The sequence below is a fragment of the Caretta caretta genome, chromosome 7 (genome assembly GCF_965140235.1).
Source record: "Caretta caretta isolate rCarCar2 chromosome 7, rCarCar1.hap1, whole genome shotgun sequence".
NCBI lineage: Eukaryota > Metazoa > Chordata > Testudines > Cheloniidae > Caretta > Caretta caretta.
The window spans coordinates 54136378-55289810 of NC_134212.1; the positions used below are offsets into that span (position 1 = coordinate 54136378).

At 47.4% G+C, this 1153433-nt stretch overlaps 14 protein-coding genes, 3 long non-coding RNA genes and 1 pseudogene across 69 annotated transcripts; 8 read left to right on the forward strand and 10 right to left on the reverse strand.

Moving 5' to 3' along the window:
• Positions 1–1946: 1946 nt before the first annotated feature.
• Positions 1947–4397, reverse strand: LOC142072885 (uncharacterized). The gene is made up of 2 exons (XR_012669485.1): positions 4185–4397; positions 1947–2518 (listed from the first exon to the last, which is right to left on the reverse strand). It is a non-coding gene; the product is annotated as an uncharacterized LOC142072885 (long non-coding RNA).
• A 4206-nt stretch (positions 4398–8603) lies between these two features.
• On the reverse strand, positions 8604–77200 carry SYNPO2L (synaptopodin 2 like). Its single transcript, XM_048858977.2, has 4 exons — positions 76878–77200; positions 45997–46148; positions 39919–40553; positions 8604–17371 (listed from the first exon to the last, which is right to left on the reverse strand). Exons 1-4 carry the CDS (start codon positions 76980–76982, stop codon positions 15045–15047), a joined length of 3219 nt encoding a protein of 1072 aa, XP_048714934.1. The 5' UTR covers positions 76983–77200; the 3' UTR covers positions 8604–15044.
• A 3099-nt stretch (positions 77201–80299) lies between these two features.
• SEC24C (SEC24 homolog C, COPII component) lies at positions 80300–143068 on the forward strand. Of its 3 annotated transcripts, XM_048858971.2 has the most exons (25): positions 80300–80418; positions 89333–89535; positions 92710–92796; positions 95140–95263; positions 97066–97241; positions 98780–99241; positions 103736–103866; positions 105563–105631; positions 107631–107742; positions 116050–116177; positions 120408–120546; positions 122595–122710; positions 124228–124352; positions 124768–124959; positions 126049–126142; positions 127166–127282; positions 127723–127893; positions 129201–129297; positions 129601–129746; positions 130710–130848; positions 131776–131894; positions 132660–132839; positions 133637–133828; positions 134992–135081; positions 140076–143068. In XM_048858971.2, the coding sequence occupies exons 2-25, from the start codon at positions 89361–89363 to the stop codon at positions 140214–140216; spliced, it is 3522 nt and encodes a 1173-aa protein (XP_048714928.2). In that variant the 5' UTR covers positions 80300–80418; positions 89333–89360; the 3' UTR covers positions 140217–143068. The 3 variants fall into 3 exon arrangements, with proteins under 3 accessions (XP_048714928.2, XP_048714929.2, XP_048714931.2); XM_048858972.2 differs by lacking the exon at positions 105563–105631; XM_048858974.2 differs by lacking the exon at positions 92710–92796.
• Positions 143069–158722: 15654 nt separating this feature from the next.
• POFUT4 (protein O-fucosyltransferase 4) lies at positions 158723–167077 on the forward strand. Its single transcript, XM_048858978.2, has 3 exons — positions 158723–159502; positions 160939–161564; positions 165797–167077. Exons 1-3 carry the CDS (start codon positions 158759–158761, stop codon positions 165942–165944), a joined length of 1518 nt encoding a protein of 505 aa, XP_048714935.2. The 5' UTR covers positions 158723–158758; the 3' UTR covers positions 165945–167077.
• A 24837-nt stretch (positions 167078–191914) lies between these two features.
• Positions 191915–201781, forward strand: CHCHD1 (coiled-coil-helix-coiled-coil-helix domain containing 1). Its single transcript, XM_048858980.2, has 3 exons — positions 191915–192087; positions 197730–197848; positions 201343–201781. The coding sequence occupies exons 1-3, from the start codon at positions 191955–191957 to the stop codon at positions 201454–201456; spliced, it is 366 nt and encodes a 121-aa protein (XP_048714937.1). The 5' UTR covers positions 191915–191954; the 3' UTR covers positions 201457–201781.
• A 13514-nt stretch (positions 201782–215295) lies between these two features.
• On the forward strand, positions 215296–249571 carry LOC125640273 (neurotrypsin-like). Of its 3 annotated transcripts, XM_048858679.2 has the most exons (16): positions 215296–215388; positions 217250–217478; positions 219772–219817; positions 221240–221476; positions 228454–228577; positions 230343–230518; positions 231110–231257; positions 232185–232363; positions 232762–232903; positions 233873–234075; positions 235280–235421; positions 235966–236171; positions 237961–238039; positions 243755–243877; positions 245273–245553; positions 246183–249571. In XM_048858679.2, exons 2-16 carry the CDS (start codon positions 217407–217409, stop codon positions 246488–246490), a joined length of 2466 nt encoding a protein of 821 aa, XP_048714636.2. In that variant the 5' UTR covers positions 215296–215388; positions 217250–217406; the 3' UTR covers positions 246491–249571. The 3 variants fall into 3 exon arrangements, with proteins under 3 accessions (XP_048714636.2, XP_048714637.2, XP_048714635.2); XM_048858678.2 differs by lacking the exon at positions 215296–215388 and having other exon boundaries at positions 216931–217478; XM_048858680.2 differs by lacking the exons at positions 215296–215388; positions 221240–221476 and having other exon boundaries at positions 216930–217478.
• Positions 249572–317228: 67657 nt separating this feature from the next.
• On the forward strand, positions 317229–460606 carry ZSWIM8 (zinc finger SWIM-type containing 8). Of its 4 annotated transcripts, XM_048856872.2 has the most exons (26): positions 317229–318677; positions 388507–388660; positions 391555–391649; positions 405805–405977; positions 412560–412667; positions 417500–417581; positions 418034–418154; positions 418592–418793; positions 419984–420159; positions 423015–424014; positions 425780–425911; positions 428420–428599; positions 429894–430077; positions 430658–430756; positions 431771–431895; positions 433609–433843; positions 437283–437435; positions 438319–438541; positions 438813–439102; positions 440332–440555; positions 440868–441350; positions 445113–445281; positions 449017–449190; positions 456171–456290; positions 457937–458115; positions 459582–460606. In XM_048856872.2, exons 1-26 carry the CDS (start codon positions 318500–318502, stop codon positions 459783–459785), a joined length of 5463 nt encoding a protein of 1820 aa, XP_048712829.1. In that variant the 5' UTR covers positions 317229–318499; the 3' UTR covers positions 459786–460606. The 4 variants fall into 4 exon arrangements, with proteins under 4 accessions (XP_048712829.1, XP_048712832.1, XP_048712833.1 ...); XM_048856875.2 differs by lacking the exon at positions 456171–456290; XM_048856876.2 differs by lacking the exon at positions 388507–388660 and having other exon boundaries at positions 318494–318677.
• Positions 460607–465993: 5387 nt separating this feature from the next.
• NDST2 (N-deacetylase and N-sulfotransferase 2) lies at positions 465994–700912 on the reverse strand. 9 transcript variants are annotated; one of them, XM_048856863.2, is made up of 19 exons: positions 700787–700912; positions 647652–647731; positions 604610–604693; positions 570462–570641; positions 568722–568831; positions 538802–538870; positions 496965–498367; positions 487719–487806; positions 487253–487407; positions 485525–485710; positions 484744–484872; positions 479417–479599; positions 478511–478607; positions 477682–477805; positions 475554–475728; positions 475126–475296; positions 471289–471398; positions 468466–468568; positions 465994–468266 (listed from the first exon to the last, which is right to left on the reverse strand). In XM_048856863.2, exons 7-19 carry the CDS (start codon positions 497955–497957, stop codon positions 468141–468143), a joined length of 2640 nt encoding a protein of 879 aa, XP_048712820.2. In that variant the 5' UTR covers positions 497958–498367; positions 538802–538870; positions 568722–568831; positions 570462–570641; positions 604610–604693; positions 647652–647731; positions 700787–700912; the 3' UTR covers positions 465994–468140. The 9 variants fall into 9 exon arrangements, with proteins under 9 accessions (XP_048712820.2, XP_048712821.2, XP_048712822.2 ...); XM_048856864.2 differs by lacking the exon at positions 570462–570641; XM_048856865.2 differs by lacking the exon at positions 538802–538870.
• Positions 700913–700975: 63 nt separating this feature from the next.
• Positions 700976–747856, forward strand: LOC142072763 (uncharacterized). The gene is made up of 3 exons (XR_012669321.1): positions 700976–702653; positions 731870–731949; positions 747376–747856. It is a non-coding gene; the product is annotated as an uncharacterized LOC142072763 (long non-coding RNA).
• A 2969-nt stretch (positions 747857–750825) lies between these two features.
• Positions 750826–927881, reverse strand: CAMK2G (calcium/calmodulin dependent protein kinase II gamma). 32 transcript variants are annotated; one of them, XM_048859058.2, is made up of 24 exons: positions 927646–927881; positions 925643–925737; positions 848974–849033; positions 828898–828952; positions 827764–827829; positions 824659–824731; positions 820345–820447; positions 819382–819465; positions 818391–818485; positions 815481–815603; positions 812880–812963; positions 812262–812304; positions 799809–799871; positions 796127–796167; positions 771512–771544; positions 767826–767894; positions 766316–766360; positions 765615–765663; positions 763239–763352; positions 761606–761731; positions 758823–758898; positions 758158–758252; positions 756752–756997; positions 750826–753187 (listed from the first exon to the last, which is right to left on the reverse strand). In XM_048859058.2, exons 1-23 carry the CDS (start codon positions 927708–927710, stop codon positions 756765–756767), a joined length of 1890 nt encoding a protein of 629 aa, XP_048715015.1. In that variant the 5' UTR covers positions 927711–927881; the 3' UTR covers positions 750826–753187; positions 756752–756764. The 32 variants fall into 32 exon arrangements, with proteins under 32 accessions (XP_048715015.1, XP_048715014.1, XP_048715013.1 ...); XM_048859057.2 differs by having other exon boundaries at positions 750826–753514; XM_048859056.2 differs by having other exon boundaries at positions 750826–753517.
• Positions 927882–949379: 21498 nt separating this feature from the next.
• LOC142072764 (uncharacterized) lies at positions 949380–955572 on the reverse strand. Its single transcript, XR_012669322.1, has 2 exons — positions 954706–955572; positions 949380–950858 (listed from the first exon to the last, which is right to left on the reverse strand). It is a non-coding gene; the product is annotated as an uncharacterized LOC142072764 (long non-coding RNA).
• A 20608-nt stretch (positions 955573–976180) lies between these two features.
• On the reverse strand, positions 976181–997139 carry LOC125639482 (acyl-CoA desaturase). 3 transcript variants are annotated; one of them, XM_048856669.2, is made up of 6 exons: positions 996770–997139; positions 989011–989290; positions 984645–984775; positions 982942–983147; positions 981371–981603; positions 976181–979337 (listed from the first exon to the last, which is right to left on the reverse strand). In XM_048856669.2, exons 1-6 carry the CDS (start codon positions 996842–996844, stop codon positions 979141–979143), a joined length of 1122 nt encoding a protein of 373 aa, XP_048712626.2. In that variant the 5' UTR covers positions 996845–997139; the 3' UTR covers positions 976181–979140. The 3 variants fall into 3 exon arrangements, with proteins under 3 accessions (XP_048712626.2, XP_048712625.2, XP_048712627.1); XM_048856668.2 differs by having other exon boundaries at positions 996761–997138; XM_048856670.2 differs by lacking the exon at positions 996770–997139 and adding an exon at positions 993903–994575.
• Positions 997140–1010906: 13767 nt separating this feature from the next.
• LOC125640026 (zona pellucida sperm-binding protein 4-like) lies at positions 1010907–1016329 on the reverse strand. The gene is made up of 11 exons (XM_048858072.2): positions 1016217–1016329; positions 1016033–1016135; positions 1015269–1015424; positions 1014627–1014814; positions 1014316–1014413; positions 1013792–1013922; positions 1013193–1013382; positions 1012956–1013103; positions 1012497–1012575; positions 1011912–1012025; positions 1010907–1011046 (listed from the first exon to the last, which is right to left on the reverse strand). Exons 2-11 carry the CDS (start codon positions 1016118–1016120, stop codon positions 1010907–1010909), a joined length of 1332 nt encoding a protein of 443 aa, XP_048714029.2. The 5' UTR covers positions 1016121–1016135; positions 1016217–1016329.
• Positions 1016330–1019515: 3186 nt separating this feature from the next.
• Positions 1019516–1024903, forward strand: LOC125639788 (zona pellucida sperm-binding protein 4-like; annotated as a pseudogene).
• Positions 1024904–1034990: 10087 nt separating this feature from the next.
• Positions 1034991–1041289, forward strand: LOC125639789 (zona pellucida sperm-binding protein 4-like). The gene is made up of 8 exons (XM_048857490.2): positions 1034991–1035074; positions 1035569–1035666; positions 1036917–1037047; positions 1037458–1037647; positions 1037749–1037896; positions 1039333–1039411; positions 1040015–1040131; positions 1041158–1041289. The coding sequence occupies exons 2-8, from the start codon at positions 1035569–1035571 to the stop codon at positions 1041250–1041252; spliced, it is 858 nt and encodes a 285-aa protein (XP_048713447.2). The 5' UTR covers positions 1034991–1035074; the 3' UTR covers positions 1041253–1041289.
• A 4826-nt stretch (positions 1041290–1046115) lies between these two features.
• Positions 1046116–1056809, reverse strand: BLOC1S2 (biogenesis of lysosomal organelles complex 1 subunit 2). Of its 2 annotated transcripts, none has more exons than XM_048857396.2 (5): positions 1056662–1056809; positions 1054737–1054853; positions 1051730–1051849; positions 1048310–1048414; positions 1046116–1047735 (listed from the first exon to the last, which is right to left on the reverse strand). In XM_048857396.2, the coding sequence occupies exons 1-5, from the start codon at positions 1056717–1056719 to the stop codon at positions 1047704–1047706; spliced, it is 432 nt and encodes a 143-aa protein (XP_048713353.1). In that variant the 5' UTR covers positions 1056720–1056809; the 3' UTR covers positions 1046116–1047703. The 2 variants fall into 2 exon arrangements, with proteins under 2 accessions (XP_048713353.1, XP_048713355.1); XM_048857398.2 differs by lacking the exon at positions 1056662–1056809 and adding an exon at positions 1055532–1055711.
• Positions 1056810–1057665: 856 nt separating this feature from the next.
• LOC125639750 (broad substrate specificity ATP-binding cassette transporter ABCG2) lies at positions 1057666–1082802 on the reverse strand. Of its 3 annotated transcripts, none has more exons than XM_048857389.2 (17): positions 1082668–1082802; positions 1080899–1080964; positions 1079631–1079915; positions 1079268–1079327; positions 1076044–1076158; positions 1074210–1074362; positions 1072648–1072805; positions 1071091–1071242; positions 1069415–1069540; positions 1068054–1068310; positions 1066880–1066962; positions 1066320–1066409; positions 1064055–1064179; positions 1063393–1063547; positions 1061926–1062015; positions 1060396–1060514; positions 1057666–1059372 (listed from the first exon to the last, which is right to left on the reverse strand). In XM_048857389.2, exons 3-17 carry the CDS (start codon positions 1079900–1079902, stop codon positions 1059225–1059227), a joined length of 2103 nt encoding a protein of 700 aa, XP_048713346.1. In that variant the 5' UTR covers positions 1079903–1079915; positions 1080899–1080964; positions 1082668–1082802; the 3' UTR covers positions 1057666–1059224. The 3 variants fall into 3 exon arrangements, 2 of the variants coding, with proteins under 2 accessions (XP_048713346.1, XP_048713347.1); XM_048857390.2 differs by having other exon boundaries at positions 1080891–1080964; XR_007357591.2 differs by lacking the exon at positions 1063393–1063547 and having other exon boundaries at positions 1059242–1059372.
• Positions 1082803–1093153: 10351 nt separating this feature from the next.
• PKD2L1 (polycystin 2 like 1, transient receptor potential cation channel) lies at positions 1093154–1146665 on the reverse strand. Of its 2 annotated transcripts, XM_075130701.1 has the most exons (16): positions 1146291–1146665; positions 1138268–1138381; positions 1134810–1134937; positions 1133448–1133701; positions 1131487–1131711; positions 1130087–1130315; positions 1129541–1129711; positions 1128084–1128265; positions 1125229–1125349; positions 1124091–1124189; positions 1122920–1123041; positions 1121216–1121333; positions 1120843–1120979; positions 1119831–1119978; positions 1119032–1119158; positions 1093154–1093239 (listed from the first exon to the last, which is right to left on the reverse strand). In XM_075130701.1, the coding sequence occupies exons 1-16, from the start codon at positions 1146583–1146585 to the stop codon at positions 1093220–1093222; spliced, it is 2490 nt and encodes an 829-aa protein (XP_074986802.1). In that variant the 5' UTR covers positions 1146586–1146665; the 3' UTR covers positions 1093154–1093219. The 2 variants fall into 2 exon arrangements, with proteins under 2 accessions (XP_074986802.1, XP_048714969.2); XM_048859012.2 differs by lacking the exon at positions 1093154–1093239 and having other exon boundaries at positions 1116576–1119158.
• Positions 1146666–1153433: the final 6768 nt, after the last annotated feature.

Here is a 1153433-nt window from a genome sequence, read left to right on the forward strand (position 1 = left end):
CCTGCCCCGCCCACCAGCACATGGCTTGTCTGTCTCTGACGCACCCAGCACAATGGGGCCCAGCCCCAGCTGGGGCCTTTGGGGCTACCATAGTATCACTAGTAATAACCCTAAGACCCTAATGTTTGTGCTGTTAAGACGACTCCAGGCCCTGACATGACAATGGAGTGGCACTGGTAATACATCTCAGGCCATGTCTACACTATGAAAGTACTCCAATTTTACAGAAGTTGATTTTTGGGAACAGATTGTATAAAGTTGAGTGTATGTGTCCACACTAAGCACATTAATTCGGCGGTGTGCGTCCACAGTACCGTGGCAAGCGTCGACATTCCGAGCATTGCACTGTGGATAGCTATCCCACAGTTCCCGCTGCCCATTGGAATTCTGGGCTGAGCTCCCAATGCCTGATGGGGCCAAAAATTTGTCGTGGGTGGTTATGGGTAAATGTTGTCAGTCAACCCTCCCTCCCTCCGTGAAAGCAACGGCAGACAATAATTTCGCGCCCTTTTCCCTGGATTGCCCGAGCAGACGCCATAGCACGGCCAGCATGGAGCCCGGTCAGCTCACCGCAGCAGTTATGACCATTGTAAACACCTTGCGCATTATCGTGCAGTTTATGCAGAACCAGCGCCTGAAAAACCAGGCAAGGAGGCGACGGCAGCGCGGTGATGAGAACATGAACACAGATTTCTCTAAAACCGTGGTCCCCGGCAATTTGGAGATCATGGTGTTAATGGGGCAGGCTCATGCTGTGGAAAGCTGACTCTGGGCCCGGGAAACAAGCACAGAATGATGGGACTGCACAGTGTTGCAGGTTTGGGATGATTCCCAGTAGCTCCAAAACTTTTGCATGCATAAGGGCACTTTCGTGGAACTTTGTGACTTGCTTTCCCCTGCCCTGAAGCGCAAGAATACCAAGATGAGAGCAGCCCGCATAGTTCACAAGTGAGTGGCAATAGCCCTCTGGAAGCTTGCAATGCCAGACAGCTACTGGTCAGTCGGGAATCAATTTGGAGTGGGCAAATCTACTGTGGGGGCTGCTGTGATGCAAGTAGCCAATGCAATCATTGAGCTGCTGCTATCAAAGGTGGTGACTCTGGGAAATGTGCAGGTCATAGTTGATGGCTTTGCTGCAATGGGATTCCCTAACTGTGGTGGGGCTATAGACAGAACGCATATCCCTATCTTGGGACCAGACCACCAGGGCAGCCAGTATGTAAACTGCAAGGGGTACTTTTCAGTGGTGCTGCAAGCACTGGTGGATCACAAGGGACATTTCACCAACATCAACGTGGGATGGCCGGGAAAGGTACATGACGCTCTCATCTTCAGGAACTCTGGTCTGTTTCAAAAGCTGCAGGAAGGGACTTTATTCCAGACCAGAAAATAACTGTTGGGGACGTTGAAATGCCTATAGTTATCCTTGGGGACCCAGCCTACCCCTTAATGCCATGGCTCATGAAGCCGTACACAGGCACCCTGGACAGGAGTAAGGAGCTGTTCAACTATAGGCTGAGCAAGTGCAGAATGGTGGTAGAGTGTGCATTTGGAAGTTTAAAGGGTCGCTGGCGCAGTTTACTGACTCGCTCAGACCTCAGCGAAACCAGTATTCCCACTGTTATTGCTGCTTGCTGTGTGCTCCACAATCTCTGTGAGAGTAAGGGGGAGACGTTTATGGTGGGGTGGGAGGTTGAGGCAAATCGTCTGGCTGCTAAATACACGCAGCCAGACACCAGGGTAGTTAGAAGAGCACAGCAGGAAGCGCTGCACATCAGAGAAGCTTTGAAAACCAGTTTCATGACTGGCCAGGGTACTGTGTGACACTTCTGTTTGTTTCTCCTTGATGAAAACCCACCCCCTTGGTTGCCTCTAAATTCCCTGTAAGCCACCCGCCCTCCCCCTTTGATCACAGCTTGCTTGCAAAGGAAATAAAGTCACTATCGTTTAAAAAACATGTATTCTTTATTAATTGATTATAAAAATAGGGAGATAACTCAAAAGGTAGCCCGGGTGGGGTGTGGGAGGAGGGGAGGAGGGAAGGAAAAGGCCACTTCAAAACTTGTTGAATGACAGCCTTCTGTTGCTTGGGCTGTCCACTGGGGTGGTGTGGTTGGGTGCCCGGAGCCTCCCCACCGTGTTTTTGGGCGTCTGGGTGAGGAGGCTATGGAACTTGGGGAGGAGGGATGGTGGTTAAACAGGGGCTGCAGCGGCAGTCTGTGATCCTGCTGCCGTTCCTGAACCTCCACCAGACGCCGGAGCATGTCCATTTGATTCCGCAGTAGCCCCAGCATTGCATCATGCCTCCTCTGATCTTCCTGCCGCCACCTTTCCTCATGTTCATTGGCTGCTTTCCTCTACTCTGCTATTGTGTCCCTCCACACATTCTGCTGAGCTCTGTCAGTGCCGGACGACTGCATGAGCTCAGAGAACATTTCATCGCATGTGCGTTTTTTTCGCCACCTTATCTGAGATAGCCTTTGGGACGGAGGAGGGAGGCTTGAATCATTTGCAGCTGCTGGAGGAAAAAAAAGGGAGTGAATATTTTGTGACAGGGTCAGGCCAGATGGCTACAGGAGAGTGATAGAAGGCAGATATATTAGCCCCAGGTTAAGTAGGTCCCTTTTCCCTGGGTAAGGTAACAGGGAAGGTTCCAGAGCAATCAGGAATTTTCTGGAAACAATTAAGGCAGACAGGCTGATTAGAACACCTTCAGCCAATCAAGAAGCTGCTAGACTCAATTAAGGCAGGCTAATACGGGCACCTGAGTTTAAAAAGGAGCTCACTTCAGTTTGTGGTGTGTGCAAGGAGCTGGGAGCAAGGGGTGCAAGAAGCTGAGAGTGAGAAGGCATACTACTGGAAGACTGATAAGTACAAGCATTATCAGACATCAGGAGGAAGGTCCTGTGGTGAGAATAAAGAAGATGTTGGGAGGAGACCATGGGGAAGTAGCCCAGGGAGTAGTTGCTGTCATGCACTGTAGACAGCTGCAATCCACAGGGCCCTGGGCTGGAACCCGGAGTAGAGGGCGGGCCCGGGTTCCCTCCATCCCTCCAACTCCCTACTTGATCCTGGAGGAGTTGACCTGGACCGTGGGTTCCACCAGAGGGGAAGGTCTCTGGGCTGTTCCCCAATCCACTAGGTGGATCAGCAGAGACTGCAGCCAAACTGAGGGCTGCTGTGAACCTCTGAGGCAAGCAAATCCGCCAATAAGCGAAGGACCCACCAAGGCAGAGGAGGAACTTTTTCACAATTTAAAAGCATACATTTTACAGAACAATGGCTATACTCTTACACGGTGAACAATACTATTCACATTAAAGGTCACATTTTGCATCTTATATTGAGTGTCTGTGGCTTTGGTGTTAGAGATCACACACGCAGTGCCGGGCAACAGAATTCGGCTTGCAGGTGGCCATGGTAAGCCATAGCCTTTTGGCTTCTGCAACCTTCATAACAGCAGCGCTCTCCTCTCCCATACCAAGCAAAGCACGTTGAGTTGGCCATTTAGTGCTGCAGTTTTCCTGTTAACGTGCAGCAGCAGAAACCAAACTAACCCGCCAGCATCCAGTTCTCTGAGATGATTGCTTTACCCCTCCCCACACCGTGTGGTTGGTGTCAGGGAAGATCCCTGCTAGCCAAACGCAAACAGCTCAGCGCCAATGCCCCTCACCTCCCACCGCGTGGCTAACTGCGGGGAGGATTTCTTTTCAGCCGCAGGCAAACAGCCCAGTAGAAACGGCCACCTCTGAATGTCTCCTTAATTAAATTCCCCTATTTCAAGCAGGTTACCATGAACGATATCACTCTCCTGAGGATAACACAGAGAGATAAAGAACGGATGTTGCTTGAATGCCAGCAAACACTGGGACCATACCCTGCCAGGCTTTGTCATGCAATGATACCAGATTACTTGCTACTAGTATGGCATGGTAAAGTATCCTACCCTGGAGGACGGAATAAGGCTGCTCTCCCCAGAAACCTTCTGCAAAGGCTTTTAGAGTACCTCCAGGAGAGCTTCATGGAAATGTCCCTGGAGAATTTCCGCTCCATCCCCAGACACGTTAACAGACTTTTCCAGTAGCTGTACTGGCCATGAATGCATCCCAAGTCCTCAGGGCTGATTAATCATTAAAAAATGCTTGCTTTTATAAAATGTATTATATTTTAAAAGGTACACTCACCAGAGGTCCCTTCTCTGGCTTCGTTGGATTGGGAGGGTATTTCAGTCAGGGTGATAAAAAGATCCTGGCTGTCGGGGAGAATGGTGTGCTGTGTGCTCTCCTCAAGCTCGTCCTCCTCATCTTCCCAGTCCACAAAATCCTCAGGCATGGCAGAGTGTAATCCATCTTCGGAGTCCACGGACAGGGGTGGGGCAGTGGTTGCAGCCCCCCCCCCCCAGAATTGCATGCAGCTCAGCATAGAAGCGGCATGTCTGAGGCTCTGTCCCGGAGCATCCGTTTGATTCTTTGGTTTTCTGATACACTTGTCTGAGCTCCTTAAGTTTCACGTGGCACTGTATTGTGTCCCTGCTGTAGCCTCTGTCCCTCATGGCCTCTGAGATTTTTTGAAATGTTTTGGCATTTAGTCTTGTGGAATGTAGTTCTGATAGCATGGATTCCTCTCCTCATACAGCGATCAGATCTAGTACCTCCCGTTCAGTCCATGCTGGAGCTCTTTTTTGATTCTGGGACTGCATGGTTACCTGTGCTGATGAGCTCGCCTGGCCAAACAGGAAATGCGATTCAAAAGTTCCCGGGGCTTTCACTGTACACCTGGCCAGTGCATCAGAGTTCAGAGTGCTGTCCAGAGCGGTCACAATGGTGTACTGTGGGATAGCTCCCGGAGGCCAATACCTTCGAATTGCGTCCACACTAACCCTAATTCGAAAGGGCAATGTCGATTTCAGCGCTAAACCCCTCGTTGGAAAGGAGTACAGAAATCGGTTTTAAGAGCCCTTTATATTGAAAAAAGTGGCTTCATTGCGTGGACGGGTGCAGGGTTAATTCAATTTAACCCTGCTAAATCGGACATAAACTTGTACTGTAGATCCTGAGGAGCAAGAAGTAACACAACAGAGTATGCAAGAAGCAGAGATTTGGGAATCCATGCCCGGGGGTGCAAAGGGAGGCCAGTGTTTTGGGAACTTGCCTGTTCCCTTGTATTAAAAAAGCCAGACATTTCAATATTACCTTTCCTTTTGGGACTTCTAAGGAGGCATTACAGCATAATTGGCACTGACAAAATACGAATTGTTAATACCAACATCATGTCTGTCCTCCTTTATGGAGCAGAGTCACAGAAATCTACCTCAGAAATTAATAAGATCAATTCATTCCAAAGTAAATGAAAGAGCCTAAGAGTCCATTGGAAAGAGGTTTTGCAACATCAGAAATTCTAAGTAGAGCAAACCAATCTAAACCATCAAATATAATAAGACAACAACAATGAACATTGTTAGGACGTAAGGATACCACGAATGCAACTGACACAGAAAGTGATAATATGGACAAGCCTTGGAGATAGAAGGAGAGCAACCTAAAGAAACATTACACAGAACAGTAGAGAAAGGAGCTAAATCCATCAACATGACACTCAGAAGCCTGAACACACAAGACCAGAATAAATTATGGAAACTGGTGGACGCCCTACACACCTGAGGGGGTGGGAAGATAAAGATAATGACGATTCCAGCCCTGCTGTGCTAGACATCCACTTTTATTATACAGCACCCAATCGCACCCTCCGCTCTTCATCATTCATTCTAATAGCAGCTGCTGAGTTCCCCTGCCCATTAAAACACCCACACAAGAGTTAATCTGTATGTGCAGTCATCACAAGGCATTGCTCTCAGGTGGCTGCCCAGGGTCATGGAGGCTACCACCATTAATAACAGGGGGAGTGATCTACAGGCATTCTGCTTCCCTGCGGAGGTGTGTCAGAAACGAACTCACCTCTGCTCTTTTGTCTGTGCATCTCCACTCTATGGGACAATAGGGCGAGGGACATGCTCAGTAACTCGCTGAAATGCTCATGAAAACCCCTTCAAAGGTTGCCTGAAAGGTGATCTGCAAAGAAAAATGAGTTCAGCTGCTTTTTGATTGCTTCTTTATGGCTGATTTAAGAAGAGGCTGAAAGAGGCGTATTAAAAAATAATCATCCTTGAGCACTAGAAATTCACATCCTAGTTAAGTGGAGAATTAGCAAAAGGGTGATATCAGAAGAGCCAAGAGAGAGGAAGCTGAGCAATTGAAAGGGGAAGTGATTTCTATCTGGACTGTTTGTTTTCACTAATATCCATCTAACTTCAATGCCTACGTAAGCTTTTTGAATGAAGAAAGCCTTTGTTAAAGACTTGACACCCACATATACAAGTGCACAAGCCCCATTTAAAAAACTCCATTGCAGGTCACCTTTAATATTGGAACAGGAGAAAAGAATGTATCCCACAACTGTACTATGGGGAGCAGCATGGACCAAGAGCTCAGCCAGAGAGTACATAGGAATTGCCAGAGCAGACCCAAAGGCCATCGAGCCCAGTGTCTGCTCTCTGACTGTAGCCACCACCAGAGCTGTTGGAGGAAGAGGCACAAAATCCCAGAGTGGGCACTTCTGGAATAATTTCCCTGTATCAACATGTTGCCTCATCCAGCATCAGATCCTGCCTCAGCCTCTGTTTCTCTCCTTGCCCAGGAAACCAAACCTCCATAACTGGCACTATTGTAGCCTTTTATTCTATTTAATGTTAATTGTATCTAAGTGGGTTCGGCTCTGGCGGCTACAGTCCCAAGTTCAACAGAGTTACCTCTGTTTGTTCTAAATTTAGAGTTCATAGGAACACATGAAACCATAGGCAAATAACACATACAATTACAAGAGCATCTGGGAACTTTTAGTAATTTTATTAAAGTTAACAACAAAGCTATAAGTGTCACAGCATATACAATTCCTATAGACACATACGGTGAACTAGTTATACCTACAGACATACTCACATCCTCCTAGATGGTGTTAGAGTCTGTTGGCCCTCTCATGGATTGACCATCAATATGGGAGTGGTTCCTGCTGGAGTTTCCCATAGGAAGCCCAATTTCCCTGCTCTGGGCACCCCTTTTTATACTATGAGTCTTTCTATACCTACATTCTGCACACGTACATGAAAGTGTCAACCCTTGCTTTCTTATTGGTTTGTGTCCCCTGGAAACACAAGGGACCCCAAATTCTATAGGCTGGGTAGGTTCTTGTCAACATTGACGTACCACCTTTGTCTTAGGTTAGGGCACATGTAAGAGACAATATTTGTTGTTACAGGATTTTATGATTTAATTTTAATCTTCCCTGCTATACTTTTGCAATATTACTGGTTAGTACCTCTTTCCCACCATCTTTTCAGTTATTTCTCAGTCATTGTCTTGAGACGTCATTTCTTGTCTCTAAGGCCTAAAATACCTAAGCTAGAGTCCTGCAGGCCTTGGCCTACAGGCTTTTGCATTTCAGCTTGTCTTAGTCATGTCTACTACATAGTTCCTCTAAACACTGATTAATCTTATACTTCTATAATCCTACAAATAAACTCTAATTAACATACAGTGAATATATGTAACATAACATTGATTAATCATAACATCACATGATAAATGGATACTAAACTAAAATCATTGGCTACACTATTGAAGTGCTCTCTCTTTCTGAGATGTGGTTTATTAGCCCAAAGTTAGCATTGCCTCGCCTTCTCTGGCTCAGCAGTCCTGCTTAAGGGTTTTGCCCCCTGCAGGTAGCTCCAGCCAGGCCTTTCCCTCAGGCTGCTAGTGATAACTTCTTCTCTGTTCCTCCCTGACACCGGAGCTCCTGCAGATGCCTCCCTGAAGATTTCTCTCTCCTCTTTATCCTCATATCAGAACATTAGGCCTCAGCACATGCTCTCTACACTTCTCTGATCTCACTGCCAGACCCACTCTGGGGCTCCCCATGCTTGTCTTAGTCTCTGGTGTCTCGCTTCACTCTCTGGGGGACCAGGTTCCCAGGAAGCCCCAGTTCAAGGCTCCCATCACATGAAGTCTGGCTGCCTGACCTAATCCCATCACCTAGATGGCAGAAGACTAGATACAAGTGGGACTGACTCCAAATCCTCCTAAAGTACAGCCCACACTGTGACATTGCCCGGTGGGGAAGTTTTTTTTCAACCCCCATCAGGCAGTGGTTGGTTTTAAAGCCTGAAGTATCAAGGTTATTTTTATTATTTTAAAATGTAAGTGTTAAATCCTATTATAACTCTGGATGTTCTCATCATCCACATACATCTCCAGCCCTTTTCTTGACTCCTGCTAATCTCTTGGCCTCAACAATATCTTGTGGCAATGAGTTCCACAGGCTAATTGTGGGTTCTGTCACCATAACATTTCCTTCCATCAGTTTTAAATGTGCTGCTTAGAGTATTAAGCAGGCATCTCTTGGACTTTTATAAATAAAAGGGAATAAAAAATATAATTTCATCTTCATTGTGTGGTTTTTCTGTACAGTGAGATCAAATGGAATATGCAGGGAAGGTAGGCGTGGTTTGGCAGCTGTAGTATCTGAACAAATCAAGTGACAAAGGCAATGAGTAAAGTGCATATCAGAAGTTTATTCCTCTGCACAAACAAGTGTAAAGTGACTGTAAGTCAAAAACACAAAAGAAAACTATTTCCATACATATAGAAGCCAAACTTGGTTCTCCTTCCAGGGTCACTACCCCTCAGTTCTTTCCCCTCTCTGAACACTGACAAATTTCTTCCCAGGAGCACAGGGGAATTGCTAGACCCTTCAGGAGGAGGGGAGCAAAATCTAGCTAGGGAACAATCCTTGGTTGTACCGGACTAGTGTGTGATAAACAAAGGGGAAAACAAAAGGGAGCATTCCTACAGGTGTCCCTAGTGCGGTGGTGCCTAGGCCAGGGGTGTGTGGAAGTGACAGGGAGATGACACTGCTTACCTTCAGGGCACAGCTAACAACATCTCAGTTGTTATCCATCAAGAGCAGCTACAAACCCCATTGCCACCCCCTCCCCAAACCCCTCTTCAGGGGGCTATGTCCTCCAGTTATCTAGTCCCAAATACTCCTGCTATGGAGAGAGAGGGGGCGCTGAATCCCACGGGAGAACAGACCTGCTCTGCTGCAGGCGATGGGTTATCTGTAGGGCCCTACCAAATTCACAGTCATGAAAAACGCGTCACAGACCATGAAATCTGGTCTTTTGTTTGCTTTTACCCAATACTATACAGATTTCACAGGGGAGACCAGTGTTTCTCAAATTGGGGGTCCTGCCCAAAAGGGAGTTGCATGGGGAGTCATAAGGTTATTTTATGGGGGTTGCAGTATTGCCACCCTTACTTCTGTGCTGCCTTCAGAGCTAGGCAGCCGGAGAGCAGCAGCTGTTGGCTGGGCATCCAGCTCTGAAGGCAGCCCCCACCCAGCAGCAGAGCAGAAGTAAGGGTGGCGATACCACACCAGGCCATCCTTATTTCTGTGCTGCTGCTGGTGGCGGCGCTGCCTTCACAGAGCTGGGCTCCTGGCCAGCAGCTGCCACTTTCCAGCTGCCCAGCTCTGAAGGCAGCGCCGCCAGCAGCAATGCAGAAGTAAGGGTAGCAGCACCGCAACCCCCCGACAACTCCTTTTTGGGTCAGGACCCCTAAAATTACAACACCATGACATTTCAGATTTAAATAATGGAAATAATGAAATTTATGATTTTTTAAATCCTATGACCGTGAAATTGACCACAATGGACCATGAATTTGGTAGGGCCCTAGTTATCTGTAGGCGGGAACCCCTGCATCCTTGTTTGGAAGCCTGTCCTCGGCCTATCCTCACTTTCCCACTGGCACACACAGCTGTTCCCTAGTCTTGTTCCCGCTCTCCTATCATCAAGACTCAGGGGAGGAGAATGGGGAGCAGCTGCGATGGCCAAAGGCAGTTGCTTCTTCTTACCAGACTCATATGTGACATCTCCACCTCAGCCAGCCCATTAGCTCACAGCTTCTGGTCAGAGCCACCAGCGCTAGGCATAAACAGACTAAGCAATTGCTTAGGGCCCAAAGCAGCTCAAGGGGGCTCCCTATTCCCTTTTTATTATGTGTTGGGGGGCACAAATATTCCTGCTTAGGGCCCCCAATGGGCTAGTACTATCTCTGCTGGTGGATGCTACAGTGGGCTCTCCTATCCCGAATACAGGAAGACCTAAATAGCTTTCCCATCTTGCAATCCCTGTAATTTTGTAACCTACAAACATGCTAGAGAGAGAAGGGGAAACCATGGGCATCTATAAAATGGACCCCCCACTTCGTATCCAAATGCTCAGTGAGGGTTGGGCCTGTCTCTTTAGCATGGTGGCAGCCTGGAACTTTACACAAACTTTCTGCCTAAATACCCAGCATCTCTAACAACTGGTGAATTTTACAATGAAGCTAGGCTCCAGGCAGAAGTCACAGGGACTGGCCCTCTGAGGGGTCAGGCACCAGCCTCCTACAACAAACTCCACTGAGGAGAATAAGCCAACCCAGATCCACCTAGGGCTGGTTAATGAGATGATTAGCTGGGTGTTATTAATTTATGAAGGGGGCACTCCTAACCCTTGCAGGCCTCGGTGTCTGGGTAGTAATTAACTACCACACAGCTACTCATCTCATAACCATCCCCAGGCAGATCTGGGTTGGCTTATTCTCCTTAGCAGAGCTTGTCACAGGAAGGCTGGTGCCTGGCCCTTCAGAGAGCCCCCCCACGTGACAGCAAGCTTCCCTGCTTTCGGCAAGTGGTCATGAGAGGGGTAACTGGCTTCCCCAGATTAGTTATGGGATGGAGCCATGAACCACTCCACCCCACTTCCTGTTCTAGTTGAGGGAGTTTTTTTTCCCTGCTCTGGTGTGAGGTAGTGAAATAACATCAGTAAGTTCCCAGCTGCAGTCCCGGGAGGAGACTCACTTCAGTTGCACTAAATCCCACCTCATGCTAAAAATGCACTTGTTGTATTCTGTCCTGTGACACACCTAGGTCTCTCCTGCATAGATGCTGGCAGTAGAGCAATGGTGCAGGCGGGCACTGTGTAGACTTCTTCCTGGCCCCAGGTACAGCTCAGCTGATGCATGTACCTCAGTCCTGATTCACACCTCCTGTCTATTACAGCCCTCAGTCTTGGCGGCAGATTCCCTTGTTGCTCCACTCCTGATCCTTGCCTTAATACAGGTGGACAATGGTGGGGTCATGGTGTGACGTTCACTGATATCAGCAAAACGCTAGGCTGAGAGCCATCTGAGACTCCTCTAACTTGGTTCTGAATACAGATTTGACTCCAGGTTGCTAGGGGTGAAAGTCCTAATCCAATGCACAACCCCCACCCTCCCTGTTCTCATCTCTTACTCTCACATTAGTACATTGCTCCATATTAGGTCTCCAGCTAGGTCAGATCAAGTCACCATTAATCCCAGTTTCAGATACTCCCTCTTCCTGAGACCCTTGCATGCCAAACTGAAGCTCCCAACACAGTCACTCCCTGAGAACATGCCTACTCTCCTCTGGGTAATTCTCTGACAGCCAGTGGTATTAGAGCAACCCCTTGCTTTTCTAAGGGTCTGTCTTCATGAGGGAGTTAACTCTAGCTTTTCACAGCTGTTGCCCCAATCTCATTCCTGTCCACACACAAAACACTGGCTGTTATCTGAGTTTAATGGTGCTTCCCACCAGGGCTAATTAACTCATTGTGAGTCTATAAACTAAAGCCCAGGTCAGGCTTTTACTTTGCAGTGTGGACTGAACCATTTGATTATTAATAGTCCTCCAGCACCTTCCCCCAGTTCCTCCTATGTGCCCAGAAGGAGAGAAAAGTTCTCCCTAAATGTTCTGGGAAAGAATCACACAGCAGCTCAGGTTACTGCCACACAGAAAGCCATGAGCTCTGGCCCTTGAAGTCCTAACAACACACATGGGAGAGTGCAGTACCACTGAGGACACTAACTCAGGTAAGGCCTCACAGCATGGCTGCTCACACCCAGCCTAGGCTAATACTGGGGGCTCTGACCCTGGTGCAAATCACCTGAGCTGCACCAGAGCTCATTAACGAAGGGTCCTTTGGGAAGTTCCCCTCCGCCCTGCTGGTGGCTGCTGGGCTGGTAAGTGAAGTCTGGTTGCCACTGCCTCAGAGCCCCCAGTGGAACGTGCACTACAAGCTCTGGGCCCGGGACACAGTGGCCCAGCTGGATAGGGGTGAATGTGAATGGAGCTGGCATGAGGATACATTTATTTTATTTTGATTTTGTTCCATCTATACCAATGATGGAGCTGCCTCTCATTGTGTTAGGTTCCCCCACTCTCTCTGTCCCAGCAGACCATTGGGATGAGGTACCAGAAAGCTCTAGAACCACGTACCAATGGGACATTCAGGAGCTCTAGTCTCTCATTGCAAAGGGGTCTACATCATCGTGCCTGGCCACACTGGGCTTGAGACCATGTGTAGAAAGCGAGTTTGGGTTTGGTTTTGGTTTAAGTGCTGTTCCAGCCAAACTGTTTTCAGACCCAGTTTGGTTGGCTGGTGGAAACAGGGCTGTTCTGTGCTCTCCTCTGAGCTTACTTCTCTGCCTGAACCGAACCCCGTTTTGCTGATCCCAAACTTTAGATCAGTCTCCCTTAATCTCGGATCAGAATTCAAAGGAAGGAGCATGTCTGCTGACTTGGAGACAGCTCACAGCCTGGGCTAGGCGTTCATAGCTTAGGCCTGGTCTACACTTAACACATATAAAAAGAAAAGGAGTACTTGTGGCACCTTAGAGACTAACCAATTTATTTGAGCATAAGCTTTCGTGAGCTACAGCATTCGATGAAGTGAGCCGTAGCTCACAAAAGCTTATGCTCAAATAAATTGGTTAGTCTCTAAGGTGCCACAAGTACTCCTTTTCTTTTTTGCGAATACAGACTAACACGGCTGTTACTCTGAAACTTAACACATATGTTAACATAGCTGAGCCACTCAGTGGTGTGAAAAATCCAGACCCCCTGAGCACCATAGCTATGCCAGCCTAACTTCTGGTAAAGGTGGAAGAATGCTTCTGTCAACCTAGCTATTGATGCCTGGGGAGGTTCCTACAGCAATAGAAAACCCTCTTCTGCTGCAGTAGTCTGCAGCACAGCTACAGCGCTGTAGCCAGGCCACTGTAGTGCAGTCATGGCCCTAGTCCTTGGAGGTCACTGGGGGCGTGTGGAGGGGGGTGGGTTTGTGAATTCAGTGGTGGTGACCCCACTCCCACTCCCTTAGCTTCAGCAGTATGCAGTGGGCGGTGCTTTCTCCTGTCTGCAGGTTCAGGCTAGGAAAGCAGCTGAAACAAGAGGGAGGGGGCAAGGTTGAAGAGCAGGAAGGTAGACTGCGGGAAATGTGCAACCCAGAGCTCAGCATGCACCCCCCACCCATGGCCCTTGCTGATACCCTGCATGGCTGCCCGGGGGAGTGGAGTGCTTCCTTGTCACTAGGGTGACCAGATGTCCCGATTTTATAGGGACAGTCCCGATATTTGGGACTTTTTCTTATATAGGTACCGATTATCCCCCATCCCCGTCCCGATTTTTCACATTTGCCATCTGGTTACCCTACTTGTCACATGCTCTTGGTGTAGGGAAGAGTCCATGCACTGTTCAGGTGGCTGAGGCTATCCTACCCTAAACCAAGCCATGAAAGGGATGACTAACCACGTGTCCCCAGTGCCAGCAGGGGAGAGCTGTGCAGGTGAGTGACTGATGCTTCCCAGGGGATTTTAGGCTATTCTGTAACTATCAAACCCTCTGGAGAAGCTCTAACTGGGTTAATGTGTCTCCTCATGCACTACTCCTCTTCTCCCCATTGCCTCCAGCTGGGCTGGGTCAGCCCACATGAGGGGCCGACCTTCCCAGCTGGGCAAAGAGTCCTCAGGGGAACTTCACATTGCTCATCGCCTCCACTCCAGCAGCCACAACTCCTGCCAGAGTGGAGACTGACCCAAAAAGCTGGTGTGTGAATCTAAAGTCAGCCCCGGCTCCACTACGAGCCAGCTCTGCACTTTCCCTCAGAACCATCTCTCCCACATACAGCGTCTGAACTAAACAGTCAGTAGCTGGGCCTTGCTTTGCTCTTCTGGCTTCCCAGGAAACCTCTCCTTCCCTCTCACATTCCTCCAGACTTACCACAGGCCCACATCGACCTTTCAGCCCCTCAAACTGCCCCCTGCTGCTTGGAGCCAGCTGGGATCATCTACCTGCGTGAAAGGCACCAGGAAGCTGAAAATCGCAGCAGGGGACCCTGCTGGCTTCTCAAACACAGCCCTGGCTGCTGGAAGAGCATGTGCACTCCATGGCTGTCCTGAGCAGGGCGAGCAGAAGGCTGTGAGTTTGAGCAGATGCCCACATCCCCTTCCCGTCCCAGTGTCCCCTGAAGCACCTGCTGCTCCCCTGCAGAGGCAGGCCTGGGGAACGTTGTCTCATTTCTCAATTCACTGGGGTAGGGGGCAACCCTGGGTTTCAGTCATGTCTCTGCCACTCACTTCCCATGTGAGCCTGGGTGGGACCCTTCTGTGCGCAGTGCCTTGTTGTCTGCAGCAATGGGATGGCTCCTGCCTTACTGGGGCACTGAAAGGGTTAACAGGGTCTTGTTTCTAAAGCCCACTGGAGTGCTACCCACCCCTTAGCATGACAGTCTGCCCCTCCCATTCCCCTGGCCCCAGAAACTGGGTTTCATTGCCCTGCAGCTGTGGGCAGAAGCAGGCTGGAGACTATTGCCCTGTCTCTTCTTTCCTCCTGAGTCCTCTGGTTCTAGCCACAGCTGGGAAAGCTCATAGTGATGCTGCCAGGCTGAAAACAAAGGGGGATGGGGGGCCAGGAAGGGAGTTCCCCCCCAACCCCCTCCCCCTTTCTGCCTTTTGCTTCACACACCCCAATTTATTGAGCTCACTTTAAAGAAAGGCCAAGGAAACTATCTCGGTTGGACACCCAGTTGCACCCGTGGGGGAAGGGATGCAGGGGGTGGGTGGGGGGGGAGGGGGACAGGTCCTGGTTCACTGGTGCCCAGAGCCTGGCCTCCACACATGCGCCTGCATCCCAGTTTTGGCTGCTGAGAACCTGGGTCTAGCTACCTGGAACCCGGAGGAGGAGGCTGGGCGTGGGGGAGTCCCTTGGCCCATCTGCCTGAGCTCTGGGGAGCTTTCATACAGCTTTGGGGTCTGGCTGGGACTGGCCTGGAAAGGGGCAGGGGTGGACGGTGCGGAGGAGGTCATGTCCGTCCTCCACACTGGCTCGTCCAGCGTGGTGGCAGAGCGGGGAGTGAGGACTGTGGGTGCCAGGCTGCTCAAAGTGGGCATGGGAGCAGGTGTGGAAAACCGCCGGATCTCATAGGTCCTGGCTGTTTTCACAGGCGCCTGCTTGGCTGGGGTGAAAGACAAGCTGGATTGCTGGGCTGGCTGGGGCAGAGGGTTTTGTGTGTTAGCGCTCGAGGGCTCCCCAAAACAGAACATGGCTGACTTTAGCTGGTAGGGTTGGTGGCGCATGAAATCAATGGCCTTGATCCCCGATTTCTGGCTGGGTGCCTTTTTCACTTTGCTCTCTGCTTTGCTAGCCTGAGACTTGCTTGCTGCCAGGGGGTAGAAGGGGGAATGCAAGGGGTTGTAAGCTATTGGGGGTGGGGCACGGATGTTGGAAGAATACTTCCAGGATGATGGTAGAGAAGGCGTGGGTGAGGGTGCCCTGGGCTTGGAGCCTGGCCTCGGTGCTGCCTCCACCACAAACTTGTCCATGCGGCTCTGTCGCTTGGCAAAAAGCTCTGCCCCTTTGCCCTTCAGCTGTGGCATGTCATGGGCACCATTTACTAGTCCAACAGAGGCACCTTGCTGCTGAGGCTTAGGAGCCACTGGAGGAGGGGCCTTGAACTTGCGGCCTGAGGACTGCATGAAGTTGCAGGCCTCAGCTCCTAGGCTGAGGAAGTCCTCCTCAGGCCCAGACTCAAAGCCTGCCCCTGGGTGGTCGCCTTTGGGTTTCTCATCCAGGTTCTGCACCAGAGACAGAAGCTCGGGGTTGGGTGAATTCTTCTTCTTCTCTTCTATGGTATTGAACATGGGCTTTTTGCTGCCCCGCCGGCGAGCTTCCTGCAAGATGCCAGTTCGGGGGGCTGGCACTGCAATCCGCTGCTCCCTGGATGTTAAGGGCTCAGAAGCAGGTTGTGGAGTAGCTGGGGAGACAATAGGATATGGCTGGCTTGGTAGCAGAGAGCCGCTCACCACGCTGGGTTGCTGTGGTGCTGGGCTGATATACAAGGAGGAAGAAGCTGTCCCTCGTGGTTGAGGTGTTGCTGCAGCCCCCGCTGGCTTAGAGGGAGTGGTTAGAACAATGGAAGCCGAGGAGGTCATGGCTGGGTTTGTGGGTGTCTTAGTCTCAGGAGCACTTCCGCCTGCGGCTGGCTGTGGTACCCCTGGTGGTGTTGGTCTGCCTGGTGCTGGAATATACAAAGACGTTGAGGAGCTTGCTGGACCATTGTGAGCCATCGCTGGTGCGGTGGGAGGTGGCACAGGAGTTACTGGTGAGAAAGGTGGAGCAGTGGTGCTCTGCTCCCCCAGACTGCCACCACTTTTCTTGGGAGCCAAAGGCCTGAAGATGACGGAGGAAGTCACAGGACGGTGCCCCGAAAAGCCAGGAGTGAAGGGCCGTGCCGATCTGTTGAAGAGGCCCTCTGTGCCTGGAGACGACTGGGCACCTCCTCCAATGCTGCCCGGTGGAGACTGGACCTGAGCAGAGGTAGATGACGGCAGCTTGCTGGATAATTGCACTGCTTCCACATGGATACTCAGTGGGGCCGTGTTGGCCTTCTGTGGAGTAGGCACTTCCCCGTTCACCATGCTCTGCTTTGGCACGACACCTGGTGGTGGCTGATGGCTCTCTGGCTTCTCAGCTGGAGTTTTCTCCACCGTATACTGACCAGCCCTCTCCCTCTGCTGCTCAAATAACCGTGCTCCTCTGCCAGAGGCTTCACTCAGACCCTGCTGCGTCTGCCCCAGCTGCTGCTCAGATTCCAGCTTGGGCTTTTCAATGTCCAGGTAAGTGTTGTCCCAGTCTGAGTGGTTGGTTAAGCTTCGGGCATCTGAGAAGCCTTCCTCATCAAACTCTGACTCGCTGGTTGGGAAGACACCATCCTCCTCCTCATAACAGCGGTCCTCGTCAACGCTCCCAAAGCTGACCAGGGTGTACTTCTTAGCCCTCTGCCTGCGCTTCTTGAACATCAGCACGCCCTTGGAGTGGGGGTTTGGCGCATCTGTCAGCAGGGACGCAATCGTCCTGCATTTGGTTTTGGCTTCTTTTACATTCTTCTCCTGTGTGCTCTCACTGCGGTGCAGCTCTGCAAAGGACAAAAGGAGGCAAGTTCAGGGCTCCGTAGAGGACTGGGCTTACAAAGCTTTGGCAACAACTGGACTGAGTGTTTCTGGTGTCCATACAATGAGAGTCACTCCCACCTCACCCTGACGAGAAAGTTAGGAAAAAATGACTTGAACATAATGAAAATGGCAGCCCTCTCTTTTTCCATGCACACACTGTGGGACGGGCTTCCCCACCTACTGCCAGGGACCCTCACCTTTCAGACAGACAGCCTGTGGCAGGGGTCAGAGATGGCTCAGTCCCTGTTACCTGCTCAGACCCAGAGCTTTCTCTCAGCAGAGATGGCCAAGGGTCTGACTGAATTTCCTGGGGGGTTGTGTTGTGGATATGTATCTGCAGAAAATTGTTCCTGGTACTCATCAGGACATTTCACACTGAGTCTAAATCCCCCACTTTGCAATTTGCACTGGGGTGGAACAGCCTGTGATCACCCCTGGGAAGCCCTGCTGGGAGGGCTGGTCAGAGACATGTCCCTCCCTTTTCAGAGCCCTGCTTCCTGGGGGAAGCGGGGATAAGCAGTCCCAGTGCTCCCCAGAATGCAGCAACCACTAGGGTGCGCAGGCCCCGCCCAGCTGTGCAAGGGCAGGAAAGCATCTTGCTCCCACCTCCCTAGCCCCTCGTGGGATGCTTGTGAACTGGGCTGGATAGTGTCAGTGCTGAGTGCTGTGGGCACATTCACTGCCCCCTGAAAGGTGTGATAAGGACAGCACAAAACCTGCAGCCGTGAGAGCAATGTTTCACGCTCTCGCATAACCTCTTGCCTGTGCCCAGCCAGGACAGAGTCACTGTGCACATGAGCAGGAATCCCAGCTGCCTGCCCTTCAGAACTGGTCAGCCAGGCCAGAAAGAATCCTTTTGCACAGGCTCTCCCATGGCCTTCGCTGCTGGAAAAGCCAACACCTGTCGCGGCCTTGGCTGAAAAACACAGGCTAATCATTTTCCACCGCCTCTGCCAGCCTGCTGACCGCAAACCCCATGGGATGGGACAGTGTGTTCTCTGCCCAGTGTGCAAGGTGAGGGGGGAGGTTTGAAAGAGTCAAGGGTGAACCCAAGGGCAGCTGTGAGAAGAGAGTTCACAGGCACGACTAGAGACTCGTACTCTGAAACCAACAGAAACCTGAAAGAAAAAATAATTCCCAAGTGATTTCTCATTCCTTTTTCTTGTTCCTGACCCTTTCCACTGGGGGAAAAGACCTTTCCCTGCTTCTTGTCTGCCCTGCATCCCTTTAACAGCAGCCTCTGCACTTCAAGCAGCACAGGAGACATGACAAAGATGCTCTCAGTAAGCTTCCACTCGCTCGTCAATAAACGGCATAGCGCTTTCCCCTGTCCTTCGAGCCCCAGCATTCCTGTGGCAGAGACACAACATGCAGCCCTGCTAAGGCGACCCCCACTTGATCTAGTGGGGGGTTGGGGGATGGGAATAGGAGAAAGCACCAATGTACTGCTGAGGAATGCTGCTAGTTCTCCCCAGGACCTGAGCTGTGCAGCCTCACAGATCTCACCTTGGGCCACTTTACCGCAGGGCATTGTTGCAACAGGGAAGAACAGTTGTGGCCAAGTTAGCCCACAATGGGGTGGGCAGCAGCAGCCACAGAGCTTACCTAACCATGATACCAATGAATCCTCTTGGGCCCTCTGAAACTCCCCTGGGGCCGTAGTTTCCCTCTCCCACTTCCCGCCCTCAGGCAGCCCATCTGCAAAGGTCACAAAGCTGTAGCATGTGTCATTTGGTCCCTGCGGCTCCAGGTCACCCCATTCAGGAATATCATCCACTCCCACCCCAGGCTTTTAAAACAGGCTCTGGAATGTCAGAGGGGTTGTGATGCTAGGAAGCTTTCAATAAATCCAATGAAAGACCCTTCACCAGGCTTTCCCTGGAGCCATTTCATAACAAACATCATGGCTCCAGGTTAGCTAAAGCAAGGCAGCTCCGGACAGAGATCCAACAAGGAAAAGGTCAGCTACTTCTCACTCCGTACACAAGAACCAGCCCTCTCTCCTTGCACCTAGAGGGCTGGAAATAATGAACAAAAATGCCAGTGTGCTAATGGGAAAAGAACGGGTGGCCCTTTTGCACTGGCATGTGCTGAGCTAGGAACCCCTCCCCACACTCTTACAGAGTGGGTCAGTTCGGCATCATTGAACCAAGACGCGTAGTTCACATCCTTTCAGTGCAACTTGGTGCTCCCCTGGCGTTGCCCTTCTGGATTCAGCTGTGGGGGAGCAGGGCCACAGGGCTACAGTCATAACTCAGTTTTGTCTCAGGAAATGAGTCCATCTCAAGCGCACATTAGGGGAGAGCAGTGAGATTTCCCTCACAGAGCAGACCCCCACTGGCTAGTCTCACTCACGCACCCTGTCAAAGGAACCCTGCCTGGCTCAAGTTCTGGTTCCAAACTTGTTGGGGTGAAAAGCAGTGCCCCAGAGATGAATCCAGCCTCATTGTCCAGAAACATTTGCCCTGGGGGCTGTGAGGGGGAGACTTCTGGCATTGGCAAGCCGTGGCTAAGGAGCAGTGCCTTCACATGCTAAGGTCTGTGTAGGCACAGGTGGCAGCAGAGCATCGGGAAGGATCTTAGCTCTGGAGTTTGAGACTTGCAGACCCCTACTAGAGGAGGCTTAAAGGCAGCCAGAGTGCGATTCCACCAGCACTGGGCCCTGGCCTCAGTAACAATACCCAGATGCAGCTCCCTACCAGTCACAAGTTTGCCCCCAGCATCTCGCATCGTTCCAAAATTCCAGCCTCCTCAGTGTTCATTAGAACTAGACTCCCTGTGCTTTGAGGTTCCCTGGCCCTTTACAGACAATTGCTAAGTCTCTTCCTGACACTCTGGCTTCCTGCCCATCCCCCAGTTCCTACTCCACAGCTCACCAATAGAAAGCACTTTATTCCTTGCACTTTAATTCCCTCCCCCCCCCTCCCCCAATGTTCAAAGTATTCAAGTCACAAAGGCCAACAGCAATTTGAGACAAATGGGAGAGGGAAATGCTCCTCTGGTGACGCGTTAAAGTTTGGCTAGGAGAGCAGAGGAAGGAAGGAAGTCTGTACCTGCATAGGGCTGATCCAAGCTCTTGAAAGCAGCGTCCAGGCCTGGAGACTTGGGCATGTCACAAAGTCCATTTAACTCACAGCTCTCCATAGAGAGAGAAGCAGAGTGGCTCTCGGCTGGAGCAGAACCAAAACTCTCAAGCGCCAAGCCCTTTGCTATCAGCTCTACAAGCCTTTTAAAGCCTCTCTTTTGTCTCTTAGGCATCTCTACTAAGAGCCGTGAGGTCATGTTCTCTATTTTTATCCTCTGTGCTTCATCACTGGGCAGTGTGATGGACATTGTCACCTGTCACTTAAACACTTTCCCCCTCCTGTCTCCTCCCGCTGTAGCCTGGGTTTAAAAATAAGAAAATATGCTGGCTACCAGCAATCTTTGTGCAGTGCAAGCGTCAGACAATAAACAGTTTTTCCAGCCCCTCATTGTAAAGCGTTTAGAGCAAAAGTACTTGTTTCTTTCCATACCCTTGGGTTGCTGATGTCTCCTGTCCCACTGTGGGGAGCAGGAGAAATGCACACAAAAGGAGGGGGTCCATTCAGCACAAACACTTAGGGACCACGCAGTTCTCAGATCAAGACAAGGAGGAAGAGATATGTGGAGGAGAGATTCTCTCTTCCTGTGTGTGTCACTTTTATTCTATGTTCTAGGAGACCCAATCCAGGACAGGGACTCAGGGCTGCATTGACAGAGGTGTGTTAGGGTTACTGAGTGCCGGTACATTCATGGTTGAGTTGAGTATGGGAGATCCACAACTGGACTGCAGAGGATGTTACCTACAGGGCTAAGGTTTGTTGGCACATCCATATGAAGGGCTGAGGAATGGTATTAGAAGGTGGGCACTGGATGCAAAGACTGGGGTGCATTGACAGCTCTGTGGATGCCTAGCACCAGAGAGAGGAGGGAGGAAGCAAGACAGAATTGTGTTTGAATGATGTGAGGACCTGGGGATGAGTAGTGGTGGTGGGCAGGGAGTGATTTGCAAGGCAGAGCTGGAGTTTGTTTTCAAACCTATGTGGTAGAGGCTTACACAGCATCTCTCTACACTGTGTCTAGCTGGGTTTGTACCAACAGCTCCTCTTGTCTGTGAGCAATAAAGTCACTCTCAATTAAACCCCACAACTTTTTAAAAGTGGCCTTGTCAGGTGATCCTCCCTTCATAGTAGCCAGAGATTTAGAAACACAGAGCCCCATGAATCAGGCAACTCCTCTCCAGGGTTAGCATATTTAGAGTAGAGGCTGGCCAGTGAAAGTCTGACATTGCCCCTAAAATCCAATAGTCACTGCCTTACTACAGTGAATGGGAGCTCGGCAGGTAATATCCCAGAAGAACAGATCTGCTCTTGCACACATGGGCTCTCAGAGTGTGATAAAACAAAAGAGTTTAGTCATCTTTCATTATGAATATTTATACATTCAAGAATAAAATACCTGAGGGAAAAGTCCTATAGAATCTAGTAGAACATGAAAAAAGAAAAGGAGTACTTGTGGCACCTTAGAGAGTAACAAATTTATTTGAGCATAAGCTTTCGAGAGCTACAAGCTGTAGCTCACGAAAGCTTATGCTCAAATAAATTTGTTAGTCTCTAAGGTGCCACAAGTACCCCTTTTCTTTTTGTGAATACAGACTAACACGGCTGCTACTCTGAAACCTAGTAGAACATAGTAAAATTATTTTAAACCAACCTATGGCTGTCTATAGCAGGGATATCACTCTATCACATTTAAACAAGCTGTTTAAAAATTCTACAGGAAGGATATAATTCCATTAAATTCTATAGGTTTTGAGGGTAATTTCTATAGAAACCTTTTAGTTAATTTCTATAGAATGCTGATTTGTCCCTATTACATTCTATAGAAATAATCCATAAGGGGTAACTTATGCAATTAGGCACTGATCCTAGAAAATCTCATGCACAGGCTTATCTTTACTAACATGTAATGAGTGGAACTACTTACTGTAGTAAAGTTAAGCATATGCAGAAATTATTGCAGGATCGGGACTTAAGACAAGAACAAAAACAAGTGGACACACAAAATAGCTGAGACACTCACATATCTAATACTGCGGACTCATTTGTTTGCTACAGACCAATTAGACTTAGTGGGAGCTTTTATTAATAAAGACCCAAGTCCTAAAAAGCTCTATGAAGCAATCTCCATAAAAGAAGGCATGTAACTGCTAAGATCAGAAATGAGAATCTATGCCTATGTGATTAAATAATTGTGGAATGCTGCTCTTTCATATGGTGTCACCTGGAATTCTATTTTTCCAGCTATTTCTGTTCCAGAAGGTCATTTTTCCATAGCTGATGTTGCAGATAACTCACTCGGTCAGTCATTAGAGATTATGGAAACTTCATGTTCTTTAGATTTGAGGTCCTTTCAAAATAAGATCTTGAATAGGTTCCACTGGACTCCAAGGCATTTCCCTATTCAAAGCCAGCTTATCAACCCACAACTAGTGTTGGAGTTGCAAACAATAAGTTTATAAATAATGAATATATTATTTTCTTTTAATTAATGGCATAACTCTTGGGACAAAAAAAGCTCTTTCCTCAATCCTAGGCATTGGAATACAACCATCACCTCTGAAAGGTGGTTTACTGATGTAAGCTCACATTCAGCAAAGAATTTAAACACATGCTTAACTTTATGCTTGTGCTTAGGTCCACCCTATTCAGGAAAGTACTTACTCCTACTGAAGTCATCCTTAAGCATATATTTAAAATTCAGTCTATACTTAAGTATTTTGCTGAATCAGGTCCTTAATATTGTCAGGGGCCAAGATTTTCAAAAGTGACTAGTGATTCTGGGAGCCCAACTTGAGACACCACCTTAAAGGGCCTTGATTTTCAGGGACAAGGTACTCAGCCCTTTCAGCAAATCAGGCTTCTTTCAAGTATAGCCCAAGTTATTACTTACTCTGGAAACTCTTGGCTATGAAGACTTAAGACATGGCTGACCTTCTACTGCGCCGATAGTTGAGAGTTCTTCCAAGGAGAGAGGGAGCGGAGGCATCTCCACTTTTTGCAAAGTCATGTGAGCCTTACTGTTTCCTCCTGGAGCCCTGAACAATCTGAGGGAGAGGCTGTTCCCTCAGGCAAGTTCCCTTCCATCAGTAAGTGCTCATCTGGATGGGTTGGATGGCAAAATGTTCCCCAGGCAGATGGACTCGGGAAAACTGCATGTGTAGTCAGTGTTGCCTCCCCAACACCTCATGCTAAGTGTCCCCTACGTAGCCTTCTGGGACAAGGCTACAACTGGGGAAACTTTCTTCTTGCAAGGTTCATAACTGCTTTGGCTCACTGGAGCAGCACAAAGCAGCCAGGGCATACCAGTGAGTCTGGCTTTTGCATTTTTTGTGATAGTACTCCATCACTGACTTATATTCTCATTGTTTGTGGTGTTGTTAGAGCCATGCTGGCCCCAGGATATTAGAGAGATAATGTGGGTGAGGGTAGTGATCAATGGCTCGATGTCTAGTTGGGAGCCGGTATCAAGCAGAGTGCCCCAGGGGTCGGTCCTGGGGCCGGTTTTGTTCAACATCTTCATTAATGATCTGGACGATGGGATGGATTGCACCCTCAGCAAGTTCATATATGACACTAAGCTGGGGGAAGAGGTAGATACGCTGGAGGGTAGGGATAGGGTCCAGAGTGACCTAGACGAATTGGAGGATTGGGCCAAAAGAAATCTGATGAGGTTCAACAAGGACAAGTGCAGAGTCCTGCACTTAGGAAGGAAGAATCCCATGCACTGCTAGAGACTAGGGACCGAGTGACTAACCAGCAGTTCTGCAGAAAAGGACCTGGGGATTACAGTGGATGAGAAGCTGGATATGAATCAATAGTGTGCCCTTGTTGCCAAGAAGGCTAATGGCATATTGGGCTGCATTAGTAGGAACATTACCAGCAGATCGAGGGAAGTGATTATTCCCCTCTATTCGGCACTGGTGAGGCCACATCTGGAGTATTGTGTCAAGTTTTGGGCCCCGCACTACAGAAAGGATGTGGACAAATTGGAGAGAGTCCAGCAGAGGGCAACGAAAATGATTAGGGGGCTGGGGCACATGACTTACGAGGAGAGGCTGAGGGAATTGGGTTTATTTAGTCTGCAGAAGAGAAGAGTGAGGGGGGATTTGATAGCAGCCTACAACTACCTGAAGGGGGGTTCCAAAGAGGATGGACCTTAGCTGTTCTCAGTGGTGGCAGATGACAGAACAGGGAGCAATGGTCTTAAGTTGCAGTGGGGGAGGTCTAGGTTGGATATTAGGAAACACTATTTCACTAGGAGGGTGGTGAAGCACTGGAATGGGTTACCTAGGGAGGTGGTGGAACCTCCATCCTTATAGGTTTTTAGGGCCCAGCTTGACAAAGCCGTGGCTGGGATGATTTAGTTGGGGTTGGTCCTGCTTTGAGCAGGGGGTTGGACTAGATCAGGGGTGGCCAACCTGTGTCTCCGGAGCCACATGCGACTCTTCAGAAGTTAATATGTGGTTCCTTGTATGGGCACCGACTCCGGGGCTGGAGCTACAGGCGCCAACTTTCCAATGTGCCAGGGAGTGCTCACTGCTCAACCCCTGGCTCCGCCCACCCCCACTCCACCCCTTCCCGCCCCCTCCCCTGAGCCTGCAATGCCCTTGCTCCCACCCCACCCTACCCCAGAACCTCCTGCACCCCATGAAACAGCTGATTGGAAAGTGGGGGGAGGGAGGAGGAGGCACTGATTGGCAGGATTGCCGGTGGGTGGGTGGGCGGGAGGTGCTGGGAGTGGGGGTGGGCGGAGCTGATCGAGGGCTGCTGACATAGTACTGTGGCTCTTTTGCAATGTACATTGGTAAATTTTGGCTCCTTCTCAGGCTCAGGTTGGCCACCCCTGGACTAGATGACCTCCTGAGGCCTCTTCTAACCCTAATCTTATATGATTCTATGAATAGCTCTCATTGGACCAACTTCTGTTGGTGAAAGAGACAAGCTTTCAAGACACAAAGCTGAAGGTCTGAAGAAGAGCTCCATGTAGCTCAAAAGCTTGTCTCTTTCACCAACAGAAATTGGTCCAGTAAAAGATATTACCTCACCCACCTTGTCTCTCTCATATTCTGGGTGTCATTCACTGTAACCCTCAGTACCTACTCTGTGGTACTATAGCCAGCTATACTCACTGTCTGTATCTGTGCATTTGATTAGTCCTGAATCTCTTTGCATTTGTCTTTGTCATTTGATTGACTTCAGCCCATTTCTCCCATCTATCAAGCTCCTACTACATTTAAATAGCCCATCCTCTGAAGAACCAACTGTGCAACTTCTTCCCTTCTTTATATCAGCTGCATATTGCTAAATGCACCATAATCTCCACTCTATCCTCCAAGCCATTTATTAAAATGAGTGTTAGTGTTATTGACTGTCCTTATTTGTTAACCACAATGAGCTCAGGACTGCAAAAGAAACAAATAAAACTAGCCCCTGCTCTGAGGAGATTGAAATGTCCACACTAGAGTTGGAGGTGTAACTTCCAGCATGGGTAGACATACCTGCGCTGGCTCTGATCGAGCTACTGTGCTAAAAATAGCAGCATAGCTGCCATTGCGCAGGCAGCATGAGGAGCCAGCCTCCCCAAGTACGATCCCTTCTGAAACCCTAGGTGCTTACTCAGGGTGGCTTTCCTGTCTTGCTGCCTGTGTAGACATGGCTAACCTGCTACTTTTAGTTTGCTAGCTAGATCAGAGCTAGCATGGGTATGTCTATGTGAGTTGTAAATTACACGTCCAGCTCCACCATAGACAGACCCACATAGGGCACGATATTCTGGGAGAAGAGGGGAAGTGCTGACTTTAAGTTCTGTTTGTTTGTTTCAAATCCTCCTCTCTTCTGCAGTCAGATAACATGGAGGTGGAGAGGGCATGCGATTGACATAGATTAATGTTTGCTGGCCACAAGGGAGACAAGGCAGAAGTAGCACTATTGGACCCAGAATGGACACTGGCAGAACTCCAGCCAAAATCTCCTCCCAGTGAGACATCACGAACCATTAATAACTATTCTCTCTATTCTATTCTTAGTCAATTGTGTAGCATTCTACAGTGGTTCCACCTAATATACATGGCGTTCATTGCCTTATGGGAATGTCATGGGGAACCATATCAAGTATCTTCCTGAAGTCAGCGTGTACTGTGTGCACTGTATTTCCTTCAGTGACTAAGCCTGTTATCTTGTCACATGGCTGTCTGACCTATTTGGTTGTGATTAATCTATGTTGTTTATTATTTATCACCTAATTTTCTGCTGGTGATTTCAAACTGACTGCCTCAGTGACTTTATTAGAGCTAAACATACTGGTCTGTAGTTCTCTGTGTCTCCGTGCCTCTTTCTTAAATATCGGCACTATGTTTGCTCTCTTCCTCGGAGACCTCTTCTGTCCTCCAGGAGCACTCAGAAATAATGTCTGACACATCTTCCCCTAGTTCCTCAGGTTAAACCTTGAGGGTGAATGTGACCAAGCCCTGCTCTTTTCAATATACTCAGTGTAACAAGTTATCTGTAATCTGCTCGCTCCGATCCTGTCTTGTGAATGCTCCCATTCCTTGCTCATTAAGGGCCAGATCCTGAGCTGATGTAAGTCAGCGTAACTCCATCAACTTCCATGGAGCTATGCCGATTACACTAGGGGAGGACCGGGCCTTTCTTGTTCTCCTGTTACTATTATCAGTTTTAATGGAGACTAAAGCGAAGTAGCTGTCAGCATATCAGCTTTCTCTTTGCCATCTGTTAGCTGCTCCCCTTCCCTGTTGAGCAGCAGCCCTCCCCTCCCCCATCATCCTCATACTTCCAGTGGATTTATATAAACCTTCTGCTGGTTCCTGTTTATGGCCTTTCTTAACAGCACCTCAGTTTGGACCCTCTCTTTGACTTTGTTCCTATGCCTCCTTATTATCTCCCTATAAGTTTCCCTTTCAGCCCTGATGAGACAACATGAGTCACTGATTGCGATTCCTATTTTCCATTTGTAGTGGGATTGCTTTCAACTGGGCCTTGGAGACCCTGGAGCCAAGAAACTATTCACTGCGAGGAGAAGGACTCAGAGGTGTATGTATGTGTTTATTTTAAGGTAATTATTGTTCCTGTCAACTTAAGACTTGAGCACATTACATACCTAAAAATAGACCATGGAATGTTGCCAGTAACTGGCAACAAGTCAATTTAATCACACTCATCTCCACCCTTCAACCATCAGCTAACCACATCGCCCCTTTGATACGTGTCCCAATCAGGGACTCGCTAAATTAATTACATTCACTTGGCAGTAATGCCCTGGAAACCACCACAGCTGCGTGCTGCAAGGACCATGGGGTTGATCCTCAAGGAGTGAAATCAGTGAAAGTTCTCCCACTGACATCAGGCAGCATATGAGTAACTGAGTTCCAGAGACAGAGTCCCTCCACTGAGTGGGTCCTACCTCCACACCAGGATTTCAACCCACAGGACTAGGCAGCAGGAACCCCTTGCCCAATCATAAATAGCACAATGGAGCATAGGAAGAAAAATGGTTCTGAAGGGGTTCGATCTCCAATAGCTTGAGTTGCACATGGAAGAGAATGGGAAGCTATTGCAAAGCACAGAGCTCTGCTATGATGAGATTACCTCAGTGGTCACTGTGGAGTAGGTGGCGGTATCCTGCACTGGGTGAAGTTTCTGAGTAATCTTTAAGGGTGATCCTAATAAGAGTGCATTATAGTACACCAGCCTGGAGGTGACAAAGGCATGGAGAACTCTAGCAATGCCTAAACCAAGTGATGATGAAAAAAGGCACTTCAGGCTATCATTAAAACCTGGGAGTTTGGGAGTAGTGGTGAATCCAGTAAGATCATAGAATCATAGAATATCAGGGTTGGAAGGGACCTCAGGAGGTCATCTAGTCCAACCCCCTGCCTAGAGTCTGAACCACTAAGATGAAGGATGAGCAGATCCCCTCAGTAAAGTGATCAAACACATCCCCCAACAACTCAAGAGGCTCACAGTACTTTCACCTCCATAAGAGCATCACCTTAAGTCAGCTCACTCACATCCAGATCCCTATCTTAGGTGATGATGGGAAAACATGTGGGATATGTGTCAGATGCAGAGCACAATATCATCAACATACTGACAGTGTGGCAGGCCAAATCACCTTGTACCACCTCATAAGAGCTGCACATACATGTTGAAAAAAAAGAATGCCAAGAAGGAAACATGTAGGATCTCACAGGTCAGAGCCCCAGAGCCAGATAAGCAATTGCCTGGAACAACTTCTGAGATTGCTCAGAAAAGAATGAACAGAGCCAATGTAGTGACCCCTTCCACTCCTGCCAGGTCTTCCAGGACTCAGAGAGTCAACAAAGCCTCATGAGCAAAGTCTGCAAAGCAGCTAATGAAATCAGCCTGGACACATAACCTCTGCCCAGGTAAAGATCATCAGCCACAGACATACATGCACTCTCTATGCCGTCCTCAAGCCTAGACTCTGACTGATAGAAATCCACACATAGCTGTAGTCATCTCACTGACATCTTCCCAATAGCCTCCTTCCAAAACATGGAGAGCCAAGACAAAGTGAAAACTGATGGCTAGGATTAAATGATGGTTTCTTACCCACAGCTTGCTTATAAATAGTAAATAGGGATTATGACTTGCCAAAGGGAACAGGAACAATCCCCCTGGGAGCCTGGGCCCTAGTGAGGTTGGGCCCCTCCACCATGATTAAATCATGGAGGTGGTTGGTTATCTCTTAGTAGTGGCCATCTGCACACTGACCAACATGGGCCAAAGGTCACTGCTCATCATTGACCCACATGGCAGGGAACAGACCTCAGCTGAGATCCACAGGACAGGGATTGGAACCATAGCTGGTTAACGCCTTCCACCCCCAAACTGCACACATTGGTCTTTCAGAACCCCAGTGAGTAGCAGCACTTCTCAGTCTTATGAGTGACCATATAAATATGGTCATCTAAGAGTCACAGCTGCCAAAGCTGGGGGTCAAGTAGCAAAGCACAGACCATGGTGCAAAAGATTCAGAGTTCAAAGTGCTGGTCAGATGGTCAATATTCATCATGACCCCCATTGCCTACACTCCAGCGGCAGTCAGATAGCACCTTTACTAGGCTCACCCTCACTGCAGAGAGGTGAGGCAGAAATTACCATCCAGATGGAATTTTACACACTCTCCACTGTATAAGTTATTTATTTATAAGCATCCCCTTACCCTGACTGGTGTGGCCTGTATATCCAAACGATGGCTTAAAATAAAAGGTTTCAGAGTAGCAGCCGTGTTAGTCTGTATCCGCAAAAAGAAAAGGAGTACTTGTGGCACCTTAGAGACTAACAAATTTATTTGAGGTGCCACAAGTACTCCTTTTCTTTTTAAAATAAAAGGGTTTCCTTTTCCAGTGCAGGGTGATGTAATTCTGGTGCATCCACTTAGGCAGCTGGGTCCATGTCAAGCAGAGGAGGAAATTCTCCCCACCCCCACCTTCCTCCGCACCATATATAGAAAGACTTGAGTTCCAGGAGCTAAAAATAGTCCAGCAGATATGTTTAAATTGAGATATTTTGAAGCACTTCTGCACTGACTTAAATTCCTACCACAAGATAACAAGCTGGGACCAGAGCTCTGAACTGGTTTATCTGTCTTCTGCCTGGGGTTGGCACCTCTGTGAGGAAGGGTGCGAAAGTTTGAACCTATTCCACATCTGAGTCCATCTATACTGTTGCTGAACATAAAAGAAACTGTTCTGATGAGATGACTGAGAGGAAACAAACCTGGTAAAAGATGGATTTCAGAACAGAATAGAATGGTGCAGAGGTTACCTATGGTCTGAGGACACCATATGTACCTACCATTAGAGCTGGGCGAATAACAATTTTTTCAGTTTGCTAGCAATTCTGAAAAAATAGAAAAAATATTAATTTCAGCTTAAATTGAAAATGGTTTTCAAATTTTTCAGCGCATCAGAAAGTTGATTATTTGTTTTCCATTTTCAGCATTTTAAAGGAAAATTTCAAAACAAAAAGTCATTTTCAATCAAAAAATTGTCAAAAACATTTATTTAGAAAATATCCATGTTTTGGGGTTTTTTTCCAGATTTTTTTTCTCTACAGTGAACAATTTGGCAAAATGACACATACTTGAAACATTTTGGTGTCACTGAATCTGCATTTTTTGTCAAAATATCTTTAGTTGAAAAGTTTCACCCAGTTCTGCCTATCAGACAGCTTTGGAAAGCCATGTAACCTTATAGATTGCTAGTGCCAGCAGCTGAAATCCTGTTCTCATTCTCTGCTCCTTATAGACCTCCCTTGCTTCTTAGTTCCACTTGATCCACTGACTCTGCTACCACTGCAATGCATTCATTGCCCAACCTTCCTCTCCCTATTGACTTCTCACCACAGAACAGGCCTGTGTGATGTTGCACTCCATATGTTTTATGGAAATATGTTTGTAAGTGTGAATATGATGTAACTGGAATATGCTTCATGCAAAGGTCTCTTGTAAGGTATCATTACAAAGCTTACGATCTACTAAGTGTGTTCATCCCATTTGTTTGCATGTATTATTTCTATGTCTGGGGTTAGGAGAATAAGCTATACACTTGTATTACTGATGTAAACATATGAAGTGGAAGCCATTAAGGGTGCGGCAGAATCAATGAAAACCTGTGAATGGGTCTGTTTACCTGCAAGCCTTCTTGTGTGCCTGTCTTCCAGCTACTAGGTAATGAAGAATGAGGTTTTACAGTGACATGTGACCATGTCACATTGTAGTGGGATGGCTGCCGCACTGCTGGAGAACAGGGGTTAAAAGCAGCCAAGCTAGGGTGATTGGGGAAGCAGCCACAGCTCTGGCCAGCTCAATCAGGGCCCATCTGGCCCTTTTACGAGGGCTGGGGGCAGGAGCTGGAGGAGTCCCACCCTAGCCCTGGAGTGGGAAGGGCTAGCTGCCTGGGAGCAAGGTACCTGAAGCGAAGCAGTGCTGGGGAAGGGCAAAGGGAGCTGGGGAGCTCCAGCCTGGTAAACCCCCAGGCTGCAGGCCTTGTTAAAGGCCCAAAAAGGTACTGGGGCTACAGAGGGGCAACCCAGGGAGAGGCAAAGGCAGTCTGCCCCAGTGAGCAGGGGCTAGATGATGACTGTCAGTAACCACTGAGGCAAGATGGGCTTAGAGGATTGGGAGTTCCCCTGGAGGGGAGACCTAGAGAGTGGGGGTACTGCTGGGGCAGAATCCCAAGGTAAAGGGGCACAGGGGTCTGGGAGGAACACGGGGCCAGCGGCAGGCAAGACACTGGCCTGCAGAGGGTGCTCCATATGCTGGAAAAGAGCTAATTCCCAGATGACTAGCAGGAGGTGCCATGCCAGTGAGTCTTGACCTTGCTTTGCTACACACATGATACTGGAATCCATCTTAAACCTGGTGCTTTTCCATTTAGAAGGAGGGGTGGGGACCCAGAGAGACAAAAGATTCCTGCCTTGGGCCAAAGCTCTAAAAGGGGGTAGAACAGAACAAAGGGGGCTGCAGTCATGAGAGAACCCCTAGTTACCACCTGAGCTGGAACTAACAAGGACTGTACCAGGGAAAAGGATTTGGCCCAGTCTAAGAAGGAGTCTAGTCTGTGAAAGAAGCTTATTGGAACATCTGAGGGTGAGATTTACCTGTATTCAGTTTCTTAAATGTATTAGGCTTAGACTTGCATGTTTTGTTTTATTTTGCTTGGTAACTTACTTTGTTCTGTCTGTTATTACTTGAAACCACTTAAATCCTACTTTTGTTTATTAATTAACCCAAAGTAAGTGATTAATACCTGGGGGAGCAAACAGCTGTGCAGATCTCTCTCAGTGTTATAGAGGGTAGACAATTTATGAGTTTACCCTCTACAAGCTTTAAACAGAGTAAAATGGATTTCTTTGGGGTTTCGATCCCATTGGGAGCTGGGTGTCTGGCTGCTGGAGACAGGAGCACTTGCTGAGCTTTTTTCAGTTAAGGCTGCAGCTTTGGGGGCGTGGTTCAGACCCTGGGTCTGTGTTGCAGCAGGCTAGTGTGTCTGGCTCAACAAGGCAGGGTTCTGGAATCCCAGGCTGACAAAGTAAATGGGCTCAGAGGTAGTTTCAGCACATCAGGTGACAGTCTCAAGGGGGTCTCTGTGACCGAACTGTCACAGCTTGATTCTCCACTGCCCTACAGCTAGATGTCAAGTCCTCCACTGATGTTAATGGGTGAAACTCCATTTGCTCCTTCTGCTGTGGTTTACACCTGTGCTGAGTGAGTGTAGAACAATACCACCTCTGAAAATGGTTGTACATTTTACATCCACTTTGCACAGGTGTAAAAGTAACCACAAGGTGCAATGTAACAGTGAATCAGACCAATGAACGTATACGTTGGATAAATACCAACTAGATGGAAATTACAAGAGTCTGGATTAGAAATTGGATGACAAGCAGACAGCAAAGATTACTCATTTAAGACCTCCAAGTGGGGCATCACATGGGTGAGTATTGGATCTCTATTTAATAGTGTCCTCAATGGTCTAGAGGAAGGTTTTAAATTCAACAGTGATCAAATTTGCTAACCCTACCAAAATTGGAGGGGTAGTAAACGTGGGGGTTGGAGTGGTGAATTGACCTGGAGTGGTTTGCATGCAATGAGATGAGTGGAGTGGCCAAGGATGTAAAGGGTTATGCATGCTCTGGGGAAAGGAAATAAACAGCACATCTACAAATCTGAGTCTGTGAAAGCCCAGGACAGATAGGAGATAGCAACCTTAATATAAGCCCTTCACAGTACAACACTCTTACAGAATATGCCAGTGTTATTCTTCCACTTGTGGATAAGGATTCTTCTAGTCCCCTGTTCTTGGACAGCGGTTTCACCTGGTCATTTAGGAAATCCATGGTATGCCCACATCTTGAATACCATGTGTAGATGTGATCACCCCATCTCAAAAAAGATATATTGGAAAAGAGCAACAAAAAGGATTAGGTGTATGGAATGGCTTCTGTGTGAGGAGAGATTAATAAGACTGGGACTTCTCAGCTTGGAAAAAAGACAGCTAAGGGGAGATATGGTTCAGGTCTATAAAATCATAACTGGTGTAGAGAAAGTAGATGAGGAAATATTGTTTACTATTTCTCATAACAAAAGAACTAGGGGTCACCAAATGAAACTAATAGGCAGCAGGTTTAAAACAAATAAAGGGAAGTATTTCTTCACACAATGCATAGTCAACCTGTGGAACTCCTTGCCAGAGGATGTTGTGAAGGCCAAGACCATAACAGGGTTCAAAAGAGAACTAGATAAATTCATGGAGGATAGATCCATCAGTGGCATTGGCCAGGATGGGCAGGAATGGTGTCCCTAACCTCTGTTTGCTAGAAGCTGGGAATGAGCAAGAGGGGATGGATCACTTGATGATTACCCGTTCTGTTCATTCCCTCTGGGGCACCTGACATTGGCCACTGTCGGTAGACAGGATACTGGGCTAGATGAAACTTTGGTCTGACCCAGTAGGGCCGTTCTTCTGTTCTTATGAACGTAACGGGGTCACTCTAAATAGCCCTGTTGCAACTATATCTGGAATTCTGTGCATCATTAGGTGTATCTGCAGTTTAAGAATGAGATGGAAAAATTAGGGAGAATACAAAGAAGGGCAACAAAACTGCTACAGCTTCAAAGGAGAGACGAGAGCTGAAGAAGTAGACTCGAAAAGAGAAGATTCAGAAGGACCTTCATCTCAGTGGAAAAAGGGGATGGGTTATTCACACACTGAAGGTGGCAGGGAAGGGATCCGTGGCCTGAGGCTAACGATGGAAGCACTTTGGGAAGGTAGATAGAGCTCTTCCCTGTAAGAGCAAGTGAGCAGTGGAGCAGACTCCCCCGGAGGTGGCAGCGGCTCATGACCGCCAAGATTCAAGGGCAGGTTAGATGTAGTGTTAGTGGGAATGAGGCAGGGTGATATTCTGCAAAAATCAGGGATTTGATTGGATGATCTAAATGGTCTTTAATGGTCTCATGGCCTATAAATCCAGCACTGTGCTCCCATTACTGACCCACTGAGTCATCCATTCCCTGCGCAGAATCAAGTCCACTTTTTAAAAGCAGCTGGTTTTGAACCACAATCTTGATTCACCCTTCTGGCTCAGGAAACTCTAGAGGGCACCCTCACCATCTCTGTGGGCATGGATCAGGGAGATCCTTCACCAGGAAAGGGCAGGTGGTGTTTGCTCAATCATAGAATCATAGAATATCAGGGTTGGAAGGGACCTCAGGAGGTCATCTAGTCCAACCCCCTGCTCAAAGCAGGACCAATCCCCAATTAAATCATCCCAGCCAGGGCTTTGTCAAGCCTGACCTTAAAAACTTCTAAGGAAGGAGATTCTGCCACCTCCCTAGGTAATGCATTCCAGTGTTTCACCACCCTCCTAGTGAAAAAGTTTTTCCTAATATCCAACCTAAACCTCCCCCACTGCAACTTGAGACCATTACTCCTTGTCCTGTCCTCTTCTACCACTGAGAATAGTCTAGAACCATCCTCTCTGGAACCACCTCTCAGGTAGTTGAAAGCAGCTATCAAATCCTCTCTCATTCTTCTCTTCTGCAGACTAAACAATCCCAGTTCCCTCAGCCTCTCCTCATAAGTCATGTGTTCCAGACCCCCTAATCATTTTTGTTGCCCTTTGCTGGACTCTCTCCAATTTATCCACATCCTTCTTGTAGTATGGGGCCCAAAACTGGACACAGTACTCCAGATGAGGCCTCACCAATGTCGAATAGAGGGGAACGATCACGTCCCTTGATCTGCTCGCTATGCCACTACTTATACATCCCAAAATGTCATTGGCCTTCTTGGCAACAAGGGCACACTGCTGACTCATATCCAGCTTCTCGTCCACTGTCACCCCTAGGTCCTTTTCCGCAGAACTGCTGCCTAGCCATTCGGTCCCTAGTCTGTAGCTGTGCATTGCGTTCTTCCGTCCTAAGTGCAGGATCCTGCACTTATCCTTATTGAACCTCATCAGATTTCTTTTGGCCCAATCCTCCAATTTGTCTAGGTCCCTCTGTATTCTATCCCTGCCCTCCAGCGTATCAACCACTCCTCCCAGTTTAGTATCATCCGCAAATTTGCTGAGAGTGCAATCCACACCATCCTCCAGATCATTTATGAAGATATTGAACAAAACCGGCCCCAGAGGAACCGGCCTTAAGAGGAACTACGGGACTTCTCAATGGGAGGGCAGCTTTAAATTGTGCATAGGCTCTACCAGAGCCAGCAGAGGCTGTGCTGAATCCAGGCCCAAGCACTATAGTAACACCCCTTTCCAAACCAGCACCACATCCCTAGTGCCCCTACAGCTGGGCTCCCATGGCAGCCAACATATCCCAGACTTCAGTCAAAGCCATGAAGTGCAGAATGGGTGTATTTATGTGCAGGAGTTTCTCTAGCTCTCTTCGCCATAGCATGGGAATGCCTTTGCTCCTCTTACCACTCCCCCCCCCCACCCATTTCTTTTCTGTTGTTCCTTGGTTTGTCACTGACCAGACCATTGTGCTATGGCCTGACCAGGGCAGAAAGGTTTGTCTCCACCCTCGCAGGCAGCAGAAAGTTGCAGTCTAGTAAAAGGCCATGTGAACCGCCATGGAGTGCCATCAGCCTGCGAATCGCTACTGGGGACTCTTCCACCAGGGCTCTTGCTGAGAGTAGCCTCGCCCAAAAGGGAGTATACCAGGAAAGGAAAGTACTAGCTCAGCCCACAATGGTGCTAGGAACCCCCCGTCTAGCTAGCAACATCCGTACGTCACCTCCAGCCATGGGAGATTATTCTGCCATCAGAAATGCTTTGACTGAAATATGTGGCTTTCCTGGGAGCCTTCTGTGCTGACTCGGTCCTTGGAAATAAGCCCTGATGTAAAGCGATTGCTCATCCAGTTCTAGGACTATCAGGTGGCAGAGAGCAGCTGGACATGCCTTTCTCAGCATTCATCTCATACTTGTACATTATTCAAAGGGGAAAAAATAGCTTCAGCCTAGGGGAGATGGAAATTGCTCTTTTTGCTGCTGTCCTAAGCGGGGGTGAATTCTAAACAGGCTGTGGGACAAACAGAACCAGCCAAGGCCTGGCCTTGCATCATCAGTACTGCCAAGCTGGGTCTGATAGCACCTGTGGGACTGAGTCTGCTTTGCGACATGGGGCAGAGCAATAGCTCACTGCCCTGCCATGAGGAAGGAGCTTAGCTTTGGAAGCAGTCTCCAAAGCTCCTTTGGGCAAGGAGAGAGAGTGGTATCCTCTCCGAGAGTGTAGCAGTGGCCTTACAACATTGACTCACAGATTCATAGGTCAGAAAGGACCATCGTGAATATCTAATCTGACCTCCTGCATGTCACAGGCCACAGAACCTCACCCACCCACTCCTGTAACAAACCCCATACCTGTGGCTGAGTTACTGAAATCCTCCAATCACAATTTAAAGACATCCAGTTAGAGAATCCACCATTCACTCTAGTTCAAGTGTGGGCACACAATGGCCTGCAGGCCACATCCGGTCCACCAGCCGATTTAATCTGGGCCTTGCCCTGTTCCCGCTCTCCAGCCGAGGAGCGGGCTCGGGGGCTGCTCCGCACACGCGTGCCATGGCTCCACGTGGCTCCCAGAAGCAACAGCAGCATGTCCCTTCTCCGGCTTCTATGTGTAGGGGCAGCCAGGGGGCTCCGCGTCGGAGCCAGAGGGAGGACCTGCTGCTTCTGCTTCCGGGAGCTGCTTAAGGGAAGCGCTGCCTGGAGCCTGCACCTCTGAGCCCCTCCCATGTCCCAGCCCTGATCCCCTCCTGCAATCCAAACTCCTCAATCCCAGCCCAGAGCACCCTCCTGCACCCCAAACCCCCCAGCCCCACCCCAGAGCCTGCACCCCCAGATAGAGCTCTCACCCCCCTCCTGCACTCCAGCCCCAATTTCGTGAGCATTCATGGCCCGCCATACAATTTCCATACCCAGATGTGGCCCTCAGGCCAAAAAGTTTGCCCACCCCTGCTCTAGTTCAAACCAGCAGGTGAACCAGGCCCCACGCTGCAGAGGAAGGCAAAAAACTCTAGATTATCTGCTAGGAGAAAATTCCTTCCCAACCTTAAATATGGCGATCACTTAGACCCTGAGCATGTGGGCAAGACCACCAGCCAGGCACCTGGGAAAGAATTTCTGTGTAGTAACTCAGAGCCTTCCCCTTCTCGTGTCCTATCTCCAGCCATTGGAAGTATTTGCTGATAGCAGGAGGCAAGTCTAGTGATTAGAGCAGGGGACTGGGAGTCGGGACTCCTGGGTTTTATTCCCAATTCGCTGTGTGACCACAGGCAAGTCTTTTAACTTCTCTGTGTATCAGTCCCCCCATTTGTAATATGTCACACTGCCGTAGTGTGCCCACCCCTGAACTAGAGACAGTGGTGGATTCTCTAACTTGACTTCTTTAAATTGTGATTGGAGGATTTCAGATAATATGGATGACCTACCTCACAGTGGGGCTGTAATCTGAATTGATTGTTTGTACAGCTGTTTATGGTCTTTGGATGACAGATACCATCGTACAACATATTGATAGAGCTGCACAGGTCACAACCCTAAAGAAAGGATGGCTCTTGCCCTGTCATCATGTAAGGCATTAAAATACTGCCTGGGTAGCAGGAGGCAGGTAAGATGCCCAAGACTAAGGGAGGTGGGACCCAGCTTTCTCCTTCCCCATAACATCTTGCTACAATTCTTGAGAGGAAATGATAGGTGAGGGGAATAGGCAGGGAAAGCTGGCCAAGAATGTAATACAAGGAGTAATGGTCTTAAGCTAACCATGAATAAAGGCAGGTTTATATTCGATATAAGGAAAAAATACCCTCGTGGTAAGAGCAATTAGCAGAGCAGCAATCAAAGGAGATCACAGAGGTGTTACCTATAGAAATGTTCAAAAACATTAAAGGAGGATGGAATAGCTGGCCCAAGAGGATTACATTTGGTTACTTCCAAGATGTCTTCCAGCCCTGATTTCCATGAACCCTAACAACTGCTCAGTTAAATCTACAAAGCAGGTGGAGGCTGAGTGGAAAGACACAGAATTATAGAACCACAGAAGTAAGAGATTCAATGGTCCTGTTAGGTCACTTCGGGTATATCTACACTGCATTGTAAACTCAGCTCTGTGGGACTCAGGCTTGGGGACGTCAAAGCCTGTGTTTGAGCATCCACACTGCATTGTAAACCTGGGTTTACAATTGCTGGACCTGGGTTTCCACAGCCATGCTAATGTGTCCACACTGCACTGCACAGACCTTCTGGCTAGGGTCTGCAGCTTGAGCTGTGTCCACACCGTAAACCAACAGGGCTTTGGTCCAAGTCACAGTAGAACTCCGGCTCTGACCCAGCAGAGTCCTCGATCCCGGTTCCTGAGTACTTGGTGACTTGATTCACACTGATTTGTGTGTGGACGGAAGGGGGCTTGGGCTCAAATATGAGTCAGAGTCAGGCTTTAGTGTGCAGTGTAGACATACTCCTCTAGTCCATCACCCAGAGGCCAGTGTAGGATTGTTCCCTAGAGTGTATTCTCTGGTGTTTTGTCCCAGTTTAAATATCTTAAGTGAGGGGGCTCCCACCACAGGGCATTGTCAGAGTTGACTGAGATATTTTCCCCCCTCGCTTCGCCTCACTGGCATGCCCATGCATGAAAAGCAATCTCCTCTACTGGAGCTAGCCGGCTAGTGCCACATGCAGACCCTGCTGATGCAAACAAGGCTGCAGCAAAATCACCTTCCAAAGGGGGAGGAAAGTGGACAGGCCCCCTTGATTTTGACAGGGTGGGAGGACCAGCCCTAAGGAGATGTAAGCCATTGGTAACAATATTTTGGGATGGCTCTGAGTGGAGACTGTCTCCATTTTCTGTTCTCAAACTGTCTCACAGCAATTCTCCTTCACCATGAGGGCTGGGTGTGACCCCTTTGGAGTCCATCCATATTGCTCCTTTGCTTGGACACAGCGGTGGCTATAGAGTGGATGGGGTTGCTTTGTCCCCAGGTGCTGTCCCCAGCCTAGGCAGTGAGAGACCAGGCTTAGGACTCTCACCCGAGTCACTTTTCTGGAGCGCAGGTGTTACCAGCACACTCTCGAACCCAGACAGTTCCAGTACCTGCCATCTCCCTCCTGTTCTCAACAGAAATCAGGGTGGGGATGAGTGGAGTCCTGCCACTTTTTGTGCTTGAATTCTAGACTCCCAACATATTCCCTGAGCGCCTGCCAGAAGAGACCCTGAATGACCTAAGCCACCAGCTCAGATCCCTGCAGGGCTGGCCTGGCCCTGCCTCCATCCACGTGAGAGAAGCTGGGTGAAGGCCCTTTCAGCCTGGGAAGGGGAGTTAGCACAGGCAGGTTGCAGCGGGGGTGTAGATAGGTGTGTCTGGGGGCACTTACTGGCTTGTTTGGCTTTCTCTGCATAGGTGGTGGTTAAATCTTCATCGACTGGGTGTTCTACTGGCCCCACCATGGGGATGAGGTGGCGCTCAGCTCGGATGGTCTTGGTGGCATGGGGCAGGAGCATGGCCTCTGGGGAGAGCTCCCTGCTCTCTGCTTGGGGTGGCTGCAGCAGCACCTCACTCTCCAAGAAAGAGGTGTCCGTGCGGCTGCCAGGCTGCTGCACGATGTCTTTCTTGGCCACGCCACTCATGTTCTCTCCGGCCTGTGCTGCTGCCTCTGGGGTGCTGTCATAGCCACTCAGCTCAGACAGGGACACCTCGTCCTGTGGCTCGCCTGGCTTGTTGTTGGAGCCCCCAGGTGGAGAGCGAGGGCTCTTCTTGCGGGCCCGCCGGTGCTTCTCCTGGGCAATGTTGTCGGCGTCGCTGTCCGTCTCGCCGTAGTACGCCTCACTGTCGGGGGGCGAGGTCAGGCTCTCCAGCTGCTGCTGCCGCCTGCGCTGCAGCTCCAGTGGGGTGGTAGCCGGGGGACCAGCTGGCTCTGGGCTGACTGGGGATGGTGGGGAGAGCACTCGCAGCTGCCCAGGGGAAAGCGAGTGCAGGGGCCGTGTGCCAGACCGGTCTCTGCCAGCCGCCCTGTGAAGAAAAGGAGGAGTGACTCAGTGAATTTCAGTCTGTGGACGAATTCCTAGGATGCAGGGGGTTTGGCCCTCAGCATAGGGGAGGGACAGGGTCCGTAAGTGTCTCGCCTATCCGGATGATACAGGCCAAATTCAAACCCACTGTTTGCAGGTGCGACTCGGATGGCTATATCAGGGCCAATTCATCACTGACATTTCTCTGCTTCCTAGCTTGGCTGTGCTGGAAAGGGTGTTGGCTGTACCTGCGACACAGGAATAGCAAGTTGCACCCCGTCTTTCCCTCCCCCAGACCTTGGGAGCTGCTATGCTTCTCAAAAGGCATATTGTCTCTGTTAGGATATAGATATTCAGGCCTGTCTGCAAAGGCCTGTACTTTAAGAATTTAAGTGTATTCTTATCACTTGGCTAATTCTAAAGGTATAAAAGAAAGAATCAAAATCACTGTCTACTGGTGTAAGGGCCTTCTCTTACTGTGACAGTTTGAGGCCCTGTGCTTAGGCTAAGGCCTTTGGCTAAGTAGCAGAGGCAGCCATAAGCTGGGAAGCGACAGGTCACATCCTCACATTCCAAACTAGTCACATTGAAATCAGGTGCTCTTGGGCTGTTAGGAATACAATCCTGTCCTGATAATGCCTATCTCCTCCAGAGAAAGGGAAGTGCCTAGAAGATGTAAAAGGAAACTTAGTTTGATAGCATCCTGTCTGGCAAGAACTCACTTATCAATACTGGGATGTGAAATCCTCACTTCTGTATTGTTTTGTCATTATAGTTCCCACTTTGCTATTGTTTGTCTGTATAATCTCTGTCTGGTTCTGTGATTGTTCCTGTCTGCTGTATAATTAATTTTGCTGGGTGTAAATTAATTCAGGTGGTGGGATATAATTGGTTACATAATCATGTTACAATATGTTAGGATTGGTTAGTTAAATTTCAGGAAAATGATTGGTTAAGGTATAGCAAAGCAGAACTCAAGTTTTACTATATAGCCTGCAGTCAGTCAGGAAGTGAGTGGGTGGGTGTGGGTGGGGGAGATGGGAATGGGGGTGAGGAAATTGGAATCATGTTTTGCTAAGGGCAGGAATGAGAATAAGGACACAGGTGTAAGGCTCTGTGGTGTCAGAGCTGGGAAGGAGGACACTAAGGAAGGAAACTGGAATGCTTGCTGGAAGTTCACCCCAATAAACATCGAATTGTTTGCACCTTTGGACTTCGGGTATTGTTGCTCTCTGTTCATGCGAGAAGGACCAGGGAAGGAAGCAGGTGAAGGAATAAGCCCCCTAACAGTCTCCAGGCCCCACAGCAGGGGAAAGGCACCTTCTCCTCCTGTGACCATCCCAGTTTGGCTGGTGAGAGCTGTAACTGAGCCCTGTACTCTGGTGTCTGACTGTATATCCCATGGGCTCAGTCCTGAGGGTTCTGGCCATGCAAAAATCAGTGGTACTTTTACTTGCAAAAGACTGAGTCAGGACTCCATGATTTGGCCCCTTGGGTTCTCACTGGGGCCGAATTCTGCCGTTCTTATTACCCAGAACCTGCTGTGTCAGAACTCCCACGAGGCTGTGTCTACACTTACAGCGGCACGCACAGTACAGGCACTACACATGTAGCTACACCCTGCAGCAGAAGCCAGGCTGTATCCACACTTGCTGCTATGGTGCATAGCTACATGCCGCAGTGCAAGGCTCTGGCAGCAGGGAGGTAGCGGGATGCTACACTGCTAAAAATAGCAGCATTAGATGTGGGAGGCCCAGCTTGGGCAAGTGGAGAGCCACGTAGGGTACATCTCCAGGGTTCAGGCGTGTAGGGCATTCTACTCACATAAACCGTGCCTCACTATCTCCACTGCTGTGTATACCTGTGCTAGCTCAGTGTGCAGAGTCTGTACACTACACGCCACTGTACGTGCAGCTGCGCCTTCAGTCAGGTACGTCCTGAGTCAGGACTTGGCAGTTTGGCACGTGGTCTGGGAAAAGGTGGTTCAGAAGCAGTTATGCTTCATCTTTCAAACCAGTAAAAGCTTGAGAAAGAAAAGCTCATATGGCATCAAGGGAAACTTTCACTGTGAGCCCTAAGGGAGGCGGGGACTGGGCATATGCTTGTACTGCAAGTGGTCAGAGCAGGCAGGTCTCTTTTAAATGTAAGGGTTCATGAAGGATAATTTGTTGCTTTGCTGTATAGTGTAAAAAAAAAAAAATTGGAATGACAGGCAACTACATCCTTGTTTTCAAAAGGGTTTGGAGTACTTAGGAGCCAAAATCCCATTGAAAGTCAATTGGATTTAGGCTCCTAAGTGCCTAAATCCCTTTGAAGATGTCAATTAACTTCTCAGTCAATTAACTGTTGCAATGCTGAGTGTAGCAACACCTACATACCATTAAAAATCTGGGTCTTAGGTGCTTTTGACAATTGTACCACTTGGCTTCCTCTCAATGACCGCGAAGGGGATAAAATGTGAGAGCAGTGTGCAAGGGGGCTGTGACAGTGTTCCATTTGGGCTATCGGGAAGGGAAGAAGTGGTAGCACCAAGTATTATTGTTATACAGTCTAATTAGGTCAGAGCAGTAGCACCATAGAGCTAACCTTCTACACTTTCCACAGTGTGCATCCGATGAAGTGAGCTGGAGCTCACGAAAGCTCATGCTCAAATAAATTGGTTAGTCTCTAAGGTGCCACAAGTACTCCTTTTCTTTTTGCGAATACAGACTAACACGGCTGTTACTCTGAAACCCGTCCAGGAACTCTGGCGCTCTCAGGGCCTGCAGCACCCCCATGATGCACTCTAGTGCCATCTGGCTAACTCACAAGGTAATTCCCATTGCCACAACTGCTTACCTTTGGGGGGGCACCATGCATGCAAATCATGCAAGAGAGAGCTCTGAATGAAAATGTGAACTGCTGAGGGTGCAAGGCAGTCTTGGAATTTGGTTCTGTTGGAAATGGTCTAGTTCGAGGCTTCTGAAACGTTGCAACGGTGAGGGCCACATGCACATCTTGACCGAGGGATGTCTCATTCACACACTCCTTCCCACTGCTGGTTATTAGGATGACCTCCGCTCTCACTCATAGCTGTGCAGGCCACCATCCCCTCCCTCACATGGCCTCCCAGACCAACTCTTTCAGCATCCCTGAATCCCTAAAATAAAAAGATGCCTGTCTCACTCCCTTCCTTCCCCCTGCTGCTTTTTTTTAAAATAACCGAGCATTACTCCTTGCTGTGGGAATCCGAGCTAGGAACAGTACTCTGGAGTCCTGGCTGTTAGGCCCCATCTCTCACTCGCACTCACTGGAATCAGCACGCTGACTCTCCCATTGGGAAGGAAATGAAGGCTGTGCTGCATGGGAACATGCATCTCTGCTCCCTGAGCCATATTTAACAGGCAGCAGCATTTGGCAAGCCCCATTGAAGAGTAAGGCCAGCTAGTTATGTTATCCCAAAGCCATCTAATGCTGGCCTCTGGACAGCTGATTCACACCCCCAGTGCGGAGACTGCCTATGTCACTTTGCTAATTCAAAGTGTGTTGATTTTTGTCCCAGTGGAATTTGTCCCAGCACCTGCTGCCTGCAGGCGGTCTCCAGTGTGGTGACATAAGGCCAGTGCTATTCTAGACACCTTCCACAGGCCTCTCTTGTCACACTTAAGCACTGGTAAGAGCCCAGAACCACAGGTGACCACAGCAGAATGTCTCAGTGCCCTGGCTCACTCCCGCTAGACCAGGAGTAGGCAAACTTTTTGGCCTGAGGGCCACATCTGGGTGGGGAAATTGTATGCAGGGCCATGAATGTAGGGCTGGGGCAGGAGGTTGGGGTGCGGGAAGGGGGTGTGATGTGCAGGAAAGGGCTCAGGGCAAAGGGTTGGGGTGCAGGAGGGGGCTCAGGACAGGGTATTGGGGGGCAGGAGGTGTGCAGCAGGAAGTTAGGGGGCTCAGGGCAGGGGTTTGGGGTACAGGAGGGGTTTGGGTTGGGTGCTCTGGCCCAGCGCTGCTTACCACGAGCAGCTCCGGGGTGGCAGCGGGGCTAAGGCAGGATCCCTCCCTGCCCTGGCCCTACACTGCTCCCAGAAGTTGCCAACATGTCTGGCAGTTGCTCCTGGGGGAGGGGTGGGGCAGGTGGCTCTGCTGCACACTGCCGTCACCTGTGGGTACCACCCCCAAAGCTCCCATTGGCCACGGTTCCCCACTCCCGGCCAATGGGAGCTGTGGGGGGCGGTGCCTGCAGGAGAGGGCAGCACACAGAGCTCTCCCCTAGGGGTTGTAGGGATGTGGTGCTGGCCACTTGCGGGAGGGGCACAGGGCCATGGCAGGCAGGGAGCCTGCCTTAGCCCCGCTGCGTCATGGGACTGGCAATCCCCTGGGCTGTAGTGAAAGCCCTGACAGGCTAGATCTGGCCCCTCCCCTGCACTAGATGGAGACCTGGTACTGATTCCTTGTGGGTGGGGTCATCCTGCCCTTTTCTTCCCTGCGTCAGCACAGCCACCCTCAGGCCCCACTCTGCAGAGACCATCAGCCAGTGTGTTTCTTTATCGCTGTGGAAGGGACATTCACTAGTGCTTTGTCCAGTCTTGGGTACAATAGGGGTGAATTCTGCACTCTCATGGAGAGGGAGGAGATGGGACTTCCCAGGGCTTTTCTATCTCTAACCTACAGGATTTACTCTTGACCTGGATTGGACCCTAATCCAGCAAACCCTAAAGCACTTGTTTAACTTCTCAGGAATAGTCCCACTGAAGCCTACTCATGTGCTTGAAGTTAGTCCCCTGCTTCAGTGCTTTGCTGGATCAGGACATTAGCCAGCTGGACCTCTTGCAGGCCAGAGGGGGGAACATGTCTGGATGTATGCTTCTGACTTATCTATGCCCCTGTTTCCATCCCATTATAGGCCTTACTATGGAATGCTGTCATTAATGCACCATGCCATGTTTCCTTTAATGTAACTGGCCCCTGTGTAATCAAACCCAGTTGTACAGAATACTCGTTTATCCAAAGTAAAGCAATGTCACTAATGTTACTTATGACTGTGATGAACTGTCTGGTTTGAAACACTGCCTGCTGCAGAATGGAATCATAATTGCTCATCTATGAGTCATATTCCCTACATTGCTAACATTGATTCCCTTAGCCAGAGCAATAGGAGCAGGAGGACCTAAGTTCTGTTCCCCACTATTGCCATGCAATCTAATGGGCCGTGGAGTATGGCATAGAGACAACCAGGAAGCCCTAAGAGGCCATACACTTGTTGAATGCAAATTCCTCCAGAGGCCTGTTTTTCTGACTTGTTTTCATGCCCCGGTGTACTAGGACAAGGCTGCCCTGCCTTGTGTTAGCTAAAGTGATACCCGCATCCAGCTGCATGACAGCTGCTGTGCAGAATGAAGCTGCGCTGCAGGGGGGCTGTATCCCTGCAGTTTGCTCCCTGCCTGGAGCCCGCACTTGGCTGTTACCGTTTCACACAGATGTGGAGCGTGTCGCTGGAGGAGTCGATGATGTGCATGGCGCTGGCGTGGGAAAGGCCAGTGCATGGCTTCCCGTTGATGGACACCAGTTCGTCGTTTTCCCACAGGCCCCCCCGGCAGGCTTTGCTTCTCTTGCGGATCTGGAAGAGGGAAAGCAGAGGGAGGCGGGGAGGGAGGGAAGGAAGTAGACTGTCTAACTCAATTGACTTTCAGCAACTGACTTATTCATTGCTCTGCAAACTGTCCCCAGATAAGCCACATGAGGGCAGGGGGTGCTGCTCACTCAGAGCAAAGCACCAGGGGCTACTAGGAGGGCCATGGAGTCCAATCCTAGCTGACCCATAAGACCTCAGTCAATCCTCATAAATCTCAGTGCCCGTGAAGGGGTCCTTCTGATCTGCTAGGCACAGAGCTGAGCTCTTCATTAGCCAGATTCCAGTCTCTTAGTGTGAATTAACACCTGGACGCTCCTCTTCCTGCCTCTCATTGCCCACCCCTCCCCCTGGTTTCGAAGGGTGTCTGTGCTTGCAGGGTGGGAGCAGGGGCACTTTCACAATTAGCCGTTAATCCAGCTGTGTCTCAGCTTCCCTGGCTGGGGTGGCTGAAGCCATCTCTCCAGTGGTCTTGCAAATAGAACGTGCACTGTGCATAAGTGGCTTTTCCTTTTCTCACCTCTAGACCCTTGGGATAGGGCCAGAATAAATGACACCTGCGTTGTAGGGAAGTGCTTTTCAAATGTGGCTGCATGCAGCCACCAGAGGCCTTTCTTGCTGCCACAGCCTCCTGGGTAGTGATGGTGGGGGGGAAAGCAGTGGCCCCTCCCACAGAGCTGCCAGCAGGGGCTGGGCCCTGCCCTCCTTTGCAGACACAAATGCCAGAGGAGCAGGCCGCTGGTGTGAGTTCCCGACCTTCACAGGGGTGGTGGGGCTTGGGCTTCCAGCTTCAGCCCTGGGGTGGCGGGTGCCAGGCTCCAGACGCAGGGCTTCAGGCGCCATCCACCAGCCAGGGGGTTTTGGGCTCCAGCCCCAGGCTTGCCCCCCCCCCCCATTCCCCTGGTCCCCACTGCTTCCCTATCCACCTCTCCGTCCATGGCTTTCCGAGGATGCATAAGTCTGCTGTGAAAAGCAATATTTGTATGTGTGTTAATATCACTTTTTACTGTCTCCCAGCTAGCTAGTAAGTCTGCTGTGAAAAGTGATATATACATAATCAGTTTTCACAGCAGCAGCCATACTAGCTAGCAAATCTTTAAAAAAAAAAAAAAGCAGCCAAAAAAGCAAAAGAAACAACAAAATAGACACGAATGTGCAAAGCACCTTATTTTGTTTCTATTTTGTTTAGGTCCAGTAAAGAATAGAGACAACTGTATGTTATTTTTATTACTGAGTCTGCACAAAAACCCTACATAAATAAATTACAATGATTTGGACATGTATATGTGCATATTTTTGTTTTTCCTAAAGTTAATTAAGTATTTAAGGGAAAAATTGTCAGAGCGGCCACCAGCAAGAGTTGGTGGCCTCACTCTGACGCCACCAAAAAATTTCTTGTGAGAACCCCTGCGAGGGGCACTTGTAATGCAGACTGGACAGGCACGGAGCAACGAATAGTAATTAGCATGGATTGGATGGTGGGTCACAACACCTTCGGAGAGCTCCATTCCTAGCCAGGGATGCCTGTGTCATGATGCCTGGGTGGCGAAGGAGAGTCTCACAGAAGTGTCCCTGAAATCTCTGCACCATAAGACACCCTGTTCTCCGCCCATTATGCCCCTGTGCCACATGCCCCAAGGGAAATGTCCATTTGGTAGGACCAAACATAGTGGTGGTACCGTGGTGGGGTAAGTTACACATTACTTCTTGTCAACTGTTGAGAATATCCCACTTCCACCTTAACTGAATTGGCTCGTTAGCACTGACCCCGCACTTGGTAAGGCAACTCCCATCTTTTCATATGCTGTGTATTTATACCTCCCTACTGTATGTTCCACTCCATGCATCTGATGAAGTGGGTTTTAGCCCACGAAAGCTTATGCCTAAATAAATTTGTTAGTCTCTACGGTGACACAAGAACTCCTAATTGTTTTTATTGGGGGCCTGGTTTTCACTTCCTTTTCACTAGCATGAGTCAGGAGTAACTCCCCTGCAGCCAAATGCTGAGAAAAGAGACCCAGGCCCTAGGAGCCAGCTGTTTAGCAAGCAGGTGTTGCTAGCAGGTGTCACCTGCACTGAGGTGGCATTCAGTGGTTATGCCAAATAAGTGAAGCTCTCATCGATCTAGGATCCTGTGGGACCAAATACAGCCCCTGGGGCAAGGGGACATAGCACGCATTGAAATCAGTGGGAGCTGCTCCTGCTTCTGCCAGGTTTGAATTGCCCCCAGTAGTGTTAGGGCTGGTACAGGCATGAATTAAAGTAGAAAGGGGCATGGCCTTCTGTGCTTCTGCTGGAGGCATTTCCTGCTCCACGCCCCAGCTTCTGCCTCCTCAGCATGTAACTTACACCCGTTGTGCCAGTCACGGAGGGCCCCACGTTGTGAGAAGCTATGTGCTTCCAGGAGAAGGCTCCAACACCACCCAGCATTGGGCTCTGAGGGCCACGTCTGGGCTAGTTACGTTACTTTATCACTTACATCCACTGAGATCTGCCTTGGGCCAAATGCTGCCTTGTTATGCTAATGCAAATCCGGAGTAACCCCTTAGCAGGCACTGGAGCTACCCTGGGTCTCCACTGATGTAACTGAGGCTGGTGTCTGGTTCCGAGGTTGCAGCAGAATGACAGCAGGGATGAATCTGGCTGCCTAAGGCTCTCTTACACCCAGTGGATAGTTTACCATCTTTTACATCACTTCTGAATTTGGCCCAGAGGCTTCCCTCCCTTGGGAGCTGCTGTGTCACAGAGTGAAAGGTTTCTCCTGTGGCTGTGGTGGCGTTCCTTCCTGTGTCGCTCCTACCTCTAGCAAGCCTTCTCCAACGCTGTAACTGTTACTAGGTAGCATGTTGCTTGTGGATTAGTGGGCAGTGTCAGTTACAAAGTCACAGGGGCCTGTGGCGATGTGTCATGGCCCCCCAGCCCAGAGGATGAGTGAGAGGCTGTAAGTCACTCTACACGCCATCTGGCAAGTGGGGCTGGGCAGACAAGCGCTACACCTTACTCCAGATACTGAGTACAAGCCTTGGACAGGGCCAGCTCTGGGAAGTGGAAGTCCGAGTCCTGATCATCGAGCACGTGCTTTCCCTGTGCCACTGGATGTTGCATTATTTAGATTATCACCTCTTCATTTAACACTATGAAGCTTCACTTGCATTGTAGACTGAAAAAGTGGCTCATTCTTTAAAGGCAGGGATGTAAGGTTAAATGGAAACTGCCGGGTAGTTCGGCCCGAAGTTAAAAACATAAAGGGACTGATTCTCATTTACAATAGGGCCCAATCACACTACAGTGGCAGTGGAAAGCGGCCCTATAGTTGTAGTAAATTACAATAATACCCATTTTAAAGCTACTTTATGCTGCCAGAGTGGTGTAAAGGGGCCTTAGTGTAAATGAGAATCAGGCCCTGAAAGCTTTTACAAAACCTATCTCTCATAGGCATTTTTCCATAAAATCAAAACAAAAAACCCAAATGAAAACAGCTTTATTTGTGTCTGAATTGTTCCATTCCCCCAAGCAAACAAAACACATACACAGCTGTTCCAAGAGGGTCCAAACCACTATTACCAGTAGGCTTAAGAGGAGAATTCTGGTCTGGTAGCACTGGAGACCCACATTGCATGCACTTAGCACAGGTGTGAATGATAAAACAAGATGCAGGGCAGTGGGGACTCAGGCCAGTGATTTTTAAGCTAATAGCCAACAGCTGAATTTGCAAATATTTCCCATGAATTTCTCTGGGTCCTGCAGTGGCGGGGAGCAAGAAATGAAGTCCATGCAGAGCATTTTATACCAGATCTAGTGCACCTTTGTGGTGGTGGGGGGAACCCCACAATGAGCCACAGGCCTGAGACATTTAATGTCACCCCCATCTCCACTGAAAAGATTCATTCTCCCACCTCTCCCAATGTGTCGTTGCTCATCAGCCAGACTCCCTAAGATTGGCGGTAGCCACACTCCTTAGAAAATGTGTTGGGGTTGCACAAGGTGCTCAGTTCCCATTTTGGGGGAGGCAGTTGTAGGGGCCCAGAGAAGGGGCTTCCACTGGAGGGCTTTGGGACTGGTTGATATGCAGACTCAGACCATCTGCAGGTCTAGTGGGTGCATTCCAAGGACTCCTGTCTGCCAGTCGGAGTTGGAGTGGGCCTGTGGTCGAGGAGGCACCAACCACCCACAGCAGCACCCCTGCAGCTGTCCCATCAGCAAAGCAGAGGGGTAGGAGGGGCAGCAGCTTTAGCGTGGGTTCCTGGCTTTAGCTGCACCACGGAAATTATGAACCAAGAGCACCAGACCTGAGCAGCCAGGTCACAACGCCCAGAACGGGGAGCTGGGCCCAGCCCCACAGGATGGGAGCCACTGTGGTGTGGTGAGTGCTGAGCAGCTCTCCAACCCCACCAGAGCCTCCTCTCCACACTGGGCAGGGATATTGGCTGGGGTGGAGGGTGCTGCTGTGGGTGGTCTGTGCCCCCCTCACCACAGGGACCCATTCAGTCGGGGGGCTGCGTCCACCCCAGGCTGGGAGTGAGAAAATGGTTTGTGCTGTGAGTTGTTTGTCTTTATTTTGCCACAGCCTCTGAGTCTCAGCCCTGTGCTTTGCCTGCAGGCTTAAACTAGGGGCTGGATCATCCAAGCTGTCAAATCCATCAGTCCAGCCTCCAATCTCTCCTCACCTTGGCTCTTCACCTCCTCATCCACCGCAGCCATGAAGAGATGAGGGGATGAGAACATGAGGGCCCAAAATAAACCCTGTCTGGAGAGAGAACAACTCCTCTGCTCTTATCAGAGCCCCGTCCCATCCCCCCTCCTGCTTCCAGGGGCAGCTGTTAGCCAGCCAGATGAAGAGACAATAAAAAATCTCCACACCTCCCAGCTGAGACACAAGATACATCAGAGACCAGACACAGGTGCAAGAAAGTCCCATGGACATTTAAGAACATAAGAATAGCCATACTGGGTCAGACCAAAGGTCCATCCAGTCCAGTATCCTGTCTACTGACAGTGGCCAATGCCAGGTGCCCCAGAAGGAGTGAACCTGTTGGTAATGATCAAGTGATGTCTCTCCTGCCATCCATCTTCACCCTCTGACAAACAGAGGCTAGGGACAGCATTCCTTACCCATCCTGGCTAATAGCCATTAATGGGCTTAACCTCCATGAATTTATCCTGTTCTCCTTTAAATCCTTTTATAGTCCTAACCTTCACAACCTCCTCAGGCAAGGAGTTCCACAGGTTGACTGTGTGCTGAGTGAAGAAGAACTTCCTTTTATTTGTTTTAAACCTCCTACCCATTAATTTCATTTGGTGGCCCCTAGTTCTTATATTATGGGAACAAGTAAATAACTTTTCCTTATTCACTTTCTCCAAACCACTCATGATTTTATAGACCTCTATCATATCCCCCCTTAGTCTCCTCTTTTCCAAGCTGAAAAGTCCTAGCCTCTTTAATCTCTCCTCTCTCCAAACCCCTAATCATTTTAGTTGCCCTTTTCTGAACCTTTTCTAATGCCAGTATATCTTTTTTGAGAGGAGGGGACCACATCTGTACACAGTATTCAAGATGTGGGCGTACCATGGATTTATATAAGGGCAATAAGATATTCTCTGTCTTATTCTCTATCCCTTTTTTGCTGCTGCACACTGCATGGATGTCTTCAGAGAACTATCCATGATGACTCCAAGATCTTTCTCCTGATTAGTTGTAGCTAAATTAGCCCCCATCATATTGTATGTATAGTTGGGGTTATTTTTTCCAATGTGCATTAGTTTACATTTATCCACATTAAATTTCATTTGCCATTTTGTTGCCCAATCACTTAGTTTTGTGAGATCTTTTTGAAGTTCTTCACAGTCTGCTTTGGTCTTAACTATCTTGAGCAGTTTAGTATCATCTGCAAACTTTGCCACCTCATTGTTTACCCCTTTCTCCAGATCATTTATGAATATGTTGAATAGGATTGGTCCTAGGACTGACCCTTGGGGAACACCACTAGTTACCCCTCTCCATTCTGAAAATTTACCATTTATTCCTACCCTTTGTCCCCTGTCTTTTAGCCAGTTCTTAATCCATGAAAGGATCTTCCCTCTTATTGCATGACAACTTAATTTACATAAGAGCCTTTGGTGAGGGACCTTGTCAAAGGCTTTCTGGAAATCTAAGTACATTATGTCCACTGGATCCCACTTGTCCACATGTTTTGTTGACCCCCTCAAAGAACTCTAATAGATTAGTAAAACACTATTTCCCTTTACAGAAACCATGTTGACTTTTGCACAACAATTTATGTTCTTCTATGTGTCTGACAATTTTATTCTTTCCTATTGTTTCAACTAATTTGCCCGGTACTGACATTAGACTTACCGGTCTGTAATTGCCAGGATCACCTCTAGAGCCCTTCTTAAATATTGGCGTTACATTAGCTATCTTCCAGTCATTGGGTACAGTAGCTGATTTAAAGGACAGGTTACAAACCATAGTTTATAGTTCCTCAATTTCACATTTGAGTTCTTTCAGAACTCTTGGGTGAATGCCATCTGGTCCCGGTGACTTGTTACTGTTCAGTTTCTCTATTAATTCCAAAACCTCCTCTAGTGACACTTCAATCTGTGATAATTCCTCAGATTTGTCACCTACAAAAGACGGCTCAGGTTTGGGAATCTCCCTAACATCCTCAGCCGTGAAGACTGAAGCAAAGAATTCATTTAGTTTCTCTGCGATGACTTTATCGTCTTTAAGTGCTCCTTTTGTATCTTGATCGTCCAGGAGCCCCATTGTTTAACAGGCTTCCTGCTTCTGATGTACTTAAAAACATTTTGTTATTACCTTTTGAGTTTTTGGCTAGCTGTTCTCAAACTCCTTTTTGGCTTTTCTTATTACATTTTTACATTTAATTTGGCAGTGTTTATGCTCCTTTCTATTTACCTCACTAGGATTTGACTTCCACTTTTTAAAAGATGCCTTTTTATCTCTCACTGCTTCTTTTACATGGTTGTTAAGCCATGGTGGCTCTTCTTTAGTTCTTTTACTGTGCTTTTTAATTTGGGGTATACATTTAAGTTGAGCCTCTATTATGGTGTCTTTGAAAAGCATCCATGCAGCTTGCAGGGATTTCACTCTAGTCACTGTACGTTTTAATTTCTGTTTAACTAACCTCCTCATTTTTGCATAGTTCCCCTTCTGAAATTAAATGCCACAGTGTTGGACTGTTGAGGTGTTCTTCCCACCACAGGAATGTTAAATGTTGTTATATTATGGTCACTATTTCCAAGCGGTCCTGTTATAGTTACGTCTTGGACCAGATCCTGCGCTCCACTCAGGACTAGATCGAGAGTTGCCTCTCCCTTTGTGGATTCCTGTACCAGCTGCTCCAAGAAGCAGTCATTTAAAGTATCGAGAAATTTTGTCTCTGCATTTCGTCCTGAGGTGACATGTACCCAGTCAATATGGGGATAATTGAAATCTCCCACTATTATTGAGTTCTTTATTTTGATAGCCTCTCTAATCTCCCTTAGCATTTCATTGTCACTATCACTGTCCTGGTCAGGTGTCAATAATAGATCCCTACTGTTATATTCTTATTAGAGCATGGAATTACTATCCATAGAGATTCTATGGAAAATGTGGATTCATTTAAGATTTTTATTTCATTTGATTCTACATTTTCTTTCACATATAGTGCCACTCACCTCCCCTTCCCCACACGACCTGTTCTGTCCTTCCGATATATTTTGTACCCCGGAATGATTGTGTCCCATTGATTGTCCTCACTCCACCAGGTTTCTGTGATGCCTATTATATCAATATCCTCCTTTAACACGAGGCACTCTAGTTCACCCATCTTATTATTTAGACTTCTAGCATGTGTACAAGCACTTTAAAAACTTGTCACTGTTTATTTGTCTGTACTTTTCTGATGTGTCAGATTCTTTATGTGCATGTTTCTCGTCTGATCTGGCCCATACTTTATCCTCTTCCGTCCTCTCCTCCTGACTAAAACCTAGAGAATCTCTATCTCTCTCTATCACTCTCATTAGAGAAATGCCACCCATTGCTCGGCACCAGGTGGGGGATAGCCCTCAGACTGAGTTGTTTCCAATGTTGGAGAGAGAGCATAGAGGTAAGGTTTGACAGCAGCATCAAAGAAGTCACTCTTCCCATCCCATTGTGCTCCTACAGGCCCGTTTGTGCCAGTTGGATGCAGAGATGGGGTGGAGACAGGCAGAACCAGTGAATTGATCTGTTGGCCTATTTAGGGTCCTACAGGGCCCTCACTCACTGTGCTGGCCAGGGTGCGTGAGCATGGATTCGGGTGCATTTCATGCTCTCAGTTTAGTCAGGTTTGGACTTGGGGGAGGCAGGACGGACAGCGAGATCTGCAACGAGCAGGCTGAGGGCCATGATTCAATAACAGGCTTCAGCTGTGCTTGGGAGGGACTTTCCACTCAGCCACCAGCACAGGATCCTGGAGACTATGGCCTGGGCTGCACACAGGCATGCACCAGAAAAACAGAAGAGACAGGTATTTCAGTGCTAGCCCGTGAAGGCCAGCAAGGGGACTCCAGCGCCTTCCCATCCTTCCTGGAAAAAGGAGCCAACTCCCAGCACAGGTGGAGAAATACAGAGCCAAAAAATAGGATGAAAGGCTTCCCAGCTATCAGCACTCCTGGGTCCAGCTGCACATGGGTGTATCAGTCACCTCTCAGAGCAGAGCTAGGAACAGTGTATTCACAGAGCAGCTGGATTCTTCTGGGAGTTCTGTGAGAGCACAGCCCAGGGCTGAAGACAGCAGAGGCTATTATGTGGAGAGGAGGAAATATGCACATGCTGCAGAAAGGATGGGGCTATTTGGCAGCCATGCCAGTGTGATGCACTATGCTATTGACATCCCTCTCTGGACAGGGAATGGCACAAACATGCTGACCACAGACTGGCCAAGTCACAGCCTGCGCGTCTCGCTCAGTGGGAGGTCAGTGGACATCACAGGCCAGGCATGCGGGACAGGCTGCCATACAGGCTGCAGGACCTATTCATCTTGTCAAAATAATACCCCCTGCTGGCCAGCCAGGAACCGCAACACCAGTAACTGGGAAGGAGTGTTTGCCTATGGTCCTGACTAGGAGAGAAAGGTGTTGGACAGCAGCTGGAAATGGGAAATGATGGGAAAAGTGGAATTTTAAAGGAACCTGAAGGAAATCCTCTCTGAACCCTCCACTGGCATTGTGGTGTGGGAGCCCCTTGCAACCTCTTTCTTGTCAATTTCAGAAGCCACTTTGGTGAGCTCTGAAGAGGGGGCCCAGGGATCATGGCCTCACTGCTGAGGACTCCTTGGTGCGCGGGCTTCTTTGGGGTGCCAATATGCTTGGCACCATGGTTCCTCCTTTTGGAGGAAAACAAACCCCGAACAATCTTCCCTTCCCACCAGTTCTCAGAGCATCATGTATCTTCCTGGCCTGCTGTTCTCCCCGCCCTGTTCACCTCACATTTTCGTTAGAACTGGGATCACCATCCAAAGGGCTAATTCAGCCCCCTCTGGCACCAGCAGCTAGCACTGTGAGGAGATTCCAAAACCAGATGACACCTGGAGATCCCCAGAGGGGAGCAGTTTTTCATTCCTCTCAGAGTCTCCATTTGGAGAACTCATTCGCTTCTGTGGGATGACACACATGCTTACATTGAGGCTTGTTTATGGCCTTTCCTAGATCAGGGCCTTGTTCATTTATGCAAATGAAAATACAAGAAATTCAAACATGACTAAAACAGGGATGTGTTTGATTCCCCCCCCCCCCATATGACTGTATTCCTCATAGATTGCAAACTCTTTGGGGAGCAAACTTGTTTGTTTGTGCAGCATCTAGCACAAAGAGAGGGGGCTGACACAGATTGGAACTTCTGGGTGCCCCTGTGATATAAATGTTTATTTTTATCACTATCTCCATTAGGTGCCTGTGAAACTAGGAAGTGGAGATTTAAAGTTGATCTTTGAACCTACTGACTCAAATGGAAGTTGGTTACATTTCTGACTGTTTTTTATAGCTCATGGTTTTCCTGCTGTTTACATTGATTTTTTTCTGTTTTATTTTCAATAGCGTGGATTAATTCTGATATGAGGGTGAAAATTGAAATCAATGTCACTGGCAGAATTTGGACTGATATTTCTAATCTAAATCAATGCTAATTAATGATAATGCCTTCTGTTGAAAAAAAACTTATACACAGTACTCACACCCTAACTGTATCCCCACCACTCTCTGTCTTAAGTACTTAGAGACCTTCATCACCACAGGATCTGAGTGACTCATCGTCTGTGATACAGTTATCCTCACAATACTACAGTGAGGCAGGGCAGTGCCATTATCCCCATATTGCAATGGGGGAACTGAGGCACAGAGGGACTAAATGACTTGGCCATGGTCACACAGAAAGTCTGTGGCAGAGCACGTCTCTAGAGCCTTAGATTAGCACTCTAACCACTGGACCATTCTCCTTCCACTATCTCCCCAGCTTCCATTTTTCCAGTCTACACATACATGTTCCTTTCCTATTTGCTCATCAGTAGGGCTATGATTTTCTCCCAGAGGTCAAGGAAATAATGAATTTCAATAAAGTCTGTGAACTCTTGGAAATGGCTGTAAAAACACACTTGATTAGGCCCCCAAACTGAGTAGCATTGTTACCTGACGCAAGGGTATAGTGAAAACCACATTGTTTAGTGACCTTTTTTTGGTGACTTATCTTTTTTTTCCCCTCACACCTCTGCCATGAAAGATATGAAAAATTTCCAAGCCAAAAATCGCAATCTTACTCATGGCCATCCCTCCAAATCTTTTGCTCTCTGAGGGCTCATTTGTCCATGGAGTTAAGGCAAATTAACTAAAGCTGTGAAGTTAATGCACATAAACTAAAGTGTGTTAAACCCAGTGTGGACACTCTCACACAGAAGCTCAAGTATTAGTTCCTGTACCTTGATCCTAGAACGCCACGAACTAAGCCCTGGTCTACACTAGGACTTTAGGTCGAATTTAGCAGCATTAAATCGATGTAAACCTGCACCCGTCCACACGATGAAGCCCTTTATTTCGACTTAAAGGGCTCTTAAAATCAATTTCCTTACTCCACCCCTGACAAGTGGATTAGCGCTTAAATCGGCCTTGCCGGCTTGAATTTGGGGTACTGTGGACCTCCGGGAGCTATCCCAGAGTGCTCCATTGTGACCGCTCTGGACAGCACTCTCAACTCAGATGCACGATTGTTTGCCATTGCTCTGACGCAGGGAGGGGCGACTGAGAACACGGCTTACAGGGTGGGCTTCAGGGAGCTAAAATCAGCAAAGGGGGTGGCTTTACATCAAGGACTATTTCAAGCAGGACTTCACGGAGGGTTCCAATAAGAAATGGTGCACCTAAGTTATTGTTCTTATTGGAACAAGGAGGTTAGCCTGGCCTCTGATTTACCTCGCTGCACCTTCTCTGTGAGTGACTGCAGTGTGACCTAGAGGAATGAGTCCCCTAGACGGGGGGAAGCAAATGAATACAAAACAAATCTGGTCTATTTCTTGTTTTGATCCACTCCATCTATCTTTTACATCTTTTGCTGGCAGCAGACGGTGCAGAAGGACTGCATGCCATCCACATCTCATGGCTGCTTGGCAGAAGATGGTACACTACGACTGCTAGCCATCCTCATCTCTTGCCTGCCCGGCAGAAGATGGTACAGTACGACTGCTAGCAATCCGTATCGCCTGCCTGCTCACCATAAGACGGTTCAATAGGACTGACTGCACGACTAAAGAGAATGACCTGGTCAAGTCACTCCAAATTTAGTTCCTGCGCCCATGTCTGCCCAGGCGCTCCCAGCCGACGTGGCCAGGAGCACCTCGGACACGACGAGAACGGCTACCAGTCGTACTGCACCGTCTGCTGCCAGAAGGCAATGGGTTGCTGCTACTGTGTAGCAATGCCGTACCGCGTCTGCCAGCACCCAGGAGACATAGGGTGACGGTTACCTGAGCGGGCTCCATGCTTGCCGTGGTATGGCGTCTGCACAGGTAACTCAGGAAAAAAGGCGCGAAACGATTGTCTGCCCTTGCTTTCACGGAGGGAGGAAGGGAAGGGGTGGCCTGACGATATGTACCCAGAACCACCCGCGACAATGTTTTAGCCCCATCAGGCACTGGGATCTCAACCCAGAATTCCAATGGGCAGCGGAGACTGCAGGAACTGTGGGATAGCTATCCACAGTGCAATGCTCCGGAAGTCGACTCTAGCCTCGGTACTGTGGAAGCACTCCGCCGAGTTAATGCACTTAATGCACTTAGAGCATTTTCTGTGGGGACACACACACTCGAATATATAAAACCGATTTCTAAAAAACTGACTTCTATAAATTCGACCTTATTCCGTAGTGTAGACATACCCTAAGGCCACTTCTGAATGAGTGCATCCATCCAGGGGTTTACTGTGCTTTAGCATATGTGCATTAATCTCACAGCTTTAGTTAATTTGTCTTCACTTTCCTAAATATCCCCATGTAGATAAGCCCTTAGTTGCTGCTCTCTGTGCTCCCTCTAGTTGTGATCATTAACATGAAAGGTAAAAGTGACCTCCCTTCTACCACAGCCCTAGGAATAAAAGAAAAGGAGTACTTGTGGCACCTTAGAGACTAACAAATTTATTTGAGCATAAGCTTTCATGAGCCACAGCTCACTTCATCGGATGCATGCAGTAGAAAATACAGTGGGGAGATTTTATATACACAGAGAACATGAAACAATGGGTGTTAACATACACACTGTAACGAGAGTGATCAGGTAAGGTGAGCTATTACCAGCAAGGCGGGGGGACGGACAGACACCTTTTGTAGTGATAATCAAGGTGGGCCATTTGTAGCAGTTGACAAGAATGTGTGAGGAACAGTGGGGGGGGGGGGGGAATAAACATGGGGAAATAGTTTTACTTTGTGTAATGCCACATTCACTCCCAGTCTTTATTTAAGCCTAAATTAATTGTGTCCAGTTTACAAATTAATTGCAATTCAGCAGTCTCTCCTTGGAGTCTATTTTTGAAGTTTTTTTGTTGAAGAATTGCAACTTTTAGGTCTGTAATTGAGTGACCAAAGAGATTGAAGTGTTCTCCGACTGGTTTTTGAATGTTATAATTCTTGTCCTCTGATTTCTGTCCATTTATTCTTTTACGTAGAGACTGTCCAGTTTGGCCAATGTATATGGCAGAGGGGCATTGCTGGCACATGATGGCATATATCACATTGGTAGATGTGCAGGTGAACAAGCCTCTGATAGTGTGGCTGATGTGATTAGGCCCTATGATGGTGTCCCCTGAAGAGATATGTGGACACAGTTGGCAACGGGCTTTGTTGCAAGGATAGATTCCTGGGTTAGTGTTTTTGTTGTGTGGGTGGCTGGTGAGTATTTGCTTCAGGTTGGGGGGCTGTGTGCTAGCAATGACTGGCCTGTCTCTCAAGATCTGTGAGAGTGATGGGTCATCCTTCAGGATAGGCTGTAGATCCTTGATGATGCGTTGGAGAGGTTTTAGTTGGGGGCTGAAGGTGATGGCTAGTGGTGTTCTGTTATTTTCTTTGTTGAGCCTGTCCTGTAGTGGGTGACTTCTGGGTACTCTTCTGGCTCTGTCAATCTGTTTCTTCACTTCAGCAGGTGGGTATTGTAGTTGTAAGAACGCTTGATAGAGATCTTGTAGGTGTTTGTCTCTGTCTGAGGGGTTGGAGCAAATGCGGTTGTATCTTAGAGCTTGGCTGTGGATGATGGATCGTGTGGTGTGGTCTGGATGAAAGCTGGAGGCATGTAAGTAAGCATAGCGGTCAGTAGGTTTCCGGTATAGGGTGGTTTTTATATGACCATCGCTTATTAGCATCGTAGTGTCCAGGAAGTGGATCTCTTGTGTGGACTGGTCCAGGCTGAGGTTGATGGTGGGATGGAAATTGTTGAAATCATGGTGGAATTCCTCAAGGGCTTCTTTTCCATGGGTCCAGATGATGAAGATGTCATCAATGTAGCGCAAGTAGAGTAGGGGCATTAGGGGACGAGAGCTAAGGAAGCGTTGTTCTAAGTCAGCCATAAAAATGTTGGCATACTGTGCGGCCATGCAGGTACCCATAGCAGTGCCACTGATTTGAAGGTATACATTGTCCCCAAATGTGAAATAGTTATGGGTAAGGACAAAGTCACAAAGTTCAGCCACCAGGTTAGCTGTGACATTATCGGGGATAGTGTTCTTGACGGCTTGTAGTCCATCTTTGTGTGGAATGTTGGTGTAGAGGGCTTCTACATCCATAGTGGCTAGGATGTTTTTTTCAGGAAGGTCACCGATGGATTGTAGTTTCCTCAGGAAGTCAGTGGTGTCTCGAAGACAGCTGGGAGTGCTGGTAGTTTGGGGCCTGAGGAGGGAGTCTACATAGCCAGACAATCCTGCTGTCAGGGTGCCAATGCCTGAGATGATGGGGCGTCTAGGATTTCCAGGTTTATGGATCTTGGGTAGCAGATAGAATACCCCTGGTCGGGGTTCTAGGGTTGTGTCTGTGCGGATTTGTTCTTGTGCTTTTTCAGGGAGTTTCTTGAGCAGATGGTGTAGTTTCTTTTGGTAACCTTCAGTGGTATCAGAGGATAATGGCTTGTAGAATGTGGTGTTGGAGAGCTGCTGAGCAGCCTCTTGTTCATATTCCGACCTATTCATGATGACAACAGCACCTCCTTTGTCGGCCTTTTTGATTATGATGTCAGAGTTGTTTGATTACGATGTCAGAGTTGTTTCTTGAATAAAGACTGGGAGTGGATGTGTCATTACACAAAGTAAAACTATTTCCCCATGTTTATTCCCCCCTCCCCACCCTCCACTGTTCCTCAGACGTTCCTGTCAACTGCTGGAAATGGCCACCTTGATTATCACAACAAAAGGTGTTCCCCCCCGCCCCCTGCTGGTAATAGCTCACCTTACCCGATCACTCTCGTTACAGTGTGTATGGTAACACCCATTGTTTCATATTCTCTGTGTATATAAAATTTCCCCACTGTATTTTCTACTCCATGCATCAGATGAAGTGAGCTGTAGCTCACGTAAGCTTATGCTCAAATAAATTTGTTAGTCTCTAAGGTGCCACAAGTCCTCCTTTTCTTTTTGCGGATACAGACTAATACGGCTGCTACTCTGAAAACAGCCCTAGGAATATACCCCATCTTTTCTTTCTTTCATTACGCTGCCCGTTCCTCTAATTTATCACATTTCATCAGCAGAGGGAGGGAGAGGAAAGCAGTTAAGAAGGAAGAGAAAGCAAGGGATGAAAGAAAAATTGGTGAAGGCAACAAGTGAGAAAGACAGGAGGAGAGAAGTGATTGAGCAGAGAAGGAGAGCATGGAGGTAGGGCAGGGAGGAGAATCAGGAGAATTTTCCTTTTACAGGCCCATGGAGATGAAAGGACCAAGTGACTGCTGGATGTGTCACTGTGGATTTCAGCAGGGCTTTGGGAACAGAATTCAAGTGGGGGGTAGGAGGGAGTCAGATGTGGATTGGCAGCATCTGTCCTTCAGTGTGAACTATATTTAGATAGCGGTATGTGTGGGGTGACACAAGCTGGAGCACTAATAATGGAGATGTCCTGATTAAAACGCAGCAGTTTCGTGTCTAATCTGATCACGGCCAAGGGACCTTCTCGAAGCCTTTCACCCAAGCTCCCTGCAACACTGCACCTCCAATCCAACACTGCACAGCCCTGGTTAAAAAGAGCTTGTGTCTAAGCCGTGGGTGGAGGAGAGCTGGAAAGCTAATTAAGCCATTAGGCAGAGCCTACAAAGAGGCACAGGAAGTTAGTAAGAGGGAGAGAGTAGGGTTGTTAACTTTGTAATATTTAAAAACCAGACACTCCAGCATAGGGTGACCATATTTCCCAAAGGGAAAACAGGACACTGCGTGGGGCTAGCCTGAGCCCCCCTGCAGGGCTGGCCTGAACCACTCGCCCGAGCCCTTTTCCTGGCCCAAGCCACACGCCTGAGCCTTCCCCACCCTCCACCTCACGCAGGACTGGCATCGCTGCTTGCTCAAGCCCTGCCTGCCCCCCGCACGAGGCTGGCATCACTGGTCCCCATCCTCCTGCACATTCCTCCACACCCCACTTTTTTGACAAAAGTGGCCATTTGTCCCGATTGCTCTTATGAACTGACCAAGTTAGCAAAAACAAATAAGACAAATGCCCACTTTTGCTCCCCCCCTCAAAAAAAATCGGGACAGGGCTTAAAAAAGGGACTGTCCCAGCCAAAACTGGATGTACGGTCACCCTACTCCATCAGGAGTGTTGGAATCTACCTGGCCCTGCCCCTGCCTCCCGAGGCCCTGCCCTACCTCTTCCTCCAAGGCTCCACCCTGCCTCGCCTCTTCCCCAAAGCCCCGCCCCCATTTGCTTCTCTTCACCCCAGCCCCCATTGCTTGCCACTTTCCCCCTCTACTCCCACCCATGCCTGGGTTGGAAGGGACTCACCTGTGGAGCTGGGCTGGGAGCTGGGGGCTAGTGTGGTTCATAACCTGGCACCTCCCCCTGCCCCGTGTTGACTGGACTTTGGGTGGCTGGCATAGGCACTGACTCCATGGGTGCTCCAGGGTTGGAGCACCCACGGAAAAAAATCAGCAGTGCTTAGCACCCACAGGTAGCCAGTTCCCTCTCTCCCACCCAGCACCTCCTACCCGCCAGTAGCCCCATCGATCAATTCCTCCCACTCCCTCCCAGCGCCTCCTGCCTGCCGTGATCAGCTGTTTTGCAGTGTGCAGAAGGCACTGGGGTGGGGAGGGGAGGAGGAGGAGTGGGGATGAGGCATGCCGGAAGGGGCAGAGCAAAGGCGGGGAGAGATGGGGTGGGGCTTCGGGGAAGGAGTGGAGTGGGGGTGGGACCTGGGGCTGAGCAGGGGTTGAGCACTCCCAGGAAAAAAGAGGAAGCAAGTGGTTGTGGTGTCCGGTCAGTAGATCTGGACACTTTCCAGTTGAAAACTGGGCATCTGGCAACCTTAGGACCTGCTGAGGGCTCCCTAAGACTGTAAGAATACGGCTGTATATTGTACAAGGATGATGTGAACCGACATTATAAATAAACTGCACCGGATGTTTTACCAGCACAAGGGTCTCTGAGCAGTTTGTGGACTTGAGCAGAGGCAGGAGCGAGTGGGTCCTGCCACAAGGTGGTTGTGTTAAATTTCAGTGAACATACGTTGGTTTAAATTGAAGTATTCCCCTACAGCACTGGAAACACAAATAGCCTTGTGTTAGAGCAGGCGAACCAGGGAGTGAAACTGACCAGCCTGCTTTCAGTAGCCAAGATGAGGGATAGCAAAAATTAAAACAAGGTGCATCAATGGTGAAAAGTGAACTACATTTGTAAAGTTATTTCCGAGTTAGTAATGGAAGGTCTTATTAGCGACATGAGCAAGGGAATTTTTGTGATATACAGGGCCTGATTCTGATCTCACATACACCCCTGATTTCTACTGGTTGGCAGCACGTTAGGAGAATCAGTCCCATTGTTTTTATTTAGTCTGACAGTCCGTTCAAACAGAAAGCAGCAGGCATAGGTCACTCTGAGAAGACAGTATGGATGGCTGAGATTACCAGAATCTCTGGTCTTCTAAGCCAAAAGCTCAGCTCAAGCCTGGAAGCTGAAAACAGATCTGTACACGGAGCTAACCTCAGAAGATCGAAAGAAAGCTCTGAAGATAAAGGTTTTCGATTACTTCATTGGGGAGAGAAGATGAGAACTGAGTGAGATACAGCAACGCTGCCAAGCAAGAATGCCATTTACACTAGAATAGCTACTGAAAGCATTAGATAAGTACTTGACCCGAAACAGAACGAAGCAGCAAGATATCAGGTTTTTATATGAAGGCTGGAGTCAAATGCATATGTCAGCAAGCTGAGAGCCCCAGCTTTTGCAATACAAACGATTCATTGAGCAGAAACCAGATCATGTGTGGCATTCCCAAGATCCACTTGCAGGCCAGATTCTGCTCCCATTGACATCAGTGGAGGCGGGATCAAACCCTCAGAGGACTATTGCTCAGAGAAGCAGATCTAGCCCCAGATAAATGCCTCTTCATAGGGAGCAGGACTTTGCTGCTGTGGAAAGAGAAGGTGAGGGAAACTTGAACCTGAGATGGACAGAGCACAGTGAGAACAGGAATATGAGAGATCTAGAATGCCATGAGAAGGGGTGGGGAAAATGCCCAATCGATGGGCAAGAAGTGTGGGACACAGAACCACTCTGAGTCAGTGCCACATTTACAGCAGGAAGACGAAAGCTGGAGGAACTCAATGGCTCGAGGGACTGGTAGCAGTTTCATATAACAGACTTTCACCTGTCAGTTGCTGGTTGGAATGCAGCTCTGGGGTCTGATTGCGCCTTGTGTTACTACAGTTTTTATGTCAGTATAACTGCACTGAACACATTGGAGTTACCGTGGTGTAAAAGTGGAGTAATAAGGCCCATGACAAGAGGGGCCAAAAGTTGTTGGCCTTTGATTGGTGACCTACATGGAAAGTGTCTGGTGGTTTCAGCCCAGGGCCTGAGGACTGCAGAAACAGGCACCACAATTGTCATTTATGATTCTTCTTTCTGGCAGCAGAGGGGCCAAAGCCGGAATGGTCATTAAGCTTAAATTACTCTCTGGGTGATTCCTCCGGGGGCACAGTGATAAAGCATTGTGAGACACATCACATTACCACATGCCACACGTATTCTGGGGATAAACTGGTAACCTCAGTCTCCAGAGCTGTCAATATGTAATGTTTTGCCAGCACTAAATTAACACAACATGTTATAAATAGCACAGGCTGGTGCAGTGCAGGGAAAGGCAGAAGAGCACAGGGTGGATTACACCAAACACAATAAAATCATGCCTGTGTGCCCAAAGCCAGCCCAGGGACCCAGACAATACCTGCACTTCCCAAGAATGCCAACTACTAGCTTGGTGCCCCAGTTTTTAATATAACACCAGGAACGACAAGGAGAGGAAAAACTAGTCTGCAGAAATGGCACCAAGTGCTGGTGCCACATAGTAAAAGCATTCTGCAGTAAATAGGTAAATGCAAGCTTAAAATCACAATCCTTGCAAACAAAATTGCTTTCAGCTGGCATCCACCAGCAACACAGGCAGCGGCACGGATCACAGTTTACCACCACAATACTTTTAGTCTGAGAGACAATGAGGGCCGAGAACAAAACATCTCTACCAATCATACTAGTAGAATATGAAGATGTGATCCCAGGAGATGAACACAGGTGTGGTAAAATCACCTTGCAAATTCACAGTGCTCTTGTGTGTACCACAAGGCTAACAAAATGCAGAGTACCACTGGCCCTAGTGGAGCACCTAAATAAAGAACCTGTTGAGAAGGGACATGGTTGCTTTGATTGGAGCACGCACTGTGTGGATCTGTAGCGCAGTGGTGGTGAGGAACCCATCAAAAACTCTTTACCAGATGCGGGCAATAAGGCAAAGGCAACATCCATCTCTAGTACTCAGGATGGCTCCTGGTACACAGAGCTGGCAGGAACCTTCAGGTGCCTCATGACCTTTTGGCTGGCAGCATTAGGTATGGATTCATGGAGGAAATCAGATCAGCCTTTGGGGGCTTCCACTACAATTGCTGACAGCCATCCACTAAAGGGACTTCTGGGCCTCCTAGGGGATAGTAGCATCTACCTGGCTGTGAGTGGACAGGCTATAAGGGATGGAGCCATCAGAGACTGCTTCAGCACAAAGCTGGGATAGTTCTTAGACAGTGGGCAAAAAACTAAGAAGTAACAGTCAGCATGGATCCTACAGGGAGGGGAACGGGATTCAAAATGGAAGAGTTTGAGAAAGAGACCTGGAAGTGGAATTATCCCTGAGGGCAAATTGTGAGGAGCTAACTAGGTGAATTAGTGGGAGTTACTGAGCAGCTGTATCATGACACTGAATACATATTTATATGATTTAAGAACTGGTCCTGATTTCACAGCAAAACTAATACAAAAAGCATGGAACAGTCTCTCTCCGATTTTGCATATCCTTGTCCAGCCATCCCTCTAATCTTTTTATTCCATTTTGAGATGGTGTGTCCATGTGCGTGCTCTTTCCTTGCCCTTAATCCTGAGCACTGGTGATGCCCAGGGAATCGAGAGCTGGACCATCAGTTGAGGTAAATTGGTTATGCAGATTTGCACCAGCTGTGGATCTGGTTCTCCGTGTACAGTTCACCTTCTGCCCTGGGCCTGACAATCCTAACTCTTCACCTCATCTGGGAGGAACGGAGCTATTCCAGGAGTCTCCTGCAAAGCCATTCTGTTCCTAAAGCTCAGCAGCAGGGCTGATCCTACCCAGTGTTACCCTCATGCTGGGTGCCTAGCTTGCAGTGCTCTCATGCTCAAGATGTCTGTGTGACCACACACCCTGCGTGGCTCTCTGAGCTTTCTGTAGATACACCATGAACTGAGTTCCACAAGCCTGCTTCCTAAATACCTTCTGAGTGGTGGCCACAGCACCTGCCTAACTGCTGAAAAGCCATAAAACAAGTTCAGGAGCACTCTGAAAGCTGGTAAGGGCAACTGGGCCCTTTCCACTGTGCAGCCTGGATGTATTGGACATGTCGAGGCCAGAGCTTCTGGCCTCTATCTATTATACTGCCAGCAACATTGTTTCTGTGCCACAGTGTGTTAGGGCAGCTCCCACTGGCTGCGGTTCACCACTCCAGGCCAATGGGAGCTGCGGGAAGGGCAGCCAGTACGTCCTTTGGCCCCCGCCGCCTCCTGCAGCCCCCATTGGCCTGGAGCGGCAAACTGCGACCAGTGGGAGCCGCGATCTGCTGAACCTGCGGACGCGGCAGGTAAACAAACCAGTCCGGCCCGGCAGGGGCTTTCCCTGAACAAGCGGCGGACCGGCTTTGAGAACCACTGTGTTAGGGCATCCATCTGTTTAGCTCATAAATAAAATCGGTTGCCTCTTTAGCTTGACTTTTGGTGCAGCTTTCCCAGCTGTATGTTAAAACATTTACCCTTTTCTACTGTGGGTTTCCCAGGCATTATTGAATTCCAACATGTTTCCTTTAACTCGCTCTTCATTTCTGCCACGTTTGAGAGTTGTGATGCTGCCCTTCCTCCATGCCAGGGCCATACCTTACGTATGGCTTTACCATACAGGCATTACAGCTGATTGCCTATGTGGAGCAAAATAGTCACTAAGTGTCTCTGTGCTTGGCTGTGAGCTGCTAGGCGCAGATATCTGCCAGTTAACCTATGGTACGAGTCAACCCTAAAGCTGGCCCTGTCACATTTTAATATTGGTGCTTCAGACCGGCTGATAGTACTAGGGTCACTGGATCCTGGGCACAGTTGAGTAGAGGAAGCCATGTTCATCTCCCTGATCCTGAGACCAGCCTGGTTGCCCCTTGGTATAGTTTAGAGCAGTCTCAGGGCTGCTTTAAATTACATCAGACTGCCTATGGTCCCCAGGGACTGATTGCCAGAGTGCAGCTCACTCTGAACATGTCCCTTAAACCAGCTGTGGAAGATGGGGTGGCATAGAAGCCAGCTATGCCAGTTCTGCATCAGCTAGGCCCAGCATGGGGAGCCAGCTGCTCTCTCCCACTTTGTGCTGCCTGGAGTGGGGCTCACAACTGAGCCCTTCATGTAGCCACGAGGTTTAAAACACCTACTCAAGCTATGTATTCTCCTTGTAAGACGACTTGGTCTCTGTATGGAGAAGCAGCTTCAAATCCCACTTTTAACCTGTTTCTTTATTCAGTTGAGGCAAACTCAGTGACTGCATGTTGGAAAGAACAGTTTACAACATGTGTACCCACTGATGAGTTCTAAATTAGTTGCAGCTTTAAAGAAAGTTCTTGGCATCACCGAGAACAGCTCAACAAAAATATTGGCTCAAGGTACAGCAGTGGTAGAACAAACAAACAAACAATAAAAAAAACAAATAAGATTGTATGATGTATTAGGAAAGGGACAGAGAATAATAAGAAAAGTATTCTAATGCCATTAATACATGTCTGATACAGCCTGCGTTCAGTTTTCTACATCTTGTCTCAAGTCACAGTAGATATGAAAAGGGTCCAGGGAACAGCAATAAAAATGATTAAACATATCAAGGGCTTCCATATGCAGAGGACATTAAAAAAAACTAGGACGTTTACTTGACAAAGCAGAAGATTAAGAGGAACTATGAGAATGGTGCTTTTATGATATAAAATAATGAGTAGTGCAGTGCAAGTCAGCCAGGCACACCAATTTACCTTGCCTTATAAAGCAAGAGCAGAGGGCTACTCAAGTTAAACAGGAACTGGCGACAAGGAAATACTACTCTGACAGGTTGAGGTCACAGAGACCCCCTTGGAACTGCCACCTGAGGTGCTGACACTACCTCTCAGCGCATCTTCCTGGCCAGCTTGGGACTTCAGTACCCTGTCTTGTTGAGCCAGACACGCTAGCCTGCTGCAACACAGACCCAGGTCTGAACCCTGTCCCGCAAAAGCTGCAGACTTAACTGAAAACAGCATAAGAAGTGCTCCTGTCTCTAGCACCCAGACACCCAGCTCCCCTTGGGATCCAAACCCCCAATAAATCCATTTTACTCTGTATAAAGCTTATACAGCGTAAACTCATAAATTGTCTTCCCTCTATAACATGGATAGAGATATGCACAGCTGTTTGCTCCTCCAGGTATTACTTACTTACTCTGGGTTAATTAATAAACAAAAGTGATTTTATTAAGTATAAAAAGTAGGATTTAAGTGGTTCCAAGTAATAACAGGCGGAACAAAGTAAGTTACCAAGCAAAATAAAAACCACACACAAGTCTATACAGTAGGAAACTAAATGCATTGTAATCTCACCCTCAGTGATGTTCCAATAAGCTTCTTTCACAGACTAGACTCCTTTCTAGGCCCAATCCTTTCCCCTGGTACAGTCCTTGTTCCAGCTCAGGTGGTAGCTAGGGGATTTCTCATGACCACAGCCCCCTTTGTTCTGTTCCACCCCCTTTTATAGCTTTGGCACAAGGTGGGAATCTTTTGTCTTTCTGGGTCTCCACTCCTCCTTCTAAATGGAAAAACACCAGGTTTAAGATGGATTCCAGTATCAGGTGACATCGTCACATGTCCTGTGAGACCCCCCCAAGCCATCATTTTTTCTGGCCTGACTCACAGGAAGGTTTGCAAGTAAACAGAGCCATCTACAATCAATTGTCCTGGTTAATGGGAACCATCAAGATTCCAAACCACCATTAACGGCCCACACTTTGCATAATTAGAATAGGACCTCAGAGTTATATTTCATATTTCTAGTTTCAGATACAAGAATGGTACATTCATACAAATAGGATGAACGCACTCAGTAGATTATAAGCGACATAATGTTACCTTACAAGAGACCTTTTCCATGAAGCATATTCCAGTTACATTATATTCACACTTATTAGCGTATTTTTATAAAATCATATGGAGTGCAACGTCACACCGTCCTCCTGAACTTACTGCCAGAGATGTGGACACTCTCCAGGGTGGAGGCAGTATACCTAAAATTCCTCTTTGGGCTCCCCTCTGGGGCAGACACTACTGTGTCCCCCAAAAGGGAAGGTGACTCTGATCCAGCTGTGGGCTCACAGCTACCAGCTTTGACAGACCCTTTAATGGCCAGCAAAATCCCGCCCCCACTTTCACTCAGGTTGGGCATACTTCCAGCTACAGAGTCCTTGTGGTCTGTTCCCACTGCAGCTGTCCCCAGGACCCCAACTTCCACCTCCAGGATACAGATCTCTGTGCACCTCCATGACAGCCTGTTCATGCGTCTGGGTCTCAATTTGTGCTTTTCTCTGGGCCTCAGTTGCTTTGTCTTTTAAGTCCAGGGTTTGCTGGTGGGTAGCCTTTTCTTTTTCCAGGGCAGCGTTTCCCCAGGCAAATTGCGCATCAATTTCCATTTGTCTTCCCTTGAGACTGTCACTTGATGGGCTGGGACTCCCTCAGAACCCCCTCCTGCCAGAACAGGCACCCCTCCACTCCTGTCTTGCTGAGTTAGACGCTCCAGTCAGCTTCAGCACAGACCCAGAGGTTGGGCCACACCCCACTGCAGTTCACTGAAACTGAGATCCATTCAGCTTAGGGGCTTCTTAGTTAACAGAGACTTTCCCAGTGCCCCGTGTTCAGCCTTTCCGGGCAATCTGCAACCTGTGCAGTTCTAGCACCTTCTGATCTTCACTTCTTACTTATTTTGCTTACTTTTTTGTCCCTATTTCCTGAAAATAAACTGAAAATAACAAACCGGTAACCTGTCTGTTCTCCAGCCAGCACACTTAAAACTCACTTAAAATCACTACCAGCATTTCAAAGCAATCAGCTGTGCACAGACCCTGCTCGCTGTGCCACTGTGACAGGTTGGGTCACAGAGACCCAGTGCTGAGACTGCCTCTGAGCCCATTTTCCTGGCCAGCTTGGGACTTCAGTACCCTGTCTTGTTGAGCCAGACACACTAGCCTGCTGCAAACACAGACCCAGGTCTGAACCACGTCCCCCAAAAGCTGCAGACTTAACTGAAAAGAGCGTAAGAAGTGCTCCTGTCTCTAGCACCCAGACACCCAGCTCCCAATGGGATCCAAGCCCCCAATAAATCTGTTTTACTCTGTATGAAGCTTATACAGGGTAAACTCATAAATTATCCGCCCTCTATAACACTGATAGAGAGATATGCACAGCTGTTTGCTCCCCCATATATTAATTACTTACTCTGGGTTAATTAATAAACAAAAGTGATTTTATTAAGTATAAAAAGTAGGATTTAAGTGGTTCCAAGTAATAACAGACAAAACACTGCTTTGGGTACCCTCATGGCCCCACAGTATGCCAACATTATTATGGCTGACTTAGAACAACGCTTCCTCAGCTTTTGTCCCCTAACACCCCTACTTTACTTGCGCTACATTGATGACATCTTCATCATCTGGACCCATGGGAAAGAGGCCCTTGAGGAATTCCACCATTTCAACAATTTCCATCCCAACATCAACCTCAGCCTGGACCCGTCCACATGTGAGATCCACTTCCTGGATACTACAGTGCAAACAAGCGATGGTCACATAAACACCACCCTATACCCTACTGACCGCTATACTTATCTACATGCCTCCAGCTTTCATCCAGACCACATCACACAATCCATTATCTACAGCCAAGCTCTAAGATACAACTGCATTTGCTCCAATCCCTCAGACAGAGACAAACAGGATCTCTATCAAGTGTTCTTAAAACTACAATACCCACCTGGTGCAGTGAAGAAACAGATTGACAGAGTCAGAAAGGTACCCAGAAGTCACCTACTACAGGACAGACCCAACAAAGAAAGTAATGGAACGCCACTAGCCGTCACCTTCAGTCCCCAACTAAAACCTCTCCAGCGCATCATCAAGAATCTACAACCTATCCTAAAGGACGATCCCTCATAGAATCATAGAATCATAGAATATAAGGGTTGGAAGGGACCCCAGAAGGTCATCTAGTCCAACCCCCTGCTCGAAGCAGGACCAATTCCCAGTTAAATCATCCCAGCCTCACTCTCATAGATCTTGGGACACAGGCCAGTCCTTGCGACACAGGCCAGTCCTTGCTTACAGACAGCCCCCCAACCTGAAGCAAATACTCACCAGCAACTACACACCACACAACAAAAACACTAACCCAGGAACCTATCCCTACAACAAACCCCATTGCCAACTCTGTCCACATATCTATTCAGAGGACACCATCATAGGACCTAACCACATCAGCCACACCATCAGGGGCTCATGCACCTGCACATCTACCAATGTGATATATGCCATCGTGTGCCAGCAATGCCCCTCTGCCATGTACACAAAAGAATAAATGGACACAAATCAGAGGTCAAGAATTATAACATTCAAAAACCAGAAGGAGGACATTTCAATCTCCCTAGACACTCAATAACAGATTTAAAAGTGGCAATTCTTCAACAAAAAACCTTCAAAAACAGACTCCAACAAGAAACTTTAGAACTGGAATTAATTTGCAAACTGGACACCATCAAATTAGGCCTAAATAAAGACTGGGAGTGGATGAGTCACTACAAAAACTAAAAATTAATTTCCCCATGCTAATTTCCCCCTACGTTACTCATACCTTCTTGTCAACTGTTTGAAATGGGCCACCCTGATTACCACTGCAAAAGTGATTTTTCCTCCTATTGATAATAGTATAAGCAGAGTCAGGATGACGCTGACATCTGGTGGTGAGTTGTGGTGGGTTGTGGAAAAGAACTTCAGGGGCTGATCTCATTTGCATAGGCACACCCACCCAGCCTAGATGGTCACTTTGGCTGCTGTGGGATCCCCAGTTTATCTGTTATTGGGGCAGGAAGAATAAAGTGTTATTATCCTAATTATGTGAATCAATATGTGTTATTATCCTAATTATGTGAATCAATTATGTGGACAGTGGAACTGTACTTGGCTTTTTGTTATGATGGAGGGACTCACCATCAACTAAGTAGCACTCGCTAGGCAAGGGACCTGGGTTCCAAAACTCAGTGACTAGAGAGAGGTTGGGGATAGGTCTTTATACTTTGTGGTATGGGTCCCTTCTGAGGGCCCTAAATGCTAACTGTACCTCCTTTCTCCACTGTGTAATAGCAGAGCTAATTTTGATTCTACTAGGAGTCTGGTTATAGATTGCAGAGCTGAATTCACTTTGGGCTAATGATACACCAGCACTGGGGTTTCTCTACTATGAGCTGAAATCACTGAGCACTGTGTTAAGTAGTAGGGGGCCTGAAGATATATTGGTGAGCAGCTTGCTTGATGGCTACTGGGGAGGAGCAGCTGGTGGAGAGGAGCGGCTGGTGGTGAAAGCTGTAGCAGAAACTCATGGAGAGGCGGGGCAGTCAGCTGTCAGAGCATGTAAGGCGCCCCTTTACTCCTCCCCCCCATTTCCACATAGACTGGTGGGGGCGGAGGGTTTAAAACTCTGCAGATGAACTTTTGAACTCTGGACTCACCAAGGACAGAGACTGAGACTTTTGGGTTGCTGGACTTTGGGGTTGTTGGACTTTTGGGACTTTGGGGGACTTTTGGGTTGCTGGACTCAAGAACCAAAGGGAAAGGACACGACTCAATTTGCTTAGGGTGGGTTTTTGTTCATGGGTTGTGTTATGAATCCTGTTGGTGGTGTTTCCCCAACATAAGGCCACATTGTTTCTCTCTGTTATTAAAAGGCTTTTGCTACACTCAGACTCTGTGCTTGAGAGGGGAAGTATTGCCTCTTAGAGGTGCACGGGGGGGAGTGGGTGATATATATTTGTCCCAGGTCACTGGATGGGGGCTCAAGCCGGTTTTGCATTGTGTTATTGGAACGGAACTGCTAGATACTGAACCTGGCCCTTGTTGCTGCCAACTCTGACAGGCAGAAGGGTTACAATAGCTTACTTCCACTTGAATTGTCTCGTTAGAACTGACCGCCCACTTGGTAAGGCATCTTTTCATGTACTGTGTATATATATTCTGCCTACTGTATTTTCCACTCCATGCATCTGATGAAGTGAGTTTTAGCCCATGAAGACTTATGCCCAAATACATTTGTTAGTCTCTAAGGTGCCACAAGTACTCCTTGTTGTTGTTTTTTAGACAGAAAAAAGTAAGTTATCAAGCAAAATAAAATAAAATACCCAAGTCTAAGCCTAATACAGTAGAAAACTGAATACAGACGAAATCTCACCCTCAGAGATGTTTCAATAAGCTTCTTTCACAGACTAGACTCCTTTCTAGTCTGGGCCCAATCCTTTCCCCTGGTACAGTCCTTGTTCCAGCTCAGGTGGTAGCTAGGGGATTTATCATGACTGCCACCTCCTTTGTTATGTTCCACCCCCTTATATACCTTTGGCATAAGGTGGGAATCTTTTGTCTTTCTGGGTCCCTACCCCTCCTTCTAAATGGAAAAGCACCAGGTTTAAGATGGATTCCAGCACCAGGTGATATGGTCACATGTCCTGTGAGACCCCCCCAAGCCTTCATTTTTTCTGGCCTGACTCACAGGAAGGCTTGCAAGAAAACAGAGCCATCTACAGTCAATTGTCCTGGTTAATGGGAGCCATCAAGATTCCAAACCACCGTTAATGGCCCACACTTTGCATAATTACAACAGGACCTCAGAATATTTGATATTTCTAGTTTCAGACACAAGAATGATACATTTGTACAAATAGGATGAATACGCTCAGTAGATTATAAGCTTTGTAATAAGAAAAGTAGTACTTGTGGCACCTTAGAGACTAACACATTTATTTTAGCATAAGCTTTCGTGAGCTACAGCTGTTAGTCTCTAAGGTGCCACAAGTACGCCTTTTCTTTTTGCGGATACAGACTAACACGGCTGCTACTCTGAAACTTTGTAATGATACCTTACAAGAGACCTTTTCCATGAAGCATATTCCAGTTACATTATATTCACACTTATTAGCATATTTTCATAAAATTATATGGAGTGCAACATCACAACTACTTATGCAATGTTTAATTAGTGTGTGGAACCTCTTGCTGCATGATATTAATGGGACAAATACTGTAACTAAATAAGGTTTTAGTCAGACAAGTAAAGAATTAGATGTTCACAATAATCAGTTGTTTATAGTTAAAAGGACTATCAATTCTCATACCTCAGGGCATAAGCTGATCACCAACTGAGATGAGAGAGTTTTTTTTCCATAGTACACTGTTAGATAATTAGATGTACTATGGCCATTTTAAACCTTCCTATAAAGCATCCAACATTGGCCACTGCAAGAAATTGGATATAAGACTGAACTGACCATCAGCCTGACCCGGTATGGCAATTCCTATGTGCCTGTGTAACCTCCATTCATTTATCATGCTTGGCTCATTTCCACTTATTAGGCCCAGATTTGTCTCTGACCTAGTTGCCACTTCATTACAAAGTGTGCTGGTATATAGAAGCAATCTGATACTATCTCCATGGGTATGAATCCTGCTGTAGGGTTCCTACAATGGTTTTCCTAATCAGTATCTGATCACTGAAATCCCCTATGATCACAGCACTGGACTTTTTTGTAGGCCTCCCCCTTTATCTGCACAAACATTTCCTAGTATCTACAGCACAGTCATATCCATAACATCTATAGCATCATCTCAAAGTTCCTGTTTCATTCCTGCTTTATCCTTCCTTTCCCCATCCAAACAGTCTCTGCTGTGTGAGCCACAACACTAATCATATTTTTTGTATGCTAATACAATGTTTTTCTATTTTCATCTTGGCACCCCACTTTCTCAGAGACCTCCTTTCTTTGTCAGCTCTGAGTTCACTGACAATTCCTTCCTATCTATCTATGTTTCTGTGCCACACTCATCACTGCACTATCTGAATGCCATACCATCCAACCTGGGGAGGCCTGACTTCAATGACAGCTCTCTTCCTGACTGCATGTGACAGGCCCAGCTGCATTGATAGTCCCTTCCCAAGTGCCATGCAATTTAGCAACAGAAATAACCCCAGACTCTGCATAGTTTATGGGGATGCCAAAAATCCTATTCTCACAGAACCTCTGGATAGCTAGGCCTACGGGTATTGGCTTTGTTTCTCCACAGCACACTGAGTTTGTGAGGAAGTTCTCTCTTTGGTGATCATCATCTTTCCCTATTTTAGAGACCTGTGCCTGGGGACCAAGCTAAGCTATTCTATGCCATTTGGCTGAACTTATACAGAATGTGCCCTTCTTCAATGCTCTTCCACAGGGACAGGCTTCCTAAGAAACCAGAAGCTGCTGGTTAGAGCACCTTCCTGCCCTTGCTGCTGGTGACACTGCCATGGCATCCTCAAATATCCTTGGGTCGAGGCTAAGGCAGCAGTTGTGAATTAATAAAGCAGAGGGATTTTTTTTTCTAGCTGTCATTCTTTAACACTGCTCAGTGATAACTTTGAACAGAGAAAAGAGAACTGCAGATCAGAAAGAATGCAATTCAAGGTTTGTCTTGATTCCTGTTTTATCCTCCCCCCTCCTACCCTCAGTTTCTTGGAAACTGAACCAATAGCTGCTGCTCACATTCAGCTTAGAAAGCAATTATATAGCTTTTGCCAATACAGGAGACCTCCAGTAATTTGCACTGATGGCTTTGAGACCCATTGTGATGGTAGAATTCTGCAGTTCAGTGGACAAATATAGCTAAAGAAAAAGCATGAACACTGCATCACAAAATGGCTTTTGTTCCTTTCATTTGATCATTGTCAAATAGTTGTAATGATTTTCACACTTCATAATGTGCCGCTGGATGTATTATACAAGTCATGAAGCCTCAGTAATATGAGCTCTCACTCCTGCACTGTTGCTCCTGTTATATCTTTGCTTACAAGTGAGGAGAATTGTGCAGATTATAAAGTGTCCGGATTATCAAGGTTCTGCTGTAGAGAGCAGTGATGGGCATCAGTGGAAGAAAGGAGATCCTCGCCTGCCAGTTGCCTGTCTATTTCCAGCTCAATAACACACATTTCAGAACCCTCACCCTTCCCTGGGCACTGCCAGACCATCCCACCCAAGATCTCCTTTCAGATCCACAATGTTAATAGAACATTCCTTAATGACAGTGGGAGATGCCTGACTCTCCTAGCATATCTGGGATCAACTGCATAGCCTTGCTCTGGACAATTAACATCCTCCAGTCCTACCTTTGACACCTGAAGGGGTCTTTTCTGCTCAGAGCCCCCCTGCAGCCTGAAGCCCCAGGGGGCCCCTCCAGATAGCGTGACCAGCACCTCCTCTTCAGCTCCCATGACTTCAGCACTTTTTGTTTCTTTCCTTCTCTGATAACCTCTTCCACTTTTCAAAGCAAAACCTCAGCTCTTATGGGGTGGTGGCTCCCCCTTCCATCTCCACAAATGGAATCCACCGCCTCTGGAGTCCCCCGAAAAGCCCTCTCCTCACTTTGTCTCTCAAGCTCAGACACACGAGAGGAAAGTTCAGACCGATAAGCCCAGCCCTCCCTGCTCTTCTGCACTCTCAGCTGCTGTGCTGCCTATGATTAGGTATTTGATTCTGCTTTTGGTAAGGGGCCAGAGTTGTCCCTCACATGTGTCACGTCAATCTCACCCTCTCTGCCCCTCCACATGTACCATGGGTCTCTCACCGTTGTGTGGCTGAAAATAGCTCACCTCCTGTCTGTCTCTAGAGCTTTGTCTCACGCCCTTAAAGCTGGAAGGATTTCATTTAAGCATTTCAGTTAAAATGAATATTTCTACCTCTCACTCCCACAAGAACTCCTGGGTTCACTCAGCACTCAGAAGTCATTAAAATGACAGCTGCAGGAAGAGATATGACACTAGATCAATTTCCTCACAGCAGGCTCAGTTGTAGCGCCTGGCTCAGGGAATTTGAATAAGATCACTTTTGGAGAAACACTTTCTCCTTATATCTGTGAACCCTGGCAGGATCTCCTCTTACTGTACATTCCACAACAGCCAGAGCGTTCTCCCCACAGCCAGCCATGCCTACTACTCCTGCTCTTAAATGGTATGACTACACTATATATAATTATCCACATATATGGGGTTCTAATTCTCCTCTCCGTGGCTTCTGGGGAATACCCTTGAGGTGGGGGGGGGGTTCCTGATTGGCATGGAGCTGACAGAATGGCTCTGTGACACCTTTCCTTGCAGCCTCCATTGTGGGGATATGACACCCATGGCTGGCTCATGAGAGCTGACTTGGGCTGTTTAATTGCAGTGCAGGTGTTAGGGCTTGGCCTCCCCCCTTGCAGGGTCCTAGAGCCCAGGCTGCAGAGCCCAAACAGTTACACTGCAACTAAACAGCCCCTTAGCCTGAGCCCTGTGAGCCCGTCAGCTGGCATGGGCCAGCTGTGAGTTTTTAATTGCAGTGTAGATCTATGCCCAGAGTCCCAATCGTAAATAAGAACAATGCTGAGGCTACTCTGACTTCCACCGGGGACCAAATGGGTCCCCAGACAGCTCCGGCATAAGCCTACAAGGGAGGCTGGGGCCTTCTGAAAACACAGGAAATGCAGAGTCCATATGGCGTTTTTTTCAGAATACAGAGGTTTATGAGCACACAACAGTTAGCAGCCCAATGGGGATGTTTTCTCTAAAGGGATTACTGAACCATTGATGCGGCTACAAGCACTTATGGAGTGTGATTTGGCAAGGTGTGAGCACCCTCAACTCCTAATTGGGATTTTTCTCCCATTCTTATAAAAGCTACCTCTTAATCTCATATCTACTTGCCAGAGCCTTCTGTTGCCGTTTTCCAGTCTCTCCCTCTCTTATACTTTACAGCTACACATAGCTATGAGAATGCAGGGGACCTGTGGCCGTTCTGAAAGGGACATCACTAGGATATTAAAAAGTGTGTGTGGAGGACAGCATGTTGCCTCCGTTTCTCCTTCCCCTCCCCACAAGTGTTTGCACCCATAAATCAGAATAAGGAGCCAAGTGCAGATGGGATCTTTGTTTTAACACATGCTGAAATCCTCCCTCTGGCCATAGGTTTCGGGTGGAGTGGAGAGTGCTGATATTTGGATTGACCGACAGAGTCGAGTAGGCTGAAAATGTGCATGTGTGCAGCTTTCCCAAACTACCAGCAGTATTAGAGAGATATGAAGAATGGGGAAGGAATGAAACGAAGGACGTGTCTGAGAGTGCCTGGGAAAACAAACAAGGAGAAATACAATCTATGTCTCTCTCTAGTACCATGTGAATCTCCCCCAGTCCTCCAGCAGGAACTTCTTAATTCTGCAAGATTCTTGGGGCAGAGACCTTGTCTCATCTGTATTCTGGACAGTACTGAGCACATTGTTAGCTCTCAATATATAATAAATAGTAACTGTTTTACAGTTCTGTATGATGGCATTTTGACATGATAGCTTCACATTGCATCACAGCGTGATGAGACTTTGCTAAAACTATCACTTTGTGTCACCTTTTGCTGTGATTTTGCCGTACTGTGTTGCTGTGTGCTGCAACAATGCCAAACTGTGCTGCCATGTAATGACTCTTGTTTGCAATGCAATTACATTTTGATGTGAAATTGGCACAGTGTGTTTTTGTGTGATATTTTAATGTGCCACCCACACATTATACTGCCAAAAAATCAGCACACCCTTTTTGTTGTTTTGGTGCAATGCCATGTTGTGTTGTGATCATATAATGGGATACACAACAGTTCTTTGGTAAGGTGTATCAGTGCAACAAAAACTTTCATATAATTGAGGCCATAAAAATGGCTGCCATGACTGTTTTCATGACCATCACAGCCACTTGAGATCATGGCTGCTGTCACTTCATTGGGTGAGCGGCACCCAGCTGCCCTTGGCCCCATTCAGCTAGCAGCTTATGGCCACCATGACCCCACTAGGACTTGTGTGGCCCATAAGGTAAGAGGCTGGTAACTCCATTGGGCTTGTTGTCCATTGTATGATCCATTGTATGACTGACTGGTGGTGACCACTGGGCTGTGGCCTATTAACCAGCTGGTGACCCCACCGAGTTAGTTCATGGCCAACTCAGTGAGAGGGTGGTGACCCCACCAGGCTTCTGACCCACTGGGCGAGTGAGGCCATTGGCTCTGGGGCTGGTGAACTCATTGAGCTTGTGGTGCAATGGATGAGTAGCTTGCAATTGGATGTGTGACTAACGACATGGTTCTTGTGGCAAATTGATTGAGTGACTGGTGACCCTAGTCAGCTTTTGTAGCCCATTTGGTGAATGACCCCATTGGACATGTGGCTAGGTGACCCCAATGGGTGAATGACTACCACTGGGCAAGTGACCCCATTGGCTGTGTGGCTGGTGACCCCATAGGTGCAGTCCAATGAGTGAGCAGCTTGTAGCACCCATGGGTCCCACCCCAGGAGTGGCTGTGTTTGGCTCCATTTCCCCATGACGTCATTGACATGGGCGTTCCCCCAGGAGGCAGTAGACGCAGAGGTGTGTAAACCGTGTGACGTCAATGTCAGTGAGAGGGACCCGGAAGCCGCCTGGACTCTCCCGGCCTTATGGCGCCTGCGCAACATCCGGGTTCTGCGAGGTTGGGCGTCGCGGCCGCCGTGGGTTGGCCGCGAGTGAGGACGTGGCAGAGAGCAGGTCGGGGAGGGGGCACTTCCGATGGGAGCGGCAGGCCCGGGAACCGGAAGCGGGGCCTGGCGGCGGAGCGCAGCCGGGGCAGCAGCGCCGGGAGGGTCGAGCAAGGAGCAGCCGGGTGAGTGGGGCGGGCTCGGGGCAGAGCCTGGCACGGGGTGGGGGGGGCCATGCCCGTGGGGCCAGCTGCGGGCAACTGGCCCTTCACCCTGTGGGGAACGGCCTGCCTGGGTGGGGGGCGCTGGGGCCTCGCTCCCTGCGCCTGGGCGGCCCCCATGAGTGCCTGGTGGGGCTGTGCCGACGGCTGACTGGCGCCGCGCCCCGGCAGTGGCTCACGTCGGGCCCCGCTTGCCAAGCCGCTTCCGTCGCTCCTCGCCCTTTCTTGAGCTCGCACCGGCTGGCCCCAGGCCCCGCTGGTGCTGCATAAAGGGGCGCCGCCCGCTCCCCGATCGGATGCGGGGCCCGGGCCCGATCCTATCAGCTCGGGCTGCTGCCTTGTTGTTACATTCTCACTGTCAAATGTCTCACCGGCCGCAAAGGCAAGAAGAGCTCAGACGGAAACACTTAATCGCCTGTAATCTTCACGTCTCTTGCTGCAGCACTTTGCATTTGCACCGTTCAGCTGCCGGGCCTTTTAGGGTTGTGAGGGGCAATTGACCCACGCAGGGACCTGACAATTCTTAAGTGTCTGATAACCAGTAGACCCCACTGTACTGTATAGTAGACCCCACTAGCTGTCCGGATCTGGGAATAGGATTTATTTGTTTGTTTTTTAGGCTCATTTTGGGAAAGCAGGGAGAAAAGGGCTAATACAAGTGTGAACCAAAACTAACGTGGTTTCTAAGGAGGAGATTCTGTCGAATGAAGAGAATCATCTTAAATGGGGCTTGGAATCTGGTTGCATTGTGTTGCTAAGATGCACTTGTCTTTCACTTCCTTGAAATTGGTTTCTGGGTCAGGGAAGTGGTTGCTGTGACTTGGTTTTGTCATGGGATCTTTCAGCCTTAAGGATGCTTTGTAAATATTTTTCAGCATCGGCACAGAAAAATTCTTACAAGTTTTCCCAAGTGTGTACAACTCCAGAAATCTTGTCTCCACTAGGAAAATTTTGCAAAAACATATCCCGTTCTTGCTAACATCAGTCAGGAGTCCAGTTTCCCTGGTGATAACCACATTGGAAGCCCTAATGTAGATGGGCTTCTTGTTGCTGCTGCTGTTTTAAACTTGCTCAGAGTATAAGTAATTGACATAGTGCTTGAAATATTGGTGGCTCATCTGCACCTGAGCTTTCAAAGTCACAAGACAAAAAGTATTTTTACCTGGAAAAGAGATTCTTTCCAGATCTACTGTTTTTGTTGTCGTCCAGGAGAGGATCTATTAGTTGAGCTCCAGTTTATGGGGACCCTAAAAAATGATGTGAGCTCTCCCAAGGATGTTCTGGTAGGTCTTCACTGCTCAGTAATTCAAAATTGTCCCATGTAGATCAGTCGTTCTCAAACTTTTGTACTTGTGACCCCTTTCACATAGCAAGCCTCTGAGTGTGCCCCCCCACCCCCCTGCCTTATAACTTAAAAACACTTTCTTGTATATTTAACACCATTATAAATGCTGGGGGCAAAGCAGGGCTTGGGGTGGAAGCTGACAGCTCATGACCCCCCGTGTAAAAACCTTGTGACCCACAGTTTGAGAACCCCTGATGTAGATAGTCAAATCCCAAGCTCCCAGAGTCTGTTTTCTTCAGGGGGAAGCGGTAGGTATTTTGATTGAAGGGTTGAGAGAGACCTCATACTGGGTAGGAACTCTGAATCACTGCTTTGGGAGGGGACTTTCCTTCATTCATCCATACACATTGGTGGCATAAGGGAAAACATGTCCTTTCTTACTAACTGTTCTGAAAATGCAAATGCACACATTCCATTCTGTACATCTTATTTTGTTTTGGGAAGGAGACGTAAGAAAGGAAGGAGCAGATTTATGTATTGACATGTCTGTTTAGAATTCATTGTAGCTGCAAGGACCTGTTTGTTGCTATGGCCAGAGTACTAGGATGGAATTGACTTGGAAGGGGGGTTGCCATTGGTGTGGTGGAGCTGGCATGGACTGCCAATTGCTTTTCACCATGTATGTGTTGTGTTCTGGGCACTAGTGGTAAGAAGGTGTCTGAAGGATTATTTTATTTCTTTCATGACCTCTGTGACATTAGTACTACTTGGTTATTTCCTGACTGAAGGACTGTTTTCTTTCTGTAGCATTCTTGTTGTTCGAAGGAAAGTCAGTAATCCTAGAGTTAGTTGATGGTAACTGAGAAAGGGTGGGGTACAAAGAATGACCAAAGTTGTCAGCCTCAAAACCTCCACAGAAAAGACAAGGAAAGAACTCGGTGTCTAGCTCCTTTAGAAGTGAGTTTATATGTTGAGAATTTATTTTTAAGGCTGATATCCTCATTGCTGAGCAAGTTTCAGAATAGTGACAGTCCCTGTTCTGAAGAGCTCACTGTCTAAAAGGCCACATGGAGAAGATGTGAAGCACTGGGAAGCCTAGAAGAATGATTAATTTGAAGTTTCCCATCTTGCAAAAGGTGATCATTTATTGTGTGTTTTATGGTAGTACTCAAAAAATGGTTGGTGTTGTGCCAAAATATAGGAAGGCATAGTCTGGGCGGGGAGGCCGGGGGGAGATACTGCATGAAGGATGAGCAAAGAGATACAACATACAAGCAGAATATTTAGAGGTATGGCTAGTATAATTTTAGTAAGTTGTGTATTTTGATTTTACATTTCTGTATCCATAACTACCCTTCAGCATGTCCTCTCTTCCTGACCCTACCCTCATCTACAAATCTTAAACCGTATTACAACTTTTTATCAACTGCACTAAAGTGTACAAAGTTCAGGGAACCAAGTCCAGATAATTACCTGGGCTGTAAGATGTGAGAATGACCTGTGAAGTAGTTATATATATAGTCAAGTTGCTGTGGAACCTTTCTGAGAAATAGTTGGGGTTCCATACATGTCTCTTGAGCCCTGCATTCCATAGATTAAGGGTATAAGTAGACCCCATTAGCAGTCCTTTAGTTCTCCTCCCTCCTCTGTCTTGATCAATCACAGAGCCATCCTCTTCCTTTTTCTGTTGCATTAAACAAAAATCTAATTGTAAATAGCAAAAATAGCTGTGTGGTTAAAGTTAGGTTTAGGCTGAGAAGTTAGTTTTATTTGAATGTTTCAACAGTTTTTGTCACATTACTGCAATTTGTAGGTGGTCTTGGGTCTTGCCCAAGTTAATGGATCAGTTGACCAAACCAGGGTTGGAGATGGCTTCACTTGCCATGTGGTGATCCCTGCTTTAGAAGGGCATGAATATGCCTTTTATGCCTCAGGGAAGAGCTCTTGGCTAAAGTCTATAATGTCTGCAAGGCCTTCTCAAAAACTGCATAAAAAGGTGGCAAAACTCTGCTCCAGAACCTAATGCATCAAGAATCTGGTGTACCTTGTCCCCTGCAAAAGTGTCAACATGAGTAGGGTACTTTCTACACCTTCCTTGGATCTGCAGTGTAAAGTCCCAGGTTGAAAGGGGTTGTGTCCTCTTATAAAGGTGCCTCTAAAGGAACAGGTAACAAGATCCATTGATTTTAGGGTCAGAATCTTTGGACAGAGAAAACACCATCTGTGATTCCAGCAATTCCAATAAGCTGCCCAATAAGAAAAAGAGATACTGCCACAAAGATGCAGCTGGTTGCTTGGATGGATCTGGGCTGGTCAAATCTGTATATGATCAAGACATATACAGGAGCCGACCCCCCCTCAAGGCTCTAGTGGAGGGGATTGTCAACTGACCTGGAACCTTCCTGGCTGTTAAGCCTAGAATTTCAGGATCTGTCGGATCTCTTCTTTCAAGATTTTCTTCAGAAAAGTTTTCTTTTCTGCAGATGAGCAATTGGCACCATGGAAACATCAGTTCTGAAGCAAACTTATGCTGTTATCAAATCTGTGAATTTCACTGTTTCTGTGGGATAAAGATTGGTATCATGGATTTCTCTGGTCTGAGGAGAACCAGTTCCTTAACTCTGTCACCTCTGTTCCTCTAGTGTGGTTTAGTGCAGGCATGCGTGAGCATTTTTGGATCCTCTGGTGCCACCTTAGACTTTAAATCATACCCAGATGGAGAACATTCTAGTCATGGTCTGCCTTGAGATATTTGGGCCTTATTGTCCTACACCTGCAATTTTTACAGCTAGAGGTGAATATAAGACACATACATCGTTTCCTCCAAAGAAAGTGAAGGTTCTTACATGGACTGCTTGATGTTTTCCTGGATCAGTAGTTATATGTGCAGTCAGATACTTACTGAGGAGCTAGTAGGATAGTCCTAGGAAGTGCCCATTCTACCTCATCCCTTGAAGAAGCTCTTAACTGCTTCATTTTCTCCTCTAATTGACACCAAGATTTTCCAGAACATAGCTCTGGAAGCATACAGACTGTAGCTCTGGCAATTACACTAATGGCTTTGACCAGGAAGTCCCATATTATTTGACAACTTGGCGCTGAAGGAGAAAGTAGTTCTGTCTGTCAGAGGGCTTGCTTAAACTGGCCAGAGAAGTCTGAAATCCTTCTGCCATTGCTGCTTCAGTTTCTAGGAAGCTTGATTCTATATATTGGGTCCTGAGAGAGGCATCTAAATAGTTTTTTCTAGCTTTCTAGCCCAAGCCTGCCTGATATTTTGATCGCAAGTGTTATATCTAATGCCTGAGTAAGTGTCAATCCAGCCCTGAAAACAAGGGGTCAAATTTGATATGGTTGACCAGAAGGCATAATCCTCTGTAGTCCTGATTCCTATGCAGTCTGAGAATCCTTTTTGGAGGGGGCAAACATTTCAGTGTTTTTTTTCAGCGACAAGTACTGCAGCACCAAAGCAGAGTGCCTGAGAATGTTCAAGAGACCCTCTGAATCAATCTCTGAAGATCCAGATCCTCACTCTTCTTCCTTTTGGAGAACACTGTGGTCCCAGTTTTTCAGACATTGGAAGCAATTTCTTTGGACCGCTGGGTCTTGAAGATTAAGTGGGAATACTCCCTTCAGTTCAAGGCCAGGCCAAAATACAGTCTTGGCTTCCCTTTCCCTTTTCAGGGATCCATCTCACAAGAAACTGCTGGAAGTAGAGGTCTTGTCCCTGTTGAAAATGGGAGCTATAGAAGTGGTGCCAGAAGGGCTTTTATTCCTGCTATTTCCTTTCCCTTCATCCCTTTCAGAAAGGTGATCAAGACTGGTGAGACCAAGTCTGTTTTCAGTTCTGAAAGGGAACTGACAATAGTTTTGTCTCCTCTGGACCAATACATAAACTTTTCAATAACCAGTGTAAGGGACTCATTGATGAAAACCGTTTCATACAGTTTACTATGTAGATTTTTCTTAGACGAGAACTTAAACTGAATTTCAGTCTGCTCTGTGCAGATGTTAAAGAATCCATGATCAATTGTAACAGAGAGGGATTTGAGCACCAAGTCACTCTACATTTCTCCTTCCTCTGCTGTTACACAGCAACATGATTGTATATTGTGCACTCTGGTTGTCTTCTGCCCCTGAATCCTATAGCCTTTACCAGTTCAATGCTGTATAAACTATAGGTTTGGGATGGAAGATACTAATGTGCACAAACTTATTATAGTGGACTCTGCTTAATTGGGGCATTTATTGGGATGTCTTACAAGAAACTGAAGTAGCCTAGTGACTGTCAGTAATGACCACTGTTTAGATGTGACAGTGTGAGCACGTTAGCATCAAAGCTATGTAATGGAATTCTGTGTAGCTAGTAGCGAGTAGTAAAATGATGTTTATCCTTGTTTAAGTGGTTTTGATACAGAAGTTGCTAGTGCAGATTTCCAGTGTACAAAAAACAAGTGCAGTTTTTTCCCTAAAAAAACCTTATAGGCTGCCTTCAAACATGAAGAATAATAAAAAAGCACATGCTAATTTTTTGCCTTTGTGGATTGTCTTTTTAGGGGGAGGGAAAGATTTATATAATGTTACAGTGAGAACTGAGTTTCTTTGATGGAAGGTGCATGACAGTAGTACTGTTTAAACTTCATATACAAACCAAATGCCTTCCAACTCCTATGCCAACTTCCTATTTAAATTGCTACCTAATGTTTTCATCATATCAAGCATTAAAATGGGAATGTTCATTCTCAGTGGTGGACTCCCAGCAGCCACAAATACATAAAATCTAGTACAGCATTGTGATCAGGCTAACTATACTGTGCACATGGCTTGACTGCAGATGTAATGTCCAGTTCTCCTTTGGATATGGTCTGTGTGGATCTTTAAGAATTTGTATCTATACAGATGCTCTAGTCAAAGAACTACAGTTAGTTCTCAGGAAATATTTTTGCATGTGGCATCTAAGCTCTCCCCAGTCACTTGGCTTCCTGGTTGAGTTTAGGGACCCTGGATTTAACATGTCAGCAAGCTGTGATAGCTGTCATAGGCCTTGTCTTCACTAGGATAATAGGTATTTAAACACATTACCCTATGATTTTGATATACGTTAGCTAATCAAAACAGTTGCAGTTACAACATGTTAGCTGATTTAGGTAATCCCTACGTTCCCCGTTAGAGTTTACCTCAACCAGCTAATGTGTTAAAATTACATCTGCCTCATCTGTCTAGATTTTTAACATGTTAGCTAAAATGTGTTTAAAATATCTCTTTTCCTAGTGTAGCCGTGACCACAGAGATAGTACTCCCTCACACAGGTAGGGCATGGGATGGCAAGGATATGAGGGGCAGAGCTAAAGCTCTTTGGTATACCCAAATCTACTTTCCACGGTTTTTATGTAAGTGTGATCTTATCTTTGAATTTTCTGGCTTTAAGGCACTTGTATTTTTTTCACAACAGCACACTAAGTCATTGTAACTTTAACTGTAAGGCTGTAAACAAGGTCCTGTAGCAAATATGGTATATCTAAGCAGGTAACACAACCAGTATATTAATGTAAAATAACAGTGGGGATCCTCTGCTGTCTGTTTGTGAACCAAGCACGAAATTGGGGATTAGGTCCTTCTTTGAGCAGGGGGTTGGACTAGATGACCTCCTGAGGTCCCTTCCAACCCTGATATTGTATGGTCCACCAGCTCTCTCTGGAGCAAGCTCTCACCAGCATGTCTGGCTCTGATTTGTGTATTGTGTCTGTCACCAGAGTATTGAAGTGCTGCCTACTTTGTATTTGTATTAAAGAAAGTTAGTGGATTTTTAATGTGCATGAAAGCGAGGAATGAAGAGTCCCTTCATTTTGCACGCTTCCTCTCACAATTCCATCATAGCACCGTGCTCTTATTCCGGTCATTCTCTGCCCTTCCTGTTCTGGCCTTCATGTAACTTTGTTCATGCACCTCTACTAGCTTGAGATTGATTCAGCTTCAGTCTCAGGTCTCCCTTGAGCATTTGTCATTTTAAATGTTATTTTCTTATTTAATTATGGAGATAATTAGGATTTAAATTACTGTCCAGTTTATTTTAAAATGTCATCTTGACCCTATTCTGGACTCTGAATCCTTTGTACTCTGAGGTAATTAGTGTACATCCATTTGTGTCAAGGAAGCAAGATCTAACCGACTGAGCACAGGGCTAGGAGCCAGGAACTCTTGAGTACTGATTCCATTTCTGCTATTGATTAGGATATTGATTGGGATGACACCTGTATTCCTTTAGTTTCTCTATCTGAAATGGGGGGATACCTATCTCTTCTTGTTGGTGATGTGAGGCTTAATTCTACAGTGCTACAGAAGTGCTAAGTATTGTTTTGAAGCAGGTTGTGGGTTGATGGTACTTATGTCCATTTTGAAGCATTTTCTTTATGTAGATAATAATTCTCTTCTCCCAGTAATTCCAAAGGCAATTTCTGGAAGGCAAGCAGGGTGGATTTGATTTAAATCAAATTGATTTAAATCACTAGTCAGGAAGACTAAATTTAATCATGGATTTCTACATAAAAGTGCATTCTTATTGGTTGTTATAACCTTAAGACATATTCTTCACAACTCCGAGATGTAGGTTTCATTTTTAGAAGGTACACACTATACATTTTTGAGTGATTTATTTTGAAAGCTTTTCAGATTAGTTTTACAGCTGTATCAGAAAATGAATGATTGTTTATTTCATTTACCAAAGGTAATTGAAGCAGATAGTTTACCTCCCAATGACTTCATAAATATCTCCAATTCAACAGGATATTAATATTTGGAGGATTTTCTTGCCATGCTGTATTAGGAGAACATCACCAGAGAGACATTTAAATTGTTTTATTTAACTAAAACGACGATGTTATGTATTCTGGATTTTTTTTCTTCAACAGAAAAGATAATATTTTAACAAAACAAGCATATGAATTTTTGAATTTAAACATTCAAGTTTTTTAAAACCAGGTTTGTTTTTGTTAAAATTGTTTTTAACTAAAATAGTTAAATGAAATATATTTTAAAAAAAATTTAAAAAAAACTAGCCATTTTTGCTGTTAACAAGCATATTTTCTCTGGAGACACAAATCCACAGTTTGAGGACTTCAAAACTAAGCCTCTCTGATGGTATCTTCTAGACTGAGCACTGAGTCCCATTGGGTAGATAGAAAGATTAATCTAAATAATCTATACAGAAGCCCCTGCAACCCCATAAGATTGGGTCCCTAATCTATGAACTATTGGAACTCATTTACAAAACTTTTCTTAAACATTACATGAATATATTATCTGATACTATCGAATTAAAATTTATAATCCCTATTCCATGATGAGATACATTATAGCTCAAAGATATCTTAATTAAAACTATCTTTAGGTTTTTTCATCGAAACATTTTATCTATCAAAAAAATCCAATTTAGATTAAAAAAAGCATTGATTTTTATCAACCCTGAAGGCAAGTGCATTTCCTTCTCTAGCATCTCACAGTTACTAGCAGGCCAGCTTCCGCGCGGCTGCTTTCATAGCAAGGGATGCTGTTTGGACTATTGGTTTCTAATTGTGTTCTTTTTTCCCCTCCTTGCAGGTGAGACCAGTTTGGGGATGTGAACACAATGAGTGTAAACCAGCAAGCTCACACAGGGCTTCCTTATGGGCAGCCTCAGTCTGGATATCAGGGATACCAACAATCCGGTTATGGAGGGCAGCAAATGCCTGGAGTTCATCATTCTCAGTATGGAGCTTATAATGGTCCGCTGCCAGGATATCAGCAGCCAGCCCCTTCACAAGGTACTCTTAATCAAGACTTCGCAACTTAATAGCCTGAGAGTTTGAATGCATTGGGAATGCTTTTCCAGAGCTGATGGCCTACTGTTAGCTAAATGAATATTTTATGGTATAACTTCTCTTTAATATGAACGATACTCTATTCTAACTCTTCAGAAGTCAAGGTAAAAAGTGGGTTTTGTTGTGGTGCAGCCTCAGTGTTGCTTATCATTTGGTTGCATAGAAGCCATTTGACCAGCTCACTAGGACTTAAACTTTTTTAGTAGCCCACAAATTAAGTGTTGAGAAGGCCCAATGGCAGCTTGTACCTTATAGTTCCCCGCTCATGTAGTCCAGGAGCAAGAATGCACAGGACAGTTTCCATGCTAAGGTTGGATTGAGGGTAGTAATAGGCTGATAACAGGCCATGTGATTGAGGCAGCTCCATATTCATCTGCAGAAAAGACCTGTGGCTCACTCTCACTCCTGAAAGATGAGGGCATGCGTTCTGTGGTAGTGTTGGTGAAATGACTGGTACTACTGTGGCCACCACGTGTCTAATAAATAGATATTACCAATTTAAATGGATACTGTCAGTGATCATCAAAATTAGATCTGCTTTTATTTTGCATCTATTTGCAAGGCAGATCTAATGTTTTTCTCCATCTTCAAAACAAATGCTGTTGTAACAAAATAATTCAGTGTCGGCAGGTAGGCAACTAAAGAGCAACTCTGCTATATAGTATGGTAGAGCAGAAGAAACTGAATAAGAAAAGAGGCTTAATTTTAATGTTTTTAATTTGCTTTTCATAAAACAATTTGAAAACATTACCTTTTAATGCCTGTAAAGAGTTGGACTCCTAGGGCTAAAATTCTGTCACTCTGGGCATAGGCACCTCATATGATATCAACCACTGACCACCTTCAGTCCTTCACCTTTTAATAGTGTAACACATGGTGTGCATGATTGAATCACTTCTACTAAGGTGAGAGTAGTTCAGATTTTCATTAGGGACCACTATGGAAAGTTTAATGTTTGTCTTTTTACTGTAATCAGTGTCTGGAAGTTAGTTCTCAGGTTGGGGGGAAGATAACATATTCTCTGTTCACTCCTTTTGATGTCTATGAAATGAAACTGCCAAGTGGCTTCCTGTTTGATACTATAAAAAGAAAAGGAGGATTTGTGGCACCTTAGAGACTAACCAATTTATTTGAGCATAAGCTTTCATGAGCTACAGCATCCGATGAAGTGAGCTGTAGCTCACGAAAGCTTATGCTCAAATAAATTGGTTAGTCTCTAAGGTGCCACAAATACTCCTTTTCTTTTTGTGAATACAGACTAACATGGCTGCTACTCTGAAACCTTTGATACTACAGTGATTGTAAGGCTTGAAAATACTTCTCTTTTCACGACCAGTGGCTGTTTATTTTTACCTCTTTCCTCTGAGTTCTGTTTTGGTTGCACTAGCAATAAAACACTGCTCAATTACAGATGTAGATGAAATATTATTCACAAAAATCTAAGATACTGAATGCCTTAGTAAATTGGTGGCAATGGGATATGAACCTTTCTGCCTCTAGATCACCAGAACAAAACCAGCTCAGGTCAATAGTGACTGAAAGGTGTCAATATCTGATGGTGGTTCATTGGTCTAAGTGCAATGAGTTTGGTCTGACCTGTTCCCAGTGGACAGAGGCCCACATCGCAAAATACCATTTTACAATAAAGATAAAACCAGTGATTAAATGGGGCATGAGGCCTACTTTCCATGTCATGCTTAGAGGTGGTTCACTCGGGTTATAGTGGAAGCATATTAGTGGGACGGTGTGGAGGATGCTTGTATTACCTGATCACGTGTACTGTACCACTTGTGCAGATAGTTCCAGGGGACCAAAGCCTTTAATCTATCAGTCCAGCACTTCTCACCAGAATGAAATTGACTAGCTCTTTTAAAAAGCTTGTATATGACTGGGGAGGAGGAGAAAAGAAATGTAGGATGCTCTGAGTATTAACATAACCGCCAGAAGTGGACATTTGTTCTTATGACTGCCAGATATGGGAGGGAAATGGAGGGAGACAAGCAACCCAGCATCAGGGGAGGACAGATGAAGTTATAGTGAATTTAAATTAGATGAACGGAGCCTTAGTCTGAGGGACATGAGACTACTGACATATATTCCTAAATTTCAGCTAAGGGTTAAGTACTTCATCAATTTTTTTTCTTGGTATTGTCTGATAAACATGCAGGGACTTGATAAATGTGCAGCCATATATATTACTTTAAATGCAGGCAACTTTAAAAGGATTCAGGAGGTGGGGTGGAGCAACTTCTCCCTTGCTCTGCTGCTTGCATCACCTTCTGGAGCTGGCCAACTTCCTTCTTTTGTTCTTCCTTTTTTCGGCCAGCTGTCTGGCCATCTCTTCTCCTCCCTACCACTTACAAAGGTGTATCTCACATAATGGTGGTAGGATTCATTTGCTCTGTATGATGTAGAGGCCATAGTTCAGACCAGAATCGTAAGGGGCTGGCAGAAATTTAGCACCATGTAACTTTAGAATTGCAGTTGGGACGACATTTAAAAAACAGTGGAGAGGGATCTAAAAAAGGTGGCTGCTATGCCATGCTTTTAGAGGAGAAATCCCATTTTCTGATCTGACTTTTATGGTAGCGATAGTCCCAGTTAGTAGCAGAGTAGAAGAGGTGCCATGCCATTAGTTTTCACTGTAAGTGGGATAAAGACATGACGTCACACTATTGACTGAGCAATAGCTAGTTCTTGTTAGTGAAATGTGGAATAAACCTGCCATGGGCTGAGCTTGTATGAATGTTTCATAGGATATAGTTGCTTTTCTGACAAGGTTTTTCGTGGGAAAAGCAGTCCTACAGAGTTCTCTGAATGCCATGTTGCTGCTGGAGTACTGGATGTTGACCAGGCTCAATACTTGTTAAGCTTGCACTATCTACAGTGGTTAGGTGTTGCCCATTGGTAGTACGTTTTCTAGACAATGGCATAGTAATATGGAGTAGCAAGCAGAGTATAGGGAATATTTCGGGATTTGTGGGGTATAACAAATGTAGCATGGCTCTGTCTCCATGGGTTTCTCTGCTCTAAAGCAAACTGACTTCAGCTGGCGTCTACTTTACCTCTGAGTACTGTCTCTCAGACTTTACTTGCTGCTGTGTTTTGTCTTTCCAGGTTACTTTTCTTCCTTGGGGTTCCCTTCGAAGGGCTCTCCTGTTTCTATCAACTCTGATACTCCTACTCTTGCACCTAACTTCATAGGTAAATAGTTTTCTGTGTGGGAGTGTTTGTGATGTTGCTGTCCTGCTGTCCATTCAGCAAAAAACAGTTTCTCTGCTAAGAGTCTTTGTGAAATCTGTTACATCCACATTTGATCTGATCCTTTTGTTTTGAGGAAGTGGTGAACGTGCACTTTGCTACCCAGTTGCAGGTTGATGGTATTGTCCCTGTTCTTCTCCCTGGCAGCCCTCCAGAAACACATACAGGGTATAAAGAAAGAATCTTAGTAGAAATTCCTGATGATTGCCTGATTTAAACCTAACTACAGCTATGTTCGATTGTCTGTCCTGTTAGTTTAGGGCACTATGAGGTCAAAATTTGGGTGAACCCACTAAAACAATTTCACTATGAAGAGAGATTGAGATTTTTGTCGCAGTATCTTTTATCTCAGGACAGTGCAGCTGGTAAATGAAATGCCCCAATGGGGTCTATGTTGCAAAAGGGAAATGTCTTCAGCTGAGGATAAAGGTGAACAGAGGGGCTTTAGCAGTGACACTAATATTTCCTGATAATACTGACCAACTACAATTTTAAAATGAATATTTCCAGTGATTTCTTGGAGCAATTGCAAGGAAACAAAGAAATGCATTCATAACTAGCATTGATGTATTTGCAAGAGTCTGAGTTCTGTCAACAAAGTTAAATCACATTTGAAAACTTCATTTCACGTGTTTATGCATTTTAAACTATGCTAACATTAAAACAGTCCCACTATCCCCTTCTAGGAATCAGTCTAGATATGCTTTTCAGATTCATGGGTTAGACCCACAGTAAGGTTGTATCCCACAATTCCTAACTGTTTTGCAAGGAGACTGTTTCATTATGGGAAGGAGACCCCAAAAATGCCTTAGTTTCTTAAATGAAATTAAGTGCAAATAGTCACCCATCTCAAAAAAAAGATATAGCAGAAATAGAAGGGGCTCAAATGAGCAACTCAGACGATTAGAGGCCTGGAGGGACTTCTGTACAGGAAGAAAAGATTAAAAAGTGTTAGGACTGTTTAGTTTAAAGAGGAGACAAATGAGATATGACTTACTGGAGGTATATTAAAAAACAAATGGTATAGAAAGATGTAAATGTCCCTTTGTTCTTGGTATTGAGGCAAGGCAAATAGGGCATTCAGTGAGATTTTGGCAACTCCTTTAAAACTTATAAAGGGAAAAACTTATTCACATAAGGCATAATTAGCTCATAGAACTTATTGCATGCTATCTCTGAGGCCAGGTGCATAGTAAATTAAAATAAGACTATGTTTACATAGGCAGAATAAAATGTATGAGTATAAGCCCCTCTCGATTGTGTGCAAAAACCAACTTCCTGGGATTGAGAAATAGCTTCCCCTATGGCAGTTTATTTCATAACTCCATTATGGGGATACTAGCAGCATACTATGAAATATCTGTTACTGGCCACTGTCAGGATACCACCAGTGGTCTGATCTGATCTAGTAATTTCAGTGTTTTAAGTCATCTGCATCTAGTCATATGTATAATACAAATGCATACACATTTTTTGTGGATAGTTGTCTTGATTGTGCTACTGAGTATCCATAAGTATGTTTGTCAACGTCATCATACTAAACCTATGCTTGTGTGTTCTATTTTGGAAGTAGACACTGCAAGCATGTCTTTGGCATTGCCCTGTGTGTTGAGGGACTGATAGGAAAGACAAACTTAAACTTACATTTGTTAGATCAAACTGCTTCAGTTGCAGTGTGGACATAATTCTGCAATGAAACTAAGTCTATTAACTACTAACATTCAGTTTGGACATGTTGTTCCTAGTTATATTACAGAAAATATAGTGCCAGGAAACAATTTTATAAATGGTTTCAGCAAATGCTTTTCATCTGCCAGTGTGTACAGGGAAAGTGACCCAATGTTGACATAAGGTCCCACCTGACCACTTCCCTTCCTTAGGTTTGAAAATAATTTATCCACTAGCATAAAGGTGGTCACGCCACTGTTACTGAAAGGATGATGGACATTTGGGCCTTGTCTTTAGTTGACTCTTTGGGCAATGCTACCATTGGTGAACTTCCACCGCTGAGACTTAACCAAATATCATCTAAACCTTTTCTGAGTTGGGGTAGACAACACTGTGGCGAAAAGTGCTGGCATCCTGTTCATGCTAGGTCTTTCACTGTTGCTATGAATGGAGCTGCACTGATGCTTCAGCAATGGTGAAAGGTCAGTGTAGATGCCACCTTTTGTTCACAAATCATTAATCTCCTCTTGTTTCCCTTAGTTTTGTGGGTACCTGGTCAGTGCTGGTAAATTTCTATGAGGTAATCTATGCAATTAATATTTCTCTGTGTATCCCTAGGTACATTAAGAGCGCCTCCACCAACCTCTGGAGCACCTGTTCCTGCTGGCCAGCCAGTGTATAGTCAGTTTGGGCAAGGAGATGTGCAGAATGGGATTGCAACTTCAGCAGTCCAGATGCAAAGGTACTTATGAGAAGAGGAAGTCATAGGAAAGGCTTCAGACACCTTAAATCTATCAAGCTACTAGAGCACCGTACTACTTTCCTACCCTCCCCCACACCTTTCCCTCACCCCCCACCCTCCAAAGAAGGGCAAAAATACTTATGGTCTCTTAACTTGTGCTTTAGGTAGCAAAGAGGTTTTGAAGTGGCTTCAGATTTTTTTTGTCTTACTGCCACTTGTGAAACAATGTAAAGGGAAAGGAATACAACCAAAACATCAGTGAAACTCAATGAGCAGACTTCTCAGAGGTTCTGAGCATTCCCAGTTTCTTTGGCATCAGTGTGGCCGGGGAGTTCTCAGCCACTTTGAAAATCAGGCTAGAAACCTTTTTTTAAAAAGAAAAATTTTTTTATTCCTATAGAATATCTCATGAGCTTGCAACTGTAATGTTACTTCCTGAAACATTCTGTTCTTGTTACCTATGTCAGGGTTGCTCATGAGTGCAGGGCTGTTGTCTTTGGGTTTTTTAGGTGAGAACATTGACACCTGGGTGCAGACCATATTTACAGAATTTCATATGCTTAAAATACAGGTGAGTAGGAAGGAGTCCAAACTTTGAACAAACCAAATTTGAGTCACTGAGCTTAGGGCGTAACTCCTCTTCTCTTCCCCCCAGCGCGCCCCCCCCCCCTTATTTTATTAAAACAGTAGTCTCCAACCTTTTTATGCCCAAGATCACTTTTTGAATTTAAGGGCAACCCAGGATCTACCCCGCCCCTTCCCTGAAGCCCTGCTCACTCCATTTCCTGCCCCCTCCCCCTCGCTCTCCTCCACCCATCCTCCCTCACTTTCACCGGGCTGGGGTAGAGGGAGGGGTGCAGGCTCTGGGCTGGGGCAGAGGGGTTTGCAGTGTGGGAGGGGGCTGCTGGCTCTGGGAGGGGGCTCAGGGCTGGGGCTTGGGGCACGCGGCACAGCAGGGGTTTGGGTGCTGGCTTCAGGAGGACGCTGGGGGTTGGGGTGTGGCCTCCTGCTGGGTGGCACTTATTATGGGTGGCTCCTGGTCTGTGGCGTAGCAAGGCTAAGGCAGGCTCCCTGCTTGTTGTGGCCCCATGCCGCTCCTGGAAGGAGACAATGTGCCCCTGTGGCCCCTGGGGGGGGCATGGTGCTCTATGCGATGCCCTTCTGGCTTCTTTGTGTTCCTTTGGAACTCTGAGGATTCTCCATCCAAGGGCCCCCCTGTCATGCCAGTAGGTTTTAGAGGATGGCTGGGCATAGATCATTTTTGGAGTCAGACAGCATTTCTTTTAATTGGCTGTAATAGTCTCCATTGATTGACACTTAAGCACTTCCTTTTCCCACTCGCTCTCCAAAATGGCTGACCCATCCTAGCTTGACAGCTCTTCCAGCCTCAAACTAACTGTGGGGTGAGACTGAGAAGTACAAGGTAGGTCTCCCACTTGGCAATGCAAAGCACTGCTACTATGCCAGTAGATTGCAGCAGTACTTCTAGGACAGTGCTGTGCCTAACATGGGAAAAAACAAAAGCACAGTGTTTGGTGAGGTGAATCTATAAGAGTATTTATATTGTAAGAAACACAGGATTTCTGATAGCAGAAGTGTTACAGAATATTGAAAGATGTGCAGAAACTGTGATTGTGTTTCAGACTTCATGTACTGCTTAATTCTTGGGTTTTGTGAGAACTTGAAACCAAGAAGGTGTGGTGGAACACTCAAGTGGTTTGTAAAGCATGGAAAACTGTAATTCCTCACATAACAGGGCACTCTTAATAACATTTGTATTCTTTCCTTCTCTCCCCTCACAGGCCCTCTGCATCTCAGCCATTCATACCAGGCACTGGACCCACAGCTGTTAGCCAACCAGCTACCTTCCAGCAATATGGCTCTCCCCCAACCAGCGCGCAGCAACTGACCAATCACATGGCAGGAATGCAGATAGGCAGTTCAGCCTCGGCTCCTCCCCCAGCTGGACTGGGCTATGGTGAGTTGTTATGGCACACAGGGTTGTGTATGTATAATTGCTTTCTTTCTGTGTTCGTATTTTGGTAGTGGAGCCATTTTCATATGGCAGTGACCCTCTTCCAGTAAGAGATAGTGTTTTCTGGACATTGTGTCATGGTAGTATACAGGTAGATCTTATAGTCATAGGCAGTTACTTGAGAAAGCTTAGCACTGAGCCTGTTACATATGGTGATCCTGGGAACAGATTGCAGGAACCGAGGAAGAAAAGTGTAACTGGTTCTACTGTTCAGCTGCACTAGCTGGATGTGAACTGCAGAAATAGACCATTTTCTCAGCCAGGTGTTGCAGATTCTACATACTTTGATGCTGGGCAGGAGCCTGGTCTAAAAAAGGAGGGGGGGAAAAGCCTGTTGGAGCTACCAAAGGGACAAAGTGCTGAACTTGTGTGAACAATAAGTGGATGAAAGACTGTATTGTCCTGCACTGAAGGGTTTCATGGGGCTTTGTAAACTAAATTGACATCAGAAGACTTCTACAGCAGAAAACGTTGAAGCCAGGCACTCTTTTTTCTGTTGTCATTCCTGTAGTTGGCAAGACATTGCCTTTATACAGAAGGTTGGAGATTGCAGTAAAACTAGGTCTTCTCTGCGTGTAAACATTTTTATTGCACTTGAATTGTTTTAGTTAACACACTTAATTTTGCTAAGCCTATTCTGTAATATAGCGTAATCACACTTCATATTGTTAGGAGAAAAACAAGTGGGATTTAAGTATACAAATTCTACTGTACACACTTAAGGAAATATCTTTCTCAAATTTCCCACTATAAATAGTATGGTGTAATTACCTTTAGATAGTAACATATTTTGGTACACAGAAAAAAGACAGGAAATTTGCATTAAGGCTATCGTCTGTCTTGCATTGTTAGGCTTCATGTACACTAGCACTTTTGTCGGTCAGGCTTTGAAAAAAACACTCCGCGACCGACATAAGTTTCACCAACAAAAGTACTGGTGTGGATAATACTGTGTCAGCAGGAGAGGCTCTCCTGCTGACATAGCTAACACCACTTGTTAGGAGTGGTTTAATTATGCTGGTAGGAGAGCTTTCTCCTGCTGGCAAAGAACGGCTACATGGGAGACTTTACAGCTGTAAGGCCCGTTATGTAAACATAGCCTTACAAGGAGAAGGATCAATGGTAGGAGATAAAGTTCACTGTAGCTTTTCAATCTGGCCTTGGCCACTGCATAATGGCCTTCACGTTAATGAAAAGACTCACAATGTTAAACAGCATGAAATGAATTACAAATGTTCCTGGAATCAAAGATCCTTTTCGGGGAGGGGGAGTGATCATGATTCAGGACCTCTTTAGGAACTTCATCTTCCTCAGCCTCTGCGACTCCAGTTTCAGAAGGGCTTTCATTGCGGGGTTTTGTCTGGATTTAAGGTAGAGATCAAGGTAGGTTAGAGGGCATGGATTTTGTTTGTGCTCTCTTAACTCAGGTGGTTTTTGTTTGTGTGAAAGCAAATAATGGCAATAACTTTTCTGCTCGTCAGGTCCCCCAACATCAGTTCCTCCAGCCTCAGGAAGCTTTACTGTGACAGGATCTGGTCTCTACACATCTTACTCTCCAAGCCAAGGACCCCCTCCTGTTACCATGACCCATGTATTACCTCCTACCAGCCTGTCTCAGGGTCTTTCCCTGGCACAACCTGCTTTTTCTGGTCCGCCACTGTCAGCCCAGCGCCTCCCTCAAGCCCCTGGTTTTGTCCCACCTCCCTGCTCCACAGGGATTGGACCTTCCAGTTACCCTCCTACCACTGGGGCCCCAAGACCTTCAACAATGCAAGGCTCACAGTTGCCTGGACATGCTCTAACTGGATTACCAACATCCCAGCCTAATCATGTGTCCTCACCACCACCTCATCCAGCCATGTCTGGGCCTGCAATGACGGGCCTCCAGGGACCACCTCCTCTCACACATCCTTCCCAGTCAGGATACCAAGTGCAGCAGAATGGTAAGTCATCCCGTTGCTCCTTCTGTACTTGATATAAGGTAATGTGCAGTCTGAGTGAACCAGTAGTATTGGTTACTGAGTCGCAGTCATCCAGGACTGTGGCAGTAATTGAAGATTCCAGTATTTCCCTGTCCTATTGAAGGAAGAGAATGTCTTTCTTCCAAATGCATTAGGTACACACAAGGCAGGATCTTTGGTGAGCTTAAACACAAAAAGGAAGCTTACAAGAAGTGGAAACTTGGACAGATGACTAGAGAGGAGTATAAAAATATTGCTTGAGCATGCAGGGGTATAATCAGGCAGGCCAAAGCACAATTGGCGTTGCAGCTAGCAAGGGATGTGAAGGGTAACAAGAAAGATTTCTACAGGTATGTTAGCAACAAGATGATCAGGGAAAGTGTGGAACCCTTACTGAATGGGGGAGGCAACCTAGTGACAGATAATGTGGAAAAAGCTGAAGTACTCAATGCTTTTTTTGCCTCAGTCTTCACAGACAAGGTCGGCTCTCAGACTGCTCCGCTGGGCAGCACAGTATGGGGAGAAAGTGAGCAGCTCTCAGTGGTGAAAGAACAGGTTAAGTACTATTTAGAAAAGCTAGACATGCACAAGTCCATGGGTCCAGATTAATGAATCCAAGGGTGCTGAGGGAGTTGGCTGATGTGATTGCAGAGCCATTGGCCATTATATTTGAAAACTCATGGCGACGGGGGGAGATCCCGCACAATTGGAAAAAGGCAAACATGGTGCCCATCTTTAAAAAAGAGAAGGAGAATCTGGGGATCTATAGACCGGTTAGTCTCACCTCAGTCCCTGGAAAAATCATGGAGCAGGTCCTCAAGGAATCCATTTTGAAGCACTCGGAGGAGAGGAAGGTAATCAGGACTAGTCAGCATGGATTCACCAAGGGCGAGTCATGCCTGACCAGCCTGATGGCCTTCTATAATGAGATGACCAGCTCTGTGGATATGGGGAAAGTGGTGGATGGGATATATCTTGACTTTAGCAAAGCTTTTGATATGGTCTCCCACCATATTCTTGCCAGCAAGTTAAAGAAGTATGGATTGGATGAATGGACTAGAAGGTGGATAGAAAGCTGTCTAGATTGTCGGGCTCAACGGGTAGTGATCAATGGCTCAATGTCTAGTTGGCAACCGGTATCAAGCGGAGTGCCTCAGGGGTCGGTCCTGGGGCCGGTTTTGTTCAACATCTTCATTAATGATCTGGACGATGGGATGGATTGCACCCTCAACAAGTTTGTGGATGACACTAAGCTGGAGGGAGAGGTAGATACGCTGGAGGGTATGGATAGGGTCCAGAGTGACCTAGACGAATTGGAGGATTGGGCCAAAAGAAATCTGATGAGGTTCAACAAGGACAAGTGCAGATTCCTGCTCTTAGGAAGGAAGAATCCCATGCACTGCTACAGGCTGGGGACCGAATGGCTAAGCGACAGTTCTGCAAAAAAGGACCGGGGGATTACAGTGGACGAGAGGCTGGATATGAGTCAACAGTGTGTCCTTGTTGCCAAGAAAGCTAATGGCATATTGGGCTGCATTAGGAGGAGCGTTGCCAGCAGATCGAGGGAAGTGATTATTCCCCTCTATTCGGCACTGGTGAGGCCATATCTGGAGTATTGTGTCCAGTTTTGGGCCCCTCAGAACTACAGAAAGGATGTGGACAAACTGGAGAGAGTCCAGCAGAGGGCAACAAAAATGATTAAGGGCTAGGGAATGTGACTTACCAGGAGAGGCTGAGGGAACTGGGCTTGTTTAGTCTGCAGAAGAGAAGAGTGTGGGGGGGATTTGATAGTACCCTTCAAGTACCTGAAGAGGGGTTCCAAAGAGGATGGAGTTCAGCTGTTCTCAGTGGTGGCAGATGACAGAACAGGGAGCAGTGGTCTCAAGTTGCAGTAGGGGAGGTGTAGGTTGGATATTAGGGGGCACTGTTTCGCTAGGAGGGTGGTGAAGCACTGGAATGGGTTACCTAGGGAGGTGGTGGAATCTCCATCCTTAGAGGGTTTTAAGGCCCTGCTTGACAGAGCTCTGGCTGGGATGATTTAATTGGTGTTGATCCTGCTTTGAGCAGGGGGTTAGACTGAATGACCTCCCGAGGTTTCTTCCAACCCTAATCTTCTATGATCTCTTTGCACTGCAGGAGAGTATGGACTTATAGTCTGAGTTAGGTGCAAGAGTGGTCTGGTTCCTGATTTGTGTCTGTGTGGTCTCTTGGCTGCATTTTTTTCACTAGTGTTCCCTTTAGCTTGTTCAGAGTTTAGAGGAGAGTTCTGAGATCACCTCTGGTGGATGTATCCCTAATGGAGATTTAGTGTTTACTCCATGCTTCTTGGTCAATGTAGATGCTAACTGAGTTAAGCTGAATTAGAAAAAAATTATTTTGGCTTGCATTGGTACAAAAGTATTTCTAACTGTTTAGCACCATATGTTTGCATTGTTCTTTACAAGAATAAAATATGGTCCCCTGCCCTGAAGAGTTTGCAATTCGAATTAAGTATGTTGAGCTTTGGTTGGTAAAGTTGACATTTGCTTTCTCCTATATTCAGAAGTAGAGGATTTACAAAAATTAAATATCGGTGCTTGGGGATTAAAATGTGCACACCCTGCATGTTTATGGAAGTATTGTAACATGTTGAGAATGGATTGCTACTCTCCCTCCTTCTGACGCTTCCTTCTTCCATCTCCTTATGCCTTGATTTGTCTGCCTTAGTGAACTAAAGAGCAGTAAATTTAGTACGTATGAATAGAAGTATTTAACATAAGATCTACAGTTCTCATCCTGTTATGTTGTCTGCTGTTGATCACTGCATTGTAGAGTGGTATAGTTGCTGATCAGGGGGTTTAGAGCGAGGCACACGTGAGTTCTAACCCTGACTGAAGTTCTCTTTTTGATCAGGTTACTTTATCCCTTTGAATTTTTCTCCCTTTGAAGGGGTGTTGAGGATGAATTAATATCTATTGACAGGTTTCAGAGTAACAGTCGTGTTAGTCTGTATTTGCAAAAAGAAAAGGAGTACTTGTGGCACCTTAGAGACTAACCAATTTATCATGCTCAAATAAATTGGTTAGTCTCTAAGGTGCCACAAGTACTCCTTTTCTTTTTGCGAATACAGACTAACACGGCTGTTACTCTGAAACCTGTCAATAGAAACAGCCGTGTTAGTTTGTATTCGCAAAAAGAAAAGGAGTACTTGTGGCACCTTAGAGACTAACCAATTTATTTGAGCATGATAAATTGGTTAGTCTCTAAGGTGCCACAAGTACTCCTTTTCTTTTTGTTAATATCTATTACATTTTCTGTTGAATGAAAGCGCTGAATGGTTGTGACCATTAATGTTGATAACTAGCTGCAAGGATCAGGAAGAAGTTCCCTGCAGCATTTTACAATTGGCTAGGTGAATTACCTACTTCTTAAAAGCTATCTGCCCAGTGTAGTTTTTGTTATTGGCCATGTCACTTAGGTTATGTCTACACTAGTGAGCTTACAGCGGGCACAGCTGTATTGATGCAGCTGTGCCGCCATAAGATCAGTTGTCTAGCACCTCTATGCTGACAGGAGAGAGCTCTGCCATCAGCATAATAAAACCACCCCCAACAAGCGGCAGTAGCTTTGTCAGCGGGTGAAGCTTGCCCACCAACATAGCGCTGTGCACACTACCGCTTATGCTGGTGAAACATGTCGTTCAAGGGGTTAGTTTTTTCAAGATTCCCAAGGGACCTAAATTTTGCCAATGGAAGTGGTAGTATAGACATGGCCTAAGTGTTTAAGACACTGCTGGGCAGAACTATCCATTTTGTAAGAGAACAGTAGCAGGTACTTAGCTATCTACCTATATACTGCCTTCTGTGTCTTTTGCAGCCGAAACAACCGTGTACCACCCCAGGAATTTCCATTAATGAAGTATAAAGCAAAATGAAATAAATATATGCAATTTAAAAACTAAACAAATTAGAATAGCAGAATTTTAATCTGTGCTAATCTCGGGCAACACAAAAGCTGTCTGACACGCTTCTATCAGTATTTCTTTATTTTGTTGGTGCAGTATGGGGTACTGGACTGCTTTGGTCATAGTTTATATTAGCCAGATCTGCAGCATAGCCTGTGTTTTCATAGAGGCTTTAATGCAGATCTAACCCATTGCCTACTGTCTTAAAGGACCAGTTCTTCCCATTTCTGAAACAGGTTCCAAAAATGGATTACTTAAATCACCATTAAATCTGGACTACTCTGATAGAGAGACAGGTTACAATTGAAGAATTTGGGTAAATCTCTTCAATCCTAATTACTTAAAGGGCAGGTAGCTGTCCATTTTTGGATTAAGGTGACTAGAATAACTGGTTAAGAAAGGAAGTGTTTAGTAGTATTTGTATTAAAGTAGCTCCAGGGAGCCCTAGTAATAGACCCAGGACCCCGTTGTGCAAGGCGCTGTACAAATACAGAACAATTAGTTATGCTTTCATTCTGTTGTCTCATTTTCAGGTTCCTTTGGACAGGTTAGGGGCCCACAATCAAACTATGGCGGTGCTTATCCAGGAACATCAAATTATGGGAGTCAACCTGCACCACCTCCCCCGCCAAAACGCTTGGATCCGGACTCCATTCCTAGCCCTGTAAGTTAATTCAGTTCTCACCAACGTGAACTTCCACATAAAACATCTTCTTATAAATCAAACTGACGGGTGCCAAAAACTGGTCCCAATGCTCTATCTGTTGGCTTTGTTCTTCATACTTCTGCCCATGAATGGAGGTTCTGGGAATATAACCTCTGATTTACCAGAAACAGTATTATCTAGTGATTAGAGCATGGAACTGGGTGTAGGCCATCTGAGTTCCCTTCCCAACTCTGTCATTGATTCCGTGTGTGGTCTTGAACACATTACTGAGCCTCTCTCTCCCTTTGTTTCTCTGTCTGTAAAAATGGGATACTTACCTGCCTCAGACCCAAAAGCAGAAGTATGGGGGTATTTCAAGTGCACATTGATTTATCAAAGTAGTGCATATTGTCACTCCCCCGGACAGAATTTGATCATTGTGTGCTGATGTTTGTTAGTTGCTTTTCGAAAGGGTCTACATCTGCTGGTTTAGGCACAACACATGACCTGCCTTAAAAATGATCAGATGTCCTGTGGGGATGGTCACCTGAATTTTGAAAACCTCCCACTTCACTGATAGGACAAAATAAGTTCTCTGTCTGAAACAGTTGACTGACTGACACAGGTCCCAAAACTGCATTAATTTTATCTGACATTGAGATTATCCAGCTTCTAAGAAGGATATAAACAATTGAGTTAGAAACCAATGAACGCTCAATTTGAGGAGGCCTGAAGAGCTTGTTTATAGTATGGTGGGCCATTCGTTATAGGTGTACTATTACTCAATCATGACAGGAACTGATTGAATATATAACACCATAGCAGTTAATCCAGCTCTGCTGATATTTTGTTTAACGTATGGGCCATAAATGTGTCGTCTTTCCTGTTCCGCTAGATGTAACTTCAAAGCAGCTAGTTAACTCTGTTGCCAAGAACGTTCTATGCAGAATCGTGGGAGACACTGGTAGTTGAAGGATGAGCTATTTCTCAAATTTTAATCCTCTGCAGAAGGGAGGTTCCAAAAAGCAGGCAGGGGAGTGCAGACAAGCAACAGTGTGAAATGACAGTCCCTCGTAATTCCTACCACTAGCCTCTTAGGCTCGTCCTCCACTCTTCCTGATTCTGCTGAGTTGGTGTTTCCAAAGACCACAATTGCTTCTGATGCTGACAAACTTTTTTAGGGCAGTGATTTTAGTCACTTCTTAAATTTTATACCTGGCTTTAATCCGGCTTTACCACCTGATCTAGCTAACGGTATTGAAGTCCTAGGCTTTTCTGGTTTTCGATTTGATGTTTGTGTGTGTTTTAGGACTTGCTTTTTGGAAGGAATGGGGGCATTTTAATACCTTTGCTTGCTTCTCTTTCACTAAATTAAATCTCAAGAAACAGAGATTGCATGCTCCATTGCAGCATGTTCTTAAAGCGCAAATCCCCAAATTCTAACAAAACAAGCATGTGAGCCATTATCTCTGCCAACATAATGCTCAGAACCCAAGAACAGTTCAATGGCAAGACAGATTCTGGGATTAATGTGTAGTATGGAAGCAGATGTGTTCTTTTCCTCTTGTTGCATGATTGTACAAATGTATATATCTAACTCCAGTGCTATAAATTCGGGCAGAGAGAAGTAACACTGTTACTTTTTGTTTTATTACTCTTTCTTTGTTTTTCTTTTTGTGGCACTCTGTTACTTTAAAAAAAAAAAAAAAAAAAGCATCTCAGTGAGCTGCCACCCCAGCAGAAACCCAGGCACAGAATAGACCCAGATGCAATTCCTAGCCCAGTAAGTGCGGTGTCTGTCTTCTATCATCTGTGTTGGTGACCACCTGTGCATGCTTGCGGCATAAGCTTCACCTTACTAACCCTTCAGTGTTAATCTTTTATCCTTCTTTCCCATCCCTTTCTGCTTACCTCATCAAAATGAATAAAATAAACACCACATGGGGACTGGTCATGAAATAAGGGGCAATAGAAAGTGGACAGCACTTTGGAAGCAGATTATGAAGAATGTCTCCCCTCCACATTGTCTGCCTGACCTTTAAAAGCAAAATACCTACCTACATGTAGCTCACGAAAGCTCATGCTCGAATAAATTGGTTAGTCTCTAAGGTGCCACAAGTACTCCTTTTCTTTTTGCGAATACAGACTAACACGGCTGTTACTCTGAAACAAAAAATGCAGTATGAGTAGTTACACATACTCTCTCTGCATACCATATGCATTACAAGTACACACAGTTTGTTCCTTAGTGGAAGTCTTTTCCACCTGTGTAAATTGAATTTGATTACTGTTTATTCTTGAGGTGCCAATACTGGGCTAATGTTTGATGTATTGTCTCACTTTTGAAGTAACCATTTTGTTTTGACATTAATTCCTTGTCTGAGTCCCTTAGCAGACTTTCTCTGAGGCATGGGGAGCTATAAACATTCTTTCATTATCTGTGATCCTACGCCACTGTTAAAAATTAAAATGTTACATTTGTAAATTAGAAATGTGCCTTGAGAATCTTTTTAAAATGAAAAGTATTTACCTTTGGATTGGAGGAAAATGGTGGATTAGATTTTCTATTACCCCAATATCATTTCTGTTTTACTGGTGATTGGCTAAAGTTGGTCACATGACTCGTATCTAATCAGTGATGACACCAACTTCAGTTAATCTGTAGAGTTTTGAGAAGAGATTTTTCCTGGAATGGTCACAGTCTGATTCTGTGGTTGAGCATTCCACTTGCACAGTTTAGAACATGTACTGTGTAAGGGTAACAAGAACTCTCCTGTGTAACACTCTGCATGTTAAAATAGGTTGCAAATTGGGGGATATAATTTGCGGGCATTGGATTGTTCAGTATGATCAGTGCTAGATTAATGCTTAAAATGGATTTGGCATTGGTACTGAAAAGGTAGTTAAAAGGGCTCAATTCTCTTTCTATAGTCTCCCATTCTGTGGCAGAATTCATTGGATACTTTTAATCCAAAAGTGCTGTTGAACTTCATAATGCATAATCTCTAATTAGATGTATTCTTTTAAACAAGTTTGTCCCGGTAATTAGTGGATTTAACACTGTTACCATCCTGTCGAGCTCAGCTTGAATGATCTGTAACAGTCTGAGTTGCAGACTGGCCTCGGTCCCAAAAGCTCAAAGTATGAACTAGTGAGAGCACTGTGTAGAAGTGATCAAATTCCTTCTGAGTTTTCATATTACTTTTGGTCACAGTCTAATCAGATATACAGTGGAATAGCTTCACTTTGTGAAAATACTGGGAACTTAACAGCTCAGAAAGAAAAGGCAGGCAAAAAAGGAAGTGCAAGCTGAAAGATATTTGGAAATTATAACAAAGCTGCCAGAGAGATCTGTCTGTGACTGTAGTTGCAACAGAGCATACTGGGGAGCAGTAAAGAGCAGAATACTGTTAGAAAGTATTTTCTTGGGCCAAATTTTGCTTTGTGAGTCCAGATCAGATCTTAAAATGTAAAACATGTCAATCTTCAAAATAATTAAAACAATAGAAAACTGGGAAGGGGGTTAAAATGTGGTGGCTTTTTTTTTTTTTTTTTGTGGTGGTGGTGGTTGTTGAAATAAACCCATCTCTTGTTTTATTCCCAATTCCGAAACCATAAGAGTTGACTGCTTGGTAAAGCTTAAACTAGGTCTAGGCTTCTCAATTCTTAGAGCTAGTAATGTTTGTCCCAATCCCTGTCTGATTGCTCTGTAACTCCAGATTCTGTGTTCCCCCTCCATGAAATGGAGCCTGCTGTGACTAACATGCTGCTTTCCATTCTAGATCCAAGTAATTGAAGATGACAGAAATAACCGCGGATCAGAGCCATTCATCACTGGAGTTAGAGGGCAGGTCCCACCCCTCGTTACTACCAATTTTCTGGTGAAAGATCAAGGTAAAATACTGTTCACTCCCTCCGTAAGTCCTCCTCTTACCTTCCCCTCCCCCCCGCACAAAAAAAAGCACATTACCAAAGATCCAATTACATTATTATCAGACATTCTTAATGGAGAAGTCTGAGGAGCATTCCCTTTATGGTGCAGGGGCACTAGCTTTTTACCAGTGGAGGCCTGAGTTCAAATTCTGTTTCAGGTCACAAGTGAAATGAGTAGAGCCCCAACTTGTACTCCAGTGGATGTTTTGGCCACCTAGAACTAATCAACAAGTAAAGACAATTGACACTTCCTTGGGGAAGGCATAAGAACCAACATAGCAAAGTGTGTTAAAAAGCCAGGAATAAACAGTTTTTCTTCAAGTGTTCGCTCATGTCAATTCCATTCTAGGTGTGCATGCGCACACGTGCACGGCTGTTGGAGATTTTTTGCCTTCGCAGTATCCGTAGGGTCAGCTGCGGTGCCCTCTTGAGTGCTGCGCTCATGCATCAGTTCCTTCTCACCTCCCATGGTGGTCAGTTAAAGCGCCTTTCCCTTGCATAGCAAGGATTAGTGGTTCTTCTACTCCAGTCTTCGAGCCTTAGGGCCTTGTAAATAGTTTGTAATTAGTAAGTAGTTGTTAAGTAGTCTAGTTATAGAGAGTCCCAGTGGGGACTTTGCCCCAAGCAGGGCATGCCTCAGTCTCAAGGTTTTAAGCCCTGCTCTGACAGTGACCCCCAAGCAGCTGCCTCAAAGGCTTGAGGGAATCACACATGTGAAGCATCTGTAAGTGTTGCATCTGTAAGAACTTTTGTCCCAGAACTGAGAGAGAGCGAGACATCTGTTTGAGGACCCTCCTCATCTAGGCTGCTCCCCACCCGGCATTCGAGCCTTCTTGTCTAGACTCTGCCCTGAGCACCTCAGCGCACCCCGGCACCGGGCTCCATCCGACACCACTGGTGTCTGAGAGGAGCTCAAAGAAGGGTGATGCCCCAGCACTGAGCAAGAAGGGCGAAGGACCCAATTTGGGCCGACAGCCCACACCGGAGCCACACAGGGACCTCCCTCCTCTCCCCTCCACCCCCAATGGGGCCCCCTCGCTCCCCAAGGCATCCGCCACTGACTCCAGAAAGTGCTAGGAGACCCAGATTGGTGACGGGGACTATGCCTTCACAGGCTTTCCCGGCGCCCAGAGAGCAGAGGCCTCTACCAGTGCTGCCAGCCCCACGTGTCGTAGGTCATGGCAAAGGCTTACAGTGAAGGCAAGCCAGTGGTAAAGACCCCTCTGAGGGTAGGCAAATGATGCTGGTCTCCGGAATAGAGACAGCGTTTTCCATCTCCACGCCCCAGGTCTCCATCTTCTACAGGATGTCCTAGATCACTGGCTTGTCTCACTCTTGTCGCAGTCTCTGCCCTCTCAACGTGGGTCACCTAGAGGAAGGCACCGATCATCCTTCCACTGGCTGTCTGCTCGGCACAGATCTCAGTTTCGTAGACCATGGGAGCGGTCTGCGTCATGGTACTGAGCTCCCTGTCCCTAATCCATCTACTCGAGGCACCGGTCTCCCGTGGCAATGGTTAGCCATCAGACGCAATCTTCTACGTCCTCTCTGTGGTCACCGGAAGGTGATTTCTCCAGTATGGAAAGGGAATTCAGCCCTTCACTGTGACAGCATTGGCGCAATTGGGCACCTGAGGCTGCGTCGACCTCCGTGATGCCATCATGGCAGCGAGGCTAGTGGCTGGCGCAGTAGCCCTATGGGGGCGCGTGGGGCGTGCCTGTGATGCCGATGCCTCCAATCCACTCCTCTGCCACCGCCTCAGAGCAGCAACCGGCAGCACCGAGCACAGTATGCGAGGTGCACTCGAAGGCCAGGGTAGAGGAGTAAGCGCCCACCCCGAAACCCTCTTCCCCCATGAGGAATGATTTCTTGGGGCCTCCCCTGGTAATTCAGTAGTCGTCCTCCTCCCCGGATCAGGCAGTGGTCTTGTATACGCACGCCATGGCTCATCAAGGGCAGATCTCAGGAACTGGTGCAGTGGAGCCTCGATCTGGTACGTTCCACCTGCCATGACCTGGGCCTGTTGGTAAACTAAAAATTTGACCTTATGGCTGGTGCAATGAATAGAGTTAATTGGGGCGGCTCTCGACTTCGCTCAAACCACAGCCTTCCTTCTGGAGGTGCATTTTCAGGAACCATCACGTAAATGTCAGGGAGCTTGAAGCGGTTTGCCTCGACTGAGAGATGTTCCTGTCCCACCTGAAGGGCATGGTGGTGCAGGTCCTGACAGACAATACCACCGCAATGTATTATATCAACAGGCAGGACCAAGCCAGGTTGTTGGCCCTTTACCAAGAAGTTTTCAGCCTTTGGGACTTGTGTGCAGCATGCCATCCACCTGGTAGCCACACATCTGCCTGGGGCGAGGAATGTGTTAGCAGATCACCTCAGCAGAATCTTCTCATCTTGCCACGAGTGGTCGCTCCATCCAGAGGCTGTCGGAGTAATCTTCCAGTGGTGGGGGACTCCCCAGGTGGACTTGTTCGCGTTCCGTCAGAACAGGAAATGCCATGCATTCTGTTCAATCCGGGGAATGGGTAGAAGATTGGAAGATTCAAGGACCACTCTCAGATCTTAATATTTATATACCTGCAACAAAACAAACAACAAGGCAGGTATTATACATTATAGCGTCCCAGACAGGCCCCATACACAGAGCAACTGAGACAATACGCTAACCAGAGACATAGGCAGAGACCGACCAGATGCAGATCAAACTCTTCCCAATCCACCACATCCCAACAATCAACATCTAAACAGCAGATTTGAAGGTTTTGTCCAGTGCTTGACAAACCTCCCACAACTTTTGCTGCCAACACCACTTCCAACCAATCATCCTTTTACTAACTGTCTAAAGCGTTCTATCCAACTTGGCAAACTATCACTTCTGACAGACAGGAATTGGAAATCATCAAAATCAGCTATGCCGTCCCTCTTCAGGGACCCCTCGTGAACCCCTCCTGAGACAGGAAGTAGAATATCATCTACACCTGTAGGTGCTAAAGCCAGTTTTGGTACATCAGAGGGAAGGGCTTCTATTCTCCCCCCCCTTTTTTTTTTAACCCAGAAGATATCTGGAGGATGGTGTCACCCATCCTTGATCTCAGAAAGCTAAACAAATTCGTCAGAACACACGATTCAGGATGGTTATGTTACCTACAATCATTCCAGCGCTGGAACAAGGGGATTGATTTGCAGCCCTTGACCTTCAAGACACACACTTTCACATTGCTATACGTCCAACGCACAGGAAATTTCTTCAATTCATACAGGGACAGAATCATTTCCAATATACGGTACTACCCTTTGGCCTTTCCACAGCCTCCTGGGTATTTTCCAATGTCCTTGCTGTGGCAGCAACCCTCCTTTGCAAGCATGGGGTCACAATATACCCCCTACTTAAACAATTGTCTGATCAAGACTCTCATTTAGGAAGAAGCCATCACAGTCGTGCAACAGACAATGTCACTCTTCACAAGTCTCAGTCTACTAATAAACTTCCAACAGTCCACACTAATGCCAGTCAGAAACTGGACTTAATCGGCGCCCATCTAAATTCTCTAGAAGCAACAGCATCATTACCTCCTCAGAGATTCGCCACTCTAATGAACCTCATCAATACCTTAGTGCACAGCCCACAGATATCCACCAGAGCCTGCCTCCAACTACAAGGTCACATGGTGTCGACCACATACGTGGTGAAACACACCAGGGTGCACATGCACTGCTTGCAGGGTTGGCTCAAGAAAGTGAACACCCCACAGAAATGCAGTTTGAACAAACTTCTAAGCATGCCAGTAAAGGTCAAGGCCTCACTACAATGGTGGAATCACCTGTGCAACATCTCCGTAGGCGTCCCTTTCCTACAGCTTCCTCCCGAAATGGTAACCACAACAGATGCCTCTACTGGGATGGCGTGCCCACTTAGGCAACCTTATAGTACAGGTAAGATGGTCTCTTTCCAAATCAACACTCCACATCAGTGTACTTGAACTGCTCGCAGTTTGCAATGCCTGTCCACATTTCATGCCTCTGATCAAAAACAGAAACCTACAGATTGTGACGTACAGTGTGGCCTAAATGTTCCACATAAGCAAACAGGGAGTGTGACCTCGGTTCCTCACTATGTAGGGAGGTCAAAGCTCTGGACATGGTGCATCCAACACAGCATCACCATATCCGCCATCTACCTGCTGAAGTCTCAGAAGGTCACAGCTGAGGCATTAAGTCCAAGGTTCTCTAACGATCACTAGTGGGAAATCAACACCTGTGTGATCCAGAGCATTTTTCAACTATGGGGGTTTCCCATGCTAGACTTATTCACCACAAAACAGAACAGCAAATGCCCAAATTTTTGCTCTGGAGTGGGTCTGGAGCCAAGATCCAGAGGTGGAGCATTTTTCATCCTATAGGATACACCCTTCCTGTATGCCATCACTCCCACCCCATTGCTGTCCAGCGTCTTGCATAAGATCAGGATCGATCAAGCCAAAGTCATTCTGATAGTACCTGCCTGGCCCAGGCAAACCTGGTACCCATACCTGCAATGGATGTCCTTATGCCTCCATGTCTTCTCCCACTTCTTCCAAATCTCCTTTCTCAGGAAGCAGGTCAGACTCTGCATCCAAACTTGGAGTCGCTCCATCTCAGAGCCTGGCTCCTCAGTGGTTCCAAGGCGAGGAGGTAACTTGTTCGGAGGACATTGAAGACATCTTGCTAAACGACAGGCGGCCCACTACACAAGTTATGTACCTCACAAATGAAAGAGATTCCACATGAGGTGCCTAAACAAACAAATTGAGGCCATCACCTCAACCATACCATTGGTCCTGGACTACATGCTTTACCTTAAGAAATCTGGCCTTTTAATGAGTTCAGTATGAGCACATCTGGCTGCCATTACAATATTCCATGACAAAGTGGACGGTGTTTCAGTCTTTGCTTACCCAATTACCAAAAGATTTCTCCAGGGAGTGCGCAACCTCTACCCAGATCCAGAACCCCAACGCCCCTGTGGGACCTCACTTTAGTGCTTTGATTCCTCACAACTGCCCTATTCAAACCTTTGGCTATGTGTTCTCTACTACACCTTTCCATGAAAGTGGCCTTTCTAGTTGCCATCAAGATGAGTAACCCTCTCCTAGATAAATGGAGTGTGATGCAGAACTTCCACAGTCAGATTGCCTTCTGATGTAGCGGGGAAGAACGTGCTCCACCCTGACAGTTGATGTAGTACATGGCAGTTGTATTGTCCATGAGAACCGAAACAGCCTTATCTGTAATGTGGGGCAGGAACATTTGGTGGGGTAGGCAGACTACCCCGAGTTTCCCTGATATTGATGGAAAGAGAGAGCTCTTCTTGGGACCATAGGCCTTGAGTCCTGAGGCACCCTAGGTGGGCTCTCCAACCCAGCGCTGAGGCATCGGAGACCAGGGACACCAACGGTTGGGGCCTTGAAAGATACTCCTGCACAGACAGTGCATTGGTTCCACCACCAAGTCAACAAATCAAGGCCCTAGTGGGGGACAGTGAGTACCATGTCCAGATGATATCACAAAGGTGAATATACAGTGGCCAGCCAGACCTGGAAAGGTCTGAGACATAGCCTCACGTGTTGCACCACATATGTGCATGATGCCATGTGGCCTAGCAGGCTCAAGCACATCTGGACTGTGGTGACCGGATGTGTCTGACAGGAACACGATCCTGCAGAAGTAAGGCCTTTCCCGTATGGAGTTGAGAACTACCCATATGAACTCTATCCTTTGTACAGGTATAAAGGTGGATTTCAGATAGTTCATTAGTAGACCTAAGGCCAAGTTTGAGGCCACCTGCTTTAAGAAGTCCTGGTGAGCCTTTTGGTCATCTTGAGGTAGGGAAACACGATAGCCACCACTGCCTCTTCTGGGGAAGAGAAGGAAGAGGCTAAGGCTTGTTGAAAGGACTCTGCCTTTCCGAGACCTGTGGGACCTCCTCTTCAGGTTTGGCCCTGAGCTCAGCACCGGAGTCTGGGGTCTCGCAGTGTGGTACTGGAGGTGCCCTACTTTCCGAGGTCACAGAATACGAACACCTCAAAATGGTGCCCTGGCCTGGGGGGGGACCCCCCATGGGTTCCAAAAAAGATCATTGCATGAGTGCCAGTCCCCATGGTCCTGGAGGCCAAGTGTTTGGGGGCACCCTAGCACCTGAGGTCACAGCAGAATAGGAATAGTGCAGGGAGTAGTGCGGGTGATCCTGACAGTGGGGAGAGTAGGGCCCCAATTTAGACTGATGGGGAAGACAGGCTGTGGTGGGGAGACCAAGGGAGTGCTGACCCTCTCAGTGCTGGCAAACGGTGTCACGGAGAAGTCTGAGCCAAGGTTCCCCTAGTGGTGCCACATGAAAGCTGGAGGATGGCTCTCTGCCGCTCATCGGTACCAGCGGTGCAGTCCTGAATCTCCAGGGACTCTGGGACTGGGAGAGTGAGCAGGTCTCTAGCAGCCGCAAATGCCTCTAGGGTTGACAAACAGGTACCACAAACGGACCAGTACAGTGTCTGCTGGAGGATAACACTTTCCGCGCTGGAATTAGTGGAGCTTGTGGGGGTACTGAGGCTGGCGGAGGTGGGTGCTGCGGTGCCGGAGAGGAAGAACAGCTTGACACAGGTCTCACTCTGTCGAGATCCCCTGACCTGCTTCCTTTCAGCACTGGGGAACAATTCTTCTCTGGGTGCTTACAGTGCTGCTCTGAGGTGCCAGGAAGGAGAATTGGTGCCAGGACTCTCAACTGGTGAGAAGAGCTCTCCGCACCAAAACTGAGGTGCTTGGTGCCAAGTCTGAGTGCGACTCCAGTGCTGGTCTTAAGGCTGTGTCCATGAGGAGGACCCTCAGCCTTGCCTCTTGGTCTTTCTTGGTGCAGGGTCTAATGTCCCTGCAGATCTGGCAGCAGTCTTTCTGATCTTCCCCTAAGCACTTGAGACAGCTCCACTACGGGTCACTTAAGGATATAGACTTGCCGCAGGAAGCGCAGGGCTTGAGGCCTGGTGGCTGAGGCATACCCTGGTACCGGTGCGTGGACAAGTCTCTCCAGCCAAGTGTGGAGGTGTCCAGAACTCATTAAGTAAACTACAATAACTATATGCACTAGAAAAGAAGAAAAAAACCACTGGGAGAAATTACCTGAGCAATATGGGAAGTTCTAGCAACCATCATAGGCGGTAAGAAGGAACTGAAGGGGCATGTGGTTGGCGGGACCTTTTATACCAGCACTATAAGCACATGGCACCAGAGAGCGCTGAAGCTGACCCAATGGGAATTACAAAGGGAAAAAATTCTGGCAACTGTACTTGGGGCACGCACAAGCCATGTTGGAACAGACATGTGGGAGCACTCGAATTATGTTTCATGGGTACAACTGAGAGGTGCACCCATACTGGAGTAGTAGGGGTGTTACACATCAGGAGTGAGGTGCATTGGGAACACAGAGGTCTAGGAATAGAAATACATTATGGTTAAGGCTACGTTTATGTCACAGAGGTCATGGAAGTCACGGAATCCGTGACTTCCAGAGACCTCCATGACATTCCCTGCTTCAGCCTCAGGGGCTGCAGGACTCTGGAGTTGACAGCCAGTGGGGCCCAGTGGGTTCCGGCGACAGCAGCAACAAGCGACAGGGCCCCCTGCATAGTTCCAGTGACAGGTGACAGACTCCTGAGGGGGCCCTCCTCAGGGTTCCAGCGACGGGAGGGGGACACCTCGGGCGAGCGGCTGGGGTGTCCCATTTTCTCTTTGGGAAATATGGTCACCCTGCAGCTGCCATGGGCAGAGGGGGAACCATGGAGCTACAGCAGCAAAAGTCACAGATAGGTCACTACTTCCATTAATTTTTGTTTTTTGCCTGTGACCTGTCCATGACTTTTACTAAAAATAACCATGACAAAATCTTAGCCTTAATTATGGTGTTTAATGTCATGAAAGAGAGGCATTGCTTGATCTGGGGGTTGGGTGAGGAGGGGAAAGATTTCCCTATATCTGTCTGCGTTACGTCTGACTATCACTCCCACATTTTCAAAAGTGTATAAATTTCCTTGTAAGCTATAGAATCCAATTCTGCAGTTGTCACTTTTTCTGTACTGCCGGACATAGAGGCTGTTTGCATTAAAAATGGAATTTCTACAAACCTTAGAGCCGGAAAGCCTGCATTATGACTTCACATGTTGCCCATGATACTTAAATTAATATAGAAATATAACCTTTGTTAAAGATCTGTATCTCTGTTCTCCCCTCCAGGTAACACAAGCCCCCGCTACATAAGATGCACATCTTACAATATTCCTTGCACCTCAGACATGGCCAAACAATCCCAGGTTCCCCTAGCTGCTGTCATAAAACCACTGGCTACGCTACCCACAGATGAGGTGAGAGCAACATCCTGGATCTGCAGTTAAGAGACTCTGAACTCCTGGCAGCATGTTTCTTCAGTATATATCTGTCTATGGGAACCAGATAATCTACATTTTTGTGAAAGGAGAGTTTAGAGGGTGAAGACTAAGCAAGCATCAGTTCTCAACAAATGTATAGTGTCAAGTAATTGTTAGGCATGAGTGGGCTATGCTATGTTCTATGAAAGAACTGAAGAATTTGACCACTGCAATAATATTTACTGCTGGGCAAATTCTGCATCACTGTGCATGCACAGAATTTATGTCCCCGGCGGATTTCTTTGCTTCCCTGCAGAAAAATGACTTTGTGATGGGGAAGGAAAAGGAAGCCACAAGACCGGTCATATGACCCTCCCCACCAGCATGTTTCGGGTGCCCAGAGCAGCTGGCAGAGAGATAAATCACTGTGGTGCAGGGGCCGGGGTCTCTCCCAGTCCTGCCTGGTGCCTCCTACCCTGCGCTGGGCACAGCTGCTAGTCCTGGCTAGGCTGGGGAGGGTACGACTTCCTCTTCCCCTCCACAGCATCCAGGGCTGTCAGCCCCACCCCCAGATTTCTCCCCTGGCTGTAGGAAGCTCTGCAAACTGCACTCCCTGTGCATGCTTCCTCCACACATTGCTCCTCAACTGCAGGGGGAAGGGATCACTGTACAGGGAGCTGCTCTCTCATCCTCCCAGCCCCCGTGCATCCGGACCCCCTCATACCCTGAGCCTCACCCCTCCCACACCCAGAACCCCCCATGACAAGCCCCACTCCCCCTGGACTACCCCAACGAGCCACCTCCACCTGGATCCTCACCCTACCGAGCCCCACACACAACCCTCTCAACCCACACCTGGTTTCCCCCCGCCCCTCACTAAGCCCCTCTGCACTTGGATCCTGCCTTGGTGAGCCTGCCTGTCCCACATCTGGTGCAGCTGGCATGGAGAGGCAGGGCCCTGCAGTGTTTCTGGGGCAGGCCCGGTCCTTGCGCTGTGACAGGGTTGGGTGCAGCCTCATTGCTGAGTCCATGTCCCAGGGAGGAGCTGCACAGTGTGCACAGTGATCTCCCACCTCTGTGCAGCCAGGAAATAACTTTTGCACTCTGCATCCTCGAGGAATGAGTCATGTGTGGTGTGCAATAGTGTATGTTGTGTGTGTTTTACAGCACTCAGAGCACTCCTTAGCTCTGTGGGGTGTGCTTTTTTTCTGGTAGTACACAGTCTGAGAAGAACCCAATTGCCCAGAAGCCTAAGACAGGACAAAGTGTTGTGTGCCCAAAGAAAACGCTGGATTTCTTGGCTGCTGGACAAGGCCACCAGAGGAAGCAGTGGGTGGGCTGAGTGATATCGGGACACAAGCAGTGTTGAACTTTCAGAAGGGAGGGTGGTTGGAGGGGCTGAATGGAAGTATAGCCTAGAGAACTATGTGGATATGGGGAGGAGAATGGGCTGAGTAAAGCAGTAGAACTGAGCTGTTCAAGGGGCTGAAGGGGGACGGGAAAGGGCAGAGTTCAGCCACCAGTCCAAGAGGGTATGCTGTCGGTTAAGGCTGTGATCCGTGATTGGAGAGAGGAGGTCTGACTTTTTCAGCTATAGTTGCATAATTTAAAGGCCAGAAAGTCAAGCAGTGGATACCTCTAGTTGTGAGATGCACTTTGAACTATGAATGCAGCCTGTAGCTTGCAAGTGTTCTCTTAATGAAATCAGACTGTCCCACTGTGGCTAAATTTGCTAATCTCTGAAAGTTGCTACACTGCCTACTCTGGCTTGGCTTTAAAAAAGATAGGATGCTTATCAATGTGTGTAATTCAAGAATGTTTTCTTTGCATATGAGCATCGAAAGCAGTGATTAAAAATTATCAGACTACAGCTTGAATTAAGAACATTCATAGAGATATGCAGATTTATGGGTGCATTATGAAATAGAATTGCTCACAAATACACTGTGACTGGAGTCCCTAACTTTTCTAGGATGGAATCTTACTGTTTGAGGTTTTGAAAAGCTGAAAAGCACTATGCAGGAACTCAAAGCAGTGAAGGACAATCCTGGCCCTTATGTCAGAAAACATATCCTTTGGAATAAGGTGGCACATTGTAATGGGTAAAAAATGTCTGTCTGTTTAAAGCCTCAGCTACAGAAAAATCACATCTGTGCTTGAAGTTGCTGTTGAGCATATGGATGTCAGATTCACGAGGCAACAGCAACCACTTATTGCATGGCTTCAGTGTTTTAAGTTCACACAGTAGTGTGATACAGTTTGCCTGTTATTACAATGTACAAACTGGCACTGTCTCTAGACCACTTTACACAGATAATGAATGAGGAGGAAAAGGAGAGAGCCATACATCAGTGGCTGTTTTTAGTATTACACTTAAATACTACTAAATCCATAAACAATGATGATGCACATACATGTTTAAGAAGGCTTGTCTACACTACGGGTGCTGCAGCTGTACAGCTCCAGTGCTGTGCTATGCTGCTATAGTGCCGTAGTGTAGATGCATCCTACAGGGATGAATGGCATTTTTCTGTTACTAGGTATCCCACCTCCCTGAACAGGGGTTCACCATTCTTCTGTCAACCTAGCCATGTCTACAGTGGGGATTAGGTCAGCATAGCCCTGGCACTCAGGGGCATAGGTGCTGACTTTTATTGTTGCCTGGGGGTGCTCAACCCCTGCTGTGCCCCAAGGCCCTGCTCTCACTCCACCCCCTTCCCCACAGCCGCCCGCTCTCTGCTTTCCGCCCTCCCTCAAACCCCTCGCAGTGCTGCCAAACAGCTATGGCTGGTGGGTGCTGAGCACCTACTATTTTTCCATGGGTGCTCCAGCCCTGAAACTCCCATGGAGTTGGTGCCTATGCTCAGGAGTTTGCATTTTTTACACTGCTGAGCAATGTTCCTGCGTCAATCTAAATTTAAAGTATAGACCAAGCCATAGACTTTTAACCACTAGACTACATGCCTTTTGGGATACGTTGCACTTAATCAAAGTAAGCCCATGCACCCATCTGCAGCGAGGCACGCTCCAGGATTTGATGCAGATATGAGTGAATGGCCCAAATGTAGATGTTTCCAGCCCCGTCAAGAAATTCTCTACTGGCTTGAAGAGAAACCAGGAACAAAAGATTTGTGGGCATAGCCACAGTGAGCATGCAGCAGTAGGGGAGGCCTTAACTAGTGCTATTCAGCATGACGGGACCTAGGTTTCAAACCAGATGGACGTCATCCCCGACATATACTGATTTAACTGTTTACTTGAAATGATCTCTGTGCGGACTCTCAGATTGGTGGTGGCAGTGGTATTTTAATTTTATATTAAAGGTGGGACAAAGCTGAGTATGTAATAGTCTCACGAAAAATAAGTGCATTTGGCCCAGTAGTCCAAAGCAGAATGCAGCGAAATATGTTAGACAATCACAGCAGCAACAATAGTTTAGTTTAATTTAGTTGAGATAATGAGACTACAGCCTGAAAATTAAGGCATCCATATTTTCTTGTCCTTGAGCAGCTAAATTCAAATTTGGTTGCTTGATGCACAATCAGAATTTTCCCCCAGTCTCTCGCAAAGAATTCAAGGGGTTAAATGTGCTTCATAAAGTGAAGTGGCTGATATTTACACCTTTGGGAGTGGAATTAATTCTAGCAGTTGTAAGCCTTTCTGTCTCTGGTAGTGGGTTTCCCTAGAGTTACTTTCTATGAGAAAATGGGAATAAGGCATTTGAGAGAGTCTCATGTAATTGATCTTACTGTTACTGGGGTGGTGTAGAAAGAGGCTTGTCATGTTACTGCTGTGGGCATTGGGGTAAAGTGCAGAGGGCAGGCTGTTAGATATCAGCACATGAGCTTGGGGGTGAGGAAAGAAGTTATCTTTGAATAGCACTGACCAAAGTCCAAACACTTACAAGTCAGCTAATCTGGGTATACAAAATGAATTCCCACAATTGCACAAAAGCATCTAAGGAAATGTTTCCTGCACTTAAACTTTCTCCACTTCTGCTATTCGCTGCATTCTTCTGACTGTTAACAACTGCAACCCACTGAAGAGCTCCTGCACTAGGAGCTTGAGACAATAAGGCATTTATAAAATGTATTCTGAACTCTTGGACTCCACAACTGTTAAAATGCTAAGGCCTGCATAGTCTACCAGAAGGACATTTCAAGCTCTGATGGCTATATACACTTCCCCTCCCACCACTGTGTGACCTGTCTTTTTTTTAATCCTCAGGTTCCTCCCTATTTGGTAGACCATGGAGAACCTGGTCCTATCCGGTGCAATCGGTGCAAGGCCTACATGTGTCCTTTTATGCAGTTCATTGAGGGTGGAAGGAGATTCCAGTGTTGCTTCTGCAGCTGTGTCACTGAGGGTAAGCCGCCTTTCTAGAATCTGAAAGACGTTTCAAGGAGGTGCAAAGAAATAATTTCATTAGAGGTGTCTTCATGGCACAGAAAACCATAGAGCACAGTTTGTTGGCTTCTGCGCTGCAATTCTTTACTCTTCAAAATATTCCATAAAAAGTACATTGAGGCACACAGTTAAGTACTCAAGTCTGAAATGCTAAAGTTAAGATTGCACAAGTAAATTGAACCATACCCTTTGTGTGTTTGCTTTGCAATACTGATCACCTACTATTTCTCAAACTAGAATATACATTTCTCATCATTGAACACACACATAGTATCTTATGTTTGTTAGTTTGTTTACTTACTCTGTTTCCATTGTCCAGAATGCTTTTGACAACCTGTGGAACTCTTTGCCAGATGACGTTGTAAAGGCCAAGACTATAACAGGTTTCAAAAAAGAATTGGATAAATTCAAGGAGGATAGGTCCATCAGTGGCTCTTAGCCAGGATTGACAGGGATGGTGTCCCTAGCCTCTGTTTGCCAGAAGCTGGGAATGGGCGACAGGATGGATCACTTGATGATTACTTGTTCTGTTCGTTCCGGGGCACCTGGCATTGGCCGCTATTGGAAGACAGGCTACATGGACCTTTGGTCTGACCAAGTATGGCCGTTCTTACATTCTTATGACTTACGCTTAAATAGATTAATGTTCTTCTCTCAACAATTTAGTCAACAGCATGTACTGTAGCTTCTTTTCAACCAACACTGCAGCCTACTTAAGTGCCATTCAGTGGCGAGGCAATTAACAGCTGTAAATGGCAATGGCCTATATAAGCTATTTAATCTTCACTGTTACTCTAAATTGATACCATTTAACCTGGAGTATATTGTGTATAATTTACTGTGTACTTCTCATATAAATGACTTAGATGAACTCTAGCATGCACAGAGTAGTGCATAGAACTACAAGATGCGACACATGTATTTAAGGCTGTAAAACAAATTGCATGTCTTATTATTTGAGAAATAGTGGTCATGCTTATGCTCAAAGGGGCAGAGTAAGGTTGCTTAGTCAGTCTTTGTAATTTTATTTCTGACAGTAGTGAACTGTCCTACATTAAAATTCTCAAAATACTCAATATAGTTTTTAAATAAAAATAGAAAAAAGAAATTCCATTATCTGCAGCCATTTGGCTAGGTACCTCTGTCCTGCATGCTGCACACACTGTCCTGGTCACCGTAGGAATAGTGCAGGGGAGTGTCTTACATGTGAATCTTAAGAAAAGAGAGCTTTCCACAATTCTGCAGCTAATGTCTGTTAGGAGAGACCTCTTCTCTTCTCATATGCCACCTCAAACACACATTAGGTACCTGCTCAACTGCTTCCAAAGTGCATTTGGGCACAGATGTGCATCTGAACTTTTTAATTTGCAGCTCAATTAGCCCTGCATGTATGTTGCAGCCTTTGTGGCACACTGTGAGTAGCAAAGGCTAGGCAGACTGCTTCACAAGCAGTGCTTTGCCCATAATGGTGCCGGCCCATCATAACAGCTGCCCTTCTCATGCTAGCAGCATTGCTGTAGCAGACTCTGCACTCTGAGGCTGTATGTGCAGCAAGGTGGGGCTGTCTCCCCTCTTATGGAGATGCATATGGTAAATGAACTCAGCCTGTTGGTGAGCCTTAACTGCTTCAGTGAGCACTAAACCTCTAACTTATCTCAAAGTCCTCTTTCAATCACTTGATGTCAGCACCCCTTTTACCTTTAACTCAATCTTTTATTTGGGGGAAATCCTCTGAAGTAACCCAGATTCTGTTACAAGGTGCTGTTTTGTAGTGACATTTCTGACTGAGCATAGCTCTTGAGTCTGTTAATGCTGCTCCTAGGCTGCCAGTAAAGATTCCCCAGTCATGGTCATGTGCACACTAGTGCAAAGCACTTGACCAGCTTTCCTTTGGTGTAGTTGAACACCGACTGCAGCTGTCACCATTTTTTCTGTCTCTTGACAATCAAAGTATTAACTGTTGTAGACAAATTGTGTGTCTGTAAAATTTGATGTCTTTGTCCCTAGTGCCTCCTCACTACTTCCAGCATTTGGATCATACCGGCAAGAGAGTGGATTTCTATGATCGACCTGAATTATCTTTGGGCTCCTATGAGTTTTTGGCAACAGTCAGCTACTGTAAGGTACAATAATGTACAGTTAGTGCAGTGCTATGATGTTAAATAAATCCCATCTCCTTTGAGAAACTAAGCGGAGGCTGAATCAGCTGGATTGACTTTCTAGCTGGTAAAGTCCATTGATGGCATTTCCTTATACATCTGAAGCAGGTTAGATTTTACATACTTGCTTTCCACTGTAAAGTAAGTCAGATCGCACATCCCATAATATCAGTAATTGTTACCAGTAACTAAAACCATATCTAGGAAAGTACAAGCAATCTCTCCACAGTGGCAGCTGCATGTTGCTTGCCATCTGCTAGAGAAGACAAGTTTCTGTTGCCTGATAGTCATCGGGAATTGAGCAGGTAGAGATGGGAACTAATGCGATAGAGCAAGCCCCTACAGCAGTTACTGGCAGTAATTGCACTTTGTAAAAAGGGTTTCAAAGAGACAAGTCCAGGAAATCTGATCACATATTTGAAACACTGGAATAGTCTGGAAAACTCACCTGCTTCAGATTCTACACATTTGTCAGTTTAAACAGTATCCTAATTTTTCAGACACTTTTTTTTGTATTAGAGTTCTATTTTAAAAATACTCATCTGTTTGCTGAAAAGGATAGGAAAATAGTTTTCTAAATGTTGCAGCTTTTTAGTGACCATGACCATATTTTTGATTTTACTGAGAGCTGGCAACACAGCCTTCAAACACATCTCCACATTTCAGACAAAACAGCTGACTGGGATTGTGGGGTAGAAGGCCTTCCCCACACTCTTTCCCAGCTTAATTCTATCCCATCCTCCTTGCATCTCTGTTCTCCATATTCCTCTCTGATTCTTGCCACCAGTTCTGCCACCCTCTTAAAGTCCTTTCTCTCTTTCTCCTTCTTCCCTTCCCTTCCCTTCCTCCCTGGAAGGAATCTGTGTCTCCATTCTCTTCTAATAGCTTAAAATTCCATTTATGCCAGTAGTGAGGCATTCACTACCCTGTTGCTTCAGTGATCCTTCTGTCCTGTGCTTCACTTTCCATTCTGATTGTAGACTGCAAAGAAAGGAAGTGCCTCTTCAAAGCAGAATCAGTGCTCTGAGAAATAAGGACTCCCAGCTCTGTGGGAGGAAGGTCTTCATTCCCAGTGCAAGACACTAGCTTCCAAAGCCTTCTAGAGCATGAGAGTTCTGGGAAATCCTGCCTGCCTGCTGCCCGCTCCATCAGGCCTGGTCCATGTAAATAGGAGCTTCCTTTATACCAATCCTGGTCTTTCTGCTCAGTTGCTCAGTGACGCTACATTCCTTCCAGGGCTTGACATTAGAGCTCTTCCATGCATGATTGTGATGTCAGATGCTAGAATTCAGACATACTTTAAATTAATTGGGTGGGAGTGGAGAAGCAAATTAAATGCCAGTATCTTAGTTTCTGCTCTTGACTGATTACTAAATAGAGGTCACTGTGGTTTTAAAGATGACAATTTGTCTGAGTAGCAGAGCCTTTGTATGATCTCCTCTTAAGCATGGTGTAATGTTTTTCTTTCCCTCTTCCCACAGAATAACAAGTTTCCCAACCCACCTGCTTTCATTTTCATGATTGATGTGTCTTACAATGCTGTAAAGAGTGGCTTGGTGAGGCTGATCTGTGAAGAGTTGAAGTCACTCCTGGATTACCTGCCCAGGTAACTAGCTCCTTTGTTCTGTACTGTTGCAGCCAGTAACCTCAGCAAAGCCGCCACCCCTCTATGCCTTTTCAGAGGGGACACTCCCTTTAGAATGCTTTTACTGCTGGTGAAAAGTGAAGGTTGACAGCATGCATGAGCCTGGCAAGTGGCATTGCAAGCCTCCGTATCCTGGCCCAGCAGTGTGACTCAGCCCTGTCCTGAAGGGATGGCATTGAGGGTGGTCGCCTTCAAGGCCATTCAGTCTGTGCCCAACAAAGGAGCCACTTAGTACCGGTTGTGGATACCTGTCCACTAGGAACGATGGTACAGTTATCCATTCTCTGGTCCTGGTTTGTTCTATTCGATTCAGAATATTGCAGCAGTTGTGTTTTCAATGACCCCTGTGATGCAGTAAGTGTCCTTTATTTTACAGGGAAGGCAACATGGAAGAGTCAGCCATTCGGGTGGGCTTTGTCACTTACAACAAAGTGTTGCACTTCTATAATGTGAAGAGCTCATTGGCACAGCCACAAATGATGGTTGTGTCGGACGTAGCTGATATGTTTGTGCCGCTGCTTGATGGCTTCCTGGTGAACGTGAACGAGTCCAGGACAGTTATTGTCAGGTAACAAGGACTGGGGTAGAAATGTGCAGTAAATGGCTTGTCAAATGGACCCATGCTGTGTTGAAATAGGATCCAACTCTGATAATGCCCAGTTGTACAATTCTTGGCTATAGTATTTCTGAATCATACATTTAATAGTGTTTAGGTATGACTTAATGTTAAGTATGCCCACAATGGAGCTGGCAAGAACAGGGAGGTGCACTGTGATTGGGGGTATCCTTACGTTGCCAGGATGCTGCAACTCTAATAGCCTCTACAAAGTTTTATATGCGCCAGTTTGTTAGAAAATGCTGAAAGACAATAATCAGCACATGATATACTGGCAACTGATGCACACCTTGGAATACAGCTGTACTTCACTTCATTTTCGGGGTTGTCTGAGCTTGCTCCGTTAGAACTGTGACTGAACTGGCAGGAGGCTGCAAAATGGGACCTTAAGAGAGGCTTCTTTAGAGAAAAATCTGTTAGACTGTGTCACTGAGAGCAGGCGATCATAACGGAGTTCACAAAGTCAGTTTATCTGAGGTTACTGCTTCGTAGCTGAGAGTTGAAGTGACTGTGCTGACTAAATTGATTCTGTGGGGAAAGATGAGTGAGTGGCTTACATAAAACTAATAAGCTTTGAGTACTTGATGGGCGCTGTTTGGCTGGACTGAGTGGGACAGGGACTTACTCTTATTACCCAGAAATTTAGAAAGCAGCACAGTGAAGCAACTGAAGGGGAATGAACAGAAGACCATAGAACCTTTAAGCTAGAAACTAGTTTGCTCACTGTCTTGCCTGTGATGTTCCTGAGGGACAAAGAAGAGGAAGCTCAGATCATAACTTTGAAGGAGAAGAGGAAGTTATTAGAAGAAGCATCAGTTGGGGCCATAGAATGTGCACTGAGGAGACAAATGCAGCCAGAGGAAGTGGATGGAGAGATGACTAAAGATCAATTTTTTAAAGAAACTCAATAGCATGCAGGTTAGAGAAGGATTAGTAATCACTATTTACAATGCACCTCAGGCCCAAAGGTCACTAGCTGCAGATTTAGAAGGTGAGCTTTGAATCCCTTTTGATGATCTCCTTTTCCCTCTTTCCTGGCAGTTTGCTGGACCAGATCCCGGAAATGTTTGCGGACACAAGAGAAACAGAAACTGTCTTTGCCCCAGTGATTCAGGCAGGAATGGAGGCACTGAAGGTTTGTTGACATGCTGTTGTGGGGAGTTGGTTCATTCTGTTAAGTTCTGTTTTTATAGGGGAAGCACCTCTGTTTAGAGAATATCAGAGCTGTTCGTAAACGAGGTTGTTGCTCCCCTCGGGTGTGTATTCAGTCGCTGGGGAATGCTTAACCCACCACTGAAAGGCAGGCACCTGTGTGGTTCAAGTTAGCAGCTCTTTAACCTGCTCAATTAATTGTTTAGGATAGAAAGTGAAGAATACCCTGTGCAACTGAAACTGCGCAGGACTAACTGTAGTTTAGAATAATTGCCTGAGATGACATTCAGTCAGGTCCCTGGGGTTGATATGCACATTGTTACAAAAAGTGCCATCAGAACTTGGAAGTGGTTTAGGACCTTGGTTTTCTGTCTCCTCTGAAAAATTGCTCTGGCAGTTGCTTTAGTTCTGATTCAGAGAGGACACCACCACTAACTTGCCAACATCACTTTTGCAAAGCACCTAGACCATTTCTGAAGATTTTCCATCCCAATACCTGACCCAGCTCAAACCTGTATGTGTTGATCCATTGGCTAATCATGTGAGAGTTCCCTAGAAAACACTGCTGATACCTGTTCGTGAGAATTGTGATCCATATTCACTTACACTGAGAGGAAAAGCAAAGATAAGCCATTCAGTATCCCGCTCATAGGGTATCTAAGGACTGGGGGATTTACCTGCTGGCAGTTTAACCATTAAAAAGATCTCAGGCATGGGATAGTGATTCAAAAATAATAAGCTGAGGAAGCTGTTTCCAAAATCCACTGCATTCCTTATGACTGTACTTCTGTTTCACCCACAAAACATGGGAGCTATTAATCTCAGACAGGTAGGCTCATGAACTGCTTGGTCACATCAGTGAAGGATTAAGTATCTAACTAGTATAGAGGAACTAGACAGTGATGATATAGGCATTTAATATAGTCCCAGAGATATTCTTCTTGAGAAACCCACTGTCCCTCATCAGCTCTTTCTCACCTAAGCAATTTCATCCCCTCCCCTGTAGGCGGCAGAGTGTGCTGGCAAGCTCTTCATCTTTCACACCTCACTGCCCATTGCAGAGGCCCCAGGGAAGCTGAAGAACAGAGATGACAGGAAGCTAATCAACACAGATAAGGAAAAGGTAACAATTGATGTGTTGCTTAGAAGAGAGTATGTATTGCTCTGTGGTAACCTAGAAGGAATCAAGAAGAGATGTAAAGTCTCCATAGCAGCTAACTGAAAATCTTCTATCTAATGGCTGCCCTGTTCCCCTTGGGTTGCCATATGGAACGGAGTATGTGTTAACTATAAGGACAGAAAATGCTTCTGTGTTGGAGACACAAGTGGGTAGTATTAGAATCCAGAACCCAAGGGGGGGGGATAATTGTATTACTAAGAAGCTCTGCACCGTCACTGTAGAAGGCTTACACCTAGTATCTATTTAATCCTAGGTGGGAAGGTGCCTCACATACCTTAATGCCCTGAAGAAATATGTATGTTGTCTGTAGCAGTTACATTGGTCTCTCATTCCTTTTTTTTCCCACTCCCTTTCAATCTCTGTACTCTGTCTGTCTTCCCTAGACTTTGTTTCAGCCTCAGACGAGCTTCTACAGCAACTTGGCCAAGGACTGTGTGGCCCAGGGCTGCTGTGTAGATCTGTTCCTTTTTCCAAACCAGTATTTGGATTTGGCAACACTGGGAGTGGTTCCTTACCAGACAGGTGGCTCCATTTATAAGTACGCCTATTTCCAGGTAAGTGCTTTCTTGGATCAGGCTAGCACATGTTCTGTACAGGTGAACAAAACCCATCACTTAGTTGTCTGTTTTCTTTCATGGGATATGGGCCATTAGTGAGGATCTTAACTTATACTTGAATCTCAAGATTATAATTTACGTTGTTTTGTTTGCTTTATATTTCTGACTTATTTGTACCAAGGGCAAAAATAAACCTGTGCTATATTGTTTCTTAACTATAAGAAAAGGCCAATAAAAAGTGAAGACCATTATCAGCCCTATAACAGTCATCCCAGTGTATTGCCTACAGGGCAGAACCTCCCAGCAGTGCTGGCTGCATAGAGACACTTACCTGAACTAGCACAAGTTGGAATGCTATCTTCCTTAAATTACCAGATGGAGAAAGCTTTGCTTTTAAGTTAAAACATCAGAATGCTCTGCAGTTTAAGATGAGCGTTGAAGTTTCTGCATTGTAAAAATGTATGTCTAAGGCTTACTGACGAGGCTAAATTAGGCTTCATTCATAATAGATGTTCATTCCAAATGGATGTAATGTTTGTGGGAGAGATGGGGAGAATCTGGAAGGAAAACGGCACAGGAGGAATAGGGAATGAGTTCATATTCTGGCAGCTCTCAAGGAAGAGGGAAACTTCAAAGGCTTTTGGCAAGTCTCCAAATAAACACTTAATGGCTTCTTTTGTCAAGATGAGCTGGATCAAGTGTTGTGCTCTGAAATGAGTGTTGTATACAGTGTCTCAGGCTTCACATCATGAAACTTGTCTGTAGTTGGGCCTAAATCTGTCATGTCCTGAAAATCTCATATTAAATAATACCAGGGATTCAGCACTTCAGAAATTGACTGTAATCCTCTATATGTGGGGTACAGTGGCCAGAGATTTCTGTTTCCATCACAGTGGATTGCAGGAACTCTTAGCCGGAGTTCTGCTCCTCTTACCTAGTGTATCCCCTGTGGCATTCTGTGGTAAAGGTTTTCTGAATCCCTCTCATTAACAGTCATTGGTGCGGTGGTCACCAGCAGTTTGTGTGGAGTGGGGTTCCCTACACACACTTTGAAATAATATGTATACAGACTAGGATTTTTAAAATCCTAGTCTGATATTTTTTACTCACTAGAAAGCTTTTGAAAGAAGTGGCCCCTAGGGCTTTTAGGGGAATGGGATGTTGAAATCTGTGAGAAGGCTCTTTGGGGGGAAAGGAAAGGGAAGGGAGGATTTGAGATACCTTTGGTCTATGTGCGTTGAAGCCTGTAGAGCAATTCAGATTTTTTTGGTGTGTCAGGCCTGACTTGGTGCTTTGTGTTCTAGCTGGAGACAGACCAAGAGCGGTTCCTGAATGACTTGCGCAAAGATGTCCAGAAGGAAGTGGGATTTGATGCTGTGATGAGGGTGCGCACAAGCACGGGTGGGTATTTGCATTGCCTAGACTTAATAAACTGGCTAGTAAACATGAAGGGAGTGGGAAGGGTCAGACACACACACAAAGCCTGGAACGTACCAAGGTTAGTCTGCGGACTCTGCCCTTTGCAAAGCTCTAAAATCCATGGGATTATGGCAAAACTGAATGAAAAGCTGTAGCAAGAGATCTCAAGGTAACTTAGTGTCCCTGATAGACAAGGTCTGCCGCACCTTCCCAAATGCTGCCTGCTAGACTACTCTGCTATAAAATGTGGCTTGTTCACCTTTGAGTGTCCTTTTTTTCTTTTAGGTATTCGAGCAACTGACTTCTTTGGCGCTTTCTACATGAGCAACACAACAGATGTGGAGCTGGCAGGACTGGACTGTGATAAAACCATCACAGTGGAATTCAGACATGATGACAAACTGAGTGAAGATAGTGGGGCGCTTCTTCAGGTGAGGCAGAAGACAGTCTGCAGGGAAGGGGTAGGGTGAGAACTTTCAAACTATAAAAAATGTGCTGGCATGCAACCAGACCTTCTCCAGATGGAGTTACAGGACCATTGATCTTTGGAGTGACAGCATCCCCCTGTGTAACTTGCTATAAGGTTCCCTCTTTTGGAATTAAAATAACTTTCTCAGCTGTTCATACACTGGCCTATAAGGCTGCATTGCTGAGGGGTTCTGCTAGATTCCGTACTTGATGGGTGCGCTCTCCAGTTTGAATGCTGATGGCGTATTGAAAGAACAAGTCTTCCATCCTCCCTCATTGGCTCATGGTGAAACTTTCACAAGCAGTTCCTTTCCTCTCTGCCCAAGCCACACAACCAGCTGTTTCCCTTGGGTCCTTCTCCCATTCCACCTCCTCTTCAAAGGCCTCCAGGCAATACATTTTTCAAGACTCTCTAAGCCAGTCTTCCCTACAGAGTCATTTTCCCCCATATGTGGAACTATAAAGAAGTTCAGTCTCTTTCTGTTTGTTGCCTTCTATCCCCTATTCTTTGTCCACGTGCTCTTGGCTTTGATCGTAAATCCTTTAAAACAGTATCATCTTAATTGTCTGTCCAGCTATCCTAGCTGTGTTTGGAATAGTGGAAGTTCACACATGGGAGGGACTCAATAGGTTAAGTGCCTTCTAGTGCACCACATGAAGGCTTTTATATAGGAAGGAAGAGGCATAGTATGTTGGTTGAAAAACCACTAGCTTTTCAACAAAAGGATTGATGGACGGTTAGCTCTAGGGTACAGCAGGCCAAACCCTAAATCACCTCCCCTTTCTGAGGCTCAGGTAGCTAAACTGAGGTTACACTCGGATTAAAGGGTTGGATGTTAACAAAATGGGATTTGCTGATTTGCTTACTGTAGTAGGACTGAGTTCTATTTAACTGTTCTGTCATTCTATACATGTCTCTTTTATAGTGTGCTCTGTTGTACACAAGCTGTGCAGGACAGCGACGACTCCGCATTCACAACCTCTCCCTGAACTGTTGCACGCAACTTGCTGACCTCTACCGGAATTGCGAGACAGACACACTCATCAATTACTTGGCTAAGTTTGGTAAGAAACTGTCTTGGAGAGAGAGCTAGTCTTCCTATTACATTATAGATCTCTTTCACAGCTAGTGGCATTTGTTTTTTACCTTCTTTCACCAAAGACTTGGCCAGGTGGTGGTCAGAGTTTTCAAATCCTTGTGCTCCTCCAGTCTTTTCTGTCCCATAGACAGTTGTGATCATAGTACTCTTTGTCTGGACAGGAGGGGGCAGACAGAAGGCACAGCCTTGCTGCCTGTTGAGTCAGATGCCAAGACTGGTCGGTGGACTGGCTGAACAAAAGGAGGCATGCATACGTGTGTAGCTATTGCCACCTGCATACATCCACTCCTGGTTCCAAAGTGCTTTTCCCCCCTTTAATGTTCCTGAGTTCTTCTGCTCCAGGCACGGAAAAACACAAAGTTGCTCCCAAATCCAGGCACAGTAGTTAAACCGATGAACATCCTCATAGTGCCAAACCAGTGTGTATTAAAAGTATACAAATTAAATAGGGTTTGAGGAACTGCAGAAGCCATCTGTGCTCTCCTCTCCAAGAGGAAGAGAGGGTCACTTGCGTTCCACAGTGACCCCTGCTGGCCCCTTAGGGAATGGCATTGCCAGGCTCTACAAGGAGTCTCGCCAGTTGTCCTTGCCCAGAAGTGTGGCTGGCTGTGCTGTAGGGCCTTGAAGGTGTGTGTGGGGTGGGGAGACGGAGAGTATGCATTCAAACAAGGTAAATGGGGATTGTTTGAGTTTCCAGTAGGAATGTGTACACTCTTTCCCACAAAGGAAAAAAATGAAGTGTAACTCATTCTATAATGTAAACCATCTGAGGTTGCGCTAGGTTTCTACGCATGGCTGCAGTAAAGATTTTAGACCACTTTATAAGTTAAATGTCATTAATAATGATTTAACTTCCCTACTGACTTTTTTTTTTTCATGCCTTCCTGTGCAGCATATCGTGGGGTTCTGAATAATCCAGTCAAGACAGTGCGAGACACGCTGATCAACCAGTGTGCACAGATTCTGGCATGTTACAGAAAAAACTGTGCTAGCCCCTCTTCTGCTGGCCAGGTGACTGCTCGTGCTTCGGTTTGGATGGCAGCTTTGGGAGGCTCAGCTTGAGGAGGGAACTCCTCCTGTCCCATTTTAATCTGGGTGGAGTGCTTTACTTAGCAGCTGGGGGCAGAAATATAACCAGATAGTTTGGAAGAGAAACTCTGTTCAGAGTGACTTCTCAGGTAGACTTCCCTGACATTGAGGCACACCAGTCACCACCTCCTCGGGAGAAACTTAGAATATCATGAGCCCTGTGATTCTTAGCAACCGGTAACTTATGTGATACTTGACCTCTTAAATAGAGGCCTCCATAGCAGGGAATCCCATTCCTTGGGTACTAGGTTTCTTTGAATGGCATAACACTTCAATATGTTCAAGTTTAATCATGGGTCTTTTAAATGTTTTGGGTGGAGCCTCTTCAGATTTATTCCAGTGTTGGGCAAGCTTCCTTTGTATGGCTCTGCTACTACAGTATTTCTCAAGCACTATTATGATGTAAGAGAACCACAGGGTGGGTGTCTGAATCTCAGCATCAGACACCTTAAAGAAGTAAGGATGCCATAATAATCCAAAGTGTGTTTCCTGTCTGTATGAACTACACACACGTCAAAACTAATAGGCCTCCAGAATTCTAAGGAATTGTAACTGTGATCCACTGTGATTTCCTTTCTAAGTTTGCCCCTCTTTTTTATTTTGTGGTCATTGAAATTACCTGCTGTCTCATTCAGTGAGATGGCTGATTAACTTCTGTCTCTTTATTCACCATCTTGCCATTTGTAGCTGATCCTCCCTGAATGCATGAAGCTGCTTCCTGTGTACTTGAACTGTGTGTTGAAGAGTGATGTCCTGCAGCCTGGGGCAGAAGTCACCACTGATGACCGGGCCTACATCCGCCAGTTAGTCAGCTCCATGGATGTAGCGGAAACAAATGTTTTCTTTTACCCCAGACTTCTGCCTCTGGTAAGTGCTTCTGTTCTGAGTACATTCGGGCCTTGTTACACACCACAAGTAGTCTTTATTCCAGAGACTCCACCTTCTCTCCTCCCCCCATGGGAGAGGAGTTGAGATGGGCCATCCAGTAGGTACCTTTTTAATACCATATATGTTGTGTTTACTACCACAAACTGTGGATTTGACAAGGTTTTTAATCCTTCTACCCTGTGGAAATGGGTGAGTAGGGTCCTATGTGCTCTTTTGCAGTCTGGAAAATCCTCTTGCTGCATTCTTGTAATCCTACATGACAGCCACAATCCTTCCAACCTAGGAGGACTGGATGGGATTTTTCTGACACTGCTCCTTAATTAAATGGGAAGACCCCTGGAGTTACACTAGCTACAGAATGCACTCCCACCCCAGGGGTCAGTATTGGGATTGCGGAGTATTGGTGCTAGGGACATGAGGCCCATCTGTTCTCATTAGCAGTAAATCGTATCTAATCTGTATATCACCATACTCAGCAGGAAGCATGTTATAGCCAATAGTGCAATTCGTTCCTAATTGGTGCAGCATTGCAGATTGGTACATGATTTAATGTCCTTTTTTTGAAGAAGGAAATGTATGAGCAGGTACCTTATGAGTCAGAGAAACTGAAAATCCCTTAAGGCAGGAATTGGTGTGGCTCGCAAGACTTAGGGGCATTCATGTAGTCCTAGCTCTGTAACATTTGTAATTCCCAGCGAAACATTACTAATTCCGAGCTAAACATTACTAAGTAAGAATGTCTAACAAGGGGCTCGATGCATTTAATATTTGAACAGACCAAAGTAGATGTTGACAGCGACACCTTACCAGCGGCAATCCGGAACTCTGAAGAGCGACTCTCTAAGGGTGACCTGTACCTCCTAGAGAATGGATTGAACATCTTCGTGTGGGTAGGAGTGAATGTGCAGCAGGGCCTGATCCAGAACCTCTTTGGAGTGTCATCCTTCAACCACATCAGCAGCACTCTGGTGAGCTGGATAGTGGGGAGCAGTCTAGGAGGAGGATGTGTGCAGGACTTCCAATAATTGGAGCAATGAGCATCCAGCTCAGAAGGTCGTCATCCTAAAATCTCATTGAGCACTTTCATTATAGCCTATAGGAAAGAACATTTTATCCATTTGATTTAGCTGGCATGAACATCAACTTCAGAACTCTACTTATATCCGTGTTCACGAAAGCAGGTCTGGGAAAGCTGGCCAAAGCCCAGCATAGGGCCACATGCATGAGACTGTGAGAGATGTTTTTTATTTAGAAATCTTAAGAGTCTTTTGCAGAGATTCTCCCACTGCATCGCTTGAGGAGTGTGGGAAGGGGCTTACTAACAGCAGGGCCTGTTCTCCCACCCTCCAATCTGGCAGATCCCAGGGCCATCTGTATATAATCTGTACTTGTGCTTTGGCCCTTGTCTCCTTAGCAGTGCAGTTCTAGTGCCTGGGGTTGTATTAGCTTTTCCTGGTAAGTTTGGGCCAGAGGAGGAACAATAACTAGCTTGCCCACTCCTTCCCTGGACTGCAGAGAGACCTCTGGAGTCTGGGGCAGACAGTGCCTCTGAGCTGGTTAGAGCTCCCTTTTAGCACAAATAGGTGGAGGTTGATCTGGACTCAGAGGAAGAACACATGCATGCGTGGTCACAATATGGCCAATAATGTGGTCATATGCTGTGTTCTAGGTGAGACCTCAAGCCCATTTCACTGTCTTTAAACCCAGGACCTTCCTTCTGGCTAGCGTGTTATTCTGTTGTTTTACCTAGCTGGTGACATTAAGGACAGTTAAGAGGCTAGCTATACCTAAACTATTCACTTTCAGAGTTCCTTCAGTCTGATTTCTAGCCACTTGCCTAGCTGGGCAAGTTATTTTTATAGCTTATCTGACCAAGCCATTCAGTGAGGAGAGCATTGCCAGTATGTGCCAGGCAAATAGGGTAATAGTTCTGTATTTCTATCCTCTGTTGAACAATCTCGTTTTAAAAATTGTCTTTCCAATGACTTCACCTATTCGTGGCTAGCAAGTAGCTAGACTGGCCTGGAAGCCTGGACTTGAATGTGTGTGTGATGAGGAAAGCAGCAAAACTGGTTATTGATACTACTGTAATTTTGTGTGTGTAATGGGGATCTGGTCTTTTGCATTCCAGAGTACCTTGCCAGTCTTGGAAAACCCCTTCTCTAAGAGAGTGCGATCCATCATTGACATGTTCCAGGCACAAAGATCCCGCTACATGAAGGTAAAGAACTTGGCTCCTAGTTGTGGCTCTTTAATCTCCTTCCACTGCCTTTCCTGGGCAGGTGACACCAGTCCTACTCTCATAATCTGTAATATCAAACCCGTTCTCAGCCTTCTATTACTTGAAATTAACGTGTCTGTATGATCATGCTGTTGGCAGTGAGGTTCTATGGCATAACAGCTGTTGTCTTGCTGGAACCTTACCTTGCATTTCCGGCTCACTGCATTTACTATGGACATTAGGCTGGGGCTCTACTTTCTTCCAGTGTCCCAATATATGTAAAGCCCTGTGCAGATAGAAAAATTTGCATCTGTATCCGATCCATGATCCGCATAAATTGTCCATGGATTTGAAAGGCCCTACTAACAGCTCCAAAGATCAGTGCACAAAAGTGATGCAGGGCTGTGCCAAACCCTCATCTGCGCGCCTCCCTACCCCTTTTCCCCCCAAGACTTCCCACCGCCTGCTCCGCCCTGTCATACTGCCTTCCCTGCTCTGGGCAGGAAGGCTACAATCTTGAGTCCTTGTGTGCAGCACCACCCTCCTAGTGGGGGACTTGGACACCCCTATGCAGCTGCACTTGGCTCACTGCGCAGGAGCACAGAGTCACGCTTCCTTCTGGGACTTGTAGCTTACTTCCTCTGTCCGCACAAGCTGGGAACTACAACTCCCAGAATGCCCAGTGGACTATTGCTGCTGCTGTGTGAATCAGAGAGCCGAGCTGGAGCCTGAGGGCTGAGTGACAGCCGCTCTTTCGGGCGAGTGTGTGCTGTAGAGCCTTGTGCAGATATAAAATTTGTATCTGAATCCAGACTGCAATCCACAAAAATCATCTGCGGATATCCACGGATTTTCAGGGCTCTGAATATAGGCACTGGACACTATTAGCCTGGACCGCCTTGGTGGTGATCTAGCGATACATGAACTCTCAAATGAACATGCCTGGGACCTCATCACCAAAACCATTATGCTTCATGGGTCAGATGGAGTAACTTATTTCGATTCCCATGGAAGTCACTAGGCCGTATTTGGTAGTGATGGTATAAGCCACCCATCAGTTACATGGAGGTGAAGCAATGATTTTCCTGTGAAGCTCTGCTGCTGGAGCAGTGGTATATCAAAGGCAGGACATCACTTCTACTTCCAGCTCAGCTGTGAAACTCGGAGCCCAGGGGCAGCTGGGCTGCTCTCAAAGTCTCAAGGAAAAGAATTAAGAGCTGTCCTAGAAATCCTGACCTATTTTCAAGATGAAAAGTTTGTAGATGCCCAGTCCAGGTAAGCTGGGAGGGGAGATGAAAATGGCAAGTTTAAACAGCCTCTCCCCATCAGTGAGACTGCCTGTGCCTTTACCAATGTTTGATTTCCAGTCTTGAGTCTGCTAAAATCTATATTCTGTACTATTGTAAAAACTGGGTGCTCAGTTTAGCTTTTGTAATAGAAAGGAAGACATGGAAGTAGCCATTGGGTCTCACAACGCTGCTGTATCATAGAATCATAGAATATCAGGGTTGGAGGGACCTCAGGAGGTCATCTAGTCCAACCCCCTGCTCAAAAGCAGGACCCATACCCAATTAAATCATCCCAGCCAGGGCTTTGTCAAGCCTGACCTTAAAAACTTCTAAGGAAGGAGATTCCACCACCTCCTTAGGCAACGCATTCCAGTGTTTCACCACCCTCCTAGTGAAAAAGTTTTTCCTAATATCCAACCTAAATCTCCCCCACTGCAACTTGAGACCATTACTCCTTGTCCTGTCCTGTTCCACCACTGAGAATAGTCTAGAACCATCCTCTCTGGAACTACCTCTCAGGTAGTTGAAAACAGTTATCAAATGCCCCCTCATTCTTCTCTTCTGCAGACTAAACAATCCCAGTTCCCTCAGCCTCTCCTCATAAGTCATGTGTTCCAGACCCCTAATCATTCTTGTTGCCCTTCGCTGGACTCTCTCCAATTTATCCACATCCTTCTTGTAGTGTGGGGCCCAAAACTGGACACAGTACTCCAGATGAGGCCTCACCAATGTCGAATAGAGGGGGACGATCACGTCCCTCGATCTGCTCGCTATGCCCCTACTTATACATCCCAAAATGCCATTGGCCTTCTTGGCAACAAGGGCACACTGCTGGCTCATATCCAGCTTCTCGTCCACTGTCACCCCTAGGTCCTAGGCTGTAAGGGTATCAGAACTCATGAGGAGCTGCAGAAGTGCCTGACTACTCCATGCAAGACATAAGGGGAAAATTAAATAATTCATTTTAAAAGGGGGTTTATAACCTTTCCATTTCAGTTTCTGCTCTGGCTCTGGTGGAGGCAAAACATATTGTATTACTAGAGTTCTGTGCAGATACTAATTTTATATCCGCGTTGATCTGCAAATATGGTCCATGGCTATCCGCTGAGTCACAGGGCTCGAGATATAAAATTTGGATCTGTATCCATCCAGGAGCCACAAACATGGTCTGCAGATAACCGCATCCATGGATGTGGATGTCCACAGATATAAAGGTTTCAGAGTAGCAGCTGTGTTAGTCTGTATTCACAAAAAGAAAAGGAGTACTTGTGGCACCTTAGCGACTAACCAATTTATTTGAGCATAAGCTTTCGTGAGCTACAGCTCACTTCATCGGATGCATTAAGTGGGGAGATTTATTACATAGAGAACATGAAACAATGGGTGTTACCATACACACTGTAACGAGAGCGATCACTTAAGGAGAGCTATCACCAGCAGGAGAGCTGGGGGACAAAAAACCTTTTGTAGTGATAATCAAGGTGGGCCATTTCCAGCAGTTGACAAGAACGTCTGAGGAATAGTGGAGGGTGCGGGGGGGAATAAACATGAGGAAATAGTTTTAGGTCTGTAATCGAGTGACCAAAGAGATTGAAGTGTTCTCTGACTGGTTTTTGAATGTTATAATTCTTGACCTCTGATTTGTGTCCATTTATTCTTTTACGTAGAGACTGTCCAGTTTGACCAGTGTACATGGCAGAGGGGCATTGCTGGCACATCATGGTATATATCACATTGGTGGGTGTGCAGGTGAACGAGCCTCTGATAGTGTGGCTGATGTTATTAGGCCCTATGATGGTGTCCCCTGAAGAGATATGTGGACACAGTTGGCAACAAGCTTTGTTGCAAGGATAGGTTCCTGAGTTAGTGGTTCTGTTGTGTGGTGTGTGGTTGCTGGTGATATTTGCTTCAGGTTGGGGGCTGTCTGTAAGCAAGGACTGGCCTGTCTCCCAAGATCTGTGAGAATGATGGGTCGTCCTTCAGGATAGGCTATAGATCCTTGATGATGCGTTGGAGAGGTTTTAGTTGGGGGCTGAAGGTGATGGCTAGTGGCGTTCTGTTATTTTCTTCGTTGGGCCTGTCCTGTAGTAGGTGACTTCTGGCTCTATCAATCTGTTTCTTCACTTCAGCAGGTGGGTATTGTAGTTGTAAGAATGCTTGATAGAGATCTTGTAGGTGTTTGTCTAAGGGGTTAGAGCAAATGCGGTTATATCGTAGAGGTTGGCTGTAGACAATGGATCGTGTGGTGTTGTCTGGATGAAAGCTGGAGGCATGTAGGTAGGAATGGCGGTCAGTAGGTTTCCGGTATAGGGTGGTGTTTATGTGACCATCGAAGAACACTTCAATCTCTTTGGTCACTCGATTACAGACCTAAAAGTTGCAATTCTTCAACAAAAAAAACTTCAAAAACAGACTCCAACGAGAGACTGCTGAATTGGAATTAATTCGCAAACTGGATACAGTTAACTTAAACTTGAATAAAGACTGGGAGTGGATGGGTCATTACACAAAGTAAAACTATTTCCCCATGTTTATTCCCTCCCGCACCCCACACTGTTCCTCAGATGTTCTTGTCAACTGCTGGAAATGGCCCACCTTGATTATCACTACAAAAGGTTTTTTTCCCTCCCGCTCTCCTGCTGGTAATAGCTCATCTTAAGTGATCACTCTCGTTACAGTATGTATGGTAACACCCATGTTCTCTATGTATATAAATCTCCCCACTGTATTTTCCACTGAATGCATCCGATGAAGTGAGCTGTAGCTCACGAAAGCTTATGCTCAAATAAATTGGTTAGTCTCTAAGGTGTGCCACAAGTCCTCCTTTTCTTTTCACAGATATAAAGCGGATATCCACAGACTTGCAGGGCTCTATGTATTACTGCTCCTCCCCTAGCAAACCTTTAAAAGGCTTTCTGAAACAAGAAATACAAAATTAGGAAGCCAAATGCTAGTAGCACAGCCGGTGTACATTGGGCTAGTCATGTACTTGTCAGGTGGCTCGAGGTGCTCTGCCCTCAGCCTTGCACCACACCTGACCATACGCACATAGTTGGCTAAAGGACCCCTGCTGTTGCTTGGTGTTGTGTTAGAAAGCCCTGATGCTCAGCCCATCTGGACAACTGACTGGCTTAACATTCCATGACCACAGAAAAGGGGTTTTTTAATATTACATTCCTCCTGTATTTTGGATATTTAGTCACTTGGGTATAGCCACACTTAAATTCCTTTTGTATTTTGATTATATAGTCCATTTCATCCACAGATCTCAAAATACTGTATGAAGTCATTAAACATCACTGTCCCCGTGTTCAGATGCGGAAACTGAAGACCAAATGTTAAGTTACTTCTTAAAGTAGCCAACCTGGAAATGGAACTCTGGTCTCCTGGCCTTCCAGTCCTGTGCTCTGTTCACTGGACCACTGCTTAAGAGTAGAATTCCTCTGCTTTGCTGGTCACCCAGCCAAAACTGGAATTTCTAGAACCCCTTTAATGTACAGGCAACCCTGGGCACTCTAGTACTTCTAAGCTTGCTTGAGGTTTAATCTTAGAAACAGAAATTAAGATGTTTTGAGTAGGTGGCTTCAGTGATTTCTTGTTCTGGAGTTCTTAGTTGCTCAACCTTCTTATCTCACTTCCATGTTTTCTTATGTACTAAGATCACTAGGTGATGCTTACTCACAAATCTTTTTTGTTTGCCTATAGCTAATAATTGTGAAGCAAGAAGATAAATTGGAGATGCTATTCAAACACTTTCTGGTGGAGGACAAGAGCATGAGTGGGGGGGCTTCATATGTGGACTTCCTCTGTCATATGCACAAGGAGATTCGGCAGCTACTGAGCTAGAGGAGGGAGTGGTGCTGGACTTCAGCAGTGACATTTCGGTCTCCGCTAACCACCTGATCCATGGGCCCAGCTCCCTCAAGAAGGACAACATAGAAACCTGTACAATTCCGTAATTTTTAATACACATTGCATAAACAAATATCCTTTCGACCTCTCCCAGCCCCATTTGAGAGAGATGCAAAATTTCCTGGCGAGGGCAGAGAAAAGGCCTTCGAACCCTGGTCTTTTACCTGTCTTTAAGTTATTTCCTGTACTTGGCAGGAATCTACCCCCCTATGCTCGCTAATCCTGTTGTAATGAATGTAGTTTCTCAGTTCACTGTACATGATTCAGCATTGGGTGAAAAAGCGATAACTCTTCAAAACTACTAGTCGTTGCTGTGTGTTTGTGTGCGCGCGTGCATGCTCCAGGAGTGAAGAGGAGCCAGGTGGGGGAGAACAGGAGGTAGGCCATCCACCCAGATGGTGGGATTGGAGCACCTAAGCATTTTTTACATCTCCTTCCTAGTTTAGGGGAAAATACAACATGCAGAGCACAAACTGCAACTTGTGGCCCTCTGGACCCAGGAGTCTTCATTTAAAAACAAACAAACTACTCATCAACTGAGCTGTGAGCCAGGGGCTAGCAGGACAAATCCTTCCCATATCTCCACATTTTATTGTGGTAAGAGTTGCAGTGCAGAACGGTAGTAGAATAAAATAATTTTAAACAGTGAGTGAGCAACAGTCAACAGCTGCTGAATGGGAGAGGGGTAGACTAAGAGCCTTCTGTTGGCATGAATGGCACCCCCACAACCACCTTCCCTTCCTTGGGAAAAACAACCTCCCCATCTTATTTTTCTGTGCAGCGTTGTCTTACGCCTTCCATGTTCTATGGCCTCATGTCACTCACTCCTTTTGTTAGAGCCTACCTATGCTGGTCTATTCATGGTGATCATACCCACTGCCTCCATGTTTCAGTTTAAATAGGAAATATTTTTAGCAAGGTGACACAGGGCTGTAGGGAACAGGATCTGAGTGGCAAGGTAGCTGTTTTCTGTTCAGGCTAGGCTGAATCACAGCAAATAAGCAAGGATCTGAGTTTTAGTGGTGCAAGATTGAGACTGCTTTGTACCCCAGAGTTCAAGGAAGGGGATGCAAAGGAACAAGAATAGAGTTTAAACTGCACTGCACAAGGTAATACCAAGTACTTGACTTGAGTTGTTGGGAAGGTGCCATAGTGGAAAGAATATTTTCAACACTGTATGTTTATACCCCCCCATTCCACCTACTGATCCATCTGCATAGAAAACTTTTATAAGCCTGTTTTGTTAACCTAAGGTACCTCAGACAGATTAGCCCATCCACTTTGTGGCTGGCCACTCTGCCTCTCCACTCTGTAAGGATGGAAGAGAGGACTCCTGCAAAAGGGAGTGATGAGTTTAAATCAGATTCAGAATTCTAAGGGCTTGTTCATTAATTTTTGAAAGGGGGGTAATTTACTTTAACACTGACAGAGCTCTTACAATACCCAGGATTTAGTGAGGGGACAGCAGCACTGAAGATGTGAGGGAAAAATGGGAGAATATGCAGAATAATGTGTGAACAGATTGGATGCAGTTAGAGGACATGTTTTAGTTGGCCTTGGCTTTTCAAAATAGGGTCCTTTTGCAGAAGACCTGTTTAGTTTTAAAACAAAAAACTTGGCGCCGTGGTTTTAGTCTCATGACCTGTAGTGTGTGTAAATCTGTTTTTCTTCTACTGCCTCTAGTTTGTCTTCCCTCGTATCACTACACACAAAGGGGAATATGAGAACGGTAATGAAGAAACTCCTTTAAAATACAGCAGACAATTCTTCAGCATTTTTTGTATGTATGTGGCTGACATTTTTTACCCCATACACTGCCTCCAACCAAAAATGTAGAGGGTTTTTTAAACCGATGGAGAGAGAGCTTCCCAAGAATACAATGCTTGGCAACCACAGACTTCCACAATACTACTTTCTAGAATTAATATAAGAGGGGGAAAATAAGATCATAAGTGAACCTTTCATTTTCTTCACTCTTGTTTTTTTTCCAATGCATCTTTTAATTTGTAAAGAAATAAAAAAAAATATTAAGATGTATTTTATGTCATTGTTAGTAAATAAACACTGCTGATTATTTTTCCAAACCCTGTATTTTGGGGGGGGGGGAGGAAGGGGAAGCCTGGGGTGTAGGTGAGTAATCGATTCAACCTGCTGCCAATCAAATTCTGTATTTTTAATATTTCCTGTTTGGATGTGTTTAACTTGCCACTCCTTCTGAGCCTTGGTTTTGCTAAGAACATTCCCTTTCCTCTGAGATGGCTTGGGTTAAATTACGACTGCTTTTTGGTCTATTTCCATAACCATTTCTAGTTGATATTTTGAGAGAGTACTATTATTAGCTACAATTAGAATCTCAAGGACCCCATTTTTCTTAGAGTACTCCATTAATATGGCAGAATAATTTCTGTTTTTCTTGGAATCCAAAAATAAAGTTCAAATTAAACACAGCAGTTGGCAACAGCACTCTTGCAAGTCTAGGCTAAACTTGTAATCTGTGCATTGCACTTTAATTTGAATCTCATTGTCTCCTCTATACACTTGACTGTAGCTTAAAACATAGATATTGTACATTTAACACTGATAAATAATCTTTTCAGCCATCTGTATATGAAAACACAAGCCAATCATTGCTAAATAACCATCATTATTTTCTGGAGAGATTCCAGTCTGTTACAGAGGGCATGTTCCTACATTTGTTATATCCAAAATCACTGCTGAACTGATACTTTGAGATAAGTGATGGGCTTTGTGCATTAATTATCTGGAATAAATTGTGCCTGCAGGAATGTTGTGAGATTACCCCTTTCAATGTTTATGGAAGTTACCTAGCTGAACCGACATTTACCACCTTGAATATACTTAGCTGGGATTGTTACATATCAGTGCAATGAGTGGATGGTTCCTGAGAGGGAAATGGCATAAGCACATAAGATTTACTCCAGTGGACTTCTGCTTCAAAGGAAGGCAAAAAAGAACCCACGGTGTTTTTAGCCTGTTATTCTCTGCTGTAGGTGTAAAAGACAATTTTTCTTGTCTTATGCAGGTGCTAAGTTTACATACTAAACTATGACATTGGATTTCTCATCACTACAAGTGTTCTGGTCAGTGTATCTACTCTTTCTTTAAAGTCAAGATGCTCTTTGGGGTAGGGACAGTCTCTACAGCACTTAGCACAGTGGGGCCATGGTCCATGACTGAGGCTCCGAGGCACAATGGTAATACAAATACTAAATACTAAAAGGCAGTTTGACATGAGGTCATACACCTCTGCAGTCTAAAGTTTCTTTTTTCAACCTTCCTTTGAATCTTACCCTCCCTTCCTAACTCAGTTGTGTTGGTTAAAAAGCAGAGAAGAGTTGTATCAATCTGACCCTATGACATCCTATATCATTTCAAGTTGGTATAAGGAAGCTGTATGGAAACGTCAACCATGCAGGTTGGCAAAAAAAATTTTTTAATCTTCATCACCTAAAGCAATAATTGTATGTTTTTTCCCATTTTGTGGATCATGTCAGAAGATAAAGATGATGTAGACACATTCCCCTCTGTCTTTCTCTGCAACACTTAGTGTATGGTCACAAAATAATATGAGGAGGGTAGCATGGCAAGAGGCTGAAAATGCATTTGCTTTCATGAGTACCGCTGCTCAGTTAGTTCTACCAATTCTGTATCTTTGCTGTTTTGTTTCCTCTTCATAAGCTTCGAACTCGGTTTATAGTACCAAATCTCTCCTTGGCTGTAGCTTCCCAATGCTTTGACAATTGCAGTTTGGATTTGTCCTCCTGTGTGTGCGCGCTACCCTACCACACTTGGTTATCCATAAATTTCATCGCTGTTGAATTGACACTAAAGAAACTTCAGGCACACATGTAGCAGCTGCATAATGGGCAGAAAGTGGGTTTCAGATATAGTGTTTTTCCTTAAAGCATGTGAAAATCCTAGAAGTCTAAGTCAAAGCTCCCTGACGACTGAAATATTTGACCATTATTTAGAAACAGCTCAGCAGATCACTCTGAGAATCATTGCCTTCGCACATCTGAAAGTGGACCTTAGAATGCAGAGCTGTAATTTCTGTTCTGTCTTTGCCTACCCCTTTCAGTTTGTTTGCCCTAATTCTCAATTAAGAGCTTGTCAACCCACACACTGGAACCAAAATAACATCTGTTTTAATTCATACTATTATTTTGGTGCAAGTCTGAGGGTGGACATTTGTTTTGGAATAATTATTTTAATTTAGGTCCATTTTTTGTACTGACTTAAGCTAAATCAAAATAGGTTCAGTCATACTCTGTGTCCACAGATGGGACTGCACAAAATAACTAATAGTGTGAATTAAACCAGATTTGTTGTTTTGGTTCCAGTTTGCGTGTAGGCAAGTCCTATAATCTCCCTATTCATGAGTTTCTCCTTTCTTTGTTCCCTTCCTTTCTTTTTACTCCTTGTCACTTCTTTGTATCAGGACATGAGTGGCTTAAGAAAACTATATGGTCTTTTCTTCTTCCTAACCTATTATGTATGTAGTGTAGTTGTATCCATGTCGGTCCCAGGTATTAGAGAGACTAGGTGCCTGAGGTAATATCTCTCACCAACAGAAGGTGGTCCAATCAAAGACCTTACCTCATCCACCTTGTCTCTCTAATAACCTATTATGTAAATCTTCCTACCATTGTTAAAAACTCCTTTGCCCTTGGCACTTTCTCTAACTTTTAAATCTACAGTTGGTACCTCCCTTCTTTAAAATTTCCTGGCTACTAATACTCTATCAAACCAATCTCTAACATTAGCAAAGCATTTGAGAAAGTGATGGACCTCTGACCACAGTATATTATTTGTTTTTTTCTTTGTTACAATGTAACAATTTGTTTTCCTCATTGTGTCAGACCCTCTAGCCCAGTGATACTCAGACCTCAGTGGTTTAGGAGCCAAATTAGCGTTCAGCATTACCCAAAAGAATTGTGTGAATTCATTGTTTCATTTACTATAGTACTATATATTCATATTTAAACAGTATGATGGGAAATATTTAGTTTGTATTTTATATATATAAATTATTCTCACAGCAAAATGGCCAAGTATTATTTTTTTATCTATAGTATGTTAACATAGTAAAAGCATCCTGATTGGTTAATAATTGATATAAATTATTATCCAATCTGTGTTTTTATGTTATGTGCTGCAAAGAGCTGCAGGAGACACATTAACGAGACTCTTACGGCTCGTGAGCCTCAGTCTGAGTATCACTGCTCTAACCCATTATCTTCTAACAGCAGCCAGTACCAGCTGCTTCAGAAGAAAGTGTAAGAAACAATTATGGAATCCACTGCTAGCAGATGAATTTTCTTATCCTGAGACAGGGGTTGATGTATACCCTGAAAAATGAGCATTACACCCTTTATACAATTTCAAGTGCTCCTATGTAAGTGTGGATGTTAATAAAAATGTCTAATCCTTAGTGAATCCCACTAAGCTTTTGGCCTCAGTGATAAGAGATGGCATTGTGGTTTTTTTTTAAATTGGTCGTAAATGTGTTGCCTTTAAATTAGAGAGACAAGGTGGGTGAGGTAATATCTTTCATTGGACCAACTTCTGGTGGTGGGAGAAACAAACGTTTGAGCTACATAGTGCTCTTTTTCAGGTCTGGGAAATGTATGTTACAGCTAAATACAAGGTGGAACAGATTGCTTAGCAGAAGTAGTTAACACATTTCAAGGGACCATTCAAGGTGAAATGTCCTGTCATAGGAGGGAAGGGGGAGAAAAAAGGGTTTAAGTGGGTTACAGATTGTTGTAATGAACCATCAGATTGTTCTTGTATTATCAGAGATCAAAAAAAGAGGATCTGATTGGCTGTTCTCTGTACCAGTCTTTTTATTTTAACCTTGGACATATCCCCTCATTTTATTAGTCTCCTTTCTAAACAGCCCATCTATTTTCAGAGACAAAGTATATGAGGTAATAAATTCATACACAAAAATAAGACAAACATTTTACCTGTAGGCAAACACTTTTCACAAAGTGATCACTTTATATCTGATCTTTCAATACTTGTCCTCAAAGGAACCCTGCACAATGCCTTCAAAAGACAAGACTGGGAACTTAAATTCATAGTGCTGTTAGATACTAAAAACCTTTGGCTATCCCTCGATGCGAGGATGATGTCTGCCAAGGGGGGCTCATTGGTGAGTTTTTAGGTGGCTGAGGAGCGCAGTTTATGCCCTGCAGATTTTCCCACAGAAGTGGCAGGTGTAATCTTGGAGGAGACATAATTGTTGGCTGGAGTGTTGTGCCCTTTCTTTCCTCTTTTGTGGCTTCTCTGTCTCATGCGCATGTCTGCTCTCCTCAAAGTGAGCTTTGGCTTGGTGTATGGTGTGGCGCCACTGTGTTCTGTTCCGTGCCAAGTCCTCCCAGTTTCTTGGGTTGATGCCTCCCTTTTTAAGGTGTATTTTCCATATGTTTTTGAAGTGCTTCTGCTGCCCTCCACAAGCCCTTCTTCCCTGACTTAACCGAGAAGATTATTTGCTTCGGAGGCGAGTGTCAGGCACACGTACATAGTGGCCAGCCCAGTGGAGTTGGTGTTTCATGACCTGCGCTTCTACACTGCTGAGGTTGTCTGCAGAGAGAACGCTGATGTTAGGGCATCGGTCTTCACAGCTGATCCTGAGAATCCTCCCGTGGCAGCACTACTGGAACCTCTCCAGCAGCTTGAAATGTCGTCTGTAGGTTACCCAGATCTCTCACCCATAAAGAAGATGGGGATGACAGCTGCCTTGTAAACCAAGATCTTGGTGCCTGTTTGCAAATCCCAATCATTGAAGACTCATTTGAGTAGTCTTCCAAAGGATGTGCTGGCACAGTGGATCCTGTATTCAATTTCTGTGTCAATGTTGGCTGTTTGGGAAAGATGGCTCCCAACGTATGGAAAATGGTCCACATTTTCCAGGGGTTCTCCGCTAATGGTGATTTGTGGAGTACGAAGAGTAGTTTGTGCAGGTGAAGGTTGGTAGAGTACCTTGGTTTTCCTGATGTTGAGAGGAAGAGCCAGGCTGGGATAGGCATATGCAAAAAGATTTAGGGTGCTTTGCAAGTCGGCCTCTGTGTGCGCAAGAATGACTGTCATCTGCATACTGAAGGTCAGTGATGCCAATTCTCGTGATCTTGGATTTTGTTTGGAGACTGAGATTGAGGAGTTGACCATCCATACGATACTCAATCCTGATTCTGTCAGGAAGGCGGTTGCGGAAGAGAATCAGGATCATGGCAAGGTAAATAGAGAAGAGGGTTGGAGCAGTGACACAGCCCTGCTTGACCTTGGTGCAAATGATGAATGGTTCAGTCTCTGAGCCATTGCACAGAGTGGTGGCAGTCATCCCATCATGGAGGAATCTGATGAATTTCTGTGAATAGCCAAACCTAGACAGCACCTTCCATAGGGTGTCAAGATTGATAGTCAGAGGCCTTGGTTAGGTCAATGAATGCCATGAACTGTTCCTAGTGTTGCTTTCTGTACTTCTGAATCTGTCATGCCACGAAGATCATGTCGGTTGTGCCTCGGGATGGCCTGAAGCCACACTGTGATTCGGGGAGGAGTTCCTTGGCAAGGGGAAGGAGATGGTTTAGTGGGATCTGGGGGCAAGGATCTCTCCTGTGATAGAAGGGCAATACCTTTGTAGTTCCCACACACAGATTTGCCCCTTTTCTTGAATATTGTAACAATATTGGCATTCTTAAAGTCAGGTGGAATTTCTTCGCAGGTCCAGATTTTGTTGAGAAGTTGAAAGAGTTTGTGCTGGAGTATTGTTCCACCAGCTTTAAAAACCACATCAGGGATGCTTTCTGGGCCTTGTGCCTTGTGATTTTTTTGTCTGGGTGATGGCATGCTGGACTTCCTCAGAAGATGGAGGATCAGCAAGGTGTTCCATTGCTGAACGTAGTGGAATAAACTGGATGGTGTCTTCAGAGACTGTGGATTCGCGGTTTAGTAGGCTCTCAAAGTGCTCCTTCCAGCATTGTTTAATGGCTGCATTGTTCTTGAGGGTGCAGCCATCCTGGGAATGTAAGAGGGTCGGGCCTTTGAAGCTTGGCCCATATATAGCTTTTGTTGTTTGAAAGAAGCTTCCCATGCCATCCTGGTCTACAAAACCCTGTGTAACAAAGTGGCCCTTGGCAGGACACTACTGAGTGAATAAAATCAGGACAAATTGCATAGAGCAGGGCAGTCACAGCCCAAGGCTGGGGTTCCTTCAATGCTAAGGCACACCAAACCAGCCAAACAGAAAGGACTTTGGTTTCACCCCACTGGCTAACCAGAAGTCAAAAAAGCAGTTCCTTCAGACACTCCAGTTTCCCAGTATCACCACTAGTGCCACTCCTTATGTGGATGAATGGTTATGAAAACCAATACCCCAGTAAAAGAAAAGCCCCAGAACCAGGTCAATATACCAGTCAGAGCTTACCCACAAATCATGCTGTTGCCAATCATTTAGAATCTAAAATCTAAAGGTTTATTCATAAAAAGAAAGAAATATAGATGAGAGTTAAAATTGGTCAAATGAAATCAAATACAACAATTGCAAAGTTCTTAGTTCAGGCTTGTATCAGGCTTGATGGGATTACTGATGATTTAAACCAATCAAGTCTCTGAAGTACAAACATCCCAGCTTGGATGGGTCGTTCAGTCCTTTGTTCAGAGCTTCAGTTTCAAGCACAGTTCCTCCAGAGGTCAGAAGCAGGATTGAAGACCAAATGGAAAAGATGCAGCTGCCTTTTGTAGTCTCTTGTCATGCGGCGTGTGCTTCCTGTTTCAAACACAAGCTGCCCAGCACATGGCTTGGAAGCCTTAGGGCAGGGGTGGGCAAACTTTTTGGCCTGAGGGCCACATCAGGGTGCAAAACTGTATGGGGGTAGGGAAGGCTGTGCCTCCCCAAACAGCCTGGCCCCCTCCCCCTATCCTCCCACTTCCTGCCCCCTGTCTGCCCCCCTCACACCCTCCCACCTATCCAAACCCCCCTGCTCCTTGTCCCCTGACTGCCCCCTCCTGGGACCCCCAGGACCCCACCCTCTATCTAACCTCCCCGCTCCCATCCCGACTGCCCCCCCAGAACCTCTGCCCTATCCAACCGCCTCCTGTTTCCCATCCCCTGACCGCCCCCCCCCCGTAACCACTTGCCCCTTATTGAACCCCCCGGCTCCCCTACCATGCCGCTCAGAGCAGCAAGTCTGGCTGCCGCGCCACCTGGCTGGAGCCAGACACACTGCCATGCTGCCCAGAATGAGCGCACAGCCCTGCTGCCCAGAATGCTGCCCGTGTGGCAGCAGGGGAGGGGCCAGGGGCTAGCCTCCCTGGCCAGGAGCTCAGGGGCTGAGTAAGATGGTCACGCGGGTCGTAGTTTCCCCACCTCTGCCTTAGGGCATGGCTACACTTGCAGATGTAGAGTGCTGTGAGTTAAACCAGCCCTCAGAGTGCAGTAGGGAAAGCGCTGCAGTATGTTCACACTATCAGCTGCAAGCGCACTGGCGTGTCCACATTTGCGGCACTTGCAGTGGTATTGGGAATGGTGCATTATGGGCAGCTAACCCACAGAGCACCTCTTCCCATTCTGGCGCTGTGGCTTGTGGGAAGGGGGCAGGGGAGTGCAGGACATTCTGGGTCCTGTCCCAACACCCCATGATGCATCGCTTCGCATCCCAGCAATCCCTGTGCTTCCGTCCACATTTGGCACCATCTTTCAATATTTTTTGAACTGTGCATGCTGTCTTCCCTTTCAGTCTGCGGGAATGGAGCCCAAACTGCTGAGGAATATGCTGATGGGTCTCGCCAGCACGTCACGAATGGTATTCGAGTTACTCCTTAAGCTACAAACTGTCAGTGAGGAGTCAGATGATGTTGACTAGCATAATGCTTACGACACAAGATTGCTTGTGGCATGCATGGACATGCTCACCGCAGTGGAACACCGCTTTTGGGCTCAGGAAACAAGCACTGAGTGGTGGGATCACATCATCATGCAAGTCTGGGATGACGAGCAGTGACTGCAGAACTTTCGCATGAGAAAAACCACCTTTATGGGACTGTGTGCTGAGCTTGCCCCCACCCTGCAGCGCAAGGACAAGAGGTTGAGAGCTGCTCTGCTGGTGGTGAAGCGGGTGGCGATTGCAATCTGGAAGCTGGCAACTCCAGACAGCTACCGATCGGTTGCTAACCAATTTGGAGTGGGAAAGTTGACTGTTGGAATCGTGTAGATGCAAGTTTGCAGGGAGCCTTGACAGCAGCAAGGAGCAGTTCAACAATAGGATGAATCGGTGCAGAATGACTGGAATGTGCTTTTGGCCGTTTAAAGGACTGCTGGCGCTGTCTATATGACAAGCTGGACCTAGCCGATGACAACATCCTCACAATTATATCTGCGTGCTGTACCCTCCATAACATTTGTGAAGGGAAGGGTGAAAGATTCACTCAGGCATGGATCTCTGAGGTTCAACACCTGGAGGCTGAATTTGAACAGCCTGAGAGCAGGGCTATTAGAGGGGTCCAGTGCGGGGCTGCAAGGATTAGGGATGTCTTGAGGGAGCAATTTGAGGCTGAAAGCTACCAGTAATGTTTGGTGCCCTGCACTGGAGTGAAGTGCAGTGGTTCCAATGTTAGTAGGAATCTGTGTGACGTGCAGTGCCTGTTGCTTTCCTGGGCTAAAGTATGTTTTACTTAATGCAATAATAAAGAATGTTTTCAAAGCCAAAAAATTCATTTATTGAACAGAAACACAACTGCTTGGGAAACAGAAAGGGCAAGGGGGTGGGGGGGGGGGGGAATGGTACAATCACATATTTGCATATGTCCTGTTATTATATTCAGCCTTCCTATCTGGAGTGCTGTGCAATGAGTGCTGCACTTCTGGATGGCTAAAATGCATGGTGATGGGGGTTGAGTGAAGAGGGTAAGTTTGCAGGTCTGGGTGGTGAAGATACAGGTGTTGGAGGCAGCTGGTGGTGATAAGAACCCGGATGTTGGGGAAAGTGGGTTGGTGGTGACATGGGGGCATAAGGGAAAGATGTCTGGGACAAGGGCTGTGGGATGGGGGTGGTAGTGCTCCGCCTGCATTGCTACGAGCGCCTGTATCAAGTCCGCTTGATGCTCAATGATACTTAGCAGCCACTCCATGGTTTGGTGCCGGTGATCCGCATTTCACTCTCCTGCCACTCTTGCGCTTTTTGATTTTCATTAGGGGCCTGCTGCATTACTTCATGCAGCAAGTCCTCTTTGCTTCTATGTGGCCACTGCCTGATTCTTTGGAGTCTTTTGGCCGTTGATAAGGATGGCTGGGATCTCAAGGTTGCATCTGTAAAGCCAAAGTGCAACACTTAACAGAGGCAGCATTGTTCACACCAGACAGAGCAATGATTTGGCTGTACTTAAAGTAGACAAGCACAGTCTACATAATAGCAGAAATTGCCCATCCCAAAGCGAGCGCACATAACCCACAGGAGCCCTAAAAGGGTGAGTAAGCACAGGGGCAAGGGGAACTGATTGTTTCATGGCTGTACTGTCCTCTGGGGTTCTGTGCCTTAGGGAGAGCCAACAACTGCAGGGGGCCCATATACTGAATACTGTCCCCACATTTTCCACAGGAGTTCATCCTGGAAGATATCTCGCTGCTGAGAGTGACCTGGGAAGCAAGGGAGGGTCTTCTCCTACAATATGGCTTCCACCCTGGCCCATATGCACCTTGCCTGTGTGCAGCAATGGTTCCCCTGCCTTTCACGGCACAGTGGCACGGATATGTTAGCCTTACTGGGACAAGGAGCATAGTAGCTCTGCCAAGGAACCTGTACAAGAAGATTGTCCATTTCTGCATCAGACCTTTGAAGAGATCACTGACGCCCATTACCATACTGTGAGAGAGCACATCAACGCTCTCTTCCGCATCTAGTCATGCATGCAGCCCTAACACTCCTCGCCCCAAGAGCCCACACCAAACAACTTCCTTCCCAAAATAAAAGCCACTTACTGGGCACCTCTTCTGGTGTTTGTCCTTCCCCAAGCACCGTCTGCTGCGACTGGCTACCTTCCACCTAGCTTGAGAACAGCTCTTGGCTGCATGCATCTAGGGATGCCAGGCTGTCCCCCTCCTTCTTAGCACTCTCACTCCCATTTTCCTCCTCCTCCTGCCTTGTTGAACTGGGCTCTGAAGTGTCCATAGTGTTTTTGGGAGTGGAGGTGGGATCGCCCCCAAGTATTGTGTCCAGCTCTTTGTAGAAACAGCAGGTCGTGGGGCTAGCATTGGAGTGGCGGTTTGCCTCGTGGGCTTTGTGGTAGGCATTCCGCAGCTCCTTCACTTTAACCCTGCACTGCAGTGCGTCCCGGTCATGGTCCCTTTCCATCATGTCCCTTGATATTTTCCCGAGGGTATCGTAATTCCTACATATGGAGTGCAGCTGGGACTGGACAGCTTCCTCCCCCAAAACACTGATGAGGTCCAGCATTTCGCTATTGTTCCATACTGGGGATCGCCTGGTGCATGGTCACCTGGAAAGATTGGCTGAGAGCACTCCACGCCTTGCTGAGCAAACAGGAAGGGGATTTTCAAAACTCCCAGATAATTTAAAGGGCAGGTCTGATGGTTGGTCACCTGAAGGCAGGGCAGCAGAGTTCAAAGGGATGACCAGAGTGGCTAGAACAGGCATTGTGGGACACTTCTGGAGGCTGATCAGAGCATCCACGCTGGTGGCACTCCAGCGCAGCAATCATTATGCTTCGTGTTGAGGTGGATTACCAGGAGGAGTCCAGGCGCTCTACATGCCTTGCCAGTGTGGACACATCATGAGTTAGGGCACCTGGGGCTGCTTTAATGCACTCTAACTCGCAAGTGTAGCCAAGCCATAAGAGTTCTCTCCAGGGCATGTTCCTGCATACCTTGCTGAGTCATAAGGTGTATCTGCCTTCTCTTAATGGGTCAATTGTATAGCTGATGGTCCTTAATAGGCCATCAAGCAGGCTCGGAAGTGCTAACGCCAAACTGTCTGGGGTGTCACCCAGAAGCATAGCACAAGTTTGAAATACAGACATACATACATATCTATGGGCATGGCTACACTTGCAGATGTAGAGCGCTGGGAGTTAAACCAGCCTTTGGAGACCGCAGCAGGGAAAATGTTGTTGTGTGTTTACACACATAGCTGGAAGTGCACTGGCGGGGCGACATTAGCAGCTTTTGCAATGCCACAAAGAGCAGTGGATTGTGGTAGCTATCCCAGCGTGCAAGTGGCTGCAACATGCTTTTCAAATGGGGGGGGGGGGAGTGTGACAGGAAGTGTGTTGTGTGTGTGTGGGGGGGGGAGAGAGAGTGGGTTTTGGGGAGGCTAAGAGCGTGTCAGCATGCTGTCTTGTAAATTGAGACAGCAGAAGACCTTCCTCCCCCCGCCTCTCTCTCTCTCACATACACAGCATTTCATAGTAATGGTTTGCTTTGTCCCAGAGCAGATAAGCAGCGGCTGTCAGAAATGGAGCTTTGAACCAGGATATCCGCATTCCTGCAGATTTCAAAACAATGAGAAGAGTGGCCACTTGACTTTGGAAGATTATGGGACGTTTCCGGAGGCCAATCACAGCGCAGTAATGCAACACCTCATTCAAACTGACGCCCGGGCGTTTCAACTGGGGCACAGCAAGCTTTATGCTTCTCGTGGAGGTGGATTACCAGGAGCACTCCAGCCGCAGAGTCCGGGCACTCTACATGCCTTGCCAGTGTGGACGTGTCAGGGATTAGGGCGCCCAGGGCTGCTTTAATGCGCTCTAACTTGTAAGTGTAGCCAAGCCCTATAACTCATAACACAAAGGCGATACAAACATATAAACAAGATTATCATATTTGGGAAATAACATTTTTCCAGATATCTTACATGGTATATCTGGCCGATTACTTTGTGGGCGTTACCCCATAAGCCAACATTTGAAACAGATATAGAGCCAATACATATAACTTGAAATACAAAAATGATACATACATACAGGTAGCATAATCATAACCAGCAAATCTTAACCTTTTCATAGACACCTTACTTGACCTCCTTCATACAAGATTTGGTGCAACTATAGGATGCTGGTTGCAACAATGATCTATGTGGTCACAGTTCATGTCAATAATGTCACACCCTGGATCTCAGAGGCCTTCTCTTGTCATCACTTGTTTTTGATGTCACATAGCCTTCTTTGGACTTCAGCTTTGAGCAGGTGCTAGGCCTTGTGTTTTCATTGAATAGAGGAATCATTTTGCCAGTGACAGAATGCATTTCTTTTCTGTTGAATTAATGCTAGGATTTTCTCATTGTTTTCATCAAATCAGTCTTGGTGCTGATGATTGGAGTATCCTATGGTTTCAGCACATGCACTGTGAATGGTATTTTTAAGTTGATGCCAGTGCTCTTGAATGTCAATGACAATGTCAGGCAAGTTGGAGAGTTTCTCAGACACGTGTTGCTGGAACGTCTCTTAGCTGGCTTGGTCTTGAAGTGCTTTGACATTGTACTGCTTTGGTTTATTCTGGGCGTGTGCGGTGTTGTGGAGCAAGCTGCAGGCTTCTGACTGGATGGCCAGATCCAGTGGGATCACTCAACTCCATGGCCAAAACAAGAGATAGAAGACAATGAATTTCGCCATCTGGAATATCCACACCCTTCTGGACTCTCAGCACAGTGAATGCCCAGAAAGAACTTCCATAATTACCAGAGAACTGGCAAGACTCACCATTGATATTTGCAGCCTTGAGTGAGACCCACTGGGCCAATGAGGGCCAATTAAAAGAGGATGGAGTTGGCTACACCGTCTTTAGAAAAGGAAGGCCACCTGAAGAGAGACTAATTCACAGGATTGACTTTGCCATCAAAAATAAGATTGCAAGTCAGCTTTTGGATCTTCCCATTGGTATCAGGAATATCTTATGACTCTTTGGCTCAAGCTCACCAACAACCACTATGCCAGGGTCATCAGTGCATATGCCCCAACTGTGGCGGGTTGGATCACAGAAACCCCCTTGGGTACTGCTAACTAATGTGCCAAGACTATTTCTGCCCCTGCTTTCCCTACCCTCCTAGCTTGGGACTTCAGTGCCCTGCCTGGTTTGAGCCAGAACCGCTAGCCTGCTGCAAACCTAGACCCAGGTCTGAACCACGTCCACTAACAGCTGTAGGCTTAAACTGAAATGAACTTAAGACATGTTCCTGTCTTTAACGCTCTGATGCCCAACTCCCAATGGGGTCCAAACCCCAAATAAATCCATTTTACCCTGTATAAGCTTTATACAGGGTAAACTCATAAATTGTTCTGCTCTATCAGTGTTATAGAGGGTGTATGCACAGCTGTTTGCCCCCCCCAGGTATTAATATATACTCTTGGTTAATTAGTAAAAAGTGATTTTATTAAATACAGACAGTAGGATTTAGTGGTTCCAAGTAATACAAGACAGAACAAAGTGAATTACCAAGCAAAATAAAATAGAACACGCAAGTCTAAGCCTAGTACAGTAATAAAACTGAATACAGATAAAATCTCACCTTCAGCGATGTTTCAATAAGTTTCTTTCACAGACTGGATGCCTTCCTAGTCTGGACACAATTTTTTCCCTTGGTACAGCCCTTGTTCCAGTTCATGACGGATGTCCCATTTGTTCTGTTCCACCCACTTATATATCTTCTGCATAAGGCAGGAATCCTTTGTCCCTCTGGGTTCCCACCCCTCCTTCTCAATGGAAAAGCACCAGGTTAAAGATGGATTCCAGTTCAGGTGCCATGATCACATGTCACTGTAAGACTTCATTACCCACTTGCCAGTCCACAGGTATACAAGAAGACTTACAAGTAAAACAGAGCCAGCTACAGTCAATTGTCCTGGTTAATGGGAACCATTAAGATTCCAAACCACCATTAATGGCCCACACTCTGCATAACTACAATAGGCCCTCAGAGTTATAGTTCATATTTCTAGTTTCAGTTATAAGAGTGATACATTTATACAAATAGGATGACCACACTCAGTAGATTGTAAGCTTTGTAATGATACCTTACAAAAGACCTTTTGCATGAAGCATATTCTGGTTACATTATATTCACACTCATTAGCATATTTTTATAAAATCATATAGAGCGCAATATCACACCAACAATCGATGATGATGATGACGACGACAAGGAGCAGCTTTATAGAGCTCTCAATGCAGTCCTTACAGCCCCACCTAAGGCAGACAAACTCATCCTCCTGGGAGATTTCAATGCCAGAATTAGACAGGACTTCCACCTCCGGAGCAGCACAGTAGGCAAAGAAGGGATGGGAGGGAAAAGTAAACCCCAAAGGTATTTTCCTCCTCAGCGACTATGTGGAGCATGACCTGCTCATCACAAATAACAACATCTTTAGGCAGAGTAACAAATTTAAGACCACTTGGAAACATCCTTGGGCCAAACACTGGAACTTCCTTGATTATGTTATAGTCAAAGCCTGAGATTACACTGATGTCTGTAAAACATGAGCCATGAGAAGTATGGATCATTGTTGAACAGACCATCAATTAGTAATTAAGGGGTCTGGGGTTGGCAGACCGTGATATACTAAAAACCACAGACTCAGGGCAACACTCGTTTCATGCCTCATTACAACAATTTGTAACACACACTTGCCTGCTAATGGCTCCTTTCAAGCCCCTTTTGCATAACAGTCTAACCTTCATTGTCCACTGCAGTGCTTAGTGACAACGCAACCTATACCAATGAAAGAGCTTCTCCGGTTGGTGTGGGTACTCTGCCTCCCTAAGAGGTGGTCGCTATGTTAACAGGAGAAGCCCCCCCGTCAACATAGTGCTATCTAAACTGGGAGTTAGGTTGGTATAACTGTGGTGCTCAGGGGTGTGGATTTTCCATACCACTGAGTGACATACTGACATAAATTTGTAGCATAGACCAGGGCTCAGATTTCCTTCCCCAAACCTGAAAAAGAGCTTGGTGTAGCTCCAATGCTTGTATCTAAAGATGATTACCTTGCCCATGATGTCTCTTTCATAGCCTGGGACCATCCCCGTATGTTCATGCAAGAGTCTCTCTGACACCAGTCAGTTTTGTCATGAACCACCTCAACTTCTGCTATACCCTTTTTCCCTATGGGGGTGGGTGGATGTGAGTGACAGAGGGACTATAATGGCCACACACTATGCAAATGCTACAGGGCCGTGTGCCCATAGGCTGGAGATCTTGATGATGGATGGCCTTGGCCAGACTACCACCTTTCCCTTGCCAGCGTGAGCCCTGCTGTCACCGCCTGGCATGGGATCCATTGAGCATGCAGGCTGGGTTGGGGCTAGCTGTCTGGCTTCCTAATGTCACAGCATTGGCATGGGCAATTTGTTCCTGGCTGCTGCTGAGCGAATGGCACCAGGATGCTGCCTGTGCTGGGCTATGAGGCGATCCTATTTCTCCTGTTGTATCTGGGGAGGAACCTACATCCAGCTTCTCATGGCCCAGCCAGGCTTAACCTGTGGGGGCAAGGGGCCATCCCTCAGCACTGGTGTGGGTTGCAGGCTGTGCAGGGAACGATGGCTCAGCTGATCTGCTGAACTTGGCATAGACAGGCCACACCTGGACAGGGAGCGAGTATGGACGGGAGGAGGGAGGGGCGGGCAGGCACCAAGGTGGGGCTGCCCCAAATGCCTGAGCAGGCACCACAGCTAAGGTTGCCAACCCTTCCAGTTTTGCTGGGAGTCTCACAATATGGATCTCTATCTCCCAGAGGTGACTGAAGCCAAACGGGGAGATTTTAGGCTGCTAAAAGTCCACCGGGGCTAACGCAGGCTCCCTGCCTGCCCTGGCCCCATACTGCTTCCGGAAGCAGCTAGCACATCCCTGTGGCCCCTGGGGAAGGGGAGGCGAGGCAGGGGGAGGGTCTCTGCATACTGCCCCCACCCTGAACGCCAGCTCCACAGCTCCTGGTAGCCAGGAACTGTGGCCAATGACAGCTGCGGGGGCACTGCCTGCAGGTAGAGGTAGTGTCCAGAGCCGCCCCAGTAGCCACAGAGACGGGCCAGCTACTTCTGGGAGCGGCTTGGGGCCAGGTCAGGCACAGGAGCCTGCCTTAGCCCTGCTGCGCCGCTGACTGGGAGTCGCCCCAGGTAAGCGCCGCCTGGCCGGAGCCTGAACCCCCAGCCCTGAACCCCCTCTTGGAGCCATCACGCCAAACCTCCTCCTGGAGCTTGCACCCTGCGCCCCTTCTCCGACCCCAGCCTGGCGAAACTGAGTGCGGGTGGAGCAAGAGCGAGCGCCGGAAGGAACGGGGCGCGGCCTTAGAGAAGGGGCGGGGCCAGGGAAAGGGTGTTTGGGTTTGTGATTGGACAGTTGGCAACCCTGGCCACAGCACAGTTGGGCTGGAGAGCCAGGGACTGACTGAGGGGGGGGCTAGCAGCGGGGGGAGGGGGGTTGGCAGGCGCCCGCGCGGAACCGCCAGCCATGGGCGTTCGGGGCGGCGGGCAGGGCCGGGCGTCCCGGCTGCGCTCTTGCCTTGCAGCGAGCTTGGTGCTGGCGGTGCTGGCCGCGGGGGCCGGGCCGCTCGCAGCCGGAGAGTGGGAGCCGGCGGAGGGGCCGCCCGAGCCCCGCGGCCGCTCCCCTTTCCAGCCCAGCACAGGCCTGCCCCCGGTGGAGTTCGGGGCGGTGGTCGCGGCCTCGTACCGGGGCCCTGGGAACGGCGACACCCGCCGCAACCGGGAGCTGCCCATCCTGCTGTGGTGGAGCCCGGGCCTCTTCCCGCACTTCCCGGGGGACACGGAGCGCATCGACTGCGCGCGCCGCTCCTGCCTGGTGACCCGGCGCCGGCGCGTGGCGCTGCACCGGCGCACCAAGGCCGTTATCTTCTACGGGACGGACTTCCGGGCCTACGAGGCCCCGCTGCCGCGCCTGCCCCACCAGACCTGGGCGCTGTTCCACGAGGAGTCCCCCATGAACAACTACCTGCTCTCCCACCGGCCCGGCATCCGCCTCTTCAACTACACCGCCACCTTCCGGAGGGAGTCGGACTATCCCCTGACCCTGCAGTGGCTGCCCAGCCTGGCCTACCTGCGCCGGGCCGCCCTGCCGCTGGCGGAAAAGGAGCGGTGGCGCCAGCAGGGCTATGCCCCGGTGCTGTACATGCAGTCCCACTGCGACGTCCCTTCCGACAGGGACAGATACGTGCGGGAGCTCATGAAACACATCCAGGTAACTGCTCGGGCTCCTGCGGGGCAGGCAGCGAGAGGAGTGGGGGAGACGCTCCATGCTTAATTTGTGCCAGGGCTGAGCCCCGGTACCGCTAGGCTTGGCCGTTCTTAGCCCTGGCACCTCTGGGCTTGCTGCATGAGTTACGAATGTGTAAAAATTGCTTGAGCTCCAGCACCTCTGTCATTACAAGTTAAACCCTGGAGACACAAGAGGGGCTGATAGCTATGATTGTCTGTGGGGACTGAGTAAACTTGAGTTAGTAACCTGGTTGACATGAGGGGGAGCAGTCTAGACCCTCAGGCTGAAGAAAAAATGCTGAGGTCTAGCCTACCTGGCATTGAGCATCCCATATCTGACCTCATACTGATGAAGTAATTGGGCTGTAATGGGAAGGGAAGCACACTGAGGACCAGCCTGAGGGTAAAACTAGTTGTCTTATTGTCAAAATCAGGGTCACCCTATGAGATTAAATAATGCATAAACATTCTTGCCAGCAATCATGTTATCTGAACACAGTTTAGCTGTACTTGTAAACAAGGAGAAATAATGTTCAGCACTTGTTCAATTATAGAATTACTAACCACTGTGTTTGGACAGGATTACATCTTGTATTGTAGGCCTAAGATCTGCTGTTAACTCAGTTTTTGAGACTGTATGCAGTGTTGTTGTAACTGTGTCTGTCCCAGGAGATCAGACACCAACTTCTGTTGATGAGATAGACAAGCTTTCGAGCTACACGGAGCTTTTCAAGTGTGGGAAAGGTACTCTGAGTGTCACAGACCCAGCTAAATACAAGGTGGAACAGATTGTTTAACATACCTAGTTAGCATATATTCTAAGGGACCTTTCGAGGTGGAGTGTCCCGTTAACTCCTCTGCAGTCATAGGATAAAAAAGGGGGGTTAGTGGGTTACAGATTGATATGGATTAATTGATGTCTATACAGCATTTGGGAAGTGCTGTGATAGTATTATATTAAGAAAAAAATTACAGGAAAAATGAGCCTCATCCCCTCCCTCACCAACTCCTGTTCTGCATTGCCCACTACATAAATGTACCGTTTTTTAACGTTTCTACTTCTCCAAGTTTTTCTGCATCTTGTGTCTGTTGGCTGTGGTTAAACATCTGAGGCACAGTTCTGCTGCAGGACACAAGGAGGTGCCATTGACTTTCGGAATTCCTCTTAACCTGTTGGGAAAGGAATTGAGTGCTTGGAAGAGGAAGGAGAGTTGAAATGTAAAAATATTCTCCAATGAATATTAGATATTTTAGAATTTTTTGGCTTACTCCACTTGTTGAGAAGGAACATGTTGGAATGAGAGGCCAAGCTCAGATTCTTAGGAACTGGTCAGAAGGAATCATATAAGGAAACTGTCCACTGAAAATAAGCTTAAAACAGAGAAATTACTTTTGTAAAGATGATTATTACTATTTTAGGTAGACTCCTATGGTAAATGCCTGAATAACCGAGAGCTTCCCAGTGAGAGGCTGAGGGACACTTCTACAGCCACAACAGAGGATTCTGAATTCATGACCTTTATCTCCAGGTACAAGTTTCATCTTGCCATGGAGAATGCCATATGCAATGACTACATGACCGAGAAGCTGTGGCGTCCAATGCATTTGGGTGCCATCCCTGTATACCGAGGCTCCCCATCTGTGCAGGACTGGATGCCTGATGACCTCTCCATCATCCTCGTGGATGATTTTGGAAGCCCCCAAGAACTAGCACAGTTCCTTGACTTCCTGGACAGGAATGGAGAGGAGTATTTGAAATATCTAGAGTATAAGAAGCCAGGAGGCATTACGAACCAGTTTCTGCTGGAGAACATGGAGAGACGTGAGTGGGGAGTGAATGACATGACTTTGCCCAATTACCTGAATGGCTTTGAGTGTTTCATCTGTGACAGGGAGAACATCCGAGTCGCTGGTGAGAGGGATCATAAGAAATCTCGTGGGAAAGTGCCAGCTCCTGAACCCCACATAGCTCAGTTCACACACATGGGATGTCCCATGCCAGCCCCTGGCTTTGGAAACATTGAGGATCTCTCTGCAGGAGACAGGTATTTTATGAATGTTGTTTTTACAAAATCATTTTTTTTAAAAGCCCAATTAATACAGGTTTGTATAATACTTTTTCACCCTGAAGGATCCCAAAATGCTTCTCAAACTACATATGTAGAGCAGCCCTGAAATGTATGACACCCCTGAGGTGGAAGCAAGAGTATTGTATGCTGTGTACAGCCATGTGGGGGGAATTCGTAAAGAGCATTGGTTAGTGATTAAAGCAAGGGATTGACCTATCAGAACAGGACGATTGGGCTCCGTCCCTGCTTTTGCACAATGCTGGTGAAAGGTACTGGACTGGCAGTCCTAAAGGCTGGAGACTTCTGTCCACAGGCCAGATTCAGCATGGGCAGAGGCAGTGTAAGCTTCCCTCCATTTTACCAGCAATGTAACTCAAATCTGTTCTGAAGCAACCACTGCTAGTTGTGAGAAACATTTAAATTTCCACAGTCCATTTAGTCCTTTGTGACAGGTTTCAGATTGGTAGCCGTGTTAGTCTGTATCGGCAAAAAAAACCAAAACCGAGTACTTGTGGCACCTTAGAGACTAACCAATTTATTTGGGCATGAGCTTTCGTGAGCTACAGCTCACTTCATCAGATGCATACCGTGGAAACTGCAGAAGACATTATATACACACAGAGACCATGAAACAATACCTCCTCCCACCCCACTGTCCTGCTGGTAATAGCTTATCTAAAGTAATCATCAAGTTGGACCATTTCCAGCACAAATCCAGGTTTTCTCACCCTCCGCCCCCCCCCCCCCCCCACACACACACACACAAACTCACTCTCCTGCTGGTAATAGCCCATCCAAAGTGACCACTCTCTTCACAATGTGTATGATAATCAAGGTGGGCTATTTCCTGCACAAATCCAGGTTATCATGCACATTGTAGGGAGAGTGGTCACTTTGGATAAGCTATTACCAGCAGGAGAGTGAGTTTGTGTGTGTGGTTTTTGGAGGGGGGTGAGGGAGTGAGAGAACCTGGATTTGTGCAGGAAATGGCCCACCTTGATTATCATACACATTGTGAAGAGAGTGGTCACTTTGGATGGGCTATTACCAGCAGGAGAGTGAGTTTGTGTGTGGGGGGGCGGAGGGTGAGAAAACCTGGATTTGTGCTGGAAATGGCCCAACTTGATGATTACTTTAGATAAGCTATTACCAGCAGGACAGTGGGGGGGAGGAGGTATTGTTTCATGGTCTCTGTGTGTATATAATGTCTTCTGCAGTTTCCACGGTATGCATCCGATGAAGTGAGCTGTAGCTCACGAAAGCTCATGCTCAAATAAATTGGTTAGTCTCTAAGGTGCCACAAGTACTCCTTTTCTTTTTGCGAATACAGACTAACACGGCTGTTACTCTGAAACCTATGATTATGTAACCAATTATATCCCACCGTCTTAATTAGTTTACACCCAGCAAAATTAATTATACAGCAGACAGAAACAATCACAGAACCAGAGAGAGATTATACAGACAAACAATAGCAAAGTGGGAACTATAATGACAAAACAATACAGAAGTGAGGATTTCACATCCCAGCTATTGATAAGTGAGTTCTTGCCAGACAGGATGCTATCAAACTAAGTTTCCTTCTAGGCACTTCCCTTTCTCTGGAGGTGATAGGAATACAATCCTGTCCTGATAGTGCCTAACAGCCCAATAGCACCTGATTTCAATGTGACTAGTTTGGAATGTGAGGATGTGACTGGTTGCTTCCCAGCTTATGGCTGCCTCTGTTGCTTAGCCAAAGATCTTAGCCTAAGCACAGGGCCTCAGACTGTCACAGTAAGAGAAGGACCTTACACAGGCAGACAGTGATTTTGATTCTTTCTTTTATACCCCTAACTAGCCAAGTGATAAGAATACACCTAAATTCTTAGAATATAGGCCTTTACAGACAGGTCTGAATATCTATATCCTAACAAGTGACATTACTGATAATGGGAAAACAAATTCTATTGGTCTAGAATGTACATACACATTTGAATGTTCACAAAGAATATTTCTCTGACCACACTGTACACTTCCTTTGGGACTTTTGTACTATATATGTGAAGATTGCTTCTGGGCAACACAGCCTTGAAGGTTTCTTCATCCTGTGATGAGTAGAATTGATGCCAGAAGTGCTGTACTGATTATCTTGGGGGGGGAAGACAAATGAATGTGGCATTGTGGATGAGCAGTAAGTACTGCGTAGCTGATATGGACAGGTTTGAAATGGCATCCCACTCAGTTTTTCTGGCCAGAATCTGTGGTAGTCTTGCTTGGCTGAGGAGGGAACATGTTCCATGAGAGGCTGAATGTTAGGGATCATCAAGAACAACCTGCCAGGTTTAGCTAGTCATGGAACGACCTCAGTGACAACTTACATGAAGCTTTGGCGTACTCTGTCACAGTATGAATGGGAGAGGAGGTGCTCCACATGACCATGAATGGGAAGGGAGCTGCCATACACACACTTTATGTTAAGATGTAGTCCATGCTATGACAAAGTTTGAGAACCTTAGTATACCCCCTCAACCGCCACCCCCCCCCCCCCAAAAAAAAAAACTGAGTAACTGGAAGGCTCAGGGGATTGATGGGATTCAAAGCCTTTCCTCTCTTGATTACTAATTCAAATACAGCCTAGGCTTCTTATGACCAAAAGCTGTTCCCATCTGATAGCTGTTTAGTGTTTGCTATGACTTGTGGTCTCACCCCATCTCCAGTTATCGCTATATGGGCCATAGAGAGCTACTTCGATGCTCCTAGAGGTGGTCATTCCAGGTTAGGATTATGTGCAAGGTTTTATTTTATTAGAGGACTACATTCTCCAAGGCTGTTGATGTTGTATCTTACCCTAACACTAAATTCACAAACACAAAATCTAAACAAGTTCCAAAGCCAGTAGTGAGGTGTTGTGGTTTCTGAAGGGAATTTACGTAGCAGATTTCTTAGGATACATTTAGAGCTGGGGTTCTCAAACGGGGTCACGAGGTTATTACATGGGGGTCACAAACACCTGCATGAAAGAGCAACTGCTATACAGTATATAATTTAAATCTAGCATTTTAGAAAATTACACACCCCTTTCTGTTGCAATGTACTGTATTTACTTCAGAAGTATTGTAAACATATAATGAAGTGATTGTTGTTCCTAAACAAAGTATATTTTTTTTTATCCCCACCGCTTTAAGGAAATGGAACTCTGGGGATTGTAGTATCATGTGCACAGATTTGTTGTTTTGAGACTAAAAGGTTGGTACTGAGACAACATTGGAGGGCTTGATTGTTCAGCAGCTGAAGAGCTGCATTAAACCGCAGACCAATCAGAACACTGAGATTGGCCCAAAAAAAAAAAAAAAGGGCGGTAATTTATAATTTAACAATCAGACACACTGGCAGGGGCAGTGCTGGGAGGGGTGGCTTGCAGGGGCTATAGCCACCCCAAAATTTGCTTTAGTCCCTGCCCCCCTTAGCCATGTCTCCAAGTGCAAAGGTCAAATGTGACACAGAAGTAAGGGTGGCATAGTGTGGCATTGCCACCCTTACTTCTGCAGTTCTGCGCTACTGGTGGCTGTGCTGCCTTCAGAGTTGGATGCCCGGCCAGCAGCTGCCGCTCTCCAGCCACCCAGCTCTGAAGGCAGCGCCTGCTGCCAGCAGCAGCACAGAAGTAAAGGTGGCAATCATAGAATCATAGAATAACAGGGTTGGAAGGGACCTCAGGAGGTCATCTAGTCCAAACCCCTGCTCAAAGCAGAACCAATCCCCAATTTTTGCCCCAGTTCCGTAAATGGCCCCCTCAAGGATTGAACTTACAACCCTGGGTTTAGCAGGCCAATGCTCAAACCACTAAGTCTGCTTTGACAAAGTTTCTTTGTGCTCATTCCCAGTATGAAACAGTAACTAGTTAAAAAAATAATTTATAAAAATAATTAAATAAAAATGTGTGATAAATTGAGCACTTAAAAATAGTTTGTTTTTAATTTATAGGATGGGGTTGCACTCAGAGGTTTGCTTTGTGAAAGGGGTCACCAATAGAAAGTGTTTGAGAATCACTGATTGAGAGAGAGAGCACAGTGGCTCAGTAATTCCAATATTTAATAGTGAACTTCCCCAACCTCTGTCCTTCATAGTCCTCTCTTAGGTGAGAGAGGAATTCAGTCTTATTGTTGGTTCAGCTTCAGACCCCCTCACTTTCTAATGGCTTGTTGCGCTTTCCCTCTTCTATGTTTCAGCTGGAAGGAGATGTGGCTACAGGATTATTGGCAGAGTCTTGATCAGGGTGAGGCTCTCACCACCATGATTCACCATAACGAATCTCATCAGGGAAGATTTTGGGATTATATGCATGAGATCTTCGTGAAGAGGACCAGACAGCAATGACCATCATCATGAGCACCTGGTTCAGTGTTACACAGAAGGCTGGGAGGGTAGGGACTTTTACCTGTCTCCGAAGACACTCTCTTGGAATGCAAGAGGAATTGCTCATATTGCTCATCTTGTATCTCATTCTAACTTTGGAGACCTTCCCTTCATGGGATCTGAAGACAGTCAGTCTCTGATCAGGCTTGAGTTCACCACACACACACACACACTACTTCAGCAGTGGATTCCCATCCCTGTTCTGGAGGCACCGTCTTCTGGGGTCAGAGAAGAATTCAGTCTCTTTGTGCTTTCAGTGTAATTTCCTCTGACCAAAAAAGTATTACACTTTGTGCCAAATGACTTGGAACATGGGCCTGTTGAGGCTGAACTGAGGTGTCCTAAGCTTGTTTCATTTCAGGAATTTAATTCCACATATTCAGTATTATTTTTGTAAAGGCTTTTTATTTCACTAGGCACTTATCCCTCCCGTTAAGATGGGTTTTTTTTTAAAATCAGGGATACTAGTAAATGCCCGGCTTTTATGAACAAGTAATTTTTCCAGTGCGGAAATTATGATAGATTATATCTGGGGAGAAGGGTTATGCCTTATGAAACTTCAGTGATAAAGCATTCCCTCTTCAAGTGAATATGCCTCAAACATAGTAAATTTCGGGAAGTTTTTTCCCTTCCCTTCCCCTCCCCTCCATCAAACAGAGTTCACTTCTGTTAAATGATGACAATCTTAGTGGTCTTGGCAAAAACATCATTTCAGATGTGGTATTTCTTACTCCTGTAAATCTCATAATGATCAGGATATGAAAAGAACGCTGCAATTTATACCCCCACACTGTGTGGGCATGAGCACATGTGCGATTTACATGCTGTGTGAGTCCAATTCACTATTTATCCTGTGTTCTGTGAACTAATGACAACTGATCTTAGATCAGCCCTCTAACCCAGTAGTTCTCAAACTTTTTTTTTTTTCACGGATCACTTGAAAATTGCTGAGAGTCTCCGCGGACCACTTAATGATCTTTCCAAATATTGTTTGTACCGTTAGCTAACTATTGTAAAGTGCTTTGGATAAAAATTCTATATAAAAAACAAACTTAATAAACTTTTTTTATTGTTCTACAGATAAAAACACACAACTCCTATTTTAATAGCATTAGTCTTACCTTTCTAATGTGATGATGTGCCCTCTCTCCCCTGCCACAGCAGCCCCTGAGTTGAGGCTGGGAAGGAGGGGGGGTCTCTCCCCTGCCGCAGCAGCCCTAGAGCTGGAAAAAGTCGCCTCTTTCTCTGGCCGCCGCAGCCCCTCTTCTCACCCCACTGCCCCCTTCCACTTATCCCCTATTCCTCCCAAGGCCACCACCTCACCTTACATGTGTGTCTTCTCCAGGGTCCAGGTACCTAATTAGTGGAGCCATGCCTGCGCGGCTCCACTAATTAGGTGTGTGGCCCTTCATTCTTTCATGTGCAGCAACCCAGGCACGCCCCTTAGAGGGAACTTTTCACGGACCACCTGAATGGAGCTCGCGGACGACTGGTGGTCCGCGGACCACAGTCTGAAAATCCCCCCTCAGTCTTTTCTCAGAGGCAACATATCCAGCTTCCTAAACCTCCTCTCAAAGGTCCCATTTTTAAAATAATGTAGTCTTCATGTCACTTTCTTCTGAACACTCTTGTTTGTCTTTTTTTAAAGGTATTTAGAATTGAACCATAGCCATAATCAGTGCGGATGAAAGTGGAATAATGTTTTACATTTATTACTGCTATTAATACAACCTCTTTTACAACAGCATTGTATTGTTGACTTGTTTAAATTATCATCCATTATGGTGACTAGATGCTGTCTTGTGCCTATATGCAGTGTATCTTTGCTCTGTTTTTGTGCAGTTGATTAATCCTTCATAGATGTGTTTCTCTGCCGTTATCTCGCTTGTTTAGCCCTTTTTTCAGTTTATCAATAGAGTATTTTAATTCCGTTCTCCAAACTATCTACACTCCTTCCTAGCTTCATATAATCAGAATTTATTTCGCTTGCTCTTGTTGCCATCTTCCAAGTCCCTAATGAAAGTATTAATAGTGCTGGACCTGGAACAGACCTCTAAGGAACATCAGACAGCATCTCTTCCTAACTTGACATTAAATCATTGATAATTGGTGATCAATTTTTTTCATCCAGTTCAGTCATTTTATGTAAATTCCATCTAATCTGTTTTTTAAGGGACTGCCACATGGAATCATATCAGACGCTTTACTAAAATGGAGATATGTTCTGTTTTTTTTATTTAGCAGCTAAACTTATTATCCAGTCACACACAAACTTAGCATGATTTGTGTAACGAACTCATGTTGCCTACCATTTTTCACCTTTTTTTTTCTTAGGTGTCTACAAATCCTCTGCCTCCTTAATTCTTCCAACAATTCAGCAGGGCCTTGCCTGCCTCCATAAGATCTCAAAAATAATAGCCACTTCTAATACCACTTCTGCCAGATACTAGAGTTGAGAATTTCCCTGGGCCCTGCTTATTGAATGTATTAAGTAATTCTGCCCTGTGGCCTTTCCCTTTCCTTTTAACTAGTACTGCATTAAATCTTCTGTGAGTGTTGTGGTTTTTTTTACTGAAGACTGAAGAATTTCTTTTTGTCCTCCCCTGCTTTAAGCGAGGGACCCAAACACACTCTTTAGCCATCCATTTGCTTCTTATCCAGCATACTTTTGCATCCTTTAGTAATAGCCTCTCATGTTATGTCTTTGGCTCCAATTTATCCCTGCATCTGCCTTACTGTCCCTGATCTTATCTCCTGTGATTTCTCACTCAAACTCATATATACTTGTTTTTAGGGAGAAAATCCACTTCTGTCTTCTGTTACAATGGAACAGACCTTGTAGCAGACCTACTATGGTTCTGCTGCATAGGCCATGGGGCAGATTTTGGGATGGGTGTCAGCTCTATTCATTGGATCTGCAACCACTGCACAGTGTGAACCCCATTCTCTGAGACTCCCTTTGCATCCCTATGCAGCAAGGTTTTGGGGTACGGAGGCAGAGGGGTAGGCATGGAAAGAAGCAAGACAGTTGCAGATCCACTATCCAATGTGGACCCACCAGTCATCACTCCATGTAGGGTAGGGATGTGGGAGCAGCAGCAGGATTAACTGCGGCCTTAAGGTTGCAGTAATGGCTGCATAGTGATTCAGCTTCTACTCAGCAGCTTGGTGAGATTGAATTCCTTCCATCTGCATGGGTCTGTCCCCAAGAAATGACTCCCTTCACAAAACCTGGGTATTCTGGTGCAGATTTGATTCAAGTCTATAATACAAATCCATGTGCACTAATTTTTTCCTTTTCACTTCGGTCTTGCAACTGTTAACTTTTTGTGGTTGTCTCTTAGCATTGAAAACATCCACTCCAGTCCCCTTGAGAAAACATTTTGCAGAAGAATTCTGCCACTCAGTAACCTAACTTGATGGGCATAGGCATCAAAGCATTACAAACCGTGCATTGCAGGAAGTCATAATTACCGACACATGTAAATGTATTTACAGTATTTGGTCAAGCAATTAGTTGACTAATTTGCTTTTGTAGATTCAGTTACATACTTTGATATGACCAGGCGTACTAAATTCCTGTTGCACAGCTCTCCTTTAGGCTTCAAATAATTTCTTCACTCTCATGTGTCAGGTGGTGATTCCCCTCCTCCCCCATTTTAATTTTGTATGTGCCTTAAGTGAAGTATCCAAATAATGAAATGAGGCAAAAAACAGCCCCTCGCATTAAATCATACAGGGAGTGGAATATGGGAGGGATCAGCAAGGAAAGCTACCTTATTGAGGTCAGAACATGTAGGGATGAAGTGAGACAGGCTAAAAGTCAAGTAGAGTTGGACCTTGCAAGGGAATTAAAACCAATAGTAAAAGGTTCTATAGCCATATAAATAAGAAAACAAAGAAAGAAGTGGGACCGCTAAACACTGAGGATGGAGTGGAGGTTAGGCTTTCTCTCCCAAATTTAAAGTCGATCAGATAAGGAGATGAATCTGTGGGGTAAGTCCTCTTTCCAAGCAGTCTGTTTCCAGGGGTGGGACTGCTCTACGTAAAGTGGGGGTAGAAGGACAGGGGGTGTAGTACACCAGTGCAGTCTGTGGGTGGGAGGAGCGAAATGCCCAGCATCAATGATTTGGAAAAGTTCCACAGGTCCTTTAACTGCTACCGGCCAAGGGTAGAACGAGTGTCTATTGAATGTCTCCCCTGATGTGCAGCACAGCAGTGTCTCCCCCGTCCCCACTCATCACTGCCTTGTCTGTTCTGACTCATCCATGAAGTACCAAGACCTGGCATAGGACAGGAGTACGTCATGGCCATAGACGGAAGGGCAATAACCATAAAGTACATCTTTATACATAGTACGTACGCCCCGACCTGGTTTGGCCCAGCCTAGCCCAGGCCCACTAAAACTGCCACGGCCTGGGGGGGGGGGGGGGGGGGGCCTCTCCCCTGGCCCTGAGTTTCTGCAGCGAGAGGGGACCGGGAGGAGTCGTCTCTACCTGCTGCAGCCCCTGGGCTGCCTGCAGTCTAACCCCCTCATTCCTGGTCCCACCCCAGAGCCCTCACACCCCCCGCCCTGCATCCCAAACCTCTGCCCTGAGCCCCCTCCCACACCCCGAACCCCCAGCCAGAGCCCTCACCCCAACACTCTGTCCTAGCCCTGAGCCCCCTCCCACACTCTGAACCCCTTTGCCCCACCCCCACCACACATCACCTCCATATTGTTGCACATAAAATTAATTCCGCACATGGATGTAAAAAAAAATTAGAGGGAACACTGGCAGCTGTCTCCCATTCACCAATTTGGTGCAGGTTTTTCTCTAGCCAGCTCCAATTTACTTCCCTTAATGGGAGCTGGCATGACAGAGGGCTGAGTCAGAGGGCTGAGTTCTTGTCCAGCAACCTGTCACAAGTCTGATATTACATTATTTTAATATAATTTAGATGGAATGTAAGGATGTGACTTTCTGCTTCTTGGCTCATGGGCCTAATGTGGCTGCAGAAAAAGGCCTCAGGCCTTACATTCTCAGCTATTGTCACTACGACGTGGCTTTTAAGCCTTGAAGTAATTTATCACAAAAAAATTACCTGGTTAAATTGCAGTTAAAGTTGCAATTCCAAACCACCACCACCCCCACACACACAAACTATACAGCGGATGATTGAACAGCAACAAACATTAAACATGTGGAAACCATATTAAGATTATATGTATATCCGACTGTCTGGTGTGGCTCACAAGCATGAGTGCTGACCTCAGGACAGACTATCATGAAGCAGGGCAAAAGCCCCAAACTGGTTGTATGTTCTATAATTAGATTTCATCAACCCAGTAAAAACTATGAACTCCTAAAGCACTGTAACAGTCTTACCATGGAGCCACAGACAGTCCCTTTGGGCATTCAAGTCTATCTTACCACCCAGGCAGTTTGACTATGTGATAGATGGTCCCTTACACCAAAAATCTCAGTAATATTCAGGTTACTCCCAGTCCCAGAGGACCAGTCACTTGTACCCCAGGGCAATTTATCTCCGATTTCAAACTAAACAACGCCTAGAGCCAGTCCTGTAATAAATTAACTAAAATTTATTAACTAAGAAATGTTATTTACAAGGTTAAAGCATACACAAGTGACTATCAGTCTTGAGTTTCAAAAGATAAGAGCAACTTCTATCATAAGCAGACTCTATATGTACTGTCGGGCTAACCGAGGCAAAACAGCTGGGGGTCTTTTGCTTATACTTAACAATTCTTGCCCCGTTAGAGACCAAGGAGCAAAAAGAACCAAGTTTCTCCTTGTCAGAGATTTTTATTCCCTTCACCCCAGAATCCAAGCTGATGGATTAGTTTATCTGCAGGTCTCCCCTTCCTGAGGGGTGGGGGAAAGGGGATAAGGAATGCAATCAACAAGGTCTCTGTCCTTTGATGCTTCACAATGGCTCATTTGCTTTCAATGGGCCTTCTTTTTTACATGATGAGCACTTTAATTCATAATTCTTTGATTAATTCTATTTAATTATTAGAATTAAATTATTCTAATAATTATTAGAATAATTATTTATTTAATTATTGTAAATTATTAGAGGTTTACAATGCAAATATTTGCTATTGCTCTGTAACATGGTGACAGGTTTCAGAGGGGTAGCCGTGTTAGTCTATATCAGCAAAAACAACGAGGAGTACTTGTGGCACCTTATAGACTAATAAATTTATTTGGGCATAAGCTTTCGTGGGCTATAACCCACTTCATCAGATGAAATCCCCAGATCAGACAGCCTGTCCCCACATGGGACCATAACCTGGTCCTCTCCAGGCTAATGGGGCCCACATTTGAACCATTGGCGACTTGCTCCCTTCTCTATCTGTTGTGGAAGGTAGCCTTCCTGGTCGCCATTACATCAGCAAGGAGGGTGTCTGAGTTAAAGGCTCTGACCTGAGATTCACCTTATACGGTTTTCCACAGGGATAAGATGCAACTCAGACTTCACCCGGCCTTTCTTCCTAAGGTTGTGTCACACTTCCACGCTAATCAGGACATTTTCCTACCGTTTTTTATCCTAAGCCTCATGCCAGTAGCTGTGAGCAGAGGCTGCACTCCCTGGATGTTCAGCGAGCAATAGCCTTTTACATTGAGCGCACTAAGCCATCCAGAAAGTCGAACCACTTGTTCATAGCGGTGGCAGACCAGATGAAAGGACTCCCGGTCTCATCTCAAAGAATATCTTCCTGGATCATGTCATGCATCTGCACATGCTATGAGCTCGCCAAAATACCAGCCCTGGCACTTATGACACACTCCATGAGAGGTCAGGTCTCATCAGCGGCGTTCCTGGCCTAGGTCCTGATACAAGAAATCTGCAGGGCAGCAACTTGGTCCTCAATACATACGTTCATCTCTCATTACGCCATTGTCCAGCACGCCAGAGATAATACAGCTTTTGGCAGAGCAGTGCCCAAATCAGCGATTCAATAACTCTGGCCCCACGCTTAGGTAAGGCTTGGGAGTCACCTAATTGAAATCGATATGAGCAACCACTCAAAGAAGAAAAAACGGTTACTCACCTTCTCATAACTGTTGTTGTTCGAGATGTGCTGCTCATATCCATTCTAAGCCCGCCCGCCTTCCCCTCTATCGGAGTAACCAGCAAGAAGGAACGAGGAGGCGCCGGGTCAGTAGGGTCATACAGTGAGCATCATGAAGGCACTACTCCAGGGGGCTCCACAACCAACCTGAAGGATTCGATTTTTATTTGTAAATATCAGTAAACATCAATTTACCCACACAAACTAAAGAAAAGGTATTGCTATTGGTAATAACTGACATTTACACATAGATAAAGTAAGAAAAATGCTCCTGGATAACTTATTAGAGTTTGATATAAGAATATTTACCTTGTATATTTTTGATATGTGATGCTGACAATTTTTGTTTTAATGGTTATAAAACTGTAACTTTTGGAATCTCAATGTTCGTTGTCATTAAATAATTTTTGTCTGACCTCACTCTATTGCCTGACACACACACATCCATAACTTCTTGTAACTGTGAAAATTTAATTTGATAAAACTGAAAAAATGCTTTAAAATAAATATTGATATTATCCATAGAAATTATATATTTAAAAAAATTAAATTGTGCTAAACCTACTAAAAATCCATTGATCTCTGCTGTGTCTAGGGGCTTCTTGGGATGATTGTACTTTTCTGAATGTGGCATAGTTCACTTAATGTGATTCCTGCAGGAGCAGAAGAAATTGGGCACCAATATTTCTAACAGGGCCTTTTTTCTCTTCCCCTTTGAACGAAACCACACACTCATTCAGCGGAGCTGGTAGGTCCATGACTGAAATAGAACAGTGGTAATGGACATGCATACATCCACACTTGCTGTCCCCATTTCTTCCATTCCACATGAAAGTGTTTGTTATCTTTAACATAGCTCTGTAATTTTAACACATTCAGTATGAGTGCTTCCTTTTGAAAACTTAGCTTTGAATGCTGTGCACCTTAAACCCTGTTTGTGTGGTGTTTATCTACACATCCGCTAAATACATTTTATGAGCTATTCCATAGATTCAGAAAGGAAGCCAGTGTAGTCTACAAGTTATAGCAGGGAACTGGCAGTGAGGAGATCAGGGTTCTGTTCCTAATTCTGCCACTAAATTGTTGATTCACCTTGCACAAGTTACTTAACCGCTCTGTTGCTCAGTTTCTCAATCCTAGAAGATTAAAGTAATAATACCTATATCTCTGTTTGACCCTCACATGAAAGGCACTGTGTAAATGCAAAGTATTGTAGCAACACAATATAGTCAGACTTCAGACCTACAAACATCTGTTGGTGGGAAGTTGCAGAGGTTTGGTTGCTACATACGTTTATTGTCCTCTTGTCTTTCTTTTTAACATACTTAAGGAGACATTCATTCATATTTTGGTACCTTCTTTGCAGCACATGAACAGATAAATAGCCCTTGAACTGAAACATAAACACTAGCTTAAGTCACTTCTTTAGTTACTCAGCCTGTCTCATGTGAGGCTCCTTTTTTTGAGCCAGCTTTTTGATTCTCTGTACGCTTTTCATATAAACGAAGCTGGATGGGTGGTCTGGATGGAAAATGTTGGTCTTGTTTTTATAACAAAGGTGAAAAATAAAAACCAGATAGCAACAGAATATACTTTAGATGTTTTGTCTTGTAATTTTAGTAGCTTTTTCAGAATTCATGCGATTATGTCCCAAGTCAGGGAAGGCAGGTAAATACATTTCTAGTACTTTGTTATTGCACTTTTAGCTACTTTTTAACTTATCAGGAGCAAATATGCAACAGTCCATGATATTGAGTCATCAAAATGATAATAGGAGGAAACACCAACCATAAGCATATATGTGGCATGGCATAGGTAGAGATCTATCTTAGTGATTTTTTTAGACCTCTGTTCTTTTAGAAGAGGTCTTTGGGTATGATGACTGTTGAAGATAGTGCCTTTCTGACTGCCATATCCCTCAGCATGAGGGTAGCTATTGTTGCTAGCATATAACTGCATATGGGCCATATACCATTAGCATTGAGTAACTTAGCTTGTATTTCTTTAATAGAACTAATAATAGAGTGTTTCCTTATGTGTATGCAGATTTATCATAAACGTTTTCCCTAACTCTTGTTCGAAGTTCTCTAAATGCAATTGTTTTGCTTTAAAAGCAGCTTTAATGAGCCTCTTTCAATAGATTCCCCCCCCCCCCGTATTTTGCATTCATTTTCAGTGCTGTAAGAATCATCCTCTTTTGTATTGCAGTCACATAGTGATGAACTTGCAAAAATTGAATGAAAGGAACTATATTTCCTGTTGCTTTACATGTTGTGACTTCTCTACTCCCTTACACTGTGGCATTCTCCAAAGTCTTGTTTTTGGCTCTCTAAGTCCTTTGTACACTTATCTACTTCCAAGCTACCCATAGCAGTAAAAGGAGAGACTGGATTAATGGTAACTGCCACAGTGTCTCTGGTCTAATACGGGTGTGGATTATCAACAGTGTGTTTGAGGTGTATCTGTCATGTGTAATAAGCAGTGCCTAAACTCTTCCCTTCAGTGCCTAGCCTGAGTAATATGGCTGGCTGCAAGGGAAACGCTGCAGATGGGAGGAGGCGAAAGAATTCTCCCTCCTAGGCTGAAGAGCTGTTGTCATTTCTGCTCCAGGCTAATAACTGTCGAGCCCCTGAGCTCCCCTTCACATAGTGCAGGACTAGAAGACCTTGAATAGCAGTGATTCTCCCATCAGAGCCCTGTTTCCAACCCCATCTGCCAATATGCAGCGGAGCCATGTGGGGCATGTGCATCCTCTGTATGACATCTCCAAATCATTCTGCCCCTTGTCCACACACCGGCATCAGTTGTGCTGTGAGAAAAGCCTTCACAGCAGCAGAGACAACTGCAGGATTTGTCTATTATAAACATAATCTGATTTATAGACATTGTGCCGGTTATAATTTATAACTAGTGTTTTCTGGATATCTGAATGCTAGAATGACTCTAATTCATTGGCTTTATATTCACTGCCTGGGAGGTGTCATACTTATTGTTTGTGACCTTGAATAATAATCTCAGGTTCCACCTCTTAGAGATAACTTTCTTATTCCCCCTCACACACACACTTTGTATCTGTTTAAGGCTTGTTCTGTGGGGATGAGCGATTTTAAGGACTTGGCTTTTTTCCTGAGGGCAAAATAAAATGGTGTATTATATACATTATATTGAATCTCATTTGAATGAATGGGCATCCAAAAGTTTCAAAGGCCACTGGGAACCTTAGCCAAAGGGAACTTAAAAAAAAAATCCCAATGGTCCCCTCCACTACTGCAAGTGGGCAAAGCGCCCCGAGATGAGGTCATGGCAGCAGAAGAGTGCTTCCCCCCTTGCATCATTACTCTGCAGTGTTCCCAACCCTGGTGATCTACAGTATTTGGGATCTGTGGGGGTTCAAGGTAGGAGTCAGAGGAGCTGTGGTCTGACTCTGCGGTATTCTTTTTTGCAGTGGCAGCAGCTATGGTGGCTGACAGGTAATATTTTCAAAAGTGCCCACATCTCATTTTCAAAACTGACTTGAGAGTCTCAGTTTCATTGAAAGTCAGTTGAACCTAGGCTTCTTTCTGAGTGACTTAGGTGCCTTTGAAAATGGGACTTAGGTTCCCAAAGTCATCTAAGCTTTTTGAAATTTTTACCCTGCACAGGTCAATGCTACTTGAAGCCTCTTTATCTTGAACTCTGTGGAGAAGGCAGTGTCCATCCAAGGGTTAAAGAAATTGCAAGACAATTGATGGTGTAAGGAAGACTAAAATAATTCTTGTCTCATGGAAGAAACAGTGATAGCAGGGGGAAGTTGGGTATTTTATCTCTTTAGCTGGTGATCAGTTTTGCCATCCTTCACAGAGGCCACTATTTCTAGGAAGGACATAACCACACTGAAAAATATGATTGGCTGACACAGTGACATCTATTTCCAGTACTGATCAAATGGGGGTGGCTTTCCCCCTTTGAAGTACTAAGTAGTGGATTAGTCATTCTCAAACTGATTGATGGGCCACCAAAGGTCTGTGGAGTCCTTCATGAGGGTAAATAGAATGAAACATTCTAAGCACCACCAATTAGGACATCAGGGGTGTGTGAGGTATTTTTCTGTGATGATCTCACACAAAGTGGTCCACCAAGTGAAACAGCAGGAGAATCACTGTCCAGATGCCCCTCCTCCCTCCCTGACAGAGAGCAGTCTTAATTGGATTGGGAAACATTAGTTACTGGGTGAACGAACAGTTGTCAAGGCGTTAGGACCTGGGTAGATAGAATTGGAATCCATTCCACAAGGATTTCACTGATTGAACCAGCTGTCTCCTATTAGACAAAAAGACACCTGCCTTTGCCACCTACTTACTTGTCCCAAGGCAGAGCCATTCCCCTAATGATTACCTGTCTTCTAATTCCTAAAGGCTGCTTTGACTGGAATGATTGATAGCTCCCTAGGCCCCCTTAGAAAATGTATTCATCAGAAGTGTACAAGGAGGCAGCTCCTCTCATTTTGCTCAGAGACCTCTACTGACCGGATGAAATTAATCAGACACAAAACCCTTTTAATTATGTGACCAGCTGAGCCAAGACGTGTCATGCCTTAACAAACTGCACTTCTCCTTCTATGACTCAGACGATGTCTTAGAGCTGGCACTTAGAATCATAGAATCATAGAATGCCAGGGTTGGAAGGGACCTCAGGAGGTCATCTAGTCCAACCCCCTGCTCAAAGCAGGACCAATCCCCAATTATATCTCTGATGATGTCTCTGGAACTATGCCAATTTATAATGTATACAGTGTGTACTTGAAGCACTGCAGGCTTCAGGGAAGGGGGTGAGACGAGCAGGGCTGCGGAATTCTTTTCCAAAGCCATGATGTGACTGGTATACTAATTTGTATGGTTACTCAGATTTCTGTCCACAAACTTTTCTCTACAACAGTATAAAAGCCTGTACTGGAGAGCGAGTAGGCTTGAGGTGGCTCAGGGCAGCTAGAGACTAATCTGGATATCTCAGAATAGATCAAACCAAATCATGATAACTTTGGCGAGTTCAGCTAAAAATGAGAGTGCATCAAGGATAGTGTAGAATAGTTTAGAGTAGATCAGCCTGGATAGAAATAGTTCTGAGCAGTTTAGGGTCAGGATCAGTTGGGATAGCCTGGAGCAGCTCAGAACAAATCAGGGGGGCTCAGGGTAGTACAGGGAGAATTACAGAGGTCTGGGATCTAATTGGGATTGCTAGAAAAAGATTGGGATAGGTAGTGGCAGCTCAGATTAGATTTCTATTCTATCACGGTGGGTATCCAAATGTCAATATGGCTCAAATGGAATAGCTTGGGCAGATGGGAGTAGTTCTGGGCTTGGCGGAATTGATTCTCTAAGCATCTTGGATTAGATCAACACAAACTGAGTTTACTGGGGAAAGTTAGGGCAGCTGTAGACAAACGGGGATAGCTTGGGGATATCTCATGATGAATCAGGAAGGGTCAGAGTAGAACAGCTAGAAACAAGTTGGATTCCTTGAGACGGATCAGGGCAGTTCAAAATGGATTTTGAAGTCTTAGAATGGGTTGGGTGGTCTTGAAGTAGGCTGGCTCAGAGCAGCTCAAGAGGTCTTGTGGTCTTCATGAATTTATTTGTTTGTGCCACATTCAAAATGCTGGCCTCAAAATGTTGAGCAAATGAGTCAGCCCTTATTCCTTTTGGAAAGTGCCCTAGGATTTTTAACTTCCTCATGGATGGATGCTCAAGACAGACAGAAGAAACCTTAGTGTAATTTCTCACCTGTTAAATAGGTAGATGACAACATGGTCTCATCTGAAGGGTGGATTTATTATAGTATGGTGCTAACATCACTGTAGTTGTGATGGAGGTGGTTCTTGCAATCTAAGCCTGTTTCAGGCACATATAATTTCCTGAAAACAAAATTATCTTTTGAGCTGAAATTTCTTATGCCTCTTTTCAAGCCCAATCGTTTTGCCCAGTTAGTCCATCATATCCTTGACTGTTTGAGACTTAGGCCAGCATCCAGCTCCTAACCATGTTTATTCAAATTTGTGGTCATTAGATTGCAAATGCAATTTGAATTTTGTATGCTCTTGGGTTGTGCAGCCAGGATTGACAGTGGTACTTGCAGCTGTGGTTCTTCAGAAAGGCTGCCAAATAGACCAGACCCCTTCTGAGTCCATCTGAAAAGTAGGAATTTCTCCTATCCCTTCCATTTGTAATTCTGTTATTACTGGGGTGGTGTACAGCCTGGAGCTCATCCTGAACGTTCTGACCCCTGAATGTTCCCCTCTGTTGTTCCACTGCATTCCTCAAAACTGAGTTCCTTTTCTTACTGCAAGCATGTCTCCATGGTGCATGCAGACACTGTCATGTATGTACTTCTATCTACTCATGAATTCCTCAGGCCAATGCTCAGCTCATCCCAGGCTCCATGCCAAGAAGAGAGTATAATGCAGACAACGTAACTGAGAGGAAGCTGTTAAAATTCTCTTTGTGGAGCTTTCTCCCTCCACTTTTCTTGGGATTGTTTAAAACTGAGATTAGATTTTGAAGATGAATGTGTCACCATTAGCTAATGGGGTTTGGAATAAGAGCTGCCCATTTACAGGGAGTATCATAGTCCATCATCCCCTCTGTTCTAACAGGCCATCTCTTCCTCTGCTCTCCCATGCAAGGCCAGGCAGTTACTGCAATGGATGAGGAAAACAGGCCACAAGGCAGGAAAACATCAGCAAATGAGCAAGTGAACTTCAAACACCTTGGAGTTCAGAGAGTTACTCCAAAGTTTGTGACTGACATTTGCAAAGCTGTCTAAGGGGTTTAGAATCCTATTAAAGGATGGACATCCAAATCATCTAGAATACTTTGAATATCTCAGCCTGTGCATGAAGCATCTTCAAAACATCTGACTCTTCTGAGTCTGCACAAACCTCACAGCCTTCTCACAAAATTTCCAGTACTCCCAGCCAGGCTAGAAACACTACTGGAACAGTCTCATTTATCTTCCCACTTCTGCTTCCTGTCCTAGTTGAAAAGCAGGAGCTCGAGTTAGCAATCGGTAGATTTAGGTAACACAGTAGTGAGACAAATGGGGCAGTTTGCCCTTCTTAGAGGTGTTATGTCAGGCCTTCTAGCTACAGAGTGATTTAGACAGCAAGGGATTGAGCCAGTCTGGAAGTAAGGTTGCCAGTTATGGTCGACAAGGAGTTATGGTTGGTTGTATTTGTTAGAGGGCTTTCCCTTCACACTCTCCCCGGTTCTTGTCACACAGACAGAAAGCAAAAGACCAGAAGTCCGAAGTGCAGGCAATGCGATGTTTATTGGGGTTAGTTCCAAACAAGCATATCCATAGCTCTACACTCCGGCAGAGTCTGTTTCCCAGTGTTCTGTTCCCAGCTCTGAAACCGCATTTACCCCATGTCCCCCTTCCCAGCTCTGACACCACAGAGCCTTGCCTGTGTCCCCGTTCCCCATTCCCCATTCTCATTTCCCATTCCCATCGCCTCCTCCTTAGCAGGCCCAAATATACCTGCAATGCACACCCACAGTCCCACCCCTTACAACTTAGGGTCATGTTCCATTTTGGGTCTTGGGTCTTCATCCCACCTCTTTCGGGGGGAGGGATAGCTCAGTGGTTTGAGCATTGGCCAGCTAAACCCAGGTTTGTGAGTTCAATCTTTGAGGGGGCCATTTAGGGATCTAGGGCAAAAATTGGGGATTGGTCCTGCTTTGAGCAGGGGGTTGGACTAGATGATCTCCTGACGTCCCTTCCAACCCTGTGATTCTATGATTCTTTTGTACCCCATGGGAAGGGTAAGGAGTGAGGTTGTGCTGCGGTCAGGGACAGGAATTTCTTTCATCTTTTAGTGTTTTATCCCCCCTACCGTGACTGGTTGCTTGACTTTGCCTTGAGATAGGGGTTGAGGCAATCTTAAAGTATTCTTTCAAGTCACACTTTAACTGCTCTTATCTGTTCCCATTGTACTAACAAATCCATCTGACTAGCCAGAAGCAACATCACAGTATCTTTGTCCTTTGTTTATACTGTCAAAGTTTGACTCAGACTCACAATTTATCAGACCACTCTGTTTTATTAGCAAAGCTGCTCTGCTAATACATTTAGAAGTGAGCCCCCCGAGTGGGGCTTGTGTCTCTTAATTTATAGTTTTTTGGAGAACAAGTTACAGAGAAGTTACAGACAAAAGAAGAAAAAGATTTTAGTCACCACCCTTCGAGATCCCTGAGACCAGTCACGTATCTTCAATTACCTGCCACCTGTAACAATCTCCTTTAACAGCTTCCAGTTAACTTAACTAATTGCCCTTCACACCTTCCATTCTGATGCCTGCTTCTTAGACGTGCTGGCTCTATCATAATTGCTTCTCCATTCAAAAGCTAACTGTCCCTATGTGTGCTCCCTCAGATACTTTGTAACATGTTTTGGCATGCCCTCTCATATACAATGTATCCAGCATGTCCCCTTATACAACGTTATACTTATACAATGTTATACTTCCACAATCCCCCCTTTTGGTCAAGGCTACGCCCATGACCAATGACTTACTGGATTCCATACATCAATCGTTCTTTTTCATTACTTTCACTGGTGACATTTAACAACATTAGATTAGCACTCTGGTTAGGGGTAACCTGATGGATGGTGTGTCTTGTGCAGTTTTGGATACAACAAGAAATCAATTGAAAACACACAAAGATTATTAGAATTCCAAACAGGATAGTCAGGATTCCTTGAAACAACCAGTTTCCCAGACTAGAGAAATTGAATAAGTTACTTATCCATTTCCACAAGGAACTTGGTTCTTCGTGGGGAAGGTATGCAATTTGCTCCAGATGGCTAGCACGATTTATTTCCTCATTAGTATTATCAGGGATGTATACACAGCATTCTGTTCCAATTAGAGCACACGTCCTCCTTTGGCTGCCAGTATTATATCTAATGCCCGACGGTTTTGGAGGGCCACTTGTCGGACCGCTCCTGCTTCTTTGGCTAGAGCTTTTAAGCTCTCTCCTGTTTCATTGGCCATGATCTCAACCACAGCTTGTAACCTTAAAAGCCTTTTTGCATGGTGGATTACTCCCCCTACTGGGACTAAAGAAATGCCAACAGCTTCTTCCCAAGTTAGGGGGCTTATGTTATCCACATACCATTTAGCATCTGGCAAGTCCCTCCTTTTTTGCCTGAAATTACAGAGGCGATTTCGTGGGAGGGATTGAAGCACCCGGAATTGTGGGTAGAGCTGAGCAGGATAACAGATACCTGACCAATTTGCTGGTAACACAGTGTAAGCATTTTCCCCACAAACCCAATGATGTCCCATTAAAGCTGGGAAGGGTTGACTGCAACCCTTTGACATGTAAGAATTTACGAAGGAGGAATAGTATCCCCCAAAGGGCACAGGATGATTTTCACTGGGAGAAGAGGTAGCATTCACATGACATTTGTAGATGGTGCTGTTTTTCTCAGGGAGGCTGTAGGGGGAGCAAGAGATTGAATCTTTGGTTTGATCCCAGGTTGAGAGGAAGTTTATCTTTCCATACCCGGTTCGCCATTCTCCAACCTTGTTTGAATAGTCCCATACACCATGGGACACGATGTATTGGAGACAGCTGTTCCTCCCTAGATTCAGCCCTATCCCATTACACACCCAGCACCAGTGGCCCTTTCCTTTCACAACACTTATAAGTTTAGGAACATATGTTTTTCCCAGCCCCCAAGTGTCATTTTCCTTCCATGTCCTTTTAAGTGGATAGGGTTCTCCAGCAAGCTCTGAGGAATTCAAAGGGATTGCCATGGTGGGGATACTAGCTTGTGAGTGAGCTGGGATGTGGCTGCAGACCCAGCAATTAGAAATATTCAGGATCTGGGCTATCTGCACCTGTTGTTGGATGAAAGAATTGTCACTGTCACTCTGGATTCCCCAGACCCTCAGGACACAGTAGCTGAGGATTAAGCTTCTCAAAGGACACATGTTGGAAGCAGGACCCTTTCTGGTTCCGACAACCCCTTTCGAGGGAACAGCAGTCACGGTTTTACGTCCACCAGGCAGCAGGCACTAGGCTCACTACTGCTTCTTGTTTGTTGGGTTCTGCTGTCTGCTTACCCTCTGCTTCTGGCAACCGTTACGAGAGCGCAGATTGTAAGGTATTGCAGGCTGTTCCTCTTTGTCTTCTGGGGTTGAAGCTGGTCCTGCGTGGTCTTGCAGAGCTGCTTGGTCCCCTTGAGGTGGCGCTGGCTTACACTGTGAGGTGTGGATCCATGCAGCAATGCCGGATAATTTCACTGCTGTCTGGGTGGTGAGCGGTACCTGGTATGGACCCTTCCACCGGGGTTCCAAGGCGTGCTTCCGAAGGTGGTGCTGCAGGTAGACCCAATCACCAGGCTCAAGAGTGTGACAGGCAGCAGAGGTGGGTTCCGTCGGCCAAGCTGCTCGCACCTGCGAATGGAAGGAGCTCACAGCTTGCATTAACCCTTTGCAGTATTGGAGGAGCGTGCTGTGAGTTAGGTTTAGGTCTGGGGCTGGGGTAATAGTAGCCATTGTTCGCATAGGGCATCCCATGATGATTTCAAATGGACTCAATTTGTGTCTCTGGGATGGGGATGACCGAATTTCCATAAGGGCCAGTGGTAAAGCAGCTGGCCAGTTTAACCCTGTGGAACTACAGATTTTTGCCAGCTTATTTTTAAGCACACCATTTCGCCTTTCAACTGCCCCTGCACTCTGTGGATGGTAAGGGCAGTGCAACAGGTGGGTGACATGTAATACCTGGTTTAGATGTTGAACAATTTTTCCAGTAAAATGTGTTCCCCAGTCACTAGACAAAGTGGCAGGAATTCCCTTGATAGGGATAATGTGGTTTAACAGACATTTTGCAATGGACAATGAATCAGCTTTTTGACAGGGAAAGGCTTCAATCCAACCCGAAAACAGACATATTATAACTAAAATGAATTCATATTTCTGACACTTTGGCATTTGTACAAAATCAAGTTGCCAGTGTAGGAAAGGTGCTTGAGGCAAACCCCGGAACCCTTGTGTTACTTTTACAGATTTGCCTACATTGTGGCTTTGACAAGTAACACAAGTGGCACAGTGGCGGGTTGCAAAGGAGCTGAAATGGGGAGACCACCACCCCGCCTTACTCATAGCAGAGACCATCCCCTCCTTGCCGACATGCAAAACACCATGTAGCAGGGCGGCTAGAGACGGGTAGAGTGAGAGGGGGGCTACAAAGGTACCGGTGGGCGATCGCCAAAGGGAATCAGAATGCAAAGAGCAACCCAAAGCACTCCAGGAGTCTTTCTCTGTTTCTGGGGCAGAATCCTGGAGCTGAGCGAGATGAGACAGGGATGGTGGCATTACAGAGACAGAGAGGGGACCAAGAAACGCTTCTGGTGAAGGTTTTATAGTGGCGGCATGTTTTGCAGCAGCATCAGCAAGTGCATTACCTTTTGCCACCTCGGTGTCTGCCGCTTAGTGGCCAGTACACTTAACAATTGCCAAGGCAGACGGTAGTAAAACTCCATACAGGAGGGCGGCAATGTAGGGGCCATTCTTGATAGGGGTACCGGTAGAGGTAAGAAAACCTTGAGCCTGCCAGAGGGTGCCAAAGTCATGCACAATCCCAAAGGCATACCGAGAATCAGTAAAAATAGTGGCAGAGAGCCCCTCAGCTAGAAAGCAGGCACGGGTTAGAGCAATCAGTTCAGCCACCTGGGCAGAGATCACAGAGGGTAAGGGCGCAGCTTCTATGGTCTCAGAGAGAGAGACCACAGCGTACCCTGCAAGAAGGTGGCCTTGGTCATTTCTATAACAGGACCCATCAGTGAATAATACCAGGTCAGAGTTAGGGAGAGGTACATCTGAAAGGTCGGGGTGCGGGACAGTGATAGCGGAGACAGTTGCAAGGCAGTCATGGGGTTCACCATCACTAGGCAAAGGAAGGAGGGTAGCAGGGTTTAACCGGGAGCAGCGCTTAATAGTGATATGTGAGGCTGAAAGCAGCAAAAGTTCATACCTAGTGAGGCGAGCAGAGGAGAGGTGAGCAGTGTTGCGTTGCAGAAGGAGAGTTTCCACAGAATGGGGAACCATGAGAGTGAGAGGAGAGCGGAGGACAAGGGACTCAGACATCTCGACCAGGCGTGCTGCAGCAGCTACAGCGCGTAGGCAAGGGGGTAAACCCTGGGCTACAGGGTCCAAGGTTGCAGAAAAATAAGCCACTGGGCGATTTCTGTCACCGTGCTCCTGAGTAAGAACCCCGAGGGCACAAGCAGATTGTTCGTGACAGAAAAGGGTAAAAGGCTTGTCATAGTTAGGTAACCCTAAGGCAGGGGCAGAGGCTAAATTCTGCTTAAGGGAGATGAAAGCAGCATTTGCTTCAAGTGGCCATGGCATGGGGTTAGGTACAGAGGATCGAGTGAGTTCTTGGAGTGGTTTAGCCAGAGAAGCATATTGGGGAATCCATTGCCTACAGAACCCTGTCATGCCTAAGAATTTTCTGACCTGGCGTGGAGAGCAAGGCTGGGGAAAGCTAAGGATGGCTTGTACCCAGGCTGGATAGACTGTACGGGAGCCCTGGGAGAGAAGGAAGCCTAGGTATGTGACAGAGGTTTGGCAGAGCTGCAATTTTGTGCGAGAAGCCTTATGACCCTTGTTTGCTAAAGCTGTGAGAAGTGTTAGTGAATCAGTTTCTGAGGCAGACAGAGAGGGGGAGCACAGGAGTAAGTCGTCCACATATTGGATCAGTGTGGATCCTGATGGGAAAACCAGATCAGCGAGATCCCTGGCTAGGGCTTGAGAAAAATAGGATGGACTCTCTGTATACCCCTGGGGAAGGGTAGTCCATGTATATTGCTGACCCTTGTAGGAGAAGGCAAAGAGATACTGGGATTCAGAGTGAACTGGGACAGAGAAGAAAGCAGAGCACAAATCTACAACAGTAAAGTGGGTTGCATTTGGAGGAATAGACGCTAGTATTGTAGCAGGGTTAGGAACCACTGGAAAAGAAGGTATGACAATACGGTTAATAGCTCGAAGGTCTTGAACAAATCGCCACGATTTGCCATCAGCCTTTTGAACTGGAAGGATAGGGGTGTTACAGGGGCTGGAACAAGGGACAATAATTCCTTGTTCTTTTAATGCAGATATAACTGGAGCAATCCCAGCCTCTGCCTCAGGATTCAAAGGATACTGAGACAGGCGAGGCAGAGGTTTGGAATTGTCTACAGTAATCCGAACTGGGTCAGTATTTAATCGGCCCACTTCAGATGGGTGAGATGGCCATAGGGAGAAAGGAACCTGAGAGATTAGGTGCTCTAGGGATGGAGTTAAGGGACAACAAGGGACCGGAGTGGAGAGGGAAGTTTCAGACAGCAGGGAGGCTACAGAATCACATAAGGAAGACTGAGGGATTTGCAGATAGACACCATCTGGGGAGCAGTAAATAGAACAGCCAAGTTTGCATAGCAAGTCCCGTCCCAGAAGGTTTGTGGGGTGGAATCAGAGAGGAGGAATGCATGCTCCTCAGAGAGGGGACCGACCTGAACAGACAAGGGTTTTGAGAGGGGAAAAGAGGTAGGGATACCTGTAATGCCAACAGCAGACACAGATTTTCCAGATCGGGGAACCTCAGGCAAGTCAGTGGTGCGGATTGTAGAAAGAGAAGCTCCAGTATCAACAAGGAAAGGGAGAGAGAGATCATTTACAGTCAGGACACATTCTCCAGTAGGGGACAGAGATAATAAGGGAGCTAAAACTTTGTGAGGTTCCCCAGCATCCCGTCATTGTTGGGGTGAAAAATAGGGTTGGGGATCAGCTGGAGGAACCAGCGGGGGGTTCACTTGATTTCCCATACAATTATTAGGTCATCTTGGACACCCTTTTTTTCCAGTGTCCAGGCTGTTTACAGTAGTTACAAACCCCAGTTAATCCAGCCCCCCGCCCCCTTCCGCAACCCCGTCCCTGTCCCCGGTGTGGTCTGCTTAGTCCTGAATAATGCTGTATCTGCAGAGCCATTAACTTTTGGGAGGACTGTTCCTCCTTTCCTTTTAAAGTGCGTTGGCAATGCTCTGCTACTGCCAGCAATTTGTCCATGGTTTCAGTCTCCCATCCCACACTTATTCATTTTAACATGCTGCCTGTGGCAGGGAGAAGACCATCAACAAATGCATGTGCCAAGGCCCCCTGCCCATTTACATCGGGCTCTTGTATTCCTGAATGTTGTAGGAAAATATCAGTTAGCCGGGACCTATAGTCGCCTGTCTTGCCCTTGCTTACAGCAACGTATTGCTGTCCAGTTTGTTTTAGGAGACCACACTTTGGGAATGGCTTGATGCAGGCGCTTCCAAAGAGCCATACACCGGTCTCTGTATGCCGAATCTGGGCCAGTACTTTTTATGGTTGAGTGGCGTGCCTCAGCTGGCCAGTCTGCGGCAGCCAACCATTTTTCATAATAACTGGCAGGAGCTAACAATTTACACAGTTGGAGGAGATCTGTCTCAGAGGGTTCATAGGTTTCACAGATTAACAGAAACTCCTCAGCAAATTTGACAGAGTTTTCCTGTGGTTTGGGAAAACTTTTAACTATAGATAAAAGTTCCGTACGAGTCCAGGGCTTATAATCCCATATGGACTCACTTTCTCCCATCTTAAGGACTTGTAAGGGTGCCACAACAGTTTGATCAGAGTCTCTCATTAACCTCCCATCAGGTTCTCTTTTCCAAGAAGAGATGTCAAGAGAATCTTTGCAGTCTGCTTTGGATTTCTTCTTCATAATATTTTGCAGATCTGCGAGGCCAATGAGGGTATCTTCTTCACTTTCATTATCTGTAGTCACTGAAGATTTTTCCTTTTCTGATTTCTTATTTGCGCAGGAGTATGGTGGGGGTGGGGTTTGATCCGGATCATTGCACAGGACTGGGCAAACGGGAGCGCTCGGACTAGTGGTGGGAGAGACTGCATCCAATTGAACTGTTAGTTTTTTGATAGAATTTTTAAGAGAGGTGAGTTTTGACTCAGTCCATCTACAATTTGCCTCTTCCCACCACTGCATGAAGCAGTCTACTTCTCCTCTCTCCAATTTGGTTTTTGGGAGGACGAGTTTGCTTTTTAAAGCGTCCACTCGATCCTTGTCCCAAGAACCTAACAGTGGCCACTGTAATTTGGGGTTCTCTAGAGCTAATTTGGACCATTTTTCAAGAAACCTACAAGAGTCCGGACCCCTCCTAAAATACATAAAATAAGCTGGAGCTCCCTTAGGGAACTCTTCTACCTTAGACTTCTGATTACCCATCCAGGAGGACTTCACACAGCACTCACACAAGAAGGAAATTCGGGCTCAGCAGAGCGGTACCCGGTGCAACACACAGAAAGGAGCCCACAGGCTACTGCCTCAGCTGCCCTTGCTTTCACACCAGGGGTTATACCCAAGGCGTGGTGCGGCTGCAGCTGTGCAGATTCCACTTATTCAGACTGTGGGGACGGGGACCCCTTGGTCAGCCAGTCTCCGGACAGAGATGGCTCCCAGATTCACACACACACCACGGGGAAGACGGATAGACACAAAGACAAGACAGTCCTCAAACCGGTTAAAGCACAAAATAATAATTACCTGAGACGTCTGATTCCAGAAGCTGGATCCAAAGACCCCTACCCGAACAGAGTGGGAACCAACAAGTTCAATGGCGTAGACTGCGCTGCTGCTGTGTACCTTTCTGTCTTGTGCAGGATCGCTTGGACTAAGCGTCCAGGTGCCAGCTGCCACGATCGTCCTGCAAGGCAGTCAGGGATCACACAGCCTCAGTGAAGCCGCTTGCCATCTCGGTGGGACCTCCAAATTGTCAAAGTTTGACTCAGACTCACAATTTATCAGACCACTCTGTTTTATTAGCAAAGCTGCTCTGCTAAGACACTTAGAAGTGAGCCCCCCAAGTGGAGCTTGTGTCTCTTAATTTATACAGTTTTTTGGAGAACAAGTTACAGAGAAGTTACAGACAAAAGAAGAAAAAGATTTTAGTCGCCACCTTTCGAGATCCCTGAGACCAGTCACATATCTTCAATTACCTGCCACCCTTAACAATCTCCTTTAACAGCTTCCAGTTAACTTAACTAATTGCCCTTCACACCTTCCATTCTGATGCCTGCTTCTTAGACGTGCTGGCTCTATCTTAATTGCTTCTCCATTCAAAAGCTAACTGTCCCTACGTGTGCTCCCTCAGATATTTTGTAACATGTTTTGGCATGCCCTCTCATATACAATGTATCCAGCATGTCCCCTTATACACCGTTATACTTATACAATGTTATATTTCCACAATACATATTAGTATAAGAGACTATCAAAAAGTCAAACCCAAAATTCTATCCCAGGCTAACAAACAGACCTATATAGTAACAGTATTCCTGGAGGCTTCATCACATGACATAATCTCTAATTAAAGATTAATCTTTAATTCTTGGAAACACCAAGACAATCCTGGAGGACTGGCAACCGTATTTGGAAGTTTTCTTCATAACCTGAAGAGTTATAAACTTAAATTCTCTTTTTAAAATAAAAATTGGGCTGGAATGATACAGCTGCCAGTACCAGCTTAATCTGACCCTGCTGGAAGGAGTAGGTTCTAGAAGCATGAGCTCTCCAATGAGCTATTCTGCCATGGTTGCAGAGATATTTCTCCCCAGGAACAAACATCAAGAACATCCTAGCAGTTCCTAACTGTGTTGACTAGTCTTAGCAAGGGAACCAAGATCTCAGAGATAACTCAGTCTCTGAGCATTTAGGACTTTATAGATCATAACCAATAGCTTGAATTTTATCCAAAGCAGTTTGCCTATCTTCACTGGCAAATAAAACCTCCCCCAATATATTCAGGGCAAGCTCAAGTGAAGGGTTCAGAAAACCGCAAACATGTTCCCCATGTGGAATAAACTGATTCCTTCTCCATCCTCTAAAGTGTAATACAGGGAAATTCCAATGCTGCCCCAAGAAAGCTTTTGGGTGAGGGGAGGTGACTAATGCTGACAATGAACTGTGTGTGACAGAGATGCATCTGAGAGTTGTATGTCCCCATCTCCTCTGCCTGCTCTACCATTTTCCACCTCTACCTTGTCCCTCCTCCAGTGCAGAGCCCAGTATATCTGTCTGGGGCCTCAATAACCTATCACAAAGGCACTACATACCTCCTGCATGAACTGCATTTTTAGGAGAGAACCTGCTGACCCACTGCAGATGCTCCAAAACCAGGCAAATGGGTCAGGGGTTCCAGTGATCTAAACTACCCACCAGGAGCCTGAGTTACTCCGAATAGATGGATTAATTCTCTGCTGAGCATATGGGGTGTACTGGCCTGAGTGTGAGAAGGACACCAGCTGCTGTGCTAATTGTGAGCAGCAAGCTGCAGGAATGGATTTTATTGGAAAGGACTGAGTAGCAGAGGGAATCAGGTAGAATAGGAGGGGGAGTGAGCACTGACCTCCAGCAGCAGCATGAAACGTGTTCACAGTGCTCTAGGCTGAATCATGGGAATGCATCTTTAAGGCCTTGTTTGCACTGGACAACTGAATCATTTGAAAGAGCACTGTTTTGCACCAGTTGAACCACAAATGCTTCCATTTAGCCAGACTTTGGGTCTGCTGTAGGAGATGAGATTGGATGTGAATTTCTAAAGCTACTAACATGCCACACAGTTATTTATCTTGTATGTACTTATGGTTTGGGAGGAGGGATGGGAGAGAGACAGAAAGACAGACATGCCCTGGAATGAATCAATTTTTGGTGTAACTTCAGCGGTTAGCTAGAGGATCAATTCAGTTTACTGACAGTTGCAGCCATGTTCTTCACAACTGCACATGTAATATCCTAGCCTCAAGGGCTGGCTCACACACTCCAACCTCCTCTATACATGCACTACAAGTTCCCATAGCCCTCATGGAAGCAGCATTTATTTGGTGAGATGTTAATGTGGCTCTGTAGCCCAGCATTGCCACAGCCTGGACACATGGTGGGTTTGACATGACATTACTACAGCTGTTCTGCTACCTGGTGGGGTCTGAAGGGATGTGGCTGTGCGACAGGATTAGCAATAGAACATGATGGGGTTTTGCAATGCAGGAAGACTTAGTGTGGCATTGTTGCAGCACTGAGGCATGATGCTGGTTGATGCACTGTTTCCATGAAACAGCACAGGTGTGGGGTGAGGTTTTCTGTGACCTTGCTCTGTGGCAATCTTTGCACATAGTGGGCTTTGTGTTACCGTCTGACATGGGAGTGGAGAGGGGTGGGATCACAACAGGGCAGCAAGAGAGGGGGAGGCGGGTGAGGAGGGCAGAAGAGGAAGGTGGCAGGCCACAGCAGGGCTGCAGTGGGTGGGTGTGCAGGTAAGGGAAATGAAGGGGGCTATGGAGTGGCAGGGCTGTGGGAGATGAGGGATGCAGGTGACGGGCATGGAAATGGGATGGGAGGGTACTCCATGAGGATGCAGGCGGGGGGCATAGAGGCAGGATGCACGTGGTGGGACATGGCAGGGAGGTGGGGGGATGCAGGTGGCACAGAGGCGGGGGGCACGTGGGGGGGAATGGCAGGGCTGCGGGGGACACGTGGGGGGCACGGCAGGGCTACGGGGGGTGCAGGCGGGGGGGCACAGAGGCAGAATGCACGTGGCAGGGCTGCGGGGGGTGCAGGCGGGAGGCAGGGAGCTCCTGGGGGCACCCGGCGAGGCCAGGCAGGGGGCGCTGCGGCGCGCCGAGGCGGGGGCGGGGCTTTGCGGCCGGAGCGAGGCCCGGCTGCCCGGTGGGGGGATGGGCGCGGGGCTGGGTCTGTCACTTCTCGCGAGTCGGAACGGGGGTCACGTGGGACCGGGCCTCTGTCACTTTACGGCCCGTCGCGAGGGCCATGGCGGCGCCCGTGTACCCGGCCTGGTTCAGGCGTTTGGCCGCCGGGCGGCAGAGGCGGGCCCCCGCCGTGCGCCCCACCCGCCCCCTGGTGCTGGCCAACCAGGTGGCGAACCGCCGCCTGCGCCTGGGGGGTGAGTGCGGGGCCGGGGAGCGCGGGCCGGGCGGGGCCGCAAGGCGCTGGAAAGTGGGTCACGGTCCGACGTGACGTAAACCTCGCTCCTCCGGGGACGGGTGACGGGTGACGGGCGGCCTTTCCCTGGAGAGCGGGTGTCTGCCCCAGGGCTTCCTGCGGGGCGTTTCTCTGGCCGGTGTCACGCAGCCCCGGGGGCGGGCTCGATGCGGCGCTCACGGGGCTCGTCTTTGGCCTGGAATCAGGGGATGCGGGGCGGGCAAGGGGCGCGGAGTGTTGTCTGTGAGCTGCTGCAAGCCTGCGCGCGCGCACACAACACACACACACACACACACACACACACGGGAGAGAGGCTGCTTGTTGATCCATTTACTATAACATAAGTTTTTAATGTACGGTGTCTGAAAATGTTTGGCTTTGAAGGAGTGGCTAGCATGAAAATGTGGAGAAACACCGGTTTGGGTGGTGATGCTCCCTCTTCCAGAGGCTGTTCGCTTTTAATCTTTCTGAAACCCCCTTTGGACGGAAGAGGTTGCTGCTGGTGCAGTGTAGTTGTCTCTGGGTAGAGAATAGGGGGTACTTTTATGTGAAGAACTTATGTAGGGCATGATCTATGCTGGGGCTCCATAAGAATGATCTGGTATCTTATGTTCTTAAATGCTGTCATGTAAAGAGAAGCATAATATAAAGACATGGCCACACTTGCAGATGTGGAGCCCTGTGAGTTAAACCAGCCCTTGGAGACCACAGCAGGGAAAGTGCTGCAGTGTGTTCACACTTTCAGCTGCAAGCGCACTGGCATGGCCACATTTGTGGCACTTGCAGTGGCACGGGGAGCAGTTCATTGTGGGCAGCTATCCCACGAGCACCTCTTCCCATTCTGGTGCTGTGGCTTGTGGGAAGGGGGTGGGTGCGGGGCATTCTAGGTCCTGTCCCAACGCCATGTGATGCATCGGTTCACATCCCAGCAATCCCTGTGCTTCCGTCCACGTTTGGTGCCATCTTTCAACGTTTTTTGTGCTGCATGCTCTGTCTTCCCTTTCGGTCTGCGGGAATGGAACCCGAACTGCTGAGGAGTATGCTGATGGGTCTCGCCAGCACGTCATAAATTGCAGTCAAGTTACTCCTTAAGCTGCAAACTGACAGTGAGGAGTCCAACGATGATGTCGACTCGCGTAATGCATTCTACATGAGAGGTCTGTGAATGCCACAAGCAATGTCACCACAGTGGAATGCCACTTTTGGGCTTGGGAAACAAGCACTGAGTGGTGGGATCACGTTGTCCTGCAAGTCTGGGATGATGAGCAGTGGCTGCAGAACTTTCGCATGAGAAAAGCCACCTTCATGGGACTATGTGCTGAGCTTGCCCCCACCCTGTAGCGCAAGGACATGAGATTGAGAGCTGCCCTGCTGGTGGAGAAGCAGGTGGCTATTGCTGTCTGGAGTTCCCAGCTTCCAGATTGCTACCGATCGGTCACTAACCAGTTTGGAGTGGGAAAGTTGACCATTGGAATCGTGTTGATGCAAGTTTGCAGGGCCATTAATCACACCCTGCTCAGAAGAACCATGACTCTGGGTAACATGCATGATATTGTGGCTGGCTTTGCACAAATGGGTTTCCCTAACTCTGAAGGGGCAACAGATGGGATGCATATTCCAATTCTGGCAACAGCCCACCTAGTCTCCGAGTACCTAAATCGGAAGGGCTATTTCTCTATGGTTCTCCAGGCGTTTGTGGATCACCATGGGCGTTTCATTGACATTAACGCAAGCTGATCTGGAAAGGTGCATGACGTACACATCTTTCAGAACACAGGCGTGTTCAGGAAGCTGCAAGCCAAGACTTTCTTCCCAGACTAGAAGATCGCTATAGGGGAAGTCAAAATGCCCATTGTGGTCCTTGGAGACCCCGCTTACCCTTTAATGCCGTAGCTCATGAAAACCCTACACAGGGAGCGTTGACAGCAGCAAGGAGCAGTTCAACAACAAACTGAGTCGGTGCAGAATGACTGTGGAGTGTGCGTTTGGCCATTTAAAGGGCCACTGGCGTTATCTGTATGGGAAGCTGGACCTGGCCAATGACAACATTCCCACGGTTATATCTGCGTGTTGTACCATCCATAACACTTGGGAAGGGTGAAAGATTCACTCAGGCATGGTCCTTGGAGGCTCAACACCTGGAGGCTGAATTTTAATAGCCCTGCTCTCTGGCTGTTCGAGGGGCCCAGGGCAGGGGCTGCAAGGATTAGGGATGCCTTGAGGGAGCAATTTGAGGCTGAAAGCCACCACTAATGTTTGGTTTCAGAGTAACAGCCGTGTTAGTCTGTATTCGCAAAAAGAAAAGGAGTACTTGTGGCACCTTAGAGACTAACCAATTTATCTGAGCATGAGCTTTCGTGAGCTACAGCTCACTTCATCGGATGCATACCGTGGAAACTGCAGAAGACATTATATACACACAGAGACCATGAAACAATACCTCCTCCCACCCCACTGTCCTGCTGGTAATAGCTTATCTAAAGTGATCATCAAGTTTGGCCATTTCCAGCACAAATCCAGGTTTTCTCACCCTCCGCTCCCCCCCACACAAACTCACTCTCCTGCTGGTAATAGCCCATCCAAAGTGACCACTCTCTTCACAATGTGTATGATAATCAAGGTGTGCCATTTCCTGCACAAATCCAGGTTCTCTCACTCCCTCACCCCCCTCCAAAAACCACACACACAAACTCACTCTCCTGCTGGTAATAGCTTATCCAAAGTGACCACTCTCCCTACAATGTGCATGATAATCAAGGTGGGCCATTTCCAGCACAAATCCAGGTTTTCTCATCCCCCCTCCCAGCCCCATACACACACAAACTCACTCTCCTGCTGGTAATAGCTTATCTAAAGTGATCATCAAGTTGGGCCATTTCCAGCACAAATCCAGGTTTTTGGAGGGGGGTGAGGGAGTGAGAGAACCTGGATTTGTGCAGGAAATGGCCCACCTTGATTATCATACACGTTGTGAAGAGAGTGGTCACTTTGGATGGGCTATTACCAGCAGGAGAGTGAGTTTGTGGTGGTGGGGGGGCGGAGGGTGAGGAAACCTGGATTTGTGCTGGAAATGGCCCAACTTGATGATCACTTTAGATAAGCTATTACCAGCAGGACAGTGGGGTGGGAGGAGGTATTGTTTCATGGTCTGTGTGTATATAATGTCTTCTGCAGTTTCCATGGTATGCATCCGATGAAGTGAGCTGTAGCTCAGGAAAGCTCATGCTCAAATAAATTGGTTAGTCTCTGAGGTGCCACAAGTACTCCTTTTCTTTTCACTAATGTTTGGTGCCTAGCACGGGAGTGAAGTGCAGTGGTTCCAATGTTAGTAGGAATCTGTATTTGCTATATATGATGCACTGACTTGTAGTGCCTGGGCTATGGTATCTTTTACTTAATGCAATAATAAAAAATGTTTTCAATAGATGAAATTTTTGCCTTTGAAAAGAAAATTCATTCTTTGAAAAGAAACACAACTGCTTGGGAAACAGAAAGGGCATGACACATCTGTGCTGTGTGGGATGAGAGAAGGGGATGGGGTGAGGAACGGGACAGTCACAGATTTGCGTATGTGCTGTTATCATACTCAGTCTTCCTGTCTGGAGTGCCATGCAATGAGTGCTGCACTTCAGGCTGGATAAAATGCATGGTGATGGGGGTTGAGTGCAGTGGGTAAGGGTCATAGTTTGCAGGGCTGGATGGTGAAACTACAGGTATTGGAGGCACCTGGCAGTGATAAGAACCTGGATGTTGGGGAAAGTGGGTTGGCGGTGACATGGGGGCACAAGGGAAAGAGTTTTGGGACAAGGGCTGCAATGGGAGGCGGGCGCGGAAGTGCTCCGCCTGCATTGCTACAAGCACCGATATTGAGTCCACTTGGCACTCCATGGTGCTTAGCAGCCGCTCCGTGCTTTGGTGCCGGCGATCCGCATTCTGCTGGCAGACCCTCATTTCACTCTCCCGCCACTCCTGCACTTTTTGATTTTCATTAAGGGACTGCTGCATTTACTTCATGCAGCATGTCCTCTTTGCTTCTTCGTGGACGCTTCCTGATTCTTTGGAGTTTTTCGGCCATTGATAAGGACGGCTGGGATCTCAAGGTTGCATCTGTAAAGCCAAAATGCAACATTTAACAGAGGCAGCATTGTTCACACCAGACAGAGCAATGATTCGGCCGTACTTAAAGACAAGTACAGTGTACACAATAGTAGAAGTTGCCCATACCAAGGCAAGCGTACATAACCCACAGGAGCCCTAAAATGGTGAGTAAGCACAGGGGCAAGGGAGACTGATGGTTGCACGGCCGTACTGTCCTCTGTGGTTCTGTGCCTTTGGGAGAGCCAACAGCTGCAGGTGGCCCCTATACTGAAAACTGTCCCCGTATTTTCCACAGAATGAGTTCGTCCTGGAAGATATCTCGCTGCTGAGGGTGACCTGGGAAGCAAGGGAGGGTCTTCTACTACAATGCAGCTTCCGCCGTGGCCCATATGCACCTTGCCTGTGTGCAGCAATGGTTCCCCCACCCCTCACGGCACAGTGGCGCAGACATGTTAGCCTTACTGGGACAAGGAGCACAGTAGCTCTGCCAAGGAACCTGCTCAAATGGATTGTCCAGCTTCTGCATGAGACCTTTGAAGAGATCACTGAGACTGATTACCACGATGTGAGAGCACATCAATGCTCTATTCCACATCTAATCCTACATGCAGCCCTAACCCTCCTCGGCCCAAGAGCCTGCACCAAACAACTTCCTGCCCAAAATAAAAGCTGCTTACCCAGCACCTCCTCTGGTGTGTGTGTTCTTCCCCAAGCATCGTCCGCTGCGACTGGCTACCTTCCTCCTAGCTTGAAAACTGCTCCTGGCTGCATGAATCTAGGAATGACGGGCTGTCCCCCTCCTGCTCAGCACCCTCGCTCCTGCTTTCCTCCTCCTGCCTTGTTGAACTGGGCTCTGAAGTGTCCATTGTGGTCTTTAGAGTGGAGGTGGGGTCACCCCCGCACACACCCCCCCCCCCCAAGTATTGCGTTCAGCTCTTTGTAGAAATGGCAGGTCTCAGGGGAAGCACCAGAGCAGCAGTTTGCCTCAGAGGGAGCAAATTCTTCACTTGGATCATTAAATACCCTAAGGTGCTCACTCAGTGTTTATAAAATATGCATAAGAAAAGTGTCTTTGAAACTTGGTAAGAACCCCCTTTTGGATAGATAGCAAAAGGCCAAACTGTTATTTCCTCAAATTATGGCCCTATTTTCGGGTAGCTTCTGGGGTATCCTGAAATGTGATGTGTGTTTGTAAAGTATGTTTTATGCACAAAACACTATGTAAATGCTAGACATCATTAAGACTGATTGGATATCCGATAACTGCAATGGCTCAGATCTTTGGACTAAAAGGGTGCATAACATCAAAGTGATGCTGAGATTTCTTCTCTCCTGTGTTTTTTTTTTTTTTTTTTGCTCTTCTTTTCTTTTTTGCTCTTTTTTTTTGCTCTCTCTCCACCTACTTGTTTTATCCCTCTCTCCTGAGAGTTATGCAACACAGAGGCTGTTAATATGAAATATTCCTGAGTAACTGAGATTTTTTACTGCAGTATCTCTTCCTTCCAGAGGCAACGTGTATTACAGAGATGTCATTACTGATGGCTTGCTGGAAGCAGAATGAGTTCAGCGATGCAGCTTGTGCCAAGGAGATCCAGACATTCTATGACTGTGTGGCAAAGACAGATGTAATTAAAGCCTCTTTGGTCATCTTAAATTAGTGGCAGGGAGGGAGGAAGCCCTCAATTATTCTTTTAGTAGTGCCAAGGACACTCAGTATGCAATTTAATTTGTATTGCACTGATCTGGGGGAGGGAGATGATCCACATTAGATCAGACACACGTTGCTTCTTGTGTGTCGGAGAGCATTTGGATGTGAATAGTTACGTGTTTACCAACCTCTGATCAGTACAGCAGGTGCACTTTCAAACTAAACAGAAGTTGAGTAAAATATAAAATGGGGGGTTAATGTCAGTTATAGTCTGATAACTATGGACTCTGCTGTGGTGGAGATGCAGAAAACATTGTTCCCCTCTACACCAAGAGAGAGTTTTGAATGAGGGGTGTAAACCTCTTGGTGCAAGAAGATCAAGTGATGTACAGTATTCTGTGCTATTAGTTCTGGGCTTGCCATTAGCCCTAATAAAGTGAGCTGCAGACTGATTAATCTGCTCTTTAAACTTGTGAGTTAATGTTGGTTCCTAAAGTTGGGTGCATGTCTGTGCAAGGCAGGGGCCAGATTGAGAAGGCAGTGGGACTGGACTCCAAGCTCTTCCCATGAATCCCAGAATAGCTGGATTTTTCTGCTTGACTGTCTTCATAGTAAACAACCCACTGGGATGCATAAGGCAGTTATGTCTATTAAAACCATTATGCCCAAATTGTCTTTAGATTCAGATAAACTATGGTGGAAGGTTTGTTATGTTTAGAAATTTTATTTTAAAAAAAGGTCAGATACTTCAGAAATACCGAGGAGTCCGGTGGCACCTTAAAGATTAACAGATTTATTTGGGCATAAGATTTTGTGGGTAAAAAAACCCCACTTCTTCAGATTCAGGCTTATGCCCAAATAAATCTGTTAGTCTTTAAGGTGCCACCGGACTCCTCGTTGTTTTTGTGGATACAGACTAATACGGCTTCCCCTCTGATACTTCAGAAATACCAGAGCTGATAGACAACTGGTGTTCGTAAGTGTACCAGACAGTACCTGCTCAATCTGACCCTGGGCTTCAGAAACATTCACTTACATGTTTAGTGGTGGGATAGGTGGTCTTAATCTGTCACTGGAGAGCAATGGAAATCCAAACCTTCTGGTATTGAAAATGGTAATGAAAATTCAGAAGTCTTATAGAGCCATCCTTGTGATCATGGGGAACAAGCCAAAAAGTACTTCGCAGGATGAAGACCCCATGGAGGTGAAAACAGACATTTGGAGAAAGAGGAGGATCCAAAAGTAGTAAAGCAAAGCATAGACACAGTAAGACTGTGTTCCTACTTAAAGGAACACATTAATACTGACTAGATTTCAAATTTAAAAAACCCTCCTAAAAATAGTTTCATGTACTACATTTGCCTTTGTCATTCTATTCCACTGTGTGAAAGACTTGCATAAACAGGAAACTGACTAGATATGAAGCATTGTCAAATTACAAAGTAAACAAATTGCAAAAACAAAGAACAGTATTTTTAACTCCACACTAGTACTGTTTCAGTAAACCTAGAAGTTACTTGTAACAGCAGTAAACTAAAAAACTGAAAGATGTTTGGGTTTTTTTTAAGTTGACAGTGCCCTTTAACTTCATAATCTCAAATGAGAGAGGAGGTGGGTGAGGTAATGTTTTATTTGACCAACTTCTATTCGGGGGAGAGACGCTTTCAAGCCACACAGAGCTCTTCTTCAGGTGTGGAAAAAGTACTCTGTGTCACAGCTAAATGCAAGATGGAGAAGATTGTTTAGCATAAGTAATTAGCACATATTCTGAGGAACCATTCAAGGTAGACAGGTTTCAGAGTGGTAGCCGTGTTAGTCTGTATCAGCAAAAAGAAAAGGAGTACTTGTGGCACTTCAGAGACTAACCAATTTATTTGAGCATAAGCTTTCGTGGGCTAAAGCCCACTTCATCGGATGCATGCAGTGGAAAATACAGTAGGAAGATATATACGCACACAGAGAACATGAAAAAATGGGGGTTGCCATACCAACTCTAACGAGAGTAATCGATTAAAGTGGGCTATTAGCAGCAGGAGGAAAAAAACCCAAAACTTTTGTAGTGATAATCAGGATGGCCCATTTTTCACTACAAAAGTTTTGGTTTTATTTCTCTCCTGCTGATAATAGCCCACCTTAATCGATTACTCTCGTTAGAGTTGGTATGGCAACCCCCATTTTTTCATGTTCTCTGTGTGCGTATATATCTTCCTACTGTATTTTCCACTGCATGCATCCGATGAAGTGGGCTTTAGCCCACGAAAGCTTATGCTCAAATAAATTGGTTAGTCTCTAAAGTGCCACAAGTACTTCTCATCCTTTTTTGCATTCAAGGTAGAGTGGCCCATTAACACGTCTGCAGTCATAGGATTAAAAGGGGGGTTAGTGGGTTACAGATTGTTGTAAACCAGCATTTCTCAAATTGGGGTCCACGAGGGTACTCCAGGGGGTCCTCAGGCCCCCACTGTTTAACTGTTCCCCTGCCCCCCCCCCATCTTCTCCCCCTCCCTCCCACTGCCTCCTGCACACTGTTCCCTGGTGTGCAGGAGGTGCTGAAAAGGAGTGGGGAGGGGGCAGAAAGAGGTGGGAAAGGGCCTTGGGGGAAGGGGTGGAGTGGGGGCAGGGTCTGGGGCTGAGCTGGGGCTTTGGGGGTCCCTGAAAATTTTTTTGATCAAAATAGGCATCCTCGGGTTACTAAAGTTTGAGAACTGCTGTTATAAACCATAAATCCAGTGTGTCTTTTCAATCTATGACTTTTAGTGTCTAGCAATTATGAATTTAAGCTCCCAGGCTCGTCTTTTGAAAGTGTTTGTGCAGGTTTCCTTTGAGGGTGAGGACTCGCTGGTCAGATATAGAGTGATTGCTTTATGGAAGGTGTTCACTCACAGGTGATGGGGTGCTTTTGTCTTTTATCATTTTCCTATGTGACTTCATTCGAGAGTGTAGTGATTCTCTGGTTTCACCCACATAGGTCTTATTTGGGGCATTTAGTGCACTGGATGAGGTACACCACATGTTGTGTTTGGCATGTGTAGGATCCATGGATCTTGAAAGGTGCATGTGGGGGGTGCTGATCATTGAATCAACCTTGAATGGTCCCTTAGATTATATGCTAACTATTTACACTAAACAGACTGTTCCATCTTGCATTTAGCTGTGATGCTCAGAGTACTTTTCCCCACACCTGAAAAACAGTTCTGTGGCAGTTTTGGTCCAATAAAAGCTATTTCCTCACCCACCTTGTCTCTCTAAGATCCTGGGACCAACACAACTTCAGCTATGCTGCATTTCAAATAGGCAGCAGTCACTGGCTTCTGAAAGCAATCCTTAGGAGTATACAGGCAATTGGTACCATAACTCTCACTCAGTGGGCAGATGGTATGCTTTTGAAATGACTGTATCATTAGAAGTATTGCTGGGGTATGTGCACGAATCACTTCAGCAAATAAAAGAGGTTAATTCTTTGTGTTTCAGGTGGAGCACAAGAAAAGACTTAAACAGGAGGCCCTGGGCCAGATGGGAAACTTATCTCCAAAGACAGTGAACAAATTACTGAGAAGGTTCCCTAATATCACAGATGATTTTTAAAGGAAGACTTGCTTTTCCCAAGTAACTGGAGACCAGTAGCTGAAGCTGGTGTCATCTTTGGAGAAGAAGTTAAAAGTAGTGATCAGTGAGCATTTGGGGCTGATGGTGGCTGTCAGCATTCCTCAGGGGTTCTTGACTTGAACATTTCTTTGGGGTGGGGTCACTTTCTCCATTAGCTGAGATTGTTCTATGGGGTCACAGGGTCTTGTGATAACAGGATGGATGTTTGCTAAGTGTTACTCAGTCAGCCATCATGTGGTCTTGAGTTTTGCTTCATTGTGAAATAAAGCCTTATAAGGAATAAAATAAATTGTTTTCACAACTAGGATGTGAACAGTGCTTGTGTGTGTTAGCACATGCAGCCTCTACAGGAAGCCTCCTGCCTGACTTGAGTTGCTGGTTCCTGACCCAAAATTGAGTTTAACTTACAATTGATTGTAATGGTAAAGGTGTGCTTCACCAGATGTGTATTAATCTTTCTTCTCTTAGTCCTTGACGTTTTTGGACCTTCCATTAGTCTATGAAGAATGACCAAGAAAGGTAGAAATTCAGGACCAACTCCCAGAGTAGCATCCTTTTTACCACAGAATACATTGGTGGGGGAGATATCAAATGTGACTTCCTCCAAAGCACTTCTAGTTTAGACCACCCGCTTTTCGGGGCGGGGGGGACGGACAAAGAGTTTGCCATGCTCTGTTCTCCTTAGCTGTACTACGGTAACATCACACAAGAAGACCCACTACCTGGCTTGGATAGCTTATTATAGTTGACATAACTTATATCACTCAGGGGTGTGAGTAAACCACCCCCCTGAGCAACATAAGTTACACCAACATAAGTGCTCATATGCACAGTGCTGTGGCGGCAGGAGAGCTTCTCCCACAGACATAGCTTCTGCCGCTCACAGAGGTGGGGTGTTTTTTTATGCCGATGAGAGAGTGCTCTCCCATCAACATAGAGCGTCTTCACCAGACGCGCTGCAGTCACGCAGTTGTGTCAGTACAACTGGGTCGCTGCAGCGCTGTATGTATAGACATGGCCTTAGTGGACAATAGAAAGGGAGGGGCGCATGGCATGGCATGGGTGTAACAGTAATAAGATAATGTTACCTGGATTCGTTTCTGTTACTTGTATTACAGTAGTGCCTAGAGGCCCCAATCAAGATCGGATCCCTGTTGTGCTATACAGTTTACTTACAGACAGTTCCTGCCCCAATCAGCTTATGCTCTACGTGGACAGGACAAAACAAGTGGTGGGAGAGGAAGCAAGAACAGAATGACAAAGTGACTTATCAAAGATGACACAACACGGGAAAGTGAGGAATTGAAAAAGGTCCCCAATTCCCAGTCTGTTCAATTTGATAGTTCCAAATTATCTGTGGTTTTCTTTAACTATAAATTCATGAGCATTGGTTGCAGTGGATTGTCCCACAACCTAGCCAATATAAGATGGCAGACATTTCTTGGTGGCATCATGGGTCTTGAAGAGGAACCTGAAAGAGAAAGAGGATGATGTCCCTACCTGTTGGTCCAGGGAGGAAGTTCTGCATATAAGGGCCTGGATTTTGTGGTGCATTCTGCATTTCAGGGTTGGTCTCCTTGGCCTACAGTACTGCCAAGCCGGATGATGTGGATGAGAGACTTGCCAAATACCCTTTGGTTAAATAGAATATGCACTAAGCTGGGACCAAGGAGGCCGTGAATTCTAAGATCACCTCTCCCACTGACTGCTCTGTCTATTCTGTACTCTAAAACCTTTAGCATTGAGCATAGCCTCATGCCCCTTACTCAGGTGGAGACACAAGTATCTTGTTCTATATGTATCTGATATGAACATCAACAAATAGTCTTATTATAGGATAGGGAGAAAAAGAGGGAACTATCCATTTTTTTTCTTCAACCTTCATCTCAAATAATTCATTGGAGTCCCTTTAACTGTATGTTCCATGCTAACTAATCCCCGATTTTACAGTCGCATTAGTAAATTATGCAGTGCTTCTCACTGATTTAGTTGCCTTCTCTGATCATTTAAATCTCTGCTATATCTTTACCATAGCCATAGTATGCCATACTTGGGTCTTACAGTTGCTAAAGCACTGAATGTGCTCTGTTGTTTTTTTTCTTTTCCATTAATGCACTTAGGCATTACAATACTTGTTTGTTTAAAAACTACTTTGACAGTTCACTTGACTCTGGATTTCATGCTGTGGTCATTAAGTGTGGATGCTGACTGTGTCCTGGGCAGTTATAGCTGCTATGATCACTCTCTGTCTGACTATTACACTTGTAATTAAGCAGAGAGTCTGGGGTGTTGAGACATTTACTCGCTCACTAACAGAAACAGTCCCTGGGATGCTTACTGTGTGCAACTGTGCAGAGGATAATTGTCTCCTCTTAATGAGTTCTGTGGGAGCACTGCTGGATGATGTACATGGTGATATTGCTGGATCTTGGAAGCTGGATGTACCTGTTAGATTCTGCTGCTCCATTTAGCACCACAGCCTTTCTCAAGAGTGCTGTACCTTCATAATAGCGAAGTGGGGAAAGTGTTAATTAAATGAAAGTTTACCTAGCTGTTTTTCCTTCTCTAAGTAGGATTTATAGGATTTAAGCAAACCTGTTAGAATTCCTTGATCTTATTCTCTCTGTTTCTTCCACTCACCTTACAGCCTGGCTATCACCAGCTCTGGGCATGATTGCACTCTTAAATCCCTCTCTTATCATTTTATCATATAAGGTGTATGGAGGAGACAATATTCTCACTTTACTTCCCTGAACACAAACGGTGCTCTCCTAGGAGGCACGAAATCCTGAGGCATACACAGATGTGAAGGCATGGAATAACTTTCTTCTTGCACCCATTCTACCTTTGATTGGTGTGAGTAATATCAAAAAAGGAGAAAAACAAATGGCCTATGGTAATGCCTGTGTCTTTGTAGGCTCACTGACTTCTGGGCACAGTACCAGCATGGTCTGGATTGATCTAGTGTGGATTTGCTAAATAATGGGTGTGATTATTCAGATTTGTTTTAATACCTTCGCTCTCCAACCTCTCTCTTGGGGGAAGGGGTATCCTTTGACATCCCCCCATCCTATTCATGTCACTAGAGTCTTAGGGTATGTCTACACTACGGAATAAGGTCGAATTTATAGAAGTCGGTTTTTTAGAAATCGGTTTTATAAATTCGAGTGTGTGTGTCCCCACAGAAAATGCTCTAAGTGCATTAAGTGCATTAACTCGGCGGAGCGCTTCCACAGTACCGAGGCAAGCGTCGACTTCCGGAGCGTTGCACTGTGGGTAGCTATCCCACAGTTCCCGCAGTCTCCGCTGCCCATTGGAATTCTGGGTTGAGATCCCAATGCCTGATGGGGCTAAAACATTGTCGCGGGTGGTTCTGGGTACATATCGTCAGCCCCCCGTTCCCTCCCTCCCCCCGTGAAAGCAAGGGCAGACAATCATTTCGCGCCTTTTTTCCTGAGTTACCTGTGCAGACGCCATACCATGGCAAGCATGGAGCCCGCTCAGGTAACCGTCACCCTATGTCTCCTGGGTGCTGGCAGACGCGGTACGGCATTGCTACACAGTAGCAGCAACCCCTTGCCTTGTGGCAGCAGACGGTACAGTACGACTGGTAGCCGTCATCGTCATGTCTGAGGTGCTCCTGGTCGCCTCTGTGAGGTCGATCAGGAGCGCCTGGGCAGACATGGGCACAGGGACTAAATTTGGAGTGACTTGACCAGGTCATTCTCTTTAGTCCTGCAGTCAGTCCTATTGAACCGTCTTATGGTGAGCGGGCAGGCGATACGGACTGCTTGCAGTCGTACTGTACCATCTTCTGCCGAGCAGCCATGAGATGTGGATGGCATGCAGTCCTTCTGCACCGTCTGCTGCCAGCCAAAGATGTAAAAGATAGATGGAGTGGGTCAAAACAAGAAATAGACCAGATTTGTTTTGTACTCATTTGCCTCCTCCCCTGTCTAGGGGACTCATTCCTCTAGGTCACACTGCAGTCACTCACAGAGAAGGTGCAGCGAGGTAAATCTAGCCATGTATCAATCAGAGGCCAGGCTAACCTCCTTGTTCCAATAAGAACGATAACTTAGGTGCACCATTTCTTATTGGAACCCTCCGTGCAGTCCTGCCTGAAATACTCCTTGATGTACAGGCACCCCCTTTGTTGATTTTAGCTCCCTGAAGCCAACCCTGTAAGCTGTGTCGTCAGTTGCCCCTCCCTCCGTCAGAGCAACGGCAGACAATCGTTCCGCGCCTTTTTTCTGTGCGGACGCCATACCACGGCAAGCATGGAGCCCGCTCAGCTCACTTTGGCAATTAGGAGCACATTAACCACCACACACATTATTCAGCAGTATATGCAGCACCAGAACATGGCAACGCGATACCGGGCGAGGAGGCGACGTCAGCGCGGTCCCGTGAGTGATCAGGACATGGACACAGATTTCTCTGAAAGCATGGGCCCTGACAATGCATGCATCATGGTGCTAATGGGGCAGTTTCATGCTGTGGAACGCCGATTCTGGGCTCGGGAAACAAGCACAGACTGGTGGGACCGCATAGTGTTGCAGGTCTGGGACGATTCCCAGTGGCTACGAAACTTTCGCATGCGTAAGGGCACTTTCATGGAACTTTGTGACTTGCTTTCCCCTGCCCTAAAGCGCATGAATACCAAGATGAGAGCAGCCCTCACAGTTGAGAAGCGAGTGGCGATAGCCCTGTGGAAGCTTGCAACGCCAGACAGCTACCGGTCAGTTGGGAATCAATTTGGAGTGGGCAAATCTACTGTGGGGGCTGCTGTGATGCAAGTAGCCCACGCAATCAAAGATCTGCTGATATCAAGGGTAGTGACCCTGGGAAATGTGCAGGTCATAGTGGATGGCTTTGCTGCAATGGGATTCCCTAACTGTGGTGGGGCTATAGACGGAACCCATATCCCTATCTTGGCACCGGAGCACCAAGCCGCCGAGTACATAAACCGCAAGGGGTACTTTTCGATAGTGCTGCAAGCTCTGGTGGATCACAAGGGACGTTTCACCAACATCAACGTGGGATGGCCGGGAAAGGTGCATGATGCTCGCATCTTCAGGAACTCTGGTCTGTTTCAAAAGCTGCAGGAAGGGACTTTCTTCCCAGACCAGAAAATAACTGTTGGGGATGTTGAAATGCCTATATGTATCCTTGGGGACCCAGCCTACCCCTTAATGCCATGGCTCATGAAGCCATACACAGGCAGCCTGGACAGTGGTCAGGAGCTGTTCAACTACAGGCTGAGCAAGTGCAGAATGGTGGTAGAATGTGCATTTGGACGTTTAAAGGCGCGCTGGCGCAGTTTACTGACTCGCTTAGACCTCAGCGAAACCAATATTCCCACTGTTATTACTGCTTGCTGTGTGCTCCACAATATCTGTGAGAGTAAGGGGGAGACGTTTATGGCGGGGTGGGAGGTTGAGGCAAATCGCCTGGCTGCTGGTTACGCGCAGCCAGACACCAGGGCGGTTAGAAGAGCACAGGAGGGCGCGGTACGCATCAGAGAAGCTTTGAAAAACAGTTTCATGACTGGCCAGGCTACGGTGTGAAAGTTCTGTTTGTTTCTCCTTGATGAACCCCCCCGCCCCTTGGTTCACTCTACTTCCCTGTAAGCTAACCACCCTCCCCTCCTCCCTTTAATCATTGCTTGCAGAGCCAATAAAGTCATTGTTGCTTCACATTCATGCATTCGTTATTCATTCATCACACAAATAGGGGGATGACTACCAAGGTATCCCAGGAGGGGTGGTGGAGGAGGGAAGGAAAATGCCACACAGCACTTTAAGCACAGCACTTTAAAAGTTTACAACTTTAAAATTTATTGAATGACAGCCTTCTTTTTTTTGGGCAATCCTCTGTGGTGGAGTGGCTGGTTGGCCGGAGGCCCCCCCACCGCGTTCTTGGGCGTCTGGGTGTGGAGGCTATGGAACTTGGGGAGGAGGGCGGTTGGTTACAGAGGGGCTGCAGTGGCAGTCTGTGCTCCAGCTGCCTTTGCTGCAGCTCAACCATACACTGGAGCATACTGGTTTGGTCCTGCAGCAGCCTCAGCATTGAATCCTGCCTCCTCTCATCACGCTGCCGCCACCTTTGAGCTTCAGCCCTGTCTTCAGCCCGCCACTTACTCTCTTCAGCCCTCCACCTCTCCTCCCGGTCATTTTGTGCTTTCCTGCACTCTGACATTATTTGCCTCCACGCATTCGTCTGTGCTCTGTCAGTGTGGGAGGACAGCATGAGCTCGGAGAACATTTCATCGCGAGTGCGTTTTTTTTTCTTTCTAAGCTTCACTAGCCTCTGGGAAGGAGAAGATCCTGTGATCATTGAAACACATGCAGCTGGTGGAGAAAAAAAAAGGGACAGCGGTATTTAAAAAGACACATTTTATAAAACAGTCGCTACACTCTTTCAGGGTAAACCTTGCTGTTAACATTACATACATAGCACATGTGCTTTCGTTACAAGGTCGCATTTTGCCTCCTCCCACCGCGTGAACGGATTTTGGTTGAATGCCAGCAAACATACACTGCAATGCTTTGTTCTACAGTGATTCCCGAGTACGTGTTGCTGGCCTGGAGTGGTAAAGTGTCCTACCATGAAGGACGAAATAAGGCTGCCCTCCCCAGAAACCTTTTGCAAAGGCAGAACCGCAAATGCCAGGGCAAAGTAATCCTTTCACATGCTTGCTTTTAAACCATGTATAGCATTTTAAAAGGTACACTCACCAGAGGTCCCTTCTCCGCCTGCTGAGTCCAGGAGGCAGCCTTGGGTGGGTTAGGGGGGTACTGGCTCCAGGTCTAGGGTGAGAAACAGTTCCTGGCTGTCGGGAAAACCGGTTTCTCCGCTTGCTTGCTGTGAGCTATCTACAACCTCCTCATCATCATCTTCTTCGTCCCCAAAACCTACTTCCGTATTGCCTCCATCTCCATTGAAGGAGTCAAACAACACGGCTGGGGTAGTGGTGGCTGAACCCCCTAAAATGGCATGCAGCTCATCATAGAAGCGGCATGTTTGGGCTCTGACCCAGAGCGGCTGTTCGCCTCTCTGGTTTTCTGGTAGGCTTGCCTCAGCTCCTTCAGTTTCACGCGGCACTGCTTCGGGTCCCTGTTATGGCCTCTGTCCTTCATGCCCTGGGAGATTTTCAGAAAGGTTTTGGCATTTCGAAAACTGGAACGGAGTTCTGATAGCACGGATTCCTCTCCCCAAACAGCGATCAGATCCCGTACCTCCCGTTCGGTCCATGCTGGAGCTCTTTTGCGATTCTGGGACTCCATCATGGTCACCTGTGCTGATGAGCTCTGCATGGTCATCTGCAGCTTGCCACGCTGGCCAAACAGGAAATGAGATTCAAAAGTTCGCGGTTCTTTTCCTGTCTACCTGGCCAGTGCATCTGAGTTGAGAGCGCTGTCCAGAGCGGTCAGAATGGAGCACTCTGGGATAGCTCCCGGAGGCCAATACCATCGAATTGTGTCCACAGTACCCCAAATTCGAGCCGGCAATGTCGATTTAAGCGCTAATCCACTTGTCAGGGGTGGAGTAAGGAAATCGATTTTAAGAGCCCTTTAAGTCGAAATAAAGGGCTTCATTGTGTGGACAGGTGCAGGTTTAAATCGATTTAACACTGCTAAATTCGACCTAAAGTCCTAGTGTAGACCAGGGCTTAGAAGGAAGAGAGTAACTTGACTCTTTGGCTGCTAAACAGTCTCTTCTCTCCCTGCTGTCCACCCACCCAAACAACAGTCACAGGGAAATCCACTGCACTACAGTTACGGTTCAGGCAGCAAAGCTGATCTGGATTAACTGACTCGATTAGTTACAAGCACGTAGATGAGGAGGTGGCAGGGGGTGTACTGTTCCTGTGTTAGGGTGTGTGACCTCCACATTACTGAGGAAGTAAAAGATTGCCTCTCCTGAAGGATACGAAGTCAGTGTCACTTCCTGATCTTTAAAAAAATGCTGTTCTCTGTGCTGAGCCCACAAGGATGAGGGACTAAGACTATGTCTACACTACCCAGCTTTTGTTGCTACAGCTGTGCTGCTAAAAGTCATGCAGTGTAGCCACTGTTCGTCTGTTCTCCTGCCGACATAAAACTTCCACCCCCAACGAGTGGAGTTTGCGTTGTCAGCAGGAGAGTGCATCTGACAACAATGCACTATTCACACTGGCACTTGTCGTGGCAAAACTTTTGTCTTTTCAGGGTGGGGGTGGGGGTGGGAGGACGCCTCTGAAAGGCAAAAGTTTTGTCGTTCAATTGCCAGCGTAGACATAGCCTAAGGCAGTGAATTCAGTGAATTGCTGCAGTGAATTCAGGAGGAGTCTTGCCATTGACTTCCATGTGAGCAGGATTTGACCCTACAGCAGAAGCAGAAAGCAATTCCACCTCCCTGCTTCTTGACAAAGGGGGATTGGGATTGTGACACTAATTCCCATGTTCTTCAGAGAAATATTGTTATAGTATGATTATGGCATATCTAAGATGTATTATATGCAAGATGGGTCGTGTGAGATATCATTGGAAAGGTTATGATTTACTGAATATGATTATCATATTTGTATGCATGAATCATTTTGGTATCTGAAGTTAGGAATATTGTTGATGCACCTATTACAAATGTGTTTACACCTGGTGAACGCCCACTGGACAGAATACAAGCAGTCTAGATTGCTGGCTGGAAAGGGCCATCAGGAAAAACAATAGGTCTTTGAAGATGCTGATCTCCCACCTTCCTGGAAAGCCTTCCTGTGTACACTGTAAATAGACTTTGAGTTATGGCTGCAGGGCCATGTGATCATATCATCTGATATTGGACTCCATGATAAAATTAGTACTTTTCCACTGACCGGGGGTGGGGGGTGGGAATCACACTGGAAGACAAAGGATTCCTTTTGCCATATGTAAAACCTATTTAAGGCCAGGGAGTGACATAATCGTGGTTCCTTCTTCACCGTCTGCCTGCCCAAGATGACTGCTGTAAACATCTAAGACTGAACTGGGGAAGAAAGGATTGAACCTAGGCTGGAGGGTGTTTTGTCTGTGAAAGAAATACCTGGAGTTTTAAGCTGCAAGCGAGAGCAGCTTGCCTTCAAGAATCTCTGCAATCTGCCTAAAACAACATTTAGGGTGAGAATTTGCTAGTTATAACCATTTCTTTAGTATATTAAGCTTAACTTGTGTGTTTGTTTCATTTGCTAGATAATCTGCTTTGATCTGTTTGCTATCACTTAAAATTTATCTTTTGTAGTTAATAAACTTGTTTTTGTTTTCTCTAAAACCACTTTGTGGAATTCATAACGGGGAGGGGGGGAAAAAGCTGTGCATATCTTCCTCCACGTTGAGGAAGGGGACGGATTTCAATGAGCTTATGCTGCATAGTTCTCTGTGCCTCAGAAGATGATACAATTTTGGGTTTACACCCCAGAGGGGGTGTGCACTTGAGTGCTGGGCAATTCTTTCACTGAGCTTTCTCATGCAGAGCTGATCTCTGCATCTGTGTGAAACTGCAGCTGGGTGTGTTCCTACCTGTTTGTGTGCTGGTAAAGCCTGAGGGCTTGTCTGATTTGTCTCAGCAATACAATATGAAGGGAGCCCAGGCTGGTGGGACAAGCGGGCTCAGTGGTACCCCAATTCCAAGTGGCAGCCCAGGGGAAACCCATCACAAGGATGTTGCACCTCTTAAGGGGAAGACCTTAATCCTGAGCTGTGCTCATTCATTGCCCACAAATAGGTCAAAGGGAAGGATGACTCTGTCTCTGTGGTGGCAGAGCCATGTGCGGTGTGGGGGCAGTTCAGAAATGCTATGGTTACAGCTTGCCACTACTATGGAGGAGACCAGGATCAGCTCCTCAGGCCAATAGCACAGTAGGGGAAGGGAAAGCTTTTCCTTGCTTAGAGGGGTCAGTGCAGATCACATAGGAGCAGCATGGGTAGGTTGGCTTCGGGGGGATTCTAATCTGCTGGCTATGGCTGAAAGAGGTTTGTCACACAAAGGGACCAAGGGATGTGCTTTAATCAAAGGGGAGGGAGGGGATTTCTCTACAGATACACACTGGATTGAGGTGATTTGCAGCTAGTTAGGTCTTGTATACACAGGAAAGTTATAAAGTAAGGTGAGGACTTTAACTGGTAGAGCCCCCTCTCCCCCCAGGTGGACACTTATTTTAGTATAAAAGGGCCCTTTTCAGTTTAGTTTGTCATTTTGGAAGCAGTTTAAACTAAGCTGAAAAAGCCACTCTTATTCTGGAATAAAGGTGTCCACACGGGAAGTAATACTGAAATACTATAAAAAGAAAAGGAGTACTTGTGGCACCTTAGAGACTAACAAATTTATTTGAGCATAAGCTATCATGAGCTACAGCTCACTTCATCGGATGCATTCAGGGGAAAAGTTATAAAGTAAGGTGAGGGCTGAATATTCCCCCTCTGCACCCCAACCCACTGCCTCAACCCACAGCCTCCTCCTGCACTCCTGAATATTCCACTGAATGCATCCGATGAAGTGAGTTGGAGCTCATGAAAGCTTATGCTCAAATAAATTTGTTAGTCTATAAGGTGCCACTAGTACTCCTTTTCTTTTTGCGAATACAGACTAACACAGCTGCTTCTCTGAAACCTGAAATACTGTAGTGGTTTAATGATACCATTGTAATTACATGGAATAACTGGTAACACTTTCCTGTATGAACAAGCCCTGATCTCACTTAGACAGCAGCAGAGTACAAAATGGTGTGTGCTGGTGGGGAGGGAAAGGGCAGACTGGCCATTGGAACCCTTTGGGTTTTGCCCAAGTCAGTTTTATTTGCTACCACATTTGTTTCCTTGATGCAGCTGCCAAACTGAAATAGTGTCAGGTCTCAACAAGAGTGAAATTATAGCCCGGATAACAGCCCATTGCAGAGGGGCGCATCCTGCAAGTTCAAGTGTCTCATTGTGTGAGTGTGAGCTGTTATTTCTCCAGAGACCGAGTATGGAAGTTGATGGATTGCTGATTGCTTTTAGCATGCCCTGCGTTCCTGTTTGAGGGTGAGGCACTTTGAAATACCTCAGAAACTGTCTTGAGTGGGAGAAAGCAGCAGCCACTAGCTATTGTGCTAGTGGCCCAAAACAAGGGCTCTTGCTGCAGATCATCAACCACAATAATTTCCATCGGAAGGCAGGATTGAATAGAGCTGGTCCTTTCCAGGCCCTCAGCTGCTGTAACAGATGAGCTGTCTGGCTGTCTCCAGCTGTTGCTCTGCCTTTTCCTCAGAGAGAAGGACTTAGTCTGAAGGTTGTCTAACAATAAACACGTTTAAGGGAGACCCAGATCAAAATATTCGCTGTCACCTAACAATGAGCATTGATAAACTTTCCCCGGTTGATCTTGTGGTGTGAAGGATTTCCAAAGCCTGAACTTTCAGTCATTGTCACTGAGTTGCCATTTTACTCTCTCAGTTTGAGCCACTCCTCCCCTCAGCTTGCATTAGGACAAGCAGCCCTAGAACTCTGAAATCCATGGGCAGTGGGTACTATAGGCTGGGGAGGCTGAACTTCCCCAACCAGTCTGGTGTGGCCTCACCCACACCCTACCCCCAGACCTCCTCTTCCGTGGTCCAGGCTGGCTGGGGCTGGGGCTGGGGCGGCACCACCTGCCCCGTGCTCCGAGGCTGGAGGCTCTGCAGCCGTGTTGCCCGGCTCGGGTTCCAGGCATCCAGTTTTCGACTGGAATGCCCAGGAGAAAAGGGATCCTGGTGGTTCCGGTCACCACTGCCGACCGGGCCATTAAAAGTCCAGTCAGCGGTGCTGCGGGTCTAAGTCACGCTAGTCCCTACCTGTCCTGGCACTGCGCTGCACCTCTGAAGTGGCCAGCAGGTCCGGCTCCTAGGTGAGGGGGCCATGGGGCTCCACACACTCCACACACCATCCCAAACACTGGCTCCAGATTCCCATTGGCTGGGAACCACAGCCAATGGGACCTGGGAGGGCGGTGCCTGCGGGTGAGAGCAGCGCGCGGAGCCTCCTGCCCCGCTGCCTAGGAGCCGGACCTACTGGCCATTTCCAGGGCGCAGCACGGAGCCAGGACAGTCAGGGAGCCTGCCTTAGCCCCACTGACCAGGAGCCGCCCAAGGTAAGCCCACACCCTAACCCCGAGCCCTATCCTCCTCCCCAGCCCTGAGCCCCCCCAAACCTGAAGCCCCCTCTTGCACCCCAAATGCCTCATCCCTGGCCCCACCCCAGAGCCTGTACCCCCAGCCAGATCCCTCACTCCCTCTGCACCCCAACCCGCTGCCTCAACCCACAGCCCCCTGCTGCACTCCGAATCCCGCGTTCCCGGCCCCACCCCAGAGCCCGCACCTGCAGCCCAGAGCCCATATCCAGGGGTTAGCTGGAGCCGGTTTGCAACAGTTTGCGCGAACCGGTTGTTAAATTTTGCAGCCGGTTGAGAACCGGTTGTTAAAGGGGTGGGCAAACTCCTGTCCTGCCCATCCCGCCCCAGCTCGCGGCTCCCGCTGTGAATTTGTACTCACCTGGTGACACTGTGCGCCTTTGGCAGCATTTCGGCGGCGGGCCCTTCACTCGTTCTGGGTGTTCGGCGGCACTTCGGCGGCAGATCCTTCAGTGCCGCCGAAGACCCGGAGCAAGTGAAGAACCTGCCGCCGAAGACCCGGAGCGACTGAAGGAACTGGATCTTCAGCTTCTGGCAGCTCATCACTGCCCGTACCCCCTCCCACGCCCCAATCCCCTGCCTCAACCCACAGCGCCCTCCCACATTCCAAATCCCTCAGCCCCACCTCACAGCCTGGAGCCCCCTCCTGTAACCCAAACCCCTCATCCCCAGCCCCACCCCAGAGCTTGCACCCCCAGCCAGAGCCCTCACCCCCTCCCACTCACCAACTCCCTGCCCCAGCCTGGAGCCCCCTTCTGCACCTGAAGCCCTCATTTCTGGTCCCACCCCGGAGCCCACATCCCCAGTTAGAGCCCTCACCCCAACTCCCTGCTCCAGCCTAGTGAAAGTGAGTGAGGGTGGGGGAGAGCAAGCCACCGAGGGAGAAGGAATGTAGTGAGTGGAGGGTGGGGTCTCAGGGAAAGGATGAGGAAGGGGGTGTGGCCTCAGGGAAGGGGCGGAGCAGGCATGTTTGGTTTTGTGCAATTAGAATGGTGGCAACCCTATGCCCAGTCACATGGCACTCCAGGGCTGGGGGAGCTCGGATGGCCCTGGGCTGGGGTGGGGTGGGGTGGGGGAGACTGTCAGCTGTGGTGGGGTTGCTCGGGGCTCCTGTGGGGGAGGAAGGGGCAAAAGGGGAGGAAGAGAGGCAGGGCCTCAGGCAGAAGGGGAGGGGCTGGGGGTTAGCCGCCCCCAACGGCTGGTTCACCAGCCGCCCATGCTGAAATCCCTTTCTTCTCTTCCCCTCCCTGCCACTGCTGCTTTCTGTGACAGGGCCTTGCTAGAGGCAGAGGCCACTAGGGTGAGGCTCTGTTTTTAGCCTCTCTTCTTGTCTGCCCTTCTGCCTCCCTGTCTGCTTGCTTAGTGCTGTCAGTTCAGAGATTTGTTCCTAATTAAATGATTGCAATTCTTGGCCAGACAAGCAATGCCCAGTGCACACTGCAGTAGGATCCACCCAATAACAACTGCTCCCTCCTCCCATCTTCTAACAGCATTGAATTGCATTTGATAAGCGATTGTGGATGAGACAAACCAGCAAGACTGGAATCAGTGATTGCTGGTAATAAGCCGGGAGAGAGAAATGGGCCTTGCATCCAGTCAAGAAGGACTTCAACAGTCTGTTCCATGTTTTTGTGTTGAAGGTCTCCTGGAAATCTTACCTAGTGGACTAGTGGACTTTCCCTTTCAGAGATGCAAGATGACCTCTTTTCCAAGGCGAATTCCACATTTCCATGCTGCAAAATCCCAAAAGAGGTAATTCCCCAGGAATAAAAAAGTACAGCTATAGGGAATGTCCATTGAATTGGGCTGAGAGCAGCATGGAGAAGGTGTAAAGATCCTTAAAATTCCTGAACTGTGTCAAATGCATCCACTCAACAGAAACCAGGAAGTGGACAGGGAGGCAGGCCCGTTGCATATATTTATTAATGATAAACATTAAGGGGTGTATAAATAAATCAACTAGCACTGCTCATAGTAGACAGCAATAACAGCCAATCTCCTGTGACAATTTGGGGTTCCACCCAGACCAGTGAGGGGTTGGTCACTGCCTGCCCTGCGACTCTGGATACCTTCAATGCTGTGCTGCTGCAGACTCCAACAGCCAGCAGATAAACGTGCAGGTCCTACCCTGGCTTCCCCTGCCAAGTTACTGCTTGCAGAGTGACCCCCAACACCTCCTGCAGTCCTAGATTTCCCTAAAACTGGCTCCAGCAGTGTCCAGCCCTCTCCTGGAATGCTCAACAAAGTTATTTAGTTTGCTGCTCCTTTAAAGAGCCAGAAACACCATCTTGTAAGCTTGGCTGGAGTTAACAATCTCTTCAAGTCAGTCAGAGTACTGGGCTGGTTTAGATAAAAAGTAAAACAAATTTACATAATCAGAGAGTTTTTAAGTGAGTTTGGCATGCCAATGTGCTTTTCATTGTCTTTGGTCACACCTTGCTCCATTTACATGGGAGACCCATGCACAACTGCATTCCTGTGTCTGGAAAAACCCTCTTTATTAACTCCCCCGACATGCCTGGTTTAAACACATTTTAATCATAATTCCAGCAGCTCTGTGTAATTATTTGTGGGTTGACTGTACATACATCACACACGAAGATTAATCGTCAGTGAGCTGTTAGATTTCCAATGACATATCACATGACACCCTATAGATGCAGATGATAACAGTAGCAAGTTGGGGAACATTTTGCTGGTCAGGCCAGCTGACACTTCTGGTTTAGGGATGCTCTTTGGGTCTTATCCCTTACCAAGCATCCCAACCCACCAAGTGGAAAAAACTTTCCAGCCTTAGCCCAAGGTTAAAGAAATGCTTGGCGAAAAGATGAACCTTGGAGGCGATCAGGATCTGGCAGACCAGCAATGGGAACACCCTCAAGTTGGGGTGTGGCGGGGTATCCACTGAGAGTGCCCTATCACCTACTCTGTTCTCTTAGGAGACATCTTAACCTGAAATGCTCCATCTCTTATTCTCCTGGGTTCAGTGACCAGAAAAGAGGTTCTCAGGGAGCTGCAGGTGGCTGAGCAAGAAGACAGAGGTTGGAGGATAAAGTCCAGTTCCTTGGAGACATAATGTCTTGCAAACACACAAAGGATTTCCCCCCACACCTTCAGTTTTATTACTGGAGCTTTTCTAGTTGGGAGTTACAAATCAACACCGCCCAGGTCCACCAGTCCCTTGCAGGCAGGAGAGGGATAGGAAGAGAGAAGAATCAGTTGGGGAAAGGAGGGAAGTGTCAACTTAAGAGAAGAGAGAACTGCTGGGCTAGGCAGCAAGGTAGGCAGGGGAAGAGGAGGAGGCTTGCACTAGAGAGAGATACAAACCTAGAGCAAAAAAAGAGGCTGGGACAGCAAGCAAGAGGGAGGGGAGAGAGCCAGGGTAGGAGGCAGAGAGAGATGAGGTGAGGAAGCAGCCTGGAAGGCTGAAGGCTGTACCCTGCCCGTCTGCACTTGCCTCCTGTTGGTTTTGAAGGTGGGTCAGAAATTCTCGGGGCACATTCTCTTCCCCTCACTCCAGAACAAGGAAATAGAAGAGAGAAGAAAGCAAAATCACAAGCTGCTGCTGTGAGCTTTTATCCCCTTCCTTCCCTTCTCTGCACTGAAACGACAGAGTTGTGCTGTGCAGATCCTTCCAGTGCTGCGCCGCTCCAGACTGCTCCCTGGGAAATAGAACAGGGGAAGGAGGGAGAGGAGGAGGCAGCTAAGCCCAGCAGCAGCGAGAATGTGAAGCCTGAAGAAGCTTCTGGCCACTTTGCTCAGGAAGAAGGATGGAGATTCCCAAAGCTCTCAAGTGCCTGACCCTGCTGCTGAGTTTGTTACCCTGCCTCAGATGTGTGGAGGTAGGAGTTTTTTTTTAAAACATATCTCCCTTGTAATGTAACATGGCTTTTTAATATCCTGTGCAAGGGGACATTGCACTTAGCAAATATGCTCTCTGAAGCACCCTGCTATCTTCTGTCCCTGGACCAGGGGGTTTATGCTGGGAGGAGGGCTATGTATCTTCTTTTGCCTATGAAAAAGCATAATCAGAAAATACAACCCACAGGAAGCTGAGCAGGGTGCATGGGGTGCAGCTGCTTTGGCTCATGTTTTCTCAAGCACTGCAGTGACCAAAGCAGGAGGGTCTCTTTGTCTCTGCCTATTGCCGATAGATTAATCTCCCCTATTACTGTTGTGGACTGATAATTTATAGCTACATGGACCTGGGGCCAAGGATGTAGGACAGGCTGTTTGCACTCGTGCTAAAATGTGAGGGGGCTAAGGGGACCAATCTTTGGTGAGAGGGCTTTGGGAGGAGCACATTGCTTCATGGGTCTGGACTGCAGTCCCTTCCTTCACGATCAGTCTCCAAGTTGTGGTGGATCCATTCTCTATGCAGTCCATTATTAATCCAGCCTATCACATGCAGACTGGCCTGGGCATGCACATCCTGTGGGAGCGGGGAGTTGGGAGACATGGATTCTGGTTCTGTCACCTGTCTTGCTGTGGGAGCTTGGGCAAGCACAGGACTCCTGTGGCTCAGCTTGCCCGGTTCTGAAAGGGGAGAGACATTCCCGTCTCTGTAAAGTGCTTTGAGATCTTCAGAGGACTGTGGCTATAAAAGTACAAAGAATTGTTGGTTTACTCTCCATTGTGTAGGCTCAGTGCTGTATGATACACACACAGAGAGGGGCTCCCTGCTCAATGGAGTGTAAAAATCTAACTGCTGTTTACACACACATACACACATGTACCCCCTTTCCCCCGCCCCAAACACAGGCCCCTCCTCATCCCAGCTAATCTGGCATTTCCAGAAATGTCATTGATACATTTCTGATCTAGAATTTCAGGTCTGGCTTTTCTGGGGTGATCTTGGTGCTGTCCCATTGTCGACAGCACCTGCTGATCAGATTCAGTTCTGGCATAAGCAGGTCTGACCCCTGTTGAAACCAGTGGGAATTGCCTCAGTTTACTCCAGAGATGGATGTGGCCCACAGTCTTTAATACAGGAAAAGAATTAGCTTCAATCCCAAATTGTTCTCTCCCCCCTTTACAGAACAAGAGGTGAAGCTGAGAGAGACAAAACCATGGCAGCTCCAGTAAAAAGAGAGAGTGAGAACAGCTTCCGATGGCTAGACTTCTAAAGATATACATGCCCCCACTCTGTAAATTAGTGATCCTTGCACATGTAAAAAGCTGCTGGTTATTTAGAAGTAAACTCAAGTGTGAGGAGCTAGGAAATATACTTCAGACTCTTTGCCTCAGGCTGTTGCCACTGGTCTGGGAAGAGCTTACACCTGCCTGCAAATCCTGTGAAAGCACGAGGTCATGTCAGAGTGGAGTTCGCCCTCCCCCAGCCAGCAATGGTGTGGATACCATCAGAAAGCTTCTGCTCATGCTACGGTATGCAGCTGGAGCTAGGCAGCAGCCCCAGAAACCTCAGAGCTTTGTTTCATATCCCTTGTGCTTGTTCCTAATATGTCAAGCCCTGTTTGGTGTGGTGTGGTGTGGTGTGAGGTATCATTACACTTCTTCAAGCCCTGAACTGTATTAAAGGCAAAATCTTAAAGGCCCAGTTGAGTTCCCTCTTACAGACACTCATTGTTTTGTGTGTGGGTGCGTTCTCTGAGTGTGAACACTGACTCCTGAGGGCACCACCGCATCAGGTAGATGCTCTATCTTCAGACCTGTTCACTGTCACAGCCATAGGAAGCCACTTCCATGGTTTGTGCAGGGAGAGAGGGAGGGACTACTAATACATTTTTAGAGGGCATGACTATTTCTTTCAGTCTCCCCTTTTGCCCCCTACATCTTGGTCAGGCCCCTGTTTCTCCCTTCCTCTCCTGCTTGCTCCAGCTCCCCATGCCTCTCAGAGCGCTTGGATAAAAGCCTGGAAATGACACGCAGCAGCCCTTTAGCGGCATGGTTGTTGTAGGAAGGGTAAGCCTCTGCAGCCTACAAATTATTCATTTTGTTATTCGTGGGCAGAGCTGTGATTGGGCTCTAAGAGGAGTAATAGGGGAATCAGGGAAGAGGCGGTTACTAGGGTGTGTTTCCCCAGAGCAGCCAGAGGCTGAGCAGCTTTCATGACTTGCCCATGTTTATTTCACAGGATAATCATCTCTCTGCTTTTGCTTTGTGTTTCTTTCCCAGGCTCTCCTAGGATCGCAGCCCAGCCAAAACCATTTGCAGAGTGCAGGTAAGAACAAGAAGTTATTAGTTCAGTCGCCAGTCAGATGCCTCACTGTGCCCTGAGACCATGAGCAGAATGGAAACTGTTGGCTTGCTCTCATTCTCTGTCTTGTCCCATCATCGTGCCATTTTCTGCTCTGTTGCACGCTTGGGTTTCTGTTTCTCTCCCTCCTTCACATTTCCAGACTCATTTTTTCTTCATCTCGAATACTGCTGCAGTTTTCTCTTCATCCCACATTTTCTTTCCCTTTCCTCTCTCTTTGTCTCTTTCACATTGTCTCCTTCTTTAATCCATTTTAATAAATATTGAGGTCTTACCGACCCCTCATCATGGCTTTGTCAGTGAATCCAAGTCAGGCTACAGATCGTCTTCCAAGTGACTCTCTCTAGACATTTATGTTGCTTTCTTCACAGTGTATCTGTACCTGCTGATATACATGGCACCACAGCCCATTCCAGCTGGGCTTGCAAACCTCTCTGTTGTTTTAAAGGTCAATGGCACAGTGTAATTCTTCTGTACACATCAGCTCTTTGTCGTACAGGACATATTTATCCTTGCTGTTGCAGAAGGGTTTGCTAAGGGTATTGGCTTCTGTTTGTTTATTAAATGAATAGAGCTATTATACTGAAATTCATTCCAGGGTCTTCTCCCACATGTTGCACTTGGAGAGACCTATCTGGTATAGAAAGCCAATTGTGTTTTTCCCTCTCTTATTCCAGATGAATGAAGGAGGATTTCAATCTGTCACAAAAACTACATATTTAATTTACTGACATTTTTTTCACAGGCAGGAATTTTGGATAAACACTGGTCTGGATTTTTGTGCCTGCTTAGAATGGGTTTGCTGTACTCCCCGTAAACCCACTGCTTTCAAATAGACAAGCTGATGTACTCATGTAAATAAAGAACATGCATGTAGTGCATGCTGGAATAAGAGTCTCCACATGGGGGGACTATAAATTCACCCCCTCCTTTGCAGAATCTGATTTCACAGGGGCCTGGGTCTGGCTCATCTCAAAGATAAAGTGTGGCTTTCAAGTAGGCTTATGTCCAAATGTAGGGGTATCTTATTCAGGAGTCAGAGTGGGTGGGGTGAGAAGTAGTATTAGTGGAGCTTGCATTCTGCCTACCATCCCAAAATAGCTGGGTGTCTTCATTAGGGTCCAGAGTTAACACTCATTTCAGATGATAGGGGAGTTCACAACTCTCAGTGCTATTATTTTTCAGGAAACATTTGATTAGATCACATTTACAAGGCTTTCTTTACAACCCCAGGGCAGAGAGTCTTGATTTGTAAAAGAAAATGAAGGTTCAATGTTGCAGAAATGGAAGGAGCCAGCAGAAGAGGGCTGTTATGTGACCCATACTGGCTTTATCCAAGCCCTTCTTGGCAGCAAGCCATCCTGAAAGCTTCCTTTCTGTCTCCAGGGTCCGGCTTGTGTGGCATTGGGCCCCTCGGGTATTACAATGGCTCATTGGCTGTCACTGAGTCTGGGTCGGAGTGTTTGAACTGGGCAGAGTTCCCTGATTATGTCCAGCAGTACCCAGACAGGGGCTTAGGGAACCACAACTACTGCAGAAATCCAGACGGGGGAGCCACGCCTTGGTGCTTCTACCGGCTTGCTTCTGGAGTGATTGGCTGGGCCAGCTGTGACTGTAACCAGGGTAAGTACCCCTCAGCATCGCTTGGCTTGGGGGTCTTGGCTGCATGCTCTCAGACCTTATCCATGGGCGGGTGGGGGCGTGGGAGGAGAGGGTAGGTGGAGGTGCCAAGATGCATACAGCTTGGTGTTGGACCCAGAGCAATGAGCACAGCACAATAGTTGGTCAGAATTTTCAGAAAAGTTTGGCTTCTGTTTAGGCCACTAACCAAGGACTTGTCTCGATGAGAAAATTATACTGGTATAAGGTAAGGTGTGAATTTATAACCCCAGTGTGGACACTCTTATGCCAGTATAAAAGCATCTTTCTCGGCTTATCTTAAACTGCTTCCAAAGAGATATAAGCTAAAGTCAAAAGAAGCCACTCGTAGGCCTGGTCCACACTAGGAAGTTAGGTCGCTATAAATATGTTGCTTAGGGGTGTGAAAAATCCACCCCCTTGAACAACGCAGTTGAACTGACCTATACCCTGGTGTAGACAGTGCTAGGTCGATGGGAGAATTCCCTCATTAACCTAGCTATGGCCTCTTGTGGAGGTGGATTACCGATACCGATGGGAAAACCTCTCCTGTTGGTGTAAGTAACATCTTCACTGAAGCTCTACAGTGGTGGTGCTGCAGCATTTTAAGTATAGACAAGCCCTTGTTCTGGAGTCTGAGGCTATGTCTACACTATGAACCTTACAATGGCACAGCTGTACCAGCTCCCCTGTAGCCACTCTTCGCCAGCAGAAGAAAGCATAGGCACTGGAACTAGGGGTGCTGCTGCATCCCCTGGCTTGAAGTGGTTCCCATCATATCCAGGGTTTACAGTTTGGTTTTATGACTCTCAGTACCTCCACTATACAAATTGTTCCAGCACCCCTGGGAGAGAACTCTTCTGCTGGCATAATTAAACCACCCGCAACAAGCAGCATTAGCTATGTCAGCAGGAGAGCCTCTCCTGCTGACACAGCGCTATCCACACCTGCACTTTTGTCGGTGAAACTTATGTCAGTCACGGGTGTGTTTTTTCACACCCCTGACCAACAAAAGTACCAGTGTAGATGAAGACTGAGGGTATGTCTACACTACGAAATTAGGTCGATGTTATAGAAGTCGATTTTTAGAAATCGATTTTATACCGTCGATTGCGTATGTCTACACTAAGTGCATTAAGTTGGTGAAGTGCATCCACAGTACCGTGGCTAGCATCGACTTTTGGAGCATTGCACTGTGGGTAGCTATCCCACAGGTCCCGCAGTCTCCACTGCCCATTGGAATTCTGGGTTGAGCTCCCAATGCTTGATGGGGCAAAAACATTATCGCGGTGGTTTTGGGTACATATCGTCAGTCGTCCCTCCCTCTGTGAAAGCAACAGCAGACAATCATTTCACGCCTTTTTTCTGTGCAGACGCCATACTGCTGTCAGCAGACGGTGCAGTAGGACTGCTAACCGTTGTCATCATCCACCGCTTCCGCTGCAACTCTGCTCTGCTGCTCTTGTCTCAATAGCAAATTTCTCCATGTTCTCTGTCATGTGCTCCCGGGTACTTGTGTTCTTCCTCGGGAAATGTGCGTGGTGCTAACCGTCGTCCTCCACCACTTTCGCTGCAACTCAGCTCTCCTGGTGCCATGAATCCATCTCGCAGGTCTTCTTGTTGTTCTGTATAAATATCTATTCTCGTGGCAACCATCATCATCCATCGCTTCCGCTGCAACTCTGCTCTTCTGCAGATGCCACACTCCGGCAAGCTCAGCTCACCGCTGCTGTTGTGAGCATTGCAAACACCTCGCGCATTATCCTGCAGTGTGTGCAGACCCTGCAAAAGCAGGCGAGGAGGCGACGATAGTGCGATCACGAGAGTGATGAGGACATGGACACACACTTCTCTCAAAGCATGGGCCCTGGCGATTTGGACATCATGGTGGTAATGGGGCAGGTTCAGGCCATAGAACTCCGATTCTGGGCCCGGGAAACAAGCACAGACTGGTGGGACCACATAGTGTTGCAGGTCTGGGATGATTCCCAGTGGCTTTCGCATGCGTAAGGGCACTTTTTCATGGAACTTTTTGACCTGCTTTCCCCTGCCCTGAGGCACCAGAATGCCAAGATGAGAGCAGCCCTCACAGTTGAGAAGAGAGTGGCGATAGCCCTCTGGAAGCTTGCAACGCCAGACAGCTACCGGTCAGTTGGGAATCAATTTGGAGTGGATAAATCTATTGTGGGGGATGCTGTGATCAAAGTAGCCAACGCAATCACTGAGCTGCTGCTATCAAGGGTTGTGACTCTGGGAAATGTGCAGGTTATAGTGGATGGCTTTGCTGCAATGGGGTTCCCTAACTGTGGTGGGGCGATAGACGGAACGCATATCCCTATCTTGGGACTGGACCACCTTGGCAGCCAGTATGTAAATCGCAAGGGGTACTTTTCAATGGTGCTGCAAGCACTGGTGGATCACAAGGGGCGTTTCACCAACATCAACATGAGATGGTCGGGAAAGGTGCATGACGCTCGCATCTTCAGGAACTCTGATCTGTTTGAACAGCTGCAGGAAGGAACATACTTCCCAGACCAGAAAATAACTGTTGGGGATGTTGAAATGCCTATAGTTATCCTTGGTGACCCAGCCTACCCCTTAATGCTATGGCTTATGAAGCCATACACAGGCACCCTGGACTGTAGTCAGGAGCAGTTCAACTATAGGCTGAGCAAGTTCAGAATGGTGGTAGAATGTGCATTTGGACGTTTAAAAGCGCGCTGGAGCAGTTTACTGACTCGCTTAGACCTCAGCGAAACAAATATTCCCATTGTTATTGCTGCTTGCTGTGTGCTCCCCAATCTCTGTGAGAGTAAGGGGGAGATGTTTATGGCGGGATGGGAGGTTGAGGCAAATCGCCTGGTGGCCAATTACGCGCAGACAGACACCAGGGCCATTAGAAGAGCACAGCTGGGTGCCCTGCGCATCAGAGAAGCTTTGAAAACCAGTTTCATGACTGGCCAGATTACGGTATGACTGTTCTGTTTGTTTCTCCTTGATGAAAACCCGCCCCCTTGGTTGACTCTACTTCCCTGTAAGCCAACCGACCGACCCCTCCTTTGATCACCACTTTCAGAGGCAATAAAGACAGGTTTCAGAGTAGCAGCCGTGTTAGTCTGTATTCGCAAAAAGAAAAGGAGTACTTGTGGCACCTTAGAGACTAACCAATTTATTAGTCTCTAAGGTGCCACAAGTACTCCTTTTCTAGAGGCAATAAAGTCATTATTGTATCAAAATCATGCATTCTTTATTAATTCTTCACACAAATAGGGGGAAAACTTGCAAAATAGCCCAGGAGGGGTGAGTGAGAAGGGAAGCACGGTGTGGGGTGGTGGATGAGGGGAGGAGGGAAGGACCAGGCCACACTACAGTTCAAAACTTATTGAATGCCAACCTTCTGTTGCTTGGGCAATCCTCTGGGGTGGAGTGGCTGGGTGCCCATAGCCTCCCCCGCTGCGTTCTTGGGCATCTGGGTGAGGAGGATATGGAACTTGGGGAGGAGGACAGGCGGTTATACAGGGACTGCAGTGGTGGTCTGTGCTCCTGCTGCCTTTCCTGCAGCTCCACCAGATGCCTGAGCATGTCAGTTTGCTTCCTTGCAGCTTTGCATCCTGCCTCCTTTCATCACGCTCCTCCCTCCTCTCATTGCGTTCCTCCCTCCTCTCATCGCATTCATTTAACACTTTCCTGGACTGTCATTGGTTGCCTCCACACATTCTGCTGAGCTCTTTCAGTGTGGGAGGACTGCATGAGCTCTGAGAACATTTCATCATGAGTGCGTTTTTTTCGCCTTGTAATCTGCGCTAGCCTCTGGGACGGAGATGATAGGGGGAGCGTAGAAACATTTGCAGCTGTGGGAGGAAAAAAAGGGAGAGTAGTATTTAAAAAGATACATTTTAGAGAACAAAGGGAAGACTATTTCACACTGAAGCAAGCGATTCACATTACATAGCACATGTGCTTTTGGTACAAGGTCGCATTTTGCCTCTTATATTGAGTGCCTGCCAGTTTGGTGTGAGACATCACACACACTCAGCTGCACAACAGAATTTGGCTTGCAGGCAGCCATGGTAAGGCAAAGGGTTTCGGCTTCTTCAACCTTCAAAACGTGGGAATGGTTTCAAACAGCAGCGCCCTCCTTTCCCATACCAAGCAAAGCCTGTTGGGTTGGCCATTTAAAAGGAGGGGCTGTGGTTTTGGGGTGAATGTGCAGCACAACCCAACCCGAGCCCCCCAGTTCTCTGGGATGATCGCTTCACACACACACCCCCATAACTGCATGGATAGTATCAGGAAATATCCCTGTCAGCCAAAGGTGAACAGCTCAGCATGAACAGGTCTCCCCCCACCGTGTGGCTAACAGCGTGGATGATTTCTTTTCAGCCAATGGCAAACAGCCCAGCAGGAACGGGCACCTCTGAATGTCTCCTTAAACAAATTTCCTGTATTTGAACCAGGTGACCGTGAATGATATCACTCTCCTGAGGCTAACAAAGAGATAAAGAATGGATGTTGCTTGAATGCCACCAAAGGCCAGGCCCATTCGCTGCAATGCTTTGTTCTGCAATGATTCCAGACTACTTGCTACTGGTTTGGCGTGGTAAAAGTGTCCTACCATGGAGGATGGACTAAGGCCGCCCTCCCCAGAAACCTTTTGCAAAGGCTTTGGGAGTACCTCCAGGACAGCTTCATGAAGATGTCCCTGGAGGATTTTCGCTTCATCCCCAGACACGTTAACAGACTTTTCCAGTAACTATACTAGCCGTGAATGCATCCCAAGTCTTCAGGGCAAATTAATCATTAAACACGCTTGCTTTTAAATCCTGTATTATATTTACAAAGGTACACTCACCAGAGGTGCCTTCTCCTGCTTCATGGTCTGGGAATCCACCTTGGGAGGGTTGGGAGGTTATTGGCTCCAGGGTGATGAACAGTTCCTGGCTGCCGGGGAAAAGTGATTCTTTGCTTGCCTGCTGTGCGCTATCCTAAACCTCCTCATCATCATCATCTTCCTCATCCACAAAATCCTCATCCCTGTTGCGTGGGGCTCCCCCCTTGCAGGTATCCACGGACAGTGTTGGGGTAGTGGCAGGGATGCTCCCTAGAATTGCATGCCGCTCATCATAGAAGTGCCATGTATGGGGCTCTGACCCAGAGCGACCGTTTGCATCCTTTGTTTTTTGGTAGGCTTGCCTCAGCTCCTTAACTTTCATGTGGCACTGCTGTGTGTCCCTGTTGTAGCCTCTATCCATCATGCCCTTGGAGATTTAGGCATATATATTGGCATTTCGTCTTTTGGAACGGAGTTCTGCCTGCATGGATTCATCTCCCCATGCAGCGATCAGATCCAGTACCTCCCGTTCGGTCCATGCTGGAGCTCTTTTGTGATTCTGGGACTCCATGGTCACCTGTGCTGATCAGCTCGCCATGCTGGTCAAACAGGAAATGAAATTCAAAAGTTCCCGGGGCTTTTCCTGTCTACCTGGCCAGTGCATCTGAGTTGAGAGTGCTGTCCAGAGCAGTCATAATGGAGCACTCTGGGATAGCTCCCAGAGGCCAATACCATCGAATTGCATCCACACTACCCCAAATTTGACCTAGTTGATTTTAGCGTTACTCCCCTTGCCAGGGAGGAGTACAGAAATCAATTTTAAGAGCCCTTTAAGTCGACAAAACAGGCTTGGTCATGTGGATGGGTGCAGGGTTAAATTGACCTAATGCTGCTAAATTCGACCTAAACTCGTAATGTAGACCAGGGCTGAGTGGCCACATGGGAGCTATACCAGTATAACTATAGCCATTTATAATTATACTGGTGTAACTATAGCAGTGTATAGAAGAAATATGTAGAAGCTGGCCTTCTGTGAAAATCTGGCTATTAGTGTCGCAAGGGAAGTGACTGTTGTTTTACAATCTGCCCCTTATTTCAGTGCCTAAGTGAGAGCTGAGCCCTTTAGAAAATCTGGCCCCAGTTGTGGGTGCCGATCCCTTGAACATTTGGCCTCACAGCCTTATTTGCAATGTGTTAGGAAATGGTATTTCAACCCCTTTTTAAAATCACCATTTCAACAAAACTAGGCTCCACCTCCCCCCACTGGCACAAACACTTTCAAATATGGCTTCCTCCAGATGAGAGGTGCCTCGTATGGGTGGGGCCTGTGTGCCTGCCCATCCCTCCTGCGTCACTTTATTTTTCCTCAAAGCCATTTCTATTTGAGGCCAGCAGAGTATAGCTGTGTGTTTCTGTTCCACTGCTCAAAGCATGGGTGGAGGTGTGGGGAAGGCCCTTCCCAGTAACTCTCAGTGGCGTGAGGAGGTTTCCAGGTGTTGATGGAGATCTGTTCTATTGTAGCACTTTAAAGGGAGTGAATTCCAGCCTCCTCCTTTTCCTGGTGCAGTTGCAGAGGAACAGCCCATTGTTACTGGCCCTCTAGTCATACCGCTTCCTGTGGGGCCATTGACCTTGGGGGCAGTCTAGTGCACATTCAAAATTCCTGATTGGTTACACAATCAAGTGTCTCAGTGTAGGAGTTTCAGAGATTGATAATACCTAAAGCCCTTTACAGTCTATACCTCACAGCTCATTACAAAGATGAATAAGTGGAGTTATCCCTATTTCACAGATGGGGAAACTGAGGCATGGTGCTAAAGGCAGATCCCAGGCCTCCTGGCTCCTCAGTCTCCTGCTCTATCCATTGTACAGCCCTGGCTCTCAAAAGAAGGTGGCAAAGGCCAGCCTCCCAAACAGCTGTCACCCAAGTGGGGAAGGTGCCGGTGTGGTGCTTCTCCATACAGCATTGCCTGAGGAATAGCCCTGGAAAATGGGGGTGAGAGAGGCTGGCTGCAACTCAACCGCAGCATGGGAAATCAGGGTGTCCAGTCCATTTCCAGAGCCATCTTGCACAGTGCCTGCTGAGAGTGCAGCAGGGAGCACTTTGGCATCAGAGTCTTTCTTTCGGAAGGTGCTGTGCGGCTGTCTGAAGGTGGCAGGGTGGAGCTGTACTTCAGCGGACTCTGGGGCACCATCTGTGCTGACCATTGGACAGACTGGGATGCCAGCGTGGTCTGCAGGCAGCTGGGAGTCAGGTAGGAACTTTAGAGGCAGATTCCAGGGATCACCCACAAAGGAGAACAGTCTCTGCCTCCTTGGTGTCTGAATTTGCTCTGTCCCCTGGTCTCCCAGTGAGCAGTGCTGAATGTACACTGCTGTTTTCCTTCTGTGGCCATGGCCCATCCCCTGTCCAGACCCTCAGTCACCACTGCAAGAAGAGAGTCTAGACTACCAAACCTCAGTGACTTTCTCTGAGAGATTCCCTCCCAAGCCCCATCCCTTTCCCCTCCCACCGGAACAGGGAGGGGGTAGAGTCTGGAGAGAAGGAAGAGGCTTTGCTAATTCACACTGGCACCCCCACCTGCCTTACAACATGAAATAACGGTGAAAATCCCATTGGCTCTGCTCCCACAGCAGGTGAGAGACTGGCTCCTCTTCCTGCCTCCCTCTGGAACCTGCAGCCTTTCTGAGAAAGGAGCAACCTGGCACAAAGGTTGCCTGTGTGGCAGGACGGTTTTGGCCTTGGGCTGGAAGGTTTCTACTGAATTTTGTATCCCCTGGGAGTGGTGCTGGCTAGTGACCTGGCAAAGCAGTTTTCATCACATTGGAGGACCCAGTGAAAAGCTCAAAGGGCCCCCAGAAGGGGAGTGCTGACACAGTGCCACCAGTTCTGTGGGAAGAGCCAGGAACTCATGCTTAGCTCTGAGGTCTCAACAGTCAGTCTGCTGAGCTGCCCCCTGCTTTGGAAGTGGGGAGGTTCTCCCCCTACGAAGGGGGCTCTCCTGGATTCTTGGAGGTCAAGGTCACTATGCCCGCCGATCTGCCTCCTTCGGGGTGGTGTTTCAGCACTGCCCCAGATTCTCCAGGGGGAGGAGAAATATGCTCTTGTCTCCTCCTGAACTTGCCCCATCTCAGAGGTTGCTGCCCTCCCTTCAAGCAGCTGGGCCCACTCCCTGGTGATGTATGAGTCTACCTGAGCTGCGGGCAGGGCTTCTACCTGAAAGAAGGAAGGAAAAAAGAGGGTCAATCAGGAGCCACTAACGTCCATGTGACCATGAAAATAAAAGGAAGGCCCATGACTGGCTAATTACTTACCCCCAGCCTTTCGTTTATGATAACTGAGGCCAGTGGAAATGAGTGCAGCTGCACTTTAAGACATTGCCTACAGCTGACAAGCTCCACAAAGAGCAAAACCAGTCAGGATCCTGTAACACTGTCCTACAGAGCTGCCAGTGTCCCCTGGAGAAGCTGCTTGCCAAGCCTTCCCTAAGAGCAGTGATTTGAATCCTCTTCCAGCCGAGGCCCCACTTTACAAATAGTAGAAGTTTCAGGACTCATCTTCTCCAAAGGGGGAGGATGGGTCCTCATGTGCCTCCTTGCGAACCCATGTTGCAGAGAATCAGCCCTGCTTCTCTCCCTGCTGTTTGTTTCTGTGCCTCGTTCTTTATCGCTGGCATGACGAGCATATCCGTCCTTTAGACCCACCTGCTCTCACTACTTTCTGCCTTTGAGACGTGATCCTCTCTGTGTGACTTCCTTATGTCTTCCACAACAGCTGCTGGGAATAGGGAAGGCCTCTGTGCCTGTTGGTGGCTTGCCACTTGGTTTCAGATAGCAGCCTTGGGTGCATGCCCGCCTCTTTGGGCTTGGTGCATATACAGTACATTGTGGCCGGGGTCCAATGTAGGTTCAGGTCACAGGCACCATGTGAAAATGTGGGAGTGACAGAGAGGGGGGATGGTGACTCAGATAGTGCCAGAGATGCTAGTATTATCCTTGTGCTCTCCTCTCTGTGCTCAGTGAGATAGGCACAGCTAGGAAGAACTTCCTTGCTGCCTGGGGGCCGGTTCCCCTCCGTCTGCAGTCAGCAAACTGCCATGGGGATGAGAAGGCCCTGCTGCAGTGTGGCTACCAGGAGGCTGCGTCCGGAGCCTGTAACCAGGGAATCGCAGCAGCGGAGTGCGTTCCTCCTGCAGGTAAATCCCCAGGGAAAGGAGCTGGGACCCCCATCCCTCAGTGTCAAGTGTCCCAATTCACAGTGTTGCCACCAGGATATAAAATCTCAGCTGGCAAAGTTGCAGGGATGGATAAGATGGCGCAGGCTTGGCTTGGTCTACTTACTGCAGTAAAAATGGACTCCAGTTTCCAGCTGAGGATCAACCACGCCCTCCCAGCCCTGAGCACGCAGAGGGGAGGCATGTGGGGGGAGAAGGAAGCTGCCCCACTTCTCCCACAATCTGTTCCTAAACAATGAAAAAAGTCAGCAGTGAGCAGCTCACCCTCGGTAGGGGTTCCCTGAGCCAGGCCTCTGCCCCAGGGAGCATAGCCCCTGCTCATCGATGTCCCTTGAATGTCTGTGCCTTGCCTCACCTTTGGTGAGCCATCTCCTGGCAAACAGCCCCACCACCACTAGGGGAGGGCTAACAGCATGGTCACTAGTGGTCAGAGGTGGCTGGGAGAGGCCAGGGCAGAGGCTGGTTCATCCTGAAGCCCTGTAATGGGTCTGCATCCCCAGTCATCAGATGTACTCTCTCTCTCTTCTGCTTGCTCCCTTTTCTGAAGAGCAGGTGCTGGTGCCCCGCTGCGGCTGGCTGGGGGAAAGGAGAGCTTCGCGGGGCGAGTGGAGGTCTACCACGACGGCAAGTGGGGCACCATCTGTGATGACCAATGGGACGACCGGGATGCCGAGGTGGTTTGCAGGCAACTGGGGTTCAGGTAAGTCCCCTTCTGGCTGGTGATGGAGTTCGGGGAGACTTCGGGACGTAAGAATTGCCAGAGTAAATCAGACCCATGGTCCATCCAGCTCAGGATCCCATCTCCCACAGTGGCCAACAGCAGCTGTGTCAGAGGGAAGATGTTCTTGTCATCCATGTAAATGTCTAGTCCTTTGATGAATCCTTCCAGTCACTTAGCCTCAGTAATACCTTTCAGCAATGCACTTCACCTGCCACATGTGAATGGTGCATATTGTCTTTGATCAGTTTTAATTGGATTGCCTTTCAGTTTCACTGACTGTCCCTTTGTCCTTGTGCCACACGAGAGGTAGAGGCAGCTCCTATTCACCTTCCTCTAGACTTTTCAGTGCTTTGTATGGGAGCTGCTTGGTGCTCAGCACCCCTGAAACTCAGGTCACTCATAGAGGTGCCTAAATAGGGACTTCAGAGCCTAACTGTAGATTTGATTTTTGAAAATCTTGGCCCTGGGAGTTTGAGGCGTAATATTGATAGAACCATCAAACCTTTGGAGTTTTGCCCATCCCTGTTGTTGAAATGTCATCCTTGACCTGCCATGTTTCTGGATCATCCACGTTGCCAGAAAATTGCCAGGATATGATGTAATCATGTCGCCACTGTTCAGACATGAATAAATGGATTTTACTTATTTACTGTCATGTACCAATTGCAAACTCATCTTTGAGATACTGAGGTTTCACATTGGGCTAGTGAATGGGCAGGTCACTGTGACTGAAATGCAGATGAGCTGTGGAATGAGGTAGAGGATCCCGGACTCCCAGCCCCTGTGCTGTAGCTAGGGCCCCAACCAAAGTAGCATCCCTATGCACAAGACTTTGTGTCCCACATAGGCTAGAGTGGGGGGAGGGTGTATCTTCCCTCCCTCTGTGAGTGTCTGTGTCCTCTGTAGTGGGACTCCAAAGGCCTTCTCTTGGGCTCACTATGGGCAGGGATCCGGCCCAATCCTGCTGGATGAAGTGGAGTGCTCAGGGAACGAGTTGTCACTGGACCAGTGCAAGAAGAATAACTGGGGACAGCAAAACTGTGATCACATTGAGGATGCAGGAGTGTCCTGTGACCCCTTCACAGGTACAGATCCACCTCACCTCTCCCTGTGCATCCTGTCCCACTCTTGTATTCCACAATCCTTTCAACAGGTATAGTCTGTCCCCCCTCCAGAGCAGGCACCTCCTTCCTGCTGGGCCTGGGTGCACAGTGGGGCAGAGGCAGGAGCAACTCAGAGCCAGACAATGTAGCCTTCCCACTGTCTTGCATGGGTGCAGCAGAGGCCGAGGGGAGTACTAGCCTGTGCCTTGTGGGCGAGCACATCTGCAAGGCCTTTGTGCAAAGTAATGGGGTGTTCCTCTGCTGAGTCTAACACACACTCTCTCTCTCTTCCCGCTCTCAGACTGCACACAGCCGTCAGCAGAGGAGGGTTCCTTTCTCCTTTACTAATTGCTTGCCTTTTCCTCTCCCATCCTCTCCAGAGGGCACAGTCAGGCTGGCAGGAGGCCGCACCCCCAGCGAAGGGAGGGTGGAGGTTTATTACAGGGGAGACTGGGGCACGGTGTGTGATGACGGCTGGACGGCTCTCAATGCCCAGGTGGTCTGCAGGCAGCTGGGCTTCAGGTACTGTAATGATGGTATTTAGAGAGGAATTGGTTTTACAGGTGACTAAGTTCCCTATTGGCAAGGCTTAGGCGCCATGTCCCCTCACTGGGAAAGCTGGGCCTTAGCATCTCCTGCCCGATCTCCCTGCTACCAGCCTTCCCAGGAAATGGTGAATCCTTTCTCGGGCACCTTCCGGGTTAGAGAGCTGGGCAAGTGCCAGTGCCCATTCCCAGGCAATGCTAAGCATGAGCATCTCTGCCCCTGATAGGGTGACCAGGCTCCTATTATCCCCCATCCCCTGCCCTGATTTTTCACACTTGCTGTCTGGTCACCCTAGTCCCTGGCCCACTTAGAGTGTCCATGCCTGTTGCCACCTTCATGGGTTCCCCATTAAAGAAAGAAAGGTCTGTGCTTCTAAAGGATACTCCTTACGCTTCCAGCTGTATAACCTTGGACTGTGTGGGCTCATCAGCTCTCAGTTCAGATGGGTTCAGCTGGCTCAGTACTTGAATGGGAGACCTGCAAGGAAAATTGCAGTGGTGTTTGTGATTGTGGAGATGGTGCTTCCCTTTAAGCCAGTACTGAACTGATGCCCCAAAGGGGTGTGAGGAAGTGCTGCCTTTTGGATGAGATTTAGAACTAAAATAGTCTAGCAACCCCTAGTGAGAATTGCAGAGCACATGCAAGTGTGATTGTATGACCGATGGACACCAAGCAGTGGACTGGTTTTATCAGGTCCCCCGGGAAGCTGAGCCTATGGAGTTGTCCCAGTTCCTCCCTCACTCTCTCCCATGTCACTGACTGTCAGTCAATGGAATGGGTTACGAAGGTTTGTCTCTTTTACCATTGAGTTTTTCTCCATGTTGGTCTCCTTGGCTGTGTGGGTTCTTGAGGAAACAGGGCTCCAGCTAGATCTGGGAGTTGGGTCAGAGTGCAGGGTTCTGGGGAATGGTGTGTTTGACGTGCTTTTCCATTTCCTTCTCCTAGTGGCCCTGCCAGCCTGGCATCTGAGGGGGAGTACACACTTGGCCAAGGCTTTATCCTTCTGGACGACATGGCTTGTACAGGCACAGAGTTCTCTCTCCTGGACTGTCCACACAGCAACTGGGGGCAGCATGACTGCTCGCATGCCGAGGATGTGGGGGTCCAATGCTCCCCTGAAACCAACAAGATCATTGAAGGCACTGCTGGTACCTTGCTCTGCCTCTTCCAGTGGAGGGTGCGGGGAATGGCTTACTGTTCCATCCCTTCTGGAGATTAAGGCAGGGGCAAGAGCACTCCTAGCCTGTGGACTGCTCCATGGATGGGGTTGCTTATGGGGAAGGGATTCCAGTGGCCTTCCTGCTATGATTATGCACCTGCTGTGAAGAGTCCCAGTTATCCCACTGAGTTGATGGTTCCACATGCTAAATGTGATGCACTGTGCGACCATTTCCTGCTGACGTTAAGAGGTTACATTTTCTAACGCATGTTCCGCATGGCCATTGGTCTGTTCTTCTCATGTCCCCACCAATCCCTTGATCCCACCCTGACACCTCTCCTCCTCACTTTGCTGGCCTATCTCCCCCTTCCCTATGTGCAGTTTTCTTTTGCAAATCCATGTGAATTCTGCTGGCAGTGACTCCACCTTATAAACAGAAATGAAACCCTGGGAGCCACAATTGCTGCCCAGAATCCCATTGCTCAGTAGCGGGACGCTTAGACCTTGTTTACAGAGGAACATTGTACCCTTTAACTAAACCAGTTTAGAAACTGCTTAGTAAATTAGTGCTTGCAAAGAAAAATGGACTTAGGTTAAATGGATATCAGGGGCTGTTAAGTTGAAATCAGAGTCCATGCAAGGGGGTTACACCCATTTAATGAAATTGGTATGTAAATGGATTTAGTTAAGTTGGTTCAATTTCCTCATGTACACAAGGCTTGATTCCCCATGGTCTTCCCTACAGCAGGCATACCCTGACTCTTCAGCTGGATTTTGTCATTTGGCTTTACAGCAGGATTTCTGGCCTTTCCCAGGGGGAGGAAGCCTCTCTCCCCACTTGAAATAAGCTCATCATTCTATTTCCAAGGTGCATGTGCACTTGCCCAGTGTTGGCTCCATATTTATTAACTTTCCCCCCTTCTCTGCCCTTTCATGTTCCCCTCTTTATTCAGCTTTCAGAACATAGTCTCTTCATGGTTATTCCATGTGTGGTAAATTAATTTCTTATGCCCAGTGCCCTACCTATTTAGCAGGGATGTGGTGGAGGGGGTGGACGCTGCTTTATAAATTGAACTATTGGTGTTTCCTGGTTTCTGATGTCAGTTCTGTGGATCTCAGCTTTCTGTCCAGGTCCCCAAGTCTCACTCGATGCGTTTCCCTTTGTTATGATCACTGGGCTTATTCTCGTGCAGGGCCCCCTGTGCGGCTGGCGGATGGAGAGAGCACCAAGGAGGGGCGGGTAGAGGTGTTCCTGAATGGGCAGTGGGGCAGTGTCTGTGACGATGGCTGGACAGACAGGGATGCAGCTGTGGTTTGCAGGCAGCTGGGTTACAGGTAAGAGGATCAGTAGGTGTAACTTGTAAGCAGGGGTCACTTCACCAGGACAGAGATTTGGGCTGTTTTGTATGTTTGAGCATTGCTGTGTGTACAGGAGAACTGTACTCTCACACACACCCTGCAGCTGTGGGGTGCTGGGCAGGCTGTAGGATTGGAATAGTGTACGACTATGCAGAGAAACCGATATTATTGCCACAAGAGTCTTTTGCTTCATACTCAGGGTATGTCTACAGTGCAGCTGGGACCGGTCTTCCCAGCCTGACTAGACAGACACAGGCTAGCTCCGCTCAAGCTAGTGTGTGAAAAATAACCGCATAGCCAGGGTTTGCATGGGCAGCAGCTTGGGCTAGTCACCTGGGTACAGAGTTGCCTGGACCCTTTGGGTCCATACTTGAGCCTCTAGCCTGAGCCACTGCTCCTGCTACCCCAGCTACACAGCTATTTTTAGCGCGAGTCTGTCTACCCGAGCAGGAACCACGCCTCCCTGCTGCAGCGTAGATGTACCCTCTGTGAAGATGGGTCATCCCTTGTCTCATTGCAGCGGCGCAGCAAAAGCCAGGACGATGGCATATTTTGGGGAGGGGCATGGCCCGATCCATCTAGACAACGTGGAGTGCAGTGGCACAGAGCGCACACTGGGGGAATGCGCCACACCCCATAGTGGGATTCACAACTGCTGGCACAGTGAAGATGCTGGTGTGATCTGCGACTATATGGAAGAGAAGGCCCAAGACACCAGACACGCAGGTGCTCCTGCCCCTTGCCCTGAAGTGTCTCCTGTTGGGAGAAGCTGGGACTAAGCAGATGTGAGCTTCCCAGCAGCTAGTGCAGCTATTCTCCTTGTCTCAGTGTCTTCTGTTAGAAATGTGGCCTGGAGTCACTGTGCGCTGCCCACAGCCAGCACTGCTGCTCCACCCCTTATAGTGCCTCTGAGCCTGCAGGAACTCCAGGCAGCCAGTGTTTCTGCCCCATTTTGCAGTGCGCCCTCCTATGCAGAGTGGCAGTAACTGTGCTCTCCCTTTGGTCTCTAGCAGGCTGAGGAAGTGGATTCTGCAGCAAGGGCTGAATGGCTCCTGCCCCAGGCCTGGAGCTAGAATCACAGCGAGTAACCACCTCCAGTCAATTGCAGGGCCGGATTAACCTTTTGTGGGCCTGGCGCCAAACGTATTTGTGGGTCCCCATGGGGGCAATGGAGCATGGTGTGGAGAGGTCAGGACCCTGGAGCTATGGGCCTGCCAGGGGCAATGGGGCATGGCGGGGGTGGCCCCGCTCTGCTCAGGCCAATGTGTGGGCTCTCTTTACAAACCGGCAGCCGCCAGATGCACACTGCCCCACCCAGCCCTGTGCTGCCAGTGTGCCCTTTCCCCTCGGGGGCGGGCTCATGCCATGCCACGTAGCCCACCACCTGCCCAACAGCCCCCAACTCCCTATGCCCAGTGCCCCCCATCCAGAGACCCCCCCAGATCGCTATGTCCAGTGCCCCCAATCTGCTATGCCCAGTGGCCCCCGCCCAGAGACCCCCCCCAGAGACTCCCTACCACAAATGCAGTGCCTTGCACACCATCATCCCTGCGCAGCGCCCCCACCTGCCCACAGCCCCACAACTGCCCAGCACCCCCACACAACCCCATCACAATTGCCAAGCATCCCACACAGAACGCCCCCTGCCTAGTGCCCCAACACACTCACAGATCTCCCCCACCCCCCACTGTCCTTCCTCACAGACCCACCACCACAACTACACAGCACTCTACACAGACCCCCCCACTGCCCAGAACCCCAAAACACACAACCCTCCCCCATCACCCAGCACCCCCAACAGACCCACCCAGTACCCCAAAACACACAAATCTCCCCCACTGCCCAGCACCTTCCACCCCGTCACAGAGCCCAGCACCCCGCTACAGACCCAATCCCCCGTGCCCTGCATCCCTGGTCTCCTCCCAGGGCTAGCAGACCCAGAGCAGCTCGCATTCCAAAAGCCCTTTCACAGTCCAACTCCCATCCCCAGCCCGAGTGGTGCTGGGGTAAGCAGGGCTCAGCGTCCGGCCTTGCTGGGGGATGGAAGCTCTGGCCAGGGGCCCCCTGCACACCCAGCTCTGGGAGGAGATGCTGCTCTCCAGTGTGCACAGGTTCTGGCATCCGCCGCCCCACGCCGGCTCCTACTTTGTTGGTCTCCCAAGGGGTGAAGATAAGGCTGCAGCCGGCGGGCCGTGGCGGGCCGGCAGCGGGGAGGGGAGCCAGCGGGCAGGTGGAGGCTTATTCCGCTTCCCCCCCAAGGAGGGACAGCAGAGCCAGAGTGCAGCACAAGCGGAGCGGGCACCACTGTAAACTTGGTAAACTGGTCAAATACCATTCTCACCATCCCCACAGAAACAAGCGTGCTGCACATATGGCTTTCACAGCAAAGTTCTTAATCAGACCAGTCCACTTCCTGGAGGATGAGGGATCCCAGGGAGAAGGGGCAGGGGGTGGCTTGATGTTTGTCAGTTAAGCAAAGGCGGGGCTGCCTAACCGCTCTGGTTTTGCTATGCAGGTTCAGCATCTGGCACGTGTGGGAGGCGCTTGCTTTACCGTCGCAAGAAAAGGATAATTGGTGGAGACAAGTCCCTCAGGTACTGTCCTCTGATGGCTGGGGAGAACCGAGCTGGGACCAACTTGCCTGCAAGGAGGCAGGGATGTGTCAGGCCATGCCAGAGGCAATGGTGCTTTGGAGAACCCTATTTTCTTCCCACAGGATGCAGGTTTCCCTAGGACAGCCACATACCATAGGGGGCCAGAATGGGGATGCTGCTATTTTCTGTTCTGTGCTGCTGGCCCAACAGCCCTGGAGACTGAACTCTGTGTACCCACAGGATAGGGGCTGCAGCCGTGCAAGCTTTCCCCCGGCTACCTGGGTACGAGTGGTTCAGTCTCCATGGCCAATTCAGTCTGAGGCCCCTCTGCTGAGGCTATCATGGGGGGCAATTAATGCCAGTTGTGATAATGCTCTCAGTGACGGGGATGCTTTCTGCCTGGGAACAGAGCCACTGGGCTAACTCATTATACACAGACCACCCAGAAACACCCAGGATGACTCTGGGTCTCTGATGATCTGGCCCAGATTTTAACTGATGTCTCTCACAGCCAACTTCTCCTAACAGAAAGCAGCTTGGAGCAAGGTGTGTTATTGATATATGTTTAAGCTGCCATCAGCGCCCAATTAGTTGGTACAAATTACCAGGGGAATAATCTCCCTTATCCCGCAATGCAGTATCTAGCTGTAAAAGTAAGGGGATGTTGTTGTGCCCAGGGTCCCAGTGGGGGCTAGCTCTGGTCACTCAATTAGGGTGAACCTCAAAGAATGAGGCAGACAATCCCCATAAAGCTGGTGGATAGTCCAATACTTAGATTTACCAAGCCAGCCTAAAACAGCTTCTTTATTACCTTACTGATTACTCAGAAGTCTAAACAACACAGTTCCCTTAAAGTGATCCAGCCTCAGGCTTCTATCCAGTACCCATGTCAAATATGATGAAAATTTCTGTAAATTTTATTTCATCATCTACAGAAAATGTTCCACCAATCCCAAAGGATGGGACACATTATCTCCCAGGTTAATGAATGTTTCAGATCTTACCCAAATACATGCTACAGCCATTAATAACTAAACGAAAATGTATTAAAAACAACAGAGAGAGAGTATGGTTAAAAGATCAATATACATACAGACATGAGTTCATAGAATCATAGAATCATAGAATATCAGGGTTGGAAGGGACCTCAGGAGGTCATCTAGTCCAACTCCCTGCTCAAAAGCAGGACCCATACCCAATTAAATCATCCCAGCCAGGGCTTTGTCAAGCCTGACCTTAAAAACTTCTAAGGAAGGAGATTCCACCACCTCCCTAGGCAACGCATTCCAGTGTTTCACCACCCTCCTAGTGAAAAAGTTTTTCCTAATATCCAACCTAAACCTCCCCCACTGCAACTTGAGACCATTACTCCTTGTCCTGTCCTCTTCCACCACTGAGAATAGTCTAGAACCATCCTCTCTGGAACCTCCTCTCAGGTAGTTGAAAGCAGCTATCAAATCCCCCCTCATTCTTCTCTTCTGCAGACTAAACAATCCCAGTTCCCTCAGCCTCTCCTCATAAGTCATGTGTTCCAGACCCCTAATCATTTTTGTTGCCCTTCGCTGGACTCTTTCCAATTTATTCACATCCTTCTTGTAGTGTGGGGCCCAAAACTGGACACAGTACTCCAGATGAGGCCTCACCAATGTCGAATAGAGGGGGACGATCACGTCCCTCGATCTGCTCGCTATGCCCCTACTTATACATCCCAAAATGCCATTGGCCTTCTTGGCAACAAGGGCACACTGCTGACTCATATCCAGCTTCTCGTCCACTGTCACCCCTAGGTCCTTTTCCGCAGAACTGCTGCCTAGCCATTTGGTCCCTAGTCTGTAGCTGTGCATTGGGTTCTTCCGTCCTAAGTGCAGGACCCTGCACTTATCCTTCTTGAACCTCATCAGATTTCTTTTGGCCCAATCCTCCAATTTGTCTAGGTCCCTCTGTATCCTATCCCTGCCCTCCAGCGTATCTACCACTCCTCCCAGTTTAGTATCATCCGCAAATTTGCGGAGAGTGCAATCCACACCATCCTCCAGATCATTTATGAAGATATTGAACAAAACCGGCCCCAGGACCGACCCCTGGGGCACTCCGCTTGACACCGGCTGCCAACTAGACATGGAGCCATTGATCACTACCCGTTGAGCCCGACAATCTAGCCAACTTTCTACCCACCTTATAGTGCATTCATCCAGCCCGTACTTCTTTAACTTGCTGACAAGAATACTGTGGGAGACAGTGTCAAAAGCTTTGCTAAAGTCAAGATACAATACATCCACTGCTTTCCCTTCATCCACAGAACCAGTAATCTCATCATAGAAGGCGATTAGATTAGTCAGGCATGACCTTCCCTTGGTGAATCCATGCTGACTGTTCCTGATCACTTTCCTCTCATGTAAGTGCTTCAGGATTGATTCTTTGAGGACCTGCTCCATGATTTTTCCGGGGACTGAGGTGAGGCTGACTGGCCTGTAGTTCCCAGGATCCTCCTTCTTCTCTTTTTTAAAGATTGACACTACATTAGCCTTTTTCCAGTCATCCGGGACTTCCCCCGTTCGCCACGAGTTTTCAAAGATAATGGCCAATGGCTTTGCAATCACAGCCGCCAGTTCCTTTAGCACTCTCGGATGCAACTCGTCCGGCCCCATGGACTTGTGCACGTCCAGCTTTTCTAAATAGTCCCTAACCACCTCTTTCTCCACAGAGGGCTAACATCTATTCCCCATGTTGTGATGCCCAGCGCAGCAGTCTGGGAGCTGACCTTGTTCGTGAAGACAGAGGCAAAAAAAGCATTGAGTACATTAGCTTTTTCCACATCCTCTGTCACTAGGTTGCCTCCCTCATTCATTAAGGGGCCCACACTTTCCTTGGCTTTTTTCTTGTTGCCAACATACCTGAAGAAACCCTTCTTGTTACTCTTAACATCTCTCGCTAGCTGCAGCTCCAGGTGCGATTTGGCCCTCCTAATTTCATTCCTACATGCCCGAGCAATATTTTTATACTCCTCCCTGGTCATATGTCCAACCTTCCACTTCTTGTAAGCTTCTTTTTTATGCTTAAGATCCGCTAGGATTTCACCGTTAAGCCAAGCTGGTCGCCTGCCATATTTACTATTCTTTCGACACATCGGGATGGTTTGTCCCTGTAACCTCAACAGGGATTCCTTGAAATACAGCCAGCTCTCCTGGACTCCTTTCCCCTTCATGTTAGTCCCCCAGGGGATCCTACCCATCCGTTCCCTGAGGGAGTCGAAGTCTGCTTTCCTGAAGTCCAGGGTCCGTATCCTGCTGCTTACCTTTCTTCCCTGTGTCAGGATCCTGAACTCAACCAACTCATGGTCACTGCCTCCCAGATTCCTATCCACTTTTGCTTCCCCTACTAATTCTTCCTGGTTTGTGAGCAGCAGGTCAAGAAAAGCTCCCCCCCTAGTTGGCTCCTCTAGCACTTGCACCAGGAAATTGTCCCCTATGCTTTCCAAAAACTTCCTGGATTGTCTATGCACCGCTGTATTGCTCTCCCAGCAGATATCAGGAAAATTAAAGTCACCCATGAGAACCAGGGCATGCGATCTAGTAGCTTCCGCGAGCTGCCGGAAGAAAGCCTCATCTACCTCATCCCCCTGGTCCGGTGGTCTATAGCAGACTCCCACCACTACATCACTCCTGTTGCTCACACTTCTAAACTTAATCCAGAGACACTCAGGTTTTTCTGCAGTTTCGTACCGGAGCTCTGAGCAGTCATACTGCTCCCTTACATACAGTGCTACTCCCCCACCTTGTCTGCCCTGCCTGTCCTTCCTGAACAGTTTATAACCATCCATGACAGTACTCCAGTCATGTGAGTTATCCCACCAAGTCTCTGTTATTCCAATCACGTCATAATTCCTTGACATCACCAGGGCCTCCAGTTCTCCCTGCTTGTTTCCAAGGCTTTGTGCATTTGTGTATAAGCACTTGAGATAACCTGCTGATCGCCCCTCATTCTCAGTATGAGGCAGGAGCCCTCCCCTCACAGACATTCCTGCCTGTGCTTCCTCCCGGTATCTCAATTCATTGCGATTCAGATTCATACTATAGCTTTGTAGTTGCAAAAAGAGTTCTTTCAGAAATAGTTCATAGGTTATAGTCCAATGTCCAAATATCATATTCAGGGTGTACCAGCATAACTGGGAACTCAGTCTTGCAACTCAAACTTCCCGTGATGAAGCCTAAGCAGATCTGAGATGACAGAATCAGAACCCGAGGATCTTTTATCAAATTTCATGTCCTTTTTGACAAGTTGGAGTTCAAAAGGTAATGAGTATGACTTTGAAGGAGGTCCATCACCGGTACTTAGCTATAGAATTAACATAAGGCAAGTTGCTTGTTCCTCCACCATTCAGAGGTTAGTTGCTATACATCTCAAAGAGAGATGAATACAGAGATATCCCATGTTTACAATTCATTTAAATGCTAGAATGTTCTTTTGATCTCTGAATTATCAGAATACAGCATAGACAGGGACTGTTGATTATATCATTGACCCTACTCATACATATGTAAATACACAAACATTATCCCTCCACAGCTTTTTTGAGGGTTATTTATTTTGCAGGATGTTTAACCCTTTCTGGCCATGCATCACAGTTGTCAAGAGTGGATCATTGTTAGTTATGTGGGATTATATAAGAAGTTAGCCTAAGCGCCATCTGTCACAAGGACAGGGGCAATAATAATATATTACTGTATTCTAATGTTCAGTTGAATTAAGGAATAATTGCTACAAATCAGCAGGAATGCTGTTACTGAGGGATACACCTTCATATGTGGGGAACAGAGATAAACTATCTGTATATAAGAATACGCCCACTGATCTTTAACTCTACATAAACTGTTGAACTGAGTAGTACCTAGACTTGCTTCTTTCCAGCAACCACACTTAAGCCCACATCCAGCCATGGACATATAATTGCCTATTGTTCATGGTTGGAATCTTACACCTTTCTCAGACAAATCAGGTGCCTGCCTCTCTTGGAGTCAGGATACCAGACTAGTTGAACCATTAGTCAGATCTGGTATGGCAGTTCTTTTGTTCCATCTACAAGCAACCTGGAAAATACTAGCAATTGTCCTTCCTTGCCAGCTTTGGGCTGCAATTGTTCTATTACCCCTTTCCCTAAGGGCTCCTGGAGACTTTCTCTGAAGTCCAAGATTCTTCATGCTCAGTCCCACCACCACATTATGTGTGTTAAAGCAACAGTGATGCCCAGACTCTAGCTGCGAGCTGAAAGGCATTGCAATACTGGTTTCTATTTTCTGCATTTTGCAACTTGTGTGTATTCCAAAGTGCCTGTGGGACAGTCCATCACGGACTCCAGTCCTCGTTACCTGTCCCCACCAAGTCACTTGGAATGCTGGTTTCTGCTTTCAAAGCTGAGGACAGGGATCCTAGGCCTGTTTCCTGTCTGCCCCAAAGCAGTGGCTGTCAATGCTGCGGAAGCTGGAGGCGATACTGCTGGAATTGCTCCTTGATTTTCATTGTGCTCCCAGTGGTGAGTACAGCTTCACTAACTACCTCCCTCCAGTGGTGATTCCTGATGTTACCTTGACTGAAGAGCTGCACTAAGGGAAGATGAGAAGTGGCTGAGGAGAGATGGGGCAGTGTGGGTGGGGCAAGAGAGGACAGCAGCATGCCATTGTGTACGTGCTGCCCATCATTCCTCTGATTCTCTTTCAGAGGTGGTTGGCCATGGCAGGCCTCACTGCGGCTAAAGGGGTTTCACAGAGACACTCGTCTGCTGTGTGGAGCCACACTGATCCACAGCTGCTGGGTCCTGACTGCAGCGCACTGCTTCAAAAGGTAATGGGTGGGGGGGGGGGAGTTTTGGTTGAGGGAGGCATGAGCAAGGGACAGGGAAGATAATCCCGTGCTTATCACAGTCACTGCCCTGCCCCCACCTATAGCAGCAGTTCCATCCAAAGAGGATGAGATCTCTGAGGAGCGGGGTTCCTGGAAACAGCTGCAGGAGCCATGAGCTCTGTGCACTCCCAGCACTGCTGCTGCTAGAGAGGCCAGCTGAGAGCGAAGCCATGACCCAGGGGTTACTGGGCTATTTGTGTGGGGCACGTGAGGGGATAGCCCCAGGACAGCTTTGCGTTATCCCTTGGTGTTCATTCGTGCTCAGCCTGTAACTTCTAAGTGCTATAATGTGGAATAAACCAGCTCTTTAGCACCCTGCCTATAGTTTGAGGAACAGTAAACTGGGGTGGTCAGGAGCCTGGAGTGGCTCTGGTCCAGTCACATGTTCCTGCTGCCTCAGTCTAGAGCAAAGGTCCCCAAAGTGTGGGGTGTGCACCCCTAGGGGGGTGTGGAGGAACATTCGGGGGGCTGCAGCAGGCCCGGGATAGCCCCCACAGGGGCAGGGAGGGAGCACCACCCAGCCCCTCCCCACCCACAGCTCTACTCCGGTCCCGCCCCCAGCCACATCCCCCAGCCCCACGCCTGACCCCAGCCCCAGCCTCGGCACAGCTCTGCTCCCAGCCCCATGCAAGCCCCCAGCCTTGGCTCCTGGCCACTGCTCTGTTCCCGGCTCAGAGCCAAGGCTGGGGTCAAGGCCGGGAGTAGAGCTGCACCTAGCCATGGGCCTGGCTGCCGGCCCCCACTGCAGCCCAGCTGCGTCTCTGTTCCCACCATCAGCCTCTGCCCCAAGCCGCGGCCCTGCTCCTAGACCCAGACCCACCCCTAGATGTGGCCCCAACCTTGGCCCCCTGGCCACTGCCTGCACCCCACCCCCCACCCCCAGAGCCACAGCCCCACTCTCGGCCCTGGCTTGGTGTGAAGGGGGCAGGGTGGCCGGAAGGGCATGTACAGGGGTAAGGGGGGTCACGACCCTCAAAAGTTTGGAGACTGCTGATCTAGAGGGTCCGGAAGACCATTCATAGTCTGGTTTATGTCAGAGAGTTGGGGTGCTTGGTGGCGGCATGAGCAGATGTTCCCTTCCCTGCTAATGGGAACCACCAGTCCCCTGCTTAGCACTGACTTGCTGGGGACTGGGAGGAGCTGGCTCTGAGGCAGCTCTGAGGCAGCTTGGCTAGCATGGCCAGACAGCAATGCTCTCACCTGGTGTGCTTGTGGGCATTGTAGTGGTACTGAGGCCTTTCTGCCGGTGGCATGGCCCTGGATCCAGCAGCGCAGTGCTCACGCCCCAGGCGGTCACCACATGAGCACTCAGGTGGCTCTTTGTTGCCTGGCCAGGTTTGGCACTGATGTGCGCCGCTACCGGCTGCGGGTAGGCGATTACCACACAGGCGTGAGGGAGGCGTTTGAGAGGGAGATGCCCATCGAGAGGATCGTCCTTCACAGGAACTACCGGTCCAGCAGCAATGACAATGATATTGCCCTGGTCAGGATGCGGGGCAGGGGTAGCCACTGCCTCTCCTTCAATCACCACGTCCTGCCCATCTGCCTCCCTGACAGGAAGGAGAAGGCTGCCATTAACAGTCAGGCCTGCATTATCTCCGGCTGGGGAGATACAGGTGAGTCAGAGGTAGATGATGCTCATGGGAGCAGCCTCAAGGGAGCGGGGGCTCAAATGTTGGGATATTCCCAGGTGAAAGGACTTGTGAGGGAGGAGCCCAGACAATACTGCGGTTGAAGGGATGGGCGGATACCATGGTGTGGTATAAGAACCCGAACAGAATGGATGTGCTGAGATGGAGGCAGTGTGCTCACCCAGCACACCTGTACTCAGTAGTCTGGCTACTAATTCATTTCTAGATGCAATTCAAGGCAGTGTCCCTGATTCTCTTACTCTCTTTCTGTGCCCAGTGCCATTTTGTATTCTCCTCTTCTGGGGTCTCTCAGGGCCTCAGCTGGAATGCCTCCTTTGGAGCTGTGTGCCACAGAGACCGACGTAAGTTTCACTGACAGAAGCACTGGTGAGGACAGCACTGTCGGCAAGAGATACTACGTCAGCGGGAGAGCTACCGCTGCTCGTTAGGGGTGGTTTAATTATGCCGGCAGGAGAGCTTTCTCCCGCTGGCATGGAGCGGCTACATGGGAGACCTTACAGTGGCGCAGCTGCAGCGGTACAGCTGTGCTGTTGTAAGGTCTGTTGTGTAGACATAGCCCAAGTGGTGAGTTGTGCTGTTCTATTCTGTTTCAGGGAAGTCCTATTCAAGAACATTGCTTCAGGGGGCAGTGCCCCTTCTCCCAAGAGAAGATTGTGAGGCTCGTTACAGGGGCAAGTTTACTAACCGCATGATCTGTGCTGGAAACCTCTCTGAAGATAAGCGGGTGGACAGCTGCCAGGGTGACAGCGGTGGGCCGCTCATGTGTCAGAGATCAACTGGACGCTGGGTCATTCTGGGGATCATTTCCTGGGGTTATGGGTGTGGCCGGAAGGACTCCCCTGGAGTTTACACTAAGGTCAGCAAATTTGTGCCCTGGATCAAGAAAGTGACCAAGCTATAATTCAAGTCCCTGAGCATTGACATCTTCAGCATTTAATCCCTCTTGCCCCTACAGAATTAAAACTTTGGCCCACACTTGGGAAATGTAGCTTCCTTCTACCTCCGCGGGGGGCTGCTGCTTCTGTGTGTACCTGACAGAGACTTGTTTTGACCTTGAACACTGAGAAGAGACTTAACCACCGCGGAAAATAATTATGCCTGTCTCTTGGAAGTATTTCCTCTCACCGTTGGCCCTAATCTCTGAAGCAGGGAAGTGGATATGAGCTGGCAAGACAGATAGCTTTGCTCCTGTAGCTATCAAAATCCTGTAGAAAAATCATACTTGTCCCTCTGCTCCTGGATTGGGGGGATGGCTCTGTCAATATCACCTACAACTTTTGCATGCTCACACACTTTGGGCTTGTCTGCACTTGGAATGCTATAGCGGCACCATTGCACCACTTCTGTGTAGACACTACATACGCCGACGGGAGGGGTTCTCCCATTGCCATAGGAATCCACCTCCTCGAGAGGCGATAGCGCTGTCTACATGGGAACATAGGTCGGCTTAACTACATCACTCAGATGTGTATTTTTCACAGTCCTGAGCAACGTAGCTGGGTCGATCTAATGTTCTAGTGTAGACCAGTCCTTTGATGGCACTGCAATAGAAGATGAGATCCACGAGAAATGCCACCAGTCTTTGCTGCAGGGATCTTTGGAGTGGATTGTTTGTAGCCACTTCCCAGACCCTACCTCTTGGGCAGCAGGACTGGGTTGGGAGGAGCAGGACGAGGAGGCTGCACATGTTTTCCTCTCCCCTCCCACCCCCAAGAGGTTTTTTTCTCCCTTTCCATATCCCCATGAGGGACTTGCTCTCTCTGAATATGAGCTCCACTCCCATATTGTCCCTGGGAACACTTCTATCCCTGCTAGGAAACTCAAAGCCTTCCACATGTGCTCCCCTGACCACATATGTTCCAAATTCTCTCAGTGTTGTGAGACTCGTGATAAAATTGTAAGAGCTGGCAATATTCAGTGTTTTTTCTTAAAGCTCCAGCTCTTGGAGTCAGATGATCACATGAGAATCCTTCCTCGTTTAAAAAACCCCCAAAGTATCTAGCCATCATGGTTGCAAAGAGAAACTTGAAAATGTGACCACCAAAGGCTGAAAACCCAGAAGGTAAACAACTTCCCACCCTATCTTTTGTTAAAGCCACTCTCAAATGTTTGGGTCATGTTTTGGCAATACCTCTGTCTACCTGAGGTAAATGCCCATCCCCATAGCACCTCACAGTCTTTGGTGTATTTACCCCTGAGAGGTAGGGAAAGCCTGTTATCCCTATGGGGGGGAAGTGAGACAGGAAATCTGTAGCAGACCAGGGCCTTGAACTGAGGTCTCCTGCAGCTCCACCTAGTACCTTACCCACTGGACCAGCTCTACTTGCCTTTGTAGCATGACCCTTTTCATGCCCCTCAGGAATCAGAAGTCCAGCTGGTATAAACTGATGTAGCTGTGTTGCTGTAGCTACACACTAAGGATCTGGCCCTGTGGTCTCATTATGAACAGAATTAATGTGATCTTATGAGACAAGAGGGGTTGTGATACTCACCACACTCTTCCTTGTTTTCTGTTTCTCCCACCCTGGGGCGGGTGACGAACGTAAGAAAATCCTAGGACTTCATTTCTTTACTGGAGTCAACTTACGCTTTTTGAGTAGGTGGAAGCAAATGAAGACAGACAGGAGGGCTCAGTGTACCCGTAGTTGAGGCTGCACACAGCAGAGCCAGGAGCTAGAGAACAAATTAGAGCCACAGATGATAAGCAATAATACCTGACCAAGGAGTTGAAGAGGGTGCCATATGTCCATGCCTTCAGCATAAGGCTAGAGGGTGGGACCCGTGGTTCTTGTACCAGCTGCGTGTGCTTTGGGTTCAGTGTCACACTGGAGGGCGTGCTTTGGGTTCAGTGTCACACTGGAGGGCGTGCTTTGGGTTCAGTGTCACACTGGAGGGCGTGCTTTGGGTTCAGTGTCACACTGGAGGGCGTGCTTTGGGTTCAGTGTCACACTGGAGGGCGTGCTTTGGGTTCAGTGTCACACTGGAGGGTGTGCTTTGGGTTCAGTGTCACATTGGAGGGTGTGCTTTGGGTTCAGTGTCACACTGGAGGGCGTGCTTTGGGTTCAGTGTCACACTGGAGGGCGTGCTTTGGGTTCAGTGTCACACTGGAGGGTGTGCTTTGGGTTCAGTGTCACACTGGAGGGCGTGCTTTGGGTTCAGTGTCACACTGGAGGGCGTGCTTTGGGTTCAGTGTCACACTGGAGGGTGTGCTTTGGGTTCAGTGTCACACTGGAGGGCGTGCTTTGGGTTCAGTGTCACATTGGAGGGCGTGCTTTGGGTTCAGTGTCACACTGGAGGGCGTGCTTTGGGTTCAGTGTCACACTGGAGGGCGTGCTTTGGGTTCAGTGTCACACTGGAGGGTGTGCTTTGGGTTCAGTGTCACACTGGAGGGTGTGCATTTACGGGGGCCACATGCACGTACCTGCTGCCATCACGCCTGGGAGGGTGTCTGCACATGTTGCATGTAAATATACTATCAGTTGTACAATAGCAGTGTCCATATTTTCACACCTCAGTGCAAGAATAGGTGACTGACACAGGGGTCACGCACCTAGTGGGTGAATTAACAAGACAAGGGTTGCTAGTGTCACAGTGCATGAACGCTGTGTTACAATAGTAAACCTCAAGGCACATAGTGGTGGGGTTCCAGACACGTTTTAGCTTTGATAGGCAGCAACCGTATACTACATTTGCCTTAGCTCCACCGAGAGACCTTAGTGTAAAGGGAACCTACCAGGTTAAAAATCTAGCAGATTTCCCCACCTGTGAGTTCTCTCTCACTCTCTCCTGGGTTTGCATGGTGGTTGGGTTGTGAATGCTGTAGCAGCAGGAGAGTGAGTTTGTGTGTGTGGTTTTTGGAGGGGGGTGAGGGAGTGAGAGAACCTGGATTTGTGCAGGAAATGGCCCACCTTGATTATCATACACATTGTGAAGAGAGTTGTCACTTTGGATGGGCTATTACCAGCAGGAGAGTGAGTTTGTGTGTGTGTGTGTGGGGGGGGACAGAGGGTGAGAAAACCTGGATTTGTGTTGGAAATGGCCCAACTTGATGATTACTTTGGATAAGCTATTACCAGCAGGACAGTGGGGTGGGAGGAGGTATTGTTTCATGGTCTCTGTGTGTATATAATGTCTTCTGCAGTTTCCACGGTATGCATCCGATGAAGTGAGCTGTAGCTCACGAAAGCTCATGCTCAAATAAATTGGTTAGTCTCTAAGGTGCCACAAGTACTCCTTTTCTTTTTGCGAATACAGACTAACACGGCTGTTACTCTGTAGCAGCAGAATGTTTCAAACAAGTTTCTGCTGGGATTGTTAAACTGTGTCTGTTGGTTGGGGGATGGGACTTTGTACAGAACTTGACTTTGAGTCAGATCTGATTTGTCAGTGCCCCTGTTAAGGGCTGAGTGTCTGCAGTGCCATATATATGAAGTGCATCCACAGTATTGTAACCATGTGACCTGCACCACCGGGCCTGACCTGTGTAGAACGGGGTGTGTGGCTCCTTGTGGGTTTGCTGTCCCGCAACTGCTGGCAGAAAATCCCCATCAGACAGATCCACTTGCTTCCTCCCTCAATTTAAATGACATGCTGGGGGGAGGGGAGGCCCTAGGGAATGGGGGGGTGAATATTTCCTAGAATTCTGGTGTTTACAGTGGAGTGAATTCTGCCACTGATTTCCACAGCAGCAGTGACAGTAACTGACTGGGGCACACACTTTGGCTTGGCTTTTACTTAGGGCTGACGAAAGACACTGTTCTCAGCTCACGTGGAGTTTCTGCTTCTCCAGCTGCTGACACCTCTACTTCGCAGCCTTGCTGACCATCTGGGCCCAGAATCCCACCAGGCAGAGTTTTTCTTGTGAAGGGAACAAAAGTCTCTGTATTTAGCTCCATGGACTTGTCCAGCTAGAAGGCAGGGCTGATGCAGGTGACCCAAGTAAAAAGTTACCATTTAGCAGACACAGGCCGGCATCGCCTCTTTGAGCCTACCACGTTCACACTGGTCTTTCTCCTGTTCTTCACAGTCACCATTGAAGTTGTGAGAAGCTTTCAATAAGTCCCTGTATGCTACGTAAAGCAGAATGAATGAGGGGGTATCACTTGTACATCATCTCATTCATTTTCCACGCTCCTTACCAGTACCCAGAGACAAGTCAAGTCTATAAATACTGTTCTTAATTCTCCTGACTTGCCTGTTTCAGAACAGCTCTCTTGCTAGTTAATTTGGCCTATAATTCCACTTTGACTTAAGGTACCTTGTCACAGGGGAGTAATGGAATGGCCTGGTTGAATCAGACCCGTGGTCTAGTCCAGTCTCCTATGTCCAGGAGTGGCCAGTACCAGATGCTTCAGAGGAAGGTGCAAGAAACTCTGTGCTGGGCAATTAGTTGAATAACCTCTCCTTAGGGAAACTTGTGACTGATTCTTGTACCCAGTTAGTGGGTAGTTTATGCCTGAAGGTGGTTGAGGGGTCATAACTTTTTTTTGACTCCTGGATAAGGTGACTTTCCCCACTTCCCACAGAAATGTCTAATACTTTATTTAATTCAGCTAAGCTCTTGGCCTCTGCTGGCAATGCATTCCACGTATTAATTTTGATGCTACACAATACGTAATTTCCTTGTATTGGTTTAAAATGTATACCTTTCAGTTTCATTGCATGGCTCCTGTTCTTGTGTTCTTACTTATTAGTGTAAATAGGAGTGCTTGTTTTCTCTATACCAGTGGTTCTCAAAGCCAGTCCGCCGCTTGTTCAGGGAAACCCCTGGCGGGCTGGACCGATTTGTTTACCTGCTGCGTCCACAGGTTCGGCCGATCGTGGCTCCCACTGGCCGCGGTTCACCGCTCCAAGCCAATGGGGGCTGCAGGAAGTGGCGCGGGCCAAGGGACATACTGGCCGCCCTTCCTGCAGCCCCCATTGGCCTGGAGCAGCGAACCGCGGACAGTGGGAGCCGCGATCGGCCGAACCTGTGGACGCGGCAGGTAAACAAAACAGTCCGGCGCATCAGGGGCTTTCCCCGAACAAGCGGCGGACGGGCTTTGAGAACCACTGCTCTATACCATCCATTATTTTATGAGTAGCCTCTTCTCTAAACAGTCCCCGTCTTTTCAGTTGGTCTTCATATAAAACTATCCATGTTTCTAGTAACTTTTGTTACCTGTCTCCTTCATGCCTTCTGTGTCTGCTAAATCTTTGAGCTCTGGTAACCAGAACTGAACAGTCCGCCAGGATAGCCTGTATCATCAGTTTATTTTCTAGCCTACTTTTTAGCTATGTTAAAACTTTGCCCATTGTTTTGATGGCTGCTGCATTTGAGCAGAGGTTTTTGTCATAGTGGGGTCCTCACCACGGTTCACATCTCTGTCTCAGTGGCAGTGCTTTTTTCAGAACCCAAGAAATGGACTTGGACAATGTGCATTAGTCAACATTGAGTTTCATTGGCCACTGCATTGCCCACACGCCTAGCTTTCTTAGGTCCCTTTGAAGTCCCTCATAAACTTCTTTAGTCTTGACTAATCTACATAATTTTGCCTTTTGCAAATGTTACCATCTCGCTGCTCACCCCTTTGTCATATCCTAAATAAATACTGGTCACTGCCCCCAAAACAGCACATGGAGGGAGGCGGGAACCCTTTTATTTCCTTTTTGAAAATGGACCATTTATGCCTACTGCTTTTTATCCCTTAGCTAGTTTCTAATCTATGACAACACTCTACCTTCTCACCCCTTAACTGATGAGTTGTCTTGATAGCTTCTTGTTAGTGACTTTGTTAAAGGCTTTTTGAAAGTCTGAACCATGTCAACCCCATTCTTCTTCATCCTCCCTCTTGTGGACATGGTCATAAGAACGTAAGAACGGCCATAGTGGGTCAGATCAAAGGTCCATCAAGCCCAGTATCCTGTCCTCTGACAGTGGCCAATGGCAGGTGCCCCAAAGGGAATGAACAGACAGGTTATCAAGTGATCCATGCCCTGTCACCCAATCCCAGCTTCTGGCAAACAGAGGCTAGGAACACCATTCCTGCCCATCCTGGCTAATAGCCATTGATGGACCTATCTTCCATGAATCTGTCTAGCTCCCTTTTGAACCCCGTTATAGTACTGGCCTTCACAACACCCTCTGGCAAGGAGTTCCAGAGGTTGACAGAATTCTAGTAGATTAGAGAGGCAGGAATTTCCACGACAGAAGCTGTGCCCATTGTTTCTCTAGGATGTTCATCCACGAGTTTATATTTGTGTTTTTAAATATTCATTTCAAGCAGTTTATCAGGTACAGAAGGGAGGCACACGGATCTGTAATTCCAGGTAGCACTTTTAGCACCTTTTTAAAAATAGAACTATCAGGAGCTTCTCCTTACACAAGGGCTGAAGGGAATGGCTATAGGAATGGAAAGTATGTCTGTGGGAATGTCAGGGTTCACCACCAGCGATAGTCATCTGGGTTGAACCTTAAACTTGGGGTAGTGATGCTGCATAGGTTATTTCTCGTTTTGTGATGGATACAAATTCTTGAAGATCCCTGACTGACTAAAGTTTGTTTTTCTGCTGGTTTATTCCAGTGGTTTAGGTGGCCCTTCTTACCTTCTCCATGCCTAGTAGAACAATACCTATTTTGTCCTGGAAGATTGGCAGCTGTCCTACATTTCCTGGGATTGCAGTATGGGAAGAGGAGTTATACTTTGATGGTGCATGAAACAACCTCACATTGCAGCATGACAGAGCTGGTGCTGGGATGGGAGCGCATGCCCCACTAGGATAGAGTTGGGAGGCAGTAATTATGCCAGCTTGACTGTTTAAGGAGAGGTAGTTCATGCTGCACAGTTGCCTCTCATCGGGGGAAGTGTTCCAATCCTCCATGAATCCAACACCTCCATCCACAGTCAGTGGTTGGCCCTGACATCCGGTCCCTTTCTGACCAGTAATGCCTGCATAGGTGTCCTTATCTGCCCTCTCTTGAAACCAGTCCAGACTCTGACCAGCTGGTGCTGGGTTAGATGTCTATCCCTTTGAGCTGTATGCTGTGCAGATAATCTCTATGAATTACATTCCATGCTACAGTTAATCAGGTAGCTGTTTATTAACCTGTGCAGGAGGACGATTACCCTTATATTGGAGGGTAACAGCTGTTACATACATGGCTATAGAAATGGGCAAGGAAATTAGAGGAGTGGGCTTACTTGAAGTACTGTTGAAGCCGCTGCAGCACAAGAAGCTGCTGTGACGCAGTAACAACATGGAGCAACCTGTTTACATTCACTCTGTTTTTACTCATTTACAGAACATTTAAATCCCCAGATGCAGGGACAACTTCTCACTTGGGGAGGGGCCAACCTGGTCTTGTTATAACACTCTTCTACCATCCAGGGGCTGAGCCCTTCCTCTCAGCAGTAGATGGAGTACCTCTGAAATTAGTTAAGTGCTAAAACTGTTACAGCCACCTGAATGAACAATGACAGCACACAAAACATGTTAATAAACAGATTGCACTGTCACTGTGTGGGATTGTATGTTATTTTGTGGTTAGTTCTCCTATGTGGGTAGGGTTACCACCTGGCTGGTATTTGACTGGCCTAGCTGGTTTTTTTTAAAGGATTTGCCAGTGACCAGAAAAATAATATAATCTGCCGGGAGTTGGGGAAGGGGTTTACATGGGTCTAAAGATTTGCATTATTACCACAATATGGTGGCGGGGGGTGGGGGTAGCTAATGATAAAAGCTTCTGTGTCCAGCTAAAGATGCTGCCGTGTTCCCACTGCCACTGTTTAAACAATAACAGATCAAAACTGTTGAAAATACAACAGCTGGCTGCCCACGGACACACAAGTGCACTGCATGTGTGTGAGAGAGGGTTTGAATCGTGCACGGGTGAGGAGACGTGCAATGTTATCAATCTTATCTATATGTGTTCTCTGTCTAGACACTATCAGTGGCTGTTGAAGGTGCGGGGTTGCAGAGTTGGCTTGTGGTTGGGGTTATGGAGGGCTTGCCGTGTGGGAGGGCGTGCTGGGTTTTTTGCATTTCAAAGGTGGTAGCCCTACATAAGAATGGCCATCCTGGGTCAGACTAAAGGTCCATCTAGCCCAGTATCATGTCTTCTGACAGTGGCCAATGCCAGGTGCGCCAGAGGGAATGAACAGAACAGGTAATCATCAAGTGATCCATTCCCTGTCGCCCATTCCCAGCTTCTGGTAAACAGGACACCATCCCTGTCCATCCTGGCTAAAAGCCATTGATGGACCTATCCTCCATGCACTTACCTAGTCTTTTTTGAACCCTGTTGTACTCTTGGCCTTCACAACATTCTCTGGCAAGGAGTTCCACAGGTTGATTGTGTGTTGTGTGAAGAAATACTTCCTTTTGTTTGTTTTAAATCTGCTACCTATTAATTTCATTGGGTGACCCCTAGTTCTTGTGTTATGAGAAGGAGTAAATAACACTTCCTTATCTACTTTCTCCACACCAGTCATGATTTTATAGACCTCTATCATATCCCCCCTTAGTCATTTCTTTTCCACACTGAAAAGTCCCAGTCTTATTAATCTCTCCTCATATGGAAGCCATTCTATACCCTTGATCATTTTTGTTGCCTTTTTCTGAACCTTTTCCAATTCCAATATATCTTTTTTGAAACGGGGCAACCACAGCTGCATGCAGTATTCAAGATGTGGGCATACCATGGATTTATATAGAGGCAATATGATATTTTCTGTCTTATTATCTATCCCTTTCTTAATGATTCCCAACTTTCTGTTTGCTCTTTTTTGACTGCCACTGCACATTGAGTGGATGTTTTCAGAGAACTATCCACAATGATTCCAAGGTCTCTTTCTTGACTGATAGCATCTAAATTAGATGCTATCATTTTATATGTCTACTTGGGATTATGTTTTACAATATGCATTAATTTGCATTTATCAACATTAAATTTCATCTGCCATTTGTTGCCCAGTCACCCAGTTTTGAGAAATCCTTTTGCAGCTCTTCGCAATCTGCCTGTGACTTAACTATATTGAATAGTTGTATATCATGTGCAAATTTTGCCACCTCACTGTTTACTCCTTTTTCCAGATCATTTATGAATATGTTAAATAGGACAGGTCCCAGTACAGACCCCTGGGGGACACCACTAGTTACCTCTCTCCATTCTGAAAACTGACCATTTATTCTGGAGGGAGGGATAGCTCAGTGGTTTGACCATTGGCCTGCTAAAGCCAGGGTTGTGAGTTCAGTCCTTGAGGGGGCCATTTAGGGATCTGGGGCAAAAATTGGGGATTGTGCCTGCTTTAAGCAGGGAGTTGGACTAGATGACCTCCTGAGGTCGCTTCCAATCCTGATATTCTATGATTGCTACCCTTTGTTTCCTATCTTTTAGCCAGTTACCAATCCATGAGATTCCATTTTATCCCATGACAGCTTACTTTGCTTAAAAGCCTTTGGTGAGGGATCTTGTCAAAGGCTTTCTGAAAAGCTAAGTATGCTATATCCACTGGATCCCCCTTGGCCACGTGCTTGTTGACCCCCTCAAAGAATTCTAGTAGATTGGTGAGGCATGATTTCCCTTTACAAAAACCATGTTGACTCACCCTCAACAAATTATGTTCATCTACTTGCCTGACAGTTTTTTGTTCTTTACTATAGTTTTAACAAGTTTGCCTGGTACTGAAGTCAGGCTTACCGATCTGTAATTGCTGGGATCACCTCTGGAGCCCTTTTTAAAAATTGGCATCACATTAGCTAGCCTCCAGTCATTTGGTACAGAAGCTGATTTAAATGATAGGTTACAAACTACAGTTATCAGAGTAGCAGTCGTGAAGCAGCTCACTTCAGCTGTAGCTCACGAAAGCTTATGCTCAAATAAATTTGTTAGTCTCTAAGGTGCCACAAGTACTCCTTTTCTTTTTGCAAACTACAGTTAGTAGTTCTTCAATTTCATATATGAGTTCCTTCAGAACTCTTGGATGAATACCATCTGGTCCTGGTGACTTATTGCTGTTTAGTTTATCAATTTGTTCCAAAACCTCCTCTAATGACACCTCAATCTGGGACAGTTCCTCAGATTTGTCACCTAAAAAGAATGGTTCAGGTTTGGGAATCTCCCTCATATCCTCAGCTGTGCAGACCGATGCAAAGAATTCATTTCGTTTCTCCGCAATGGCCTTATTGTCCTTGAGTGCTCCTTTAGCATCTCGATTGTCCAGTGGCCCCACTGGTTGTTTAGCAGGCTGCCTGCTTCTGATGTACTTTAAAATGTCTGCTATTACTTTTTGAGTCTTTGGCTAGCTGTTTTTCAAATTCTTTATTTGGCCTTTTTTGGATACGTGTGGATATCAGTATTTCGATCAGCACCAGACTAAGCCAGTTGAATTTTTCTGTTAATCTTACGTTGAGAGAGCAGCTTGGACCTAAAGCATTTTACAAACATAAGGGATCGGTGTCCCTTCATTCACCACCAAAATGAAATGCAACAGCTCTTTCAGCAGCACACTCTGCAGCCCTTGAGAATGAGCGAAGGCTACTCTCACACTTCACAATGAAACCTCTTACATCTAAAACTCAGAAAGTTTTGGTTAAATCACCTTCATAATCTGTCAGTGTCAGAATTGAGTTTTTTCTAATACTATACTTTAAACCAACTCGTATTACAGGTGGAGAACCACTGCCCTGCTCCATGGGAAGTGGAAGGAGGGGAGAAGTGATCCCAGTTTGAATTTGGCCAGGACACTGTTGCCAACACTCCTGTTTTTACAAAACACGTCCTGAGGTCTCTTCCAAGGGGTCAGTATTTCTGTTTGAAATACAGTAGCTGCATCAGCACCAGACCTGTAAGAATCCTGCTGGGGCATATATGCAGTAGTGACTCAGCAGGAAAGACAGTCCCCTTCCCAAATCAATACAGCTTGGTTGCATGGGCTAAGCAAAGTCCCACTCACAGTACAGTGTTATGGCTTCAGGCTGTTTACACATATCTATTATCTCCAGGCTGCTATTGGGAGTTTTGCACTGAAGGGAGAATAAACCTGTTTGTGGTTAGCACTTCAGCAACTTCATATCTGAATTTAGGGTTCCCCCATGGACCTGTATTTTTTGAGGGGGAGGAGGAGAAGGAGGTAGGTAATTTGATTTAACGGAAACACTCAATTCCAGTACCTTCCCAACTTGCCAAATTCATCCCAAGAGCATTTTGAAAGTATACATCAAAACCAAATGGGGGCTTGTCAAGGTTCCTTCCCCCCTCTGAACTCTGGGGTACAGATGTGGGGACCTGCATGAAAGACCCCCTAAGCTTATTTTTACCATCTTAGGTTAAATACTTTCCCAAGGCACAAACTTTGCCTTGTTCTTGAACAGTATGCTGCCACCACCAAGTGATTTAGACAAGGAACAGGGAAAGGACCACTTGGAGTCCTATTCCCCCAAAATATTCCCCCAAACCCTACACCCCCTTTCCTGGGGAAGGCTTGATAATAATATCCTCACCAATTGGTACAGGTGAACACAGACCCAAACCCTTGGATCTTAAGAACAATGAAAAATCAATCAAGTTCTTAAAAGAAGAATTTTATTTAAAGAAAAGGTAAAAGAATCACCTCTGTAAAATCAGGATGGTAAATACTTTACAGGGTAATCAGATTCAAAACATAGAGAATCCTTCTAGGCAAAACCTTAAATTACAAAAAGACACAAAAACAGGAATACACATTCCCTCCAGCACAGTGAATTTACAAGCCAAAACAAAGAAAACCTTATGCATTTTCTAGCTAGATTACTTACTAACTTTACAGGAGTTGGAGGGCTTGCATCCTTGATCTGTTGCCGGCAAAGGTATCACACAGACAGACAAAAGCCTTTCCCCCCCCCTCCAGATTTGAAAGTATCTTGTTCCCTCATTGGTCATTTTGGGTCAGGTGCCAGCAAGGTTACCTTAGCTTCTTAACCCTTTACAGGTGAAAAGATTTTGCCTCTGGCCAGGAGGGATTTTATAGCACTGTATACAGAAAGGTGATTACCCTTCCCTTTATATTTATGACAGGGCTTAGTGCCAAAGCAGATGGCTGGTAGAATGTTCTATGTGGATGTTGAAACCAAATCCTGAGTCAGCAGAACAGGAGCACTGACTCTCCAGCTTTTGTAGCAGTATAGCTATTCCCGTTAGAAAATACCAGCCCAACCCCTATAATGGACACAGTTATACTGAGGTAAAGGTGTCATAGCAGACTAGCTTATTCTCCTTCCTGTGTAGAAAGAAGAAATACTGATATAAGCAACTTTATACTGGTGTCAGAGCATCCGGTCAATGGGGTTGTGCCTCTCAGTATCCTAGTATTTGGTAAAACGTGTGTGGCCTTCAGAGTTGCTGGGCGTGGGGAGACAAAACCCAAACAAGTGTAGTCTTTTCCCTGGCCTCCCTCCCCTCTTGAAAACCCACCTGTTGTGTGCAGGGAGCATGAGAAAGGGGCCCCTCTTTATCCTTGCAAGACTGTAGCCTGTCTTCTGACATGAAGAACAAACAGCTGCTGTTTGCCAGCTTTACCAAAAGGGAAGCTATATTACCATAAAGTGTGAACCAAGCGTAAGGACTGATTATTTCTTTTACTGTCCATAGCTGCCAGTGCCCTGGTACAGGCATCAGGGTGGCTTTGGCTCAAATAGCTGAGCTGGAAGGAAGGTGTCACTCAGGCCTGCACTCAGATTAAGGAGCAGGCCGGGGGAACCAGCTGGCAAGAATTAAAACTGCAACAAATTAAGCCTGCTGCAAAGCCCTTGCTGAACACCAGGGATCCTAGAAACCTGTTTGCTGCGGAAAAATACAGAATTTGTGTTTTTACAGAGAATCTTTAGTTTTTACATTTTGTGAAAAAAATAAAAACATACAGAGTAGAACCCAGTTTATCTGAGCCTTCATTATCCAGCTCTCCATATTAAGCGAACCAGGGCTGACTGCCCAAGCCTCATGCAGTAGAGCTCGGGCTCTCAGTCCCGGGCAGCCGGGCTCCCACCTGGGGCTGACAGACACAGAAGTATGTGGCATATGCAGTTCTATTAATTGTATTATAATGATTGATAGCACTGGCAGTCTTCAAACTTGCTTAAAAATTGTAAATATATCAAACATTGCATTCAACTGATACCTATATATATTGTGGCTAGGGAAACTAAAGTTCAGCATTTCATTTTAATCATGGAAAAACATGGATTTTTATGTCTTTTTATTGGAGAATTTTGGTTTTTTTTTAAAAACAAGGATCCCTACTGAACACATTGGAACTCCAAACCCGTGCAAGCCCAGGAGGGGTCAGGAGCCAGCAGGTAGCTGGCAAGTGCTTTGCTGTATAAAGGTCATACAGCAGCTCCTCTGTATTTATGTGCATCAGATATCATGCTGGATGTTGGGCATTACTCCCTTTGCTTGGTAGGGTAACAAGCACTGCAAAGAGATTTGCAATAGCAGCTTGCCCTGATGTAGGGTGGTGGCAAGAAGGTAAAAACAGCTACCAATATGGATCTTTAGATGACTGGATTGGCCTGCTGGAGTCATCTGCAGAGAGCTACATTTCTTCTTCTAGTGATGTCCCCGTGGGTGCTGCATTTCAGGGGTTGGTGCGTCCCTGCGCATTTGATCAGAGAATTTCCAAACCAGTGCCCGTCCAGGTCACACGTGTACAGTCCCTGTCTCACGGAGCCGTTGGTGCCTCATCTAGCACACCTGTGACTTGATCCCCTCAGTTCCTTCTCAACCATCCTCTGCCTGAGATGGAGCTCCCAGGAGTGTCACAAAGTTAGCTCGTTTAGCATTAAAATAGTTGACTTAGCATAGTTTTAACTTATCAGTTCGATTACTTACCCTTTTCCCCATTTTCTTTCCTAGTTACAAAAAAACAAAACACCTTTTATTTTTCAGAGACTAGCTAAGATCATCCTTGGAGTGAACTGGTGTCTTTTCAGTTATGCCTGGTTCATCAGGCTTTAAGCGCTGATGGCATGTTGAGATGCCATATCAGTGTTGGACAGACACTCACAGTTTGATCCACCTGACTCTGAAGGGGGGGGCAAAGCCAAGAGGGAGGAAAGGACATTGTAGCGGGATGGTCACCCTCTCCTGTCCTGAAGGGCTTGAAATCAGCCCTGGGAGAGGGCTGTGGCTGGGATCAAGCAGTTCCCAGGCTGATTGAGGGAAGCAGGCTCAGCTGTAGCCACGCCCCAATCAGGGCTCAGCTGGCCCTTAAAAGAGGGCAGTGGGCCAGGAGCAGACAGACTCTCTCTCTGCCTTTAGAGGGAGCAGGGTCTGGCTGCTGGGGAGCGTACCTCAGATGAAGCAGGGCTGGGGGGGAAGGCCAGAGGAGCTGGGGAGGTCCAGCCTGGAAACTCCCACAGACTGCAGGCCTAGTGTAAGGCCAAAAAGGGTACTGGAGTTGCAGGGGGCAGCCCACGAGTAGAGGCAGCAGGTCCAAACCCCCCTTGCCTGTGATAAGTGTCTTATATACTGCAGTCTGCTCCAGTGAACGGGGACTAGATGGTGACTGGGCAGTAGCCATCTCCTGAGGCAAGGTGGGGATAGGGGGTTGGGGGTTCCCCTGGGAGGGGCAGACCCAGATCTGTGGGGGCACTGCCAGGGGCAGCACCCCAGGGAAAGGGGCACCGGGGTCCAGGAGGAACACAAGGGCCAGCGGCAGCGAGACACTGGCCTGCAGAGGGTGCTCTGGAGGCTAGAAGAGCTAATTCCCTGAGAGACAAGCAGGAGGTGCCACAGGGGTGAGTCTCGCAGCATTACAGAGATGATAAAAGGAAGAGATGTTTTCCATGCTCTTCCTCTCTCTCCTACCCACATCTACAGACCCCAACACACCAAGTGACTGAAGCGCTGATCAAAGGGGAGAGCCCGGCTGAAGAGCCGCCAGCTTCTGTGGTGAGAAGCATCTGAATTTGTAAGGGCATTGAAAGTGTTAAGATCAGCTTAGAATGCATTTTGCTTTTATTTCATTTGACCAAATCTGACTTGTTATGTTATGACTTATACTCACTTAAAATCTATCTTTACAGTTAATAAATTTGTTTGTTCTACCTGAAGCAGTGTGTTTGGTTTAAAATGTGTCAGACTCCCCTTGGGATAACAAGCCTGGTACATATCAATTTCTTTGTTAAATTGATGAACTTGTACAAGTTTGCAACATCCAGTGGGCATAACTGAACACTGCAAGACAGAGATTCCTAGGGTTGTGTCTGGGACTGGAGATATTGGCTAGTGTCATTCAGTTGCAAGTAGTTGGGAGCAGCTTACATGCCAGAGGCTGTGTGTGAACAGCCCAGAAGTGGGGGCTCTCAGAGCAGAGCAGGGTAAGACTGACTCCCAGAGTCAAGGATAGGAGTGACCTAGCGGATCACCAGTCCAGACAACACCTTCCTGTATTCTTTCCCAAAGTTCACAAGAGCACACAGACCTCAGTATTGCATATCCTGGATGTTAGACCTGCACTAGCATTCTACCTCGATAGAACTAAGCCTTTCAGAAAATCCCTGAAGCACTTTGTGTCCACTACCAAACATTCTAAAGGAGCCACAATTTCCACACAGAGACTTTAAAAATGGATCTCAAGGTGTGTTCAAACTTACTTTAACTCATCTACTGTAAATAGTGGATTCTCTATAACTTAAAGTCTTTAAATCATGGTTTGAGGACTTCAGTAACTCAGCCAGAGGTTAGGGGTCTATGACAGGAGTGGATGGGTGAGGTTCTGTGGCCTGCAATGCGCAGGTGGTCAGACTAGATGATCACGATGGTCCTTTCTGACCTTAACATCTATATGGAGACTAAGTAAAGACTCAATGCTTTCAATAGCTGAGAGCTTCCCATTTCCTCCAGCCAGACTAGGGAAGGGAAGGTCTTGTGTGCTGCCAGCTATTGAATAGTTTCTGTGAGCTGTCAGCTGAGTCCCTTTAGCTTCCCAAGCAGTTAAACCACAAATAGTTTTCTAAACTCTGAAGATCCTTTTCCGATTGCTAAGGCCTTGACTACACAACAAAGTTTTGTCAACAAAAGTGATGTTGACACTCAAATCGACATAATAAAAATCAGAATGTCATGTTCACACTCACTCCCTTTGTTGGCAGAGCATGTCCACAGTGGGGGCACTATCATCGACAGTGTGAGTAATGCACAGTGGGTACTGTGACAAAGTTCCTGCTCTACCTTGGTGGGTCTTGCACTTATTGGTGGATTTGCTCTCCTTGGAGCTTCACAGCAGCCCTCAGCTTGGCTGTTTTTCTGAACCCACAGTCCAGCTCAACTCCTCCTGTGTCTGACCAGGAGTTGGGAGGATTTGGGGGTAACCCAGGCCCGCTATCTACTCCGGGTTCCAGCCCAGGGCCCTGTGGAATGCAGCTGTCTAGAGTGCGTCCTGGAACAGCTGTGCAACAGCTACAACTCCCTGGGCTACTTCCCCATGGCCTCCTCCCAACACCTTCTTTATCCTCACCATAGGACCTTCCTCCTGGTGTCTGATAATGCTTGTACTCCTCAGTCCTCCAACAGTCCGCGTTCTCACTCTCGGCTCCTAGTGCCTCGTGCTCCCAGCTCCTCACACGTGCACCACAAACTGAAGTGAGCTCCTTTTTAAAACCCAGGTGCCCTGATTAGCCTGCCTTAATTGATTCTAGCAGCTTCTTGATTGGCTGCAGGTGTTCTAATCAGCCTGTCTTAATTGTCTCCAGAAGGTTCCTGATTGCTCTGGAACCTTCCCTGTTGGGAAACGGAACGTCTTTTGCTTGCTCCTCAGCTATCTGCTTTCTATTCTTTCCTAAAGCCCCCTGGCCCGGATTTTTCTTACTTTTTGCACCTGCCTTAGTCCCCCCCCGACCGGGTCAGACGCTTTTTGGTTTTTCTTTTCATTTTCTGTGGTTTTTTTTTCCGTCTACGTCCTTCGCCAGCACCCGCCCCCCCCACGCCTGCTCTCGGGCGCAGCTACTTGCCTCAGCTGAGCCCCCGGAGGAGGGGGGGGAAGATTGCCGATTTGCTGTCCGGGGGGGGGGGGAGTGGAAACCCCCAGACCCAGCCGTCTTGCCAGCAGCTCGGACTTTATAACATTCTTAACATGCCGAAGGCCTTGGAACACAGCCAACACAGCCGGAGAAGGAGATTTCAGCAGACAGAAGAAATAATTCAAGGGAGCTATAAATTATCGTGAAGAGGGCCGTAAGATTGAGTAACTTTCTGAATTATACTCTCGTGGGGGGGAGTTTGACTGTGATTACTTGCGTTTGTGGCGGCACAGGGGGTGTGGCGTGGAGACCCCCACCCCCGATCCATCGGTGCCCCTACCCCCCCATCGTTATTACAACTGTCACGGCCCCCCCGCCGTCTGTCCCTGCTGGCAATCTGCCATCTCCTTTCGGATCCAGCTGTTCGCTTTGAACTTTGCCTTCCGGACCGGACACAACAGCCGACCAACCGAGCCTCTTTGGACAAACGTGTGTGGGTCTGCACCCCCACCCCCCCGGATTGCTTATCCCACAGCTTGCCCCTATTACTGGACCCCGATTTTGTCCCCCCCCTCGGCATTCCTTCTTTTCCTGTCTGCAATCTAGCGGAAGGAGGGGCTATTCCGTTTTCTCCCCTCCCCCCCTCCTCCTTCCGGTGTCTCCCTGTCTTTCCCTGCTCACAATGGCGGTGAACGAGAGGGGTGAGATTGCTTCTACAAAATTAGTTGTCCCTTCCCCACCACCACCTCTGCCCGACCCCCAAGGTCCCCCCCCTGCCACTATTGCTAAGATACTTGCCACCCCCCCTGCTGGGGCACCGGTAGCAGGAGGCACCAGGGTGATTGCTGCTGCTGCTGCACCCACCGCCCACCCAGATTCTAGGAAACCCCCCCCGGTTCGCCGGAAGGGCCAGGGCGGGTGGAAAGGAAAGGGCCCCGCTAAAACCACTGAGCCCGCCATGGCAGGGGCTGCCCCCACCGCTGCGGCCTCATCATCAACCATGGCGCCCCTCCCTGTGTTTCCCTCCACCAGCTCTGCGATTGCCCCTCCCCCGGCCCCCAGGACGTATGCCCGGGCGGCGGCGGGCTCTCCCCTACCTGCCGCCTCGTCATCTCGCCCCCCCCCCCGCCTCCGCCACCATCACCAGCGGCCGAGGCCCTTTCCCCGCCTTGACCAGGAAGCACGGCGTCCGTTGCCTCCTGGTGCCCGCCTCGCCCCACGTGGAGACATACGTGCAGGCGTTGGCGAAGGTGGTAGGACCCACGGCTATTGTGGCGGCCTCCAAGATGTATGGGAAGGTTGTTTTCTTCTTAGCCTCGGAGGATGCCGCCCAGGAGGCGGTAGAGAGGGGCCTGACGGTGGGGGGGGTGTTTGTCCCCCTAGAACCGTTAGAAGACCTGGGCGTCCGCCTCGTCCTTACCTCCGTTCCTCCCTTCTTACCCAATGCTGCCCTGTTACCCGCTCTTTCCACCCTGGGGAAACTTGTCTCTGTCATCAGCCCTCTCCCGTTGGGCTGCAAGGACCCCACCCTCCGTCACATTTTTTCGTTCCGCCGGCAAGTGCAGCTTCTACCACCGGCAGGAGCGCATGACGAAGAGGCGCTTGAGGGGTCCTTTCTAGTCCCCTACCAGGGAGCCCGCTATCGGGTCTTTTATTCTACCGGAGAGGCCCGGTGCTACCTCTGCCGTTCAGCGGGGCATGTCCGCAGAGACTGCCCTTTGGCCCGGGGGGGAGGGGCCCCCGAAACCCCCGAGACCCGGCAGGACATCGGCCCCGTTGCTGCCGACGCCCCTGGCTGCCCGGCACCTGAAACCAACCCTCCTCCTACTCGACCCATTGCTGCTCCCGTCCGGGCCCAGGAGATACCTTCCCTACAACGCCCGGGCGAGCAAGGGAGTTCCACCCTTGCTAGTACCAACCCAATAGAGCCCATGGAGGAGGGTGTGGCAAGGATATTATCGGGTATAGGAGAGGGCCCTCCCCAAGGAGAAGCCCCCGCCCTTCATGTTGCCCCACCGCTACCTCCCCGAACCCCTAAACCATTGCCCCCGCCCCCCGACATGACCCCTGCTAACCAGCCCCCAGATGATGCTATGGAGGTCTGGACCCTAGTCCAGGGGAAGCGAGGCAAGCGGAAGGCACGAGCTCCGCTGCATCCACCCGACGCAGAAGCCCCCCGGAAGACCAGGAAAGGAGGCACTGCTATCGAGCCTCCCGCCACGGCCGTGAGCGGGATCCATCCGCTGGTGTCGGGAGGGGAAGACGGACTGGCATTGGAGGGCAGAATCCCCCCTCCACGGGAGACCCTCCCCTCCGAGACTTCTGAGGACGCCCCTTCTGCCTGGACGCTACCCGAACCCCCCGCGGATCCTGAGGTGGCCATTGAGGCGGGCCCTAGAGGAGAGGCCCCCGGGGTGGCAGGAGTTGGCCTCTCCCCCGTGTATGCGGAGATTGAGGCCCTAGATTTGACCCCGGTCACCCAGGGAGGGGATGATTTGCTGCCGGCTGGCCTTGAGCTGGGCAGCCTTACCCCAGCCTCCCTTTCCCCATGCTCCCTCCCCCTAATTGTCTTCCCGGGTGAGCACTTTGCAGAAGGTGGTCCACCACCTGATGCCATGGCCGCCAAGACCACCATGGAGCCAGCATCTAGCATTATTGGGAGCCCCCTCCCTTACCCCTTAACCCTTGACTCTGCTCAGGAGGCACTTTCCTTTAGCTGTTTGCCTCCTGCACCCCAGAGCCTTACCTCTGCCCCTGCCCCCACCCCTGCCCCTGCCCAAAGTCCCTCCTCCTGTAATGTTAATGTCGCCCCTGGGGTTATTTCCTTTCCGCCTTTTGCAGATTCCCCCCAGGGAGCAGTCTTTGCACTTTCTAGCCGCGACCCATTAGGAGTGGCAATTTTTCCCCTGCCATCCCCCTCTACCCCAAGGCATGAAATGAATTTAATAACCCCAGCCTGTCAGACGCCCCGTCGGTGGTCCGCACCCTGTTTACCTGCCTTAGTGGACCACGAGGCTGTATTAAGAGTCCCATCAGGGAATACCTCGGGAATTGTAACCCCACCCCCCCATGAGCTGCGGCATGCGCTACGGAAGTTCCTAGAACACACCCGTGGCGCCCGCGACAGAGCACAGCTGGCTCTTCAGCTATGGGGGGACTTTGATCAAATCCTCCAGGCCACAAGGGCCCTTATAAAGGAAGGCAGGGGGCAAGGAAGGCGCGGTGCTGCGGCCTACGAGCGAGCCCGCAGCTTCCGACACGATCTACTCACCCACGGGATGGGTCATGGGTTGCTGCGCAACCCGCCGGGGGCCCTGAATCCCCCCGCCAATACGAGGCCCCCACCCCCCCAGCCCTCCGCATGACGCCTCTTATTATTGCGACCCTGAATACCAGGGGCTGTAGGATGGCTCTCCGCAGGTCCCAGGTGCTCTCTTACCTTTGGGAAGGGAGGTATTCTATAGTTTTCCTGCAGGAGACTCATACGGACCCGGCCGCCGAGGACAGGTGGCGGCTGGAGTGGGGGGACGGGGTATACTTTAGCCACTTCGCGACCTGGCAGGCTGGAGTGGCAACCCTGTTCTCCCCCAACCTATGGCCTGAGGTGCTAGGGGTTAATGAGGCCGTGCCGGGCCACGTGCTGCACCTTCGAGTCCGTATGGAGTGGCTCGTGGTTAATTTTGTCAATATTTATGCCCCGCAAATGAGCTCCAGGCGGCCACAATTTTATCAGCAGGTGTCCGACTTTCTCGGCACCCTGGATTCGCACGAGTGCCTGGTCCTGGGAGGGGACTTTAACACCACCCTCGAGGAACGGGATCGCTCAGGGGCCGAACCGAGTCCGGCCGCTGCAAATATTCTCCAAGGGATAGTTGACCGTCACTCCCTAGTGGAAGTCTGGCGTGACCATCACCCAGATGACACCTCCACGTTCACCTTTGTTCGGGTGGAGGCCCATCGGTCACACCACTCTCGGTTGGACCGTATTTATTTATCCCGTTTCCACCTTTCACAAGCCCACTCCTCCGCCGTTCGGCCGGCCCCATTCTCTGATCATCATTTAGTTACTGTAACGGTCTCCCTCCGTGCAGAGAGACCGGGGCCGGCCTATTGGCACTTTAATAACAGCCTGTTGGAGGACGAGAGCTTTGTGATGTCCTTCCGGGAGTTTTGGCTGGCCTGGCGGGAGCAGTGGCATGCCTTTCCCTCGGTGCGGCGATGGTGGGATCTCGGGAAGGTGCGCGCCAAGCTCTTCTGCCGTGACTACAGTCGGGGCACCAGCCGACGGCGAAATGCGGCGATAGAGCAGTTGGAACGGGAGGTCTTAGAGATGGAGAGGCGCCTGGCCGCCGATCCCGAGGACCCGTCCCTCTGCGGAGCGTGCCGGGAGAAGCGGGAGGAGCTTCAGGCCCTTGAGGACCACCGGGCCCGAGGTGCCTTTGTTCGGTCCCGCATCCGCCTCCTTCGGGAGATGGACCGCGGCTCCCGCTTCTTCTATGCCCTGGAGAAAACGAGGGGGGCCAAGAAACACGTCACCTGCCTTCTTGCAGAAGACGGTACCCCCCTCACGGATCCGGAGGAGATGTGTGGGAGGGCCCGTGACTTCTACACAAGCCTTTTCTCCCCGGACCCGACCGATCCTGACGCTTGTGAGGTGCTCTGGGAGGAACTCCCCACGGTCAGCGTGGGCGACCGTGACCGACTAGAGTTGCCTCTCACCCTGGCCGAGTTCTCGGAAGCCCTCCGTCGCATGCCCACCAATAAATCTCCGGGCATGGACGGGCTGACCGTGGAGTTTTACCGCGCGTTCTGGGACATTCTCGGCCCAGACCTAGTCATCGTCTGGGCTGAGTCCTTGCAGAGCGGGGTCCTCCCTCTGTCATGCAGGCGAGCGGTGCTCGCTTTGCTGCCGAAGAAGGGGGACCTCCGCGATCTACGAAACTGGCGTCCCGTCTCACTCCTTAGCACGGATTACAAAATTGTAGCGAAAGCAATTTCGCTGCGGCTAGGGTCCGTGATGGCGGACGTGGTCCACCCAGACCAGACCTATACTGTCCCAGGTCGCAGCATTTTCGACAACCTCTTTCTAGTCCGAGACCTTTTGGAACTCGGGCGGAGAGATGGTTTATCGTTCGCCCTCCTGTCTCTTGATCAGGAGAAGGCGTTCGATAGAGTAGACCATGGGTACCTCCTGAGCACTCTGCAGGCGTTTGGATTTGGACCTCAGTTTGTGAGTTTTCTCCGGGTGCTGTATGCCTCCGCGGAGTGTTTGGTTAGGCTCAACTGGACCCTGACTGAACCGGTCAGCTTCGGGCGAGGAGTGCGGCAGGGGTGCCCCCTCTCGGGCCAGTTGTACGCTCTGGTGATCGAGCCTTTCCTCTGTCTCCTCCGCAGGAGGATGACAGGGTTGGTGCTGCGGGAGCCGGAGCTGCGGCTGGTCCTGTCGGCGTACGCCGATGACGTACTCCTCGTGGTCCAGGACCCGGGAGACTTGGCGCGAGTGGAGGCATGCCAAGCCATCTATTCGGCAGCCTCCTCCGCCCGAGTCAACTGGGTCAAGAGCTCTGGCTTGGCGGTGGGGGACTGGCGGCAGGTAAGCTCCCTCCCACCCGCACTTCAGACCATCCGGTGGAGTGCGGGTCCACTGCTCTATCTCGGCGTTTACCTTTCCGCCACGCATCCCTCCCCGCCGGAGAACTGGCAAAATTTAGAGGGCGGGGTGATAGAGCGGATCCGGAGATGGACGAGGCTACTCCGATGTCTCTCCCTCCGAGGGAGAGCACTGGTGCTTAACCAACTAGTCCTGTCCACGCTCTGGTACCGGCTCAACACCCTGGCCCCGGCCCCGGGTTTCCTGACCCACCTCCGGAGATTGATTCTGGAGTTCTTCTGGTCAGGAATGCGCTGGGTCCCTGTTGGAGTTCTTCATCTACCCCTAAAGGAAGGAGGGCAGAGCCTGAAGTGTCTGTACACTCAGGTCCGCGTTTTCCGCCTCCAGGCCCTGCAGAGGCTCTTTTATAGTGCACGTAGTTCGGCGTGGAGCATACTGGCGCACGCCTTCCTGCGCCGTTTCCAAGGGTTTCGATATGACCGGCAGCTCTTTTATCTTTCACCGAGGGGTTTTCCGCGAGACCTCTCTGGGCTGCCGGTCTTCTACCAGGACCTCCTCCGGGCCTGGAAATTGTTTCTAACAACCAGGTCCGTGGCGGCCACCGTGGGAGCAGATCTCCTCACGGAGCCCCTGCTACACAATCCCCAGCTCCGTGTGCAGGTGGCGGAGTCCCGCTCGGTGCGCCAGAGGTTGGTCCTGGCAGAAGTCACGAGGGTCGGAGACCTCCTGGACTACGACCGGAGAGACTGGCTGGATCCCCTGATGCTTGCTCGGCGCATGGGGCTCTCCAGCCTCCGAACCCCCCGGCGCGTCCTTCAGGAGGTGAAGGCCGCTTTGACCCCCGCTGCTCGGGCTTACGTTAGCCGAGCCTTGTGCGAGGGCGCACCCCGCCCATCCCTTACCCCAGGCCCGCCGGACCTTTCCATCGGGCCCCCACCCCGTAGATCCCAACAAATCCCTCACCCTTTCACTGCAAGCCGGCTGCACGAACTGCAGCCGGTTAGCTTTCAAATTGCTTCACGGAAATACTTATATACACTTACGCTTCACACCCTTCACGCCCACACCCTGGTGTCCCGCCCCGATACAAAGTGGCGGGATCTCCTGCCACCTTTGGAGGGTGAGCAACCTCGGTGGGCCAGCCTGTATTCCACCTTGGTCCCAAGGCCCGTTGGGGACATCAGTTGGCGGCTCCTTCACGGAGCTGTGAGCACGGGCGTGTTTTTGACACGGTTTACCCCCATTCCGGACACTTGTCCTTTTTGTAATGTGAGGGAAACCCTGGCGCACGTGTATTTAGAGTGTGCCAGATTGCAGCCCCTTTTTCGGCTCCTCACAAATATTCTATTACGCTTCTGGCTTCATTTTTCCCCCCACCTTTTTATCTATACACTTCCCATCCGTGGCCCCACAAAGTCGCGGGATCTTCTGGTCAACCTCCTCCTAGCCTTGGCTAAAACAGCCATTTATAAAACCAGAGAGAGGAGGTTGGCCCACGAAACGTCCTGCGATTGTGGGGCCGTTTTCCGATCCTCAGTACATTCACGTATCCGGGCGGAGTTCCTCTGGGCGACATCCACCGACTCTCTTGAAGCATTCGAGGAGCGGTGGGCGCTGTCTGGGGTTCTCTGCTCGGTGACCCCGTCCGGTTCCCTCCGTCTGACCCTTTGATTGAGGGTAAGAGCGAGAGACGCCAGCCCCAGCCGTCGCTGCTGGGGATACCATCATTCCTGTCATCTAGGAGGGGTTCTATAATACATGGGTGTCTACCCCCCCCCTCCCTAAACCGACCACCCCGCAGCCGTGCCCATTTTACCGGGCACTCTCAGGAGAGGGAGGATCGGTGACACTGGGCGCGGCACTAGGTAACTCGAGGGGGTGGAAGACCACGAGTGTCGAGGAAGCCCCCCCGCTCTAGGCCACCAGGTAACTCAGGAGGGTGGAAGACCACGAGTGTCGAGGAAGCCCCCCCGCTCTGGGCCCAGGCTAGCCTGAACACTTCTCCCTCCTGAAAGCTGCTGTGTTGTACCTTCTGATTGCGTTATTTTGTTGCATAGTTGTTTTGTTTTTTTGGTAATTCTGTAAGCGTTACCAATAAACTTTCTTTCTGTTTCAAAAAAAAAAAACAAACAAACAAAAAAACCTTCCCTGTTACCTTACCCAGGGAAAAGGGACCTACTTAGCCTGGGGCTAATATATCTGCCTTCTATTACTCTCCTATAGCCATCTGGCCCAACCCTGTCACAGTACCTATCCCACAGTCCAGTTCAACACCTTCTGTCGCTAGGTGTTGTGGGAAGGCGAAGCGGATCGTGGCTGATCTTGGGACCAGGCTCAAGGTCCCATGATGCATTGCTTTCTGTCCCAGCATTCCATGGGCTTTCTTTCATGGCATTTTTGCAACAGCCCTTGTTTGTTGTGCACTCTGGCATCTTTGTGAGAAGGGATGGATCCTGCACTGCTCTCCTGTGCTCTGTTATCTCTCATGAGGACATCACGGATGGCTGTGCAGTTATTCATGAAATTCCTGACTGAAGAAGACTCCCAGGTGCCTGACATTCTGTGTGATCTGGGTAGGAGCAACTTTAGATTGCTTTTGGCATTCACAGAACAGCTGCAAAGGGTAGATGGTCACTTCTGGGCTCAGGAAACAAGCACAGAATGGTGGGATCATATCCACATGCAGGTGTGGGATGATGAGCAGTGGCTACAGAACTTTCGGATGTGGAAAGCCACCTTGCTGCAACTGTGTGCAGAGTGTGCTCCAGGTGTGGCACAAAGACCCCAGAATGAGAACTGCCCTATCGATAGAGAAGCATGTGGCAATTGCTGTGTGGAAGCTGGCGGCTCCAGACTGCTACCAGTCGGCAGCAATTTGGAGTGGGGAAGTTGACCAATGGGGCTGCGTTAATGCAAGTGTTAAGGGCAATTAATCACATTTGGCTATGAAGGACCATGACTCTTGGAATTGTGTATGAAATAGTGGACGGCTTTGCAGAAATGGGATTCCCTAACTGTGGAGGGACGATAGATGGCACACACATATTCCTATTTTGGCACTAGACCACCTTGCCACGGAGTACATCAACAGGAAGGGGTACTTCTCCCTGGTGTTGCAGGCACTTGTGGATCACCGTGGGTGTTTCACTGACATCAGCACAGTGTGGTCCAGGAAGGTGCATGACGCACACATCTTCAGGTACACCGGCCTGTATAGAAAGTTACAAGTGGGGACTTTCTTTCCAAACCAGAAGATTACAGTGGGGGAACCCAGAGGGGCCCAATTCAAGTCAGGGAGGATTTGAGGCAACACTTTGAAAATGACAGGTTTCAGAGTAACAGCCGTGTTAGTCTGTATTCGCAAAAAGAAAAGGAGTACTTGTGGCACCTTAGAGACTAACCAATTTATTTGAGCATAAGCTTTCGTGAGCTACAGCTCACTTCATCGGATGCATACTGTGGAAACTGCAGAAGACATTATATACACAGAGACCATGAAACAATACCTCCTCCCACCCCACTCTCCTGCTGGTAATAGCTTATCTAAAGTGATCACTCTCCTTACAATGTGTATGATAATCAAGTTGGGCCATTTCCAGCACAAATCCAGGTTTTCTCACCCTCCCCCCCACACACACGCAAACTCACTCTCCTGCTGGTAATAGCCCATCCAAAGGGACCACCCTCTTTACAATGTATATGATAATCAAGTTGGGCCATTTCCAGCACAAATCAAGGTTTTCTCACCCCCCACCCTTTTTTTCCAAAAACCACACACACAAACTCACTCTCCTGCTGGTAATAGCTTATCCAAAGTGACCACTCTCCTTACAATGTGTATGAAAATCAAGGTGGGCCATTTCCAGCACAAATCCAGGTTTTCTCACCCCCCCCCCCCCAAACACACACACACAAACTCACTCTCCTGCTGGTAATAGCTTATCCAAAGTGACCACTATCCCTACAATGTGCATGATAATCAAGGTGGGCCATTTCCAGCACAAATCCAGGTTTTCTCACCCAAACCCCCTCCCCCCCCCACACACACAAACTCACTCTCCTGCTGGTAATAGCTCATCCAAACTGACCACTCTCCTTACAATGTGTATGATAATCAAGGTGGGCCATTTCCAGCATAAATCCAAGTTTAACCAGAACGTTTGCGGGGGGGTAGGAAAAAACAAGGGGAAATAGGCTACCTTGCATAATGACTTAGCCACTCCCAGTCTCTATTTAAGCCTAAATTAATAGTATCCAATTTGCAAATGAATTCCAATTCAGCAGTTTCTCGCTGGAGTCTGGATTTGAAGTTTTTTTGTTGTAAGGTAGCGACCTTCATGTCTGTAATTGCGTGACCAGAGAGATTGAAGTGTTCTCCGACTGGTTTATGAATGTTATAATTCTTGACATCTGATTTGTGTCCATTTATTCTTTTTCGTAGAGACTGTCCAGTTTGACCAATGTACATGGCAGAGGGGCATTGCTGGCACATGATGGCATATATCATATTGGTGGATGTGCAGATGAATGAGCCTCTGATAGTGTGGCTGATGTTATTAGGCCCTGTGATGGTGTCCCCTGAATAGATATGTGGGCACAGTTGGCAACGGGCTTTGTTGCAAGGATAAGTTCCTGGGTTAGTGGTTCTATTGTGTGGTATGTGGTTGTTGGTGAGTATTTGCTTCAGGTTTGGGGGCTGTCTGTAGGCAAGGACTGGCCTGTCTCCCAAGATTTGTGAGAGTGTTCGGTCATCCATCAGGATAGGTTGTAGATCCTTAATAATGCGTTGGAGGGGTTTTAGTTGGGGGCTGAAGGTGATGGCTAGTGGCGTTCTGTTATTTTCTTTGTTAGGCCTGTCCTGTAGTAGGTGACTTCTGGGAAAGTGAGCGTGGTCACTTTGGATAAGCTATTACCAGCAGGAGAGTGAGTTTGTGTGTGTGTGTTTTGGGGGGGGAGGGGGGGGAGAAAACCTGGATTTGTGCTGGAAATGGCCCACCTTGATTTTCATACACATTGTAAGGAGAGTGGTCACTTTGGATAAGCTATTACCAGCAGGAGAGTGGGGTGGGAGGAGGTATTGTTTCATGGTCTCTGTGTATATAATGTCTTCTGCAGTTTCCACAGTATGCATCCAATGAAGTGAGCTGTAGCTCATGAAAGCTTATGCTCAGATAAATTGGTTAGTCTCTAAGGTGCCACAAGTACTCCTTTTCACTTTGAAAATGAGAACCAGTAATGTATATCTCTTTGATTGGTGCTGCAATGTTACGTTACACAGAGTTTTCCTAGAAAGCAATGGTGACATTTGGGGCCTTACATTCTAGTAAGCAAATGATTAAAATGCCTGTGCATGTATTGGTAGTGCCTGCTATCTCAATTTGTAGGAAACAAATAAAGATGAGTTACCATTTGAAAACTTCGCTTTTATTGCGCAAGAAACAATGCACACAAAGATGCTTGGTGGGAAAGGAGGAACCAGGGAAAGGCAGACTTTCACAGCTGTGTGTCGGTCCAGCTATCATTGTGAAAGTTGTCCGAGGGGGTAGAGTGAAGGGGAAACCGAGAAGTCCTGGAAAGTGGAAAGGAATGTGCAGGCAGAGTTTGCAGGGGCATGGAAAAGAGTTTTGAATGTACTTTAGGGGAGGGCGGGCATGAATTCTGTCTGTAGCATTATTAAGGACTTCAGCATCTGCATTTGCTCCTCCATTACTTTAATCATCTGCTTAGTTGCGTCCTTAACAAACGCGTGATTCTTTTTTCTGTTCTGCCGTTTGGCTTCCCAGCACTCCTTGTGTTCCCTTTTCTCTGCACTGGAGCAGTGCAGTACCTCCCAGAAGATGTCTTCTTTGCTGCATCTTGGGCTCTTTCTTACCTGGCAGAAACGCTCGGCCAAGGTGTGTGGGGTGTTCCTGGAGGACACATCTGCCAAAGTACAGGGGACAAAGCACAGAAGTGGGATTATTAAATTCACACACAGCATTGAAACATTTCAGTAAAATACACCTTTTGCAACATAACAATCACTTTCTCACTGACCCGTGGCAGGCACACATCTCTGCAAACACCCAAAGCATGGTGAGTGTTGGTGGGCATAGGGGGGGTGTTCCACACGGGGAAAAAGAGTGCACACTCTGCAAGGGTCGTGCTGCAGCAGACTAGGGAAAAAAAATTTAAAATTCTCCCACACTTTTCCACATGCGGAATTCATTCTAGCAGACATCTCACTGCTGAGGGTAAGCAGGGAAGCGAGGGTACATCTACTCCATGCTTGTGGCTTCTGCCCTGCTCCCTGTGCTGCTCGCCTGTGTGTCGCTTTGGTCCCTGCACAAGTGATGGCTGAATGGCACGGGAAAGGAACAAAGCAGCTCTGCTATGGAACCTTCGGAAGAGGGTTGCCGAGTACCTCCAAGGGAACGAGCCTCTGACAGTGTGTCTGATGTGATTAGGCCCTGTGATGGTGTCCCCTGAATAGATATGTGGGCACAGTTGGCAACGGGCTTTGTTGCAAGGATAGGTTCCTGGGTCAGTGGTTCTGTTGTGTGGTGTGTGGTTACTGGTGAGTATTTGCTTCAGGTTGGGGGGCTGTCTGTAAGCAAGGACTGGCCTGTCTCCCAAGATCTGTGAGAGTGATGGGTCGTCCTTCAGGATAGGTTGTAGATCCTTGATGATGCGTTGGAGAGGTTTTAGTTGGGGGCTGAAGGTGATGCCTAGTGGCATTCTGTTATTATCTTTGTTGGGCCTGTCCTGTAGTAGGTGACTTCTGGGTACTCTTCTGGCTCTGTCAATTTGTTTCTTCACTTCAGCAGGTGGGTATTGTAGTTATAAGAATGCTTGTTAGAGATCTTGTAAGTGTTTGTCTCTGTCTGAGGGGTTGGAGCAAATGCGGTTGTATAATCACATCAGCCACACTATCAGAGGCTTGTTCACCTGCACATCTACCAATGCGATATATGCCATCATGTGCCAGCAATGCCCCTCTGCCATGTACATTGGTCAAACTCGACAGTCTCTACACAAAAGAATAAATGGACACAAATCAGATTGTTAGGATATAGATATTCAGGCCTGTCTGTAAAGGCCTGTACTTTAAGAATCTAGGTGTATTCTTATCACTTGGCTAGTTAGAGGTATAAAAGAAAGAATCAAAATCACTGTCTGCCAGTGTAAGGTCCTTCTCTTACTGTGACAGTCTGAGGCCCTGTTCTTAGGCTAAGGCCTTTCGCTAAGCAGCAGAGGCAGCCATAAGCTAGGAAGTGAACAGTCACATCCTCACATTCCAAACTAGTCACATTGAAATAAGGTGCTGTTGGGCTGTCAGGCACTATCAGGACAGGATTGTATTCCTATCACCTCCAGAGAAAGGGAAGTGCCTAGAAAATGTAAAAGGAAACTTAGTTTGATAGCATCCTGTCTGGCAAGAACTCACTTATCAATAGCTGGGATGTGAAATCTTCACTTCTGTATTGTTTTGTCATTATAGTTCCCACTTTGCTATTGTTGGTCTGTATAATCTCTGTCTGGTTCTGTGATTGTTTCTGTCTGCTGTATAATTAATTTTGCTGGGTGTAATCTTAATTATTGTGGTGGGATATAATTGGTTAGCTAATCATGTTACAATATGTTAGGATTGGTTAGTTAAATTTCAGTAGAATGATTGGTTAAGGTATAGCTAAGAATATTACTATATAAATTAGGGGCAAACAGGAAGTAAGTTGGGATTCGAAAATAAGGAAAAAGGAACTTGTATTTAAGCTTGCTGGAAGTTCACCCCAATAAACATCGAATTGTTTGCACCTTCGGACTTCGGGTATTGTTGCTCTCTGTTCATGCGAGAAGGACCAGGGAAGTGGGAGAGTGAAGGAATAAGAATTATAACATTCATAAACCAGTCGGAGAACACTTCAATCTCTCTGGTCACTCGATTTCAGACCTAAAGGTCACAATATTAGACAAAAAGACTTCAAAAACAAACAGACTCCAACGAGAAACTGCTGAATTGGAATTAATTTGCAAACTGGATACAATTAATTTAGGCTTGAATAGAGACTGGGAGTGGATGTGTCATTACACAAAGTAAAACTATTTCCCCATGTTTATTTCCCCCACCCCCCACTGCTCCTCAGACGTTCCTGTTAACTGCTAGAAATGGCCGACCTTGATTATCACTACGAAAGGTTGTCTCCCCCCCGCTCTCCTGCTGGTAATAGCTCATCTTAAGTGATCACTCTCCTTACAGTGTGTATGATAACACCCATTGTTTCATGTTCTCTATGTATATAAATCTCCTCACTGTATTTTCCACTGAACGCATCAGACGAAGTGAGCTGTAGCTCACAAAAGCTTATGCTCAAATAAATTGGTTAGTCTCTAAGGTGCCACTAGTACTCCTTTTCTTTCATCCTCTGGGTTAGGTCCTCTTTCCACCACCTCCAGGCCTGCTGAAGTATCCACGGGGCTCTTGGTGGAGGAGGTGGGGTCGCCACAAGGATGGCGTCTAGCTCCTTATAGAACTGGCAGGTCTTAGGTGAAACACCGGAGTGATGGTTCGCCTCCCTCGCCTTATGGTACGCCTGCCTCAGCTCCTTTATCTTTGCTCTGCACTGCAGCATGTTCCGATCATAGTCCTTTTTGCACAAGCCTCAAGAAATGTGCTTGTAGGTATCTACCCATGTCTCAAGCGCAGCTGGGACTGAGAATAGTAAATATGGCAGGCGACCAGATTGGCTTAACCTTGAAATCTTTGGTGATCTTAAACACAAAAAAAAGCTTAAGAGAAGTGGAAAATTGGACAAATGACCAGGGAGGAGTCTAAAAATATTGCTCAGGCATGCAGGAGTGAAATCAGGAAGGTCAAATCACAGCTGAAGTTGTAGCTAGCAAGGGATGTTAAGAGTAACAAGAAGGGTTTCTACAGGTATGTTAACAACAAGAAGGTGGTCAGGGAAAGTGTGGGCCCCTTACAGAATGGGGGAGGCAACCTAGTGACAGAGGATGTGGAAAAAGCTAATGTACTCAATGCTTTTTTCGCCTCTGTCTTCATGAACAAGGTCAGCTCCCAGACTACTGCACTGGGCATCACAGTATGGGGAGGAGGTGAAAGAAGTGGTTCAGGACTATTTAGAAAAGCTGGACGAGCCCAAGTCCATTGAGCCAGATGTGCTGCATCTGAGGGTTCTAAAGGAGTTGGCGGATGTGATTGCAGAGCCATTGGCCATTATCTTTGAAAACACATGGCGATCGGGCAAGGTCCTGGATGACTGGAAAAAGGCTAATGTAGTGCCCATCTTTAAAAAAGGGAAGAAGGAGGATCAAGCGACTACAGGCCAGTCCACCTCACCTCAGTCCCTGGAAAAATCATGGAGCAAGTCCTCAAAGAATCAATTTTCAAGCACTTAAAGGAGAGGAAAATGATCAGGAACAGCCAGCATGGATTCATCAAGGGCAAGTCATGCCTGACTAACCTAATTGCCTTCTATGATGAGATAACTGGCTCTGTGGATGAAGGGAAAGCAGTGGACGTGTTATTCCTTGACTTTAGCAAAGCTTTTGACACGGTCTCCCACAGTATTCTTGCCAGCAAGTTAAAGAAGTATGGGCTGGATGAATGGACTATAAGGTGGATAGAAATCTGGCTAGGTCATCAGGCTTAACGGGTCAATGGCTCCATGTCTAGTTGGCAGCCGGTATCAAGCGGAGTGCCCCAAGGATCAGTCCTGGGGCTGGTTTTGTTCAATATCTTCATTAACGATCTGGAGGATGGTGTGGATTGCACCCTCAGCAAGTTTGCAGATGACACTAAACTGGGAGGGGTGGTAGATACACTGGAGGGGAGGGATAGGATACATTGGGACCTAGACAAATTAGAGGATTGGGCCAAAAGAAATCTGATGAGGTTCAACAAGGACAAGAGCAGAGTCCTGAACTTATGACGGAAGAATCCCATGCACTGTTACAGACTAGGGACCGAGTGGCTAGGCAGCAGTTCTGCAGAAAAAGACCTAGGGGTTACGGTGGACGAGAAGCTGGATATGAGTCAACAGTGTGCCCTTGTTGCCAAGAAGGCTAATGGAATTTGGGGCTGTAAAAGTAGGAACATTGCCAGCTGATTGAGGGACGTGATCCTTCCCCTCTATTGGGTGTCTGGAGTACTGTGTCCAGTTTTGGGCCCCACACTACAAGAAGGATGTGAAAAAGTGGAAAGAGTCCAGTGGAGGGCAACAGAAATGATCAGGGGGCTGGAGCACATGACTATGAGGAGAGGCTGAGGGAACTGAGATTATTTAGTCTGCAGAAGAGAAGAATGAGGGGGGATTTGATAGCTGCTTTCAACTACCTCAAAAGGGGTTCCACAGAGGATGGATCTAGACTGTTCTCAGTGGTACCAGATAATAGAACAAGGAGTAATGGTCTCAAGTTGCAGTGGGGGAGGTTTAGGTTGGATATTAGGAAAAACTTTTTCACTAGGAAGGTGGTGAAGCACTGGAATGGGTTACCTAGGGAGGTGGTGGAATCTCCTTCCATAGAGGTTTTTAAGGTCAGGCTTGACAAAGCCCTGGCTGGGATGATTTAGTTGGGGATTAGGTCCTGCTTTGAGCAGGGGGTTGGACTAGATGACCTCCTGAGGTCCCTTCCAACCCTGATATTCTATGACTGTACAGCCTCCTCTCCCCAAATACTGAGCAGATCCAGCAGCTCCACCGTGGTCCAAGCAGGAGAGCATTTGGTGCGATAACCTGCTATGGTCACCTGGGAAGATGTGATGAGACCTCTCTATGCCGAGCAAACAGGAAATGGAATTTCAAAAATTCCTGGGACTTCTCGGGGGAGAGGTTGTTTACCTGGCTGCAGGGCAGTGGAGTTCAAACTGTTGACCAGAGCGGTCACAATGGGCATTGTGGGACGCCTCCTGGCACAGGCACTGACTTTCCAATGTGCCGGTTGGTGCTCGACCCCCAGCTCTGCCCCAGGCCCCGCCCCCATTCCACCCCTTCCCCCAAGGCACACCCCCATCCACCTAAACCTGGGAGGAAAACATGAAGACTGTGATAATGGTGGAGTCATTCTCTCTGCAGAACCCAGTGATCTTCACCCTACCAAAAGCACGCAAGATGTTACTTTAAGTTTAGCCACAGTAATTGATGGTAGGTTCTCAGAAATTTAAGTCACTACATTCCTTCTTAGCCCAACTCACTGAGAAGAGAGATTTATTTCCTAATCAGCTAGCAGCAACTGAGTCAGCTCAAATTACAAACACCTGTCTTCAATTCCTGAAGACAGTCCGCCTATTTAGAGAGAGATGTAAATATTGAAAATAGAAACTGATTACTTAAATCTAGGACCCCTGAATCTCCCTGAAGGAGAGGAACCCTCTCCTTCCCATTCAATGAGCCTTTTTCTTGAATGGATCATAGCTACTAGATTTACAGGTGAAAGAGAATTTAGCAAACAAGACTGATCTCCAATTACCCACATAATTTTAAAAACAGGCTACAAGACTACCATGAATGAGATCCTACTTACTCGGGCATGGAACAAACAAAAATGAGAACTAGTTTTTGTCCCATTATACAGTGAAAGAAAGATGTCCGAGATATACCCAGCAGCCCTGCCATGTTTAAACAAAAACTTTTATTTAAGAACTGAAATCTCTGAATCTTAAAAGCAGGAAAAACTGTGGGAAGGCACATATTGTTAAATTGAATGCTCACATGAGTTTGAAATAACACTATTTGTAAAGAGGAAATACTTTATGATTAGTCACATGGCTTATATGGAGCTTCATTAATTGTTGGAGATAACATCTTCTGTGTTTGTATAATGACCCTAAACTTTGAAGTCTCTAACTGAGAGCAGCCTACACTTATGAGCTATAGCCTGTACTAATTAGGAGAGCCTGTTCAAAATACTATTGATCATTTTTGTATAGATCCATGCCTGAACATTCACAGTAGCCTTTCCTTTCCTGTACTGTCCTGATATCCCTCTGTTGAAGTCCTTACAGCTGACTAAGTGCTAAAATAGGGTAAACTCAGGTTCCTCATCAGTCCAGTTTAAAAACATTTGAATGACATAGGGCCCAATTCAGTGCTTAAGTACTTTGCTGAATCAAGGCCATAATGCAAATTTTGCTATGGCCGATTTTATTTAAACAGTAAGCAAATTTCATAGCACTTAAAGCTCCCTCTCCTAGACATATAATGAGGGCATAGAGAGGGCTATCTGCTACCTTGCTAGTTTTTCATCACTGCTAATTAGCCAAGAACCACTAAGAGTTTACTACTGGTTTTGTGGTAACTGTAATGACTGGATGTTTGGTGTGTCTTTAATAGTGGTTGTTTATTAACCAGTCTGCTTGCTTTGCCCTCAGCAGGATGTTACGGAGGCATGAGTAGCAGTTCCATAATGAGGGTATGTTAAAGAGCCCCCTGAAGCAGCACTTCAGTTCATCTTTTTTCCTGTTAATTGTAACTGGGTTCTGCAATTGTAATATAGCTTGTGTGTGAGAACACTGCTGCAGTTTAGAAACTTCATTTAATTATTCCATTGGGAACAGATTGATAATGCAGTCTCCTTGTAAAAGGTGTTACTCTAAGTAGCAGCATTGCACACTAGGAAGCAATACTATACCAAAGAGTCTATTTAGACAATTATTTCTATACAGACATTAAACAAAATTATTTCTATACAGACATTAAACAAAATGCCGTTTCCTCACCTCATCTCTTTTGCAGTCATCAAGATTCTCTATGTGGAATACCAACAATGTTATTCACCTTTTCTTTCTTAAGACAGGGAAAATATGTTTTTCTCTAATTGTGGAAACATGCAAATATCTCGGCATATAATCCACTGAAAAGAGATCATAGAATCATAGAATATCAGGGTTGGAAGGGACCTCAGGAGGTCATCTAGTCCAACCCCCTGCTCAAAGCAGGACCAATCCCCAATTAAATCATCCCAGCCAGGGCTTTGTCAAGCCTGACCTTAAAAACTTCTAAGGAAGGAGATTCTACCACCTCCCTAGGTAACGCATTCCAGTGTTTCACCACCCTCTTAGTGAAAAAGTTTTTCCTAATATCCAACCTAAACCTCCCCCACTGCAACTTGAGACCATTACTCCTTGTCCTGTCCTCTTCTACCACTGAGAATAGTCTAGAACCATCCTCTCTGGAACCACCTCTCAGGTAGTTGAAAGCAGCTATCAAATCCCCCCTCATTCTTCTCTTCTGCAGACTAAACAATCCCAGTTCCCTCAGCCTCTCCTCATAAGTCATGTGTTCCAGACCCCTAATCATTTTTGTTGCCCTTCGCTGGACTCTCTCCAATTTATCCACATCCTTCTTGTAGTGTGGGGCCCAAAAGTGGACACAGTACTCCAGATGAGGCCTCACCAATGTCAAATAGAGGGGAACGATCACGTCCCTCGATCTGCTCGCTATGCCCCTACTTATACATCCCAAAATGCCATTGGCCTTCTTGGCAACAAGGGCACACTGCTGACTCATATCCAGCTTCTCGTCCACTGTCACCCCTAGGTCCTTTTCCGCAGAACTGCTGCCTAGCCATTTGGTCCCTAGTCTGTAGTTGCGCATTGGGTTCTTCCGTCCTAAGTGCAGGACCCTGCACTTATCCTTCTTGAACCTCATCAGATTTCTTTTGACCCAATCCTCCAATTTGTCTAGGTCCCTCTGTATCCTATCCCTGCCCTCCAGCGTATCTACCACTCCTCCTAGTTTAGTATCATCCACAAATTTGCTGAGAGTGCAATCCACACCATCTTCCAGATCATTAATGAAGATATTGAACAAAACCGGCCCCAGGACCGACCCCTGGGGCACTCCGCTTGACACCGGCTGCCAACTAGACATGGAGCCATTGATCACTACCCACTGAGCCCGACAATCTAGCCAACTTTCTACCCACCTTACAGTGCATTCATCCAGCCCATACTTCTTTAATTTGCTGACAAGAATACTGTGGGAGACAGTGTCAAAAGCTTTGCTAAAGTCAAGATACAATACATCCACTGCTTTCCCTTCATCCACAGAACCAGTAATCTCATCATAGAAGGCGATTAGATTAGTCAGGCATGACCTTCCTTTGGTGAATCCATGCTGACTGTTCCTGATCACTTTCCTCTCATGTAAGTGCTTCAGGATTGATTCTTTGAGGACCTGCTCCATGATTTTTCCGGGGACTGAAGTGAGGCTCACTGGCCTGTAGTTCCCAGGATCCTCCTTCTTCTCTTTTTTAAAGATTGGCACTACATTAGCCTTTTTCCAGTCATCTGGGACTTCCCCCGTTCGCCACGAGTTTTCAAAGATAATGGCCAATGGCTCTGCAATCACAACCGCCAATTCCTTTAGCACTCTCGGATGCAACTCGTCCGGCCCCATGGACTTGTGCACGTCCAGCTTTTCTAAGTAGTCCCTAACCACCTCTTTCTCCACCGAGGGCTGGCCATCTACTCCCCATGTTGTGATGCCCAGCGCAGCAGTCTGGGAGCTGACCTTGTTAGTGAAGACAGAGGCAAAAAAAGCATTGAGTACATTAGCTTTTTCCACATCCTCTGTCACTAGGTTGCCTCCCTCATTCATTAAGGGGCCCACACTTTCCTTGGCTTTTTTCTTGTTGCCAACATACCTGAAGAAACCCTTCTTGTTACTCTTGACATCTCTTGCTAGCTGCAGCTCCAGGTGCGATTTGGCCCTCCTAATTTCATTCCTACATGCCCGAGCAATATTTTTATACTCTTCCCTGGTCATATGTCCAACCTTCCACTTCTTGTAAGCTTCTTTTTTATGTTTAAGATCCGCTAGGATTTCACCGTTAAGCCAAGCTGGTCGCCTGCCATATTTACTATTCTTTCGACTCATCGGGATGGTTTGTCCCTGTAACCTCAACAGGGATTCCTTGAAATACAGCCAGCTCTCCTGGACTCCTTTCCCCTTCATGTTAGTCCCCCAGGGGATCCTACCCATCCGTTCCCTGAGGGAGTCGAAGTCTGCTTTCCTGAAGTCCAGGGTCCGTATCCTGCTGCTTACCTTTCTTCCCTGTGTCAGGATTCTGAACTCAACCAACTCATGGTCACTGCCTCCCAGATTCCCATCCACTTTTGCTTCCCCCACTAATTCTTCCCAGTTTGTGAGCAGCAGGTCAAGAAAAGCTCCCCCCCTAGTTGGGTCCTCTAGCACTTACACCAGGAAATTGTCCCCTTCGCTTTCCAAAAACTTCCTGGATTCTCTATATGTCTATCAGGAAAATTAAAGTCACCCATGAGAACCAGGGCGTGCGACCTAGTAGCTTCTGCGAGTTGCTGGAAGAAAGCTTCATCCACCTCATCCCCCTGGTCCGGTGGTCTATAGCAGACTCCCACCACTACATCACTCTTGTTGCTCACACTTCTAAACTTAATCCAGAGACACTCAGGTTTTTCTGCAGTTTCGTACCGGAGCTCTGAGCAGTCATACTGCTCCCTTACATACAGTGCTACTCCCCCACCTTGTCTGCCCTGCCTGTCCTTCCTGAACAGTTTATAACCATTCATGACAGTACTCCAGTCATGTGAGTTATCCCACCAAGTCTCTGTTATTCCAATCACGTCATAATTCCTTGAAATCACCAGGACCTCCAGTTCTCCCTGCTTGTTTCCAAGGCTTTGTGCATTCGTATATAAGCACTTGAGATAACCTGCTGATCGCCCCTCATTCTCAGTATGAGGCAGGAGCCCTCCGCTCACAGACGTTCCTGCCTGTGCTTCCTCCCAGTATCCCGCTTTCCCACTTACCTCAGGGCTTTGGTCTCCTTCCCCCGGTGAACCTAGTTTAAAGCCCTCCTCACTAGGTTAGACTAGGTTAGACTAGGTTAGCTCGCAAAGATGCTCTTCCCTCTCTTCGTAAGATGGAGCCCGTCTCTGCCCAGCACTCCTCCTTCATGGAACACCATCCCATGGTCAAAGAATCCAAAGCCTTCTCTCCGACACCACCTGCGTAGCCATTCGTTGACTTCCACGATTTGACGGTCCCTACCCAGGGATAGTCATAGTCAATGTTTGTCCAAATTTATCAGTAAAACACCTACTGCGTTATTTCTCCTCTTTGGGAAACCCATAATCCCATGCTCCAGTTCATTCCATGTTATGTCATTTAAGCTTAATGCCAGTTCCTGAAGTAACCCCTTAGTCTGATTATTCATTCGTCTATTTGTATTGCATAGAATTGTAGGACTGGAAGGGACCTTGAGAGATCATCTAGTTCAGTCCCCTGCACTCATGGCAGGACTAAGTATTATCTAGACCATCCCCGACAGGTGTTTGTCCAACCTGCTCTTAAAAATCTCCAATGATGGAGATTCCACAACCTCCCTTGGCAATTTATTTATTCCAGTGCTTAACCACCCTGACAGTGAGGAATTTTTCCTAACGCCTGACCTAAACTTCTCTTGCTGCAATTTAAGCCCATTGATAACCCCAGAGGTTAAGGAGAACAACTTTTGTCCCTCCTCCTTGTAACAAACTTTTATGTACTTGAAAACTGTTATGTCTCCTCTCAATCTTCTGTTCTCCAGATTAAACAAACCCACTTCCCTCGTAGGTGATGTTTTCTAGACCTTTAATCATTTTTGTTGCTCTTCTCTGGACTTTCTTCAATTTCTCCACATCTTTCCTGAAATGGGGTGCCCAGAACTGGACACAATACTCCAGTTAAGGCCTAATCAGGGAGGAGTAGAGCGGAAGAATTACTTGTGTTTCCTTACAACACTCCTGCTAATACAACCCAGAATGACGTTTGCTTTTTTGCAACAGAGTTACACTGTTGGCTCATATTTAGTTGTGATCCACTATGACCCCCAGATCCCTTTCTGCAGTACTCCTTCCTAGGCAGTCATTTCCCATTTTGTATGTTTGCAACGGATTGTTCCTTCCTGAGCCCTGATCTATACTAGGACTTTAGGTCGAATTTAGCAGCGTTAAATCGATGTAAACCTGCACCCGTCCACACGATGAAGCCCTTTATTTCGACTTAAAGGGCTCTTAAAATCGATTTCCTTACTCCACCCCTGACAAGTGGATTAGTGCTTAAATCGGCCTTGCCGGGGCGAATTTGGGGTACTGTGGACACAATTCGACAGTATTGACCTCCAGGAACTATCCCAGAGTGCTCCATTGTGACCGCTCTGGACAGCACTATCAACTCAGATGCACTGGCCAGGTAGACAGGAAAAGAACCGCGAACTTTTGAATCTCATTTCCTGTTTGGCCAGCGTGGAAAGCTGCAGGTGACCATGCAGAGCTCATCAGCAGAGGTGACCATGATGGAGTCTCAGAATTGCAAAAGAGCTCCAGCATGGACTGAACGGGAGGTACGGGATCTGATCGCTGTATGGGGAGAGGAATCCATGCTATCAGAACTCCGTTCCAGTTTTCGAAATGCCAAAACCTTTCTCAAAATCTCCCAGGGCATGAAGGACAGAGGCCATAACAGGGACCCGAAGCAGTGCCGCGTGAAACTTAAGGAGCTGAGGCAAGCCTACCAGAAAAACAGAGACGCAAACGGCTGCTCCAGGTCAGAGCCCCAAACATGCCGCTTCTATGATGAGCTGCATGCCATTTTAGGGGGTTCAGCCACCACTACCCCAGCTGTGTTGTTTGACTCCTTCAATGGAGATGGAGGCAACACGGAAGCAGGTTTTGGGGATGAAGAAGATGATGATGATGAGGAGGAGGTTGTAGATAGCTCACAGCAAGCAAGCGGAGAAACCGGTTTTCCCGACCGCCAGGAACTGTTTCTCACCCTGGACCTGGAGCCAGTAGCCCCTGAACCCACCCAAGGCTGCCTCCTGGACCCGGCAGGCAGAGAAGGGACCTCCGGTGAGTGTACCTTTTAAAATACTATACATGGTTTAAAAGCAAGCATGTGAAAGGATTAATTTGCCCTGGCATTCGCGGCTCTCCTGGATGTACTCCCAAAGCCTTTGCAAAAGGTTTCTGGGGAGGGCAGCCTTATTGCGTCCTCCATGGTGGGACACTTTACCACTCCAAGCCAGTAACACGTACTCGGGAATCATTGTACAACAAAGCATTGCAGTGTATGTTTGCTGGCATTCAAACAACATCCATTCTTTATCTCTCTGTGTTATCCTCAGGAGAGTGAGATATCATTCATGGTCACCTGGTTGAAATAGGGTGCTTTTCTTCAGGGGACACTCAGAGGAGCCCATTCCTGCTGGGCTGTTTGCCTATGGCTAAACAGAAATGTTCCCCGCTGTTAGCCACGGGGAGGGGGGAGGGTTGAGGGGGTAGCCAGGCGGTGGGGGGAGGCAAAATGCAACCTTGTAACGAAAGCACATATGCTATGTATGTAATGTTAACAGCAAGGTTTACCCTGAAAGAGTGTAGCCACTGTTTTATAAAATGTGTCTTTTTAAATACCGCTGTCCCTTTTTTTTTCTCCACCAGCTGCATGTGTTTCAATGATCACAGGATCTTCTCCTTCCTAGAGGCTAGTGAAGATTAGAAAGAAAAAAAAATGCACTCATGATGAAATGTTCTCTGAGCTCATGCTGTCATCCCACACTGACAGAGCACAGACGAATGCGTGGAGGCAAATAATGTCAGAGTGCAGGAAAGCACAAAATGACCGGGAGGAGAGGTGGTGGGCTGAAGAGAGTAAGTGGCGGGCTGAAGACAGGGCTGAAGCTCAAATGTGGTGGCAGCGTGATGAGAGGAGGCAGGATTCAATGCTGAGGCTGCTGGAGGATCAAACCAGTATGCTCCAGTGTATGGTTGAGCTGCAGCAAAGGCAGCTGGAGCACAGACTGCCACTACAGCCCCTGTGTAACCAACCGCCCTCATCCCCAAGTTCCATAGCCTCCACACCCAGATGCACAAGAACGCAGTGGGGGGGGGGCCTCCGGCCAATCAGCCACTCCACCACAGAGGATTGCCCAAGCAACAGAAGGCTGGCATTCAATAAGTTTTAAAGTTTTAAACTTTTAAAGCACTGTGTGGCCTTGTCCTTCCCTCCTCCACCACCCCTCCCAGGCTACCTTGACAATTATCCCCCTATTTGTGTGATGAATGAATAAAGAATGCATGAATGTGAAGCAACAATGACTTTATTACCTCTGCAAGCGGGGATCGAAGGGAGAAGGGGAGGGTGGTTAGCTTACAAGGAAGTAGAGTGAACCAAGGGGTGGAGGGTTTCATCAAGGAGAAACAAACAAACTTTCACAGCGTAGCCTGGCCAGTCATGAAACTGGTTTTCAAAGCTTCTCTGATGCGAACCGCGCCCTCTTGTGCTCTTCTAACTGCCCTGGTGTCTGGCTGCGCGTAACCAGCAGCCAGACGATTTGCCTCAACCTCCCACCCCGCCATAAATGTCTCCCCCTTACTCTCACAAATATTGTGGAGCACACAGCAAGCAGTAATAACAATGGGAATATTGGTTTCGCTGAGGTCTAAGCGAGTCAGTAAACTGCGCCAGTGTGCCTTTAAACGTCCAAATGCACATTCTACCACCATTCTGCACTTGCTCAGCCTGTAGTTGAACAGCTCCTGACTACTGTCCAGGCTGCCTGTGTACGGCTTCATGAGCCATGGCATTAAGGGGTAGGCTGGGTCCCCAAGGATAACTATAGGCATTTCAATGTCCCCAACAGTTATTTTCTGGTCTGGAATAAAGTCCCTTCCTGCAGCTTTTGAAACAGACCAGAGTTCCTGAAGATGGGAGCGTCATGTACCTTTCCCGGCCATCCCACGTTGATGTTGGTGAAACGTCCCTTGTGATCCACCAGAGCTTGCAGCACTATTGAAAAGTACCCCTTGTGGTTTATGTACTCGTCGGCTTGGTGCTCCGGTGCCAAGATAGGGATATGGGTTCCGTCTATGGCCCCACCACAGTTAGGGAATCCCATTGCAGCAAAGCCATCCACTATGACCTGCACATTTCCCAGGGTCACTACCCTTGATATCAGCAGATCTTTGATTGCATGGGCTACTTGCATCACAGCAGCCTCCACAGTAGATTTGCCCACTCCAAATTGATTCCCAACTGACCGGTAGCTGTCTGGCGTTGCAAGCTTCCACAGGGCTATCGCCACTCGCTTCTCAACTGTGAGGGCTGCTCTCATCTTGGTATTCTGTCGCTTCAGGGCAGGGGAAAGCAAGTCACAAAGTTCCATGAAAGTGCCCTTACGCATGAGAAAGTTTCGCAGCCACTGGGAATCGTTCCAGACCTGCAACACTATGCGGTCCCACCAGTCTGTGCTTGTTTCCCGAGCCCAGAATCAGCGTTCCACAGCATGAACCTGCCCCATTAGCACCATGATGCATGCATTGGCAGGGCCCATGCTTTCAGAGAAATCTGTGTCCATGTCCTGATCACTCACGTGACCGCGCTGACGTCGCCTCCTCGCCCGGTATCGCTCTGCCAGGTTCTGGTGCTGCATATACTGCTGGATAATGCGTGTGGTGTTTAATGTGCTCCTCATTGCCAAAGTGAGCTGAGCGGCCTCCATGCTTGCCTTGGTATGGCGTCCGCATACAAAAAAGGCGCGGAACGATTGTCTGCCGTTGCTCTGACGGAGGGAGGGGCGACTGATGACACGGCTTACAGGGAGCTAAAATCAACAAAATGGGTGGCTTTACATCAAGGAGTATTTCAGGCAGGACTTCACGGAGGGTTCCAATAAGAAATGGTGCACCTAAGTTATTGTTCTTATTGGAACAAGGAGGTTAGTCTGGCTTCTGATTGATACATGGCTAGATTTACCTCGCTGCACCTTCTCTGTGAGTGACTGCTGTGTGACCTAGAGGAATGAGTCCCCTAGGCAGGGGAGGGGGGGAAGCAAATGAGTACAAAACAAATCTGGTCTATTTCTTGTTTTGATCCACTCCATCTATCTTTTACATCTTTGGCTGGCAGCAGACAGTGCAGAAGGACTGCAAGCCATCCACATCTCATGGCTGCTCGACAGAAGACGGTGCAGTAGGACTGCTAGCCATCCTCATCTCTTGCCTGCCTAGCAGAAGATGGTACAGTAGGACTGCTAGCAATCCGTATTGCCTGCCTGCTCACCATAAGATGGTTCAATAGGACTGACTGCAGGACTAAAGAGAATGACCTGGTCAAGTCACTCCAAATTTAGTCCCTGCGCCCATGTCTGCCCAGGGACTCCTGGCCAACGTGGCCAGGAGCACCTCGGACATGACGATGACGGCTACCAATCATATTGTATCGTCTGCTGCCACAAGGCAATGGGTTGCTGCTACTGTGTAGCGATGCAGTACCGCGTCTGCCAGCACCCAGGAGACATATGGTGACAGTGAGCTGAGCGGGCTCCATGCTTGCCGTGGTATGGCGTCTGCACAGGTAACTCAGGAAAAAAGGCGCGAAACGATTGTCTGCCCTTGCTTTCACAGAGGGAGGGTGGGAATGGGGGCCTGACGATATGTACCCAGAACCACCCGCGACAATGTTTTAGCCCCATCAGAGTGCTCCATTATGACTGCTCTGGACAGCACTCTCAACTTAGATGCACGATTGTTTGCCATTGCTCTGATGCAGGGAGGGGCGACTGATGACATGTCTTACAGGGTTGGCTTCAGGGAGCTAAAATCTACAAAGGGGTGACTTTACATCAAGGAGTATTTCAGGCAGGACTTCACGGAGGGTTCCAATAAGAAATGGTGCACCTAAGTTATTGTTCTTATTGGAACAAGAAGGTTAGTCTGGCCTCTGATTGATACACGGCTAGATTTATCTCGCTGCACCTTCTCTGTGAGTAACTGCAGTGTGACCTAGAGGAATGAGTCCCCTAGACGGGGGGGGTGGGGAAGCAAATGAGTACAAAACAAATATGGTCTATTTCTTGTTTTGATACACTCCATCTATCTTTTACATCTTTGGCTGGCAGCAGATGGTGCAGAAGGACTGCATGCCATCCACATCTCAGGGCTGCTCGGCAGAAGATGGTACAATACGACTGCTAGCCATCCTCATCTCTTGCCCGCCCGGAAGAAGATGATGCAATAGGACTGCTAGCCTGCCTGCTCACCATAAGATGGTTCAATAGGACTGACTGCAGGACTAAAGAGAATGACTTGATCAAGTTACTCCAAATTTAGTCCCTGCACCCATGTCTGCCCAGGCGCTCCTGATTGACCTCACACAGGCGACCAGGAGCACCTCGGACATGACGATGACAGCTATCAGTCCTATTGCACCGTCTGCTGCCACAAGGCAATGGGTTGCTGCTACTGTGTAGCAATGCAGTACATGTTTGCCAGCACCCAGGAGACATACGGTGACAGTGAGCTGAGCGGGCTCCATGCTTGCCATGGTATGGCATCTGCAAGGTAACTCAGGAAAAAAGGCGCGAAACGATTGTCTGCCCTTGCTTTCACGGAGGGAGGGAGGGAACGGGGGCCTGACGATATGTACCCAGAACCACCCACGACAATGTTTTAGCCCCATCAGGCATTGGGATCTCAACTCAGAATTCCAATGGGCAGCGGAGAATGCGGGAACTGTGGGATAGCTACCCAGAGTGCAATTCTCCGGAAGTCGACTCTAGCCTCGGTACTGTGGAAGCACTCCGCCGAGTTAATGCACTTAGAGCATTTTCTGTGGGGACACACACACTTGAATATATAAAACCGATTTCTAAAAAAACGACTTCTATAAATTCGACCTAATTTCGTAGTGTAGACATACCCTAAGTGTAGTACTTTGCATTTGTCCTTATTGACTTTCATCCTATTTACTTCAGACCACTTCTCCAGTTTGTCCAGATCATTTTGAATTTTAATCCTATCCTTCAAAGCACTTGCAACCCCTCCCAGCTTCGTATCATCCATAAACTTTATAAGTGTACTCTCTATGCCATTATCTAAAACATTGAAGAAGATATTGAATAGAACTGGACTCAGCTGATCCCTGCGGGGCCCCACTCAATATGCCCTTCCAGCTTGAATGTGAACCACTGATAAGTACTCTATGGGAATGGTTTTCCAATCAGTTATGCATCCACGTTATAGTAGCTCCATCTAGATTATATTTCTCTAGTTTGTTTTTGAGAAGGTCATGTGAGACAATATCAAAAGCCTTACTAAAGTCAAGATATACCACATCTACCGCTTCCCTGCCCATCCACAAAGCTTGTTACCATGTGAAAGAAAGCTATTAAGTTGGCTTGACACAATTTGTTCTTGACAAATCCATGCTGACTGTTACTTATCACCTTATTGTCTTCTTGGCGTTTGCAAATTGATTGTTTGATTATTTGCTCCATTATCTTTCCAAGTATGAACGTTAAGCTGACTGGTCTATAATTCCCTGGGTTGTCCTTATTTCCCTTCTTATAGATTGGCACTATATTTGCCCTTTTCCAGTCCTCTGGAATCTCTCCCACCTTCCATGAGTTTTCAAAGATAATCGCTAATGACTCAGATATCTCCTCAGTCAGCTCCTTGAGTATTCTAGGATGCATTTCATCAGGTCCCGGTGACTTGAAGACATCTAACTTGTCTAAGTAATTTTTAACTTGTTCTTTCCCCATTTTAGCCTCTGATCCACCTCATTTTCACTGGCATTCACTATGTTAGATGCCCAATCACCTTCTTGGTGAAAACTGAAACAAAAAAGTCATTTAGCACTTCTGCCATTTCCACATTTTCCCCCCTCGTTGAGTAACGAGCCTACCCTGTCCTTGATCTTCCTCTTGCTTCTAATGTATTTGTAGATGTTTTCTTGTTACACTTTATGTCTCTAGCTAGTTTAATCTCAGTTTGTGCCTTGGCTTTTCTAATTTTGTCCCTACATACTTGTGTTATTTGTTTATATTTATCCTTTGTAATTTGACCTAGTTTCCACTTTTTGTAAGACTCTTTTTTGAGTTTCAGATCACTGAAGATCCCCTGGTTAAGCCATGGTGGTCTCTTGCCATACAGTCTATTTTTCCTACACAGTGGGATAGTTTGCTCTTGTGCCCTAAATAATGTCTCTTTGAAAAACTGCCAACTCTCTTGAACTGATTTTCCCCTTAGGCTTGCTTCCCATGGGAACTTACCGACCAATTCCCTGAGTTTGCTAAAGTCTGCCTTTTTGAAATCCATTTAGGGCTGTCGATTAATCACAGTTAACTCACTCGATTAACTCAAAAATTAATTGCGATTAATCACACTTTTAATCTCACTGTTAAACAATAGAATACCAACTGAAATTTATTAAATATTTTTGGATGTCTTTCTACATTTGCAAATATATTGATTTCAATTATAACACAGAATACAAAGTGTACAGTGCTCACTATATTATTTTTTTTTACAAATATTTGCACTGTAAAAATGATCAACAAATAAGCAGTATTTTTCAATTCACCTCATACAAATACTGAAGTGCAATCTCTATATTGTGAAAGTGAAATTTACAAATGTAGATTTTTTTTGTTACATAGCTGCACTCAAAGCAAAACAATGTAAAACTTTTGCACCTACAAGTCCGCTCAGTCCTGCTTCTTGTTCAGCCAATAGCTAAAACAAACAAGTTTGTTTACATTTGCAGGAGATAATGCTGCCTGTCTCTTATTTACAATGTCACCTGAAAGTGAGAACAGGCATTTGCATGGCACTTTTATAGCTGGTATTGCAAGATATTTATGTGCCAGATATGCTAAACATTCATATGTCTCTTCGTGCTTTGGCCACCATTCGGTATCAGGTCAATTGAAAAATATTATTTCTTTTGTTTTTTACTGTGCAAATATTTGTAATCAAAAATAATAATATAAAGTGAGCACTGTACACTTTGTATTCTGTCTGGTAATTGAAATCAATATATTTGAAAACGTAGAAAACATCTAAAAATATTGAAATAAATGGCATTCTATTATTCTTTAACAGTGCAATTAATCACGATTAATTTTTTAATCACTTGACAGCCCTAAATATATTATGTTTATTGTGCTATATAGTATATACCTATTGGTTGTGTTTAACAGGAGGTCAGACTAGGTCAGCAGTTCTCAAACTGTGGGTTGTGAGCCCATTTTAATGATATCACCAGGGCCAGCATTAGATTTGTTGAGACCCAGGGCTGAAGCTGAAGCCTGAGTGGCAGGGCTCGGGCTTGGACTCGGGCTCCAGCCCCCTCTTCCCCAACCCAGGGTGGTGGGGCAAGGCATCAGGCTCTGCCTGGGGTCACATAGTAATTCTGGTTGTCAGAAGCGGGTCGCAATGTAATGAAGTTTGAGAACAGCTGGAGTAGGTTATCATAAGGTCTCTTCTGACTTTATAATCTATTAACCGCATCCTGTGGTAATTGAAGGGGAGTTGCTACATTGATACATCAAATCTTATCCTGTGGTTACATTAATCACTACTGATGAGAGAAGTTATTCTCTTGCTTTCTAGCACAAATATTTAACAGTAATTTTAAGATCTGGTATATATAATATCTTTGGTTTCAGAGTAGCAGCCGTGTTAGTCTGTATTCGCAAAAAGAAAAGGAGTACTTGTGGCACCTTAGAGACTAACCAATTTATTTGAGCGTAAGCTTATTGATTATGTCTCTAAGGTGCCACTAGTACTCCTTTTCTTTTTGATAATATCTTTGATTACTCAATTTTCTATCAGAGCTACTTACCAGTGACTCATTTTACAATAATGAAACCATTTTTGAAGTAGCCTTTAATGTTATGTTAACACCCATATTATATACAGAATTCCACTAAAGAAAAACTCTCTGAAGCCTTCTTTCTATCTTTATCGGGAAAGGATTAGACAAAGACTGGAAGCTGCTAAATCCAAAAGGAAGCGTTTCTATTCCAAAATTCATGATTCCTCAAACTAGTTTTTGTTTTTCACTATTTCAACCTCAATGTTCAACTTCTGAGATCATTTCAATGCTTCTCAGATATGCACCTGTAAATGTCTGGCTAGAAGCACAGGAATCAGAGACTAAATAACCACATGAATATTCCCTTTCTACATGCTAAAAAACATAAAGAACTACTCATAGAACAGAACTACTAATAAGAGAGGTTTCAGAGGAACAGCCGTGTTAGTCTGTATTTGCAAAAAGAAGAGGAGGACTTGTGGCACCTTAGAGACTAACCAATTTATTTGAGCATAAGCTTTCGTGATGAAGTGAGCTGTAGCTCACGAAAGCTCATGCTCAAATAAATTGGTTAGTCTCTAAGGTGCCACAAGTACTCCTTTTCTTTTTACTAATAAGAGAAGTGCTCTTTGTGGATTGTGTCCTCCTAGAACACACACGGGGGAGATCTCCAGTGCATTCTAGATCGCTTCACTGAAGCATCAAAATTGTTTGGCCTCACAATTAGCCTGGAGAAAACTGTGGTGTTGTACCAGTCATCTTCACCACTCCATGCTATATCCCCTACCATATCCATTAGTGGAATCCAACTAAAGCAAGTTGGCAGTTTTACCTTTCTTGGCAGCAACGTCTCCAATGATGGATCTCTTGACAAAGAGCTCATGAACAGGATACAGAAAGCTTCTCAGTCACTAGGAAAGCTACGTAACAAAGTCCTGAAATCCCACAACATAACTCTCTCAACAAAAATAAAACTTTATAATGCTTTTGTGCTCACATCTCTCCTCTGCAGCTGTGAGACCTGGACACCATACAAATGGGATATCAAACAGCTAAAGGCCTTCCATATGTGGTCTCTGCGTGCCATTATGGGGATCCGCTGACAGAACAAAATTACCAACCTGGAGGTTCTCCAAAAGTCAAATGCCATAAGTATTGAGGCCATGCTGATAAAAGCCCAACTACACTGGGTTGGACACATCATTAGGATGCCTGAATATCGACTTCTCAGAAAAATTTTCTATGGAGAATTGGCACAACGACATCAGACTCAAGGCCGCCCCAGAAAGCACTACAAGGATGGCATCAAGAACAGCATACACTTTGGTGCAATTAAACAGGATGATCTTGAGAAGACTGCATTAAATAGATCAGCATGGCAACACACAAAACTCAGAGCTTTTCAAGCCTTTGAAGAGGACAGAAATAATCGATTGTTAGCTGCAAAGGAAAATTGGTGAGCTGCCAAGACGCTCACCAATGATTTTGTCTAGCCGATCTGGTCACAAGCATGCGCGTCACACTTTAGACTTCAGAGTCACTCTAGAACCCACAAAAAGAGAGAGCATGAAAACATCATCGTCAAATCGACGGACTACACACACACACGCTAAAAAAATAAAGTATTTGTTCAATCCATCAGTGAACATAACAGCAATATTTTGAAATAAGTGACAAGGGGACAGTCTATTCTCCATCGATTTTGAGGGAGAAAGCATTTAGTATATTATAGGAATTACCATTATGACAAATCAAGAGTCACTCTAGCAGAACAATTGATCTTGGAAAATAAACTACTGTCTCCAACAGCAATTGATAATTGGAACTTCCCAAGAAAAAAGAATTTAAACTGAACAAGTTCAGTTGCAACTTGCCAAAATTATCACATACCCCTAGAGCATGCTCATTCTTTGTATCTCCTCTACTGGTTTAATGGCTTGGCTACATTTACCTTTTATAGCACTCTAACTTGCTGGCTCAGGGGGGTGAAAAATCACCCCCCTGAGCGCAGCAAGTCTGAGCGCTTTAAAGCGCTAGTGTAAACAGACTCCGAGCTAAACCCCTTGTGGAGGTGGATTACCAGGAGCGCTGGGAGAGCTCTCTCCCAGGGCTCGCGCACAACCACATTCGCACTTCAAAGTGCTGCCGTGGGAGCACTCCCGCAACAGCGCTTTGAAGTTTCCAGTGTAGCCGAAATAGTTGGCTGTATGCTTTTAGAAATCTGCCATTCCACTAAAGCCCTGTCTGCTTTACCCATACTTGTAATGGCAGACAATAAAAATAAGTGATTTAGATAACGATATTTTTAAATTTCTGCAATAAACTATTCTCCCTCAGAACTCCTACAGCAACAGGAAAAAAAAAAAGGATTTGAGAACCTAAAAATGCCACAGATAATGGAAGAATAATACAGTTTCCATGAAAAATAGCAGCTTTGAATTTAATAAACAGACCTTTCAAATGCACAGCACAAAGCAAAGACCCATCCCATTTGTTCTCCTTTGCAGGTCACCTTTAGAGACTACGCAATGTGCGAGAGGGAAATTAAGTCCAGTTAAAATCAGACCTTCGATATCCCAGCTGGGAGAACCTCATTGTTGCAGGATATGAAATCCCAAGCTCAGCTGTTCTTGCAATTGAGTTTGTCTAGCAGACTCAGAAAGGATAAATCTTACATTTGCACAGTGCTTTCCGTACCACTGGAAAATGAAAACTCTTTACAAATTCTATCCATTATATCCCGCACCCACCACTGAAATGCAGCCACTTCTGGGGTGGAACGTGCAATGTTTGATAGTGCACAGCAACAGTTTAGAACAGGAAATAGAGCAGGTGCAAGATCAGTTTTCCCCAACTTGCAGATGCTGAATTTGGAAGAGCAAGTATAAGGAGGAAGAATAAGATTTGTCTAATTCTCTTTCTTTCCCCTTCTTAAATACTGTGGTACTGTCATGCACAGCATCCTAAGGAAGAAAAGCTCACTGACTATTGAGTAATTTCTGCAGGGCTCTTTGTTGAATTTTCTCCTGACTTGCAGAGAAGTGTTGAAACTGTCAGATGTAGTTTCTCATGCTGTCCTCAAGAATAACTTTACCCTTTGTCTATGGGGAGAACTTGATAGGAAAATATGCCCATGCCTCATGCAATGCACACAGCTGGAAAAATTAACACAAAGGAGCTTCTTTATTACAGTGCGGGTTCATAATCACACCTGTACTCCCCTGCATGCTGGTCAGAGGAGAAAGCCACACACTCTGGATGGGTTGTACCAGCTTGAAGCAGCACATTTCTTGTCTGTTGAAATGCTTTTCCAGATCTCTGGCCACATGCCGCTTGCCTAATGACTTTCCTTGCATCTTCCATGCTATCAACACCCTAATGTTTCTGTGAAAGCCTCAAAACATCACTTCACACAACAGTCCCACAACTTCCACTTGAGATGTTCTGCAGATATGAGGGGAAATCTATGTGGGGGCTACTCTTGTTTTCAACGCCCACCTATTTAAGCAATTGCTTTTAATACACCTTAATGTCAAGGCCCCATGTCAGACCACAGAATCCCACCCTTAGGGTTGTTTTCTATTCATAAAAGTATGTCTCTTCCCACCTCCATTAGAACAAATATCTTGGGTAGAGATTTTTCAGAGCAGATGCAATCCCCCAGACTGACTTGAAAGTTTCAACTTTGAACTTTATTTCTTCAGATCCCCATGATCTTTAAAGTCACAGTAGATTCAAAGCAATGCTGTCTATGATCATGCCTATTGTTGGGAGTATTGATAAGGATCCTATCTCTGTAGTAGCTGGATAGCTTTTAATCTCAGCTATTTAAAATGTAATACATTTACCCTAGTACCTGGGGCAGACACCATGACGACAGAGTGCTGCTATTTCAAACTCCAGAAGAAAGCTTTCTGAGTGGGATGAAAGCAAGTGCTAGCAGTTAATAAAGATTACTTTATTAACTGGTCATTACTGTATCAGACAGTGCCTCCCCAACATAGTTCAGGCTTAAATGTACTTCTGACAGAAAGAAAAGGAGTACTTGTGGCACCTTAGAGACTAACGAATTTATTAGAGCATAAGCTTTTGTGAGCAACAGCTCACTTCATCAGATGCATTCAGTGGATTTAAGCTTTCTTGAGCCTCATTGGGGGATTTTTCCACTGAATGCATCCGATGAAGTAAGCTATAGCTCATGAAAGCTTATGCGCTAATAAATTTGTTAGTCTCTAAGGTGCCACAAGTACTCCTTTTCTTTTTGTGAATACAGACTAACACGGCTGCTACTCTGAATTCTGACAGAAGTAAATTCTAGCTGTGAGGTCCTGGTAGGGAGACTTCCTTGACTTTAAGCTTTCTTGAGCCTCACTGGGGGATAGTTAACAAAATTGTTCTACTTAAACACAGTTGTTGCTAAAATGAGAAGAAGGTTGTTTCCTTGAACTATAGGAATAGGGATTCATGTTAGATAACTTACTATTTTCTAGCCAAGGGATTTGGGTATGCATAGTTTATCAAGTAATACCAAATCCACAGTGGTCAGGAAAATCATCCTATGAACCTGCTAACTACAAAGGTGGTAGAATATGGCTCCCAGTGAAAGATGTGAGAGAAAGAAGAAAAATGGAAGTATAATGGACCTCAGTTCTCTGGCTGCTCACAGGCTACAGTCATTGAGACACTACACTCTCCTTCCAGCTGGAGAATCCTTTTCTTCTCACATTGTTCAGTGACCTTGGATGCCCGCATCAAGTTCTGCTTTGCAAGCTAGCAAAGAAACCTAATTCATTGTATTAAAGCTCACAGGCAGTGCCTAATTTGTAATGAAAGATGCCGGGCTGAAGCAATTATTTTACATTCATAACTGATGCAGCAAGCACCAGAGGTGCCAAGGCTCTGAACTGCCAAGCCCTGGCACACATTAAGCACTGCTCTAGGCCAGATTTTCAGCTGGTGTATGTTGGCACAGCTTCCGAGAAGTCAGTAAGCCACACCTGTTTACTCCAACTGGGGATTCAGGCCCTTGTGTTTAGTTAAAAGCAGCCTTCTCTATCCTCCCCTCAACACTATACAAGGGACCAAGCACAGTAATTACCCAATTGTCTGACTATGTTATTAGCACAAAGAGTAATTACAGCAGCCATTGTTAATTAATAGTATCTCTTTTACTAGCAAGAAAACAGGAAAAGTCTCTGCATATTGGAGATTTTGAACTGGTTGAATAAAATTATTGTAAAAAATCTACCAGAGAATCTTATCTAAAGGAATGTTTATTTAAAAAAGATGGATTTCTATCCTCCAGAAACACACTCGGACCCCCATCCTACACACCTTTATGTATGAGCTGCTTTAGTTTAAGCACATAAGAACTCCCTTTGAGATCAACAAGGATATATATGTACTTGAAGTTAAGCATGTGTTCAAGTATCGCAAGATAGGGGCTTTAGTGAGGGGTGTGGAAGTATAACATTGTATAAGTATAACATTGTATAAGGGGACATGCTGGATACATTGTATATGAGAGGGCATGCCAAAACATGTTACAAAGTATCTGAGGGAGCACACGTAGGGACAGTTAGCTTTTGAATGGAGAAGCAATTAAGATAGAGCCAGCACGTCTAAGAAGCAGGCATCAGAATGGAAGGTGTGAAGGGCAATTAGTTAAGTTAACTGGAAGCTGTTAAAGGAGATTGTTAAGGATGGCAGGTAATTGAAGATACGTGACTGGTCTCAGGGATCTCGAAGGGTGGTGACTAAAATCTTTTTCTTCTTTTGTCTGTAACTTCTCTGTAACTTGTTCTCCAAAAAACTGTATAAATTAAGAGACACAAGCCCCACTCGGGGGGCTCACTTCTAAATGTCTTAGTAGAGCAGCTTTGCTAATAAAACAGAGTGGTCTGATAAATTGTGAGTCTGAGTCAAACTTTGACAATTTGGAGGTCCCACCGAGATGGCAAGCGGCTTCACTGAGGCTGTGTGATTCCTGACTGCCTTGCAGGACGATCGTGGCAGCCGGCACCTGGACGCTTAGTCCAAGCGATCCTGCACAAGACAGAAAGGTACACAGCAGCAGCGCAGTCTACGCCATTGAACTTGTTGGTTCCCACTCTGTTCGGGTAGGGGTCTTTGGATCCAGCTTCTGGAATCAGACGTCTCAGGTAATTATTATTTTGTGCTTTAACCGGTTTGAGGACTGTCTTGTCTTTGTGTCTATCCGTCTTCCCCGTGGTGTGTGTGTGAATCTGGGAGCCATCTCTGTCCGGAGACTGGCTGACCAAGGGGTCCCCGTCCCCACAGTCTGAATAAGTGGAATCTGCACAGCTGCAGCCACACCACGCCTTGGGTATAACCCCTGGTGTGAAAGCAAGGGCAGCTGAGGCAGTAGCCTGTGGGCTCCTTTCTGTGTGTTGCACCGGGTACCGCTCTGCTGAGCCCGAATTTCCTTCTTGTGTGAGTGCTGTGTGAAGTCCTCCTGGATGGGTAATAAGAAGTCTAAGGTAGAAGAGTTCCCTAAGGGAGCTCCAGCTTATTTTATGTATTTTAGGAGGGGTCCGGACTCTTGTAGGTTTCTTGAAAAATGGTCCAAATTAGCCCAAATTACAGTGGCCACTGTTAGGTTCTTGGGACAAGGATCGAGTGGATGCTTTAAAAAGCAAACTCGTCCTCCCAAAAACCAAATTGGAGAGAGGAGAAGTAGACTGCTTCATGCAGTGGTGGGAAGAGGCAAATCGTAGATGGACTGAGTCTATACTCACCTCTCTTAAAAATTCTATCAAAAAACTAACAGTTCAATTGGATGCAGTCTCTCCCACCACTAGTCCGAGCGCTCCCCTTTGCCCAGTCCTGTGCAATGATCCGGATCAAACCCCACCCCCACCATACTCCTGCACAAATAAGAAATCAGAAAAGGAAAAATCTTCAGTGACTACAGATAATGAAAGTGAAGAAGATACCCTCATTGGCCTCGCAGCTCTGCAAAATATTATGAAGAAGAAATCCAAAGCAGACTGTAAAGATTCTCTTGACATCTCTTCTTGGAAAAGAGAACCTGATGGGAGGTTAATGAGAGACTCTGATCAAACTGTTGTGGCACCCTTACGAGTCCTTAAGATGGGAGAAAGTGAGTCCATATGGGATTATAAGCCCTGGACTCGTACGGAACTTTTATCTATAGTTAAAAGTTTTCCCAAACCACAGGAAAACTCTGTCAAATTTGCTGAGGAGTTTCTGTTAATCTGTGAAACCTATGAACCCTCTGAGACAGATCTCCTCCAACTGTGTAAATTGTTAGCTCCTGCCAGTTATTATGAAAAATGGTTGGCTGCCGCAGGCTGGCCAGCTGAGGCACGCCACTCAACCATAAAAAGTACTGGCCCAGATTCGGCATACAGAGGCCGGTGTATGGCTCTTTGGAAGCGCCTGCATCAAGCCATTCCCAAAGTGTGGTCTCCTAAAACAAACTGGACAGCAATACGTTGCTGTAAGCAAGGGCAAGACAGGCGACTATAGGTCCCGGCTAACTGATATTTTCCTACAACATTCAGGAATACAAGAGCCTGATGTAAATGGGCAGGGGGCCTTGGCACATGCATTTGTTGATGGTCTTCTCCCTGCCACAGGCAGCATGTTAAAACGAATAAGTGTGGGATGGGAGACTGAAACCATGGACAAATTGCTGGCAGTAGCAGAGCATTGCCACCGCACTTTAAAAGGAAAGGAGGAACAGTCCTCCCAAAAGTTAATGGCTCTGCAGATACAGCATTATTCAGGACTAAGCAGACCACACCGGGGACAGGGACGGGGTTGCGGAAGGGGGCGGGGGGCTGGATTAACTGGGGTTTGTAACTACTGTAAACAGCCTGGACACTGGAAAAAAAGAGTGTCCAAGATGACCTAATAATTGTATGGGAAATCAAGTGAACCCCCCGCTGGTTCCTCCAGCTGATCCCCAACCCTATTTTTCACCCCAACAATGACGGGATGCTGGGGAACCTCACAAAGTTTTAGCTCCCTTATTATCTCTGTCCCCTACTGGAGAATGTGTCCTGACTGTAAATGATCTCTCTCTCCCTTTCCTTGTTGATACTGGAGCTTCTCTTTCTACAATCCGCACCACTGACTTGCCTGAGGTTCCCCGATCTGGAAAATCTGTGCCTGCTGTTGGCATTACAGGTATCCCTATCTCTTTTCCCCTCTCAAAACCCTTGTCTGTTCAGGTCGGTCCCCTCTCTGAGAAGCATGCATTCCTCCTCTCTGATTCCACCCCACAAACCTTCTGGGACGGGACTTGCTATGCAAACTTGGCTGTTCTATTTACTGCTCCCCAGATGGTGTCTATCTGCAAATCCCTCAGTCTTCCTTATGTGATTCTGTAGCCTCCCTGCTGTCTGAAACTTCCCTCTCCACTCCGGTCCCTTGTTGTCCCTTAACTCCATCCCTAGAGCACCTAATCTCTCAGGTTCCTTTCTCCCTATGGCCATCTCACCCATCTGAAGTGGGCCGATTAAATACTGACCCAGTTCGGATTACTGTAGACAATTCCAAACCTCTGCCTCGCCTGTCTCAGTATCCTTTGAATCCTGAGGCAGAGGCTGGGATTGCTCCAGTTATATCTGCATTAAAAGAACAAGGAATTATTGTCCCTTGTTCCAGCCCCTGTAACACCCCTATCCTCCCAGTTCAAAAGGCTGATGGCAAATCGTGGCGATTTGTTCAAGACCTTCGAGCTATTAACCGTATTGTCATACCTTCTTTTCCAGTGGTTCCTAACCCTGCTACAATACTAGCGCCTATTCCTCCAAATGCAACCCACTTTACTGTTGTAGATTTGTGCTCTGCTTTCTTCTCTGTCCCAGTTCATTCTGAATTCCAGTATCTCTTTGCCTTCTCCTACAAGGGTCAGCAATATACATGGACTACCCTTCCCCAGGGGTATACAGAGAGTCCATCCTATTTTTCTCAAGCCCTAGCCAGGGATCTCGCTGATCTGGTTTTCCCATCAGGATCCACACTGATCCAATATGTGGACGACTTACTCCTGTGCTCCCCCTCTCTGTCTGCCTCAGAAACTGATTCACTAACACTTCTCACAGCTTTAGCAAACAAGGGTCATAAGGCTTCTCGCACAAAATTGCAGCTCTGCCAAACCTCTGTCACATACCTAGGCTTCCTTCTCTCCCAGGGCTCCCGTATAGTCTATCCAGCCCGGGTACAAGCCATCCTTAGCTTTCCCCAGCCTTGCTCTCCACGCCAGGTCAGAAAATTCTTAGGCATGACAGGGTTCTGTAGGCAATGGATTCCCCAATATGCTTCTCTGGCTAAACCACTCCAAGAACTCACTCGATCCTCTGTACCTAACCCCATGCCATGGCCACTTGAAGCAAATGCTGCTTTCATCTCCCTTAAGCAGAATTTAGCCTCTGCCCCTGCCTTAGGGTTACCTAACTATGACAAGCCTTTTACCCTTTTCTGTCACGAACAATCTGCTTGTGCCCTCGGGGTTCTTACTCAGGAGCACGGTGACAGAAATCGCCCGGTGGCTTATTTTTCTGCAACCTTGGACCCTGTAGCCCAGGGTTTACCCCCTTGCCTACGCGCTGTAGCTGCTGCAGCACGCCTGGTCGAGATGTCTGAGTCCCTTGTCCTCCGCTCTCCTCTCACTCTCATGGTTCCCCATTCTGTGGAAACTCTCCTTCTGCAACGCAACACTGCTCACCTCTCCTCTGCTCGCCTCACTAGGTATGAACTTTTGCTGCTTTCAGCCTCACATATCACTATTAAGCGCTGCTCCCGGTTAAACCCTGCTACCCTCCTTCCTTTGCCTAGTGATGGTGAACCCCATGACTGCCTTGCAACTGTCTCCGCTATCACTGTCCCGCACCCCGACCTTTCAGATGTACCTCTCCCTAACTCTGACCTGGTATTATTCACTGATGGGTCCTGTTATAGAAATGACCAAGGCCACCTTCTTGCAGGGTACGCTGTGGTCTCTCTCTCTGAGACCATAGAAGCTGCGCCCTTACCCTCTGTGACCTCTGCCCAGGTGGCTGAACTGATTGCTCTAACCCGTGCCTGCTTTCTAGCCGAGGGGCTCTCTGCCACTATTTTTACTGATTCTCGGTATGCCTTTGGGGTTGTGCATGACTTTGGCACCCTCTGGCAGGCTCAAGGTTTTCTTACCTCTACTGGTACCCCTATCAAGAATGGCCCCTACATTGCCGCCCTCCTGTATGCAGTTTTACTACCGTCTGCCTTGGCAATTGTTAAGTGTACTGGCCACTAAGCGGCAGACACTGAGGTGGCAAAAGGTAATGCACTTGCTGATGCTGCTGCAAAACATGCCGCCACTATAAAACCTTCACCAGAAGCGTTTCTTGGTCCCCTCTCTGTCTCTGTAACGCCACCATCCCTGTCTCATCTCGCTCAGCTCCAGGATTCTGCCCCAGAAACAGAGAAAGACTCCTGGAGTGCTTTGGGTTGCTCTTGCATTCTGATTCCCTTTGGCGATCGCCCATCGGTACCTTTGTAGCCCCCCCTCTCACTCTACCCGTCTCTAGCCGCCCTGCTACATGGTGTTTTGCATGTCGGCAAGGAGGGGATGGTCTCTGCTATGAGTAAGGCAGGGTGGTGGTCTCCCCATTTCAGCTCCTTTGCAACCCGCCACTGTGCCACTTGTGTTACTTGTCAAAGCCACAATGTAGGCAAATCTGTAAAAGTAACACAAGGGTTCCGGGGTTTGCCTCAAGCACCTTTCCTACACTGGCAACTTGATTTTGTACAAATGCCAAAGTGTCAGAAATATGAATTCATTTTAGTTATGTCTGTTTTCGGGTTGGATTGAAGCCTTTCCCTGTCGCAAAGCTGATTCATTGTCCGTTGCAAAATGTCTGTTTAACCACATTATCCCTATCAAGGGAATTCCTGCCACTTTGTCTAGTGACTGAGGAACACATTTTACTGGAAAAATTGTTCAACATCTAAACCAGGTATTACATGTCACCCACCTGTTGCACTGCCCTTACCATCCACAGAGTGCAGGGGCAGTTGAAAGGCGAAATGGTGTGCTTAAAAATAAGCTGGCAAAAATCTGTAGTTCCACAGGGTTAAACTGGCCAGCTGCTTTACCACTGGCCCTTATGGAAATTCGGTCATCCCCATCCCAGAGACACAAATTGAGTCCATTTGAAATCATCATGGGACACCCTATGCGAACAATGGCTACTATTACCCCAGCCCCAGACCTAAACCTAACTCACAGCACGCTCCTCCAATACTGCAAAGGGTTAATGCAAGCTGTGAGCTCCTTCCATTCGCAGGTGCGAGCAGCTTGGCCGACGGAACCCACCTCTGCTGCCTGTCACACTCTTGAGCCTGGTGATTGGGTCTACCTGCGGCACCACCTTCGGAAGCACGCCTTGGAACCCCGGTGGAAGGGTCCATACCAGGTACCGCTCACCACCCAGACAGCAGTGAAATTATCCGGCATCGCTGCATGGATCCACGCCTCACAGTGTAAGCCAGCACCACCTCAAGGGGACCAAGCACCTCTGCAAGACCACGCAGGACCAGCTTCAACCCCAGAAGACAAAGAGGAACAGCCTGCAATACCTTACAATCTGCGCTCTCGTAACGGTTGCCAGAAGCAGAGGGTAAGCAGACAGCAGAACCCAACAAACAAGAAGCAGCAGTGAGCCTAGCGCCTGCTGCCTGGTGGACGTAAAACCGTGACTGCTGTTCCCTCAAAAGGGGTTGTCGGAACCAGAAAGGGTCCTGCTTCCAACATGTGTCCTTTGAGAAGCTTAATCCTCAGCTACTGTGTCCTGAGGGTCTGGGGAATCCAGAGTGACAGTGACAATTCTTTCATCCAACAACAGGTGCAGATAGCCCAGATCCTGAATATTTCTAATTGCTGGGTCTGCAGCCACATCCCAGCTCACTCACAAGCTAGTATCCCCACCATGGCAATCCCTTTGAATTCCTCAGAGCTTGCTGGAGAACCCTATCCACTTAAAAGGACATGGAAGGAAAATGACACTTGGGGGCTGGGAAAAACATATGTTCCTAAACTTATAAGTGTTGTGAAAGGAAAGGGCCACTGGTGCTGGGTGTGTAATGGGATAGGGCTGAATCTAGGGAGGAACAGCTGTCTCCAATACATCGTGTCCCATGGTGTATGGGACTATTCAAACAAGGTTGGAGAATGGCGAACCGGGTATGGAAAGATAAACTTCCTCTCAACCTGGGATCAAACCAAAGATTCAATCTCTTGCTCCCCCTACAGCCTCCCTGAGAAAAACAGCACCATCTACAAATGTCATGTGAATGCTACCTCTTCTCCCAGTGAAAATCATCCTGTGTCCTTTGGGGGATACTATTCCTCCTTCGTAAATTCTTACATGTCAAAGGGTTGCAGTCAACCCTTCCCAGCTTTAATGGGACATCATTGGGTTTGTGGGGAAAATGCTTACACTGTGTTACCAGCAAATTGGTCAGGTATCTGTTATCCTGCTCAGCTTTTCCCACAATTCCGGGTGCTTCAATCCCTCCCACGAAATCGCCTCCGTAATTTCAGGAGAAAAAGGAGGGACTTGCCAGATGCTAAATGGTATGTGGATAACATAAGCCCCCTAACTTGGGAAGAAACTGTTGGCATTTCTTTAGTCCCAGTAGGGGGGGTAATCCACCATGCAAAAAGGCTTTTAAGGTTACAAGCTGTGGTTGAGATCATGGCCAATGAAACAGGAGAGAGCTTAAAAGCTCTAGCCAAAGAAGCAGGAGCAGTCCGACAAGTGGCCCTCCAAAACCGTCGGGCATTAGATATAATACTGGCAGCCAAAGGAGAGACCTGTGCTCTAATTGGAACAGAATGCTGTGTATACATACCTGATAATACTAATGAGGTAATAAATTGTGCTAGCCATCTGGAGCAAATTGCATACCTTCCCCACGAAGAACCAAGTTCCTTGTGGAAATGGATAAGTAACTTATTCAATTTCTCTGGTCTGGGAAACTGGTTGTTTCAAGGAATCCTGACTATCCTGTTTGGAATTCTAATAATCTTTGTGTGTTTTCAATTGATTTCTTGTTGTATCCAAAACTGCACAAGACACACCATCCATCAGGTTACCCCTAACCAGAGTGCTAATCTAATGTTGTTAAATGTCACCAGTGAAAGTAATGAAAAAGAACGATTGATGTATGGAATCCAGTAAGTCATTGGTCATGGGCGTAGCCTTGACCAAAAGGGGGGATTGTGGAAGTATAACATTGTATAAGTATAACGTTGTATAAGGGGACATGCTGGATACATTGTATATGAGAGGGCATGCCAAAACATGTTACAAAGTATCTGAGGGAGCACACGTAGGGACAGTTAGCTTTTGAATGGAGAAGCAATTAAGATAGAGCCAGCACGTCTAAGAAGCAGGCATCAGAATGGAAGGTGTGAAGGGCAATTAGTTAAGTTAACTGGAAGCTGTTAAAGGAGATTGTTAAGGGTGGCAGGTAATTGAAGATACGTGACTGGTCTCAGGGATCTCGAAGGGTGGTGACTAGAATCTTTTTCTTCTTTTGTCTGTAACTTCTCTGTAACTTGTTCTCCAAAAAATTGTATAAATTAAAAGACACAAGCCCCACTCGGGGGGCTCACTTCTAAATGTATTAGCAGAGCAGCTTTGCTAATAAAACAGAGTGGTCTGATAAATTGTGAGTCTGAGTCAAACTTTGACAGGGGCTTTAACAGGAATCCCTGACAAAAGCAAAACAACCATATTAAAGGAATAAACTGACAAGGCATTATATAGTAAAAGTCTATGTAAAGGAACATTAAATAAATAAATTCCCTATATACCCAGCCATCATCTGAGATACCTTCTTATGAAGACAGTCCAGAAGAATTGTTCAGATTTTTTAGAACACAACACCACACCACATTAGGTTGCATGAAATCCTGGACAGGGTCGTCTTAATTGACTTTAGAGCTGGTGAAGTATTTCTTTTCTTTACTGGCTAGGACAGCAACCTCCCCCCATTGCCAGTACTTTGGACTCAGAAATAGAGTAAGGGAATGATACTAGACTTATGCCCCATGGCCCCCACCGCTGCAGACATTTACATACATATGAGTAGTCCTACTGCACTCAGGTGAACTACGTACATGTATAAGTTAAGCATATGTTTGCAAGTTCAGGATCTTAAATGCTATGGCGATAGGTACCATAGGAACCTAGATAGATCGTGTACCCTTTAGCCACAAGAGCAGTTCCCCTTGAAATCACAGATACATAAAATAGCAATGTTAAGATATTGCTTGCCAATCAAGGCCTGCACGCTAAGTTAATGTGTAAAATTAGACAAATTCTGAGAGTTTCTAAACCAAGTAGCTTTGCTCCCTTTAAAGAGGTTTACATCCTCTCCCCCAGCACCACTGTTTCTCATTACTTCTGTCTTTATCTCCTTAGATCCTTTCCCCCTAGACTCTTATCTTTCCCCACCCCCACCTTTCCAGCCATAAAAAGAGCAATGCACACACTGCCTGAGTTTGGTAGACATTCATTTATTCTAGTCCAGAGAAAAGACTTAGTACTGACCATTCCCCAAATTCACACATTGGCTATAAAATAATCTCAGACAAACAATGTAAAAACAAGCACTTTCAACACTGGGATAACAGGGGGAAAAGGCTTATATAGAGGCAGTGCTCTGTTACTATATTAGCAGTGTGATTTTTCTAGGTCTTCCCTCACAAAACCATAATTCTCCCAGCTCCCTTTTATTTATACCTTTTGTCCAGTAGTCGGTGGAATCACCTGTGTTCTGGGCGAAGCAATGTATCTAGCTCCACTTTAGATGTCTCCTTATATAAATGGAATGGGTGGTGGCTCCTCCTTCCTAATATTAGTGTTACTCAGAATATCTAAACCCATTTTACACCCCCACCCCCTCCACAGACCTAGCTTCCTCCAAGCTTTGTTAGAGCAAGAAGATTCTTTCTTGGTCTGAGGTAAGCAGAATGGGCTTTATAGTTTTATTTGACTGCTGAACATGACTCCTTCCACTAAATATTATTCCAGACATAATATTCAGGCAGGAATTCCCCTCATCTTATTTCCTTTGTGTTCTCTTCTTTTCCCATAGACTTTCTTCCCCAATTAAAAACATGTACTTTTAAAGTTAAAATTTCATTGTGGGGTTCTTTGCTTGTTCTGTGTCAAGGACTTCAGATCAAATGAGAGTGAAGTTAAGTTATTTTTGTTTCATGCAGCATCACCAGTAATAGATGTTATGAGCCAAATTCTGCTCTCAGTAGCATGTGTGCAGCTCCATTGTGTTCAGTGGGTTTGCACAGGCATAACTGATAAATAATTCCATTGATGCACAAGAAGGAATAGAATCCAGGTCACTTCCTCTTGGTTATGTTGGCTCTCCAGGGTTAATGGAGTAAAATGTAGTAAAAGTTTATTTTAGTCACTCAAGTGATTGACACTGATTGACTGATACATGCCCGAGCAGATCTGCTGAACAAAGGGTATTTTTTTTAATAGTGTTGCTCAGAGTAGAATTACCTTTCAAAAAGATACTTTATCCCTACAAAGAGTGCTTGATTCCCTGTCTCTGTTTTGGAATTGTTTGCTTAGCTTGGTGCTCTGCTCTGCTACATATGTGCTATGGACAGAGGCCAGCTATGCAAAAGGAGAGTATTGGATACGTTTACTTTTAGAGTAATCTTAGACAGACATTCCAAAAGGTGTATAAAATTCCCACACACTTTTTGTAACAAGTCTTTTGGCTAACCCTGCTGTTTTGGGCAGCATCCCTGCCTACTGGCAATCAGTTTCAAATGCATGTTGTGGTGTTTAGATGTTGCTTGTAATTATTAGAGTTGGGAGCACTGGCTGTTGGGAGTCTGAAAGGACAGGAAACAGGAAGGAGGGGTGAGGAGTTGAGAGGCTGGGAGAAAGCTACAGAGGGTGCAGCAGCAGCTTGGTAAAGAGGTTTCCACTTTGAAAATAAAGTCCTGCTGAAGCTTGTTAGTACCTTGCCTGGTTGATACAACATTTTGGCAATGAGGATGGATCTTCTGCCTCTGAACCCACCTGCACCCTTTCTGCAAAGCCCAGGTGAGCCTCCAAATGCTTTTACTACCTGGATCCATATGTTTGAGACTTATCTGCTTGCAATCAGTACTACAGAGATTTCTGAAGTAAGAAAGCGTGCTCTGCTAATCCACTGCCTAGAGCAGAAGGGCAGTGTATATTTTACACTTTTCCCCTTGCAGATGATAAATATGAGACTGTGCTCACTGCATTAAAGAATTTTTTGTGCCAAAAGTGAATGTAGTACCTAATCACTACAGATTTTGCCAGTGTGAGCTGAAACGAGGGAAAACTATAATGCACTATATTGCTTCCCTGAGGAGTCTGATTGTAATTTGTGACTTTGGAAATATGGCAGATAAGATGATTAGAGACCAGCTCATTGAGAAAACAACCATGCTTCATGTAAGAGCACACTTACTTCTAGAACCACAACTTACACTAGAAAAAGCAATAAGCATTGCTACTCAGATTGAGTTAGCTACAGCTGAAGCCAAAATAATGAGCATGGATACGGGAGGCACAGTCCAGGCTGTGATTCCTTTGCAGAAAAGTTCACTACCACTGCAGACACACAATTGCAAGAGGAAAACTAATGAAAAACCATCGAATCAGCAATTTCAAAATACAGTAAAAGCATGTTTTCACTGTGGATCCCCACAACACCTTGCAAGCTACACAGGATGTCCGGCAAAAGTAGCTCAGTGCAATCACTGCAAAAAGATTGGGCATTTTGCTAAAGTATGTCGCAGCAGCCAGTTCAATCAACAGGTGCATGCAGTTACAATACCAGATGTTACTGTGCTGAGCGTGGACAAAATCACTACTGCACATATTCCAGAACAGATAAAGTGCACTGTAAACGTTTCTGCCATACCCTCAGGCAAACCACACTCTATTCAGCTAATGTTGGACACTGGCTCAGCAGTATCTATACTACCCGATTCCATCTATCTGCATTACTTTAAAGATGTGCCTCTTACTGAACCCAAACTTCACTTGGTGTGCTATTTGAAAAACCAGATTCCAGTACATGGCTGCCTGCCAGTTATAGTTACTTTTGGTGATTGCTGTGTAACTGCAGAGTTCTACATTGTCCACAAAGGCACTCCTATCTTTGGCAGAGATTTATTGGCTGCTTTAAATCTCAGGGTAGTTAATGGATGAATTGATCTTCCTCAGCAAAGCACTTTTGCGGTACACACACCAGTTTCGGCTGGGACCCAACACAAGGTTGAGGAGAAACTCGGCTATGCTTATGGGTTTCTGCATAAAGTTAAAATGCGGAATAATGTGATGCTTGTACGACAGAAGTTACTGCGCTTACCATTTTCAGTCAGGGAAGCTGTTTCAGAGGAACTTAGAAAACTTGTTCAAGAGGACATTATTGAAGAGATTAACTTCTTGGAATGGGTTTCACCTATACTAGTGAGGCAGAAGAAGGGTGGAGGCATTCGCCTTTGTGTGGACTTAAGGGAGCCAAGTAAAGCTATTGTGATTGACAGCCATCCTCTTCCTCACATAGAAGTATTTGCAGAACTCCGTGGAGCAAAGATGTTTTCTACTCTTGATTTGCAGAGCACATACCACCAGGTTATGTTGCATGAAGATAGCAGAGACCTCACAGCATTTAGTACACATGAGGGACTATTTCGTTTTAAACGTGTTCCATACGGTCTCGCACCTGCCCCAAGTGCCTTTCAAAAAATGATATAATTGATTCTGAAGAATCAACATGGAGTTCAGTGCTATCTGGATGATATTATCATGTTTGGAAATACTTCTGAGGAGCATGACAATAACCTGCAGTATGTACTAAACTGCATCAGCACAGCAGGCCTCCAGCTCAATAGATCCAAATGCAAATTTAGGCAAAACTGAACTCTCCTTTCTTGGGCATACAATTTCACAGGCTGGACTAAAACCTAATCCAGATCATATTCTGGCAATTTCAAATGCTCCTTGTCCAACAGATTTGCAAACCTTACGTTCCTTCTTGGGTCTTACCTCCTTCCTAATTATGCTTCTGTCACTGAACCGTTACAGGAATTACTATGGAGAAATTCAAACTTAGCGTGGACAACGGATGCACAAGCTAGTTTTAAAACGGTGAAAGACTTGATTGTACATAGTCCAGTACTTGCACTATTCAGTCCTGCGTTGCCCACAATTGTAACTACTGATGCTTCTGATTATGGACTTGGGGCTGTTCTTACACAATTGCATGAGGACAACACAGAGAGGACTGTTGCATTTGCTTCAAGGACACTAAGTAATGCTGAGAGAAAATATTCTACAGTCAGAAAAGAAGCAGTTGCTTGTGTCTGGGCTACTGAAAAATGGAGAACTTACCTGTGGGGCCGCACATTCAAGTTGCACACAGACCACAGCCCTTTGATAATGTTGCTCACCACAAAAGGACTGGGAAGAGCAGGATACCGTATTGCTCGATGGTCTGCAAGACTACTCTCTTTCATTTATGAACAGCAATATAAGCCTGGAAACCAAAATGTGGTAGCTGATTGCCTTTCTCGCCTGCCTTTGCCTTCACCAGATGGTTCACCGGAGAATGAGGATGTAGTAGTTGCGCTTATTACAAGCACTCTCACTGCAGTTACAAGAGAACAATTTCAAGCTGCTTGTTTAGCGTGTCCAATTCAACAAAAACTACGGGAATTTCTGACAAAGAGATGGCCCAGTCACCCTAAAAACCTTGACCCAGTTTTGCTGCTTTATTTTAGAGTTTGGGATGAGCTTTCTTTGTTTGATGGCTGTGTGCTACGAGGCACGCACCAGCTCCTTGTGCCAGAAGAATTACAGTCAAAACTCATACACCTGGCACATGATACTCATCAAGGAATTGTCGGAACCAAACAACGACTACAGGATCTGTATTGGTGGCCAAGGATGGACTCTCAAACTGAAGCACTCATAAAATCCTGTGTCACTTGCCAAATGCATGATAAGACAGCGGTGACATGTACCCTTCCATTACAGCCTGTTCCTCTTCCTGAATCTGCATGGAAAAAAGTGGTGATTGACATTGTAGGACCCTTTGATACTGCTCCAAGTGACTGTCATTATGCCATCACTTTAATAGACTATTTCAGTAAATGGCCTGAGGTAGTGTTTACATCGCAAATCTCTTCTGTTACAGTAATTAAGTTCGTCTCTTCAGTTTTTAGCGGGGAAGGTAACACCAAAGAACTGGTTTCAGATAATGGTAGTCAATTTACTTCCCTGGAGTTTGAAACTTTTCTAGCACAGAGGAACATTTTACACAGAAGGTCATCCCTATATTACCCTCAAGCCAATGGGGAAATCAAACGGTTTAATAGAAGTTTGAAAGAGGGTATGCAAAAGGCTAAACTGGAAGGGTGATTGTGGATACCATTCACTACTGATTTCTTGCAAGCATACCGGGCTACATGACATGCCACAATGCAAAGATCAGCCACAGAGTTACTGCATGGGAAACAGATGAATAGTAAACTGAACATTGCTGGATTGTTAAAGGCACGACCTCATGCCGCAAACGAGGATGAGAAAAACAGTTGAACAGAACCAAGCAAAGTCTAAGGCTTTCACAGACAAGTGGCAGGGTGCTAAGGAACCAAAGTTTGAGTGTGGTTCCTTCGTTAGAATATGAAAACCTGGAATTTTACGCAAAGGGGATCGTAAATTCACAGCTCCTCTTAAAATCCTAGAGAAGAAGGGACCTTACACCTATTGACTTTCTGATGGGCGGGTATGGAATGCTTCTTATCTTGCACCTGCCTACGCACCAAGGGGAGACTATGCCAACACCCAGTCTGCATTGGATGACTTCACCATAGTACGAACACAACAAGACATTGCACTGGAACCGGGACTTGAGAGATGGCCTGTCAGACCCAGACGACCACCTGTCTGGACTAGAGACTGTGTTATGTAGTATCTACAGTGTTTTCAGTGTAATATTTCTGTCAACAGTATAGTGTCTTGTTTCATATTTGTTCCTGTAGTTAGAACAACAATGTTTATTTTAATTGGGAGAGTTTCTTAAGAGAGGAGGGAATGTGGTGTTTAGATGCTGCTTGTAATTATTAGAATTGGGAGCACTGGCTTTTGGGAGTCTGAAAGGACAGGAAACAGGAAGGAGTGGGGAGGAGTTGAGAGGCTGGGAGAAAGCTACTGAGGGTGCAGCAGCAGCTTGGTAAAGAGGTTTCCACTTTGAAAATAAAGTCCTTTTGAAGCTTGTTAGTACCTTGACTGGTTGATACAACACATGTGTGTAAGGTACTGGCCACTGACTGTGTCAGAGCAGACACCTGAGCAAAAGGAGCTCACAAAACAGCGACACGACTGCCTGTCTTGAAGAATTCCAACAGTATAGAGGGCCTTTCCCACCCAGCACAGAATTGGATCTATGCCCCATCTTCCCATGTACACATGAGACTGCTTGCAAGGGGTTACCCAGAGTGTATTGCACTTTTGGGGAGGTGGGTCTTCCTTCTTCAAAAGCAGTGAGGCCTAGGTGTCCTGTACCTTGGCTGCTGCAAGACCCATAGAGGCCTTGGATGGAGATGCAAGTTAAAGCATCCTAGGAAAGTGGGTGAGTTGCATTTTTCAAGGCTGGGCCTGTATCTGGAGTCTGACCCTCTCAAAAATGGGGGCTAGGATCCAGACTTGGGACCTTATTCAAAGATAAGAGGGGAGGGAAGCCCAAAGCTGATAGAAGGGGAGAGAATGATGGGGGAACGTGCACCAATTTTGTACATATAACAGGAGGGAAAGCAGCATCAGCAGAGAGATCTGGCAGGAGCTGGGTTTGAGAGGCATTTATTAAGTGATCACTAGAGGGGTGCAGCTGAGTGGGAGGAGTGAGGATGAGCAAAAGCCTCAGGATTCAGCAGGGGTGGAGGAGTGGAGAGGAAGCAGTGCTCATCTCCCTGTGCTTTGGGGAGTTCTGCCAGCACCTGGCCCTGAACAGTCTTCAGTGGGAACTGCCCACATGTGTCCTGCAGGGGATAAGCTTTCCCTGCTTGTATTGGGTGGGGGCAGCACCTGCTCTCCTCCACCCCTTGGGTGTTCTGGGTCACCCTCACTCTGAACTGTTAGCTGGTAGAAGACTACAAATCACAGCATGCATTGTGAGCTCTCCCCACCCCCAACTACATATCCCAGCATGCTGTGTGAGAGCCCACTCCCTACAGGAACTACACATCCCAGCATGCAAGGTGAGCGCCTCCTGTAGGGTAACCTGGTGTCCGCTTTCCGACCAGAACACCTGATCAAAAAGGGACCCTGGTGGCTCTGGTCAGCACTGCTGACCAGGCCGTTAAAAGCCCGGTCGGCGGCGGTGCTGTAGGGCTAAGGCAGGCTAGTCCCTACCTGTCCTGGGGCACTGCACTGCGCCCTGGAAGCGGCCAGCAGGTCCAGAGCCTAAATGGGGGGCCCCCCACTCCTATTGGCTGGCAACCGGCCAATGGGAGCTGGGGGGCGGTGCCTGTGGGTGAGAGCAGCACATGCCACAGAGCCTCCTGCCTCCCCCTCCCCCCTGCCTAGGAGCTGAACCTGCTGCGCCACTGACCGGGAGCTGCCCGAGGTAAGCCCGTGCCCCAGCCCTGAGCCCCCCCCAAACCCTAGAGCCCGCACCCCCAGCCTCACCCCATTGCCCCCTCCCACACCCTGAAGCCCTCATCCCCAGCCCAGAGTCCTCACCCCCTCCTACACCCCAAAACCCTGCCTCAACCTGTAGCCCCTTCCCGCACTCTGAATCCCTCGGCCCCACCCCCCCAGCCTGGAGCCCCTTCCGGAACCCCAAGCCCCTCATCTCTGGACCCATCCCAGAGCCAGCACCCACAGCCCAGAGTCCTCACCCCTCCCACACCCCAACCTCCTGCCCCAGTCCAGTGAAAGTGAGTGAGGGTAGGGAAGAGCAAGCCACTGGGGGGGGGGGGGTGTTGTGAGCAGGGGCAGGGCCTCGGGGAAGGGGCAGGACAGGGGCGAGGCCTCGGGGAAGGGGCAGGGCTAGGGCCTTCGGTTCTGTGTGATTAGAAAGCTGGCATTCATCGCCTCCCATTCATCGCCTACAGAAACTACATATCCCAGAATGTTGGGGAGCGCCCCCTCTCCCTACAAGAACTACATATCCCAGCATGCCATGTGGGAACCCCCTCCCTATTGGAACTACACATCCCAGCATGCACTGTGAGCCTCCCCTCCCTATAGGAACTACACATCCCAGAATGTCTGGTGAGGTGTTTTCCTCCAGCCGGTGGGGACTGCCAGTCCCAGCATGCACGCGGGCCCCGTGGCATGCTGGGACTGGCGGTGTCCGCGGGGCGGACGGCTGCGAGCGGAAGCCGGAAGCGGCGCGGCGGAAGCGGGTCCCGGCTGGAGGGGGGTCGGCAGGTGATACTGGGCAGCGCAGAGCCATCTTACCCGGCCGGGGACGGGAGTCCGGCCGCTGCCTGCGCCAGGAGAGGAGCCGGGACCGAGACCGGGCTGCGGCAGAGCCTGCGCGGGGAGCCGGGGCCATGGGGCGCTAGGGACCGGCAACCCGGAGCCGCGCGGTCCCAGCCCCGGGAGGCGGCGGCAGCTCCCCGTTCGTGTCCGCCAATCGCTGGAGCGGCGCCCCCGCACTTGCCCGCCGGCCCCATGGGGCAGGAGACGCTGCCAGCAGTCTGGTAGCCACCCCCGGGACACCGCTTCTTCTCCCCCCTTGGGGCACCGCGCCTGCCCTCCAGCACCGCCTGGGCAGCCCCCCTCGGCCACTGACCCCTGGGGGCACCGCTCCCCCACCTCCGGGCACTGACCGGGGGTACCACTCCTTTCCTCTCTCCCCCAGGCACCGACCCCAGCGACACGGCTCCTTTCCTCCCCCGGGCACCGACTCGGGCACTGCTCCTCCGCAGAGCCCTCCAACCTTCCCCTGCCCAGGGCGCTGCTTTTCCCTTCGCTCTTCCCCCTAGCCCTGGGGCTGCTTCACCGGCGACGCGCCCCCTGCCTCCTAGGCAGTGCGTGAGAACCACCCCTCATTCCGACCCCTCACGAGAACAGGGGAGGTTTTACATCCATTCAAACGCAGAGAAGTGTCCCACCCTACCCCCCGCTACCTTTTTTGTGATGGGGAGATTTTTTTTTTTTGCACTTGTTGTGAGAGAAAAGCACAATCTCAGGGAGACCTGAATCTATAGTGAAACTTAAAAGAAACAAACCACCCCTTCCCCCCCCCCCCCCCATCAGACTCTCCAGGTCACTTGCAGCTGAAACCTTCAAACTTTTCTGTGTCTGTCAGACGCATGCCTGTGTCACGGCTGGAAGCATCAATCAACAGACTAACCAAGTCCTGGGGTTTAAGTATGTTTTGTGCACATAAAAGTTTTTAAACTTTTTAAAGAACTTGGTATCTTTGGGATTTTTATGAGTTTCCCTTATTTTATGTCACTTTCCTGCTCTCCCTGCTTGAGACAGCTGTTGCTTTGTTTTTTCCCTGGTGTTGTAGTACAGGGACCTGAGTGGAGCTGGACTTTTAATTCTTGATAAAAGTTGTCCTGGAGTCACGTTCATCCGTCTGTCTGAGTGAGCAGATCTGTCCCTTTCCTTCCTCGTGTCTATTGGATGTGATGGAACTCATGTTTGCAGAGTGGGAGGACGGGGAAAGGTTTTCGTTTGAAGACTCTGACCGCTTTGAGGAAGACTCCCTTTGTTCCTTCATCTCTGAGGCAGAGAGCCTTTGCCAGAACTGGAGAGGATGGAGGAAGCAATCAGCTGGACCCAATTCCCCTACTGTCAAAATGAAAGGTGAGAGCACAGTTTCACTGGGATGTTCTGGGAATTTGAGTGAAACTTCTGGGCCATGTGGGGATGGGGAAGCATGTAGACATGTTGGAACCATCCAAGGCATGAGCCAAAATCAATTGCCTAGTAGGGGTAGCTTGTGAGTAGAGGTTGCACAAAATTGTGCTAGAAACTTGGATGCAATGATGGTTGCCTATTGGAAGAGATTGTTAATGCGGGTTTTCTGTAGTGCTTTTCTGTCTCAGACCATGTTTGCCAAAGCTGTTCTTGGGAATCTGGAGGGAAAAAAACAAAACCTACATTGCAATAAGCAAGGTGCATACTTCAATGGGAATAATTAGTCACAGGCTCCCAGTTGTGTTTAACTGAATAAACTGCTACATAAAGATTGTCTTACTACAACAAACGCTCTAATGAAGTTGTGTGTTGGCTTCCCCCCCAACCAGTTTGTGTACAGTAGTCCATTTTCATGTTCACTCTTCTGTATTTCACTTTATCCTTCTAGTGCCTGTAGCAAACTTTCAGCAGTAGCTGTTGAGCAGGCAGGTATGGAGACCTTATGGCAAGGAGTGACTGAGCTAGTACAGTAGTGTGTCAGCTCTGCCCCACAGTTGATTATATTCCTGCCCTACTGACAGTTATCCCCTTCTGGCTGGAGAAAGCCTAATATACCGTACCAGCCTCCAGAAACTGATTTCCAAATAGTGGTAGCTGCTAACTTTTTGTCTGAGCTGTTATGCGTTTGTATTAAACCATTTTATTGAACAATTGTATTAAATCACTTGTCTCAAGTGACTTTACCTCACAATTCAGGTACTGATCATACTGAATAGAGCCAGGCATAATGCTAGCAGAGCTATTTCAACCTTGCTTACATAATGACCATTTCTCTTTGTCCTGTGTCCCTCCATAGCTCTGTCAATCCCCATTAATTCTGACCTGTGTGACCTCACCTGCTTTTCTATTACTGCACTCCCCACAGCTCTGCACCTTTATCCTGAACTATGGCACTTACTGCTTTTCCAAGCCTAGGTCCTTCTTGAACAGAGAATGTTGTTTGTAATACGTTGTGCTGAAATATGGTAGTTTTGTGATGTGCGTAAATGTCCGCTTGGCATTAGATTAGGACAAGAAAATGCATTTTACTTTGAACCATCATCTTCACATGACAGCCTAATTTTTCTCTGCTTAGTGAACTTGAACACTGGCACTAGTCCAGGATATTTAACCTCCTTTGTCTCTCTCTGCTGGGTGTCATGGGGCTATGAACAATGACGGGGAAGGAAAGGAGCTTGGAAATCTTGCCGAATGAAAGTGCAAGCTGGATGTTTTTTTGAGGTGCTGCTGTCATGATTCATTTTGGTTTCAGTTATTGAACACTCCCAGGTAAAATGAATAAGGAATGGTAGCACCATGAAGTATCTAGCAAAGCCACATTATACTGAGATATAGACACCAGCGCCCTGTTCAAAGCAGCATATAGACAACATGGCTCTTTTGTTTTTGTATGTTTCACTTTAAATCTGGTTGCACACGCTGAGGCACTGAAAGAGAAGGTGTTGTAGAGCTGAAAAAGTCCAAATGCAGAGAGGAAAGTCCCCTCTAGCTCTACAAAGATAGGGGTGTGAGACTGGTCCATGCAGGGTCAGGGGTCAGATTGTAGGGAAAAAAAGGTGGAGGTACTCTTTCAAACTCTGTCCACAAAATAAGGGCTGTCCACGAGTCGCCAAAATGAGGCAGTGTTCTCCGCAGATTGTGCAGATGTTCAAAATACAATTGTGTGTGCTGCTGGACTCTCTTGATTTCTGCTCCCCCTCAGTGGGGCTTGAATATTCATTCCCATGGGCTCTTCTGGGATACTTTGACATGGTTTCTTCTTGACTTAGTTGGAAAGAAGTGGTGATATCTCCCAATTGTCATCCACTGGTGGCACCAAAATGAGAGAGCCACTCAAAGTCAATTGTGCAGATCTGTGATCCTCGCTCTCCTTTCTAACATGAAAAATAAAATGGTTGAAATATATAAATTATCACTAAAGCCTTATTGAGAGGAATGGGGCAGTTCACACTTCTGAGAGCGAAGGTTCCAGGCTTTCTGCAAATTCACATGGAGAGCTGTACTGGTTATACTTGGTTCACATTTCTGAGGTTTTCTTTGCAACCATAACTACTAGAGACGTACTTTTCTTTTAAATGGAAACTGATATTCTGGAGAAGAAGATGGTAACTTCAGAGAGGTGCTAGTTCTGTATACGGTGTGTGCTGGCTGTTTCTAAGCAGTACTCAAGGTTAATCTGTGAAATGTAAAACATGCGCTGTGTTTCACTTCATAAGCATATTTATTCATCTAACACAGAGGTACATCATTTAAAGAAATGAAAAGCACACACACGAACACAGCATAATTAGGGCATTTGGTAGCAAATGTAGACTGGATTTTCCTGAGAGATCCACTGTGTTACTGGAAACAGAGTAGTTCAGTCCTTTTTATGCTCACTCAATCCACCTACCATGAGGCTGAACGTAGAAGTGTAGGGCTGGAAAGGACCCTGTAAGGTCATCAAATCCACCCCCCTGCACTGGGGTAGGACCAAGTAAACCTAGGCCAGCCCTGGCAGGTGTTTGTTTTAACTTGTTCTTAAAAACCTCCAATGATGGGATTCCACAGCCTCCTTTAGAAGCCTATTTCAGAGCTTAACTATCCTCACAGTTAGGTTGGATATTAGGAAAAACTTTCTAAGGTTCCCTTGCTGCAGATTAAGCCCAATACTAGTTTTAGTAAAAAGAAAAGGAGTACTTGTCGCACCTTAGAGACTAACCAATTTATTTGAGCATGAGCTTTCGTGAGCTACAGCTAAGTGAGCTGTAGCTCACGAAAGCTCATGCTCAAATAAATTGGTTAGTCTCTAAGGTGCCACAAGTACTCCTTTTCTTTTTGCAAGTACAGACTAACACGGCTGTTACTCTGAAACTAGTTTTAGTGGACATGGGGAAGAATTAATCTCTCTCCTCTTTATGACAACCCTTACCATATCTGAAGACTGTTATGAAGGCGCCGCCCCCCCCCCCCCATCGTCTTTTCTCAAGACTAAACGTGCCTATTTTAACCTTTTCTCACAGGTCAGGTTTTCTAAAGCTTTGATCATTTTTGTTGCTCTCCTCTGTACTCTCTCCAGTTTGTCTTATTGTGGCACCCCAAACTGGACACAGTACTCCAGGGGAGGTCTCAGCGGTGCTGAGTAGAGTGGAACAATTACCTTCTGTATCTTGCATACAATACTCCTGTTAATACACCCCAGAATGGGATTAGCCTTTTTCAACACTGGATTACATCGTTGGCTCATGTTCAATTTGTGATCCACTTTAACCTTGAGATCTTTTTCAACACTACTATTGCCTAGCCTGCTAGTCCCCAATTTGTATTTGTGCATTTGATTTTTGTTCTTCCAGAGTGAAGTACTTTGCACTTGTCTTTATTGAATTTCATCTTGTTGATTTCAGACCAATTTGCCCATTTGTCAAGGTCATTGTGAACTCTAAAGTCCTCTAAAGTGCTTACACCAACCCCCAGCTTGGTGTCTTCTGCATATTTTATAAGCGTACTCTTTGCTCCATTATCCAAATCATTAATGAAAATATTAAATAACACTGGATCTGGGATAGACCTCTCTGGAATTCTGCTAGATACTTACTCCCAGTTTGATAATGAACCATTGGTAACTGCTCTTTGAGTACAGTTTTTCTGTCAGTTATGCACTCTTCTGGTGATTTAATCTAGACCATGTTTCCCTACTCTGATGGGTGGTTGTGGAAGAATATTTGAACTTCTCCAGTGTGCTTTAAGGACTCATAGCTGTACTGCTTTTCAGGAATGTTTAGGTGTACTGAATGCTCATACATCAGAAATTTACCTGCTAAACTCTCATAGCATTTTAATTGCTCAGTATGAGCAAGTGGCAAAAAGACCACCTTGTCATACTTTCTCTGTATTCTGGGATGGCATTTTCAGCAGTCACACAATGTGTTTTTGCTTTCTTTTCAGATAGTAGAATCAATAACGTTAAGTAGGAATCCATTTTGTCCCCTGTATGGATGCTAATACTTGTTGAATCTACACTAGCACTCATTAATTCAGCTGAACAGGTAATACAGTTACTCCTCACTTAACGATGTAGTTATGTTCCTGAAAAATGCGACTTTAAGTGAAACAATGTTAAGTGAATCCAATTTCCCCATAAGAATTAATGTAAATGGGGTGGGGGGTTAGGTTCCAGGGAAATTTTTTTTGCCAGATAAGACTATATTTGTCTGTGTGTGTAATACACACACAGTATAAATTTTAAACAATTTAATACTGTACACAGCGATGATGATTGTGAAGCTTGGTTGAGATGGTGAAATCAGAGGGTGGGATATTTCCCAGGGGATGCCTTACTGCTAAATGATGAACTAGCAATTGACTGAGCCCTCAAGGGTTAACTCGTTGTTAATTAGCCTCACACTCTACAAGGCAGCAGGAATGGAGGGAGAGGAGACAGCATGACAGACAGAGACACACACACAGGGTGTGTGTATGTGAGAGAGAGAGATGCGCATTTCCCCTTTAAGTATGCTGACCCACTATTAAGTACACTGCCTTGTTAAGTTAATCAGCAAGCTGAGACAACAGCTGCTGCCAGGAAGCTCCCTCCATCCTAAGCCCTGTCGTGTGTCCCCCTGCTCTATGGAGATGGGGTAAGCGGGGAGCAGGAGCAAGGGGGAGGGGAACACCCTGACATTAGCTTCCCCCCCCCCACAGCAAGTAGGAGGCTCCAGGGAGCAGCTCCAAGGCAGAGGGCAGGAGCAGCACATGGCAGTGGGGAACTTAGGAGAGCGGGGAGCTGATAGGGGGGCTGCCGGTCCATCCTGGTTCCAAGCCCCCACCAGCTAGCTGCAATGTGCTGCTCTTCCTGCAAGCAGTGGACAAAGCAAGCGGCTGCCAAATGACATTATAAGGGAGCATCGCACAACTTTAAATGAGCATGTTCCCTAACTGATCAGCAACGAAACGACGTTAACCAGGATGACTTTAAGTGAGGAGTTACTGTAACTTCATTAGGGAGTTTCAGGAAAACATTCCCACTGTAGTTAAAGCTTTTGAGAGCAACTAAAAATCCTTTCTAACTTGCTATTTAACAACTCTTGGCAATAGTATACATTTTACTTCAGAAGAATTGTTGATTTCATTACTTCAGTCCATTCAATTGTTTGTTCCTACTTCTTAGACTCAGGTCATAAGGGACTATCATGATCATCTATTCTGACCACCTCCACACGGCAGACCACAGAACCTCATCCACCCACTCCTATAATAGTCCCCTAACCTCTGGCTGAGGTACTGAAGTCCTCAAATCATGGTTTAAATGCTTGAAGTTAGAGAATCCACCATTTACACTAGTTTAAACCTGAAAGTGATCCGTGATCCATGCTGCAGAGGAAGGTGAAAAACCCCCAGGGTCTCTGCCAATCTGTCCTGGGGGAAATTCCTTCCTAAGCCCAAATATGGTGATCAGTTGTACCCTGAGTATATGGGGAAGACCTCCCAGACAGACACCTGGGAAAGAAATCTCTATAGTAACTCTGAACCCTCCTCTTCTAGTGTCTCCATCTTACTCAATGAAAGTGAAAAAAGATATAGTCTTACACCTGATGTTTGGTAATTGCTTGTTTGTGGTGTTGATCAGCAGCTTTCAGATTTACCGGTTGGACTGAGAAACCAGGCACCTTGTGAATTCAGCACCGTGAAGACTGAAAAATAAGTCGAGCTAGCCAGCTTTCCACCGAACCATGTTATTAAATGACTTTCCCACCTCCGAGAAATTTATGGAATTTAGCAAACCAAACCCCTGTAATGATTCACAGCTCCACCCCTCCCATATTATTTGATCCCACCCATTAGCCATCCAAGGACTACGCCCAGCCTCCTTCCCCTCTAAGCTTCAAAGCAATTTTTTATTTTCTAATAGGTATAACAAGGACCTCAGTGGTCTCATCATAGACCTTTTAATTTGTTTAAAATAAGTTAAAATTTTCATTTACACTTGAAACTAGATCCCAATATTTCTAGTATGAAAAATCTTTTCAAGCATATGATGTTCATGTAAACACTTCTGTGGTAGATAAAACAGCCCAAAATCCAATTGCCTCCCCTCCACATATGCACACAAAAATCCATTGTGTTGGGTTTTTCTGAAAAATGTTTTTCACGTTCCTGTCTTCCCACCCCCAGTCTCTTCTGTCTCAAGTCTCTCAAGGACAGATGTTTACCAAACACTTAAGAAGACTGCCAGGAATACTGAAGAACCGTGAAGTATTGTATTGCCAAATCTTTTTGCTCAGTTTGTATTTGTGCATTTGCACCAACTTCTCCTGGAAGTGTAGTGACAACTCAGACCTGTGTAGTGATAAAACTCTATTCATACACAGGCAACTCGTGTGAAGAAAAGCTTAAATTTGCTTTTACAGCAAACTTGAATAGTTGTACAGTGTGTTATGAAAGGCTAGAGCTTGTACAGAGAAATTGTGGCAGCAAGTGGTCATCTAGAAAGCATCCTCATTAGCTGCAGAAGGTTAGTAGCAGCAGGTTTAACTTAATAGGCAGCAGGTTTAAAACAAACAAAAGAGTATTTGTTTGCACACAACAGAGTCAACCCATGGAACTCCTTGCCAGAGGATGTTGTGAAGGCCAAGATCATAACAGGGTTCAAAAAAGAACTAGATAAATTCAGGGAGGATAGGTCCATCAATGGCTATTAGCCAGGACGGGCAGGGATGTTTGCCAGAAGCTGGGAATGGGTGACAGGGGATGGATCACTTGATGATTACCTGTTCTGTTCATTCCCTCTGGAGCATCTGCCATTGGCCACTGTTGGAAGACTGGATACTGGGCTAGATGGACCTTTGGTTTGACCCAGTGTGGCCATTATGATGTTCTTATGGTAGGACTCCTTTGAAGGGGTATAAATTGGAAAAAAGCCTCTGTCAAACTACTGGTAATACCCACTGTGTTAAGTTTGGGGGGCCATGCTTTGAAAAATCAAACTGGAATGATACAGTACAGAGCATCTGGAACACTAGAAGGTTTGGCAGAGAGACCTGAGGGAAGGCTGGGGGCATGATCAGTTTAGAGAAAAGACTCAGAGATAGACAGAACAGTGTCTAAGTTTGTAAAATGCGATGTAAAGAGGACAGTGACTAAGGGTATGTCTTCGGCAGCGCTTTAATGTGGCTGTGTAGTTGTGGCACCAGTGCTGTGAGAGAGGTCTCCCAGCGCTGTAAAAAAACCCACCCCCACAAGGGGAGTAGCTACCAGCCTTGGGAGCGCGGCTCCCAGCACTGGTGCACTGTCTACGCTGCCACTTTACAGGGCTGAAACTTGCAGCACTCAAGGGGTGTTTTTTTCACACCTCTGAGCAAGAAAGTTTCAGCGCTGTAAAGTGGCAGTGTAGACAAGGCCTAATTTTCATTAGTTAATAAGGACAGAAAGAATTAATGGGATCCAGAGAGCAACAGCCCCTCATTCTGCTACAAAGTCTTCCTGTAAAACATGCAACACATTAAAATTAATCATAGGTCAAACACTAAGTACCTAAAAGTAGCAACAGAAACTTGTAGTGTTCTTTTCTGAAGTTCATGTGCTGTCCCTTATGTTTTACTGCTCTCCAAACTGGAGAGGTCTATTGAGGTATTGTCTGTGGTGTACTATATACAGATGTAGAAGAACTTGGGGGTGGTGATATTTAAAATACGCACTGCATAGCCTGCTGCTGTGGTGCAGCTTTTTACTAGCGTATTGCATGGCCTGAACTTACTACTTCTATTTTGTTTGTGTTGTGGGAAGAGGGGTTTTTGCAAGTAACCCAGTCTTTATGCATATAGAATACACAAGATACAACACACCTGCTCATCATGTCCGAACTGGTTAATCAAATCTGTCCATATAGAACTGCAAACATTATAATGTACTACTGCTCCCAAATATATTAACAGAGCAACTGTTAAAAACCTGGTGGCCAGAGTGCAAAAGCCACACGTAAACACTCAGCGAAAGTTTACAGTAAAGTAAACCCTTTAAAAACTAGAGAAAATACCACAAAAACACATGATCTGATGAGAGATAATATACTGCTGAAAATAGGTCTCCTCACATGATGATGATAGGGGGAGGACTCAGATGCTAGCAGTATGTAGACTTCTCTAGACCAGTGTTTCTAAAAAAAATAGTCCATGGACTGGCACCAGTTCCTGAGATCTCTCTGACACAGTTTAGGAAGGCAGCAGGCTAGTCCCTGGTATCAAAAAAGGTTAAGAAACATTGCTCTAGACTATCAGTCAACCCAGGGAATGTTGTTTCACCTGTTTTGTGGTGGGTATTGCAGGTGTCAGTGGCTCTTTAAATAGCAGCAAGGTAAACTAAAGTTAATTAGGAAACAGTTCGTGGATTATTAGAATAATTGCAACTATGGAATAAGCTGTATGGGGAGGTTATGGAATCACCAGCGCTGTAGAGAGTATAAGCGAGGCATTGGGTATTATTTTGTCAGGATTGGTTTTTTCCTGTGTTTGTAGTGTGCCTAGAACTGGGGGGCTTGGTTTATGACTAGATTCCCTAGACACTAAAGTAACACCACTGGTTTACAATTACTGTAATAATCTTCAGTGCAGAAATGTGGGCCACAGAAGCAACACAGAGTTCTTTCCCAAACTCAGCATTTTGCTTTTGTGATTCAGATGGTACCCAGTGATATCTCCATCTTTTAGGAGTCTTTTCCTATTAGGTGAATAACTATCTAAAGCATATGCCTGCCTCTTCACCTGTATTATACTCCGCACCCCCTTTAGAAGTCAAAAGTAATTTTTCCAGGCTCCCTTGAGACCATTTAATGTGTGTGTCTCTCTCTCTCTCTCTCTCTCTCCCAAGAATGAGAACAGGAATGAGATCATAAAAAGTTTAGTGGGGAGAGGTTTGATTTTTTTTTTTTACTAACTACCATTGGGTTGGACATTGGAAAAACTCAGATATAACCCTCCCCCTAAAATTACACATTTTGATTCCCTTTCTTTCACTAGTTTCAGAGTAACAGCCATGTTAGTCTGTATTCGCAAAAAGAAAAGGAGTACTTGTGGCACCTTAGAGACTAACCAATTTATTTGAGCATAAGCTCACGAAAGCTTATGCTCAAATAAATTGGTTAGTCTCTAAGGTGCCACAAGTACTCCTTTTCTTTCACTAGTGTCTTGTGGGTTCCTGTCTTTGCCTTGGTTTGGAATTTCTCACCTTTTTATTCAGAGGTCTTCCTGGATTCCCTTTTACTACTTAATATCTATCCTTGCCCACACGTCTTGTAGAGACCCTCTGATTGCTGGAGGATTGGAGATCACAGATGCGTCTGTCAGCCTGAGTTTCCAAAAGAATTATAGTAATCACACCTTTCCTTCTAGGGACTGAGTGCAAGGCTGTTTTACCCCAGGGGATGAGGATCTGTATTTGGTCCTAAACTCTGATTTGCTGCTAAGCCCCCTTCTATTTTCTGTTCCTTCCCTTTCTACCTTCTTTGTTTGGCCATATACTTACAGTAACTCCTCACTTAAAGTCGTCCCAGTTAACATTGTTTTGTTGCTGATCAGTTAGGCAACATGCTTGTTTAAAATTGTGCGATGCTCCCTTATAACCTCATTTGGCAGCTGCCTGCTTTGTCCACTGCTTGCAGGAAGAGCAGCCCGTTGCAGCGAGCTGGTGGGGGCTTGGAACCAGGGTGGACCAGCAGCTCCCTATCAGCTCACTGCTCCCCTAAGTTCCCTGTGCGGCAGCCGCCCAGAAGGCTATCAATTGCTGGCAGTTCAGCTGTCCCTCCCCCCACTAGCATGTGCTGCTCCTGCCCTCTGCCTTGGAGCTGCTCCTCGGAGCCTCCTGCTTGCTGTGCGGGGGGGACAACTAATGTCAGGGTGCGCGCGCACACACACACACAGTCTCTGTCTGCCATGCTGTCTCCTCTCCCTCCATTTCTGTTACCTTGTTAATGGAGCCTCACACTCTACAACGAGTTAACCCTTGAGGGCTCAGTCAATGGCTAGTTCATCATTTAGCAGTAAGGCATCCCCCTGGGAAATATCCTACCCTCTGACTTCACCACCTCAACCAAGCTTCACAATCATCATTGCTGTGTACAGTATTAAATTATTTGTTTAAAACTTATACTCTGTGTGTGTGTATATATATATATGAGTCTTTTGTCTGGCAAAAAAAAATTTCCCTGGAACCTAAGCCCCCTATTTACATCAATTCTTATGGGGAAATTGGATTCGCTTAACATTGTTTTGCTTAAAGTCGCATTTTTCAGGAACATAACTACATCGTTAAGTGAGGAGTTACTGTATTTAACCTATGCTCCTGTGCATAGCTTGTTTCCCATTGGTAACAGCAGAAGCGGTGTTATCTTTGTCAGTTTCATTCTGCTGGGCCACTGGTATGATCTGGTGCTGTGGGCATGGAGAGCAAGGAGAGACTAATTATATTGCTGTCACAGCCACAGCTAGTCCAGCTCCTGCCCCCAGCGCATCCCTGGGTCACCAGTTAGAATAGCAGTGTGGAACTAACAAAGACCTGCTGCTGCTCTGATGGTTACAAATATAGATATGGGAACATGTGATTCCTCCCTCCATTAAAACTGTGTGAGGGGCGGTAAAGCCATGACTTTTGCTGCAGTGAGAAGAGCTTCTACTATGTAAGAGTTTCCCAGGTGATTTATTGAATTTCAACTTCTAGGTTTGCTAAGCCTGTTCTCAAAACAGCTAACCTTTCTAAAATGAAGATGAATATTTTCAACTCTCTCAGCTGATCATTAGTGATGTTACATGTAAATTGTTCTGTCCCCAAAAGCAGTTATTTGGCTCCTTAAAACTTCCAGACTTGGTTGATCTCCAAAATGGCTTGGTGGATTGATGAGACTAAAGTGGCAATAGTCCAAGTTATACAGATCTGTGTTCTGTATTTGCACTGTCTCTGGTTCAAATGTGGTGAATGTAATCTGCTTCAAGAGCCAGTGGTCAAATGCAACATACTGTGCCAATTTATAACTTTGGAACTCCAGTTCAGTTTGAAGAAGAGCAACAAAACCAGAAGATGTTACATAAACAGTTTACAGAGAAACATTACTTTTTTGTACATTTTTCATGCAAGCTATGCCTCCCAGAATGCTTTAGTTAAACAGAGGAATTAGGAAGACAAAGCAAGGGAGGTTTTTAGGTGAGATTTGAGAAAGTAAAGGCTGTTCCACTTACCAGGTAGCTACAGAAAAGGCTTTCGTGTCAGTAGTGGCAAGACTGAGGAGGGACCTGAAGCTTTGCACTGCCTCACTGAGAAGAATAGTTAATGTGTGTGGATCACTTTGTTCTTAAGGTGTGGTTTAATAACCATATAGTAACTACCTTAATGTGTCAGCAAATGCATGCTTAGTATAATGACTTAAATATTCAAAGTGGTTTTTTCCTGAAATACTGAAGTACCATATGAAAACAGCTATTCGGTATCACTGAGCTGAGGCATATAGGCTGCTATGATGTCTAGGGTTTCTTTTTAAAATATATGTATAATTAAGGGTTACTGTATAGGATATTAATGAAAACTGAGATGCCCTGACATGTTTTCATATATGCTCAGAGTTGAAGGTAGTCCTAAAGGCTCATAGTAGGTGGTTGGCATGGATGTTATGTAATGCTACTGATTAGTCTCTAGTCCATACTAGGTTTTTGATTGCTCCTAGGTGCTGGATGATAGTATTTTTACTTGTTTGCTGTGGAAAAAGATACACACAAGCTCTGGAATACACACCTAAACATATTTTAAACTGCCTTCACTAAATAAGGACACTCCACTAGAGAGAGAGCTCGCATCATAGAACCTGCTTCAGTACGGGCGGGCAGGGACGGGACCCCCTAACTGCTCACCTCTAGTTGTCCCTGACTACCTCACACTAGAACCCAAATGTAGTATCACAAAAAAATTACAACTCATACTTGAGGAGGACTGCATCCTGAAATAAATCTTTCCCAAACTCCCTCGTCTGGCCTTCAGACAACCTCCCAACCTCTCCAAACTCATCATCAGAAGCAGGCTCCCCACAGAGCAGGACCCACCAGCTCAAAGCGGCACCAGACCCTGCCAGAATAACAGATTCAAAACCTGCCGATGTATCTCCACTGCTACGATGATCAATACCCTCCACAACGCACCTTTCAAGATCCATGGGTCCTACATGTGCCTATCACAACGTGGGGTGTATCTCATCCCGTGCACTAATTGTCCCAAAAACAACAGCTATGTGGGTGAAACGAGGCAATCACCACACTCTCGAATGAACTTGCACAGGAAAATGATAAATGGCAAAAACACCCAATCACCTATGAGTGAACACTTTTCACACATTTTCGTTCAATATCTGACCTCTTAGTCCTGATCCTCAAAGGAAACCTGCGCAACACTTTCAAAAGACAGGCCTCAGAGCTTAAATTCATAACTCTGCTGGACACTAAAAACCTCGGATTTAGCAAGACACTCTTTTTACAGCTCATTACAGTAATGTGCAACGTACCCTATTGTCTGCTAACCTTTAATTGCCCTTTTCATTTTAAGTAGTCTCCTACAGCATGTATGAAACCCCTATGCTAAACAATCTGTCCTGCCTTGTATTTAACTCAGATGCTCTGTTTACTTTCTCCAAATCGGACAAAGCGCTCTGTAAAGCTTGTCCCTTCCACCAACAGAAGTTGGTCCAATAAAAGATATTCCCTCACCTATGTTGTCTCTTTCATATCCTGGGACCAACACAGCTACAACAGTGCTACAAACAGAAAGATAATCAAACAAGCAAAATGTTAAAAAGGAATATGAAGCCACTGGAAGACTTGCAGCAAAATTGAAGAAATGAGAAAAGTGCACAGGAAGGATCAATGAGTGCTCCCCAGAACGATTGTGCGGATGACACCTGGGTATTCCTGGGAGATCTGGGAAGGCCACTACCTGAGCTGATCATGACGAGACACGTTATCGCTCCATAGTTCATATTGAAGCTGGCTTTCTATTATAAACTTGATTATTCTTGCACTTGGACACACACAAACACTCACTCACTCTCTCTCTCTCTCTCTCTCGCTCATTTGTTTCATATTATAAATATCATGACATTTCATGGTGTCTTATCAGAGGGTGGGTATTTTTATGAAGACTTGGAGAAATCATACAAATATCTTGGATTTCAAAATTTCCACTGTTTAACTTAGTTCAAAGGGTTTTATGAGGCTTTTTTTTGTCTCCCCATATCTCAGAAGTAGCCTGTCTTAACAGTCAAAACTGATTTATCTTTTGGTGCTTGAAGTGTAAGAATGTCTTTTAGTATGATTTCAAGGGTTATTATAGTAATTAAAAACTTACAACTCATTTCACACAAATACTGAAATCTGTTTAAGCCTAAAATCCAATTATAAAAGTTACTTAAACAGTTTGTCATGGTAAAAAAGCGAATGTTGCAATTTTAGTTGAAACCGCCTTAACCCATTCATCCCTTTCCAACCCCCCCCGCAAACCCAAAATGAATGGCACACATTTTATCAAATAGATTAGGTTAAACAGTCTTTCCTTTGATTGAATTGATCTTTAACATTTTTAAAGAGGAATATACACAGAATATTGATACAATTATTATCGAAATAGCACTGGGTCTTGTTTTGATAAAGCATGTTATACATAATCTAAATTATCTCTTGTGAAGCGCTGTGCTCTGGAGAAATGGGTGGCAGTCAAGAGGCCCTGGTTCTCGCCAGGACTTGTGTGGCCTGGGTTGAGTTGCTTTTTTCTCAGTTTCCTGAACAGTAAAATAGCCATACTTATTTACCCACCTCACATATATTTTGTGAGGCTTAATTAGCTAATGACTGTATAGGGCTTTTAACACAAAGTACTAAAAGCGCTAAGTATCACTAGATTTTCTGTCTTCTCTAAGCACACTTTTCTATAGAGCATTAGGACGTTTTGCAGAAGCAAACTGCTTGTTAAAACTTAGAGACAGCCTAGCAACTTTATCTTGGCTTTTAGATGACCGCACTAAAAAAAATTCAAACAAGAACATTTTGTAATCAAACAGTTTAAATTAGGAAAAGTCAAATTAATTTTAAAGCATAAGCACTATTTTGGCAAAGCTATCAACTGATTTCTTTATATCTTCCAAAAGCCTTAAGTTGCTGAATAGATTCAGTGCCCTGGGGAATTTCTAAATTCTCCAGGTCACAGGAAATTAGGAGAAGCCACTAATTTTATCAGCTGTTTAAAGTTTAGGGGATGTGAAAGGAAATTGACTCATCCGAGCCAATGAAGTACTTGCATTTAAAATTAAGTGCTTACGATTTTCGTTGCAAAAATATTTCACTGGCTCAGCCAGGAGGTGGTTTCCTATTACTGCCCAAAAACTTGGCTGCGCTTTAAGTCAGTTTATCTGGCTATCAGCTGCTGGAAATTTAAGACATGAGGCAAATGTAGATTCAAAAATTAAGGCAGTGTCCAGTTATGCTCCAAGGAAAAGTGCTGTAGAAAACTTTGTGAATGACACAGTTTCCCAACTTATAGCTGTTGGGAGCCAGGTGCAGCTGAAAATATTATATGCCCAGCATATGCACTTTCCTAGGTGAACTCCTACAGCTTGGCAAGATCCAAAAATTGAAGTGAGTGATGGGTAGAATAGCAGACACATCTGCTTGTAGCAGCGATGAGGCTCTGGGGTAGGATAGAGAACACTGACAGAGATCATGTGCTTCTCCCTGTAGCACACTTGCCACAGAAGATGGAGCTTCAACTACGATCTAAGGACAAGCTCTTTCCCAGTTGAAGGGGGGAGGGGATCTGGACATTACCTCTAGATGGACCAATATCTTGTATCATTCTTTTGTCTGGGTTTAGTTCTCTATCAGGTGTATGGTAAAGTTTCCTAGCCCCTCTTTGTAAGTGACAGTGCGGGAAATGGAGAGATTAAGGGAATAACACAGGAAAGAAATAATGTGGGATTTTTGGAACAAGAAATGGTATAAGGGAAGAGTTAGATGTCACAATGCAGTGGGGGGAGGGAAGTTTTAAAAAAAAAAAAAAGTCACTGAAAAGAATGTAAGAATGCCATGATCTATTAGACTATAAAGTAAAATTAAGACTGTAAGGAGATGATGTTACAAAAGGAACCTTATCCAGAATTTCCAAGTGTATATAATGAGAATCTCAATGACATAGTCCATCCATCCTGCATGACTTCCAGATGGAAAAGATGAAAAGCAAGAATTGGGTGGGGAAAAACTGGAGTCACAAGTTCTTGCTCCATCTCCTGTGCAATATTGAAACTCCTTCTGCATATATCATGGTCATGCCCCTTCTTTCAGAAATCTTGGTAAGAGATCAATATTGCACTGTGGAATTGCAAGGACTAAAAGGGCTAGTGTTCCAGAATCTAATTTATCAGGGGTTGTTACTTGACTTCCCACCAATAAACTACTGTAAAGAGTTAATTGTGACTCTGTCTGCTAGACTTGTGATTTGGGGGGGTAGGCATGTCTTCACGGTTGGAGATCTAGCAAAGGAATGGAAAAAGTGAGACAGCCTTAACAGTAAATATAGCCAACTTACCATCTGGCCTCTTTTTAAATATATTAATGAAAACAATACCAGCGTGTGGCCAAACCATTCTCAGTGGCATCTTGTCAATTTGTATGAGAGAGCCAGACTCTTCCTTGAAGTAAATGTGCTAAGGAAAATTTTGCTGAATCTGTGAATACTGTGTGTGACTTTATGGCATCTTCATGCTTTATTTTTTCCGTATGTTGGACTTACTGTTCAGTAATAAGAAAAGGAGTACTTGTGGCACCTTAGAGACTAACAGATTTATTTGAGCATAAGCTTTAGTGAGCATAAGCTGTAGCTCATGAAAGCTTATGCTCAAATAAATTTGTTAGTCTCTAAGGTGCCACAAGTACTCCTTTTCTTTTTGCAGATACAGACTAACACGGCTGCTACTCTGAAACCTGTTCTCAGTAATGTGAATTTTCTGTTAAGTGATGGCTATCAAGTAGACTAATCCTTCCATCGTCTAATTTTCTTCTTACCTAAAGAAAATCATCTTTGGTATTGGGAAGTGTTTGGACTAGGCAACTTTCTGAATAGTCTTACCCCTAATTTACAGAATTTCATCTGGTTCATCCCCTGGAGGCCAGTGCAAGGGGATTAGATTTTTCGTGCTTTCTCCAGACTAGTTTAAATATTCTAAGTGATATTTCTCCTCTCTTGGGGTACTATTCCACTCTCTCACCTAAATCTCATTCTTTTTTGAGTGTCCTCTGCATATTATCACTCATGGGATGCTCTGACTGGTACAGCCTGAGCAGTAGAACTCAGGCTTCAATGCTTTCCTTATCCTTTCCCTCAGTAAACATCAAATGTTTCTGGGCCAAGGTATAAAAGGGGATGGTGCTCCAGCTGCCTCATTTTCGTTCAGCCAGTCATGGTTGGAAGGAAGTGGAGCTGTTCTGGAATACTGCCAGATCCTCACAATTACTAGTTAGTTTAGTTCGTTATAATTTTAGATTTAACTTAGAAAAGTCTTTGGTGCCAAGATGGCATAACCGAAGACAAAAAAGCCCAGATTTAAGAGATGCATTTCATGTCCAGCTGTGTTTCTGGTGTCTGATACACATGCAAGATGTTTATCATGTTTTGAGTGAAGGAAATGTTTGCTTTGCTCCAAAATGTTTGCTTTGCTTGACCTTCATAATGTGAAATGAAGAAGGAAAGACAGAAGAGGCTTCAGGCCATCTTACTCCAGAAAGCTCTGTCAGCACAGTTGACTGGAACTGAGAGACAGCAAACTTCCAACAAGTCTCGGAGACTGCCATAGTCTCAGCAAGGAAAAGTCAATCTGCATCTTTGGCACTGAGTACTAAGGAATCTGGTAGAGGAAAGGCTACTGCATACATAGAGTACCTAGTGTTATCAGACTCTGTCTCTAGGCCCAATCCACAAGAGTAGAACAAGGCTATTATAGTGACTGCAAAGACTCTATCCTTGTTGGTGTCGGCCTCCTTGTTAAGAGGCCATCTATACAAAAAAAGGCCCACCAAGTCTGGGTGTATTTAAAGAACCTGGCCCCAGTAAGGAGACTCAGTCTAAAATCAGGAGACACTCTTCAGATCCGATTGTTTTGGATACAGAAGAGCTGGATCAAAAAGAGAAGATGAAACAACCTGTTATGTAGGCTGAGGATACGACTCCAAATACTGAGGCTCCAAGGACATGGTACTGCTATGGATGATGGTTGTGATGCTGACAGGCCAGATGCCAGCATATGCCAGAGTCTCAGAAGAATTCACCTGTATGTGAATAGTAAGTGTTAGTATAGGTTCAAACTAATTCACTCGTATGCTGATGCAGATCAAAGATGTTGATTCTTTTCGCCTGTAGTTCGCTATTATATTACTTCTACATTCTGTGTACCCTGTAATTAAATAACCTTAGATCAAAGGTGTGTTAATGAATACTGTATTCAGGTGTTAGAACTTCATGAAAACTAATGGAATGTTACATGTATTGTTCTTGCTCATCTATTCTTATATAATGGCAAGCACATGCATTGTATATATCTCTGTAGCTATATTACTCCTCAAAGAACAGTGCTAACTTCAAAGCAAGGACCATTGAGTTCACAATGGGAATTCAGACTGTCTTCATTCCTTGTGCACAACCAACAAAGGAAGGCCCATGTGGGTACAAGGTGTCAGCTAATCTTCTGTATGAAGAAGTTATAGAATATGGAGTCAAGGAAAGATCCTTCATCTCTGAACTATTTGGATACTCCCAGGGAAGCGTGCCAGATGCAAGATAAAGATCACCAAAGTTATTCTGGGTAACCCCGAGAGACTTAAGGAAAACTAGCAGATTATCACATCTCTGCTGTAATTGTGGACTTATAGACTCACCCGTTAATGTATTTTACCTGCTTTAGTCTCTCAGTAACTCTCATTTCTTCTTCATAAAGCTAATAAATCTTTAGTTAGAGAATTGGCTACCAGCATTGTCTTTGGTAAGGTAAGATCCAGAGTACCAATTGATCTGGGGGTAAGTGACCTACCCTTTTGGGTTGGGAACCTGAAATGGTGTGATTTTTGGTTTATGTAACCATTATCACTAAGCCCAGTTTGTCTGGGTGATAAGATATGCTGGAGAGTCTTAAGGGGACTGTCTGTGACTCAGTGGTAAAACTAATATAGTGATTCAGGAGTTCACATTTGTTACTGGCATGGTGAAATCTAATTATAAACTATACCACCAGTTTGGGGTGTTTGCCCTGTTTTTTGGCAGTCTGATCGGAGATTGGCACTCACATTTCAGAGCCACTCCAGATAGCGCGACAATGGTTATGGCACAGATTTGTTGATTGGCTCTGGGTCCGTCTTGGTCGCTAGTGAATGCATGTGTGTCGTTGAGATTTTACTGGCACCAATTCAAATAGGTAGTCCTCCAGAGAAGTGGAGGGGGATAGTTAAGGTTAAAATATTTCTTGTAATTCTATCACCAAAGACTCCTTTTGGCTCTCCAGGAAAAAGGTTTATTTCCATATCCTTCCTTCATCATAGAAGGTTACTATTCTCCAGTTCCCTCTGAACCAAGAATGGGTCTGGATCAGAAAATGAATCTGAAGAAGAAATCTTATAAGCAGACTTGGTTACTTGTTCTGTATCTGTATGGGCAAAGGCATTTTCAGTATGTGGAGTTTTGGCTGGAGCAGCAATCCCCTGCTTGGTTTAGGATGTCTCACTGGCTTTCTGTACCTCATCAGGAAATTCCAATGTGTATTAATACTCCTTCGCTGACTTGGTACTGCGAAGGGATTCAAGCTTTGGATCCAAAGGAGTTAGATCAAGTGGTCCATCAAAGTCCTGCTAGATCTTCTACATTTGTAACAGATGTTTGTCAGAGGAAGAATGAATAATGAAGATTCAAGAGTCAGATCTAGACTCTGGGTACTTCTCCAAATGAAAGGGTAGGGGTTTGGCTTCATCACCTTCATATGGTGCGATGCTCTTCCGTCAACTAGTGAGTCAGATGACAAGGACATTATAGATTCCTTTGATTCATGTTGAGGAATCTTCACATCCTGTATTTGATATTTTAGAAGGAGCTATTGACGAAGTTATACTTCCGTTATTGGAAGGACTGTCAACCAGCAAAAACCATTTGGATTCCATCCTCCTCAGCTCAGCCTACGCTAAAATAGGCTGATAAACTGGACTAGTTTCCTCAGGAAGGTCTTGCTGTGTTTCATACTCACTCTTCTCCTAATTAACTGGTGGTAGAGGCTGCGATGCACAGATCAGAGTGCTCGAGTTAATTCTACTCCTAATAAAGACTGGAAGAGGCTGGATGTTTTTGAAAGAAAAGTATTTTCCTCAGCAACTTTAGGCATGAGAATAGCGAGCTGTCAAGTTATAATGGTGAGATATCAATATCATCTGCAGAGAAAGATGTCTTTCATGAATATTTTGCCTCAGGAGCACTGAAAATTAGCAAATGCTCTTTTGATATAAGGACAGAATGTTGCTAAGTATCGGTTGTGGGCTACATCTGACTCATCAGCTGCTTCAGCCAGAGCAATAGACTTTTATTTCTTTAAGAAGACCTGCTTAGCTGAGATAGGTGGGTTTTCCTACTGAGATAAGGATCTGATTTGAGGATCTTCTGTTTGAAGGAGATGGATTGTTTAGTGGACAGACAGCTGAAGGGCTGGAGAAAATGAAAGATATGACATCTATGGCTAGATCTTTGGTTTTTTTTCCTCCTACAATTAAGTGACTGTCATCTGTTTCACTGTCAGAAACAATCCCTGCATTCTTCATTCCTCCTTACTCCTATCAGAAGGAATTATTAGCCTCAACATCATTCTCATAACTGCAACATCAGCAAAAGAAGAGGTCTTTTAAACATCAAAATAATAAGGGGAAATCTGCAACTACAATGTCTGCTACTACTGATGACTACTAATTTGAATGATAGGTTACACACTACAGTTAACTTCTGTACCAAATGACTAGAGGACAGCTAATCTGACACGAATTTTTAAAAAGAGCTCCAGAGCTGGTCCTGGCAATTCAGGCCCGTAAGCCTGACTTCAGTATTGGGCAAACTGGTTGAAACTATAGTAAAGAACAAAACTGTCAGACATATAAATGAACATAATTTGTTGGGGAAGAGTCAGCATGGTTTTTGTAAAGGGAAATCATGCCTCACCAATTTGCTAGAATTCTTTGAGGGGGTCAACAAGCATGTGGACAAGGGGGATTCAATGGATATAGTGTACTTAGATTTTCAGAAAGCCTTTCCCTGAGGTCCCTTCCAACCCTGACAAGGTCCCTCGCCAAGGCTCTTAAGCAAAGTAAGCTGTCATGGGATAAGAGGGAAGGTCCTCTCCTGGAATGGTAACTGGTTAAAAGATAGTGTGTGAGAGGGGAGGGCTCCTGCCTCATACTGAGAACGAGGGGCGATCAGTGGGTTATCTCAAGTGCCTATATACAAATGCACAAAGCCTGGGAAACAAGCAGGGAGAACTGGAGGTCCTGGCAAAGTCAGGGAATTATGATGTGATTGGAATAACAGAGACTTGGTGGGATAACTCACATGACTGGAGTACTGTCATGGATGGGTAAACACTATTCAGGAAGGACAGGGAGGCCAGAAAAGATGGGGGAGTTGCACTGTATGTGAGGGAGCAGTATGACTGCTCAGAGCTCAAGTATGAAACTACAGAAAAACCTGAGAGTCTCTGGATTAAGTTTAGAAGCGTGAGCAACAAGGGTGATGTCGTGGTGGGAGTCTGCTATAGACCACCGGACCAGGGGGATGAGGTGGATGAGGCTTTCTTCCGGCAACTCGCAGAAGCTACTAGCTTGCACGCCCTGGTTCTCATGGGCGACTTCAATCATCCTGATATCTGCTGGGAGAGCAATACAGTGGTGCACAGACAATCCAGGAAGTTTTTGGAAAGTGTAGGGGACAATTTCCTGGTGCAAGTGCTGGAGGAACCAATTAGGGGCAGAGCTCTTCTTGACCTGCTGCTCAGAAACTGGGAAGAATTAGTAGGGGAAGCAAAAGTGGATGGGAACCTGGGAGGCAGTGACCATGAGATGGTCGAGTTCAGGATCCTGACACAAGGAAGAAAGGAAAGCAGCAGAATACGGACCCTGGACTTCAGAAAAGCAGACTTTGACTCCCTCAGGGAACTGATGGGAAGGATCCCCTGGGAGAATACCATGAGGGGGAAAGGAGTCCAGGAGAGCTGGCTGTATTTTAAAGAATCCTTATTGAGGTTACAGGGACAAACCATCCCGAAGTGTAGAAAGAATAGTAAATATGGCAGGCGACGAGCTTGGCTTAACAGTGAAATCCTTGCTGCTCTTAAACAGAAAAAAGAGGCTTACAAGAAGTGGAAGACTGGACAAATGACCAGGGATGAGTATGTAAATATTGCTCGGGTATGTAGGAATGAAATCAGGAAGGCTAAATCACACCTGGAGTTGCAGCTAGCGAAGGATGTTAAGAGTAACAAGAAGGGTTTCTTCAGGTATGTTAGCAACAAGAAGAAAGCCAAGGAAAGTGTGAGCCCCTTACTGAATGAGGGAGGCAACCTAGTGACAGAGGATTTGGAAAAAGCTGATGTACTCAATGCTTTTTTTGCCTCTGTCTTCACAAACAAGGTCAGCTCCCAGACTACTGCACTGGGCAGCACAGCATGGGGAGGAGGTGGCCAGCCTTCTGTGAAGGAAGAAGTGGTTCGGGACTATTTAGAAAAACTGGACGAGCACAAGTCCATGGGGCTGGATGCGTTGCATCCGAGAGTGCTAAAGGAATTGGCGGATGTGATTGCAGAGCCATTGTCCATTATCTTTGAAAACTCATGGCAATCGGGGGAAGTCCCGGAAGACTGGAAAAAGGCTAATGTAGTGCCAATCTTTAAAAAAGGGAAGAAGGAGGATCCTGGGAACTACAGGCCTGTCAGCCTCACCTCAGTCCCTGGAAAAATCATGGAGCATGTCCTCAAGGAATCAATTCTGAAGCACTTAGAGGAGAGGAAAGTGATCAGGAACAGTCAGCGTGGATTCACCAAGGGCAAGTCATGACTGACTAATCTAATTGCCTTCTATGATGAGATAAGTGGATCTGTGGATGAAGGGGAAGCAGTGGACATGTTATTCCTCGACTTTAGCAAAGCTTTTGACACTGTCTCCTACAGTATTCTTGTCAGCAAGTTAAAGAAGTATGGGCTGGATGGATGCACTACAAGGTGGCTAGATTGTCGGGCTCAATGGGTAGTGATCAATGGCTCCATGTCTAGTTGGCAGCTGGTATCTAGCGGAGTGCCCCAAGGGTCGGTCCTGGGGCCGGTTTTGTTCAATATCTTCATTAATGATCTGGAGGATGGTGTGGATTGCACCCTCAGCAAGTTTGCGGATGACACTAAAGTGGGAGGAGTGGTAGATATGCTGGAGGGTAGGGATAGGATACAGAGGGACCTAGACAAATTGGAGGATTGGGCCAAAAGAAATGTGATGAGGTTCAACAAGGACAAGTGCAGAGTCCTGCACTTAGGACGGAAGAATCCAATGCACAGCTACAGACTAGGGACCGAATGGCTAGGCAGCAGTTCTGCAGAGAAGGACCTAGGGGTGACAGTAGACGAGAAGCTGGATATGTGTCAACAGTGTGCCGTTGTTGCCAAGAAGGCCAATGGCATTTTGGGATGTATAAGTAGGGGCATTGCCAGCAGATCGAGGGATGTGATCGTTCCCCTCTATTCGACACTGGTGAGGCCTCATCTGGAGTACTGTGTCCAGTTTTGGGCCCCACACTTCAAGAAGGATGTGGAGAAATTGGAGAGAGTCCAGCGAAGGGCAACAAAAATGATTAGGGGTCTGGAACACATGACTTCTTAGGAGAGGCTGAGGGAACTGGGATTGTTTAGTCTGCAGAAGAGAAGAATGAGAGGGGATTTGATAGCTCCTTTAACTACCTGAAAGGTGGATCCAAAGAGGATGGATCTAGACTATTCTCAGTGATAGCAGATGACAGGACAAGGAGTAATGGTCTCAAGTTGCAGTGGGGAAGATTTAGGTTGGATATTAGGAAAAGCTTTTTCACTAAGAGGGTGGTGAAACACTGGAATGCGTTACCTAGGGAGGTGGTGGAATCCCCTTCCTTAGAAGTTTTTAAGGTCAGGCTTGACAAAGCCCTGGCTGGGATGATTTAGTTGGGATTAGTCCTGCTCTGGGCAGGGGGTTGGACTAGATGGCCTCCAGAGGTCTCTTCCAACTCTGTTATTCTATGATTCTATGATAAGAAACAAAAGGTAGGAATAAATGGTCAGTTTTCAGACTGGAGAGAGGTAAATAGTAGTGTCTCTCAGGGGTCTGTACTGGGAGCAGCCCTATTCAACATATTCATAAATGATCTGGAAAAAGGGGTAAACAGTGAGGTGGCAAAATTTGCAGATGATAGAAAATTACTCAAGATTGTTAAGTCCCAGGCAGTCTGCAAAGAGCTACAAAAGGATCTCTCAAAACTGGGTAACAAAATGGCAGATGAAATTAAATGTTGATAAATGCGAAGTAATGCACATTGGGAAACATAATCCCAACTACACATATAAAATGTGTCTAAATGTTGGGGTCTAAATTAGCTGTTACCACTCAAGAATGAGATCTTGGAATCATTATGGATAGTTCTCTGTAAACATCCACTCAATATGCAGCGGCAGTCAAAGTGAATAGAATGTTGGGAGTCGTTAAGAAAGGGATAGATAAGACAAAATATTGTATTGCCTCTATATAAATCCATGGTACACCCATATCTTGAATACTGTATGCAAATGTAGTCACCCTATCTCATAAAAGATGTATTAGAATTGGGAAAGGTTCAGAAAAGGGCTGCAAAAATGATTAGGGGTATGGAACGGTTTCCGTATGAGGAGACTGGGATTTTTCAGATTGGAAAAGAGATGACTAAGGGGGGATATGATAGAGGTCTATAAAATCATGATTGGCATGGAAAAAGTAAAGTTAGGAAGTGTTATTCCTTCTCATAACACAAGAACTAGGGGTCACCAAATTAAATTAATAGGCAACAGGTTTAAAACAAAGAAAAGGAAGTATTTTTTTTCACACAAATGCACAGTCAACCTGTGGAACTCTTTACCAACGGATTTTTGTGAAGGCCAAGACTATAACGGGGTTCAAAAAAGAACTAGATAAATTCATGGAGGATAGATCCATCAATGTCTATTAGCCAGGAAGGACGGGGATGGTGTCCCTAGCCTCTGTTTGCCAGAAGCTGGGAATGGGTGACAGGGAATGGGTCACTTGATGATTACCTGTTCATTCCCTTTGGGGCACCTGGCATTGGCCACTATTGGAAGACAGGATATTGGGCTAGATGGACCTTTGGTCTGACTCATGTTCTTATGTTCTATATGTTCTTATGTTCTATACTTTCTTCAAGACAACAGATCTGACATGAGGACACAGAGCTGCAGTCCAGTGTTATTAGACACTTTTATGCCCCTTCCCGCCCATTTGGGGACTGCTTTTCCTATTTTACTGTCAGGGCAATCAATAACATCAAACAGGTGGATTCTAGAGAAGAATGCATGTGATTACTCCATACAGTTCAAAACCCTTTCTTGTCCCAAGCCTATCCCTCTCCTGCCCCCCAGTCAGGGATGCAATTCAAGAGAGCCTGCTGAGGGAGGAGATCGGTTTCCTGTTACAATCAGGGGCAAGCGAAGGGGTCACTCATAAGCACAAAGGGAGAGGGTTTTATTTGCATTATTTCTTGATTCTGAAAAAAGGTGGTGGATCTGTCTCCATTTTAGATCTCAGAAAATTCGACATTGGTGAGGCCTCATCTGGAGTACTGTGTCCAGTTTTGGGCCCCACACTACAAGAAGGATGTGGATAAATTGGAGAGAGTCCAGCGAAGGGCAACAAAAATGATTAGGAGTACTTGTGGCACCTTAGAGACTAACCAATTTATTTGAGCATGAGCTTTCGTGAGGTCACGAAAGCTCATGCTCAGATAAATTGGTTAGTCTCTAAGGTGCCACAAGTACTCCTTTTCTTTTTGCGAATACAGACTAACACGGCTGTTCCTCTGAAAAATGATTAGGGGTCTAGAACACATGACTTATGAGGAGAGGCTGAGGGAGCTGGGATTGTTTAGCCTGCAGAAGAGAAGAATGAGGGGGGATTTGATAGCTGCTTTCAACTACCTGAAAGGGGGTTCCAAAGAGGATGGCTCTAGACTGTTCTCAGTGGTAGCAGATGACAGAACGAGGAGTAATGGTCTCAAGTTGCAGTGGGGGAGGTTTAGATTGGATATTAGGAAAAACTTTTTCACTAAGAGGGTGGTGAAACACTGGAATGCGTTACCTAGGGAGGTGGTAGAATCTCCTTCCTTAGAGGTTTTTAAGGTCAGGCTTGACAAAGCCCTGGCTGGGATGATTTAACTGGGAATTGGTCCTGCTTCGAGCAGGGGGTTGGACTAGATGACCTTTAGGGGTCCCTTCCAACCCTGATATTCTATGATTCTATGAAAATGAAACAATGTTATAAAATTTTTGTTTCCGCATGTTGTCTCTAGCATAAGTCCCTTCTCTTTCCCCCCAGGATTGGTTTGCACCTTTGGATTTAAAAGATACATATTTCAATAAGACCATGTCATCACAGGTATCTACATTTTATGGTAGGAGAGAACCACTTTCAATACAGAGTCCTATGCTTTGATCTGTCCTTGGCTCCAAGGGTATTTTACTCCTGGGGGAATTCTGAGCCAAAAAATTAAAAATACTCCACACAATATTTTAAAATTCTATATATTTTATTGTCAAAATAACACCGTATAATCATGCCAGTTTCAATTATTTGGTAATTTATTTTAAAATCTCTCAGCAAATATGTCTAACAATACAGACAACACGAGATTATGGAAATGTTTTTTGGCATAGATTTCTTATTAGGCATTTTAATACAGAATTCTAAGTAATTTATTTAAACTACAATACAGAAATGTATTTCTCGTACCCCCTCAGAAGCAGTGCAAAGGCTTGGGGGAGTCAGGGGTAATGGAGATGCTGATGGAGAGGGAAAATTGCTGGGAAGGAGCTTGGTTGTGAACTTGGAGGGTTGTTGGGTGTGGGTGGGAGAAGTATGGAACAGGGTTGTGTTTTTTTGGGTGGGAAGGGATTGTTAGGGAGCCTCCACCATGCAGATCCTGGCTGATTCCTAGCCCCTCTCATTCAATCAGGCACATCTGTTCCTGTCCACATGTGTCCCTGTACTCCCACTCAGCCAACCCCTCCCCATCCCATGTATCCATGCACCTCCCTTCTCTGTGTCCCTGCACCCCGCTCCCCTGCACCACAACTGCTTTGTTCTGATGCCACAGCAGCCCTGTGCACGAAAGGAATAACTGCAGCACCTTTCCAGCAGAATGTATTTTCTGTGGTGGGGGAGTGTGTGAGGCACATGAATTCTGAGTGTACGCACTGCTGCAGGATTCCCCCATGAGTAGTATTTACAGAATATCTGTCTTTGGCAGCATATGTAAGGAAATGCAATTTTTGTATATCCATACCTAGACTATTGGTTAATAAAAGTATTATTGAGGAAGAAAAAGATTACATAGGATGTAAAGCAGATAAGTTTACTTTTTGCCAATCTGGGTTTATGCATGCATTGGGAAAAATCACTGTCCATCTTGGAGGATTCCTTTCATAGGGACCATACTGGACTTTGTGGTGGTCAAAGCCTTTCTTTCCAAAGAAAGGTGTGTAAAAATAAAATTGGCTGTACTTTCTGCTCCTGCAATCCCTACAACAGATATTATTCCTCTCCCCTTTGATTGATGCGTCTTTCAGCATTGACCACATCAGTGACCATCTACCCACTAATCTCTAAATGAGGGAACTACAGCACTGATTATTTTATCAGCTACAAATCGGGCATAGATTTGCATAAAAAATTCAAAATTCTACAGCGGATGTTAACAACATAAAGTGGTGGATGGAACGGTCTAAATGTAACAGAGTATAGCATTCAGTCTTCCTATGCCATCGTTAATAGTTACCACAGATGTATCTGCTCTGGGATGGGGGACTTATTTAGGTAACAATCTGATAATCAGCAGGCATGGTCACCAGGAGAGAGAAACTTCAGTGTTCTGGAATTGAGAGCAATAAGATCGGCTTTAAAATCACTTCTGCCTTGCGTAAGACACTGTGGTTCAAATGACAGGTTTCAGAGTAGCAGCTGTGTTAGTCTGTAGTCGCAAAAAGGAAAGGAGTACTTGTGGCACCTTAGAGACTAACCAATTTATTTGAGCATAAGCTTTCGTGAGCTACAGCTCACTTCATCGGATGCATGATGCATCCGATGAAGTGAGCTGTAGCTCACGAAAGCTTATGCTCAAATAAATTTGTTAGTCTCTAAGGTGCCACAAGTACTCCTTTTCTTTTTGTGGTTCAAATGATGACAGACAATAAAACAGCATTATATTATCTAAATAGGCAAGGGGAGAGAAGAGTTTTTCAATCCGTGGATTGCGGCATGTCAGGTACTGGGTCGCCTTGCTCTGGTCAGCACTGCCGACCGGGAATTTAAAAGTCCCATTGGCGGTTCTGCCCAACTAAGGCAGGCTAGTGCCTACCTTTTCCAACACCACGCTGTGCCCTGGAAGCGGCCAGCAGTGGCTTCTAGGCAGGGGGCCACAGGGCTCCGCATGCTGCCCCCATCCCAAGCACCGCCTCTGCACTCCTATTGGCCGGGGGCCTGCAGGTGAGAGTGGCGTGAAGCCACTTGTGCACTTCCGCCTAGGAGTGGGACCTGCTGCTGGCCGCTTCTGGGGCCCAGTGAGGTCCGTGGCGCCAGGACAGGCTGGAAGCCTGCTTCTGCACCCCGGCTGCGCTGCTGACCAGGAGCCGCCTGAGGTTAGTCTGGTCCCCAATCCCTTGCCCCAGCCCTGAACTCCCCTAAACCTGGAACCCCTTCCTCCACCCCAAACTCCTCATCCCCAACCCCAACCCCACCCCAGAGCCCACGCCCAGAGCCCAGACCCCCTGCTGCACCCCGACCACCTGCCCCAGCCTTGAGCCCCCCCAACTCAGAATCCCTTCCTGTACCCCAAACCCCTCATCCCTGGCCCCACCCCAGAGCCTGCACCCCCAGCCCAGAGCCCTGACCCCCTCCTGCACTCCAACTCCCTACCCCAGCCCTGAGCCCCTCCCACACCGCAAACCCCTCATCCCCAGCTCCGTTGGGTCCCAGGCATCAACAATTTTCCTCAACTGGGTCCCCCAGAAAACAAAGTTTGAAAACCATTGTTCTAGAGTTGTGCAGAGAGGTAATGTCTTTATGGAATTGTTGTATAACACACAAGATTCACCTGATAACAATTCATGTATGAAGGGAACTAAATACATTAGCAGACCATCTGAGCAAGTCAACATCTCGTATACAAAACTGGTTGCTGAAGGACGAAGTGGTATCACACCTCTTCAACACGTGGGGGACCCCTAATAGATTTTTTTGTTTTGTTTATGCCTCCAGCATCAACAAGAAGCATCAGAGAATTTGTAAAACTCAGACTTCTTTGAAGGTGTCAAAAAACATGTAGACAAGGGTGATCTAGTGGATATAAAGAAAAGGAGTACTTGTGGCACCTTAGAGACTAACCAATTTATTTGAGCATAAGCTTTCGTGAGCTACAGCTCACTTCATCGGAATGATCACTTCACTCACGAAAGCTTATGCTCAAATAAATTGGTTAGTCTCTAAGGTGCCACAAGTACTCCTTTTCTTTTTGCGAATACAGACTAACACGGCTGTTACTCTGAAACTAGTGGATATAGTGTACCTGGACTTTCAGAAAGTCTTTGACAATGTCCCTCACCAAAGGCTTTTAAGCAAAATAAGGAGTTATGGGGGGAAAAGGAAAGGCCCTCTCATGGGGTTAAAAGATAGGGAAACAGAGTAGGAATAAATGGTCAGTTTTCACAGTGCAGAGTAGTAAATACCAACATCCTCAAAGGATCTGTCCTGGGGCTGGTGCATTTCAACATATTCATGAATGATGTGGAAAAGGGGTTAAACAGTGAGGTGGTGAAGTTTTCAGATGATACAAAATTTCTCAAGATAGTTAAGTCCAAGGCTGACTGCGAAGAGTTACAAAGGGATCTCACAAAACTGGGTGACAGGGCAATAAAATGACAGACGAGATTCAATATTGATAAACGCAAAGTAATCCATGTTGGAAAATGTAATCTCAACTATACATACAAAATGATGGGGTCTAATTTAGCTGTTACTACTCAAGAAAGGGATCATGGAATCATTGTGGATAGGTCTCTGAAAACGTGTCTCAACATGCAGCATCAGTCCATAAAGTTAACAATGTTGGGAATCATTATGAAAGGGATAAGTAATAAGACAGAAAATATCATAATGCCACCATATAAATCCATGTTATGCACACGCCTTGAATACTGTGTGCAGTTCTGGGTGCCTCATCTTAAAAAATATGTATTCAAATTGGAAAAGGTAAAAAGAATGGCAACAAAAATGATTTGGGGTATGAAACATCTTCTGTATGAGAGGTTTCAGAGGAACAGCCGTGTTAGTCTGTATTCGCAAAAAGAAAAGGAGTACTTGTGGCACCTTGGAGACTAACCAATTTATTTGAGCATGAGCTTTCGTGAGCTACAGCTCACTTCATCAGATGTATACCGTGGAAACTGCAGCAGACTTTATATACACACAGAGAATATGAAACAATACCTCCTCCCACCCCACTGTCCTGCTGGTAATAGCTTATCTAAAGTGATCAACAGGTGGGCCATTTCCAGCACAAATCCAGGTTTTCTCACCCTCCACCCCCCCACACAAATTCACTCTCCTGCTGGTGCTAGCCCATCCAAAGTGACAACTCTTTACATAATCAAGTCGGGCTATTTCCTGCATAGATCCAGGTTTTCTCACATCCCCCCCACCCCCATACACACACAAACTCACTCTCCTGCTGGTAATAGCTCATCTAAACTGACCACTCTCCAAGTTTAAATCCAAGTTAAACCAGAACATCTGGGGGGGGGGGTAGGAAAAAACAAGAGGAAACAGGCTACCTTGCATAATGACTTAGCCACTCCCAGTCTCTATTTAAGCCTAAATTAATAGTATCCAATTTGCAAATGAATTCCAATTCAGCAGTTTCTCGCTGGAGTCTGGATTTGAAGTTTTTTTGTTTTAAGATAGCGACCTTCATGTCTGTGATTGCGTGACCAGAGAGATTGAAGTGTTCTCCGACTGGTTTATGAATGTTATAATTCTTGACATCTGATTTGTGTCCATTTATTCTTTTACGTAGAGACTGTCCAGTTTGACCAATGTACATGGCAGAGGGGCATTGCTGGCACATGATGGCATATATCACATTGGTGGATGTGCAGGTGAACGAGCCTCTGATAGTGTGGCTGATGTTATTAGGCCCTGTGATGGTGTCCCCTGAATAGATATGTGGGCACAATTGGCAACGGGCTTTGTTGCAAGGATAAGTTCCTGGGTTAGTGGTTCTGTTGTGTGGTATGTGGTTGTTGGTGAGTATTTGCTTCAGGTTGCGGGGCTGTCTGTAGGCAAGGACTGGCCTGTCTCCCAAGACTTGTGAGAGTGTTGGGTCATCCTTTAGGATAGGTTGTAGATCCTTAATAATGCGTTGGAGGGGTTTTAGTTGGGGGCTGAAGGTGACGGCTAGTGGCGTTCTGTTATTTTCTTTGTTAGGCCTGTCCTGTAGTAGGTAACTTCTGGGAACTCTTCTGGCTCTATCAATCTGTTTCTTTACTTCTGCAGGTGGGTATTGTAGTTGTAAGAAAGCTTGACAGAGATCTTGTAGGTGTTTGTCTCTGTCTGAGGGGTTGGAGCAAATGCGGTTGTATCGCAGAGCTTGGCTGTAGACGATGGATCATGTGGTGTGGTCAGGGTGAAAGCTGGAGGCATGCAGGTAGGAATAGCGGTCAGTAGGTTTCCGGTATAGGGTGGTGTTTATGTGGCCATTGTTTATTAGCACTGTAGTGTCCAGGAAGTGGATCTCTTGTGTGGACTGGACCAGGCTGAGGTTGGTGGTGGGATGGAAATTGTTGAAATCATGGTGGAATTCCTCAAGGGCTTCTTTTCCATGGGTCCAGATGATGAAGATGTCATCAATATAGCGCAAGTAGAGTAGGGGCTTTAGGGGACGAGAGCTGAGGAAGCTTTGTTCTAAATCAGCCATAAAAATGTTGGCATACTGTGGGGCCATGCGGGTACCCATAGCAGTGCCGCTGATCTGAAGGTATACATTGTCCCCAAATGTGAAATAGTTATGGGTAAGGACAAAGTCACAAAGTTCAGCCACCAGGTTAGCCGTGACATTATCGGGGATAGTGTTCTTGACGGCTTGTAGTCCATCTTTGTGTGGAATGTTGGTGTAGAGGGCTTCTACATCCATAGTGGCCAGGATGGTGTTATCAGGAAGGTCACCGATGGATTGAAGTTTCCTCAGGAAGTCAGTGGTGTCTCGAAGGTAGCTGGGAGTGCTGGTAGCGTAGGGCCTGAGGAGGGAGTCTACATAGCCAGACAATCCTGCTGTCAGGGTGCCAATGCCTGAGATGGTGGGGCGCCCAGGATTTCCAGGTTTATGGATCTTGGGTAGTAGATAGAATATCCCAGGTCGGGGTTCCAGGGGTGTGTCTGTGCGGATTTGATCTTGTGCTTTTTCAGGAAGTTTCTTGAGCAAATGCTGTAGTTGCTTTTGGTAACTCTCAGTGGGATCATAGGGTAGTGGCTTGTAGAAACTCGTGTTGGAGAGCTGCCGAGCAGCCTCTTGTTCATATTCCGACCTATTCATGATGACAACAGCACCTCCTTTGTCAGCCTTTTTGATTATGATGTCAGAGTTGTTTCTGAGGCTGTGGATGGCATTGCGTTCCGCATGGCTGAGGTTATGGGGCAAGTGATGCTGCTTTTCCACAATTTCAGCCCGTGCACGTCGGCGGAAGCACTCTATGTAGAAGTCCAGTCTGCTGTTTCGACCTTCAGGAGGAGTCCATCTAGAATCCCTCTTTCTGTAGTGTTGGCAGGGAGACCTCTGTGGATTAGTATGTTGTTCAGAGGTATTTTGGAAATATTCCTTGAGACGGAGACGTCGAAAATAGGATTCTAGGTCACCACAGAACTGTATCATGTTCGTGGGGGTGGAGGGGCAGAAGGAGAGGCCCCGAGATAGAACAGCTGCTTCTGCTGGGCTGAGAGTATAGTTGGATAGGTTAACAATATTGCTAGGTGGGGTGAGGGAACCATTGCTGTGGCCCCTTGTAGCATGTAGTAGTTTAGAAAGTTTAGTGTCCTTTTTCTTTTGTAGAGAAGCAAAGTGTACGTTGTAAATGGCTTGTCTAGTTTTAGTAAAATCCAGCCACGAGGAAGTTTGTGTGGAAGGTTGGTTCTTTATGAGAGTATCCATTTTTGAGAGCTCATTCTTAATCTTTCCCTGTTTGCTGTAGAGGATCTTGATCAGGTGATTCCGCAGTTTCTTTGAGAGCGTGAGGCACAAGCTGTCAGCATAGTCTGTGTGGTATGTAGATTGTAATGGATTTCTTACCTTCAGTCCTTTTGGTACGATGTCCATCTGTTTGCATTTGGAAAGGAAGATGATGTCTGTCTGTATCTGTACAAGTTTTTTCATGCAGTTGATAGATTTCCACTCCATACGGCTAAATGCAGTGCCTTGCATAATGACAGGTTTCAGAGGAACAGCCGTGTTAGTCTGTATTCGCAAAAAGAAAAGGAGTACTTGTGGCACCTTGGAGACTAACCAAATGGCCCACCTGTTGATCACTTTAGATAAGCTATTACCAGCAGGACAGTGGGGTGGGAGGAGGTATTGTTTCATATTCTCTGTGTGTATATAAAGTCTGCTGCAGTTTCCACGGTATACATCTGATGAAGTGAGCTGTAGCTCACGAAAGCTCATGCTCAAATAAATTGGTTAGTCTCCAAGGTGCCACAAGTACTCCTTTTCCTTCTGTATGAGGAGAGACTAAAAAGAATGGGACTTTTCAGCTTGGAAAAGAGACGACTAAGGGGGGATATGATAGAGGTCTATAAAATCATGATTGGCATGGAAGAAGTAAATTTAGGAAGTGTTGTTTACTCCTTCACATAACACAAGAACCAGTGGCCACCCAATGGAATTCATAGGCAGCAGACTTAAAACAAAAATAAGGAAGTACTTCTTCACACAACACACAGTCAACCTCATTGCCAGGGGATGTTAAGGCCAAAATTGTAACTGGGTTCAGAAAAGAATTAGCTACGTTCATGGAGGAAAGCTCCTATCATGGCATTAGCCAAGATTGTCAGGGATGCAACACCATATCTGGGTGTCCCTAAGCCTCTGACTGGGCTGGGATTGGATGACAGGGGATGGATCACTCTATAATTGCCCTGTTCTGTTTATTTCCTTTGAAGCATTTGGCACTGGCTGCTGTTGGAGACAGGATAGTGGGCTAGATGGACCATTGGTCCGACCCAGTGTGGCCGTTTTTATGTTCTTAAAGATTCTGCTTGCGAGCAGGCAGAGACAAAGGATCAGGGATCAAGAGCTTTTGTATGCGTTTTGCCTCATTTCCATTATTCAAAGAGTGTTAAAATAAAACAAGAGAATCCCAGAGTAATTTTGATCGTGCTGTTGTGGGCCAAGTAGCAGTGATACCCAGACTTAGTTCATCTGTATAGAGGGTTATACAGATTTCTGCCATTAATATTGGACTTGTTGATACAGAAAAAAGGAAATTTGTGTGCCAGTCAGATCTTGAGTTTTTTCACCTAACTACATGGTGGGCAAAGACTCTGGGACTACTAGAACAGTCTTATTCTCTAGAAGTGCAAAATGTACTAATTAATTCAAGGAAAGATTCCACACAATAACTTTTAATGAAAGTAGAGGTTGAGATTCAAAAATTTAAAGCTTTATAACCGTTAAACCACAGATTGTCAACATCATGTGTCAAAATATACAAAGTAAATATCTTTAAATGAAACTCAAATATGTGCTCAAGCTGCATTTTTTGTACTTCGCCCCTTACGTAAATTTCAGTTATCAATAGAAATATTTGTCGTTGGTTTGTGTGTGTATGGTGAAATCCAAGTTTACCAACGTTTACGAATAAAAATTAATCCTTCCAAGCCTATTCAAGATTCTGGAAAGGTCTTAATCTATATCCACTATTCAGGAATCCTGTACCATCTTGGCATTTAAACATAAAGCTTAACTATCTGTTTGAACCTATGCAGAGCTGTACTTTGTTCTATTTATCCATTAAGATAGTCGCCTTGAAGGCTATTCCTTCAGCAAGGCACATAAGTGAATTAAAAGCGCTAATGGTGGACCCACTATTGACTGTTTTTCAGAAGGATAAAGTAATTCTCTGTACACACCCAAGATTCTTACACAAATAATATCAGATTTTCATATACATCAATCTGTAATATTACTCGTATTTTTTTCCCAAACCTCACACTCAGGAGAGTGAGGCTATATTATGTGCACTAGATGTTGGAAGGGTTTTAGCTTTCTATTTAGTTCAATCTCCAAATTTGTCCCTTATGAAAAGAGGAATAAAGGGAGAGCTGTAACTGTTCAGACTCTTTCAAGATGCGTTAGAGTAGCGGTTCTCAAATTTCATTGCACCGTGACCCCCTTCTGACAATAAAAATTACTGCTCAACCTCAGGAGGGTGGACTGAAGCCTGAGTCTGCCCGAGCCCTGCTGCAGGGGGGGCAAAGCTAAAGCCCAAGGGCTTCTGCCCCAGGCGGGGGGCTTGTAACCTGAGCCTTGCCACCCAGGACGCAAGCCTTTGGGAGTCAGCTTTAGCCCTGGGCCCCAGCAAGTCTAACACCAGCCCTAGTGACCCCATTAAGATTGTGACCCACTTTGGGGTCCTGACCCACAGTTTGAGAACTGCTGGTTTAGACTATGTATTAAAAAAAAAGCTGATAAGATAATGGATCTCCCTCTTCCTGAGGGAATTAAAGCTCATTCTGCTGGATCAAAAGCAGCTTCTGTGGCATTTCCTAGACATATGCCTTTAATAGAAATATGCAGAGCAACAATGTGGAGTACAGTCCACACATTTACTATGCATTACTCACTAAACTTAGAATCTATATCAGATGCAAAATTTGGTGAGGTAGTATTGCAGTCCTTATTTGATTAGGACTCCATGTTTCCCACATCCTGGGTCACAATTACTGCTTGTCAGTTTATCCTGTGACTGGGACTATGCAGAGGACACTCAAAGAAATGAAGGTTACTTACCTGAAACTGGAGTTCTTTGAGGTGGATTCTGCATATTCACACTCCCCGTCCACCTTTCCCTTTTCCTTGGAGTCCTGCTTACCAAAGGAACCAGGGCCCAGGTGAAGGAACTGAATAGCTGGAGTGCCCCTGCCCCTTTTATACCTGTGACAGATATGGCAATTTCCTGCTATATCCTTGGGAGACCTTACTGCATTACATTTAAATGTGTTTGGGGTTCTTTGTGTTAAATGCAAATATGTATTATTGTGGGCCATGTTTGTACGTAACTGCTCTAGAGGGGAGATGTGATGTGAGGCCTGGGAGTTCAAAGTGTTATACTGAAAATGTGCCAGACAAGAAATGTACGTTTGGGACAATAAGTGTTAAGTGGATTTCTTGAGGAATACATAGGGGATGGTTAATGCAAATTCCCCACTGGGTCATGCAAAAACGGAGCCTTTTGAAGCTATGCCCTGAGGAGAAGGTTTTTGCTGGGGACTGGAGATCAAAGGCCCAAGCTGTATAAAGAAATGGATGAACTGTCCAGCTGGTGGATCTGATTCTGAATCTGAGAAAATGATGAACTTGTAACCTTGGGGAAAACCCAGTTGTGGGTTTTGAAGAACTGACATCTACTAGAGCCCGAGGTTGGAGTTAGGGTGACCTCTGGTAATCTTTTAGCCTGTGCGTAGGTTCTTTTATTGTTTTTTAATATGGTTTCTTTGTAATGCTTTCACCTTAAGAATGAGTGTGCTTGCCTAGAAAGAGGTGGGTGGTAACTGGCAACTGTGGCAGTTATGCTGTTGATAGCCATTGGCGAGAAAGCAAAGCGCAGGCGCTGGCCTGCTCAGGAAGTCTGGCTTGCTGGGGATAGTAGCAGTGTAGGCAAGGAATTCTGCAGGCTGGAAATGCCCCAGTCAGGAGGAAATGACACGTGGGTCTCCACCCAGGTAAGTAACGGCTGGGAGCCAGAAGAAGTCTGAGGGTGGGTGCCCTTGGTAGACCACAGAGGGGAATACAGGTTCAGAGGCCTGAAACTGTGACAGTACCCTCCCTCTGGCATTTTCAGAATTCGTTCACTCATGGAAAGGGTGAGGGAGGAAGGTCAGTGCTCCTACCAACACTGCTTGTAAGTGGAGTTTTACCATTCAGGTCAAAACATCCCATGAGTGAATAGGCAGAATTCATCTCAGAGAACTCTGGTTATAGGAAAGTAATCTTCATTTTCATACTCTCACTCCTTATATCTTGCTGAACAATTCCTTTCTTTCCTTGGCCAAATATATTCTGGCTATTCTCAGGGCTTGAAAATCACCTTGCCTGTGGCAAATAAGCTTTCCTGAGAGACTTCTGCAAAATCTAAGTTTTCACTGAAAAAAATCAGTTTCTACATCTTATGGTTGCTAAGATAATCTTCCAAACACGAACGGAGTGTAAACCAATGCAGATCAGTTTTGGGTTTGCAGACATGTCTACTGCTTGTGCTACTGTTAAAAGCTTTTCCTTTTGCAGCCGCTATTCAGAACCCACTGGGCAGCAGTGAAACTATGTCAGTTTCAGTCTGCTGCTGCTTGGGGAAAGTCCTGAGCAGTAGCAGAGGCAGGCAATAGGAGCTATTCACTGGGGAGGAGAATCCAAAAACAGGTTGTGGGCAGAATAGAAAAGTATATGGCTTGTGTAACATCCAGAAGACCTAGGGAGGTGTAGAATAGAAAAGGCACACACCAGTCACAGCAACCAAAAAGCTGAGGAGTTGAAGGCAGGAACTAATGAAGAGAATGTTTTTTCTCTTATATTAGCTGATGTGGGTTAGGAAGGAGGCTTCAAATATATCCTACACCTACTAGTGAGGCTGATCGAAACCTCCAGGCAGAGTCCATAGGCAGCATCCTGGTAGGAGTCTCAGCACCCTTCCCTTCAGTAACAGTTGATTGGAAAGATAGGCTTCTCACCTGATTATTGTCCCTGGACAGTGGAGTCCCACCACATCTTTTGTATCTTTTAATTTATTTATTTTGCTAGTTGATTTGGTTCTCTTGTATTTAGTTTGTTTAGAAAAGGAGTACTTGTGGCACCTTGTGCATCCGATGAAGTGAGCTGTAGCTCACGAAAGCTTATGCTCAAATAAATTGGTTAGTCTCTAAAGTGCCACAAGTACTCCTTTTCTTTTTGCGAATACAGACTAACACGGCTGTTACTCTGAAACCTTTGTTTAGAAAGTTCTTCAAACTATGTGTGGGCACTTGGTAGTAAGGCAGATGGGTGAATGAGTAGGAAGAGGGAGAGACTAGGTTAGTGTTGCTAACTATCTGCACTGGGTGGTTTAAGTTCCATATTGCCTAAAAGCTTGTTCAAATCTTGTTCAAAACAATCAAATGGCATTGTTAAAAAACAAATTTCAGAACAAATTTCCATTCCAAGCAATTCTCATCTCACAATGAAATTATAAAATTTGCAGCTTTTGCTTCCATCACACTTTCTCCAAGTTCTGTGGCTCATGTTACCTACATGGAACTGTATTTGTCCTTAAGCTGTTCAGTAGGCACAAAAACAAATACTGTGCTTTTGACTTCCAACTGGATCCTTGAGCAGGTGTGTGTGATTCTCCCCTCCCCCTCCCCGATGAATAATCAGTGCACAAGCTTGAACTGGTGTTGCTACAGGTTGATCCAAATGAGACCCTAATTGAAGAACGATAGAGTTTGAATTATTGTAATTTCCATTCAAATGCTTGTGGGATGCTTTGATTACTGATGAAAAGAGTTGGGTAACCATTTGGCATTTTAAATGCCATGATGTTGCTGTTGGTGAGTTAATTACAATCAGCAACTGCAGCGATGGACTGAACTTAGAATCTTATGAAAACCTAATTACTTGAAAAGTCCTAGAGGATGTGATTCAATAATTCTCTTTTCAGTTGCAGCAAATTATATGGAACTGTGTTAATCATTACCTGATATATGGGTCAATATATGCTGAGGTGATGTGGGCTATAAATCTGTTGAAAGGGCCTTTTCTGGAGTCTCAGGGGAGCCACACTGAGGTTAATCAATTAGGGTAAACTGCAAAGAATGGGGCAGACAATCCCCAAAGCTGGTGGATATTCCAATACTTAGATTTACCAAGCTAGCACAAAACAGCTTCTATAATACCTTATTGGTTATCCAGAAGCCAACGTTGTAGTTCCCTTAAAGCAACCCAGCCTCAGGCCTTCACCCAGGCACCCAACTCAAATATGATGAGGATTACTGAAATTCTTATTCATCATATAAGAAAGTTCTACCAATCCCAAAGGATCGGACATATTACCTCTCAGGTTAATTAATATTTCAGATCTTACTCAAATACACGCTTACAACCAATTCTTATTTAACTAAACTAAAATCTATTAAAAAAGAAAAGAGAATTGGTTAAAAGATCAGCATACATACAGACATGAGTACAGCTCTGAGATCAGATTCATAGTAGAGATTGTGAGCTTTGTAGTTGCAAAGAGGTCTTTCAGAATTAGTCCATGGGTTATAGTCCAATGTTCATGTTCAGGGTGATACAGAATGGACTGGGAATCTCAGTCCTATGACTTAAGCTTCCCCTGCATGAAGCATCAAGCAGATCTGAGATGAAAAGGATCAGGACCGAAGGGTCTTTATACAGTTCAGGCCTTCTTTTGGCAGCTCGGAGTCCTTTATTGAACAATAGGCAATCATGGAGACTTTGAAGTAGACCTGTTCCCTAAGCATCACCAGTAATTAGCTACAGGGATTAACATAATGCAGTTGCCTGTTTTCCACCATTCGCAGGTGATTTGCTATACATTTCAAAGAGAGATGAATACAGTGATATCACTATGTTTACAGTTCATGTAAATGTTAAGATTTCCTTTTGATCTCTGAATTAACAGAATACATCATAGACAGGGACTGTTCAATTGCACTTAAAGCAGGTCTGTACAAAGGTCAGCTAAGCTGCTTATTCCTCCAAGGACAGGGGCAGTTTGATTTCTTTGGCAGGTGGTGAGCAACAAGTGTTTGAAGACTTCCTGCATAAATGTAAAAGGGTTCTCCCTGTAGCAGTTGGAGAGAAGTGTGGAAAATCCACACCCCTAAGTGATGCAGTTATACCAACCTAACTCCTGTTGTGGACAGAGCTATGTCATTGGGAGGGCTTCTCCTGTTGACATAGCTACTGCCTCTTGGGGAGGTGGGGTACCTAGCCCTGTGGGAGAAGCCCGTTGGAGTAGATAGCTTCTTCACTAAGCGCTGCAGTGGTGTAACTGCAGCACTGTAAATATAGACAAGCCCTAATATGTTGCAGAGGTCTTGGGAGAGTCCTTCCATCTGACAGACAAATATCTCAGCCTATATTTGACCAACATCTCATAAAGCTGTTGTGCTTTCTTTATCTTGTCTTTCCCTCCTTGCAAATGTTAAAGGTGTGCTTGTAGTTAGCTCTTCCTCCATTACAGCCTAATGGGAAGATGTGTTTCACACCTACCCTGACTTTCCCTTAAAAGCTGCTATACCAATTCCCTTTCCATTGTCTCTATCTTTTTCTTTAAAAACCCTATCAGATCATGGAGGAGGAATCTGCTGTACCTTTGTGACATCAGGTAATGCATACTGGGAGTCGCATAAGTGTCCTGTCCTAGACAGAGAAAAATCAAATTGGTGGCTTCATATAGGGCTGGTGGAAGGTTCTGGATTGACAGCCTTGGAAACTGGTGTCTGCAGCAACCCCACAGGTAGTGACAATGCAAGCTTCCCCACATCCCTGCCAGTATGCTGGAACCCTGAACTGGAATGGGGATAACTAATTTTCCATGGTCCACTCGTTTCTTGATATCTCTGCTAAGGCTATCCATAACATTGCTAATTCTGAGTGGGTTTCGTGATACCTCTGCAGGCCTGGAGTCAGATTTTTAAAGGCTTTTAAGCTCCTAAAGATGTAGATAGGGGCCTAGTGGGATTTTAGATATGCCTAGACACCTACCTACCACTGACTTTAATGAGAATTAGGCACCTAGGATCTTTTGAAAAGCCCACTAGGTCCCATCTGCATCTTTAGACACCGAAATACCTTAAAATTCTGGCTCTTAGACCTCCAATTCATGTTCCATTGGTCACCAAGCCCTCAACAGATGGTATCTGCTTTTGGTTACTGATCTGGGCTCAATTTGAACTTTTGACTTGGAGGTGAAAATCCACATATACAATTATCTGAGCCATCCATTTAAAACAACTTCCCTCCAAACTACCATGATAAAATTAGCCTTCCTGCCTCATTCAGTAATAAAGCACTTCAGTGTTTACCATCACATTTGTTTGGCGTAAGTGATGCTGCAGTCAGATTTAGGCATGAGGAAGAATCTGGTTAGAGATTAATTGTGCACACAACTCTTGATAACAGGCACTGATGGGAAAAGAAATACGATAAAAGTATAAGCTGCATGGTATTTGGTAAGGCTGTCTGATACGCCGGAGGTGGCAGGGTTTTTCCATAGAAAGAGATACTAGGTCAGGAGTGGAGTCTGATTTTTCTGGTTTGGGCTCCACCATTTATTTTACCTCTGTTTGGAAACACTTGGCTCTTCTCTGTCATTGATACAGCTTTGAAACAGGGATATTTCAAATGTTACGACATGAGCATGAGTGGCTAATTTTATGTGATCTGTGGCCTCAGTGTATATTGTATGGGGGAGTGCAAATAACTGGCAGCACTGAGTATTCCTATAAGAGAACAGCAGCTGTTTGTTCTCTGTGCTCTGAATACACAATATCAAGGTTATGTAGCACACATTCTGCAAGGAGAGAAAGTAAGATTAGCAGTGCAGTGAAAATGACTAGCCTGAAGTGGTCTGCTTCACTGGCTGTAGAGTTATTCAGAATGCAATCTGCTCAGTTTATCATGCAGCCTTGGCCAGCTCTGGCACAAGTACTGATTTGTAGCACTGTCTGGCTTTACAAAAACCTGCTTTTCATTTTAGGATCCTAACAGCTGTGGGTACTTGCCACTGCTGCTCTTTGTCTGAAATGAACCCTTGCGGGGACGGGATTGAAAAAACTGTGTTCTTGGATTGATCTGCTGTGGAGAACCCAGACAAGATGTGGATGCCTTGTTTTTGCTGATGCTGAGTGGCATGTTTTGGATCTCAATCATGCTTGAGATTTGACTGGATGAAAGAGAGGCAAGGAAACAGTTCCTTGATATTTAGCTCTGTAGGTTCTGAGCTCATGCAGAGACAAATCGATCTCATCTGGTGTGCTTGGATCACTCAAAAAGCATCAGTAGAATACTAGACACTGAGAACTTGGCTGTTAGCACAGACACAGCACAGAAGATTGACTTTCCCTGACAAGATTGGGTAGATGTGGATGGGAGAAGCAGTAGAGTTAAATGGGAAATGTGAGTTGTAGTTCTTCCTTCCTTCCTTGCTTGAGATTTGACTTGTGTTTGGAGAAGTTTTATGTTGCCTCAGAGCTTAAGGTACCCTGAAGTTACTTTGTACATGTGTGTAGCCAGCTACCTGGAGTAATGCACATTGGGAAAAATGATCCCAACTACACATATATAATGTTGTGGTATGTTATCATTCAATACAGAGATCTTGGAATCATCGTGGATATTTCTCTGAAAACTTCAGCTCAATGCGCAGCAGTGGTCAAAAAGCCTAACAGAATGTTAGGAACTATTAGGAAAAGGGTAGAAAATAAGACAGAAACTCATAATGCCACTATATAAATCCATGATATGTCCACACCTTGAATATGGGGTGCAGTTCTGATCACCCTGTCTCAGAAAGAATACCACTGGAACTGGAGGAGATTCAGAGAAGGGCAGCAAAGATGATCGAGTATGGAATGGCTTTTATACGAGGAGAGACTAAAAAGATTACGGCTGTTCAGTTTGGAAAAGAGACTATTAAGGGCGATATGATAGAGGTCTACAAAATCATGAAAGGTGTGGAAAAAGTGAAGAGAAGTGTTACTTACCCTTTCCCACAATACAAAAACCAGCAGTTACCTGACGAAAATAATAGGCAGTGGGTTTAATACAAACGAGGGAGTACTTTTTCGCACAATTAACCTATGGAACTCATTGTCATGAAATGGTATGATGTCCAAAATTATAACTGGGTCCAAAAAAGAACTAGATAAGTCCTTGGAGGATAGATCCATCAATGGCAATTGGCCAAGATGGTCAGGGATGTAACTCCATGTTTGGGGCAGTCCTAAACCTCTGACTGCCAGAAGCCAGGACGGGAGGATGGAGGTGGATCTCTTACAAATTGCTCTGGTACTGGCCGCTGTCAGAGATAGGATACTGGGCTAAATGGACCATTGGTCTGATGCAGTATGGCAGTCGTTATGTTCTTAACTAAAATTGTGCACTGGGCTCTTCTCACTAAGCCAGTACCTTTTTCTGGGATTTGAGTTCAGTAATGAAGGAACGCGCTAGGCTTTCTGTCATGGAATTAAGAACTTGCAGGAGCTGGCTTTCTCTCCCTTTTCCTAACCTGTTTGCAGTTATAGAATGTAACATGGAAGGGGTGAAGGGGAGCAGACACCTCCCAGTGATATCAGTGGGTCGCTTCTGCTTATGCCAGAGGTGAATCTGGCCCCGTGTTTTTAGGATTTCATATTGTATATGACGAAGGGATGATTCTTTTGAACGACTTGCCACTGAACTTATCATTGCTGATGTTGGAAATAGAAGGTGGGAGAAAGGGCAACTCCCTAGATGCACTGCTTCGAAACACATCCATTTGCAGGTGTGCTCACTCTCGCACATACTGCTGTTTGATCTCTTGAAGACATACTCTTGCATCACTGAACCAATAGGTGCTGCAGAAGAATGTGGCAACCTTTCTTTTCCCGTCTATGGGTAGTCAGGAGGCCTGGGACCCCAGAATTGCCCACTGTGCTCCCAGTAGTACTTTATTTAGTTAATTTGTGATCTCTCCCCCTTTTTGATTCTACCGTGGCTAGCGTAACTCTTGGCTACTGTGCTGGCTGTTTGTGCTGGAAGGGCAGGTATGGCAGCTACTCTTAGTTTGGTGGATGGTAGAATATTGCTGTACTACCAATCAGGGGGGTAGATTCTTGGTTCCCAGACCGTTTTACATCTCTGGTATTGCATATGTGGAGCATGGTGAGCTTCAAATTGATGGATCCGGCAGCCGAGTATTAGCTCTCCAACACTCAGCCAGGAACTGAATTTGTTGCCTCTGGTATTTAACTCTGCTCTTGTGTGGGCATGGGGCTGTGAAAAACTCCGAGTCTAGTAAAGAAAATTCTGAACTCTTCTCCAAAGGAATCCTTTTCTCACAAATGTGCCTAAAATTCAGAAGAAGCAGACTCTTCTCTTATTGTAAGTCTGCTGTGCATGCTAATAAAAGAACCATCACCTATGACCAGCTTGCGTACTCTTTTCAAGACTGTTTTAGCCTTAAAAAGTAGGAGAGTTGTAGTTGTGGGGGGGAGGGGGGGTTGGAACTAGAGGGTCTCAAAGGAAGCTTTTATGCAGTTTGGTCGTGACTGTTTTACACAAGAACTGAGGGTTTTTGCTGGGGGCAGCAGAGGAACAGGAATAGAGGGGAACTGGCATAGAAGCAGAGATGGGATTCAATGAATGTTAGCAGCTGTTTTAAGCAAAGCTGCAGTCGGGGGTTTACCACAATGTCCTATTGATCCTACTTCTACTCTCCAGCTCAGTGTGGGAAGAAGAGGCTGCAAGTGTTGACTCATGAGAAATAAAATAGTCAGAGGCTGTCATCTAAGAGCAGATAGTTTATTCCCTCTCTTTTCCCTGCACCTGGATCCTGTTACCTAATGAAATGCTCTAATAGGCACTCTGCTGCCGGAGTGGGATACTGATTTGATTTCGGGCTTAAACCACCATGTTATGTCTGGACCTTGCTAACGGGGTTGCTCTGGTGGATTTGTTTTAAGCCCCGCCAGCTGTCTCTTTGGAGAAGTTTTCGCTTTAAAGATAAACCTTTCACTACTCAACCATGTTTGTTCGATGGGTTAGAAGAAGCCTGCCTCTTTCAGACACGTCCACTCCACCTTTTCAGAGCTGCTAACTTCTTGGGGGGGGGAAGAGACTTTGGAAACCATACTATCTAGGAACAGTTCTGTAAATCTGTATGTGGCAATGTCCAACAGCAGTCTATGTATTTAGGTATTCAGTGTCCGTTTGTAATCATTCACTTTCAGTTGCTCATGACTTTCTCAAACAAATTCCTTTTGGGCTTAAGTTTCCATACTTAGCACAAAGGTTCTTTCTTAAAGTTGAGCAAAATTAGCCTAGCCATTTTTTAAAATTTTTTTTAGTTAAGTGCTCAGGAAAAAAACAAACACCCTATAAAGGTGATCAGAAATGTTGTGCTTTCATAACTTAGATGGCCAAAGTTAGAAACTTCAGACTTGGCTGATTTGTACCTATTGATACCTAAAAAATGTATCCAAACTCAACCCAGTTTCCTTAAGTATTTTTAAAGTTGTGTGTTTAAAATCTGCAACTTTTTGTTTGTGAAGTACAAGAAAATGAATATTCCTATTCAGTTTTTGGATGCATTTTCAAGAGTTGCCTGAGGAGAAACCTCACTTGTTGCCTCAAAAAATCAAATAGTTCCTAAACTCAAAACCAGACAGGGCATGTCTACACCACAGACTTAAGTCAATATCCAGCCGCTACAGAAATTAAGTTGGTAGTGTATGTCTACACCACAGTTCTTATATCGGTGGAGCATGCCATCACTAGCAGCACTTGTATTGATGCTGATAGCAATGCACCGTGGGTAGCTATCCCATAGTGCAACTCACCACAGGGGATTTTGGGAACGGCTTGCAATGCCTCATGGGACCAAAACATTTTCGCAGCAGGGACTGGGAACATTGCTTTAACGTCCCATGATGCAGTTTTCTCCCCCACACTCCCTGATCTCAGCTGCAACTGATAATGTTTTGTGCCATTTTTCAAAAGGCTGGCATAGCCACGAGTATGCCATCTCCTGAGAAGCATGGCTCCCACTCAGCTGTGCAGTATTATTGTGAGCATTACAAACACCACATGTAATGGTGTTTACTTATCCTACAGTATTTCCAGAGCTGGGAGAGGAGCCGCCACATGGAACATGACAACGTCCTTCAAGTAGCCCTTCTGGAAGCCATAGAATGAAACAATTCCCAGTTGTTGCTGGCAATTGCGCAGCATCTGTTTCTGGTCCTGAGAAACAAGCACTGACTGGTGGGATTGCATCGTTATGCAGTTATGGGATGATGAGAAGTGGTTGAAGAACTTTCATATGTGGCTACTTTCCAGGAACTGTGTGCAGAGCTCTCCCCAGCCCTGCAGTGCAGCGACACTAAAATGAGACCCACTGTGACAGTGGAGAAGTGAGTGGCAATCACTATGTGGAAGCTTGCAATGCCAGACTGCTACCAATCAGAGGGAAAAAAATTTGGAGCTGTGGGGGCTGTTGTGATCCAAGTATGCGGGGCCATTAATTGCCTTTTGCTAAGAAGGATAGTGATTTTTGGCAACGTGCAGGAAATACTGGATGGTTTTGCCACGATGGGGTTCCCTAACTGCAGTGGGGTAATCGATGGCATGCATTTCCCTATGTAATGGTCCTCACTCAGGTTCTGGTTGGGAAGCATGGTCTAGTGGTCATAGCCATAACCCTGGACTGCCAAGGGGTTTGTGGGGAGGGGAGCCTGGGCCCTCCCACTCCACCAGGCTCTGGCCAAGGGCCTTTTGGGCTACCAGTAATCTGGCAACCAAGGCTGCTTAAGGCTGTCCTCCCTGGGTCTCTTCCTCTTCTCTACCTTTCCCCCCCTCGGGGGTCAGCTCAGTCGCATCAGCTCAGTCCCAGGCCTTTGCCTGGTGGTGAAATCCAAATGAAAAGACGTAAAAGGGAATTTCCAAGGTCACAGGATACTTCCCTCTCTGGTTATCTCTTGGGTGGGTCCTCCCTTCTCTCAAGGAGGGCCTCTTTAAGCTTCTCGCTGCTCTGCTGAAGCTGTGGGCTGCAGGTCTGCTCATCTCCATCTCTGCCACCCAAATGAGCTACTTCTCTGCCTTTTAATTCCTCCAGCAGATGGAGCATTTGCTTCAGGTGATCGCTTAACCCCTTGTTGCTCAGTACACCCCATCACACCCTATCTTGGCAGCAGACCACCTTGCAGAAAGGGATACTTTTCAATGGTGTTGCAAGCACTGGTGGATCACCGGGGACATTTTACCGACATCAATGTGGGAATGTCAGGGAAGGCACATGATGTCCCCATCTTTAAGAACGCAGGTCTGTTCAGAAAGCTGCAAGTGGGGTTTTCTTTCCAGAATGCAAAATTACCATTGGTGACATCTAAATGTCAATATTGATGCTGGGAGACCCAGCCCTACACCTGGACAGCAGCAACGAACAGTTCAATAATAGGCTGAGCAGGTGCAGAATGGTGGTTGAATGTGCCTTTGGCCGTTTAAAGGGTTGCTGGCGCAGTTTGCTTACTAGGTTAGAGCTCAGTGAAAGCAATATCCCCATGGTTATAGCTGCCTGCTGTGTGCTCCATAATATCTGTGAGGCAACGGGTGAGAAGTTTCCACAGGGACGGGGTATGGAGGCGGATAGGTTGTCTGCTAATTTTTGAGCAGTCAGATATCAGGACAATAAGAAGAGCATTTGGAGCACTGCCTCTTAGGGAGGCTTTGAAAACCAGATTTAGTAGTGACCCACAGTAATGTGCACTGCTTCTTGAGTTGTGCCTTCCCATACTGTGAAACTTGCTGTGCCTGCTGGGTTTCTGTCTCCAGCAAATCCCCTCCGGTTTCTCGGTTTCCCAGTACCTCTCCTTCCCCCATAGTGTGAAGTAATAACGATTATTTCATTCTCAGGACCTGGACTTTTATTGCACAAACATATTAGAAGTGAAATATCAAAAAAAGAATGTAATCTTGGTCAGTCATTGGAATAAAATTTGGAGGAGAAAAACATAGTGATCTAGTCTTTTAGATACAGTAGCCTTTTATTGCTAGTACCCTCCTCCAGTGTGGAGTGGAAGGGAAAGGTTTCTCTTCCCCCCCACCCTCTTTGCCTCATGTTTGGGAGAGGGGGAAGGGGAATATGGCAATGCAGGAATGCTGTTCCTCAGGTACTGCAGAGTGAGTCTACCCTCAAGGTGTTTCTCCTGAAGTTCTACCAGACACTTCTACATGTCTGTCTGTTCCTTTAGAATCCCCAGCATCTCCTGCTGCGTGCCATGCTCACGCTTCTGGGCTTTTCTCCTGCTCACAATGTCCATATCCAGTTTTTCAGAGAGAGAACTCCTCCATGCTCTCTGCTTGGTGTCAGCTGTCCCAGAGGCGTTCATAATCTCATTTAAACATGTCATCACCTGTTCTCTTTCACCTTCTTCTAATCTGGGACAATCTTCCGCTGGTGTGAAGGATGAGCTGAAGGCTACGCTTTCATCTGTAAGACATGGAAAGCACAAAGCAATTATTGTCAGTTCACAATCAGGGTCTAGTGCACAGCTGATATATAAAAATCACCCCCCTTATTCCACTGAAGTACAATGCAGAACATTTTCATTTACACAAGGTGTTCATTGAACTGGCTTGCTTTACCAGGCATGGTGAATATGGCCTGGGAACATGGGCACCGGACCGTCTGGAGCATTGGGTGGGCCACCCGCAATGGGAGCTCAGATGGCAGTGACTCCCTGCTCTTTGTAACATGGATGTTGTGAGGCAGTCGGGGACCACTGTTGACCATACGAAACTGCAAGCCTTGGCAGAGGCGGCTCAGGCAGTGGGCCTGCGGCGGTAAGAATGCACAAGCAAATTTCCCTTTCTCCCCCACCAACCTCCCCAACCCTTTCCCCCACACCCCCCGTCAACTGCTGGTAGTCATGGCCCAAAGCTTGCAGCTTCTACGCTCAATGCCAGCCCCTGCCACCTAAACCACTGGCATGTCTGGGAAATCGTGAAGGAGCGGAAAAGCACAATGTGGGTGAGATCACATGCACTATTGTTTGTTGTCAGAGCAATCAGAATGAAAACTGCCACCATCTCCCTAGGTGAGCCTAGCTGAAATCACTCTCCTGAGGGTAAGAGGCGGCAAGGGTACAGATGCTGCAAACATGCTGCTATGCTATGTACTGTAGTGATGCCAGGAGAGTTACTGCTGGAGTGGCGTGGGAAAGTGTGCTATCACGGTGGAAGACATAAGGCAGCCTTCCCCAGAAACCTCCTGCAATGGATTGCAGCGTCATATATAGAGCCCTACCCAATTCATGGTCCATTTTGGTCAATTTCATGGTCATAGGATTTTTAAAATAGTAAATTTCATGATTTCAGCTATTTAAATCTGAAATTTCACCATATTGAAATTGTAGGGGTCCTGACCCAAAAAGGAGTTGTGGGGAGTTTGCAAGGTTATTGTAGGGGAGTTGTAGTATTGCACCCTTACTTCTGCACTGCTGCTGGTGGCGGCGATGCTGCCTTCAGAGCTGGGCAGCTGGAGAGCGGTGGCTGTTGGCCGGGAGCATAGCTCTGCAGGCAGCGCTGCCGCCACCAGCAGCACAGAAGTAAGGATGGCATAGTATGGTATTGCCACCCTTACTTCTGTGCTGCTGGTGGGGCACTGCCTTGAGAGCCACTGCTTTTTGGCCACCCAGCTCTGAAGGCAGTGCAGATGTAAAGGTGGCAATACCATGACCCCCCTAAAATAACCTTGTGATCTTCCCTTTTGAGTCAGAACTCCCAAAATGAGAAATGCTAGTCTCCCCCGTGAAATCTGTAATATTGGGTAACAGCACACAAAAGACCAGTGGAGGGGGGTACCCAGATTTCATGGTCCGTGATGCATTTTTCATGGCCATGAATTTGGTATGAAATCATGAAGTCATGAAACTTCCCTGGAGATCTCTGTGGAGGATTCCCGGGCCATCCCTGTGCTTATAAACAGTCTTTTCTGTGGGGCACCTTCTGCCTAACTAGTGCGGCCATTGGGAAACAGAGAGCCACTGTACCTCATTTTTTTTAAAAATTACGCATACAGTATAAGAACATGACACCCCCCCCCCCCAATATTAATTGGAATTGCAGATGCATCAGAGGAGCCTTCCCCAGCATCATGCTTAGCCGCGATGCTGTTCTGTGACTTGCTGGACTGCTTGAGGGTTTCAAACAGCTCCTGGCTGTCTGGGAGAATGGATCCCTGCTCACCCGTCTCCCATTCCCCTCTTCCTCATCCTTGGCCAAGACCACCACCTCAGTGTTGCCTGCGGTGGCGAATGACTGCAACTCTTCAGAGGTATCCACGCTGCTCTTGGGGGTTGTTGTTGTGGGTTGCCACTGAGAATTGCATGCAGCTCATTGTAGAAGCAGCATGTCTGCAGTACACAACCAGAACAACTGTTCACCTCCCTTGTCTTCTGGTACCCTTGCCAAAGTTCTTTGATTTTCACACACCACTGCTGTGTGTCCCTGGTGTAGCCCTTGTTCCCCATGCCCCACGCAATCTTTTCATATATGTCTAAGTTTCTGCGGCTGGATCAGAGCTGTGCTTGCACATACTCTTCTCCCCACTGACCAATAAGATCTACCACCTCTGGTGTACTCCAGGCTGGAGCGCGTTTGGGGTGTTGAGTTGCCATGATCATCCATGCTGGTGAGCTCCAGACACTGAACAAATAGGAAATGGGAATTCAAAAGTTCCCGGTGCTTTAACAAGGGAGGGGCTGTTCCCTGTGTACCTGGCTGCTGAGCAGCAGAGTTGAAAACACTCATCAGAGTGGTCACAGCAGAGCATTGCAGGGTGCATTGTCTACACTGCCGCTTCGTTGACCTGCCAACATCGATTAAAGTGCTATGCCTCTCGTGGGGGTGGAGTAATTAAGCCAACACAGCAGGAGAGTTTTGTTGGTGGAATAGACCTGGTAATGTAGATACAGACATTATTAGGTTGATGTTAGCTGCCTTACATCAACTTAACTGTGTAGTGTAGACCAGGCCTTAGTATCTCAAAATGTATATGCTTATCTAAATTATCTACACATCATCTGATTTCTAAGGAAGCTGTGAAGACAGCAACAGAAAACAGAAGAACATATTGAGCCATCAAATATTTTGGCTAACCCAGTGCTGTTTTTGATCGATAAAATGGAATCCTCAACATTGATTCTATATTATAAGAGAGACAACGTGGGTGAAGTAATATCTTTTGTTGGACCAGCTTTTGTTGGTGAAAGAGACAAGCTTTTGAGCATCCTGGGACCAACATTGCTACAACAAAACTGCCGATCATATGTATTATAAATTATTTGTCTGAAAGATGCAGCTTCAAGGTGTGTGTACATGTAAGGGTGAATTAGTTACCCTATTCTTCTAAAATTAGCTCTTTGCAATATGTGAGACCATATACAACCACTTCTTAAAAATATTTACTGTGGTCGCTGTAACTTAGTAGAAGTCATGCAGAGACATTAATTTATTTTTCCACTTAGAATGAGATTTTAATCCCTGACCCTAATATGGTATCTGGTATGCATGTTCCAGCAGTTGTTGGCTCTTGCCCACATCTGCTGTGTCCAATATGTTTTTAACAAAATTCTCTGGTGCTTATTCCACTTCCATAATTGTGCATAATCTAAATCTAAAACATCTTCCTGTGGCTTAACTGTGATGTGGGTACCAAAACTTTTTCCTATTTAGTTTTAAATTTTAAAATGATCTTTGCATCTGCTTCTGCTGCTTATCTCTCACGGAATCATACACCTCTATTTTTAAATGTCTATTAGCTGATGTGGAGTGAATTATGAAATCAGAGGTTTATATGACTTCAGATGGGGAAAAAGCAGCATAAACAGATCTCATAAATGCAGATCCCATTTTCATTGCAATGCTGTTAGTAAAGTGAGAAGGAAGTAGGAGAAGCAGAACGGTTTCTAAATAAAATATAGTAAGAGAACCAAAAAAAGTGCCAGCATGGCTAAACAACAAAGTAAAAGAAGCAGTGAGACACAAAAAGTCATCCTTTAAAAAGTGGAAGTTCAATCCTAGTGAGGAAAATAGAAAGGAGCACAAACTCTGGCAAAAGAAATGTAAAAATATAATTAGGAAGGCCAAAAAAGAATATGAACAAGAGCCAGCCAAAGACTCAAAAGTACTAGCAAAAATTTTTTTAAGTACATCAGAAGCAGGAAGCCTGCTAAACAATCAGTGGGGCTACTGGACGATCGAGATGCTAAAGGAGCACTCAAGGACAATAAGGCCATTGCGGAGAAACTAAATAAATTTTTTGCATCAGTCTTCATGGCTGAGGGTGTGAGGGATATTCCCAAACCTGCGCCATTCTTTTTAGGTGACAGATCTGAGGAACTGTCCCAGATTGAGGTGTCATTAGAGGAGGTTTTGGAGCAAATTGATAAATTAAACAGTAATAAGTCACCTGGACCAGATGGTATTCATCCAAGAGTTCTGAAGGAACTTAAATGTCAAATTGCTAAACTACTAACTGTAGTCTATAACCTATCATTTAAATCAGCTTCTGTACCAAATGACTGGAGACTAGCTAATGTGACGCCAGTTTTTAAAAAGGGCTCCAGAGGTGATTGCAGCAATTACAGGCTGGTAAGCCTGACTTCAGTACCTGGAAACTGGTTGAAGCTATAGTAAAGAACAAAATTTTCGGACACATAGATGAACATAATTTGTTGGGGAGGAGTCAACATGGTTTTTGTAAAGGGAAATCATGCCTCACCAATCTACTACACTTCTTTGAGGGGGTCAACAAGCATATGGACAAGTGGGATCCAATGGATATAGTGTACTTAGATTTTCAGAAAGCCTTTGACAAGGTCCCTCACCAAAGGCTCTTAAGCAAAGTAAGCTGTCTTGGGATAAGAGGGAAGCTCCTCTTATGCATTGGTAACCGTTAAAAGATAGGAAACAAAGCGTAGGAATAAATGGTCAGTTTTCAGAATGGAGAGAGGTAAATAGCGGTGTCCCCCAGGGGTCTGTACTGGGACCTGTCCTATTCAACATATTCATAAATGATTTGAAAAAAGGGGTAAACAGTGAGGTGGCAAAATTTGCAAACGATACAAAACTACTCAAGATAGTTAAGTCCCAGGCAGACTGCGAAGAGCTACAAAAGGATCTCTCAAAACTGGGTGACTGGGCAACAAAATGACAATGAAACTCAATGTTGATAAATGCAAAGTAATGCACATTGGAAAACATAATCTCAACTGTACATATAAAATGATAGTGTCTAAATTAGCTGTTATCACTCAAGAATGAGATCTTGGAGTCATTGTGGATAGTTCTCTGCAAACATCCACTCACTGTGCAGTGGCAGTCAAAAAAGCAAACAGAAAACTGGGAATCATAAAAAAAGGGATAGATAATAAGACAGAAAATATCATATTGCCTTTATATAAATCCCTGGTATGCCACATCTTGAATACTGCGTGCAGAAGTGGTCGCTCTATCTCAAAAAAGATATATTGGAACTGGAAATGGTTCAAAAAAGGGCAACAAAAATGATTAGGGGTATGGAATGGCTGCCATGTGAGGAGAGATTAATAGGACTGGTACTTTTCAGCTTGGAAAAGAGACAACTAAGGAGGGATATGATAGAGGTCTATAAAATCATGATTGGTGTGGAGAAAGTAAATAAGGAAATTTTATTTACTCCTTCTCATAACACAAGAACTAGGGGTCACCAAATTAAATTAATAGGCAACAGGTTTAAAACCAAGAAAAGGAAGTATTTTTTCACACAATGCACAGTCAACCTGTGGAACTCCTTGCCAGAGGATGTTGTGAAGGCCAAGACTATAACAGGGTTCAAAAGAGAACTAGGTAAGTTCATGGAGGATAGGTCCATCAATGTCTATTAGCCAGGAAGGACAGGGATGGTGTCCCTAGCCTCTGTTTGCCAGAAACTATGAATGGGCGACAGGGAATGGATCACTTGATGATTACCTGTTCTGTTCATTCCCTCTGGGGCACCTGGAACTGGCCGCTGTCAGCAGACAGGATACTGGACTAGATGGACCTTTGGTCTGACCCAGTATGGCCGTTCTTATGTTTCAGTTTTCCCATGTGGTATCAGTGAGCCTTTCTATGATTTCAGAAGGGATGTCTATAGCTGATGGTCTGTTCACCCTCTCTCTTTCTTCCTTTCTTTCTGCCATGATTGTAAGGGATAAGCTTTTCTGCAGTTTCTCTTGGGTCAGAAGTTGAATTCTGTTAGGCACAGTGATCATTTGTACTTCCAAACTAGAAAACCTTGCACTTTCCTTTTTTTATAGGCCAATTTTACCCTTCTGAAATGGTGGTGATCCTTTTGAGATGAAATAGGTATAAAAGCAGGTTAATCCAGTTTCAGCATTGAAATTCATAGAATGATACTAATTAGATCTATGCGGACAATTATAGGTGAATTCCATGAACAGTAAAATACAACATTATATGGAATGTATTCTCCCCTACTAGCATTGATTTTACTCGGTTAGCCCTATTATAAGCTTCCTGCCCCAAGCATCTTGCAGTTCAAGGCCTCGAACTTGCAAGCTGACCCTTCCTCTACACAGAGCCTAATTTATGTCAGCCCCACATGAATGCAGAGGTTGCCCCATACTGATCGGTTTGCAGGATCGTGGCCTAATTAGGCAAGTGTCAGCAGAGGAACAGAGATAGCTGAGTGAATGGCTGATAGGCATGGCACACATATTGTTAGCTCTATGGGTAAAGGGATACCTTGTCTTTGGAAGGCAGGGCTGAGGATAATAGGCTCAATGGAAGAAATGTGTGTTAGGGAAAGACTTGGAGGGGAAAAAGAACAAATACCCTATTTTCAGTTACTTTCTATTAAAATAAATCCTTTGAGCTGTAATTTCTCATGTTCATTCTCAGGTCAAAGGTGAGTGTTTTAAAAAAGAATTTTGCTAAATTTTGTTCCTCTTTGTTTTAGGTACTGAACTAAAGGGGAAAAATGAGGAGGTTGGGGATAGGTATTTAAATGACTAGTCATTAAATGACTTTTTGGGTTCTGATCATTTAGTTTGAAACTAACTTTTTCTTGGACTTTGTGCTCATGAGACAAGTGCCTTAGATGTGCTTACAGAAATGTAGTTCACAAAGTTGCGTTTTGCATATCTAAACCCAGATGTTTAATTAACAAACATAAATTTTGGTTGATGTATTTGTGTGGGGCTTGAAACTTAGAAAAAAAATTGCTGCAGTTTGTAATTCTTAAACACCAGGAAGTAGCTTTTCAGAGAGGAGGAAATAAAGGGAGAAGAAGAAAACAAATAGACACGTGAGAACACAGCAATCCTGAAGACGGAAATGGGCAGAAATTAGAAAACAAAATGACGACTTCAGGTTTCAGATATGTTTATGCATGTTACAGTCAAACGTAGCGAGTATTTCCATGGCACGTAGCCCATATCTCTTAACGTCTTTATTTTGGGGAGTGGTATGGAGATGGTAGAATATTGTTGCTGACGGGACTTGAGTCACACAACTACTTACTTCTGGATAGAGTTGGTTTTTCTAAAAAAGTTACATTCCACAACAACAGATATTTTTTCCCTCAATTGCAGGCCATGGAGAAACATAGGAAAATTGTTAATGTTAAGGAAGCATTACAGTTGAAATCTGCAAATCACAATTTTGTAACTTAATTTTTTTCCACTGGCCAGCACTGCATCCTTCTTCTTTCCCTATCTGGACTGTTTCTACTGCATTGCTTCACCTCACCTTGCTTGTGCCCTTGTTTCTTCTGTAGATGCGCTGTAGTTCTCCGTTCTGTGTATGTTGCATGTTACGTTTCAGTCTGCAGCACACAGTAGACGGCGTGGCTTGGGACAGTTATAACATCCAGGTGCCTGAGGTAGCAGAAATCGAGAAAGGTACAAAGTTTATTTTTAAGGAGCAGTGCTGAGAAGCTGCAAGTGGTGGGGCTGGTTTTACTATTTTTTGGTGAGTCTGCAAAACATTTTTTCAATGTTGTCCTCCCACCCACGCACCTTACACAAATATAAGAAAGTCACAGCATCCAGAAGTTTTATCACCATATACAAGATTAGCCTATATTCTGGAAAGATCCCCGAGGTCAGACTTCAGTGCATGACAATACTTAAATAACTTGTTCTATTGGGGAGGAGCGCTAATGACACTGAAAATCATGGATTGAATAGAGACACTGGATTTATAGCTTGTTACAACAATCTATAGCCCACTAACTGGCCCCCTCCCATCTTTTTTCCCTATGACTGTAGAATTATTAATGGTCCACTTTGCCTTGAATGGTCCCTTGAAATATATGTTCACTACTTAATGCTAAACAATCTGTTCCCCCTTGTATTTAGCTGTGACGCGCTGAGTACATGTCCCATACCTGAAGAAGAGCTCTGTGTAAGTTGAAAGCTTGTTTCTCTCACCAACAGAAATTGGTCTGATAAAAGATATTCCCTCAATCCAATAAGAAAAGGAGTACTTGTGGCATGTTAAAGACTAACCAATTTATTTGAGCATAAGCTTTCGTGAGCTACAGCTCACTTCATCGGAATGCTCACGAAAGCTTATGCTCAAATAAATTTGTGCCACAAGTACTCCTTTTCTTTTTGCAAATACAGACTAACACAGCTGCTACTCTGAAACCTCAATCCAATGATTCCCACAGTTAAAGTTGCAAACGGGTTTCTGTTCAATGCCCAGTCTTCAAGCCTCTTTAAAAAAAAAAATGCACATGCAGAGTTAGATTGGCTTGAAGACTGGCACACATGCCTCAAGTCGATGAATGTTGGGGTCTTCTGCTTAAGGAGTTCCTGATATACAACCCTCTTTCCCCCCCCAACCCTCCCAGAATAAGCCCGATTTTAAAATTCCTCTTTCTTATAATAGAGGGAAAATGGGGTAGGGAGAGAATCTACACAAACTTATACTGTTAGAATTCCCAGGTTGAGATCTAGTGTCTGATACCATGACCAAGTTTCAAAATCAACACACTGAAAAATAAGGATTTTTTTTGGCTCGGTGGAAGGGGTCCTCAAACTGGTGTGAGCTATGTTTGGCTTGTGAGAGAGAGAGAAAGAAAGAAAGAAAGACACCTTTCCTCACAAAATGCCCAATAGCCTATGGAAAGGAGCACTGGCTGGGCATCAGGACAGCTGCCATGAGTTCATCTGCTCTGCCACTGACTGCTCTTAATATATCTGTACACTTAGCAGGCCTTGTTACTGCCCATGGTTTCTTGGAAAGCAGCAGCTATCATTCCTTCCAAACATCTTATAGATAAGAGAGCTGAGAGGCTGCACAAGGCTGATTTAGGTAGAGCTGGGACTAGAACTCAAGTTTCTTATATGGTGGAACCAGGTCTCAGTTACTTAGTCAGTCACATGCTGCCCTTCAGAATGGTCAGCGCTGTTGTTAGCATCCACTGCTCTAATCGCGAGGCCACATTCCTCTCTCAGAGCCAGGAAGAGAACCCAGGAATCCTGACTCCTAATATTCTACTGCTGTCTAGCACACAGCTGAATAACTCCTTTGCAGAATGTTTTAGCCAAAGTGGAAGAGGGCTGTGGTGTGAATTTGAAGGCCACATTTCAATCCCTTACTGCAAAGGAGCATTGACTAGGTGACATCTAACTGTATGGTTCTATGATTATGTTTCCATAAGATGGCATGGCTCTTAAGAACATAAGAACGGCCATACAGGGTCAGACCAAAGGTCCACCTAGCCCAGTATCCTATCTTCCAACCGGTGCCAACACCAGGTGCCCCAGAGGGAATGAACAGAACAGGTAATCATCAAGTGATCCATCCCCTGTCGCCAATTTTCAGCTTCTGGAAAATAGAGTTCTTCTGCCAACTGAGTTCAGTTTGCAGCTAAATTTCTTTTTAAAACTAGGGTTTTGCATCCTCTAGATATATACCCAAAAAGTCAAATAAGTATTAAAATTGTTAGGTAAAGGGCCAAATAGATGCTTCTAGGAGAGCCAGGAATAGTACGTAGGTCCCTTTTATCTACTTGGGGAATGTTTTTACGACAGATTGACAGTCTCCTGTAATATCCTGAGCATACCTTGTGGAATTAAGTTAAACTTTATTGAACTTTGGGTATATTGTATTAAAAGTGCAATTGTCTATGTGGTGTTAGGGCCCTGTATATACTTTTTCTAGTAGAGGGGGGCATGCTAGTGTTCTTCCTCTGTTATTAGTCCATTTAAGCCACCTCCTGGTGAGGTGTGCATATACTAGTTCAAACTGGATTTTCCAGGGACCAACAGCCAACGAGAGGGTTTTTGGATAAATAGCCCCATTTTAAACTGGCTCATTATTTTCTTCCTGATCCTGAAAATGGACAGGACCCCTGGTCCATGGAGGGCCCCAAACCTTTGGGAAGAGTTGGAAGGACTAGGCTTACTAAATTCTAATAAGACTGTATGGTTGTTCTGAGCTGAAGTGGTGATGAACTGGTAACCACAAGGAATCCCTGTTGGGTAGCAAGTTGAAGGACTGTGCCTGCTAGTATCTATGTTTGGTGAACTCTGGTAAGTTTTTTGGCATGCATGGTTCCTAAGGTCCCTTTATTGCTTTTAATACATTTTCTCTGTAATGCTTTTTACTTTAAGAATACAGTAGGCTTTCACAGAAAGTGCTGCGTGATACTTCTTACCTATAGCAATTACACCAGTTAACTGCCTCTGAAAAGATAGCAGACAGGTGTCCTCGGGCAACCTGTCTGTGCTGAGAGTAGCTGTGCATGGAGCTGCACAGCCTGAAAATACCCCAGTCAAAAGGGAGGGAGATAAAGGTCTCCAGCCAGAAAGGCAACAGCTGGGGAGCACCCTTGCTTTACCACTGAGGGGAAATATAGATGCAGTTGCCCTGAACTGTGACAGATTTCACTACAGAGTTAACTCAAGTTATCCACACTGAGTTGCTCCTCTCAAGTAGCCTTGTTTGAGTGGAGTTGGCCTGCATCCACACTGCAAGGAGGTAGTTTTAACAGCTGACTAGTTGTGCTAACTTGAGCTGTATCCTGTAAACACCCCCTATGTCTCTTCTCCCCCGCCCTCCCAAGGGTCAGCCAACTAGAATTAAAAGCACCACCATGCTCGATGTAAGGGGTTTTTGTGTGGATGGGACTCGAGTGAGGGGCAACACTCTAGGTAAGTTTGCAATGAAGACAAGCTGTTAACCATGCTGAGACAGTAAGAGCAGTCTAAATCTACGTGTTTGGCTATGCTGTCTGTACAGTGGAGCCTCCTGCTGCATACTCACCTATGCAAAGCACTGAGAGATAGACAGCTGCATTTGCCTATTAAATAATTGCACTTAAATACATTTCGGTGTGTCAAATGAGGACGGCAACTACAAGAACACAAAGAATGATTCTGTGGTTAAAATCATAGAATCATAGAATATCAGGGTTGGAAGGGACCTCAGGAGATCATCTAGTCCAACCCCCTGCTCAAAGCAGGACCGATCCCCAATTAAATCATCCCAGCCAGGGCTTTGTCAAGCCTGACCTTAAAAACTTCTAAGGAAGGAGATTCCACAACCTCTCTAGGTAACGCATTCCAGTGCTTCACCACCCTCCTAGTGAAAAAGTTTTTCCTAATATCCAACCTAAACCTCCCACACTGCAATTTGAGACCATTACTCCTTATTCTGTCATCTGCTACCACTGAGAACAGTCCAGATCCGTCTACTTTGGAACCCCCTTTCAGGTAGTTGAAAGCAGCTATCAAATCCCCCCTCATTCTTTTCTTCCACAGACTAAACAATCCCAGTTTCCTCAGCCTCTCCTCTTAAGTCATGTGTTCCAGTCCCCTAATCATTTTTGTTGCCTTCCGCTGGACGTTTTCCAATTTTTTCACATCCTTCTTGTAGTGTGGGGCCCAAAACTGAACACAATACTCCAGATGAGGCCTCACCAATGTCGAATAGAGGGGAACGATCACGTCCCTCTATCTGCTGGCAATGCCCCATCCCAAAATGCCATTGGCCTTCTTGGCAACAGCGGCACACAGTTGACTCATATCCAGCTTCTCATCCACTGTAACCCCTAGGTCCTTTTCTGCAAAATTGCATCCTGCCCCACGGACTTGTGCTCGTCCAGCTTTTCTAAATAGTCCCGAACCACTGCTTTCCCCACAGAGGGCTGGTCACCTCCTCCCCATGCTGTGCTGCCCAGTGCAGTAGTCTAGGAGCTGACCTTGTTCGTGAAGACAGAGGCAAAAAAAGCATTGAGTACATTAGCTATTTGCACATCCTCTGTCACTAGGTTGCTCCCTCATTCAGTAAGGTGCCCACACTTTCCTTGACTTTCTTCTTGTTGCTAACATACCTGAAGAAACCCTTCTTGTTACTCTTAACATCTCTTGCTAGCTGCAACTCCAGGTGTGATTTGGCCTTCCTGATTTCACTCCTGCATGCCCAAGCAATATTTTTATACTCATCCCTGGTCATTTGTCCAATCTTCCACTTCTTCTAAGCTTCTTTTTTGTGTTTAAGATCAGCAAGGATTTCACTGTTAAGCCAAGCTGGTCGCCTGCCATATTTACTATTCTTTCTACACTTCGGGATGGTTTGTCCCTGTAATCTCAATAAGAATTTTTTAAAATACAGCCGGCTCTCCTGGACTCCTTTCCCCCTCATGATATTCTCCCAGGGGATCCTTCCCATCTGTTCCCTGAGGTTGTCAAAGTCTGCTTTTCTGAAGTCCAGGGTCCGTATTCTGCTGCTCTCCTTTCTTCCTTGTGTCAGGATCCTGAACTTGACCATCTCATGGTCACTGCCTCCCAGGTTCCCATCCACTTTTGCTTCCCCCACTAATTCTTCCCAGTTTCTGAGCAGCAGGTCAAGAAGAGCTCCGCCCCTAGTTGGTTCCTCCAGCACTTGCACCAGGAAATTGTCCCCTACACTTTCCAAAAACTTCCTGGATTGTCTGTGCACCGCTGTATTGCTCTCCCAGCAGATATCAGGGTGATTGAAGTCTCCCATGAGAACCAGGGCCTGTGATCTAGTAACTTCTGTGAGTTGCCGGAAGAAAGCCTTGTCTACCTCATCCCCCTGGTCCGGTGGTCTATAGCAGACTCCCACCATGACAACACCCTTGTTGCTCACACTTCTAAACTTAATCCAGAGACTCTCAGGTTTTTCTGCAGTCTCAGAGCAGTCATACTGCTCTCTTACTTACAATGCAATGGACAATGATTAAGACAATGGACTGGGAGCCAGGAAGATGGCTTTATCTTTTACTCTCTATGTGATGTTTGGCAAGTCACTTAAACAAGGACTCTCTGGAGGCGTCTACTAATTTTGGCTCAGGTCTCTGTACTTCAGAGTCTTGGTGTTTCAGCTAATAGTGAAAGGGTTGGATCTGTGTCAGGGATAGGTGTAAGTCAAGAAAACTCTGCTGTTCAAGGATGAGGAGGCAGGGGATCAAATAGCCATGGAAAAAGTGAGCTGGATGGGCAGCGATAAGGCCAGGTCTATGTGTCTGAGGTCAGTATATAGAATTCCCTGGAAAACTGGAGGAGGAAGGATGGTCTTTTGGGTAAGGTACTGGACTGGGACTCGGTTCGATACCTGGCTCTGCCACAGATTTCCTGTGTGAGGTTGGCAAGTCACTTAATCTCTCTGCCTCAGTTTCCCCCTCCGTGGTTGACTTGGGACTGAGGAGCATTCTAAAGCATTGGGAGAGCCTACATTCCCAATCATGCTCTGCTCTGGGATTTTTCTGTACTGGGGGGGATACTTGAGCATCCCATGGACTAGTGTTGTGCTTTGTGCAACTGCTGTTAACTTTTTTTCTAACTGACAATAGTGCCTACACTCCAGGTTTTTCATAGCCATGCATGATTTTACATGTTTTCCCACACTTTTTGTGAACTGGCATTTCAGCCGTAATTCTTCATAGTCACCTTATTGCTGTATCCCAGTGGTGATCAAGTGTGGGAATGATGTAGGCCAATGTTTTGCTTAGTGTGATGCAGGACAGTGGGGTGGGAGGAGGTATTGTTTCATATTCTCTGTGTGTATATAAAGTCTGCTGCAGTTTCCACGGTAAACATCTGATGAAGTGAGCTGTAGCTCACGAAAGCTCATGCTCAAATAAATTGGTTAGTCTCTAAGGTGCCACAAGTACTCCTTTTCTTTTTAAAAGAGATGTTGCATATGCAAGCTCTCTGTGGTGATGACTATGTCTGGGGCTCTGTTGTCAAAGGATGACCCTGAGGCAATAATCAGTATTGTCTGTGAAGATTTGATTTCCCAGCCATGAGAGAGTAAACCTGTCTTGTTGACAGAGAGATGCTACAATCTCATGGCAGCCTGGCTCATTCACATGTTAAATAAACAAAAACAAGGAAATTTCACTTTAGAGTAAACTTGAGGGAGGAGACATGACCATTAGAAAAATCAGTGACAGACTTTCAGCCCTGGCCACTGGGTTCTAAAGGCTTACACTTTTAAAGTGATCTTTGCAAAGCAAATCATTTGAATCATTTATAAAAACACAAGTTGAGATTGATCTTCACATTTGTAGGTTTCTCAAAATGAGGGGCCCTGCCGTTGTGAGCCCCGAAATCCAGGCTCTGCCATGCTGTCTGTCCCTTTGCAATAGGATGGTGATTGTGTCAGTGTTTTGGGGGACTGGTGAGTCAGGATATAGAGTAGAGAGCACTTCTCAGTCTCTCATTTAAATCCTCCCAAAGCTAAGCAGCGATTTTAAGGGTATGTCTGCACTAAAGCAAAACACCCGTGGCTGGCCATGTCAGCTGACTTGGGCTCTGGCTGCTTGGCTATAAAACTGTGGTGTAGACGTCTGGGTTTAGACTGGAGCCCAATCTCTGGGAACCTCAACCCTCACAGTGTCCCAGAGCCCAGGCTCAGCCCAAGCCCAGACATATACACTGCAGTTTTATAGCCCCGCAGCCTGAGCCCTGCAAGCCTGAGTCAGCTGACACAGGCCAGTCACAGGTGTTTTATTGCAGTGTAGACATACCCTAAGTTGCAACCATTTGATCGTTGTGAAATGGGGCGGTGGTCTGTAATAAAGTGGGAATTTTCTGTAGTATTTTGAGTCCTGTGTGTGCCTCTGTTTCCCCTGTATGTTTCATGGCTTCTCAGTGGGGGAAAAGGACTGAGTTTGCTCTCAGGGAAGGCAGAGAGACATAGGGGTGTGTGTCCATCTGTCTGTCCTCTCTGTCTGGATGGAATAAATAAGGCTTGTCAACAATTGAAATGTAGACGCTACATACACTGATGGAAGGGGTTCCTTCGTAAGTGTAGATAATCTACCTCCCTGAGAGGTGGTAGCTAGGGTGACGGGAGAATTCTCTCATCGACCTAGTGCTGTCTATACTGGTGGTTAGGTTGACTTAACTATGCCATTCAGGGGGGTGGATTTTTCACACCCCTGAGCAATGTAGTTAAGCCGACTGTAAATTTTCTGGTGTTGACCATGCCATAGAGTCATTATGGAACAGGCTGAAACAGACTCAGATCTACAAGGGATCCAGAGAGACAATGCAAGCTCCAGTGACTAATGGAGTGACACACTCAGCACGGAAGCTAAGCAGAGACCCCAGCTCAAGAACAAAGAACTGGAAGGTGTGACATAGGGGCTAAGTTGGCTCTGGAAGAACTAAGCTCAGGTCTACACTGCAGACCTATATCTGTATAACTACATCGCCCAGGGATGTACAAAAATCCATACCCCTGAGTGATGCAGTTAGACTGACCTAACCCCTTGTGTAGACAGCAGCATGTTGGCAGGAGAGCTTCTCCCGCCGACATAGTTGCAGCCTCTCGGGGAAGTGGTTTAACTAGGCTGACGGGAGAACTCACTCCTGTTGGCTTACAGCGTCTTCCTTAAAGCGCTACAGACGCATGGCTGAATCCATGCAGCTGTGCCAATGCAGCATTTTAAGTGTAGATATGTCCTAAGAAGGTCTGAGAGAGACAGAGCCTGAAAGTGGAATTCACTACAGTTTGGCTGGGACTCTGGGCTGACCAGAATGGTCTGTGCTTTAACTTTCGTTTCTCTGTTAACCTAAGGATTTCCTATGCTGTGTGCCAATTGACTAATAAGCCCTACTGTTTTGAAAAGCTGTTTGAGTGCCACTGCAAATACTGGGTGAGGAACATTAGTCACTGAAGAGTGTGCAAGTCTCTACCAGGAGTCTGTCTCAGTTGGACTCACTGAGCAGAGCTCACGGTGTGAAGCAGGAGTGCTGAAGCCCAGAGGTTCAGACCTGGTCTACACTAGAAAATTAGATCGGTTTAACTACATTGGTTAGCCTTTTAAGTGTAGACAAGCCATCGGTCTCAGGAGATGTTAAGGATCTGTGGCCTACCCTGAAGAAAGAATGAGATCCCCTGGGGGTTGAGCACTCTGAAGGAGCTGCCCCAAGAGACTATTCCAAAGCTGGGGACATAGCATCGATCCTGTGAATCCATGCCATGGTCTCATTCCTACTCCCAGTGGGTAGATCACATAAACCACCATAATAACTGGCACTCATTCACTGCCTTCACTGAGACTTAGTTCAGTTTTTGTCACCAGCACTAAAAATTCACTTAGAGAGAGACAGCTTCAACTTGCTGTCTAAACAAGTTTTTTGAAAATACTAATGAAAAGTTAAAATTTGTTAGTCTCTAAGGTGCCACAAGTACTCATTTTCTTTTTGCAAATACAGACTAACACGGCTGCTACTCTGAAACCTATAATTAAACATTGTTTCAGATACTTCACTTGCCCCCAGATCCCTTTGTCAGCTTTTCCAGTTTCACAATCACATTTCAAAGTTTTTAGATCTTTTCTTCTCCTCTGGCATTGTGTGAAAGACCCAGACAAACAGGGAAAACTGACTCAAAACAAAGTGCTGTTGAAAGGACAAAGGGATGATTTTTAAAAAATATTTTAGTTATAGTAATCTTAGGCGTTAATTTGTGCCTGCATTGTTACCTAGTGTAGTAACAAATGTGATTTTAAAATTTCATCCTGTCTCACAAATAAAATGGCCATGGGGTTTTGATGGCCAGACAGTTGCAGATGGTAGAAAGCACTTGACGGAAAATGAGAATGGATCTAGTCTTTCCTCCTCCAAACTCTGGTTTCACTGTTAACTGTAAAGGAAGGGACACCCTCTTTCCTTTGTAATTCAGTTATGCTTAGATCTTTTGGATTTAACTATGGGATTAATGCACCACAAAATAGGGACACCCCCTTTTCAAGGCAGATTAAAGGTCAATGTTTCACATCCCTCTGGTGTTGGAAAAACAATGCTAGTCTGTAAAGGACTGACTCCATTAACTGCCCCTCTAATCAAAGGGACTGCTGCTTAGCATGTCTAGTAATTTCAGTGTAATCAGATGATCAGAAATGTAGATGTTTGAAAGCTGTGTATGCTCTTTCCATCTGTGTTCATGTAATCCCTCAATTTGACAGGCCTGTTTGTGTTGGGGGAGATCTTGGCTGTTCTGCTGCATGCATTTTCATCTCATCCTATCCCATCCTCTCAAGTTAAGAGTGCCGACTGTTCTGACTGGAGGACTGTCTCTGGGCAGAGTGAGGGAAAGCGCTTGGTGACATCAGTGCTTGGGTTTTCCTTTGAAATGTTGCCTGGAGGCTGGTGGGCAGGGAGAGACTGGGGCTGGATTGGTTTACATTCTGCCTGCCAGCAGAGGTTTAAAAGCTGGTTAGGGAGATTAAGAGACATAAAACATGGAATATCTGAAACTGTATTAATTAGGCACTGGACAAAGAAGGCTTTGGCAGGGGTAGGAGGTGGGGGGGTGGGTGGGCAGTGTCTGACCAGGGCCACTGTCCCAGTGTGGGGATGGAAGTGGGTCTTAGCAAAGCAGTGGGGTGCTTGGAGATAAGTCAATTCCAGTATCTCTGGTTTTAGGGCCCAGGGCTGCAGTTTCAAGAGTGCAGGGTAGGCTGGATCCCTGCCACCCTGAGTAGTTGTGGGATAAGATTCCCTTAATCTGATAGCTAAAAAATGTAGGTTTCAGAGTAACAGCCGTGTTAGTCTGTATTCGCAAAAAGAAAAGGAGTACTTGTGGCACCTTAGAGACTAACCAATTTATTTGAGCATGAGCTTTCGTGAGCTACAGCTCATAAGTGAGCTGTAGCTCATGAAAGCTCATGCTCAAATAAATTGGCTAGTCTCTAAGGTGCCACAAGTACTCCTTTTCTTTTTGCTAAAAAATGTATGGGCTGATCTACATATATAAAATGTATCTGACTGCATTGCTCGTCCCCTTCATAAGGCACTTCTGTTCTTGGGTAATTATTTAATGTTTGTATTCCCCTGGCACCAAGTGCTCCCGGTCAGGATCAGGGTTCCATTGTGTTGAGTGCTATACAGATGTGTGCAGAGGCACTATGCCCCTTCATTTAAGAATGAACAATGTAAAGAGAGGTGGCAGTGAGAGGACTAAAACCATACACTGATGTGTATTTATTAGGGCTGTCAATTAATCACAGTTAACTCAAGTGATTAACTCAAAACAAATTAACTTGATTAAAAAAATAATCATGATTAATCACCGTTTTAACCACACTGTTAAACAATAATAAAATACCAGTTTAAATTTATTATAAATACTTTTGTATGTTTTTCTTCATTTGCAAATATATTGATTTCAATTACAACACAGAATACAAAGTGTAGAGTGCTCACTTTATATTATTTTTATTAAAAATATTTGCACTGTAAAAAAGAAACAAAAGTAGTAGTATTTTTCAGTTCACCTTATACAAGAACTGTAGTGCAATCTCTTTATTGTGAAAGTGCAAATTACAAATGTAGAATTTTTTTTTACATAACTGCAACTCAAAAATAAAACAATGTAAAACTTTAGAGCCTTCAAGTCCACTCAGTCCTCCTTCTTGTTCAGCCAAACTCTAAGACAAACAGTGTTTACAGTTACGGGAGATAATGCTGCCTCCTCCTTATTTACATTGTCACCTGAAAGGGAGAACTGGCATTCTCATGGTGTTTGTTGTAGCTGGCATTGCAAGATATTTACGTGCCAGATAAACTAAACATTCATATGCCTCTTCATGCTTTGATTTTACAGTGCAAATATTTGTAATAAAAATGTGAATATAAAGTGAGCACTCTACATTTTGTATTCTGTGTTGTAATTGAAATCAATATATTTGAAAATGTAGAAAAACATCCAAAATATTTATAATACATTTAAATTGATATTCTATTATTGTTTAACAGTGCAATTAATTGCGATTAATTTTTTTAAACAGTTGACAGCCCTTTGTGTGTGTGTGTGTATATGTATTTTTTTTTATATATATATAGATATAGATAGATAGATATATAGTGACAAAGTTCCTGCTCTACCTTGGTGGGTCTTGTGCTTATTGGCGGATTTGCTCGCCTTGGAGCTTCACGGCAGCCCTCAGCTTGGCCGTTTTTCTGAATTCACAGTCCAGGTCGACTCCTCCTGTGTCTGACCAGGAGTTGGGAGGATTTGGGGGGAACCCGGGTGTGCCCTCTACTCTGGGTTCCAGCCCAGGGCCCTGTGGAATGCAGCTGTCTAGAGTGCGTCCTGGAACAGTTATGTGAGAGCTACAATTCCCTGGGCTATTTCCCCATGGCCTTCTCCCAACACCTTCTTTATCCTCACCATAGGACCTTCCTCCTGGTGTCTGATAATGCTCGTACACCTCAGTCCTCCAACAGTCCGCGTTCTCACTCTCGGCTCCTAGTGCCTCTTGCTCCCAGCTCCTCACATGCACACCACAAACTGAAGTGAGCTCCTTTTTAAAACCCAGGTGTCCTGATTAGCCACCCTTAATTGATTCTAGCAGCTTCTTGATTGGCTGCAGTTGTTCTAATCAGCCTGTCTTAATTGTCTCCAGAAGGTTCCTGATTGTTCTGGAACCTTCCCTGTTACTTACCCAGGGAAAAGGGACCTACTTAACCTGGGGTTTATATATCTGCCTTCTATTACTCTCCTATAGCCATCTGGCCCGACCCTGTCACAATATAAATAATATTACATTAAATAGGTTAAAAGAAAGTTATTTAATTTGAAAGTTGATAACTCAAAAGTTAGGGAATGCCTGAGTTAAGGTTTCACAGGCAACCATAGGTCAGCCGCCTTCTGCATATGCATTATGATACAGTTTTTAATTATGTGATTGCTATGTCCCTACTTGAATTGCAGGATGACTGTCAAAAAATTGCAGCTAAGCTGTGGACAAGTCATGGAAAATTGTGGAAAAGTAATAACGGACCTTATTATTTGCGGTAATAAAGTCCATTCTGCGATTTTCTGCTGTCGGCCACCCGGGGCTGAGCATGGGGCCCCCTTCTGTCAAAATTGTGGTGGAAACCTAATGTTGTGGCATCTGTAATTTCCACAATATCACAAGTTAAGTAGAGCATTAATGATCACATAATATTTTTCTCCCATGGGATCCCTACCTCATGTATTTCATTCGATAGTTCGTAACATTTCTTATAAAGTGCCAGCCAGTCCTTGTCTGCCCCACAAGCTAGCCATTGTGAATTGGCCTTACTGATGAGTTCAGAGAGAGTCTTTCCTGCATATGAAGCATTGTAAACTCTTTGAGGCAGGGACTCTCTTATGATGTGTTTGTGAAGTGTCCAGCACAATCCTGCCCTGATCCTGGTTGGGACCGCTGGACACTCTAATATTAATGAATGATTAATATGACTGGAGATCAGCTAATTTCATGCCTGTGTGGCTTCTCTCCATTGTCTACAGTCTGGACCTGAAAGCTCAACTCACCATTTGTGAGTAGTCTTTGGCTGGAGTATCAGGAGCTGTTTTGTAAAAAGAAAAGGCTTTGTTCCCAGCCAGCCCATCAGAGCTGAATAGAGCAAAGGAGGCTACGGAGTGTAGTCCAGTTTAGTAATTATTTTGATGTGGTTGATATGTGAAAGGGAGGGATCTTAAATTATATAACCAATTCCCTTCTACAGATTAAAGAAGAGGATGGAGGGAGAGCAGTAGGGGAGTTGGTGTGGATTGGGAAGCTGGTGATCTAGGACCTCCTGATAAATTCACTAGTACCGTATTCCCAGTGGTACTGGTAAAAGTAAACTCTGCACTAATAAATTGATGTCTGTGTATCTGCACTTAATACCAGTCACAGTTCGGTAGTATTTTGTGTGGAATAAACAAAATCCTATCATAATTCAGTTTTTCCTTACCAATTTTCTGGAAAAGGGGAGCATGAGATGGCAGAGTATTGCAGCTGAATCCCTTGGAAAGCTTCTCCTTTCTGGTTACCATGAGACACCTGTATCATGCAATCGTACAGGTCCTGGAGTGTGAGGAACTATGAGTACTTTACAGATTTCAATTTAGTCTTGCAGTGTTCCTGGAAATTAGGAAATACTATGTCCATTTTATAGTTGGGGAAAGTAAGGCTAGCCCAAGGTCACAGACTGACAAAACTGGGATTCGCAAAAAGAAAAGGAGTACTTGTGGCACCTTAGAGACTAACCAATAAATTCAGAGTAACACAGCTGTTACTCTGAAAACTGGGATTAGAACCTTGGTCTCCTGACTCCCCTTCCTTTGCTTTAGCCACAAGCTCATCCTTCCTCCATTTAAAAGTTTCTGGGGTGGAAGGGAAGAGAGTGTTTTCACTGACTGGGATTTTTAGATATGAGAGAAACTAGCCCTCTTATTAGGATTCATTGGGGCCATGGAAGAGCCTGTTGGGGGGGGAACCCCAGACCTTAAAATATAAATCTGCATCCCTTTGTAGCACTGAGTATCATAGCCAGGTGTGTCCAGCAGTATAATTAGTGAAGTCTCTGCAGTATCTTAAACTGATTCAGCAGCAGAGGGGGCTTGTGCTGTTCTTTGGGTTATACCAGAATGAAAACATGCAATTTCCAATCTGGTAAATGGAAAAAAAGCCTAACCTTCAGGATTCGCCCCACAGGGTTCTTACAGAAATATGTGAAGTAATTTGTTACCTTTTCAATAAAAAGTCTGGCATGATTCAGCAAGTCCAGGTAACAAAACGTCTGGGTCATTGAAGCCTTATTGGGCCAACAGAACTCTCCACACACAAGCAGGTGGGTTCACAAGAGTGTGCAACTCCTGTGCCCTGGGGCTGGGAACAGACATTGGATTGGCAGGTGACTCTCCAGAAAAGTCTTATGCTGCCACTCCCTTGTAGCTAACCCAATTGGAGGAGAGAAATAAGAGGAGTAGCTTCCATTCCTTCTGTTTTCAGCCTCTGATTAGTTTGGCTCTACCTATGGGTAATTGTATCTAATATTGCTTGTCCTGTTAGATGGTTTGGTGATTCCACTGGTGGAACTGTCTGCGAAGCAGGTTGCGTTTCACATTCCATTCGAGGTAGTGGAGAAAGTCTACCCCCCCGTACCTGAACAGCTGCAGCTTCGGATCGCCTTCTGGAGCTTCCCAGAGAACGAGGAGGACATCAGGTAATATATTCTGTTCTGGTTGCATTTGTGCTTTGAAACAAATTGATCTCAATACAGGAGAGTCCTGGATCAAATTGGGGTCCCTCGCTCTCTTGGTACCATTCTAATGCCTGCATCTTAGGTTTTTCCTTAGTTTGAATTTGTTGATGAAGAGGCAGGATTTAACAGATCTGAAATTCTGAAAAAGACATGAATTCCTTTAGAGGTCTTTCAGGGTGTCTGTGGCAGTGAGACTAAGACTTGGGTTTGTGCTGTGGTGCTAAAAACAGTTGTGTAGATGTTGTGGCTTGGTCTGGAGGTTGGACTCTGAAGCCCATCGCCTCTAGGCCTTCACAGTCCAAGCTCCAGCCCAAGTCCGAATGTATACACACATTTTTAGCGCTGTAGTATGAGCTCAGGTCTGTAGACCCAGGCTCTGAGACTCACCTTTGCTAGTTGTGTAGACCTAGTCTTAGTTATGAATTGGAGAGGTACTGACCTCCTGGATGGCCAGAATAGGGGTGGGTCAGAGAAGTGGTTCGATTTCTTATGTGGTTTCAAATATATCCATGGTTATTTGATCAATAATCTTTCTGCTTTTGGTTCTTTTGGAATTTTGACTATCTGGTGGTTCTTCAGGAATTTCCCATAAATCTCTCCAGTTGAGGGATGCGAGCACGTGCATTCAGTGCGTAGCCAGAACCCTCTGCTAAAGCAGTGCTCCGGGAGTTCCTTTAGAAAGGGGCCCCCTTTCAATACTTAGATGAGAGTAAACATGTCTCACAGACAGGGGAAGGTTCCTACAGGAGGAGGAGCTCCAGATGTGTACAGTAGAGCTGTAGATGAATACAGGCAGCTAGTTTCAGTTTGTGATGACTGTAAAAAAACATCCAGTAACTTGCCTAATGGGTACAATGATAGCAAATCTCATTAAGCATTTTGGTGACTCTTAAAAAGGAATCTGTAGTCATGGTACATATTTGGAACCAGTGACACTGGGAACTGAAAAAGGGCCTGTAAAGCTAATCTGAGTCTCTGAAGAAGGTTTAACTTTAAAGCCTTTATGGTAACATGCAGGGTTGGCAATTTCCTGGGGAAAAACTGGTTTAGGACAGGGCACGGTAAATATCTGCTTAAACCCAGTTTGAACCGGGAAAGTAGAGGAAAAAATTGCATAGGGTCCAGTAAGCATAAAACAGTTTTTTTCAAACTTTGGATACATCCATTCAAAACGGAGGAATAGATTTTGTCTGTCCACTGCATCAAAGAATGCTAAAGAATGCTGTGTGCCCAAATGGACCTGGAGTGATAATCTGCAACTCTGCATGCTTCTGATTGATTAATACTTCAAGCCTATAACTCTGCACTGTGGTTTTCATACAATCGAGTGTTTTTGACTGTTCTTTATATAAGATTAAATACTGAAATATGAGTCATGACATGTATAACTTCCTTGAGAAAATACCAAGCCAATATGTATACCAGAACATTCCAATGTTCAATATTATAATTGTGTATTAATATTGCTCCCACTGCAGTTTTATTTTTATTTCTACAATCCTAAATTAATCTGTGAATCTGCTGCCTTGTGTAACCACAATTTGACTATGTAACTAAAACTAAGTATAATGTGGTGTTCATTAACAAAACAGTTTTTAAAATAGAAAATGCCTTAAACTGTGACTAACTAGTTTTTCCCAAAGAGGTAAAAACCATTATTTTACCTGGGAGAAAATCGCCTCTGGTAAATACCATGCCATCCCTGGTGAAAAGTCAATGTCAATAACTCACAGGATCAGTTAGACAGCGATTAATGATTTTTGTAGATAAGGAGTTAGAGAAAAATGACAGAAAAGGATGGTCCCCACTTTAAAAGTGAAGCAAGAATGACTTTCAACAAAACCTAACTTATTTAAGACCCAAAAAAGAAGATGGTGTACAGATGTTTAAAAAATATAATGAACACTGTATTAACAAAATTGGAGACAGTCATTAACTGCCCAAAATATTGAAATTGCAACTAGTGACGACTTGGCTTTTTTGCCAGAGCAACATCACAACTACCATAAATTTGAAAGAGCCATTGCATTCTAAATCCCTATTGCATCCCTCAGCCCTGAAGAACCATTCTTGAGAAAGGTATGAAATTTCTCATCCTTCAGCTTAGCTGATTTTTTTAAAATTTAAAATAAAATCTGTGTAGTCGATTTGCATTAAGCCTGCATAAAAATATATATGCCTCTTTACATGATCAAAGCACTGTACAAACAATAGTTCATAAATTTCCTTTTAAACTTAATTTGTTATGAATGTTATTTTTAAGTGAGGAAAAGTGCTCTTAACATTTTGTGAAGAATTCCGTTAACAAAATCTTAAAATTTTAATCTAAAGCTGAATTTGAATCGCTCATATAGTTTGTGAACCAAATATTTTTTTCAGATACGTCCAATATTAAATTGCTGGCCCAAGCCTTAAAGTACTAACTTCAGATTTGATCCACTCATCTCAAAAATAACTATTCCTACTCACTCACCCCAAATCTGTAGCAAAAACAAAAGATAGAGAAGAACAACTATGGATTACTGATGACTGGGTCTGACAGTGCATCAGCTGGACGCTGTTCCTAAATGATACATCTGTCTCTCTCTCATACAGAACCACAGAGCCGATCTTCACTCGATGGTGCTATGGAGGCAGAACTCTTTACTGCAGTCACTCATCTCTTATATCTCACCTACCCAAATAACCAATTCAACAAATTCAGTTTGTGCCCTTTCATGTCTCTTGGCTAAAACTATCCTTATGTATTCAAAGCAGTGAACACTTAGTGCTCCCGTAGGTTGGGAATGGGATGCAGTTCTGTTTTTTTCCAGTGAAGATTGTGTTTGAAAAGGAACTATGTTTGCTTTTCTTAGGTTGTACTCCTGCTTGGCGAATGGCAGTGCGGATGAGTTCCAGCGGGGGGAGCAGTTATTCCGGATGCGGGCTGTCAAAGACCCTCTGCAGATAGGTAAGAACGCTGCAGCTGAGCTTCTATAGGTATTTTAGAGTCTCAGATCATAGCTCAGACAAAGGAGTAATGGTATGACCACAGACTCAAGATGAGCCTCCTTTTCCCAAAGGGCTCCTGTAGTTTAAAGCCTACAACAGGGGACCTGTAACCAGAAGCATCCTGGGTTAAACTTCCTGCTGAGCCGTGCACTTCTTCGCATTGGAGCTCTGGACAAGTTACTTTGCTTCTTAGAGCCCCATTAGTCCAGGTGGAAAACTGAGTGAAAAGCAGGCACTTCCCTGACAATTAGATCTGAGCATCTCTTGGGGAAATTTCATATACTGCATGTGTCTCCATGATACTCTCATTTTTTTTATCAGTAACTTAATATATAACCTGGCTTTCTAATGGCAGGATGAAATTCATGCTGCTAGTAAAATAAGTGTGCTGCAGAGATGAAATGTGCAGTTATGATGAATCCATGTGTACAGGTGTATGTATGTAATTGTACTACAAGAGGGGAAGGAAACCTGGTTTTCATCCCCCTCTATGCTCATCTTGTTCTTCTGCTTGTTACTGTAAGGCAAATCCTTATTTGTTGCATTTTTTTAACTAGGAAAAAAATTCCCATAACCCTCCTCTTTATAGGCAAGACAAGAAGGAATATCAAGTTAGTTGGCCACTGACTGATTTTAGACAGGAAGAAATTAGGAGAAATAAGGACATTAGAATGGCAAATGAAAGAGCTAAGACAGTCAGATGCAGACGACCAAGGGTATGTTTACGCTGTAATAAGAGGATTGAGTCTAGCACTGTAGACATTCGTGAGCTGCCTTTGATCTAGCTAGCTCAAATAATGATAGCAATGATGCCTTGGCAGCATGGGCAAGCTGCTTGAGTACATTCCCCAGGTCCCAAGCAGGCTTGTAAAATGTGTACTGCCCTGGTTTCATTGCTACTGTGCCTAAGTTACACCTCTGATTGGAGTGTAGACATTCCCTTAGTGTTGCTGTTTCTGGAAGATGGGCAAAATCAGGAGGGGGCTACACATGCATGAAATGTAAGCTGGAGGAGGACTTACAGCGGCTCACACATCTGCTGAAGATGAAACTGGGGAAGCTGAATGCATGTGCTATAGAGGAGAAAGATGGAAGAAGGTGGAAACAAGGAAGGGAAATTTGTATGGAGCTGTTCAATCTCACCATTGCCGATAAATGCTCTGTTCTGGATGGATATTAAATGAACAGATTAAGAGGCAGAGGACCATCAGCCTGACAAGCTATTGAAAGGGAACCACAAAGCAGGGGAAAAGAAAATGGTCTTTGAGATGTCTGACTCAGAGCAGAATTGCAAACAGCCCCTTGGGTGTCAAAGCAAGGAAGAGGGATTTGAGAAAAAGACCAAGGCATCTGGCAGGATTCTAGGGAATGTCCACTTAGTGCAGCCCACATGGGAAGAATCTCTTGCATGCATGAAGTTTTAACAGAACCAAGGACAACTTCAGGGGTCTTAGTAGTGGACTGGAACAGGGTCGATGAAAGTGCCTCCTGTTGATCAGGGAGGTGACATAATTTCTACCATTTCCCCTGATTGTTTTCTCTATCCTGTAAGCTAGTCTAAATCCATGCCATGGTCTCTGTGAGACACTAGATAAGTTGCTCAATAGCACGGGCAGGATTGGAAGAGATTTATAGACCTGATGCCATTAGCAGCCTAAAGGCATTGTAACAGCCCCTAATGGTCGTCTGCTGCTATAGACCTCATGGGCAAGTTGGAAGGTAGATAACAATGTTTTTTTCGTATAGAGGCAGCCTGTAAAAATGCCACTGCTCAGCACTCATAAGGGATTTCAACTAGTCCAGGACTGACTGTAATAACAATAGTTGGAGCTCTAGGGAAGGAGGCAGTGCTTCCTCATATTTGCAGAATATGGGCTATCAACCAGGCCAGTGACTAATCTGGAGCTAATCAGCGGAATCGAGCCAAATATGATTCATTTGAAGTTTGAGACCACTGATATCAGGAGTGAAATGCTGACAGGACCCTGAAGAAAGAGCCGTACAATAGCTATTGGGCTTCAAAGAAATGCAGAATGCGTTAAAACATTGGCTGAAATTCAATAATGCCTGGGAAACTAACAACAGAAAAGGACAAAGTATTTAATGTGGGGAGACTACCATCAAAACTTGTTCTAGTTATAAAAAGGCAACAGGGAGCAATGTTGGGTACTTTTAGGAAAGGGGTGGATAATAAAACAAAATATAATGCCACTATATAAATACCTGGTACACCCACTCTTTGAATACTGCATACCGTTCTGGTCACCTCGCTCAAAAAAAAAAATGTTAGAATTGGAAAAGGGCAGAGAAGGGCAATGAAAATGAGTAGGAGTATGGAACAGCTTCTGTATGAGGAGAGATTAGAAAGACTGGCACTGTTCAGCATAGGAGAGATGACTAGGGAGGGGGGGTATAGAAGTCTATAAAATCATGAATGCTGTTGAGAAAGAATAGGAAAGTGTTATTTATTCCTTCACTTTGTCATAACACAAGAACTAGGGTCACTGATGAAATAAATAGGCAGCAGGTTTAAAACAGAGGAAGTACTTCTTCGCACAACACACAGTCAACCATTGGTCTGACTAGTATGGCCATTCTTATGTTCTTAATGTAAAATTAACAAAGGACAGTAAAAATCATACACCAACTGGACCAGTGGAGGAGGATGGGGGGGGGAGGCTTAAAAAGGGGGAAAGGGAGACTGCAAACTGCATAAGATAAAGTTAAGGGTCTTTTCATCTTGAAATGCAACTGGGCCTCTTTCAGCCAGTTGTGCACCCACCTTAAAGCCTCACTAAAATCAAGATATATCAAGTGCATTGGTTACCTCCTATCCAATAGGCCAGTAACCTTGTCAAAGAAGGAAATTAGATTGGTTTGGCATGATTTGTTCTTGACAAACCCATGCTGCTTATTCCTTATAACCCTCTTATCCTCTAGGTGCTTATGGATTGTTTATTAATTTGTTCCAGTATCTTTCCACGTATCAAAATTAGGCTGACCAGTCTATAATTCCCTGGGTCCTCTTTGTCCTTTCTTTAAAGATAGGTTTTCCATTTGCCATTTTCCAGTCCTCTGAGACTCATCCATCCTCCCTGAGTTCTCAAAGAAATTGCTAACGTTCTGAGATGGCTTCACCTAGTTCCTTAAGTATCCTAGGATGAATTTCATCAGGCCTTGCTGACTTGAACTCATCTAACATAGCTAAATATTCTTTAACTTGTTTTTTCCCTATTTTGTTTTGCGTTCCCTCCCACTAGTGGTTAATATTTATTGTGTTGAGTATCTGATCACCATTAACCTTTTTAGGGAAGACTGCAGCAAAATAGGCATTAAACACCTCAGCCATCTTGATGTCATCAATTATTAGCTCTCCTTCCTGACCAAGTAGAGGACCTATGCTTTCCTTTCTCTTGCTCCTAATACATTTAAAGAACTACTTCTTATTGCCTTTTATGTCCCTTGCTAGATGTAACTAATTTTGTGCCTTAGTCTTTCTGATTTTTGTCCCTATATGTTTGTGCTATTCTTTTGTATCCTCCTTAGCAATCCATCCATGTTTCTACTTTTTGCATGATTTCTTTTTGATTTTCAGATCATTTAGAGAGCTCACCACACATCTAACAACTGTGACAAAGTCAGGCCAGACGGCTGCAAGAAGATGCTCATATTAGGTTGCGGGAGGTGGGGAGCAGCCTACAGGGAGCATCCACTGAACCTGGGGCTCAAATAATTACGGTGGGCAACAGAAAAATAACAAGGATGGGTGTGAGGGTCAAAGGGTCAAAACTAGGGACAAAGAAGGGGACACTGAGCAGAGAATCCCGGACAGCACCCAAGGCTCCTCAAAGGTGTCAAGGGAGCCAGTGGACGCCACCCAGGAACTGTGCCTGGAGACGTGAACACAGGGAGGAATGGAAATAGGCCCCACAGTCATAGAGAACCCCCTCAGCCAGCATCCTCTTCCTGGGTTTATAGATAGCCACTTTGGTCATCGTGAAGAGGAGGTTGACGAGCGGGTCCCGTGACTTTGTGGGGCCACAGATAGAGTGTGCGTATATAAAGAGGTGGGGGGGAGAAGTGTAGCCAAAAACATAAAAGGAGGTCCAGGAGGAGCCGGAATAGGGGCTGTAACCTGGCGCATTCAAGATAGGCATGCGCCAGGGTCTCCCTCATGCTACAAAAGGGACAGGTGTCAGGGATGGAGGTGAACCGCACCCGGTACACGCCTGTGCTCACAACTCCATGAAGGAGCCGCCAGCTGATATTCCCGGTGGGCCGAGGGACTAGGGTAGAATACAGGCTGGCCCAACGAAGTTCCTTAGCCTCACTAGGTGGCAACAGGTCCCGTCACTTAGTGTTGCGGCAGGACATGAAGATGAAGAGACAGAGAGCATGAGCGTGTACAGATGTGCCCTTGGCGCAGTTCTGAAGCAAACTGGTTGCAGGTTGTGCAGCCAGCTCAAGGCATACAGGTGGGACGGCTGGTTGGGGGGAGGGGGTTTACAGGACAGGGACCTGATGAAAAGGTCCGGAGGGCCAGGGGTGTGGGATGGGCGGGGAGCCACCCTCCCGTAAGATCCTTTTGAGGTAAGATATGTTAGCCCTAGAATGTTAAAGGCCCCTTTTCCTACAAGCTGAAAAGAGGGACACCTGAATCCAATTAAGAGCTGCCTGAGACCTTTTAAAACCCCTCCTCTGGTGAGAGGAAGAGGAGAGAGAAAGACAAGCTGCTGCCAGGCTAGTGGCAGCAGGGAAGTAGGCTTCTCCAGGGTAAGAGGTTGTGCTCCTTCCCATAGGGGAAGCCAAACCTGAGTGTTTGCTCGGGGAAGGACTGACACCCTGGGGCAAGCAACAGGACAACACCCCACCCCGCTGAGGAGGCAGGGAAAAGTATCCCCCTTTGTTTTTGTGTTTGAGAGACTGTTTCCTTTTTGTTTCGTGGAGGGTCACCCCGCAGGCCGACCCCAAGGCCTACCCTGAAAATACAGCCAAAGAGCACAGAAGAGGGAAGACCAACACTGCTCAGAGTGGGGCTGATTTACCCCAGGCCTGCCACAGCCCGAGGGGGAAGTGCTAAGTCTGATGAGACAAAGGACTTACCTTGCCACACAACGTATTTATCATATTCATTGTGGCACTTCTCATTGTTGCCATGTTACAAGGTGGAAAAAAACCCATACTTGAAAGCAGTCTGTTCATTTCATTTTGAATGTAAAGAGATACATTCATAATGCAGTAGTGGCAGCAGCACTGACTGCTAGGTGGCATAAATGCTTCCTTTCTAATCCCCTGTTTTCACTTGCTTGTAACTTTCCAAACTTCTTCTTTTCTGAGTCTATGGGACAAATAGAACCTCAGCAACACCAGTCAGCAAAATGGCAACTTTATTGTGAAGAAATAGACGCTATATACATAAGACATCAGTTTAACAACTCTAGTGGTCTGGGTTAAGATGCCTTAGATAGGGCTAAGAAACATTAGTGTGAAGTGTTCTGCCTGTGAGGATCACACCTTCTTCTTAGCTGTCAAATTTGAAAGAAACTTGAGGATTTGGTGTTTAGATATTTGGAATGATCCTCTTTGATGTCAAACTCAAAAAATGCCACATGATCTTCATACTTGTTGACTGAACACTTACGCACTTTCCCTCACAACTAGCTTTCTAGCGCCATTGCATTTTTGCGGGGATGGCAGATCACCTCCAGTTTCTTGTACCTGATTTTGGAAATTATGAATGTATGTGAGTATATAGCTCCTTGTAATGTGCTCTTCTGGGGACGTGTAGAAAAATGGCATAGTGGCAAATATGGGGTAAAGTGGAGAGTAAGAGGGAGAGAGACAGTTCTTTGTGTTTCTAGAGACTTCTAAAAGGTGACCAGCTCAACCAGGTGTGCAGTGGGCGTGCCTCTCCCCATGCTATCCAGCAGGGAGGGGAGAAATCGCAATTATGATGCAGCGTGATCTTCTAAGCAAACAGATGGGTAAAATAAGATTGATCTCTGAAATGGCTATTGAATGTTGAAGATGCTACAGGAAGTGTTCCTTTCCTCCTCCTCCTTTGCTATTACAACCATTCTCCCCTTTCCAAACTTCTGTAATAGGTCTTTCTTCATACACACGCAAAATGTCACTACGAGCTCTTTACATGAAGGTGTCACCATGTCTGTCCTTTTTCTCTGGAATTCTTCTGATGGTTCTCCTAGCATGCATAAGCTGAGTAATTGCTGCAGCTCAGATTTGTGAAATGCTTAATTTTTGTTTCAGAGGGGTAGCCGTGTTAGTCTGTATCAGCAAAAAGATTGAGGAGTACTTGTGGCACTTAGAGACTAACAAATTTGTTAGTCTCTAAGGTGCCACAAGTACTCCTCGTTCTTTTCTTTTTAATTTTTCTTGTCTCCCCTGATATATTTCCTAGAGTAGTGAAGAGACTATTTGCGCTGTAACATCCAAATGTAGAGCATAAATTAGACCTGTAGCTGGTGATGAGCAGTAATTTTGTGGTGGATGCTTCTTTTCGTTTTGATTTTGTTCCACGTTTTTCTGCCAGTTTAGTGATTGGGTGGCATTCAAATGCACTAATCACCCAGATCAGGAGGAGGATTTGAATCCCAGTGCACAGCAGCAATAAAAAAGATAAACAAGGTACTAGCAAGTTTGTATTAGCATAGAGTTTAAGTACCAAGCAAGAGGTACTATACTGTATATGAATTGTTAGAGAATATTGTGTGCAGTGCTTATAGCAGTCTTGTAAATCATTATAAAATGTCAGTAGCCTGGGTGCATCTGCTTGCCCACCCTGAATGTGATGCTTCTGGGAGAATGGTTTTACATACCTGTGCAAAAATACGTTTTTTTTGTCGTCCCAGGTCAGTGAGTGTGTCGGAGTCTCCAAGGCTGAATATTATTATTTTGGAGGTGGTGCAGCAGAAAAGAGCACAGATACTAAGTCTGAGGAATTTAATTGAGGCTACATTAAAGGATTTGGGACTGATACTCATAGCTAAAAAGGGATATGCCCAGGTGACGGCGGTCTTCATGAGACATTTGAAAAGGACTTTGTTAGCCTTTTCCTGCTCCTGGCTTTTAAAATGTCTCAGTGAGTAACCAGTATTTGTAGAAAGAAAAGGAGGACTTGTGGCACCTTAGAGACTAACAAATTTATTTGAGCATAAGCTTTCATGAGCTACAGCTCACTTCATTGGATGCATTCAATGGAAAATATAGTGGGGAGATTTATATACATAGAGAACATGAAACAATGGGTGTTACCATACACACTGTAAGGAGAGTGATCTCTTAAGGTGAGATATTACCAACAGGAGAACGGCGGGGGGATGGAGGGTGGAGACAACCTTTCATAGTGATAATCAAGGTGGGCCATTTCCAGCTGTTGACAAGAACGTCTGAGGAACGGTGGGGGTGGGGGAATAAACATGGGGAAATAGTTTTACTTTGTGTAACGACCCATCCACTCCCAGGCTCTATTCAAGCCTAAGTTAATGGTATCCAGTTTGCAATTTAATTCCAATTCAGCAGTCTCTTGTTGGAGTCTGTTTTTGAAGTTTTTTTGTTGAAGAATTGCAACTTTTAGGTCTGTAATCGAGTGACCAAAGAGATTGAAGTGTTCTCCAACAAGATCTCTGTCAAGCATTCTTACAACTACAATACCCACCTCCTGAAGTGAAGAAACAGATTGACAGAGCCAGAAGAGTACCCAGAAGTCACCTACTACAGAACAGGCCCAACGAAGAAAATAACAGAACGCCACTAGCCATCACCTTCAGCCCCCAACTAAAACCTCTCCAACGCATCATCAAGGATCTACAACCTATCCTGAAGGACGACCCATCACTCTCACAGATCTTGGGAGACAGGCCAGTCCTTGCTTACAGACAGCCCCCCAACCTGAAGCAAATACTCACCAGCAACCACACACCACACAACAGAACCACTAACCCAGGAATCTATCCTTGCAACAAAGCCCGTTGCCAACTGTGTCCACATATCTCTTCAGGGGACACCATCATAGGGCCTAATCACATCAGCTACACTATCAGAGGCTCGTTCAGCTGCACATCTACCAATGTGATGCCACCATGCGCCAGCAATGCCCCTCTGCCATGTACATTGGTCAAACTGGACAGTCCTACGTAAAAGAATAAATGGACACAAATCAGATGTCAAGAATTATAACATTCAAAAACCAGTTGGAGAACACTTCAATCTCTTTGGTCACTCGATTACAGACCTAAAAGTTGCAATTCTTCAACAAAAAAAACTTCAAAAACAGACTCCAACGAGAGACTGCTGAATTGGAATTAATTTGCAAACTGTATACAATTAACTTAGGCTTGAATAGAGCCTGGGAGTGGATGGGTCATTACACAAAGTAAAACTATGTCCCCATGTTTATTTCCCCGCCCCCCCCACTGTTCCTCAGACGTTCTTGTCAACTGCTGGAAATGGCCCACCTTCAAAAGGTGTCTTCCCCCTCCCCCCCCACCACCTCCCGCTCTTTTGCTGGTTATAGCTCACCTTTAAGTGATCACTCTGGTTACAGTGTGTATGGTAACACCCATTGTTTCATGTTCTCTATGTATATAAATCTCCCCATTATATTTTCCACTGAATGCATCCGATGAAGTGAGCTGTAGTTCACGAAAGCTTATGCTCAAATAAATTTGTTAGTCTCTAAGGTGCCACAAGTACTCCATTTCTTTTTGCGAATACAGACTAACACGGCTGCTGCTCTGAAACCTGTCAGTATTTGTAGAGGAAGTTGCCTTATGAAGAGAATGGGTATGCATATAGTAGCTATCCCTGAAGGGTCAGTGAGGTTTTTCCCATCCTGCCTGAGAATGTAAATATTAGGGCTGTTGATTAATCGCAGTTAAATCACGTGATTAACTCAAAAAAATTAATCGCAGTTTTAATCTCACTGTTAAACAATAGGATACCAATTGAAATTTATTAAATATTTTTGGATGTTTTTCTACATTTTCAAATATATTGATTTCAATTACAACACAGAATATGAAGTGTACCATGCTCACTTTATATTATTTTTATTACAAATATTTGCACCTTAAAATGATAAAAAAAAAAAAAGAAATCGTATTCTTCAATTCACCACATACAAGTACTGTAGTGCAATTTCTTTATTGTGAAAGTGCAGTTTACAAATATAGGGGTTTTTTTGTTACATAACTACACTCAAAACCAAAACAATGTAAAACTTTAGGACCTACCAGTCCACTCAGTCCTACTTCTTGTTCAGCCAATTGCTAAGAAAAGCAAGGTTGTTTACATTTACAGGAGATACTGCTGCCTACTTCTCTTTTACAATGTCACCATAAAGTGAGTACAGGCATCTGCATGGGATTTTTGTAGCTAGTATTGCAAGGTATTTATGTGCCAGATATGCTAAACATTCATACGTCCCTTCATGCTTCAACCACCATTCCAGAGGACATGCTTCCATGCTGATGACACTCATTAAAAAAATTATGCGTTAATTAAATTTGTGACTGAACTCCTTTGGAGGGGAGAATTGTATGTCTCTGGTTCTGTTTTACCCACATTCTGCCATATATCTCATGTTACAGCAGTCTTGGATGATGACTCGGCACATGTTGTTTCTTTTAAGAACGCTTTCACTGCAGATTTGACAAAACGCAAAGAAGGTACCAAAGTGAGATTTCTAAAGATAGCTACAGCACTCAACCCAAGGCTTAAAAATCTGAAGTACCTTCCAAAATATGAGAGGGACGAGGTGTGGACCATGCTTTCAGAAGTCTTACAAGAGCAAGACTCCAATGTGGAAACTACAGAACCCGAAGCACCAAAAAAGAAAATCAACCTTCTGCTTGAGGCATCTGACTGAGATGATGAAAATGAACATGCTTCAGTCCACACTGCTTTGGATTGTAATTGAGCAGAACCCATCATCAGTATGGATGCATGTCCTCTGGAATGGTGGTTGAAGCATGAAGGGACATATGAATCTTCAGCGCATCTGGCATGTAAATATCTTGCGACACCAGCCACCATGTGAACACCTGTTCTCATGGTAGCTGTGCCATTTGTGTTCACAGTGCCATGTGAACGCCTGTTCTCACTTTCAGGTGACATTCTGAACACGAAGCGGGCAGCATTATCTCTTGCAAATATAAACAAACTTGTTTTTCTGAGTGATTGGCTGAACAAGAAATAGGACTGAGTGGACTTGTAGGCACTAAAGTTTTACATTGTTTTATTTTTGAGTTGAAGTTATGTTAAAAAAAAATCTACATTTGTAAGTTGCACTTTCACAATAAAGAGATTGCAACTACAGTACTTGTATAAGGTGAACTGAAAAATACTACTACTCTCTTTTTTACAGTGCAAATATTTGTAATAAAAAATAAATATAAAGTAAGCACTGTACACTTTGTATTCTGACAGGTTTCAGAGTAGCAGCCGTGTTAGTCTGTATCTGCAAAAAGAACAGGAGTACTTGTGGCACCTTAGAGACTAACAAATTTATTAGAGCATAAGCTTTTGTGGGCTACAGTCCACTTCATCGGATGCATAGAATGGAACATATATGTATATATAATATATCACACACACATACAGATAAGTTGGAAGTTACCATACAAACTGAGAGAGGCCAATTAGTTAAGATGAGCTATTATCAGTAGGAGAAAAAAACTTTTGTAGTGATAATCTAGATGGCCCATTTAGACAGTTGACAAGAAGGTGTGAGGCTACTTAACTTAAGGAAATAGATTCAATATGTGTAATGACCCAGCCACTCCCAGTGGCTATTCAAACCCAAGTTAATGGTATCTAGTTTACATATTAATTCTCCGACTCAAAGAATATTTCCAACACACCTCTGAACAACATACTAACCCACAGAATCCTTCCTACCAACACTACAAAAAGAAGGATTCTGCGTGGACTCCTCCTGAAGCTCAAAACAAGAGACTGGACTTCTACATAGATTGCTTCCGTCGACGTGCACGGGCTGAAATTGTGGAAAAGCAGCATCGTTTGCCCCATAACCTCAGCCGTGCTGAACACAATGCCATCAACAGGCTCAGGAGCAACTCTGACATCATAATCAAAAAGGCTGACAAAGGAGGTGCTGTCATCATCATGAATAAGTTGGAATATGAACAAGAAACTGCTAGGCAGCTCTCTAACTCCACATTCTACAGGCCATTATCCTCTGATCCCACTGAGGATTACCAAAAGAAGCTACACCATCTGCTCAAGAAACTCCCTGAAAAAGCATAGGAACAGATCTATGCAGACACATGCCTAGAACCCCGACCAGGGGTATTCTATCTGCTTCCCAAGATCCATAAACCTGGGAATCCTGGACGCCCCATCATCTCAGGCATTGGCACCCTGGCAGCAGGATCGTCTGGCTATGTGGACTGTCTCCTCAAGCCCTATGCTACCAGCACTCCCAGCTGTCTTCGAGACACCACTGACTTCCTGAGGAAACTACAATGCATCGGTGATCTTCCAGAAAACACCCTCCTGGCCACTATGGATGTAGAAGCCCTCTACACCAAGATTCCACACAAAGATGGACTACAAGCGTTCAGGAACAGTATCCCCAATAAAATCACGGCAAACCTGGTGGCTGAACTTTGTGACTTTGTCCTCACCCATAACTATTTCACATTTGGGGACAATGCATACCTTCAAGTCAGCGGCACTGCTATGGGTACCCGCATGGTCCCACAGTATGCTAACATTTTTATGGCTGACTTAGAACAACGCTTCCTCAGCTCTCATCCCCTAACACCCCATCTCTACTTGCACTACATTGATGACATCTTCATCATCTGGACCCATGGAAAAGAAGTCCTTGAGGAATTCCACCATGATTTCAACAATTTCCATTCCACCATCAACCTCAGCCTAGACCAATCCACACAAGCGGTCCATTTCCTGGACACTACTGTGCTAATAGGTGATGGTCACATAAACACCACCCTCTACCGGAAACCTACTGACTGCTATACTTACCTACATACCGCCAGCTTCCATCTAGGACACACCACATGATTCGTTGTCTACAGCCAAGCTCTAAGGTACAACCGCATTTGCTCCAATCCCTCAGACAGAGACAAATACCTACAAGATCTCTATCAAGCATTCTTACAACTACAATACCCACCTGCTGAAGTGAAAAAACAGATTGACAGAGCCAGAAGAGTACCCAGAAGTCACCTACTACAGAACAGGCCCAACAAAGAAAATAACAGAATGCCACTAGCTGTCACCTTCAGCCCCCAACTAAAACCTCTCCAACGCATCATCAAAGATTTACAACCTATCCTGAAAAATGATCCCTCACTCTCACAGATCTTGGGAGACAGACCAGTCCTCGCTTACAGACAGCCCCCCAACCTGAAGCAAATACTCACAAGCAACCACACAGCAGAACCACTAATCCAGGAACCTATCCTTGCAACAAAGCCCGATGCCAACTCTGTCCACATGTTTATTCAAGTGACACCATCATAGGACCTAATCACATTAACCACGCCATCAGGGGCTTGTTCACTGCTCATCTACCAATGTGATATATGCCATCATGTGCTAGCAATGCCCCTCTGCCACGTACATTGGCCAAACCGGATAGTCTCTACGCAAAAGAATAAATGGACACAAATCTGGCATCAGGAATCATAACATTCAAAAATCGGTAGGAGAACACTTCAACCTCACTGGTCACTCAGTAAAAGATTTAAGAGTGGCAATTTTGCAACAGAAAAGCTTCAAAAACAGACTCCAACGCGAAACTACTGAGCTTGAATTAATATGCAAACTAGATACCATTAACTTGGGTTTGAATAGCCACTGGGAGTGGCTGGGTCATTACACATATTGAATCTATTTCCTTAAGTTAAGTAGCCTCACACCTTCTTGTCAACTGTCTAAATGGGCCATCTAGATTATCACTACAAAAGTTTTTTTCCTACTGATAATAGCTCATCTTAACTAATTGGCCTCTCTCAGTTTGTATGGTAACTTCCAACTTATCTGTATGCGTGTATGATATATGTGTATATATAATATATATGTTCCATTCTATGCATCTGATGAAGTGGGCTGTCGCCCACAAAAGCTTATGATCTAATAAATTTGTTAGTCTCTAAGGTGCCACAAGTACTCCTGTTCTTTTTATATTCTGTGTTGTAATTGAAATCAATATATTTGAAAATGTAGAAAACATCCAAAAATATTTAAATAAATGGTATTCTATTATTAACAATGCGATTAATTGCAATTAATTTTTTTAATCGCTTGACAGCCCTAGTAAATATGTAATTGAATTCCTTCTATGTTTTCTCATGGAATAATTAGATTGGTTTCTTTTTAAAAGGGTCACTGTAATTTCTATTTACCATTTATTTTAGTTTCATAGAAGAAGATGCTTTAGTGCCACAGAATACAAGTTATAAAAATAGATATCTACAAAATCACAAGGAGGTGTGGACTTATCTTTACTCCTTCTGGAGCAATAATTCCTGGCTTGTTGAATGTTGGTGGTTTCTGAAGTGGACAAAAGTGCTAATAGGTGCTCATGCATAACAGAGAGCTGCCCCATTTTACTTATTTCAGCATTCTGAAAGTTCATCTGGTTAGAAGATTTTTCTTAGAATCGTTTGGTTTGGAAGTAGCATCTTAGGGTTCATCTAGCTCATTCATCTTCAATATAGCAGGACTGAATTAAGTCATCCTAAACCATGCCTAATGCAGGTACGTAGTCCAGCCTTGAACATCTCTGCTGAACAAGGTTCCACAATTTTTGTGCAAGCTTGCCTGGCTTTTCCTTGGCTATAGATTAATCTCTTGCAAGGTGTAGATGGCTTGCTGCTAAAATGTGATATACATCTGACATCAGCCAAATGGGAAGAACCCAGTGCTGGAGACTTAACAAGTTGCTGTCCCAGTATGATTGCTGTTCTAATAATCAGAAGAACTTTACTGTTTAACATTAAAGTACAATTTTAAAGTGCACATGCACAAGTGTTCCTTTGCATTCTGCACAGTGTCACACACTGATGCGCAGGGGACAGTAACTTTGGCCTATTCTCCAACAGGTTTCCACCTGAGTGCCACAGTGGTACCTCCGCAGATGGTGCCACCAAAAGGTGCATACAACGTGGCCGTGATGTTTGACCGATGCAGGATCACCTCATGCAGCTGTACCTGTGGAGCTGGGGCCAAGTGGTGTGCCCATGTCGTGGCCCTCTGTCTCTTCCGGATACACAATGTAGGCCTTTAAATACAATTCTGTCATTCTCTAGGTATCTTCCTGTAATGATGTAGGGGCTTAAAGCTCCATAACATGACCCTGCTTGCTTCTCTCCAGTGAAGTTATTCTTGACAGTTCCTTATCTAATGGCATGATAGTTGTGAGTCATGCAGCTTTTGAGACTGGAATCTTTGTATGGTAATGCAGGCCCTATGCATTCACAGTTTGAATCTAAAGTTGCAGAATATCTTTTGATACTGTGCATCCCACTGTGACTAGGTAGGATATCCCACTCTGCCCTATTTAATTGTTCCCTAGGATTGTGTATTCTTCCTTCAATCTGCAAAGGGTCAGCAGTGGAGTAAATCTTGTGCTGGAAGTCTTTGTAAGCATGGGATTTCTTGGGATTTGAAAGCTGTTGTGCTGTTCAATCATCCTGAGCTGCATTTCAGTCAATCTTGGTCTCCGTATGCGCTCACTCATTGAACAGACGGTGCTGCCGAGAGGGAGTCTGCTACCTGCCAGTCTGACGCCCAAAGTGAGAGTCTTGATTTTTTATTAGTGCCAGCCATGTGCATAGCAATGCACAAATATAATGGAGGTAGGTACCCCTTGCCCCAAGGTGCTCCAGTTGAAAATGGGCAGAATATAATGTTAAGACACACAAAATATACATGTGGAGGGTCTAGTCTTTTGTTGCAGATTTATCTGCTTAGTGGATTGTTTTTGAGAAGCTTTGCAGAAATACATTTTAAGGAGGGATTTGAGTATGGATTGTGGAATGGAAAAGTAGATTCTGCATTGCCATGGCGCAATTACAGTCCATAGTGGTTTTTAATCAATCCCAGGCCCTCTAAATACATAAAGAGATGCTAATTACCTGTTGAGAAATTCTCTAATAGTTTATCAGTGGTATTTCACAATGGATAATCATCATGAGCTTAAACTGATACTTGCTGCCTTCAGTCTCCAGGTGGCAGCTGAGTATTTTAAACCCAATTTCTGCTCTCAAATGGTTTCTCCTTTGAAAAGTTGGTGTGGGAGGCTGAGAATAGGCAGCAGCTTTCCTGATTCACAGCATTAGGCAGAAAAAGGTTTGGAGCCCCCTATGCGTATGCCAACACTACAAAATTAGGTCACATTTATAGAAGTTGGTTTTTTAGAAATCGTTTTTATATAGTCGACTGTGTGTGTCCCCACAGAAAATGCTCTAAGTGCCTTAAGTGCATTAACTCGGTGGAGTGCTTCCACAGTACCGAGGCTAGCGTCGACTTCCGGAGTGTTGCACTGTGGGTAGCTATCCCACAGTTCCTGTAATCTCCGCTGCCCATTGGAATTCTGGGGTTGAGATCCTAATGCCTGTTGGGGCAAAAAACATTGTCGCGAGTGGTTCTGGGTACGTGTCATCAGGACCTCCCTCCATCCCTCCTTCTGTGAAAGCAACGGCAGACAATCGTTTCGCGCCTTTTTTCCTGAGTTATCTGTGCAGACGCCATACCACTGCAAGCATGGAGCCCACTCAGCTCACTGTCACCGTATGTCTCCTGGGTGCTGGCAGACGTGATACTGCATTGCTACACAGCAGCAGCAACCCGTTGCCTTGTGGCAGCAGACGGTGCAATAGGCCTGAAAACCATCCTCATCGTGTCCGAGGTGCTCCTGGCCGCCTCGGTAAGGTCGGTCAGGAGCGCCTGGGCAGATATGGGCACAGGGACTAATTTAGGAGTGACTCGACCGGGTCATTCTCTTTAGTCCTGCAGGCAGTCCTATTGCACCATCTTCTGCCGAGCAGCTAGGAGGTGTGGATGGCTTGCAGTCCTACTGCACCGTCTGCTGCCAGCCAAAGATGTAAAAGATAGATGGAGTGGATCAAAACAAGAAATAGACCAGATTTGTTTTGTATTCATTTGCTCCCCCCGCCCTCCCTCCGTGAAATCAACGGCCGACAATCGTTTTGGTGAGGTCTGTCGGGGACACCTTGAAAACTTTAATGGAGATTCAGTCCTCCCTGAAATACCAGAGGGAGGGATAGCTTGGTGGGTTGAGCATTGGCCTGCTAAACCCAGGGTTTTGAGTTCAATCCTTGAGGGGGCCATTCTGTGTGACAGTTGTTTTTGTTTCTCCTTGATGTAAAGCCACCCCCTTTGTTGATTTTAATTCCCTGTAAGCCAACCCTGTAAGCCATGTCGTCAGTCGCCCCTCGCTCCGTCAGAGCAACGGCGGACGATCGTTCCGTGCCTTTTTTCTATGCAGACACCATACCACGGCAAGCATGGAACCCACTCAGATCACTTTGGCAATTAGGAGCACGTTAAACACCACACGCATTAGCCAGCAGTATATGCAGCACCAGCACCTGGCAAAGCGAAACCGGGCGAGTAGGCGACGTCAGCGCGGTGATGAGAGTGATGAGGACATGGACACAGACTTCTCTCAAACCATGGGCCCTGGCAGTGCGGGCATCATGGTGCTAATGGGGCAGGTTCATGCCGTGGAACACCGATTCTGGGCCCGGGAAACAAGCACAGACTGGTGGGACCACATAGTGTTACAAGTCTGGGACAATTACCAGTGGCTGCGAAACTTTCGCATGCGTAAGTGCACTTTCATGGAACTTTGTGACTTGCTTTCCCCTGCCCTGAAGCGACAGAATACCAAGATGAGAGCAGCCCTCACAGTTGAGAAGCGAGTGGCGATAGCCCTGTGGAAGCTTGCAACGCCAGACAGCTACCAGTCAGTTGGGAATCAATTTGGAGTGGGCAAATCTACTGTGGAGGCTGCTGTGATGCAAGTAGCCCACGCAATCAAAGATCTGCTGATATCAAGGGTAGTGACCCTGGGAAATGTGCAGGTCATAGTGGATGGCTTTGCTGCAATGGGATTCCCTAACTGTGGTGGGGCCATAGACGGAACCCATATCCCTATCTTGGCACCAGAGCACCAAGCCGGCGAGTACATAAACCACAAGGGGTACTTTTCAATAGTGCTGCAAGCTCTGGTGGATCACAAGGGATGTTTCACCAACATCAACGTGGGATGGCCGGGAAAGGTACATGATGCTCTCATCTTCAGGAACTCTGGTCTGTTTCAAAAGCTGCAGGAAGGGACTTTCTTCCCAGACCAGAAAATAACTGTTGGGGATGTTGAAATGCCTATAGTTATCCTTGGGGACCCAGCCTATCCCTTAATGCCATGGCTCATGAAGCCATACACAGGCAGCCTGGACAGTAGTCAGGAGCTGTTCAACTACAGGCTGAGCAAGTGCAGAATGGTGGTAGAATGTGCATTTGGACATTTAAAAGCGCGCTGGTGCAGTTTACTGACTCAGTTAGGCCTCAGCGAAACCAATATTCCCATTGTTATTACTGCTTGCTGTGCGCTCCACAATATGTATGAGAGTAAGGGGGAGACGTTTATGGCGGGGTGGGAGGTTGAGGCAAATCGCCTGGCTGCTGGTTACGTGCAGCCAGACACCAGGGCAGTTAGAAGAGCACAGGAGGGCGTGGTGCGCATCAGAGAAGCTTTGAAAACCAGTTTCATGACTGGCCAGGCTACGGTGTGAAAGTTCTGTTTGTTTCTCCTTGATGAAACCCCCCGCCTCTTGGTTCACTCTACTTCCCTGTAAGCTAACCACCCTCCCCTCCTCCCTTCGATCACCACTTGCAGAGGCAATAAAGTCATTGTTGCTTCACATTCATGCATTCTTTATTCATTCATCACACAAATAGGGGGATAACTGCCAAGGTAGCCCAGGAGGGGTGGTGGAGGAGGGAAGGACAAGGCCACACAGCACTTTAACAATTTAAAACTTTAAAACTTACTGAATGCTAGCCTTCTGTTACTTGGGCAATCCTCTGGGGTGGAGTGGCTGAAGGCCCCCCCACCGCGTGCTTGGGCGTCTGGGTGAGGAGGCTATGGAACTTGGGGAGGAGGTCAGTTGGTTACACAGGGGCTGTAGCGGCAGTCTGTGCTCCATCTGCCTTTCCTGCAGCTCACCCATATGCTGGAGCATATTAGTTTGATCCTCCAGCAGCCTCAGCATTGAATCCTGCCTCCTCTCATCACGCTGCCACCACCTTTCAGCTTCAACCCTCTCCACAGCCCTCCACCTCTCCTCCCGGTCATTTTGTGCTTTCCTGCTCTCTGACATTGTCTGCCTCCACACATTCATCTGTGCTCTGTCAGTGTGGGAGGACAGCATAAGCTCAGAGAACATTTCAAATGTGAGTTCGTTTTTTTCACCTTCTGATCTTCAGTAGCCTCTGGGAGGGAGAAGATCCTGTGATTCTTGAAACACATGCAGCTGGTGGAGAAAAAAAAAGGGACAGTGGTATTTAAAAAGACACATTTTATAGAACAATGGGTACACTCTTTCATGGTAAACCTTGCTATTAACATTACATACATAGCACATGTGCTTTCGTTACAAGGTTGCATTTTGCCTCCCCACCCCATCACGTGGCTAGCCCCTCAACCCTCCCCCCTCTACGTGGCTAACAGCAGGGAACATTTCTGTTCAGCCACAGGCAAACCGCCCAGCAGGAACGGGCACCTCTGAATGTCCCCTTAAGAAAAGCACCCTATTTCAACCAGGTGACCATGAATGATATCACTCTCCTGAGGATAACACAGAGAGATAAAGAACGGATGTTGTTTGAATGCCAGCAAACATACACTGCAATGCTTTGTTCTACAATGATTCCCGAGTACGTGCTACTGGACTGGAGTGGTAAAGTGTCCTACCATGGTGGATGGAATAAGGCTGCCCTCCCCAGAAACCTTTTGCAAAGGCTTTGGGAGTATATCCAGGAGAGCCACAAATGCATCATTAAACATGCTTGCTTTTAAACCAAGTTTAGTATTTTAAAAGGTACATTCACCAGAGGTCCCTTCTCCCCCTGGCGGGTCCAGGAGGCAGCCTTGGGTGGGTTCAGGGGGTACTGGGTCCAGGTCCAGGGTGAGAAACAGTTCCTGGCGGTCGGGAAAACCGGTATCTCCGCTTGCTTGCTGTGAGCTATCTACAACATCATCATCATCTTCTTCGTCCCCAAAACCTGCTTTCGCGTTGCCTCCATCTCCACTGAAGGAGTCAAACAACACGGCTGGGGTGGTGGTGGCTGAACCCCTAAAATGGTATGCAGCTCATCATAGAAGCGGCATGTTTGGGGCTCTGACCTGGAGCAGCCATTTGCCTCTCTGTTTTTCTGGTAGGCTTGCCTCAGCTCCTTAAGTTTCACGCGGCACTGCTTTGGGTCCCTGTTATAGCCTCTGTCCTTCATGCCCTGGGAGATTTTGACAAATGTTTTGGTATTTCGAAAACTGGAATGGAGTTCTGATAGCACGGATTCCTCTCCCCACACAGCAATCAGATCCCGTACCTCCCGTTCGGTCCACGCTGGAGCTCTTTTGCGATTCTGGGACTCCATCATGGTCACCTCTGCTGATGAGCTCTGCATGGTCACCTCTGCTGATGAGCTCTGCACTCACCTGCCGCTTGCCACGTTGGCCAAACAGGAAATTGAAATTCAAAAGTTCGCGGTTCTTTTCCTGTCTACCTGGCCAGTGCATCTGAGTTGAGAGTGCTGTCCAGAGCGGTCACAATGGAGCACTCTGGCATAGCTCCCGGAGGCCAATACCTTCTAATTGCATCCACAGTATCCCAAATTCGACCCGGCAAGGCCGATTTCAGGGCTAATCCCCTTGTCAAGGGTGGAGTAAGAAAATCGATTTTAAGAGCCCTTTAAGTCGAAAAAAGGGCTTTCGTCAAGTGGACGGGTGCAGGGTTAAATCGATTTTACACTGCTAAATTTGACCTCAACTCCTAGTGTAGACCAGGGCTATGTGACAAAAGCAAACAAGCATCTCTTCCATCAGAAAGGTTTTGCTTATTATTGAGAGCATCGTGTTGTTTGCATATACTGAGTGCAAAAAGGAAGCTATATGTAAAGGGTATTGCTATATGCAGACATACCCAGATTCAGAACTATACCAATTGTCAATGCTATCTTACTCATTGAAATGCTCTCACTTTATTCCAGTTTACATTTAGGTGGCTTCTGCTGAGAGATTGTGAAAGAATTTATGGAATTGGCTTTTGCTGTGTCTCTAATCTATTTCTTAAAAAGCCTGTAATGAAGTGAAACTGAATTTAGCATTAGAATGAATAAGCATCTAACAGTGTAAGTGGAATGAGTGGTGATCCACAGAGCTGTTTCCTTTGCCAAAAGCTAAAAAAGAATGGCCTGTTTTAGAGGTTTGTTTGTGAATTCTTTGCCAGTGTTTGTGGAACTGCTAGTAACAACAGAGCTTATTCCCAGCTGTTAGCAGAATTTCCATGACAAGGGATCCTTTTTTTAAAAACAGGTTGTATAAAACTAAGTCCTAGATGGTTTGAGTTTAGGCTACAATATTGTCTTATATGATTACAAGGAAAATCCATATCCACATAGAGCCAGGAACCTGTGCTACGAACCTGCTAGAAACACCTGTGCTTAAACATGGCTGTTACTAGCACTGATTCAGTCATCGGTTGGACAGGGCTTAGTTCTGTCCGACCTTGTTGACAGTAGTACTCTTACATCTCCTCTCTTCTCTCTCCAGGCATCTGCAGTATGCTTGCGAGCACCTGTTTCAGAGTCCTTGTCTCGGCTGCAGAGAGATCAGCTACAGAAATTTGCTCAGTACCTGATCAGTGAACTCCCACAACAGGTAAGTGGAGACAATCCTATAGAATCATAGAATATCAGGGTTGGAAGGGACCTCAGGAGGTCATCTAGTCCAACCCCCTGCTCAAAGCAGGACCGATCCCCAATTAAATCATCCAGCCAGGGCTTTGTCAAGCCTGACCTTAAAAACTTCTAAGGAAGGAGATTACCACCTCCCTAGGTAACGCATTCCAGTGTTTCACCACCTTCCTAATGAAAAAGTTTTTCCTAATATCCAACCTAAATCTCCCCCACTGTAACTTGAGACCATTATTCCTTGTTCTGTCATCTGCTACCACTGAGAACAGTCTAGAGCCATCCTCTTTGGAACCCCCTTTCAGGTAGTTGAAAGCAGCTATCAAATCCCCCCTCATTCTTCTCTTCTGAAGACTAAACATCCCCAGTTTCCTCAGCCTCTCCTCATAAGTTATGTGTTCCAGTCCCCTAATCATTTTTGTTGCCCTCCGCTGGACTCTTTCCAATTTTTCCACATCCTTCTTGTAGCGTGGGGCCCAAAACTGGACACAGTACTCCAGATGAGGCCTCACCAGTGTCGAATAGAGGGGAACGATCACGTCCCTCAGTCTGCTGGCAATGCCCCTACTTATACAGCCCAAAATGCCATTGGCCTTCTTGGCAACAAGGGCACGCAGTTAACTCATATCCAGCTTCTCATCCACTGTAACCCCTAGGTCCTTTTCTGCAGAACTGCTGCCGAGCCATTCGGTCCCTAGTCTGTAGCGGTGCATTGGATTCTTCCGTCCTAAGTGCAGGACTCTGCACTTGTCCTTGTTGAACCTATACCAATGGAACCCTGTTAAACTGAGATCCTTCTGGGTTGCTTTGATCTCTCTGTGTAATGTTTTCCTTCCCAAACAGCCAATTACTGTTCCTGATCACTTTCTAATAACTGGGGAGGCTTTCTTTTGTTGTTTACCACATGGTTTAATAGTTATTTGTTGTCAAGTAAAAGATTAGAATTGTGCCCTAAAAGGGGAGAGGAGAGTGATGCTTAGTCATCTCAAGAAATTGGATATCACCTGGGCATAAACAGGTGTGTAGCTCATGGTTATGAAGATCATACATCTGCCAAAACAAAAGAAATTAACAACGGGGAAGGGCATAGTGTTCAAAGTACAATTCAGTGTTTGGTTGCCTCTTTATTGTGTATGAATTTAGTGCTGATGAAAGCAGCATGATTTGACAGTCCTGAGAACGGTCTACAGAACATATATAGCATGGCCAGCGGCAGTGAAGGATTCCCCACCATGCCTCACCAGTGTTTCAACCCTAATCTAAAGAGGCCACCCCACCTGTAAGGGTGAAAGGATAGTTCAGTTTCTGACTCTGAGCTGTTCAATCTTGCCATCTCTGCTGAGGCTTGCAAAGCAGAGGGACAGCTATGATGGGCTTTATGATGTGGATATCACAGTACTTTCAGACGGGCTGCTGAACAGTCATTGGATCATACTAACTTTTGGTCTCTACCAACCTGGGCTGCATGCAAACCAGTGAGGATGAGATGTAAGGTTTTTACTTAAGCTGGCGTTTCTTAACCAGTGCGTCAGGAGCTGAGAAGGGTTGAAAATTTTAGCACAGTTGGCAAAGAAAATCTCACTCCCCCACACACCCTGACCCTTCAAGGCCAAGTGTTATCTGTCTGACTCTTGAAACACGCACAAATTATATAGGCTTGTTGTTGGTGATATATTTTTTTTTATTCTTACTTTTACAGTAAATGTAAGGAGGTCTTGAAAAGTTTGAACTGCGAGTAAGGGGTTGCTAATCTGGAAAAGTTGAGCAACACTGGCCTAAGCCACTCAATCCCCCTGCTTCCTCTATATTTGAATTTATGTGCATTCAGTGCACAGTGGGTGCACAGCTTATTTCCACTAGGGGTTAGGATACTGTTAAAATGTGCACAAAGCCCCTTTAGTAACTCATGGAACTTTAATAAGAACAATGTAAGTAAGACTCCAACCACCAAAAGTATTAAACTGCTTAGGAGCAGAAAATAGAGCAATCACATCAATGTAAAGACAATAACATACAGGTACTGTCTCTTTGCTGTAGATAGACCGTGAACCAGTACCAGTTACATTTCTTCCTGCTGGTGTATGTAAGAGAACCAGCCTTTCTCGCCCCCTCCAGATTTTGTGGATTTAGGTATTTGGGCAGTGATTAGAAAAAGGCATCCGGAAACACGAGTAGCGCTGCTGGCAGTTGTTCCTTAGCAATGAATGAGCTGGTATAAGGGAAGGTGTATTATCTCCTTCAATAGTGCATGCCCGCTGTGACCCCAAGAACAGCTGGATGATTAAATTATTACCATTTTACCAGATGATCTGATCGGATGTTGCCCAACAGGAAAGTTTTAGGCGTTATTGGAAAATCTATCTTAATCTGTTTAATATAATCTTGGATCATTTTCACTTCCCAAAGGGCCTTTGATAAGGGAGGGAATGCCCCAAACTCATCCCGCAGGCCTCAGAGTGTTGGGGATCAAGGTGTCTTGGGTGTGGCTGCTTGTGAGGACTTTGTGTATACAATGTAAAGCATTGGTTCTGTGAACCACTGGTGGTCCACAGAGAGCTGGAGTGTCACATGAGGTGGCTTTTTCCCCTTATTTCCAGTTGATGAAATATTGCCACAGGGAAGCTATTCACTCACAAATGTGGAGGGGAAGTGGTCCACTGGCGCATGAATGTAACGGGTGGAGTTCTTGAGATAATCTCTCTTAAGATGATGTCTGTGCTGTGAAAAAAGAAAGCACTGATGTCGAGCATTTCCTTCTGAGGGCTACCTGCACTGGGGAACCCAGTCTCCCTATTTCAATTAAGCACACAAGTTCGTTTTGCTGAGACATTGCTCCCTCAGGCACTTGTTTCGTGTAGTGAGTATTCCCTTCCTGCTGCAATTCCTCAGTGCTGCAGCCTTCAATGTGTGATGTTGTCTTAGCAAGTGATTTCTCACCTCTCTACATCTTGCAAAATATAGTAATGGGAAAGCTGCAAGAGCCACCTAATGCCTAGCCTGTTTCTCCAGGTGCCTCATAGACACGAAATGCCCCCACTGAACAGTTGTGGTTATTGTTTTCCTTCAGTCTGTTTATAAGTGAAGATTGGCCCATATCATTCACAAATTTCTTACTATGTAGGAGGATGTGCAGTGTTTTATGCTTTAGTCTCAGGTACACGATCATGTTTACCCCAACATTTTTGCTGTGCAAAGTGGGGGTATGTTGAGAGTGGAGGCCTGTCTTTGACCCTCTGTTGTATCACTCTTAAGTCTGAGCTATCTTCATAATCCATTGTGCTCATTGTGAGCATGAATCCTGGTAGCAAATGGATCCAAAACTGCAGCCCTATACTAGTTTGAAAATCAGGAAAGCCAGCCTTCCTCCCTGCATTGTGGCTCCTAGGAAGGCTGGACTAAACCTAGGTTTTAAAGCTCCAAATCACCTGGAGACAGTGCTATTCAGCTTCTTAGGGAATGACTTGGGGATAAGAAATGGAAACACATATAGTGGGTACAAGAAAATGGTGGTGGTGGCCTCTCAACTGCAGCCACTCAAAAGAGAAGCTTGGAATTTTACTGCTGTCTCCCATTCTCCCCCAGAAGGTTTGATAAGCCACTCCTTTCCGTGTTGCTTTGGTTTACCTGTTAGGATGCAAACTCTATGATGCAAACTTTGCATAAAGGTTTACATTAAGAAGAAAGGTGAAAAAGTGGAATGACTAGGGTTATACTATGGTATCAGCAATAGTGCATGGCGTTCCCTCCACTCTCCTGTTTTTTAAAAGGGCTATTACATGTGTCCAGCATGCAAGAACCTCTGGGTTGAAAACTAGGAAAGGAGCCCTGTCAGGGTTCCCTCCCCACTCTGAACTCTAGGGTACGGATGTAGGGACCCGCATGAAAGACCCCCTAAGCTTATTTCTACCAGCTTAGGTTAAAACTTCCCCAAGGCACGAAGTCTTTGCCCTTGGATTAGATAAAACGCTGCCACCACCAAGTGATTTAACAAACAACTAGGGAAAGGACGACTTGGAGTTCCTATTTCCCCAAAATATCCCCCCAAGCCATTGCAACCCCTTTCCTGGGGAGGCTTGAGAATAAACAAGATGATCACAAACCAGCCTTGGATTTTTAAGACCCAAAAAACCCAATCAGATTATTAAAAAACAGAACTTTATTAGAAGAACAAAAAAAGATAAGAGAACAACTCTGTAAGATCAGAATGGAAGATAATCTTACAGGCAGTCAGATTCAAAACACAGAGAATCCCTCGAGGCAAAACCTTAAGTTACAAAAAGACACAAAAACAGAAATACACATTTCCTCCAGCACAGCAAATTTCACAAGCCAGAACAAAGAGAACCTAACACATTTTCTAGCTAGGTTACTTACTAACTTTACAGGAGTTGATTTGGATCCTTGATCTGTTCCCGGCAAAGGTATCACACAGACAGACAAAAGCCTCCCCCTCCCCCGCCCTCCAGATTTGAAAGTATCTTGTCCCCTCATTGGTCATTTTGGGTCAGGTGTCAGCAGGGTTACCTGAGCTTCTTAACCCTTTACAGGTGAAAGGACTTTGCCTCTGGCCAGGAGGGATTTTATAGCACTGTATACAGAAAAGTGGTTACCCTTCCCTTTATATTTATGACGAGCCCTAAAGGGTAACCTGGATTTAAGTGTTTTTAAACTGCTCTGACAAGCCAACAGTTCCTCAGTAACAATAATGAAAATCAGAGTAGCTTCTTGGTTTGTTATGACAAGGCAAGACATCCAGATTTACTTTCAAGTCACATTCAATACGTTTCTCTTGTGTTTTAGATTCTTCCTACTGCTCAGCGCCTACTGGATGAGCTGCTGTCTTCTCAGTCCACTGCCATCAACACAGTGTGTGGAGCCCCAGGTAATTTGGATAGTTTTTCTCTGATTTGATTCTCTGTTATATCTGCCTCAAGGATGGGAGCAGATATTTCTCCGTTGGGTGATGTTACTAAATTACTGGGACACTGCTCCTGAGATTGCTGTGGGAAGACAAGGAAAGGGGATAAGTATAAGGATATGTGTAAACAGAGTTACTGGAGGGAACTGCTGGTGCTGCAGACTGATGAGAAGGCATGGTGTGGAATCTTTAGATACTGCACAGCTTGGCTATTTTCAGTGGAAGATACTTTCCATTAACCCATTGTGCAATGACTGCAATATGTTTCCAGGCCACATGAACAGTTCTGAGACTGTTGCTTTCTGGATGGGATGAAGTTAAGGCGCCTTGCTTATATGTGGCCTGCAATTTCTTGGGTTGTGGGGTGTAGACTGCATCTCTCCGACACCTGCAAACTGTGTATGTTCTTTCTCAAGATCCCACTGCTGGTCCCTCAGCCTCAGACCAAAGCACCTGGTACCTGGATGAATCTACTTTAAGTGACAACATAAAGAAAACCCTTCACAAATTCTGTGGGCCCTCTCCTGTTGTCTTCAGGTAAACTGCGTCATCTTCAGAGTAAGGACTGTATTCCTGCCTACAAAGGGTTGCGGAACATGGACTCAGAGTCCATGGGAGTGCTCTCCTTTGCTTCTACATGGACGTATGGTGTATAAGTGAGCATCGTGCCATGAAACTAAGGATGCTTAATTGTGGGGTCACTCTCCAGGTAATGTTCTCTGTCTGTGCATGTCTGTTGCAATGTTGAGTCTCAGTAGATAAAAACCCTCTTTAGCACTCATTTAGTCTGTGCACAATGTGTATACATATAACTTGCCTGTTCCTGTCTGACTCCTGTTATGCTTACTCTTAAGTGACATACATTTGTCAAAGCCCCTCTCAAAATGGAAATATTTGATGGCCAAGAATCTATTTTTGTGCTGCTGTGCTCTGTCGTCTTCATTCCTGTTCTCCTTCCCCTTTCACTCTCTCAGTGATGTGAACTCTATGTACCTCTCCTCCACGGAGCCACCAGCCGCTGCCGAGTGGGCATGTCTCCTGCGTCCCCTGAGAGGGAGAGAGCCTGAGGGGATCTGGAACCTGCTCTCTATTGTTCGGGAGATGTTCAAGAGAAGGGACAGCAATGCAGCCCCTCTGCTGGAGATCCTGACTGACCAGTGTCTGACCTATGAGCAGGTATTCAGTCCCTCCTGGGGAAGCAGATCAGCCACTGGGGAACCAGTCAATGGTGATGACTGTTCAATGCTGTTAGAATTAATGGCTTGGAAAAATTTAGAGTCTTTATGTGCATTGTGGGAGAGGCACATTCCCTCCAAAGTGAACTGCTCTTCAGTGAGCTTCTGTGGTCAGACTTTGGGTGCTGGATAGGTGATGCTCACAACTCCATTGCACCCCAAGATGATGTCAAATATGTGTATTTGTGTTAACACTGGTATGTGGTTTAAATCCTTTTTGTCATCTCTTGCCTGTGCATCTTTTGTCCAGTCAGTGCAGTTTACTCTGTTGATTTTTCCAAAACAAAGTCCCATCTGTTATGACCATTACTTTTGTATTGACTTTAAGGGATATGGTTGGATGACAGAATTTCAAACACTTTGGTTATTTGGTAGAAAATAGCTTTTGGAAGCTTTGAGCCTTTACTTTATATCTGTTAACAATAGCAATAATAATAACAATTTTTGTGTGAATTTAGTGGTAGGGAAAAGGTTCATTTTGACAATCCTAGACACTGAGGTTGTCACTCCACATTGCAGGTGTAACCATGGGTTTCTTCAGTGCATGCTTTTCCCCCCATTACTCTATCATATACCTCTACCTTAGTTGGAGTGGGGAAAATCAAAGGTTTCTCTCTCCATGCCCATTCAGTCCTTGCTCTGTCTGATGATGTAGCTAAGAAGAGAACCATTTGTGAGAGTGGATATTATCTAGGCATCTGTTCTCTCACAGCCAGACTGAACCTACAAAATTCATTTCACATAGGTCACTCAACTGCAACCAGGAGGTGGTAACTTTAGTCACTACCAGTGTGCTGGATTTGCCACTATTGTACTGCAGAGTATGTTTTATAGCTCTTTTCCCTATCTCCAGTCATTCTGCTCTTGTTCTCATTCTTGTCTGAGGTTCCATCCAGCTCTGTTTCTATGGGTCCCTTCTTTGTATGCCTCTGCTTTAATGCCCATAATTCATTTAGAAAGAAATAAAAAAACAAGGCATTGCATGCCTAGCAACAGAATTTATTATTCCTGATTGTCATTTACGATTTACTTCCAGAATTCAGGTCCTCCAGCCTGTGCAAATGTGGGGTGGGTGGGACTCGGGAATCGGATGTTTGGGCAAAGCTGCATTGAATGTATCTTCTTCTGCAGATAACGGGTTGGTGGTACAGCGTGCGAACATCTGCATCCCACAGCAGCGCTAGCGGGCACACTGGCCGCAGTAATGGTCAGTCGGAAGTGGCTGCTCATGCCTGTGCCAGCATGTGTGATGAGATGGTGGTTCTCTGGAGGCTGGCTGTCCTAGACCCAACCATCAGCCCACAGAGGTAAGCACCAGGATCAGATAATCTTTAATGAATTCATTAAAGAGTCCAGTCCAACCCCCACTATTTAGCTCTGTGGTGCACACGAACTCTTAGCTTTCTTTCCTTACATGTCTAGTGATTGCCTAATGAGGAAAGTATGATTCAAACTGTTCTGCTGTCCATCCTCATGGCCAAGATGGGCTCTAATGTCCAAGATAAACTTAATCACTAGTATTACTCTGTGTTTTTAACCCTGATTTCCAGAGTGAATAATTTGTCTCTTGTCTGTGTGGTTCCTTTTAACATGCAAATATGGTTATGCACTTAATTTTTCTAATCTCTCCTGATGGAGAGAGCCTTTCTGGAATGGCATTGCCCTGAAGGATTCAGTTCAGTGATAACACCCAGCCTCTTCTTCATAACTGGTTTCTGGAGTTTCTAGTTTAGAACTAACGTGATCTTTGCTAAGTATCTTGCATTGTTTTGCATTACATTTCAGCTCATGCTGGGTCAGCCAAGTGGCAAAGGTGTCCAGATACAGTTGTATTTTTGGTTTATCCTGCTGTACTTGCTGTATATTTTAGCTTAGTGTAGACTGCTGATTTGAGCCCTGGATGCATGTATGTATATTCATTATGGTATTGATGTATGTTTAAGGATACTGGCCCCTGCAGGATACCATTTTGTCTCTGCCCCATTCTGATGTAACACTGATAACTCATTGCCTCTTATTAGTCAGTCTTCCTTACTATACTAGTCAGACCATACTTCTTTGGTGTCTGTGCTGCTTGGGCAGTGCTGTCAAATGCTTTGCTGAAATCTAGTTTAACGACACGCCCAAATTGCCCTCACCGATCTACCCTGTTTCTATATTGAAAATGCCTATTCAGTTCAGTATGGCATGATCTGTTTTATCAATCTGTAGCTGTAACTGGCTAGATTCCTCCACATGTCACACATACATTGTAATGCTTTCTTAGTACTTTAACTTGCAATTTAGTAGTTTCACAGGTTTCTTCTTTACCCAGATCATTCATTATTCTTAAACTTTTTTTAATAATTGGAACTATATTTTGCTTTCTGCAGTCTTGTGTATATTCCTCGTGTGTATTCCACGATGTTGTGACAATTATTGCTAGTGGTCCTGTTTCCTCAGCCAGTAGTTTCAGGCCTCTGGGATGAAGCATGATGGTTTATAAACCACAATACTTTGCTAACTTGCACACAATTGACTACCCTCTCCATTTAGCAATAATTGAATAGTAGATGCTGTGTTCAGGTCTCATGTTAAGACTTCTTTATTTTTTACAAAATTTCATAGCTTATGTCATGTTTTATAAAATGTTTGCAGTATTAGGCAAGATATGATGTAGTGCGTTGTCTGTTTGTTATGAAAGATCATAAACAAGAAAAGTTAACTCTTGGTTTGTCAGAATTAATGAAGCCAGGATGATCATTTTGGCATATTTGCTTTTTAGCTCTTTGTTCACTTTCCAATCTTCTAAATTATTATTAAACATTAATATAAAGTCATAACTTTGTAGGATACATCAGTGAGATTAAAAAATTGTGATCTCTGCCCCTAGAGAGTTTACAGTCTGAAATAGAAAAAAAAAAAATACCCAGAGAGACAAAGAGAAGACAGTAGGGAATCAGGCACGAGGTTTAAAACAAACAAAAATGTGAGTTATGTTATGTAGTCTGTAAAACGTAAAAGTTGTTTCCTTGTTTATAAGGCAGAGTCAAATCATTCTTCCCTTCTATATAGTGGATGTCTATCTTAACGTTCCAGTCATCTGATTAATTCCAAATTGCTAAAAGTTCGTACTTCATTTCAAGCATAATTCAAATGCCTCTTGCTTTATTTCCAATTCTTCTACAGTTTGTATAGAGTCACCAGAAAGGTGCCCACTTTCAATTCCTTTGACTTGTTTTATTCTCATTCCTGCATGCTGTTTTTCAGTGGAGCATAATGAGGCTTGCTACAGCCTTCACAACTTGTTGCAGCTTCCCCCCTATCCTAATGGTACCTTTTCTATGAGTAGTTTCCCTGCCCCTTGCTACCTTTTTAACTAATCCCCATCAGCCTATTCCTAGCTAATTGGTTTTCTTAGTGGTCAAATGGAAACAGTTGGTGGTATAGAGTTCCTTTTATCCTAATGAGTCCAAACTCTTACATCCCTTGCTCAGTTTACCACCTTTTGCTTCTGGGACTGATAAAATCACTAGAAGATTGAGATGTTCAGTTTTGTTCCCCAGAACTCTGGAATCAATGGCAAAGGTAGGAGGGGGGTTCACTGAAAAACTTGGGATTTCCCCCAGTGCTTTAGCAATGTTTTCCTTGGCACTTTGGATGGTTTGTGTAGGCTTTAGTGTTCACGAGAGGCAGACCAATAGCACTGATTGGAGCCAGGCATAGTACAGCTTCAAGCCCTGTGCAAACTTTCTCGCTTTGCTTTGCCAGTGATTCTTATTCCGGATGTACAACAGTTCCCTGTTGTAGTCCTTCGCTATTTACCAGAGTGCTAATGTCACATCTGTGATGGGTGAACTTTGGGATGTAGCTGCTCAGGACCTCACAAGCCAGTGCTTCATCCTGAGCCTCCAGTCTACAACACATTCCCATGTTTGACTTGGCAGCATTTGGCTTCCATGGCATAGGCCTGTGTAGAAGCTGATTTTTGACACGTCTCTTTCCTTTATCTTCTCTGCTGTTTTCTGACCGACTATGCCATTTATGCTAATTCAGCAGAAGGGTTTTCTGGGGGAGGATGAGGTATTCTGTGAGGTGTGTGTGTGTGTGGGGGGGGGTTTGTCATGGTATGTTTTATGACTGCTTTCTGATCTGTCTTCTCTTCCCTCTCCTCTTCCTCCAGGCGCAGGGACCTTTGCACCCAACTCAGACAGTGGCAGCTGAAAGTCATAGATAATGTCAAGAGGGGGCAGCACAAGAAATCCCTAGAGAAGCTCTTCCAAGGTTTCAAACCAGCTGTGGAAGCCTGTTACTTCAACTGGGAGGAGGCCTATCCCATCCCTGGCATCACCTACAGCAGCACTGATAAGAAGAATTCGTTCTGTTGGGTAAAGGCCGTCCAGCAGAGGAACTGTCGGTTGCAGTGTGTGGAAACCACGTGTGAGGCTGGCAGAGGCCATGGGCAGGAACCTGGGGGAACCTGTCTGCAGCCAGGGGACAGGTCACGCCCCTCTTCGCAAGAGCCAGCTGTCCGTCCTAAGGAACTTATTGGGAAGCGGAAAGTTGTCACTGAAGCCCCCCAGAGGGCTCTGCGCCGACTTTCAGCGGAAGGAGATAAGGTGGTTTATAAGACAGCAGTAGGCAAGGCCAAGCTGCCAGTGGGGAAAAGCTTAGCCAGTAAACATAGTGGGAAACGCCGCATGAGCAGTGAAGACAGCTCTCTGGAACCAGACTTGGCAGAGATGAGCCTGGATGACAGCAGCTTGGCTCTGGGGGCGGAGGCCAGTAACACCTTCAGTTTCACAGAGAGCCCCCTGAATAGGAGCTACAGAGACACCTTTGAAGATGACGGGGGGGTGTACTTCTCGGAGGGTCCTGAGCCCAGCATCCGGAGCAATCCTGCTGCCAAGAAAGCTCCAAAGGATTCCGTGGAAGAAGTGGGCAGTGGAGACGACGATCTGCCTTCTGCAGATGAGAACGGTGCAAGCCGGAAGCCAGAAGTGGGAGAGAATGGTGCAGCAGGGGGCGGGGAGGAGGGAGAAGAGGAAGATGATTACCAGGTGTACTATCTGAATCCACAGGAGGTGGCCAAGGAGGAGGAGGACAAAGCAGAGGGGGGGAATGAAGAGGAGCAGGACATCTTTGCTGGTATAAAGCCCTTGGAGCAGGAGAACAGGATGGAGGTGAGCTAGCTCTAGTTGGAAAATAGCAACGTGATTATTTTTCTTAGTTTTTGTGAGTGTAACATATATAAAGTAAGTTAAAAGAACATTATTAAGTTTGTGAAGAAAGGCAGGAATTAAAGTTGGTTGTGCTACATTATTTTGGTCCCCATTATGATAGTCTTTATGCTGTTTTTTCCTGACCTCAGCGGAAGGGTGAGATTTGGTATCACACGTTCCATTTGAGGCTCTGGAGGGCAGTGTGTTCTAGTGATCGCAAACGCTTCTACCCATTTCCCCCAAAGCTTGACCCTTCTGTCCCTGGCCTAGTTTTGTCTGTTCCCCATCCCTGGCTGCTTTTTCCAGTCTCCTCACCTAGCCATTTCTAATCTCCCCTGCCCCTAGATTCCTTGTGCCAGGTTTCCGGCTCCCCATCCCAGCCTCCTTGCACAGTCATTTCCAGTCCCCCACAATCGCCCGGTTCCTTGTTCCCAGCCCCCTCTTCCCCCCCCCCCCCCAAAATCAACCCAGCTCCTTGTTCCCAATATCCTTGCCCAACCAGTTCTAGTTCCTCCCTCCCACCATCTTGTCTGACCAGTCTCATTTCCTGTCCCCACTGGCTCCCAGGCCCAGTCTCCCTCCCCAGATTCCTTATACAATCTCAGTATTGTTTACCCCAGCTCATTATTAGATCTCTCTCTCTCTCTCACCCCACTGGTTCCCAGTCCTAGTTTGCTTGCTCTGCTGGTCCTAGTCTCCCCTCCCCCTCAGCTCCTCATCTAATCTGTCTGTCTCCTGCTACCTGCTGGCTCCCAGTCCTAGTCTCTTGCCCAGCCAGTCCCTCCAACTTCCAGCCTCAGTTTCCCTCTCCCTCACCAGCTTGCAGTCCGAGTCTTTCCTCCCTTCTCCAAGGTGTCTTTTTTCCAATCTGCTCCCCAAACCCCAGGTCCAGCTCTTGTCACCTCTGCATTCAAATTACACAGGTTTCTTCTCCATACTGCTTGGGCCTGCAGAGCAGACACTGAAAGCACAGGAGAGGCAGGCTCCCTGCTCTCAATTCTGATGCCCAGCCCTGGCTGCAGCAATCCAGAGGGGCAAGTGCAGGTGAAGTCCTGTGAAGCTCAGCCCCATGTGGATAAATTTTGGGGGAATTTATCTGTGAAGCTCTAAGTCTTAATAGGTTGTGCTACCAGTCCCGTGTATCAAAACCTCAAAAGTATGCCTGGAACTTTGCAGATGAGTGGGAGGAGCTTATGTCGAAGTAGACAGTGCACTGAGGAAGGGATATTGGGATGCTAGGAAAGGGGGAGAGAGAATTAATTATACATGTTGATTTTGATTTTTGTTTGGGGTTTTTCCCCACTCTATTCATAGGCACTTAGATATTTATGAAGATCAGAAGGGGCCCCTGTGATGATCTAGTCTGACCTCCTGTATAATGCAGGCCACAGGACTTCACTGAATTGATTCTTGTTTGAATGAGAGCATATTGTTGAGAAAAATGTGCAATATTGATGTAATTGCCTCTGTTAGCGCTTCGAGGGAAGGGGATTAGACCTCTTGGAAGCTGTGTTTTTGAGACACGTTGGAGAGCATGGTGGACCTGTTCCAGGCAGAGGGGCTGCATAACAGAAGGCAGGAACATGAGCGTTAGATACAAATCTGAGCTCAGATCAGTGTTTAACTCTGTTTTTAGTGACACCAAATGAGAAAATGGGCAGGATGGAGTTGACTCCCGCTGTGAGGCGCGTGGACTAAATCTGATCCTCTATCCCTTTATTTTCAGATCCTCTTTGCCTGTGCAGAGGCTCTCTATGCACACGGATACAGTAATGAAGCATGCCGTCTGACTGTAGAACTGGCCAGGGACCTACTGGCCAATCCTCCAGATCTCAAGGTGGAGCAGCCCCCAACCAAGGTAGAGAGGTGCCTTTGTGAAAAGAAGGGAGTGTGGGGAGGAATACACGGGATTGCCAGCCCCAACAATTCAAAAATCATGAGTCATATGGAAAAAGATCATGAAGTTTGCCCTAAAATCATGAGGTTAAAAATAATTATATTGTGTTTTGGTCTTGATTTTTTAACTCTCGCTGCCTGTCCACTGTGTCAAGGGCACAGAAACACTCGGGCAGATGAACAGAATTTCACGATTCAGCAAGACTCAAATGCAGTAATATTCGCTGGTGGTGGTTCTTCTCTCTGTACAGGGCTGTACCAGGCCTTGGTCTGCCCTGAACCCCCTTTAGATCAGACTTCTCTGGCTGTTCAGCATTTCACCTGAAAAAGGGCAATGGGTCCTTCAGCATGACTTGAAGGGACTTTCAGTCATCCCTACCCTCACTAGACCCGGCGCCTCACACAGCCTTCCTATCTCTGCCTGCACTCAAGTGTTCTTGTCTGCCAGATGGGAACCACAATGAACAGCTCCTACCAGTGGTCCCGTGTGGAACTACACCTTCCATTTGAACAAAACACTTGATTTAACATTGCACCCTGGAAGCATGTTTAAAGCAAATGTCACTGTGTGCTACATAATTAAATGCCAATACCAAAAATACGGCCTTGTTTTTCCATAGCCCTACATTCACTTCACTTACCTGGTCTTCATGGATTTTCCGTACCTCTTCCGTATTTAAACCCTCAGTCACTTCCTTTATAACATGCACTATTGCTTGGACCCTGAGAGAGCAAACTCCTCTGGAAGTTGAGCACATGTTAACAATGCATTTTTAGTCTCTAGAGTTGTCTTCTAAAGTGGTGGAAGCTTTGGGATCTCGGAGTAGAGAATTGGAAGTGGGAGGAAATGAGAAAGGAAAGGATGGCTGGGAATCCACATGGCATTAAGCCAACTACGCTTGTCTTGGTGGTGTCCCTACCATTGAAAGGGAATCAAGGTTATAGAATCATAGAAGATTAGGGTTGGAAGAGACCATGGAGGTCATCTAGTCCAACCCCCTGTTCAAAGCAGGACCAACCCCAACTAAATCATCCCAGCCAGAGCTTTGTCAAGCCGGGCCTTAAAAACTTCTAAGAATGGAGATTCCACCACCTCCCCAGGTAACCCTTCCAGTGCTTCACCACCCTCCTAGTGAAATAATGTTTCCTAATATCCAACCTAGACCTCCCCCACAGCAACTTGAGACCATTGCTCCTTGTTCTGTAATCTGTCACTGAGAACAGCTGAGCTCCGTCTCTTTGGAACCCCCCCTTCAGGTAGTTGAAGGCTGCTATCAAATCCCCCTTTACTCTTCTCTTCTGCAGCGTAAACAATCCCAGTTCCCTCAGCCTCTCCTCATAAGTCATGTGCCCCAGCCCCTGATCAGTTTCGTTGCTCTCTGCTGAACTCCCTCCAATTTGTCCACATCTTTTCTGTAGTAGGGGGCCCAAAACTGGACACAATACTCCAGATGTGGCCTCACCAGTGCCGAATAGAGGGGAATAATCACTTCCCTTAATCTGCTGGCAATGCTCCTGCTAATGCAGCCCAATATCTCATTAGCCTTCTTGGCAATAAGGGCACACTGTTGACTCATATCCAGCTTCTCGTCCACTGTAACCCCTAGGTCATTTTCTGCACAACTGCTGCCTAGCCATTCAGTCCCCAACCTGTAGTGGTGCATGGGATTCTTCTGTCCTAAGTGCAGGACTCTGCACTTGTCCTTGTTGAACCTCATCAGATTTCTTTTGGCCCAATCCTCCAATTTGTCTAGGTCACTCTGGACCCTATCCCTACCCTCCAGTGAATCTACCTCTCCCCTCAACTTAGTGTCATCTGTGAATTTGCTGAGGGTGCAATCCATCCCATCATCCAGATCATTAATGAAGATGTTGAACAAAACCGGCCCCAGGACAAACCCCTGGGGTACTCCACTTGATACCAGCTGCCAACTAGACATTGAGCCGTTGATCACTACCCGTTAAGTCTGACGATCTAGCCAGCTGTCTATCCACCTTATAGTTTATTAATCCAATCCATACTTTTTTTTACCTTGCTGGCAAGAATATAGTTGTTATATAGTTTGTCCAAGCCAGCACCCACCTGCTAAAATGGTCCAATATTGGAAGAGATGGCTTAGTGAGGAGGCAAGAGCCCCCATTGCATTGTCATGAGGGAAGGGTAGACAGATGCTGTGGGGGAGGAGCCATCCATAACCAGTGGTAATTGGGATTCTGCACCAAAAGAAGGTAGCATGTAAAATTGGGTCTGTTTCATCACCCAGAAACTGCTAGATTATGGAGGGGGACAGGGCAATAGGTAGAGCCAGGACAAAACAGTGCTTCCAGAATAATAGGTGCGTGTTCTCCTCAGTGCACAGGTGGGGAGGAGCTCCTGCAGGCAGGAGCATAGGGGGAATCACCGGCACATCCTTGCACTGCATTTCAATTCATTTCCTAACAAACCTGTTATGAACTACTCCTCACACAGGGGAAGAAGAACAAGGTGTCAACCAGCAAGCAGACATGGATGGCAACCAACACCCTGTCCAAAGCTGCTTTCCTGCTGACAGTGCTGAGCGAGAGGCTGGAATACCACAACCTGGCCTTCCGCATTGGCATGTTCGCCCTGGAGCTACAGAGGCCTCCTGCCTCTACCAAGGCCCTGGAGGTATAAAGTGGCTCAGAAAGACTGTACCTGTGAGCAGCACTGCGCTGCTGGGGTTTCCCCCTTCATGCTCAAGTATTCCCCGTTAGAGTTCTGTGCATCAGGTCCTGCCTTTAGGAGTTCTCTCAGAATTAGTCTTCATAGAGCCAAGCAGGCACTGAGTGAGTCCGTGAGTGACCTAGAATTTGTGTAGCAAAGGTTACTCCTATGTTGAAGACACCTTGGGCTAAATCTGTGGGAGGAAGTTCAGCGTTTGTCTACAGGAGAAAGTTGCAATTGTTTACCTTAAGAGGTAAACTTAAAATGATTTAATTAAACTGATGGAAACCCCTGTGTGGGCACTCTAAACTGATCTGAAATAAAGCCATTCTGGAGTTCCCCACAGGGTTTGCACTGGTTTAACTAACTCATTTTAAATTTCACACCTTAGGGTAAATTGTACTATGTATTTAGACATCTGAATGCATACACAACGGTAGGTACACAACTTCACACACTTTAATTAATGCCCATAGGCCACCTTCTGTAAAAATGTGATCTTTTCAGACCTTGGTTGTATGAGTTGCTGCTCCTGTCACTTTCTGACTTGCAAGATTGCAGAATCCCCTGAAGGTGCAGATATTACCAGGCTCCTACTAAGGAATAAACTTATTACCCTAAGGTTATCTACATTCATGCTTAACAGTGTCTGCTGAGAAGATTAAATGTGGATCTGGAATTCACTGAATGCTTAAGCTGGCATGGGAAACAGTGCATTAAAAATGGAAAGAACACTACAGTGGAGAATAACGCACTGTAATCCAACAATCTTTGTTCAGTGGAATATGTACTGGAATATTGTCCATTCCCCTCTTGGACAGTCCTTTCCTCCTCAGTTGTTGTATTGCACAAGATAACATCCTTCTCTGTAGGACTGGGAATGATCTGCCTTTCTAGTGACCTATCTGGCTGGATGCTTCTCCATATGTCCTGATGAAGACTACTGACCTTTTTTCCCCAACCAGACCTCAGAGTAATTGGTTGGAAAGGGAAGGTGACAAGAAGGTTGTGTATAGAGTAAAGCAAGTCTATTAGACTTTCATGTCCTATGGGCCGGCCTCCAACTGGGCACCATCCTCACTATTGTCTCTGTGTGGGAGAAGGCAGGGAGTGGCATGAGATCAATGGATTGTATGCTAATGAATCAATAAAAACTGTTTCAGGGTTATTCCTATATTTGATCATCTGCATAGGGCAAGATGGTTCTATGTCCAACGGTCTGTGATGGCTTTTTTTGCTTCCTTGTGGGTACCCTCAGGTGAAGCTGGCGTACCAGGAGTCTGAGATTGTGGCCTTATTAAAGAAGATCCCTTTGGGCACTAATGAGATGAACACCATTCGAGGAAGGGCTGAAGAGCTGAGAGAAGGAACCTTGTGTGATTACCGCCCTGTTCTGCCTCTCATGCTGGCCAGCTTCATATTTGATGTCCTATGTACTCCAGGTACTGACCCAGTTGGTGTGTATGCAGAAGGGTCACGTTCCTAGACTCTGAACCTTGGGGACCAAAAGAAGCTTTCAGGGAAAATCTGCACTTCCCTTATGATGATTGCATCCCATTCTTACTTGTTCACCCTAAAGTTATACCTACTTCTGCTGTTCCCTCCACATTGCTATGGAGACTCTCTCTTCTTCAGTACTGACCTCCTTCCTAGCTCCCCTTTCATACAAAAACATTGGGAATCTTATCACATTTCTGACCCATTTGTGTCCCTGTAAAATAGTCACAGAGCCTTTCAATATATTTTTTACGACCCCACTGCTGCTTCTGTTGGAGGAAACAAATACATTAACCATCAGAAAGAGAATTTGGCTTCCAAACCCATTCTGAAGCAGAGCTTGCTAGGGTTGGAGGGGTTCAGTTGAGGGAGAGGGAGAAAGCAGCAGACCCATGCCATGACCTTAGGGCTGGAATGGTGGTTTGAAATGGGAGCACAAACCCGAGACAGATCCTAGAATACATTCTGCTTTTGGGTCCTAGCTTCCTACAGCTGGGCCCTAACTGTCTTCTCCTGTCTCTCCAGTGGTTTCTCCGACAGGGTCCAGACCCCCAAGCCGTAACTGGAATAATGAAATGCCTGGAGATGAGGAGCTTGGTTTTGAGGCAGCTGTTGCTGCTCTTGGTAAGAATCCAGCTCTTCCTCCACCTCCGAGGAGGAGGAGGGCTTTTCTCATTCACATTCTGAATCCTGCCCCCTTTTGTGGAGTGAATTGATGCCTGTTGACCTGGGTTTCATTGGTGCAGAAGTGGAAGTGTTTTGGTGGGATATTGTCAGAGCTGGGGAGGGAATCTGGGCGTGGGAAAACAGGAGATCCTGGGTGTCAGGTTTGAGGTGCATTGTGGGAGAAATGCAGCTGAGGACTGAAATTGACAGGTGGGCTGTTAAAGGGGTAGAGAGTGTGTTTTCAACCATTTTTGTTGCTATTTGCCTGAAAGAGTCGCCAGTTAAGCATAGCTGGAGCCTGAACAGTGCAGAGATTAACAGGCAGTCAGTTCAGAAGGGGTTAAACCTCAACAATAAAAACCCAGTAGAATTACTCCGTGGGATACTCATGGTTAGCTCAGACTTGGCTCAGTCTTCATGGGTGAGTTACACAAAATTCCTGGCTTCCAATTCATGTGTTTTAGCAAGAAAGTGGTGGTGTGTATAGCAGGCTTGTGGTATTACATACGTGAGTTTAAAGTAGTATATGTGTGGTGTTATCAGAACAATTTTCTTTCCTCCACCACCTCCTCCCCAGAAGGAAAGATACACTGATAGTGTTTGAATGTCTGCTAAGTGGCCGCTGCAGAAACTGGAGGCGGCAAAGAGCGTGAGCAGTCTGAGTGTCTAGTATTCCACTTCCTTTGTCTCCAGGAAGGAGCCTCAGGCAGGCCTGGACGCTCACCTTTTGGCCTGTCAGGATCAGGTTACCCTGGCAGTTGCAGTGCAGAATTCTGGGACAGACTCCAGCTCTCATTCTCAAGGGCATAAACTATGTGTAATGTCAACAAGCAAAAGAGGGCGAACTCTTTTCTTCATGACTAATAGGGGGAGATGAACAATAGAGTACAGGGAAAGAGGTAAAATGTATCAGACACTCTTAAGCCTCTTGAATTCACCTGTCTCTGCATCCTTCTCTTCTTGGCCCTGCAGGCATGAAGACGACTGTGAGTGAAGCAGAGCACCCTCTTCTCTGCGAAGGAACCCGAAGAGAGAAGGGTGATCTGGCTCTAGCTCTGATGATCACGTACAAAGATGACCAGTCTAAACTGAAAAAGGTGTGTCCCTTTAAGTGATTAGAGCTGAATTACCCTGTGTCATATCCCACTCATGGTCTTAGGGCTGCATTGTATTGCTTGTATTCTCCTTCCAAGGCAAAATCTGAGTGCATACCGTAAGTTACTCTGCACAGGCCTAATTTCCAAGGGGTTCCTAAATTTCAGCCTGGCATCACACATCTCTCACACTTAGTTCTCATTCACTACATCATCCTTCATCCATTAGGATGCTGTTGCCTGTGCCTTTGGATTTTCTGGGTAGTTCTGTATCTGCTCTGGGTGCTGGCTCAGTTTTGCCCCAGGGATATTGGCCTGCATTCTTTGCCCTGCCAAAGTGTTAGTCCTGTGTTCTTTGAGGTATTGGGCTCTGTTTTACATGTTGTCCTAGTGCCAGTCCACTTTGCCCTGTAACCCGGGTACATGTACAGAAAATTGTAACCAACATTTTACTTCATACAACAGAACCTCAGAGTTATGAACACCTTGGGAATGGAGGTTGTTTGTAACTGTGAAATGTTTTTAACTCTGAACAAAAAGTTATGGTTGTTCTTTTGGAAGTTTACAACTGAACATTGACTTAATACAGCTTTGAAACTTTAATTTAAATGAAATGAGCACAGAAATAGTGTTCTTACTTCGTCAAATCTTTTTTTAAACTTTCCCTTCATTTTTTTTAGTAGCATACATTTAACACAGTACTGTACTGTATTTGCTTTTTTTTTTTAAACTCTGCTGCTGCCCGATAGCGTACTTCTGCTTCCAAATGCAGTGTGTGGTTGACCAGTCAGTTTGTAACTCCAGTGTTTGTAACTCTGAGGTTCTACTGTAATATATCCCAACTCAGCTGCATGTGTACACGTGTATATCTTATTTGGACTTGGAAGGACATAATTGTGCAGAACAATTAAAGAATTGCTGATTCTTCATGAAAAACTTTGAAGCCCATTCTATTCAGAAACAATTCTATTCTTCTAGAGTATTTTCAGCATTTTTCTACCTTCTTAAAGAGTTTACCTGTTCTGCTGCTCTTTCCCCTATTTCATGTTACAATCCTCTGCCTGTGGCATTACCAGTAATCTAGACATTAGTTCACGGAGACATCAAAATTGGTTACTTTTGTGTGAATGAACAACACAAATTGTTTTCATGCAAATGTTCCCTAGTAATAAAAATAGAAAAGTAAGGATCAGAAACTATTGTTAAAGAATAATAGAGTGCATTTCTCTAGTATATAGAAGTCTCAAAGGCCTTTCAACACTTCTGTACAGTAGGTTGGTATTAAACTAAGGCACAAAAGTGTAATGACTTGGCCAAGGTCACCCAGTGAGTCTGTGGCAGAACTGTGAATAGAACCCAGATCTCCTGGCTCCCAGTTCTGTGATTTAACCACCCGATGAGAATCAGAATTGTTTCCATATTGAATGTTGGAGGGGTCATTGGATTTTTAAGATGCATGTAAATGGAGAAGGAGCAGTCGGTACCATTTGAGTCTACCCTGACACAGTGGTGCAGTCATGTGAGTATGGAACCTGTCTGGCTGATCTCAGAGCCTGCTTTTCCTAAAGGAGCTGGACATGTATTTTCTTGACACTCTTGTCTAACAGAATTTATTTTCCCCCAGTAAGAAGCTGAATTAGTACCTTGCCAGTATCCTTTGGGATAATGGGTGTTTTCTCACTCTGCCTCTAACCCAATTTTTCTCCCCCATTAAAGATTTTAGACAAACTGCTAGACAGAGAGAGCCAAACGCACAAGCCACAGACTCTGAGTTCCTTCTACTCATCCAGCAAGCCCACAGTAGCCAATCAGAAATCTCCTTCCAAACATGCTGCCCAATCCACCACAGCTATCCAGCAGCTTCCAGGGACGTCAGTCACTCAGCAAGCAGGTGTAACCACTGCAGTCCAGAGCAGTCCTTCTGAAAGCTTTGTGGAGAAGAGTGCACAGGGTAAGAGATCTGCTGTTCCAGTGGGATCATGCAGAATGCCCTGTACTTACTGACGGGAAGGGAAACGAAAGTCCTTGTTCCTTTTGGGAGGAGGCCAGGGCTGATTTGTGCAATGGTCTGGATAATCAACTGTCACTGAACTCCATCTACTGCACTTTGCTCCTAGGGTAAAACTAACTGCCCACTTCAAGCATTTCTGTCCACTCTCGTGTCACAGAACAATTCACTCAACTCTTCAAGCTTCCTGTCTCTAGAGAGCTAATGATAAACTGGGTCCTGTTTCATTTAAAAAGACTGCTCTAGTACCGTCTTTTATGTTGGTATTACAATGCTGTGGAGTTACAAAAAAAAACCTATGTACAGCTTCAGGGGCATCTGTGACATCAACAGACTAGAACAGCAAACTAGATGAGAGTGGGAAGTAAAGGTGAAAGGGAATTAACAGTGGGAGAGGAGCATAAATTCCCCTCCCTGAAGTTTGTTTCCCCATGTGCTCTGTGCCCTTGCTTTAATGGAAGACATCACATGACGTGTATGGGAATGGCATGCAGCTCAAGAGAGGTGTTCCCTTCTAACCTTCTCCTACCAACACTGGTTATAACTGGAGACGATAGCAATAGCTACAGGAAAGGTTGCTGTAGCATTTCTATTCTAAACTCCTGGCTTCAGCTGTATGGAACTGTCTGAAAGTTTGAGCTGTTAAACTGAACCGTTCTAAGCCTGGTCTCTGACAATGGTTTTTTTTAACTTGGAAGGAAAGCAGTTGATTGATTTATGAACAAAAGGAATTAGAAAAATACATTGTTCTCCCTTTATTAAAAAAAAAGGTCTTGACCTTTCTTTGAGCAGCTAAAACTGCTGGGGCAGGAAGTTTGTCATGGAAATAAATCTTCATGGTTGGCTGCAAAAGTACAAGCTGTCCCCTCTACGTATGACACGATGGCTGCATCCCCCAGGAGCTTGTGGGGAGGCATTGTCTCTGTGAGCTCTTGCTCGGATGCTGCAGTTCTGCGCAGTCCCACTGCAAGGCTGAGGCTTAATGCCACAATTTGTCCTCAAGTTTTGAGTGGCAGAAGTGTTTCGCTGGCTCTTGTGGAAAAACTTCATGGCTCAGTAAACTTTAAGTGCTGAGTGAATTTTTTCCATGTGACCCAGTGGGAGCCTGACACCACTAGAAACATTCAATCATAGAATCATAGAATATCAGGGTTGGAAGGGACCTCAGGAGGTCATCTAGTCCAACCCCCTGCTCAAAGCAGGACCAATTCCCAGTTAAATCATCCCAGCCAGGGCTTTGTCAAGCCTGACCTTAAAAACCTCTAAGGAAGGAGATTCTACCACCTCCCTAGGTAACGCATTCCAGTGTTTCACCACCCTCCTAGTTTTTCCTAATATCCACCTAAATCTCCCCCACTGTAACTTGAGACCATTACTCCTTGTCCTGTCATCCACTACCACTGAGAATATTCTAGATCCATCCTCTTTGGAACCCCCTTTCAGGTAGTTGAAAGCAGCTATCAAATCCCTCCTCATTCTTCTCTTCCACAGACTAAACAATCCCAGTTCCCTCAGCCTCTCCTCATAAGTCATGTGTTCCAGTCCCCTAATCATTTTTGTTGCCCTCCGCTGGACGTTTTCCAGTTTTTCCACATCCTCCTTGTAGTGTGGGACCCAAAAGTGGACACAGTACTCCAGATGAAGCCTCACCAATGTCAAATAGATGGGAACGATCACGTCCCTCGATCTGCTGGCAATGCCCCTACTTATACATCCCAAAATGCCATTGGCCTTCTTGGCAGCAAGGGCACACTGTTGACTCATATCCAGCTTCTTGTCCACTGTAACCCCTAGGTCCTTTTCTGCACAACTGCTGCCTAGCCATTCGGTCCCTAGTCTGTAGCGATGCATTGGATTCTTCCATCCTAAGTGCAGAACTCTGCACTTGTCCTTGTTGAACCTCATCAGATTTCTTTTGGCCCAATCCTCCAATTTGTCTAGGTCCTTCTGTATCCTATCCCTACCCTCCAGCGTATCTACTCCTCCTCCCAGTTTAGTGTCTTCTGCAAACTTGCTGAGGGTGCAATCCACACCATCCTCCAGATCATTTATGAAGATATTGAACAAAACCGGCCCCAGGACCGACCCTTGGGGCACTCCGCTTGATACTGGCTGCCAACTAGACATGGAGCCATTGATCACTAGCCGTTGAGCCCGACAATCTAGCCAACTTTCTCCCCACCTTATAGTGCATTCATCCAGCCCGTACTTCTTTAACTTGCTGACAAGAATACTGTGGGAGACAGTGTCAAAGGCTTTGCTAAAGTCAAGGAACAACACGTCCACTGCTTTCCCCTCATCCACAGAACCAGTTATCTCGTCATAGAAGGCAATTAGATTGGTCAGGCATGACTTGCCCTTGGTGAATCCATGCTGACTGTTCTTGATCACTTTCCTCTCCTCTAAATGCTTCAGGATTGATTCCTTGAGGACCTGCTCCATGATTTTTCCGGGGACTGAGGTGAGGCTGCCTGGCCTGTAGATCCCAGCATCCTCCTTCTTCCCTTTTTTTAAAGATGGGCACTACATTAGCCTTTTTCCAGTCCTCTGGAACTTCCCCGGATCGCCATGAGTTTTCAAAGATATTGGACAATGGCTCCGCAATCACATCCGCCAACTCGTTTAGCACTCTCGGATGCAACGCATCCATATTATGCATATCTGTGGCTTTGCCCCTCCTGCATATGCATTACAGTGTAGTATAGTTTTTAGTTACATGACCATGTACTAATTGCTGTATTTCCCCCCTACGACCTTATTTATACATGATGAGGAAACAGTTTAAATGACTTGCCCCAAACCCCATAATAGGTCAGTGTCAGAGCCAGGAGCTGTGTTACCACCGTAATGTAATAAGGGATAACTTGGACTTTCCTTGGCAGTTGCAATTGGAACAAGTGACCTTCTAGAAAAAGCTCTTTTCGTGCTGTATGCTGAATTCTGACCTTTGCTTATTGGAAATGTCCTGTTCTCCTTCTGAAGAGCATGTGGGGAAGGAGAAGGTGGACAAGGCAGGACCTGAAAAACAATGTAAAGTGTCTTCAAATCCTGGGGCAGGATTATGTATGTGGAACTCAGATAAAAATACCAGAGCACCCTGTCTTAACTCAACTGAGGAGTAAACCTGTGCATGTAAAAGCCAGCTGTGCTTTTAGCACTCATCTCCGAGGATGAGAAAAGGAGGATCTGTATCAAACTCCAGATCTGGCAGATTATCCTTCACAGCCCCAGGTGCTTCACTGCTTACCTGGCTTCATTTCTTTTGAGTGAGAGAAGCAGTGTTTATGCCTTTACAAAGGCATGGGGGTGTTCAGAGACATCTGGCTTCACATACGTTTCAAGACTTGTTTCATTGTCTCTTGCTGCTTTCCCGTTTGTCCAGAGAGCTCTCAGAGGTCTCCTTGCGAGCCGCCTGGGGAGTCCAGTGTCGTGAAACAGGAGGGGAAGGTTCCCAGTCGTCTGGCCCTTGGAAGTCGAGGTGGATACAATGGGAGATGCTGGGGCTCACCTGTCAGGCAGAAGAAGAAACACACAGGTATGAGGTTATCAAGTCATACAGCATTCAAAGCTGTGCTAGGCCCTCTGCAGGGACAAACCAGTTCACCCACCTTTCCACTCTCTTGTCAGTCTCTCCCCTCAGTGAAAAAAGCAGTTCTTATCTGTGTGTAAGCTCTTATTGGGGTGGGGACACAGGTCTTTCCCTGTAAAGTCCCTTGTGTTTAACACTACCTGTGGTCTGGCTGGCAAATTAGGTATGTTGGAACTGAATGGATGCACTGTTTCCACAGTGCCCCCAGCTTCTGCTCGCCCAGGGAGCAGGGCACCATGCTTTTGGGCTTTGTGCCAAACTCAGATACGCTGCCACTGGCTCACTGGCTGAGTTACCCCCCCTTTCTGCTGCCTTCTGTGGGAACTGGGTGTGTTTGGGAGTAAGTTGTCTTGGGATTGCGGGTGGGGAAAACTTCTGTTTAAATTGGATGGGATGTTAAAACACCGTATATACAATGGGGACATTGTACTGCATTCTTTTGATAAAACCATAAAATAATACACAGTCTGCTGGGCTTGGTGATCGATGTGTACAATTGCTTTGATTCTCGTCATCGAAATGTACCAAAGATCTACGCGGAGTGCGCATGGCAGGGAAGTATGTGCAATGGGCTTCCCTTTCCCCTCTGTCGGGGCGCTGTGGACTACTCTGTATTTTGAAACTGCAAAATCGGTGCAGGATTGGTTGGATGAACTGGCCAGTTTTGTCTATGAATGTACATTCCAGTTGTGGTTTGCAAAGAAATAAAACCCTCCTCAGCTGTTTACCCTGCCTGTGGTGTGAACGGCTTGGGACCTGTTCAGGTGTGCAATGGTCCCAGAGAGGAACTTGCCCATTGACATGCCCTCTGTTGTCTGTGGCGTTGTAGGCATGGCCAGTATTGACAGCAGTGCTCCCGAAACCACCTCCGACAGCAGTCCAACCCTCAGTCGGCGGCCCCTTCGTGGGGGATGGGCAGCCACCTCCTGGGGCAGAGGACAGGACAGTGACAGCATCAGCAGCTCGTCCAGTGATTCGCTGGGCTCGTCGTCCTCGAGTGGCAGCAGGAGAGCCAGTGGTGGAGCACGTGCAAAGACCGTGGAAGTTGGCAGGTAAGGTCCATAGTCGCTTTCCACTGCCATGTGTCGTGACACCGAGTCACTGATGCACACAGCTGCAGCCTGCCATGGACAACTGCGCACACCAGGTGGCAAGGGTTTGCACCTCGTGGCGTCATTGGTCCGGAGTCAAGTGTACGCATGGACAGGTGTACATTTGTGGAATGCCTGTTGGTGAGAGCTTGCTGAGCCTGAAGAGAGGAGCTCTGTGGGTGAACTAGGTGCTTGCTCCTTTCCAAGTGGTTCCTGTATCTTGTCATTCCAGATATAAAGGGAGGCGGCCGGAAAGCCATGCACCTCATGTCCCAAACCAACCCTCAGAAGCAGCTGCTCACTTCTACTTTGAACTGGCCAAGACAGTTCTTATCAAGGCGGGTGGAAACAGCAGTACCTCCATCTTCACTCATCCCTCCTCCAGTGGTGGGCACCAGGGGCCCCACCGCAACCTCCATCTCTGCGCCTTTGAGATTGGGCTCTATGCACTAGGGCTGCACAACTTTGTCTCCCCCAACTGGCTCTCTCGAACCTACTCCTCCCACGTCTCTTGGATCACAGGTTAGGGCAGCATTATTAGGGGGCTTTTATCTGGTGGGGTGGGGAGCTTGATCTTAGTAACATCATTGACGAGACACTGATGCACACAGCTGCAGCCTGCCATGGACAACTGCACACACCAGGTGGCAAGGGTTTGCACAGGTGGTCCTTACTACAGCTTGGGGAGGATTCTGGTGCCAATATCTGCTTCTTGACTTTGCACCATAATCAGCCACAGTGCTCAGAAGTCTCTGTGCGTGGGGGGATCCATAGGATTGTTTTAGTGGGATAGGGCCTCTCTTTGAGGATCTCTGCTGACGAGGCACACTTGCTAAGCGTTGTTGTGGCTGAGCGTGTTGGAGACTTTGACCTTCCCCCTCTACCCCATTACACTCAGACCTTCTGCTAGCTTCCCCACTGTGGCTTGGAGAGCTCAGATAGCCATAGTGGAAAGCTAAAAGAATGTTGATGTATTTCTCATATAAGGAAAAGTTAGTTCCTTTTTCTCAAGCTGGAATATCCCCCAGCCCCTCTAGAAGTGTCTGACTCCTTTCTGTGCATTAGCATACATTCAGGCATTCTCCAGGCCATCTAAGGGGAATGTTAATCCAGTGGCAGTGGGGAGCACTTGGCTAGTTTATCCTGTTGCTGCCTTCCATCTTCCTCCTGTAGACAGTGCTCTGGCCTACCATGACTGTCCTGCTGGTCAAGCAGCTGCACAGAGCTGTGTCTAGGATTCAGCAGTGCTGCTGTGTCACTACTAGTGTGATGCAAGTGTGTGAACTCCCTGCTTATTCAGGGCCCTGCCTTTGCCAGTCGGACATGAAGCTAGAGGAGAGCGCCTGGGTTCCACCTGCCTTCCCCAAAGAAAGCCTTGTACTTTGGGGAATTCCAGGCTTCTCCCCCTACAGAGACATGGCGTCTCTAACCTTAACCCTCTTGATAATATGATCCAATGGCTGGAAGTGGCAGCTAGACACATTCAGACTGGAAGCAAGGTGCACATTTTTAATCTTTGGAACAGTTTACCAAGGGGCATGGTGGATTCGCCAGCACTGACAATTTTAAAATCCAGACCGGGTGTTTTTCTAACAGATCTGCTCTAGAGATTATTTGGGGGCAGTCTCTGGCCTGTGCTAGGTGAGCCCAATGGGTCTGTGATTCTCCCCAAAAGAGCTGATTGGTGCTGTGATTGAGTCTGTTGAGGGTGGTGTGTGATGCTTGTCCTTCTCTTTCCCTCTGGTTACTAGGGCAGGCCATGGAGATTGGCAGCGCAGCCTTGAACATTCTGGTGGAGTGTTGGGATGGACACTTGACTCCTCCGGAAGTGGCGTCATTGGCAGATAGGGCTTCAAGGGCCAGGGACTCCAACATGGTGCGAGCAGCTGCTGAACTGGCCCTCAGCTGCCTGCCCCATGCCCATGCCCTGAACCCAAATGAGATCCAGAGGGCCCTGGTGCAGTGCAAGGAGCAGGTAAGCATCGCTTCCTGGGGGCAGTCTGACCTCAGAAGGTTCTGGACATGCCAGGGAGCCAGCTGTTATCAGTGGGATTGACTCCTCCCTGCCTTGTGAAGACAGAGTAACACAGTGCTGATTCCAGTGCTGCATTATAGAGGTTTCTCCTGTCCTTTGTGGGCAGTCTCTGGTTATTATCTTGCTGGCTGCTTTGGGCAGCATTGGCCATTCTGAGGCATGTTGCAGTCCTTGGTATCTTACCTGCTGCAGTTTTCTTCTATCCCTCATGCTTCTGGGTTTGTTTTCTCCATTCTCTGCCCCCCTTCTCAGGATAACCTGATGCTGGAGAAGGCCTGCATGGCTGTGGAAGAGGCAGCCAAAGGAGGTGGGGTGTACCCAGAAGTCCTGTTTGAAGTGGCACACCAGTGGTACTGGCTCTATGAACAGACTGTTGGTGGGACCCCGGCGCAGAGAGAAGGAGCCACTGGTTGCAGCGCCAGTGGTGCCCGGGCAGCCTCTGAAGCAGTGCGCGGATTGACAGACAGCAGGGCGGCTGCTGAACCCACCACTGTGACAGTGGCAGCCGCAGTGACAGCAGCAGCGACAGTAGTGCCGGTGATCTCTGTGGGGTCAACTATCTACCAGCAGCACACGATGGCCGGGCCAGCCATGGCCCATGCACACACCCAGGGCCTGCACCCCTACACTACTCTCCAGACCCATATACCCTGTAACCCCCAATATATTGGACACCCAATCCAGCACATGCCGCGCCCAGCAGTCTTCCCTGTGCCAGGCTCGGCGTACCCCCAGGTGAGTCCCCATCAGTGGCCTGGTGTTCTATAGATAGTCCTCTGCATTCATGGTAACCTAGCTCAGCTTCTTAGAGAGGAAACAGAGTCTAGTGGGGTGAGCTTTGGGGGGGGAGCCAAGATCTCTGGAGCTCCAGTCTCAGCTCTGCCACTGATTCACTTCGCAAGTCACGTCAGCTTTCCCGTCGGTAAAGCAGATTTATTTACTTACCTCCCACGGGTAGGTAATGCATGTAAAGCGATTTGAGAACATTAAGGGTAGTATCAGCTATTGGCATTACAACTGGTATTGCTATAGTCCCCAAAGTATTCTAGGCACAGTACAGAAATGTCCCAGCCCTGAAGAGCTGGCAGTCTAGGCAGCAGAGTGGGATGTGACGATGGAGTAGGGAGGAGTAGGAACTGGGTAAACTTTTGGGAAACGGGGAGCCTATATAGGAAGGATGGTTGGGCTCCACCTACACCAAAATGAAACCAGATTGCTGGCACTTAAAATTAAAAAGAGCATAGAGCAGTTTTTAAACTAGGGGCTGGGAGAAAGCCGACAGGTGTGGAGGAGCACATGGTTCAGACAGAGACATTCCTTAGGGGAGCATCTACTAATAGAGATACTCTGTCCTAGTAAGGAGGGGAGTATGGAAGATGAAAAATACAGGTAGGATCTGATGAGAAACATTCAAATGATAAAAAGTCTCATTCAATTACATCATGTAATGGGTGGCAGCTAAAAAGTGACAAGTTTTTAAAGTGTTTATATTCCAATGCTAGAAGTCTAAATAATACGATGGGTGAACTAGAGTGCCTCATATTATATGAGGATATTGGTATAATAGGCATCACAGAAACTTGGTGGAATGAGGATAATCAATGGGATTTGTACCAGGGTACAAAATATATTGGAAGGACAGAACAGGTTGTACTGGTGGGGGAGTGGCATTATATATGAAAGAAAGCGTAGAATCAAATGAAGTAAAAACCTTAAATGAACCAAACTGTGCAATAGAATCTTTATGGATAGTAATTTCATGCTCGAATAATAATAATGTAGCAGTAAGGAGATATTACCGACCACCTGACCAGGATGGTGATAGTGACTGTGAAATGCTCAGGGAGACTGGAGAGGCTATTAAAATAAAAAACTCGATAATAATGGGGGATTTCAACTATCCTCATATTGACTGGGTACATATCACCTCAGGAGAAGACGCAGAGATAAAAGTTTCTTCACACCATAAATGACTGCTTCTTGGAGCAGCTAGTCCTGGAACCCACAAGAGGAGAGGCAATTCTTGATTTAGTCCTAAGTAGAGCATAGGATCAGGTCCAAGAGGTGAATATAGTTGGGCCGCTTGGTAATAGTGACCGTAGTATAATTAAATTTAACATCCCTGTGGAGGGGAAAACACCACAGCGACCCAAGATTGTAGCATTTAATTTCAGTAAGGAGAACTACACAAAAATGAGGAGGTTAGTTAAACAGAAATTAAAAGGTACAGCACCAAAAGTAAAATCCCTGCAAACTACATGGAAACTTTTTAAAGACACCATAATAGAGACTCAACTTAAATTTATATCCCCAAATTAAAAAACACAATAAGAGAACCAAAAAAGTGCCACCATGGCTAAACAACAAAGTAAAAGAAGCAGTGAGAGGCAAAAAGGCATCCTTTAAAAAGTGGAATCCCAGTGAGGAAAATGGAGAGGAGCATAAACTCTGGCAAGTGAAGTGTAAAAATATTATTAGGAAGGCCAAAAAATAATTTGAAGTACAACTAGCCAAAGACTCAAAAAGTAATAGCGAAATTTTTTAAGTACATCAGAAGCAGGCAGCCTGCTAAACAACCAGTGGGGCCACTGGATGATCGAGATGCTAAAGGAGCACTCAAGGATGATAAGGCCATTGCGGAGAAACGAAATTAATTCTTTGCATTGGTCTTCGTAGCTGAGGATGTGAGGGAGATTCCCAAACCTGAGCCATTGTTTTTAGGTGACAGATCTGAGGAACTGTCCCAGATTGAGGTGCCGTTAGAGGAGGTTTTGGAGCAAATTGATAAACTAAACAGTAATAAATCACCAGGACCAGATGGTATTCACCCAAGAGTTCTGAAGGAAGTCAAATGTGAAATTGCAGAACTACTAACTATAGTCTGTAACCTATCATTTAAATCAGCTTATGTACCAAATGACTGGAGGCTTGCTAGTGTGATGCCAATTTTTAAAAAGGGCTCCAGAGCTGACCCGGGCAATTACAGGCCAGTAAGCCTGACTTCAGTACTGGGCAAATTGGTTGAAACTATTGTAAAGAACAACATTGTCAGACACATAGATGAACATAATTTGTTGGGGATGAGTCAACATGTTTTTTGTAGCTGGAAATCATGCCTCCCCAATCTACTAGACTTCTTTGAGGGGGTCAACAAGCATGTGGACAAGTGGGATCCAGTGGATATAGTGTATTTAGATTTTCAGAAAGCGCTTTGACAAGATCCCTCACCAAAGGCTCTTAAGCAAAGTAAGCAGTCATGGGATAAAAGGGAAGGTTCTCTCATGGATTGGTAACGGGTTAAAAGATAGGAAACAAAGGATACAAATAAATGGTCAGTTTTCAGAATGGAGAGAGGTAAACAGTGGTGTTCCCCAGGGGTCAGTACTGGGCCCAGTCCTATTTAACATATTCATAAATGATCTGGAAGAAGGGGGTAAACAGTGAGGTGGCAAAATTTGCAGATGATACAAAGCTACTCAAGATAGTTAAGTCCCAGACAGACTGCAAAGAGCTACAAAAGGATCTCTCGAAACTGGGTGACTGGGCAACAAAATGGCAGACGAAATTCAATGTTGATAAATGCAAAGTAATGCACATAGGAAAACATAGTCCCAACTACACATATAAAATGATGAGGAATAAATTAGCTGTTACTACTCAAGAAAAGAGATCTTGGAGTCATTGTGGATAGTTCTCTGAAAACATCCACTCAATGTGCAGCGGCAGTCAAAAAAGTGAACAGAACGTTGGGACTCATTAAGAAGGGTAGATAATAAGACAGAAAATATCATATTGCCTCTATATAAATCCATGGTACGCCCACATCTTGAATACTGTGTGCAGATGTGGTTGCCTCATCTCAAAAAAGATATATTGAAATTGGAAAAGGTTCAGAAAAGGGCAACAAAAATGATTATGGGTATGGAACGGCTTCCATAGGAGGGGAGCTTAATAAGACTGGGACTTTTCAGTTTAGAAAAGAGATGACTAAGAGGGGATATGACAGATGTCTGTAAACTCATGACTGGTGTGGAGAAAGTGAATAAGGAAGTGTTTTTATCCCTTCATGTAACACAAGAGCCAGGGGTCACCCAGTGAAATTAATAGGCATCAGGTTTAAAACAAAAGGAAGTACTTCATGCAACGCACAGCCAACCTGTGGAACTCGTTGCCAGGGGATGGTGTGAAGGCTAAAAGTATAACTGGGTTCCAAAAGGAATTAGATGTGTTCATGGAGGATAGGTCCGTCAGAGGCTGTTAGCCAAGATGGTCTGGGATGTAACCCCATGCTCTGGGTGTCCCTAAACCTCTGACTGCTAGAAACTGGGACTGGAAGAAGGGGGCATCACTCAAAATTGCCTTGTTCTGTTCATTCCCTCTGAAGCATCTGGCATTGGCCACTATCGGAAGACAGGATGCTGGGCTAGATGGACCTTTGGTTTGACCCAATATGGCCGTTCTTATGTTCCTATGACTGATACCCAGCTTCCTTTCTAGGGTGTCCACCCAGCATTCATAGGAGCACAGTATCCCTATTCTGTAACCACACCATCTCTGGCAGCTACAGCAGTGTCATTCCCCGGTGTGCCCGTCCCATCCATGACACAGATTGCAGTGCACCCGTACCATGCAGAGACAGGACTGTCACTGTCTTCCAACGTAGCAAGTGAGTATCTTGGCCCCCAGACGCTGTGTGTGTAGAAGTGTGGGTCATAGTCTTCCCAGCTTTATCCCAGACAGGACCCATGCATCTGGGACAGGACTATCACTGTTCAGAAATGTGCCTAGTGTGTGCATCGCAGCCCAGAGATGAACATGCAGAAGGAGGTTAGATCCATGGTGGGGAAACACCTAATGCACCAATCAGAAGTAAACTAGCAAGTGGAACTTCGGTGTCGATCTGTTGAAGTTTCCGGAGTTTGACCCCTGAATTGAGGCAGACACCTGCTAGCAGTCTGACTCCAGATAACTGGATGAGCTTTATTTCTCTCTCCTCCTGTCTGCAGTCCTTCAAGTAAAGGAAGGCATGTGTGACATTTGTGGTGCTGTGAGATCAGCTTTCAAGAGGTACTTGGAGCAGGAGGCAGCAAAACTTCTGCCACAGAGACTTCCAAAGCCGCCTTCATCTTCGTGAGAGCTTGGAAATGGTCTTGCCCCAAATGCACGTCCTTAGGGGAGAGAGCTGTGTCAGCAGGAGTACTTCAGGGACAGTCTCTTAGTGACTCTGCAATGCTGCAGTTTGGCTGGAGTTCAGCCAGTGTGCAGTGCTGGGAACAGCTGCTGCGTGTGACTATCACTGACCTGCTCCTGTGGGGCATGGCTCTGGCAGGAGATAGCTGGACCTGGGCTGAATTACACCATCGCTTTCTACGAGAGCAGTATTGCATTTGGAAGTGGGCTAGTTCTTACTGTAAGTGCTGGCAGTGCCTCCCAACCAATAGAGTTCTGGAAGAGCCAGCACAGTGGGGCATTTGCTAGACACGTTGTTGTCCTCCCTCCCATCCAGACGCTCAGGGAAAAGGGGCTTTTTTTTCTGCTTTTTTTTAACTGATGTAAAAATGACTAGAAAAACCTTGGAGGTCTCAGGAACTTAAAACTCCCCAGGTCTGCTCAGCCCAGCACCTTTACTTTCAGCTTCAGACTTCAGCTTTTAGCAAAGCTTTTGACACGGTCTCCCACAGTATTCTTGTCAGCAAGTTAAGGAAGTATGGGCTGGATGAATGCACTATAAGGTGGGTAGAAAGCTGGCTAGATTGTCGGGCTCAATGGGTAGTGATCAATGGCTCCATGTCTAGTTGGCAGCTGGTGTCAAGTGGAGTGCCCCAGGGGTCGATCCTGGGGCCAGTTTTGTTCAATAGCTTCATAAATGATCTGGAGGATGGTGTAGATTGCACTCTCAGCAAATTTGCGGATGATACTAAACTGGGAGGAGTGGTAGATACGCTGGAGGGGAGGGATAGGATACAGAAGGACCTAGACAGATTGGAGGATTGAGCCAAAAGAAATCTGATGAGGTTCAATAAGGATAAGTGCAGGGTCCTGCACTTAGGACAGAAGAATACAATGCACCGCTACAGACTAGGGGCCGAATGGCTAGGCAGCAGTTCTGCGGAAAAGGACCTAGGGGTGACAGTGGATGAGAAGCTGGATATGAGTCAGCAGTGTGCCCTTGTTGCCAAGAAGGCCAATGGCATTTTGGGATGTATAAGTAGGGGCATAGCGAGCAGATCGAGGGAAGTGATCGTTCCCCTCTATTCGACATTGGTGAGGCCTCATCTGGAGTACTGTGTCCAGTTTTGGGCCCCACACTACAAGAAGGATGTGGATAAATTGGAGAGAGTCCAGCGAAGGGCAACAAAAATGATTAGGGGTCTAGAACACATGACTTATGAGGAGAGGCTGAGGGAGCTGGGATTGTTTAGTCTGTGGAAGAGAAGAATGAGGGGGGATTTGATAGCTGCTTTCAACCACCTGAAAGGGGGTTCCAAAGAGGATGGCTCTAGACTGTTCTCAATGGTAGCAGATGACAGAACGAGGAGTAATGGTCTCAAGTTGCAGTGGGGGAGGTTTAGATTGGATATTAGGAAAAACTTTTTCACTAAGAGGGTGGTGAAACACTGGAATGCGTTACCTAGGGAGGTGGTAGAATCTCCTTCCTTAGAGGTTTTTAAGGTCAGGCTTGACAAAGCCCTGGCTGGGATGATTTAACTGGGAATTGGTCCTGCTTCGAGCAGGGGGTTGGATTAGATGACCTTCTGGGGTCCCTTCCAATCCTGATATTCTATGATTCTATGATTCTGTGTAGTGGTTGTGACTCTCAGCTTAGCAAAGCCGTTGCCGTTCTCTTCCCTGATGTGCTGGAGCCAACAGGCTGTTTGCTCATCCTAGGTTAATGTAAATGAATACAAACTGCTCCCTCTCTGACTGCCAGGATGTGACTTATGTGAGTTTGGATTCTCTTGCAGTTTACGTACTCTCTAGTTTTTAAAACACTGTTTCCAATGCCTGGATACCGTTCAGAAAGTGCTTAGCCATGTGATGGTGTCTAGCTCTGGGTGATGCTCAGCACACCTGTAGGGGTCAGTCTCCCTGGCTTGCCTTGGCAGGGAATTTCAGTTAGCTTTGTAATTTGTGTTGCCGACACCTTTCTGTCTGCTTGTGTGATGAGGTCAGACAGATCTGGTCATGAGACACACACTGTCTCTTGGGGAGTGTGCATCTGACACGTGCTCATCTCTTAACTAACGTACACAGTGACAGAGAGCATATTTTGAAAAAAAACGTGAATGAGATGAAATGAGGAGAATATAGACTCCTCCCCAGGCTGACTTGCTTAGCCAGATGGATGTAGTTGCGCATAGGGAGGCTGTGAAATAATGGCATCTACTCTGAAGCTGTGAGGCGTGCCACAACTCTCCCTATTAATGCCCTTCTCTGGGGGAGATTCAGATCAACTTTGATCCCTTGCCTGAGTCCACCTTATTGACTCACTTAATGTTAAGATTGTACATGCACAAATTAAGTCACATAACATACCAGATTCTACCATGTGTACTTGGGGAGATGTCCCTCTCAATTCCTTCTCTGCCCTCAGAGCTTTTTTAGAGGTTTTCCCACTGTTGTTTGCGTATTGGTGCTGGCTCTGGTGGAAGCTCTGCTGTCATCTCCATGGTCAGAGCTATAAAAGCACCAGTGGCTGGTCTACAATAGGACACTCGCCACACTGAGCTTTGTTGGAGTCACAGCGATGCTACAGCGACACTGCAGATGTAGCTGAGGAAGGGGGAATGGACCCCACCTCACCTCACCCTTCTTAATAGTGTTCCTTCTGAATGACTGTCCCAGCCAGCTCTCAGTGGAGAACTCAGCTGAAGTACCCTGGGCAGAGGCCCACCTCCTTGGGCAAGTCACCAGCAGAGGTGTTACTTAAATAAAGGCACTGGAGTCAGCAGCTCTTGTGACTCATGCTGCCCTCTCTGTTCACGCGAGTTGCCCACTGTTCACACAGACATTGGTCTGAAATGTCATTTCAGTTTTCCTCAAGCCCAAGTTGCAAGGAAATCAGACACACCATATTAATGAGCCCTAGCGTCTGTAGTACATGGTGTGCAGAGTGGGGCAGGAATGCATGCAAACTGACCGTCTTTAGGAGACTCAGTCCCTGTTTGTTAAGCAAAATATGGATCTTATTTTCACTCTGCCTTGCAGCCCAGCTTTTTCCAGTCCACTTAAAAGGTGTCTCTGCTGTTCTCCACCAGTATGATTGCAGCTTTCAAATGGGGCAGTTAGCAGGATGGCATGGGTGGAGAAAGGGGTGCATGGGTCGTGAGGGAGGTGGTAAGTTAAGAACCTTTTCCTAGGCTTGATTGTATGTCCTAATGCTGCTGTTTCTTCTCTCCAGTAGGGAGTGTCCATGCGGGATCGACATTCCCAGCAATTCCGGGGGCTTCCTTAACGGCTCTTTCCTCGCAGCCCAACTCCCTTGTTACAGGGGGCTTTCCTTCAGAGGATGAACAGCACAGTCAGCCTGTGAGCCCCCAGGGTCTGCAGTACCTCCACTCTGCCTACCGAGTTGGTAAGGACAGCCAATCGTGGCTCCCATGGCCCTTTCGAGAGGGCTGCAGGAGGCTCTCACCGCTGTATGATAATTCCCTGCTGCACCAGTCTGGTGATGATGGGACCATCATCCCCTGAGGAAGGCTTGTTCACTGTCACATGTTGATTCTGAGGTGTGGAGGCAAAGCAATTTCAGACTATCCAGTATCTCTGCTGAGCACTGTCAGTCTACTGTAACTATGCAGACAGGGAAGGGTAGATAGACATGCAGTGGGGAAACAGTCCAATAATCCAGCAAATGAATGTTCAGGAGTTTGGGTAGGTTATGAAGGGGATGAATGAAATACAGCTCTGCAGGCAAATGAGTGTTCAGCAGCCATGCAGGAGACTGGGATTCAGTTTCTGCAGCTCCTAGCAGAGCTTTTAAGCTATGGCCATGCCTCCAGTTCTCTCTCTCCCTGGGCCAAGCGCACATATGCATTCCTGGGCAAACTGGCTACAAGACACTAAATAATCCCCCAGAAACCCTCCCTGGACTGTCTGGCCTGGGGGTGTTAGAACCCCAGGGCCTGTGACTGGTCACAGATCATATTAATGTATATGGTGCTGTAAATTTTACAAACACATTCCCGGAAGGGTGTCTACTGCAAGACAGGGACGACAGACACAGGACAGTAGGTTGGGGCAGGGAGAGCCAGGGTAAATCTGGGGTGAGAAGCTGGAAGGGAAGGGTGCCTGGAAGAGAAGTGGCTTTTCAGGAGTGCTCTGAGGGAGGAGAAGATGCTCATCAGCCAGTAACAGGGGGAGTTGTTCGCATGATTGCACATCTATTCCACTTCAGGGGTGCACATGCCCCATGCACTAGCATCAGAGATTTTTCCTTTAGCGCATACGCTCTCGGCAGCCTCATGCTGCTGCGCCATGGTATAAAGGGCAAAGCTGCCCCCAACCCCTGTCAAGTCCTCCTTACCGCCTGTGATGGTTGTCGGCGCTGTCTACCTTGCTACTGCAAGTGTTCTCCCTTTCTGAGTGTTTATATTGGGTGTCATTTTTTTTTACTAGTAGGTTTCCTTGTTTTTCAAACTGGTGTATTAAATGCTTACTGCGGTTCCTGCCTGTTTGGGGTACCAACGCCCCATCCCGGGGCATGCATCAATCCCCAGGCTTCAACCCTTGTGATGGAAGCAAGAAGCCAGTGCCAGTCAGTGACCTGTGCTCCAGGTGTTGAAGTGCCTAGGAGAAGCTCACACTGGGGACAGGTGCCAAATCTTCAGGGACTTTAGGTCTAGAACTGAAAAGTCGGACTAAAACACCTTCATGTGGAGGCAGCTCAGCACCTACCCTCAGTCTTCCTGTTTTGGGTAGTGAGGCACCAAGCTCCTCTGCTTTGGGTAGGAGCACTCCTCCTGTCATGGCAGAGTCTCGATGCTGAACTTCTTCTCTGGTAATGAAGAAGCAGCACTGAAGACTGCACTGAGGGAACATGTTGTCTAGGAGATCATGGTCCCTAGCACTACAGTCCAATGAACAAGCTGGGAAGGAGGATAGTGTGTATGTGCTTCGTGCCAAGGCACTCCCCAGTCCAGACAGCTCCGGCACTGGTATGGGTGCCTTTGAGACCGACCTCTGAGGAATGCTGTTCCGTGGTATTGTCATCTTTGGCTCTCCCAGTGCTGTCAATGCTTGAGGCATGTGCTGCAACAAGCCATCTGCCGAGTCTCTTGGTGCCAGCTATGCTGGTGGTTCAAGAGACATCTCATCTGGTTCTGAGTGATTCTCGCATGTATTTGCCGGCTACAAGAATTCAGTACCTGGTATGGCAGGCACTTCTGGACACTCCGGTACCCCCTCGTACAGTACTGTCGAGATGCAGGTAGGGAAAGATTTCCCTGATGCTGTCCTCTCCGGACTCCTTGCACCAAGAGGCTCCATACCTCCTTGGTCGGATGACTCAGGATTGTTGTCCGAGTCAGAAATTGGGTTTTATGTGTTGCGGCTACATCACGGAAGCCATCATTCTCCTCCAAGAAGTTTTCACCTCAGGTATCCAGCAGAACCTCCGTGTTGGTTGGCCAGTAGGGAGCCACTCTGTGGCCTTATCAGTGGCTCTCTTGGAACCTATGGGGTTTTCCCCCTGCCTCCAGATTGTCTATGAACCCTCCCTCCTCTGCATCCTCCAGCAGATGTCATGAAGCTGCATGGCAAGAGCTGCAGGAAGCAGCTTCCAGTACCGAGCTTGGTACTGAACATGAGTAGTCTGCCCCAGTGATTTCCCCCTTTGGAGGAATTGGGGGAAGCTCTACCTCAGCCAGCCTTGGGCGTGTCCTCCTGATTGCTCGATGAGGCAGTAGCATCCGGTGTTTCCTCACCTCCCCCAAACAATTACAGGACCCACCAGGGCCTCTTAAAGAGGGTGCCTTCCTCCTGAGATATCCCAGTCTCCTGCATGGCTGCTGAATGCTTGTTTGCTTCAAGGAATAAAGGGAAAAGTTACAGGAGGGTGTCACCTGTGCCTCTTTCGTTCGCCGTGAGCTCATCCAGACAGCTTGGGAACACCAAACAGTTAGTTTGACATTCTCATCAAGGACAGTTTGCCAGTTTCTCCTACCCTGGTGTTTTCCGACACGCTAGCCTGCTTCCTAAGTGATTAGTCCCACATGCAAAGCCTCACACAGCCAATGAGGAGAGGCAGCTGCACACTCTAGATGTCAGGCACACCCTGGTGTTCTACCTGGAACGCACCAAGCCCTTCCGCAGATCGACCCAGCTCTTTATTGCGATAGCAAAAGGGGGGGATTAAGGGCCTTCTGGTGTCCTGTCAGAGGATTTCAAATTGGATCACCACCTGCATCCGTACTTGTTACGAGTTGGTGCAGGCTGTGCCTCCACTGATAGTGAAGGCTCACTCAACCAGGGCTCAGGCCTCTTCCGCTGCCTTCCTGACACACGTCCCTGTCCAGACCATCTGCAGGGCCATGACGTGGTCTTTGGTACACTCATTCACAGCGCATTATGCCATCACCCAGCAAGCCGCAGATGTCACTGGATTTGGCAGAACTGTGCTGCAATTGACACGTCCATGAACTCCGAACCTGCCTTCGATGATACTGCTTGGGAGTCACCTACAATGGAATGGACATGAGCAAGCACTCGAAGAAGAAAAGACGGTTACTAACCTTTCGTAACTGTTGTTCTTCAAGATATGTTGCTCATGTCCATTCCATGACCCGCCCTCCTTCTCCACTGTCGTAGTTCCGGCAAGAAGGAACCAAGAGAGGAAGGAGCCAGCAGTGCTTCTTATACCAGTGTGTTCGTGCGCCACTCCATAAGGCTCCAGAGCCGGTCCCTTATGGATGCCACTGAGGAAAAAACTTCAGACACTGTTGCATGTGGTGAGCATGCACACCTAACATGGAATGGACATGAGCAACATATCTCGAAGAACAACATTTACGAAAGGTAACTCTCTTTTCTTACAGATAACACTGCAGTGATGATCTGTGTGAACAGAGAGTGGGGTTCAGTCATTGCTTCTGGGTCAAGAAGCAATATTGCTTTGGAAGTTTTGCATCAACAGCTCAATCCACCTCAAAGCCTCCTGCCTTCTGGGTGTCTAGAAGAGTCTGGCAGACCTGTTGAGAATATCATGTACCAGTCACCATGAGTGGCCTCTCCACCCAGATAGAGTCCTACACATTTTCCAACCCTGGGGTGTTCCCCACATAAACCTGTTTGCAACTTGACGACACATCAGCTTTGTTCATGAGGGGGTCATAGTTTGAGGTCTCTGATGGACACTTCTCTGTAGTCCTGGAAAGACAATCTAATGTATGCATACCTTTGTTTCAGCTCCTACCCTGGGTGCTGTTAAAAACCAAACACAGCCATGCTTGCATTATACTCAATAGCACCTCCGTGGCCTCGCTATCACTGATTTTCCACACTGCTGACCCTCTCTACCAGGGTTCCACTGACACTACTGCCAGACCTGGACCTGATCTCACAGGACCACGGTCACCTCCTTCATCCCAACCTGGAGGCCCTTCACCTTACGGACTGGATGCTCCATGGTTAACACCTCAGGAAGAGTTCTGTTCAAGGGATGTGCAAAATGTCCTCTGGAATAGTAGAAAATCTTCTCCTAGGTACACTTACCTCTTGAAGTGGAAAAGATTCTCCCTCTGGTCTCGGCAAAAAGGTGTTTCTTTGTTCCAATCTCCAATACAACATGTACTGGACTATTTGTTATACCTGCAACAGCAAATTCTGGCCATTAGTTCCATCAGGGTGCACCTAGTAGCTCTCTCTACTTTCTGATGTCCAATTGGTAATCGCTTGCTTCTTTGCAGCCCCATGTCACTTGGGTTTCTGAAGGATCTGGATCATTTGTATCCCCAAGTAGATGACCTGATTCCCCCCTTGGGATTTAAACCTGGGTCCACCCTTTGAACCACAGGCTACCTATTTGTTACTTCATCTGTCAATGAAAGTAGCCTTTTTGATCGGAAATATGTCTCCAAGGAGAGTAGTAGAATTGAGAACCCTGTGTCTGACTCACCGTATACAGTCTTCTACAAGGTCAAGGTATACCGTTGCCCTTGTCCGAAATGTCTCACCGAGGTAGCTTCTCACTTTCACTTCGATCAGGCAATATACTTATCAACTTCCTTCCCTAAGCCTCATACTCCTAAGGAGAGACTCCACACACTGGATGTTAGGAGAGTGTTGCAGTTTTAGCTGGATATGATTAATCTGTTCAAGTCATCCTCACAGTTGTTTATGGTGATTGCAGAAAAGATGAAAGGTCTTCCAGTTTCATCCCAAAGAATCTCGTTGTGGGTTTCCTCCTGTATATGTTTGTGCTACGACATGCCCAGTGCAGCACCACCGAACTGGGTTCTAGCACATTCAACCAGATCTCACACAGCCTCTGGATCCTTTCTAGCTTAAGTGCCCGTTCTGGACATTGGTAGAGCTGCAACTTGGTCTTCAGTACATACGCTTGCTTTTCGTTATGCCTTCTCTCAGTGCTATAGAAATGGTTCCAGATTTGGATGTGTAAATCTTCAGTGATTATTCAGATAGACTTTGATCCCACATCCTGGTTGAATGGTGTGTGACTCCCCTGAAGTGGAATGGACGTGTGGAATCACTTGAAGAAGAAAAACGGGAGCCGTTGTTCTCTGAGATGTGTTGCACGTGTCCATTCCACAACCCGTCCTCCTTCCTCTCTCTATTGGTGGAGCCCTGTGCAGATACAAAATTTGTATCTGTATCCTATCCGCAAAAATGACCTGCAGATAGCCGCAGATTTACAGGGTTTTAGACATATAATTTGGATCTGCATTCCGCAGAAATGGCCCACGGATGCAGATATCTGTCACTATAAAGCGGATAGCTGTGGATTTGCAGAGCTCTATCTGTTGGAGTCTGTCCAATAAGAAGGAACTGAGGGGACTCGGTTCGGGGGCAGCTCTGTCCTTTGTCATTGCGGAGCAGTGTGAGCAGAGGGTACACCTGCTGCCCCGACAGGTACTGCTAAGGGAAAAATCTCTGGTGCTAGTGCACTGGGTGCACACACCTGAAGTGGAATGCACATGTGCAACACATCTCCTAGGTACCAAAACGGTTAGTAACGGTTTTCTGGTTGCAGACACAGAGGCAGGATGATGATAGGCACCGAGTAGAAGTGGTAAAAGAGAGCACTGAAGCGTGAGTGGGGGGAATGGGGTGGAGCCCTGTAGGTGGGGACAAGGAGCTTGAAATGGATGCTGTTTAAGTGATAAGCCAGTGAGAGGATGGGGAAGGCCGCAGCTAGGAAGAGGAGTGACCAGAATGGAAAAGCTGAAATGACGGAAATGTGGGCATTGCAGCATAACTGCATGGTCTGTCTCTTGCAGCTGAATGTGCTGCTTTAGATTGTCTGTTACTGCCGGACCACTGTGTCCAGTTCTAGTGTCCGCAGCTCAGGAAGGGTTAGCTGGAGAGGGTTCAGAGCAGAGCTACGAGTATGATTAAAGGGCTGGAAAACGCGCTCAATCTGGTTAGCTTAACGAAAAGAAAATTAAGGGGTGACTTGATATGTCTAGAAGTACCTACATGGACAACAAATACTGGATAATGGGCTCTTCAGTCCAGCAGACAAAGGTATAGTAATGACCAAAGGCTGGAAGATGAAGCTAGACAAATTTGAGACTGGAAGGAAGGCACAGATTTTTAAGAGTGAGAGTAATTAACTTTTGGCACAGCTTACCCCGGGGTGTGGTAGATTCTCCATCACTGGCGATTTTTAAGTCAAGATTGGACGTCTTTCTAAAAAACATGGTCTCGTTCAAACAGGAATTACTTTGGGGAAGTCCTGTGGCCTGTGTTATGCAGGAGGTCAGACTGTCCCTTATGGCTGCGTGAGCTCTGAGTCCATGAACAAAGGGGAACCAATAGCAATGCTATTGGGATGTGCTGCTAGGATCCCGAACTGCCAGCTCACCTAGCAAAACATTTGGGGCCCTGCATGCAACCAGAACTGCCAAGAGCACTAATGAAGTCCCTTTGCAGCCCCAGTGAGCTGTTTGCTATGCAGAGATTTCCAGCCTGGGATTGGTGTGGGGTTGCTAGCTGCCCTTCAGCTCCACCTGTGTTAGTTATCTTCAAGGTGTGCACTTTATCTCCTGGGGAGCTGTTTGCTGCTCTGTATGCAGTGGGGATCTGCTCTGTATGCAATGATGGTGGAGCTGTGTCGGTCCCAGGATATTGGAGAGGCAAGGTGGGTGAGGTAATCTCTTTTATTGGCCCAACTTCTGCTGGTGAGAGAGACAAGCTTTCAAGCTTACACAGAGCGGTTCCTCAGGTTTGGGAAATGTACTCATTGGATCTGATGTCAGCCTAGGCGACAGTATAGAGCTAAGTCAGCTGGATAGGGGAAGAATCTCCATGGGGCCAGGGTGCCTCTTCCTTGCTTGGTTGGAATGCTGTTTGACTCTGACTGCCCCATTCCCGCAGGGATGCTGGCACTGGAGATGCTTGGCCGGAGAGCTCACAATGACCATCCAAACAACTTCTCCCGCAGCCCACCCTACACAGAGGATGTGAAATGGCTTCTGGGGTTAGCTGCCAAGCTAGGTAAGGAGCTGGGGAGCTCTCTGGCCCTTGCATGCAGGGTTCTGTGCCCTGGAGGAAGGCCCTGTTTTCTTATCTCCTAGGGCAGAATCAGTGGTCCTCAGAAATGAACAACTGCACCAGGAAAGAGTTGGTTGGGTCCACTTCTGCCTCCGTTCCCTGGGGTGTTTGGGAGAATCCCAGCTCCCCTCAGCCCATTTGATGGTGGCCTCTTTGGATTCTGTAGCAGGTTAAGGATGAAATTCCAAGGTGCTGCATGAGCACATGGAGTTGGACAGGACACAGTGCTCCAATAATGTTATTAATTAGCATTTTCAATGGCCCCTAGGGGTTGCAGTCCAGGCCACAGACTTAAGACACCCTGTGCCACCCCTGCCTTTCCTGGTATTCATGCCCTCTGAGACCCTCTGTAATGATAAATGCCTGACTCACCAGGAGAACTGTGTGGAGAAAGGTAAATTCCATTTCACTGAGGATTTGAAATTGAAATTCTATGTGAAAGGGAATGGAGCCCAAGGGCAGGTGGATTGCACTAGAGCTGTGGACCCTGGCAGCCCTGGGACCATGGAAGCCTGGGAACCCCACATGCAGGCAGGAAGGAAACCCTGTCTGGTTTCTTTGGTAGTTCAGCAAAAATGGGACCATCTCCACAAAACAATCTGATTTTGCCAACTGGCAGATTGCAACAAAACACTGTTCCATCAGGATTTCTAAACAGCACGTTTATCTCCAGTTCTATTTCCCCAGCCCTCTTTGGTCTGGTCTGAACAGCAAATTTCTGATTCTCCCACTTAGCCACCCCCGGAAGCTGGAAGAGCAGGCCTAGACGACAGTGCTCGAGGCCCAGCTACACTTGGGCTTCCACTGTTAGCGTCGCTGTGGAGCTGCACTGGTCGTAGTGCAGTGGTGGAAACTCCAAAATTGTCCAGTTTTACGAAGGACTTAATGTTGTGTGTCCTTGTGTCCCAGGAGGGAAAGCAGAGGGAATGGAAATGGAATATATTGTCCTCTTGCTGGCTAAGTGTCTTGGTGGTTGGATGATATCCCCCCCCCCCCCCCCAATGCACAGTTTCCTTTCACGTTCCTTTAAAGGGATGTCAGTTGGGAGCAATGCCGTCTCTCCTCACCCCTGATAGATACCTATGAGTGTGAACTCTTGTCCCGTGGAGTGGGGTTGTGTTTCCTGGTCTCTGCCTCTCCCTTGTATGGGAAGTGCAGCTTCAGATGCTGGTCTCTCCGACTGGAGCCAGTGCTGCCACCTTGGGAGCTGATTGATTTCTCATGGGTTGGTTTCTCCTCTCTCGTTAGAATCACAGAATATCAGGTTTGGAAGGGAAGTCAGGAGGTCATCTAGTCCAACCCCCTGCTCAAAGCAGGACCCATCCCCAACTAAATCATCCCAGCCAGGGCTTTGTCAAGCCTGACCTTAAAAACTTCTAAGGAAGGAGATTCCACCACCTCCCTAGGTAACGCAATCCAATGTTTCACCACCCTCCTAGTGAAAAAGTTTTTCCTAAAATCCAACCTAAACCTCCCCCACTGCAACTTGAGACCATTACTCCTCGTTCTGTCATCCACTACCACTGAGAACAGTCTAGATCCATCCATTCTTGACATCCTGTTGCTCTTTTCCCCCCTTTCTTGTGCAGGTGTAAACTATGTACATCAGTTCTGCGTTGGCGCAGCCAAGGGGGTGCTGAGCCCTTTCGTGCTGCAGGAGATCATCATGGAAGCGCTGCAAAGGCTCAACCCTGCCCATGTCCACAACCACCTGCGCACTCCAGCCTTCCACCAGCTGGTGCAGCGGTGCCAGCAGGCATACATGCAGGTAGGGTTCTGCCTGACCCCTGCTTCCAAAAGCTGCCAGGCTAGTTTCTCTGCAACTGCAGGCACTGCTCTGGCGCAGGGAGGGAGGGGAATCCATTGGCTGCTCTGATTGGGCTGATCTGTCTAGCTTTCTGAACTGGTGCATCGCATAGGAAATCTCTTCCCAGCACGGAGAGACTGTCTCCAAAGCACGCCACAATATCCATTCTTCCCCTCCCTGTCCCACCTGCACCTGCCAGCTGGAGTGTTTGCCTCAAGGTGCCTGCTCCTGTCTCCAGCCCCGTGGAGGAGCATCTTACCCCATTGCTGCATGCACCCTGCTCCTTTTGTTGTTCTCTTCCTTCCCCGCTTCTTCCTGCCTCCAAGTTCTACCTTATTTTTCACTCTTGCATCCTCTTTTCCCCGCTCCCACTCCAGGTTTTCTCTCCACATCTCCTGCCCAACCTGGCTGCCACTCTCCCTCTGTCTGGGTCTCCTCTTACCATTTGTAGCCTTCTTCAGGTTTCCAGACCCCTTTCTATCCTTCACCCCTTCTCCCGCACTCCCATTTACAGGTGTGTAGCGGAGGCAGACTGGCCAGTGGCCTGGGGTTTATTGAAAACAGGACAAATCCCAGTTTGTGGCCAGCTGGGATACCAGGGCTGTACCTCCAAGCCAGGGCAGTCCTGGCAAAAATGGCTAGGGGACCAATCCACGCACCTGTTGCTCTGTGAATAAATTATCAGAGGGGTGAGGACACTGATCTAATATCTCTGTTAAATATACTAACCTGCCACCTAGAGGCTATTTGGTGTAACAGATCTCTGTGTGAGAACTACCGAAGCTTGGCTTGAAATGTTTTCGCAAAATACGCGAAAGGAACACCATCCCATGCACTGGGCCAGCAGCACTGGGGCCTCAGCCAAGAGACTGGTGGGGGTGACTGATTCAGGCCCCTGAAGCAGAAAACTTGGAGTTACCCTGCAGTAACTCAAAAGGGATAGCTTCCCGTGCCCTGGTAGCTGCAAAAAGGAGGTGTGGAGCAGACACCATGAATGTGCTGGGGAGGATGGAACAATAAATGGCCCTTGTGTGTAACCTGCAGAATGCATGTGGCCTGGTGGAGGAGCTGACTCGGGTGGGAGGGATTTCCTTATCCCCTCAGCATTTTCTGTGCGGCACTCTGATAGGTTCTCTCCTTCAGGGGCTTTGTAGTAGCTGCCTGTTGCAGTGTAAGGTGGGAGACCTGGCTTTTCATTCAGTGTCCCCATTGGTTTCCCTGGGGTGTGAGGCATAGCACTGTCATCTGTTGTGGTAGCCATCCTGCTGGTCAGAGCCTCTGAGTCTTGGTGCTGCTCTTGGTAACCCTTATTGCAGAATCCTGTGATGTTTCATCTTGGGAGCAATTGAGCCCTGCGCTGAGCACTTCACAGCCAGTGTTAAGGTGGAGAGAGCAGACACCTTAATGCTGTCTCCTTGTCCCCCCAGTACATCCACCACCGGTCGATCCACCTCACCCCAGCTGACTACGATGACTTTGTGAACGCCATCCGCAGCGCCAGAAGCGCCTTCTGCTTGACTCCCATGGGCATGATGCAGTTCAACGATATCCTCCAGAACCTAAAGCGCAGCAAGCAGACCAAGGAGCTGTGGCAAAGGGTCTCTCTGGAAATGACCACCTTCTCCCCGTGACAGCAGGCAGAACGCTACGGACTTGCAGACCTCCACCCTGGGTAGCTTTAGTTCCAATCACACCATCGTTCCTTATGGTGTCTTTTTTATTTTAGTTTTAACTTGTTGGAAACCACTGATCTGATGTATTTATACCGTGACATTCCTCTCCAGCGCCACCGCATAACAGTGCTCAGCTTCACTTGCTCTTCCTCCTACCCCCCGCAGGCCACGGCCTTCGTAAGGGGTGGGAAATGAGAAGCAGTTGAGCTGGTTTCCCTGCGGTGTATCCTTGATTTTGCCCCGTGCCCCCGAGGCTGTCCCACGAGCGGTTTGCAGTGTGTGCGCGTGTGTTTGAGGGCTGGGAGAGTTTGTCTTCAAACAAATATTTATTTTGGCATTTATAAATGTGTAAACTTCTTTTTTTTTGTATGGGCTTCTCTCTCTTCACACGCCAGCTTCTGTCAGGGAGGCTGGGGCCGCGCTCTGCAGAGCCAGAGCTCCCAGGCCATTCCTCACAGCACCACCTGCTGAGAGAAGCTGAGACTGGAGTAGCAGGGAGCTTCTCGCTGCCCAGCCACCTCCACAATTGCCTGAAGCAGCTTCTGATAGGAGAGGCTGGGGCTTGGACAGTCGTGCACCGGGACGGTGCTCAGCTGCCTGGAGGCCTGGCTGAGATGCTGGGGCTCTTTCCCAGGAGTGTTCCTGCCTGGGCACTGCTGGCTCCGTACGATGTTCTGAGTTGTACAATCGTGTTCCTTTGGCTGGGGTATTACTCTCCTGTAATCAATTTCTTATCCCTTGTCTCTTCTCGTTTCCTGATTAAACACTCGTTTTTCTTAGACTGATTCCCTCTTCTCTCGGCTCTGGTGGATCAGTATAGCTCTTGAAGGGCTCACAAGTAGCTGTCGCATTTGGGCGAATCCAGGCTGGTAGAGGTGGGTGTCGGGGTCCACTTTCAGTAAAACTATGGCAGGTTGGAGAATCTTTTGCCTGGCACAGCACTGGAGGAGGACTTTTCGCCAAACCGTTCAATAGACAGCACCTGGCCTATTGGAGGCCGGGGAGTTCCTTCTCAAGTCTCATGGCTGAGCGTAAAAGGAGTGGGGATTCCTGTGTGTTCTTGCTTAACATTCACTGGCCACCAGGTTCCCTCATCAAGGCTTGAATGCCAAGGCTCCTGTTTTGTTAATTTATTAGTGAACGATAGAATAAGTGGCTCTTACTGTACATAGAGCGTCACGTCTACAAAGTCCTGTACCAACAGAAACTACTCTCCCTTAACTGCACCTAACCTTTATATGGTATGTAGTGAAAAATATTACCTCTCTGCTCAGTTTGAAGAGATGCTCAGCTGAATAAGTGGGCGAGACTGTGATGGACATGCTACAGAATGTTCATTTGAGAAAACATTTCTTTTTATGTCAAGGAAATGTTAAGAGTTGCTGCCATGTTAAATAGACATGTTAAAAATATCCTTTCATGTGTTACTGCTGGCCCCTCAGATCATTAAACCTGAAAGGAAATTAAGAATCTCCTGCACTTTTCACTAGTTATACATTTGGTCTTCATTTGCCTTGGCCAGTACTGACAGAGTTTCACACTCTGGTTCTTGCTGCGTTTGGGCTTCGAGTGCCATCGGGGAATGTTTTAATAAAGTCATAGATTTTTAAAGCCAGAAGGGACCATCTTGAGTGCTGGAGAATCTACCGCACTCCTTTGTAAGTTGTTCCAGTGGTTATTTATTCTCACTTGAAGTGGATGAGAACGGTTTAAGTTCGGTGGTAATGCTTGTTGGCTAGAGACCACAAAGGTACAACTGATCCCTCCCCTTGCTCCTTTCTTTGGATCACCTGGCTGTCTCCATTTTCAGCACTACAGATAACATGAGTCAAACCCAGTGGTCAGTTATGCAGTGTCAGTCTCGCAGCGTACTTGAGTGGATAGCCAGGGTACTGAAAGCTCCAGGGCTCATCATTTATGTGCTCCGAGGCAGAAGTGCTCCATTACAGTCGTGGGTCATAGTATATGATAGTTACCCCCCACCCCCACCAACTGGAGACCAATGGCAGGTTTGTCATAATAGTCCTTGCTGAGAGGCCAGTTAGGCAGGGGCATCATTTCAGATTGGAGCCGGGGGCGGGGGGTGGATTTTAACCATGATTCCATAGCAATTAGTTGACAGGAGCCCTGTATCTAATTCCTATCCAAAAGAAAGAAAATTAAATAAATATTAGACCCACTCAGCTCTAATACTAACATGTTCCGACATCTTGCGGCAAGTCACTTAAAGGACACTGGTTGGGTGTAAAATTTTGATGTATATTCTTACTTTTTTACTGACTTTGTAGAGAGAGAGAGAGACCCCCCCCATCAGGACTCCTGGATTCTATCTCAGCTCTTGGAGGGGTCTAATGGGTTACAGCGGGGGAGGGGGACAGCTACATCTGGGTTCTATTAAAGAACATCTGAATAGGCTATACTGGGTAAACCAATGATCCATCTAGCCCAATATTCTGTCTTCCGACAGTGGCCAATGCCAGGTGCCCCAGAGGGAATGAACAGAACAGGTAATCATCAAGTGATCCATCCTGTCACCCACTCCCAGCTTCTGGCAAACAGAGGCTAAGGACACCATCCCTGCCCATCCTGGCTAATAGGCATTGATGGACCTATCCTCCATGAACTTATCAGAACCCTGTTATAGTTTTGGCCTTCACAACATCCCTGGCAAAGAGTTCCAGATGGTGACTGTGAAGAAATACTTCCTTTTGTTTGTTTTAAATCTGCTACCTATTAATTTCATTTGATGACCCTTAGTTCTTGTGAAGGAGTAAATAATATTTCCTTAGTCAATTTTTCTACACCATGATTTTATAGACCTCTATCATGCCCCACACTTAGTCATCTCTTTTCCCACCTGAAAAGTCCCTGTCTTTTTTAATCTCTTCTCATATGGAAGCCGTTCCATCCCCCTGATCGTTTCTGTTGCCCTCTTCCAAATCCAATCTCTTTTTTTGAGATGGGGTGACCACATCTGCACGCAGTATTGAAACTGTGGGCGTACCATGGATTTATATAGAGGCAATATATTTTCTGTCTTATCTATCCCTTTCCAATATTCAGTGAGCTTTTGATGCCCGCTGCACATTGAGTGGAGGTTTTCAGAGAACTATCCACAATGACTCCAAGATCTCTTTCTTGAGCGGTAACAGCGAATTTAAACTCTCTCATTTTGTATGTACAGTTGGGATTATGTTTTCCAATGTGCATTACTTTGCATTTATCAACATTGAATTTCATCTGCCATTTTGTTGGCCAGTCACCCAGTTTTCTGAGATCCTTTTGTAGCTCTTCGCAGTCTGTCTGGGACTTAAGTATCATCTGCAAATTTTGCCACCTCAGATTACCCTTTTTTCCAGATCATTTATAACAGTCTCAGTACAGACCCCTGGGGAACACCACTATTTTCTGCTCTCCATTCTTACCATTTATTCCTACCCTTTGTTTCCTATCTTTTAACTGGAGTGTCTGGCAATGCTTTCAGGCTCATCTGAGCCTTAATTTAATAATGCCTTTTGTTATCTTAATCACCCTGCCTCTGTCTGTAAACAAACTCCCTCCCCCAATCGTGGAAGCTGGGAGCAGCACAGAACTCATCACATATCACACTGTAGAGCTCCCTCTGGGGCTAGGGCATGTGCTGTGAGCCGACCTCAGGTACAAAACATGGGGGGAGGGTAGAGCCCCCTGCCCTCCCTAAATGGTGCCCCTGCAGTTAGGGTCTCCTGCTAGCAGAGTGGTATTTCCCCTTTGAAACAACAGCTCCAAGAAATTTGTGCTAATCTGGCAAGTCAATAGGATCTAGTGGGCAGGGAATGTCACCCAAGAGAGGCTCTTAACACAATGCAGAGAATGGACTCTTCCCCAGACTCCACTGGTCTCCTGGCTATGCACAGGCATGGCTTAGGTTCACCCCATTTCCTGGTGGTCTCCTTTATATCAAAAATGGCCAGCACATATATAGGTTTTGGGCAGCTGTGCTCAATAAAGGGCTCTCCCTACCCCACCCCCAATCTGCTCATGGAAAGCTGCTGGCAAACACCACACCCTTTAAAATACAATGTGTGCTTGGTTCTTCCTGATTGCTGTCACCTGCAGCTTCCCAAGAGGAAGGTTGGTCTTGGAAGTAATCAGTTCAGAGACTCTAGCCTCAGGGTGAACACTTTAGGCAAGCTGCTCTTACTAAAGTTTTCCAAAAGCCATTTTTAATCCAGTGGCTCAGTTTGTTTAGGGGGTCCACTCTCTGCACCAAAACCCATGCACCCTGATCAGTTCCTTTTGGGTCAATCTCAGGCTGTGGTTAATACATTCTCAGCTGTTGAGTGTGTTCTGGCCCCCTGGCTCCATTTTGCAGCTTTTTAATTTTAGGCTTGTTCTAGCTTCTGGGAGAGGGCATGGGTGTGCGCGTTATTTCCTTTGTCTGCAGTAACTCCTGTGTGTTCTCTTGTTACTTTGTGAGCTTACTGGGCTGTGATAGCTCCTGGCGATTGTCTAGAGCACCAATGCAGGAAAACTAGTTTATTTGTGAACTTGAACTAGATAAATTCATGGAGGATAGGTCCATTAGTGATTATTAGCCAGGATGGACAGGGATGGTGGCCCTAGCCTCTGTTTTCCCTCTGGGGCACCTGGCATTGGCCACTGTCTGAAGACAGGATATTGGGCTAGATGGACCTTTGGTCCAATCCACTATGGCCGTTCATTTTGCCTAATTTGGAGCAAGTGCTCTGACCGAACCCTTTCTGAGTCTCTTGGTAAGCTCTGTATTATTGGAATGAGACACTGTCAGGCTCCAAGTTAACAGAGTCGCACTAAGGCCAGGCTGGTTCTTCAGTTCCAAGTGGAATGTCTAACCTGATCTTGTGTTCATAGGAGTAGAAGGCTTTGGCTGGGGAATGGGTGGCTACTTCAACAAATGTGCCGGCAGGGGTTTCTGTTTTAAAACCGGTTTCAGAGGAATAGCCGTGTTAGTCTGTATTCGCAAAAAGAAAAGGAGTACTTGTGGCACCTTAGAGACTAACCAATTTATTTGAGCATGAGCTACAGCTCACTTCATCAGATGCATACCGTGGAAACTGTGAGCTACAGCTACAGTTTCCACGGTATGCATCTGATGAAGTGAGCTGTAGCTCACGCTCAAATAAATTGGTTAGTCTCTAAGGTGCCACAAGTCCTCCTTTTCTTTTTGTTTTAAAACCAACTCTTCTCCATCAACTAGACTAGATATGAATAGCCATAAAATGTGATTTGTCCAAAGCAGTGGCTCTAGCATAAGAGGTAAGAATGAGTGAACTAGTTTCTGTGGTAACATAGCTGACATCTCCATTGGAAAAAATAGCCCCTTCCCAATCTGAATGGAACAGCTGTGAAAATGTTACAGGTTTGAGTCCAAGACCATCAAGGTAACAGGAAAACAAGCAGTACAAGCCCAGCAGCAGGAAGTAATAACAATGCACAGGGCAATATTACACTTGGTTACAGGGCCTTCCTCTTGGAGAACACACATGAGTTCTGTGCAAAGGCAGGGTGTGAAGATATCTGAAGTGTAATAGCAACCCTCTGCTGCTGGGGTAATTTTGAGCTACCCACTGAATTGAGGCTAATGTGATGTGAACAAACTCAGGCTGCTGGCCAGTGCTCTCTGAGCAGCATTGAACCACCTCTGAAGTTGGCACCAGCCATAAAGAAAAGCCTGTTCCTTGCTGCATGTCAGGTGAGGCTGGCTAACGGCCAGGGCAGCGCAGAGACGCTGAAAGTGCAGGCAGAAGTCTTAACAGCTTCAGGCTGGGGGCTTGCAGAAGCTGGCCAGAAGCCCAGAGGCAGCTGGTTGGTGAAACATGGCAGGACGGGGGGGTGACAAAGTGCTCCATGCACTGCAAACACCCACAAGGTATACTGAGGGAATTGTTTTGCTAGCCTGCCCCCTTTAATTTTCTGGCTCAGTGGATGCTTCAGGCTGAGTGGTACTGGTGCTGCTGGTTGTAACATCTGCCCCCTTTGTCACTGCACCTCTTCAGGACCCTGTTCCTTGCACCCTTCCCAAATACCAGCTTAGGTCACTGTTCTAAATTGTAGCTTGCTTGTTTCCTGCCTTTGCCCAAGCACAGGGCTGAGTGGGTGAGAGCAGAACCAGAGAGAGGACAACACTCCAAACCGTCACAACTCATAGAAAATAAGTGGTACGTTTATTGAACCCACTGAATGCTACTTCTAGCCTTTATTCAGACACTTGTGCTCAGCTTCGAGAGCCAAGAATTTCTCCATTATCATCATTCAATGTGAATGACACTATACATGAATCCAGTGCAGGAAGCGGGGCTCTCCTCTGTTCTAATGAGGGAGATAGGTTTCTATTTCTGTTCCTCTTTTTGGTTGCACAAGGTTAGCCCTTCCTTAGGGCACATGGAATAAAATACTATATTGCATACTATATACATTTACATACAATGGTAAATGCACCAGTTAAAAATACACAATACCCAAGGCTCAATGGAAAAGCTTGGTTGAAACAGCTTCTCTCCCCTTTAGAAAAAAGGAGACCATGACAGTTGCAGAAGTTGCCATACATTATGTTCCTGTCTGGGTCAAAGTGAACCCTGCCATTTGTCTTAAGCAGCAAGACTCCTGCTATATAAGGCTGGAGAAGGAGTAAAAAAAGCTGGTTCCAGAGCCACTCTCCTCCATGCAGTGAGACAGGGGAAGTTGGAATTTAGACGCCCATTGGCTCAGTGAGAAAGAAAACAACCACTCCAGCCACCAGCAGGACGAGTTCATCAGAATTCATCTCCTGCAACTGTCTGGGTATTACTTTTCCAAGTGTGGCCAACCTCAGAGAAAAGCAAACCCCCCCCCAATGCAGCTGGACAATTGTCCCCACAATAGAAGCCCCAGTCCCTTGGCAGCAGAGCTGCCTTTACTCTCACTAAGCTATCTGGCTTGGTACAGGGGGTGAGAGTGTCTCTTAATTCACAAGGATCAGGGCCTTGTTCTTTTGCACCAAGGGAGGATCAACAAGCTCTACTCTGAGCGCCCTGGATCTTGCCTAGATTGCTCCTACTCAGTTATCTATCCTATCCCTTCAATGGATCTGGCACCCCTGAGGATGTCATCTGCTCAGAAGCTAAGTGCGAGTCAGAGGATGTTCCTGTTTGACCCCATTCCTCTCTCACTGATGTCCACTGAAGAAACTAGCTTTGTGGCCTGGTATCTTCTGGACCCTGCCATCATGTGGATGCTGATGCAGCCCCAGAAAAGAACTGGACCACTCTTCCCCAAATCAGTAATGCCTGGGAAATATGCAAGAGAGGAAGCAGCTAGTAGGACATGATCCTCAGTTATATTCAGCAGCATGGCTTAGAGCCTTTGCAACCAGGGGCCTTAGACTAACTTATCAAGCCCATTCCCAGGAGGAGGTAGAGGAAATATTCTATTGTTAGAGGACAACCTCTGTTCCCCTCCCTCTGGAAGACAACAGACAGATTCTTTATGACAACTTCTGCAAGCCTCTGCTCCTTCACCTAGCTCCCTGGGCACAGCTGCAGGCAGGACCAGGCAGTCCACTTTACAACACCCCCCCTCTCTGAGCAGGGAGCCTAAGCGGAGGATGCTGTTGAGGGGAGCCACACAGTTTACGAACAGCAGGACCCGTCTCCAAAGAACAAACTCCATGTGCAAGGAGGAAGAGGGAATGTTGCCTTTCATGGCTGGCATTAAAACTGCTCCCCAAAGTTGGGGTTCTCCCGATTCCCCCTTCTCTAGGCTGCAGTGGCTCTTTCTGCTACAACAGTGCAATTACCACATCGCTATCAACAACAAAGGCCAGGTGCTGCACCCCAAACCTGTCACAACTGGAAGACATTAACCCTCTAAGTACTGAGCATTTCAGACAGTAGTAGTACAGGAGTCTGAAAAATCCCAGTCTTCAAAGGGTTAGCATGCTCTCTTCTGGGTGGGGGGAGGGAAGCCCACAGATGTTCCCTGGGCTCACAGTCTCCTCCTGGAGCAGCCGCTACACTTTGTGCAATTTCCTTTTCTTTGTGTCTTTCTTACAAAAGTTTTGTAACAAACCATTAATATTTAGGGGCTTGATTCGCACTGGGTGCAACAGTCTCGCTGGACCTCCTGCAATGACATCCCAGGCAGCAGCCAGAGCAGGAAGGGCTCCTGTCACCATCCCAAGATCTTGGCTGCTGTTCTTTTCTCTAGTTTTTTGACTGACAAGAGATGCCATCGTAGTGTATTTTCCACCTGGCTTTTATATCCATGGATAGACAGCACCATGCATCCATCAGCACCAGGGCAGGGGCTTCCACCTCAGCTCCAGCTGGAATTCTGCAGTTCCTCGCGGAGCCACGTGGGAAGGGGCTGCCCAAGTCTGTTCATCAGCTTGGATAACTCGATGTTGTGCTCTCGATAGAAGTCTGTGAGGAACAGCCGAGACTGCAGGGGGAAGAGAAGACCTCACGTTAGCAAGGGTTACATGCAGTCCTCTCTCTGCCCTGAAAGGCATCGTGTAGTCCCCATATCTCAGAAAATCCACTGACACTGCACCTTGTCCCTAATTGGCTGAGAGCGCTCTCCCCTTCAACCCACTATGCCTCTTCCAGGCAAGGCACATTTCCCCAAGCTGGTTACTCACCGAGGAATCCATGTCAGGATACTTCCTTCCTTTACTCTTTCCCAAGCATTTAGTCTTCCCTCCGTCTAGCACCTGGCACCAAAATCCTTTTGCTTCATCAAACCTGAAAAGGACACACTTAGTTAAAAATCCTAGGGAAGGAAACGTGTATCTGTCTGTGTTGCTGACTCCAGTTCAAAGATTTTAAAATCTAATTCATTTTGCACTTTGTTTCTTTTTCGTGGCGTGCCTCTTGGCTGTGACAATGAAAAGCACTCTTTTACTTTTGGTTCTAATGCATGGCAAGTCAATTTCACGTTCAGGTTCAGGTAAAATGTTGTGGTGACCACCAGGAAAATGGAATTTTAGAGGCTGTTTCCATAGGAACTTACACTAATAGAATTTTTTTAACAGTTAGTTTAAAACAAACAAAAACACCCTCCCTTTATGCCACACTGATTTGACAGCTTCCGATGGTGCTCAAAGCCTCAACTCCTGGGCACCTTACGTTATTAAAATACAGATCTAATGAAAACCTCCATCTAGTCCCTAAAATGGGCCACATATCAACTTACCACACAAATTCTCAGGGCTGCAAGCTGACCAACCCTGCTTCCTCCTCATCTGCTGCTTCAGCAGTTGCAGGTCATAAGTGACCCACGGCAACTGAAGATGGGGGAGTGTCTATAGTTCCACTAATCCATCACAGCTGCTCCAACAGAGAGCCAAACAGTCCTAATCCCTGACATTTCTCTAATGCCATTCTCCCAAGTGAAGTTTCGCTGCACTGTTTTGGACAGGTCCGCTGTCACGCAGGCCATATCTGTGTCTGAGCTGGAAAAGGAACTCAGACCTGACTCTGAATCCTTTACGACTATACGATGCCTCTTCTAACAATTCCTCAGGCATATCTGGGACCCAATCAGACCCATCAGTCTCCTTCCCAACACCAATGGGAGAGGTCCCTCACCTCATAATAATATATAGCCTCCAATTTAATATATAACTTACCAGAGACTCAAAAAGGGTTTGGCCAGAGCAGTTGCTCCAAATTAGGTGAAATCAACATAAGAACAGCCATACTGGGTCAGACCAATGGTTCATCCAGCCCAGTATCCTGTCTTCTGACAGTGGCCAATGCCAGGTACCCCAGAGGGAATGAACAGAACAGGTAATCATCAAGTGACCCATCCCCTGTCGCCCATTCCCAACTTTTGGCAAACAGAGACTAGGGATACCATCCCTGCCCACCCGCCACTGATGGACCTATCCTCCATGAACTTATCTAGTTCTTCTTTGAACCCTGTTATAGTGTTGGCCTTCACAAAAATCCTCTGGCAAAGAGTTGCACAGGTTGACTGTGCCTTGTGTGAAGAAATACTTCCTTTTGTTTGTTTTAAACCTGCTACCTATTAAGTTCATTAGGTGACCTCCTAGTTCCTGTGTTATGTGAAGGAGTAAATAACACTTTCTTAGTCAGTTTTTCCACACCAGTCATGATTTTATAAACCTCTATCATATCCCCCTTAGTCATCTCTTTTCCAAGATGAAAATCCCTGTTTTATTAATCTCTTCTCATACGGAAGCTGTTCCAGACACCTAATAATTTTTGTTGTCCTTTTCTGAACATTTGCCAATTCCAATATATCTTTTTTGAGATGGGGCGACCACATCTGCATACAGCATTCAAGATGTGGGCGTACCATGGGTTTATATAGAGGCAGTATGATATTTTCTGTCTTATCTATCCCTTTCCTAATGATTCCCAAAATTGTTAGCTTTTTTGACTGTTGCTATACATTGAGTGGATGTTTTCAGAGAACTGTCCACAATGACTCCCAAGATCTCTTTCTTGAGTGGTAACAGCTAATTTAGACCCCATCATTTTATATGTATAGTTGGGATTATGTTTTCCAATGTGCATTACTTTGCATTTATCGATATTGAATCTGATCTGCCACTTTGTTGCCCAGTTTTGAGAAATCCTTTTGTAGCTCTTCGTAGTCTGCCTGAGACTTAACTATCTTGAGTAGTTTTGTATCATCTGCAAATTTTGCCACCTCACCGTGTACCCCTTTCTCCAGATCATTTATGAGTATGTTGAACAGTTCCGGTCTCAGTATAGACCCCTGAGGGACAACACTATTTACCTCTCTCCATTCTGAAAACTGACCATTTATTCCTTGGTCTAGATGAAGTTGTGATCTGACCTTCCCACCTTGTATCTCCCTAGCCCAAAGATAATATCCAGAGTGTGTCATACAGCAGAAATGAAACAGCAAAAGTCCTAGTCCGTTGGTGACACCATGAGGTACTGAACAAAAACTCAAGGAATTACGGTTCCAGGTAATTTCAGTATCCACATCAACAGCAAGTCTTGATGACTTCAGTGTCAAGGTCAAAAAGGGCTCAGCTCAGGAAGGGATCTAGGACAATGTTAGATTACTTCTACATCAGCAAGCGGGGGACACCACACGACGAGTCCAAATACAGGGTGATGTCGTGCCTACAAAAAGAATAACCAGACCTCTCTACCATCCCAAGCTCATTCTTGGCTCATGTGAAGCTTAGTGACCAGGTGGATGAAGGCCAGCAGCATTTTCCAGCCAGCTTTGGGAATCAAGTGCTTAAGCATGTTGTTAGATCACATAAGCACAGTAGGGAAGCTTATTTAAACTCACCACACCAGTCAGGCCAACTTGCAATCCCTTCTCAGGAGAGGCCAGGGACAGAGCTCGTGACAGACCAACTCTTGTTTCACCTGAGATGAAGGTCATGAGTAAGCTCACAATGCAGCTGCCTAGCAATATTAGCAGTGATACGCACATACTGACGAATCCTTACTTGAGGGCCTGGGTGTAGTTGAAGAGTGGTGTCACCCCCAGAAACTTCTGGATGTTCTCCATGATGGAAGCAGGGCTGTGCCGGAGCTCCTGGCCATCCACAATCAGAATCTGAAACAATAGAGAGTCCACAAAGCTTTCAGTGTGAGCTAAGTCAGCCTCTGGCACCAAACCAGGGAGCAGCCCCTCTGAACCAGGACATTCCCCCGGGAGCACTGTCCATGCCCTAATACCTGCGGCTTACAACCCTCAAAGAGCCTGAGGGGAAAAGCTAGTGCTGTTCCTCTTTTGGGTGCTGGCCCTTTGTTACTGGAGACAGAAGAGTCCTAATGTGACCAATATTTACAACATAAAAGCAGCTCAAAACTGAGTGTCACTTTTTTCACTTGACAGTTGCCACACAACGGCCTGTAACTGAGCACCTAGCCTCAGCACTAGCCATCAATTACATGCATCCTTTTTGACAGCCGATGCTTCCTTTTTACATAACAATCTGCTCTGGCTCATTTCCCTCCCTCGGAGGATGACAGATATTAACCATCAGTCTCTTCGTACTAGCTGGACTATCCATTAAAGAGGAAATCGTTCAAAAGAAATGACCTGGGGTGAGTTCTGGGGAGCTGGGCCCTAGACCACTCCAGATCCAGTAGTGAAACAGAAGCACTTGGCCACAGAAGGAGATGGCTTTTGGCAATTTTGATGGTAGGTCAGGCACTGTGGGGAGGCGACGTATCTCTTTGCAGACACTGAAGTTGACCTCAGAGCGGGCGAGCTGCTTTTCCTCTCCTGCTCTGGGGCAGGTATCTTCTAGTGGCAGGAGGTGGTGATGGAAGGGCCCCTGCGTCTCACCTATCACCTAGTCACTCTGTGATAAACCTGCATGGACACAAACCACTGCAAAGAACTGTGGGGTATTTGCAAAGAGTTCGAGAATCCTTCTCCATGCAATTAGTTCATTGTCCAGGGCAGACCAAAAGCTTTGCTCCTTGTGTGTCCAGAATCCCAGGCCAAAGAAATAACTACAGGAAGCTGTGCTCCAGTTCTGTACAACCATTACACCATTAGCAGTTTGGGGGTGGGGGTGGGGGATTCCTCTTTGGAGAAACCTAGTTTTTAAGACCAGTTCCTTCTTAAAGAGGCCATTAAAATGCCCCCAGTCACTCTGGCCGTGAGACTGGAAGGTGCAGGGCTTCTGCAGCTGCACCATTTCAGCCAGGAAAGGGAGGCAATCTTATGCAAATCTCTGTTGCCAGTTATGGTAGGTAGCTTTTGTAAATCAAAGTGGAGAGATCCCATTGCTTATATAGGGAGAGAAAGTCTAGGCTTCCAGCTCAGACAGCAGGTCACAGGTCCACAGGACAGTTCTAGTAATAATGAGGATTCAGTGAATAAATGATATATCGCTTTCCATCCATCACTGCCACAGCACACTCCCGAATCACTTCGTGCTGTGATCCTGTTTACTGGGTAACTGCAGCTCAGCAGATTTGTGACTTGGGCAGTGGCTCCACGCTGTCAGGCCTATGCTCCCTCCACTCAGAGCCCAGTTGTCTGACCTCAGCTCTGCAGATCTGTGCTTGTAACTAAGCCCTTTGCTTCTCTCCAGGATGGGCCATGCGCTTTGTGGGTCCTGGAGAAGTAGTGTTTCCTGGGTCAGTCTTCCAAAGGTGACATGTCCATATCCTTTTGCATAACCAGCTCCTACAGGGTATGTCTTCATTGCAGAGTTTACTTGGGTGTTGTCCCTAGCCCCACTCCTGTCCCCACACAAATGCTCTGAGCTGAATGGTGCTTTAAACCCACGCTAGCTGGTTTCTCTGGGAGCATGGGCTAGTGGGCTGCTGCTGCATTCAGACTGGTAACCCTCCCACTTTGCAGAGAGGACACAGACTAAATCACTTCAGTGCCAGTAAGCCTCCAGCGCCTTCCCTCTATTCCCCAGAAGAACAGACAAGTTCTCCTTCAATTGACTAGAAAAGGATGATAGAGCAGCTCAGCTTACTGCAGCGCTGAGAACCATGGGAGATGCCCCGTGAGGTAAGTGACACACACAAGGGACAGCAGCACCAGTGAGGATGCAGTAGCTTGAGTAGGGCTTTGCAGTGTGGCTGCTCACCCCCAGGCCAGGCTAACCTAAGTGCTGATCACCCAAGTTAACTCTCCAGTAGGGATATCCACAGTCTTATTCTAAAGTGTCCTAGTCCCTGCCCGGTGTGGTAGCCAATGCTTGACACTCATTCTGTAGAGAATGCAAAGTCAGCCAGAGAGGAGAGCTCAGGTGATTTTGTACAGAGCAGGAGGGCTCCCTAGTTCCATGTTTTCACAGTGCTCCAGCGTAGTTGTGATTAGTTCAGCTGAAGAGTTTTCTTGCTGTATTATGTCCTGACATCATTTTAAGTGCCGTCTTCCGCTAAGAGGGTATTGTCCTCTCTTCACTCTCATCTGTTCTAACAGCTTGAATACGAAGGCAGGGAGATGTGAGCCCAGGGATGTGCCCGCACACTTTATGCAGGACAGACTCCTTCCACCATCTCCCTGGCTCTGACCACCAGATGAAAGTGCTAGCTTGTCTCCTGCGCTGAGGATGCTGCTGCTGCCGCCTTTCCAGTTGCTGCATTTGAATTAACTGGCGGGGGGTTGCAAACCGTTGGCTTAAGCCAGAATTCTCCAGATGTGGAGGGAACAGCCCAGGGCCGGGGCTCTCGCTGGACAATATACTGCCTTAGAGGAGATGCAATGTCTGTTACTCCTATTCACTGCAATTGCACCACAACTCGTCTGCTCTGGTCAGGCTCTGGCTCTGCTACGACAGCAACAAGGCCATGAACACAGAGCCCGGCTTTGTTTTACCTTTGCCTGTTAAAGTTCTACAGCCGTACTACGTTTTCTGAGAAGCAGAACCACTGCCCGGTCTTAGAGCTATTGCTGCTGCAGGGAATAAGTGCCTCAAAACGCATGATGGGATCTGTTGGTTCATGCACCACCTGAGACTAACTCTGGCAACAGAAGTCGAGTTCTAGGCAATCTTGCTTTACATCTGTCAGCAAAGAGAAGTTGCTAAAATGCTTTCTGACTCCGAGCACACAAGGCAGTTTGTAAATGTCTTGTCACAACGAAGGCAGATTCAGAGACAGATACGAGCTGTAGTTTGTGTGGACCAACCTAGAAATCTATAAACAGAAGGCAGGCAGCACTCCAGAATTCGGCAGTCTGGGGACTCCAGACACCTGCAGTAAAACCCACACTCAGCAGCGCTACAGGCTTCATGAGCTGGAGAAGAAACAAGTGAACGTGACAAGCAACAGAGCCCCAAAGCCTCTGGTGAAAGCCAGGGTATCACAGCAGTAGCGGAACACCCACTGGGCACCGTGACACACTGCCGAGACAAAAGGGAGAGACGCTAAGGTTGCAGTAAGCTAGTGCTTCCTGGGCCTCCTAACGCTGCTGTGCGGGCTGGGAGCTCAGCCACCTACTATACACAGGCACTAGGAAACCTGTAGACACTCGACCCTGACTGGATAGACACGATCAGTAACAAATCAGCCTGATTCTCTATCAGGTAACATGGAGGGAAGGAAGCAGCAGTTTATATTCCCCTCCCCAAAAAAGAGTCGTAAGTTACAGTGAAGAGAGAATGAGACAGACGGGGAGTTTCCTGTCTCTACAGTCACCAAGCTGAACTCTGAAAAGCCAGCTCGTTCCCTGTCCACCGTGCTTCACTCGGGACTGGGGCTTTCTGACTCTCTTCCCCAGAGTTACTGATGTCTGAGCAGCACTGATCCAGAATAATCTTCTGCCAATTACTAGAGACAGGGCCAAGCACAGCAGAGCTCTGTACCTGCCCAGAGGGGTAATACGTCAGCCATCGTTCCAGGTGAGTCGAATACATTCCAGGGAGCAGGCATCGGCTCTGCAGGTTGCGCAGCTCCAGGTGGGCCTGGGATTTCGCAGTAATCACCTGGTAGAAGGTGTAATTGAGAGCCACAGGGTCGCTGTGAGCACGCTGGTGCTGGGAAACAAACACATGGTTAGGTCGTCAGAACACAGAACTCTGCCCTTCCCTAGCCAATGTGCACGCAGCCCCCTGCTCTCTGCTGCCCTGGGGCAGCACAAACACACCCCAGTTCTCCTGTGATCAAATCCACATGCTCCCATCAGTACTAACCTACCCCAGCCTCCCAGGAGAAATCCATTCACCCAGGAGCTGCTTGCCACACTGGAGCAGATCTCCAGCCCTCCCCAGGGCCCCCCGGGAAGGGGTGATACCTGGTACCAGGAGTAGGCTCGGATGGCCGGGTTGATCAGAATGGAGATGATTTTGGCTCGTGGAAGCAGGGCTGCGCCACGCTTCGGTACCACCTCTGTGTCAAAGTAATTGGCACTTTTCTCAAACATGAAGTCTGTGCTGGCGTTGGAGGGGATGGGGAAGAATTCCATGTACCTGCCAAGCAGAGCAAACCAGGACAACTTGATGGCACACGTGTGGGGAGCACAACCCAGCAGAAAAGTGGCACAGGGCAAACCAGCCTGCTGGCACCTCAGAACTGTATAGGGCATGCAGAGGAGCTTGGGGTGGCCAAGCCCATAGAATCATAGAATATCAGGGTTGGAAGGGACCCCAGAAGGTCATCTAGTCCAACCCCCTGCTCGAAGCAGGACCAATTCCCAGTTAAATCATCCCAGCCAGGGCTTTGTCAAGCCTGACCTTAAAAACCTCTAAGGAAGGAGATTCTACCACCTCCCTAGGTAACGCATTCCAGTGTTTCACCACCCTCTTAGTGAAAAAGTTTTTCCTAATATCCAATCTAAACCTCCCCCACTGCAACTTGAGAGTCAATGAGGGGATGACACAGAACGGGGATAGTAGGGAACAGGGGTAGAGTCTGATGTGGAGTAGGAAGGGGTGCGATAAGGGGCGAAGACATTGCCCTGTGAGCAGGGCACAGCACTCTCGGGTGGTGCCTGGAACTAGCTGGGGATGTAGACAGGCCTCAGAATTATTCCCCCAGGTCTCAGCTTTCAGTAAAAACAAGTGAGCCTCTAGCTATTGTGTGAAGAACAAAAGACAGCCCAGTGGGTAGCATGCTAGCCGGGACTTGAAGATCTGCGTTCAAGTCCCTGCTCTGCCACTGACTTGCTGCATGACCTTGGTCAAGTCATTTAGTCTCTCTGTGCCTCAGTTTCCCCCCTCTGTAGAACAGGGACATGAGCCCTGCCCTGCCTCACAGGAGTGCTGTGAGGATAAACACACTATAGATTGTGAGGTGCTCAGATACTAGGGAGATGGGGCACCTACAAGAACCTTAGGGCTTGTCTTCACAGTAAAGTTATCTTGAGTTATATCCGTATAATTCCGAGTGGATACTTTCATTCTGGATAAGGAGTGCTCACATAGGGGTCTACACTGGTATAACTAGAGCAGTATAAAAATCCCCCATGTAGACAAGCAGACAGACCAACCAAACCAAGTGTAGGAGACAAAGACATCTGCTTGGGTCCGTAGAGAACTTAACTCTGAGGTGAGAACTGCCCTGTCCATCTCAATGGGCACTAATTCAGGCCTTGTCTACACTAGCTATACTGGTATAGCTATACCGGCAAACCCTCCTAGTGGAAATGCAGCTTATGCTGGCAAAGGAGTACCTTTGCTGGTCCTGGGTGGTCCAACCTTTTCACTGCTGTGTGGGGCTCTTCCACGGACCACCTACATAAATACGTGCTCTACAAAATGACGTTCTCCAAGCAGCGTGACCTCGCGTGTACAGTGCAATCAAGGCCATGTCATAGGGAGGATGCTATTTTGTCGAGTAGATCTGTTGCAGGCTGGACACATTCGGGCTTGGAGAGAATCGGCCTGTGGGACACATCCGGCCCACGGGCCACGAGTTGGGCCACTCACCGCTTCACCAAACAAACGTAGCTATGCACTGGCAAATGGACTTATACTGGCAACCCCTTTTTAGTATTGGGGTTTTGCCACATTTGTTACCAATTTAGCTATGCCAGAAAAACCTTTGCTTTGAAAAATCTCAGATCTAAGTGAGAATATTTTAAACATGAACACATCAGAGCATGTGACAAGGAGAGCAAGTATTGTATGGCGATTTCCCCAGGCTGCTCTTGGGCAGACATTCACAGCACATGCAGGGCTGCAGGAGCATGCATGGCTTTCAAAGTTTAGGAAACGCTGGGCTCAGGGCTTATAGCAGGGGTGTAGCTGGGGCGTAGCAAGTGGAGAAACAGATCAAGACAGTGAGCACCCAGAGGTGCAACGTACCGGACAGAAATGGAGGGCTTGCTAAAACGCTTGAGGTGGATGGAGCCCAGGGACACTCAGGAGGGCGCAACATGACGACCAATCCCTATAGGGGAGCACAAGAGCTAGGATGCTTACCAGTCAATTCCTTTATGATAGTTGGGCCCATTGAAGAACTGGATCTCTTCGAAGGAGGCTAGGCTCGGGAAGTTACTAGTGACCGCTGGGTGCATGGTCAGGAAGAAGTGCACAGCTGTTGTGCCTACAACGAGCAACAACGATTAGTGGAGCTTGGGTCACCCAAGGAACTGAAAGAGGTGGGGGGCGGAGGAGAGGCTTGTGTCTCCTGACAACTCTGCTGAGCACAGCGAGAGCTTCCAGCATGTCTATGGTCAGCCAAGCCAGGTGTCCTTACTACGCAGCGACAGTGCGGCATGGGCACAGAGCACAAGAGCTGCCAGGGGCATAGGCACACCAGCAGAGATCCCCAATGACTCCTGTGAGGGGGATGGCAGCTGGGCTGGGAAGAGGTTCACCGATAGGGCTGAGGGTCCCATTCTACACAAATGGCTGGCACCTGTCAATTGCTGGAAGCGGTTCCTCAGCTCAATACCTCTCTAGCCAAATCACTGCCACAGCAATTCCAGATGAGTTACCGACCCATGCACAGATCTAGTCCCAGCCCCTGTGCAGTGCGTCAGCGTGAGAGCCGTTAGGGCACAGGCCTGTTACTGGGAAGGCGCTAGGGGGCACATCGGCTCGTGTGGGTAAACCAAGAGGCTGCACTACTTCTCGCCGTGACTCAGCAGGGCAGTAGGAGCAGTGTGCTGACGGAGGTGCTGCGCTTTGGGTGGGACAAACCAGAGACCCTAATCACGCGTGATCGCTGGCTACTGCCGTGCAGATCCACGAACGGTCCATCTGCACCGGAGGCAGGAGTTTATCTTTAAATGGGCTGAACAATTACCAGTTTTCTGGGGTCCAACAACAAGGAACTTGGGGAGCCGGTCACATGTTTTCTCTTTGGACCAGATATCCTTGTGCCTCTTATCGTCACAGGGATTCTGCACAACAGAGAGAACAGGATTTAATATTAGCAAGGGAGCTGATGACGGCTCCTGCGGATAGAGTGTAACCCACAAGGAACAATTCACAACTACATCCCCATTCTGCTGAGTACTGGCAGGCTGCACTGCACAGACCAAGGCGCAGGAACAGCTTCCAAAGCACTCAAATGATTTAGGAGCCTAAGTCCCTTTTGAAAGTGTGACCCGCAATTCCTGTCCAAAGAAACCAAGATGTGGGCCCATCATCATTGCTGGGCTGAGCAGCAATCCCTGCCCTGCTGCTGTTACAGCACAGCCACTCTGGCAGACAGACAGTTCTACCCCCTTCAGTTCATTTCATCTGCTCATTAACATGCAGAGAGCTGCTGTGCTGGGATGAAATGGAATAAGCAAGTTTTGATTTAACCAACATGAATTCTATAGCGTGAAATTATGTCCGGAGGCGTCACAGTAACATGCCTGCAAGCTCTGCCAGCCCCACAGACGTTCCTCCCCCCACGGTTATATCCTCAACTAGCCAAGTACCTGGGACCCCCTCCAGGCCCATGAGAGCTCTCTGTCCCCACAGCTCGCACCAGGAGTGTGGCCCATCACTCCCTTCCCCCAATGTCACGTCTTTGGGATCTGGGGAGCGAGGCAACAAGGACCAAAACCCACGGCCATGCGACTCACCCCTCTGGGCACTGGAGTGGTAGGAGTGGCAACCCTTCCCTCTCCATGTACCTTCCAAAGAGAGAGCAGCCTCCTGCAAGAGGCCACGGGGAGGAGTCCTGAATGGCCAAGGGAGATCAGAACAGCCTGCTCACCTGCCACAGTGGGTTCTTCTCCTGGGGAAAGATTTCAAAGTACTTTTTTGCCAGCTGGACAGGAGGCAGAGTCTGCAGGCGAAGGTTGGTCCAGCATTGCACAAACTTGACCAAGCTCTCAAAAGTGTACAGCCCCAGCCGGTCGTTCCCATAATTAGACAGGTGCGTCATGAAGATGCTGATCTGCAAACAGGGAACACAAGAAGCATTTACAAGTCAGGTAACAGCCCTGCGTCATCCCAGCCTGCTCTCTGCCACCCTACTGCATCCCACCACCAGACTTAGAAGCTGCTGACTTCCGAGGCCTGCTCTGGCTGTCTGAGCTGGTGAATGTGCATCCCTCCTAGGCTATGGGGCAAAGGTAAGAGACTATATTATGCCCCCGGGGTTACTGCTCTGCAATCCACACCTCTGCTCCAGGCAATGGGTGCCCCGGGGAGAGGGAAGTGGGTGATTCTCCAAATAGCCCCAATTGGGCTAGTCCGTGAAAATCCCAAGTGCAGACCATGTGTGAATCAGAATGCGTTCTCCGCCAGAGCCCCAGCACAGTTACTAGCACTGCAGACAGTTGGAACAGGGAGCCCGCTCAGCCCTTACAAAACACTGACTGGTGGAGACAGGACCTACCCTGGATCCTAGCTCTCCCGGCAAGCGCGCTGTGCATTCCCAGAGACAGCAACTCACCTCTCCTAGGAGCCCCAGACCCAGACACGCACAAGGCAAACACATTCCCACCCTGCACAAGCCACGGCTCCACATTCCAGGTGACCACAGGATAGTTTTGGAAGCCGGGCTGAGGCCAAAGTAGTGATTTGTCCACAGTGACCCTTTTCAAGCAGTCAACAGCTCGGAAAGCCCCTGTCCAGGAGGGAATTGGAAGCAGAATCTCCTGTGTGCTCAGAACTGGAATTCAGTTCCTCCTCCTCTTCCCATTGCTAGAGGGGGTCACAAGCCGTGAGAGCAGGGCACTCGCTGCACTGGCTGCGGCATGTGCCAGCTTGAACAGGGGACACGGAGACCTCGGAAGGGGAGTGCTGGGGCTGGCTTTGACTGCCAGGCAATGCCCTGGCAGAAGCAATCCAGGGCAGACTGGATGATCTCACAGGAGTCTCCCAGATCCCGAGTCTGTGGGAAGCCAGCTTTGACTCACCAGCAGCGTGAGGAACAATCTTGGCTTCACTCTTTAAAGCACTAAAAATACACCAAGACCTGAGCCTTGGGGTGTGGCCATCCCTGCCTGTCCTCTCGCCAGGGAACAGACATCATAGAATCCCAGACTATCAGGGTTAGAAGAAACCTCAGGAGGTCATCTAGTCCAACCCCCTGCTCAAAGCAGGACCATCACCAACTAAATCAACATCCTCCATCAAAAGGTCCTCCCAGGGGGTGTGGGCATCCCCCTGCGGAACTTCTTGCCAACTGTTGGGCATGGGACCCTCCCGAAGCTCAGGAACATGTGCATATCCTCCCTAAACCCCCAGGAGGGTACCTTCTGCCCACCAGGTTACGGGGCTCTGCAGACGCACTCAGGCCTGCAGCGAACACGAGGTCTTGCATTCACCCTGCCTTGCTGAGCAACCTACTTTCATAATTGCATTCGTTTGTCCACGGCTTTGACGGCTCGGTCCCTGTGACGCTCCAGTGCACAACTAGGCACAGAAACGCTGCAAGGCCAAAAGGTCAGCAGCACAGCAGGGGGCACCTCACTGAGAACACTGGGAAGGAAGCAGGTGGTTTAGCACCGCAGGGTACAAGAGGGGCCTGGGCAATCATGTGGGCACCCACTGGTGGAAAGCTGGAGGCGAATCACTGTGAGGATGGGGGAGCAGGTCCACCTGGCAAGGTGAGAGGATCGGGCTCAGGAGTAGCTGTCCATGCATCAGGAGAAAGCATCCATTTCCTCCAACTGCTTGGGGAGCCACCTGATAGACAGGGATCATTGCACAACAACCCCTTTCTCACCACTGACACAGCCCTCCTGCATTGGGGGAGGAGAGGATTCAGTCCCAACACCGGCTTGCTCGGGACGCTGCCAGGGTGACAAACGTGGCATACAACGGGGGCAGTCAAATCTCCAGGCCTGCCATGACCAGTTCTGGTAACATCATTGCCCATAAATGGTCCCAAGCAAGAGGAATCGCAACCAGCCAAGCCAACCAGGACTTGCAGGGCCACTGCCCTCCTCTTCCTACTGAGTCTGGCTGTCTCGTAACAGTATAACATGCATACCCCAACAGATCAGCCCTGGTGGTCTGCTCTGCCCTGGCTGGTCCTGCCAACACAGCCCTGAGCGAGCCTGCTGATGTAATCTATGACCAAACCCTGCCCCTCAACTGACCCATGACTAGCTTGGCAGTAAGGCCCCATCTGCAGCATGGCATGATCTCCCCTGCTCAGCACTGACAAGGAGCTGTAGACAGAGAAGCCTGGAGTTCAGAGAACAGATGATGAGGGAAACTTTAGGAATATAAAGCAACAGCTGTGGGTATAGCAATGGCCTGTATGGCATGTAGTGTGAACAAAAGGGCCTGTGAGAAGTGCTCAGAAACATCCCCCTCTGCTGCTAGGAAATACAGCCAGGGCATGTGGCAGCCTGTAGGCGTCTATTCTCATGCCTGAGATCAAGGCTTGCTCACTAGTCAGAAAATCAAACATCATCTGTTGACACTGCAGAGTTAACCATACACCCAGGACTCCTGCACGTGGGCCACACTCCAGCGGGCTGGAAGCACCACAAAGGAGTGCAAAGAGGCTGTGCCCCAGTCTGCTACGGATCACTGATAGTGATGTGGGGCTGGTGGCTTTCTCCAAACACTGGGATGTCTCTATCAGTGGGGTCGCACTTTGCTAGCTCTGGGCTCCCTCTGCAAACAGGAGCAGTGAAGATGTGTTGACAGCACAGCCCTCCGCTGCTTGCAGGGATGAAGGGAAGAAATGAGGGAGAAATACCCAGCAGAAGGAAAGGTGCAAATACAGGAAAAGACTGAAGGAACTCAGAGGAGGCTAGAGAGTCACAGTGGGGAGCCAAAGCCAAGGTGCATGGTGCTCTGGGGACAGTTTTATCTGCTAGAGGACACCACAGCCCTTGAGAGATGCCAAGGCAGTGCCTGAAGTGGGCAGCCAAGGCCTGGCTGTACTGCAGTGGGGCTCTTGGAGGGGTGGGGTGGAGTTCAGTTCACCTTACACCACACTGAAAGCACCAGATATTATGACAGACACAAGTCACAGCCTCTGGGCAGGCAGTGAGCCACAGAACTGAGCTTGTCCAGAGTGTTGCCGATGATACAGTTCCACTTAAAATTTCTCTTTTAATAAGTCATACATATGCTGAAATGGCTCCTCACCCAACTCTCATATTCCATATAAACAGACCGAATACTACATATCTGTGGGGAAAGTGAGTAGTTAAGCATGTTGATGTATATACAAAGGGGGGTGTTGGCAAGGACAGGGAGAGAGCGAGGGGGCCCTGGGCTGGGGGCGGTGTCATGTGGAGGGTCACATGAGAGGGTCACATGCTCCCCCTTGTGTCCCTCCCATAAGTGCAATACCAGCAAGAAATGATTTCTACTTGCACCACTGACTGGACACCACAGCCCGGGAGTCTGTTTGCAGGTGACTGAAGAAGGGGAACAGCCAGCGTGGGTTGGTGATTTGCACATTAGGACACAGTCATCTGGTCACCACTTTTTACATAACAAAACTGCCCTCTTGAATAGAGAGGGGGAGCCCGGTGGATTGTGATCTCTGGATTTCAGCAAGGCCTTTGGCCCAGTGGCCAAATTCAGACACTGGAACAGACAGAAAAGAGTAGGGAAGATGAGCTGAAATGATCCAAGGGACCAGAGAATGATGAACTTGTGAGAGAAGATGAGAGTAATAATGGTGGTTCCCCTTAAGCTGTGAGGCTCGTTATAGGGGTGGAAAACAGTAACTCTGACTGGGTAATAATAACCACACCAAGACAGGACATTTCTAGGGGACAGGAGGAGTAAACTGGTTTAAGTTTAACAAAGGAAATTAGGGAAGATCTTTGGACCCAAGACCTATGAGAAAGGGGAATATCTTGCTTCGACATACTCACTAGGTATCTGTAAGGAAAGAGAAGGTTTGGGAAGTTTAGCAAGGGGTGACAGGCAGAGGGATGGACTACGAAATGCAAGGCCCCTTCCAACTGCCTCCCTCTCAATTTTCTGAACCTGACCATCTGAGCCCACTGTCTCCCCGTTTATTTCTCTGGATTTAAAAGGATAGAGGTGGGAAAGCCCCCAGCCAGCATCCACAGCAGAAAGCTGGGAAGAGACTGGAAGGTGCAAAGGCAGTGCATTACTCCGGAGTTTGCTGGAGCCAGGCAGTGATTGAGGGGGCAGGAAAGAGCTGTGTCAGACCTGGATCTCCTGAAAATGCCTCAGGCAGGACAGTTGCATCACAGGAAAAACATATAACAAACTGTTTCACATGTATCCAAGTTTCAAGGAAATGGATTGGGGGTGGGGAGGGGGAAGGGGACACACCCTAGCAATGAAACCCCAGGAGGATTTGTCACAGCGCCTGGAGACAAGCCAACTGCAGCCAGATGCACAAGCAATAAAGGGAGCCAAGTACTTTTGGCTCAGCAATTCGTTGGGGGAAGACTACAGCACGGGTAAGAGGAGCTCCAGCATCTGACTGGGCTCAGCATGCCAGCCCCTTCTTCCAATCCTGTGCTTGGGGAGGTTTGCTCTGGCTGACCCTAAACTCTGATACGAACTGACAGAGGACAACAGGGTTTGCCAAGAATTCCCTTAAGTAGCAAGGGCTGCTTTAGCCTTTACTGTCCAGATAAGCAGCTGCCCGCCCTTCCCCCAGCTCTCGCTCTCCCACCCTAATAGCTAACCATTCTAGGCAAACCTTGTGTAGTCTGCGGAAGAGAAGAATGAGGGGGGATCTGATAGCTGATTTCAACTACCTGAAAGGGGGTTCCAAAGAGGATGGATCTAGACTGTTCTCAGTGGTAGCTGATGACAGATCAAGGAGAAATGGTCTCAAGTTGCAGTGGGGGAGGTTTAGGTTGGATATTAGGGAAAACTTTCTCACTAGGAGGATGGTGAAACACTGGAATGCGTTACCTAGGGAGGTGGTGGAATCTCCTTCCTTAGATATTTTTAAGGTCAGGCTTGACAAAGCCCTGGCTGGGATGATGTAGTTGGGGATTGGTCCTGCTTTGAGCAGGGGGTTGGACTAGATGACCTCCTGAGGTCCCTTCCAACCCTGATATTCTACGATTCTATGAGGGCTTCCACCCTCGCACTCTCCATGGACACTGAGAATGGGCCCGGCAAGCTTACTGGGTTCAGAAGCACTGTCAGGAAGAGTTCACCGCCCCGAATGCTTTTGTCCAACTCCTTGGAGCCCCCAGGATACTCGTTGTAGAAGATGGTGTGAGTAAAAAGCCCACACGTCTGTCGAGGCAGCACCTAGTGAAGCCAGAGAGAGGGAACGTTACAGAGGAGGCTGAGTGCATGGGTGTGTCGAGGCAGCACCCTACAGAATGACATGGAGAGGACGCCACGAACAAGGGACCCCAAGCGTCACAGGTTTACAGGATTCAGACTTTCCCCTCATTCACATGCTCATCCTGCTCTGAGTAACGGCACAGGGGGTTAGTGGGATCTCAGCTTCATGCTAGCGTGCATAGTTCTTTATCACATTCCCACAGGGGCTGACCCATACATCTAACACATAGGTCAGGACAGGTGCTGCAGACATGCCTCCTCAGAAAGAGCCCTGGAGTCTGAAAAGGAGAAGTCTGCTCGTGCAGAGATGGTGTTTTCATGGGCCTGGATGCATAGCTTTGTAGACGTGTAGACTTGCTTGCGTTTGGGAGTTTTTATTCTAAAACCTCACGTACCGTAGCCTCTGCACTGCACTGACTCCAATCACAGATGCACACCAACCGGCTCTTTCTCAGCTTTGACGGATGGTTTTGGGAAGGTTCAGCACTCGAGGTACCAGGTGGAGCTTCTCAACACTGGTCACCTAGAAGGCCCCCCCCATCAGCAGACTGCCACCATAGCTCCTCCCAGAAATAACCCAACAGGCTCCACTCTCCCAGCTGGTAACACTCACCATGATGCCGTTATGGATAAACCCTCGCCGGTACCGGGCAGGCCGCAGGTGGGGATACTCCTCAGTGCTGGTCACCTGGATGCCCCAGATGGATTTCCAGGCCTCATAGAGCTGTGTGTGGATGGGATAAACTCCAGAATGATGGGGGGCCACAGCATAGCCCAAGTCTGTGGGGATCCCATGTTCCTGGAAGCAGAACACAGCTTTCGCTCAGTATTTAACTCCCCATTGTCTTTAATGAGAACCACAACAGCACGAGCAGACTCTCTGGGGACGCTGTGTGAAATGGGAAGCTCTGAGTACTACCAGAATCTATCAGCACATGTAGCAAAGGTGTTTATACATCAACCAGGGCGTTCAGCACCGCAGCAGCAGCTGAACAGCCACGGGTCACTTGGGCTGTGACAAACTGGACTAATTCACCGGCCTGACGTCAGCCCCACCGGTTACAACGGCCAAACTGATCAGTGCTGCTGAAGAGGCAAATCCTGCTCCTAACTCTGTCCAGAGGAGCGTCACCAGAGCAGAAAAGCAAAACCATACCTGCCAAGTGTGGAGGGAAGGGAAGACTGCAGCTTGGCTCAGTCTTTGAGAGAGTAATGCTAGCGACAGCAGGGAGCAAGGGGGCTGTGCAGAGTGGATCGGGGACTTGGATCCAGGTATTACATCAAATCAATAGGAAATATTTGAATTTTGTGGCTAGAACTTCACAGAATGGTTCTGGTAGCAACAGAAATTAGGACAGCTTTGCCCTGGTGGTTTACAATACACCTGGGGCCCTCTGACAGAGTCACAGCCTGTCATGCTCATTGGCTAGGGTATTCTATATTAAGTGTGTTTAATTGCTCTCTGAGTTTTGTATCTCTTTGCAACGGACTGTCACATTTCTGGGCCTGTGTCTGAAAGAAAATAAAATCAGATATTTAAGCAGGGAAGACAAGAGGTAAACTGTCGTTATAGCATTGTGGTAGCTGTGCTCTGAGGTTAGGAGCACCCATGTTACCCAGGGTCAAGAGGTCCAGTGAGTGGGGCATGAAACAACAGACTCTTACTCCAGTGAGGCTTGGCTTATAACTGATAAACCCATAGCATGGGCTGAAGAGAGGCTTGTTTTCAAAGGAATCTGTAGATGTTTCACCCCTGTGCCGTCAGTATTAAGCATATATGGCCCCAACAGCCCAGGACTTTCCAGACGGTCCTCTCCCTCCACATGACAACATGGAACTTTCTTTAAATTGAAGTGATTCTCTGGGAGGCCAATGTTCATACGTTGAGCATCCTATGGTACTGATCAGCTGAGGGCAACGCACACCTGGCTCCCTGAAAAACCTCAATGAAGCAACAGGGACAGAGCAGGGAATGCTTCTTTACAGTCTGAGTTTGTACCATACTTTGAATTGGATACTAGAAGTAGCACCAGAATGACTCAACAGCCACAATGCCCCATGCCCACACCCTAGGAGCCATGCTTTGCAATGTAGTAGGAGCCACACATTGGTGCACAAGTACCAGGACACACGTTCCCTTGGGCACTAATGCTGGGTGTCACACTTCGAGGCAGTAGGGACCAAGCACCAGGCCAGGGATTCACACTCAGCTTTCCAATCCAGCAGGATTACCACATTAGTGCCTAGGCTCAGCAGGAGCCAAGCACCCATTCCGGTGTGGATGCTTTGGGATTTTGAAGCAAAGCGAAGGAGCCTATGGACCACTGACATCACCTCTTACCAGCGCAAACTGCTTGTTGAGCTTCATCTGCTCAGCCAACACGGTGACGTTGTGGAAGAGGTGAGGCTGCATGTGACTCCACATGTGCGGGAACCACCAGAACTCCTTCCTGTGTTTAAGTAGCATGTCATCGCCTTCATCTTCCTCATCTGTACCTGCAGGGAGCAGAAGGTCCACAGCAGGAGGGTGGTCAGTGACCTGAGGCAGTGGCTAATCTCAGTGTAATTCAACACTGGCAGCACCCAGAGACATCCTGCATTAGTTTTACACACACCTGCCATACTCAGGGTGCTTCCAATACCATCATCCTGCTGGTGCTCAGCTCACAAGAGCTGAAGGAAATATTCGATTGGACAGACAGCGCTTTAGAACCACAGACGCTGTAGGGGAGCTGTGCTACACTATGGGACACTGCAACCAGAGGACACAGACTCAGGGGAATGCTAGGTGGGTGGAAGGAGCTTACCTGTGTGGTAGAATTTCCCAGAGAAGCCCAAGTTGAAAGTGAAATTGGGGACTAATGTTCTCAGCTTGTTCTGAGTCTTCAGGAGAGCCTGTTCAAATGGAACGGGAGAAAGAAAGATTCACATTCAATTGCTCAATTCCAGTTCAGTTCTGGAAGGAGGTACACTAGTACGGAACCCTGTTGTCCTCCATTGTGGCAAGGCACCGTACTCCCTGGAGCAGTGGTTCTGAACCCGCAGCCCAATCAGCACACAGCTGTGGCCCACGTGACATTCTCAGGGCCATATGGGTATTGTATATATTGTGTGGATGCAGCCCACATAACACATAGAGAGCTGTATATGCGGCCCACAATGGTAAATAGGTTGAAAATCATTGCCCTGGAGTGAAGCATGAAGCAGGACCATGAGAGCTAAGAGGAGGAATGAAACGGACTCTTCGTGCCGGCTGGTGATACAGGGCAGGGTGCTGATCATTGTCACCATATTGATTATTTCTGGAGTGCCAACGATGCACTTGAAGTTGTCCAAGAACCTGCACTAACCTAGCCACCCAAACCCTTTCTGGTCAAGGGGCTACTAGCCTCTCTCCTCCAGAATGAAAGGCCAGAAACTTCAGCTCCCCCTCCTCACTCAGATGTCAATGGCAACAAATGTGTAATGAGCCTGGGATGATGGGTAAGACCAACATTCAAGGCTAGGCTCCAATCCCCACTGTGCTCATGGGACTATCCCATTCCTAATCCCCCAAGGGAACCAATGCGTTAGGGGAAATATGGTCTATGACATCTTCTGGAACCTATGGTAAGGGCTAGTTTACATTAGAAGTGCTAGAGCGGTGCAGCTGCACCGCATCCGGTGAAGCTGCTCTGTGCCAATGGGAGAGAGCTCTCCTCTCAGCATAATACAAAACCACCTCTGCGAGCGTGTCAGCAGGAGACATAGCACTGATCACACCGACGCTGAGGTTGGTGTAACTCACGTCACTCGTGGGTGGCTGATTCACAGCCTTGAGCGACATAACCTGTAGTGTAGACAAGCCCTAAGTTCATCTAGTGCTTTGGAAAGATTCAGCCTGGCAGTTCTGCAACCAAAGGCTTCACAGGACAGGGCAGCATGGGCAATGGCAATGCAAGGGTGAATCTCCATACCTGCTCTGTTTCTGTGGTTTGGACACCTGCTTCACCAGGATTACCTGCTTCACAACTGAGATCCCCAACTCATTTCACATAGGGCACTCATTACACATGGTTCAGAGCAACAGCTTTCGATCAGACCAACCAAATTCATAAGGAGAGGCAGTTCCCGTGCTACTCGGCTGCATCTGCCCCCATAACCTAGCCATGAAAAGCTCCACCTTTATTACCATCTCCAGAGCCATCCTCCTTTCTCTGTGGGAGTGAAAGAGGTCTCCAGCTACTCCCTTTGCTGGGAAGGTGAGAGAGAAGAGAGGAGGCTAAGGAGCTTAACATTCCTCTACAGAGGGATGTTTAAAGCCTGGCTTGGGTTACCATAACACTTCTGTCAGCTAATAAATCCTACATAACTCTGCTTCAGAGTGGACAGCAAAATCTACTGCTCAGAGAGAGGCACCCTGGGAAAGAGGTGGGGCAAAGGGAGCCCAGAATCATAGAATATCAGGGTTGGAAGGGACCCCAGAAGGTCATCTAGTCCAACCCCCTGCTCAAAGCAGGACCAATCCCCAACTAAATCATCCCAGTGAGGGCTTTGTCAAGCCTGACCTTAAAAATATCTAACGGAGGAGATTCCACCACCTCCCTAGGTAACGCATTCCAGTGTTTCACCACCCTCCTAGTGAAAAAGTTTTTCCTAATATCCAACCTAAACCTCCCCCACTGCAACTTGAGACCATTACTCCTTGTCCTGTCATCTGCTATCACTGAGAACAGTCTAGAGCCATCCTCTTTGGAACCCCCTTTCAGGTAGTTGAAAGCCGCTATCAAATCCCCCCTCATTCTTCTCTTCCGCAGACTAAACAATCCCAGTTCCCTCAGCCTCTCCTCATAAGTCATGTGTTCCAGTCCCTTAAACATTTTTGTTACCCTCTGCTGGACGTTTTCCAATTTTTCCACATCCTTCTTGTAGTGTGGGGCCCAAAACTGGACACAGTACTCCAGATGAGGTCTCAACAATATCCAATAGAGGGGAACGATCACGTCTCTCGATCTGCTGGCAATGCCCCTACGTATACATCCCAAAATGCCATTGGCCTTCTTGGCAACAAGGGCACACTGTTGACTCATATCCAGCTTCTCGTCCACTGTAACCCCTAGGTCCTTTTCTGCAGAACTGCTGCCGAGCCATTCGGTCCCTAGTCTGTAGTGGTGCATGGGATTCTTCCGTCCTAAGTACAGGACTCTGCACTTGTCCTTGTTGAACTTCATCAGATTTCTTTTGGCCCAATCCTCTAATTTGTCTAGGTTCCTCTGTATCCTATCCCTACCCTCCAGCATATCTACCTCTCCACCCAGTTTAGTGTCATCTGCAAACTTGCTGAGGGTGCAATCCACACCATCCTCCAGATCATTTATGAAGATATTGAACAAAACCAGCCCAGGAACTCAGACTACGTAGAGTATTATCATGCTGCTTTCCAGGAAGGTCTGTTCTTTATGATGTGCTAGACCTTCTACTGACTACTGGTCCTTCATAAGAGCTCACTCAGAAAACAGTACCACACAGGTTCAATCCCACTCACACAACCCCCTGCTGGGCTGGATAAGAGAAATAGGAACCAACCAGGGCCTGCACTGGAAATTCCTCCAACCTTCTCCTGATGAACTGATACAAACAGGTGAGTGATCCCTCATCAGTAAAGGGGGGTGTGTGTCTTTATAATGGAAGGGAGGGAGTGTGAGGACTGGCAGGCAGGAGACCTGGGCTCTAGTCCCATCCCTGCCAGTCGCTCAGTTTATTTTCCCTCCCTATACTCACCTCTTAGGGTGCTGTGAGGTGTAGTTCATTACCATGTGGAAAGTGCTCTGAGATGTTTGGAGGCAAGGTGCCAGAGAAGGGCACAGTGTTATATTTACTAGCACATGAAGTAACCAGACAACTGCAGGCAGGTCCTCAGCCCCACACTCTGCTCATATGACACCGAACGTAGTCTGTTAGTCGCCCTCTACCCCAAGAAACTGCCAGCTTCCTCAGCTGGTGGAAAAGGGGGAGCCTACCTGTGGTCCCGGCTCTTCTTTTCAGCAGCCTGACCACAGGCCAGAAAACCTCCCTCCGGATTCCAGCAAACTCAGACCTAGTCTTATTTTTGCTTTGAATCCCTTGGAGAGCTCTGAATATCTCTATTTGATATCCTCTACTTACCACCATTTGAAGGCTCCTACTGGAATGTAATAATCCTGCTCTTAGCTAGCCAAAAGGGCCACTGTTGGCTAACAAGCACTGCTGGCTCCAGGAAACAAGAGACTGGGATTCAAATGCAGCTCACTACCATTAACTCGCCAGGCCAGCCCAGATCCAACCTGCCTTACAATTGCTATAATCCGATGGAGAATGTCCTCCGGATTCTAAGGCCTGATTTTGCAGATGTCTCAATCCAGCCTGTAATCAGCTGAGAGAACAAAACTGCAGGCACAAGCAATGGATACCTAAATTCCACCACCCAGATTTGTGTGCACAATAAAGATGATGAGGAGTACTTGTGGCACCTTAGAGACTAACCAATTTATTTGAGCATCTCTAAGGTGCCACAAGTACTCCTTTTCTTTTTGCGAATACAGACTAACACGGCTGTTCCTCTGATACCTGTCATTAATAAAGATGATGTCTACATTCTATCACTTGGGCCTTCAATTAATTACCCTCACAACTGGGGGGCTTTAAAAATTATCCTAGGATCCTAAATATTTATTTAAAAACACACATTGGAAAGAAATTAAAAGAAAAGCCCCCATCTTGGTGTGACCATTTTAAAACAAAGTCTGCATGCTCCCACTGCTGGCTCTGCAGAAGAATGCACCAACAATCACTACAAACTCCTGATGTTGCTGGTGCACAGACACAGCTATTTCTATGGGGGTTAGGACATCGGGGGGGAGGGGGGAGAAGAAACAAATTAGCCCTGACTGTATTTTGTTCAATGTGGCTATTTAAGCCGCCAATCCTTTTCTAACATGGCATTATGGTCCTAGACATCACAGTGTTATATGGCTGAACAGTCCTTTATATGACTGGACCTTTTTTAGATGTAAAATGTTTCACTTTAGATGTAAAATGAGGTAACTCCCTTCTCTTCATGTGTCAGTATATAATGCCTACATCTGTAATTTTCACTCCATGCATCTGAAGAAGTGGGTTTTTTATCCACGAAAGCTTATGCCCAAATAAATGTTAGTCTTTAAGATGCCACTGGACTTCTTGTTTTCACTGAAGAGAGCTTTTCACTATTCAGCACAAAACCTCTCTCTCTCTCACACACACACACACACGAAGAGAGAAAAGAAAGTGGAAAGGAGACAGGTAAGGAACGGGGGCTCGGGGGAGAAGAAGAAAGAAACAACAAGGCTGAGGGGGAAAGAATGTGCGGAAGAAACAAGAGAGGAGAAAACACAGAGAAAAGCAGACGGGAGGAAAGCAGAGTGCCCAGCTTGGCTCTGAGCTGGTGACAATCCTGCATACTCGCACACAGGACAGACTCCCCTGCTTCGAAACTGCACCCACGGCAACTGGACTGCATCTGCTTTGGGAATTTTCTGCAGTTTTCCCACTGTTGCTCCAGCCGTGGTGTAGCTCAAACAGTGCTAGCAACAGTGGAAGCACTGCTGCAGACAGATCCAAGCATTTTTAGTGCTCCCACCAACGCTAGCACCAGGGGGAAAACTGCTAAATATTCTCTGTTTAGGCAAGGACAGACTGTAGGATTCAAAGGGGTAAGTACCAGGATGCCCCAGCCACTGTCAGACAGTCATCTGAATTCCTTTCTTCTATCTACCTTCACCAGTGACGTGCAATCATTGGCCTACACCAGCTGCTAAGCTACCAGACTCACCAAACAAGACTGCTCACCAAATGACTAGACAACTTGTGTTCTTTTAGAGGTGATCTGCAAAGGAGCAAACATTAGACTTGTGGGTTTGGTTTTGGTTTTTTTGGGCGGTGCTTATTTGTGATGCATAAGGAGGGCCTGAAAGGATTGGGGAGGTTAGATAGAAAAACAGGGTTCTGTTATATTAGAAATATCTCGTCCTGACTTTCAGTTTGGCTGGCAGATTCTGTGGCAGATGGGAGAACTAGCAGGATTATGGATTCGCAAGAGATTGAAAACTGAACGAGTGAGAGGGGAAGGGATTCTCTGAACTCTGGGAAAACTTTTTTGTTGTTAACTATGTAACTCCAATTCTTGACAAACACTTGGGAGAAAAGTTCACCCTATGAAAGGTCCACTCCTGGATTTAACTGAAGGCTGAGAACGCTCCCATGCCAATTTTTCAGCAAGAACAAGTAGTCAAGGGCTAATAACAAGCAGGAATTTTTTTAAAAAAAGAAAACATTCCCCCTGCCCAAGTCACCTATAACTGGCACACATTTGGCCAAGAAACATGGAGGGTTTTCATCCTCCCTGGGGATCTACGGAGTTCCTTGAATGTAGATCTGTGAACTGAAACAGCCTGGCTGAGACAGCAGTCATCTCTGGGACCTGAAGCAACGGTCGCTTCCCAATCTGCCCTCCCTATCTGCTGTCATCTAATCTAAACTTTAAAATAAAGAGCCGTAGTGGTGCAGTAATGTCCCTGAAATCCAGAGTTCATGTTAAAAGCCCAAAGAAACACCAGCTGTTTTGTCACTGTTAGGATCCCCTCCCCTCCCCACAGCACAAGGCCATTAATAAATCCATGAAGTTAGTTCTTGCTTTAAACAAATAAAAATTTTCCTGGTGCTGCAATCACAGAGCCTCTTTTAAATGGATAAATCTGGGCTTTATCTGCTTTGCCTGAGATTCTCCATTTACTGATCTCAGATTATTCCTCCATTTCACAGTTAAACCCAAAATGAAACATCTTTTAGAATTATCTGGTCTGGGTTGGTTTTTTAAATCACTAGAGCAGACTTGTGTCCTGTTTCCAGGGCTTAGGCCAATTGTCTCCTGCTTCCCTCCCAGGGTCAGTGCTCTGCACAGCTAGGAATGGGGTCCCCACCTTTCCCAGTTTGGGGAGGGGTGTCCTGGCTGGGATAATGTAGACCAGTGTCCTTTGAGCTAGGCTTTCATGACACCTGAATGTCCCAAAACACAGAGCTGCAACTGGGATTCACAGTGCCTGGGGCAAGGTATAAGTGCAGCCCCAGGGTGAGCTGTGTACAAATACAGAAGTAATTGTTTGGCACATACTGTCAGCAACCACTTAGCAAAACAATTAATGATTTACTTACAATACCTGCCCCTTGTTTCACTGGTCCAAGGCTTGTGCCTTCTCTCTCTCCCCCTTTGTGTTTCCCTCTTTATCTCCCTTCCACCCTCATTTCCTCTTATTTTACACTCCAAAAAAAATTTCAGTTTTTCTTTCACATTCACAAGATCTTCAGGAATTATTGCTATTTCCCATATAAAAAAACAATTAAAAAAAAAAGGTCAGCACACAAAGTAGCAACTCATACTGAACTCCCTGCTGACACAGAAACAACACAAAAGACAGTCAGTTCCCTTGTGAGAGACAATTTTACCAGAAGAAAAATTAGGTGGGAGTAACCACACATATGACAGCAAGCCATGTAACACTGAACAAGACCACTTTTCTGCACATAGTAAGAACCAGTAACACTTTGAAGGAGCCAGAGGATGGGGCTGAGACTTTTAGTCTAAATTCCATCAATTACAGTTTCAATGGATGGCAGAGTAACTTTGAGGAGGATTAGATAGATGTTTAAGTATTATAGGGCAGTTCTTAAATAATAGATGAGATATTGATAATTGATGAAGTGAGCTGTAGCTCACGAAAGCTTATGCTCAAATAAATTTGTTAGTCTCTAAGGTGCCACTAGTCTTCCTTTTCTTTTAGATGAGATATAGTAGCTCAGCAGGATAGCCTGATCACTTCATTTAAAGTCCCTGGTTCTCTGCGTTAGGTAAAAGCACATACAGTACAAGGGCAATTGCAGAAACACAGGAAATGCCACACCTAAATAGATTCCTGTCCAGATTCCACCTCACTCTCTCCCTGTCCTGTCCTTTTCTGACTCCTTCCTCAGTTATGTCATCATCACTCAGTCATGCAGGGCCACGATCAACAAACCCCCAAAATGGCCCCCCTCAGACTCCTCCCCAGCAGTGAGGCCAAGGGGAGAGCGCCTGGCCTGAGCTCTGGGAGCTGCTCTGTGCATCTCCCCCAACCCTTATTCCCGTGTTGCTGGACACTCCTTACTCCCTACACAACAGGTTATCTGCAGAACTGGGGGTGCACGAGCTGAGAAGAGTAGGTGAGTAACCTGAGGAGAGGAGAGAGCTCCCCACTCTCCCAGGTGCTGTTCTGAAAGGTCACAGGAGGGTTAAACACTAGACTGCAGCAGTTTTATTGGTTGGTGCCCCAGGTGCCAGCCTTCGGGGCTGAGAGAGGACTACAGGCCTCTCTGCATGTGATGCTCTCAACAGAGGCTGCTCAGATGAAGATGGAGCACTGCATTTTGGGACCCCCATGGACTCCATCACTATACTAAAGATGAGAAAGAGTAGACTGCTGCAGTCATTCTCATCTTTAACCTACAAGTGCTATTTCTGAAGGAATTATGTGCCATGCGCTTGTGCAGAATTCATGTCCCTCGCAGATTTCTTTGCTTCCCTGCAGAAAAATGACTTTCTGACAGGGAAGCAAAGGGAAGCTCCAAGAGCGGTCACGCACCCCTCCCTAGTAGTGCAGATAGATCATTTCAGGCACCCGGAGCAGCTGGCGGAGAGGCAGATCACCGCGGGGCTAGGGACACCCCAGCCGGTGGCTCCTACCCTGTGCCAGGATCAGCTGCTAGTCTTGGCTGGGCTGGAGGTGGACGAGGATAGGACTTCTTCTTCCTATGCAAAGAGTGGCTGGGACTGTGTCAGACCCACCCCCAGAAACCTCCCCCTGTTGCAGGAAGCTCAGCATCCTCTCCTGCTTCCTGCCTTTATTGCTCCTCAGCCATGGAGGGAGGGATCACTGTAAAAGGAGCTGCTCCCCCATCCGCTCAACCCCTGTGCATCCGGACCTCCCATACCTGGATCCCCCAGCCAAACCTCACCCTGTACACCCAGAACCAACTCCCCCGCCACCAGCCCTCGATACCAAAACCCCATCCCACTGAACCTCAACCCCTGCATCTGGAGCCCCCCCTGCACCAGACCCCCATCTCTGCCTCCAGACCACCCCCCAACTGAGCTCTCTGCACTCAAACCCCCACCATGATGAGCCCCACCCCCCTGAACCAACCTGAGCCCCCACATCTAGACCCCCACCCCAACAAGCCCCACTCTCCCAGCACCCAAGGCCCCCCACACCCAGACCCCGCACTGAGCCCCACTCACCTTCACCTGGAATCCCCTGCAGAGTCCCATTGCCCCTGCACCTGGAACCCCGCAACGAGCCCTTGTGCATCCGGATCCCCCCACACCTAGACCCCCCCACTGAGCTGCCTGCACCCAGATTGCCCCACACAGAATCCTCTCATCCCACACCTGGATGCCCCCCACACTGAGCCCCTCCATACTTGGATCCTGCCTGGTTGAGTCTGCCTGCCCCACACTTGGTGCGCCTGGCACAGAGGGGCAGGGCCCCATTGTTTCTGGGGAAGGCCCAGGCCTTGTGCTGTGTCAGACGTGGGTGCAGCCTCATCACTGAGTCCATGTCCCAGGGGAGGGGAGGGGCTGCAGGGTGATCTCCCACCTTCATGCAGCCAGTGGCCTGTGCTCCCACTGCCATGCTGCAGTCTCCGCATTTATTTATTGACAAATAAAACTTGCAGAATTTTAAAATACTGTACACAGAATTTTTAATTTTTGGTGCAGGATTCCCTCAGGAGTAAAGTGCAGCCCATGAGGACTACAAGTCCCAGAATGCAATGCTGCATCTTGATCTGGACAGCGTCTGTTGAAAGCATCACATGCTGGGACATGTAGTCCCCATGGACTGCAGTTCTATGATTGCAGCAATCTTAGGGGCAGCCCTGCGGCTCCTGGCAGATTGCCAGTGCAGCCCTTGATTGGACCCAGGGGCCATATTTAGGTGCCATTGGGTTATCCCTTCAGGCTTTACCTCCACATCAGACACCTTCATGCGAGTGCCCTCTTTGCCCACGAATATGTCATCGATGTCCACGAGGATGTAGCGGTCAAGCGTGAGACAGAGGCGCTTGCCAGTCAGGTAGGCAATGGCATCCACAAAAACAAGTTTGTGCAGCCAGAAGTTGAGGTTATTGCCGAAGAGGACCCGCTGGATCCCGTCATGCAGACCCAGGTCCTGCACGACAGTGGCATGCAGTGCTTTGTGGGTGGCCAGCTGAGGAATGGACTCTGAAGACTTTGTGCTGGCCAAGAGCACAGGCTCATAGGTGCTGTGGTTTGACTGGAATACAGTCCAGTCATCACCGGGCAGGGGACCCTGCTCCACCTCATTGGCCCGAGTGATGTAGAGCAGGGGGGCACTAGGGTTGATGTGATAGTCCCGGAGCCCTAGGTTAGAGTGTAGGAAGAGGGGGAATCCCTTGAGCTGAGCACTAAGCAGGCTGTTCTCATTGGCTTTGAAGAACCCTATAATCCCCACTCCATACTCCACACAGTATTTGTCCAGCAGCTCCCGGTTCCAAGCATCTAGGTTCACATATTTAAGGACATTCTCATAGATGATAAGAGCATAGCGGCCCCTGTCCTTGTCTGTCAGGGTGGGCATATCCCCCTTGCCAGGGGCAATCTCTGTCCTGTATTTAAACCGGCTGGATTCCAAGATGGCCACAATTTCCTGCCCCAGCTGGGAGTAAATGCTTTCCACAAAGACTAGCACCACAGGTTCAGTGCGCGAGGTGTCAACGGATTTGGTGAGCCTCCAGCTGGCCCGGGGCGGGATCGGGGGCCTGTGCTGGTTGCTGCAGTCGCTGAAGGGCAGGGGCGGTGGCTCCTTGATTTTGGGGCTGTTGGTGACATAGTAGGCCAGGAAGCACATGGAGATCAGGCTGAAGGCAATGAGCAGCAGGATCAATCTGTGGAGCTCCAGCTGTCGCACGTGCCGCACCACTTTCCACAGCTGAATCATGGTGAGGCGGGTGGCCCACCCCCTCCTCAAGCTTTGCACTCAGGTCGCCCTGGAGATCTCCAGCGCCACCGTGGCAGCATCCAGCAGCAGCTCACAAAGAAGAAACAGTGGCTGCAGAGCAAGGGAAAACTAAAGCGAGCAGCTTCTAGACTAGACTCCCAGGGATCTGCCATTTATCTCAAGTAACCATGGTCCTCAATTCCCATCGCTCCTCTGTGTGCTTCCCCCGCCGCCACTCCTCTCTCTCAGCCAAGTCCTAGGGAAGATGAGGTGTTTTTAAACACCTTTGTTTCCAAGCCCAAATCAGTCAGCCATCCTGTGCGCTGTGTGTGGAGCCGGGGAATCCCACCTGGCAGTCTGTTCCTCAGCTAGCCGCTTGCCATTCACATGATGGCACCTTCTAGCTATACCTGCAGTTAAAGAGAGAGACAGACTTTCAATAAGTGTTCATAATATTTAGCAGGCTACAGGGGCTCAAAATGGTGGGATCAGAGGGGCTGGGGTAGCAGGTGGGCATGGAGGCAGGGGAAGGGCAGTCACAGATCAGCCCAAGCTGCTGGTGGTAGGAAATGCACCATCAGTAAAGGAACTCAGGTGAGCTGAGGAATGACTCCGTTGGGCTTTCTAGGAAGGGATCTGCAGGGAATAGAGATGGTGCTATTCCCTCTGCTGGGATTCTCATACACTGTGATAACAGGAGCCTGCAGCATTTGATGTCCCCCACCCCTCCTTGGGCCATCTAGGGTACTGGGCACAAGAGAGGAATCCCCTTCTACCCAAGCCTCCCTCTCACAAGCAGCAGCACGTGGGCCTCACTTCCCCCCTTTTAACCTACTCCTGTCATAATAATGTTGCCCCTCTTCCCTCCCTCCCCTCCGCCACCCAAATTGCCTGCTACCTTGTGGACTCTAGAGCTACTGCGGTCCCCACTCCCAAGGGAAAGCCTCTCCAATTGCAGCTAGCTCTCTCGCTCCTCCACCCTTGGAATGACACCATCCCAGGTTCCCTGGCTCCTGCTTCGTGAGGCTGCCCTGACTCCAACAGGAGACCCTGCTCCTCCTGAGCTCTCGAACTAATGAGGCCTTCTCGAGTCCCAAGGGACGCTGTTATTTTAACAACAGAGGACACCTACTCCCCACATGCATACCATGAGCTATAGAAAGCAAAGGCAGGGACAGCAGTTTCATTTTTATACGTGAGGAGGATGCCCAGCGGTGATGCCTTTCCCCAGCATAGGAACTCTGATGCTCAGACGAGTCGGCCAGCTTTCATTTGAACATATATATACTCTGCCAGTGATATGTGCCTGACTGACAACCTTGGAGACTACTGATCTCCGTAACAGGCTCCTTGATTCATCACCAGTGCAAACCTTCCCATGGTACCAATGTGTCTCATATACTGATCTGGGGGCCTTCCCTAGGGCACCTCTAAGGATGAGAAGGGAGTTCAATTAATCTTTGATCTCTGCTGAGACTGCCAACAAGGTCAATTAGTGCCAAGTGACTGGATAGTGATGGGGTGGGAACACCTGCTTACATCTCCCACTTCCCTCTCCATTTCACATAGGCCACTGAAGAGCATCATGCCATCTTTCAGTCCCGCACAGCCCGGGTGCATTTGAGCCAGGTTACAGGTTAAAGCTGTATATCTCATTACTGATCCCCAGCTCTCCTGTCATTTTTATACCAGCAGCCTTGTTTCACCACATGCTGTTATTTTTGCAGGAAAAGATCCCCACAAGGACAGACAAGCACCAATCCTTCCCAGATGCAAACACCAGGGAACTTACAAGATCTGCCCTGATTTCAAAATCACTGCTTCTGTGTCTTTCTCCTTGCCAGAAAAACGGTTACCTAATGCAAAGCAGCTTCCCAGGAACTCACAGGATACAATTACATTTGCTGGGGAGTACATGGATCTCACTCACTCTCATGCACACCCACCCCTTCCCAGCCAGGCAGATGCTGAGCAAGCACCAGGGCCCTGTCACAAGGAAGTACCAGATGTCCCACACTGAGTCAGTCACATGTTCACAATAAGCTCTTTCTGAAAGTCACAAATAAACCCGAAACACACAGATGCACAATGCACACACAAACATTCCCTCCTCACCCTATGCAACTGGCAAGGCACATCACAGCTGTTTACCAGCAACAAGGACAAGAGAAATGAGGGGCTGCTGAAGTGGACCATTCAGCACCTTTTCCCTGTCCCTCCCTCTTTTTAGCCTTTTTGCTTTGATTTTTATTATTCTAATGTACTTGTATTTCACAACAGAAAAAAACTACATCAGGGAAAAGATCAATTCACAGCTGGGGCCAAAAGTCAAACTGTAAAGGTCCCCACCAGGCTAGTTTCTAAACTCTTGGTATTACTTGAGACAGAGATGACAAAGCAAGTGGGTTGATAAAGATATAAATATACAGCACCACCACCTTTTTACCTGCGGGATGGGGTCAGAATGCTCTTTACTAACATTAAAATTCACAGTGCCTCTTGATCTCAGCTCACCAAGGCAGGGACCACTTCTTTGCATGTGTCTGTGCAGTGGCTAACACAGTGAGGTGCCAAACCTGATAGAAGACATACTTTACACATGGGGAAACTGAGGCACAGGAAGGGTGACTTGCTCAGGGTCACAGTGGAAGGGTGAGGACTAAGAGACCCAAGAATCCTGCTTCCCCATCTCCTGCTGTAATCCTAGACAGCCCTCTTCACTGACAGAGCTGGATTCGGACACAGCTGCCCAGCCAGCAGGGAGATGCTGCATTGCCTTCATCACAGACACACTGACTATTTTGGAAAGCCTGGATTCTAGAAAAGTATACTGGGGGAGTGGGGGGGGGCTCAGCACCTCTGAAAATCAGGCTCTTAAGTGTCTCAAAGTCAGACATCCAAAAACTCAACACCAAAACTCACTGGCCCTGATTGAAAAACAATCAAGAAAATGACTTTTCTGCCTCCACTGTGAGCCTTCCCACGCTAACTCTGCAAAGGGGGCCTCAGCACCATCACCTTCTTGTTTGGCACCAGAACTCTGGAGGCACTTTACATTAAATGAGACAGCACTGAAAGGAGCCAGTGTTCAAAAAAGGGAGGACAGTAGCTGGACAGAAAGAGCCAATGTGTTATGTCCTTTCTATAAGGGAAGTTCCTGCTCTACAGTTGGGTCTACCAGGCATTACAACCCACATATCAATGGGCATTAATTGCTATGAGAAACGCCCTTTACTCTGCTTACAGAAATGCACTTCCCAAGCCCACTCAGGTCCTTGGTTACTCAATCCTGCCTGTGAGAAGGGGTTTTAGGACTGAGAAGCCAATTGCACACCACAGAGCTCAACTTTTCCTCATCCCCCCGCCTTGGGCTGCCACGGAACACACGTCATCTCCACATACACGGCACAAGAGTTTCTTCCTGCAAGGATGGCTTTAAGAAGAACGTAAGGAGGTATCTGTAAGCCAAGGAGCCCATGGGCTCCACACAGAGGTTAACAAATAAATGCTGACTGGACAGAATTTGCAACCTAGAGGCCACTAGAAAGGAAAATCCCACAGTGCCCGAGGCACTGATCTTTAGGGAAGCCTGACAATGCAACCTCAAAAAACAGCCTGGAAAGCAGCACTAGTTCACTTCCCTGGTTCTATTCACCCATCTATTCACCCTCCCCGTCAGTGCTGAACCATGGCTCTCTACAGCACAGCACTGCACCTTCGGTCTTCTGGTTATACTTCTCAAAAGGAGAACTGGAAGACAACTGGATTGTTCTTTTTAAAGTTGGGGTGAGCTGGGATTTAAGTTACCCTGCTGCACCTGCAGTGCCCAGCTGAGGGGCACGAGGGAGGGATACCCCCTGCACTGGGGACTTCTGAATCATGTGAGTGTTTGGATAACAATGACTCCATTCAATGGTCCAGCAACGCTCCCAAACAAGCCCCCATTTGTTACATGGGTGAGCGCAAAAAAACAAGTTAAAAAGAGGCCTGTATCAAATCGCTGCTCAAGAATCTGTCAGTTCTGATCTCTCTAACAAGGCCTCCCAGCCAGAGGGCATGCCAGCTGGCACACCCCGCACTGAGCTCTTTGGGGACTGTTCAGCTGGTTTAGTTAAGAAAGAAAAAAAACATAACAAAAATTACATCAGAAACGGTGAGGGAGGCATCCAGCAGCCACCCCTACCCAAACTGCAAAGCCCAGGCCGATTTCCAGGGGGAGGAATTAAACAGTTCCCTCTTACAGAAAAAGAAATTACCTGTCCTTTCCTGTATAGTGGGTCAAACTCATGAGGATCTAACATTTCAGAAATATCAAGTTCATGGAGAAGTCAGGGTCTGTTCCAGTCTGGGTGTAAGTTTGCCAAGACTGCTTGATCTCAAAAGGTATAGAAGCAGGAGGTCAGAATGTGCAGCCAGGACTAAAAATTACATTAGTCCAAGGTCCCAGACTCACTGTGTTCAGTCCTGCCACAGACGCACTGCTAGATGAATGCGCCAGTGACACTTCTAAGGTTAGCTATCTCGCAAATCTCCAAGGTTAAACCAAATGCTTTGTACCACTTTGAAGCAAAGATTCTCAATTCCACAGCAACACACAGCGTTAATGTCAAATTTCAGCTGTTTGTGAAATAAGGAGTACTAAAATCATATTGCAACTGTCGTAGTATAAAAGCAGAATAGGAATCAGAATGATGTGGTTTTAGATCTGCTATGCAGCCATCTGCAAAGGCCTGGAAATTATTTTGCGGGATCAATCCAAAAGCTTTCAAGATCAGTACATGTTCCTAATCCCTGGCTCTGAACCAGTGACCAGAAACAGAGAAGGTCAATCTCCACATTGAGTGCACAGAAACTGAACCCATCTGGGATTCATGGTGTGCCCAGGGACAGGGGAGGTATCAACAGTTTGATAACATCAGCAAGAACTCCTGTCATGTATGGGATCCACCTTCTGACTGCACTACAGAAGGCTCACTGCCCAAGGAAACAACTTTTCTGGTGCAACGTTCCCTCCCCCAAACCCACCGGTCATTAATCATCATTTAATGGATTTCTAGACCCCACAATGGCAGGCTCCTCTCCTTTGTCAAAGGACTCCAGTTCTATGCTCTCCTCCCTACACTTCCTATGCAAGAAGAGCTGCTCTGGACACCAAAGACATAGCACAAACTGGTTTATACAGTAGTTACAGAAGGAATCTAATTGATTTTCTAGTCCATTCATTCCACCTTAATACACCATCTCCCAGGGAACACCGCATTTCCTTTTTAAGAATAAGCATTTTTTAAAGTAGAAATTCCAAATTCTTGGTGCCATCAGGATAAAAACAAAACAAAAGTCAACTCCACAGTGGAGCAAAACTGTGAGACACCCCTGCCTCTCCATTCCTCTACAGCTGGATCAGCACTAGGATCTGGAACTACCTGACAATGGTTACCACCCATGCATGACACTCCCTCTCCTGTGGCTGGGCAGTGTCTGGTCACTAGTGTAGACAGGGCTTGTTTATTTCCAACTGCAGAATGAGCAGTCAGCCATTGAGTAGGCAGGAGGCTGATTACTCTTTGTGTGACAGGTAATGAGCCTGATGTGGTCTCTGTATGCTGTGTGTTCAAACAGCTCATTGTGAGGGTGAGGGGTAGAGCCATAACGGACACTGATTGCCAGCTAGAGCCAAAGTCTTGGACAGACAAGGCCCAAAGAATGGAGAGCTCTGGCAGGAGATCAGCTCAAGCAAGAAGAACCAGCAGTTGCTGCTCTGACAGATGCTGAGACAAAATCAAACCAGTTCTGTGATCTGCCTGGGCGAGTCACCCTGAGGAGACAGGCTTCTTCTGGCAGGGATTCAGGGTAAGTGGGAAAGCTGCCAGCTGGCCGACAGGCCCAAAGGCAACATGAGGAGAAGGGCTGGAAGAGGAGATAGCAATTACTTCTCTTCAGACAGGTGTGTAACTTCACACCCCCTGCATTAGCACAGCCTGCATTAACTCCGCCCAGGGCAGAACAGAAGGGAACTGAGCAGTTGCCTAGAGCTCAAAGTCACACTGCCAGATCTCTGAGATGCTCACTAATCTGCAGCAGGGCAGCTCCAAGCTATTTGCCAGGGGTGCGGCTGCACAGGACCCCATGATTCCCGGGGTCTCTGGCTGTCAGCAGCTCCTTCCAGCACACTCTTCTGACCTCCCACTCCCATGACTGGCACCCTGATCAAAGCCACACACTCCTCCTGGCCTCACCCCACTGACACACACTCCAAGGACATCCTCCCAGCTGTCAAAAATCTTCCTGATATGTACCTTCACCCAGGCCAGCTGCCAGCCCAGGCCCCACCAACCTGCTACGCTGATTGCCTCTATGGTGTCGCTACACTACAGTTGACCTGACTCATCTTCCTAGGCCCAGGAATTTCAGACTGTTGCATGCACTGATGTGCCGCTGGGGTTGGCTGTCAGCACAAGCTCCTACCTGTGTCGCACGAGCTGGGAGGGGAAGGCAGTCTGTCCCTGTCTGGCATCCCAGATGCACAAATCAGAAAACAAAAGAAACCTTTACAAACAAAAATTAGATACTGCAGCATTCAGCAATTCTGAGTGCTACCTACCCCAGTGAAAGGAATGCAAGGAGGCAGCTTGCCAGCTACACACATTGGCTGGAATGAAAAGGAGAGTGTGTGTATGTCCTGGCAAAGCAAGTGCATGGAAAGGTCAGTGCTCTCAGCAGCTGAAATGATGTAACTGCTCAGTGGCTGACCAAGCCCTGAAGTTAGAAAGAAGCGGGATTTCCCTCACAGCTTAGGAGTCACAGGTATCCAAGTGGAACTTTCAGTTCCTCACCTTATATGTGACAGAGCTCTCACTTCAGGATATTAGACCATTCCAAAGGCTTTATCCCTTTATTCTGGGATTAGCTTCCCTTCTCTCCTCTGCCCTTCCTCACTCTCTCAGATCCCCACACCAACTGCTTGGAGTGGTGGGGAGGAGGAACAATGCACAGGCTCCTTGTTCCCTACACAAAGACAGAGCAGTGAATGATGCTCCCCAGCCCCACCTGAATGATGAGTCAGGTCCCCCCCAAACCTGGGATATTTCCACACTAAGCACAGGTTCCCCAGTACACTAGCCATCAACCCAAATTCTTTATCATGTAAAATCCTTCCGGTTTGGACATGAGCACAGGAAATAGCTGCCATGCCTTCAGCACTAGATATGGACAAGGATCTAACCTCCATTCCCTAACACGCCTCTCTGCCGCCACTCAGACAGAAGACTGGTGAAGAGGAGAAACAGCTCCCTCTGCAACCAGCCTCTGACAGATAACCTAACCAGGCAGGGAGATGCAGCAAGCACCAAATATGGGAGTTCAGCAGACCTGAGGTGTCTCAAGTGGAACACCCCGCTGGAGCATCCAAAATCAGGACCACTTTCAAAAGTTTGGCTCTTAATAGACATGAGACCAGTCCAAACGTCTTACAGCTTTTCTCTTTGCTTTGAGTGTTTCCTCTTAAAATCCCATCTTTAACCACCAAGATCAAGCCTAGTCTGTGTTCAGTCTCTTCTACATCCCTGCTGAGGGGCTGTGCCTTGCACTGACCCTGACAGAGGGACTCCAGGATCTAATATGTCTTTCCCATCTTGAACATCTCGGTGCATACAACAGTAGGAATCAGTTATATCAGAACTGTCACACTGAAATCTCTTGTGAGATAGAGGAAAAAAGCTCCAGCAGAGGGTGAAAACCGCCGGAGAGGCCCCCATGCTTACTTGCTCTTGTGGTTTAAACCTTGCAATTACAAGGGAGCCACAATTTGCTTAGGTATGCAAAAGAACAAGTTGCGTGGCTGTGTACCAAGGCTCCTTCCCGCTTGCCATGGCTGGCTCGTATAAGTAGAAAGCCTCCAGCAGGCAAAGCACACAGTTAAAGGGATGTTTGTCTTACCATTCGGTTCTCGATGGGCAGACCTCCAGCTCAGCACACAGCTCCCCAGTCCCTTTGGGGTAGGAGCACTGTTAAATATAACCTGGACTATTTTCTTTAAAGAAAAAGAAACCACATCCTGAGCCCAAGCAACCCCAGCCACCATTCCACGGGATGCATATGTGTTTTTCAAGGTCTCTCTTCAGGGAAGAAAGGTGGCCACCATGGAAGCCCCATCTGTGGAAAGATATTAGGGTTCTATGGCCATTCTCTTCACCACATGGTCAACTCCCCAACAATATCTGCCCCACAGGGGCCTAGATGGCAGGCAGGTGGGGGCCCCAGCCCAGGTCTGAGCTACAAGGGGGACCTTGCACCTGGAGGAGAGTCCAAGGCCTAGTTATGAAGGGTATCAGTCTTCAGGCCCAGCTACAGTGGTGTCTGGGACACAAAGGGATCCAGTGTAATTGGTCAAACTTGAAAAGTGGCGTGAAGCTGGCAACATTAGTCATTGCTAAATCAAGCAGCAATTTCAAGCCCCAATCCATTTGCTTCTTATGTCCCAAACTCCATTAAATAATGCACTGGGATTTGATACACAAAATGCACATTTGGCAGGTTTCAGGCTACTCTTAACTTTGTGAAGGCATGTTAGCACTGCAGAGATAGAGGGATGCAGTATGACAAGCAGCCTGGGAGAGGATCCCAGCGCCAGGAACAGAAATTCCCTTCACCACCACACACAATAAAGCTGTGAAAGGTGTCTAACACCGTGGCACAACCTATCCCCACTATCTCCTCTGCTCTTCACACATGGTGTCTCCCATGCTACAGAATCCCCTAGGGTGTGAAATCTCCCTGTTACCCTGCAAATTCAGAATCTCGGGGATAAGCGTATGCTGCTGCTACAGCTTTTGCAGACTGGGCCCAATGTGCAGAGCCCAAACTGGGCCACTGGGGGTCCATATAGTCACATCCAGTAGCCAGGGCTAGCTTCAGTATCTCCAGACTCAATAATGTTAAGGGGCTAGGAGAGGAAAGATTTATGATCCTCTTCCAGAGAAGGGGTGAGCTCTCCCAAGAAAGCTTATAACACTGATGTTGCATACTATGTCACTGCTATAGGCTCTGGTGCTGGCTATTGCTTTAAAAGCAGCTGACAAAACATGTCAGGGAGGTGGGGAAATGTAAAGTACCTCCCTTATAGTAAGGTCTGCTTTGGTCTGGTCTCCCTTTAGAGACGGTCTCATCAAAAATGAAAAGGAACAGGATTCTATTTAAGCTTTTCATACCTGTCTAACCAGTTTCTGGGAGGTTACTATTGTTTATTAACTGAAATACACTAGTACCCAGAGGCCCCAGTTGAGATCAGAGTTTCAGTAGCCCGGTTGCAAACAGCGTACACTCTAAATTAAGACAAAATGCAGTAAGCGGGTGTTACAAGGAAGGGAAGAGAAAGGTGAGGATGACCACGGTTATGGTGACAGGAAGGTGAGTTACACAGACTAAGGGCTTGTCCACACTATACAGCTTTTAGCGACAAGGCTGTCTCTACACAGCCTTGTCACTAAAAGTCAGCATGTGTGAACGTTCTCTGTCGGTATTTTGTTGGCACTGTTGTTGAAAAAATACTTCCAAGCCCGAGAGTGGCAGTAGCTTTGTCAGCAGGAGAGCGGTCCTGTCGACAAAGCCACATTCACAATGTCGCTTGCATTGGCAAAACTTTTGTCTTTGGTGGGGGGCTTTTTAAAGTACCCGTGAAAGACAAAAGTTTTGTCGTCAAGGTCGCAGTGTAGACAAGCCCTTAGTCAGGCAAACAATCTGCAGGCGTGAGGGGAGTTTGGGTTATTTAAAGATATAAACAGATGAGAGACAATGCATGTCATCAGTAATCTCTGCTGCCTTGCCTGTATCAGTTAGAGGCATCATTTCAGAAACACTGGGGGTGGGGGTGCGTGCAAAACTGTGTCAGCATATGGAACATTATATGTGATTATACGAGATCCTGCAAAGTCGGCCCGAGGGGGGGGGGGAGAAGTAAAGCACATAGACTTATGAAAAGCCAGTGGGGGACAAACCAAAGTTGCGGGGGGACAAATACCTCCTCCTTGCCCCTTAGCAAATGGCATCCCTGGTGTCAGCTGCCTGTTTTTCGCAGGCAGCATGGCAGAAGTAAGTCTTGAGGAAGGATCTGGAGGAGGACAGCATAGCAGCTTGGGGAAGAGGCATGAGAGACAGTGCGAATGCGCCTGCTGGAAGAGCAGGCATATGGGTAATAGAGAGCTGGAAGCTATTGTTAAATTTGTCTTCCTCTGTGTGGGTGGAATTATTTCATCTTTCAAACCATCTGCACTCATAATCATTAAAAAAAAATCACAGCAATGCAGGCAAACACAGTTACTCCCACAGTACAAGGTTTGCCTTGCCATCACATTTACCCCTACTCCCTACGAAAAATCCAATACCCCGCTTTTACGAGTGAACTCCCACCACACAGAAAGGTCCTGTGCTTAGACACTACTCAACCAAGGGTAGATAAAAATCATGATTTAAAAACAATAAATAAAAGCACTGGATTTTAAATTTAAATAATGATTTTTATTTAAAATTGATTTTGTAATTACATGTTGCTAGCTCTTCATTTTCTTCACATTTTACAGACTTTAATTGCCCAAGTGGGTGTTTTGTTCTTGTTTCTTTAACTAACGAACAGCAAGTACAATTTTTTATTTCACTTACAGATTTTTTTCTACTGTGAAATTTCACATTTAAAATGCTGCTCTATGCTAAAAAGACAAATCCAGGGCCTCATTAATGTCATTACTGCGAGAACAACTAAAACTGAAACACAAAACTGCCAATAGCCCGTACTATATCTACAACCAAAACCAACATCTGGATACTGAACTTCCACAAGTCAAGCAGCTTTGATACTGTGATCAGCCTTTGCTCCTCCATCAGCCTTTGCATTTCCTACTAAACTTGGTTAAAGTACAGACAGCCCAAACAATTTTCACTGTTAATACTGAAGCAATTTTATTTGGCAGATTTTGTGCCACTAAGAAAAAAGTTCTTAATAAAAGTACAATTGTAGCCTGTGATGTTGAAAACACTTACACAAATGCTTAATTTTAACTTTGAAATCAATGGGGCTATTCATATGAGTACACTTACATACCTGCTTAAGTGTTCGCAGGTTCCTTAATTTTCAATATTTGTTTTTTTGCCTATGGTAGTTTTGTAAATTCAAATAAGATACCCTACCAGCAGTGGCTTAAATAAACCACAAAAAACACAGCATTTACGGCTTAGTTTATTATAAATTTAATCAAACGGCAATAACACACATTTTCAAGTTCATTTTACAAAGCCTCAACCTGATGTAAATCAATTATTTAAATTGCCCTGCACTCGACTTTGGATTGGGGAGGATAGGAGAAGCTGGAAAACAGAATCCCTCCACAGACAGGGAGGCAGATTTCAGCCTTATTGAGGAAGACAAAACTCCAAGACCCGCTAGAGCAGTGGTCCCCAACCTTTCTTGTGGGAATAGCATATTGCTGAAGACTGTGGTGGGCGCTGGACACCCCATTGCCGAAATGCCGCCAGCGGTTAAGAAGTGATGCAGCCGAAATGCCGCTGAGAAACTGCAACACTTCTCGGTGGCATTTTGGCGGCGGGGTGTCCTGTGGGCGCACCAAAATGCCCCGATGGGTGCCATGGCACCCACGGGCACTGCATTGGGGACCCTTGTGCTAGAGAATGGAACCAATCTGTCTCATTCTAGGCTTTGTTTTCTTCAACATGTAAAACACGAGCTGACAACTGCACCCAGCATTTGTATCCTGGTATCCAAGCAGCTAATGCAGCATGATCACACCAGTATAGTGGGTCTCATGCTCTTCCTTGAATGTTTTCAAAGAAGAGATGTGTTTCAGAGTGTAGAGGGTGGGAGTTCATTCCGCACAAATATCTTAACAACAACGGACTCTTATGTTTACATTGTATCTTTCACTTTAAAGGATCCCAAAGCATTTTGTACACTATAAAGAACGGTCATACACAGCAAAATCTCTACACTACCGCTAGGGCCTTGTCTACAATAGAAACAGCAACTGTCACCACCAGAGGAGTAAAGGTATTTGGGTCCATGTGTTTTTACCACTGTGCCGTGAAATCTATGTGAATATACCTGAACCCTGTCTATACTAGCAACCTAGAGGCTGGCAGGTGCTATAATACCGGTACTAATTTTACTCACATATAAATTCCCTTAGGATGAAACATGGCAGCTGTTTAACAGCACACAGACAACAGCACATGAGAGTTTAGTGAAGAACACTGAAATCAAACAAAACTGTTGTCAATATAAAGGGAAGGGTAACCACCTTTCTGTATACAGAACTATAAAATCCCTCCTGGCCAGAGGCAAAACCCTTTCACCTGTAAAGGGTTAAGAAGCTAAGATAACCTCGCTGGCACCTGACTAAAATGACAAATGAGGAGACAAGATACTTTCAAAGCTGGGGGGGGAAGCGGGGGGACGGACAGACAAAGGGTCTGTGTGATGCTTTTGCCGGGAACAGATCAGGAATGCTCTTCTACTCCTTAAGTTAGTAAGTAATCTAGCTAGAAATGCGTTAGATTTCCTTTTGTTTCATGGCTGGTAAAATAGCTGTGCTGAATGGAATGTATATTCCTGTTTTTGTGTCTTTTTTAACTCAAGGTTTTGCCTAGAGGGATTCTCTATGTTTTGAATACAGCAGAATATGGACTTCTGGACTTCAGAAAAGCAGACTTTGACTCCCTCAGGGAACTGATGGGCAAGATCCCCTGGGAGAATAACATGAGGGGGAAAGGAGTCCAGGAGAGCTGACTGTATTTTAAAGAATCCTTATTGAGGTTACAGGGACAAACCATCCCGATGTGTAGAAAGAATAGTAAATATGGAAGGCGACGAGCTTGGCTTAACAGTGAAATCCTTGCTGATCTTAAACACAAAAAAGAGGCTTACACGAAGTGGAAGATTGGACAAATGACCAGGGATGAGTATATAAATATTGCTCGGGCATGTAGGAATGAAATCAGGAAGGCTAAATCACACCTGGAGTTGCAGCTAGCAAGGGACGTTAAGAGTAACAAGAAGGGTTTCTTCAGGTGTGATGGCAATAAGAAGAAAGTCAAGAAAAGTGTGGGCCCCTTACTAAATGAGGGAGGCAACCTAGCGACAGAGGATGTGGAAAAAAGCTAATGTACTCAATGCTTTTTTTGCCTCTGTCTTCACAAACAAGGTCAGCTCCCAGACTACTGCACTGGGCAGCACAGCATGGGGAGGAGGTGGCCAGCCCTCTGTGAAAGAAGAAGTGGTTCGGGACTATTTAGAAAAACTGGATGTGCACAAGTCCATGGGGCCGGATGCGTTGCATCCGAGAGTGCTAAAGGAATTGGCGGATGTGATTGCAGAGCCATTGGCCATTATCTCTGAAAACTCATGGACATCGGGGGAAGTCCAGGAAGTTTGGAAAAAGGCTAATGTAATGCCCATCTTTAAAAAAGGGAAGAAGGATGATCCTGGGAACTACAGGCCGGTCAGCCTTACCTCAGTCCCTGGAAAAATCATGGAGCATGTCCTCAAGGAATCAATTCTGAAACACTTAGACGAGAGGAAAGTGATCAGGAACAGTCAGCGTGGATTCACCAAGGGAAAGTCATGCCTGACTAATCTAATTGCCTTCTATGATGAGATAACTGGTTCTGTGGATGAAGGGAAAGCAGTGGACATGTTATTCCTCGACTTTAGCAAAGCTTTTGACACGGTCTCCCACAGTATTCTTGTCAGCAAGTTAAAGAAGTATGGGCTGGATGGATGCACTACAAGGTGGGTAGAAAGTTGGCTAGATTGTCGGGCTCAATGGGTAGTGATCAATGGCTCCATGTCTAGTTGGCAGCCAGTATCTAGCGGAGTGCTCCAAGGGTCGGTCCTGGGGCCGGTTTTATTCAATATCTTCATTAATGATCTGGAGGATGGTGTGGATTGCACCCTCAGCAAATTTGCGGATGACACTAAACTGGGAGGAGTGGTAGATACGCTGGAGGGTAGGGATAGGATACAGAGGGACCTAGACAAATTGGAGGATTGGGCCAAAAGAAATGTGATGAGGTTCAACAAGGACAAGTGCAGAGTCCTGCACTTAGGACGGAAGAATCCAATGCACTGCTACGGACTAGGGACCGAATGGCTAGGCAGTTCTGCAGAGAAGGACCTAGGGGTGACAGTGAACGAGAAGCTGGATATGAGTCAACAGTGTGCCGTTGTTGCCAAGAAGGCCAATGGCATTTTGGGATGTATAAGTAGGGGCATTGCCAGCAGATCGAGGGACGTGATCATTCCCCTCTATTCGACATTAGTGAGGCCTCATCTGGAGTACTGTGTACAGTTTTGGGCCCCACACTACAAGAAGGATGTGGAGAAATTGGAGAGAGTCCAGCGAAGGGCAACAAAAATTATTAGGGGTCTGGAACACATGACTTATGAGGAGAGGCTGAGGGAACTGGGATTGTTTAGTCTACAGAAGAGAAGAATGAAGGGGGGATTTGATAGCTGCTTTTAACTACCTGAAAGGTGGATCCAAAGAGGATGGATCTAGACTATTCTCAGTGATAGCAGATGACAGGACAAGGAGTAATGGTCTCAAGTTGCAGTGGGGAAGGTTTAGGTTGGATATTAGGAAAAACTTTTTCACTAGGAGGGTGGCGAAACACTGGAATGCGTTACCTAGGGAGGTGGTGGAATCCCCTTCCTTAGAAGTTTTTGAGGTCAGGCTTGACAAAGCCCTGACTGGGACGATTTAGTTGGGATTGTTCCTGCTCTGGGCAGGGGGTTGGACTAGATGGCCTCCAGAGGTCCCTTCCAACTCTGTTATTCTATGATTCTATGAATCTGATTACCCTGTAAGGTATTTACCATCCTGATTTTACAGAGGTGATTTTTTTTTACTTTTTCTTCAATTAAAATTCTTCTTTTAAGAACCTGATTGCTTTTTCATTGTTCTTAAGACCCAAGGGTTTGGGTTGGTGTTCACCTATGCAAATTGGTGAGGATTTTTATCAAGCCTTCCCCATGAAAGGGGGTGTAGGGCTTGGGGGGGATATTTTTGGGGGAAGATGTCTCCAAGTGGGCTCTTTCCCTGTTCTTTGTTTAAAACGCTTGGTGGTGGCAGCATAGGGTTCAAGGACAAGGCAAAGTTTGTACCTTGAGGAAGTTTTTAAACCTAAGCTGGTAAGAATAAGCTTGGGGGGGTCTTTCATGCAGGTCCTCACATCTGTACTCTAGAGTTCAGAGTGGGGAAGGAACCTTGACATGGTGGCAGAGCGGTGGGATCATTTTGAACCAGAAGCACAGCAGGATTTTAAAAGGGTTTTGTAAAAGGGGACAGCAGCAAGCATAACAAAGGGATCTTCCTTTTATGAGCTGGAGTTTTCTCTACCTAAAGGCAGGGTAGTTAACCTCCTGCAGGGAAATTCACAAGTTTTTCACAGACCTGAAGAGGGTTTTTTTTTCTTTTTTAGCTAAGAGCGGCTAGAGGATTTTTCTGTAGGCTGAGAATAGCTATCACAGAACATAGGTATCAGGTTACAGCACAACTAAATTTTACAAGCCAGTTTTTTTTTTTTTTAAACTCTCGGGTGTAAAGTTAGTTAAAAACAGAGAGGCTAAGATGATAGAACCCAAGGCAGAAAAAGCCAAAGAGGCTGCCCACAGGAGAGAAATGGAGGCTGCGCACAGGAGAGCTATGGAGGTAAAGGAAAAAGAATGGAAGCATGCAGTGGAGATGGAGAAGGCAAAGGCTCAGCAGAATATACCAACAAACCCTAGCAATCCTTCTCCAGGTACCGCCTCACATCCCAGGAAGTTCCCCACCTACAAGGCAGGTGATGATACTGAGGCCTTCTTAGAAAACTTCAAAAGGGCCTGCCTTGGGTACAGCATCTCTACAGACCAGTACATGGTAGAGCTGAGGCCGCAGTTCAGTGGACCCTTAGCAGAGGTGGCAGCTGAAATGCCTAAGGAACACATGAACAAGTATGAACTGTTTAAAACCAAGGTGAGAGTCAGAATGGGGCTAACATCCGAGCATTCCTGTCGGCAGTTCAGAGCCCTAAGGTGGAAACCAGACGTGTCATTTACCCAACATGCCTAACACATTGTGAAACATTGGGATGCCTGGATATCAGGAGCAAGTGTTAAATCTCCAGAAGAGTTGCCCTTTTAATGCAACTGGAGCAGTTCTTAGACGGTGTTCCTGAGGAAATAGAAAGATACATCCTAGATGGGAAGCCCACATCTGTAATTGAGGCAAGGGAGATTGGAGCCAAATGGGTGGAGGTGGCAGAAAAGAAAAAAAAACTAGTCACAGTTGGAGGGAGACCAGAAGGGACAACCTCCGACCTCACCCTACTACCGGGGACAGCCCAAGACGCCAACTACACACCAAGGACCACTCCAGAAACCTCATCGTCCTGCCACACCATTCTCCAGCAACCCACCTCGCCCCAGTGAACCATCAGCTGGACGATGTTTTAAATGTAACGAGCCGGGGCATGTAAAGGCCAACTGCTCCAAGAACCCCAACAGATTACAATTCATTGCACCAGAATCACACCAGAGGTCCTCAGGCCCTGATGCCTCCCAGATACCCTTGGAGCAGAGGGAAACTGAGAGTGTGGGTGGAAAGAAGGTCACCATGTGGAGGGACAAGGGAGCGCAAGTGTCAGCTATCTATGCTTCCTTAGTGGACCCCAATTTAATCAACCCAGAGATCCAAGTAACAATTCAACCCTTCAAGTCCAACTCTTTCAATTTGCCTACAGCCAAGTTGCCATCCAGTACAAGGGCTGGTCAGGAATGTGGACTTTTTCAGTCTATGATGATTATCCCATCCCGATGCTGTTGGGCAGAAGACTTGGCCAATCATGTGAAGCTAGCCAAGAGGGTGGGAATGGTCACCCGCAGCCAGGCTAAGCAAGCTTTCAGGCCTAGCTCTGTTCCTGAAACTTCTACCAGGACCCATTCAGAGGTAATGGAACCAGACAACATGATAACATCTGCAATGGCAGTAGTGGATCCAGTCCCAGAGACCCAGACAGAGCCAGTCCCAGAAGCAGAACCGGCAGAACAACCAGCACCAGAACTATTGCCAGCACTGAATCCAGTACTTACAACTCCAACACCAGAGAGCCCCACCAAACCTGCACTAGCAGCAGCAGATAACCCTACACCAGAGGCTCAGCTGAAGCCTGAACCCCAACGTGGTGCACCAGCAGAAAGCGGTTCACAGTCAACGGGAACAGCCCCATCCCCTACATCACTTCCAGAGGGACCAAGCCCAGATCCACAATCCAATGAGGAACTGATGTCTCCAGCCTCAAGGGAACAGTTCCAGACCGAACAGGAAGCAGATGAAAGCCTCCAAAGAGCTTGGACGGCGGCACGGAGCAACCCACCGCCTCTCAGCTCTTCTAATCGATCCAGAGAATTAAACATTTGTCAGTTTACAGTCCAGGGAGGAGATGACACTGAATGGCCTGAAGGTGTCTACTACGAAGGTAAAAGTGATGGTGGCATAGAAGAGGTAAACATCTCCATGACCCCTGGGTGTATGTAGCGACAGTAGATCAAGAAGCTGTGCACTAGCTATGCACCGACGTTTTCAGCCACCCCAGGACTGACTGAACGGGCATACCACTCCACTGACACCCAATTAAAGTCCAACCTTACCGGGTGTCTCCTCAAGCTAAAACTGCGATAGAATGGGAGATCCAGGATATGCTACAGATGGGTGTAACCCCTCTGGCAGTGCATGGGCATCTCCAGTGGTTCTAGTTCCCAAACCAGATGGAGAGATACATTTCTGTGTGAACTACCGTAAGATAAATGCTGTAACTCGCCCAGACAACTATCCAATGCCACGCACAGATGAACTATTGGAAAAACTGGGACGGGCCCAGTTCATGTCTACCTGGGACTTAACCAAGGGGTACTGGCAGGTACCGCTAGATGAATCCGCCAAGGAAAGGTCAGCCTTCACCACACATGTTGGGCTGTATGAATTTAATGTGCTCTCTTTTGGGCTGTGGAATGCAACCGCCACCTTCCAAAGACTTGTAGATGGTCTCCTAGCAGGATTGGGAGACTATGCAGTCGCCTACCTTGACAATGTGGCCATATTTTCAGATTCCTGGGCAGAACACCTGGAACATCTACAAAAAGTCTTGGAGCGCATAAGGGAGGCAGGACTAACTGTTAAGGCTAAGAAGTGTCAAATAGGCCTAAACAGAGTGACTTACCTTGGACACCAGGTGGGTCAAAGAACTATCAACCCCCCTACAGGCCAAAGTGGATGCTATCCAAAAGTGGCCTGTCCCAAAGTCAAAGAAACAGGTCCAATCCTTCTTAGGCTTGGTCGGATATTACAGGCGATTTGTACTGCAATAGAGCCAAATCGCCACCCCACTGACAGACCTAACCAAAAAGCAACAGCCAAATGCCGTTCAGTGGACCGAAGAGTCAGAAGGCCTTTAACCAGCTTAAAGCGACACTCATGTCTGACCCTGTGCTAAGGCCCCAGACTTTGACAAACCATTCCTAGTAACCAGAGATGCATCTGAGCGTGGTGTGGGAGCAGTTTTAATGCAGGAAGGACCGGATCAAGAATTCCATCCTGTAGTGTTTCTCAGCAAGAAGCTGTCTGAGAGGGAAAGCAACTGGTCAGTCAGTGAAAAAGAATGTTATTAATTTATTAATTATTATGATTACTATTTAGTATTATCATAGTTCCTAGGAACCCCAGTCATGGCCAAGGACCCCCTGGTACTCAGTGCTGTACAAACACAGAACAAAAAGACAGTCCCATCCTGAAATTAACTTTTCTTTTTTGAAATTCCCAGTGAATCAAAACACCTGTTATTTATCCTGCTCTAGATTCTGTGTTCACCAGCGTCTTTTGCCAGAAAAGCAGCGTTTGGGGAATGAGAAAGAAGTCAAAAAGAGTGCACACATGCAAAGAAACTGCCTAACTATGGTCTCGCAATGCTCACTGCCAGCCCAATGGTAGTGCATTTCCTATGGCGAGAGAATCAATTAATCACTGAGTGGTATCACAGCCACATTTTATAGATCCCAGGCAAAAACTATGTTGAGTTGGAGTTATGGTTAAATATCAGCTATTTAAAGTAAAATACATATAGGAATGATGTAAATATCCTAAATACAAGTGTTACAAATCCAGGAATTTCAGAGTCAAGGTTAAAACTTAAAAGAAATCCAAACATATTAACAGTATGGAAATGATTTCAGTAACAGCATATACAGACTCTGAAGAAAGTACAGAAATACACTGTTAGGGCACCCAAATAATTTTAACTTTGCTCTACAGTGATGTCAGACAATAACTATATGATTTTGGTTAATGTATCTCAGTGCCTGTAGTCCCAAATTACATTAAACTCAGGTTTAAAGCAAAGAGGATATTTTTTCTTTTTCCCCTCATGGTGTCACTGCACAGGGCAGAATTAAGGCTGTTTGGGTGACCTAACTGTGCATTTCTAAACCTTGCTCGGTGCAGCCAGTGCCCAAGAATTAAACAATTTTTAGCTACAAGAGAAGTTATTCTGTTGCTGAGGTTATTCAAGGCAAAAAATGACTTTTAAATTCTCACACAATCACTTTGGCATTCATTCTGGAGAAGAGAGGTTGTGTTTTTCATACGTAACGAAGAGACTAAGTCCCTGCTTTAAGTGCAAAAGTCAACCTTAACTAAGGAGCTGTGACCAGCATTTTCAAAATCACTCCAAGTGTTCACAGGCTGCACCCCAACTCCACCTTGAGACACCAAGTGGTCCTTCAACACTACTAAGGTGGGACTGGTTGATGCAAGCTGGTGAACTTTATTCAAACAATACACACCCAATCTGCTATATCTGTCGGCACTCAGCCTTGCTGTTGTTGTGCTGCCTCTTGACTGCACTTCACTTCTCTTGTGCCTGCACCTTCCATTCCAGCTTATCCGGAGTGACCATACAACATTTCACTGGCAAATGCATCTCAGCCCCAGCTCTTCACTCAAGCGAGCCTGTCAAGCTCTGAAAGAACCTGTGCATTGCACCTTCAGAATCCTGGCCACAATGGAGAGGGAGAAGGAGGGGGACACAGCCAAACACACAAGTTCAAAGATATACCTCAGTGCCATGACAAGCGTGCACCACAACCAAGTGTGGACCATCAGCGTGACAAATATCTCTAATTTCAGCTCTAGGATATCAACCAATGCAGCCCTTCAGTTTCAATCCCCTTGTTTCCTTCTGCTCTGGGGGGCAGCCTTTTATCAGCAGTAACTGATAACTACCTGAACAAAGCCAAGGGGTGTGCGTAAGGGCATTCCAGACAGATGCTGCTCTCACTCATACTACCACCGTAGTTAAGGCAGGGTACCTTTTCTGACACTTTCCGGGTATGTCTACACTACCCGCCGGATCGGCGGGCAGCGATCGATCCATTGCGTCTAGTCTAGACGTGATAAATCAAGCCTCGAGCGCTCTTCTGTTGACGCAGGCAGAGTCACAGGGGCGCAAGCAGAGTCGATGGGGCAGCAGCAGCAGTTGACTCACAGCGGTGAAGAAACCACGGTAAGTCGATCTAAGTACGTCGACTTCAGCCACGTTATTCACGTAGCTGAAGTTGCGTAACTTAGATCGATCCCCGCCCCTAGTGTAGACCAGGGCTCCCGCACACACCCTGGGGCCTCAATCTTCTCCTGTTCTGCAGACATTATCAGACAGTAAGTGCTCCTGAGTACAGAAATAATGAATCTTGAGCTGAGAAAGAAGCCAGTAAGAAGGCCAACATCTGGAACTGCGTATAATGAGGAAGGCCCTTTCAGTGCTACTGGCCTCCATGTCTCCTAGAACACTCAGAGGAAGGGATGAGGGAAGAGCAACAGCATAGAAGAGATAGAAGCGGAATGGGATATTTGGGTCTTCACTCCGTGTTTGGTCCCCAGTCCACAAGCACCAGAGGCAAGGTCACAGATTCACTACTCACGTCAGCTCCGATCATGTTTTCACTGGGAGGGAGTGGGGTGAGAATTAGGATTTCTGGTGCTAGTTTCAGTTTTGCTATTGACTGTGTGGTGCCACTTTGCGCAAGACACATGAACTTCCTGTGCTGCAGTTACCCCATCTGTAAAGTGGGGATACAACTACACTGGGGTGCTGTGAAAAATGATGTCTGCATGGCACTCAGATGCAAAGAGCTATATTAATGGGAACTATTATTCTAACACAACTGAGGGCAACTCACACACTTCCCATACACTGTCTGCTCTGTTGTAAACATTCTGGATTATGAAATTTGAGACAGTTACAAGGTGGAAAATCCCTCAGCAGTTTCCAATTAGGAAAACAATTCTAGCTTTACACACTTGTTTATAACAACCCCACGGATGAGAGAAATTATTTTCCTTCCATTGCACCTAGTTCTTGTACTGCATCCATCATTAGCCGGGGGGAGGGAGAGCTGCAGACACTCATGTGCCACTCTAGTATGGGGCTACGGAGGTTAAACTGCTGGGAATGGCATTTATTTTGGGGTGTGGGGGGTATCTGCTTCGACTGAAACCCCACATATACAAAACTGCAAAGGACTTTGCAAAGGCACCAAAAAGCAACAAAGGGAGATGCTATTTTTGGCCTCTTGTCTCTTACAGAAAGATACCCCTTATCTCTTCCATGCATCCCAACTTGAGGAGCCAAAACTAAGCACCAGGCTAATCTCAATCAACCAATTCAAGAGATCTAGACCAATCCCCCAGTAAGAGATCCCATGTCGTGCCTAATCACTTCCCCCTCCCTCTGGAGCCCCCATCAGAGATGCTGTGTATGTAGACCGGAGGGGGATGCTAGCAACCCATGCAAGATGCACTCTCCCTTCCCTCTGGGGTTACATGTGTGGCCACCGCATAAGGAAATTGGTATTTTAATTTTCAATGTAAAAAGGCTTCCTACTCCCCAAAGCTCCCACTGGTACCATTCAGTTGCCATTAAACACCAGGGAATGCCACATAACAACCTTCCCCAAACAGGAACACAAAGCACATAAAGAGGCTAATGTCTTCCTTTTGTCTTCCCCTTCTCTCAGCCCAGTTTGCTGTTTTACAGAGCAGGAACTTTACATCACCCCAACACATGCAGCGGAGTGAAAGGCAAGTGCATCCTTTCTGCTGTGAATGAACCCCAAACCTTACTGCCTTTTGTTTGGGAGAAGGCACGGTTCTGGCTTGAATGTGACTTCTTGAAATGGTTAGCAATGAAAACAAATCCCTCGGAGGAATATTTTGCATTAAAGATGGCTTCAGATTCACAATGAAACATTCCAGTATCAGCCGTATTCACACAGAACAATGGTCTCTCTCTGCCAGCCCTGGGCCTGGCTTGCTTGCTCTACAGTGAGTTTGGTACTGCCCTGAGGGAGTATTAGATAATGAAGAGCTCTGATCCCTTCCTTTCACCTCATGCCTGGGCTCATCCTAATGTATGTGAGCAGGCTTGGTTCACAGACTTTGTTCTTATCTCTCCCCCCACCCTGCATGTTTTGCAGATGATTCGCATGAATGAGCAAGAGGAATTGTGGCTCTGGGATCCCTGGCACCCTATCTGGAATCAGCATCAGGGATGCACTCCCCATCCCCCCTCTCCACAGGTACGACAGGATGCCGCACATTCCCGAGCTGGTATAGAACTCTTGGGAACAAGCTTCACAGTCACTCATCTTGCCTGCATGGCAGAAGACACTGCTGGCAGAGAGGAGACAGCCTGTGTGCGCTTTAGCAGACTCTGGAACAATAAGGCGCAGGAGCCAGCATGCTTAAAGGGGCTGAATGGGACAAGATAACTGTCCCAGTCTGCAGGGGATATTCCATACATACCAGTCTCCCATCTGAGGACAATCGACTTTGCCAGCTTTCAAACAGACCTAAAGTCTTATGGGCATAGGGAGACTCCCTCATGAAACATTGCCAGGGAACAAGCACTCTGCAGCATGACAGCCATTGAAATACCCACCCTATTTTAGTACAGCTGCAGAGGTCACATGCCAGGGGTGCTGGAACAATTTGTATAGCGGGGGTGCTGAGAGCCATTGAACCAAACTGTAAACCCTGGATATAATAGAAACCACTTCAAGTCAAGGGATGCAGTAGGACCCCTAGTTCCATTGCCTATGCTGCACACTGCATTACTTGAAGAAGAGAACTTCCAAGAGGCTCAGGTGTGTGGGGTGGGGTGAGTACCCAATCACATCTACACACCTTGATGCTATATTACCTGACAGAGCATGAAGTCATGTGAACAGACCTCATCTGTGTTTGGAGACACATGGCTGCAAGACCTGAGAAGTGTCTGCCATATACAACCTGGAACATGCTACCGGGCTTGTAAAATGGTTGTTTAGGTGTTAGGGAGAGTAATGGGGCTATTGACTCTAGCTCTCTGTAGGTTTTTGCTTTTTTTCACTGCTGAGAATCCACATGAGACAGGCAGACTGTGTGCCCCAGAGATAGTAGAATGACGGCGAGCAGAAGGATCATTTTTATTTTTATAGCCACTGCTTCCAAATAATGAAAACAGATAAGCCTTTTAGGGTGTTGTCTAATGACTGCAGCAGCAAAATGGGAGCCAAGATTCCTGGCTCTGTCACGATGTGACTTTTGACAGGCTGGTCACGCTCTGTGCCTCAGTTTCTTCAGGTGTAAAATGGGGGTGGCAATAATACATGCCTCATTAATCCCCTTTGAACTCTTTGGATTTCAGGGGTTATAGAAAGAAAGTAGGAGTATTCCTCCTGTGGCAATGCAGGGAAAGAACTCCAGCGCAGCAAGCACTGCTCCTCACTATCCAGACACACATCAGATCCACAGCTCTACTGTATTCTAGTGGCAGACATGCACTGAATAGCCCTGGCATATTCCACCCTCTCTTTACCCTTCACCTACCTTTAAAGTAGCAAGAGAACTGAGGCCAGAGGAGAAAACAGAAAATCACCTCTCATCTCCCACGTATCCCCATTGTGGGGATCATACAGTATATTGTGGGAACCACATCTACTCAATTACAGTACTTGGAAAACAGCACCCCATCCCTATCATCTCTATTCTAGTAAGAGTCAGAGAAAGAACCTGCCCAGCATGAGGTCTCTGGCCTGGATCCTAAACCCAGCATCTCGCTCCCCAGGCCAGCAGCAGTGGGTTAAGACACAGAAGGTGTGCACTTGGCCCATCGGGTGGTATCAGCACTGTATGTTGTTCAATAGGAACTTCACTGGTTGATTAAAGAACATTGTTAATGGTCTTGGAATCAAGTTCCAGCTAATATCCCTCGACCAGCAGGATGGCAGCCTTATTATGGAGTCCTGTGATGGAGGAGAAATCCTCCAGGAGAGCAATTTAGACCCTTCTCTCCAGAAAACCAACTCGGAAGAAACTGTGATACAAAGTTACTCAAGGCTTTGCTTTCACTAATTTTATTCTCTATTCTTCACATATATTTATATGAATCTCTCTTTCTAAGCTTTCAAGTTACCAAACATTAATTTTAAAGCCTCTGGTTTTGCTCCTAACGTGAAAATGAAGATTTAAACAGCTGTATGACAAAGCCCTAGAAAAAATAATGCAGAGAACAATCCTGCCCTGGCCCTTGGGGGATTGACAAGACCTAACCTGATTTTTAAATTTTCCATCTCTAATTTCTCTGGTTTTTAAAATGACTTCACCAGTTACTGATTTTGCTGCAACGTGTTCCTCCACAGAGCAGTCTGGTTACCCAGGACTAAGGTGACTGACTGATAAGGGTCAAGAGTGTGTTTACTTGTAGTATAAGTGAGCTTAATAGCCCAGGACAATATGTGCAGTTATACTAGGATCCCCGTGCTGTTCAGATGCACATTAAGCCACCAAGAGACATATTGGAACTCCACACTGGGCAATCAATCAGATTCCTCCTTTTATCCAGCACATTTTAGAACCTAAATTTAACCCAGTAGCAAGCCAAGACAAAGCAACAACCTATCGGCAAGGGGCAAAGAGGAGGAGGAGGAGAGAGAGCTAACAAAGAACCTTAATGGCCATGGCAAGCGAGATCACCTAATACAGTTACTGTACTGCAGCCTCTCCATCCATCCCCTCTCCTGCAGCATGGCTCTTGCAGATGAAGATTTTCTAAATCAACAGTCAAACGACAGTGCACAAAAGCAAGCCAGAGAAAAGATCCCTTGTACCTGCCAGAGTACAAACGACAATCGATGTGAAACACTACAAATGCTTTCCAACTCCCTACCTTTAAAAGGCACATTTCAAAGTGAAGTGGGATCTCTCCAAGGTGTCCAGGAAGCTTGGTCTGTTAACTCTGACAGCCAGCAAGCCAAGGAAACACACCCGAGAAAAAGGGGAAGTGAGGAAAAGCACAAGCCCTAAAGAAAATCTTCACAAAGACATGTAAGCAGCGAGCTGGCCCTTCCTGAATAGGCAGCTGGGCTGCACAGCCGGTGGATGGCTGAACAGTCGTTTGTAGCAGTGGATCTCTTCTCTTTTCTTGGAGTTGCCAAAACCTCTCAAATCAGTGTGTGAACATGAGGATACTGGAATTTTACACACACACAAAGAGATATGTAGATAAATTTATACTGAAAGCAAGAGCTTCACTGCTGAGCATGGTGAGCACCAGACAGATAGCAATCAGCATGCAAGGAAGGCTGTCTGCAGCCACAGGTGAGCAAAGCAGGGTCCTATATAACAGAGGGTCCAACAGCACAGATCTTTTCACCTCGTTTCTCAGGTCCTATCTGAAAAGCTTCCATCTTACTCTCTGAAATCCCAGAAATAAAGTAGGGATAGTGGTGTCCAGAGGGAGGCAGAGAGAAGCCTGGTCCAGTATTCAGGGAGTTGTGGCATGACGCAGTCGTCAGGCACTCCTGTGGGATAGGGAATCACAGATTAAATTCCTTGTCCTTTTACACATGCCGTGTATCTACTCACAGGAGGGCTTTGAACTCCACTTGCACAGCAGGGGAGGGAATCTGGCAGCGGTTCAAAAGCATTGCTTGTGAAGCCACTAAACAAGCTCACCGTTGGTTCCGACACAGAACGAGATGCAGAGAATCCCCCAGCCCCTCAGAGACAGCACAGCCTGGTGCTGCACCACTGGAAACGAGTTCGCCTTTTGTTTCAACGGGGAGAGAATCCGGAAGAGGAAAACGAAAAATGTAGTGCCAGGGAGAGTGAATGACAGCATGAAAAGCCACATCAATCAGATAAAGAGCGAGGGAGGGATAGGGATGGGAGGAATGGAGCCCACACAGACAGCAGCGCCTGACACTCCAGTACACATTGATAGGTTGCTGGGGGAGTTTGTCTTTTGAAGCTGTCATGTGTTTATGCTGCCTTCAGATATGAAGCTCACAAGGTGAGAAGTGCTAACCTAGGAACATTTATTCACCAGTGGAAAATTACTCCTGTTGCCACATCGTAGCTTACAGCTTCACCCAAACCAATACCTGTTCTATGTACAAATCTCATAAAAAGAACAAATTTTCCATATAACACATGACCAACAAGCCTCCAGTCAAACATACTGAGGCCCTACTATAGGAATTTGGGGTTCGGGAATAAAAATGGTAAAAGGATCAATTCCTTGTGCACCAAAAGGGAGAAACAAATGTGGGGGAAAAAATCAGTACAGGAACAAGTTGTGCACGCACAAATCTAATTGTGTTTCACTAAAGCTCTGAGCCCCATGATAGACTGATATATGAGGGGGTCCTATTTTAAAATGGAATTAGAAATAAGAGTCTAGAGCAATGCAGGGGGAAGCAGGATGTGCTAGAGGAAAGCATGGTTATGACTAGATGTAAAGCTCTGTATATGCTTAAAGTTTTATTCTTTGATCGGCAGAGCATCAGGGCAAGGGGGTTTCAGACAGGACGACACATGGGGATAGCTCTCCAGAGAGGTTAGTTTAACTGATAGCGATAGAGAGCACAAAACTAACAGTTCAGTAATGAGACACCAAAATCTTACAATGAAGTGAAAACAGAAGAACGCAGAGAAACCAGGGAACATTATGAAAGGATGTTAAAGAAAACATCACAGGAGACCTAAGCCTGATTGATTTAGGCAAAGCACCCTCTGTTAGCTGAAGACAGCATCTTTCAAGGCTTTTCCAACAGCTACGTACAGTGCTAGAGCAAGAGACACTAGGCCAGTTAGACTGTTTGGGTCACCTGCTCTGATTCTTGGACTTTGCAGGATGTCTCCCTCTTCTACACATACCAGCATCTTGTATCTAAGTTGATCATAAGAAAGTGCAGTGATGGCACCTTGAACACCTCTGCTGGGATTCTTTTCCACTGTCTCACGGTTGGCTAGGACAAAGAGCAACAGCCTGAAGCTAAATGAAGAAAAGTTTAGGTTAGTATCAGGTCCAGACTATTTTCTGTTTGGATTGAATTATAAAACAAACAGAGTGGGTTACCTATTACTATATATTTTATTCTTTACTTCCTGTTCTATGCTGTTGTAATGCCATGCTGGGTGCTGTTTTACCCATGAAGTGGGTGAATTTCAGTGGCATTGCAGGTTAAGTGATTCTTATACATAGATTTGAAAAGCACACTGGAGTCATTCAGAAAGAAAAGTACTATCTAGGTTACGAAGACGTTATTGCCAAGCAATGGATAAAAGACACTATGCACTCAAGGAATCAATCCCTCAAAAGGAACAAATATATTAAGTTAAGAGGATATCCTAAACCTTTTTAAAAAATGTGTTCCACAGCTAAAAGTGAACACTATCTATACTGCCACTGTGCTCCAAGTGTTTTCACTAATACGCCACCACCACTGTTGTTTTACTTTGAAAGTTAATTAGAGGCAATAAAACCATTGAGGGAGAGACTTCCCTTTACACCTAACTAAACATGTTTCAATCTTTAGCTTCAAGACACTGATCCCATCTCCTGTGACTGTTAATGAATTACTTCCCTCGAAGTTATTGTATGCAAAAAAATTATGTTAAAATCCCTCAGCACTGCATTAATGGCATGGAAGCCAGCAAATTCACTGCAAACCTTTCCTGGCTCCACACTATTTAGGAATAATTTTCAGAAGAGACAAGATTTACTTTATAAGTTCTCTTTAAGCTCTTGGGTACACTTCCCCCAAGCCTACATATTTATATAGATACAGGTTTGCTGGATACTCGTTAACCATCTCTTTAATTCTATTCAGTCGAAAAAGATTAGAGAAAGCCTTTAATGTTCTTGTGTATCTGTCATAATGGCCAACTTTATGCTCAGTGCTGGAACTACAATTCCCAGCCTACCGTCCAAAGACTAGATCCTTCTCATGCTGGAAAGAAAGCCTCTTTCCCCCAAACTGTCACTTGGGTTGTCCCATACTTCCTGCAAGTAAAGAGGAATTTAGGTCAGCAACATCACCACCATTACGCATCCTTGGGTGGTTTGCACACTAAACTACCTTTCCATCTGCCTTATCCAGCTTTAGACATCAGGATCTTGGCATCAGGTAAATACCAGGAGGTTCAAGGGAGAAGCCCTGGGAGAAGCAATTAGCTCTGCCTACCCAGGCCGCAGGCTCTAGCGCAGTAAAGAGACATTTCCACACACCTTCACTACAAGGAATGGGGTGCTCCCCCTTTCAGGGCTCTGAACTAAAGCCCGGGGAAAACACGGTGTGTGCTGCTACCATCACAATCACCACCTTGTCTACCTCAATTCAGAGACCACCTCCTTTGAAAAATTCCACGGTCACAAAGACTATGACAAGTTACAGGAAAATAGGGTGGAGGGCTCTCTGTAATACTCTGCACTATGTCTACAATAGGACTGGTTTACGAGTACAGGTATACTAGTGTGCATGCTGTCACAGTTCAGGGCAAAGGCACCTGTATTCCCTCTCCAGGGTCCCTTGAGAGCACCAACTCTAGGCTTCCAGCTCCTCAGTCACCATCTCTCTTGGATAGAGACCTGTCTCTCTCCCCCTTCCGACTGGGATTTTTCTCAGGATGCACAGTTCCCTGTCTACACTGTGATATTTGTGGCAAGCCAGACTGCCTAAATATTCCTGCATCTGATCTTTGCCTTCTCTCTGAAGACTATGAACAGCTGTAATTGCCAGCAGCTATGTGTTATCACGCAGCTCTTTATAAGCAAGCACATTTATTCTTAAGGTGAAAGCATTACAGAGAAAACATATAAATAATAAAAGTTTCTTTACGCAGGCTAAAAGCTTACTAGAGGTCAGCTATCCGTCTTACGGGGTCTCAGTAGGCCAATGTCCTCCAACCCTTCCCAGGAAGGACTGGGCCTCCTGGGACAGAAGGTCCTGTCAATTCACTAGATCAGAAAAAGGGCCTTGAGTCAGTTTAAACTCAGGCCATTTATCCAAAAGCCCCTTCTTTGTCGAGTCAGTCCCTGGAGAATCCAGTTTGAACTCATACATCTGAGTTTCTCCAGGTGGTGGAACTTCTCTGAAGGTGTTACAACCTGAATGAATTTGTCTAATCACGCCATACTGTTAATTATTCTTGGAGGTGGTGTGGTCACCTCTCACAGACCCTGGCCTACAATGATACATAAACTTATAAAAGTAAGATTTCCCAAAGATATTGCAAGCAACTGCTATACCTGTCATGGATACAACTATACCTACAAAGCTGAGCTTTGTACCAGTCTCATAAAACCATGCACCACGAGCAGAACAGGCTACACTAGTAAAATCAGTTTTGCCAGTATAACTGTGCCTACTACCCGAGTAGCTTTTGTTGGCATAGCATCGGTTAGGAACCACACCTCTTCACACTCCTAACAGACATAGCTATGCCAGTCTTGGAAAGCTCAGATCTACAAGATAGGCTTTCTCTGCTACCCTCAAATGACCGACTGCCTCTAGAGGGAGAGTTTTGATAAACCAGGTATTTTAATCATTGCAGTGAGGGCTGAAGCAGGATCTCAGTGCTGTATAATACATTATGGTAACATTGGGGAAGAGGAAAGTAAACCTCAATCTCCTCACAGGCTTGGTACTCCAGCCAAACAAAAACCTTTCTCTAATCACTGAAGCAGTGATTTGGGAGAATCACTGAGAACTACAGAAGAGGTGTGTTCATTCTGGAGATGAAACTAGTTTAACCCTTATCTATCCCCCTCTCTTTGGCTACCAATATTGAGCTTTAAAACTGAAAATTCTAGCTGACCGCAGTGAGTGCAAGGACAGAGGATGTTATTGGCCTCTGCAACCCTCCAACCCAAGCAAAGATTATCTTTATAAAAATATTACCACAATGGCCCCAAACAGTACACCTGACATGTTCTGGCTCATTGCTGTGCAACAGCACAGTTGTGGGGATGTTTCGTTAAAGGACAGTGAGAGTTCTGAGTCCATCACAGCAGCTAACCCTGCATGCAGACCCAGCCTGCAACTTCAGAGTCCTTATTTAATCAGCACAGAAGCAGCAGCAAGGTAAATATGTTTGGGGTTAGTGGCCTTGTTTGTAGCTAATCCAATCCTAGTAAATTAAACAAAAGGGAGCAAAACCCCATCCTCCCAAGTAAATCTCTTAATAGATCTAGATTAAGATCTCAGCTTCATACCCCATGGAGTCCTGCTAATCCTCTCTCAGATGTCCCCAGCCTTAATTGGGCTGTGCTGGCATTGGCAACTTGTTTACACGGACTTTTAAAATGACTTTAAATAGAAAAGCAAACAGCCTCTTCCTGCCCTGTCTCCCTCCCTGGAATGTCAGAGCACCAGCAAGCTTCAAAGGCAACACCACAATCAGCATATTGGGATGGACCCCAGGACAGCTCTGGAAACCTCTCTCTCAAGTCACTGGTTCCAATCCAGCCCTGGTAGCTAGTGATTGAAGATGGCACACTGGCATGTGCTACATAGGAGTGGTAGAGAATACAGGATAGCTTGTGGAAATATATCCCATTCCTTGCACAAAGAATCAATCTCAACCACTGAATATCAGCTCCTTCTCAGTTTAAAGTTGGAAGAGTCTGTCAGAGTCACTTGACACACCACTTCCTCACAAAAACCAGAGAAGCTCAGTGACTCCTGACTTTGTCACTTGTGAAGGGAACAACTTGTAGGGGGGAAAAAGCAGAAGTTAAACAAGACCTTTTGAAGTAAGAGCACAGGCCTCATCTAGATGTTGTCTTGAGGAGAACTACCGGAGTGAACACTATTCTCCGGGGCAGCATACTTTAATGGAATAGTCTCCCCATTTGCTCAAAAGAAAAACCAGTACTACTACTTCTGGTAAGGAAGGTTCAAGGAGAAGGGTGAGGGATCAGAGTGGTGAGAGAGATCAGACAGACTACAAACAACAAACTTGTGAGCTTTCGTGTAAGATAATTTTCTTTCTCCTGCAGATTTTGGCCTTGTCTACACATGGTTGTATTTGTGGTGCAGTAGGGCCCTAGTGATTCTGACACAGTATCATTACACTTGTAGCCAGCCCCATGTTTATTTTTGTTTCAGTCTTTGAGAAGTTTTCCTGGTTCAGCTTCGGGCACTTTTACTTGTAATCCACAGCCTTCCCTGCCTAGGCTACGACAACCAGCCAGGAGCAAACAGCAAGTCAAACAAAGGTTACAATAATTTGCCAAAATTGAGCACTGAATCTCTCTCTCTCAGATACACACACACACCAGTCCTATCTGTGCAAAGGGCCCCACCCCAACTCTTAATTGTTTTGCTAGATTTTACAGGTGAGAGGCAAGAACAAAGCAGGACACAAGAAGGTTTAGCTGCAGCCGGTCACATAAACCTTGAGTAAGAAATAGGTCCCAGGGACTGCAGGTGGTGAAAACTGAAATACATTCTGTCTGGTGAGAGACAGTGAGGAGCAAACCTGTTTGTATGTACATTTCTTTGGAAAAATATCAGCATCCACCGCTGTTCTCTCACAGAAAGGGCTTAAGGTGAGTTCAATGTCTTCAACACGCTCTCTGTGACAAATGCAAAATTAAATTCTTAAGCATAAATTTGGTTTTCAAATTAAAAATAAAAAATCTGTGAAGGATAACCCATGTTTCCAGATTTTCCCTTGAGGGTTCCCTTTTTTGCCCTCAATGCTGTGCCATCTATACACATCTTAGTCAAGGGCTTATAATCCTGGCAACTCACACAGGAGCAAATATCTTCTATTCTTCCTTTCAGGCAGACTGCTTGGATACTGTGCAAATATAGATCAGATTTCCTTGCACCTTCCTCCATATTAAAAGCAGAATCTGGTTCTGTTAGTTCCTCCCAAAAAGTCAGAGACTTGGACTTCCTATTCACTTGCCTGGGGCTTGCTGAGGGAGGAGGGGGAATTCCCCATCCTCTCCCCCAGCCTTGAGGGGGTAAAGATAGGAGTGAGTGTTTTATCCATGGTTCTTCAACATTGTCTGGTTTTCTTGGTTCAAGGATTAATGGAGGAACTCAGTTTCTCTGTCTAAATTCTCTCTAGAATCAAGGGAAACTGTCCCAAGCACCACCTGGCCTTGGGAAGACAACAATTATATCCAATAATGCTTTAATGGCATGACAAGTCACACAAGTATTGCCAATCTTCAAACATCAGAGGTAGAATCATAGAATATCAGGGTTGGAAGTGACCTCAGGAGGTCATCTAGTCCAAACCCTTGCTCAAAGCAGGGCCGATCCCCAACTAAATCATCCCAGCCAGGGCTTTGTCAAGCCTGACCTCAAAAACTTCTAAGGAAGGAGATTCCACAACCTCCCTAGATAACGCATTCCAGTGTTTCACCGCCCTCCTAATGAAATAGTTTTTCCTAATATCCAACCTAAATCTCCCCCACTGCAACTTGAGACCATTACTCCTTGTCCTGTCATCCACTACCACTGAGAATATTCTAGATCCATCCTTTTTGGAACCCCCTTTCAGGTAGTTGAAAGCAGCTATCAAATCCCCCCTCATTCTTCTCTTCCACAGACTAAACAATCCCAGTTCCATCAGCCTCTCCTCATAACTCATGTGTTCCAGTCCCCTAATCATTTTTGTTGCCCTTCGCTGGATGTTTTCCAGTTTTTCCACATCCTTCTTGTAGTGTGGGACCCAAAAGTGGACACAGTACTCCAGATGAGGCCTCACCAATGTCGAATAGACGGGAATGATCACGTCCCTCGATCTGCTGGCAATGCCCCTACTTATACATCCCAAAACGCCATTGGCTTTCTTGGCAACAAGGGTACACTGTTGACTCATATCTGGCTTCTCGTCCACTGTAACCCCTACTCCTTTTCTGCACAACTGCTGCCTAGCCATTCGGTCCCTAGTCTGTAGCGGTGTCTTTGATTCTTCCGTCCTAAGTGCAGGACTCTGCACTTGTCCTTGTTGAACCTCATCAGACTTCTTTTGGCTCAATCCTCCAATTTGTCTAGGTCCCTCTATATCCTATCCCTACCCTCCAGCGCATCTACTGCTCCTCCCAGTTTAGTGTCATCTGCAAACTTGCTGAGGGTGCAATCCACACCATCCTCCAGATCATTTATGAAGATATTGAACAAAACCAGCCCCAGGACCGACCCTTGGGGCACTCCACTTGATACCGGCTGCCAACTAGACATGGAGCCATTGATCACAACCCGTTGAGCTCGACAATCTAGCCAGCTTTCTATTCACCTTATAGGTAGATACTATCCACTCAATCCTAATAGGCTTGTTCTCTTTGTGGGACATTTTGGTAGATTTCCAGCTATACTGAATGTTTATGAGAAATTTTGTGTGGGGAGTGTTTCACCCACGACAATACGAGTCAAACTCAGTCATGTCCTATTTGCTCTCTTGTGAACAAAAGAGAGAAAGAAGAGTGAGTCTCTCTCATGGTACAACTACACTGCAAAAAAAATCCCCTGCCACAGTGAGTCTCAGAGCCCAGGTCACCTGACTTGGGCTTGCACTATGAGGCTAAAAAAGCGATGTGGTCGTTCCCGCTCGGGCTGGCACTCACTGCTGCAGGTTATGGGATTTTTGTTTTTTGTAGTATAGACCCTCAGTCACCTACTGAACAGGGAATCAGGGGACTAGGAATGCAGAGACTCCCAACAAAACAAAGCCCAGAGTGGTTCTTAGGACAGCATGGACGGTAATGAACATGAGATTAAAGGGGCCAGTTTAAGAGGCACAGATTCCTAAGGAAACACCTCTTTCCCTCTCTCAGGTCAAGTTACAAGTAACCCATCTCACTCCTCTTTGGACTAGAGGGCCTGTCTGATGGGTGACTATCACTTCTGGAGCCAGGAGGCTCATGTGCTCTCCCCATGTCACTGAACAGGCTGTTATAGCCTAGATATCACTTCAATCGTTAGTACTTGTGGGTGATGTGTGACAGAAAGCAGCACGCTGATCAGTTTTCCATTTGTACGATCTGTACTGTTGAGATAGGGGCAGTTGTGTAGTGGCTGCAGCAAGATGCAATCAATGGACACAAGATCACTCATCTTTTAATGACCGGTGCATAGACAGGTTCTTTTTAGCAGGCTGTCACAATTATCCCTATTCTGCCACTGATGATGTCCAAGCCTGTTAGAATGGCCCTGGGATGATCTTTGCAGCATAGCAAAGCTCAGTGCCTCAGTCAGTATTCCAAATTCCAGAAGCTGTAATATGAAGAGCTGAATATACTTTTCTAAACATGTGTATGAGTGCTGACCTGCACAAGCATGGCAACTTTGTTTTCACACTATGCAAGAAGGTGAAAGAAAGGAGAAGTCTATATTACGTTCAGATGAGAGAGCAGAAGGGAAAAAACTGTCTTACTGGTAACTGTGTGCCATTCTTCTTCTTCCCTATCTCAGAACAAAAAGCACTCCCACAATGAATGGAGTAACAAATACTCTATTATTTATGTTATCATAGCATCTAGGAGCCTCAGTCAAGGACCAGGACCACTGTGCTAGGCGCTGTACACACAAACAACAAAAATACAGCCCCCACCCCAAAGAGCTTACAATGTAAGCACCAAACCATGAGAGTACATTCATTTCAAAGTATAGGGCAAGAAGGGTGATGAGGGCCACACATCAAACTACCACCTCATGTATTTAAGAGAGAGAGTGCTGCTGACATGGCATTTTCCATGCAGGGTCCTCACCTTTGGAATCCATTACCTCCCTTCCTTCAACAGAGCTCAGATTTAGTAACCTCCCAGAAAAGCTGCAGCGCCCACTTGGTGGTGCCATAAATTAACTGGGTGGGGTATATCATGGGTTTAGTTATGGATACCATGTGGGTAAGATATTGGGCACAAGTAAACAACATGCATAAATACAACTAAATGTAAATGTACACATCTGGGAACAAAGAATGTCGGCCATACTTACAGGATGGCGGACTTTGGGAAGCAGTGATTCTGAAAAAGATTTGGAGGTCATGGTAGATAATCAGCTGAATATCATTGTGAAACTGGCCATAACAAGTAATGTGATCCTGGATGCATAAACAGGGGAATTTTGATTAGGAGTAGAGAGGTTATTTTACCTTTGTATTCGGCACTGATGTGGCAGCTACTGGAACCCTGTGTCCAGTTCTGGTGCCCTCAATTCAAGAAAGATGTTGATAAATTGGAGAAGGTTTGGAGAAGAGCCATAAGAATGATTAAAGGATTTTAAAAAAAAAAACCTTATAGTCTCAAGAGCTCAATCTATTCAACTGAACAAAGAGAAGGGTAAGGGGTGACTTGATTACAGTCTAAATACCTGCACGGTGAACAAATAAAGGAAACAGTCACTGTGGCACTGTACTGCAGAGTACAGCTGGATTGCCAATGCAGAATCCATTTGACGAATGGGGAAGAAGAGACTTTACAAGTTATTAGTTCAGTTTTATCTTTACTGATTTGTCAGTGGACCACTGTTGATCTAGGCTTTGCCTGAGCTAAACACATGTAAGCTCAACCCTTGTTCTGTTGTTTTGGTTAACAGTGATTTAATCTATTCTACACATGCTCTGCAGGGGGAAACCTAGACCAATAGCACTCCACAGTTACACTGTGACTAGCTGAAAACCAAATACATAATGCCAAAAACTTATTTTACAGCAACCTTGGCAGTCTTTGCTTTCTTGTGCTTTCCAGTGGGATTGCCTGGTTCTATTCTGCACTGTCAGACTGGGTCTCCTATTGGGAAGGCAAAAGAGCAGTTAGTCATAGTTGGAATAAAGGGACTGGCCCACCCACTTCCACTTCTCTTGTATTTTGCCCTTTTCCAGCTCTTGTCTGTGTTTCTTTCTTTGTCCTTCCTGTTGGTTTTAGTAAACAGGTGAACACAATATACATATAGCAACCACTGGTTCGTCCCCCTCTTTGTCTGAGGCAGGATATGGTAGCCTGTCCTGAATTTTGTGAGATTTACCTAGTCTCACTAGAGAGATCCCATGTCCCACAGGACCACTGAAGTGCTCCCAAGATGATTTTAGACCAGTAAAATGGGGTCTCTTCATTATGACATATTGCATACATGCTCAGAGGTAAGGACTGCTACTTGGGCAAAACCAGATCTTGAGCATCTGAATTATTGGACTGAAGCTCTACAAGATTGGCAAGCTACAAAACGATAGTTTTTGCCAATTATGATTGAGGACACACTCCTGGAAACAGGACTCTTCAATGATCCAGCAGGTGGAAGTTGAAGCTAGACAAATTCAGATTGGAAATAAGGTGCAAATTTTTACTGGTGAAAGTAATTAACTATTTGAACAATTTACCAAGGGGCATGGTGGATTCTCCATCACTGACAATTTTTAAATCCAGATTGGCTGTTTTTCTAAAAGATCTGCTCTAGGAATTATTTGAGGGAAGTTCTATTGCCTGTGTTATACAGGAGATCAGACTAGATGATCACAATGGCTCCTTCCGGCCTGGCTTTTCTTTAAATTGTAAAGTGCTAAAAGTTTGAGATAGATTTATTTATATCAGTTTATCAGCACCGAACAGTCCTGTTTTTATATATATATATATATATATTGCGTTCACCTGTTTACTTAAACTAGCAGGAAGGACAAAGAAAGAAACACAGACAAGAGCTGGAAAAGGGCAAAATACAAGAGAAGTGGAAGTGGGTGGGCCAGTCCCTTTATTCCAACTATGACTAACTGCTCTTTTGCCTTCCCAACAGCAGACCCAGTCTGACAGTGCAGAATAGAACCAGGCAATCCCACTGGAAAGCACAAGAAAGCAAAGACTGCCAAGGTTGCTGTAAAATAAGTTTTTGGCATTATGTATTTGGTTTTCAGCTAGTCACAGTGTAACTGTGGAGTGCTGTTGGTCTAGGTTTCCCCCTGCAGAGCATGTGTAGAATAGATTAAATCACTGTAAACCAAAACAACAAAACAAGGGTTGAGCTTACATGTGTTTAGCTCAGGCAAAGCCTAGATCAACAGTGGTCCACTGACAAATCAGCAAAGACAAAAAAGAACTAACAACTTGTAAAGTCTCTTCTTCCCCATTTGTCAAATTGGATTCTGCATTGGCAATCCAGCTGTACTCTGCAGCACAGTGCCACGATGACTGTTTCCTCCTTATGATTAAATACAGTGATTTAGGACAGCTCTTAATTTCCACAGCAGCTTTCCTTTAACCCTGGACTTTTGATGGGACATGAAAAATGTGTGCCCTCTCACCCCTCTCTTCCCCCAGTCCCGTTGGCATTTGGAGTCAATGAAGAGAATGGTGTCATAACGGAAGATTATCTACCTAGCTCAAGAATCATCACCACCAAAACTGTAAGGAGAACATTTCTCTTCCTGCTGCTGCTCTTCCAGTGATGTGCCACACATGATTAGGTACACAGCACTCCACTAATGAAAGTTTTATTCCCTGTCTCATTGAAAACACACTTTCTTACCTATGAATGTAGTGCAAAAGTTTTTATGGAATCACAAACTTATTTTAGCCCAGAAAGGAGGCCTGATGGGTCACTCTGCCCCTCCTCCACCATCACAGACTCTGTACAGTTTATTCACATGGAGGTGTTGGGATTTGCCAAAGGAACCCTGCTCCTGCCACCATTCCCCATCCCCTAGAAATTCATTACTGGCACCAGAATCTCTGCTACACAGTTCAAATTTCCTCTTTTCCCTTACTGGTCCCTACAGATTGCTCATGCACAATTGACAGTAACATGTATCAAAGGAGTACCAAAGTCCCACTATTACAATCAAAACACCACTGGGCAAATGCTGTGCGCAGCTAGGGATTCCCAGATACTCCACAGTGTGTGGGCCTCGCCTTTCTCCTGCTTCTGCAGAATTAGTGGAGGAGGATACCCTGGTGCTACTTTCCAAATGAATTAAAATGCTTTATTTAACCACCCCACCATTCCCTACCTCCCCACTTTTTGTACACTGAAACTCTGCAGTAAATACCAGCCACATGCCAGCCTACTCATTTCTCTCACTTCAGTCAGTCTAACTGCATATATTGGACCAGAACAGCATTATGCTATAGTCCCTTTGTTCCCCTCTAAATTTCAGTGGCACTGAAGCTGTTGTGATCCACTCATCTAAAGTAATCTGAGAGATCCTTATCGCTGAGAACACTCATTATGCACTCTGAAGAACGGGCACTTCATCCAGGCATCTCCAGCACAGACACAAGACCAAATCACCATGCACAGAACCTAGGAACCTCTGCAGAGAAAAAAAGCTTTATGATCCTTGTTTTAAACAGATCACAGGAACATGCATCACCGAGACATGACTGAACTACTCCTACTCTAGCACAGAATATAGGAACTTCTACCACTCACAGACTTTAAGGTCAGAAGGCATCATGGTGATCATCTAGTCTGACTTCTTGCAGATTTCAGGCCACAGAACCTCACCCTCATCTGTAGTAACTCGGAGCCCTCCCCATCTAGTGTCCCATCACGAGCCGTTGGGAATTTTTGCTACTGGCAGTCGCTGATTGGCCACATGCCATTGTAGCAGTCCCATCATACCATCTTCTCCATAAACCTATCAAGCTCAGTCTTGAAGCCAGTTCGGTTTTTTGCCCCCACTGCTCCCCTTGGAAGGCTGTTCCACAATTTCATTCCTTTCATGGTTAGAAACCTTCATCTAATTACAGGTTTCAGAGTAACAGCCGTGTTAGTCTGTATTCGCAAAAAGAAAAGGAGTACTTGTGGCACCTTAGAGACTCAAATGCTCAAATAAATTGGTTAGTCTCTAAGGTGCCACAACTACTCCTTTTCTTTTTGCTTCATCTAATTGTGAGCCTAAACTTGTTGATGGCCAATTTATAGCCATTTGTTCTTGTGTCCACATTGACACTTAACTTAAATAAACCATAGAACATTAGGGTTGGAAGAGACCTCAGGAGGTCATCTAGTCCAATCCCCTGCTCAAAACAGGATCAACACCAACTAAATCATCCCACCCAAGGCTTTGTCAAGCCAGGCCTTAAAAACCTCTAAGGATGGAGATTCCACCACCTCCCTAGGTAACAACCCATTCCAGTGCTGCACCACCCTCCTAGTGAAATAGTGTTTCCTAATATCCAACCTAGACCTCCCCCACTGCAACTTGAGACCATTGCTCCTTGTTCTGCTTCTTGTTCTTGTCCTCTCCCTCCCTGGTATTTATCCCTGTGATGTATTTATAGACAGCAATCAGATCTCCCCTCACCCTTCATTTGGCTAGGCTAAACAAGCCAAGCTCTTTGAGTCTCCTCTCATAAGGTAGGGTTTCCATTCCTCGGATCAGCCTAGTAGCCCTTCTTCGCACCTGTTCTAATTTGAATTCATCTTTCCTACACATGGGAGACCAGAATTGCATACAGTGTTTCAGATGAGGTCACTAACATAGGACTGTCACTTTCCAAGTATTATAGCACCTGAAAACCTGTAAGTATCAAAGGCCTGATCCAAAGCCTATTGATTTTAACAAAGAATTCTATTGGACTTCAGCAGGCTTTGAATCAAGCTGCAAGACAGGACTGGTGCAACGCTACTGTACTACAATTCAACACCCGGGCACAAACTCACCACTCCCACTACATCACTGAAATGGATCACAGGGCTCTTTTAGCATCACTCTTCCCCATCATCCCTCCAGACAGAAGTTCGAGAGAAAACATGAGACCTTCCCTTCAGCACTGGATTTAGAGGAACACAGTGCCATTGTTTACTTTTATGGTAGCTCCTAGAGGTCTAAATCAGGATTGGAGCCCAATTGTGCTGGGACCTGTTCAAACACAGAAGCATATACAGTCCCTGAAGAGGGATCTTACAGCTGTTAGGCATGGTGCCATGGAGGGGTAAGAAATCTGCCTTGCAGCTGTAAATTCGTAGGAACGTTTTAGCCACCCACCCCCATCCTTCTAATTCTTATTCTGTCTGGTCCAAGTCAGAGTTACTGGATATTGAACAACATTGCCCAGAATTCTGCACACAAGGGTTGCATGTATTAAGTCCATTGGAATAAAACATTTAGCAACAAGTAAAGAGCCCTGACACAGAATGCCCATCTCGCTCAGGAGTTGTCAGAAATTCCCTTCTCACCCAATTTGCCTCTATTCCCATCACATACTGACAACGGTGCTACTGAGGGCAAACAATGTGAAACTGTTTCCTCTCTAAGCCATTCTGCTTAGCTGAGAACCACTTACAAGTCTGCCTTTTCATTCTTATTGGCTCAATACAAATCCAACCCCCTTCCTCCCAAGCTGCTCCCAGTCCTCAACCTTGTATTTTGACATGAGAACATTTAAAAACTGGAATTCTGAGTAGCTTTATCTTAGCCCCCTAATCAAACCAGAGTCTCAGCACAGAGTGAGTCAAAAGACTCCAAACTCACCTCAAGTCAGTCTGAAGAAGAGGAGCTGCTCCTTGGATTTTATGCTCTCAAAGTCACAAACAATTTTCTCTGTTAAATTAAATCAGAGAAACAAGGTTTTAAAGGGTACTCCTCTCTTCCTTTCCTGAAGTCAGCTCACAGCAGTGTTTGTAAATATTTGCTTAGCAGGAGCACCTTCACTCTCCAGAACCCAGGTAATGATTACATTACAGTAACCGAGTTATGAGGACAGAATGAGGCAATGAAAAGTCTTGCAGGCACCGGACAGGCTTCCCAGGCAGTGAAGTACAGTTGCACTTCAGTGGGCAGGATTGTGGAACACAGAGTGAGAACAGATAGAGGAGGAGCTGAGAAATGACAAACACAGAAGAAATAAGGGACCCGGGGTCACAGGGAAAATACAAAGAACAAAGGGGGAAGTAGGGGAGGAGGAATGTGGTGTGAGCTGGGAGGCTGGCAAAGAGACTGGGGAGAGCTAAGAAATCTAATGGGATTTTTCACATTTTGTCCATTAAATACAGTGCTACCTTTAACATGGTCTGTAAATCAATCTTCAAGGCTCCACCCTTTTTATTTTGGCCACACCTAATTCAGTTCAAATAGGCTTTCTTGGCATGACAAGTTATATACATGTTGATGATGTATAAGAAAGAGTCAGACCCATATGATAAATATCAGGGCAGGTGTGACCAACCCAGATCAGGTTACACCCCTTCTCCACCTGATTACCAGTCCAGTTTTCAAACAAATAAAGATAAGAGGCTGCATTGTGAAGCTAATTTAATCTCAGGAAATTTCTGTGTATAATAAAGAGGTGATCAAGGAGAAAGCACTCAACAGAGGCTGGCTGTGTCTACACTACAGCTTACGTTGGTATAAATTATGTCGCTCAGGGGTGTGAATAAGCCATCCCCTGAGCGACATAAATTACACCGACCTAAGTGCTGGTGTGGGCGGCGTTATGTTAGGAAGAGAGCTTCCCCTGCCGACACAGCTACCACTGCTTGCGGCGGCTGGAGTAATTAAGGCCTTGTCTACACTATAGAGTTTTGTCCACAAAAGGCAGCTTTCGTTGGCAAAATAGTAAATGCGTACACATTGCAATGTGACTTTTGGTGACGAAAATGCCGTTTTGGTGACAAAATAAAACCACCCTGACAAGAGACATAAGGCTTTTTGTGCAAAATTTCTGTCACCAAAGTACCAGTCTAGACACCACTCTTGATTTTATCGCTTTAATTGGCCTCCAGGTGTCCCACATTGCCGATCCTGACCGTTCTGGTCAGCAGTTTGAACCCCGCTGCCCTGCAGCCAAGTAAACAACCATCAGCCCCTCCCCCTTAGCAGCCCCAGGAATTTTTGAAATTCCATTTCCTATTGGCTCATCACATCTTCCCAGGTGACCATGGCAGGTTATCGCAGCAAATGATCTCCCGCTTGGACCATTGTGGAGTGCTGGAGCTGCTCAGTATTTGGGGAGAGAAGTCTGTGCAGTCCCAGCTTGAGCCATAGGAATTTTGATACCTACGGGCAGATTTCTCGAGGCTTGTGCGAAAAGGGCTATGATCGGGACATGCTGTAATGCAGAGCAAAGATAAAGGAGCTGAGGCAGGTGTACCATAAGGCGAGGGAGGCAAAATGTCACTCGGGCGCTGCACCTAAGACCTACCGGTTCTATAAGGAGCTGGATGCTATCCTTGGTGGTGACCCCTCTTCCAAAACCAGGAACCCCGTGGAACTTTGGCTGGCCTGAAAGCAGTGGAAAGAGGACCTAACCCGGAGCACAAAGTCACTGATGAAGAGGTGGAGTTAGACAATGATGTGGAGCTCCCGACGGGGGTGCCTGGTGGGGCAGGCAGCCAGGAACTGTTCAGCACTCTAGAGGTGTCTAGCTAGTCTCAGCAGTTGCTTTCCGCAAGCAAGAAGCAGTAGAGGAGACGCCTGGTAAGTGGCTGTGGTTTGTGTAGTGCAGAGGTGGGTTCAGGGTATAGAAATGTGAAAGGCCATCTGTGTTTCTGTGACCAGCCGAGTGTCTCCGCTTGATAAGAAAGATGGAGAAAAGAAGACATGTTCCAGGAGATACTGCACTTCTCCAATGCAGAGAAAAGGGAACACAAGGAGTGGAGGGAAGCTGAAAGGCAGGGCAGAAAAGAAAACCAGGAGTTTGTTAAGGATGCTACTGAGCGGACGATTGAAGTCATGGAGGAGCAAATGCAGATGCTGAAGTCCTTAATAATGCTACAGACTGAGCAACTGTGTGCCTCCCCTCCCCTGCAGCACATTCAGAACTCTTTTCCATGTGCTCCTAAACTCCACACGCACAGTCCTTTCCGCTTTCCGGGATTTCTCGGTTTCCCTTTACTCCACCCCCTCTGACAACTTTCACAGTGATAGCTGGACCGACACACAGCTCTGAAAGTCTGCCCTTCCCTGGTTCCTCCTTTCCCACCAAGCATCTTTGTGCATGGGTGTGTTGTTTCTTGTGCAATAAAAACAAAGTTTTTGAATGATAACATCTTTATTTGTTTCCTACAAATTGAGATAGCAGGCACTACCGATACATACATAGGCAATTTAATCATTTGCTTACTAGAATGTAAGGCCCCAAATGTCACCATTGCTTCCTAGGAAAACTATATGTAATGTAACATTGCAGTACCAATCAGAGATGTACATTACTGGTTCTCATTTTCAGAGTGCTGCCTCAAAGCCTCCCTGATTCGAACTGCCCTCCCCTGTGCCCCTCTGATAGCCCTGATATCTGGCTGCTCAAAATCAGCAGCCAAGCGGTCCACCTCAACACTCCATCCCTGAGCAAACCTTTCACCCTTAGTATCACAAAGATTATGCAAGGTACAACTCGCAGCTATGACCATGGGAATATGATCCACATTGAGGTCTAACCTGCCATAAAGGTGTCACCAGCACACCTTTAATCTGTCAAAGGCACATTCTGCTGTCATCCGGGACCTACTCAGCCTGTTCTTGAACCGCTCCTTACTGCTGTTCAGGTTTCCTGTGTAAGGCTTCATGAGCCATGTCTGTAAGGGGTACGCTGAGTCTCCCAGGGATCACTATGGGCATTTCAACATCCTTCACTGTAATCTTCTGGTCTGGAAAGAAAGTGCATGCTTATAGCTTTCTATACAGGATGGTGTTCCTGAAGATGCATATGTCATGCACCTCCCCGGACCACCCTGCGTTGATGTCAGTGAAATGCCCATGGTGATCCACAAGCACCTGCTTGTGGAGAATTACCTCTTCCTGTTGATGTACTCTGTAATCAAAACTTCTTGATTTCAACAAAAACCCTATCATTAACCTAGGTAGCTGTAGGAGAGAATGCAGGCAGAAGCCCAGCAGCAGAGTGGGGGCTATCCTGTTTATTGCACTCAATGCAGCATGTATGATTACCTGCCCTGTGGGCGGGTGGCATATGTGTGCATTCGGTGCAAGGAGCTCCAGGCCCTCAGAGACTGTGTACAGGCTTTGGAGACCAGGCTGGTGGAACTGGAGGAGCTAAAGGAGGCAGAGAGGTATGTTGATGAGGCTTTCCGGGACACTGTAGATTTGTCCCACCTCCGGTCAGACAGCCCCTGCACTGTTAAGGAGGATTAAAGGCCAGAGAGGGAAAGCAGTCAACAGGAGCAGAGGGAAACCTTCCCATAGTTGGGACCCTCCTTCCAGATGATGTTGGGGTATCCTCTCGCACTGAGGTTACCTCTCCAGGGGAGGGAACTCCAGTCATTAGGAAAAGGCAGGTGTTAGTAATGGGAGATTCGATCATTAGAAACAGAGATAGCTGGGTTTGTGATGACTGGGAGAACTGTATGGTGACTTGCCCACCCGGTGAGATGGTTGCAGATCTCTCGAGGCATCTAGATAGACTTGTGTGTAGTGCTGGGGAGGAGCCGGTGGTTGTGGTACATGTAGGTACCAATGACATAGGGAAGGGTAGGGGAGACATCCTGGAGGCCAAATGTAGGCTGCTAGGAAAGAGACTGAAATCCAGGACCTCTATGGTCGCATTCTCAGAAATGCTACCAGTTCCATGCACAGGGCCAGGTAGGCAGGCAGAGCCTGGATGAGACGTGGATAAGACGATAGTGTAGAGAGGAGGGGTTTAGATTTATTACGAACTGGGAAAACTTTTGGGATGGGGGAGCCTATACAGGAAGGATGGGCTCCATCTAAACCAAAGTGGAGCCAGACTGCTGGCACTTAACATTAAAAAGGTTGCAGAGCAGTTTTTAAACTAAGAGATGGGGGAAAGCCAATTGCTGCAGAGGCGCACGTGGATCAGACAGAGACTTCTCTTAGAGGAGAGTCTATTGACAGAGAGTCTCTAGGTTTTAGTCAGGAGGAGAGGACGGAAGAGGATCAAGTATGGGCCAGATCAGACGAGAAACATTCACATAAAGGATCTGACACATCAGAAAAGGGCAGACAAATAAACAGTTACAAGTTTTTAAAGTGCTTGTACACAAATGCTAGAAGTCTAAATAATAAGATTGGTGAACTAGAGTACCTCATGTTAAAGAAGGATATTGATATAATAGGCATCACAGAAACCTGGTGGAGTGAGGACAATCAATGGGACACAATCATTTCAGGGTACAAAATATATCAGACGGACAGGTCCTGCAGGGAGGGGGGAGTGGCACTATACATGAAAGAAAATGTAGAATCAAATGTAATAAAAATCTTAAATGAATCCACATTTTCCATAGAATCTCTATGGATAGTAATTCCATGCTCTAATAAGAATATAACAGTAGGGATCTATTATTGACCACCTGACCAGGACAGTGATAGTGACAATGAAATGCTAAGGGAGATTAGAGAGGCTATCAAAATAAAGAACTCAATAATAGTGGGAGATTTCAATTACCCCCACACTGACTGGGTACATGTCACTCAGGACGAAATGCAGAGACAAAATTTCTCGATACTTTAAATGACTGCTTCTTGGAGCAGCTGGTACAGGAACCCACAGGGGACAGGCAACTCCTCGATCTACTCCTGAGTGGAGCGCAGGATCTGGTCCAAGAGGTAACTATAACAGGACCGCTTGGAAATAGTGACCATAATATAATAACATTTAACATTTCTGTGGTGGAAAGAACACCTCAACAGCCCAACACTGTGGCATTTAATTTCAGAAAGGGGAACTATGCAAAAATGAGGAGGTTAGTTAAACAGAAATTAAAAGGTACAGTGACTAGAGTGAAATCCCTGCAAGCTGCACAGACACTTTTCAAAGACACCATAACAGAGGCTCAACTTAAATGTATACCCCAATTAAGCCACCGTGGCTTAACAACCATGTAAAAGAAGCAGTGAGAGATAAAAAGGCATCTTTTAAAAAGTGGAAGTCAAATCCTAGTGAGGTAAATAGAAAGGAGCATAAACGCTGACAAATTTGAGGGCCCTAGACAAATTAGAGGATTGGGCCAAAAGAAATCTGATGAGGTACAACAAGGACAAGAGCAGAGTCCTGCACTTAGGACGGAAGAATCCCATGCACTGCTATAGACTAGGGACCAAATGGCTAGGCAGCAGTTGTGCAGAAAAGGAGTAGGGGTTACAGTGGTCGAGAAGCTGGATGAGACTCAACAGTGTGCCGTTGTTGCCAAGAAGGCCAATGGCATTTTGGGATGTATAAGTAGGGGCATTGCCAGCAGATAGAGGGATGTGATCGTTCCGTTCTATTCGACATTGGTGAGGCCTCATCTGGAGTACTGTGTCCACTTTTGGGTCCCACACTACAAGAAGGATGTGGAAAAATTGGAAAGAGTCCAGCGGAGGGCAACAAAAATGATTAGGGGACTGGAACACATGACCTATGGGGAGAAGCTGAGGGAACTGCGATTGTTTAGTCTGCAGAAGAGAAGAATGAGGGGGGGATTTGATAGCTGCTTTCAACTACCTGAAAGGGGGTTCCAAAGAGGATGGATCTAGACTGTTCTCAGTGGTAGCAGATGACAGAATGAGGAGTAATGGTCTCAAGTTGCAGTGGGGGAGGTTTAGGTTGGATATTAGGAAAAAAAATTTCACTAGGAGGGTGGTGAAACACTGAAATGCATTACCTAGGGAGGTGGTGGAATCTCCTTCTTTACAAGTTTTTAAGGTCAGGTTTGACATAGCCCTGGCTGGGATGATTTAGTTGGGAATTGGTCCTGCTTTGAGACTAGATGACCTCCTGAGGTCCCTTCCAACCCTTATATTCTATGATTCTATGAAATTAAATGTAAAAATGTAATAAGAAAAGCCAAGAAGGAGTTTGAAGAACAGCTAGCCAAAAGCTCAAAAGGTAATAACAATATGTTTTTTAAGTACATCAGAAGCAGAAGGCCTGCTAAACAGCCAGTAGGGCCCCTGGACGATCAAGATACAAAAGGAGCACTTAAAGATGACAAAGTCATTGCGGAGAAACTAAATGAATACTTTCTTCAGTCTTCACAGCTGAGGATGTTAGGGAGAGTCCCAAACCTGAGCCATCTTTTGTAGGTGACAAATCTGAGGAATTGTCACAGATTAAAGTGTCACTAGAGGAGGTTTTGGAATTAATTGAGAAACTTAACAGTAACAAGTCACCGGGACCAGATGGCATTCACCCAAGAGTTCTGAAAGAACTAAAAAGTGAAATTGCGGAACTATGGTTTGTAACCTGTCCTTTAAATCAGCTACTGTACCCAATGATTGGAAGATAGCTAATGGAACTCCAATATTTAAGAAGGGCTCTAGAGGTGATCCTGGCAATTACAGACTGGTAAGTCTAATGTCAGTACCGGGCAAATTAGTTGAAACAATCGTAAAGAATAAAACGGTCAGACACATAGAAAACATCAATCGTTGCGCAAAAGTCAGCATGGTTTCTGTAAAGGGAGATCATGTCTTACTAATCTATTAGAGTTCTTTGAGGGGGTCAACAAACGTGTGGACAAGGGAGATCCAGTGGACACAGTGTACTTAGATTTCCAGAAAGCCTTTGACAAGGTCCCTCACCAAAGGCTCTTACGTAAATTAAGTTTTCATGGGACAAGAGGGAAGATCCTTTCATGGATTGAGGACTCTTTAAAAGACAGGGAACAAAGGGTAGGAATAAATGGTAAATTTTCAGAATGGAGAGGGGTAACTAGTGGTGTTTCATCCTTAGTCTGGACAAGCAACCCAAATAAAACTAGAGAGGTAACAATGCTACTTTATAGAGCCCTGTAGCAACTGCACCACAGAAACTAAATACGCTTCTGGTCTCCTCAGTTTAAGGAGGATATAAAAAATAAACAGATGGACAATAAAAATATACAGGGGTTAGAGGATAAGACACAAGTGGAAGAAGAAAGGAAGGGTTATTTTTTTTTAAATAGAAAAAGAATAGATCCAGGAGAACATCACAGTCTAGAAAAAATGTTCCAAGTAACACGATGGAGTTTTTTCTGATTACCATAATCAATAAACAAATTAAAGAAAAACAGTACAGAAAGGAAAATGACTTACAGCTTGTATATATTCCTAAATACCACATGCTTCGCAGGTGCTCCAACAGAGTTGTGCAATTTTACAACTCATTGAACAGCACAAACACAAGACAAGGCAATGCTATACAGACATTATACATTACAGAAATCAAATAGGATAAGATGCACATGAATAGGGAGAAGAGGATGGCAGGGAACCTGGAGGGGTGCATAATAGAGGTCTGGCATTCTTCAAGCAGTGTCAAAGGTTTTTTTTAATCCAAACTTATCTAGAAAAGAGACCTAGATATCTTTGAACTCATAGCTGATCTCTACAGCTATAAGCTATAAATCCATTTCGACAGCCTCTGGGAGATGGTCTCTCCTTTCATATGTTCCATGAATAAAACAAAGAGTCTAGGAGGCTTTCAGAAAAAAACGGTTACTCACCCTCTCATAACTGTTGTTCTTCGAGGTGCGTTGCCCATTTCCATTCCAAGGTGCGTGCGCGCCGCGTGCACAGTTATCAGAAGGTTTTTCCCCTAGCAGCACCGGTCAGGTCGGCTGTGGAGCTCCCTGGAGTGGCACCCTCATGGTGGTGAATATAGGTCTCTGCCGACCTGCCGCCTCTTCAGTTCCTTCTTGCCAGCTACTGTGACAGGAGAAGGCAGGTGGGTCTTGGAACGGACAAGAGCCACACATCTCAAAGAACAGTTACGAGAAGGTAACCGTTTTTTTTCTTCAAGTGCTTGCTCATGTCGATTCCAATTAGGTGATTCCCAAGCCCTAACTAGGAGGTGTGGTCGGAACTCGTGGAATCGCTGACTGGAGCGCCACTCTGCCGAATGCTACATTGTCCCTGGTGTGCTGGGTAATAGCATAATGAGAGGTGAAAGTGTGAACCGAGGACCACGTCACTGTCCTGCAGATCTCCTGGGTTGGGACCTGGGCCAGGAAGGCTGCCAAGGAGGCCTGCGCTCTTGTGGAATGTGCCATTAGTGCAAGGGCCGGAACCTTTGCCAGATCGTAGCATGCCTGGATACAGGACGTGATCCACAATGAAATTCTCTGTGATGATACTGGGAGGCTCTTCATTCTATCCGCAACCGCCATGAACAACTGGTTCGACTTACAGAACGGCCTTGTGCGTTCAATGTAAAAGACAAGCGCTCTTCAAACATCCCAAGGAGTGTAGCCTTTGCTCTCGGCTATCCGCATGAGGCTTAGGATAAAAGACTGGTAGGAAAATGTCTTGATTGGCGTGGAATTGGGACACAACCTTTGGGAGAAAGGCTGGATGAGGCCTAAGTTGCACCTTGTCCTTAGAAAAAATGGTGTAAGGGGGATCAGAGGTTAGGACTTTAAGCTTCAACGCTCTCCTTGCTGATGTAATGACAACTAGGAAGGCAACCTTTCAAGATACAATGAACAAGTTGCCAGGAGTTCAAACTGGGGCCCCATTAGTCTGGACAGGACCAGGTTGAGATCCCACAGCAGGATTGGTTGTCTAACCCATGGGTATAGCCATTGGGTTGGTAAAGACTGAACATCTGGCTGCACCCAGGTGGAAGGCCGAGATGGCTGCCAGGTGGACCTTGAGAGAGGATGCCGAGAGGCCCTGCTGTTTCAGGTGTAGTAGGTAGTCTAAGATGAGTAGTATGGGTGCCTGTGTCATGGGAGCAAGATCCTGAGAACACCAGATTGCAAATCTTTTCAACTTGGCCAGGTAGGTGGTTCTGGTGGATGGTTTCCTGCTACCAAGTAAGGCCTCCCTAAAGGGCTCAGAGCACATGAGTTCCACTGGATTTAGTCATGAAGCTTCCAAGCAGTGAGGTGGAGAGACTCGAGGTCGGGATGATGAAAGCGACCGTGATCTTGGGTAATCAGGTCCGGAAACAGGGGCAATGAGATTGGAGCATCCACCAACAGTTCCAGGAGTGTGGTATACCAGTGCTGATGAGGCCAGGCCGGTGCTACCAGTATGACCGCCGCCTTGTCCCTGCGGATCTTGAGCAGGACCTTCTGGCTGAGTGGAAATGGCAGGAACGCATACAACAGATGGGCCATCCAGGGGAGGAGAAATGCATCTGCGGGGGAGCCCAGACCATGATTCCAGAAGCAACAGAACCGAGGGCATTTTCTATTGCTCTTTGAACCAAACAGTTTGATTTGAGGAACTCCGCGCCTTTGGGAAATGTTGTGCGCTACGTCCAGGCAGATAGACCACTCATAATTGTGGAAGAATCTGCTGATGTAGTCTGCCAGCTCGTTCTGAGAGCCTGGGAGGTAAGATACTTCCAGGTGAATGGAGTGGGCTATGCAGAAGTCCCACAGCTTGAGGGCTTCCTGACATAGGGAAGAGGAATGAGCCCCACCTGCTTGTTTATATAAAACATTGCAGTTGTGTTGTCCATCATGACCCCCATGAACTTCCCTTGCAAATGGGCCTGGAAGGTTTGGCATGCCAGTCGGACCGCTCTCAACTCCTTGACGTTGATGTGGAGTGAGAGCTCATCTTGCAACCAGAGACCTTGGGTCTGCAGTTTTCCCCGGTGAGCGCCTCATCCCCACACTGACACATTTGTCACCAGGGACAGGGAGGGCTGGGGCTTGTCAAAGGGGACTCCCTCGCACACCTCCTGTGGGTTGAGCCACCAGTGAAGAGACTCGAGAACTGCCACCAGGAGGGTGACTACCTTGTCCAGACTGTTGCGACCCAGCCAATAGGGATCTCAGACTCACATATTGTACCATGTATGTACATGTCGGCATGTGGCGGAGGAGTTTAAAGCAACCCCTTGCTGTGGTGATGGGGTATCGATTGAAGCTTTGAATGATGTCTGTCATTGTCTGAAACTGAGCCTCTGGCAGGGATGCCCTGGCCTGGCCCAAGTCCAACACTGCTCCAATAAACTCTATCCTCTGCATTGGGGATAGGGTTGATTTGCTCTCGTTCAGCAGGAGACCCAACCTGTCAAAGGTGGATCTTACAAAGCTGACTTGGCGCTCCATTTGGCCCCTGGAACGTCCCTTGAGCAGCCTGTCATCAAGATACAGGTATACCTGCACCTACCTCCAGCAACGGAAGGTGGCTGTGACCAACATGCTCTTGGTGAACATTTGTGGGGCCATTGACAGGCCAAAGGGGAGGACCGTGAACTGGTGGGTCTGAGCAAGGTTCCAGCCAGTGTGGCTGCACTTGTGTGCACCTGTGCTGGAGTCCTCACTACCCAGACTTCAGCCTTCAGATGGTCCAGTTCATGAAAATGGGTAATGCAAAGGAGGAAGCATTAAAACTGATGATTGTATTTGTCATTGTTTTCCTCCTCTTCTCCCATTCTATAGCAGGAAGCACTGTGACAGGCAGCCAGCTGTCTCCTTATAGCAGAAAGCAAGGAGGCAAACCAAGACCAGTGAAAATAAAAGACACCAGATACCAGGCCTCTGGTCAGTAAAACAAAGATCAGGCCAACTTCACAGTAAGAGAAGGGAACAGTGTAGAAAGGAAAGCGGGGTTGTGGGGGTAAGATGATAGCCCAAAACTGTTACAAGGTCCTCTCTCCTCTCCTCTTCCTACATTTGGAGGGGAGGCATCTCCCTGGATTGCTGAAAACCCCACGATGGTTGCAGTATTCTTCTCTTTTATTTGTTTCAGCCCCTGTTCCATCTGTAACCGAAGACTGACCCTGAACAAGCTCAGGAGCCAAGCACTAGAGTCTTGGAAGGGAGTGGCAGCTCCCTTTCTGCCATGGGGTAGAGGTTCATGACAGCAATATTATAATTAAGATGGCAGCACTGCAGTGCTGTCTGAACTACTGGATCAAAGTGTCACAGCTTTGTACTCACAACTTTCTTTCACTTCATTCCAATTGTTCAAACAGCTCTGCTTCTGCCTACTTCTTCCACACCATCCTAAATTAACATAGCATGCTACTGATGGACTAAGGGTAGGTCTACACTGCAAGGCGAGACCGGGCTCAGATTCAAGCTCAAGCCTAAATCCCCTTCCATCTACACTCAAATCTCTTGGACTCAGGCTTGGACACAGGTCCCTAAGGCCTCTGGTGTGGGGAAGCAAACAACTGATTTTAGTATGAGTACCAGGCATACCAGCAAATAGAGAAGAAGCTGGCGGTGTTGGAAATTTACCACTGCAGAGAACGGATTAAGTGGCTCAAGACCGAGTACCAGAGAACCAGGGACCAGAACTGCACCTCTGGCAACTCGCCGACGTCATTCCCATTTTATAATGTGTTTGACTGAGCGCTGGGGACTGTCCTAAGAACTGTGCACAATGACCAGGCCAGCTGGGATGGTGTCCTGCTGGCCCCAGAAGTCTCCCTGGGAATCAGTGGTAGCCAGCAGCAGGTGCTGAATGAGGCAAATAAAGTGACTCTGCTGATGAAAACAGTCCCAGAAGAGCTCTGCTACAGGAGCAGCTGCAGCATGTCCTGGGGCCATACTCTGACCTTTCTGATGCCCCCTGGAAGAACTGCTTGCTGCAGAATGAGTGATAAAAAACAGAAGAGGAAGAAGCTACTCCAGAGCCTGGTGTGTTTCTGGCTCCATTTTTGGGTTTATTAATATACAAATGGGATGGAGTTTTAGAACTTTAAGAACTAATGGAACAGATATTATAAGCCCTGGCAGCATGTATCTGCTAATGGCCTTGGCATCCCCACCATGTGGAATTCAAAATGGAGACCAGAAAACACAAAAGTAAAACAAGCATTCGAAGAGAATTTGTACTGGGAAAGAGCATATTTGTGCTAGTACATTTCACATTGTTAACATTAGAACCTTATATTACCTTCCCTGTATCAATCCAACACAGTAACGAGCCACCTAAAAAGACTGTTCTGTATGGGTGGGTAAGGGGTGTCAGGGCTCCTTCCCCACTCTGAACTCTAGGGTACAGATGTGGGGACGCGCATGAAAGACCCCCTAAGCTTATTCTTATGAGCTTAGGTTAAAAACTTCCCCAAGGTGCAAACTTTGCCTTGTCCTTGAACAGTATGCTGCCACCACCAAGCGTTTTAAACAAAGAACAGGGAAAGAGACCGCTGGGAGACATCTTCCCCCAAAGTATCCTCCCAAGCCCTACACACCCCCTTTCCTGGGGAGGCTTGAGAATAATATCCTAACCAATTTGTTACAAAATCATCAAAGATCCAAACCCCTGGATCTTGGAACAATGGAAAAATCAGTCAGGTTCTTAAAAGAAGGATTTTATTTAAAAAAAAAAAAGAAAGGTAAAAATCATCTCTGTAAAATCAGGATGGAAAATACTTTACAGGGTATTCAGATTCAAAACACAGAGGCTCCCCCGCTGGGCAAAACCTTAAAGTTACATAAAGCAGAAATAAACCTCCCTCTTAACGCAGGGAAAATTTACATGAAACAAAAGATAAACTAATCCGCCTTGCCTGGCTTACCTATACTGGTTGCAATATTGGAGACTTGGATTAGGATGGTTTGGAGAAGATGGATTTCTGTCTGGCCTCTCTCAGTCCCAAGAGAGAACAACCCCGTAAACAAAAGAGCACAAACAAAAACCTTCCCCTCCCCCCACCCAAGATTTGAAAGTATCTTGTCCCCTTATTGGTTCTTTGGGTCAGGTGCCAGCCAGGTTAGCTGAGCTTCTTAACCCTTTACAGGTAACAGGATGTTGCCTCTGGCCTGGAGGGATTTTATAGCATTGTATACAGAAAGGTGTTTACCCTTCCCTTTATATTTATATTTATGACAAGGGGTTAGTCCCATTTCTGTTAAACGTCATCCATGCATGCCATAGGTGATGAAATCATTAGTCCCAAATATGACTGGGGATTTGAATTAAGTCAAGAAATTTGTCAGGAGAAGGGGGATGGCGGTGGAATTCTCTGTGTTTGCATGTAGCCCTAAAAGGCTGCGTTGGAAACACACAGCATCCTGTTGATTCCCTCATGAATTCTGACCCAATCCTCGGTGGTGACAGCTGCAAACGTTTCCTGTAGCAGGAACCCGGCAGGTAGTCACATTTTGGGGAAGGGAATATATTTCAGGGCCACCTCACCAGCCCACTCCATTTGTAGACGTGCTGTTGGGTCACCACACATTTGAATACTTTGGTGGCATACATGCCTGGTTTCCCTCCGCCCACTTTGAATAACATCTCTCTTTGCCAACTTGAGCACCCCAAGAACTGTTATGTCCTCCACAATGTGCAATGCCAGAAATGACAGAGAAGGCTTCTGCTGTATGGCACAGCCTCTGAGTTCCCACAAACTTTTTTTTTAAAGTTGTGATTTTTAACATACCATTCTCTCAGCACTTCTTTCACGGTGATAAACCTGGCTGTGTCCAGGGAGCTTTGTGGTCTGAAGCAGCTCTCTGCCAATAAACTGAAGCTGAGTTTCAAAATGTAATATTTTCTGTCCTTGAAATTCCATAAAGATTTTTTTCTGTGCTCCTGCACTGAGCTATTTGAGACAATAACCCTCTGTGTCTCGTCCTATTCCAGGTCCCTTGACCTCTACAGGCTGCAGTACCTCCACAGCTTGCCCAAACCGCAGAAGCCTCGCTTACTGTACCTTCATGGACCATTTCAAGAGGAAGTCTTTCCATGATGAACTTATGATTGATCTTCTGGACAGGGTGAACCAGCAGGTCCAGTACCAAAGACACCGGGACTTGCGGCAAGAGGAAAGACATGTCGAGAGGTAAGCAGAAAGTCTCAGGCTGCCTTCACAGCTTGAGGACAGGGCAATGGCCCGGGAGCAGGCATTCACTTCACAGTCCCAGGAACAGGTACGGCGGTTCAGGGAAGAAGATACAGCACAACAAAGAGAACTGTTTGAACAGCTGCTGTCTCCAGCAGCTGCAGTGGTGCAGGTTCCTGCTGCACCCACACCACAGCCTACCTCTCCTCCGTGTTACCTAGCCTGAATTCCAGGAACAGCTTAGACAATCCCCTGGCTGGGTGTCCCATACAATCGGCCCTATGAGCGTCTGGTCAGGGCAAATTGCCCCATGCAGCCCTCAGTACTGAACCCCTCCTCTGTGGATACTTCCGACCACAGTCCATAAAAACACATTATCATAGATAACTGGGAGGTTGTGTGCAAAACCCGTCTTGACACAGCTATAAACATGAATCGCAGTTATTTATATCAATCCATACTGATCCCCCCCCCCCATTTCCTAAATGGTCATGTTATTCAAAAGTGCAATGCATGGCAATCAACCCAGCCCCCTCAACAAGCACCATCAGAAAGGTACTATCCTCCCTCTTCCATTGGCCCATGCAAGTCCATAATGTGGGAGCACAAACCATCCCTGATTTCTGCTGCCCAGGTGCAGTCAGCTCCAGCTTTGGTAGGTGCACTGGTGGAGTGTACCAATTCAGCAGCCCCTGCTGTCATAGGTCCATTCGGGGGGGAAATGGCTCACCTCTGGCTTCACAAAGATTGCGAGGAACACAGCAAGCAACAGTGATGAGGACAGCATTGACAACACTGGAATGTAAATGGGACTACAAACATCGCCAGTGGAATTTCAATCGGCCAAACACACATTCAACCACCCTTCTCCACCCGCCGAGAGTGTAATTAAACTGCCTTTTGCCAAGGCCTCTGAAATCAGGATACAGTTTCATAAGCCAAGGCAAAAGAGTGTAAGCGGGGACACCCAGAACAACAATCGGGACAGTAACTCCATTTTGGATGTCATGTGGTGGGAATACCTTGTCCATGAATGTAGATTCCCAAAGGGCGGAGAATCCTGGCACAATGAACTTTTCTAGTGCAGCCAACATTTGATGTTCATAAATTGCTCTCTCTGGTCAACAAGGGCCTGTATACCAATGGAGTAATACTCTTTGCAGTTCGTGTACTCATGTGCTCCTTGAAGACAGCAAACTATGGAACGAGTCCCATCCAATGGCCCCAGCGCAGTTTAGAAATGCCATTCTCTCAAAGCCAGCCATTGCCTCAGAAATGACTTCCTGAGGTCTCTTCCAACCCTAATTTTCTATGATTCTATGAAATATTTTTAATGCCCACCACCTTGAGGTAAGCCACATGCCTGATTGCTTTTACCCACAGTTGACTTTCCAACACCAAACTGGTTTGCAACAGACCTGTAACACTCTGGGGTAGCCAGCTACCAGACAGTTAGAGCTACCCACTTCCAGACCAGCCTGGCGACCCTCAGGCATGTGTCTTTACGCTGGAGGGTTGGGGCAAGCTCCTCAGGAAGCTCCAGAAATGTAGCTTTCTTCATGTGAAAGTTCTGTACCCACTGCTGGTCATCCCAGGTCTGCATGACGCTGTGATCCCACCAGTCTGTTCTTGCGGTCCTTCTCCAGCAGCGACCATCTACATAGGGGAATCAGTGTCTAATGCATCCGATGAAGTGAGCTGTAGCTCACGAAAGCTTATGCTCAAATAAATTTGTTAGTCTCTAAGGTGCCACAAGAACCCAATGCACAGCTACAGACTAGGGACCGAATGGCTAGGCAGCAGTTCTGCGGAAAAGGACCTAGGGGTGACAGTGGACGAGAAGCTGGATATGAGTCAGCAGTGTGCCCTTGTTGCCAAGAAGGCCAATGGCATTTTGGGATGTATAAGTAGGGGCATAGCGAGCAGATCGAGGGACGTGATCGTTCCCCTCTATTCGACATTGGTGAGGCCTCATCTGGAGTACTGTGTCCAGTTTTGGGCCCCACATTTCAAGAAGGATGTGGATAAATTGGAGAGAGTCCAGCGAAGGGCAACAAAAATGATTAGGGGACTGGAACACATGAGTTATGAGGAGAGGCTGAGGGAGCTGGGATTGTTTAGCCTGCAGAAGAGAAGAATGAGGGGGGATTTGATAGCTGCTTTCAACTACCTGAAAGGGGGTTCCAAAGAGGATGGCTCTAGACTGTTCTCAATGGTAGCAGATGACAGAACGAGGAGTAATGGTCTCAAGTTGCAGTGGGGGAGGTTTAGATTGGATATTAGGAAAAACTTTTTCACTAAGAGGGTGGTGAAACACTGGAATGCGTTACCTAGGGAGGTGGTAGAATCTCCTTCCTTAGAGGTTTTTAAGGTCAGGCTTGACAAAGCCCTGGCTGGGATGATTTAACTGGGAATTGGTCCTGCTTCGAGCAGGGGGTTGGACTAGATGACCTTCTGGGGTTCCTTCCAACCCTGATATTCTATGATTCTATGATTCTAAGTACTCCTTTTCTTTTTGCAAATACAGAAGAACACGGCTGCTACTCTGAAACCTGTCTATACCAAGTGTCACAAGCAGTATCAGTCAGTTTGAGTCTGCCATGTCTGCATCCTTCTCCTCCTGCTCCAATATTAGCTCTGTCAGGTGCCTTTGGTGGGTCAGAAACACCACTGAACTGCCACCAGCATCTCCTGGAAGCTCTGCCTGTGTTCTGAAATAGGAGCCACAGCCCAAGCAAGTGGAGTTCTTGAAATGGTGACACCTTCATTTGGTGACTCCACTTGCTGGGGGTGCACAGATCAAAATGTGTTGGTGGGCTATTCAAACATCCCGTAACCTGCAGTGTAGACAGTCAAGTTTTCCCCGTGTACCATGAACAAAAGGCTAGAGTGGTCACATGTCGAGAAGGCCTGCAATACGGATGGTGGGACTTGAATCTGCGTACTGCAGAGTGGATGCTGGAGCCCTGATTTTGAGCTCTGATTAAAATATTCTTAACCTAGGACTGGCAGTCTGTGTACATGCTCAAGCCCTGGGTTCTCAAACACAGGGTCCACTCACTTGAGTACCACTAAACCTGGGCTCCTACTGCATTGTAGACATAGCCTAATGTCCTGGGTTTGGCACAGCCTTCTCCTTACCTCAGAGAAACCAGAGATGTCCATCTTGACAAAATGCTGTTTCATCATTCCGAGGACAGTTGCTGAGGCTATGTCTACACTAGGGAAAGAGTGTGCGTTTTGAACACAGTAGTCAACACATGTTGGTTCTCCTGTATTTTTGGTAGAAGATTCATTTTCAGAGAGCCCAGCTGGAAAATGCCCTATGAGTTGATCTCCCACAGACATGAATTTAATCCTACCACTGTGGTGCTGTGTGAAAACCTTGCACCTGAACTGGCGCACATACCAAGCTACATGCAGTGAAACAGAAGGCTCTCACCAGGAATTTCAAGAACTGGAAGCTTATTCATTTCTCTCTCTCGCTCAATCCGCCCCCTCTTTAAGGGTAGCTGATTAGGTCAGAGGCTTTAATTCTACATGATACTCTCTTGGCATTTTTTATTTATCATTATCACTATTTGATCTTGACTGTATTGCCTAATTAAGCCCCTCATGCACCCTTTTATCTGTATCCTTTATCAGAAAGTGAAGCAGACTCTGCCTTCCAGAGGAGATTCCACAGGAGGCAGTGTCTAAGGGGATGGAAAGACAGACTTAAATCAAACAGACAGTTCCTCGCTTAACCCGCAGAGAAGTCTACAACATGAATTGGAGGTATTTGAGTTATAATTTTTTACAAAGGACTCTCTAGTAAAGAAGCATGATGTTCTTTCCCACAAAAGATTATCTCATACAGAAAGGACAATACCAATTACCCCGTTCTCCCCCAAAAAGCAAGGTGCAAAACAACACATCACAGAAGCAAGGTCAGCCTAGATGTAAAGGGGCACCCTCTACACTGAAGTCAGTGGAGTTGTGCTCACTTATGCCAGGGTTCAATTCAACGGTAAGTGTTTAAACAGTGTGAATCATCACTGCTACACACTGAAGTCTGAACTTCACTGGCTAAATCAGAGATCGAGGTGCAGGGAGCACCAATGAGTGCGCAAAGGGTTACCAAATCTCACAGGACTCTGTCCTTGTACACAAGTATCAACTTCATAGTAAAAATTCCAAAGGCAACAGCGTAACAGGCTGAAGGGGATAAGATGTTTAACAAGAAGAGAAACTGCTTCCAAAAAAACCCAAAACCCCAACAGTTGAGGGAACTGGGATTGTTTAGTTTACAGAAGAAAAGAATGAGGGGGAATTTGATAGCTGCTTTCAACTACCTGAAAGAGGGTTCCAAAGAGGATGGATCTAGACTGTTCTCAGTGGTAGCAGATGACAGAACGAGGAGTTTCAGAGGAGGAGTAATGGTCTCAAGTTGCAGTGGGGAAGGTTTAGGTTGGATATTAGGAAAAACTTTTTCACTAGGAGGGTGGTGAAGCACTGGAATGCATTACCTAGGGAGATGGCGGAATCTCCTTCCTTTAAGGTTTTTAAGGTCAGGCTTGACAAAGCCCTGGTTGGCAATGTTCCCTCTAATTTTTGACAGGCTGTGTGCGCAAAAATTTCTTCTGTGCAAATTGTTGTGCTTCTGTGCAACTTTTTGTGCGTGCGGTGTTTCGCCATGTGCGCGGGGTTTAGGATCTGTGTGCATGCGCACACGCGCACAGTTTAGAGGGAACAGTGCTGGCTGGGATGATTTAGTTGGGGATTGGTCCTGCTTTGAGCAGGGGGTTGGACTAGATGACCTCCTGAGGTCCCTTCCAACCCTGATATTCTATGATTCTATGAACATTTAGCACTTGTCCCCACTTGCAGAAAGCCAGGGTTAAATGGACCTTTGGTTTGGAACTCAATATATTTGAAACCTGGGGCCCAAACTGTTGGGTGAAAGGACAGAAACTCCACATCTGAACATGGGTAGTGGGTTTGCTACTTCCACACCAGCAGCCAGTTAGGCACGCTGCACCTCTGAATAAAGGAGAGGAAGGAAATGAAAGTAGTATAAGAAACAGATTAATCTGAAATAGTTCCTGCTGGGGGGGTGGGAATTAAAACTTCTTACCCAATTTACCTTTCCCATGCTGTGACAACCCTCAGTCCCTGTGAACTAAGCACAGATCCTTGGGTTTTCACCCAGGCTCATGCTTTCACGCTTGACTTGATCTTTCTCTCCGCACTCAGCTTTATAAAGCCCTGATCCTCTCTACAGCTGCTTCCTGAAATGCCTCTACTGCTCAGACCCTGGTGTGGAACGCCGCAGGTACTGCTGCCTCACAGTCAGATGGCGAGGAGTACACAAGAGCTAAACCGTCTATTCCATCTTCCCCTGGAGGCTCCTAGCTATCCCAAGCTTGGTGATAGAGGGGCCAGCGTCACTGCCAAAGCTTATTGTGCAACCTACTGGAAACATCAAACTGGTCAATCCAAGGAAGGTTCTGGTTTCCCCTAACAAGTCTTGGAAAACTATCCAAGTCGCCTGCTGTACATCTACCTCTATATCCTTTTTGACTTCTAACTATGCTGATATAGAGGACCTTGGCATCCAACTCCATTCAACTGAGATTCACTACTTTAGCTGCATGGTTCCCCAAACTTATTCATATTATGGATTATTTCTTAGGACAGGGATCCTTGTGTGGACCATCCCCCCATCAAAACAGACTTTCCTCTTTCCACACCTTCCATGAGGCACCTACAGAGCTTAGTGACATGAAAAAGTAACCAGGATAGTCTTAAGACTATATGAAAATAAATTTCCTTTAATGCCTTTGGTGCAGGTGTTTGGTTGCACCCCCTCATTTTAGATCTGTACTGTTTATTTTCTCTTTGTGGGCTTCAGACACTGACAGTTTGATCACAGGTGAATTTACAGGAAAGCAGCACCTGAGAAAGGTACACCCAGGGTGCAAGGAAGCGCAGAGGGGTTTTGAGGTTAGCTGGTAAAAAAAAAAAAGCCTCCAGAATTGGAAACTCTCAGGGTACGTCTACACTGCAATAAAACACCCATGGCTGGCCCATGTCACATGACTTGGGCTCACGGGGCTCGGGCAGCAGAGCTATACAGTTGCTGTGTAGACGTTCTGGATCAGGCTGGAGCCCAGGCTCTAAGGCGAAGGGTCCCAGAACCAAGGCTCCAGCCCAGGGGTGGGCAAACTGACATAAGGCACTACAGCACTAGCTCCATATAACATTCCTAATGCAGGCACTCAGCTCTGTGCAGTGCTGCTGGAAGGAGAAAGCAGTCCACAGAATTTTACAGCATATTCAGGGACCATATAACTGAGTAAGGATTTTTTGTACTCTAATGCACCTAAGGAAACTCTCTGCTTTCCTTCTCATCTTCTCCTCAGCCCCAAGGTAGAAACGCTCTGCTGCCTTCCTGCTTCCTTTTCCTCCATGTCATCCTGTACTCTCACTGTGATTTTGTTTTGGTCAATCAAGTGATCAAATTCCATGTGCTTCCAAGCAGACAGCTGATATTCCAGCTTCACTTAAACATTACTGATGGTCTCTCTCTCTCTCTTCCCAAGAGATCAACTACATACACAATCCTATTTGGGCCTCATTTCCTGGGGAAGACCACACTTGTGTTTTTAGGAGAGGCTTCTAGCCAGTTGGAGGTTCCCTTATGGCTGCACTAAGTGCAAACCCTTTCCCTCTCTTTGTCGAATGGGCCAAATCCCTGACGTAGTGTGCCCTTGTGGGACAGCAATAGGTTTCCACTACTGAAGAAAAAACATGAGCTGTCAGTTTAGAAAGCACTGGGTGAATATCACCACTGTAGGAAATTGTAAAATAGCATTTCAGTAAAGGATATAACAACATTTTGACCACTTTGTCAAATAGCTAACAGTTTCCATTTTAAGGTAGGTGAAATAAATACTGTACAAAGAAATGAATTTGTATCCAGAGTGGTACAAAACACTAACATTTTCCATGGTGGCAGCCAAATGAGGACCTAAGCCAATGCCCACTGAAGTCAATGGAAGTCCTTCTGCTGATTTCAACAGGCAGTGGATCAGGCCCTGAATGTACTGTGTATGTATATGCATGTGTGTATGTATGCATAAACCTAATTGTGTGCTCACCGTGTGAATAAACGTAATGGTGTGCACTGTTATAACAATTTTATTGGCATGAGTTTCACACGGCATTACACGAGTGGCAAAGCAAGCTTAACTTAGTATACAAGTTTTAAAAGTAGATTTTCTGGTTAGAGGGTTGAAGGTACATTCCATAATTGATTGGTTTGTTCTCTGAAAGTTCTGGCCTCTTCTTGAACCCTCTACTACCACGGCAAAGGCAGAATAGTAAATACAGGGACCTTGACGTTTAGAAGTGTCCCACAGGGAAAGTCAATAACCTAACACACACATACCATCTGGCAAGTTTCCTTCACCCAGCTTCGCCAGTTCAAGTGCTCTGCTCAAAACCAGTTATATAAACTTCTTCTCCTTGCAGCAAACCTCACTCTACATCCCTGAATTTAGCAAGGACAAGACTAAAAGCTTCCAACCAAAGCTTCTGCTAACAAAGCCACACCTTACAAGTTACCAGAACAGAGCATGTAAACAAACCTTTCCCCTCCCTAAAGGATGCTGGGTAAGAGTTGCCTGCCTTTATTGCTCCCTCCCTGGTCTACCTCAGCTGGACCCACACTAATAAGCTTCGCATTAATGGAATGACTATGCCAAGCTACTGGCAGATGGTCCTATGTTCCAGCCACATCTTTCCATGCTCTCCCTCCCAGAAGTCCTAATCTACACAGAGTGTAATCTCCACAAAAACATATGCTTCCCTCACAGAAAGCTTCCTTTCTATTATCTCTGTCCTCTGGAGGATTGACCTTCAAAATCTCAGGGGCAAACAATTCTATACTCCTTCCATTTACAGTCCTGTGTGCTATCCACCCTTCTCCTGGGTACTGCCACAGTATCTGATACAAGACTTCACATCCATGTTGGTCTCCCTTGCCCCCATTCCTTTTGTAAACATCCTACCCCATTTCACACATGGCTATAAAAACAGGGCAATATAGAACTGGTGTTTCTTCCCTACAGTACCTCACCACTCTGTTTTATTTATGGGTCCCACTAACAGCCTGCGTGTCGCATTCTCAGCCAAGAAACCACAGAGTGTAATTTATTGTGGTGGTTACCAGTAAATCTCTCGTGCAACACTTCCATTTAAATGCTGAGTGAGTCAGTCGCTAATTGGGTATCTCTTATATTTTAAAATAATCTATTTATATCATCTGCTGCTCACTCTCCTTCTCCCCCATCAATTTAATCAGATTATTGTGATTGATGAATTCATTAGTGCAGTCATCATTTCCTAAAAGCACAGCAACTTCTAGATAGAAAGTTTCAGGGAACACGAACATACACAACTGCTGAATAAATGAATGTGTTTAGCCCTGCAGTTCCAGCCAGCGGGTTGGGGAAAGGTTATATCTAAGCAGGCAGAAGCACCTTGGTTGGCTTTCCTGAAGCTCCTCAGAGAAGCCAAGGGGATAATGAACATAATCAGGCAGTTATAATGTAAAGGGTCATTTTCTCACTCCAAACTGAGTCTGAGCAGATGCATATCATTTCCTGTTCCAAGGGAACACAGAATTTTACTCTCTCAATATAATTTTGTATCTAATCCAACCCCACTGAACAGCTTTTCCCCACGGCAGACAGGCAGAAGCACCAATGAAATGGGGACAAGGGATACCCTGGCTCCTTGTCTCAGCCATTTGAGCCTCTAGACCAGGGGTGGGCAAACTTTTTGGCCCAAGGGCCACATCGGGGAATAGAAATTGTATGGCAGGCCATGAATGCTCACAAACTTGGGGTTGGGGTGCAGGACCTGGGGTGGGGCTGAGGATGAGGAGTTTGGGGTGTAGGAGGGTGCTCTGGGCTGGGACTGAAGGGTTCAGAGGGTGGGAGGGCGATATGGGCTGGGGCAGAGGTGCAGGAAGGGGTGTAGGTTCTGGCTGGGGGTGTGGGCTCTGGGGTGGGACTGGAGATGAGAGGTTTGGGGTGCAGGAGGGTGCTCCAGGCTGAGATCGAGGGGTTTAGAGAGCGGGAAGGGGATCAGGTCTGGGGTACGGGGTTGGGGCATGGGGAGAGGCTTAGAGGTGTTGGCTCTGAGCAGTGCTTACCTCAAGTGTGGTGTGGTCCCCAATGCAGCGCCCCCGCCAGAGCGGGGCAGAGCCGCATGGTGCGGCCCCGACCCTGCGCCTCGGCCAGAGCAGCAGAGCGGGGCTGAGCTGCGTGATGGGCCCTGACCCAGTGCCCCAGCTGTAGCATCAGACCGGGGCCAAGCCATGTGGTACAGCCCCGACCCTGCACCCTGGCCAGAGCGGGGCCAAGCCATGTGCTCTGGCCCCCGACCCAGCCGGAATGGGGCTGAGCCGCGTGGTGCAGCCCCGATCCAGCACCCTGACCGGAGCACCAGAGCAGGGCCGAGCCACTGGTGCGGCCACCAACCCAGCGCCTCGGCCGGAGCAGGGCTGAGCCGCGTGGTGTGACCCTTGACCCACCGCCCCAGCCGGAGTGGGGCCAAGCTGCGTGGTGTGGCTCGTGGGCCAGCTTAAAAACAGCTCACAGGCCAGATCCAGCCCATGGGTTGTAGTTTGCTCAGACTTGCTCTAGACAAAGCTTCCCTAGTACTCAAAATTCATGTTCAACAATTTAAATTATTTCCTTTGTAGCAGGAAAGTTGGCCTCTGCTCAGTAATAAAAAACTAACCATAGATTTAACAAAGGTGAAAGAGTAAACAACATAATAAAGCCAAAAAGAGTAGGCCAAATAGAGATAAGAACAGACAAGGAACAGGAATGGAAGAACATGGGCTTCTGAAGCAGTACATGCATCTATTAGTAAGTACATCATAACAATATTTTGCACTTTGATGGCTCTTTCCATCCAAGAAACTCTAAGTGCTTCATAAAAAAATTACACAGCACTCTATGAGGTAGCTACGGGATACCCACGGAATAGGTCACTCACCCATGACAAACAGCAGTTCTTCAACAGCTTGCAGAAAAACCTACCCAACTGTTTAAGGCAGAAGCCCAGACAGACTGAGGAAGGAGCTAAGAATGCCTTGCCTACCTTTAGCTAGATCAGGTTGATGAAGTGATGAAGTGAGCTGTAGCTCACGAAAGCTCATGCTCAAATAAGTTGGTTAGTCTCTAAGGTGCCACAAGTACTCCTTTTCTTTTTTAGATCAGGTTGGTGAACTGTGTTTGCTGGGATTACAATAGTGCATTGAGCTGTGCTCCTGCTAAGTGATTCTGACAACTCTGCACCCCAGCAGGACTAGAAGAAAGATGCACAATAATATTTAAGAAACTGAGTTGCAAGGAGACCACAAAGGCTGTCTCTATTTTTAATACTTGCTGCAGGAGCAGGACAGCACAGCACATGTATTGAACATGGAGTCAAAACAGGTCCCAAGAGGGGAATTTTCATGCAGATCACTAGAAATCCTGGATGAGGAGCCTTATCTTCCTTGGGAGGACAGCCATCCCGATAAATACATACAGCAAAGATGACTTGAGGGAAGGAGACGTGCAGAGTAGATTTCCAGAAGCTAGGTGTTGTATGCAATACGTAATTAAAGCAAACCATTGCACTGATGTGGCTTAGAATGTCTGCAGACAGGTATTCCCCTTTTCCATTTCAGTGTGAGATGCTCACTGATGAAGCACCAAAGGAAATATTCGCATGGTTTTGATCATAGTAGAGCAAAGTGTGAGAATGTAATATCTTTTCAAAGGTCCCCAGAATCCTCTCTCATCACTGTATGGCAGCACATGCCTGGGACCTTATAATCAGGGGGGCCTGGAAAACTGCTCATGAACTTCACTTTGTCTTTTGCTAATGTAGCTTTATGGCACTATACCATATTGGAGGGATACATTCTGTCCTGGTAGGAATCTCAGACTTATGGGCACGTTACACCCGGCTACAAGCAGAATGAAGCACAGCTGAGGAAAACTGAAGACGGAGGCTGCCCCACGCCCCCGCCCCTGCCCCCACTCCCTCTCCCTACCCACACAGCTGGTTTTAATTACACTGGTTGGGTTCACTGCTGTCAGCCAATTTACAATCTCTCATTCATACGTGCCATAAAGCAATCGTTCAAGGGAAAGTTAATCCATCACAATGAAATTCTCTCTCAAACCAGGCAACCCTTTCCCCAACCTCATTTGAGTAAAAATAAAAGTTACTCTGGCTTGACTGCCCTGACCTTCCATCAACCCCAACAGAAGTTCACAGGTGCAGGTTGCAAAGCACTCAGAAGACAATGTTTTGCAAAGCAGACAACATGAAGAGGGCACTAAAGTATTTGCTGATAAAGAGATACTGACCAAAGGAGGCATACTGGCACCTTAACGTTGTGAGATGAGCGCATTCATATGTTGCATCAAACATCTGATCTTATAATTACAGGCACTATTACACATCCTCTTCATTACTGGACGCATCAGGGAATCCAAGAGCCCAGCACCATTGCTTAATTTGACAGAAAAGTTTATGGGTAAAAATGGAAACTTAGAGTCCAATTTACCAGCAAACAACTCTGCCATTAAATTTCAGGTGCTCTACAAGTCCATGCCAGAAAAAGTTCCATTCTGCCATTGGTAAGTATATGTGCAAGGCTACTGCTTCATCACACAGGCAGTAACGGGGAATGGGGCATCGGTGGAGCTCTGAAGACAGAGACAGACCTGGAAACTGTATAATGTTGCACAGCTGCTGACAAGTGGAAGATATGGCCTGCAGTACACAGCAGTTATCCAACCTTGCTTGTCTGCTGCAGGTAGAACAGAACTAAATAATGCCCATAAATTAGGTGGTGAAGGGAGAGAAGGGAAAAAAAAGTGTTAGGGTTTTGTTCTAATGACTATTGGGCCTGGTTATCCTGGAGCCAGATATCCTTCAGAACAGAAGTGCCAAGAAAGGGTGAATATATCATCAAGTGCACTGGGTATAACAGAGCTATGATTTAGTTAATGCCTCTTCCAAAGCTTCTTCCATGTATGCAATATTCCATAAAGGTGGGAAACTACACAGTCTTAGGTCTTCTGAGTTCATGATCAAGATCTGTCTCACTTCTAGACCAGCAGAGCCTGGGACCCAAGACCCAGATGTGAGACAAAGATCCAAATAATACAAATATGCTAGTAGACCTTTAATATCAGCCTCCAAAATCAGGAAAAGGACACTGAGTACATAATGTTGAGAGAGATCAAACTGGCAATAAAGTCTGATAAAATGATAATAGTGGAGGACTTCAAATACTCAAGTATACACTGATCAGTTGACACAATGGAACATGGTTTAGAGACTTGTGCATAGCAAATGTTATGCCTGTATTTTTAAGAGGTGCAAGGGGTGTTCTGGGGAATTACAGACTAGTAAACCTTATTTCTGTATCTTACAAATGGATTTAAATGACACAAATAGAATAAAGAAACTTCAGAAGGACCTAACCAAGCAAGGTGATGGGGAAACACGATGACAGGTAAAATTTAATGTTGATAAATGCAAAGTAATGCACACTGAAAGGAATAATTTGAACAACTCATACTGGGTTCTAAATTAATTGCACCTACAACTCAGGAAAAAGACCCAGACATTACTGTGGATAGTTTACTGAAAATCTATGCTTAACATGCAGCAGCTATCAAAAAAAGCTCCATAAAGAATGAGAGGGAGAATAATACAGAATTATAAATCAATGGTATCCCCTCACCCACAATAAACTGTTCAATATTGGTAACACAATCCCAAAAAGAATATAGCAGAACTAGAAAAGGGGTTCTGAGATGGCAGATGGAAAGAAGAAGGGCATAAAAAAAACTCTTATATCAAGAAATATTGGGAAGTTTGGGATTGTTTATAGCAGTGGTCTCCAAACTTTTTAAGCACAAGATCACTTTCTGAATTTAAGTGCAACCCCGGATCTACCTCACCCCTTCCCCGAGGCCCCGCCCCACTCACTCCATCCTCCCATCCTCACTTCCTCGCTCTCCCGCACCATCACTCACTTTCATCGGGCTGGGACAGGGGGTTGGGGTGCAGGCTCTGGGCTGGGGCTGAGGGGTTCAGAGTGTGGGAGGGGGCTCCAGGCTGAGCCTGGGGCAGGGGGTTGGGGTGCAGGAGGAGGGGAGGGGTACAAGCTCTGGGAGGGAGTTTGGGTGCAGGACGGGGCTCTGGAATGGGGCAGGGGGTTGGGGTGAGGGAGAAGTTCATAGAATCATAGAATATCAGGGTTGGAAGGGACCTCAGGAGGTCATCTAGTCCAACCCCCTGCTCAAAGCAGGACCAATTCCCAACTCCCCAGATCCCTAAATGGCCCCCTCAAGGACTGAACTCACAACCCTGGGTTTAGCAGGCCAATGCTCAAACCACTGAGCTATCCCTCCCCACCCCTCCTGCAGGGGGTTGGGGTGCAGGGGGGGGAGGGGTCAAGAGGGAGGGATAGCTCAGTGCAGTTAGGGGTGCAGGCTCTGTGAAGGGGCTCAGGGTTGGGGTGCATGAGGGGGTGTGGGCTCTGCAAGGGAGTTTGGGTGCAGGGGGGGGCTCAGGACTGGAGCAGGGGGTTGGGGTGCGGGAGGGGGTTTGGGGTGCATGCTCCAGGAGGGAGCCTGCCTTAGCCCCGCTGCGCACCGCTGCCACCCTGGAGCCACTGGAGGTAAGCAGTGCCAGGCCGGAGCCCACACCCCGAACCCCTCCTGCACCTCGCACCCCTACCCTGAGCCGCCTCCTGCACCCCCAACCCCCTGCCCTGAGCCCCCTGCCACACCCCAACCCCTTGCCCTGAGCCCCTTCCTGCACACCGCACCCCCTCCCACGCCCCACACTCCCTCCCGCAACCAAACCCCCTGCCCCAGCCCTACATACAATTTCCCCATCCAGATGTGGCCCTTGGGTCAAAAAGTTTGCCCACCCCTGCCCTAGGAGCATGGTTGGCCGGAGAGGCACCGCATGCTGCTCCCGCCTGTAGTGCCAGCTCTGCAGCTCCCACTGGCCGGGAATCACAACCAATAGGAGCTGCGGGGGCTGTGCCTGCAGGCACAAGGGCAGCACGTGGAGCCTTCTTAGCTGCCCATGAGCCATGGGGCTACAAGGATCTGGCGGCCGCTTCCTGGGAGCTGCAGTAAGCACCATCAGGACCCTGCACCCCAACCCCCTGCCCCAATCCCCTCCTGCACTCAAACTCCCTCCTGGAGCCAACCCCCCACCACCACCACTCCAACACCCTGCCCCAGCCCCCTCCTGCACCCCAAATCCCTCATCCCTGCTCCCACCCAGGAGCCTGCACCCCCAGGTGGAGTCCTCACCGCCCCCCCAGACCCCAATCTCCTGCCCCAGCCAGGATCCCTCTCCCGCACCCTGAACCCCTCATTCTGGGCCCCAACTCAGAGCCCACACCCCTGGCTGGAGCCCTCACCCCCCTCCTGCACCCCAACCTCCTGCCTCAGCCCGGTGAAAGTGAGTGAGGCTAGGGGAAAGCGAGGGAGGGGAGTGGCCTCAGGGAAGGGGCAGGGCAGGGCAGGGGGCGGAGCAGAGGTGTTCGGTTTTGTGCGAGTTTGGCAACCCTACTTGTTTACCTAAGGCTTTGTCTACACTATGCACCTTTCAGCGACACAGCTGTGCCGCTACAGCTATGCACTTAAAAGGCACACCGTGTAGCCGACATTTGTCAAAAGGAAACAGCTCTCCCACTGATAAAAAAAAACTTCCACCCCCAAAGAGCAACAGTATCTTTGTCAACAGGAGAGCGCTCCCACTGATAAAGTGCTGTTCACGCCGGCGCTTTTTGTCAGTAAAACTTTTGTTGTTCAGGGGGTGGGAGGTGTTTTTCTCACCCCTGAATGACAAAAGTTTTACCGACAAAAGTCCAGTGTAGAGAAAGCCGAGGAGAGGAGAGTAAGAAGAGACTTGATAACACGCTAAAATAATCAACAGTTCAAAGAAGGTAGATCAGGAATTTTCATTCACTTTGTCTGATAACACAAGAACAAGGAGATACAAAAACAAGAAGACACTCATTGAAACTGAAAGGTATCAAATTCAAATCGATTAAAGAAAATACTTTTTGATACTATACAAAGTTAGTCAGTGGAACTCATTGCCATATGAATTCAGCAGTATTCAAAAAGGGATGAGACATTTATATGAATAAGAAGAGTATTCAGAGCTATAGTAGTAAATATTACAAAATTAAAAAGTTTGGGAAGAGATACAAAACCTCCTGCTTTAGGGCAGAAGGCATCTTGAGGGTTAGAATGAAACTTTTCCTGGGGGCAGATGTGACAAAGGCATGCCCAGGCAGGTATACTACACCTGTGTCTGACCATCTTCTCAATATTATACTGAAGGGGGCTGTGTGTGGCCTCTGTTGAAAGCTAAAAACTAGCTGATTGTCACAGTTACTGTGAGATGACTGGGAAATAGTTTACGAGCTATGTAAAATGTAGAATATTAGGTTGCAAAACTGTTGAAGTGAGACTGTCACCTGAAGTAAGGCGGGGTCTCAGGGCTTATTCAATCAGTGGTAAAAATAACAAATATATTGGAGGAGACAACACTGTTTACTACCTATTCCAGGTTAGGACTTGAGCACTGACAAACACAAAGGAGCCCCAGGAAGGGTCTCTGAAGAGGGTGCCCCTTGGACAAAGAAACAATAGCTTGTACCTTTATAAGAGCCGAAGAAATGACCCAGGTTGGAGACTCTCTGCCGGCAAGCTGGCTCCTGAAAAGTGGATCCCAGCTCTTCAGACAGGACAAGCCCTGCAAGGACTAACCTTTGGGTGAGGAATACATTGTTAGTCAGGAAAGCAATCTGTTACTAAGTACAGGATATAGAGCAGGGATCTCAAACTCAATTTACCTTAGGGCCAGTGCCAGTCCTCAAATTCTCCCAGCGGGCCAATAATGTCACTCATGCTGCCCAGAACCCGCCCCCCACAACTCCACCCCCCACCTGCCAAAGGCTCTGGGAGGGAATCTGGGTGGGGGAGGAGGTCTGGGGTAGGGGACTGGGGTGCAGGCTCTGTGAGGGAGTTTGGGTGCAGAAGGGGGTCTGGGGTGCAGGCTCTGGGATGGAGTTTGGGGGCTGGGGGTGTGTGGGGAGGGTGTGCAGGCTCTGGGAGGGAGTTTGGGGGCGGGGGGGGTTGCAAGCTCTGGGAGGGGGTCGGGGAGTGCGGCGCTTACCTGGGCTCCAAGGAGGGGTGGGCCGGGGGGCCTCCACATGCTGCTGCCCCCAGGCACTGCCCCCACAGCGTCCCATTGGCCACAGGGGCACTCAGGCCAGGGGTAGCACATGGAGGCACAGCCCCACCCCTGGGCCGCAGGGAGGGGCCGGCAGCCACTGGAGCGAGCAGGCAAACGCCACTCAGCTCTGCTGCGCTGCCAGGGCCCCTGGTGGGGAGTGCCCGGGGGTGGCAGGTGGGGCCAAGGGAGAGACCCGGCCCCAAACCTGCTGGAGCCCTGCGGGCCATATTGGGGAGGCTTGTGGGCCACAGATGGCCCGCACAGGCTGGGAGTTTGAGTCCCCCTGCTATGTTTCTCTTTTAAAAACCCAATGTTTTTAAATCCTCATAATTGCTTTTATTTGAATCTTTATCTCAAGCTCTGTTCAATTAACCTCAAGTTGGTTTTACTATAGAGATGTCTAAGTGTGAATGAGGTAAGGTGTGGTTAGGCCACGAAGGGCCTTCAAAGAGAAGACAAGTAGTTTATGTTTGATACATTAGAGAAAGGAGAGCCAGTGGAGGGATTCAAAGAAGGGGTGACATGGTCAAAGTGACGGGCCAGGAAAATGATCTTTGCAGCAGACTCCTGAATGGATGTGAGCAGGAGATAAGCATTTGTCAAGGCCATAGAGAAGGATGGTGCTGTAGTCGAGACGAGATGATGAGACTCTGGCTGAGAGTTTCAGCTGTGTGGATGAATAGGAAAGGTCACATCTTAGAAATGTCATGCAGAAAGAATCAGCAACATTTAGAGCTGGCCTGGAAGAGAGAAGACCTAGAGAGAGGTCTGCGTTGAAGATGACAACTAGGTTACAAGTCTGAGTGACAGACAGGATGGTGGTGTTGTCCACAGTGGGGCTGTATCCAGTCCTGCTCCACTGGGTGGAGAGTCTCCTTGATCATATAATATATTGGAGCAGCGGGAGGGGAATAAAAAGCATGTTTTATATTTCCCCTATTAAGGCATTAAATATTTAATCGAAACAGGAAAGCAATCAGCAGAACTTTAACAGAGTTCAGTTTGTGCATAGCCCCCTCGGATCTTCCAGCACTGGTGCACAAAAAGAACCTGTAGCATTCAGGCTGTTTCAGAGAACTCCATCAATATGGATTCCTTATGCCTTTTCTCAGACATTCTTGCCTAAGAAAGTAACTCAAATATGGATATCTCTTTCCCTACCCTTTGTTAGGCTTAGATTTTTAGATTAAGTGCTTCAGGGCACCGACTCTGTCTTCATCCATGTCTGTACAGTGAACCTAGCACAACGGAGCACCAATCCTTTGAGTACTACTTGAATATTGAAAAAGAATGTACAATCTTCCCTTCCACAGCAAGGTGTCAAGGTTGCTGGGTTGTTGCCTAAAAAAAAGCAAACAGAAAATGAACCCTTCATGTTTGAAATTCCGATCTTGTTTGCCCTGAAAACTCCAGAATTCCTAAAAAACTAATGAAATGACGACATCACAAGAGCCATGGGAGTGGAAGTCAGGCATCTGAGAAAGAAAGGGACTTTGTAATTTTTTTTGTTTTTGTTAACATCTATTTAATGCTAATGTCTAACAAACATCACAGCTAAAGGAAGTTTTTGTTAAAGATCTAACTCTCTCTGGCCTTTCAGTTAAGGTGAGAGAGTTCCCAATTCACACTTGAGCCCCTCCTTCCAAAGAATTCCTCCAGCAAAACCAGGGAAGACTATACTTGACATCCCTGATTTTTTTAAGATAAAATTAAAAAAGGAGAAAAACACTTTAAAAAAAAAAACATTCTGGACCTCTGTAGACATCATAAAGAAGTGAAAAGGATACAAGTCCAACTTAAAAATATATCTACGTTCAGGTCACCTTTAAGTCAAATGTCTGAGAGAGCACTCAGAAAAAAAGTCTGCTACAGATTCTAAACTGCTGTACCCTCAATTAAGGGCTGAGAATGCTACAAATACATCCCTTTGAGACCCACAAAGGGGTGTTCTTCAATGAGTCCAGTAAACCCAGAGAAAAGCAGACTTAGCATGCCCAACCACAAGTACAAACCTTTGTACTACCAGCTTTCAAAACCATTAAAAAATAACTTCACGACTTTTTTATCCACCATGAGCCAGCAGGAAGGCACATAAACCAGTTTTTTTCTTTTTATTTTGACAGACACCTTTAAGGAGCATACTTGGGCCCCAGTACACTTTAAACAGGTTCCACTTTGCAAGGAGGAGCCTCAGGGATGATGTCCCTTCACAGTCAGAGATGGAAAAAGCTCTGCGGAATACTCTTCATCAATCCCTTGCGTGTTAGCTTCAAAGGGCCCATGCATACCTAGACCCAGGCCCTTCAACTAACTATGAACTGCTGCTGCAGGCTATACAAAACAGCTTTGCCATGCAGATTGCTGGGAGTCTTGGGGCACTGAAAGGCTCTGAAGCCACCGTTCTATTCACTCACTCACTCACTCTCATGCCTTGGATGGATTTAGAAAACACAGCCAAAGAGTGACTGGTTCCTGTTTCAAAACCGGATGTATGCAGGGTTCAATTTACAGCAGAATCACAAGAGGAAAAATTGCAGGGGACTGTGGGGAGCCTACTCACTTCCCCTACCCCCAAGGCAAGATTTCTGATGGAAGTTGGTATTTCTGTGGCTGCACAGGCTCTGTAAGATCACACACCCCACTCTTCAATGGCATTGATTGAGAGCCTGCAGCTTTTAGCACTATGGCGTTTTCTACTGGGGAATCCCTCAGCTCCCAAAGTCAAGGGCTATATCATGAATACATTTACAGGTTTGGGGATTTTTTTTTGAATAAAGGTTTTTCTCTGGCAGCTGTGAGAGGCTTGGAAGCAGATTACTGCATAGGGAAGTCATTAGCAGCATGGGAGAATGCATAGAGTCAGGAAGTGACTGACCAAACACACTGGCTGGGTCCTAAACTCATTGCTTTACAAGCTGGACTGCATTGCGATTCATTGGCTTGTGTCAGTTGTTGCTCCCAGTGTTGGTGCTGCTGCAAGCGTGGGAAGAAGTGCAAGGCAGTGCTTGCTATTTGCCATGTGCTGTTTACCAGTGTTGTGGGAGGATGCTCTGTCAGCCAGGGACAGCTTTAAAGAAATATCAAGCTGTGCTCTCATCTACTCAGCTGTTCCAACCTTGTCTGGGTGCTAGGGATTTTACAGGTAGATACCCACTCCACTCTGGATGCTTTTCCTGCCTGAAATGACCAGGCTTTAGGGCTGACATCTCTCAGCTAGTCTCTGAAAGAGTCTCTGAATAGGCGGTACTACCCACACATGAAAGCAGAGAGGACTACAGCATCAAAGTTGTTTTGTATTCATACATTCTACTGTCTCCAGAGGAATAAATACAAAATTACATTTCTCTGAAAACAGTTTTCCCTACAAATTAGGCACACACATTCCTGTCAAACACTGGGAAAGTCTCTCTCTCTCCCCCTGTTGCATCACTCCAAATGCACTGGAGCTCTCTGCAGCGATTCCACCCTGCCCCAGGCCACACTGACCCCATCACACCTCACATGCCTACTCCAGCTTGGTTCACCTTTATCTCAGAAGGTAAGAAAGAGTGCAGCTTCCCAGCTGAACATCCATTCCACTCCCCCAAAATCTTCTTGCCCTTACCTTAGAAAGGCATGTACTTGCTCCTCCCTCCTTCTCTCACGTGCACTCCCATAAGTACAATGCTCAGGGAGTGGGATGTACTACCCACAGCATGCATCCGATGAAGTGAGCTGTAGCTCATGAAAGCTTATGCTCAAATAAATTTGTTAGTCTCTAAGGTGCCACAAATACTCCTTTTCTTTTTGCGGATACAGACTAACATGGCGGCTACTCTAAAAGCAGTAAGTAGTTCAGTCAGCTACAGGGTAGGAGAATAGTGAGCACATGGGCTGGGATGGGAAGAGCAGGGAATGGCAAACCCAAACAAGGGGTTGAACACTAGACCAACTCCTTCCATAGTAAGCACCTTTGGGCTTATCTACACTGGCAATTTTTCTTAAAAACGCCCTCCATTTCCCCACTGTTAATGCCATTCTCGTGGAATGGTGGAAGCACTAACACAGAGGCTGATAAACCTCCTCATCTAAACCAGATGCAATTAGAGTGAGATGACACAGTGGTAAAACCCTGTGTCCCATGCTCGCACTCTCAGCATTACTGGTGGAGCTGCACTGGTGGTAGTGCAGTGGGCAGAAAGCTTGCGAAAAAGACACATGTAGGCACAGCCATTATGTTTATACACTGACAGGAGGAAGAGAGATTCCTTGCTCTGCTGCCTTGGATGTCCTTACTGAAAAAATCATGGTCCACATTGTATAAAATGCACACACACTTCTCTATGTATGTTTTTGAGGCAGGAACCATTCCCAGGAGTTTAATCTCAAATGCTAATCAGGCCAAGAAGAAAATTGTAGGTGCCAAAAATAATGGATTCTGCTGCCTTTGGGTCTCCACAATTTTTCTTGCTTTCCCCATATAAAACTCTCCATAAATTTGTAAATTTTCAGTGAATAAAAATGGTGTTCATAGATTTTCCTTTTTGTCAAAGGGCTTCAACCTGTAACAGATCCGAGTAGCTGGCCTTGCAGACTATGCTCTCCAGCCAAAGAGCCGCAATGTCGTGAACTCTGCTTCATGGCTCTAACTTCAAAGCCTAGTTGGAACCATTCACCTACTGACATTATTAAGCAAGGCAGGATTAGTAAACACCCAAATGGAGTCAGAGTGCCTTATATAAAACATTGTCTCTCTGCTCTCCCTCCCCCTTATTTTCCAGGGTAAGCTTACCTGTTCTCCAGAGCAGGACTTTCCAATCACACTGCCTCGGATGGAAGGGAGTAGTGTTTCCCTGCTCTCTCACACTTAGGCAGCTTCTTTTTTATTTCCCAATCTCTCCTCCTTTGTAGCAGTTGCAATGGAGGATAAGGCACATCTCCTTTGTTTAAAGTCACAGGGCCTGCACCTTACCCCTAGTGGTTGAGCACATTCCTTTGCAATATTAAGTCATTTACAGACAGAAGGAGTGGAAGACTGAATTCAAATCTAAACATGGGTCTCCCACTTTGCTGCCTAATGTAGCTACACAGAGACCCCTAGCTACTGCTTTGCTCAGCTGTTTTTTGCATGAATGTACCTGCTTATTCTATTTTAAAGAGACAGTAACACCAGAGAGACTTGATTTAGATACCCAAGCAAGCATGTGAGTAATCTGCAAAAACGAGCTAAAAACATAAACAGCCTCAAAAGAGTATCAGGGAAATTTCCTGCAGTTATCCACAAGTTTCACAAAAGAACATTATTTTCCTACCTTGTAAACAGAGTTTCTGCATGAGACTCCACCAGCCTGGGCTTCTCTGCCAGTTACCCATCTTCCCAGACTGGTGGAAACTTCCAGCTGAAGCTTTCTGGAACTTTTACAATTTATCTCCTTCACAGTGTGTCACTAACCCTGCATATAATGATGGGGGGAGGAGTAATTACATTACAATCACAGACTAATTAACACAGCTGCACCCTGTGTTCAAAGGCCTGCTCTATGCTACAAAAACTGTCTGCTGCCAACAACAGGCACTGGAAACTGGTGTAGCTGAACCACTGCTGCACATGGTTCAATTGCAAGTGTAACCAAGAACAAAGCTTTAATGATGCTTTCTTAATCATTACTGACCATGGTTTGCCGTCAGCAACACTTGCAGCTAAACTATGTTCAGCTACACTCACTGCGGACACATGCTAGCAACAGGTAATGTTAGTAACATAGACAAAGTTCAAGAAGTAAAACAGGCTAATGTCTCATGTAGAGAGACTATTAAGGCTTCACTGGCATGGGTGACTGTATCAAGAGCGGGTATCTGCAGATGCAATTCTCAACAGAGACCCAAAGACGTTTCTAAGGAACTACCATTTCCACTCATCTTCCCTGTTTATGTCACTTGCAGAGGCTATATAATGCATTTATGATTCCCCAGCCCATCATTAAAGCACAGTGTACACTATAGTGCAATGGTTCCCAAACTTGTTCCGCCGCTTGCGCAGGGAAAGCCCCTAGAGGGCCAGGCCGGTTTGTTTACCTGCCGTGTCCGTAGGTTCGATCGGCCGCCGCTTCCAGCCGCTCCCATTGGCCTGGAGCAGCAAAGGGCACAACCACTGGGAGCCGCGATTGGCCAAACCTGAGGACGCAGCAGGTAAACAAACCGGCCCGGCCCACCAGGGACTTTCCCTGCACAAGTTTGGGAACCACTGCACTATAGTGTCTTCCTAACTAGTCCTTTAACAAAGTTAAATCCAGCATGCTCACCTGCCAACACCCATCCCAAAAGTAGTTTATGTACAAGAGTATTCAGAGATGATCCCCTGCAGGGAAAGCAGCAAATCTTCATACCCAATGCGTGGTTGTTAAAGGCTCTTAGAAAATCTAAGGTAAAAATTTTAAAAGCACCTAAGTCACCTAAGAGCCTAATTCCCAGTGAAAGTAAATGGAATTTTGGCTTCCAAGTGATTTAGATACTTTGAAAATATTACCCCAGCCATGATTTTTTTGAGGATGGCTGAATTCAGTGAAAGTCTATGCACACAGAGGCTATTTCGGGATTTTTTTGTTCAGAAGCAAAGCAATTCCTGGCACTGGGTTTGTGGCTATCATCCTGTAGCTCCATGCTCCCCTGCTTCCCATGTACCACTCTGCAGCCCTTCCTAAAGCTATGTCTACACTACAGACCTTACAGTGGCACAGCTGTACCGCTGCAGCTGTGCCACTATAAGATCTCCCTTGTAGCTGCTCTATGCTGGCGGGAGAGAGCTCTCCTGCCGGCATAATTAAACTCTCCCACCAACCAGCAGTAGCTATGTGGGCAGGAGAGCGTCTCCCACCGATATAGCACTGTCCACAATGGCACTTTTGTCGGTGAAACTTATGTCTGTCGGGGGGGGGGGGTGTTTTTTCACACCCTTGACAAAGTTTCACCAACAAAAGTGCTAGTGTAGACAAAGCTTAAGAGAGTACATTTGGTAAATTAAGACACACCCAAGGTCTACTCATGAACATAAGAACGGCCATACTGGGTCAGACCAAAGGTTCATCTAGCCCAGTATCCTGTCTTCCGACAGTGGCCAATGCCAGGTGCCCCAGAGGGAATGAACAGAACAGGTAATCATCAAGTGATCCATCCTCTGTCGCCCATTCCCACTTTCTGACAAACAGAGGCTAGGGACACCATCCCTGCCCATCTTGGAATCTATCTAGTTCTTTTTTGAACTGTATTGTAGTCTTGGCCTTCACAACATCCTCGGGCAAAGAGTTCCATAGGTTGACTGTGCATTGTGTGAAAAAATATTTCCTTTTGTTTGTTTTAAACCTGCTGCCTATTAATTTCATTTGGTGACCCCTAGTTCTTGTGTTATGAGAAGGAGTAAATAAAACTTCCTTATTTACTTTCCCTCACACCAATCATGCTTTTATAGACCTCTATCATACCCCCCCTTAGTCATCTCTTTTCCAAGCTAAAAAGTCCCAGTCTTATTAATCTCTCCTCATACGGAAGACATTCCATACCCCTAATCATTTTTGTTGCCCTTTTTGAACCTTTTCCAATTCCAATATATCTTTTTTGAGATGGGGCAACCACATCTGCAAGCAGTATTCAAGATGTGGGCATACAATGGATTTATATAGAGGCAATATGATATTTTCGGTCTTATTGTCTATCCCTTTCCTAATGAGTCCCAACATTCTGTTCACTTTTTTGACTGCCGCTGCACATTGAGTGGATGTTTTCAGAGAACTATCCACAATGATTCTCTGTCTTGAGAGGTAACAGCTAATTTAGACCCCATCATTTTATATGTATAGTTGGGATTATGCTTTCCAATGCATATTACTTCGCATTTATCAATATTCAATTTCATCTGCTATTTTGACAGGTTTCAGAGTAACAGCCGTGTTAGTCTGTATTCGCAAAAAGAAAAGGAGTACTTGTGGCACCTTAGAGACTAACCAATTATTTGAGCATGAGCTTTCGTGAGCTACAGCTCACTTCATCGGATGCATACCGTGGAAACTGCAGCAGACTTTATATACACACAGAGATCATAAAACAATACCTCCTCCCACCCCACTGTCCTGCTGGTAATAGTGGGGTGGGAGGTCACTTTGGATGGGCTATTACCAGCAGGAGAGTGAGCTTGTGTGTGGGGGGGTGGAGGGTGAGAAAACCTGGATTTGTGCTGGAAATGGCCCAACTTGATGATCACTTTAGATCAGCTATTACCAGCAGGACAGTGGGGTGGGAGGAGGTATTGTTTTATGATCTCTGTGTGTATATAAAGTCTGCTGCAGTTTCCACGGTATGCATCCGATGAAGTGAGCTGTAGCTCACGAAAGCTCATGATCAAATAAATTGGTTAGTCTCTAAGGTGCCACAAGTACTTCTATTCTATCTGCTATTTTGTTGCCCAGTCACCCAGTTCTGATAGATCTTTTTGTAGCTCTTTGCAGTCTGCCTGGGACTTAACTATCTTGAGTAGTTTTGTATCATCGGCAAATTTTGCCACCTCACTGTTTACCCCTTTTTCCAGATCATTTATGAATATGTTGCATAGGACTGGGCCTTGTACAGACCCCTGGGGAACACCACTCTTTACCTCTCTCCATCCTGAAAACTGACCATTTATTCCTACCCTTTGTTTCCTATCTTTTCACCAGTTACTGATCCATGACAGGACTTCCCTCTTATCCCATGACAGCTTACTTTGCTTAAGAGCCTTTGGTGAGGGACCTTGTCAAAGGCTTTCTGAAAATCTAAGTACACTATATCCACTGGATCCTCCTTGTTCACATGGGGAATCCCCCATTAAAGATTTCTAGTAGATTGTTGAGGCATGATTTCCCTTTACAAAAACCATGTTGACTCAACCCCAACAAATTATGTTCATCTATGTGTCTGACAATTTTTTTCTTTACTATAGTTTCAACCAGTTTGCCCAGTACTGAAGTCAGGCTTACCGGCCTCTAATTGCCAGGATCACCTCTGGAGCTCTTTTTAAAAATTGGCATCACATTAGCTATCCTCCAGTAATTTGGTAAAGAAGCTGATTTAAATGATAGGTTACAGACCACAGTTAGTAATCCTGCAATTTCACATTTGAGTTCCTTCAGAACTCTTGGGTGAATACCATCTGGTCCTGGTGATTTATTACTGTTTAGTTTATCAATTTGTTCCAAAACCCCCTCTAATGACACCACAACCTGGGACAGTTCCTCAGATTTGTCACCTAAAAAGAATGGCTCAGGTTTGGGAATCTCCCTCACATCCTCAGCCATGAAGACCGATGCAAAAAATTCATTTAGTTTCTCCGCAATGGCCTTATAATCCTTGAGTGCTCCTTTATCATCTTGATCGCCCAGTGGCCCCATTGCTTGTTTAGCAGGCTTCCTGCTTCTGATGTACTTAAAAAAATGTTTGCTATTACATTTGCAGTCTTTGGCTAGCTGTTCTTCAAATTCTTTTCTGGCCTTCCTAATGATAGTTTTACACTTCATTTGCCAGAGTTTATGCTCCTTTCTATTTTCTAAATCCTCACTAGGATTTAAATTCCACTTTTTAAAAGGATGCCTTTTTGCCTCTCACTCCTTCTTTAACTTTGCTGTTAAGCCACGGTGGTGCTTTTTTGTTTCTCTTACTTTGTTTTTTAATTTGGAATATACATTTAATTTGAGCCTCTATTATGGTGTCTTTAAAAAGTTTCCATGCAGCTTACAGGGATTTCACTTTTGGTGCTGTACTTTCTAATTTCTGTTTAACTAACCTCCTCATTTTTGCATAGTTCCCCTTTCTGAAATTAAATGCTACAGTGTTGGGCGGCTGTGGTGTTTTCCCCACCACAGGGATGTTAAATTTAATTATATTATGGTCACTTTTACCAAGCGGTCCAGCTATATTCACCTCTTGGACCAGATCCCGTGTTCCACTTAAGAATTGCCTCTCCTCTTGCAGGTTCCAGGACTAGCTGCTCCAAGAAGCAATCATTTAAGGTGTCAAGAAACTTTATCTCTGCATTCCGTCCTGAGGTGACATGTACCCAGTCAATATGAGGATAGTTGAAAGCCCTCATTATTATTGATTTTTTATTTTAATAGTCTCTCTAATCTCTCTTAGAGACTAACAAATTTATTTGAGCATAAGCTGTAGCTCACGAAAGCTTATGCTCAAATAAATTTGTTAGTCTCTAAGGTGCCACAAGTACTCCTTTTCTTTTTGTGAATACAGATTAACACGGCTGCTACTCTGAAATCTAATCTCTCTGAGCATTTCACATTCACTATCACCATTCTGGTCAGATGGTCAGTAATATATCCCTACTTCTATATTCTTATTATTCAAGCACGGAATTACTATCCATAGAGATTCTATGGTACAGTTTGGTTCATTTAAGATTTTTACTTAATTGATTCTATGCTTTCTTTCATATATAGTGCCACGCCCCCACCAGCATGACCTGTTCTCTCCTTCTGATATATTTTGTACCCTGGTATTACTGTGTCCCATTGATTATCCTCATTCTACCAAGTTTCTGTGATGCCTATTATATCAATATCTTCATTTAATATGAGGCACTCTAGTTCACCCATGCCTATAAGGGCATCCCTCCGCCCCCCTGTTTATATGCATTTTGTCCTCCACTTCCCAAGGTAGTTCCCAGCTGCTGCACTGGGCTCTTACTTTTCTGCTCGTCTGCAATAATTCATTTTACATCCTGGCCACTCACAGTGGAGTCTCTGAGGACTCAGGGAAGAAAATGGTCACAGCACAAATATCCCAGATCAATTATGGAAATGGATCCACCACATTAAAAGCCTCCTATCTCTGACCCCACCAAAAAGCCCTTTGGGATACACAGCGCTTCTCCAGCATGAGGTAGTGATAACTTAAAAGAGGGAAAGATTGAGGGGTGGGGAGGGGAAGAATCCCAAAATGAACCAGTTTAAAGCTCTAAGGAAAGCTGAATATATTTAAAGAAATGACCACTAGCACAATAACATCATCTTTAGACTCGGCCTAGGACGAGAAGATCCTAGTTCCTGATCTGGGAACCATGAGAACAAGTCTTAGTCGTTACAATCATTCCTAACATGCCAAAGCCTTCTCGCGTGAAGCTGTCCATAGTATTATCCTGCGGCACATTAACCGACATCTGGAAAGCTTCTTAGCACCATCTCTGAAAGCAGCTACAAAGAATGAATGGCTTCTTTCAAACCTCAGCAGTTTGGTGAGGAAGAAATGGGGGGGAAGAGCGGTGGTTGGAAAGAGATTCCTTTGGGTCTGTATACTACTGAGGGACTCTCCAATTGGTCCAAGGCACAGAGTGCTGCTGCTGGAACAGAAGCGTCCTGTAGCCTCCTGGACATTCAGGGCTGACATTTGCCTTCTTTCTTTCAAACACGCTGCTTATATTACTAGTTTGCCACAAAACTTTTAACAGCCCCTTCTTCCTATCGGCACCTGCCATTATAGGCTTAATTTCCTTTCATCCTTTCCCATCATGCTTTCAGAACAGCTTGGCTAAGAGCTCAAAGGGCATGAATAATAGAGGAGGACTCCACTACAAGGCCCATTAGACCCTCAAAAATCCTCACCGGATCTCTCACCAGCTCTCACTCGCCATATCTTTGATTTCCTTCAAACATTACTATGCCTACAGTAAATCAAACTCAGAACTCACTCCCATCCAGCCCCTCCCCTCACCCTTCCACCTCATCAATAATGCAGCTGACGAATGGCAGGGACATATGAGCCTAAAGGAGGTGAGGAAGGTCACTGCCACTGAAGCCTCACCACCCTGCTTACTTACCCTCCGCACTCATCAATAACAGAACTAGTGGGCAGGGACAACCAATCGAAAAGGGGGTGCTCACAGCCATGGCCCTAGAGTGACCAGGTGTCTGGTTTTCGACCGGAACACTCAGTTGAAAAGGGTTCCTGGCAGTTCTGGTCAGCATCACTGACAGGGCCATTGACTGTCTGGTTGGCCGCACTGCACAGCAGGGCTGGCAGGCTTCCTGCTAGCCTCTGCACCACACGGCTCCCGAGAAGCAGCCAGCATGTCCCCTTTCAACTCCGGATAGGGGCAGCCAGGCAGCTCCACACACTACTCCTGCCCCAAGAACCGCCACCGCAGCTCCCATTGGCTGGGAACCGCAGCCAATGGGAGCTACAGGGGCAGCGCCTGTGGACAGGGCAGCGCGCAGAGCCGCCTGGCCACATCTCCACATAAGAGCTGTAGGGGGGACATGCCGCTGCTTCTGGGAGCTGCCGGAGGTAAACGTCTTCCAGAGCCTGCACCCCAACCCCTTCCCGGGCCCTGACCCAGCCCTGATCCTCCTCTCACCCTCCAAACCCCTCAGACCCAGCCCGGAGCACCCTCCTATACCCCAAATCCCTCATCCCATGCCCCACCCCAGAGCCCGCACCCTCAGCCAAAGCTCTCACCCTCACACACCCCCAACACCCTTCCCCACCCCAGAGCACCCTTCTACACCCCAAATCCCTCATCCCATGCCCCATCCCAGAGCCTGCACACCCAGCTGAAGCCCTCACCCCCCCTGCACCCAACCCCCTGCCCCAGCCCTCTCCCACACTCTGAACCCCTCACTTCTGGCCCCACCTGGAGCCCACACCCCAGCCAGAGCCCTCACGTCCCTGCACCCCAACCTCCTGCCCCAGCACAGAGCCCTTTCCTGTGCCCCAAACCCCACATCTCCAGCCTCACCCCAGAGCCCTCACCCCAGAGCCCACACCCCCAGCCAAAGCCCTCATGCCCCCCTGAACCTCAATCCCCAGCCCAGTGAAAGTGAGTGAGGGTGGGGGAGAGTGAGTGATGGAGGGAGGGAGGATGGAGTGAGCAGGGCCTTAGAGAAGGGACGGGGAATGGGGCAGGACAGAGGTGTTCGGTTTTGTGCTATTAGAAAGTTGGGAACCCTACATGGCCCTACTACTCCCCTTTCCTCACAATTCATAGTGTGGGGATGTGTGTGTTAGTCTAAATTCTTCCGTGCAGGAGCACTGCCTCTCTCTGTGTTGTAAAGCACCAAGGACTTTTATATAGCTATATGATTACACAACACAAATCACAAGGGTAAAGGACACTGTCCCCTGCCCACAGTGCTGTTCCAGGCAATAAGACAGCCCTCAGACTATGGACACTAGCAGCAACAGAGGCCACTGTAGCCACCCCCCCACCCCCCATCCCCCCCAGGTAAAGTATCTCCCTGAGAAACTCATATGTTACAACAACTGGTCAACTAACTTCAGGGCCTGAACTCAAATTCACAACACATATCCATATAGCTCTGAGATCAGCAGATCACTGCCCAGACTAGCATGTTCCTTTTCCTCTGCACTGATACCCTTTCTCTGCACCCATGCCCACTATGTAAGTGTAAAACATTATCAACACCATTTTTCAGATGAACAGAATAAGGCTAGTGACTTACCTGGGGTCGTGGATCAGACATCAGCTCTGGAGCATCTTAAACCTATCTTTCCAATGAGACTTTGGAAATGTCTCTAAGGTGCAAATTTGTGTGCCCATGAATTGCACATGCAAAGCACCCAATACTTGCTCATCTAACTTTACACGTGCACAGCCCTGGCTTGCACCCATACTTTTAAAAAGACTGTCCCGGACCAGTAAAATGAAGCTAAGGAATACCTAAAAGGGAGCTGTGAGGACTAAATTAGGAATGTTACAACCTGGAGGAAGGGAAGGAAGTGCTGCATAGGGAGAACAAACCTCTCTCCCTTCCACAGAACCCAGAAAGGGAGTGTTGTGAATGAAATTTGGAGTATGTGAATAAAGAAGGCATGGAAAGGATTTTGAGGAAGAGAAGGTTTGATGCAAACATTTTCTGTGGAAAGATAAAATGATTTTAAAAGAAAATGAGAGAGAAGGTGCTCAGAGTAGAAATGGAGGTTCAGGCTTGACTGGAGGGGATAACTTAGCGGTTTAAACACGAGGTTTGAAATATTTAGTGTCCCTAGAGGCATCCGCTCAAATCTAGGCAGGTTTGGTCAGACCCTCTTCCACACAAGGTACATAAACAGAGTTCCATGCAAGGTACCAGATGAATATTTTCAACAAGACTTTAAAAACTGTAAGTGATATGAGCAGTGTGTAAAAGTTATAAACAGGTATCACAGGATATGAATTTGTTCTGGTCATAATACAACATTTCCCCTTCTAGAACTGCTGGTTTTTCCTGGTACTAAAATACTTTGGAATGAAAGGTGCTATTTAAATGTGAGATATGAATATAATATGCTCTGTTTAACTGGAATATGCCATAGCTGGATGGCTCCTTTATTGAGACATCTGCTAAGAACTAGTTTGGCCAAATGATAGTGAATGGTAATAACTGCTACTTAATCAAGACAGTATTAACATAAATTGAGCTTGTGTCAAGTAGTTTAATAGTGAATTACTGAGTGTTAAACAGACATAAAATTTCACACTCTGATCTTTTAATAAACAAATTGTCAGGCACAGCAGAAGGTATAGTTTCTTGATTAGGCAGGAAGAATCAGTCAAGAGGACCTGGGTTCAGGACAGATCCAACTAAGTAGTGTAAGATTATGAAATTAATAAACCTTATTTGCAATTTTTACAAGCCTTCAGCATGATGTTGCTCTGGAAACTGGTACTTCTGAGGTATTCTTTTTTAAGAAACCTATGAAGTTAAATTCAAAATCTTTCTTTAATGCAACAGTAAGTGCATCTAAAAGATTTTTTTTATAATTTAGAAATTGATAAAATAATGCCTTAAGAGGTACTTTTAAGTCTGTCCCTTGTGCATATATACCACAATACAATCTTCAGTTGTATGATCACAAATTATTGCTTAAATATGTTATTTTACCCCTCCCCCCACACCCCAAAAGCTAAGGTACACATGTGCAATACTGTAAGCTGCTATGCATATGCCACACAAAGTCTGTAAGAGTTATTTATATAAAAACAGTAAAATGTTCTACACTAACACAAATAGTGAAAAGTATGGTATGCTATTCCACATAGGTGTTTACAAGGTAATTACAACATGAACTTCTTCAGTGAGTATGTCATCAACTTTACTTCACTGATACCTCTTACTGTACTTCTATTTTTCTCAGTGTAATACAGTTTAACCAGAATTATAAAATCCATGTTGAACATGAAAAAATTCTGTATGCAAAATTAAACAAGCTAGCAATTCTTAAAGACAGCCCATTAAACACGCAAATATATCTGAACTGTATTAAAACAATGTGAGGATAAATCACATTAAAATGCAGACTAAATAAAGTTCTACATAAAAATTCAATCATCAAAATATATGGTTAATACAACTCTATGTATTTATTTGAGAAAACATGTATGAGTTACAGTTACTTTCCAGAGAGGTATTTGTCTCCAAGTTGAAGGAAGGGGGATATCCTGTTATACATATACTATAGAAATTAAATTAAAACACACTTCACAGAGAAGAAAAATAAAAATCTAGGCCAAAGGTATACTTGAGCATTCTGTCAATTAAGTTAGTGTAACTTTAAAAAATAAAAAATATGAAATATTTACAAACCCAAATATGTGTGTGTAAGGATGTAGAAATCCTGGATATGAATGTATAATCAATAGGATATGATTGTGTCATTAAAGATTTTTGTAATGAATGAGTACAAGGTAGCAGCATTAAGGCTGTGCATTCAGTCTCAATTTTGACATCTTCTGACTGGGGAGCTCAACCCTGTATCCTTAACAGCTTTTTGCATTTGACTGAGGTAAAGATAACTAAACAATTCTGTCTAGTCACTGCACAAATGGTGCATCTCTCCAATATGAAAAGGAGTACTTGTGGCACCTTAGAGACTAACCAATTTATTTGAGCATAAATAGCTGTAGCTCACGAAAGCTTATGCTCAAATAAATTGGTTAGTCTCTAAGGTGCCACAAGTACTCCTTTTCTTTTTGCAAATACAGACTAACAGGGCTGTTACTCTGAAACCTGTCATCTCTCCAATATGACCGTCTTATGCCGTGTTATACATTATCCATATCATTTTGCGAACCAATGCAAACTAGTGATTCTGTGGAGATCGGTTTCATATCTCCAGTGTCCTGCGCTTGGAATAGTAGGGACTGGAATGGTGAAGATCCACCATGCTCTATCCTCTGTCAGGATTCCATCTGGCATTGAGCTGAGCCCTTACAGTAGACATTTCCTCTTAAAGGAGAGGATTCCAACACTCAACCTTGATGAAACAAGCAACTTTCTGGATCAAAATTTAACTTTTGCAAAATGTTTAAATGACCTGGTGCCTAATCAGTTAATGAGCCTGTCCATGCAGTACCCTATACAACTAGCTCCCTGCACGCTGCAGTTTCAACTTTAAAGAAGGTGCATTCTCAGGTGAAGGAAGAGGAAAGACAGGGATAAACAATGTCATAGAAAGTACCTTGGTCTTTTATACATCTGCTGCTCTGCACAGAAAAAAGGTTAAAAAAAGAACTAGATAAGTTCATGGAGGATAGGTCCATTAATGGCTATTAGCCAGGATGGACAAGAATGATCTCTAGCCTCTGTTTGCCAGAAGCTGGGAATGGGTGACAGGGATCACTTGATGATTACCTGTTCTGTTCATTCCCTCTGGGGCACCTGGCCTTGGCCACTGTCAGAAGACAGGATACCGGGCTAGATGGACCTTTGGTCTGACCCAGTATGGCTGTTCTTATGATGGCTCAGCACTTAAAATCAGGGACGAGGGGAGGGAGGAGAGTTAAGACAGGGAAAATAAAATAGTTGCCATTCAAAAGCACCTACAATTAAACTGCCATTAGGCAGTGGCACACAAGAAGAGTGTGGTTTCCTAACCACAGATCACAAGGCGAACACACAGTATTCTGGGGGAAAAGACAAGCTATCACAGTTCATTCTGATGTGAATCCTGATACCAAATCACCTCGCTCTGCTCTCGTCTATTTTTAAACGATGACTATTAATGACAAGACCCAGATCTACTTAACATTTTTAAAAAAATAGAAGTGTGGGGGCAGTTCCTCAACTGCTACAATCCTAAACCCCCCAAAGCATGCGGTACATTGGGGAATACCCTGATTTGTAGAGGAGGTTCTGGTTACCACAGAACCATCACGGCCTAACGTAGCCCAGCAGGAGCTGCCATAGAGAATAGCATAATACAGTAGAATCTCAGAATTACGAACACCAGAGTTACAAACTGACCAGTTAACCACACATCTAATTTGGAACTGGAAGTACATAATCAGGCAGCAGCAGAGACAAAATAAAAAATAAATTACTAAAAAGCAAATACAGTACAGTACTGCGTTAAACATAAACTATAAAAAAAAAGGGAAAGCAGCATTTTTCTTCTGCAACGTAAAGTTTCAAAGCTGTATTAAGTCAATGTTCAGTTGTAAACTTTTGAAAGAACAACCATAATGTTTTGTTCAGAGTTACAAACAACCTCCATTCCCGAGGTGTTCGTAACTCTGAGGTTCTACTGTACTGCTTTGCTGGCTTCTCAGAGCCCCTCCTACTTTGATAATAAATGCCTTTTACTGGGATAGATGGGAGCATACAGCACTGCCTGCTTTTCCTTGCAAACTGGGATAAGTTTCATAAGAATTAATGACTGCATTAATGTGGTGTGCAAAACACCATCTACGAGCAAACGTACAAAAGAGTGTGGGTCTGGGCCTGTCACTATGCATGAATGTGTCTCGGGGAAAGTGTCTCATATGCAGTTACAAGAGTACAGGCAGAACCTGAAATGGCTGTCTGTAACTCCAAGGTGCCAAGCCCTCGCTAACAAACACAGTTAGGGACAAGCCAACACTTACAACCATCTTATTAACATTAAAAACCACAGGGCTAGTTCCTTCCACCACCACTTTGTGATCACATCGATTCTGCCAGTGGGCACATTCCCACTATCCCACCCCTCCCAGCTGCAGACCCCCAGGCTGGTTGAAAGCTTGTTGGGGGACAAAAAGGCCAAACATTTTCTACAATATCAATCCTCAAAGCAACAATCACCATGAGGAACAAAGAGCATGCTATTGCCATGGAAACAGCACAAAAATACTGTTAACAGATCAAGCAGCCTTGGGAGTGGAGACACTGATCACACTGCAGAGCAGTTATTGGAATTTAGTTTCACAAACAAGAGGGGTTAGAATATTCAGAAGGCCCACAAGGAACACTGTCAGCCCAGATGTCTCCACCCCTTTCCAGATTTTACTGGCCCCAGGTCAGCTTTTCAACACTGACTGCCTCTCTGTGCAATGCGCACTTGGTGAGAGTGGTGTCTTGTTAAGGAAACCAATTCCTCTTCAACACCTGAGTTGGGGAAGAGGGATAAACTGTACAATTTGGCTAAAATTATTACTAAATTTGTTCTTTATACAAAATCATTGTGGACATGGTGCTTTACAGATAAATAAAGCACCAAGGCTCTGCTGCCCCGAGAGCTTACCAAGTAGAGTCAAAAACTGATGTTTGTTGCCACTACAGAAAAAAAACAAACCCATGTCCCGGTGAAGTGCAGAGCCTCAGACTCCTTAGTTCATGAGGGACAGAGTGGAAAAAATGGAATGTGATCATGTAATTCAAAATGGTATTATAATGGATACTCACAAAGAGGGCCAAATTAAGGTAGCAAGGGAAACCTTAATTCAGACATTTCCCAACTTCTGAGTGCTTGACTTTGAAACCTCAATAATGTTCTTTTAACATCTTTTGTGTGTGTATGTATGTAATAACAACTATAGTTTTACATTTTGGTTCTCTTTCCCATTCCCTGTAAGAGCCCTTAACTGAATATAAGCAGCACAGCCCAATGGCCTGTGATGGGATGTTAGATGGGGTGTGATCTGAGTTACTACAGAAAATTCTTTCCTGGGTATCTGGCTGGTGAATCTTGCCCATATGCTCAGGGTTTAGCTGATCGCCATATTTGGGGTCGGTTTTCCTCCAGGGCAGATTGGGAGAGGCCCTGGTGGTTTTTCACCTTCCTCTGTAGCATGGGGCACAGGTCACTTGCTGGAGGATTCTCTGCTCCTTGAAGTCTTTAAACCACGATTTGAGGACTTCAATAGCTCAGACACAGGTGAGAGGTTTTTCGCAGGAGTGGGTGGGTGAGATTCTGTGGCCTGCATTGTGCAGGAGGTCGGACTAGATGATCATAATGGTCCCTTCTGACCTTAATATCTATGAATCTATAAATCTATGAATACGATGGAACGTTGTAGTTGAAAAACATCAGTCAATGAGAATGCCACACATCCGAAAAATGGCTTCAGATTCTGTCAAATTTGTCAGAGAGGAAGAAATTGCCAAGTGCAAGCAGTACACAGGATGGACCCCTCCTGTTTATTAAGGCTAGATGACATCAGCAACCAATAAGCATCCAATGCTCTGAAGCACTGATTTTGACAAGTCATCAAGCATCTCGCATGACAGCAGGGAATTCCAATAGGCTAGCAAAGTCTTATCAACACAACTGTTCCATCAGGGTGTTTGCTCCTCCCTAAAGCCTAATTCTCCCATTCCCACCAAAAAAAATTGTATATTAAAAAAGAGATCCTGGACACTGGTAAGCCAGAAGCATGACTTATTTCACAGATGTGTTGTGAGGCTTAATTTATGTCTGTAAACCCTTTGTGTTGTGCCTCTCCTCTATTGTAAGAGACTCTCAGTATTATCAATGTGGTCCTCTCTACACTAGAAAGAGTTAGCCAGTATAGCTATATCAGTAAAGCCCCCTACAGTCAGCATAACTATGTTTATACTACAGTATTTGCTGGCATAGCTGTGTTGGTTAGGGTTTGATTTTTTCACACTCTTAACTGACACAGCTATCCTGGCAAAACTTTTCGGTGTAGATCAAAGCTTGCAAGCACCCGATTAGGTTTGGAAGGATTAGATTTTTATCCATAAATGTAGATAAACATTGATTTCAATATACGTAAACATACAAACTGACACAAAAATATTTCCACTGATAATTATCAAAATGTACAGATAGACAATGTAACAAAAATGATTCTTGAGAACTTATTGGAGTTCGTATTCAGGCTATTTACTTTATACGCTTTGACATACGATGTCGACAAATTGCGTTTTAATGCTTATGAACCTTTAACTTTTTGACTCTCAACATCAACTGTCATTCAATAATTATCGTCTGACCCCTCCTAATTTCCTACAGCTGTGAAAATTTAAAATTGATAAAAATCGAAAAATGCTTAAAAGTAAACACTAATATTATCAGTCAAAATTAAATTCTGCCAAGCCTACGTATGATGAATGTGTAGTGCTTCCACACCCCCAACTCTCTGCACATTTGTCCAATTTATGCAAATTGAACAAGAACCTTGTCAGAGGTAGTCCGAGCTCTGGGGTGGTTTAAGTAGGATCTTCCCAGCACTACAGACAGTTCTGTTTGTTTTGGGCAGTGAAATCAGAAGGGATAATAAGAATGAAGATAATGCATTTGTCAGGTAAGTGCTGCCAACTGTAATTGTGCATGTCTCCTTTAACAAAGGATACAGAATACTGACAGTAGTAAATGACTGATTATATATGATTTATACAGCTGGCAGGGACATTCATTCTTGCGCAAGGATCTAGTTCATTCATGGTATAGTGCAAGAGTCATATTCAGCTTTGCATTGGTCCCAACTATTCCCTCCAAAGCCGCTAAGTATTTTTTTCTACCCCAGCTTACCCTCTACACTCCCCCCAAGCAATTTAAAACACTAGACAACATCCAATTGTATTTGTTTCCCGTAGAAAGGCAGAGCAAGGTGCCTCCCATACCAGGCTTCCCAGTGTCTTGGGTTGCCATCGCTCCCCTTCTCCTAGTCATTTCTAGTATCATTCTGTGCTGGTTTGGTGGGCCTACAGCCATCAGCAGTAGAGCATTTACATTCCGCTTTTCCCATGATCATCTTGTTAGAAGCATAAACCAAATCATATCACCTGAGGGCTTGTTAATGGAAGGGAAGGAAGCAAGAATGTCTCTCAGCATTTCTAATCTTTCCAGAGAAAAGGAAGAAAAGGAGACACTAAGATGAAACCAACATATTAAACCTTCCAGCTCATGCCTGCAATCAAAGGACCACTTCTGCACATGGAAAGGACCCAGTCAAAGCCCTTCCTATGGCAACAAGGTAACACAGAAATTCTCGAGAACTTAGCCAGCTTCAACCTCTAACCATTGTCCCATGTCTGTCCTGAGATTCCATCAGACTTCACTGCGGCTGCAACCTGGAAGAAATAAGTCCCAATGCTCCAGGTCCAAATAGCCACTTGTTTTCCAAATTTAAACACTCCCTGTCTCCCACATCCCAGGGAGTCTTTTCTCCAACAGAGATTTCTGTACTCCTTCAGGAAAGGACCCTCACCACATCTATCAGCAGAAGCATAGGGTATTCTAATACCCACAGCACCAAAGTTATGCACCACATCTTAGCACTAGGGCAGAGATGTATTTCACATCTGTGGCAGCAGATTACAAATTAGCTAAGTATTTCCCCAAGCACCCAGTCAGCTCAGGCCCCCACATGAGACAGTTTGAATCTGGAACCTCAGAGCTCTGATTTCAAAGACTGAAGCTACTACAGTTCAGGAAAGTAAATGATCTTACAATAAAGGAAAGTTGTTTTCCACATGAAGGAAGGTTCCATCCATTATCGCAGTTTAGACAGGTGTATCCTGTTGCCTTCACTGGAAAAATCAAACTAAACCTTCACTAAAACAAAACTAAAAATTAATCCCCTATCTACTCTATTATCGGAGCAAATATAAAGCTATTAATAGCAAGTAATCCACATACTGGTGATGCAGTTTTTACCATAAGAATTCTGTATAATCCACAGAACAAATACCAGACCTACTCAACATATTACTGTATCACACCTGAAATATTCACTAGGTCCGTATGACAGTGCAGATTAATTTACAGCTGCTACTCTGTCTGTAACCTCATCTCAGAAATTGGTCTCTAAAACATACTTGACTGTACAGAAGGGATTGAGGAGGTCACTGGCCCAAGATTTGGGACCTGCTTCAGACCCTCCTGGACTAGTGTCAAAAAAAGACAGAGTTCAAACCAATGTAAGTCTGGAATAGTTTAAAAGTGTGATATCTTGTGAACTAGCAGGGCTAGAGATAAATGCTTTATCCCACTGGAAAGCTGAGCATTCCCACTTTCACTCAAAGTATTTCCTTGCCTTGGTAGGATGCAGGATACTGGACCTTTAGAAAAAAAAAAAAGAATAAAGCCACTCGACTCTAATTTCTATCTTATTTTCCCTCCCCTCCCAACCTACCTGAATTCTGAATGTTAGTGGGTATCCTTAAGCTTCTAGAGCTAGAGATTACCACTTTCTACCAGGTGAAAGTTTGGAATCTCAGCTCTTTCAAATGGCATGCAGCTGGCATATCATCCTCAGCCTGTGGAGTAGGCTGAATTACACTTTTAATTTGGGGCTGGGAGTTTTGTCTCCAAAGTGAGAGCCATGTACGCTCAATCCCCAGACGCACTCCTACTGATATCAAAGAAGGTTTGCACAAAGATCAAGGATAGCATATGGACATTTGGTAGAAAATGTATTTTAACTAGTGAAGTTAATGATTGCCTGCAGCTCACTCAGTGGGAAAACACGATGCTGTACACTTTTAGAACTACAGCTGTCCTTGCCCTGGGTTTCTGCATGTGTGTCTTCCTTTCTTCTCCCTGCACATATCCCCGTTTTGGCCTCTCTTCAGTCTGATTGCTTGCTCTGTTTCTTTCCAGGGATGGAGATGACCTAAAATGTTATGAGGTTCAACTCCTAGTCCTCCCTGCAGCCACATATCATTGCCTCCCTCTGAGCTTCACTCTAGGTCCCTCTCCATTTGTCAGACACCAAACAGCGAGTGCATCTTCTTCTCTCCCCTCCCCAATTCTGAGTTGGAGCAGCAACATTTTTCTGTTGCTCCCTTTCTAGGCCTTTATCAGACCAGCCATCCACTTCTTCTACAGCTATTGTGTGTCTCTCATCCACCTTCCAGCTCTTCTGCACTAAGTAAGAAAGCAGCTGGCTGGGAGTGCAGACAGAGGAGAGGCAGTTATAGGCTGATGCTCAGTGGAGTCATTTGTCTGGTTAATTCCAATAACAAACGAGACTCTGGCACGTTAACTAGTTATGCGACTCCCAAGCGGTTGGCGTCCAACTTCTTAGAGGGACAAGTGGCGCTCAGCCACCAGAGATTGAGCAATAGGTCTGTGATGCCCTTAGATGTCTAGGGCTGCACACACTGACAGGTGCAAGTAACATGTTGAACCCCATTCATGATGGGGATCGGAGATTGCAATCTTTCACCATGAACAAGGAATTCCCAGTAAGTGTGGGTCATATGCTCACGTTGATTAAGTCCCTTAAAAAAATAAAAAAGCCTTGACTGGCCAGAGGAGAAACCTGAAAGACTGTTTTTTGCCCTCCCCGTACCTCTGGAGCAGGAGGTAAAAGATAAAGAAATTCAAAGTTATGACTCAAGTGCCCAACGTATAACCCTGAAGTAAGGCGAGGGAAGGATCTTGACATCATGCTGAGAGTGACTAATGCCCCTATTACTGAGAATGCATTTTACATGAAAGCATGCTCACACATGACAGGCAGCCTGCCGAAGTGGTGCCAGGCTCACCTCTACCTGTTGTTTCACTGGTCACAGCCTTGATAGTGGGATGGGTCAAGGCTATAAGTCTCCAGCCACCCCAGCAGGAAAGAGGTTCAAGGTGCTGGTTTTGACCTACAATGTCCTTCATGGTTTGTGTTCTGGCTACCTTTGAGACTATATTTCCCTTCAAACTCTTACTGAACAGTGATGATCAGTGAAGTCTCTGGAGTGGGTAGTGCCCGGATTTAGCCATCTGGGAGCAAATATTTCTCAATGAGTGGTGCCTGACTCCAGAACTCATTCCTCCCCACCCCACACTTTGTCCAATAGAGGCCAGGTTCGCTGACCTTCAGAGCACATTACAGTGTGTCTATTTATTCAAACTATATGTGGGAGGGCAGGGAGAAGGGTGAATTAAATAATTAAATGGGAAGAGGTATTTTGGGGGGGGGGGGAGAAAGCGAGGGAAAGGACTTCTTTCAGCAGCCCCAACATTTTGTAAGTATAGATGATTTCAGGAATAGATTTTATGCTTTTGTTTTATATGCACTTAGATATATTTATGGTAAGGAAACGATATAATTTGGAAAAAAATATACAACAAAGTAATAAAGACAAACAAAACATGCACAAGGGGGCTGTTACATAACCCTAACTCAGAATTTCCTGAATTTTAAATAGCGTTTAAAAGCTCAACCATAACGCATTAACAAATCTTTGTATTAAAAAACAAAACAAAACACAAGAAACAAAACTCTTGTGAACAGGTGATCAGTTTGTCTGGGAGTGTGTTTGTGCATTCAAAGCCATTTGTCTGAATGTGCAATGAAGGATTCCAATGAAGCTGTATCTAGTTTAACATGCAGATCATCAGATACACACAAAAACTGCATGCAGGTCTTTACTATCATCTATGGCCTTTACAACAAAAGTTAGTCTTCACTGAGGACAAAATGCACTGCCAATCTGAAAATAAGCCTCTTTTGGTTACCAAAAAGTAAAATGTAAAAAAAACCAAAAAAACCCAAACACTCCTCACCACTGAAACTCCAGTTTTTCCTACTGTGATGAAACCACAACACTCAGAAGCAATGTTGTCCTTTTTTTCCACACATGGAAGGGGCAGGAAATCATCTTTGGGATAGAAACGACCCTGAGAAACATCACCTGAAGACTAAATTTATGATGTGTCTGTTTTTATGTGCTTTACATGAAAATGCCTCCTCAATCAGAACTTTAACATCCCTGGTGCAACACTGTAATAAAAGAAGAATTATTTCTACATAAAATATTTCCAAAAGCTTTTCCTGAAGCATCCACACGTCTTTAAAAACAGTACGCTGAGGATCATAACGGTGCGGTGGGAAGTACAATATCCCCCTTCTCTAGCAGCTTTTGCCAGAGACTGGGTGTCTCACATGGAAGAACAGAAAGAATATTACTAACTAACCAGGCAAGTCCACTGTATGACAATCTACAACAGGGGCGGGCAAACTTTTTGGCCAGAGAGCCACATTGGGGTTGCAAAACTGTATGGAGGGCTGGGTAGGGAAGGCTGTGCCTCCCCAAACAGCCTGGCCCCTGCCCCCTATCCACCCCCTCCCACTTCCTGCCCCCCTAACAACCCCCCAACCATCCAACCCCCCCCCGCTCCTTGTCCCCTGACCATGTCCTCCCAGGACCCCCCACCCCTAACCGCCCCCCCAGGACCCCACCCCCATCCAACTCCCCCTGCTCCCTCTCCCCTGACTGCCCTGACCCCTATCCATACACCCCCGACAGGTCCCCCGCGACTTCCATGCCTATCCATCCCCCCCCGTTCCCCATGCCCTGATCACCCCCCCAGAACCTCCGCCCCATCCATCCGCTCCCTGCTCCTTGTCCCCTGACTGCCCCCTGGAACCCCTTGCCCCTTATCCAACCCCCCTGCTCCCTGCCCCCTTACCATGCTGCTCAAAGCAGCATGTCTGGCAGGCATGCCACCCAGCCGAGCCAGCCCCACCACTGCGTTGTCTGGCAGAAGCTCACAGCCCCACCGCCCAGAGCGCTGGTGGCATGGAGAGCTGAGGCTGCAGGGGAGAGGGGACAGCAGGGGAAGGGCTGGGAGCTCAAGGGCCAAGCAGGACGGTCCCGCGGGCTGGATGTGGCCAGCGGGCCGTAGTTGGCCCACCTCTGATCTACAACATGTACTTGCGATTTCTGACCCAGAACTAAACTCCATAGCTCTGAGATTTGCCATGTGAAAAAAGAATTAGTGCCTGGTGAATTTCATCTCATTCAAGTGGATGCCTTTATTTTTTTTGGTGATCCTGAACTTAAAGTTTGTATTTTTGTTTTCATTACCTCTTTAAAAAGAGTCTCCTGCAGCTCCAAGCTAAAGATCTTCCAGGAGATTCTAAGCAACAGCTGCAGCATCTCAGCCATCTGTTTCATTTATATTTGCTAATGCAGCTCCTGCTGTTTTCAACTGACAATTTTCTCTCTCTTATTCCTGGCACACGGGAAGTTGCTGTACGCAAAGTTCCTCTTTATTCTTAGCCGTCAAATCACATCTGGTAACAAAAATGCACGAACAAGGCCTCTTCCCATCCCACTTTTCCTCTATTAAAGTTATTGAGATTTGGATGAGTATTTATGTTGTTACTTTACAGTTTAAGAATATAAGAACGGCCACACTGGGTCAGACCCAAAGGTCCATCCAGCCCAGTGTCCTGTCTGCCGACAGTGGCCAATGCCAGGTGCCCCAGAGGGAGTGAACAGAACAGGTAATGATCAAGTGATCTCTCTCCTGCCATCCACCTTCACCCTTTGACAAACAGAGGCTAGGGACACCATTCCTTACCCATCCTGGCTAATAGCCATTAATGGACTTAACCTCCATGAATTTATCCAGTTCTCTTTTAAACCCTGTTATAGTCCTAGCCTACACAACCTCCTCAGGCAAGGAGTTCCACAGGTCGACTGTGCGCTGAGTGAAGAACTACTTCCTTTTATTTGTTTTAAACCTGCTGCCCATTCATTTCATTTGGTGGCCCCTAGTTCTTATATTATGGGAACAAGTAAATAACTTTTCCTTATTCACTTTCTCCACACCACTCATGATTTTATAGACCTCTATCATATCCCCTCTTAGTCTCCTCTTTTCCAAGCTGAAAAGTTCTAGCCTCTTTAATCTCTCCTCATATGGGACCCGTTCCAAACCCCTAATCATTTTAGGGGTGATGCCCTTTTCTGAACCTTTTCGAACGCCAGCTTATCTTTTTTGAGATGAGGGGACCACATCTGTACGCAGTATTCAAGATGTGGGCGTACCATGGATTTATATAAGGGCAATAAGATATTCTCTGTCTTTTTCTCTATCCCCTTTTTAATGATTCCTAACATCCCGTTTGCGTTTTTGACTGCTGCTGCACACTGCGTGGACGTCTTCAGAGAACTATCCACGATGACTCCAAGATCTCTCTCCTGATTAGTTGTAGCTAAATTAGCCCCCATCATATTGTATGTATAGTTGGGGTTATTTTTTCCAATGTGCATTACTTTACATTTATCCACATTAAATTTCATTTGCCATTTTGTCGCCCAATCACTCTGTTTTGTGAGATCTTTTTGAAGTTCTTCACAGTCTGCTTTGGTCTTAACCAGGGATCTCAAACTAAAATCACCAGGAGGGCCACATGAGGACTAGTACATTGGCCCGAGGACCGCATCATTGACACCCTCCCACTCCTGCTCCCACTCCACCCCTTCCATGAGGCCCCGCCCCTGCCCCACCTCCTCCCACCCCTTCCCTGCCCCAATTCCAAACCCTTACCCAAATCCCCACCCCTGCCCCGCCTCTTCTCCGCCTCCCCCCCTGAGGTGCAGCTCCCCGCTCCTCCCCCCTCCCTCCTGGAAAGCCCTAAGCGCCGCCAAACAGCTGTTTGACGGTGGGAGGAGCCTAGAGGTAGGCAGAGGAGTGGGGACACAGCACACTGTGGTGGGGGGGGGTGAGGGGAGCTTGGTGGCTGCAGGAAATAACTCGAGGGGCAGAGAGGGGCCACGGGGAGCTTGGCAGACCGCAGCAAATAACTCCGTGGGTCGCATGCGTATTTGAGACCCCTGGTCTTAACTATCTTGAGCATTTTAGTATCATCTGCAAACTTTACCACCTCACTGTTTACCCCTTTCTCCAGATCATTTATGAATAAGTTGAATAGGATTGGTCTTAGGACTGACCCTTGGGGAACACCACTAGTTACTCCTCTCCATTCTGAAAATTTACCTTTTATTCCTACCCTTTGTTACCTGTTTTTTAAACAGTTCTCAATCCATGAAAGGATCTTCCCTCTTATCGCATGACAACTTAATTTACGTAAGAGCTTTCGGTGAGAGACCTTGTCAAAGGCTTTCTGGAAAACTAAGTACACTATGTCCACTGGATCCCCTTTGTCCACATGTTTGTTGACCCCCTCAAAGAACTCTAATAGATTAGTAAAACATGATCTCCCTTTAGAGAAACCATGTTGACTTTTGCACAACAATTTATGTTCTTCTATGTGTCTGACAATTTTATTCTTTACTATTGTTTCAACTAATTTGCCTGGTACTGATGTTAGACTTACCGGTCTGTAATTGCCAGGATCACCTCTACAGCCCTTCTTAAATATTGGAGTTCCATTAGCTATCTTCCAGTCATTGGGTACAGTAACTGATTTAAGGGACAGGTTACAAACCATAGTTAATAGTTCCACAATTTCACATTTGAGTTCTTTCAGAACTCTTGGGTGAATGCCATCTGGTCCCGGTGACTTGTTACTGTTAAGTTTCTCAATTAATTTCAAAACCTCCTCTAGTGACACTTTAATCTGTGACAAGTCCTCAGATTTGTCACCTACAAAAGATGGCTCAGGTTTGGGAATCTCCGTGACATCCTCAGCCATGAAGACTGAAGAAAGAATTCATTTAGTTTCTCCGCGATGACTTTATTATCTTTAAGTGCTCTTTTTGTATCTCCATCGTCCAGGGGTCCTACTGGTTGTTTAGCAGGCTTCCTGCATCTGATGTACTTAAAAAACATATTGTTATTACCTTTTGAGCTTTTGGCTAGCTGTTCTTCAAACTCCTTTTGGCTTTCCTTATTACATTTTTACATTTAATTTGTCAGTGCTGATGCTCCTTTCTATTTACCTCTGTACTGACATCAGTATGTTACTTTTTCCTAATATCCAACCTAAACCTCCCCCACTGCAACTTGAGACCATTACTCCTTGTTCTGTCATCCGCTACCACTGAGAACAGTCTAGAGCCATCCTCTTTGGAACCCCCTTTCAGGTAGTTGAAAGCAGCTATCAAATCCCCCCTCATTCTTCTCTTCTGCAGGCTAAACAATCCCAGCTCCCTCAGCCTCTCCTCATAACTCATGTGTTCCAGCCCCCTAATCATTTTGTTGCCCTCCGCTGGACTCTTTCCAATTTTTCCACATCCTTCTTGTAGCGTGGGGCCCAAAAGTGGACACAGTACTCCAGATGAGGCCTCACCAATGTCAAATAGAGGGTAACAATCACATCCCTCTATCTGCTGGCAATGCCCCTACTTATACATCCCAAAATGCCATTGGCCTTCCTGGCAACAACGGCACACTGTTGACACATATCCAGCTTCTTGTCCACTGTAACCCCTACGTCCTTTTCTGCACAACTGCTGCCTAGCCATTCGGTCCCTAGTCTGTAGCAGTGCATTGGATTCTTCCGTCCTAAGTGCAGAGTCCTGCACTTGTCCTTGTTGAACCTCATCAGATTTCTTTTGGCCAAGTCCTCTAATTTGCCTAGGTCCCTCTGTATCCTATCCCTACCCTCCAGCGTATCTACCTCTGCTCCCCAGTTTAGTATCATCTGCAAACTTGCCGAGGGTGCAATCCACACCATCCTCCAGATCATTTATGAAGATATTGAACAAAACCGGCCCCAGGACCGACCCCTGGGGCACTCCACTTGATACCGGCTGCCAACTAGACATGGAGCCATTGATCACTACCCATTGAGCCTGACAATCTAGCCAGCTTTCTATCCACCTTATAGTCCATTCATCCAACCCATACTTTTTTAACTTGCTGGCAAGAATACTGTAGGAGACCATGTCAAAAGCTTTGCTAAAGTCAAGGAACAACATGTCCACTGCTTTCCCCTCATCCACAGAGCCAGTTATCTCGTCATAGAAGGCAATTAGATTAGTCAGGCATGACTTGCCCTTGGTGAATCCATGCTGCTGTTCCTGATCACTTTCCTCTCCTCTAAGTGCTTCAGAATTGATTCCTTGAGGACCTGCTCCATGATTTTTCCAGGGACTGAGGTGAGGCTGACTGGCCTGTAGTTCCCCGGATCCTCCTTCTTCCCTTTTTTAAAGATGGGCACTACATTAACCTTTTTCCAGTAGTCCGGGACCTCCCCCCATCGCCATGAGTTTTCAAAGATAATGGCCAATGGCTCTGCAATCACATCCACCAACTCCTTTAGCACTCTCGGATGCAGCGCATCCAGCCCCATGGACTTGTGCTCGTCCAGCTTTTCTAAATGGTCCCGAACCACTTCTTTCTCCACAGAGGGCTGATCACCTCCTCCTCATGCTGTGCTGCTCAGTGCAGTAGTCTGGGAGCTGACCTTGTTTGTCAAGACAGAGGCAAAAAAAGCATTGAGTACATTAGCTTTTTCCACATCCTCTGTCACTAGGTTGCCTCCCTCATTCAGTAAGGGGCCCACACTTTCCTTGACTTTCTTCTTGTTGCTAACATACCTGAAGAAACCCTTCTTGTTACTCTTAACATCTCTTGCTAGCTGCAACTCCAGCTGTGATTTGGTCTTCCTGATTTCACTCCTGCATGCCCGAGCAATATTTTTATACTCATCCCTGGTCATTTGTCCAATCTTCCACTTCTTCTAAGCTTCTTTTTTGTGTTTAAGATCAGCAAGGATTTCACTGTTAAGCCAAGCTGGTCGCCTGCCATATTTACTATTCTTTCTACACTTCGGGATGGTTTGTCCCTGTAACCTCAATAAGGATTCTTTAAAATACAACCAGCTCTCCTGGACTTCTTTCCCCCCCATGGTATTCTCCCAGGGGATCCTGCCCATCAGTTCACTGAGGTTGTCAAAGTCTGCTTTTCTGAAGTACAGGGTCTGTATTCTGCTGCTCTCCTTTCTTCCTTGTGTCAGGATCTTGACCTCAACCATCTCATGGTCGCTGCCTCCCAGGTTCCCATCCACTTTTGCTTCCCCTACTAATTCTTCCCAGTTTGTGAGCAGCAGGTCAAGAAGAGCTCTGCCCCTAGTTGGTTCCTCCAGCACTTGCACCAGGAAATTGTCCCCTACACTTTCCAAAAACTTCCTGGATTGTCTGTGCACCGCTGTATTGCCCTCCCAGCAGATATCAGGGTGACTGAAGTCTCCCATGAGAACCAGGGCCTGCAATCTAGTAACTTCCATTAGTTGCCGGAAGAAAGCCTCGTCCACCTCATCCCCCTGGTTGGTGGTCTATAGCAGACTCCCACCACGACATCACCCTTGTTGCTCACACTTCTAAACTTAATCCAGAGACTCTCAGGTTTTTCTGCAGTTTCATACCGGAGCTCTGAGCAGTCATACTGCTCTCTTACATACAATGCAACTCCCCCACCTTTTCTCCCCTGCCTGTCCTTCCTGAACAGCTTATATCCATCCATGACAGTACTCCACTCATGTGAGTTATCCCACCAAGTCTCTGTTATTCCAATCACATCATAATTCCTTGACTGTGCCAGGACTGCCAGTTATCCCTGCTTGTTTCCCAGGCTTCTTGCATTTGTGTACAGGCACTTGAGATAACTTGCTGTTTGTCCTGCTTTCATAGTATGAGGCAGGAGCCCTCCCCTCTCGCGCTCTCCTGTTCGTGCTTCCTCCCGGTATCCCACGTCCCCACTTAGCTCATTGCTTTGGTCCCCTTTCCCTGGTGAACATAGTTTAAAGCCCTCCTCACTAGGTTAGCCAGCCTGCTTGCGAAGATGCTCTTCCCTCTCTTCGTTACATGGTTGTTAAGCCATGGTGGCTCTTCTTTAGTTCTTTTACTGTGTTTTTTAATTTGGGGTATACATTTAAGTTGAGCCTCTATTACTGTGTCTTTGAAAAGCGTCCATGCAGCTTGCAGGGATTTCACTCTAGTCACTGTACCTTTTAATTTCTGTTTAACTAACCTCCTCATTTTTGCATAGTTCCCCTTTCTGAAATTAAATGCCACTTGTGTTGGTCTGTTGAGGTGTTCTTTCCACCACAGAAATGTTAAATGTTTTTATATTATGGTCACTATTTCCAAGCGGTCCTGTTATAGTTACCTCTTGGACCAGATCCTGCGCTCCACTCAGGACTAGATCGAGAGTTGCCTGTCCCCTGTGGGTTCCTGTACCAGCTGCTCCAAGAAGCAGTCATTTAAAGTATCGAGAAATTTTGTCTCTGCATTTCGTCCTGAGGTGACATGTACCCAGTCAATATGGGGATAATTGAAATCCCCCACTATTATTGAGTTCTTTATTTTGATAGCCTCTCTAATCTCCCTTAGCATTTCACTGTCCTGGTCAGGTGGTCAATAATAGATCCTTACTGTTATATTCTTATTGGAGCATGGAATTACTATCCTTAGAGATTCTATGGAAAATGTGGATTCATTTAAGATTTTTATTTCATTTGATTCTACATTTTCTTTCACATGTAGTGCCACTCCACCCCCCCATGACCTGTTCTGTCCTTCTGATATATTTTGTACCCCGGAATGATTGTGTCCCATTGATTGTCCTCACTCCACCAGGCTTCTGTGATGCCTATTATATCAATATCCTTCTTTAACATGAGGCACTCTAGTTCTCCCATCTTATTATTTAGACTTCTAGCATGTGTACAAGCACTTTAAAAACTTGTCACTGTTTATTTGTCTGCCCTTTTTTGATGTGTCAGATTCTTTATGTGAATGTTTCTTATCTGATCTGGCCCATACTTGACCCTCTTCCATCCTCTCCTCCTGACTAAAACCTAGAGACTCTCTATCAATAGACTCTCCTCTAAGAGAAGTCTCTGTCCGATCCATATGCTCCTCTGCAGCAATCAGCTTTCCCCCGTCTCTTAGTTTAAAAACTGCTCTGCAACCTTTTTAATGTTAAGTGCCAGCAGATACAATATTTTACAATGTTTCAGATACAATAATGAGGGCAGAGTATGGAAAGGGAGCGAAGGGGACAGAGCAACACAGAAAAGAGGGAGAAGTAAGAAGGGAATTATACTCCCTACTACTACAGCACTGCTGCGGGAAGGATGGGGCTGGAAGCCCTCCAAGCTACCCTCACAACCAGTACACCTTCCTTACACCATTACCTCATGCTAGGATTCAACCTTTTCTGGCCACTATACCCATTACCCAACTATGGAATTGACTGTACCATCTGACCATGGCCTTGCTCTCCCTTCTCCTGTACCCAGCAATAACATCCCTCCTCTTCTGCACAACACTGGTGTCAGAATCAGCCCAAGAGCCAGTGTACTTTACAGAAGGCATAAGTGAGTGAAGTGTGTTGAGGCAGAACACCAGGGCTCAGAATTTTAAGTACCAGTGATTAGGAACCACCATCCCGCTGAGAGATGCTGAGACTATAGCTCTCCCATACTGTTACCTGTGGTGCTAAGAGACACTCTGGGTAAAGGCACAGACTGACCAACTCCTGAAATAATGGTTAGCCAGCATGAAAAGCAATAAAATGGTAGCACAGGGAGATTTGGCCAGCAGCCACCACCAAGGCCAGTTAATGTCACTACTGCGTGCCAGGGAGCTCATTAAGCAAGTCTCCAAGCTAGCAGGGAGATCTAAGGGCTTGTCACACTGGGAAATGATATTGGTTGTAATGCACAACTTAGCACTTAGTGTACACAAGGACTGTCATCTTTTAAAATCATGTGAGCTGGTCATGGCTAACCTCTCCACAGAGTGTTTAATGTGGTGTGTGCTAGCACGTGTTATAACATGGCTTCATTTTCCAGCATTGACTAGCCCTAACTTGGAAACAGGTATGGACATTAAACACAAAAAGGGCTGCACACAAACCAGACCAAGATGTGTGACTCTGCATCTCCCCTTCTAATATACCCCCTTCTCAGTCATTGCAGTAATTACTACAGTACAAGGCGACATGAGAGGAGCAGACCCACAGGGCTGGAAACCTTGTGCTGGAACATCCTTTTCAGGTCACAAACACACAGCCCTGAACTTCATGCTGATAAGCAGCTGAGAGAGTGCTGGGGAGATATCAGTCATAATCTCTTATCTCTACTGTTCCCGGAAGACAACCTAAAATTACCCCTCAATCTGCTGTTCCACCCATTAACTCTTTCATAATCCTCAGACCACCTCTTCTACTACAATATATTCCTAACAGCCACTATGTGCTACCTTCTGAATAATGGGTAGACAACAGAGGAGGGAGGAGGAGAGCAGAAGAGAAGGAGAAAGAAAGGAAATTGAGGAGATTTGGAGGGTGAGTGAGAAAAAACAAGGGAAGAGACTCCAACAGTCTAGCAGTGAGGCATAACCCTCTCCTACCAAAAAACCTCTCTTGAGTGCTTGGTGCTGTGCCTGGGTTAATCTGTGCCTTTACACCAGCCAGCCAGTCATTCCCTCTGCATGCAGAGCACAACTGGCTTCATTTCCTCCCCAGCTTCTGTTCAACATTATATATTTGTATACATACCGTACTCTGCCTTCAAAGAACGGGATTCACCTACACCTGGGAAGAGCTGGAACACAGGTGCAGTTCATACAATGGAGCATGTGTTAGCTCTCTTAATATGTTGGCAATTGTTCCTATCCAACTGTGGATGGATGTGAATCATTACATAAGGACCAGATTTGCTTTTGAATTTACAGCTAACTGGCACTAAAAACACAGTTATAGGTGCACTCTGGAGAGGCCAACTGCAGCCTTTCGATGTCCCCTCGAACAACCCTGCACAAAGCATTCTGACTTTCAAGTGCATATTGGACAGGACAGAAAAGATTACTTATTGACACCTGCATCACACTCCAGGATGTTATAGTTTCTTTATGTTTTGCAAGAAGGATGCATTATCCAGTGAGTCTTGGTTCTAGTCTAAAATGCTATCATTAACTTGCTTGCCATTCCTCAGTTTACCCAGATGTAAAATTGTGTAAACATTTATCTATTTCACAGAGATGATATGATGTGTATTATGGTGGCATCTAGGATCTCAATCTTACACCAGGACTCCATTGTGCTACACACCATACAAACACAGAACAAAAGGACACTCCCTGTCCCAGGGTGCTTTTTAATGTTGAGACATTCTAAAGAACTGCAAAACATTATTTGTACTCTAAGGCACCTCACAAACGGCAACAGAAAAGGGAGAGCAGAGTGTACTATGACCCAATGAGAGAAAGGTGAATTCATCACCATCTCCTAGAATGAGAAAATGGCCATTTTCCATAGTGGTCAGCAACATGCCAAACCAAAGATCCCAGGAACAGGACTGCTCTCATCCTATCCCTTGCCCCACACCACCCAATCCAAAATGATCACAGTTACATCCATTTTTCTCTTACCTTGCTGAGCAGCTGTGTGCAGAGTCAGAGGAAGAGCCAGGCTACACTGCACCAAAAACAGACTGAGCAAAGGGCACTGTGCACCTGTCAAGAGGAAGAACAGCTTAGTTTAACATACCGATACCAAGTACAGTGAAGCAGTGATGTTTTCCAGAACAGACACATCCTGTGGTACCCGTCTCCATTTGAGGAGAGGGAGATCAACCCCTTAGGAAATCATCTGTGAACATCAGCGGTTATAAAGGAACCTGCATTTTCAGATTCAACTCTGATTTTAAAATTGTAGCCATAGAAAATAAGGGAGATATTCGGATTATTTCTATGATTACCATAGGCATGTCTGTTTACCAATTTGCTATTGTCCAGCCTGACCGCAAGGAATTAAATGAAAGGAGGCTGTTACAGGGAAACAAACAGGAATCAAAACAATTACAGCTATGAGGTACCTTAAGGGAACAATGGGAGAGCTACTAATTGGGAATGCCCACCTACCTGGCTCAAGCCAGGTTGGCAAGGTTCATTCTGATCCTAGGCTCTGGCCTGGAAAAAGGGGCACTAAACCAGTAAAGACACTGGACTAGAGAGGAAGGCAGGTGAGTGGGCAGCAGCTGGAAATGAGCCTCTGACAGAGAGAGAGAGAAAAAGAGAGAATGCTGCAGGGTCTGTCTCCCCCAGGAGCAGGGCATCTGGGGTGAGTAGAACTCACCCAAAACTGGCAAGGAAAGGATGAAGTTTAGGCCTGACTCAGGCATACAGGCCTTTTGTTGTTTTATCCCTTTTTTCTGCTTGCTACATTCACCTTTGGGTAAATAAATAATATTCTGTTTGAAGAAGCTGGTTTTGAGTTACTTCCATCCACCACTGGAACCAGAGGAAAAGGGCTAACAGGTGCCAAACACAGGTGGGCCTGTCATGTTACTATATTTGGTAAACGGGAGGTGGAGAGGGGGGCTGCCCAGCACAGAAATTCAGTCTAAGAATTGTATAGACCATGTGGCACCTGAGAGGGGTGAAGCTGTACTCCAGAAGCTATATTCAAAAGGAGTCTAAAGCACAGCTTGCCCTGTAACTGTGACTGTAGTGTTTTATAATGTTGCCACTGCAAACCCCATCATTACATGGGTATCAGTGACATGGCAAGGCCACACACAGGAAAGAAAACCTGCAAGGTAAGAGGAAAACAAACTGTTTACTACTGATAGGCTCATTTTCCTCTCTATCATCTGCTGAGGAGGCAGGGGCTCAACAATAGTAGACCTAAACAGTCAGTCCTGTATTGCTCCCTGTCTAGAGCACACCGTGATAAGCCCAGCCTTCACGCACACTTCTTCAGGAACAATCTCCTCTTCACTCAACAACAAAAACCTTTCAAAATCACAATTTCAGACAGTAAAAAAAAAATCCTTAACTATTCTGGAGGGGAGAAATCTCGGTTTTAACAACATAGCTGTCTTTTCCACAAAATACCCCTGGGCAACCCACTGTACAGCACATGTAAACTGTAGGCCTGCTGAGCCCAGAAGTGGAGAATAAAGAAGCACTCTGCAGTTCATAGGTTTCAGAGTAGCAGCCGTATTAGTCTGTATCCGCAAAAAGAAAAGGAGTACTTGTGGCACCTTAGAGACTAACAAATTTATTTGAGCATAAGCTTTCATGAGCTACAGCTCACTTCATCGGATACATGCAGTGGAAAATACAGTGGGGAGATTTTATGTACACAGAGGACATGAAACAATGGGTGTTACCATACACACTGTGACGAGAGTGATCAGGTAAGGTGAGCTATTACCAGCAGGCATGTCCAACAAACCTCTGAACAGCATACTAACCCACAGAGAGCTTCTTACCAAGACTACAAAAAGAAGGATTCTGGGTGGACTCCTCCTGAAGGTCGAAACAGCAGACTGGACTTCTACATAGAGTGCTTCCGCCGACGTGCATGGGCTGAAATTGTGGAAAAGCAGCATCACTTGCCCCATAACCTCAGCCGTGCAGAACACAACGCCATCCACAGCCTCAGAAAGAACTCTGACATCATAATCAAAAAGGCTGACAAAGGAGGTGCTGTCATCATCATGAATATGTCAGAATATGAACAAGAGGCTGCTAGGCAGCTCTCCAACACCACTTTCTACAAGCCATTACCCTCTGATCCCACTGAGGGTTACCAAAAGAAACTACACCATCTGCTCAAGAAACTCCCTGAAAAAGCACAAGAACAAATCCGCACAGACACACCCCTAGAACCCAGACCAGGGGTATTCTATCTGCTACCCAAGATCCATAAACCTGGAAATCCTGGGCGCCCCATCATCTCAGGCATTGGCACTCTGACAGCAGGATTGTCTGGCTATGTAGACTCCCTCCTCAGGCCCTACGCTACCAGCACTCCTAGCTATCTTCGAGACACCACTGACTTCCTGAGGAAACTACAATCCATCGGTGATCTTCCTGAAAACACCACCCTAGCCACTATGGATGTAGAAGCCCTCTACACCAACATTCCATATAAAGATGGACTACAAGCTGTCAGAATACAGTATCTCCGATAATGTCTCGGCAAACCTGGTGGCTGAACTTTGTGACTTTGTCCTCACCCATAACTATTGCACATTTGGGGACAATGCATACCTTCAAATCAGCGGCACTGCTATGGGTACTCGCATGGCCCCACAGTATGCCAACATTTTTATGGCTGACTTAGAACAACGCTTCCTCAGCTCTCGTCCCCTAATGCCCCTACTCTACTTGCGCTACATTGAAGACATCTTCATCATCTGGACCCATTGAAAAGAAGCCCTTGAGGAATTCCACCATGATTTCAACAATTTCCATCCCACCATCAACCGCAGCCTGGACCAGTCCACACAAGAGATCCACTTCCTGGACACTACAGTGCTAATAAGTGATGGTCACATAAACACCATCCTATACTGGAAACCTACTGACCGCTATGCCTAACTACATGCCTCCAGCTTTCATCCAGACCGCACCACACGATCCATTGTCTACAGCCAAGCTCTACGATACAACCGCATTTGCTCCAACCCCTCAGACAGAGACAAACACCTACAAGATCTCTATCAAGTGTTCTTACAACTACAATACCCATCTGCTGAAGAGAAGAAACAGATTGACAGAGCCAGAAGAATACCCAGAAGTTACCTACTACAAGACAGACCCAACAAAGAAAATAACAGAACACCACTAGCCATCACCTTCAGTCCCAACTAAAACCGCTCCAGCGCATCATCAAGGATCTAAAACCTATTCTGAAGGATGACCCATCACTCTCTCAGATCTTGGGAGACAGGCCAGTCCTTGCTTACTGACAGCCCCCCAACCTGAAACAAATATTCACCAGCAACCACACACCACACAAAAAAACACTAACCCAGGAACCTATCCTTGCAACAAAGCCCGTTGCCAACTGTGTCCACGTATCTATTCAGGGGACACCATCATAGGGCCTAATCACATCGGCCACACTATCAGAGGCTCATTCACCTGTACATCTACCAACGTGATATATGCCATCATGTGCCAGCAATGCCCCCCCTGCCATGTACATTGGCCAAACTGGACAGTCTCTATGTAAAAGAATAAATGGACACAAATCAGATGTCAGGAATTATAACATTCAAAAATCAGTCGGAGAACACTTCAATCTCTCTCGTCACTCGATTACAGACCTAAAAGTGGCAATTCTTCAACAAAAAAACTTCAAAAACAGACTCCAACGAGAGACTGCTGAATTGGAACTAATTTGCAAACTGGACACCATTAACTTAGGCTTCAGTAAAGACTGGGAGTGGATGTGTCATTACACAAAGTAAAACTATTTCCCCATGTTTATTTCCTCCCCCCCCCCCCCCCCCCACCGTTCCTCAGACGTTCTTGTCAACTGCTGGAAATGGCCCACCTTGATTATCACTATAAAAGGTTTTTTTTTCTCTCCTGCTGGTAGTAGCTCACCTTACCTGATCACTCTCATCACAGTGTGTATGGTAACATCCATTGTTTCATGTTCTGTGTATATAAAATCTCCCCACTGTATTTTCCACTGCATGTATCTCATGAAGTGAGCTGTAGCTCACGAAAGCTTATGCTCAAATACATTTGTTAGTCTCTATGGTGCCACAAGTACTCCTTTTCTTTCTATAGTTCATAGTGGAGAGATATGGCTCTATACAAAGAAGAGAGACATCAAATAGAATGAGTCTGTCCCAAGAAGAAAGCTGTTATTCAAGCATAGGTGAAGTCTGCAGCAGAGCGCAGTACAGGATTATTTGCCTTCTCTCAATCTTCTCTAACAAACATTCTGAGCACTGAACATCCCTGGAGGAAAAGTCTGACCCAAATACTTTATTTTGAGCTTGGCCAGACTACACATTTTGCAGCCTGCCTATGTGCTAGGTCAGAAGTCCAAAAAGAACAGGATCTTGTTCTCCCACATCCTCTTTGCAGCCCTTGAGATCCTCTCTTCTGACACTTTAATCATGTGCAAGGAACCAGGCTCCTGTTCACTACCCTGCATCCCCAGGCACTCCCAAAAAGACCCCCAGCAAAAGATAATTTGAAAATGGTGCTCAGGGATTTATTCTCAAGGATTTTATTAGGATCTGGCTCTCTAGACTCAAAAACAGCCCACAAAAGTAATATACTTAGTTAAGCATGGCAGTCAATGTACGCACAACACAAAGCACTACAATACTTAGTACTTACTGGCCTGGATCTTAGCCCTGAGCTTCTTTGAGCTAGTAACCAAGCTTTCCAAAAACATCTACAGTATTTCACTTTGATTATACGAGACTATATTCTTCAGCTGATTCCAGATACCACTTACATCCATCAGACAGATAATTCTACTTATTCATTCTACTTGTCACAAGTCAAAGTTTATTATTCATTTAAACATATTTAAAATACACCAATTGCTCCAGGCGCATGGATTTTGAATTAAAGGCAGGTGCTGCTGCTTGCAGCTGATAAGACCTACTGTTAATGGTATCCAACAATGTTTGCATCATGCATCCTAGGGCAACAAATCCATGAGCTTTGAACAACAAACACAATTACTAGCTAAAGTGCTTATAACTGTGGAGATGGGACAAGAAACCTTGTCCTTTAGCTCCAAAACCACCCCCACTTCCCCTTGAGCTAAGAGAGAACTCCTTTAAACAGAAGATGTAACTGGGCCCATACTCTCTTGAGATCAACTGCCAGGAAACAGTGTCATTTGAACAAGCCAGTGTGCTACACTGGGATAATACCACTGGGGGAAGCAGTGGGTTCTTGGCAATCTATGCTGCTTGGCCTGACCTTCTTTTGGAAGATAATACTCTGTGCTTATCCAAGGATCTCAAAGCATTTTACGAAGGCGAGTAAATATTGTCATTCTACAGCTGGAGAAACAGAAAATTAAATGACTTGCCCACAGTTTCACAGCAAATCCCAACCTGGGATTAGACTTCAGGAGGCTCAGTCCTCTAGATCACATTACCCTTATTGTGCTTACAGGGCAAAAGTCTGCTCTCAGATCCACATATGCACAACCCTCACTGCAGTCCATGCGAGTTGTATGAATGTATCTGAGAGCCAAATCTGGACTTAAATCTAAAGGAATACTGTGCTGATGGGCTATTGCCATTAGACAGGCTTCCTTGTAGGCTTGACTAGACCCCAACATGTCAGCAAAATGTGAAGAGATTTATAGAGCAAAAACCCTGAACAACAGTGAAATATGGCAGATTTTTCCAGGAGCTCTGTTCTGCTCCTCCTTATCCACACTATAATCCCTCTCTGCCATCAAATAATGGCAGACATTGTTTGAGATGGATGTAAAATTGAGTTAATTTGAGCATCCCCTCCCAAACAGCCCGTCTTCCCCATTCCTCCAAAAACAGAATAGAAAGTCAATACCACCACTGAGGGAAAACAGTATACAGTGAGCCAGAGATAACCATATTTCTAAAGGAGGGTGTCAAATGCCACTTCTTTGGAATGAGACTAAAGGATAGGATTTCACAGTGACAAAGCTGAAATAGCCAACAGCTGGCCTTGAGGCGTATACTCCTCCGCTGCATCCAATTATGATGGGTGTCCCTCATGTTGCACCCAAATCTGATTCCAACCCATCCTAGCCTGCTGTTCTCAGTCTTCACGGTAAATTGACATCAAACACTGACTCAGGAAACTGAGGTTAGAGGGAACAGTATTTACTTTAAACGGATTAATCCCACATCTCATCACGCTTCCTCTGCTATGTTTTGTTTTATAGTGCCTCATTTTGATATTGTATTCCAAATCCAGGCTAGAGCAGGCTGAGAGTTACATAGGCAGAAGGCATACAGCTCTGCATAATGTAAAATGAACTACAGGCAAAGAGCCAAACCCCCTAACTTCCACAGAAAGCGAGAGATTACACACACATACTGAGTGCCCCAGATTTGGGCACTGAGATTTGGGCACAGGGAGTGTGTCCTTGACACTGACCAAGGGGAGTGAAATCATGAAGTGAGCGAGGTGGGGAACCTGGGTGATGGATGCATTAGAACAGGGGTGGGAAAACTTTTTGGCCCGAGGGCCACATTGGGGTTGTGAAACTGTATGGAGGGCCAGGTAGGGAAGGCTGTGCCTCCCCAAACAGCCTAGCTCCTGCCCCCTCCCACTTCCCGCCCCCTGACTGCCCCCCTCAGAACCTCCCCTGCTCCCTCTCTGCCCCCTCCCAGGACCCCCCATCCCTAACCGCCCCCCCAGGACCACACCCCCTATCCAGCACCCCCTGCTCCCTGACTGCCCCGACCTCTATCCACATCCCTGCCCCCTGACAGGCTCCCCGGGACTCCCACGTCTATCCAACCCCCCCTGCTCCCTGACTGCCCCTCCCAGGAACCTCCGCCCTATCCAACCACTCCCTGCTCCCTGTCCCCTGACTGCTCCCCGGGACCCTCTTCCCCTTATCCAACCCTCCCACTCCCCGCCCTCTTACCATGCTGCTCAGAGCAGCAGGACTGGCAGCCGTGCCACCTGGCCAGCATGACAGCATAGCTGTGGAGGAAGGGGGACAGCGGGGGAGGGACCAGGGGCTAGCCCCCCTGGCCTGGCGCTCAAGAGTCGGGCAGGATGGTCCAGAGGGCCGGATGTGGCCCACGGGCCGTAGTTTGCCCACCTCTGCATTAGAATGACTGGAGTGGAGTTGATGCACAAATGCAAATACAAACCTTTAACTGCTGAGCAAATCAGCCTGGTTCACTGGTGTGTTTGTCTTTTTGCAGTAAGCACTCACATAGCTTAACCAATTAGTTGAAACTTCCCCATCCTGTGAGAACTGTATCTCAGTAACTCAGTACATTGGAGCTTCGAACTAGAAACCACTTGGTTTGCAGGGCAGCCGCTCTAGCAGGTGAACTGAATCGAGTCCCTGCTGTGCTGAGCTAGTGGACAAACACATCTTGTCTCAGCTAGAAATTGCTCTTATACACAGGCCTCTCAACACACTAAAAAAATAACCTAAACCAGCGTTTCTCAAATGCAGCCACCAGGGGCTTTTCTTGTGGCCATAGCCTTCTGGGTGGTGACTGGGGGGCAGGGGGGAAATGAGGCAGATCCCTGCCCCCTTCTGGAGCCACAAACATTGTAGGAGCAGGCAACTAGTGTGAGTTCCCCTCTTTCCTGGGGGCGGTGGAGCTAGGGCTTCGAGCTTCAGCCCTGGGGTGGTGGGCGGCAGGCTCTGGCCGTGTGGCAGCAGGCTCCATCCCCCGGCCGCAGGGCTTCAGGCTCCAGCCCCGACCTCACCCCCCCGTCATCACTGGCCCTCTCTGCCTCCCTACCCACCCCCCCATCTAGGGCTTAATTTGTCCCCCACCTTGCAGGGGCTGAGTAAGTCTGCTGTGAAAAGTGATATTACCAAATGTCACTTTTCACAGTAGCAGATTTACTAGGTAGCAAGTCTTAAAAAAAGAAAATCAACCAAAAAAAGCAAAACATGTAAAGCACCTTATTTGTGTTTCTGTATAGGTCCAGTAAAAAATAGACAACTGTATGTTATTTTTATTATTGAGTCTGAAAAAAAAAAGCCTACTTAAATAAATGACAATGATTTGGACATATATATGTGCATATTTATTTGTTTTTCCTAAAGTTAAAGCATTTTAGCCGCCAGCAAGAGTTGGTGGCCGCACTGCGAGGCCACCAAAGATTTTGTTGTGAGAAGCTCTGATCTAAACTCGTGTTTTGAATCACAGCTTGTAGGCTCTGCATAGAGATATGGCTATCGAAATCCCAATTATCCTCCCCAATGTTGATTTAATTATATCGCTGTAATTGAGTTTACTCCATACAAGAGACAAAAGGTGAAGAAATTCCAGTCAATGACACCTGAGATAAGGGAATGAGCAAATGGAGAAAGCAGTAATAGGTCTTCACATTCCCACCTGCCAGTATTATCGTACATATATAGGGTTTAAAAAAAATCTACTTGACGGGGGCAGGTAGGAGGCTTTGGCAAACACTAAGTTAAAATAAATGAAATTTCTAGACCTTAAGGTTATGAAGACAACTTGCCAGATGTAAACCAAATGTAAACCAATGCAGACAATGTCTTCCTAAGTCTGCAGAAAGGACCGCTCCAGTGGCCTGTTCTGCTCAGGGCTTTTCCAAGCTGCGGCAGTGGACACAGAACTAATGTAGTCCGCTATCACTGCTGCTATTAAGAACTTGTGGGCAAAAGTGAAACTGAGGAGAGTCAGGTCAGTTTCATTTTGCTGCCCCTTGGGAAAGCTCTTCACAGTAACAGAGCCACTGGAGCTATTCACTCCAGGAGTACAGAAATGGAGGCACAAAGAAAGGCAGAATAGCAGCAGTCAGAAAACAGAGGGAATGTTAGAGTAGGAGGAGACAAACCCCAACCATCCATCTAAAAGTCAGGAGGTTCTGAGGTGACAGAGGAAAAATGCTCCTGTTCTTGGGAACGGGGCAGAAAGAAGGCTCTGATTATTTTATTATTATTTATTATGTTTATTACAGAATCATAGAAGCACAAGACTGGAAGGGACCTCAAGAGGTCATCTAGTCCAGGCACCTGTACTCAAGGCAGGACTAAGTAATAATTAGACCATTCCTGATAGGTGTTTGTCTAACCTGCTCTTAAAAACCTCCAATGATGGAGATTCCACAACCTCCCCAGGCAATTTGTTCCAGTGCTTAACTACCCTGATAGTTAGGAAGTTTTTCCTAATGTCCAGCCTAAATTGCCCTTGCTGCAATTTAAACCCATTGCTTTTTGTCCTATCCTCAGAGGCTAAGGAGAACGTTTTTTCTCCCTCTGACTTGTAACAACCTTTTATGTATTTGAAAACTGTTATCATGTCTCCTCTCCTCCAGACTAAACAAACCCAGTTTTTTCCAATCTTCCTTCATAGGTCATGGTTTCTAGACCTTTCATCATTTCTGTTGTTCTCCTCTGGACTTTCTCCAATTTGCCCACATCTTATACTCCAGCTGAGGCCTTATCAGTGTGGAGTAGAGTAGACAATTAAGATTATGGCAGTGTCTAGATCCAACCAGGATTAGAACCCCACTGTGCTAGGCACTAAACAAACATGGATTAGTAGACAGTCCTTGCCCCGAAAAGCTTACAATCTATAGAACAAAGGGATGGGGAAAGGTGCTATCATAGGGTGTCACTGGCCCTTTAAGAGGCAAGAGGCCAGTGCACCTGTGACTGGTCCGCTGATCTCCAGTAGAGTTCAAGAGAAGACACTTAGGCCATTTAAATGGCCAGTCTGAAAAGGGCCAGAAGACTGCTGACTGAGAGCACAGACAAAGAGCAAGAAAAGTGGTAGGTGACAGCTGCCTGGTAGTCAGGAAAGGGGCTAAGCCTGCTGATCTTCCTGAGCCAGAGAGCCTATGGCAGCAGGCTAAAGCGGGCTGAGCTGTTGGACTAGGTTTTGGGTAGAAGAGTCATGAGACTGGTCACTCAGGTGGATGGCTGGCAGTGTCGGTCCCTGGAATCAGGGCAGAAAGGAACAGGGACTTGTGTGCAGGTGAGCTCATGGAGAGGTGAAAGTGATACCCATGGAGAGGTGACCGGACAATCATGGTACCTTTATATGTTTTACTGTGGGAACTGGGAGAATCATTTTACCATGAGAGTTCTATGGACTATTGTACATGTACATGAATAAATTATGCCTCAAAGTGGGACTTTGAACTGGACATTGAGAGACAGTACTGTTTTTACAGCTGGCCTGAGGGGAAATTGAGTCAAGCACATCTGTCATGCCCCATCTTGCCAATGTAGGATGCTCCAGGTTGGGGGTTGCCTTATTACAGGGCTGTAACAAACAGGCAAAGTGAACAATACGGTGAAAAGCCAATGTCATGTTAGTTCCATGCTATTTGCGAGGGCGAGGGCGGGGGGGGTTAGCTGGAAGAGGATAAGCTGTTTATCAAACACCTACCAACCAGAAACTGATAAGAAGGATCAAGAACCTGACTGGGGTTGAGGCACAGCAGTCTGATAGGAATCCTATCATCCTGCTCTTTCCTAGAAGTTGTGTAAGGGGTGAAAATTAAGATGCCTTCTCACCGGGGCATTGACCCTGGATGATGATGCCCTTCCCATCTTTCATATCAGTCTGGCAAATAAGTTCTCTCTTCTGGCTACTGCGTGAATATGAAACAGGGAGGTAAAAGATTGATCGGAATAAGGTACAAAGGAAGAGTATGGCATAGACAGATTTGGGGGGAAGAAGATATATATGGGGAGGAGGTAGAGAACACACTGTAGGGAAAGGCATTCTGCACCCTGCCTAGCAGATGTTGGGTAAGTTTTTCGAGCTCTGCATATTATATCACTGTATATCTGCTGGTGTCTTCAAACTGCATTGTCCCCCTCCAAAAATAGCATTTGTAGAACTACTCATCCTGATCCAGGTCCAACACATCTCAAGAGGGGTATAACAGGAAGGATTCCATTTATACAAAGACCCTTGAGCTCTGAAGCAAACTTCCCAGCTCCCTCTGGCACTCCATTGAGCAGGCACAGCAGAGATTGAGCAGCAGCCTCAGATAAATTCAAAGATGGAATCCAGAAAAATCTTCCACATGAAAGTGAACATACAGTCAGTTTGGCATTCCTTACATTCATTTTGATCTTCAAATCAAACTTATTTTACATGGCACTCAGATTTCCAATGTGCTGCAGATGTTTGTACTGCCCAGGCATACATACATTGTAGAAGCTGTTTGGCGTGGTAGAGGAGAGGTCTGAAGGTCTAGGCAGCTTCAGTGGGGACAGTTTGGGTTTCTGGCACCCAAAAGACACAGGAGGTAGCCAGAACATGGTCAGACAGCTTATGGCAATAAGTAGGAGGTACATCTCCTCATTCCCTCCTCCCTCGGGACAGGGATGGAGGAGCTGACCTGAAATATCCCTTGTGGTCTTGAATTCCTAATGATCACAATTAAAACAGCCTCAACCAAAATAAAACAAACACATAATTTTCCATCTGGGAAGAAGATGAGGGAAACAAAGGTCACCTGTGACAGGTATTAGCCATGTAGCTAAATGAACTTCTGGAACAGACTCAGATATTCTGGTGATAAGAACCTGTATAGAATAGAGCAGTTTTCACCCAGAAATTCTTGATAGCAATCAGCTGCCCCATTGCCACTCCCACACCCAACAGTGATGAATGCACATAATATCTGAATGTTTCCATTAGCTAACAGCAATGAAATAGTTAAAACTAACAAACAAATTGTCATTAGGTTTCAGAGTTAACAATTCAGTTACGTTGTATGGGGTGCAGTTCACACCCCAGCTGCTTCAGGTTGTTTGCAGACTCAGGAAGATAACATTAAATTCACACAGATCACATATGGAAGATTTTCTTCACAACTAGAAACACAACTTTTTTTAAAAAAATGTAAAGATTAGATTTAGAAACATAATTTTAAGGCAAAGGGTGAATTTTGCGGGATATTCTACAGCTACAGAATACATGGGACTCTGTAAGAACAATGGCTATGGGGAGCTCCTGGTTACTACAGTCATTATCGGCAGGAGTGGAATCAGCACAAAAAATGGCACAGGAGCACTGAGTGAGGGAACTGTAGGGAATGGGTAGGGCAATGATTGGAGTGTAGTGTCCACTACTTGAGTGCTAGTTTCTAAAGACAGGAGTTATTCCTGGGAGTGACATAAAAGTGACACCCACGGAGATTAATAGCACTAACCAAAATATATACAGAAAAAGGCCTTTAATCTTGGAACCTATAAAAAGCCTGAGTGACAGAGCCGCTAGAGCAGACAAGAATTTTAAATCAGTAGGCAGTTAAAATTTTTATCTGTGAATAATTTAATTGAAGATAGGATGGAAGGAATCTGACAAGCACCAGTGGAAGAGCAGAACCTGAGAAGTACCAGCTACAAGGGGAAGACAGACTGATTCCCAGCAGGTAAAGGATCAGAAAGGGTGGTTCTTTGTGCAGAGGAAGAGGGAGAAACTTTGGTGACCCAACTGAAGCCACATATACTTGTCTAGAGAATAATGAGAAGATGCTTTTAAGTGTATTCAGATGCTGAAATCCAAGTCAGGAATTCCCAAGAAAACTTTTGACAGCACCCGAGATTATTAGTAATAATAAAAACCCCACAGGGGAGCAAAGGAGAAAAAGTGGTGGGCATTTAATCTTGAGAAAGCTCAGGAACAGATGGGCACCCATCCTCTTCCATACAGAAAGAAATATCCAAATCAAAACAGCAACAGACCTTACAGAAGAAATTCGAATGCACAACCGAAGCCTCAGGTCTGATTCGTCTCAGCTTCCCTCAATCACCAGGTTGAAACAGATGCCCTCCCTTCCCCCACACCTCTTATAAATGGAAACATAAGGCCAAGAATCTGTTCAAAAGCTAATCCTCATCTCCAGTATCATGCTGTGTCCCACTGGACCTCTATCCCTCCTTTCTTACTCGATCACTTTCTTTCAACTCCATCTGACACAGCTGGTGAAATTAGGGTAAAGGGAAGCTATTTGAAAAATATTTTTTAATCCAATGCCCCCGCCAACCAGTTTCAAACCATGAAATCTACAAAATCTGAAGTATAGCATTATCCCTTCTAATGATCGAGGATCCATGTGAGTAACCAGGGTACATGATGTCTGCATGGGTCTGGGGTATCCCTGAGAAGCTTAGAGAGAGTGTGAATGTTACCGTCTGTAGAGCAAATTCATTAAAGAATTAGAGTGGTATAATCATATGTATACTTCTTACACACACACACACACACACACACACCCCTCTTATGTGCTCATTAAAAATTCCCCTTCTGCATCCCAACAGGCTGAACCATTACCATATTAGCATTTTGGAAAACACTTGCACAACAGCAAAAGCAGCCTCACAGTAGGAAATCTCCAGCAGGGAGACAACAATCCAACAACAAACAGGACATGCAGTATCAATGAGAAGTGAACTCTGAGCTGTTAGGACAGATGCAAAAGCCCATTGTGGTGTGGGACGATATACTTGTCTAACAACCCCAAGCACAAGCAGAGGCTTCAAAGCCGTGAAAGAGGGCTTATTTTACCTTGAAGCAGAATCATTTGTCCATCTAATACTTCAGAAGGGGGGGAGGGGGGGGGAGAGAATACTGGCCTCAGTCTCCACCAGGAATACACAGCAGCTGATAAGTACCAAAACAGATTTTCACCTGTGGCCTACACTAGAATTCAAATTCTGATGTCCAGAGGTGTATATGGCTAGCAACAGAATTCAAATCCAAATACACTAGTACAGGGAGCATCACTTCCAGCTACAGCAGAGCAAATAGTGGTGAGCTAGTCAATGAACTAAATCTTGAATTTTGGTATATTTGCAAGCCCATTCCATTTGTTTAAGGAAAAAAAAAACCACAATGGGGTTAAACAAAATTTTGCTCATATAAATGATTATGAACAAAATAAATCAGACATCTTAATTTCCCTTTGGAAGGAAGCAGAAATACCGTGTGACTAAGGTGCTGGAGCAGCAATCAGAGAAAGACAATGCAAAAATATTCAACACAACGCAGTTTGTCAAACCACCAAGAGGCTAAAATGTGTTGTATAAGGGGTTTCAGCAAGAATTTCACAAAACCAGACATTTTTCCAAACAAGCACCTGTTTAGGAACCATTTCCAACTGGACAAATACCTGCATTTCATCTGAAAAGCCACAGATATTTACCCACCTCTACATCCAGCCTTTGACTGCAGCAAGAGTCCTAGGCAGCACAACAGTGCGGGGGCACACGCCCAGCATTCAAGTGCAGAGTGTACTTCACAACTTTAACGGGGATGTCCTTCAAATGTACACCCCTGTTACCCTGAACCCTCACAAATCTGCTGTTATCTCACATCAGAAGTGATAAATCACCACAGGGAAAATGTTTTCTGTATGATTCTATAAAACCGTCATTTGAAGCTTTCTGCCCTATCATTTTTTATCCTGCATTTTGGCCATGTCCCCTACACCACATCTCACATCTGGGCTTCAGCAGTTGGAGGTATGTACAGCAAAATCCACAATCCAACACTATTCTGTTGGGAGGAACTGTACAAATTTGATATTAAACAATCTCTGCTCAGGACCCTGTCAGACAACATGGCATTAATGCTGTGAGGAGACTGTCAACACAGATAGGGGCAGCTGTCATTACAGTCACACAGACACTCCTGGTAAACTTCACCGTTGCAGCCAGGGAACATGGCAAGTCAGACTGCAGCAAAGAAATTCCATTTTTTGTATGATGAAGCCTACATGGACTATCTGAGAAAGAGGGAGTTTGGACTACAGTATTCATTGCGAAGAGTTCCTTACCTTTTCCTTCAATTGGCAGAGGTTACATCACCCCTTGAAACACAGCCACAAGCAAAAGCAAGACTTGCATATGAATCTTCCTTTCTTTGGGTGTTTTGGAGAAAGTGGGTGGGGAGAAGGGGGAGAATGCACTCAAGTGAGCATTCATGCTTCAGCCAGCTTGAGGATGAGGCTCTGCAGCGAAGTCCTTAAGACCTTCTCACGGCTGCTGATCTCATCCAAGAAACTGAAAGAGCATCTCAGCAGGACACTGCCAGCCTCCCTTTCAGATCCCTCTTCCTAATGGCCATTCTCTGGCAAGCAAAATGTCAAGAACCAGGCGGGGGCGGTGTTTGGAGAAGGAGGGAGGTGGAGGGATAAGAGATTCTCACCATCCATCAACCTCAAAACCTATTCAGCCGACAACTTGAATGGAGCCAGCATTTCATTCTCCATGGTAACAAGAGATGGAAGGAAGATGGAAAAAGAGAAAGAGACAGACAGAGAGGGCAAGTTAAGAGCAGGCCTGGCAGAAACTGACGTGGAAGAAGCTGGGAGAGTTCTAAACCTTGCCATTTCTCTTTGCTGTGCAAGTTGCATACGGAAGAAGGAAAAGCCCTTTTTCTGCCCTCTCAGCCTCTTCCATGTGGTAAGTTGTCATAAGATCAGGGTGAGATGTCTTTTCTGCAAGCAGAGTGAAGGGGGGGCTGGAAATCACTCACTCTGCTATATCCATCCTAAGAAGAGGGAATGACTCCTCCATGAGTGGAACTGGGAGAAGCATCATTGCTCCTAAGGCTGCTGCAGCCATCCCTAGATCAGGGCAAGGCTACCCCACAGCAAGCAAAGCGGAGGAGGGAGAAGGAACTGTTATTCCCTGAACAATGCTTGATTTATAATGAAGCCACTAATGCAATTACAATCTGTGTGCCAACCCAGCCCTTCTGCCACCCCCAAATGGGAGGAGGCCAGAGTCCCCCCCCGATTGCCTGCCTCCTACATCCCTTTTCCTGTCTCATCTCACACATGGATGCACATTTATAATTTTACTGCTACAAACTGAATACCCTGGAAGCACAGAAGCCTGGTGTGTGTGTCTCTCTCTCCTGCCTCCTCCCAAGGTGCACTGAAATGAAGGCACATATTTAAAATCCAGGCATCACCTTTCCCAACCTCTGGGAGCCCTGGGTAATTCAGCTCTCATTAACATTTCAGACCTGGCCCTTCTTCCGAACTTTCTTTTCTATTTTACATTCATAACTCGAGCTGTCACAGCCAGAACATGCACAACGGGGAAATTACTTTTGGATTCGAGTGGGTTTGTGTTGCAAGCTGGCCCCATGCAGCTACTGAAAGAGTCTCAGCTAAAGCATTTATGCAAGATAACCAAACAAAGGAATGAAAAGCCCAGCAAATCCCGGTCGCTTTCGCCCCCGTCTTATTCCTTTTTCAATTCCTGCCACAGGATTTTCTTGAAGGACACGTTTAAAAAACTCCCTCTCCCCCACCCCCATCCCACCCCATCAGTGCTCAGACTCTCAATTTGTGGTTTGTTCTGACCCGGGGTATTGTATGCGGGAAAGACTGTTGCATGATACTTCTCAATAGCCTTGTCTATACACTCAGCTTTTTGTTAAAGGTGACCCTGGGCTGAATTCTCCCAATAGCCCTCATAGCACACGTTTTAAAATCATCTTAAAGAAAAAATAAGTAATCAGCACAACTTTTCTCCGTTTCTTATTCCTCCTTGAAATTTGCTTTTTGAAAACATCCTTTCCTCCTCAGCTCCCTATAGCTTGTGTAACTTGGTTTCTGCAAAATTATGACATCACAACCACCATGGACAAGTTAATACCCATCTTTCCCACCCAAACACAGGCTTTATTCATTCACCATTTCAAAAACAGCCATATTACTCTGCCATATGTTTTTGCAGGCTGTGCATCTGCCACTGAAAGTAGATGCCAACCTAAGAGAAAACAGGCTTCATTTTCACCATCACCTTCCAAGTTTCAGAACAGTCTGAACTGCAAACAACAAAATGGCAACCTAGGAGGGGACACCCAGGGTCACTTCCCTTCTCCTCCTCTCCTGCGGCAGCCAGCTACAGTGTCATTCAACTCATCCTCCTGGTAGGCTCCTTTCCCCCTGCCTCCTCAGCCAGCATGGAGCATCTGCACCTTTTGATGTGTGCACAAGGGGCTTGCTTTTGCTGAGCATATGAAAGAGGGTGAGGGGAATGGGACTGGGAGTGTGAGCATTGGAGTCACATCTGTATGAACAGGGACTACCAAAGAATCGTTAGAAAGATACTAATCTCCTAAATATCAGACTTGCAAAGAATAGCTCTGAATTGCATTCACACAACCAACCTGAACTTTAGTTCTCTTCCCCTCATTTGAGTTCCTCTCACAGCTCTCAGGAGATATCTCTGTCCCTCCCCCTTCATCCACCTGCCCACCTCCACCAAGGTGACTGTTCTTCTGAAAAAAACAATTTGTTTTGAAAAATAAAATGGGGAACAACAATAGTATAACAAACAACAGCTTTGTTATTGAAGCACAAAAGAGAAGACAACATTTTCGCCAGTTGTGACAAAGCAGGATCTCTCCCAGCACTGACTGCACATTGAGTTTCACCTTGATCCTCTTGAAGAGGGTTTGAAAGCATTATTGTTTATCTGTAGTTTGGAGAAAGGATGTGCTTTCTCTGTGAAGTTGGTTGTAATGTACTTCAGAGACTTGCCATCTGCTAATATGATCCTATTCTCTCGCTATGATCCGAAAACAATATCAGGGGCAAAAGGAAAGCCTGTCCACGCCATCTCCAACTGCACACTTTAAGAGGAGGGAACACACTCACCATGTCACCAACCTACGGAAATGTGCCGTGAAAAAGCATTCAAAGGGCAAACAGCTCCACCAAATAGGTACTGTCTCCTCTCTCCCTCCACGATTCTTCTTATCCTGTTACTGATTACAGCAGCCAGGGGAAGGGGCTGTGGACTTTTCCAAGATCCACATCCTATTTGTCAGAGAGAACTATTGTTAACAGACTGAAGCTAGCATAGTAAGGAATGAGGATCCCCCCCAAAAAGGATGATCTCCCAGCACTGTAGTGGGTGGGGTAAGCCCATGCAGAGCAAAGGTTTCATTCGGTTACCAAATGGAAGTACGATACAGCTGAAGTATCTCAATGGGATATTACAGGAAAAGCCAAAATACAGCACTGCTATATGCTAACTTAGAAAGAAGCTGAGACTTTGATTCCATCAAGTTTGGTGGTCTCGGTGCAGTTCCCACTTTACAAAAGCTACGATTGCAATAACCACTAATTATCAGAGAGTTGAGGCACGGCAAGCCACACGAGTGGGGCACTATGGAAAGGTTACCCATTCTGCACCTGGTCTATGAACAAACAACTTCAGTCTCCAGAGCACTAAAGTCATTTACACTGAAAAAAAAGCAAACTTCCACAAGACAAAAAAACCCTTCACCTCCACTGAAAAAGTCAACAAGTCAGGTAGCTGTGTCAAGCCTCTGCCATGTTTTATCGTTAGAGCACTTAGTGTGTCACAAGGGTCGTGGATCCAAAAAGAACAACCCTCAGTCTTGGCCTTGCTTTCACTTGCCAACATCAGGATAGACAATCTCAATGGAGCCAGAAAACAGCTATGTTCACCAGCGTTAGGCCCTGGTGACAGCTCCTAAACCAGGAATCAGTGTGCTTCAAGACTCAAGGAGGTTAAAAAAAAAAAAAAAAGTAGAAAAACGTATGACCCAATCTGATACATGAGCTGTGCACAGAGGCTCCATTCAGAACAGGTGGCAAAACGCAGGGCTCACGGTGCCCTTCCCTATGGAAGGGTCTCTGCAAATGGAATGAAAGGTGCCTAGTAACACAGCACAAAGATATCTGATTTCTCAGCAGATCAGACAACACAAACCTATAGAAGGGAATGTCAAATCGCCTACAATTTGAGTCAGTGCCACGTACGCTGTCACCTGGATATGGAGAAGTAGCAACTCTGCACCTGTATTTCTACTGACCTTCTCTTGGAGATGCCTGAAAACATTGCAGCTCAAAGTGGAGGTACTGTTATGCCTCCTTTTACACACATGTAAACCAAGCTCAAAGCATACTGAAAAGGGTCTAACTTTATACCAGGCTGATGTGGAAGGATACCAGGGGTGTCCAAACCATGATGTTAACAGGCAAGAAAGTTTGAGAAATAGACCCTCAACTACTCGCTTCCAGGTCACCTTCTCTTCTCTGTCCACAACAGATCAATGAACCACAGAATCATTTTGCAACTTTTCCCCTTTCCTCTGCATTCCCCTTTCAGTAAATTTTCAAAATCCCATAAATGCTCTAGATTACCCCTCTACAAGACAAGTGTGCAAGGTACACTTTCTAAAACCCTGGCTTGGACCAGAGCAAGGAGAAGTGACTATGAACTTTCAAGTTCAGCCAACCACACTAACAAACATGGGGAGGACTGGCAAGCTCATCCCATGGAGGTGAAAGTTAGTGACTGTGGAGTAGGGCACTGAAGACAGGAAGATAAAAGTGAAGAAGAAAATCAGCGTTGGACATCTTAGGCAGGGATGTGGGGGTTCCTGTAGGGCTGAGTAGGAGGGGAGCTCAGGAGTAGAAATTCCCCATTTTGGATGGGGTAGGACAGAGGGCACTGGAAAAGAAATCAAGAGCGGAGCAAAGATGATGACCCTAGCTTTGGAATGCACCATCCAGAGCAAGTGGGCAGGGAATGCCTCAGATGTGGAAATCAAAGGGAAAAGCATTTGTGGTCAATGACCAGGTGCCAGAACCCTTAATGCTGCTTTAATTCCAAAGAAGGGGAATTAGAAATGAAAGAAGATTTCCCATGTGTTTGTTACTGTACTGAAACCAGGAAGAATCATGAGAGCAACCAACAACAGGATCTATGTCCCCAGATTCTCTCAACTCAGAGTATAGAAGCGACCAGAGTATAAATCCCCACCATGGCAGAGAGAAGGAGCTGGTAGTACCTATTAAAGAAGAGATGGCACCGGCACTTTGCAGCTATTTACAAACACAACAGAAACAATGGAGTAGGGAGGCTAGCAGATCCTCCTGCACAAAATACCCCTAAGCCTAACATCTCAGTTGCTCTTCACTTAAGTTAACTAGTTTCAGAGTAACAGCCATGTTAGTCTGTATTCGCAAAAAGAAAAGGAGTACTTGTGGCACCTTAGAGACTAACCAATTTATTTGAGCACAAGCTTTCGTGAGCTACAGCTCACTTCATCGGATGCATACTGTGGAAACTGCAGAATGCATCCGATGAAGTGAGCTATAGCTCACGAAAGCTTATGCTCAAATAAATTGGTTAGTCTCTAAGGTGCCACATCTTCTGCAGTTTCCACAGTATGCATCCGATGAAGTGAGCTGTAGCTCACGAAAGCTTATGCTCAAATAAATTGGTTAGTCTCTAAGGTGCCACATCTTCTGCAGTTTCCACAGTATGCATCCGATGAAGTGAGCTGTAGCTCACGAAAGCTTATGCTCAAATAAATTGGTTAGTCTCTAAGGTGCCACAAGTACTCCTTTTCTTTAAGTTAACTAGCTTGCATATACCTAGCCAAAAAGTCAGGACTCCAGCCAGGATTTACAGGGCCTAAGAGGTCTTACAGCTCCTCTCCCTTTCCCCACAGGACTCACCTCCATCTTGCACCTGTCCCGTCCCCTCCCCTGGTATTTGTGGTTATGGCTTTACTTCAGTTAGACACTTGCAGCTGGCCTGTGCCAGCTGACTCCAGCTCATTTATTTTCGTAGAAGTTTGGGCTCGGGCTGGAGCTAGGGTTGCCAACTTTCTAATGGCACAAAACTGAACATCCCTGCCCAGCCACTTCCCTAAGGCTCCACCCCGCCTCTTCTCTGAGGCCCCGCTCCATCCCCCCTCCCTCCATTGCTCGCTCTCCCCCAGCCTCACTCACTTTCACCGGGCTGTGGCAGGGTTTTGGTGTGCGGGAGGCAGGTGAGGACTCCAGTTGGGAATGCGGGCTCTGGGCTGGGGCCAGGGATGAGATGTTTGGCATGTGGGAGAGGCCTCTGGGCTGGGGCAGGGTGTTGAGGTGCGGGGGGATATGGGGTCTGAGCTGGAGGTTCAGGCTCCAGGTAGGGCCAAAAATTAGGGGTTCAGGAGAGGGCTCCGAGCTGAGGCAGGTGGTTGGGGGGAGGTGCAGGCTCTTGAGTGGGGCCTGGGATAATGGGTTTGGGGTGCAGGAAGGAGCTCAGGGCTGGAGCAGGGAGTTGGGGTGTTGGGGGAGGTGCGGGCTCCAGGAAGGAGCTTGGGTGCAGGAAGGGACTCTGGGCTGGGGCACGGGGTTGGGGTGCGGGAGGAGGTTTGGATTGCAGGGTCCCAGCAGCGCTTACCAAGGCTCCCGGGAAGCGGCCGCCAGGTCCCTGCAGCCCCATAGACATATGGGCAGCCAGGGAGGCTCCATGTGCTGCCCTTGAGCCCACAGGATCCACCCCCGCAGCTCCCATTGGTTGCAGTTCCCAGCAAATGGGAGCTGTGGAGCTGGCTCTCAGGGCGGGGGCAGCATGCTGAGCCTCCCGGGCCACTCACATGTCTAGGGGCTGCAGGGACCTGGCGGCCACTTTCGGGCACTGCGCAGACCTAGGGCAGGCAGGGAGCCTGCCTTAGCCCCAGGCCCCTGCTGTGCTGCTGACTGGACTTTTAATGGCCCAGTTGGCACTGCCACCAGGGTCCCTTTTTGACCAGGCGTTCCAGTCGAAAACTAGACTCCTGGCAACCCTACCTATGGGACCCTTCCTCCTCACTGGCTCCCAGAGCCCAGGCTCCAACTGGAGTCCAAACATGAACCCAAGTTAGCTGCCACAGGCCAGCCGCCACAGGCCAGCCGCAGGTGTCTAACTGCAGTATAGACATACCCTTTAGTTCAGCCACATACACATATGGAGGTAATCCTGCCCCATACACATACACACTGACACCTCTCTCTTCCACCTGAAAACAGGCCTGAGGAGGCTGCACCCAAGAAGCAGTAGTTCTTGGGAGGAAAGGGAGCTGCTCCTCTGCCCCCTGGAGTGCTCCTTAGGCCTGAAGAGAAGTCATTTGCTGAGTTGTTTGGGCATTTTGGGGAGAGGAGAGGGAAAGGGAACCAGCCCAGAGGCCAATTGTTGCTGCTTCTCCAGTTACTGTGGCAGGAGAGCGTCGGTGCAGAAGGGGTTAGCTGATCAGGCTAATTACAGCAGCAATTAAACCCAATGCTGTCTCCAAAGACAGTCTCTGAAAGGGTGCCAGTGCCACCCAGGCCATGGATGGCAGGCAGGGCAATTCTACAGACCTGACAACAGAGGTGGAGCCAGGACCCAGCAGCCCCACTACTCAGGTTGTTTGTCTGAGCAGCAGAACTACTAAGTAGTGTCATATGGGTCACTGCTTACCAGTGTGACTTGTGCCCTCCAAAATCTCTTATTCCGTCTTCAACAGGTGGTTTCATAGAATCATTGGACTGGAAGGGACTTTGAAAGGTCATCTAATCCAGTCCTCTGCACTCATGGCAGGACTCAGTATTATCTAGTTCAGTGGTTCTCAAAGCCGGTCCGCTGCTTGTTCAGGGAAAGCCCCTGCCGGGCGGGACCGGTTTATTTACCTGCCGCATCCACAAGTTCGACCGATCGCGGCTCCCACTGGCCACGGTTCGCCGCTTCAGGCCAATGGGGGCTGCAGGAAGTGGCGTGGGCCAAGGGACATGCTGGCCACCCTTCCCGCTGTCCCCGTTGACCTGGAGCGGCGAACCGCGACCAGTGGGAGCCGCGATTGGCCAAACCTGCGGACGCGGCAGGTAAACAAACTGGTCCGGCCCACCAGGGGCTTTCCCTGAACAAGCGGTGGACTGGCTTTGAGAACCGCTGATCTAGTTTACTCTCTTCATCATCAGAGCACTGGCAGCAGGAAGGAAAAAGGATGAAGAAATCTGTGGAGTTGATAGGGCAACAGACTGGGAGTCATGAGATCTGCCTGCTGACTTGCTGTGCAACATGGGAAAGATGGCAAACCTTTGTGCTTGAGTTTCAGTGTCTGAAAAATAGAGAGAACACTGCTTACTCTTGGCAATGGTGCTGTAGCTCTAGGGCTAAAAGGGCACTGTAACGCATAGTGTTATCTAAGGGATTGATGAGGAAGAGACTTAACACTAGTTATGATCCCAATTTAGAACTTCTCCAACACCACACTCAGTTATAAGGTTAAAGACTCTCCAGGTTTCTTCTCAGACAAAGTTGAAAATTCATCAGTTTGCTGAAGAAAAACATTATTTTCTATTCTGAAGTTCATAACTTCATCCAAGCCAAAGAGGATATTTAAAAAAAAAAAAAACAGGACAGAGAATCGTATTTATACAAAATCATGCCTACTGATGATCTCTGTCCATGTAACAGATTTTACCTGGTTGAAATGCCAAAGTCAGGAAGAATACAGAGGGAAAAGATAGACACTCCCCAACTATACACTTTAGGACAAAGATTCAGCACACAAGCCAATGAAAATAAATATGTAAACCCTCTAATAGCATGTGAGGCTTTCAAAGGACATGTTAGAATTATGTATTTCCAGGGATAAGAAAAATGGTCAAGCAAATATGCTTAGAAAACAAACCAGAAGACCTTCAACCTAGTCTATATCCTGAAGAATTCTTAGGACAAGATGCTGGAAATCTCAAAGCAACTTGATTTAATCCTGACAACAAGGGCACAAATATCTCTAAGCTATGCATAACCAAATTTGTTTGAATATGGAAATAATCTAGCTGAATATCAGGCAGGCTGAGTTGACCCTATTACACAATCACATGTGTGGCCTCCATAAAAGAACACACACACACTATTGAGTTCTTCCAAAGATGAGCCAGATGCTACGACAAATCAGGAGCTTCCTGGATTTATTCAATGTAATACAAATGTCACCAGAGCAGCAAGAACAATTTGACACAAGTATCTTTGAAGAAATCAACATTGATGTGTCAGATCTTCCACAACCCAGAAATCGTCTGTCACACACACACCATCCAGCCAAGGCCGGTAGGGCTGGGGCTGTTGGCTCCCAGTGCAGTGAGGATAAATCTAGGTTGGTCTATGTGTGTTTCAGTTACTGAAAAGATTCTCCAGGCCAAATAAGGCCCTCTGACACCTGAGCCAAACCACCATCTCCACATGATGTCCTCAATTATGCCTGAACAGTACCTTTATCCTTTAAGGACCTAGGGGTTACAGTGGACGAGAAGCTGGATATGAGTCAACTGTGTGCCCTTGTTGCCAAGAAGGCCAATGGCATTTTGGGATGTATAAGTAGGGGCATTGCCAGCAGATAGAGGGAAGTGATCGTTCCTCTCTATTCGACATTGGTGAGGCCTCATCTGGAGTACTGTGTCCACTTTTGAGCCCCACACTACAAGAAGGATGTGGAAAAATTGGAAAGAGTCCAGCGGAGGGCAACAAAAATGATTAGGGGACTGGAACACATGACTTATGAGCAGAGGCTGAGGGAACTGGGGATGTTTAGTCTACAGAAGAGAAGAATGAGGGGGGATTTGATAGCTGCTTTCAACTACCTGAAAGGGGGGTTCCAAAGAGGATGGCTCTAGACTTTTCTCAATGGTAGCAGATGACAGAACAAGGAGTAATGGTCTCAAGTTGCAGCGGGGGAGATTTAGGTTGGATATTAGGAAAAACTTTTTCACTAGGAGGGTGGTGAAACACTGGAATGCGTTACCTAGGGAGGTGGTGGAATCTCCTTCCTTAGAAGTTTTTAAGGTCAGGCTTGACAAAGCCCTGGCTGGATGATTTAATTGGGGATTGGTCCTGCTTTGAGCAGGGGGTTGGACTAGATGACCTCCTGAGGTCCCTTCCAACCCTGATATTCTATGATTCTATGAACAGGGCTGCTCAGGTGTCAATGTGGATGGGATCTGGCTATCCAAACTGGTATAATCAGCAATACCACAAAGAAGGAAAGACCCATCTTGACTTTCAGATGTCTGGTAGAGTTTGCAGGGCTGGCAGCAATTAAACATCTTTTGACTTGTAAAGAGATGAAATTTAATATGGAATCCATAAACATGGAGGTCTCACTTTCAGTGTATAACTGAAATTTAAGCAATTTTGAACACAAGCTCAAGTCATTAGACAGTGCTGAGAACATGGAACTATTTCAGGATTTCATATCAGCGTAAATAAATCAGAGGCAATAGTACTCAGTGTGAGCCACCCCCTCCCGCAGCCACTCCACCCCCCACCCCCAAAAAACTACTTTGTTTACTGATTTTCCAGCCAAATGGTCACCTCGGGGTTTTAAATATCTGGAAATGAACCTGTCCCTGAAGATGAATAAAGTGATTTTGTTTAAATTTTATACCACTCTGCAGATAGGAAGATAGGACTTCAAACAGATGGCACAATTTACCTCTATTCCTTTTTGGAAGAGCTAACAATAAAAATGGGTATTCTCCCATACATTCTGGACTACTTACAGGTTTTACCTGTAATGATCCCAGCTAGCATAAAAAAGAACTAGACAAAAATATGGAAAAAATTCCACTGAAAAGGAACAAACAGACCATTTACAAAAATGCAGTGGTAAATTAAACTGGACAGAATAAGCTCTTTGGGGCAAGGACAGTGTCCACCTCCATGTTTGTAAAGTGTTTAGCACAACAAGGCCACAACTGGAACCTCCAAGAGGCTCCATAAAGGGCCAGATGGATCTACCTGAGGCCAGTATCCATTATCTTTCCAGTCTTTTCTTTCTGGGCCCTCTAGGAGCTGACATTACAATGGTCCCTTCAAGCTTTAGAATCTGTGAAAAAGCTGGCCATACTGCTGTCTGGCCAGGTCCACTGGAGAGATTCTTTTCAAAATGCCTCTTAGCATGCAGTGTCCTGAAAGCACTGAACCTTAAGTACCACCTCCTGAAGCAGCATTCAAGTGATTCTCTGGTCTTAAACTGGCAGAACTAACTTCAACAGTTCCTTAACAGGTGCCTTCATGGGAGGATGACCCCCTTTCAGCCAGGGACTCCTCACCCAGCTTTAGCTCCACGACAGACTTTGAGCCCACACTGCTCAGTGAGAAATGCCTGCTCAGGAGAAGGGTTCCCAGGCTCACGTGTTGCCAATGACTCTTGCAGCAGGAGTTCTGGAGAAGAGTTTTACAGAAGGCCTTGTCCAAATGCCCTTTCCCAAGGCATAAATAACATTCACTGTTCCGTCCATTTGAAGCAGGGAGCACAAAGGTGCAAGAAGATGATTTTTTAATCCCATTATTTCAGCAGGATCTGTTATACAGGGTAATCCCCCTGGCAACCATAATAAACTTCAACAAAAAGCCAAAACAGCAGCAACAAACAGAGAACATTTCCTAAAATATCCATTTCAAAGCCACACATTAAAACTACTCTTGAGGTTGCTACACAACACAGAAAAAGGAAGAGGTAAGGTCTGCAATGCACTGCCTGGCAGACAGAAAGGAACTGAGTGATAGTTAGAAGATGCGGGGTATTTATACCTGTGGAAACATACACCAAATGCCCCGAAAGTTGGCTGGCCCTATAAGTCCTACAACGTGGGGACAACAATGTGAAGGGGAAATACAAATTACATATTATTTCTCACACGAAAAGGACTAAAAAGAAAGGAAGGACAGGCTGATGTGCTAATGCAAGTGGGACGTAACAGGCCTCTACCATCAACCCAGGCTCAGTGTCTCCACAAGTTTTAACCCAACCTTTGTTTTTACCTGGCTGCCTCCCTTCATCAGGCATCATGAAGAAGGGAGTAGGTAAAGTGAACTGGGCTGCTGACAGGATGACAGCTTTATCAAGCTTTGACTGGAAGGTATTGGAGATCTGAATTTACCTGCATCCAGAGACTTGTTGAACAGGAGAATGGTACCTGTAGACTATTGCTGGCCTGCTTTTCTTCCTCTGGAGCTAAGATGTACCTCCTACCTTGGAAATGGCAGTAGTACCTGCCTTGCTTTTCCTGGTGGAGAACTACAGGGGCACTGTGGGATCCCAAGGATGTCTGAGGCCTCTAGGCACTACCATAATAAAAGAAACAACTACAAACAGGGTCCTGGACTCTACCAACCGCTTGAGCATGAAGGGCTAGACCTGGTAGAAAAATATTTAAGAATATAACCAGCCAACACAGAAAAGACTGTTGTCTCTGGCTGGAACGAGGGCATGACAATGAGTGAGAGCTAAAGCTGCCTGTAAAGAAACAGTGACATCATGCCCCTCTACTAGCAGGAATAGACAGGGCTAGAGGAAAGTGATCCCATTTGTCTGCGCTGGCACAAGAAAAGTGGAGATGAGTTTATAATTCACTCAACACTAGAACTTCACCCCAAAGCCAGAAGCTCCAGGACCTGGTGCAGAACAGACACTTTATGCTAGCCTCCTTCCTCCCTCAGTATGCTTTCAAACAAATCTCAGGGGGAGGGGGGATGAATCTAATCAAATGCTTGTACTCTTCCACTGCACCGTGTGTACACGAGGGACGTACAGGGAGATGAGCTACAGCCTCACTTTCCAGAAAATAAAACCAACCCCTGACTTCAGTAGGGGTAGGGAAAGGAAAGAGGAAACTGGAGTTCTCCACTAACAATGTTCCTAGTATCTGATTTCTAATGCTAAAAGCTGCTTGCCATAGCGGGAGGTGGATGGAAGAGGAAAATGTTGAAATAAAGATATATTTCATGCTATTTCCTTCCAACAGACTCAGCATCTGCTTCTACCACGGACATGTTTGTCAGGGATTCAGTCATTCTTGTATCACGGTTTTCTGTGTATTACATTTTCAGTCTCCTGTGGGGCAGAACCACAAAAGAGCACATTGTTGGGCTACAGTTTGTCAGTATTGCTGTTGAAGCATGCTCACAACTGGAGAAGTGGGCAATTTGTTGCCAACTAGGGTCCCACATCTATTTTCCAACTCTCCACAGTGCCAACCTTGCCAAAGTTTCAAATCATCTATTAACAACTGCAGGTTGAATGTTGTATAGAATGGCACCTTTGCCTCCTTCATCCGCCTACACAGGTGTCCCACATGGATGTCCAGACCATCACCTCTGTGTCCCCTTTCCTCTCTCCCATCACTATCCTCAGCACCTCTGCTTTTGCTCTTCAACCCCCTCACACACAGGTTACTTGAAAAAAACCTCACTGCTTCAAATAAAAGCAGCTGTTTCTCTGTCAAAATAGATAATGCTTGAAAAAATGGTGCCATCTCCCCCATTTTTCAGGTTTAAGCCATTGCCATTGCTATGGTAATTATCACAGCATCAAATATGTGGCTAGGAGTGCTTTACAAAAATACGAAAGTGCCAGAGGTAGAGACCAAAAAAAAAGAGTCAAGACAAAACTAGCTGGTTAGCATGGAAATATCAGAATCAGCAGGCTTTCGGTTTACACAAGCTCCAAGAGCAATGCTGCCATAGGCTAGGGCCAAAGATGAAGTTGCCAGCACACCATCAAGACCAAAGCCAGGCAGCCAGCAGCTGCAATTCTCTGCCAGGCCTAAGTGCTGAAATCATTCACTCTTTTTCCAGTGGGATTTCAAATGCAGAACTGAAAAGCTAACTGAGAAAAGCAATTCAGTATTTCCCAGACCCCCAAATGTAAAGCCAGCCCAAAAGAAACAGGACAGAGAAATAATAGCTTTTGTTTCTTTAAGATTTAAAAATACTTAAAATAAGAGAGGCCCTTGCAGGCTATTCTGCTTATGTTTGAGTGTCAAAATATAGTAGCATATTCAATCACCTTCCCCTTCCTATCTGCCCCTCCTCCTCTTCCACATCACAAGCAAGCCAGAGCCAATTCTTCTCAGCTTCTCAAGCGAACAAAGATTAAAAATCCTAGGGAAACATCAGCCGTAGATCTCGGCTGGACAGCTAACGAGTCATAGCTTTAGCAACGCAACAAGCAGAGAGGTCATTACCACTGCAAGACAGAGAACTCATCCAAGCCCTTTATAAATTGAGTGAGGAGCTCTCCCCTCCTCCCTCCCCCCAAAGCTCTCCCCATACCTCATTTTGACATGCTGACTCAATTACAGCATACAGGAACCCCTAAGGGACAAACACCGCTTTCTGTTCACCTCCTTGAAGGCAGATACCCTCCTCCCCCTCACTTTGTGCTTTCCCAGAAACTTGTTTCACTCCACATTCTCCCTCTCTCTCTCTCTCTGCCCATCATAACATTTGGTGCACCCCTTCTACATGTCCTGGGCTTTCTTCACCTGTGGTGGCCTGAAGAATTAGCAAGCACTGCATCTCAAACACCTTTTAGGTAAGACACAGACTGTAGAAAGAGGTGTCATGTGATGCCAACGAAGTGAGGAGAAGAGGAAACACTCTCCATCAGGCCAGGAAGACACACTCCTCACCACAAGCAAAAATAAGGGGTGGGCAGTTTAAACAGAAGTTGAAGCCTTAGGTAAGATTTTTACTAGGAGTGAATGGGGAGACATGTAGATGCAGAGGGTATTTATTCCAAAAGATTCCTCCTTGAAAATTACAGAGCCTAAAACCAAGGTTACATGTTTCCCACTACGGATGACAATGACAAATGATAAAGAACAGGTACCATTTGATGGAGGGGAGCCACAATGGAAACTGGGGAGATGCCTCGCCTCCAGGTGCTGGACTGGCAGGCATTACTCCACTCTTTCAGGACTTAGCCTGAGGTACTCTGCATCTCCCCTCCTCCTCACATTATCCATGCACAATTACTGGCTTTTTGCATTCAGACCCACCACCTGTGACTCAGAAGAGAAAACACTACAAGATTCGTGTTTTAAAATTGATTTTATGCATGGATGATATTTAAGGCTACGGTTTTGTCACGGAGGCTGCAGAAGCCATGGAAGACCTCCGTGACTTCAGCCCTGGCGCCTGGGAGTTGTAGGATCCTGCCACCTCCCACAGTGGCAGGGAGCTGTAAGGTACCCCCGCCGCTTGAGGCAGTTGGCCCTCAAGCTCTCAGTCGCCATGGGTCGCAGAGGTACCCCGCAGCTCCTCGCCAGCAGCAGTGACAGAGGGACCCCTTGCAGCTGCCCATTGCCGTGGCAGTGGCAACATGGGGACCCCGCACAGCTCCCCTCTGCTGCTGGTGACAGGGGGACCCTGGAGCTCTAAGTCCCCCCGGGTGGTGGGGGCCCCAGAGCTCCTAGCCACTCTGAAGCTGCCCAGTCCCTTCCCATTTTATCATGGATATTTCAGTAAAAGTCAGGGACAAGTCACAGGCTTCCATGAATTTTTCTTTATCGCCATGACCTGTCAGTGACTTATAGTAAAAACATCCATGACAAAAAGAAAAGGAGTACTTGTGGCACCTTAGAGACCAACCAATTTATTTGAGCATGAGCTTTCGTGAGCTACAGCTCACTTCATCAGATCACTTACATCTGATGAAGTGAGCTGTAGCTCACGAAAGCTCATGCTCAAATAAATTGGTTAGTCTCTAAGGTGCCACAAGTACTCCTTTTCTTTTTGCGAATACAGACTAACACGGCTGTTCCTCTGAAACCTGTCATCCATGACAAAATCTTAGCCCCAATGATATTCTGTTGACAGTCCAAAATCTGCCAGGATCAAGTCCTTCCTTGCATGACAAGGCTGGCCGTTTTGGTGGGAGCTCTCTAAGATGGAGATATTACTACCACTAGATATTACTTCTACTGGAAGCAGATGTGCTTTTGATTTCTGATTTCCAAAATCAGAGATACATGCTTTGGCACAGATTTACTTTGTGGGCCTGCAGGAGACAGCCTGAATGAATATGGAAGGGATATGTGAGGAGTGAATGATTGAAAGATTTGGAACTCTGAATTATCACCATGGTGAGGAGGAACAGAAGCAGTCACTAATTACAGAGGCCCAGAAGAAAGTAAGCTGGGGATGGGGAGGGGTTGGGGGGGAGAGTCTATGTATTTCAAGTTTCAGAGTAACAGCCATGTTAGTCTGTATTCTCAAAAAGAAAAGGAGTACTTGTGGCACCTTAGAGACTAACCAATTTGAGCATAAGCTTTTGTGAGCTACAGCTCACTTCATCCAATACATACTGTGGAAAATACAGCAGATGTTTATATACATACAAACCATGAAAAAATGGGTGTTTACCACTACAAAAGGTTTTCTCTCCCCCTACCCCACTCTCCTGCTGGTAATAGCTTATCTAAAGTGATCACTCTCCTTACAATGTGTACGATAATCAAGGTGGGCCATTTCCAGCACAAATCCAGGGTTTAACAAGAAGGGGGGGGGGGAACAAGGGGAAATAGGTTACCGTACATAATGACTTAGCCACTCCCAGTCTCTATTCAAGCCTAAGTTAATTGTATCCAATTTGCAAATGAATTCCAATTCAACAGTCTCTCACTGGAGTCTGGTTTTGAAGTTTTTCTGTTGTAATATCGCAACTTTCATGTCTGCAGTTGCGTGACCAGAGAGATTGAAGTATTCTCCGACTGGTTTATGAATGTTATAATTCTTGACATCTGATTTGTGTCCATTTATTCTTTTACGTAGAGACTGTCCAGTTTGACCAATGTACATGGCAGAGGGGCATTGCTGGCACATGATGGCATATATCACATTGGTAGATGTGCAGGTGAACGAGCCTCTGATAGTGTGGCTGATGTTATTAGGCCCTTTGATGGTGTCCCACTATCCCAGGAACCTATCCTTGGAACAAAGCCCGTTGCCAACTGTGCCCACATATCTATTCAGGGGACACCATTACATTGTAATGAGAGTGATCACTTTAGATAAGCTATTACCAACAGGAGAGTAGGTTTGTTGGGGAGGGTGGGGAGAAAACCTGGATTTGTGCTGGAAATGGCCCACCTTGATTATCATACACATTGTAAGGAGAGTGATCACTTTAGATAAGCTATTACCAGCAGGAGAGTGGGATGGGGGGAGAGAAAACCTTTTGTAGTGATAAACACCCATTTTTTCATGGTTTGTGTGAATAAAAACATCTTCTGTATTTTCCACAGTATGCAACCGATGAAGTGAGCTGTAGCTCACGAAAGCTTATGCTCAAATAAATTGGTTAGTCTCTAAGGTGCCACAAGTATTCCTTTTCTTTCTGTCCAAGGTGCTACAGTTCCTTCAGCCTGTTAAGAACACAGTCCTCACTCCTTGAGCTCCCAGCAGCCACCAATGTCTTCTGCCCTGCAGCTCCTCTTATATGGGCCTGTGGAGCCCAGATTGGCTATTCCCTGCAGCTCTTCTCTGACTGGCTGTGCCCACGCAGCCTCTCTAGGCTGCTTAGAGGACTCACCTCCACTGGGGCAGGGAATGGTAGCACCAGGAGACCTCCACTAACCCCCCCCCACTCCTGTATGGGGTGGACACCTCATCACAGGGTCCCACACGTCATCTATGAAACTAGCACTGAAGTTTGATTTATCACAGAGGTGGGCAAACTATGGCCCGTGGGCCACATCCAGCCCGCGGGACCGTCCTGCCCGGCCCTTAAGCTCCCAGCTGGGAAGACTAGCCCCCGGCCCCTCCCCTGCAGCCTCAGCTCGCCGTGCCGCCAGCACTCTGGGTAGTGGGGCTGCGAGTCCTGCCGGGCAGCACGGCTGGCTCCAGCCGGGTAGCACAGCTGCCAGACATGCTGCTCTGAGCAGCATGGTAAGGGGGCGGGGAGGTTGGATAAGGGACAGGGAGTCCCGGGGGGCAGTCAGGGGACAGGGAACAATTGGATGGGGCAGAGGTTCTCGGTGGGATGGATAGGCATGGGAGTCCTGGGGGGCCTGTCAGGGGGTGGGGTATGGATAGGGGTCGGGGCAGTCAGGGGACAGGGAGGGTTGATAGGGGGTGGGGTCCTGTGGGGGGCGGTTAGGGTCGAGGGGGGTCCTGGAAAGGGGGGGTTAGGGGACAAGGAGCAGGGGGGGTTGGATGGGTGGGAGGTTCTGAGGGGGGTGGGATATGGGAGGGGGCAGATAGGGGGCAGGGCCCAGGCTGTTTAGGGAGGCACAGCCTTCCCTACCCAGCCCTCCATACAGTTTCGGATCCCCGATATGGCCCTCAGGCCAAAAAGTTTGCCCACCCCTGATTTATCAGGATCTGAATTGTATTTCTGAGAGTAAATGGGGAGAGGACATGAGAGAAGCATATGTGTAGGTACTGGAAGTGGAACTTTCTGTCCTTGAGATTAGCAAACTTTGGCCTCTTTACTCTAATCCAATTCTCAATAGGGAATGAAACAGAAACCTCAGGATGGAATATTGTAACTGGTCCACTTTGCGGTAAGAGAGCTGGGATGAATGTGGGCTTGAGGCAATAGAATTTTATAAGCTCCCTATTAGACTCCAGAAAGGATATAAGAGCAGACGGGATCAGGACCCTGAATCAATGAAAATCTGCAAGCAGAAGGCTCATGGAAGCACCTGGATCTATAAACATTTGTAAGCACTGCTTTCCTGGAGTAGTCAGAAGGATATCTGCAATTATTGACCTACCACAGCATCTGCAAATCCCATCCACTATGCCAAAGGACAATATGTATTTGGCAAGACCTTCTTGGCAGCATCACTTGGACATCAGATGCGGAACACTGAAGAAACAGAGCATATCTGGACATTGATGAAATGGGAGAAGGACATTATAGATGGTAGCACCTTCTCATACAGCTACCAGCAATTCTGCAAACCAGTACTAAATTCAGAGATTAGGAGATTTCATGATTTGTGTTTCAGCTCAAAGAGACAGCAAAGTTAATGCTTTTTGGGCCTCCCCAATAAAAGGGCACTGTGACACAATGTTCCCTCTAATTTTTCCCATACATGTGCAAAATGAATTTTATTATGTGCACCAATATGGAGGGAATGTGTGACACATCACCTCCATATTGGTGCACATAACACAATTCATGTGGCAGGGGTGGGGCCAGGGGTTCGAAGTGTAGGAGGGGGCTCAGGGCTGGGACAGAGGGTTGGAGTGCAGGGGGATGAGGGCTCCAGCTGGGGGTGTGGGCTCTGGGGCTACCATGAGGAGATAGGACTCTCCCCAGCTCTCTCCCCCCGCAGCAGCACCTGGGCTGGGGGGGGAAAAAGGGGAAGAGGCACACCTGGGCCGGGCTGGGTTGGGGCTGGGGGAGGGATGCCTCACCCCCAGTCGCAGCAGGTCCGTCCGCAGTCCAGGCCACCGATGATGGTCGGCGGCTTTAGGTTCCCCGTCACTGGCGGCCTGGAGGAGCGGCAGTGGCTGTGGGCTCCTTTCCCTGCCCCCTGTCACTGGCAAGCAGCCAGCGGCTGCTGCCTGCAGGTGACAGAGAGCGGGGGCGGAGAGATGAGCCCTCAGCCAGCTGGCTGAGAGGAGCGAGTGGAGGGGCGGAGAGAAGCCCTGGGCCGGCAGGCCTAGAGAAGCACGGGGGAGGGACTAGAGAGGAGAGAGGCCGCAGCGCAAGTGAAATGGAGTGCCGGGCCGGGCCAGCAGGGTCCTTGCTGAGCATGGGCCTGCCACCATTATAAACCCAGTACTGTCTGGGGCTGAGCGAGGGGCATCTCTCCCCTCTGCTGCCCTGAGCACCTGCACAGAGCTTAACAGGCTGCTGCACAGCTTATAGGGAACTTAGACTATGAGATCCAGAAAGAAGCAAAAGGTTGTCTTTAGTCTGTCCCTTGAATTCCAGTACGAATGCCCACTGGAAGGGTTAATTTAAGGCCTGAAATTGATGCTTTTTCCCCCACCCTGAACAGTCCTACTCAGGATACTTGGAGTGTGTGGGGGGGGGGGGGATTCAAGCAAATGGACATCATCTGTTGTAAAAGTAACACGGCTGCTACTCTGAAATATGACATTTGCTTATTCTGGCTTCTTGGCCCTATTAATAATCTCATGAGTTTAACCATGAGTTTGGTAGAGATGGGAGAAGGAGGAAGGATCTTATCACCAAGCACAGGGTAGAACACAGAAGCTAATTATTACTTCCCTTACGTTATAAATTATTATATGATATTCCAAATTGAAAGAGACTCTTCGATGTACATGCCCAAATTCATAGGTACAACTCCCGGAGAAATGCCCTTAAAAAGTAATCAAGCTACCACATGCATTATAATCCAGCTGTAATTGTAGGTTAGTTAAGTACTCAGTCATTACCTGCAGGGGACTGAATCTTCTCCAAACACACTAACATTTTTAAAACAAGGCATCAATGAGACAAACAGAGTTAAGATGTTTTCAGTGTTGTTGTAGGCATGTTGGTCCCAGGATACTAGAGAGACAAGGTGTGTGAGGTAATATCTTTTATTGGACCAACTTCTGCTGGCAAAAGAGACAAGCTTTCAAGTTACACAGAGCTCTTCTCAGGTGAAGATTTATTTCCTTGGGCAGCAGACAATGCTCTTCAGCTGCACAACAATACTACTGTAAATGAAACCCAACCACATCCCACTGATTCCGTACTGCTTAAGGGCCAACAATTGCATTGGTTGTCACCAAACCCAGCTCGCTGTCAGGGGCTTTCATACACTTATAGCCACAATGTTCAAAACCACCATGGGGACCTGGTTCCCCATTCTGCAACAGTACATCCCAGCCACTTCAAATATCAAACTTGTTTGAACACAAAAAGGTGGATGGAAGCCTGCTTTGGAGAAAATGAACAATTATACATGAAAATAACGAAGGCAGTTACCAGCTAAATATACATTTGGAACCGTAAGAGGTCATTGCATGGGTGCCACTTGTGCTCCTGATACTTGGCATACAAACTGATTACTAGCTGCCTTGCTGACAAATTAGCACCTGTCAATGTACCCCATGATTCCTGTATGTCCTCAGAAAATCTGTAACATTATCTATTTGGCACGAAACTTATGAAATACAGGCTCACTGATATTTCTTTGGTTTCTGAATAAACAAGGTCTGAGGGAACTTGACAATAACAAAGGAGTATCACAAATCTCTCCTCCTTCTGCTCTTTTCTTTGACCTTGCCTTCTCTAACAAAAACATAGCTATGTGTGTATGTAGTGTGTATTTTACACACACACACACACACACACACAAACACACACACACACACAATCAATTCCAAAACAAAAAACTCTCCACTTCACACAGTTCTCCCCCCAGGGAGATGATGAGGGAACAAACATGTGGCAAACAGTCACATTGCTTAATGCACTATTGGAAAGAGCTCAGGTACTATGGTGAGGGGTACTGTGTGAGAATCTATATAAAACAGAATAGAATGCAATGGAACATATGATTGCCTGATCCTTCATGCTCCTGAGTAAGGGACTGCATGCATCATCCTGGTTAGCAAGGACAGCACGTCTTGGCACTTTTACACACCCTAACACATATTCACGCTTCTTCTTTGTGGGATTTCTCCCCTCCTTCCTCCAGTTAAAGGGAAACTCCTCCTCCCCTAGACAATTCAGGGGAAACTGAACAGCAAATTCCATTAACTTGAACTCTGAGACAGTAACTCAGCTACTATGAGTCACTGACAGCTGGGAACAATCCCACCAGCTTTGGAGAAATGCCATACTCAATGCAGTAGCCGCCCCCTTCCACACCAGTCCACAAAAGCTAGCAAATCTGAAAGGAATCACAAGGATGCTACTGCTCGCTAGAGAGGGAGGGGAAACCCTACTGAAAGAATCCTAGCAAAAGAAGGGCCTGCTTCAGGCAAGCTTCTGAGCAGAAAAGCACTTTATGTTCAACATCATTGTTTCTGAAATGGTCTGACCTGTGCACTGCAACCTTGGTTTCTGGTTTGAAAAGGGGGCTTAGCAAGCTTTCCTGTAGAGAGCTGTTATATAATTACCAAGCCTCACCCAACCACCTCTCTGGTATGTGGAAGAAGTGTACTCTTGTGCATCCATCAATGTATGTACTCTGGTGCCTTATTGGCAGAATACACACTCTCAGCAACAGAGATCAATAGGTTCCCTCAATCCACAAACACACAATGGTCAAGAATGAAAGCACTAACAGGTAGATACTAAAGAGCAACAGCTGTCAGACATTAGCTTCTTTCCATCTCTAAAATTATCTCCCTGAGTCACAAACATGGTTTGCCATAAGAAACTTTCCTGCACCCGGCCCTATTGAAACTCTTCGCTGGCTTCCTCTCCTACATCCATTTCAAACTCTTCATCCTCCGCTTCAGGGCCCTCTCCAATTCACTCTCCCTGCATCTCAGCTCTCATTTACCTCTCACCCACCCTGCCACACCACTCCCTTTTCTCCTTAAAGTGAGGCTCTGAAAAGTAACTAAAAATAGCACCTGCATGACCAGCAGACCTGTTCCATGTGTGTATTCCAAGCCCTATCTGCTTGCTTTAGTGGCACTTTACTACCTTTAGCTATGCAAACCCAACACAGCTAGGAGAGGGGCACTGAATTCCTTTCTTCTCACACACCAGACTTGCTTGCTGAGGTTTAGTCAGTTCCACAGATATCACTGAAGGCACAGTATTTTATTAATAACAGTGAGGAAGCGCGACAAGGAAAGAAACCAGCTTGACTCTCTGATCTCAGGTTAACTCCAAGTTTAGAAAGGATATCTTTTCACTTGTCATCCAAGCACATTTGAGATGGAGTTATTAAGAAAGAATAAACATGGAACCACAAGTTCCCCTTTTTTTGCAGTCACTTTCAAGGGTACAACCAAAAAAGGTAAAGGTCCTCAATATCTTCCTCCCATTAGCACTTTTGTTCGCTCTTAGGTCCTGGTCTACACAAGGGAATTTAGAAAAGAAGTTCACACAGACGCTACCACCAATTCAACTGCACTGGTTGGAGCCTCACAACATTTAGCTGACAGTGATGAAAATGCCAGAAGCTGCCACAGCCGTGTGTGCACTAAAACTCCCAGCAGCTCTACCACTGGTACAGCTAAACCAATAGTAGTTCTGACGGGACATTCCGCCCCCATCTCCCCCCATTTTTTCCCCTTATGAAGACTAGATCCAGGCCTTTTTTCAAGCCAACCCCTTACATACAGAACCACTGCCCCTACCTGTGCACCAATCACTCTTTGGTCCTCCAAATCCATTTTTGCAAACCCTTCTTTCATTGCCCCCCTCACAGCTGCTCCCCACATCCTCTAGCATGGAAACATTCCAACCACAGATGCCATAAGTAATTTGTTCCCTATTGTTGTAACAAATCTCGCTTTTGGGACTGTGACATATAGTTGTTTCTACTTTACAAGTTACATCTACTACAACATTTGGTTTAATGTTACTTTATGAGGGAACTGCAGGTTTTCTATTTAGGAAGACTTCCCGGATGGGGAGGGGGATTAAAGAATATTAAAAGATCTGGCTAAAAGATCAACTAGGAATGTTTGTGCATGCACAAAGATAGAGAGGGATTCTTTTTACAGCTAGTTCACACTACCCAAGACTTCAAAAGACATACTTTGAAGTTTAAAAAAAGGACTTTAAAATGACCAAAGATGCAAAAGGAGATTTAAAAATGCTATGCAGTTGGATACTGAACTCCATTAGATATTTCTGTAAACTGGAACATACAATGGTAACTGTGCATTAGAGAGAGGAATAATGCAACAGGTAAAATGTTAGTAAGGCTTTCTGACATCTATATACAAACCTTTAGAAGTAGCAGGAACAGGCTACACAAGACATCAGATCAAGAGCTAAAAGAGAGGTCAGAGCACTGATTTTGAGAGCCAGATGGATCCACAGACAGACTGAGCTATAGTGAGAACAGCTTCTAAATATGCATGGGTAACCTCTACCAACCTGTAACTATTTAACAAAGTTTAACAACCCGACTGTGAGATATTCATAGCTTGCAACTAGGTCAGAATACATTTAAATACAGGTTTCTCACATTTTCAAAAATGCTTTTTACTAATAGTTTTACAGAAAACTATAATACTCAACACAGTACTACGGTTTTTTGATTAAAAACTTTGGCGAAGAAGAAAAAAGAACAAAGGCAATAATAAAACATAGTGAGAGGTTTAAAGTGCAGTATGCTACAACTCATCAAGAACTAGAGGCAAAACTTTCAGACTCCCTGGACTACACAGCACTTGCTTCCAATCGTAGAAGGTTCTGAGATATTGGACTTTACAATCACAATATTATTATGTAATCATAGAATATCAGGGCTGGAAGGGACCTCAGGAGGTCATCTAGTCCAACCCCCTGCTCAAAGCAGGACCAATCCCCAATTTAATCATCCCAGCCAGGGCTTTCTCAAGCCTGACCTTAAAAACTTCTAAGGAAGGAGATTCTACCACCTCCCTAGGTAACGCATTCCAGTGTTTCATCACCCTCCTAGTGAAAAAGTTTTTCCTAATATCCAACCTAAACCTCCCCCACTGCAGCTTGAGACCATTACTCCTTGTCCTGTCATCTGCTATCACTGAGAATAGTCTAGAACCATACTCTCTGGAACCACCTCTCAGGTAGTTGAAAGCAGCTATCAAATCCCCCCTCATTCTTCTCTTCTGCAGACTAAACAATCCCAGTTCCCTCAGCCTCTCCTCATAACTCATGTGTTCTAGACCCCTAATCATTTTTGTTGCCCTTCGCTGGACTCTCTCCAATTTATCCACATCCTTCTTGAAGTGTGGGGCCCAAAACTGGACACAGTACTCCAGATGAGGCCTCACCAATGTCGAATAGAGGGGAACGATCACGTCCCTCGATCTGATCGCTATGCCCCTACTTATACATCCCAAAATGCCATTGGCCTTCTTGGCAACAAGGGCACACTGCTGACTCATATCCAGCTTCTCGTCCACTGTCACCCCTAGGTCCTTTTCCACAGAACTGCTGCCTAGCCATTCGGTCCCTAGTCTGTAACTGTGCATTGGGTTCTTCCGTCCTAAGTGCAGGACCCTGCACTTATCCTTATTGAACCTCATCAGATTTCTTTTGGCCCAATCCTCCAATTTGTCTAGGTCCCTCTGTATCCTATCCCTGCCCTCCAGCGTATCTACCACTCCTCCTAGTTTAGTATCATCCGCAAATTTGCTGAGAGTGCAATCCACACCATCCTCCAGATCATTTATGAAGATATTGAACAAAACCGGCCCCAGGACCGACCCTTGGGGCACTCCACTTGATACCGGCTGCCAACTAGACATGGAGCCATTGATCACTACCCATTGAGCCCGACAATCTAGCCAGCTTTCTACCCACATTATAGTGCATTCATCCAGCCCATACTTCCTTAACTTGCTGACAAGAATACTGTGGGAGACCGTGTCAAAAGCTTTGCTAAAGTCAAGAAACAATACATCCACTGCTTTCCCTTCATCCACAGAACCAGTAATCTCATCATAGAAGGCGATTAGATTAGTCAGGCATGACCTTCCCTTGGTGAATCCATGCTGACTGTTCCTGATCACTTTCCTCTCATGTAAGTGCTTCAGGATTGATTCCTTGAGGACCTGCTCCATGATTTTTCCGGGGACTGAGGTGAGGCTGACTGGCCTGTAGTTCCCAGGATCCTCCTTCTTCCCTTTTTTAAAGATTGGCACTACATTAGCCTTTTTCCAGTCATCTGGGACTTCCCCCGTTCGCCACGAGTTTTCAAAGATAATGGCCAATGGCTCTGCAATCACAGCCGCCAGTTCCTTTAGCACTCTCGGATGCAACTCGTCCGGCCCCATGGACTTGTGCACGTCCAGCTTTTCTAAACAGTCCCTAACCACCTCTTTCTCCACAGAGGGCTGGCCATCTACTCCCTATGTTGTGATGCCCGGCGCAGCAGTCTGGGAGCTGACCTTGTTAGTGAAGACAGAGGCAAAAAAAGCATTGAGCACATTAGCTTTTTCCACATCCTTGTCACTAGGTTGCCCCCCTCATTCAGTAAGGGGCCCACACTTTCCTTGGCTTTCTTCTTGTTGCCAACATACCTGAAGAAACCCTTCTTGTTACTCTTGACATCTCTTGCTAGCTGCAACTCCAGGTGCGATTTGGCCCTCCTGATTTCATTCCTACATGCCCGAGCAATATTTTTATACTCTTCCCTAGTCATATGTCCATCCTTCCACTTCTTGTAAGCTTCTTTTTTATGTTTAAAATTGCTAGGATTAAGATTAAGATTAAGATGTTAGGATTTCACCGTTAAGCCAAGCTGGTCGCCTGCCATATTTACTATTCTTTCGACTCACCGGGATGGTTTGTCCCTGTAACCTCAACAGAGATCCCTTGAAATACAGCCAGCTCTCCTGGACTCCTTTCCCCTTCATGTTAGTCCAGCAGGGGATCCTACCCATCCGTTCCCTGAGGGAGTCGAAGTCTGCTTTCCTGAAGTCCAAGGTCCAACTGCTGCTTACCTTTCTTCCCTGTGTCAGGATCCTGAACTCAACCAACTCATGGTCACTGCCTCCCAGATTCCCGTCCACTTTTGCTTCTCCCACTAATTCTTCCCTGTTTGTGAGCAGCAGGTCAAGAAAAGCGCCCCCCTAGTTGGCTCGTCTAGCACTTGCACCAGGAAATTGTCCCCTACGCTTTCCAAAAACTTCCTGGATTGTCTATGCACCACTGTATTGCTCTCCCAGCAGATATCAGGAAAATTAAAGTCACCCATGAGAACCAGGGCGTGCGATCTAGTAGCTTCTGCGAGTTGCCGGAAGAAAGCCTCATCCACCTCATCCCCCTGGTCCGGTGGTCTATAGCAGACTCCCACCACTACATCACTCTTGTTGCTCACACTTCTAAACTTAATCCAGAGACACTCAGGTTTTTCTGCAGTTTCGTACCGGAGCTCTGAGCAGTCATACTGCTCCCTTACATACAGTGCTACTCCCCCACCTTTTCTGCCCTGCCTGTGAAATGAAAAGGTATTTTAGGTAATTGTTTATACATTCCTAAAATAGTTATAATTTCTCTCCCCCTCCAAAACCTAAAGTGTTGCACTCATGGCACTAAGACAGACTGGCTTTACAGGTTGAGGGATAATACCAATATATTTTTTTTTAACTCAAAAACGTTCAGAAAGCAGATTTTCTGTCAAGTATCAGGCACATAGAGAACATGTGATGGCATAATGATTTTATCATCACTATTTTGGGATGATCTGCAACCATTACTCATGGCTTGGCCACTTGTGAGTAATGTAGCCAGCCCAAACACATGTCAATGCATTCTTTACACCACATCACATCATATATTCACTTTCATCCGGTTTTCTCTGAAGCACTGATAGTATTCCTCATATATGCATTTCATCTGTGTGCAGCCAAGGCACAATCCTGTTTCACAATTACAGAATACCATCGTGCTTTCAAACTTCTCTTTAGGATTAGTCCCTGCACTGGTTTAACCTACTCATTTTCAAAAAGACCTGTTGGAAAAAACACTCCTCCACAGCAGCAATACCCATCCCTCTGGTACCTCCCAATATTTCCTTGCCTGGAATGGAGGCTTTACTGAAATCACCGCTCACGAACTACTGGCACCTTCTGATAACACAGCAATGGGAGGTTTCAGAGTAGCAGCCTTGTTAGTCTGTATCCGCAAAAAGAACAGGAGTACTTGTGGCACTTTAGAGACTAACAAATTTATTTGAGCATAAACTTTCGTGAGCTACAGCTCACTTCATCGGATGCATGTGAGCCTCAGCCCCCATCTCATGCCTGTCCCCACACTCCCTTCACAAAAGCATATTACTTCTTTTCCTCGCAAGTAAAGGCATAAATATGTCGGCTTTGCTCAGAAAGCGCCCAACACTTCACACAGGTAAGCAGGTTTGTGTAGAAACACACACCACTTTTTGAAGCGCTCACCTCAGCCACACCCTGCAGAGATGGTCTTTGGTCAACAACTGTACAAATACCAGCAAGTTAGTATTGTAATTAATACTCATTTTCAGGTCAAAGCAATTTTTGTTGCCCTAAATCCTGCCTTCCTGCCCTGCGTGAGAGAGGAGAACCGTGCCTACTTTTCAGCTTCCCCCTTCTGCAGTACTGCAAAATGCCATGCCATCCATGCTGAACCAAAATTTAACTTTGATGGTCGACACTTAAGATTTTATGAGCTGGTGGATTAGATTCTCTCCCCTGAGAGCTTAGTTACAGTTAAAGGTGACAGGTATGGCAAGTCTAAATTTATCAGTTCCTCGGAATGTAAATCTACATCAAAGAGGATGGAGGTTAAGCTCTTACCTTTTCATCAGCACCTTTGTTCAGCAGCCAGCACACAGAGCAAAAACCAACAATGCTTGGCTTGCAATCACTCCCTGCAACTGGAAAGAAAGGAAAATGGGGCTGGATTAGAGACTTGCAGGAAAGGAAGATCAGAGCCTAAATAGGATGCTTCATTTCATAGGAGTTTCAAGTTAATCGCAGACAATGTTCAGAGAACACTCAGTTGGGGGAGGAATTCCCAACAGGACTGAAATAGCCAACAAGGCGCTGCACCTCTGATTGTTCCTGGATGGGGGCCACTAAGTGCAGGAAAGGCAATAACATTTAACACAGGGCATGAACCATGTCAAAATAGAACCAGAGAAGGGAATGAAAAAACAGAGGGGTGTCTGGCTTGCCATGGTCTTTCTGGATCTGAAAGTCAAAGTCCAGGGGCCTCTTCATATGAAGGTCACAGTCCTGAGAAATCTGAAGTACATTTCACAGAGAGACCTTTCTTCCTAAGGTAGAGTAAACTGAGGCCCATTGGTTCATGTATCACAGCATTCTATCACGGAGCTCAGACTGCAGCTGTAGGTCCTTATGTAGACAGTCTCCACGTATAGAAATGCAATGTACTACTATAAACCAACTCTTTATTAATACTGTTTGAAATATGAGGTACAAATTTTCTAGTCTTACATAGAAAAACCCCAGAAGTGGGACTTTTCCCAAATTCTTTGCATAATCTCCTCGAATTAATACCAGGGCTGCCTGAAAGCCAATGCCAGTCAGCCAGCCAATGATAACTTTTCCTTTCACAAGCCTGTAGCCAGTGATTCACGTACCTGTTCCACACACAGCTCAGGCTGGGCTCTCTGTCACAACCTCCATTTATCACAAGAGACTGTCAGTCAGTCATCTGTCAACTTGCCCAGGAAAGCAGCAGCTCACTCTGCCTGGCAACACGTTTCACCACTTCCCTTATCACTGAAACCAAACACAGGAGTTCAGGGCCACCCTACCTTCGCTCAGCAGCAGATACACTGACCTTTTGGCTGCAATTTTACCACATGCTTTGGGTCATTAAACAAAAAAACGTCTCCCACACCTCCTCTTGTTTTAAAAAGTTTTGCTATTATTCAGGTTGTCTAGTCCAGGGGTTCTCAGAACAAATTTTTGGTGGCCTCAGAGTGCGGTCACCAACTCTTGCTGGTGGCCGCGTTGACAATTTTTCCTAAAATACTTAATTAACCTTAGGAAAAACAAATAAATATGCACATATATGTGTCCAAATCATTGTAATTTATTTATGTTGGGTTTTTCTCAGACTCAGTAATAATAATAATTTACAGTTGTCTCTTTTCTTTACTGCACCTAAACAGACTAGAAACACAAATAAGGCACTTTGCATGTTCTTGTCTTTTGTTGTTGTTTCTTTTGCTTTTTTGGTTGTGCTTTTTTTCCCCTTAAGACTTGCTAGCTGGTAAGTCTTCTGCTGTGAAAAGTGATATTTGTATGTTTGTTAATATCAATTTTCACAGCAAACTTACTCAGCCCCAGCAATCTCTGGGACAAATTAAGCCTGGATAGGGAGGCAAACAGGGAGGCAGCGGGGCCCAGGGACGATGGCAGGGGTGGTGAGCCTGGGCCAGAACCTGGAACCAGAGCCTGCCGCCACGTGGATGGAGCCCAAAGCCCCATGGTCGAAGCCTGCCTCCCCTTACCCCGGGGAAAGTGGGGAATTCACCAGTTGCCTGCACTTTCAGTGTTTGAGTCTCTGGAGGGAGGCAGGGCCCAACCGCTGCTGGCAGCCTTGCAAGAGGGGCCACTGCTTTGCGTTACCCCCATCACAGTCCAGATGGCTGTGGCTGCAAGAAAAGGCCCTGGTGGCCGCATGTGACCACATTTGAGAAACAGTGGTCTAATCACTTGCAGATTTCCACAGTCGGACCATGTCAACACTACCACTTATGTGGGCAAAACTTACATCACTCAGAGGTATGAAAAAAATATACACCTCAAGTGACATATGTTTCGCCAGCATACATGGTAGTGTGCACAGTGCTATGTCAGTGGCCGAGCTTCTCCCACCGCTCATTGGGGTGGTTTAATTAGGTCAATGGAAGAGCTCTCTTCTGTCAGCATAGAGCATCTACACGAGAGATCTCACAGCAGCACAGCTGGATCGGTACAGCTGTGCTGCTGTAAGCGCTCTAGTGTAGACATAGCCTCAAACAAGTCTAACACATATGGCAGCCCACAGCATGGGACCTCCCTTCACAGCATTTCCACAATACACAGCTCCAAAAAGAGAAACAGTGAACCAGAGGTTACTGGATTAAATGGCTTCCTGACACCAGGCCACTTTCACAAACATGAGCAAGAGCCTGTGTGTAGCACCAGCCAGTTATATTAGAAGATTAAAAAGACAATGCTCAGGGAAGTCAGCCCAGAAATCTATTCACTTTCCCTCTCCCACCCCGTATGCCTATTTACAAAGTTAATGTAATTTAACAAGCTTTTTATTTTCCTATCAAATCTTTCAAAAGGGCTGGGCGTCTGACCAATCCAAAAGTAATTGGTCAGCTGATCAGTCAAATATTGTCAAAAAATATCATAAATGGTGAAATATTTTAAAGCACAGATTTACTAGAACAGTAACAAGAGTAACAAAAAAAAGAATAAGACCTTCTGATTTCTAACAAGCTTAGCTTTAGACAGCTACATATGCTTAATTACAAAACCAAGGTGTTTAGCTGAGTTACTTTGACTCAGAAAAATGTATAACACAATAAAATTAAGGTCTCAAAAATGAAAGAATGGCCGTGGCCTACCTCAGGGCAATCTTGCTGGAATACCTGATAATATTTCACCGCAGTCAAATAATGGGCAGTCAATTGACATTATTTGCCCAGTCAATTAACTGGTTTGCCAAACCTAATCTCAGGTTAGGATCTATGTTTCCTCTAAGCTGCGCGGTTGGGCAGCCGACCAGGAGAGATTCAAGTGTCGTGCAGTTGATTAACAGAGCCCACACATCCAGCAGTGTGTGTTCAGGTGCCCCTCCCACCTGCTGCTTTGCAGCCACGTTGCTCCTGCAGCTGCTCCCAGGACCCTCCTGCTGGCTGTGCAGCGTGGGGGTAGGGGGGTTCTGATGTCAGGGTGTCCCCCTCCCCCTGCCCTTGTACCTCATCTATACAGAGCAGGGGACAGGGGACAGGGGACAGCCTGGTTCAGCACTCGGAGCTGCTGCAGTCTGAGGTCTGAAAGACTCGAGCCTCTGGGCAATAATTGCCTTTCTTAAAGAGACAGCGCACAATCGCTGAGACTTCACCAGCAGCCAGCTCACCCAGTCTTTCTCTCTCTCCCCCTTCCCGCTGCCCATGTACCAAATCTCCGCAGAGCAGGGGAGGGGAGACAGGGGCTCGGGACAAAGCAGGAGAGCGTTCAGTGAGTGCCTTAAAGAGACAATGTCTCAGAAACTTCCCCAGCATCCAGGACACACTGTCTCTGTGTCTCATACACATGTTCTGTATTGCACACATGCACTGTGTCTGTGTCGCACACATGCACGCACACACACATGCTGTGTCACACACACATACTGTCTCTTTCACACTCACCTCCCAACACATTCTTGTATTATTGTTGTTGTTACTTCTTGGTACTTCCTGCAATACACATATATTTCTCTGTAATTTTATTCTTTCAAAGTGTTTTATTTTAGTGTTTTGACTGGTCAATGCATTTCATAATTTTTATTTCTCTTACACTTAAATTTAATTCGTTGAGTAGTGAGTTCTAAAAGGCCTAACCTGTCCTGGCTGGAGTAATTATCCCTATGGTAACTTTTTAAAAATATTATATCTAGGTTTTTTGTTTCTACTGGTGGCGCGCATTCGCACATACCTCGGTGCACATAACAAAATTTATTCCGCACATGGATGAAAAAAATTAGAGGGAACATTGGTTAGTATCTGAACATTTTCCCCTTCCCTTCTATTTCCATTATCTCCCTGGACCCAAACATCATGATGGATAAGCAATAATGTAGATTCACTAGAGAGGGAAGGGGTGAGAGGCAGAAAGAAATAGTTAAAAAGGGAGGAGATCAGCATGTCTTGATGTATCTCAGAAGCATAGAAATTAAGAGATGAAAGAGACCTATTAAATCATCTGATTTATCCCCACGCAAATGCTGGGTCTTTGGCTTTAGGATCCACATCTTGAGTGCTTTGTCCAGTCTAGTTTTAAATTTCTTCTTCCAACTCTACCTGAAATTTAATAATTTTCAGGATCTCATTCCACTGCTCCTGGTTATGCCTCTTTCTACAAAGCTAAATTAATTCATTTCCATCTTTCAAGAGTACTCCCCTCAAATATTTGTAGATTATCATCACTTTTCTCCACTACATGCTTTTAGTTATCACTTAGCCCAGGGGGTCTCAAACAAGCAGCCTCCCGCCCCACCCCGGCCTACCTCTAGGCCAGGGGTGGGCAAACTATAACCTGCAGACCGGATCCGGCCTCCGGGATTGCCCCCCGTGGCCCCGCAAGCCCTGTGCCACTCCCTGAAGCGGCTGGCACAATGTCCCTGTGGCCTGGGGAGGGGGCAGGGGAGAGGCAAAGGGCTCCGTGAGTTGCCCCGGGAACAGGGAACCGCGGCCAATGGGAGCTTCAGGGGAGGTACCTGGAGGAGCTGCAAGTCAGTGCATGGAGCCCTGTGCCCTCGCGCCCTCCCCCGGGCCGCAGGGACATGGTTCCAGCTGCTTCCCGGAGCGAAGTGGTGCAGGGGCCGGGGCCAGGGGCCGGGGCCAGGGGAGGCAGGGAGCCTGCCCTGGCCCCGGTGCGCACAGCTGCCACCCCTGAGCCCACATTGTCCCCGAACCCCTCCTGCACTCCGCACCCCAACTCCCTGCCCTGAGCCCCCTGCCACACCCTGCACCCTGGGCATTTGCGTTTGAGACCTCTGACTTAGCCAATCTACCCGTATTTATAATGGGTTCTTTGCTTGCATCAGTCCCTTCCGTCTTTAATCATTTGTCACTCTTCTCTCAACTCCCTCAAATTTGTTTACATCTGTCTAGTAATGAAGTACTTGGTCCTCCACCCTACTGCAAGCTAAGGCTATGTCCACACTGGCACTTTTGTCACTCAGGGGTGTGAAAAAACACCCCGCTGAACGACAAAAGTTTTAGCGACAAAAAGCACCAGTGTGGACAGCGCTTCGTCAGTGGGAGCCATGCTCCCAGCGACAAAGCTACCGCCCCTCGTTGGGGGCGGTTTTATTTTGTCACGAGGAGAGCTCTCTCCCGGAGATAAAGAGCAGCCACAAGTGCACCTTACAACGGCACGGCTACAGCAGCACAGCCACACCATTGTAAGATGCACTGTGTAGACATAGCCCAAATCTCAGACTTACCAAGTGAGGGATATTACCTCACTTTTCCAGAACAAATGCACCCCAAAGTCATATTGGCTTGTTTTTTGCTGCCATACTGCACTTGCAAGCTCATGGATTTGCTGCCTGTTCTCACTTCGAGATCTCTTTCAGCATTACTGCTTACCAAGTGTCTCTCTCCCATTAAATATCAGCATTTCAGATTATTTTGCTTCAATGTACTAGTGTCTGTTTAAAGAAGTATTTCATTTTGATATTTCCTATCCACATTTCTAATCTCCCCAGTTTCTTGTGTGTTATTTCTCTGGCCTCACTGGTGTTTGCTTCACAAACCACTCACTCTCTCAATTTTGCATCACTTACAAATGTCATTAAAAATCCAGATCTTTAATAAACCTAAAACCAAAACCACAAGACAATGCCTCCATAAAATTCTGTACAATTCTGTTCAGTATTACTGAAAGTCACCCGCGTGTTTACCACTGAGCACCTGTTGAGGCTTTGTGACCCATTCTTTAGCTTTATGCAAAACCAGGATCATAATGGATAAGCTTGACACACCCAAAGCTTCCACTCTGAAGAGCCATTCGGGTACATGACAGAGAACCTGTCGGTCTTTTTTAATATAGTTACTAATTATGTGGAAGAGGGAATGAATCAGGAAGGAACAACATTTTGGATGACAAAATTATTAGTTAAGTCAGTCAAGACTAGAGAAGATTGTGAGGAATTTTAGGGGGTCCTAACAAAGCAAGGCAACTGGGCAGCTTGGTGGCAGATGAATATTGACAATAGCAAGGAAATGCACATTGGAGGGAAGAGCCTGAACTAGTGATGTGTTCTAAATTAATTGTAAGCAGTCCAGAAATACTCATGCTGTATAAGTGTCACTGCAAACAGCTTATTGAAATCATTTACTTAATTATTTCAGCAGTAGTTGAAAAGCAAACAAGACATCAGGAAGGGAAAAGACTAATACTGAAATTACATCAATTAATACTACGCCCTCATCTCAAATTGTGTGTTCAGTTTTGGTCACCGCATTGAAACAGTATGTAGCAAAAAAAAGAAAAGTGATAAAGAGCAACGAAAATTATTAGAAGAATGGAAACACTTGCATTGGAAGAGAAATTACAGAGATTAAGACTCATTTAGAGAAGAGGAGATTAATAAAGATAGATAAAATAATGAAAAGTATGGAGAAAGTAAATTGAATGTTCTTATTTATTCTTGCTAATAACAGGACACCCAATGAAATTAAAAGTCAACACATTTAAAGCAGAAGAAAGGAATCAGGGGAAATTATGCATAGCTTATGGAATTCACTGCCATAAAATATTAAGGCAAATATTTTAGAACTCAAAACAAGGATTAGATTTTTATCTGAATAAGACAAATATCCTCCACAGTTACAATAATTAGGATGAACACTTATTAGAATAACATGCTCCAGAATATAAACAAGACAATTGGTTGTCTTGGATTAGGAAGATGTTTCCCCATTGACTTTCAGTGGGATGTGTACCCTTAAGTCATTTAGGAGCTTTTGAAAGTCCCATCCATATTTACATAATTATCCATTATGGAGATTGTACCTTTTACCTCCAAAACATCTGATCACTGGCCACTGTCAGAGACAGGCTGCTGAGCTGGGCCTGTGGTCCCGTTCTTATTTTCCTATTCCATTTTTTGCGGGGGTTTTAAAAAAAAATTTTTACCATAACTGCAAGTTAGGACTCAAGCACAATAGAAAGATGCTCAATCTCACAAGAACACGCAAAGAATGGTGAGGTCAAAGAACTAAAGTGGTGGTTCAAAAGATGGAAATTATTCACAGATGCATTTGCATGTCTATATATGAGTTCTGCAAGCCACTGAGCAATAAATACATCAGGACCAAAAAGCCAATGGGGATGAACAAGAAGGCATAGAGTGTGATTGATTTTACAGCAGAAGGAGTCATTACACCACTTTTGTGACAGCAGCACTGTCAGTGGTGCCAAGAGGCTCCAGTCAAGATCAGGATCTCAACATGCTAGGCACTCTATACAGACACAGTAAGAGACAGTCCCTGTCCCAAATAGCTTGCAATCTAATTACAGAAAACAGACAAGCGTGAAAAAGGAAATATTATCCCCATTTTACAAAAAAGGAATGAGGCATCCAGAGAATAAATAACTTGCCCAAGTTCACACAGGAAGTCTGCGGCATTATCTAAATTTCATCTAAATTTTTGGATTCCCATTCCACTGATTTAACCACAAAATCATCCTTCCACTCAGCTTCTTTAAACACTAGATGACACAGTAGTAAAAACCCCTGTGCCCCGTAACAGGGTCAGCACCTGCCTCTCACAAGCACCCCCCTTCTCTGGCCGACAATGCCTGCAATCTCACAGTTCTTTTCAGCAGGGCGGCACTCACCTCTCATGAACTCCCCCTTCCAGCAGATGGATCTCTCATTGGATCTTCAGCGACTCAGTCCTCTGGCCAAGCTGTCTACACTGTTCCCTTTACGGAGTACACTGTCCAACATGGCCTACCTCAAAGCCCTCAGTAATGTCCTGTACCCCTCCCCTGGCTCTGGTCCTCAGACTGACCAACAGGGCCTATCTCTGTACACTAGTTGGCCAGCTTGCATGTGAAGGTAAGTAGCAGCCATGTGCCACGTCCCTTTAACTAACTGTATTTCCCTGGGCCTCTTCCCCGTAGACTGTCTTAAGTGAGTCCTGGCAGCCAGCCAGAAGCTATTCCCTCACTTCCCTGGTCCCTGCCAGCAACTTCCTGCCTTAGCCCTTGCAGCCAGCCAGGAGCACCTCTTGCTCCCCCAGTCTCTGCTAGTAGACTGATCTATCCAGGCTCTTTCAGCTCCTGTAGCCAGCCAGGAGCACCTCTTGCTCCCCTGGTCCCTGCAAGCAGACTGCACTTACTCTGGCCCTGCAGCTCCTTTTATATGAGCCCGCTGGACCCCCATGGGCTGCTCCCTGCAGCCACTCTAGCCTGCTTGGAAGATCTCTCCACTGCTCCTCTCCCGGGATGGCTGTGGCAGGCCCCTGAGGCCTCCAAGCAGGGGGCCTTTGGACCTCATCATACCCCCATGTAAACTAAAGCTGATTCCATAAGTAGCATTGGTAATGAGAAACAGGAAAAAATTCTCCTAGTCTACACAAGGACTAAATACCCTTTTACTGCTGCATTAGCAAACTCTTTCCTCACTATGCTGGATTCAAGTAGCTCATGTTCCTATTTCAAAACTTCTTTATTATTCTCCCATTCTCTAGCGACTCATCCCCAGTCCTTACTTATGAGAAGTGGACACTAGACAATTTCCCCTCTGTTTGGAATCTTTTTGGATCAGAAAGTTGTCTTCTACATAAATTAGGATAAAAATACCCACTCTAATACACAAGTATTAAGTGGCCACTGAATGACATAATGAAGTCTCAGGGTTTAGTATCACTACAGAGTTAACTTGGTCTTTTACTCAGATATTGTCACTAACCTGGCTCCTGTCCACACACAAAAGCCTCACACAAATGTAGTCATGTTTTACACTCGGTTTAGTAATCCCTTCCCACAACTCTCTCATATACCCAAGACAGGTAAATTCTCTCACAATTCACTCGGAAAGAATCACAGAGTGGCTCATCTTACTAAAGCGCTAAGAACCATGGGATATGTCCCCGGAAATCCTAGCACCTCACATGAGTGAATGTACCATCAGTATGGACACACTCAAGTATAGCTTTGCAGTGTGGCTGCTCACCTCCAAGCCAGGTCAACCCAGGTGCTCAATCCCAAGTACACTCTGCAGTGAAGACATATATATACTCAAAGAGCTTGTCTACACACACAGGTTTAACTAATGATGTGATTTTAAAATTTTAGTTAAACCTGCGCAAACCAGGAGTGGACAATATTATTTTGGTTTAAGAGTGGCTTATTTCAATTTAGCTTAAAACTTGTCCCTAACTAACTTAATCTAAACTGAAATAAGCATGGTTTGAAAGACAGCATGCATGTGGTCTTGTGCACCAATTAATTAGATTGGTTTAAAATCACACCTTTAGTTGAAACGGTGCAATTTTGCGTGTTCCTATGAGACAGACGATTGTCAGAGGAGACACAGATGGAAAGTGATATGGACACTTGTCTTCCCAGTGTTCTAAAATAGGATGGTGAAAGGGAAGGGGCCAGTGCTAGAAACCAAACATATTTCCCAGGAGAAGAGGAAGAAATGTTGAAGGAAATAAGGATTGTGAGAACAGGTGATCCAGAAAGTAGTTACAGTCTGACATCAATCCAGAGCCAACTGAATCCATCACAAAACTTTATGGAGATGTTAAAGAACAAGGGACCTTTTGCAGAGATGTTTAACACCTTTTTTTGCAACTACAGAGTTGTATATTTACTGAAGAAATTAATGTGGCATATTAAAGCTGATAATATGACTTCAGACAGGAAAAAAGAATAAGAGGAGAGACTGGAAACACTGGACCAGGGACAAAAGAGAAGAATATATTTGGAAGGTTCTGAATGCTTTGAGGAGAGTCAGTATGGATTCACATCAAGAATGGGAAAGAAGTACCAGGGAAAAAGCTGAGAGGGAGCATCGCAGACACAATATCATGACACAGAGACCCCTTGGCAAAGGGTTCTGTTCTTTGCAAACATCTCTCACCTCAGACCTGACAAACTCACTACACCAAATATGTCTTATAAGACTTTTATCCATAAAGAGTAACATGTAAAGTATCTACTCAAAGCTTGTAACCTGTCAACATCCATGACTGTGAAATGTATATACGGGTAACATTTACGGAATAATGTATTTATCCTGAAAGTATGCTTTATGGACTTAGGGTAGAAATTAGTTACCAGGAGACCATGTGTCTTGGCGATGGCCCACTTGGGCAGGGTGCAGTTGTTCCCCTGCCCTGTTTAGCTGGTGATACAATGCAAGGCTCAATTGTTTAGCTTGCGCAATACTAACCATTTGAATGGGAAACCATCTGAGGCAATGACAATCAACACCACTTAAAAGTAAAAAAAGAAACGTCAAGACAAAACAGAGGTTTGCCCTGCCTGTGAATAGAAACATGTGACATTCTGTAACCCAAAAGCAACTACAAGGCACCCCCTAATATTTACCCTGGTGATATTATATGCTTTGTGCAAAGTATGCCTTTTAAGGTATCATTCTGAAAGTCTTGATCTGTTAAACGTTAATGTCCAGTTGGATTGTATGTGCTGTCATTGCATCTGAAGTTATGAATATTGACTATGTACCAGTATTTAAATGTGTTTGCTCCTTGAGTGACATCCACAAGGTAGTTTACATCTAGTCTAGCCAGCACATTGTGGATGAACCATTCAAGGAATGGCCCATTAAGAAACTCAATAGGCCACAGAAGAAGCTTATCCTCATATGATGGGCTTTCCTGTGGGCACTTCAGCCAGTATATGAATAATGGCTGCTATGACTCATCAAAGCATGCAAGGGCATCTGACTAGATCATGTAATACTGGACTCCATCTCGTGCCTGTACTTTTCCACAAACTGTGCTGGGGACTTTGCTTGGAATAATGAAGTTCCCTCCACACGGAAGTTGTTATAAAAGGCGGAAGTGACATCACCACATGGCCTCATTCCCCCCACAATTCAACACCTGGAAACACCTTAAGAACAAAGATGGAACCAGGGATGTGGTCCCAGGCTGAAGGGATTTCTAGTCTGTGTATGGAAGACTGGCGGACTATTTGTACCATCAGGGTGAGACACTGCTTGATTCAAATCCTGTCCAGTGTATAGAACTTAGATTGCGATTTTGTTTATTTCTTAGGTAACTAACTTTGATCTGTACACTTATTAATCACTTTAAATTTATCTTTCTGTAGTTAATAAATCCGTTTTATATTTTTTACCTAAAACAGTGTGGTGTTGTGCAAAAGGGAAATCTGCTCAGGTACAAGGGCTGGTGCACTGTCCTCTCCACATTGAGGGAGGGGCGGATTGGGAAATAAACTTACTCTGGGTGGCATGTGATATTCAACCTGAGAGGTTTTTGACTAAGGAAAGGGATGAGGTCACTCTTTCAATAAGTGGGGTGCTTAAAAAAGGGGGAAGAATTGATAGGGGAAGTAGAATTGGGTGGCAGCCTGGGCAGCAGTGACCGAGAGCTGGTTGAGTTCAGGATCCTCACAAAAGGAAGAAAGGAGAGTATAAAAATACAGACTCTGGACTTAAGAAAAGCAGACTTTGACGCCCTTAGGGAACTGATGGGAAGGATCCCCTGGGAGGCTAATATGTTGGGGGGAAGAGTCCAGGAGAGCTGGCTGTATTGAAGGGGCGCAGGACCAACCAGACTGGTATGCCCAAGGGCTCAGTGATACTCCAGTTCCAGGTTGCACCTGAGCAAGCCCATCACAAAACAAAAGGCTGCTCTCAGTATAACACAGAGGAGGGAGAAGTATTCTGTAGCCATTCACTGAGGAAACCCCTTGTGGAGTGGGGGCGCTTTCATGAATGTTTGGATTTTGTTCTGTAGTGCAATCATTTATTTCCACCACACTCTCGTTTCTAATTGAAGCTTTATTCTTCATTAAATAAACCTACTTCTGTTCATGATAAGTGCTCACAAGTCCTGTATGGTGTACAGCAGCAGGGGTTTAAGGTAAAACTGGTAAACTGAGGTACACTGGATCTGGAATTTGTGAGTACCCAGTGTCAGGGGAACATTCAAAGGGACTTGGGGATTGGGATGTACCTATTGTTAACCTGCAAGGAAAATTAGGGCTGGCACAGCTCAGAGGACTGCTGAAGCTAGTAAAAGAAAGATTCCCCTCTTGCTGGAGGCAGGGGGTAACAAGGTCACTCCGAGTCCTGGGTACTCTGGAGTTTAAGAATGAGTCTGATATAGGACTGCACCAAAGTGCAGTCTGCAATGTCCAAGAATAGGGAATGAAAAACTGTTGTGAATATCACACACAGAAGACACTGCTAAATAGGTGGAATAAGGTGACAAAAGGATAGTGGGGTCTATTTAATTCACTTTATATTAATGATTACTTTATAATCACTTTTTATTAGTATCCATGCAGCAGGAATAAATACATATGAAAAACTAAAGTGCTATTACTCAATATACAGCATGAGTACAACAGTAACACTTCACTCTTATGTACAATTTTTCATCTAAAGACCTGGAAACGATTTATAAAGAAAAGCAAGTATCATCCTTACAACAGTCAGGGAAAGCTAGATATACCGGAAGTCCGAACAGCTAAGTGGTTTATGCGATTTGATGTGCCATGCCAGAAAGAGGACTAATCGTACCCTAGCTAAACTCAGAGGGGGTAGGATTCTAGCCAAAGAAATGAATGTTCTTTATTAATAATACCAAATGGAGCTCAGCTGTGTAAATAAAAACCCTTTTGCCTCAGCTGAAGCATCATTATCTCCTCTCTCTGGCATCCCTACAACATTCTTCTTCCCTCTACAAGATAACTCTCAGTAGAACCATTTGGTGCAAGTTTCTCATAGCAAATCTGTTGCTCATGCATGTTGGGCGGTGTAAGTAAATAGGCTTGTTTGCCAGCCAGAGATAGAACTTTGGGTTTGACTTTTTGATACTCTTATATCTTACACTAATATATGTGAACAAAGGGATCCTTACTAATATGTGTGAAGAACAATGAACAAAGACCCTGTGTGTTGCATTTCCCCCAATCTGATGGGGCTTTTAGTACAATGAGAAAAGATAAGGGATCCAGTTAAAGTGTTAGTGGGCATGGTGGGAGTATAATATATGAGTGCAAACTTGAAGACTGCCTCAACTCCTATCTCAAGGCAAGGTCAAGTAACCAGTTGGGAGGGGCAAGGGAGGATGGGGGACGGTGAGCAGGCATAAGAAACACTAAAAGCCAAAGAAAGGCCTTGGCCAGAACTCAACCTCACTCCTCCCATGGGATACAAAAGAGGTGGGAACGAAGACCCTAGACTCACGACCCTCCAAAACAGAACATGACCATAAATTGTAAGGAGTGGGACAGGGGCATGCATTGCAGGTATATTTGGGCCTGCTAAGAAGAAAGAGGTGGGAAATAGGAATGGGGACACAAGCAAGGCTCTGCGGTGTCAGAGCTGAGAAGGGGGACATGGGGTAAATGCTCTGTGGCATCAGAGCTGGGAACAGGCAGGAATGTCTGTGAGGGGAGGGCTCCTGCCTCATACTGGGAATGAGGGGCGATCAACAGGTTATCTCAAGTGCTTATATACAAATGCACAAAGCCTTGGAAACAAGCAGGGAGAACTGGAGGTCCTGGTGATGTCAAAGAACTATGACGTGATCGGAATAACAGAGACTTGGTGGGATAACTCACATGACTGGAGTACTGTCATGGATGGATATAAACTGTTCAGGAAGGACAGGCAGGGCAGAAAAGGTGGGGGAGTAGCACTGTATGTAAGGGAGCAGTATGACTGCTCAGAGCTCCGGTACGAAACTGCAGAAAAACCTGAGTGTCTCTGGATTAAGTTTAGAAGTGTGTGCAACAAGAGTGATGTAGTGGTGGGAGTCCGCTATAGACCACCGGACCAGGGGGATGAGGTAGATGAGGCTTTCTTCCGGCAGCTCACGGAAGCTACTGGATCGCATGCCCTGATTCTCATGGGTGACTTTAATTTTCCTGATATCTGCTGGGAGAGCAATACAGCGGTGCATAGACAATCCAGGAAGTTTTTGGAAAGCGTAGGGGACAATTTCCTGGCGCAAGTGCTAGAGGAGCCAACTAGGGGGGGCGCTTTTCTTGACCTGCTGCTCACAAACCGGGTAGAATTAGTGGGGGAAGCAAAAGTGGATGGGAATCTGGGAGGCAGTGACCATGAGTTGGTTGAGTTCAGGATCCTGACACAGGGAAGAAAGGTAAGCAGCACGATACGGACCCCGGACTTCAGGAAAGCAGACTTCGACTCCCTCAGGGAACGGATGGCCAGGATCCCCTGGGGGACTAACTTGAAGGGGAAAGGAGTCCAGGAGAGCTGGCTGTATTTCAAGGAATCCCTGTTGAGGTTACAGGGACAAACCATCCCGATGAGTCGAAAGAATAGTAAATATGGCAGGCGACCAGCTTGGCTCAATGGTGAAATCTTAGCGGATCTTAAACATAAAAAAGAAGCTTACAAGAAGTGGAAGGTTGGACATATGACCAGGGAAGAGTATAAAAATATTGCTCGGGCATGTAGAAATGTTATCAGGAGGGCCAAATCGCACCTGGAGCTGCAGCTAGCCAGAGATGTCAAGAGTAACAAGAAGGGTTTCTTCAGGTATGTTGGCAACAAGAAGAAAGCCAAGGAATGTGTGGGCCCCTTACTGAATGAGGGAGGCAAACTAGTGACAGAGGATGTGGAAAAAGCTAATGTACTCAATGCTTTTTTTGCCTCTGTTTTCACTAACAAGGTCAGCTCCCAGACTGCTACGCTGGGCATCGCAAAATGGGGAAGAGATGGACAGCCCTCTGTGGAGATAGAGGTGGTTAGGGACTATTTAGAAAAGCTGGACGTGCACAAGTCCATGGGGCCGGACGAGTTGCATCCGAGAGTGCTGAAGGAACTGGCGGCTGTGATTGCAGAGCCATTGGCCATTATCTTTGAAAACTCGTGGCGAACCGGGGAAGTCCCGGATGACTGGAAAAAGGCTAATGTAGTGCCAATCTTTAAAAAAGGGAAGAAGGAGGATCCTGGGAACTACAGGCCAGTCAACCTCACTTCAGTCCCTGGAAAAATCATGGAGCAGGTCCTCAAAGAATCAATCCTGAAGCACTTGCATGAGAGGAAAGTGATCAGGAACAGCCAGCATGGATTCACCAAGGGAAGGTCATGCCTGACTAATCTAATCGCCTTCTATGATGAGATTACTGGTTCTGTGGATGAAGGGAAAGCAGTGGATGTATTGTTTCTTGACTTTAGCAAAGCTTTTGACACGGTCTCCCACAGTATTCTTGTCAGCAAGTTAAGGAAGTATGGGCTGGATGAATGCACTACAAGGTGGGTAGAAAGCTGGCTAGATTGTCGGGCTCAACGGGTAGTGATCAATGGCTCCATGTCTAGTTGGCAGCCGGTATCAAGTGGAGTGCCCCAAGGGTCGGTCCTGGGGCCGGTTTTGTTCAATATCTTCATAAATGATCTGGAGGATGGTGTGGATTGCACTCTCAGCAAATTTGCGGATGATACTAAACTGGGAGGAGTGGTAGATACGCTGGAGGGGAGGGATAGGATACAGAAGGACCTAGACAAATTGGAGGATTGGGCCAAAAGAAATTTGATGAGGTTCAATAAGGATAAGTGCAGGGTCCTGCACTTAGGACGGAAGAACCCAATGCACAGCTACAGACTAGGGACTGAATGGCTAGGCAGCAGTTCTGCGGAAAAGGACCTAGGGGTGACAGTGGACGAGAAGCTGGATATGAGTCAGCAGTGTGCCCTTGTTGCCAAGAAGGCCAATGGCATTTTGGGAGGTATAAGTAGGGGCATAGCGAGCAGATCGAGGGACGTGATCGTTCCCCTCTATTCGACATTGGTGAGGCCTCATCTGGAGTACTGTGTCCAGTTTTGGGCCCCACACTTCAAGAAGGATGTGGATAAATTGGAGAGAGTCCAGCGAAGGGCAACAAAAATGATTAGGGGTCTGGAACACATGACTTATGAGGAGAGGCTGAGGGAGCTGGGATTGTTTAGCCTGCAGAAGAGAAGAATGAGGGGGGATTTGATAGCTGCTTTCAACTACCTGAAAGGGGGTTCCAAAGAGGATGGCTCTAGACTGTTCTCAATGGTAGCAGATGACAGAACGAGGAGTAATGGTCTCAAGCTGCAGTGGGGGAGGTTTAGATTGGATATTAGGAAAAACTTTTTCACTAAGAGGGTGGTGAAACACTGGAATGCGTTACCTAGGGAGGTGGTAGAATCTCCTTCCTTAGAGGTTTTTAAGGTCAGGCTTGACAAAGCCCTGGCTGGGATGATTTAACTGGGAATTGGTCCTGCTTCGAGCAGGGGGTTGGACTAGATGACCTTCTGGGGTCCCTTCCAACCCTTATATTCTATGATTCTATGAACCGAACACTGGGAAACAGACTCTGCCAGTATGTAGAGCTATGGATATGCTTGCTTAGAACTAATCCCAATAAACATCACATTGCCTGCACTTCAGACTTCTGGTTTTCTGCTTTCTGTCTGTGTGACAAGAAGCAGGGGTGGAGGTAAGGGAAAGCCCTCTAACAGGTAGGAGCATGTCTGTTTTTATCTGCATTTGGCAAGTTTTCCTTAGGCTGGAGACTAAGGGTACATCTTCACTACCCACCAGATCAGCAGGTAGTGATCGATCTATCAGGGATCGATTTATCGTGTCTCGTCTAGACACTATAAATGGATAGCCGAATCGACGCCTGTACTCCACCTCGGCAGGAGGAGTAAGCGGAGTTGACGGGGGAGCTGCCGCGGTGGACTCGCCGTCATGAGGATGGCCAGGTAAGTCGAACTAAGATACTTCGACTTTAGCTATGCGAATAGTGTAGCTGAAGTTGCGTATCTTTGTTCAAACCACCTGCCAGTGTAGCCCAGGCCTAAGAATGAAGTTTTCAAGGAAGTGGTCAGACATGTACTATATTTAGAAGGCAGCATGGTCTAGTGGAAAGGGTATTACGCTGGGAGTCAAAAAGACCTAGGCTCTCTTCCCAGCTTTGCGACTGACCCGCTAGGTGAGCCTGGGCAAGGCACTTCACCTCCCTCTACCAGTTTCCCCACCTGTAAAACTGGAGATAATGACACTTACTTTCTTTTGTAAAAAGAAAAGGAGGACTTGTGGCACTTTAGAGACTAACAAATTTATTTGAGCATAAGCTTTCGTGAGCTACAGCTCACTTCATCGGATGCATGCACAAAAGCTTATGCTCAAATAAATTTATTAGTCTCTAAGATGCCACAAGTACTCTTTTTCTTTTTGCAGATACAGACTAACATGGCTGCTACTCTGAAACCTTTCTTTTGTAAAGCACCTGAGAACTGCAGGTGAAAAGCACAGTAGAGCCATGTCTACACTACAAAGTTAAGTCGACTTCATGTCAGTTGACACCGAGCCTCCAATTTAAGCAAGTCAATTTTGCATGTCCACACTATGCTCATTGTGCCGGCGGAGTGCATCCTCACTAGCAGGGCTTGCATCGACACACGGAGCGCCGCAGTGTGGGTAGCTATCCCACAGTGCATGGAGCCGAGTGGAACGTTGGGTTGGGCTTGCAATGCCTTATGAGATGAAAACATTGGCGTGGATGGTTATGGGAACATGGCATTAGCCTCCCATGATGCACTTACCTCCCTCCCTTCCTGAAATCAACAGCAAACAAACCAAGTCTTTTTCGCGCCTTTTTTCATAAGCCTGGGTTACCCACACCGACGCCATAGCATGATAAGTATGAACCCCACTCAGCTGTACACTGTTGTGAGAACATTACAAACACCTCCTGCCTTATTCTGCAGTATTTACACAGCTGATACAGGAGCCGCTGCACAGAACAATGTGATGCCAAACAAGCAGCCCTGCTGGAAGACATAGAGTGGAGCAATTTGCAGTTGCTGGCAACAGTCACACATCACCTTGACACAATTGAGCACCCTTTCTGGACCTGGGAAATGAGCATTGACTGGTGGGACCACATCATTTTGCAGCTATGGGATGATGAGCAGTGGCTGCAGAACTTTCGAATGTGTAAGGCCACTTTCCAGGAACTGTGTGAAGAGTTTTCCCCAGCTCTGAAGCGCAGCAATACCAGAATGAGAGCTGCTCTGACATTGGAGAAGTGAGTGGTGATAGTTCTATGGAAGCTTGCAACGCCAGACTGCTATCGGTCAGTGGGGTATCAATTTGGAGTGGGTAAATCTACCATGGGATCTGTTGTGATCCAAGTTTGCAGGGCCATTAACAGACTTCTGCTAAGAAGGGTGGTGACTCTGGGCAACGTGCAGGACATAAAGGATGGTTTTGCCACAATGGGGTTCCCTAGCTGCGGTGGGGCTATAGATGGAACGCATATCCCTATCTTGGCACCAGACCACCTTGCCAAAGAGTGCATAAACTGAAAGGGATACTTCTCAATGGTTTTGCAAGTGCTGGTGGATCACAGGGGCCGTTTCACCGACATCAACGTAAGATGGTCGGGAAAGGTGCATGATGCGCACATCTTTAGGAACACCTCTGTTCAGAAAGCTGCAAGCAGGAACTTTCTTTCCAGACTGCAAAATAACCGTTGGTGATGTTCAAATGCCAGTAATGATACTGGGAGACCGAGCCTACTCCTTGCTCTCTTGGCTCATGAAGCCGTACACAGGCAGCCTGAACAGCGGTTCAGCTATAGGCTGAGCAAGTGCAGAATGGTCATGGGAATGTGCCTTTGGATATTTAAAACAAAACAAGCTGGCGTTGTTTGCTAACTTATAGCTCAGTGAAAGCAATATCCCCATTACAGAACCATAGAAAAGCAGGGTTGGAAGAGACCTCAGGAGGTCATCCAGTCCAACCCTCTGCTCAAAGCAGGACCAACACCAACTAAATCATCCCAGCCAAGGCTTTGTCAAGCAGGGTCTTAAAAACCTCTAAGGATGGAGATTCCACCACACCTCCCTAAGTAACCCATTCCACTGCTCCACCACCCTCCTAGTGAAATAGTTTTTCCTAATATCCAACCTACACATCACACACTGCAACTTGAGACAATTGCTCCTTGTTCTGTTATCTGCCACCACTGAGAACAGCCCTCACTCTTCTCTTCTGCAGACTAAATAAGCCCAGTTCCCTCAGCCTCTCCTTGTAAGTCATGTGCCCCAGCCCTCTAATCATTTTCATTGCCCTCCACTGGACTCTCTCCAATTTGTCCACATCCTTTATGTAGTGGGGGGCCCAAAACTGGATGCAATACTCCAGATGCAACCTCACCAGTGCCGAATAGAGGGGAATAATCACTTCCTTCAATCTACTGGCAATGCTCCTACTAATGCAGCCCAATATGCCATTAGCCTTTTGGCAACAAGGGCACACTGTTGACTGATATCCACCTTCTCGTCCACTGTAATCGCCAGGTCCTTTTCTGCAGAACTGCCGCTTAGCCAGTCGTTCCCCAGCCTGTAGCAGTGCATGGGTTAAGTTTAGAGGCCAAAGCAACAAGGGCGACGTCATGGTGGGCCTCTGCTATAGACCACCAGACCAGGAGGATGAGTTAGACGAGGCTTTCTTCGGACAACTAACAGAAGTTACCAGATCACAGGCCCTGGTTCTAATGGGGGCTTCGATCACCCTGACATCTGCTGGGAGAGCAATAACAGCAGTGCACAGACAATCCAGGAAGTTTTTTAGAGTGTTGAGGACAACTTCCTGGTGCAAGTGCTGGAGGAACTAACCAGGAGCCGTTCTCCTCTTGATCTGTTGCTTATAAAGGGGGAAGAATTGGTAGGGGAAGTAGAAGTGGGTGGCAACCTGGGCAGCAGTGATGATGAGATGGTTGAGTTCAGGATCCCCACAAAAGGAAGAAAGGAGAGCAGCAAAATACAGACCCTGGACTTCAGAAAAGCAGATTTTGACTCCCACAGGGAACTTATGGGCAGGATTGCTTGGGAGGCTAAGATGAGGGGGAAAGGAGTCCAGGATTGCTGGCTGTATTTTAAAGAAGCCTTACTGAGTGCGCAGGAACAAACCATCCCAATGTGCAGAAAGAATAGCAAATATGGCAGGTGACCAGCTTGGCTTAACAGGGAAATCTTCGGTGAGCTTAATCACAAAAAGGAAGCTTACAAGAAGTGGAAACTTGGACAGATGACTAAGGAGGAGTATAAAAATATTGCTTGAGCATGCAGGAGGTTGTCAGGAAGGCCAAAGCACAATTGGAGTTGCAGCTAGCAAGGGATGTGAAGGGTAACAAGAAGGGTTTCTATAAGTATGTTAACAACAAGAAGGTAGTCAGGGAAAGTGTGGGACCCTTACTGAATGGGGGAGGCAACCTAGTGACAGATGATGTGGAAAAGGCTGAAGTACTCAATGCTTTTTTTGCCTTGGTCTTCACAGACAAGGTCAGCTCCCAGACTGCTGCACTAGGCAGCATAGCATGGGGAGGAGGTGAGCAGCCCTCAGCGGTGAAAGAATAGGTTATGGACTATTTAGAAAAGCTGGACTTGCACAAGTCCATGGGGCTGGATGCAATGCATCCAAGGATGCTGAGGGAGTTGGCTGATGTGATTGCAGAGTCATTGGCCATTATCTTTGAAAACTCATGGTGATTGGAGGTGGTCCCGGATGACTGAGAAAAGGCAATGTGACAGGGTCGGGCCAGATGGCTACAGGAGAGTAATAGAAGGCAGATATATTAACCCCAGGTTAAGCAGGCCCCTTTTCCCTGGGTAAGTTAACAGGGGCAATTCCAGAACAATCAGGACTTTGCTGGAACCAGTTAAGGCAGACAGGCTAATTAGGACACCTGGAGCAAATTAAGAAGCTGCTAGAATCAATTAAGGCAGGCTAATCAGGGCACCTCGTTTAAAAAGGACCTCACTTCAGTCAGTTAGGGGTGCACAAGGAGCTGAGAGGGCATGCTGCTGGAGGACTGAGGAGTACAAACGCTATTTAGCATCAGGAAGAAGGTCCTATGGTGAGGTGGGTGTTGGGAGGAGGCCATGGGGAAGTAGCCCAGGGAGTTGTAGCTGTCACACAGGTGTTACACGAAGCACTATAGACAGCTGTGATCCACAGGGACCTGGGCTGGAACCCGGAGTAGACAGAGGGCCCAGGTTCCCCCCCATCTCCCTGTTGGATACAGGAGGAGTTGACCTGGACTGTGGGTCCCACCAGAGGGGAAGATCCCTGGCCTGTCCCCCCAACCCATTAGGTGGACCAGCAGAGACTGTAGGGATTGTTCTCCTTGCTTTTCTCCATGCTAGCCAGCGATGAGGTTAGCTGAGTGAATAGCAGGTTTGAGCCACTAGCAAAAGTGGCCAAACTGAGGGCTGCCGTGAATCTCTGAGGCAAGCAAATCCGCCAATAAGCGCAGGACCCACCAAGGCAGAGGAGGAACTTTGTCACAGCAAATATAGTGCCCATCTTTAAAAAAGGGAAGAAGGAGAATCTGGGGAATTACAGATCTGTCAGCCACCCCTCAGTCCCTGGAAAAAAATCATGGAACAGGTCTTCAAGGAATCCATTTTGAAGCACATGGAGGAGAAGAACGTGATCAGGAACAGTCAACATGGATTCATCAAGGGCAAGTCATGCCTGACCAACATGATTGCCTTTTATGATGAGATAACTGGCTCTGAAGATATGGGGAAAGTGGTGGACGTGATATATCTTCCACAGTATTCTTGCCAGCAAGTTAAAGTAGTATGGATTGGATGAATGGACTATAAGGTGGACAGAAAGCTGGCTAAATCGTCGGGCTCAACGGGTAGTGATCAACAGCTCAATGTCTAGTTGGCAGCCAGTATCAAGCAGAGTGCCCCAGGGGTCAATCCTGGGACCAGTTTTGTTCAACATCTTCATTTATGATCTGGATGATGGGATGGATTGCACCCTCAGCAAGTTCATAGATGACACTAAGCTGGGGGAAGAGGTAGATACGGTGGGGGGTAGGGATAGGGTCCAGAGTGACCTAGACGAATTGGAGGATTGGGCCAAAAGAAATCTGATGAGGTTCACAAGGACAAGTGCAGAGTCCTGCACTTAGGACGGAAGAATCCCATGCATCCCCGTGCACTGGTATTGCTACCTGCTGTGTGCTCCATAATATTGGTGAAACAACGGTAGAAAAGTTTCTGGTAGGGTCAGGGGTTGAGACAGATTGCCTGGAAGCCAATTTTGAGCAGGCAGACACAAGGGCAATAAAAAGACCACATTGAGGGGGTCTGCGTCTCTGTGAGGCTTTGAAAACCAGTTTCAGCAATGAGCCAGAGTAATGTGACACTTATCTGTGTTGTTCCTTACCAAACTGTCCCCTCCATTGCATTTTCTCCCCTGTAAACTCCACCCCCACCAACCACGATGTGTTGAATGAATAAAGAGCCTTTTCTCCTCAGTACATTAAGTTTTATTATGCACATGGACCGCACAGAGACAGCAAAGAAAACATAACCTGGGGCAAGAGGGCTGATAACACTGTGGGGGGAGAAACAAGGACAGCTTACTTTCAGTTGCACTGCAATAACAATCAAAGGTGTGGGAATGGGTACCTTCTAGTCCTTATACCCTCCCCTGGATTTGAGTGCAAGGGATACCAAACTCCCCCCCCCCCCCCATAGGACATTTAGGGGAGGAGGATGTAGAACTGGGCAATGATAGCAGCAGGTTCAGCATAGGTTGCAGAGGGACTCTAGCATCCAGCTGCCTTTCTTGAACCTCAACCAGATGCCTCAACATGTCTGATTGCTCATTCATAATCCACAGCGTCTCTTCCTGCGTGGCATGCTCGTGTTCCCTGCATGCTCTCCTGTCCATGTCCAAGGTCCTCCATGCTCTGAGCTCCATCTTGTCACTCTTGGAGGCGAACATTAACTCATTGAACATGTCCTCCCAAGTCTTCTTTTTCCACCTTCTAATCTGGGAAAGTCTCTGTCCCAGTCTAGAGGATGTGCCGACGGACAAGGTTTCAGCTGCAAGGAATGCAAAGCACAAGGGTAGCATTGACAGTGCATATGTTTCTGGTGCAAGGTAGATTTTTTTTAATAAAAAAACCACTCCTCAATACACTTCACTGCAAGCCACAACGTAATCACAACCACTGGCTATTGCAAGAGTCAGTTTGCTGCTTCAGCCATGATGAGTAAGGCCACAAGGCATGGGTGAGAGGTCTTGTGTTGCTGCTTTTGTGAAGTCATCCTTGGAATCACAGGTTGGAACTTGAGAAAAGCCTCCTTTCCCCTAGCAACCTGGATGGTGCTTGACGATAGGCACCAGTGTAAAGCCCCCCAAATAATTTGTTTTTCACAAAAGTGGCACTGGGTCGGGGGGAGGGAGACAAACAGGAAGCCGCCCCCCCTCCAACCACAACCATGGCACATTTGGGGAAGTGTGGTTGCGTGACCCAGATTTCACCAAACAGGGGGCAGATTACTTGCTGAATTGTTTGCGGTTTAAGGGCTAGCATTGAAAACTTCCCCCATTTCCCCTAGGTGATCCTATGCGATATCACTCTCCTCAGGGTAACAGAGGCGGCAAGGGAGCAGATTCTGCAAGCATCTGGGAACAGACCTGGTCCTTCTGCTGCAATGCTGTGTGCTGCAATGATGCCAACAGAGTTAATGCTGGAGTGGTGTGGGAAAGTGTCCTACTCTGATGGACGAAATAAGGCAGCCCTTCCCAGAAACCTTCTGCAAAGGATTGCAGAGTACCTCTATGAAAGCTTCCTAGAGATCTCCATGGAGGATTCCCAGGTCATCCCCATGCACATAAACAGTCTTTTTCGGAGAGTAGCTGGAGTGGCCACTGATACCCACTATGCTTACTTTTTTGTCCAGATTAAACATAATAGCACGTAACCCCTACAGTTTGATTGGAAATGTGCACTCACCAGAGATGCCTTCCCTCGCACCATGCTCCACCGCCAACTGGTTCTGTGAAAGGATGGGCTCCAGGGTTAAAAACAGTTCCTGGCTGTTGGGGAGAATGGATCCTCCACTTGTCTGCCTCACATTCTCCTCCTCCACAACATCAACAATGTCCTCCTCATTGTTGCTCGCGGGCTCCTGGCAGGTATCCATGGAGCGTTTGGGGTAGTGGCGGGAACGTCACCGAGAATCGCATGCAGCTCTTCATAAATGCGGTATGTCTGTGGGGCAGAACCAGAATGACTGTTCATCTTTCTTTTCTTCTGGTACGCTTGCCGAAGCTCCTTCATTTTCATGCGGCACTGCTGCGTGTCCCTGGTGTAACCCTTCTCCCCCATGCCCCAAGTAATCTTGGCATAGATGTCAGTGTTTCTTCTGCTGGATCAGAGCTCTGCCTGCACACATTGTTCTCTCCACACAGCAATAAGATCCACCACCTCCTGTGTACTCCATGCTGGAGCGCCTTTGAAGCCTTCAGTTTCCATGATCAGCTGTGCTGGTGAGCTCTCCACACTGCTTAAACAGGAAATGAAAATTCAAAAGTTCCCGGGGCTTTAACAGGGGAGTGGCTGTTTCCTGTGCACCTGGCTGACATACAGCTGACATCCAGCACGGTCACAGCCGAGCACTGTGGGACAGCTCCTAGAGGCCAATTCATCCAAATTACGCAACACAGTGTCTACACTATCCCCATGTTGACCCACGTCGAATCAAGAGCTAAACCTCTCGCGGAGGTGAAGTACAGAAGTTGGCTTTACAGGCCACTTCGGTCGGTGGAAGGGATTCGGCAGCGTAGACACATACATTATTAAATCGACCTAACACAGCTTATGTCGACCTAACTTTGTAGGCTCTGGGGTGGGCCTGGGGATGAGGAGTTTGGGGTGCAGGCTGCCCTGTGGCTATGGCTCTCTCTCCCCACAGCAGCACCTGGGCTGGGGGGTTGGGGAAAGAGGTGCCTCTTCCTGCTGTGGCAGCTCCGGGGCTGGGTTGGGGCCGGGGGAGGAGTACCTCTCCCCCAGCCATGGCAGTTCTGGGTCAGGGTTGGGTTGGGGCTGTGGGCGGGACATCTCTCCCTGCCATGGCAAGTCCAAGCCAGGGCTGGGTTGGGGCATGGGCGTGCCTCTCCCCCAGCTGCAGCAGGCCTGGGACTGGGGAAGAGGCATCTCTCCCCGCCATAGCCCTAAGTGCCTCAGCACCCCTTAATAGGCTGCTGCGCAGCCACGCAGCTTAGAGGGAACTTAGGTGCTAACTACTACTTTTATTATTATTGTTACTATGGGGGCTAGAACTGAAGTGGAGGGACGCAATTTCATTTCCAACAGCGTGGCTGCAGCCAGAGCTGTCTTAAGCACCAGGCCCATCTTTCTTAAATCACAGATATAGAAAATTATCAGTTGCTCCCTCCCTCTCCTCAATGCACCTCTTCCAGCCACATCTGCATCGGCAACAGTGCGTGGCTGTTGTCTTCTGAATCCCAGCAGCAGCAGAGGTTTCTGCATGGGATGGAAGGATTTCGGCTACAAATTTATTTTGTAAGCTGCCTAAACAGAAAGTCTCAGTTTTCATCTGTATCCAAGTCTAAGAAAGGGGGTACGAGAATAAAGATACAGAACAATAAGCTATTATAACAACAACAATAAGCTGGAAATATTTTTATGACAGTGTGAATGGAGAAAATATTTTGAATAGTCAGTCTCTTTTAGTAGCATTAATTTCACCCCAGTACATTATAAAATAATCCATCATCCTTAAGTAACAGCTATTATCCCAGCTTCTAAATGCATTCTACTTGGACATTTCCATGAAACGGCTTTTCTTCTCTCTTGGTTTTCACAAAAAGAAAAGGAGTACTAGTGGCACCTTAGAGACTAACCAATTTATTTGAGCATAAGCTTTCGTGAGCTACAGCTCACTTCATTGGATGCATTCAGCGGAAAATACAGTGGGGAGATTTATATACATAGAGAACATGAAACAACGGGTGTTACCATACACACTGTAACGACAGTGATCACTTAAGGTGAGATATTACCAGCAGGGGGAGGGGGAAACCTTCTGTAGTGATAATCAAGATCAGCCATTTCCAGCAGTTGACAAGAACATCTGAGGAACAGTGGGGAGTGGGGGGAAATAGTTTATTCTACCCCCCACCATTCCGCAGACGTTCTTGTCAACTGCTGGAAATGGCCCATCTTGATTATCACTACAAAATGCCCCCCCCCTTCCTGCTGGTAATATCTCACCTTAAGTGAAAAGAAAAGGAGTACTTGTGGCACCTTAGAGACTAACCAATTTATTTGAGCATGAGCTTTCGTGAGCTACAGCTCACTTCATCAGATGAAGTGAGCTGTAGCTCACGAAAGCTCATGCTCAAATAAATTGGTTAGTCTCTAAGGTGCCACAAGTACTCCTTTTCTTTTTGCGAATACAGACTAACACGGCTGTTCCTCTGTCACCTTAAGTGATCATTCTTGTTACAGTGTGTATGGTAACACCCATTGTTTCATGTTCTCTATGTATATAAATCTCCCCACTATATTTTCCGCTGAATGCATCTGATGAAGTGAGCTGTAGCTCACAAAAGCTTATGCTCAAATAAATTTGTTTGTCTCTAAGGTGCAACAAGTACTCCTTTTCTTTTTGTGAATACAGACGAACACGGCTACTACTCTGAAACCTTGGTTTTCAGTGTCCCCCCAACACCCGGTAGGCAGACTTAATCTAACATGACTCATGCCACATCACTGGGACTGTGAGAGAACACCAGCCAAGGAGCTAGGGAGAAAACATATATAATTGATAAACACTGGCTGAATCAAGAATAATGAGGGACAGAAGCACGTGCTAGAATGAACAAGCCTCTTCCCTGCCCCACCACAGGTCCAACCAGTATACCTCCAGCCTGGCCAACCGTATCCCCTGCTATTCCAGTGTCACAAAGCTCTCCTAAATAGACTCACTCTAATCTGGTCTGCTGTTCCAGCCCTGGGATCCCAACACAGCCTTCACCAATGAACTTCAATCCAAAACAGTATTACACCCTGCTAAGTTCCACCGGAATACCAACGGCCATACTGTATCAGAACAAACCTCTTTCAGACCAATAAAACTAATTGTCAGCTATGACATAAACCGGAACCTGAACCCAGTTCTGTCCAGGTGAAAAGCCAGTGCACAGGCCCACTGTGTCAGTGACCAACAATACTTTTTGGTCAATTTGATTTCCAGGGATTTTATTGTCAACAGCTCTCCCTTGATTTTCTCAGACAATTGCTACCAACACATTATTCTTTTGGTAATTTGCCAGCTATATTTATGATGGTCATGTAGGTAGCTCTCAATGTGAAGCTCCTTAGAAGAATAAGTAGATTCATTTAAAACAAAGAAACAAAAACCATCCCTGTCCTCAGGTATTTTAACCAGAGACAGCACATGTTCATGGACCTGCCCTTCTGACCAGTTGGCGTGACAGAGCTCCAAGGAGACAGGAACAGAGATAAATGCTCCACCCATCTGAAGTCTACCCTTTTAAAAAAAACAAAAAAAAAAGCAACCCACAACACACAAGTGTGGCTAGCAAAAGAACCATTTAGTAAGTTGCCATATGCTCACTCTCCTTTTGTAGCCTGGCCCTCCCAGAAGGGAATCCGAGCTGTTTCAGGGCGCATGCACAGAAAGGCAGTGTGTACACTACACACCACTGGCAGCAGTGTGTAGCGTACATGTAGCTACATGCTGCAGTAAAAAGCACACCGTGTTCACACTGAGGTGTGCAGCTGTACGTGTCAGTGAAAGGTGTGGCAGAGGCTTTGGCAGCTGGGAAAGACTTTCACAGCTCCCCGCTGCCGGGGTCTTTCACTGCGACAAGGAAAGGCTCAGGCGGTGCGGACAGGCTGACAACCCCCAACTGAGGGCAAAGAATTAGGCAAAGAAAAATAATTTAAAAGGAACAACAGTAGATAGGCTTAGATCCAAAATCTGATAAATTTGACTTCTGTTTAAATGGAAGATAAATTGAATGAAAATTCAATGTGTGCCAGTTTTGCCATAACCACACATTAAGACTCAATCAAGTTTATTGAAGCATTTAAAAATACCTATGTCAAGGTTCCTCCCCCACTCTGAACTCTAGGGTACAGATGTGGGGACCTGCATGAAAAACCTCCTAAGCGTATCTTTACCAGCTTAGGTCAAAACTTCCCCAAGGTACAAAATATTCCCCCCGTTGTCCTTGGACTGGCCGCTACCACCACCAAACTAATACTGGTTACTGGGGAAGAGCTGTTTGGACGCGTCCTTCCCCCCAAAATACTTCCCAAAACCCTGCACCCCACTTCCTGGACAAGGTTTGGTAAAAAGCCTCACCAATTTGCCTAGGTGACTACAGACCCAGACCCTTGGATCTTAAGAACAATGAACAATCCTCCCAACACTTGCACCCCCCTTTTCCTGGGAAATGTTGGATAAAAAGCCTCACCAATTTGCATAGGTGACCACAGACCCAAACCCTTGGATCTGAGAACAATGAAAAAGCATTCAGTTTTTTACAAGAAGACTTTTAATAAAAAATAGAAGTAAATAGAAATAAAGAAATCCCCCCTGTAAAATCAGGATGGTAGATATCTTACAGGGTAATTAGATTCAAAAACATAGAGAACCCCTCTAGGCAAAACCTTAAGTTACAAAAAAGATACACAGACAGAAATAGTTATTCTATTCAGCACAATTCTTTTCTCAGCCATTTAAAGAAATCATAATCTAACACATACCTAGCTAGATTACTTACTAAAAGTTCTAAGACTCCATTCCTGTTCTGTCCCTGGCAAGAGCAGCATACAGACAGACACAGACCCTTTGTTTCTCTCCCTCCTCCCAGCTTTTGAAAGTATCTTGTCTCCTCATTGGTCATTTTGGTCAGGTGCCAGCGAGGTTACCTTTAGCTTCTTAACCCTTTACAGGTGAGAGGAGCTTTCCCCTGGCCAGGAGGGATTTCAAAGGGGTTTACCCTTCCCTTTATATTTATGACAACCTACAAGACAATCCATGGCTTTCCTCAATACTGCACCGTGAGATAGCTAATAGAGCCTAGGTGCTTCAGAGAACCTGGAAGGATGCTGAAAGTGAAGAATGTCCAAGTAATCTTCTTGGATATCCTTCCCGTCTCATAAGTAAAGGAAGACAGAAGGACTTTGGAAGTGAACTGCTGGCTAGGTTCGTGGTGGAAGGTGGAGGGTTTTGTGGAACACTGGTCCACCCTGTGTGAGGTCAGGGGGCTGCACAGTTTGGTAGGCCTCCATCTCAGCAGAAAGGGAATCCATCTGCTAGGGGACAGGGTGGCTAGACTGGTCAGGAGGGTGAAACAAAACAAAACAAAAAAAAACAAAAAAAAATTAAACAAAATGGGAGGGTGAAAACAGGAAACAAATGAGCACTTATTTAGCACAACTCAAGATGCTGAGAGAAAAATTAATCAAGACACCAAAGGACATGAAGAGAAGAAATTCTTTAATTGCCTATACACCAATGCTAGAACCCAGGATAATAAACAAGAGGAACTGGGATTGCTTATTTATGAGCATAAATTCACCCTATCTTATATTACCGAAACCTGAACAGAGGATTTGCATGATATGAATGTTAAAATTAATGGTTACATCCATTTAAGTAAGGATCAAGTGGGCAAAAGGGGAGAGATAGCAGCAGGCCATTTCAAAAACATTACTACTTATTTCCAAGTCACTGGCAATTTGGAAAAAAGTGATCTTGAATGCTTACGGATAAGTATCCTAACAGGTACAGCACAAAATGGGGTATTAGCTGGTGTGTGCTACAGACCACCAAATCACATTAGAGAACAGGATGACTGGATATTTAAACACCCAATGTATTGGGGGGGTGGGGGGTAAGAGACTTCAATCTCAGTGACATATGTTGGAGGTCTCATGTTGCCAGTACTAAAACTTCCTCAGAATTACTAAAAATTGTATAGCTACAATTTTTAAGTCAAAAGATGATGAATCCAATACGGGGGGTTTCTATAGTAGATCTCATCTTGACAGACAGAAATTCCTCTTTATTTTAGAAACACAATAGGATTTGCCATACTGGATCAGGCCAGTGACCCACCTAGTTCAGTATCCTGTCACTTTCCCAGCCCAATATCATTTGCTTCAGAAGGAGGTTCACAACATTCTACAATAGGCATTTATGGGATCATAGCCCACAGGAAAGATTTTTCTCTTAATCCCCAACAATTAGAAACTGGAAAGCTAGGCCCTTTCCAAAATTCTTGGGGTCTTTGTTGTTGTGGTTTTGTCTAAGTATTTATAGAACACTGAATATTCTTGCATTCTATATAGATGTATAATCCCTTTTTTAAGCCTGTCAATGTCTTGGCCTCAATGTTATACCGTGTCAATGAATTCTACAGACTATGTGTTGTGTGAAACATATTTCCTTTTATGAGTTTTGAATTTAATACCTTCCAATTTCATTTACGGTCCCCCTCTGCCAATAACATATCTATTCTTCTTAACTTACATCACCACCTGATGTCAGAAGTCTTCAATGTCTCCTTTGCAGAGAAGCTATTTAAGAAGTATCTATCTGTGACAGTCTGTATCATTATGTCCACCCCTTTTACAAGACTATGATACATTTTGTGCAAACTATGCCGTGTAAGGTATCTGTGACGAAGTGGGACTGTTCTTAATGTTCTCTCTGACTACTGTGTGGGTGCCTCAGTTTCCCCTATGTATTTCTTAAGTATCTAGGTGGTGGGATAAGGGTTTGTGATTGTTCCAGATCCCTAGAGGGCCAGTGTGATGGTGTCTGCACAGAGAATGGCCGACACCCTGTCTCCTGGCATCTGATAGCCTGGGCCCCTCCTCTGCAAAGGTGCCAACAGAAGGTGTTGGAGAACAAAGAGGTTAGGTGGCCTCCTGGCCCCGGAAAGAGACAAAGGCCAAAGGAGGGGATGGAGAGTTTCAGTTTAGAGATGACTGGCAAAATGGAGGGAGGCCCAGAACTGGGTTCTGGGCTCCCTAATCATCCCCATGACGGACCTGACTTAGGGGTCCTGTTCTCTGTACCTACAAGCTCTGTTTTAAACAGTGTTCCTGTCATCTAATAAACCTTCTGTTTTACTGGCTGGCTGAGAGTCACGTCTGACTGCGGAGTTGCGGTGCAGAGCCCTCTGGCTTCCCCAGGAGCCCCACCTGTGCGGACTCGCTGTTGGAAGTGCATGATGTGAAAAGGGGATGCTGAATGCTCTGAGGTCAGGCCCAGGAAGGCCAAAGCTGTGTAAGCTTCTTGCCCTGGAGACAGTATGTTCACAGAGAGCAGGCATGCTCCCCCAGAGTCCTGACTGGCTTCGTATGCAGTAGTTCCAGAGCATCGCCCAGTGACTCCGTGACAGTATCATTTGCAAACTCGCGATTTACTGATCATTATTGTCCTGACATCACTGTAAAAGTTATAAGATTCTACTGTATTATGTTACGAAGGCATATTCCAAATCTGGGGAAGCAGCCCAAACCAGGTTGTCAGAGACAAAAGGCAAACTGACACTCAGCCAAGTGTCAACGAAACCAAATGGACTATCGCCTGGTTAAGTGGCCATTCTTTGGCAGGAAAAAGGGTGTAAGAAATTTACATATTGGCAAACAAACAACTGGAGGCTACCATCCCCACAGACTTTATCTCCTGAACCCAACCTGAAGATGATTCTCAAAGAGAAGTATAAAAATGGGGAAGAGACACCCCAAGTTATTCCTCCCTTTCTCTCTACCTATGGCTGTCACAACCCCTGAGGGGCACAGTAACAGCTTTGGACTGAGGGAGGCACCCTGTTTGAAAGAAATTTGGCCAGTAAGACTGCTAAGACGTGGTGAGAGAGACTTTTGCTTTGAATTCACTTCGCTTGTTAAGTTAGGTGTTAGTTGCATTTTATCTTTTATTTCTTTGTAAACGAATTCTAAGTTTTATGCCTATTACTTGTAATTACTTAAAATCTATCTTTCTGTCGTTAATAAACTTGTATACTTGGATTGAAGTGTTTGGGAAACTCCATTTGAGATAGCAGGATTTGTGCATATCATTTCTATTAATAAAATGATGGATTTTATATGAGCTTGTGTTCTTCAGGAGAGGACTGAGCCATACAAGATGCACATTTATGGAGAAAAGTCTGAGACTGGGAATTTGCTGGTGTTGCTCTGCAGTGTAATTCAAGAGTGGCTGGCCATAACACTCATACAGTACAGCAGGGAGTAATTTATATGCTGGGGGCTATGTGTGAACAGATGAGGAATGGTTGCTCTCACAGCAAAGCAGCGTAAAAGGCACCCCAGGCTGGAGAATTGAGGGAACAAGGCTGTTCAACAGTCCAGATTGCATCCTGCGTAACGTTGCACCATCATTTTAGCAAGTCCAACTAAAAATTTAAGTTACTGTATGACCATACGTTGAAAATTGGGACAAAGACCTAAGTGTAGGATATTGTCTCTCTCTATCCTCCATTTTTTTCCCCACTGAGCATCCAGATTAACTCTGGAGAGCAGTTTGTGACCCAATCAGCACAAACATGTTTATATTTGGCAATGAATAGTTCTAGTAAATAAACAACAATCACCACTTGTCAGTTACAGAACCAAGGAGGGAATTCAAGGCTCAAAAGACACCTCCCACCAGCACACATTATGCAGACAAGATTAAAGACAGAACATTTTACAGAGAAGCATCAGGCAAATGTCATTTTTCCATTTGATCCTAAAAATCAACTCCTGGCATGGAGGAGCTGTCCAGGGCTTCAAAACAGCAGAAGTCAGCGCTGGGCAACAAAGTGAAAAGTTCAACTACAAATCAACATCTCCTTTACTTCCTCGTAAAGACATTCAAAGAGCACTTGTACACTTTGATTTCTCATTCTACTCCCCACATTTTCCCCTCTCAGAAACTTGAACTTAACATCATAAAGTCGAGGACTTGCCTGTATGCTTACAAAATCTTCAGATGACACCAAGCACGTTGGGGGACAGGATTAGAATTCAAAACAACCCTGACAAATTGGAGAACTGCTCTGAATTCAACAAGATGAAATTCAGGAAAGACAAATGCAAAATAATCCACTCACCCTCACTTACATCTCTGTGCCTTCTGCGACATAACCTCTGAGGTCTGCAGCCCATCTCTTAACCAGCCCTCCACCCTTTCCCCCTTGAAGTTTCTCTTTAAATTGGCCTTCATTCCAAAGACCTGCACAAACCCTACTCCCTCCCATCAGCTAACAAACTAGGTAACATACTTCTTTCTGCAGAAGAAGCTAAAATGAAGTAGTAAGGTTAAAAGAAAAAAAATCCAGAGAAATATCATGAAACTGGAAAGCTCCACAGCAGACTTTGCCAGTCAGTCACACTGTTCTTTGTTGCAACCCATACTTCTCCCTGCCTTTCCCTTTGGGGGCAAGGGCCATGTTGCCTCACCTGTCTGAGAAGCTTCTTGGAGCTAAGCAAATATTTTGTATTAATCTATACAACTCTGGGAACAAGTTTTGAGAAAGTAACCTCCTGCTACCTTGCAAACAAGGCAACACCAGAGAATAAATCTGGTCTGTAGATTTTAAAATGTTATTAAAGCTAATGTTAAAAAATTTATATAGTACACAGTTTAAGAAAAGTGTGTGCTTAGATTATCCACAGTACAAAGTTTGTTTTAAAAAGTCATAAGATACATATAGTGCATAATCAGCAATAACCCAAATTAAGGCAAATAAATTTAACAATACAGTTTAGATATTAGACTCCGAATACTCAGGTACATCACTCATGAAAAGTTATACAGAGAGTTGGTTGTAGAAAGCAAATATAGGAATGAGTGTAGATTGTCCCTCAGTAATTGACCATTTAGGGTAGATTGTCCATTTGGAAAACACAATCCATGAGGAAAGTATTTCAGTTACTTTCCCCACTGCGCTTCTCATTGGGACTCCAGCTCATCCCTCCTGCTATTGCCAATGTCCGGTGATGTGTCCTATGTAGATGTCCCTCGACCATCTGATGGCGTCCAACACCATGAGTTGCTGCATCAGCCGAGCGTAGCACTGACCAATTCCGCATTCTCTCAACACTGGTTCGTTACTGGGGTCCCATGCACCCAGGGCTCCGATGATCAGCGTGTCTGTCTGAACCTGGTAACTCCTAGCTCTCAGGGTGTCGGCCAGAGGGTCTCCACCTTTCAAGCTTGGGCATCGCAGAGGGCCGGGGTCCTGTTCTTGAATGGCACCGTGGCGTCCATCATGATGATCTTCTTCCGGTCCTCACTGGTGATGACTATGTCCAGTTGCAGTTGGCTATCATTTCCAGGAATGGTGGAGTTCACGGCGACCTTCCCTACGGGTGGTCGGATGGCTCTGACCAGGTGATCTTGGATGGCGTTGTCTCACAGCTATCAGGCTCTGGAATGGGGCTTGCAGCTACACAGGACGTGGGGTAGCGTCTCGTTGGCATAGCCGTACATCCTACATAGCTTGTCTCGATTCCTGTGGCGAATAGCTCCATTCAGCAGAACACAGTTGAACCGGGCCCTGTGGATGAACCTCCAGTCAGCAAATCAGGTGAAGCTTCCCTCAGGGAGAAAGTAGTTGCTGGCGTCCCACTTGCACGTCACCTCGAACGCCTTACCTTGGTCCAGCTTCCGTTTCAGGTTTTCCACATACTGGCAGCGGATGACATCCTTCAGGGTCCTCTCCAGCATGGTTCTAGCTTTTGGAGTGAGGACTGTGTGGTCCACGTTCTTCACCTGTGGCACCAGGACTCCCAGCTCCTGGCATTCCTCGCACCACATCCAGCGGCAGCTGATACGCTTCTCCATTCGTCGTGTAGTGTTGTGGGCACAAGTCCAGAGCAAAGCGAAGTCTCTCTCGTCTCTTCCAAATTCACCTCCCAGCAAGCCGCTCAGGTAGGTGGCGACATCTTGGTTGGAGGGGGTCCTGGAGATTCGTTTCTTGATGACATCCCGCATGGCACTTTCTGCACTGTTCCTCACCGTGGTGTCCAGGCACATCAGAAGGTGTGAGTGATTACTGCAACATCACAAAGATCACCCATGCGAGGAACACTGGCACTGCCCTGCCTGTGCAAGATGTACACCAGTTAACTGCTGGCTCTCCAGGGAAGAAACATCCACTTCTTTACTAGCTGTCTGATGGTGTTGTCTGCCTCGTTCAGAGGTACCTTTGCCACGGCAGATTCCCTCAGGACGAATGAGATATGGGGGATCAGGAACGTGTTAAAGGCATTGATCTTCTGCCATGGTTCCAGCAGGAAGGAGTGGATCCTGGCCACATCTCATAGGATCTCCGCAATAGTATCCTCAGGTGTCTGCTGGACGTGGAAACCCGTGGGCGTGCTGAGATGCTGGTATGCTTGCCCGTCCTCAAGCAATATCATCGGTTCACCCTGGATCTGAAAAGACGTCACCTGGACCGAGTCCCTTCTACTACCATCGACATGCAGGGATTCATCTTCCTAACATTGAAGCCAGTTGGCAGCCTGGCTGGTGATGTCGAGCATTTGTTGGAGACACTCAGGGTTGTCTGCAGTCAGGACCAGATCGTCTGCATAGGCCAGGATATTCACACTATTGCCATAGAGATCGAAACTGCGTAGCTCGCTGGAGACGGCTCGTATGAGCGGCTCCAGGGCTAACTTGAAAACAATGGGGCTGAAGGGACAACCTTGTGTCACACCACTATGGATAGGAATTTCAGGCGTCTCTCCTTCCATCGAGCAGATGGTGGTGGTGCAGCCTTCATAAAGTTTCCGGATCAGTTGGAGAAAGTTTTCAGGCATCCTGAACTCTCACAGCGTGACAAAAATGTGCTGGTGGGGCATCGATCCAAAAGCATTAGCCAGGTCGAGCCCTGCTATGGGCACACTGCCGCCGTGTGGATGGCAGTCTGAATGACAAAGTTGTGTTCATAGCAGCGAACATGACAAAACCTTTCAGGATGGAGCTGATGGCTCCTCCATTCTACACACTGCCTTTTCTGTAAAGCATGTTTGAAAAACAGTGGTGAATTGTTTAAAAACAAAATATGGGGCTGAGCGATAAAGTGAATTAGTATCAGGAGGTGGCCGTGTTAGTCTGTATCCACAAAAACAACAAGGAGTCCGGTGGCACCTTAAAGACTAACAGATTTCTTCGAGCATAAGCTTCCGTGGGTAAAAACCTCACTTCTTCAGATGCATTGGGCGTGACCACACTCGCACTTCAAAGCGCTGCCACAGGAGCGCTCCCACAACTGCGCTTTGAAGTTTCCAGTGTAGCCGTGCCCTTCGTTTCATTTTACCCAACACGTTTTTAAAATGCAGAGTTTCTCCTAGTTTAAGCCAACCAGGGTGACTAAAGTGATGTCTCATACTTTTTCTTTTTTTAAATCAGTGGGACTCTCCTCTTCAGGGTTTTTTCCAGTTTCTGCAACAGTTTCCTCCCTCCCCCTTTTCCATTTAACTAGTTTTATGGACTGAGACAGGTATGAAAAAGATCCAGTGCCACAGGCAGCTACTGGAAGGGGAAGGAGAGGAAAGGAAAGGCTGGTTTGAGAGAGAAAAAGAAAATTGCTGATTTGCACTAGGGTAGGCTGCAAAAGGAGAGAAGAAATTATTGACTTGGGTTAGTCAAGCCATAAATGAAGCTGTCTTGCTACAAATGTCACAGAACATTTTTACTCTTCTCATTTTCTTTAATTTTAAACCATCTCAGTATATGTTTGTGCTCACTGTATTCTAGCAAAGCTCAGCTGTCTGGATCCTTTGGGCCAATACCCTGAGTGTACCCCACTGCTGTTACCACAAACGTGAGGAACAGAAGGCTAGATGCAGAAAGTAATTCAGGGCAGAAATCACTTACTCCCCAAAAGAAAAGGAAAAAAGGCAGCACAAAAAAGCCATAGCAAACTGAAAAGGGGATTGTCCTTTCTTGTTACAAGATTTAGTGCTTGAGGGCCAGAGTTTAAATTGCTTGTTCCATGCTGCAAAGCCAATGAGGAAAATCAACCCATCAAAAATGCCCGCTTAATTCACAGCTTCCAGTAGTCTAACCCACAAATATTAGCTGATATGAAAAGTGTTTAACCTACAGTGTGCTCTCTTTCTTATGGAACTTGAATGGGTATGTATAGAGATGGAAGGATTAAAAAGCAGGTTTAAGAAGATCACTTCATTTTGTTTTTCTGTGTTTTGATCATCCATGTAACACAGACATCTGTGCAGATACTTCCAAAATCAGATAGACAACTTTGCACATACAGTTGGGGTAAGACTTGTCAGTACTTTTCCTGGGAGCTACAGAATTCAAAATGAAGCAAAATGAAGTTATGCTAATTTAAGGAGACATCATCTCCCCAGTAAAGTAATTAGGCAGTGTCCTCTAGTGGAATAAGAGCGAGTCTTGGAATCAAGATTCTCCAGAGCTCACATTTGTTGTGTGATTATAGGTCTGTTACCAACCCTCTTCATCTCTCTGTTTTCCCATCGGGGACTCTCTCCTCAGGGGGACTGAGTCATCTATCTGCAGCCCCGACCGGGAAAACCAAGAAGTCTGCTGCTTGCCAGGAGCTAAGATTCACGATGTGACGAAGAGACTGCCGAGACTCATCAAGCCCTCGGATCACTACCCCTTCCTACTTCTTCACGTGGGCACCAATAATACTGCCAAGAATGACCTTGAGCGGATCACTGTGGACTACATGGCTCTGGGAAGAAGGATAAAGGAGTTTGAGGTGCAAGTGGTATTCTCGTCCATCCTCCCCGTGGAAGGAATAGGCTTCGGTAGAGACTGTTGAATCGTGGAAGTCAACGAATGGCTACGCAGGTGGTGTCGGAGAGAAGGCTTTGGATTCTTTGACCATGAGATGGTGTTCCAAGAAGGAGTGCTAGGCAGAGACGGGCTCCACCTAACGAAGAGAGGGAAGAGCATCTTCGCAAGCAGGCTGGCTAACCTAGTGAGGAGGGCTTTAAACTAGGTTCACCGGGGGAAGGAGACCAAAGCCCTGAGGTAAGTGGGGAAGTGGGATACCGGGAGGAGACACGAGCAGGAGCGCGTGAGAGGGGAGGGCTCCTGCCTCATACTGAGAAAGAGGGGCGATCAGCAGGTTACCTCAAGTGCTTATATACAAATGCACGAAGCCTGGGAAACAAGCAGGGAGAACTGGAAGTCCTGGCACAGTCAAGGAATTATGATGTGATTGGAATAACAGAGACTTGGTGGGATAACTCACATGACTGGAGTACTGTCATGGATGGATATAAGCTGTTCAGGAAGGACAGGCAGGGCAGAAAAAGGTGGGGGAGTTGCACTGTATGTAAGAGAGCAGTATGACTGCTTAGAGCTCAAGCATGAAACTGCAGAAAAACCTGAGAGTCTCTGGATTAAGTTTAGAAGTGTGAGCAACAAGGGTGATGTCGCGGTCGGAGTCTATTATAGACCACTGGACCAGGGGGATGAGGTGGACGAGGCTTTCTTCCGGCAACTCACGGAAGTTACTAGATCGCAGGCCCTGGTTCTCATGGGAGACTTCAATCACCCTGATATCTGCTGGGAGAGCAATACAGCAGTACACAGACAATCCAGGAAGTTTTTGGAAAGTGTAGGGGACAATTCCCTGGTGCAAGTGCTGGAGGAACCAACTAGGGGCAGAGCTCTTCTTGACCTGCTGCTCAGAAACTGGGAAGAATTAGTAGGGGAAGCAAAAGTGGAGGGGACCTGGGAGGCAGTGACCATGAAATGGTCGAGTTCAGGATCCTGACACAAGGAAGAAAGGAGAGCAGCAGAATACAGACCCTGGACTTCAGAAAAGCAGACTTTGACTCCCTCAGGGAACTGATGGGCAAGATCCCCTGGGAGAATAACATGAGGGGAAAGGAGTCCAGAAGAGCTGGCTGTATTTTAAAGAATCCTTATTGAGGTTACAGGGACAAACCATCCCGATGTGTAGAAAGAAGAGTAAATATGGTAGGTGACTAGCTTGGCTTAACAGTGAAATCCTTGCTGCTCTTAAATACAAGAAAGAAGCTTACAAGAAGTGGAAGATTGGACAAATGACCAGGGATGAGTATAAAAATATTGCTCGGGCTTGCAGGAGTGAAATCAGGAAGACCAAATCACACCTGGAGTTGCAGCTAGCAAGAGATGTTAAGAGTAACAAGAAGGATTTCTTCAGGTATGTTAGCAACAAGAAGAAAGTCAAGGAAAGTGTGGGCACCTTACTGAATGAGGGAGGCAACCTAGTGACAGAGGATGTGGAAAAAGCTAATGTACTCAATGCTTTTTTTGCCTCTGTCTTCACAAACAAGGTCAGCTCCCAGACTACTGCACTGGGCAGCATAGCATGAGGAGGAGGTGACCAGCCCTCTGTGGAGAAAGAAGTGGCTCAGGACCATTTAGAAAAGCTGGACGAGCACAAGTCCATGGGGCCGGATGCGTTGCATCCGAGAGTGCTAAAGGAGTTGGCGGATGTGATTGCAGAGCCATTGGCCATTATCTTTGAAAACTCATGGCGATCGGGGAAGGTCCCGGATGACTGGAAAAAGGCTAATGTAGTGCCCATCTTTAAAAAAGGGAAGAAGGAGAATCCAGGGAACTACAGACCAGTCAGCCTCACCTCAGTCCCTGGAAAAATCATGGAGCAGGTCCTCAAGGAATCAATTCTGAAGCACTTAGAGGAGAGGAAAGTGATCAGGAACAGTCAGCATGGATTCACCAAGGGCAAGTCATGCCTGACTAATCTAATTGCCTTCTATGACGAGATAACTGGCTCTGTGGATGAAGGGAAAGCAGTGGATGTATTGTTCCTTGACTTTAGCAAAGCTTTTGACACGGTCTCCCACAGTATTCTTGCCAGCAAGTTAAAGAAGTATGGGCTGAATGAATGGACTATAAGTTTGATAGAAAGCTGGCTAGATTGTCGGGCTCAACGGTTAGTGATCAATGGCTCCATGTCTAGTTGGCAGCCGGCATCAAGTGGAGTGCCCCAAGGGTCAGTCCTGGGGCTAGTTTTGTTCAATATCTTCATTAATGATCTGGAGGATGGTGTGGATTGCACTCTCAGCAAGTTTGCAGATGACACTAAACTGGGAGGAGTGGTAGATACGCTGGAGGATAGGGATAGGATACAGAGGGACCTAGACAAATTGGAGGATTGGGCCAAAAGAAATCTGATGAGGTTCAACAAGGACAAGTGCAGAGTCCTGCACTTAGGACGGAAGAATCCAATGCACCGCTACAGACTAGGGGCCGAATGGCTAGGCAGCAGTTGTGCAGAAAAGGACATAGGGGTTACAGTGGACGAGAAGTTGGATATGAGTCAACAGTGTGCCCTTGTTGCCAAGAAGGCCAATGGCATTTTGGGATGTGTAAGTAGGGGCATTACCAGCAGATCGAGGGACGTGATCATTCCCCTCTATTCGACATTGGTGAGGCCTCATCTGGAGTACTGTGTCCAGTTTTGGGCCCCACACTACAAGAAGGATGTGGAAAAATTGGAAAGAGTCCAGCGGAGGGCAACAAAAATGATTAGGGGACTGGAACACATGACTTATGAGCAGAGGCTGAGGGAACTGGGGATGTTTAGTCTTCAGAAGAGAAGAATGAGGGGGGATTTGATAGCTGCTTTCAACTACCTGAAAGGGAGTTCCAAAGAGGATGGCTCTAGACTGTTCTCAGTGGTAGCAGATGACAGAACAAGAAGTAATGGTCTCAAGTTGCAGTGGGGGAGATTTAGGTTGGATATTAGGAAAAACTTTTTCACTAGGAGGGTGGTGAAACACTGGAATGCGTTACCTAGGGAGGTGGTGGAATCTCCTTCCTTTGAAGTTTTTAAGGTCAGGCTTGACAAAGCCCTGGCTGGGATGATTTAGTCGGGGATCTATCCTGCTTTGAGCAGGGGATTGGACTAGATGACCTCCTGAGGTCCCTTCCAACTCTGATATTCTATGATTCTATGATTCCCAAATATAAAATGGGGATAACCTCTCCCACCCCACCACGAGTGGTTCTGTGTTGTGAGGATAAAGGGTGTAGCTTCAGTAGAAAATGCAGTACCAGTTTCCCCATCGACAATGCAGCTGTGTAAGCAGAAACGTAGAACGGACACAGTGCTTATACCACCTTGTCATGATCATCTGTTTACAGAACAGAACTGAAAATGCCTGATTCCTGCCTACACTAGTGCTTGCACCCATTGTTGAAAGATCAGCACCAAGTTTTCCAGATAAGGCTATTGTGTGCCAAATACCTTGAACAGGGGAAGTAGTATAATAAGCGCTTATTTTTTTTCCCTTTTGAAAGGTTATATGATACCAATTGGGGTGTGGGGGGTGAAGAAGAGCTTAGAAGTAAGAAAAGGGAACAATTCCTCCTCAGATTCTTTTTTGGGGAGGGGAGTCAATTGATAAAACCAGAAGCCAGTCAACACACACTATTTCTGACTGTTGTGAGAGCGGCATGGCATTTATGGCAAGATAAGAACAGGTCAGAAGTTGGGAGACTAGAGCATGCTGACTGGCTGCCAATCAACAGAATCTGTCAGAGATGGAAAGCTTCACAGAACCTCAGAAGCATGGACATCATACAACTTTGTTCAATGAACATTCCTGAGATAAAACTACTCTCTAGAAAAAAGCAAGTCCCGTTGTGCACAACAAAGTCCACATGAAATGAGCTCTTCTTACCACAAATAAATTGCATTGCATTTGAAAATGTAGCTTTTTATTAGAAATGGCTTTTGGATTCCCACTGACAGCTGACATCTTACTGCGAAGCATCACAGATAGCAGAATGACTGATATTTGTAACCTGGTTTAGATCCCACAGCATCAGAAGGAAAACCTGACTGTTTGGTATTTTAACAAAACAGTCAAGAAGTGTTCTTATTCTGATTGCCATCCCAAACACCACAGCAGGATGGCAACTGGTTTGCACCCAATCTCTGATATTGGACCCAAGCTCTTTTAAGGTCACTTTTCAGAAGATGGCAGCTGCTAGCACAAAGCTCAGAAATGTCAAGATTAATAAAAGTTACCTTCCAATTTAAAAATGTTACAGCCATGGGAAATTTCAGACTGCTGTGCTGTAGAATATGGGCAAAGCTCTCCTTTAAGACAAGGTTTTGCAATAAATGAGCAACTAGATACCAATTCGCAAAAAGAAAAGGAGTACTTGTGGCACCTTAGAGACTAACCAATTTATTTGAGCATAAGCTTTCGTGAGCTACAGCTCACTTCATACCAATTATTAACTGTACTGTGGTGAGGTCCAAAGGCCCGGGTGAGATTCTGGGGAATATTGTGCTATGCACTCTCTCAGAGTCCCCCGCTTAGCAGGAGCTAGAAGATTTCAGACATTGGTTGATTCCTCTCTACAGCAAAATTATTAACAACTTGTTGGGAACCCTCCCCCTAACCTCCACCCCACAAATGAAACCTAACACATCTGTGAAGGGCCAGGAGGAGCTACCTTTTCCTTGAATTAGTAAAGGATGATACACTTCACTGGAGTTAGACGCCAAGGTAACCTTATGACAGCCTGGTTTACAGAAGAGGTTGAGGCCTCTAATGATTGCACTTATTGCTGTAATCTTGAGCCAAATGCCTGAGGGTAACAGCTATTTCAAACCCTCCAAAGTCTGTGAAAATAGATAACCCATTGTTTAAAGATTTTAACTAAAAAAACAAAGCTGTGAAGCCTCAGGCAAAGAGAATAATGAAACACTGGCTAAGAGAGGAGAGTCCTTTGCATCACTTAGCCGCCTGCAGATTGCTGTGCTCTGCACACACTGCTTCTGTACAAGGAGAAGCAACAGAATTTCTGTGCCACGAAGATGCATAGGCTAGCTCAGCGAACAAGAGAAAGGAGATTCTTTTGCTCCACCTCAAGGAAACCTGCTCCCAGATGTGCTACAAGCCAAGATTTTCAAGTGACTTAGCCAACATCTTGAAAGCTACATGATATTTTGCTACCAGTATAACAATATAGCTAGGAGCTGCCCCAATGCAGCAAGTTAAAGAGTCAGCCAGCAAAGCCAGCCCTTCTTCCTTCCCAGGAGAAAGATGTCATGCCTGAGCAACCCCAACAGCAGAACCACCATTATAAAAATGTCAATTATCAGGGGGTAGCAGTGTTAGTCTGTAACTACAAAAACAACAAGGAGTCTGGTGGCACCTTAACGAACAGGAGGCTGCCAGGCAACTCTCCAAAACCACATTCTACAGGCCACTATCCTCTGATCCCACTTAGGAATACCAAAAGAAACTACACCATCTGCTCAAGAAACTCCCTGCTACAGCACAGGAACAAATCTACATGGACACACCCCCAGAGCCCCGACTAGGGGTATTCTATCTGCTACCCAAGGTCCATAAACCTGGAAACCCTGGACACCCCATCATCTCAGGCATCGGCACTCTTACAGCAGGATTATCTGGCTATTTGGACTCTCTCCTCAGACCCTACACTACCAGCACTCCTAGCTATCTTTGAGAGACCACCGACTTCCTGAGAAAACTACAATGCATTGGTGAGCTTCCTGAAAACACCATGGATGTAGAAGCTCTTTACACCAATATTCCACATGAGGATGGACTACAAGCTGTCAAGAACAGTATCCCTGATGAGGCCACGGCACACCTGGTGGCTGAGCTTTGTGACTTTGTCCTCACCCACAACCATTTCAGATTTGGGGATGACTTATACCTTCACATCAGTGGCACTGCTATGGGTACCTGCATGGCCCCACAGTATGCCAACATTTTTATGGCTGACTTAGAACAATGCCTCCTCAGCTCTCGTCCCCTAGCGAGACCTGCATTAGCGTGGAGAGCTCTGTAGATACCTCTGCTCAGTGTGCAGCCATGGTAAAAAACAACCTGCCATACAAACCCATGTTGGAATGTATAAAGACAATGATTGAAAATGTCATGCCATTACATAACAGATTATATTGTGTACTACAACATATTACATTAGTGCAAATGAGGGACCTTCAAAAGTTCATGCCCACAGCATCCACACGGGGAAGTTACAGTGTAACACTTTGGCACACACTGCTATTCATGCCCCCAAAGGTCAAACTGCAGGGCAGTGTAGACATGCCCTTTGCAATAGAAGCAGTATGTTAGCCATCAGCCAAAGGGGCCATTTACTCCATCTCCATTCAGCAGTACAGAGATGTGATAAAGACATCTTGACAGAAGCACAGGGTAATTATACAATAGCTGTAATAGATGCAAGACAATTAAAGTAACAAGCCCAAGAAAGGTCACACTTAATAGTAACTGTAATTAGAACAATATTTAAACACAACCTTGATTTAAAATCTTAAACCCAGCATACAGAAACCAATAAAACTGCTTCAAGAAATCAAATAGGATTGTGGAGGGGGTGGTGGAAATTTGCTTTTAAAAGTAATGGTTGGGGATGGGAGAGGGGGAGGCAAAAATCAATATTTTGCATGAACCATGACAAGTTTTACTGTGGGAAGCTCTGAGCTTATATGGTCTCAGGCCAAGGCCTCATCATTCCAAGTACTGTGGGATGATACCAAGCAGGGCTTTGGAGCGGAGCCCGGAGCTGGAGCCGGAGCAGCGGAGCTCCAGGTTTTTGCCTGGAGCTGGAGCGGAGCCAGAGCACAGCTCCAAAGCCCTGATACCAAGAACAAACTACTTATACTAACGCATCCTAATGGCACATGCTTTCATCATCCCCTGGAGTCAGGGTAGTATTTATTCTGGGAATATTGGTTTAAGAGCAGATCTCTCATGAGGGTGGTGGAGAATTACACAAGAAGAAGACGGGAAGAGCACAGGCTGAGAGAGACTGTAGACAGTTCTCCTGGAGGGAATTCTGGGCCACTGTGCAGATGCAGAATTCATGTCCCCCCGCCATAGACTTTTTTTCTCCACAGAAAATTCTGTCAGAGAGGCACTGCAGTTACATGTTTCGCCCACCATGGGCTGCTGTGGCACCAAAATAAAAGGCTCACCAGCCATAGCAGCCAATAGGGAGGAGGAGAGGCTGCATTCCTCACAGCACGCTGCCCGCAGGGCCAGGTAAGGAGGCACGGGATATGACAGAGCAGGGCACATGGGCTGCTGGGAGGGTCACATAGACTGGGGTTCAGAAGGGCTAGTGGTGGAGGAGGGACAGACTGAGCCAGGGGCTGAGTGGGAGTCGGGGTGCAGGGCCACAAGGGGATGAGGGGTGCAGCTGAGTGGGGGTACAGGGACACAAGAGGAGTGCAGAGGGTGGCTGGGTGGGGGTGCAGGGACACACAGGGATGGGGCAGATGTGCCTGACTGAATGGGAAAGGCTAGGGGTCAGCCAGCATCTGCATGGGGGAGGCTCCCCAACTCCCTAACAATCCCTCCCCTCCAGGGTGGATTTGATTTAAATCAATATAAATCACGATTTAGATCACAATGATTTAAATCACTAGTCAGGAAGACTCGATTTAATCATGGATTTCTACATAAAAGTGCATTCTGGAATATGCTGCTCAAAGAGTTTCACTTGTGTTTCTACTGCCTGTCCCTCCCTTCTCACATTTATCTCCAGACTTCTTCTCCTTGTCCAGATCTATTCTGCCCCCACCAATCTTCTATTCATTGAACCTTCTGGAACTTTGCACTTTTAGAGAGAGGTAACGGATTGACTCTGTGTACACAGATATGCAGAGGGACAATAGGGTTGAGGTCTGTTATTTCTCACCTCTATATATTATTTATTTATTTTAAAACATTTTTGCTGTTAACAAGCATCTTATCTCTGGATACACAAATCCACAGTTTGAGAACTGCAAAACTAAGCATCTCTGATGGTATCTTCCAGACTGAGTACTGAGTCCCATTGGGTAGATAGAAAGATTAACCTAAATAATCTATCCAGAAGCCCCTGGAACCCCATAAGATTGGGTCCCTAATCCATGAACTATTGGAACTCGTGTACAAAACTTTTCTTAAACATTACATGAATATATTGTCTCATACTATAGAATTAGAATTTATAATCCCTATTCCATGGTGAGATATCTCTGAGCTATAATGTACGTTAACACTATTTTTAGATAGGTTTTTTCCTCAAAAGCATTTTATCAAAATGCCTCTCCCTCAGCTCCTCCTGACCCCCCAAACCTCTGCACTACTTCTGAGGGGTGTGGGAAATACGGTTCTGTATTGTAGTTTAAATGAATTAGTCCTCAAAGTTCTGTATTAATAAGGAATCTATTTGTCAAAAAACCTTTCCTGAAACATTTTTTGTTTTCTGCATTGTTACAGACATACTTGCTGAGAGGTATTTTGAAATAAATTACCAAAATAATTGAAACTGATGTGATTACATTGTGTTATTTTGACAAATAAAATATTTAGAATTTTAAAATATTGTGCGCAGAATTTTTATTTTTTTTTGGCGCAGAATTCCACCAGTAGTAAGATGATAGGAATCAGAAGACAGCAGCAGGACCTATGTTTCCGACGAAGGCAAGTGTGGCTCAGCCTAAAGAAAAGGGCACACAGCTTGAGTTAAAAGTACCACTCATTGAATCCAAGAGATCCAGTTCAAAACTAAGAAAAATAAGACAAGAAGGACTCAAAGAACTGTGATGGCAGTTAATTTCTCATCTTCCAGGGACCTTTATATGAGAGGTCTGTGCAAGGAGAAACACTACCTGTCCTACTTCTTGAAGAAATTACAGAACACTTCAGACTACATTGCTAACAATACATTGATGAAATTCAGCTCTGAATATCTGCCGTAGACTCAGACAATCCTGCAACAAAGATGGCAAAATACTTGAAAGAGATTAGCACCTAGACGAACACTAGCTGAACAGAAAACAAATGTTACCTTGACTGGGGCAATGATAGCGAGAAGGGGGCAAAACTTTGAGGAGTTAGCCAAGACAATGAGCTCTCCTCCACTGAAGGCATCCACCCTCCATTAAGATAGTAAGTAAGGAGTCTCAAGTCTTATCGGATTCATCACTAATCCTGGAGACTCAGGTATCAAGAGAGGTGAAAAACACCTTCTTGCATCTCCAATTCACCAGAAAACTACGCTCATCCCTCTCAAGTGATTATCTAGACACAATGAGTCATTATATTCATCCCCTCCGAGCTTGAACTATTGTAACTCACTGTGGCTAAAAACTGGAGGCAACACGAACTCCATCTTGTGTCAAACAGAACAGTCTGCCCCCTTGGCAGGAAAAATTGCCAAGGACACATCACATGGGCACTCTGTTTGCTTCAAGTGCCAACTGAAAGCCCCTATCTTAAACTTTAAGGCCTTAAATCAGAAGCGGTCCAGCTAATTCACAGACAGACTATTCATGACACACCCTGACAGCTGCTTTCCTCTGGGACAGTGTCAGAGCAGTGAGATGGGAGTCTGAGCAGAAGGGTAGAATTGGGGGGGGGGGGGGTTGAGTAATGAGGTAGAATGTGGGGGGAAAGGCAGGGAATAGTGAAGTTGAAAAGAAGGGGGCCAGTTGTACAGTGTGGGGTGTTGGGGGGGGCTTTAGCTCTGTCCTCATCCCCCCCATATCCATGTTCCTCCATATCTGTCTCCCCCTTCAAATTTTGTCCCCACTGACTCCTTGCTAGTTGCTGTGCTGTTCCTGCATCCTTTCCCCAACTCCCTTAACCCGCAGGCCCCATTCTGACACCCATCCCTCTGTGGAGAACTGGGCTATGCTGGATAGGCAGAAAGAGAGGAGATGAGGTTATGGAGTGGCAGCCAGCGTATTCTGTGGCTAAGATGATTGCAGTCAAGGAGCAAGAGGCAGTGGAGGTGGACAGATGGACTGTGGTACATGGGGATGCTGAGAAATTATTTTTAAGAAACAAAGAAATTAAATGTCCAAAAACTTTGTTACAGGTGACTTGTACCTTACTCTACACTTCCTGGTTTTCAGAGTTTGAGTGTTGCTGAACTCAACTTCTAGAAGTGCATGAGGCACCATCCGGCAACTCTGTATTAATGAGGGTTAGAGCATTTAATAATATACTGTAGGAAACAATTCTGCACTGGGCACCACCAGATGAACAAGTGATAGTCATCACTATCTTCTATGACTTTCCAGGGGAATATGAAAGTTTGCATCAAATTAAGTTTAGTTTTAATGTTTAACTCCAGTATTCATATTTAATGAGAATTAAATTCACCCCATGGGGAAGCAGTTTGCAAGCATTTAGGCTAAGTTAAGACAATTAACATTTCACCCTGAGAGCAGCTAGAAATACCGTCAACACTAAATGTGCTACAATCCCAGCAGGAGCAACATATTTAAGTTATATACAGCTACACACTCTGCAGAGACAGATATTCCTAAGGATCTTCCCAGGGTCATTAGTATGGTTGCAGGTTCTGAGCGAAGATGCTCTGTCTGGTTTATTTTGGGCTATTCACTCTATTCAGCCTACACAAAAGCAGGTTGAGTCCATACAGAAATAGACTGCAACTGCATCTCTTCTTGTTTGGAGAGCTTTTGGGGCGGCTTTAAAAACAAACAAGAAAACAAGCCCCATTTCAGTGCAAATAAATAAATAAAATACAGATCTGGTGGTGTTTACCCCAGGTAAACCACAAATATTTACAGCCTGGAACAAACCTTCCGGAAGGGTCCAGACTAGCCTTTACAAAGGTGAATTACCTCAAGTTAACTGGCAACCAATTAACTTAAGGTCAAAACATTAGTGGTTACAAACCCTGAGTGGTGTGGGAGGAGCTTCCAGAGGTAAAGGATCCATACACCTTTAACCTCTACAGATATCAGTTGCGTTCCTCAATAGCTCACATATGGAATGAGTTTGGTCACCACCATTTCCTTTCTGGATATTGGTCCATACTGAAACTATGGCACAGTTCCCAGGCAGAAAATGCCCAGAAGCCAAGCTCTGCAAATACTGCTGTGAAGACAGGATAGCTAGAGGGCAGGAATGAGGTGCACTGGCAGACCTGTGGGGGATGTTCTTACAGGTCAAGGCTGAAGTGAAGTGGTACAAGTCTGGCAAAGCCTGCAACTGCACCCACCTGCATCATTATGTCTGACTCTAACCAAAGCAACTGCTTCCCTTATTTTCAGAAACAATAAATTAAACTTAAGTTTTAAAAAGACTTCTGGGCTAGACAGGCTTTTAAAAAATATGCATTACACATCTGATAGCTCTATGCTCTGTTCAGAGTCTAACTTCACACAAAAGAGCAACCTAGAGATATTTACATGCAAGCACAGACCTTAGAAAAACAACTAAAAAGGGAAAAATGGAACTCAAATACCCTGGAGTTCAGGAAAGCCAACAGGCAAGCTAGGAGGAAAAGAGAACCAACACCAGGACCATTAACCCCTCCAGATGCACAAGAATCCTGGACAGAATAGATACATCAAGCCTGAGCAGCACCACAAATTGCTTGTGCGGCTGCATCATCATTGCCTCACGCACCCACAGACTACTGCAGCTGCCTGTCAAGCTAGAAATCTGACATACCAGAAAGGTTGCTGACAGCCAGAGGCTGTTCTTCTGTCTGTAACATACCCTGCAATAAATTACTTACAACTTGGGGAGGGGGATTCGGAGGAGAGCAAAATAAAGTACACCCTTATCGGTGTTAAATGAGGCCAATTAAAAGATATTTGCTACAAGTGCTGAGGGATTTGGACCTGTGCTATCATCATGGATGGAGATGCATTCTTTAAAAAAAGGAAAATGTTTGAGAGATCATGTGTAAACAACTCCAGCAATTACAATTAAATAGATTATTTTATCTGTGCAGTTCTTCTGCACCTTCCAGCCAAACCACAGAAAGATGGAGACAGGCATCAAAACCTGTCAAACACTGCTCCGGAGATGTGCACGGGTCCAGAATGCACACATGCCTTGTTGACACTTGGATAGTTCTTTACCATTTTCAGCTAGTGTAGACTAGGCCCAGGCATCTTTACCACTGTGTCATCTAAACCAGAGGTGTAAACACTAACGCAGATAAGACACAGGGTCTGAAGGTTAGATGACATTGGTAAAATATGCCTTCAGAAGAGTTTATACTGTTGATAGCATCACTGCATCTGCTAGACTGAAAAACTGAAAAATATTACTGAAAAACATGCAAATATTCTAGCACATATGTTCACATCTGCACTCTCTCCCCAATCTTCTGTTCTACAGGCTTCTAAATACTATGAATACATTAAAGCAGTGACTCTCAATCTTTTCTATACTGGGAACCCCTTTTTGCAACTAGAAATGCCTCAGGACTCTTCCCCTTCCCCCCCCTCCCCCCAACTGCAATTTTACGGCTTGTCTACACATGAAAATTAATTAAGGTAGGCTGTGAATTTAAAGATTAGTATTCATGATTAACTCCTTGTGTGGACACTCTTGTTCCAGAATAAGAGTGCCTTATCTGAATTAGTTTAAACCAAATGGATTACAAGTGCCTTATTCCAGAATAAAAGCGTCCATACATGGAGTTAATCAGAACTAGTTATTCCAGAATAGTTCCCTCAGCAATATGGGAAGTGCCGGGTGAACACGACTCCCTGACACCTGCCTTGAAGCACATTAACTTTTCACTTACATGACAGGAAAAGAAAATTCAACACAACCTACAGAGATTTTCTGTTCTCCACTTTTCAGCACTTACACTGAAGTTTATATTCACTTCTCTTTCAAATTTTTAATACTGCTATTTTGAAATCCCACACACAGAAACAAAGCTGTTTTAAAAGATGTGTTTGCAGCCTGCAAAAACAAAACAAAATACTGAAATGGAGATTTTTCAGTACTGACTGATAGATGGAGGGCAGCCATGATTGGAAATTAAACAAGGATGAAAGGAGCAGGAGTGAATGTGAAGGACTATGTGAAAAGTGAAGGGGGAGAAGAAAGAGTGGGAAAAGAGTGGATTAAAAAGCTTAGGGAATTTGTGAAGGGGTGAAAAGTGAAAAGGGGAAGGTAGCCAACATACAAGAGAATCAGTTAAGAGATAATTCTGAACGTACATAGCACTTTTAGTCACAAAGGATCCTAAGGTGCTTTACCAACTCAACCAGATGTACAAATATGGGAATGCATACATCCGATGAAGTGACCTGTAGCTCACGAAAGCTTATGCTCACATAAATTTGTTAGTCTCCAAGGTGCCACAAGTACTCCTTTTCTTTTTGCAAATACTGGAATGACTTCTCGCACCACCGACCTTGTCTATGCTACTTCATTTTATTGTGTTGCATCGTGATCATGAAACAACTGAGTTAGATTACACAGTGCTGAACATGACTACAGCCAATACAGACCAGACCAAAATATGTTTGTTGTCATAACATGGGGTTTAATCACCACAGTCTGACACAATGCTGAACGTGACTTGTCCTAGTTTATGCTGACCGCTCTACTCATGGTCACCATTATGCCATCTAACTCAATTATTCAGAATCATGTTCAAACACAATAAAAGTGTGTAATGTAAATAAGCCCATGGAGATGCAGCCACCTTTGGGGTGGAACATGATCTAAGCAGCACTCAACAGCTTAGAGAAATAAGTGAATAAGAATCTGGTCTCCAAGTGAAACTCCAGTAAAAACCAGGGCTCTGATGGAGAATGGGATAGGACAGGAAGAGTTCAGAAGAAGTGGGTAGGACAGATATTCTTGTGGTTAAATCACTGGACTGGGAGTCAGATGTGCTGCTGTTCCAGACTGCCTGACCTTGGGGAAGTCAGTTAACCTCTCTGTGCCTGAATTTTTCCATCAGTAGAATGAAAACAAAACAAACCTTGATCAAGGAAGGCATTGGGAGCTTTAAAATCCTTAGATAAAGGGTACACAGGGCTATTCTGTTCAGTGGCTGAAGGGAGTCCAGGGGAACTTACAGGCTCCAGAATGCTCTTTGCTTCTGGATTTCCTCTCTGTGGTCTGTTTCTCCAAAGCAGGTGCATCCTAATCTCCTCTGCTGCTTCATAAGACCCAAAGGAGGCACAGTACCTCCAAGTTGCCCCAGCTTCACTGGGGAAGGAAGCCACAACTCAGTAACCAACCTGGAGAGGTGGATGGGGTTTGGGCACACAGGAATGCACCCCACTATATTCCCCCATTATCAGCCACTTGGACAACCCTGTCACCCTGTACAGGTAGTTCAAAGGTGCACAAATATACAGTGATAGGCATCTTAGGGTATGTCTGCAGTAGTGGCTACAGCTCTGCCTCTGTAGCGCCATAGTTTAGCCGCCTGCTGTGTCGATGGAAGGGCTGTTGTCGATAGGTAATCCTCCCATCTGAAAGGCCAGGTTGATGGAAGACCTAGCTGCATCTACAGCAGATGCTAGGGCTATGTCTACACTGCCACTTAGTATCCCTCAGGGGTGTGAATGAGCTACCCCCCTGGGTGACATAAGTTACACTGACCCAAGCAATCGTGTGGACAGTGCCATGTTGGCAGAAGAGCGTCTCCTGACATAGCTGCCACAGCTTGGGGGGTGGGTTCATTAAGACAATGCTAGATCTCTCTCCCGTGGGCTTAGAGGGGCTACGAGACAGCGTACAGCAGCACAGTTGCATAGGGGCAGCTGCGCTGCTGTAAGCTCTCTCGTGTAGCCACAGCCTGAGTCGACCCAAGGAGGTGCACATTTTTTCACAGCCCTGAGCAAGGTAGCTAGACCAGCGCATCTGAGATGTGGGCCCGGCTGGGGAATGCCTCTGCAGGCAGGGCTCGGGGCAGCGGGGACGGGGCCGTGTGCCGGCAAAGGGCACTAGCAGGGCTGAAATGGGGTGGGGGGGTGGATTTTCCCAAGGGCAGCCCCAGGTGCCCGCCCATGGCAGGCTGTCCCCGCGGCTCCGCTGGGCGCGCTTGGCCCGGGTCACACCCGGCTGCCCAGGGTTTCTGTCCCACCCACCGGGGCGGGGGCTGCCGAGATTCCCGGGCACCAGGCGCCAGCCCCAGGCACGGCTGGGCCACGCCGCCACACCAGGCGCCCAGCGCGGGCGGCCCCGTGAGCAGCTGCGGGGGGACGCGGTGGCCGCGGGCCCGGCCGGAGCCCAGCGCCGGTGGGAGAGCCCCGGTCTGCTCACTCCCTGCCCCGCCTCACCTCCACCTGGCGCCGGGGCCCCTCCGGCGGGTGCCCGCGCTGGCTCCCGCCTCCCCCTCACGCCGGCCCCGGGCCGCGGCCTCCCGGCCGCTGGGTCCCGCTCCGGCCGCTGGGGGAGCCGCTGCCACCGCGCCGCTCCGTCGCCATCTTCCGCTGGAGGGAGGGAGCGGAGGGGAGGCGGCCGCCAAGGTCCCGCCCCCGCCAGCTGGGCCGCCGCCGCCGCCGAGCCCGCCAGGCCCTGCGGCGGGGGGGGGGGACAAGCCAGACCCGCCCGCTCCCTTCCTGTCGCGACAGCCCCGTGGGCGGATCGACATCCCCGAGTTGCCCGGGGAGGGGGGCACCAGGTCAGAGTGATACCCAGGCAAGGGGGGCACAGGCTGGACCATTCCCCGCCCCCCTTCCAGGCAAGGGGCTGCCCATGGTGACATTAGGGTAACTGCTCCAGGGGGAGTTGGGGCGCTGTACAAACACAGAAGAGACAAGCCCTGCCCCCCAGGGCTCTGGGATTGTCTGCACCGGCAAGTTACTGCAAAATAGCTACAGTCCTTTAATAATTCCCCACCCTTGAAATTATTCCGGAATGGATGCTGTTTGCAACTGAGTTTAATTCTCTTCCAAAATGGCTTACCTTAAATCAGAAAAAGGCCCCCTTATTCCATAATAAGAGTGCCCACAGGGGAGCTGTTCTGGTCAATTTCCCACTGAAGACAAGCCCTTAGGCCTGGTCCCAGACAAGTTTTGTTTTTGTTGGGGATGTGATTTTATTTTACAGAAACAGTTATACCAGTACAACCTTTTGTATGGGCATGGCCATACCACTATAAAAGTGGGTATAGGGGCAGAGTTTATTCCCTTTCCCAGATAGGAATAATAGGGTGACCAGACTGCACGTGTGAAAAATTGGGATGGGGGTTGGGGGGGAATAGAAGTCTATATAAGAAAAAGACCCCAAAATCGGGACTGTCCCTATAAAATCGGGACATCTGGTCACCCTAAGGAATAAGCATTTCAGCACCTTTGTATAATTCCATCCAAGCAGGGTGTGGACTGTCGAACTATACCCAGATGTTTAAAACAGTACAATGGTAGCAGTCAGACAAGGCTTTATAATCTAAACAGAGGATAGGGATACAACATACAAGCTCATGACTATGATTAATTGGCACACTATGGTTAGTTAGATGTAATGTAGTTTATTCATCGTAGTAGCTTTGCATTGGTGTTTCTAACTTAACATAGCTATGATCTATTTAATGCCCACTAAATTTGGGGTTCTGCATGGGCTCTGGCTAGATGTTAAACCCCTTTCTATCTGCTCCAACTTTTCCCCTCTTTTCACACATTCAGTTCCTAGTTTTCATTAAGCCCAATGGAAATAAATGTCATGTTAATCAAATTTAATCACACACACACCCCTTCTCTGCAAAAGATAAATAGATGTAGGATGTTTCCTTTAAAATAAATGGCAAACTGTTGTTATTGGGGCTACGTGAGCCTTGTGATGGCTTCAAGTCAAGTCCCCAGCTCAGGACTCATTTGTATTAGGGAAATGGGCACCACTGATGAAGTTACATTTCTGCAAACCTCTAAGAGACACAGTGCACTGGAGTTACAGCCTGATTCTGAATAGAAACTGCTTGCTGTGGTTTTCTAAGTTACCCTTTGGCATCAGAGACTGACCACAAAAGTAAGTTTTCTAAATCACATGTAATGGCATCTGAGGTCAGGATTACACATGGGACAGTGACAACACCACAGCTGTGAATTAGTGTTTACTGTACAATCACCACTCTCCCATCAACATAGTTCTGGCTTCAAGTCACAGGAACTGAGGACTTGTCTACAAGGGAAGTTATACCACTGTAAGGTAAGATGTGAATTCTGCTTCTTTTAGCTTCTTTTGAATTCACACCTTCTTTTAGCTTAGGTACGAGGAGCGTTGCTGCAGAGCAAATGAGGAAATCAAAAAAACCCCACGAGGGAGGGAGGGAGGGATAGAGAGAGAGAGAGAGAGAAGCAACCAGCTTAATCATTAAAGTTATTTATTGCCAGGTAATAACCATAGGGGAGCCAAACAAACAAAACAGTTATAATATTAAATCTAACTTAAATTTGATTATAAAAGTCAAGTTTACAAAACTATAACTGATCACACAAGTCAGGGTCAGAAGACTATCACATCCCCGAGAGAGAGAGAGATGGGTTCTCACCACTCCGTGAAGCTTGAATTGATCCGGAGTCCCAGGTGGTGGTGGTGGTGGTGGTAGCTGAGGGTCCGGAGTGCTGGAGACAGGTAGAGCCCCCAGCATGATCAGTCAGCAGAAGATGAAGTCCCAATGGAACTGATGCAGATTTTGGATCCTGGTATCAGAACACTTACTTGAGCATAAGTAGGGGTTTTTGTTGAGAAACAACAATGGTTCAAGGGAGAACACTAGATTTGTTTATGTGTAAATAAGGGAGTATACCAAAGTTGTTTCCTTCAGGCTAGAGCATGGGAGCTGATCATTCCTGGCTTTGGACTGTGTTCCTTGGAAGGAGCTCACAATGCAATCAGGGAGCTTCACTATTTTGGATACCAATAAAGGATTTATTACTAGAATTGGTCTGATAACTACTGAGCTGGGTGTGTGCAGGCGTGGGTTCATTAACATCTGGAGCAGAGATCCCTCATCATGCAGTGCTTCCCTGCTTTTCTGGTCCCAGAGTTCCATGCAGTTCTTGCCTTGGAATTTCTGTCCTCCATTCTGTATGCTAATGGAGGTGCCTCCTTGTCCCATCTTCGATGGGAATGAGGTCTAGGGGAGTTCCCTTAATCCTGTCATCCTTATCCCAGGGGTTTAGGTGTGTCTCCCACTCCCTTTTCATTGCTTTTTGTAAGTCTTTCTTCTGATGCAGATTTGGTTCAAGCAGAGGCTGGGAGGGGGTGTTTTTTGTGAGTGACACAGGTTGGGTACTGCACCCTGGTTCCCCAAGAACACAGGGCTGCTAGGTAACACAGGTGAGGTATCATTGGAAAGGTTATGATTTACGAATGTGATTATCCATGTATACATGTATCATTTCTGTATCTGAAGTTAGGAAAATTTACTATGTAACAATTACAACTGTGTTTTCACCTGGGGAATGCCCACCAGACGCAATCATCCAGGAATGGCCCATTAGGGAGAACAATAGGACTTTGAAACTACTACTTCTTGAGAAGTTTCCTGGGATGCTGCTTTGACACTGCTGGGTTGTGTGATCATGTCATCTGGTACTGGGACATGGTACATCTTGGACTGCTGGTATTTTTCCACTAGGAGGGGTGGAGGTTCAAACTGGGAAACAAAGGATTCCTGCCATATGCAAAACGTATTTAAGGCTGGGGAGTGAGTTAATCTAGGTTCTTCTCTACAGCCTCCCCACCCAAGAAAGAAGACTGCTGAAAATACTTAAAGAAACAAAGGAACTAAGCGGGAGGCGGGGGAGGGGCTGAGCCCAGGGGAGAAAGGTCTAGTCTGTGAAAGGAATACCAGGAGATTTAAGCTGCAAGCAGTGAAGTTTAACTTCAAGAAACTCTGCAACCTGCACAAAACAATATTTAGGGTGAGAATGTGCTACTATTAACCAGTTAATTTAGTGTATTAAGCGTAGGTTGCGTGTTTTGTTTTATTTACTCAGTAATCTGCTTTGATCTGTTTACTGTCCCTTATAATTACTTAAAATTTACCTTTTGTAGTTAATAAACTTGTTTTTCTTTATTCTGTGGCAAACTTGTATAATTCATAACTGGGGGGCAAAAAGCTGTGCATATCTTCCTCCACATTGGGGGCGGATTTCATGAGTTTACGCTGTATAGATTTCTGTACAGCGCAAGACAATATAATTTTGGGTTTACACTCCAGAGGGTGTGTGCACCTGAGTGCTGGGTAATTCCCTAGCTGAAAGCCTTCCCATGCAGCACTGATTTCAGTATTGGTGTCATTCTGCAGCTGAGGGTGTCCCTACCTGTTTGTATGTGTGCGTGCGTGCGTGTAGCGGGACAGGATGAGGGATCCCAGGCTGGTGAAATGGGCGAGCTCAGTGGAACCCCAGTCTATCAAGTGGCACCGTGGAGCAGGGGGTAACCCATCACAGTGGTGCAGTGAGCAGGGTAATGTGCACAGCTTATTGCTCTGAGACACTGGTGGTGATTTTAAGTGAGTTTTAAGTGTGTTGGCTAGAGAACAGACAAAGTGGTTACAGGTTTGTTATTGTCTGTTTGCTTATTTCGGGTAAGGGAAGTAGGGACAGGAAAAGTAGGAAAATGAGTGAAAGTGAAGCTACCAAAAAGTTGGATCGTCACAGATTGCAAGTAGAAGAAAACAAAAAGATGTACAAGAGAGAGGTGGAATTAAGACAATTGCAGATAAAAAGAATGGGAAGCGGAAGAAGCCTGACAAAAAGCAGCCTACGAGAGGGTCATGGAAGCCCAGAAGCAAGCCATTGAACAGAGAGGCAAAGAAATCAGAGGAGAGGGAAAAAAAGAGAAAGCATGTACTGGCCTTAATGGAGTGGAGGAGACAGAACCCCATACCAGGGAGCCCCGCCTCTCCAAAAGTCCACAAGTGGGAGCGGTTGTGTCCTGCATACAGCAAGACTGGAGACATTGCTGAATATTTCTTCACCTTTGAGAGGCTGTGTGTGCTCCATAAAATTCCTGATGATCAAAAGATGACCACTTTGGTTGCAAATTTGTCTGGGAGAGCTCTGGATATATTCAATAAGGTGATGCTTCTAATTATGGTAAATTCAAATAGTTTTAAAACAGTTACAGATTACACTTGAAATTTTCTGAGTAAAATTTAGGAGCCTTAAAAGAGGGGCTGGATTGAATAATGTGGCATATGTAAACCAAATGAGAGATTTACGGAATAAGTGGGTGAGGGGAAAAGGTATTTCAAGCATTGAAGAAATGCATGATTTGGTTGCTCAGGAACAGCTCCTAAATATGTCTAATGATGATGTAAAACTATTTATGGGATAAGAGGGTAAAAACTGTCAAAGATCTCGCAACTTTTGCAGATGAATTTGAACAATCCTAAGCATCTATTAGGAATAAATCACAGGCAGAGGGGTTTAAGTCTGGTGGGAAGCAGGGTTCCCATTTTACCCCTGCTATCATTGTAATTCCACTGACCACCTGAGGAATAAATGCCCGGTGCTGAGTGGGAACAGGCAGCAGGCATCTCATGGAAATGCTGCTACCCAGAGCACAGAGGCATCTCAGGCAATTGCCACTTATCATACAGGATTTGTAAAGATAGCCGCTGCACAGCCTGGTAAGAAGCACATAAAGGCTGTTGGAATTAATGGCAAAGAGCTCCCTGGATGAAGAGATACTGATGCAGATATTTCTGTGGTCAGGAGAGACCTGGCAGTATGTATTTATCCTGAACAAGGACAGATGGCAGAGCTTTTGTTAGGAGGTCACAAAATCTTTGTGCCTTCGGCTAAAGTGCACATGGAAACTGAGAATTTGCAAGCTGAATTAACAATTGCTGCTGTTCCCCATAACCCAACCCAAATATTATTGGGGAATGACTTTTTTAATGTGGCACAGGCTATCCAGGGGCCTGTCAGCAGCAAGGAGGAATCTTGTGCTGAAGACCCAGAGGGAAAAAGTAAAGTCACAGAAACTGATAGGGAAATGGGAGAGTGTCTCTTTAATTCCTCTGCAGCAGTGAAAAGCAAGATGCTGCTGGAGGTGGGTGTGGTTGAGACCAGCTTTTACCCGATGGCTAAAGACAGGCTTTTCTCCAGGGGGGAAAGGAAGGTTTTGTCTACCTGTGAGAAGTCTGTCCTAGTTGCAGTTAAGAAAGGGGCAGATCTCACTCTAGAATGCATAAGAAGATGTGTCTTAGAGGGAAGCCCAGAGGAGGATGGTGGAATCCTAGAGACTGCTGTGGTGGGTGATGGTTCCATAGGCTCTGTAACTGGAGGCAAACCCAATTCAAAGAGAGAGGAGGGTGCAGTGCTTACCAGCGAAAGGATTGTTCTGGCTTTTAGCTGTGAGTCCACAGCCGAACAGGGGATAGATCCAACTCTAGAGAGCACAGAGGTGTGTGCCTTAGAGGGGGGCTTTAGCGAGGCGACGACTCACCGGTGCAGCGCCTCCTGCTGGTCGTCTTGGGAATTAGTTCTTCCAGCCTGGAGCACCCTCTGCAGGCCAGTGGCTCGCCTGCCGCTGTCCCCTGTGTCCCTCCTGGACCCCGGTGCCCCTTTACATCAGGGTTCTGCCCCCAGAAGAAACCCACAATCTGGATCTCTCCTCCCAGGGGAACCCCCAACCCTCTATCCCCACCTTGCCTCAGTGGCTACTGCCAGTCACCATCTAGCTCCCGCTTACTGGGGCAGACTGCAGTCTGTAAACCACTCATCATCGGCAAGGAGGGTTTGGACCTGCTGCCTTTGCCTAACCCTGGGATGCCCCTCTGCAACCCCAGTACCTGCTTTGGGCCTTTGACAAGGCCTGAATCCTGGGGTTTTATCAGGCTGAAGCTCCCTTTGCCCTTCCCCTTTGAGGAATCATAGAATCATAGGATCATAGAATATAAGGGTTGGAAGGGACCCCAGAAGGTCATCTAGTCCAACCCCCTGCTCGAAGCAGGACCAATTCCCAGTTAAATCATCCCAGCCAGGGCTTTGTCAAGCCTGACCTTAAAAACCTCTAAGGAAGGAGATTCTACCACCTCCCTAGGTAACGCATTCCAGTGTTTCACCACCCTCATAGTGAAAAAGTTTTTCCTAATATCCAATCTAAACCTCCCCCACTGCAGCTTGAGACCATTACTCCTCGTTCTGTCATCTGATACCATTGAGAACAGTCTAGAGCCATCCTCTTTGGAACCCCCTTTCAGGTAGTTGAAAGCAGCTATCAAATCCCCCCTCATTCTTCTCTTCTGCAGGCTAAACAATCCCAGCTCCCTCAGCCTCTCCTCATAACTCATGTGTTCCAGACCCCTAATCATTTTTGTTGCCCTTCGCTGGGCTCTCTCCAATTTATCCACATCCTTCTTGAAGTGTGGGGCCCAAAACTGGACACAGTACTCCAGATGAGGCCTCACCAATGTCGAATAGAGGGGAACGATCACGTCCCTCGATCTGCTCGCTATGCCCCTACTTATACCTCCCAAAATGCCATTGGCCTTCTTGGCAACAAGGGCACACTGCTGACTCATATCCAGCTTCTCGTCCACTGTCACCCCTAGGTCCTTTTCCGCAGAACTGCTGCCTAGCCATTCGGTCCCTAGTCTGTAGCTGTGCATTGGGTTCTTCCGTCCTAAGTGCAGGACCCTGCACTTATCCTTATTGAACCTCATCAGATTTCTTTTGGCCCAATCCTCCAATTTGTCTAGGTCCTTCTGTATCCTATCCCTCCCCTCCAGCGTATCTACCACTCCTCCCAGTTTAGTATCATCCGCAAATTTGCTGAGAGTGCAATCCACACCATCCTCCAGATCATTTATGAAGATATTGAACAAAACCGGCCCCAGGACCGACCCTTGGGGCACTCCACTTGATACCGGCTGCCAACTAGACATGGAGCCATTGATAACTACCCGTTGAGCCCGACAATCTAGCCAGCTTTCTATCCACCTTGTAGTGCATTCATCCAGCCCATACTTCCTTAACTTGCTGACAAGAATACTGTGGGAGACCGTGTCAAAAGCTTTGCTAAAGTCAAGAAACAATACATCCACTGCTTTCCCTTCATCCACAGAACCAGTAATCTCATCATAGAAGGCGATTAGATTAGTCAGGCATGACCTTCCCTTGGTGAATCCATGCTGGCTGTTCCTGATCACTTTCCTCTCATGCAAGTGCTTCAGGATTGATTCTTTGAGGACCTGCCCCATGATTTTTCCAGGGACTGAAGTGAGGCTGACTGGCCTGTAGTTCCCAGGATCCTCCTTCTTCCCTTTTTTAAAGATTGGCACTACATTAGCCTTTTTCCAGTCATCCGGGACTTCCCCGGTTCGCCACGAGTTTTCAAAGATAATGGCCAATGGCTCTGCAATCACAGCCGCCAGTTCCTTCAGCACTCTCGGATGCAACTCGTCCGGCCCCATGGACTTGTGCACGTCCAGCTTTTCTAAATAGTCCCTAACCACCTCTATCTCCACAGAGGGCTGTCCATCTCTTCCCCATTTTGTGATGCCCAGCGTAGCAGTCTGGGAGCTGACCTTGTTAGTGAAAACAGAGGCAAAAAAAGCATTGAGTACATTAGCTTTTTCCACATCCTCTGTCACTAGTTTGCCTCCCTCATTCAGTAAGGGGCCCACACATTCCTTGGCTTTCTTCTTGTTGCCAACATACCTGAAGAAACCCTTCTTGTTACTCTTGACATCTCTGGCTAGCTGCAGCTCCAGGTGCGATTTGGCCCTCCTGATAACATTCCTACATGCCCGAGCAATATTTTTATACTCTTCCCTGGTCATATGTCGAACCTTCCACTTATATGTCCACTTCTTCCACTTCTTCCACTTCTTGAATAGTCCAGTGGTTTGAGTATTGGCCTGCTAAACCCAGGGTTGTGAGTTCAATCCTTGAGGGGGCCATTTAGGGATCTGGGGCAAAAATTGGGGATTGGTCCTGCTTTGAGCAGGCGGTTAGACTAGATGATCTCCTGAGGTCCCTTCCAACCCTGATATTCTATGATTCCCCAGCACTGCTCCGCTCAAGATACCTGGTTCCCAGGCAGCTAGCCCTTCCCACTCCAGTGCTAGAGTGAGATTCCCTTAGCTCCTGGCTCACCGCCCTTGTATAGGGCCATCTGTGGCCTGATTGGGGTATGGCCCCAGCTGTGGCTGCTTCCCCAATCAGCCTAGCCTTTTCCCTCAGGAGTGAGGTAACTGCCCCGCTACAGGGGCCCAGAGAAGGGATGTGGGGGAGTACAGGAATGTCTCCTCACTGATTACATGGGAGAGTTTACCCAGGAGAAATGTGCTGGATCAGTATCTGTGATCCCAGGCACCCTACCAGTGGCTCAGGTTTTAAGAGGGAACTGTGTAACTGACTTCCCGGAGGGGAGCAGTCATACAACGGACCTCTCGGGAACAGAGAGAGGGGTGACAGAGAGTACCCCACTCCAGGTCCTACTTTTGCAAAATGTTGTTCCTGATGTACTTGTGAAAACTAACTCTGTCTCTTTAAGGCAGGATAAAATGGTTACTCACCTTCTCATAACTGTTGTTCTTTGAGATGTGTTGCTCACATCCATTTCAATTAGGTGTGTGTGTGCGCTGTATGCACAGTCGTTGGAAAGTTTTTCCCCTAGTAGTACCCGTCGGGTTGGCTGTGGAGCCCCCTGGAGTGGCACCTCCATGGTGCTCAATATATGACCCAGCTGACCCGGCGCCTCCTCAGTTCCTTCTTGCCAGTTACTCCACCAGTGCGGAAGGCAGGTGGGTTTGGAATGGATATGAGCAACACATCTCGAAGAACAACAGTTACGAGAAGGTGAGTAACCATTTTTTCTTCTTTGAGTGATTGCTCCTATCGATTCCAATTAGGTGACTCCCATGCCTTACCTAGGTGGTGGGATCGGAGTTATAGAATCGCTGATAGGAGCACCGCTGGGGCGAAAGCTGCATCATCTCTGGTGTGCTGGACAATGGCATACTGAGAGGTGAACATATGTATCGAGGACCAAGTTGCTGCCCTGCAGATTTCTTGGATCAGGATGTGGGCCAGGAATGCCGCCAATGAGGCCTGTGCCCTTGTGGAGTGTGCCGTAAGAGCTGGGGCTGGTGTCTTGGCCAGCTTGTAGCACGTGCGGATGCAGGACCTGATCCAGGAAGGTATTCTTTGATATGAGACCGGGAGTCCTTTCATCCAGTCCACCACCACTATGAACAATTGGTTCGACTTCCTGAACAGCTTAGTTCACTCAATGAAGAAGGCTAGTGCCTGCCGAACATCCAGAGAGTGCAGTCTCTGCTCATGGCTACTGGCATGAGGCTTAGGATAAAAAACAGGCAGGAATATGTCTTGGCTAGTATGGAAATGTGACACAACCTTAGGAAGAAAGGGTGGCTCAGGCCTGAGTTGCACCTTATCCTTGAGGAAAACTATGTAAGTGGCTTTCTTACATGTAAGGTGGGTCAGAGGTAAGGGCCTTTAACTCAGTCACCTTCCTTGCTGATGTAATGGCGACCAGGAAGACTACCTTCCACGACAGATAGAGAAGGAAGCAAGTCGCCAGTGGTTCAAATGCGGGCCCCATTAGCCTGGAGAGGATCAAGTTAAGGTCCTACTCAGGAATAGGCTGTCTAATCTGGGGATGTAGCCATTCCAGACCCTTGAGGAACCATCCAACTATGGTGGTGTACCAGTGGTCGAGGCCACGCTGGTGCCACCAGAATTATTTCTGCCTCGTCTCTGTGGACCTTGAGCAGGACCTTGTATATGAGAGGAATCGGGGAAAGGCGTAGAGGAGACAACCTCCCCAGGGTAGCAGGAATGCATCCACAATTGAGCCTCGACTGCTTTTCTGGAAGGAGCAAAACACTGGGCACTTTCTTTGCTCCGAGTGATGAACAGGTCGACCTGGGGAAACCCCCGCTCTGGAAAAGGGAGAGAATGACATCTGGCCGGATGGACTACTCGTGGTTGTGGAAGGACCTGCTGAGGTGGTCCACTGGTAAGTTCTGGACTCCTGGCAGATATGATGCTTCCAGGTGGGCTATACAGAATTCCCAGAGTCTGAGAGCCTCCTGACAGAGGGAAGAGGACAGGGTTCCATCCTGCTTGTTGATGTAAAACATTGAAGTGGTGTTGTCCGTCATGACTACCACGTACTGGCCTTGCAGTTGAGACTAAAAGGCTTGGCATGCAAGTCACATAGCTTTGAGCTCCTTGATATTGATATGGAGAGAGAGCTTGTCCTATGCGTAGAGGCCCTGCATTCGGAGATCTCCCAGATGTGTGCCCCAGCCTAGAGCTGATGCGTCCATAACTAGAGACAAGAAAAGCTGAGGGCTGCGGAAGGGACTCCCTTACAGACTATTCAAGCATTGAGCCACAACTGGAGTGATTCTAGTACCTTCTTTGGCACCGTGACCACTAAGCCCAGGCTGTCGTGCCCTGGCGGTATGTCGAAGCGAGTCATGTCTGTAGAGGCCTGAGCCTCAGCCTGGAATGCCATACCAGGTACGTGCAGGCAGCCATGTGACCAAGGAGACTGAGGCAATTCCTCTCTGTAGTAGTCGGGTATTCTCTTATGCATCGAATGATGCTTGTCATGGCTTGGAATCGGGACTCCAGCAGATTTGCTCTTGCCCAGACCGAGTCCAACACTGCCCCGACAAACTCTGTTCTCTGGGTTGGTGACAAGGTTGACTTGTTCACATTGAGGAGGAGACCAAGACTCTCGAACATGGATGTGACCAGACTGACCTGCAACTCCACCTGCTCTCTGGTATGTCCCCTGAGTAGGAGGGAGGCTGCTACCACTGACATGCACTTGGTGAACACTCGTGGGGCTGTCAACAGGCCAAAGGGAAGGATCATGAACTGATAATGGTTTTGGTCGAACATGAACCTTAAAAAGCGTCTGTATGCAGGGTGAATCACTATGTGAAAGTACGCATCTTTCATGCCAAGGACGGCAAACCAGTCTCCCAGATCCAGGGAAGGAATAATTGTACTGAGGGAGACCATGTGGAACTTCAACTTTACCATGAACTTGTTGAGTCCTCGCGGGTCTAGAATGGGTCTGAGACCCCCCTCCCCCCTTGGCTTTGGGGATTAGGAAGTCTCGGGAATAGAATCCCTTGCCCCTTAGCTCCTGAGGAACCTCCTCCACCGCTCCTATGACGAGGAGCGCCTGCACTTTCTGGATAAGGAGTTGCTTGTGAGAAGGTCCGTGAATAGGGACAGGGAAGGGGGGCAGGAGGGAGGGTAGGAGCAGAATTGGAGAGACTATCCCACTTCCGCTGTGCGAAGAACTCAGCGGTCCAATGTTATTTGGGACCACACGCAATAGAAGGGGGATAAATGGTTCAAAAAACACAGGGAAGGATCTGGCGCTGAGATAGGTGCTCCATCCTCGGGCACACTTTCAAAATGTCTATTTTGAGCCCAACGAAGGCTTAATCGGGCCCTGTCCCTGTCCGGACGGGGGATGGGAAGGCTTACGCCTGTAAAAATCCTACCTTGGCCGAGGAGGATACGACCGCTGTTGCGGCATTTGGGGCTTAAAGGGCTTTCGTTGGGTTGCCAGGGTATGCATACCCAAAGATTTCATTGTTGCTCTGGAGTCTTTGAGGCTATGCAGCCTGGAGTCTGTCTGTTCAGCAAACAGACTCACCCCGTCAAAGGGTAGGTCCTGCATAGTTTGCTGAACCTCGGGCGGGAGCTCCGAGGCCTGCAGCCATGAACTACGCCGCATAGCTATCCCTGAGGACAAGGTGTGCACTGCCGATTCCTCAGAGTCCAGTGAGGCCTGTAAAGAGGTCTGTGCCACTGCCTTGCCCTCCTCGACAATTGCCCCAAACTCCTCCCTGGACTCTGCTGGTACCAGCTCCCTAAACCTCAGCATTGAGGTCCAGGAGTTAAAACTGTACCTGCTCGGGATTGTCTGCTGGTTGGCAATCCTGAGTTGCAAGCCCCCTGTGGAGCATACGTTGTGTCTGAATAAATCCAGGCACTTGGCGTCCTTAGATTTAGGCGCTGGGGCTTGCTGTTCCTTCCTCTCCCTTTCATTTACTGCCAACACTAGCAACGAGCAAGGCTGTGGGTGTGTGAACAGGTAGTTGAACCCCTGGGAGGGCACAAAGTACTTCCTCTCCACACACTTAGCGGTGGGAGGGATGGAGGCCAGGGTCTTCCAAATGGTCTTTGCATTGGCTTGTATAGTTTTGATGAGGGGTAGAGCGACCTTGGTTGACCCTTCTGGTGCCAGGATGTCCACCATAGGGTCCTCTGACTCTACCACCTCCTCAGCACGCAGTTCATATTCTGTGCCTCCCTGTGCAGGAGTTCATCATGGGCATGGCTATCTATAGGGGGCAGCCCCCTAGATGGAGGTGCCCACCACTGCCTCATCCGGGGAAGATGATGAGGATGCTAGTGGGGGAACTGGGTCCTCCGGACCATCTTGGTCCTCAGGGACCTCTAGACCCCCCTCTAGCTCCATGCCAGCCACTCCAGGGTCTGGCTCAGGAACTGGAGTGGGTTCCAGGGGAGGTGGTGCAACCGCCAACGCCTCTGCACCCCTAGGGGTGGGGCAACTGGCCGCTGCCTCTGGCACCCTAGGCTCTTATCTCACTGAATGAAAGGCCTTGGACTGGGCCCCCTGGGCCTGGTGGTACGTCCATGGGGTCCAAAATAGCCACTGTGCAGGCCATGGCCCTGCATCCAGGTCAGGTCTGTCCCATGCCGACTTGTACCGGGGCCGCTGTGAATATTTGGACCACATCTCCAAGTCCGAAGACAGGGACCGAGATGGTGACAGCCGAGGCTGTGCTGAGTGCAGCTGAGCTGGGAGTGGTACCGCGAGGCTGGGGAGTGGTGCCTTGACCTGGATTGGTACAACGATCTGGAGCGGTCCCGTGAACGGCGTCTGTGCAGAGAGCCGGATCGGTGCCAATACAAACGGTGCAGAGATCGGGACCTACTGCACGAGGGCGATCTGTGTCGCGAGTGGGAGCACTGCCGGGACCTGGCTTGGTGCCGCGAGTCAGGCTTGCACCGCGAGTGCAACCAGCGCCGTCACACTGATTGCCCTCAGGACTCCAAGCGGTGCTGGGACTCTGAGCGGTACCGCCCCTCTGCAGGCTGAATTGGAGGGTGGATCATGGCCGGCTTTCCCCAGGATAGTGCTGCCCATGGTATGGTATTGGAGGCTTAATGTGGAGGGCCGGGACCTTGGTGCCGTCATCACAATGAGGTTCCTGGCAGCCTCAAAGGTGTCTGGGGTGGAAGGCAGTTCTACCTCCTCCACCACTGGACCCGGGGAGTCCAAGTGCACCTGACTCAACAGTCCCCCTTGCAGGGCCGAAGTCAGCGGTGCTGGTTCCAAAAGGTTTGGCGCTGGGGGCTCCTCCCTGGGATGTGCCCCATTGCTTGGCTCTGATGGAGTGGGTCCTGAAGTAGGGGAACCACTCCTCCCCTGCTTCCGGTGCCGCTTCTGCACCGCGGAATGGAATTGGTGCCAGGCTGGTCCCACCGTCTTCAGTGCCGGGGAGCTACCAGAGTCTTTCCTCGGTGCCGCGTCCACCACTGCTACTGGGGCACTGCACACCGACGAACTCGGCACCGGGTCCTGCCACAGCAATGCTGGTTGAAGTCTAAGTGCCGCCTCCATAAGGAGCTGCTTCAATCTAAAGTCCCGCTCCTTCTTGGTTCGAGGATGAAAGCCCCTACCAATCCTGCACTTTTATGGCTGATGGGCTTCCCCCATACACTTTAAACAAGTGTCATGAGGGTCGCTCATTGGCATGGGCTTGTTGCAGGACTTACAGGATTGAACCCCTGGGACTTAGGCATGTAAGTCCCCCAAGGAGAACTTTCTTTCCTGGGTGTCTGGCTGGTGAGTTTTGCCCACATGCCCAGGGTTCAGCTGATCGCCATATTTGGGGTCGGGAAGGAATTTTCCTCCAGGGCAGATTGGAAGAGGCCCTGGGGTTTTTTCGCCTTCCTCTGTAGCATGGGGCACGGGTCACTTGCTGGAGGATTCTCTGCACCTTGAAGTCTTTAAACCATGATTTGAGGATTTCAATAGTTCAGACATAGGTGAGAGGTTTATTGCAGGAGTGGGTGGGTGAGATTCTGTGGCCTGCGTTGTGCAGGGGGTCAGACTAGATGATCATAATGGTCCCTTCTGACCTTAATATCTATGAGTCTATGAGAACGCAGTCGGGGTGGAGGGTAACCCCCGCAGTCCAACAGCTGAGTAACTAACTAACTAGAACTACAATAACTAAGAACTAACGAAGAACCAATCAACTATAAAATACAAACAGTCCGAATCAGAAGCTAGGGAAAACGAGGAGAGCTTGCAAAGCAAGACTCCACGGTTCCAATGCCCATCACTGGCAGTAAGAAGGAACTGAGGTGGCGCTGGGACAGCAGGGTCATATATCAAGCAACATGGAGGCACCACTCCAGGGAGCTCCACAGCCGACCCGATGGGTGCTGCTAGGGGGAAAACTTTCCGATGACTGTGCACGCGGTGCGCACGCACTGTGATAAGAAGGAAGTTCTATAAGAATACTGCTTCTCAGCTAGTACTCACAGCTTGGCACAGCAGAGAAAGAATAACCAATCTAGACTGCTGTGTGGAAGGGGAAACTGAGGCACACCACCTCATGGCATTGGTGGCTAAATGCCAAGACACCTAAACTCTAGAACAGTGGTGGGAAAACTATGGGCCACAGGCTGCATCCGGCCCATAAAACCTTTTAATCCAGCCCTTGAGCTCCTGCCAGGGAGTGGGATAGGGGGCTTGTCCCAGTCTGTGCGTACTGTAGCTCCGCACAACTCCTGGAAGCAGTGGCATGTTCCCCCTCTGGCTCCTACAAATAGGGGCAGCCAGGGGACTCCGCACGCTGTCCCTGCCCAAAGCACCAGCTCTGCAGCTCCCATTGGCTGGGAACCACAGTCAATGGGAGCTGTAGGGGTGCCACCTGCAGACAGGGCAGTGCGCAGAGCTGTCTGGCTGATGCCATGCCTCCATGTAGGAGCTGGAGGGGGGACATGCCACTGCTTCCAGGAGCTGCTTGAGGTAAGCGCTGCCCATAGCCTGCACCCCTGACCTCGTGCTGCACCCCAACTCCCTGCCCCAGCTGTGATTCCCCCTCCCATCCTCTGAACACCTTGGTCCCAGCCTGGAGGACCCTCCTGCACCCCAACCCCCTCATCCTCAACCCCACCCCAGAACCCGCACCACCAGCCGGAGCCCTCACCACCACCTCCTGCACCCCAACCCCCTGCCCCAGCCCGGAGCCCCCTCCCACACTCCAAACCCCTCCGCTCCAGCCCAGAGCCCCCGCCCATACGCTGAGCCCCTCATTTCTGGCCCCACCCTGGACCTCGCATTAGTCAGGGACTAATCCTCTTGCAGTAATCAAAGGGGGTGAGGTGTGATCCCTCTGCCCCATATTTTTCATACAAATATGCTTATGATATGACCATGGCATAACTGAAATATGTTTTATGCAAGATAGGTCATGTGAGGTATCATTTGAAAGATTATGATTATCCAATTTGTATGCATGTATCATTTCTGTATCTGAAGTAAGGAATATTGACTATGTAACAATTACAACTGTATTTTCACCTGGGTAACACCCACCACACAGTATGCAATCAGCCAGGAATGGCCCATTAGGAAGAACACGAGGACTTTGAAGATCCTACTTCCTGAGAAGTTTCCTGGGATGCTGCTTTGACACTGCTGGGTCATGTGATCATGTCACCTAGTATTGGACACCATTAATCACCTCCTGCTGTGAAGGACTGTGACTCTCAGTAACGTGCAGAAAATAATTGATGGCTGTCAGGCAATGGGATTCCCTAAGTGGAGCAGATTGATAGATGGAACGCATATCCTAATTTTGGCCACAGACCATCTTTCAATGGAGTACATCAATTGAAAGGGTACTTCTCCAGGGTTTTGCAAGTGCTGGTGGCTCATCATGGGCATTTCTCTGACATCAGTGCAAGGTGGTCTGGGAAGGTACATGACGCATGCATCTTTTGGAACACTGGACTGTATAGAAAGCCACATGCTGGGACTCTCCAGCCCAGAAAATTCCAGTGGGAGATGTGGGAATGCCCATAGTGACCCTTGAAGACCCCGCCTACCCCTTGCTCCTGTGGCTCAAGAAGCTTTACACCAGGAACCTAGACAGCAGCAAGGAGCGGATTAAAAACAGGTGCTGAATGACCATAGAATGTGCCTTTGGCTGATTAAAAGGTCGCTGGTGCTGTGTTTTTGGCCAATTAGACCTCAGTGAGGAAAATATTCTGATGATCATTGCAGCCTACTGTACTCTGCATAATTGCAAAGCAAAGGCATAAAAGGTTTGAGCAGCCAGATACAAGGGCAATTAGAGGGGCACAGTGGAAGGCTATTCGAATCAGGGAAGCTTTGAAGGAGCATTTTGACAATGATTCCCAGTAACGTGTCTTTATGTGATGCATTTGGCCAGGCAATGCTTATTTGCCATCTTGAATTACCCCTGTAGTGCTTGCTTCCTGAGTATTAATTGCACTAAGCAAATATTCCTACCTAAAGCCACTTTGTTTGAATGTTAGCACTGACGAACATGTGTATGATGCAAATAAAGACTCATTTTATTTCAAAGACCCAAGTTTAATAACAGGACAAAACACAAATTTTTGGTCAGACTGGGGATATGGCAACGAGGAACAGTCTCATGCTTAGGGCTCTCACAGCTGCGTGTAACTCCAACTTTTGTTGTGAAACCAGTCCCTAAGTGTGGAGTGCACAGCATACCAGAAACAGGTGAGGAATGTGGTGGGGGAGTTTGGGGAGGGCATGGAATGGAGTTCTGTATTGGATGCAGGGGGAGTTGTGCACAGATAAGCTCAGACTGCAGCATAATGAGGAACTTCAGCATCTGTGTCTGGCCCTCTGTGATGGGGTGAACTCACCCCACACTGGACGGGGAAGGGTTAACTCCTCACTCTGGGCAGAGGAAGTCATGCTCCAGGTGTAGCACCAGTATAAGAGGGAGGATCCCAGCTCACTCCGAGCTAACTGCTGGAGAGGAAAGATATTCTTTGCTGGCTCTGGCTCAGGAACCACTAGAGGCCTGGACTGCTGAAGCCAGAGGCGCCAAGACCCAAGCAGATGCCCAGCTACCTGTGGATGCCCCAGGGAGGTCTGAGCTACAGTGAGTTGCACCAGCTGAGGAACCTGGAGACCCCGAAGATGTGCAGACAGCCACCAGGAGCAACATAGTAGAAAGTAGCCCAGGGGGGACTAGCCATTGTCCTGATGACGGTCACCGTGTTGTGAACAGATCCCCACTGACCCAGTGGTGGACACACTCACCACTGACAGGGCCCTGGCCTGGGACCCCCTACCTGTCCACCACCTGTCCTGTCCTTCCCTGCCCCCTCCCCGTGGGTGGCAGCCTACATACCCCAACTGGCCACTAGGTCATACAGCCTCACCCCGGAGGGCAACTCTATTGACTTTGGCCACTAGGCCTTGCTGCCCTTCAAACCCAGGGTATCTATATTGACTCTGGCTGTCAGGCTTCACTGCCCTGCAGAGCAGGGTTATCCCCCTGATGTAGTTCATGTGACCCTACCACCCTGTGCATCAGGGTGATTACATAGACACCGGCCATTGAGCCTTAGAGCGGATCAGGGCAACTCTATGGACTTCAACCCTTAGGTCTCACGGCCTAGAGACAGAAGGCAGATCGAAGGATGGGGTGAACTCACCCTGCACTGGATAGGGTTTTCCCACCCCATCACACCCTCCAAGAGCTCTGTCATCTGCTCCTGCCCCCTTTCCAGGCTAGCCAGCCTGAGTCCTTCATTAAGTGTCTCCCTTCATGCTCTTGTTTTGCTGTGTGCTGCATCTGGTGATTGCAGCACTTCTCTAAACATATTCTCCTTACTCCTTCTCTTTTGCCTCCTTATCTGATGGAGGTGCTCTGCTGGTGTGTTGGTCCTCAAGGGCACATCCGCAGAAGCCAAGGAAACAATGAACAGAGACAGTATTGTGAATATGCTCACAGCTGTGAATCACAAAAGTTACACACACCTCTTTCTCACTGTCCCTTTGCTAGCACACAGCTGGCTGCAAGTACCAAATATGGTGGCTTTGCCGGGGTGGGATGGCAAGGGGGAATGAGTAAGAAGGGACAAAGGGCAGTTTGTGAAGGGGGTTACAACAAGTGGCTAGGGAGACTATTCTGAATATTGGTACTCTTTTCCACAAGCTGGGGTAATCAAACCCAATATTTCACTCTTAAGGGTAACCCAGGATGCAAGGGTGCATCTCCTGTATGTGTGGGGCTTCAGACCAAGCCCATATGCTGCTTGCCTGTGTGCCACTCCACTCCCTGCAGAAATAACTGCCGGGTGGCACGACAAAGTTTCCTACAGCAGGGAGAAAAACAAGGCAGCTCTGCCAAGGAACCTTCGGCAGAGGATTGCAGAATACCTAAGGAAAGGTTCCTAGAGATTTCTATGGAGGATCCCCAGGACAGCCTGATGTACATTAACAAACTGTTCTGCTGGGCCCCCACTGTGTAGATGCACTGTTAATTTCTCCTTATCCCTTCTCTACCGTATAAAAAAAAGTATGTGAGAGCTCAATCTCCTCTCACCACGTAGTATCAAAGCAAAATGAGCACTTCCCAGAGCTCCCCAATCCTGCAACCTGCACCCCAGGGCTAGAGTGCTGGGACTGGCTAGACCCCTTCAGAGCTGAAAAAAGGTCCTGACTCACCAAGCCACTGGACAATCCTGTCGTGTGCTTCACATCATCCTCCAGCTCCACTGCCTCATCCACCATTTCGTCATGGGGGTTGAGTCCACTGGCTGCTGCCTCCAGTCCCTCAGAAGTATCCACGGGGCTCTTGGTGGTGGGGTCACTGCCCAAGATGACGTACAGCTCTTTGTAGAAACGGCATGTCTTTGGCCCCGCACCAGAGCAATGGTTGGCCTCCCTTGCCTTCTGGTATGCCTGCTTCAGCTCCTTGATCTTCACACAACACTGATGTATGTCCGGTTTGTAGCTCTAATCCAACATGCCATGAGAAATCTGACCCTAGGTATTGAAGTTCCCGCAGCCTCCTCTCCTCATAGGCTCAGCAGCTCCAACAGCTCCAGTGTGCTTCACACAGGGGAGCATCTGCTGTGGAAAGGCAGCATAGTCAGCTGGGAAGATGTTGTGTGACCTTTGCACCCCGAGCAAACAGGAAGAGGAATTTCAAAAATTCTCAGGCCTTTAAATGGGGGAGGGATGCATACTTGTGTACCTTCAGGGCAGTGGAGTTCAAACTGCTGACCAGGGTGGTCAAGATGGGCATTGATGGGACACCTGGAAACCAGTTAGGGCAACATAAACAAGTGCACTGTCTATACTGATGCTGCATCACTAACTACGTTGCAAAGAGCTCTATGCCGCTCATTGAGGTGGTTTTATTATGTCCGCATAGCATGGGAGTTACATTAGCAGGAGGAGCACAGTTGTGTGTAGACTTCCACTGTTTTGTTGATGAAAGCTGACTTTTGTCGACACAATTGTGTAGTGTAGACAAGGCTGAAGAAGTCCCCAATTCCAGTGAGTATTGTACTGCCTGAGAGAGACAGGACTTGTCATAGAGTTAGGCCATAACTTAAGTCGACTGAAATCTGTAGTGTAGACATGGCCTTAAACTGCTGTAGTGATACAGGTATAGCTATACTGGTTTAAATTCACATTAGATTGTACCAAAAAACTTTGTGGTGTAGACAAGCCAATAGGTCAGTATCACAATTTCCCTTTTAATAACAAAGAGACTGAAGCACAGAAGTTAAGTGACTTGTATAAGATCACACTCTAAGTCAATGGCATAACTGGAGAGAGAAGCTATGAGCCTGATACCCTCTGGACAAGAAGGTTTCCATAGTTAAGTGATCAGAACGTTCTCCTGACTAGCCCCACCGCCAGTCTACACAGCCAGAAGAGCCACAGCTGAAGTCATCTTCCTCGCTCCTTCTTTCACCCCATCACATTCCCCCTCTGAATCTGTTATCTTCCTGGGACTTATCACATCATACGTGTTCTCCTCATCAGCACCTACAAGGTTTTGTCCCGACCTCAGCTATCATTTTCCTCTACTGCTTCTCTCACTCCCCAAGATCTTCCAAGTGCTCTTGCTTTTGTGCTCCCTTCTCTTCCTACTCTTAGCTGTGTGCCTTCTATCACACAGCTGTGTGGGCCTGCAGTACTCTCCCTGTGTTCACTGGGCAAATGACCTTCCTCCTTATCCAAATCCCTCTTTACAACCCACCTTTTCAAAGCAATCTCTCTCCTCTTCTCATCATGAATTATCCCACACACACACTCCCTGTCCTGGACAGTTGGCTTTCGTTTTGTGTTTATCTTTATTTATTTAGATTGTGAGCTCTGTGGGTCAGGGAGCCTGTCGCTTTCTTAAAGGGATGGGCAAATTTATGGTGCCATATAAATGTTTAAATAATGAAATGATATATCTTTGAACACTCTCGAGCACTAAGAAAACCCTTTTCGAACTGGTATAGAAGATTTGTGCTGATATCCATTACATATAAATACATGGCAAATTAGAGAAAATTTGTGGCACACTACTCAAATGGCACATTGATCTGTTTAAGATCATTAGGTTTCAGAATTAACACTCCATTGGGATAAATTGTGGGGGAGCAGTTCACACCTCCTCTCAGAACTATTATTTCAGTCTACCTATCTCCAGACTCTTGTCTACACATGAAAGATTTTTTGGTGTAACCTAAGGTGTGAATTTATACTGAAGTCCAGTAGAATTCTCTGCGTGAATGCTCTTATTCTGGTGGAAGAGTGGCTTTTTCTGTTTCACTTAGGTCACTCGGGATGGGTTTTAAGCTAAGCCAGAAAAAGTCACTCTCATTGGAATAAGAATGCCCATATGAGGTGTCATACCAGTTTAACTATAGCAATATAATCAGTAAAACTTTCCCATGTAGACAAGACCTCACACAACACTGTCTTAATTTCACACTGGCAAGATTTCCTTTGCTACCGGGAAGGCTAAAAGTGATTCTTACAGAATTACAGAAACTAATGGGCCCAACTGAAGACGTGGCATATCACAGTACTGGCTGAACCTGAGCTTTGTACATGTATAATGGGGGATAATTTGAAGGAAAGGTTTCCTGGAGATGAATTTAGGATTGCCATTTCATGATGTGATGATGCAGCTCCTCCCAAATGAGCGTCAATAAAACTTCTCTACCCCTGCACACCATTGCATTTAGTTTATGCCACATAACAGAGAGAACTTTTAGAGTTAAAACTTTATTATTTCAGTTCTTTGCATCTCTCCACCAATAAGCCAGGTTGTCTTAATTACCATGAACATACAGGCTTCCAAGTGTGTGTTAATATATTTTTTCTAAAAACAGTTTGTGTATAAAAGGAAATTCCTTATCTATTCTTCCTGATGATATACACCTCTACCCCAATATAACATGAATTCGGATATAACACGGTAAAGCAGCACTCTGGGGGGCGGGGCTGCGCACTCCGGTCGGGCAGCGTGTCTGGCTCCAACACGCTGCTCTGAGCGTCGTGTTAAGGGTGCCAGGCCGGGGCTGAGGGATTAGACAAGAGGCAGAGGGTCTCAGGGGACAGGGAGGGTTGGATGGTTCGGAGGTTCTGGGGGCGGGGTGATCAGGGCACAGGGGAGTCCCAGGGGGCGGGGGTGTGGCTAGGGGTCGGGACAGGGAACGGGGGGGAAGGGTTTGGATGGGTCGGGGGTTCTGAGGAGTCAGTCAGGGGGTGGGAAGTGACTATTAATAACGGAAATGTTCGAGGCCAAAACAAGTTCGATATAATGCAGTTTCACTTATAACGCGGTAAGATTTTTTGGCTCCTGAGGACTGCGTTATATCAGGGTAGAGGTGTATATCATGGGAGACTCCAGCTCTTGGGTCTGTGCTTCCAGTTTGTGATCAGGCAGGAACACCTATCACTGAAAAGCTACTGAGACTACAGTCAGCAGGTGTCTCACACCCTTCAGTCAAGTGATTTGGGCGGCCCCCCCCAAAAAAATTCTACAGTATGTTCCTTCCAAAAACAAGTATGACAAAAGGAGTACTGCGAGAACTGGGGGTCCCCAAATGAAATTAATAGGCAGCAGATTTAAAACAAACAAAAGGAAGTATTTTTTCACACAACACACAGTCAATCTGTGGAACTTCTTGCCAGAGGATATTGTGAAGCCAAGACTATATAACAGGGTTCAAAAAAGAACTAGATAAGTTCATGGAGGATAGGTCCATCAATGGCTATTGGCAGGGATGGTGTCCTAGTCTCTGTTTGCCAGAAGCTGGGAATGGGCAATAGGGAATGGATCACTTGATGATTACCTGCTCTGTTCATTCCCTCTGGGGCACCTGGCATTGGCCATTGTCAGAAGAGAGGATACTGGGCTAGATGAACCTTTGGTCTGACCCATTATGGCCATTCTTATGAGTACACACCACAGGTACAGAACCTTCCAAATTCGCAGGGGAGAAGGGTTGATAGGAAAGGACTGGAATCTACTGGGGTAAGTAATGATACCTCACACCCCTCTAGTACTTTTCAACAGTAAATCTCAAAGTGCTTTACAAAGTAGGTCAGTATCATTATCCTCATTGTACAGATGGGGAAACTGAGGCACAGAGCAGGGACATAACCAGCTCAAGTCCCCAGCAGGCCAGTGGCAGAAACCAGAATAGAACCCAGGTTTCCTGAACTCCAGCCCAGCGCTCTATCAGCAACATTGTGTCCTATCTTCAGAGAATTATAGTTAAGTAACAACTATGGACAATTCTTATTAGGAAAAAAATTACTTATCACAGTAGACTCCAACTCTTGGAGCTAAAATACTTGAGAGATGCCGATATGAGGGTAACCCAGCAACCAGCATTATACAGATGAAAAAGAGCAAAAATGTATCTTGGACAGTAAAGAAGGTTCCCCCTACTGGTCTACTAATGAAAAGCCCTATAGAAGAGCTAAATATTATATTACCTCTTTTGCACACTCCTAACTGAGCACATATTTTTGAACATCTTCACAAAAAAGTGAGTTCATAGGCATACAGAATTACCTAGGTGCATATATTATGCCTATCATTTTGGGGTTTGGGCATCAACAGAATTATGTATACAAATTCAGTCAGAAGAATCTGATTCAGAGTTGTAGGTGTGTTAGTCTGTATCAGCAAAAAGAACGAGGAATCCTTGTGGTACCTTAGCCCTGGTCTACACTAGGACTTTAGATCGAATTTAGCAGCGTTAAATCGATTTAAACCTGCACCCGTCCACACAATGAAGCCCTTTATTTCGACTTAAAGGGCTCTTAAAATCGATTTCCTTACTCCACCCCTGACAAGTGGATTAGCGCTTAAATCGACGTTGCCGGCTCGAATTTGGGGTACTGTGGACACAATTCGATGGTATTGGCCTCCGGGAGCTATCCCAGAGTGCTCCATTCTGACCGCTCTGGACAGCGCTCTCAACTCAGATGCACTGGCCAGGTAGACAGGAAAAGAACCGCGAACTTTTGAATCTCATTTCCTGTTTGGCCAGCGTGGCAAGCTGCAGGTGACCATGCAGAGCTCATCAGCAGAGGTGACCATGATGGAGTCCCAGAATCGCAAAAGAGCTCCAGCATGGACTGAACGGGAGGTACGGGATCTGATCGCTGTTTGGGGAGAGGAATCCGTGCTATCAGAACTCCGTTCCAGTTTTCGAAATGCCAAAACCTTTCTGAAAATCTCCCAGGGCATGAAGGACAGAGGCCATAACAGGGACCCGAAGCAGTGCCGCGTGAAACTGAAGGAGCTGAGGCAAGCCTACCAGAAAACCAGAGAGGCGAACGGCCGCTCTGGGTCAGAGCCCCAAACATGCCGCTTCTATGATGAGCTGCATGCCATTTTAGGGGGTTCAGCCACCACTACCCCAGCCGTGTTGTTTGACTCCTTCAATGGAGATGGAGGCAATACAGAAGTAGGTTTTGGGGACGAAGAAGATGATGAGGAGGAGGTTGTAGATAGCTCACAGCAAGCAAGCGGAGAAACCGGTTTTCCCGACAGCCAGGAACTGTTTCTCACCCTAGACCTGGAGCCAGTACCCCCCGAACCCACCCAAGGCTGCCTCCTGGACTCAGCAGGCGGAGAAGGGACCTCTGGTGAGTGTACCTTTTAAAATGCTATACATGGTTTAAAAGCAAGCATGTGAAAGGATTACTTTGCCCTGGCATTTGCGGTTCTGCCTTTGCAAAAGGTTTCTGGGGAGGGCAGCCTTATTTCGTCCTTCATGGTAGGACACTTTACCACTCCAGGCCAGCAACACGTACTGGGGAATCACTGTAGAACAAAGCATTGCAGTGTATGTTTGCTGGCATTCAACCAAAATCCGTTCACGCGGTGGGAGGAGGCAAAATGCGACCTTGTAACGAAAGCACATGTGCTATGTATGTAATGTTAACTTTCAAGGTTTACCCTGAAAGAGTGTAGCCACTGTTTTATAAAATGTGTCTTTTTAAATACCGCTGTCCCTTTTTTTTTCTCCACCAGCTGCATGTGTTTCAATGATCACAGGATCTTCTCCTTCCCAGAGGCTAGTGAAGCTTAGAAAGAAAAAAAAACGCACTCGCGATGAAATGTTCTCCGAGCTCATGCTGTCCTCCCACACTGACAGAGCACAGACGAATGCGTGGAGGCAAATAATGTCAGAGTGCAGGAAAGCACAAAATGACCGGGAGGAGAGGTGGAGGGCTGAAGAGAGTAAGTGGCGGGCTGAAGAGAGTAAGTGGCGGGCTGAAGACAGGGCTGAAGCTCAAAGGTGGCGGCAGCGTGATGAGAGGAGGCAGGATTCAATGCTGAGGCTGCTGCAGGACCAAACCAGTATGCTCCAGTGTATGGTTGAGCTGCAGCAAAGGCAGCTGGAGCACAGACTGCCACTGCAGCCCCTCTGTAACCAACCGCCCTCCTCCCCAAGTTCCATAGCCTCCACACCCAGACGCCCAAGAACACGGTGGGGAGGCCTCCGGCCAACCAGCCACTCCCCCACAGAGGATTGCCCAAAAAAAAGAAGGCTGTCATTCAATAAATTTTAAAGTTGTAAACTTTTAAAGTGCTGTGCTTAAAGTGCTGTGTGGCATTTTCCTTCCCTCCTCCACCACCCCTCCTGGGATACCTTGGTAGTCATCCCCCTATTTGTGTGATGAATGAATAACGAATGCATGACTGTGAAGCAGCAATGACTTTATTGGCTCTGCAAGCAATGATTAAAGGGAGGAGGGGAGGGTGGTTAGCTTACAGGGAAGTAGAGTGAACCAAGGGGCGGGGGGGTTCATCAAGGAGAAACAAACAGAACTTTTACACCGTAGCCTGGCCAGTCATGAAACTGTTTTTCAAAGCTTCTCTGATGCGTACCGCGCCCTCCTGTGCTCTTCTAACCGCCCTGGTGTCTGGCTGCGCGTAACCAGCAGCCAGGCGATTTGCCTCAACCTCCCACCCCGCCATAAACGTCTCCCCCTTACTCTCACAGATATTGTGGAGCACACAGCAAGCAGTAATAACAGTGGGAATATTGGTTTCGCTGAGGTCTAAGCGAGTCAATAAACTGCGCCAGCGCGCCTTTAAACGTCCAAATGCACATTCTACCACCATTCTGCACTTGCTCAGCCTGTAGTTGAACAGCTCCTGACCACTGTCCAGGCTGCCTGTGTACGGCTTCATGAGCCATGGCATTAAGGGGTAGGCTGGGTCCCCAAGGATACATATAGGCATTTCAACATCCCCAACAGTTATTTTCTGGTCTGGGAATAAAGTCCCTTCCTGCAGCTTTTGAAACAGACCAGAGTTCCTGAAGATGCGAGCATCATGCACCTTTCCCGGCCATCCCACGTTGATGTTGGTGAAACGTCCCTTGTGATCCACCAGAGCTTGCAGCACTATTGAAAAGTACCCCTTGCGGTTTATGTACTCGGCGGCTTGGTGCTCCGGTGCCAAGATAGGGATATGGGTTCCATCTATAGCCCCACCACAGTTAGGGAATCCCATTGCAGCAAAGCCATCCACTATGACCTGCACATTTCCCAGGGTCACTACCCTTGATATCAGCAGATCTTTGATTGCGTGGGCTACTTGCATCACAGCAGCCCCCACAGTAGATTTGCCCACTCCAAATTGATTCCCAACTGACCGGTAGCTGTCTGGCGTTGCAAGCTTCCACAGGGCTATCGCCACTCGCTTCTCAACTGTGAGGGCTGCTCTCATCTTGGTATTCATGCGCTTCAGGACAGGGGAAAGCAAGTCACAAAGTTCCATGAAAGTGCCCTTACGCATGCGAAAGTTTCGTAGCCACTGGGAATCGTCCCAGACCTGCAACACTATGCGGTCCCACCAGTCTGTGCTTGTTTCCCGAGCCCAGAATCGGCGTTCCACAGCATGAACCTGCCCCATTAGCACCATGATGCATGCATTGTCAGGGCCCATGCTTTCAGAGAAATCTGTGTCCATGTCCTGATCACTCACGGGACCGCGCTGACGTCGCCTCCTCGCCCGGTATCGCGTTGCCATGTTCTGGTGCTGCATATACTGCTGAATAATGCGTGTGGTGGTTAATGTGCTCCTAATTGCCAAAGTGAGCTGAGCGGGCTCCATGCTTGCCGTGGTATGGCGTCCGCACAGAAAAAAGGCGCGGAACGATTGTCTGCCGTTGCTCTGACGGAGGGAGGGGCGACTGACGACACGGCTTACAGGGTTGGCTTCAGGGAGCTAAAATCAACAAAGGGGGTGCCTGTACATCAAGGAGTATTTCAGGCAGGACTGCACGGAGGGTTCCAATAAGAAATGGTGCACCTAAGTTATCGTTGTTATTGGAACAAGGAGGTTAGCCTGGCCTCTGATTGATACATGGCTAGATTTACCTCGCTGCACCTTCTCTGTGAGTGACTGCAGTGTGACCTAGAGGAATGAGTCCCCTAGACAGGGGAGGAGGCAAATGAGTACAAAACAAATCTGGTCTATTTCTTGTTTTGACCCACTCCATCTATCTTTTACATCTTTGGCTGGCAGCAGACGGTGCAGAAGGACTGCATGCCATCCACATCTCATGGCTGCTTGGCAGAAGATGGTACAGTACGCCTGCTAGCCATCCCCATCTCTTGCCTGCCTGGCAGAAGATGGTGCAATACGACTGCTAGCAATCCTCATCTCTTGCCTGCCTGGCAGAAGATGGTACAGTACGACTGCTAGCAGTCCGTATCGCCTGCCTGCTCACCATAAGACGGTTCAATAGGACTGACTGCAGGACTAAAGAGAATGACCTGGTCAAGTCACTCCAAATTTAGTCCCTGCGCCCATGTCTGCCCAGGCGCTCCCAGCCGACGCGGCCAGGAGCACCTCGGACACGATGAGGACGACTACCAATCGTATTGCACCGTCTGCTGCCAGAAGGCAAGGGGTTGCTGCTACTGTGCAGCAAAGCCGTACCGCGTCTGCCAGCACCCAGGAGACATAGGGTGACGGTTACCTGAGCGGGCTCCATGCTTGCTGTGGTATGGCGTCTGCACAGGTAACTCAGGAAAAAAGGCGCGAAATGATTGTCTGCCCTTGCTTTCACGGGGGGAGGGAGGGAACGGGAGGCTGACGATATGTACCCAGAACCACCCGCGACAATGTTTTAGCCCCATCAGGCATTGGGATCTCAACCCAGAATTCCAATGGGCAGCGGAGACTGCGGGAACTGTGGGATAGCTACCCACAGTGCAACGCTCCGGAAGTCGACGCTTGCCTCGGTACTGTGGAAGCGCTCCGCCGAGTTAATGCACTTAATGCACTTAGAGCATTTACTGTGGGGACACACACACTCGAATTTATAAAACCGATTTCTAAAAAACCGACTTCTATAAATTCGACCTTATTCCGTAGTGTAGACATACCCTTAGAGAGTATTATGCCCAAATAAATTTGTTAGTCCCTAAGGTGCCACAAGGACACCTCATTATTGTAGAAGAATCTGTGTTCTCCACTTTCCCTTTAATTAGTCAAAGAAAGGAATTTATTTATCATTATTAACTCCAGTGTATGCTGCCAAGTCATTCTGATGTTATTGTGGGAAAGGAAGTGCAAAGAGATACATCTTCACTAGTGGTGAGATCTGGGCTCACTAATTTCCAGAGGGATCATACTCCATAGCTGGGGTCCTTCTGCAGAAATAGCTTTGTCTTTTCTCAGTGTATGTCCCAAAGCATCACTGTGGTCTTTGTTTGCTGTAGTATTCCTGGAGATGCAGCAGCTGTCAAGATGGGTTGTGGAAAGGGCTGATCTCCAAAGTGCTCAGTGCCCTAGTCCATTGAAGACTTTACAGATTAGGTTCAGGACTCTGAAGTTTTTCACAGGTAGTGAATGTAAATGTGTGGAACACCAGAGTGGTGTGTGTGCTCTGAGCACAACAGTCTGTTCTCATCAGAAAGCAGGCCTCAACCTCAACTAGTTGGGCTTCCTTTCTGGCTTTTGCTTCCTTCCTGAGGCATAGGCCATTACATCAGGTAAACCTAAAGGTGAAGAATATGTAGAACATCATGACTGTATTCAACAGGAAAAGGCACAGCTCTTGAATGAATGAAAAAGGCATCTACTTCTGTTGCTATTTGGCTGCTTAGAAGCACTGAGGAGTGCAGTAGGACCCCAAGACTATACATCACCTCAATGGCAGAAGCGTAAACACCTTCAATGTTCATGGATTCTGTCAGCTCTTCCAAAGCTTTCCCCTTCTTCCCAGCAGCACCATCTCTGTCTTGCTGTGCTGCATTGTAGCCAGCGGTTCCAGGCAATGGGGTGGCTGAGCGCTGTCACTCTGCCTATGACAAGGAGATACAGTGATGGGTTTTATTCGAGTCATGCTGGCACTTTCACGAGCTTAGTCAGGCCCCAGTTAATCTCTCACAACCAAGGGATCTTTTCAAAAGGAGGAAAGGGGGGTGTGCAGCTCAGCAAGCTGTACATTAACTGACAATAAAGGGGCTCTACATAAACTACTCTTATTTTTCACCTGTTCATGGCAGGCCAAACAAGTGGTTGAATGAATATTAAAAGATGACAGGTTTCAGAGGAACAGCCGTGTTAGTCTGTATTCGCAAAAAGAAAAGGAGTACTTGTGGCACCTTAGAGACTAACCAATTTATTTGAGCATGAGCTTTCGTGAGCCACAGCTCACTTCATGATGTGTGTGTTAACTCAGACAAAACAGGTAGCCAAAGTGGTTGTATTTGGGGGCCCTTAAATGATCCACTTGGGCCACACCAGACTTCAAACCATTTCTACATAAAGCTGTAAACTCCTCTTGTTGTCTGCTTCCAAGAAGCCAAGAGGACTTGAAATACTGGTTCAAGAACATTACACCTCTGGAGTTGCACCATGTCAGGGGCCATCTGGGATATACAGTGTGCACTCAGATTCTAAGGGATAATCTAAGGCCAGGCTCTCTGACTGATGGAGCTGGTGACCGCTATCCCTAAGTAGATGGAGAATTGTATCTGGCTGAGCCAGTATAGTGAAGAGCCATCCTGTCTCCTCAGCTTGGTCAAAAATGGAGGTTACTTTCTGTACCTGGAGGTTCTTCAAGATGTGCAGTCCCTATCTGCATTCCACATGGGATGGCGGCATGCATGCTCGCCATATGTCTGAGTCCGGCAATTCTTCAGCATAGTGTCCGGTGACCTGCACATGCACAGTAGCTTTCCTCATGCTCCTGACCAAGGCTATAAGAGGCAGTGCAGGTCATTGGCTTTCCAGTTCCTCCTCTTCCCACAATCCAACAGGCTCCAAAGCAGCAGGGAAGGAGGGTGCGTAGGTGAATACAGATAGGGAACCACACATCTGAAAGAACTTCCAGTTACAGTAAGTAACTGCCATTTCTTCTTTGTGTGCAGGTCCTCATGTTATTCCACACATGACTGGCAAGCAGCGTTCAGAGTTGAGGAGAGTGCAAGGAAGCTGGCAGCAGAGATGCACATAGTACTGCCGTTCCTACAGCTACATCTGCAGTGGCGGCTTCAGTTAGAGTGCAGTGTGTCGCAAATGTGTGGACAGAGCTCCAAGTTGCCACGCCGCAACTATCCTGCAGCAGAATGTCTGATAAGCATGCCATGGAGGCCGCTTGTGCTCGTGTGGTGTGAGCTGTAATACCCCCAGGAGGGGGAAGTTTTGCTATTTTGTAGCATTCCAAGATGCATCGCAAAACCCACTTAGAAATCTTCTGGGAGGATACAGGTTGCCCACGCAATCTTTCTGCTACAGCAATGAAGAGTCTTGGAGATTTTCTAATGGGTTTGGTTCTTTGCAGGCAGAACGCCACAGCATGCCTGACATCAAAGGCGTGAAGTCTCTTGTCTTTGGAAGAAGCATGGGGTTTCAGGAAAAACGGTAAGTAACCTCCATTTCTAACCAAACAGGATGGCTCATCAGTTATACAGGTCAGTGTATTGATTGATTGATCTGGAACTCAAACAATCTTGGGGAGTTTGGTTTGTGACCTTCTCTTTGTGAAATACTGTATAAGGAGTGTCTGCCATCATGGCTCCTAGCTCACTAATCTTTCTGGCCAAAATCACGGCCACTAAGAACGCCACCTTCATGGGCAGATGAGTCATGGCACATGTTGTGACAGGTTCAAAGAGGGGACCTGTGAGTGTTGACAGAACAAGTTTAGGGTCCTGTTGAGGGCTTAATGATCAGTGGGAAGGTCCTGATCAAGCCCTTCATGAATTGCAAAGTAACCAGGTGTGTAAATGTCCCTTCACCAGAGGAAGGAAGGCACTGATCGCTGCTAGGTGTACTCGTAGCAGACTAAGGGCCAGACCTGAAATCTTTAAGGAGATGAGATAGTCTAGGATAACCAGAATGCCCACAGAATCAAGCAAATGTTGGTGGTGATTCGCCCAGGCTGAAAAGCATTGCCAGTTAGCCAGGTAGCAGACTCTAGTAGAATCTTTTCAACTTTGGTTAGCGATTTCCTGAATGGGGCGGAGCATGAGGAGACCAAAGCCCTGAGGTCAGTGGGGACGTGGGATACCGGGAGGAAGCACGAGCAGGAGAGCGCGAGAGGGGAAGGCTCCTGCCTCATATTAAGAAAGCAGGACAAACAGAAAGTTATCTCAAGTGCCTATACACAAAAGCAAGAAGCCTGGGAAACAAGCAGAGAGAACTGGAAGTCCTGGCACAGTCAAGGAATTATGATGTGATTGGAATAACGGAGACTTGGTGGGATAACTCACATGACTGGAGTACTGTCATGGATGGATATAAACTATTCAGGAAGGACAGGCAGGGCAGAAAAGGTGGGGGAGTTGCATTGTATGTAAGAGAGCAGTATGACTGCTCAGAGCTCCGGTATGAAACTGCAGAAAAACTTGAGAGTCTCTGGATTAAGTTTAGAAGTGTGAGCAACAAGGGTGATGTCGTGGTGGGAGTCTACTATAGACCACCAACCAGGGGGATGAGGTGGACGAGGCTTTCTTCCGGCAACTAACGGAAGTTACTAGATCGCAGGCCCTGGTTCTCATGGGAGACTTCAATCACCCTGATATCTGCTGGGACACCAATACAGTGGTGCACAGACAATCCAGGGAGTTTTTGGAAAGTGTAGGGGACAATTTCCTGGTGCAAGTGCTGGAGGAACCAACTAGGGACAGAGCTCTTCTTGACCTGCTGCTCACAAACTGGGAAGAATTAGTAGGGGAAGCAAAAGTGGATGGGAACCTGGGAGGCAGCGACCATGAGATGGTCGAGTTCAAGATCCTGACACAAGGAAGAAAGGAGAGCAGCAGAATACGGACCCTGGACTTCAGAAAAGCAGACTTTGACAACCTCAGGGAACTGATGGGCAGGATCCCCTGGGAGAATACCATGAGGGGGAAAGGAGTCCAGGAGAGCTGGCTGTATTTTAAAGAATCCTTATAAAGGTTACAGGGACAAACCATCCCGAAGTGTAGAAAGAATAGTAAATATGGCAGGCGACCAGCTTGGCTTAACAGTGAAATCCTTGCTGATCTTAAACACAAAAAAGAAGCTTACAGGAAGTGGAAGATTGGACAAATGGCCAGGGATGAGTATAAAAATATTGCTGGGCATGCAGGAGTGAAATCAGGAAGGCCAAATCACAGCTGGAGTTGCAGCTAGCAAGAGATGTTAAGAGTAACAAGAAGGGTTTCTTCAGGTATGTTAGCAACAAGAAGAAAGTCAAGGAAAGTGTGGGCACCTTACTGAATGAGGGAGGCAACCTAGTGACAGAGGATTTGGAAAAAGCTAATGTACTCAATGCTTTTTTTGCCTCTGTCTTCACAAACAAGGTCAGCTCCCAGACTACTGCACTGGGCAGCACAGCATGAGGAGGAGGTGACCAGCCCTCTGTGGAGAAAGAAGTGGCTCAGGACCATTTAGAAAAGCTGGACGAGCACAAGTCCATGGGGCCAGATGCGCTGCATCCGAGAGTGCTAAAGGAGTTGGTGGATGTGATTGCAGAGCCATTGGCCATTATCTTTGAAAACTCATGGCGATCGGGGGAGGTCCCAGGTGACTGGAAAAAGGCTAATGTAGTGCCCATCTTTAAAAAAGGGAAGGAGGAGGATCCAGGGAACTACAGGCCAGTCAGCCTCACCTCAGTCCCTGGAAAAATCATGGAGCAGGTCCTCAAGGAATCAATTCTGAAGCACTTAGAGGAGAGGAAAGTGATCAGGAACAGTCAGCATGGATTCACCAAGGGCAAGTCATGCCTGACTAATCTAATTGCCTTCTATGACGAGATAACTGGCTCTGTGGATGAGGGGAAAGCAGTGGACATGTTGTTTCTTGACTTTAGCAAAGCTTTTGACATGGTCTCCTACAGTATTCTTGCTAGCAAGTTAAAGAAATATGGGCTGGATGACTGGACTATAAGGTGGGGAGAAAGCTGGCTAGATTGTCGGGCTCAACGGCTCCATGACTGGTTGGCAGCCGGTATCAAGTGGAGTGCCCCAAGGGTCGGTCCTCGTTCCAGTTTTGTTCAATATCTTCATTAATATCTGGAGGATGGTGTGGATTTCACCCTCAGCAAGTTTGCAGATGACACTAAACTGGGAGGAGTGGTAGATACGCTGGAGGATAGGGATAGGATACAGCAGAACCTAGACAAATTGGTTCAACTGGAGCATTGGGCCAAAAGAAATCTGATGAAGTTCAACAAGGACAAGTGCAGAGTCCTGCACTTAAGACGGAAGAATCCCATGCACCGCTACAGACTAGGGCTAGGCAGCGGTTCTGCAGAAAAGGACCTACGGGTTACAGTGGATGAGAAGCTGGATATGAGTCAACAGTGTGCCCTTGTTGCCAAGAAGGCCGATGGCATTTTGGGATGTATACGTAGGGGTATTGCCAGCAGATCGAGGTACGTGATCGTTCCCCTCTATTCAGCATTGGTGAGGCCTCATCTGGAGTACTGTGTCCAGTTTTGGGCCCCATACTACAAGAAGGATGTGGAAAAACTGGAAAACGTCCAGCGGAGGGCAACAAAAATTATTAGGGGACTGGAACACATGACTTATGAGGAGAGGCTGATGGAACTGGGATTGTTTAGTCTGCGGAAGAGAAGAATGGGGGGGGATTTGATAGCTGCTTTCAACTACCTGAAAGGGGGTTCCAAAGAGGATGGCTCTAGACTGTTCTCAGTGGTAGTAGATGACAGAACGAGGAGTAATGGTCTCAAGTTGCAGTGGGGGAGGTTTAGGTTGGATATTAGGAAAAACTTTTTCACTAGGAGGGTAGTGAAACACTGGAATGCATTACCTAGGGAGGTGGTGGAATCTCCTTCCTTTGAAGTTTTTAAGGTCAGGCTTGACAAAGCCCTGGCTGGGATGATTTAGTTGGGGATTGGTCCTGCTTTGAGCAGGGGGTTGGACTAGATGACCTCCTGAGGTCCCTTCCAACCCTGATATTCTATGATTCTATGAGTGTTCTATTTCCAACACCCATCCAAATACCAGGCTGTGAGGTGGAGTGAGCCTGGGTTGGGGGTGCTTGATTTCCCCATCCTGGATTAAGAGATCCTGAAATGGGCAGATCCTGATGGGTGGGCATGTGAACAGAGGAGTTCCATGACTCAGAATTGTCTGGACCAGTAGGGTGCAAGGAGGATGATAGTGGCTCTGTTGCACCAGATCTTCTGTACAACTGGTGGTAGCAGGGGGATGGGAAGAAAGGTGCATCTGACATCATCAGTCCAGGAGAGTGTCACTCTGGAAATCAGCCTAGTGTTCCCCTGAAGCTTCCGGTTTTACTCCTGAGGGACTTCTCTGCCACTGCAAGTGCGCAGAATTCATGGCCCCCGCAGATTTCTTTGCTTCCCTGCAGAAAAATGACTTTCTGATAGGGAAGCAAAGGGAAGCTGCAAGAACAGTCATGCACCACTGCTGTGCAGGTACATTGTTTCAGGCACCCGGAGCAGCCAGCAGAGAGGTAAATCCCTGCAGGGCTGGGGACACCCCAACCAGTTGCTCCTACCCTGTGCCAGGATCAGCTGCTCGTCCCATTTGAGCTGGAGGCAGGAGAGAATGGGACTTCCTCATCCCCTGTGTCAGACCTACCCCCAAAAACCTCCCCCAGCTGCAGGAAGCTCAGCATCCTCCCCTGCTTCCTGCCCCCATCACTCCTTAGCTGTAAGCGGGGGCAGGATCTCTATACAGGAAGCTGTTCCCCCATCCACCCAACCTCCATGCATCCAGACTTCCCATTCCCAGACACCCCTGCCAAGCCTCACCCAGTACATCCAGAACTCCACTAACTCCCCATACCTGAACCTCCGCTGAGCCCCAACCACCTTCCCCTGGAAGCCCCTGCAGAGTCCCATTGCCCCTGCACCTGGAACTCCTCAATGAGCCTCTGTGCATCCAGATCCCCCCACACCTAGACCCCCCACTGAGCTGCCTGCACCCAGATTGTCCCACACAGAATCCTCTCACTCCACACCTGGATCCCCCCATACTGAGCCCCTCCACACCCGGTGTGACAGGTTGGATCACAGAAACCCCCTGGGGGCTGCCACCTGATATGCCTAGACTACTTCTGTCCTTGCTTTTCTGCCCTGGCAGCTTGGGACTTCAGTGCCCTGCCTGGTTTGAGCCAGACCTGCTAGCCTGCTGCAAACCCAGACCCAGGTCGGAACCACATCCCCTATCAGCTGTAGACTTAAACTGAAAGCAGCTTAAGAAGTGTTCCTGTCTTTAACACTCAGATGCCCAACTCTCAATGGAGTCCAAACCCCAAATAAATCCGTTTTACCCTTATAAAGTTTATACAGGGTAAACTCATAAATTGTTCACCCTCTATAACACTGATAGAGAGATATGCACAGCTGTTTGCCCCCCCCCCCCCCGGTATGAATACATACTCTGGGTTAATTAATAAGTAAAAAGTGATTTTATTAAATACAGAAAATAGGATTTAAGTGGTTCCAAGTAGTAACAGACAGCCCAAAGTGAATTACCAAGCAAAATAAAATATAACACTGAAGTCTATGCCTAATACAGTAAGAAAACTGAATACAGATAAAAACCTCACCCTCAGAGGAAGTCCAGAAAGCTTCCTTTTACAGACTAGTCTCCTTCTAGTCTCGGTCCAGAAATCACTCACACCCCCTGTAGTTACTGTCCTTTGTTCCAGTTTCTTTCAGGTATCCTTGGGGGGTGGAGAGACTATCTCTTGAGCCAGCTGAAGACAAAATGGAGGGGTCTCCCCAGGGCTTAAATAGACCCTCTTGTGGGTGGACACCCCTCCCTCCACCTGTGTAGAATCCCAGCTACAATATGGAGTTTTGGAGTCACAGGGGCCAATCACATGTCCATATATGACTCAGAACTTACAGGTAGCAGCCACAGTTCACATGCTACCTTGAACGTCCTCAAATAAACTTCTTATGTGGATTGAAGCATTCCAAGATCCATTGTTTATTGAGTGCTTCTTGACTGGGTACTTAATTTGCACATTCCTTTCTCAAGAAACTGACCAAATGCTTTACTAAGGCTACTTAAAAATCAAGCAAGTACCCAGCCAATATTCATACCTTCGAATACAACATGCTACATGCATACAAATAGGATTAATATATTCAGTATATCATAACCTTTACAGAGATGTTACATAGCATATGTAGCATAAAACATAGTCTAGTTATGTCATATATATTCATAAGCATATTTCCATTAAAGCCTTATGGGGTGCACTGTCACACCCGGATCCTGCCTAGTTGAGCCTACCTGCCCTACACCTGGTGCACCTAACACAGAGGGGCAGGGTCCCAGGGTGCTTCTGGGGCAAGACCAGGTCTTGTGCTGTGTTAGGGTTGGGTGCAGCCTCACTGCTGAGTCCATGTCCCCAGGGTGGGGAGGCTGCAAGGTGATCTCCCACTTTCGTGAAGCAAGTGGCCTGTGCTCCCCACTGCCATGCTAGAGCCTCTGCATTTGTTTATTGACAAAAAAACATGTAGAATTTTAAAATAGTGTGTGCAGAATTTTTAATCTTTTGGCGCAGAATGCCCTCAGGAGTACTATTTGTCTGGGATGCAAAGAGGCCCCATAGTGGAGTACCCCATTGTATGTTTATGTTGGTTAGAACTGCATCCTGGATTTCGCATTCATGGCCTGCAGAAAAACTTCTGCTTAACCTGTCTGCCAGGGAGTTGTGAACACCCAGAAGGTAGGTGGCCTGTATTGTAATGTGGTTTCTGATACACCAATCCAAAGGCTGACTGCTTCCAGGCAGAGGTGATGAGATCTCGCTGTTAACATCAGATAATATCACCACCATGGTCTATGTAATCTGTATATGGAGGGAGCATGGGAGTGGAAGGAAGGCCTTGCATGCAAGGCTGATTGCTCTCAGTTTCAGTAAGCCTGCCCTCTGTTGGAGTCCAGGTACTCTGAATAGTGTGGTGGTCCAGGTGAGTACCCCACTCTGTAAGGGAGGTGTCTGTCAGGTTGGTGGGTGTGACAGGATCCTTGGGGTGCAGCCTGGGACTGTGGGACCACTGTGTCCCCTTAACTCTGCAGCCTGGGCTGTCTCTCACAATGCTTTGCTAGTGACAAATAGCAATCCCCTCCAGGCATTGTTGTTCTCTCAGCACAACAGCATGTGGAGCCCAGCTAGATTGCATGAATGCTTCCAGAGCAACTCATGAATCACACACAGAAAGGCACCAGCCAAATCTCTCCAGCTCCCAGCCTTGTACCTCAGGAATATACCGTCTTGCACTGCTCAAGACCGTTTCTTGAGCAATGCAAGTTTATTAATTCGTTCACCACTTCATCAATGGAAAGTGGATATACACCAGCCTTTGTAAACCTGAGCAGATTTACCAAGCACTTCAGGCAAACTCACTGGTAAAGATAAACAGTAAAACAAGTTTATTGACTACAAAAGATAGATAATAAGTGATAGGCAAAAAGTCAGAGTGGTTACCAAAATAAAGTAAAATATAAGCACGCAGTCTAAACTCTCAACCCTATTAGACTGGACAACATCTAGATTAAGCAGTTTCTCACCCCACTCGATATTGCAGTTCATAGTACACAGGTTTAACCCTGTTGGAGTCTTCTGAGTGTCCTTGTTTGCAGCATAGGTGGGGGAAGGAGAAAATGCCAAGCATGGGGCCACTGTGTTCTGTTTTATACCCTTAGTCCATGTGCTTGGAGAACACAAGTCCAGGCATGTCTGGTAGGCATTGCTGAGTCCCCAGACAAGGTGGAGCAATTCCCCTGGTGTAGCCTTATGCAGCTGAATTGTATTGAATTGAATTGAGTCATTGAATTGTAACTCCCTTGCTGGACAATGGCTGTTGATTGTTGTTTGACACTCGCCCAGGTGTTGGTTACTTTCCTTGCTGTTGTCTTTGGGGAGCTAGTATCTGGCCGACTCCCCAACTTACAGCATGTTTTACTGACAGCCATACAACACAATCTCTTAACTTCACATGCACTAATGATATATGTATTTAGATAGAACAGTGACTTTCAGCAGATCATAACCTTTCCCCTGATACCTTACATGGCATTCTTTTTATGCAAGATCACAATTATATATAAACAAGGAATATGGGGGTTACAGGGCACTCCCCCGATGTATAGAGTGTCACAGTGGGGCTTGCTATGGAAGGGCTAAAGGGAGTCCCCACCATGACTGTGTTTGGGTTGGACCACTAAGCGAGGGAGGTGAGAGCTCTAGCGTAAACAGGGACATTGGAGTTGATACAATCACTGTTTGATTGGTAGGTCGAGTGGAGCCAAGCTAGCAGTCACTGCAAGTGGAGTCTGTTAAACAGCACCATGTAGGTGCATGTAGCCTAACAGAGAAAGACACAGGTGCACTGTCATTTGTGGTTTGGGAGTGATGCTAGAGCTCAGGTTTCTCATCGCGTAAAACCTGTCTGTGTGGAGAAATGCTCTCGTAGAGACGGATACCAGCCGTGCTCTGTAAAAATGATTGTCCTTACGGGTGACAAAACTGACTTTTCTTCATTTATGCAAACACCTAAGGTAGGAAGAAGGTGCCGAGGTGATCCTGTTGCAGACACAACTTCCTGACAAGACTGGCCTATGAGGAGCCAGTTGTACACCTATGGCAACACCGTATAATCCAGCATCTGGGTGCTACCATGGCAAAGACTTTCATGAATACCTTGGGTGCTGTAGCAAGCCCAAAGGGAAGGATGTGAAACTAGAGGTGCTCTTGACCAACCATAAAGTGCAGGAACTTCCCATGAGATGGGTGAATATCTACATGGAAATATGCATCCTTCATGTCGAGAGCTGAAAACCACATTCCCTCCAGAAGGGAGGAGATTATAGATGCCAGCATAATCATTCTGAATTTCAGATTTCAAATAAAGATGTTAAGTTGCTGAAGATCCAGGATGGGTCTCCATCCTCCATCTTTCTTGGGATAAGGAAATATGGGACGTATGGACCTCATTCTATCACCCCCCAGCATAAAAGGAATTTCTCTTCCTGTTGAAGAATCAGTTGGCGAGTGGTACCTGAAGGTGGTTTGGAAAGGTTTCTTGGGAGGAGGGAAGGAAAGAAACTTATGGAGTAGCCCTGATGGATAATCTCCTGGACCCAACTGTCTGTCTGTGGTGGTCTTATTCCAGTTGTGGGCAAAGTAAGCAAGCCAGTTTCCAAAAATGACAGTGGTGATATGCAGGTCTCAACCTGCATGTCAAAGCTAGCCCTTGGCCTGCAGCTGGGAGTAAGCGGAGCCTGTCCAAGTAGAGAAAGCCAAGAAATAGGACCTTTGAATCCTCTGTTGCTTACATGGATGCTCAGGTGGACGCTGGTAATATGGAACATAGGAAGGGGATGGTCATAGTCTATGTTAGAGGGCTTTCCCTTCACTCCCTTCCCTGGTTCTTGTCACGCAAACAGAAAGCAGAAGACCAGAAGTCCGAAGTGCAGGCAATGCAATGTTTATTGGGGTTTTAGTTCCAAGCAAACATATCTGAAGCCCTTCACACCAGTCGGGCTTATCTCTATACACTGATAGAGTTTTACCCTTCCCCTCCCCCGACTACAGGTCTAGATGCCAGTAGAACCCCTTCTTCTTCTAACCCCTAGCTCCACACACCGATGGAGCTCCCTCTTCCCAGTGTTCTGTTCCCAGCTCTGATGTCGCAGAGAGTTTACCCAGTGTCCCCCTTCCCAACTTGGACACTGCAGAGCCTTGCCTGTGTCCCTGTTCCTCATTCCCCTATTCGAGGTCTCCCATTCTCATTCCCCTCCCCACTTCCCTGCTTTCTTCTTAGAAAGCCGACGCATACCTGCAATGCACGCCCCTAGTTACACCCCTTATAACTTATGGTCATGTTCCATTCTGGAGGGTCGTGAGTCAGTGTCTTCATCCCACCCCCTTTGTACCACATGGGAGGGCTAAGGAGTGAGGTTGTGCTCCAGTCAGGGGCAGACATTTCTCTGGTCTTTTAGGATTTTACCTCCCCCCTCGAATCCCCCCCTTGCCTCTCCCGACTGGTTGCCTGACCTTGCTTTGAGATAAGGAATTGAGGCAGTTGTGAAGTGTGCACTCATATATATATACCTTGTAACACTTTTAGCTCCATCCCTTATCTGTCCCATTATACTAAAAGCCTCATCTGGTTGTGGGAAATGCAACACACAGCATCTTTGTCCTTTTCGTTCTTCATACATACTAGTAAGGATGTAAGAGTATTAAAAGTCAAACCCAAAATTCTCTCTCAGGCTAACAAACAGGCTTATATGCTAACAGTCTAAAGAGCTGTCTCTGGTGTTTCCTCCTGGGGTCTGGAGAGTAAGACCCCAGAGATTGCAGAGTGGATCCTGAGTCTTTTAGAGAATGCAGGAATTCATCCATCTTTTCATTTAAAAGGTTGGACTCGTTGAAAGGGAAGTCTTGGATGACGTTTTGGAACTCTCTAGGAAAACATGACAACTGGAGTCCCTTCGCATGACCAGTCCTGTGACCAACATTCTGTATACTATATCTGCAGCATCTACTGCACCTAGATAGCCACCTTTAATACTAACCTCCCCTCAACAAGAAAGGACTGGAACTGGGCTCAGTCTTCCATGGGAAGTTTGTCTCTAACGTCCACAAGCCTGGCATAGGTATTGGAATCTTATTTTTTGCTAATAAAGCTTGGTAATTAGCTACACAAAATTGGAGACCTGTGGAGGAGGAGACTTTCCTACCTTCTGGGGTGGATTTCTGGTAGAGTGACCAAGCTCCTTCCAATGCCACCGGTACCACCACCAACTTAGGGGCAGGATCAGAAAACAAAAAATCAGCTTCTTTGGCAGGAAAAAAACATCTTTTGGCTCTTTTTTGGTGTAGGGGCACAAGATGCTGGTGTGCACCAAACCACTCTGACTGGTTCTAATACAACCTCATTAATCGGAAGGGCTGCCCTGGGCAGTCCCTGTGGTTGCAAAACATCCAAAAGCCAGTGTTGAGGGTCCTGGACCTCTTTCAATGGGATCTCTAGATTGTTAGTGACCATTTGCAACATCTCCTGATACTGACAGTGGTCATCTGGTGCAGAAGGCAATGAAGGGGTGACAGTATCATCTGGAGATAAGGTGTCATCTGAGGTGTCGTCCACTCTGAGGTGTTGTTCGCTCCCTCCTCTTGTCAGACACTGGTTCCAGCTCCTCCTTATCATACACCAATGGAACTGGCTGATGAGAGGGGGAGGAGAAGTACAACACCTGAGAGGGGTCCAGGTACCTGCAATATGGGCCCAAAGGGCTCAAATAAGGCCAGAAGGAAGGATCCATTGGTGCCCCCAGGGGATCAATACCAGATGTCTTGTAGTGGGGGATTGGGTTCATATCCAGAGGGATGGTAAGCGTAGCCTCTCAACTGTCTGTCAGGGCTCCTGTGCCTTTGTGGATATACTGGTGCAGCTACCTCCTCTGATTTTAAGACGGTTCTGTTGGTAGCAGTGGTACTGTTGGTACAGGGGCACTCCTGCCCAGTGGGTGAAGATGGAACTGTTCCTGAGTCATTGGTAATGATTCCTCTTCCGGAGTAAGGATGTCCCTCAGGAGGGCAGGTCCTGAAAGAAACGAAGACTGAGAGTAGTGGAGAAATGTATCCTCCGGTGTTACAAAAAAGTCTCCGTATGGCTCAGAGTCCAGGGAATTTCAGCAGAAACTCTTGAAGGACCCGGCTCACCTGTTGTCTATTGGTCTTTGGATAAACAAGGTGGTACTGATGAATCTGGACCTGCATTTGTAGATGGGACTGGTGAGCTTCTTTCTTTCTGCTTTGGTCCCGCAGTCACTGCCAGAACCGGTGGATCCCTCTTCTGGCATGCCTTGCCTCCAGCCTGGGGGTCTTTAGTGGAGATGGTTCATACATGATATGTCAGCCAACCTGTACTGGCTCTGGGAGGAAGAATGTTTCTTACAGATGGTCCTCTGCGGGGATGTGTCCTTATGGCCAGTAGAGTGCTCCTTACTCTCATGCAGAGTCCTTGGGCTTTGGTGATAAAGTCTCTGCTCCAAAGCTCGTGCTTGGAAGGGCACTACTGATCAGTTGAGGCTGCTGTACGGGGGCGGGGGAACCTCCCAGGCCCAGGTCAGTGTGGGACCTCAGACTCCTCAATCTGGACCTTTTTTAGTTGGAGCTCTTGGGCCTCTCTATTGATGGGTGGGAAGGATTGATGGATCCTGCACTTTGCAGAGATTCGTGGCCCACCCAGAAGACAGTACAGGCATGTTTGATACTTGTCACTGATGGAGAAGGAGTGAGGGCAGGAGACAATTCTTGAATCCTGGGACTCTGGGTATAGTCCTGAGACTGGGAAGGATTTCCCCTGAATGGGGGTGAGGGGAGAGAAACTAAACAGTTACCTAACTTCTCATAACTCTTGTTCTTCGAGATGTGTTGTTCATGTCCATTCCAATTAGGCATGTGCATGAACCGTGTGCACGGCAGCGGGAAAGATTTTCCCCTAGCAGTATCCATCGGGTTGGCCCAGGTGCCCCCTGGGGTCGCACCTTTATGGTGCTGGATATAAGGGGCCTCCCAACCCGCCACCCCCTCAGTTCCTTCTTGCCGGCTGCTCCGACAGAGGGGTAGGAGGGTGGGTATTGGAATGGACATGAACACCACATCTCTAAGAACAGTTACGAGAAGGTAGGTAACAGTTTTTTCTTCCTCGAGTGCTTGCTCATGTCAATTCCAATTAGGTGATTACCAAGCTTGAGTTTTGGAGGTGGGTCAGAGCACAAAGGTTCGCTGACTGTAGCACCACTCTACCAAAGGCTGCATCATCTCTGGCCTGCTGGGTAATAGCGTAATATGAGGTACAGATATGTATTGATGGCCACGTCACAGCTCTGCAGATAACCCTGCATTGGAACACGGTCCAGGAACACCGCTGAAGATGTCTTGCGCTCTCGTGGAGTGCACTGTAAGCAGGAGAGTGGGGGTGGGGAAGGAGGTTATAACATGCCAGGTCGCAGCGTGACCAGATGCAGAACATGATCCAAGATGAGATCCTTTGGGAGGAGACTGGAAGCCCCTTCATTCTGTCTGCTACTGCGACAAACAGCTGAATGGATTTCCAGAATAGTTTACAGAGTAACAGCCGTGTTAGTCTGTATTCGCAAAAAGAAAAGGAGTACTTGTGGCACCTTAGAGACTAACCAATTTATTTGAGCATGAGCTTTCGTGAGCTACAGCTCACTTCATTGGATGCATACCGTGGAACTGGGACTAGCAGTTTCCACGGTATGCATCCGATGAAGTGAGCTGTAGCTCACGAAAGCTCATGCTCAAATAAATTGGTTAGTCTCTAAGGTGCCACAAGTACTCCTTTTCTTTTTTCAGAATAGTTTAGTTCGCTCGATGTAAAAGGTTAATGCCCAGTGAACGTCCAATGAGTGAAGTTTTTACTCCTTGTTGCTTGAATGCAGCTTAGGATAGAAAACTGGGAGAAAGATGTCCTGGTTACTATGGAACTGGGAGGCGACCTTAGGGAGGACACCGGATGAGGTCTGAGTTGAACCTTGTCTTTAAACTGTGCACGAAGGCTCAGAAGTTAGTACCTTGAGCTCCGACATTCTCCTGGCTGATGTTATTGCTACTGGGAACGCCACCTTGTATGAGAGGTACAGCAAGGAACATGTCGCCAGTGTTCAAAGGGAGGCCCTATCAGTCTGGATGGGACTAGGTTAAGGTCCCAGGCTGGGACTGGCTGTCGTATGTGAGGGCAGAGTCTGTCGAGACCCTTTAGGAAATGGCTCACCATCGGGTTGGTGAAGACTGACCGACCTTGCACGCCAGGATGGAGGGCCGAGATGTGGCCAGGTGTACCTTTACTGAAGACAGGGTAAGTCCTTGCTGTTGAGGTCGAGAAGGTAGTCCAATATGACAGGTATGGATGCTAGAGTTGGAGACGGAAGGTGTTGTGAAGACCAAATTGAGAATCTCTTCCATTTGGCCAGTAGGTAGCCCTAGTGGAAGGTTTCCTAATGCCAAGGAGGACTTGTCTGAGGACTTGGGTCCAAACAAGTGAGCGCCACTGAATTCAGCAATGGAGCTTCCATGCCGTGAGGTGCAGCGACTCAAGATTCGGGTGCTGGAGGTGGCTGTTATCCTGAGTTATCAAGTCTGGGAAGAGCAGTAAGGTGATCTCATTTCCAGAAGAGATGTGTACCAGTGCTGACGGGGCCAGGCTGGAGCGATCAATATCACCGAGGCCTCATCCCTCTGAGCCTTGAGGAGCACTTTGTGAATGGGAGGTATGGGAGGAAACATGTACAAGAGGTGTCCCTTCCAGGGAAGGAGGAACACGTCCGTGATGGAGCCTCGGCTGTCATTCAGGAAGGAGCAAAACTGCAGGCATTTCCTGTTGCGTTGTGTGGCGAACAGGTCTATCTGGGAAAATCCCCATTGTTGGAGGATAGTGTTCATAACATCCAGGTGTAGGGACCACTTGTGGCCGTGAAAGGACCTGCTGAGATAGTCCACCAACTTGTTCTGTACTCCGAGAAGTTACGATGCTTCCAGGTGCATCGAGTGAGCTATGCAAAAGTCCCACAGTCTGAGAGCTTCCTGGCACAGGGGAGAGGAGCATGCACCCCGTTTGTTTATATAAAACATCACTGTTGTATTGTCCGTCATGACTGATACAAACAAGTTCCAGGTGAACTTGGAATGTTTGGCATGCTAGGTGGGCCACTCTCAGCTCCCAAATGTTGATGTGAAGGGAGAGCTCCACCTGAGACCAGAGGCCATGTGATCTGAGGTCTCCCAAGTGTGCACCCTACCCCAATGCTGATGTGTCCAAAATTGGAGACCAAAATTGTGGTCTGTCTAAAGGGACCCCTGCACACACCACATGTGGGTCGAGCCACCACAGGAAGGAGTGTCAAGTCCAATACCACCCCTATAAACTCTATTTGCTGCATGGGGAATAGGGTTGACTTTTGTACATTCTGAAGGTGGCCCAGGTCATCGAAAGTAGCCCTTTTGAAACTGACTTGTGCTTCCACTTGTGCCTTGGAGCAGCCCTTGATTTGCCAGTCGTCGAGGTACAGAAACACCTACACCTGTCGCTTGTGCAGGAATGTAGCCACGGACTGCCATGCACTTAGTAAACACTCGAGGAGCCACTGACTGGCTGAACAGGACGACTGTGAACTGGTAAAGATTGTGGTTCACCATGAACCTGAGGTACCTTCTGTGGGACGGTGTGATTGAAATATGAAAGTGTCCTTCAAGTTGAGGGCGGCTTACCAGTCCCCCTGATCCAAGGAAGGGATAATGGAGGCCAAGGAGACCATGCGGAACTTCAGTTTCTTCATGAATCTGTTGAGATGTCGCAGAGCTAGGATGGGCCTGAGGCCTCCTTTGGCTTTCGGTATTAGGAAATACTGGGAATAGAAACCCTTTCCCCATAGCTCCTAAGGAACCTTTTCCACTGCCCCCAGTGATAGAAGCGAGTGCACCTCCTGTATGAGGAGTTGCTCGTGAGAGGGGTCCCTGAAGAGGGATGGGGAAGGGGGGCTGGAAGGAGTGGGAGGGCAGAGAACTGGAGGGAGTATCCCCTTTCTACTGCGCGGAGTACCCAGCGATCCGATGTAATACAGGCCCATGCAGGGTAGAAAGGGGACAGTCTGCACGAGAAGGTGAGGCGGGATGGATCCAGAGTCCGGACTGATGTGTTGACCCTGGGTGCATCTTCAAAAGTTTTGTTTCTGGCCAGAAGACTGCTTCATCTGACCAGAGCCCTGGTTTGACAAAGGGTGAGGCCTCCTTCTATTTTTTCTATTCCGTCTGCAGGAGAAATCTTGCCTGGTAAAAACGAGGCGGAGGCTGTGACTTAAAGTGTTTCCTTTGATTACCCGGAGTATGGAGCTCAAGGGACTTGAGTCCTTCAGGCTGTGGAGCTGAGGTCATCAAGTCCAACCGTCTGCTCAAAGCAGGACTAATCCCAACTAAATCATCTGAACCAGCGCTTTGTCAAGCCGGGCCTTAAAAACCTCTATGGATGGAGATTCCACCATCTCCCTAGGTAACCATTCCAGTGCTTCACCACCCTCCTAGTAAAATAGTTTTTCTTAACATCCAACCTAGACCTCCCCCACTGCAACTTGAGACCATTGCTTCTTGTTCTGTCATCTGCCACCACTGAGAACAGCTGAGCTCCATCCTCTTTGGAACCCCCTTCAGGTAGTTGAAGGCTACTATCAAATCCCCCCACTCTTCTTTTCTGCAGACTAAATAAGCCCAGTTCCCTCAGCCTCTCCTCGTAAGTGATGTGCTCCAGCCCCATAATAATTTTTGTTGCCCTCAGCTGGACTCTCTCCAATTTGTCCACATCCTTCCTGTAGTGGGGGGCCCAAAACTGGACGCAATATTGCAGATGGTGGCCTCACCAGTGCCGCATAGAGGGGAATAACCACTTCCCTCGATCAGCTGGTAATGCTCCTACTAATGCAGCCCAATATTCCGTTAACCTTCTTGGCAACGAGGGAACACTGTTGACCCATATGCAGCTTCTCATCCACTATAATTCCCAGGTCCTTTTCTGCAGAACTGCCGCTTAGTCAGTTGGTCCCCAGCCTGCAGCAGTGCATGAAATTCTTCCGTCCTAAGTACAGGATTCCGCACTTGTCCTTTTTGAACCTCATCAGATTTCTTTTGGCCCAATCCTCCAATTTGGGCTTGTCTACACTACCGCGTGGGGTTGATCTAAGATATGCAACTTTAGCTACGTGAATAGCATAGCTGAAGTATACGTACTTAGATCTACTTACTGCAGTCTCTACAGTGCGGTAAGTCGACAGCTGACGCTCTCCGGTCAACTCTGCTTGCGCTTCTCGCTCTGGTGGGAGTACCGGAGTCGACGGGAGAGTGCTTAGCAGTTGATTTATCACGTCTATACTAGATGTGATAAATCGACCCCTGCTGGATCGATCACTGCCCGCCAATCTGGCAGGTAGTGTAGACGAATCCTCAGTCTAGGTCACTCTGGACCCTATCCCTACCCTCCAGCGTATCTACCTCTCCCCCCAGCTTAGTTATTGCCAATCTTGGCCTGTAGGCGGGGCCATTCTCAGATCCTGCCATGGGCTGATCTAGTGGGAAGAAAACACTTTTGTGAAAGGTTTTAATAGCTGCTCTGAGGTAACTAATCAAAAGTATGGAATTTTATTGATGTCCTGGAAGAGATGGATTCGTGGAAAGATTGCAGGTGGTGAAGAGGCCAAAGGTGCAAATTATATGCAATTAATTCACATGCATACAGTATAAATATGTATTGACACACATGTGCACAGACCCTGTCAAAGACCCCATCCATGCTAGGGAAATACTCTCTCTATCAGGCTTTCTGTAATAGTGTTGAAATGGTTTCTCCTGTTTACACTGGCAGTTAAAACAGATTTCAAGACCAGTCATGGAGAAACCATTATTACCAGTGTGGACAAGAGGTCATTTTCAGTGTATACTGGGCCACACTGAAGTATACTTTTCTTCCAAAAATCTCTCTGTTGTGGTTTAGGGCTTACTTGGCAAGTGATCCTGTCTCTCAACACCAGAAATGATAGCAGGGCCTCTCGTCTTCCCTGTAATTCAGGGGGGCAATGGCATCAATGGAGGAGTCCTTGGAAGGCCATATTTTAATTCCCAGCAGACAGCAGCTACAGCACAGATTGCTCTTTACCCACCCCCTGGTGCAGGGGTAATTCTCCTCGCTCTCGGGAGGAGACGTGATAATCCCATTGAGAAGTGGCCCTTGACACTTACCTGATAGGTGATAATAGTTACCTTCCAAGGGGATTCGCACAATGGAACGCTCACAGTGGGAGAGAAAAATTGTCTACATGAGCATGTTCCACGCACTCACTCACTCACTGCTATACTCCTGCCAGCACAGCTCCACCAGGGGTGGTAGCAGGGAGCACACAAATGGAGCCGAGCACTTGTGTTTTTACCCTTGAGTTTACAAGCTTGACTCTGAGCAGGTCTTGACAAAAACGCATTAAGAAGTTGATACCCTGTGTATGCTAACATGGCCGTCATGGCTACCACTTGTGGCGCAGCACAAGCCGGGCAACACGGGCAGCGGTGGTGGGTGGGGGACTAAGAAAAATGCTGGTGGGGACAAGGCCTAGGCGGTGTGAAATGTCGACTGAAATATTATTTGTATTACGGGACTGGCCACAACTGGGGCCCCGTCAAAACACGTACTTGTACTGACAGATGGGGTACACCTAGACTATAGTTTTAACTCATCGGCCAACATGTTTATAGTGTGAGCCTTTTCCTGACCTTTGCTCCAGGACACAATTTTAACAAACTTAATCTCGACCAAGCCACAGACGTGCGTCCTGGAACAAACACTGCTGGAGTGTCCAGATCACTTGTCCTTTTTGAACCTCATCAGATTTCTGGTGGAGTACTGGATCTGAGTTACTACAGAGAATTCTTTCCTGGGTGTCTGGCTGGTGAGTCTTGCCCACATGCTCAGGGTTTAGCTGATCGCCATATTTGGGGTCGGGAAGGAATTTTCCTCCAGGGCAGATTGGCAGAGGCCCTGGGGTTTTTTTGCCTTCCTCTGCAGCATGGGGCAGGGTCACTTGCTGGAGGATTCTCTGCACCTTGTAGTCTTTAAACCACGATTGGAGGACTTCAATAGCTCAGACATAAGTTAGGGGTTTGTTACAGGAGTGGGTGGGTGAGATTCCGTGGCCTGCCTTGTGCGGGAGGTCAGACTAGATGATCATAATGGTCTCTTCTGACCTTAAAGTCTAGGATTCTATGAGTTAGCTATCAATTAACTTGAGTTAAAAATGTCAAGGCCTGACAAACCCATAGCGAGAGAAATGTTCTTCCCCAAAGAGCTTGTAATCTAAGCAGAGAAGACACACATAGGGTGGGGAAAGGAAACAAAGGCTTGGACGTCCCCAAGGTCATACAGCAAGTCAGTGGAAGGGTCAGGTAGAAAACTCAGGTCTGCGGATGGATGCCCAGTCCAGGATCACTGGACCACACTACTGGGACTTACTCCTGAAGGTTCCACTGCCCATGTCTTTTCTGAAGGTCAGCAACCACCTATTTGTTATGCATGTAGACCCACACGTACATTAGCAGAAGAATCGCATGTGATCACAAATGCCACCTATAGATCTGCTGCTCCAAAAACATAGCTCTGAGAAAAGATTGTGTCCCAAAATCCTCAACGCCACATTGTCCCCTGGTACACAGAAGAAAGGAATGCCATTCAACTTTATGCCCTGTTTAAATGTTATTTTATTAAATATTTTCAATTCAAGGTTTCATTGTAACAAAGCTATGAAGGTTCTACCAACATTCAGACCAAACAAACACTAGCTAATTTTGTTTTAATTATTTCTATATCATGCAAAAATTCTGCATCAAACGCCTTCCATTTCCTGTTTAAAATGTGATATTTATAATATATATTATATAGATGCTTATATTAGCCCCGTAAGAGAACATTAAGAATGCTAAAGGTGTACAGCTATGTCTGATAATGGCCATACCAAGCTAAGATTCTCATTAACTTAAAAACAAACAGAGAGCTTGTCTCCAAGACTGTGCAAAACCAAAACAACCCAACCATTTTCTTTTTTAAGTTTTCTCTGAAAGATGCAGTTACTAAATACAGAGGGTCTTTTTTAAACATTAATAATCAATAGGTAAAGAGACAAGGAAAGATCAGACCTGAAGACGGCATGCATAACTTTTTGTATTTCTTTTTAAAACTGCATAATTGTAATGTCCTGTTTGCTCTCTGCGTGGCTTTTTTTTAAAAACAATCTGAAAATATCAAAGCTTTTCCTCTCCACCTGACTCACTAGCTTACTGCCCTCCTAAAAATGTTCCGAAATGATAAGAGACAGTGTTCACTCCCTCCTGTCTCAGTCCCCACCCCACCCACACATGCAGTTGGGATGGTGGAGGAAGGAAGAAAACTATTTGTCCAGACAAACCCTGGGAAGTATGTATGGCCTTTTCCTGCATCATGGATTAGCTGCTCTAATCATGGTGTGGGATTGACCTAAGAGTCTTCCTTTAAAGGGGAGTGGAGGGATTTCCAGAGAAAGGCAGTAACTCCACTCAATGCTACAGCTTACGGGTCCTTCCCATCATTCCACTGAAAAAGGATCAAGATATAATTTAGCCCTCCTTTTCCCTTAGAATCCACTACAACGTTGCCTTCCTTTTAATATACTGTTTACTCTGTCCCTCAGGAGTGTAGGGATAACATACTGTAAAGCCCTAGGACCAAATTTAGTGATTTGTAGATGGAGGGACTTCAGCTAAAAGTTCATGCCAATATCCCACAATAATGACTAAGTCCCTGCCCTCCTCTTGATCAGGACACAGAAATCAGGGGGCCTCTTAGTGCTAAGAGAATCTACAAAAAAAAAAAAAAAAAGGCCTTTTGCTTCTCTGGCCCAGGATTAATTCAGACAAATCAACAAAATAATTCAACATTCCCCTTCTAGCAAATAAAGGAAACAGACAGCATCCCCCAACAAAGGAAGGAAGATGAATTTGCCCAAAGGACAAGCATCAGAAGGTCTGTAGTAACTACCTTTCCCCTCTGTATCACGAGGCCTGAAGCCCTCTATCTACAGTTTGCTGAGATTCTGAGTGGATTGTTTTATGAGTTACATCATGACCATTAAAAAACAGAAAAGTTATCCAAAAAAACACCAGGACACATGACACTTACAAAACAGATGGGGGCGGGGAGGGGAGACGCACCTGCCTTGGGTTGCTGGCTCCCTCTACTATTTTACCAGAGAACAAAAAAACAAACAAAAATAATCAAACTGGAAGCCGGTGAGCCCCTTAATTCTATGGGTGCATATATTTCAGTATCAAACACAAGCTAACGATGCATCACATAGAGGTGGATGCGTGAGTCCTCATGAAAGAACATAACACTAGTTTTCTCATCTGCTTCCTAAGGAACATGTGTTCTTCAGCACTGCGGATCTCAGCTACGCTACAAGAAAAAGAAAAGCCATAAAAGAAATCCCATACATGTACCCTCTTCCTCTAAAACCTTTGCTCTTAACGCTTCTTTTGTCAGCAGGCCGCAAACCTTCGTGTTTGGCCAGGGAGTGGCCACTTCTAAAACCAGGATCTCTCAAGAGCAAGCTCCTATTTATATTTTTATTTAAGCCATTTTTTATAGTCCCCTTTTCCAGCCTTGGTTTTACTCGACATCCCGTTTTGTTTTTAGGAAGTCTGTGGGCTCTGGCGGCTGAGCAGCCAGCTTTCCGCAGCATCCGCACCACGCTGAAGACTTAAGAAGAAACTCGGGCTGAAGTCAGTCCGCTGGGCAGTGGGAAGTGGAGAAGTGTCATTCCTCCACCTTTCCCTCCCATTCTTCATTCAGGCCCCTCCAGTGTTTCCTCGCCACCGCTCACTGATTAAAGTCACAGCACAGCCTGAATGCAATGTTAGCTTCCACCTTGCCTTTGTGGAGCAGAGTTCAGCAATCTGCTGCTCAAGCTGCCTTCTCCTCCTCCTCGCGCTCTCTCGCCTTCCTTTTTGTTTCCCCCTCGCTCGGTTTCTGAAAGATGCTCCAGTTGATGCCATTTCGTCAGCCCTGGGGGAGGGGGTGTTGGATAGTCTGTCATTTATTTATCATTATTCCGGTTTATTTTATTTTTTAATACAAACAACATGTCTCTCTTAGATTTAAAAAACACCTTCGTACAGCAGAAACAGACACGATGGATCCATGGAAAACAACAGAAAGGCGGCAGCGCCCGGAGCATCAGATGCATGCAGGGTTTCGTGCATTTGGCTGCTGCCGGTTTGTAATTTGTAATTTTTTTTAAACGTCAAAACGGACATGACCGTCGCTGTCACTCAGGCACTCCAGAGCTGCTTGCTAAGAAGATATTGCCCTCCAGCTGAGTATCTCCAAAAGCTGCTGCAACCAAGAGGCGGCAATGTCCACCCAGAAAGGAGAGAAAAGAATGGGGTGGGAGAAGGAAGGGAAATAAAGCCAAAAGTTAGCTGCACAATTTATACAGAAACTCTCCCACAGCTTACCAGGCAGGGAGAAAACGCTACAAGTGATACAAAAGGAAGGAACACCTCACCACACACAGTGCACCCCAGACCTGGGCTGGGAAGGTGCACCCCTGCAACACACCAGGACGGGACCCTTCTTCCCACCCAGCCCCGTTCTCCAGGCTGGGAGGATGAATCTCCGCTGGTACGGTGAGAAGGGACACCATTATTGCAGTCGCTGCTCTGCTATGGGGCTCAGTTATAGCAGAGGGAAACTCTCCTCACATCATGCTTTAGAGGAGGGGAAGATGAATCCCAGCACTCCAGAGAGAGGGGACAGCGTGGAAGGAATGGTCTGACTGGACCAGACCAAACCTGAGGTCCAAAGTCCAGCCCCAGATGCTTCAGAGGGGAGTGCAAGGCACCCCAAAGCACGTTGTTATGGAATGACCTGCCCGTAGGGACAGTTGCTTCCTCACTGTAAGTTACAGGTCAGCTCCTGCCCTGGTGGAGGTGGGTTCATAACCCTGCATACGGTTTTGTTTTCTATTTAATCTTGTCTAATGTAACTCTGGATGTTCCCCCTATCTGTATATACCACCATTCTCTTTCTGGGTCCTGCTAAGCTGCTGGCCTCAATGATGTCTTGTAGCAATGAATTCCAAAGTCTAACAGTGTGTTGTGTTAAAAAAAGGATTTCTATTCAGCAGTTCTAAATTTGCCGTTTTTTATTCTTGTATCATGAGAAGGTAACTAAGACTATCTGATTTACCTCCTCTCTACTACTCCCCACCTTGGATACCTTTATCATGTCCTCTCTGACTCCTCTCTATGGTAACAGTCTGACTCTTCTCTGCCTCGCTCTTCACGTGGAGGTTCTCATATGTCTAAATTATGCTCATCACTGGACTCCCTGTAATTCTGTTATATCCTGTCTAAAGTGGAGTGAGCAGAACTGAACTCAGTATTCCAGGAGAGAGTGAACCACCGATGTATATTATGGTATTTTAGTATTATCCTCCATCCCATTCCTTCTCCATCTTAATACCTCAGTGCCTTTTGACCACTGCTCCATACTGAGCACGTTTGCGGACAGCTGTCCACAATTCTGCAGCCTTTATCCTGGGGGGGTTATAGTTAATGTAAAGCCCAGCAATGGGCACAAGCAGTTTACACTGGTTTATAATTTGTTTCAGCCAGCGTGACCTGTTACCAAAGGGAGGGTCCCAGGGCTATCCTTTCCAAAGATAGCTATACCATTTGCTACCCTCCAGCCCAGCAGCTGATTCCTGAGGGAATTCTCCAAATATGCAGTTAAACCAACCCAACTCCCAGCGTAGACAGTGCTAAGCCGACAGGAGAATTTTCCCATCAACCTAGCTACCGCCTCTCAGGGAGGTGGGGTACCTACACCAAGGGGAGAGCCCCTCCTATCAGCATAGGTAGCTGAAGCAGTGCAGCTGTACCACTGTAGCATTGTAAGTTTAGACAAGCCCGTAGTCCTAAGCAATACACAGGACTACATTCAAGACATCGCTGCAGTTGAGCCACTTAGTAACAGTGACTACAGTATGATGAAGTTCAACATCCTCTGGGAAGAAATCTTATAGAACCTCATCCGGTGACACTCAATTTAGAAAAAGGCATTTTTAAAAAAGGGAAGAAACTAGGCAAAAAGTTTCTAACATTAGGAAACTTAAATCCTTGGACTCGGCATGACAGCTACGTAGGCACACATAAGAAAGGATGCATAAGGCATGCACACATTTCAACATAAGAGAAAGCAAGGAGATAAGTAAACCAGCATGGCTAAATAATAAGCTTCAAGAGGTTATCTGAGCCAAACTGGTATCCCTCAGAACCAGCTGTTCCAAGAAGCAATTGTTTGACGGTGTCAACAAATTGTTTAGTCAAACTTTGCTCCATTGTGATGTTTGGCCATTTTGTATATGGCCAGTTTAAGTTGCCCAATATTACCATTTCCATTAGCTTTATTTGCCTTTGATCTCTCTCTCGGTATGTTCAAAATCCTTTTGCTGATTAGAAGGCCAGTATTAACATTCTAATATATTTGTATTCTTATGGCTTGGGATTTGTATCCTTATAGATTGTAGTCTATGGTTCTCTCTACTTTGACACTGCCTCATTCAAATCCTAGGGAATTGTTAAACTCTGGAGCAACTTCCCACCTACCTCTCCAACCTCATCTGTCCTTCCCTGTATTGTTTATAGGCAGGCATTAGAGTACCCCACTGACTTAGCATTGCATCATGCTCCTGGAGCACCTGTCACGTCAAGCTCTCTTGCACTACCAGGCAGTCTCATTCACATATGTTTGCTTTTATGCTCCTCATCACTATGCAGACATTTATAGTTTGCATGTGGGGCTGGATACCTATTTGTATTCAACACTTCAGTCTAACACCCTGTTACTTTCCTGCAATTTTACCTCTGGGATCTCAGTCTGCCCACCCCTGTTCAGCTGTAATTTCTGTCTGCTCTTTCCCTGGTTCCTTGCCTTTGTGTGATTGACATTGTTAGAAAAGATCCATGTCAGACCTAGTTGCTCTTCAGGCAACTCTCCCCACGCTCCTACTTTAAATAATCACCCAAGACCTCATTACATTTTCTGCCAGGCAATGGGACCCGCCTGCACCCCAGGACCAGAGAGGTGGAGGCCAGCACATTACAGCCAGGGACCCAATCCCACCCCCACCCCAGAGCCAGGCATATGGCTTCCCTCTGCAGTCCAAGGCCAGAGTGCATAACCTGACCCAAGTGTCCCAGGTTAGCGCCTGGCGGCCCTGCGGAGGCTGAGCCAGCACTAGTGTATCCCCTGGAGGCAGCTGTAGCACTCTGAAATCCTCAGTGAGGGGCTATACCTGCAGGGTGCGACTCCCATCTGCCAACAGAGCGAGCTCATCACCTCCGTATGGTGCACACTCAGGGAAAGGGACACCTGGGGTGGAGAGAGGGCTGAGGGAAATGTTTCACTGTCTTAGCTCCACTCTGCCTGCAGCCAGATAGTAAATGACCATCCCTCAGAGCCCGGTTAATGGCCTCTCAACATTCTGGGCTTCCGATACTTCATTGCCACATACAGCTGCCATGGCCGCATGGTATGTCATCTGCTCTCCCTGCTGGAGCGTACCTGTGTTCGATCTTCACTGGAGCGGAGCGGCAGGGGCCCCAGAGCAGTGATAGTGGACATTCAGCCACTTGCCATCGCGGCGGTGCCAGACGCGGGTCTCTTCAGACTGCGTGGTGCGGGGCCGGCCCTGGCCATCGATGTATTGAGTCAGGCGGATGTAGGCAATGCAGGCTGCGTCTTCGCCAATGACATGGACGTGGGGGTTCAGGATGGTGGTGTGGATTGGCTTGCTGTTCTTGGACAATACTGGGGGGACATGCAAAACCATCAGCTTCATGTCCCCATTGAGAAGATCAAGGCCTCGCATACCACTACATCTACTGTCCCCGTTTCCTTCCCCTCCCACCTGCATCCTAGGCCACAGCATCTCTGCTCCCAACACTCCCGAGGCACAACCCAGCCACCTCTCTTGCTCCCCGAATTCAACCTCCTCACCCCTCAGGTTATCTCACCCTTCAGCTCCCATTTGCTCTGCTTTTATGCTCAGAACACATTCCACACTCCAGGCATCAGTGCGGCCAGTGCCTCAATTACAGGGCCGTTCTCATTCTCAGATGTTACCTGCAGCACAGCTGTGTGCAAGGGCCCTTTGAGGCTTGCCAGGACCTCCCTGGGCGCCAGCAGGCCTCAGTGAGTGACAGGCACTCCAGGGCTGTCATGCAGACAATGAGAAAGAGGTGAGCGGGCCCCCTTCACCTCACAAGCCAAGGATCAGTGTGTGCTAAGGGGGCCCTTTCCCCAAGATCAGCCACATGCGGCAGCTCAGGATAGCAGCTCACTTCCTTCGCCCCACACTGTGGTGACTCCTGGGGATGGACGCGGGACAGGAAACCACAGGGGTGTTATTTAAGGGAAGGACAACCCCACACAAGGGCATTTGCTGGGTTTGCCTTCCCAGCCACACGGACAAGGTGTCCCCCCTCTGACCCAGTTACCAAAGGGTTCACCAGGGGTTTGGGATCTGAACCAGGGACGTGGGACCTCAACTTGGAGAAATTCTGAGAGCAATACACTGCAAAGAGCTACGTCCTGGCATGTGTGACAGAGAGTATCCCTCCCACCCCTATGACTGGGCAGGGCTCCCCAGCTGAGCTGGGTTAGCGTCTCTTTCCCCTTTTACACTGACTGGAAACCCAGTGTCTTGGTCCCTTTGAACCACTGGTTCCCACTCCGACAACATACTTTGTGCCAGACTAGCCCCATTCCTAGGGCGAAGAGAAATGAGGGAAACAGAAACCTCACTGAGGGAGGAGAGAAAGTGCTGGATCTTAATAACCCTTCACAGTTCACCCACATTAAACCCTGGTGTCCATGGACAGTCTGAGAGAACTGCAGCCATTTCCCAAGATAGGGCAGAGAGGTGTGAATGAGGGGGCGGTTGGCATTGCTGGAATCTGCCCACTCACAGTTCTCGAAGTAAAACTTGTGGAAGTCCATCCCCTCGACTAGGTTCCCCAGTGCTTCGGGTTCAAATGAGGTCAGGCCCGGGTCACAGATCTTCCTGCAAAGAAAAAGGAATATTCATGCCCCAGGGATTTCCACCCCCTTATAAACTTCTCAGAGCCATCACCCTCTCCTGGACCAGCCCCGAAGTCCACGAGCTATTTTGTGCCATATTGCTAGCTCCTTGTGCTTATTCAGACACATCCCTCCCCTGGGACTGAGACCCATGTTGACTACCTGGAGCTGGTGTGTTTCTTTCAGTTCTGTGGTCCAGCCAAGCATCCAAGCATGTATCACACACAGTCTGTCCCTTAATCCTATCTCCTTCCATCCCGCACTGATCATCCCCATCTCCCTCTGCTCCTGCATCGCAGGGCTTCCAGATGTGCTCCTTTAACGGTCACCTGTTCTGCTGCTGGTATCTGCCTTACTCCTGGTACCAAGTGTTCATTTAAAGAGCCTCCTTGGCTCTAACTCCCATAGCTACAGTTGTCAGAGAGTGAAGCGTAACCCTCCCCACCCCACTGCACTGGACAACCTGCATGACTCGCTCATGGGCAGGGGCCATTCTGCCTCTTGCCCACAGGCTGACATGTAGAAACAGAATGCCCAGTGACACTGTACTTACGTGTAGGCCTCAAAGTCTCCATTGTTGATGGCTTCAATCAGCTGCTCTGTTATCTTAATGATCTCTTGTTTGCGCACTGTGGACGAGAAGTAAAGGCAATTTAACTATGCTTCTGCCTTGACTGGGAGGAAGTGAGACAATCGAGCGCCTCCTACTGGACAATTTGCAGGACGCCATTGACCCTGATCTCACAGGAGGAGCTCCCTGCACTCCAGAGATATGTTATAATGGCAGCCATCTATTCAAGGGCACGGGGTTGGTGGTATGAACGGGAAATGGTGACCCCAGGATGCAGGGAGAAGGGGAATAAAGACACCGTCTCATACTCATTTTCTCCTCCAAAAGCAGGCCTGTCCCAGGAGCCTCATCGTCCCCTGACAGCCTGGGCTGCTTCCAGGGACTGCAAGGAAGGGCCCCGGTCACTGAACAGGCCAACACAAAGGAAAAAGTAAAACCTGGCACCAGCTGTCGGAAGTGAAGCCCCCACGCCCACGACATCCAGATATAGCAGTGGCCACAACAAGATCAAGGCAGCCAAAGAATCCCTCAGCAATTTACCTATCACCATCACTCCCCAGATAGCGAGTGCTGCAAACACGCCATCGGGACACATGCAGGGACAGATTCCACAAGCTGGCGAGGCAACTAAAGCAGAAAAAATTGCCAGCTCTACGGGGCTGGGCCTCATCCCCCCCGCAGTAGCCCATGCTTGGCACACAGCTCCCTGTAACTGGCTTCGGGGCACTCAGCACTCGAATAGCACTGCCACTTCACCCAGTTTTGCTCAGCAGACATTCACGTGGATGGATCTACTGCCTGTCGCTGTCTCAGTCCTCTCTGGCCAGCACACCTATTTTCTCCGGTCAGCTGTAGGCAGCCCAGCTCCCCTCGTCTTGCCATCCTTACCTCTGATATCAAAGCACCAAACCCTGCAGCAAAGCGTGCACAATGAATGGGCTTTATTACAACTCTCAGTAGCAGTCCCTAGGGGCTCACTAGAACTAATCTTTCCTTTGCAGTTCGCATACCTGAGTACACACCGATCCAAGTGCTACATCCGTATACACCGTACACACGCATGCATCTACGTATAGACCCAAGGCGTCCTACATCTGTCTGTCCCCCCCACCCCCCCGCGCACGCTCAATAAGTGAAGGTATTGTATGAACTGCTGGCACTATCTAGGATGCGCTATCTGTGGTGGTATCTGTAAAGCTACGAAATAAATAACCTAAGTGTTGCTATTGTCACCAGCTATCTGAAGCCCCCCCGTCCCCCCCCCACATTTCTAACACCAACTGGCCCCGGTTAGGGTGCAAAAGCATAATCTCAGCTGGTGAGAGACATGACCACACCCACTTCTGTAATCCACCAAGAACGTTTTGCTATGCAGCTCCCCACAGATACATTTCAGCCAGTAGCATGAGCTCGTCACATTAACTGAGCAGGTCCTGGCAGTGGGGCTGGTGTACTGTAGCGTAGTGTGTTATTTGTGCACCAATGGGCATGGGAAATGGATCAAGGGGGTGCACCAGATTACGTTAGCTACGAAATGATGCTTCGTGAGCAAGTCATTCATGAGCAATGTGGCCTTCCCTATGAGGATAAGTGGCAAATGGGTTCTCCCACCCAGTGGAGAGAGTACAGATACATTCAGCAGCTCGAGAAGGAACCCCAGGGGCTGGGGGAAGAGCAGAGAAAGATTTTCTTTGGGATGAGTGAAGAGGCCTAAAGCCACAAGAGCCTTGGGATAGCTCATCTCAGAGGGTCTCCAGCTCAACATGCAAGGCAGCATCCACTCCACAGGTCAGACACAAAGCCAACACACAACACTGTGCCTTGCCCCGGTGTTTACTGTACGCACTGAGCTACCACAGCAACAGAGGTGGTGTGTACCCTTACCTCCGAGGCTGGGCACCCCTGGCTTTCACACAGCAAGGCACTCCTGCCTCCCAGTCAAGATGGAAGTCAATACGGCCTCCCCTGCTTTCTCTTCTAGGAAGGGTAATCGAGGACCAACCAACAGCGGTCCCTGAAACCCTCCCCGCCATGTACTGTCTCACACACCTTGGATGATACTGTCTGGGTGCTGCCAGTGGGAGGCCCACACGGCTGTATCTTCCCCAGTGTTGCCCGGTAGTATCTCCACAAGTGAGGAACACAACACAGTAACTAAGGCCCTACCCATACTACAACTTTTAACCAAGTCTGTAGCGACTTCAAGGCACGATTGGCTTTAAACATGGCTTGTGTACACACAGACGGCATTGTTCACACATGGCTAGTGACCACGTGTTCCACCACATGGCTGTCCTCCCGCAACCGGTTTCCCACACTGGTCTACAGTGTACCTGGGACCCAATAATCATGCCTGTGTAAATGGTTTGGGCCAACCCTCTTTCCAGAGCACGTGGCCCCACATGCTGCTCGTGCTGCTCTGTGTGCATGTCCTTCGGGCACTGCATCCACTGCTGAGGAAGTACGGGGCAGCTGCCTGGAGTCTCCCAGAATGCACTTTCACAAGTGCAGTTGGTAGAACGGCTGCAACGGGAGAAACGATTGTGTGTGGACGTGAATTGAGCTATGTTACTCAATGTGACTGTGCCTCTAGCCGACTACAACGGTCACCCCTGTAGCTGTAGCATGAAAGGGCAACTGCCCCCCCCCCCCCCCCCCCCGAGCAGGGACCAGGAGGACAGGGTGCATAAGGGTGAAGAGGAGGGTAACTAGACGTCTAGAATTAGTTGCACTACTCCACTACTGCTAGCCAACCACTAACTTACACGCTGCACTGTTAAATACAAACGGAACTACAGGAGTTAGCAAAGGCTCCGACTGAGCACGCTCTAACTCCAGTGTCTGCCCTGGGCTGTCCCAGGCAAGAAGCTTCTCCTCACAAGACTGCGTGGCTGCAAAACAAACGTAAGCATTAAAATAATATTAAAAAACCCAACAACAACAGAATGCAAAATAAAACCAACAGAGAAGCACACCACACAGTCCCAGCCCCCATCTCCACACAGACCCACACCCCTTCAACCCCCACCTTCCAGGCTGGCTCCTGTCATGCCGTGTGGGCCGCGCAATGCTCAGAAGGGCAGGGGAAAATCCTTTGGAGCATAGCGGAAATCTCACGGATGCCAAAGGGCTTGGCCTGAGCATGTCCTGAAGCAGCCCACCCTCTCAGGTCAGTGACTGAGCAGCACAGGGGAGAATGAGCAGGAGATCCAAATCACTGCAAATCTAAGACAGGAGGAGCGGGAAGGGAGAATGCTTCCTCGCTCAGGGGGCTCAGCACATCGCACTGCACCGCGGCCAGGGCGGCTGGACAAGGTAGGAAGCAGTGCTGGCGGGGGCACAGCGGTTTGGAGTTAACAGATCATTTCCCTTCCCATCTGGCTCAGAGGACCCTCTCCCCAGTCACTGTGCCTATCAAAGCCACACATTCTTGAAGATGCTTCCAAATGGGAGGCGCAACCACTTCACCAAATGAGCTAACAAGGAGGTCTGATGGGGGGCAGCAAAGGAGGGACAAGAGGAGAGGGCAGCTGTTCCCTCCCACCCATTATAGACAGCTTGATAGGAGGGCTCCCAATACCTCCAGGCATCACTACACTTGTGGCCTTTTCCACTATGGTCCCCTCTGGGTAGGCCGTGAGGCCACTAGGAGAACAGACCCAGACAGATTGTTCCAGGACATGCCTACAGGGAGGGGCATGGATAGCTGGACCACCTGCTCTTACAGTGTCTCTGTTGCCAGGATGCTACAGAGCTGACAGATTCAGGGAAGACCTGGGAGAACACGCAATAAGTGACGGGATTTTTCAGGTCCAAACCCACTGAAGCACTGAGCGAGACACACAACAGAGACGCACACGCAGAGGGAAAGTGCCTCCAGAGTCAAGGCTTCACAAAGAGCTCCAGACACGGCAGAAGGCACAGGGAAGGGGTCTTCCAGCTGCCACAGCCCTACTCCCAGCGAGGTGACTCACTCTACTACTGGTACTCAGCACTTCCATGGCACCTTCCATCTGAGGAGCTCAAAGCTCAACACAAACAGGAAACAATTCAGCCTCACACCACCTCTGAGTGTCAGGCCAGTCTCATTCCATTTTACAGCTGGGTAAACTGAGGCTCGAGAGGCAACATGACTTGTGCAACGTCACCCAGCGAGTGTCACTGAAGAGAATGCCATGCCTTATCCACAGGGAAGCAGGGGAATGGAATTAGTGAGGATGAGGGTCCACCTTACAGGGGGCTCTGGAGAATTTCAGCATGTGGGGGAGGGGAGATGGATTTATTTATACGCTGAAGTACTGGAAATGAAAATCCACCCTCTGGAAGGGAACTGGGGAAAGGAAGGTCATGGGGAGGGTGGAGGAAGGATGCTGTGGAGCGCTGCACCCCTGGACTTACTGGCTGAGAAACAGAGAGAAAGCTGGGACTGCATGGACTCAGTCTGTGTTTTGCTCTCACTGTGCCTCCGTCCTTCAAGCACTGAGCTGCCATCCCCGGTGGAGAGAGGGGGAGCTAGCATGGCAGGGAATTAAAAACACAAAAACAACAAAACACGCAGTTCAGTAAATAAAAAAAGAGAAAGGAAGGAGAACATTAAAGAAACCACATTGATGGGCACAGAAACCTGCAAGAGCACCCTCCAGCACAAAGGCAAGCAGCCTGCACTACACCATAGTCCCTCAGTACAATGTAGAACTGCATGCTCCTTTCAGCCCTGCTACACTCCAACCAATGGCTCACTGAGGCATCACTGACCACATACCTAAAGCTGTCTACTGCTCCATTGACATCGGCCTGCCCTTGTACACCTGCCTAGTCTGTCTCATGCAAACTCAGCAGCAGCAAAGTAGCTCCTCGTTCCCCAGGGGCCTGGCTGTATAGGGAGCTGAGGACTCCAAGCTTCGCAGTGGAGGGAGGATGAATTTCTTGGCTCGAGTGATGAACACATTGTAACCAGGGAAAGATACCTGCAGTGTGTCTGTGTGTGATAGAGAAAAGGGGGTCCTCCTTCTGAGCCTCTCACTGGATTTCAACTTCTGATTAGCTAACTACTTTGAGGGAGGAGTTAAATCAGGAAGCATTTGGTGAGTGCTGGCACTCCTAGAAGTAAAGGGACAACAGTACTAGCCACGCTGGACATGGTGCAGACAGTAACTGTGCAAGCTTCTTCCCTGCCACCACCCCACACCGCAGCATCTTCTGCTCTTCCAAGTCCTAAGAAGATACCCCCACAGCTCAGTCAGTAAACGCCAATTCTGAGCAGCAGTATCCCTGCCATTCCAGCCTTAGGTTCCCTACATAGCCCTTCAATACACCTTATCCCAACCCATGGTCCCCTTGCTTTGCCAGTGCCGACCCTCTCCTCTTTCTTCACAGCTCTGCTAATGCCCTTCACTCCAGACCTGCAGCACCCACTGCTACAGTTCTAGGCCTCTGCCAAGCACAAATTGCCAATGGTATTGGGCTTCAGTGAAGAGTGACTTCAGAATGTGGACAGTCATCTATTTGAGATTAAAGAGTCCAAACTGGTTTCTGACTCATGTCTCCAGGGATCAGAGGCTACATATTCCACTAGCCATTACTAATCTCCTGAGTCATCCAGTCCCCAACCCTCAAGTTGGCTTCATTCAAGCCTCACTTTGGGCAGAAGTGAGGGCTACAGCATTAGCATGTGATGAGGCCAGGTCTCCCCTTGAAATTGGACCTGTATTAGAGAGTTTGTCCAACCAGCAGTGTCTCTCTCTGGTCCCCATGACTCCTCAGAACGGCTGCCAGCAGCTCATTGTGCAGCGAGTCATGAATCATCACAGCTGACTCATGTGGTATCAGTAAGAACAGCCCCCTGAGACTGGCAGGGCTAGAACTAGTGCTGTCCTGGGTGTTTGACAGAACAGGCTTTGGTTATAACGGGGGAGAGTACACCTGTGCCTCACTGCTTCCTACTGCCTCTCCCCCACCCGAGAGAGAGAGACTTCAGAATTTGCTCCCAGGGAGAGCACTGTCTCCTCCACCACATTCCTCTTCAGTGTGGCTGGAATTTCCCTGACTTGCTTACACTTCCCAGTGTACTGGGCAGCTGCTGAAACACTGCACTCCAGGCCAGGCAGGTCTGACTCATGTAAGTCCATCACAAGAAGGAGAAAGGATTGTACAATGTGGTCATGTAGAGGTATACAATTTCACCCCCCTTTATTAACATCTCTCTCCTCTAACATGCCCCAACGCTGGGGCAGCCAGGGAATTCCATTTCCACCTGCAAAGGGAAAACAGAACAGAGAGAGCAGAGTCCCTTTGCCCTGGACCAGAGACAGTACATCCATCCAAAAGACATGGGTGTGGAAACAAGAGAGCTTCTTGGACGGGGTGAAACAAGGAGATCTCAATCCCCTGCAAGCTGTGTCGAAACACAGAAAGGAACAGCTAGATTCCAGATCTGAAGAGGGGAAAAAAGAGAGAGATTCCAGTCCTGTAAATGGTTGGGAATGGAGAGATTCCAATGCCCGTGAGGACAGAATTCCCACCTTGAGACTAACAAGACACACAACTTGGGGCATGGAGGGTTCACATGCCCCAAAAGCCAGGCTGGCCACTTCCTCAAAGCAGACTGAATGGTGCATACCCATGACCCCACTGCAATAGGCCTGGCAGACAAAGCCATGGCAAACTCAAGAACCGAATCAGATGCACAGCTCTGGGGATGTTAAACCATGACGACTGAACTCTGCAGGTCGGACCTCCAGAGTCTCCTGCCCACAGCCCCACAATATCACCTACCTTTCAGATCCTCATCTTCAGTGGTGGTGTTACAGCTCTCTGTGGAACCCTGCACGGCACAAGAGAATGTTACTAGATGGCAAAGTCAGTAGATTGAAGACACTTCCGTTTGTCTGTGGAAGAGGATGGGGGAAGGGCAAAACAAAGGAAGAGACAGGAACGGGATGATAGAAGGAGTACTACTAAGAGGAGTGGGATGAAACCGGGCAAAGCATTAGTCAATACCTAGCAGCAAGATCAATTAGGCGTTGGAGTAGCATCTCATGAGAAGTGGCACAAGCCCTCAAAGCTGGGGCCATTCAAGAAGGCAGCACCAAGCCCTGGGAGTATATATCACAGGGGACAATTCCGCACTCACCCTGAGGAGAGTTCTCCTATGAGGTGAGAGAAGAGGGAATATGGATCACCTACAACTGTACCTTAGAGCGCACTGAAAGGAACCGGTCTCCAACTCCAGAGCCCACCATTAGTATGCACTTGGTGAGGATCTTGCCCACTGGGTCAGGAAAGGGACAGTGAAATCTGACTTGGAATTTACTAGCCCTCCCTGCCCAAGTGTTCTAGAGGTCCACAGTCACCTAACAGAACCCTCCCAGTGCCAGAGCGACTGTTCACAACCATCCTGCGATGCATCGTCAAAGGGGCAGGAACTAGGGTCACGGAGGTTTCCCTAAGGAAAAATAATAGCGACACGCCCTTACCTTTATGCCATCTGTGGCATTGTGGACAACAGTCGTTTGAGGCTCCTATGAAAGGAGGGGAGAAAAGAATTAAACTCAGATTCTCAAACCTTTTCCCCTTGTTTTCACTCTCCAACAAGCACAGAACAAGTGACCAACATGGAAACAAATCACAAACAAACAAACTCCAAGCTGCTGACGTGTGTCCAAACACACACTTTCTGCTCCAAGGGCTTCTTGAAAAGAGATGCTCAACAAACAGCTACATTCGCAAGGAGACAAAGCCCCCAGACACCCACTAGGTTCCAATTTGCCTTTTGAGAACATTGTTGGCACACACACCTTAAACCTGTGCCCAGCTAGCAGCTGGGAGTATAAATCTCCACCCTCTAGAAGGCAATTGACTAAGCAATGAGCCCTCAGCAGGTTCTCTCTCAAAGAACAGATTTTTGGGGGAGGGGGGCAAGGGGGATGGTGGTGGGTGGGGCAAGGGCCTTTGTCTCCCAGCTTTCCATTGAGTTTGCCAGATTTTTTTACTCTGAAAAGGGACATTCATAATTTCCATAAGAAAAAAGGGGATAAAATAAGACAATGTGTCCCAGAGAGGAACTGCTCAGGGAACTGGGCTGCAAAGGAAAATGCATAATTTGCTAAAACAAACGTCTCCCAAATGAGACATCTGTAACACAAAAAAGCATCAGAAAGGTGCCTTCAGCACCAAAAGAGGAGCAGGTAAAGCCAATGCAGGGGAAGCTTAAAATTATGAAATGTCCCAGGGAAAAAACTCTCTGGAATGTTACAGAAAGCAGCTGCTAGGCCTCCAGGAGCACAAGCTAGTTTCTGCACTTATCCTTTTGCTCTGGAGACAACACGTGGGATCCTGCCCCATGTCACCCACCTACATCACTCCTCTGGATAGATCGGCAAGGGCACCAGGGGCTGCGATGGTAGAATGCACTCTCACCCATCCATCTCCACTACCTACTTGACTGCTGCCTGATCTTCCAAAGGTACCCAGGTAGAACGCACTTGGGCTGGGCTGCTAAACATACCAGGCACAGCATGCCCTACAACCCCACTGCATGTTGCAGAACATGAATGGGTGATGACAGCACAGAAGGCGATTAACTTCGCAGCCAATAGTGCGAGGGGGCCACAAAGGGGTTCCTTTGAGACATGTGTGCCCACCCCACCCACTCACGGTGGCCTGAAGTCCATGCTCCGGGTGTTGGAGAGTGACTCCATCGTTATCTTCTTCAAAACCAGCCTCCCCCAAGTCAGAGATGAAAATTACACAGGGATGGTGAGGGGGTAATCCAGGCCGGCTGCAGTCCCCACATCCAACCACCACTCCACTCAGCTTCCGCAGCCCCCTACGGCTGTGACTAGACCCCACAGCAGCAGAGGGACAGACAGAACTAAGCCAAAACACAAGCTCAGACAGAGCAGAACAAGCAGCACTCAGGGAGGCAAGAGTCAAAAGTAACCCAAACAGGAAAGACAAGGAAGTAGTAGTAGTCAGGGAAGATACCATGGACGTCTGCACTGGGGGAGATTCTTTTGCTGGGCTTACTAGACTGGTTTTGTTGTTGCTCTGTGGCTGAGACAGAAAAACAGATTGTTTTAGTTCCTCTGCTGGGTAGCAGAGTCAGCAAATCTTTCAAGTATTGTCCTTGTAACTCCCCACCATCTCCTCAGCCCCCATCCCCACACACTCATCTTGCAGCAAGAGATAAGGACAAGGGAACCCATCCCTGGTCGCTAGAGACCATCCTTCCCCCGGGGGTGACCAGGTGTAAGCAGATGTACCCATACCCAAATATACATGGATGGTTAGAGCGATGGGAAAGGAGAGCAAAAGAGGCAGCAGTCCAAAGGGGGAAGGGAGGTAGAGAGAGGTGCAAACAAGAACCTCTGGGGCAGGAGGGCTGGGAGCTGGCGGTGACCCCAGGAGATGAGGACCCAGGGCTGCGTACAGACAGACTACAACTGTGATAGATACAGGAAATGAGTGGGGCAATCTCAGACATGGCTGGTCTGGGATTGTGCCTTTGGGAACCCAGGCATGGGACGATGCTGGCAGGGCCCCAGAGAAGGTGCTCAGGTGGGACAAGGGATGATGGGGATGTGTGGAGTGACATTAGGGCCAGAGCATGAAGGAAGCTGCGAGGGGTGAGTGAGTCCTGCAGGCTGCCTAGCTGGTTTGTGTTTTTCCCCAGTGAGTTTCTCGTAGACAGGGCTGGTGAGTAACACCTCTGTCTTCCTCATTCACACAGCCCAACGGCGAGGCAGAGCTACCAACCCCCCTCCTGCTTGCAGCACGAAGACCTTCTGTTTGGTGAGAGTGGCCCTGCTGAATCAAGAAAGTGCAGGCCAGGCCAGCATGCACCAAGGCTTCTTCCCATGGTGCATTGCCTCGCCTGGGAATCCAACCATGACCCTGCATGAGTCTCCCAAGGGCCCGCGGTGCAATGCTGGGGGAACAGGCCTGTCCCCCACACAGGAGGCAGGGCTCTCGTGACTGAGACAGTTTCACCCCTCTTCCCCTATGTCTTCCCTTCTACCCAATGTTAGCAACAAGATAAAACCAGCAGCACCGCAGGCTCTCTGCAATCCCTTGGCTACAAATCAGCCTCGTAGGGACTCAGACTTCAGAGCTGGCTGGCCTCCTTGCACCCTCTTCCCCACCCTTCAAAAGCAGCACAGAGAGGGTGACTCAGGGGATCCTAGTACATCCACCACCTCACCACCCAGGAACCAAAACCAAGGCTGGGGGATTTCGAATTCAAATGCTAAATCAGAAAAGGCCTGGCGCGAGTTTAAACACACCCACTGCAAGCAGATAACATGGGGCTGAGGTGCCTGTGCGGCCCCGCACCACTCTCCTCTCCTCTGGCTTTCCTTCCATAGCCGCATGCCCTCCTGGAGCTCTATTCAGGTCCCATGGGGACAGAGCATGGTGGGCTTGCCCAGCCCCCAAAGCTAGGAAAAGAGCAGCATTTCCATGCACACATCAGACACTCCATCTCAGTGTGGCCACACATTATCCTGCTCTCCGGCCTTCCGTGTACACTGCTTCGGCAGGGGTGCTTCTAGCCTGCTGGTGCAGACATGTGGGGGGAGCTGCCATGTGGCTGGACACCTGACTCAGCTCTGGAACAGGAGGCAGCTTCACTGAAAAGAACCTCCGAGGGAGCCACTACAACCCCAAACCTCACTGCAGAACAGCTGATAATCACCCTTTAGGTCTCAAGGCCAGCTACCTCACACAACTCAGCCCCACAAGAGCTTTTGAAACGCATGCAGCAGACCTGTTCTCCATCCTGCATGGAACACCTGGCTGCCCAACCTGACCCCACTGCTGTCCCAACAGAACTGAAGGAAGAGGTAGTTCTGCACAGCGTATCAAGGTCCCGGATGTTCGCCAGCTGACCAGATCCACAGCATTGTGCTTAATTCCCCTATGAAGCCATTACGAAACCAAGGACACAGAAAATGTGACTGGCGTGCTCCACATATCTGTACCTTAGGGAGATGCCTGACCTAGCGACTTCTGCTCTTTGGGCCTCTGTGGCCATTTAACCAATTGCTCTTCACTTTCACAGGCAGACACCCCACATATGGGCTCAGTAAGCAAACAAGTGAGCCACGTGCATGCACACCCCTGCCCCTGCATGAGCACCAAGTATCCTTACAGATTCGTGCAGTACAGATGAAGATCTTGACTTTTAAAAGAAGGCGGTCCACATAGGAAAGCATCAGGCCATTGAGAAGAGCTACTTGATATGACCAGTTTTGGCAGAACCAGTGAAAGTGCTCTCTGAGCTAGACAATGAGAGACAGACAGACAACACAGAGGGTGCAAGAGAGAAAACAGACCAGTGACCATAGCACTAAGGACACAGGTGCCAGCCAGCTAGAAGAAAGGAAAGCAAACACTGGCCACCTGGGCTTGCCCTGTATTCACTGGTTGTTTCTCCAAGCTTCACTGCCCCAGTGATCCCTGAGACATTGTTTGATTCTCATTTCCCAGCTGCCTTGATGCAACGAGCAGAGGGAGCGTAAGGGTAGGTGCTGATGTTGAGCAGAAGAGAAGAGGACAGACAGACACCAAGAACTCCTACCCCTACATTTAATACTTTGGGGATTGAGAGAAGGAGGGGCTGCAGCCCCGGAGTCAAATTCTGCCCTGGGGTATTCCAAGTGGTACTTTGGGATTTATTACTTGTAAAGTTTTAATGTGACCGAGGGAGGGCAGAATTCCCAGGCAGTAACAGAGAAGCTGACTCCTCTGCTCTGGCATCACTCAACATTGCTTGCTTTCCTGCCTTAGGGAGCCCCTGTTCTGTCTGAAAGGAGGCAAAGGCTGCAACGCAGCAGACGGTAGATTCCTGCATGTTAGTTACCACCCACATCTCTGAGACAGAGACTTGGGCAGTAGCTACTAGGCTGCAGATGATCCCCTGGAATATGGCACTGGCTGGTTTTCTTTTTGCTCGCTTGAGATATCAGCGCATCACCATTTATCCAACATGTTCTAGAGAAAGCAAACATATTCGGATGCATGAAGGGGGAATGGATACAGTGGGGAAGGTGTCACTGGGTACTTGATTCATGCTGGGAAATGTAACAGATCTGGATAACAGGGAGTTCTGGATTACAGGGCTGACAAAGCTTTTCAGTATAGAATTGTAAAGAAAATAAATTAAGGGCTGCTTTGAGCCACCAGGTGGTGCTGTTCCTGCACCTTTTATTTTGTGTGCCTTGGAGCTCCATGAGAGGCCTCTGCCACATCAAGGGTGACTCCTATTCATTCCACACTGCAGGACTACCACCACTTGCTCTTCTTTTGGCACTTCTACAGCAAAATGACAAGCCCATGTTCAGACAAGACACAGCTCTGCTTTGCCGAGACCCACCGGGGAGCTGATGACTTCTCCATTTGTTTCTCCTTTGGATCAGCCGCCAATGGCAGGATATATTAAACTGCATTTTAAGTAGCCAGTTTTCTGTACATAATAGAAGCTGGTGACTGGCCAGCTCCTGACCAATCACGTGGCCTTTTCTGTGAGGACATGGACCTTTAAAGTGCAAGATGACTTTCCCCCCACAACCCCCACACAGACATGCTATGTAGGGTGATGAGCATAAGCTGAGCGTGCATGGCATGAGAATGGTGGACGCACGGATCACAGGCAGCTTACGGGAGGTGCTCACCATCAAATGCACACTGGAGCTCGACTTCCTTTTCTGGACACACCATTGAGAGAGGGGGAAAAAGAAGGAAGAGAGGCGATGAGAAGAAAAGCACAGAAACTATTCACCCGTTAGTGCCACCAACACTCCCCTGGGGCAGGAAGGAGAAGCAGAAGAAATGCAGACTCACGGAAAGGGTGCAAAGTACAGGCAGTGTTAACAAAGAACACCCCCCCACACACGGGAGGGGAGGGACAGGACCAGGGAGAAGACACCCAACATGTGCAGAGATGGGGGCGAGGAAGGAGGTACCAACATGCACAGAGCTGGAGGAGGGGAATGTTCACATGCAGAGGGGTGCCTGCAGGTGCCCGCAGACTAGGGACGAGGGAGAAGCACCGCTTCCCACAGAGAAGGGGCAGGCAGAGACCACCCCCATGCATGCAGATGACAGGGAGGGGTGCCAAGCACTCACAGGGCAGGAAAAGGAATGCACGTGGGAGAGCTTGGGGCACCTCCAGGTGCAGAGAACAGGGAAGGGTTCCCCATGCACACAGACAGGGGAAGCAAAAGGCACTCCCAAACAGAAAGGGGGAGGGGCAGGGGAGTTGATACACACTGCCAGGCACAGATGGGGGAGGGGCCCCCACACTCAGGGTCTGTCTGCACTACAAACAAGGTGTGTCCTTAACTTGGGTCAGCTAACCCAAGTTAAAATAGCACTGAAGGCATGGCAACTCTGCTTTTACCTTGCGTGAGCAGCTTGAACTCAGGCTATGGGGGAGCCTAGGGGCAAACCCTCCCTGTACCGTCACTGGAGCTAACCCCCAGGGGTCAGTTAAACTGTTCAATACCCACCCCTTCTGCAGGGTGACAACCCCTCCCCCCCCCCCCCGGCTGGTGTTCAGAGAGCCTCTCGCACACAGAAGTGGGATAAGGGGCACAAAGGGCCTTGGTCCTCGAAGACATCTCTCCCCCCGTTTTGTTAGCTTATGGGTCCCCACCTGGCCTGGGCATGAATCCAACCTTAATCCATTGCTCTGCCAGTGCTCTCACACATGTACAGAGGAAGTCATACAGACAGTGTCATTCAGAGAAATAGATGCTCCCCTCAACACACACACATAGCACCAGATGCATTCTCAGACACTCAGCATGGTTTGGGACCAGGCAGGCAGGGTATGAACAACTGCAAATAGAAATCTATTTCCTGCCTCATTCTGAGCCTGTATGTGAGAGTTTGGGGCTCTTGAGTAGTTGCAGACCTTCTCACATGTGGCCCACCACGCACCAATCTTCACAGAGGCAGCAGGAACTGGCCCTCATCCGCCCTATGTTCCAGGGCTTCCCCCAGCCTTCTCCCAGGGAATGTTAGCATCTCCACAAGCTTTTCTGAAACTTGCAGGGCCACCCAAAGGGCTGCAATTAATGATCTCGATGAAGATATAACCCCTAGGGAAGAGCATTCAAAGGACCATTTTTGAATACCCACACACCACTTTATGGGCTTCAGAACAGGGATTGTCCATCGGCTAAGTCAGCCAGCCAAATCCAGTCTCCTTTTAGGCCAAGTCAGAGCAAAGTGATGGGCTGGGTTGGAAAGCCAACAGCAATGACCTAAGCATCATCGTGGAACATGACAGTGAATCCTGGGACAACCAGAACCAAGAACACTGGCAACCAGCAGGGACACCTCTTCTCCTTCCCCCAGGGACAGATCTGTTTGTACTCTGCCACAGCTCCACTGGAGCCAATGGAGCCATTACCATTTACCCCAGCCAAGGAACCACCCCTCAAACTTTAGGCTTCACCGTCTTCTACAAATCTACGGAAGCATATGACAGACAGAACACAGTCTGATCTGCACCCATATGCTACAGGGAAGCTTCTCCCTGGGGGGGGGGGGGGGAGGAGAATCAACCTCATTCTGAGCTTTGATACATTTCCAAGAAGAAGAAAAAAAGGGAGGGTGGGGAGGAGAGACACAAGAGATGAGACATACAGATCTTCCAGGGCAGTTTATATTCGATTCCCATCTATACAGCATCAGCAAGACCACTGGCACAACAGACTTAAATAACTAGCTTGTGAAAATGGTAAGCTAAGAAACAGTTGTCTGTCAGATCTCAGTATCAACGCAGGGTCCAAACAAGTAATACAAAAAATACAGAAACAACCACCCTCTACCTCTCTCCCCAGGAATTACACAGGGAAGAGGAAATCTCAAGCTCTCTGCAGATTTGAATGTTAACCCACTAATCAAAGTACAGCTTAAATTCAAACACCAGTAACCGAACAGGAAGGCCTCTGGAAGTTTTGGACACCACATAATCCCCACCCCGTATAACAGGAAAAAAATACCAGATAAACAATAAGAAGTGGATGAACAGATTTTAACTCACACAAAAAAGGTAAGGAAACTAATTGAAACCTGCGGGTAGTGATCGATCTATTGGGGATCAATTTATCATGTCTCGTCTCGACACAATAAATCGATCCCCGAACACGTTCCCCGTCAACTCCGTAACTCCAGCTCGCGAGAGGCGGAAGCGGAGTCGACAGGGGCGCGGCAGCGGTCGACTTGCCGCCGTCCTCACAGGCAGGTAAGTTGACTTAAGATATGCTGACTTCAGCTACGCTATCTGCATAGCTGAAGTTGCGTATCTTAGGTCGACCCCACCCCCAGCGTAGACCAGGGCTAAGATTGTTCCACAAGACAGACGTAGGCATATCTTACGACTAGATACTACACGACTAATCAGTGCTCAAAAACATTTTTTAAAAAAAAGCATCCATGTCAAAATATACTTGAGATTGTGACAGCACTTGATAATACTGTCTGGCACCCATGGAGAGAAATGCAGCCCACCACAGCCACACCAAATTGCCCTAGTGCAATAAAGCACTTCAAGCAGGGCCAGAATGATATCCAAACCCAAAACCACTCATTCTCCATTTACAGGCACTTCCAGAGGGCCCCTTGCAGTAGTATTAGCACACACAAACCATAATGGTAGATGGCGCTCTCCATGGAAGTTAACTTATCAAATTGCTCTTAAAACAGCCAAATAACCCCTCCAGAAATGATAAAATACTTGCAGTCTCCAATAGAGGAAAGCTTGCAGCCCACAGCAATTTCTACATTTAAATATCCCGACCATCTAATCTAAAGGTATCGATTAGAACAACCTTCCAATGGTAATTAGTGAAGTTACTAGAGGAAGAGCACCTGTATATTAACAGACAATACAAAGCAGGGAGAGATTCCTTGTTCAAACAGTTAAAGGTGCTTTCTTTTATTTAACGACAGCAAAAAAAAAAGTGTGTTTCCAGATGCTGGAAATATGCCTCTGAGCCAGTGATGATGGAAACAGATCTCACTGTATTTACTGTTTTCCTGACCATGTGAGTATTCTAATGAGGCAACATCACGTCCTAAGAGACTGCCATAAAGTATCCCCAAATCTCTTTTCCTAACTCCAGAGGTCACAGTCAGGATCAGGGCCCCTTTGTGCTAGGTGCTGTGCACCAGATAGTCCTTGTCCCAAAGACCTTAACGTCTAAGATGACAAATAGCCAGCAGCAGGAGGAGCAGGATACAACCTACAGCAAACTGGCCATGGGGATGGTAGGCGCTAAGCTTGTTAGGTAACTCCTTTCTACAAAACAGAGGGATATATCAGCCATACACAGCAATGCCTTTACCAAGTTTTGGGCTGGTCAATTCCTTATGGACTTCCAGGAGAAGTGAGTACTGAGAGCCATCTGAAGGAGGGGGCTCTGGCCTTACAGCCCTGTTGAAAGGCAGGCTGTTCCATGAACAAAGGAATATGCGAGGAAGCAGACAGTGGCCAGCCAAGTCGAGAATCACTGGTGGACTAGAGGATGCCGGGGCAGGCAATGGGATAAGGGAGAAGACTGAATAAGTAGGGAGGGGAAGAAACGTGAAGGGCCTTGAAGAACAGAACAAGAAACTCCACCTTTACATGGTGAAAACTAGAAACGACGGGGGGATTCAGAGGGAGACGATGTGGTCAGACTTGGAGAGAGGAGGATCTTAGCAGCTGCCTTTTGACCTGATGTGTTGGCATGGTCTACACTAGAAAAGATTTACTAGTACATAGCTATACCAGGAAACTCTCCTAGCAGAGACACAGTTTATATCAACAAAAGATTGCTTTTGCCAGCACAGCTTTTATACAGGTTCCCTGAACAAAAACTATACCTGCAAAAGCACTTTTTACATTAGGGCTTTGGCTGGTATAAAAATGTCATAAAAAAATCACTCCTAACAGACATTACTATCCATCGGAAGTCTGACACGTTTGCCTAGCTTTAGGTGGGCTGAGAGTTTTCAATGGGAGGATGAAAGGTAAGGGGGCCCAGTTGGCCACTGCCTTATCCCTTGTATCAACACTTGCAGCGGGAGCACAATACAGGTTATGACTGGAGTAGAAAATTGGTCTTGTGGAAGGACACGGGACTTAGGAGACCTGGGTTCTATACCAAGCAGAGGGACTTATGGAAATGGTTTACCCAGCGTGTTTGATGAGTTGGGGATGATGCGGTGGTGGGACCAAGGGCTGGCCTTTGGGAATAGGAGAGAGAGATGAACAGGAACACTTGTATTGTGATGGGAAGGAGAAGTTATGGAGGAAAAACAAGCAGCCACCCATGAAAGGAGAGCAGAATATCTACATTGGGACTGGAGTGCAGAATTTTGCCTTCGGTAACCACAAACAAATGAGCAGAAATCACAACACTTCCCTATGAATCATCACCCCCCCTCCCACCGCCCCCGAGCACAACAGCAGTAATCTTAGAAATGGCAGGCAGAAATCATTCTAAACCCCACAGAAAATAAAAAGCAGACTAGACGATGCTGCAGGAAGTAAACAGTGACTCAAATCAAGTTAGCAAGAGTAGTTCCTGCTCTGGAGAAGCAAACTGGGTTCTGGGGTCTTAGCACAAGTATTTTACACGGCTTCTGAAAATGCAATCATCTGCAGGGAATTTTCTCTCAATGTGAGACTGGAAAGAGCATTCGTGGATATTAACACGCTTGCTACAAAACGCATCGCTGCACAAAGTGTGGTTATTCTGGGGTTTAAAGGGTAGAGGAATATCATGACACTGATATTGGGGACAGAGAAGCTCACCAAGCAAGTCACTTCAGCTCTCTATGCCTGTTTCCTCCCTCACCCTCTGTCTGCCTGTGTCTTTAGACTGGAAGCTATGCAGCCAAGATTCTCTTGCTATGCGTATGTGGAGCCTTGATTGCAGCTAAGGCCTCTAGGCACTATTGTAATACAAATAAATAAGAAAGTGGAGTAACAGTTTCCCCCATTGATGGCTGGAAGCACATATTCCCAGACGTAGATAACGATTTACTGGGAAAGAAAAGGAGGACTTGTGGCACCTTAGAGACTAACCAATTTATTTGAGCATAAGCTTTCGTGAGCTGAGCTGTAGCTCACGAAAGCTAATGCTCAAATAAATTTGTGCAACATGACAGTGAACCCTGGGGCAACCAGAACCAAGAACACTGGCAACCAGCAGGGACACCTCTTCTCCTTCCCCCAGGGACAGATCTGTTTGTACTCTGCCACAGCTCCACTGGAGCCATTACCATTTACCCCATCCAAGGAACAGAGGAGAGTTTGGATCTGCAGCATAAACCTCACCACACCAAATGCTGAAACTTTTAATACTTTCCAGCCCAGTTCTCTCTTAAGCTACGTATACACAGCTGCCATTGATGACAGTGGAAGATGTGCATGTGAGAGATCTGAATGATGGTGTGGTGAGTTTGGGATGGGTACAGTATGCATGAGTGGCAGAGCCATGAATAAAAATTACGTAGCTCATTCTGAGCATCGCTGAAACCTCCAGCGCCCCCACCATCCCATATATGCTGTGTGAGACAGAGAAACTGTTTTCAGACTGGTTCAGTGTGTTCATTAAAAGTTACTGGGACCATTTTTTGGTATCTCCCACCCAGAAAGCAAGGTGCTTGTTACCATGAAACCAAATGCAAAGAGCTCAGAGTCAAAAAAAAATATAAATAATACATTTTAAACTACTAAAATACCTAAAATAGCACTTCTGCCCATAAAAATGTAATGAATGTGTAATCAGGTCTCCCAGGGCCCTCTAGGGCTAGGAATGAGTGCTGGACCACGACAAATCAATGGGACTTCCCTTGCTAAATGGGAAATGCTACTGTTTGTAACCATGGGCAGTGACATGATCAACTTTAAAACTGTGATGTATTTATGTAGACAAAGATAATCGCTGATGCAGGAGAGAATCAGGACTATCCTTGGTCTGAGCCCAGTGGTTTTCTTTTGGGGGTGGGGGGGACGGATTCTGTATGAGAAGGGAAAAGAAAGATGCATTAGTGTGGCAGGTACATTTAAAAACAGCAGCTGTTTGGGATGTTCTAACAAGCCCTGGGGAGATGCAATCCAATGGTTGGCAGAGGGCAGGTGAGACAGTCGAAAGTACACGATCCATTTATATTACATGGTGCTGCAATTTATCACACTGATATTACCCTGTAACCGGGTGGTCACTCCTTTCAAGGGTTTGGGAGCAGCCAGCCCTGTTCTTGAGAGGTGGCCAGCAGGGAGGCGCTGGGAAACAGCTAACCCAGCGACTGGGTCTGAGTCCCAGCTGGAGAATATAAATGAGGGCCCAGCTCCATGAGGGAGCCTGGGGCAGGAGAGGCCTGAAAGTACACTCTCTGTGGCCTTCTGCAAATCCCCTTCGGCTGGAGGAGGACTTTAGCTATCAGAGGGCTTTACAATCTAAGGCCTTGTCTGCACTAGAGTTTTGTTGACAAAAGTTATGCCAGTTTAATTAAACCGCTGTTGCATGTCCACACTAGCTCCTTATGTTGGCAGAGCACATCCATACTAACAGCTCTTGCATTGACAGAGAGAGCCGTGCACTATGGGTAGGTATCCCACTATGCAACTGGCCGCAGGGTGCTTTAGGAAGGGTCTGCAATGCCTCATGGGGCAGATACAGTATCATTTGATTCAGGTTTCTCAATCAAATCGTTCCGTGGGCATCCTAGTAGATTGCCAGCTGCTTTTCAACTGAAGTGTGGGGGGGAGTGTATATGTGAGAGAGACAGTGTGCGTTGGGTAGTGTGCGTGTGTTGGGGGAGTGTGTGTCGACATGCTGTCTATTTAAGTTCAGACAGCCACCTGAGCAACCAATCCTGAAACAGGGGAGAGGGGGACACCCACATCAGCTCCTGGCTTTGCACAGCAGTTTTCCTCCCCTCCTCCCCCAGCAGCAGAGGCCCATTCTTCCTGCCTGCCACTGTGTGCCCAGGAGAGCAGGATTCCACATTAATGGTTCTCTGCTTCCCTCTGAGTTCTCCCACAGCATCATTTCACATAATGTTCGATCAGTGCAAGTTCCACTTGCTGTGCAACCTCTATTGCCGTTCAAGCCCCGAATTCATCCCCCCAATCACAACCACAGCACACAAAAAGAGGCAAAGAGTGCATCGACATAGCTGAAATGTAAAAAGTTCTTTCCCCTTGTCCTCAGTTTTGCTAAAGCAGCAAAACATGGGGCATGGCTCATCTTATGGCCACCGACACTACTATGCTTGAAGTTGTGGGTAGGAGCTATGGAACCCACCTGAAACTTTACAACCTTTATTTCAGTGTGGCGAGCACCATTTGTCATATGTTTCTATTGCCCTTGTGGAATCCTGAAGGTGCCTGGGGATGGCCAATGTCACAGCTCTAAATTCTGCTGGCTGATCAATGCCCCAGGGATAAAGCGCTTGCCTTGACAGGAGTTCAAATCCTGTTCAAGTTGTTTAATAATGGAGGGTGGACTGAAATATCACATCGCTTTGCTCAGCCAGATCTTGCTTTTGCTCAGTGACCTAAAACAGAGTACATTAGTTCTGTGCTAATGGCCTCACTGTACATTTCACAAAGATGCATGTGGAGGTTTGTTGCTAATCTGGAGGAGTCTGGTCACTGCAAACTGGAAGCCAGGGGAAAAACAGAGATTTTCTCTCTCACTTAATAAAAGAGAAAATGATACATTCCCAAGGCATCCAGTGGCAAAGGCTTCCCAATGGGTGGAAACGTGAGGGCAATATCATTCTGAGGAAGTGTGAGAAGCAGCCTAAAAGTGGGACATTCAGGCACCAGACTAGGCACCCCAACTTCGCCAAGTAACCACGTGAAACAAAGTACTCTGCCTGTTCACACCTGTTCTAAACCTGCATCTTATGTGCCAGACTCAGCAATGCTCATCTGAAACTTGTCTCTTTTAGGGGAAGGGGAGGCATGGGAGGGACACCCCAAAGCTGACAGGATATTTAAGGGGAAGGGAAGGCATGGGAGGGACACCGCAAAGCAGACAGGATATTTAAGGGGAGGGGGACATGGGAGGGACACCGCAAAGCAGACAGGATATTTAAGGGGAGGGGGACATGGGAGGGACACCCCAAAGCTGACAGGATATTTAGATAGTAAAGAGGACAGAGCTGAAGTTGAGCTATCACAATAGGGGACTGAATGATAAACAGTCAGCTACCAGGATCCAGGAACAGACCCTCTATGCATTCCTGTCTCCAGCTCAGATCAGAAATGGACAAGGATGGCCAACCCAGAGACTAAAATTACAAAACACACTAAGCAGCAGCAGCAGGAGAGGCAAGCAGAGCGACAATGGAACCCATCTTTAGGCTGGTGGATGTAAAGACGTTAGAAGTCCTGTCAGCGGTGCTGCCCAGTTAAGGCAGGCTTGTGCCTACCTGCTCCGACACTGTGCTGCGCCCTAGAAGTGGCCAGCAGCAGGACCAGCTTCTAGGCAGGGAGGCCATGGGGCTCCGTGTGCTGCCGTGTGTGTATCCATCCTGGTACTGGCAGCTTCCAGGGCACAGTGTAGTCCACTGTGCCAGGACACGGTGCCTGTCTCTGCACCCCGGCTGTGCCACTGACCGGGAATCGCCAGAGGTAAGTCCATACCCCTACCCCGTGCCCCAATCCCCAGCCCCAGCCCTGAGGCCCCCGAAACCTGGAACCCCTTCCTGCAGCCCAAACCCCTCATCCCTGGTCCCACCCCAGAGCCTGCACCCCTAGCCCAGACCCCTTCCCGGGCCCCAACCCCCTGCCCCAGCCCTGAGCCCCCTCCCACACCCTGAACCCCTCATTCCTGGCCCCAACCTGCAGCCTTCACCCCACACTACAACCCTCTGTTCCAGCCTTGAGACCCTCCAGCACCCCGAGCCCCTCATCCCCAGCTCTGTTGGCTCGCAGGCTTCAACAATTTTCTTCAACTGGGTCCCCAGAAAAAAGTTTGAAAACTACTGATCTAGAAGACAGAAGAGTATTGAATGAGAAGGCGCCAGCTGCTGGTCAATCAATATAGCAGCACTGAGGTGACCCAAGAAGCAGCCTCCACTAAGACCAAGACGAGGATGGCATGCAAAGGGAAGATAGGTTAAATCTTTCATGTCAGAGGTCTCTGAAACGGTGCAACTGCGTGGCAATCAGATGTGCCAACCCAGCTCTGAGTGCAGGACACAGATGGCAATGTAGCCTCACTCAGCCAGCCTGTTAGCTGAAGGGAAGAGCCATTGCAGTCATGGACACCACTGGAAGACAGAGAGAGAAGCAACAAAACCCCTAGGATGGAGAAGAATGTTCACACCCAGGTAACATGGGAGAGGGGGAGAGAAAGAGAGAGAGAGAGAGAGAGGTCTGCCCCGAACCCGAGTGCTTCCAACCACAGTGTCGAGTAAGAAGTGATATGGGTTGGTCAATGGAAAAGCTTCCATGATATTTAGCATTAGACCCACACAAGTAAAATACATTACCAAGCAAAAATATTTGTTTCTCTCTCTCTTTAGCAAGTTTCAGAATTCAGGGAAGCAAGGAACGGAAAGCACCAGCTAGAGCCAGACAGCCTTTGTGAAAGGGCTGTGAAGACTCCAACAGCTCTCTAGATGCCCTTCAATCTTGCTTTAGAGCACCCACTGTCATCTCAGTCCTGCCCATCCTGTGCAGTGCACTGCTCTACTGTTCCCCTCAGTTCTGACCTCCTCCCCACTACTGGACTGCTAAGCTTCCTTCAGGGCTAGGAGAATGCATCTTAGCTTTGTTTCCGTTGAAGAGAACGGAGCATGCTGGTGTTTGGGAGGAGAGAGTTCACATGTGACCATTTGCTTACAGTCCCCAGATATGATACAGCGGCAGAAAGGAGGCACCTGTTTTCTGTGCATACAGAGCATTCTGTTCAAGAGAACAAATGCCCCTCCTGCACATTCCAGGGGCTTCATTCTCTGCCTTCCCATACAAGCTCATTTGAACTTTAGGGGTTACAGTTATTCTGCAGGGCTGATGAACGCTCTATAGTTGTCAAAGGTGAATCCAGCTTTATTCTTTTCAGGGAAAAAGGTACCCAACACCTTCGGGGACCTGCTCAGCATGTACACTTCATGGAGGAGTAAAATCTCTTCCAAATATAGGTCTCCTCCCTACCACAATGCCTCCAAGCAAAAGGCTGCATGTCAAAGACTGTACAGGTTCCACTTCTGCAAGGGTTTGATCTAGAGTAATAATATTCACCCACCCTCCCCAGGGAGCCTGGGGGATAGTAAAAGGTCTCTGAGGACAGCACCATTTCACAAGCCTGGAAGATTCCAATAAGACATGCAGTTGCATGATCTGCTTCTTTTTCAGCTTTTTCTTTGAGCTGCTGGGAGACGCTGAAGCAGAGACCTGCTGTTCTTAAGTCCACAGCCTTCCAGGACCAGCCCTGCCTCCTCCGTTTTGCTATGATGTTTTACGAAGCAGCCAGTGAGAGACTCCTCAGGCTAGTAACCAGCCTCCTTGCATCACTGAACAAGAAGAGCTGGTGCATAGACATGTGTCTGGTAACAGAAGCAAGAGCCTGTGTTCAGACAAGGAGACTCCCACGTGGAGACGTTTCATAAGCAACAAGGAGTCTGGTGGCACCTTAAAGACTAACAGATTTATTTGGCCATAAACTTTCCTGGGTGAAACACCCACTTCTTCAGATGCATTTGGGCATAAGCTTTCGTGGGTAAAACACCACTTCTTCAGATGCATGCATGCATGCAACTGAAGAAGTGGCGTTTTACCCATGAAAGCTCATGGCCAAATAAATCTGTTGGTCTTTAAGGTGCCACCAGACTCCTAGTTGTTTTTGTGGTTACAGACTAACACAGTTAACCCCTGATACTTGGTTTCATAAGCATGCGCTCTAGAGGAAAGACTTACACATTTCATGTCTTTTTGGCTGGGGGGAAAGAAGCCTAGTATTTCACTCAAATCTCATCAGGGAGGACACCCCCAGCCACAGAAATGCTGCATTACACCAGAGCACCTACTACAGCAACAGAAAAAATAAATGTATCTCCACTCCTCACCAGCCTGCTCTGGGTAATTGCACCTTTATGCCATGGAGCCTTCCAGGGGCCAAGCCTCACCACTACCTCAGTAAGACTCAGTCAGTAGGAGAGAACAGGATAATTATTGCCTCAGCATGCATGACATAAAACCCCCAGCAGGAGGAGAACAAAAAACAGTCACAGGGTAAAACAAGGAGGGAAATTGTTCCAGTTACAGGGCAGCATCAGAACATAGCAGCAGCCATACTGGGTTGGACCAATGGTCCATCTAGCCCAGTGTCCTGTCTGCTGACAGCAGCAGGTGCCTTGTACACCAGAGGGAATGAACAGAACAGACAATTATCGAGTGATCCATCCCCTGTCGTCCACTCCCAGCTTCTGGTAATCAGAGGCTGAGGACACCCAGAGCATGGGGTTCCATCCCCGCCCATCCTGGCTAACAGGCATTGATGGACCTAGCCTCCAGGAACGTATGTAGTTCTTTTTTGAACCGCATTTTAGTTTTGGCCTTCACATCATCCCCTGACAATGAGTTCTACAAGTTGTCTGTGCATTGTGTGAAGTAGTACTGAATGCAGTATTCAAGGTGTGGGCATACCATGGATTCATATAAAACGGTTACCTACCTTTCATAACTGTTGTTCTTCGAGATGTGTTGCTCATGTCGATTCCATTCTAGGTGTGTACGCACCCAGATGTGCAGCAGAAGATTTTTGCCTTAGTAGTATCCGTAGGGTTGGCAATGGCGCCCTCTGGAGTGCCACGCTCATGCATTGGTATATCAGGCGCTGCCGGTCCTACGCCCTCCCAGTTCCTTCTTGCCAGTAACTCCGACAGAGGGGCAGGAGGATGGGTAATGGAATCGACAGGAGCAACACATCTCGAAGAACAACAATTATGCAAGGTAGGTAACGGTTTTGCCTTATTGGAGTACTTGCTCATGTCGATTCCATTCTAGGTGACTCTCAAGCAGTATCCCTGTGGCAGGCTCAGAGTTCACAGTCATGGGGCTTGCAACACTGCTCTGCTAAAGCCAGCATTGTCTTGGGCTTGCTTGGTGAGTGCACAATGAAATGTAAACGTCTGTATAGACAACCAAGTAGCAGCCCTGCAGATATCCTGAAATGGCACCTGGGCCAGGAAGGCTGCCGACAAAGTCTGAGCCCTAGTCGAGTGTGCAGTCACGGTCGCCAATGGAGGCACTTTTGCTAGGTCATAGCAGTAACAGATGTAGGCTGTGATCCACGACTAAATCCTCTGTGAAGACCCTGGGTGACCTCTCATCCTGTCTGCCACTTCAACCAACAATTGCGTTGACTTACAAAATGGCTTGATGCTGTCAATGTAGAAGGCAAGCGCCCTCCTGATGTCCAGGGTGTGCAATTTGTGCTCCTCTTCTGATTTGTGAGGCTTCGGAAAGAAGACAGGTAAGTATATGTCTTGGCTGGTATGAAACTGTGAAACCACCTTGGGCAGGAACACTGGATGCAGTTACAGCTTGTCCTTGTAGACCACTGTATAGGGTGGCTCTGAAGTAAGCACCCTGATCTCAGAGACCCTATGGGAACACATTATTGCAACCAGGAAAGACTTTCCAGGAGGAGGAGGAGGAGGAGAAGGAGAAGGGAGCAGGAAGCTAAAGGCTCGAAGGGAGGACCCATGAGCCATGACAGCATGAGAATTCAGGTCCCAGGGAGGGACCAGATCCCTGGGTAGAGAGGCTCCAGACCTTTCAAAAACCGGACCGTTATGTCGTGAGTGAAAACTGACTTGCCCTGGAGCAGAGGGTGGAAGGCAGAAATAGCAGCCAAGTGGACTTTGATTGAAGATAAGGACAACCCCTGCAGCTTGAGCTGCAGAAGATAGTCCAGGATCACCTGCAGTGAGGCCTACTGAGTCCGGATACCCCGGTCTGAGGCCCAGCATGGGAACCTCTTCCACTTGGCCAAGTCGGTTGCTCTGGTGGAGGGCTCTCTGCTACCCAGCAAAACCTGCTGGGCCTGGGCTGAGCATTCTGTTCGTCTGCATTTAGCCAGAGAGGCAGCTGCTGTGGGGGGACCACTGAAAGGTTTATCAGCGGGCTGAACCCTTGCTGCCAAGGCTATGCAGGAGCGGCCAGAATAGCCTTTGCCCTCTGCTGTTTACTCTTCATGAGGACTCTGTGGATTAGTGATACCGGCAGGAAGGCATACATCAGAGCCTCCGAACATGGGAGCAGAAAGACGTCTGACAGGGAGCCCCTGTCCAATCCCCAGAATGAGGAGAACGCATGGCATTTCCTGTTCTGATGGGATGTGAACAGGTCCACCTGTGGAGTCCCCCACCTCCGGAAGATAATGCTGACCGCCTCCGGGTGGAGCAACCACTTATGATGAGACGAGAAGGTCCTGCTGAGGCAATCTGCTACCACGTTCTTGGCTCCAGGCAGATGCATGGCCACCAGATGGATGGCATGCCACACACACAAGCCCCAAAGGTGGAGAGCTTCTTGGCAAAGGGTAACACATCGCCGCAGTATTGTCTGTCAGAACCTGCACTACCTTGCCCTTCACATAGGGCAGGAAAGCCTAGCAGGCCCGGCAAACCGCTTTGAGCTCCCTGATCGTCCCACGACAAGGCGGCCTTGCGTGCTGAGCTCCCAGTGGGCTCCCCAGCCCAGGTCCGAGGCATCAGAAACCAGGGTCAGCAACAGGGCCAGGGTCGCGAAGGGAACTCCCACACCAATTTGGGGCTCAATCACCAATCTACAGACTATCAGATGTAAACCGGCACACATACCACCCAATCTAGATCGTGTCTGTTGGAGATGAAGACCGACACCAACCACGCTTGCAGTGGCCAGAGATGGAGGTGGGCTTCCTGGACCAGGTACGTACACGTGGCCATGTGGCCTAACAACCACAGGCAGGTGTGAGCCGTGGTGAGCAGGTAGTTTTTCCATATGGGAGATCAGGTCCGACATGGCCTGGAAACATGCCTCTGGAAGGAAGGCTCTGGCTTGCGTGGAGTTGAGAACCACCCCAACGAACTCTATTCTTTGCTCCAGCCTTAAGGTTGATTTCTTTTAGCCCTGGTCTACACTAAGCCCTGGTCTATACTAGGACTTTAGGTCGAATTTAGCAGCATTAAATAGATGTAAACCTGCACCCGTCCACACGATGAAGCCCTTTATTTCGACTTAAAGGGCTCTTAAAATCGATTTCCTTACTCCACCCCTGACAAGTGGATTAGCGCTTAAATCGGCCTTGCTGGCTCGAATTTGGGGTACTGTGGACACAATTTGACGGTATTGGCCTCCGGGAGCTATCCCAGAGTGCTCCATTGTGACGCTCTGGACAGCACTCTCAACCTCAGATGCACTGGCCAGGTAGACAGGAAAAGAACCGCAAACTTTTGAATCTCATTTTCTGTTTGGCCAGCGTGGCAAGCTGCAGGTGACCATGCAGAGCTCATCAGCAGAGGTGACCATGATGGAGTCCCAGAATTGCAAAAGAGCTCCAGCATGGACCGAACGGGAGGTACGGGATCTGATCGCTGTATGGGGAGAGGAATCTGTGCTATCAGAACTCTGTTCCAGTTTTCGAAATGCCAAAACCTTTGTGAAAATCTCCCAGGGCATGAAGGACAGAGGCCATAACAGGGACACAAAGCAGTGCCGCGTGAAACTGAAGGAGCTGTGGCAAGCCTACCAGAAAACCAGAGAGGCGAACGGCCGCTCTGGGTCAGAGCCCCAAACATGCCGCTTCTATGATGAGCTGCATGCCATTTTAGAGGGTTCAGCCACCACCACCCCAGCCGTGTTGTTTGACTCCTTCAATGGAGATGGAGGCAATACGGAAGCAGGTTTTGGGGACGAAGATGATGATGATGATGATGAGGTTGTAGATAGCTCACAGCAAGCAAGCGGAGAAACCAGTTTTCCCGACAGCCAGGAACTGTTTCTCACCCTGGACCTGGAGCCAGTACCCCCCGAACCCACCCAAGGCTGCCTCCTGGACCCAGCAGGCGGAGAAGGGACCTCTGGTGAGTGTACCTTTTAAAATACTATACATGGTTTAAAAGCAAGCATATGAAAGGATTACTTTGCCCTGGCATTCGCGGCTCTCCTGGATGTATTCCCAAAGCCTTTGCAAAAGGTTTCTGGGGAGGGCAGCCTTATTGCGTCCTTCATGGTAGGACACTTTACCACTCCAGGCCAGTAACACGTACTTGGGAATCATTGTGCAACAAAGCATTGCAGTGCACGTTTGCTGGCGTTCAAACAACATCCGCTCTTTATCTCTCTGTGTTATCCTCAGGAGAGTGAGATATAATTCATGGTCACCTGGTTGAAACAGAGTGCTTTTCTTAAGGGGACACTCAGAGGAGCCCGTTCCTGCTGGGCTGTTTGCCTGTGGCTAAACAGAAATGTCCCCTGCTGTTAGCCACGGGGAGGGGGGAGGGTTGAGGGGGTAGCCACGCGGTGGGGGGAGGCAAAATGCGACCTTGTAACGAAAGCACGTGTGCTATGTATGTAATGTTAACAGCAAGGTTTACCCTGAAAGAGTGTAGCCACTGTTTTATAAAGTGTGTCTTTTTAAATACCGCTGTCCCTTTTTTTTTCTCCACCAGCTGCATGTGTTTCAATGATCACAGGATCTTCTCCTTCCCAGAGGCTAGTGAAGCTTAGAAAGAAAAAAAAACGCACTTGAGATGAAATGTTCTCTGAGCTCATGCTGTCCTCCCACACTGACCGAGCACAGACGAATGCGTGGAGGCAAATAATGTCAGAGTGGAAGAAAGCACAAAATGACCGGGAGGAGAGGTGGCGGGCTGAAGAGAGGGCTGAAGCTCAAATGTGGTGGCAGCGTGATGAGAGGAGGCAGGATTCAATGCTGAGGCTGCTGGAGGACCAAACCAGTATGCTCCAGTGTATGGTTGAGCTGCAGCAAAGGCAGCTGGAGCACAGACTGCCACTACAGCCCCTGTGTAACCAACCGCCCTCCTCCCCAAGTTCCATAGCCTCCACACCCAGACGCCCAAGAACGCGGTAGGGGGGCCTCTGGCCAACCAGCCACTCCACCACAGAGGATTGCCCAAAAAACAGAAGGCTGGCATTCAATAAATTTTAAAGTTGTAAACTTTTAAAGTGCTGTGTGGCATTTTCCTTCCCTCCTCCACCACCCCTCCTGGGCTACCTTGGTAGTCATCCCCCTATTTGTGTGATGAATGAATAAAGAATGCATGAATGTGAAGCAACAATGACTTTATTGCCTCTGCAAGCGATGATCGAGGGGAGGGTGGTTAGCTTACAGGGAAGTAGAGTGAACCAAGGGGCGGGGGGTTTTATCAAGGAGAAACAAACAGAACTTTCACACCGTAGCCTGGCCAGTCATGAAACTGGTTTTCAAAGCTTCTCTGATGCGTAACGCGCCCTCCTGTGCTCTTCTAACCGCCCTGGTGTCTGGCTGCGCGTAACTGCGCGTAACCAGCAGCCAGGCGATTTGCCTCAACCTCCCACCCCGCCATAAACGTCTCCCCCTTCCTCTCACAGATATTGTGGAGCACACAGCAAGCAGTAATAACAGTGGGAATATTGGTTTCGCTGAGGTCTAAGCGAGTCAGTAAACTGCGCCAGCGCGCCTTTAAACGTCCAAATGCACATTCTACCACCATTCTGCACTTGCTCAGCCTGTAGTTGAACAGCTCTTGACTACTGTCCAGGCTGCCTGTGTATGGCTTCATGAGCCATGGCATTAAGTGGTAGGCTGGGTCCCCAAGGATACATATAGGCATTTCAACATCCCCAACAGTTATTTTCTGGTCTGGGAAGAAAGTCCTTTCCTGCAGCTTTTGAAACAGACCAGAGTTCCTGAAGATGCGAGCGTCATGTACCTTTCCCGGCCATCCCACGTTGATGTTGGTGAAACGTCCCTTGTGATCCACCAGAGCTTGCAGCACTATTGAAAAGTACCCCTTGCGGTTTATGTACTCGGCAGCTTGATGCTCCGGTGCCAAGATAGGGATATGGGTTCCGTCTATGGCCCCAACACAGTTAGGGAATCCAATTGCAGCAAAGCCACCCACTATGACCTGCACGTTTCCCAGGGTCACTACCCTTGATATCAGCAGATCTTTGATTGCGTGGGCTACTTGCATCACAGCAGCCCCAGCAGTAGATTTGCCCACTCCAAATTGATTCCCAACTGACCGGTAGCTGTCTGGCGTTGCAAGCTTCCACAGGGCTATCGCCACTCGCTTCTCAACTGTGAGGGCTGCTCTCATCTTGGTATTCATGTGCCTCAGGGCAGGGGAAAGCAAGTCATGAATATCGCCCGGTATCGCTTTGCCAGGTTCTGGTGCTGCATATACTGCTGGATAATGCGTGTGGTGTTTAATGTGCTCCTAATTGCCAAAGTGAGCTGAGCGGCCTCCATGCTTGCCTTGGTATGGCGTCCGCACAGAAAAAAGGCGCGGAACGATTGTCTGCTGTTGCTCTGACGGAGGGAGGGGCGACTGACGACACGGCTTACAGGGGTGGCTTCAGGGAGCTTAAATCAACAAAGGGGGTGGCTTTACATCAAGGAGTATTTCAGGCAGGACTTCACGGAGGGTTCCAATAAGAAATGGTGCACCTAAGTTATTGTTCTTATTGGAACAAGGAGGTTAGCCTGGCCTCTGATTGATACATGGCTAGATTTACCTTGCTGCACCTTCTCTGTGAGTGACTGCAGTGTGACCTAGAGGAATGAGTCCCCTAGACAGGGGATGGGGGGAAGCAAATGAGTACAAAACAAATCTGGTCTATTTCTTGTTTTGATCCACTCCATCTATCTTTTACATCTTTGGCTGGCAGCAGACGGTGCAGAAGGACTGCATGCCATCCACATCTCACGGCTGCTCGGCAGAAGACGGTGCAGTAGGACTGCTAGCCATCCTCATCTCTTGCCTGCCTGGCAGAAGATGGTACAGTAGGACTGCTAGCAATCCATATTGCCTGCCTGCTCGCCATAAGACGGTTCAATAGGACTGACTGCAGGACTAAAGAGAATGACCTGGTCAAGTCACTCCAAATTTAGTCCCTGCGCCCATGTCTGCCCAGGCGCTCCTGGCCGACGTGGCCAGGAGCACCTCGGACATGACGATGACGGCTACCAGTCGTACTGTACCATCTGCTGCCACAAGGCAATGGGTTGATGCTGCTGTGTAGCAATGCAGTACCATGTCTGGCAGCACCCAGGAGACATACGGTGACGGTTACCTGAGCGGGCTCCATGCTTGCTGTGGTATGGCATCTGCACAGGTAACTCAGGAAAAAAGGCGCAAAACGATTGTCTGCCCTTGCTTTCACGGAGGGAGGGAGGGAACGGGGGCCTGACGATATGTACCCAGAACCACCCGCAACAATGTTTTAGCCCCTTCAGGCATTGGGATCTCAACCCAGAATTCCAATGGGCAGCGGAGACTGCGGGATCTGTGAGATAGCTACCCACAGTGCAACGCTCCGGAAGTCGACTCTAGCCTCGGTACTGTGGAAGCACTCTGCCGAGTTAATGCACTTAGAGCATTTTCTGTGGGGACACACACACTCAAATATATAAAACCGATTTCTAAAAAAATGACTTCTATAAATTCGACCTAATTTCGTAGTGTAGACATACCCCTAGTTTATGGTCAACAGGCCCAGATCGCAGCAGGTGGAACTAACCAGTTCAAGGCTCCTCTGCACCTGTCCCCAAGATCTGCCCTTGATGAGCCAATCGTTGAGATATGGATAGACCTGAACCCCTCAATGCCTGAGGTAAGTAGCCACTGTGCCATACCTTTTGTAAAGGCCCTCGGAGCAGACAAGAGACCAAAGGGCAGCCCTGTGAACTGGAAATGGCACCTGTCCACCACAGAACGGAGGAATCATCTGCGACCTTGAAAGATGGAGATATGGAAATAAAGCATCCTTCAGACCAAGGGTGGTGTACCGGTCTCCCAGATCCAGGGAGGGGATGATGGAGGCCAGAGAGACCATGCAGAACTTCAACTTTTTGAGAGACTTGTTGAGGCGCTGCAGGTCCAGAATGGGTCTTAGAACCCTTTTCCCCTCCTGTCACAGGGGACCTCCTCCACTGCCCCCAGCTACATGAGGTTCTCAACCTCTTGAACGAGGAGTTGTTCATGAGAAGGGTCCCGGCAGAGCGACAGAGAAGGGGTGGGGAGCAGCCAAGAATTGCAGGGTGTAGCCCCAAGATACAATTTCTAGCACCCAACTGTCCAAGGTGACTTGCAACCAGGCCGAATGGTAGGGATGAAGACGGTTAAGGAAAGGATGAGGCGGATCCGGAGAGATGACTGGGGCGTCGCCCTTGAGTGCACCCTCAAAACGAGCACTTCTGGCTCTCGTGAGGCTTCGATGGGATGGGCTGTGCAGGGGAGCGGGAGGAGGAAGGGCGGCAACAATTAAAACTCGTGACCCTATCCCTTCTCCTTGTAGGCCCCTGTTGAGGCTGCCAAGGCCTTGGTGGCAGGGGCCACCGGAACTGCTTCCTTGCTGACTGCGGCTTATGCAGACCCAGCGAGCAAAGGGTGGCCTGAGTGTCCTTCAGTCTGTGCAGCCTCTTGTCAGTGCTCTGCAAAGAGACCATTCCCATCAAAGGGAAGATCCTGGATCGAGGTCTGCATTTCCTGGGACAGGCCAGTGGTCTGAAGCCAGGATCTGCGCCTCATGACCACCGCCAATGCGACCACCCTAACTGCCAAATTGGCCACGTCCCATACCATTTGGATGGTGCACCTTGCAGCCGTCATACCCTCCTCCTCCAGGGCCCTGAATTCCTGGACCGAGTCCTGGGGCACTGAGTCCTTGAACTTACAGAGGGAGTCCCATAAGTTAAAACTGTACTTCTCCAAGAGAGCCTGGGGGTTGGCCACCTGGAACTGAAGGCTGGCAGTTGAATAAATCTGTCTCCCAAAGATGTCCAGCCTCTTGGCCTCTTTATTCTTGGGGGCTGAAGTGGTTTGCCCCCATCTGTCCTTCTCATTGGCTGCCAAGATGACCAGCAAGGCCAAATATTCGAACCCCTTGGCAGGGACAAAATACCTTTTTTCTGCCCTCTTGGAAGTGGGAGGGATGGAAGGAGGAGTTTGCCAAAGGGCTTTTGCTATTTTTAGGACCCCACCATGTACTAATAATGCAACACAGGTGGGGGTAGAGGTCGAGAGCACATAGAACAGGGCGTCCCCCTGTTTGGCCATCTCCTCCACTTCCAAGTCCAAGTTCGTAGCCACTCTATGAAGCAGAGCCTGATGTTCTTTAAAATTGTCCGGCGGGCTGGCGTGGAAGGGGCCTGCCACACCCTCATCTGGGGACAACGACGACAAATGGGTCACCGGGGAAGGGGAAGAGGGTTTTGGGGTGGGTGCTTGCTCCTCTCCCCTAGCCTCCGAATGCGCCTCGCGCACCGAGCTCAGTGCCACTGGTTGCTGCTCTGAGGCGGTGGCCAAGTAATGGACTGACTGAGGCATCAGCACCACAGGCATGCCCCACGCGCCCCAGTAGGTCCGTTGCACCAACCACTGGCCTCGCTGCCCTGACGGCATCACGGAGGTGGATGCAGCCTCAGGTGCCCAATCATGCTGATGCTGTCGCGTTAAAGTGCTGAATTTCCTTTCTGAACTAGAGGAATCACCTTTCGGTGACCACGGAGGGGACATTGAAGCTTGCGTCTGTCGCCACAGGAGACCGGTGTCTCAAGTAGGTGGATTGGGGACAGGGGGATCAGTACCGTGACGCAGACCGCTCCCGCGGTCTAGGAGACTGGGATCTGCACCGAGACACAGCTGGTGGAAGGATGATTGGTGCCGGCGATATGGTGACCGGTGCCTTCCTCTAGACGACCCGCATCGAGAAGGTGGAGACGGTGAGTGCGGTGCCAGAGATCTAGGTCATCCCGCAGAAGACAGAGACCTGGAGCATGCAGAGCACTGTCTCATCTCTGGAGACTGGCATCATTCGCCCACCCTCTGGGCGGTCTTTACGGCTGGTTTGCCCTCACCAGGAGCCTTTGCCTGTGACCTGCGACACATGCGGTCCTGATAGAGGCCTCTGCTCTCTGGGAGCCGGGAGAGCCTGGAAAGGCATCGACCCTGCCACCAGTCTGTGTCCCCTACTGTTCCCTGGAGTCAGTGGAAGATTCCTTGGGGGACTAAGGGGACACATCGGTGTGGGGCGTCCCCATGTGGCTCTGATGTGGGCTGTTGGCCTGAACTGGGCCCTTTGCCCTTCTTGCTCAGTGCCAGGGAGTCACCCTTCTTCGACTTCCTCTTAGTGCCAGGGGTGTGCTGTGTGCCAAGGTGCTTGGGGCAGAGTCTAGCCAGAAGGCTCAGACGCCGGGCGGACAGCAGCCTCCATGAGAAAGATGGTCTCACTCTTTCTGAGTTCTGGGACGAAAGTTCTTACAGATGCGACACTTCTCCTTCACATGTGATTCCCCCAAGCATTTGAGGCAGCTGCTATGGGGGTCATCGGGCTGTTGCAGTCAGGGCAGGGCTTAAAAACTACTTACTAACTAACTACTAGTAAACTATTTACAAGGCCTAAGACTCGAGCCCTTGAGAGGCAAGGGAAAGGCGCTCTAACCACCACGGGCAGTAGGAAGGAACTGGGAGGGTGTAGGGCCGGCAGCGCCTAATATACTGATGCGTGAGAGCGGCACTCAAGAGCGTGACCCTACAAATACCGCTAAGGCAAAAATCTCAGATGGCCGTGCACGTGGGCACGCGCGCTCCTAGAATGGAATCGACATGAGCAACACATCTTGAAGAAGAAAGTGATTATTTTCTAGTTTATTATCTATCCCTTTTCTAATGATTCCCAACATTCGGTTCCCTTTTTTGACTGCCGCTGCACATTGAGTGGATGTTTTCAGAGAACTATCCACAATGACTCCAAGATCTTTTTCTTGAGTGGCAACAACTAATTTAGACCCCATCATTTTGTATGTATGGTTGGGATTATGTTTTCCAATGTGTATTACTTTGCATTTATCAACATTAAATTTCATCTGCCATTTTGTAGCCCAGTCACCCAGTTTTGTGAGGTCCCTTTGTAACTCTTCGCAGCCTGCTTTGGACTTAACTATTTTGAGTAGTTTTCTATAGTCTGCAAACTTTGTCACCACAATGTCACCCCCTTTTCCAGGTCATTTATGAATATGTTGAATAGGACAGGTCTCAGTACAGATCCCTGGTGGGCATCTGGGGGATGTCCACCGGAGGGGAGGGATAGCTCAGTGGTTTGAGCATTGGCCTGCTAAACCCAGGGTTATGAGTTCAATCCTTGAGGGGGCCATTTAGGGATCTGGGGCAAAAATTGGGGATTGGCCCTGCTTTGAGCAGGGGGTTGGACTAGATGACCTCCTGAGGTCCCTTCCAACACTGATATTCTATGATTCTATGACACTGCTGTTTACCTCTCTCCATTCTGAAAAATGACCATTTATTCCTACCTTTTATTTCCTGTCATTTAACCAGCAGGGAAAGTCTGGGGCTTCAACTGAAAGCACAAACCTGGATGAATAAAGTGCTCCCTTCCTGCGAGAGGAGAAGAGTTGCACTTAGCAACAGGCATGGAATTCCTCATTTACTGGACTTTTCTACTCATCCTTGCTCTAAACAGCTGGTTACCAGGTGTAAGTCGCCATCTGGAGTCATGGCCTGTGTCCTGGGGAATGGCTCCTTTCTGAACTCCAGAACCGAAGGCTGCACACTGTAGCCCATAGAGCTAGCGTTAGCGTTTATTTTATTCAGCAGTAATGCAAGGAAAACTACAGACCTGTCTCGTGTGCCAAAACAGACACACACAAATATAGGCTTGAGGTCTATACACTTTGGCACACATGAATGGCCTGACGATCACCCCTGAGTTTGGGGGAACTGGGAACAGAGTGTATAAGAGGGGGGATTGTCCATAACACCACCAGCCAGCCACAGGAACATGAGCTAACATTGGCTTTTGGATATTTTAGGACGGGAACGTCTGCAGATGTGTTACTACAAGAGTGCCATGGCAACGAACTGACGTATATGATAATAAGTTGAGATCATTAACATCCTAACCTATAGGAGAAGGGCCTCCCAACATTAGTAATGTGAAGAATACAAATAAGGAAGAGGGGAGAAACCTCGCTGAATATGCATTAGACAGAGTGGTGTCAGCGTAACATGTTATAAAAGTTGTATCCCAGCGTGGGGGCAAGAGGAGAGCGAGATACAGCCCTTGGGAGGTGCCAGGATGATGGCCACTGGTGATGATGAGGAAGGTGATGGTGATGAGGAAGATGATGGCTAACATTTCAGTTTGTTCTGCAAGGGATGGCATGAGTAAATGGATGTTCTGATGCATGTTCTGTATTATCTCTATCTACCTTGCTGGGTTAGAGTGTTTGTGACTTTGCTAAATGTACTAATAAACTATTACAAATACACACAGGTTCCTAAAGAGTGAGCGCTGCAGCTGTGCCCTTCGGGGTTCCTAACTGAACAGTAATTCTAACAATACTGGGCCTGATCTCGGGACGAGAACTTGTCAAACCTCAGAGTGATCACTGTAAATTCTTAAGTAACCAACACAATGAATATCAGATTCATAGATCAGGCTACAACACACATAAGGAGAGTGAACTAAGGAAACGGTGATTTCCTTGAACAGGGAGCACAGAGTCCCTGGCCCGTGAGGGTGGAGAAAGCAGTACTGCTTGCCTTTTCGCAACTCAGATGTAACCGACACAGTGAAATGTTTACATTCTGACCCAACAGATCCCCAATGGGTGGAACTCCCCCTCCCCACAACCCCCAGGCCCTGTCAATGGAGCGAAGGGGTGAGATGGGGAGATTTCCATGAGTGCTGCTGGCCTTTGTCATCCTCTGACAATAGCTTTGCAAAAAAGCAAAATCTTCCTATGCTCAGGAGCCGAACTGCACAGGCCAGGGCTTGTGCCAGACGGGATCAGATCTTTGGTCCCTCCAGCCCAGTATCCTGCCTCAGGCAACAGCCAGTACCCAAACCTTAGGGGGAAGGAAATCCTATAACACACCTTGCTAGTTGTATGCTGTGCAGGTAAGAGGTGTGGGGATCTGACCCAGCAGCTCCCTAACAACCCATTCTTCAGAGGACAGCCCCAGTACTGAGGCAGCTGCCTGCTGGTAAATGGACTGAAAAGGAGCGGGGAGGTAGAAAAGCTTGGACCTACCTTCACTCCATCCGACTTCTTGTTCAATAGGCTTTTGGTAGCTGCAGAGAAAAACAGGACAAGGTGGTGAGGGTTTGGTTTTAAATCTCTCTTCCCTTCCCTTCCAGATTGCACAAGAATTAAAGGGACAACCCCCTGCTAATTTCTCTTGGTAATGATGAAAGCAGCAGAGGTCAAACTGTTGTGTCGCTACCCATCACAATCAGATCGAGAGAAGGAAGGTAGCCTGCCCTTTCTATTCAACAGTTAGTGTTAAGCCAGCAACTCTCCCACCCTCCCTAACCTCACTGAGATCCAGTGTCCAACAGTGCAGAGCTCCCAGGGTGATTTTATTTCAAGTCCTCTACTCTCTCACAGCCTCCCCTTCCTCCAAAGGTGACAGCCATTACAGAGAAAAAGCTGAAGACATCCGTCAGATTCTAGTATCCGGACAGAGATTTTCCCTCAAGTACAGCTATTTACATAAGGGAGACTTTATTTATGAAGTGGCGGGGGGAGGTGTCGATAATGCAAAGAAATCCTAATCACTGCCAAGATGCAAAATTACCCAGAGGAATGTCTGGGATAATGGCAAGTAATAAAATGGGATCAAGGACTTTGGTGGGGAAGGAGCAAAGGCAGCACTGCCAGCTTGTAAAGAGAGAGAGTGAAAAAAGAAGAGAAGGGAAGGCTGAATTTCTTCATTGACGGTGATGGAAGCTCTGCCATGCTTGGTCTGAACAACTAGAACTGAGAAACCAACAGACAGACAGACACACACATAGGAGGAGGGAGGAGGAGTATCTGGCAGTGCACGAGAGAGAGAGAGAGTCACACACCCAAAGTGTGCGCGTCTGGCCATGTGCACATATGATCAGGGTAGGCGGGGCTTGCACGTGCAACAGGAAAGTGACACATTAACAATGGTTGTCAGCAATGGGCCTCCCTGCCTCCATTCTCAGTGGATACAGAACAGTTTGGTTAACTCTTGTGGATGGTGCCCAGCTGTTTCCACTCCCTTGGCAAGAAGCTGCTGTGACAAGGAGTTGACATGCCTTTCCTAAGCAGCTATTTAAAAGTGTGTGGCCTCATCAGCATGAGCAGGCACCAAATTGGGATGCTAACCACAGTGAGGACATGGACAAAGAGACAGAAAGAGAGAGGAAGAGGAAGTGACAGAATGTGCAACACCAAACCTGCCTTGCTTAGAACCTCTGATGAAACACTCCATTGTCCTACCACTCCCAGAAGATGTGCTGGTAAACTGGCACTCACGCTTTTCTCTGGATTTGTCCACAATTAGACAAGAAGGCATTGCAACAAACCAGCAGCTGCAAGGCCTTGAGACTGAAATACCTGTGTAACTCTTCAACTCCACACCCATACACCTCAGCTATCCCACATGGCCGACAGACTTTACTTATACTGGTTAGACAACACCTGGGACAAAACTTTTTGCTCAGCTCAGGCTGAAATGGTGCAGACAACAGCTGCTTCTCTCCAATACCAAGAAAATAACACCATAAACTTGGCAACTGCCATGGCTGAGCTGGTCCTAACTCTACTCCATAATGCAAGCATCTCACGTCTGGAATTTGCCTTAAAGCTCCAGCTCCCAAAAACAGCACAGAGCAGGCCTGCACTACTGCCCCATGTCCTGGGGGCCCAGGAACAAGCTGGGAGTCTGCTGATTCTTCACTCTCCATACTTCCCAACACTCCCATTTACCTCTGTAGACAGGTAAAACATTATGAAGTTACACCAGAGACCACGGCTTCCGCAGACAGCTTCCCCACCTGCTTACACTAGCCAGGCCTCTGGTGGAGATAGTCTTTCCACCTGCCCCAGGCATTGTGGATGCCAGCCTAGCCTCTAGCAGAGAACACCTCCCACCCAGCCCAGCACCCTGCAAAGCAGGCATGGGCCCTGGAAGACACAGCTTCCCCTCCCATCCCTCTGCTGGTACCCACTGTGATCTCAGCATGTCAGTTACATACAGTTCTCTCACAGTCCAGTTACTAGTTCAGCAGTGAAGAAAGAAATTCAGTTGGTTGCTCATTTAGCTCATGCATCATCATGATTTGTAAGGATACTCTGAGGATACAGGAGATGCACACTCTCACAGTGACAAAGAGGCGGCAGACATCCCAAGCAAAGCAGACACTACGTAATTTACCCACTGGTTAATCTGTACACATTATCCGACAGAAATCAGAGGATGTGGGTGGGATTCCTGCAGCTAGCGACAGACAGACAGGACTTACTTCTTTAATGAGAGGAGCAGACAAGCAATCCCCAGCATTCAACACAGGAGATATCAGGGAAATGTGTGGGGGACCCCTTTAAGTTTAGCAAAGGTCTTGTGCACCCATACTTTGCTGGTTTCCAAGCATGGGTCACTGACCGCATCCCTCCCCACCTCCTCTATGTAAGGAGATTCAAAACCCCCTTCCCTCCACAGTGCTGTTAAGAGCCCCTACTGAAAGTCCTATAATTTAACATGTATTTCTATTACTGGTTTAGCATCTCTTCATTAATCTCTGATGAGAAGCACAGAGCACAACCTCTGTCCCCCACCCCCTCTGCCGGCCAGGCACATCTTGTTTTAGTCTCTGACAAAAATGAAAGGCAGCCCCTTAGGCTCACAGTCTTGGCATTAAGAGTCACAAACCCATCATGCTGAACTCATCAGCAATGAACACTGGACACACTGGATGTGCTGAGGGGCAGCGTTTCACATGGGACCAAAATACCAACTCCAAACAATGCCATGGAATGCTTCTCCGAGCCCCATTCCTCTCACTCTTCTTTCTCAACGACAGTCCTTTGGTCTGTGTGCTCTGCAGTCGCCTTACCTCCAAGTGGCAGGCCTCAGGTCATGCCACACGTCAGTGATTGCCAGTCCCAATTTGGCCACCCAGAAATTCATGACTTCCATCCCTACACTTAGTTCACTAACCAACACTGGCTCTCTCAGCCCTGCAGCAGTACAGGGCTGAGACACTGTTACGGTCTCAAGCTGCCAGGCATTGTTGGGGGGTGGTGGGAAGGAAGATCACTGAATTTAGCTTTGTGAAATCTGACTGCTCCACAGTAGCCTGACAGAGAGCTTTTCTTCTTGCTTTAAGACAATATTGTACTGGGAACAGAAACCCTAGGGCTCTCTACTGTCCTAATTCACCCCATTTTACAGAAGAATTGGAAGCAGAGGGGAACCCAGTTCCATGTTCTCCTAGGACACAGTAGCTGTTTATTTCAGAGAAACCTGCCATTGCAGGGTAACAATCAACCTGATCCATCTCAGTACAACAGGGTTCTAAAGAGCACATGTAAATAAAGCCCTTTAGTCTGGGCTTCCCAAAGTTTTAAACTCAGATTCTTGAGCTAATCTGCTCAGCCCCACCTGCTGAAATAGCAGGCGCTAGCCACACACACATCAATTCCCCCTCCCGACTCATGTGCTGGTCTCACTGCAGGGCCCTATACATCTGGCCTTCAAATCTGGTTAGTAATTCAGTAAGATCAACGTGGTGATGGTTCCAGATTAGATGAAATCTGTTCTGCATGCCAATTTCTCAGCCAGCAAGCATGGATGACGTCTCACTGGGTGCGCAGGCACTTGCATGCTGGTTTTTTTACTGGCAGTGAGTGGGTGTGGGCTAGGTTCAGGCACTCAGGAGATAACAGGACTCATGCCACGTACCTTGCTCAGCCAGGCCGGCAGCACTCATGGCGGCCGAAGCAGGGGCGGAGCTCTGCCTGCCAACTGATTGGTCAGAATCATTCAGTAAGAGGAGCCGTAGTAAAGCAATAAAGACCAATCAGCAACAAGAGAGCAAGATGCAAGTAAATTAGTGTTAAAGAAAGGTGAGGAGAAAAGAATGTAAAGTTCTGAATTAAAATTTATTTATGTCCTTCAAACACAAAGACAAAACCAAACTGGGCTACAGAGACAGTTTGGGTGGATTCCAAGGACCCAGGAATGACGTTTGGAAAGCCATGGATTTAGTTATAACAAAGTTTTGAGAATCAATTTGCAAGCTATGGATTTCGATGTAAGCAAAGCCAGAAGGAACAAACAGCGGGGTTCTGGTTTGATTTGTTTATTTTAAAGTCAATGAGCCTGTAGTGAAGTGTTTTGGGAAAGGCTTTGGAGGAGGCTGCAGACCCCAACTAAATCTTGTCATGAAGTCATGCATTAACATACAACAAAACCCAACAGGAATAAGAATAGATAAACATCAAATAGAGGAAGAAAGAAACCTCTTAAGCTGGAGGGCATCCATAACAAAGCTTTCTGTGGTAGAAGAACTAAATTCCATAAGAATGGCTAACACAACCAACCCTCTGGCAGCCTGGAATTCTCATCCCCAAATGTGTAGAGTCTGGGGGTGAAAAGCTCTGGCCTCACCCAGAGTCAGGGGTGCTTAAAGGTGAAATCAGACTCTTCAGACACAGCATATCCAGCGACACAGATCTGGGACTGTAATCTGGCCCTCTGTACTGTAGGTTGGGAGGAAACCCGATTTACTGCATTCTTAACCTGCCCAATGCTTTTCCTGGATCTGTCCAAGTACCAGTGAATCAACGGTCACTATGCAGCAATGCAGACTGTTCAAGAGATGTAGAGAACCTAGGATCTTCCAGTCACCTATCCATTATTCACAGGACCATGAATTCAGCAGAGTTCTGGTTCTGCAAGTTTTTTCTAATGCTGACACTCATCGACAAAATGATCAAACCCATCACATAAGAGGGAAGTACCGCTTAGGACACACTTAACGCCATCTAAATTATTTTATGTACACACAGCACTGCCCTATAACACCACATGAGATGCTGGAATAAAAATGAGGTCACTCGTGACTGGTCTGTCTGACTACAGTGCTCACACACATCCACCCTTCTGGGAATCACGCGCTCCAGCACATGGATGGAATCAGCTGAGATAGTGACCACATGTCCTAACGCATGCACAGTTGGGAGGTTACAAGGCTGCATTTATAGAATGGGATATGTAGACCCAGCCTTCCCAATCTGCTGCCCCAAATCCTTCTCCTGTAGTTAGCAGGAGTGGGAGAGGAGAGAGCAAAAGAGAGAGTGTGTCTTTATGGGAAGAACATCCAGAGGGGACTCCAGGTACTGGCATCCAGCCCCATTTGCAGCTTCACAGGTTTTTCTACAGCCATTCTTGTGTTACGTTCCCCTGTCCTTGGAGGTCAGCAAAGAGTAGTCTCCCTGGCAGTGAGCTCCTAGAGCCTAAAAGTCTGCCTTAGAAAACCGAGCATCTTGCCTAGCCCAAGTCTGAACTATAATGCCATGGAAGATTTGATTAAACTAGCCCATGAAAACTTCTGGAACAAGCAACTTGATACCTTATACCTAATCTCCAAACGATCCTCGAGCCATCTGGGGACACACTACACAGAGATGGGCTTCCCAAAACCAAGGAGAGGAAAACATCTTACCAAAATATATTAACATAGTCTAAGCAATTGATAAAGATGAGGACAGATCCTGAGAAGACGCTTTCTGTGGCTGAGCAGACAGCTATTTGTCAAATCATAGTGAGCAGCAATAGGACCAAATGAACTCTAATGGACAAGAGTTGCTAAACCAGAGACAAAAAGGTGGGTCAGACTTTCAGAACCACAGTCACTCAGGAACTAAAAAGGAACCAGGTCTTTATTCTTACCCCAGACAGATGGCAATTTTTCCTGGCCAAAGGAAAATAGAATTCTAAGGAAGAGTGAATTTACCTCCTCTGAAAGAGCTACTAACAGCACCCCTAAAGCAAAGCCGTTTCCCGGTAGGAGAAACTGTTCCCCTTTCCCTATGGAAGAGGGGGCAGAGCTCCTTTCGGTTGCAGACAGAGAACAGAGGGCTCTCACACTAACACAAAGTAGTCCGAGAACAGCCACATGAGAGAAGCAGCAGAAGAAAAAGCAAGAAAAAGCTCAGCTACTGACAAAGAAGATTTCAAAGAAAAAATAATTCCTACCCTCTGACAGTTTAGATGAAGACGCGTTTGTCAAGAACTCAGCTCCAGCCAGCAAGGCCAATCTGATGGCTCTGAGCTCCAGCCGATGAAACCCTCCCTACGTCTCTGCAGCCCCAAATGCTGCTAAAAGGGCTCCCCTGATTCCTTCTGGGCTCACTCCATCCACACTCCTCTTTTGCCACATGGCAACTAGCTCCTCTCCCTCAAACGAACATGAAAGAAGCCAGCAACTGTATATTCTGACCACCTTTCAAAACAAGCATCACCTGTAAGACTCCAATAAACCTTCACATCTTGACTGCATTTTAGACCAAACAGAGTAACGATGACGTCTTCAGGGTCCGGTAATTATCTACTCGTGGCCAAGCTTCAGAGGGCAACTTCCCTTCCCTGACACACTAGCTCCCTGGATACTTTATCAAGAGGGACAGCAGAAGGATCCTGGGAGCTCTGGCCATGTTGTTAGCAGCTGCTGTCACTAGATAATCTGAAGAAGGGGCTTAACAGAAGAAAAATGCCCATCCAAACCATTAGCTACCTGAGGAATCATTCTGTTGGCCACAGGAGAAGGGGCAGAAACAGAAGTCTTCTCCAGAGAAATGAACACAGGATCAACCAGTCCCCCTTAGAACAAAGAATCATCCAGTTACACACCTAGAGAAGCAGGAACACAGGCCTGAGGAGAATTAGAAGAACTTTTTGAACCTGGCATTTTAGAAGAGGTTCCACATTGTTTTACCAAAGACGACACACAACTATAAAGTATGAGAAGTTGTACCTTACTGAGGACCCAAAAGAAATATGCAGGCTCCTGGGATCACTAGAAAGGCTCCTTAGAAACTCCCCCACCCCAATTTTAGGATAAATGTAAGCACTGAAAAGCAGGGTGCTCAAATGCCAAAGGATTTTGGTGAAGAACTGGAATTTGAACTTCCAAGTAAGGAAGGACCTGTACTTCCAAAGTAAGATCTTCCAGTGACATTATGAATGCTATCGAGAGGGGCCCTACACCTGTACACAAGAACCAGATGCAAAGGAAGACCATGAGAATCAAGGTGTTGGCCTCAAACCATAAAAATACTGGCACAGACTCTGTCTGTGAAAGAGGAGGTGATGGTGAAGATGGGGGCTACATGCTGGTATTTAAACATGGTTTTGAGCAGCACCAGCACCACAACTTGTCTAAATGAAGGAGCTTCAAAGATTCTCTCCCCCCCCCCATATGGAGGTTGCCTCATATCTCAAATTGCCTATCACTTGGAGCTGGGACAAATTCCTCTGATGTCAAGGGAGAGGGACAAAGACAGGCTGGGAACAAATACACTTTCACAGAGGAGTGAGACATTTGTTTCCCTCTGTCCTGCCACCCGGAATATTCAGAAATTTGTCCATAAGCTCATAGGGAACAGGCCCATCTCAAAGAAAGGAGACACAGTGAATGTTGGTGGTAGAAATACTTTTTTCACCTCTCAGTTTTAGCACTGGTTTTCTAAAGGAGCCAGGAAGGAACTGGTAAGAAACTTCTAGACCCAGAAATTCTACAAACAGGGAATCTCTTCTCTTTTGAAAACAAGATGTCAAATGGACAGTTAATTTAGCAGCTTTTTATAAATCAAAACCACCAAAACCCCCATAAAAACTTACCCAAAGACTGTCAGAGATGAAGCAATTCCAAATTTGACAGACCAGCACTAAAACAGGAACCAAAAGCACGAGGGGGATTTCAGCACCTCTTTATAGATCCCTTCTGACCTTGCCCTGTAGTGCACTTGTGTAACACGTCACAGCTCTTAAGTCAAGGCATATAAACACCACTGACTCCACTGCAAAGCTCCAAGAGGTTGTGCACTCTCCAATAATATTTATATATGAAGATACATTTGTGATGGAGAAGACAATTGGTCCTGGTTCATGCCTGAGGCTCCCTACGTACTTCCAATAATACAAATAAATAATAATTTCTCCCTTTGGTGAACACTGGTATTTTATCTCCCTGTATTTCAAACAGAGTGGAATGGCTCTAGAGATTCTCTGGTTCAGTTCTTTATCTGTGTGCTAGGATCATCAATGTTAGCAGCTGCAGGGAACACAGTTGTGGAAGCTATATGTATTAGTTAACTGCTGCTGCAACACTGACAGGGAGGAGACATCTGTTATTTGTCCATCCTATAAAAGTTTATTTTAAAATAAACTCCTTTGTGATGGAGTGGGGCAAAGGGGTCTTTAAAATAGAGATACTGTATTTAGAATCCAGAGGCCATTTCTCACTAGATCTTAATATATACAAATATCTGAGGCCTAAACTACTTGACAGCATCCTCGAGAGGAAAATTAGTGAGGGAGAAGTGGAGGGGAGTGTTGCCTACTGTACACCTGTTTAACTCTGGAAGGACTTCCACCAAGGAATACAGAGCCTCCGTGACTACAGATGGTGGAATACATTTGAGGAAGAGTGACTATGGAAGAGATGGTCAGCGGACCACCTTCTGTGATCTCATAGGATGACAGCAACCTTCAAAAGATGCCCACTAATACCAATCTCACCTCAACCGCCACTGCTCAGCATAAACCAGGGTGTGCCACCCAAGCCTATCGCAGAGACTCTTAACACTTCTCCTGGATTCACAGGGAGAATATCCCTTCTGCCACTGGATCAGTAACCCAAGGCCTCCATGCGTCGGACACCGGAACACAGTGACCGGGGCATCCCACGACTGAACTGAAATAACTTGTGTAACCATCTGGCATGATGGCAACTGAGGCACAATTACTCTAGTAATTGCCATGTAAAGTTGCAGTTATTTCAAAGAAGTATTCTCCACTGCACTCGAATCATTCTATCTGAAAGTCTCGGACATTTCATCTGGAAACGGCCACTGACTTGCTATTGAAACACAGCTCAGGAGTAATGGCTCCCAGCAATTTATATGACTGATAGCTTAGCGTTTCATGTTCCCAAGGTGCCGACAAGTTGCTGGATGGGATTGAGTTATCTGTGTGGGACTCTTCCCAGTTATGAAGAGGTGTTTTCTAACTCCAGCCTTGCTGTAACAGTCACATACTCACGCATTAGACCAGAACGCTGAAGCGCTTAGGAAAGCATCAAGCTCGCCAGGAAAAGTCAGCTAGACGGAAAGAGCTGCACTCAACAGCTCCCTCCTCCCTGTGAGGGCAGAGATGAGGGGGGCATTTATTCCTCAGTACTACTACATTCATTCTGTAGAATGAACTAATGTGGGTGAGAGAGAACATGAAAAGCAGCCAGTCACTTCGAATGGACAGGATAAACAAGCAGAGAGTGAGGGAGAGAAAAGGGGAGGGGAAAAGGAGGAAAAGCAGCTTTAAAAAGGAGCAAATGTCTCTGTTAATATATACCGTATATAAACGAACAGGCTAATGAACGAGTATAAGCCGACCCCCCAAGATGGATAGGTAAAAATAGTAAAACCTGTATGACCCTTTCATAAGCCAACTCTATACTTTAGGGGTTGGCAAACTTTGGCTCTCGGCCCATCAGGGTAAGCTGCTGGCGGGTCGGGACGTTTTGTTTACCTGGAGCGTTCACAGGCACGGAGCCGCTCAGCTCCCTGTGGCTGCGGTTTGCCGTTCCCCACCAACGGGAGCTGTGGGAACCGGCACGCCACTTCCCGCAGCTCCCATTGGTGGGGAACGGCGAACCACGGCCACAGGGAGCTGAGGGGCTCCCTGCCTGCAGACGCACCAGGTAAACAAAATGATAATATATTAGATATTCAATTCAATGATTTCATGGAGTTTAAAATCATCAAATTTTGGTGTAGACCCATTTATAAGCCGACCCCTGATCTTTGATGCGTCACTTTTTTACCAAAAATATTCGGCTTATGAACGAGTATATACGATAAGTTAACCCTTTTATTTGGATTTCTCCCCCACCCGCACAGGCCACTACACTTAGCAGGGGAAAAACGTGCACCTGCATTTTGCCCATACGCTTCGTATCGTCAAATTTCCGAACACCTAGTCCCAGGCACGCACAGGTCTGCAATGCAATAAGATCAAATGGCACTTTCAGAGGAATTAACCCGCTTCAGCTCCACAGAAAAGTCTCATGGGCAGGATTTGAGACTGCCTTTCCGTCTCCCAGATGTACCTGGCTTCCCCCACTTTGGGACAAAGGAGGGGAGGCAGAATTCACTGAGGCTCAATCCTCAAGTACTCAACCCAGAGGCATCCTCTTTGGCTTCTATCATCATCAACCAGAGAAACCCTGGTTCTCTCTCGTGTGGCTGTTACTGGAGAAGGTGTATGGAGCAGACAAATAGTCCTGTGGTTTTTCCATTAGCCTCTGTCGACCCCGCACAGAATCAAACATCCTTAAGCCAGGTTAACACAGGAAACCAGACAGAGAAGATAGAAAGTTAGTTTTTCAGGGCCAGGTTTGTAAAGGAATATAGGTGTTGGTATGCTCAGTATTGCAATGCCTAACTGATTTTAGGAGCCTAAGTGTCATTTTCAAAAGTGATACAGGCATGCAGGAGCCTAAGTTCCATTGACTAAATGCCTAAATCCCCTCTGAAAATGACATTTAGGCTTCTAAATCGGTTAGGCATTACAACGCTGAGTACAGCAACACCAAAACACCTTTAAAAATCTGGACCTAAGTCTGTTTCAGTAGATGTTTTCAAACATCTCACTACTTCTGCAGAAATCCACCTCCTAAAACACCTACTCCAGTGCATTTGTGTGGCACGCAACATGAGTGTTGAGACTTATAAGGTTCAGATGGTCTGACTGCCTCTTAGGCTGGAGTTCTTGCCAGACCCATTGAGTGTTCTAGCACGTTCCTCATTCAGTAGGTCGAGGATGCCGCAAGAATACCCTTTTGCAGCATTTCAGCACCCCCCACTTCCTGCCATAAGCAGGCTGGGAAGAGGTATGAATGCAAAGATGCCAACAAAAAAAGTTTTAACAGACTTTTTGTGAACCTCAGAGAAGTTTGGGGGTTGGTGTGATAGGAGGACAAAGGCCAGTGGTGGTCCTCATTTTCACATAATTTCATTTGCTCTGCCGAAGCATAATAATTTCACTCTTACACCAGAAAAAATGCACAGTTGAGAAAATAATTAAAATCGACAGGATCCAGAGATGGGAGTAAAAAGGAAGTTTACTCACCAGCAAGTGGAGTTTTCAGAGTACGTTACCATAGCAGATCCACATTCTAGGAGTCCCGAGCCATTCCTGAATCTTTCTAAAGCATTTTAATAATGGTGGACGAACAGTTCATAGCACTGTCTAAATTTTCATTAAATTTGACCTCATTTCCTGTTTGGGAAGTATCTTCAAATAGATCACATAGCTCTCAAAATTTGTTTGTTGTTCAAAATTGCTTAAGAATTTCTTGGCCAATTTCCCACTTCATAATCCACCTTCAAAAGTCACCTGAGCTGGTGAGTTACTTCAGACATGTGGTCTCATTTCGGTTCCATGAATGGACGCTTACATAACACAGGGCAGTATGAATTTCAAATATTAATCACGTACACAATTCAAACTTTGCCTTTGCTAAATAACAGTTTAAAATTCACCCTCCAAGTATTCCTATTAGAAAAGCTCAGCCGCTCAAACTTTCATGGAAGGCAAACATAACAGGCTTGGGGAGTATATAATCATATTTGGTTTTGGAATTTGAATATTTATTTATTACTATTCGCTCAGGTCTACAGTTTAACATTTACGGGGGCGCACACTGTCTGCAGATCCAGTCTCCCTGTCAGAGGTATAAAGGACTCTATTCTTAGAGCTGTCCCCTGCTCGCCTCACCCAAACTAGCTATAAAAACTTCAGATGAGAGGATGAAGGCGGGTCAACTTGAATCTGTAGAGGCAACATGTGGAGAACTCCAGTTATTGCCAGGTTAGCTTCTTTTCTCCCTCACAATGCTGCCTCTGCTGCTCCTCCCCATAGATGAGCAAGCAATAGCAATTCCCAACAACAGGGCTGAGGAGTGAGTGGTTAAAGATGGAGGATCAAGCACAAGGTCTAAGCACACTTAAATCCCACTTATGGTCTATTTTGAGAGTTTAAGGGGTGCACAAGACTGGCGATGGCCCACTGCATGGCAGTGAATTTCACCCTGAATGACAACTGCTCTACAAATGATCATCCAGTTTAGATCCAGAGCTGGCAAATGATGTGACTTGAACTTCAAGTGGCAGCCTTACAAATCTTGGTGATAGATACATTATGGAGACAAGCTGTGTAGATGGCCACTCAACTGACAGAATGAGTTCCAAGTTCCTCCAGTCTAGAGCTCATTTGGTTGTACTCGGCTTGGCTACTGAGTTTCATCCATCTGGATAATTTTTGGATATATCTCACTTCCCTCAAAGGCTATAAACAAACAGGATGACTCTCAAAAGTAGTAACTCCATTTTTGACATCTAATATATGCAGTCTAGCCACTCCCCCAAGCCCCCATGAGTGTGTTATGAGGCTGCAGGGGACGACACCAGAAGAGAGAGATGGTTTGTTTCAGATGAACGTCTGAAGTCAATTTGGGCAGAAGTTTTAGGTGAGCAATACAGCACTGCTTCGTAAAGAAGGTTCAGTGTCAGAGTTTGGATTTCACTCACCCCTTTGGCAGAGGAGATAGCTACCAGGGAGCTAACAGTGGCTCAAGGGATGTAGTCATAGGCCTGGCACCTTGAACTGATGGATAACAGTGTATGGCTGAATGAAGACAAGGTCCTTTAAACAGAATAGTGAAATGCTGAATTCAGGTTAACTGTACCTTAACTGTGGAAAGGGATCAAACCAAGATATCTCTAGTAACTGATTGAGGATTAGAGGCACCAAGCAGTGTGAGGGGTAACACATTACTACTACTACACACCTAAGAAAAGAAATGTATCCATTTACAAACACATGATTTTCTGGTGGCAGGAACATGCGACTGCGACAAGCCTGCTGCTTCACCCCTTCTGAATACACCACCCTACCAGACGTTAAGAGCTCAAGACCCAGGCCTCCAAGCATCGTGACTGAACTGGAGGAGAGTTTGACCTTTGAGAGTAGTAGGACTAGCCAAGGCTTGAGACATCACAGGCAGGTCACAGCATGGCACCTAGCCCTGTCCTATTTCAATCCCTCCAATGGGAATGGGGAACAGGGTGACTCCAGTTGGAACCCTTTCCTAGCAAATCCAGGACCCCTGACTGGTCTGACATGTGCAAGGCACCTGAAGCTTTGCTTTGAGAAGTACTATCAGGTGACCCTGCCTTCTCTAGGCCAAAGACTGGAGGTTCGGAAGAAAAACAAGACCTTGTTGTGTGAAACATACAGTCAGGTTTCCTGGCTGGCGAGGACTAAGCTGAGCATTGCCAGCCAGATCTCCCTGGCTGGATCTATCAATCCTTTGTTTATAAGCAGGGTGCCTTCTCCTTCATCTTTAGCAAGCCAGCAAGTTTGTGCACCTTCTCCAGGACTCCAGCAACTGGAAAGTCCAAGGGCTAAGCTCAGCTTAGCATCATTTCCTGTAATGCCTTATTGTTGTCATCACAGCGAGGAGACCAACTTAAACTAAATTTCATCTACTCTTCCTCCTCCTCCAATGCAGAGAGGTCACCTCTCAAATGAGCCTGCCACTGCCAAGAGATGGTCTCATGCCCCAAGAGCCATAACGCCCAATTGGTCATACAATCCAAGACTTGGCATCCCCACTTTCACTGAGATGTTAGAGGTCTGACCTGGCAAATATAGTAGGTAAGCCATCATCAGGGGAAATAGGAGCAAAAGCTAACCACATACTGGACTGGGTTGTAGATTTGTAAGGCTGCACATGAAGGGGAGACCTCTGTATCAGAAGTATTAAAGTGGCCCAGGCTGGCTCTGAAAGCTCTTTAGAGAAATCTCACATTACAGCAGCCCCTGAAAGTTTGTTTTTGTGGAGTCTCCCCCATCAATGAGCATGGGAGGTTTGGAACTAGGAGACCAGCTCTGTAGGTTCATAGCACTTCTTTCAGGCCTCTTTCTCAGAGTGTCTCCAAGTCTCTGAATCGAGTAGTACAGGGGCTCAGAATAGGCCACCAGACCCAAATATTTCCTCCTCTTTTTAGTGATGAAAAAAACTCCTGGATCCAACTACTGGCTCTTGAGATACAGACGAGTGACCAGACCAAGACTCCTCCAGCATGCTTCTAGGTCTGGGAATAAAGGATGCACATCCAAGCACCACTGACTTCTCCCAGGCATTTCAAGTACCCAACATGCTGGTCTACAAGGGACATTTTCCGACCCAAAGAGATGTGTTCCAAACCCAAACCCTTTCCCAGTCGCAACATAAGTAGAGTGCAGAATTAGTCTTACAAAAAATTAATTCAGTACTATTATTTATTGTAAACACTAGCCTAAGAATTAACAACTACATTAACATTTAAACTAAACCCAGCTGTGTCACTGAGCGAAGGAACACAGACCCACGACCGCTTGTACCAGTGGGAAGAGGGGAACTGAGGACGGTTATAGGGGAAAGGGTTTTCACCCCTGAGCTGATGCAATGGCTGCATGAGAGCACACAGGCCCTCCTAACAATTAAACTGCTTTAGAATCACTCTAGGCCCGCAAGGTCTGGCTTTCAGCTCCTGCAGGCACATTTCCCGGGGCTATGTGCGCACCACAGCTGGGAGGTGCAATTCCCAGCACAAGCAGACGGATTGGCGCTAGCATGCTAAAAATTGCAGCGTGGACATTACTGCACGGGCGGGGACGCGGGCTGGCCACCGGAGTGCCGACTCAGGGGATCAAGAGGCCTTGGATTTTTGAAAGCTAGTCTGAGCCACTGCCCATGCTGCAACATCCACACTGCGATTTTTAGTATGTGTCCGTCTCCATGCGCTGGGAATCTCACCTCCCAGCTGCAGTGTAGATGGACCCTTTGCACAATGACCAGGGAGCGTGCGTAAAAACTGCTGCTACAGCCAGCCTGATCCTTCTCCACGTCCTGACATGCCTGCACAGACTTAATGTGTAGCGGGACCAAGGATCAATTCTCAAGCTCCAGTGGGCTGCCCTGCTACATTTTTGGGGTTTGGTGCACAGGTCTTCTATTTGAACACCACCACCAGAATGACACGAATCCCAGCTGGAAGGGAGATGCCACCTGGATTTCACGAGTGAGTGCACATGCGCCCTTTGTTGTTGGCGTAATTAGGAGATTCCTGCATTATACCATAGATAGTATGTACTGGTGCCCACCATTAAAGCATTTAGCAAAGGGAAAAGGGATGGAGGAGATTCCATTATGGCTGCTTTTCATTAACCATCCCTAAATTACGCTCCAAATGGAGAATTGGTGTATGGACTGTAACACAGCCAGGCTCAGTAAAATTTGGATTGAATTACTGCCCAGACACTACCTTTTAAAGAGGAAAACATCACTCAGGGTGAGCGAGTGGTCTAAGCTATGACAGACACATGGGCACAGAAAGGCCACCCGCTTGAAGAGGCGTATCAGTTGCGGATGAACACTAATGATAGCACAAACCAGCAGCGTGGCAATTTTAACAAACTAAATGTACCTTTCAAAACACTCATTTGACTGAAACATTTGGATCTGTGTTTTCAGTAAGGGCACAGCACAGAATGCTCAGCAGGCAGTCAAACTAATGGTCACCGAGTCTCAGATGACCACAGCCAGTTCAGAGACAGAGATGGAAACACCTAATAGCTTGCATGTTTGAGATCCTTTCTGGTTGAGCCAGGGATACCCAGCACCCTAATGGCTACTCCCCCCTGCAAATATCATTACTTATCCAGTGGTGGAGCCAGGTCCTCAGGTCTGAGGGAACCACTGCGGCAGTTATAGTCCCTGATAACTAGGGTTTCCAAAGGGAAAACTGACAGATGCCAACTAGAACATCCCAAACATAAGCCTGCAATAAAACATGAGTGTATTTTGGTAGCAGACTGGATTCCCCTCTTGTTCCATATGCAGGCTTCTCTCCCAACCAGTCTAATGTTTCTCCCTGCTGGTCACTGGCCAGGGCAAAGCTAATGGATTTTGGAATGCTAAACAGAACAAGACCCCTCTCTTCTCTGACTCACCCCTAAAGGGTTAAAATGCATCCAGATCTATGAAGAAATAACGGGGAAGGGATGAGGGTAGGGAGAACTTACCGGAAAAGTTCCGTGAGACCAGCATTGTTGTGAGGATTGCACCCTGTGGGGGAGAAGGAGAGAGCAGGGATAAATAGCGCTGCCTATCTCAGACAAGGGATGCAGAAACCCAAGTGGTTCAGGGTTAGACAGGCTACTGGGGTCCTCTCCACCTCCCAGCAGCTGCTATTCAACAGTTACTGGTGCTGGGAGCCAGGAGCCCGATCAGCATGGTAGACAACAGCTCTTAAGCATGGAGTGCTCATTTGGGTATTTCTGCTCTCTTTAAGTGGGGGCCAGGTGGGCATGGAGAGAACAGACCCTATGGGAAACTAATTTTTGTACCTACAGAAATCTCCCAACCTGCAAAGAAACTTCTAGAGCACCTTATATTAGAGGATTTCAAAAAGCACTTGACAAACAGTGAGCTAATCTTCAAGCACACCTTTGGCAACGCAGGTATTTGCTCCACAGCACAGAGGGAGAAACTGAGGCACACATAGGGGAAGTGATGTGGGGCACACTTCAAGTCAGAGGCAGAGCTTGGAAGAAATCCCAGCTCTCCCAGCCTTGTGCTTCAGCCAAAAGACCACCACCCTCCCCAATCCCAGCTCCCAAAAAAGGCAAACACCTACTCACCTTCAGCTTTCTTCTGGCATTGAACTTCCTCAAGCACTCCACAGTCTCTTGTCTGTGCATCATGGAGGCCACGGTGGATCGTTGCTGGAAGACAGGAACAAGGAAGGATTGTTAAATAATTGTAAACAGATCATCAAGTCGAGTTCTCCCTCCAGCTCTCTGTTCACACGCTACAGCCAATACGACCGAGCAGCTCAGCTCTGGGTGCCCTACTCCTAATGGACCCTGGCTCCAAACCGCAGAGACCTGGCGGCAGAAACCAACTGCAAGGTGACATTAACCACCCCCTGTGGCGAGAATTTCTAAACAAGGTGGGTTGTTATCACAGACCCATGCCTGAAAAAGTTGAGTCATGAAAGAGCAATGTTCTCCATCATTCAGACACCAAAGACCAAAAACAGATTTGAGGCAAAAGTGCACAACCAGCAATTGTGCTGGGTGGGAGGAGGGGAGGGGAAGGGAAGAGGCGGATCTTGTTACTAAATCTCAAAAGGAAAATTTGAGCCGGCAAGTGAAGACCATTGTCTGCCTATCCTGATGACTCTTGGACAAGGCTGCTCTTCGAACCTGTGAGCATGACGCCTGCCCTCAGCACCCTGGCATCAGATGCAGAATATGATGTTCAGCATACTGCTGGGGAGTCATATGGCTCAGTCAGATAGTTCTACCACATCAGCCGACAGCCTGAGTGCAGCGTCCAGCCAGTGGGGCGCACTTGTCACCAGCACTCAGCTGGGGTCACATCAGCTGCAAGAGGAGCACTTCCCAGAAGTGCTGCCAGAGAGTCAGGGAACATTTGGAAACTGGAGGCTAATGCCAGACTGGCTCTTGTTCTAACACAGACCTACCAGTCTGCATTCGCTTTACAAGGACAGTGGGCGAAGGACTATCACGCTGACCCGTAGGCATTACAGATCTGCCATGAGCAGCTCTCTCTTGGTTCAGACAAATTCATTAAGACCTGGGAGAACAGCATGCACTGTGCTCAGATTCTGCAAAGTTACGTAGGAAACCTCTACTGTGACCTCAAACCTAGCCACCCCTGCTCTCAAAGCTGGCTACAATCTGCACAGGCTGTTGTGGGGGGTGGGAAGGCTGGACCATCCTCTTTGAAAGAGCTTCTTGCTGTTAAAGTTCACACCGTCTCCTGTGAAGCCAGAGAAGCCTGAAGTCATTCCAGGTCTCTTGCTAGTTTGGCCTTAAATGGGCCAGAAAATACACTATGGGCTCTGTAGACAGCTTCACTGACCACAAAGCACAGCTGTCACTGGCACTAGGAGAACAGGAGTGCCCTGCACTGCCATTGGAAACGCACAGCCAAGACCAGTCGCTGCCTACTGGTGAGCACAGCAAGTGTCTAGAAAGGGAATCCGTGTAGGGTACATACACGGAGCATGTCGGGCACGCGGCGACAACAACTTTAACATAGGGGAAAGTGGGTGGGGACTGAAGTGATTTATGGAATGAAACCATTACACTTTGTAGAATGGCCAGTCAAGCCAACACGGGCGAAGAGGGAAACTGTCTCGGGACATTTCACATTAATCCTGCGATGTGGGCAGTTATTGCTTCTCAGACAGTGCCAGTCACAGGCACTGGGGCTGCAAGGCTCACAAAATGAAACACAGTTATTAGAGTACAGACACACAAACAGGGAAGGGCCAGAGCCTGAGCTGATGTGAATGAGCATATCATAGAATCATAGAATCTCAGGGTTGGAAGGGACCTCAGGAGGTCATCTAGTCCAACCCCCTGCTCAAAGCAGGACCAATCCCCAATTATATCTCTGATGATGTCTCTGGAACTATGCCAATTTATAATGTATACAGTGTGTACACCACATATCAATTGGAATCGCCAATGAGATCTCTCTTGGGGAATGGGGGAAATCGCCACCTGTCAAGAACAAATTGTGAAGGTGGGTATGCACAATGAACATACTGGAAAGCGGAGGCATGCCTGTCTCTAGTGCACACTCCTTCCTTATGTGATTGAGAGAAACTCTCCCAATTATACTTCAGGATCCTCTTACCAGCTCTGCAGAAAATGGGAGAACAATCATGCTCCTGGTCTGGAAAGAAGACAACTCTCAAGGGAGAGAACTAGTCAAAGCTGCTTCATGGCCACTAGCATTACACGTATGGCTAGGGGCGATATGGCACGTTTGCAGGAGCTACAGAAGCACTTCCACGTGTGCCTGTGAAAAATGAAGAGGCACTACGACAACTGGGGCTGGGATGCAACATCCAGGATGCCCAGGTGCCAGGCTCTTCAAGCGGACATCTCCCTGGATACGGCACATGACGATGATCTGCATTGGCAATCAATGACTATTGGATAAAATAGCCTTGAAATTAAAAGCCATTTGTTCTGCATCTCTTCACTATAGCAGTGGTTAGATAAGGATATAAACCAGGTGGGCTTTTCCCATGCCAGCACCTACAAGCTCACAGTTCAAAGCATACAAACATGCTTGATTAGACAGCACCTGATTTCTTCCCCTAGCTCTGTCCTCCTGCTCTAGTAGCCTGTCCTCCCAGCACATGGCTTCAGCAAGCACCATGGCATGACCTCCTAACAGGTGAGGAAGGAGACACTTACACAGACCCATGGGTGTTTGAGTGCTTGATCAGCCGTGATGCGTTTAGCCGGGTTTATCGTCAGCATCTGATTGATCAAGTTCTTTGCTTCAGGAGTCACTGTGTCCCACTCAGGTGACGGGAACTAGGAGGGAGAGAGGAGAAGAGATGAGATGCTGAACACAACCCTCCTTGCCCGCTGGAGGAAATCCATTCCACCACACCGAGCCCTGCTTAGGCTTTAACCCCTTTGGCACCACCACAGCTAGTTTGCACCCAGGGGACACAAACCTTTTGGTGACACCCACAGTGTGAAAATACTAAGGGACTTGACAAATAGCTGAAGACCATACATGCACCATTTTGATGGCTGTACAATGGATGTCCACGGGGCAGCCAAACAGTTCAAGGAGCCTTTCAGGATTCAGTCAGGCCTTGGGCTTTTACTCAAATCTGTAAGTCCATTCAAAGATCTGTAGCTTCCCTTCTTGAGCATTTGGTGCAGACATGAGAAAACAGATGCCTGGTCTTCTTTAACCCACCCTCCTCCTCCTCCCACTCCCTGTCCCCACACACTAAAAAGCTGTAATCCTGTTTGTAATATCAGAAATTGTTGCCTGGGGAATGGGAGACATGTCAGAGGCTGGCAACATGTGGGTATGGAGATGAAGGGCAGAGATCTGAAGTCCTTGAACTAACACCACTCTATGTGCAGTTCAGCACATCAGTACAGATGAGGACAGTGCCCCAGGTCTTCTGGGGTGTTACAAATGAAAACACAGTGAAACTACAGGCACATCTGTACAGCAGCTGGGAGGTGTAACCCCCAGATCATGTACCTCTGCTCACACTAGCACCTAAAAATAGCAGTGTGGCCATGGGGTATGGGCAGCAGCTCAGGCCAGCTGGCTGTGTATGCATTCAAGGGTCAGGTGGGACTGTACTCAGGCAAGTTGCCACCCGGGTAGCTGCAGGTATAGTGCTAATTGAAAAGTGCTAGCTGGAGCGGAGCGAGAGCATGCATGTCCGCCTGAGCTGGGGTCCCGGACACACCCTAAGTGGATGACAGCTCGGCCACCTGAGCGGAACATACAGCCTCTGAACACAGAGACGATCCAGAGGGCAGTTAAAGGGTCATGGTCACTTTAAGTCACCTGTGTTTAAAATAAGATGTCCTTCCCTGTGCTGTGAATATTTCCTCCAAGTATTAGAGCTGAAAAAAGCGTAAAGAGCTCCTTGACTTTTCCCATTCACACCATTAGCTTACGCTTTGTGCTCCTCTCAACACAGACCACAAAAATGCACTAGTCAGGGTCACACTTGCTGAGTGTCAGTTTCACATCCCTGGTCTCAGGCACAGTGCTGCCATGTCTGCGCTGCAAACATTGCAGAGGAGTGCTTAAAAACCTTCAGAAAACCCTGAGCTTTCATCTGGAGGTTATTTCCAAACCAAAAAAGATTCCTGGTCACATTCAAAAAACCCAAGTGCTGAGTCTAAACGCACCCCAGGGGCTTCCTCTGAAGTACAAACGTCCTATTTTCTGGAGACTGAAATTCACAATGGCCACTTCCCGTTCAGTCAAGAGATAAAATGGAGTACTTCAACACACACACACCCTGCCCCGGGCGGGGTGGACTACAGGAGATATTCTCTATTCCTATTAAAGTGGAAGTTGCTCCCTGCCATACACGGCACAGAAGGGGGCTGCAGGAACTAGTTCATGACAGTTAGACGCTTTTGAAAATCTGAAGGGGGCTGAAAGTCAACGGGAGTTAGGGGGGTTGGGCACCTAACTCCCAGTCACCTGCCAGAGGAGTTGGGTGTCTAACCTCTTAGGTGCTTTGAGAATCCCACTCTGCATTCCTGCGGCAACACATTCTAAATGTAACATTTAGCATAAGAACCAGGAACACAGAAGAGAAGGAGCCTATGAACAAAAGGAGCAATAAGACAGAGTAGCACCTGGCAGCAGGGGAGGTTACTGGATTCCAGCAGAAACATCCTACTCCCACCATTCCATCTCCGGCTGCTCTGAGTTAAGTACGGGCACTGTGACTGCCCACAGAGCAAACCCCGCAGCTTCCCTGCAATGCGTATGCCAGCCACTCTTGGATCAATAGCTCCAGGTTTATTTCCCGCTCCAACAGCTCCAACAGGCTCCCCTCACTCAGGAAGATTTATTCCAAGTTTTCAAACTTCTGTAGTCAGAGAACAGTCACTAATGCTTAACCTCTCTGGCTCTAACCTCCCCAACCAAGTCGCTACTCAGTCTGGTCAGACATCACGCTGCACCCTATGACCACCTGTCTAGCCACAGTCCCAAGAGCAGCTCCATGCTGACGCCTTCACCCTCACTACAGCCTCTGATCCCTCATGCCAGTCCCAGTTTCCCCAGTGCCACCCCGTCCACCAGAACACTCACTGCTGGGCAGATCAGGACACTTTTTCCACAGCTGCAGGCAAATTCCACTGTGGGGTGCAGGAGGCCATGAGCCACAGGTCAAGCTGTCTCTAGAGAGAGTTTCCCCACATTGTTCTATAAGGCATTGGTGGGACGAGATCCTTCCAGTTCACGCTCCTTATGTTCCCCTTGGAGAGTCAGTATCTGTATCTCCTCCAGCACTTCACTGCACTAAGCCCACGAGCGTAGAGCAGTTGAGTTTGGTAGTTTTTTCCTGACCCAATTAGCTCCCTGTACCCACAACCACGCCTCTGCCACCCCGGACCCCAATGGTAGCCCCACACAGTATCATGCTAAGCATGCAGCAAAAAAAAAGCCCAACGAACACAAGGCAGACATTCCAAGCACCACCTGGCACAGCAGCTGTGCGGCTGCCACCGGTCACCACAAGAAATGATGCCAGATTTTGGCTGGCTAGATGGCACAGGCTTTCTACACCATGCAGGTACTCAGCGAGGAAGTGTCCTTACGTCATAGGCTCCAGCTTTGATCTGCTGATAGAGCTTGTGCTGATCTTCATCCCAAAAGGGAGGGTAACCCACTAGCAGTATGTACAGGATCACTCCTGGGAGAGAGAGACAGATATGCTGTGGTTAGGTTCATTGGCTCTGATTACTCCTGTCCTCCATCTGTACACCCACTTCAGAGCTGAGGAGACCCCCCTTCCTGCCCTCTCAACATTCCTTCTCCAGTAGTGTCTGGGCTGAGACTTCAGTACCTTGGAGGTCTGAAAGTGATGGTGAACAAGGAGCAGGAGCAGCCCCAGGAGCCATCTCCCCTCAGCTGCTGGACTTGGTCCTGGCACACCAAGATCAGCTCTGATCCCCAGCTCCTAGGACAGAGCAGGCGCATGCTGTCCTTCTACCTCCCCATACATCACGGCTAGTGAGCCACAGCTCCCAGCTGCTTCCAGAAACCACGCCCAGTGAGGACACTGGAGAGCAAGGTTCTACAGGCGCTTCCAAGACTCTTCCATGCTGGCCTCACACGCTCGCACGGCAGGAAAGCCTAACACCCAGGGGGCCTACAGGAATAGGTCTCTGCCACATATCAGTTCAACATCCCCCAGGTCCTGGGGCTTTAAACTGATCAGTCTTCAGTTATATTTACACTTATGCTTCCTTTTTAGAAAGGAGCACCTACAGAACGAGCATTATAGAGCTAAACAATGGAGTGCTGGCTCGATGAGGCAAGGATGGGTTCTGACTATTTAGCCCTAGCAGAAGGCTCTGATGGCTTGTCTGAGCACAGGACTAGGAGTTAGGAGCAACTGAATTGCAATCCGTGCTCCATCAGCCCCATCTGCAACCTTGGACACGTCACTTAACCCCTCTGTGCCTTCCTTTCCCTGTCTGTGAAAGGGGGATGAGGACCTTTCTAACAGGGGGCTGCGAAGAATGGCTGATGTTTGTAAACAATGCAGTGTCAGTGCAAAGCGTTATCACTGTTATGAGATCTTACCGCATGCCCATATGTCCACTGGTTTTCCATAAGGATCTTTTCTTAACACCTCAGGGGAGAGGTAGCCTGGAGTACCGGCAAACCCTGTCAGGAGAGGAACGACATGGGGCATACATAGTACCCAGCTAGAAAGATCTGCTGACTCCTACCACACGATCTGAAAACTGTAACATTTAACTTTCACAAGCCCATGCTTCCCCTCTTGCCTAGACTTCCCTGAGTTACCTCTGTGGAAGCCAATGGACACAGGAAAGGGAAGGCAAAGGAATGGGTTGACAGTCCACCAGCTCAAAATGCTATAAGCAAGCAAAGAGCGAGCAGTGAATGGGATCATGTCACCCTCTAGAGCACAAGTCCTTGTGCCACATCTAGACCATGGCTACCCGTGTGGTTTGGAGTTAGAAAACAAACCCTGGCTCATGGTTTAGCCAAAGGATGTGAACAGACCCACAGCAATTGCTATCTCTCAGGAATGTTCAGACAGAAAAGATCTGGTTCCTAACTCTGCTATACCTCGAGAGAGACAAGCCCAGACCCAAACACACCTGAGGAGTCCAGGTCAAGGCCTGGACTTTGCAGCTGTCCCCATTTATACAAAAAGGGGAAACAAAATCCGCAGATCCCAACACTCCTGAGGAACGGGAAAAGTTTGTATCAGGGTGTGGACTTTGCAGCTGGGGCAGCTCTGTGACTAACTCCTACTGTACATTTGGGAAGGAAAACAAGAGGGGAGATTCAGCCTTAAGGCTCAAATATGGTCACATTTTCTCTCTTGCTCCCATTTTACCCAGTCCAAAGGCCCCAGAAGCAGGAGTGCTGGGCAAGGAAGGTGTGGCACTGAACTTGTCTAATAGTTAGCTGGAAGACGTCAAGCCCAAATAAACTAGACCCTTCCTAAGGCCTGGCATGTCCAAAGGAAGCTGGAAGGGGCAGCTAGAAAAGGGAAGGCTCAGATCTTCTTACCAAACCAGGCCTGCTGCTCCCCCTGCACTTCTATAGCCAGTCCAAAGTCGGCCAGTTTGACAGCAGCACTCTTACACTTACTTGCCAGTAGCAAGTTCTCAGGCTGGGGAAAGGAGAGAGAAGAGAAAGGAGGGAGGGGTGGGAGAAAGAGAAATCTACATTAATCTCCTTTCCTCGATGTTTCGATCTGTTTAAATTCAGTCAAGGGCCCTGTGTGAAAGCAGCCATTCACCTAAGGCCCAGCAATTGCCAATGGCCTTGTTGATGGAAGGGGAGAGCCTCCTCGGTCTCACACTCATCTCATCTCCCTTTGCTCTCACACGCAATGCAAGCGCTGCTCCCAGCCCAACCCACACACCCAGCGCTGACACCAGGTGGCGCTGACAGCACAGTCCCTCCAGGACGTGATTCCGACCCATCCATGCAGAGAGAGAAAATGATGCCGCAGATACAACAATCTGCAGTGATGTGGCTCCCCACGAACATCACACAGTCCCTAAGGCAGTGGACAAGCAAACACAATAATAAGGGCTGCCAAAGAGAAATCTAATGTGCCAGTCGAGTCCGGCAGTAGCTTTATGGAGAGTGCCTTTCCACATAGCTCACTGCAGTGCTGCTGATGCTGCTAATGAAAGCTCCCTTTCTTTGAGTGGTGAACCCCCACCTACAGGAATTTATTAAATGCTCCTACATCACCCTCTCCTCTGATGAGGGACAAGACCTTTCCTATGCCAAGGATGGGATGCTGCTGCTCTCTCCCTGCTCCTGAAAACACCTTATACCAGAGATGGGACCCCACACCGCTACCTCTGAAGTATTAGGAAAAAGGATGTCACCCAAATAGAACCTCAGGCGTTCGAGGAACTCGGTTGTGTTCTGGAGGCTTCAGCAGGAGAAAGCGGTGAAGGGGTTAAAGTGGCTGCAAAACATTCCTCCAGGCTGAGGTGTTGTCTGCCAGAGCAGCTAGCAAAGGGGACCCTGCCTCTAACACACATGCCCTGAAGACACTGGCTGCAGCAGTTCAGCAGGAAATGGAGTTCCCACTGCACTTGCAGATAGGGACAGGGGTGTGCTGGAAAGGGCAGAAGGGGGAGGAGCCCAGAACCTCTCCTATCTTGGGCAGGATATAACAAACTACACAGACTGGAGTCTACAGCAGGCACCAATGGGAGGGTGGGAAAGGTGGCCTCCAGCAGGACAGAAGGCTGGAAATCCACAAACTGGACTCTCACTTTCCTTGGAGGTCATTTGCACAGCAGGGCATCTGTCTCCCATGGTGACCTAGAACTGCAGTCCTGCTGGATGAGGAAGGTGGTGTGGCTCAGTCACCTGCACAGTGGGGATGGGGTGAGGCATGCACACAAAGCCCACCCCGGCCTGCACTGCGCAGAAGGTGGTTTAGGAACATGTGGTGGTCTGAGGGTGGGATGAGGAGGCAGAGAGGAAGATCAGACATGCGTCGCCCTCTGCCTTGCCTGTGCTGCAAGGAGATGGTGGGGAGTTAGAAATACATGTCCCCTCATCCCTGCCTGAGGGTCAGGCCCCACTTCACACTGGTGCCAGCACGTTTCTCTGCGCCAGCAGGAACAGTGCCACTGCAGTTATCGCAGAGGAAAACTCACCAGTGTAGACAAGCCTGGTGGGAAATCTAGGACCTCCCTCCCACCCACAACTCACACTGCATATGTCTCAACTAGGGACGGTGGTTGTGCTTAGGCTGGGCTCAGCAACTCATGCTAGTTAAATCCCTCCAAAACTCCACCTATTCCCTGCAGACATCTACCTAGAGGGAAACCCCTTCAGCGGGACTCCAGCTCTGTGTGCAGGCGTATCTACCTGCATGTTCTGTAGGCTAGAATCCCACTGGCTGAAGTCAAGCTCAAGCTGTTACCCTTCCCTCACCCTAGAAATGGGTTGAGTTTAGGTGGGGCTTAGCTAACGTGAGTGAGCGGAGCCAGACCTAAGCATGTCCATTTTTCCTAGGCAAGACAAACCTGCTGTGACAGCACCTCCTGAAACCACCCTGCTTCTCCTCTCATTAGTTAATTCATGCCATTGCAACACCCAGGGTTCTACTTTAAAAAGGGCCATGATCAGCTTCACTTATCTCACCCTAGCTCTTCACTACAGCCCTGCAAAATCTGAAACCTATTGCCAAATGTCTCCTCCTCCACATGCACAATTGTGGTCCTCTGGAACACACTGTAGCTGCAGGGACGCTCACAAGCCATGGGCTGGGTTTGCTGATTTGCTATTGCAGGGTTGCTCCTTAGGACTGGTTTGTAACAGAGGAGGGCAAAAAGCAGAATATCAAAAACAAATACGCCTGAGCTCTGCAGCTCTAGACTATCTGTGGTCTGTTATGGTGGGCAGCTGATGAGGGCCGAGCCCCTAGGGGCCATGTGTTAAGCAAAGAGCATGGAGTAATTTATTTTTAAAGAGCAGAATGACAGAGATTGAGGAGCAGCTGCAGGGAACTGGACTGGGCGTGAGGAGGAACAAACTAGCCATCTTGGGAGCCCAGCTGCTGGCCAATTCTACCAGAACTCCCTGGCTTTCACACCCATCCCGTTGGTGGCCTTTGGAGAAGCGAGCAGGAAAGCACTGTGTTCATACTGCAACATAGGGATTGGAGTACAGGCCTACAGCGGAAAACGACTCTGCTATTCTGTGGCACAAAGAACTACCCGGACTTCCGTAGACTCCCTGGCCTTGGGCACTAGCATGCCCAGTGGTCACTTTTTCCATCCTTGAGGATGCTAGCTTCATTGACACCGTATAGCTTCCAGACATGTGTTTATTATGCCCTCTGGAAGGTTTTTTTTAATATCATGCTTCTGCTGAGGCTGCTATCTTCAGACTCCCAGGGTCATGTAACCTTGTCACCCTACAGCAAAGCAGCGCCAGAAGGGGGCGCCACCTTGTAGTAATCTAGCAGAGCAGCTTCTGGCTGTCACATTCCCATGTAAAACAGAGTATGCTGCTGGACAGATAGGCCTCCTGGTGCAAAGCTTTTACTTTTTGGAGTCAAATCAACTCCCAGTACAGCAGCAGGCACTCCATGGGAAAGGAGCTGAAATCTCTCCTGTGAGGGGCCTCTGGGGGCATAAGTGTGCTGTAGCATGGTAGAAGCCTGATTCAGCCAGTGCTTACTGGATTAGCTATTTGATTAAACTTATAGGTAAGGCTACGTTTTAGTCATGGACAGGTCACGTGCAGTAAACAAAAATTCACGGCCTGTGAACTGTCCATGACTTTACTAGATACCCCTAACTAAAACTTGGGCTGGGGCACCACGGGTGCTCGAGGAGGGCGGGCCGGGGGCACCGTGGGTGCTGGCCCAGGACTCCTGCTGGTGCTGCGGGGAAAGGCACGTGGCCAGGGACTCCCACTGGTGCTGGTGGGGGGAGCAGGGGAGGATTAACGGGGCTGGCAGGCTCCCTACCCTGCTCCAACCGGCATGTGCCTGTAGCTCCCTCTGTAGGGGGAGGGGCAGCCGGGGGGCTCTGTAAGCTGCTCCTGCCACAAGCGCTGGGCTCTGCAGCTCCCACTGGCCGGGAACCACAGCCAGTGGGAGCTGCTGGGGTGGTGCCTTTGGGTGCGAGCAGCAGACGGAGCCCCCTGGCCACTCCGACTAGGAGCTGCAGGGACATGCTGGGGGGAAGCCAGGGAGCCCTCCCCCCACCCAGGTAAGCATCGCCACACACCCCAACACCCTCAGCCCTGAGCCCCCTCCCACACACCCAAACTGCTGCTACCTGGCCCAGGGGTTGCGAGGCTCGGGCAGCCCCTGAGCCAACACCAGCCGCTGCAGAAGTCATGGAGGTCACAGAAAGTCATGGAATCCGTGACTTCCGTGACAGACACGCAGCCTTACTTATAAGGCTCTACTGACCAGCGACAAGAGAGACCAGCACAAGAGACTCATGTTGCATGACCCCGGCCTAGCCCAATGGCAGGTCTTTGGCAATCCAAATGTGGAATCAATAAATCCATGCGCTATACAAACAGACTCATCCTAGCAGACTAAACACCAGGCCTAGACTAGAGAGCCTCTTTGCGCCCTCCCCAAAGACTGATCCTGGCTCCTCCCCCCACCTGGGGCTGCCTCGCAGAGAGGCTGCCTCTGAGCAACCTATGGGAGCTCAACCGCCCTCTGAGGAAACCCCAAGGAGAACACGGGTGGCTTCAGGAACCTTCATGCCCAGCACAAGCAAGAATTCCGACTAGCCAGCAACACAAGATGCAGACATCAGCCACCGAGGTTCCTCCCCATGACACTGACTGCTGTCCCACTCCTGAGTAGTGGAGTACCTTCAAATCCCTGTGCACGATATCATGCTGGTGAATGTGATTCACGCTCTCCAGTATCTGGTGAATACAGTGGCTTCAAGATGAGCAGAGGGAGAAAAAGAGAGAGACACAGGGTTACACACAGTCTCAGCCTCTAACCTCCACTTCCCCATCCTTCCCAGCCATGGCAGGGAGAGTTCAGGGACTCTGGGCCAGGCTCAGCAGTTACCTGCAACCAAAGGGCTCCTCCAGCCCCATCATGCCCACCAGCTGTTGCTGCCGCCGCCAAACTACCACAGCTGGAATTTTGTTGCTTAGCAACAGGGTTTCAAAGACAGCTCAACAGTGGGTTTAGATAGCAGGATCTCACTGCCCCCTCCTACCATCCCACTGACCCCCCCCTTCCCTGTCCACCTCCTTCCCCGCTCCTGGCGTTAGGCACTGTGTTTGTTTCATCAGCTGAGGACATACACCCGCACGTGTGTAAGCAGTAGCTCAGGGTTGGGCTAACAAGGCCAAGCCACAGAAACACTCAGCTAGGCCTGGCCTAAGCTTTCATGAAACAGCAGCCTACTCCATCGAGCTCCAGACGAAGAATCTGGGTGTCTGCCAATTGACACGGCTTTCAGAGCAGCATTTCAAGCACTTTACATACACAATGTGCACGCCCACTCCCCCCCCGCCCCATGCACGCACCCGCTAGCCGGGCGCCTTTTAAGTACAGATCCCACTTAGGGAGTTAGAAGCTGAAAAACACTCGCTCCCTGCTGAGTGCACCCTGCCGCACTCCCCCAGCCTGCAGAATACCAGTGCCATTCTCGACACTGACACCACAGGGAGAGGAGCAAGACGTTATTTACACTTGGCTTGTCAGAGTCAATGTTACACCCACAGAGTGTGTGCACCAGACACGCGCACACAGCTGAGATTGCTGGAGGAGGCTACTCAGCCAGATAGCGTTTCCCAAGCTCTCGGGCTGGAGCAGATGCAGCAGCATTTACATAGGTGTCATCCTGAGAGAGGAAGCCTCTTTGATGTGGAAAGGAGCACAGATTTAAACAGCTCCTGCGGCCAGGCAGTCAGAGCCTGTCTGTGGGAAGTCGGGGTGGTCGGCCTCCCTTGGCAATTCACTCTGGAGAAGCCAGAGCAGGCCGCCCCATTGGGAATAAGCAGATGTTTTTCCAAGTCTCAGAGGCCCAGGCTTTCTTTATGGATCTTACAGATTGGAAATGGGTGAAATGGTGGGGGGGGGGGGAAGGAGGTAGTTGCTGCACTGTATATCGTTACCCCACCAGCCCCTCCCACTGGAATTGGCAGCACAAACCACTGGGTCAGATTCTGTGAATATCTCCCTGCTCCCAAAACAAAAAAAAAAAATGTATAATTAGAACAGAGCCAAGCCTGAGTGAGAGACTTTCTGGCCAAAAATGGCAAAAGTGCGAGGTGTCCCAGGCGAGCCAAGCGAGGCGGATTGGCACGAACCTTGCTCTCCCAGCCTGCTCTGGAATTCAGCTCAGCTTGGCGTGCGGCTAGAAAGGGAGGGCTTTGTACTTGTTCAGCAAACGCTGGGCTCTGTGGGCATGGTTCAATCAGCCCAGCTTGAATTGGAGAGGACAAGAGGGCGTTGCATAGGCACGGACAAGAAGCAGTGCCACATTCTCTCCTCTTCCCTTAACCTAACCAGGGTCCCCCTCCTCTGCCACTAGTGTCCCTCACTACTGCTCCTCATTCCCATCCTCCTCCAGGGCAGGCGGGGACAACCCAATCACCTCCCGCCCCCACTGGACTAAATGGATGAGCCAGGGAACATCACTTGGTCTGGGACAAACACACATGCAACAGCCCCAGAGCTGTTAAACACATCCCAAGGGCTCCTGGATCCTAACATCACCCGCTCCCTCAGAGAGCGCCTGCCCTCCTGGACTTCCTTCACCTTCAGCACACAGCTGCCTCTTGCAGCACATCCTGCAGGGGAGAGTCATGTGTAATGCTGCACTTCCAGAGCCAGGGAGCAGGTGGAGGCTCTAACTGAGCCACAGCAGGGGCAAATGAGCACCCAAACATTGCCCTGGAAATGCCTGCAAGGGCCATGCTCTGTTCTTTTACATATGCCACAGAGCAGCTCCAGGAGTGCACATCACACCAGAACTGCCACACCCCGTCACCCCAATCTAGGCACCCCAACGGAGCTCGCTCCTTCTCTGCTGCACACCTCTATTCCGGTCTCCTGCCAGGCTCTACTCAGCTCCCCCTCCAGCCAAGGGCAGGCAGGGATAGCTTGTAGGGGCAGGACAGGGTTCCATGAAACTTCACTGTAGGCCTCTGCTCCCCCGTTCCTGCCTCCCCCAAACCAGAGCTGAAAAGATCCCGTTTCAAATGCCCCCATTTCTGGAGGCAGACTAGGTATCCAGAGCCCACATCTGGACTGATGAGAAATGGGATACTGTCAGCCAACAATTAAGGGGTGGCCAGAGATGTCAGGAGTGAGCCCAGTTCAGACTCGTTTAGGGAAGCCCAACTCTTTAGGGGTGAAGGTGGGGGACACACAGAGGAGGGACAGGACTTAAGTCCGTTTAAAGTTGAGAACCAAAAGCTTCCCTTCTCATACTGTGCCTTGTGCTTCTAAGCTCCTGTCAGCAGAGGCTGTGAATGCTTTACACACACTGGGACAAGAAGCACACCCATTTTACACATGGGGAAATTGAGGCACAGGTCAGTTGCACAGAACTGCCTAAGGCGAGCATGAGTTCCTGGTAGAGCTGGGATAAGAAGCCAATAGTCCAGGTTTCCAGTCCTCTAATGCGACTGAAAACAATTCTTCCTCTTGTGCTTTACTCTTCCAAACACACACTGCTGCTCCCACTCCAGCAGCCAGGTCAGACAGACGCCAGCAGCAGGCCCTCCAGAGACAAGCAACGTCTCCAAGGGAGGAGGGCCTAACGCCACACTGAGTCAGCTACACTGAGTCTGTCACAGCTACAGTTGAAAGGCTGCATTAGTATGGGATGCGGAGGAGGGGTTTCCCACATGGGGAGCATTTATTTTACAACACAGCCATGTGCAGACACGCCATACTGTCTGACATGATTGGCACATAACAGGGAGAGTCTGAGGACAGATTCTTACCTAGCATCAGCTTCACTGTAGTACTCTCTGGCGACAATATCTTCAAAGAGCTCTCCACCAGTGACCCTGGAGGAGACAGACCGAGGGAAGTTAGGAGACTCGTGCACAGCGAGGAGGCACAAGGGGTACACACTCGCTCCTGGGGTACCAGGCTGTCCTCTGCCAGCCTGTCTGAATCTTTGCCCGGGATTATCCCGAGGGAGGGCAAGCCAGGGCCAGAAACCTCAGAGCACCAGGTCCTCACTCAGGTCAGGGAGGGCATCGAGAGCATCAAGGGATCATTACCCAAACAGTGGGGCATCTTTGCACTCACATCCACAGTGCTCTGGGTTCCACTTCCCTGGCAAACAAGCATGGTGGGCACCAGCATCTTGAACCACATAACTGTAGCCAGTACAGATGCCATAAACACACCGGGTGGCCTCCCTCCCCTCCACCTCTCGTATCTGTGACATGGAAAGGACACCTGTCGCCCTTGGAACCATCGCATCATTCCCTAAAATTAGATAGCAGACACAGGTCAGAAACTGACCTACTACATACCTCTCACCCCTAAATTTGCTGCCAGGCAGTTCCTACATCCATTCCCCCACACACCCCGGACACCCCCCCCCATTCCCCCAGACCTCTCTGTCCTACTTTCTGACCTCTCTCATACAAGGCACCTGCATCATCTATTCCCCTCTCACCTTTCCACACCCACATCTTGTACCCCTGTCCACCTCCCTTACATGCAGAGTTCACGCTGCAGAAGAAGCTGGGAAGGCTCAACACTACACACAGAATCATGCAAGCTTGCACTGTACACCAGCCAACATTTCCAAAGGTGTCAGGTCCAATGAGTCTTTGGCTCTAGGACACACTGATCTTCAGCTCCTTGACCCAGCATGAAACCACCTGTGATTTTGTTGCACAGTGACTATTATCCCTGGAGAGGAGACCAAAACCTTATTTTAGGAGGAGGTTCTTTGTCAGTGGATTATAGCCTTGTTGTCGGGAACTGGGATACAGGTCCTGGTGGGGAAAGGAGGCGGCAGGAAATAGAGGTTCAAGGATCTTTCATTCTGCTCTTAAATCAGCAGCCCACAGCTTTGTCTCAGCCACGAAGCACCAGAGCTAAAGGGAGGCACTTACAGATCAAAGACGAGGTAGTGGAAAGCTTCTTCTGAAATACTGTCATGGAGCCGCACTGTAAAAACACAAGCAAGAAACAAGGGACATTTAACATTTTCCAGATCTGATCCACCCCCCTTGGAAATCCATGACCACATTTCTCCAGTCCCATCCGGCAACCTATTGCTCCCTTCATCCCCTTCACCCTCACTCTGGAATCTAGAACCCTCCCTCCCACCATCCCTTATCCCAAATAATTTATGAGCATCCTTCACTTCCTGCCCCTCTAGCACCGGAACCAATACACTGGTGCTATTGAGGAGCGCATAAAGCAAAGAGTTCAGGGGACACACCATGGTCCTCAAGATGAGGGATCTCGGTTTTCAAATCTTATGTTTCAGGAATCCAGTTCAGCCAGTTGCTCTCCCTGAAAAATCTGTTCAAACTGTCTGCTAAAGCTGAAATATGCAGTAACCACAATACAAGTCTGCTTTTAAAAGTATCTGTCCTATCAACTAGCCTCAAGAGTGCTTTGCTGAGTCAAAAAGAGTTAACAAAAGAATTACAGTGGGGGAGAGCAATTTCCAGGGGGAGATTTCCACGTGTAATTGGACATGAGAAGGCAAGTTGACGAGAACAGGACAGTTGGCAAGAGCAGCAGAGGAGAAGGCTCTCACTCCACAAGCAGTGAGATCAATGGGAGCAAGTCAAGGGCAGGATCTTACAAACAGCAAAGCACAGCCAGGATTATGGCACGAGAAGGAAAGCTCCGTTCGTGACGCTGTGAGACAAAGGTGGGGCCCCAGAGATGCTGCATGTGTGGTAGGGCAGGCACCAGCAGTCTCCATGCACGGGGGTCAGGAGCGGTCACCGACAGGTGCTGCAGTAGTCCAAGCAAGGAGAGAGGTGGAGGGGTGAAAATTCCAGCAGAGCTGGAGTGGAGCCAGTGGCATACAAGGGCAGTGCTGCAGAAGTGGCAACGAACGGGTGTTCAGACCCAGGAGAGTAGGAAGGACAAGGAAATTCAGGATCAAGGATGATGCTAAGCATGTAGACAGTGAAGAGATCTGGGAAGTGAGTCATGGACACACATAAAGGAGCTAGGTTTGTGGTTCACAATGCGTTTCCTGGCCAAGGGCAGCACTTCTGCCTTTGATATGTTTGGATGAAGGAAGTGGAGCATCAGTTGGCCAAGACAGGCAGAGAACATGGACCAGAACATCTCAAAGACACGGACGGTGCGGTGTACATGCCTACGGTTAAAGGGAAGGTAAAGATGGCAGGTGACAAAGGCAGACAGTAGGAAAGAAGGGAGGGCCGAGAATGGAGCTTTGGGAGCACAAGGCAGCATGGGCTGTGGAAAAGCCACCTTCAAAGACAGCCAAAGAGCAGTGTGATAAGTAAGAGTAAAGTCATCACAGGAGGGAACCAGAGATGCCTGCACAGCTAGGAAGATGGAATGGTCCCCAGCATTAAAGGCTGCACAGAAGAAAAGAAGAATGAGCCTTCCCACCAATCCAGGTTGTTAGCCACATAGAGAAGAGCCGTTTCCCTGCTACGGCCCCTGGGGATCTCGGATGGAAATCAGCCTGGAGTCTGGTCACTAAAAGATTACTTAGGAGAGGAGAACCCCTTTCCTAAGCAGTTTGCTGAGGCTGCAAGCTCCGGGAGAGGGTGGCAGCTGGAGCCTCAGGGCCAAGATAGGTCTGTAAAGAGGAGACTGGACACAGGCAGGCTGACCAACAATGGCAGTAACGTAACAAGCAACGGTCAGGAGACAGAAGAGGGAAGGCTCCGGAAAGAGCAGAAAAGGAAAGAGACCATGAGGAGGAATGGGGAATATACTGAAAACTCTCCACCCCTTCAATCCCAGCCCAGTACCGCCCCCCGGCCCATGAGTGCCACCGGTGTGTAATGAGTCTGCTTCTCCCTAGCAATGCAACAGCAGAAGCACTCTTTCAAGGTCCGTCTCCACTGCAAAAAAACAAAGTGTGTTCTTAGCTCAGGTTAGCTAACTCCAGTTAGGACACGAGTGAAGACAAAGAAACTCTACTTTTAGCTCAGGTTCACAGTTTGAGTGGACACCTGCAGAAGACCTGGGGTGAACGTGCGCTGCTAACCGGAGTTAAAAGCAGAGCCTTTGCTGTTGCTTTAGCTGGAGTTAGCTACTGCAGTGAGCTAATCCGAAGGAAGAGAACCAGCCAGCCAGACACAGCCTGTCTCACTCTGTCCTGGGCATTGCCCACCAAACTGACTCGTACTCTGCAGTCTCGCCATCAGAGCCAGGCTCCTGTTTTGATATTGCTATTAACCTCCACCCTGCCTGATTACTGCTTTGACGTAGAGATTAAATGATTTAGTTTCAACGCAACTCCAATTACCAGAGCCTATCAGCTTAACGACATTATCTCCCCTTCCCGCCACCACTCAGCACGTAACAGGCAAATGTCTCCCCTGCCCTCCAGATAGAGCATGGGGGGTGTTGGTTAGTTAGTTGGTTAAACGGGTCTCTGAATCCCCTCTGCTTAGTTCACCATGACTTTCCATGCATCTTGCAATCTCCAGTTGACCAACTCCCCCTCCTTCTAGCCAGCATATAGCACTCTCCTCCATATCCATGGCCTGCTAGAGAGCAGATGTTGCATACCAGGAGATGGGGTCCTGGCTCTGACCAGTTCCAAACGTGTCCAAGAGAGACCAAAGCAGAGCAGTTTCTCAGCTTCAGACTTCCCTGGGCAAGGGGCAGATACAAAAAAGTTGCAGCAAGAGTGGAGGTTTTTCTTGTTCCTAACAAGGTCCCTGGGGTGTCCTGCAGAGGCTGCCAGCCCCATCACCCTTGCCTAGTGCTCTCCTCCCCCACACACTGGGGAGGCCTGACATACCATCTTGGGACAGCTGCGCAGAAACGCCAGGACCTTTCCCTAATTCCTGACGTGGGGTGTGACAGCATCTCAGAGCAGATGGAGGGGGAAATTCACGTATAGCTGCTGGGGGCAGGCAGAGCCAAGAAAAAATTCCAGACATGATATCATAGACGAGAGATGGAAAAGATGGATTGGTGCATCCAGGCCATCCCCCTGCAATGCAGGATTGTTCCCTACACAGCATTCAATGGTGCTTTAATTATTCAAGCAATGAAGCTTCCATCGCTCCCTTTGAGACAACCGCAAACCTGCAGCTCTTGGCCTCCTACATCGAGCGCAGCAAGCTATCCAAGTGCATGCTCTACAAACAGAGCTTTGAGTCGCATTAATAAGGAACCAGGGCACCCAGGAAATACCGGACTCCTACAGACTAGTGAATGCCTAGCACTTCCCTGAGGAGTCCATTCTCGCTCCTCACATCATGCTAACAGAGAGGGACAATTACTTTTATTGGCAGATACAGTAGCCACAAAGAGATAATTCAAACCAGGTTCTCTTCCCAACAGGGCTGTTTTAGCCAAAGGCTCTTTTCAAAACAAGGGAGGGGAGGTGGATGGGGGAAGCATGATTGCCTGCATCTTGCAGCTGTAGAGAAACACCACCCTGCCAAGGCTGCATGCTCACAGACTGCCCCATGATTGCATCTCAGGGTATGTCTACACTGGAGCTGTAATTTCCAGCTCAGGCAGACATAACTGTGTAGCTTGGATCAAGCCAGCATGCTAAAAACAAATGCAGACGTGGCAGTGTCAGCAGTGAGGCAGGGTAGCCACACGCCTAAGTACATACCTAGGCTTTCAGATGGGATAGTACTCAGGGCAGCTGGTCCATCCCACTGCTTGCACCATCACGGCTACACTTTGATTTTCCATATGCTCACTCAATCAGAGTTAGCGCGTGCCTGTCTACTTGAGCTGGAAATCACACCTCCAGCTCCAGGCTAGACACGCTGCAGCGAGAAAGTCAGAGGTACTGCTCCAGAGACACCTGAGCGGCAGTGACAAGCGGAGGTGAAGCAAGTGAATGAGCCTACCACTGAACCAACTGGAGTGGGGTCAAAAAGAAAACAGGAACGAGGCACTGGGGCATTAACCTGGCTACATAACACAGTAAAGGATCTCGCTCACTGGTTCCTAAATACAGTTAGAAGTTTTATCTACAATATAAATTGTACCAGCATTGTAACCAGGTCCCTGGACCGAGTTTGTAGAGTGCACAAGTCCAAGGGTACCTTCAGCAATCTAAATACCATAGGTTAGTGATGCACATATAACCCACAATCAAATGGGCAGGTAACAAATGCCTGGCTACTCTGTTGTCTGCAGCCATACCACCCGGTGCTGCGATCAGTCAGACCCAGCAACCTAGGCAGGGCCTGGACAGGTCACTACATGGAGGAGAGCCCTCCAAGGGACATCTAGATGCTCAGATAATTACATCCTGCCACCTGAAAGTACCTCTGCAGTATACACTATTCTTCACTTCTGGTCCTGTCTTACAGTGTAACCTTGTGCTATGCTGTTAAACTGCTGCTAGGCACCACTATAGTTAAGGCTGAGACTAGCTTACCGGTTTTTCAAAGTGCTCTAAAATCATCTACATGCTTACTCTGCCTTCAATTGCTCTGTCTCATGGCAATTTGGGGTCATTTCAGCAAACAGTTCCTGCAATACAACCTCCCCTAAAAAAAAAAAAAAAAAAAAACCACACACACCCAGGACAACCTGATGTTTCTCCCATTTTTAACACATTCCTGGAGCTCAAACTATGGCTTTGTTCCCCCCAAACTGATATCATCTGCTCAGAATTGAGCTCAGATAGCATCTGGTGCCCATTGCTCCTTCAGGGAAGCAATATTTTTAAAAAGTTGTTCAGGGAAAAGATTCTTGGAGAGAGAAGGTGAACGACGAGTACACAGCATTATTAGGGTAATGTGATCATGCCACAGGCTCCTCACCCCTTTCCTGAACACTGGGAGCAAGTACGATCAAAGGAAAGCAAGTAGCTGCCATCTCAAATGTTTGCACGATCAGAGGGGTGGCCAAGCATACAGACACACACCTACTGTTGGGAGTCCTATTTTAAGGGCTGGTGTAAGGTCGACACTGACTAAGACAGGGTCAGGACACTGCTCACTCGAGACCACAATTCACATCAATCACAAAAAAACAAAACCAAATTTCTCCTTTCTACAATAATTCATCCGATCGGCACAAACCAAAGATTCTCACGCCTAATCATTTCACATCTCCCCAGCCTGTAGCTTCTGTGGAACGGGAGGCTGACATCCGACGAAGTGAGTTGTAGCTCACGAAAGCTTATGCTCAAATAAATTTGTTAGTCTCTAAGGTGCCACAAGTCGTCCTTTTTTTTTTTGTGAATTCTAGCTACGCGGTCCTTTTAAACACAAACTGGCTCAGTGCTGGGATGCAGCACACAGGTACGGTAGGTGTATCTGCCAGACTGTGTCCTCACTAAGGCACCAGCTGCGTTTAGGGTGGGCTGAGCAGGCAGCAGCTGGCTACGCCTGGCTTACACTCAATCACTTCACTCAGCCTGCACAAGCCACTGCCACATGTGACCCTGTCCCTAAAGATTCCCTCTGGACCCTGCACTTGCCCCTGCCTTATAGTTCACTGTCATGCACACGACCCAACAGCTACAAAGCCCCACAGCAATACGCCGTTGGGCTCCTGTTAGCACAACCCACGTGACTCAGCACTGCGATGAACGGTCCTGATGCACTTCTCAGAGCGCAGCATGAGCGCTGCCAGCCTGCTGCAACCAATCCGTGCCACAGCCAACCCTAACACAGCGCAGAGCGACCGGAGCGCATGCAGATGAGAGAGAACAATTCCATAGGACGCCACACGCTTCCTGGACCGAAACACATCCATAGCAATTGCTCATGTCTGTTTATTATAGGACTACACAGGCTACCCCCCAGGGGCTGTTACAAGCTCCAGGGAGCAGAGTGAGGGTTGTAGGGAAAGGTAGGGCTACACCTTGGCTCTCTATTTCCTGGCTTTTAAGTGCATTCAATGCTTACGAGGTTATGAGGCACCACCAGTCATCCCTAGCTGCATTAACCAAGACTTTGGGCAGTGATTACATATCACTCAAGCTGCTGAACCAGAGGTGCCTTTGCCGCAATACCCACAGCAGAGCCAATACACTGTAATGGAGATTCCCAGCCCATGTCAGGGTAATTGCAGCACAGCACCTCGTTCAAGCAGCCGTAGTGGTACGATCTCAGAAGTACTCCGAGATCTTTTGGAATGAAAAGTGCTGTATAAATATCAGCTGCTCATTCGAATCGGCAGTGGCCTCACCTCTGGGCAGGTTCCAGCCAAGCATTAGGCAGCGTTTGCCTCCCTCAAGGAGTAAGCGATGTCTTGGATTTCTCCCTCCCCCATGACTAGCAGCGGAGATGTACTGGAGTGGTAACTTTACTGAGCTCGGTGGCAAAAGAAAGACACTGCAGGCAAGCAGTCAGCAAACCGGGAGAAGAGGTGAAATAAAATGAGTTGTGAAAACCTGCCCCACTCCCTCGCCCAAAGTAATGCTCTCACGTTAGCCAGAGGATGCTGAAGCTACAAATACAAATACACATGGCTTAACAGACGGCAAATTGAGCACTATCTGCAACATCGCAACTAACAAGTGAACTGACACAGATGGCTACCACCCACGCCCCATCTCCCCACCTGCTCACCATCCTAACAGCCTGAGAGAGGAACTGTTCCACCACCTCAATAACGGATGGTGTATCGACTCTCCCAGCACAGCTCCCAACATACAATACACCTGTCCAGCCAGGAGCTCATGGTGAACCTGGGGCTGCTGAGGCAGCTTAGCTCCCACTCCAGCTGTTTCCCTAATTATATTAAACACGCAGAATTTGGCTGCAGCTGCTCAGGCTGCTTCCAAAAAGACTTTCCTTTTAATTAAAATTTTGCTATTAAAAAGCATTAAAGTGTGTAATACAAATAATCCTCTGGAAGTCATCTGTTCCAGCAGCTAATGACCGGCTTCGTTAGAGCGGTAACTAACAGGAGCAGGATGGTTAGCTCCTGCTGCTGCTAAGCAGTCCCCTAGGATGATGGCATCTCCCCTCCGCCCCTCCTGGCTCTGACAGGGAGAGGTTACAGGATGCTGTATACGTGACAGCTGGCTGCACACTCCCCAAGCCCCAAACATTTCACACTGACTGAATTTTTAAAGCCCCAGAGAACAGCAATGCATTCCCATCTCAACCCACAGTTCCCCTCAGACAGGACCAAGCCTCTGCAGATGCAGCCAAAGGATCGCCACTGAAAGAGCAAAATGAGCTGGGCTAAGTTAGTATGAAAAACTACAAGGAAGATTTCACCACGTGCTTCTTGTAATTCTTATGGCCAGAGAAACCCGTAACAACTCCAGCCTTGGACAGTGAGGGCAAGAGAATGCTATCCCTGCCACGAAGGGACTCCAGAAAGAGAACGTTCTACTGGAAAACAGGGTTCTGTTCTCTGGACACTCCACTGCATCACAATATCCTCTTAAGCATCTGTTCCCTTTCACAGACACATTTAAAAGTAACAAGAGAAACGTATTTCATTGAATAGAAGTTACATTCGTGACATTTCAGTTTTAGTTAGCCTTTGTTTCCTCTTTTAGTCTTTATTCTGCAACTTCTGTCTTGATAGACTAGAGCCCAACATCTCCCACCTAAACCTGAGGGAACCAGCCAAGCGAGTCTACATTAGCTGGGACAGTAGCAAACATTCTGGTTAAAGTGCACTCATTCCTTTTCATGACAATTAGCAACAGTTCCCAATTATCCATGTACCAGCTAAGCACAGTACCTTGCAATTTTCAGTGTGAGAGAGTGCGCAAGTGTATGTATTTAGAAAAGCTGGACATGCACAAGTCCATGGGGCCAGATGCAATGCAGCCAAGGATGCTGAGGCTGATGTGATTGCAGAGTAATTGGCCATTATCTTTGAAAACTCGTGGCGATCGGGTGAGGTCCCAGACTATTGGAAAAAGGCAAATATAGTGCCCATCTTTGAAAAAAGGGAAGAAGGAGAATCTGGGGAACTACAGCCTCACCTCAGTCCCCAGAAAAATCATGGAGCTGTTCCTCAAGGAATCCATTTTGAAGCACTTGGAGGAAAGGAAGGTGATCAGGAACAGTCAACATGAATTCACCAAGGGCAAGTCATGTCTGACCAACCCGATTGTCTTCTATGATGAGATAACTGGCTCTGTGGACATGGGGAAAGCAGTGGACATGATATACCTTGACTTTAGCAAAGCTTTTGATATGGTCTCCTACAGTATTCTTGCCAGAAAGTTAGGCCTTGGCTACACTTGTGCGTGAGCGCAATAAAGTCGCCAAGAGCGCTCTACCTTACTACCCATCCACACTGGCAAGGCACCTAGACTGCTCTGACTCCGTGGCTGGAGCGTTCCTGGTACTCCACCTCCCCGAGAGGAATAATGTTTGTGCCGGTGTGGACACCTAATGTGCTCTGATTGGCCTCCGGAAGTGTCCCACAGTGCCTGTTCTAGCCACTCTGGTCATCACTTTTGAACTCTGATGCCCTGTCCTCAGGTGACCAACTATCAGATCCGCCCTTTAAATTCCCTGGGAATTTTGAAAATCCCCTTCCTGTTTGCTATGCCAGGCGTGGAGTGCTATCAGCGAATTTTTCCAGTTGACCATGCCTCCACACGCCAGGCGATCCCCAGTATGGGGCAATGGTGAGGTGCTGGACCTCATCAGTGTTTGGGGAGAGGAAGCTGCGCAGTCCCAGCTGCGCTCCAGCCGTAGGAATTACAATACCTTCAGGCACATATCAAGGACCATGACGGAAAGGGACCATGACCGGGACGCTGTGCAGTGCAGGGTTAAAGTGAAGGAGCCTACCGCAAAGCCCGCGAGGCAAACAGCCACTCCAGTGCTGCTCCTGCGACCTGCCGTTTCTCCAAAGAGCTGGATGCGATACTTGGGGGCGACCCCACCTCCAGTCCAACGACCACCATGGACACTTCTGAGCCCAGCACAGCAAGCGGGGAGGAGGAGGATGAAAACGCGAGCGAGGGTGCTGAGGTGGGGGGAGACACCCCGGAATCCCGAGATGCATGCAGCCAGGAGCTCTTCTCAAGCCAGAAGGAAGGCAGCCAGTCACGGCGTCCAGTGCTTGGGGAAGGACAAACACCAGAGGAGGTTCCCAGTAAGTGGCTTTTTTTTTTCAGGAAGGAAGTTCTTTGGTGCGGGCTCTTTGAGCGAGGAGGGTTTGGGATGCATGGACGCCTAGATGCGGAACAGCACATTGATGTGCTCTATCACATCATGGTAATCGGCGTCGGTGATCTCTTCAAAAGTCTCAGACAGAACATGGGCAAAGCGCCTGCGCAGGTTTACTGGGAGAGCCAACATGGTTCTTGTCCCAGTCAGGCTAACGTGTCCGTGCCACTGTGCTGTGAGGGGCGGGGGAACCATTGCTGCACACAGGCAAGCTGCATATGGGCCAGGCCGGAAATTGCATTGTAGTAGAAGACCCTCCCTTGCTTCCCCGGTCACCCTCAGCAGCGAGATATCTTCCAGGACGAACTCCTGTGGAGAATCTTGTGACAGTGCAGGTTTCCCCTGCAGCTGTTGGCTCTCCCCAAGGCACAGAAACCCAGAGGAGAGTACATCCATGAAACAATCAGTCCCCCTGGACCCTGTGCTTACTCACCATTTCTGGGTCTCATGTGGGTTACGTGCGCTCGCTTTGGGACAGGCAAAGTACGGTTTTGTATGGATTGTGATTGCCCTCCTTAAGTGCTCTGTCCGGTGTGTACAGTGCTTCCTCTGTAAAGTGTTGCATTTTGCCTGTATAGGTGCAACCTTGAGATCTCAGCCGCTGGCGTTATCACCGGCCAACAGACTGAGAGCACTCAGAAAGAGGCCCCGTAAAAGCAAAGAAGACATGCTGCAGGAAGTGATGCGGCAGTCTGTGGAAGAGAATCGAAAGGCACAGAAGTGGAGGCAGAGTGAAAGGAGGATCCGCCAGAAGAATGAGGATCGCCGGCAGCAAAACGCGGCTCCGGCAGCAAAGCATGGATCAGCTGATTAGCATAATGTAGCGCCAAGCAGACTCTATCCAGGTGCTCGTCACCATGCAGGCGGAGCACTACCGCGCTCACTCCCCCCACCCCCCGCAGCCTTTGTCCCAAAACTCTTTCCCTTGTGCCCCCATGTCCCCTCTAACCCACTTTCCCCAACATCCGGGTTCTTACTGCCCCCAGCTGCCTCCTACACCCCTAGCTTCACCATCCACCCACAAAAACTACAACCCTTACCCACTGCACTCAACCCCCCTCAACATGCCTTATAGCCATCCTGAAGTGCAGCACGCATTGCACAGCACTCCAGACAGGATTCCAGAGTATGAAATCAGGACATACTCAAGTCTGTGAGTGAACCGGTTCCCACCCCACCCCCTTGCCGTTGTGGTATTGCTGTGTTACTTTGTTTTTATTTCAATAAATTAATTTTCTTTTCAATAAATGGAGTTTTTCCACTTTGAAAACATACTTTATTAGTGCATAAAGCAAAATATACCTTAGCCCAGGAAAGCAACAAGCACGACAATTCAGTGTACCAAACACAGCCACTGCACTTAACTCCTGCAGAGCAACACACATTACTGGTGGCTTTAAGCCTCAAATTGCTCCCTCAAGGCATCCCTAATCCTTGCAGCCCCACGCTGGGCCCCTCTAATAGCCCTGCTCTCTGGCTGTGCAAATTCAGCCTCCAGGTGTTGAACCTCCGAGGCCCATGCTTGAGTGAAGCTTTCACCCTTCCCTTCACAAATATTATTGATGGTATGGCACGCGGATATAACCGTGGGGATGCTGGCTTCGGCCAAGTCCAGCTTCCCATAAAGAGAGTGCCAGCGGCCCTTGAAATGGGCAAAAGCAAACTCCACAGTCAGCAGGCACCGGCTCAGCCTGTAGTTGAACCGTTCCTGGCTGCTGTCCAGGCTCCCTGTGTAGGGTTTCATGAGCCATGGCATTAAAGGATAAGCAGGATCTCCAAGGATCACAATGGGCATTTCGACTTCCCCTACGGTGATCCTCTGGTCTGGGAAAAAAGTCCCGGCTTGCAGCTTCCTGAACAGGCCAGTGTTCCAAAAGATGTGTGCGTCATGCACCTGTACGAGCCAGCCTACGTTAATGTCAATGAAACGCCCACGGTGATCCACAAGCACCTGGAGAACCATGGAGAAAGACCCCTTTCGGTTAACATACTCTGAGGCTAGGTGGTCTGGTGCCAGAATAGGAATATGCGTCCCATTTATAGCCCCTCCGCAGTTAGGGAAACCCATTTGTTCAAAGCCATCCACAATGTCATGCACGTTAAGCAGAGTCACGGTTCTTCTGAGCAGGATGGCCCTGCAAACTTGCATCAACACAATTCCAAAGGTCGACTTTCCCACTCCAAACTGGTTAGCGACTGATCAGTAGCTGTCTGAAGTTGCCAGCTTCCAGACTGCAATAGCCACCTGCTTCTCCACCGGCAGGGAAGTTCTCAATCTCGTGTCTTGCGCCGTAGGGTGGGAGCGAGTTCAGCTCACAGTCCCATGAAAGTGACTTTTCTCATCCGAAAGTTCTGCAGCCACTGCTCATCACCCCAGACTTGCAGAACGATCTGATCTCACCACTCAGTGCTTGTTTCCCGAGCCCAAAAGCGGCGTTCCAAGGTGGAGAGCATGTCCGTGAATGAGACAAGCAATTTTGTGTCCTATGCGTTACACGACTCAATATCCTCGGACTCCTTACTGGCACGTTGGATCTTAAGGAGTAGCTCGAATGATAAACGTGACGTGCTGGCGAGACTCGTCAGCATCCTCCTCAGCAGTTCGGGCTCCGTTCCTGCAGACCGAAAGGGAAGACAGAGTGCGCCGCACAGAAACCGTTGAAAGATGGGGCCAAATGTGGACAGAAACACAGGGATTGCTGGGATGTGAAGCCATGCATCACGGGGCGTTGGGACAGAATCCAGAATTGCCCGCACCCCACGCCTCCTTCCCACAAGCCACAGCACCAGAATGGGAAGAGGTGCTCTGTGGGATAGCTGCCCATAATGCACCGCTCCCAATGCTGCTGCAAGTGCCGTGAATTGGAATGGGTTGTTACCGATGGAGGTGGTGGAATCTCCATCCTTAGAGGTTTTTAAGGCCTGGCTTGACAAAGCCCTGGACGGGATGATTTAGTTGGAGTTAGTGCTGCTTTTGAGCAGGGGATTGGACTAGATGACCTCCTGAGGTCTCTTCTATCCCTAATCTTCTATGATTCTATGAACTAGCACAAAGCTGGAGTTGTGCAGTGGACACACATCAACCAGCAGGGACCAAGAGAGTCACTGTGCAGCCCCCAAGATGAGGCGGTAATGGGGAAATATAGTTCCCAAGATGAAAGAACAAGACTGGTGGGGAAAGGGACGAAGGGAAGAGGAGAAAAATCAGAGAGAAAAAAAGTGAGAGGGAGAGAATCTGAGTCAGGAACATGAAGGGATGGATGACTGGCCAATTCTCAGCACACACCCCACCCCCACCCCTCTGCAGTGCACACAGATACGCATCACCATCCCTGTGCAACCGGAGAAAGGGAAACCTGCAGCTCAGCTGGCACAAACTTAAGGGAGGGAAAAGCTCTACTGCTGAGGTGGTGTTTTGCATTTTGGGGGTGGGGAGATGGGAGAAGGAGGGAAGAATGAAGAAGGGGAGGCATCGCTGTTGTCACCCTACAAGAACTCCCAGGAACCATAGCAACCCACTAAACAGCCTGAGCCCGTTCCAAGGCAGAGCCATTCGAACTGGGAGCTGGGAAAGCAGTGAACTGTGTCTCCTGCTATAAGGACTTAACACAGGCCGTCCCTCCTCCCCCCACCAACAGGTTCACAGGGGAACAAGGAACACATCCAGCACCCCCACCTCCCCCAGGCAGCAGCAGTCACATGGCAGAGACACATTTAAACATAGAGGGCCAAATTCCTCCATGGTGTCGCACCAAGGAAGTCAACTGAGCTCTGCTAGGGGTGAATTTGGCTGGGCTGCTGGAAAGTACCCACGGCCAGCATTTTAACTATTCTCTAAGCACATATCTTCTCTAACCCACTTTCTAAGGCAGCCTACACCTCTGCAGTCCACAACAACTGAACTTGCTGCTTATGGCAAACACTGTCCAGAGTTTCTTCTTGCTAGAACGGGGGCAGTTGGAGTTATTTTGTTAAAAAAGGTTGTGGGAAAACATTCCAGAGCACATAATCAATGAGGATCTGGTTAACAAGGAATGTGCTTCTCAAGATAAGAAGGCCTGAAGTTTTGGGTCAAATCATTAGGCCTTCAAGTCTGGTCTCCTGCCTCCAGAGGTGGTCAGTGCCTAACCTTTCATAGGCAGGTGAAACTACCATACAACATTCCCAGCTAACCGTGCAGGGCTGTATACACAAGAAAAATTTCTCTCCTGGTCCCTTCAGCAATCCTTGCATTTGATCACCATAATCTCAGCACGCAGAAACTACAAGTATTATTTACACAGCCACCAACATCAGATTCCCTGAGGAATGGACTTCTAAAGTGTTACACCAGGTGATAAAGGAATATCAAACTGAGCAGGATCAGAGGAAATTAAGTTTCCACAACTGATTTCTCTAGATCTTTCCCCAAATCTTAAAAATAGAAGTGCCCAAGAGGGAGAAGAACTTGGGGACACAGCAACAAGATGCAAAAGTTACACTTGGAAAAATAATCAGGAGTACAGATATTTGAAGGGAGGGAGAAACCTAGACAGCACTAGTTCTGAAAGGGACCTAGCAGTTTAAAGGAGTTTGGAAGGGCAGAGTAAAGTAAGCCTGGGACAGTACTGAAGCATATGGAGCAGAGGTGAGCAAACTACAGCCCGCAGGCCACATCCGGCCCGCGGGACCATCCTGCTCAGCCCCTGAGCTCTTGGCTGGGGAGGCTAGTCCCCGCCACCTCCCCCGCTATTACCCCTCCCCCGCAGTTACACCGCCGCGCGAGCAGCGCTCTAGCCCGCTGCTCCTGCTGAGTGGGGCTCTGGGTGGCGGGGTTGCGTGCTCCTGCCGAGCAGCGCGTCTGGCTCCGGCTGGGCGGTGCGGCTGCTAGACATGCTGCTCTGAGTGGCATGGTAAGGGGGCCGGGGCGTTGGATAAGGGATGGAGGGTCCCGGGGGGCAGTCAGGGGACGGGGAAGAAGGGGAGGGGGGTTGGATAAGCATGGGAGTCCTGGGGAGCCTGCTAAATTTGTGTGGTTTGACTCAGCACCGTCTAAGGAGGGGAGGACATGATAGCAGTCTATAAATAGTCCAGGGGTGGATACATCAGATTCTAGGAGCCCTTGATTTCTGGGGTAGCACTTTCAAAAAATTTCCCACCATTGTAGCTTTAAGGAGTGCTAGTGGCAAGGCCACATTTAGCATCAGGAAGCTGAAACCTGCCCTGAGCAACACAAAGCTTCTGGTGACCCCCTGAAGCCTTGTCTGCATCCAGGACCCCAAATCTGCTTCTCATACACTAGGGCATCCTGACCTCAGAGAGCTGCACTGCTGTTAGCAAGGGTAGAAAATGGCTGAAATCCCTCCCCCCCGGAACAGAGTATAGACAGTGCCTGAATTAGTGGGCTCTCTTAGGCTATGTCTACACTACGGACCTTACTGCGGCTGCGCGACTGTATAGCCTCCTGGGTAGCTGCTCTATGCTGATGGGAGAGAGCTCTCTCGTCAGCAAAATTACAGCATCCCAATGAGCGGCGGCAGCTATGTCGGCGGGAGAGGGTCTCCTGCCAACACAGCGTTGTCCACACCGGCGCTTTTGTCGGTGAAACTTATGTTGGTCGGGGGAGGTGGGAGTTTTTTCACACCCGACAAAGTTTTGCCGACCAAAGTGCTAGTGTAGTCGTAGCCTCAGAATGAACTTCACACCTGGATTAACTCCACATCTGGTTTAACAGCTGAGCTGTGTGTTAAACAAGAAGGGTGGGTTGTTTTTTTTTTGTTTTTAAAAAAGTATCTAGGCAGTCACACGATGTTCAGTGATGAGAAGGGAGCAGAGCCTAAATATCCCTCCTGAAGAGACTGGCTAGAACTCCAGCGAGGGAGACTTGGTTCTGCAACTCACAGCAGGAGACAGCATTTGGTTGCCCCTCCCATTAAGTTAAAAAACTTGTCTCTGGTTTTCAAAGAAGTGAAAGGGCTTTGCGAGCCTTTGATGCAGACACAGCTCTGCAAAGCTTTCGAGATCTGTCTGAATGGCAGATCAGACAGCGAAAGAAGAAATCCAACATCCCCTGCGGAGGCAAGGCTCTCATTGATCTCCATGGGAGTTTTCACTGGACCAGGCCCTCTCTTCTGTATTTCCTTGCCCTCATTATGAGTCAGTCAGATTTGCTTTCCCTTTGAAACAAAGGATGAAGATAGATTGGTCACCAATTAATCCCCCTCCCATTTGACTGCACTTAACTGCCACTCCTGGCCAGCACAGAGCAATGGGCTATGCAGGTGAAGTGGGAATCTGAGTTTGCGAAGGAACTCCAGAATACTACAGACAAAGCATTCAGCCCCTCTGATGCATAAAGCAGTGTGGATAGACTTCAGAGAGTCTTCCTGCCCCAGCAAGGCTACACCCATCGGAAACTGAAGGGCTGGGGAAGGAAATCCCAGAGGACATCGCTCCTTCCCCACTGAAAACAACAATGGATGGTAACAAATGGATGGTAACAAAAAGCCAGACACATTTGGATGGCAGCCAGTTGACAGCGCTCGATACACTGCATTAGAGCAATTTGCCTTTGGAAAGCAAGACTTTCTGGAAGTTGCCTCAACATCAGTCTCTTCCCTCCAGAGGCTGACAATGTCTCTGGACTGCAGAATAACTGGGACCAAAAACTCAGCCCCCCTGAAGCCGTATACTGCTGAGGTTACCTCGGCCCCAGTGTGTAGCCACAGACACAGCAAGAGAACTACCAATTATACAGCAGTAGTCCATAACGAGTGCTGAGATTTGGTGGTAGCGTTTTCAGAGAAATGACAGGTGGTCACAGCACAAAAAGTAAGAGCAAGAGAAATATAATAGAAATAGACACACCATCTGCACTCCCCACAATTGTTTTATACCCAAAATAACCTTTATTTTAGCCATTTTTGGTACACGATTGACATATGCTGTGGGCATGGATTTACACTCTGGAGTTACCACACCAGAGCTGGCCTTTTCAGACCCAACAGATCACTTGCAAAGCCAACAAAGGTGTGTTGCATGCTCCAAATAACCAGAAGAGGGACAGCAAACATACATCCAACTTTAAAACTTTCACTTTGTAATAGCCTGCTTCAGCTCACCACAGTATCACAGTACTTGTCAGAATGGCGTTTCCAAACAAAAAGTTGACGACTTAACCCACTTCTTTATATGCAGGCTCCAATCTGCAGAACTGCTTGGTGGTGGTGCAATGTCACCAGCACAGTGCATATTGGGGCAGTGTAACAAGCAGAAACCTTTAAGCCCAGGAAGGTCCAACTGTCTTGGATTTAAAGCTGGGGGGTATACTGAATGTACCCTGTCCCTAGCTATTTGGGGTCTTCAAATTAATTCTATAACTGCTAGTTGCCTTTAAAAATAAAAAGTTCTTTCTAGGACAAGAAATCCTCTGCCGAAAGACTGCTGGCCACTGGCCATTAGTATCTTCCCACTAGGTGTGGTGAAGGTCACTATACCAGGTAATTGATTACAAGACTGGGACACACCCAATACCAGCTGAAGTACCTCACACATGGATCAAACTGGAGAGAAACTGACTAGGTTTATGTGATCCTGGTCAGTTTCCATATGCAGCCAGCTCTGCTTGTAGAGTGTTTCTGTCCTTGAGTGCAGCCTTACAATCTGCTAAAAGCTTGACAAGAGAAGAGATGTATGGATTAATTTAAAGAAGGAGAGAGGAAAAAGAAGAAAAATTCACACTAGGAGAAAGGTTTCAGAGTAACAGCCGTGTTAATCTGTATTCGCAAAAAGAAAAGGAGTACTTGTGGCACCTTAGAGGCTAACCAATTTATTTGAGCATGAGCTTTCGTGAGCTACAGCTCACTTCATCAGATGCATACCGTGGAAACTGCAGCAGACTTTATATATACACAGACTTTATATATACAATTGTTTCATATTCTCTGTGTATATATAAAGTCTGCTGCAGTTTCCATGGTATGCATCTGATGAAGTGAGCTGTAGCTCACGAAAGCTCATGCTCAAATAAATTGGTTAGTCTCTAAGGTGCCACAAGTACTCCTTTTCTTTTTACACTAGGAGAAAGATATTGAGACAACCTTGATGGCCATTTCTCCTACATGATTCTCAGTACAAAAATACTGTGGGTCACCAAAAGTTTGGACATTAGCTACCAAAATGAGTCACTGAAGCTTACTGCATTACTATGCAAGAGATCCATGGATCAACTTATTCACAGAGACTAATCACTTAAAAAAGTGGGATGGGAAGACAGGATCAAGGATCATGTTTTAAACCCTCTGGGTAAAAGTCCTCCTGAACTCCCCAAGATATTTCCTCAGGCTGGTGGCATTCTAGAGACATGCACAGACGGGCTCAGGCATGTACAGTCCCAAAGCCTGCTGCAAGTATTAACTGTGAGTGGGTGCCCTGATTTGGCTGCTTTTGTACTAAGATGGCCCTGCTGAGTTTGGTATCGCTAATCTGGCTCTTTGCTGCTGAGCTTCTGCTCCATTCGTTTTCTGATGGGTTTTCCCTGACAGTATGGAAGCTCAGGGTTTACCTGTGATAAAGCTCTAAACAAAGCTTGTTCAAACTTGTCACTAGTGACATGTATCGCATTTTGGATGCCTGTTTTTGAAAGTTGCCTTGAATTTTGGATACCCAGAGTGAGCTACTGATTTTGAAGAGGTGCTGAAATACGTCCCACTGATCAAGGAGAGAGAAGAAATGACGAGTGCAGCACAACCACCTGAACTCTGACCCAAAATGAATACTACACTCAGTAATAACAAAAAACAGGAATAGATGTACATTGATCAGCCACGAAGGCCACTCCACATACGTACATACTTTCACCATAAATCAATGTTACACACTTCCCTATTCATCCACACACATTTATACTCAAGAAACCAGAATTACAATTACTGTATCAAACAACTGTCAATTGATAAATGGGAAATGCATCAGTTAATCTATGGAACAACAGACTTTGAAAAAAGTTGTGTTAGATTTAGAATATCCTTAACTAATCGCTGCCTTGCTCTGAAGTGGTTTGTGACACCAGTTCAGAGTGGATAAATTGTTTAGGCTGATTAGGCTCCACGTAACTTGGGATCAGTCTATCTGAGGGACCCTCTTTCTCTCTCCTCACCCCCCGCACCCCTACCTGTTGCCTATGCCATACTGCCACAGTCAGCAGAGTTGGAGCAGCCTCTGTTTGAAGGCTGCTGGCAGCGCATTTTGGATGAGGGGCCCTGAATAATGGAATTCACTCACCACCTCCCTCGGTCTGAAACAGCCTATACCTGTTGGCCTTCAGAACACGCTGCAAGGGCCACCTCCTTTCCTTGGCCTTTAGGAAGGGAGTGGGGACTTGTGTCATGAAGGAAAGAAGCTGCACCTAGTGATGGGGACCTTCCCCCTCCTCTTCCTTTTTGGGAAACTTGCTGCCTTTTATTTCTGTATTCTCAGAAAATGCCAAGAGCACCCAAAGCTTTGGACAATAACTTTTTTAGTGATCATATAAATCTAAATTAAGACATAAATGTCCATGTCCCAACAAGGGCCATCCTGTTGTCTCTGTTAGCAGTATCAGCGAAGAGGCCATGGACTGGCTGGATCATGCAGACTGAACTATGGCCAGAGCTGCTCTACCCAGGTCAGGATGGAAGCACCCTGGTGCAGCAGCCTGGGGGAGGCTTGTGCAGATGCTTCCCAGGAAGTCCCTGTTCTGAGGCTATAGTGGTTAGTCTTTGGCGCTGTCAAACCTGGTACCATGGCTCCAATTCACTTTTTATAAATATTTGGGCGGGATGGGGGGCATGATACCACCACCGTGGATACTTGTGTGAAAGAAAATCCATGTCGTCCCCTAGGGCAGTTGTGACAAAGGTAAGCCTTCCCTATGGCTCTACAGGAACAATATTAGAGATCTGTTTGAAGGTGTTATTCCACATTCTGCCCCAGAGAAGCACAACCACCTCAGATTAGTTCCGAGGTAGGCTCCAACGCTTCTTTAGATCACAATAAAATATATTAATAAAAGCAATGAATAGGGTTCAAAGTTTTTGCTCAAGACAGTTTCTAGCAACCAATGGCAAATTTCACTGGAGAGGGACTGACGGGCAAACTTCCATGGAGCTTTAGAAGGCAAAACAATCCCGTTCCTGTTTCCGCAGTTTAGTAAATAACGTGGGTTTTTTTGTTAGAAGTTGAGTTATTTTTTCCCCCTCCTTGTAATTCAAGTCAAAGCTGTCCCCGTGACTCCACCACTTATTTTTAGCCTGTCACTAAAGCCTTCAACGCAGGCAATTCTCTCTCCATCTCCCCATTTCACTGAGAGAAAGAAAATAAACCTGCATGCAGGATAACCATGGAAACCAACCGTGTGTGAGCCATACTCAGCAGAAGACAAAACACTTTCAAGAACAGAAACAAAGCATCAGCTCTTTTGTTCCTAGAGCTAGTGACTGCTGTGGTGAGAGAGCTGACAGCTTAGCCCACTGTGCATCAGACTTGGGGATCTCACTGAATGCAGCCTTTACAGTAGTGTACAGAAGAAGCGCCAAGAGGTGGAAGTGTGGTGAATACAGCAGCCTGCTCCAGGTGCAGAATGCCAAACAAAAAGGCTACAGAGCCGGATCTGGGACAGTTTGGTGCACGGCATGGAGCACCATACGCGTGAACCTAAGCCAGGAGGTTCAGGGTTCTATCTCCAGCATCACAGCAGGGACTGGAATGGCTCTGCATGCAGGGACTGCAGAAAGAAGGAATAACTGAGGAGGCTTCACTGGCAAATAAGGCCAGAATTGGGCAGGTTAGCAGTGAGCATTCACCATCTATTCCCAGGAACAGTCTAGCAAGCACTAGCCACCCCCCCACAGGGGTACTTACCAATATTTGGATGTTTTAAAAGTCGGCAGATTCGGGCCTCACGTTCCAGTTTCTGGTGATCTGGAAAGAAAGCAAGAAAGAGGGTGTAAGCTGGCAAACTGAAAACTAGACTTTTGTTTAGATCCGATGGCATAGGGAGACAGTGAATCGGCTGTTCAGCAGAAGGCTGAGACAGACTAGAAATGGCTGGAATGCAGCAGTCTCCCAGGAACTCACAACTGTCACGGGGCAAGGCTGCCTGGGGCAACGCATCTGCACATAGCGAAGGCTGTGGATGACATCCCGCCCGCCACGGTCATTGCTGGGTTGGTTTTCCCAACTTGCCTTTAAAGCAAGTAGTGCAGGGGTGGAATGCTTTGGGCTCGTCTCTGCCACAGATGTGAAATACCAACTTGAGTTCAATGGCTGAGACTGGCCCTCTTTTCAAGGAGGGGCGTGTGAGTAGATACCTGGGAACACTCATGTGAAATGAGTTCTGCCAGATCTCAGTGCAAAAGGAACGATCAGAAGAGACAAGAAGATAAATCGAGTTACAGTAATGCACAGCCATCACGTGGGCCGGAGGACCAGAGCGGGGAGCACTGCCAGTTGCATTCAGGGCCGGTGCATGGGCTCTGTGGTGGAACGCTGATCAAGCACTCAAGAAGTGCTTGCTAAGTGCTAAGCATATTTATTGCAACAGACAGGCAATGTCAGTTCAAGCAGGGCTGTCATCTGGATTAAAAGAAAAAATATCAAGGTGAGGGGAAAAGGCTTCTCTGCCCCTAACGTTTAACACATATGGAAGCAGGGAAGGGAGCTGCAGGGGCTCTGCCCATCTTAGCCAAGGAACAGAGGGTTTTTTCAGTCACTGAGGAGCCAAGAGAAAGGAGGTGTAATTCCCTGATTGAGCCTTGGCTCTCCCCATCCTCATCTTCCCCTCGCCCACCCCTGCCCTGCACACCTCAGGGTGTGAGGGGAGAGCAAAGCTTCACAGAGAGGGCACGAAAGAGCCGGAACTTTAACAGCTGCTAAACCCCAGCTCTCCCAGGGGTGCAGACCCCCAGAAACAGAGAAGTCAGCGATGTCCTTCTTCCCCACCCACCAACACAAGGGGAAGGTGGAGGAAACTGGCACTGACCCCCTCTCCACCTCCTACACTTCCTCCTTTCTGGGCCTCCATCAGGCTGAGTTGAAAATGTGTGTCCACCCTGGCCCTCTCTCTGGGAATAACACTGCCGCATGAGCGGCAGGGGCCTGGCTGGCTGGCTGGACTACATGGTGTGGTCAGTGGCAGGAATGAAACCATGCTTTAATTGACAGGCTCCTCACGAGGCTTCACCACCCTGCCTCTTGCACCTGAAAGCCTCAAGTAACAACACAGCTGCACCGCAGGGAGAGCACAGCAAGGCGCCGCACACAATAGCTCACTCTTGGGATGGGAGCAGCAGCCCAGGACCAGCAGGGTTTTTGTCTTCACTTTCTCATTGCTCCAGTGTAGCAAATATCCTGACTTTACGGGTTGAGAGATGCTCACTTCCTCATCTGCTGCCACTGGGGAGGGGGGAGGATCTTTTTCTTACCCTTCCCTCCTTCCTAGTCCTAGCAGTTAGGTTTTCACTGTTCCGTTCCAGAATCGTCCCAAATAAGGAGCAGGAAGAAGGAATGCCTGGAGGAGCCCTGTACTCTCAAAGCCTTGGTGGGGAGATGGTGCAGTGCCCCTGCCTTTTGCTGCATTGCTGAAAAAGGAGCGGCTTGGCTTCTGCCTGTAGCGGTATCCTCAGAGCAAACGTTGTGCAAAGCAGCCGGAAAGTAACCTGCTGCTTCCAGATTGCCCTGTAAGCTCTGCCCTTGGAAGGCTGGGGTTAGAACAAATTTAAGCCACAATATAGCTTTGCATCAAAGGTATGTGAAATTGTGATGGGTGGGTGGACTGTAGACACACTTGTACCCCCAGAACAATGCGTGGGACCTCAGGAGAAAACACGAAATAAAAATATTGATGCAAGGCCCTCCCGAAAAGAGACTACCAAGTTCTGTGTAACTCTACCAAGAATGCCTTGCAGCAGTGCATAGTATCACAGCCTGACTGCACCTGAAAAAGAAGGAACTGAAAGCAGAATATTTCCAGAGAGCAACAGGGCCCAAATGGCCAGAGACTGTACTGGCCTAAAATCATGGCCACAAGCAGCAAAGGGATCTGAGACAGATTACTGCCTCCCCCAGGGGATGAGATGGAGAGGCTGTGACACACTAAAGGCGGAGCACTCCAGAGCTGCAGGCTCTCTCCAGAGAAGGCCCCACACTCCCATTGCACCTGTTGAGTGCCTGATGCCATTCAAACCATAAGTGAGTAGAGCACCAGGCACCCTTTCCTATCAGCCTCATCTCAGTGGCCAGAGATTAAGATAAACTCTTCCCCCTTCTACCCAGAGCCTCCCAACTCCACATGGCAGCACTTACAGATCAGGAGGCCCTGCTGCCCACATGGACCGCGCTGCCCTTGTGAACAAGTGACGCCTGTAGAGAACCTATTGTGAAGTGTAGGGACACGGGGAAGCCAAAGGCCAAACAGCTGAGCAAAGGAGAAGGGAGAGAGAGGTAGGAGTGCACTACGTGCTACTCAGCTGCTGGGCCCTGACAGCCAGCTTACAGCGTCACAGCCTCAACAGATATGACATAACCACTGAAACACCAGGGGGGACAGAAATCAAGTGCAATTACTCCCCTGAAACCTAACACTGTTACTGCAGGGGGCAGGAGCAGGGGACCAGGCTGGTGACCGTGACCCCACCCACACCAGAGCTTGTGACATGGGGCCATGGCCCAACACCCTCATCTCCCAGCACACACAAGGGCTGGCCCCAGACCAGGGAAGGAGGAGAGCGCTCCAGTCACAAGGTACAGCAAACTATTTCTGGTCCGAGGAAAGCGTTCCACAATGCTCTGTCTCCAGGGTAACCAAACAGGCCAACTCCAGCACAGCTCCAAGAGGGAAGGCACCTCCTGACCACATGCAGCTGCTCCAGCCCCCAACAGCAAGAGCCTTGTTCAGCCTGCAGGGCAGCAAGCAAACACAGAAAGGTTGACTCACATGAGCTTTGGAGGATCACGGATCTGATTCCAGGTGACAGCAGAGCGCCCTTCAACTCTTGACTCGAGAAGGGCCCCACCAGATGAGACGGTCCTTTTAAACCCCTCTTCCTTGCCACACACAGTACACTCAATCTCTGACCAGAGATCAGAGGTGAAGAGGCCTGCTTGGTCCCATCTAGTCTAACCTTATGCCCTGTAATACAGCGTGGCTTCCTATTGCATCTTTTCCTAATGCTCTTTCCAATTTTTACTGGCTTGTTTATTGTGGTCACAAATAAAGCAAGATTACATAAAACCAAGGAAGTAAGAAAAAAACTAAACTAATAGTGCATTCATAGAATCCTAAGAAGCCAAGGAGAGATGTTTGTAAGACATGTAGCTTCAGCAGGAGTGACGAAAGGCAGCCATGTGTTCAAATATCTGTCTTACCAACAGTTCAGAAGGCCAGTCACTTTTCCCATGGATCAAACTTCACAGATTTTCACACACCATCTGTCGAGCGAGGAAACATTCCTTCCCCCATACCCAAATCTCCAGGAATTTGTAAATTCTGCAGCTAATAACAAATGAAGCAACACATCCTGACTTGGGTTGGAGGAATTCATATTCTACAGCCAGTAAGGACCACTGCAATCATCTGGTCTAACCTCCATAACTTCTGATCTAAGAAGAGATCCAGTCACAATGTAAAGACTTCAAGTGATGGAGAATCCATCACAGCCCTAGCTGGGCGCCCCATCATCTCAGGCATTGGCACCCTGACAGCAGGATTGTCTGGCTATGTAGACTCCTTCCTCAGGCCCTACACTACCAGCACTCCCAGCTACCTTCGAGACACCACTGACTTCCTGAGGAAACTTCAATCCATCGGTGATCTTCCTGATAACACCATCCTGGCTACTATGGATGTAGAAGCCCTCTACACCAACATTCCACACAAAGATGGACTACAAGCCATCAAGAACACTATCCCCGATAATGTCACGGCTAACCTGGTGGCTGAACTTTGTGACTTTGTCCTTACCCATAACTATTTCACATTTGGGGACAATGTATACCTTCAGATCAGCGGCACTGCTATGGGTACCCGCATGGCCCCACAGTATGCCAACATTTTTATGGCTGATTTAGAACAACGCTTCCTCAGCTCTCGTCCCCTAAAGCCCCTACTCTACTTGCGCTATATTGATGACATCTTCATCATCTGGACCCATGGAAAAGAAGCCCTTGAGGAATTCCACCATGATTTCAACAATTTCCATCCCACCACCAACCTCAGCCTGGTCCAGTCCACACAAGAGATACACTTCCTGGACACTACAGTGCTAATAAACAATGGCCACATAAACACCACCCTATACCGGAAACCTACTGACCGCTATTCCTACCTGCATGCCTCCAGCTTGCACCCTGACCACACCACACGATCCATCGTCTACAGCCAAGCTCTGCGATACAACCGCATTTGCTCCAACCCCTCAGACAGAGACAAACACCTACAAGATCTCTGTCAAGCTTTCTTACAACTACAATACCCACCTGCAGAAGTAAAGAAACAGACTGATAGAGCCAGAAGAGTTCCCAGAAGTTACCTACTACAGGACAGGCCTAACAAAGAAAATAACAGAACGCCACTAGCGGTCACCTTCAGCCCCCAACTAAAACCCCTCCAACGCATTATTAAGGATCTACAACCTATCCTAAAGGATGACCCAACACTCTCACAAGTCTTGGGAGACAGGCCAGTCCTTGCCTACAGACAGCCCCGCAACCTGAAGCAAATACTCACCAACAACCACATACCACACAACAGAACCACTAACCCAGGAACTTATCCTTGCAACAAAGCCCGTTGCCAATTGTGCCCACATATCTATTCAGGGGACACCATCACAGGGCCTAATAACATCAGCCACACTATCAGAGGCTCGTTCACCTGCACATTCACCAATGTGATATATGCCATCATGTGCCAGCAATGCCCCTCTGCTATGTACATTGGTCAAACTGGACAGTCTCTACGTAAAAGAATAAATGGACACAAATCAGATGTCAAGAATTATAACATTCATAAACCAGTCGGAGAACACTTCAATCTCTCTGGTCACGCAATCACAGACATGAAGGTCGCTATCTTAAAACAAAAAAACTTCAAACCCAGACTCCAGCAAGAAACTGCTGAATTGGAATTCATTTGCAAATTGGATACTATTAATTTAGGCTTAAATAGAGACTGGGAGTGGCTAAGTCATTATGCAAGGTAGCCTGTTTCCTCTTGCTTTTTCTACCCCCCCCCCCCAGATGTTCTGGTTTAACTTGGATTTAAACTTGGAGAGTGGTCAGTTTAGATGAGCTATTACCAGCAGGAGAGTGAGTTTGTGTGTGTATGGGGGTGGGGGGGATGTGAGAAAACCTGGATCTATGCAGGAAATAGCCCGACTTGATTATGTAAAGAGTTGTCACTTTGGATGGGCTAGCACCAGCAGGAGAGTGAATTTGTGTGGGGGGGTGGAGGGTGAGAAAACCTGGATTTGTGCTGGAAATGGCCCACCTGTTGATCACTTTAGATAAGCTATTACCAGCAGGACAGTGGGGTGGGAGGAGGTATTGTTTCATATTCTCTGTGTGTATATAAAGTCTGCTGCAGTTTCCACGGTATACATCTGATGAAGTGAGCTGTAGCTCACGAAAGCTCATGCTCAAATAAATTGGTTAGTCTCTAAGGTGCCACAAGTACTCCTTTTCTTTTAGCCCTAGCTAGGTTGTTCCAAATATTAATTACCCTCACTGCTAAAAATTTGCCCTTAATATCTAGTCTGAATTTGTCTAGCTTTCCAACCATTGGATCTCATTATGTCTTTTTTGCTAAATTAAAGAGTCTCCTCCCAAATGATTGCTAATACCTCACAAAGCTAAAGTAGAGTATTCTCTACAATATCTTTCTAAGTCAGCTGAAATGTTTTCCAGCCATAAACCAAAATCTTATGATTTTTGGACTACTCCACAATCCGTGAAGCAGAGAGCACAACTTTATACAATCACTGATGGAAAAGCCCATTCTAGATAGACTACTCGTGGTGAAGCAGAAATTATACAAAATTTGGTGTTGAGTAATATTATGATTAACACAAAATTTTTTTTGCATGTACCTGAAAACTGAAGGGCAAAACTTATTTATACTTAATGTGCACATTAGGACGGTGAATACTGAGATCCCTCTGCCAGGCTGCCTTTCATAGAATCATAGAATATCAGGGTTGGATTGGACCTCAGGAGGTCATCTAGTCCAACCCCCTGCTCAAAGCAGGGCCGATCCCCAACTAAATCATCCCAGCCAGGGCTTTGTCAAGCCTGACCTTAAAAACGTCAAAGGAAGGAGATTCCACCACCTCTCTAGGTAACGCATTCCAGTGCTTCATCACCCTCCTAGTGAAAAAGTTTTTCCTAATATCCAACCTAAACCTCCCCCACTGCAACTTGAGACCATTACTCCTCGTTCTGTCATCTACTACCACTGAGAACAATCTAGATCCATCCTCTCTGGAACCCCCTTTCAGGTAGTTGAAAACAGCTGTCTAATCCCCCCCTCATTCTTCTCTTCTGCAGACTAAACAATCCCAGTTCCCTCAGCCCCTCCTCCTAATTCATATGTTCCAGACCCCTAATCATTTTTGTTGCCCTCCGCTGGATGCTTTCCAATTTTTCCACATCCTTCTTGTAGTGTGGGGCCCAAAACTGGACACAGTACTCCAGATGAGGCCTCACTAATGTCGAATAGAGGGGAACGATCACATCCCTCGATCTGCTGGCAATGCCCCTACTTATACAGCCCAAAATGCTGTTAGACTTCTTGGCAACAAGGGCACACAGTTGACTCATATCCAGCTTCTCATCCACTGTAACCCGTAGGTCCTTTTCTGCAGAACTGCTGCCTAGCCATTCGGTCCCTAGTCTGCAGTGGTGCATGGGATTCTTCCGTCCTAAGTGCAGGACTCTGCACTTGTCCTTATTGAACCTCATCAGATTTCTTTTGGCCCAATCCTCTAATTTGTCTACGTCCCTCTGTATCCTATCCCTACCCTCCAGCGTATCTACCACTCCTCCCAGTTTAGTGTCATCTGCAAACTTGCTGAGGGTGCAGTGCACGCCATCCTCCAGATCATTAATGAAGATATTGAACAAAACCGGACCCAGAACCAACCCTTGGGGCACTCTGCTTGATACCCGCTGCCAACTAAACATGGAGTCATTGATCACTACCCATTGAGCCTGACTATCTAGCCAGCTTTCTATGCACCTTATAGTCCATTCATCCAGTCCATACTTCTTTAACTTGCTGGCAAGAATACTGTGGGATTTTAAACAAGTTCAGTTATTGGATTTTTGTTCAGCAATTAGGAAGATGTACATTTTAGATCATACTACCTCTCTTAGCATTATTATTCTGAAAGAGCAACTCCAAGCTAACAAAAAGCCTTATTAATACTGTTACTCTGCAAAACATTGCTTAATAACCAGATAGTTAACTAACTGGTTGTTTTAAAAAATTGTTTTAAAAAAAGACAACATATTTAAATGTTAAAATTATTAATGCAAATACAAAACCTGTATTTGCCCTTCAGTTTTCATGTGCTATCTAGAATGGGCTTTTCCATGAGTGGTTTCAGAGTAACAGCCATGTTAGTCTGTATTTGCAAAAAGAAAAGGAGTACTTGTGGCACCTTTGAGACTAACCAATTTATTTGAGCATAAGCTTTCGTGAGCTACAGCATCCGATGAAGTGAGCTGTAGCTCACGAAAGCTTATGCTCAAATAAATTGGTTAGTCTCAAAGGTGCCACAAGTACTCCTTTTCTTTTTCCATGAGTGATTGTAGAAAGTCGTACCCTCTGCTTCATAGACTTTACACATACATGTAGTCTCACTCAAATGAATGGGACTAATCGCAAGTGTCAAGTTAAAACAGACTCGTTACAAGACCAGGGCGTAAGGAAAGTGGTTGTACGCTACAACATATGGACCATCTGCTAGACATATGGGGAAAAACACACACACACACACACACACACACACACACATACAGGAAGCACTGTGTATGGAAGACAAAAGGAGAGAGTGAGCCGAGAGAATTTAAGATCTTGGCAATATTGGCCCATATGTTCCAAATATATTACATTCAATTAAAAACCAAAGGGAATGGGTTAAACAAAATTATATTAGATTTGGGAACTGATAGCAAAAACACATCAGCTGTACATTGTTCTATCAATTTTTCATAATCTCCAACCAGTGGTGTTGGGAACATGAATAGCTTTGAACTAAGCTGCTAAATAAATAAAATACAAGGAAATACTAATCTCATATTTTATGCTGTATCAAATTCCTAATTTGTGATTTCTAGTAGAGTTTGAACAGCATCTCTGTGAGGAAATTAAGGACCACAATGGGGAAGTCTCACTAGTGAGATCCTGATGCAGACCATCCAGGAGAAACATCCAGTAATTTTAAGTAAATTATTTGAAATTTCCAGGAATGGAGTAAAATTAAGCTAAATAAATATTTTCATTTAGTAGACATTAACTTCTAGAGGTAAGATCAGATTCCTTTGCCCACTTGAAGGAAATAACTCAGAGAAAAGAGACATCTGGGTTTGTTATATCAAGCCTAGAAAACCTGGATTTTTAAAGACTTCTTGTTTCTCTCTGTGTAGCAGCACATAGGACATCAGCTGTGTATAGGAGCCTAATTCCTTGGAAGAGTCACGTTTGATAGGAATAATAATTCAGTGGTAAAAACAAACATTAATGTGCAGTTAAGGTTGCATGGTGGCATATCACATGCTTGCAGAACATGGAGCTGAGCAAAACTCAAACTTCTGTAAAGCAGGAAAAGCTGAGTTGAGGTTGCGCATGTAACCTGACCCCCACCATCTTCCAGCAATGCCCCATTAACAGACCGCTCGCTCCCCCTCGCACCCTAACATCAGCAGAGTCCCACCAGCACAACTTGAGCACACAGCCCCAGCCACATCTGTGACACATTCGTTACACTCCCCACTCCAACCAGCCTGCTCTCCTGTGCCCAGCCCCCACATCCCAAGCAGGAAAGGTCTCCATGAAGTCTTCACTCCCAGATACACAAACGTTTCTATTGCCATTAGTTCCCCCTTCCTATAATGCAACTAACCTCCAGGGCCTGGAGTAAAGGACAGCTACATAATGCAGTGGCATAGCCTTGGGGCGCAGGTGGTTGGAAGCCACTGGCAGAGTTGCACAGCACACAGAGACTGGCATTTACTGGCAGAGCTGGGGGGAAGGGTCATGCCTCTCTCATCTGATCTCCCAGCCTCTCCCCCCCCATACCATCCACCCACCCCCATTTACCCCCACCTCATCTCACTGCAGCCCCACACCCCCTCACTCTATTCTCCCAGTGCCCCATTCCTCTGCCCCCTAATGCACCTCATCTCCCAGGAAGCACTATGTCTAATTCCCCCCTGCCTAAAGACTTTGATTACATTCTGTCAAAATACAACTGCCACCCACAACACACTCGTAGTGTCTTCCAGCCACACCATCCAAAACTCCTTTTGGCCTAGGTAGGGGCTTGTGATGGACTTATCCATAGTTATGTTACTTGAAGAGTGAGTTCACAGCCCTGAAAAGGGTTTTTTGGGAGAAAGGGGGAGTATGGGGTGGGCCTGTAACTCTGGAACCATTTGGTCAAATGACCCCGAATTTGGATCACTAATGCTACGCCAGCAACCCCATGAGGCACACCTAATTTCAAAGTAGCTAGACTAACCGCTCAGATTTTAGAGCACTTACAAGAGTCAAGCTTTAAAGCATATAAGATGGTAGAAATGGAAACCCTCTAGCTGCTTTTCTGTACTGGTGCATGTACACTGTAAAAGTGTATATTTTCCTAAGTACTGTTCTGAACTCGGATCCCCCAAAGATTTAGTGAGTGCCATGCAGTCCCGGGCGTAAAACTCAACAGATTGAGACCATTTTCACTCATAGCTCTTCAACAGTTTGGTCTCTGACTTCGCAAAAAGTCCCACCTAGGGACTTATTTTAAAATGGTTATTCTTTTGGGGGCTTATTCTCTGGAACCCCTGCCTCAAATGACTCCAAATTTGGGTCACTACCTACCCTTCACCCTCTTGAAGCACACCAACTTTAAAGGAAATCCAACTAAGCATACGAAGCATGTCAATATTTGAAAAATTAGAAAGGTCAGTCTTTAAACAGGTGTCACGATGCAACCTTAACTACAGGGACACTCCTGCACCACTATAATGCGCATTTCCCCAGTCCCAGTCGTTAGAAGTTCTCAGTCTTCTGAACATTTCAATCTAGCTTCACAGCTGGCTTGTATTACATATAAGTAATATGTAAATATTACAGATGAGGAAACTGAAGTTTACCCAAGATTGCCCAAGGTCATAGCTAGGAACAGACACCAGGAGTCCCACCTCCAGCCACTAGCTCACAATGCCTCCCATCAGAATTATAATTAGGAAGCTTTTTCTTGCAGGGACATCAGAGCCTGGAGGAGAATACTTTCAGACAGACACACAGTGCACAGGACATCTGCAAGCCACAGCAGTCTAGAGCTGTCAACCAGGAACGTTTATATAACACAAACAAAAAGATGCAACTCTGTTGTGTTTCATTCTGACTCCAAAAGGCAGACCTGAATCATTTGGAAACCTGCAATAAACCTAAAAAGGAGCTGAGTCCTAACTGAGCTGGGGCCGAGGTTTGAGAACTTGAGAGGAGGGCGTAGGGAACATTGGAAGAGATTCTTAGTTGTCAGGTGCATTACGGCAGCATGACATTCCTGCTATGCATATGCTGCACAATATCAACTTCCCCTCCCAATAGGCTCATCCGTAACTGTGGATGCTCTGACCGCCTCTCACTCCCAGGAGATGCAAGGAGGGTCTTCATTACAGCTTTAGGCAGCTGTAACCGCAAACACCACTTTCCAACAGCCCCCAAAGGATATACTCTGACCCAGGAGATTTTAAGAGTATGTGCACACTTCTCATTCCCACCCACTTGTCCAAGAGCTCTCTCGACTGAAAGTCCTAGGAAAAGCACAAACAAAAACCATGCCAGCTTACGAGGATTCCCACCCTTGACAAACACAAGCGAAAGGCGACATTTAAAGCTAAGCCATTAGATGATTCTTTCAGGCCAACAGAATAAAAATTAAGAGGACAGAAAGAATAGGAGAGATTTTGCAGAGCAATCATAAAGAAATACAACATACAACTACAAGAAGATGCCAAACAGGAACCAAGGCAGGAGATTCTGGGGACAAACAGGAAGCCTACTACTGTCATAACACACATGCAATATCACCATAAAGAAAAAACATTGTTCACTGATTGAGGGACTTTTGGTTCCTAGTCTGAGAAACACAACCATAAAGATCCATTCTCTCATGATGTGTGAACTTTCTACCAGGCAGGTAACCCAAACCTTTCAAAATCAAAGCAACAACATCTAAGAGCCAAGGGTTTTAAGTGTTCAGCTCAGGACCATCTTGAAACTTATTTCCCAGCTCTTGGTAGTTGCCAGTTTGTCAGCAAGTTGGTTCCTTTCATGTTAGAGAGAGGGGGAAGAGATGACAGTTAAAAGTCCCAAAGAGTCCAGAGTGAATCTGGGGTCCAGTAACCTCAAGAAATGGAACCAGGATTTATACCAATCAGAAGTGTGTGGGGGAAGATGTGTCTGCTCCCACACCTTCTCCAGAAAGTAGCAAACACCATTCTAAAACAACTTCATAGCAACGACAGTGAGCGACCACTGAAAAAACACCTTGTAGCGACTGCCTCTAGTAAATCCAGTAAACAAATGGCACCTCTCGTAAAGAAAGTGACTGCTCTTTTTTCTTCAAACTAGGAACCTCAAGCTCAAGAGAAGTTTGTTCTCCAGTAGATAGTTCCCATTGTGTCAGGGACCCGCACTTACAAAGATGGCCATGGATGGTGAGCTCTATGTGGAAGTTCCAAGAAGGCCAATAGTCAAAAACTGGGGTGACTAAAAGCTAAGCATGTAAGAGTATATGTAGGCACCTACCACAGCCTCCGTTTCAGGCACTACGATAATACCAATAATTACAATAAGGGCTATAGGTGCTGGAAATGTTATCCGCTTTAACAGAGGTGCAGGTGCTCACACCCTTACGGGTAGCAGTAGACGGGCAGGCACACCAGAACAGCATCTTAGCCAAAAACCAAATGAAAAATGGTCCAAGTTAGTTTAGATATATTTTGTAAAGCTTCTGCATATGAAGCGTCATCCACTGCTCTAACTCCATCCCCTTCTCTCAAAGTCCAAATACTCTGGAGGGAAGCTAGAAAGGGGCAGGATCAGACTGACACTTACTCTGTCACACACACTAAGGCCATGTCTACACTTACAAGCGAACAGCAGCACAGTTGTACTGATACAGCTGTGCAGCCGTAAGATTGCTTGCGTAGCTGCGTTATGCCGATGGGAGAGCTCTCCCGTTGACATAATAAAACCAGCTCAACAAGCGGCGGTAGCTATGTTGGTGGGAGAGCATCTCCCACCATCATAGTGCTGTGCACACGAGCACTTATGTTGGCAAAACTTATGTTGCTCAGGGGTATGAAAAAAACCACCCCGAGTGACGTACGTTCTGCTGACATAAATGCTAGCGTTAAGGAAAAGTTAGCACATGTGACTCCATTTTGGTTTGGGGCCCAACATTGTTTAAATGCCAGCACATTATACACCAGGAGGAGTGATCCAGCATTTGTGTGCGTGTCCTACCAGGTGTAATTCGTAGCATTTGTGTGCGTGTCCTACAAGGTATAATTCGCAGCAGTTGTATGCGTGTCCTACCAGGTGTAATTCGTAACACTAGTGTAGACATGGCCTAAGTGTTATAATTAAAAAACACATGCTGTCTACCTATCTGTGGAGGCAGCCAAAGTCAGCCAAAAGATTAAAGAATCAAGGAAATCTTCCAGCTCTGTTCTGTACCAGTGTTTCACTCTTCCTGGTACCAACTAGAGTACATAATTGAGCTGCCCAGTAATGCCGTCTGGGTATTGCCAGTCCTCCTGCACGAGACAAATACATGTAATTTTGTGGTTGTTGTTGGAGAACGGCATCTTCATTCTAGATTACCTTTCTGAGAAAAAGAATGGGAGTAGTCCAGAAGAGGAAGCAAACTCAGGGCAATTTCATTTCAGTTGCTGCCATTGTGCCAATCCAGGAGACAGTCAATTTGTGCCAGCTACTAAGATAACTTCTACGTTACTTTAAGATGGGAATCAAATTAGCATCAAATAGATTTTGCAGCAAGGGACTAATCTGCACCTCTAGGTCTTCTATGCTTTTCTTCATCCATTTAACTTTAAACTCCCACTCTCAGGAACCCTTAACGAACTCGCTGAGACCTAGCTCCATCACTCTGGACTTGAAACCAGAGACTTCCCCAAGTTCCCTAATTTCTTACATAATGTTGGGGATCAAAAATATGCTCTTAGTTATTATTAATCAATCAGCAGTAGTAAATTCTGCTCACTGCAGATGCCACTTCTCCTGACCAAACTCAGCTTCAGGGTCTCTCATGCAGTACTCTGATGGCACTGAGCAGCATGTTTAAATGGACTCTGGAAACCACAGGATTTCCCTCCACCTCTTATCAGACCACTACCAGCATGTCAATCCTGCACACAGTGTTTTTTTGTTTTTGTTTTTTGAAGGGAAGCGGCTGCTGGCCTGGTCAAGAGCAACGAGTGGTCATACTCCCCTCCACCCAAAGAGGGATTTGAGGGCAGGAAGGTGAGATTTCATTTCACTGTACCCTCTGCTACTGGCTACAATCTGCAACAACAAAACCAATATGGCACTAAAGAAGTTGCTTTTGCCACTCTCAAACAGCAAAAAGAAAAGGAGTACTTGTGGCACCTTAGAGACTAACCAATTTATTTGAGCATGAGCTTTCGTGAGCTACAGCTCACTTCATCAGCTCACGAAAGCTCATGCTCAAATAAATTGGTTAGTCTCTAAGGTGCCACAAGTACTCCTTTTCTTTTTGCGAATACAGACTAACACGGCTGTTCCTCTGAAACCTCTCAAACAGCAGTTTCATGAGGAAATGCTGCAAAACCCTCCTCTCTGACAAAGCCTTTCTGCCATAACATGTATGACAATAACAACTCTCTTCTATCCACCCCTTCCCAAAAAACAAACTAAGCATACCCCTCCCTCGCACTGTTTTATACCTTAATAAGGGAAAAGAGCCAAAAAGGCTCTATGAAGTCCATTAGGGACTGCACTTTTGCTTATCAATTATGCAAGAAAAGTGCTCAGATACTACAGGGCTGCGCAGCAGTATAAAGCCTGAGGAAAGACAAAGCCACAGAACAGAAGAGCTAGCAGGCAGTTTCCATAGTTGGGTGTGAGAGCTGTACGAATAGGAATGCCACATTGCACCATGCAGAGAAAGGAGCAATACCTCCTTGGCCCCATTTACAAGATGGCTGCTGGGAGCAAAGATAGTCCACTGGCTCGGGCACTAGCCTGGGACAAGTCATCTATTCTTTTTGTGCCATGGCTCCCACATGGAAGGTGGCAATCACAGCACTTCCCAGACCCACAGAGGGGTAAGCAAGGATAGATACATTAAAAACTGTGGGCATTTTAGGAATGAAGGCGAGGGGAAATGGGGGAGGGGGATATAAAGCACCTAAAGATAGACTGATCAAGCGATTGATCCAAAAAGGTGTTCCCTGAGCCTTCCTACTGACACGGCTACCTCAATGCCACAAGCCGCATCCTTACGCATGTGTATATTTTTGTTTCCTCTCTTAGCAAACTTGCTAGGTGATGCACTGGAGGTTTCTTCCTTTAGGATGGGGTAGGGAGGTGGATTGGAAATAGGAAGGAGAATTCTGCACATGGCACCCTGCTTCTCTCCACTTCCAGAAGGAACCTTAACACTGAACATCCTCTACAGCTGGGAGTAGGGGGAAAGCAATGTGATTGTGTTGGAGGTGGAGGAAGAAACTAATGTCTGGGGCTCTCAGACAGACGCTGAATGCTACACTAGCAACTTGCCAGGAGCCTCTAGGGACAAAGGAGGTCAAATTCCTCAAACAGTGCAGAATTGCAGCACCAAGACCGACAGCGCAGTCAGGGTTAATTGTATGAATAAATTAATATTAAAAAACAACACTGGAAGGAGGCTCCAGGGAGGAGACAGATTTGCTTCATGTCACCCCCAGTCATCGCTGATCTTTCCCAAAGGCTGACAAAGGAGGTGCTGTCGTCATCATGAATAGGTCGGAATATGAACAAGAGGCTGCTAGGCAGCTCTCCAACACCACTTTCTACAAGCCATTACCCTCTGATCCCACTGAGGGTTACCAAAAGAAACTATACCATCTGCTCAAGAAACTCCCTGAAAAAGCACAAGAACAAATCCTCACAGACACACCCCTAGAACCCAGACCAGGGGTATTCTATCTGCTACCCAAGATCCATAAACCTGGAAATCCTGGATGCCACATCATCTCAGGCACTGGCACCCTGACAGCAGGATTGTCTGGCTATGTAGACTCCCTCCTCAGGCCCTACACTACCAGCATTCCCAGCTATCTTTGAGACACCACTGACTTCCTGAGGAAACTACAATCCATCAGTGATCTTCCTGAAAACACCACCCTAGCCACTATGGATGTAGAAGCCCTCTACACCAACATTCCACACAAAGATGGACTACAAGCGTTCAGGAACAGTATCCCCAATAAAATCACGGCAAACCTGGTGGCTGACCTTTGTGACATTGTCCTCACCCATAACTATTGCACATTTGGGGACAATGTATACCTTCAAATCAGTGGCACTGCTATTGATATCCACATGGCCCCACAGTATGCCAACATTTTTATGGCTGACTTAGAACAATGCTTCTTCAGCTCTCATCCCCTAATGCCCCTACTTTACTTGCGTTACTCTGATGACATCTTCATCATCTGGACCCATGGAAAAGAAGCCCTTGAGGAATACCACCATGATTTCAACAATTTCCATCCCACCATCAATCTCAGCCTGGACCAGTCCACACAAGAGATCCACTTCCTGGACACTACAGTGCTAATAAGTGATGGTCACATAAACACCACCCTATACCGGAAACCTACTGACCACTATGCCTACCTACATGCCTCCAGCTTTCATCCAGACCACACCACACATCCATTGTCTACAGCCAAGCTCTGCGATACAACCGCATTTGCTCCAAACCCTCAGAGACAAACACCTACAAGATCTCTATCGAGTGTTTACAACTACAATACCCACCTGCTGAAGTGAAGAAACAGATTGACAGAGCCAGAAGAGTACCCAGAAGTCACCTACTACAGGACAGGCCCAACAAAGAAAATAACAGAACGGCACTAGCCATCACCTTCAGCCCCCAACTAAAACCTCTCCAACGCATCATCAAGGATCTACAGCCTATCCTGAAGGACGACCCATCACTCTCTCAGATCTTGGGAGACAGGCCAGTCCTTGCTTACAGACAGCCCCCCAACCTGAAGCAAATACTCACTAGCAACCACACACCACACAACAAAAACACGAACCCAGGAACCTATCCTTGCAACAAAGCCCGTTGCCAACTGTGTCCACATATCTATTCAGGGAACATCATCATAGGGCCTAATCACATCGGCCACACTATCAGAGGCTCATTCACCGGCACATCTACCAGTGTGATATATGCCATCATGTGTCAGCAATGCCCCTCTGCCATGTACATTGGCCAAACTGGTCAGTCTCTACGTAAAAGAATAAATGGACACAAATCAGACGTCAAGAATTATAACATTCAAAAACCAGTTGGAGAATACTTCAATCTCTTTGGTCACTCGATTACAGACCTAAAAGTGGTAATTCTTCAACAAACAAACTTCAAAAACAGACTCCAACGAGAGACTGCTGAATTGGAATTAATTTGCAAACTGGATACAATTAACTTAGTCTTGAATAAAGACTGCGAGTGGATGTGTCATTACACAAAGTAAAACTATTTCCCCATGTTTATTTCCCCTCCTCCCCCACCGTTCCTCACACGTTCTTGTCAACTGCTGGAAATGGCCTACCTTGATTATCACTACAAAAGGTTTTTTTCCCTCTCCTGCTGGTAATAGCTCCCCTTACCTGATCACTCTCGTTACAGTGTATATGGTAACACCCATTGTTTCACGTTCTCTGTGTATATAAAATCTCCGCACTGTATTTTCCACTGCATGCATCGGATGAAGTGGGCTGTAGCTCACGAAAGTTTATGCTCAAATAAATTTGTTAATCTCTAAGGTGCCACAAGTCCTCCTGTTCTTTCTTTAGGCCAGAAATGCATAGATGGGAGCTGAGGAGATAGTAGGTGTGACACTCCCCGCAGGTACCCAAGGTGGGGAGGCATCTTGCTACTACCTGTTCTTAGCATGAGAGAACCTTGCCTGTGCTGCCCAGGGTCAGTTCCCTGACACCACTAGCAGCTACCGGCCACACAAGCATTCCCCTCCAGGCCTCGCTCTCTCTCCAGGCTAGCATCAGGCACGCCCCGATCTCTCCAAGCGTCCCCTGTGCTGTCCAGCCCCTGCTCCACTGGACGCTCACAGAATTACCAGGCCTGCTGTTCCCCAATGAATAGGACATTGCTGCCTATTCGCTCCCCTTCGAACACAGCTTCGCTCAACACACATCACTCAGACTTGTTTATAGAGAAAGCAAGTACAAGTTTATTTAACAGAGACCACGGGGTCATGATAGCAAACAGAACTATTGGAGACAAAGGGTCACATATAAAACAAAATCATAACAAGCTTTCTGTGGCCTAAGCTCAGGGGACAAGTTATCCCCCTGTCTAAAGAAGTCTCTCGCCCAAAGTTCTTCCGAGCATTTTCAGCCAAGCCTGGCTGAGAGCTCTTTCTCAAGAAGCCAACCCACTGCTCACGTCCTGGTGAAGGAGTCTATGGAGTCTTGTTCACCCCCAGACAGGACAAACCAGACCAGACGTTTGAGCTTCACCTGAAAACCACACGCTATTTACCTCTTCCTGTCAATTTTCTTCTGAAGCCCCACAAGCTCTTCATTAGCATTTGACTCAGTATGCTAATAGACTTCTATTGTGAGACACACAATACACAGTGGTCCCCCAGGGAGATAAGTGTGTTGGAGAAGTATGCCTCAAGGCATGCTGCCTTTGACTGACCTGCCTTTAACTACAAGGAAATTATGTTCTTAAGGCCAACAGACAGAGACACACACACCCCTTCTTACATACCATGCCCACATGCCTCTTGACGCAGGTTTTCATTAGAGACCTCACATGACACTTCTGCGAACTAGTACACAAACCCCAGGGCCAGGGGATCCCTGCAACACTTAGGTACCCCACTCCCCAACATCTCCTGATGGGCACAGTGCCAACCTGCCCCCACCTCCCAGGAAAATGCCAGATTCTCCATGTGCCAGACACCTGGATCCCATTTGCAAGACCCCCTGACCCCACTGCTGTGGCGTAGGACAAGCTCCCTTCTTGAGGGTGGAAGGGAAGAGCTGGCCTGTAGCAACACACACAGGCTGGATGATGAGATCCAGGGGCAACAGTGAGGAGACATAGGGAGGAGAAAGCACCCACCAGTGCACACCCCGGCATAGGGTCTCCACAGATCAAAAGGTGCATGAAACACCTTCCCAGGCAGACAGGTGGGAGAAACGCTGCAGCACACAGACACAGCCCATTCGAGTGGCACCAAGCCACCAAAGCAGCCACCGCCAACAGGGCAGGGCAGCCAAGAGGAGCTGCAACCCACACGTTTCAAGAGGTAAATGCCTGGCATACTGTTTGCTCACAGCTCCCGCAGGGCACTTCTGGGAACACAAAAGCCGCTCTCCCAATGCTGCGGGGAACAGGACACGGAAGGAGAGAGATCCCCAGAGACTGGATCATTTGTCTTCACTGCTCAATGCGTTTCCACATTCATTGGAGGGAGGTCATGGCACAAAGTTAGTGAGCCCTGTGTGTCACAAGGTGAGCACGTGCCCGGTGCTGAAAGGGAAGAGGAGGGTCACCTGTGACTGTGCCCCCTGGACAAGGAGCACAGAGGATGGATCCCAGAGCCCACCTGAAGAGGTTATTTCTTATACTAAGTCTGGGGGGGAAAGCTCTCACATCAGAGTCCGAGCATCCCTAGCACTCACGGGAAGGGAAATGCCTCTGGAGGCCAAAACACACTCGGGAGGGAGTCAAATTACCTCAGGGGGCTGGCCCCCATAGGGCAGAGAGCACTTGGGACTACTTCACCATTACCTTGGGATCCACGCCACATGCCCAGCGTGGGGTGGCACAGGAACCAGAGGGTGCTAACAAAACTGGGTGTTAATCATCTGTAAAAGCCGCAAAGAGGCTTGGTCTCCATCAGCCTCGCAGAAGAAAGCCAGTGCCCCTTGTGGGACAGGGGATATTCTTCCCCATTTTCCCCACCAAGTGACACCAGCCCTGCACCCTGCCCGTCTCTTCCAAGTGTGTGGCCTTCACGCACGCTCACGCCCCTATTCCGTGCCTTGCTCTTCCCGTGAGCTAATTACTGTAGTTGCCATAACAACATAACAAGTCCCTCTGCCTGTCTGACTTGGATTCCTATTTCGATAGCTGAAGCAACTGCTGCATGCACAGCTCGGAGCTGCTAAGCTAGGCTGTGAATGCTCTGCTTCCAGAAATGCCCAAGAAATGCCAGGCAAGCAATCTCCCCGTTTGGGTGGGGCAGTCATGGGACTCTGAACACTTCCCCTTCAGGCTGGCACGCTAATCACGGCCCAGGTTGGCAGCACTCAAGATCTGTGTCCATCTTTGTTGTTTGGTGGCCTAAAGCAAGAGCCCCAACAACCAACCACCAAAGCCGCCACCATGGCTCACAATGGCTGGCTACCCCCTGGACAGTCCGGGCAGGGAATTAGCGACCTTCTGCCCTCCAGAGGGAGCCCCTCAAGTACAGGACCCAGGCTAGGCAGCGCAGGGAGCTCGCAAGGCCGCAGCACATAGTGTGGCTCCTCTGGGGACAGGCAAGGGCCCTCAGTGCCTAGGGCCATCATCCACAAGCATACAGACACGGAAGACATGCACTCACCCCTCCCCCAACATGGCCGGACAAAGGTCCAATTAGCACAAAGGCACATGAAAGACAGGGGCCCTGTATCCAGCGGGCCTGCTCTGGGGCCGGCTCAGCAGGAAAGTCTGTGTCACTGTGCCTGTGGTGGTCAGAGACGGTGCAACTGCCCCCTTTGGCTGGCAGGCTGAGAGGTTTCAGCCACGTCTCTCGGGTTGGAGGGAAGGGTTACTTAGCACCAGCTGGGCACATCTGGTCAGTAACAGTCAGGAGCTGAAGGGGCTTTGCAGTCCAGAGGGTTACGGGATAGGGGGATGACAGACAAAAGGTGTACGCTTTCCTGAGTAGGAGATCCCAACCTCTACTGCTAAAAGCACCTCCACCCACTCAAGCACCGGATGGGTCACGCAGGCCTCTCAGTGCACTGCAGAGCAGAGCCAGTACTCCCTTCAGCCAGACCTCACATCCTGCAGTGCCATGCACTGGTCGAGCCTCCATCCAGCTACTGCACTCTGCAGCATCACCCCTCCTCACCACATCCTGCAGCACAGAACAGTTCCCCCATCAACGTTCTGCACTCCTACAGCACACTTCTCTCCCCTGCAGTGCTGGGCTGCTCCTGCATGCTGCAATCCAGCAGTACGGGCCCCCTCCCCAGCCGAGAGCCCCCTTGTGCATTCAGCAGTGTCAGTGCTGAACCCTCTTCTCTGGCCCACTCTTTAATGCCACCCCTTTTTACACTGCATTTTATAAGACCACTATGTTCAGCTGCTAGTTTGGGTACAGAGCCAAGAAACATTCCAATGAGTAGGGGGAGGGGAGCAGAGGTTCTTTTATGGTTTGTTTTGTGTGACCAGCTTACCAGCCACTTCAAGAACAAGAGTGGGACTTCCCCCTCCTGTCTCAGCTAACCTCCTTTCCCAGGCCCCTCCTGACAGCCTTCACATCCCTCCTCTGACACCAGCCAGCCAGCCAGCAGTGGGGAGAAAGGCTTCAGGCCAGACAGGACAAAATCTTCATCCCCTTTCTTTCACTGCACTGCACCTTCCGTTTATTCAACAAAACGGAGAAGATGATACTAGAGATACCTGGCCCTGGGGAGACGAGGACTATAGTGAAAAACCATGGCACAGAAACAGGGCAGTCGGGAAAGAGTGATGCTGGGCTCCCATTGAACATAGTCCCTCCCTCTGCTTAGCGGGAGACTCTGCTCACAAGCGGCTGGCAATAAGGGAAGGCACCTGAGACAGTAGCACGCACAGCCTCCAGCAGTACTGCAGCGCAGATGAGCCCCTATCCCAGGACAGCAGACTCTCCAGGTTTAGTGAGAGTCTGCAATGGGCTTCCACCTCTTCCTCCACCCAGTAAAATGGAAGCTGGTTTGGAATGCATATTGCAGAAGGTTTGATCTGGCCTCCCCCCCTCTCCAGACTAAGAGGAAGACAAGGGGATAGGTTATGGAAATGTGGGGCATGAGGTTTGGACTAAAGATTCCAACCTCCCCTCCAAACACCCCACCCCCTCCACCCCCATGAGCCCAACTGCGTGTCTTGGCCAAAGGCCTAAAGTGTTCCTGAAGCAGGGGGCAGAACAGTTGTGGAACAGCCATGTATGCATTTCAACAAACAGCAATCCCAGCCTGTCCCTGCAGATAGAGTGGGAGGGGAAATGATGATTTGGGAAGTAAATTATGCAAAACAAGCCATGCATGCCAACTTCCAGGGCAATGCAGAGGGGTTCTCCATCAGCCAAGGAAGAGCTACCTACAGCCTGACAAAGTGGTGATTTAGGGAAATTCTGGAGACCTTTTACAAATAGCTGAAGGGTGCAAACCCCACAGATGTAGAAGAATGGTTTTGGGGTGCACAAGCAAGCATAATTAGGAGTAATAATAAATTGTACTTGTAAAGCACCTTCCATCAGAGGATCTCAAAGCAAGTTACTAACATTAATTAATTCACTCTGACGATCCCCCATAAATTGATTATCCCCTAAAGGAGGGGGAACTAAGAAAATGAGGCGTTCAGGCAGGTTACCACGAAAGCCACACCTCCCAACCATGAGATCCATTACTCTGTGGAACAGTTTCCCAAAGCGAAAGGGGACAGCAGCATCTCCAAAGCCTGGAACACAAGGACCAGGTCAGACAGGACACTGGGGAATGTGCTGTAGGGAACAATCCTACTCTGGGACCTAACAGGTCTGTATCCTAGTGCTCACCATTCAGGAAGCGTGTAAAAAACCTGTACTAAACCGTGGCTGGGTAGGGTGATCTCCCCGGGAAGTCTGTGTCCTTATAGCAGAGGGGAAGCTGCTGGCAGGTCATTCACCACAAGGCACTCAAGACTCGAACTTTTGCCCTCCCCTGGTGAGAACTTGGTAACTGGCTTTTGCAGTTCTCTTAGCAGGCATTTTGGGGGAAGTTGAGGGTTTCCCCATAGGGAGGAGGGTAAGGGGTTCTTCTGTTGCTTTGATTTACTGGCTAGCTAAGTTCATTTGTGACCCGTTTACGATTAGTTGACACTGCTGGCTGGCTAAGCATCTCACCTGTCTAGGAGTATTTAAGGCTGCCGGATGGTAATTACTTTATTATTGTAAGTCTAATGAGCTGTTAGGGTGCCTAGAGCTTTTGGCATGGGTGCTTTTTATTGTTTGGCTCCAATAAATAGTGCATTTAAGCATTAAATTCCACAGGACTAGATCGGGAAGGAGATAATCATTTGCCAGCTATTGAGACCAATGGTTGGAATTCTGAGCTTTAGTTCCAGAGAAGTGTCCAACTGACAGGCCCAGAGATTAGTCTTATTTATCTACAGGAAAAGCAGAACATGGACAGCGACAGTGCAAGCTTTCCCCACTATGCCCCACTAGTATGCCTCAGGTCGGCCCTAGAACAAGTACTTCCAGGATCATTGGTCACAACCTTCAATTCCTATCCACTTGACCCGTATTCAAGTTAGCAACAGAGGGGAAGATCGTATCCCATGAGCAACCCCAAGCCATCCCGTCCCTTCCATGCCCCAACACATACCGATCTCATCCAGGCCACACCACCAGAGCCGTTCCCAGAATATCTAACACCCAAAGAAACAGAAAGCACCAGAGAAGTGTCTTTGTCCTTTGTTTTTGCAGTCTCAAATCTGGATGCCTGGCCTGGTAGCCAGCTGGCTCCCCGCTAGCATTCTTGGTGGCTAAATGAGAAGGCTGTCTCCTTCCAAGACAAATACTGGCAAACCCATAGCCATTCCAGCCTGCTTCCCCTTCTCTCCATTAAAGACCTGTTGGTCCCATTTTGCTGTGGGCCACAGAAGTCCAGGAAGTGCGGAGTGGAGAGTGTAGATAGGTCCCTGCTCTGTACCCCATGCAAGGCTGTGTTGCTCTACAGCACAAGCAGACCAACAGGGACTAGGAATCAGGAGACAAGAGGGCAGGGGCAGTGGAGGTGGAGCCTGTGTTTTCACGTTCCAAGGACAGCAATCCTGCAGCTGTGAACATACCTCCAAGCACATTTAGAATCTTAAGACTCAGCAAGAGGGCGACCCAGAATTTGTCCCCCAGAGACCCTGGAAATATTAACATAATGTGCGTGCTTCTAAGATTTAAACACCTGCAGGCACTTGAAAGTGACAGGAGAAGGAGACCGGAGAGTGTCCCAGAAGGGGAGCCAGAGCAGAGGAGAAAGAAGTGGAAAAGAGACAGGAAAGAGAAGGAATATGGAAGGAAGAGCAGTGCAAAGAAACACTGGGTTGTGAAAAAGACAGTAAAGAAAATCCTTGGTTTGAGGAAGATGGGAATGAGGAGTAAGGACAGAATACAGCTGTGACTGGCCGCCCCTGGTGAAGGGAAAGAAATTCCAGCTTGTGGGCAGGATAAGGTAACCTGTCACGTCCATCAGTTCCATCAATAGGAACTCTCCACTGCTAGCAACAACCAAACAAAGCTGCCAGTTCCCAAATGGCTGGTGGCAGAGCCACAGCTGTGACAGATAGGTACCATCCTAGGGTGACTCACTCATTCTCTGAATCCCTGCTGGCCCAGATAAGTGCTGCTGCCATTCAGCGGTGGGTGCCTCCAACCAACTCTCAAGCCTACAGCACTCCTGCAGCTCTTCTCCCAGCCAGCTCGATGCTCACATCACACACAGCAGCCTCCGCACCAACAAGTGAGTCACAACCTAGAGGCAACCATGGGCTTTTACCCAAGTCCCTGCTGCAGCTTCTCAAAGTTCTTCTCAAGGGCTGGGATTTCAGGGCAGGACATGCCAGGGGCAGAAGTGATGCAGGGAAGCTGTTAAAGAGGGGAGGGGACAGGTGAAAAAGGCAGGAGAAGAAATCCTGAAAGATTTGCCATCAACACTGATTAGAAGGGCATTCTTTCTCCTTCAGAGTGACACTAGCTTATTCACAGCCCCCGCTCTCCACTTCCACCATGTTGTCCAGGCAGCGGTGTGATCTTTCAGATTCCTTATTTCAGGTCAGAAGTTCAGGAAGGAGGTGACAGTGAGGCCATCAAATGCCTCAAAAGCAGAAGAGGCATAAAATTTAATCTCCAACTCTAAACCACACACACAATCTGTCTGCCCTGCAAACACAGCCATATCAGGGACACAGTTTATAGCCAAGGCCCTGCTTATCCTGCAGAAAGTAGGAACAAATCCTTGGATCCTGGTGCCACAAACTGCCAATCTGGCAGCAGCTTCATTTAAATTAAGACTGGAGGGTTTTAATGAATTAACCCCCCAAATACCATACTCCATTCAGGGGCCTTTGTGCTATTTGTTGTGGTGTTCACTTCAGTTTTTACACTGTCTCCACACTTCAGCTTTCACTGTGCCACAGATTAAAAAAAAAAAAAAAATCAATCACACAAGTGCATTATAGAAGCAGGTGGGGGGGGGGAGGGCACGGGGAAGCTGAAGGGTCTAGAGATAGGTTAGGGGGTTGGCCCCTAGGGAGGTAAGAAAGGAACCTGCGATCCTAGAATAAGCTGCTAAAATCAGCAGCAGAAGTTAGCCAGGCTGCTGTTTAGATTGTCGGCTTCAGAGTCCTTCCCTATTTGAGATAAATGGGGCAGTTCCCACTTCTAAGCCCTGGCTGACATCTCAGAACACCAGTTCCATCCAAGGAAGAGCCAGAATCAAGGGAGCTTCCCCTTTTGCTCCCTGGTCTCCACTACCACCACGTTTAAAAAGCGACGGTCCCGGTGCCCTCGAACAGGGAGGGACAGCCCTGCTGAGCACGTCTGAAGGGGCATGGAAATAAAGGAGGTTTCACAGGTCTCTGTCAGATGACTTGGCTCCTCCAATCCCAGCCCAATATAACCTCCGCTTAACTTGCCTGCAGCATGTGGCTCAGGAGCACAGAACTCACATCCAGGGCCATGCCAAGCCATTTGGGTGCCCTACATTTGGCTGTGTGGGGCCCCAGCCCCACCCCCGGGTCTGGGAGGCAGGAGCGGGGGGGCACACTTTTGGGGGTCCCACAGGCCCAGAGTGGCCCGGGGGATTTGCGGGGAGCCGGGAACGGCCCGCTCCGCTTCCCCAGCTGTGTTACTTGGGCAAGGGATCCCCCCCGCACTCACCGGCAGCGGCGGGAAGCGGAGCAGCCCGGCCCCAACCAGCTCTACTCCACCAGCTCCCAGCTGCGGGGCTCCGCTTCCCGCCGCCAGTGAGTCGGGGGGGGCGGGGGAGAGAGAGGAAAACGGGACGACCTTTCCCTAACACACACGCCCCCAAGTGACACGGCTGGGGCCGGGGCAAGGGAAGCGGAGCGGGCTGGGGCCGCGTCGCTCCGCTTGCCACCGCCGGCGAGTGCGGGAGGCGATGCTTTTCCCAACCTCCCCGCACTCACTGGCGGCGGGACGCGGAGCACCGCGGCTGGGAGCTGGTGGAGTAGAGCTGGTTGGGGCCGGGCTGCTCCGCTTCCCGCGCTGCCGGCGAGTGCGGGGTCGCTGGGGGAAGAGGTGGAATGGGGGCAGGCCGGGTGCAGAGCCGGGGGGGGAGGGTAAGAGGTGGGGCAGAGGGAGTTGCCCCACACCCCCCTAGGGACGGCCCTGCCCCTTGCAGTGGGCGCAGCTTGTGGAGGGGCCGGCCAGGGGATAGGGCTGGTCGCGGGGCTTGTGCTGCCGCGTATGCAGCACGCAACTGCCTAGGGCACCATGAAATTTGCGGCAATTTGGTGACCCAAATTTCATGGTGCCCTATGCAGCTGTGTATGCTGCGTATGCCTAAGGACGGCCCTGCCCACATTTTAACAGTTATACCTGGGTGGCTAGAGGCAGACTCTTATCAACTAGCTGAGGTCCTGTCTGTAACCACCATTTGTCGTATCTGCAAGTGGCGCCTCTATAGCCAAGCTCCCCAGGAGCTGGGGCGCAGGAATCCTCCGTGAGCCATCCCTGAGCACTAGTATTCAAACATACAAAGAGAAAAGCCATCTGAAATAGACTGCTGTGCCTGCATGCAACAGGCTCTGCCTCTGAGCACAGGGAGCAGCTCCATGCCCTTCTGCTACACGGAACTGATGCTTGGTTTTAATGGCTCTTTGCTTTTGTTCTGGTAGTCTGGTTTAAATGTCTGCTCGCAAAGCAGCACGAGACTGAAATGTTCTCTGCTTCTCCCCACACACCTACACACTTGCAGGAGAATCAAATCTCACCTAACTTTCCTACTAAACTTAAAAAACAAAACCAAAGTTTTTCCCCTCCGTTGAATGATGCATCACCGAGTACTCAGCCACTCTGCAGAAGAGTCATGAGGAGCACTCCAGGCACTACAAGTGCTACTTTGGCTTTTGACCACAAGGTGGAGACATAATTTAGCTCAAACGTTACAGGCTGTAATCCAGCTCTCTAACGCAGAGGTTCTGAGCTGTGGATCAAGGAGGACAGCTGACGATCTGTGAAAGTTGACTGGTTCTTGTTCCCAGCTGTTTGTAAGGGGTCCCAGTTCTTTACTGCAAAGATAATCCTGGAGGCCTATAAAGCAGCTGTATGCAAGGAGGGGCAGCCATCCTACTACAGCTGTCTCAGCTATGAGCCAGTGCTACACAGGAGGAGGAAAGCAAAGCCACAACCATTAGGAACTGGAGTCACTGCGGGGACAGGAGACGTTGGCAACCAGCAGAAGGGAAGTGTCCTGGAAAAAAAGCAACAGGGCAACACATCCAGGGAAGCAGGGACTTATCTGCAAGGGAGCGGCAAGAAGCTGAGAGCTGAAGCAGATGGTGAGATTCAGTTTTTCCAAAAAAGAGAACAATATTTCTGGCATCAAATAAAATAAAGTTAAAAAACAAACACTTCTTCCCCATCGTTATCATTGCACGCAAGCTACTGCCGTAGTGACCACAGGGAAACAAGGAGACTGGGGCGAAGGTGGGTCTGTTCAATCAGAATGGTGTAGGAGGTGGAGCTATCAGACAGGCTTTGAATATGGCACATGAAAACATTCAGTAACACTTGACTGAACGGATGCTTGCTCCTTCCAGGCAGATCACTAGTGCTGGGGTGAGAGGGGTGGGATTCACCCATAGCCAGGGGCTCCCTGGAACCTTCCAGGAGGTGGCAATATGTTTACCGGGCAATGGGGGGGTGACAATCCCCCGAGCAGCTAGGCTGCGTTACTTCAGGATAGCTTGCCAGCACTAGCGGTAAGCTGGTCAGAAGGAGGACAGTAGGGCACTTTAAAATCAGCAAACCATTCTCCACCCTGGCCTCCCAATCAGCCCATCATCGATCCACTTGCAAATCACCCACAAAGAATAGGAAAAGCCCTGGGAACCAGTCTGCAACCTATTTCCCTTCCCTAACACTACCACCAACTCACAGGTGGAGGAGCCAGGAGGGAGCAAGAGCACCCAGGGACTGACTACAGCTGGCTTCCCTATCGACACTACCACCATGCAGACAAAGCCACCAGGAAGGAGTGATTTGATCATGATCCAAACACTTCGTACTACAGCCATGTTGTTAGGTTTCTACTTAATGGTCAATGCACTTAGCAGGAAAGTTGAAATAAGATTTTATCCTCCTGAGAGTACATACATCTGTGGAAACGATACAGAAATCAACATAGGAAGGAGCAGAGATCAGAACGTGAGACAGGAGATCACGTCGGCAAGCAGGCACTAAACGAAAGCCCGCTTATGCGGGCACAGTTTACAATTTGAACTCAGAATAAAGTCCATCCAAGCAGCCCCTCGCGAAGCCCCTGACCACGCTGCTGGTAAGGGAGGCAGAGGGGAAGACTTCCCATCAATACCCGCGCTCACACTAACATTTTTTATTTTAGCAAATCACAAAAACAAACACATTAGTCACCGATAGGGTAAGTTATAAATACAAGAAGTATGGTAGTCAGCACACAGCTTATTTCATTCCAGAGGAACCAGAGGCCTCTGTGTTTCTGGCTTCCAAGGGAGAGGAGGCCTCTGTACTCAAAAGCACAATCTCTACCCATGGTACGCTCATTCCCGAGCGTGCTTAGTATCAGAGTAACATCCATACTTCCTCTGCCAGGGACTGCTTCCTGCTCTCAGACAGACACTGACTCAGAAGCTGCAGGTGGAAAACGACCCCCCTACATCACCATCGTCCTACACTGGCTCTGGCAGCTCAGACTATTAAACATCAAAACATACAGCAAGTTCCTTACTGAGGAAAGCAGGGAAACTACTGTGGCTGCAGCCTCTCTAGCAGCTGCTGGAGCTCACATGAAAATCCATCCACAGAGGAAGGCAAGGCTCGGGGGGCAGGCAGCTCTGAAGCACTCCAAGCCAGGCCACTCCTAAGACTGTCCCTAATAAACAACAGCATGCTGCAGCAATAGACCCAACCACTGCAGTGACCCTACTGTAAGCCGGAATGCTTGGGACGAGGTTTGTACTGTCGCACACCTTCTAAAACGGGTACTCCTTCAGATTCCCCAGCCCCTCAAAAGATGACTCTCTGGCAGGAGGCAGAAATTCTAGCTCCCTGCTGCACACAAGTCTGTGCTTTCCTTTTGCTGCAAACCTCGTGTCACACATGAGAGCTGGCTGCAGCCTGCTGGATGAGATGGGCAAGCAGGCCATGCTGTGCAATACAGAGAAGGTGCAGAGGTGACAGAGGGGCTTTGTTTCTATCTGCACTTGCAGAACGGTGCAGGCACATGCCAATGGGGGGGGGGAGGGGAGTTCAAGACACCAGGGGGAAGTGAGAGTTGGCCCCTTGGAATCGTGAGCCTCATTATGCACCGTTCAAGGGCTTTGGGACTGCAAATGTTCCTTACATTCAAATCTGATTTCTCTCGAGAACTCCAGAGGGCTCCTGAAATCTCCCGGGGGGGGGGAACCCCCCCACTTAACATTCATTTACAATAATGAATTAAAAGTTATTCTTCCCTCATGCAAACCAAACCTGGAAGCACACTCCGGTATGCCCTGATAACAGCGTTTATTTTTCTGTCTCCCCGACTCATGGCAGAGAAACTGGCTTCAGGCAAAACAGCAAAGGGATTATGCAGATGATGCCCTGAACTTCTTAACCCTGCTTCCTGCTTCTGTTTGTCACCAGTAACACAATGCCCCACAATCATGTCACCTCTACAGCAGAGGCCAGTCTCCCTCACTTGAAGGCAGAGATAGCAGTTCCTGTCTCTTGTTGCACCTGTCCAGTGGGCAGAGACTGCTCTGAGCTCCTGCTGCCCCTGCCCAAACAATATGGAGACCAGGACCAGAACACAGTGCAGGAGTGAGCTCTATGGCTTTAAGCCCTCATCTTTGTTGGATGGGAGCAGGAGGACAGACACAGGGGACCTGGGAACTGTGGCAGACAAAGACAGCAGGAATGCTATGGAAAATGAAGGGCTCAGTCGGTGCCTGCAGTGAGGTCAATCCTGGGCGGGGGATGCTGCAGTCTGTGGCTGTGGAAGCAAAGGAGATGTCACAAACCGAGCACTGCAGGACCCAGCAAAAGGGGAAGCTAGTCTGGTGCAAGAGAGCCATGGAAGGGGGCTGGCTAAACAATTTGCGTAGAAGCTGTTCTCTGCTCCTGCATGCAAGTCCCTCTCTAAGCTGGGGAGAGGCTACACAAGTCCAGCGAAACACATCAGCCAGGTTCTTGCACCAATCTCTTAACCACACTGCAGACTTAGGGTAGGTCACATCCTGCCCAATGGTCTGCTTCAGGGAGTCCAAGAGGGTCCAGAGAAGCTTGAAGCAGGGACGGTATCGTAGTGGGATGCAGCAAGTGGGGGAACTGGGGCAGGGAGCCATCTGCCAAGGATACCCTGTGTCTGATGGCGTTTTCCAGTTCAGTGTTTAAGTCACTGGTGCCAGTGATGGGAGATGGTTAGCTGTCAATCACAGCTCCCGAGGGGTTGGTTCCACCTTCCTCTTCCCATCACCCGTGTGCTAGGAAGTGGCACGTCCACCACTTTTCACTACAGCCTCAGTTTGTTACCCTGGTCCCAAGAAGCAGCTGAAGAAATCCCCACCAGCACCTGGAATTCCTCTCCTGCCACTCCCCAGTGCATGCCCCCAGCCCTGCTCCTGGTATGAGAAAGCTAGGTACACAGCCCCTAAGCACCTGCCCCAAGGAGCTGTGGGGTACGTGAGTGCACACGTACAAACCATGGAGAGAGTGTGTCTCGGAGCCTTCAGCAAAGTGGAGCCTCCGCATACCTACTTCAAGCCAAAAAACAATGCAGCTGCTGGGATTTAGGAGGGCTACCGTTTCTAATGGCTCTGAGCTGTTTCTCCTGTGTAGAAAGGTGATTCAGCACAAACCTGCCACAGCTGAACTCAAATTCCTTTGGTTTAGGCAAGGAGGGGAAGACATGGCACACTGAAATGCATTCAGGGTCTTCGGGATCTCGGAACCCCACCCTTCTCCGTCACATCAATTTCAAAGCAACTCCGGACACTGCTCAGCCAAAAGACCAGAGTTCATACTCTCCAGTTCATGTTGCGTCTTTCTCAGCACCATAGGACACTCCCCACAGTTATGCTAAGGCTATCGTCTCTCTCTTCCCCCACTAAGCCACCGATCAGTGAGGAGGACCGTGTGGGTGTCAAATAAGCAGCAAAAGGACCAATTCAGAAATTGGGCTCCACAGCAGAGCAGAAAGAGGGGCAAGGCTGGTTCTAGGTCACCTGGCCAACTGCGTGGTGGCCCATGCCAAACCCATGAGTCAGCTCAGTCAAGTCTGCCCTATTTTCTAGCAAGGCTACGAGAAGATTGAGGGATTTGCTAATTGAATGCAGTGGTTCTGTAAGGAAGTGGAGTGTGAAATACGACAATTTCTTTCAACGGAAAAGATGCAAAACGTAACCAGAATGAGGCAGACCCCCCACATTCTAATCCCATCCCCACCATCAACGTGGTCTGTGATTCTGGGCAAGGCACACAGCTCTTTGCCGCAGTGTCCCCACCCACACAGTGGGGAGAATACCACCTCTCAACAAACGGGGAGTCTGAGGACAGGAAGAGTTACCCAACTGCTAAACATTATCACCTCCAAGGACACACCACTGCGCCCTTCACTCCTTCCTTCTGAGCTGACAGCAGTGCTGTCCCTATAGCACCTTCAGACACCTGCTTTCCCACCTGCATCAACATAGAGAAGACAGGGGAATGCCCTCTGTTGCACTTGGCCAGCAAAGTTTCCAGCATTAGCGAGGATGCTTTGCTCACGATGGCTCAAGCAGTCAGCTGGGGCTTTCCTGGTAGATTCAGTGGGTGGACAACTTCCCGGGGGCCAAGCTTCAGCGAACGAGACCCTCTGCAAGGGGACACCAAAGACAGCTCTTCTTCATGAAGCCAAGACTGTCACTTTAAACTGCAGAAGCAAACTGAACACTAGGAAAAGAGGGGAGGGCCAAACAAGCTACAAAATAACCTTCTTTGGAGACGGCGCTCTCTCTCGGGCAGGAAACACAGACACCTGATGTCTGACATCATTCCTGCTGGACACTATCAGTCCTGAACGGGAGGCTTGCAACCTCGCTCTAAGCCTGGCAGGGACCCAGCTCTCAGTTCCATCCCTTGCAGCACCTCCACTGAGTCTGGCTCTGGATTCAATACAACACGAGGCTCAACTTCAGAGTCAAACCCTGCTCCCACTTGGTACCCTCAATCCTGAGCAGCTGCGGAGGGGAAGTCACCCTAGAAATCTACCCCTTCAACACCGAACCAGCTCATTCTAAATCCCCTGTGGGCAAGAGAGCACAAGCGCCCTCATCTGCAGCCACCTCAAGTGTCAGTGCCATGAGCAAGCGCAGTGCAGTGCAGTATGGAGCTCACAGCACCCATCACTATGGTACCTGGGCATGAAAACTAACTGCATCCTACGCACAAGTCTTACTGCCTTTCCCACTCCACTGGGATCTCAAAGCACCATGCGTGGGCACACAAATGGGACACAGCCGCAAAAACATTGTACTGTTGAATAGGGCTGATTCTACAGGGAGGTGCCATTAGAATCCAGAAATATGAAGCAGGACCCTACCCAGCTTCCTTCCCACACGACTGGTCCCATCCTCAACATGCTCACAACAAACTGCCCAGTATCTCCTCAGCCTGTGGATCACAGCACGAGGTGAGCATTGTGGCCAGGGGCTCCTGGGAGAACAGGGTCCTACGCTGCCACACAGGCGTAAGGACACCACTGCTGGTTAGCACTATATCCTGTCTTTCAGACCTTCCCTCATCCCCCGCCAATAAAACAAAACCAAACTCCAAACACACACAGCCTTTAAAACTCATCTGCCCCCACAACCAGAGGAAAGCCAGGTGGAATGCACTTCCTCTCCAAAATCCATGTGGTATAACCCTGTGCAAAAGGCTCCATGAAGTCACACCTGGGCATGCAATCAGAAAGGTGTGGGGGAGGAAAGACAGCCAGAATCCCAGGGTCTGGAAAATGATCCTCCACTCGTGCTCAATGGCCACTTAGGGGACGGATGCTCTAATCAGTCTTGCCCCCCAACCTCCCAGGAAAGCAGCTGGTGAAGTGGGAGGGGAATGAAACATTTTTTATCAGAAAGTCCTACAGAATTTCAAAGAGAGTGATTTCCCTGCTGTAGAATTCTACAGGATGCTTTAAATCCAATAGAAAGGGGTAAGCATCTTCCATTACATTCCATAGGTTTCTGTTCCAGCCCCATTAAGTTGTACGGGATTTCTCCACGGAAAAGGGATGGAAAAGGGAGATAAAGCAAGGGGAGAGCTAGGGCTGCTCCCTGCCAAATGGGGGGGGAAGCAGGCTGATCTTCCTGCCGCTAGCGTGGAGGACAGAATAAGGGGGCAAATATTCCCCCTTGAACACTACAAATCACACACTTGAGGGCTCCAGCAACTTTGCTGAGAAGAGACTTGAATGATATTATGCCAGGGGGCCCAGGCCAGCCCCGGGGCCTGGGAGAGCTGCATGTCGAGATGCACAGAGAAGCAGTTGCAGCAGATGAGGGGGAAGGCGTAGAGAGATTAACGTGTTTATCTCTTCAGTTAAGTCTCTTACTGGCTAATGGCCACAGACTGATGGCAGCATCAGAACTAAAAATAAGAGCTCAGGCACAACCAGTGACTTCCTGTGTGCGCAATTACACTGAGGGGTCACAAAGAAACCTGCTCCCAGCTCCTGAGGCTCAGCTGTAGGCCCGTGGCAAAACCTCTCTCCAAGGGGGCAAGAGATACCTGACAGCTCTCACCACTCCAACAGCCCAGAGCCTCTGTAGTCTCCTGCTCCACCACTGCCACTCCCTTAGGGAAACAGACCCTTCGCACCAGACCCAAATTTTGCAGATGGTATCTGCAGCAGCAGTCCAGCAACAGAAGTGAAGCTCACACAAATAGGACCTACCATATCAAATCAACACTACTCCCATACAAGGTACAGATTCCCCAGTAGAGATATGGATGCTGATTCCACATTTGATCATCTATTAAGCCAAAGAAGAACAAGGCCCCAACCATGCTCAGCTCAGCCTCCACTTTCTAGAGGTGTGTTGGCGAGGAGGAACGGTTCCTCACAGTTCATGTTATGGTTCCCCAAATCTCAAATCCCATGTACCAGAGGCAAAGTGTGGGTCTTAATGTAACAGCTGGGCACCAGCTATCAATCAGCGTTGAGGCTATAGGGCTCTATCAATAGAAATGGAAACAACAGAGCCATGGAGTTTGTATGCACAATAAAACAGTCGACTTCCTAATTAAACAGAATACGTCCCATGCAGGGGCCTCCAAACCACACTAGACTGGGTCTGGGAATGTTTCGGATAATTATTCTTCGGATGTGTTCGGGGAAATTCTGACTGTTTGGCTCTCTATACTATATGGTCTAAAACCGCAATGAGCAAATGGCAAAGCTAGGATTAAAACTCAAGAACCCCTCGTTCCTGTGCCCAAATTCAGTCCCCTACACCAGGGATGTAGCATGAGAGCTGGAGCAATGTGAGGGAGATGTAGCATGGATTCACTGCTTTAGACATGGGCTAGTCAGCCAGCCACAAGATAAGTGATTCCAATACAAAAGTTACTCCAGTATAAGCATAGCAGCTGATAGTCCGAGTGTACCAGAGATAGTACCTATGAACAGTCAGACAGGGTTCACACACCCCTTATCAGGTTGTCTGCTGCCACATGACAAGTACAGCCAAGAATACAGTATCCTCACTCCTGAGTCTAAACAATGATCCCCTTTTACATATCCTACATTGCTAGTCTCTCATCTTACTTATAACTCACACTGATTTTCTAACTACTTCTAGCTGGTTAAGAGAATTAACAGGCCAGGATCTTAAGGAATTTATCAGATCAGAATTTGGAAATGAAAAGGACCTGTTAGAGCTCCCAGTCCTTCACGCTACAAGGGCAGGTGGAATCCCGCACCAATTAGAATGACACTCGACTGGACTCCATGACTAACAAAGATGGAAGCTTTGGTGGGGGAGCAATAACTGAAGGAGTGACTGATTTAGAAAACACAAGATTAGGTACTGGCAGTAGAGACAAATTAACCAGCCCAGCGCACAGCCCTCCTTAGTATGAGGGGAAATGCAAATGCAGGAAAGCTGACATTAGTCATGCAGGATTTACTGAAGGAGCAGTGAAAGTGGAAACAGGTCCCACAGAAGTCTCTCCCTCCAGCTGGTCTGTTAAAAAGGGCTATTTCACAGTGGGTCTTAGAGCAAGAAATGGTCACTGAGGGTTCCACAGGTAAGGACCAGGAGCCAGCACAGAGAACAGAGCCTTGCGGTGACATGCACCATCAGTCTTAAGTAGCAAGCAAGCTGCAGCATGACAGGCCTTCCTTGTGTGGCCTTCCTGGCCAGTACCAGGTAGGGAATGCTGCAGGAGTTTAGCTGGAGAGGATAAGTGCATGGATCACTGTTGCTAGGGCTGCATTTGATGGGAGGGATGCAGTCTCCTAGCCCGTCACAGACGCAAGGTAGCATTTTGGACCAGTTTGGATGTCCAGGAGTAGCTACGAAGAACCCTGAGGCTGCACGCCACCTTTGAAGTCAGGGAATGGGGATGGATGCCCTTTGCAGATAAGCAAGGCTGGAGCTCCTATGACTTTTTCTAGTGTCCTCTACTTCCTATCACCATGATGTCTATTTGCCATGTCTGAGCCAGCTCCTGACCCAGGAGGCTGCATTTATTTTAGGCCTGCTGGCTGTCCTCATGATGCAAATGCACTATATTTGTGCCTTTGCACTGGATAAGGCTTGCTTGAACACCACTCCGCTCTAGTGATGCCACATGCTCCCATGATGATTAAGGCAGGCTAAGATGGTGGGTACAGTTTGACCCAGACCTGGGCAGGAATAAACAGCCCATCCTAGACCAGCAACTTTAATTTTGTAATTTAAATTTATTGTAGCAGATTAACCCAACTATTTGCTGTCACTCCTCCAATTTCTGAAAAAGAGGAAGTAACGGGGCCTTATTGAGTCTTTTGGTTTTATGTTCCAGCATCCCATTTCTGATTCCAACATGCCAATTGCCTTTTCTCCAAACCTCGCCACTTCCAGCCCGTACCTGTCACCCAGCATTGCTCTGTGCTCCTTCCCAAAGACAGCATCACTGGTGCTACATGCATGGTCTATTTAGTTTGTGAAGTGCTTTGGGATCTTACAAGAGGAAACATGCTAGTAAAGGTAAGATGTTAGAGAAATTCCCAACTCCAGCAATTTGCTCCCACCACTCAATGACTGTCATTCTGCTTGACTACAGCTCTGTAGGCACACTATGTTGCCCCTGCATAGCTACCTCAACTGAGACTGGAGTTGCCCTGCAGTAGACGGTATCACTATTAGCAAGGCTAATACACTATAGGTATGGCTACAGTGCAATCCCGGGGCACAAGGGCAGACAGACGCAAGCTAACTTTAACTAGCTCAAGGACTGGAGCAGTGAGACCGTGGCATTGCGCATTATACAAAGCCCGTCTGGAATGCTTGCTAATTACTCACCTGTGCTACCACAGCTTCGCTGTTCGGTATCCAAGCTAGCTGGAGTAAAGCTAACTCGGGTATCTCTGTATGAGCTGCTCTGTGAGTGCAATATAGACATACCCTAAGAAGTCACATGGAAAATAGCAGCGTCTTCCCTGTAATCTGAACAAATTCATTTAGTTTCCCTTAATTGCTGGCCTCTGAGAAGTATTTACAGAAGGGGGGGGAGGAGGAAAGGTAATACAGTCAGGTTTGTTATGACACCCAGTACAGGATTCTGAAAAATCCCTGGACTTTCTGCCATCTGGAGGGGGAAGAGTGTGTAAGTGCTTCTTATTCCATATGTAAACATCCAGCCCGTCCTATGACACCTTCCATCTGAGGATCTCACAAGTGCTCCATAAATTTAATCTCAATACCCCAGTGACAAAGAGGTCAGTTTACAGCAGGGGAAAGTGAGGCCCAAAAGCATCCATTTACTTGGAAAGCACAATCTGATGCTCCTGGGCCCAGATTTCTGTTAAGTGCTGAGCGCCCAAACAGTTCCAATGGACTAACTGGAGGAACAGGGGCTCAACACCTCTAGAAAAAGAATCAGGCCTTAGATGCAAGTAGAGCACCCAAAACTAATGGAACAGTGAGTTGCCCAAGGCCACACAGAAAACCTGTGGCAGAGCCAGAAACAGGCTCAACTCCCCCCACAATTTCCAACAATCTAGTTTCCTGTTTTAAGCATCAGAGACTGGGGCATCTGTCTGCTGCAGACACTAGGATGGCAGGTAAGCATAATGGCTCTGATTTACCACTCTGCAGTTTTTCCTCCCTCCCTACCACATCCCAATAAAAGACTAGACTCAAAACAGGGAATTCTTTGCTGTTTCAACACATTTACCCTTTTCATTTGAATACTAATGTGGGAGCCTGCACTGACCCCGACCCCTATATTTAAGTCCTCCAACTCTTTCCAGTATAAAGGATTCGTGAAACTACGTGCTGCAACACAGAAACCTCTATTGCATGTAGCAGGGCTTTGAACTTCACCAGGGGAAGAGCCCTGGGATCAGGAAAGTGCCTTTTGCTGGTGTGGTACAATCCCATTCAGATTTAACCAATTTAACCAGATTTAACTCCTGAAACTTTACCATTTCTTTTCTGTAGGTTGTGGTGTTACTGCTCTATATTGAGAGACTGTTCAGGGTTTTTGCCTTGCTAGAGTTGGGCCCCTGCTGCTGGAGCAGGTGTACCAGGCCAGGCATTGGGCCAGACTCATCCAGGACTCGGCATATATCTGTTTTTTGGGTTAAGGGGGAAGATGGGCCATCAGACTAGAGCACAGGGCAAGAGGGTTCTCAGCCCAAATGCCCCAGGGGTACGGGATGAGAAGCGTGGGAGGAGAGACAAAATAATGGCAGTGGGAACCAAGAAAGCTTGAATTCTAGATTCGCTTCTAATGACTGGTGTTGATTTTTTTTACTCTTTATAGCTCTTAAATCAGGCCTCAGACCCCCCCAGAGAGAGGTTATACAAACTGGGATTAGAATCCAGCTCTCTACAGCAGACCCAATCCCATCCATTTAGCCCCACCACGTCTCAAAGAACTTACCATAGCTTTGTCCTTTCCTATGCTATCTGTTACAGAGAGCTACTTGTGCACAGGGTAACCCATTTTCTCAGTGTGTTATGCATCCTCCTTTAGTGGCTAGTTCGCTAAAGGGGGTGAAGGCCTGCTGCTGCCAGCCAAGCTAGTTATTCCTGTAGCTCAAGTGGTAGATGTCTGGCTGAAGAGGCAGGGTTCAAATTCTACTGACACTTAATGAACAGTTGGAGAAAAAAAGGCTTCCTTGGGACCATGTATTTGCACACTGGAGTTTGTTTTTAACCTTTTTCCTGCGATTTTAAATTACATACAAAAAACAATGTTAAGTACGTTTAGGTTGGTTAAACACTTGAAATCTAGGATATGCTAAGTATAATGCTGCCTGTGCACTCTTAATTCTATCCCTTGTGTAGATGCATTATGACAGTTTCATCCATAGTCACACACTGGATGCCTGAGGCCTGATGGTCAGAAGTGCTGGGCACTCATAACTGCAACTAAAGCTGTGACTGCTCAGTGCATCTGGTCATAAGACAGTGTAGTCTAGAGAGCGGACCACAGGGTTGGGTGTTCGGAATTGCCTATGCTAGTGACAGAATTTGGGATTTCCCAACTTCTGGCATTTCCTGACTTTAAAGCGTTTGACTTTGCAAGACATTTTTGTTTTGTGTTTATTGTAAATATTAAAATGCTTAAGTCAAATCCCAGGAAGATTCTGCAGCAAGTTTCTAGTTGCAGTATAAACAAATTTTCACACAAGACAAATTGAGGAAACAGAATAAAACCATCCTCTGATTTGGAAGATTCTCATGGGCCCAACTCATAAAAACCTGGTTCTGTGCACTCAGGATAGTGGCACCACTTAAGTAAGATCCAGTCAAACCGTGTGCACAAAAGCAGTGGAGGAAACATTTCAGCGGTTTGAGCATTGGCCTGCTAAACCCAGGGTTGTGAGTTCAATCCTTGAGGGGGCCATTTAGGGATCTGGGGCAAAAATTGGGGATTGGTCCTGCTTTGAGCAGGGGGTTGGACTAGATGATCTCCTGAGGTCCCTTCCAACCCTGATATTCTATGATTCTGTGATTAGCCACGCTTACTGTGCCACCCAACTAACAGGCCACAGAATATTTTGCTCTAAGGGCTAGTTTCTTCTGATCTCGACACCAGTGTCCTGGACAACATTAATACAGGGGTTCATTTCCTCTTTGACAGCCAGCCACTTCCTTCTCCACACAACAGGCCACTTCCGGCTCTACACTCTTGCTGCCCTTCAGCTCCACGGGGGAAACATACTATAATTCACCAGAGAGCTTTGCTCTGGTTTCGGTATAGCTGAAACCACCAGCCAATCTGGCTGCACACTTCAGGCATCCATCAGTTTCTAATTTCCGTACATAAAGGAGAGACTTCAAACCACAGACGTGTTTTCTGCTCAGGCAGCTGTGCCTCTCTCAGATGGATCCACAGTCCCTAGAGTAGGATTGCGGTGTCCTATGTGCAAATACTTCTCCCTCCTTCCATAAAAGGCAATTGTACATGCACACAACACTGAGAAGTTATACGTTCCAAAGCCCTTGGGCCCCATATGGAAGACGCAACGGGTCCAAGAAGAGGAGAGTCTTGTTTCAAAGACTGTCTATATATACAGAAAATTTCCTCGAGCATGGTCTAGAACATAGCACAGCTGTTTATTAATGGTAAATCACCATTCGATGCTAGTCAATGTACTTACAACATTTCACTTCTTTATTTCACATTTTGGCCAAGAGTGTCAGTGTTAGAAGGGGCAATAGAGAGGTTATTATTTTCAGCTTTCACATTTAAAAAGCTAGCCAGGTGGTGTAGTGATACAGCACAATCCATTGTGAGGAATCTAAAGTTACACTAGTCCAAGACTTGGCTTTATTCAGTCCCTGAACCAGTGCCAAAACTGATAGACCAAGATCTGAGAAGCAGATCAGAACTTCAGAAACAGAAGGGCTAGAAAGAAACATTTGATAAATATACATTTCTGCAGTGCGTTCCACCTGAAGATCTCAGAGTGCTTTACAAACATGACAGTACTCCCGCCCAAGGCCATCCAGGGGCTCAATCACAGAGTCAGGCATGTAACAGAACTCCTAGACCTGGCCTTTAATCTTCTCAGGAAAGCCTGGAGCAATGACACACAGAATTAGCACCTATACATATCAAGTCCAAGAGATCAGACTTTAAAACTGTGTCAGGCTGATAGCGGTCATATTTGCTCTCCCACAATTTTCCATTTAAGTTTAGCAGTTGCTGTCCGAAGAACAGGACAAGGCCAATGCTCCATGCAGCCTGAAACTTTGCAGAACTGTTTTTCACATGCTATGATGTATTGCTCTTTAATTAGTGATTCATTAAATGCTCAAATCACGTTGGAACTGAAGGGGCAGAAAAAGTAAAATGGCAATCAGAGTGATATTTTAATGTTCCAGTACCTTGGAACTTCATCGTGCTTGAAACACTTTGGCAGAGCCAATCAATCTTTTCCAATCTCCCTAGACCTAGACTGGGGTGGGCAAACTTTTTGGCCCGAGGGCCACATCTGGGTGGGGAAATTGCATGCAGGGCCATGAATGTAGGGCTAGGGCAGGGCAGGGGGTTGGGGTGCAGGAGGGGGTTGGGGTGCAGGCTCTGGCCCAGCACTGCTTACCTGGAGTGGCTCCGGGGTGGCAGCGGCGCCATGCCACTAAGGCAAGCCGCTCTTGGAAGTGGCCGGCACCACATCCCTGCAGGCGCTGGGGGGGCAGAGGGCTCCATACGCAGCCCTCACCTATGGGTTCCACACCCGAAGCTCCCATTGGCCGGGAACAGGGAAACCACGGCCAAGAGGAGGTTCGGGTGTGGAACCCACAGGTGAGGGCAGCGTGCAGAGCCCTCTGCCTTGCCCTCCCCCGCAGGGATGTGGTGCTGGCTGCTTCCAGGAGCGGTGCAGGGGCCATGGCACCAAGGTGGTGGCAATCCCGTGGGCTGGATCCAAAGCCCTGAGGGGCCGGATCTGGCCCGCGGGCCTTAGTTTGCCAGCCCCTGAGCTAGACTGATGAGCAAGTCATAGAAAGTCCGCTCTGCCCACACGTACAGGTTGGGCCCTGGAAACTTAAAATCCTTCCTTTCTTTTCCAGGCTAACAGAAACACTGCACTGCAGGAGACAGCAGAGAGGTCCAGGGGATGGTGGAAGCACCAGGCAGCAACCCCACCAGCTGTTTCCCAAGTAACCCACCCAAGCTCCGAAGAGATGGATGCCAGGATGAGAGGACTTCGGCTGTGTTGTGGAGGGGAAGTGGAGAGCGCAATTCAGGTGGGATTTTATAAAGCAAACTCAGGGAGAAAAGCCCCCCCCACCCCCCCAATATCACTATCAAGGCTGCAGCAAGTTGGGAAGCCAGCAGGGCTGGGATAACACTGCAGCAGGCTCTGGAATTGCCTCAGGAACTGGTTTCAAAGTCTTATTAACCCACAGGCACAGTTTGTCAGGATTCATGTGTCTCAGGTTTCTTCCATCCCCATGCAGGGGTCTGATTTGCGGATGATACTAAATTGGGAGGAGTGGTAGATACGCTGGAGGGGAGGGATAGGATACAGAAGGACCTAGACAAATTGGAGGATTGGGCCAAAAGAAATCTGATGAGGTTCAATAAGGATAAGTGCAGGGTCCTGCACTTAGGACGGAAGAACCCAATGCACAGCTACAGACTAGGGACCGAATGGCTAGGCAGCAGTTCTGCGGAAAAGGACCTAGGGGTGACAGTGGACGAGAAGCTGGATATGAGTCAGCAGTGTGCCCTTGTTGCCAAGAAGGCCAATGGCATTTTGGGATGTATAAGTAGGGGCATAGCGAGCAGATCGAGGGACGTGATCGTTCCCCTCTATTCGACATTGGTGAGGCCTCATCTGGAGTACTGTGTCCAGTTTTGGGCCCCACACTTCAAGAAGGATGTGGATAAATTGGAGAGAGTCCAGCGAAGGGCAACAAAAATGATTAGGGGTCTGGAACATATGAGTTATGAGGAGAGGCTGAGGGAGCTGGGATTGTTTAGTCTGCAGAAGAGAAGAATGAGGGGGGATTTGATAGCTGTTTTCAACTACCTGAAAGGGGGTTCCAAAGAGGATGGCTCTAGACTGTTCTCAATGGTATCAGATGACAGAACGAGGAGTAATGGTCTCAAGTTACAGTGGGGGAGGTTTAGATTGGATATTAGGAAAAACTTTTTCACTATGAGGGTGGTGAAACACTGGAATGCGTTACCTAGGGAGGTGGTAGAATCTCCTTCCTTAGAGGTTTTTAAGGTCAGGCTTGACAAAGCCCTGGCTGGGATGATTTAACTGGGAATTGGTCCTGCTTTGAGCAGGGGGTTGGACTAGATGACCTTCTGGGGTCCCTTCCAACCCTTATATTCTATGATTCTATGACACCGTCTGTCTTTCATTAGGAGCAAACGGCTACCTGCTCCTCACACCAAATGAGGAGAGAGGCAGGAGCTGCCATAAAGCTTCCCACTGCTCTGCCTACTGCAGTATCTTGCCACAGGCAGTGGCTAATAGCTTTTGCTTCAATGAAAAGTGAAGTGCACGTAACACAACTAATCCAACAGATGTGGTTGCGTTTGGGGTAGGAGGAAGGGACATTCCTTCTGAACCTTCACTAGCAGAGCCAGCTTCTGCCCCCAAATGGGAGAACCAAATACACCTTTCACTCTGAACACTCACTCTCCATCCTAGAGCCTCCCAGCATCCCCCAGACTCCCTCTAGAACTTGCGGATTGTTCCCTTGGCCACCCTCATTACCACACTTGTTAGAACAGCTCCAACATACACAGGACCCCACACCAGGCTAGGTGAGGCAAATAGAGATTGACCCCAGGTTCTAAGGAGCTTATGATCTAGAGGTACAGTGAGTGGCATACAGCACACTACCAGACAGAGGAACAAGAGAAAGAACAAGCTCCATCTATCCCCTCAAAAGCTTTGTTATTAAAGGAGAAGCTATTCCAGGCCTGCAGCATGACACAAAAGGCTACAATTTCTAGAAAGGGCTACGGAAGATTGGAGAGGATATCTGGGCACAGTGCAAAGAGAAGGAGGGTGAGAAAGTAGAAAGGAATGCTCCCACCTCTCCAGACTCTCCCTGTGGCGTATCGAAGCCCTCACACGGTACTATTATCTGTATGACTAGACTAATCTGTGCAGCTGTCTCTGCGATACCTCAGTAGGAATGTTCTATTTTTAAGAAGTATAGTACAGCACAGGTTGCCAATCCTCCTCTTTCCTCAGGCAGAACTATTCATTCATTGACGAGTAACACACATCCCTCCCAACGAACGCGGCACACCATGTGGAGGTGGCAACACATTAAAACGCGAGTGTAGTCAGATGAGTAATTATGTAAAAACAGCACCTTCTTACCACTGCTCTGTGTTGCTGAGTCAGATCTGTTCACGCTACTGATGAAAGCTAGCTTTTACTACAGGGAGTCCTGCAGAACCAACACAGCTACAGGAAAGGGAGCTCGAGTATATTTTGCTTCACACAGCAAGACTGTCAGCCGGGTTCTAAAGGCAAAACTTTTCACTACCGGTGAAGTGGGAGCCCAGGAGAGCAGAGCTGGATTTGCAGATCACAAATAGCATTTGCTGCAGAGCAATTCGTATACACGTCAAAAGGTGGCTTTTTCCCTGACAAGTTAGATCAGTAGGGGTCGGACAATAAATACGAAGCTCTACAATGTAATTCTTAGGGAGTCACTTTTCTGACTAAATCTACAGTTTAAGGACTCCCATTTTTCATTACTGTTCATTAACAAGAGGTGCTTAAGCACATGACCATTACTGAATGCAGTTGACACTGCACAAATGCAATGCCCTTACCATAGCAAGGTCAGGAGAAAGGAGAGAACCGACTTTATGGGAGGACAGAGGCTGATAATTGAAGAACAAGTGCTATTTGCATTTTGTGCATGTCCACAGCACAGTTACTCAATGTAACCGAAAGGCTTTTAAAAAGGGACAGTTTAAGGTCTCCAATCAGCAATTAAGTAATACCTGTGTGGGCCTAAATATTTCACGCATTGAAGTTATTTCAGAATCACCACTTTCTTCTTTACCTTTCTTCTATGACACATGTTCAAAAACTTCCAAGGGACTCACTTCTGATAATTGCACACAGACCTTTGAATTCAAGGGTTGGCAGGCAAATAAGTGGAGGAGCCCATTTTCAAGCAGACAGAGCCTGGATAACACACTCTCAGCTGAAGGTCTGAGCGGAGGGCTGTAGTGGTAAGCTGTGCAAGCACTTCAGTCCTGCAGAGTGTCTGGGCCCTGGGAATCTGGCAAGCTCTCTATAGTCACAGGAGTCACCCCAGCTAATGCTTAAAGTCAGCACTTAAGAATCCAGGAGCTGGGCTGGCTCCCCAAATTATCCAGAGGTTTCAGGTGTCCCACAGAGACTGCAGAGTAACGGGGGCTGTGGTGTATTTTTTTAAATAGTTAGTTGTATTTGTAATTTTAGCTTGTATTGAACTGGCTAGTGATTTGGGGTCTTATTTTATTTACAAAAAAGCTGTGCAGTGCACTTTTAATGCTTCAGACTGAAATTAATTAAAACTAACTGGATTCCTAGTCCTATGGCTGAAAACAGGTTAGGTTGCTGATTTCAGCACAGCTCACATTAACTAGAACATTGTTCATATTCACAGTGTAATAATTACTTGGATCCATTTATCATGTCCAGCTATTGTACAAACATTTATCCTGGGAATATCGCTTCTTCCTTCACAGGGAGAGAGCACCTTCCCATGCTGGGAAGAGACTTCTATGACAATAAGAACCACAGTTTCTCGACATGTAGGCATACCCTGAAGTGACTACAAAAATGGCACCGTGGGTTCCTATGTATGCCCCAAGTCAAATCTGCTCAGTATCTAGCTAGAGAGAGTTTTCCTAACTGTCAGCTCTGCAAAATCCCCCTGGGAACGAGCAGACAAACAAGCTGGGTTCTTTTTGGCTTATACATAACCACCAAAATCAGATTCTGAGTTTGGAACTTGGCTAATAGTTGTTGACGACTGGCATTCCGCTACAGATGCCTGCTCACACTGTCCTAGAAGTCTCGTCATGCAGTAAACCACCAGCAAAACTAAAACAAAAAAAAACCCCTTGTTACTAAAGTCAACAGACAACTCTGAAAACAGAGCAGACTGGTGAGTAATTAAGGGATAGTTACTTTAATTACCATAACAATATTAATCCTTTTCTAATGTGGCAATCTGAAGTTTCAAGCTTCTAGTGCATGAGGAATTATTTAAGCTCAGTACCAATGTGGACACAAGAACAAATGGATATAAACTGGCCATCAGGAAGTTTAGACTTGAAATTAGATGAAGATTTCTAACCATCAGAGGAGTGAAGTTCTGGAATAGCCTTCCAAGGGAAGCAGCGGGGGTAAAAGACCTATCTGGATTCAAGATTAAACTCGGTAAATTTATGGAGGAGATGGTATGATGGGATAACGTAATTTTGGCAATTAACCGATCTTTAAATATTCATGGTAAATAGGCCCAATGGCCTGTGATGGGATGTTAGATGGGGTGGGATCTGAGTTACTACAGAGAATTCTTTCCTGGGTATCTGGCTGGTGAATCTTGCCCATATGCTCAGGGTTCAGCTGATTGCCATATTTGGGGTCGGAAGGAATTTTCCTCCAGGGCAGATTGGAAGAGGCCCTGGGGGTTTTTCCGCCTTCCTCTGTAGCATGGGGCACAGGTCACTTGCTAGAGGATTCTCTGCACCTTGAAGTCTTTAAACCATGATTTGAGGACTTCAATAGCTCAGACACAGGTGAGAGGTTTATCGCAGGAGTGGGTGGGTGAGATTCTGTGGCCTGCATTGTGCAGGGGGTCAGACTAGATGATCATAATGGTCCCTTCTGACCTTAATATCTATGAATCTATGAGTGAGTGCTCCTGTGACTACAAAAAAGGAGTCTCCAGGTAGAAAGATATTCCTCTCAGCCTGGAGCCCAAAAAGCAATGGTCAGTAAGTGTACTGTAACCCCACACGTGTGCATTAGCCTAATAGGGTCATGTGCACTTTACAGACTGCTGGAGATTAAATAAATGAAGCTCAAAGCCAGGTGAAGACAAATGCAACTTCCCATTCCCATTTCCAAGGTGAAAAAGCTGGCAAAGCTTTGGAAGTAAACATGAGCTCAGTGCCCGACCTGAGGGCCTACTAAGCCTAGGATTCTGCCTCTGACAGAGGCTACAGAAGGGGCAGGCAAACTTTTTGGCCTGAGGGCTGCATCAGGTTTTGGAAATTGTATGGAGGGCCGGTTAGGGGAGGCTGTGCCTCCCCAAACAGCCAGGCATGGCCTGGCCCCTGCCCCCTATCCCCCGCTTCTCACCCCCTGATGGCCCCCCACTGGACTCCTGCTCCATCCAACCCCCCAGTTCCCTGACGGCCCCCGGGACCCCTGCCCCATTCCCCCACCCCGCTCCCTGTCCTCTGCAGCCCCATCCAACCCCTTCTCTCATTCCTGACTGCCCCCCCCAGGACCCCTGCCCCATCTAACCACCCCTTCTCCCTGTCCCCGGACTATCCACGGAACCCCTGCCTCTGACTGACCCCATTCAACCCCCCTGTTCCCCACCCTCTGACCGCCCCGACCCCATCCACACTCCCACCCCCTGACCACCACCCCGAACTCCCCTGCCCTATATCCAACCCCCCCGTGCTCCCTGCCCCCTTACCGCGCTGCCTGGAGCGCCGGTGGCTGGCGGCACGGCTGCACCAGGACAGGCAGCTGCGCTGCCCAGCTGGAGCCAGCCACACACCGTGCAGCAGAGCGCCCGGTCAGGCCGGGCTCTGCAGCTGCGCTGCCCCGCCCCAGGAGCTCACAGCCCCATGGCACCGGCAGCGCAGTGAGGTGAGGCTGCGAGGGAGGGGGAACAGCAGTGCAGGGGCCGGGGGCTAGTCTCCCAGGACAGGAGCTCAGGGGCCGGGCAGGAGGGTCCCGCAGACCGGATGTGGCCCACAGGCTGTAGGTTTGCCCACCTCTGGGCTAGAGCCTGATGTTTAAAGAAAAGAAAAACCAGACAAGCCACAATGGGTAACATACCATAGCATAGGGTAAAAAGGGGATTTCTTCCTGGCCTCGACACTATGACCCGAAGGGAGAGGACTGAGAGCCCTTGCCATTTCTACTTGCTTTGCTGCACACACTAACTTTAGTTATACAGACGCATCTCATCCTTCTTCCTGATCCAAGGAATCTGCCTCAAAAAGAAACTGACAGCAAGTTCTACAAGTTGGCTGTATAGAAGAGTTAAATTTTATTAGGTGTCACACTCTTTATGGGACAAGCCAAAATGGAACACTAATTGGCTTTCACAGCACGCTTAATTTCAGTCACATCTTCTCTTACTGTTCTCCCTTCCATTCAACTCCCTCTCCCTCTTATGGAAGTGCCCTCAACACCTCTGCATTACTTTTTCTATTGCCTTTCCACTGCCCTCTATGGGGAGTTTTAGAACAGATAATCCCAACTGAATGCAGCATCCAAGGCACACATAAAGTGCACGATGGCTTTAGAATATTTTCTTCATTGTTTTCTATGCCCATCCCAGTAACACTTAGCATCTTATTCTTGGGGTTTTGACAGCCCACACATAATGAGCAGATTCACTGAGCTCCAACAAGGCCTAGATCTTTTCCTTGAGAAATCAGAACTAATTCATAACCCACTGGTAGTTAAATTGTTGATTGTTACCTCATATCTTGTTGTCCAGTTTTGCTAGGTCCCTCTGCAGTTCCTCAAAATTTCCAGCTATCCTAAGTAACTGTGGAACCAACAAATTTCACCTACCTTTGCTCATCCTATCTTCCAGATCATTAACATGCTGAACAAAGCTCCCAAATACTAATCCCTGAGGCCCTTTACTACTTTCCATCCAAGTACTGGCCATTTCCTCCCACTTTTCATTTCCCACCGGACTAGTTTTTAACTTACAACAGGACTTCTCACATGTGGTTACTAGACTCTCATAACAGCTACTTGGAAAGAATTTTAATAGAAATCCACATAAAGTAGAGCCACAATTCTGTTAACGATTACAAAGTTGGAAAGGAATGACTTACCTTTAAGCCATGCTAGTTTGTTAGTATCATAAGATCAAGGTGATTTCTAGTAGTATACAGCTACTTGCTGGGATCTCAAATGAGTTTTCCATAAAGTAAATCTTTTCAGCCACCCCTGGGAGATAGGGAAGTATTATCTCCATTTTACAGATAGGCAACAGAGGCACACTAAGGCCTGGTCTACACTACAAGTTTATGTCGATTTAGCAGCGTTAAATCCGAATTAACCCTGCACCCGTCCACACAACGAAGCCATTTTTTCCAACATAAAGGGCTCTTAAAATCGATTTCTGTACTCCTCCCCAATGAGGGGATTAGCGCTGAAATCGACATTGCCTTTTCGAATTAGGGTTAATGTGGACGCAATTCGAAGGTATTGGCCTCTGGGAGCTGTTCCGCAGTGAACCATTGTGACCGCTCTGGACAGCACTCTGAACTCTGATGCACTGGCCAGGTGTACAGGAAAAGCCCCGGGAACTTTTGAATCTCATTTCCTGTTTGGCCAGGCGAGCTCATCAGCACACGTAACCATGCAGTCCCAGAATCGAAAAAGAGCTCCAGGATGGACTGAACGGGAGGTACTGGATCTGATCGCTGTGTGGGAAGAGGAATCCGTCCCATCAGAACTACTTTCCAAAAGACGAAATGCCAAAACATTTCAAAAAATCTCAGAGGCCATGAGGGACAGAGGCTACATCAGGAACGTAACACAGTGCCGCGTGAAACTTGAGCTCAGACAAGCTTACCAGAAAATCAAAGAATCAAACGGACGCTCTGGGACAGAGCCCCAGACATGCCGCTTTTACGCTGAGTTGCATGCAATTCTAGGGGGGGCCGCCACCACTACCCCACCCCGTCCGTGGACTCCGATGATGAAGTACTCTCCGCCATGCTTGAGGATTTTGCAGATGGGGAAGAGGAGGAGGAGGACGACGAGGACAACGACGAGCTTGGGGAGAGCACACAGCACACTGTTCTCCCCAACAGCCAGGATCTTTTTATCACCCTGACTGAAATACCCTCCCAACCCAACGAAGCGGGAGAAGGGACCTCTGGTGACTGTACCTTTTTAAATACAATACATGTTATAAAAGCAAGCATTTTTTAATGATTAAGTAGCCCTGAGGACTTGGGATGCATTTGTGGCCAGTACTGCTACTGGAAAAGTCTGTTAACTTGTCTGGGGATGGAGCGGAAATCCTCCAGAGACATCTCCATGAAGCTCCCCTGGAGGTACTCTAAAAGCCCTTGCAGAAGGTTTCTGGGGAGAGCAGCCTTATTCCGTCCTCCAGGGTAGGACACTTTACCACGCCATACTAGCAGCAAGTAATCTGGTATCATTGCATGACAAAGCCTGGCAGCGTATGGTCCCAGTGTCTGCTGGCATTCAAGCAACATCCGTTCTTTATCTCTCTGTGTTATCCTCAGGAGAGTGATATTGTTCATGGTAACCTAGTTGAAATAGGGGAATTTAATTAAGGGGACATTCAGAGGTGCCCGTTCCTACTGGGCTGTTTGCCTGTGGCTGAAAAGAAATCCTCCCTGCAGTTAGCCACGCAGTGGGGGTGGGTGGGGGTGGCATTGGCGCTGAGCTGTTTGCGTTTGGCTAGCGGGGATCTTCCCTGATACCAGCCAGGCGGTGGGGGGAGGGGAAAAGTGATCATCCCAGAGAATTGGATTGGGGGAGGAGGTTAGTTTGGTTTCTGTTGCTGCATGTTAACAGGAAAACTGCAGCACTAAATGGCCAACTCAACGGGCTTTGCTTGGTAGGGGAAAGGAGGGCGCTGCCGTTATGAAGGTTGCAGAAGCCGAAAGACTATGGCTTACCATGGCCACCAGCAAGCCAAATTCTGTTGCCCGGCACTGCGTGTGTGATCTCTAACACCAAAGCCACAGGCACTCAATATAAGATGCAAAATGCGACCTTGTACCAAAATCACATGTGCTATGTAATATGAATAGTGTTGTTCACCATGAAAGAGTATAGCCATTGTTCTGTAAAATGTATCTTTTTAAATACTTCACTCCCTTTTTTCCCCTCCAGCAGCTGCAAATGTTTCAAGCATCCCTCCTCTGTCCCAAAGGCTATCTCAGATAAGGCAGAGAAAAAAAAAACAACGCACGCACGATGAAATGTTCTCTGAGCTCATGCAGTCGTCCGGCACTGACAGAGCTGTGTGGAGGGACACAATAGCAGAGTACAGGACAGTGGCCGATGAACGTGAGGAGAGGTGGCGGTAGGAAGATCAGAGGAGGCATGAGGCAACGCTGGGGCTACTGCAGGATCAAATGGACATGCTCCAGCAACAGGTGGAGGTTCAGGAATGGCAGCAGGATCACAGACTGCCGCTGCAGCCCCTGCTTAACCGCCCTCCCTCCTCCCCAAGTTCCATAGCCTCCTCACCCAGATGCCCAAAAATGCCGGGGGGGGCCTCCTCCCTCCGGGCACCCAACCACTCCACCCCAGTGGACAGCCCAAGCAACAGAAGGCTGTCATTCAACAAGTTTTGAAGTGGCCTTTTCCTTCCCTCCTACCCTCCTCCCACACCCCACCCGGGCTACCTTGTGAGTTATCTCCCTATTTTTATAATCCATTAATAAAGAATACATGTTTTTTAAATGATAGTGACTTTATTTCCTTTGCAAGCAAGCTGTGATCAAAGGGGGGAGGGCGGGTAGCTTACAGGGAATTTAGAGGCAACCAAGGGGGTGGGTTTTAATCAAGGAGAAACAAACAGAAGAGTCACACAGTACCCTGGCCAGTCATGAAACTGGTTTTCAAAGCTTCTCTGATGTGCAGTGCTTCCTGCTGTGCTCTTCTAACTGCCCTGGTGTCTGGCTGCTCATATTCAGTGGCCAGGCAATTTGCATCAACCTCCCACCCTGCCATAAACGTCTCCCCCTTACTCTCAGAGATTGTGGAGCACACAGTAAGCAGCAATAACAATGGGAATACTGGTTTTGCTGAGGTCTGAGTGAATCAGTAAACTGCGCCAGAGACCCTTTAAACTTCCAAATGCACACCCTACCATCATTCTGCACTTGCTCAGCCTATAGTTGAACAGCTCCTTACTACTGTCCAGGGTACCTGTGTACAGCTTCATGAGCCAGGGCATTAAGGGGTAGGCTGGGTCCCCAAGGATAACTATATGCATTTCAACATCCCCAACAGTTATTTTCTGGTCTGGGAAGTAAATCCCTTCCTGCAGCCGTTTAAACAGACCAGAGTTCCTGAAGACGTGAGCGTCATGCACCTTTCCCGGCCATCCCACGTTGATGTTGGTGAAACGTCCCTTGTGATCCACCAATGCTTGCAGCATCATTGAAAAGTACCCCTTGCGATTTATGTACTGGCTGCCCTGGTGGTCCGGTCCCAAGACAGGGATATGGGTTCTGTTTATAGCTCCACCACAGTTAGGGAACCCCATTGCAGCAAAGCCATCCACTATAACCTGCACATTTCCCAGAGTCACCACCTTTGATAGAAGCAGCTCAATGATTGTATTGGCTATTTGCATCGCAGCAACCCGCACAGTAGATCTGCCCATTCCAAACTGATTCCCGACTGTCCCGGTAGCTGTCTGGCATTGCAAGTTTCCACAGGGCTATTGCCACTCACTTATGAACTGTGAGGGCTGCTTTCATCTTGGTATTCTTGCACTTCAGGGCAGGGGAAAGCAAGTCACAAAGTTCCATGAAAATGCCCTTACGCATGTGAAAGCTTTGGAGCCACTGGGAATCATCCCAGACCTGCAACACTGTGCGGTCCCACCACTCTGTGCTTGTTTCCCAGGCCCAGAATCGGCGTTCCACGGCATGAGCCTGCCCCATTAACACCATGATCTCCAAATTACAGGGAAAGGCGGTTTTAGAGAAAGGTGTGTTCATATCCTCATCACTGCGCTTCCGTCGCCTCCTCACCTGGTTTTTCAGGTGCTGGTTCTGCATAAACTGCACAATAATGCGCGAGGTGTTTACAATGGTCATAACTGCTGCGGTGAGCTGAACAGACTCCATGCTTGCTGTGCTATGGCATCTGCTAAGGCAATCCAAGGAAAAGGGTGCACAACGATGGTTTGCCGTTGCTCTGACGGAGGGAGGGGCGACCGACAACATGGCTTACAGGGAATTAAAATCAACAAAAGGGGTGGCTTTGCGAGAAACAGAATGGCCCCCTTAAGGATAGAACTCAAAACTGGGTTTAGCGGGCCACTGATTTCACGGAGGGAGGGAGGAGAAAATGAATACAAAAATCTGGTCTATTTCTAGTTTTGATCCACTTCATCTATCTTTATACATCTTGCTGGCAGCAGACTGTGCAGTATGACCGCTAGCCATCGTCATCTCCTGAGTGCTCAGCAGAAGATGGTGCAGTATGACTGCTGGCCATCGTCATCTCCTGGCTGCTCATTAAAAGACGGCGCAGTAGGACTGCCAGTAGGACTGAATCGCCATGAGACGAAACTTAAAAGGGTAATGACCTGGCTGAGTCACTCCCATGTTTGCCCAGGCGCCCCTGACCTCATCGAGGTCTGTTAAAAGAGCACCCTGGAATACGTCGACGACAGCTACCAGTCATACTGCACTGTCTGCTGCCAAAAGGCAATAAGCTGCTGCTGTGTAGCAATGCATTACAGCATCTGCCAGCACGCAGGAGACATACGATGACGGTTAGCTGAGCGGGCTCCATGCTTGCCGTGGTATGGCGTCTGCACAGGTAACTCAGGAAAAAAAGCGAGAAACAATTGTCTGCCGTTGCTTTCACCGAGGGAGGGAGGAAAGAGGGGCCTGACGATATGTACCCAGAACCACCCGCGACGATGTTTTAGCCCCATCAGGCATTGGGATTTCTACCCAGAATTCAAATGGGCGGCAGAGACTGCGGGAACTGTGGGATAGCTACCCACAGTGCAATGCTCTGGAAGTCAACGGTTGCCTCGGTACTGTGGACGCACTCCGCCGATTACATGCACTTAGAGCATTTGTGTGGGGACACACACAATCGACTGTATAAAAACGCTTTCTACAAAATCGACTTCTATAAATTCGACCTAATTTCGTAGCGTAGACAAGGCCTGAGACCAAGGCATGATCTACCCCTCCATTTAGGCTGACACAACTACAGTGCTCAGTGGTGTGAAAAATCCACCCCATGAGTGCCGCAGCTATGCCGACCTACACCCGGTGTAAGCACAGCTACGTCGAAGGAAGAATACTTTTTGACCTAGCTACCACTACTCAGAGAGGTGGAATTCCTACAGCAACAGAAAAACCCCTTGTCACTGTAGGTTGTGTCTACACTACAGGGTTACGCTGGCATAGCTACAGTTCCATAACTAGACCACTATAGTCCCTGTAGTGTAGATGTGGCCAAAGTGATTTGCCCAAAGACACAGCAAGGAAGGAATAAAACCCAGTTTCCCTGACTATGCTGTCTGAAGTTTCTGTGACCGATTCAGCTACTTTTCCTGGTTCTGAGGTAAAGCTATGCTTATAATGCCTCTGAGCTCTTTTTAGTATACGGATGGGGAATATGGCTGTCGCACTCAAGTACAGTAGCTTGTATTAGTGACAAATAAGCTTATAGCTAGCAGTTCAGTTCCTTCAGATCTCACAGATGAATGTTTCCCTGTCTTGGTGATTTACTGCATTTCAGTTCCTTCAGCTAGCTGTCCCACCATTTTTTAAAAATGATTTGCATCAGACAGGGCGTCCCCTTCGACTACCTCTGTAAAGTAAGCTCTGGGTAGGTATTTCCTTCTCAGCCTCTGTAGTGATGACTGATGCGTCTATGCTGTCTCTTTTACCCCCTTCAGTAACCCTTCATATCCCACGGGTCCAGCGTATCCACATGCTTTTTACTCCTCATACATTCAAAGATATTGAGAGAAACAATCTGTTCTTGTGTTGCCTCTTGTCATGTGGGAGAGAGGAGTGTGGAAGAGAGTGTCTAAAGCTACATGTGTGAGGTGTAAGCCATCCCAGTAATAGGGTAACAAAAGGAATTCCAAATGCTTGTGTGATGAGAAATAACCCAGCAAGGGCATAGGAAGAGGATGGAGCAATATTCCCCTGCTCCGGCTACTAGATTACACTGCCCTCCCCTCCTCCACCCCCGGTACACACTTACATATGTTCTTAACCAGATGCCATTTTCCTTACAATCTTAATTTTTCTTATCAGTTTCATATTGAGAAACTGGTCCTGGATTCTCTAAGGTCCATGAGTTGCTGTGAGTGCTCAGGCATGTCACTGAGAACTGCTTCACGTCTCAGTTTTCCCATCTATAAAATAAGGCGGCTAACACTAGCCTACCCAACAGCAGTACTGGGAGGATAAAGCGTTCTTAAGCAGTTCTGAGCTCTTTGGATGAAAGGCACAAGCATTAAGTAGTCAGTGAAAGTGAGCTATTGACAGAACAGACACTGCTAAGAAGTGATATGGACTCATGTCTCGGTGTTCTAAAGGGGAGAGGCCAGTGCCAGAAGCAGACATTTCGGGGGGAGGGCGCGGAAATGCTGAAGGAAATCACGATTGAGAGAGAACAAATGATCCAGAAACTAAATACTGATATCCGGAACAAGGCAGCTGCCTCCCGAGCATCTCCTTATGGGAAAAGGTTGCTCTGCAATGCCCTGCCTCTGTTTCGTCCCCACCATCAGGATCCTCTAAGAAATGCACAATCCACAGTATTTCAAACAAGATTACCCCTTCTGGGGGTGGTCCCATTTATTTGATCTTGCACAGAGTCTTCAGTGGTCCTGTAAACCAGTGGTTCTCAACCAGGGGCACATGTACCCCTGGGGGTACTCAAGAGGTCTTCAAGGGGTACTCAACTCATCTAGATGAGTGTTATCAACCTGGAGATTGCAGCCCCCAGGCGGATCATGGGATGGATTTGGGGGAGTTGCCAGTGCAGGGCCAACATTAGGGGGTGGCAAGCAGGGCAATTGCTAATTTACATGCTTCAGCCCTGGGAGGTGGGGCTTTGGCTTCAGACAAGGCTCATATGTGAAAGACAGGCTCAAGTATCACACTGAAATGTAAGTACACTATTTATAGTCCAGTCAATTTATTTTATAATTATATGGTAAAAATGAGAAAGTCAGCACGCTGTCAGTAATGGAGTGCTGTGACACTTTTGTATTTTTATGTCTGATTTTGTAAGCAAGTAGCTTTTAAGTGAGGAGAAACAAGACAAATCAGTCTCCTGAGAGGGGGACAGCAGTCTGGAAAGGTTGAAAACTACTTCTCTAGGCCGCAGATCTTGGGCTGATCTCCTCCCTGGTCCCTTTGATTCACCCTTCACCAGTTCCACTCAGGCTGGCAACAAAGTCTGTCATGAACAGAACTCAATGATCTCTCCCAAGAATAAAAAACAATCAAAGCCTTTACACCAGTTTTAGACTGGGCCGAACCCTTCCTTCCTGAGAGACCTATCTTCCCTCCTCTGATTCAACCACTATCCCCAAGGCTTTACTGGATTGGAGCTCAGCCTTTTGGCTCTGGCTACCTGGTGACAGGGTCTTCCTTCCCTGCAGGAGCCTGTCTAATTTTGCACTTTCCTGTGCTTTCCCACGAAGGACACCTGTCCTTCATTACATGACCTTTATTTCCCCCACCTGGGGATGTGAGTGAACCTTGTCACAGGTGAACTGTGACCCATCTCCCTTTAAGGAGCCAGCCACCCTGTGACAGCATCTCTCCAGAGCCAGCCCGAATCCATCACAAAACCTTGGGTAGATACTCCCAGCTCCATCAAAGTATCTTTAACAATGCGTAAGTGTTAACCTGGCTCTCTCACAGAGGAGGGGCTATGAGAGTTCTTTTCCAAAAGACCCTGACATTTTAGTCTCAGCGTTACTGTTTATCCGAAGGAGATGCAGCTCTGGACAAGGGGTGGGAGTGGGATTCAAAGGAAACAAAAGCAGAGAACCCTTGCATGTTCTAAACACACTCAAGATGCAGCAGAACATGCTTTGCTTGATAGGGTGAGCAGAGATGTGGTCAACATAACATACAGCCAGTGCTCACCACATCCCCTATAAAAACTTTTACAAGGAGACAGAGCCAACAGAAAAGCTCCCTCTCCAATATTTCAAGGGGTGGGAACTAAAAAGAAACTTGAAGGGTAAGTTAGACATGTACCCTCCTTGGGACCAGTGCATAGATGAAGCACTTCTATAGCCAACTGTTAAACATCCACTCACTGAAAGGGAAGGAAAACCCTGCAGGAGCATGATCTGGAGGAGGAGGAGGAGAAACGCACAGAAAGAAGTCTCAGGGGATCAGAGCAATTAAAGAAAGTCTTAAAAGTTGACAATGTGGCCTAATTTCCCTGAGCAGAAATGGGATGGTTTTAAATTAAGAAGACCCCCCTGTAAGTACAGATCAAATTCCCTAGGAATTCAAGTGCATGAGAGAAGGCTCAAGCCTCAAATCAACTGTAATTTAGATGTCACCCACACCAACCCCCCAAAAATGCATGTTATATTAAACAACAAAGGACACCATAAGGCAGAGATTAGAAAGATGGGCAGTCCAGCCAATGGTCAAGAACAAGTGAAGGAAAAGAAAAATGGCTGCCTCTCACTTCCAAGGATTACAGAGTAGTAGTCTCATCCCAACAGACAAGCCATGGACACAGAAAGCAACACAGCCCTTACCAACTGCACTTACATGCACTGGAAACATTTCTGCCTCATCTACACCAGGGGAAAACACAGAGAAAAAAGGGTTAACTAACAAGTTTTCATTAAGGATAACTTAAAACTAGGTATAGCGTGCCTATACTAGGTGTTGATGCCTTTAAGACAATGTCATCTGGTCATGGTCAACCTTGCGCAGAAGCCCAGGTTGACCACAACCTCCCAAGGGATTCTTACAAATGTCAAGCCCTATGCCACACGCCAACACATTTTTCAAAAGCACCTTCTTTTGTAGTCTAGCCTCCACCTTAAATTTCACTGTATTGCTGCCAAAATCACCCGGCAAAGGAAGCCAATTGCCAGTCTGGGACAACCTTGAATACCACTCTGAAGCGCAGACTTCCCAGCGCACGGAAACTGGTTGCCCTCCACCAACCCTGAAGAATGATGGGAAGAAACTCCAAAAGAACCATGGCAAGCCTTTCATTTCCCTCTACAACGGAGGTGGGCAAACTACGGCCCACAGGCCAGATCCTGCCCGGTCCTTGAGCTCCGGGCCGGGGAGGCTAGCTCCAGCCCCTCCCCCACTGTCCCCCCTCGCCTGCAGCCACGCGGGCAGCAGGGCTGTGAGCTCCTGCCGCTCTGAACAGCATGGTAAGGGGGCAGCAGTGGCACGGCGGTGGAGCAGTTCAGCAGGGGGTCCCGGGGGGCAGTCAGGGGACAGGGAACGGTTGGATGGGGCAGAGGTTCTGGGGCAGTCAGAGAACAGGGGGGGGTTGGATAGGGCGTAGGAGTCCAGGGGGGGCCTGTTGGGGGGGGCTGGATAGGGGGTAGGATCCCAGGCGGTGCAGTTGGGGCGGGGGGTCCTGGGAGGGGTGTCAGGGGACAAGGAGCAGGGGGGGTTGGATGGGTCGGGGATTCTGAGGGGGGCAGCCAGGGGGCAGGGGCCACGCTGTTTGGGGAGGCACAGCCTTCCCTACCTGGCCCTCCATACAGTTTCGCACCCCGATGTGGCCCTCAGGCCAAAAAGTTTGCCCACCCCTGCTCTACAAGTTCAGATGCAATACAGCACACTGTAATGCATTTCCCTAGAAATTCAGGATGCTACTGAAAGTCTGTGCACAGGGGCATGCATTATGGGGTCCTAGTGGTTGTCTCCCTATTCATGGGAGGGGGGAGGCGGCGGTTGAGTAGTTCCCGCCATTCACCATTACAACAGAGAAGCAGGGATGTTCGTGATGGGCTTGAAGCCCTTTCATCTTGTGCCTCAGTGACATTTTTATCACCATAACCAGACGTGGGTAGAATATCCCAGGAAGCAGACCCTAAAAATAGCTTCTTGCAGCAAGTTAGCCCGCCAGCAAAGGAGGAGGGGCATGGTTCATACATGGTCAGAGCAATTCAGTCAGGACAAGAACAGAGAGAGGATGAAAGCCCATGATGAAGGCAAAGGGAGGAGTAAGAGTTTGCCTAATGGGGGAAACGGATGGAGATCGGGTGGCCTTTTACAAAATACACCCTCCTGCATTGCCAATGCTCGTACTTAATCAGAGAAAAAGTGCATGAGGGAGGTGAGAAAGCAGAGGAAGAAAACCCAGAACAAACCTTCCCAGAAACACTTCTAACCATAGGACGGGGGTGGGAAGAGCACAGGCAAGGGAGTGTTGCATTAGTAGGGGAAAAATATCGACTTTTTTTAAGAAACAAGAAACGGATTATTTTTATTAATTCAATCCACATTTATTATTAAAAATAAAACTGTTTAAAATCCAATTTGAAATCTATAACCTGCATTCAGGCCTAAACGTATTAAAATTATTTAAATTAAATTAAAAACAATAATATTAAGTAGTACATGTTTGCTGCCAAGTTTTAAAGAAAGTCAAATACTGAACTGGTGGAAGTCACCAGACAAGCACCTGAAGCCAGAGTTTACTGAAGTGCTGAACCAGCTTTTGACAGCAGCAGCCTCTCCTGCAGGTGCAGAGAGAATACTTTCTTCATGTCAGTTTATTCAGCTAGTTCAGTTCAATGACTAGTTCATTCAAAGTTAAATAACCAACTGGGAGTTGCAAAACAGGAAAGCTTGTTTCTCTCTTCCAATCTATGAATAAAAACTAGGTGTGAGAATAAGATCTATTAGTTATAAATTCCTGAAGGACATTGTGACCAAGAACAAATCAGTTCAATTCGTTATCTACAGATAATGCTTCCTTTGTTTAATAAATCAGTTACGTTCCAATGCAAAACATGTTTTGATAAACAGTTTCTTTTCTTATATATGCAACACTTTTAAGGAAGTTTTATTTAATAAAAAAATTAAAATACTGTGCACTATTTGAATTTCCATTCAAAGAGTATGTGACACAAATCACAAGTAAAAAATTAATCTAGTAAATAAGAAATGCAGACACCATTTTCTAAAATACTAATGTAAAAATTAAGAATCTGAATAAATACAAGTTAAGCTATATAACTGCTTAAATAAACATATATAGATATAGTGCATCCTCTTGATCAGCAAAAAGCAGCATCAAGTTTAGCGGAAAGGCTATATTTTGTTGTAAATAACATGCTTTCATGTTTACCACGTAACCTTAGGAAAATAACTGAAAATTAAAAGGCAAAATTTGATTAAAATCTATAATTTAAATCCAGATTTCCTCCTTGCTGATTTCAATCGTAATTAAAATTGGTGATTTAAATCAACCAACCCTGGCTGCACGTCAAGTGGACAGAGTCAAAGGATGCACATACTTGTTCCCCAACTCTTCCCTCTCCAGGCAGGTCCAGTCTAAAAGTAGCAACAGCCCCAACCCCTCTGGCAGATACAGCAATATCCTTAGGAATTAAGTTTATTTGGAGTCCATTGTATTTAAGGCAAAATATATGTATTGCTGTGGGCTGGGATTGGATGTAACCTATCTGGGAGGATAGATGATGTAAGGCCTGTAAGATGATCACAGGACTATATTGAACAACATGCCAGACTAGAATGGACCCTGGGGACAATATGTGTGAAGTGTATTTCCTGGGAAATATGTAGGGGGAGGTGAATGTAAATTCCCCACCTCCAGTCATGCAAAAACCCAGCCTTTTGAAGCTACACCCTGAGGAGGGGCCTTTGTCTGCTGGTTACCTGTTCCGTGAGGCCAAGATCTAAGGCCAAAGCTGAATAAGGAAAGACTGAGCTATTCACAGCGGTTCTGAACCTACATAGTGATGAACTGGTAACCTGGGGAAAGCCTAGCTGTGGGTTTTGAAGGACTGACACCCACCAGAGCCTGAGGCTGGAGTTGGGGTGACCTCTGGTAAGCTTGTTAGCACGTGCGTAGGTTCTTTTAATTTGGTTTCTCTGTGATGCTTTCACCTTAAGAATAAGTGCTTGCCTAGAAAGAGCTGGGTGGTAACTGTAGCAGTACACTGTTCACAGCCTTTGGAGAGAAAGCAAAGCGCAGATGTTGGCCTGCTTAGGCAGTCTGGCTTATTGGAGACGTCATTGGGTAGGCAGGGAGCTGTGCAGCCTGGAAATACCCTGATCAGGAGAGAGAGAGATGCCTATCTCCGCCCTGGAGAGAACAGCTGGAGAGCCAGAAGCCTGAGGGTGGGTCCCCTTGGTGGACACCGAGGGGGAATAAAGGTGCATTTGCTCTGAACTGACACACCCTTGAGTCCAGAAACCATGGAGCACTTTCCTCCTCAAACATGCAAGGCAGCCAGCCTCCGGTTGGAAGACCAGAGAGTTCACTCCGAATGTGATACCAGTCCACACTGATCCGCTGGGCAAGTCTTTCAGTAACTCAGTTGCTTGTGTGTGCCAAATGGGGAAAGGAATTAAGCAGGAAACTGAATACTGAGTGCACCTCCTGGGCATGTGCCCCAGACCAGTGCCCCGCCTGTTGGGCTGAGGTCCCAAGAGCTCCCTGCAGCCACTGCATCCTGCCCACCGGATGTGCAGCCCCCACAGCTACAATGCTACAGTCACGCCCTACACACTTCATTCCCCAGGAGCCCTGAGCAGCACTCGGCTTGCTGGACACACAATTCCCACCCCAGAGCTCCTGCATAGCAGCAGCACCTCAATCCTGCCTGCCAGGTCGCCAGCACAGTCCCCACTTCAGCAGCACCCCACTCTCCGGCCAGACTGTGCAGCGCGTGGTGGAGCAGATGGAAAGATTAGAGATTCGCAGCCTGGCTTGAATTTCCAAGTTTGGGATCAGAGTTCCAAACGGAAGCTCCCAGGCCCTTTGCTGTAACAGGACATCCTGTGTGAGAAGGGGGTGTGGGCAGGCAATAAAGACAGCAAGACATGTCAGTTCAAAGCAAACACCGGGTTAGACTATTGGGGGTGGGAGGGGCAAGAAGAGAAGAACATGACAGGATTTTCTAGTTCCATGGCTGTTACCCATTGTGCTTTTCATGCAGCCCCTGAGCGGCTGGTGGACATAGAAGCACTGAAGGAGGCTTCTATTATCTGCATCGTTCTCCTTCTCTCTCTCTCTCTGAAGGAGTTTCCCTCTGCCACAACAAGGACCCAACAGAAACTGCGGGTGCTGGACTCGCTTGTGCTCGCTCCCTCTTGATTTACAGAACTTCCCTGCTAACAGCTGCATTGCAGATGAACCATCTTAAAGTGGACACACTGCAACTGAGACAGCAGGGCACAGAGCTATTCAGAAACAGATGCAGATATGTGGGCTGCCTCTCTTGAAGAAGCACAGTGACCTGTTTGTTCCAGGACTTCAACCTCTGCCTCAAGCCCACTGCCACTTCACAGCAGAGGGTCCTGAAGCACTTAACTAGATACAGACACTTTCAACCAAGTGAGCTCATTTCAGGCCCCAGGAGCATGCTCCCATTGAATGAAGTAGAGCTAGGCTTGGCTGAGGGAATTACATATCAACTACTAGCTTGACAGAGGAGATGGTAAAAGCTACTGGCTAAGCAGGGACCCACAATCACCCAGAGCAGTGGTTCCCAAACTGGGGTTCACAGAACGTTACAGGGGGTTCGCCAGAAAAATTTCACTAGTGGCGGCCAGAGGACCCCGGGCATTGGAGACAGCAGGTGGGACCCAGTTGCAGGGCAGACAGCCCAAGCCCCAGGGAGAGTGGGGCCGGGCAGTTGGGGCTGGCAGCCCGAGCCCTGCCCCCATCAGCGGGGGAGCTGGCCACCCAAACCCCAACACTCCGCACGGGGCTGACAACCTGAGACCCAGGGAGAGCGGGGCCGGGCAGTTGGGGCTGGCAGCCTGAGCCCCGGTGGTTAGCGGGACCTGCAGCCCGAGCTCAGTTGACCACGGTGGTCAATGGGATCCAGCAGCAGGAGCTCCAAGGAGTGTGGAGGAAATTTTAACTTAAATCCCTGGAAATATTCATTTTTAGGAGATTTCACAATTTAGCGAAAGGGGTTCGCGAGCTGTTAAAGTTTGGGAACCACTGACCTAGAGGGACCCACACTCTCACTCAGAAAATTCATGCTCCACATTTGTTCAGTCCAGAATGTGCCCCTCTATCAAGGGAGCTCCTACCCCACTCTGGAGAGAGTCACGCTTTCCTATACAGACATTTAGGGCCTGATCCTCCTCCCACATATCTTTGCACTGGTTTAATGCCACTGAATTCTGCGCAGGCCCCCCGTTTTCTTAAACAAGAAGGGGAACCAGGCCCACAGCATCCAGTGTCTCTTGAGTTTCCGCCACGCTGCTTCATTTCATCCCTCAGCTGGAAGAAACCCATCTGGGTCAGATCAAAGGCCACAAGGAGCGCTTTACTAGTACCCAAATCCATTTACTTAGGTGCCAGCAGAGATACAAGTCAGCAGAAGGCTCCAAGTCACTGCCAAGCAGCAACCAGGAAGTCAGAGATGCAGGAGGAAGGCAAACTCCCATGTTCTAATCATTCAATTGCGCTCTCCTTTCAGTCCCTCTCTAAGCCAGAACCCTCCCTCTCTCCAGAGAAGCTAAAGGTGTGGACGACACTTGAATTTAGTGCCAACACAGAGCAAGAGTATTTCTGTACAGGAAAAGTGAACTTCCAAAGCAGAGGTATTCAGCCACATGCTCAAAGGAGATAGAGGAAGTTATGAAACAAGTCATCTGCAAGCCTAGAAATCTCTCCACGTTTATCTGGTGCCGTAGATAAGCAGCCCATTTCATGGTAAAGGCACGAGCCCAAGTTAAGTGTACCACACAGCCACAAAGAGCTAAGGAGGCAACACGTGTCCAGAAAGCTGGGTCACCTGCTCTGCAGCAGCCCAAGATGTGACCAGCCACCAGAGTCACCTACACCTCTCAGCAGTATTTGACAATGGGCGTCAAACATGGCTGCCACGCTCCTCCGCCCGCCAAGAAACGCTGTTGTTCTGGGCGGGCGGAGGAGAGGGTCAGCTGAGTTATCCCAGACTAACAACGCACAGCGGACCCCACACACAAGGTAAGCCATGCGTTAGAATTAGCACTGGACTTAGCTGACACTGCCCACAGTAGCTGAAAACCTAGATCAAACATATGTTGGGGGCAAGGATGGCCAGTGCTCTCCAGCACTGAAAATTGTACTCGAATTTTCAGTGCTGTAGCAGAAATGCTAAAACATGTTTGGCAAGCACAGGAGACCAATACAAGAGAAGGTTTAACAAACTGCTTTCCCCCAGGAGAGCTTCCACTGGATGCATGCTATTTGCGACATGCCTCTAACAGGCATATCCCAGCAAAGCTGGCTCTGAACAACCATCCCTTCTGCAGTCATGCTTCATATTTCAGATCAGGTGCATGACATCAAGTCCCAGGCAGCAAGTGAGCCAGAAGGTTGAACACATGCATCATCTCCGTGATGAGGGAGAACTTTACACCCATACCACATTCTGCTGCACAGATAAGGAGATCCCTCAATTAGAAGCTCAGCCGCCCATTGCAAACCCCTCTGGAATGTAAGGCACATTAAAAACAGAACTGCAGTGACAGGAAATAATCCAGGCTCCGCTGCATGAGACCAGTCGGGGGAAACTCCTCTCCTTGGGCTAAAGTGTGTTCAGTCCCACCTGGGAGGAGAGGGGGAACAAGTGCTTTCTCAGATTATCTTTAAGAACCTCTCTATTCACTCCCCACTCCATCCAGGACCTCTGACTCTACTCAGGGGTGTTGAACAGCTGCTCCCCTTTTTCTCAGAGATCCCCTGGGATTGGGAGAACCCTGCCCTCCATAACAGCCACCATCTCCAAGCAATGATTCCTCCCCCTCCACAAGCATCACCTGTCAAGAACCCCCATACTGCAAACCACAGCTAGAAAGGGGTTGGAGTAAGAGGGGAAAGCAACACTTCCTGCTCTGCTGCTGCAGGGCAGCCTCCACAGGACAGTCCGTTGCTAAGGACTGCAAGCATCAGCTCCCCTGCATCTTGCAGAAAGAGAAATGGAGGTGAAGGGGGGGGAGCATGTTTCCCTGACCCCTCTCCCCATGTCCCTAGCTCTCACCAGAAGGTCTCTGAACTTTATGATTCTCATCCTCAAGTCAGGGGATCCTAAAGGGGCTGAAAACCCCCTCATGAGTGGGGAGACCTGTACCACAGTTTCTATAGAAACTGCTCATGCTCTCATTTAAAAAGTGAAGTAAATTTCTAGCTTGTATTGTGAAGAAAGCCTTTTGGGGACAAACCGGGATTAAGCTGATGCAGCATCTGCAGGCAGACAGCTCAAGCTGCTGCCTCAGCTGATGCTCAGAACTTTTCCAGGCTGGCTAGTTCTGTGCCTGCTCTTCTGAACCCTGTGGGCACCAGTGAAACTCAAGAATCACCCCCATTTCCGAGGAAAGCTGAGTACAAGGTAGGCAACTGGAGCTATTCCTGGTGAGGAAGAGAGAGGACCCCCCACACACACCAAAGCAAAGAGGCTGAAAGGAGAAGAGTAGCAGAGACCTCTCCCCCCCCCGCCCCTTCTCACTGCAAACTTGCCGCACCCAAAAGGCTCTGGGAAAGGAGAGACTCTTCTGGAGCTAAGAAGCAAGTAGAACTTGAAGTCTGTCAGACCCCTACTCTCCAGGGCCAGATCTGGCAAATGGAGCTCACATGTGGAGTCCAGAGACAGCACCTGGCTAGGAATCCCAGCAGCTGAAGAGTGGGGCAGCTGGGCTTCTCAAAGCAGTGCTCTCTCTTGGCTTTGCTGGCAGATCCCCCTCCCTCCAGTGAGTAGCTTGAATCCTATGGTTGGCAGGCATCTGGTTAATCTGTCAATCCCTGTCCCCACCCCCCATCACAGCAATACCCCCAAAAGCTAATTCAACAGCTCCACAACTGCAGGTTCAATGCCATCCCTAGACCTCTTCTGGCACTTATTGTCTGAATCCCTGTGCCCACCACTGAGCCAGTCTGTCCAGCCACCATTCCCCCACTTTTGTTCAGGCAACCAGGTCCTTATTCCAACTCCTCACCCACTCCTTCCCCAGCAGACCAGAACTCCCATTTGTATACTACAAAGATAAATTGGCCTATGTTAGGTTACCCACCACGTTAATTACGGCACAGACACTGCGTCACCTTGTTGAGGCGGTTTTACTGTTGGCATAGCAGGGGAGTTGCACCGGTGGGAGGACCATTTCGGTGTGTGCACTCCGCTGTCTTGTTAACAAAAGCTGACTTTTGTTGACAAAACTGCAATGTAGACAAGGCCTTAGGCCCCAAGCATTGAACCATGCTAGCAATAACAACATTTTAACTAAAAAGAAAAGGAGTACTAGTGGCACCTTAGAGACTAACCAATTTATTTGAGCATAAGCTTTCGTGATGAAGTGAGCTGTAGCTCACGAAAGCTTATGCTCAAATAAATTGGTTAGTCTCTAAGGTGCCACTAGTACTCCTTTTCTTTTTGCGAATACAGACTAACACGGCTGCTACTCTGAAACCTAACAGACGTTCTTGTTAAACCCTGGATTTGTGCTGGAAATGGCCCATCTTGATTATCATACACATTGTAAGGAGAGTGATCACTTTAGATAAGCTATTACCAGCAGGAGAGTGGGGTGGGGAGAGAGAAAACCTTTTGTAGTGATAAATACCCATTTTTTCATGGTCTGTGTGTATAAAAACATTCTCACTGTATTTTCCACTTTATGCATCCGATGAAGTGAGCTGTAGCTCACAAAATCTTATGCTCAAATAAACTGGTTAGTCTCTAAGGTGCCACAAGAACTCCTTTTATTTTAACTGTAGTTGTTGCTCCCAGGGCTTATCAGTGCAGAAAGTGTTGTGTACTTGAAGAGCTGTGTTGCAACTCTCCTTGAAAGCATGTTGGGTGGCGAAGAGGGGCTGGCCTACAGCACAGTTTAACAGGATTCTCAGAAAGAGATCAGTAGCTCTGCTGATCAGGGAAATGGAGCATAACCACCAGATCGGTGCATGGTCCTTGATAGTATGATTCCTGCCACAGTGCAGACTAGGCCTTAAAGAACGGTGCGTGTCTGGAACAGGACTTACCCCCAGAGCAGGAACCTGGTACTGAGCCACCAAAACAACAGGCTCATTACTTAGGACATTGGTAGCTCCGGCTCTTAAGAGCTTAACACACAAATACTGAGACTCCAGTATCACACCTGGGCACATGAACACCCGTTCCTCAAAAGGTCACTGTATTTACTCAACTCCTGTCTCAGAGAGAGAGAGAATTCTCCTCCAGACTCTACCCTGCCAGTATGAGCTAGAACAGAGTTTCAAGCATACACAGCGAGCCACAGGCATCTCTTAACTTCCTGCCCCCTGGTAACAAAACAGGCTAGATCTGGCAGACTATATCCAACATTAATCAGCTCTCCAGACAGCTCTAAATTAGGCTTGCAGTTCTCTGGAACCAGCCATGTGCACCAACCACCAGCTTCCCCCTAATTCAGAATTACACATAACAGCAACTCTGCAACGCAATCAGATGTGTGTGTGGGGGGGGGGGGGGCGGGGCGGGAGCGGCATCAATTTTTAAAAGGCATACATTAGAACAAACTGTTACGATCAATTACTTTACTATTAAATTATCTGCCACTGATGGACACACTGAACACTCACCCAACAAGGACCTTGGTGTCCAAGTAGGAGCTAGGACTGAAACCTGAGGCAGCGGGTGCAAAAAGCCACCAGAGCACAAAACCTCAGGATTAGGGACCAGCAATTCCCTCAAGGGGGACTTGAGGCTCATGCCCTACTAGTCTTTCAATAATCAAGATGCTTACTGCTGAAGATTTTCCACTCTACCAACTCCTTTTCCTAGGAAATACTCTACTGCAATATTCAATGAGCATATAAGCAATGACACTAGAGAGTTTGGAAAAAAAAAAAGGAGTACTTGTGGCACCCTAGAGACTAACCAATTTATTTGAGCATAAGCTTTCGTGAGCTACAGCTCACGAAATCTTATGCTCAAATAAATTGGTTAGTCTCTAGGGTGCCACAAGTACTCCTTTTCTTTTTGCAAATACAGACTAACACAGCTGTTACTCTGAAACCTGTCATTAGAGAGTTTGAGGAGCCATTACTGCAGTATGTGGCGGTATTTCAACAGATATTTAATTTAAGAAGGGATGGAAGAGAATCTGAGGTCAACCTGTCTCACAGAACCCCATGGCCTGAAACATTAAGCTTAGTGTTGTGGTAATGGCTGGCAGGAACAAGAGTTGTATGACTTGCAGAGTTTACACTTCCTCTCTTCTTCCATGGGCAGAAACTCCAGTGAGCAAGTGTGTCCGCCCATCACAAACCAGTTCATTCTGGCTGCTTCTTTTCCCTCCTACCTTCCACAGCCAGCTGCTTTGCAAGTGGGCAGAACGAGGCAAGGAGCAGCGAACTGCTTCCTACAACATCCCACATTACCTTCCCATGCCAGTGATCCTGCGCCCAAGCACCTCTCTGGCCAGCAGCTCCCCAGCCACAGGCTGCTCTGAAAACCAGCTGTTTTACTTCACTCCTGTGTCCTCCCTTCCTTTTACAGCTTACAAATGGTCATTAAGATGTTTGGTAAGTTAACTCTTACACAAAGAAAAACACACTATGTGTACCAACCATGAGAACCTGAGAAAGGGGGAAGATGCCTAAGCAGACTGTGGGCAGGTGAAGGGGCTGGAGGGGGGAAAATGGACAAAATTAACCTAGGTTTTATATTTGTATGTTTCCCCTTTTATAGGGCGTCTCTGACAAGTTATTGCATATGCAATAATACCCACAGCCAGTGCTTTAATTTGCAGGGGTTGGGGAAATAAAATCCTATGGGGGGAGGGGAGGAAGCTAGTACAATCCTTCCTTGAGAACATCTGTGATAATAACCTGCCATTTGGTAGAAGAGGGGAAAAAATTCCCTCTTCAGAAGTGTTTTTATGATCCAGGGATAAGCGTTCTCTCTGGCAGGGATAGTTTTAGCTATATCCAGAGAGGGAGATTAAATCTATCCGCAGCAGGGAAATTTCCACACACACCCAAATTCAACACAAGCGCTACGTGCAACTTGATTTTGCACAGCATCTTTCACACAAGAAGCACAGTTAATGCTCCCTGTCCCAAGAATCCACAGTGTGCTCCAAAACCACCACCCCTACCTGCTCAGCCTAAGGAACACCAGGACATGTGTCAGACCAGGCTCTCCAGTAGGGTTAGTGCTGCAGAGCCCAGGACCTCTGGGACACTGGCAAGAATTAGTCTCATCACATCTGGGCCGTGCACAAACCCAGTCTTAAGAACAGGAAAGGAAAAAACCCTAGTCCCCCTTCCCAGGCCTCTGCAGGGGCCACAATTCCACACTAGGAACGCCTGCTCAATCTGTGTGCCTGCATCTCCTCCCTTCCCCCTCCCCATTGTTGATGCCGGTAATTTAACACCCCGTGGGACCAAAGAGGACAGACAGACAGCAAGCTGAAATCCTGCCTGCCCCGCTCCAGCTCCTTTATAAAATATACAGCGTAAACCGAGAGGCAACCTGGGGTAACGCTGGCCATTGCACTGAAACCCATGTCAGGCAACCAGCTTCCGGCCATTGCAAACCACAGCACAAGCAGCACCCCCCACTGCTGGCCCTCCTGCCACACTGAGAGCAATTAATGCTGTTGGTGAAAGTGAAATGCGGCCATCAGTCCCTTCCCCCATCTCTTCAAGGTCAGGGTCTCTCTCTCTCTCCCCCCACATGCACACCCCCCTTCTCCAAGTAAGTTTCCTGCAGTGATAAATAATCATGATTCAAAACAGTGTTCTAAAAAGTGACACTGCAAGATGAAGAGGTGAGCACAGACCAGGGGGGAGGAGGGAGAGGTAGAGAGAAAGACAGCTAGCACGAGGTGCAAGGCTGCAGTTTATGACGTAAGCGTATTAATACCCCCCCCCCCCCGTTCCCCCGGCTTCTTACTTTCCTGCTCCATGCATGTGTATTAAAATTCAGAATGGAGAAGTCCAGCCAGTGGCAATCGATACATTTAATGGAGAAGATGGGCCCTTGAAATATTTTTCAGGGGCCCTCCCTTATTAACTCCACCCCACTCTCCCACTCCTTACATTTGAACATTATCCACATCAGACAATAAGTGAGTGGCCCAGAAACCGATACAGTGTCACTTCCCATGTCTCTCACACACACACACACACACACACACGGCCAGCAAAAATCCCAAATTCTCACCGCAGTCTATTTCTCACACGCTCCTATGCATGCCGCCATTCAGACAGCTAACAGAGGAGGAGGAAGGAGCTGGGATGGGAGAAGTTAGCAGCAAGGCCCACTCCCTGCCCAGACCACCAGATTCCATCTAACACATCCTGATGTTCCAAGTGCAGCCTGACAGGCAGGGTCTGATGCATTGTCTCCGCAAGGAAACACACACACAGGCACTTGTACACACCCCAGAATCTGTGCTTCAAGCTCCTGCGAGTGGTGTTGTGGGCTCTCCTTGCCTTAATGAGGAGCCTACGCACTGGGCTGCAGTACACTACTGATGCCTGCATCCAATTCAGCTGGGCATGCTGTAGCTACAGAGGAGCCTGGGCTGCTCTGAGGATTGCCAGACTGAGGTTGAATACCTTGAAAGCAGTCCATGCTCAACTGGAGGTCAGCACTTGCACACACTGCACTCACCTGGTACCCGAGCCTCGCAAGGCCAGGAAACTGCTACTGTGAAACCCCACCCACAGCCCTCATGGAACTGAGCCCCTCTGTGACTGAGCTACAGGGGACAGGACTCAGTCCAAGGTGATGAGCTTCTCGGAGCCAAAGGCGGGCTGGGAGAGCAATCCCCAGCCTTCGTACCATCCAGACCCCCGAGAGGGACAACTGTCAGATTGCCTCCTTGGCGCACCCAGGAGCAATAAATGAGGCAGACTACAAGCCTGGGTGCAGCACAGAATCTCCCCAAGACAGGGTGAGCATCATCTCCTATTTCCAGTGGCAGGAGGGCAGGAGAGAGAGAGCAGGCGTGATTGCCAGGACCCTCCAGGGAGCCTTTCAAGAGTTGCAGAACTTCTGCTGCTTTGAACCCCACAAGGGCCACATCCTGGCAATAAACCCCAGGCTACGCTTCAGCTCCAGCATCCAGTGAGGGGTGAGCAGTGCCTGTGTTCCAAATTAGGTGCCACCTCACATCTCAAAAAGGACATTTACCCTATTACAGGTGCTGATTCAGAAACAAAGATCAGGCCTAAAAGAACGTCCTCCTTCATGCAGAGGGCAGAAAGCTGCCCTTTTTGTTGTGTCCTTGGGGATGTCACCTTCCAAAGATTCAGCAGCAAATACAACAGCGGCAAAGGCCAACAGCAGAAAATCCTCTCCTGCTCCCATTACTGTTTGTGAACTGCCCCAGAAACCTCCCTGACAGTCAAGAGTATAGATGGGCCTGGTGGGATGAAAGAACCACAGCAGAGTCCTATCCACCCCTTTCCAGTGTAGGACTGTTTCATACCATTTATTCTGGAGGAATTTGTGCAGCCTAATCTGAAAAGAAGCTATTGATGGGGCTTCCATCGTTCCCCTAAGGAGATGAATTCCCTACAGAATAATCTCTAGTCCCTGCCTCCCTCCAATAGTAAGACTAAATTTTCCTTGATTCTTTCCTCTGAAGCGATTACTGCTAGTCAGACCCATTGGCTCACCTTAAGCAATTCACTCACTCCTACTTCATGGGTATCTTCCAAGCCACTCTACAGATCTAAAGTCAAAATAAGGCCTAACAACTATCCCGGCAGCTCCAACAACACACATCCCCACGAGTCAAGACATGGCTGTTTATCATTACCCTTTAGTCCTTCCAGCCAGTTCTCAGGCCATGTGACAGACTGAATCCAAGCCAACCTGAATTTCAGGTGGCTGAAGCACTGTATCCCGCTCCCAGCATTGGCTATTGTCTTGTACTTAGACCAGTGGTTCTCAAACTTTTGCACTGGTGATCCTTTTCACACAGCAAGCCTATGAGTACAACCCCCCCTTATAAAGTAAAAACACATTTAACACTAAACTGGAGGTGAAGCGGGATTTGGAGGTGGAGGTGACAGCTCGCAACACCCTACATAATAACCTCGCAACCCCCTGAGGGGTCATGACCCCCAGTCTGAGAACCCCTGACTTTGATTGCAAGCTGTGTGGGGGAGGGACTGTCATTCTGCTATACAGTGCTTAGCACAGTGGGCCCTGCCTCCTACACTCCACCATAACACAAATACCAAGTAGCTTAATGAATTCCAACTATGATGTCTAATGCGTCCACTGACTCTGTATTTAGATCAGATTTGTCTGACAAAGTTTATTCTTTATAATGCCAGGAAGTTGGTTTAGGGTTGTGTTGAGGTGCTTACAGATCTGTCCCTTCATATTTGTCCCATTATTTTATAAAGGGATGAGTTTATTTGACCGTGATTGCCAGGACTTCCCTTTAAAAAAAAAAAAAAAAAATCAGGACAGTATTTGCTTTTTACGCTTTTAGGGTGGTAAACACTGTATGGGTGCCACGTAGGGTTATTTCTAACCCGCCGGTTCCCCTTCAGTTCGTGACTTTCAAGATAAAAACAACGGTTTGCAGTTCATTAAGCTCATTAACAGAGGCTTTAGGATTCAATGATTTCTCTCATATTACATTTAATTTTCCCTAAGCATTCCCTTCCCTGCTTTTCAGCTACACATCATGATCTCCATCACTTCCAAGTCAGTCACACCCCACTGCTTTGCTTTTCTTGAGGAAGACTCCTTTGGAAGTACCTCTTCCCATAAAGCCAGCATGGAAGCAGGTCAGAGCTCCTTGCCCTTAGTAAGCCCTGGGATGGAGCTCGGCTGTTCTCAGTGGTGGCAGATGACAGAATAAGAAGCAACGGTCTCAAGTTGCAGTGAGGGAGGTCTAGGTTCGATATTAGGAAACACTATTTCACTAGAAGGTGAGGACTGGAATGGGTTACTTAGGAAGGTGGTGGAATCTCCATCCTTAGAGGTTTTTAAGGTCCAGCTTTACAAAGCCCTGGCTGGGATGATTTAGTTGGTGTTGGTCCTGCTTTGAGTAGGGGATTGGACTAGATGACCTCCTGAGGTCTCTTCCAACCCTAATAGTCTATGATTGTACTCATGGGAAGCATACTTGCAGGTCAACCCCTGTGAAGGGAGCATGAGTTATATTCCTAGCCAGTGGTGTGGCACCTCTCATTGAAGCAGTAGTAAGTACCCTGGGTAAACACAGGTTCAAATCCTGCTAGGAGCAGATTTTAAATGTTCAATTTAGCAATGCTATTCGGGGTCAGGGGTGTGTGGTTCCCCTGCATATGAGAGCTCTGAAATGTAGAAGCCAAGGCAAGGGGGACCCTCCTCCAGTGCAAGAGGCAGGTCAGGAGGTTTGGACTGACCTGTGTGGAAGGCAGGAGCTATGCTAATGTCTAGATTCCAAGGCCAGCAAGGGACCATTCCTGGAGCAGATCTTTTAGAAAAACATCCAAGCTGGATTTTAAAATTGTCAGTGATGGAGAATCCACCACGCCCCTTGGTAAATTGTGCCAATAGTTAATTATCCTCACTGTTAAAAATGTGTACCTTATTTCCAGGCTGAATTTGCCTAGCTTACATTTCCAGCCACTGGATCGTGTTACACTTTCTCTGCTAGACGGAAAAGCCCACTGTCAAATATTTGTTCCCCATGTAGGTACTTTTAGATTGTAATCAAATCACCTTTTAACTTTCTCTTTGTTAAGCTAAATAGCTTGAGCGCCTTGGGTCCGTCTCTATTACTATAAAGCAAGTTTTCCAATCCTTAAATCACGCTTGTGGCTCTTTTCTGAATACTCTCCAATTTATCAATGCCCTGGAATTGTGGGCACCAGAACTTGACACTCTATTCCAGCAGCGATCCCACCAGTGCCGAATACAGAGCTACAATAACCTCTCTGCTCCTGCTCAAGATCCCCATTTCCGCATCAGAGGATTACATTAGCTCTCAGTTGTTCTCAAACTTTTTGTATTGGTGACTCTTTTCAAACAGCAAGCCTCTGTGTGCGACCACCCTTTTCAATTAAAAACGGGTGGGGGGGGGGAGAAGGGTGTTAATTTAATTTAACAGGGACTCGGGCTGTCAGCCCCAGTCCTGGCTGGGCTGACACCTTGCAACCCACTTTGAGAACCCCCTTTTTTGGGCACAGCATCACACTGGGATTATCCACCATGACCCCCAAATCTTTTTCAGAGTCACTGCTTCCACCATTTTATAAGCATGGACTGCATTCTTTGGTCCTAGATTTAGACATTTGCTTTTAACCATATTAAAACGAACATTGTTTGCTTGCACCCAGCTTTCCAAGCAATCCAGATCACTCTGTATCGGTGACCCCGTCCTCTTCATTATTTACCACTCTTCTAATCTTTGTGTTGTCTGCAAACTTCATCAGGGATGTTAGGTTTTCTTCCGCATGACTGATAAAAAATGTTAAACAGCATATAGCCAAGAACAGATCCCTGCAAGACCCCACTTGAAAAACACACCCACTCAATAAGGATTCCCCATTTACAATTACGTTTAGAAACCTATCAATTATCCAGTTTTTAATTTATTTAACATGTACCGTGTTAATTTCATATCATTAGAGTTTTTTTTAATTAAAGTGTTGAGTGGGACCAAGTCAAACGCCTTACAGAAGTCTGAGGAGGGTACTGGGAGTGGGGCAATGGGGGGATACCCCAATATATGCAGAAGCTATATGGGTGTGTGCTCCCAATGAGGCAAGAACTAACATGGGAATGGGAAGCAGCAGGCAAGGTACACCCAGGCTATTGCAGAATTCACTCACGGTCCTGCTGCCATAACAGACAGCTTTTTAAAAAGAACTGCTCATCAGCTCCGCCGTTTTACAGTTGTTGATTTCATCTCCCTTATCATTGGCTAACAGCCCTAACATCTCTCTAACATTTCTAGTTTGAAGAGCCTTTACAGTGTTTATCCATCTAGGTTCTTACATGGCGCCCAGTCCCACCGTATCTGAGCCTCTATTCCCACCAACCCTTTTGACTATCATTAATTCTTTGTTGCCTTGTCTTTCCCCACTTCGTTTCCAATACAAGTTCCTTGTGGCCATCAGATATTTCAGTGGGACCTCAAGAAGCCTGATCAGCCACAACTTCTTCCTCCCAATATTTCTCTCTTTCAGCCAGTTTCATAATTCCCCCCACATTTGCTCTCTCCAAATCAGATACCTTTGGACAGCTGTGTTCTATGAACCTATTCATCAATACCTTGAATTAACAGAGCTCACAAATCACTAGCACAGAAGCGTCCAACACCACTTATGTTTTCAATCAAGTGGTAAGAAGTAGATCAAGTGGTAAGATCCTAGTGGTAAGAAGTAGATCAAGGAGGATTTCTCCTCTAGCTGGATTCCCTACTTCCTGGCTCATTTATTTAACCTTTAGTTAATCTGAGAAGTGATGATGTTCCACACTTTTTGTATTTGTAACTCAACAGCTGTCTGAGTACTTGAAATCCTACATGACCACATTATCTGGAGATTTTGGACTCCACGGTAACTGTTTTAGGAATTTTTTGTTCTCATTTTCCTCTAGCCCTACAGCTTTGTCACTTCTTGCAACCTTACCAGATTATTTCGCTACCATTCTGTTAATGGGAAAATTGTTTCTTGCTGGTTTTGTTAATTTAGAGTATTACCCTGTCCCGCAGACAAAGAGGATTATACCCACTAATGCTGACGAGATGGTTCTCTGCATTATTTGGTTTCAGTTATGTCCACTACATCATATTCTCCTTTCATTAAGCAAACGCTCCCAATTACCCATTTCTTAGTCAGTTTAAAGTCTGCGTAACTAGCCCTGCCAGTTTTGAACCCACAGAACTGGGATCCCATGTGCTTCAGTGGAGATTTCACAGAGCATTGGCATCCGTTCTGTACATCGACAGCCTTCCCCTTCTAGGCCATCCACAGATCCATCAGCTGGTCTCCAGTATCACTCTTGACTTTACTTGCACTAGTTACTAGAAAGACAAAACATCACCAATGTTGACTTCGGTCTGCAGCACTCTTCCCAGGGTTCTAAAATCATTCTTGATCCACAGATTCTCCCTTTGTGCCTGTCATTAGCTTTTACATGAACTACACTAGGTGAACATTCACTGCCTCTCTGCAGGCTATACTTTGCTCTTGTCATCACATTTCACGCGCTGGCACTGGGGAGATAGTGTATCGTCCTTTTCTCTTTTTTAGGAATCAGACAGCCTGAGCTATGTTCATCGCCTCTTTGGTGCCACCCTTTCAGTTGCTGGTCAATATACTACCTGGTTCTCAGCCTCCGGCTGATCATCTAGCTCATCAGGGACATAGTATTTGTCACTTTTGTCAAAACTGAATGGCCTAAGTGCATTAAGTCTTCTCTTAGCCTCCTCTTCCACATTCATTCCCTTGGAGATCTCAGCCAGTTACATCTCTCTTTATAGTTCCTCCTACTGCAATCCAATTCAGTATTTTTTCCAATCGATTTCAGCTCCTGCCCATGTCCCTCCACAGTGGAAGCCACCTCACTCTTCATACATACAGAGCCTTCCTTGTGAAATGAACCAGGACAAATCACAAGAAAAGTTCAGCAAATAAATTTGGGATGACAGATTCTCTGTTCCTTTCTGTACCACTATTCTGAGCTCAGTTGACACGTACAGGTTTTGAAGAGAGGCTTTCGGAGTTAGGTGGCTGCGGAGAACAACAGAAATTTAATTTGGTTCTTTTAGAAGCTTTAGAGAACCCTTCCATCCAGTTCAAATATGAGCATATTAGACATAGGATTAGCTACAAGAGGAATACACCATCTATGACGACATCCTGAAACTAAAAAGATCCTTTATCCAACAAGACTATACCCCAAAGCACAGAAGACCTCCAGCAATGCTGGCACACTGAGGACATAGTAGGTCCTCAAAAAGAGAAAAGATAACAGGAAGTACTCCCAGAAGTTGAGATCCTTGCAACACTTCTTCAGTCTACCATTTGCATCACTACTTATTACTTAAAACTACAAGACAAGCACCTACAAAGCCCATAATCTTGCTGCAACTAAAGTTCCAATCATGTTTCTCCTGTTCATAGAGAAAGGCAATGGGATGAAGGACAGATCTGGATACTAACCTCTGGCTGACAGCTTTTTGGTGTTGATGATTTTTGCAGCATATTCCTGGGATGAACTTTTCTTCACACATCGGCGGACCACAGAAAAGGCTCCCCTAGAAGAAAGATAGCGGGGGCTGTGAAATTGAAAATAATAATGCAACTGGAACGACTACCACCCCCAACCTAGACATGTCAAGTCAGCAAATAACGCCAGAGGAAAAGTGTATACCCAAATGCCTGGCTGAGGCCTCCTAGGGGCCTTAAGCAGGAAAGCACAAACAGTACACCATGGTGGGGAGGGGAGAAGGGTGCAGAGACATAACATACAGGAGCTGAAGAGTGAAAGAGGAGTAGCCCATAAGGTTGGAAACATCGCCAAGAAGTCCATCCCATAATGGTCTAGTGGCTGGAGAAGACAACTAGGAATCAGTTCTCCTGGGTTCTTGTCCCAGCTGGGCCACTGAATCACCGCAGCACTTTGGATGAGCCACTAGCTCTGCTACACCCATTTCCTTATCTGTGAACTAGAGATAAATTCCTCTTCCCAGAGGTGCAGGGGGACTGGCAGGCTAACTGTTGTTTGTAAGTTAACATTTTATAAATATGAATTATTATTGCTGCGACGGGCTGTAGGGAGAAGTGCACTAAGTGGCAGAACAGAAAGGGGAAGGATTCTTAGAAGAAAAGGGAGATAGCGTAAGAAAAAAAGGTGTAAGGAAAGACAGCCCAAGCCCTAAGAGGTTGTGGGGAGAGAAAAAACCTGGAAAGTGGTCCCAACAGAAAAAATGGTGGGGAGAGAGACAAGAGAACGGGCTTGACGGAAGAAAAACTCAGGGAGGTCAGAAGTGTGAATAAGGGGAAGTTGACAGTGAGGTATCCAAGCCTCTGAGTGGGGAACTAGGTCCCACCAGTCCCCAGAGAAGTCTGTACAGTGGAACTGAAAACAAAACAGAACAGACAACCCACAGCAGCCCCATGGAAAACTTAATCCATCAGAGAGGATCTGGCTCTAGGCAGCTGGGCCCCTCCTTACACTCCAGAGTCCTGACCCCTCCTCAACTTCTGCTCCCACCCCCAACCTCTCCACATAAACCAACCAGAAACACTGCAAGCACCATTCCTTGGCCCAGGGTTGGGTGCTGAGACACAGGCTGCAGCAGCAGCCTAGGAATCCATGTGGGGATGGGGTAAAGAGATGCAGCAGTGCCCAGAGATTGGTGCAGGGAAGGAGGGGGAAAGATGCAGCAGTACTCAGGGATGCATCAACACCCAATGATCCCATCCTGTATACTGCTGCATCTCCTCCACATCCCCACAGGATCCCACTGCAGGTCTAAGTGTGGGGGGGGGGGGGGAGAGTTGCGTGCAGCAGTGCCTGATCCCAATACTGGGGAGGGGAGATCCCCTATACAGCCGCAGAACCTGGTCCTTCTTGCAGGGCTAGGGGAGTATCTCAGGAGGAAGCTGGAGCGATAGCAGGGACAGCTTGGGTGAGTGTCCCGGATTATGGCTATCACCAGGATGGTTTGGGGGAGCAGGGTGCAGCAGCCCCAAGCAGTTCAAGAGCAGAGCTAGGAGATGGGAAGTAAGTCCTGGGGTACACAGCCTCACATGGTGCAGGGATGGGGGGCACCCTGGCTTGTAACTACACCTGGGGTTGAGATAGGAGTAACCCGGGGGGCAGTAGCACCCATTCCCCATGCAGAACAGGGACGAAGGGAACGCGGGAGGCCCTAGAGTGCAGCAGACCCCTCCCGGTCCCACTGTAGGGGCGGCGGTGGCAGGATCCTCGGGTGTAGCGGACGCCAGTTGCCGGTCCCAGGGCCAGGGCAACGGGAGGAGCCCGGGAGCTCGCAGCACCCAGTCCGGCACAGGAAGGTGGAGCGGGACAGCCAGGGTGCCGCAGCGGCGCCGGGGCAGGGCAGGGGGGTGGGGGAAGAGGCAGGCGGGCGGGGGCTCCTGGGCTGGGGGTGGGACGCAGCCGGAGGTCCCCGGGGCGCAGGGCCGGGCGGGCTCCGTACTTGCCGAGCTCCTCGTAGAGCTGGTAGTCGTCGGTGAAGCGGGTGCACGGGGCGGTGGTGGCCATGCTGGGCTGGGCTCGGCTCAGCGCCACTCGGGCATGGGGCTGGGCGAGGCGCGGGCTGCTGCCGGCCGGCCGGCGCGGGCGGATCGCGCTGTCCTCGGGGCAGCCTCCTCCGGCTGCTGCCTGGCTCCCCGCGCCGCCCTGCACAGTCACCGCTCGCCAGGGAGGAGAAGGAGGCTGAGCCCCGCCAGCACCGCGAGATCTTACTGGGAGACACCCCCCGCCCGCCCCCTGCCTCCGCCCGGCCCCAGGGTGGGGCCGCGCCCTGGCGCTCGGGGCAAGCGGGGCGGTGCTGGGCCCGGGGGCGCACGCGAGCCGCCGAGCCCCGTGCAGGCTGCAGCTGGAGAGCCCCCCCTTGCTTGTCTGCGCGGGGCTACAGCCAGACCGCCCCCCAGCACGGAGCAGGAGGAGACGCAGCGGAGTAACCGGGGCGCGGGAGCCCCTCGCGTGCGCCCCAGACTCACAGTCAGAGCACCCCCAACGCAGCAAGAGTCCCACGAGCGTGGGTGGGGCGGCTACTGGGGGGCGGGGAGACATAAGGGAGGGAGTGGTAGCGAGGAGGAAACCAGCCCGAGAGCTCCCCGCAGCCTGGCCGGGGCCGGGTCTGACCCCTTGTTGCTCCTAGGCACAGGGGCGGGTAGAAGTGCGGCCCGATAAACTTCCTGCATGCACCGAAAAGGGGAGGGCTGCAGCCTGAGATCGCTGCGCGGGGAGCGTGCACTAGGGCGAGCTGAGAGCCCCGGGCGGATAAATAAGGCTACAGGAGATTAACCCTTACGTGCACCAAGAGAAGGAACTAGTGCAGTCTGACCCCACCATACGAAGAGGGGAGGAGGAAAACTGCAGTCTCTCCCTTCCCCTCTCCATGGGCCAATCGCGGGGGAGGAGGGGGGAGTTAAGAGGGAGCAAACTAACCCTTAACCCTTGCGTGCACATAGAAGGTGGTAACTGCAGGCTGACCGATCTCCTGTGAATTGGGGCTAACCCCTTGCATGCCCTGCGAGGTGGAGAACATGCACCTAAAAAGGGGGGCTGCACCTTTACATTGCCACCAAGGAGAAGGAACTACACTCTGATAAGAGAAACTGGCAGTGCTGATGTGAACTGGAAAATAGGTACATCCTGAGCAGCTACCCCAGCATTCATAGACACATGCTGGAGAGAGGGAAAAAAACGTTCGCCAGAGGGTGCTTTGTCTTGTTGGTTACATGCAGAAATCTAAACTGAGGAAAATAACCAGCTGGTGAAATGGCAGAATAGTAACACATGCAATGCCTTAAAACTGATGGAGCCTTACCCTGCATGTTCTCTCTCTCTCTCACACACACACACACACGCCTTGGTCCCACTTGGTACACACACACACACACACACACACGCCTTGGTCCCACTTGGTACCCACCAAAGCACCAGCCTTGCGCTCTCCAGGAAAGTAAACCAGACTCCATTCTGTCTCTGCAGTTTGTGCCATTCAGGAGATGCTTTCCATAGCAACTTTATAGGCAAGTTTATTTTCAACTCTCCTGTTTAAGGATTCTCTGAGTGATTGCCAGTAAATTATTCTTTGATTTATGACAAACCGAGTCTAGTTTGGAAATTGTGTTTTGGGGCAGTGGCAGGGCTAGCTGAAGAGGGCAAATGTTCTTTAGCCTCTCCAAAGAGCCAGGAAAAGGAGCATGTTACAGACACAGGGAGACCAACTCACCCAAGCAGTATCAAGCATTAGTATTAAACTGATTTGAAGATTGAAAGCACTATAGAAGTGCTAGGTATTATTACTGTATGTGAAAGGACCAGCAAGGAAGCCCTCTTCTATCATTCAGCAAAGTAACAAGAACGGAAAACATCAGTGAACAGTTGTCTGTCTGTATGGGGCTTATACAGTCTGTCTGAGCCTTCGAAGCATAGGCCACATAAATGATTGAAATAGAGCAAGGGCAAATGTGGAAAACAGGCAGCAAAAATAGGACAATACAACAATGTTACAAAAAAACAACACAGCGGAAAGGTGAGTCAGAAACCACAGCATGCCACACCTCCTATTGTGCCCATGCTGACCGTGCTGGAAACCTGCTGACAAAACAATCATTTAGAGACCCACAAATTATCTTACCAGCCAGTGCCCCTGAGACTGCCTAGTAGCAGGTCCGTTAGTGTTGAATGGAAGTTGCTGTTATGGCCTCATTCATCCACCACTGGTAGACCCTGTATATGATGGAAACCACTTCAAGCCAGGGGGTGCAGCAACACCCCTAGTTCCAGCACCTATGGATCAAGCAGATGCACACCCGGTAATGGGTTTCTGTGGCCTAAAGTTCATCATATACACTCAGAACAGAAGAGGTGGGCCAGCAAGAAGCACTTGATTCCCGTAGGGCAATTATGCTGAACCCAGCACTTGACATAAGTTGGAGCAACTCAGGGGCTGCTTTAACTTATGTCAGCTAGCTCGGGTCTCTTGTATGAATTTAGATGGGACCTAATGCCAGTTGTGAATTGCTGTAGTACAGGCACACTTGACCCTGTCCCCGCATCAGAGCATTTGGAGGCAGTTGGCAGAGGAGACGGTTATGCCACTTTGTAGCTCCTGTACATCAAGCAAATTTTAGGATAGACACTTATGGCCTGGTCATACCACTTTGTACTGCAAGAATGGCCAGGAGGAGAAAATTTGGGCTTGTGTGTTGGTCCTGGGGTCCTGCAGGAAGAAGAAAGAGGATTTAGGAAAAAGGGGCACAAACCACCACAAATGGATACAGCAGCAGAAAAAACACCCCAAACCATGTATTAAGCCAGCAAATCTGAGCGTGGGAGCCCAACAACGTACAAAGGAGATCCAAACAATGCAGGTGGGATCTGGGGAGAGGGGCAGCACGACGGTTAGCAGCGTGCAGGGATGGAGGGGTCCAACATCAAAGTAAGGCTGCTTGCTTCTTTTTTCCTTACTGTGAAGGAAAGGTAGAGAGATGGGAAAAGAGACAGAGATGGAGAAAGACTCCTAATTCTTAGCACCTTATGAACTTAAAGTGGGCCAGGTTGTGCTAAGTCACAGATGCAGCCAAAATAAATACTAAACAGAGGTGGGGTCCGGCCTGGGTTCAGAGATAGAACAAGCAGGGAAGAGAGATCAAGTGAGATGGGGATCCAGGGGAAGGAGGATACAGACAGAAGAGGGAGAGAGGAAAGGATAACCAAAAAGGGAAAAAGAACAAGAGATATAGAGCAACAAAAAAAAGGGGGTGGGTGGGGGCGGAGAGATGGAAATAAATATAAAGAATGAAAAAGTTTTTTAAAAAGCCAGAAAGCTCTCCCTTCAAGTTAGAAAATGGTGTTGTTCTAAAGAATGTCATTATTTCTATTGCAGTAGCATGTGAGGACCCCAGAGAGGTATTAGCATCCCTTTGTATTAGGCACTGTACCAACAAACACAGAGACAGTCCTTGCCCCAGAGAACTGCCAGTCTAGATTTTGTTGAAAATCCATTATCAGATCATGACCTACCACTATGTTAGAGTCCATTTTAAACCCTGTCTCTGACCCTACCTATCGAAAGGAGGAGTTTGGAAGGAAAGGATGAGAGTATCAATGAGAGTGCGAAGAGACTGCTAACCTGCCTCTTTCACCTCCTGGTCAGCTAAGTGCCTGCCAGGTTCGCTAAGACCAACACTGGGACACATGCACCAGCAACCAGGCTGAACTTCACTTCCTAGGCAATATCCAGAGATGAAAAACCCCATACATAGCAACCGTTCAATAAAGAAAGGGACAACCATTGACAGCAAAGGACATACTAGAAACCAACAAACCTTCTGTAATGACCAAGGGTAGTTTGAAGGGGACAGAAAAAAGATACCAGACTCCAGGGATCACACACAACTGATCATGTCTTTAAACAAGGGAGGGGAAATGTCATTTTCTTTTAATTATATGAGCATTGCTGGGCCTGATCCAAGGCCTGCAGTGAAGTCAATGGGAACTTTTCCATAGACTCCAACGGGCTTTGGATCAAGCTCATCTAGTTAATAGGGAATCAGTGACCGAGTGCTGTGCTGATCCCACAAAACTAGGTGATGAACAATAGCGAGGGGAGAGGTACAAAGGAGGATGTTTGGTATCCACAAATGCTACAAGAAAAAGTGGGGAGTAGAGACAACAAAAGGAGGCAGCAAATGTGGAATGAAAAGCTGAACGTGTGTTCTACACTGCCCGAGCAGATACCAGATTCCTGATTTTGAAGCTTGCATTAAGAAAGAAGTGTTGTATAAATTGGGTGACAGACTTAATTAAACCAAGTACCGAGTGGCAGACTAAATTATGGGTATAGAGTTTTCAGAAAGAATCTAGGCAAAATGAAGCAGGAGGAGGGGAAGCAATATGGATAAGAGAGTATTGTGTCAACAGAAAGAAATATTAGTGTTCTGGCTGACATAGCAGAGTCTACTTGCATCGGGCTAAAGGATAACACTGCAGTAAAAGGGAAGCTTGGATGGTGCCTGGACAGAATTATGTAGTAGAGACTAGAAAATATTTGTAGAGATAAAGGAGGCTTTTGAAAAGGCTGTTCAGTGGTCATGGGGGATTTCAGCTACCAGATACTGGGCCATATCCTGTTCTCAGTTACCCCCATATAAAATCTGGAGACAGTGCATTGCCTGTAGTGGAGTACTCCAGATTTACACTGGCTTGGAGGGCAGAGTTTGGCCCACCAACTAGGAAAACAATAGTGGGAACTCTAAGGAGGACACATTCATGGAGGTAGTACAGGTTTGCTTCCTTATACTACACCGTCAGCCAGGTCAGGGATTAATCTGGGTTTAATAACTGGCACTGAGTTAGATACGATCAAACAAAAAAAAATGTAAATAATCTAGGTCCTTATGTAAAGCCCACTGGAACCAATGGGAGCCTTTCCATTGATTTTAATGTGTTTTGGCTCAGGCCCCAGGTACCCCCAGACCCTAATGTTAGGTTTGGAATGTTGATGAGTATCTGTGGGAAGGGCAGGAACATAAAAGGACTGGACCTTAGGAAAGCAAAGTGCAGGGCTACAAAACAAGTGAAAGGAAATTGGCTGGAATTCAACTCACAGTGGAAAATGGGAAAGTACAATATTTAGCTGTCAGGGAAGCTGCACACAGCAATCTTTCCAGTAATATTAAACAAGCAAAAAGGGCAATAGGTACTAACGTGCCAAGCAGGGTGGTGCCAAGCTGTGTAAGAGATGAACAGATGACACTAAGAATGATAAAGAAACTGGGAAGGCTGAAGACGGAGAGAGGGAAACAAATGGGGGGAAATTAGGGGGAGCCAAGAAAAAAAAGAGATAAGCAACCAATTAAAAAAAATCTAAAAACCAGTGAAAGTTTTTAAAATACACGTGTTTTAGTGTATCGGTCTGAGTACTGGAGAGGTACTCAGGGTTCTATTCATGCTCTGCTACAGACTCCTGGTCTGACCATGGTGAATTTCTCTGTGCCTCTGTTTCTCCTCCCTCCTGTTGTCTGTCTATTTAGAAAGCAAATTCTTTCAGGCAGGGCCTGTTGTACAACACCAAACACAGTGGGGCTCTGCTCTTGGTAGGGTCTCTTGGTACCGCTGTAATAAAACCAGAGAGAGGAGATACAAAATACTGAGCCATCTTACAAATGAGTGCTAAGAGCATCTACTGAGGCATGAAAAGTAGTGAGTTTGCGTCTGTCTTTGCAGAGGAAGAGTGTGGAGGGCTGTCTTAATCAGGCACAGCTCCCCAGGAATGACAGATGAGGCAGAAGGTAGCATGTACAGAACAAAACTGATTCTAAATATATAGAGTGCAGATTTTGAGACTTAACTAATCATTTCTGGTGCCAAACTTGACTTTCAGAAAATGCTGAGAACCCACCAGAAAAATCAGGTTCCTTTAAGGTGTGTGAGGCTGGATACCCAAAACGTGAGGCAGCCAAAATCACGACTCACTTCTGACAATCTTCACCTGGGTAAATCTAAGTGACTCACAGGTGTGGGTAACACACATCCCCAAGCACAAAAGGAAGTGAGAAAGGAAACAGAGGAACCTTTAAACAGATGAGTTTAAAATTTTTACATGAAAAACTCACTAGATTCTGGAGAGCTGGAAAGAGGCAATCATAGAAATAACCATATTAGAACATACCAATCAACAATCCATCTAATTCAGTACCTAGTCTCCATCAGAGACTTATTCCAGATGATAAATGTGAAGGGGGGAAAAATCAAACAAACAAGAGACCCACATGACACACCTACACATTTGTGCAATATTGTATCTTGGAGGGGTATTTCCTCCTGTCCCCTCCCCAGCTGTTAATCAGAATATGCCCTGAAGCATGAGGATTGGTAGCACTTGTAATTTTAATCCTGTCTTGTACCAGTGCAGATGCCATTCTGTTTCATGTCAATGCCTAATCCTTTCTTGATTCTTACTAAAGATATTTAAGTCATAGAATCATAGAATATCAGGGTTGGAAGGGACCCCAGAAGGTCATCTAGTCCAACCCCCTGCTCGAAGCAGGACCAATTCCCAGTTAAATCATCCCAGCCAGGGCTTTGTCAAGCCTGACCTTAAAAACCTCTAAGGAAGGAGATTCTACCATCTCCCTAGGTAACGCATTCCAGTGTTTCACCACCCTCATAGTGAAAAAGTTTTTCCTAATATCCAATCTAAGCCTCCCCCACTGCAACTTGAGACCATTACTCCTCGTTCTCTCATCTGCTACCATTGAGAACAGTCTAGAGCCATCCTCTTTGGAACCCCCTTTCAGGTAGTTGAAAGCAGCTATCAAATCCCCCCTCATTCTTCTCTTCTGCAGACTAAACAATCCCAGCTCCCTCAGCCTCTCCTCATAATAATAAGTCAATAATATCCCATAGCACGTTAATTATATGGTTCATACAAACTACGATCTGTTAACACTATAAATGTGTTCTGTTTTAATGTTACTGAATCCTCATTAGTTCTCATGTTATGGGAGAAGGAAAACAGGCATGTCTGATCAGCATCCCCTGTTTTATATGCCTATACCATGGTGTTGCAAAGCACTGGAAGGGGCTCAAAGAAATGGGGAGGGGACTAACAGCTACTCTCAGGAGTCTTTCCACCTCTGGCTGCTGTGGGTCTCCGTTTAGCTACTGAGTTGCCCACTGGGTGCTGGATCTTCCCCTTGCCCTGCTGACTTGCAGAACTCATTTTACAAGGACTGGAATACAGGGCTCTTAGTAGAAGAGAAATTTGGTTTTCTTCTCACCCCTAAGGGCTTGAGACTTTGGATTTCTTAAGTGAAGCTTGGATTCTGGCATATGAGATGGCCGTCTTCGCAATGAGTTTTGGCTCCCTGGCGCTGCCACAAGCCTGCTGAATTCACCCTCTGAGCAGTGCTCCTATGTGGGACCGCAGGCAGCACAAATCCAGGGACCTGAGGCCAGGGGCACCATTTGGGGGGGGCAGCCCCCCCAAGTTTCATACCTGAGGTCTACTCACAGTGCACATCCTAGCCCCAGATGGAGCTTTTAACGGCAACACAGCTTGAGTGTGATATGCAGTGAGTTTGGAAGCTGGGAGCAGTACAGCCTTTGGAGCAGGGAGTTCATATAAAGTAAATTAAGGTTCCTTAGATGATCCTGAAAACATTGTCAGGAACTCCAGTTAAAAGATAGGAAACAAAGGGTAGGAATAAATGGTGAGAATGGAGAGGGGTAAATAGTGGTGTCCCCCAGAGATCTGTTCTGGGACTAGTTCTATTCAACATATTGATAAATGATCTGGAAAAAGGGGTAAACAGTGAGGTGGCAAAATTTGCAAATGATACAAAATTACTGATGATAGTTAAGTCCACAGCAGACTGTGAAAAGTTACAAAGGGATCTCACAAAACTGCGTGACTGGGCAACACAATGACAGATGAAATTCAATGTTGATAAATGCAAAGTAATGCACATTGGAAAACATAATCCCAACTATACATACAAAATGATGGGGCTACTACCCATCAAGAAAGATATTGGAGTCATTGTGGATAGTTCTCTGAAAACATCCACTCAATGTGTAGCAGCAGTCAAAAAAGTGAACAGAATGTTGGGAATCATTAAGCAAGAGATAGATAATAAGACAGAAAATATCATATTGCCTCTATATAAATCCCTGGTACGCCCACATCTTGAATACTGGATGCACTGTTTCCTCTAAGCTGTACGCGTGTGCACGTGCACAGAGATCCTAAACCCCGTGCACACAGCAAAACACCATGCGCACAAAAATTTGCACAGAAGAAATTTTTTGCACACATGGCCTGTCAAAAATTTGCACAGAAGAAATTTTTTGTGTATACCGCCTGTCAAAAATTAGAGGGAACATTGTCTGGATACAGATATGGTCACCCCATCTCAAAAAAGATATATTGGATTTGGAAAAGGTTCAGAAAAGGGCAACAGAAATGCTTAGGGGTATGGAAGAGCTTCCATATGAGGAGAGATTAAAAAGACTGGGACTTTTCAGCTTGGAAAAGAGATGACTAAGGGGGATATAATAGAGGAGTATAAAATCATGAATGGTGGGGAAAAATTGAAAGGAAGTGTTATTTACTCCTTCGCATAACACAAGAACTAGGGGTCACTCAATGAAATTAATAGGCATCAGATTTAAAACAAACAAAAGCAAGTATTTCTTCACAGTCAACCTGTGGAACTCTTTGCCAGGGGAAGTTGTGAAGGCCAAAACTATAACAGGGTTCCAGTAAGAACTAGATAACTTCATGGAGGGTAGGTCCATCAATGGCCATTAGCCAGGATGGGCAGAGATGGTGTACCTAGTGTCTGTTTGCCAGAAGCTAGGAGTGAACGACAGGGGATGAATCACTTGATGATCACCTGTTCTGTTCATTCCCTCTGAAGCACTTGGCATTGGCCACTGTTGGAAGACAGGATACTGGAGTAGATGGACCATTGGTTTTACGCAGTATGGCCATTCTGATGTTTTTTAATAGAACCCTGCTGAAACCCACTAGAGCCCCACTCCCCTCCCAGAGCTGAGATAGAACCCAGGAGTCCTGATGGGGCTCTCTCTCTCTCTCCACAGAGTCAATAAAAAAGTAAGAATATACATTACAATTTTAAACCCAACCAGTGTCCCTTAAATGACTTGCCACAAGATGTCAGAACATGTTAGTATTAGAGCTCAGTGGGTCTAAAATGTATTTAATTTTCTTTCTTTTAGATAGGAATTAGATCCAGGGCTCCTGTCAGCTAATTGCTAAGTTACCTGCCAGAAAACTAGAGTTTACAAGTGCCTAAGTAGCTTTGGAATCATGGTTAAAGTTGCCCCTGCACCCCCCATCTGAAGTGGCACTCCTACCCTAGGCACAGTCATTTATGGGCATTTGGGGCAGGCAGAAAGTCTGGTCTCGATTCCTGATACAAGCATGGCTGGCACCAGCAAAGCTGTGAGAGTCTCCCTGACAATCTCATGACATGTTTCTTGTCTTGGGAGGAATCTAGCCCTTCCACAGTATGAGCCAGCCATATCTGGCTCCCACACTGGTACATGACAGAGCTACAGAAGAGGCTACTTTAACTGTCAGCAGGAGTAGCCTTCGTGGCACCCTGTCTGAAGCTTTCAGCCTTGCTAAGGAAGGGACTGTCCGCTACTCTCTCCCTGCATCCTAAGCTGCAGTAGCCACTGGCTACTCCCCTAGCTGATTGATCCCACTCCCCTAGCTGATTGATTTATTATATGGTAACTTTAAACAGGAGCTATATAAAACACTGAGGAGGCGTAGCACAGCTGGACTACAGCAGTGCTCATTCCTAGTGGAAGTTCCTCATTCTTAGAAAGATATCAAGCTTCCAGTCCTTCTTCCTCTGTCCTCTCATCCACAAACACAGTCAGTATCAATTGTTAATCAAGTCAGCAGCAGGAAACATTGCCACCATTTACATGAATATAAAATGAAGACAATATCACACTGCAAACACCAATCATAACTCATCTGATAACACTGCAGTTTGTGGGGGTGGCTGTTAAAATTACCCTCAACTGGACACAGTCTCAGACTGGTGCCGTCTCATCCCGTGGCTGGGCAAGTGTGAGGCAGATACTCCTACTATGTTAGGTCAAGTGGAAAGGGTCTGTGTTTCTGGAGTGGAAGGCCCCAAAATCTGGCCTTGGGCCTGACACTGAAGTCTCTTGCCATTGGATGGCAGCTAGATGAGGGTACAGTGGTGATGAAATACTGGCATGAAATGTTCTGAACACTCATCTTAAAATGGCCATCATGATGGAACGTTCAGTGCCTATTTTGAGATTCATGTTGTTTGTTGTACCAAGATTAAGCCAATGCATTGGCTGTTATGTCAATGATTAACAGTGTGTGCTCACTCTATCATCTGAAGAACAGATATTGATAAAAAGGGTTCCACTTAGTGCCAGATGTGGTAAGTTTTGTAATATGGACACCTAACCATGGAGAAACAGGCTAATTTCACTTAGGCCACTGAACAACCAACATATGGTTTGGGTCACTATCGGCTGGATTCAACCCCATATTTAAAGATATATTGCTCCATAGATCTCTCACTCAACCTATCTCTGACCCCTTCCTTCTATTGTCATCTTCACTTATGATACAAACCAGTGCCAAGATCAATGCTTTCTGGGAGGTGCTCAGTGACCTCAGCTCCTGCTGGCTTAGGCAGCTATTGAAGGCATTCTGGCTCAGATCCTTCAAGGTATGTGGGTGCCTATTTCAATGGGAATTAGGCACCTACGTATCATTTGAGGATCTGAGCCTCTGCGTCTTGCAGGATAGGGCCCTGGAGCCCCAATCCTGCAGTGAGTTTTGTTCAAGAAGACTCCTGAGTTTGTGCCGAGCCTCAGCGTAGTCAGTAGAGATCCCTGGGGGCTCAGGATCTGCCCACCTAGAGCTCACTGCAGGATCAGGGCCTTATCTTACTATCTCTTCAGGGCAGAGACTCCATCTTAATCTGTTTTATAAAATGCTGTGAACAGCTTTGCAGATATATAACAGACATGAATAAATATTAATTGCATTCATTTCCAATTCCTCATACCCATGATGGGATTTTAAACTGCAATTGAGTTATTTAAGGTTGTTTTTTTTTAAATAACTTACATGAAAAAAGTCATAGGTTTTTACTGTCTTCCAACTCTAAACTAGCTTAATGGAATTTCATCAAGCTTGAGAAGTTTCAGAGAAAAAAGGATTATTTTTGCCAAAGTTGTTAACTGAAACATAGGTTTTGAACAGAAACCCCTTTCTAAACCTTAATTGGAGTGTTCAGAGGAGGCCAATATAACGCATGAAATGGAATAATCCTTTGACAGCTATAAATATGGAGTCTTTTTCGTCTGGGACTGTGATTCAAACCTGACCCACTTCAGCAGTGGCTGAAAGGCCATGACAACCTATTGTTCATTGGTTTCAGAGGAACAGCCGTGTTAGTCTGTATTCGCAAAAAATTCATTTGCAAATTGGATACTATTAATTTAGGCTTAAATAGAGACTGGGAGTGGCTAAGTCATTATGCAAGGTAGCCTGTTTCCTCTTGTTTTTTCCTACCCCCCCCCCCAGATGTTCTGGTTTAACTTGGATTTAAACTTGGAGAGTGGTCAGTTTAGATGAGCTATTACCAGCAGGAGAGTGAGTTTGTGTGTGTATGGGGGTGGGGGGGATGTGAGAAAACCTGGATCTATGCAGGAAATAGCCCGACTTGATTATGTAAAGAGTTGTCACTTTGGATGGGCTAGCACCAGCAGGAGAGTGAATTTGTGTGGGGGGGTGGAGGGTGAGAAAACCTGGATTTGTGCTGGAAATGGCCCACCTGTTGATCACTTTAGATAAGCTATTACCAGCAGGACAGTGGGGTGGGAGGAGGTATTGTTTCATATTCTCTGTGTGTATATAAAGTCTGCTGCAGTTTCCACGGTATACATCTGATGAAGTGAGCTGTAGCTCACGAAAGCTCATGCTCAAATAAATTGGTTAGTCTCTAAGGTGCCACAAGTACTCCTTTTCTATTGTTCATTGTGCTACATGAAATGCATTTCATTGTATCAGTCCACTTCCACATCAAACACCACTGCCACAGCTGTTGGGCCCCTGCTGGCAGCTTCAGCAGAGAGCCAAGGACTGGGCAAAAGTGGTCCCTTCAGATCAGGGCCAAGATACAACAGGCAGTGGGGCACATGTGGAAATATTGACACTACCACTGCCCATGCACTATCTGCAGATAAATAAATGTAGAGGCCAATAGTCCATCACTCTCCAAGGCTATCCAGCCAGCACCTTTCACCAGCCCTAAACTCTAAAATTCCATTAATGGAAGATCTTGGTTTTTGTTTCCAATCCCTGTGGTCCAGAACTGTATCTCCTCTGTATAAACACTGAGTTGGTTTTAAAATGTCAAGGTCATGTCTAAAGGAGCTGGCATAGCCCTTCCTCTGTGAGATAGCCAGATTAACATTTATGCATTGTTAAAAAAAATAAACACGTTAACCAAAGCTGCCTGAGTGTTTATGCGAGGAGAGACACAGTGTGCATGACTCTTCAAAGAACATTGGCAGCAATTTCCTACCCTGAGTAAAATAAATAAATTAATTAACACACACATCCTGTTAAACATCAAATGAATATTTGGCTCCAGAGAACAATCTGAGAGACAGGCCCTGCGACTGTTTACAAACAGAGGCTAAGACAACAAATGCAGCAAAAGGGTAGCTGGGATTACAGTTTTCCATGAACTAGACTCTCCAGTTTATCAGGGGTTCAGTTATTCACCTATGTGACAAGTACGAGTCAAGCAGACAGGGAAAGGTACATTTTGTTGACTTTAATGTTCCTAAGTAATGATAATATAGTGCTTCACAAACATCCACTGTTAATCCCACCACACCCATGGGAGAAGGGTAGTTTGTGAGGCAGAGCGAAGTACAGGAACTGGCCCAAGGCCACAGAGCAAGGCAGTGGCAGAGCAAGGCTTAGAACTCAGTGTCCCTGCTCAGGCACAAATAGTGACTAGCTGTCCTAACTCTAAGGCATTGAGGCTTCCGACTCTCACCAGATTTCCATCAACTGGCCTTGTGCTCCTAGCCAGGCTCCTGGTGCACTTTTTTGTGGAGTGGCCTGCACATTTTATTTCTTCCTAAGTCTCCTTCTGGACATATTTTGCATCTTGTTAATAAAAATAAACTGCAGAAGGAAAAAAAAGATAGTTCTTGACAGGTTAAAAACATTACATCCAGGATCTGTCAGTCTGGGTTGGGATCTCCATTAAAAAGCCGCCACTGTGACCTCTGCAGTGACAAGGACTTCCTCCCAGTGAAGGCCAGAAGGAACAGGCACCTGACTCTGCTGGAACACAAATATTTGCTCAATCAAAATGCCTCAAAATATTTAAAGGCACTTCTATGCCAGAGAAGAGGGTATTATTTCAATGTTAAGTGTCCCTTTGGTATGGAACACTGGCTCTCACAAAAGCTGTCTCATAGCCACGGAATAAGGTCTCACCAGACCGGGAAATTGTTTCTGGAGTATTTGCAAATCACAGAAGTGCATATGGGTGAAGTGAGACCCTAGTTCTGCTCACACAGATGTGAAGGAGCTTTTGATATGTTCACAGATGTGTGTGCGTGTATTGCTGGGAGTAGGACAATCTATATACACAGGTGCAGTGGAGCCCTGAACTGTGCTCATCAAGAGGAAAGAAGTTTACACTTGTGCAAGGATTACGGCTCCAGATGAAGGGCTTTTGTATTGGCATGGGCCAGCCTTTGTCCGTGTTTTGGCTCTGCAGCATGGTGGAATGGAACCTGCACTCTGAGGTTTTTGATGGCTTCAGCGCTCAGTTAGCAATCGTTCCCATGAGAACAGCTACTTTCTCACACAAGCTGCACCTGACTGGTGTAAATAAAACCAGCAGAACAAATTTTCTTCTTTGGAGATTTCACTTGCTTTTGGCAGTTACTAAAAGCTCAATCCTGCAAGGAGCTAAGTGCCCTCAGCAGCCAGGAGTTGACACTACTCAGCTCAGCACCTCCCAGGGGGATAAAGCCCCAAGTGTCTGTGTGCACCTGGCTGAATCCCCAAAGCAAATAGTCTGTTTTGGTTGGTTCTAGCGGTGTGAAAAGACACAGGCTCCCTCTTCTGGGAGAGACGTGGCACTGGCTGTACTAGAACCTCAGGAAAATTGAAATTAAATTCAGTGCCTGAAGCCAGTCAGTTTCGGCTGGTTTTTGTTCTTCTTCCATTCAACTTCTGGTTCTTTTCCTGCCAGGGGCTTGCACCTAGAGTCTATTCATGCTGGGCACAGAAACCCAGTCTTGGTCCTTTGCCAAGCAAGTGATCGCATAGCAGGAGTCCTCTTTCTAGCTGACATATTAGTTTAGGTGGGCTTTTAAAAATGCATTTGTATTGATTTTTACTTAACTAATAAAATATGGCACTGAAAAGGGTATTACAGCTCATGAGTCAGAACTTGGACAGAATATACTGCGGGCTTGCATGCTGCTCCTGATGGCTGCTCCATTTCTCTCACCACAAGATGGGCAAGTGGTGCTTAGATTGTATCTATAGATGCATCCCCGTATTTTTGTCAAACAATCCTGGAGTTCCCCAAGGCATAGAGGTGATAGTTTCTCCAGGCTGTCTCTTAAATCTGTTATTCAGAAGGTGCTTTCCCTGGTTCCAATGGCACATCCTAGCATCTGATAGGACTTGTTTAGCTTTTTCTCTTTCATATCTATTTGTCTAGATCCAAACCAGACAGGCTACTGAACACAATTTGTGGGGCATGCACACTCTAAGCATTCATCCAATTTTACTAGGTCAGCTACACTACTCCATGAGATGTGCATCTTTCCGTATTCTCATTTTACATGGTAGAAAGGGCTGTTTTGCACAGGCGCTGGCATGGGGCTCATGTATTCTGTGCCTCCTCTTAAGTGTCATGTACATTCTGTACATAAAACTTAACCATATTTGTTTGCATTTGGTCTAGCTGCTGCTGCTGGGTCAAACTCTAGGCAGGCAGAATTCCCAGAGAAGTCAATGGAAGTTTTGTCAGCAGTGGGTTTGGCACTTCCTTGTGTTTGTTGATGCACCTCCCTGTGGCGAACATTTTGTTAATTATAAGTTTTCACAGAATCCAGTAGCAGATAAACTGCAGCTGGATTTTTCTGCTGACCTGAAATAGTTTCTGATTTCACCGTGGCTGAAAGCTAAAGGCCGAGGAGCTGGTTATTCAAACCCCTGCATCTTACTATGTTTGTATAATGACACACTCAAGGCTACGTAGTGCCATGCTGAGACTTTAACTGTACAAAAATCAGAACATTCCCAGTTAACATTCCCACAGTAGCTTTTCTGTATTTGTGTCAGAAGGCAATCAGCAGCATCCCACATCTGTGGGAACCCCGAAGGCTGGGATGGGTCTTGAAGGAAGGTGTTGGCACTCAACTTCTTTCTGGTGCATCCTCTTTCTCTTGCAATAGATTAACAGATTGGCAACCTCCCCCCCACATTATGTCCTTTCCCACCATGTGGCGGACAGATGCTACCTCCCCCCCTGCATCTGCTTTCTCTCATTCTGTCTTTTTTCCCCCTTCTTCTTTTTGTCCCTGTCAGGTTTTGTGGCTGCCCTTCTCTGTTCCCCACAGGCTAAAAGGCTACATGCTGCTTGGGGTGGCTGCATCCTTTGGTGGCTCTGTGGAGCCAGGTTACTTACACCTGCTCCTGCAGATTAGCTCTATAGCATGGGAATTGAGGAAAGAAGCTGGCATCTTACCCTGCAACACTGTAAACATGGGCTGCTTCTGTGATCAGCTAGCATAGGGGCTATTGGGAGATTGAGGAGAGAGGGCCGGTGATTTTTCAAGGACCACTGACTGCTTTAGACACAGCCTCAGCTACAGAGCTGTATTGGGAGGGTCGGCTGGGGGGAGGGGTCAAGCAACTGTCTCCATCCCCATTATTCTTCTATGACCCCTAATCCCTGGCACAGGCTGAGGCCCTCCAGGTGCCTGTCCCATTCGGAGAGCAGTGGTGAACTGCAGTAGTCCGAGTGAGAGGAGAGAATGCCAGGGTGGAGGACGGCAGCAGCAGTGGAGACATGCCAGGGGTGTGCACGAGAAATGCTGCAGCAGCGTTGACAGGGAGTTTGCAGGCATAGAAAACACTGGAGGAGATGCTAAGTTTACAGTTAAGGCAATTGGGAAGTGGGAATGGAGGAAGGAGAGAAAGTCCCTGAACATGGGCTCAATCCTGCTCCCACAGATGGCTGTAGGAGCAGGTGTGGATCCTGAGGCTTTAAGGAGAGGCCAATGAGGGGAGAGGGGTAGAACTGCCTGTTGTACCAAAGCAAGTCAGGGTTTACAAACCGAGGGTTGGCCCTGACAGCTACAGAGCATCTCCTGCCCCCAAGTTCCACAAGTCCTGCAGCGGGACCAGAAGACCTGCAGCCCCATCACAGGAACAGCTCAGCACCATGTGAGATCTGGTCCCAAATCCAATCAGCTGATATTCTGTGTCCTTAACAACATAGGTTCATCATAAAGCAGGGTTGCAATGGCTAAGCTGGTGGTGGATGACTAAAATTGGTCACTAGCCAGGCTACTTAAGATACCTAGAAACAGAGCCATCTAGTGGAGAGAAGTGATCATTACATGGAAGAGCCACTACAGAACTGAAAGCGGGTGAAAACTATCAGTGAATATTAACAGCAAAAGTTAACTGTCATGCAATGCACAATATTAAGGTTGAGCCATTTGGCTCGGCAGTCTCCCCCAGAAACATTTTAAGGCAATATGAGCTTTTATTCAATCTAGATAGTACAAATTTAGATGACAAACTGTCGGGACACCTCTGTAGAGACAACTTTGTCCTGCAGGGATGGACAGAGCACAGGAAACTGATACATTTGTTAATATAATGGGTACAATGCCGTTTTTTAACCTGACACTGTACTGGAACTCTACAGGCACAGTTATAGAGTATGGGCAAATTAATAACGGGCCAACTGATGACTGCTCTGTCTGAAGACACCCAGGGAATGACCTCCAGCTGAGACAGTTCTAGCACAGGAAATCAGCTTGAGCCCAGGAGAAGCCCCCTTCTAGCTCACCTGGTTCCTGCATGTCCTGAGAAGCTCAAGGGCAGTCTGTAGGACACAAGCCACCCAATCAGGGATTTAACTGGCTCTTTTTGCTCTAGTGTCCGGCCACCAATGGGGAGGCTCAGAGATCTCAGCCATGATATGCTGGCATGTTAAATGGACACCCCTGCTATATGTAAGAGGACATTAAGCAAATCTTCCCCTTCAGTCTGAGGTGGAATTAAGGCCACATCCAGTTATTTACAGTCTCTAATCCTAAAGAACTTAATTACAGAGCTAATGGAGTCAATGTGCTTTCCTCTTAAGGAGCAACCAATCTAAATTACCCTCACCTCCTGGAGACAGCTTTGCTTTCAGTCAAGGTGTTTGAGAGGTATATTAAATAAGATACACTTCTCCCAGGTCATGTATCCTCCAGCTCTGGGCATTGTGCTTCTTGTCACACTATCCTCTATGCCTGCAACACTCTCCCTGTGATAATCTGGCAAATGCCCTCCCTCTTCAGATCCCTCCCTCTAGCCCACCTCCTTCACAGAGTCTCCCAGAACCATCCCCTCTGTGGAACTGTCCCTGGGTCCTGTCTTGTGCAGGCCGAGCTCCTTGGGGAAGAGATTGAGACTGTGCGCGCTAATACACATTTCATAGCAATGAAATAGTAGTAGTGTTACTAATCTTCAGGTCCCAACACAGGGAAGACTCCCAAGCCAATGGAGATCTGTACAAGAAAGGACAGAGTAAAAGCTGGGTTCTCCATATTCTTCTTCATTTCCATGAGTTGAAGGTAGCCACAAAGCAAACTTTAGACTGAATATCTAAACTGTCTGAGTCTCAAGGACATTTATCAGAATGTGGACTTATCTCAAAGAACAATGGTGAAACCCCTGGCTCCTGAATCATTTAAGAGTGAACTGGAAAAATCTCCCTGAATACACTGAGGAAAATCCTTCATTGAACAGGATAATAGATAATGTCTTTTCCAACTCTAATTTCTGTGAGCCCAGTGAAGACATTCCTAATGTCACAGACACATACAAAGACCCTGCAGAGAGCAAAAGAGGAAGATAAGGTGTAAATACCCCCAGGCTTTTAATATAATCTAACATGATCCAATGACTCTGGCCTGTGTTAGACAGCTCAGACTAGACGATCACCTTGGTGCCTCCAGGTTCTGGAATCTAGGATCAATTCCACGTCTTACCTGGAAAGTGGTGTCACAGGCAGAGAGTGGGAACCGGAACAGCACAAAGGCGTTGTTCTGCCCCACAGGGACACAGCCAGCACCGTGCCCATTGGCCAGATGCACCGAGTCCAGGATCGGGGGGGGGGAGAGGGGGGGCAGAGTCACAGCCTGAGAGACCATGAGGGAGCACTGGCTGTCTGGAGTGCACTGTGCTGTCACTGAAAGGCAGGTGACAGCACTTAAGTCTGGAGGTGAGGGGTCCTCAGCTGGAGTGAGGTTTATATGGTGTACAGAGCCTTTGCCAGTCTCGCCATCCAGGGTCATACCATACTCAATGCAGAAAGGGAGCAAGACCCTAGGCTACATGTGGACTGGAATATTTCCAAGGGAACCACGAGTCACCATTTGGTGGGTGCAGTGCCAGGATTAGGTAGGGTGTTTTACAGCAATGGAGCTTTTGCCCAGAACAGTTAACAGTCTAGATGAGGCCAAAGCGCGAGGAAGAGACAGTTAATGCCTGACGAAGTAGGGACAAAGCGACAGGTCACGTGAATTGTATTAGCACCTGAACTTCACACGGGGTGTGTGTGTGTGTGTGTGTGTGTGATGTAGTGTTTTCAAAACTGGGAAGCGAGTAGATGCCTGGGGAAGCCACGCAGAAAGAAGTATAGCAGCCAGGCAGGGGCCGGTCAGGGGAGGACGCGAGGCATGCAGGCCTCAGGTATGCAGCGGGGAGCATGTAGGAGTTTGAGTTTCCACAAGGTGTGAGAGGATGGGAAGAGGAGGAGATGTTGACATGGTGGGGCGGAGGAACGTTAACAGCAGGGACAGGACATGTGCGTAACAGAACTAATTCTGTGGCTCTGCCCCCTCTGGAACCTATAGGCAGGTCTGTAAGTCCACCACCGCCTCTGGGCTCACTGCCTCTTTAGCTCCAGTAGTAGACGTGCATGGTTTTAGATAGAAACCGATGCTGTCCACAGGCAACGAGCCCTTGGATAGGGCTGTCTGGGGACTGAATTTGGGGTCCCTAGCTGCTCCCACAACAGGCAAAGACCTAGCTGAAGTCCAGCTGGCCAGAGGCTGCAAGGGATGTGGTTATTAGAGTCACTGGCTTTAGCATGCTCAGACTCACCAGTGTTGTCGTAGTAACCAGGATTCACCCTGTCACTGGGGATGTAGCAACAGGTTGGCCCTTCACACTCCTCCCAGGAAACACAGGGCAGCCTGTCCTGGCTCTGATGGCTGCACAGTAGGGTTCAGGCAAGTGAGGCCTATGGAGATAAACCTTGTAGATTAATCACATACCAGCAAATCAACCCCAAATAGAGCATTTATTTGCATGTACACTAAGGGCCTTGGTCCTAAGAGGTGCCCAGCACCTGCAGTTCCCACTGAGACCCATGTGGTTGGTGAGCATCATGATACTGATGCCAGGTCTAACCTGTTTCCAATCTAGAGAAAAATCCATTACAGGTAAGATACAGTATGATGGGCACTGAACCTGCTGTGACTGCATAGGCCTGCCATGGGACTTGCTCCCAATTTGGGTCCCAAGAGGACTCTGGACACTGGGCTTGGGGCCACCTGAGAAGAGTCCGGTCTAAACCCTTCCTGCTGTGCTTGCTGGTGGACCTGGGGCCCAGGGAGGGAAGCGGGAAGGGTCTGGAGTAGGGTTGCCAACTGTCTAATCGCACAAACCCAGACACCATTGCCCCGCCCCCTGCCCTGCCCCTTCCCCAAGCCAATGCCCCTACCCTGCCCTTCTCCAAGCCCCCACCCCCCCCACTCACTCCAGACCCCTCTCCCTCTGTTGCTCGCTCTCCACCACCCTCACTCACTTTCGACGGGCTGGGGCAGGTGGTTGGCGTGCGGGAGGGGGTGCAGGCTCTTGGGCCGAGGGGTTCAGAGAGCAGGAGGGGGCTCAGGGATGGGGCAGGGGGTTGGGGTGCAGGAGGAGGTGTGGGCTCTGGGAGGGAGTTTGGGTGCGGGAGAAGGTGAGGGGTCAGGCTGTGGGCTGGGGCAAGGGGGTTGGGGTGGGGGTGGGTGAGGGGGTGTGGGATCTCGGAGGGAGTTTGGGTGTGGGAGGGCGTGAGGTCTCTTTCTATAAGTCTATAATATAGAACTAAACTATTGTTGTATGTAAAGTAAACAAGGTTTTTAAAATGTTTTAGAAGCTTCATCTAAAATTAAATTAAAATGCAGAGCCCCCGGGACCGGTGGCCAGGACCCGGGCAGTGTGAGTGCCACTGAAAATCAACTCGCATTCCGCCTTCAGCACGCGTGCCATAGGTTGCCTACCCCTGGTATAGTATATAGAGCAGTATCAACAAGTCATTGACTGTATGGAATTTCAGTTTGTGCTGACTTGGCTAGTGCTTTTCCTGTAGCCTGTTGTAAAACTAGGCAAATACCTAGATGAGCTGATGTACTCCCTGGAAGACCTCTGAAGACTCCCAGGGATACACACTCCCTTGGTTTAGAACCACTGTTCTATAGGAACTGGCCTTTACAGGAGTGTTATGTTTACCATCACGCTGATTGCTATTGCAGCCACCAGAGGGCGCGCCAGGCCTGTCCTGCTCCTAGATGCCACCATGCTCTCTGACCAAAACTTTCTGAGGAGCCCTCTGAAGGCCCTGGGTGTTGCAGATGCTCAGGGCTCCTGACATCCTGGCTTGTATCCAAGTGGGAGCCCACCAGAGGCCCTCGGAATTAGCAAGTGTAACCTGCAGTCACACAGGATGGCACTTAGTCCCATTTTGGAGTGGCAGGGCCACAGTGGGGCTGATGAGCCTGGAACAGCCTTGGCTAACAGAAGTGGGCCCTTTAGCTCAGGCAGTAGAGGCCCGTGCTGTTAGAACCAGAGGTCCCAGCTTTGATTCTGCTGATGGTGACCAACCCTAGGGCACGCTGTAACACAGGTACTCTTGAAAACTGTAACACAGGTACTCTTGAAAACATGTCTCTCCAAGCTGGGGGACCCCTGAGGGCAGAAGAGATGGTCCTAAACCCACAGGCTTTAGTGGGTGGGAGGACTGGGAACACAATCACTTACTGGCCTTTCAAGATCACATTTTCTGCATGGATTCCGGCTTCCCAGACATGCAGCACAAGGTCCAGCCCCAGATTCAAATCCCAGCAGGTTTGACACAGTCCTTCATCCCCGCACAGTCAATACACTCGGATCTCATTTGCCACTTGCACTGGTGCAACATCAGTGCAGTTCTTCCTGCATCACCCCTCCCAGAGCCGAGCAGTAGGGCCAGCCTGTTGCCGGCACCCAGTGCCGAGAGGCTGAACAACAGCTTGAGTGGTTCGTTACCCGGTGTGCTACACCCAATAATCACAACGGGGTGGAGAAGCAGAAAAGTTTATTTGCAGCTGCAAAAAGGTACAGGGAGAATAAAATCTCAAATCCTGCACCACAGAGCAGGAAGTTACACAGGCTTTTATACATCCTTTTTTCCAGCATACTTGTCCAATAGCAAGCTGCCCCAAGTATCCATATAGCCAGCCAATCCAGTTCCCAGCTAGTTCCCTGATTTTCTGTATTATTTGTTAAACTATACATAAAGCTGCTTTATTCAGCATTGTTCTTCCATATCTCCCCTGTTTGGCCTTGCTTAGTTTCAGGCAGTCTGACTCTGCAACATACTGTTGCAGATTCTCAGCATAACTGCTGTGTGTGCCTCCAGGCAGGGGGGCCAAGGACACTTGGGCCTAGTACGCAGAGCTGCTGCGAGTGCCTCCAGGCAGGAGGGGGGACCAATGACACCTGGGCCTAGTGCGAGGGGGCTTCATCGATACTCGTGGTCTTTCATCCCCTCAAGTTACCTAGTGGCCATGCCCCAGTGTCCCCAGCAATTCCCCCCTTTGAGAACACTCAACAGCCTTGGCTCTGAGTTTTCTCACTTGGGCTTGCTACATTGGAGATATTAACTGGACAGCAAGTTACATTTTCAAACCCCTTTTTTGTGGTAAGATTATTTGTAAGAGTTTCCCTAAAAGGGGAGGAACCATTACACCCACACTGTTGGCCTCCCCTGTTGGTCTTTATCCAATACCCATCAGCCCACTGTGTAATAACACAGGAGCTCTTTCCCACAGGATGCCCATAGTGATCAGATTGGTTTCGGGTAAAACATAACACTCCCTTAGTGAGTACTGCAACTGAATACTCCTGGTCCTGATAGGTGGCTTGCTGTAAAGAGATCTTGTTCCAGAACGGTGAGTCCGTTCTTTCCTGCTCTTTGGTGGTGGCTAATTCTGCTAGGGTCAAGGGCAGTATGTCAAGGGGCATTCCCGTTTTGGGGGATAGTGGAGTTGGAGCACATACACAGCAATCAGTCTGGTTTGTTAAATTAGCAACATGGTGCGCAAGCAAAACAAAGGAGTTATGCTCCCGATATGCACAGTTTGGAAATACCAATACAGAGAATAACAATGTTACCCAATTAATTATTACCAGAGTCTTCCCAACCCAGGGTCTCCAGTACCTGGGTGGGCCCATTTTAGCATTAAGGTGCCCGCTATTTGTGTCTTTTAAACAGTAGCTTTAGCCCGAGATCGTCACTAGATGAGGAGTCAGCAGGTTGGATGGTCCACTGTCCTGCTGACGAGGGGGCGGTTACTGCCTTCAGACGAGAGTGATGGATCCAGTTCTTGTGTCCCTCGATCTTTGCCGCTGTATGGGAGATCAGCAGGATGGTATAGGGTCCTTTCCACTTTTCCTGGAGAGGCTCGTCTTCCCAGGTGCGAACAAGCACAGAGTCACCGGGCTGTAAGGAGTGAACGGGAGAGTCCAAGGGGACAGGCTGGGAATCCTTGGTATACCTGTGAAGAGACAAGAGAACAGCAGACAGGGAACACATATACTGTGACAAAAAACCATTACCCAACTCCCCTTCCCCTGACAGAACCGGGGTGCCATTCATAGGCCATGCCCTTCCAAACATAATTTCAAAGGGACTGAGCCCTAATCTACCCTTTGGGAGAACGCGGATACGGAGTAGGACAAGGGGCAAAGCATCAGGCCATCGCAGTGAGGCTTCTTGGCACACTTTTGAGAGATGCCGTTTAAGGGTCTGATTGGTATGCTCCACTACACCACTGGCTTGCGGTCTCCAGGGCGTATGGAGTTTCCAGGGGATCTGTAAGGAATGTGAGATGCTTTGAATGATTTTTGATGTGAAGTGTGTCCCATTGTCAGATTCCATCCACAGGGGGAGTCCAAAGCGAGGAACGATTTCCCTAACAAACTTGAGGGCCACTGTTCTGGCAGTGCAGTTACAGCATGGGAAGGCTTCTGGCCATCCGCTGAACCGATCCACTATGACAAGGAGATATTTGAACCCTTGGGTCCGGGGAAACTCAGTAAAGTCTATTTGCCACACTTGTCCGGGGCCTGGAGTGGGTTCTAGGGCAGCTGGTGGCACAGGATGTCCCGGTCGGGGGTTATTCTTTTGGCAGACTAAGCAGTCCGCTTGTACCTGGGCAGCCAGGGGTTGGAGTCCGGAAGTGATAAAGTATTTTCCCATTAGCTGGATAAGTGCTTCCCTGCCAGCATGAGTGGTTTGATGTAGTTTCTGCAGCACTGGCCGGATTAGGCCCTTTGGTAAGAGGACCTTCCCTTCTGGGGAATGGAGCCATCCCTCCTTTTCCCGGAGACTGAGTTTGTCAGTTAGCTGTCTCTCCTCCCCAGAGTACTGAGGGGTTAGAAGCTCCCCTACTGATGGGATAAGGGCATGCATATGGGCGTTCTCAGCCTGAGGGGATGGCAGGGTGGCAGCATGCTTAGCCTCTCTATCTGCCCGGGCATTACCTCTGGCCACATCTTGATCCTCCCTTTGATAGGCTTTACAGTGTACCACAGCCACTTCCGAGGGGAGTTGTACGGCTTCTAGGAGCCGGAGGATTTGGGGCCCGTACTTGACTGGGGAGCCTTGGACTGTCAGCATTCCCCTTTGCTTCCATAGGCCAGCATGAGCATGCAGCACACCAAAAGCATACTTTGAATCAGTAAAAATGTTGACCCGCTTTCCTTTTGACAGTTCAAGTGCACGGGTCAGGGCTATTAGTTCGGCAAGCTGGGCAGAGGTCCCAGCAGGCAAACCTTCAGCTTCCACAGTGTCATGGAGGGTCACAACAGCATAACCCGCCCTCCTTTGCCCATTTATTACAGTACTGCTACCATCAGTGTACCACTCATAATCTGCATTTGGGATGGGTACATCCTTTAAATCCAGACAGCTGGAGTACTGGACATCTATGATCTCTAAACAGTCATGTTTCTGTTCCTCTGTTTCTGGCAAGAGGGTGGCTGGGTTAAGGGAGGGGCAAGGCTGTAGGGTGACTTCAGAGTTCTCTAACAGCTTAGCCTGGTACCGAGCAATCCGAGCCTGGGTGAGCCAAAGCCCTCCCTTTGCATCCAATAAGGCTCGGACCATGTGGGGAGTATAGATTTGCATAACCCCTCCCAATGTTAGCTTCTTTGCTTCCTCAAGCACTAGGGCAGTAGCTGCGACCGCCCGTAAACATGCCGGCCAACCCTTTGCAACCTGATCCAATTGCTTAGAAAAATAAGCCACGGGACGTCTCCATGCTCATAACAGCTGTGTAAGCACTCCTAGGGCCACCCCCCTTTGTTCATGTACATACAACTGAAACGGCTTAGAGAGATCCAGCAGGTCCAGAGCTGGGGCTTCCATCCATTTTCTTTTCAGGATTTTAAATGCCCTGTGTCAAGGTTCCTCCCCCACTCTGAACTCTAGGGTACAGATGTGGGGACCTGCATGAAAAACCTCCTAAGCTTATCTTTACCAGCTTAGGTCAAAACTTCCCCAAGGTACAAAATATTACACCCGTTATCCTTGGAATGGCCGCTACCACCACCAAACTAATACTGGTTACTGGGGAAGAGCTGTTTGGACGCGTCCTTCCCCCCAAAATACTTCCCAAAACCTTGCACCCCACTTCCTGGACAAGGTTTGGTAAAAAGCCTCACCAGTTTGTCTAGGTGACTACAGACCCAGACCCTTGGATCTTAAGAACAATGAACAATCCTCCAACACTTGCAACCCCCCTTTCCTGGGAAATGTTGGATAAAAAGCCTCACCAATTTGCATAGGTGACCACAGACCCAAACCCTTGGATCTGAGAACAATGAAAAAGCATTCAGTTTTTTACAAGAAGACTTTTAATAAAAAATAGAAGTAAATAGAAATAAAGAAATCCCCCCTGTAAAATCAGGATGGTAGATATCTTACAGGGTAATTAGATTCAAAAACATAGAGAACCCCTCTAGGCAAAACCTTAAGTTACAAAAAAGATACACAGACAGAAATAGTTATTCTATTCAGCACAATTCTTTTCTCAGCCATTTAAAGAAATCATAATCTAACACATACCTAGCTAGATTACTTACTAAAAGTTCTAAGACTCCATTCCTGTTCTGTCCCTGGCAAAGACCAGCATACAGACAGACACAGACCCTTTTGTTTCTCTCCCTCCTCCCAGCTTTTGAAAGTATCTTGTCTCCTCATTGGTCATTTTGGTCAGGTGCCAGCGAGGTTACCTTTAGCTTCTTAACCCTTTACAGGTGAGAGGAGCTTTCCCCTGGCCAGGAGGGATTTCAAAGGGGTTTACCCTTCCCTTTATATTTATGACACCCTGTCAGCCTCTGGAGTCCAATAGAAGGGGTCATGATCCGCTCCTTTTACACAGTCGTACAGGGGTTTAGCCCACAGTCCAAACTCTGGGATCCATATCCTGCAAAAGCCTGCCATACCCAGAAATGCCCTGAGCCGCTTACAATTATTTGGAGAGGAACTTGACAGATAGATTCCTTTCTTTTTTTTTCGCTTGAACGCTGACGCTCCCCTTGCCTTAGCTGTAACCTGACCCCTCTCCACCTCAGACAACAGGGTTCTCAGGAGGATATTACAGTCGTCTCAATTGGCTTGTGACTACTGAGGCACCCCTTAAAGACTGAAATAAACCTGCTTGCATTCGTTGAGAATTCCCCAGCCTGTGTTTTAAAAGCTGCTAAGTCTATTGGATTGAATGGCACATGGATGTAAACTTGCATAGTGGTAGCCTGATGTCTGTCTGCCCCTGGGCAAGCCACAACAGTCTCGGTAAGCAAAGGATAGAGTCCCACCGAGGGGGCAATCTCTGTAACCCGAGGCATCCTATCCTTATTAGGTGGGGGTGTGGGGGCCGAAGGGGACACCGGCTCTGCCATTACAGTGGGGGTTGGGGGTCTGGGGACTAACATTAGCTGCTACCGAACCAGTCGGAGTCAGATTACAGTGCTGTAAAATATCTGGTCGAGTACATAAAGTCAGAAACAAATGCGCATACATATGTTCATTCCATTTACCCATTCACTGACAAATCAAAACTAATTGGAGGATCGTGTTGTAATTAATTGACCCTCCTGGTGGCCACCACTCCTGGTCCTCTAGTTGATATTGAGGCCAGTCAACTGTACAGAATGGTTTTAATTGGCTCTTAGTCATCGGATCCACACCAAATACCTTCCAGTTTGCTAGAATGCACTCTAGGGGCGTACACCGTGCCCTAACCTCTGAGCTCTGTCCCTGTCCCATACCTACAGGGTAACTCTGGGCGTCCCCAGGTTCCAACAGAGCATACAATCCGGATTTTAAAAGGTTCCTACCTTATCCAAGGGACCGGTTCTTCACCGTGGCCTGCAGCTGCTCCTCCCCCATGTCTAAGGGACCGGTTCTTCACCGCCGTCCACAACAGCTTCTCCACTATATGAGTGTGTTGCACCGTTGTGCCCTCTGGGGTCGATCAAATCGCGTCTCCTCCGAGGCCCCCGATGAACTCACCGGTGCGCGCTGGGCGTCGGTTCTCGCCGCAATCCTTGACCTCCAGGAGGGGTCCGGGCAAGGCTAAATTGCAGCCTCGTCGCCCACCCAGGGACGCCAAAAGCTGTTGCCAAAAGCTGTTGCCGAGAGGCTGAACAACAGCTTGAGTGGTTCGTTACCCGGTGTGCTACACCCAATAATCACAACAGGGTGGAGAAGCAGAAAAGTTTATTTGCAGCTGCAAAAAGGTACAGGGAGAATAAAATCTCAAATCCTGCACCACAGAGCAGGAAGTTACACAGGCTTTTATACATCCTTTTCCCCAGCATACTTATCCAATAGCAAGCTGCCCCAAGTATCCATATAGCTAGCCAATCCAGTTCCCAGCTAGTTCCCTGATTTTCTGTATTATTTGTTAAACTATACATAAAGCTGCTTTATTCAGCATTGTTCTTCCATATCTCCCCTGTTTGGCCTTGCTTAGTTTCAGGCAGTCTGACTCTGCAACATACTGTTGCAGATTCTCAGCATAACTGCTGTGTGTGCCTCCAGGCAGGGGGGCCAAGGACACTTGGGCCTAGTACGCAGAGCTGCTGCGAGTGCCTCCAGGCAGGAGGGGGGGCCAATGACACCTGGGCCTAGTGCGAGGGGGCTTTATCGACACTCGTGGTCTTTCATCCCCTCGAGTTACCTAGTGGCCATGCCCCAGTGTCCCCAGCAAGCCCCTTCATCAAACATCAGGATTTAAGCCCCTCCAAATCATAAGATTTTAAAAGTAATAAATGTTGGATTTGTCTTATGTCCTTTGGTTTCTGAGCCTCTCAGATGCATTTGGTTCCTTTTCTCTGCAACCAGCAAGGCTAGAATCTTATTTTTTATATGACAACTGAGATTCCCACCTAATTGCAGGATTCGAGAAGCTGGAACTTTAAGAGAAACACCAAATGTCACAAGATTTGTGATAACATTGCAAGAGTTGGCAACAATGGGAAGAGAATTGGAGCCCATTGAGCTCCAAGGAGCTCACTGCGCAGGGATCCTGGCTGCTCGGCATCGACATGAAAGATCCCACGACACTTCCTGAAAGACAAGGCCTTTGCCCTGCTGTCAGTGGTCAAGATCTGCCCTTCTGCCTGAATGTGCTCTTTGACTGCTGCTCTTCATTGAGGGAGTGGCTGCGTTCAGTGGTGTGCAGCAGACTGTAGCCTGGGAAGGGCTTTGCAATCCACTGGAATGCAGCGAGTGCTATATAAGTACCCTAATAAAATCCATAGTCACCCAGACAACCACTGAGTGTCACCACTTGGCCTCTCCAACTTCATGACAGCAATGGGAAAATAGCTCAGATCCTCCTATTCCAAGAGCACTGGCCTCAAATACTTGAGCTAAAGGAGAATCTCTAGTAATTGCAAGCAGTATAGGACATCTGACACATGGTTGAGTAGCCTGTATTCTGCCAGCAAAAGGCAGCAGTGACACATGCACAATAGCCTGTTCAGCAGAACACACTAGCATATATACAGAGTTAATATTGTGCTTTTAACTGCATGTGATAGAGCTTTTGTTAATATGGGAGTCTCGTGATACCATGAACGAAAGTTTAAGGGCTCACCACTGTCTTTCACGCCAGCCGGGATTGATGAGTCAGTCGGTCTTTTCTACCAAATATTCAGTCCAGTAATCTCCAACAAACCCAGCTGGTGAGGACTTTGACTGGTGTTTGGGTCACAGGGTGAGAAGAAGACACCAAAGTGAACGTTCATTATGAAATACACTCTACAAATAGCACTGCTGGCAAAGTCAGAGCCAGTGCCCCTCCGAAATCTTAAACAAGAGCCACAAATGACGTCTGCTGTGGAACATTCTGTTTTCGAATCCTTGATCTCCTATTGAGCTGTACAGAGAGCCCAGGGAAGCCGTTGTTCCATGAATAATAAGCAAGATTGGCCGAGACCTGGTGTTGGGTACTGGCCTAGCACTGCCTGATGCCAGCCTGATGCACGTTCACCACAGCTCCGGGTTTGATCATTCCAGGAAAGGCCTTACTGAGGTCCAACGCTCTCAGACAGGGTGTTTTCCAGCCCAGCAAGAACTGCCCTCACTGTCAGTCAGAGAGGTGTGCAGGCAGGTGGGAGAGGGTCTGCTCCAAACCTCAATATAATCAACTGAGTCTTATTGCTTAAGCCCCAGTCGTCTTTGCAAGGGTTACTCTGCCGCCATGCAGAAGGTCAGCACAAGCGCTAAAGGCCACTGACGCCCTCAGGATAGAACATAAGCCTTGTGTGCTCCCTGCACAGAGGGAAATTCACCCAGGCTGCTAAATTCTGTTCCTGTACAGTGACGCTCTGATGGCATTTCTTACAGCTATGTGAAAGCAGTGTCTCCTGGAAAGAGTCCTCATTTAATTCCAGGCCATTTTACAGACCAGAAATTGTCCTGTGTGGTGAAACTTGTGGCTATTTTCATGGTGAAAACATTTGGAATGTTGAACTATGCGTGTCTTTTCCATACAAGCTGAGTTTTTTTCTCCACAGGCCTAAGAAGTGTTGACAATTTCACATATGTTGCCCAAAAAATGCAGTAGGGCTCAATTCTGGGTAGAAATGCACTCATTTTCACCTCAGAGCCAACCTGGTGTTTGAGCAAAGAGCCATGACCTAGCTTGTGTTGGGGTTTTCTATGGGGTGTAATTCGGCTATTGTCAGAAGTGTGAAAAGGGAATGAATTTGTTTTTGAGGTTTTTCTGAGTTCTTTTACTTTCTGTGCAATCTGTTCTGGCTAGTCCATTTCCGTGTCCCTTCTGAACATCTCTGCTTTGGGTACTATCCCTTCTGCTCCGATTCTCGTACTCTAGCCTCCAGAACAGTGGCATTATAGTTGCTTTTGTTTTCATTGTGTTATTATTATTATTTACTATTTGTATTGCTGTAGCATGACCCAGGACTGGGACTCAGGAGACCACAGGACTATTCTCAGCTCTGCCACTGGTCTGCTGGGTGACTCAGGTAAATCACTTTCCCACTCTGTGCCTCAGTTTCTCCAAATGAGGGTGCTGATATTGACCTCCTTTGTAAAGCACTTTGAGATCTACTGAGAGCCAGGTATTATTATTGGGCTAGGTGCTGTACAAAACCAGACCAAAGGTGGTCCCTGAAGGTGTTCCTAGAGCCCCCATGACTCAGGTAAAAGGAACCAGAGAGGTCCCTCTAACCTTTGTGTATCTGTTGTGCAGTAATAGGGAATTGGATTAATAGCTCAGTGATCTGCCACTGTGAGCGGCTCCTATCTAAAGCCCAGTCCTGTGACCTGCTGAGCAGCCCGAACACTGCCTCAGCAGCACCTTGAAGAATCATGGTAGCCTGGGAGCGGGGCTTCCAATAAGAGGCAGCCAGTTATGTGGGAGAGAGGGAGCCTAGGGGCTGGGAAAGGCCAATGGGTGAAATCTCTGGAGGGCCCAGCATCTGGCGGAGGGCTCGGGGCGGCTGAGAAAAGACATCCAGTAGAGCACTTGCAGGAGATCCCAAGGGGCCCCAGGGTCCTGGCGGCCTGGGGAAGAAGCTCTCCCTGCCAGCAACAGGGAAAGGCCTGGCTGGAGCAACCTGCAGTGAGGAGCAGGAAAAAGGCCTATAGAGGGGCTGCTCAGCCTGCGGGGGGGGGTGGGGGGGCGAAATGGAGTGCTGAGCTGGGAGAGGGAGCCTGAGAGGTTCTAGCTCAAAGCTGAACCGCTGGTTGAGGTTAATAACTCAGCCCGCAGAAGGGGAGAGTAATTTGAAAGCAGTTTGTAGCAGTGTCCTTGGTGGAGGAAGGCGAGAAACGGAGGCAGCGGCAGGTCTGATGCTAGAGGCCATTGGCACCCGCATGCCCAGAGCCTCTGCTCCGTTGTCAGCACCAGATGGATCCCAAGCATGTTGGTGGTGAGGGGTTTGATCAGCAAACAGTGATCAGAGCCACAACAGCGAATCCAGGGTTTCTAACTGTGTGGGCCTCTTGTCTCTGCCAACACCAGACACTTTCTTCACCAGCCCAAGGGCTGCAGGTATCCTAGGGGAAGGGAGCTCAGTAACCCTACGTCATGGTAGCTGCTGCAAGTTAGACGGTGGGGACCCTCCTCTCCCTTCCCTCACTCTTGCCTCTCCCTGAAACAAGTCAGCCACCCAGCCTGAGTGAAAACGAACTTGCTGCCTCAGTCAAAGGATCCCTCATCTCATCTTCCCCTGCTCTGCCCTGCGATCTCAGCAGTCGGGCCATTCTACATCGACCCTCCAGTGTTTCTGGGCACAACGGACCCCCTCACCTCAGGCAGGCACCTCAGGCGGGTACCCCCCAGTATATTATGATTTGTATGGCAGGAGCACCTTGGGCCCCAAACCAAGCTCAGGGCCCCGTTGTGCAAGGTGCTGTACACACAAAGAGGTTAAGAGACAGGCCTTGGCCCAAGCAGCTCAATCGAGAACGTCAGGAGAAACAGAGGGGTCAAGTGACTTATCTGGGGTCCCAGAGCAGCTCAGGGCAGAAGCAGGATAAGAACCTAGATCTTGGACTCACAACCTGGTGCCCTATCTACCAGCCACATGGCCCATTCTGAGTGACTGTCAATGCATGGAATGCTTTGGTTCTGGTGGGGGTGGGGCGGGAGCGTGATTGCTGCGGAGCTGGGGCATCTACTTTCAGTAAGAGGTAGGTACAAGGTGGAGAAGGTTCTGTAAAGCAAGGGAAGGAAAACCCTGGCATACCCAAGCCCTGTCTTGTTTGTGGAGTGTGAGTGTGTTTTTTTGTCACCTTATTCAAACTCCTTCTTACCCTCTTCAATTCCTTTACATTGCATTTAATTTAACTACCAAAGCAATAGGCTTTACCATTCCAATTCCTGCTGGCTACTGTGGGGCAAGTGCAGTGATATGGCCACAGAGAACTTTCTACCTAAACCCCTTGTGACTTCTTAGACGTCACCAGGCCAGTCCATCCCCTGCATTATCTATGGCAAGCTGTCCTGCAGTGGCTCAAAGCATAGTGTGACCAGGGTCCCAGTGGGGGCCAGCTGAGGTCACTCAATTAGGGTGAACTGTAAAGAACGGGTCAGACAAATCCCAAAGCTGGTGGATAATTTAATACTTAGATTTACCAATCCAGCATAAAACAGCTTCTTAATTACCTCACTGGTTATTCAGGAGTCAATAATACAGGTCCCTTAAAGTACCCAGCCTCAGGCCTCCATCCAGGTACCCAAGTTAAATATGATGAAGATTCCTGTAAATCTTTTTTCATCATATAAAAGAAAAGGTTCTACCAATTACCTCCCAGGTTAATGAATATTCCAGATCTTACCCAAACACACGCTACAGCTAATTCTTATGAACTAAACTAAAATTTATTAAAAAGAAAAAGAGAGAGAGAGTGTCAAGGTTCCTTCCCGACTCTGAACTCTAGGGTACAGATGTGGGGACCTGCATGAAAACCCCCTAAGCTTATTTTTACCAGCTTAGGTTAAAACTTCCCCAAGGTACAAACTATTTTACCTTTTGCCCTTGGACTTTATTACTGCCACCACCAAGCATCTAACACATATATAACAGGGAAAGAGCCCGCTTGGAAACTTCTTTCCTCCAAAAATCCTCCCCAAACCCTACACCCCCTTTCCTGGGGAAGGCTTGATAAAAATCCTCACCAATTTGCATAGGTGAACATAGACCCAAACCCTTGGATCTTAAGAACAATGAAAAAGCAATCAGGTTCTTAAAAGAAGAATTTTAATTGAAGAAAAAAAGTAAAAGAATCACTTCTGTAAAATCAGGATGGTAAATACCTTACAGGGTAATCAGTTTCAAAACATAGAGAATCCCTCTAGGCAAAACCTTAAGTTATAAAAAGACACAAAAACAGGAATATACATTCTATTCAGCACAGCTATTTTATCAGCCATTTAAACAAAACAGAATCTAACGCATATCTAGCTAGATTACTTACTAAGTTCTAAGACTCCATTCCTTTTCTGTTCCCGGCAAAAGCATCACACAGACAGAGAGAGCCTTTGTTTCTCCCCCCGCTCCAGCTTTGAAAATATCTTGTCTCCTCATTGGTCATTTTGGTCAGGTGCCAGCGAGGTTATCTTAGCTTCTTAACCCTTTACAAGTGAAAGGTTTTTTCCTCTGGCCAGGAGGGATTTTAAAGGTGTTTACCCTTCCCTTTATATTTATGACAGAGAGTATGGTTAAAAGATTAATATACATACAGACATGAGCTTAATTATTGAGGTTCAGATACATAACGGATATGGTGAGCTTTGTAGTTGCAAAGAGTTCTTTCAGAAATAGTTCATAGGTTACAGTCCAATGTCCAATATCATATTCAGGGCGGACCAGTCAGCACTGGGATCCCAGTCTGGTGGCTTAAGCTTCCCCTGATGAAGCATCAAGCAGATCTGGGATGAACAAGATCAGGACTCAAGGATCCTTTATACAGTTGCATGTCTTCTTTGACAATTTGGAGTCCCTTGGAGAACAAAAGATAATTAGGATGACTTTGAAGGAGGTCCATCACCGGTACTTAGCTATATAAATTAACATAAGGCAATTTGCTTGTTCCTTCGCAGTTCACAGGTGATTTGCTATGCATTTCAAAGAGAGATGAATACAAAGATATCCCATGTTTACAATTCATTTAAATGATAGGATGTTGTTTTGATCTCTGAATTATCAGAATACAGCATAGACAGGGACTGTTGATTACATTGTCGACCACTACCCATATAGTTGTAAATACACAAAAACACAAACATTATCTCCCCACATGTCTTTAAGGGTTGAATTTGAGTAATTTATTTTGCAGGAAGTTTAACCCTTTCTGGCCACGAGTCACACGTGTACCAACCTCAGGGCAGGCTGTTATGTAGCAGGACAAAAGGCCTAAATTGGTTGTGAGTTCTATACATAGATTTCACCAACCAGACCAGTTATCAAATGCGAACCCCTCAGGCATTGTAACAGCCTTAACATGGAGTCACAGACAGTCTCCTTGGGTACTCCAATCTGCTCGCCACCCAGGTGAGTCTGTCTTTGTGATAGCTGTGATCTTTGGTGTAAGGGACCATCAATATTCAGGTTACTCCCAGTCCCAAAGGACCAGCCACTTACCACAATCACACCTTAGATCTCACACCAAAGACAACGCTTGTAGCCAATCCTATAATAAACTAAGAAAAGGAATTAGATTTATTTACAAGGTTAAACCAAGTAAACATAAGTATGCAAAATGAGTTCATTTGAAGTTTTGCTAGGTAGTAGAAGCTTCTATGATAAGCAAACTCTCTGTGTCCTTTAAGGCTAACCCACGCCAAGCACTGGGGATCTTTTGTTTATGCTTAGTCATCCTTGCCCTTCAGAGTCCAACCAGCATAAAAAATATTGTTTCTCCTTGTTAGGGCCTTTTATTCTTTCCCTCCCTTATTCTTTGAGTTGCAAGTTCAGCTGTTGGGATGAATTCAGTCCCACATCTCCTCTTCTTGGGGGTGGGCAGGAGGCAATCAACAAAGTCTTTTGTTCTCTGATGTTCCACAATGATTTGTCTGGTATCTATGGGCCTTCTTTTGTTGGGCAGGAGATAACACCTACTGTGGCAAACTAGTATTTCACAGTTGGTAATGCTTCTCCCATGCTTGGGGATGTACAGGTACAGCGCAAACACTTATGTATTACCTTATAACATGGGATATAGATTTTAAAAGTGAGAATAAGGCCTGGTCTACACTCCCAAGATTTTTTTTGCCAAAAGGCAGGGGTGGATGCGTGTGTGTGAGAGAGAGAGATTCTGTGCAGAGCCAGGGAGGGAGGTGTGGGCTGATGTCGGTGTTTCCCCCTCTCACCGGCCCCTGCCTCAGGCCAGGTTGCTTTCTGCGGCTATCTGAACTTAGAAGACAGCATGCTGACACACTCACTGTGCCCCAAAGCACACTGTCTGTCTCTCTCCCTCCATACACACACTCCCTGTCTCACACACTCCCCCCGCACACTTCAGTTGAAAAGCAGCTGGCAATCTAGTAGGGTGCCCATGGAACAATGGGAGTAGGAAACCTGCATCATGTGACACTGTACCTGCCCAATGAGGCATTGCAAACCCTTCCCAAAGCACCCTGCAGCCAGTTGCACAATGGAATAGCTACACACAGTGCACTGCTCTCGGAGTCGATACAAGAGCTGCTAGTGTGGATGCACTCTGCCGACACAAGGAGCTAATGTGGACGTGCAACAGTGTTTTAATTAAAGTGGCATAACTTTTGGCAAAAAAACTTGGCAGTGTAGACATAGCCTAATACAGGCAGCAACTTACAAGCATCCTATAAAGTCTAAATACATTTATCTAACCCTGTTACCTATTTTAACAATACTAACACACAGGTGTTTGTCAGTGTTCATTCGAGGCCTAGGGGGCTTGGCATGAGCTGGCACCTGGTCTGCAAGCATCACAATCCCTTCTCTTGTAGTGACCAACACCAGATGCTTCACAGGACTATAAAGCAGCCTCTGAAAGCTCCTGCTCAATTATGCAATGCTGGGGTGGAGGGGAAAGTAATTACTTCCTGATCCAGGAAGTGATCAGCTTTTTCCCTGAAGCACAGGGGCTGGATAACAGTTTTGGCCCTACACTCTAGAAGATTATAAAGGGTGTGACGCTTCTCAGGACACCCAGAGCTGAATCACCTTGTTGCCGCCTTCCTCCACCATGCGGGAGTCTGGCCTGTGCTAGCTGGTTGTTTGCTCCCCAGCACAGCCAGCCTGTCAGCCACACAAGTACTCTCCTCTGTCAGACGACAGATGCACCCCAGCCCCCAAGTCCCTTTAAAGTGTGCTCCCTGATCATTGGATGCCCATAGAAATTTCAGATCCTCTGTGCCAAAGGAAGTGTGCCCAGTTCCCAAGTCTCACCATAGCCCACTGCTCCTGTGTCACACACAGCCTGTGAGTTTGGTTACAGTAAAATAAAAGGAAATGTATTTTACAAAAGAAGCATTTCAAGTAGAAACAAGTGTGACTGATGGAAACAAATGGTGAGACACAGACCAAAATCAGAGAATGTGAAATAAGGCCTGCACTTGTCAATAGCTACCTTTCCTCGCTAATAAAGTACATCCTCACCTGCAAAGTTCAGTCTTTTGCAGCACTAGCTAGCCTCCAGGAGCCAGTCTGTCATGAAGCACCCCCTACTGTTTTAAGGCACTGCCTCAGTGAATGGATGCAGAGCGTCTTTGCACCCTGTAATATGGTGAATCAATCTTTTGTTATTATTCACAGACAGGGCAATCCCCTTGCTGTCTTTTGTTCCTTTTCACTTCCAAGTGGTTTCAATGTTTAGTGTTTGTCTTTTATGGTTTTTCATTGACTCTTCTGGGTTGTTGTTGTGACAAAGGGGGAATTTTCTGTAATCTTTTTATGAATCCTAGGCTTCGCTCTGTTTCCCTCTCTATGTTGCATTGCTACCTAGCGGGTGAAAAACGGTTAACCCTTCTTCTGGAACAGCACAGGAGACGGGTGTGTGTGTGTGCGCGCGTGAGAGAGAGCTCTTGCTGGGGTGGAATGAATAGAATCGGGTAACCATATTTTCCCAAAGGGAAAACAGGACACCTCACGGGACCAGCCCGAGCCCTCCCTGCCTCCCACGCAAATGAGCTGGCCTGAGGTCTCCCTGCCTGTGCAGGACCGGTCCAGCCCGAGCTGCTCTCCCAAGCTCCCACTCCCATGCAGGGCAGGTGTTGACATGCCCCCTCCCTCCCCCCCACAGGTTCCTCCACACCCTGCTAGGGGTTGCACCCCAATTTTTTTGCAAAACTGTGTATTTGTCCTGTTTGCTCTTGCCATCAAATCCCCAGTTTTGCCAAAAAAGTCAGGATGCCCGGGACAGGGCTTAAAAAAGGGACTGTCCTGGCCAAAACCGGACGTATGTAAGAATCATTAAAGAACTGACTCAAACCGACTCAAATCAACAGCAAGACAAAGAGATGCCCCAACCTAACAATCAACACCTAACAGCAGGTGGGACGTGGGAGCTGAGCTGGAAATTAGGTGTCAGGAGCCTGGAAGACGGGCTGCCCTTTTGGAGCCTAATTTCAAACCCACTCAGGTTCTAAGTTAACCTAACCCTGCCTCCATTTATCAAGCCCTCATGACAGCAGTAAGTAGGCCCCTTCACAGCTATCCACTGGATTTATCTGCACAGCTCCCCTGGAGGGCAATGACATATTGGCCCTGATTTACAATGGGGAAACTGAGGCATAGGATAGATTAAGTGACATGCCCAAGGTCACATAGGGAGTCCGTGGCTGAGCCAGGAATTGAACTCAAGTCTCCAGAGTCTCCATCTAGTGAACCACTAGCCTGTCCTTCTACCCTGGCACTTGTCCCCTCACTCTCGGCCACTACCCAATCCACTCCGTAGTTACACTGGGATTATATTGTCATTGGAGGGCCCAGTCCTTCAGTCCCTCCTGGGATGAGAGGGCCCATTAAAGTCAAGGGAACTAGTCATCTGACTATGGGCTGCAGGATCAGGCCTGGATGTCTTGATATAAGTAGCACAGCATTATACATTAAAGCACCAGATACAGTACATTGCAGCTACATAATGCATGGAAAGGAATCCCAGTGCAGCTACAGGGCATGAGACAAGCTATGCATGTACCTGTTCGGTACTTTGCACTGCATGCACTTTGCTCTGTAGCAGAGCCTGAGCCCCTTCATGCGACATGCCCAATGCTGGTGCAGGAGCCTTCTCCCCTGCAGCGCCTGCCATCTGGAACAACCATCCTGCATCTCCCCACCTCCTCTGATTAGTCTGAAAGCATCCCTTTGCCATGCCTCTGAATTTCTCTTGCCTTCTTGAGGTATTTGCATTTCATCTCTGCAATGCTAGTATTTAATTCTGTAAAGCATGGCAACGTAGGGGCTGCTCGGGAAATGCTGTGCCTGACTGCAAATATGCACTACTAGGATATACTACGAGCAGTCCTCACACAGCTTGTTAGTATCTTCAGGATCAGGCCCTCACTTTGTATTGTTTCATATATTGTCTGTCTGTATTAATTTGGGAAGGAAACCACCTACAGTAACTCCTCGCTTAACGTTGTAGTTATGTTCCTGAAAAATGCGACTTTAAGCAAAACAATATTAAGCAAATCCAATTTCCCAATAAGAATTAAATAGGGGGGGGTTAGGTTCCAGGGAAAATTTTTTCACCAGACAAAAGACTATTATATATATGTATATATATATATATACATACATACACACACACACACACAGTATAAGTTTTAAACAAACAATTTAATACTGTACACAGCAATGATGATTGTGAAGCTTGGTTGAGGTGGTGAAGTCAGAGGGTGGCAGAAGGTAGGATATTTCCCAGGGGGATGCCTTTCTGCTAAATGATGAAGTAGCACTCGGCTGAGTCCTCAAGGGTTAACACGTTGTTAATGTAGCCTCACACTCTACAAGGCAGCATGGATGGAGGGAGGGGGGACAGCATGGCAGAGAGAGACAGAGACACACACTGTGTGTGTGAGAGAGAGAGCGATGGTTATTGCCCCTTTAAGTATGCTCACACCACTCTAAGTACATTGCCTTTTTAAGTAGATCAGCAAGTTGAGACAGCAGCTGCTGCCAGCAAGCTCCCTCCACCCTGAGCCCTGTCTTGCCCCCCCGCCGCTCTATGGAGATATGGGGTAAGCGGGGTGCAGGGAGGAAGGGGGACACCCTGACATTAGCCCCTCCTGCACAGCAAGCAAGAGGCAGAGGGCAGGAGCAACACATGGCAGTGTGGGGAGGGACAGCTGAACTGCCGGCAATTGATAGCCTGCTGAGCGGCTGCTGCACAGGGAACTTAGGGAAGCGGGGAGCTGATGGGGGGCTGCCGGTCCACCCTGGTTCCAAGCCCCCACCAGCTAGCTGCAACAGGGTGCTCTTCCTGCAAGCAGTGGACAAAGCAGGCAGCTGCCAAACGACATTCTAAGGGAGCATTACACAACTTTAAATGAGCCTGTTCCCTAACTGATCAGCAATGTAACAACGTTAACCAGGGCAACTTTAAGTGAAGAGTTACTGTACAGGGATGTAGCTAACAGTGTGGCCAAGGCCAAGCGATTAAAACTCTTGAATCTGGCCCCAAGGAATCATGAGGTTGGCTTAAAACTTGAGAGTGTAACAAATAACTGCTGGGTTCATTGTCTTTGCCTTGGGGAGTTTGGGTGTTTACAGGTCATGTTTTCAAGCTTTTCTTTGCAATCACAAGGGAAAAGAGACTTTGTTAAAAAAACTGCCAAGTCAAGATTCTCTCCTATAGTCCTGTTCACCATCAGACTCATGATAAAACCCTGAGAGTTGGAAATGCTGATCCAAAGGGGCAGAGGAAAGTCAGGAGAGTCAAAACGCCTGTTCCAGACACAGGAAGCAATGGGCAATCCCTGCTATGGGAGGCAGAGGAGGGAGCAGCAATACGCCTGCTAGCAGAATAAAGTAGGCACAAAAATCTCCTATAACTCAGCCCATCAATGATTCAAATGCATTAAATATTTATACTAGTAATTGGAACTGGTTTGAATCCCTCAAGGGAGAACGGGCAAAGCCCCACTGTGAGGGGGGTGTCTCAAGGGAAAGGGCGATTTGGTTTCACCATTCCTGTCTCTCTGGCTGGTTCCACCAGGGTTGCTCCAGGGCTATGGGTGGATGGTGTAGGGACCCATGAGCACAAGCACTCCCAGCATGCTCTGTTCCTAAGCAAGTGCTGAAGGGATAGATGGACATGCCCTCATTCTTCATCACTCAGGGAGCAGGCACAATTGGGCCTCAGGGCAGAACAGATAATGCAAAACGTTCCCACTACAGTTATTTGTATTACAGCAGCGCATGGAGACCTCAACCAAGTCCTCACTGTGCTAGGTGTGATGCTGGCAGACCAGATGCCAGCTCTTGCCAAGGCTGTAGGCATCAGCTGAGCACTGACAAATTCATAGCTGGAAACCAGACCAGCTCACCTGTATGCTCCTATTGTTCAAGATGGGTGTTTGACTTGGGGCTGGGAGATGCGTTAGTCTCAATAAAATGCTTGTAAGTTGCTGCATGCATTACTCTTACTTGTAATGTCTGTGTCACATGCTATAAGGAGATATGAACGTTTTGTTTTATAACTGTAAAAATGCCTGCTCTGAACCTGTGAACCCAGGCAGGAGGCATGGTTCCCCTCCCACAAAGAAGGACTATCAAAATTAAGTGGGCCATTGTGGAACATCATGATACAAAGGCTTTGCTAATTGCCCCTCCACAGGCTATGTGCAGAAGGTCTTGTCCCATCAGTTTGAATTCTGGTAGAAGGAAATAAAGGTAGCTGACATGAAGATTTATCATGTCTTCGCTGTTTGGACTCTCTCAGTGCTGGAGCTAGGGAACAGAAGCAGAGATCCCAGGGTTAACCTGGGTTAGCCCTAAAAGACATCCATTACTGACAGATTACTATAACTCTGTCACATTTGGGAACCACAGACTGTAACTCATTTGTGTATATATTTACAGGTTACAGCAGGTAACATAACATTTCTTTTTCCTAATTAATAAACCTGTAGTTAGTTTATTACAGGACTGGTTACAAGCGGTTGTCTTTGGTGAGAGATCTGAGGTACAAGTTGACCTGAGGTGAGTGACTGGACTCTTGGGACTGAGAACAAACCTACATCTTTTGTGATCTTTGGTGCATGGCAACCAACTACTGTATCAATCAGTCCATCTTGTGTGGGTGGCAAGATAGACTGGAGTGCCCAAGTGGACAGATTGACTCATGGTAAGACTGTTACAGTGCTTCAGGACTTCACATTTGTTACAGGGTTGGTGAAATCTAATTATAGAACACACCACCAGCTCGGAGAGTCTGCCCTGTTTTTTGACAGTCTATTCTACCCAGAGGTTGGCACACTCCATCATGAGCAGCTCCTGGCAGTGTGACAGTATGTGCTGAACATACACGTAGAGAGAGGCAGTCCCTGCCCAAACAAGCTGATAAGCCAACTAGGCAATTATCCTCACGTTACAGTGGGGGGACTGAGGCACACCGAGATTCAGTGACTTGCCTGAAGTCATGCAGTCAGTCTGTGGCAGAGCCACAAATTGAGCAGATCTGAGATGCAGGCTGGCACCTCAGCCACAAACCCATCTCTTCTCTTCACAGGAATCCCCCCTCCTGCACATAGATCTGCCAGATTGGAATAGGGGAGGCTAGAAGGATCTCATAAATATATAAAATGAGGTGGGCTCATTAGGCATAAGTGGCCAGGGATGGCTGATCCACAGGATGGCTCCACAGGATGGCTGATCAAATCTTTATTCCACACCACACCAGACAGCTTGATTACTTGGTGTCTGGAGCTGCTTAGTAGCTTGGAGTTTTAGAATGAACAAGGAGAGATGGTCATGCCCTCCGCATGGCATGGTGCAAATTGGCAGTGGCTCTGCCTCAGTTTCCCTTCAGCTGATTTGCCCAGTCTCCAATGCATTCTACATTGAGGGGACATAGCCTTCTGCTCAGTCATAACAATTCCACCCCTCCTGGCCTCAATCCTCCAGAGACTCTCCCCCCACATAACCCCAGGCTGAGCAGAGCACCAAGAAAACAAATACTTCTGCCCAGGTTGGGTTCCTACAAGCCTGGGTCAGTCACTGGCAGCCACACAAGCAAGTAGCTACCAGGCCTACCTTTCTGCAAGGCGGCTCTGCTAGACAGTAGCCTCTGCCACTTCCTAGCCCAGCCATGCCCCAGGTGAGCTGGGCTGTCCCTTTTTAACCCCTTCCTCTAAGCCTGATACCTGCTTCAGGTGTTGCAGGGTGGGCCTGATTGGCCCCTCCCGAGGAACCCTTTCCTACTGGTGTGGGCTCTGTACACCCTCTCACAGATGGAGTGGTGAGCCTAGAGTGGGTGATGTGGTCAGATGAAAGTGGTATCTTCAAACCAACAGGATTCTGGGCTAGTCCAACATATATTCCTTGGCCTGTGATTACAACTAAGACTAGAGAGGCCCCATTACTGCAATGCGATGGGACTAGGGTTCTATTGTCTATTCTGTGACATTGGGCAATGGTTCATCAGGCTGCTGCAGCTACTCAAGAAGTGGGTGATGTTTTCAAATAACACTTAGGCCAAATTTACCACTTTCTCTCTGGGGAGCTCAAACATGAACCATTTCAAAGCTACCTCCCCAGGATTCAGATGGGGAAACCAAGGCACCAGGAGTTAAAGCCAAAATTTTCAAGAGCAGTCTCTGATTTCTGAGTTCCCAATTTGAGACACATTGGGCCTGATTGTTTAGAAAATGTCCAGCATTGGGCATTTGGGGGGCTCAGGCTGGGAAAGCCAAGAGGGAGGGACCTAAAATCCCAGGCCATTTTTGAAAATTTTGGCTTAAGTGATATACTCAGAGAGTGAGTAGCTGTGATGAGAAAAGAACCCAGGAGTTTTGACTCCCAGCCACCTGCTCTAACTACTAGAGTTCCCACCCTCCTAAACCTATCATGGTTACAGAGTTTCAGCATTTCATGCTGGCATTTAGATTTTTTGAACTCAATTGTCCTAATTATGGAGCAAAGCACTTAGATATGAGCAACAAACAACAAGTTAGCTAAGTAGGATAGCCCTGGTGTTAATAATCAGCCTGAGTTAATGGGTTGGATGATAAGGGCTTGTCATAAATATGAAGGGAAGGGTAAACACCTTTAAATCCCTCCTGGCCAGAGGAAAAACCCTTTCACCTGTAAAGGGTTAAGAAGCTAAGACAACCTTGCTGGCACCTGACCAAAATGACCAATGAGGAGACAAGATACTTTCAGGGGCGGGGACAAAGGGTTCTCTCTGGCTGTTTTTTTTTTTTTTTTTTGGCCAGGAACAGAAAAGGAAGGGAGCCTTAGGAAGTAATCTAGTTAAATATGCGTTAGATTCTGTTTTGTTTAAATGGCTGATAAAATAAATTGTGCTGAATGGAATGTATATTCCTGTTTTTGTAACTTAAGGTTTTGCCTAGAGGGATTCTCTATATTTTGAATCTGAATACTCTGTAAGGTATTTACCATCCTGATTTTACAGAGGCGATTCTTTTACTTTTTCTTCAATTAAAATTCTTCTTTTAAGAACCTGATTGCTTTTTCATTGTTCTTAAGATCCAAGGGTTTGGGTCTGTGTTCACCTATGCAAATTGATAAGGATTTTTATCAAGCCTTCCCCAGGAAAGGGGGTGTAGAGTTTGGGGAGGATTTTTTGGGGAAAGAGGTTTCCAAGCGGGCTCTTTCCCTGTTATATATGTGTTAGATGCTTGGTGGTGGTAGTAATAAAGTCCAAGAGCAAAAGGTAAAATAGTTTGTGCCTTGGGGAAGTTTTAACCTAAGCTGGTAAAAATAAGCTTAGGGGGTTTTCATGCAGGTCCCCACATCTGTATCCTAGAGTTCAGAGTGGGGAAGGAACCTTGACATGGTGGCAGAGTGGTGGGATTAACTTGAAATCATTTTGAGATTTTTGAACAAGAAGCACAGATTTTAAAAAGGAATTCCTTCCCCCCCCCCAGTTTGGGCTGCTGGAAAGCAGGTTTTCAGCTGAAAGCAGTTAGTTGTTTTTTTTGTCTCGGCTTGAGGGCCAGAGCAGAGACAAAAGGGAATTGTCTTTTGTGAGCTGGAGTTTTCTCTACCTAAAGGCACGGTAGTTAACCTCCTGCAGGGAAATTCTCAAGTCTTCACAGACCTGAAGACTACTACTTTTTTTTTTTTTTTTTTACTTAAGAGCAACTAGAGGGGTTTTCTATTTGCCTGGAGACAAAGGCGTTAGGTTTTTATTTTTTTTTGTTTAAGGATTTTTCTGTAGGCTGACAACCACTATCAGAGAACATAGGTATCCGGTTACAGCACAATCTATTTTGTTTGACAAGCCAAGTTTTTTGTTTATTTTATTTCTAACTCTTTGGTGTAAAGTTAGTTAAAAACAGAGAGGCAAACATGATAGAAACCAAGGCACAACACAAATTGGAGTTAACCAGACTGGAGGCAATGAAAGAGGCAGAAAAAGCCCTAGAGGCTGCTCACAGGAGAGCTATGAAGGCAAAGGAAAAAGAAATGGAGGAAAAGGAAAAAGAGAGGAAGCATGAACTGGAGATGAAGGTAAGGGCTGAGCGGAATCTACTGGCTAATCCTAACAATCCTTCCCCAACAATCCACAAATGGAAGCAACTATGTCCATAGTATGATGAATCCAGTGATATTGCTGAATATTTTCTCACCTTTGAGAGACTGTGCACTCTCCATAAAATTCCTGAAGCTCACAAGATGACCACATTGGTCGCAAAATTGACTGGAAGAGCTCTGGACATAGTCAATAAGATGCCTATTGATGAGGCTTCTGACTATGATAATTTCAAATTACATCTGAAACATACAGAGTAAAGTCTCAACCCTTAAGAGAGGGCCTGGACTAAGTAATGTGGCTTATCTAAACCAGATGAAGGATCTGTTAGATAAATGGGTCCAAGGAAGGGGTGTCACTAGCTTTAACGGAATGTGTGATTTGATAGCTCAGGAGCAATTCCTGAATGTGTCCAAGAAGGAAATAAAACAGTGTTTATGGGATAAGGAAATTGACTCAGCAGAAAGTCTTCCTTCTTATGCTGATCAAAATGAGCAGTCCCAGACTGCCAGAGAGGCGGGGTAAGCCAGAACAAAATGGGTGGAGGGAGGAACAACCCTGGTTGCAGTTGGAGTGTATACCAGAAGGGACACCCTCAGACCACACTCTACTATGGGGGCAGCCCAAGGCCCCAACTACACACCAAGGAATAGTCCAGACACTTTATCGTCGCGCCACACCGTTCTCCAGCAACCCACCTCGCCTCAGTGATCCATCAGCTGGACGATGTTTTAAATGAAACGAGCCGGGGCATGTGAAGGCCAACTGCCCCAAGAACTCCAACAGATTACAGTTCATTGCACCAAAATCACACCAGAGGTCCTCAGGCCCAGATACCTCCCAGATACCCTCGGAGCAGAGGGAAACAGTGTGGGTGGGAAGATGGTCACCACGTGGAGGGACACCAGAGCACAAGTGTTGGCTTTCCATGCTTTCTTAGTGGACCCCAATTTAATCGGCCCAGAGCTCCGAGTGACAATTCAACCCTTCAAGTCCAACTCTTTCAATTTGCCTAGAGCCAAGTTGCCTGTTCCGTACAAGGGCTGGTCAGGAATGTGGACTTTTTCAGTCTATGATTATGATGATTATCCTATCCCAGTGCTGTTGGGGGGAAGACTTGGCCAATCATGTGAAGCTAGCCAAGAGTGGGAATGGTCACCCGCAGCCAGACTAAGCAAGCCGTCATGCCTAGCTCTGTTCCGGAAACTTCTACTAGGACCCGGTCAGAGGTGATTGGCCTGGGGTCTGGGTCCATGTTTGCAACAGCAGTAGTGGATCCAGTCCCAGAACCGGAACTGGCGGAACAACCAGCTCCAGACCCATTGCCAGCACTGAATCCAGTGTGGGAATATGGACTGGAATATGTAAAGCAATGGCAGAAACTGAAACTTTGAAAAACAGTAACAAAAAGTAAATAGTGTAGAATCTTGCAATTAATGGCCATAGCAGTAAGATGTCTTAAACATGCCCCAATACCGGCCAGGCAAATAAAAAAACCCAGGGAAGTAGAAGTGGTAACCCAGGCTTTGGAAGAAGCATCCCAGGCTGTCGAGAACTAGAAAGCCCAAGCTCTTTGAGCAGGGCAGCAGGCAGTCCAGATACATGATATGCTCGAACAGATAAAGCAGGAGAATAAAAAATTGGAATCAGCTGTGGAAAACCTGCAAAAGAAAGAGGTGCCATCCCCCATTACCTACCACCAGACTTCAAATGCTTTTATAGTGCCTGAAGGATGGGGACAAAAATGGAAACAGGTGGACCCAGCCCAATTAAAAGATGGCACATGGAATAATTGGAATGGATGCTGCACTGGGGCCATGTGGAATGATCCATATTTGCCACCATCCAATAGCTCATGGGCAGGGGCTACTATTCTGCAACCAGCACCTTATAATAAGAACCAGGTTTAAAACCAAACCAACAAATCCTTCACCAAAACCTAAATCAATTCCTGTTAAAAAAGGAACACTGAGTAAAGAGGGGGAGCCCAGAATTGGAAATGGAGCATAGCACCTCACCAATTCCTCGATTCACCCTGAATGTCACTCCACAAATAACTCAAAAGTGGATTGGAACTATTAAAACCCTCCCACAAAACTCAACAATTAGAAAACAACTTGAAAGGGCCAAGGCTCCATCGTGATCGTGAAAAGAGGGAAAATATTATGCCTTAGTATGGGCATTACACACACACAGGTATGTGACAGGTCTTTCCTCAGCATCAGTATCTTGAGTGATCACACTAACAATACAGAAATTTAACACTAGAATACAACATAAAGGGGAACTCATTGTTGGGGGCAGTCAAAGAAGGCCTTTCTTCATGTACTAGCTGAGGGGTCAGCAACCTTTCAGAAGTGGTGTGCCAAGTCTTCATTTATTCACTCTAATTTAAGGTTTTGCATGCCAGTAATACATTTTAAAGTTTTTAGAAGATCTTTCTGTAAGTCTATGATATAACTATTGTCGTATGTAAAGTAAATAAAGGTTTTTAAAATGTTTAATAAGATCTGCATTTTAATTTAATTCTAAATGGAGCTTATCAGTTTAGCGTGATCCTTGCCCTTGCTTTTCCTTGCTGAGTTTTCCAATGTCTGGCATGTATTTGGATACTTTGAGCTGCACACAGGCTTCTGATCGATCAGTTGTTAACTGGCTCTGAGAGGGAGAGAGGACAGATTTCATGTGTGAAAATACTGGTTCACACAGGTATGTGGATCCAAATGCTGAAAGCATTGCAAATACAATTTTCTTCAAACAGTTAAATTTCACTGGCAGGGACATCCAGCAGGTCAGAATAGAGGGCCCATGATCTCTCTCGGTAGCTTCAAGTGCACGCCGCAGATCTCCAAACTTTGATGCCCACAATTCTGAGCTTTTTAACTGAATGAGCTGCATTTCGAAATCTTCAGCACCCACCCACTGAAATACAGACCGATCCAAGTCGCTTTCGTTGACCTTTTCAGGTTTAGTTAGAAAAGAAAGCATTGGCCCAAATTGCTGGAATTCTGTCAGAAAATCCCGATTCCACTTCTTGCATGTATATTCTAATCTCAACGTCAGACGCCGTGCGCTGTTCCACGTGGCGTGAGTGATGTCAGCAGCAAATCCGGACTTAAATATCCCAGTACAGTGGCGCTGGAACAATTTTTAAGGTGGGGGTGCTGAGCTCTGCCCCCTCTTGCCCCTCTCTGCACCCTGCACTACCCCAGGCTGGGGCCAGTGGGCCATAGCTGGGGGGTGGTTGCAGAGCCCCGTGCCGACGGCCAGGACCCCAGGCCGGCAGCAGAGCCCCCTGGTCTGGTGGCCGGGACCCAGGGCTGGCAGCGGGCTGAGCAGGGCCAGAGAATGGAACCCTAGCTGGCAGGGGGCCGGCAGCCGGTACCCCAGGCCAGCAGCCAGGACCTGGGCAGCGTGAGTGCCGCTGAAAATCAGCTGGCGTGCCATAGGTTGCCTACCCCTGTAGTAGCTACTTCTTCTGTTCAGGTTCATTGTGGTCTTTTAAGCACCTCATACGAGGTACCTGCCTTCTCTCCATATCCCACCATAAATTCTTGGCAAAAGTTAGTGAGCCCCCAAAAAGACTAAGGATTTAGTATCCATGGGCATCAGAAGGATCTGATGGATTTGAAATTAAACACAGAATCCTTTGGCAGCAGATAGAAAAATTGGTAGTAGAATTTAGCAAGGTCAGGATGGTCAAAATAAAAGACCCATTACAAAGGGGAAATGAACAGACCGACAAATTTGCCAAAGCAGCAGCACTTACTGGAACATTATGGGAATTTATGCCTGTGGTAGTAACCAGCCCGGCACAAGTAAAACTAGAAAAAAAACAATTGATAAAAATAACCAGAAAGGATTGCAAGTATTACAGAACATGCAAGCAAAGAGTGAACTAATACAGAAATGGTTGGAAAAGTGTCTCTCAAAATGGAAGGGTGTGCCTCTGATAAAGGAAGGGAATTTAATTCTGGCAAAGCCAGAGTGAGCACCACTAAAACCAGCTCAAAATCACCACATTTAAAAAGAGGTTCCCTTTCCCTGTACCCCGCATAGGAGGAAATAAATATCTGGAGGAACAGCAGCCTCTGAAGGCTCCAGCCCGCCCAGCCCTTTGTAGTCAGGCAGTCGAGTTTTAAAGTAAACTTTTATTATGAATAAATACCAGTTCAGATCAGTACAACCAGCAGTCTGATTCCAAATTAGTAGAAATTTCAAAAAGTTTTTCAGTAGACAAAACATGGAGATCTTAGAATGCAGAAACTGACCCAGAAAGTTCTCTCTCACATTTCAATAGCAACAGAGCTTAGACAATGCACAGATTCAACCTTCCAATCCTTCACTACTTATCCAACACTCGCACGTCCCGTCTCCAGGATACCAGAGGGGCTGGGAACACTGTTTGCAATCCAGTCATTTACTACCACCGCCACCACTAGTGGGTATATTGGGCCTTCCACACCCTGATCTCTCAGTGCTTTAGAAGTATTAATTGCACCTCAACACCCCTGTGAAGTAGGGTGCTATCCCTATTTTACAGAGAGGGAAACTGAGGCATGGAGAAGTTAACTGACTGACCCTAGATCTCACAGTGAGTCAGTGGCAAAGCTGGGAATCGAGCTCAGGAGGCCTGCTGCTCTAGCCACTAGACATGCTGGTGCTTTATCTACATCCACCTCTCACTCTGACTCACTAACTAAACTCACAGAGAACACACTTGGATACAAACATGCCACCAAAGAAAGAAATACAAAGCAAACAAGGTTACCTTTAAAATGATGCATCTGTTCCTTAATCTAACAAATTCTAACTCAATACATTCAAAATCACCTGTACCCACAATTTAATGACGGCAATTAAATAATTAAATCAAATTTCTATAAATCATAGAACGGAAAACATCCTGCAAATAGCTGTCAATACTTTTATGCGTATTAAAGAAAAAAAAACTTAAGGCACCCAGAGACGTACGCCAATCTACTGACAAAGTGACTGGGCAAACGCCAGTGCTGTTTGGTTACTTCCACTCCACTTCCCCAGGGTGTCAGGATTTTTGGCTCTGATCAGTACTCTTTGGATCTAGAGGCAATGCCCGAATCAACCTCTTGATTTTCTCCCGAGAGGATGGTGGATGCCATACCATGTTGTGTCATGTATCTGAATGGTAGGTTGCATCACACAACACGTCCAGATCATGAGGTAAGGGAAGAACTATTAGGGGAGGCCAAATTCACCCAGGGTGTAGACTCCAGTCAGTGGGGTTTGGACCAGGAATGGATCTGGCCCAGGATTATGATATGCAGGTATCTTTGCATCCAGTTGGATAAAACTATCCACAGCCACCCCCTGGGCAGTTATAAATCTCAGCCGTGGGGAATCCCCACCCACCCATCCACCTCCCGGGTTTAGAGCCCAGGAATTAAAAGCTTCCCAACGGGCTTATCTGCTGGTGGAACGCGCAGATCACTAGCCCAGTCAGAGGGCAGGCTGCTCCATTGGGTTGCAAAGCTGGACAGTTCTGGTCACAGCAATGCAAAGGAACAAGGCCAGGAACGACTTCTTTAGTTGGGGAGTGGTCCTGCTTTGAGCAGGGGGTTGGACCTAGATGACCTCCCGAGGTCCCTGCCAACCCTGATATTCTATGATTCTTGGCCGACAGCAAGAGTTTTGCGACATCAGCAGTGCTGTGCTCACCTTGGCCTGCGTGGGAAGGCTGGAGCCTGCCCTTGAGGATATGCAGCACAGCTGGGACTGGGGAAGGAGCATCTCAGCATCATTCCTCCACCCTGGCTCAGTCTTTCCCAGCTCTGCCCCAGGATCCACCAGCCTGGGCACCTCATGAGCTTTCACCCAGCACCGCAGCACTATCTGGTGAGTGGCTGATGGGAATGGGGCCTCGCCCTGCCAAGCCTGTCTGCAGCATCTGCAAGTGCTATGGGGTGAAAAACAGAAGGGTTTTAACCCTCCCCCCATTAGCCTCTGCTGCCAAGGAGTGAACAGGCACCTTCTGTGCCCAGGCACTGTGCAGCGGACCCCCCCCCCCCTCGCCGGAGGGAAGGCCCTGTCTGCAGGGGATGAATTACGTACGGCCCAGCAGCCAGCACCCTGCTCTAGCACCGTGTGTCTGGGGGAGTTATAGGAACGGCCGCCAGCAGCAGCGGCTGCATCAGCGCTTCCCACGGCAGTGTGTGCATCAGGCAGCCATTGTCCCCAGGGCAACTCTGATTTGCTTTGGGAGGGGCTGGGGAGCTGGTCATGAGCCCCCTAACAGGCTTTCCTGCCCCCAGCACAGTGGGGCAATTCAGTCCCATCTCCAGCCTGGATCTGCCCAGTAGATGTGGCTCCACCCCCGGCTGCAGGGGGGCTCTTCTGAGAAGGGGTCTCACAGACACTGGGCTGGGATCCTGCAACTTTCTCAGGCTTTAACCCTCTCAGTGTCCCCTGCTTTGGTGTCTGTTTCTATCAGGTATTTGTTAATTGGCTGCAGGAAACCCATCTGACAGAAACAAGGCTCCCCTGGGTCTTTGACATAGCATCATCCCCGCTTTCTAGCTGGTCACTCACAGGATCAATTTGCTTAGATGTGGCCACATCAGCAGTCTGTTCATCTGCCCTGAATCAGTAGCTCTGGGAGGGCAGGAGAACCAGAGGCAAGAAAGGGGCATTTCAAGGGAAAGAGTCCCTGACTTTGGCTCAACTCTTCAGCCAGCTGGTACAGACCCCCCTCCACTCCCTCGGTCCAGCCAGCAGCACAATCTGCCCCGGACGGGCTTTCGACCAGCTCCCTGCCAAGGAGAGAGTCAGAGACAAGGAGAAAATGCAGGATGGAAGAGTTAGAGGGAAAGGGAGAGATCCTGCCAGAGAGAAACAAACGAAGAACAAAAAGAAGGGAGAGAGAGAAGAGAGGGAGGGAGCTGCTGAGCACTAGAAAGACAAGTTATAGGTTTTAAATACATTTAAAATACACTGTGCAGGAACAGGTTAAAATCAGCAGCAGCAGCAACCTGGTAGCATTATTCAATGGTTAGTAAATAGAACATAAAACCCTGTGACCAGCTCACTCGGGGGGGGGGAAATAAAATGCGCCCTCAGCCATTGTGGCTCCCATCGCCAGTCCGAGTTTTCCGAGCCAGGATGGTCTCCTTGGAGACCTTCTTGCGATCGCTGGCCAGCCCCAGGAGGCACATGAGATCGATGAAGGCCGTGGTGAAGTTGTAGTGCCAGCCGAACTCGCTGGTGGAGTAATCGTAGGGGAAGGTGTGGTGGTAGTTGTGGAAGCCTTCGCCTGGAACGGAAGAGCAGGGACAAGACACTGTAAATACACCTGAGCCTGGGTTTGAAACGGTCACGCTCTAGAACCCCCATGCCCAGGCTCGGGCACCATGTCCCCAGAACGGGCCACCTGTGCCGAACGCAGACTGTGCTCCCCTTGGGGCAGGGACAGCCCCCGTCCTCCTCCACTTGCAGCCCATTGACTTCGCTGGGAGCTGCTCAGGCTCTGCGTGCCGAGGCCGTGTCTACATGGAGGTTTCTAGAAAGTCTCCCAGCGTTGGTCTATCCCTGACCCAGCTCCACCAGTGGAAGTGCCAGCGTGGGGTGAGCCTGAGCCCTGCCACCACTGGGCCATCGACCCTGCTCTGAGCAGGGTGCAACAAGGCAGTGGTGGAAGCTCTGGCCACGTGCGCACTCCCTCATCGACAGGCTGGTGACGATGCACCGGTGAGAGGCCAAGGCGGGGAGAATGTCAGAAAATACCAGCCCTGTCAATGGGACCCGTCTACAAATGGCCAGTCACAAAGAGACAACACTAGGAGCCAGGCACCCAGCACCCTGAGAGAGCAGAGAAAGGCAGGGGGGAGTAGGGGCTGAGCAGCCCCTGGTGGCTGGCTGTCCTGCTGCTCTCCCCTCTTCCAACATTTGGTGTACAAGTTACACCAGTTCGGACTCCCTCTGCTCCACTTGCCCATGTGTAACATCGCCCACCAGCCCCATCTCCTCTGCACTGAGTCCAACACCAGAGGAGGACCAGGATGGCGCTAAGGTTAGTACAGGGCATGTGAGGAGGCCACGGCAGGCTGGAGGGGAGAACAAGTGATGGCTGGTTAATCTCAGCACAGGTCTGGCCAGAGCTCGGTTGGCTGTTTACCTGACCCTCATGAAGCGGTCAAATTGGGTGAGAAAACTCAGGATATCTCCGGCACTTCTGCTTGTGCCTGGGCCTCCCCTTATTAAAGCCTTTAAAATGGGCCCCCTCAGAGAGCCTAGTGAGGCTTGTACGGGGTTCTGATTCCTCTTCAGTCTCCCAGAAAGAAGCTGTCTAGCTTTGGCTGAGCTCCTGGCAAAATCTAAAGTGAGTCCAGGCACTTATCAGAGGCTCCGTCCATCCATCTTCCATCCCCAGAGTCTGAGAAGCTCAGATCGAGATGGGAACTGTGCAGCTCTGAGTCTTGCTAGTGAAAGTCTGGGGCCAGATCCCCAGTTCAGGTAAATCAGTGGAGTGCTGCCAAAGTCCACAGAGCTACAATACACGAGCTGAGAATCTGGCTCAGGAAAGCAGTACAAAGCTCATGGTGATTCTGGGCTCATTTTTCCCAGATCCTCAGTACCTCTGAAAATCAGGACTTGGCTGTCTCAAGCCTCTAGCACTCAGAAACCCCTGGGCACTTCTGGCTGCACGTGTCCAGCTATTTCAGAAGCATCATTTCCCAGAGGTGGAGAGAGAGAGAGTGGGGGGCAACTGTCATCATAACAAACAGGCAGTGAGAGCTTCAGGAAGGGCAAATAAATCTCATTGCTGAGATAAGAAGGTGCTACATGCAACAAACTGGAGAAGATAACCCCACTGCCCTACGTACCTATTGACTAGAGCATGAGACACTCCAGTAAACGTGCAGGTCTGCAGGTGCATGGGTGAGATCACCCAGCTGGAGTCTACATGCTTCTGGTTTTCCCGTATGCGAATGCAGAAACATCGGGGTGTTAACCCCAGTGGCCTGCCTAAATTCATAGGGTCAGATCCTGATGTAAATCAGGATAGCTGTATGGACTTCAAAGCAATGCAGATTTACACCAGCTGAGGATCTGGTCCATTTTATATTATGTACCTAAAATCTCTCCCATCCCAGTTTTATAAATGGATGTTATTCCTCTTCCCTTCTCTCCCAGACTCTCGTGCCCTGTTGCTATGCACTACTGAACAGCTGCTGTGTTCCTCCCCAGACACAGCTGTGTTTTAGTGGCAGGTGCAGTGATCTCTGCCTGTCTCACTCACAGTCAGTTTGTGGAGTGGTTTGGAATTAAAAGGCGCCACCAATGTACCTAAGGCTCCAAACGTTACCAAGCGGTTCTCCCGGGGATTGATGTTTCGATCGTAGGGCCGGTTGCCAAACATATGTGCAGCGCTGTTCACGAGCCAGGTGGCGTTGAGCACCAGCACGTAGCGCAGGATGGCGGGGAGGAAGAAGCTGTTGCGAAGAGATTCCCCCCAGAAGCACCAGGGCACTAGGGTGGGGAACAGGAAGCACATGACCACCACAGAAAGCTTGTAAAACCTGCCAGGAAAAAAAGAGATTAATGGGGAGAGAGTGTTAGTGGGCGGGTGCATCCCATGGAGGGGAGTTGAAGGACGAGGGCAGTTCAGGTCATCTACCAGGGCTGAGTCTCCGGGGCGGGGGAGAGGTGCTAGTTTTAACTATCCAAAGAAAATAGCGCAGAACCAGCCCACCTCTGCTGGTTTTCCCCCTGGAGAAAAAGGAAAACAAGGGTAGTGACAAAGTGGGCACAGAAGAATAAAGGGGATCGGCTGGGCACACAGTAAGAGCCACACACCCGCTGGCAGGGGGTAAGAAGGACTCAGCAGATGAGCTGGAAATGGAGTACAGGTGCCATGAAGCAGAGCTGCCAGGCTTCCTGGGGCTCCATTTATCATTATTGCTGCCAGGTCACATTTGTACTGGGGGAGCGCGACAGCTGCCATCTTGGCGGAGGCACCTGGGATTAAACCAGGGTCCTCCAGCTCTCAGGGCATACGCTGCTGCAGCTGGAGCTTTGGCTCCCTCCCTGGGGGCCGCAGCAGACTCCTCTCCTCTCTCCGTCAGGGGACCTGTCACTCACACTGGGGGAGGCCTGGTGCTCGGCTGCCCCAGGGAACCGGGCTGTGTGTGCGCGGGAAGGGATAGAAGGAGGGAAACCCAATCCCAGCAAGTGAGAGATTGCACATGGGGGGGGGGGGTGAGAGAGAGAGCCTCTTTACCCCTGCTAAGGTCGCAGCAGTGGGACACGTTTTATACAAGAGGTTGGCACTGGGCCCCCTGTGCCAGCGATGTTCCCAGCGAGGCAGCAGCCCTGCCTTTTCTGACCTCATTCCTCCTCTCCCATAGAGGTAGAAGAAAAAAAGGAAAATGCGTAATATATCCCACTGCTGTGCTGGATGGAACTTGTTTGCGAACCTGGGAAGAAATCCATGAGGAACAACGGCCCCAATGCTCCAAACACACCTGAACCATCCCATTGACTTCATTTGGGGCTGGTCACCTGCAGAAAGGATCCAGGGTGACTCACAAGAGGGTTAGTTTTGCTCTGGAGCAGGGGTAGTCAATTATTTTTTGTCAAGGTCCAAATGTCTTGGTCAAGGTCTAGTCAAGGTCCAGATTCCAGAGAAAATACAAAAATAATGATAAGTAAATAAAAGATTTTGAGGCGGATTCAAACATGTCTGGCAGTCCGGATTTGGCCACCTATTGACTACCCCTGCGAGAGATTCCTGTATCCGGACGCCATGCCTCAGAGCCCCTTTGGTTCCCCAGTGATACACTGGTCACAACACCTGCCCCTCACCTTGTGCCACAATCACACTATTTTCTTCCCCAGCTTGGCCACACCCGGCTCACCTCCTTTGGAACATCACCACTTTGTCGGCTTTCAGGTCAGACAGGTCCAGCTTCCGGCCCTTCTCGATGACGTCGGGGTGTTTGCGCACCAGCAGCCAGCCAACGTGGGAAAAGAAGAAGCCCCGTGTGGCGTTATGAGGGTCCGCGTCGGTCTCGGAGAACTTGTGGTGGACGCGGTGATCTCGGGCCCACTCGTAGATGTCATTCTGGAATGACCATGACTGGATGACTCACTGGGTCAGCAAAGATTAGAGCTAGACCACATTTTTCAATTTAAATTTGGTTTTGTTTTTAACAGTATTTGGCATTTTTCACCAGAACATTTTGATTTTCCTCAGAACTTTCCACCTTTATTGAAAATTTTTTTTTTTTAAACTGATCGTTTTCAGAATTTGGTTTGCCCCTCCTCAGCTGCACTGCTAACAGACTGGAGAGACAAGGTGGGTGAAGTAATATCCAATACGCAATCTTTATTGGACCAACTTTTGCTGGTGAAAGAGACAAGCTTTCACGCTACCCAGAGCTCTTCTTCAGACCTTCTGCTTTGTGTAGCTCAAAAGCTTCTCTCTCTCTCACCAGCAGAAGTTGGTACAGTAAAAGATATTACCTCACCAACCTTGTCTCTCCAATATCCTGGGACTACACAGCTATACCACCACTGCAAATCACTCCGATTGGTCAGCTTAACATCAGGGTGGGATTTGTTTTTTAAAATCAAACAGCATTTTTTCCTTTCGAAATGGAAAAATTTCAGTTTTGAATGTTCAAAAACAGAAAAAAACCCTTTATTTATAAACCTCTCTCAGGAGATTATGTTTAAGCCAAAAGATTGGTCCATTTCTAAACCAGCTTTCAAAATGGTGAAATGTTCATGATTTCATTCAAAATGTTTGTTTTGACCAACACCACTAGTGAAAACGGTTCCCATGTACATTGCCTCTCTCATACAGAGATCCCAATGCACTTTTGAAAAGCTGGTTTAATTTCATCCCATCCTGTAGCCGGGAAACAGAGGCATTATCCAGGCACACTTATTGCACCTGTCACTGCAGAGTCTGAGTACCAACTTAATCTCAATAATATGGGGGATTTCTCCTGACCACCACTCTGCGGCAGGCAAGTAATGTTATCATTCCTGTTTTACAGATGGGAAGAGTGAGGCCCATAGAGACTTGCCAAGGTCACACGGGGAATCTGTGGCAGAGACAAAAATTGAACCCAAGTCTCCTGCATCCCTGTCTAGTGCCTTAACCACAAGACCATCCTTCTTGCAGTGAGAGGAAGTGATTTACCTGCAGGACACACAACAGGTTAGTGGTAGAGAAGGATATGGATGCCAGGCCTCAGTTCCAACCACTGGGGTACCCTGACTCCTTTACAGCCCACCACTGGGAGGTGCAAAGTATCCTCAGTGCCTCCTGCAGTCAGCATACACAGGGGCCGTATGCAGAGTTGCATGGGTGCACTCCCAATAACCCTCCCCTATCCCAGCAGCAGCGAGTCTCCCCCTCCGATGGAAGATGTAGACTCAAACACAGCTTAGGAGATGCAGCTCTCAGAGGGAAATGTTTCTGTAGGAGACATGGTAGAATAAGGGAACGTGACTTTTCCCTGCTTCTCTGTTGCATGTGTGGCTGCAGCTGGGGTCTCGCTGCTTCCCTCCAAGACTGAGGAACCTGGGAAGAGGCAAAAGGGGTTCCTACCTGAAAAGCCATGGAGTTGGCTATGGCCAGAAAGATCCTGAGGGGCAAACTGGCTTTGTAGGACCGATGGCTCCAGATGCGATGCGCTCCCGCTGTTATCCCCAGAGCACTCAGCAGGAAACACAGGGACCCTGGACGCAAGAAGAGGGGGTGTCACAACTGCACCTCAGATAGAAGTCAGAGTTCACCCCCTCGGACACTAGGCCTTGTGCCCTTACCTTTTCTGGGATGGAATCCTGTGATTCCCCCACCCTCAGACCAGACTCTGGACTACAGCACTCTGTGGATTAACCATGCCTACCCAGCAGGTCTGACCGGGCAGACCTGCGGTTCTTTCCTTCGGGAGCTGTGTCCAGTGGTGAACACAGTGACCAGACAGCCTTCTTAAACCGAAGTGTTGTTTAGCCTGTGTGTGGTTTAATCTTAGCAGCAGGAACAAAGCACAACATGAGAGAAAAAGGACTTTAAAGCAACAAGAAGTCGAAGCACGTCTTCATGGCTTCTGATCCATAAGCACATTCTAAGGTCACAGATCATAAAACCGTTCCAACCTACGTCTCTCATACAGCTCTTCTAAGGCAGCAAGGTCCCAGCCTTTGCCCACTTGCAGAGGTTCCCCTGGCTAGCTGCCACCTCCATATAAATTATCCCCTTTTTCCTTCCACAATATTCTCCCATAAGTAGGGCCCTACCAAATTCACAGCCCACTTTGGTCAATTTCATAGTCCTAGGATTTTAAAAATAGTACATTTCATGATTTCAGAAATGTAAATCTGAAATGTCAGGGTGTTGTAATTGTCGGGGTCCTGACCCAAAAAGGAGTTGTGGGGGTGTTTGTCACAAGGTTACTGGGGGAGGGGTGGTACTGCCACCCTCGCTTCTGCACTGCTGCTGGCGGTGGCGCTGCCTGCAGAGTGGCAGCTGCTGGCCGGGAGCCCAGTTCTGAAGGCAAAGCCGCCGCCAGCAGCAGCGCAGAAGTAAGGGTAGAAAGGTGTGGTATTTCCACCCCCACTTCTACGCTGCTGCTGGCAGGGCACTGCCTCCAGAACTTGGCACCTGGCCAGCAGCTGCTGCTCTTCAGCCACCCAGCTCTGAAGGCAGCGCAGAAATAAGAGTGGCAATACCATGACCCCCCCTAAATTAACCTTGCAAATCTCACCCCCCGCCAACCCTCTCTTGGGTCAGGACTCCCAGTTTGAGAAACGCTAGCGTCCCGCCATGACATCTGTATAGTCTAGGGTAAAAGCACACAAAAAGACCAGATTTCACAGTCTATGATGCTTTTTTCCATGGCTATGAATTTGGTAGAGCCCCACCCATAAGCCTGGGAGCCAGCTGAAGTGCAAGGAGCAAGGCCCCTATAATTTGGTCATGATCCCCAGAGACTGCAGCATCCCTTTTGCTGGAGGCCTCTATGCCAATCTTCAGGGGGGCCTAGATTCAAATCACAAGAGACAGGCATTGATATCCCCACCCCCTTAAACTGGGGAAACAGTTCAGCAGCTATGCCCCCTGCAGAGCTGGCATTCCTGGTTCTAGCCCCACTTACTGGATCCCTTGGTCCCTGGCTCCTCACTTGTGCAAGGTCCAATTCGTGCTCTCTCTGTGGTTCTTGTTCCGCCTGCTCATGCTGGTGCTGCTTCTCCTGCTCTGCTCTGGCCTGATATCAGTCAGCAAGTTGCTTGGCCTCCAAGGGCAGCTTTTCTCTTTCAAGCTGCAGCTTCTCCTCCTCCAGCTGCACCTCCTCCACCCCCGCCGCTGTTGGTCTGAGAGTTGGGCCATTCTGGGCTGCAAGAGAACAGGAACCCTCGTCTAGGTCCTGGGCCGGTGCTGGTGCCCCATTCTGCCTCCAGTCATCATCATACAGCAAAGACACCAGCTCTGACCTTCCTAGCTCTTTTGAGTTTAGGGTCCTCTCTGCTCAACTTGATTAACTGATCTGCCCCAAGCCATTCAGAACTCATTTTTCCCTTCTGACCTTCCCTAATCTCTTCCCAACCCAAACACAAGCCCCTTTTTCTCTTGCTTTTTCCTTCTACAATACTTGTTTTTACCGCTGTTGTCACTTATTGGAAATTCACCACTGTCACAATCATCCCAGCAGGCTTCCCCCAATAAGTTACATTTACCGGACTGGCGGCATGCTCTGACCTCTTCCTGGCCTGAGAGCACCACCTCAGGCCTTCACCTTTCCTGGGGTGGAATCATACAATTCCCCCACTCTTAGACTGGGCCTGGGGTTACAGCACCCTGTCCATCGGCCATGCAACAGATCCGACTTGGTTCTGCACCAGTAGTTCTTCCCTTCAGGAGCTTGTTACCAGTGGAAAAGAGAGGAAGAATACTAAGAGGCCAAGATGGCTGCATCGGGAGCTCTTCAGTGACCTGAAAAATCAAGATAGAATCCTACAAAAAGGAGAAACACTGACAAATTGCTCAGGAGGGGCACAAAAGGACAGCACCAGCATGTCGGAACAAAAATCACCGCTACCGCTAGCAAGGGACATAAAAGGCAGCAAGAAGAGGTTCTACAAATACATGAGTAACAAGAGAGAAGTCGGCAAGTGTATGTCCACTGTTAGTGCGGAAGGACAGTTAAAATGGACAGCACCAAGAAGGCCAAGGTGCTTAATACCTGTTCTGCCTCAGTGTTCAGTAAAAAGGTTAATTGGGACCAGATGCTTAACACAATTAATATTAATAATGAAGAAAAAGGAACACAAGCCAGACTAGGGAAAGAACGGGTTAAAGAATATTTGGATAAACTAGATGTAGTCATGTTGGCAGGGCACTTAACATGTTGAACTAGGGCACTTAAGGAACTAGTTGAACCAATCTCAGAGCCATTAAGAACTCCCGGAGGATGGGTGAGGTCCCAGAGGAATGGAGACGGGCACCCAGAGTACCTATCTATAAAATGGAGAACAAAGAGAACCCAGGGAATTATAGACCAGTCAGCCTAACTTGGATATCTGGAAAGATAATGGAATAAATTATTCAACATGCAAGCACCTACAAGATAACAGGGTGATAAGTAATAACCAACGTGGATTTTTCAAGAACAGATCATGCCAAACCACCCTAATTTCCTTCTTTGACAGGGTGGTTGGCCTAATGGATGGGGGAAAGCAATAGATAGGATATCTTTATTTTAGTAAGGCTTCAGACACAGTCCCAACTAGGGAAACGTGGTCTAGATGAATGTACTACATGGTGGGTCCATAACTGGTTAAAAAAACAAAAAAGACAAAAAAAAAACCAACCACACATACTCCAAGAGCAGTTATCAATGATTTACTGTCAAGATGGAATTCACATCTAATGGGGTCCCACAGGGGTCAGTCTTGGGTCTGATACCATTCAATATTTTCATTAATGACTTGGATAATGGAGTGGAGAGTCTGCTTATAAAATCTGCAGATCTCCCAGCTTTGGGTCAAGTTGCAGCACTTTGGAGGACAGAATTAGAATTCAAAATGGCCTTGATAAATTGGTCTGAAATCAACAAGATGAAATTCAATAAAGACAAGTGCAAAGTACTACACCTAGGATGGAAAAAATCAGCTACAACATGGAGAATAACTGGCGTGGTGGTCATACTGCTCAAACTGGGGCTTCTTGTGCATCACAAGCTGAATAAGCCAACGCCGCGATGCTGTTGCGAAAAAAGTAAATGTCTTTCTGGGGCGTATTAACAGGAGTGTGGTATGTAGGACACAGGAGGGAACTGTCTCACTCTACTTGGCTCTGGTGAGGCCTCAGCTGGACTATTGTGGCCAGTTTTTGGCACCACACTTTAGAAAAGATGTAGACAAATTTCAGAGAGACCAGAGAAGAGCAACAAAAATAATAAGTTTTAGAAAAAATGACCTATAAGGAAAGGTTAAAAAAACTGGGAATGTTCAGTCTTAAAAAAAAGAGAGACTTGAGAGGACCTGATAACAGTCTTCCAATAGGTTAAGGACTTGTATAAAAGAGGAGGGTGATCAATGTTCTCCCTGTCCACTGAAGGCAGGGCAAGAAGTAATGGGCTGAATCTGCAGCAAGGGAGATTTAGGTTAGAAAAAACTGTAAGGATAGTTAAATACTGCAATAAAATCACAAGTGGAGATTGTGGAATCCCAGTCATTGCAGGTTTTTAAGAGCAGGCTTGACAAACACTTGTCAGAGCTGGTCTAGGGTTACTTGCTTCTGCCTCAGCAGGGGGATTGGGGACAGGACTGGACTAGATGACATCTGGGGATTCCTTCCAGCCCTACATTTTATGATTCTATAATCAAATCCACAGTGATAGTTACAATTACACACGAATGGAATCAATAATTAACACACACTTATTCCCTAATCTGTCACAGCCTCTGCTTACCCCACACCAAGGTGGCAGGCTTTGCTGCAGGTATCAGCCACAACCCGTACAAGGCCCCTAAATGCAGCAGACTCATGAGGATGATGTTCCTCCAGACATATCTCCTGGCAGGCTTGGGGCCCTCCTTCTCACAGTAGCTCTCATCAAAGATATCGTCCGTCATGCCCCGGTCTCCTCCCAAGTCCTCTTGGTTGGACAGGGCTTTCTCCATGCCTGCTCCCCCATTCCTCGTCACCCTGGCGGTAGCAGTAGTGGTGAAGGAGGGGAGATCCTTGGAGAGCTGGAGTTGGGAGGGGACATTAAAAACAAACAACATTGTGATGGTTACAATCTGGTCCCCACCACAAGGATCAGAAGGGGCTGGCTCTGGGCTGCTGATCCACCATCACACCCATCGCCTAAGGGGGAGGGGCATTAGGAGCAGGCTCCCCCAGCCAGGGCTGGCAGTCTCTCTCAGACACTGCCTCTCCATCACAGCCCCCCCCCCCCGCCCTCCCTGCATCATATTGTGAGCAGGGTGTAGGGGGAGAAGAGAAGGTCACTAAAAAAGCTGCCTCTGAGTGGTAGCAGGACTCAGTCTGGGGTTCTCTGGACAGGGCCAGCAGCACCCAGCCAATTGCATGTTGTTCTCTTGTGGTGCAAACCCACCACACACACTGGGTCAGTGCAAGGCACAGAAACCATTTCACCCCTAAGCCCTGCTCAGGATCTCTGGCACCCTGCACAGGGGGGATCTCAGCCCTGGAGCTTTGGGGGGCATGGAGAGTGGGAGTGAAGGTGTTTAAAGACACCCCCCACCACTATCAGTAGAGATCCCCTTGAGGCTGGTGTTCGAGCAGCTGCAGGGTCATTTGCGGGGTGCAGGGAATCATCGCTCTCATTTGGCTTTGTCAATGGGTGTTTTATATTCATCACTCAAGGGTCCCCAAGAGCTTGGGCTGGGCTTGTTTCTTTCAGCCACTGATAAGTTACATTGTGCAAACCAGCAACAGAAGGAATGAGATTTGCACTTTGTTCCTGGGGCTGCTCCTAATACCAATCTGTTGCCTTTCTACAGCCCCTTCCAATGGAGGATCTCAGGGCAGTTCAGACATTACTGGGTTAAGCCTCACAACCCATTTGTGATGCCTTTTCACCTCTCTCGGCCTTACTTTCCTTGTCTGTTGAGTGGGGAGACTGATACTGGCTGACATTACTAAACCAACTTGGTTTAGAGAGAACGTAAAGGCAACTATGTATACACATACACACACACTAACTCCTCGCTTAACGTTGTAGTTATGTTCCTGAAAAATACTACTTTAAGCAAAAAGATGTTAAGAAAATCCAATTTCCCCATAAGAATTAATATAAATGGGGGAGGGGGGGTTAGGTTATAAACAAGCAATTTAATACTGTACACAGCAATGGTGATTGTGAAGCTTGATTGAGGTGGTGAAATCAGAGGGTGGGATATTTCCCAGGGAATGCCTTACTGCTAAATGATGAACTAGCACTCAGTTGAGCCCTCAAGGGTTAACACATTGTTGTTAGTGTAGCCTCGTACTCTACAAGGCAGTACGAATGGAGGGAAGAGACACAGCATGGCGGAGAGAGACAGAGACACACACTGTGTGTGCGCGCGCGAGAGAGAGATGCGCATTGCCCCTTTAAGTACGCTGACCCCACTCTAAGTACACTGCCTCTAAGTAGATCAGCAAGTTGAGACAGCAGCTGCTGCCAGCAAGCTCCCTCCATCCTGAACCCTGTCCTGTCCCTCCACGCTCTGTGGAGGTGGGGTACAGGAGCGGGGGGGGGAGGACAGTCTGACATCAGTATCCCCCCGACTGCACAGCAAGCGGGAGGCTCCCAGGAGCAGCTCCAAGGCAGAGGGCAGGAGCAGCATACATCACTGAGGGGAGGGACAGCTGAACTGCCTGGCAATTGCTGGGCGGCTGCTGCACAGGGAAACTTAGGGGACCTGATGGGGGCGGGGGGCTGCCGGTCCACCCTGGTTTCAAGCCCCCACCAGCTAGCTCCAATTAACTGCTCTTCCTGCAAGCAGTGGACAAAGCAAGCAGTCTCTAATTGATCAGCAACGGAACAAACAACGTTAACCAGGATGACGTTAAGAGAGGAGTTAGTGTGTGAGTGTGTATTTATATATATATATAGAGAGAGTGAAAGTTGGTACTAAAGAGTATAAATCAGAAATTAGGAATTGTAGAAAATTCATAAGGGAAGCAAAAGGACACAAGGAGACATCTATGGCTAACAGAGTGGGGACAATAAAAAGGAGTTTTTAAAATACAGTAGGAACAAAAAGAATCCTGAGAATAGTATTGGTCGATTACTAGATGGAAATGGTAGAATTATCAATAATAATGTTGAAAAGGCAGAAGTCTTCAATAAATATTTCTCTTCTGTATTTGAGGAAAAAATAGATGATAGAGTCTCATCATATGGTGATCACATTCTTTCCATTCCTCTAGTATCCCTGGAAGATGTTAAAAATGTGTAACTTTAGTACCCTCCATTTAAATCAGCAAGTCCAGATACTTTCATCCAAGAATTTTACGAACAGCTGCCTGAAGAACTCGCTGAACCATTATTATTGATTTTTAATAAGTCTTGGAACACTGGTGAAGTTCCAGAAGACTGGAAGAAAGCTAATATGCCAATTTTTAAAAACGGTAAACGGGATGACCCAGGTGATTAGAGGTCTGTCAGCCTGACATCAATACTGGGTAAGATAATGGAGCAGCTGACATGGAACTTGATTAATAAAGAATTAAAGGAGGGTAATGTTATTAATGCAAAACACCATAGGTTTATGGAAAACAGAGCCAGTCAAACTAACTTGATATCTTTTTTTGATGAGACTACAAGTTTGATTTATAAAGTTAATAGTGTTGATGCAATACACTTAGACTTCTGTAAGGTGTTTGATTTGGTACGGCACACCATTTTGATTAAAAACAATACAAAATTAACAGCCAGTTTTTAATCCATTTAATACGTGCCATCTGATTATTCCCCATTTACAGCTACATTTTGAGATCTATCATTCTGCCTGCCTGTTTTCAGTGGGGTCCTGCACAGATCGGTTCTTGACCCTATGCTATTTAACATTTTTATCAGTAACCTAGAAGAAAACAAAATCATAACTGAAAGTCTGCAGATGATAAAAATTGGGGGAGTGGTAAATAATGAAGAGAAAAGGTCACTGACTCAGAGCAATCTGGGTAACTTGGTAAACTGGGCGTAAGCAAATAATATGCATTTTAATATGGCTAAATGTAAATGTATACATCTGGGAATAAAGAATAGAGGCCATAATTACAGGATGGGAGACACTAGCCTGGGAAGCAGCGACTCTGAAAAAGATTTGGGGGCATGGTGGAGAGTCAGCTGAACATGAGCTTCCAGTGGGACGCTGTGGCCAAGAGAGCCAATGTAATCCTGGGACACGTAAACAGGGGAATCTTGAGTGGGAGCAGAAAGGTTATTTTACCTTTGTATTTGGCCTTGGTGGGACCACTGCTGGAATACCGTGTCCAGTTCTGGTGCCAACAATTCAAAAAGGATGTTGATAAATTAAAGAGCCACGAAAATGAGTAAAGGATTAGAAAACATTCCTCAAGAAGCCCAATCTATTTAGCTTACCTATATGGGGAAATAGGTATTTGATAATGGGCTCTTCAATCTAGCAAAGAAAGGAAGAACATGATCCAGTGACTGGAAATTGAAACTAGACAAATTCAGATTAGAAATAAGGTGTAACTATTTAACAGTGAGGATAATCAACCATTAGAACAATTTACCTTGGTTTGTGGTGGATTCTACATCACTGACAATTTTTAAATCAAGACTGGCTGTTTTTCTAAAAGCTTTGCTCTAGGAACTGTTTTGGGGAAGTTCTCTGGCCTGTGTTAAACAGGTGGTTAGACTAAAGGATTACAATCACAAACTCATAGAATCACAGGACTGGAAGGGACCTCGAGAGGTCATCTAGTCCAGGCCCCTGCACTCATGACAGAATTAAGTATTATCTAGACCATCCCTGATAGGTGTTTGTCTAACCTGCTCTTAAAAATCACCAGTGATGGAGATTCCACAACCTCCCTAGGCAATTCATTCCAGTGCCTAACCACTCTGACAGTTAGGAAGTTTTTCCTAATGTCCAACCTAAACCTTCTGGACCTAGAATCTTTGAATAAGTGCTTGGAGATCGCTGGGTGAGGAGTGCGGAGGATAAGGACAGTGTTGGGTGCTCCCAGTTAGAACTTTGGAGTTCACACTTCATGGCTGCTGGTCAGTATCATTATCCTCCACATTCAGAGAAGGGAAATCAAGGCACAGAGAGACAAAGCGACTTGCCTGAGGTCACACACTGAGTCAGTGGCACAGTTAATAATAGATCTTAGGAGTCCTGGCTCCCAGTTCCCCTGATGCAACCATGACACAACATTCATTCTTCACATGCTCTACCCCTCTGTACTAGCAAAAGTGCCAGATCACACATGCATGATGAAAGGATCATGCATGAGTGACCTCACTAGGCAGGATCCTTTCATTAAATCTGGAGTAACCGATCCTCCTCTCAGCCAGGTGTGACCACTGCCAACTTGAGTTGTGGGTGCTCAACGCTCCTGAGAATCAGCCCCAATGGGCCTCCGTTGCCCTCCACCAAGCGCAATTATTTCTACCCGTACAAACTAGGTTTAAGGCCACTACCCAATCACAATGGCAGGTTCCAGCCCAATATCTTTGGAGATACCAAGGACGCCTGAGTGCTGCAGCTGAGAAGGCTATTTTGTATCTTTGGTGGCAGGGCAATAGAAGCTGGCCCGCTGGGGCCACTGTGATGCAATTTCTTGAGGGAAGCATTAAAATCAGACCATGCAACTTACATGACCACCAACTCCTCCTTTCCCGGGGCAGAATCCAGAGGCTCAGGAATACCTTCCCGCAATGACTAGCGGCCGAGAACCTCACTTGGACATATCCTACAAACCCTGCCGACTCCCACGGCCATTTGGAATTAAGCACAGGCAACCTTCGTCCTGGTATTTCCTAACTTTTGCATGCTTGATTTTACACACAATGACTACATTAAAAGAACAGCATTAAGGTTGCAATTTCATAGGTTTTTAAAAAAGCAAACTGGAAAAAAAAATCAGAATTTCCATCATGTGGCATCCTATTGACACTCACATCAGCAACATTGGAATCTTTAGATCCACCACACAGCCCTCTGTCACCTGAGCTAATGAGCCGATAGCAGTAGTAGGTTGTCATGCTCTACGAGGACCAGCACTAGAGGACAGAATGGGACACACCCATTGCCAGTGGCTTCCAGAGATATTTGCTGACCGCAGAAGAATCGTGAGACTCAGGGACCTTAGGTTCCATTCCAGGCTCTGGAGAGGTGTGTGCTCTAATGAGCACAGACCCCACTGCCTCTTTCCTCCATACTTAACCCCTTCTGTCCCATACCTTCAGGGGTGAAAGTAAGTTAGAGGACTTACCGGTATGCTGGAGTCCTGAGCAAGGGGCGTGGCCTCAACCAGAAGAGGTGTGGCCTCAAATCCCCAGGCCCTTGAAATCAAGATTTAAAGGGCCAGAGCTCCAGCTGCGGTAGTGGCGGCTGGGAGCCCAGGGCCCTTTAAATTACCCCCAAGCTACCAGCTGCAGAGACAGCTGGGAGGCTCGGGGGCTATTTAAAGGGCCCAGGGCTCCAGCTGCCGCTACCGCAGCAGAGCCCTGGGCCCTTTAAATGACTGTGGAGCCCTGGGGGCTCCCGGCTGCCACCACTACCCCGGGGCTCTGGACTCTGGCAGAGCTTTAAAGGGCCTGGGGCTCCGCTGTGGTAGCAGCTGCCAGAGCCCCGAGCCCTTTAAATCCCTGCCTGAGCCCTGCTGCCCAAGCCCTGGGTATCGGTGGCCGGGCTCCATCGGGGATTTAAAGGGCCCCAGGGCTCCAGCCGCTGCTACCGTCCCAGCCCTTTAAAATGCCCGCCAGAGCCCCCCTACCCCAGGGCTTTGGCAGCAGGGCTCCGGCGGGGATTTAAAGGGCCAGGGCAGTAGCGGTGGCTGGAGCTCCAGGGCTCTTTAAATCTCCACCAGAGCCCCCCCACCCCTACCCCAGGGCTCGGGCAGCAGGGCTCAGGTGGGGATTTAAAGGGCCCAGGGAGGGTAGCGGCAGCTGGAGCTCCAGGGCCCTTTAAATGCCAACCTGAGCCCTGCTGCCTGAGCCCTGGGGTAGCGGTGCGGCTCTGGCGGGGATTTAAAGGACCCCGGAGCGGTAGCGGCAGCTGGAGCGCCAGGGCCCTTTAAATCCCGCCTGAGCCCTGCTGCCCGAGCCCTGGGGTAGTGGCGGCAGGGCTCAGGCTGGGATTTAAAGGGTCCCGGGGGGGGGGGGGTAGCAGCAGCTGGAGCTCCGGGGCCCTTTAAATCCCCGCCGCCACTACCCCAGGGCTTTAAATTGCCCTCTCGGAAAGCCGGTCCTGGTACGGCGCACTGGCTCTTACCGGTACACCATACTGGGGCATACCAGCTTACTTTCACCTCTGCATACCCTCCAATTTATCCGTGTCCCAGTTTTGTGCCCCGCCCCTCAACACTCACCAGTCCTAATCTCCACTCCACAGGCTTCTCATCCCAGTATACTTGTTCATGCAGTCCTAGACTCCCTGTCCCCATCTCTTTAGCCAGCCAGTTCCAATTCCCCCTTCCCAGATCCTTGTCTGATCTGTCTCTCCCGCCCCCACCTAGGGCTCCACTCACCTCATGCCCACGCTCCTGTCCCCTCGGTCTTACAGTCTCCTTCCCTGGGCTCCATGTCTAATCTCAGTGCACCACTTCCCCTCCCCACATCAGCTCCTTGGTCAGGCCCAGTTCTCCTTGCGCACCCTGGCTCCTTATCAGGCCTCTCCCTCATTCTCCTCACCCCAGTGGCTCCCAGTTCCAGCCTCCTTGCCCAGCCAGCCCCGCTCTCCCCCGGTTCCTCATCGGATCTCAGTCTCCCACCTCCCCCTCCCCGGCCAGCCGGCCCCCCAGTCTCAGTCCTTTTGCTGAAACAGTCCCAATCTCCTCTGCTTCCAGCTCCCGGCTCCTTGCCCAGCCAGCCCCAGCCCCAGCTCGTGTGCTCTCTGCTTCGGAATCAGGCAGCTGCCTCCGCCGCGCTGCCCGGGGCTGGGCCCAGCAGAAGGGTCCCCGAGAGCACGGGAGAGCCAGACCCCCGGCTCCTGGCCCCGAGCCGGAAACGGCAATAGCAGAAGCCTGACTCTGCCCCGGCCGGAGGATGCCCAGTGCAGGCATCTCCCGGAAACAGAGCTGCGTAGTCGCTCCCCGGTATATGGTAACTGCAGGTTTTTCCAGCGCCTCCTCCTCACGGGGTCAGATCGGGGGGGGGGGGGATTTTCAGGGCGCCGGAGAAAAGGCCTGTCCCCGACACAGCGGCGCCCCCATGCCAATCGCTGCTCCGGGCCCGGGGGTGCTCGGGCACCTGGCTCAAAGAGAGGGGCTCAGCCTGTGAGCTGTTCCCCGGGCGAAACAGCCCGCCTTGCCCGAGGCTCGTTCTCACAAACAGCTGGGACGTTTTCCCAAAGAGTTCAGCCCGAGCCAGCCCCTGGCACGGGAGATTCCAGCCCAAGCGGCCACCGCCCGGCAACGTTCAAAGCTATTGAAAACTGGGTCTGAGCAGCACCCGCCGTGCCAGGCGGCGCCCCCAGCCCATCAGCCCCCCGCACACCCGCGGTTGCGCACACCTCGCTTACTGAGGGGACCTGCCCGGGGCTGCGGGGAGACGCCAGAGCCGAGCTTCCCTCCTCTCGAGCCAAACGCGCAGCCATCCGCAGCCCTGTCTGGGTTTGCCCGCAGCGCGCTGGGACCGCCCCTGCAGGAGCTGCACCGCCCCCGCGGCTGACACGGGATCCGGGCGGTGTCTCCTCGCCTTGGCTCGGCAGGCTGCAGCTCCCCAGCCTGAGATATTTCAGCTCTCTGTGCCCTGGGCTTGCAGCCACGCCCGCAGCGAGTCTTAGGGCTGTTGTTTTCCTATGACGTTAACAGATCAGTGTCCAGCCCTGCAGCTGGCTCCTAAGGAGGCGGCTGGAGAATTGCTCGTGATGCCTTCGCACCTGCAGAGTCGCTCCTCGCCTTAGGCTGGGGGAGGGGTCTTCAGCTGCCCGCCCACCTCCCGGATCTCAATAGGTGGAAGAGCTCACTCCTGACAATTACCACGGTCTTGTCTAAAAAGATGATGTAATTAATGTCTAAGTAAAGGGTGCTCACCGGGTAATTGTGTAGACCAGTGGTTCTTTCAAACTTTTGGACTGGTGACCCCTTTCACACAGCAAGCCTCTGAGTGCAACCCCCCCTTATAAATTAAAAAGACTTTTTTATATTTTTAACACCATTAGAAATGCTGGAGGCAAAGTGGGGTTTGGAGTGGAGGCTGACAGCTCGCGACCCCTCCCTGTAATAACCTCGCAACCCCACAAGGGGTCCCAACCCCCAGTTTGAGAACCCCTGGTGTAGGGAATTGCAAAGGGTCACCCCTGTGTCAGTACTATGGCTAATGCTATGTTGTCTACCCATTTGGGACCCAACTTGATGCTCACTGAAGTTAATGGGTTTCTTTCCGTTGACTTGAATGGTCATTGGATCAGGTCCATAATGCAGCACTCCTCCTCTTTCTGTACATTATTATCTGAAAAGAAAGAACTCTGTCATTGGATTGTCTAGGTTTTCTGGTCTCTGAATCATTCAGAAGGCGATATGTTTTAGAAATATTGTTTCAGCACTGATAGCTTATGATGAGGTATCAAGGTTACATTAGTAAAAGTATATGACCTCTCCAAAAGAAAGCTGTCAGTACAAATATTTTAATTGACTTCTGTGGGCATTGAAGAGATTTACAATGAAGTCAATGAAATTTTGAGTCTGGTTTGGTTTCCCGAGCCGAGAAACAACACTGCAGATCATAGGCCAACTCCTCAGCTGATATAAACTGATGTGGCTCCATTGACTTCAGCTGAACTATGTTGATTACACCAGTTCAGAATCTGGCCCCATAACTATCTTTATTTTAAACAAACCAGATTAGTCTACTGCAGAGGTTCTCAAACTGTGGTCTGTGGACCACCAGTAGTCCACAAGCTCCATTCAGGTGGTCCGCGATTAGTTCCCTCTAAGGCAGGGGTGGGCAAACTACGGCTTTGGATCCGGCCTGCGGGATTGCCACCCCTATGGCGCCATGCACCGCTCTGGGAAGCGGCCAGCACCAGTCCCTGCAGCCCTGCGTAGCTCCCATTGGCCGGGAAGGGGAAACCGCAGCCAATGGGAGCTTTGAAGGAGGTACCCACAGGTGAGGGCAGTGCACAGAGCCCTCTGCCCCCATCCCCCAGGGGCCACAGGGACGTGGTGCCGGCTGCTTCCGGGAGCAGCATGGGGCCAGGGCAGGCAGGGAGCCTGCCCTGACCCCGGTGTGTACCGCTGCTACCCCGGAGCCACTCCAGGTAAGTGGTGCTGGGCCGGAGCCTGTGCCCCGAACCCTTCCTGCACCCCACACCCCAACCCCCTGCCCTGAGCCCCCAACCCCCTGCCCTGAGAAGCCTGCCACCCCCCAACCCCCTGCCCTGAGCCCCCTCATACACCCCACACCCCTCCTCCACCCCAACCCCTTGCCCTGAGCCCGTTCCTGCCCACCGCAACCTCTCCCACACCCCGCACTCCCTCCCACACCCCAACCCCCAGCCCCAGCTCTACATGCGTGGCCCTGTATTGAATTTCCCTACCCAGATGTGGCCCTCAGGCCAAAAAGTTTGCCCACCCCTGCTCTAAGGTGTGCACCTGGGCAGCCGTCCACAAAACAATGAAGGGCCACCCACCTAATTAGTGGAGTTGTGCAGACGTGGCTCCACTAATTAGGTGCTGGGACCCTGGAGAAGATGCACATGTAAAGTGAGGTGGTGGCCTTGGGGGGGACTAGGGGATAGGTGGGTGAGAAGACGGGGTGGGGGGAATTTAGGATGTACAGGGCTGCGGCGGCCAGAGAAAGGTGACTTTTCCCAGCTCCAGGGACGGCCCTTCTTCCCAGACTCAGCTCTCTGGCTGCTGGGGCAGGGGAGAGACCCCCCTTCCTTCCCAGCCCCAGCTTGGGGACTGCTGTGGTGTGGGAGAGAGGGCACATCCATCGCATTAGAAAGGTAAAACTACTGATATGAAAATATTAGTTGTGTGCTTTTATTTGTAGAACAAAAAAAGTTCATTATTATTACTTTTTTTTTTATATAGCACTTTTATCCAAAGCACTTTACAATAGTTAGCTAATGGTACAAACAACATTTGGAAAGATCGTTAAGTGGTCTGCCGAGACTCTCAGCAATTTTCAAGTGGTCTGTGGAAAAAAGAAGTTTGAGAACCACTGGTCTACTGTATATAGGAGGGGTTTTCAGAACAGTATGTAAGAGCAGGACCAAGATAATTATTGTAAGGCTGCAGGTGATTGAGCAAAGTGCAAATCAGTACCACAGCCCTATTAATTTCGTCATAGCTGAGGTGAATTTGGGGTCAGGAGTTCCATATGAGTTCATGATAAATGGTTGAGCAATAAGATATTAAACCTGGATTATTTGCTTAACATGGACAAAAGTTGAAATTCTTTCTCTTAGTCACATGAAATTATAAAAAGCGCAGAGGCATCCTTCTGACTGGAGGACATGTGGTGCCACTTAATCCCCTCTGTGCCATTGATTCTTGGCTTGTCCTAGATTCAGTAGTGCAGATCTGCCTGCGGCTGCAGCTTCCATCTCAGCCATGTTGCCAACACCGGCTGGGGGGAAAATGGGGGGGGGCTCTCCCTGCCCCGTGTGATCTCCTAGTGTTATGAGGAGGAAACAGTGGTCACTGTAATGTGATGGCATTCCTGCTAACTCTCCAGGGTGCTGGGGCTCACAGTACCAGATTTTCAAATGTGCTCAGCATCCAGCAGCTACCTCACTTCTCAGGGGGCTCTCCCTACCTGGGGAGGGGAGGGGGGAGATGTTGGGTGCAGAATAGAAAGAGTTGGAAAACTTGGGAGGAGGGGGCTTCTACTGAAAAATGTCAACTTTTTGTCAACCCCTGGCCCTCCTCCCCACCCCCCCCCCCCAAAAAAAAAACCAAACTTTTGAAATTTTTTGGCTGAAAACTTTTCATTTTTTTTCAAAGAAATCTCATACTTGTCCTCAGAAAGCAGACACTTATTTGTTCCTCTGGTTTTACATTGAAAAGTGACCAGCAAAGGGGGAAAGAATTGGGCCTGTGTCCTTTTTCCTTTCATTGTGATGGGGGACAAGACCAGAGAGAAGAGTGTATTGTTTTTTTAATGAGAATTTCTGATCTCATCTAGCCTGGAACGCTCTGTGGTGCAGGGAAAACTAGTGAAGTTGTGACATCCCAGGAGGCAAGAGAGTGAAAGCTGAGCTGGGGGGTGGGGAGGGGAGAGGTATGGGAAAAGACTTTTAATCAGGGTGTTTAAAGCTCTTTGTTAATAACTTTGATGGCTAATGAACACTGGGAAGAAAAAGAAAAGTCCTGGTTAAAGATTCAACAGCCTCACCCCTCGTGAGGTGTCAATGCTCACAACATCTAAAAACTCTCAGAAGTCCTCCTGGAAAAGCAAGGAGATCTGACTTGACCTTTCTGGTATTTTTAAGGTAAAAATAAGAAGGAAACACCTTCTGTTGTATCCTATCTATCCATGCTATGCCCAGCCATTTCCACAGCATTTGAATGCGCTTTGGGTCTCTCACCATTGCCACTTACAGGCAGTTTAGAGTTTATTGGCTATCTGGTTTTTAGGGGTTGATTTCTTTGCACAGTTATTCACTGTATACAGCCTATTCCTAGTGCCTTGTTACATAGGTGGGGAAACTGAGCGGTGAAGTGATTTGCCCAAGGCTGCACAGTCAGTCAGTGACAGAACTGGCCTCAGAACCCAGAAGTTCCTGGCTCCCTGTCGGATGTTTCATGCACTGCTCAGTACTGTCACTCAATAAAATGTCCATTCCACGAGCAATAGATACCTATGCACACACCATGAATGTATCTCCAGGGACATAGATGCACATCCACTAGTATGGCCAACCCACCCATTCACACATCATGAGCCAGATCCCACAATATCATGAGCTTATTAAACACAATACAATGCTGGGGGCTTTTCATGGGCTTTCTGGGTTTTGAGTCTTTGGGGTGGACTCGGGTCCCATTTTCCAGATTTTCTCTGCCACCGTGAGAGCTAGAAACTGACTTTTTAATGAGAGACGAGATTCTCCGGGATCTCCTGACTCCAGGGGCTGGGCCTTTAAGAGAAACACCAAATATCATGAGATTTCCTATCAAATCGCAGGAGTTGGCAACACGGCTTTTGCCACTCTCTCCCGTACTTCCCCACTAGACAGAACAAACAGCTGCCCTATTAATGCCCTGAGTCCCATAGATCCACTGGGCTCCCACGAGCCAGCTTCTCTCTGGCAGCGTGGCAGCACTGGAGTTGTGTTACCAGGGCTTCCCCAGCGGACACCGTCCCCAGGGACCCCCCTTAATGGAAGCTCCCCGAGGAGAGGCTGCCTGTGAGGGGCTTTGCAGGGCCGGTGCGGGGGGCAGGAGCTGGTTCCCGTCTCCCCCAGCCTCCCCACTCCTCTGCAGGATCCCAAGGCCGCAGACTGGCTTGGGATGCAGCCAAGGCTCTACAGTTCTCTGGCGGAGAGCTGCCAGGTTTGCAGCTAGATAAGGGATGACTCTGAGCGGACGAAATCATCAGTCCCACATTGCAGGGCCCTGGGGGAGTAGCTCTGACCCAGGTGCCAGGCTGTACCTAGCCAACGTGCTCGATGTGGCTAAAGTCCCCACAATCTACCCTGTTATCTTTTCAGCGTCTATAAAGTGCAGAGCTAACTCTGCTTTCCCCTGGCTCACTCCAGTCCCTGCTGCCTGACTCACTTCCAAGCCCCCCTGCCCCCACTGGCCCCGCTCCCAGCCCCGTTCTGGGAGCAGAAATAACCCAGCCATGGTGGACAAACAGAGCTGTACAATGGGTGGCATTGTTGACACTGCAGTTCTGCTCTCATTAAGGATGACCTCACAGCCCACCCTTGGCCGCTTCGCCCGGCTCTGCAGAGCAGTGAGGCTGTCTTTTGACTTGGGCACATGAATCCGAGGGGGAACAGTGCGCTCATTGTAGAGCCTGGCTCTGTCCATCTGTCCGGTGACTTTCTACCCCCAGCACACACATCAGGATGCTGCCAAGGGCCCAGCTCTGCCTGGGCAACCACCAGCAGCTGCCTCCAGCTTTCACTGGAAACCAGCATTGCATGGACTGCTCCCAGGCAGGGGTCTGCAGCTCCGGGAAGATGCTCACAGGGCGGAGAGCCACCCCGCAAGCCAGGGGCTGGGCAGGCAGGGAAGGGAGCAGCCAAACACACGCCCAGACTATCTCTTAGGGCGGGGGCTGCCCCTGCAGTCTGGCTGAGCAGCACCTCCCTCCATGTGAGCCCATAGATTTCAAGGGGTCTAAACAGAACTCCAGGAGGGGGTAGGCAGAAGGGGGCTCCATGCGACTAGGAGCACATGAACTGCCCAGGTGGATCAGAGCCTGGGTCCAGTCCGTCCAGTGTCCTGCCACCATGCAATCACTTCAAGTATCCCTTTGAAGGCCGGTGCCAGCTGCTCTAAAGGAAGGGGCAATCTGCTCCCAGCGATGGCGCCTAAGCACATTTCCACCAGCCCCTGGTTCTCTCTCCACTCTGAGATCGGAGCGGCCTTTCCCCTGACAGCCCAGTGACGGTGCGCAGGGCTGTGGGGGAGCATTGGCTGAAGCCCCTTGGGACGGGTTGGGTCTCACAGGGGGTCAACTTGCAAAGGCGCTTTTGGCCACCATTGCATTTGCACTTGCAGCATCAGCACATCCTCCCCGCAGTGAGTCACAGTCCCCAGGCTGTCCGGATCGCCTGCAAACTGCCAGGGCGGTGCCCATGAAGCTGCCTCCTGCACCAGTTGGGTGCAGGAGAGGGGAGCATGAAATTAATCTGACGGGTCTATTTCACAGGTTATGCTCTTCTGCAATTGTACTCGGATTCTCTCTTCCGTTCTGGTAAAGCAATGCCGTACACCCGTCCCAGCTGGAGTCATGGGGAGAGGTGGAAGTGAGGGATCTGCCCCGGTGGGGGAAGAGAGAAAGAGGCTGGTAGAGAAGAAGAGAGAGGGGCCTTCCCTGGCCCTAGAGATGCTGCATCTAGGGCTTGCTGAAGCAGCAGCCCTGGCTGACACCAAACCACACAACCTGCCATGCCGTCCCAGGGCTACAGAGCCACCATGGGGGAATTGAGGTGTTTCTAACTCCAGTCTGACTAGACGTGTTCAGTGTCAGGCATCCACACCTCCCTCCAGCGCCCTTGAGAAGAGCTCCTGGGAGAACAAGTCCCAGCACGGCATGGGTGGCAAATGGGAAGGGAAGACGTGAGCTCAGAGGGAATGACCGCTTACAAAGTATAATTTATCCAGAGTCGCTGCTTAGAGCTGTTCCAGAGGAGTTTACAAATTCTGCTGGGCTGAGTGTGTAGGCAGTTAGATCTTGGAGATATGCTGGGTTCATTGTAGTTCTTCAGGGAAGCCGTTCTGCAGACACTACTAAGATTTTTTCAGCCCCTGAGGGTCTCTGTGCAGATCATTACTTAGCTAGAGAGCTGTTGGCTATGGGATTTCCCTGTAACCCAACACAATCCCATGCTCTCAGCAGTGTTCTGCATGGTGTTTTATAGCTCTCCACCCATTCCCTCATGAATCATCCCCAGTACCTGGGAGTGAGCTCAGGATTATCCTCTCCATTTTGTACAGGGCGTGAATGAGGTGGAAAGCAGCAAAGTGACTTGCCCAGGACTGTAGGGAAAATCGCTATCAGAGCCACCATTACACCGTAGGGGTTCCTGGCCTGTGCTTAGGTACTTGCACCATACCTCAGGCACAGGCCTTTAAAGGGATACTTGAAGTGATTGCGAAAGAGCCAGTGTCCCAGAGATTGGCAATGGAAGGACAGATTAGAGTAAACTTGTACAGGGGTAGCACCTTTCAGCCAATGTGCCCCCCAGCACTTCACACACCATACTCCACAGCACAGATGGGCACAGGGAAGCTACACCCGCAACTTTGCAGCAGTGCTGCTGATTCTGGATGCCCGCCCAGGGTGGATTTTCAGCAGTGATCATGTTGGTGCCAGCAGGAGCTGTAGGAGCTCAGCCCTTTCTGAAATGAGCAAGGGTAGGGTAGCAGAGGGACGGATGGGGAGGGCACTAGCAGGGATGCTTACAGGGGAGCAGGAACACAGCTAGATATTCCGTTATTCCCCTCTTTCTGTGTAACCCAGTCTATGTTTAGCAATCCCCATAGCTGGGGGCACACAAGATAAGTAGAGCATGCAGATAGAGGAATGCCCCTGTTAGAACTCACGTGGGCATCCCTTAAGGACAGTTGGTCCTTGGCTGCTGAAGGACTGTTGCAGCACAGAGCTGTCCCTGTACTTCTGCCTTGGCCCTATGCTTTATGTATGGGCCTCTGCCCTTCACTGCAGGGTTGATCCTACTTTCACCCGCACCCACAGAGCCACTGTGAATAGCTTCCTCTAGCAGCTCTCGGCTGTAGAGCTGGACAAAGTTCCCCCCCTCCCCTCCAAAATGGCATATGTAGGTTGGCTGAAATATCTCGCAAATTCAAGCTGAATTCCTCGAGTGGGGTTGGCCAGAAAAAAAGCAATTCCTAGAAGTACAAGGTTTGGGTTACATATTTTTAAATGACACCTTTCACTTTCAATTGACTGCCCCTCCTCCCCAAAAGATAAGAAGCCTCAACAGCTAAATAAAGGGGTTCCATTTCCAGTCAAACAAAACACTGTTGAACCTGGAACAGAATTTTACGTTTTTGTTTTGCTGAAAAAATTCTCATTTTGGGTCAGCCCACAATGACGCCCTGCCCTGATTCTTCCGTTCAGCCACTGAACCAAAATACCCCAAACCTAATTTGCACAGCTCTGCCTTGAAGCGTGCAACAAGTTTCATGGGTCCTGCTAAAGGAGAAGCTATGCTACCTCGTCTTGAGAGCCACCTGCTGGCTCTTTAACTGTGTATATGCAGACAGCACTGATAGCGGGATCCATACAAAGGGGATTTTAAAAACACTGTCACTAGGCTATCAAAACAATGACAGAATTAGGGAGGGGAGTTATTTTGCTCCCAGTGGATAAGAAGCTGCAATTCCCACAGTGGGCGGTGAATGAAGCCACAGGATTGCCTAAAAAGAGATTAAAGATTTCCCTAAATCCTTCAACCAGTCAGGACTAGTGCCAGAGAGATTGAGCTGATCAATGGAACACCCAAGCTTCCTGGAAGATAAATACACCATGAAAGGGATAAAGAGGAGGAAGAAACAAAGCAAATCCCCCAAAATAATCACTGGATGTAATCTCCACCAGCACCACCCCCCCTTCCCCTCTCCCCCACAAGGCAACAGGGAAGGGCTTGTATTGCATGCCTTGATTTCCTCCTGCCTTAGAGACTTCATTTTCAACAGGTGTTCTGTAGATGTGGGGGGAGAAAGAGAAAGAATACATGTGCCCTGTGAGTAGGGTGACCAAATGTCCTGATTTTATAGGGACAGTCCCGATATTTAGGGCTCTCTTATATAGGCTCCTATTACACCCCACCTTCTGTCTGGTCACCCTACCTGTGGGGTTGCCCTGTCCACCTGCTCTAGGAGCCCATGGTGAGAACTGCTGTGAGTGGACCTTTCCCCACCTCCCTGCAGCCCCCCCTCCTCTGCTCAAGGTGATGGGAAAGAAGACCAAAGCTTGGGTCAAGGGCTGAATTTCAAGAGAGGTCAGTGAGGTAGCTGCTGCTACATAGGAAGCCCTGGCCCAGAACCACAATGCCTGTGAGTGATTTAGCACCAGGTTCCCCATGAACACATGGTGTGCTACAGGAGAGAGGCAGCTTCCTTCTATCTATGCCCCAATCCTGACACCACTCTTTGCACTGGGCTCTACTCCCCAGAGGAGGCAGCTGGCTAACCAGGGCCAATCGAGACCCTGCTGCTGTATTGTTACATTTAAGGAGGATTCTGACAGAGGCCCTTAGTCATAATCCCCCAGATGGTAGCATCGCCCCCTTGACTCTCCTGCCAAGCACGTACACCAAGTGCCTGAGTTCGCAATGTCCTTCACACAGAGCAGGATTACTATTGCGACACCACATCAGTAGGGTCATACTAACCTGTGTCCGTCTAAACCCAGCTCATATTCATGTGGGGATGAACAATCCACCATTTGGTAAATTCCACTTCACGCCGATAGGAAGAGCTGACAAAGGATCAGAAAGCGATGCAACAGCTAAGCATTCAGCGTGACAAGCCGGATATCCCTGTGGTAACTTTTCTGACACCTCTGGCTTAAACCCTCTAAAAGTCAGAAGGGCCCACCCTCATGGTCTGAATTTTGCCCTTCTGCTCCACGGGAGGTTTCTGTCCTCCCTGAGCTTCCCTCAGGGCACCTGCATTATGGTTTGACAGGTGTACCGCCCCCATCTGACCCCCCCCCCCCCAACATCCCCTTGTTGGGAAAATGGAAAAGAAAAATCAGGAGAGGTTCTTTCCCTCCACCCCTCATGGCTCTTCACTGTGCCACACTAGAGCCAAGCTCAACTGAGTTTCCTTTCCCCACTGATTCTGCCAAGCCTGTTCCCTTGGCTGCGGTTTTGCAACACAGTAGGTGGGGAGGGTGGGCATCTCATTCATCCAGTCGCTCACATTGCTAATTAGACAAACCATTTGGCTAGTTTGCCAATACTTTAAGGGATGAACTAACTCATCTTACCCACCGGTGAGTGGCCCAGCATCCATCCTTGCCCACTCTGCAAAGTGTTGATGAGATCTCCGCTCCTGCAGTTGAGGGATGGCTGCCTGGCATTGTAAGCTGGAGTAGGCTTCTCAAGAGTGTCATGACATAGGAGCACAAGTGCTTAAATCATTTTGAAAATGCAAGTTCATGATGCAGCAGGCAGATGAGGTGGGGCCCATTAGACACAGTGGCTCACAACCAAGCTGGTATTAGCCCACCTAGCTACATTGACTGCAGTGGCACTGTGCCAACTAATACCAGCTGATACCCAGCCTAGTGCCCCCACTCCTGCTTTTCCATGCAATTCCCCAGGTCAGGAGGCATGAGGTGCAGGAAGCTTCCCCTGTTAAGCCCTCACTCTCTTTTAGAGTACTTGGACAGAACATTTGTTTTGTTTTTTTAAAAACCTAACAAAAGCATTCTTCTTAGAAAATATCAGCTACTGCCAAGCAGCTCTGTGGCTCCCTCCCGCAAGATTGCCTGTTCTCCCTGTAACTGGATCCCTGTGCCTGTTCTCTGTTGGCACTGCTATCCAGGCGCTGTTTGCAGGCTAAGTAAGTAGCTCACATTCTGAGATAAGCAGGGAGAAGCCTATGTTTCGTTACTCCTTCCACTATGGCTGATTAGAGGAGGTTTGAGGAACAAATTGACCAACGAACTAGAGTTAATAACCTCAACCTGGGACCTTGGATTTGTCACCTAAAAAGACTGGCTCAGGTTTGGGAATCTCCCTCACATCCTCAGCCATGAAGATTGATGCAAAGAATTCATTTAGTTTCTCTGCAAGGGCCTTATTGTCCTTGAGTGCTCCTTTAGGATCTTGATTGTTTAGTAGCCCCACTGATTGTGTAGCAGGCTTCCTGCTTCTGATGTAGGACTAACTGGTCTATTTTCAAAACGGAGTCATTGTGGATAGGTCTCTGAAAACTTCCACTCAATGTGCAGCAGTAGTCAAAAAAAAGCACACAATGTTAGGAATCCTCAAGAAAGGGTCGATAAGGAAAATATCTTTGCCTCTATATAAATCTATGGTACACACATCTTGGTACAGTCACTGATTAATGATCTGGATGAGGAGATGGATTGCACCCTGAGCAAGTTCACAGATGACACTAAGCTGGGGGAGAGAGAGATATGCTGGAGGGTAGGGATAGGGTCCAGAGTAAGAGACAAAATTGGCGGATTAGGCCAAAAGAAATCAGAGGTGGTTCAATAAAGGACAAGTGCAGAGTCCTGCGCTTAGGATGGAAGAATCCCATGCTGTTAAGGTAGATTCCCTACTCTGGCACTTTGAGTGCAGAACGTAGGGGCCCTTAAGGATTCTAAAAAAAAAAAAAAAAAACAAACCACACTGGCCACTCCAGGCTTGTATTAACTCCCAAGGTTACAGCTTTTCTCTGACCTTGGATGGGTAGATGTTGCCACCACTCAAATACAAAATCTCTTGAGGATCCAGGAAGGCACACTTGGGAATTCCTTCTGTGGGGTACCCTCACGCCCTTTCACCCCCTCTCCAGGGAAGAGCGAAGGAAAAAAAAACAACACACACAAAAGGAGATCAGCTGTTGCCACTAGCTAATTAAATATGTGCACAAGCCTCTTAGGACACAAAAATCCCATCCTGTTCTTAAAGAGAGATTTTATTTAAAAAACAAAAAATCCCCACAGCTGGAAACTCAGGCTAGTGGTACCAGCTGACAGAACAAGGAGCAGTGGTCTCAAGTTGCAGCAGGGGAGGTCTAGGTTGGATATCAGGAAAAACTATTTCACCAGGAGAATGGTGAAGCACTAGAATGGGTTACCTAGGGATGTGGTGGAATCTTTATCTGTAGAGGTTTTTACAGCCCTGTCAAGGTTCCTTCCCCACTCTGAACTCTAGGGTACAGATGTGGGGACCAGCATGAAAACCTCCTAAGCTTACTTTTACCAGCTTAGGTTAAAACTTCCCCAAGGTATAAACTATTTTACCCTTTGCCCTTGGACTTTTGCTACCATCCCCAAATGTTTAACTGGTTATTGGGAAAGTTGTTTGGAAATGTCTTTCTCCCCCCAAAATCCTCACCAAAACCTTGCACCCCCCCTTTCTGGGGAAGGTTTGATAAAAATCCTCAATTTGCATAGGTGACCACAGACCCAAACCCTTGGATCTTAATGAAAAAGCATTCAGTTTCTTAAAAAGAAGAATTTTAATAGAAGAAAAAGTAAAAAGAATCACCTCTGTAAAATCAGGATGGTAAATAGATTCAAAACAGAGAATCCCTCTAGGCAAAACCTTAAGTTACAAAAAGACAAACAGGAATATCCATAAAAAGAAAAGCAGTACTTGTGGCACCTTAGAGACCAACCAATTTATTTGAGCATAAGCTTTTGTGAGCTACAGCTTAAATAAATTGGTTAGTCTCTAAGGTGCCACAAGTACTCCTTTTCTTTTTGCGAATATAGACTAACACGGCTGTTACTCTGAAACCAGGAATATCCATTCCATTCAGCACAGCTTATTTTCTCAGCTATTTAAAGAAATCATAATAGCTCAGTGGTTTGAGCATTGGCCTGTGAGTTCAATCCTTGAGGGGGCCATTTAGGGATTTGCCCTGCTTTGAGCAGGGCGTTGGATTAGATGACCTTCTGTGGTCCCTTCCAACCCTCATATTCTATGTTACTAAGTTCTAAGACTCCATTCCTGTTCTGTGCCCAGCAAAAGCATCATACAGACAGACCCAGACCCTTTGTTTCTCCCCCCCCAGCTTTGAAAGTATCTTGTCTCCTCATTGGTCATTTTGGTCAGGTGCCAGCAAGGTTATCCTAGCTCCTTAACAGGTAAAAGGGCTTTCCTTTGGCCAGGAGGGATTTTAAAGGTGTTTACCCTTCCCTTATATTTATGGCAGGCCCTGCTTGACAAAGCTCTGGCTGGGATGATTTAGTTGGGGTTGGTCCTGCTTTGAGCAGGGGGTTGGACTGGATGACCTCCTGAGATCCCTTCCAACCCTAATCTTCTATGATTAGAGTGCACAGATGTAGTTGCCCTACCCTCTCCGCCCCCCACAAAAAAAAAAGCTTAGAATTGGAAAAGATTCAGAGAAGGGCAACAAAAATGATTGGGGTATGGAACAGCTTTCAGGTGAGGAGAAAAATAAGACTGGGACTTCCCTTTTCCCCCCCCCTCTTGTCTTTTTCCAAGCTGGGAAGAATATGATAGAGGTCTATAAAATCATGACCAGTGTGGAGAAAGTACATAAGGAAATGTTATTTACTCCTTCTCATAACACAAGAGCTAGTGGTCACTAAATGACTAGGCAGCAGATTTAAAAACAAAAAGGAAGACCACACACTGCTATGTCCATCAAATGGACAATAGCCAAGATTGTGTCCCTAACCTGTTTGCCAGAAGCTAGGAATGGGCAACAGGGGATGGATCGCTTGATTACCTGCTCTGTTCATTCCCTCTGGGGCACCTGGCATTGGCCCTGGTTGGAAGACAGGATATTGGGCTAGATGAACTTTGGTCTGACCTAGTACAGGTGTTCTTATGCACTACCCCCATGAAGCAAAAAGACATTGGACGAGTACTGCTACCCATCATTAAAATCAGTTAGCTGAGCAAAGTTAGAGGGCTTTTCCCCCTCAGCTATCTTGAGTCTATTGGTGCTCAGCTGCTGTTTGGCTTTGAGACTTCCAGGTCACACCTGCTATGTGCTCAGAGGGGGGCAGCTGAAGAGAAGCCCATAACACTAGCTAGCTTCCACACACCCCCCCACCCGCCAACAGCTGTCTTGCTAATCAGTGTCCTGCTCCCAGTTAGCACCGACTACAGACACAGGTGGTAGAAGGACAGGATGGTAGCTCTGCCTAGGGGACGTAGATGGACTCTGCATTCTACTACTATCACTCCACTTGTACCAAACCTGCAAGTGGTTTCCCCTGCCTCCCCCAGGGCCAGGCCACACTGCCCCAGCCCAAGAAGCACAGAGAAAGCATGCTTGCAATAGTGTTTATTGTATCACATGGATCTCACAGGCTGTGTTTCTCCATCTGCCCTGCATGATGGCCATGAGCATCACACACAGTGCCCCCATCAGCATCACCCCAGCTAAGGCCAAGATCCAGGCTGCTCCAGTGTTCCTTGAAGATCCTATTCAAAGAAAGGAAGTTCAGTCTGGAGCAAGCATGCCTTTAGAGTCCTGATCAGACCCCCATCCTGCTCCACTATTTGGTCCAACCACTATTTCCTCCTCCAGCTTTCCTAGTCATAGGCTCAGCCTATTATACAGTAGTTACCAGCACTATGCTGTACCTAGACCAGTTCTCTCATAAATCCAGAGTCCTTCCCATCTTGAGGGCAGAATGGGCTATTGTCCTAGCCCCTTGCCAACAGGCCATGTTTGCTGCAGATTGGATGGGTTAGTGCAGCCAGTGGTTCCTTCAGTAGGAGAGTCAGTAGCAGCTCTGTATGCCTCTGCAGTCCTGTCTCTCTAGGCCATGCTGTCATGGGCCCCAGCCTTCTCTGGTGACAATGTGATACCAGTGTGCTCAGAACACAGGGTTGGGAGTTCCCTGCAGGCTTTAAGCAGGATGCCTCTAGAAGAGTTATTCAGGTTAGGGCAGTCAGAGGGATGCATGCCCAGGGATGAGTTGAGGCTGCCCTCCCTCCAAGTCCATTTGGACACAGTGGGATGAGGATCAGCAGTTAAATAGGACTACCCCATGCCATTGGGCTGTAAACCCAGGTAAGCCAGTCAGGTTGGAGATGTAGTCAAGGAGACAGGAGTGAATTCCCTGGTCATCCTTACAACTGGCCATGGGCAGGTCAATGACTGAATTAGCCTCACTGGCTTGGTGCCCTACCACTGTAGGGTCACCCCAGGGTGGCCTTGACTGAATGGTCTTTGAACAAGAGGTCCCTGCCATAGTGAGCTCCCCCACAGTGGAGAAGTTAGTTTCAGGCAACAGGTTAGGCTTTAAGGCTTCTACAATGAAGGATACTAGGCCAGACTCACCAAGTTCAGGAGACACTTCCCTCTTCAGCTTGGCCTGGAGGAGGAACACAGGCCCCTGGCTGGTGATGTGGGAGAGCCCATCTTGAAGGTGCTGCTCAGAGCTCCTCCTGCCCCCTATGACAGACAACAGCTGTTTAGCTGCAGAGCAGACAAGTCTGGAAGTCCTGTTAACCAACAAGCATCTATGCTTCCATCACCCCATGTCTGAGGAAAGCCAGTCAGTGGGGCATCTGCTGCAGCAAAGCATCAGCCCAGCTCCCTGCAGCATCTGGCGTTGCCCTGACATGGCACTAGAGAAAGATAGCTGCATTGTCAGCCACACCCACTGGAGCAGGAGGGGAAGTGAGCTCCCTTTCCAAATGGAGTGGAGAACTCCTCATTGGTTTGTTCAGAGAGGTGACCTTGCTGTGCAAGCAGCAGTAGGGCGAGTTGGAAACTACTCGCTTTTGATGAGCAGGAAGCCCAGCTGTCACCAGGCCTGATGGGTTTGTGCTCATGGCTGATCAGATACATCCATGACTCCTGGCAGCCACCCCACCTGCTCCCTCTTCACCACAGCCCAAGCAAGGATGGGAAGAAACTCACGGGCTCCAGCAGGGCAGGAGAGGGTGCAGGGCTCCAGCCTGGAGGAGCGACACACTGAGGCGCTGCAATGCAGGTACACCTAGGAGTGGGGAGAGAGATGGCTCAGGTTGGACAGGCCCTTCTTGACATGTCCCTGCCTTTGCTTACAGGGGAGTGAAGCTACACTCCATCTTATAGGGTCCTGAACCTGTGGGGTGGGTGGCCTGTTAGTGTAGGAGCACTGGAGAGGCTGGGCAGTTAGGACCATCATGGAGATGAAGAATCTTAACCAGCCTAAGGTTTGCCCTACACTTTGTCTCATGATGTTCTTGTCTCATTAGGGAATGAGATGAGCAACATGGAAGGGGGAAAAGACTTGTGGAGCAGGACCACATGACAGACATGGTGCAAACATGCCAAATGCTAGAGTATTGATCACAAAGACTGATTGGCCCTACTGGAATAGAAGGGAGGTCATACCGGCCCTGTGAGCACCTGCTGGGAGGCAGACTCCATGAAGGTGAAGGTTCTGATGATGAAGCGCTGGTGGTGAGATGGGAACTGCAGCCCTGAGGTGGCTCCCACAGACACCAGCTGGGTGTGGTAGTTGTCTCCTGTGTATGGGCACCTGGGAATGAGGGGAGTAGTTGTCAGAAGGTGCCCTGCACTCCCCAGGCAAAAATAGAGACCCCTTACCCTGGACCCCCAGTCACTCACCCATCCACCAGGATAGGCCACTGCGGCTGCTGCTGGGGGTTGGTGCTTGGGGTGGCCCAGCACTGGTGCAGGACCAGAACCAGATCTGGGTCAGTTCTCTGCAAGATCCGGACCTCCACGTAGATGGGATCCCGCAGAACCTTCACCACAGGGTAATCTCGGTCTGCATAGAAGGAGCCATAACTCTGCTCTGGAACAGATAAGCACAGAGGGGTCCCTGCAGGTCAGCATGAGATGCAGGTAGAGAAGCTTAGTGCATCATATGGGGCCAATACCCACAAGCTGTTCAGGGGGTCCTGGACTCCCAGTTCAGGGGGCAGTGTTCCCACTGTGCTAGATCTAGCCCACAATGCAGGAGCAGGGCTGCCTTTCTGAACACTGAGGACAGATACAGCTCACTTCTGGCTGAGAGAGAGGTTAGTGTAAATCTAAACACATCACTGATCAGCCTGAACAGGCCAGAGCCTTGTCCCATGTCTCCACTGCCAGGCTAGAATCTCATGTCCCAAACCCTCCCATCCCACACAGTATTTAGCTCCCCTCCAACTGAGGCCCAAATCCTTCTAAGAGATCTGCATGAGCCCTCAGAGCTCTCCTACCTGTGGCAATGCGCAGCTCCAGCACCAGGGGGCCAGGCTGGGACACACCAGGGGGCGGGGGCAGGGTGAAGACCTGGACACTCAGGGGGAGGAAGTTTCCACTGATGGAGTAGCTGCAGCGGACATGTAACCTAGCAGAAAGTCAACAAGCCTGAGTGGGGCTTGGCCAGACATGCACTGCAGAGATTCAGTTGAGGGGTAGAAGTGGGAATCAGACAGAGCCTGTGAATTCCAGCTGCCCAGAAGCCCGAGACCATAAGTAAAGAGGGACACCTCAGTATTGCCCTTCTATTGACTTGCTGTGTTTTAATCATCTGTTAGACTTCATGATGAGACAAAACCCAGGGTTCTGGGGAGAGTCATTGTGCAGTGCCTGGCACCTGCCATGTAACAGCTGGTTGGAGGAACAGCTGGCCCTGAACCACTCCCATGCTATTGCCATGAGCTGAGTAGAGCTCACATGACAGAGGCAGCTCTGCAGATGTACAGCAGAAGATGGCATAGGTACCAGCCCCAGGAGTTACCTGAAAGTGCTGTCCCGGGTGATGGAGCCCAGACTCCAGGTTCTCACATCCCTGGATGCCACCAGCTCATTCTCATACACACCCTGGTCTCCAGCCATCTGGAAGGACAGATCAGTCACTGACCCCCAGCTTTGACTCTTGCAGGGCCAGGCTTCAGATGAGGGGAAGCCAGAGATTTGCCCCAGAGGAGCCACTGTTTGTCACTGCATCAACCTCAGAAAGGGACTTGCCAGTGCACCTTGTTCTGAACTAACCCCCCTTCTATTCCAGCTGAGTGACCCCATCCTGGCCTCCCCCAGCTCAACTCTTACCTGGAAAGTGGTGCCACAGGCAGAGAGTGGGAACCGGAACAGGACAAAGGCGTTGTTCTGCCCCACAGGGACACAGCCAGCACCGTGCCCATTGGCCAGATGCACCGAGTCCAGGATCAGGGGGGGCAGAGTCACAGCCCGAGAGACCACGAGGAAGAAGTGGCCGTCTGGAGTGCACTGCGCTGTCACTGGAAGGGAGCCGGGGACAAGTCAGGGCCACCTTCCTACCTGGGTTAGCCAGTCTCAGGACACTAGAGCAGAAGCCAGCAGCTTGTCCCGGAGCTGGATAAGAACCCACCATGTTCTACTGCACCCCTCCAGGGCACAGGCTGGCACTGCAAGGGACCCTGGCACATATAGCTCATGGTGGAGCTGTAATGGCCACGAGGCATGTGCTGTGGATTCCAGAGCAAGGGGCTGGGACTGTTATTGGTCACAGCTGAAGCACTCAGCCTGAGGCTGGATGGAAAGCGTTGCACGTGGCCTTGATATCACACTAACTAGCCCAGCACCCAGCTGTCTCCAGGACTGGGTACTTGGAAACCCCACTCAGCTTTGATGCCAGGTATCTCAGCCACTGCCCCCCCCCCATGTGGGACCATTACAGTCAGCTCTGGACAATTCATGTGCACAGAAACTCACCTGTGTTGCCATAGTAACAAGGCTTCACCCTATCACTGGGGTTGTAACAACAGCCTTGTTCTTCACAGACTCCCCGGACGATGGGTGAGGAGCCACAGGGCAGCCTGTCCTGGCTCTGGATGGCAGCACAGACATCGGGGCTTGGAGCATCCAGGGCTGGGGTGAGACAGGTGGGAAGCAGTAAGGAACAGAGACTAGGTGGGGCAAGAGACTTGGCTACAGAGCATGCTCCCTCCTGGCCTGGCTAGGGCCTATGAGGCTCCCTCAGGACCCCAGGAGTTCTGCAGGGCAGACATCTTGCCTCCAGCTCACACTCTGCTGCAGGGCTTCAACCTGAAGCCATCCAGCACCAGGGGGACCCTGGTCTGTGCACTCTCAGCCCAGAGACTCACCATTTAATCCAGGAACAGTTTGGGTAATGGGGTAGTGGAGACATGGCCTCTAGGGAAGCCTCCAGCACCTGTCACCATCCCCAGGCTCTGCCTGGAGCTCTTAGGGGCTAATGCAATACAGAGACCATGAACACCAGGCTCTCCTATGTGAGAAGAGCAGCCAAGCAGCACGGAGTGCTCTCTGCCAGGGGCATTGTCTTGCTCAGCCTGCAAAGAAGGGCTGTCACTGGCCCCACAGTCGCCACCTGACCCCAGGGAGGAGAAGAGGGAGACCAAGGCCTCCCTTTGTGTAACTGGAGGAGAGCAGCCATCTCCACAAGATGGTTCACAGCCACAGGCTGGGGCATTCAGCCTAAGACACTAGGCCCTCACCTGGCAGGCTCCTGGGGCACCTGAGCACCTTCTCCTCATGCAGGGCCCTGCGCTCACCAGCAGCCATCCCCTCAACACCAACCACCATCAGGTAACCGCCATCCTGGGGAGAGAGACCCACAGACATCAGGGCTGGCAGAGCAGCCAGTCCAGAACCCAAGGCAGGTGCCAGAAGGTCACTCACCCATTCAGAGACATAACAGCCAGCATAGGAGGCACCAACTGTCCTGGAGCCATCTGCAGCCTGGGAGACCCAGACCCCACAGCTGGAGTCATTCTGCAGAGCATGCAGCTTCCCTGCCGCATCTACAGAGGAACAAGGAGATCAGCAGCCAGTGCAGGGGAAGAGGGCACAAGAGTATTCCAAGGAGTTACTGCCTCCTTGCAGAGGGGACAGGCTCTTGGCTGGTGGGGACTGCCTAAGAGCCCTGGCCAGGCTCTTAAGCCCCAGCAGCACAAACTCCAGCTCAGGTTAGCCATTGCTCAGGCTCTCCAGGACTCAGCCAGCTGCTGGGCAGGAACAAATAGAGGGATCCCTGGGACAGAGTCAGTCCCTTCCCCTCTCTCTGGAGCCACACACTGGGCTCCCTACAGACACCCAGGGAGGGGCACACAGGGCTGGCCTCACTTACCCCAAGCAGTCAGTGCCAGGGAGTCCACCCCAGCCTGGCTAGGATGCAGCATGAACTGCAGGCTTCTCTGGCCACAGACCAGCTCCCTAGGATCCCCCAGAGCAAAGGAGCAGTACAGCAACCAGAAGCACACCACTCCCCCATAGAGCTCACACCACACCCCAGCCATGCTGCTCTCCTACCAGTGACCCATAAGGCATCTGCCCCCAGTCTGCCTCCTTTGTACTCTGCAGGCAGCTGGGATTGGCCAGAGCCCAGGTGGCCATTCCTGCAGGACCAAGGGAGAAGAGCCCAGCCCCTCCCCTGAGGTCTGGCCATACCCTGCCCTAGGAAGGAGAAACCTTGGGGGTGGGATGGAGCTTCCTGGCCCTTCTCAGGAGGAAGCAGAAGATGGGTCTGTGTTCATGGCATGTTACTGAGGGGAGGTCAGTTTATTCCTTCCCGTTGGAACCCCGGGAGGGTTCAGACCTTCCTTCCTCTCCAAATGCTGGTGCTGGGCCTCGCTCTGCTGAGGGATCAGCTTGGGCCCTTGCCAAGGGCTCTCTGCTGCATAATGGGGGCATCTGCAGATGCCAGGGCATCTGCCACCAGGCCAGCTCTGGACTCACTCTTTGGGGCTGCCATAGCACCAGACTCCCGCTGGAACAGGGAGGTTCCTCGGGCACAGCCCCAGCCGGCCTCCGCTCAGTTCACACACTGGGCTGGCTTGGGCTGGAGGACGGCCAGGTTCCCTACATCATGCCCCTACAGAGGGAGCGGTGAGAGGGGGAGGGCCTGAGTCTCCATTGCCATAGTTACCAAAGCAGAAGGAAAGTGTTTTACCCCCTCTGCTGTAAATGAGGTGCAGGCCAGTGGAGAGTCAGGCCCAGAGAATCCAGTTCTAGTGGGAAGCTAGGTTTGGTTCCTGTTTGGACCGTTGCTTCCCAGCCCAGCAGGGACCCAGGACTACCTGAGTCTATTGTGTCTTGGGGATCCCAAGCTCATCTCTATTTCCTTAACAAATGCAGGGCCTGGACCTGCTATGACAGCTTGGGCTGAGGGAGGGGTGCTTGGGATATGGGATGTGCCTCGAATTCACATAGTCCAAATGTTTAAAAAAATAATCACATGAGACCATATTGCATTGAACTTGAATCATCAGCAGGGTGGGAACCTTTAGAGCCACAGCTTGGTGCACTACATTCTTAAGCTAACAGAATAACTGGAAGAAGCAGTTGGCTGTTATCCTCAGACCTCTAGGTGGATCTGGTTGCACTGGTATGTACCTTAACTATGTTTTTCCTGGTTTTCAGATTTTTGAGTTTTACTGAACTCATTGTTCTGGAAGGGCATGAGATACCTCCAGGCAACCTTAAGTCTATGTTAATAAAGATTTTTAGTCAGTGAGTTTCCTTATTTTTAAAAAAGAAAGAGAATAGTTTGTTGAAGGAGTTAGTAGTTGTTTAGGCAGTTGTAGTTCTCTCTTAGGGTTGCAGCAGATACACTATGATTAAGTAATACCAGATAAGACCTAGTGTTTATGTAGTGTTTGCATCAGTAGATCCTTTGCAACATTATCCTCATTTTACAGATGAGAAACTGATGCACAGAGAGGTGATGTGACTCTCCCAAGGTCACCCAGCCAGCCAGTGGCAGAGCTAGGAATAGTCCCAGGCCAGTGGTCTTTCCATTAGGTCACACGGTTGCTATGTGATACCTCAGTGTGCATCCCCACTCCTGTACATTTTGCTGTAGTGGATGTGGGATAATGGTCATGTTTTGCAATGTCTGCAATTGTGGTGCCTAACTGGGCTAGTGAGAGAAACCTCATCCATGGTCTATATCCCAAAATCTCAGCAATTTTATTACCCGGTGGTTACAGTAACTTGAAGTGTGTAAGAATAGACTGGTGTGCCTCCCTCCTTCTCCAGCCCTTTCCCACCATTCCCTGCACCAACACCCCCTTGCCAACATTTCCAGTTCCCCTCCCATTAAGCTTAGTTAGCACTACAGAAGCCATTAACACACAAGGAAGTTGCTCCTTGCTGGCTCACGCCCTCTGCTCCTGTCTGCACATATCACAGGCAGTGGCTTACTGAAGGCCCACATAATGGTACGCAAGCTGCACACTGAGCTGAGCCCTCACCCCCACTACCTACCCCAGCTGGACTCCCTCCCCCTGCTTCAGCCAGGTTTTCCCAGCCATGCCCCAAGTCCACCCAGTCTGCCTCTCCTCAGAAGCTACTGCTTATCCCCCTGGCCAGTCCAGCTGTAGTGAAACAGTGCTGGATACAAACCCTCATGGCTCCTCTGTCCACACCTGCTCAGTATAACCATGATCATTAGGTGCACACCTGAAATGAGAGCTGAACTCTTTGACGAACACATTCTGCATTTTGCTCCTATCACCTTTCAGGGTGCAATCCAGACTAGCGAAGGACTGTGTCACCCCTGTCCTGCAACTGGGGGTGCCTCACCATGCTTTGCTGTTGTAGCTCCCAACTTGGGTCACTCACAATCAGCCTGCCAGGAGGCAGGTCACACCCTGCATGTCTGTGTATAGCTAGCTCTGACCCCCAGCAACCTGTCAGCAACACTCCAGTCACACTCTGGCTTCCACCAGCCTTGGCTACTACCTGCAGGGTGACCCCCCCCCCCCCCGCTTTCCCCCACACATTCCCAGTCCTGGATTTTCCCCAAAACATGTGTTTTGTGCTGTCCAGCCCTCTCCTGGGGAGTTCAGATAGTAGCTGTCTGTTGCCCCTGTGCGGGGCTAATGTGCAAATGTTAATTGGGTTACCAAACAGTTCAGTTTAAACACAGAGCTGGATTAGTTTTGATTAAAGAGTGCAGTCCCACGCACCTTCCGGGAATGTCATCAGGCTGCTACGCTGAGCCGCCCATGCTGCTGAGGCCACTAGCTGGAGCAGAGCAAGCACGGGAAAGTCTCCCCACGCTGGGAATCACAGAGCAGCTGGGAGGATCAGACAGACCCTGTGTGAGTGCAATGCCCTCACGTCAGTGAGGAGAGGACGTGACCCTGTCATTGTTTCCACTGGGCAGTGGGGCCCTTTAGATAAAGGTGCCAGTGTGTAGCAATGGTTCCTCTGAAGAGCTCTGCAGTTAAGGCAGGTCACTTATGCCATTGCTGCCAACTCCGTTTCAGGGAATCTCTTTTGCTGAAGGAGATTGTCTCTGTTCTCTGCCCCTGAGCTCTTCCTTGGCTTTGTTCCTCCTCCCGGCTGGCATGAGTGGAATGATGGCAGTGCTCAGCCCCAGGCCAGCATATGCTCTAAGGATAGACGAATGGGGGCAGAATGTTGGTCACGTTCACCAAGGCAGTGGCCAGTCCCTGGTGCTTCAGCCAGTATCACTCCTGTTGGTCACCTGCTGGTTTTGGGCGCTAGGGAGAGCCAGATTCGGTGTCGTTCAGATGCCAACAAGTGTGATCTGACATGAGCTGCAGGGTCTCAGCCAGGTCATATGATGGTCCATGACCATAGCACAAAACCTGCCCCCACCCCAGGTGTGCCTTATTGGTGGACGTGGCAGAAGGGGGAAGGGCAGACTGGGCATGAACTGGAACTGCCGGTACCCACTCACTCAGAGGCCCTCCAGTTCCAGAGGGAGGCCATTGGTGATGGGGATGCTGCTGCTAGCCCATAGCATCCTTGCTGCATGGACAGAGAATTTCAGCCCCAGGCTGTGCCAACTTAGCACTTTCCCACAGCAGCAATTGCACTGGAAGGAAATGCAAACAAGGGCTCAAGGAGGGGTGCCGATTCCAATACCCAGCTCTCCCCTTGCTCTGTACTTTCTCTGAGCTCATGGAATTGTGGGGACTGGCAGCACAGAGCAGAACTGGAATATACCCCACAGCCTCAGTGGATCTGGACTCCATCTGTCAGTCCTGTCTGCTGGATCCCACCCTGGTGTGTGTGCTAGGAGGTGACCTGCTGGCTCCAGCCGTGGGAAGTTTTTATCTGGGGAGAGGTCCTGGATTGACACAGCCCCAGCAGCTGCTGCTCTTTCTCAGTCCCTAGCACAAGGACAGCACAGGCAGCAGAAGCTTCTCCAGGTATCTGTTTACAAAGTGAGGGTTCAGGAGCCCCAGCCTGACAGCCCAGGGAGTGGGGAGGGGACAGAGAGAGCCCCCTGGGAATATGCAGAAAAATCCATTTGGGCTCAGGGAAACCAATACAGGGAAACCTCCTGTGACCCACGACTTGAGGTGCGGAGGAAGAGCCCTCTCGAATGTCCCAGTGCTTCAAAAACACAGGGCAGCAGAGGGACTGGTAATGAGCCTGAAGAGCGTCAGCTGATGGTGGGGCCCTTGGAGATCAGGGGAGGGACTGAGTGATTGGCACCTGCCTCTCACCAGAGCTTCCAGCTGGGTTTGGGCCAGTCCCTTCTCTCTGCTGAGTATAAATGGGTCTCTGCTGGGCAGGGGCTTTAGGGCTCCCCAGTAGAGAAGCAGAATGGGGGCTGTTGTTGGTGTTGACCTTGGAGTTGTGTGGCTGGCTGATTGTAGGGGTTCAGGGGGCTGGGAGAGAAGGGGGCTATTGGCTGGTGTGTGGCTAGAGAAGCCTGCAGGTTGCCCTGCTGCTGAGCTGAGGGGAGGAGTCTCCTTGCACTGACTGTCTGGCCTGGCTGTCCATAGCAGGAAGGGCTGAATGAGATGGACTGACTCAGTTATGCTGCTCTTGAGCCCTTGTCTGGCTCTCCTGCTATTGCTGGGACACAGACAGTCTGATCAGTGGTGTGACTTTAAGGGCTGGGATGTTCACAGGAGGGTTAAAGGCCTGCACTGAGCAGGGAGGGGTCCACCTAAACCAGTGGTTCTCAAACTTTTGTACTGGTGACCCCTTTCACACAGCAAGCCTCTGAGTGTGACCTCCCCTTATAAATTACAAACACTTTTTTATATATTTAACACCATTAGAAATGCTGGATGCAAAGTGGGGTTTGGGGTGGAGGCTGACAGCTCATGATCCCCCCACATTTAATAACCTTTTAATGCCCTGAGGGGTCTCAACTCCCAGTCTGAGACTTCCTGAGCTAAATGCTGGTGCTGCCTCTGTCTCCTGTGGGAGGTCTGGCAGTGGGTGGCTGGAGGAGTCCCAGGAAAGGCTCCAGACCCTAACTTCTCTAGCACTGGACATTTGCCTCCTCCAGTCTTTCCTTTGCTTTCTCACCAGATACCCAGGGGAAGCTGCATCCTCTACAGAATGACTCTGCCTGTTAGACCTGGGTCTCCTGTGCCCCTGGTGGCTCTGTGAAAGTTAATGTCTCCTCTGCTGGCTGGTATGTCGTAGAGTGGGTGAGTGTGCTGGGACTGGCATGGCTTTTGTCCTGTTGGTCTCCTGGAACTGTCAGTGAATCCCAGCTGGTCACCAGGATGGCACTGGCTGCTGCTTCCCTTGTTCAAAAGGCCTGGGGTAGCAGTGCCTGAACCAAAGGGTCGTCACTAGATTGGGGCACTAATGCTTGGTATCAAAACCAGCTAGACCTGTGTCCTAATTGCCACTCACCCAACAGTGGGTCCTGTGTGATGCAGTGCTCTGCATTGATCCTCCTGATCTCTGAGTGGCTCACACTGCCCCTCATGTGATGTTGGTACCTCTTTTGGCGCTTCCCCATCAGGTGAGTGGCTTTCCAATAGCAAGGGAAACCCACTTTTTCTTATGGGGGAGGGGAGAAGGTAGAAAACTGTCTTCACAATGTGCTCTCATTGAAATACACCAGTTCCCACTGCCACTCCTGTAATAGACAGGATGCTCTACAATGTACAGAGATCTTCACTAAGGCTGTTTGTTTTTGAGGGCTGAGCTATGCGAGGCTTATTCCCTGCTAATGAAACCCCACTGCCAACTGGTGCAGCCCCAACAGGGGGTGCTCTAGTGTAGACAGTGCAGGTGGCCAATGGTGTCCCTGCTCTGAGCAGCGAGATCCTCTCACAGGCTTCAGTGAGAGGGTGGCGACGGTGCTGGTCCTAGTGGTACCACCTGCAGAGCTGCAATGCAGAGCATGGCTTGAGTGACTTGCTCTCTCTTCCAGGGTTCCCCCAGTCCAGAACGGGGAGTGGAGTTCTCTTCCCAATTTCGAAGAAGGTGAGAGTTCACAAGTCCTAGTCTGTCAAACATGCCCACCTCTGGGATGTCAGTAACTAAGTCTGGTAGTACTAGGGACTCCATGCAGCCTCCCCAGAGCTCAGCTACTAAGAGCCCAAAAAGCTGTCTCAGGTGTGCAAGAGCAGAGCTGGACTCTGTTTCAACTGCAGGGAAGAAATTGGTTCTTTTTCAGTCACTTCTCCTGCAACTCTACGAATAGCATAATGGGGGCAGCTGCTGGGATGTCCTTGGTAGCTGTGGGTAATGCTGAGAGCCTGTAACCTCTCCTGATGCTGTTCTAACAGGCCTGAATGTGCTGACTCTTCCTCAGAACAGCAATTACATGATGGAGGTCGGGAGTGAGGGGATGGATGCCGCAGGGCAGAAGACTCTGTGGGAAGGGAAGGTGCTCAGGTGCCATGATGGTAAGAGTCAAATGCTAGCAGTGGCTCCAGACAGACCCTTAGTGCACTGAACCGGGATCTGATGTTCTCCTCCTTTCTCCATCTACTCTCTGGTCTGGGTCTCTGCCTTTCCATAGGGTGACTGGACACATCAAATAGACTTGGCCAAGTTGATTGATTTGTGGCTTCTGCACACACCAGCTGAGACCCTGACTGGAGAAACACCTTCCTCTTCAACTCGGGCTGGGCCTGAGGAGTGCCCAGAAAACCACCAGGCCAACTGGGAGGAGATGTGCAAACCTATAGCTAGAGAGGGAAGCCACTTGTGTGTTTCTATAGCACTTAATGTCCCTGGGTTAAAGTCTGCAGTCTATTTCTTTAAATACATAGATCAGGGTTGGAATTGAGCAGGGAGGTCTGGAGCAGAAGTTGGTGCTGCAGGCACTTTACGCTTTCTCAGAGGGGGTCAGCAGAATCAGACGCGGGTCTCGGCCTCATTCTCTCTGTGACTCTTCACTAACGCCAGCTTGTCTCCATCCAGCTCTGGATGCTCCAAGCCCCAATCTCCGCAGTGCTGTCCAGAGCCCAGACAGGCTAGCCTGTGCTTCTCCACCCATCAACCAAAGAGACTGCTAAGGGCTAGGCTGCTGCTACAACCCCAGTGACAGGATGAATCCCTATTACTATGGCAACACAGGTGAGCTGGTGTGCAAGCCCTTATACAGACGGTGGCTTTGAAGAGCTTGCTGGCACTTGGGTGCTCAGAGGGGTGCATGGGGCTTACCACTTCACTCGTAAGGGCTGGGTGACTGCAAAACCAACTTCACACTCCACTCTGCCTGAAATGGCAAGGGCTGACTGCCACTCAATGCAGAGGCCATGACCCTTTCCCAGCTACATGGACAACTACCGTGTTGGCCTACCTGGGACTCTGTCCCTCTCCTGAATCCTCAGGGTTGGAAGAATGAGAGATCCTGGCTCCTTAGCCTCTGGTCTGGGTTCCTAATGCAATGGGGTTCCTATCTGGGGAGCCTGATCCAGCTAGGGGCTCAGCCTGGCTCTCCCAGTGACCTGGCTGGAAATGAGGGGACTCCAGATGAGGTGCAGAGACTGGAAGGTGTCCCTCTCCAGTGAGGAGTTCTCATCCTTGGGCAGTGGAGAGGGAGTACTATCCCATTCAAATGGGGACTAGAACTTGAGTCTCTTCTCCAGTGTCCTGAGACTGGCTAGCTCAGATGACAGGTCAGGATCACCTTCCCCTTTACTCCCTTGCAATGACAGCACAGTGCACTCCAGATGGCCGGTTCGTCATTGCAGTCTCTTGAGCTGTGACTCTGCCCCCCCTGATCCTGGACTCGGTGCATCTGGCCAGTGGACACGGTGCTGGCTGTGTCCCTGTGGGGCAGAACAACGTCTTTGTCCTGTTCCGGTTCCCACTCTCCGCCTGTGGCACCACTTTCCAGGGAAGTGGCACGTGCTACTTAGCAGTCTGGGTTCCAGGATGGGAGCCAAGGCACCTGCTTGTCAGTGCCCAGCTGCTTTGTGGGATGAATGCTTAACAGGCTTTCGGACCTGAGTCAAAACTGACCCTTATTGGTTTGGTCAATCTGCCGGTATCTGACTTCTTGCAGATGGCTGGAGACCAGGGTATGTGCCACCAGCTCATTCTCATAGACAGGGATGCGAGAACCTGGAGTCAAGGCTCTGTCACTTCGGACAGCATCTTCAGGTAACCTGGTGGAGGTCTGGATCCTGCAGAGAACTGACCCAGATCTGGTTCTGCACCACTGATGGGCCACTCCCAGTGCCAACCCCCAGCAGCAGCTGCAGTGGCCGATCCTGGTGGATAGGTAAGTGACTGGGGGTCCAGGTGAGGGTCTCAATTTGGGCCTGGGGCATGCAGGGCACCTTCTTACAGCTGCTCCTCCCCATTCCCGGGCGCCTGTACACAGGAGACAACTACTGCACCCAGCTGGTGCCTGCACCTCGGGGCTGCAGTTCTCCTCTCGCCACCAGCGCTTCGTTGTCAGCAACTTCACCTTCATGGAGTCTGCCTTCCAGCGGGTGCTCACAGGGCCAGTATGGCTTCTGAGCAATACAGGGTCCTTCCACCATCCCCTCCAGCCCCTGAGCTAGGGAGGGAAACTGGCTCTAAAAAGCCAAACTTGACTGCCAGCAACTAGAGGAAGAACCATTCTCTTGCTTGCCGCAGTGGATACCTGGGTAACTCCCAGAAATCCGTAGGATGGGCCCTACTTTGGAGATAGCCCTGCACATCGAGCATTGTGCCTGTCTCTGTTCTAAGACCTCAGGCACACGGCATGCCGTGGGAGTCCCATGATGCACCATCCCACTTGGACAGAGGGGAGACTGCAGTGCATCACGGGAGAGTCAGGAGAGCTCAGCCCACAGGAGGAAGGTGTTTGAGCTACGACTCCCATGAGGCAATGCAGCACCACAGGAAAACACAGCTTCTGTTTGAATCGAAGCAATCTCCTGATTCACTTTTCCAGCACAAATCTCCAATTTTGCAGGAATTGCCCTTCTTGTCCCCAGTGCTGCTCCGGGCCAGCTCTGATACTTCCAGCCTAACCTGCTGTTTCAGCCCAGCCCCTGGTATTGCTTGTGTCCAGTGTCCCCATCCCTTTGAATGGGTTTAGGTCTCATTTTTCTGCAGGGTGAGAATCCTCCAGTTCTGCCATGAGGCCAAGTCCTGCTTGGGTGAGACCCCAACTCTGTGCTGCTTCCTTGCCTACAAGGGGGGGAGGGGATGGGGACCCTGCAATGCATTGACCTTGCTGCTCTGACCCCCACAAGGCACTCAGCATAGCCGTAATAGGGCTTCCTCCAACTCCTGAATGCACACATGAGTGCCTACACCTTTTGGGGCTCCTGGTGCATGGATACAAAGGCAACCTCCAACCCTGCTACACTTGCCCCAAGGTGGTTGCTTCTGAACTTCAAGAGCCTCAGGCCCTAACCCATGCCCTCTCCTCTAGGTGTACCTGCACTGCACCACTTCCATGTGCTGGCCCTCCAGTCTGGAGCCTGTGAGTGTCCTGGCCCCTCTGCCTCCCCTTCTCTCTGTGGGATGGGATGGGATAAGAGGGCCTGGCAGGAATCAGTTGTCTCTCTGGAACTGGGTCTGAGAAACCTGGGAGTGGGGTCCTCCTCTTCTCCCTCCTGCCATGAAACTGTGGCTTCTGGGCACAGACTTCCTCTAATACTGGGGGTAACATTGTTCTTGCAGTGAGCAGCTCCATCTCCCAGAGCCTCTTTGAGAAGCCCAAATTCAGCCTCATCCCAAGGGAAAAGGACATGTACTCCTCAATCCCTGAACAATGTGGAGTGTCCTGGCTATGGAAGGTGGGGAGTGCTAGGCAATGTGGGTCTCCTGAAGCAGAGACCTGGTGGTGTGGGAGTACAGGTTTCTTGTCTGTGCCTTGCAATTAATCTCTTGCTGGCCTCATGGGGGGTAGGAGGAGCTCCAAGCAGCACCCTCAGGATGGGCTCTCCCCCATCACCAGCCAGGGGGCTGATATATTCCTCCAGGACTGGATGAGGAGAAGCTGCTGTGGATGGATAGGGTGGTTATCTGAGCCCTGGTGTAACTGTAGTCTGAAGCTGACCTTGTCCCTGAGCCTTGCGTGAGCTGCCCAGTGGTAGAAATTCCCTTCAAGGGAACTGTACATGCTGCTGGGCAATTGAACAAGGGCACTAAGCCAGGGCAACAACTTGTGTACTGGGTGACTTTACATTTCAGGCTGTGTTCTGGGTGTTGTGGTCACATCTGAAATAGCATCTGCTGCCTCATCTACAGCTGCCACATTCTCCAGCCCCTGGGCAGGGTGGGAGTCTGCCATGAGCAGGAAAGGGCTGGCAGTGGGAGAGAGGGGATTCCTGTTCCTTCTACCCCTCCCTGGGCCGTGCAGACTGGGTGTATGGCTAATAACTGCTTTGTCTCCATCCTGCACGCTTGTCTCGGAGCACCCTGGACTGCAGCTTGGGCCAGCACAGCAGTCGGGGGGGTGGGGGTCCATGTCCATGTCACTCCTGGTAACTGCATGGTGGAGATGGAGGAGAAATGCAGCGTGTGAAACCAGAATCTTGAATTAAAACCATTCCAGACATACTGTTTGTTTCTCTGGCTCAGCTCTGCAGTCTCCCCGTGAGAAGGGGAGAACGAACCTGAGATGAGTGTGGGTGGAGCAACGGGCAAAATCCCTGCTAGACACGTTTATGGAAGCTTTCCCTCTACTCCCCTGGCCTCTGCCACAACTCCTGGTTCCCTTGGCATAGTCTACCCTGTCTCTTCACCTCGATTACTGGCTATGGCTAAGTGGAAGCTGTTTGTCATGGTGAGCATGTGACAGGTTGGGTCACAGAAACCCCTTTAGGACTGCCACCTGATGTGCTGGGACTACCTCCAAGCCAGTTTTTCCTGGCAGCTTGGGACTTCAGTACCTTGCCTGGTTGTGCCAGACATGCTAGCCTGTTACAAACACAGACCCAGGTCTGAACCAGGTCCCCCAAAAGTTGCAGGCTTAACTGAAAACAGCTTAAGAAGTGCTCCTGCCCCTGCTACCCAGTTCCCAATGGGATCTAAACCCCAAATACATCTGTTTTACCCTGTATAAAGCTTATACAGGGTAACCTCATAAATTGTTCGCTTTCTGTAACACTGACTGAGATATGCACAGCGGTTTGCTCCCCCAGGAATTAATTACTTGCTCTGGGTTAATAAGTAAAAAAGTGATTTTATTAAATATAAAAGGTAGGATTTAAGTGGTTCTAAGTAATAGAGAGAACAAAGTGAATTACCAAGCAAAATAAAACTCACACATCTAAGCCTAACGGTAAGAAACTAAATGCAGGTAAATCTCACCCTCAGAGATGTTCCAATGAGCTTCTTTTACAGACTAGGCTTCCTCCTAGTCTGGGTCCAGCAATCACTCACACCCTTGTAGTTACTGTCCTTTGTTCCAGTTTCTTTCAGGCATCTCTTTGGGGTGGAAAGGCTATCTCTTGAGCCACCTGAAGACAAAATGGAGGTGTTTCCCCAGGGACTTATATAGTCTCTCTTATGGGTGGAAACCCCTTGTGTTTTCCTATGCAGAATCACAGCTACAAGATGGAGTTTTGGAGTCACATGGGCAAGTCACATGTCCATGCATGACTCAGTTGTTTACAGGCCAATGCCATTGCTTACATGTTAGTTTGACTGTTCCCAGGAAAGCTCAGATGTGGATCTCAAAGTCCATTGTCAACTTGATTGGGCATTTCCTGAGAATAGTCCTTTCTCAAGAAGCTGACCAAATGCTTCACTGAGGCTACTTAAAATCAAACAAGTACACAGCCAATATTCATAAGTTCGAATACAAACATGATACATGCATACAAATAGGATGAATATATCCAGTAGATCATAACCTTTGCAGAGATATGCTACATGGCATATCTAGCATAAAACATTCCAGTTATGTCATATTTACACTCAGAAGCATATTTCTATAAAGCATTATGGGGTGCAATGTCACAGAGCAGTTACGGGTTTGAACTCAAGCCTGCTCAGCCTGTGGAGGGACGCCTAGTGAAGCACCATGTGTCTGCTCCTGCCTCAGTGATAGCACCAGGGAAAGGGCTTGCCACTCCTGCCTGTTGCCTTAATGGAGGTGAGCCCAACCCTGCCTACTCCTTGTCCGACCAGCTGTGCAGGAATGGACAATTGTGACCTCCCAGCCAGAAACCAGATGCTTTGCTCCTCTGGCAGCAGCACCAAGGAACTTAGCTTATTTTGAGTCTTACAGCATATGGAGCACCAGTGCTGTACCTCATCTCAGTGTGATCACTAGTCTTCTTGCTAGGCAGGCTTGAATGGGGCTAGTTAGTTTGGTCAACTAGTACCTCTGTATGATCCAAATGCCACCACCCTGCAAAGCTCAGGACTCCCTCCATGCTTCTCCTGTGCTTGGCCAACTCAACCAGTGGAGGATACTAAAGCAAAATACAGGCAGGAACTGTATAAAACCAACTGCTGGTTGAGGAAACTGTTAACTAATCCCAGCGCTCCTCTCTCATGTTTGCTACGGATCCTGGCTGATCAGCAGGAAGGCAGTGGCTGGTGAGAGAATTAATAGCTGCCCTGGGGAAGTGACATACTCCAGAGTGAGGGGAAGGCTATAGAATTGGCAAGGGGGACAGAGAGCCCAAAGAGCAAGGGAATCTTGTGTTTGTACAAAGGTCAATAACATCTTCTGTACCGGTCTTGGGGGAGATCCTGGCTGAGCTACAGCTTCCCCAGAAAAGCAGGAGAGATGTGCAGAATTAGTCAGCAGAGCTCCAGCAGCCCTGCTGTGATCTCCACTACCCACTTTCTGGAGTCCAGGGTAGAACGTCTGTTCACACAGAGACCAGTCCCAGTATAACCCATAGCTGGTGTTAGGGTATTTTGGGATGAGGGAGAACTATGTTCAAGTCCCTGCTCTGCTGGAGTCAGAGCCTTGACCCTGGATCTCCCCCATCCCTCCTGAGTGCCCCAACCTCTGGGCTGGTGCAATCTGTAGTGCTTTTTCTTTACTGAAAACTTTAGGAAGATCTGTTTTGCCTTAATGCAACCTAGGTCCACTGGAATAGCGGCATGTGTGCATAGCTGAGACAGTTTAAAACAACCAAGTCAGTTGTGACCAGCTCAGCCTTTAGTGAATGCTGGCCTGATGTTTTCCATTCTAGGGCTCTGTTTTCAGTTGCTCTGAGCCATTTGGGCTGAAGTTTTCCAGCTCAGGTGTCTGCCTCAGGCTGAATTTTTTTTAAAGGAAAGTTTCACCTAAAACAGAGCAGCTGTTTGCAAGGATTAATTGGGGGGGGGAGGGGGGAGAAGAGAATAGGTTTTGCCCCATTAGAGAGAAAATAGCTGCTTCATTGAGAAGTTCTAGAACTCTCCTGGTGGGGAGCTGGGAGCTGAAACATCCCAGAGTGGCTGTTTTGATGTTTGGGCTGTACCTCTTGCTGGTCCTGAGAAGCTTCTCCCACATGGAGCCAAGTCACGAGCCTTTGAAAAAATCAGTTTGCTCAGGCTCAGTGGAGGTTTGTTTGGAGCTAAATTCTCCAGTTTTCATCTCCACTGAGCAGCACTTTCCCTTAAATTTTTTCTACTGGTCAGGAGGGGACATTGTGGTGTTGAGCAAACTGAGAGCAAGGCACCTGTCTCTCCTGTGATCTCAATGCCCCCTGCTTGGGCCAGGCTGCACCGAAGAGGAGTAAAGGGCCTGACCCACACACAGAGGATGCGGGGAAAATGGAAAGGGACAAGATAGACACAGAGCTGGGAGGGCAGAAGCCATGGTCGGGGTGGGATAGGAGGAGGGGCAGGAGCTAGTGTGGGTGACTACAGGGCCCCAAATGCTATGGTAATATAAATAAGAGCAGTTGAGGGGGTAGAGACTAGGAGGGAGCCCAATGGCAGAAAGAAAGATGACTACTAGAATCACTCCCTAACAGATCCTGGAAGAGAACCCAGGAGTCCTGCGCCACACCAGTCCTTGGCTGTCAGCAAATAGCTCTGAAACCTGCTGGCAAAGCATGCATCTCTCCTCCGTTTCAGCCATGTAGAGTACATCCATGCAGACAGCGGCAACCCATGGCACTGAGTCTCCAAGCCCAGGCTGAAAGATTTGGGCTCATGCTACCACAGCAAAAACAGTTGTGTCAAGAGCACTTTTAAGTGGGGGCTTGGCTGGAGCTCATGCCCTGAAACATACCCCACTCCCTAGGCTTCAGAGCTCGAGCCACAATGTCTACCCAGCTATGTTTAGTGCAGTAGCCCAAGTCTGTTGATATGGGCTCACAGGCTTGCTGCTGCGGGCTGTGCAGACATACCCATAGAGCAGAGGTGGGCAAACTACGGCCCACCAGCCAATTTAATCTGGCCCTTGAGCTCCCACTGGGGAGCGGGGTCTGGGGCTTGCCCCGCTCCTGAGCGCCATCTGGGGAGCGGGGTTGGGGGGAGGCCACTCCATGAGCACTAGCTGCAACTCCGCGCAGCTCCTGGAAGCAGCAGCATGTCACCCTTCTGGCTTCTACGTGTAGGGGCAGCCAGGGGACTCTGCACACTGCCCCTGCCCCCAAGCACTGCCCCCGCAGCTTCCTTTGGCTGGGAACTGCGGCCAATGGGAGCTGCAGGGGCGGCGCCTGTGGATGGGGCAGTGCCTGGCTGCGGCTCCGCATAGGAGCTGGAGGGGAGACATGCCACCTGGAGCCTGCACCCTGAGTCTCTCCCACGCCCCAACCCCCTGCCCCAGCCCTGATTCCCCTCCCGCAATCCAAACCCCTCATCCCCAGCCCCACCCCAGAGCCTGCACCCCCAGCCAGAGCCCTCACCCGCCTGTGCTCCAATCCCCTGCCCAAGCCCAGAGCCCCCTCCCACACTCTGAACCCTTTGGTCCCAGCCTGGAGCACCCTCCTGTACCCCAAACCCTTCATCCTCAGCCCCACCCCAGAGCCTGCACCCCCAGCCGGAGCCTTCACCCTCTCCTGTACCCCAACCCCAATTTCGTGAGCATTCATGGCCTGCCATACAATTTCCATACCCAGATGTGGCTCTCGGGCCAAAAAGTTTGCCCGCCCCTGCCATAGAGGCTAACAGGCTAGTACTCCTACCAGTTATTCCTCTAGTTCAATGGTAGAGGGCTGTGCTGTAACTCTAAAGGTCCCCCGCTCCTGATGAATGAAGTTGGGATCCATACAGCTCCATGGGATGAAAATTGTTTTCCATTTGTATTTTGAAACTGTCAGGAAAGCACAAGCTTTAGGCACATCCCATGCACCCATCCCTCGACCCAAGCTGCTATGGCAGGTCCAGTTCCTGCATTTGTTCAAAGGAAACAGAGATGAGTTTGGGGTCCCCAAGACTCAATAGACTTGGATAGCCCTGGGTCACTGCTGGGCTGGGAAGCAATGGTGCAAAGAGAAACCAAACCTAGCTTCCCACAAGAACTGGATTCTCTGGGCCTGACTCTCCACTGGCCTGTGCCTCATTAACAGCAGAGGGGGTAAAACACTTCCCTTCTCCTTTGGTAACTATGGCAATGGAGATTCAGGCCCTCCCCCTCTCACCGGTCCCTCTGCAAGGGCCTGATGCAGGGAACCTGGCCGTCCTCCAGGCAAAGCCAGCCCAGTGTGTGAACTGAGCGAGGGCTGGCTGGGGCTGTCCCCGAGGAGCCTTCCTGCTCCAAAGGGAGTCTGGTGCCACAGCAGCTCTAGAGAATGAGTCCAGAGCTGGCTTGGTGGCAGATGGCCTGGAAGCGGGGGATGGCCCCATCATGCAGCAGGGGGACCTTGGCAAGGGGCCAGGCTGATCCCTCAGCTGGGCGAGGCCCAGCACCAGCGTTTGGAGAGGAAGGAAGGTCTGAACCCTCCCGGGGTTCCAACGGGAAGGAATAAACTGACCTCCCCTCAGTAACATTCCATGAACACAGACCCATCTTCTGCTTCCTTCTGAGAAGGGCCAGGAAGCTCCATCCCACCCCCAAGGTTTCTCCTTCCAGGGGCAGGGTATGGCCAGACCTCAGGGGAGGGGCTGGGCTCTTCTCCCTTGGTCCTGCAGGAATGGCCACCTGGGCTCTGGCCAATCCCAGCTGCCTGCAGAGTACAAAGGAGGCAGACTGGGGGCAGATGCCTTATGGGTCACTGGCAGGAGAGCAGCATGGCTGGGGTGTGGTGTGGGCTCTATGGGGGAGTGGTGTGCTTTTGGCTGCTGTACTGCCCCTTTGCTCTGGCTCTGGGAGCCCTGGGGGAGCCTAGGGAGCTGGTCTGTGGCCAGAGAAGCTTGCAGTTCATGCTGCATCCTGGCCAGGCTGGGGTGGACTCCCTGGCACTGACTGCTTGGGGTAAGTGAGGCTAGACCTGTGTGCCCCTCCCTGGGTGTCTGGAGGGAGCCCAGTGTGTGGTTTCAGGGAGAGGGGAAGGGACTGATTCTGTCCCAGGGATCCTTCTGCTTGTCCAAGCCCTGCCCAGCAGCTGGCTGAGTCCTAGGGAGCCTGAGCAATGGCTGAACTGAGCTGGGCAGGGCTTCTGGCCTGGGCAGCCCTCCTGCCCCCCCACAGCCAGGAGCCTGTCCCCTCTGTGCAGAGGGGCAGTAGCTCCTTAGAATACTCTTGTGCCCTCTTCCCCTGCACTGGCGGCTGATCTCTTCGTTCCTCCCTAGATGTGGCTGGGAAGCTGCATGCTCTGCAGAATGACTCCAGCTGTGGGATCTGGGTCTCCCAGGCTGCAGATGGCTCCAGGACAGTTGGTGCCTCCTATGCTGGCTGTTATGTCTCTGAATGGGTGAGTGACCTTCTGGCACCTGCCTTGGGTTCTGTGCTTGCTGCTCTGCCAGCCCTGATGTCTGTGGGTCTCTCTCCCCAGGATGGCGGTTACCTGATGGTGGTTGGTGTTAAGGGGATGGCTGCTGGTGAGCGCAGGGCCCTGCATGAGGAGAAGGTGCTCAGGTGCCCCAGGAGCCTGCCAGGTGAGGGCCTAGTGTCTTATGCTGAATGCCTCAGCCTGTGGCTGTGAACGATCTTGTGGAGATGGCTGCTCTCCTCCAGTTACACAAAGGGAGGCCTTGGTCTCCCTCTTCTCCTCCCTGGGGTCAGGTGGCGACTGTGGGGCCAGTGACAGCCCTTCTTTGCAGGCTGAGCAAAACAATGCCCTGGGCAGAGAGCACTCCGTGCTGCTTGGCTGCTCTTCTCACATAGGAGAGCCTGGTGTTCATGGTCGTTGTATTGCATTAGCCCCTAAGAGCTCCAGGCAGAGCCTGTGGATGGTGACAGGTGCTGGAGGCTTCCCTAGAGGCCATGTCTCCACTACCCCATTACCCAAACTGTTCCTGGATTACATGGTGAGTCTCTGGGCTGAGAGTGCACAGACCAGGTACCCCCGGGATGGTTCAGATTGAAGCCCCGCAGCAGAGTGAGCTGGAGGCAGGATGTCTGTCCTGCAGAATGCCTGGGGTCCTGAGGGAGCCTCAAAGCTCCTAGCCAGGCCAGGAGGGAGCATGCTCTGTAGCCAAGTCTCTTGCCCCACCTAGTCTCTGTTCCTTACTGCTTCCACCTGTCTCACCCCAGCCCTGGATGCTCCAAGCCCTGATGTCTGTGCTGCCATCCAGAGCCAGGATAGGCTGCCCTGTGGCTCCCCACCCATCGCCCGGGGAGTCTGTGAAGAACAAGGCTGTTGTTACAACCCCAGTGATAGGGTGAAGCCTTGTTACTATGGCAACACAGGTGAGTTTCTGTGCACATGAATTGTCCAGAGCTGACTGGAATAGTCCCACATGTGGGTGGTGGTGGGGGGGGGGGGCAGTGGCTGAGATACCTGGCATCAAAGCTGAGTGGGGTTTCCACGTACCCAGTCCTGGAGACCGCTGGGTGCTGGGCTAGTTAGTGTGATATCAAGGCCACGTGCAATGCTTTCCATCCAGCCTCAGGCTGAGTGCTTCAGCTGTGACCAATAACAGTCCCAGCCCCTTGCTCTGGAATCCACAGCACATGCCTCGTGGCCATTACAGCTCCACCATGAGCTATATGTGCCAGGGTCCCTTGCAGTGCCAGCCTGTGCCCTGGAGGGGTGCAGTAGAACATGGTGGGTTCTTATCCAGCTCCGGGACAAGCTGCTGGCTTCTGCTCTAGTGTCCTGAGACTGGCTAACCCAGGTAGGAAGGTGGCCCTGACTTGTCCCTGGCTCCCTTCTAGTGACAGCGCAGTGCACTCCAGATGGCCATTTCTTCCTTGTGGTCTCTCGGGCTGTGACTCTGCCCCCCCTGATCCTGGACTCGGTGCATCTGGCCAATGGGCACGGTGCTGGCTGTGTCCCTGTGGGGCAGAACAACGCCTTTGTCCTGTTCCGGTTCCCACTCTCTGCCTGTGGCACCACTTTCCAGGTAAGAGTTGAGCTGGGGGAGGCCAGGATGGGGTCACTCAGCAATAGAAGGGGGTTCACTTTTTACTTATTAATTAACCCAGAATGTGTTAATAGCAGCTGTGCATATTTTTTATTCGTGTTAGAGGGCAAACAATTTATAAGTTTACTCTGTATAAGCTTTATACAGGGTAAAATGAATTTATTTGGCGTTTAAACCCCATTGAAAGCTGGGGATTTGAGTGTTAAAAACATTTTTAAGCTGTTTAGAGTTAAATTTATAACTCATTACATGGCATATGTAGCATAAAACATATATTCCAGTTATATATACAGAAGCATATTTCTATAAAGCCTTATGGGGGCACCATAACAGCTGCACGTTGTCGGTGAATGCCACCTGACTAGGTTCAGTGGTGGCCTAGAAGAACTGCATCATGCCACTGAAGATGCCAATTCTTGGCTAGATGACCATGCACATGCCAAATAAAATAAGTGATTGCTCTCTCCTTGCAGATGGTTGGAGACCAGGGTGTGTATGAGACTGAGCTGGTGGCAGACAGGGATGTGAACACCTGGACTCTGGGCTCCATCACCAGGGATAGCACCTTCAGGTAACTCCTGGGGCTGGTATCTCTACCCTGAATCTCTAGAGCTGCCTCTGTCATGTCAGGCAATAGCATGGGAGTGGTTCAGGGCCAGCTGTTCCTCCAGTCAGCTGTTCCATGGCAGGTGCCAGACACTGCAGTGACTCTTCCCCAGAACCCTGGGCGCTCTCAGCTCATTGGGGAAGACTGGCCATGAGGAGTGAGGTGAATGGGGCTGAGCATGAAGCAAATCAATAAAGGGGATATTGGTTTGTAACCCTTTCCTGGGCTGGGGTGTGGGGAGGAAATGAAGTGAATTCACCAGCCAGCATGTCCCTCTGCAGCCAGGCCTGGCATTGTAGCAACTCCACATTCAGCCTCTGCTCAGGACTCCCGCCCTCTGGTCAGGTCCATCCTATTCACTCATTCTGATGTAGGAATCCAATATGCTAAAGTATCTGACCCTATGTTGGGTCACTTGCCCCAGCCTAGGTTCTGTAGTCACTGACTCTGCTCTCTGTGGGAGGTTTTCCTATTACCCCCTCCTGGGGATGGGAGGGGAACCAGGTCCACCCTCTGCTCTGGCTTCCAGCCAAGAACTCTGGGATCAAGCAGTTATCACTGTCTCTCCTTACAAGATCTTCCACTTCCTACCTCTGCCTGACCACAGGTGCCTTTCCCAGGACTTCATCGTCCACTCCTCTTTGGAAGTCTGATTCCTTGTGAGGCTTCCTGCTGGAAGCCTCCTTTTGGCAGTTTCTGGCCATCCCCCTGGCACCTGCCTGGAACCCTGGCTGCTCTGTCCCTTTGGGGCCAATCCTAAAGTAGAACTCCCTATGGCAGCTCTCCTCAGTCCTTCCCTATTGCCCTGCAGTCCCTCATCTATAGGAACCACCCACTAGGTTCTCCCTAGATGGGACTAATTCTTAATTGCCTCGCCTCCAGGTACCCCATATGGGGCAACTCAGCTCCCCTGAATGCTGTCCCTCCCACTGTGGGGTTCATAACCACCCTCTAGTGCCCTTCCCCTCAATGAATCATAGAATATCAGGGTTGGAAGGGACCCCAGAAGGTCATCTAGTCCAACCCCCTGCTCAAAGCAGGACCAATTCCCAGTTAAATCATCCCAGCCAGGGCTTTGTCAAGCCTGACCTTAAAAACCTCTAAGGAAGGAGATTCTACCACCTCCCTAGGTAACGCATTCCAGTGTTTCACCGTCTCTGCAATGCATGCCTGGCCTTGATCATCTCTCATCTTCTTGGCACTCTCACCACCAGGTTACACGTCCGCTGCAGCTACTCCATCAGTGGGAACTTCCTCCCCTTGAGTGTCCAGGTCTTCACCCTGCCCCCGCCCCCTGCTGTGTCCCAGCCTGGCCCCCTGATGCTGGAGCTGCGCATTGCCACAGGTAGGAGAGCTCCTTGGAGAGTGACGTGGTGGAGCAAGGGCTCATTCTTACCTCTTGGTGCAGGAATCTGGTCTCTGGCTTAGCTGCCCCTCCAGGCCAGATGAGGCCTTAAGACCCTGTGGAATCCATCTAGGGAGGATGGGGGAGATAAGGCTGTGACTTGACTGTCCTTTGCACTTTGATTTTAGGATTCAATTACAGCTCACTTCTGGCTGAGAGAGAGGTTCTGTCCTCAGTGTATAGAAAGGCAGCCCTGCTCCTGCATTGTGGGCTAGATCTAGCACGGTGGGAATGCTTACTCCAAGCTGGGAGTCCAGGCGCTGCCTGAACTGTGGGTGTTGACCCTGTATAATGCACTAAGATTCTCTACATGCATCTAATGCTGATCTGCAGTGACCTCTCTGTTCCAGAGCAGAATTACGGCTCCTACTACACAGACAGAGATTACCCTGTGGTGAAGGTTCTGCAGGACCCCATCTACGTGGAGGTCCGGATCCTGCAGAGAACTGACCCAGATCTGGTTCTGGTCCTGCACCACTGCTGGGCCACTCCCAGTGCCAACCCCCAGCAGCAACCGCAGTGGCCGATCCTGGTGGATGGGTGAGTGACAGGGTCCAGGGAGAGGAGTCTCTATTTGGGCCTGGGGAGTGCAGGGCACCTTCTCACAGCTGCTTCTCCTCCCCCTCCCCCCTGATTCCTAGGTGCCCATATGCAGGAGACAACTACCGCACCCAGCTGGTGCCTGTGGGAGCCGCTTCGGGGCTGCAGTTCCCATCTCACCACCAGCGCTTCATCGTCAGCACCTTCACATTCGTGGAGTCTGCCTCCCAGCAGGCGCTCACAGGGCCGGTATGGCTTCTCTTCGATGCTCTTGTCAGCTGCTGTAGCTCCACTCCATTGGAACAGCAGCCTAGCCTCTCGTGAGCTGCTCAGAGTGGACATGAGACCTGGCCTACAGGGACCTCAAACAAGCAGAAGGGGGCTTTGACTGTTCATGCTGAAGCAAACCAACACCTCAGCTGAATCATAACCAGCTAATGGCCAACTGTGGTTCCGTAGCTGGCAACTAGGGAGAAGTGATGTTGCAGCTAGCCTGGGACACTCTTCCTAGAGTCTGGGAAGAAGCAGCTCAAAAACAGAGCCTTGGCCACTCTTTGTAAATGGCAGGCCACGTGGAAAAGCCTTTAAAACTAACCTTTATCCCAGATTGGGTGTACAAATACACTTGCCCTATAGCCTTGTCTTGAGGCCAGCTGCCTAGTGAGATCACAGGACTTGGAGTTATGGGACTGGTCACACAGTTTCTAAACCCACTTTAAGTTCCTCACTGGGACCTGGGGCAGTCACTTATCCCCATGCTAAAGACTGACCTGCCTCTGGTCTCTTGAGGCATCACAAATGTGAAGTATTTACTGACTGAGGAAGAAAGCAGTGCTAGAGCAGGCTTCCCATAGTGAGTGGGGAAGCAATGTCAGATGCTGCTCATTCTAGAGCAGTGGCTTTCAACCTATTTACCACTGAGCTGCATCTGATACCTGTTCGGCCCCGCGGCTGTCACATGGGCCACAGCTCTGTGCTGACTGGGCCATGGGTCACAGGTTGAGAACCATCTTTCTAGAGCTTTAAACTAGTATATGGAGGGAAAATGTCACCAGCACTTGAGATACTAGCAGATGCTTTATAGTAGCAGGAGTCTTGACCAAACTGCCTTGACTCTTCAGTATCAAATGGACTGAACAAGCTTAAGGACTGACTTGTAAATTGGACTTGGGTGCTGTTGTCTCACTACTTGAAGTATGTGGTGCTGTCCCCACCTCTTGGCTCCCACTGAGACCTCTGACTATTGCTTTGCTCTGTAGATGTGACATGTCAGGGAGAAACTCTCCTGTAATCTCTCTAACCACCTGATCTGTCAATAGCTGCCTTTCAGGGAGCTCTTCCAAGTGCATTAGCTGCTCACATTCTCATTGGGATGTACACTATCTATATTTCTAAACCCTTGGTTCTTTTTCCTGTCCAGAGTGGGTGGCTGACCATCTAAACAAAATCCAGGCTTGTCTGTGACTTGACACTGAATCTCCTTCCCTTAGTGTGGGATAGCAGGGGGCCACACTGCTGGGCTCCCTCTCAGGGGGTCCTCACCTACTGGCTGGGCTCCCAGAAGCCTTGGGAAGTAAAGTGCTGGGGTACAACAGCAGCCCCTAGTCTGTTTAGAGAATCCCCTGCAGCACTGCTCCTATAGCTAACTGCAAGAGCCTGATTCCTAACACCTGTTCTTCCTCTAGGTGTACCTGCACTGCAGTGCCTCCATGTGCTGGCCCTCCAGGCTGGAGTCCTGCACCATCTCCTGCCCTGCTGGAGCCAGTAAGTGCCCAAGTTCTGATCTCTAGGGGGTGGGGATAAGGGCCGCTGCCAGGACTCCTGTAATCAATGGTGGATCTGTAACAACCACTGGGGCCTGATGATGCCTAGCTGAAAAGCAAGGCTGCTCTTTCAGGAGGCAAGTGGCCGTTGGCCTGTACACAAGGCATTGCCACTAGGGAGGAGGAGTTGCACAGACCCGCCAAAATTATATTTTTAGGTCAGTTGTGATTTGGGCCCAGCATGACTCTACGACTGTTAAGCTGAAGTGTCACCAAGCCTTTCAAATGGCAGTGATTGTGGCTAGTACCCTCTGAGGGTGCAGCAGATGAGACTTCCATGCAGTGCAAACGTGTCACTTCTCTTGCTAGGTGCTGCATTCTTAAGATCAGATCAATGCAGCTGCCTCTTCAACTTGTGTCCAAGCTTTGATCTTTATTGGAGAAAAATTGGGGATTAGGCTGTACATTGCAACCTTTGCTGCAGGGGATGCTAACTTACTCGTACTGTCTGGCAGTCTCCTCTGGGATGATGGGAACAGGCTACCAGGTCACTCTGGGGCAATGCTGCTTTGAATCTAAAACATGTTCCTCATGTGTCTCTCAGGGGGTAGAAGGAGCTCTGAGCATCACCCAGAGACTGGCCTTTCCTCCATCACCAGCAGGGGGCCTGTGTTTCTTCTCCAGGGTGGTGCAGAAAGAAATGATGCTGTGCAGAGCTTTCGTGAGTACCACTGACCTGACCACTCCTGGCACTTAGTATTCTCCCTACAAGGGAGCTTGGATGCAGCCATAAATGACACTGCCAGAGCTCCATCAGTTGTAGGGATGTGATGTCCCCTTGGGCTCAGATGAGCACAAAGATGCACTACTCCCTGCCTGGCACTGATGTCCTTGCACTGTCCAACCTGCCAGTTGTAAGCATCTGAGTCTAGAACCTCTATCCCTAAGTGTCTGGTGAACTTGGACCAATACCAAGGTGGGGGATTGATCTTTACCCCATTCACCCCTTATACAGCTCACTTCTGTAGCTCACAAAAGCTTTTGCGCAAATTTGTTAGTCTCTAAGGTGCCACAAGTATTCCAGTTCTTATGGCAGTGAGAGGGGTTCCTACTAATCAAGTATCTAGCTCTCATGCTCCCTCTGTTTAGATGTAGGTTATTTAATTTTGTCTATGGTCTGTCTTTTTTTTAAACTATAGTTCTAGTACCAAACCACTTTAAATAGCAACTTGTTGCCTATTACTTAGTAAAGACAGCTCCAATCTCTAAACATTCCCTTTTAATGCTAAACTAGTTTATCCCCTGTCCCTTCTTAAATTGGACACAAAGGTCTGATCTAGTGTACTCTCCTGACTTAGTGGTTCTAAAGCAGAAGTCAACAGGCTTCCACATACTGATGTTTGCCTCAATACATTAGACTTGGGAAAATGAAAGACCCATCACCAGTGGGGAGGGAGGCCAAATTTTCCAGAGATGTTCCAGCTAACAAACCATTGGGGAGAACCCTTTCAGATGTAAGCACAGGCTGAAGGCTCTGGACTTCCAACCAAGGGAATCTGCAAGAGGGAGGTGTGAAATGACTTAATGTCCACTAGATTAATATTTTGGTGTGAAACTCTCCTACACCTAAAATCATGATCTATATAGAGCTCCTTACCCCAATATAGGTGGGGCCTAATTTGAAGCAACAAAGGGGCTCCCATGCCCCTGTTTGCCTGTGTAGTTATACTCTTCATCTCTCTAACAGGACTGCCCATGACTGCTGGAGCACCCAGGGTGCTAGCTGTTGCTGGTGTGGCACTTGTGGGAGCCTTGTTCATGATACTTGTCTCTGCAATGTAGTGAGTACAAAGCAATGCAGCCTGAAATTACATTGCAATAAACACTTCAGACTTATCTGCCATTTCTGGGTCTTTCTGATCAGTTGGGAGGCTACTGCTCCTGGGGTGGGACAGGCAAGGTTTAGTACTCAATTGAATTGAGATCCCAATGCATAGCCTTTGGCTTGGTAAGTTTCTCTCCTTCCTGGTGCCTGGAAATTTCCCTCTCAATGCACATTAGAATGGTCTCCAGTCAAGTGCATGACGAAGGCTACTAGTAGCACCCAACTACATAAAGTGGTGGAACACCTGCTGCCTTGACAAGGTGATCTGTTCAGAATGCTGACAAGATTCACCTGGCTGTAGCCTTCTGCCTCTGGAATAATGCCTGCCTTGATTGCTAATATACTTAGCATACACAAAGGGGTACAGATGCCCCTGCTTGTGTGGGCAAGGGCTCCATTTGCTTTGGGCTTTAAAAACAAAACTTTCTGCCCCAGAAACTCTTTAATTCACAGGATCCATCTCCACTAAAGAATGAAACCGCCAATTCTCCCCTCCTGCTACAAGGGACACTGCTTCAGTTATAGTGCCCTCAGGTTGCTATTGCACAGCTCCCTGAAGCAGAGCCTTTCAGGGCAGCCTGAAAGGCCATGTGGGAGCCCTGGGGAATTGTGAAGAGTCAGTCATTAAGTAGCAGTAACCTTTCCCAGTCCTTCTCTCAGCACAGAGATCAGTGTTAACTGTCAGCTTTCTCTTGGCAGGGTGAAAGGCAGGCAGTGGTGGTTGTACAATCACTAAACATGAGCCTGAAGCTCAAGAGGTGGAGTGGTGCTACACTCACATTTGAACTAACAGCATAGTGGGACTAAGGTCAACCTGTACCCTAGAATGAGCAACCATTGCTGCAGAATGAGGAATACTTCTCTGTGGAGACGGCCTGGGGCTGAAGGTCACAGCAAGCTATCAGCCAAATGAGTTCTCCTCCCTGCCTCAAAGGAGTGGCATACTACTTGCAAACACTTCCTGAGCAGTTAATGACCAGTTAGACTTTCAACAAGAGAGTACTGGCTGTCTTAATGCTGCTGAGCTGTAAGAGCTCAGCTGCACCTAGGGCCAAAGGTGCCACCCTCTCTTTGTGGCTTGCTCTTAAGAACTGTAAAATAGCCCGATTATCTTCAGTGATCTTAGCTTAAAATTGGATTACTTAGGTTGCAGTTTCAGTAGTCCAGAATCTCAGTGGGTGTAAGCCACAAAGCTCCCCTGGAGTTGTAAGGACATCAGAGGAGTCTGGTGCTACCACTTCACAGGAGTTAGTAGGATACGAAAGATCTCAAAGCAGTGAGGGCAGAACAGGAATCTAGAGCAAGGGAAACTGAAGCTTCCTTTGATAGGAAAACTCTGCAGGAGTATTTAAAAAAGATCTCTTTAAAAAAGATCACCTACATCCTGCTATTGTAGAAATGCCAACATGCAGTTTGACAGTTGTTCTCTGGGCCTATGTGCTGACAGAAAGGGGATGAGAAAACACTCTTCCCTGCTAAACACAAGATGGCTTCCTTCTATATGGGGGGACAATATTATAATGTTAATGACAATGTAAAATGTATGCAACTTAAAGGGGGAAAGACTCTACAGAACTGTCAAGCCATGGAGAATTGGCTAGATAGCTGACTTTGGACCAACTCATTCCTTTGAAAGACACTTACTCCTCAGCTCTACTTGTATTTTGCTGAGGGAGTAGCCCAGAATAAGGGGTGTTGCAGAAGCCATCCACTCACTTATCTCCAAGAAATGAACTTTTCCATGGAACAAGGACTGCTGAAAACCAGATGTGTACAAACAGCCATACTGGGTCAGACCAAAGGTCCATCTAGCCAGGTATCCTGTCTTTCGAGAAGTGCAAATGTCAGGTGCCCCAGAGGGAATGAACAGAACAGGTAATCAAGTGATCCATTCCCAACTTCTGGCAAACTGAGGCTAAGGCCACCATCCCTGCCCATCCTGGCTAATAGCCATTGATGGACCTATCCTCCATGAACTTATCTAGTTTGCTGGCTTTTTTAAGACCCTGTTAGTTTTGACCTTCCCAACAGCCTCTAGCAAGGAATTCTACAGGTTGACTCTGCATTTTGTGGGGGGGAAAAACTTCCTTTTGTGTGGGTTTTTAAACCTGCTGCCTATTGCATTTAGTGACCCCTAGCTCGTGTTATGAGAAGGCATAAATAGCACTTTCTCCACACCAATCATGATTTTTATAGACCTAGATCATATCCCCCCCTTAGTCATCTCTTTTCCAAGCTGAAAAGCCCCAGTCTTATTAATCTCTCTCCTCACATGGCAGTCATTCCATATCCTTAATCATTTGTTGCCCTTTTCCTTACCTTTTTTCCAAATCTTTTTGAGATGGAGGCAACCATACTTGCACCCAGTATTCAAGATGTGGGTGTACCATGGATTTATGTAGCAGCAATAGTGTGGTGTTGAACTCTGTTTTATGGAAATATGACTGAGTGTAAATATAATGTAACTAGAATATGCTTTATGCAAGAATTCTAAGGTATCATTACAAAGCTAATAATCTACAGAGTTCAGAGTAGCAGCTATGTTAGTCTGTATCCACAAAAAGAAAAGGAGTACATAGGGCACCTTAGAGACTAATAAATTTATCTGAGCATAAGCTTTTGCGAGCTACAGCTCACTTCATCAGGTGCATTCAGTCCAAGAAGGCAATGGCATTTTGGGATGTATACATAGGGGCATTGCTAGCAGATTGAGGGACATGATTGTTCCCCTCTCTGTGACATTGGTGAGGCCTTGTTTGGAGTACTGTGTCCAGTTCTGGGCCCCACACTACAAGAAGGATGTGGAAAAATTGGAAAACATCCAGCAGAGGGCAACAAAAATGATTAGGGGACTGGAACACATGCCTTATGAGGAGAGGCTGAGAGAACTGGGATTGCTCATTCTGCGGAAGAGAAGAATGAGGGAGGATTTGATAGCTGCTTTCAACTACCTGAAAGGGGGTTCCAAAGAGGATGGATCTAGACTGGTCTCAGTGGTAGCTGATGACACAACAAGGAGTAATGGTCTTAAGTTGCAGTGTAGGAGGCTTAGGTTGGATATTAGGAAACTTTTTCACTAGGAGGGTGGTGAAGGACTGGAATGCGTTACACCTAGGGAGGTGGTGGAATCTCCTTCCTTTAGATATTTTTAAGGTCCTGCTTTGAGCAGGGGGTTGGACTAGATGACCTCCTGAGGTCCCTTCCAACCCTGATAGTCTATGAACCAGGACAATTGGTTGTAAATGGTGCTGTTTACTTGCAAACCTTCCTGGGTATATGCAGGCCAACACTGAAAGAATGGAGAATGAGGTCTTATAGTGACATGTGATGTCACCTGGTTCTGGAATCCATCTTAAACCTGGTCCTTCCACCATTTAGAAGGAAAGGTGGGAACCCAGAGAGGCACAGGATTCCCACCTTGTGCCAAAGCTATAAAAAGGGGGTGGCTGCAGTCATGAAAAATCCCCTAGTTACCACCTGAGCTGGAACCAACAAGATGTAGACTAAGGCATCTAGTCTGTGAAAGAAGCTTAGTGGAACATTTCAGGGTGAGATTTACACATTCAGTTGCCTAAATGTATTAGGCTTAGACTTGTGTATTTTATTTTGCTTGGTAACTTTGTTCTATTACTTTTTATACTTGTTTATTAATAAACCTAGAGTAAGTGAGTGCTCACCCAGATACTAAACAGCTGTGCATATCTGAGTTATAGAAGGCAGATAATTTGAGTCTACCTGGTATAAGCTTTATACAGAGTAAAATGGATTGACTGGCCATTCAGATCCCAGTGGGAGATGGGTGTCTGGGTGCTAGAGACAAGAATAGCTGCTGTGTGGTTTTCAGTTAAAGCCTGCAGCTTTGGGGGCACAGACCAGATCTGGGTCTGTGTTGCAGCAAGCTGGCATGTGTGGCTCAAGAAGGCTTGGGACTCAGGAACCCTGCCATCAGGGAAAACAGGCTCAGAGGTAGTTCCAGTACATCAGGTGACAATCCCAAGGGGGTCTGTGACCAAACCTGTCACAAATATATTTTTCTCTCCATTTCTTAATGATTCCTAACATTGGTCACTTTTTGACTGCCACTGCACCTTGAGTGGATGTTTTCAGAGAACTATCCACAATGACTCCAAGATCTCAGTGAGTGGCAACAGCTAATTTAGACCCCATTTTCTATGTATGGTTAGGATTGTTTTCCAATGTGCATTACTTTACATCTATTAACATTTCATCTACCATTTTGTTACCCAGTTTTGAGAGAGCCTCTTGTAGCTCTTTGCAGTCTGCCCAAGACTAACTTTCTTGAGTAGTTTTGTATCCTCAGCAAATTCTGCCATCTAGTTACCCCTTTTTCCAGATACCTTATTAATAAGGACTGGTCCCAGTACAGACTACTGTAGGACACCACTATACTGCTCTTCATTCTGAAAACTCACCGTTTATTCCTACCCTTTGTTTCCTATCTTTTAACCAGTTACCAATCCATGAGGACCTTCCCTCTTATACCATGCCAGCTTACTTTGCTTAAGAGGCTTTGGTGAGGGGCCTTGTAAAAAAGCTTCCTGAAATTTAAGTGTGCTATACCCACTGGATCCCCCTTGTCCATGTGCTTTGTAGGGTTGGTACACTTTCATTTACAGTGCTGCTATAAAGAATAATTTTTGCTCTGCAACATTAGAGAGCAAGCTTCCACTACTGCTACTCACTGTTCATCCAGAAAGCAAACTTCTCCCTCAACCTGAAACCCCTTCAGGGCAAACTTTAGCATTCAGTTCCCAAGCTGAAAGCTTGTTTCTTCAAAAAAAAAATTACATGCTCATGACTCACTGTCAGCCTTTTTATTAATCAGATATAAAGAAATCCATCTCTAATAACTACAGTAAAATGCCCACTTTCCCCATGGGAAATACCCAGCAAAGGTTGAAGAAATGCTCTTATAGTACAACAGGGCCTGAGACCTGATTGTGTTAAGTCTACAACCTGTTTGTTAGTTATAAACTGAATACAACTTAAGTCTCCTTAACAGGGCACACATAGAACACCAAGGATCAAATATTCTAAGGGGAGAAGTGCAACAAGAAATCGACTAAATGTAGTAGAAAGACAAGTTTGTTATAGTTAACCTCTCCTTTGATCGTCTTTGGAGGCACTCTTTGTCCTGAAGCTTAGTCTACCCTCCAATACCACCTCACTAAAACTCATGAATTGATAAATCTGGCTTTTATTTGTAATGTTCATATCCCATTGTTACAAATGGAACTGCTTATTTTCAGCTGATAAGTCTTTGGTTCCTATCTCATACCTACACTACATAGCATTGACACCATAAATATTATTGGTGTCCCATCAAAAGTTTGCTTTTAGATAACTAAAAAGCAGATAAATAAGTAGTACCATAACTTGCAGGGAGGTCTATACAACTCACTTACACAAGATACAATCTCCTAGTACTGGGAAGTATCTCCATGAAACTGATTATCACTTGTTTTCATAATGCAAGATCCTAGCTTTTCTAGCCTGTTACATATTTACTTAAGGCTTGTCAACACATGGAGTTATTCTGGAATAAGCTGTTGACAATTTAAGTACCTTTTTCCAAATGTATCTTTGCTTAATCCACTTCCACTTCAAAGTACAGAATTAGTCTTAAATATCTTCTCCTGTGATCTCTAAATACACTCAATGACAGTTAGATGCTTCTGTTCTCAGCTACATTAAAAGGATAAACCTGCATAAAGCATGAGAAACTAGTTCTCAGAAACAAAATCTGAGATAGTTTCAAGACTTTTGCAATGGAGAAAAATTTTATGGTAAAGCTATAACTATTATTCCGCTTTCCACAGAGTCTGGATACCAAGACAAATTTAAGAGGATCCAAAACCATGCTTGCACCTCTGAAAACAGATCTTTAGACAGTACAGATGGAAAGAATATTTATGCTAGACACAGGGCTCTAAGTGAGGAAAAGGAAGCAGTGGAACAAGGGGAATTTCCGGTCCTACAGTTGTAGAGGAGAATGTATTGGTAGGCTATGGAGGAAGTTTTCTACAAGGCCATATGGAACTCAGGAAGTATTACATTTGAACACTGTCTTATGGTAACTCATAAGAGCTCAGTGTAGCTTTCAGCTTTTGACTACAGCTCAATAATAGAGGCAGTAAAAGAACAGGCTTCTGAGAAAAGGGAAGGTTTTCTAGCCTCAGAAGGAATAGACACACAGCAACATTACTAGTCTGATGTCTGCTACAGTCAAGTCCTTAGCCAAGGCATCCATCCCGCTGGCTACACGGCTCTTCCAGAATAACAGCTTGTATGTTTGGTGCAGTTCAAACCTTAGGAATTTGACAAGTCAATCTGAGTCATGACCCAATTCTCGTATCTTAGGAAAAAGTGTCCTTTTGTTGTAGAATTTCATCGTTTCTCCAGTTTTTTGTACTTTGCTTCTGCAGAAGAAAAACAGAATGGTTGTTAGAACTGAGAGGAGGGCTAAAGGACCCAATCCTGTAAACTGCTGTGTATTCTAGATTCCCCTTGACTTCAGAGTCACAAGAGGCACTTGGGACAGTTTTTCAAAGGTATTTAGGCACCTATATTTGCAAACAGGTGCTTTTAAAAATACCACTGGGTGCTTAGCTCCCATGGAAATCAATGGGATTTATGCACATAACCTCCTTAGGTGAAATTTTTAAGAGGACCTATCTGCATCTTTAGGCACCAGATATTGAGTGCCTTGCATAATCAGCTGGTGTTAATAATTACATTGCAACAATACCCACACTATAGTCAGCCTTCACATAAAGCCTGCTACTTCTAATATACCCATGTTATAATATGCTTCTTGCTATTCCAGAACATTTCTATTACTCACTTTCCTGAAAGGAGGAAAATCACATACTGCATTTTCAGAGTTCCAACACAGACTAGTTAAATCTTTATGAAAATTACTCCTGGCTTCTTCCACGTACATTGTACAATAGGCTATCCTGCTCAATAATAACAATACAGGAACATGGTTACCAAGTTTTTTCGAATAGGCATCCAGCTTGTAGGCTGCTTGTTCAAGAGCTGCCACCTGCTCTTCAATGAGGTTGATTTGTTCCAGATACGGCTGAAGACCAGCATCTTAAAAAAGGGGGGAAAACCAGACCAATCAATTCTTACTAATTCACTAAGAGGGAACAGTTCAGACCTGAAACAAAGAGCTTCTCAGGACATTGTTTGGTCAATATATTTTACAGATGACAAAAAGAACAAGTGTCTAGAGATGGATTTTTAAGTATATTATAAAAATTAAACTATTCTCAAACTCATCACCAAAAAAAATATACAGTGAGAATTAAATCAATACAAGTATCTTTTTAAATTCTCAATTGGTTTCTAATCAGCTGAATGCAAATATACTGAGTATGTAGCCTAGTTATGAGAATGAAAGAAAAACCTATTTACTTCACTCACTGTACAGGCATTTTATTATCTATAGTATATAGCTTTATAAATGGTGTACAAGACAGATAGCTGCACAAGGGCTATCACCCATTTTGTACATATATCCTAGAAATCTCCAGCTTTCAGCAGTAATCAAGCAGGATTGATTCATTATCAGCATTGATGTTGAATTGCAAAGCTTTACGGTGTTTGGAAAACAAGATCATGTGTACATAACCCGTATCTGTGATGGAAGGTATATAACTGACATTTACACAAACCCAGATTCTGAAGATCCACTAACACTTCCTAGAAAGTCATCCCAATCTTAGAAAGAAACTTTCACTCTTTCAGAAACAGGTACTGAATAAAAAAAAATTATGAGGTCTTTCCAAAGGTAGGTAAGTACATATCCTGAGCTACGTTCCCTCGAAGCTGCGCAGCTGCCTCTTAAGCCCTGCGCAGGGGCTCAGGGCTGCGGCAGGGAGAGGCACCTCAGCGCAGACCTGCTGGGGCAGGGAGAGGCACCCCTCCCCGCCAGCCCCAGCGCAGACCTGCCCTGGACTGGCTGTGGGAGAGGCACCTCTCCCCCAACACAGACCTGTCCCAGACTTGTCAGGGGAGAGGAGCCCCTACCTCGGCTTGGCCCCGCCCCGTCGGAGCTGCCACAGCCAGGGAGAGGTGCCTCTCCCTCGGCTCCGAGCTGCTGTGGTGAGAGAGGGCTGGGAGGAGTCCTCTCTCCCCACTGTAGCCCCTGGGCAGCCTCCACCCCAAATTCCTCATCCCTGGCTCCTTCCCAGAGCCCCCCCACGCACTCCAACCCTCTGCCCCCTCCCGAACTCCCCATCCCCGGCCCCCCCTCGCACACCAACCCTCTGCCCCAGCCCTGAGCCCCTCATCCCCAGCCCACCCCGGAGCCTTCAACTCCAGCCAAAACCCTCACCCACCCCGCACCCGAACCCTCTGCCCCAGCTCTGAGCCCCCTCCCACACGCCAAACTCCTTGGCCCCACCCCCATCACATGAATTTTGATATGTGCACCAATATGAAGGTGATGTGTCACACATCACCTCCATATTGGTGCACATAACAAAATGCATTCCGGACAAGGATGTAAAAAATTAGAGGGAACACTGATCCTGGGCCAGGACATTCACAATGATTAGGGCCCTACCAAATTCACGGCTACGGCCACGTAAAACGCATTACGGTCTGTGAAATCTGGTCTTTTGTGTACTTTTACCCTATACTACATACTGATTTAACAGAGGAGACCAGAGTTTTGCAAATTGGGGGTCCTGACCCAAAAGGGAGTTGCGGCGGTGGGGGGGGGGGGGTGTCACAAGGTTATTTTAGGGGGAATTGTGGTATTACCACCCTTACTTCTGTACAACCTTCAGAGCTGGGCGGCCAGAGAGAGGCAGCTGTTGCCCTGGCGCTCAGCTCTGAAGACAGCGCCTCGCCAGCAGCAGGGCAGAAGTAAGGGTGGCAATGCCATACCATGTCACCCTTACTTCTGCGCTGCTGCCTTCAGAGCTGGGCGGCCAGAGAGTGGCAGCTGCTGACTGAGGGCCCAGCTCTGCAGGAAGCAGCACAGAAGTAAGGGTGGCAATACCATTGTCAAGGTTCCTTCCCCACTCTGAACTCTAGGGTACAGATGTGGGGACCCGCATGAAAGACCTGCTAAGATTATTTCTACCAGCTTAGGTTAAAACTTCCCCAAGGCACAAAGTCTTTGCCCTTGGATTAGATAAAATGTTGCCACCACCAAGTGTTTTAGACAAAGAACAGGGAAAGGACCACTTGGAGTCCTATTCCCCCAAAATATTCCCCCAAACCCCACACCCCCTTTCCTGGGGAAGGCTTGATAATAATATCCTCACCAATTGGTACAGGTGAACACAGACCCAAACCCTTGGATCTTAAGAACAATGAAAAATCCATCAGGTTCTTAAAAGAAGAATTTTATTTAAAGGAAAGGTAAAAGAATCACCTCTGTAAAATCAGGATGGTAAATACTTTACAGCGTAATCAGATTCAAAACATAGAGAATCCCTCTAGGCAAAACCTTAGGTTACAAAAAGACACAAAAACAGGAATACACATTCCCGCCAGAACAGTGAATTTACAAGCCAAAACAAAGAAAAACCTAACGCATGTTCTAGCTAGATTACTTACTAACTTTACAGGAGTTGGAGGGATTGCATCCTTGATCTGTTCCCGGCAAAGGTATCACACAGACAGACAAACCCTTTGTCCCCCCCCTCCAGATTTGAAAGTATCTTGTCCCCGCATTGGTCATTTTGGGTCAAGTGCCAGCGAGGTTACCTTCGCTTCTTAACCCTTTACAGGTAAAAGGGTTTTGCCTCTGGCCAGGAGGGATTTTATAGCACTGTATATTGAAAGGTGGTTACCCTTCCCTTTATATTTATGACAACCATACTATGCCATCCATACTTATGCGCTGCTGCTGGTGGCGACTCTGCCTTCCGAGCTGGGCTCCCAGCCAGCAGCTGACGCTCTCCAGCTGCCTATCTCTGACGGCAGCACCACTGTCAGCAGCAGCACAGAAGTAAGGGTACCACAAGCCCTCCTACAGTAACCTTATGGACCTGAGCAAACTCTCCCTCAAAGTCAGTGGAGTCTTTCCACTGACTTTAAGTTGGATCAGACGCTAACTTGCCCAATGCCACAATGGGACTCTGACAGAGCTGGGAATACAATCCAGGGTTCCTGGCTTCACTTCTGCTAACTAATCACAAAGCCAACCTTCGTCTCCCGCACAAAAGCAAAGGGCGGAGGATGAGTACTATTCAGAGAGCTCCACTCATTTAACCATCAGCTTCAAACGAAAATTATTCTAGACTTATCACATATTCTAGGCACATACAACCTTTACAGACTTTTTTCTCCTTCAGAAATTAATAGGAGTTTGAACTATAGGCTCCTAGATGCTTCGTTTACAGTGTAACATCCATTTACTATAGTCATTCCTGACTCGTTTTCACTTACATTTTTGATTTAGGTCCTTCAGGTTTCGACTAATGTTTACAGCAATATCTTTCATTTCCAGATATTTCAAGCTAGTCAGCTTGTTCATGTTTTCCAGGAGTTTGTAGTCTTCACTGGTGGCTTTAGAAAAAAGAGAAAATACTTACACCTTTATAAAAACAACTAGCACAGTTTGGAATCTAAGTGCTGTTCAGAGCTGAAGAGTTCAAGGTGACAGCTGAACATAGCTGAGAATATCTCATTCAATAATACGGCTCTTAGCAAGATGCTCCCTAAAAACGAGGGGATCAAATCTTGCGGACTGAAATATCAAATGGACTAAAGAATAAATGTGTAGCATATTCAGTAAAAAACAAGAACTTATTTTATACATTTCTACAGTACCTATCGTTCTGGAAGGCAAAACCTTCTATTTACAAAGCTAAAGGCCTTGATCCTGAAAGCTGATCTGCATGCAGGAACCTTATGCCCACGTAGAGCCCCACATAAGTCAATGGGGCTTCATACAGGCATGGTGGTCTGCCTGAATGCAACAGCCTGCAGGATCAGAGCTTAAGACACTGTTTTTGGTTTTGCATTTTTGTAGGGAAAAATAATGAGAGAAACATTAAGCTGAAAAAGTTGGAAAATGTAAGAGGTAAGACTTCTGTGTTAACCTTCCCTCTGTCAGTCTGCATATAGTCTTTGATTCAAAAGAGCACCATTAGAAAGGAAGGATGGTCCAGTAGTTAGAGCATTAGCCTAGGAGTCGCGGGACTGGGGTCTCTGCTCTGCCATAAACTTCCTGTACGACATTAGGCAAGTCACTTAGTCTCGCTCTGTTTCAATTCCCTAGTTGCAAAATGGGGATAGTAGCTACCCAACCTCACATGGGTCCTGGGAGGATAAATACAAAAAAATAGTGAGGTGCTCAGATACTTACAGGAATGGGGGCCAGATAAGTCCCTAAGATAGACAGAGGTGTTTAAATGCCTTACTGAGTCAGGGTCACAAGCAGTATGAAATGACAGAGATTCTTTCAAAGTCTGCTGATGTGATGTACTTTGGACAATATGGGTGGCTTGCCAATAACATGCCACCAGGCTATTTGTGGCTTAACAACTTTAGCACAAATGCAATTTACATAAAGTTGCCGCTGCTACAGAGCCAACACCCTGAACCAGCAATTTCTGTTCTCTCAACTGCAGCTAATGAGAACAGTAACCCATTTCAGCATGCTTCACGGGATGTTGGCTCTGCCGCGCACACACACAATACTTGTTCCATTCAATAACGTGGAGCAGCTGTAGAGTTCCCTATTACAGGGTGAGCTGCCAACCAAACACCCCCTGGTGGTCAAAGATCATTTAATGGCACCTGTCTCTGTCACTCCTGCTTCAGGGGCCTCTTAAATAAACTCCACAGCCCTAGTCCAAAGGTAGTGTAAGCGCTCCCCTTCTTGAGTCCAATTTATTCAGTCCCCTTGGTACACACTGGCACTCCAGGCCCCAACCCCAGTTCAGTGTCTCTCTTCCCCTCAGCTAGGGAATCCCCAACCCTCTTTCCTGGAGCAGGGTCCCCATTCAATGACCACTCTCAGGCTTTATCTGTCTGGAGCTCAGCCTTCTAGCTTTGACTTCCAAACTCCCCTGGTCTCAGGGTCTTTCTCCTGCCTTAGCAGGCTACTCCTAGTTGGGGGTGACCTCCTTGACTTCAGTCTTTCCTGCAGGGGAGCCCTTCCCATGTAGTCTTTGCTGCAGCTTCCTGCTGTTCTTAAAGGGGACAGCTGTGGTTCCATTACATGGCCTTTACTTCCCTCACCTATGGAGGTGAGTTATACTTGTCACAGGAGAATGGCAGCCCAGCTCAGTTCCAAAGTCAGCTTTGGTCCAGTCATGAAGATGCAACATGTTTACAGGTCCCTCTTGCTCTACATCTGTTCCCTCCCCACTGGGGGTTTGTCTATGTGAACACTTAGGGCAAGTCTACATTACAATATTAAGTGGACCTAAGTTATGTCAACGTACAGCCACCACAGTAATTTGCATGTCCACACTACACACCTTGTGTTGGCAGTGTGCGTCCTCACCAGGAGCGCTTGTACCGATTTGACTGTCAGCATGAGGCATTGTGGGATGGCTTCTGAAAGGCAGCAACAGTCAATGTAAGCAATGCAGTGTCTACACTGACACTGCTTCGACCTAACTACATCGACCTAAGCACTACGCCTCTCGCAGAGGTGGAGTTATTAAGTCAGTGAAGTGGGCGAGTTACATCAGTGGGAGCTACCTTTTAGTATAGACGCTTACAGAGTTAGGGAATAGATTAAAGCACACTAGGGAACTTTTAGCACGTGGTAGCAGTGTCCATGCAGGCACTTAGTGCATGGCAGGCTACAGCGAAATAGATTTACACCTCACCTTGCCACAAATTAAGTGTTCGTATAGACAAGCTCTCAGAAGAAGAAATAGTTAACCTGATTCAGTACCACACTAAAAACTTTTTGAAAGATAAAACGTCACATCAATCTGGGGCCCTCTTTAGCTTTACATTCAGATGCTCTGATGTTCTATCTTAACATATGATCCAAGTGGCAGTCATCTAACTGCCCATGTGACCCCGCTGACATGTGTTAACAGTTCGCTAGAGCACTTTGATCTCATCCTCTTTGAAATGGGACTAGCTCAGAGCACATTAATGAACTATTAATGCACATCAGCAGGGTGCATTTGGACAGTTAGACTGGGGCAGGCTAGTGCAGGGTGGATTCACACCCCAGGTTGCCATAATCTAATGGCTTGTGTACATAAAACCCTTAAATTATATTAAAGCCACTTTAATTCTGCCCACGCAGGAGCTGAACGCAGTTTAACTAATCCATTTTTAATTCACACCTTTAATTAATTTGGATTACTTTTCCTGAGTATCCCTGTGTAGACAAGCCCTAAAATGCTAAGCAAAGTATTTCTTTTTTTAAACAGTTTATCTCTATGCTAGCCAGGTTTGTTAGTTTCACAGTTTGCCTTACCTGTCAGTTCACCTGTTAAGTAAGTGGCCATTTTGTTGAACATATCCTTACAAAGCTCATTGATATCTGCTTCTGCTGGTTCCTTAGCTTCCTCTGCTGTCTCCACAGCAGGATCCTCTAATCAGGTTATAAATGAACAGTACAGAGGTAAGGGAAAGTAGTCAAATACTGAAATACACACAAGATAGTAAAAACAGCACACATCTTTTTGTTACATTTATTTTCAACATGGGGTGTACATTTTAGATTAATAAACAATTAACCCACAAAGTTATCTGTAAAATTGCATAAAGTTGATTTAACAGCTTGATTTTAAATCAATAAATATTTTATCTATTCAGGGGTAGGCCTCTGTAAGTTTCCCTTATTATTACAAAGGCAAAAATTAAATGATGTGAAGACAATGATTTCAGGAAAGATCTTTGAGTCTGATCATTTCTATTGGCTGTGCCTACTGTCATTTTTTCCCATCTTTGATCACTGATTGAGAACTGTTCCCTATGTCCCCTTCAGAAGGTGCTGCAACAGTCCCCCAGTCCTGTCCACTAAACTCTTTCTTCTCCTTCAAACCTCTTTGTAACATTCCTCCTGTTCTTCCCACAAATAATCTCTCCACTGCTTCATCTGAGTAGTTCTCTTCTGCTCTGTATTTTCTTCTATTTTCTTTACATAGCTTGATCCTGAGATACTGGATTGAACACACTGCTGGCTGTGTTCCTTCAACAATTGATCACGGCTGCAACAGAGCCTGGCAGTGCCCTAGTGCCCAAGCACCCATAACTCCAACTGACTTACCTAGGGGCTGAGGGCACTTAGCAACTCCTGGAAGAGCTTGGCATACTGCAGGATCAAGCCCATAAACAATATGCATTCTGGAGCAGTGAACCAGACTTACTCTATGTTTGGAATAGCGTGATGATAATTTGTGTGCTATATAAATGGTTAGGAAAAAGAAAAGGAGTACTTGTGTAGCTCACGAAAGTTTATGCTCAAATAAATTGGTTAGTCTCTAAGGTGCCACAAGTACTCCTTTTCTTTTTGCGAATACAGACTAACACAGCTGTTACTCTGAAAAATGGTTAGTAAGCATCAGTTCCTTTTGCGAAGAACTGTGATAGTCTTATTAGCCTGGAAAAGCTTTTCATGACAAAGCCATAGGCTTCCCACCTAAGTGAAGACATTTTCCTCTCCCTGTTGCTGCTCCATTCTTCTCACTTCAGTGTCATTGTAAGCAAAGAATATTTGCCAAATAAAGGCTGTAGCAAGTCACATGTGAGACAGAAAGAGAAATGGCACCAGCTGCCTATAACAGAAGACAGGTGCCATCACCCACTTCTGGAAGGTTTAACATTGTGTATGACAGTGGGGAGCGCGGTGTGTGGGGGAAAAAGACTAACTCAGCCTTGTGAAGGGCAATCAGCCAAGCCAGCACCCCAGCCCGTCACTGCTGAAACAACCCCTGCTTGGTTAGGGGATGGAGACCCTGCTCTTTTGGCCACAGAGCGATGCCACCCGGTTGGCTCACACCTGCCAACAGGTGATGGGGGAACTAAGAGCTCAGGCCGTGCCCCGTTCCCGCCCCAGCGGTCACGATGGTCAACAGACAAGTGCGGGTCCCTTTGGGATGGGCGCGCCCGCCCCTCTCGTAGCCTGGGGCGTGTGAGGGGACCAGACCCCAACTCTACAGAGTCTCCTGGGGCAGGGCCGAACCCCTGAGACCCCTCCTAGGGCAACAGCGCCAGCCTGCTAGCGGCTCCCGCTCAGGAGCCAGAGGCCAGCCCGTGGGAGGTGGGGGCACATGAGCAGCGCGGCACTCGGGGGGGGGGCACGGCTCCAGGCCCCCAGCTTGGGATGGGGTCTCAGGTCGGGGAGGGGGCTGGGGCTCGGGCCCGGGTCTCAGGCTCCCTCCCGAGCCTCTCTCTTACGTTTGGCTACTTGCACCCGGGCCTCCAGCGGACCCTCGGCAGCGGCAGCGGTTGCCATAGCGACAGGCCCCCCTCCAGTAGGCAAAACCCAGCCGCTTCCGCGTTCCCCCGAACTCGGCGAGCGCGGCCCCGCCCCCTGCTCCTTACTGCGCAGGCGCGGGAACGTGGCGCTTGCGCACAGACACGGCTGTCACACGTCCCTCTGCGCACGTGGTTAGCCTGGGCGGGGAGTCAGGTGGCGGCCGTGGCCTCTGGTGTGGCGGGGGTGGATAAGGCAGCCCCCTGATGCGTCACCGCTGCTGCTAACCGCGTGACACCCCTGCTCCAGGCCCCAGCGGGGCCATCCGCATTCGCCCCTTGCTGGCAGCCTTGGCAGAGCGGCCGGCCCTCTCTCGCTCTGAGGTGCCCCTGTGGTGCAGAGCTGAGAGGGGCTGGGGGCAGCCCAGTGTGGACGCAGCCTTTCGCCCATGGCCTTTGCTGTGTCTATGGACAGAGGGCTCCGGCTCCAGCACTGTCAATCAGGCTCTTCCCAGGGGACCCAGGAGCCGCTCAGATCATTTTAAAATGACCAAAAGCTTTATTTCCATTCCCTATGGGGCTCACCCTGAAGAAAGCTCCACCTCATACTGCTGAGGGAACCACACTGCTGGTGTGTTCCTTCAAAGATCGCCACTGCAACAGAGCCTGGTGGTGCCCTAATGCCCGGCTTCGATAGAGTCGGAGTTGATGTGACACCTGGTGATGTTTCAGAGAAGCAGCTGTGTTAGTCTGTATTCGCAAAAAGAAAAGGAGTACTTGTGGCACCTTAGAGACTAACCAATTTATAACCATTACTAAGCAGGCTCTGCTGCCCTTTTTCTACCTGGTTATTGAGACTTTCTTAATATGTCTGTACAGCACCTAGCACAATTACTGATCTCAGGGCCAGGCAGTAATATAAATAGCTATGGATATGTTAATTAATGGCCGTGTAATACCAAAAAGTGTCTTTTTCTAGCAAACAACACATTTAAAAATGTTTTAATAATTACTTTAAAAACAAGAAGACTAATCACAAACAATTCTAAGTATCAGACAACATTGTTTAGTTATTTAAACTGACCTAGTCAACACCAACATTTGTACGAACAATTCAAAGCTGCTGAGGAAGTGAAAAGCCAGGAATTGTGATTTCAGATCTAGCAGGGGCCCTTCCTTATCTGATAGTGAAAAACAGAAGCACACATGTTTTGTGGTGATAGCATGGCTGGGCTCAACTGTGATCTTGATAAGTGCTCTCTGCCTGCCACAGATGACTTGCACATGCTTATCTTCAGGACAGTAAGGGTTGTCTTTGCTGCAGCGCTAGCTCGAGCTGTAACTCCAGTGTTGCCTTTAACCTGAGTCAGGCCCACACACAAAAGTCTGTAGATCAAGTGAAGTGGTGCTTTATACTCAAGCTAGCTTGGCCCGGGGGGTGGGTTGAAGCTCCACTGCTGCGGGCATTGGAGCCAGTAATGCAGCTTTTCTGTGCTGCCAACCTAATCATGCTGTGCTGCTCAAGTGTTGTTTGGCCGCACGTCTGCTCCAGTGGAGCTAGGCTCACTTAAGAAGAGTTAACGGTGCGTGAAGATACACTCAGACTGCGGTTCCCTCTATAAAATAAACATTCACCAACATATCACATAGAGGTATCAGATTTTGTACTCTTTCCCTGTACTGAGAATAAGAAATAACTGCAGAATCTTTAGTGCTGCTGTGGTGACCTTCGCTGTACATGACTTACTGGTTGCAGCCATTCACTGTATGTATAGAATTAGGCATAATATTTGTTTATTGTTGAAAAATTTCGATTCTGCAATGTTAAATTCCACAGCACACTCTGCGCCCCTGTGAGGTTGAGACCCACTGCTTGAGAAAGACCACACTAGTTGACCATGAGCCTGTTTGGGTTTGGCAGGTCCTACATAGCTGATCTTTCTTCTTTACCTTGTGGTAGGAGAGCTGATTTTGGTATGGGGAAAGCTTCTGACGTTATGATGCTACTAGAGATAAAATCTGCACCATGCCCAGTTTGCAAAGCAAGGCAATTTAAAATGTTTTCTAGTCTTAAACCTTGAAGCGCCTCATAGAACAGGCCTCTTTTGTGATCCAATAGGCACTAGTAAAAACCCGATACCAGTGCAGAAAAACAGTCATTATATACCCATGATAGGCAGAATAAAGGTGATTGCCAAAATGAAATCTGGTTCACATTAATTTATATGTTTAAATATGTTTTCCTGAGATACTGCAGACAGTGGCCACAGAATAATGAAGTTATATAAATTAGAGTGTGTAAGAGAACATGATTTTCTAACAATTCCTTACAAATAAAATAGCCAGCAATTCAACAATAGACAAGGTAAAAAATGTTACTCATATGATCACATAATAGATGTGCAAAATGTGGCCACTTGTCAAGTGCAAGAAACATCGGGCTTGAGCCGATGCCCACTGAATCTTTCATTGGTCTTCAGTGGGCCTGACAAACTTTGCAGTTTCAAGTCCTGAGGTAAATCACAGAGTAATGTAATGGGTGAGGCTAGGTGAACTTCTTCATGAATCGAAGTTTCCCATAGGCTATCAGGAGGAAGATGGTAGCCATGCAGCCCAGAGCCACTATGTTTTCCCACATGGCCCAGTTGGTAGATGCAATCCCTTGGCTTAACAGATATGTTTCACCATAACACCTGCAGGGGGACATGGGACAGACGTTAATAGTGATACTTAGCATGTTCTGCCAGAGATCTCCAAGTGCTTTGCGAAGGTGGCTACTGTTATTTCTGTTCTGCAGAGACATTTTCTCCCCAAACAGAGACACTGAGGCTTATCCAAAATCACACAGTGGGTCAGTAGCAGAGCTGGGATACAACCCCAGGGCTTCTGACTCCCACTTTTCCTATCCTCTAGACCACTTTGGCTCCTTTATTGGCTTCAGAGTACCAGCAATACCTAATATGTCAGCACAGTGACCCTTTAACCGTCACATCTCACTGTATCCAGGGTTAAAACAGTTTAAGCTGGTACCTTATCTTTTTATACTCTAAAAGAAAAGGAGTACTTGTGGCACCTTAGAGACTAACCAATTTATCTGTAGTCTCTAAGGTGCCACAAGTACTCCTTTTCTTTTTGCGAATACAGACTAACACAGCTGTTCCTCTGAAACCTGTTTTTATACTCTGACTCATTTGGGTTGAAGTGTCCTACCATGAGGTCATACAGCCTGTGCTTCTGCATCATGCCGGGGATGATTTCATTCTTCCTAAACCATCTCAGATGGGAACTTTTTAACCTCTCATGACAACTCCACAGCCTCTCTTTTGTTGTTGATATACCCCATTATGGGAAAACATGAGGATTTTTAAAAAAAATATTCTTTATAAAGATAACCCATGGCAGGCTACCAAAACTAAATTTCAGATAGGCAAAGTTCGTTTGGATGTGTTGTTGTTCGTCCTTCCCAGGCTGGGGTTCCAGGCCCGCAGCCTACAGTTCCCCCCTGAACTACAGTATATTTGCTAAAATTGCTCAGACACGAGCCCCCCCAAAATCTGCTGAGGTGGGTGTCCTGCGATGCTTCCTTGAGAAAGCGGCTGATGAGCATCTACTTTCATGAGCAGTATAGTGACCCCAAGCTAATGGCTGTAAAAACTCCACCCTCAGAAAATTCATTCCCACTGAGGCCCAAGAACTGTTGTAAGCCAGAGACTTACGTTTTTCCAAATTGTGTAGCATTTGGGGAGCAATCAGCTGCATCCCCAGAGGACGCAGTAATATTCTGGGGCTTCTCACCACAGAAGTAAAGGTCTCTAAACTCATTGACTTGCAGGGCCTGTGGAGGAAAGCAGACATCATGATGTAGTAAAATACTGCAACATCATCCTACTGTGCTGATTTCAGAGTAACAGCTGTGTTAGTCTGTATTCGCAAAAAGAAAAGGAGTACTTGTGGCACCTTAGAGACTAACCAATTTATTTGAGCATAAGCTTTCGTGAGCTACAGCTCACTTCATCGGATGCTGTGCTGAGTAAACATTCAGCTTTGGGTGAAATCATTTCCTAGGTGCTGCACCCTGATGAAGTGAGAAGTGCTGTGTGTCCCAATGACCTTGAGAGTTAGGCCAGTGGGAGATTTCGACTCCTGGTAGAGCCATCTAAGTTGGACAGGGACCAGTAGAAGAGCAATGTCTGATCCTTCTGGCTGGGGGTTGATCAACAGGTCAAAAAACCTATCCTCAGGGGGGAAAAAATGTTAAGTTACTGAAACAAAGCAAGGGAGCCATTCTAGCAACCAGCACGATAGACTGGGATGACAGAGCGTTATTATTGCCCTAAGCGACGCCTGATGATGCAGGAAGGATATTCAGTTTTGGGTGAAAAGCTATTGGGTGTTTCTCTTCCCTGTGGCTAATTACGCCTGGCAAACATGCAGAGTTTGCTTCTCAGCTCGGCTCGCTAGTTCAAATCCGATTTAAATAGGTAATGTTCAGCTGGAACGGCCAAGATTTTGAAGGGTGGCTAGTGATTCTGGGTACCTGATGTGAGATACCACAAAGTGCTGGGCACCCGCCCTCTGAAAGTCAGGCTCCCTTCAGGTGTCTCACGTTAAGTACCCAAACTGAGGGGCCAAAGATCACTCATTGCCTTTGAAAACCTTAGCTGTTGCTTTCTGAGAAGGTGTCTGAGGTTCTACGTGAACAGGGCTGGGTGTCCCAGCTTGGTCCTGGTGGAAGAAAAGATGGTGTGGTGACTAGGGCACTAGCATGGGATGGTACCACTGCCCTGCCTCCCATGGAAAATTCATTAAAGATGGTGAGGTGCTCAGACACTGTGGTAATGGGCGCCATACAAACAACATAGATAGATGTCCACATCACATATAGTGCCACCACACAGTGGTCACTGCGCTGGCAATCTCTGCTATCAAGCCATGGACTACTGAACTGCCCTCTCACCTATAGAGATGGTCTCTCCAAGCTAGGGGCTAAGCCCATGGGTGGGTGGCAGGATAGGGTGATTTGCCTTGCTGCTGCCCAGGTGGTACCTATTTTGTGGCTCAGTAGAGGAGTTCATTCCCTAGAGCTTCCAACCCAACACCTTTCATGAGAATATATTAACTCATAAAATTATTTTAAAAAGAGTCCTAAGCAATTACTTCAAAATAATTTTATTCACCTTAAAAAACTCTCCAGAAGGTGACACCCTGAGCACCTTATTCATTTCAGAATAACATTTTCTACTCACTGTGAGGCCGTATCTGGGGATGCTGAAGTATTTGAGCCAGTTCAGCCATCCCATGACAGAAGGAAGGTTCACCAACAGGCCAGAAAAGAGCTGAAATGACAGAAGGAAAGAGGCTGTCATGCGTTCACGCACTGACACAGATCCATACACTTTTAGGCCTTGGCAACACAAGAGTTGCATCACTTTCACTATACCAGTACAGTTAAAGAAACACTGCTCCCCCTAGGGTGGATGCACATGTACTGGTAAAAGTGTGCCTTATACTGGTTATTCCCCTTCCCACCTGGGAAAACGGCACCTGTATGCCAATCAAACTGCACCCACTCTTCAGGCTGTACCTGTAGAACTACAGGAGTTAAAAACCCATCACCCCCACCTTAAACTCACCCAAGCCTTGAAGAAATGTATTCAAGGAAGAAACAAGTTAATGGCGAAAGCCAAAAGCAAACCAGAGCCAAAGCATAAATGGGGGGGTGAACATCCCCATTCCTCAGACTACGTGCAGCATTCAGCACAACAAAATACATCCCTTTACAGCTTATTTCAAGGTCTTTTCCCCATGACCTGGCACGATACTGTTTGTCCAGGCTGCCTGCAGTGCAGGGAAAAGGGGTTTGTTTTTAAACTTCCTTGACTGAGGTTGTTAAAGAAATCATGAAAACATTTACTTCTATTTGAGACACAGAATTTTGGTGGAAGCAGGCTTGCCTTTGCAGGCTTTGGAGGAGCTGCACCCACTAATGCCACTGGTGAATATGGCCCCTGGCAAGCAGTAAAAGGAGCCTGGTTCTCTCAGCCCAATCCTCGTTACGGACATGCTCACGTCACAGAGCCATGAGCCTCGGCAACTTTCTTTGCCAGAAGGAAGGCTATTGACTGTGTGCACTGGTAGGGCTATTTGATGGGCCAGAACTGGAATAGCAGGTGAAGTTGTGGGTCAGCAGAATTGCACTGGTATGGTGTGCTTGGGACTAGACAAGCAGGGAGCATTGCAGGTCAGGGTTAAGGTGCATTGTAGACCAGGACTGGAATAACTAAAGGTGCAGCAGCAGGTTAGGATGCGGTACACTGGATGCAGGACAGGATGGGAATAGCAGAGGGTGCAGTAGGAGAGTGGTTCACAGGCAGAGCTATGTTGGGCCTGACAACGTGGGCAAGGGGTACTGCAGGTCAGTGCTGAGGCCCATGGGCATTTGGCAGCATTAGGTGGAAGTCTAGGACTGGAATAGCTGTGTGGGAGCTGCAAGGCAGAAGTAACATGCATTGGTAGAGTTGTATGTGTGATCTCGGACTGCAGTGACAGGGGGTGCTGGAGGTCAGGACTGAGGTGCACTGTGTACGGGCAAGGGCCAAGACTGTCAGAGCTTCCCCACCCCTAGCAATCCCTCACTTCCATTAGTGCTCAATCCATCCAGATCTGCCTTCCATGCAACCCCCTCTACCCCCAGCCACGCACACAATACTCACAAGCATGAAGACAAAGCAAAGAGTGATAAGCAGATTGGCAATGGCCACTACATTCATCCCAGCACTGATAGCCAGAGACATGGCCGTGGCTGTGTAGGACACTAGCACCAGTGTCAGTATGAAGAAAAAGAACCGTCCTGCTACTGCCTGATAGCCTGTCAAAACAGCAAGAGACAGACAGGTCCGGTGAATGCCTGGGTTACAAAACCTGGGCAGCTGCTCTTGGATCCCTGTCCATGGTAGCAAGGCACTTGCTTAGGCGAGGAGCAACAGGGTTTAGAGTTGGCTGCAATGAAGCAGAAGCCAGATGGCCAAGAATTCAGGAGATGAAAACTGAAAAGTAAATTTACTGGGAGTCGGTAGCCAGCTTCACCCTGCATTCCTGCTGCCGGCTGGCCCTTTTCTAGCGTGACTTCCAGCTAGATTTCACCCCATGAATTGTTTCTGTACATCAGACTGCATTTAACAGCCTCCAAACACTCGCACAGTTCAGTCTGTGCAGGGACCCTGGAGGCACTACCTCCCCCTTTTTAAAAAAAACATTTGTGTGGCTTAGCTGTAGAAATTAAGCATGGACGACTCAGATTCAAGACATCGAAGGTGTTTCTGCAAGAACAGGGGAGGGGAGGAAGGGCGGTTAAGTGAACGTATCAATTCTTTACCAATCATCCAGTAACTTATGCATGAAAAGAGAATGACTGGAACAGTTCTCATGGGCAAAAGGTCTCCAATCAACAAGGCAAAGAAGTATGCGGACACTCGGTAGTACCCACTGGTATACTGATGGCTGTGAAGACAGGAACACAGATTATTGTACATGTTTAGAGGTTATCAATATGGATGAGAACTACAATGAGCAATGTCTATCTGTTAATTATTAAAAAGACATCTGTAATGTCAGGATAACTGGGTTCTATTCTTAGCTCTGCCACTGACTCACTATCCAACCTTGGGTAAGTTGCTTACCTGCTCTGTGCCTCAGTTTCCCAATCCATAAAGTTTGGCGGGGGGGGGGGAACGATACTGATCTGCCCCTACAGGGCTGTCATAAGAGCTTCCTTATGCTCTGTAAAGGGTTTTGAGATCCCTGAGTGGAAGGCACTATAGCAGTCTAAAGCCTTACTATGCTGAAAAAGCCCCCCACCCCCACAGGGAATGGTCCTGAACATTGCACAGGTGGAAGGCCAAAGGCTGGTTCTCACTGGAAGAGGATTGATTTGAAAGTTTCCCTGGCTAACTCTGAAAATCTGTTTCCAAGCGGAAGTGGAAGGCTCAAAAATTGGGACTCACTTCTAGGCCACTGACTCAAATCCAGCCCAGGTCGTAACCACAAGTCATTTGCTGTTTGCTGGGCCAGGTGAAATGAGCTGGTCTCAGGTCAGTTACCAGGGCCAAGGTGCCCCGGTCACCACTAGCACTAACAGGAGCCTGCGCTGGCAGTCTTTGTAGACAGGCCAAGCAATGATTAAGCTGTGGAGGCTGAACTCTGACAGGCCCTCATCCCTAGAGTGCTTTCTAGGGCACAGCGCTGGCAGAAATCAACCTGAGGGAAGCTGGCAGTGCTGCTGCTGAGGCTGTAGTGGGGAAGAGGCAGATGCATCCAGTCTCCAGAGGCTATCATGCCAGCACCCTATGGAGGCACTGCATACACTTTTAAGAGGTAGTTATGTGACAGCTGTCATCTTGTCAACACAGCAGGGATTGATCAAGTGAGCTTCAGAGCTAAAAGTAGGAGTTACTACAGCTTGACCCAAGACGCTGTAGCTGAGGGCTGTAACAACTCATATCCTGTGTGGATAGGCACAGAAGGGGACCTGTAACATACACTTTCCAGTGCGTTACAGTTGCATTTCAGAGAGAGATTCCTTTAGGGGCAGCTTTAAACCACATTTGCATTACTGCTGTGATGCAAAGGGGACTTCACAGGGGCCAAGGATCTGATGCCCACTGATGTGGAAGCTATTCTTTGAGGCCTATTTCCTATCTATGTATGTGGGATCACCAGGCTCACAGTTCTGGCGTCCTTACAGGGCTGGGCCTCAATGCTAAGCCATTATGGGCAGGGGTGATGGATTCTGCCTAAAAGTGGCGGGGGGGGGGGCACAAGGCCCAGCTCCCTCTTTCCCCCGGGGCCCTGTCCCCTGGCCAAGCTGGAAGCCAGAGCCTGCCTGGGGAGCCTGCGCTCCTCCGCATGCCCAGAGTGGAGGGGCCCGAGAGCAGCTTCTGGCCCATGTCCGGGGCAGGTGGAGGGTCCGTGGATTCCCATAGCTGCCTGTGCGGCTCTTACTCCGATCCAGCTCCAGCTTCCAGCCTGGCCTGGGGGCAGAGCCTCAGGGGCTGAAGAGCTGCAGCCTGGCCATTGTAAGAGTCGCGTGGGCAGCTGTGGGGGGCTGTGGACCATCCACCTGCCCTGGGGCCCAGAGGGTGGGGACGCAGGCCAGGGGCTGCTCTTGCCCCCCTCCCCCTCAGCAGGTGGAGGGTCTGTGACTCCCCAGGACTGCTCTTACCTGGGCCACGCTCCAGCTCCTGGCCTGCCTAGGAGGCAGGGCCTCAGGGGGAAGAGCAGTGGCAGTGGGCCAGGCCTGGTCAAAAAGTATGAGGGCCTTGGGCCCTCCATTCTGGTGCCCCTGATTATGGGTTGTCTTATCTCTACCTCTTGAGCACTCCTGTGCAGCTTCCCCAAATTCTGTCCCCCCTCCACTTAGCTTGGGCTCTATGTTCCCTCTGTACCATCCCAGGTTCCTAAAACAGAGCAGGGTCCCTATTTCAGTGGCACGATCTTTGATAGCAACAGAGGTTGCAGAGAAGAAGCAATGCCTCAAAGTCAGGTCCTGGCAGGTGAAACTCGTTTCAGGTAGTCTGTCAAAATTCCCACCCTCCGTCCTAAATTCTGATAAAGAAATTGTTGTGGGAGGGCTGCTACTTACACAAACAATTTCTTGTCCTTTATAAACAGCTCGATCGCTGATACACTGGAAAAGCACTGGTTTGTGGTTATAAAAAACAAGGATCCAACCCTGGAATACAAATCAAAATAGTTGAAGACCAAGGCACAGGCCAAATTCTCCAATACCAGAAACCTTATCCAGGATCATAGCGCTAGAGACTCCAGAAGCCTATTATATCATCAAGGCATTCCCCTGCCAATACAGTACAGTTCCCTGACACAGGAGGTATCAGAGAGACAAGGTGGGTATGTAATATATGTTATTGGACCAACATTGCGTATAGGAGATATCAGATACGTAACTGATACCACCTGTGGCTGTGCCTGTCTCTTCTTGTTTCCTTCATATTCCATGTGGGAATACTCCTGGGGCTGATGGCACAGCTGCTGCTTCAGGAACTACAGTAATGCCTGACCTCGGGCACCAAAAGCTAGGATGTCAAACCCTGTTCACCCCTCCTGGATCTGAATGTAGCCCAGGGACCCGATGCCTCCCTGCTGCTGAAATGTAGCAGAGATTGACCCTACTTCAAGCCTTACCGATTCTGAATGCCACTTTGGTCTAGTTTTACTCTGAAAAAGATGGCCCCCACAATCAGGGCTAGGATGATGGTCACTGCAATCTGGAGGTGCAAAGAAAAAGGAATTGTGCAAAGGAAAGAATAGGGAGGAGTCATCGGATAAAACACAAGTCATTAGAGCCACGTACAGGGCCCAAAATTCACATTTGTCTCTGACGTTTTCGGCCAGTGTTTGGGTACAAAGATACTGGGCCAAATTCCCATCAGTTATCCCCAGGACAAGCGTAAAAGCCCTGGCCACACCCCTCCCCAAAGAAACAGAATCACGTGCTCCAAAGTAACATTAACCCTAAACAGGGCAGAGAATTAACAGCACACTCAAAATTCAAGGCAGTGACTACATCCCCAGTGGGATGGAGAACTGACCATTTCCCTGCCACGGTCACTGTACTTGTACAGAACTAAGGCTCGGATCTTTAATGGTGCCTAAGTTGGTTGAGTGCCCATTGTCTAAGAAGGGTGCCTAGTTCCCTTAGGTTCCTGGAAAATTCCAGCCCTATTTTGACAGGTGCTTTATAAATATCGATTGACATAATGGGATTTGGAGTCCTCTGCTTTAAGATCACTGATTGGACTCCAGTCCTGGTCAGCAGGGAGCAAAAGTCATTCAGTAGCCCATGTGAAATTCTGTTTCTTGATGGACATGTGGGCTAGAGATGGCTATGGGGTCACAGGAGTGTTCTGAGAAGAACTCAGCCCACTGTCTCCCTGTGCTGAATCCTGCTTGCTGCTCATTTGTTTAGGGTTAAATAGTGCTTTTAATTACAGTCCCTGTCATTCAGGGCTGTGTAATCTGTATGGAGCAAAGACATTGTGCTTAGGAGACACCGCAAGGAGTCCCAGTTCCTCCCCTGTTTCTGCCTTGCTTCAGAGGCACTGTCATTGACTGCTGGCGTTTACCTGCCATTCAGCTCAGCCAGCCAGCCAGGGGGTCTGCTGCGATGTTTACTAAAGACCTGGAGTTTCACATAGGTCACCAGCCAGCCATCAGGCAGTCACGATTTCTTGCCCCTGCTGACCAGGGCTGGATTCAAACAAGTGATCTAGCGGGGACGGCGATACCACAGCAAGGAGCCTGATAGGACCACTGCAGAGTGAGACTGGAGTGGTCCTGCTCAGCAGCAGTGTCTCACCTGTGCCACAGACGCCTGGGGGTTTCTGATGAGGTTTTTGATGGCACGCTTGGACACCCAGTAGAGCTGGGTGAAGAAGCCATTTGCATATGTGACCTCATTCACGTGCCTTGACTTCCCCTGCTCATTCTGCTGGCTGAGCTCCACTTTCTTCAGCTCTTCTCTTGTGTCCCGATACTGGCTGGAGTTCAGATACTGCTGGTGCAGAGTTTCCACTACGCTCCTGTCCGCATTCTGCTCTTCATCACCGATTACCCCTAGAGTAAAGCGCCCAAGACAGGACTCAGCATGACTGGTCCAGTCTCCCATCTTAAACCCAGTACCGCTGGCTCAGTGGGATCTCACTAATGCAACCCCTGATCATGAGGAACCTGTGAAATCTTTAGCTGACTAGGATTTGGAGTCAATGTTGGAGCTCCCCATTGGGTTTGCTCCAGGTTCCTTATTCATGGAGCCCACTAAAGAGACTGCTGGCCGGCATTGCAGACCAGGGCCCAGGTCTTCAAAGGGATTTAGGTGCCTAACTCTCAATGTAATGAATCAGTAGGTGTTAAGAGCCTAAATCCCTTTGAGAATCTGGGCCCAAGTGACAGCACTCTAGCTACCCAACTGCTTTAAAGGTGGCCGGCACCTTCTTCACTGGGTGGAGGAGCGCGAGTGTGCACCCTCTACAGAGAGATTCTGTGCAACAGGGCTTTCGCTGTCTGGCCATACAACAGACCTGTTGTATTACACAGTGCTGCACACTGCATATGCATACACGGCTACAGAAAAAGACAGTGTTTGATCATAAATCAATGCTGGCTGGTTTGTGTATGTTGCTTCCTTGAAGGACAAGCACTGTTTTCTAGTGGTTAGAGCATAGGATTAGGAATCAGGATGTCTGGGTCCTGCTCCCAGCTATCTGGCTGTCTCAGAGTTTTACACTGCTGCCCATCACCATACTATCTGAGCACCTGCCACATAAAACCAACAGCAATTACCAACATCTCTAATGAATTTCAGGGAATCTGTGGCACTGCTCCCTTTTCAGGGTCAGAATTCTGCTTGGGCTTGAGTTTTAGTTTGCCTCTGCTACCAGTTATCTGGGTGACCACGGGCAAGTCACTTCCCACAACTCCATGCCTCAATTTTTGCCCACTGTAAAAGAGGGTTGACAGCACAAAGGCACCTTTTCAAAGCATTTTGAGAGCCTGACGGCTCCTGCTGAAAGGTGCTATATGTGAGGGCAAAGTACGAGTAGGAAAATACAACAAAATGCCCATTCACTAGGAGAAAACAACAAAACAAAAATCTACCCTCACTGCCTGCAACTTCCCCTGCAATCTGGCCAAGGCCTGCTGTCTCATTCACTGGCTCACCTCCTCCAGTCCCTCCATTGTCCAGGCTACTCTGATCACCTCTGCTTGCGGCCACAGCGGTGGAGTCACCGTTTATCACGTCGAGGAAGAAGTCAGCCGGGTTGTTGAAGGGCTCGCATTGAAACCCTGTAATGATAACAAGCAGAACACATTCATGTTTTAGACAGAACACTGCTTGGTAATGACCAGTTATAAGAACACTCCACCCTCCCCCAGCCTCTTTCACACAAGCCTCTTGGGGTGCTTTGGAAGCACTGACTAACCACAGCACCGCTGCTGGGAGGGAGGATTACCCCTTGTTTTACAGGTGGGGAAACTGAGGCATATCCATAGGTTAAGTCCACAATTCTGACAAGTCTGCATTGGTTTTGGGTGTTTAACTAGAGACACCTTGGGACTAACTATACCTGCAGCTCCCTCTGCCTTGAACTGAGATGTGGGTGCTCGGCCTTTCTGAAAATCAAGCTCAAGGTATCTCCAGTGCTCTGCAGGGCTAGACTGTCATGGTACCTACTTGGCCTGTGGAGCAATAAGGCCCCTCCATGTCGCCTCTGCTCTGCTGGGGACTCTGGCCACAGGTCAGGAGAGCAGGGCTGCTCGGCCAGCGGTGCCTGTGGCAAGTGAGTGGGTGGGTGAGAAGGGAACTGAGGGGCTGAGGAGACACAATAACACTGGTCATCTGTCCCCCGCCACTCACTGGCCAGAGAGGAGTAAGCTGTGCACCCACACAATGAAGTGTGCTCCTGAGCACGGAGGGAGGAAGAGTGACAGGGCAGAACGTAAGGTTACAGCACAGTGACAGAGAGAGGAATAGAACCCAGGAGTCCACAAAACACTCTCCATTATCCACAGAAGCAGGGTTCCCACTGTGTAGTCATTACCCTGCTAACACAGGTGTAGGTGTAACACCGACAGACCCTGGCCGTCGGTGTGTGGGTATCGAACCTGGGACCTCTGGAGCTAAATGCATGAGCCTCTACTGCATGAGCTAAAAGCCACATGGCCCTTAGCAAAGGTTGTAGAGCAGACTCATTAATCTCTCTCTCTCCAAGTGATCTTGGTGCCAATAGATGGGACAGAACACCACACCCAGGAGGTGTGTGGGTTACATAGGCACCAGCCACAGTGCTTTTCACCCTTTGTAAGAAATACCCTCTTGAACATGATCTTCCCTGCCAGTCTCCCCACCTTCTCAGCAGCCTTCAGACCTGCGGACCCTGCACCCAGATCCCCAGTGGTCCAAAGACCTCAGCGTGAGACCCATTGAGATAACCCTGCCTGGGATGCACATAGCCACCTAACTGTAGTGACCTTGTCATTTGTTTACTGAGCTTCTAAGTGTCTGGGAGCCTGCTGTCGGCCATCATTTTGCGAGGCAGATTGGATACAATGAGCCCACAAGGGGATATACCCTGAGCTCTCATGGAGACCTTACTTTTGTTTTTTTGCTTTTATTAATCTACATAAAACTCATTCAGACTGGAAACATGGGGCTGCTTTTTGTGTCTAGAAAATGCAGCAATGGGCTAAATGTAGCTGGAGCTGATCCATTGCTATTAAGGATCAGACACTAAGCAATTAAAATAATTTGTTACCTTATCTCTTGCCGTGTTTTGAGACGTAAGCACTTAAATATAATAGGGATTAGCATTATTGCATTTGCACTGCAGACTTACCGATAGAACTAAAATAGTTCAGGGCTTGCTTTGCTGGACCATGATACAGCACCTTTCCCAAAGCCAACAACGTCAGGCTGTCAAAGAGCTTGAAAATGGAATAGCGGGGCTGGTGGATAGAGAAAATGATGGTCCGACCTCTTCTCGAAAGCCTAGGATAGGAGCAAAGAGTACAAATCTCAACTGTGCCCATTGTTTGCCAGAAGCTGGGAATGAGCAACAGGGGATGGATCACTTGATGATTACCTGCTCTGTTCATTGCCTCTGAAGCAATCTGGCATTGGCCACTGTTGGACGACAGGATACTAGGCTAGATGGACCTTTGGTCTGACCCAGTATGGCCGTTCTTATATACATATTTCAGAAGAGAGGGCAAGAGGATCTGGTCATTCACGGTCATTTCTCTTAGCTACTGTTTTAGCCTAGTCTACCCAGACCACTATTACCTAGTTTTCCTTTGAACTAAGTTTGCTGAAAGCCCTTTCACTGGGTGAACATAGTGTTGAAGAAAGTGCCAAACTGACAGCCCTGAAGGCTTTTGCCCTCAGAACAGATACAGCATGGGCAGCAGCTGGGAAAGCTTCCCCTACAATGCCCAGCCAATAAGCTGCAAGCCTGAGAGGGAGGGAGCCATCTCTGGTGGAATGAGAGATTCAGCAGCCTTTCTGGAATGGTTGTTATGGACAATTTGGCCCTATCTACACCCAGCAGTCAGTCCATCTACAGCCTCAGTTACGAGAGACCAGAGGAAACCTGTTATCAGCCATGGCCCATTTTCCTAACGTAGGGAGGAAGTCTGGGCAAAACGTTTTGTACAAAACTTTTTTGGTCCAAAACTGCAGATTTGGCGGCATCAAAACATTTTATGTCCATTTCACTAGATTGTTTTGGTCCAAAGACCTAATATATATATATATATACACATAATTTTTAAACCGGAATTCTTTGACAGTTGTGAAACAAAATATTTCAATTTTTTGGTTTGAAGTGATTTCTTTTGTTTCAAAATTTCCTTTCGTTTTATTAAAACACAAACTGGTGAAAACTAAAATTAAACTTTTCAATTTTGTCAAGACAAAGTGGCTCATTCAACCCAAGAGGATTTGGGATTTTTTGAGTCTTCCATTTGCTGAAAATTTTTGAAAAGTTTAATTTTTGGTTCAACCCAAAACAAATTTTGCTATTGTTACTTCTTGGAATTGCCAGCAAAACTGAAAAATCCACCATTGGACAGCTCTAGTCGCTCTGAGTGACAGCCAAAAAGTGACTAGACCATGAGGACTGAGCTCTCAAATCCTCCCTGCTCCAGAGGTGACCTCTTCGGGACAGAGCTGGGGTGCATTGGTTGCAGTGGGAAGCTGGCAACAGGACTGTCCATACTGTGGCTGTTCACTGGGCTTCAGCTCAGAGCCCTGAAGAAGTCAATGGGCTTTGGATCAGGCCCTGAGAAAGAGACTGCCAGGCCAGCCTCTTTCACCAGCACTAAGACTAGGAAGCCAAGGGTTTAGATGAGCACAGAAGCATTGGTGTTAGATAATAAACCCCTGCAGCTCCTACCTTTTTAGGAGGATGAGCACCGCGTTGGCTGTGCTAGCATCCAGGCCAGTGGTGGGTTCATCCAGGAACAGGACTGGGGGCTCCGTGATGAGCTCCATGCCGATGTTGGTTCTCTTCCGCTCCCCGCCTGACACCCCTCGGATTAGTTCTGTTCCTACCTACAGCAAAGAGTTTTGTGTTTGGTACCTGGCTTTGCTGTGGAGCACCAGGGTTGCCATGGCAAGCAGCAGAGGTGAAAGTAAGCCAGTATGGTCCGGTACGGTATACCGGCAAGAGCTGGTACACCGCCAACCGTACTGGCTTCCCCAGGCTGGAGATTTAAAGGGCTGGGGCTCCCGGCAGTGGCTGGAGCTCCGGGCCCTTTAAATCGCCACCCAAGCCCCGCTGCCAGAGCCCTGGGGTAGCGGCAGCAGCCGGGAGTCCCTGGGGCTCCGTCAGCGATTTAAAGGGCCCGGGACTCAGTTGCGGTAGCAGCAGCTGGGAGCCCCAGTTCCTTTAAATCACCGCTGGAGCCCCGGACTGTTGCTGCTACACCAGTGCTCCGGCAGCAGGGCTCAGGTGGCAATTTAAAGGGTCTGGGGATTTAAAGGCCCCGCCTACGGTTGAGGCCCCGCCCCCCTGCTCAGGACTCTGGCATACCGGTAAGTCCTTTAAGTTACTCTCACCTCTGGCAAGCAGTCCCATTAACTCCCAGGGGACTAGCCATGTCTGCAAGCGCTAGGCCAAGCCGTGCTTGCTGGATCCTGTCCTCAGGGGACACCATAGCAGCAGTGTGGAGATCATACACAAGAGCAAATATTTCAAACACAAGTTGTGCTGCTGGCGAAAGGCAGCCTGATTTTCAGAGATTCTGAGCACCGGCAGCTCCCAGGGAACCAGAGATGGGGCAAGGATGGATTCACCCCATTGTGGGATGGGCCCCATAGCCTTTTCCACTGTGCGGTTGAGTGCTCAGCTACCACAGTGATGGGCATGGCATAAGGGCCTGAGTAGACCAGAGGGGACAATGATGACACCTCAGCTGAGATTGCCACCTGGGGCCCTTCTGACCCCTCATGAGTTTTAGCATCATGACCCCGACTTTCTCACATCGTACCGCAAAGCCAGGAAGTGGCTGGCAAAGGAGAGAGCCCTGTGATCTGGGGGGCTGTAGGCAGAGTTCTTCCCCTGTTCCTACATAGCACATGCACACTGGACATGGTCCAAGCTGCCCCACTTCCTGGAGCTCAACAAAACCTAAAACTGCCTTCATGGCTCAGCTGTTCCTACTGTCTTCTCTGCAGGATCCCTCCTACCCTAGTTTTCTCAGCCTTAGAGAGAGACACAAACTCTTTTATATCTCTGGCTTGGAGCTAATGGGATGCAGCTGAACCAACATCAGAGTGAGCCAGCAAAAGTAACTCTACATCTCTGTGCTGGGTGTAGCCCCTGAGTGCAGGGCAGCTCAGCAGAATAGCCCTGCATTCCTACCATGGTACAGTGCCCATCCCCACTATATGGGTGAGAAGTTAGGATTCTGAAGCAGGTTCTCCCCCTGACCCCTCCTCCCGGCAGGTACTCGCCTTAGCATCAGCTACTTTGCTGAGCCCCAGCTCAGTGATTATCTGGATGACCCGCTCTTCCTTTTCTTTAAAGCTGATGGAGCTGGGGAGGCGCAGGGCCGCAGAGAAGAGTAGATTCTCCCTCACAGTCAGCGTGCCCATAACCACGTCATCCTGAAAACAATGCAAATTCACTGCTGAAAAGCCAAGGACATTTCAGCTCAGTCCCAGGCACCTTGTTATTTGCCTTTCTGTAGCAGCGAGCGACCCCAGCAGGGATCAGGGCCCATTGTGCCAGGAGCTGTACATACACACAGTGAGGGTCAGCCATTGCCCCAGACAGCTTGCAATCTGAATAGACAAGGCACACAAAGGGCTATAGAGATGGGGAAGGGACTCACACAGCAGGTCAGTAAACAGAACCCAGGTCTCTTGTCCCCTAGCCCGATGCGCTATCCACTAGGCAACACTGCTTCCCACAAAGGCTGCTGTAGTGCTGGAAATGCAGGCTATGCAGCTTTGCACTGGGAGGTCATTTGTCATGTAAGTTACTGTGGGCCTGACTCCCAGAGGTGCTGAGCACTGAGAACTCCAGCTGAAGTTGCAAGTACTCAGTCTCGATAGGTTGAAAAGCAGCCCCTCGGAGGAGCCAAGGCCCCCAATATGAGACTGAGCCAGCGAAACACTTTTAACACCTATTGGCTCCAGCTGCAAGTCATACTCAACCCCACAAAGCACCAAAACTGTGGGTGGAATCCTGGCCCCGATGACATAAATGGGGGGTTTGCCACTGACTTCAGCATCACCAGTGCTTCCATCCGACATTCTTCTGTGGCACCTGGTCAGGAAGCACCACCCCCACTGCTCTCAAAACGCAACTGTTCAACACAGTCCTGGGCACTTTGATCAGATTAAACCTGTCAAATTTGCACACATCTGTGCAGCTCCATAGCATTGAAATTACTATTTAAGGCTTGCAAGCCAGACCTTCAGCTGATGGAAATCAGCAGAGTTCCATAGACAATGCTTAGGTACATCAGCCAAAGTGCTGACTCTGTGGATAATTAATATGGTTCCAAGGCAGGAGAGGAGCAGATATCTTTAACCCGCTGACGCCCTTCATCCACCTACAAAGCAGAAAAAAGGGGGGGCACAGCCCAATAATTTTCCCCATATGCAGGTCACTTTGCATTTTGCTTTGGTTGCTTTATAGATAGCCGGTGGGTTGGAAACTGGAAAGCAAGGATTCCTAAACTGGGAATTCTTATGGGAAAAATCAAAATCCTTCACACTTTCTAAGAGCTACAGGGGAATGTTTGGATCCTGGGACTTGACATCAGCTGGAGGACTGAAAGCCAACATCAATTCAACCTCTGTTTTCAGCTGCTGCTTTAGTTGCCAAGTTCAGGTATGTTCTCTTTGCCTCTCCCAGCTACCTGAATTCTAGGTTGTCATTGCTACTCTGGAATAAGCTGAGTCCACCATTTCAATCTCGTTCCACGATTCAACTGGCACTTCCTGCCTGTAACGTGGTAGGAGTGAGGCTGACCAGAGTCTGAAGAAAATCCTTAGAGCTCTTGTTGCTTCCCAGCTTTAGCAAGGACTAGATATAGTAAAACATCTGATGACAACCACCCACCTGCATCTGAAGGGCCCTGCTTGAGATGTCTCTGCCTGTGGGCCATCACCTTGGTTAAAGAACCATGTGACCATGTAGGAGTCTGGATGCCACTTTTCCATTCTCATGCAACCCCCTTTACAAAGACTTCACACCTTGACCACTCTTGATGACCAATATCTCTGCTCCTCAGCTTCTCCCAGCCAGGAGGCAGAGAGAACAGAAACAGACACTAACCTGCACGACATATCCTGAGATACACTTGAAATTCGGAGGTTGCGGGAAGCCATCTACGAATACTTGCCCAGACAGGCCAGCAGGGTCCTTTCTAGCAGCCAGCACATCTAGGAGACTAAAGACAAGCAACAGTCCTTAGGTTCCTCCATAACTACTCTTATTTTCATTGGGAAAATCATTTCGCGATTAGGGATAATTACTAAGGCTTTGCATTTCTGTTGGGCCTGCACTGTAATTTGCTCAGAGCATGCTGTGAACTGACTGATCTCAGCTACAAGCAGTGCAAGAGGCATTAGGTTCAGGCCTCAACTGCACTGGGATTTTAGCCATTGGTACAAACTCTTACTGTAGGTGCAATTCACAGGTGCACATCATGTTGCACTCGTGTAAATAGTGCCTACAGCTAGGAGATTGTCCTGGAGCAGCCACAACACTGGTAGAGCTGGGTGGTAGTTTGCAGCCAAAACGTTTTTCTGGTGAAAAACGCAAAGATTTGATGACAGCAAAATTTTTCAGGAATTCCTGTTGATTTCACTGCATTGTGTGTAAAAAAACCCCAAACCACAAAAATATTCTGAAAGTCTAACCATTTCATTTCAACATTTTCAGAGTGAAACGGTTCCATTTTTTAAATTGCAAATAACTTGTCCTTTTGAACTTTTCCTCTTTTATTTTTTTAAAAATTGAAAACAATAAAAAAATTGCTTGAAACTGAAAAAAATTTTTAGATGTGGGTCAAACATGATATTCTGTTGGAACTGAAACCAATATTTTTTGACTTTCTGATTCACCAAAAACGTCAAACATCATTTTCTGTTCAGCCAAAACCAATATTTTTTGGAATGACAAGTCAACTGAGAATTCTGTTATTCACCCCACTCTAAGCAGTGGCTTTAATCCCGGTGGAGACAAGGAATGAGTCTTTCTGCTAACAGCCAAACTCAAGCTAATTTTTTATAACTCAAAAATGTGCTGTCTAAGTTTCCTATCCATTGTAAATGAGGAGCAACTATATATATGTGTGTGTATATATATATATATATACACACACACACATACAAAAAGAGGTGAATAAAACACTATTACCAAAGTGAACTCTTAGGTTTGGTCTACACTTAGAATTTATATTGGTATAGGTATGTCGGTGAATAGCAACAAAACCGCCAGTATAGATGCAGATGTATACAGAAAAGTACTTCTGTCAATGTAGCTAACAATGTTCCTACATCGGAGGAAAACTCGTTCTGTTGGTGTTTGCTGTATCTACGCTGACAGGCCTATGCCGACGTAGGCTCTGTAATGCAGACATAGCCTTATGCAGATAGGATTTTGTCCTATCCTGGGTGAATACAAATGGATGCTTTTTTGAAAAAAATTTAGATATCAAATATTATTTAAATCAGATTTTTTTGGTTTTATTTAAATTGTAATAAGTATTTTTAAATATACATCTGTTTCAATGAAATCTGAATTTAATGCAAAATATGTTAAGGCCTAAACATCTTATAATCTCATAAAGCATTTAAATATGACGTAAATATTCTGTTTTGTGTGTTTAATTAAATTCTAGTTGCAGCTTGACACAAATCATGAGCAAAACATTAATTATCTAATAAATAAGCAAGATATAATTCACCTTTTTCTAACATACTAAAATGTACAATTAATAAGAATCTGAAAACATTCTGCTCTATAATTGCTTAAATAAATGTATATAGTTGTAGTGTACCCTTGTAGGCTGCAAAAAGATGCACCAAATCTAGCGTAAAAGCTCTCTTTAGTGGTAAATCAACATATTTTAATAGCTATTTCAACAAATGAGAAGGCATCTGTCTTTAGAAAATAACTGAAGTACAAATGGAAAGGTTGATGAAAATTGCTGATTTAAATCGAGGCTTGCCACGTGGTGATTTAAATCATTATTTCAATCATGGATTTAACTAGCTTTGATTTAAATCACTCCACCCTGCTGGGAGGAGTTCAACGAAGGCTGTAAGAGACCATCTCACCCCCCACTCTGATCTTCCTGGGTGATGACCCTGCTCTAGGCCTTGCATTGCAATGATCTTCCATGAGCTACTTTGCCCATCATTGTCACTCTTACATTGACCACCGTGGTGGTGAGAGCGTGGCAATGCAAGACTCTTTTCCTCCCACACAAGAGCAAGTCAACAGATCCAACTTTGAAATGGAAGTAGCCTACTTTGTACTTCCCTAGCATCTTTCACCCAGGGATCTCCAATCACTTTACAAACATTGCTGCAGCCCCTCTGCACCCCTGTGAGACAGGAAAGTATTATCATCCCCCATGCTACAGATGGGGAGAACAAGGGAAATCATTTGCTCAAGGTTATGGAGCAAATCAGTGACAGAACCATGAACAAAACCCTGGGGTCAGACTCTGCTCCCCCCCAGAGCTGGGAATAGAATCCCAGAGTCCTGCCTCTTCTCTAAGAACTAGACCAGTGTTTCCCAAACTAGGGACGCTGCTTGTTCAGGGAAAGCCCCTGGAGGGCCGGGCCGGTTTGTTTACCTGCCGTGTCCGCAGGTTCGGCCGATCGCAGCCCCCATTGGCCGGGCACAGCGAACCATGGCCGGTGGGAGTGGTGATCGGCCGAACCTGCAGACGCTGCAGGTAAACAAACCGGCCAGTCCGCTAGGGGCTTTCCCTGCACAAGCGGTGTCCCAAGTTTGGGAAACACTGGACTAGACCATGGGTTCTCAACCTGGGGGTTGTAACCTGATAGAAAACAGGGAGTCACAATCACCCTGGTAAACAGGAGACTACATGGGAGGGGGGTCCAGAGTGGCTGCAGTATGGAAATGGTTGAGAACCCCTGCGTGAAACTACACTCTCAGTTGAAGCCCATGCAATGTGTATACACCGGCCATGAATAAATTTGGGCTGGAAATTAGCAGAAGATTTCTAACTATCGGAGGGGCAAGATTCTGGAACAGCCTTTGAACAGGAGTAGTGGGGCAAACAACCTATCTAGTTTTAAAACAGAGCTTGATAAATTCATGGCTGGCATGATATGACGTGGCTGCCTGTGACAGCAGGGGACTTGATCCAGCAGGTTCCTTCCAGACCTATGTTCCTAAATCACGAAGGTGCCTTTCCAGGGCCTTAGATTTTTCCATCTATTCTCCTCCAGCACCCAATGAGTTGAGTTTCCACCTAGGACTGTTCATTCTCCATTGGAGGAAACCAAAGAAATACTCACGAGGATTTGCCGCTCCCTGTTGGTCCCAGGATAGCATTCAAACCCGACTTCATAATGCCACTGGAAGAGAAGGGAAACAGTTATTTGCAAATGGGGATCTGCCTCCGGGGAGCCCCTGGCAGAACCGGGGCCTGACTTTGGATCCAAACACATTCCATGGGGTGGGAAGTTTTAGAAAAATTATGAATAAAAAAGTGAAACATCCTCCCTCACGCCAATTTGAAAGCAGTAACCATGTTCCCTTCCTTGTCCCTAGTCCTCAGTGGCATAAAGGAGGCTTCTGCAGGAGATGATGCCTCTCCCCTCTAACAAATTTCACTCCTCTCCTTTCTCCAAAAGAGATTTTGGGATGCATGAACTTACCACACATTGTGGAGAATCTTCTTCTCCACCGTTGTCCGTTTGCAGAGGGGCCCATGGGACTGTTTGATGGTGTACTGGATGTCATGGAAGCTCACGACAGAGCCCCTAGGGCACTGAAGGGATTCTCGTGTTGGGATAGAACGCAGGAAATTGCCTGCTCCTTCTTCCTCCCCGATGGATAGGATGCTGTGATTGGCTGTGCCTGACCTCATGTCTTTGTTACAGAGGCTGAACTCCACTGGAGGAAGGTCAGGGTGCTCCACAGCTCCCATCTGTTGGAATTGACTGGGTGGGAAACATTAGAAAAAGGGCAGAAAATAAAAGTTTTTTGTAAGAAGAAAAACAATTTTGAATCTTAAAAAAAAAAAAAACAACCAAAAAACCACCCCAGCTCTGAAGCTCAGATCCAGGCTTCACTATCATCCAGAACAACACACATGGCAAGTGTGAAGAACCGGACCTGTACGTGTTTGGGAAGCTTAGATTAGCAAGAGGAGTGTCTGAGTGAGGTGGAAAGTCACAGCCACAGGTAGGGATTTGGAGTGAGTGTGACGGCTGCCATCCTGGCCTACAACAGGGGACTGAACCAGCTAAAAACACGCACTGCTACAGCTAGAAAGCACTATCGCTGGGCCTGTGACAATTCAGACCCTCGCAGATTGGCATGGAGGTGACATGTAGCAAAGCACACACTCACCAGTAGATTACAAATTAAGCCACCTTATACTTGTGAAACTTCGAATAGGGCAGATCAGTCACTCAGGGCTTGTCTACACACACAAGAGGTACCAATATAACTATACTGGTACAGTTAAAGTAACACAACCCCCCCCCCCCCATGCATATGCCAGTACATCACTAAATAGGTACTTTATAGCAATACAGCTCTTCCCATCAAGGAAGGGGAATAAGCTATATAATAAATAAACCCCTCAGATCAGCTTTATCAGCCAAGTGAGGAGCAGGGAGATTTTTTCAAGTGGTAGATAGGTGTCTTGGACAATTTCCTCTGAGAGTAATATCCCATGATGCAGTGGGGGCTCTATTGAGGATTGGGGTAAATGTTACATGCTCTTGCATGAAGCTGATCACAAGGGACTGACCAGCCAGCCAATTTAGCCACCAAGTGTCCCGCACTAGCCCCTGGGCTGAGGCTTGGTGTAGTGCAGTTGATGGGTGAGCTGCGAGGGAGCTTGGCTTTCCAAGAACGGGTAGAAATCCCTCAACGCTCTGCCCGTATTTCTCATCCCCATGGCTCACCTACTCACCCCGCAGTCCCTGTAAGCCGAAGGGAAGAGGTGACTGAGGGAAGCAGAACTGGCTTCAAAGGCAACCTGCAAAGGAATTAAGAGATGGTTGGACTTGTGCCCTGCTTGTGTTTCTTTGTGATGGATAAAGAAGGCCTGAAAGGCTGGGGTGAGGGTTTTGTTTAAGTAATGTCAAAATTCTGCTTTGTTTTGTTTTTTTCTCTTAGAAAGTCACTAATGTGAGTCTGGTCTCCTCCGTTGAACTGATCCGGTGGAAGGGGAAGAGCTGCTTGCCACATTCGAAATACAGAGCTTGTCTGTCCCGAAGACCACGTAAGAACTGGAGAACCAGCGTGACGTCACCAGAGTCCTGAGTTCACAGCCATTCAGGTGGTTGAGCTCTTTGCAAGTTTCTCTTTTCCTCTGAGTTTCCTGGAGCGTTAATGATTGTTTGATAACAAAGGTAACTTATATTACCAACAAGTCCTCTCGAGCTAGCTTCGCCTTAACATACACAGGCTAAAACATGACAGGGACAAAGCTACAGCGCTGCAGCTACACTGCTGTAGCGCTTCAGTGGAGACACTTACGACAGCGGCTGCAGGGATTTGCCTGTCTCTGCACTAAACCACCTCCCCTAGGGGCGGTGGCGGGGCTGACGGAAGATCTAATGCTGTCTACTTGGGGTTTAAGGGCGGCTTAGTTACATCTCGCAGGAAAGTGGATTTTTCACACCCTCAAGCAAAGTAGCTGGGTTGATCTAATTTTCTAGTGTAGACCAGCACGGTTGCACCAAAGACATGATTTTAAACCGATTTAGTTAAATAGGTACAACTCCGTGTGTGGACACGTCAACTGATTTAAACCAGGCTTAGATCAGTTACAAGAGCAAGCTAACCAGTTTTAAACCAATATAAGGTGTCCACACAGGGGTTTGCCTTGGTTTAACTCAATTTGTAAATTCAACCAGGACGTGTACATCTGTGTGTACACAACCGAAAGTCTTTATTCCAGGGTACATTTTTCAGGTTTGGCATTCTGACATGGGCTAGTAAATGGCGAAGGGCTGAGAATAGGAGAGGGGAGACGTCTGAGATAAGCCAGAGGCAGTGGGGAGGGGTTCCCTTTGGGGAAAACTCAGATAGGAGCATTAATGTTCTTTCACACAAAGCCCTAGAATCAACCAGAAAGAAAAGAGCCAGGAGCCCAGCTACAACCCCAGATCTCATAACTTAAATGATCAGGGGTCGAGCTCCTTGTTCGCTTCAAGCAATATCTGAATGTCCCAGGCATTAAGACAAAGGAAATAACAAAGAGCCACCCTTTCCTCTCCAAGTACAGTGAAACAAGATGCAAAAGTGTCTCTGTCTGTGCTGCTCCCAAAGGTCTCCGTGGGACCTGGATTTCCACATTAACCACAAGCTAAAGAACTGTATTTCCATCAGCTGTTTTAAATGTACAAACAAACTACACTGGACAAAATGCTAGTCTGTCCTTGTTAAATACTATTCAGGAGCACCCACTGCCGCCAAAGAAATGTCTGAGACAGAATAATTTCAGATGAACAGATAAATCAATCTGTATTTTCACCTATTGTAGCTATTTACTGGGTGCTCATCAACGCTCTCTTGGTTTTCCTTCAGTTAACATTTTTAAACACTGAAATGAATCACTCTATAAAATAGCCATCTTCTCCCCAAAGCTGAGCTGCAGAGAATGGCAAATCTTTGCAATCCATACACTCTCCCCATGTCCCAGACCCAGGAGCAAAACCCCGAAGGAATCATTACCTCTTTGTTCCCTAGATCTCAGCTTTGCTTCCCCTCAGCTGCTGTATCCGGAGGTCTTCCAACAGTGAGTGTGCGGAGTGTGATTCTCTACTCTGTGGCGTGCGGTTCAGTTCAAGTTAGTTACATAAACTGCTTGCTTGCATGCCAGCTGGTGGGAGTGTCGAATTACTGCTCTCATGCAATCCACCCCTGGTCACTGGAGAAAAAGTCGCCTGTAAAGAGCCAGCCTAGCCCAGTGGCACGTGCCTTCTGCTTTGGGGACATCAGACCAGGACCCTGAGGTCTCTCTGGAGTGACACCAGTACCGCTGGGAGCAGAGGGAGCTGGGACTCCACCACCCATTCGTTAACAAACTATCCCCGCAGATTTGGCCAAACTCCCTTGGCCTAGCTCTTTGGGTGGCCTCAGCACCAGCCTGACATTTACCAGCCCACTGCCAGTTTAACACGTGTTCGCCAGCAACGCAGAGCAGCAACTGCCATGGCATCTATACTCAAACCTCCTAGAGCGATTGCCCTCAGGGTTCACGTCTGGTCCACAAAGCAGGCACAGCCCTAAGCCGCCAGGGGCTTATTCACTTCCAAATGCGGGTTGGAGGGCAGCCACACATCCCCCATCAAGGAGATGACAGGGTCTTGAAGGGGACACACCAGCCCCTGCAGTGAGGGGGGAACAGGAGGGGCTGTCCACCCCTTGATGGACCTCACCCCCTACTCTGGGTGCTGCTCGTGGTACACCTGAAGCCGTGATACCTCTGGGAGTGGTCGTGTCACATCTCGTTAGCTGAGCAGGGTTGGGCTGTTTGAGACTTAGCTGGGAGATGTACAAGGAACACATTGGCTCACGAGGCTACGCTGCAGAATTGTTGGTGGTGATTCAATAGGTGGTGTTCCCCGCCCCGCGCCGGCACTGTGCTACAGGGTACCATGCTGCAGGATGGCTCAGTAGAGGAGAAGGGGCCCTTTGCTCAGGGTCACTCAGTGCCCTGCATGGCGTTAGACAGCAGAGTTCTTTTCACCTGAGCTGTGAAACGGAGGTTCTGGCTGGCTGGGGCCCCTCAGCATTTCCCATCACCCTTTGCAAGACTAAAGGTGTTAGCTCATGTCCTGGCTACATTTCAACCCCAAATTACTTTCTGCGTCCCTGAATTCCACTTCAGAGTGGATATGGTATTCTTGACTCCTTATCCTATTAAACAGTTGCCGTGCTCTACCCCAGAGGTGGCTGCATTTCTGAGGTGGATGAAGTGAGCCCCGTATGTAGACTGGAGAGCAGTTCAAGACTGTAACGTACTTTGGGATGAATGGTGCTATAGAAATAAGAAAAGGAGGACTTGTGGCACCTTAGAGACTAACCAATTTATTTGAGCATAAGCTTTCGTGAGCTACAGCTCACTTCATCGGATGCATACTGTGGAAAATACAGAAGATGTTTTTATACACACAAACCATGAAAAAATGGGTGTTTATCACCACAAAAGGTTTTCTCTCCCCCCACCCCACTCTCCTGCTGGTAACAGCTTATCTAAAGTGATCACTCTCCTTACAATGTGTGTGATAATCAAGGTACACTAGGAGCTTTTGCCAGCATAGCTGTGCCAGTACAATACACCAGCAAAGGGCTGCTAGTGTCAGCGTAGCCTCTACTGGTGTAGTTTATTCCACCATCCAGAAAAACACAAGCTACGCCATAAAAGCACAGCTCTGCCTGCATAACTGTGTCTACGCTAGGGGCTTTTGCCAGCACAGCTGTGTCAGTCAGGGAATCACACTTCTGATTGACAGAGCTAGGCCAGCAGAAGTCTGTAGTGTATGCTTTCTCTCTCTCTTGCATGCACACGTTATGTCCTAAAGTAGACTCACCTGTTACCACCTTCACCGTTTCCTCTGGAGTGCCTGGGCTGTTTGTCTACGGACAAGGCCTGCAGCAGGGCATTCCCTGGTTTCTGTCCCTACGCCCTCCCTCTGCTCAGCTCAGCACCACTCACTTTTTGGGAAGTACTGGCTCCCTGCAGCTGCCTATGTCCTGGCACTGGCTGGAGTACTTGCATCCACTTTACATCACTACAGCTGCCTTCAGTGGGCTTTCTGTGCAGGAGTTTATGCTGCTAGAAACTGACAGACTGAATGTAGGCCAAAGTCTTTTAAAGCTCCAATTTATGTTTGGCTGTTTATGCAAGTGGTTTTACTTGTTACACTTTAACCAGCTTGGAGAAGTCAGGAAAGCAGACTAGTCAGTTTCAGTCTCACATCCTTCATTATTAGGCTGCTCGATTGTCTGAGTTTCAAACACTGCAGAGAAAAACTATGCCTTTATAAATAAATGGTTTCCATGGGCTGTTTGCTCTCCTGATTTCAGGTAAGGATTCCTATTGTGATTGGCAAATGTACATTTCCCCCTAAATTATCTAGGTTTATCTACCAACTACCACTAGCTTTGGTTTTATTGTCCCTCAGCAACTCCAGACCAAATGCACTCAGTTTACAAGTACAAAGATGCTGCTTCTAACCACCCCCAGCTCTGCAAACTCAGCCTGGGCTCTGAGAGACAAGCTAGGGAGTCTTTTCTACCTTTCCCATCATCACTGATGGTAAAGCTTCTGTGGCCCAGATTATATCTGCCACACCCTGGCTGTCACTGGGCTTCCACACGTGTATCCAATTACATAAACCATTCTGTTGATGCACAAGAAGGAAGACTCCACTTCCCCCTACTCAGCAGTGTTGACTCTGCAAATGCAGAGCAGTAAAGACCTATTTTCCATCTCCCTGAGATCAGCAGCTCTGACACTGATACTCAGCAATTCTGTTCCCGGAGTGTAAGGGTGGCATTTTCACAGTCACATTTCAGAGCAGAACCGCATTTAAACTTTATTCTTTGTTCTGTTTGTGACTTGACTTCCTCTTTCTCCTAAAATCTGAAGTTCATTGCCCCAGTACTTCCTCTATAACCTGTATAACCCTCATTTCCAGGAGCAAAGTGCAGCTTGCCCTTGCCTAGGCTCGCGGGAGGATAGACCCACCCCAGCCTTTTATAACAGCTATTTGGCTTTCAGCTGCCGGAGCAAAGCTGGAATAGAGGGGCTCTGCTCTGCAGCACAGCAGGGATGGGGGAAAGGAATCTCCCACCTCCTTGTGTTCTGTAGTGCCTAGCCAGCCAGAAGAACATAAGAATGGCCATACTTGATCAGACCAATGGTCCATCTAGCCAAACGGCTTGCCACTGACAGCGATCGGTGCCAGGTGCTTCAGAGGTGCATGTCTCTTTGGGGGCATTGCAAACATAAGCATTATTTGGTCCTTATCCCATAGTTAAATCCTGTGCCCCTTTCTGTAACTTGAGGGAGACTAAGGCAGATGTGTGTGTGTGCACACGTGCATGCGCCAAGATTAGGCCCTGTTAATTGCCCAGTCATTGTTGTTCCTCAACTGCAGCTTTTAACCCAGATTCGGAGTCCCGGTTAATGCAAAGTGTATTGCTACTCCTACGTGGAGTCCCACAAGCTGCAGTGGAGAATGGGAATGAGAAATACCTGGGACAGGCCCCCTCTTTGCTCTGTTATTATGAGATCGCTGGCAGGTGCCTCATCACCCCAGGACTGACAGGCTAGGTTCCAATTCCCTCTTACTGGAGGCCAGGGAGATGGGAAGGAGCCCGACCTGCCAATCCAATGGCATTTGGCTGCATTCTGGCTTCCCCTGCATTCTTCACTTCCCAGCCCACGCTCCCACAGCCCTGACTCCAGCACAAACCCTCTGTGCAAGGATCAAGGTGGTGAAGGAGGATCCAGGAGGTTGAGCATCACTCGTAAAGCCTCTCTGCAGCTTGTATCCAGTGTGATTGATGTACACTAGGTATCTCACTGGATGCTTAGCATTGCAGTAGCACCTAGGAGCCCCAGTCATGGCCCAGAATCCCATCGTGCTAGGTGCTGTGCAAACCTGGAACAAAGACACGGTCCTTGCCCCATGGTGCTGGGGACTGTACAAGCACACAGTGAGAGACAGACCCTGCCCCAAAGAGCTTATGGCCAGATCCTCAAAGGTATTTAGGCACCTAACTCCCATTGAAAGATGCCTACCTGCCTTTGCAGATCTGGCCTTACTGTCTAAATTTGGGCTGTCAAGCAATTTAAAAAAAATTATTGTGATTAATCGCACTGTTAAACAATATCATGTATTTAAATATTTGTGAATGTTTTCTATATATTCAAATATATTGACTTCAATTACAACACAGAATACAAAGTGCAGGGTGCTTAATTTAATTGATTACAAATATTTGCACTGTAAAAAACAAAAGAAATAGTATATTTCAATTCACCTAAGACAAGTACTGTAGTGCAATCTCTTTATCATGAAAGTTGAACTTACAAATATGGATTTATGTACAAAAAATAACTGCATTCAAAAATAAAACAGTGTAAAACAGTAGAGCCTACAAGTCTACTCAGTCCTACTTCAGCCAATCGCTCAAACAAATCTGGTTACAAATTACAGGAGATAATGCTGCCCACGTCTTGTGTACAATGTCACCTGAAGTGAGAACAGGCGTTCGCATGGCACTGTTGTAGTCAGCGTCACAACATATTTAATAGCAAGATGCGCTAAAGATCCATTCCAGAGAACATGGGCCTATGCCGATGACGGGTTCTGCTCGATAACGATTCAAAGCAGAGCCAGTGCATGTTCATTTTCATCATCTGATTCAGATGCCACCAGCAAAAGGTTGATTTTCTTTTTTGGTGGTTCGGATTCTGTAGTTTCCGCATTTGAGCGTTACTGTTTTAAGACATCTGAAAGCATGCTCCACACCTCATCCCGCTCAGATTTTGGAAGGCACTTCAGATTCTTAAACCTTGGGTTGAGTGCCATATCTATCCTTAGAAATCTCATATTGGTACCTTCTTTGCATTTTGTCAAATCTGCTGTGAAAGTGTTCTTAAAATGAACATGTGCTGGGTCATCATCTGAGACTGCTATAACATGAAATATATGGTAGAATGCAGGTAAAACAGAACAGGAGACATACAATTCTCCCCCAAGGAGTTCAGTCACAAATGTAATTAACACATTTTTTTTTAAACAAGGATTATCAGCATAGAAGCATGTCCTCTGGGATGGTGGCAGAAGCATGAAGGGGCATATGAATGTTTAGCATATCTGGTACGTAAATATCTTGCAACACTGGCTACAAAAGTGCCATGCAAACACCTGTTCTCACTTTCAGGTGACATTGTAAATAAGAAGCAGCCAGGATTATCTCCCGTAAATGTAAACAAACTTGTTTGCCTTAGTGATTGGTTGAACAAGAAGGACTGAGTGGACTTGTAGGCTCTAAAGTTTTCCATTGTTTTGTTTCTGAGTGCAGTTATGTAACAATAAAAAAATCTACATTTGTAAGTTACACTTTCACGATAAAGACATTGCACTACAATACTTGTATGAGGTGACTTCAAAAATACTATTTTATCATTTTTACAGTGCAAATATTTGTAATAAAAATAATAATTTAAAGTCAGCACTGTACACTTTGTATTCTGTGTTGTAATAGAAATTAATATGTTTGAAAATGTAGAAAAACATCCAAAAATATTTAATACATTTCAATTGGTATTCTGTTGTTTAACAGTGCAATTAATTGCGATTAATTTTTTTAATTGCAGTTAATTTTTTTTAGTTAATCACATGAGTTAACTGCAATTAATCGACAGCCCTAGTCTAAATAGATGAGGCAGAGACAGAATGGGTGGGGGAACAGAAGCACAGAACAGGGCAGTCACTTGCCCAAGGTCACATGTAGGAATTGGGAACAGAGCCCAGGTCTCCTGCCTCCCCAAGCAGTGCCCTACCCAGTAGACCGCATTGCCTCTATCCTTTGTTAGAGTCTACCCCAATGTGATATATGCCATCATGTGCCAGCAATGCCCCTCTGCCATGTACATTGGGCAAACTGGACAGTCTCTACGTAAAAGAATAAATGGACACAAATCAGATGTCAAGAATTATAAATTCAAAAACCAGTCGGAGAACACTTCAATCTCTCCGGTCACTCAATTTCTGATCTCAAAGCGACTATCCTTCAACAAAAAAAATTCGAAAACAGACTCCAGCGAGAGCCTGCTGAATTGGAATTAATTTGCAAATTGGATACAATTAATTTAGGCTTGAATAGAGACTGGGAATGGTTGAGTCATTATAAAAAGTAACCTATTTCCCCTTGCTTATTCCTTCCCCCCCCCCACTGTTCCTCAGATGTTCTTGTTAAACCCTGGATTTGTGCTGGAAATGGCCACCTTGATTATCATACACATTGTAAGGAGAGTGATCACTTTAGATAAGCTATTACCAGCAGGAGAGTGGGGGGGGGGGGGGAGAGAAAACCTTTTGTAGTGATAATCACCCATTTTTTCATGGTTTGTGTGTTTAAAAACATATTCTGTATTTTCCACAGTATGCTGAAGTGAGCTGTAGCTCACGAAAGCTTATGCTCAGATAAATTGATTAGTCTCTAAGGTGCCACAAGTACTCCTTTTCTTTTTGTGAATACAGTCTAACACGGCTGTTACTCTGAAACCTTCCCCAGTGAAAGCATTCATTTTGCTGAGGAAGACAGATGCCACGACACACATTCTAGAGAGACAAGTCACGAATGCAATTTTGCTCTAGACAGCTATGCTGTATACGCTGGAAGCTCACTTCCTCCATGGGGCTTTAGTTGCCATTTTCTGTCCTGTTGTTTGCACCGGGCTGGCTTGCACACTTCATGCCAGTGGAAAACCCTCATGGCTCAAGAAAGGTTTCCGTTTTAGGAATGTTGGTTAATGCAGCGTTCGCATGACTACATTTTTCCTCACACTATAGGAAAGTTCTTGAGTTTGGCTCACTCCCTGGGTGTGAGTGTTGACACATCACGCAAGGTTATAACCTGTATAACCCTCATTTCCAGGAGCAAAGCGCAACTTGCCCTTGCCTAGGCTCACGGGAGGATAGACCCACCCCAGCCTTTCATAACAGCTATTTGGCTTTCAGGTGCCGGAGTAAAGCTGGAATGGAGGGGCTCTGCTCTGCAGCACAGCAGGGACGGGGGAAAGGAATCTCCCACCTCCTTGTGTTCTGTAGTGCCTAGTCAGCCAGAAGAACATAAGAACGGCCATACTTGGTCAGACCAATGGTCCATCTAGCCAAATGGCTTGCCACTGACAGCGACCGGTGCCAGGTGCTTCAGAGGGAACGAACAGAACAGGTAATGATCGAGTGTTCCATCCTCTGTCATCCAGACCCAGCTTCTGGCAGCCAGAGGTTTAGGGACATCCAGAGCATGGGGCTGCATCCCTGACCATTCTGGCTAACAGCCATTGCTGGACCTTCCTCCGTGAACTTACGTCATTCTTTTCTGAACCCAATTGTACTTTTATAGCAGCCCACAGCTGTTATATGACAACGATAATGCTACTTTATCAAGGGCTTGGAGGTCACCACATAAGATTGTTTTGTATAAGGGTATAAAGTAATTGAGCTGAACTGGGGCTGGCTGATGAGAGAAAAAGCAAAACAGAAGCTGAGAGTCTGAGCACTCCAGCCACAAGCAGGAAGAACTAGAAGTCTCATTGTCTGAGCAGAGCTCTAACTGGGATGGATAGCACATATGCCTGGGCTGGCTGCAGGGTTACCAACTTTCCTAAACTGGACACTACAGGCCTCCTGACGCTCGCTCCACCACCTCCCCCAGGACTCACTGGCCGCCTGCAGAACTGGGCTGGGAGGAGCTGGCGTGGAGCCTGCCTGCCTGCCCAATCAGGACACGGCAGGGTAGAAGGGAGTGTCAGTCCCCTGAGTGAGAGGCCAGGGACAATTGGGGCAGAGCAGGACGGAGGGGGGGTTGGTGCCCTGAGCAAGGGACTGGGGGCAATTGAAGCCTGGCAGGGTGAAAACAGGGGTCAGTCCCTGAAGCAAGGGGATGGAGAGAGCTGGGGCCCCAGAGGCTGAGAAGGCAGGACGGGATGTCACAGGGAGCGAGTCTGGCTGCCGGCCCTGCTCCTCAAATGCTGCGCACTGTCAGGATCCCTCCCCCGGGAGGTGCCGGTACCTACCTCTCCGCCAGAGCCGGGAGCCACTTCCTCCAGCAGCAGCTGCTCTCAGCTCTTCCTCCCTCCCAGTGGCAGAGGCCGATTGCAATTACTGCAGTAACCAGACTTTTGGTGTTCGGTCAGCAGTACTGACTTTGGACACCTGGCCACCCTAGATGGCTGTAGAGAATGGTGTGATCTGACCAGGAGCGGGGGGAAAGGAGAAGGGGTGATATCTTATACATCAGGAAGGCATGCCCAGCTGCCTTGGAGGCAGATGGAGGAAGGGGATAGAAGTATGTGAAGTCTCTGCAGTACAGAAAAGATGGGGGGGGTGGTGGTGGGGGGGGAGCAAGCAAAGGGCAAAACCCCCAAGCTGTACTGCTTTAACTCTCCTGGCACGGGTGCAGTGGCAAAACACTGTAGTGGTGATGCCGTGAGACCAATATCAAAAGGTGCTTATACCAGTAGAGCTATTCTTATACAGGAAGGGGAACAGGCTACACCACACTCAGGTCCCTTTGTACCAGCCTAGCTGCACCCACAATGTGGGGTGGTACTAGGGTAGCTATTTTGGTTTAAAATAAAAGGTCACATGCCAAAGCAGCATAGTTCTACCAGTTACACTTAAATGTCATTCAGTCCGCGGTGGCTGACAAGCCTCTGGATAGGTCTGATCCAACTCCATTGATGGGGTCAGATGGGGCTTCAGATGGGATGGCTGAGGAACTTCTCAAACTGGAATCCGGGGTGTTCAACTCACAAGACATGGCAATAACAACAGATATGAGCCAGGCATTGACTGGCTCACTACACAACAAAATACTGACCAGCCAACCTGTTCTTGGCCTGTATAGATAACAGTTCTTTATTACAGAGTGGAGTGTAGATCGTACCTTCGCTAGGGAAAGAGGACATGTTCTTAACTGAAGGTAACTAATATGAGTTGAGATCCTAGGGAATACAAGGCAGTCTGTTATGTTCATAAAAGTTCCCAGGCCAAAATACACCCTATGTTGCCCCATAGTCGTTAACATGACCTGCTAACATGTGAAAAACCACTTTATCTTCACTAAAATTTTAACTCAAGTGCAAAGCCCTACAAGGAGCAGCTTTTATTTTAGGTCTGATAGAGACCTGTGCAGAAGAACAGATAAAGGAGTATGAAATGCAATGTGGAGCAGGGGCCCAGGTTGCAGGAGGCACCAGGAAGACAGTCTGTGTGCACATGGCTAGAATGCCAACTACCACTGCATCACTGTCAATAATAGTTTGCTTACTAAAGAGCCAGTTTGGTTCTACAAGCATGGAGTTTTTTCATGTTATTACTCAGCATGCGGCCCCTAAAATGAGAGCTGTAGGCAGCTTCCACTCAATTTTATAGGACACCACCTGTTTCCACAAACAAAGATCAAACAAAGATTATTAATAGTATTTGAGTAGCCTCTAGGGCAGGGTTTCTCAACCATTTTCTTTCTGAGTCCCCTGCCCCGAACATGCTATAAAAACTCCAGGGCTCAGTGGGAAGGGGGGGATGGGACTCTGGGCCAGTGGGGGGAGGGGGGACTCAGGAGTAGGTGTAGTTTGACTTCTATTTTGGTTGGGCAGGAGCCAGTGGGGGTCGAGCCAGCTCCACACAGCAGAGTCCGAGGAGGGAGCGCCACCTCCACCCCCTGACTCTCCTCAGAAGGCCACCCACCTGTCTGGGTTGTGGGAAGGGGGCACAACCAAAAATTATAACTCAAAGATGAGGGGCTCAGCTCAAAAAGTTTGAAAACAGCTCAGGTGCATGTGGGGGATAGCTAGGGGCTGTGTGTGGGCAGGGGGTAGCTCAGGGTGCAGGGAGTTGCTAGGGGCTGTGTGCAGCCAGGAGGTAGCAGGGTGAAGGGGGTTGCTAGGGGCTGTGTGCAGACAGGGAATAGCTCGGTGCAGGGAGGGGGTAGCTGTGACGTTCCCCTCGGGTGTTATCTGGACCGGTGATCTGCTAGGTCACTCCAATCTTTGACTCTGGGAGCCAGCCTTACCCTGCTCTGCTGTGAGAACCCCCATTCCTGGGCTGTTCACGCACAGCCTCTGGCACGTAAGCTGCTCCTTGGATTGTGCAACCAAATGACACTAGCCAATATCTTCGGTCCCAGACACAACCCTAGTTATGCCCACTGGACACTGCAAGCTTATATGAGTTTGTCAATTTAACAAAGAAATTGATATGTACCAGGCTTGTTATCCCAAGGGGAGTCTCTGACATGCTTCAAACCAAACACACTGCTTCAGGGAGAATAAACAAACAAATGTATTAACTAAGAAAGACAGATTTTAAGTGATTATAAGTCAAAACATAAGTCAGATTTGGTCAAATGAAATAAAAGCAAAACACATTCTAAGTTGATCTTAACACGTTCAATGTCCTTACAAACTTAGATGCTTCTCACCACAGGCTATCTGGTTGTTCTTCAGGTCAGGCTCTCCCCTTTGATCAGCACTTCAGTCACTTGGTGTGGTGTCTGTAGATGTAGGTGGAAGCGAGAGAAAGAGCATGGTAAATGTCTCTCCCTTTTATCATGTCCTTTCTTCCCTCTTGGCTTTGCCCCCCCCGCCCCTCTTCAGAGTCAGATGAGCATTACCTCATTGCAGTTCCAAACTGACCAAAGGAAGGGAGGTGACTCCCTCGAGAATCTAACAGATTCTTTTGTTGCTGCCTGGACTAGTGTCCTTTGTTCCTGTGAGGCTGGGCTGGATTTGTCCCATACCTGCTCTGATGAGGTGTGAACTGCCTCTCAAATCTTGGAGAGTTTTTGCTTGGACCATGAGGATACATTTTCAGTCTCATAACTATATACATGAAATTATAACCTATAACATTACTGTTACAATTACTATAACATCACTATAACAACCATGCTCAGTGCATCATGAACCTTCCGAAGACACCCGACATGACAAACTTTGCATTGGATACCACACAATCATTTTATAAAGATGAACATGGGGTTGTAGGGTGTTCCCCCGTGGTACAGAGTGTCACAGTAGCTAAGGGCTGTGTGCGGGCAGAGGGGTAGCTCAGGGTGCAGGGAAGGAGTAGCTTGGTGCAGGGAAGGGGGTAATTAGGGGCTGTGCGCAGGTAGCTCAGGGTGCAGGGAGGGGGTAGAATCATAGAAGATTAGGGTTGGAAGAGACCTCAGGAGGCCATCTAGTGCAACCCCCTGTTCAAAGCAGGACCAACCCCACTAAATCATCCCAGCCAGGGCTTTGTCAAGCTGGGCCTTAAAAATCTCTAAGGATGGAGATTCCACACCCCTGCCCCCAAGTAACCCATTCCAGTGCTTCACCACCCTCCTAGTGAAATAGTGTTTTCTAATATCCAACCTATACCTCCCCCACTGCAACTTGAGACCATTGCACCTTGTTCTGTCATCTGCCACCACTGAGAACAGCCAAGCTCCATCCTCTTTGGAACCCCCCCCCCCCCCTTTCAGGTAGTTGAAGGCTGCTTTCAAATTCCTGCTCACTCTTCTCTTCTGAAGACTAAATAAGCCCAGTTCCCTCAGCCTCTCCTCATAAGTCATGTGCCCCAGCCCCCTAATCATTTTCGTTGCCCTCTGATGGACTCTCTCCAATTTGTCCACATCCTTTCTGTAGTGGGGGGGGGGGAAACTGGTTACAATACTCCAGATGTGGCCTGACCAGTGCCGAACAGAGGGGAATAATCACTGCCCTCGATCTGCTGGCAATGCTCCTACTGATGCAGCCCAATATGCCGTTAGCCTTCTTGGCAACAGGGGCACACTGCTGACTCATATCCAGCTTCTCGTCCACTGTAATCCTAAGGTCCTTTTCTGCAGATCTGCTGCTTAGCCAGTCAGTCCCCAGCCTGTAGCAGTGCATGGGATTCTTTCGTCCTAAGTGCAGGACTCTGCACTTGTCCGTGTTGAACCTCATCAGATTTCTTTTGGCCCAATCCTCCAGTTTGTCTAGGTCACTCTGAAACGATCCCTACCCTCCAGCGTATCTACCTCTCCCCCCAACTTAGTGTCATCCGCGAACTTGCTGAGGGTGCAATCCATCCCATCATCCAGATCATTAATGAAGATGCTGAACAAAACTGACCCTAGGACCTATCCCTGGGGCACTCCACTTGATACTGGCTGCCAACTAGACACTGATCATTACCCGTTGAGCCTGACAATCTAGCCAGCTTTCTATCCACCTTATAGTCCATTAATCCAATCCATACTTCCTTAACTTGCTACAATATTGTGGGAGACCGTATCAAAAGCTTTGCTGAAGTCAAGGTATATGACATCCAACGCTTTCCACATATCAACAAAGAACCAGTTATCTCATCATAGAAGGCAATCAGGTTGGTCAGGCATGACTTGCCCTTGGTGAATCCATGTTGACTGTTCCTGATCACCTTCTTCTCCTCCAAGTGCTTCAAAATGGATTCTTTGAGGACCTGCTCCATGTTTTTTCCAGGGATAGAGGTGAGGCTGACCAGTCTGTATTTTCCCGGATTCTTGTTCTTCCCTTTTTAAAAGATGGACACTATATTTGCCTTTTTCCAATCGTCTGGGACCTCCCCCAGTAGCCACGAGTTTTCAGAGATAATGGCCAACGGCTCTGCAATCACATCAGCCAAGTTCCTCAGCACTCTCGGATGCGTTACATCTGGAGCCATGGACTTGTGCACGTCCAGCTTTTTAAAATAGTCCTTAATCTGTTCTTTCACCAATGAGTGCTGCTAATGTCCTCCCTATACTGTGCTGCCCAATACAGCAGTCTGGGAGCTGACCTTCTCTGTGAAGACCAAGGCAAAAAAAAGCATTGAATACTTCAGCTTTTTCCACATCATCTGTCACTAGGTTGCCTTCCCCATTCAGTAAGGGTCCCACGCTTTCCCCGACCTTCTTCTTGATGTTAACATACCTGTCGAAAACCTTCTTGTTACCTTTCACATCCCTTGCTAGCTGCAACTCCATTTGTGCTTTGGCCTTCCTGATTACACCCCTGCATGCTCGAGCAATGTTTTTATACTCCTCCCTAGTCATCTGTCCAAGTTTCCACTTCTTGTAAGCTTCCTTTTTGTGTTTAAGCTGGTCGCCTGCTAAGTTCCCTGTGTAACGACATGGGGGGTTTTCTTGGTTGTTCCTTGTTTCCTATGGGGGGCTTTCTGGGTTTGCATGCAGAGGGGGTGGGATGCAGTGTCCCTGGGTGTTACTGGTTTAACGAGGGAATGGGAGAGGGAGTTTTTTGTTACAGACGACCATCCAGGGAACTGGAGACCCCAGCTGATGGCCTGGAGCATGGATACCCCAACGACTGGTGACCTGGAGGCCCAGCTCTGTTGCAGCCGGTTCTGGCCAGCGGGAGAACAATGGGCTGTGACGAGAAGACCCCCTGGGGACCTGACCAGCCGGCTCCAGCCAGAGGCGTGAGAGGGCAGAGGGGCAGAGGAGAGGAGGCCCAGGCGACCCTGTTTCCTGTTTACCTAGAGAGAAGACAATGGACAGAGGTGGGGCTTGGGGACCGTGATACTAGCGGCCCAGCTGGGCGGCAGGGAGTCTCTGGGCAGGAGAGAGGGGGCAGGAAGAGCCCACCTGGATGCAGGGAGATTTGGATGTGCTGTGCTGAGGCCAGGCCTGAGGGTCCTGAGAGTTCCTGGGCTGTGTTCAATGCTCAATAAACCTCCTGTTTTACGCTGGCTGAGAGTCGCTCCAGTCTAGAGAACAGGGTTGCATCGTCCCCTTCAGGGGGTGGAGGCCCCGGGGGGGTCCAGAGCAAGGGGACTCCCCGAGGGGGCCCACCACAGAGACAGGGGTGCTAAAGCTCCAAGAGGTGTGGATCCAGGAGGTGGAGGGGCTTACCCCGAGAGAGAGAGAGTGAACCCCCGAGAAGGGCTGTCTCACTGAAAGGGGCACCCCCCACGGACCGCACGGGGCCAAAAGTGGGCATGACCTGTGAGTCCGTGACACCCTGCAAGCTGCACGGCCATGCAGCTGTGCAGCAGCCTATTTAGCGCCACACAGGTGCTCAGGGAACCCCCCTGGAAACCTGCTGCAGCTGGGGGAGGGGTGCCCCTCCCCCAGCCCCAACCTAGCCCAGCCCCCAACCTGCCAAGGCAGGGGCAGCCCCCCAGCCTCAACTATGCTGCAGCCCAGACCCAGCTGTGGCCGGGGTGGCCCCTCATCCCTAACTATGCTGAGGCCCAGACCCAGCTGCGGCCGGGGTGGCCCAGCCTGGAACCGTCACGGCTGGGGTGCCCCTCCCTGAACCCAGCCCCATTCAGACCTGCAGGGGCCAGGGGAGAGGTGCCTATCCTGTGGCCTCAGCCCCGGAGCTACCACGGTGGGGAGAGGTGCCCCTCCCACCCAGCCCAAGTACTGCTGTGGGGAGAGAGAGCTGTGGGGAGTCCTCTCTCCCTGCTGTAGCCCCAGAGCACCCTCCTGCATCCCAAATCCCTCATCCCCGGCCCCACCCCAGAGCCTGCACCCCTAGCCGGAGCCCTCACACCCCTGCACCCCAACCCTCTGCCCTAGCCCTGAGCCCTCTCCCACTCTCCGAACCCCTCGCCCCACCCCCACCACATGAATTTTGTTAATTCATTCCACACATGGGTGAGAAACATTAGAGGGAACACTGGTAGCCTGCCATATTTGCTATTCTTTCTGCACATCAGGATCGTTTGTTCCTGCACCCTAAATAAGGCTTCTTTAAAATACACCCAGCTCTCCTGGACTCCTTTCCCCCTCATAAGCCTCCCAGGGGATCCTGCCCATCAGTTCCCTGAGGGAGTCAAAGTCTGCTTTTCTGAAGTCCAGGGTCCGCATTCTGCTGCTCTCCTTTCTTCCTTTTGTCAGGATCCTGAACTCGACCAGCTCATGGTCACTGCTGCCCAGGTTGCCACCCAATTCTACTTCCCCTACCAATCCTTCCCTGTTTGTAATAGGCAGGTCAAGAGGAGCATGGCCCCTAGTTGGTTCCTCCAGCACTTGCACCAGGAAGTTGTCCACAATAGTCTCCAAAAACTTCCTGGATTGTCTGTGTACTGCTGTATTGCTCTCCCAGCAGATGTCAGGGTGATTGAAGTCCCCCATGAGAACCAGGGCCTGTCATCTGGAAACTTCTGCTAGTTGTCCAAATGTAAGCGGAGGAATAGTCCCGCTACTGTGGGGAACTTTCCTGGCTCCTGCACTACCCCGGTGAAGTGGGCTAGCGAAAGGATCTGAGTCCTCGCTCCCACTTCCTTTACCCAGTGGCCTCCCTACCCTTGAGGACTCCCCTTCCGCTCTCCTGTCTGGCAGAGTCCTTGTAACCCCAACAAGGCTGGGCCCAGGATTCCTGGGGGGCTCGACCCCCAACTCTGCTGTGGTCACCTGAGACAGGGGCTAGGGTGTCCCCACTCCGGGGTACTCTCTACACTGGGCACTTCTCTGACCCACGGACCATTACATACAATTTAAAGCAAATGCAAGTTATTTAATCAACAATTAATTTGAAAAAGAATAAGGAAAAATGGGAAAGGTTAAAGGAAACACATCAACTCGCTCTGTGGCAGGGAACTTCACAAACAGTGTCTCTGGAATGTCAGGGCAGTTCACAGTCTGTTCCTTGTAAGTCCCAGGCCTTCTTCTCAGGCCCTGGCTGTGCTGCAGGGATGCTGCGGGTTGGACACTTGCTCTGGTGGTGGCCACACGCTCTCGGGCTCTAAGTGGTAGGACCCTTCTTTCTGGTGTCGCCCCCGCCCTGTCGGGGTTACGATCCAAGCCTGGCCTGCAGAGCCTCTCAGCTGAGGCATCTCCCTATGCTGGGCCCACTGCCCAGGGCTCCCCTCGCTCTACCCAGCTGCTCACCGCACCCAGCTCCGGACTGCTCCAGCCCCAGCTCCACCACTCTGTCTCTGCACTGCTGCTGCTCTGCCTCCAGCTCCCTGGGCTGCTTCTTTGGCCCCTCTGCCTGCTACAGCTTTGCTCCCAGCACAGGTCTGCTCTGCTGGCTGCTTCTGTGACTCTGCTCCCGGCACTGACCTGCTTTCTGGGCTGCTTTTCTGGCCTCTCTGGCTCTGGTTGCTGCAGCTCTGCTCCCAGGGCAAGTCTGCTCTCTCTGGGCTGTGCCTCCAGCTTTGGGGCTGCAGCTCTGCTCCCAGGACAGGGTCTGCTCTCTCTGGGCTGCTTTTCTGGTCCCTCTGGATCTGGCACAGCTCTGCTCCCCAACTTAGCTTGGGCCCCTCCTTTCTCCTTAGCTCGGCCCCACTCTGTCTGACCCAGGCAAATCCAGCTCACACAGAGGACGGGACCTCCCTGGCCTCCTGCCTCCCTGATTAGCCTGCTCGTCCTGTCATTCAGGCTGACCTGGAGCATTGGCCTCTCCCCATTGTTCCTGGAGTCTATCAGTCTCAGGGTCCTGGTTTCCCATAGACCCTTCCCCTTTTAGTACTGGGAGCTAGCAACTAAAACACCCACACTGAATGTTAGTAAGGGGGCAACAGTCCCCTTACACAAAGAAAGCCTTGTCTACCTCATCCTCCTGGTCTTGTGGTCTATAGCAGACGCCCACCACAACATCACCCTTGTTGCTTTTGCCTCTAAACTTAACCCAAAGACTCTTAACAGGCTTTTCTCCAGTTTCATACTGGAGCTCTGAGCAATCATTCCGCTCTCTTACATCCAGTGCAACTCCTCTACCTTTTCTCCCCGGTCTGTCCTTCACGAACAGTTTATTCCCATCCATGACAGTGCTCCAGTTATGTGAGTTACCCCACCAACAGGTAGCTAGCGGCTGTGTGCAGGGAGGGGGTAGCTCAGGGTGCAGGGAGAGGGGTGGTTAGGAGTTGTGCGCCAAGAGGGCTCCCCTGTAATGGCTGCTCCCTGAGGGCTCTGCCAGCCACTGGGCTTACCAGTTGCATGAGCAAAGGGGGCTGGGAGCTGAGGAGCAACTTCAGCCCCCTACACCAGCAGGAGACGAGGGAACGCTGTGGCTGCCTGCTCCATGGCACCAGCCAGAACAGCAGCACTGTCCCGTACTGCCCAGCTCCAGCTTCCCACTTCTGACCTGGCCAGGGGGCAGGGAGAGGAGATGAGAGAGGGGGTGGCTGTCCCCAGGACTGCCATGCTCTTGCACTGTAGTTTCAGGGTGGGCAACACCCCCATGTCCCCCCAACTCTTCCCACAGGCTCAGGGCTTCTTCCCCGTGGGGAGCACCGGGGCTCGGGGCTACAGAATTCAGCCCTGCTGCTCCTGGGGTGCCGGGGATCTGGACTTCAGCCCTGCAGGGGATGCTGGGGATTCAGGCTCTGGATTTTAGCCGTGGGGCCCCGCGGCCCCCCCTGAGAGGCTATGTGGACCCCTAGGGGGCCATGGACCCCCTATTGAGAACTGCTGCTCTAGGGGGCTTGCTACAGGGAAACCCCAACACCAACACCCTCCTATGGCAGACCTCAGAAGCACTGGCATGACCCACCTTGGTTTCCCCTTTATCCACCCATGCAAAGGAATATTGTGTCCAGCCATAAATGCAAACCTTTTGATTTTATATACAAGTGCTACAGCCCACAGATTTCCCATGATAAAAACAGTCATTTCCCCCCACTCCACTCCACGACCAGGTGACAGTGGAGCATTTTTTCAGTCCCATTCAAAGGCCACCTACCCACTGAGTCCCAGCTCCTTAGCCCTGTTTTAGGACCACATTCTCCCAGGCTGTCCACCTGAGAGTACCAAGTCCCACTGGCTCCCACAAGTCTGGTTCTGTAGCCCCAAGTCAGGTCTCCCATGAGGGGCCTCCCCACAGTATTTCACTCCCCAAGGTCTCCTTACCTGTGAGCCCTACTACTGCTCAGGGGAATCTTTTTCCAGGACCAACCCTTGATTTGTGGGCCCTGCTTACACTGACCCAGCTGGTTCTTCCCCTCATTCCTGGGCGCCTCTGCATAAGCCTTCATGCAGCTCAGCAGGGTCCCCCAGCTCCAGCTGGTCCTCCCCACAGCTCAGAACTCATCGCCAGCAGCTCACAGTTACCACCCTCCACCAGGTCTTGTGCAGCTCTTTCCCTCAGGCAACTCCCAAGGCACCAAAAAGAAGGGCAGGGGAGGGCAGGGCAGATATCCACCTCCATATGCTCATGAGTCCCAGATTATACAGACACCAATATTCTGGAAAGCAGGTCCAGCCCCACCAGTATTTGAGCCAGGGACATGACCAGAATTTTGCTAAGGAGCAGGCCCAGGTTACCTGCCTGACTGCCCCAAATTTGAGAGGTCCAGTTGCCCAATCATATCATATCACATCGTGCCATGCCTTGCCTTGCCTACCTGGGGGCTTCGCCATCCCCCAGGTACCCACCCAAGTATAGGGGACTCTACCCTTGGATCCCCATTGAAAGTTGCCCATCCCATCAGTGAAATCTGAAAAGACAACTCTCTCTTACCCCTTCCTCACACTCTCTGGGTATCCCCATTTATATGGCCCAGGTGCCCTCTCTTAAGCACAATTGGGAGGTAGCTGATCAGGCAGATGCACTGGACTCTGCTCTCTCTTCAGGGGCCAATCACCCCGTGCCAGGACTTGTGAGATCAGGGCTAGGACTGTCAGCAAACAATAAGTAATTTCCAGGCAACATTCTGAAAGAACAACCAGCCACCCGCCCCAAACATTTTTTCAATGGCAATGGGGGGGGGGGGGGAGATGGTGTGTCTGAAAAGTGCGTGGCTTTCAGTAAAATCCATGTCATTTTTCAAAAGCTGACTCAGTTTCAGTTTTGTCTGGGGACCAAAACCAGTAGCTCTTTCATTCCCCAGCTCTCACCGGAATTCAAATCCAAATGTCTTCTGCCACAAACCCTGCCTTCCAGACTGGCAGCAGCGGTCTTGCAAAGTAAGTTATGCGTCATGAATTTTTTTAATACAAGGCCTGAATGGGATTTTTATTGGAAAGAAGTAACGTTAATCTCGGAACGTCAACAACTTATGCAACCGCTGGCTGAGCTCTTATTCAACAATGACAGAGGATCGGGTGGTTTCCCTTGTTTACGAAACAACTGGCTGAAGAGGGCCGAAGAAGGTCTGCAAAGGTGGTGAGTCGCTGTGAGACTGACTAGGTTTAAGCCAGCTTCTTTGACACTAGCGGATACCTGCTAGCTTTGTCAGAAACTGTGTTGAAGGCCTCGACTTCGCATTGGAAACGTGTGCTCCTCACTCAAGTTAGCTCAGGCCATGTGTAGGGTTGCCAACCCTAAAGGATTGGCCTGGAGTCTCCAGGAATTAAAGATTAATCTTTAATTAAAGATTATGTCATGTGATTAAATCTCCAGGAATACGTCCAGCCAAAATTGGCAACCCTACCCATGTCTATGCTACAAAGGCTGTGCTGGTACAGCTGTACTGGCGGGGCCTCCCCAGCATAGATGCAGGTTGTGCTGACAGGAGTTTTTCTGCCAGTATGGTGACACCACCTCCCTGACAAAGGCCCTCTTCTGTTGGCATAGCTGCAGCTACAGCCCGGGTTCTGCGGGCACCGCTATGGTGCTAGCAACAGCGGCGTATTAACGCCTAGGCCGACAATGCCTAGGCCTAGGGTGGCAAATTTGCAGGGGCGGCAAATTTATAATAGCAGCCATTCCTGACCAACAGCTATGCCAACAAAACTTTGTAGTGTAGACCTGGCCTGACTCAAGGTGAAATCTTAGTGACGGCTAGGCAGGGTGTAGTTTTCACATGAGTTAGCAGCTCAAGTAAAAACTGATGGGGGACTTTGCTCATTAACTTGGCCTGCTAACATGTGTGAAAACAACTAACTGCCTTGTCCTCACTTGGATTTCTACCCTGAGTGAGTTAACATGAGTGAAGAGCACTCCTTTCCTGCAGTGAAGACAAGGCCAAAGAGTTTGCTAAAGCAGCCTGAATTATTAAGGACAGGTCTACACTAAAAAGTGAAGTTGACCCAGCTGTTGCTCAGGGGTGTAAAAAATTCACACCCCTGAGCAATGTAGTTAAGCCCACCTAAACCCCTGTGGATCTAGCTACCACTGTAGGGAGTGGCTACACTGAAGCACTACAGCTACATGACTGCAGCAGTTTAAGTGCAGACAAACCTGAGGGTCTGAATGCTTGTTGCCCTCCCCTCATGCTGTCACTAACAGTACAAACTGGGTGTGAGAATGCGCCCACATCAGAATAGTGGCATTTCACACTGTCTTTGCACTGATGCAAGTGACACCACATGGTGCAGAGCACCAGTGAATCAGGAGCTAAGATTGAACACATGCTGTTTTCAGAGTCTTTGGCCAGGTCTACACTACAGCGTTTCATCAGCACTTGTTAGTGAGAGGAGGGGAGGGAAAAACTCCCACACCCTTCCCATGCCCACAAAACCCTCAGTGTAGATGCAGCTATGCCCCCAGGAGAGTGCTTCTGTTGGAGAGCCAGTGTCATCTGGTGTCACTATGCTGAGCAAGAAACCTCCTGCACCTACACTAGGGGACTTGGCGGTGGAGCTATCCCAGCGCAGCGTTGGTAGTGTGGACAAGGCCTTTGACAGCGAACATTCCCCTTCACCTCAGTGTGGTCGGTCATCTACCAAAGGCCCCCCGTTATCACAGTATCTGCACACCACTCCTGGCAGGCAGGGCAGTGCTGGCAACCCCATTGTACAGATGGAAACTGAGACATCCCACCCGAGAGCCTGCACCCCAAGCCGCAGCCCTCACCGTCTCTGCAACCCAACCTACTGCCCCAGCCTGGAGCCTCCTCCTGCAATCCAAACCCCTCATCCCTGGCCACACCCCAGAGCCTGCACCCCCAACCGGAGCCCTCACCCCTTCCGCACCCCAATCCTCTGCCCCAGCCCAGAGCCACCTCCTGCATCCTGAACCCCTCATTTTTGGCCCCACCCCAGAGCCCGCACTCCCAGTTAGAGCATTCACCTCCTCCCGCATCCCAACCCCCTGCCCAAGACCAGTGAGGGCTAGTGAGGATGAGGAAGAGTGAGCCACCGAGGGAGGGGGAATGGAGTGAGTTGGGGGCAAGGCCTCGGGGAAGGAATGGGGTGGGGCAGGAGGCATGCCATCCAGGAAGGGGCGGGGCTGGGGTGTTTGCTTTTGTGCAATTAGAAAGTTGGCAACCCTACCAACTATTTAGAAAAGCTGGACATGCACAAGTCCATGGGGCTGGTTTCAATGCATCCGAGGGTGCTGAGGGAGTTGGCTGATGTGATTGCAGAGCCATTGGCCATTATATCTGAAAACTTGTGGTGATTGGGGGAGGTCCCAGATAATTGGAAAAAGGCAAATATAGTGCCCATCTTTGAAGAAGGAGAATCCAGGGAACTACAGACCAGTCAGCCTCATCTCAGTCCTTGGAAAAACCATGGAGCAGATCCTCAAGGGAATCCATTTTGAAGCACTTGGAGGAGAGGAAGGTGATCAGGAACAGTCAACATGGATTCACCAAGGGCAAGTTATGCCTGACCAACCTGATTGCCTTCAATGATGAGATAACTGGCTCTGTGGATAGGGGGAAAGTGTTGGATGTGATCTACCTTGACTTCAGCAAAGCTTTTGATACGGTCTCCCACCGTATTCTTGCCAGCAAGTTAAAAAAGTATGGATTGGATGAATTGGATGAATCAATGGCTCGATGTCTAGTTGGCAGCCGGTATCAAGCGGAGTGCCCCAGGGGTTGGTCCTGGGCAGGATTTGTTGAACATCTTCATTAATGATCTGGATGATGGGATGGATTGCACCCTCAGCAAATTCACGGATGACACTAAGCTGGGGGAGAGGTAGATACACTGGAGGGTAGGGATAGGGTCCAGAGTGACCTAGAGAAATTGGAGGATGGGGCCAAAAGAAATCTGATGAGATTCAATGATGACAAGTGCAGAGTCCTGCACTTAGGATGGAAGAATCTCATGGACTGCTACAGGCTGGGGACCAACTGGCTAAGCGGCAGTTCTGCAAAAAAGGACCTAGGGATTATAGTGGACGAGACGCTGGATACAAGTGAATAGTATACTCTTGTTGCCAAGAAGGCTAATGGCTTATTGGGCTGCGTTAGTAGGAGCATTGCCAGCAGATCGAGGGAAGTGATTATTCCCCTCTATTTGGCACTGGTGAGGCACATCTGGAGTATTGTGTTCAGTTTTGTCCCCCACCCACTACAGAAAGGATGTGGACAAATTGGAGAGAGTCCAGCAGAGGGCAACAGAAAGGATTAGGGGGCTGGTGCACATGACTTATGAGGAGAGGCTGAGGAAACTGGGCTTATTTAGTCTGTGGAAGAGAAGAGTGAGGGGGAATTTGATAGAGCCTTCAACTACCTGAAGGGTGGTTCCAAAGAGGATGGAGCTCGGCTGTTCTCAGTGGTGGCAGATGACAGAACAAGGAGCAATGGTCTCAAGTTGCAGTGGGGGAGGTCTCGGTTGGCTATTAGGAAAAACTTTCATTAGGAGGGTGGTGAAGCACTGGAATGGGTTATTTAGGGAGGTGGTGGAATCTCCATCCTTAGAGTTTTTTAAGGCCCGGCTTGACAAAGCCGTGGCTGGGATGATTTAGTTGGGGATTGGTCCTGCTTTGAGCAGGGGGCTGGACTAGATGACCTCCTGAAGTCTCTTCCAACCCTAATATTCTATGATTCTATCAACCCAATACTGTAATTGGCATTATTGGCTATCTCCGCAGAGGGGACCCGAACTCCTTTCTTTCCCTCAGATGTTGACCCTCCAGGGCTCCTGCTCTGTGATTAAGCGGAGGCCTAAGGGGCTGCGAATCAGGCAATTTCCACCAGTGTGAAATCGTCTTTAAAAATATAGAAAAGCAACTAGTGGGTGGGAGTCCCTGGGCAATCAGGAGAGGGGACTCTAGGGTGAACGAAGAACAGCCACCTGGACTAAAGCATCACAGGGAGTTGCTGCCCGAGGTCACCGCCACAAAGAGGATGGTTTATTTTTAGGACAGCCCAAGTTACAGCCGGTCTTTCACACTTTTCTGGCTTTGGTTACGTTATCCTCATGCAGGTCTTATCCCTGTTACCCATGGGCCAGTGACTCTTGTGCCTGTACTCTGCACAAGTCAAGAGGGAAAAGGTCACACCTTTTTTAAAGGATAAAGTAGAATCACATTGCTGAACTGTGCTTAGGGCTGGGCTGAGCTTGCCTGGGAAGATACATATATCCTTGCGCCCACCCTGAAATGCAGCCCCTTTGAGGGTGGGAGCTGGCACTTGTTTGACAGGCCACTGCATCCATTCAGAACAGAAACAGCCTGCTGAAGCTACCCTGGGGAGTCTCCCTGGGGAGGGAGAATATAATCGCCCGTGCTGGGATTTGGCCACCCTGCCTGAGTTAAGACAAAAAATGGACAGTGGATCTTTAATAACCACCAGGGTCCTGAACCTCAGCCAGATATCTCATGTGCAAGCCAATAGTGGAGCACCCCCAAACTCCATACTGGGGCATTGTGTCACTTCTGACTTGGAGGGCAGGTACCTGAGTCATACCATTTCCTACAGCACATGGGTTTCCTTTGGGTTCTTCCATTGATTGGTGACAGGGTCCTGGTCAGCTCCGCTGAGCTGGTCAGAGCACAGCTTGGAATGGCATTGTCTCTAACACAACAGCCTGCACTCAGCATCCGGTGAGAATCCCCTTTACGTATTAAACTCTCCTTGTATCTAGCTAGCTGTTGTGGCTGAGGCACTTGTGAGACCCAAGCATGGTCTGCTGATCACAATACCTACATCGCTGGTTCTATTGGCAACATGTGCTGCACTATGGATCAACCAAGCGACGCTCTGGGAATGTCTGTAGGGCTGGTTGGTACCAAGTTCCCTTACCCACGTATCCTGCATGCTCCTGAATTCCCAGCATCTTCTGTGATGTCTTATTGAGACAAATCTCCAGAACCAACTTTTAATAAGCCACCCTACAGTCAGGGGGGACTCCCCCATCCCCTCCTAGGCCTGTTCTACCAGATCTCTTGTCTCCTGGCAAACAGAACCAGACACCCTTATTAATGCTAAGCTCTAGCTCTTACACAGCACTTTTCATCAGTAGATTTCAAAGCTCATTACCAAGGGGACCAGTATCATTATCTCCAGTTTACAGAAGGGGAAACTGAGGCACGGGGCAGGGAAGTGACTGGCCCAAGGTTACCCAGAAAGTCAGTGGTGGAGTTGGGAACAGAATCCAGATCTGCTGAGTCCCAGACTAGTGCTCTATGCCTTAGGCAACACTGCCTCACAAGCATGCTGCTTTCCTGCCTTTACTATCCAGCTGAACTCCCTGCAGAGTGGTGCAACCACTCCAGCCTGGCACAGGACTCTGACATGAGGCTGTTGGCTCCTGGTTATGGCTTCTCTTAGCTTCTGGCTGGGCCCGTTAGCATTGAACTGATTGTTAGCCTCATGGCAATGGCGGGGGGGTTATGGCACCTGAATATTCCGATTGCCTCCTGTTCTTTAGTTAGGCCTTTCCTCAATTTTGGACAGTTTTAGGTTTCCCTGCATTCGGCTCCTGTAGCTCCCTGCAGGCCCGGCTGTACCAGGCAGGCCTTATGGGTGGATGGGATAATGTGTCCTTGTGTAATTATAGCATTGCAAGGTGACCGATGGCTTTGTTCTTGGGCCTCGTGCCGAATGCCTGTCACCAAACCCATGCACTCCCCTATCAGCTTCATTAAATACCTTTCTCCTGCCAGGATCTTATACAAGGGCTCAGCCCCAATGGGTGCGCCCCACACCCCTTCCGGGACAGTGCCTGCATTGCTCTGATGTTACCTACCACAGCCTGAGGCATCTGCTCACTGAAGCTACAGTACAGTGCTGGTTTAGCTACTAGCAGCTCTGGGCATCCGCTGCCGCTGGGCCGATGCCAGCAACACCTGTGGATCAGAGTGGTGTAAATCTGCATTGACTTCAACTGGAGCTATATTGATCTGCACTAGCTGAGGCTCTGGTCCAATAGAGGATGGGTTTCTTTAATTACCCTCATCTCATGGCTCAGGGTGGAGCCTAAGAGAACTGCATCCAGTGTCATTCCTGTCTGCTCACGCCCTGCCTTCCTCCCTGCATGTGTCCATGTAGGGTGGGCCACCCCCTAAAGTGAAGCATGTGCCTTACTGATTTCCTGCAGAGCACTTACTCATAGTGAAGGTTGAGATTTTTTCAGGGTTATTTTTAGTAAAAGTCATGGACAGGTCATGGGCAATAAACAAAAATTCACAGGAGTCCTGACCTGTCCATGACTTTTACTAAACATAACGGGGAAGAGAGGGCTTGGGGAGGGGGTAAGGAATGACACCTGGAATTCATAACTTTGCTAGACACTAAGAATCCACGGTCTCTCTGTTCAGTCCATGATTCTTAGTGTCTAGCAAAGTTATAAATTTAAGCTCCCAGGCTCGTCTTTTAAAAGTGTTGTGCAGGTTTCCTATGAGGATGAGGACTGAGAGGTCAGATATAGAGTGAGCGCTTTGTGAAAACCCCCTGTCCTCGCCTACAAACAACCCCCCAACCTCTCCAAGCTCATCATTAGAAGCAGGTTCCCCACAGACCAGGACCCACCAACTCAAAGCAGCACCAGACCCTGCCAGAACAACAGATTCAAAACCTGCAGACATATCTCTGCTTCTACAATGATCAACACCTTCCACAACACGCCTTTCAGGATCCATGAGTCCTACACTTGTGTAAGCAGGGTCTGAATGAGCTCTCCCCGGCTTGAGACGGTTTTGTTTTGTATTATTGAAAAAGAACCCCTAGATACTGAACCCGGCCCTTGTTGCTGCTGGCTCCACCTGGCAGAAGGGTTACATTTTTGGGGGCTTGTCCAGGACGTGCAAGAGTGGAACACCACATCTGGCTACAAGACCCCCGACCCTTCAGGGAGGGATCTAGGAAAATTGCTCTCTCTGAGATGGAAGACATGCGGCATCACCTTCAAGAGCTCATCGCGAATGGTATCATTACAGAGGCCCGCAGCCCATATGCCTCTCCCATTGTGGTGGTCTGTAAGAAGAGCAGGAAAATCCGAATGTGTATTGACTACTGCACCCTAAACAGGCACAATGTAGTTGACCAATACAGAAGATGCCTTGGACTGTTTGTTGAGGAGCCAGTGGGTCTCTGTGTTGGATCTTCGAAGTGGATACTACCAGTTCCCTCTAGGAGAAGAAGATAACGAGAAGATGGCCTTCATTTGTCCGTTAGGGTTTTATCGATTTGAGCGCATGCCCCAAGGGATTTCTGGAGCACCTGACATGTTTCAGCGTCTTATGGAGAAAGTTGTGGGAAACGTGAATTTACTGCATTAGTTTATTTGGGTGACCTGATTGTGTTTGGAAGAATCTTGGAGGAGCATGAAGAAAGAAGAAAGACTTGGAGGAACATGAAGAAAGACTCCTTAAAGTTCTAGATCGGTTGGAAGCCTATGGGTATTTAGGCCCATTGCTGGCACATCCATGCCACCAATGAGACCGCCCTGCAATGACACATCTAGGTTATTGGACAGTGGAGACATACAGGTGGAAGGTGTCCCAGATGCCTTGGACCTTCCCTATTAGAATCAGAGATGCAGGGACCTATGCCCATAGCTGAGGGATCCTGAAAGGAACCCTCACCATCCCTTGCCGAAGAAGATGCCCCCCCGCCCCTGCAATGTCCACTCTCAATAGGCGGGATAGGGTTATAAGGCCAGTAAGGTGGTTAATTTATGATGCACCTGGGGTGGCTAGTGAAGAACCAATATACTTAGTTCACAGGCTTGTGGAAGCCATAGTGGGTTTTCTGAGGCCCTCTGGGGGGAACTAATGAATCTGGTATAATATGGACTGTGATTTGTCTGAAGGACAAATTCTTGGCTGGGGAGGAGGATGTAAGCAGGGTCTGAATGAGCTCTCCCCTGATATCTAGTGGTGAGCAGTGGAAAAAGACTTCAGAAGCTGATCTTGTTTGCATGGACACATCCACCCTACCTAGGTGCTCAGCATGATGGGATTGCTTGCTTAAATGATCATTTGTGGCTGGTGTTGGATCCCCAGTCTCCTTGTTATTGGGGCAGGAGTAATAAAGGGTTGTTATCCTTGTTGGGTGAATTGAAGGCAGCAGAACTGTACCTGGCATACGCCAATGGAGGGACTCACCCTCAACTGAAAGGCCCTCCCTAGGCAGGGGACACGGGTTCCAAAACCCAACAAGTTGGGTGGGCTTGGGCTCATTGTCTTTCCCCATGGTTTAATAAAAGAGCTAATTTAGATTCAATTAAGAGTCTTGTTACATGCTGTGGAGCTGAAATCACTGATGCGTAGTGTGATGAAATGGGGATTTTTTCTTGTTATGTTGTATGTGAGTCTGATTGTTTTGCATGAATGCTGTGTGTACTTCAGTTTCCCTGTGGATTGCACCAATGTCTGGTGCTTATAGGGAATAAGTGTGTGTGACTTTTGCGGGGCTTGCTCCAGCTGCCTGCATGGATGCTATGGTGCCTCTTTGTAACCTGAGACCCAGGAGGGGGATGTGACCAAGTGACTCTTGACCTGGGAAGTGAAACAAAGGCCCGAGGAGGAGCAATGGGCAGGGCAGAGGCCAGGCAGCTAGAAGCAAGTCAGTTTCAGCTGTCTTGGGGCTCAGGGGGAGGACCAGAGCCCTGGCTCTGGGCTCCGTTCCCCCCAAGATGGACTTGGCTGAAAGTCACTGACTTCTGTGCTAACAAGTTCTGCCCTACGCTGTGTTCCTGTCAACTAATAAACCTTCTGTTTTACCAGCTGGCTGAGAGTTACGTCTGATGGTGGAGTTGGGGTGCAGGGCACTCTGACTTCCCCAAGGGCACTGCCCGGGTAGACTTGCTCTCGGTAGCGCACGGTGTGGAAGGGGATGCTGAATGCTCCGAGGACAGACCCAGGAAGGTCGAAGCTGTGTACGCTTTTTGCCCTGGAGACAGTATGCTCAGAGAGAGGAGGCATGCTTCCCCAAAGTCCTGACTGGCCTCGTAGGGAGTAGTTCCAGAGCATTGACCCGGTGACTCCATGATATGTAGGTCTACGTATTAGACCTATTCTGGGACAGTGTCTCTATTGCAAGAGACTGCCCAGCGTGCACCAGCAGTGAGGCTCCCCCACTAACAGCTGAAATCACCGAGAGCTGTGTTAAGTGGGGGGAACCCTGAAGATGTCTTGGCAAGTAGCCAGACGGACAACTGGTGGAGAGGTGCGGCAAGTGGCCAGCAGGGAGGCTGGCGGAGAGGGCCAGAGCAGAGCAGAGCCCCGCAGAGGCACGGCAATCGGCCATTGGAGCAACGAGTGAGTGCCTGAGCAGCGAAGCGTATAAAGTGCTTCCTTACCCCCCACCCCCACCCTCCACACAGCGTGGGAGGTGAACTCTGTGGATGAACCTCTGAACTCTGGGGCTGCACTGGCCAAGGACAGCAACTGTGAGTGGGGTACAGAGCAGGGACGGGCACGTTAAAGGGACTTTTGGGTTGCTGGATTTAAGAACCTGAGGGGAAAAGGACACTGCTTACTTGGGGGTGGGTCTTTTGCTCATGGTTTGTGTTTATGAGCCCTAGTGGTGGTGTTTTCCCAAATTAATGCTGAGTTACTTCCCTCCTTTTATTAAAAAAGTTTTTCCTACACTCAGACTCTGTGCTTGCGAGAGGGGAAGTATTGCCTCCTAGAGGCACCAGGGGGTGGTGTGTAATTGTCCCAGGTCACTCGGTGGGGTCTCGAGCCGGTTTTGTGTTGTACTGTTGAAAAGGAACTGCTAGATACTGAACGCGGCCCTTGTTGCTGCTGGCTCCACCTGGCAGAAGGATTACACTTGCCTATCACAACATGTGATGTACCTGTCCCAACAACAACAGCTATATGGGTGAAACCAGAGAATCACTAGGCTCTTGAATGAACTCTCACAGGAAAGTAAGACACCAAAACCCCACATCACCTGTGGGCGAATTCTTTTCACAAAGCGATCACTCCGTCTCTGACTGATCAGTCCTCATCCTCAAAGGGAACCTGCACAACACTTTCAAAAGATGCTTCTGGGAGCTTAAACTCATAACTCTGCTAGGCACTAAAAATCGTGCACTCAGGCTTGGATTTTTCACTCCCTGAGCGACATAGTTATATTGACCTTAACACCCCCACCCCGCCGTGTTAGGGTGACCAGATAGTTAGTATGAAAAATCAGGATGGGGTGGAGGGTAATAGGCACCTATATAAGACAAAGCCCTAAATATCGGGACATCTGGTCACCCTACCCCGTCTAGACAGCACTAGGTCGGCAGGAAAACTTCTGCTGCCAACATAGCTGCTGCCTCTTCCAGAGATGCTGTTATTAAGCCAATGGGAGAACTATCTCCCATCAGCTTAGAGTGTCATCACCAGACACACTACAGCATCACAACTGCACGATGTAAATTTGTAGTGTAGTCCTGCCCAGAATAGACACACTAGATTCATGGCTTATTACAACAATCTGTAACCTACTAAGGCTACATCTACACTATGGACCTTACAGCACCACAACTGTGCCACTAAAGCCGCTGCAGCTTCAAGGTCTCCCGTGTAGCCGCTCTTTGCCAGCGGGAGAGAGCTCTCCTGCCTACATCAGTCAGGAGCGTGGTTTTTTCACACCCCTGACCGACAAAAGTTTTATGAACAAAAGTGCTAGTGTAGACAAAGCCTTAATTTCCTGGACTTGGAGACGAGCTCTGTGTAGCTCGAAAAGCTTGTGTCTCTCACCAACAGAAGACAGTCCAATAAAAAGTTATTACCCCACCCACCTTGTCTCGCACATTTTGGAGTCCTCCTTCCTTATTCTATCATTTCTCTGGGCATCACAAAATGGGGAAGAGATGGCCAGCCCTCTGTGGAGATAGAGGTGGTTAGGGACTTTTTAGAAAAGCTGGACGTGCACAAGTCCATGGGGCCGGACGAGTTGCATCCGAGAGTGCTGAAGGAACTGGCGGCTGTGATTGCAGAGCCATTGGCCATTATCTTTGAAAACTCGTGGCGAACCGGGGAAGTCCCGGATGACTGGAAAAAGGCTAATGTAGTGCCAATCTTTAAAAAAGGGAAGAAGGAGGATCCTGGGAACTACAGGCCAGTCAGCCTCACTTCAGTCCCTGGAAAAATCATGGAGCAGGTCCTCAAAGAATCAATCCTGAAGCACTTACATGAGAGGAAAGTGATCAGGAACAGCCAGCATGGATTCACCAAGGGAAGGTCATGCCTGACTAATCTAATCGCCTTCTATGATGAGATTACTGGTTCTGTGGATGAAGGGAAAGCAGTGGATGTATTGTTTCTTGACTTTAGCAAAGCTTTTGACACGGTCTCCCACAGTATTCTTGTCAGCAAGTTAAGGAAGTATGGGCTGGATGAATGCACTACAAGGTGGGTAGAAAGCTGGCTAGATTGTCGGGCTCAACGGGTAGTGATCAATGGCTCCATGTCTAGTTGGCAGCCGGTATCAAGTGGTGTGCCCCAAGGGTCGGTCCTGGGGCCGGTTTTGTTCAATATCTTCATAAATGATCTGGAGGATGGTGTGGATTGCACTCTCAGCAAATTTGCGGATGATACTAAACTGGGAGGAGTGGTAGATACGCTGGAGGGGAGGGATAGGATACAGAAGGACCTAGACAAATTGGAGGATTGGGCCAAAAGAAATCTGATGAGGTTCAATAAGGATAAGTGCAGGGTCCTGCACTTAGGACGGAAGAACCCAATGCACAGCTACAGACTAGGGACCGAATGTCTAGGCAGCAGTTCTGCGGAAAAGGACCTAGGGGTGACAGTGGACGAGAAGCTGGATATGAGTCAGCAGTGTGCCCTTGTTGCCAAGAAGGCCAATGGCATTTTGGGATGTATAAGTAGGGGCATAGCGAGCAGATCGAGGGACGTGATCGTTCCCCTCTATTCGACATTGGTGAGGCCTCATCTGGAGTACTGTGTCCAGTTTTGGGCCCCACACTTCAAGAAGGATGTGGATAAATTGGAGAGAGTCCAGCGAAGGGCAACAAAAATGATTAGGGGTCTGGAACATATGAGTTATGAGGAGAGGCTGAGGGAGCTGGGATTGTTTAGCCTGCAGAAGAGAAGAATGAGGGGGGATTTGATAGCTGTTTTCAACTACCTGAAAGGGGGTTCCAAAGAGGATGGCTCTAGACTGTTCTCAATGGTATCAGATGACAGAACGAGGAGTAATGGTCTCAAGTTACAGTGGGGGAGGTTTAGATTGGATATTAGGAAAAACTTTTTCACTAAGAGGGTGGTGAAACACTGGAATGCGTTACCTAGGGAGGTGGTAGAATCTCCTTCCTTAGAGGTTTTTAAGGTCAGGCTTGACAAAGCCCTGGCTGGGATGATTTAACTGGGAATTGGTCCTGCTTTGAGCAGGGGGTTGGACTAGATGACCTTCTGGGGTCCCTTCCAACCCTTATATTCTATGATTCTATGATTCTATGATTCTAACTAACCACTAGGTGTCACCAGTACATACCCCAACACTACACACAATTACAATAATGCCTACCTCTTATCTAGCATTTTTTACCAGTAGATCCTGAACAGGTTAGTATCACTGGCCCCAATTTACCGATGAGTAAACTGAGGCAGTGGGCGGGGAAGTGACTTCTTCAAGGTCACTCAACAGTAGAGCTGTACAGGTAACTGATTATTCTGTTCCCTGGCTGAACTGAAAAATTGGGGGGGGGGGGGGAATTGTTTTGGTGCAAATTAAACATTTTGATTCATTTTTGAGCTTAATCTTTCTCTAAGTAAAATTCATATGTAATCTTGAATGGAACAAACCAAATGTTTCCTTTAGAAAATGTCCAAATGAAACATTGGGATTTTTTTTTGGTTTGGTTTTGGCAAACAATTTGGCAAATTCAGCACAATTTCACAAAATGCTCACCTCATTGACCTCAATCTGCATTTTTTGCTGAAAAAAGTTTCCAATGAAAAATTTCACTTATGCGAAACAATCTGTTCAAACCTTGCATTTAGCAGGGATACTTTGAGTTAGTTTTCCAGGCCTGAAGATGAGCTCTTGGAAGCTTATCTCTCTCACAAACAGAAGTTGGTCCAATCTTCTTCTTAGCATATGCACAAGGTGCCTCAGGTGGCTTGTGACCAGGATTCATCACCAAATTTGGCCTGTTGTTTGGATCATTAGCTTCCCTAGCCCGGGGCTGGGTACTAATGATGAATGCAACGTGAACGCTGATTCATGCCCCCATTAGTCTAATAAGAGATATTACCTCACCCACCTTGTCTCTCTAATACCCTGGGACCAACATGGCTACAACAACACTGAAAAATGTGTGTCATGCTAGTGTGGACTCTGGTGACTTTCCTCCTAGGGCTTTGCGCAGTCCCTAGCTTGGGAGACCTGCCAAGAACTGATCCAGAGACAGCCCATACTCTCTCTGAAGGAAGGAGAGAGATTCTGCATGAGGACATCTCATCAGAGCAGCCTTTATTTAAACCCTTCTTTGAACCACCTAACGTGATTTTCACAGGCTTGATGCATGGCCATCTCCTTAACAGTTAGGGACACAAACTACGTGCTGCAACTAGGAAGCCAGCTCTGTACATTCTGAGATATAAGACCACGCACAGCCTGTGCAGGAAAACCCTCCACTGCATGCTGGCCCTGCCACACTGGCAGTGTCGTCACCTCCTGCTATGACAGAAGGCCAAAAATACCACATTTGAAAATACAGCAGGAATGATTCTGCCATTCAGTGCAATTAATTTATGATATTTCTTAGCTGGTCAGCAGATACAGTCTACACATCAAACACAAATAGGTGCTAGGAAGGACACCGGAGTTCAGGGGATGCGCGATAGGTTTGATCCGCCATAGCCTAAGACACGATCATCTTTGAGAGATGTTTATCATACGTGTCACATACATGATTACATGTTCAGCAAAGGCACATACAAGAGACGATTGCATGGAGTCATACAGGGAACAGATAAAGCATCGGTGCAGACACTAGCTACAGGAAGTGCTTTACACCGTGGGTGAAATTCACACACCCAGAACTGCAGCACAAGGCCAGAGAAGCAGCCTTTCTGCTACAAGTTACAAGGGGGTGAAGGGAAAAAGGAATCCACCTTCCAGTCTACAGGTGGGGCACAGGGCATCCCTGCAGCCCCACTGGGGTCATGACTCCACTCCTGGGTTGAAATAGGAGCCATGATTCCCACACATATCCTGAGCCTGGGATTTGGGACCGGTGCCCTGTGTGATTTTGGACCCGCTGGCCATGCCATGATCCTGCCCCCAACCCCTTACTCTATGGTGGCTGATGTGGAGACAGCTCTACCACGGGGTGAGTGTAGAGTCCCTCTCCCCAACCCCCCAGTACAGTGGAGCCATGGCTGCTTTGCTGCATTGGTAGGTCTTCTCCATCCCTGCACTGCTGGGTGAATTTCCCCTGCAATGAATCCCCATCCTAATGCATCTGAATTAAATCATCCTGGAAGGTGAACGGAAAAGCATTCAAACACACACCAAGGAGAACAAGAAATGTATAAACCCAGAATGAGAAACAAACAACTTTACAGAACAAGACCTTGGAAAATCTTTTCCTCCCTCAAGTTCCTGCCAAGAGCTGAGTTCAGGATCCTCCATTTCCCCGGCTTGGGGCTGAGTCCTGCTCCCACAGAAGCCAATGACATAACACCCATTGGGGCAAGATCAAGGCCTCAAAATGGACAGCTTGACTTTAGGTGTTTGGGATATCTCCCCAGTTCTGGCAGCAAATGCTGCCCCATGTGCGCTTGAATTGTATGCAGGAAAATCAGTTCAGGGGCTAATCCAGGAGGCTGAACTCAGGAGATGAAAGGCACACGAAAAAGATCTTTTAAGAAAGAGAACCATTTTTGTTACAATTAAGCCTTCACGCCCACAGTCAGCTACTGATCTGAGCAATGAAACCCAGCTGTAAAACATGTATTCACAAAGGTCTGTAGGATCTGCTGCTGTGCACACACAACTCTGGCTGGACCTCTGTGGGCTTGCCAAGACTCTGTATTCTTGTTCTCAAAAGAGGCACGTGTATCATTGTGTGATTATAGTTTACAGAGGATCTCTGTTACATTTCTCATCCTGGGAAATTCTAATTCCCTTACATGGTCCCTTTGCACTTTAATAAGTGAAGAATAACTTCAGAGTGTGATAAATATTACAACCTGCAGTGAATGGGTAACCATGGTCTAACAACACCCAAATACATCAGAGACCATTTTTATACACAGATTGAAGAGGACAGTTGAGTTTAATACCGTTTACCTCTTTGTGGTGCATTTGTGATTATGATATTTCAAATCCCTTTATTCCTGTCCTGAACTTCTGTGTAGTACTGCTACTAAACAACTGCCATCTTCCACCCCAAAGGTGGCTGCATTTCAGCAGTGGGTGAAGTGATTTCTTTGTCCCGCACACAGGTAAAAAAATCTGTAGAGAACTTTGGGATGAAAGTTACTATATAAAATGTAAGTTAACATAACTGAAATCTAAAATCTCATACTGGCTAATTTCACTGAACAATCTCCTGCAGTGTTACTTATCAAAGATATTTAATTGCTGGTGTCACAGTTTACTGCTGTGACCAGAAACATACAAAATAATGAAATGGACAATCTGGAATGTAGAAACAGCTGGATTCTTAATTGGTGTAAATGAGCATACCCCACTGAGTTCACCGCCACTTCACACCAGCTGAGAATCTGGCCCAGCATCAATAGTTGGTGGCATCAGCTCCAGGGGGGTGTAAAATAGTCTCAAGTCAGGTGTAAAATGCTCAGAATAGGAGCATTTTTACACTGCACTGAGATGCTGTCAATGGTCCTGTCGTCGCCACATTTCCACTGGATGGCCATTCTCAGCCCAACTTCAGGCAAAATTGTTCCCATGGCAAAACCCAGGGGAAATGTCATCATTTCACAGCCAGATGGCTGGTGCCGTGAATCTGCAGTTTTGGGGAATGGTGGGAAATGGTGGGAATTCTAGGGTTAACAGGTGAGCTGGAAACCATGCTAATGGCCTAGCCATAGGTCTCCTTCAGTCGGTGCTTAAAGTGGTCTGAAAAAAGGGCGGGGGATGGGGGTCTGTCAGATTTTGGGAACAGCAGCTTTGGTAAGAAATTGCTTAAAGGTGCCCCGCAGTGACCCTGCTCGACTGTCTGCAACCCCTGCAATCCTCCCCCCATACCCACTTTCAACGCTGCCTTCAGCAACGGAGCCAATGCCCACCTGTGCCTCAGAGCGCCTCCTTACTTCAGCCGGACTCCTCTCAGCTCAACTCTGCTTACTGAGTGAGGGAGTGAAGGCATGGTTATCGCCATGAGGTGCAGAGGGACTGGGACAGAGGAAAAGTAGAAGCGATGAACAAGGTTAACCAGGCCCACTGTCGGGGGCGGTGTGGGGGAGCAAAGGGGGCAACTGTCCAGGGCCCTGGGCAATTTAAAAGGGCGCTGAGGCCCCTGACCACCGCCACTACTGCGGTAGTGGTGACCAGGAGCCCTGGACCCTTTTAAATTGGCCAGGCAGGCCACAAGGCTCCTAGGCATGTGTGGGGTGGTATCGGTGGCAGCGAAGGCAGCCAGGTGGACATGTCAAAGCCCTGGCCGTGCCAGAAGAGTGCACCCAGCAGCTCGCTGGGTAACAGCCAGTGCAAGCGCAGCACCGCCCAAATGTCAGGTGGACCTTTCTAGGGGGCCCAATGACTGTTCTGCCATGGGGCCTGCAATTGCTGTTGGTGGGCCTGAGGTTAATTAGCATGTTTCTCTTTGCAACTTAAGTAGACACATATATCCCACCTTGTTTACCAGCCCCCCACGACTGTAACCTGTAATGGACTCTGTGTGTGGGGGACTCTGTGTGTGGGGGAGATCTTGGGGAGACGGGGCGTGGGGGACAGGACAAGTTCAACCCATTTAGAGATATAGGAGCCAGCAGCACAGTCTGGATCCAGGTCTGAACACTTCCTTGAAGCTCAGAGGTGTTTGAACCTGGAGTTCTAGATCTATGGTGTTACACAACTTGGCAAATAAAAAACAATAACATCCATGATTCTGCACTGCATCAGCTGAGACAGACATCTTTGGTACAGTCTGTCTTCTTAGTGGCTAGTCTAACAACGGGGAATCAGCTGAGACTGACTTAGTGCCCTGGGATCCAAGGTGGGATGGGAGCATTCTGATGGGTGTCAGAAGTGCACGTTAGACTGAGGCCAGGTGTTCTTGGGCACCTGAGAGCCTGGTAACCCCGACTTGGGCAGGTTTGGGTAGATGCTGTTACCATTTTGGGGAGAGCTCCCATTGAGGTTGCTTCCCAGCATGTGCTTTGTCTCCCAGCCTTCTTGGTTTTCCTTCACCAGCGGGTCTAGGTTCCGCTGGAGCAGTTCTTCCTGGCTGGGCTGTTCCTCCTGTTATCGAGGGGAAGAAATGGACATTTGCACTGTCAACAATTTACCATGAACACTACCAAAGGCTCCAACTGTGGCGATGGAGAGAACCAGGGCCATGCGCTGCTTGGGCTGCGCGCTTTCATTGGGGTCTCCTCTCCAAGCCCTATATATTTTCCATGGGCCACCAAGGGCTTGCCCCGATTAGCCTCATCAGAGTCTTGTTTAAAGGTGTGCAATTCCTTTCTGCAAAATGCTGCTTGCAAGAATGTCTTGCAAATGCACATTTCCAAGGGAATGCTCAGGCAAATGTCTATTCACTGGAGCATTCCCATGTGTTCACATGGCCATTCTGAGAGTCCTTTGTGGGTTTGGCAGTGGATCTGAAAGTGCTCTGCAGGAGAGAGAGGTCTGTGCACAGGTGATAATTAATGGACCATGTGCCACTAGTGGATGTGGTCTGGGCATTAGGGTTGGGACCCTGCAGGCAAGAGGTTTGGTGTCACATCAACCCTTAACGCAAAGGGCTTGTTCTTTCAAAGTGCTGAGCACTCCTATAGGAGCAGGGCTTGGAAAACAAGCCGCTAATTGACCCAATGCATTGAGGCAGGGAGAGACCCTCAGGCCAGTCGGACGGGGACACGGCCTGCTTGCAGGGGAGCTGGCTGGGGTGTCTGTCCGAGGACGACTGACCTTGCTGATGTTGTCGAGCAGCTTGCCCACCAGGTCTTTCCTCTGCAGTTTGTTTCTCTCCAGCATCTCCAGCTTGCTCACCACTGAGTCGATCTTGGACACAATGCTGCCAATGGAGTGCTCCAGCTGCAGGACCCGTCGCAGGAGGCTGTGGAAAAGAGCATGAGCCCTTGTGAACCTTCCCCTATGACACAGGACAGGGTCAGCAGCAGAGAACATACAGAGCCCGGCCAGATCCCCCCACAGGTGTCAGCTGGCAGAGCTTCAGCCCAGTCAATGAAGCTCTGCTGATTTATACCAGCTGAGGCTCTGGGTCCATGGCTATGCTTTCAGTTGTGGTTAGTGATCATGCTTAAGACAAATTATGTCCCAGGCAGGTAACCATTGGCCAGGTAATGTGGATGGGGCCAAGCTATTACCCCACATGGTTAGGTGAGCCTCCCAGAGCCGCCTTGTCTTGCTCCAACCTCTGTCTCAGTATGGCCCTACATGCCTGGCTCAGGATCCTGCCTACTGTGGCAGAACCAGGATCTCCGGACTCCCCGTGCTGTGCGTTAAGCCCTAGACTGTGCTCCCTCTTTGGGAGAAACAGTTCTGCCCTGCCTACATCCTCACACCCGGAGAATAAGGGCCAGATCCTCAACTGGTGTAAATCAGGGTCACTCCTATACAAATCCTTCTGGTTCCACGGGCTGAGGGTGCCCATTCCACCCTCTAACCTGGGTCTGTAGCATGACCCCCCCCTTGCAGCAGCATCTGGAGAGATTAATGCAGACACATGCCAGGAAATTTCCCAGCAAGGCGTTCACAAAATAAGTGAACTCCATCACAAAAGGGGCCAGACGCGGCGTGGCCTTGCTGTGCGCGGTGGGGGAACAGCATGACCAGGGGATGCTGGAAAAAGATTTCACACCCGTGAGGCACAGGTGGATGTGGCTCCATGAGGGGGCAGGGCAGCAGGAAACCAAGCCCTTTGCTTTCAGACGCTGGACTAGCACCAGCAGTGACCCACATTTGGAATTCTTCCTCAGACACCCTGGTGGACTTATTGATGTGATTGTTCTTTGCATCCACAAGGGTCAAATTCTCATCCAGGTTGTTATCACCGTAGGATTTCCCCAAGTTTTCAATCTCTGCATTCAAAGCAACCTAGAAGACAAAGAGAGACACAGACACAGAAAGCTGGATTGTAGACTTACCAAGGTATATTTAATACATAACGACACAGGCTGTCAAAAAGTCATCTTCCCTTGCGGTGTATGCAGAATCCAGACACGGCACCCACTTATTTTATATGCCTGCCCCAGGATCAGACCCAAGGAATTTTGGAGATTGAACTGTGTCAAAAAAGGGTTCTCTTGTCAGCCCATACCCCCATCCTTTACCCTTTTCTCCTCTAGGTCATGCCTCATTCGCTTCTGTTCCTCTTCATCAAGGATCTGGTTACCATCTTTGTCAAATCTGGAAAAGGCCGCTGTGATCTCATGCTCGGCATGACCCAGCCTAAGACAGGAGACAAAGAGAATGGATCCAAGAAGATACAAGACAGAGCAGTTCAGTATGTTACTAGATTCTAAACCAGGAAGTGCCACTGAGGTACCTGCCTTGGGATAAGAGCAGCGCGTTGTGGTTAAATGCAGGTTAGAAGAACCAGAGCTGGGTGACATTTTATGGCAGGAACTTTTTTATATTTGGCAAAAAGCCACAGATTTGACAACACCCAAAACGTTTCGACAATTCATGTCTGTTTTGCCAAATTGTGGTGGGGAAAAAAGTCTGAAAAAGTTGCAGTGTTTTGTTTTGACATTTTCCAGATGAAACTTCTTGATTTTTTGGTGTCAAAATGACTGTTGTGAAGATTTTCAATTGTATAGGTTTTTTAAAAAAATGTAAAAATGTGAAATCCAAGCCAAATTTTCTTCAACCTTCTGATTTGCTCAAAAATTTGAAGCTTTGGGTCCACCCAAAACAATCCCCTGCTCCAGTTTTTCAGAACCACCTGTGAGCCGAAAAATCCATTATTTGCACAACTCAAATGAGAGCCACAACCCAAAGTCAGCTAAACAGGAATGAGAATGACAGGAAAATCCCATTTATTATACAGCTTTAAATGGAGGGGGAAAGGAAGGGTTTGCTGGTGAGAATTTAATGTTGGACTTTTCCAGTGCCCAAAAGTGGATAACTGCTTCACGGGTAGCAGGCTGAAGGTCTTAGAATCTAAATTAATCAATTAACCTAGACTGAAGGGAGATAGTGAGATAATAGCTAATGGGGGTAGCAGAGTGAACTCCAGACATGTGGGACAGATCAAGGCAACGCACTGTTCTTTCACCTAGTGTGGAAAGTCAGGGAAAGCCGAGGCTGGAGAAGCAAGGTGAGTGGGTGGGGGTAAAAGGTGGCTAGAAGGTTGGGCAGATCAGGTTGAGATGGTTCATATGGAGGACACTGAAAAGCAACATGGCAAGCTGGAATTTGCTGCCATGCTGGCTGAGGCGCAAGGGGAAGTGGTAGTGGATATGGGCTCATGTGAAAGCTGTTATGTACTTTCCTGTACATAAAAGATGCAATAGGTAGCTCTCTGCCTAGATTTCCTACACATTAAGGAAAACAACAAAGAAAGGACGAATGTAAAGAGCCCATGTGAAAGAGATGGTGCCACCCTTTATAACGTTCTGCATCTGAACTGACATACAATGAGGCAGCTGCCTTCCACCACCTCACCCCACTCCTGAGAGGCATACTCCTCCGCATGGAAAGGCACAGGACACAGACACAACCCAGTCATCTCTCAGATACAGAGCTGGCCCATGCACCACAGCACAGCCCTGCTCGCTTCTGGAGGTATCACTCTCCATTGCCTGGCATGTAGGGCTGGATCCGTGGCCAGTCTGAATTGGTGCAGCTCCAGTGACAGTAATGGAGCCATGCTGATTTACACTGGACAGGGATCTAGCCCTTAAATGACTAGGGTTTAGAAAGACCTCATGTCTGCGCATTGCAGCAGAAATGTAATGAACGTTGGGGGCCGCTCACAAAGAGCGAAGCAGAGTCATTCTGGGAAATTGGGGCCCTTGAACTGACTAACTTACTCTTTCAAACTGTTCTTAAAATCCTCAAACTCTAGCTCCTTTGTCCCATTCTGGAGAGCCTTCTGAACGTCCGAAATCCGCTCTTTCTTCAGCTTCAGCCTCATCAGCGTCTTGTGATAGCCCTGGGGTCAGAGATGCACATGGAGGTTTAATGGAGATGCAGGGCAGACAGAAGCAAAGCAGAGATAGCCATGAAACACTGCACAGGTGCCAGATGATACAGGTAACACTGGGATATGTTCTTCACTGACTGAGCCACCTTCCTTCTCAAGCCAGGAGCATAACTGCTTAACACAGAGCTCCAGCCAGGGCAGACTCCCCGCACCTCCTACAGCCTCAGCTAGGGGAGGCTTCCATCTGATTCGGCTGGGAGAGCTGCGGCTGCTGATGCGCAGTCATCCAAGTCAGAGTCTTGACTGCGATCACTCACAGGGTGCCTGCCCAGTGCAGACACCGCATAGGCAGAAAGGGGCACCACTTCATTGATTCCAATGGGGTGGGGGGGAGGGAGTTCTGTCCAGGTGGAATCTGAATAAGATCTCAGGATTTGCCCCCAGAGGAGAGTCCTGCTCACATCAGCTGTCTGGAGTCTGCCCCCTCCCCTGGATCTGATCAGAGGGCATCACCTCAAGGCTATCTGGAAGCACTTTGACTGCAGTTGGGCACTGGAGGGAAGGTGGTTTTGGAGCACACATGTCTGCCTTTGTCTGAGGAATAAGTTTCCCCTGGCCCCTTCCTACAGTTCCTGTTTCCTCTGCCAAGCTTCTCTTTCACTTGGGTGGAAGAAAACCACCTTTCCTTTGGAACGAAACAAATGTGCCTTAAATTTCAGGGTGTGGCCATGAGCATGCTACAGAGGAGAGAGATCAGCACTGGTGGCAGCTATTGCTTGGGAATTTGGGAGTCTGGAGGGAGAGAGAGGCTCAAGCCACAAAACGCAGACCCAGCTCTCAAAGACCCCAAAAGTTCAGGGATGTTGGGAGTTTGGCCAACAGGGCCAGCCATGTTTGGCTCCAGATGTGGAACTCCTCCTTCCCCCTGGGATGGATCTGGAGGCTTGGTGGAGGCCCCTCTCTGGTACATTTCATGTGAATTTGGGATCTGTGGATTCGCATTCGCTCTCTGGTGTGTTAGGACAAAGCGAGCTGGGGGTGATGGGGCTCTATACAACCTGCTTCAGGATGTCTGAGAGCTGCAGCTCATTCTTCTGGTTTGAAAGCTCCTCCTTGACTTCTGAGTAGGTGTCGTTGATGATGGCCAGGAACATGTTCTAGAGAAAGGAGAAACTAGCTGAAGCAGACTGAGCCATCTGGCCTGCCCGCACCAGCTCTATTCCTCCCTTATGGCCCCGGGGCGGTGGCAGCGTTTGGGGTGGGGAGGTCAGAAGGAGCAGTTTGTAAGTGACTTTCTGTAGTCAGACAGCAACACTGCTGCTCAGCACAGTATCTGTCAGCAGGGATCAGACAAACAGAGCCGTTCACACCCGGTGATGCTCCCACTGAAAACACAGGGCCCGGGGCGAGGGAACGGTGACCATAGACCAGCACAGTGCTCTCTAGGGAGGAAGGGGGGGCTCGTGCTTATGGCACTGGATTAGGATCCAGGACATCCAGATTCAATTCCAGGCTCTGCAGGATTCCCTCTGTGGCCTTGGGCCCAAATCCACAAAAACGTAGACATCCCAGCCCTGCGACGCATGAACCCCCAACTTAGCTGCCACCCAGCCTTGCTGGTGCCTACGTTTCTGCCTCTGGATGTGCACACCGCTGGCGCAGGCAGGCGCCTGGGTGCCCTTCTTACGTCCAGGCCCCAGCGTGAGCCTCAGGCCAGGTGAAGATAAGTGCACTCTTGCCAATCTCACCTTTGGGGTCCAATCCAATTGGCATGCTCTGAGCGTGCCTAATGCCACACAATGTCTGGGGAGCCAAGGAGCTGGCAGCCTCCCTTAGCACCTTTCACTCAGTGGTTAGGGCATGTGAGAGACTCTGGTTCAATTCCCCTCTACCTGCTGAGGAGAAGGGATCTCTCCCCCTGGCCTTGCATAGGGAGCCTAGACACCCAGCCCAGGGTTCATGGATTCCATGTCACCTTGGCAATACCCAAGTCCCTTCGTGGATCTGGGCCTGAATCTCCCTGGGCTCCAGTTCCCCATGTGCAAAATGGGCAGGTTAATAATGTGCTTGTCTGTCTCCTTCTGTGTGTCTGTCCAGCACCTAGCCCAACAGGGCCCGGACCTCAGTCTGGTCTTCACTGCTGCAACGCACGGAACAATAATAATCATTGCAGGCAGATTAGCCCCTTTTGCTTACCAGCAGCACAAAGAAAACGAAGAAGACATAGGTGACGAAGTAAATGGGCCCCAGCACCCTGTTGGCGTTGTCAATGGCATTGTAGTCAAAGTCGCCAAGTATGATCCGAAATTGGGTGAAACTAGGAACGGAAAGAGCCCAAGGTCAGCACTGCGCCTGCAGTGTATCGGCAACACAGCTTGACACGTATTAGAGAGTCATACACTTCAAGACGACTCACTGGCCATTTGCACAGGGCTGAGCCCATGAAACGTATTTACCTGCGCACCTTCCATCACATTGGCTGTCCATGCATTTCCTGCCTTTAGATTTCTGCATAAGATGGGTCTACAGTGCTAGCGAGAGCTGAGCAAACCATTTGTTCTGCCAACATGTTAGTGGTTGAGTTGAGTCTCGTTTCGCAGGAGGTGCCCACACTGCGTTGATCAGCATGGCGAATGGAGCGCTACGATTGGCCTGAGACTGTCAAAGCTGTCTGATGGATTTACATACATATAATAATAGCTCTGATCTGCAGCTGAAAAGCATGAGATCTCAAAGTGATTTACAAAGGAGGTTGGTATCATTACCCCTATTTTACAGATGGGGAAACTGAGGCACAAGCCAGGGACATGACCTGCCCAGTGTCTGCCAGTAGCAGAGCCAGGAATAGAACCCAGGTCTCCCAATCCCCAGTCCAGTGCCTCTTCCACCAGGCAACACTGCCTCCCACTGTTTTCCCATAGCCGGCCTTGAAAATTTCAACGATGGTGATTGTGTGTAGTTCTCATGCCTCTAGGAACAATATTATGGGATTAGAAGGGTGTAGGTGACAGCAGTTAAGGTGCAACGGAGCTGTAGGCTGTGACTCAGAGATTTTGCAACAGGCATATGATTAGCAATGCTGTGGATGGTGTGTGAGCTAAAAGACAATCCAGATCAGTCTCCTACAGCTGGGATTATTGAAGCAACCGACAAGAGGCCAAGTGAGGCCCCATCCAACATGCAGATGAAATTTCACTAGCCACAGCCAGGCAGCCCTGGGTCCCTGACAGTTACAGACAAGGTTTTCCTCTCCCTTGAGGTCTGTGGAATAAAACTCTGCTGTGCGCCCCTGAAGGGGGAGTCCATAGCAGTGTTTGGCTAGCATGGCATGGCTCTGTGTAAAAACCCGTCTACAATTTCAACCACAGAGGGAAGCTTTTCACTAGACATTAGTGTTAGAACAGGACCTTGAAGAGTCAAGTGAAGTAACACGACTCACCTACAATTCCATCCTGTCTAGCATCATGTCATCTGCTCCGGGGTAAGTCAGACTAGAACCGGAGCTAACCGTGAGCTGCTGCTATGATGTTAGATACATCTCCATCTACACTGACTGCAAACATCATGTGAATTAACATGACTGAGGTCATGTTCCAATTCAACCTCATGTGCTAGCCAAGCCCACCCTGGAGCCAGCGGGGCTCAGTGCAAATCTGGTTGGGGGATTTTCTCCTGTGGACATTTGGCCACTTGGAACTGAGGCCCTCAAACGCATTTTGCACAGGCTGAGCAGCTGTCCAGTGAGATGGACACAGCTGGCAGAGGCCGCTGGCTGGACTGGATTTGGAGTGGAGCCCTAGAGGTGAAAGCTGTGACTTTTGCTTTAAACTAGAAGCCACAGAATTGGAGTCTTCGAGCCTCAGCAAGAAGGGATGTAGAAAAGGTGGATGCAAAGGAATCCATTCGGAGGGGTTAGTTTTTCCTAATATAAGTGAAATATCCCACTTCCTCCCTCATTTCCTGAGTAATTTTAATGGGAGTAACCCCCTGGATTTCCAGCTCTAGCATGAATCAGTGATTTCTCCTCCCCGTTTTATTTAGGGGGTGTGAGGAGGAGGGGATTTGCTCTGTGATCACTGTATCTCTTTCTCTCCCCAGCCCACAAACAAATCCCCAAGCCAAGTTCCCTTTCTAATCCCTGTGGTGATTGCCCACACACTGAGCTGCAGGCTGCTGTCACTTGCACCCTCCCGGCCTCATGACTGCAGTATGGCTGCCTGGGTGTAACTGAGCTGAATTTGCCCTTGTGCAGGTCATGTGCAGCACAGATCATCCTGCTAGGGGGACAATAAAGGGATCCCTCATTTGAACTAGTGCAGTTAGATCATTCATTAATGGTTTCGTCCATAGCCCTTTGAAGTCAATGGGAGTCTTTCCACAGATGTTGGATCAGGCCCCGAGTCTTTCCCTAATCGACGTAGCCAAGAGGCAAGTAAGGACCCACCTGCTACAAAACCCACACAGCCAGGAGGCTCAGTGCACACCACCTGGAGCTGGGGCCGAGTAGCTCAGTATGGATCTAGAGGGGAATTTACCCACCGTGCTTGGGTGTACTGGGGCCAGCAAGGCTGGGGAGAGCCAGAGCTGGTTGGAAAATGGAATTTCCATTCCATGGGGGAGTCTAACATCTCTAAATCTGTTTTCGTTCTGCCCTGAAAAGTTGAAATCATGAAATTTCCCAAAGACTGAAAATTGCAAACAACTTCAGTTCAGGGCCACCAAAATGCTTCCTTTCAAGGTGGTAAAAAAAAAGTTTCATGTCTATTAAATGGAATGCAGTTGATAATTCTGTTGACGACGAATGAGAAGGAATAGGAGCCAGCTCCTTCTCCTACAGCTGCGTTGGCTCTGCAGGGACTGACATGCAGTGACAACTGAGGTGTCTCACTAAAACAAGCAGCTGTGACTCTGAACCCACGCAGGGACGAGTCTGCTGAGAAGATACTGCCCATCTGTGTCTTCACAGAGAAGAACTGCACTTGATGCCGGAGAATGAAGGGTGGCAGGAAACAGTGAGCGGGGAAGGGAAAAGGAGAGAGAAACACACTTACATGCATTTAATAAAGGTGCTAAAGTTTTCCACTTGTGTCCCAAAGAGAAGGTAGCCCAGCTGGGCGTAGGCAAAGAACACAATGAAGAACATGATGGCAAAACCCAGGATGTCCTTGGCACAGCGAGCCAGCGTGGAGGAAAGCTGGGTCATTGTTTTGTTAAAGCTAATGTACTTGAATATCTAGGGGGGAAAAAGACAGGGGTAAGGTAAGATGTGGACATCTCTCATATACATGCACACACCAAGTTAATGGTATCACTGCAAGAAACAATGCAGCAGGGCAGAAGAGAAGGTAGAGAGGAAGGATGGTCCAATGGTTAGGGTGTCCAGAAGGGAGACTGGGTACAGTTCCTGCCACAGACTTCCTGTGTGAGTCTTAGGCAAGACACTTAGTCTCCCAGTGCCTCAGTTTCCCCATCTGTGCAATGGGGATAGTAGCCCTGCCCTACCACCCCGGGGTGCTGTGAGGATAAATGCATTACTGACTGAGGCGACGAGGGCCAGATAAGCATAGAATACAGAGTACAACCTGTTGGCTTTGTACCAAAGGCATGTCGCTGCCTGAGTCTGAAATGGTCATTCAGCAAGGTCAGCACTGACCGATGGTCATTACCAGCCGATGGCTGTTGGGGGACTGATGTGAAAGGAGCTGGTTGTCTCAGCCCAGCTCCTAGTGTGTCCATGCCAGGAAAATCACCACAAAAATCGGCTCCAATTATCATCCGTGAAAACGTTAGCAGAGGTGCCAAGATCGAGTGGGTCTGGAAACTGGCCTTCCCTTTTGTCCTAGAGCAGATCCTAGCAGGGCAGGGTCGGGCTGTTTGTGGAAAATTCCCATGCTGCACGTCTTGTCTGCTGTGCAGATAAGACGACCTGTCTTTCCAGGGCTGTGGATGCAGAACTTTCCAGGAGAAAGGCTGACGCCTGGGCTCTGATTTCTCCATCCAGCCCCCACCTGTGGGAATTGGCTTTTCTAATGGGCAGATTTCGAGTGGGGAATTTTTTGGGGTGGCTGGGAGGGTCTTAACATTTATTTTTTTACAAAAATAAAATTGAAGGACATTTCAAAAGGAAAAGTCATTTTGAATCGAGAAGCTAAACCTTTCGTTGCAAAACAATTGGAATTAAACATTTCCACATTGGGGGATTTTTTTCTATAGTTGGGATAAAATTACATGGTGCTCAACACCGTAACTTCCCCTTTTCTATGCCACAGCTCCCAGCACCCCATCTCTCCGGAGCACAGACCCCGTGGTGTGCAGGGATTCCATGCAGAGAGTGGGACCCGAGGCAGAGATATTCCTCTCCTTTAGCCTGCCCCATTACCACCTGCATTTGTTCCTCTCTGTCCACACCAGGGGAGGGGAGATTAGAGCCCCTGAACTGTGGCCTGCTAGATTCTTTCCCCATGTGCTGTTCAGGTGGCAGAATCTCTCACAGGAGCCCATGCGGTACCTTGATCCAGGCGAAGAACAGATTGACTGCGTTCATGTTGTTGTACTGGGTCTGCCAGAAAGCCAGGAACTCAAAGTCTGCATAGATGTCAGGGTGCCTCAGCAGCTCTCCCATCAGCCTGTTCACCTCGATGGTGCGAAAGATGTGGAACACAATGGCAACGATGGACAGCTGACAAGAGGAAACAGCCTGCATTACCGCTGGACCTCCAGGTTCACTGGGGACCGGGGCTAAAAACGTCAGAGAACTTCTTAATATCAGTCCATGGGGCTATTCCGCTGGAGGCACTGGCAATACAGGGAGGTGGTAGGAACACACTGGCTTAGCTCCTCATCCATCCATGCACGTGCTCAAGGAGAGATCTGCAAAGGCACCTAACTGCTATTGAAAGTCACAGCCTTAGTGCATGCGATTGTCTCCTTCTAGTGGTTCAGTCTGAGATTAGGGCAGAGGTCTGGGCCAGTTCTTGTTTTGTCTGGGCGAGTTCCCCTGCTCTTAACTTTCCTTTTGCTTTTCTATCTTTGCCCCACCTCCACCCCTGCTCACCAGTATCACCACCACATCCAGGATGTTCCAGACACTGGTGAAGTACTGGAGCCTGTGGATGCGCAGCTCCAGAATCTCCTCCACCACGTAGTAGAAGATGAAGACACAGAAGATGATCTCGCAGGCCACAATGAAGAAGTCCCAGGTGCTAACGTATCGGATGAGCTTCACCGTGCGGATTTGCCAGGAGGGGATTGCACCACCGGTGGCTGGAAATTCAACTACTAACCTGGAAGGGGAGAAGGAAACCAGAATGACCATGAGACTGTTGTATGTTCTTGAAATGCACTGGGCTCATCCCCTCCTTCTGATGCACCTGCCAACCCATGGGTGTGGGAGAGTCAGGCACACATATTGGCTTTTTCACTCATCTCCGCTGCCTCAGTGCACATGGAGAAGGGAACCAGGGACCAGTGAAATGCTGGTGGTTATGGTGGTAAGATAAAGGCTCCTTATTAACCGCGTGGCAGCTACCAATAATACTGACACTCAGATCCTCAAACGTATTTAGGGGCCTGGTCCCATTGATTTCAATGGGTGGTTGGTCCCTAAACACCTATGAAGACCTGGGCCTGAGTCCCTAGCCTGGGTGGGACCAGACTTTCAAAGTGGCTCCACACGCAGCAGCTCCCACTGCTCCCAGGCACTGCCTCTCACGAGGGATGCATACAGCACCTAGCACAGTGGGGCCCCAATCTGATAAAACGAGACACTGCTGGCCCATTGGAGGGAGTGGGATCTGGGCAGGTGAAGGATCTCCTGGGGAGACTGGATGAGAATGTAACAGGAGTTTATTTGGATTGTGTCCAATTTTCATCTGTATAACGGACTGTTTACTTATTGCTGGCCAGTGTGCACTTTCCTAGCAGTGCTTTGCTACCAGCTAAATGATACTTCCCCTTAGGCAATAGTTACTTTAGGGACCCATAATTCTGTCTGCCCTGGACACAGCCACCAGGAAGAGATTGAGCTCAGTTCATCGTACACCCAGTGATCTATTGCAGGTCTTTATAGTGCTTGAATCATGGCAGTAGCTGGCACCAAAGGCGAAGGGGCTCAGGGAAGGAGATGTCACCCCCCCTCGAAAGTCAGAACTCATGCCTCCTCCGTCCCTTCTGATTAGAGAGGACTAGGAGCCAGGAGTCCTGGGTTCTCTCCCCAACCCGGCCTTTAGCTCATTATATGACCTAGGGCAAGTCACTCAAGGTCTCTGCTGCAGGCTTGGAGGACGATAAGAGCCTACCCGCCAGTGGGGCACAGGGGCTGAATTTATTAATGTGGTAAAGTGGTTGGAGAACCTTGGATTAAAGGCACCTAGGCAGGGCAGGGTGTGGATGTCATATTTTCAGTGCTACGCGATGGGATTGAGGATGAAAGGGTCTCCACAGCTCTCTACCTACCTCAGCACACAGAACAGGTTGATGTTTGCGTTATACACTGAGAAGTCAATGAAGACCACCCGGGTGCCCCGGTCCAGCCACAGCTTCTCCTTCAGGACCTGCAGGGCTTCCGCACTCTCCTCCCGGGTCAGCTTGAGGTCTATGTAATATCCTCCCCCACTATAGCTGGTTAGTCGACCCCAGTGGGATGAGCCGCCCAGTTCTTCCTCAGAATGGTACCTCCACCTACACAGGGAAATCCACAAGCAACCCTTGAGAGGCAACATGACCCAATGGCTAGTGCACAGAGTTAGAACTCAGGGGACCAGCTGTCCCACTGGGTGGCCTGGGGCAAACCACTTCTCCTCCTGTCCTTTGCCACACTGGAGTGTTTAGACTGCAAGCTCTTCAGGGCTGGGGCTGTCTTGCATTGTGTTGCTATCTGGCACCTAACACAACAGGGACCCCCAATCACAGCCACTGCTACAAGGCATTGGCCGTCCCAGGACTAGTCATGCTGCTGACCCCAGCTGGCCTTTACCTGTCACCTTTCTCAGGGTGGAATCATGCGAGTCTTCCACTCTCAGACTGGGCCCTGGCCACAGCCCCCTGTGATCACCCTCGAATAGGCAGCAGGCCTGATTTACCTTCAGCGCCTGCCATTCTGTTCCCTCCAGCAGCAATGACAGTGGTGCTGCCCAATGACCAGGCAGCCTTCTTTAAAGCAAAGTATGATTTAGGTAGAACTACAGCATTAGAGAGAGAACAGACCTGAAAACAATGAACAGACAATGCGCATGTCTAGCATACCAGGGATCTATTCGTCTTCCACATGGGGACCTTGGCAGATCTAAGCTTCCAGCAGAGCCACCCAAGACTGTTCAGGTGTGCGTGACAGTCTCTTCCTGTAACTTACAAACCAGTTCTCCCCCGACTCCTCCCCTTCACGGAGAGTTTTCTTTAAAAAAAACGGTCAAGTCCTTTTGATCACCCTGCTTCCCAAAGACCAAGTTACTTTTTTAACTGTGTCTGGCTCACTGACCTGCTAATCCCAGCACTGGCAGAACAAGCCTTGCAACTTTCTGGAGACAGGATATAGAATCCCCAAAACTAATAGTTTCCCCCTCTGTCTTGTAATTACCCTGCAAGTGTTTGCTCAGAGGTTGCTTACCAGGGTCCATTGTGTGGCTTCCCTGCTTGTTTCTCCCACTGTCTTAAGATAGAACAATGCATTCAGACAGACAAGTGTCATAACCCAGTATACAGCAAGTTCACCTTACTGACCTAGTCACGTACAGTGTTAATCAAAATGATCACATCTCAATATTCTAGGACTATAACACGGCAACTCCACAACCAGTATCCTAATACGAACCAAGGGTGAGGAAATCATACAGTCTAATAGCAGGTGAACTTCAAAACGTTTTGCAGGTTTGGTTCAGTTCAGATAAGCATCCAGAAGTCCCAGTTCTTAACTGAATGATCCTAACATCTGGGGTTGGGCTGAGAACAGGCTATCAAGACCTATGGGACTTGGTTCTTTCTCATGGGTCACAGATATTATAGGGGAAGTAGTGGTTTTGTGCCCTCACTGCATCTGGTCCAAAAATATTCTCTCTCAGGACGGTGTCTTCATCAACTTAAACTACAAATACAAGAGTCTCAACCTAAGTTTTCTCCTGAGCATGGAGGTTCCTAGGGTTTTTCCCAGCAGGAACCTCTTCTGCTCCAGCCTCAGAGAGACACCGAAGCTTTCTTAATATCCTTGGTCTGGAGCCAACAGGACCCACTTGGTCTCGCTGCCAGTGGGAGTCAGAGGGAAAGAACTCTGCAGGCCTACACGGGATTCTCACCCCCAACATCCTGTTGCCCATGGGACTAGCCTTTCACATGGTATTTTAGCAAAAGTTGGCCAAAGTGCCGGCAAAAGTCAATCAAAGATTTTCCAATGCAAAAGAGTTTGGTCGGAGGGGTGCACTTACGCGGTTCCATTGATGAGCCCGAAGGGGACTCTTTCCTCCTTGTCCTCAGAGTACACATCATAGCAGCCTGAAATGTCCTCCTTAAAATTGTCATGCACCACGCACGAGTTGTTCTTCACCTTCAGCTGGCGCAGACGTGGGACACCGAGCAGCAGATTCTCATAGTAGATGTAGGACTGGGTGCTGTGAGCTAGTGACTCATTGTTGTACCATTTGGTCCAGTACAAGCTATCCAGCAATGGGCCTTGGGCATACTGCAAAAGAAGAGGAATCAGACATCTGGCTCAAGGCAACCACCCAATGGGATGCCCCTGGGCAGGGGTCTTCACCTGGGGGTCACAACCAGGTGTCAGCTTCTCATGATGCCCTTGCCCTCCCCGTATTGCTAAATAGTGGGGTGGTATCAGCTGTATCATGGTTAGATGGAAGGGGGATGCCTTTGGAAAAGGGGAGGATAGGATGGAAAATGGTGAACCAATGCCCAGGTGCAGTGGGGGAAAGGCAGATCCTTAGCTCATGGTAGGCTTTTAAATGGCAGAGACAGACAAAGGCAACTCGTTACAAGCTATTTCTAGGTGTCTGATCAGCACAAGAGGTTGTGGTGTCTCACCAGCATTCACACTGCTTGTGCCATATCATTTCTCAGCTTGTTCTTTACCAGAAATCCGATGGATCCTATGCACCTGTTCCATCATTATTTGTTATTCTGATGAAAGCTACAGGGACTTGCAATCAAATTCCCTCAGCTGTCTAGCTAGGCTGAGAGCCAGGGCCTGATTTTCAAGCTGGTTAGGCATGTGGTTATCACACATAAATCAGAACCTGCTTCTTGTTAAAGCACTGGAGAAAGATGCAGAAGCTCTAGGTCCAGTTCCCAGCTCCGCTATAGACTTCCTGTGGGACCTTGGACAAGTCACTTAGCTTCTCTGCATCTCAGTTCCCCATCTGTAAAATGGGGATAATAGCACTTCCTTTCTCCCATCTTTTGTCTGTCTTCTCTATTTTGGTTGCAAGTTCTTTGAGGCAGGGACTGTTTCACCATGTGTCTGTACAGTGCCTAGCGCAACAGCGCTCTCATCTCAGGGCCTCTAGGCCACACAGTAGTGGGAATAATTCCTGTGCTCAAATAGCTAGAAATGGCTGGTGAATTTTATGTGTGCAAATGACAGTGACATTTCTACTGTTCACACAGGAAGTGAACTAACATGGACAGTCACAGAAGTCAATCAACAGGCAGAAGCAAATGGAGCAACCAGACACTGCCCAGAGGGACATGGGCCAGCACAGAAATGGATTACATGGCATCAGTGTGGGAAAATTTCCCTTTCCCAGAACCTGGGGACCATACTTGGTTGTACTCACCCCCCAGAACTCAGCCATGCTACCAATGGACTGGAAGGAGACCCCGCTGTCTGAAGGGGTATGCAGGAAGAGGTTGGACATCACTTTGGTGTAGTAATAGGCATTTGTACTGGTCATTCCATAAGTCACTAGGAGAAAACAGGAGAGAGGGGGATGGTTCCCTTGCACATAAATATTAGAGACTAACATTAATATCAGCTCTACCTTAGTAGAGGTGAGTTTGGGAGGAAAGAGGAGAGAATGCAGAAGGAAGAGAAAAATGTGATGCTCAGGGACTCTCCAAAGTCCTCAGCAAATATATTTCTGAATTCAGAGAGGCCTCTCTCACTGGGGATGAAATTCATTTCAGAGCAGCAGTGGCTTGACTTACTGGGCTTCTCCAGAGCAGCAGGTTGTATGCAAGCACCCCAGATGGACAGGTTTAAAAGGGCCTCCTTTTTACCATACAGAAGCACCTAAACTTGTAAAGGGTGACAATGCTTGAAAACAGCAGCAGCCAACCTATCTGCTGTGTGGGCAGGGCTGACACTTTACAGCTCACCCCGAATAAGGGGCAGCCTGGAAAAGGAAATGGGACACAGTCACCATTCCTTTCCAGCTCCCCTGGCCTTTCTGCAGGGACCTGCTCCACCCTCTGATCCAGGAAGTCAATGGGACTCCTTACTCCTTAGGGTTACATATGCACCCAAGTGGCATAGACATTTAGCATCCGCTGCAGAGGCTCATGGTCTAAGCTTTTTGAGGAGCCAGGGTTTAATCCCTGGTGATGACTAAGCTGATGGTGGTTATACGTTGATGAAGAAACCTTGCCGATTACAGCTCTGTTTCTTTCTGCTTACTCATCCACTGTCTTACACAGGCATTTTGCTGGGCATAGCCATCGTTCAAGTCCTAGGAGTCATAAGTGCATAGATTCCAAGGCTGTTCGATCATCTAGTCTGACCTCCTGCATATCCCAGGTCAGAGAATTTCACCCCATTTCCCCTGTATTGAGCCCAAGAACTTATGCTTGGCTAGAGAGGCATCCAGCCTGGATTTGAAGACTTCAAGGGACTTCCCTTGGTGGGAAGCTTTAGATTAGTTTTCACTCAACAAGGATCCAGACCTTTGAGTGGGATCTAACACAAACGACACACGCACACTTCTCTCCCAGGCAAAGAATCAAACACTGCAAATCGTAAAACCTGTCCCCCAATGAAAGGGCTTCCTAAAAAAGCAACCAATGTTCAAAAACAGACTTCTTCATGACTCAGAATAGGTGCATGTCTCAGTCACACTGGAAGACTGATTGGGATGCCATCCCCCTGTGCCTGAGCGATAACCACCCCGTTTGGTACCTTTGTGTATCTGTTCTGCCATGGGGTGCATGAAATATAATCCACTGCACCATGCAATGCCACAGGTGCTCCTTTGAGATAACAATGAACCTTCCCAAAGCAAACAGCAATTGTTCTGCCCACACAAAGCACATTAGTATTCGGTACAGAGCTGCATTAAATCCACTCCCGAGGACAATGTGAGCTGCCATTCCCGTTATCATCCTAACCACCCATTCCCACGTGGCCCTTTGAGATTTAAAGGGGAAACATCAGCTCCCTGCGTGGGTTTGAACAATGTGGCTCAGATTCCAGGAAGCTTCGAGACCTGGCTGTTTGCATTTGTCCTTTGCCCTTACAGAGCTTCCTGGCACAAATCTGAGGAGGGGCTCTTGTGCAAATCCCCAGTGGCTTGTTAGAGGTTAATGGCCAGAGCTTGCACTGAGGTCTGGGAAGCATGGCTTAAAAGCAGCAGATGTCAAGTCACCTAGTGCAGAGGCCTTGTGCTGATGTCTGAGATGCGGAGGGCCCCCTTCACTCAGGGTATGTCTTCTTGGGCGAGTGGCACCTGGGTGTGAGCAGTCACGCCGCAAAGCCATACCCGAGACTCTGTGTCCTCATGGCGGTTGTGCTTCCCTGGGTGTGTCATCGGCACACTCCATAGCTTCTTGTGCTGCAGTTTTCTGAGCTGCTCTGATTCTTTCCCAGTGAGTTGTGGGAGAACTTGTTGGTCCTTCTGGCTAGATGGAGGGAATCGCGGGAAGGCGCTGAAGGAAGGACTAATCAGCATTGCAATGGTTTAGCCTGTGTCCACACTGCGAAGTGGGCAGGTTACCAGCCCACATGAAAGCCTCACTCAGGTTTTAGCCAATAGCCCTGGCTGGGCAGATAGCTCAGGCTGCAAGCAGGGCCGTCCGGGGAGGGGGGGGGGCGCAAGTGGGGCAATTTGCCCCAGGTCCCAGGCCCCGCAGGGGCCCCCACAAGAGTTTTCAGCTGCACTTCGGCGACGGGTCCTTCAGTGCCGCCAAACACACCCGGAGTGAAGGACCCGCCACCGAAGACTCCAGGCCCCCTGAATCCTCTGGGCAGCCCTGGCTGCAAGCACCACCAAAGTCGGGTGTGAGGGTTTTGCGTGTGGATGGGAGTTATGGGAGACACCTGGGTAAGAGCCTGGGCAACTCTGAAGTGAATAAATACCCTTCGGCTCATCTTGTGCAGGACTCCTTCGAGATATGTGCTTCTCTCAGGAGCCAGCTGGGGGTTTGCTTCTCTGACAATCCCAGAAAGAAGAATCAGTGATTGCACTGCAGTTGTTAGAATGGGACAGTGGCCACCAGGATTCCTGGGTTCTCTGCCCTCAATTTGCCGTCTGAACTCAGACACGGTGCTTAGGCCATCATTTTCAGAGGTCCTGTGCAACTGCTGCTCCTGCAAAAGCCACCTGGAGATGTGGGTCTCAGCCCTTCTGAAACTCAGACCCCTTAACTACTTACCAACACCTACGACTTTGTCTGGTGGTACTTAACGCCCATGCAGGGAACTTGGTGAGGGTTAGGTAATTGTCTGCAGAGGCCGTTGGGACCACTGGATGGATGGTGCCATGGGAGCTTAGAGAATCATCACTAGAGCTAGTCAAAAATGCCCTCTCCTCTCCCCCGGGTAAATTTTTTCTTGATTTCCCCCCAAAATTTCCTATGAACTTTTGTGTCAGCGAAAAACTGAATTGCGAAACCCCCAAACTGTGAGGATTTTTTTCAAAAAATTGAACAGTTTTTTGAAAGCCAAAAATGTTTCTCTCTTCCCCTCCCCAACCAAAAAAAAAAAAAAAACCTGTAAAAGGTCAACGCACAAGAACATTTGTATGCTGACCATTTTGATGAAAAAATTCCAAGCTGTTTTAAAGATTACCAAGATCTGGCATTGGCCAGCTGTGAAATAAATTAGGTATTTTTCTCTCTACCGTTACATGATGTCGATATTTTACTGATTTAGTTAAGAATGTGCCCTCCAGAGCTCTAGGTGCACATACAAGATATTAAACATCCCATAAATTAGAGCCAAGATGTCCAAAACATAAACCCTCCCAAACAGAGTTACACACACAGACAGACCCACCCTTGAGCCATCTGGACAGCTACTCACGTAGGCAGATATCCACCAAGAAGATGACATAAACCAGCAGCTCTCGCAGCGTGGTCTTTACATACAGCTCTCGGTCTTCAGCAGTATTCTCAGTCAGAGTTGTCCCCCAGAGGCCTGTTAAGCATAAAGCAGCATCAGGTGAATTTAGGGCAAGATTGTCAGAGGAGTTAGCTGCTCAATGCCCATAGAAAGGCCCTTGGAAACTGTTGGCATCACAGCCCCACTGAATAAAGTGATGTGGTACAGGCAGGGCGGTGAAAGTGTCACTGATCCCAGCAGACCCTGGGTCTCTGTGCTCATCTAGTAGCTGGTCCATATAAGAGGATAAGAATCTACTAATGTGCCAGCTGAAGGGGGTTGTTCCTTTCGCTCACGTGGTGGAGACTCATGCTTTTCATGCTGAAGGGGCCTCATTGAGGCCCTACTGTTGACAACCCAAGTGGGGCCATCTGACAAGCTTGTCCATCCCATGCTGACAGCACGCCTCAGCCCTGATCCAGCGGGACATGTCTAGTCAGTCACCCTCTCTTCCCTGTTGGTAATCGTGTCCCCATCTGCACCATCAGTCTGCACAACACCACTCCCCTGCCCTCTCAACTGAGCTCCTCAGTGCTTCTCCCTGTCTCCATCAGGCCCCGTCAGTCCCTCCCTCCTGCCTCTAGCCTCCTTCTCTGTCCCCTGCCCTCCCCATCAGGGCTCCGCAAAGGCCGCAGGAGAATATTCTCCCTGTGTGATGGCCAGCCCATAGATGGGGGGTTGGCAGGAGGCAGACCAAGCCCTGTCAGTCTGAGTGGTGGCAGCTCAGTGGGACGCTGGTCCTGCCAGGTCTTTGTATGGAAAAGCAAGTGCCTGGCAGGGTGGGAAGGGGGCACCTGACAGGCAGCCTCACATGTCCACGTGATGACACTGGCCATCCAGGCAGGACTTCCCTAGCTGAACTGCATCCAGGGTCAGCACGGGCCTTACTGCGTCTCTCTGACGACACCCAAAATCTCTGGGCCTGGGCAATGCACAAACCCGGAGGAGCCCCTGGAGGAGATGATCTTGAATCAAACACCTTGACCCCAAACCCTGGGGCTGCAGGAAATCGAGGCCCAGCTCCTCCATGGGTGCCAGCTGATGTGGCTCGATTGACTTCAATGCAATTTACACCCTGGAGGAGCTGGCCCCAAGGAGCTAATTCTGTGTCTTGAGCCCCTGTGCACTTGACATGGTGGAAGCAGTTCACTGAGCATTGCCTAATGCTTGATCAGGACGAACAGAGCTTTTTCCTCCAAGGACCCTGACAGCGCACAGCTAATGAACTGCCTGAGTCCATTAAAGCACTTGCTCATTCTCTCTCTAATGGGCCCTTTGTGTGATCACTCAAACTTTCACCCACACATGTCTAAACTTCCACTTGAAAGCTGAGCGGCTTAATCCACATCAGCAATCTCAATGGTTCTCGCTCCTTTCATACGGTCCCAGCCCTTGTACACACCTGGGGCAGAGAGATGGGCACAGCTCCGCCTGATCAAAGCCTGAATATCCTGAGTGCTCTCTGACAGAAAGAGGATGGGCATTCGGGCTGGAGTGTGCCAACGTGGTGCAGTGCCGTGCACTCGCTCCCTGCTGTTCACGGCCGCTGAGCAGAGTGGAAAGCATTCTGCTCTGCATCATCACATGCCGGTCTCTGCCTTTCAGAGCAGCAGCCCGGACAGTTTGCTGTTTGCCTCACTGGGTCACATGCACTTTGAGGCCAACTGTTAAATGATCTGGAGGATGGTGTGGATTGCACTCTCAGCAAATTTGCGGATGATACTAAACTGGGAGGAGTGGTAGATACGCTGGAGGGCAGGGATAGGATACAGAAGGACCTAGACAAATTGGAGGATTGGGCCAAAAGAAATCTGATGAGGTTCAAGAAGGATAAGTGCAGGGTCCTGCACTTAGGACGGAAGAACCCAATGCACAGCTATAGACTAGGGACCGAATGGCTAGGCAGCAGTTCTGCGGAAAAGGACCTAGGGGTGACAGTGGACGAGAAGCTGGATATGAGTCAGCAGTGTGCCCTTGTTGCCAAGAAGGCCAATGGCATTTTGGGATGTATAAGTAGGGGCATAGCGAGCAGATCGAGGGACGTGATCGTTCCCCTCTATTCGACATTGGTGAGGCCTCATCTGGAGTACTGTGTCCAGTTTTGGGCCCCACACTTCAAGAAGGATGTGGATAAATTGGAGAGAGTCCAGCGAAGGGCAACAAAAATGATTAGGGGTCTGGAACACATGAGTTATGAGGAGAGGCTGAGGGAGCTGGGATTGTTTAGCCTGCAGAAGAGAAGAATGAGGGGGGATTTGATAGCTGCTTTCAACTACCTGAAAGGGGGTTCCAAAGAGGATGGCTCTAGACTGTTCTCAATGGTAGCAGATGACAGAACAAGGAGTAATGGTCTCAAGTTGCAGTGGGGGAGGTTTAGATTGGATATTAGGAAAAACTTTTTCACTAAGAGGGTGGTGAAACACTGGAATGCGTTACCTAGAGAGGTGGTAGAATCTCCTTCCTTAGAGGTTTTTAAGGTCAGGCTTGACAAAGCCCTGGCTGGGATGATTTAACTGGGAATTGGTCCTGCTTCGAGCAGGGGGTTGGACTAGATGACCTTCTGGGGTCCCTTCCAACCCTGATATTCTATGATTCTATGATTCTATGTGCGTTCGCGTGTCTTGAGGTGTCTCCAAGCCAGAGATGGGTTTCACATCAAAACCCTGCATGCAAACGCCCCTGAGCTATGGGGGGTGGAGGAGGGAGTGGAAGCCAAATCTACATCTGGAGCAAAATTTCACAGCTCTACCAGGTCAAACAAAACCCTGGATATGAGGAACAGCTCAGCCACAAGGAGGAAAAGCGGTTATGCACTTAAGGCACTGGAGAGGGATTCAAGAGATTGGGGTTCAATTCCTGGCTATGCCCTAAACTCTCTGTGTGACCTTGACCAAGTCACTCTGTGCCTCAGTTTCCCATCTCTGAAATAGGGACAACACTCCCTGTGCCTGTCTCATCTATTTAGACTGCACGCTCTTCAGAGCAGGTACTGGCTCTTTCTAATGGTATGTCTATGCTGCGAGCTGGGAGCATACGTCTCCTCAAGCTGGAATTTCCCTGTGCTAGCTCTGATGGAACTAGCGCCCTAAAGACAGGGTGTAGCTGCAGCGGCATGAGTGACGGGACAGGCTAGCTGATCCAAGTACAATCCCATCTGAGACCATAGGCATGTACTCGGGGCAGCTGGCCACTGGGACCGCAGTGGCCATACTCTCTTTTCACTGCGCTAGCATGGGTATATCTCCTCGAGCTGGGATATCTTCTGTGTTTGTACAGCACCTAGCACAGTGAGGCCACTAAGCCCCACTGTAACAATCAACAAACACCACCAGGCAGTAAAGGGTTAAAGGGCTGGCTCTCCACCACGCAGATGGGGCCTCATCTCACCACCAGGCCTTTGCTTGCTGCCCTAATGTTCTGTGCACATGTGAAGAAGTGCAATAGGGTCAGCTGGGGCATTTCAATCTGCTCTGGCAACCCGCAACAGGCTCCTGTGCACAGGACATGGGGTTTGCTCCATCCTAACTCAAGCTAAACTTCCCCTCAAACCAGTGTGGGCTGGAATAAGGACTACAGGGTTGGTCTTTCCTCTGAGATAGCTCTCAAGTTGCCATGGAGGGCTCTGGATCGCTTTCCAAGTGTCAGTACATATATCTCCCTTAGCGGCTTCACAGGAAAGTGAATCAATGATTATCAAGTGCTTTGAAATCTTTGGATGCCAGAGGTGAAAGGATTGCTACAGGTAATGTTAATAACAGGAGCAAGTAGAGCTGCGAGGACATGAATACCTTGTTTCCCGAAAGATTGAGATTTTGACATTTGTCTTTGTTGCAATTAGGAACAAACCCTCAAATTCCCAGGAAAAAAACTGTTTTGAATTGATCAAAATGTTCCGGTTTGATGTCGCCTTTTAAAACGTGTAGGCTACAATGTACCCATTACAAAAATTGAAGCGAAAGTTCTCTGCAAACTGAAAAATCAAAATGTTTCACTTTGAAAGCATCAAAACATGGCATTTCAGCACTGTCCAAATTCTCCCATCCTGCTCCCTTTTCCCCTCCCAGAATGAAATTTTGGCAAAACCTCTATGGTTCTGTGAAGTGTAATGACTTCAGCAGAAAGGGATGGTGTGACGGAAAATGGACCTGTTGCAGTATGAGTGTTCAGGAGAAGCCAGCGGGCTGCCTCATCCTTGGAGAGCACGGAATGGAAGCACTTTGCACTGCTCTCAAGAGACCAGACCCTAGTCAATGACGCATCTGTCCTGAGGGGTCCAGTGTGGAGCTGTGGCCACGCCTTCAAACACAGGCTGGGGCACAGGCCATGGGGCTTAAGAACAGGGTAGAAGAGAAAGGATCCCAAAAGCCTGCTACTCATCTCCCCCCAAAACCCATTCAGTCAATGGGCCAGATCCTCAGCTGATGTAAATTGGGACCTCTCCATGGACTTCACTGGAGCTACTTTGATTCAGACCAGCTGGGGATCTTGTCTCCCCTGCATCCCAGAGCAGTTTGTGCACTGCTCAGTAATTCTTTCGCTAAAGCTCCCCTTTCAGCAAGCACAATACATCTGCAACCACCACCACCAACCAACCCAACACTGGGTTCTGGGCGCACAGGACACAGCAGCTGCAAGGAGAACCCACGCCAGGGGCCCTCAGTGGGGAAAAGCTGAGCTAACTCCCAGGCAGGATGACGTATGTTCCGGTGCGTGTTTGGGCGGAGAAGGTCAATAACACTGTGCCTGTTTGTCAGCTAAGAGATCCCCCAGGAGTCTGCCAAATCGTGGGGCAGTGGGAAACAAGGGAGAAGAGACAGAGGATTATTAAGGAAAGAGTGGCAGAGGTGGGGAAATAAAGAGTTCAAGCTCCTCAGTAGGGGTCAATTGGCACTGAAGTCATTGCAACAACACTGATTTACACCAGCTGAGGATATGGCCCATAAAAAGAAATGTCAAGACAAAGATGAGCATGATCCCCAGTGCAATCAAAGAGCTAGGATTTGGAGATTGGCTCAGCTCCTATCCCCAGGGATCTACCTACCCAAGGCTCCTATTAGCACAGTGTCTAAGCACCTCACAATCCTCCCCCTTCCTGGTGGGCAGAGCCACCCTCCTATCCTTGCAGATGGGGAACTAAGGCCTGGAGAGGCAATGTGGCTTGCCCGAGTCACTCAGGAAGGCCATCGGAGAACCTGGAATTCAAACAGGATCTCAAAAATCCCAGGTTGGCCCCCAAACCACTAGCCCATCCTCCCTCTATGGAACAAACCCATGTAGCAGAACTCCTTCCCAGACGATGTTTGCACTGATGGGGACAGCTTCTTCAAGGACATGGACTCTTCCCGAGTTTTAAAGCCATCCAAGCCAAGTCCCAACTTTAACCTACGGCTTAGAAAACACGCCTTTCCCCAGATGCACCCACTACCTGGCCTGTCCCACTGCCTGGCTCTCCTCTGGACACTTCTGCCGACTGGAAAGCTGCTGAGATGGCTGTGTTGGGGACTGAGTTCTATCAGGACTTTGTTTTCCCGTGTATTGTATTTTCTAAATAGACAACCAACCTAATTCTCAATTATTGCAGGACAACTGCCACTCATTGATATATTTTGCTTTCCACAACCAAATCCCTGTACAACTTTTCTTGAGTGACGTACCTGAGTAGTTAGATTCTAATATCTAAACTGCATTGTTAAATCTAGTCACCTAAATTTGGGTTATTGCTGATTATGTACTCTATGTATCATATGACTTTTAAAAACTAACTTTATATTTGTGGATAATCTAAGCACTATTCCCAGATGTACAGACACTCTTTTCCCAACCTATGTATTATATAATTTTTTAAACATTAGCTTTAATAAAAAAATTTAAATTGTTCTTCACATCATCAGCTTCCTCCCGGGGGACAGGATGGAAGGAGACTCAAGACCAGGCGAGCCCTGCATTATAAGCAGTTTCTCCAAACCTTAGAGACTGTGCATCCAATGAAGCGAGCTGTAGCTCACGAAAGCTTATGCTCAAATAAATTGGTTAGTCTCTAAGGTGCCACAAGTACTCCTTTTGTTTTTGCGAATACAGACTAACACGGCTGTTACTCTGATCCATGTATAAGGTGCAGTGAAAATTAATTAAATTAGTATCTGCAAGTACTGTGAGGATGCAAAAGGCTAGCAGCAGGTCAAATGTCATTACTAGACTATACATTAAGGACTGAGCCAAAGCCCACTGAAGTCAATGGGAGGTTTTCTTTTGATTTCCTCTGGCTTTGGATCCTGATGGGCACTGCTCTGTACATGGGTAATCTTTGCCTACAGGGGGCAGTACTGGATTAGTCAGGGAGGGAGGGGAGGACATGATGGTACCATAGGGGTTTTCATTCTCATTTCTTTGACATCAGCATTACACAGAGATTGTATCTGGAAAGGGATTTGTGTTTTGGAATGATTGATCTCTTGGTTTTCAAGCATCACACTGTAATTATGTCACAGCACCCCGAACAAAGGAGGAGTCCTGTGGGGACTGCAGACCTCAGAATAAAACAAAGTAAATAATGCATTAGCCTACCATCCCCTGTAGGCACATTCCTCCTCTCTCAGCCTCTGTTTCCAGTTGTGCTACTGGGCCAAGGGAGATCTACATCCCAGCGCCATTGAGGGATGCCATCAATTGCTCTAGAGACCCAATCCAACTCCTATCAAAATCAGTGGGAAGACTCAATGGGTGTTGGATCTCACTCTAAATGGCAGCCCAGAAATCTTTGATAATATAACCTATAGACATCATACAGCTGGTCTAGACAAGAACAGTTTAGACAAACACTTGTCAGGGATGCTCTAGACGTACTCAATCCTACCTCAGGTTTCAGAGGAACAGCCGTGTTAGTCTGTATTCGCAAAAAGAAAAGGAGTACTTGTGGCACCTTAGAGACTAACCAATTTATTTGAGCATGAGCTTTCGTGAGCTACAGCTCACCTACCTCAGTGCAGGGAATGGACTAGACGACCTCTTGAGGTCCTGTCTAGCCCTGCATATCTATGATTTACACACCCATATGTTACAGTGGGTACATTTGCACAAGGGTTATATTAGAAACCGTGATTAGAACGCCACAGAATTTACAGTGGGGGGAAAACCCTGCTAGGTTATGTTGCCAGTTCATTGGCCACCAGTGTAGGGATTTTCCCTACAGTTTAATGCATTCTCCAGCCTGGTGTTTAATTTCTCAAGCCATGGGGCTTCACCCCTTCTGTTGGGAGATATTCGGAAATGGACTAGATCCCACTGCTGGGAGCTGCCCCAAGATGCAGCCTAAATGAGTGTTTCCAGCTTTTAGCGCCCTTACTGTTCCATCTAGCCCCTTGTGCCAGCCTAAACAATTCCCCTCTCCCTATGTGTCCCCCACCTCAGTTATCTTTTAGCAAACCTATGTACATATAGCTCTTATGCTCAGTCCCTATAGATTAATCCCCACAGCCCAATAGTGTGGTGGCTTTTCATCTTCCAGTTTTATATACATGTATATATAGAAAGTGTTGATATAGGGGTCACGACTATCCCCTCTAGAATAAAAAACATCTAGGGAGGGCTTATTGTCTAATTCCTAGAGTCGGGGTTTGGAATCAGAACACCTAGGTTCTATTCTAGGCTGTGACCTCAAGCAAGCCCCTTAGCCTTTCTGCACCTCAGTGTCCCCATCTGTAAAATGGGGACAATGGCTACACCTCAGAGATAAGGCAGGGAGCATGGGATCAGGACTTCTGGGTTCTGTCCCTGGAGCTGACACAGATTTATTGCCTGACCTCAGACAGAGCACATTAGACTAGGAGTGCTCAGTATGGCTATGTGCAGCTTTCCATGTTATACAGCTGCTCTATGGCTCTCAGCTCCCAGGGCTGCTCTTCACATGGGTTTATAAACACATTCTAACCAGACCCCAAAGTTTTACCTCGGATGCCTTTGAAGACATAGAAGCAGCACCTGGGCAAGGGTTTCTTCTTTACATCCTCTGCCTTTTTCCTCTCTTCTTGGTAGGGAAGGGAGTCCCCCAGCTTCTCAATGTTCTCGTATGGGTTCTCCAGAATGGCCTTGGGGTTGTAGATGGCTCGGATCTTCAGAGAGGCAGAGGGGGAGCCATTGTAAACTGGATTGTCCCATGCTTTCTTCCCCAGGGTCTCTAGCTCGTGCTCCTCCTGGGCTCGAAAGTGGCTCTCGGCTCTGTTGTTTAACCGGGAGGAGCTCATGGCGGTTCACCAGGGAGTGATTTGCTTTTAATTCACTTGCTGGTGCAAACTGCCTGGAGACAGAAATTCAAAGCTGGAGAAGACGAGTAACTTGAAGGGAACTTGTCAGAGTCAAGGAGCCCCTTTGTCAGGGGAGTCCTGACTGGCTGAGCACTGGATGCGTGTAGGCTTGGTCTCTCTCTCTCTTTTATACTAGCTCATCTAGTGACATGGCTCAGAGAGTGGCACAGCCCATTGTTGGGAATGGCTGTAAATGCTATTCTTCTTGGAGCGCAGCTACAGTCCAGGGGATGCTCTCTGCCTCCCGGCACAGATAACAGCTCTGAATGCCACAGTGGGGAGAGGAGGCTGCTAGGAAACTGAATCTCACTGCCGGAGTTGAAGGGAGGGAGGGGATAGGGAATTAATAGGACACCTAAGGCTGCAGGCTGCTGAGACTAACACCTGGTGCTTGCCCAAGTGTTAAGGGCTGGGATTTAGCATGCAGGAGGGAGTTTAGATCTTGCATGTGGGACTTCATGGGAGATAGGGACCAGGAAGGAGGGATACATTTTGCAGAAGGAAGGTCACAGAGGACTGGGTAGCTCTATGGAGCAAGGCAGAGAACAATTACTTTGGAGATCCATGAAGTTTCAAATGTCCAACGAGCTGTTAAATTCGGGTGACTGAGACAAAGCGGACCATGAATGCTGTCTGTAACGGGTGCATAGACAACACAAAGTCCCTTGAGGCAGAAGTATATCATTACTGAGAGTCACCAGATTGTGAGACTATCTGGGATGGCACTAAGTCTATTTAACAGATTGCATCGGCAGCTAGATCTTGGAGAAATGCTTGTTGCCAGTTGGAGTGCAATTCTTCTTAGAAACTGTGCATAGCACCTGTAAAATATATATTCACTACCTAAGTCCTAATCTACATTTGAAAGTTTTATTGGCATAAATATATCAGTTACTAATGTGATATATATATATATTTTTAAACTGAAATAGTTATACTGGTAAAAGTCCTAATGGGGATGCAGTCATATTGGTATAGAGAGACATATACTGGAACAGCTATTCCAGTATGAATCACCTTTATACTGATATTACTGTGCTATGTAAGGGGTTATATTAGATCAGTAGCACAGCTTTCTAGTGTAAAAGCCCTGGCTGAATCATTCCTTAGGTGCAAATCTGCTACCTGCAGGTAATATCCACACAAGCAAACAAATGACCTGGTGTCAGACACATTGCAGGAATCTCCTGTTTAATAAGGCAAGTAGCCTCAGACCCTCCCCAAGACTAAAGTTGCTCAAAGAGTGCCTAAAAGTGCAGGAATCAATTTATCGGGCAGGCTGTGAAACACTGATGGGCCATTAGCTTGTGATGTTAGAGACATAAAAGCAAATCTGCCCCCTCATGCATGGCAACGTGATGCCACAAGGCATCCTCTCTCGCTGCGATGGCGGAACTGCTGACGACGCAACCTAGATGTTTTGATCAAGGGATTCTCCGTATCGAGCGCAGTCTGATTCCTGGCTCGTTTCTTCCCCTTTCTTTCTTTATTTCTGACAAAGCCGGTCAAGGGCTGAGCTCAACTTGGCAGGGAGCATTTCCTTATCACAGGCCAACTGTTTAGCTGCTCCCCTGTGTAATCTTCCAAGCACTTGCACTAACCTTCTTGGGGATCCAGGGATGGGCCAGTCCCCCATGCCATCAGCTGTCCAGCTCCAGGGACACATGCTCCTATTCCAGCTGCATGCCCCCTCCGCAAGGGCCTGAGCACATAAGCCAGGGAATGATTCCAGTGACTGATGGAGTGACCATGGAATTGGCTTTGACAGGAGTTTGGTTGATCCCCCAGAATAACATACTTAGTAGAAAGAACAGGAGTACTTGTGGCACCTTAGAGACTAACAAATGTATTAGAGCATAAGCTTTCATGGGCTGCAGCCCACTTCATCGGATGCATAGAATAGAACATATAGTAAGAAGATATATATAGACACACAGATGGAAGTTGCCATACAAACTATCTGTGTGTCTATATATATCTTCTTACTATATGTTCTATTCTATGCATCCGATGAAGTGGGCTGCAGCCCACAAAAGCTTATGCTCTAATAAATTTGTTAGTCTCTAAGGTGCCACAAGTACTCCTGTTCTTTTTGCGGATACAGACTAACACGGCCGCTACTCTGAAACCTGTCATTATACTTAGTAGAGCTGGCTGGAAAATAGAACCTCCATCTGTAGGAAATGCCAACATTTGTTTTCATTCTGAATTGAACCAGAAAGTCAAAGTTTGGAAAGCTTTCAAAAGACAGAATTCCCAAAAAAATTTTGATTCAGACACACTGAAAAGTTTAATTTGGATGATGTGGAAACATTTTGTTTAAATAACATTGAATATTTTTGTTTTGATACCATCTACATGTTATATTTACATTTCAACATATCATATAAAGATCACATTAAAATGAATATTTTAGTATAAAATATTGAATATGAGCAGCATAACGTACTAGTGTATTACAGTTACTATCATATAAGAGTCAAAATGAAATTAAGCAAAGGGATAAAGTCAAAACATTTTTAGCTTATTGAAATGAAATGAGAAAGTCAAAATGATTCTTCAGGAAGAGCTTTGTGTAGCTCGAAAGCTTGTCTCTCTCACCAACCAAAGTTGGTCCAATAAGAGATATTGCCTCACCCACCTTGTTTCTCTAATATCCTGGGACTGACATGGCTAAAATACTGCCCACAACCATAGAAACATCGGTGTTTTCCAAGCAAGTCAGTGCTTCGTTGGGTGTCCAGGCTCCAAAGGGTTAACACAGTTCATGTCTCCATAGAAATCCCACTAGCTCCACAGTGGAGGGTGGAACTAGCTATTCAGAGTAAGACTGGCCCTGCAGGGATTTTGCAGTGGTGTGCATTGGCACAGAGCCACCAGCTGTGCCCCTCCCAGTCCCATGCCCTGGGGTGCAGGGCGTCTCAAGGGAGCTGAGCTTATCAGTGCATAAGAGGTTCCCCTCCCCCAGGAGCTGCAAACTTGCACAACTTCTGCTGCACCCAGACTCCCCCAGTTCCCAGGGAGGTGGGGGAGGCAGGGCTGGATCAGGCCCCATGAGCAGGAGAGATGGCTCTGGTTTAACAATAGGCCTGGGTCCTCAGCATTTGTCTAGCACGGCTGCCATGGACGGCAAGGGGAATTTTACCATTGGCTTCAGTGGGAGCAGAGTGAGGCCAGCACTGAGCACCCATTCTGTAACTTTAGCAGCACACAGAGGAGTTTGTTTTCCCCCCTTTTTCCCCCCAACCCACTCCCTCTCTAAACCTGGGCCTGGCCATCCTCTTGCTCCCACTGAGGTGTAACCCATAGATTTCGGTGCATTTAGTCCTGATTTACCTGGTAGAGCAGGAATCAGCCCCAGTGAACCACTGCCCTGCCTTCCAGATCTGTGCCAACCCTGCCTCAACGAGCAGGTGGAGAGAGAGACTTTCTGTCCCTCTTGTCCTCTGCTCCAGCAAAGCAGGAATCCAGCCAAGCACTCAAGACACCTCTAGGGATGGGTAGCAAGCTGGCTGGACCACCACGCCTCAAGGAGCATGGTCTGTCATCCCCTCCAGCCAGCACATGCCTCTGCTGCTGTCTTAGGGCGGCAACATGCCTCTGGTAGGTAACCCCGTGATTCACCCCAGGGCAGCCCCACCTCCAGGGCAAGTTTTTGCCATGCTGTTAGCAAACAGGTCCTGGAATATCTTGGAGCTGCTTCCAAAGAAGTGCTCAGTTCAGCAGTGTCCACAAGGCCAGACCCCTGTCAGTGACTGATCTGCACCCCAGCCCTCTACCCACGCTACCGTTCCTTTCACACAGGCTTTATCGTGGCCAGAAGGGCTGTGATGCACATTGTACATGTACGCCAGACCCCGGCGTATCAACTGCAAACATCTGGCAGCTCCCCTCACAATAAAGAGAGCGAGTCAGCAATCGGGGTTCTTCTTCCCAGCCCAGCTATCTGGCTGGCACAGGAGGATGGCTGAATATATAATGCCAGCAGGACCACTGAGGTTTAATGGGAGGAGCCAGCCATTTCTTTCCCCTAATGCGTCATCATTTTTTTACCTTGAAGAGAAAGGTTGGTTTGTTTTTAAGCAGCTGTGTGAATGGACCCCTCCCCTGAGCCACAAGCCCTTGTCTAGCTAATCATCACATGGTCAGGAAGCATGCGTGTGAGATCTGCAGGTAGCTTTCACCCTATGCGGGAGGCTAAAAAGACAAGACTGCTATTTAACAGTCTGTCAGAGACCTGGGCCAGCAGTGTTACAGTAGATTAGAGGACCTGCCATTGGTGGCTTCTCCATGAGTGCCCATCTGTGGCAGACTACAGCAGAACAGGTGTCTGCCTCAGTTTCCCCTCCATTCACCCATGAGAGGAGCATAGTCTCACAGCATCCAGTACAACCTCCCACCTTCGGGCACAACTTATTCATCTCCACCAGCACAGTAGTTCCCCCAAACCCTTGTAGTAAAACCAGTCTCCAATTCCCACTGTAATCTGAACCACGGCAGTTTCCCATGCAGGGAGGTGGAAGGGTCACTTCCAGGTCACCCACATGAGCATCTACCAGAACTCTGTTTGACCCTGTCCCAGGGCACCACTATCCACCCCTCCAGCCAAGAGAGACCAGTCTCAGGACTCTTCTCCCACAGCCCCAAGTCAGGTCTGCTGGGAGAGAGCTCCCCCCAGCATTCCACTCACCAGCCCTCTTTGCCTGCCAGCCCGCCTGCAGCGGGGGATCCACCCTCCAGCCACAACCCACTTGCTTCTGGAGTCTGTCCCAGCCTCCCTAGCCCAAGCTGGCTCTTCCCCTTCTCCCAAGCCGACTGCTTCTCAGGAGGGCCCAACCATTCTCTTCCAGCTCCCACCAGGTTCCACTTTCTCTCCCAGGTTCTCTCTACCACCCTCGTGTCTCTGCCAAGCATGCATCACCAGCTCTCTGCTACTCCTCTGTCTCCAGTTGATCCCCATCTCCTCTGGTCTCAGGCAATTTTCACCCAGCTGCCCTCTCTTAAGCCCAATTGGGGGTGAACAAATTAGTCAAAGGGACATGGGCCTCTTCCCTCTTAAAGGGCCAGGTGCCACCCTGTGACAAGCCCCAGCCAAGATCAGGGCCCCACTGTGTTAGACGCTGTGCAGACCCATAGTGAGAGACAGCGCCTGTCCCCAAGAGCTTCCAATCAATCAGCTGTCCCAACATGCTGCAGAATCTCTTCTACAGGCTGCCAGACATGGGATTACAAGAGAGCAGACAGGACGCTTGCAAGGAACTGGGGAATGACCAGAGCTTAGGGCACAGGCTGGCACTCCTTTGCTGCTGCAATCTTTCCCTGGCTGCCTTTCAACCCATCAGTCCCATGCTCTGATCATCCCTAGTGCACTCGTGTTCTCCAGCTGCTCGGCTGTTTGCAGTTCTCCAGTGCTGGGAATTTGGCAGCAGTGCCTTAGTGACCTGAGCACAGGCCCGGGAGCCAGGAGTCCGAGTGTTGTCATGCCCCCTCCATGGCCTTGAGCAAATCACTTCGTCTTGGGGTTTATGAAAGTCACTCACCTGCCTGCCAGGAGATTCATGGTTTTACAATGTGTAATAAAAGTTAAAGAGCAGCTTGTGAGAAGGGTGGAGAATTGTGCACTTCAGATGGAAACGGGGAAATAGGCCTCACGCTCCTTGGCTTAGATACAGGCTGGCCTTACCATGAGGCAAACTGAGGCGGCTGCCTCAGGTGCCAGACTGTGGGGTGAGGGGGCGCCACTAGGACCCAGAGTGTAGAAAATTGTGTCTGCTGCTGGTGCATATGTATTGTCTCTGCTCTAGATGCACAGAGAGGGTGGAGTGCTGTGCTGGAGGAAGGAGGGCACAAGAGACATAACAGGCAGGCAGGAGGAAAGGTGAGAGGGAATAACAGAAAGCAACAGAGCTACAGGGAGAGAGAAGAGGAGGAGCCTCTCATGTACCTCTCTAGCACCCCCAGGATCCTGGACTGATTAACACCAGCTTTTCTGGGAGCTTCCTGTTTCCTGCTGCTTCCCGGAACCCACTTGAGGAGAACAGGCAGTCAACTGCAGTAGTAGGAGCCAGTTAGGCCCTTAAGAGGCTGATATCTTCCCTCACTTAGGCCCTGCTACCAGCCTGCTTATTTGTCCCCTTCAACGGAGTGTTGAAAGCCCCTATAGCTTGCACAGAACAGCAGTCATGAGTGAACGAAGAAAATGCCCTGTAGCGGGATCGTATTGGAAAACCCAGGAGGTGGGCGGGCACAAGCCCGCCCACTTCTAAAGCCCTTCCACTTCCACTTCTGCCCACTGGACCCAGGGACCAAGTAAATGTGGGAGACAACTAATGAAACACAGGGGTTGGAGTGAAGGTCATAGACTCAAAACAAGGATACCAGATGGGGACACCGAGCAGAGAACCCCGGACAGCGCCCACTGCTCCTCAAAGCTGTCAAGGGAGCCAGCGGACGCTGCCCAGTGGAACTCTGCCCAGATATGTGAAACTAGGGGGGAGCGGAAATAGACCACACAGTCGCAGAGCCCCCCTCGTCCAACATCCTCCTCTTGGTATTATAGAGGGAAACATTGGCCAGGGCCAGGATGAGGTTGACGAGGAGGTCTTGCGACTTCGTGGGGCCACAGATAGGGTGTGCAAAGAGGAATAAGTGGGGGAGAAGTGCAGCCAGAACCTCAACAAGAGGTTCTGGAGGAGCCAGAATAGAGGCTGCAACCTGGTGCATTCAAGATAGGCGTGCACCAGGTTCTCCCTCATACCGCAAAAGGGGCAGGCCTTGGGTGTAGGGGT

What these genes read in the sequence shown, in the direction of transcription:
- SYNPO2L (XM_048858977.2), bottom strand. Translation starts at nt 76,982, where the DNA reads ATGGGAGCTGAAGAGGAGGTGCTGGTCACGCTATCTGGAGGGGCCCCC. An exon ending in GACCCCTTCAGGTGTCAAAG is followed by an intron (nt 46,149 to 76,877) that starts GTAGGACTGGAG and finishes TCCCTCTTCCAG; the next exon opens with ATCCGCAAGAGAAGCAAAGC. An exon ending in AGAGAAAGCCAAACAAGCCA is followed by an intron (nt 17,372 to 39,918) that starts GTAAGTGCCCCC and finishes TGTCCTTTGCAG; the next exon opens with AGCTGCACCGCAGTGAGAGC.
- SEC24C (XM_048858971.2), top strand. Translation starts at nt 89,361, where the DNA reads ATGAGTGTAAACCAGCAAGCTCACACAGGGCTTCCTTATGGGCAGCCT. An exon ending in CCCAGCTGGACTGGGCTATG is followed by an intron (nt 97,242 to 98,779) that starts GTGAGTTGTTAT and finishes TCTGCTCGTCAG; the next exon opens with GTCCCCCAACATCAGTTCCT. An exon ending in CTACGCTACCCACAGATGAG is followed by an intron (nt 116,178 to 120,407) that starts GTGAGAGCAACA and finishes TTTAATCCTCAG; the next exon opens with GTTCCTCCCTATTTGGTAGA.
- POFUT4 (XM_048858978.2), top strand. Translation starts at nt 158,759, where the DNA reads ATGGGCGTTCGGGGCGGCGGGCAGGGCCGGGCGTCCCGGCTGCGCTCT. An exon ending in AGCTCATGAAACACATCCAG is followed by an intron (nt 159,503 to 160,938) that starts GTAACTGCTCGG and finishes TTACTATTTTAG; the next exon opens with GTAGACTCCTATGGTAAATG. An exon ending in GATCTCTCTGCAGGAGACAG is followed by an intron (nt 161,565 to 165,796) that starts GTATTTTATGAA and finishes TCTATGTTTCAG; the next exon opens with CTGGAAGGAGATGTGGCTAC.
- CHCHD1 (XM_048858980.2), top strand. Translation starts at nt 191,955, where the DNA reads ATGGCGGCGCCCGTGTACCCGGCCTGGTTCAGGCGTTTGGCCGCCGGG. An exon ending in CCGCCGCCTGCGCCTGGGGG is followed by an intron (nt 192,088 to 197,729) that starts GTGAGTGCGGGG and finishes TCTTCCTTCCAG; the next exon opens with AGGCAACGTGTATTACAGAG. An exon ending in ACTGTGTGGCAAAGACAGAT is followed by an intron (nt 197,849 to 201,342) that starts GTAATTAAAGCC and finishes TTTGTGTTTCAG; the next exon opens with GTGGAGCACAAGAAAAGACT.
- LOC125640273 (XM_048858679.2), top strand. Translation starts at nt 217,407, where the DNA reads ATGGAGATTCCCAAAGCTCTCAAGTGCCTGACCCTGCTGCTGAGTTTG. An exon ending in CCTGCCTCAGATGTGTGGAG is followed by an intron (nt 217,479 to 219,771) that starts GTAGGAGTTTTT and finishes TTTCTTTCCCAG; the next exon opens with GCTCTCCTAGGATCGCAGCC. An exon ending in GGAGTGCGTTCCTCCTGCAG is followed by an intron (nt 230,519 to 231,109) that starts GTAAATCCCCAG and finishes TCTGAAGAGCAG; the next exon opens with GTGCTGGTGCCCCGCTGCGG.
- ZSWIM8 (XM_048856872.2), top strand. Translation starts at nt 318,500, where the DNA reads ATGGAACTCATGTTTGCAGAGTGGGAGGACGGGGAAAGGTTTTCGTTT. An exon ending in AAGACCGTGGAAGTTGGCAG is followed by an intron (nt 438,542 to 438,812) that starts GTAAGGTCCATA and finishes TTGTCATTCCAG; the next exon opens with ATATAAAGGGAGGCGGCCGG. An exon ending in GCCAGCAGGCATACATGCAG is followed by an intron (nt 458,116 to 459,581) that starts GTAGGGTTCTGC and finishes TTGTCCCCCCAG; the next exon opens with TACATCCACCACCGGTCGAT.
- NDST2 (XM_048856859.2), bottom strand. Translation starts at nt 497,957, where the DNA reads ATGATTCAGCTGTGGAAAGTGGTGCGGCACGTGCGACAGCTGGAGCTC. An exon ending in TGAAGGTGTCTGATGTGGAG is followed by an intron (nt 487,807 to 496,964) that starts GTAAAGCCTGAA and finishes CCATTTGAACAG; the next exon opens with GCTCTCCTGAAGACTCAGAA. An exon ending in AGAAGAACCCACTGTGGCAG is followed by an intron (nt 478,608 to 479,416) that starts GTGAGCAGGCTG and finishes TCTGTTGTGCAG; the next exon opens with AATCCCTGTGACGATAAGAG.
- CAMK2G (XM_048859058.2), bottom strand. Translation starts at nt 927,710, where the DNA reads ATGGCCACCACCGCCCCGTGCACCCGCTTCACCGACGACTACCAGCTC. An exon ending in TCAAACACCCATGGGTCTGT is followed by an intron (nt 812,964 to 815,480) that starts GTAAGTGTCTCC and finishes CCTGTCTTCCAG; the next exon opens with CAACGATCCACCGTGGCCTC. An exon ending in CCCCAGTGCAGACGTCCATG is followed by an intron (nt 766,361 to 767,825) that starts GTATCTTCCCTG and finishes CTCCTTTCATAG; the next exon opens with GAGCCTCAAACGACTGTTGT.
- LOC125639482 (XM_048856668.2), bottom strand. Translation starts at nt 996,844, where the DNA reads ATGGCTGCGCGTTTGGCTCGAGAGGAGGGAAGCTCGGCTCTGGCGTCT. An exon ending in GCCTGCCACCTTGGTGTGGG is followed by an intron (nt 984,776 to 989,010) that starts GTAAGCAGAGGC and finishes TCTTGCGTCCAG; the next exon opens with GGTCCCTGTGTTTCCTGCTG. An exon ending in GTGGTGATGTTCCAAAGGAG is followed by an intron (nt 981,604 to 982,941) that starts GTGAGCCGGGTG and finishes TTTTCCTGGCAG; the next exon opens with GTTTTACAAGCTTTCTGTGG.
- LOC125640026 (XM_048858072.2), bottom strand. Translation starts at nt 1,016,120, where the DNA reads ATGGTGGTTGGTGTTGAGGGGATGGCTGCTGGTGAGCGCAGGGCCCTG. An exon ending in GGAGCTGCGCATTGCCACAG is followed by an intron (nt 1,013,383 to 1,013,791) that starts GTAGGAGAGCTC and finishes TATCTGTTCCAG; the next exon opens with AGCAGAGTTATGGCTCCTTC. An exon ending in TGGCCTATCCTGGTGGATGG is followed by an intron (nt 1,013,104 to 1,013,192) that starts GTGAGTGACTGG and finishes CCTCATTCCCAG; the next exon opens with GTGCCCATACACAGGAGACA.
- LOC125639789 (XM_048857490.2), top strand. Translation starts at nt 1,035,569, where the DNA reads ATGGTTGGAGACCAGGGTGTGTATGAGACTGAGCTGGTGGCAGACAGG. An exon ending in ACCAGGGATAGCACCTTCAG is followed by an intron (nt 1,035,667 to 1,036,916) that starts GTAACTCCTGGG and finishes TCTCACCACCAG; the next exon opens with GTTACACGTCCGCTGCAGCT. An exon ending in TGGCCGATCCTGGTGGATGG is followed by an intron (nt 1,037,648 to 1,037,748) that starts GTGAGTGACAGG and finishes CCTGATTCCTAG; the next exon opens with GTGCCCATATGCAGGAGACA.
- BLOC1S2 (XM_048857398.2), bottom strand. Translation starts at nt 1,055,607, where the DNA reads ATGCATATTGTTTATGGGCTTGATCCTGCAGTATGCCAAGCTCTTCCA. An exon ending in CTTAACAGGTGAACTGACAG is followed by an intron (nt 1,051,850 to 1,054,736) that starts GTAAGGCAAACT and finishes TTTTTTCTAAAG; the next exon opens with CCACCAGTGAAGACTACAAA. An exon ending in GAAGGACCTAAATCAAAAAT is followed by an intron (nt 1,048,415 to 1,051,729) that starts GTAAGTGAAAAC and finishes CCCTTTTTTAAG; the next exon opens with ATGCTGGTCTTCAGCCGTAT.
- LOC125639750 (XM_048857389.2), bottom strand. Translation starts at nt 1,079,902, where the DNA reads ATGGGAGCTGTGGAGCACCCTGACCTTCCTCCAGTGGAGTTCAGCCTC. An exon ending in GAACTATTTTAGTTCTATCG is followed by an intron (nt 1,069,541 to 1,071,090) that starts GTAAGTCTGCAG and finishes TTATCATTACAG; the next exon opens with GGTTTCAATGCGAGCCCTTC. An exon ending in CAAAGTGGCATTCAGAATCG is followed by an intron (nt 1,066,410 to 1,066,879) that starts GTAAGGCTTGAA and finishes TTTGTATTCCAG; the next exon opens with GGTTGGATCCTTGTTTTTTA.
- PKD2L1 (XM_048859012.2), bottom strand. Translation starts at nt 1,146,585, where the DNA reads ATGAGCTCCTCCCGGTTAAACAACAGAGCCGAGAGCCACTTTCGAGCC. An exon ending in AGCACCTTTATTAAATGCAT is followed by an intron (nt 1,125,350 to 1,128,083) that starts GTAAGTGTGTTT and finishes TTCCGTTCCTAG; the next exon opens with TTTCACCCAATTTCGGATCA. An exon ending in TCTCAGACATCCTGAAGCAG is followed by an intron (nt 1,123,042 to 1,124,090) that starts GTTGTATAGAGC and finishes CTCTGACCCCAG; the next exon opens with GGCTATCACAAGACGCTGAT.